Source organism: Sus scrofa, chromosome 1 (genome assembly GCF_054392235.1).
Source record: "Sus scrofa isolate SSC_HxYL_T2T_F1_AM1 chromosome 1, Sscrofa_HxYL_maternal_Yorkshire_Landrace_v2.0, whole genome shotgun sequence".
Taxonomy (NCBI): Eukaryota; Metazoa; Chordata; class Mammalia; order Artiodactyla; family Suidae; genus Sus; species Sus scrofa.
Window position 1 is genome coordinate 18,357,663 of NC_139383.1, and position 827,911 is coordinate 19,185,573.

Here is an 827,911-nt window from a genome sequence, read left to right on the forward strand (position 1 = left end):
TTTAAGACGGATTTAATTTTGCTTTATCTCTTCTTAACTGCAATATAGCATTTTTTCAGTGTTAGGATATGAATAAAGCCTTAAATTTTTAGATGATTAATGGTAATTTTTAAGAATATTTAAGCTAGGAGTTCCTTGGTGGTCCTGCATTTTAAGGATCCGGCGTTATTACTGCTGTGGCATGGGTTTGATCCCTGGCCTGCAACCTCCACATGCTGTGGTCGTGGCCCAAAAAACTGAAGTAATTATGGTGACAAGAATGTTGACAATGGAGTTCCTGTCGTGGCTCAGTGGAAACAAACCTGACTAGTATCCATGAGGATGTGGGTTTGATCCCCGGCTTCGATCAGTGGGTCAAGGATCTGGTGTAGTTTGCAGATGGCTTGGATCCTGAGTTGCTGTGACTGTGGTGTAGGCCCGCAGCTGTAGCTCCAACTTGACCCCTAGCCTGGGAACCTCCATATGCCGGGGGTGCAGCCCTAAAACAAGAAAAGGAGAAAAGAATGTTGACAATGGACTAAGAAATGGACTAAGACACACACACTATGTGGACTGCCTGGCTAAATTTTGTAATCAATCACTGGAGAATCAGCAGATCCTTTCTTATGGACCAGAAATGGTAATACTGGTTTTGACAAAGATCCTTGGACATAAATAAAAGTACCCCATTTCTAGTTAGCCATATGGTAACATGATGTCCTTTTTGGGACCCCTCAAATTTTGTCCATTTTAATTTTATTTAAGTTTTTTTTGTTTTTGTTTTTGTTTTAAATCACAAGCTAATGATTCTTGTCACAGTGGAACAATGTAAAGAATAGTCATACCCAACCTGGAGTATTCATAGCTTTCTCCATGCTCACAAGGATGTGATCGTATGCCACTGGTTTGTTTTTTCCAAAATAGAAACATACTATGTTTATCACTCTATAATTTGCTTTTTTAAATTTGACATTTTTCGTGTGTATTCTCACAAGTTAATTTTAGACACAAGCCACTTTTTCAGTCGAGTTTCTTTGTTAGCTCACATTTTATATAAATGGAATGTTTTCGTGTGTGTGTGTGTGTCTGTGTCTGTGTTTAAAGTTAAGACTTTTTTTATTTATTTGTCTTCCTACCTCTTTTCTCATCTTTTATTCCAAACACAAGGCCTCCAAGCTGTGTTCACAACCTGGCACTTTTTTTTTTTTTTTTTTTTTTTTTTTGTCTTTTTGCTATTTCTTTGGGCCGCTCCCGCGGCATATGGAGGTTCCCAGGCTAGGGGTCGAATTGGAGCTGTAGCCACTGGCCTACGCCAGAGCCACAGCAACGCAGGATCCGAGCCGCGTCTGCAACCTACACCACAGCTCACTGGCAACGCCGGATCGTTAACCCACTGAGCAAGGGCAGGGACTGAACCCGTAACCTCATGGTTCCTTGTCGGATTCGTTAACCACTGCGCCACGACAGGAACTCCGACAACCTGGCACTTTTATTCAGTCCATGTACCGCGTTTACACACTGTATCACATCAGATCTGAGAGGCGCCTTTTCTTTTCCTCCGAGTTTAGCATTCTGAAATTGCTATGTGTCTTACATCTCAGGTTTAACGAAATATGGAATGCATATACCATAGTATTTGTAAGACTTTCCTCTCCTTCTTTGGATTACAAAAATATGATTATGTTTTACACACTTTTTTTTTTTTTGCATTTTTCTTTCTCTTTCACTTTGTGGAAATCCCTCTAAGAAAACTGAGAAAACTCTAGTCTTTTTAAAACGCATATTATAATATTTTCAATATTCCTCTAGTGGTGGGGTTTGTTTTTTTCCCGGTTTTTGTTTGTTTTTAATTCCGCAACAAAAGTGCAGTAATAAACATTCTTGTTCATATGTCCTATATACTGGTGCTTTTATTTTCCTGGGGTAGATTCCAAGGATGGGTATTTCTGGTTCAAAGGGGATTATATTTTTATTATAGTAGTGTTGCTAGTTTACTTAATGGCAATAGCAATTCAATCCTGTCCCGGTTGTCCATTGCTGCATTACAAACCGCCTTGAATCTTAGTGGCTAAAACCAACACCAATCAATTCCTTTACTCATGAATATGCTAATTGAGTAGTATTCCAGAGAAATGATGTGGTGTTTTGCTCCACATGGGTCTGGACCCTCAGCTGGGATGACTTGCACAGCTGGGGCTACACAACTGAGGCTGGCCAGACATCTCTGTCCTTCCACGCATTCTTAGGGTCTCTTCATGTCATGTCTGGACATCTTACAGAGCCAGGATGGATTCTCAGGATGCCTGGTATCCGGGAGCTCATGGTGGAAGCTGAGCAACTTCCCAGATGCCTCAAATATAAATCCTCTCTTGGGTCCTTCCCATTGCCAGAATTCTGGAGTCTAAGAGATTGTTTGCTAAGGGATCACCTCTGTGCAGTTTGAAAGAGTACCGTGTAGAGTCTTTCAGAGGACTGCCAATAGCATTTGAATGTATTAGCGTCTTCGGGGACTTTCACTTAAAATTCATTTGTGTTAATAGAAAAAGTATCATGGAGGCAGTGCTGTGTGATGGAAAGACCGCAGGAGATCTGGAATCATGGAGATTCTGCGTTTAAGTTCTCTTCCTTACCAGCCATGTACCCTAGTCAAGTCACTAAATACATCCCTTTCCTTAAGCCTCCATGAATTCAATCTTTCCTCTCTTGGAAAAGAGCTAAGCGTATTGAATGAGGATGTTGGAAAGCACCTGGGCCATTTTAAAGGTAACTTGGCTTTTCTTCTCTGTTCTCAACGTGGAAGTCTCAAGAGACCCTTGTAGAAACAGGACAGAAATATAGAACAGGTCACAGAGAAGGAATAACTTAAAAAAAAAAAATGCTGTTGGAATGATCTGAAATGAGATTGAGAGGGGGAGAGTGGAGCTGTTGGGGCCGTTGGCAGGACAGAGGTAGGAGGATGAGTAATAGGCCCAGGGAAGCATGAAGGAAGAAGCATTGAAGAGGTAATTGTGCAGAGGAAGCTAAACATACACATATATTTCACACCATGGCAATTCATTCGAGAAAGTGAAATTGAAGCAGGGCCCATACAACATATTAAGGCTGGAGGGACCCATGCAAGAAAGGTGGAGGAGGTGGTTCTGACCAGGATACACACTTGAGTTCAAAGTCAGACTGACCCCTGCAAGGGGGTGGGGGGCGGGGGGGAGAGATTTGGGGGGAGGCTGAGAGCGAAACTCCTAGTCATGTCGAGAGAAAAGCATGCGGCTTTAGGTGGGTTCCAGTGGAACTGCTATAATGATTTGAATGGCTCATCTAAGCCTAGTAAATGTACTTGTAATTGACCTGAATATTACGATCAGAGCGTAATTTCTAGTTATGCTCTGATGACAGACAAAGCTCTTGGATTTTTCCCACTCAAGACCACATGATGGTTAGGCTGGTGTTGTCATATTTCAGGAGTTCAAACCTTGTGGGGGCTTTACTCCATGGGGCAGGTGTAAAGCAGGAAGTAGAGCAGATGGACAAAGCAGCCCACAAGCTCACAGCCCAGGAGATGACAAGGACACGTAGCACAGGAGCCACTGGGAGGGAAGACGGTTTTCCACCAGCTACGGAGGAAGAACCACTGGAACTAGGGATGTGCCCCGCCAAGGGGCCAGCCTTAGCACCCTGGAGAAACCCAGAGGTCTCCCCAGGGTCTCCACTGGGAAATACACACTGAAATCATGTGTTTTTCATAGAGGGACTGCTTTAGGGAAAAGATAAATAACCCACCTCCTGCACCTCAGACTAAGTGAAAACCACAGAGCAATTTTTATACAAAATAGGCTGGACTGTCATGTTGCAGCCACAGTGAATTTTATTTCTTCTTGTATGAAATCCAGTGAATGACTTGAATCCATTCCAGAGGCCAGGGCAATCTTTCTGACCAACCTATCCGAGCTCTTAGTTTTCAGCTTCAGACTTCTCAGTTTTAAGTTTCCTAGTTTTCACGTTCCTCTTAGGCTGAGTCTAAATTCACCATCTATCTCTACAGGGTCAGCTTTTGGCATTTCCTTCCTTCCGTATATCTTCCATAGCTCCACCTCATCTCAGAAATTCTGAACCGTGTATCTGGTCCCTCAGAGCCTCTTGGAGTTCCCAAAGTGACCTTAAATGTTTAGAATGACATTAGGAAACCAGTTTTCTTAGCTCAATTCTATTCAAACTCTTGGTGAGCTCGCCTCTAGGGGCGCACCTGACAGCAGGCGCCCATGGGACACGTGGAGCAGCAGCAAAAGCAAGGCTGATCCTTGGACAAATAAGCAACTTCTGGAGACTTTGGTATATTTGGCAAGATAAGCTCTAGGGAATACTGGAGTCCGTCTAATTGGGGCAAATGGACAATTTAGGGCTCCTGTCATTTGAACTTGAGGAACATGTAACCGCATCTGTAGCCTATCCTGATGAAGTCAGGCATGCTGCTGGCACACCTTGGGGCGGCTCTTTGTGATGTTTATGACTGGCTTCTGATCAGTCTGAGCTGGTGTCTGTTCTGGTAGGTGATAACCCTACCCAACTGGTAGTAAATATTTTAATATGGCTTAAGATAAACTCAAGTCGCTTTCCCACTTGAATGCATTCCAGTCTAAAGAAAGATAGAAATGTTAATTGCCACAGCTTTGGTGTAGGTTGACCCATGGCTCAGATTCAATCCCTGGCCCAGGAATTTCCATATGCTGTGGGTGCTAAAATAAAAAAGAAAAGAAAAAGGAAAAGAAAGAAAAAAAAAAAAAAAAGAAGAAAAGAAAACAGATAGTTAGGTCTTTAATCCAGCACATGATAACTACTTCATTAATTTACTCCATCACAGTTTCTTTAGACCGTAAGTTTCAAACGAGGATCTCAGATCTTTCTATGTGAAACTATTTCACAGACTAATGAGAGAAAAAGACAAGAGAAATAAGATTAGAATAATCTCCTGGGGATTACGGTATTCCAGTTTCTCATCTAAAAAGCTGAATAGTTATATAGTTATATAGCAATCATGAAAATCTGATTGCTTATTTCAAAACATAGTGTCACTTGATTTGGCATTGCCTAGATTCCTGACTAGGACTTATACATTTGACTTGTGTCTTATTAACAATGTAGGCAATCTAATTTAAATTAGACAGAGTATTAAATATAAACACAATACAGAATATAAAATGTTAAGAAATTAATAACAAGCTTTCAGGAACCAGTCAAGTTTTCAGAACTGTCAGAGCTATAAGAGGCTTCGAATGGAATATTAGTCCATTTAAAATAAAGGACAATTTTATATATTGTATTTATGGAGAAATTTCAAAAGAAATAGTAGCTACTGAACATTTATGGCAGAATACAGAGATATTAAAGTTTAGATGAAATATGAAATATATTAATCATTCCTGGGGGCATGGAAAGCTTCCAAGATAAAATGACATTGCAGTTTAGCTATAAAGGATTAGTGGGATTTTTCCTGGCTAAGAAAGAAATGAAGGATATTCTAAGCATAAACAAGGGCACAGAGAATTGATAGCACGTGTTGCAAGGGCAGGCGGTAATGGCTGGAAATGGGTTTGGTATATGGTACCAGAGTCATGGAACATGGAAGGTCGATTGTTCAGGAACCAAGGTGCCAAATTAAAGGTTTTGACTTCACCATCAGTGGTCAGAGGAGCCTTTGAAACATTTAAATAGGGAACAGCTTAATTGGAGCTGGGATAGAATATAGTGGAGAAAGAGGAGGCTGAAAAAGGAAGACCAGTTAGGAACAGAATCAATAAAACTCTGAAGCAGAGACAGACATTCAGCAGGAAAAAAGACAAGGGATACATCTGGGAATTGTTTGTGAGGTTAAAAAGGATGCGCTGGTCAGATTGGATGTGGATGTTGAGATAGAAAAATAGGTGCTTAATAACTATTTCTAGTGGGATAATGTGGTGATGTTTTAAATGATGTATTTCCTCATCTCACAGACAAAAAAATTCCTGTTTCCTCTCACTCAGGGGCAAAGGTACTTGTCTCTCTGTGTCCTCAAATTAGTGTTATTCTCAAAGAAAAGAAGGAAAAATGGTAGTGTCTCTGGATTAAAAACTCCAGGGAAGGGTCTTGGTCTTGTTCACTTTTTCTATTTCCAACATTTAGAATAGGATCTTACACATCTTGGTGTCCAATAAATATTGTGGAAAAAAAAATCCAGTATTTATGGGAGTTGCTGTCGTGGCAGCGGAAATGAATCCAACTAGTAACCACGAGGATGCGGGTTTGATCCCTGGCCTCTCTCAGTGGGTTAAGGATCCGGCATTGCTGTGAGCTGTGGTGTAGGTCACAGACGCGGGTCAGATTTGGCATTGCTGTGGCTGTGGTGTAGGCTGGCGCCTGTAGCTCAGATTCAACCCCTAGCCTGGGAACCTCCATATGACCTGGGTGTGGCCCTAAAAAGCAAATAAAATAAAATAAAATAAAAAATAAAAAGGCAGTATTTTGGATATCAAAATGGAAGGTCGGAGCTTTAGTATAGACTACAGCTTTGAGGTAAAAATAAAGGGGAGGGAGGGGTTTGAATAAACGACAGCTTGAGTTTCAGTGTCAAGAGCTGGGGTTCTGGCCTAAACAGGAAGCATAGAGAATGACTTTTCTCTTATTGGTCTAGACTAGATGATAAGCCTAGAGACTGGATAGGGAAAGGTGACAGGGCTCTGAGCTTGACACTCTTCAGCGATTTGAGGGGCTAAGAGTAGGGGGAACTGAGGCCCCATTTCCCTTTGGAATTTAGTGGAGCGCCCCACACCATGATGCCCTTGTAGCTGAGATGCCCGGCCGGCAGGCTCCACAGAGTCTGAGAGAGCGCCCCCTAGTGTCCAGCGACTGCAGCGACACGGGAGAGCATCTTAACCTGAGACTCAGGAGGGGAAGGCAGTTTGGGTGGTCTTCAGGCACTTCCGGGAGCCAGAGTCTAAGAGAAAGGGGTGAGGTGGGATGGGGTGGGATGGGGTGGGGCTGGGGGAAAACATGTTGAAAGTTTTGGCATTTTAAAGCCTTTGGAGAGTAAACAACGATTAAAAATTCAAAAGGAGAAGGACTGTGAAAGGTGTTTAAGGGGTTATGGATTGGGTTCCTTTTAGCATCAAGTGTGGGATTCTTCTAAAATTATTTTCATGTAGTGTTTCCTGAGACACTGTCTCCCCTGAGATGGAGCGGCCAGTAGGTTCACCTGAATAAGACCTGTGCAAGGAGGAACACACAAGAATTTTTAGAAGTACATAAGGTCACATTGTTGGTAAACAGCAAAAAAGGACTTGGACCTTGGCCTGATCTGGTTCCTCTTTCACCAGCTAAATGAAAACAAAATCTTTGAAAGGTTATCTGTTGCTTTGTGAAAGGATGGGAAAGCAACATCCTAAATTCAGACAATTTTTATATTTATTTATGGAGATAGTTTATAAATGCTCTGTGAAAAATATATGGTAACCATGCTGTGACTACCCCCCCCTCCGCCAAAGTATTTATTCCCTATCCCAGGGAGAAAAAAAAAGCATTTATACATTTGAATGTATTTATTACAAAAAATTGCCAGGCACTGAGATTCAGGTCGTTCTATTTTGAAGGGTAACTATGTATTAATTTTAATCAGCTCTTATATCTTGATGATAGTTGACAGTAAATGCATCCCGAATTGTCTCCCTAGAGTCACACACCACAAAGATGAAATTCGGTTGAACTAAAGGTGCTTATTACATTCAAACACATTTTAATGCATTGATTCTTTATTAATTACTTTATTAAAGATAATGTATCAATTTGTTTTTATCCTGATTTTAGCAGTCTTAATATTACCTGATTTGCTAATCCTGGTACCAGATTTGCTACTTGTTCTTTCCTATTCAAATATATTTCTGATTCACAGAGCTTCTAAGGGACTAATATTTTTAAGGCCATAAAGCTTTGTGTTTGTGTGGTAATTTTGTTTTCTAACAATTTTCAGGTTATTTTGTTATATTTCTACAAGTATTCTGTGGGGTAGGAAAGGCCAATATTTAGACGCTAGTTTTACACATAAGGAAACAGGCAAATAGAGGTTGGGTGACTTGGAAAGTTCACTGGTGTAACAAGTACTAAATCAGGGATGTAACACCGGCCTTTATATTCAGGCAACATGCTAGGCATTTGAAAGGAGGCCCAATTCTAATTTTTTTAAAAAATATTTAATTAAAAATTTTTAAAATTTTATTTTTTTGCTTTTTAGGGCCTCACCTGCAGCATATGGAGGTTCCCAGGCTAGGGGTCCAGTCGGAGCTACAGCTGCCGGCCTATACCACCGCCACAGCAATGCAGGATCTGAGCTATGTCTGAGACTTACACCACAGCTCATAGCAATGCTGGATCCTTAACCCACTGAGTGAAGCCAAGGATCGAACCTGCGTCCTCATGATTACTAGTTGGGTTTGTTGCCGCTGAGCCACAACAGGGATCTCCAATGCCCACGTCTAATGAACTTGGAATGAAGTACGAGGCAAATCTGCTTGCCTAATATGTAACCAATGTTAAATTAATTGAGTTTTGGTGATTGATCAGAAGGAATAAATAAATTTTCCATTAGACGAACCATTAGAAAAGTTATGTAATAGAACCTTATAAATGGATTCACTGGGAGTTCCCTTCGTGGCTCAGTGGTTACCAAACCGCACTGGGATTCATGAGGATGCAGGTTCAATCCCTGGCCTTGCTCAGTGGGTTAAGGATCCAGCACTGCCATGAGTGGTGGTGTAGGTTGCAGACGTGGCTCGGATCCTGTGTTGCTGTGGCTGTGGCTGTGGTGTAGAACAGCAGCTGTAGGTCCCATTCGACCCCTAGCTTGGGAACTCCCACATGCTGTGGGTGTGGCCCTAAAAAGCAATAAATAAATAAATAAATAGATTCACCACTTCATCTTATCCAGAGGAGTTTTTGTTAGAACCATACCAGGTATTAAGATTTGTGAGTTTCAGGGACAAATTTACAAAGTCCTGCCTTTCTCATCCACTCTGACTAGATCTAAGGCAAGGGTTAAATGTAAAAGAGAAAATGAACTTATAAGAAGAATTAATGGGAATACAACTAAAGCCTAACTAGCATTTAAATAGTCTGGACTTCTACACTTTCTTATCTACACCATGGCAGAGCATTTATGAACATATTTTTGACAGCCTCTCAGATATGCCTTACGACTGGCCTTATTCTCTGGCCCTGTGGTCCCCATGGACAAGGGTGGGAGAGTGTGCTAAAAGGGGGCCATCGTATTGGAAGTGTTTCAGAAATTTGTTTTTCTCATAGTGTATAACCTTAGGATTTACAAAATGAAAAACAATTTAAAAATTATAAATCACGTCCATTTCACATCTCTAGCATATTAGGTTATTACACCGATTTTTAAAAATTACATGTACAGGCAAATGTATTACTTGTGAATTTCACTAGAGGATAGTAAAGGAAACATCCAGAATATCTGATACAAATGGGAAACTGGTTCTAGGGCACTGCTGGAGATCAGGGTTCTCAAAGTGTGGTCTGTGATTCAGCAGTAACAGCATCACCCAGGAACTCGAGGGAAACAAATTCTTCTGACTCAAGACTTACTGAGTAAGAAACTCTGGGGCTGTGGCCCAGAAATTTGTGTTTCCTTAGGGTTTCCAGGAGATTCTGATCCTCAAGTTTGAGAACTGCTGCTTCGACTAATGGCACCTGTGGTCATATTATTGTTAAAGGAACATAGAGGTTACATTTTCTGAAATATGGTCTTCTGATTTTTACACCCATGTGTGCTAATGATTTCTTGAAATCTTTTGATTTTTTAAGGCCGCACCCTCCACATATGGAGGTTCCCAGGCTAGGGGTTGAATTAGGGCTGTAGCTGCTGGCCTACACCACAGCCACAGCAATGCAGGATTCTAGCTATGTCTGTGACCTACACCGATGCTCATAGCAATGCCAGATCCCTAACCCACTGAGCAAGGACAGGGATCGAACCCACATCCTCACGGATACTAGTTGGATTTGTTTCTGCTGCAAACTTCCAAAATCTTTGATCTTGAAAGTGGAGTCATCCTCTGGTTAAACACCCCAGTGAAGCCGGTGCGGCTGGACCTGAGGGCCGCCAGAATGGTGCTTACCGTCACCTCACACCCCTTCAGTGCTCACGCTTGAAAAATCTGTCTCAGCGCAGGACTTGTGTGTGCTAAGCTGTTTTTACTTTACCTGCTGAGACATTTTTATGTTTGTAGGTTACGACAAAGAGTAGGGATAGCACTATCGCTTATAAAAATTTTTACAAATTCACCCAACATTTAGGGGGGATCCTGAGAAACTTAGGAAATTATAGTTATTTCTGCCCAAACTTGGCAAAGAAACGTGCTGGGTTAAAATGAAGATTACTGAAGAGTAAAGAGATCTGGGGTAAGAGGCATGGGGGACAGGGGACAGGGAAGAGAGAAAGGGAGGGACAGGGACATGTTCAGAAATAAAATCAATCAGGGAGAGATGCACAAAGGGGTCTCCTGTTTGGGGGCACACATACACACACTCACTGTGAAACAGTAGCACTGTTGGTTAACCATCCCTCAGAACACCTGTACTTTAGGTCTTCATGGATGACAGAAATTTGCAACAGACAAGTAAATGAAGGACCTGAGTTTGATATTTAAATGAAGCACTCAGACTTTTCTGGAAAAGTATAGAAATATTCTGTATTGTCTGAAACTTTTTTTTACTAATTAAATGTGTAATCTTTATTGTTTTCAGAAAGTGATTAAAAACTGTGTCTTTTAAATAACATACAATTAGATAATGTGACCAAGACTAAAGGTCAGAATATTTCCTTATGTTTTGAGTGAATATAAGCTAGTGTATTGATTTTAAACACTTGATGTTAAAATTTGAAAAAGCAAAATGACTTTGAGAAATCTTTTCTTCTTTAAAAGGTTACATTTGTACAAAAACTAAAAAAAGTATTGTGACACAGCAATCGCATTATCTTTAAAATAGTGGAAGAAAATCAGAATTGTCTTATATATGCTTATATATGCCTATGAAGAGTTACAATAAATATATTTCTGTCTAAAACAATGGATAGCACTGTACCACTTAAACAGGACATCCCTAAATGAAGGTTCTTCTAAAAGCCATGAACAGAGACATGAAGACAATCTCTTTACTTTTTAAAACTTCCAATGCGTATATTTTCTGGAAAAAATACTGTAATTTCTTTTGACAATATAATTGGTAGTGAATCACTACTAAAATGATCTATATCATTTTATAATAAATAACTTAGATATTTTGTCTGTTCCATATCTAAGGCTTGAATAATTTCCTGGATGAAATGTATCAATCATGAAAAGTTATTAACCCTTGCAGTTTTCCCTTGTTAGACGGCACTGATGCAGCAAATGCCTCTTGTTAAAGGCACAGACAATAAGGTGAGGCATGACTGCCACCATGTGGGCAGTAAGGTGATAGAGATTTCAAAGTCAAACTTTAACTTAGTAAGAATTACCATATTCTTTATTCTGAAGCGCAATGGAAACAATGATAAGAACGTTTGGTCTCCTTTGAGGTACATTATTCTATACCCATTAATATGATGTTCATTTTGGGAACAAGTAGCTGGAATTAATACCAACAATATTAACCAGTAAAGTGCCATTTATGGAAATTATCTACAGCCCTGCTATTCCAAGTATGTTCCATAGACCAGGAGCATCGCATCAGGCTCCACCTCAGATGCTCGGAATCCAAATCTGCATTTTGACAAGATGCTGAGGATTCTGGTACACACTCAAGACCAAGATACCTTCAATCTGCCAGCACCTGCTGTCTGGACCCTCAGCCTTTACTGTACTCCCCACCCGATGCAGGGGCAGGTGACTTTTACCAAAAAGTCTAGATAGTTAAGAAAACTACAGTTTGTTTTACTTGAATTACATGATTAACTTGACTTTTTTTGCAGATTAGAAATCTACTGTATTATTTACTTATGTTAAACTACTGGATTAATTCCACAATTCAGAGGAAAAAAAATTAAAACAAATTTTCGAGAACAAAGGGCTTATTTAGTTTCAGGAGAGATTAGAGTATTTTATTTTGCCCAATCAGAGCCCTTCAGCATAAAGAGACATTCATATACATATATATGAACATTTTCCAGAAACATTAATTTATAATACATTTTTTTTAAAATACCAGCTTAACGGTATTTATTTACAAAAATATTTCATTACCTAATTTTAAACCTTTGCTGTGATGACAGTCTGTAAAGTACAGGAATGCAAAATAACTATAAATTTTAACACGTTTGTGTTTGCGATAGTGCTTTTTTGTTTGTTTTAAAGGAAACAGTACAGAGATGGGTTTTTAAATCATATTTAAAACGCATATTCCAGCAATCACCTTTGAGATAGTTACTGGACGGAGCAAGATCTGGAAAAAAAAAAAAAAAAAAGTGCAGCAACTGAAAACTACCTGCATGTACAGTTTAAGTTGTATACAAGCTCAAGCTCTATACCAAGCATGCTTGCCCCTGAAGTGGACAGTGTTAGAAAACTTAATCTTGCTCTTTTAAATATTGTTTTTGGTGTTGCATTTACAATGAACCAACAGTATAACTAGAAAGCAAAATGTTTTTCTGGTGCTAAATACCATGTTAAGCAGAGGTCACACCTAAAGGATCACAGTACCATTTATTTACAAAAAAAAAAAAAAAAATTAAAAATTTAAAACATGATTTACCCTCTTTACATTGCTTTCTGTTGATATGCTAAATATGTTTTCAACTCCTTACATTGTCTTCAGTTGAAGCAAAATTTAAACAACACATTGCAAAAGTCTTAAAAAAAAAATAGGATTCCATGGCCATTAGCCTATATCCATTTTAAATGCCTGAGCCAAACAATCTATAATAAATTAATACTGATTTATTTACAACTCATACACTATAAAATTTTAAACTATGAGCCTCATTGTGAAATACTGGCAAAACTGACATTCATGATTTTTCTGATGTAAATAAAAAGAAATTACATGTAGCCCTGGACTACTGTTCTCAATTTGTAAATGATTTGTGCCTAATAATTTAAGACTGTGGTAGTAACTGAAGAAAGCAATGTTACAACCCTGATAACTGGGAAGTTATTAAAACCATGTAATTCAGCTGAGAAACATAAGCTAAAGTTTTACCTTTAATTTTTGTGGTTGCTGTTGTTGTTACAACTATTTTCTGTCCACAGAACCTTTAGAACTTCTGCGGTAGTAGTAAGATCATTAATATTCATAGGAAAAAGAATTCCCATAGCACTTTACAAGAAATTGATCAGAGTGATGAAAAGTATAATTAACAAAAGCTGTAAACAGTACTTCACATTCATTTTCAAATGAAAAAAAAAAATTATGGGCATAGACTTCAATTCAAGAGAGCAAACACCCTAGAAGGGAAAAGAAAAAAGGAGGACACTTAAGATAGAGAAGTGCTCTTTTTCAAAGTAAATACAGATTAAAAAGCCTAGGAATATTGATCAAGTATCAAACTGATAAGGAACAAATTCTATAAACTACAAAATAAAAACCTTCGTTGACAAAAATACATAAACTCGGTTTTCATTTTTGGAAATTTATTTTTAAAAAAGGTAGAAGAAAATACCTGGAAAACTATTTTAAATATATATATATGTATATATTTAAAAACAATAGGTAAGGTAGGCATCCAACAGCAAAGCTGCAGCTAATGAGAAAGATCTTGCAATTATTGGTGTGGGAATTTTCCTCAAAATAAAATTAATATTTGAAAAATGCTTAATAGAGGGTTTCTTTTTAAGCCATAGTAATGATAACTTTCCTGTCATGTGTGAAGACTTTCGAGTGATGTATGATTGTTTAAAATTAACTGTATCTCGATATGAGATACCATATTTCTTATTATAAGCGTAAAACATAACTTTTGTATGGATAATATACATACTTTTTAAGTACTTTGACTTAAAACTTAACAAGTTCACCATTTTTAAAATTAAAGAGTACATTTATAAAAATTCCATTTTAAAACTAAAAGTATATTCTTTAGCAGTATGTATAAATATAACATGTTATTGTATGATCTTAAAACAAATCTGAAAGTGTTGCAATAATTTAAGACCTAGAACACTGAAACGAACAGCAAATGATTTTACTAATTTTTTAATCCTTGAAAACTATATAAAACCCTACTGAAGGTTTTAAAACTATGACCAGTTTGTTTAAGGTGCAGCTAGCAGCATATTCATGATTTTGGTAAGTTTTATACATATATGTCACTTGATTTGAATGGAGAAATGTGGATCAAATGATAATAAAAAGTTTTCATTACCTAAAAAAGTGCAGAAAAAATTCAAGTTTAAAGTTCAGTGCTCTTTATTCTGCAAAAACAAATAAACAAAACCCCAAAAGTTAAAATGTAAAATAAATCTTTGCCACAAAAAATTTTCCTTTGGATATAGCTCTTCTAATGTCACATGAGAAAATGCCTTAAGCAAAAACATATATGGAATATGGAACTCAGGGTAAAACTTTGAACTCCATGGAGTCTTTTACATGTTTTTCCTGTCCTCAGCTGTCTTCTCACCAGCCCCTATAACCTAAAAGTATGTAACACTTTCAGACTTGTTTAAAACACATATCTACATGAAATAACTTCAGAAAAACCTACAATTAAGTTCTAAGCAAAAGAAAGGCTTCTTTCTTTAAAGTACTGTACTTAATTAAATTGTAATATACTACACATAACATAGACAATTAGCAGCATTTTTCACATCCATAAAAATCAAAATTAAGAAGTTAGTTAATAACTCAGTTATAACTATAACCATTTTTAGAAACACTTTATACAACTGAAATGCAAACCAAGGGAATTAAGATGATGCAAAACTTCAAACAGATGTAATATTACAGAAGTTGTTAGACTATAAGATTTCAAATAAACTTCTAAGCAAATACATAAGGATTTTTAGCTTGAAGTGTGAAATGAACCAGATACGTGGTTACATAGTGGGAAACTACTTCCTATTGACAAAACGCTAATCAATGAATACTTCAATGATTTTTAGAGCCAAGGACAAATGGAACAAAGAATAATGTTTTGAGGATATGGAGAAAGCACACAAAAACCTTTCATTTTTCTAATATTTTCTATTTTAATTTTTTTTTGGTTTTTCCTGAAATCTTGGCTTGCTGGTGACTATAACTTTTTGCGTTAGAAAAAAAATAGAGATGTTACCTCTCAAATTACGGTAAATTCCCTGGGTTAGTTATTACTGCAGACTGTCTCTTACCTACAGACTGAGTCAACTATAACTCCAAGAAGCTTATTTCCTATTTTCAAAAATACTTCAAGCTTTCTAATCCTACGTTTCTACTTTGCTATGCATAATCTGTAGATTAATTTAAAAATGAAATAAAATAGCTTGAAATATTGATTTAAGGTTTTTCTTATAAAATCCATCTCAGGTAAATGTATCTACTTCTCTATTTGAAAATAATTACAAGATTGGTTCATTTTATATACAACGGGAAAAATGACAGTTGATAGAAAATTAAGTTGATACACAATGAACACAAAATAACACAGCAACTTAAATAACTGGAGCTAATATGCTCTTACACATGAATGGGGAATCAACCAGTATATATTACTTAGTGCTTCTCAACTTCAGATCCGTAACTACTGATTTTATTGATGATATTCACAAAACTGTACTTTTAAAAAATGGCCTCATACTTCCGTGACACATCATGGAACAATGGATTTATTAGATAATGTATGATACAAATTAAGCAATCTGTAAACTGCTAAATGTTCATCATATAGCTAACATGAACCAAACAGAAATGTTATTCATAGGTACTTTCTACAAATTCAAAAACTTTTGAAAATGACTCTTTTAAAATATTTCTTTTGGCTTCATCAATATCACATATAGTTAATCCCTCCCTAATGACATTTAAATTTTAATGTAAACTTTCATATCCCATAGTGCACATTATAAAATGTAAACATAAGAACTTTGTTAATGAAGAGTAAAGAGGAAAAATGCATAACAGACTGTGAAATTAAGGTGTTCTACATATACCTTTAATGATCGTATGGGATAGAGAAACAACCATTGTGTTTGCTATCTCTTTGTGCTCTGGTTACCTCTTAAGGACAAAACTGTTTTAAACAATTTTTTGTAGAAGAAAATATTTAAATTTTGTTAAGTATAATGCTTCTATATTATTCTTCCTTTGTTGCTTTATCAGTAATAATCTCAGATGAGCCTGCAGAGTTGGGCTTATAAACCATGTCTACCAAATCTCCCCTTTTCTGTCTGCATGCTATTCTAGGAACCAATTATTTATTGCCCACTGATGGTCTCATTTGCTTTAAACCCCGATATAGAAATAATTTAGTTGCCAAAGTGTACATATCTTCCTATCCTTTTGGCTTTTTAAAGCCTTGAAAGGAATATACAGATTTATAGTATATTTCTACAGAAAATATTTTGTAGGTCATCAGACTAGACTCTTACATAGATAATTGTTGACAATGGATGCTTATGATTTATTTCCATGCGACAGCATGTGCACTAAGATTTAATCGGCTCATCACCTGAGTTTACCGGAACTGTTAGCAAATAAAGGGCATTTTAAAAAGGGAGCTGAGCATTTTTCAAAATAATGAAACATTTTTTAAGCAATTTTAATTAAATGATGCAAAGGTACATTGGGTTAAACATTTTATAAAAATTCAAGCAAAATTAAAAACTTAGCCAATTTCAACATTTCTATAAATTTAACCAGTAACTCTTTTGGTCAAACCAACCTTCAGCTGAATTAATGAGAACAAGGACAAGGGACATTGAAGTATTCTCCTCACCACAATGGAGGTTCTTCTTACTTTCCACACTGCATAGCCACTACATGGAAACTCCCAGAATGATGAGCAGTTCAGTCATGCTCTACACTTTTCTTTTCAATGAAAAGTGATGTATCGCCTTGTTTTGCTTTTGACAAAATATGGACTAAACACAAGTATACAATAACAAGAATCCAAGAGTAACACATACACAAGTCAACTATGTGTATGTTTTTATTATTTAAAGCCCACCATTCAGCTTATCTGTCTAAAGATATGGTAACAAACAGTTTGTTTCTTTTTCACTAATGATACTGATGACCAGTCAGTTGAAGGGAGGGAAGAAGTCCAAGACAGCAGTTTTGGATTCAGTCAATGACACAAATATAACTATTTCAGCTTCAGGACTTCTGACTTAGTGCCTCTCCCTCAAAGAGGTCAAACACTGATGGCAGATACAACAGCACAGGATCTTTTGGCGTATCAAAGTTTAACACAGGAATGATCCAGGAAGAGTCCCTGCCTTGTCTCCTCAACATCCCTCTGTTTTTCTACTTGAAACAAGTGATCATCTTTGCTCCCAGAATGTCAAGTCATGGCTGGCTTCCACCATATACTCCACCTGGAGTGCATGTGAACAGCCCTCAGCAAAGCCACACGACCGAGGTAAAACAGTGCATGGTTGTGCTAGGAAAGAAGAGTATCCAGTGATGAACATCCCCTTAAGGTTAACTTTCCTAAAGTGAAATCAAGAAACTAAAAAAGGAAAATTCCTTTTCCTTCTGGCTGAAGCTGAACCTGGTTGGATTTCTGGTTGTCAGAACTGGTACCACTTCTTATCTTTGTATTTCAACATCATCTAAAGGGGAGAAAACACGAAAAACATGTTTTAAAAATGCCAGAATAACATTGATAACTACTTTTATAATTTTCCCAAACATTCTATCATTCTGAAATCCTCTCTAGTTTCTATTTGTAGTATTTATATTGAAAGCAAGAAGTAAGAAATGTTCTATTTCAAGGAAAAAAGACCCTAATACGAAGTACTAGCTTTGAAGATCCTTTCATTTCTTGAAGACATACGTAAATCTTCTTCTTCTTCTTCTTTTTTCTTTTTTTTGGTAGTACCCATGGCATATGGAAGTTCCCAGCCTCATGTGTGACCTACACCACAGCTATAGCAACACCAGATCCTTAACCCACTGCGCTGGGTGGGGGATTGAACTGGCAACAGCAGAGAGATGAGCCGGATCACTAACCCACTGTGCCACAACTTAGCTCAGTGCATTCTCTGGTGACCTAAGCTAATAACTTAAAAAATTAGATAACTTTCAGTTCTCTAAAGAGAACTAAAAACAATCCTTAAAGAACCTGGGGAATGAAAGGCTGAAATTACTACTGCTGCCACCTACAATTTACTGGGCACTTACTGAGCCAGGCACTGAGTGACACACTTTCCCTAGATGATTTCACCGGGTCCTCACAACTCTAGGGGTTAAGCATTACTATTCTCCCTATTTTATAGATGAAGAAGCCAAGGCTTAACCAAGGTAACACAATGGTAAAAGTGGGATCTGAATCGTAGCAGTCTAATTCAAGAACCCATGATCTTAACCACCCACTTCAATGGACTGTCTTTCTTAGACCCTCAAATACGTATGGCTCGGTAACAACATTTAGTACAAGGGAAAAGCTATCAACTCTAGATTGAGCTCTCTGCTAAATATTTAGACAACAGATATATTCTGAAACTGACATAAGTGTTATTTATATACCTTTGAGATCACAGTGAGGTACATGGTTACGCCAGCAAAATTCTTGACCTAGACAGAAGGCACTGCCTATACTTGAGGTGTGTCAGCCTAGTACAAGGAGTCGCAAAGGGTCTCCAAAGCTCTGTGAAAGTCTGGACAAACCTCTCCTACAGCAAGGTGCCTCTTTCATGCATTCTAGATGTCAATTTTATTGAGCAAGGAAGAGATGACTTTTAACTGAAAAGTTAAAGAAGATCTATTACTGATAGAGTCGTACTCCAATACAAAATAACCTTAATAGGGTTTCTTCAGATCATAAATTCAAAATGTCCTTGAGGGCTAGGCCAGAAGCTAAATATGTGAGGTACTCAAGTATAAAGCAGCAAGGAGTGGCAGACCTGTGTGTCAAAATGAAGAATGGGTATTCCCCCAAGAGCCTTTAAATTGAGTTTTTCAAGGGTACTATACTGGCTAACAGCATATTTGTGAGAGGGTTAGAGATCCCCTACTTCAAAATATCTGCTTTTAAACTCCACCACAACTTCCTAGTTCATCAAGATGAATTCGCTGCAAAAATGCACCTCATTACTCCTCTGTATGAACTGGTCTACAGACAGATTTAGTATTGCTTCATCGAATAAAAATATTTGCAAAATTCAGCTATTTCGATCTACTTAAAGAATCAAGGCAAATTATTTCCTTCTCGAAGAGAAGGTGATAGTAGAATCTGAGATGTTTAGGAAAATCAGCATTGTAATTGCATTCCTTAAGAAACTGTTCGAAAGCCACTGACTTTATTTACAAAATGCCTAAAGGTGAGCAGGTTCCTTCGAAATTTATAAACTTTAGTAAGAGACCAAAGGCTATGGGGACACATTCTTGTAATGGTTCCCTCTGGTGGCAAAAATAAGGAATTTGCAACTGTACAGAAGATGCATGAAAATTCACGTGTAGAAATACAACTGCTATAAAAATACAGTAATTTTCACACTAGGTTTTTGGCTTAAATATTTGCTGGATAGACGTACCTCGTGAGCATGTTTGGAAAATGAATCTGCACTGGATAACATAGCTGCGGTTCTTTCTTCCAGGTCACCAAGTTTCTGCCCTCTTTCATCTAGTGCCAACCTGGCCCGTGCCAATTCACCAACAACTCCAGATGCCGCTCCTTTCACACCTTCAATGCCACCAGGGCCAGGGATATGCTGGGCAAGACTCCTTGAAGCCTTTCCCGAGGATGATTCTCCAACTGAACAATGAGATAAATGGAAGAGCAACCCAGAAAATGAAAACTTTAAAGTCCTACTACCCGAGAGCATTAACACACAACCAACAATGGAAATATTTACATACATTTTACTTTATAATGAATGCTTTTTTATTCTTTGCTTTCTATGGTGGCACATGCAGAATATGGAAGTTCCCATGCTAGGAGTCAAATTGGAGCTGCTGCTGCTGGCCTACACCACAGTCAGGGCAATGCCAGATCTGAGATGTGTCTGTGACCTACACCACAGCTCACGGCAACACTGAGCAAGGTCAGGGATTGAACCTGCATCCTCAGGGATACTAGTCGGGTTCATTAACCACTGAGCCACAACAGGAACTCCCCCTCAATGCATTTTTTATATGATTAGATACTTTTTCAAATGTACGTAACATAACATATGTTAACAAATATTCTATTCTATACTAGTTTATATAATAGATCTTGAGTAAAAAGTGACTGGTAATTATTTGTTGAAAGGAGTAATGGGTACACTGATAGCAATTTACGTTAACAGTAAAAAAACTACTCATGTGTCCAAAAATTTAAAGATAAATTAAATCAAAGATATTTAAATTCAAAGACATGTATTTAAATTTAAATACACATATTTGTTTTAGCTTATTTTAACCACACTTTCTGTTACTTAAAAATATTATGCTTAGGCTTAGAAGAAAAATGTGGAACTTATTAAGTATTTCTTTTCAGTCTCCAAAAGTCATAGATAACCACATCTCTTTCTTTCTTTCTTTCTTTCCATTTATCTTGTCATTTACCAAAGAGATCAGATTTTTCTTTCAAAATATTTCAGGAATTCATTGCTTCCCTTCCCTTTGTAATCTAGACCCTGATGACCAACACCTAGATCACTGCAAAAGTCTTAAATTCTATTACAGACTGATGTCAGATTCTTCTTCCTTCAGTGTACATTTCTTTCTTTAGAAATATAATTCACATACCATGAAAGTTATCCCAGAACAATTCAATAATTGTCAGTTTATTCAGAAGGTTGTGCAACTAATATCATTAATTCTCAAACATTTTCATTACTCAAAAACAAAACAAACCCCCAAACCAAAAAAACAACCCAAGTCGCATGACTATTCGCAGTCACTTTTCATTTCCCCCTCTTCTCAGTTCCTGGCTCCATAAATTTCCCTATTTTGAATATTTCATACAAGTGGATTCATACACTGTGTTGCCTTTTGTGTCTGGCTTCTTTCACTTAATGTCCAGATTCAACTGTAATGCAGCATGGATCACTACTTCATCCTTCTTAATAACGGAATGATGTTCCACTGTCACTTATGACAGTAGATGGAGATGGATACATGACATTTTGTTTATTCGTCAGCTGATGGACATCTGAGCTGTTTCCACTTTTTGGCTATTATGAACAACGCTGCTATGAACAGTGGTACAAGTTTTTGTGCGAACATGTATTTTTCAATTGTCTTGGGGGTATGCCTAGGAATGGAATTGTTGGGTCACATAACTTTAACTTGAGGAACTGCCAGAGCTTTCCAAATAGGTTACATTATTTTATATTTCCACCAGCACTGTATAGGGTTTTGATTTCTCCATATTCTTGTGAAGATTTATTACTGTCTTTTGACTACAACCACCCTAGTAAGTGTGAAGTGGTATTTCATTGTGGTTTTGATTTGTATTTCTTTAATGACAAATGATGTTGAGCATCTTTTTATGTGTTTATTGTCCGTTTGTATATTTTCTTCTGAGAAAAGACTATTCAAATCCTTCGTCCATTTAAAAATTGGTCTATTTGGTTTTTTTTTTTTTTTGTCTTTTTGTCTTTTTGTTGTTGTTGTTGCTATTTCTTGGGCCGCTCCCGCGGCATATGGAGGTTCCCAGGCTAGGGGTCTAATCGGAGCTGTAGACACCGGCCTACGCCAGAGCCACAGCAACGCGGGATCCGAGCCACGTCTGCAACCTACACCACAGCTCACGGCAAAGCCGGATCGTTAACCCACTGAGCAAGGACAGGGACCGAATTTGCAACCTCATGGTTCCTAGTCGGATTTGTTAACCACTGCACCACGACGGGAACTATTTGGTTTTTTTATTGTTGAGTTGTAAGAATTCTTTTTATATTTTGGATATTAGACTCTTATCAGATTATGATTTTTGATTTTTAATTTTTTTTGTCTTTTTTTTTTTTTTCTAAGGCCATACCCGCGGCACACGGAGGTTTCCCAGGCTAGGGGTCTAATTGGAGCTGTAGCTGCCAGCCTGTGCTAGAGCCACAGCAGTGCTGGATCAAAGCCGCGTCTGCAACCTACACCACAGCTCATGGCAACGTTGGATCCTTAACCCACTGAACAAGGCCAGGGATCAAACCCGCAACCTCATGGATACCAGTCGGATTCCTTAACCACTGAGCCATGACGGAAACTCCTGATTTTTAATTTTAACGAAATTTAATTTACCCATTTTTTTTTTCTTTGGTTGCTTGTAATTTAGGGGTGCATATGAGAAACCATTGTCTAATGTCACAAAGATTTATAATTATATTTTCTTCTAAGAGCTCTTACACTAAGGTCTTTGATCCACTCTGAGTTAATTTTTGTGTATGGTGTGAGATCAGGGTCTAACTCCATTCTTTTGCATGTGGCTACCCGGGTGTCCCAATACCATCTGTTGAAAAGACCTTCTTTTCACCATTGAATTTTCTTGGCATCCTTGTAGAAAATCAATTGACCATACAGATATGGGCTTATTTCAGGACTCTCAAGTCTAGTCCATTGGCCTATGTGTCTATCCTGTAGCCAGCACTACACTATCTTGATAATTACATCTTTGTAGCAACTTTGGAAATCAAAAATGTGGTGTGAGTCCTGCATTGTTCTTCTTTTCAAAAAATTTTGTTTTTGTGTGGCTATTCTGGATCCTTTCCATTTCTATATGAATCTTAGGAACAGCTTGTTTCTTTCTACAAAAAACCAGCTTGGACTTTGACATGGATTGTGTTGAATGGAGAGATCTACCTGGGGAGTGTTGCCATCTTAGAAGTATTATATGTTTCAATCCAAGACCAAATCAATCAATTTATTTGTTTTAATTTCTTTAAATGGAGTTCTAAGTTTTTAGTATGTGTTTTACACTTCTTTTGTTAAATTATCCCTAAGTCTTTCATCTTTTTGATGCTATTATAAATGAAACTATTTTCTTAATTTAATTTTTGGTTTGTTCATTGATAGTGTATAGAAATGAAATTGATTCTTTACATACATATATATTTTTTGGTGTGGTTTCCTTAAGATTTTCCAAATGCAAGGTTACATCACCTGAGAACAGAGATAGTTTTACTTCTTCCATTCCAAACTGCATGCCTTTATTTCCTTTTCTTGCCTAATTGCCCTGGTTACGATCTTTAGTACAATGCTCAGTAGTGAGACCCTTAGAATTTCCATATAAATTTTAGCTTTAATGTTTATTCTGACATTGTTAACATAGTTGTACCAGATGATTCATTTTGTTCCTGCTTTTCTTTTAAATTTTCAATCTTTCTGTGCTCTTATGTTTTATGTGTCTTCTGTAAGCAATATACTTTTCCTTTTTTAAAAAGTTAGTCTTGATAATCTTTTAAATCGAACATTTATTCTTATATTTACTATGGTTATTTATATTTACATAAATCTACCATCCTTCAGGTGCTTTCTATTTATCCCACCTGTTTTGTGTTCTTTTTTCCCTCCTTTTGGAAGGACTGTCATTTTCCTGCTATTCATCTGGAAGTTATGTACTACTTTTCTAGGTTACAGGTCACCCCAGAAATGACAACATGCGTCCTTTCTATATGCATACTTTTTTTTACAAATCTAAAAAAATGCAGGGATCTCATAAAACCTTAAATCCATTTACCCGTTCTAACTCCCTTGATTTTACGCAATATTTTGGCTCATACTGTTTATTTATGTATGTATACGTATATAAGACCCTGTTTTACAGTTTATAAGGATCATGATAATTATGCTTATATTTATTACTTTCTTTCCACGGTTTCCTATATTTCTGACATTTCAGCAAGATGATTTTCCCTCTATTTGAAGTACATCTTTTAGAATTCCCTTTAATGGGTAGTGAGGCTTATTTTATTTGTTCACTTGTCCAAAACTCTCATTCTTGATAAATATTTTAAGTACAGAATTCTAGATGAAGTGCTACCTTCTGTCAATATTTAGAAGGTATCCCACTACACTGGCTGTTGAGAACTCAGTCCATGGCTTGTTAAAAGGTAACTATCATTTTCCTCTAACCTCTTTAAACGTTTCTTTCGTTGTTTTTTGACACCCATTATTTTCATGTGACCTACCTATCTGTGGATTAAAAAAAAAAAATCCTTCTTGGAATTCCTTAAGCTTCTTGAATGTTTGAGCTGGCATAAATTTCCAGCCATATTTCCTTTCTTTCTTTTTTTATTTTTGGATCACCCTGGGGCATATGGAAGTTCCCCAGCCAGGGATCAAATCTGAGCTGCAGCTGTGACCTACACTGCAGCTGCAGCAATGCTGGATCCTTAACCCACTGCACCAGGCCAGTGATCAAACCCACATCGTCACAGAGACAATGCCAGATCATTAACCTGCCAAGCCACAGAGGGAACTCCCCAGCCATATTTCTTTATATATTGATTCTTCTTCACATTCTTGCCTATTTCCTTCTTCAAAAGATCTAAACATATGTTAGAGCTTCTCACAGTAACTTCTATTTCTTTTATCATCTCCTCTGTATTTTACTTTTTTGTTTCTCTGTGACACATTCTGAATGTTTCATTTTGACCTAACTTTAAGTAATTCTTTCTTCAGTTGTATCTAATTTGTGTGTGGTCCAAGTCATTCACTAAGCTTTTAATTTCAGTTTTTGAATCTTTTAGTTCTAGCATTTCATTTTAGTCTTTTACACATTTATTGTTATGGATTACATAGTTTTCAGTTACCTGATAAAATGTTCTGGTATGGTACTTATCCTATTAAACATAATATGCATAATTATTTTATAGTGTTTTAGGACTCCAATATTTGAAGTACTGCAACTCTGCCTCTGCTTTTTCTGTTTTACTGACCATAGTGTTGACTCCTAGTATCCTTGTTATCTGACTACATATTTGAAAAATTATTTTTAGAAATAATTTGAGGACTTGGACTATGTTCTCTTTCTTGCTAGAACAGTTTCATTTGAATCTGCCAGGTACTGAGGACTTCACTGGTCTGCAAAAATCTTTTTTGTTTTGGTTTGTCTTTTCAGGCCTACACCCGTGGCACATGGAGGTTCCCAGGCTCGAGGTCTAATTGGAGCTACAGCTGCCAGCCTACACCAGAGCCACAGCAACTTGGGATCCGAGCTGCCTCTGCGATCTACCCCACAGTTCAGGGCAATGCCAGATCCTTAACCCACTGAGCAAGGCCAGGGATGGAACCCACAGCCTCATGGTTCCTAGTCGGATTTGTTTCCACTGTGCCACGACGGAAACTCCTGCAAAAATCTTCAAGTTAAAAGTTTTCTATGCCACTCAGATTATCTCAAGATGAGCTTAAAGTGTGTGTGTCTCTGTGTGTGTTGATTTACTTCTAGTTCACTTTACTCTTAAGCTGCAGCCCTTTGGGGACCCTGCAAAGAGGAGGAGTTATTTATCAGGGTTCTCATCCTTGCCAATTCTAGGAGCCTACCTTGCTAGGCCTGTAACCATTTAGAATCTCAGCCTGCTGCTTCAGATCTGCAAAGTACTCTAAAGTAAAAGTGGCCTCGGATTGCCAGGTTCTCTACTTTTCCCCATGAGTACTGCCTTTACAACACTGTTTGCTCTTTGATGTTTTTGAGAATTAAAAATATATATATATTTTGAATTTTTTATATCTGTGAATTATCCTTGGTGAGAATATTATTCTAAATTATTCGTCCCCCATAACTTGGAGGACAGTCTTCATTTTTTTAATGAATTAAAAACGGACCAATCATTACCCCTTTTTATATGAAATTACACGATACTCTTATTTACTGGTATTTAATCCTATAGTTTTTCTAGTCAACCAAACATAGGAGGAAAATTCTAAAATGATCTAGCAAAAAAGAGCATGAAAGGAAATAAAAATTCAAAGACAGCTAATCCTATTTGAAAGAAAAGTCAAATATTCCTTGATTCATTTGTTCATTCAAGGACCAATTTCCAATTTGTGACAATTCTGTGGAAGGTAGTAGATGAACCAGATTTTGTATTTAAATAAACTTCTAAGTGCAATGAAAGTAGTTCTGGATGTTTAAAATTTTTTTCAAAGTTAAGGTCAATTAAAGTCAATCATAGAATTAAAATAATAATGAAGATCATATTTAATGAAAAGGCAGACTCTCTAAATTATTCATTTAAAGTTGTGAATGATCCTTTTTAACCACTTGAAGCTATTCTGCTTTTGTTCCCTGGGTAAAATATGCCCCTGATTTGGGTTACAACAGCAGAAAATAATTTTACGTATTTTGCTAAAACATGGATATGTTAATTGTTTTGACAGAGAGGGAAAAGGTGAATGTAATTTATACATGTAAGAAGAATTTATATGGCTTGAATGTTTGTGTCTTATAGATATATTATCCAAATTAAATAAATCAACTTACATAGTTCTTCTCTATCAAGAGATTGTGCACCACCTCCAAACAAGCCTTTAAAGAATCCCCTGTTTGGTGCTTCAGGTGTCTCTACAGGAGTGAAGAGTTCACCCAACATTTCCTTTAAAATCAAAACAAATTGTAGTTGTTAAAGTTTCAGGGAAACTAAACTACAATTCATAAAACCATCACTATAAACTCTTTAACTCAAACTTAAATAACATTACCTGGTGAGATTCAGTCACTTAATGAATACATTTCAGACCTAGTACATTCTGAATTGGTCAAACAGTAAGTTGTTAAGATTAACTTGACTAAGAATAACTTGCTGCTTGGTACTTTGGCTAGATTACTATCTTCACATTTCAAACAAAGATGATACTCCTGCTTAAACTGTAAGCAGATTCCAATCTTTAGGACAATATATTCACAGAACTCTTTATCATCAAGAATTGGTAACTGGATTATTACCTAGATCTTCCTACATCAGAAAGAAAATCTATTAGCAAGTTGAAAAGTCTAGGGTAATGATGATACACAGCTTTGGAATTATCACCTTAGCTTAGAGTCAGAAAATTAGCAATTTAGAAAGACACACAGACTTCTTTTCATCATAAACATAAGCTAGGAAAAGAATTACGCCAACACAAATTTGGAATTTCGAAAATCAGGCAGGGAGATGTAAAGGCTTCTTTCTACATTGTCAGATGTTTCTGAATCTTTTGTCAATATTCTTCAGAGCACAGAAATGGTAAAAATAAGTCAGGAGACAAGAAAAATTGCTGACATTTTACTGACTTTGTAGATAAGACATAAAGAGGGAAAGAGGAATATCTATAAAAGAAGGATGGTAGCAATATTATTTACAAGGCAGCTTTAGGAAGCTTCAGAAGTAAAATAAAAGCATAGTGAGGCTTTGGGATTGCATTTCTGCCCATTAAAGAGAAGTAGCTATGATACAAAGGACAAATGCATGATTGGTTCCACATAGTTCTGCTGTATTCTGATATTACATTATTATAGTTGGAGCTAAAGTATGTATTTTGTGAGTGTCTTCCTTAGGTCTAGGCTAAAAGTTAATAAAGGATGTCCAAAGATTTCACTTTTAGATATATCCATTTTAATGATGTCTTTCCAACCAGATTATAAGTGAGAGGAGATGATATTAAAACCATACAACAGAGTTTCATGTATAATGTTGAAGTGGATTGAAAGCTTTACATTTTAATTTTCTTTCCTCTGGATTTCTATAAAATGGAGTTAAGACTACAGTGAAAAACTTCCTGAAATCAATAAATTGAACTTATTAAAACCTACCATATACTACACTAATATCTATTATTTAATTCAAATTTATATTAGCCTACATAGCAAAGGTGATTTTAGGCATATTTTCAATCATTTTTATATTGTACTTCACACATTCTAATTTAAACTGTGGCTATTAAATCAATACAACAAAAACAGAAAACAGCTACCATCTGAGTGTCTTTTATGCTAAATCTAAAGAATATGACATATAAAGAGTGATAACATAAAAATACGCTTTTAAAAATTTACCTCACCTTATTATTTTTTAACTTAATTAAAAAAATTTATTTTTGGGAGTTCCCATTGTGGCACAGTGAAACGAATCTGACTAAGAGCCATGAGGTTGTGGGTTCGATCCCTGGCCTTGCTCAGCGGGTTAAGGATCTGGCGTTGCTGTGCACTGTGGTGTAGGTCACAGACGCGGCTGGGATCCCATGTTGCTGTGGCTGTGGTGTAGGCCGGCAGCTGTAGCTCTGACTAGACCCCTCGTCTGGGAACCTCCATATGCTACGAGTGTGGCCCTAAAAAAAAAAAAAAAAAAGTTATATTTTTGGCTGTGCCTGTGGCATAAAGAAATTCCTAGGCCAGAGACTGAACCTGAGTCATTGCAGTGACCTGAGCCACTGCAGCAACAATACCAGATCTGTAACTGTTAGGCCACCAGGAACTCCAAAAATTTACCTCACTTTAGAATTATGGTTTACAGCTCTTAATTTATTTGGTATAAACCAATTAATTCAGTGTAAGCAATTAAGTCAATAACTATCCTAAACACCTCAAGATTGTAACTTATAAACAATACTCCAAGTACTCCCTGTAAAAACTTGATTAACGTTGAACTGTTTATGTTCTCTTTAATGTATTACATAGCAATACTGAAATTCATTGCTATGGTTATCCTGGAAGATATTTACTTAGACTCAATAGTCTTAAATTTTCTTAATCAAAATTATTAAGTCAGCGATTATTTGATGTATTAAAAAAGAGCTTGGTTACTTTAAGTAATGTTACAATGAATATTGGTGTTTTTGTTTTCTTCAGATATATACCCAGGAGTGGATTGGCTCTGGATCATAAGTTAGTTCCATTTTTCGTTTTTTGAGGAACCTCCATACTGTTTTCCACAGTGGCTGCACCAGTTTGCTTTCCCACCAGCAGTGTACTAGGGGTTTCCTTTCCTCCACATCCTCACCAACATTCATTATTTGTAGTCTTTTGGATGATAGCCTCTCTGACAGTAGCCAATATATGGAAACAACCTAAGTGTCCCATCAACAGGTGAATGGATAAAGATGTGGTATATGTGTGTGGGGGGATGTATACAATATATGTGTGTACACACACGCACACACACACCCCCCTATACATACACACACAATGCAATATGACTCAGGCATAAAAAATAATTAAATTTTGCCAGTTGCAACAAGTATGAACCTTGAGGATATTATGCTTAGTCAAATGAGTCAGACAGAGAAAGACATACTGTATTTGTCACTTACGTGTGGAATCTAAAAAATAAACTAATGAATACAACAAAACAGAAACAGACTACAGATACAGAGAATAAATTCACATTTCCCAGTGGGGCGAGGGAAAGGAGGAGGAACAATATCGGGGTAAGAGATTAAAAGGTACAGATTACTAAATTTACAATAAATAAGCCATCAGGACATACTGTAGAGCAAGGGAGTATAGTCCATATTTTATAACTTCAAATGGAGTATAATCTGTAAAAATACCGAATCACTGTTTGTATACCTTAAACTAATATATCATAAATTAATATATTGTAAATCAACTATACAACTTAAGAAAAAATATAGTTTAAATATATATTTTCAACTTAAGAAAATATATACTGAAACTATACTTAGACTTAAGAAAAAAGCTGAAGTTACAAGAATCTATTTTACAACACAGGGAATATAGCTGATATTTTATAATGACTATAAATGGAGTATATATAACCTTTAAAAATTGTGAAGCACTACATTGTACACATGTAACTGTAACATATATACTGTACATCAAGTAGACTTCAGTTTAAAAAAATTAGTTGCCCAGGTATGTGTGGGTTCATTTCTAGATTCTCTACTCTGTTCCACTGATTTCTTTATCTAATTTGATGTCAAGATCATATCCTTTTGGTCCCTGTAACCTTATAATTATTCTAAAAATCAGGTAGTGTCACCCTTCAACTTTATTATTTTTCTGTGTTTTTCTGCTATTCTGCCTACTTTCATACATTTCCAATTTATATGTCTTGAATCTAAGACCAACTTTGGGAGAATCAATAACTTAATATTGAGTTATCTGACACAGGAATATATTCTACTTTACTCAGGTTTTAAAAAGTTGTTCCAATTAATCTGTGGAATTTAGTGTAGAAGTCTTTCATATTTTTTGTCAGATTTATCCCAAAGTATTTCATATATTTTGTTGCTATTGCAAATAGTGTTAAAAATTTTCAAAATTTTCATTGCTAATAAAGAAAAATTTCCCCCATGTTGATTTCATATCCTGCATCCTTGTCTTTGTCATATCTTTCATCCTTTGTCACTTATTAGTTCTAGTAGTTTTTACGGGGAGATTTCATTAGATTTCCTATATAGATGACCATCTCATTTGTCAATAAGAACAGGTTTATTTTTTCCTTTCCAATCAAGCTAACTTCTCTTTTTCCAGCCTGAATGCACTGGCTAGAACCTTATTTATATACAACATTGAACAGAAGTGCTGAGAGTGAACATCCTTTTCTAGCTCCCAATTTTAAAGAAAAAGAATTCAGTATCTCATTACTAAGTATTATGTTAACTGCAGATTTTTCCTACATGCCCTTTAAGATCCCATTTATTCCTTGTTTGATATTTTAAAAGCAGGAATGGATGCTGCATTACATCAACTGCTTCCTATTTTTTTTTCTAGTTTACTCATATGGCAAATTACATTTACTGATTTTAAGTCAACTCTACATTCCTGGGATAAACCCCACTTGGTCATGAGTTACAATGACCAGAATTATCCTTCTGATTTATTGTTGGATTCAACCGACTAAAATTTTGTTTAGAATTTTTATATCTATATTTGTTAAGCATATTTGGTCTACATGCAATTTTCTTTAATGTCTTCATCTGGTTTTGGTACCACATTCTATGAACCTACCATTATCAAGTTGGGAAGCATTTCTCCACTTAATTTTTTGAAGAGTTCTGTGTAGAATTGGAACTACTTCTTCCTGAAATGTTGACAGAATTCACCAATGAAGCCACCCAGGCCTGCCATTTTCTTTGTTCAGTGTTTCTAACTTCATCTGTAGTTCCCTTAATAGACACAGTGCTGTTCAGGTTGTCTACTTTCTCTTGAGTGTGCTTTGGTAGTATGTATCTCACAAGGAATCTGCATTTCATCTGCTTTTTAACTTACTGTCATGAAGTTTTTTTATAGTATTTCCATATCATTCATTTTAACACACAAAATCTACAGTAGTCGTTTCTCTCCTTGATATGGGTAATTTCTAACTTCTCTCTTCATAAACAGTCTGGCTTGAGACCAATTTTATTGTTTTTAGAGAGCAAGCTTTGAGCTTCATTGATGTTTTTCTGTTTTTTTCCTGTTTTCTATCTCACTGATTTCCACTTAGATATTATTGTTTTCTTTCTTCTGCTCACTCTGGGTTTAACTTGCTCTTCTTTCTCAGTTTCCTAAGGTGGAAGCTGAAGTCACTGAGTTGATGAGAACTCCTTTTCTATACAGGTGTTTTAGTGCTATAAATTTGCCAAGAATAAACACCCAGTTTTTTTTTTTTTCTATTGCTACGGTTTCCAGTTACCTAATCTTTTCTTCTGTAATGTCTAATCTGTTGTTAATTCCACCCAGTATATTTTTCATCTCAAACACTGTAGATTTTCATCTCTAGAAGTTCAATTTTGGTCCTTCATATCTTCTGTGTTTCCACTTCTCTTTTTAAACATATGGAATACAGTTAAAATTGCTTTAATGTCCTTCTGTGTTAATTCTAATGTCTCTCAGTTCTGGTTTGGATTCATTGACTGACTTCTATTCTTCTCATTATGGGTCATGCTTTCCTGTCTCTGTGCATGGTTGGTCATCTGACTGGATGTCAGACATGATTTTTACTTTTTTGGGTGCTGGATATTTTTTAATTTACTTTGAGTCTTCTTGAGCCTCGTTCTGGGATACTAGGAAACATTTTCGACCTTTGAGGTCTTGCTTTCATGATTTGTTAGGCAGCTCTGGAGTAGAGCTCAATTTAAGGCTAAAAATTCCTCAGAAGTGAGCCAAGACCTTCCTGGGTACTTTACCCAATTCCCCACTGAAGTATGCTGAATAATGGCCATCTAAATGTATCAGGTCCTAATTCCTGGAAATTATAAATGCTACCTTGTAAGGAAAAAATGCTCTCTGTATATGTAAGTATTTTTCCATGGGCAAAATTATCATGAATTAACTGGATAAGTCCTAAATCCAATTACAGGTGCCTTTTTAAGAGAGGTAGAGAGAGACTGGACACACAAAGAGAAGGCGGCAACATGACCAGAGAGGCAGAGATTGGATTGATGTGGCCACAAGTCAAGGAATGCTGGAAACCACAAGAAGGCAGAAGAGGCAAGGAACAGATTCTCCTCTAGAGAAGAAGAGGGAGCGTGACCCAGTCAACACCTTGATTTTGGCTCAGAGAATCTTATTTTAGACTTCCAGTTTCCAGACATGTGAAAGAACAAATGTACGTTGTTTTTGGCCACCAAGTTTGTGGTGATTTATTACAGCCTTAGGAAGTGAAAACACTCATGAAATTACATTTTTTCCATCTGGCTATTGGGAACAGACCCTGTTCCTGACCCTTGGCACCATTCCCTCTGATCTTCTCTATTCCTTGCAGACGGTTCTTTCCCTGGCCAGAGGGTTTATCCACATGCATGTGCTGAACAGAACTCTACTAAATACTCTTGGACCTTTTGTAGATCTTCAGGGCTCTCTGTGCAGCTCTATGTTCTTGATCTCTATCAAGGAGTTAATCCCGGGGTATCTCTTTTGATTCCTGTCTCTCAGGGATTACTTTCTTTCACTGCCTGGAAACTATTATTTCATGTTTTTGAAAACTAGAAAGCTGTTATCTCACGCTTTTGTCTGCTTTGTTGTTGTTGGTGGTGTTGTTTCAGGCAGGAGGGTTAATCTGATTCCTGTTATTCCATCTTGGATAAAAACCCCATTAATGTTTGTGAGCATCTTCTTTATTTTTTTGGTTAAAGTTAAATGAGTGCACAATGTATTATAAAGTTCATGGTATTCTTTAATCAACATATTTCTGCCAAGGCATTATTTCTAGCCACTGAAAACATAGAGGTAAATAAAATGTCAATATTGCCTAAAGAAAACATTCTATCATAAACTCTTTGAACAGGGTTCATTTTTCATTTATCTTCATATCATGAAGGCAGATAGTTATTAAAATAAATTGAGTGTACTATTAAGTGGCCAGTTCATTTAAACATAAATAGGTAAAATTTGCTGGGGCTGCTATTGATTTTTACTGAAATAATCAAACACTGATCAAAGGACAGAATAAACTGATTACAGAAAAGCAATGAAGTTTAGAATTTTGAATATCTGAATTAAGACCACATTTCAGATCAAAATGAATTCAACTGTCCATATTATTTCTTAACATAGTAACATTTTACTAGTGAAAGGAAACATTAAAGGAAATTCTACCTTTCCCATAAAAAGCATAATTTTAATTCAGAAACTTAGGAATCTCTGAAAATATACTTCTACCCAAATGTAAATAGGAATTTAATATTTCAGATGTGTCATTCTGTTTCCCTCTCAAGATTTATAATATCATTAGGAGTATGTTTCTAGTACAGTGCAGCTTACTGAAATAAAACTAACATTTGACACATACAAATTCTGTGCTGAGCACTGTGCTAATAATTAATAAGCACTCTACTTATGTTGTTTCATATAATTCACATCAGGCCTTATGGCATTAGGTATTATTTTTATCCTCATTTTAAAAACAATGAAGCTCCAATGCAGTAATTTGTCTAAGGTCACATAATTGTGTGACTGGCAAGGCTGGGACTGAAATTCAGTGCTCTTGACTCTAAAGCTCATGTTGCAAAAATAAGACACAAATTCAAATTTATAAACCAGTAAAATGGGGCTAATAAAAACTTTCACTATAAAATTCCCCTAGATAATAATTTCCTCTAAATATCAAGTTATCAATTAACATTTTAGCTCAATATTTCGAGAGCACTTTTATTTTAGAAGTTGAAGCTAGGAGTTCCCGTTGTGGCTCAGCAGAAACAAATCTGACTAATATCCATGAGAGGATACAGATTCCATCCTTGGCCTCACTCAGTGGGTTAAGGATCTGGCATTGCCATCAACTGTGGTGCAGGTCACAGACATGGCTCAGATCCCATGTTGCTGTGGCTGTGGTTTAGGCCAGCGGCTACAGCTCTTATTCAACCCCTAGCCTGGGAACCTCCATACGCCATGGATGCTGCCCTAAAAAGACAAAAGACAAACAAACAAAAAGAAGTTGAAACTAAACTGATCATTTCTAATATATATGCTAGCACAAAAGGCACTCAAATATTTAAAAAGATACAGTTTTGAATTTAAAGAATTTGTAGTCTCTCACAAACAGATCAACAAAAATATTCAGAGGAAAACTGTCAAGCCTTATTTTTTCTTATAATGAGTATATATCCTTGTGAATAGAGTATATGAGAACAGATGGCATAATTTACCCTAAAATAGATAACATCATTTTCACATTAACATACTTTTTTAAAAAGGACTTTTTTGTATATAATAGGTATTTAGTCTATGTGGAGACTGGGTACAAAATGTATATAATAGTTCATGTTTCTTTGCCATCACTGGAGAGAAAAAAACTGGATCAATGAGATGCGAGTCCCTCTTAGAACAAGAGAGTGATGAATACACTTTATCATCAATCCCAAAGCATGTACTCTGAAAGTCTCAATAAAGGCTGTGAATTTTCTCATGTAGACTCAGTTGTACACTCCTGGGAGTATAAGGGATGGACAACACAAGGGACCTTAGAAAATATTTCACCTCTGAAGAAATTATAGTCATATTTTTGTGATTTACCTGAAGATTTTCACAGGTCTCTTGACTGTAGGTGAGTCTCTGGATTTCTGTAGGTGAAACAAGATATAATGCTTGTCCATTGTTGGTGAAGCAGAACGTTCTGGCTATCCGCATATTGGTAAGGGGCAAGTAATATACATCCAATAGAGGCCTTAAACTTGGCAAACTTGAGGAAAAAATTAAAAACTTGTTAAAAGACAAGGCAGGTTTTAGTCTTGAACAAAGTATTACAGAAGGTAAACATGGCAGGGACTTATGTTTTAGGCTACTTGAGTGAGAGAGAAAACTGATTTGTTTTCCACATACCTTTTCAATATTAACAGAATGACAATAAAAATCTCTGTATATAAGACTGTTCTTTAAAACTGAATATAATTCTGTAATACCATGTGTTGAGGGAGGAAATGATACATTTATGTTTTTTAAAAAATATCTAACTCTTACCTAAAAGTCATAATATGTCCGTTGGCACAGAAGCAGGCAAGGCAGATACCATTACTCAATGAAACAATATCTCCACGAAGCACAAATGAGGTTTCTGTAATGTTTTGCTTAAAAGCGCAGTTCTGAGATGGCAGTGAAATTACTTTAGCTTGCTTTTCAGAACATATCACTGCATACTGGTTCTCACTAATTTCCTGAGATGAGGAGGGGGATACAGAGACGGGTCTTCGTTTTTTCAATTTCTCCTTTTCATCCTTTTCTTCAGGAACATTGTGTTCTTTCCAGGATTCATAGGCAGGTGGCACTAGGCAGCCTGTGGAATCCAGGAATGCCATTCTCAGGATCGCCCCTTTTAACCTCAAGATAGTACCTAAAATTGTAATTTTAGTAGATAACAAAGATTTTAATTGACACGTAAATATATCTGTTCCAACTTTGACATGTACTAGACACTCAAAAATACACAGAATGTATATTGAACTGAAATTGTGCACTGGATTGCTGATGGAATTCAAATTTGATCAAGTGTGATATTTGAATCTGGAAGAAGATTTCAATATCACATGCCCCAAATAGATAAGTGCTACCAAACAGATAAAAACTGGGATGTCTAGAACTAGGTCTCACACCTGGAGAGGGTAATACCATCAAGAATGAGAGTAAGTAGGTAGCATCTAGAGCCGCATGGTCCAATGTGGCAGCAACTAGCCAATGTGGCTAACAGAGCACCTCAGCTGCAGCTTGTCCAAGTTGTGGCGTGCTATGAGAGTAAAATACATGCTGGATTTGAAGATGAGTACAAAAAAATTAGTAAGAAAATACCTCAATAATATAAAAATACTGATTACATGCTACAATGATGATTTTTTTTGCATAGACTGGGCTAAATGAAATATGTTACTAAAATTAATTTCAGTTATTTTTTACTTTTATATATGGCTTACATTGCATTTTTAATGGACAGAACTGATCTAAAAGGTCAATGAGAAAAAAAATTCCAGATATTTCTAAACATTACTTCAAAAAATCATAATTTCCTTCTAAGCTATTTACCAATACATGTCAAATATACTCAAAGCATTATTTTGATCAACTTACAGTCTTAATTTAGCAGTTTAATTAATGGGACTCCCTTTCTTCCATATCCTTAAAAAGTTAAATATGCTTTATGTTCATTTCTAAGTAAGCTAAATGATACCATAATATGAAAGATGTGGAAAGCAACAGAAGGGAGGGTATGGAATTGATATAGCATTCCAGTTCTTACTTTAGAAGATTATTTTTATTTTATGACTTTACTTATATAATATTTTATAGTTTGAAGAAAATGTATTCTTTTTCTTTTGTTTCCAAGAGGAAGAGATCCCAATGTTCTCTCAAAACTTTTCTTAGAACACAGAATATCACTCCCTTTTTTCTTTGCATTTATATATTTTGTATATTGCACAGTAGCCAGATAAATGCAGCATGCCCAGTTAAGTCTGAATTTCAGAAACCTGATCAATACTTTTTTAGTATAAGTATATTCAAAACACTGCATTATCTTTCCAAATACTACATGGGACGTATTTACATTAAAAATATTTGTTATCTAAAATTCAAATCCAACTGGGCATCCTGCATTTTATTTGTTAAATACGGCATTAGTCTATTGTCCCAGTTTGGCAAGTGGACAGTTTAATTATTTTTAACAATTTGATGATTTGGCAATGGTTTATATAGTTCACATGAAAATATATGATATAATAATCGTGGTACATGGATTTTCTAAAAATGTACCAAGATACTATTTAATATATGCAGATCCTATATTTGGCAGGATTATAGCATGTTTTTCAGCAGGATAATGATAACTGTTCACTTCTCCTCTTGAAGGGACAAAGTAAACCATTTCAGTCTCTTAAGAATAGAAACTCACCTGTGTGGAAAACACCTTTCTTCTCATAGTTCCAATACATATAACATAATATAAGTGCTACTGTTATATTCTAAAATAGGCATCTTATTCAAAATTAACTTCGAAGAGTCCACTATTGAAAAGAAATCCAAAGGTTCTTTCTTACACATGAAAATTATTTTATATTAAAGTAAATTTATAGCTAATTTGATTTTATTGCAGGTTGGAAAAATCTTAAATATTTTATTTGCACTTAATATTAAATTATCCATATTAATCCCCCCTCTCATTTTTATTTGTTGGAAACATTTATTTTCTTATCACAAACTCTTGTAGAAAATTTAGAAACTACAAATCAGTACAAACAATAAAAATTACTAAAAACCCCACTATTTGGTGATAATTACTGTTAGCACTTTGACTTTCATCTTTCTAGTTGTTTTCCAGTACATAGACTTGTTGTTTACTAATAAGAAATGAGATTAGTAAGAATAGCATCATTAAGTAACTTTTTCTAACAACTAGGCATGCACTATATACTAAAATATTGAGCTGAATGAATAAATCAAACTATTCCTTTAAAAAAAATTAGAAATGAAAATTAAAATCATAATTAGGAGTTCCCATCGTGGCTCAGTGGAAATGAATCTGACTAGGAACCATGAGGTTGCAGGTTCGATCCCTGGCCTCGCTCAATGTGTTAAGGATCTGGCATTGCTGTGAGCTGTGGTCTAGGTCGCAGACATGGCTCAGATCTGGTGTTGCTGTCACCCTGGCATAGGCTGGCAGCTGTAGCTCCAATTAGACCCCTAGCCTGGGAACCTCCATATGCTGTGAGTGCAGTCCTAAAAAGAACAAAAAAATAAAGAAAAAAAATCATAATTATATTTTAATTCTAAATTCCAGATATTCTGGTGACCCACTATAAAGACAAATAACACTAATGAGCAAAACTATGTTTTTTTTTCCCCTATCTAGCTCAGCTTAAATTAATAATGGAAACCAGAATTCTCAGTTTTTTCCAGACCGATCAGATTTCATTGATAAATTCAATCTCATTTTCAATATATGAAGATTGCACATTTTTTCTTCTTAAAAATTTCTATTAAGTCACTTTTTCTAATTCTTCAAGGAATAAAAACAGTCTATTTTAAGATTTCACACTTAAGAGTTAGAAAGAGCCAAATGTATAATGTTTAAAAATATTCTTTTGTCTTTTTGCTTAAGAAGGTAATATTTTGAGGTATCCTAGTATGCAATAAAAAAATTTTCTTCTTTTTCATTTTCTTACCTAGTAATCATTTTAGGCATGAGCCAAGGGTTAAAAAAAATGCCAAACCTGAATGGCTGTATAAATAAATGATATTTGGAAGCTTATTCCATGTATTCCTTCAATTAAAAACATGATTATAACTATCCCCATTTAGAATTCTCAGACTGATTCAAAAATGAAAAGCAAAGGCTTCTGCTCGATTATAGTAAAGCAAATCTTCAACAGAAGGACAGCACCAGGGCATACATACCACTTGGAGACACAATTACTGGCTGAAGAAGCCTCTGCTCTCCTCCCGGGGGAAGGTTCAGTGCAATGACGAGCACTGTTCCCAACGTAGTGCCAACCCACAGACATGGGGAAGGGGATGAATCCGCCTTTCGAGTAAAAGTTTCACAGAAATGAAGAGCAGAGATGGCTTCTCGGGATTCTTTATCAATGCTGGTTACACTTGAACTCCGTGATCGGCTGAAGGAATTATCTTTTATATCTGAAATAATTTCGAATGCTGTGAGATTGCTCAAGTTATAAAATACCGTGTTTTTTATTTGGTATAAATTTTGCCAGAGAGTTAATCTACAAAAAGACAAAATCTGTAGCATATTTAATTTTCTTTTAACTGGAGAGAAAAACAATTTACTTTTATGCTAATGATTTCTTCCTTTGCTCAAACTTAAAACACAAAGAGACAAATCCACACTTCTCAGAACTGGGATGGGTGTGTCCCAGTGAATTTCTGGATGTGTGATTTCTTTGGTTTCGGTGCAGCTTTCTGTTGGTATCTGGCTGCTTTTCCAATATTAGCTCTTACTACCTTCCTTTCTCATGATGCCGTTTCTTCCTTGGTAATCCAACTTAATGATTAGGTAGAACTAGAAAAGTGGGTATTTTCAATTTTTTACATTTAAATAGTGCATTTAGAGGTACTCTTGATTCTACCTTCAAATTTACTGTATGATAGACTTTTTTTTTCTTCAATTCTGTCCATATGAAAGCCTTAATCTGTAAAAATTTACTTTTATTTTTCTTGAATGCAATTTTAACTGTAATCGTTCATCTAAGGCATTTTTCATCAAAATGTACAACTGGTACCTGGCTCACACCTGATGCTAGGTACAGTTTCTTTACTGGCTCTGTCTGTAATGACAGGGATACTTATAAATGATACTAATAACCCCCTCTTGTCTTCAGTTACCTTCTTCTCTCTAGCCAATCTCACGACTGTTTCAAGCCCTGGTTTCTTTTCTTTTGGACTAGCTTTCCAAATGCCTATAGGAAGTTCTTCCTGTTATGTCTCACTATACAAAGTCAAAATACATCACTTCCTCAAAGCTCTAAATTCTTCTCATGGCACTAATTTATATTAATGACACCTCTGTTCTCCTAAAAATAACACTTGAAATGAGTAGCAGTACTGGTTCTTCCCTTCACTTTATCCATGTCTCTGACGGGATGCCAAGTCCTAAGCTTTTCTAATGTTTCTGTTTCCTTCCTTTCATTACCAGTCAACCTCCATTACCCTATGTTTAGGTCTTCATCATCATTCGTGGTGACCATAATTCCCAAGTGATTCCCCCACCTTCACTATGTCACTGTTGCATCATAACTCAATTAAATTTGACAATGTGCAGTTTTAATTCTATCACCTCTATCTTCAAAATCCTCAATGGTTCCTTTTACGATCTTTCTCAGGTTTTTCAAACTCTCCATAAAATATCTCCAACCTACCCTCTTGGCCCTATCAGCCAGTGCTGCCCTGCTTTTGTTCAAATTTATTTTGTGGGAAATAAATTCAATGTTCTCCAAATGTAATCGGCATTTATCTACTTTTAGACTTTTGCTTGTGATTTTCATTCTCATTGGTGCATCTGTCTTTTCTCTATCTAGATGGTGCTTATTCTCCAGCTAGGGTACAGTCATCCTCATAAAGTTTATCCTGATTCCTAAAACCATATACAGTTATTTTTCTCCTGAATCGTGAGAGCTTTTTATCTCTCCTAGGGCATTAATTTTACTTTTCTGTAGTGATTTCTGACTTGTCTTAGCCTTGTTCTAATGTGACTGTAAATTTCTTGAGAACAAGGGCTGTGTCCTTTTGATGCCTTGCAGAACTTAGCATAGAGCCTTGAATATAAAAGTATTCAACAGATATTTGCTGAAGACAGATCTACAGTTGAAAGTATACAAAGCAATGTGTTCCTGCTGTACCACTGGGAATATATTAAAATTGCTAGTAGCTTCTACTGTTCACATCTAGTAAGTGATTCCTCAAGTCACATGTTTTCAATGCTACTGTGAAAGAAATGACTTCATAGTGTTGTGAAAAATAAAAACACATTCAAGTCTTCTAAGTCATATATAAAGAAGTATAATTAAAACTTACTTACACCCCCCAAAAAGCTTTTGGTAATCAAATTTAGATTCATGAGAGTTAAAAATATTCCCCCCAAATATAATTATATACAACCTGATTTTCTCTAGTCTCCAAAAACAATAAAGCCACTAGTTATGGCAAAGGCATGGGTTGTTTCTAAGTATAGTTTCTAAAAATACTTTTCTTTTGCCTGAGATTGCACCCCCTGTTACAGATTATGATACGGTAGAAAAGAACTACTTAATGTAAATGAAACAACTTTCTATAAGCATCAGCTCATTCCTGGATGAGTTTGTCATATGATATTGATTCCAAGTATTAACTCTATGTTTCCAAAGTCATTTTAGTAAAATAACAGAAATTTTAAATTTATTTTCCAATAATAAAAATATTTGTTACTCTAACAAAACATATATATACAAGGTGAATGGACATATTCACCTATTTTATCAGTTGTAACCTAGTGATAAAAATAAGAATGAGTGGTATAACAAAATCTGATATTATGTATCAATATAAATTAAGCTGTATAAAAACCTTTTGCTGTTATCTATTAAAATAAGTAATTCACAATAATTATAATTAAAATGTTAATAGGCCAAGTTAACATTATTTTAATTTAATAGGCTAACAATATAAAATTCAAAAACTATAACTGCATTTTTATGACTTCTCTATAAAACTCAGATAATCAAAGACACTCATATTGCTAATTAATATGGAAAAATGAATGAGAATCAGTTTTGAACTTAAAGAATCAGGCTGCTTATTTTCTTTTCTTTTTTTTTTTTGTCTTTTTGTCTTTTGTTGTTGTTGTTGTTGTTGCTATTTCTTGGGCCGCTCCTGCGGCATATGGAGGTTCCCAGGCCAGGGGTTGAATCGGAGCTGTAGCCACCGGCCTACGCCAGAGCCACAGAAATGTGGGATCCGAGCCGCGTCTGCAACCACAGCTCACGGCAACGCCGGATCGTTAACCCACTGAGCAAGGGCAGGGACCGAACCCGCGACCTCATGGTTCCTAGTCGGATTCGTTAACCACTGCGCCACGACGGGAACTCCTATTTTCTAGAACTGTTTGAAAACAAGTTAGAATTTTGAGCAGTTCATGAATTATAACTTCCACTGACTGCTATTAAGTTAAATGTTGTAGGGTTTTGTGGCTTAAATTTTAGAAACTGGGCAAACTAAACAAATGGAATAGAAATTTTCATTTTCATTCTAGTAATGAGAGCAGAAATGAAAACAGCTACCTCTAATTAAGGCCTACTATGTGCTGCACACTATCATAAAGTTTACATTTATTATTTTATTGAATCCACATAATATCCCTGAAAAGAATTATCACAACAACTTAAACACTAAAATAAGGAGCTCAGACAAGTTAAGATAAGACGGTTAATGGAAGAGTTTGGATTTGTGCCCATGTTCAAGTCTAAAACTTCCTGTGAGGCAACTCCAGACAGATAAGGGTTAGTCATGTCACCAGTATCATATGAGTGGAGGGTTGTGGTTACTACTGAGCATTAAAGTTCAGTCCCGTTTTTTGGGTTAGAACACGATGGAAGACAGTATGAACGAAAAAAAGAACGTTTATATATGTATGACTGGTCACTGTGCTGTACAGCAGAAATTGAAGGAACACTGTAAACCAACCATACTTTAATAATTTTTTTTTAAAAAAATTCCGTCTTTAGACTTAAAAAAAAAAAAAAAAACTTGAACATGTAGTCCTTCTGGTAGATCTAAAGTCAGAAAAAAATTTGTCATTAATGCCTCCATCCACCTCTAGTTGATGAAACCATGTCATAAAATCATTGTTTTCCTGTTATCTGGATGCCCAGAACATTTCACTTGTATATATCACACTCTCCTGCCCACACAGACACTTATACAACAAAATTCTACATCCCCACTTCCTCCCCAATCAAAACATAATGCCAAAAGGTGAATTTGGTCAGGGTAAAAATTAGGACAAAAAACCTATTCACATCAAAATACATAACAGTTTGATACTCTGCCTCCTGTTCTTGACACTTGAAAAGTGACATCAGAAGTCTAAAAACATCATCCATGGCTTCTGCGTGGGCCATGGAGTCCAGGATGAAGCTACAGTGAAAGTACAATGTTGCTCAATCTCCCTATAAACAAAAGTGAATTGTATTCGCAGAAGCTTCCAAAGCTGCAGGACAGTCCAGCAGCTCAGCTACTTGAGCATTTGGCAGTTTGAAGCTATCAATACAGTTGTTTTCCCCACTCACTCTCTGGTCAACATAAAATAACCAGCTATGAAATCTCTACCAAAAAACATGTTAATAGCCCAATGACTTGAAGGGAAACTATTTAGGCAACATGTATATTGTTTCAAGGTATATATTATTCAAAATCATAATTGGCTTAGGGTATTAAAATACATGGGCACTCAAGTAAAAGATAAACTGAATAAAGATGATCTATAAAAGCAGAGAGCATACACTTGGATTAAATTACTTAAATAATTCATAAGTGTGAACATTCTTTTAAGAAATAATTGATGTATTTTTTACTAATTATAAAAGTACTTTTTCTACATGTGTTTTCTCATATTTTTAGGATACTAAAAGATGTAGAACCATTTTAACTAGTAGATTAGGTGTTACTGAAATCACAGGCTTCTTTGAGAGTTTGATGAAAACTCTGGATCCTCTTGGGAAAAAATGCATAATGTAAGCCTTTTTAAACACTTGAGATCAAATTGTGCCTTTCAGGTATATGGTGAAGGGAACTACACTCCTCTCAAAATATGTTATCCTACAGTCTATAATTAATTCTAGTTCCCTTAACACCAGTGATACTACAGGGTCCTACTAAATTGTTTTTCTTACCTTCAGGAACAGAAACTTTTGCTTTTACTGTCAAGGAAGATATTATGACAACTCACTCATAATCACACACTTTCTATAAGCACAACTGAGATAAGACTTATTCAGGGATGCTAAAGTTAGTAAGGTGCAATGGACCAATATCTAAGTCTGAATTATTTATAAAAAGAAAGTCAAGGAATCTAGAGATTTAACAGTGACAAGATGAGGTGGATGAGCAAATACAAAGGACAGAATCTAGTTATTTCTAAGACAAAGATGGGTGAAATCATATGTATGCAGTCATACTTCTTATTCACTTAAAGGAAAGAGAAATTTCTAAAATTAAAAAAAATGAGTTTAAAAAGAAATTCTGCTTTATATTTACCATATGAAATCTTTTTATCTTTATTGAAATGTCATTTGTTCCCACATTGGGATATAAAGGAGCTACTTTTGAGCTGGATGGAAAGCAAAAGGAATGTGTGAATATATTCATTCTGTTTTCTTAATGGAAAGGTTTCACAGAAAGTGCTATAGAAAAATAAATATTTCCCAACTTACTATCACAAAAAATAATAATTTTTGATATGACATTCACTGCAATACAGAAAACTGGTCATTTATTTTGAAAATATCAAATTCTCATAAATTTATAAGTCAGAATTCAAAATACGTTTTCAGACCATTAATAGAAATTAATCTGAAATCACACAAATTTTAATCATATTCTAAGTTTTGTTTAAATTATGAGGGCTAAGGAGATATATTATTTTGGTTTGCTTAATTTATAATTATCTTTTATAATTTACAGATATTATTTTAAAGCCTATTAATTCTTAAGCATTTTAGTCATTTTAAACTTGATTTGCAATGGTCATTTTAAATCTGATTTACTTGTCTTCAAATTAAAGAGTTTAGTTACTATGTATTTTCATTTATTTATTTTACTTACCTAAATCAGGCTTTAGGTCAGTAGGCAAGCTTAACTTCCGGGACATCTTCGCTGAAAAATAAAATGCATTTTTAAAGTTGTGAAAAATCTGTGATCCATACTTATTCATACCAATTGCTCTTCAAGACAGGAATGAATATTTTTCTTACTAAATCTAGATGCTAAGATAATTAAAATAGGATTAATAATGTTATGGGTGGAAAGTAAATCTTATTTTCAACTTTTTAATAAGTTTGTACTTACTTGATATAAAATCTTTGAGTGCTTGAAGCTCTCACTTCAAGGAAGTCTTTTAAAAAAATCTAACTGAGAATTATTTCTTAGGCTCTCAGGAAAGGGTTAGGCTTTTCTAAGGGAAGCAAAGTCATTTCTCAGAAAGAAGGTATTGCAGATAAAGACAATAGAGGCATAAGACTGAGTTTGGGTATCTTATATAACAAAATCTTTCTAGCTCCTCATCTTCACAGCTATTGGGCTCATTGTTTTTATTTTTTCAAGTCAATCTCTTGAATACAGGAAAATCCTATATCTACAATCAAATTGAAGTATTTGACTACATCACAAAATATCTGGCTCAGCTATTTCTACATATATGTTAACATCTTTATTTACATTTTAGTAAAAACATCATGCTCAGTCTAAAATTAGAGTATTTCCAAAAATGTAAACTACAGATATTTATATTTCATATTAGAATAATAAAAACCTATGTAAAAGCTTACTGGAATTCACTTTCCATCCTCAAAATCAGTTATCACCTTAATCTAGGAAGTGATTTAAAGTTAGGAGGTGTTTAACTACATCTAGCACGTTAGTGGCAGTGCATGCGTAAAAGAATAGTGCTTCCTGTGTGAAATTTTGAAAAAGCATTTGTTTGTTAATACATGAATGTGTATATTGGGTTAAATTTCGGACTGTTTATGAGATATTTAAAGAACAGACCCTGCTAGTCCATAAGGGCGCCATGTAAACAAAGAGAAATCCAGTCATAGTACATTAACTTCCACATCTAAAAAAATGACAAATTCAGTGTTAGGAAAGAGGCATTAGGTAAACTGGGAAAGGATAGGGGGAAATCAAGTTTTTATTTCCAAGCTTCATTAATCTAATTAGCATCTTTTAAAAAATAACAACAATGGGTGGAATATATGAATCAGTCATAGCCCATTTTCACACAGATTCAATCGATCTCAAAGATAAAAAATAACAGAAAACTAAAACAGCCAAATGAAATCCGATAGGTTGATCTCATATAAATGTATTTAACACTCAATTTCCTTAAAATCAGATGACATTATATCCCTCTCAAAATATTTTCTAAAATGCAATATTAAATATTTCTGAAAGAATTCAGAGTTTTTCCATCAAATACCCATAAGTATAATGTACACAGACTAACAAATAATATCCATACAACATCTGAAGGAAAATCAGTTTGGTACGTCTAAAGATACTGTTTCAGAATCAGATGATGAAGAGAACTCTCTAGACTCCACTACTCTGATTTGATTATGTTATTCTAGGTCTTCAGGACCAGTGCATATAAAACTTGAATGTGCACATCACCTGGGGATCTTGTTAAGTCAGATTCTGCACTTCTAACAGGCTCCCAGGATATGGTGATGCTGCTGGTCTGTAGATTGAGCATCAAGGTCCCTAGACTAAAAGCAACTTCAGGATAGGAAACAAAACTAATTCATCAAACCCAGTATGCAGATACAGTAAGTCCACAACAAACATTTCTTAAATAAGTTTCAGAAAGTTTGTAAAATGTAGAAGTGTTAAGTATAGTGGTTAGGACTAGATTTGGAATCAGACCAAATACTGAGTTTGAATCTAATTCACTCAACCACCAGGTGTGTGACTTTAGGCCAATCACTTTGCCCCGCTAAACCTCACATTTCATCATCTATAAAACAGGGATAGATAATAATACCAGTTTCATAGTTATGAAGATTATATAAGATGACATAAGCAAAACATTAAGCATAATACCTGACACACAGTATGGATTTGATGTTAGTTATTGTTTATCAATAAACAAATGAAATAATACTTTTTTTCATAAACTGTAAAATGTTGTACAGATGAGCTATTAATATACTTGTAAACAATCAGTATTTCTTTTCTTTCTTTCTTTTTTTTTTTTTTTTTGTCTTTTTGCTATTTCTTGGGCCGCTCCTGCGGCATATGGAGGTTCCCAGGCTAGGGGTCCAATCGGAGCTGTAGCCACTGGCCTACACCAGAGCCACAGCAACGTGGGATCCGAGCCGCGTCTGCAACCTAATCCACAGCTCACGGCAACGCCGGATCATTAACCCACTGAGCAAGGGCAGGGACCGAACCCGCAACCTCATGGTTCCTAGTCGGATTCATTAACCACTGCGCCACGATGGGAACTCCAATCAGTATTTCTTTATCCTAATTCTATGGTAATATTACAATGAACTAAAACAAGAAAATGGAGAAAATTTTTAGGACATTAGTACAGAATGGCATGCACAACTACTCAACTTCAAGGTTTATTTCAAAAACTAAATATATAAACATAACAAAGAAGAGAAATAATCTGAGAAATTTACATTTTATGTGGAAGGGGAGAAAAGATTTCATTTCTTGGCAGTTCTTATTGTATAATTTGTATTTATGTCTTCAAGTTTCACAACCCTTCCCCTATAGTCTCAAACCAGTGATACTAAACCCATCCAATGAATTCATCATTTCTGATACTGAACTTTTCAGTACTAGTATTTCATTTTAGTCATTATATAGTTTTAATTTTCTTTGCTGATATTCTCCATCTGTTCATTCACTACAACCATTTTCCCTTCAGTACTTGAACATGTTAAAACAGCCACTTTAAAATTCTTGGCTGCTAATTTCAACATCGAGGCCATCTTGAGGTTGTTTCTACTGATTTTAAAAATTCTTCATTATGGATTATATTTTCTTTTCATTTTGAATCTTTATCTCACATACCTAGGAACTTGTGACTGAACGTGGAAACAGTGGGTAATATGTTGGCATCTGGATTAAATTATTGTCAACCTTAACAGGTGTAAGTTTTGTTTTGCCATGCAGAACAAATTACTGGTGGATCCTTTTTGTTTTATGAGGCTTGGTTTCATTCCTTGTTAAAATGGGTCCACTTCAGTTAGAACTTTGTTCTAGGTATGGCTCTCACGCTAAGAAGTGGCCTTTCTGGGACATCAGCAGAATGACTGAGGTGCTCAGCAAGGTCTCACTTGATCTGTTCCTAGCATCACATGACCTCTGCTATTGCTGGGAAGCTCTCAGCCCCACAGCACGTGGTTGCCACTAGGCCTAGTGGAGTCTTGATCAGCTCAGGGGAGGACCAGCCCCGACCTCCGATCCAGCACTGGATCTCCACAGATTTCTGGGAATTTCCCTTGCAGAGTTCCTTCCTTTCTAATGCTCTGCCTCACAAATTCCAGTCACTTCAGCAGCCCAGAACTCCAATTTCTGCCTCTGTAGTTTAGTGAGACTGCCAGTCTGGCTGGGTATACTCACTCTGCACTGCAACAGCAAAGTATTCTCCAGCAGAGAGCTGGAGAGACTGTGCGGCTCACCTCATTTTTTTTTTTTTAACTCTTGGACTGCTCAATGCCTGGAAGTAAGAGGCTCGTACTTCAGCTAGTTTTACTGTAGTTTTCTATGAGAGGTGAAGTTTCCAACTTAAGATCTCATGTTGAAATTCAGGCTAAATGCTTTTTTATCTTTCAATCTTTGTGGCTACTTCTGAGGAATATCCTTGTTTTCAGGTCTGTTTGGTCAACCTCTTGGTGGCAGGTGCAGAGGAGGCAGATCTCTGAAGAACCTCTCGTCAGTCCTCCTGGCTTATACACTCACTCTACTCTGGGTATGATTTTGTGAGAAAGCAGTTGCAGACCATATCCAGCATTTTCTGAAGCATGGACTTTTAATTCTTGGGTGTCTCAGAAGCACTCCTCAACAAATTCCCTTGCTGGCTGATTGTCACACTAAAAAAGAAACTTCTGCTCATCCTTTGCAAGTTATTGAACTTCTACTGAGGCTTTCAAACTGAAAACATGAGATCTGAATGAGCTCTTGGAGGACAAACTGTTCTTCTGTTCTTCAGCTGTGTATTCTTCAACTCTTTCCCCTGTACCTAGTGTCTTCTTTGCTCTTAAATCCTTTGTCACTAGAAAGTATAAGCTAGCTCTCTTTTTCCATGCCTTTGTCCACAGCAGAAACAACGGGAATCACAGTAAAGAATTTTCTTCAATCTGAAGAAAACTGGAGCCAGGGATGTATCTTAGCAGGCTGTTAATCTGAGTCTTTACTTCCTCTTCTTATAAACCTGAATGAGGATATCAAGCTGGCTGGCTGAATGAGCAGTACAGAGCTGCATTTGCTTGCCAAGAATAATGAAGTCATACCTGATCACACCAATCATGTCTGCAATGGTAATTTCAATACCAAGGAAAGATGCATGTTCAAGGGGAGCAAATCTCAAGGCAAGGAGACTGCTTGGATCATTATACCAAGATGAGTTTCATCATTGTTGATGCTTTTTAGTTCTTTGTGACTGCAGAGATCTTTGTAAATGTTTTTCAGTTACAGAGATTCCTATCGCTTCTCTGAAATTAAACAGACGTTTTGCAATTTTCCTTTAGTTCCACCTTGCTTCCCCCCACCTGCAACATGTGGAAGCTGCTGGGCCAGGGATCGAACTCATACCATAGCTGTAACCAGAGCCACAGAAGTGACACCTCTGGATCCTTAACCCACTGAGCCACAAGAGAACTCCCTAAGGATAGTTTCTTAAAGGAAAATAGAACTATAACTTCTGTTTTTCAGGGTATGAGTTTTATATTAAGCAGTGTACCAACAAAAGGTAAAATGACTTCTCATGACAGTATGAAGATGCCAAAAAAGCAAACTGATCTTTGTTTATATTGAGAGAGGTTCAATAATAAGAATAAAGTGACAATACTATTTTTCTTGCCACTTGCAGAGGTCGAATGCAACTCTTTTCAAGAATAATGTTCAAATGCATGTATATTAAATAAAAGCAATCAGAATTTTTTAAAAAAGACAAAAATCAGCTTGTAGTATAGATATAGCAAGAAATCCAAGGGGTGAAGTGAGACCAAGAATTAGAAACTTTATCACACATTATTTTAATAGTCATTTGAACAATAATGTCAATTTCTATCTTCCATGATAAAATATAAATTCTATGAATTTGGGGAACAGAATTTATTTTGCAAAATACTACACCTATGTATGTATCTAGCACTTAAGGTGTGTCCAGTAGACACGACAATGAATGAAAATACAAATAAACAAAAACTGGAGCCCCTGCTATGGCGTAACTGGACCGGCAATGCCTTGGGAGCTGCAGGGACGCAGGCTTGATCCCTGGCCCAGCACAGTGGGTTAGGGATCCAGCGTTGCTGCAGCTGTGGCTCTGCTCTGATCCCTGGCTCGGTAGCTGCATATGCCGCAGTGTGGCCAAAAACGACCAAAAAACCAAACAAAAAAAAAAAACCAACAAAAATTGTCACTGGGATTTTTAGTAAGAAGTTGAACTTCTTCACAAATTGAAATAAAGAGAAAAAGAAGACAAATATAGGCTTATTAATCAAAAAGAGAACTTCTGGAAATATAGAACACACATCCATTGCCTAAAATGAAGGAGGAATTTTGAAGAGATATTACTACCTGTCTGGCAAAGATCTGGCTATGACAAGTTCTCTTAATTCTTGAACTCCTAGAGCTTTTGTCTTCCAATATTTTTCCTATCTCTATTTTCCACAGACTCATAAAATTTAATGTTTAAGACATCACCAAAATTAAAAATATCTCAGAGCATTTTCTAGAGAATAGAAGGTATTGCATAAGGTCAACATAATAAATTTTATGGGCTGAATTGTTCCCCCCAAACTTGTATACTGAAGCCCTTACCCCCGGGACCTCTGAATGGGACCTCTTTGGAGACAGGGCTTCAAAGAGGTGATTTAGGTTGAAATGAGGCCACTTAGTGGGGGCCCTAATCCAATCTGATTGGCACATGTAAGAGGAAGAAATCTGGACACACAGAAACACCAAGGATGTGCCCAGAAGAGTGTCTCTCTAGGCCTGTGCCTAGAAGACAGACAAGGTGAGGACACGGCAAGAAGGTAGCCATTTGCAAGCCAAGGAGAGAGACCTTAGAAGGAAAAATTTTCCTTATTTTCCTATGGCAACCCCAGCAAATAAACAGGTAAGTAATGACAGAAAATAAACTGCCACGTTAATAGTCTGTTCAAACAATAGCTGACAAATATTATTTCAGTAGTGTAACTTTAATTTGGACTGGTTTTCTTTACGTTAGGAAGCAAACAGCAAGTTATCTCTACAAAGATCATTGTATATCCTCCTAATGGAAGAAAAAGATTCTTTATATAGAGAGACACATATATAGTAAGTAGTGGTATAGAAAACACAAACAGGCTTTGCTGAGCAGACTTTATTATGAAATTTGACAGAAAATACACTCAGAAATAGAATTAAAGTTTGAATATACAATATGTCATACTCTTCAGATTTTAGCCATCCTGAAAAAGAAAAAGAATTCATTTAGAGGAACTACAATTTGTATAATGGTTTTAAAGTACTTGCTTGTAAAATTTAGTTTTTGACAAATTAAGGGTAACAATCTCTTTTCAAAGTAGAAAACATTAACGTTACCTGTAAAAACGGTATTACTGCAAACTTGACTCATCTTCTCTTTCAAGAAGAGCTTCTATTCTTTCGACGGCCAAATTGCGGATTAAATATACAGATGAACTTCTATAGATGCAACAGCCACATTTTGGATTGAATATTGGGGAATATAAACTAGAAATATCACTACTAGTTTGAGCTTTATAATGAATTAGAATAATTAAAAATTTTAAAAGTCTCCTTAATTTCATACATACCTTTTCAAATTCATATGGTAAATTCCAGATAAACCTCTGAGAATTTTTTTTTTTTTTTTGGTCTTTTGTCTTTTTAGGGCCATACCCATGGCATATGGAGGTTTCCAGGCTAGGGATCGAATTGGAGCTATAGCTGCTAGCCTACACCACAACCACAACCACATGGGATCCAAGCCGTGTCTGCAACCTACACCACAGCTCACTGCAATTCCAGATCCTTAACCCACTGAGCAAGGCCAGGGATCAAACCCACATTCTCACAGATACTAGTTGGGTTCATTAACCATTGAGCCACGATGGGAACTCCTGAGAACTTATTTTTAAATTGTTAAGTATGAAAGAATTGGGAAGACAACACAAGAGATGATATAACATGAAAGACGGGACATGCTATAGTATAGTCAAGAGAGCTGGATTCTGATCTTGACTAAGTCATTTCCAGGGGATATGACTTTGGACATACCATTTTAACTTGAGGCCCAAATTCTCTTGAAAAATATAGGGGCTTGAGCAGCTTTAAAACTGTAGGATTTAATGAGTTTAGTGATTTAGAATATGATTCAGAACAGACGAGTTCTGTTGGAACAGTCTAGCACAAAAAAAGGAATCATTGGGATTTATGTGTAGAAGAACTCATGAAAATAGCACTTGGATATTAACTTCATTCAAAATGACTTAAAAAATTACTTCAGTTTTGCTAAGAAAGAAAATTAATTATTCCCTAAGTAACTACTCATTCATAAATTTGAGAGATTAAAAGGGCTTTGGAGGTATTATCCTTATATTAACAAATACCATATGAAAAATATCTAGTATAATATCTAGAATTTAGGAGGTGTTCATTAAATAGAGCTATTATTATTTGTATTTGTTGTGGCACAGCATTAAGTCATCCTACTCTTGAATCTTTTTCTTTAATCTCCAGTGTTATTTCGTACTCATAGCTTCATGTAATCAATTTGATAATCATTTCTTCTATATGAAAATTAGTAATAAAATGGGATATGGGCAGGGTTGTAGACGATAGAATCCAGCTAGAAATCTACTTTCAGAATAAAACATAACCAAAATGAAATAGAATCTTTAGAGAAGTTTAATCATGTAATGTCAACATCTATCAAACATGCTAACATCTGGAAATATTGTATTCATAAGTATATGATGAAAAATTTGTTTTAATAGTTTAATCAAGATATCTATTTTAGGACTATTTTTATACAAACAAAGGAATACAAAGCTTTACATAATATTTCTGAAGTTTTATAAAATGTTAATAATGAACAAATACAAAATTGATAAACAATCTTCCTTTCTAAATGATTTACAGATACTAACTAACTATAGAAATAGTTACTGATTTTGGAAATGCTGGCCATTAAGATTTTACTAACAATAAAAAGATTTTACTAACAAAAATGAATCGTAAGGTATGAACAGGCAAAACAAATCACTAAGTATATTACATGCATGTAACTTTCTTTAGGGATGCTTCAATTGCATTATACTCTGCTATATTTTTGCTGTTAAATTTAAAAGACTAAAGTTATATATTCTTAGGCATGTACCAGGAAGTCATCATCAGTATCATTTACCTGAGTTAGCTGTCAGTCAGGAAAGAAACAAGGAAGCCAGGCTTTGGGAAGATGGGTTAGGGAACTCGACTGTCCACTCTAGCTACTTTCACCTGAGTCTGCTCTTTGAGGAAGGCAGACTTCCAGACACTGTTAATGTTATGTTTGGGTTATTGGTACCAAGGCGGTATCCAGGACCTAGCACATGTACAGAACTGAATATGAGCCATCTTTTTTCCAGGTTGCCATGTACACAGAAGAGGGTCATAACTAGATTATCTAGTTACAAATCACACAATAGATTTGCCTTTGAACACTTATAGCCTTCAATAAACTGTCTTAAGACACAATGCCCTTTGCTAAAGAGGGCAAACTGGAGCTGGACCACCTGTAAATTGTGGCTCTGACATTCGCCAGCTGTGTAACCAAAAGACAGACATCTTACACTCTAACTCTTAGTGTCCTTGTCTGTAAAACAGGGAAATAAAAACAAAGAGCTAATTGAGGCTAATGAGTGGATTAAATTAAGAAACAATTAATAGCAGTTGGTACAGTGTGCCAGAAGACCTATAATTGTTAAGTATATTATTAAAAAAATATTGTTACTGTCTCAGCCATCTCAGCTGCACTGTAGGGCAGCCAAAAAAAAAAAAAAAAGGAGTTCCCGTCGTGGCGCAGTGGTTAATGAATCCGACTAGGAACCATGAGGTTGCGGGTTCGGTCCCTGCCCTTGCTCAGTGGGTTAACGATCCGGCGTTGCCGTGAGCTGTGGTGTAGGTTGCAGACGCGGCTCGGATCCCGCGTTGCTGTGGCTCTGGCGTAGGCCGGTGGCTACAGCTCCGATTCAACCCCTAGCCTGGGAACCTCCATATGCCGCGGAAGCGGCCCAAGAAACAGCAGCAACAACAACAAGACAAAAGACAAAAAAAAAAAAAAAAAAAAAAAAAAAGTTGATTTTCCAGGCTGGGTTAGATTGTTAAAGTGAACATTACATCCTGTACATCCCCTGGTCCTGCCCTCTCCAATATGACACAAGTGGCAGTTACTGTCAAAGAACAGGTGCAATGCAGGGACAAAATTTCACAGCCAAAACATTCTGTCAGCTTTCAACACAGGGTAGTTCTTTTACCAGTGCCAACCTGGGAGAGTCTACGCTTAAATCTTATGCTTTCTCTGATTAGGCCACTGCATAACTGCCGAAGTGGAAGCAATAAACCTCTGTAGATATAGAGCAAGGGGATACTTTCATGAGGTTTAGGATACTGCAGAGCAGGCAAGGGACTGGATGGCAGGGAACATAGTGGGCTCAGAAGGATCAATGAGTCCTAGCACATTTGATGCCATTAAGCTTCAAATGGAAAACATTTTTTGGGGGGTCTGCACCCATGGCATATGGAGGTTCCCGGCTAGGGGTCAAATTGGAACTGTAGCCGCTGGCCTAGGTCATAGCTCACGGCAACGCCACATCCTTAACCCACTGATCGAACCTGCTTCCTCAAGGATACTAGTCAGATTCATTTCCGCTGAGCCATGACAGGAACTCCCGGAAAACAAATCTTGACAGAGAGGTCTTTGGGAGATTCTATGATTTTTTCCCAATGTTTCACTGACATTTATGTTTTTCAAGAGCATATTTTATGCTAAATCTTATTACAAAAGTAGACACTAATGTAGAGAGATAAACTGTTAACTTTTTTTAAACTGCAAAAACTTTACAATCTAAAATGGTACAGTCTCCATCTGAATGAAGAAAAATTTGAGTTTTCTGTCTATCTACCTTGGGATATATATTGCGATTAAAAAACTACCAATTACAAAATAAATAAGTCATAGGGATGTAATGTATAGCACAGGGACTATAGTCACTAATATTGTAATAACTCTGTATGGTGCATAATGTATAAATATATTGAATCATTATGTTGTACAACTGAAACATAATATTGTAATTCAATTGCACATCAATAAAATAATACTGAAAGATTACAACTGAAAACAAAATTCTACATAAAAATGAGATATAACAGTGGTTTCTGGAGATGAAAGATAATTATAGGTAACTGTATAACTAACAAAGTTTGAAAAGTTAAGTAAATTAAACATGTTTCCAGAAAATATAGCTATAGAAACTGGCATGACAAAAAGAAAAACTGGCTGGTAAACTTCTTGCTTTCTTTGTTATCAAGAACTATTCTTCCAATAATATTCTCAGTCCTAAGAAATTTATTAATTGAAATCTTTCAAAAATTCAAACTCAGATATTCCATGTTACATATTCTATTCGTAACAGAAAAAGATGGAAATGAAAAGTGAGTCAACATATTTAACAGAGCAAACACAACCCCAGGGTCAAAAATCAAACAGTTACATTATTAAAAAATTTGAGAGGTATAAAGTAACTTTCACACAATGTAAAATTCCTACATACTTAAAATTTGCAAGTTCTTTGAAAAATTATATATAAGAAAGCCCCTTCTATTTTTTTACATTAAACCACCCAGCCAGCTCAGTTGGTAGAGCAAAGGACTCAATATTTTATGTTATATGACAGAAAAACAAACAAACAAACAAAAAACAAACAAACAAAAAAACCCTTCAAGTACTATTCAGATAGTATACCTAAAAAGGAAATTGGCTGGAAAAAGAATTATGCTATAGTGCTCATAGATAATGAATGTGATTTAACTATTACCAAATGATTCACTGAAAAACCACAAAGAGATAATTGATTCTCTATAAATGAAGAGCCCTTTGCCCAAGAATAAACCACCTCATTTTAAAAAAATGACCAGAAGTGCTAAAGTCAGCCAATGTTAATATGACTAAACAGGGTTCAATTTACAACATGTGGAATATTTGAAATTTGATATTACTACATATTAAACCTTATTAGTTGAAAAATGGTAAAGCTATTCCAGCTGTCTAGACATTCATTTAATTTAATATAATTCAAGGAATATATATGGTAGAAGATTTTTTTGGGGGAAATAAGTAATATATTAACAGTATAATAAAATTTTTGGATTTAAAGATTAAGTATATTCTCTTTCAATAAAATGGTGTTTCTCAGGCTTCAAAAAATCTTCAGACAATATTCAAATTTTTATGACTAAAAAACCCTAGTTTCTGTCCCTAAAGTTTAATTATATATTTTATCCCCAAATTTGAAACTTTGAAAATCTTGGAGTAGATAATTTCAAAGTATCATTCATTTTTACTTGAATATTCCCATTTAACCCAAGGGTAGGTAGCACAGATAATAGACTAAAAGTCTATCTTTTAAAGAACCATTTCCTTGAAATTTGGGAGCTTTATAATGTTAGGAGGAAAGAATAAAGGCAGGAAAAAATGCAAATAAAACTATAAAGAAAAAAATTTAAAAATCTGGGAGTACAGAAGTGTACCATTTATGCATAAATTGAACCCTGCTTTATTTTAAAGTAAAGCAAAAATAAAAACAGAACAATTCACACTGTTAAGTCAGAGGAAGAACAACCCCAATCAAACTGATTTTTTAATAATTTTGCCCCAATGAGTTTAGAAGAAACACAGCCCAAGAGATTATTGTTTAGCATAGGAATAACAAATTAATATATACAAAATGTAATGCATTAGATAATTTTCTGGTGTTGAGTTAGCATTGCATATAGCAAGGATTAGAAATAAAATAGAAATGTCTATTTCCTACCTATATCACTGGCTACCATCTTGGAAAACTTTCTGCTTTTGATTTTCACTGAAAATAATATTTTGATATAAAATGTCAAAATCTATTAAAAGTAAACTAAATGAATTAAATATAATTAAAAGAAAATACTTTAAAATAAGATACTATACCCTTTTCTATAAAATTATTCATTTTTTGTTCATCATCTGAATTGTGTGGTGATGAAGAACCTACACAGATGAAGACAACGGAAGGAACAGGCACATAGTCAGTCACAAACACTGAGTTGTCACAGGGAAAATACAAACAAAGTGATGGGAATAATCCCTACCACAAGTTCCCACATTACTGGCCACAAGAAAAAATGTCATGTATGAAGTTAATAATAATTCTTATAATATTACAGTAGGAAGAGCAATTACTAGTGCATTATCTTTCATGGTAGACCAATCTGAAGTACCAACTCTAATCTATAATAATTTTCTATAATTTATAACCATTTGGCAAAATTTCATTATATGTTACAAATTAGAGAATGGATAAATAAAAATACAAGGAGTTAACTGGTTCTGAAAGAAAATGTAGGAGTTGATGATATTAGTTAACTGACTAAGGCTTATCTAGCAGCACTTAGAATCTTATACAAGTACTACACCCCAGTAAAGTTTATTTTAGAGTTAGCTTTCTAGACACAAACTTCAAAATCATATATAAATTCTACTATTACCAAAGAGGTCTTTAAAATAGTGAGAATACCTATAAGTTTAGATATATTCAAATATTTATTTAATTTTTTTGAGTTAAGAAATATTTAATTTTATTTCAGCTATGAATTTTGGCAAGTTTAGCTAATATTTTCATAGTTAAGATTTTATTTGTCCTTTTTCCTTAAAAAGATGTTTCTAATTTCTCATCGTATTTCTTTAATTTCTAACATAAATCTTTTATTAAAAATGGAATCCTAAGTAGTATTCTAGCTGACTTTCATTAGAGTCAAACTACCCATTCTTTTTTTTTTTTTTTTTGGTCTTTTTAAGGCTGCACCCATGGCACATGGAGGTTCCCAGACTAGAGGTTGAATTGAAAGTATAGCTGCCAGCCTACAACACAGCTTAGGCAACACTGGATCCTTACCCCACAGAGCGAGGTCAGGGATTGAACTTGCATCCTCATGGATACCAGTCAGATTCCTTTCCGACCTATTCTTTATGACACATTTCAAATGACACCAAAACCATTAAAATGTGTACAATCTCTCCAGCTATTAATCACTTCTTCTTTGAATTCCTGTAAAAGTTTACCTGTTACTTCTGTTACGATGTTAATCACCTGTATACTCATACTTTAAGCTTACACATCTAACCTTTCCCACTGGACTGAGAAGCTGGGACCCCATATAATTGATTTTTGCACCCCTCTGCACTCTTGGGGCACTCTGCATGTAGGAATCTCTATAAGTAAACATTTGCTGAGTGAATAAAGCTTTTCTGCTAAAAGTGAACATCAAGAACATTAAGTAAATAAAACGTTTTTCTGCGCTAATTTCATTTTTGTCTCAGTGAAAGTACTAAGCCTTAATAAGGTCAATATTTGACCTCCCCTTGCCCCGCAAAACTGTACTTTTCTTTCTTTGAAAATATTATTGTAGGCTCGTCTCAGACCGAGTAAAACCTGTCAATACTGGAACAATCCAATTACTTCTAATACAGTCTTATAAAAATTATTCTTCTAAAGCTATGTTATTTTTGCTAAATAGCATTTGTAGATCTTCATAAATCCTATAGCAAAAAAATTCACCTCAGTGACAATGAACTCAGTAATTTTTTAGGAATAGATACAGGTAGACTCAATTTTCATATAAATATAATTCAGATTTAAAGGAGATAATGGTTATGAGAAGATGTTATATATATTTTAAAATATTCACCTCTGATACTATATAAACATGAATGTATAAATATTTATTAATACTTGCTTTGATATATTTCATATCAGAGTAAAAGCAAGATAGCATATCTAAACACAAACATTAAATTATAAAAATGTTCAATACTTATAGCATAAAAATAGGCAACATAAAACTGTAAATATAAAGTAATATTTATTTTTCCACTAATTGAAAATGTCTACTATTGGTTGCCATAACTTCTGTGATTGTTCATGAAAAAGTTCCAAAAATGTTTTTAGTATTTTCTACTTGAATATATTTTACAAAAATTACTATGATAAACACAGAAAATACAGACAGCTTTTGTTTTTTTCCTAGGTTAAATGGGAACTCCTGAGGGCACCATTTATCTCATGGTATATGGCTCTGGGTTTTCTTCAATTTAAATGTACATATACATATATGTATATACAAATACATACACATACACAAATTTTGGATGCAATTCTAAAAAAAATCCCAACACTGCTAAACTGCTCAGTGAATCTGAGTTCTTTGAAACAAAAATCAAATGGAGACGGCAGAAATAATTTTCTATGTTAATTCAGGATGGTAGAAATAATTTTCTATTTTAGAGCGACTGCTGGTTTATTTAATAATAAACTGAAAGGGAAAACTTATATTCATAATGTGGATTTTCTCAGGATGGTTTTTTTTTTTTTTTCCTTTTGTCTTTTTTAGGGCCACACCAGCAGCATATGGAGACTCCCAGGCTAGGGGTCTAATCTGAACTATAGCTGCTGGCTTACACCACAGCCACAGCAATGCAGGATCTGAGCTGCGTCTATGACCTTACACCATGGCTCATGGTAACGCTGGATCCTTAACCCACTAAGTGAGGCCAGGGATCAAACCCGCAACCTCATGGTTCCTAGTCGGATTCGTTTCCACTGTGCCATGACAGGAACTCCAGGATGATTTGTGAATAGAGATTTGATATTAGTTGGCTAAACTATTGAGATCACAAATCTTGGTTATGGGATATAAAAGCTTTTCAAAAAAAGTTTCTTTTCACTTATATGTATTATTTCAAGTGAGTACATTGGTTCTGATACAGGGCACATAGCTACTCTTCATTTCCATAACAGAGGTCTTCTTAGTATGTATGAGGGATTCAGTCGAACTCCCACATTTTTTTTTTTCTTCTATACATTTTTTTTTCTTCTATACATTTTTTTTCTTCTTTCATAATTATGAACACTGTTCTCTACCAACTATTTCCAGAACTTTCATTGTAGTTTCTATGATACTTCTTAGTACTTATGCATGACTGACATCCACCTCCTTCTATGTAAAACATGTTTTAGGTACAACTACTGTCTACTAAAGTTTGGTTTGTTTTTTGTAAAAGCAGCCTTTCCTGATATGCATGAATGAATATGCAGATAATTCTATCTTTCAGAGCATAATCAAAGACTAAACTAAATAAGCTAGAGTTTATGTCTAAAGAATTTGTGCATTATCGATGATTTTTACTTTGCATTTCAAACTCACCTAATAAAATGCCTAGTGTCATATCAATTTCTGCATGTTAAAACTATATTGTCTTTTACGTGGATGAAAGAGCACAGTATATTTGAAAATGTTGAACAATGTCTGAATTTCTCTGGTACAAAGAGAGAATCTGGAGGGGTTTTACCTCTATGCACTTTTTATATTTATCTCCTTATATTTAAATATATACTAATCTACAATAACCTCAGGTTGGGTTATTCCAAAATGCTAGATATACACACCTATTGAAAGTCTGACTTAAGATGAAAAGGAGTATTAATCTATTTGGGCTGAATCTTGTTAAGACACATTTGGTGGTCGTTTAATATATTAAAAGATTATATACCACATGTCCAAGTTATCCAATTTGGCTTATGGATTTAACATACTGACAAATTCATTCACACTGCCATTGACGAAGGTGAGAAGAGAAGAATAGTACTATATACAGTTGGAGGAAGATCAGCAATAATAAAGAGATATAATATTTTGAATTATACTCAGAAATAAGTCTTGTCCTGAGGGATGGGAAAGACACATATATTGCTCCATATTATTTGTTCAATATTATTCTACCAATGTTCAGCCTTAATATTAGGTGCTGGGATGTGAGTGATACGAGTGATTCCTATAATGTTTTATTACCAGTACTTATTAGTGTGATGAATGAACTTACATATTAAACTTAAATATAAAGAAAACCAGAAGGTGCATATATTTTAAGAAAAGAAATGACTGACTTGAGCAATATAGGAAAAATGTGATTTTCAAAAGAAAACATGATAAAAACTTTTATAGTCCTTGATCTGATAAAATGCTAAACTGAAATATGAGGGAATAAAGTAAAATGCACTGCTTAATTTTCCCCATTCTTAAAATTATTCCTGAGGTAGGAGAAGTACCTATGGAAGGATCAAATCTGTCTAAGACAGTGCTGCTTTATGCTAAGAACAATCTTTCCAGTAGAAAGCTGATGAAAATTTCCAACCCACATGATTTTATAAAATGGCAGTTAAAAATATGAAGTCAACCCTGTTAAATTTTAGCAAAGTTTCAATCCACTAAAAAATAAATAAATTCGGGATCCTCTTAATCTTTAGACCCAAAAAATAATGTTCCTCTGAAACATTAATATATATTATAGGTTACAGAAGACCGATAATATAGAGAAGAAAAGACAAATGCTTCAATACAGGTGTAAAATTATATCACATATTACTTTGATCAAAAACAAATATAACTAGTCTACACTTATTCTAACTGCCCACAGTTACCATTAAATACTAAGTGTTAAAAATCTTTCATAACACTTAAATGGATATTATTCAAGGATTAGAGCACTATTCTACCAAATGATTCCAGGCACGCCGAGAGCAAAGATAAGATTGTAAATAACTAAAACCTTTGATCTAGTGCTAAGAAGTAAAATATACTTTCCTGAAAAAAAAAGCTAAGTAAATAGTTACACTACTTTTAACAGGTAATAGCTGTGAATTTTTATCTAGTGCATTTCATTTCACTTATGCAAAGAATATAGTTATGACTTTTAAAATGAATATGTGACACAAAAGTTCCTTTAAGGTGTATTTAAAATGCTTATCTATAAAAAACTGACATGCTATATTGTTTTTCTTTTTGTAGAATTTATAATTTTTAATAAAATAAAAACCGAGTTACCAGAAGTCGGAGATTTGCAGCGGTCCTCTGGGACTACAGTCCCTTCACTAATATCGCAGAGACCTGCTAAAAAACAAAAGCAAAACTAAGTCATACCACATGTTTATATAAGTGCAGTTTTATTTTCTATTTATAGTACTCATTTAATGACAGTCCATTTAAAAAAAAACCCAGGAGATTAACAGACTATGCTGGCATCGACGTTAGTATGATCATCAGTTTTGAGGTAAGAATAGAGGACCATTTTGATATATTTTTTTAGTTATTATTTTTATTATAGTTTATTTACATTGTTCTGTCAATTTCTGCTTTACAGCAAAGTGACCCAGTCATACATACATGTATACATTCTTTTTCTCACAGTATCGTCCTTCATTTTTCGTCACAAGTGACTGGATATAGTTCCCTGTGCTATCCAGTAGGATCTCATTGCTTATCCACTCCAAATGCAATCGTTTGTATCTACTGACCCCAAACTCCCAGTCATCCTACTCCCTCCTGCTCCACCTCAGCAACCTCAAGTCTGTTCTCCATGTCCATTAGTTTCTTTTCTATAGATAGGTTCATTTGTGCCATATATTAGATTCCAGTATAAGTGACATCATAAGTGACATCATGATATCAACTCAAGAGCAAAAAACCCAACAACTCAATTGAAAAATAGGCAGAAGACCTGAACAGACATTTCTCCAAAGAAGATACACAGATGGCCAACAGGCAAATGAAAAGATGCTCAACATCACTAACTGTGAGAGAAATGCAAATCAAAACTACAATGAGGTACCACCTCATGAGGTTTAAGGAAAGAAGCCATTTCCAAAACAAAAAAGTTAAAGGTGAAGCAGCAAGTCCCTGATGTAGAAGCTATAGCAAGTTATCCAGAAGATCTGGCTAATAAGATAATTAATGAAGGTGGCTATACCAGACAACAAACAGATTTTCAATATAGATGAAGTTTGCCTTCTATTGGAAGAAAATGCCATCTAGGACTTTCATAGCTGGAGAGAAGTCAAATACCTGGATTTAAAGATTCAAGGGCAGGCTGACTTTCTTGTTAGGAGCTAAGTGGCTGATGACTTGACACTGAAGCCAAACGCTCATTTACATTCTGAAAATCCTAGGGCCCACAGAAAGTATGCTAAATCTACTCTGCCTGTGCTCTATAAATGGAACAACAAAGCCTAGATGACAGCAAATCTGTGTGTAACAGTTTATTGAATCTTTTAATCCCACTGTTGAGATCTACTGCTCAAAAACAGATTCCTTTCAAAATATTACTGCTCATTGACAATGTACCTGGTTACCTAAAACTCTGATGGAGATGTACTCTGAGATGAATGTTGTTTTCATGCCTGCTAACACAAAATCCATTCTGCAGCTCATGGATCAAGGAGCAATTTCAACGTTCACACCTTATTATTTAAGAAATACATCTTGTAAGGCTTTAGCTGCCATAGATGGATCCTCTGATGGATCTGAGTAGTCAATTGAAAACCTTATGCAGAGGATTTCTCCATTCTAGATGACATTAAGACCATTTGTGATTCATGAGATGAAGTCAAAATATCAACATTAAAAGGAGTTTGGAAGAAACTGATTCCAACCCTCATGGATGACTTCGAGAGGTTCAAGACTTTGGTGGAGGAAGTCACTGCAGATGTAGTGGAAACAGCATGAGAGCTAGAATTTTTTTTGTCTTTGTCTTTTTAGGGCTGCACCCATGGTATATGGAGGTTCCCAGACTAGGGGCTGAACTGGAGCTACAGCTGCCAGCCTATACCACAGCCATAGCAATGCGGGATTGGAGCTGCGTCTGCCACCTACACCACTGCTCACAGCAATGCCGGATCCTTAACCCACTGAGTGAGGCCAGGGATCAGACCCACGTTCTCCTGGATACTAGCTGGTTCGTTAACTATTGAATCACAATGGGAACTCCGAGAACTAGAATTTAAATGGAAGTCTGAAGATGTGACTGAATTGCTACATTCTCACGATAAAACTTTAACAGATGAGGAGTTGCTTCTTATATGGATGAACAAAGAAACTGGTTTCCTGAGATGAAATCTACCCCCGGTGAAGATGCTGGGAAGACTGTTGAAATGACAACAAAGGATTTAGACTATTACATACGTTTGGTTAATAAAGCAGTGGTGGGGTTTGAGAGGGATGACTCCAAGTCTGAAAGAAGTTTGATTGTGGGTAAAATGCTATCAAACAGCACTGCACATGACAGAGAAATGAGTGATGAAAGTAAGAGTTGATCTGTGAGGCAAACTTCACTTTTGTCTTATTTTAAGAAACTGCTACAGCCACCCCAACCTTTGGCAACCACCACCCTGATAAGTCAGCAGCCTTTAACACTGAGGCAAGACTTTCTACTGGTAAAAAGATTATAACTTGCTGAAGGCTCAGATAATGGTTTGTTAGATTTATTAGCAATAAAGTATTTTTAAATTTAGGTCCGTACTTTTTTTTTTTTTAAGACATAATTCTATTGCACACTTAACAGACGATGGTATATTGTGAAGATAACTTCTATATGCACTGGGAAACCAAAAATACATGTGACTTGCTTTGTTAGCATATTTGCTTTAAAGTGGTGGTCTGGGGCTAGACCTGCAATATCTTCAATGCATACCTGTACTGTACTTTACTTATTGGGTGGGGCTATAACTCTTAAAAACTACACTACCACATTTTAAAAGAGTGCTAAAGAAATACTTTCTTTTCATAGATACATATGAATTATATAAAACTAACCAATTTTACAGGATGGCCTAAATTCTTAGAAGAACCTCTAGAAAGGTGTTTTATGCTTCAGACAAAAACTAAAAGATATGGCAAAATGTAAAATGTATGGAAATTAATTTGACTGAATATTAAAATGAAAAGAATTCCTGCAAATTATTTAAAAATTACAAATAAACAGGAGCTCCCACTGTGGTGCAACTGGATTGGTGGTAGCGAGGGAGCACTGGGACGTGGGTTCGATCCCTAGCTTGACATAGCGGGTTAAGGATGCAGTGTGGCCACAGCTGCAGTTAGGTCGCAACTGAGGCTCAGATCTGATCTCTGGCCCAGGAGCTCCACATGCTGCAGGATGGTCTAAGATGGAAAAAAAATTACACATAAACATCAGGAGCTGGGGATAGCTGGGCAGCAGACATGGGACTGCACATATCAGCCTCAGAAGTTCTTAAAGTATCACATCCACGTATGTGAACGTATGACCAGTACCTGCTTTTCCGTTCCTTTGGTAAAAGACAAGCTGTCACAATCTCTAGTAAGTCACTAAGAAAGCTATTAGAGCAACATTCAGAGAACACTGAGTACTGAAATGGGTTTATAAGGAGTGTTTTCTATTTTGATCCAAATATTATTTGTCTTCACTGGGTTAAGAAGCTTTTGAATATAAGCAGCAGTGGGTTTTTATTTATTTATTTATTTATTTTAAACTTTCATCAAACTAATGATTCTGGAAAAAAATAAAACTAGTTTTTACCATTCCCAGATGAAAGATGTAATTAGATGATTTATTCATCTTTGACCAAATATTTTTATATATAAATAAACTTATGCTTGACAAAACACTAAGACAGCAGGTCTTTAAATGACACCAATATATGGAAACAATCTAAGTGTCCACTTGTCTGTGGTGGATGCATAGACAAGGAAAATAAGTTATATGCATACAAAGACATATTATGCAGCCATAAAAATGAATGAAATTTTGCCACTGGTGACAATGTGGATGGAATGTTGAGGGCATTATGCCAAGTGAAGGAAGTCAGGCAGAGACAGACAAATATCATATAATCTCACTTATATGGAAACTAAAAAGATTCATGGTTGTCAGAGGTGGTAGGGGATAAGAGAAGAAATGGGTCCTGGGGGTCAAAAAGCATAAACTTCCAGTTATAAAACAAAAAAGCTACATGGGTGTAATTAATAACATGGTGACCACAGTTCATAATACTGTATTTCATGTTTGAAAGTTGCTATGACAGTAGATCTCAGAAGTTCTTATCATGAGAAAAAAATTTTTTTAACTATGTAAGTCTAACTTACTAGACTTACTAGACTTACTTTGACAATCATTTTGCACTGTATACAAATATCAAATCATTATGTTGTACACCTGAGATTAATATAATGTTACATGTCAATCATAATTAAGTAAATAAAATAAATAGGAGTGACAATATATTCCAGTATTACAAGAAGTCTGGTACTAAATAAAAATAATCAATTTTGAAATTTTAAGCCTCTTATATTTTGTCAACTGCTACTAAACACTATAAAAATGTACTGAGACATAATTCTCATTCTTGAAATAGCCTAGGAGGAAATATTTAGGAAGCTGTATTAAAGAGTGTGACAGAGACATTTTAATTTATATATTAAATTACTGAATGAGCTAAAGACCCCTTCCCATGCTTTCTATCTGACTCAGGGTGAAAGCCACAGTCCAAACCCACATGACTGGTTGATATGTGTGATGCTATGGTACGTGACTACGGTATATGGTGGGTGACTATGCATGTCCCATTACCTCGCTGACTTTACTTCCTTCTCCGTCTACCTCCTTCCCCATCTCTCTCACTCTCTCTACTTGAATCACACTTACTCTAAACTATATCTTGAACTCAACAGACATACTGCTTCAGAGCCACTAGTTCTTTGCTTGAATGTTCTTGCTGCAGACATCCTAAGTAACAGCTCTCTCCTTTAAATCTTTGCTGAAGATACTCTACTTAAAATGTAATGTCCTTGTCACTGATAGTTCAAATCCCCCTCGTTTAATTATTTTTCCCTTTGGCATTATTATATAGCTTACTATATATATCCCTTACTTTTTTATATATAATGATTTTTATTTTTTTCATTATAGCTGGTTTACAGTGTTTGGTCAATTTTCTACTGTACAGCATGGTGACCCAGTTACACATACATGTATAGGTTCTTTTTTCTCACATTATCATGCTTCATCGTAAGTGGCTAGATAGAGTTCCCAGTGCTACACAGCAGGATCTCGTTGCTCATTCATTCCAAAGGCAATAGTCTGCATCTATTAACCCCAAGCTCCCCCATCCATCCCACTCCCTCCCCCTCCCCCTCGGCAACCATGAGTCCATTCTCCAAGTCCATGATTTTCTTTTCTGTGGAAAGGTTCATTTGTGCTGTATATTAGATTCCAGATATCAGTGATATAATATGGTTTTTGTCTTTCTCTTTCTGACTTACTTCACTTAGTATAGAGTCTCTAGTTCCATCCACGTTGCTGCAAATGGCATTATTTTGTTCTTTTTTATGGCCAAGTAGTATTCCATTGTGTAAATATACTGCATCTTCCTAATCCAATCATCGGTTGAAGGACATTTAGGTTGTTTCCATGTCTTATCTATTGTGAATAGTGCTGCTATGAACATGTGGGTGCATGTGTCTTTTTCAAGGAAAGTTTTGTCTGGATATATGTCCAAGAGTGGGATTGCTGGGTCATATGGTAGTTCTATGTATATCATTTACTTTTTAAATTTTCTGTCTGTTCCAGTATAATGTGAGTTCCATGAGGACAGAGATTTCTGTTTTATTACCCATAACAGAACATAGTAGGTGCTCAATAAATATTCACTAAATGAATATATGTGAAAGAATTTCATAGCATATAAGCTGATCCATTTTCTCTGCTGCTGCCTGAGTCCCTTCAAGACTGTTCCTAGCAATACTGTTACCAAGGGTTTGCCCATTTAATCCCTTTGCTATTAAATGCATTAGTTACCCTTTAAATAACAACAAGCACACCTTTTCTTTTAAACACTTAAATAGGAAGCATAATTAACTATTTAAAATGTTCAGCAGGACTTCCTGTTGTGGCTCAGCAGAAATGAATCTGACTAGTATCCATGAGGATGCAGGTTCGACCCCTGGCCTTGCTCAGTGGGTTAAGGATCTGGTGTGGCCATGAGCTGCAGTGTAGGTCGCATATGCAGCTCGAATCCTGCGTTGCTGTGGCTGTGGTGTAGGCCAGCAGCTACAGCTCTGATTCGACCCCTAGCCTGGGAAGCTCCACATGTTGTGGGTGTGGCCCTAAAAAGACAAAACATATGTAAAATAAAATAAAATGCTCAACAAAACAGAATCATACGTTATTCAGTATAAAATATCCACTAACTGAGGCACATTACATCAAAGTTAATGTCAGGCCACAAATTGACCCACTAGGTAGTACCATGGTTTAAAAAGGGGGTTGGCAAACGTTTTCGGTGAAGGTCCAGATTGGTTTTGGGGGTCAGTTTGTTGTAACTACTCAGCTCCCATATTCAAGCACAAAAGCAGCCACAGATAACACATAGAGATGTTCTAATAAAATTGCATTTGCAAGACAGGCAGTGGGCCAGATTTCGCCCACAGATAGTAGTTTGCTGACTCCTGGTTTAATTTTGCAGCCATCCAACTGAACCAGGTATTTAGGTCACTTCCACTAGTCTGGTTCACGACAGTATTACAGAATTTTTTTATCAAATACCCAATTAACTTCAGGAAATATTATGTCAACAGACTGCCATGAGCTATCAATGTGGTTACCAGATTTAAAAAGTAATGCTGATTTTGGAACAACTGGTGAATTCTTGCTGATGTCTACTGATATCTTTATTTTCAATATATACACGAGGCATCAGTCATTATTAGCAAATCATTCTAGAATTTTGACTGAATTGTAAATCATACTTACCGATTTGTAAAATATCTGACCATCAAATGGGGGTACTATTTACAAATTTTCTTCACAAATTCTCTTTATATCTTTTTATTATTGCTTGGTTTGCCTTATTTGCATAATGCGGATGAGACTTTAATTTCTCTTTATTATTTTTCATAATTTCCAGAGAGAAAAATCATCCTTTTTAACAGAAAGTTGAGAAACAAAGTGATTTAATCCCATTCTCTGTTTTTCAACTATCATGAAAACCATCCCTAAAGTGGTATTCCCTAATCCTTCCTCAACTACGTTTTCACATTTTGCTATACTTCTCATTTTTGGAAAACTAGCCTTAATTCAACACATTACTTACTGACCTATGCAATATTTTTTATCAATTCTTGACTGTATTCCTTATTTCTCACATACTCTCTTTCATTTCTTGTTAAGACATATAAAGACAAAAATTTTGAAATATATTTTAGAAGGCACAGATATTCTTAAAACATTAAACATACTTTAAATAACTTCCTTCTAATTTTTATTTAAAATATAATCCTAAATATTGTTCGAGTGGCCATAATAGCAATAAATAAACATCTTAAACTAATAAACTTTCAGCTAGTTCTCCTGTGCTTGAATGTGTGACTCTTCAACACATGATGAAACATAATCAATAACATTATAAGATTTACTAAAGAATAAGGTAAGATGTAATGGAATTTAAGAAATAAAATTTCGGAGTTCCCATCATGGCGCAGGGGTTAATGCATCCGACTAGGAACCAGGAGGTTGCGGGTTCGATCCCTGGTCTTGCCCAGCGGCTTAGGGATCCGGCGTTGCCATGAGCTGTGGTGTAGGTTACAGACACGGCTTGGATCCCGCGTTGCTGTGGCTCTGGCGTAGGCTGGTGGCTACAGCTCCAATTAGACCCCTAGCCTGGGAACCTCCATATGCTGAGGGAAGTGGCCCTAGAAAAAGGCAAAAAGACCAAAAGAAAAAAAAAAAAAAAGAAATAAAATTTTAAATCAGATGGTAAAACTGGTCTCTGTCCTCAGATGAATTTAGGTATTTGATTTCTAGCAATTTTATGTGAACTATAATGAAGTACCAAAGAAAAAAATTAAGTAATTATAGTTGCCACTTCTCTATCAGGACAACGTTTAACTTTATGGCATTAAATATTAACTTCTTTGCTTTTTGAAGAAACTAGATTGAGACACATACACTTCATTAGCTGTTTTCATATATATATATTGAGATGAATTTAGGTAATGAGTATATTATTTTAGATATAGACTGATTTAACAGACCCTTTTAAAGATAAAAGAGAAAAAATAATTTTACAGACAAAAACCAAACAATGTCATGACTTTATTGAGATGGAAAAAATAACTTACTTAAAAAAGAAGAACGGAGTTTTTTCACAGATTCACAATATAAGCTAGAAAAGCCGCACATGCAAGAGGTCACAATCAGCATACCTTAGCGAAGCAATGAAAAGCAGAAGAAAAAAAAAAGGAGACAAAGATGCTAGAATGGTATGGTTGGGACAACAATTTCTGCTGAAGATAACACATGACAAAATGACTACACAAACAAAAACAGAAAAAAAACCTTCAACTATTGCCAAAATGATAGTAATGTCTATGTCCTATCACCTTTTTTTGTTCTTTCCTCATGAACTGTGAGAAATAGTATCAGCTAATAATGTCCTGAGAGCTACTGAGAACTAAATCTTGGACGGATGTGGTTTTTTTTTTTTTTTTTTTTTGTCTTTTTAGGGCCATACCTGCTGCATATGGAAGTTCCCAGTCTAGGAGTTGAATTAGGGCTGTAGCTGCTGGCCTACACCACAGCTACAGCAACACGGGATCTGAGTCATGTCTGTAACCTACACCACACTTCAAGGCAACACCTGATTCTTAACCCACTGACCGAGGCCATGGATCAAACTCGCATCCTCAGGGATACTAGTCAGGTTCCTTATCACTGAGCCATAATGGAAACGCCTCTGGACAGAATTTTAATTCAGAGATATTGAGTTAGGAAGTATAGACCTGAGCTTCCCAATGACATCCTGCAAATGAGTTAAATCTGCCTAAGATAGAGTTCCCCATAATCCCTGCTCCAGCTCCCCAAGTCCTGGGGATCCTGGAGCCCACAGGCCAGTTACTGTGGAGACTTCATTAATATATCCCTTCTAGGCCAGAGATCCAATGCCACTTTCTGTGTGTGCTGTGAGGTTTGAAGAAAAAAAAAAAAAAGGTGAGGAGTACTGGTATAAACAGCCACTATACATGTGTTCCATGAGGCATTAGTATTAAGACATTTAAAATAAGACTAATTCCCTAGCAAACACAAAAGAATGTTATAGAGAGAATTCTGCATGGATCTGGGTTTGCACTGACTCAAACTGTCTGAGAACACTATATTTTCATAGAGTTCAAATTCACTTTTGCAACTACATTTTTTTTTTCACATGAGAAATGATTCCTTTGAATTAAATAGTCAAATCAGTAAATTGTTTTTCTCACAATACTAAACAATTAGAGGGACAGAATTGTGAAATTAAATTTTGTTCTGTAATAATGAGACAAATTTTTCTGTCACTATAATTTAGCTGAAGAGTGTAAAACCAGTTCTTTCCCAGTGTTAAACAAAAACCCAGAATATTAAAAACAAAAGCAAGTGCTAGTAACAAAACAAAACAAAAAAGAAGGCTGATACCTTTTACTAGTTTTTCATAGTTTATACAAACAAGATGGAATCAGGCAAGCTATTTACCTAACAGATGTACTTATATTCACAGAAGTCACTCAGCATTTATGGAAATCCTAAAGCTCAGGATTTTTTTTTCTTTTTACCTCCTGAAGGTTGTCGAGATTTACGAGGAGATCGGGGTTCTCTCCGATAAGGATCATTGGAGCCATATAGTTCAATAGTGCCCAGGTTGAGGAGGACTGCTTTCTGGAGATAGTCAACCATCGCAATGCCATTACAATTGCCAAAAACTACCCTGGAAATTAGGAAAGAGCAAATAGTTTAGCAAAAATAAATGATTGCAAGAAATGTTTATAGTCTATAGGGCTAAAAAAAAGCATGATAGGTCTTTGAGAAAATTCTTCTTTGAGACAAAACACTATTTCAGACATGGAAACAGGGAACATATGCCTTTTCAAGGAACTGTGCAGACCTTCTGTAGACATTGATGATTACAAATCAATATATAAAAAAATTTGGCACAGGAGGTGAAATTCAACCAGAGATGTAACTACTCACACAAGGTGGCATGACATCTATTTTTCTGACTTAGGGGTATTTTGAACCTCTCAGGGGAAGACATTCCTTTCTACCTGGGAAGTAGGGGATTGAATACTTGGGAAATTTTTGGTAATCCCTACAGTCAAGAATAAAAAGTAGGAGTTCCCGTCATGGTGCAGTGGAAATGAATCCGACTAGTATCCATGAGGATGTGGGTTGGATCCCTGGACTCGCTGAGTGGGTTGGGAATCTGGTGTTGCTGTGAGCTGTGGTGTAGGTTGAAGATGTGGCTCAGATCTCACATTGCTGTGGCTGTGGTGTAAGCTGGCAGCTGTAGCTCCAATTTGACCCCTGGCCTGGGAACCTCCATATGCTGCAGGTGTGGCCCTAAAAAGCCAAAAAAAAAAAGAATAAAATGTAGAAAGCATAAATCCTGGAGGCCTCCCTCTGGAGTATTCCAAATACCTTCTCAATTATGACTCAGGAACTACAAACCAACTATGAATAAAGGAATTCTACTCTTTTAAGATACCTTAAACCAATAAATACACAGAGGGGCTATATAAGTAAGTAAAACAGGCCAACCAGTGTCAGTGGTTAACCGGAGAGTGTACGACCCATGTAAAGAGGGGAAGCTTCAACTCAGTTCTCGCTGACTATGTCTATGCCAGATAATCAACATTTTCAGTTGAAGCTCGAAACATAGATTTTCACATTAAATATCTTGGCAACTAGTTCAACTTTTAAAAATACACAAAAAGGGCTAAACAAAATACAGCTGTGAGTCTAATGAAGTCTGTAATCAATTGATCTGCAACTTCCTTTGAAGTTTCTATTGGTCCTTTTTCTTATTCCCTGTTTGTTCCTCTTATGGCTGTGGACAATAAAATATCTGAAAAGGGAAGGTTTATATTCTTGCATTGTGGGGCAGCCAGTAAAAGATATTAGAGAAGATTATCTCAGACTAGAGTCAGTCTTAGTTGGGTGCACAACCATGAGAGATAAAGTAGCTGGTACGAGGTATAAGGAGGAAGAAGAACGATGAAATGAGTCCCTGGGGCTTGAACAGAGGAGGAGACAGTGACCTACCATGATAAAGAGCCCTGGGACTGAACAGTTAGCATGCGGTTTCTTCTACACCACAATGCTGATTTTTAAAACAAACAAAAGTAAATACTTTATAAATCTATCACATTATAAAAAAAATCATGTACAATCAACATGATATATTCGAAGCCATGAACTGATAAATAAATACACTTGTAACACAGATGTACACTTTACAGGGTTGATGTTGTTAGATTTTCATTATACCAAATATTAACAAGGGAATTATTTCTCAGAGTACATCCAGGAGAGGCTATGTTTAATGGTCCATGAGATATTTAACTTTATATTGGAAAACGGTATAAGCATACTTAGGCAAATTACTCAGAATTATGTTCCAAATATACACTGAATTTGGTCTGAAATTAAAGTTACACAACATCTTCAGTGATGCTACAATAAAGATCCTTTCTGCTTTTAAAAATAAAAAATGCATGGTATATGATGAAGAAACAGAGAAACACAGAAAGTATACTTACAATCCATAGGAAGAATTAATTGCCAGGCTGGTTATTTGTTGGGGTGGTTCTCCGCCCACCCACACCAACTGAATAACTAATTCTGTCTGATAACCTGGAGACTGCTTAAGTGGCGAATTTTTAACTCTGTAAGGAAGGAAAGCATGTTACCTTTTAACTCATTTTTAATTTATCTTATTAGCCTATGTAATTATAAAGACATGCAACAATAACTATACAAAATAACTTTATATATGAAATTGTATGATATAAAAAATGTAAACATTAGAATCCTGTCCTCTAGAATCATTTAATCTAGTTGGAGATGAAACACGTAGATAAAATTAAATCATATATGAGTTGCACATTAAAATTGGGGAGGGAGGGGATCAAGGGAAGGTGAAGATGGGGAGAAAAATGAGTGGAGGAGAAGCAGCAGCCTAGGTATGAAAAGGAAAAAAATTCAAGTTAGAGAAAGAATCCAAGTCAGAAAAGCAGACTTTATAAAAAAGTATGGTCAAATTAAATGAAAACTGGCTAAAAATGTATAGAGTTAAGGACAGAGTTAAAAAAATGTGAGCAATTAATTATCGTGTGTATAATAGTTTTTACTATTAAAAATCTATTTTGACTTTGAGTTGGTAGTATTTTTGACTTCACAAACTATTTGCCCAATTACTACTGAACAGTGCTAAAAATTGCTTTTATAAAAAACAAGCAAACAAGATAAGTAAGCAGGAAACTCATAGTCAAAGATTAACAAGTGGGGGAGTTCCCATTGTGGCTCAGTGGTTAGCAAATCCTACCAGGAACCATGAGGTTGCAGGTTCGATCTCTGGCCTCGCTCAGGGGGTTAAGGATCCGGTGTTGCCATGAGCTGTGGTGTAGGTTGCAGACACAGCTCGGATCCTGCGTTGCTGTGGCTCTGGCGTAGGCCGGCGGCTATAGCTCCGATTCAACCCCTAGCCAGGGAACCTCCATATGCTGCAGAAGCGGCCCTAGAAAAGGCCAAAAGAAAAAAGAAAAAAAAAAAAAAAAAAGATTAACAAGTGTGTCAGTTTGGTCACAGTGGAAGGTGTGTGTGGTAACACTAAGAAATAATGTAGCAAGACAAGCCAGGACCAGACTTTAGAGTATCTTCAAGTCTGCAAAGGTTTGGTGTTGGTAGAAGGAACTTGGGGCTTTTGGAAAGCTAGGGTTTGAGTTGGCTCTGCCACTTACGAGTTGTCTTCTTGTCTAAAAAGTGGGAACATTACTACCTAATCACAGTATGAGGACATTGTGAGTGCCTATGAAAGAGCTTTGTCAATGGTCAAGCCATTCGAAAGAAATAGATTTTTATTATTAAACAATTAAAAGCCAGTGAAGATTTATAATAAATATTTTTTAAAGATTAATGGAGGTATACAAGATGAAGTAGAATAGGGAGACCCATTAGGAAGTTCCTGTGATTCTTATGATGTGAAATCTTAAGAAAAAGGTAGATCTGAAACACAGAAAGTAAGTCTCAAAAAGGCTGGTAAGTTCCATTAAAGTAGATACCTTGCAGTTACTTTTAATACTTAGCAGAGTAGGTACTCAATATTTATTGAAAGAATGAATGAATGAGCTAGAGGCTGATTAGAGGTGGAGGAAGGGAGAAAAAGAACACAGTGATTCTAAGTTCCAAAAAAGAAAGAAAAAAGAGAAATCAGGATGAAAAGCCAGTTTTAGAGGAATATGTGGTAACTTGGAGGTGATGACAGGGTCTTTAAGTGAACCACTCAGCAGACAGTTATACTCACTTATATTGGGTAAGCTTGTACAAAGCTTATATTAGTTATACTGGGGTAAGCATGTTAGAGAAAATGAAGGAGGGGTTTATAAACGTGAGACTTTCTAAGGAATAAAAGTTCAGTTAGATACAACCCCCTGTAATACTTGTAAACCTCGAGTGAATTTGGAAGATAACATTTAAAAAATGTGATCAATTTATTTGTGTGTGACTACTTTTACTATTTGAAAATTCTACTTTTAGGAGTTGCTGTTGTGGCTCAGCAGGTTAAGAACCTGACTAGTATCCATGAGGATGTGGGTTTGATTCCAGGCCTCACTCACTGGGTTAAGGATTTGGCTTTGCCGCAAGCCGTGGTGTAGGTCGCAGATGTGGCTCAGATCTGGTGTTGCTGTGGCTGTGGTGTAGGCCACAGTTGTAGCTCCAATTCAGCCCCTAGCCTGGGAACTTCTGTATGTTGTAGGTGCGGCCCTAGCAAGAAAAAAAAAATCTACTTTTACTTTACATTTTTGATTGCACAGACTCTTTCTCTAGTAATTGTTCTTGTAAAACATATACAAAGCCTAGTTACTTCAATAATTCTTGAGGTTTCTGCTGTGCAGTGAGTGTATAAAAGAAAGGATAGCAGCAAGTCTACTTAGTGTTCAATCTCCTGACACTAAACTCAGAGGTAAGAACCCTTTGAATCATTTAGCTGGTCCTTCTAGTAAACAACATCCTAACACCAGATCTTTTCCCTGTCATGTTTGCTAGACTCACCCTAGGTAATAAAAGGGTTCAGATGTTACCCAAATTTCAGGATAAACATGAATCACAAAGGGTACCCCTAAAATGTACTGAGTTGCGGTCACATTTGCCCATGGATAGTCTATATATAAGGCAATACACTCAGAACTATACACTGGCTGAAGCAGAAGTTCTGATTTTCCTCAGGGAAACACCCACTCATCAACTACAGCTGTCCATCTCAAGAGACAAAAATAAAGACCGAACAGCATTCCATCTCCAGCAGAGACAGCTTCTGTTGACATAAGCACAGAAGGCAGAGTCTGAGTGTGCTATTTTCTCCCTGTATCAATTAGATAAGGTTCAAGGAAGTGCTGACCCTCCCTTTGGCATATTTAATGTCCACGTTACATTAGATTCTCAAAAGCAGGAACAGGCATTCAGGGATCATTTAAAAAATAAATATATGGGCACATTTAAGATGTAAGCAATGAAGACATACACAAGTCATGAAATACTTATTTTACTTAGTATGAAGAAACAAAAAAGTTCTTAAGCAAAAATAAGTCACCCTGCTGCAAACTCCCCAAGTGGTAAAATATTAGAAACAGGATCAAGAAATGATGAAATAAGATTTTAAAATACAAAATGAGAGTATGGGTGGGTGTTTATGTTTAATGTCTACAATGGTTACATGCAAGTTATCTTTTTAATGTTTTTAATATGTGTAAATTAATTGGTTTACTTTTTAAGAAAGAGGGTTGAACTTTTATAAAAAGTTCCATAATTTGTACACATATATTTTAAGTGACAAAATAATGTTTGGAGGTTTTGTAGTTTCAAAACTATTTGTCTGTTTGGACAAATACCCAGCAAAAGACAATTAAAACACTTAAATAAAAGCAAAACAATTATGTACAATAACATTTTGTATAAAAAACAAACTTAGTATTCGTTATTTCAACATAAATTTGGTTATATTTCTGACTTCTAAAAATTGCCTTTTGAGACTATGGACCAGAACAATGTGAAGTTAATAAATAACTGCATTTACCTAAAGACTATTAAAATAGAAAAAGAAGAGAATAACTCAAATTGCCCATGATTAAAAGAAGTCACTAGTGACTATGTGGATTTTAGATAAAAATCTCAAACTTTTTACCAAAAAAAGTTACCCAAAATGAACCTCAAAGACAAAATGCACTTTATATGCTTAACAGAAAGCAGGAAAAATATTAAAACCAGAAGAAATGGCATTGATAAAAATTTTACAAATTTCAGTTTAAAGTGAAGTAGTGTAGAGTAAGTAATAGAAGGGAAAGATGTAGAATTCTGTTATTTCCAAGTCTCATTCTATGTAAACGTATACCAGACTGTAGCAAAAAGGAGGTGAGTGTATACGCACATGAGAGACGAGAGAGAGATTGGGAGAGAAGAAACTTGAGACCCTTCTGAGAAACATAGTTGCTTAACCTCCATGCCTATATTTTTCAGGTCAATTAGTCAGTCATCCTTGGCACTACTAACATTCTGAGCTGGTACGTCTTCAATGCCAGGCACTGTCCCACACACTGTAGGGTGTTTCCCATTATCTCTAGCCTCTACAGAGTAGATGCCAGTAGCACCCCTTTCTTCTCTTGTGATGAATAATGTCACAAAAAATGCATTCTGAGGAGCAAAATTACTTCCATTTGATAACCAATGGCATAGAACACACAATCTCAAATTTACGTAAACATAGAAGATTTTTAAAAGTTATACTTTTTAAAACTAATTGACATATAACATTGTATTGGTTTAAGATGTACAAAATAATGATTTGACATACATATATGACATATAAAAACCATTACCACAATGAGTTTATAGGTAACACCCACTGTACAAATATGTTTGTGTGTGTGTATGTGTGTGTGTGTGTGTGTGTATAAAACTATTATAACATAATTTTTTTGCTATTTTAGGGCCGCACTTGTGGCATACGGAGGTTCCCAGGCTAGGGGTTGAATTGGAGTTATAACTGCCAGCCTATGCCACAGTCACAGCAACGTTGGATCTGAGCCACATCTGCAACCTACACCACAGTTCATGGCAACACCAGATCCTTAACCCACTGAGAGAGGCCAGGGATCAAACCGGCATCCTCATGGATCCTAGTCAGGTTAACCGCTGAGCCACAAAGGGAACTCCCAATTTTTTTTTTCTTGTGATAAAAAACTGTAACATAGTTATAATCTCCCTCCATAAAAACTACACATTTTTAAAGATTTTCATCATGAGTGACTGCAATATAAAAAAATCTGCCTTATCTCTGGGATGAATGCATTTTTGATTACAGAGACATTCTCACAGCAATTGCTGAACAGTACAAAGCTCTAGTTCTTTTAATAAACGCAACTGTCTCTCTTACTATCCTCCCTACCTTGAATCTACTACAGTCTGGCTTTTGCCCTGACTCTTGTACTGAGTCTCTGACATTTTCCACAACTACTTTTCTGTCATTACCCTAACTGACCTGCTATAAATGTAATACTTATATAATAACAGTATTCATGAAATTCTCCAATGATTTTTAACATTCCACTTCTCCACTTTATTTTATTTCTGTGCCATACTGAAGGCTCATATGCTTTAAAAAATTTAACCACTCAATAATACGAATTGGATAGAAAAAGAGGAAAAGCTTTGTCCAATTTCTCCTGTATAAAAGCAAAATGTATTCAAATCTGGAATTCAACAATAAAGGCATTTAAGAAACAATACTAGAAAAGATTCAGAAAAAGACTAGAAAACAATTACCAAAAAACTGAATCTCTAAAGACTAAAAAACAAGAATTTTCCGAGTGGCAGAAAGCCGTCTAAACATACCTTTGATCCACGTACAAATCCAGACTGAAAAACAATGATGGGTTTAGGAGGCTAAGCTTTATATAGAGCAAAGATCTATGCTGGACTATCAGTTCTTTAAAGATCAAATCTTAGTACTGAAAGGATAAAATCATGGAACGCAATCATATTCGTGTTGGTGCCACAGGAAAAGGAGTTGGATTAACCACAGTAAAACACAGAAGGAGATGTGGTTATGTCCTGTTACTTACTCTGTGTTACTTAACTTTACCAGTGCTTATAAGTGATCTAAGTTAAAAGATAATTTCCAAACATAAAACTTACTTTAAACAGGGGACATTATCACGAAGGCCATCAGATGAACTGCTACTGGTAGAAGGATGAGACTGAGGAGGAATGGGCTGAGGATTGGCACTCCCCACTGGGGTTGGCAAAGGTGGTGCCTGTTCACACTCTGGGGATTCCACATCATTTATCTCGTATAACAACCGTACTTCAAGCATCTGTTGTAAAAGCAAGACAGTTGACCAACTCCTAATAACTACTCTTCATTTTATTACAGTTTATACATTCTATATATACACGTACACTACAGTGGAAAGAACTTCTTTTTTTGGTCTTTTGTCCTTTTAGGGCCGCACCCATGGCTTATGGAAGTTCCCAGGTTAGGGCGTCTAATCAGAGCTGTAGCCGCTGGCCTACACCACAGCCACAGCAACGCCGGATCTGAGTCTCATCTGTGACCTACACCACCGCTCATGGCAACACCAGATCCTTAACCCACTGAGTGAGGCCAGGGATCAAAACCTGCAATCTCATGGTTCCTAGTTGGATTCGTTTCCACTGCGCCACGACGGGAACTCCCAACAGTGGAAAGAACATTTTCAAAGGAAACATCTAGTGAGATTTCTAAAAATAATGTTTCTGACTCATTTTTTTTTTTTTTCCTAGCTGTGCCTGTGGCATTTGAAAGTTCCTGCACCAGGCACTGAACCTGCATCACAGCAGCAACCCAACCCACTGCAGTGACAATGTAGGATCTGATCCTTAACCTGCTGAGCCACAAGAGAACTCCTCTGGCCTAATTTTTAAAAAATGATTGTGCATACTATGAGAGTACACACACGTCCATTGATTTTATAATCTATGGCACTCCCATTAATACTAGTGTAAGCTCATACTAATATTTGCTTCCCTAAATGAGATACACAATATAGTTAAAGATTTAAATGTTCAGTAAGAAGACATACATAAAAATATACCTTTTTTCCACAAAAGATAGGTGGCAATGAAAATACTGAGGTGTTTGAAAACTGATCACAAACAGTCTCCTAAATAATTTGAAAATTTTAAAATGTCAGACATCTGACATTGAAAATCATTAAGAAACCATTACCGGAATGACTTCTGTAATCACTTCTTGTTTGCTGAATCTATAAATGATGACATGAGCTGAAACTCCAGCTATGCACAGCATTCTACTTTCTGGACACCAGGAGATGATCTGAATGGCATATGGATCTTCATCTACAATGTCTGTGTTTGGCTTGTCATCTTTATTTCTTGACTTTTCAAATACTTTAGACGTCTTTAGTTTATATAATACTTGTAGAGTTACTAAAAAAAAAAAGATAAAATATGTTATCTTAATATAAAAAGAAAAAATATAAGATAGTATTTAATCAGTCATACCACATAAGGAAAAAGACCTATATTTTTTGAATCATATTTTTACTCTTAGGTCTATATTTCTCTATTATTCTTTTACATAATGCATTCACTGTACTCAAAAAGGGTATATTTGTTGTGTTTGTTAAACCAAAAAATCACCATCATGATGAATTTAGATTATATGAAAAAAGAGCAACAAAGATTTTGTAAAAACTCATAAATATAATAAAAATAATAAAGAATATATTTTGCTGTATAGATCTACTTTCTACATATTTTCTCTCTGAATGTTACCAATATCATCTAACACTTCTACATGATGAAGCGTAACATACCTTAAGTTAACTGGATTCTAATTGCAAACATTATTCATTCAAAGCATTCTTTCCTTTTTTGCTAATGTAAACACCATATATGTTTCACAAAGACAAAGCAAATTTTTACGAAATAAGTTTAGAATCAGACATTAACATTACTCAACAAATTTCTCGTAAAATTTGAAACATATTCCCACTTCTTCTACCTCTGGATTAGGAAGAAAAGGTTTGAAGAAATACTGAAGAAAGGATCTGAGTATTTCTGCTGAGAATTATTCTTGATTTATTAATTAAATAACATTAAAATATATTTAATATATTAAAAATTCTGAACTCATATATGTGATAAATCAGGTATTAATTTATGATCTCTCAATTTCAATTTAAATGCTGGTTATGCAATTATTATAAACAGGTAATATAAAAGCAATGATTTATAGCATATAACAAATAATATTCAAAATACTTACTTGCAGAAGCATCCCAGAACTTAATTGACCCATCAGCATGCCTATGAAAAGCAAATGAATTAAGGATGTGCAAAAAAAAAAATGCATTTTTTTTTTTTTTGTCTTTTTGCCTTTTCTAGGGCCGCTCCAGTGGCATATGCAGGTTCCCAGGCTAGGGGTCTAATCGGAGCTGTAGCTGCCAGTCTACACCAGAGCCACAGCAACACGAGATCTGAGCCGAGTCCAGCCCAGGATCTGAGAATCGTCTGTGACCTACACCACAGCTCATGGCAACAAGCAAGGCCAGGGATCAAACCCACAACCTCATGGTTCCTAATCAGATTTGTTAACCACTGTGCCATGACAGGAACTCCCATAATTTCTTTTTTAAGTTAAATACATTTTTATTTAAAAAGTCAACAAAATGAGGAAAAAGATAAAATTTAAGATAAATTTGGAGGTTTTATACAATAACTTACTCCTTATTATATTACTCCATTACCTGCCCTATTAATGTTTATGTAGTATTAATCATATTTAGTTATTATTAACTTATTAGGTAAAAGCAGACTTTTACTTACCCTGTAATAATTATTTCTGAGTAGCTTTGAGCACCCAAGCCCCAATTACCTCCATTAATGGGCCATTCCTATAAGAAAAGATTTTGTATAAAGCAATTTCCAAGTATACCATATATCTTCATATATGCATATATCTATGACAACAGCATATAACATATTTCATTTCCTAAAAGGATTTTTTTTTTTGCCTTTTTAGGTCTGCACCCACAGCATATGGAAGTACCCAGGCTAAGGGGTGAATTGGAACTGCAGCTGCTGGCCTATGCAATAGTCACCACAATGCCAGATCCAAGCCTCGTCTGCAACCTACACCACAGCTCACAGCAACGCAAGATCCTTAATCCATTGAGCAAGGTTAAGGATCGAACCCACATCCTCATGGATACTAGCTGGGTTCATTACCGCTGACCCAAGATGGGAAACCCACCCAAAGGATTTTAAAAAAATTTTCGCTAGAAAAGGTCTCATTATTAAATACTCCCAGGTGATAAATATAAAACACTGAAATTATGTATTCACGTTCAATACCTTTTTGCTGTAACCTTGACGTTTCTGTCTAACTCCAACAGAATAAAGTGCAGGAATAAGATCCACAGGACAATCAGCAAAATATTCGCAACACGTAACAGGAGATTCATGTATACTCAAAGGGTAAGGATTTTCAAATATAGGATATCTTTAACAACAGAAAATAAAAAAGTATTTATTAATTTAATGACATTATCTGTAAGACAACAATGAAAAATATAAAAATATTTAAACTTATTTAATAATAAGTTATTCTAGGGCCGTCATTTAGAAATGTTTTCAAATTCCTTTGTTCCACAATGGTCTTATTATTTTCAAAAAGAAAAAAAAAACTGGTTATTACAGAAAGATACACTAAGCAGATGTGAATTTAGGAAGGTCTTCGAGTAAGGTAAACATACTGTTCACTTACAGGTGAGGGATTCCCAATCTCAGCGTATTCACAGAGTGAATCAAATCATTCTTTCTGTGGGGCATGCCCTGTGCATTGCAGATGCTTAGCAGCATCCCTGTTCTCTATCCCTAGGTGCCAAGAGTACCCCTCCACTCAACAGAATATGTATAAACAGATGTTGACAAATATCTCTTGGGGGTAACACTGCCCCCAATGGAAAAACAGACATACTGAATGGGTAAACTCATTTAAAACCATTTTTAATGTTTACCTCCCAGGAAATACAATTAAGTGATACAATGTTCTGCCACTCAAAAGATTTTTAAGTAAACATACCATCATCTAAGTCAGAACAAGAAGAATATGAGAAATACCACAAAAAGTTGCAAAGGAGCCATGGTGAGAACGTACAGATCAGATATAATATATCTGCTTAAGAGAGAACAGGAAAAGCTCGAAGAGGAAGAGGCTGCCTTTGAAAGTTACGTGGATTTTTGATGGCAATGAAGTAAGTGGGTGTTTTGGCCTCCGGGAACGCTATAAGACATGGAAGTGCGATGTTTGTTTAACACATAGTTCAGTTTTTCCAGGGAACAGGAACCAGCCTGGAAATGTACCCTGAATTCCTCCTCCATAGAGTAGCAGGTTGAGTGGCTTTTACATAAAAAAAACCATAGAGAACCAGGGCGGTTTAAAGAATAAGAGATTGGTGCTGCATGTAAAATTACCTGAAAATGGTATTCATGACACACAGGCACAGAGGGTTAATATGAGTGGGGAGTCTACCACAGCTTAACTGGAGGGAAACTGTGATGGGAATCAACTCTGGACCTGCCGATTCCATGCGCCTCCAGGGAATCCGAGTATTAGGCGGAATCATATGAAATTTCAGAAATTCAACAAATTTTGACTTAAAAATGGAATTTCTATAAGAGCAACATAATAGAGAAATTTAGGAGGTGATGAGAAATGTGTAATTGCAGTTCTGAAAGGAGTTTGAGGTTATGGATATAAATGTAGCATTTTCAAAGAAACAGAAACAGCCAATCCTATGCTATAAAGAATCTTTTTTCACCACACACTAATCACTCACCAAATTTTTTTCTTACCCATTTTGTGCAAGGTCTATAAGTACTAAATCCTTTTCTAGGAGAACAACCACAGCATATGGTTCTTGAAAATCTGGAATAAGAAAACAATGCATGAACAATATTTTAAATATGCAAGAGGAGAGAAATTAGCTAATAGACATTTCTTGCTTGGTTTTTATTTTATTTTGCTCCATTCTCTTACACATTTAACACTCTGATCGTGTACTTCATATAAAGGAAGGCCAATATGTTTTAAAGAGATAAATCTATACAATAACCCATAGAAAATTATTTCAGTTTTGTAAAGACAAGTTAGATAAGAAACTCAAAGTAACTTCTATGGTATTGGAATTCCACGGCATGACATGAACAACCAACCCCAAATTTAATTCTATACACTTATTATTGGATCTCATATAAATCCACTAGAGTATACTATAATATTATAATCTCTTTCTTAGGTATTTTCTATGTGCATGTTAACTATAAAATGTGTCACATATTTATATTTCTATTAGTTTCACATAAAGTAAAGATCCAGTTAAATTCCGCTTGAAATAATAATAATAATCTAGTTGTGATGGTTAATTTCATACGTTAACCTGTCTTTGCTATGGTGCCCAATGATTTGGTCAAACACCAGTCTAGATGATGTTGTGAAGGTGTAGCTGTGATTAATATTTAAATCAGTGGATTCTGAGCAAAGTAGATTGTCCCAGATAATATGGGTGGGTCCTATCCAATCAGCTGATGGCCTGAAGAGCAAAGACAGAGGTTTTCTGAAAAGAAAAAAAAAAAAAAAAACAACAAAAAACAGCAACAAAAAACAATTCTACCTCAAGATGGCAACTCAGAAACCTGCCTGAGTTTCCCGACTTCAAAATCAGACACAAGGCTGTGCGTCAAATTTGAAAAATTTTAAGTCTGTGGTAAGTTTCCACAATTTCTTAAAATAACTTCATATTCTTTTCTCTCTCACTCTCTCTTACTCCTTCTCTAAAATCTATTAGTTCTGTTTTTATGGAGAACTGTAACAAATCCACTATCAGAGGATTTTTAAATGTTTCTTTAGGTAGACAGTTTTGTTTATCTATGAAAGGCACTTACTACTAATATGTAACATTAAAAAGATAAAGTTTATCAGGAGTTCCCATCATGGCTCAGTGGTTAACAAATCTGACTAGGAACCGTGAGGTTAAGGGTTCGATTCCAGGTCTTGCTCAGTGGGTTAAGGATCCAGTGTTGCCGTGAGCTGTGGCGTAGGTTGAAGATGCAGTGAAGATCCTGCGTTGCTGTGGCTCTGGCATAGGCTGGTGGCTACAGCTCCAATTGGACCCCTAGCCTGGGAACCTCCATATGCTGCAGTGGCAGCCCTAGAAAAGACAAAAAAAAAAAAAAAAAAAAAAAAAAAGTTTATCAAAAAAATTTACTTCTCAAATAAAATTTGCAAAGTTATGAAGGCAGCATCTCTTCCCCAGAAGAAGTAGCACAACAGGATAAGTTCACTACTTAGATAACATATAGGCCTTTGTTTTGAATATCTAGAATGTAAAGACACAAAGCTTACCATTTGGGTATGGTGTTTCACACAGCGTCAGAAAGTCAACAATTGAATAGTCCATTTCTAGCACTGCAGTACTTTTCCCATGCATAACTGTTAAGCAAGGTCTTCTTCCTACAGTATCATATGACAAACCTCCTGATAAAATAATAAAAGGTTCCCTGAAAATAAAATACACAGTTAGGATTACAAGTAGCATAATGGAGACAATTTTCTTGCTGTATCATAAACTTCTTAATTAGTGAAATAATAAAAATATTAAATGTTAACATTTTTATGCATCATTTACTTGCATACTCACATGTTGAAATTTTAATTGCATTAGGCAAGACCCAGGTGAATTTCTGAAAATTAACCTACAATAAGAATGAACACTGACCACATCTGACTCTCATACTTTCCTTCCATTTGGTCCTTAATTTTTTTTCTTCTATCCTCTTTATATAACTGTCAAAAAATTCTCTCTGGATTTCTGATTAGTCTCTTAAATGTACTGCCCTTATTTTCAATACTACTAACCAGACTTTCTCAACAGAAGTTGTAAGAGAGAATGCTAACGCCCTAAGGCATCCATTGCATGTAATGAATTAAATTCTCACTGATGCATCGAGAATGCACTAGCTACAAATCACCCTTGAGAAAACTGAGAAAATGGTTATTCAAATATTTTTCTGTAGGGCTTAACTCTCCTGGAACCTTGGCTAGTACGCTCTCAAAACTACAACTCCCACGAACATCTATCAGCTGCCATAATGTCACTTTTAATTAGCCCTATATAACTGTCTCCTTATTAGGCATTATTAAATTTAATGATTTATCTACATCTGGTTTTTAAGGCCACATATTTAAATACGTAAAAAAGAAAAAAACCTGAATATCCTTTCATATGTTTTGGTCTGTATTTCTTTATTTTTGACTTGCCTTTTATGTTTTTTGGCCATGTTTTTATAGCCTCAGTAATCCTTTCCTAACTGGTTTGTTAGAGTTCTTTGCATTCTAAAGAAACCAGTTTTTTTTTTTTTTTTTTTTTTTTTTTTTTGCCTTTTTGCGTTTTCTAGGGCCGCGCGCGCGGCATATGGAGGTTCCCAGGCTAGGGGTCTAATCGGAGAAGTAGCCACCAGCCTACACCAGAGCCACAGCAACGCGGATCCGAGCCAAGTCTGCAACCTACACCATGGCTCACGGCAATGCTGGATCCTTAACCCAGTGAGCAAGGCCAGGGATCGAACCTGCAACCTCATGGTTCCTAGTTAGATTCGTTAACCACTGAACCACTACGGGAACTCCAAAAGAAATTAGTTCTTAATCTGTCACATGTATCTTCTCATTGGTTGGTGGGGAAGTCATTTACAGCGCATTACAGTGCAAATGGCTTAAAATGTTCTATATGATTTTTCTTAACTCTCTTCATTTATAATTTCTCAGGGAGTTCCATAATGTTTACTCTAGGTCCAGCATATCTACCTTGGTCCTCTCATAGTTGGTACAAGCAGGACATATAATATGTAAAGGTAAAAGGTGCTAGTTCTGGAATTAAACTTTGTGTTTAAATCTCAGCTATGACTTTACTTTTTCTGTGTGATCTTGGAAAAGGTGCATTATTAATCTCCCTATGCCTAGCTTCTGAATCTATAACACAGAGTGATAAATATCTCTCTTAGACAATTACTGAATTAATAATATATACAAGGCACTGGAGTCAGTGTCTGGCATACAGTATACCCTTAGGAAGAATTACCTATTCTTACCATTATCATTATCATCAAATCATCATCACCCATTGAACAAATTTATTTATTTTGCTTACTGTTTTTCTCATGGAAATATAAGCTACATGAAGGTAAGGGTTTTGTCCATTTTGTTCACGGCTGTATCCAAAAACAGTGCCTCATTAGTAAATGTTCATCATTCATACAAAAATGTATGTACATTAATCACTGTCTATCCTACTAACATTTACATTTTTAAGCACTAACTATTTTGGGTAATCTTATTTTTTAAGTGACAGCAATCAGAGCTTAAAATTTTGAGCTGAATAGAACCATACTCATACATTTACTGTTCTAATCTCTTGGCTTAGTGTGATTAAGACAACTGTGGTCAGGAAAGTATATTCAATTTTCTTCCACTTTTCATCCCATATAGCAAATACACAGAATACATCTCTCTTCTGCACTTTGAAATATAGCATACAACTGAATATAAAAAAACTAGGAAAAATGGTAAAGAGTCCAACTTACACTTTTATGTTGTGAGAGGCCTGGTCCATGTATTTTTATTCTGATAAATATGTTTTTACATACAGCCAAACTTAAAAAAAAGTATTATTAATAGAAGAACCATGAACGGGAAGATTCTGAGTTACACTACAGAATAAAATTTCCACGGAAATACCAAGTAGGTATTATCAGGTAGGTGGCCAGTTTATTAGACAAACTGTTAATGGTATTAATAACACCATGGCAATTAAGTAGGGGTGTCCTCAAAAGGCAACTGTGTGTGTGTTCAGTGGCCTTGTAAATTGGCTACATTTCTTTTCTAAATTTAGAAAAAATATACAATGAAAAAATGTGGATAAAAATGTATGCATAAGAAATAGTCTGAAAAGAAATACCAAGGTAATATTCTTTTTCATAACAAAAGTTTCCAAAATTCAGCAATAAATGTGTGTGTGTATATATATATATGTTTTTTTACTTTTTCTTATTTTATGTGATGTTTTTAATAAAAACACTTCAGTTTGTCAGGCAGGAATCATCTGACCCCATAGGTTACGTATTTTTCATTGTACTGTTCTAAATCTTGAGGAGTAAATATTAATATTTTACAAGAAGAAAATAGTCATAAATATGATAAAATAAAATTAAATATATTAACATTAGACGGTGAAAGTTATAAAAATTTAAAGGTTTTTTTGTTTTTTTTTGTCTTTTGTCTTTTTAGGGCCACACCTGCAGCATATGGAGATTCCCAGGCTAGGGGTCTAATCGGAGCTATAGGCACAGCCACAGCAACACAAGATCCGAGCTACGTGTCTGTGACCTACACCACAGCTCACGGCAACACCGGATCCTTAATCCACTGAGCAAGGCCAGAGACAGAACCCTAAACCTCATGGTTCCTAGTTGGATTCGTTTTTGTTGTGCCACGATGGGAACTTCAAAATTCAAAAGTTTTGTTGGCATGTGGAATTAAAATGAAAGTTTGAGGGATATAGGAGTTTCCTGGGGGCTCAATGGGTTAAGGATCTGGCATTGTCACTGCTATGACGGCGAAGTTTCAATCACTGGCCCAGGAACTTCTGCATGTCGAGGGCATGGCCAAAAGAAGTTCTAGGGATCTATATTATTTCTTGGCAAGATATGAATTATGGAGGTGGATAATCTTATTTCCTTTAAAAAAAAAAAGTTAGCCCTTTTGATATTATAGTAAGAGCTAAATTCTAAGTAGAATTCCTTTAATAATGTGGCTGTTATCCAAGACTCTAACTTTTGAAGGCAACCAGGTTAGGAAGGTGTTAGTTTGAACTTTTAATAACTTTGATTTTAATTTTTAGGAGGCTTGACACTTCTAATCAGAGGCTTGTGCTTCTGATTAACCTCCTTTAGTCTTGCTCTGACAAGAGGTTTGACTGAAGTTGTGTTTCCACGTGAAACATTCTTTATTTTTTCTGCCATAAGAGCCAATTTTATAACCAATTTGCTCTACTCAGTTCCATAATACTACCCATTCATTCAAATAGTTTTTGACCACCTGTATTCCTGAGAATAAAACGGTGCTCTTGTGCCTCGTCTAGACAGACAGTAACCACATTGCGATAAGTATTAAGACCAAAGTAAAACAGGGTAGAGGGATCTGCTGAATGTGACAGAGGGGCTAGAGGGGTTACAGTAAAATAGAGTAGTCAGGAAAGGCCCCCAAAGTGATGACAGACCAGCTGGGACCAGAACGAAGAGGAACCATTCAAAGATCTTGGGCTTAGGGGAGAAGGAGATACATTCTAGGCTGCAGGAATAACTACTGCAAAGACCCCAAGTCAAGAATGAGCCTGGAATATCTGAGGAACTAAAAGGCCAGCATGGCTGCAGCACAATGAGTAAAGCAATAGTGGAAATAGATGACATGACCCTCCAGTCTTGCAAACATATCCTGTTTACATTGTTAGGATCTCAAGAACCTGTCTCCTCCATTTCATCTTCACAGTCACTTTAATTGTGGCCCTAATAACCTGCAGCTTATATTTTTACAAAAGCATTTAGTTGTTCACTGCCTGAAATGTAATTTCTACCTCGTTTTTGTTGTTGTTTGTTTGTTTGTTTTGGCGGGGGGGGGGTAGATCTCTTCTTCCTTTAAAACTCAATCCAATCATTATCTCCCTGGCCCATCCTTCCTGAGTTGGGTGCCCCCTTCGCATACCTCTTTTCAACATTTCCACACCAAGAACTCAAACTGTCATTGTTTACCTACTTCCCATTTGTATGTGAGCTCCTCCAGAATGCAGAAGAGTATTTTACCTTTGCACTCATAGGTCCTGGCTAGGTATCCCCAAGAGTGTTTGTCAAATACATTTTAAAAACCACTAAACCTACTGTTAGCTGGTCACTGGCCTAGACTTACTCAGAAATGCTGCAGGGGGGGGGCAACATTTCAAGTGCTTTCAGCTCATGGCCAAATTTGACAAACACTATCTAAAGAAGTTTGAAATGTAACTGTTGTGATTTTCCGATACTTCCCTGTATAACCCTTTTATCTCTATTAGCAGACTGGAACCATTCAGGCATCACACTCTAAGTAGTGGACAGAGAAAGCTGAGTGTCCTAATGAGATCGGTACTCCTTGACTTAGCCTCTCATTATCAGGGGAAGGTGTGAGGATGTCCTTGAGGCTCTCACTACAAGGCCCTACACCCCTCACACTGCGGAATTTCATCAGAAACCACATAACTCTTCAGATGGGCCTGTCTGGGTAGAGAGGCTGATGCCAAGAACAACTCTGTGGTAAAAAGAGAGCTACTGCTTAGTTAAGAGACGTCTTCATCAGGGTCCTATGTGAATGAACAGAGAAATAGCCAGGTACCCTAAGAATAAATTGCTATGGGAGTTCCCACTGTGGCTCAGTGGTAACGAACCCCTAGCCTGGGAACTTCCATATGCTGTGGGTGCGGTCCTAAAAAAAAATACAAAAGAATAAATCACTATAATGAAGCGGATAAGGAGATTAAAAAAAGCACAGTGGGTGAGAGCCCAGGCTTTGGAAACAGACATCTATGTTTAAATCCTTGTTCTACCACTTTTTATTATGAGGAGGGAACAAATTTAATTATCTGAGCTTCAGTTTTCTCTTCAGTAATAGCCACCTCCTAGTGTTATTGTAAAGATTAAATGCCTATTACAGTGCCCAGTACAAAGTACATTCTCAGAAAGTGGTCATTATTTTACTGGTATGATGATGATGACAATCCAGTGTTTTTCTAGTTCAGATCCGTACCTTTGCTAATTTTAAGAGGACTCTCTGGAACCAGGGGAGCCATCTCCAGACCACGTTTCACTAGTGACTAACCCTAATACTCCTTTGCTAATACAGATAAAAAGATAAGAGTTTGCAGTAGAAACAAAGGAGCATAATATATTCAGACAAGTTCCTGTTCATTAACTGATAATATAATTTAACAATGATAATATAGCTTTGGTAGAATGGATTTGTATATATACAATATTTGCATAAAGTATAAGATTTTAATAAAATTTTATGTCAAATGTTTCATTATATTTTTTGTTATGTTAAATTGTTAGAGTAGTCAGACTTAATACATATCCTTTTAAGAATCAAAAACGTGGAACCTGAAAATACTTCCTTTTGGATAACTCCTCCAAATATCTACATAGTATACAACAGTGCTGCTCAGAGTGGGTCTGTGACTGCTAGGGGTTCCCAGGACCCTTTCCAAAAAAATCACTAAGGGCAAAACCATTTTTATTGTGATATTAAGACATCACTTGCCTTTTTACTATGTTGATAATTGCGCTGATGGCACAAAAGTAACAATAGATGAATTAGACTCCTAGCATCTCAGCAAATGATCAAAGCAGTGGCACCAAACTGTACTAGTTATTACATTCTTTATCGCCACATGTTAAAGAGGATTTTTTTCTTACTTTAAAATGTTCTTGGGAGTTCCCATCGTGGCTCACTGGTTAACGAACCTGAGCAGTAACCATGAGGTTGCTGGTTCGATACCTGGCCTTGCTCAGTGGGTTGAGGACCTGGCGTTGCCATTGGCTGTGGTGTAGGTCGCAGATGCGGCTTGGATCCCACATTGCTTTGGCTCTGGGATAGGCCAGCGGTTACAGCTCCAATTAGACCCCTAGCCTGGGAACCTCCATATGCCGCAGGAGTGGTCCTAGAAAAGGCAAAAAGACAAAAAAAAAAAAAAAAAAAAAAAGTCCTTGATGAAGCAGTAAAGTGATTAATTTTACATTTTGCGTCTTGACCCTTAGGCTTGTTTATTAAAGGGGAACCTTATAGTACCACATAAAGAAGTGCCTTTGATCCTGTGCTTAGAAAATGGGAGGTATTCCATAAGGCACTGCTTCTGTACACTGAACTGGACAGTTATTCTAGAAGAGCACTTGTATAATCATTTGAGTTGTGAACTGATTTGCTATTGTTTTTGCTTAAAGGATGACTGACAAACTATCATTATTTAGGCTTGGGTAACTACAAAACTATAAGCCATTTTCTCAAAAAATTAATCAAACGATAGAGTTCCCATCGTGGCTCATTGTTTAACGAATCTGACTAGGAACCATGAGGTTGCAGGTTTTGATCCCTGGCCTCGCTCAGGGGGTTAAGGATCAGCGGCTACAGCTCTGATTGGACCCCTAGCCTGGGAACCTCCATATGCCATGGGTGCAGCCCTAGAAAAGGCAAAAAGACCCCCCCCCCCAAAAAAAATTAATCCAGTCAATCTTTACTTTAAGAAAAACGACAGACATTATTTGCTCATAATGATAAAATCTAGGCATCTGGGTAAAAATATCAAGATTTGGAAAACTTTTATCTGTCACACTGAGCTTCACAGCTTCCCAATACTTAAAGACTTTCCTGATGAGATCAGAGGTAATATTAACAATTTTAAAAATACATTACACAATAAAATGTGTCAACATTAGAAGGTATGAATGACCCACTGAATCAGTATTTTCCAAATGACCAGTGCCATAATGTCACAAAAGCAAGCATGGGTGAAGAGCCCCTGAAAGTGCAGATAAGATTAGTGGATTTTAATGAAAAGAATACAAAATTTCATTGATAAATAGATTTAGAGTCCACACTACAGTCTTTAAAAATCTACAACTTGTCAAGTTTGGGCACAGTCTGAAAGAACATTCACTATCCTTTTGAAAGTCTAATCATATGTGCCTGTAAAGCTGTGTTTTCTTCATATATTTAATTTAAAAAGAACATGTCAAAACGGATTAAATACAAAAGCAGATCTGAGACTTCAAGCTGTAGTCTGTTATATTAGACTTTAAAGAGATTTCCAAAATAAAACAATTCCACTATTTTTTTTTTTTTTGGTCTTTTTTAATTTTAGGGCCACACCTGAGGTATACGGAAGTTTCCAGGCTAGGGTTCCACTTGGAGCTGTAGCTGCCAGCCTACACTACAGCCACAGCAAAGCCAGATCTGATTTGCATCTGCGACCTACACCACAGCTCATGCCAATGCTGGATCCTCAACCCACTGATCGAGGCAAGGGATCAAACCTGTGTCCTCATGGATGCTAGTGAGATTCACTTCTGTGGAGCCACAACAGGAACTCCCAATTGCACTATTTTTAAAAATTTTTAAGTTATTTTAAAATATTTTATTTATGCTAACATGCAAAGAGTTATCTTTTTAAATGAATACATATTTTAAAATTTTTTAGGTTTTAAACTTTATTCCTAATACAGTAAATATCAATAAATAAAACATAAAGTTCTTTGGGATTCTCAATAATTAAAAAAGTAAAGGATCCTGACATTAGTTTGTGGACTATTAGGATACAGCTAAAAATTAGCCCCCACTGGAGTTCCCGTCGTGGCGCAGTGGTTAACGAATCCGACTAGGAACCATGAGGTTGCGGGTTCGGTCCCTGCCCTTGCTCAGTGGGTTCACGATCCGGCGTTGCCGTGAGCTGTGGTGTAGGTTGCAGACGCGGCTCGGATCCCGCGTTGCTGTGGCTCTGGCGTAGGCCGGTGGCTACAGCTCCGATCAACCCCTAGCTTGGGAACCTCCATATGCCCCGGGAGCGGCCCAAGAAATAGCAACAACAACAAAAGACAAAAAGACCAAAAAAAAAAAAAAATTAGCCCCCACAAAAGAAAATATGCAATGAGGAGGTTTCATTTTAATAAATGTTATTACAATTGGTTATTATAATTATTAAGAGATAATATAATTACATAAAAGGGTATTATAATTAACAAAGGTATTAACCCAGTGGGCTTGAGTTTATTAAAGGGGATGCTATTAGTATAAGGCAAAGAAATAAAGTGGCATTCTTCTCTAAATTATCACCTTTTGACCATTAGCATAGTGGTAAAGATTCATCAAAGCCCTATGACTTCTCTTTATATTAGCCAAATATTAATGTCTTCCTTAAAATTAAAGAATTTTTAAAAGTTATTTAGCATCAGTCCTCTAACATTTGAAACCTTCATTGAAATGACTGGCTGACAAGACACAATTTGAAGATAAGGGCAGAAGAATCCATAAATTCTGAGGTCTTTGCTTAATTATGAAAGAGAAAAAAAAGATCTCAGAACACCTTCTCTAGCTTGGAGGCAGAAACCTGCTCAAGGGCTCTTATGAACTGAAAATTTCATGAACCTTCATAATTTCAGAAGAATTATAGTACTTTCTTGTAGCCCATAAAGGCTGATAATCATGACAAAAGCTGTGTGATGAAGTTGCCATGTCTATGGAAACATAACTCCTTTATCTGTGCTTTGCAGGACAGAGCATCAATTATAGTGTGAAGTTAAACAAACAGGAAGCATCAACATGGTGAATCAATGAGACAAAGATACAGAGTTTCATTGACCTACACTAACCATACAAATTCTACAAAATTTATGCTTTGGGATTTCAATCTATTACAGTTTTTATATATATATTGGTTAGGATGCATGAGATTTATAAGGTCACAACAGCAGTTCCTGTCAGTCCATTCCCTTGGTTTCTTTCAACTATCAATACACATACAAGAATTTAACTATGTAACAATTAGGCTTTTTTTTTTTTCTATAGGAAATCTAAACTCTTTAATGCAGTCTTTGCCACATGGAAATTAATTTGTGATTAAATGGACTGTATATGAGGTTCTCAGTGTTACAAGTATGATTTCAAAGCTTATCTATAAAAGAATATTTCAAAATCATTTATTGCAGACAAAGTCTTACATGGATTTGATTCCTGTTCTCTAGAAAAATATAATCTAAATTATAAAAGCTGATATCAATATACATTATAAACATCCAAGTAAAGTCCTAGAATAATCAGTGTACTATCACTAAATATTCAGTCTATGTACAGATCACTAGTGAAGGCATTTTAGGGATGGGACAAAATGTAGATGAGGATGAATACTGATGGGAAATCTATCCTTAGTTTGAACAATCCATAAAGCTTTAAGGATGCACCAGAGAACCAATTTAGATGATGAAAGAGGCCTGGTTCTTAAAGAAGAAATTATAGGAAAGCTCAAAATGACCTTCAGTAGTAGTAAAATAGAATGTAACAGTTTTGCGAACAATTAGGTTTAAAATAAAACTGTGCATTTCAATAAATATTCAAAACTACAAGGTTTTAAATTCTATTTTAGGATTTCAGAAATAGAAGACTGTTATCAAGTGAGTATCAACCACTGACATATCAATTCTGTGAAACTCATCAGATAGTTTCTAGATACAAGGGCACAGACAAGCCCAAGAGTGATTTCTGGTTCCTGTCAAAATATAAAAGCTTAGCTAGACAACTGCTTACAAAAAATTAAATTGGAAAGTTTCTATGAATCATTGCTGCTTTGCTTGAAGATACAAACAAATTTAACTTCAAGCTCCTATTATGACATGAGGCTGCCTTTCCATTAACAGCAGTCATTTAAGAGTCCACATTACGTTTAGAGAACTTAAGATAATTCTAAAGCATAAATGCTAATTTTAAAGGTTGTGAGTTAATAAAATCAAAACAAAGTCATCCCACATTGATGAGACTGATGAAACTATGACATTTTATACTCAGTCCTTTAAAGTATACTTTCAAAAGGCAATGTGGCAATTTGTCGATTCATAAAAATATTTTATCTTCAAAATTTTACCACTGGAAATTTACTATAAAGAAATAGTACAATATTAAAAATCTTAAGTTAAATAATATCGACAGAATATGTTCACTACTATATAATTATCTATAATATTAAAAACCTGCATATAATATAAAAAAAACTAAATGTTAAAAAAAAGGGAGGTGGGAGTTCCTATTGTAGCTCAGCGGAGGATGCAGGTTTGATCCCTGGCCTTGGTCAGCAGGTTAAGGACTCAGCATCGTTGCAAGCTGCAGCATAGGTCACAGATGTGACTCGGATCAGGTGTTGCTGTGGCTGTGGTGTCGGCCTCAGCTGCAGCTCCGACTTGACCTCTAGTCCAGGAACTTCCATATGCCACAGGTGTGGCCATTTAGTTTTTGTTTTATTATTTTTATTTTTTTTGCCTTTTTGCCTTTTCTAGGGCTGCTCCCGTGGCATATGGAGGGTCCCAGGCTGGGGTCGAATCGAAGCTGTAGCTACCGGCCTACGCCAGAGCCACAGCAATGCCAGATCCGAGCCCTATCTGCGACCTACACCACAGCTCATGGCAACGCCGGATCCTCAACCCACTGAGCAAGGCCAGGGATCGAACCCGCAGCCTCATGGTTCCTAGTTGGATTCGTTAACCACTGAGCCATGAAGGGAACTCCTTATTTTGTTTTTTAAAGGAGGTATGTCTGAGTAAATTATACAGCCCTTGAAACTAAAAATTTAATAAAAACCATAATACTTTAGGCAAAGGAGAAAAAATTACCAAACTGAAGAGTATAATTAAGTGAAAATGGCTATGTATCAAAGACTTAGGGAAAATAAACACAAAATTGTTTTAGAATAGTGTAATTACAACTCCTATGCTTCTCTTGTTAGGATTTTATTTAATTAATACTCTAATTAAAAAAACCCTAGATACTTCCCAAAACAATTCAGAGAATAATAACAGTGGTTAAAATAAAATTAGTTTTGGTGACTAATTAAATTTTTTTTAAATGCATTTTTTCCTATGAAATATCATGAAAGTAGTTTGTCAAATTTTAATGTCATTTCCATATCTGTCACTACACTTTGTATTAAAGTACTGCTAAAATGTAGCTTATGCTGAAAAATCTTCTGCTGCTTAGACCATTCGAGAATAACTATACAAATTAAGTTAGGATATTATTATGATTCATCCATTCAACAAGCATTTTACTGAGAGCTTAGTATGTGCTGGTCCAAGAATTCTCCTTTTTCCATCATTTAATTTCTCTGGTTTCACTACATCCTCTACCCAGCACACTCCCTTCTACCATACTTTTTATTCTTGTCATCTACTTCACCTACCTCAATGTTCCATTTCAGGACCTAACACCTATCTTAATCCCAAGATTCTTGGTTCTGTGGTCAAAACATTTTTCTAGAAGAATGGGTCATATGACAGTGCTCTCAATATTTCAGAAAGAAACCCATCTTCTCTATTTATGGTTTGGATTCATCATGAGAAATGTACTCTAAAACTTCCTTCTAAAATTATTTCATTTTCAGTGTCTCCTGTTCCAAAGACTCTTTCTTTTCTGCCACTAGTCATATGGAGGGCTTCCTTAATTTACTTAATTTAAAGTAAAGATAAAAATCTGTGTCTTGCTCTTCTTGATGACATGAAATTGCTACGTATATCCACTGGTAAATTTACTAAATCCATGTTCTTTTTTTTTTTGCTATTTCTTGGGCCGCTCCCGCGGCATATGGAGGTTCCCAGGCTAGGGGTTGAATCGGAGCTGTAGCCACTGGCCTAAGCCAGAGTCACAGCAACACCAGATCTGAGCCGCGTCTGCAACCTACACCACAGCTCACGGCAATGCCGGATCCTTAACCCACTGAGCAAGGGCAGGGACTGAACCCGCAACCTCATGGTTCCTAGTCGGATTCGTTAACCACTGCGCCACGACGGGAACTCACCCTAAATACATGTTCTAAACGATTATTTTCCATTGCGAATCCACCAATTTCTTAAACATCCCTATATCCTGGGCTCATGTTTGAAATGATGCTAAATAAAGTATTCTTATGAATTAAACCTTCCTACAATACGTATCTCCTAACCTTTCTTCTGTTGTCACTCTAACCAATCTTTCTAAAGAAGTAAAAAACGCTTACTTACTCTCTTGTACTAATACTTCAAGAACCTGATATTCTAGGTTTCCTTTTTCCCCTCCTGTTCAGAATCTACAAGTCCTCCCTTCTACATCTTTATTTGGTGTCTTTCAAGATAAAATACCAGGGCTGGGAGCCAGGGTGCTGAAGGGTTCTGTATGTGCTTTTTTTCTTATATTCAGGCAACATCACCTGCATTTTAGCAACCACCACTTGATACATGCTTCAAACAAAATTAACAATTAAAACTTGCTAATGATATAAAAATGGATTTGTACATCAGTAGACTTAAATATGTGATATCAATTTTAATTTACAGTAATGAACTAAATATTAATATAGACAGAAGCTTAAAAAGAGAGGCATCATTATTAGTACTTTAAATTGATAGAAGCCATGGACAAAACCCAATATTGAGCATATACATTATGTAGCTACTAAATGAAGTATTCTGATGTCAGAAGACAGAGCTATTCATCTCGTAGTTTCAGTTTTCTAGCTGCAAAAGATTACAGCATTACAGCATTAAGGCAATGCAAGTCAAATGGTACATTAAAATCAAGAAAGTAAACAGTAACTTATCCTAGTTCAATGTGAGGTTTTAAGAATGAGAGGGATGGGGGTAATTCTCTTACGGTGCTGTGGGTTAATGATCTGATGTCACTGTTAGTGGCTTAGGTTACTGTTGTGGCCTGGATATGATCCGATCCCTGGCCTGAGCACTTCTACATGCCATGGGTGTGGCAAAAAAAAAAAAAAAAAGAAAAAAAATTATGGAGTTCCTGTTGTGCTCAGCAGGTTATGAACCTAATTAGTATCCACGAGGATACGGGTTTGATCTCTGGCCTCACTCAGTGGGTTAAGGGTCCCATGTTGCTGCGGCTGTGCCATAGGCCAGCAGCTGTAGCTCCCACTGTCTCAGAAGGAAGACTGAAGGAAAATGTTCTAGTTTTGTGAGAATGAAAAAAATGCAGATAAATCTGGCATGGGTCATAAGAATGTCTTTGAAGATAGTGATAAAATGAGAATTAGCCAATTTAAGACCGAAACTTACTGACCAACATGGTAAGAATAACAGGAAAACATGAAGGTTATTTTATGAGGCATTTGAAATCTTTTAAGAGTCCTTGGGCTCAGAGAGGTCTTTTCCCCTTAGGTACAATTAAATATAAATCTGCTTGTGGATTTTCCCTAAATAGTGAGTGTTAACACCAAGTGCTATGACTACAAAGCAATACCACAAAATCAAACCTGGGCCCCAGCAGGTTAGAATCACATTTGCATCCTGGAAGCGATCTGTGAAGCTCTCTACTCCTGAGTAGTGAGGGTCATTTGCACTCAGTTATTGAGCCTGCTGGTGGCACAGAGATTTCTCAGCTCACATTAGTGTGATTACTTGCACTGAGTATGATTTAATGTTAAACTTAAAAAGATGATCTGATAAACTAGCAAATACAAAAAAGAATACACTTCTTGGTGAACTGAGCAATGCTGCCAATCATGATAATCCCATCCTAACCCAGGCCATCTGTGAAATGTCCAGGATACTGACTAAGAGCTCTGGCTCTGCAGTCAACCTAGGCTCAAATTCCGTATCTGCTACTTCATGGTGCAAGTTAATGTAAGCGCTCTACAACTCATTACTATAACCCTAAATGGAGACAATAAAAGTACCCAAGACACAGTGTTTTTATGAGAATTATGAAAACTAGCACATTCAAATTGCATAGCAGAATACCTGGAACCTAGGAAGCAATAACGAATGTTCGCTTTATCTACTAACTTTTTTCTTCTCGGTGCCTGAAAGCCAAGGCATATGAGTCTTGAGTTCAAGCTGTAAGATGCTGTTTTTGTCTCAAGTAAGTATATAAGGATTGCTAAGACAAACGGAAACTACTTTTGTTTCTAAATGTGGGTGTGCTGTCCACATGAGTTTCTCTTCTTGTTGTTATGGCTTGGTAAGAACTGAGGTGGAGGAGTTTCCTCTGTGGCTCAGTGGAAGTGAATCTGAGTAGCATCCATGAGGATACAGGTTCAATCCCTGGCCTCACTCAGTGAGTTAAGGATCCAGTGTAGCCATGAGCTGTGTGTAGGTCGCAGACGCGTCTTAGATCTGGTGTTGCTATGGCTGTTGTGTAGGTCGGCGGCTATAGCTCAGATTGGACCCCTAGCATGGGAACTTCCATAAGCCTTGGGCCTTGGGTGCAGCCCTAAAAAGACCAAAAAAAAAAAAAAAGAATTGAGGAGGAGGACAAAGAATGAATATGGAACATTTGCTGAATAATATTTTGGTGGCGAGAGAAAAAAACAGAGATTCCATGCATGATAAAAGAAAACACAAACTTATTGATGTCTATTACCAAACCTCTGATTCTAAATATTGTTTTCAAGGATTAGCATTATCTGTGAATGACCGGAAGATGAGTTTCTTATCTGCAGTTTCAGCAAGAGAAACTATTGCTGAGAGATCTGCAGGTATGAGTATGATCTTGGGGACTGGTGGTTAAAGTGAACAGAAGGTAGGATTCACTGGAGAGGCAGGAGTAGTGGGCAGTTAATAGCAAAGGCTTAATTAAATCTAGGCTCTTCCATTTATGAGCTGTATGACTTTGGGCAAGTTACTCAACCTCTCTGCTTTAGTTTCCTCATCTGTAAGATAATTCCTGCCTCATAGGGTTGTTGCTGTGATTAAAAAAATGTGTGTAAAGCACTTAGAACAGTATCTGGCAGCACATACATAGCAAGCACAGCATAGGTGTTAACAGATATAGTTACTTAAGAACAATCCACAGTTGAGAAGGGATAAAAATCATACAGACTGAGCTTGAGTTCTGGAGAAAGAACTTTGTGCACAAACGACTTTGGTTTGGGGCTTCTGAGAGTTAGGATCCTCTCCCTAGAAACATGGCTCTGGGAGCAGGTGGGGAAACTCAGCTGTTATTAAATAGACCTTTAAATATTTTTAGAACCAGAATATTACGATGGTACCCTGTGTTTTTATTGAAGTCATATTTTTTTTTGTAATGTTACATAGTTAATCTACCTACAGCTTTTAGTCCACATATAAAATTAAAGAAATCACTGTATTTACTACATTACTTAAAAAAAAATCTGGCATCAAGGGTCAGGGTATAATGGGTTAAAGAAACATAAAAGCCCAACAACTTTTCCTTTAAGATTAACTTAAATAAATCATGTGCCTATATGTGCATGCCTATCAAGGATCATTAGACTATGGCCTACTGCCTGTCTCTGTATGGCCTACAAACTAAGAATGGTTTTTACGTATTTAAGCTGAAAAAAATTATACAAAAGAATATTTAATGATACATGAAAATGATATGAAACTCAAATTTCAGTGTCCATAAATAAAGCTGTACTGTAACACAGCTGCATTCATTCATTTAGGAGTTGTGCATGGCTGCACTGGGACTAGAGCGGCAGAGTTGAATAACTGCAAGAGACCCACAGGGCTTGCGAACCCTAACATTTACTCTCTGGCCCTGTCCACAAAAGGCTTGTTGTAGCATGTGTTGTGATGAAAGGGAATAAACTAATCTCTTAGATATGCTTCTCTAAGTGTAACCAAACTGCCATATTTAGCTGCCGTAATATTTGCTTTTAGGTTCCCTATCAGAGATCTTTTCCCCTAAGCTGGTATTCTTTGAAAGGTGATCTGTTTAAGAGAAACGAACTTTAATGCTCTTTAGTGCAAAACTCTAAGCAGTTCAACTGCGTACCTGTTTAAAAACTTGAACCCACCCAGAGTTGCCTCTTATTGAAAATTTGGCCCTGCCTGCAACTTCGTCTGCAGTCTACTAGCGAGGTGAAAAGTGCTGAAGCAGAGGAGAACAGGAACTGGGATTTATCAGACACCTCCCATGTGTCAAACACATCCTTTCTTTCAGGTCTTCACTACAATTTTATGAAATGGGAATTACTATCTTTGTCTCACCGAGGTCAGAATAAAGGTTCAGTGAGGTTAAGCAAACAGTAAGTGACAGAAATGAGATTTGAACCTAAGTCTGACAGTCCAAAACCTCATTTATTTTCACTAAATCAGGGGCTGTCCTATATTAGGTTCATGATTCACAGGAAGAAGTGCATTTTACTTCAAGATACAGTACAGCAATAAGCATATACATACAGTGAAGTTTCATGAGCCAAAACTTATCCTTAAAACGTGCAATGCACTATTTCCTGTGCTTGTTTTTAGGTTAAAAAATGACTGTCACAACCAACATAGATCATTATTATCTAATATCTGAAAAATAAAACCACTGTACTGAATTATAGTGTTTCAGAATAAGATGATTCTCAATCTAGTAAGGAATATGAATGAGGTCCTTTGGTGTTTATAAAGTCTGTCCAACTCTGCCACTTGTACAACTGCTTCGTGAAAGCAAAATCAGGAAACAACTGCATTTTAGATGTTTGTAAGAGGTTATCAAATGATGTTCTGAGATAACTGATACAACTAAAGAGTATGTTCTGAGAGCATTATATATATTGTTTAATCTTCATAACAACTCTGAGGTAGGTACTACTATCATTCCCACCTTACGGATGAAGGAATGAGCACTTAAAGCTTAGTTGGTAAGATTGCACATGCACAGACAGCTGAGGCAGGATTCAGACCCAGATGGTCTGGTTCAAGAGCTCACAATCTAATCACTTTGCCCAAGCTCCACTGGCTGCAGGACTTCACACCTGGGTCACATTAGGTTTTCAAGGAAACAACTTCAACAGAAGTGACTTACCAGTTAACTTTCAACTTTTTATTAAGAACTGGCCATGTAAAAGAATTGTTCCATATCGTTAATAAAAGTGCTATTAAAAGGTTCTATTAAGGAGTTCCTGTCGTGACGCAGCGGAAACGAATCTGACTAGGAACCATGAGGTTGTGGGTTCGATCCCTAGCTTCACTCAGTGGGAACCTCCATATGCCATGAGTGTAGCCGTAAAAAGACAAAAGACCAAAAAAAAAAAAAAAAAAAGAGAGAGATTCTGTTAATTACGTCATCATTGTTCCCTACCTAAGGGGAAAAATCTCATCATTCATGGTATAATATATGCTTTATTTTATTAAAAAATAAAAGTTACACAACATCTTTGGTTGTATTTTTTTGTCTGAGCTTACCTTTAATATTAACAGTAACAGCTAGTTTATCGCTAGTTTATTGTTAACAAGTAACAGCCAATTCTTCATGGCTGCTTTTGTTTATACACCAGTCCATCTTCCTTTTACTCAGTAACACTGTGCTGGGACAATGAGAAGTGAGGCAGCTATGTCCCATGCTTATATTAAACTGAATGTTTAATGGGGAAGGCATGCACTGAACAAGTAATTTCATTACTAATGACAAGTATAAATTTCAGAAAGGAAAAATACAGCATGCTTTAAGAGTGTGTTATTAGGGGACACAATCTAGTCCACATGGCCATGACATCCTTAAAAATAGTAACATCTATGCTGAGCTATAAAGGAGGATAGGAAATCCTTCTACCCAGAGTGGCTTCTAGGTAAACAGAAGAAAATATGTAAGATTCTGAGCAGGGAAGGATGGTTCTTCTAATGAAATTCGGTAGTTTGCCAACAGGAGCTGATAGAACACATCCTGCTGGCACCTGCCCAATACACCTGTTAGGAAAAGGAACGGCTGAGAGCTGCCTCCCTTACTTAATGACGGAGGGAGGGGTGGTGCAGTCGTTCCCAGTGGTGGTTATGCACTGGATCCTGGGGCACTAGCTCTAGGAAACGGGTCATGGAGTGAAAAAAGGAAAAAAAAAAATTTGATTTACTGAATACCCTATCCCAGTGAAAAAAGAAATTGGAAAGCTGGAGAAGACAGTTACTCAAGGGTTATCCTACTGATTTATTTAATAAGATCTACAAATGCATTCAAAAGAGCCAGACTTTTTTTCATTTCTGACCCTATGAAAGGAAAAGTATCCCTGTCATCCCAAAGGAACTAGGAACTTATAAATATTACCACTGGGTAGGAGTGAGAACGGGAACAGGTAGAACACAGAGGGGGGAAAAAAGCCTTCCCTGGACTTCTGCCTTTGCTGCCAGTCAGTAATCATTAAAATGAGGAGGTAATTCAGAAGACAATTAGTGCTACTAGTTTAAACATTTAGACAATTCATTTTTGTTGTGTTATAAACACAGGGTTTCTCTTCTGGTTCCCCATCTGACTCTCTTTGCTGGCATGCTTTCCTATTTACATACCTTTGTCATAAGATAAATATGGCAAATAAAGGCCATTGGTAGTAGGAGGTTTCCCAATAAAAATAAGGGCAACGACTTTTAGAACACTTATTATGTACCAGGCAGGCACTGTGTGAAATGTTCTGAATATGTGATTGTCTTACCTAATTCATCATAATAACCTTTTGACCTATTATTACATTTATGTCGTAAATGAGGAAACTGAAATACAAAGAAGTCAAAAAACTATGTGCCAAAGGTCACACAGTGAGGGATGCCACAGTCAGTTAAATAGATGCTAGTCATCTTGGAGTTCACTCAACCTTTTGTCTCAACAGAGTGTATCTTCTGGGTCCCAGAGGAAGGCTAAAGAGGATCAAGGAAAAATAACAGCAATCTTTAGATTCGTCAGCCTACTAACTTTTTTTTCAAATGAGAAAAATGCTGAGTTGAATTAGATTGAGAAAAGAATAAATTAAAAAGGTAAATAGGTCAGTTATAACTACTAGTGGTTATAAACTGATATTAAAAAAATATATACCAGGGGTTCTAAACTTTCATGCATCAGAATCTCCTGAGGTCTAGTTAAAAGAGATTGTTGGGCTCCACCACAGTTTCTGATTCAGTGAATCTGGGCTGGATGCTGAAAATTCACATTTCTAACAAGTTCTAGCTAATGCTGCTGGCCCAGGGACCATTTTGAGAACCACTCCACTCTATACACTACTGAAATTCACTCTTACATAGCTCTAGTAAATAAAATCACACACCTTCCCTAGAGAACTAGAACATAAATAAAAGGGCTCCTTTAGAAGTTAAAAAGATCTGGAATTTTCAAAGAAACATTAAAATATTTTCCTTTATTATATAATATATAAATGTAACATGTAATACATATGAAAATATATGTAAGATATGTCAATTGCAAAAACCATACAAATCTTATACCTAATTCACACAGTGCCACCCTTCAAATACCACTGACAATCTTCCTTTAAGTTATATTTAATATTGTAATTGCCAAATATTCTTAAAATAAAATTTTTGAAAAATACATAAAATTTTCATAATTAACATATAGTATAAACAGGTTAAATTAAAATTTTTTTTCTTCATTGCTTATTCCATAGTTTTCTACTAGCGAATAAAAAATATTATTACTAAAGACTAACAGAACATACGAAGTTTGATAAAAAAATTAATTCAAACTTTCCAAGGAATATTGTAAAGTTTCTAAAGACAGAACACAATGAAATATTTTATCCTAAAATTACCAATTTTAGTTATTTTGTTAAATATCGAAAGCATCAGATTTAAGATTGGGCTGGACCATTCTAAAACAGGCTTTCAAAAATAATGACGAAATAGCCCTGAGTAGCTATTTGAGTGATTATATACAATGAATATTGTCAATGAAGTAAAATCTTACCCAGATCTAGTCGTTTTGAATTCCACCTTGAGGATAGGTTTGCATGGTTCTGGCTTCTTCCCATCCTTTAACTGTTTTCCTAAAATATATTTTCCTGCATTAAATTCTAAAATTCTAAGTTGCTCTAAATTCTTATACATTGATACTTTATAAAATGAAATATAATGAAATCCATCTACTACGAAACATTTTTAAAGTGATTTTGAAAGAAGTATTTAACACAAAATAAATGACTGATTTACTATTTGAAATTCAGTGCTAACAAATAAATAAAATGAATAACTTGTCAACATATATGTGATAAAATTCTTACAAGAGAAATTCCGTCTTTCCAATGTTCTTAACTGAAGATAAGAAAAATAGAATTTCAATTTGCTAAATGAATTCAAGTTTTAAAATAGCTTATTTGAGAAAAATAAATCTAAATCATATTTTCACCCACAGTGACGATGGCAAAATTAAGCCCTATGCTAATAAATTCATTTATATTTAATCTCCTAAGGTAAAATTCATCCATCGTAATGTCCAAAAGACTGCGAAAGTAAACCAACCTCTATAAAATGGGTTAGCAACTCATACTGCCAAATAATTTTATTTTTTAAAAAGGTTGATTTCTGTTATCTATGTCTACATGTTCATTGCATTAAACTCAGAGAAAATTAAACACATTATTCCCATTACTTAGAGATTTAATGAATCTCACCATCACTGTATTAGTCATGAAGATCCCAAACACACACCCTACCCCAACACTCCTCATCCTCTTTCCCAGCTTTCTTCCCTCATAGTAACTGGCTCATTCTAATGAACTGTGTATTTTCTTTTGTTTTTTGCCTCACCAACAAGAATATAAATGCCATGAAAGCAAAGGTTTTTAAGTGTATGAGTGTTTTCTGTTGATGTATCCATAGTGACAAACACTGGCATATAGTGGGTACTCAATAACTTATTTATTCACATTAATAAGTGAAGAAATTAATGACTTTTCTGTAGGATTAATTCCTAAAAAGGGGATATCTAGGTAGAACTGTATCCCTGAAAAGAAGAAGAAAGTGCAAAGAGTATTTTGCCACTCCCTTCCCAAACAATACTGTTTTTTTTTTTTTTTTCCTGATTTGGTAAATGGAAAGGGTATCTCATTTTAATTGTATTGTTTTAATCCCCAAATGTGAAAACCCTTAAGCTTTCTGATCATCTGTATTTATTCTTTAAAAAAAAACAGCTTATATCGTTTACCCCATGCTTGTGTGGTATCTTCTCTATATTTAAAACCAAAATTTAAGATTTAAGGTCATTAACATTGTGTCCATATATTGCAAATACTTTCCCTAGTGTCATTTTTGATTGAATTCTTAGACATTTAAAAAAATTACACGAAGTTACATTTAAATATAGTCTATCAGTTTTAACCATGTTTCCATTTAAGAACATATGAAGTTCTAAAATGGCAATTCTTCCAAAGAATTAATTCATAAATTTAAGGTAATCAGAATTCTAACAGCTTTCTTGGATTTGAACAAAATTACCTTAAAGTTCACAGGGTGGACTCAATGCCTATGAACAGCTAAGAAAACCTGAAAGGAGACCAACTTCCTGAATGATTCCAGAAAGACAAAGCGAGATCTCTGTGAACTCACAAAAACTGAAATACTGACAAAACATCTAAAATCAACTACCTCAGAACTCTGTAAATTAACTGAAACCACAAAATGGTTTCTCACTGGAAATGACTGAACCTTGGCAAGACAGGGAGGACTGGGATGTTTCAATGAAGGGCTGTTTCCATCCCTTCTGCTCCCCAGCTCTGTGGCCTGGTACTGTGAAAAGGCAATAGCATCAGCCAACAGAGAGGACCAAAGTTTATCTGCAGTTATGCTAAAACTGGCTTCCCTGGAGTGCAATCAGTATTTTGTCCTAACCTGTAGCTCCCTGGAAAACTCGATTCCCCAGGTGTTGTAGCAATTTCATCTGACACAAAAGACACGGGCTCAGGGGTACAAAAAGCCTTGGGCATCACAAAAATAATAGCAACAGCAATACTGCAGCTGCCTAAGGCTGTGGTTTTAGTGGAGGCAAGTAAGAGCCTGAGTAGGAATTTTTTAAAAATCCTGAAGAAGTAGACATACCCCTAGGGATCGAAAAGGCTGTACACATGTGTAAGACGGTGTGTATGCCTAGGAAAGACCTGGGAAAGGAAAATGCCCCAGTCATTCATCTCCAGCCAACTTTGAGACCCTGAGCAGACAGAAAGATTAAAAAAAAAAAAAAAAAAGTAAAATGGCAGAAAGTAAAATGAATACCACACCACTCCTGGCAGAAATAATGCCTCTTTAGTTTCATGGTTAGGAAGTCCTTCCCCACACTAGTATCATTAAAATTTTATTTTGTAATTGGTTTATAGCCTCATTTATTGCATGTAATTGTTTTTGAGGTGTATTTTGGTATAGGGAGGCATTTTTCTCTAATAACATCAGCACTATTTGTGTGGTTCTATTGAGCTCTAACTGGCATACAGTAACATCTACCTACTTATAGTACACAATGTAACCAAGTGTACAACAGAGGTATGTACCTGCTGGCATTATTACTGAACCAGAGCTTTTCCCACTGCTATGAAAGGTCACCTTTATTATATTAAATTTCTATCAATACACATTTGTCTACTGGGATTAGACCATCTAATCCTGACTTGAAAGTCTAGGGAAATAGCTCTCCCCTTCTTTATGCAGAAAATGGTGGTGCAATGCAATCTTGAACCTCTAGCATCCTAATTTACAAGAACCAACAAGTGACTAGAGATAGGGTTAAGTAGAACACCAGATCAAGGGACCAACAAGGATTGACAGGGCAGAAGACTGGTTTCTAAAGGAGGAAAAGAAAACTGAGGAAGTAAGAGAGGTATTGAAAAAAATGAGGCTTTAATCTGAAAAGAAGGCCCTCACGATGTACAAGGAACAGAGTAAGAATTTCAACCTCTATTTCAATCTGTTCAAAGATACAAATCCTTTCAGTGAAGAATTTAAATATTTGCTCTGAAGAAGACCAGCATCAGGATTTACTTTCTCCTTCCTCTACCACCCAAAATTCTAACAGGAGTGTCAGATGGACATAATTTGGGATTACAGGTACAAATGCATTCTGTTCTGTGAAGTAAAATAATTATTCAGGTATAACTCAATTCAGTATTTCAATATTCACCACCAATGTTTTAATGGCTGGAACAATCTTAAAGAAGGGCACTGGGTGGTATATTTTTTAAGCCTTCACAAGTCTGAACTTACATATCTTGCAAAAAACCCGGCCAGGTACAAAATTTGTTTTGCATAACTGTCTTCTGGTGTTGCTCTATTGTGTCCAGCATTTAAACTTACAATAAAACTTAAAGCCAGAATGAGTTTTATTGCTTTACAAGTAAACTTTTTGTCCAAACCCTAAAACGATGCTAAGAGTAGTTTCATTATCTCTGTAAATTTAAAATGTTGCAGTTTTTATAGGAACCTTTCTTTAATAATATTGCTTGCAAATTAGTGGATCCTTTTGATTTACATACTCTGATCTTTTTTCAACCAGATTTTTAAAATTATGCCACTGACTGCTGCTTATGTGCCAGAAAGTTTTATTCATGTATAATCCTAGACTATTTTCTGAATCAAATCAACTACAAAGACACTAGCTAAGATCTTACAAAGCACATATAAACTGAAGAACGTTTGGAGGATCACTGGGTTTCACCACTAAGTGTCATCTTACTTCTCACCTGCTATACCACCTCAGTAGAAAAGTCTGTGCTTGCTTACTCTTTTAACTACCTGATTACTACTTCAATAAGTCATTGAGGAGTTCCCGTCATGGCACAGTGGTTAACCAATCCAACTAGGAACCATGAGGTTGCGGGTTCGATCCCTGGCCTTGCTCAGTGGGTTAAGGATCTGGTGTTGCTGTGGCTGTTGTGGCTGTGGCGTAGGCCGGTGGCTACAGCTCTGATTCGACCCCTAGCCTGGGAACCGCCATATGCCACGGGAGCAGCCCAAGAAATGGCAAAAAAGACAATAAATAAATAAATAAATGTCATTGAAATGATCTGGTTAATTATAAATCTCGACTTAATAAATCATATAAACCTCCATGTAATATGTGATTTTTTTTTTTCTTGTCTTGTACTGTGCTCTGCTTCCCATTCCCCAAAAGCTCCCAGCCACAATGAACTGGTCCAAGTCTTTGTGATTCTCATTCCAGAATTTTATTCACGTGTCCAGTTTTTCCCATTTGCAGTCACAAATGAAATCATTATTTATTGTTGACAATGGCTTCCTAACTGACCTTGCTCTTCTGCTCCCAGCTCCTCTGATGCACTAATATCAAAACAGTATTTCCAAAATTTAAATTTGATGTTTCCCACTGTAAAGTCACTTACTAGGTCTCCAACACAGAACCCAATCTTCAGCATACTATGATACATACATACATTTTTTTTTTTTTTTGCCTCTGTATGCACTTTTCTCTTAGTTTCCTACTGCTCGCCCAAAAGAATTTTAAACATTGGTCATATTAAACTATTAGCAGTTTTCCAAAAATATCCTGCTTTTGAGTAAGTCTTTGAACCTTCTGACTAAAATAACCTTTCTCTGCTCTTTGCTACCTCATCACACCCTACTCATCCTTTAAGACCAAGCTCATCTACCTGATTTTGTGAAGTCTTCCTACACTCTTCATCTAAAAACATACTCACTACTGTCATTTCCACATCCACATCATACTATGCAGGCTTTTGCCGGCATTTATCACAGTTTAGTTATCAGTTTATAGATCATTTTCATTTGCTGGACTTCAAGGGTAATATATTTCTAGTATTTAATCTCTGATACATAAGAGGTGCCAAATAGATATCTGTTCAATGAATGAATGAATGAAGATGCATTAAGAAACAAATGAATATCTCAGACAAAAACAAGTGCTTCCTAAGTTTTTAACTTTGGCATTTTTAGAATGTGTAACACATTTGTAGTTACACAGCAGTTATATTCTCACTCTAGAGCTGGCTATCCAGTATAGTAGCCACCATTCACACGGGGCTACTGATCACTTGAAATGCGGCTGGTTCAAGTTGTGATCTAAGTATAAAATACACACAAGATTTCAAAGAGTACAAAAAAAATGAAATATTTCGATTTTGTATGTTGCTTATAGTTGAAATGATAATTTTTTCATATATGGATTAAATAATATTTATTATTTAAAATCTATTTTTTACTGTTATTGGTATAGTTACTAGGAAATTTAAGATTATACATGCAGATCTCATTATATTTCTATTGAACAATGATGTTCTAGAAAATAAACTGATTCAAACTGGAGAATCACACTGTTAACAGTATCAGTCTGAAATATGAGGGTGTTCTTACCTTAAATGAGTGTGAGAGTTGGTTTTATAGTTGGACTGAAGATACCTGGATATCTGGTTTGTGGATCATGGCCAAGGGCAGTGGGGCTTAGGATGTGTTTGTTCAAGATCCCCAAGTCCCCTAACTCAAACTGGAGACCCCCGGTGTAGTGGTTTTGGATGGTTGGCAACTGGCCTAACTGGCAATACCAGATTAACCATTTAAAGGACCCCTCTGAGAGTTTCTCAACAAGTTCCTCAGAAGCCAGACTTTGGGGGTTGGAGCTGGAGACTCACAACAGTCCTCAGGTGCACAAGCGCAGAGTGGGAGCTTCATACACGATGTCTCTCAGGATGCTTACATGCATTCTTTTACTCTTGCTGCACAGTATCTTTTGCCTTTAAATAAAATCTGTGAGTATGTTCTGTGGAGTTCTTTCAAATATATAAATCATATATGTATATATAAACTATAAACTAGATATATGTGTATATATAAACTATATATGTATATATGTAAGTTCTTTCAAATATATAACCTAGGGAAAACTTTGTAATGAACTACATACATTAAAGAACTGCAGCATGGATCTGTTTATTGAATGTTTTTATGCTTCTCCTGGTAAATCTTAAAAGTACACTAACACAGTTTTTTGTATGTCACATCCTTAAAATATTATGCTAAATTGATTTTTATTTATGTGAACTCCAAATTTATTTCTCCTCCAGCAACCCCTAATAGAATAAAAATTCTCCAATTTTGGTTTAGTCCTTGATAAATGGATTGATTGTACTGATGAATAAGCTCCAGAAAATAAACCTTGAAATGTCATTTCCTATAATGGATGCCTATGGATTTTGACTGCCTATCACCTCCCATTTCCTTTGAGAATGATTTGCCTTTGGTGACTATGACCAAAATCTCACTCTGCAACACATCATACACACACACATCCCAGGATTATAGCAGAGATCCTGTGGGGCCCTGGGCCACAAAAATCACTTAACCCTGATGACTGCCCCATGTTAAGTACTTGAGCCATGCCAGGACTATTAATGTCCTCTCCTAAAACATGAAAGCCTGTCTGTCATAGGAGAGAAACAAGTCAAAAGGGAAAGAGAAGCAGAGCTTACCTTCTAGGCTTACCTAGAGACTTAAACAGAATTTATAGCCCACTGAGATGACCTGACTCTGCAGTCAATAGATGGAACAAATCCTGCTTAATTTCAACATAAACACGAAACTTTACTCCTTAAAAGTCACCTTGTTCAACCCTTCCATTTTACCTATGATGAAATTAAGTCCCAGAAAAAGAGTAATTATCTCTACAAGGTATTTCACAAACAGCAAAGCTAGAATTACCTTCCAGGTTATCTGACTGCAGAGAAATGTTCTTTGATATCCATAAAAAATAGATTAAAGGGAGATTATCATTTTTGTTTGTTTTAGTCAAAAATCACCTGTTGAGTAATTTCAGATATCCAAATGGAGGCTTTCTGAAAACATATGACTATCAAGCACCTTGATACACATCGTAAAATTATTCAACATTACACCAGAAAATTACCTTAAATGAATTCAAATTATTCTCCTTTGCTGGCCATTTTATCACCATTATCTAGATAACTCTATGTCCCTCAGAGTAAGAGTCCACTATCAAACAACTTTAGCAATGAAAGATGCCATCTGAGGATGAACTGAACAGTACAGCTACCAAATCTATCAATAATTCAATTTTGATTCAAACACCAGCCCCTCATTTCTCAAAGTCTATTCATGGAACACTAGAGAATCATGAGATATTCTGTTAATTAAAGATGCTAAATTCAAAAGAGTTTGGGAAAAGCCACATAAAATAATTTAATATATAAACCAATATAAATAATAAAAAAATACAGTTGATCCTTGAACAACACAGGTTTGAACTGCCTGGGTCTACTTATGCATGAATATTTTTCTTTCTTTCTTTCTTCTTCTTTTTTTTTTTTTGCTTTTTATGGCCGCATCTGCAGCATACGGAAGTTCCCAGGCTAGGGTTGGATCTGAGCCGCAGATGCCAGCCTATGCCTCAGCCATGGCAACGCAGGATCCCCGAACTACATCTGTGACCTACACCACAGCTCATGGCAACTCCAGATCCTTAACCCAGTAAGCGAGGCCAGGGATCAAACCCACATCCTCATGGAGACTAGTCAGGTTTGTTACCACTTGGCTGCAATGGGAACTCCTGCATGAGTATTTTTTAATAGTAAATCCTAGAGTACTATGTGACCTGTGGTTGACTGAATCCATAGATACAAAATCACAGATACCAAGGACTGACTATATGGAGATTTTCTACTAGGCAGCGGTGACTGTCCTTGCCCCTAACCCTTTATGCTGTTCAAGGGTCAATCATATATATATATACACACATATATATACACACACACACACACGTATATATGAATCTCTTAGAGATTCATAGTGTACATCAAATATTAAGAAAACTTCTTGGACCAAAAAACTTATTAACATAGGAAAAATCAGTACTGTAAAATATATTTTGGGGAATACTATTCTAATCTAAAAATATTTTGGTCCTATCCTATCAAGTAAATACTATATTCAAATTTATATTTACTATAATCACATATGTAGAGTATGTCATAGTTTTCAGGTACTCTCACTTAACATTTTGCTTATTTGATCCAGGGTGTAGAATGACGCCTATCACATAGTAGAACTTATACTTGCTGAATGAATAAATAAAAGTACAATCAGTTCCTGGCTATCAAAGTAATGCTTATAAACATTTTTCAATACTTGACTATTATACAGGTTTAGATATGAAAAAAACCAAAATTTATCATAACTGCTTATAAAGCAAAAGCAAGAGACATAACAGTGATGAGAAAAATTCCTACATTTCAATCCATCAGAACAGACATTTAGTACACCAAAAATATGGTATATGTATATGTGGAATATATAACCTTGTTATCAAATGAAAAAAACATTTTTGTGCCATAATGCACAAAAAAATGCACTTAGTTTTGCCACTGAACTCAGCCATCAACACAAACTCAAAGTTGGTAGGTAGCTATCGCATTACTACTGCTGAAAATAATTCATACTTTATAAATAAAATAATTCACATTTTATAGTATATTTGATAACCTACATTTTTAGGCTCCTATACTGTGCAACAGATGCCATCCTACTTTTTAACACCTGCCACAGAAAAAAAAAAATGTACCTTTACATTTTGTTTGGATTCTAAATTTGAAAAAAAAAAATTAAATCAAATATCCTTTGTTTTGTTTGTAAAAGCAAATAATTTTAATAGGTTACCCTTTTTTGGCTAAATACTACAAATTCTGTATTAATCTGCATTCTCCCAATTCTAGCCTGAGAGATCCTTAACCAGCAAATTGAGGGAATAAAACTGTTTTTTTAAATCAGCAGCATACTAAAAAGTACTTCTGTAGCTATCGCTAATGTTTTGCCTGCTTTAAAATATGAATGCCCCCCTTTAAAAAATTAGTACTTTCTGAATTACTGCAATGTAGAAAATGAACAGTCAAATTAAAAACTTTGTACTTTTGAGATGGCTTCCACCATTCCCAGACTGATAAGGGTGCTACAGTCACTGGACCTCAGCTACTTGTACAAAACGTGGTTTATGATGAATCTCTGCTTTCTTTCTCAGCATCTGAAATCTTGGTACATGTTAAAGTAGAGGGTGCCTATGGACTGATGCCAATACAAACTCCGGACTGCTAGGCTCAGGTGAGCTTCCCTGGGAGAAAATGTTTCATACAGATGGTAATAACTACCTGCTAGAGGAATTAAGCACGTCCAGTGCAACTCCAGTGGAGGAAGACTGTTGGAAGCTTATGCTGGGCTTCCTCCAGATTGCACCCCACGTGCCTTTTCCCTTTGCTGATTTTGCTTAGCATCTTTTTCCTGAGTCCAATGAGTCTTCCTAGTGAATCAAATCTGGGGTCATTTTGGGGATCCCGAACATAATACTTTTGTATATGTGTTTCAATACATATTAAATATACATTAACATTTTGCAACTGACAACTTTAAGATGACAAAAGCTTAAAATCAGTCATATCACTCACAAAATTATCTACTTTTTGGATGACTGGAGAAACAATATTCAGAAGATTATGTAACTTTTCATTTTCTCCAAACTATAGTTTGCAATTTGAACTGCAAATATAGTTAAGATTTAATTTATATAGTTGTAACAAATTATTTCTATTATGTGTAAATATTTTAAATTCAAAACAAGAAAACTGATCCTTATTATCAAAAACAGACAAATCCAAGTGCAAACTCAAAAGCAGTTTCCTGTCCATCACAATTTAGGTACTGTTTAAAAGGGATAGATTCTTACCATGTGGAGTTATCGTCTGTACAGGCTTAGCAGGGGACCTCACATTCCATATAGTCAAGGTGCCATCTGAATGGCTGCAAATAAATTGTTTTCCTTCATGATGCCAAGCAACAGAGTGGATAGCCTATAGAAGAGGAGTGGAGAATTTCATTTTCAAAGATATAAATTTATTTAAACACTAAGTTACTCATAATTGGTAATATAATTAATTTTCACTTTAAACCTTTTCTTATTTCCAAAACTGAAGTCAATACATTAACCTCCAATTCCCATAATAATTTAGTCCTCCTGTCATGAAAATGAGATTTAATTTGGTTTTGACACTATTTAATTTTTTTTTTTTACTCCTTAAGTAAGCATAAGGATAATGTAAGTGACATATGTATCGTTGACAAGTTCAGGCAAACAAAATGTATCCTTACAGTTTCTTAGAATAAACGATAACTAAACATAAATTATTAAGCAATTATAACCAATTCCATTGGGAAAACTAGTTGCATTGACAAATTAGTACACATTTTTAAAATTAACTAAAATTCTAAGACACAAATGTAGGGTTGGAATTAAGATCAATTAAAAATACCTCAGATTGAGGTTCAAGACACGTTATCTATTTCTCACAGTAATTATCAAGGTGATTTTTAAAATGTGAAAATTTATTTTATATGTCTGAGACACAAACTATCTGAAAAATATTTTTTCATTTTAAACTTTGTATTTAAATTTTAAAAAAATTTGTATATAACTTTTAAAGATTACTTTGCATTCAGTTATTACAAAATATTGGCTATATTCCCTGTGTTGGACAATACATCCTTGAGCCTATGTCACATCTAATAGCTCATGTTCCCCATTGCTCTATCCCTATACTGTTCCTTTCCTCTGCTCTCCACTAGTAAACACTAGTTTGTTCTGTGAATCTGCTTCTTTTTTGTTATAGTCACTAGTTTGTACTTTTTAGATTCCACATATAAGTAACATCATACAGTATTTGTCTTTGACTGACTTATTCCACTTAGTATAATGCCCTCCAAGTCCATCCATTTTGCTGCAAATGATAAAATTTCATTCTTTGTGGCTGAGTAATATTCCCTTGTATATATATCACATCTTATTTATCCATTCATCTGTTAATGAATGCTTAGGTTGCTTCCATATCTTGGCAATTGTAAATAATGCTGCTACAAACTCTGAGGTGCATGTACCTTTTAAGCAAACAATTCCATTTACCACTGCATCAAAAAGAACAAAATAGTTAGGAATAAACATACCTAAGGAGCCAAAAGACCTTATTCCAAAAACTGTAAGATGCTGATGAAAGAAATTAAAGATGACACAAACAGGTGGAAAGATATACCATGTTCTTGGATTGGAAGACTCAATATTGTTAAAATGACCATACTACCCAAGACAATCTACAGATTCAATGTAATTGCTATCACATTACCAATGGCATTTTTTACAGAACAAATAATTTTAAAATTTTATATGGAAACATAAAAGACCTTAAATAGCCAAAACAATCATGAGAAAGAACAAAGCTGGAGGAATCACAATCCATGACTTCAAACTACACTATAAAACTACAGTCATCAAAACAGTATGGTACTGAAAAAAAAAAAAAAGACACAGATCAATGGAACAGGAAAGAGAGCCTAGAAATAAACCCATGCACCCAAGGTCAATTAATCTATGACAAGGAAACAAGAATATTCAAGTAGAAAAGATAGTTTCTTCAATACATGGTGCTGGGAAAACTGGACAGCTACATGTAAAAGAATGAAATAAAAACATTCTCTAACACAATATACAAAAATAAACTCAAAATGGATTAGAGATCTAAATGTCAAAAACCAGATACCAAAAAAACTCCTAGAGGAAAACATAAGCAGAACACCCTTCAACATAAGTCACAGCACTATGTTTTTGAATCTACTCCTAGAGTAATGGAAATAAAGACAAAAACAAACAAGTAGGATCCAATTAAACTTAAAAGCTTTTGCACACTAAAGGAAATCATAAACAAAAGACATCCTACAGAATAAGAGCAGGTATTTGCAAACTATGTTGATAAGGGGTTATTTGGTTATTGCATTTGGCACATGAAAAGATGCTCAACATCACTAATCAGGGACATGCAAATAAAAACCACAATGAGATATCACCTCACAACTGTCAGAATGCCTATCATCAAAAAGAACACAAATAATAGATGTTGGTGAGAATGTGGAGAAAAGGGAGCCTTTGCACACTGCTTCAGAGAAATGCAAACTGATGCAGAAGTGTGGAAAACAGTATGGAGATTTCTCAAAAACCTAAAAACAGCCACCATATGATCCACCAATTCCACTCCTGGGTATATATCCAAAAAAATACACGAAAACATTAATTCCAAAAGATACATTCATGCCAATGTTTACGAAAAATATTTTTACATGACAAAAGTATGTAACCCTTTGATTTTTTTATTCTAACATATTTAAATTTTGTCTGTAATTTTTGTTTAAATCACTCTCCTAGTTTCTCTTTAAATAGTTTTTTTCTACATAAGTTGATACACTTCTTGTTCTTAATGGTCAGCAGACTCTAAAAGCTATCCTACTGGAATGTCTAAACTGCAGAGTGCACATAGTGCACAAAAACCATGTAACTGCAATTTAAGAGTTTCACTTACAGGAGTTCCTGCTATGGCAGAGTGGGTTAAGAATCTAACACTAGCGGCTGAAGTCCCTGCAGAGGTGCAGGTTCAACACTGGCCTGGTGCAGTGGGTTAAAGGGCCCAGTGTTGCCACAGCTGCGGCTCAGCTCAAACCCTGGCCCAGGAATTTCCATATGCCACAGGTGTGGCCATACAAGATAAAGAGTTTCACTCATATACAAAGTCATCACTTACTATCACCTTATTCGATACCCATTTGGGTTCCTCATATGCTTATAAATTTAAATTAAATAAAATTATGAATCATTTTAAAATTTAAATGATAATACAGACAATCAGCTGTACTTTTAAATGCTAATATTTAAAACAATGTTTTAGGGTCAAAATATCTCTAACAAAATTCTAAATAAAATCTTAAAACAGTAATAAATTTATTGCAAAATATACACAAGACATTCCATAAACTCAATCTTAAAATAAGCAATTCCTCAGTAAACTTAACAGATGAAATTATTTCTGTAAAATATAAGTAGTGCTAAGAAGCTATACCCAAAGCTATTTGATTATTTTTTTAACTGATGAAGGAAACATGAGAGGTTTATAGTGTCTGGAAATTATAAATAAAAATTCTAATCATATATATATAAATGTATATTGGTACATAAATATATATTGTGTAGCAAAAATGAACATTTCTACCTTGCTAAAAAAAATACATCTTTGTTTAAAAGTATATTTTTAAGACATTTAAATTATTAAGCATTCTGAAAATAAATACTAATTATAGGGACCAGTAGTTCATACTTTTTCTGGATAACACAGAAAAACAAATAACAGAAAATACCCCACAGAAGAAATCACCAAATGCGAACTTTTACATGCAATAAACAAGCATAATTTTCCCATTTCTCAATTTTTAAAATACAAATTCACCTTGATAAAAGATCTATTTTTTCCTAATAGTCTAATATCATGAAGTGTAATACTATATATGTATTAGCCATGTATATGTACATACAGGTATATGTATATATAATATATTATACTTTAAAGTAGTATCAGTATACACTATGTAAGTATATTTATACTACAAATACAGTTGACTCTGCTGTTCTTTAACAACAGGAGTTTGAATCATGCAGTCCCGCATATGCAGATTTGGTTTTAATAATATACATTACAGTACCAAACAACATGTGGTTGGTTGAATCCATGGTTATGGAACCATGGATACAGAGGAATGGAGTATATGGATGGCTGACTCTGTTATATGTGGATTTTTTTCCTGGTGGCAGGTTGGTACCCCTAACCACCATTGTTCAAGGATTAACCGTATATTAATATTTACAGAATTTTTTTCTGTAGAATAAAGACTAATTTATTAAAGAATAAATGTTATGAATCTGCATCTCTGCTGCATCTCCGTTCATTAGTCTGTGGTTTTCTTGTCATTTTTTTTTTTTTGGTCTGGATTTGGTATGAAGATAATGGTGGTTTCACAGGATGAGTTGGGAAGTGTATCCTTCTCTTATAATTGCGAGAATTTGGGTACAATGGGTATTATTTGGTAAAATTCACCAGCGAGTCTTCTAAGCCTGGAATTTTCATTAAAAATGTTTGTAGTAAATATAGAGCAACGCAGGTTAACCATTTCTTCTAGAGTGAGCTTTGGTACTTTCAAGGAATTTAGTCTCTCTCAAGGAATTTGTCTATTTCATCAACGTGGTTGAATTTTTTGGTATTAAGTTGTACATATATCCTTATTATTCTCTTTGTATTTAGAAATTAAAGTCATATCTCCTTTCTCATGCCTGGTATGGGTAATCTGTTTCTTTTTCTCTTTTTTCTTATCCCTTTGGCTACATATTTATCGATTTTATTGATCTTCACAAAATAGTTAACTTTTTCTGTTATCTATTTCATTAATTTGTTATTATTATTATTTCTGTCATTATTTCAATTCTTCAGTACACTCTGGGTTTAATCTACTCTTTTTCTTTTTTTATGGAGAAAGCTGAGGACATTGATTAGAGACTTTTCTTGTTTTCTAATATTTAGTGCTATAATGAATGGTCTAGTAGCATTTCATAGACTTCAATATGTCATAATTTTTTTTTCAGTTCAAATTATTTCCTAGAGTTTCCATTGTAGCTCAGTGGGTTAAGAACCCTATATAGTCTTCGTTATGATATGGGTTCAATGCCTGCTCTCACTCAAAGGGTTAAGGATCCTGCATTGCCACAAGCTGCTGTATCGCATATGCAGCTTAGATCCAGTGTTGCTATGGCTGTGGCATAGGGCTACAGCTACAGTTCCAGTCCAACCTTCAGCCTGGGAACTTCCATATGCTGCAGATGCAGCCCTAAAAAGAAAAAAAAAATTTCCTCATTTTTCTTTTATCTCTTCTTTGACCCATGCGTTATCTAAAAGTTATGTTGTTTACTTTTAAATATTCATGACTTTCTATCTACCTTTTTATTTATAATTTTTTTTTTTTTTTTTTTGCTGTTTGTTTTTTTTAGGGCCACACTTGAGACATAAGAAGTTCCCAGGCTAGGGGGTCGAATCAGAGCTGCAGTTGCCGGTGTACACCACAGCCACAAACACTGGATCCAAGGCGCATCTGCGACCCACACCACTGCTGACCCCAATGCCAGATCCTTAACCCACTGAGCAAGGCCAGAGATGGATCAAACCCACATCCTCATGGATACTAGTTAGGTTCATAACATGCTAAGCTACAACAGGAGCTCCTCTTATCTTTTTACTATTGATTTCTAATTTAATTCCATTACAAAGAAAGAACATTTTTTTATAATTTCAATTTTTATTTTTTTTAATTTTTGTCTTTTTAGGGCTGTACCCATGGCATATAGAGGTTCCCAGGCTAGGGGTCTAATCAGAGCTGTAGCCGCCAGCCTATGGCACAGCCACAGCAATGCCAGATCCACGCCGCATCTGCGATTATTACCACAGCTCACGGCCGCATCTGCAATTATTACCACAGCTCACGGCTACGCCAGAACCTTGACCCACTGAGCGATGCCAGGGATCAAACCTGCAACCTCATGGCTCCTAGTCGGATTCATTTCCGCTGCACCACGATGGAAGTCCCTATAATTTCAATTTTTAAAATTCATTGAGATTGATTTTATGGTGCAAAATACAATTTGTCTTCATCAAATGTTCTGCATGTACTTGAAAAGAATGTATATTATATAGTTGACTGGGGTGCTCTGATATTTATTTACTCTGATCTAGCCATTTCAGTAGTCTTTTGATGACTCCTAACATTACTTTTTCCATCTGTTTTTTTTTTTTCTAAAACATCAATGTCTTTATATTTAAAGTGGGTTTCTTATAGATAGCATATAGTTGGATCTTGCTTTTTAATACAGTTTGACTATCTCTGCCTTTTAATTGGGATACTTAAACCATTTACATTTAATATGACTGTTGACACAGCTACATTTAAATATACCATATTGCTATTTTTTTCCCCTATTTCTTCCATCTACTCTTTGTTTCCTTTTTCCCTTTTCTCCTGCCTTCCTTTGGTGAAACATTTTAAAACTTCATTTTATTTCCTCTTTGACTTACTATTGTTGTTGCTTTGATGGTCCCTTTAGAATCTGCAATACATGTCCACCTTACTGTAGTACACCTTCAGTTATTATAGTATATCACTTTATGCACAGTACAGCATAATAACGCTGTTATTCCTTTTTTGTTTGTTTGTTTTAAATGGCCGCGCCTGTGTCTGATGGAAGTTCCCAGGCTAGGGGTTGAATTGGAGCTGCATATCTGGTCTACGCCATAGCCATGGCAACACCAGGCCTGAACAGCATCTCCAACCTATGCCACAGCTTGAGGCAATGCCAGATCCTTAACCCACTGAGTGGGGCTAGGGACTGAACCCACATCCTCACAGACACTATGTCTGGTTCATAATCCACTGTGCCACAACAGGAACTCCCTGTTATCCTTATCAACCAACAACATTCTCTCTCCTGACCTTTGCTTTGTGTTATCATTTATATTTTAATTCTACATCTGTCATAAACCCTACAATGCATTTTTATGATGTTTGCCTTGAATATTAATTACAAGATTAAAAAATAGTAGGCCTTTATATCTACCTATATAGCTGCCATTCTGGTGTCCTTCATTCCTTTGAGTAGATACAAATATCCATCTCATATCATTTCCCTTCTGCATGAAAGACTTCTTAACAGAAGTCTAAAGCATGCCTTGTAGTGAAAGTCTGCAAATGATGAATTCTTTGAGTTTTTTATGTGTATAAACATGTTTGTTTTACTTTGTTTTTGAAAAGATATTTTTGCTGGATATAATTCTAGGTTGACAGTTTTTACTTTCAGAACTGTAAAAGTATTATTCAATACTGTTCTGGCTTGCATTGTTTCTAAGGAAACCATGTGCTGTCATTTTAATCTCTGCTCTTCTGTAATGTGTTGCCTGCTTCCTCTCCAACCTCTGGAGAAAAAAATCTAAAGATTTTTCTCTTTAACTAGGTAATAGTTTTAATCAACTGCAATATGTGATGTGCTTATTTGTAGTCTTCTCCTGCTTTGAGTTCACTGAACTGAAGATATCTATATATTCTTTTTTTTGCTTTTTCGGGCTGCACCTGCAGCATATGGAGGTTCCCAGGCTAGGGGTCTAATTGGAGCTGTAGCCGCTGGCCTAGGCCAGAGCCACAGCATCGCCAGATCCAAGCCGTGTCTGCGACCTACACCACAGCTCCTGGCAACGCCAGATCCTTAACCCACCGAGCCAGGCCAGGAATCGAACCCACAACTTCGTGGTTCCTAGTCGGATTTGTTAACCACTGAGCTACGAGGGGAACTCCTCTATATATTCTGTAAGTTTATAGGGTTTAAAGTTTTCATCAAATTTGGTAAACTCTGGGTCATTATTTTTTCAAATATATTTTCTGTCCACATGCTCCCCTCTGGGACTCCTAATGCACATACATTAGTCTTCTTGATGATGTACCACAGTTCACTAACGTTCTGCTCATTCTTTGCCCATCTTTAATGTTGATCAGTTTCTACTGCCTTATGTCTTCATGTTAATCAAGTTTTTTTCTTCTGCAATACCAAATCTTTTGGTAAACCCATCCAGAGTATTTTTCCTCTCAGACATTTTTCATCTCAGAAACTCATTCCACTTGTGTTTTTGAAGCCTCATATGTCTTTCGTCAACTTTCTTCAACAACTTTCATTTACCTTTTAGAGCATATGAGTCTATTTAATATTTGTTTTAATATTCTTGTCTATTAATTCATCTATATGATTTCTGAGTCTATTTCTACTGATTGCATTTTCTTCTCATTTTGCATGTTTTCTGGCTTTGCATGCCTCATAGATTTTCATTTGGATACTGGTCATTATGAAATTTACAGTAGGCTATTATACTCTTATAAATATTTTTGAGCCTTTTTTTCTGGGATGTAGTTACTTGGAAACAACTTGGACTTTGCAGGCTTTCTTTTGAGCTTTTGAGCTTTTGAGCTTTGTTAGGCCAGCTAAGCCAGTCTTTAACACAGAGCTAGTTTGGCCCCACTACTAAGGCAATACCACTTTCTGAGTACTCTTCCTGATGGCCTGTCCATTACAAGGTTTCTCCACTCTGTTAGGAATGTGAACTACTCTCAGTTCTGTGTATGCTATGAGAATTGTTCTACTTACCCCTTTCCAATGGATCTTTTCCAAACCTTTTTCACAACCATGAACTAACCAGTATTCAACTGAAGACTTGGGGTGAATGGCTCTTCACCGATTTTCAAAACTCTCTCTCTAGGCAGTTCTCTATTCTTTATCACCCTGTTTTATGAGCTATGGATATCCTCTCCCATTTCCCAACTCTGTCCCCTCAACTTAGGGAGACTACTGGGCTTCCATCTAGATTCCTCCTTCATGGACTGAGACCTGGAAAATCTCTAAGCGAAGGCAACTGAAAGGCTCATCTTGCTTCCCCTCTCTAAGGAATCCCTACTCTACACTACCTGCTAATTTCTACAAACTGTTCTTTCATATATTTTTTCAGTATATTTAAGGTGGGAGGGTAAAGCCACTCCCTGTGACTCCATAGTGGCTAAAGCAAAGATTACAAGCAAAGATTAAATTACAAAGGCAAAACAAAAAAAGTCCATTTTTAAAATGTGCTTTCATTTTGACAGAGAAAACAGTTTTACAGGCTATAAAGCTTCCAGAGAAATGATAAGAACTCTTTATTAAAAATATTCTTTTAAAATAATTTCAAGATTTTGATTGGTGAGTCACAGAATACCAACTGAAAAGCTTTGAATACAAAAAGCATACAGGTATAAAAACAAAGGAACTCCTCTTTCAGTCAAGCTTACAAAGATAGTATGCAGACATTTACCAAGTATTCCAAGTATTGCTACAGCTACTCAACTCAGTCTGCTGTTTGAGTATCTGAAAGCATCAATATGAACACATATTTCTTAAAAACAAACAAACAAAATCAATTACACATTTCCTAGATTTATCTACTGAATAGAAATTGTAAACACTGCTGGTACCCAAATTATGGTCACCAGATACCATTTCACATCGAAAGAACCCAGTTTCATGGAAAAAGATATTCTAAGTGTGGGACAGAAACATACAAGATTAATAGGCATATTTTGTTATAACAGATGGCAAAGAAGCTATCCAAGACTATTATCACCAAAGGACTCAGGAACCAACTGGAAGAGATTCATTGACCAAAGATGGGACAATTTGAAAATCAATAAGGATAACAACTTCAATGTATTGAAGCATATAAAATGTTTAAATCTTTGAGTACACAGTGAAATGGAAAATAAGAACAAATTCCCCATCACTGAGATCACTAGAGAACAACTCCTTTATAGTAAATACTGAAATAAAAGAAAAGAATCAAGCATTTATTTTGTTGTTCCTATCCAAACTGCACTACTATATAAGAGTAGATAAAAATTACCCTTTACTAAAGCATCCCAGATAACAGAGAAGGAATTATAAAATTAGAACTTCTGTATTTTGCAACAACTACACACTAAAAGATCTAGAACTTGAACATCACTGGCTGCTAATATCACAAACAGAAATTAACATTCAACCTGGCAGAAAAGCATCAGCATCATCTATGAAGGAGACTTGCTAAAAATGAAAAGTGAACCCTGATTTGATCAAGCCTCAAAATACCATCCAAACTATAGAAAATCTGAGGATTAAAAAAATATATATATTATGATATATAATTACAATCTTTATTTGGATCTTAAAGCAAGAAAACTACAAATACAGTATACTACCATTTGTATAAAATTTAAAAATAGCATGTATTTATTAATTTTCTTATAAATGAAGAAAATACCTCTGTAAGAATACATGAGAAACTAACACTGGTACTCGAGGTAAGGGAACTGGATGGCCAAATGACAGCTGGAAAGGGTTTTTTTGTATCTTTTGAGCTATGTGACTATATTATTTTATATATATACAAAAAATCGTGTATTATTGCAATTACAAAGGTTGCCTAAACAAAAATTACGAATTAAGTTCTTAGAGAAGCCATTCTAAGCTGAAAAAACAACAGCTTTTGATTAGCAAAAATAATGTTATTACCTCATCGTACGTGTATCTGTAGTCGGCTTTCTTTGATTTGAGGTCCCATAACACTACTGTTCCAGATTCAAAGCCAATCAAAAGCTGTAATAAAAGAAAATGCCACATTACCTAGGAATGATATTAATCATATGAAACATTTATTTGATGACAATAAAGATAACTATTATCATTCCTATGCTTCAGGTATGAAATTATAATTAAACATCTGTACTGCTATTACTAATCACATGATAAATGAGAATACTGCACTGCATATTTATATGCCTTTGATGATTAGGAATTCAACGTATATCATACAACTAACTTATTGAAAATGAAACAGTACCATTTTGAAGTCCATAGTATACATTTTCATTAGTTAATATGTTACTAATAAAAATTATCATTTGTATGTGCTTTAGAGTTTACAAACTTTTCTAATTTAACATATTATCACAATCTCATTTATGCATCTACATTTCGATTACTTACAAATTACATCTATCCTAGACCCTTCTCAAGAGATTCAGGCTTATAACTCCATCTTCACTTATTATTCCACAAGAATTTCAGAGTAAATGTGCCCGAAAGTGAATTCATTATTTTCTTAACTACCTTCTTTTCTAGTATTCCCTGTTGCAGTGCCTCTTAGAGCATTCTTTTTCTTTTAAATATTCATTAAGTCACTCAGGCAAAAACCTTATAGTCATCCTTAACTCTAGCCTCTCTCTTACTAGTAATTTTAAATTTACATTCTCAGAGCTCCGTATTTCACTTTCCTCCACCTACAGTACCTCTTTTCTGGTTCAAGACACAAGGATCTCTTCTCTGGTCTCTGGTTTCCCTGACTCTCCAGTCTTGCTCCTCATTTAACCCATTCCACATTGTGGCCAGAGTGATAGTTCTAAAATGCAAAACTGATCATGCAATGCATGCTTTTACTTAAAACTTTTTAATGCCTTACCATTACTTTCAGGATCAAGTCCAGACTGAATAATCTGACCTACAAGATTCATAAGAGTCTGGCCTCTGCTTACCTCCTCAGCTTTATCCCCTTCCAATCCCTCCTACCCAATACATTCCAGTATATCTTCCAGTTCATGTTCTCCCTTACCTTTGAGCCTTTGCACCTGGTTATCCTAACTGGGCCACTCTATTTGAATGCCATCCTTTCTGCCTGACTAATCCTACTAATCCTTCAGATATCATTTTAACTATCCCTTTCTCCTGGACCTACCGAATTAAGCTGATGCCTTTCCTATGTGCTCAAATAGCAATCTGTACATTTTTTAATCTGAAGGGTCACCATACAATATAATAATGTCATTTTCCTTATCTGAATTCTTTTGCAGACTATAACATTGGTCTATTTAAGCAAGAACTTGTTTTACTTTGTTTACTACTATACCTCTAACATCAGACACTTAATATGTTTTTTTGTGACTAAGTAAGTTTCTGAACAAAATGCATGTTCTTGCCTCAAGAACTGTCTACTGCCTACCACCCTCTGCCCTGGCATGTTCCAAATCTTGGTATTCCCTCGGCTTGAAACCTCCTCCCCTTTCCTTCACTTTTAAGTCTCAATTTAGTGTTGCTTCCTTGGGTAAGCCTACCAATTCCTCTAGACAGATGGAGAGGTTCCTTTTCCTACGCAAGTATATGCATTTTCATCTATGTCTCTAATATCTAATATACTGCTAATAGTAGATATTCAATAAATACTTGTTAAATAAACACATGAATGATTAGTAACTTGCCAATAACCATTCACGTAATCTAGGGATATGGCAAAACCTGGGGCATACCCAGGAATTTTAGTTAAATAGCAACTTAATGAATTTCAGACCACAGGGGCATTTGGAGGACTCAATCACTGAAACTAACAAAACAGATTTTTCCACCTTGGTAGGAAGTATAGCTAATTTTCCTCACAAACTTTTCTTTCCTTGGCAATCTGAGATACATACTCCTTCTGGGAAAAAAACAAAACCTGGTATTTGTTTCTTTTATGTTTTCCTAGTCCTAAATATCTCGGACAGATGATGTGGGATTTTCTGAAAGGGCAAGTAAGAGAAATTTCAGGAATCTTCAGGAATAAGGAAAGAGATGGAGAAGGATAAAATTTAAGAATTATTAGTGTAAAAAATACTGAATTGCTCAGATGCAGGTAACTTAAGGTCTAGTCTTAGACCTGCCAGTTAGTAGCTATGGAACTTAAAAAAAATAATTTTAGCCATTCAGACCTTAATAATGTAAGAGGTTATAGTAAACGTTAACCCCTCTAGTCAGCTCTACCTTCCTAAGAATGTGAGGAATCTGTGCCAACAAAGTTAGACGGTGATCCCTACAATCACCTAAATATTAAAAAATAGAAGAACTAACTGAAGGACATGGTACTTAAAACAGAAAATTCTTTCAATGCTTATTCCTACTAGAATCTTTTTATTAACTCATAGAAATGTTAATTTATTAACGGAACTACTGACTAGTTTTCTCTGAATTTTTCTCTCGTAAAAAGCATTCGTTTGGCATACTGAAAATGAATACAGCTCTCTACGTCAATAACTGATCCATATCTTACAAGGGAAATGTAGCAAAATGGAGAGTATTCTGGGGTTGAAATCAGAGAAATCAGCATTTAAAATCCCAGGTCCACTAACACCGAGCTTTGTACTGCTGGAACACTTAACTGGACCAAGTCTCTGCCTCATCATCTGTAAGACAGGGAAGATGGCTAACTTACACTTTGTTGGGAGGATCAGATAAAATAGTGTGCAAAGCACAGTGCCTGACTAAAGTAGAATCCAATAAATGGCAGTTACTACTGTTACTATTAATTTTACACTAATATCTAACTTCCCTTAGCCAAGATCTTTGCTTACTGTGGTAGCATCCACCATAAGGCTAGCTTTGCAGAAAGGTGCTCTATCGCCTTACCTCTTTAGTGACACAATATCACAGAAGCTTTGGAAGTATTAGTCATTGGTATAAAGGAGATTTTTCTGTTAGAAATCAAACGTTAGACAATATAATCTATTCCATATTAGCATCTAATATTTTAAAATGTTTCAATGAGATTAACTCCGGGAACTAAGGAGGATAAAGCAACTCCAGGTTTCAAAAAATGATGATAGAAATTAAATATATATTGAGGAGTTACTACTTATATATTATATGTTGACTGCTATGGGAAATACAAACCTGCATAAATATTATCTCTGTGTTCAAGGAGTATTTCAAATTCAAGGGAGCTGAGATACACATATCTAATTCGAGGTAATATGTGGTAAATACCATAAAACTTGCACAACTAAGACGCTAATGAATTTAGAAGTGAGAAAAAGCATTTTCTGTCAGGAAAGGTGTCCTGATATGTATTTAACCTAAGCCTCAAGATGTGATTCAGCAGAAAGAGATTATAGTGGGAAAGAATGCCAACAGAGAGATTTACATAAATAAGGCATGGAGGTAGTAAAGAGTAGCTCAAATTTGGGCAACAATAACTATTTGCTTCAGCACAGCATTCAGGTAAAGATGTTCTCAAAGAAACCTAAGGCTATGTTTTAAGAAAACATTGCTTTTTTTTTTTTTTTTTTTTAAGATACTGCAGAACCACTGAATGCTTCTGAACAGGAGAGCAATAAAATTAAAATGGCACTCTAGGACGATTGATCTGGAAATGACTCAAGAATGGGATGGAATGCTTTGAAATGCAGTGGTCATGACAAGACTGAAAAGAGACTGCAATGGAAGAAGGGAAATTGGTAACTCGGAGTTCCCATCGTGGCTCAGTGGTTAACAAACCCGACTAGCATCCATGAAGATGTGGGTTCGATCCCCGGCCTTTGCTCAATGGGTTAAGGATCCGGTGTTGCCACGAGCTGTGAGGTAGGTTGCAGACGTGGCTAGAATCCCGCGTTGCTGTGGCTGTGGTGTAGGCCAGCAGCTGTAGTTCCAATTCAACTCCTAGCCTGGGAACCTCCATATGCCCTGGGTGCAGCCCTAAAAAGACAAAGAAAGAAAAAAAGATATTGGTGACTCATTCAACATACAAAAAAGGCAAGTTTTTAATTCTTCCACCATGCCTCCCACCCAAAGGCTGGCTTTTAAACAATTATCCTTTATCAAAAATATTAAGTAAGTGAAGATACAGGTTACTATAACTTGCTTTAGGTAAAGTTACTCTCCCAACTATACAACTTTATGATTATAACCTCACTACAAACTGTACAGCTATCCTTTTGTTTTCCCAGTGGCAAATAAGAGAAGAGTGTTAACACAACATATAGGCTCCATCACTCCCACTAAATGAGGAAAGGAAAAACCTGATTAAACTTCTTCATGAAATCTAGAAGTTTCAATCTCACTGATTTCTGACAGAGATAAACTTCCTGGTATTTAAGCAGACTAATATCACAAAATGTATTAAGTAGAAAAAAATCATTAAATAGAACTACTGAGAGACTAGTCTGAATTAGGGGAGAGACTCTTGAAAAAGAAAATTTTATTATTTTTCAATGTATTAATGAACCTAAATTAACAATAGATAGATAATGACTGCATGAAACTGGTTTCAGAGTATAAAAAAACTAGGCATCATTTAAAAAAAATCTCTATTGAGTCTGGGTTATTTATGAAGAAAAATTTAGGGGGTAGAGATAGAGACAACTCTGTAAGATTGTATAACTAGTGTAAAAAAGAATTCAAAACGAAAAGAAAACAGTTTTTGTCAGATTATCAGAAAATCAGGGCAATTATTTTAAATAAGCCAAAAATAAGTTAAAAACTATTAATTGTATTTTTAAAATACTCATTGTTTTAAGGTTTTATTCTTTAAAATGTAACTGATTCTAATCCTTTCACTTGTTCTTCAGAATACAAAAATAAGCCATTAAGTGTATATGATACACAACCTTTGTTAGCAATCTCAACTTTGCCAAGTAAACGTGGTTCTGGAATAGTTTGCTTGTTTAAAAAATGCATGAAGTTAAAAATTCAAGGATTAAGTAATAAATACATATAAGTTTTTTAATAATCTACCTTTCCTTCATCCATTGGATTATCACTTATATGAACAACAGGTCCTGGGTGAGATTTAGATGACCTAAAAGAAAAAAATTAAAAATTTTTTTCCTTCAGTTAAAAATTTCAATACAACCACATATTCATTACAGTAGGAATAATGAGTGGAAGATAAAGTTATATTCACAAAGGATGAACACATTTCAGTAAGCGATCAATAACAGATGTACAGTTCTTAATATGGATCAAAATATTCATGAGGTAGAATTCACATCGTAGAATTCTCAAAGTTAATATTTTAAAATAAAGCAGTATCTAACTGCTATCTTGTTTTACTCAATTCTAGCCTCCAATTGGGACATTTCATCAAGCTCTACAATTCCTACCAAAAGTAGGAAAAATTCCATTATACCTTTAAAATATCAACAAAATAAGGCCACTAATAGTTGCTAAGAGAAAAGATGTCACGTAGATAAGAACATAGCTGAACTGATGCCTACACAGTAGAAATAAGCACCTCTCTATCCATAAAATCTGAGTCTTGAGAGACCAGTCCACTTCCTGAGAGCTACTGGTGAAACCAAAGACACTTGCACCAGGCCTCCCCACTATATGCTGTGATCAACTCAACAGAGCTTGAAAACCCACACCTTGTGCCAAGGGACTGAGATATGATAACAATGTCCCTGCCAAAGGAAGGAAAACCAAACTTAAAACACCGTTACAGCTACAACAATGCATCATTAGGAGATATGCCACCAATTTATCCTTATGTCAAATTCTATAGAATGCAACATCATAGAGCTACTTGCTTAAAAACAAGAAGTGTTGAAAATGAACCATGCCAATATCTTTAAATTCTGATTTTTATGTCTAAATCATTTAAGAAAAAACTTAGAGAAAGAGGTAAGATTCTAAGACAGTGAAAAGTTAGCATTAAAGATCCTTAGGGCTCTATAGCATAACCAGTTGTCGTCAATATTGTTAAATAATAGCAATCATTACCATATCAAAATTAGGGGAAATTAACCGTCAAATTAATTCTGCAATGTTACACTGCAAACATTTACATTACATCTAGTGATTATTAAAACATAGCAAGTAGTGGCTTAGATCAGTGTTTTCTAAATACTGGCACAATTCATTAGTGGCTTATGAAATCAATTTACTGGGGCATGACCAAGCACTTGAAAGAAGAATAATTAGAAGATAAAGGAAGAGAAAAAACTTGGAAAGTTTTTCACCTGATAAGAGTAATTGTTTTATTAAACTTATGCTATAGTTTATACATATGTGAATATATTTATGTATATACATATATATATGCACACACATACACTTATGTATATACATACACACACACACAGAGATATATAAATTAAAATTAAATTTAGCATTTAAATTTACAAACTACTAATAGGGCAATAATTTCCAAAACCTAATAAATCTGTATTTAATATCAAGAACATCTAACATATTTAATTCTATATTTACTAATTAGCTATTATATAATATTACCATCATATATGGCACTGCTACTTTCAGATATGGAATATATGCTCAAACTCACAGTTCAATGGCTTTATTCCACATAATGACGTAGCCTGAGAGTGTGAAGGACTCCACATTGACGATATGTATATTACCTCGTTCAGTGCCCACATAGAGCCACTTACTCTGGAAAGGCAGATGGCAAAAGGTAATCCTGCAAGAGAAAAATGCATCCAAAAAGGAAATCAGAAAAGTATCTGGTAAATTTTGTTAACTGTCTTAGAGAATTAATAATGAGATAGATATACAATTTAAGAAAAGCAAAAAAGATACAACTATCAGATGTATCAACTCATGGTGGTTAATATTCAATTTCAGTAATTTGACTTAAATGTCAAAGGTAAGTATTGACAGTAAAGTGCTACTTTGGGCACATCACAAATTTAACCTTTAAGCCACAAACTGAGTCGAACACTCGCATCATGCCTAGGTACTTCTGTATTTCTCAGGAGTTATTAAACACACTAATCCATCTCAGTGCCTATGCTTCATCCGTTCCAGGCAAAATGCTCATATTTTTCTGCTGGTCAAGATTCAGTTAAAATACTACTTTCATTCAAACTAATATGCCAGTCCCTCTATTTCTCTCAGGCTTGCTGTGTAAAGAGAGTCTACCTTCCTCACTAACTTGTAGGCCTCTGGAAGGAAAGATCCTCTGTACTTAGGCTGAGACAAAGATATTGGATTATACTTAAACTCTCTCCTATGTCCTGATGTATGAGGCCTTCATGGGAAAATTATAATTTACACGCATGTATTAAACTTCATTACCACGTCAACAATTTCAGAGGTTCCCGTCACGGCCCAACAGAAATGAATCCGACTAGGAACCATGAGGTTGCAGATTCGATCCCTGGCCTAGCTCAGTGGGTTAAGGATCTGGCATTGCTGTGAGCTGTGGTGTAGGTCACAGATGCAGTTCAGATTGGGTGTTGCTGTGGCTGTGGCGTAGGCTGGCAGCTATAGCTCTGATTAGACCCCTAGCCTGGGAACCTCCATTTGCCGCAGGTGGAGCCCTAAAAAGACAAACGACCGGAAAAAAAAAAATTTCAAACATTTTCTATTTAAGCTCAACTGATTTGAAGGTAAAGAATGGAAACTATCTTGCCCTTTCTGTAGAACTTATTTTTTAAAAAATAGTATGTTATGAAACCACATAATGCTCATTTCTTTTTAGACTACCTACTGTGTCTCTCAAAATATACTATTTAAAATTTTAATGGAATGGCCCTTCAAAATAACACACACAAATAATAATGACTGCTAGACTCGCAAACTGACACTAGGCAAGATATAGCATACAGAACATTTGCTATTCTCATGAACGCAATTTCATTACAGAGAATTTTCAAGATGAAAACACTTCAAGTAAATACATGCCACCCATGGTCTCACTAATTCCTAGAGGTAATGTTCATTTAGACAATTGCTGAAGGTTCATCATCTGTATTTTTCGTTGAGTGTTTTATATGATAGCATGTCTTCTTTCCAAAGGCTTTATATAAATTAAATGTCTACTGAATAAAAATAACATCTTGTAGTCCCTTAGTACCTCACAAAGCAGTAAGTCTACAGTACTTTTCTGAAAACTTAGGCCCATATAGGTTTCAGAATTCGGAAGTTTCTAGATTTTAGAAAGGAACGTAAGGAATATTTTGTGTATTAATATGGGGGTAGCATCTCATAAACACACTGAATATTTCTGAGGTATAATTTTCAGCAGTTTCTTTTTTACTTGAGATATAACTGTCATATAACATTAGTTTTGGGTGTATAGTGACAACTCAACGTATGCATATGTTGCATAACGATCACCACAATAAGTCTAGTTAACATCCACAGCTATGCATGTAGTAGGAATTTTTCCTTCCTGTGAAAAGAATATTTAAGATCTACTCTTTTAGCAAAATTCAAATACATAATACAGTATTATTAACTATAGACGCTGGTGATTTCTTAACAAGTTAAACATACGCCCACCATATGATCCATCCATTCCATTCCTAGGTATTTAGTCAAGAGAAAAGAAAGCATATGTCTACACAAAGACCTGTACGCAAATGTTCACAGCAGCTTTGCAACAGCCAAAACCTGGAAACAACCCAAATGTCCTTCAACAGGTAAATGGATGAACAAATTGTGTTATATACTTAGAATATTATTCAACAGTAAGAATAAGCTACTCATACATGCAACACCAATGAATCTCAAAATCCTTAAAATGACGGAAAGCCAGACAAAAAAGACATGATATTATATACTTCCACAACAGTTTATATGCAATAGAAAATGCAAACTAGGAGTTCCCTCGTGGCTCAGAGGGTTAAAGATCTGGCATTGTCACTGTTACGGCTCTAGTTCAATGCTTGGTTGGGAACTCCTGCAGGCTGTGGGTATGGCCAAAAACTTTTAAAAATTTAAACTAAGAAAAAAAAGAAAAAGAAAAGGAAACAAAACTAATCTACTGTAACAGAAAAAAAGATCAATGGTTGCCTGGAATTGTGGGGATAAAGGCCAGCAACAGAACAGGGGAAGGATTACCAGAAGGAAACATTTTGGGGTGATGGGTAAGTTCCATTTTCTTGATTTGGTAACAGTTTCATGAGTGAATATATGTGTCAAAACTTATCAAATCACACACTTGAAATATCTGCAGTTTATTGTATATCAATTATACCTAAGTCAAGTTGTTTTTAAATTGCTTTCAGAGATTTGTGGCTTTAGATATTATGAAAACAAGATTGTGACTCTGATTACTACATAGGCACAAACTCTGGAGCTAAACTGCCTGGATTTCATTTTCAGCTCTGTCACTCACTAGCATGTGTGACCTTCGGTAAACCATTCATTCTCTCAGATCCTCAGTTTCTAAGCAGTAAAGCACACTTACCTCAGTGTTCTCCTGAGGATCAAATAAGCCAAAGCACTGTAGATGCTTAAATGGGGCCTGACACAGGCAAGTGTTCAATAAATGGGAGCTAATTATTATAAAACTAGGTACAACTCTACCAACTAGAAGTTACAGGCAAATATCAATGACATGAAGAAAATAAAGTACAATAGCATACCAGATATAAAATGAACAATGCCATAAACATCATAGAAACAACTTTCATTTGAAATGTGCTACAACATGAATATAGCTCATTCTAAAAATTCAAAGTAATTTAAAAATTAAATGACAGTTTGATAAAGAAACCAGCGATAGCCAATTTCCTTATCTGTTCTGCTATTTAGGAATTCTCCATTGGTTTTTCAAAAAGCAGTAGCTAGTGTCTTAATACAATTGTATGACCCATCTTTGATGTTAATACTAACAAAATTATTTAAACAACATGTTTACAAATTTTAACCTTATCTCCTTAAAGGCAGAGATTATAGACATAGCATATAATATTTTTTGTTCCTAGCATAACACCATACCGCAGCTGTTTCTCAAATATTTACAGAAATGAAGAATAAACTGTTTACCATACAGGAAAAAAATATAGAACTTTCCCTTGGATTCACTTTTTCAATATTAGCTACCATCATAAGATTTTTCTTCCCCCCTACTCGATCCTAAAACCAACTTACACTGCTGGGAAATTTTAAATGTCTTTGTCCCATTTAATGTTTAACATCTTAAGAAGGAACATAAATGTTCACTTAGTTATCTGGCACCAAGACTTCACTACTGTCCCTAGAATGTGTCCTGTACACTTCAAAAAATACAAATCAATAGTTTATTTGTATAATGCACTGCAAATTTAAAAGTTAATGTTCCATTACTACCCTCACTATTTAAGTCAATTGAGAAGGGGGAAAATCAAATGGTTTTCATCACAATAAACTTGATATTTTCTTAACTAGCCAATTTTAATGGGTAATGAACATGTTAGATTAGGAATAGTGAGAAAAATAAAATTCCACATTGTAATCAAGTGAAATAATACCAAGCCAGTGATTAGGGAAAGACCAGTAAGAAAATGTGGTTCCCCAAAACACACTACTAAAAAAAAAAACAACTCAACGTGACCTACACCAAGAATTGCAAGATTCTAAATTTGGGGCAATTTAGTCAGTTACCAAAATGTAAAACTGGTGGTTAAGACAAACTGGACTTGACTTACTATAATTAACAGTGTTCTCTCAATTTGTTATATAAACGTGACCTTATTTCCTTGTTTACAAAATAAGAATCTCTGCCTTCTCTGCTGAAAATTAAAAGAATATGTAGCTAAGTAAGCTTTTATGTAATAATTAAATTGATGAAAAATTGTTAATTGATTACTTAACAGAAATAAGATGTATTGGCACACTTAAAACTATAAATACATATTATGTGCACATATACATACATGTGTGACGTGTACTTAGAGATCTGCTGTTATTAAATACATCTAAAAGAAAGTGATCTATGACAGAAATCTAATATTTCTCAGAAAAAGTCATCATGAAACAAATGGCATTGAATAGTCATTTCATAAAGAGTTCAGGTAAAGAGATGTAAAAAATACTACAAATAAAAAATCTCAACAATGAACCAAATATCACATGTGGCAAATTACTACTGTAATGGCCCCCAAAATATCTCTTCTCCTTCCCTGTATCCTTTCCCTTGTGTAGTGGCCCCACTCTAGGATTCATCATGTGACTTCCACTGAGCAATGGAACGTTAGCAGTTGTGCCACAAGCAAAGATTTGTAAAGCGCTTGCACAATGGGGCTTCCCTTTGCCTTATGCCGAGATGCCAGGTGATGCAGCCCAGAAGGAGCTTTTAGAGACACTGGCCCAGCCTACAGACAGGACCAACCCACTGGACATGAGTAAGGCAAGCTACATCATCCAAGCCAGTGAGCAGCCAGATGCAAGCGCATGCACTACAGGAGAAGACCACCCCTGCTGAGCCTAACCCAAGCTGCTAATCCACAGAACTGAGAGCAAATAAAATAACTTATTTTGGGAGTTCCCATTGTGGTGCAGCGGAAATGAATCCAACTAGTATCCATGAGGTTGCAGGTTCAACCCCTGGTCTTGCTCAGTGGGTCGGGGATCCGGTGTTGCCGTGAGCTGTGTGTAGGTCACAGATGCAGCTTGGATCCTACACTGCTGTGGCTATGGCATAGGCCAGTGGCTATAGCTCCAATTTGACCCCTAGTCTGGGAACCTCCATATGCCACCTGTGAGGCCCTAAAAAGCAAAAAAAAAAAAAAAAAAAAAAAAAAAAACCCAAAAAACAAACAAAAAAACAACCAAACAAAAAACAAACCTGTTATTATAGCCTCATAAATTTTAGCCTCTTAAATTTGGGAATGTTTTGATAAGCTGCAATAATAATTGATTATATAATATAATCCACTCGACTGAAATTTTTAGTTCATAATCAAGAAAAGCTATAAAAACATACAGGAAAACAAATTCTTATAGTTCTAGAACTAGGTTAAAAAGACTCCAGAAAAAGTTTTTAGGAATGCAAGCAGTGCATGTACCATGAAGCTAACATGTTACCTTAGATGAAAATCAAAGTCACAGAGACTTTTTCATGTACTTTTATTATAATGGTTAGTTTTTTATTTTAAAGTGATAAAGATCATAATAAATGACAGTACCTTCAGTTTTTACTGATACCAAGAGACCAAATTAACTTAAGTTTAAGTGTTGACATCAAGGCATAAGGTTATACCAAAGATAATTTATAATAATACATATAGTTGAGACACACATGGAAAACAATAAAACTCAGTAAACACTAATAAGATTATATATTATGAATGGTATATTAAACTGAGACTGAAAAGGTACTTTAAAATGGATAAACTGAGCCAAAAAGAGGGGTCTGACTGAAACAAATATATCAGAAATACAAAGATAATCAAGTTGAATTACCTCAGTGTGCCACTAAATAGAGATGCACTCTAAATCCCTACATTGGACTTAAACACAGATATACTTATGCTATACAAAGTATTACTGGAAACACAATTTCTATATTTGCTTGAAAGACTTAAAATATGCATAAATATTTATTTAACATAGGTTAAATGTTAGGGAGTAATATATATATATATATATATATCCTGTTCACTATTTATCCTTAGCAGCAGTCTGTCAAGTATTCTATAGTCACTAAGCAACACATCTAAAGATTTACTATTGCCAATTTTCTTTAACAAAAGAACATGTACAGCCTCCTATGTTGAAATTTCTCATCTCTAAACGAGGACATAATACACAGATGATTACAACTTTACAATTTAATCCACAGAAAGAAATATGAACCCATAAGCTCTTCTACATGCCTGCAGCACCATTAGAGAACCCAACATGGCAGGAAATACGTCATCACTTTTACAGTCTCAGCAAATACCACCCTATCTTGCACCTAGTAAGTACTCAATAAATATTCTTTAAATGGACAGATGAGCTATAAGAATTTGAGAGGATTTATTACATTAATTAACAAACAACCAGATATTCCCCTCTCCACCTTCATGGCCTGGGCCTAATTTAAACCATTACCACTGATTGTTAAATCAATTCCGAGCTGCCCCAAAGCCAAGAGAGATCACACACACCATTACCTTACTCAAAAGACTCTAGCGGCTTCCTAATTCTTCTATAATGCTTCTTAAGCAATATTTAGTGACACTTTGTGGTACACAATGTCTGGGAAAGGAGATTATGGATATTAAGTGGACTGGAGTTGGTTAACTAGTACTCAGCATCCTCTTCCTTCTCTTCCTTATTCTCCTCTGTGCCTTCCTGTACTGCAAATGACTGGAAAGCTAAAACTTACATTTACCGGACTCTCCTACAGCTGGAGTTCTAGATGAAATTAAGTTTCTACTAACTGGATGTGCTTAAGATTTATAGGCAGAAAGTGGGGCAGAGACCATTTCTGCTGCTGTTTCCGCTGACAGGATGTTCATGGGGACCTGAAGGGTAAGAGACACTAAGCGGGTAAGAGCAGTGGGGAAAGAACACAGCTTTCCAGGTCTACTCCTAGGAGTCACAGGGTGAGAGACAGTAACACGGCAGTAATAGCAAGTTCTAAAACTCAATAGTTCTAGCACGCTTCTGAACACTTATCAAGAGCTATACCTCAATTAAACCCCTTTATGCTAAAGTGCCATAGTGCTTTCTGTTCCTGTGAACTAATACAAAGAAATGCACCTAATCCACAATTTATGTAATAGTGTATAGTGACCAAAAAATACCCACTTACACTGTATCTTGTTCAGACAATATTATTCATATAATGATTTCAAGTTGGAAAAAGGTTAAGAATAGCTTTCTTATAATTGCATAAAAGGCCTTTCAGGAAGTAGACCTAGTCCATATTTCCAAAATTCATCCTCTTTGGGCTACACACCTGGCATTGTCTAACAAGATACAGCTCCCTAAACATATGAGACCACTTCACGATTTAGTACACATGAACATAACGCAAATTCCCTTTACCCTTTATCACTGTAGGAAATTCCCGCCAATCCTACAAATCTATTCACATGAGTCCTCTGTAATGTTTTACCTAAAATTCCCAGAGCATGGTGATAGATTCCTTTTTCTAGTTAACTTTTGTTTCATAAGAAAATTTCACCACATTTATATTATATCATGATTTCCACTGCACTGTAATTAGTCATTTCATCTCCCTTAGGCCATCATAACTTCCATGTCTCTTTGGAACTTACTATAGTATTTGAAAGGATGAGAATCATGTTTATCAAGTGAATTAATGCAAAAGGAACTAGAAAAGCAAATATTATATGATACTTTTCTTAAATTATACCTTATACTTATTCTTTTGTTATTAGATGAAAATTAAATTTGCATTAATGAAATGGAAATGTAATAAAAATAGCAGTCAGCTGAAAGCTATTTATAAATCTGTTCAAAGGATTTCCTTTCTATTTGTAGTCCTATATATCTTTTCTGATAAACTGTCATAGCTACTTTAGAAAAATCTTCATCATATCTATAACACAGCAATACAATGTAATAAATGTTTCTAAAAATAAGCTTCAGAGATCTTTGAAGGTCATTTTACATTTGTATTGATTTATTACATTCTTCAATTACATCTCAATTTTTATAAAACATTTAAGAACTTTTGGAAATATGTCCAAATAAATCATGGTATTAACATTTTTTTGTGAAATGAGGCCTTAATATAATATCAATGACTATCGAAAAACTGCATATCAGTAAGGAAAACAGTGAATATCAAACAGGCAAAACAGTATATATCAACCAGAGAAATATCAATAACAACATCTGAAAAAACTGTTTCCTGTTGTATGAGGGGTTTCTTAAAGTTCTGCTTTTAATGATCTTATCTTGAGGAATAAAGATGCCAGTGTTTTTATGTAACAAAGACCATGATAAACAAAAACTGTGGACCACGCTTTTCTTCTGTTTCTATTTTAGCCTGTCCTATACTGTCTGGATGGCTATATTCTAAATAACTTCCAGTCTGCGGCTTCTGTATTATTAAAGAAATTTCTCTCTCTCTTAATAAGAGATAAGAATAAAATGAATAAATCCACAAACTATTATAAGTCAATAAAATAAAACTTCTGACAGATTATATTAGAAATATGGTAAAATAAAGTGAGGAAGGACTACAGAGAATAAAAAAAATAAATTTAAGTAGATGATTACAGTGGGATACAAGCTTCTCATCTTAATGAAATTCCTAATATTCTGAATCATAAAAATTTACTCAAGAAAGAGGACAAAGAATCAATAACCATATGTGATACTGAACATATTTAAGAATTATGTATAACAAAATTTCTAGTCCTAGGAAGTTTAAGTATACTCTGGAATATTCAGAAAATAGTTAATTCCTTATTAATTTCTCTATCTGACCTAGAACAGGAAGGAAGGGAGGGAGGAAAGAGAGAGACAGGAAATTTATTCAATCATTTAATATGAAGAAAGAATGCCCTGATATCAAAATTGACAATTAAAAGGAAAAAATTACATTCCAATCTCAAAAACAGAAGTAAAAACCCTCAAAAATGTATTAAAAATATAAAATAATTTTCAGGTTTATTAAAAAAAAATCCATAGGCATACAAGACTGCTTAGTGTTACAAAATCTATTAGGTTAAATCAATAGGGAAAAAGAAGGTGAAAAATCACACAACTATCTAAAAAGATGTTATAAAGGCATTAATTTTAAAATTTTAACTTTCATCCTTTCATCATGGAGAAGAGACTTGTGGTTGCCAAAGGGAAGGGAGAGGGAGTGGGATGGACTGAGAGTTTGGGGTAAGTAGATGCAAACTGCTGCATCTGGAGGGGATAAGCAATAAGGTACAGCACAGGGAACTATATCAAATCACCTGTGATGGAATATGATGGAAGATAATATGAGAAAAAGAATATATATATATATATATATATGTACAACTGGGTCACTTTGCTGTACAGCAGAAATTGACAGAGCACTGTAAATCAACTATAATAAAAAATTAAAAAATAAAATAAAATTTAACTTCCATAACTGACAACAAACTCCCAGGGGGAAAAATTCTCTCTTAAATTAACATCCTACCTTATGCTCAACAGTAAACCCTAGAAGCAATATTATTAAAATTATAACCCCAAAAAATCTACTTGCTATTAACAATTATTATTGAACCCTGTTCTGGAAATTCTTGCTAATATTAGTAAGGCAGGAAAATGAAAAATAAAGCCTTCAACCTCACTTTGGAAATCACTGCCAAATGATTACAGATCCAAGTCTGCCGTACCTCCCAGGCATGCTGCTTTAGGAAAAAGAAATACAATCCTCAAAGCTCTATTCTCCCATCTCACCCTTTCTACAAAATAAAAAAAGAAAGAAAGGAAAGAATTTAAAAGCTTTGCTATGGGCCAAGGACCAAATAGCACTCCAAGGATAACCAAACAACCTAGCTAGCTGTGGATTAGTGGGTGGAAAAAAGATTATATATAGAGTTGGCCTGGAGCAAATACTCTTATTTTTTTCTGTTTGAAGGCTCTTCCTCTTAGAACCTATCTCCTCAGTAATAAACAGTTTGTGGAGGGTCATACCTTCTAGAGAACAGAGATTCTCCTCTGTTTCTACAGAGGCAATGAGGTACCAATCAAGCAATTTTTGAGCATTTACTAGACATCAGACTTTAAGAATGCTGCTGAGAATAGAATAAGGAAAATATATACAGTTTATATTCTAATCAAGAAGACAATCAAGAAACCGAGGCAATAAGAATAAGTATGATATTAGACATATTTTAGGGAAAGACAAAACAATAAAAAACCTAGACTCTGAAACTTAGAGAAAATCCTGTAAATGAAATGACAAGAATTTAAAGATGAATAGGCATTAGCTAGCCATAAGTGTCTTCCTAGGAGGGAGATCAGCTCATACAAATAAGCAGGAGACAAGATAATTCATTAAAAGTTGAAAAGTCAGGGTGATTGGATTATTATGTATCAAGAGAGGGAGAAGTATCGTGAAACAAAATTATGCTGAGTGGGAAATCATGCTAGACCTTTTATGGAATGCTATATATTTAAAAGTTGCAACTTCATTTTGAAGGCAGTAAGAAGTATGGTGGACAATGGTTATTTACGTACATACTGTCCACTCTTCAGTCCACTCCTCCCTAACATTAATCAGAGGTCCATTAAAGTGTGTGTATCTTCCTTAAGTTACCCATGTACTTTGGGAGACACTTAAACCCAGCTGAGTTCCAGAGATAAACCAAACCAACCAGAGCAGTTCCACTCATTTGCTACCATTTTAAGTCAGATAATCCAAGTCTAAGACCAGTCAAATAAACTCCCTATATGAAGGTCAGCTCATTCAGTATCTCAATTAAATCTGCAAAATCACTGCACAGAAGCACCTTAACCAAAACTAAGTAATTATTAGATGTGTGTTTACCAGGAGGTGGAAGTCTTAGGTACCATCTTAGAGTTCTGCCTCTAATAGTCTGCCCTTCACTCTCCAAAGATTCACATCCCTCCAAAATGCAAAACATTTACCCATCTCAACAACCCAAAGTCTCATCAAATTACAATATTAATTCAAGCCCAAAATCTCATCAAAATATCAGCTCCAAAAATCCAAATCTCATCACATAAGTTTGTTGCAGATACGGGTCCTGAATATAACAATTAAGTATAGCTCCTGGGCACAATTCCACTCCAACTGTGGATCTGTGAAACTAAAGAGACATACTATCTGTCCCCAACATTCCCAGCATTCAATGGTTGGACAGGTATAAATTAACAATTGCAGAAATTCCTGGAGTTCCCGCTGTGGCACAGCAGAAACGAATCTGACTAGGAACCATGAGGTTGCAGGTTCGATCCCTGGCCTCGCTCAGTGGGTTAAGGACCTGGTGTCACCATGAGCTATGGTGTAGGTTGCAGATTAGGCTTGGATCTGGTGTTGCTGAGACATGGCAGAGGCCAGCGGCTATAGCTCCAATTTGATCCCTAGCCTGGGAACCTCCATATGCCACGGGTGCGGCCCTTAAAAAAAAAAAAAGATGGGGAAAGGTGGAAGGTAAAAAAGAACCACTGGTCCACAAGAATTTTGAAATTCAGTTGGGCAAATGCTGGATTTTTCTTAATTAGATTTCAAGGCCTGGCAATAAGCCTCTGTGGCTCTCAGCTCTGCCCTCTTAATAATCCTTTCTTTTTCCTGAAAGGTAGCAGTTTTTACAGCTGAGTACTTTTATCAGCTGGCTTCTGATGGAGCCTCCTTTCATTCTGTGCTGTCTCTTTAAGTCCAAGTTGGCAATGTTTCTGATATACAATTTTTTCAAGATACCTGGGGGTCTTGAATAAATTTTGGTGGGTTTTCATCATTAGAAAAAGACACACCCACAAGTCTTTTGTAGATAATATCTTCTCTATCTGGGCTCCTTCTGAGAGGCCTGAGGGGTGATACTCAAATTTCCCACAGGCTGTTTAATTTGGTTAAGATGATCTTTAGCTCAGACCCTTAATCTCTTAAAAGAGCCCTTTATGTGGTTAAATAATTTGACCTTGCGGTCTACCGAAGATTTTTAGGGAAAAGCTCTTCAGCAACATCCTCTTGTTTTTCTCTACGCCACATTTTCAGAAGCAATTTCTCTTTTGCTATATGGATCAGGGTAAGAATTTCCCAAGTCATCAAGTCCTGATTGATTTAATACTTCTTCCCTCAATTTCTTTCTTTCCTCTTGCATTTTACTACTAAGCAGCAAGAAAAAACTCAGACCCTACCTCCAACCCTTTCCTTAGAAATCTCCTCAGCTAAATATTGAACTTTACAATTATACAGTGTGCAGGAGATACTTAGGTTAAGCTTTCTACTGTTATTCAACAAGGAACCTCTTCCTCTGGTTTCCAAAGTCATGTTCCCCTCTTTCTTCTGCGGTCTCACTGGCAGCAGTCTCCACGTCTGGAGCCCTACAAATAGCCTGTCAAAGCAATATAGGCTTTTATACCATGTTAGCCCCCAGTTCTTCCAACATGAACCCACTGCCCTATTTCAAAATGACTTCTGCATTTTCAGCTGTTACAGGTATCCCTTCCTTCCATATCTTTTTATACCTGAGAACATTATAAGCCCTTATGCAACCAGACCAGTCTCTGTCTCTCTCAATTTCCTTGTCAAAATTTCTTAGTTACAAGTTTATTCTAGGAAGTTAGCCAACATTTCCTGACTTTTATAGTCTCAAGGTCATCACATCACAACTGTCTTTTCTCTGAATTCAGAGACTGTTTTTCCTTTTTTTTTTTCTTTTTAAATTTTGTCTCAGTATGTGGTTCTCTACACTCAGAATTCCTAAAGTGACTCATCATTTCCATATCACCAAGTAATTTTCTTTGCGGATGAGAATTAGGTCTGGAGTGGTAGATCTCTCTGCTTGTCTTCCTAACAGGCCTGGAAACCATTCCATTCTTTTGTTCTAGTCCTGAATTTCCTCTCTCCAAATCATTTCATTTCTAATGCTTGTATACTTGTCATCAAATTGCTTTCAAAGAAAAATATTTTGCCAATATTTTCCAATTACCACAAAAACTGTAATTCTAGTTCTAGAATCTGTTCCAATATTATTTTTTGTTAAATACGTAAAACAAATTAATTCAAAAATCTTTGGAAGACCTGTATAGACTTTCTGAGGGCTGACATCTAGCCAAATACTTCCGCAACTATGCTCTGTTCATGTGCAGACTATAGCAAATTATAAGCCTTGTAAATATTCAAAGCAAAGGATTTAGGTAATATTATAAGAATATAATGGAATAATTTAGTTTTTGTTTCTATATTATTTTATTTATGCTACTAAGAAAATCTGATGCTACGGCAGCAGTTTCTGAGGGTATTTTATAAGCATCAGCTCTCCCAACTGCTGTGTTGGTATTTGAATGGATAATTGTTAAGATGAAATTTGACTATTAATGGATTATTCATATAATGTTGTATTTTCCTATCTATTAGTTTAGAATGCATGCATGCTTATTTTATTCTCTAAACCAACAGATGTATCTATCATCAGATGAAAAAGCTTTAAATCAGAGAGTAAATAAACCAAATCAGAGAGACTAAAAAAAAAAAAATCTTTAAAAGAAAAACATTATTTTCAATATAAAGACTCAGCTACTCAAGTGTCTAATATATTTAGACACTTGAAAAAAGTTCTATCCTCTGAAATTTCACTTAGGGAATAGTAAGTCCTAAATAGGAAAGTCCAGATATATAATTTAGTCTTTAGTCTTAAATATATTGTTATGTAAAAACTGTTATGCAAAAATCTAACATAGTTAAGAATATTGGTCATGCTAATTCAAGATGATGAAGAAAGACTAGCAAAAAGTTGTAGTTGCTTATAAACCCACGACTTCTTTCAATTAAACTCCGTTTAAAGGAAAAAGAAAAAAACACAAAAGCTATATGGAACATATTCTGATAAGGCAACTGCCAGAGAGAATTTTACTTGTCAAATTCACAGTTTCTACCAAAGCCAAAGAACCTTTCCTTTGCATGTGTAAACCCAATGCACAATAAGGAGGTTCACCAGCATCAAGCAAGAGGAACAAAGAGGATATATAATGAGTTTCCTAGGGTTGCCATAACAAATGACCATAATCTATGTAGCTTAAAACAAGAGATTTACTCTCTCACAGTTCTAGAGGGTAGCCAACAGAAATTTAGGTGTCAGCAAGATCATGCCGTCTTGTGAAGGCTCCGGGTAGAATGGGTTCCATGCGTGTCACCTAGCTTCTGGTACTGCCAGCCATCTGTGGCATCCCTTGGCTTGTAGATGGATCACTCTAATCTCCATCGTCTCACAGCATTCTCCCTGTGTGTTTGTCTCCTCTCTCAATGAGGATACCAGTCATATTAGATTAAGGCCCACTTTAATAACCTCCTATTAACTTGAGTACATGTGGAAAGACCCTATTTCCAATTGAGGTTACATTCACCAGGTACTAGGGGTTAGGACCGCCACATATTCTGGGGGGATACATAATTCAATCCACAACAGGAGATGTGGAATTAAGGTCACACCTCTAAGGTTCTCTACAGTGATAAACTGCTACTCTAAGTCCCTTCAGATTGTAGGGTTTTTTTTAGATGCTACAGCTACTACTATTAGCAAGTTAGTCCTTAAGATAAATATTGTATGACAGACAAATCCCTAAAAGGGAGCAGAACCTGACAACTGGTAAAATAAGCTACAGGCTATTCAAAAGCAGGACATTTAAAATGTTATACTTATTTTTTTTCCCAACTTTCAAAGTATGCTTACTTTTTGTTCTGCTTGGTGATTCTGAAAAAAAATTCTATCTTGTATTGTACCTGTTGGTTTTAGCTTCGTTCCCTTTAGGGACTGAACTATGTCTCCCTCCACCACTAAAATTTCTATGCTGAAGCCTTACTCCCAGTACCTCAAAATGTTAACTGTATGTGGACACAGCACTTTGAAGAGGCAACAGGTAAAATACGGTCATACAGGTGGGCCCAACAACTGATGTCTTTTTAAGAAGGGGAAATTAGGACCTAGACACACACTGAGGGAGGGAGAAGACGCCTCTCAATAAGCCAGAGAGATCCTCAGAAGAAACCAAACTTGCTAACACCTTGATCTTGCACATCTAGCATCCAAAACTGTGAAAGAATAAATTTCTATTGTTTAATTGACCTGTTCTGTGGCACTTGTTATGGCAACCCTTGTAAAATAATACTTTCCCCAACCCAGGAATATAAAAACTCTTTGAGGTGGACTGTCTCACTTTCTAAAGATGACCTGCACATATAAAACCTGAAAATCTATAATTATAAGTTGGAGGTGCCGGGGGTTGAGACAGCCGGGGGGCATATCCAGTGTTAACTTCAAGTTCAGAATTGTCCCTACTTTAAATAGATTCATACAGTTAATAATATCACTGTTCTAATGATTTTCCTTTTTCAATTACTTGATTCTATAAAGAGTGCCTAAGTATGTAAAGTCTCTGATTTAGTTAATGCAGATATTTTAAGGTACAAAATAATTAAGCAAATCCAATACCTTTAAAAACAAAAACAACTATATAGGTGATTTCTGTGTGTCATCGCTGTTCTAAGTACCTTGTACATATTACTTATTTTATACATATTAACTTCATAATAAGCATCTTAGGGTTTTTGTAGGATAACAATTATCCATTTTACAGATTACAAAACTGATATAGTTAATAAGTGACTGTGCTATGAACTAAGATTTGACATACACAGTTTGGCTCCAAGGATTGAACTCTTAACCGCTATGGTATACTGCTTCTAGTGATTGAGAAAATCTCATCTTAAGACAACCAGTCACATATGGAAAGAATTAAACATGACCATTAGTATACGCTGACAGCTAATCAAAGAGGATATTCATAACTTTATGTTGCCCCCCATTAAAAAATAATTCCACAGAAACTGAGATAGTATGATCAAATGTAATTTAACTGGACATCTGAGAAGCTAAGCTCATCTTAACTTTGACCAAGATCCGAATGGTAAAGCCCAGGTTTGTCTTGTTTACAAATGTATACTCAGCAGACGGCATTAAGCTGGTACATAACAGGCATTTTACAATTATCTATTGAATAAATGGGAATAAAAGACAAAGATGTGTTAACACGTGAGAGAAAATACATGATAATGATTACATGAATCACAGAGAAAAACTTTCTGCAAAAATAGAAAACCAACACAAAGCAGTGAAGGAGTTTGTTTAAATTCATATATTTAAACCAAGACTTGAGGCTCTAATTTTATATTTTTTCTTTAACACCATAAAAGTGAAATCCTATCAAAATATCCACATTACCTAGTTGCACAATGGTTTGAATACACTTAACGTCACTGAACTGTACACTTAAAAACAGTTAAGATTAATAAATTTTATGTATTTTATAGCACAACTTTTGAAAAGAAAATTTAACTACTTATACAATAAAAACTATGAATTATTTAACAACTGTTCAGAATATAATGAAACAGTGATTTACAAAATTTTTGTATTTTTCCTGCCTTTCCTTCTTTTAGAAGTAAAAATGCAAATAGAATAAAAATGAGATGGAGTAACTTTAACTATTAAGTCAGCCCAAATCCACTGTGGAATGAAGGGAAAACTAACCAGGCTATTTATGGCTTATTGTATTTCAATGTCAACATATGATGTCAAATCAGCAGTGTGGTAGTCACTGCAAGTATTTGCAAATATTCCAGCTCTTTTTCTCCTTATGTAAGTAAAAATCGGGATGGCCACCTGACTTGCTCTGGCCCAAGAAATGAGAGTGGAGGAGATACATATAATTTCTAGGCAGAAGCTTCATGAGCTAAGACATGCTTCACCATATTCTTTTTCTCTCCACTACAGTGACTGGTAAAATGGTAAGATTCTGGAGTAAAAATGGTAATGAGAAGGAAGAGAGCCCCAGCAAATCCACAAAGAACATATAGTTTAAATAAAAATAAACTGTTGCTCCTATAAAAGTCTTTTAAGATTTTTGAGAGTATTTTCTTACCACAGCATAAACCAGACTATCCTGACTGATACAGATGTAAAAAAGGAATGCAAAGCAGTGATATAAAGAGAAAAATAGATTCTTACAAATGATGGAAGGATGGGCAGGGAATGACAGAACTGTCCCTTTCCCTGCTGAGGGAGGTGCTCCATCAGAGAGGAAGAGGTGATAGGGCATCATGAAAGTCCTGAATGACAGAGCTCACGTGGGGGGGTAAAGTAACTCTGGCCGCCATGGGCAAGCTCCTAGAGCTGGGGGGCGGGGGGGGGGGTGAGAGCCTCTACTTTGCTTCCCTTCCCACCTGTACAAGGTGCTGAGGAGAAGTAGGCTCCTCCCAAATGTCACCTCTCCTTCCTGCCATTTGAGAAAATCTGAACTCTAGTCTTGAGAGGATGTAACGAGGCTCATCCATGAGGCACCAGGCCCATTTCTCAGCACTCAAGAACAACAGCTGCCACACAAGTTCTTGGCCATCCTAGATTTCACCCAAAAATGATATTCAAGGACCAAGTTACTCATGCTACAGTTTCTTGTTTATTGCTGTACTAATAACAGCCAAGGGGAAGCTTATCTTTGAATAGGACCAACTAGTTTCTGCTGATGAGCTGGGTAAGGTATATTATAGAACTCAAAGCTGGGAACTACATCACTTCATTTCATTTGTAACTTTCAGGACCAGCTCATACAACTGTACAGGCTGTGCCCTGCATGGCAGCATCTAACCAAGGAGGGGAATGGTGGTCTGAGGCTGTACCCACCAAGAAGGGCTACTTTGCTCTATTTCACACGAAGATGCCTTCTGTTTGTTAAGATATGTGCCTACGGGCAATCTTAAAGACTAGCTTCCTGTTCCTCACCCGCATTTATCAGCATTTCTTGGAGACCATCCTTAGAGGGTACTATAGAGGAGACTTACTACATACCAGACAATCACAGGACTCAGACCACTCTGGGATGCCTTGAGGTTTGATCCTTCCTCCATGAAGATTTACCAAGATAATCGGCAGTGTATGTTTGTGAACCTGGACCACATACTGCCACATTCCTGTGTCCCAGTGAGGAATATGGGCATGCCACTGGCAAACGAGATATCAGAGGTTTCTTCTACTAAAATTCTACATCCTGGCAGAATCTCTTCAATGGGTAGTGGTTTACGAGAACTTTTACAGCAGCACTACACTGATCAAATGACATCACTTGGATGTGCTAGAGTGCAGGGTTTCGACTGACACTACTGATATTTTGGACCAGATAATTCTTTGTTATGGGGGACTGTCTCGCACACTGTAACATATTTAGCAATAACCTTGCTTACAATCTACTAGATGCCAGTAGCACTGCTCACCCACCCCACCCCCCACTCCTAACTACAAAAAAAAAAAAAAAAAATCTCTCCAGACACTGTTTAATGCCCTTTGGGAGGTATAAATGCACTAGGTTGACAGCAACTCTGCTAGACTCACACCTCCATTTCCAACAGGTAATCTGGGACTAAGAGCAAGATGTCTACTGGGGCTAAGATGCCACCACCATTTCCATCAGCCCAATGGCATTTGAGGCTGATGGAGAGTTGTCCCTGAGATCCCACTGGCAAAGAGACTACGAAACTGCCCAGCAAGTTGAGAAGCTGGTCCAACCCCAATCAGGTAGAAAAGGATTGCATCTTGACTTTTTGCTTGCTCTTCCTTCCCTATCTCATCCCTGCCTCTTTCCATTAACTCCTCCTAAACTTCTGCCCCTGTCCTGGGAGAAGAACCAGGATTCCAAGCCACAAAGGTGATTTATCTTCCCAGACAAGACATACTCCAAGAGCAAACTTCGCTAATGACCCCCTACTATCTGTGCTCTGGATACAATGTAGACACACCCTGGTGTTGGCTAGAAAAGTTTAAACTGCTATATTCCCAGCAGCCTCTTTAGCTGCCTGCTTTGGAGGGCCACTGTGGGCAGAAGCCCAGGCTCACCAACAGACTGAATCGGTTTATATATCCTGTATGGACTGACATTTATCAACAGCATCAGAGGAAAGGGTCTCTTCCTTGGAAAGGCCTAATGCCTGCCCTCCCACAGGCATGGCTTGATAGATAGTACCTCTCCTTCATTAAGATACTACCTAAACTCAGACTTTTTAACCTTAACATACACGTTCACATCAAAAAATCTCTCGCATAAGCAATGGAGGGAGCTATATTCCCTACTCCTAATTCATGCCAAAATAAATTCCACATGCATCAAAGATTAAGCATAAAAATGCAGCTTTAAGAGTATTATAAGAAAATATGAGAGGATGTTTAATAAAATTAGAGTGAAAAAGGCCGTTCCAACGAAAGCAAAAAAACTCACAGGTCTAATTTAATAAAATTAGAGTGAAAAAGGCCATTCCAACGAAAGCAAAAAAACTCACAGGTCTAATTTAATAAAATTAGAGTGAAAAAGGCCTTTCCAACGAAAGCAAAAATACTCACAGGTCTATGACCAAGTCATTTGATTTCTACAGATTTATCTTACAGATATATTTGTATAAATGGACAAAGAAATATATGTAACATCACAACAGAGCATAATGAACAGCAGACTGAAAATGATATAACTATTCATTTATATCAACTCCGGTCCTGGATATACTGCATGTCCAGTCAACTGATAAAGACTGACTGAATAAATAATGGCACTTTCATACAATGGAATAACATGCAGCTGTGAAAATTACTAAAGATTTAAACATAACCAATATGAAACAATCAGGTATACTGTTACGTGAACACAAGTTACAGAAAGAATACATAAAGCTTTCCTTTTTATATAAATAAAGCTATATGGTGAGATATTTGCTTATGTATACAGACTGTGTTTCTAAAAGGATACAAAAGAAATTTACATGGTTACCTGTGGAGAGGAATATGGGTATGGAAAGGGAGGAAATTTGTTTTTTACTGTATATGCTTTGAAGTGTTTGAATTATTTTCTCAATTGTGCATACAATCCACCATAATAAAAGAATAAAATTCAAAGAAAATTTTCAAAATAGAATAGCAAATATCCATATATAAAATAACTGAGAGAATTCTTACCTTTCTCTGCAAAATTTAAGTGAATGTAGTATGGCAGGTCTCTTTTGACGTAAATTCCATAAATGTAAGGTGTCATCAGCCAAGGCACTCACAAGAGCTCCCTTAAAAATAAAGTGTAATGTACTTTATATAGAATACATTTACAAACATTAATGCTACTGAACAGCTGCCAAAAACATCTCCATCTCAAATTGCAAAACTTTCTGGCAATACATTTAGTTCTGAGAAACATTTGCCTTACCCAAATTCTAAACAGCAGGTGTAAAAGATGTATTATGTGTATGTGTGTGTATGTGTGTGTGTGTGTGTAAAAATTGCTTCAATTTCAACAACTTAAGTATAATTTAACATAATACTAGGATCTAACTGGATATATTTATAGTTGATAACTAGTTATATAAAATTAGAGGTCAAACTCAAAGTTACTTGGTCCCTGTTGTACATACTTCCTTGACTAAAAAAGAAAAATATGAAGAAGCTCTCCCATTTTATTTGGCTTAAGACAAATCCTTATGTATGTAATCGGCCTAATCATAATTCTACTACTGGAATGATATGGAAGACAAAGACAGCATTCAGCACCCTATAATTTCAATGTTCCAAGGGTTGAACAATCTGACTAATTTAGAAAGTTAAAACAGCTGTTACTATTAAATACTATTAAGTATGGAGAAGAAAATTTTTGGCAATATGTGATAATCAAACAAGGGGCTCAGTCTCATCCCAAATCTGACAAGTCATAATTTTCAGGGCAAGGATAACTGCAACTGTTATTTTTAAAAATCTCCAGAGATGATTCTGATGTATGAATAGGATTAAGAATCTGTAGACAGAGGCTGACTTACTAGACATATAAATGTTTTTCTTCAAGAGAATTGGATATACTTCATCATACTGAGAGAATAAGACAAAAGATGCAACATGAAGAATTTATATTAATTTCAAAAATGATTTGCAATTCCAATCCTTTAGGTTATGATGAGAAACCTTAAAATCCCCCTCTTCTAAAACAGGAGAGTATCTGGAGTTCCCGCCATGGCTTAGCGGTAACGAACCCCACTAGTATCCATGAGAACACGGGATCAATCCCTGGCCTCACTCAGTGGGGGTTGGATCCCATGTTGCTGTGGTTGTGGTATAGGCCAGCATCTAGGGCTCCAAATCGGCCCCCAGCCCAGGAACTTCCAGAGGTATGGCCCTAAAAAAAGACATGAATAAATAAATAAAATAGGAGAGTTTCTCATTTGTACAAGAGAACTAACATAGCTAGCTCTAAAGACAAGATTTACATTAAATGACCTCTCCAAGTCCTTTCCACCTTTGAAACTCTCTGCAGGTAACTCCATTGTGGAACTATTGCTATGACTGCTGGAACGTTGAGATACATGAAATCCACATACTCTCCCTTTCACTAGAAAGCATCCTCTTATCCGCATCACTCTGAAGCAGAGAAACTCAAAGGATTCAGAGTATCAAAGATTTTTCACTCTTCATTTTTATTTCCATCATAGTTTCAGACCAGGTCATCTTTCTTTCTCCAAGATGTTTACCCCATCTTAGTATCTTAAGGAAGAGAAGATGCAGAGCCAAACAGCAGTAATAGTGGACTGCCTATGATGGCTCCCTTACCTACATATGGTTTTCCAAAACTGAAAGCAAACAGCTACTCCCAACTGTCAGATTTCCATAGCCCTCTCCATTTAAATATTACTTTGCTTAGCATTTTTAAATTGTCATTTTAAGTACTTAAAAAGTGATGTTTAAGCATGCAAAATAAGAGTCATGAAGAACTTTATGACAAATTCTATAGAAAAGAATCCTGTATTATGAATAAGGAATCAATGAGTTAAGATTTCTAAAATGTTATTTATATTGTTTCATACTGCTTTAAAAATATAATCTTAACCCAAGTATAAAGATGGAGCATAGGTCAGTGGTAGCCAGGGAGTGGGACTGAGAGCAGGAGGGGACAATTAAAAAGGGGTAGCCTGAGGGCATTCCTCCACAGTGATGGAACTGCTCTGTACCTTGTTTCTGTTGGTCATTCTGCAAAATACATATATATGTGCAAGAAAACTGCACAAAACCACACACATGTACATACAATGAGTCCATGCACAACTGGTGGTGAAATCTAAAGGTCTGTAGTCTAGTTAACAGTATTTTACTGATGTCTTTCTCTTAAATTACTGTTATATATAAAATGTTATTGGGGATGTGGGGGAAGGGTATACAGTACCTCTCTAGTCTGAAACTCACTGCCAGTCTAATTATTTCATAATTTTTAAAAAGGAAAAATAATCTCACATATAGATTCAACAACTTCCTACATTGTGCTATTTTTCCTCTGTATTTAGTATTTTACCAAGCCTATTATCAGACCTACAAAGAATACTGAAGTTTTTAAAAATCACTTCTCTAACCTACCCAACTGCATATAATTTGGATGGTAGTTTTACTAAAATTTTTATATTACAATCTAGCTCTTTACATTCATGCTGCCTCTCTTAAATCCTGATATGAAAAAAAAAAAAAAAGGATGAAGTATTTCTTCCTCTCTCATATAAATCTAAAAATTTATTTCATGGAACCCAAGAACCTAGGGGCAAAAAAAAAAAAACAAAAAAACAAAACAAAACCCCACAAACTATCCTCACATCTAAGTATAGCAGAATCTTTTCTGCAGTAATTCATTTTTCTTCCTTCTAGGACCACTACCTGCCGTCACTACTTGCCGTTGTTATCTATTGTCAGAGCTGCTCACTCTTTTTTAAAACTTGCAAACACCTTGTTCACTTTGCTAATATATGATGTTTCTACAGCTTCTTCTAAACTTTATACCCTATCAAAAAGGAAGGCATCAATTACTTCAATAAGTGATACAGTAAGAACTTTTGGACAATAACATTTCTAATAGATTTTGGTTTCCTGGTTGTATGTCAAAATAACTCATTGGAGAAGTACATCTTGTTATTTAAAATAAGGCCAATCTTTGAAAAAAAATTTAATATGGATTTTTACATGTTACATAACTTTCAATATCCTGAAATAAAATTTAAATGCGGTACCTTGTACCAAAAAGATCTACCTATGCCATTCTATTTTCAACACTGTTTTGAGAAACATCTTACATTATTTATGTAACTGTCCATGATGATGATAGCTCTGACCTACAAGAAATTCGTTTTTGTTCAAATATTTAAATAAAATTGCATGCAAGAATTCTGAAAGATGAGATGTGGCCCTATTTCATACATAAGCAGGAGAGATAAAAGCAATTCACTAACCTCATTAATCAGGAACTGGAGCTGGATCACTGCAGCTCCACTGTCATGTTGGCAATAACATTCTACTCCTGGACGTCCAAAGCTGTCATTCATTTCATTAAGGAGCTTAGGGTATGTGTGGGCTTTTTAGAGCAATTGATAAGTTATATAACAGACTCACAAATATTTCGATGACCTGATATTCAATACAGGCTATTTACTTAGGTTGAGGTTTAGAGTTAGTTTTCTTACACACTGATCTCATCAGCTAGATTCTGTTGATAATCAGAAGTCTCAGATTTCAGTTCTAAAAGAGATAAGACAACTGTCCCTTGAAGGAAAAAAAAAAGTATTAAAAATAGCAATATACAGAAAAAAGCTAAATATATTTCATATCCTTTTCTCTGGCTCCAGTCTTTTTCTTTCATTTAAAATAAAAAGAAGAGAAAAGGTAGTTGATCTATACAGCATCCAATTTTGCCCAAGTCGGCAAAAGTAGACAAATGTGTCATTTTGGAGTACTGCTTTTAGAAACAACAATCTTTTTAACCAGCATTTTTCATTCCTGTGGCTTGTTATACCACCAATGAATTTATCAACATCTTGCAATATGCTCAAATACAGATTAATATGCAGATACCTATCCATTTGCATATAACAGGAAATGTAGAGCATCTTCTATATAGTGTGCATTATATTAAACATGTTATATGTATTAATTCATTTAATCATCACCAAGTTTTTTAAAATATACTACTTCCCCATATAAACAGATAAGGAGATAAAACACAGAGAAATTAACTTGTCCCAAGTGTCACACAACTAGAAAAAGTATTCTAATTCCAGAATCTATACCTCTCTCTTTTTTTTTTTTTTTTTTTTTGTTTTTTGGCTGTGTGCAGCACATGGAAATTGCTGGGCCAAGGATAAACCCACGCCACAGCAGTGACCCAAGCTACTGTTGTAACGCCAGATCCTTAACCTACTGTGCCACAAGAGAGCTCTCAGAGCCTATACTCTTAACAGGGTATGCTAAGTAAAGAAAAAAAAAAAAGAAGAAGAAACTCAAACACTTACAGAACCTACTATGTGCCAGGCACTGTTACAGCCTTTTACCTTCCTAAACTTCAGTCATTTTAAGTAGATCAGTACACTGATCTACTTTTCACTAGTTAACATTAATTGAAAATAAAGTTAAATCTAAAAATAAAATTAGTTGGGATTTAATAAAATTACAGCCCTATTTATGCAAATTCACACTCAAGTGTACAGACCATTTCTATATTCTATTAATATAGGGTTCTTCTTAATTAAAAATAATTGTACCAAAGGTTAAATATCTCTTTCCTATACATTTTTTCCTTTTGATTTCTAGAAGTCCTTCTAAGTGATATTTTCATGGATTTTTTTTCATTTTATTACTAGCAATTAACTCTTCTATTACTTTATAAATTAATATACTAATTGAACATGTTTAGCCTATAGTACCTTACTCTTTTATACTCTTAAAGTTTTTTTATTACTACTATTATTATCATCATCAGTAGAGAATTTTGGCTGTATCACCTGCCCAAATGCCACTATGTGAAGCCTGAATTTCAAATTGCTAGCACTGGCACTTGGAAGTCCAGTGCCAAATTATATCCTGGTATCCCAAAGAAAGAGGTCTACATCTCTGCTCATCCACTTCTCCTGTCAAGTGACAGCAGAGACCGTGCCCTTTTAGCTAATATTTCTAAGTCTAGGAAATAACTAATTTTTAAAGGTAATTTTAATTTTTTCACCTAAATTATTCCTTCTGGCACCAATTAGCATATTTTATATCCCCACCTTACATGACTGGAGTAAAATTTCTCTTACCTGACCAGATCAGTATTTTTTAAAATGTGAGCTTTTTAAAAGAATCATATAAATTCTACTTACCTTACATATTTTTTCATAAAATACTCACAATTTTGCTATTCTTGTGATATCAGCCAAAGACATTCTAAGTATGGACCTATACTAGGGTTCAGAATTGTTATTCTTAAATAAAACATAGCCAAAACTACCCAGGTCTAAGATAAGCAGTTTAATTTTTTAAATGGAACTTTAAAGATACTGGCAATGCAGTCTAAGTGCAGCATTCACAGACAGCTCTTATTACTTCTTTCCCAATCATCTACTGTCATCTTATCCACACAGCATCAGACAAGAAAGTTTAACTGACTGACCTTCCAGAAGTCTTTCCAGAGTATTTATCTTAGATTTTTATATACATATTTTTTAAAAAGTATTTGCATTCATATTTCATAATTATTGTTATATACCATTAAAGTGAATTACTTGAATATCAAAAACAAACACACACAAACAGATATGAGAATACACAAAACCCAGATCGATTCTTGGTTGGTGAAGAATATGCAAATAGCTTTACTAATCTGAGCTTCCTGGGAAGTAGTCTACTGGTCTTGACACTTCAGTATGCTGTGGGCATCTATTAATATTTTATTCATAGAGAATGAAAAGGGTAAATCTAAGAAGTCAGATACATGGAGCTTAAGTAAGATTTTATTCTTACTGTGTGTGTGACATTATTCCACATTAAAGTATACTTTTTACAATGTTAATATAGTCATTCTACTTCTACCTAAAATGAAAAATGTATTTTTCTTGATAAGAACCACTTACTGAGTATATACTAAATTTTAGCTACTGAATCTAAAGCCTCATGATAATTCTGAAAGCTTGTTATCTCTATTTTATGGATGATAATTCTGAGGCTCAGAAAAGTGATTTTTCTCAAAGTTGCTACTGATTAATTTCCCTCTTCCTTTGGATAGGGTAGTACTATGCTGCAGCCAGCCCTGAAGGCTGCTAACACTTAAAAGGCGCCTATGGATTGAGGAAAAAAAAATGTGTAACAAATTAATAAAAAATAATAACAAAAAATTTATTAAATTTTTAAAAATGTTCATTATGGTATAGTTGATTTACAATGTTCTGTCAATTTCAGCTATACAGCAAAGTGACCCAGTCATTCATATATATATATATATTTTCTCATATTATCTTCCATCATGTTCTGTCCCAAGTAATTGGATATAGTTCCCTGTGCTATACAGCAGGACCTCATTGCTTATCCATTCTAAATGTAACAGTGTGCATCTACTAACCCCAAAGTCAGAAAGAGAAAGACAAAAATACCGTTTGATATCACATATTTGGAATCTAAAACATGGCACAAATGAACCTATTTATGTGACAAAAACAGACTCACAGACATGGAGAACAGACTTGCCAAGGGGGAGAGAGTGCGATGAACTGGGAGTTTGGGTTAGTAAAATTAAATTTTAAGGAATGGATATTGCTTACATACAATCAGGAGATATTAGTGTAGAAAGAACACAAATTTTAGAGTAAGTAGTTCTCAATCCTGGTAGTGTCAGAATTCTGGCTCTACAGCAAATTGACTAAATCCAAATTGCTGGAGAAGCAGCATCAGTAATTTGTTTTGGTAACTGTTACTGTTTAGGTGCCTCAGGAACATGTGAGTCGCTATCTCAGTATAGCGACTTTGAAGACAATTCATATGGTAGCTCTATAATGAGCTGCTCTGCCCTGGGCATTACTACGCCTCTCAACTTTCTCTATAAAGTGCTATCTGGTCTGGCTTGAAGAAGAGTGGCAGGAATTATAACTACAGAATATACTAACCAGATGGCAGCTATTATCATTACTTAACAGCAAGAACTGAAGTTAACTCACAGTGAACATATCAGAATGTAAGAAAATATCAACTCTGATTATATTAGATTACAAAAGACCATGTCATACATGCAAATATTCATATCCTTTCCTAACTATAATGACTACTGCTTTTTGCATATATGGTCCTCCTAATATTGTCATTACCGAGTGTTAATAGTTTTATTAAAAAGCAGTCAATCACTATAACAAAGATCTGCTTGATAAACTCTCAGGTATTAGTAGCTCTGTTCAAAAGTAAATGAGAAAAACCATCTGAAACGAACATGAAGAAGATCCAAAAGAAATGATTACCCATTGAACAATTCTGCAACAACATTAAATATAGAAATATTCATTTATTAATCTGAGGTCTGCTCTTGTATATATATATATATATATATATATATATATATATATATATATATATGCATGAATCTACTGTAAGGAAAAGCCAAATTATAAGGCTACATGGAATATTTCTTGACGTCAATTTATCTTACCTTCTAATTTTGAACTCCCATATATTCTTTACAAAATGTTGCAATCTTCCTTAGATATCTGCAGTCTCGATTTTTTTTTTTACTGCTAACCTATCAAGCACTATGATATCTACCTAATCCTACTGATCATCTTTGTTTCTGCAGTATACCAACAGTTTATCTGATCCATGACATACATCACATGCTTCCTGTACAGCTACACTCAATGTTTATATCCAGACAAGCACAGTTCTAACTCCCAAAGGGGAGCTGCAGAAGGCAAGGCTGTTGGGTTGGGAGCAGAGTCTCTGAATGCAAGTCTTTGAATTTAGACATGATCCTCTGGGTGAGCAGACATTTAGTCCTGTCTAACATGACCATAAGACATTTGGTCTACACCAGAAGGCTCTTTATATTTGGTCATATTTGGTCCTGTCCAAAACATACATGGAGATATCTGGTTCACATCACAAGGTCCTTGATATTGGGTCTTGTCCAAAACCATTTCTCATGAACCAAATATGCTCATGGACATTTTGGACAGGACCAAATGTCTTGCAAAGAATCCTCTATGTAAGTAACATGGGAAAACATATTTAAGGAAAACATCACAAAACCAGCAATTAATGGGGAAGACATACCTAAGGACATAAGCAGAAACAAAAGACGAGATTCAGTAAAAACCACTTACTTCATAATACTGTACCATCAAATACAAATTCAAAATAAGCCTTCAATTGCCTCAATGAATAAATGGTTATTTATTATATAACGGACATATTTGGTTGGAAAGGGAGGGGAAAAAAGAGGAATTAAGAGGCTTTTAAGAATATCATCATTATCATCAATGACAGCAGTTTAAGATTTATTGAACACTTAATGTGTCAAGCACTATATATTATTACCTCACAAAAGTACCTCTGTTATGAGGTCCTTTTTTACAAATAAGAAAACTCAGGTACAACAAGGTTAAATAACTCACCCAAAGCATTAGTAAGGATGCTGGGGTTTGAAAAGAGGCAGTCTCACTCTAGAAAACACACACACACACACACACACACACGCACACCCCATCATCATGGAGCCTCACTGCTCGAAAAAGAAAGAGCCAATTTTCATGTGCAAATGTCACTTCCTGACTTCTAAGTCATTTTAAAACTGGAGAATTAAGAGAGGAAACACAATCAATACTACTAAAGGCAGACTAGTCCAAGACCATAAAACTAGATCAAATGTAACTTTTACTAGCAAGTAAACACCATAAAACCAATTAGGCATAAACAATATGCCAATCAAAAAAGTTTTCTAGATTCATTTTTCAGTTATTTCATGGTAATAAACACTTACTTTAATAATGAAGCACTACAGCCAAGCAGAATAAGCAAAAACCTGGAGCTCTGTACTCCAATTCTAGAAATTTTGGGGGTAGGAGCCTCCTTACAAATATCATGTCCAAAAAGATGAGCCACCAAACATTCTTAGCAAAGTTAAGAAAGATATTAAAAGGAGTAAACAACCCTGTCTTCAAAAAACTCAAAGAATCAAACATTAAATAGGTAATATAAAGGACAAAAACCACATGATTATCTCAAAAGACATAGCAAAAGCCTTTGACAAAATCCAACACCCTTGCACTCAACAAGGGAACTTCCTCAACCTGACAAAGGGCATATATTTAAAGTTATTAATTAACATTACACTTAATGCTGAAGAGCTGGACGCTTTTGTGCTAAAGCTCAGGAAAAAGACAACGTCCACTCTTACCATTTCTATTCAACATCATACACAGTGTTCTAGCTGCGGAAAACAGGCAAGAAAAGGAAATACAAAGTGTCCATATTGGAAAGGAAGAAATACAACTATTTTACATGACCTTGTAGATGGAAACTTCTAAATTTTAAAATTTAGGATAAACTAAAAAAATATACTAAAAAACTATTAGAATGAATAAATGAGGTTAGCATGGTTACACAACAGAAGATACAAAAATCAACTGTATGTTTATACACTGGCAATAAACTATATGAAGTGGAATTAAGAAATCAATTAAGAAAATAATTCCACTTACAAGAACAACACAAAAGCTAAAACACTAAGAATAAATTTATCCAAAGAAGAGGAGGGAAACTGGAGGGAGTGGGATGGATGGGCATTTTGGGGTTTTCTGTATGCAAATTGTTATATTTGGAATGGATGGACAATGGGGTCCTACTGTACAGAGCAGGGAAATGTGTGTGATTGGGTCACTTTACTATACAATAGAATCTGAAGAAACACTGTAAATCAACTATACATTAATAAAAAAAGGAATAAAATGTTTGAATAAAAAAAGAAGAAATAAGGGAGTTCCCATCGTGGCGCAGTGGTTAACGAATCCGACTAGGAACCAAGAGGTTGCGGGTTCAGTCCCTGCCCTTGCTCAGTGGGTTAATGATCCGGCCTTGCCGTGAGCTGTGGTGTAGGTTGCAGACGTGGCTCGGATCCTGCGTTGCTGTGGCTCTGGCGTAGGCTGGTGGCCACAGCTCCGATTAGACCCCTAGCCTGGGAACCTCCATATGCCGCAGGAGCGGCCCAAGAAATAGCAAAAAAAAAAAGACAAAAAAAAAAAAAAAGAAGAAATAATTCCACTTATAACACAAAAACTAAAATACTTAGGAATCTAAGTTTATCCAAAGAAGTGCAGGACTTCTACACCGAAAAGTACAAAACACTGTTGAAACAAGATCTAAGCAAGTGGAAAGATGTCCTATACTCGTGAAACAGAAGACAATATTGTGAAGGCAGCAAAGTTCAACAAACTCATCTACAAAATTAACACATTCCCAGCTATGTTAGAAACTGAAAAACTGATCCTAAAATTCATATGGAAATGCAAGGGACATAGAATAGCAAAATAATCTTGACACAGAACTAAGGTGAAGGACTCACACTTCCCTAGTTTCAAAACTTACTACAATGTTAACAGTAATCAAGACAGTCTGATATCAGCATTCGTGTAGATATAAAGATCAACGGAACGAACTCAGAGTCCAGAAACAAATATTTATAATCAACTGACTTTGACAAGGATGTCAAGACAATTTAATAGAGAAACAAGAGTCTTTCCTACAAATGGTGCTGAGACAACTGGATATCCACATGAGAAAGAATGAATTTGGGTCCCTACCTTGCACTCTATGTAAATACTTGCTCAAAATTTCTGAAACAGATCTAAATATAAGAACTAAAACTATAAAACTCTTGGAGGAAAACATGAGTAAATCATTGTGTAAGTAAGGTCATGGTTTCTTAGAAATAATACCAAAAACACAAGACACAAAAAGAAAAAATAGAGAAACTGGACTTCATCAAAATTAAAAACATTTGTGCTTCAAAGGACACAATTAAGAAAGTGAAAAAACAATCCACAGAATGGGGGAAAGTACTGGTGAATTACATACCTGAAAAGGATATAATATTCAGGAATATATAAAGGGATTTTACAACTGAACAACGAAAAGACAATCCAATTTACAAATGGGGAAAGGAAACGGATAATTGTCAAAAAATATGCAAACAGCCAAAACATACATGAAAAGATGCTCAACATCATTAGTCATTAGGGAAATGCAAATCATAACCACAAGGAAACACCACTTTACACCACTTGGAATATGGCTGAAATTAAAAAAAAAGAGAAAACAACAAGGGTTAATGAGGACAAAGGGAAATGAAAACTCTCAGTTATGGCTGGTAGGAATGTAAAATGGTACAGCCACTTTGGAAAACAGATTGGCAATTTTTCCATGTTATACACAGAGTTAACACATGACTCAGCAGTTCCACTCCTAGGGATATAAACAAGAGGAAGGAAAACATACATATATACAAAACTTCTACACAAATATTCACAGCAGCATTATTCACACCAACCAAAAAAAGAGGAAAATCCAAATGCCCATCATCTGATGAATGGATAAATATGCAGGATACTTTACACAACAGAATATTCAGCCATAAAAAGCAATACTCATACATGCTACAATATGAATAAACCTTGACAACATCATACTAAAGGAAGCCAATCACAAAAAAACTACATATTATATGATTCCACTTATATAAAATGTCCTGAATAGAAAAATCTATAGAAAAAGAAAGTATACTGGTGATTGTACAGGACTGGGTGGAAGGGTGATGGGGAGGGGCTGCTAATGGGTACAATGAAAATATTTGGAAATTAAGAAGTGCTGATGATTGCATAATTCTGAATTTAGTGAAAAACACTGAACTATGACCATTTTGAAAAGGTGAATTTTATGGTACACAAAATATTTCAATAAAACTTATATCAGCTTGAATAAATGGTAACAGATGAGCAGGCAAAAGTAAAAGTCTGGATTTAAAGCGAAAATGACTGCAGTTAATGAAACAAGTTAAAATATATGCTTAAATAAAATTTGAAAATCTCTTTTATCTGAGATTTTAAAATATCTTTCCTAAGCAATGAAAATTTAGCAACCTAAATGAAAAACAGAATAGTAAGAGACTAAACAAGACTAGAGTTTAGCATTTTTGCAGTTAAGCTCTTTTTTTCCCCTTCCGTCCTGCACCAAATTTTTAAACATTTTTATTTCATTCAAGATTTAAACACAGGAAGTATTCAATAGATGAGAAAGAAAACACAGCATTCTCTTACACAAATGAGAACTCAATCATACAAAGAATGGTTTTAGAAATATATAAGTAAAATGCCAAGAAAAATGTCTTTTCTTTTATAAATTATGATCATATATATTCCATCTAATAGTTTTAAAATACATTAATCCTTAAAGTATATTGATAAAAATTTTAAAATTCTAATTAAAAAAATGCTTTAAAAAGTAGGGAAAAGATGCTTTGATTCACAACAGTAAGCTGAACAAGTAAAACTATTTGCTGTTATGTTGTCTTAAGAACCTATTAAAAAAAGTACAGCCAAAATATAAAGAACTTGTAAAGCATAAGAAAAAAAATGCAATATAAAGGGTTGTTTTAGAAGTGACATTTAACAACAGAAAAAAAATAAGAAAATTTATCAAAGAAATCACAGATAAAAAATGTATTTTACTTCGCTCTCCTCCCTCAAAAAAGTGTCTTCAGATGGCAGTACCCAGAAGGATAAATGAAATGAGACCCGAACCTAAATACACCACTGAAAAATCTCATCACATGAATACTTCAGACCATATAGGTTACCCCGAAAAATTTACCATTTGGATGGAATAATAACTGGCAAATTAAAGAGGAAACAATGCAGAATTTGTACTAAAGATTCTACTTGGTCTCCACAATTCCCATTTTGTAGCTCTTAAAGGATAAAGATGGCAAGCAATAAAATGATATTCCTTAACCATGTTTGCTTAACCTATTCATTTAATTTTTCTTAATTGAGAACTTTAACAGGCACTGGGAATATAATTCATGGTCCCTATCCTCAAAAGTCTTAAAGTCTAGAGTAGAAACATAGAAGCAATATAGCAGTTAGGTGCACATATACCCCCCAAATAGTGTTCATTTTGAAGCTAAAGAATTTAGCTTGAAAAGCAAAAACACTTTCTAATTATTTACACAATTGTCAGTTCATTTGGGCTTCAGCCTTATACTGTTCTATGTCCATGCTGTTCTATTGATTTTCTTCCTTGCTTATTAAATAGTCATACTGCATTCTGTAGATTAATTCCTGTTGAAGGAACCAAGGACGTATCTGTGAGGAAATTGTAAGATTAGTTTTGAAAGCCTTCCATACAGGCTGCCTAGACTTTAAGTCTCAGGTAATAGGAACATAGTGATCTTGCCTCTTCACCCCAGAGCCTGCAATAGCGTTTGTCACATAGCAGGCTATGCATGTAATGAATATTTATAAAAGGATGTCCTTTTAAAATCTAAGAAATACGTTTACGTTCATTCATATGTTCTTAGGTAAAATTAGTTCACTTTTCAGAAAGCCAACAAAAAATACAGGATGGTAGGAAAATGCTCTAGTTTTTGTCTCTATCAGAGGGTTGGACTAGATCATTTCCAGAGTCCATTTTAAATTTTTAAAATTCCATGAAATCTACATTTCCAGCCTATTCATTTTACTTTTCGATCATGTGTTAGGTTGGTATTACAAGTACAGCAATAGTTCCTCTTAGTGCTTATTCTTCCTTCTGGGATTTCTACTGTACTGTCAGCAAAGAACAACAAATAATAGTAAAAGAAGCAAGCAATGGGACCCCAGCCAACGCTAAGTTCTAAAAGTACAGCTCCTCAGCAAGTTTCACTTCTGCGACTATCACTGTGCATTATATACATATTTTGACAACCTCTACTCTTATGTGGTAAAATCAAGATGGTATACTTGGTAAATTATTAAGATCTTTAAAGATTATCTATCTTCTCAGAGAATCTGTTTATCAATTCCTATCAATGAGGAAAAAAGCAAAGAAAGTACTAGCATTATTCCAATAGCCACAGAAGTGACATAAATCAATTTTCCAACCTAAAAATGGAAGACTGGAGTACATATAAAATAGAAAGCAACTGGAGAACTTTGATGTCTGTTGCAGTTTCTGGAAATACATTTATATCCTGCAAAGTTTAAAAATGAGAATATGGATATTTTTTATGAACCAATGAGTAATAAATTATCCCACATTTAATTACGTAATATACTGTGAAGGAACCTTTCTTTGAGCAGATACTCTGGTAACAAACCAAGAAAGACTTCTGAAGGTAAACTGCTCCTTCCTGCTGCTGTAAAGATATAAAACCTAAGTATAATTTTAATTCATTAGAAAACCTGAAGATTTTCACTAACTTCTGTTACCACTTCTTTTAGTACATTCCTAGACTTGAACAAACAGGGTAATACATACCTCTTTATTCTAGAAAACTTTCAAGTTGTCTACTCTGAACTGGCTCTGAACTATGGATGATTGATTATTTCTAACGGCCTAAGTCTTGCACCTTAATGTGACTACTTTTCAATAACAAAGTTAAAATCTAAATACTCCCATAATGTGGTCAAAGAATATTGATGAAAGCATTCTTAAAATGAGAAGAGGATGAGCTCTTAGACCAACTCTACCATTTACTCTGGTAACATAAACAACAAATCAAATATATGGAAGTTTTGCATTTCTTTGTTATTCTATACTGTTCTGAAGAATAAATGGACGGCAACAAATAAAGGGGCAACATACATTTGTTGTAATAAAGATAACACAACCTGTTTAAAAAAAATAAAATTTCTAAAAGTAGCAAATTACCAAAAAAAAGTAAATATGTAAACTGATCTGTGGTAGGACAACCCATATGTAATTTTCTCATCTGTAAAATGCTTGGCCTGCCTCCTTCCCCTGATCAGTGGGAAGGTCACTTGCAAGTTTCAGGCTAGACTTTTTAAATAATTAGATCTACCTTTTTTTTTTTTTTTTTTTTTTAATTGCTGGTTCTCATGTCCAATGATATACTGTTAGGAAGAAGAGTAATTCAAACCTAGAATTCCAGTTCCTTTTCATCTTCATAAATAACTTAATACATCACAGTCTCACAGCCTTGTCTGCAAAGGCAATGGTGGAGCAAAATGTCAGCTTATTTCCCCACGGTTATACCACAAGTCTCAAGATGCTATAAACTGCTTTAAAAGGACAGCCTCTCTATATACACTGTATTGAACATGGTTCTTATCTACCATCTGCCTCACTAAAATATTACTGCCCTGCCTAGCAAACACTTAACCAGTACATCTCAATTCTGGCTCTACATTATCCATCAATGTTTAAGAAAATTTAAACACATCAAAGCCCAGGCCAGACACACTGAATCGGAATATTTAAAGAAAAGAAATCTATACTTTTGCCCACATGGTTTTCCAGTTTTCCTCAACCACAGCTATATATGAGAATGATTTGTGGAGTTGAAATAAAACAGTGCCTCAAAAATGTGCTTAGATTAAGAAGCATCTTCCACAAAATTCATATATATATGAATTCATATATATGAATTATTTATATATATAAATATATATATTTATACTTAAACTTATATATAAGACCATTCATTATAGGTCTTACTTTCCAAACTTCTAAAAATTTGCTACTTCCATCTGAACTAGTTCTAAATCAACTTGGTAGGAATATGCTCAAAACAAGAACTTAAGTCTTTACCAAAGTTCAATCTAGTAAAAAGCATTTATTTTGCATTTTATGACATGGGAACATATTTGCAAAACAGAACCTTTGTCAGACAGCGATTATTTTCACTTTTATGGTACTGTACCCCTACTCTAATTTTCACCTACCTGACTAATATCAACTTAAAAACCTCTTTTTGAAGATCACATATTTTTCATCTATAAAAACACATACTTCCGGTTTATGGACCAGCACATAAAGAAACTCGGAAGCTGTCACTCCATCCTACTAGTAAAAAGCAGAACTAAAAATCAACAACTCTTCTTAGATTTATGACAAGGGATGCCATAGAACAAATGGCTGCTCTCAAAACTGCAGAGACAGGCCCATACAGAGAATTGCAACCTACCAAAACAAACCAACCAGCAGACAGCTTGGCAGGAAATCAATGCTAGGGTAGGAAAACCTGGACGGTAACTGATGAATTGCTGGATGTTTAAAGTAGACAAGTCTGAGAGTTAGAAACTCTAGGTGGACCCAGTCATAGGGGACGGGGGTGGGGGGGTTTCCCACACTTCAGTTGAGTTTTACCTCAGTGAGCTCTACCAGGTTCTCACAGTGACCATGTGTGAAAAACCCCCTCCTACTTCCAGGATCTGGAAAGGTGAAAGCAACATTTTTAAATACACTGGAGCATTCTGTTCATAATAAGGTCTGCCCTCAGAAGAAACTAACCAGAGCCTAAACTGCTGGGGGTTTAACCAGAAATCTAACTGACCTAAAGGAAGGAAAATATCCAACACCAACCCATTCTTGCAATCCTAACACATCTGGGGGAACTGGGGGGACAGGAGAACTGAGAAGCACCTGTGAAGTTCACAAATCAGACACATGGGCTCACTAAAAGGAAAAGCCTAAGATCTGATCATAGGACTACAAAGTGCTTCCTTTCCCCTTACCACCCACCAAAACTGAATCTAGACACAGACTTTATACCCTTTACAAAAAAAATTATCAAAATGGATAGTAGACTGAAATGTAAAACACAAAACTGTAAGACTCCTATTACAGAGAAAACCTAGATAACCTTTTATACGGCAATGACTTTTTAGATACAACATCAAAGGAACCATCCATAAAAGAAAAAAAGTGAGTTCCTGCCATGGCTCTGTGGAAATAAATCTGACTAGTATCCATCAGGATGCAGGTTCGATCCCTGCCCTTGCTCAGTGGGTTAAGGATCCAGCGTTGCTGGGAGCTGTGTGGTGTAGGTCACAGATGTGGCTCAGATATGGTGTGGCTGTGGTGTGGGCCAGCAGTTACAGCTCTGATTCAACCCCTAGCCTGGGAACCTCTATATGCTGTGGGTATGGCCCTAAAAAAAAAAAAAAAAAAAAAAAAAAAAAAAAAAAAAAAGCTGGACTTGATCAAAAACTTCTGCTTTGAAAAATGCACCATCAAGATAGTTATTTAATATGCTTTCCTCAAAATCAGAATCCAAACAAAATGTAAAAGTACATTTTTTCCCTGTGGCAGGTATTAAAAAGTAGGATGGGTGGAGTTCCCGCTGTGGTGTAGTGGGTTAAGGATCCCTCACTGCCACAGCTGTGGCACAGGTCACAGCTGTAGCTCAGATTCAATCCCTGGCGGAGGAACTTTCACATGCTGTGGGTGTGGCCACAAAAGAAAAACAAACAAACAAAAACCCCACAGCATGTACAACACCAAGAGTGAACCCTAAGAAACTATGGACTTGGGTGATGATGGGTCAACATAGGTTCGTTACTGTAACAAGCGTACCACTCTAGTTGGGATTGTTGATAATGTGCCAAGTGGGAACAGCAGTATAAGGAAAATCTGTACTTTCTGCTTTATTTTGCTATGAAGCAAAAATCTCTAAAAAGCCTACTAAAAAATTAGTATATTAAGAAATAAAGCTAGCCACATTCTCACGATCATATGGGTGGACATAATTTTTACCACTCACTCACAATTCTAACATTCTGCCTGTCTTCTATTTAAGCACAACTTTTATAACGTGCACACTTTCTACAGTAAAAGTTTAACAAAATGCTACAATTAACCAGGAAAGTTACTTAGGTCAACATTTAAAACCTCCTTAACCCAACACAACTGTAATATTTTACAGAAAATGCCCAGTGGTACTTGAAAAATTATGTCAGTCAACTGATTTCTTTTCATGTGAATGAAACAACATCAAAACAAGGTAATTGCAGTATCTAGACTAAAATATAATTATAGCATTAACTATGTTGAAATAGGCCTCTAGTTATATCTTCCACTATTATTCTGAGTAAGGATTTATTATTTTTTTAACAGAGAGGTTAAAAAATATTCATATTATCTACTGTTTTGGAATTAGGATTGACTATAAAGAGGTCAAAATGAATTATATTTATTATCATAGGCAATTCTTCAGAATGGCTTTTGATACATAAATATAGTTTTAAATGAACCACTTGCTCAGTCAACTATGAAATATAGTCATAAATAATAGCGGTCTGGGTTAAAGAAACAAGAAGGAACATACATTCTCACATATCAAGTAAAAACAATCTTTTATCCCACCATCCATTCTCAGATGCTTAATGGCTAAGTTCTTTGCTCAAGAATGGCAAAGTGAATTTTAAAAGAAAAATAAAACACATTATGAAAAATATAGTAGGGAGACTGAATAGATGGAAAATCTGCCTCAACACTTTTTTCTCCTTTTCAAAAGACAAAAAAGAAGAAAATACACAAAAGGAAAGCAATTTGCAGAAAGCACTGCAAAAGCTGATGCCACTAGATTTACAGTCACCTCTGGCAGAGCACTGCCGTGAAAAAAGCAGAGGTATTGCTATTACAAGAAAAGATTATGTACTTTCAGGAAAGGGTAGGATTAATCACTCTTCAACAGACGACCTCTCCAGAAACAGTGTCACATGTTCCAGAGAGCACTTATTCAAAGGGGAACATGACCAAAACCTATTATAAAAATATCCCTAATTGGAGTTCCTGTCATGGCGCAGTGGTTAACGAATCTGACTAGGAACCATGAGGTTGCAGGTTCCATCCCCGGTCTTGCTCAGTGGGTTAAGGATCCGGCGTTGCCATGAGCTGTGGTGTAGGTAACAGACACGGCTTGGATCCCATGTTGCTGTGGCTCTGGTGTAGGCCGGCAGCTACAGCTCCGATTAGACCCCTAGCCTGGGAACCTCCATATGCCGTGGGAGCGGCCCTACAAAAGCCAAAAAAAAAAAAAAAAAAAAAAAAAAATCCCTAATTAAAAAAAAAAATCTTTTAACAATAATTACCATATAATTTCTAAGACTATACATTTTGCAAATAACATCATGTGTTAAGCAAACTCTAATTTTCAAATGAAGATTAAGATAAAACCAAAAACCTTAGCTATTTTTTAGTTAAAAACCTTTACATTCTTCCCCATTTTAAGGCAATGTTATTCTAAATCAATGCCCATTTTTAAATGACACCAATAAAGAAATATGCTCAGAATGTCATTTCATTTGTCTTACAGAACAACTTCTAAAAGGACTAAAACACCAGCTGGAGAAATGAAACTAAGTAGAAATCAGCCTTACCTACTGAATAAAGTTATATTTATAATTACTGCTACTAAAAAGTGATATAAGCAATGAGAAACTCTGAAAATTTGGCAGTGTATATACTTTCAGGTTTCCATTAAAGTACCACCTACATTCTTTCCAAGAAGGGGCAAGCAATACACCTGACTCCTAAAAGAAGGTTGACCATGCATTTAAATTTACTTCTAAGGACTTTGATTTTTTTGTTTTTGTTGTTAATACATTTTTCAGGTTGTTTTCTTTCACCAGGGAAATTGAGCTATTTTTAGTCACAATTTGCAGACATCTAAAGAATCACAATATCTTCAAAACTGCTTACACTTTCAAAAAATACCTAAATGTTTTCTACATATCTCTATGTAATTATAAATAAGAATATTAGGTAAAAACTACAAACGATAAAATTAGGAGGTAAAGGTCTCAAACGAGCTGAATATTTAAATAAGAGAATTGATCACTGAACTGCCCCCAAAGGATGCCTAATCAGTTATCTTCATTATCATACTAATTATAATTCATCAGAAAAATAATGCCCCTTTCACGGGATAAAAAAAAATACGAAAGTAATTTAACTTGGTGTATAGCAATACCCATGGATCATTTGAATCTTTAAAATATTTTTTCTATTTATGACTAAAAGATTAAACTTTGCAGATATGCAAGCATAATTCAGGCAAGTACAAAAAGGTCAGTAATTCTTTCCTGGGCATTCCTTTCTGATTTAAAAGCAAGGCAGCCTAATAAACTAAAGCCAGGACTGGTAAACTTTAGCTTGTGGGCCAAAGCAGCCCACTGCCTGATCTTATAAATAAAGTTATACTGTCACATCTACACTCTCTCCTTCACATACTGTCCACCCCTGCTTTTGTGCTACAAAGGCAGAGCTGAGCATTCGCGTAAGAGACAATACAGCCAAGACATGTGTGATTTAGCCTTTACAGAAAAAGTTTGCTGACTCCTGAACTCAAGATTGAGATCTTCATTACTTCAACTGTATGCACACATACACACTCATTTTCTATACGGTCTTTAGTAGAGAACATACTAAGTTGATCAATTAAGAATATGTTAGTTCCTTCCATTTTGATTTTTTAATTGTACACTGACCACTGTCCAATTTCTGGACTCTTTATAAGGCAGAGGATACTGGTTGATTCTGACAGGCACTCGTAGGGACTCTACTCCATCTTTTCATATGCTTAAGGTTTTCTGACAGTTTATTTTAAAAGAAAAATACTGTTCAATATTACAGCTATAATTTACAAAAGGTCTGGTTTTAAACATGTGACAACTGTGATATTACATGTAAATGATGGTAATGTAGAAATTTAGACTTCAAATGTTAAATTAAGTAGGTGGCTACATAGGTAGAAGCAGAAATGGAATTAAATCAAAAATACACAGACAAAAGGCACTGGGCTTTAAAGGATTATTTTAACAGGGAAAAAAAAGTATTCTTAGACCTAAGGACTCACTAAACACATGGCCCAGTGTAGAACAATGAGGAATAAGCTCTCCCAGTGATTCTTCCCCCCACGACCCCTTGTCCCATCCATCCACAGCCCCAAAATAAAAACAAAAAAGTTACACAGTAAACAGGGCTAGTGTGCAAATTTTTTTATACAATGATTTTTATTTTTTCTATTATACTTGGTTTACAGTATTCTGTCAAAATTTCTTGAAAATGAAACAAGAGGATGAAACATTAAAGCAATTGAGATTGCTAAATCTAGTAGATGACTGCTATTTCCTGCTGCAGTAATCCATGCTGAGAATCACAACCTATGGCTGACATAGGACTCATTCTCCCTTTTATACAAAGTGCTCTTTACTGAAGAGCTGAGTTGAAAAGTCAAAAATATTTCAAAGTCCTTGTTTCTCCTCTACAGCTAGAATTCCAAATGACTAGAATTCTTCTATGAACTAAAGGATGGTGAGAAGAGTAATACAAATTTGGCTACATCCTAGCTAAACTGTTTTACTAACTACTTCGAACAAAAAAATCTATTTCCAAACATTTTCACCAATATTATAATTATGTTTTATAAAATAAAATTAATAAGCAGCATAATCAAACATTCCAATGCTTTTATAGTACAAAATCATTAAACAATCATTTATCACCTCCAGAGTGTAATAAACTTCAACATACATCATTTCATCACATATAAATAGCAATTTTGCAAACCTGTGGTTGAAAAGAACACAGCCATTTTAAAGAAGGCAAAAACATTACTTTAAGACCTTTTCTTCAAAGGCTGCATTAGCTACAAAAATAAATGAAATTAAGGCATTTCTATACAGTACCCGGCATTGCCCTCTACAAGTATTTAACGAAACAAGAAACAAAATTAAAACTCGAGTTTAAGATGCAAGACTACCTACTGACTTTATTATAAAAGGAAAAACCACCAAACATCTTAGTATTCAATGTGAGCTGTTTCAACAATGAAAAAAGTGTGTTTCACATGCTTTTTCATGGCTCCTTTTTGTAAACAAAGGTTTACACTTCTGTATCTACTGACCTGGATTATGAATGAGTCAATAGGTGCACAGCTAAGGGGCCTTCAGAAAAACTCTCACTTATAGCATCTTGAATAGTCCCCACAGCAGTGCTTGCATAGTCTTGAAAACTACACATACATACTATTGCATTTAATCCTGATGCTCACCTCATGAGTGAGGTAGGGTTATTATTCCCACTTAACTGGTGAAGACTAGGACAAAGTGTAATGGTTCTCAAGCAGAAGCACCTGGAAGGATGGGCAGGGGGGGCATCTGGGTTGCCACAATGACAGCAGAAACAACTTTGGCATTGAGTAAATGGGAGCCAGAAATATTAAATAAGCTGAATGTGCTGGACAAACCCACAGAATTATCCAGCCCCAAACGCTAGCACAACCGAGAGACACCGACCTAGGACAAATGGACAAAGCCCAACAGCTAACAGTGACTTTAAACCAGTTCAATTCAATCACAAAGTCCAGGAAGTCACCAATGATCAACCCAAAGGAAATCAAATGTAAAAGTGTATCAAGTTCTCAAGGTAAAATAAGTCTAGGCTACCTTCCCAAAATGGGAATAGTGTAAAAGATGACATAATCCCAAGCTCAACATTACTCTGCCACCTTCTTCACCGAGTTTTCCATTTCTGTCTTCTAACTGCCTCAGTGAAGGATCTGAAAATTTCGCCATCATCTTTAGTTATCCCAGGATTGGATAAAAAGAAGTCAAGTCCTTCTCCAGTTCCCATTCCATTGCCCCTGCCCTGGATCCACCTCACAAACGGAGTAACAGTTACATATTTAGGTTCCCTCAGCCTATTCTTTTCATCCAAGACACCACTGCCCTATTAGTCAGCCTAAAAATCACACTGTCTTCCTGACAGCGTATGTCCTTAGATAACTACAATGATTCCTCACTGAGAAACACCCAGATAACTCAGGTTAACATTCAAGGTTTTCCCACCAACTGACTTCTTATTTCTTCCCCCAACTCAATTAGGATCACAATTCCAACCTCTATAGTATTCCTCTTAACTACCATGATTCCCTTTTCTCTACTTTTACCGACACTGTTTGCCTAGAATACTTTTCCTACTCCTCCCCTGCCATGCTGAATCCTCATCTACTAATGTGCAGAAATATCATATGCAGTCAAGTTACCTGTAATTTGACTTTGTGCCATGTCAGTAGTGCCATGTCAGTAGACCCCTAAGTAATTATAATTTCAATTACATTTATGTAATTCTAGTCCTTTAGCTAGGACTGGAAACCTTTTGAAGGTAAGACTCTTATTTTCATTTCTTTTGCATACCTATGACATATAACTACTTAGAATCTCAAGAGTTGTTCCTTGAAGAAATCGTCTAATATAGCATCTTCATCTTAAAAGTTAGGGAAAAAAACAAAACACTAACTCACAGACATAATTCTTTAGTGGCAAGACACCAACAAGAAATCAGGCCACAATTCATAAACAAATGTTAACAATGAAGTGCTTATTAAATGATCAGAAAAGTACAGAAATCATTTTGTAAGCCTGCATTCAGCAACATTACACTGTATTTTAAAAGACGAGTCCATACCTTATCAAAGTAGAAACCGCTACTGCATTTTCCACAAATTAGGAAGATAATAAATGAGGTCCTTAAATATTTGATACTTAAAAACTCAAGATTTTTATAAAAATTCAGTAAATGTGAAACTCCATTTTTTTGGCTTAGTCCTTGAAATATTAATACATAAAACTACCTCATTGTGTTTAAACAAAAATACCTTAAAAAAAAGACCAAGATAGCCCATGTTACAACAGACTATGGAGAAATTTCAAAAATATACTAGTAAACCAGAAGTCTAGATAAGGATAACAGCAGTATTACTAGAAACGCCTTCCTTCTTGTGGTTAGAACCTTTTTCTCCCTTTTACTTATTTCATATGAGAATAGATGACTATTTTATTCCAATATTTCAGATCCCTAGATTCCTCAGAAGAATCAAACTGCACCTTTTTCTACATGGTAAAAGGAGGAGAATTAAGATAATTAAATCACATCACTACTGTTAAGACTTGGCATATAAAACTCCGCCTACCTGCTTCCTATCAATAAGTTCGTTCCAATCTCATATTCATTCCAGAAGGCAAGGTTGAACATAAAGCATGTTTATAATAAAGCATGTTTATAATAATATCAGTCATTTGCTATACATTAATGTAGCAAATACATTAAATTTACCTTGCCTCACTATGGATTGTTTTTAAGAATTCAGATTTTCACTAATTTCTGTCTACAAACATTAGATATCAGATGTAAATTTCACATCATTATCTTCCTAACCAAAAAATAGGTAAATTAGTTTATCCTGCAACATTTAGGAAGACATCCTATTAGTCATATTAGATATGCAATTCAAATTCTAATAGCCCAATCCCACTGTGAATACCTCCACTAGGCTCCACAGTTAAAAGAATTTATTTACAAGTATATTTCTGCTCTAAAGACATCTTTTAGGATAAATGTATTACAGGCTACAAGGGTCTAATATAAGAGCAAAATAAAAGAACTAAAACCAATTGCAATCGTGAAAAAGGTAAAAAGAGCAACAGCAATAGAACAAAGTCTGCACATTAAACTAACATGGAGCTTAGAAATAAACTTTAGTTATCTAGCTTTCGAAAAAACAAAGAACAGAAAAACTAACATATCTTAAACCACGTATGTGGAAATTAGATAAAAATAAAAAGGTCTTAGCCATTTTCTATAACTCAAAGCCGTAATAAAGCTCATAAACTTATCTCCTACTTAAACCTAACAGAAGGAATGATGAGGTTGTATTACTGGTAGACAAACCAATTTATCATGCTAGAATATTTATGTAAGTATCATAAAAAGGGAAAATAGAAATATATTTGGCAAATTGCTCTAAGATCATTCTAAATATAGCAAGAGGGTCTAAAAAAAAAAAAAAAAAAAAAAAAAAACCAAAAACTGAATAGAATTGTAAATTACAGGTTCACATTTCATGTAGTATATTAACTATAAAAACATGTAAAAAAGAAAAAGACATAAGTGACGATTCTGTACACTTCATCCTTGGTTTTATTTGGTAATTAACATTAAGCCTAACATTTTAACTTCTGAGCAATTTACTAATTATCAAATGTATTAGGGGTATAAAGTCTTGTGTAAGAAAAATATTTAGTTTTATAAAATCAGCCTTGCTTGTGGTACCTAAAATTACATTAAATTATAAAAGGAGCAGACTGGCTGTTAAAAAAAAAGTTATGTACCATAAGAAAATTAGGACCACACTGAGTCTTGATTGAGAAAATAGTAAAACCCATTTAAAAGAAAAGCAAAATAATCTAAAAATAACTGATCAACTTTTCCTTTTAGTCCAGAGATGATACTCTTACTGGAAACAACAAAAACAAATCTGCTTTTCATTTCTAAATAGTCCATCTAGAGCCAACAACACACTACTTTTGTCATTACACAGTTTTGTCATTATACAGTTTTGTTGAATACTTAGCACCCACACTACCAAAATTAATTTTAGTACTCACATTGCCAAAGTTAATTTTATTCTCATCTTCACAAGACTAAAATAGGAACCCTAAACTAGAAGGTATTGATCACCGGATATAGGAATAAAAGTATCTAAACAATTGAGGCCCAAAATATCAACTATCTAAATATTTGGGCAAGAACCATTTAGAAATTCACGGATTCAGATCTAACCTGGTCAGATTTTACCGTTTTAATTGATAGGAGTGCACTACTGGTATTTACTATGAATGACTGACTTCACTTAGTAACACAGTCCAATGAAAACTTTCATAAGCATTTTGAACATAACACACTAAACACAGCACACTAATCACAAATGAAACTTGAGGCACATGCTGATACCATATGCAGCACTACTGCGAAATGAGGATTTTAAAAGATTATAGGAAATGTAAGGCACATGTTTAACTCAAAAGCAGGCTCCCCTCCCCTTGCTCAGATGCCAGATAAACCTAAAATGTAGGGGATAAAATTCCCTGCTCCTCCGTGTTTGTATCTAGTGCTATTTTTTTCTATTTATTACCAACACATTACTTCAAAAATATGTAGGAAGCAGATATCCTCCAAAGGGATAAACAAAGCATTTTTGTTTTCAAAATTTTATGTTTAAGTTTAAAAATAAGATCATTTAGATTAAGAATGTTTACTTTTACTATGACATTTACCCAATTTTATTTCAAGTTAAATAGTTAAAAGAAGAATTATGAAGTATTCTCCATTGTTCAAACTAAAAAAATGATCTTGAAGAATGAGTAGGTATTTGGAAAAACGCACTATGACAAAACTATCATAGTTCATGCATAAACCAAGAAAAATAATTCTCTCCATAATAATACTTGAGAGTACAGCCAGGCTAACAGTTTTTACATAACAAATGTAGACCATGAAAGGGAAAAACCTATCTAGAGAGTACACTTACCCTTTTGCATTATACTAAGAAAATGATCTCTACAACTTCTAGAAATAGCAACACTTTGTAACTACCTACACGAAATAAATTTGTTTTCCAATGTTTTTCTAGATGGAATGATTTTTCTCGATGGATGTTTTCTAATGATTTGTCTAGAGTCACAAACAACCAAATTCCACTTCAACTTCTAATTCATTAGAATAATAGGTCACAATTCTAACACTGACTGTGCACAGTATTTTTAAAAAGCAAATAAAATGTGCCTGTGCTACTGTCTTTAAACCTAGTTCCGTTTAAAGGTCCACTAGTACAAGCAGATATATTTCCCATTAGAAACGTCTGCCTCCTTGCAAAGACAGTACTTACTACAGCAAAACTTCAGAACTCTATGTAGATACATGTTTAGCTACTATAAATTGAGAACTGAATAGCAACATACAACCTGAATATATGTAGAATCATGGGAAAAGACACTACTGCATGATTTCACATAATACCTGATCCTACTATTTCTTTGGAATGCAACAGGAAAAGCAACTAATCAGCAACACAGAAAGACTACAGAAAATATGGTACAAGTTAAAAAAAAAAAAAAAAAAAAAGATTAAATTAAAGGATACAGCCTTAAAGCACCAGTCTGAGTTCCCACTGCCAGGATCTTCTGTACAGGATCAAAAGCCAGGGCTGAGGGTTGATAGGGGAATCCATGGCGAACAGTCTAGGGATGGGCAAGTGACATCACAGCAACCAAGGCAGGAAGCAAAATTTTTGAACAAGAACAGTAGAGGCATTAGAATCTAGAACCAACTATAATTGATGCAAAAAACATACACATGCACTGCTTTAAAAAACTATGAAATTTACATTAAACAAAACTTATGCAAGTTAAACCTGACACCCCCAAATTTGTGACCCCCCCCAAATCTATCTTAGTGCTACACCTTAATTTCTATTTTTCTATCATACTGGCATTCTATAGAAGAAAATTTCTTAATATTCTATTCTGCCTGAGAACAAATTAATAAAGTTTGCAGTGGTCAAAAATTCTGTAAATTCATTTTAAAATGCAATTCATGCTTTATTTCAAGCGTATAAACTTCATCATGACTTTGGATGCCAAATGCCAAGAACTGCTAAGGAAATGCTGTCATAATTACTTTAGGGAAGGATTCAGTAAAGCAGTTAGCAAACATCTATCTCAACATTTTCCAAGTGTAACAATGAAAATAAATAAAGCATATATTTTGCAATTTACTATTAAATCCTTAGTAATTTTAGGACACGAGGGCAAAAAAGTGTATTACGTTCTTTTAAGAAACTCTGACTTAGGAACGCGCCTGGTATTTATGAGGAAGGCAGATATTAAGACCAACACAAGTTTGTATTTCTCATTGAGCAGCTGGTGAATTAATTCGCTGCATCATTCTTTCTGAATTACAGACTGCTGTGACAGTTGTCGTGCCATTAACAAGCAAAAAAAAATCACAGTTCTAACTTTTTAACCAAACACCATGATAGAAGGACCCTGTGATTTCATATCTTAAGCCTCCTTTCACATTTTAAAGGGAAAGTAATAAGCAAAATATCTAGTTGAACAGGCTTGGCTGTTTGGTAAACAATATGCAATTGGCACCGCTCCCAAAAGAAACTTGGAAGTTGGTGAATTAGATATTAAAATGCTAAAATATAAAAAGGCACAAGACTAAGAATATGAATTAAAGGTCACTTTAACAGGTTAGAAGCAATGTTGAGACGACTGCTGCACGTGTAAAAAATCAACGAAAAGGAGTAAGATGATGTCAATCAACACAGCTCACCGAGCAAATGTTTGCTAGACGAGCGAGCCCTTTATTCGAGGTAGGATTGTTATCGGCGCTCAATACCTCGCACCCGCACGTAAAGCCCGAGCTGCCCCTAAAACGACCCCAATTTTCGCGGGACTGCGCGCTCCGTTCACCTTGCAAAGCTGGAAGTGCTCGGACTGGAGCGTTTCCTGGATCTCGGGCTCCCGGTTCCCAGGCGGGTGCTGCTGCTGCTGCTGCTGCGAGGCCGAGGACGAGCCCGCGGTCAGGCCGTCCAGCACCTTCCTGATGTTGAATTTCCTCATGGTCTCGGCGGGGTTCCCCCGCAGCCCGGGAGGGGAGGTAAGGAGCGTCCCCCGGCGTGGAGGGGGGACGAGCCCGGGCCGAGGGCAGCTTCCAGCGAGGACGCGGAGGAGTGGGAGGGAGTGGGAGTGTGAGGGGAAGGAGGCAGCTGGGGAGAAGCAAAAGATAATCCAGACAGGAAATACTGCGACGACGAGAGAGCCGCGGTCACCAGAGCCCCGGGCGGCGACCCTCTTCCTCCGAGGCCGCCGCTGTTCGCCGCGGCTGCTGTGGCGCCGCTTCAGCCGCCGCCGCCGCCGCCTCGCTCCGCGGCCCGGCGGCACAGCAGTGGCGGCGGCGCCCGGAGCCCGCTCCGCCCAGCCTCACCTGGCCGCGGGCTTACTCTGCGCCGCGCCGCCACCCCGGCTCGCCCCCGCCGCTGCCGCCGCGTCCATGGCCCGCGGCCCCGCCGCTCCACGCCCGCCCGGGCCCCGCAGTCCCTCGGCGCTTCCTCCCGCTCCTGCTCTTTCTCCTCCTCCCCGGGGTCGCCGGCTCTCGGTCCGCGGCCGCCGCGCCGGCTCCCTGCCGCTCAGCGCCTCTGCCCGCCGGGCATCGCACGCAGGGCGCCCGGGGTGGGTCCCCGCGCTCTCCGCCTCGCTCCTCCGCCGCTAGATCGGCCCGCCCTCGCTCCTTCTGAGCCCCGGCTGCCCTCTTCAGGCGCCGCCGCCGCCGCCCGCGCTCCCTCCCGGCAGCTCCCTTTCGCCTGACAGGGCGCCTCGACACACGGCGCCAACGCCCGCTCCGAGCAGCAGCGGCAGCCGCGGTTACAGCGCCCGCCGCGGCGGTGGTGGCAGCTGGGCCTCCGCGGACGGGGGCTCCTGAGCATGCGCGCAGCGCGCACCCACCTCCCCCTCCTCCGCCGCCAGAGTGGAGCTGGGGCTTAAATTATCCTCTGCGAAAATCCCAGACCGCGGCTAAATTTCTCCCATCTCAATCGCCCTGCTAGAGGATGCAGCTGCTTCTCCTGCAGCTGGGATAGTAAAAATGTTGACGACTAACGAGTAGCAGGAAACCTTTATTTCAGATTCGGTCATTAAAGCGGGGGTTTATGCTCTCACCCTTTAATGAGGTACACACTCCCGGCTACTGGCTGCAATATCGCTGTTGCTGCTTTATTGATGGGCTTTGTTTTGGATTGATTTGGCTTTGGATTTCGAAAAAGTGCGTCTAGACAAAGGTTATGTCTGTGGTAAGAGGATGGCAGACTTAGAGAGGTACTAGGAAAGGAGATAAACCCAGAGGGAGGAAAGCGTGGCCGTGGCCGGTAGCTTCTAGAGTGGGATGGTCTGCCAAAGGGAAAGCCTCCCCAGGGCTGGATATCTGCCCCGACGCTACGGTGGGCGGAGATGGGGGCGGGAGCGAGAATGGAGGTAAACACAGCTCGGACACTCATTTTCAGAACCTCCAATCTGCCAGGTAATGCTGATTATCCACTAAGTAGACCCCAGCGACTTCTCTACTCTTGCAAGGGAGGGAAGGATGAAGTTTTCGCTCAAACCTTTCCACTGCTTCACTGTCATAATCTCAGTTAGATGCTTGAAGGCAAATGTCTGGCTCAAGTTTGAAAAGGCAGAGAGATTCATATGAGCTGCGGGTACCATTTCCGGAGAGTGAGTTCAATAAAGAAAAGTGGATGGAAAGAAGAGGTACTTGATTAGGAAGGATTTAGAAACTAAGAAAAAACGTAAAGAAGGATGGAAACCCATGAAGACTAATTTTATTCGTAGGGGTGAGGTGGAAAGAGAGAACAAGCTCCCAAGCTAACAACTCTCTGCCTAAGATGGTCTTGAGCTACAGAGGGTTTTCAGAACCCAAATCAGAGGTACCCGCCCTCTTCTTTGTGATTGGTCCCCTCCTGCCCGCTCAGGGAAATTCTCATCCCGGTATTGGTCGATGTGACGGGCTTAAACCAACTACCCCTGGGCCTCAGGGGTTTCGGGAAATGTAGTTCTCCGTGGAGCTTCCTCATCCAAGGACGATGTCTTACACCTGAAACCTATAAAGTTGTTTTGTGGTTTAATATTTACTGAACTACTCAGTTAATTGCTTCGATGTAACAAACGATATAGCAAATTTGGAGATTTTTCTTGGGCTATTTCCAAGTGGCTCTGAAATTTTTGTGTACTAATTTAGTTCTCTGAAACATTTTGTTAAGTGTGAGGCATTGTGCTAGGTGCTGAAGACCCCAAAATATAATTCTTGCTTTCAAAAAGCTCCCTAGTCAAAAGGGGACATATCTCAGTAAATAAGTAATTGTGAAACAATGTGATGAGTTCATTGATGGAATCATGCAGGAGCAGGACTGAAGAGGGTAATTTAATTGGCTGGAGGCCTGGAAATGGAGAATTCACTGTGGTTGAGTCCAAGTGATGAGGAGCTGACAAGGTGAAGAGGAGGGAAAAGAGCATTGTAAGGCAGCTGGGGAGGTGATCAGAATTCCCCGGAGAGGTTTTTAAAAAGACGGATGCCTCCATAAGTATAAATTGCGGAAAGGACCACATCCCCACAGAATTCTATGATCCACCTGTTTATCTAGTTTGAAAATAAATCTGTTGGATGATTTGTCTTCATTGGATTATGAACTCTTTGGAGAAGAAACAGTTTCCTGCTGAGAGGTCTTTTATAGTGGAAAAACCCTAGGCTCTGCTGTTAGCCGGACATGGATTTCAATCCAGACCTTGGTAATATGTGCAACCTTGGGCAAATTACTTACTTATCTTAGGGTCATATTCCTCATATGTTAAATGAGATTAATACTACCTTCTTTCTAGAGTTTTGTGAGAATAAACTGCAATAAAGATGTAAAGTTTGCATGACATTAGTTGCACATAGTAGAATAGAAAAACTATCCTTGAGGTAGAAGCGTTTTCAACAAAACACCAATGTAAACCAGTCTCCCATTTTTGACTCCCGAATTTTTGTTTTCATTTTTGTACTTGACCCTCTCAACAGATTATCAACTTATCCTAGTATTCCCAAGACTTTGGTTCATAGAGGACAAGTAGACCTGAGGATGAATATGGGGCATATCCACTAATCTCAGTTAACTTATTGAACTTACAAACCATTCTCTCCTGGTTCAGAGACATATCCATAATTCTGCTGGGTAAAAAGCAATGCCCCCAAATATCAACCTTTATGAAGGCAAAGATAAAATAACGGATCCTCAAACTCATGCTGTTTCTCATAAGTCAGTTTCAATTGATTAATTGATTTTTTTAGATTAAGAAGTTTGATTTAAAATTAAAATTCATTAGAAATTTAAAGTTTTGGAGTTCCCGTCATGGCTCAGTGGTTAAAGAATCCTGAACCATGAGGTTGCAGGTTTGATCCCTGGCCTTGCACAGTGGGTTAAGGATCCCACGTTGCCGTGAGCTGTGATTTAGGTCGCAGACTCGGCTCAGATCTGGTGTTGCTGTGGCTCTGGCCTAGGCCGGCAGCAATGGCTCCAATTGGACCCTTGGCCTGGGAACCTCCGTGTGCTGCAGATGCAGCCCTAGAAAAGACAGAAAAGACAAAAAAAAAGTTCAGGATAAAATGATTAAAAATTCAGTAATTCATATTATTCATTTTAAAATTTAGTACATGGTTCAGTTGTACCCATAAAAATCTCTCAACAAAAATTTATTTATTTATTTTTAATGAATGAATCAGTGTGCTGTTTCCAAACAATTCAATAGCTTTCTGCCTTTGGACAAGTGACATTCTCCCAAATGGAATTCTTTCATACCTGCTTACTGAAGAATGGACTAGAAGATGAGGACATAATAGTGTATACTACTGATAAATTATAAATAGCTATATTACATTTAGCTGAGGCAGGACTGCTCTAAACAGTACTCTCTTAATACAATGAAAATTAAAAGGCAAAAAAGAAATAATTAACACACAAAAAGATAGGCAGTTCATTAAATTATTTGGCATGAAAGGCCAGAGATCCAGAATTTATTGCATTCCTGAATCTGCCAGTCTTCATTAGCTTTTTTAAGGGCTACTTAGCTAACAAAGGCTCTGTTATTGGTCTCACAGGGGCAGCTGGCTGCTGATTGAGAGGAATAAATAGAAACCAAAAATAAATATTTTAAGGCGAAACTATTGTATTGGCAGAAACTTTCTGGAAGGTAAACCAAATCAACCTCACCTGCTAGCTTTCATTTATATCAACTTGATTTTCGCTTATTGAGTCCCAAAGGATGTATGCATGACAATAATTGATTCACTACACCGTTTAATAGAATATTGAATTTAAATTATCTGTAAATTGCAGTAGGGATGTTAATGAGTTGGTTTGCCTACTTCATGACCTCTTTTCTGAATGGGTCCCCAGGGCCTGCTGAGATGCTGGACCTGGGCAACTGTGTTTTGATCTGGTGACCATGTGTCTTGGTCTAAACTGACCAGATCAAAGGCAGACATCTAAAGTAAGCCAACCCAAGAGATTATCTTCTGGGAACTTGGAGTTGAGTCACAAAGATGCTAATTAGTCTCAACTAATACGTCATGTGGAGCTGAGATGGAATCTGGGAGTGCCCAGGCAACTATGGAATCCAGGAGAACAGAGCAGATGCACAAACTACACCCAGAGATGTGACTCTAGCGAGGTGGAAAGAAAAGTCTCCGTTCCTGACTTTCCAGTTCCCAAATCTTATTCCTTGTGAAACTGGCAACACTTTCTTTCCTTCCTTGTAAATGAGGAAATGAGTTTGAATGAGTTTGAATAGGTTCTGCAGTCAAATATTCTGGTTCTTGCAATCAAATATTCTGCTAGAAATTTAGATACAGCCTGCCTGAAAAGTAAAGGAATGTAGAGATATTGTAGCCATCTTTCACTGTCATTTTTACCTTACACTCACAATTCTCCCTACAGTGAAGAGGCTATTGAAGTAATGCACCAAAGAAATGGTGGCTAAGAATGGAATAGTTAAAAGTAATGGGTGTGCTGAGAAAAGGCCAGACTCTGGATCATATTTTAGTGGAAGAGCCAAGAGGATTTGTTGACAGGGTGGGGAGTATCAGAGAAAGAGTAAAGGCAAGGATAACGCCTCCATTTTTGGCCCAAGCCCTTGGAAGAGTGGTGTCGCAATTTAATTTCTACATTTATGACTCCTGGATCATTTCCAGTTACCATTTGTACCTGCATGGACTCTTGGATCATTTCCAATTACCATTTGTACCTGCATGGACTCGACAAATATCATCAGCTAAATCAACAAGCTTTGTCTGGGAACAAGCAGGATCCACCAGGTTGTGATCTTCTTTGTCAAGCTCTGGCCTTTGGTAAAACAGATTAGGCAGATACTAATGAGCCTTTGTTATTCCATAGATTATCTCTATCACTATGTAATATTATTTGTAAGGGCATCATTCAACCAAATACAAAATGTCTAGACAAAGGTCAGTAAGTTCAAGGGAAAAGAAAATTCCAGAAGTGCAAAACAAAACAGATTGAATTAAATGAACACTTAAATGTAAGATAGGAGGCAGACAGTAAGGTAAGTGAAATGTGATATTGTCAAATTCTTAAAACTTAGAAACTAGGCAATCAGGAGTTCCTCAATAAATTCTCATAGATTTCAAATTCACTTTCTACAACAGGAATAGCATTCCTACAATGAGGACCATATTTGGGGTGAGGGATAATGCTCCCAGAAGACGAATAATGCTCCCATTATTTTAATTTCAGTATCTTATTTTAGGATTTAAATCTTGTAAATAACTTCTTATAATTTGATTTGGGGACTAAAGAGCTAACAACAAAAGTTTGTGCTTTATGCAATTAATCATATTTACTATACTGTGGTAACAAGCTTTGAAAAGCGATTCAAGTTAATGTTTTGTGCCAATCCCACTGCTTCCTTCTCCACCTCACCTGTCTCCCTCTGCAACTATACTTCTTTGGCACATGCACAAAGAGAATAAATTGTATATGATAATGCTTCTGAAAGTATTCCTTAGGGCAGGTCAAGCAGACCTAGTATGATTCTAAGGGAATTGCCACGGCATACTTTTTTTAAAAAAAATTGAACACATGCAGCACACAGGTCAATAACCGAGTGCGAGCATGCTAACAGAAAACTGAACAGGTTTTTGCCCTTAGAGAGAGTCGCTTGATGTGGAAGCTCGGTGAGATGGTGTCACTTGTGGCCGGCTGATAGGACACTGCCTTCTGTCTCTGGAGCTGAGGCTAGACGCCGCTATGGCCCATCTCTCTGCCATCTGGCTGTAGAACTTTTAGATGCCAACTCTCCTTTCTCTCTGGTCAATCCTAAAAGACTACCTGAGAAATCAAAAGGGATCAAAGTAACAATCCCCTCTCCAAGGACCTAGCAAGAGCCGAGAGAACAGTCCCAACAATGAACACTTGCCAAGGATACTAACTAACTCTGGGAGGGTTTCTATAAAAGGTGGCTAAGTCTCTGTATTAGAGATGGGGTTCCTCGAAATAGGACCAAGTATCTGGCTTTAAACTCAGAATGGATTCTTTGAATGTGTTTTTTAATAAATGCCATACCCTTAGTCCAACAACAATGTGCCTACAAAGCTATAGTTGTGTCTGCTTCCCTCAGCTCTGGGTAAAACAAATTCAGCTTTAAGGTAACTTCTGGCCTTGTGGCATCTGCTGGGTCTTTTTGTTTGTTTGTTTTGTTTTACTTGTTGTTGTTTGTTTGTTTTGGCCATGCCCACAGCATGCGGAAACTGCACCCAGGCCAGGGATTGAGCCCTTGCCACAGCAGCAACTCGAGCTGCTGCAGTGACAATGCCAGATTCTTAACCTGCTGTGCCACAAGAGAACTCATCATCTCCTGTTTTTCTGTTATCCTGTTATTCTATTTTCATACACCTATAGTCAAAATTCTACCTCCAGTGCCCACTGTACAATTTCTGGCTCTATGACCAATTGCACAAACTAAGTGCCTTTGGGCATGCAATTTTTATTTTAAAAAATGCAAAAAAAAAAAAAAACCTCTCTATTAAGTAACCTACTAACATGTTAGTAAACCAATATCTGTGTATCAGATATTGACTCTACCCCAAATAAAACTGAGCCTTTTAATTTTCAACACGATCTCTCTCTCTCTCTCTCTCTCTCTCTCTCTCTCTCTCTCTCTCTCTCTCACACACACACACACACACACACACACACACACACACACACACACACACACACACATATGACCCTAGTTCCCAAAGCCTTGGAGAAAAATTTAGATCTTAAAGATCTTTAAGAGTGATTCTTAAGATAGCCTTTGAAAGACAATGACATTCTTAGCACAGGACAGCTGCCCCCGCATTCTCTTCACGTATTTATAACACACTCTCCCTACTCTTCCCCACCTCGTGGCAGTTTTTCTAGTACCCCAGATCCCCCTCTCCTTAGGAAACCCAGCCTTTGCTGGATAGCTTAGTCATTCTCTCCACACTCCCCCTCCTCAAACCTCTTAAGACATTTTCTTTGCTATATACTTTCTTAGCAGCATCTAGTGCCTTCTCTCTGCCACTCAGCTAATATACTCAGTTAATCCGAAAAAAACAAAACAAAACAAAAAAACAGTGAATCGCCCTGAAGCACAAACAAAGAATACTCTTCACAGGGAAGGTACCAGAAATGTGACTATGTACACATTTGTGGTTTAGTTCTGTTTGTTCCTGGCTCATAAGTACATCCAGAGAGATAATAATCGCGTTGTTGAGGACACAAAATGTCTAAGGTCCACAAAGCAAGGGAAAACCAGAAGAGTGCGGGACTAGTATGATTTCTAAAACAGAGGGTGGGGAATCTGAATCCTGGGGCTCACATTAATCCGCCAGCAGGGTGATCTTCAGTATTCTATTCCACAAACATTTGCTTTGTGCCCACTGGGTGGCAGGTACTCTGTTGGGTGTTATGGGAAATACAAACATGACACAACTTGCTTGTGGTACTCAGTAAGACGGCCATAGACTGATAAAGAAGCAAAATCAGAGTTTCCCCTTGTGGCTCAGCAGGTTAAGAACCTGACTAGTATCTACGAGGACTCGGGTTCAATCCCTGGCTTCGGTTAAGAATCTGCCGTTGCTGCAAGCTGTGGCATAGGTTGCAGATGTGGCTTGGATCTGGCGTGGCTGTGGCTGTGGTGTAGGCTGGCAGCTGCGGCTCCAATTAGACCCCTAGCCTGGAAACATTCATATGCCACACATGTGGCCCTAAAAAGACAAAAAAACGAGACAAAAGAAGCAAAATTCTTAAAAGAAATGATGAGCATCAATACCAAGTGCATCTTTGGATTCTCCTGGGGATTATTAGCGTCTATCATTTCAAAGTCTTCATACTAATGCTATCCCATTGGGTGTGTACTCATCACCATGGTACCTTGTCCCATAGGATGGGCTTCTACTGAAGTAGTACTTTGGGTACTTGGGGAAACACAGAGTGCTTGCGTGGAGAGACGCCAGAACCACTCAGTTCCCTATTATTCATCCAAAACCTCTGACCACTCCCACTAGGTTTTACCCAGACCAGCATGACCTAAATATTTCCACCAAGACTTAATCTTGTTCAACAGGCCCCCCAACACAACTTCCCTTCCTTAGTTTCTTCATAACCGTAATGAGGGCGTAACCTCTAGGTGTGGCTTTGTAACTGGGGTAAGTGGAAGTTGTTACTTATGTGCACAGGTTAGTTCCTATTCACCCTGCAGCCAGGAGTGATGCGCCTTTTTTGATTCTTGTAGGGACAGAATAAGGGGTGATTCTTTCAGTCCAGGCCTGTAGGAAGACAGGATAACAGCCTTTTCTTGGCTCCGCATTATTTTTTTGCAGTTTGAATGACTGCACTTTTGAGAGGCCAGTGGAAACGAGATTTTGTGAGCCTATCATTCAACCAAGAAATTTTTACTTTGTGAAGATGAAAGCAGCACTAATAAGGATTTTTACTAACACTGTGGGTCCCATCTATTGCTGAGGAATATTCTCTGTCTCCGTGCTGTTTTAAATGGTTCATGTTCAGTTTTCAGGCATGAGGTTTGTTTCCTCTGATTTAGTAAAGAACTTGTCCAGTGTCCCATTGTCCCATCAGAACATCTCACCTCAGTAACCTGTGTTGTTTGCCTACGACGCAGCACATGGCATTGGTGCGTGAGTTCCTTGGCAATGTTCGCCTCCTAATCCACTCTTAAACCAGAAATGTTCTGCTTATTCACGATGAGAGAGTTTGCTAAATTCAGGAAATTGAGAAGGAAGTTCCATGATAGCATTATCATGGCTCACCAGCCCAGTGGTTTCCTAAAAGAGCCATCTCGCTGCAGTTGAAACTTAGAGCCACAGCACCGATCTGGTGATAATGTCAGGGTTAAAGACAACCTACTTGGGCAGCTCTATTGCCTCTTTTAACTAATCAAATATGCGGAGCTGATGCTCACTCCTGTATTTCTATTCCTTAGGTCCTGGCAGAGAAGATTGGGCTTTGCCACTGAGGCAGGTATACCTGTGTTCTGTTATCAGCTAGGTAGTGTCACACAAGTCACTTAACACTTAAGTGCTCATTTCCTCATGTGTAAAATAGGTGTGTATGCATATACATCTACCCACGTAGAGGGCTGTAAGATGAGAGACAAAAAGTTTAAAGTTCCTAGTTCAATACCTGTCACATCTATTGAAATTTAATAGTAGCTATTCAAGTCATTCTCTCTGACATCTCTGGCTAGCTACTCTTTAGGTGATCTTACTCTGTTCTTGTGACTTCAGTGTTACCTAATTGTTGATGACTCCCAAATGCGTGTGTCTATTTTAAACCTTTTCCCTGAACGCCATATGTGATTCACACGTGCCTCTTTGACAGCTCTCCTTGACTATCTGAAAGACCTCTAAAATGTTAATGTCCAAACTGAATTGTTCAGTTCCAGCCACAACCTATACCTTATACAACCCCCCCCCACACACACATACACACAACCTTCCTTTCCTCTGTTAATAGTGACTGTCCTCTCAGATGTGCAGTCCCATCTGAGTAAACCTGGGCCACCCACTTCCCTACCCTCACACACACACCACACACACACACACCACACATTACACATACACAATCACACGTCACATACACACCACACACACATATACCTCACACATATCTCACACCCACACCATACACAGACACACCTCATACCTCATACACACACGAATCTCTATTTCAAGTTTACCAGGAAATCCCATCAACACTGCCTTTACAATATATTTAGAATCTGACAAATTCTCACAACTTTCACCCTTATGTTTTAGTCCAGGCCAGAATAATTTTTTCATCTGGATTATTGCAGCATACACGCCAAACAAACCCCTTCTCAGCTATTCTAAAAAGAATGCTCAATTTAAAATGTAAGTCAGATTATGTCTGTTCTGTACTCAGCCTCCTCCAGTGGTTTCCTATCTCACTCTGAGTAAAGGTCAAAGTTCTACACAGTGGCCTTTAAAGGCCTTGCAGGATCCCGTCCCCACTCTCTCAGTCCTTATCTCCTCTCACCCTCTCCTGGTTCACTCACCTTAGCCACACTTGCTTTCTCTCTATTCCTTGAACCGAAAGAGCACACTTGTGCCTTAGAGCGCTGCGTTTATTTTTCCTTCTATATAAACCAGGAGTCAGCAAATGTTTTCTTTAAGAGGCCAGAGAGTAAATATTTTCAGTTCTATGGGTCACATAAATCCTCAGTCATAATGACTCAATACTGCCAATGTGGTGCAAACACAGCCATAGACTGTGCCTTAACGACTGAGAGTGGCTGTGTCCCAATAAAACTTTATTAACATGAACAGGTGATGGTCCGAATTTAGCCAGCCTCTGACCTCTGGCCAGTACTTCTCTTTCCCAAAATATTTGTGTGATCCATCCCCACACTTTAACCCTTCCCTCTCTCCTAAACACACTCCCCCCCCCCCCGCCACCGCACACACACGCATACACATGTACTTCCCATCCCTACCCCAGACCCCTTACCCTGCCCTATTTTTCTCCCTTTTTGTAAGGGAGTTCTAATACCTCGTGAATTGATTCTAATACTTGGCCTTATTGATTCTAAAGTGATCACGTTTCGGAGATGCACAAATCTCTGTCTCCCTGCAAACCCTCCTCTTCTCCCACAGAAGCCTTGGCCTCTCTGGTTATAATAGAATGAGTGTTTCTTAAACTTGGGTGGAGAATTGAGGTGCTAATTAGCAGGAAACCAGCATTAGCTGCCACAGAACTTGGAATGAGGGATTGAGGCTAACCAAAAAGTGGAAGCCAAAACAATCCCCACAGTGCAAAGCTCCCTACTTGACACACTATCCATTTATTTGTAGGGGACTTTGTTTTCTTGTCTGCTGTGTCCCTGGGGCATAAAGCAGCTGACTGAGATAGAATGAATCAATGGGCTCTGGGCCAAAAGGCAGGAGTTCCTTCTGGCTTCTAGTATAAGCCCTATAGGCCTTTGGCATGTCACTTAACCCCTCAGGTTATAAATGTCCCTTTGTGAAATGGGAAAAGATAAGACATGCTGTAAAGATCAAATCAAATAGTAAATGCCAACAAATCAAAACCTATATATGTGTGTGTGTGTGTGTATATGTAGTAATAGAAATGTAAGTTTTGTTTGTTAGTACATTGCACCCTAATCTCTTCTAGGAAAACTAAAAGTACTCTTCAAATCAAAGAACTTTGATTTATTCAGAGATCGAAATGACCAAACTCTAGTATCCCCTTGAGATCATTTTCTTTGTTTCAAATCTTGTATATAGAGGAGAAAATAATGAAATCTTCAAGAATCATTTGAAGATTCAGACTAACAAATTTCCTTTTTTCCCCAAATATCCCTTCATAGCCTAAGCATCCACTGCAGAGACCAGGCTGGAAGTGATCATTAGAGCCTTCTTTCTATAACTGAAGAACTAAAAGTTTTCAAATTGTAATTACTAAAACCTACAAGTATATCATTGATTCTGTTTCTCAGTAATTTTATGTACAAGTTATGATTTACGTTAATAGGATTGTTTCAATGGAAAGGTCATATGCTAGAATATTATTGTCTAATGTTTATGACTTCTAGTTCCTTATGAATTAATTCTGATACTTGGTCCTCTAAAGTGATCAAGTTTCAGAGGAGCACAAGTCTCTATCCAGCTGTAAAGTCTCACCCTCTCCTACTGAAAGCTGTGGCCTCCCCAAAAATAGTAGGATGAGAGTTTCTTATATGTGAGTAGAGAATTGGGTGCGCTTCGCCAGGAAAGTAGATTTAGGGCTCAGGAAACTTGAAATGAGGAGTTGGGACTGACCAAAAAATGGAAGCCAAAACAATTCTGGCAAAGCCCATTTTGCCTGCTGCCTCTGAGCATGAATTGTTATGTCCAATTAGCAAACATAGGATCTGAGATTTTCTTGGCTGCCATACAACTCAGATTGCCGTCAAATAATTATCTAGAAGCATATTCGAGAAAGGGACAGAGATCCCCAAAAGAGCTTATTTGAAAGGTGATTATTATAGCAGCAGGCACAAAGTTCACAGTGTAGTAGAAAGTGAAACTTTTTTTCATCTGCAAATGCTAAAATTATTTTCTGACCTGAGCCCACCATCCTTTTTTTTTTTTTTTTTTTTTTACCCTGATGTAAAAAAATTCGTCTTGTCACATCAGTTAAACTAAGGGCTTTTTCAGCTGTAAGTTTGTAAACTCAGGCATTCCAAGATGTTTGCTTTTGGGCCCCTTTCTCAGTTCTGCGGTGGTGGAGAAACAGAAGTGTAAACTTCTCAGCCCTGGTTTGACTTACTGGGTCTTCAGCGCAGGAAATAAACCACAAAGGGCAAAGAGAACAGCCTGGGAGGCCGCGTCTACTTCCTGCAGATGTCAGTCTGCTGAGTGTAGCCATGGACTCAGCGGATTTCTAGTGGCGGTGCCCACGCCATCTCCCTCTAATATTACATCCCTTTGTCCAGTTGTGAGACTCAATAGACTTTACTGTTCTGCTTGTACTTTCCAGGCTGCAGCCACTGAATGGGGGTGGGTGCTTTCTTTTCCGGGAAGCTTGCAGTTTCCCTGGACCTCTCTAGAATAGAATGTCACCAAACTCAGCTTTGGCTGAAAGCAGGAAATCATCCATTTTATTTGAAAATATTATCACAAAAATCCTAAGAAGGAGTTATCCACATTCAGCTTGGTTTTCTCCTACATACTTCGAAATGCGTCATATATATATATATATATATATATATTTTTTTTTTTTTTTTTGTCCCTGTAGGGGAAACATGTTGACATTCAGATTATCTAAAGTCATGGATTCAAGGTAAGGCAAGGGTTGCTGTCAGCAGCTTAACATCACATAACATCCCACGCCTTTTCGTTAACACTCCAGGACCCTCTGACATATGCAATCAATGTTGGATGACTTTGCCCAGTGCAGTCCCTTCTCTGTGAGAGCCCAGTTCTTCCACATAACGAGTCTGCACCTATGCTCCTCCGAAGAACAAAAGCCATCCACTTTGCTGGGTTTTTATTATCCCCTTGTACCTTTACCCAGGGGAGGAGTAGGTAGGAATAAGCCTCAGAATTTATGACAAATGAGACATAGTTCTTTTTCTCTACTTTTCAATTTCTCCCATTCTGTTTCTAAAAACTATCACTTGATGTGATGTTTTAAAACATTCTTTTCAAATTTTTATATTCATTTATAACCTACAGAAATGGTTAGAATTTAGGGATATACTTTATCAAAATATTGAGATTTTAAGAAGCATCAATAGCAAGTATTCTGTTAATTCACCTTGACTTTGAGATTTTAAGAAGCATCAATAGCAAGTATTCTGTTAATTCACCTTGACTTTGTCATTCTTCCCAAGTTTAATTAATCATTCTCTAGGAGTCAGTTGTCTTTTTCTCAGGTTTTCATTGTATTGCACTTTGATTCACTTGTCCAAGTTTTTGGTTGATTTTTCAGCCAAGTACTGGAATAAATGCTATTCCTCCTAATATTTTATTGTCTCTGCCTTTGTGATTTTCCTTTGTTGGCATTGGCTTTTTATTTGTTTTTTGTGATTAAGGAATTTTCTAAATCAGTAATTCGGAAAATGTTGCATAGACTCTTGATTGCTCACAATCCAAACAACTAGAAAACTCGAAAGACGTAACAGGCCTCAGGTTTAGCATCACAACTGGTGGTCAGAGTGATGTGACTGTGACAGTACCTAATGCTGAGGTTCCCCTTATCAATCATCCATGATTAATTACTTCTTGAAATGATTTATGTATGGAGGTATTTATTCCAAATGTTAGTTAATGAATCTACTCTGGATGTCAGCACAGCAAACTAAAGTTCTGTTATGCTGGTTTTCCTCCTCAATGACTCAGTGCCCCTGTCTGGTTTTACTCTGGACCTTGGCTCAGGCTTTTGTTCTAACCCCAATGGATGTATTACATGATATTCTGCTATTACACCTGGCTCAGGGATAATGACAGAAACTGGGGTAGAAGCTGGCAGAAACTGCCATTACCGCGGCTCTGAGGTAATGGCACTTTCTTGGACACAATATGTGATATTTTTCCACTGACTCCAGCCACCACCTCTGTAACTCACGTGCACAGACAGGCCACCTCGCATCCCCTTCTCACCATTGTGCTTTACCAAACTTCTGACACTGTTACAGTTGAGTTCATCGGGACAGGCTCATAAGGAAGAAGATTAGACATAGATATCGAAGTAACCCTTCGTTAACCTAAACTTCTCCAAGATTTGTATACCGTGATCAGAAAATAAATGATCTCTTACTACTATATAGACTGGGAAAGCCAGTCATTTGTACCATCCATTGTTCAATTGTATCTAATTCTGACTTCAGGCTTATCCATTGCCTGGAGCCGTCCACAAATGAGAGATTCCTTGATGGGCAATGGGCTGGGTTGGTCAAAAGATTCAATTAACTTGGGGCTGTTGATCTGAGTATAAGGGTTGTTGAAGTGTAGGCTCAGGAATTTAATGCTGCTCCAAGCTCAGAAACACTTTCCCTGCCTGTCATCTAATTGCATTTCTACTTAAGAATTTCAAAAGCTCAGCATAGCTGAATACTAAGCTGATGCCAAGATACTTTGTTACACCAACAAGGACAAGAGAGGTAGAGATAATGTGCAGTGATTGAACCTGAAAATAATGCAGAAAGGATCCTTCATTTGTATAGCATTTTACCCTTCCTTCCCTTCTCTCTCTCTCTCTCTGTCTTTCCTTCTTTCCTTCCTTCCTTCCTTCCTTCCTTCCTTCCTTCCTCTCTCTCTCTCTCTCTCTGTCTTTCTTTCTTTCTTTCTTTTGGCTTCCCCATAGCATATGGAGTTCCTGGGCTTAAGCTCTGCACTTGTGGATCACTGGATCCTTAACCCACTGTGTTGGGGGTCCCACCACTTCAGAGGTGCCAACCATCCCCTTGTACCACAGCGAGAACTCATAATTTTCTTTTCTAAAATTAAAGTATAGTTGATTTACAATAGCATTTTACACTTTTAATAGCAGGTTATCTATTTAATATTCACAACAATACCTACATATCATTGCCTCTATTTTAGGAGCAAGGAAATAAAAAGCTCAGAGAAGAAGAGTGACTTGTAGAGTGTCATAGAGCCAATAAATGACAGAGTAAAGGTGAAAACTCAGTTTCTTGGAACTTCTGTCCAGAATGCTTTCTTCTTCCTACACTGCCTTTGTGAATAGCCCAAGTTATAGAACGAAAAAACAAAACAAAACAGGATTATGGGGAACATTTAAAGATTAGTCCCTATCCTCTACCCAATTTTCCATTCCCTTCTGTACCTTTTTTCTTGTGAATTCTTCTTCTATGCCAAATCTGACTCAGCTCTAAAATTTCCTCACTCTTTATCTGCCAAATTTTCTTCTCCTCATTAAAAATCTTTAAAGATCAATGACTATGACTGTCCTATAGTGCATTCTTAAATTTATTTCTGAGTACCTTAATTTAGGAACTGAATTTTCTTTTATTTTTAACCATGTCCTGTTCCCTGTTAATACTCAGAACACATGACTTAATCATTATGAGAAAGTTTCAGGGCCTAAAACTGTAGATAGTGCTAACTTTTTCTATCAGGTATGGTACCTCCTCACAGAGATTTGTGGGGACTTAGCACATGAAAAACATTTAGAACAATGCCTTGCACATAGTACATGCTCAGTGAAAGTTGTTTTGATATTGCTATTATTGTTAACATTACTTGGCATACAGTGGGATAGGAGAAATTCACCCTTCTCAGGTCAGATTGAGGATTTTAAAATGTCTTTGAATCTAAATGACAGCTATATGGTGTCCTCCTAGTTAGTACACTAAAAAAGTTAAATTCCTGGGTATTTTTTAAAATAAATATTATCATTAATGTTTATAAGGAATAAAAGAATTCTAGCCTGGTAAATTTCTGTTTATAAGCTATAGTTTGCAAAACCTGTTCCACTCCTATAGTTACCACTGGTGAAAGTTGTTTGTTGCAGTTACAAACATGCTCATTCTATCAGTGTTTTGCGGCATAAATACTGTGGTACTGAACTTGTTTTGGTTTCTTTTCAGTATCTTTTCCTTTTTAGTCACTAAGGATATTCGGATGAAAATAATATCTTTGTGGTTCAGGAGTTCCTCTTCTCATGTCGCTTATTTCTCTCACCTAAAATAAAAATGTATTTTTAATTGCTAAGATATGCCCTTTTAAGCACACTGTCATTATTATACTTGAAAACTGGAACCTTACAATGATAGGAGTAACAACACTCAAATTAACCCAGGGAAGAATGCTTAAGAAAACTATGATGTAATTCGATGTTTACTTCTATCTAATAAGCCACAATATGGAGTTGTTTTATATGGACTCATAATGTACATAGTTCAGTTCAGCAATTACCATCAAGTACGGGTGTTATATCAGTGTCAGTTGCAGTCAACAAAATGACTTCTCATTGAAAGTTGCAGCTATGATCCCCTCTCTACCTCTGAGATCCAATATATTACCTCTCACCAAGAAAACTGACACAGTCCTCCTTTTATCAGATTATCCCACCCCTTCCTACAAACCATTCTGGCTTGTTTCCTTTATGTGAAAAGTTCTCCTGTTCCCAGAAATTCAAATGCATCATTCTATACATAGCTAAAATTTTGTATCCTCAATGAAGCTTTTCTTAGTAGTTTAAAGGGGAGGTGGCCATTTCTCTATATTTTACTTTGCTTCCAAGGGCAACTCTCTGAGCTCCCCATTCCTCAAATTACATACTTTGATATTTATGTATTTGTTCATGTTTAATCACTTTAAATCTGACGGTAGTGTTTCTATTTGTGTTTTTACATTTAAAATTTTGTTCTCTAAAATCTCTTTGATGATGCACAGCACTTAATGATTTTTATGGAATGACTACCAGAAGGCTTCATTTAGTTACATTATTAATAATAAATGTGTTTTTTGATGCTAATATAGCAAGCTAGCTAGTGGTCTATTTGTTTTGTTTTAATTGGGTGTTTTTAAATGCTCGCTCTGTGCATACTCAGCTTCATTTGTGTCCTTTGCATGTATGAAGGTACTAGCTAGGCATTCTCCTCATCAGAGAGAAGACATACACCTTATGCTGCCAGCATTCTCCAAAACAGCAGCCTGACGGCAAAGGGATGATGCTCTAAAAAACAGCAAACTGCTTACCTTGGTTCAGGCCTAGCCTCAGTCTTTCCCTGATCTTTGAATGAAGGTTGTGTCTGAGTTGACAGGACCACTTGCCCCTGCATGTTGCATGGTCCTCTTCTGTGTGTTCACACAGCAAAGAGAGGGGAGCTATAGATCCTGAAGGCACCAATTCTTCTATCTCAGTGAAAAGGAAATGATCCATATATCCAGTTGTCATCAGAGCCTTTCCACATGGATGCCACACAGGCATTCCTAATTCAATATGCCCATTTCTTCCCTCAAGCACGATCCATCTAGTGACCAAGCCAGGGGGCCTGGACAGTCATTCGAGAGTTTGTCTTCTCTTCCACCACCACGTTCAATTAGACCACAACTCCCAGGACTCTACCTTCTCAATAGTTTTGGTCTGTTTCCTTCTCTTCTCCTCAATGTACAACTCCCCCTAGTTTGCATCCTTAGATCATTATAGTATTGAGTTCAATGCCTTCCTGCTTAGGATGCAGTCCTTCCTTGCCACCCAAAGAACTTACATTGACACACAATATGCCCCCGAGTTCATAGTTTACATTAAGACTCACTCTTGATGTTGTGCATTTTATGGGTTTTTGGCAAATTAAAAATACCACATATCCACCATTACAATAATGTACAGAAGTTTCTGTGCCCCTTTTTCATTAATTTTTAATTTCTGAATTCAAAGACGTATTCCTTTTTTTTTTTTTTTCCCCAGAATGTTTTTATAAACAGTGAATACACTGTACTTTTTCTTAGGGTTTTTTTTTTTTGTTTGTTTGTTTGTTTGTTTTTTGCTATCCCTTACTTAGAAGATGGCACCATTCACCACTGCCATCATTGGAAAACTATGTGAGAGTGGTTGTGAGATGGGCAGTTCTATACTGTTTACTCTCTCCTTTGATCAGTGACTCACCAAATCTCTTCCTTACAGGGCCCACAGCTAGTTGGGACTCTTTACTTCCTAACTTATTTGATGGATATAGGCCCAGGCCCCCAGGTTTTTTAGCTTTATTTGTTCATTATTTTCCTTCTTATTTTTTTCAAAAGCTACATTGGATCTTTGTATTGGCTTTTTAAAAATTTAAAAATAATGGAGACTAATATTAGAAAGTTTTGAAAATAAAGAAAAGGTACACAAATGTAAGCCTAAGTAACCTGCAATACTCAGTGATAAACATGTTAGCATTTTGATCTCTTTCCCTCTCGTCTTTTCCCTTTGTATGTATGTTTATACACACATGTATACTAAAAATATCTTATATATATGTGAATCATACTGCCTAAATAATTTTACTCTACTCTTTTTTAAATGATCATATTATTCATTTTCTTATGATTATTAGCATTCTCTGAAAATATACTATTTCATTGTGTCTACCATGACTCATTTAACCAATTTCTATTTATTGGACATTTAAATTGTCTCACCTATGTTTTTACCGGTATAAATAACATTTTTAGACACTCCTAGGTGAGAGGATAGCTGTGCTGACTTTGTATAGTATTTCTTCTACCTGCCATGCCTGAGTAAAGTCTCTCTTAGAATATGTGTGTCTTTTGGAGTTCCTGTTGTGGTGCAGCAGAAACAAATCAGTCTAGGAACCATGAGATTGAGGATTTGACCCCGGCTGCCTCACTCAGTGGGTTAAGGATCTGGTGTTGCTGTGAGCTGTGATATAGGTTGCAGACGTGGCTCAGATCCTACGCTGCTATGGCTGTGTGATATAGGCCAGCAGCTGTAGCTCTGATTCAACCACTAGCCTGGGAACTTCCATATGCCACAGATGCAGCCCTAAAAAGCAAATAAATAAATAAATAATAAAGAAAGAAAAAAGAAAGAAAAAAAATGAATATGTGTTTTGTCTTAGAGTCTTTATGTCATTCACATGGCAGTAGGGAGGAAAAAGGAGAAAAGGCATTATCTTTGGTGATGTTACACGGTTCATGTCCCAGCTCAAGTTCTTACAGGCTGTGTAAACCTTGGAAAGTTACTGAACATCTTTGTGCTTTAGTTTCTTCATTTGCAAAATTGAGATAGCAGTATTTTATTTATAGGGTCTTGTTAGGAATATAAATATACTAAATATATAAGTGGTATCATTTAAAATCCATCTAGTGACTAGCAAAGTTGACTTATAACTCTAAGGCCTGAACACACTGCTGAGAATTCTCTTTTTAGCATTCTGTGTTAGCTATGAGAGATATATCCTAAGAATGAAACTGCCCAAGATGTGACACCAATGGCATATTTTTAGATTATTTGAAATCACACTTAGTATCATAAAACATAGATCTAGTTTTATATTTTTCTTAGTTTTTGAAATCCCATTATTAAAAGATGACTACCTCAGTGATTGCTGGATGATGATATGATTTCCCCAGTCCAGGTTAAAACATAAGGCATATTTGGGAGTTCCCATTATGGTCCAGTGGAAATGAATCTGACTAGCATCCATGAGGAGGAGGGTTTGATCCCTGACCTTGCTCAGTGGGTCAGGGTTCTGGCTTTGCTGTGTGCTGTGGTGTAGGTCACAGATGTGGCTCGGATCCTGAATTGTTGTGGCTGTGCCATGGGCTGGCAGCTGTATCTCCAATTGGACCCATAGCCTGGGATTTGCCATATGTTGAGGGCACGGCCCTAAAAAGAAAAGAAAAAAAGTAAGGCATATAGAATGACAGGGCTAATGTAAACAAGAGACTTTATATACTTTTCCATTTCTTTTCTTTTTGCAAAGTAGATGAAATCTCTTAGATTGCATTGGAAGTATTTAACAGATTCAGGAAACAGTTTATTGTTTAGATTGTTGTCTGTTGTAATTACAGTCTAATTACTTGGGTCAGATTCAGAAGTTTATCTTTTTAGCTTCAAGTTTTGATATAATTCTTTACTTACATAAAAGTTGCAAAAAATATTGCAAAGCGCTCTATTACATCCTCTACCCAGATTCAACAATTCTTAACACTTTCCCCATTTTCTTTAGCATTGGTTCTTTCCGGTTCTCTTTATCTTCTTTTTATCCCCAATACTTTAATATGTGTTTCCTGAGGACTATGTTTTACATAACCAAAGTATCTCTACCAAAATCAGGGAATGTAACATTGGTACAATGTTAATATCTGACTCATCATTTTTATTCAAATTTTGCAACATGTTCCAATAACATATAGCTTTTTTTTTTTCTTGTCCAGGATACAATCCAGGATCACGTTGTATTAATTGTCATGTTTCTGTAGGCTCTTTTAATCCATAACAGTTCCTCAACCTTTCTTTTTCTTTCATGACCTTCATGTTTTTGAAAAGTAAAGCTAGTAACTGTGCAGTATATCCTTCTGGGTTTGGGTTTCTTTGCTGTTTCCTTACAATTAGCTTCAGGTTTTGTGTGTTTGATTGTAGTAGCATAGAAGTGATATGTCCTCAGCGTATCATGTCAGGAAGCACATCATACCAACTTGTCTTGTTATGGGTGACACTAACCTTGATAACTTCAATACATTTGTGTTTGTTAGATTAATTTACTGTAAAGTTAACCATTTTTCTCTTTGTAATTAATAATTAATTTGTGGTGATTACTCTGTAACTGTGTAAATATCTTCTTGCTTATCAAATCTTCACCCATTCTTTTTAGTATTTGTTAAGTTGGATTCCCTGTCTTTTTGACATGTCCCTATTTTAGCACATTCATGCAATGAAAAGATTCAGACTCATTTTATGGTTTCCTTGCCCTATCCTGTGTACGTTTCTCTAAGGATCCCTGGTTCTTTTTTAGTGAGAAATAGTATTTACAAACGAAGGTCTGGGGGTTAGATATGACCACTGCTCTCGTGGCGTCTTTACTTCTAGGCGCACTCCTTCCACAGATCTAAGAAACGCACGTGCACACACACACACTGATATATGTGTTTATACCTCTTTCTCTAAAATCATATACATATTATGTGTGTGTATTTTATGTATATATATACTCATATCTCTAATTATAGTTCAGTATCACAAAATATTTAAAAAGTAAAATAGATGGGACCTGATATTAGTTGCCAAGCTACAGTTTTTTGGGGTTTTTTTTTGGTCACTGCTTCATGTGGGATCTCAGTTCCCAGACTGAGGCTCGACCTGGGCTATGGCAATGAAAGCGCCTAATCCTAACCACTAGACGACCAAGGAACTCTTGGAATTGATATTAATTGAATGTGAGAGGAAGGGAGAGGAGGAATTCAAGGTGACTGTAAGTTGTAAATGCTAGCATGGCACTCCCAACAGCTCAGTGTAAAATGTTTTGCGTGCCAACCTTTTTTTGTTGTGTGCACCAAGCCTACCAATAAAGCCTAAGACTACATTACATTTTAGCAATTGCATCACAGTGTTCCTGCATATTGATCTTGTGGTCACATAAAACTTGAGGTCCTCATATTAACTATTGTTGAGCAAGGTCTGCTACTTCTTTTCTTAGGAACTTAGGTTTTCTTTAGAATCTGTACTGTTTATATTCTTGTGAAATTGTATCTTGTTAGTATTAGGTCATTTTTCATCCCCTTCAAACCCTCTTAACTGTGATTTATCTAATATATTAACTATCCTACAAATTATGTTATACAAAGGTTTTATAAAATGCTGCTTTGGCTGATCTCTGCAGATAAAGCAGAAGGTCAAGACTACAGCATGCTGTTGGCAGTGAGGGCGATTGCCCTGGAATTGTCACTGGAAATGGAGTCATTTCTTACCATAGCATTTTATGTGCTGAAGTAGATAATCCAGAGTCAGGCTACCAAATGCTAAAAGAGCAGGGGAACATAGCTTAGAAATGTGACTCAAGATTTACAAAAAGACAAGAAAATCTCCCTGATGGCTCTCACATAGATTAAAAAAGAGACTATTCTTCCGTCCATGCCATTTTTGGTCTTTTTTTCTTCTCATTTTTAACATTCTTCCTAGTAATCAAATTCACGTCCATGGCTGTAAACTTTGCAACTACACTTCTATACCTGTTCCTTTTTCCATAATAGTAGAATTGTAGCCGCTTTGTGTCACCTAAACTAGGGATGGCCTTTCCTAGCCCTATTGCAATAGGAATGGACATGTGGCAGTTGTAGGGTAGGGAATATTATTTTAACGTGATATATGCAACTTCCTCCTCACTTGCTATGAGGAAATCTCTGGCCTCAAATTTCCACTCTTAGGAGTTCCCATTGTGGCTCAGTGTGTTAAGAACCAGACTCATATCCATGAGGATACGGGCTTGATCCCTGGCCTCACTCCCTGGGTTAAGGATCCAGCATTTCCTCAAGCTGCAGCATAGGTCACAGATGTGGCTTGGATCTGGCATCGCTATGGCTGTGGCGTAGGCTTGCAGCTGCAGCTCCAATCCAACTCCTAGCCCAGGAACTTTCATGTGCCTCAGGTATGGCCCTAAAAAACAAACAAAAACAAACAAACAAAACAAAAGAAAGAAAGGAAAAAAAAGTTCCACTTTTTCCTCTAAGCAGAGAGACCACATGTTAAACATGGAACAGCTACCATCAGCCTGGCTCCCTGAATAATTATATGAAGGAGAGCACCCATCCGCCTGAAATACTTGTCCTAGACTTTTACGTGAGTGAGAAATACCTTCCAATGGTTTGAACAATTACCTTTTTTGTGTGCCTCTCCTTAACATCCTAATCATAGAGTCAACTGCTTACTAGATGGTTCTACTTTTGTATCTTACGAATGTCTCAAATCCAATGTATTTCTCCTCAAAGTTACTTCTCCTTTCTGGCATCATTGTCATAGATGACCAGTCTATCACATGTGGAGCTATTGTTGGCTACTTGCTTTCCCTTTTGCCCATTTCCACTGTGAACAACAGCTTCCTGGTTCTGACTCCTGAATTCTTGCCTGCCCAGCCCTTCTTCTCCACGCCTTGTCTATTGCTTTAGACTAAGTCCCAATCATCTCAGGCTGGGATTAATGCAACAGATTTTCTGCCTCTAATCTTACTCCTCTCAAGTTCCTTCTTGGCTGTGGTTCTATCACTTACTAGCTCAGGGATCTCACCTGAAAAAATAGGGATACTAACAGTATCTACCTTATGGAGTTCTTTTGAGAATTAGTTGAGATGGTGTGTGCTAAGCATTTAGCATGGTTCCTGAGAATAGCAGTGCACAAAAAAATGTAGCCATTGTTAATACTATTATTGGCATTTTCACATCATAACTCTTCTCACAGTTTCTTAAAAGATTATTATTACTTTTAAGATAAAATCACATCCCTTAGTGAGCCTGGCTATTACTCTGTAATCTGGCCTCAATTGAACTCTCCAGATTTATATCTTGTTTTTCTCCCCTTCTAATTCTTTGCTCTATTCATATTGCAATGTCTATGGTTCCTTTAAGATAACAAGCTCTTTTATACTCCTTATTTTTGTACGTGCTTCTTCTCTTGCTTTAAACATACTACTTCATTTTTCTTTCCCTGGCTTTTATTATCCATTCATCCTTCAAATCTCAGCTCATATATTACTTCCTGTAGGAACTTACCGTAATGCCTTCTGGTCTAGTTTAGGTGCATATTCCATGTACATCCGTCACACCACATGTTTTCCTTTACTGTGGCGATTAGGATAATGTTCTATAAATGTTTATTAACAGTAGACATATTTTGGGTGATGTCCTGACCCATCCTCCTTTCTTGATCTATCTCCTGTCCTGACTTGGTAGGCTTTAATGGCAAACATTTTTACATGTTTTCCCCTTATTTGTCATATCTGATTGAAATATGCCCAAAGCCTAGGCTAGAGTATATTTGTCATCACTATTGAAAAATTAAAACTAGTTGCAATTGATGTTATTTTTGACTAAGATTTTCTGTTTGGGTTTATTCAGCCCATAATGGCAGTGACCAAAAACTAGTGGCCATACACAAAACAATTCTTTCTGCAGCCGGTGTAAAATAATGACAGCAAGTAGCACAAAGGTGTTCTGCGTTTCAAATGCTGTGATTATACGAGTTATAAGTTAGGCAAATTATAAAGCATTAACCTTCTGAAGGTCAGTCTTACAAATTCTTTGAGGACCCAAAGCCAGGATTCCAGGGAATATATTTTATGACTGCTTATGATGTGATTTGGATTTTATCACATCTTTGCTTTGTATCTCCATATCTTTTTTTCTTTCAGCTCAATTTTAATTTTTGTATTCCATAGAAAGTTAGTTATTTCTGGAAAAATCCTCAAATTCATAAAGATTGTGAGCTGTAAAGACCGAATAACCAGAAAATTAAATGTTATTTGAGGGACACTCTACTAGAAATATTTTGAAGGAATCATCAGAAGGCGAAGGTTCTAGACAAAACTCTGCCATTATTTAACTACATAATCTTGGGGTAAGTCAGTCAGCTGACTGGAGTTCCCTTCCCTTTAGTTAAGCTCATCGCTGAAGTAAAGACCATAATCTCTTTTCTGCTCACCTTGGAGTTATATTCACTTTGAGAATGTCAAGGGTTTTTAGACACCAAGGCCTTATTAACATTCTGTGCTAGAAGAAAACTGGCTAAGAGCTTTCTTGGAAAACTTGGAATGACTTCTAGGTCTAAAGATAGTACACTACTAGTCACCAGGGGTTTTTGTTTGTTTTGTGTGTGTGTGTGTGTGTGTGTGTGTGTGTGTGTTTAGGTTTAAGTGACTTTTTTTTTTCAGTACCATAGTATTATTTTTATTTCTTCCTTTTTTAAAGTTTTATTGATGTGTAGCTGATTTACAATATTGTGATTATTTCTGCTGTGCAACAAAGTGATTCAGTTATCCGTATACACAATCCACTCTTGTTAAGATTCTTTACCCATAGAGCCATCATGGAATATTGGCTAGAGTTCCCTGTGCCCTACAGCAGGTTTTGTCTACGTAAGAAAAGATGCTTCCCATTCCCAGAAAAATATGAATATCTATGTTTGGAACATGGTAGCATATATCGATGTATATTCGCCTACGTAATATTTTTAACAAAAACAATTGCAACCAAATGTAAAAGGATAATAAATCAAGATATTTACAAAAAAAAGAAAGATGCTTCCAATTATATGCTACAGTTATTAAGGGCATACTTTTAGTTTTCTCGATTGTAAAATGGGATTTAATAAGTATAGAAGCAAATGGGATTATCAGGAATTTAGCACAACTCCTGACACAAAATCAGGGCCCACAGAATGTTCGGTGTAGAAGTAAACCTTTGCTGTACTCTTTGGCCCAGAATGAACTTTGGAGAAAGAGATTACTGATAAGGAGTGTGAAGCTGACCAGGTGCAGAAATGTGTCCCAGGTGTAGAGTTTCACAGCAAATCATCTCTTTGCATTCATATGACACTCCAGACATGGAAGGATTCAAATCCTTTCATTTGTCTTCTGGAAAGTGGGTTCTTATTCGTCTTAATTCCTCTAAATGTCAGCAATCAGATGGAATTTCTCTGCCCCTCACTTTCCAACGAAATTTTAGATATAGGCGTTTTTAACTAATATTTTGCTGAATCATTACATAACCAATCTAGTACAAATGTAGGGAACATTTACCCAGCCCTACCTAGTTTATTTAAGATCATTTCAGGAGTTTCCACCTGGGTGCAGTGGGTTAAGAATCCGACTGCAGTGGCTCAGGTCGCTGTGGAGGTGCAGGTTCGATACCTGGCCCAGTGCAGTGGGTTAAAGGACCCAGCATTGCAGCAGATGCAGCTGGGGCTTAGATTCAATCCTTGGCTTGGGAACTTCCATACGCTGTGGGTGTGGTCTTAAAAAAAAAAAAAAAATTTCCTTTTCACAAATATTTGTAGAAGGCAATCATTGAAACTCACTTATGTCCTAATTGTGAATAAAATGTGTGACAATATTAGCTATGATTACAGCTTTATATGACAATGTACAAGAAATGCATGGAAAAGTAATAAAATCACACATAATGAACATTGCTTTATAGATATTCATTAACATCAGTGGACTGGTGACAGTAGTTAAGAGGATCATTTTAATGTTATTCATCTTTCTAGACCATTGTTAAATTAATTTTGGCTATTGTTCTAAATACATACATTCGTTTATTTATTTATTTTAGCTGCACCCACAGCATGCAGAAATTCCCAGGCCTAGGATCAAACTGCTCCACAGCAGTGACAATACCAGGTCCTTAATCTGGGGAACTCCAATACATTCATTTCTTATAAAATGCAAATATCATGGGTAGTAGAGTGCCAGGTATTTAGCTGACTAAAAGGAATAGCTGCCATCAGGAAAACTGCTCCAGTTTAATGCAGCAATAATAAAAATGAACTGTGCAGACTGGAAATGTAATAAGCAGAGATATTTTACCACAATAAAAACAATGTAATATTACATTCATTTTCAGAAAACAAGGAGAAATAGCTCCTTTGTAAAGAAACATCACGCATGCATTCTTGGGGATTTATCAATCATTATTGTTTTAAGTTAAAACAAAATATTTTTTGTCTTAAAATAGAATCTCAGAAAAAGCCCCAGTTCACCCTCATGGTACAGAGAGTGGTAGATGTGTTCTGAATGATGCTGATAGGAAATAGTAGCTGCAGGGCAAGGAAGAGAACCAAATTTAAGTTCAAATTCTTAAAGTTTATCTGTCGATCTACATTTGAAATGCCACTTCCTGGTTTAATGCAATTTAAAAACTGTCGTGTTTCTAAATTTGATGAACAATTTAAATTTAAATATTAATGTTTAATTTTAATCATGATATTTCTTTTTACATTAAGGAATGAATTAAAAATCAAAACTGTACTACAAGATCATCATCTTCAGATAATGGTTCCTATGTCCTCAGCCCTATACGTAGTCTCCTTTCAGAAACACAAGATTAAATTCTAGTCATACTTCTGTTTTAAGTGCAGCAAGGTACAATTTCTTAGCCTTATATAAGCTAAATACTTTCATTGACTTTTTTTTAACATGAATTCTATTACATTTATCATTGTACAATGATCATCACAACCCAATTTTATAGCATTTCTATCCCAAACCCCCAGCATATCCCCCCCACCTCCCAACCTGTCTCCTTTGGAAACCATAAATTTTTCAAAGTCCGTGAGTCAGTATCTGCTCTGCAGAGAAGTTCATTTTATCCTTTTTTTAGATTCCACATGTAAGTGATAGCATATGATGTTGGTATCTCACTGTCTGACTAATATCACTTAGCATGATAGTTTCTATGTCCGTCCATGTTGCTGCAAATGTTGTTATTTCTTTCCTTTTAATGACTGAGTAATATTCCATTGTGTATCTGTACCACATTTTCTTTATTCACCCCTCTGTCGATGGACATTAAGTTGTTTCCATGTCTTGGCTATTGTATATAGTGGTGCAATGAACGTTGGAGTACATGTATCTTTTTGAGTCCTGGTTTTCTCTGGATATATGCCCAGGAATGGGATTGTTGGATCAAATAGTAATTCTATTTTTAGTTTTCTGAGGAATCTCCATACTGTTTTCCACAGTGGTTACACCAATTTACATTGCCACCAACAGTGTAAGAGGGTTCCATTTTCTCCACACCTTCTCCAGCATTTATTATTTGTAGACTTTTTGATGATGGCCATTCTGGCTGGTGTAAGATGGTACCTCACAGTGGTTTTGATTTTCATTTCTCTAATAATGAGTGATGTTGAACATCTTTTCATGTGTTTTTTTGGACATCTGTATGTCTCCTTTGGAGAATTGTCTGTTTAGATCTTCTGCCCTTTTTTGCATGAGGTTGTTTGTCTTTTTGGTATTGAGCTGCAGAAGGTATTCACAAATTTTGGAGATTAATCCCTTGTCAGTCACTTCATTTGCAAATATTTTCTCCCATTCTGTGAGTTGTCTTTTTGTTTCGTTTAGGGCTTCTTTTGCTGTGCAGAAATTTTTCTTTCATCGACTTCTGAGTCACTCCCCAGGATTTCATCGACTTTTGAGTCACTCCCCAGGATTCAAAGCAGATTAAAAGGTGTCTGTGAAAAATTACTGAGTACATATATGTGAAAACACATTAAGAATTTATAGAGCAACCATTCCTTAAATCAGTTTAAGCGCTCAAGTTTGAGATTTTAAAGTGTAACAATTTTTGACTAAATTAAGTTGGAACGTTTTTCTCTATTCCAATAATTCCACCTGTATTAATGTCCATCATGGGTCCTAGACATCAGTGGTTTTCAAACTTTATTATTTATAACAAACCCCTGAGTTGTGTGTTGAAACTGCACATAGCAAAATTCTAAATCTTCCTCCCCATCCAGTAGGTCAGGAGTGAACTTGGGAATCTGTAATCTTCATAGTCCTCAGGTGATTCTGATGCAGGTGATCCACTCAACGTATTTCAGAAAAACAGAATTTTGGAATAGTTATGAGAAGAAAATCAGTTAATGTTTTAAGTGATGCATCTTTCAATTTAATATACTTTCTGAAACTTGTAGACACAGTTCAGGATGGAAAAAATATTTCAATCAATTGGTGATATGAGGTTTGGCATTTGGGCCCCTGTACATCCAGTTGCACATTTGTAAATCACTTTTCTTTTGAGCTCTGGTCCTTCTTTGTTAAATGGAGGGTGAAGTGGTGTGTGGAGTCCATTATTTCTAATGGACCTTCCCACCTTATGTGAGACTGTGCCTCTGTTATTCTGCTTTTCTTGGCTCCTGGGTTGGGTTTCACATGAGCATAAGGCTGCTGCCTAGCATCCTCTGATGAGATTGGAGTGGAAGAAGATGTTCTTAATTGTAATAGATAAAACCAGCATTATTTTTGAGAGTTACCAATTGTCTTCTCCTGCCTTGGGAAGAAAAAGAATTTGGTAGAATGAAAGTATGATGGGCCTGCCAATTCTACTTTATTTGCAGGCATGCAGGAGGTAACAAAGTTATGGAATCTTTCAAGGTCAGTGTATTTTGAATTTCACTGGTGAGCCAATATGCTGGTGCCACAGAAAATGAATTCTGTGTCATCATTTACTATACACAAACATATGATTACTTCAGTAAAATAGATGTCACATGACCTTCTGTTTTCTCTATTTCTAGACATTCAAAAAAAAAATATGGGGGCGTACCTTTTAAAAAATTAAAAACCTCCAGAATCATTTAATGTGAAAACAATCTTGGAAGAAATGGTGTTTTAACTTATATCCAGCTTGAGCATCTGTCAATAAGTTTCATGCTTCAATAACCTATAAAAGAGGAAAATAAAGGTCCTTTGATTTCTCTGCCTTTCAGCTCTGGGCCAGAATGTCCCTGACTTTAAAATGGATGTTCTCCAAAAAAGGGAAAAATGAAAAGATAGCTTAACATATTATTAACTGCCAGTATTTTTAGTGTTTCAAAATTTTGCTTATATATTCCTCTCATTGAAATATGCAGTTATGACATTTCCAAGAAGTAAAGGCATCTGGTGTTAAGGACAAAATAGTGGGAATTTACCACAAGCAGCCTGATTCTTGCACCTGTTCTGTCTGAGGAAAGAAAGTTTTCTGGGGCCACTTATTGAGTCAGTAGCTGTCTAATGTTGCATAGATATGTAAAACTTGTTACTTTTCAACAATGCTATGATTTGTGATTAGAAAGTAATAGCAAATAATTAGATAGCACTAACTTAGATTTTAAGTACTGTGTGTATTTGTATTCTTGTAACTGTCCTGGTAACTGTCATTATCTACATTTTACAGATGAGAAACTGAGCCATGAAGAAATTCCATCTCTTCCTCAAGGTTACATAGCTGGTAAGTGAAAGACCCCAGGCCACCTGGCTCTAGAAGTTTATGTACTTACCTAGATACAATGCTATCTCTCAACTTCAAATGTGTTGTGCTACCAAGGAGCCATCCATGAAGGCTGTTCAATTCCACCTATGTCGGCATTACAGAAAACACTCCCGTACTTTCTTTAATGTGATGGATTGCTATAGATTAGAAGCCAATCCAAACAGAGCGCGAAATACCCCCTGCAGCTCAATCTGGCAGAATAAAAAGGAAGTGAGCTGTCCCTCCAGCTAAACGCAGCCCACAGACATGCTTGCTTTGGTCTGTGGTTTTGGCCTGGACAGTGTTTTACATTTTAATTAGTTACCAAAATAAACACAGTGAAATTTAAAAGGCTGGTACACAAATCTGCATTTCTGCTCTCTCTTAGAAAATTGGATTCTCAACCTTGGGCTGGTATCTCCCATTTTCTTGCAGTCCCCATCATCCTTGTCCTCCGGAAACAGGGGCTCAGGGCCACTTACCACTTGGCATGTCAATTTGTATATTGTACCTGCCTGACCCCTGTAGACATTTGATTTTGTTACACTCAAAACAAAAACATTGTTAGTAGAAACAAAATATCTATTGACACTTGTAAAAAGGAAATTTTAGAAAGATGACTTGGGTTATACGGCCATTTATTCCTCAGAATTAAAGGATTAATGCAGAGTGTTATTCTGAGCAAAAGAAGTAAGTTTCAGGTTAAAACTCTAGGACACATAATTCTGTCCTCTTCCTTATTTTTCTATGTGCCCTCAAGCAAGTTCCTTGACTCTCATGTAGAATAGCGTGTTTTCCAAATTCTAGATGCAAGTCGCACCACACAATGACAAAAAGAAAGATTTTCATGCCATGATTAATGTGTACTATTCCAGAGATTAAAATGTTACTCAAATGAATAGAAGAAAGAGGCCATAGCAATATCGCAAATCCCTTTCTCTCCAAGGATGAAATCATTGATTCTTCAAGAAACAGGATCTATCAGAGTAACCACAAGAACAGACACTAATTTGGTAATGTCTGATGAATAAGAAATGTCTAATGTGCTGCTGATATTTTTATCATAATTAGAAATGCGTCTCCGATACAGACGTCTATAATCAAACCTGCTCTGGACCTAGTCTTTAAAATGTTTGCCTTTATCCGTGATGCGTGAAATCTCCTTTATGCTTTGTTTTATCTGCACTGGCAGAATTTGTGCAGCCATACACCCAGACCTCTAGTTATTTAGCTGTTCGTTCATCCATTCATTCCTTGGGAAGATACCAGGCACCTACTACATGCTGTGTTCTCTGCTTTGTTATTGTAATGTACAACCTAGTACATGGTTTGGGCAATGAAGGATGTTCAAAGTTATGGAGATGAAGGATGCTCAATGTATTCATCATTGTATCTGTGATCTGCATGGGGTTACCGAGATTCCTGAGGAAATGTTTCCTCATATTTGAATTCTAAAATTACTAGCAAAGTACCAAACAAATATGTTGGCCTCTGTGTTGTGAGCCATGCTAGGAGAACTGTCTCCAAAGCAGTTTGGTATCTCTGCACCATCAGTTGACTGGCACTGTGGGGGAAGAGGTGATGAGATTTTAAAATGCTTGTTATTATTCTTTCCGAAAACTTGCTTCTTCCCTCCTATCATTCCTTAAAGTCTGTCTCAGAGCCTTTGGCATGCTGTTTGGCAAATCTTTGAGCCCATGCAGCACCTTCCCTTTCCTTTTCTCCCGACTTGCCTTACTTGGTCACATCAGAGTATCAAATAGACCAAGGCTTCCTTCCTGCAATATATAGATGATGTCAGTGAGTAAGGTTGGAGAATGTCTTCAATGATTTCATCTTAGACCAGAATGGCGTGTGATCTTAAGCTCTCCTAAGCTTCCAGAATTTCCATTCAGACAGAACCTTTAAGCAATTATTTATAAGCCTGTTTCCTTTCCTTCCTAATGTTAAACCACCGTTAACAGCATCTCGATCACTCGTGTACTGAACTACCGCCACAGGTTCCATCTGAGACTACCAGCCAGAAGCCCGTTAATGCCCTAATGAAAGCAATTTGTATCAACTAAGCCACAATGAAGACACAAGAGGGAAAAGGTTAACCCTGCCAAATGGGTGTCTTATTGAATTAAATGAAAACTGCATTTCACTCTTTCCTCAGAATCCTGGGCGAAATTTAGAGATGCGAGCTGCATGGGCCTGAAGTATTTTTGGATTTTGTTTTCTTTTCACTGTATGTCTTAGCACATGCTCATTTGAAAGCGTCTCTACTTTTATTTCCCTGTCACGAAGTTTTCTCTCTCATTCTGAATATAGCAGGATGGGATGATTGAGGTGTATGTGTGTTGGGGTGTTGGGGAGGAGAGGGAGGGTCCCAAGGATACCTGCCTCAATCAAGAGAGTAATCAAGAGAGCCCTAAGGGTCTCTTTTTGTCAACTGTTCAACCAAAGAAACATGTTCTGTTGGTTACTTTCCAAATTCCCAGACTGTGCTTTTCATCTAAAAGGTTCAGCTCCATCAAAATCTATCTTGTTGGAATTGTTAGTACATGGAAATAATTTTTTGGTGACACTCATTTTCTTTTCCCTGAGAAAAAAAAAGTGCAAATAATGCTCAACACATCACCTTAAACTGTCATGAGCACTTTGGTTAAGGATCTTATTCTGGGTCTTAGAAAAACAAGAATACAAAAGAGAGTAAAGTATCCTCACCCTTCCACCCCCACCCCCCGCCTTTTTTTTAAACCACTAGGAGTGTACAGTTTATTCGAGGAACAGTCCATGTACATGTAAATATGCAGACAATTAAAGATATATTGGTAAGTGATATAGATAATAATGATGTAGAAGAGGGGAGGTGGGAAGCTGGAATGGAAAGTTCCATGGAGAAACATTAGCAATTTAAATTTTCTCAGGGTTAATACTGTATGACCTAATATTAACCGAAAGAATGATGACTATTAGAAAGAATTAAAGGAAGAACTTGGGACGAAAAACAGGTTTAGGAGTTCCTGTTGTGGTTCAGTGGTTAACGAATCCGACTAGGAACTGTGGGGTTGCGGGTTCGGTCCCTGGCCTTGCTTGGTAGGTTAAGGATCCGGTGTTGCCGTGAGCTGTGGTGTAGGTTGCAGACTCGTCTTGGATCCGGCGTTGCTGTGGCTCTGGCGTAGGCCAGCGGCTATAGCTCTGATTCGACTCCTAGCCTGGGAATCTCCATATCCCGTGGGAACAGCCCAAGAAATTGCAAAAACAAAAACAAACAAAACACACACACACACAAAAACAGAAAAAAAAAAAAAAAACCCATAGGTTTAATTCCTTTCCTCCCAATTTCTCTACCACTGATCTATGTTCATTACCCAACTACCTAGGTTTAATCCTCTTACCTACTGCTGTTTGCATCACCCAAACTAACTGTTCTAGAACAAGAATCAGCAAACTTTTTCTGTAAAGAGAGTCAGATAGTAAACATTTTAGGCTTTGAAAGCCATGTAATTTTTGCACAACTGCTGAATCACACAGCTGTAGCATGAAAGCAGCCATAGACAATATGTAAAAATTGTACATGGTAAGACTCTGATAAAACTATATGAGCACTAAAATTAGAAGTTCATAGGGAGTCCCCATCGTGGCACAGCAAAAACGAATCTGACTGGGAACCATGAGGTTGCAGGTTCGATCCCTGGCCTTGCTCAGTGGGTTAAGGATCTGGTATTGCTGTGAGCTGTGGTGTTGGTTGCAGACGTGACTCAGATCTGGCGTGGCTGTGGTGTAGACCAGAAGCTGTAGCTCCAATTAGACCCCTAGCCTGGGAACCTCCATATGTCACAGGTGTGGCCTAAAAAAAAAAGTAATAACATAAAATTAGAAGTTCATATAATTTATGTGCATCATGAAATGGTAGTCATCTTTGGATTTTTAAATACTTCTTACACAATATAAAACATTCTTAGCTCATGGGCCTTACAAAATGGGTGGTGAATTAGGTTTGGCCTCTTGACCACGGCTTACTGACTTCTACGCTAGAAGACTTCAGCATTTAGTCTTTACCTTCATGCCAGCTCTTTCCAGTTTCCCCCTCTGTCTCATAGAAACTAGGTCAGGTTGCTATATACAATTTAAGTTACTTGTGATCTTCATAGTATAAAGCTAAAATTAATGCAGTTATTTATTTGATAGTAAATAATAACTTCACATCACAGGAGGTCTGTTGGGCATGTTGAGTATCAGAAATTGTGGTCCAGGGAAAATTCAAGTAGGCAGAACCAAGATGATTGAATCAGAGTTTGTATAAGTAATAGTCTAAGCTGGTTCTACTTCCTCCCTCCATCAGGAGACCAGAGAATTCCTCTTTGTAGAAGAGATCAGCCTAAAGAAAAGACTCAAAGATACTGATATTTTTTGATTTCGCAGTGAAATTTCTTCAGTGCTCCATATTATTTTGAAATATGGAAGCAAGTAAGAAGAACAACTTTAAAGTAAGGAGAGTGGATGCCTGAGGGGAACAGGACTTGGGCCTGGATAGGGTTGGAACAGAGAACATATGGATTTTATTTTAAGCCTTGTAATAATATTTGACTTTTAAATGTCCACTTATGTATTTTTCATAAATATAATTAATTAAAAATATAAAAGAAAGCAGAGCCCTTTTGGTGACTCTCAATGCCTATAGAACAAATGCAAACTATTGGGCACCTCACACAAGACACTATAGCTGAGCATAGCCTGCCTATTTGATTACACCTGAATCATTCCCCAGCACGTACCAGGAAAAGAACTATTCTATCCAACCTGCTTTTATAGCCTTGTGTTCTTGCTCCTGTTTTTCTCTGTTGAATGTCCTTTCCTCGCTCTCTGCCTGGTGAACTACTTACTTTCATAAAACACCAGCTTAAGTTTTACCTCTTCTCTGTACCTTTCACAAACCCTGTAGGAATCATTAATTGGTTCACCATCTGTATACTCTCAGAATTTTTGATGTGTTTACAACCATAGCACTCAACATAGAGACTTATTGGCCTCTCATGCTAGTTAGGCTGTTAAGTATCTCAAAGCAAGAGTCAGGTCTAATTCAGCTATATATTACCATTTCCTACCACATAGTAGGTGCTGAGGTAATAATTATTGACATAAAGATGGATTTGGCTACAATCAGATGCTTAATGAAAGAAGAAGCTTCTTGATTAGTGACAAATCTCATTTACAGTGAGAGGGCAAAAGCCAAGGATGACTTACTTTTAAGTATTAAAATAGCTGGTAACTAGGAGACATAGTTCTGATGGCTTTTGTAGCAAATATGAGAAATTTGGTTTTATTTTTTTTTGAGCTGTGGGTATACAGTGAGTTAACTAATAAATATTTTTTATCAGAAGTTTAAAGAAACCAGGAGGTCCTGTCATGGCTCAGTGGTAACAAAACCAACTAGTATCCCGTGAAGACTCGGGTTCAATCTCCGCCTTGGCTCAGTGGGTTAAGGATCACGTGTTGCTGTGGCTGGTGTAAGCTGGCAACTACAGCTCCAATTTGACCCATAGCATGGGAACCTCCATATATCATGGATGTGGCCCTGAAAAGCAGGTAGATAGATAGATAGATAGATAGATAGATAGATAGATAGATATTATATTGTCATTATCAGACTATCTGTGAATCTAAGAGATTTGATGAGATTTATGAGGTAGACAAATGCTTTTTTTTAATTGAAGTGTAGTTGATTTACAATATTATGTTAGTTTCAGGTGTATGGCAAAGTAATTCAGTTATACACACACATATATTCTTTTCCAGATTCTTTTACTTTATAGGTTATTACAAAATATTGAGTATAGTTCCCTGTACTATATGGTAGGTCCTTGTTAGTTATCTATTTATATACAGTAGTGTGTCTAGGTAGACAGCTGCTTTAAACAGTAATTCTCAATATGAGATATGCAATAGAGAGCTTGTGAAAATGCACATTCCTCTGGCCCCACTCCCTGAGATTCTGATTCAAAGGTCTGGGGCAGAGCTCAGGAGTCTGCATTTTGACAGGCACCTTTTGATGATTCTGCTGGAGAACCTCACATCTACACCTTGAGAGATTTCTGGCAGAATGGGAGAAGGGAAAGGCTGAAGAAATTACTTTGGGAACAATTTGGAAGTCTGGAGGAAGATGTGTACCCAGTGGAGGAGAGAGGAATAATTGGCTGCAATTTGGAAATGGCTTTGCTACTACCTGTAGAAAACAGAAAACACTGGAATTAGAATTTACCAGTTACTTTATCTGTCCTCAAAATGACTTACCCTTATTCATGGTTTGAATGTGAACATGTCTTCACGTCACAGACCTCATAAACAGCTTACTCTAAGGACTGAGAAGGTATCGAGGAACTCACATCCCGTTTCAACCTATGATGACTTAGAATTCTACTGCTCTAAGCATCATGCCGTTTTCTTCCACTTACCAAATGCTTTTGCCATAATAAAATTAATTACATTTTCAGATTTAACATCCTTTTGTTAAGCAAATTAGGTTAAAAGTCTGTACAGATATGAGCATTGTTTTTCACGACATAAAACACCCTTTGGTGATGACTCATCCTTATGTGCAGAACTCATAAATTACTGTTGAAAAGTTTGCTTTTATTGCTAACTTTGGAAATGAATAAAGTTGTGACTATTTTCCTTAAGCAGGCTAAATTCCATTTTTACTGGAGCCACAACTTGTTCTGTAAAGGAAACAAGTCCAACTGAAATTTTAATGCTAAAATAAATAATTATTGGTTAAATTATTTACTTAATTCAGTAAATTAAAAATAAATACACATTAGCCAAACATATGCTAGAGTTAAATTTGCTAACTGCTTCATTACAATAAATGCTATTAAGCATGAAAGCTATCATTACCCGCTACAGGTGGAAATAAACACAGACTAACCAAATGAGAACAAGCCAAGATTATTTATTCAGAGCTTGTTATAGCAAAGGAGTCATCCACCATTTCTTGTGTTTGGCAGAGACTCAGAGATTGGCAGAGGTGCTAGAAAGCTTTATATGGAATGAGAGGGAAGGCTTCAGGTGTGCCCCTGTTGGAGGCTGTTGGCGTAGGAAAGCTGTGTATGCTTTAGGGCCGCACCTGTGGCACATGGAAGCTCCCAGACTAGAGATTGAATAAGAGCTGTAGCTGCTGGCCTATGCCACAGGCACAGCAGTGCAGGATCCAAGCCACATCTGCAAACTACGCCACAGCTCACAGCAACGCCGGATCCTTAATCCACTGAGCGAGGCTGGGGATCGAACCCACATCCTCATGGATCCTAGTCGGGTTCTTAACCCGCTGAGCCACAATGGGAACTCCAACACTCCAATATTTTTTAAAAAAACAAATTTGAGTTTAAATTTTTGACTGTTCCTTCTATAAAAATTGAATAATACATATAACAAAGAGATATTCTAATAATTGTCTTGCTAAAATTTGTCTATTTTATGTATGACGAGTCTTAAAATTTTGTGACATTTCATTAAACTCCATATGCTTAATCTAGAAACTACAAATACTAACTGAATCATAGCAAATGGAGAATTTGATTTCTTCAACACTTAAAGAGAAAATAAAAGTTCTATTTCATTATTATAATTGTCTTGGTCATTTGGTATATAATAAGAGGCTCTTCTTTAATGAAGGTATAAAAACATATCTATATGTATGTAGAATTTATACTTAAAATATCTAATAATCCTATGAGGGATGTAAATTATAAAGCCTGTAAGTATGTGTCTGTTGATGAGTTTTATAAGTAAAGTACTTGTTTTCAATAATATGAAGCAAGTTACCAAGGTAGAAAAGAACTTCTTTCCCAACCTCCTCCCAAAGACAAAAGTTAGAGGTAAGTGCTTTTTTCTGCTATATTTTATAGTCATCACAATATTCATGAAAACTAATAGTGCTGATACATGATTCTTTTTAAACTAAATATTGTGTGCTTCTTCTCATGGGCAAACCCTTATATCTGACTACCAAAACTCAAGCAGATGTCATTATGTTTTATACAAATATACCGTGAGACCTGGTAAGCGTCTCTGTTTGTTTCCCCCCAAAGCAAGAGTCCATTTAGTGCAATGCACATGTGCTAGGGTATAATATGAGTCACATATAATTTGAAAAATTTAACCAGCTTAATTAAGTAAAAAAAGGTGAAATTAATTTTAATAATATATTTTATTCAACCTACCATATCTCAAGTATTATCATTTCAAAATGTAATGAATGGGAAAAAAATTATTGAGATAGTTAACATTCTTTTTCATTACCAAGTCTTTGAAATGAAGTGTGTACTTTATTCTCAACTTGCTGCTTTTCATGTGCTCAGTGGGTCACACGTGACTAGTGGCTACTGAAGTGCACAGTGTAGGTGTAGAGTTTATAGAGAGAAAGGAGGGGAGAAGGAGAGGAAAGAAAGAAGAAAGAAAGGCCATAGAAAGAAGTTGGGCATGATCCCTTCAAAGCAATAATATTTTTTCAGAGGTAAAATGTAAGCATTAATTGTAATTAAAAACCTTAGGCAAAAAAGAACTGTGTAACTTTGGTTTCCCACCAGTATCTTGAATGACTCTCATAGGATATGAAGTGCTTAAGGGCAGGGACTTTTCTTATTCATCTCATTTTCATCAGAGCCGAACACAGTGCCTGACATGTATTAGTGCACCTGCATTATTTGCTGACTATGTGGATAAATGAATCAATGGCGGTGTTATTAATAAGTTTATTCTAAAAATTAAAGATACCCAGTTAGTCGCTAATAAGTTAGTGCAGGATTTAAGCAGAGTATGTTGGATCTCCATTTCAGTGGTAGGACGAGAAGTTGTGGTTATAGCCTTGTGTCTTCAGCTCTTGTGAAATTCATTTAAAGAGACTAATTCCTGTAACTACACAGCCATCATAATAGAGCTTATGTTTAGAAAGCAACTTTTAAAAAGGTGGCCCTCAAGTAGAATCTCCTCATTTCAGCTAACTTCAGAGGATCATAGCCAAGTCCTCAAACTAAAAAAACTTGGTTAAATCCTTCATAATGAAATTTTTTATTGAGAGAAATAGTTAAAAAACATGCAACTGTATCTCTAGTTCATATTATTTTTATAATTTCTTTTTCTCTTTCTTTTCAGCTAAAGTATCACTTAAATTCTGCAAAACATTGAGTTCCCAAAGGAGAAATCAAATTAGTAGTATATCAAAAAATCAAATGGCTTGGGTTTCAAGGACAAGTAAAATAGGTATTTCACATTTAAAGGGAAACTTGCAATGCTTTCACCTGCTTTCTGTAACTCTAAATAACCAGATATCACTTGCCCATTAAAACAGTTTTATTTAGCATGACCCTAAGACATCTTTAAAAATAAGGATGATATTTTTCTTTCTGATTTTAAAAAACAATTCCTCTTCATGATAAAATATCTACTGAAGACTCTAAAGAGGAAAGTAGTAATTATCTACCTTCCCACCCACTCTTCAGAGATACTTTAAATATTTTCTTGTATTTTTCTTGTCGCTTTTAAAATTATAAATATCTATGACTTTTGTATGAATTGTTAATATCATATATTTATCCTATGCCTTATTTATCATACCATAAGCATTTTATATTCATAGATGTTCTTTGAAAATAAGATCTTACTGACTGCATACAGTTCCTAAGAAGTTTGGTATTTGTCATGAAGTGAAAACATGGTATTCACACTGTCCTACTTTGTATGGAAGAAAGCACTGACCACTTTTGGTAGAAAGTCAGCCTCTACAACTTTCCCCTCCTTCTACATATACCCAGAGGCTTAGTTTCTGCTGATGCAAAAGTTTCGGTGGCATTGCTAAGATAATTGAAGTGAGATAGGAAAATAGATTTTGTGTTTCAATCCTGAAGTGAAAGAGAAGATAGGAAGATGGAATGAGGCCAGTGAAATGGCAGAATGTAATGTGAAGTGGATTTCTATCTCTTCATTTGTTCTTCTCTCAGTCATCCCTGATGATTAAGATCATCAGTAGGTTTCTAGTAAACTCAGAAATGTTGAGGATGAATGTTATTTTTAAGAAAATTGATGATGATGCTTGATACTAAGGGTTCCATATTCGGTTGACATGGGGTGAAATAAATAGCATGAGCAGTGGCAGGGGCTGGGGACAAAGGGCCACGAGAAGGTAAACTCTTGCTAAGAAAGATATGCTAAGAAGGGTTTTGCTGGCTGTGTAGTAGATAGGATCATTGTTTTTGGTCCCAGGAATTTCTCTTTGGAATGGACATCTATTTTTAAAAATTTCTTTTACAGAGGTTTAGTTCACTGGCAATGTGTTCATTTCTCCTGTACGGCAAAGTGTTCCAGTTATATATATATTCTTTTTCATATTCTTTCCCATTATGATTTATCACAAGATATTGAATATAGTTCCCTGTGCTGCACAAGAGGACCTTGTTGTTTATTCAATCTCTAATTCCAAACTCACAATCCATCCCCCATCCCCTTCCCGTTTGGCAGCCACAAGTCTGTTCTCTATGTCTGTGGGTCTGTTTCTGTTTCATAGATAAGTACATTTGTATCATATTTTAGATTCTACACATAAGTGGTATCACATGGTATTTATCTCTCTCTTTCCTACTTCACTTAGTTTCATAATCTCTAGTTGTATCCATGTTGCTGCAAATGGCATTATTTCATTCTTTTTTTATGGCTGAGTGGCATTCAGAATGGACACATTTATCTTTGATTTTCCTTCTCTACTTTCTCACTCTTTCATAGCTTCCTCATATTATTGTCTCTCAGACCCATCATCTTTGATTTTTCTATCTCAGTTGTATTTTGTGCTCTTTATTTCTTGCATCAGCATTTTCAAAGCTTAGAAAAGTCTTCCTTTGGGTGGTTTTTGCCCATACCTGTCTGGCCAAAGGCTTCTAACTTCTTTGGGTTCTGATCATAGCATGATAGCATTGTTTCCTTCCTGGCCTTGCAACATATGACACATCCACTTAGATTAGAAAAAGGTGAGTAATGCTTTCCAGACCTTGTGTCTATATTTTCATTTTAATTCAGATTTGTCATTTGTGTCTACCACATCCCCTAAATTTATAATTACATACAAGTTGAAAATTCGTCTTCACTTACAACACTTCATAGGGAGATGTGGAGAAAATGAAAGAATTCGCAATGTCATTGGATGAATCAGTCCCACAGTTAGTGTGGATTCTTAGCCTCGATTTTATATTTTATCTAGAAAAAGGAAATTTTGAGGTTTATTTTTCAGTGTGTATGTTGAAGAGTTAGTGATTAGAGAATGTCTAACATATAAACAGTATCAGAATATAAAATAACTCGCTCTGAAAAATGGTTGTGTGTTTAGTTTATTCTTCCTTGGTGATTGTTCATCCCTGAAAATCCTTTTGTAAGAAGCAGTTCTGGGGTAAGAGCCTATTGTTTAGGGCTTGGGTTTCCTGATATCCTTTTCAAAAAAACTGTGGTCTGTCTTATCAAAATGCTTTCTAATCACTGTGGACAGTGACTTTCTCTATACAACCTTTTAAAGAGAATTATAGTTACTTGGAAATTTGTTGTAAAGGAATTGCTGGCGTGAATTATCTGTAGGGAAAACACTTCTGGCTTCTGGAAAAGAAAGGAAAAGGTTACCAAAGAAGAAAACTTACCATAATCCATACTCACATCTTGTTATTTTCTCTGGCTGTTTCTATTTTACCAGACTATGTTAAACATGTATTTATTGAGTGGTTACTATGATCAGACACTGTGCTAGAAGCTGGGAAAAAAAAGACAAATTTCTTATGATAAAATCCCAGGATTCATGTTTATATTTGCTTCATGTCTTGGTGTAACCTGCTCAGCATTTAATTTTTGTAAACTACCTTTTCATTGCTCTACATGCCAGCTCCCAGTAATCAAATGACTTGTAATATAATGTGACTTGGTGGAGTATTTATAAATTTTCTTGGCCAGCCTGCTAAGAACATATGAAAGAAAATAAACCTTTTAGAAAACTCACCCATGCCGGAGTTCCCATTGTGGAGCAGTTGTTAACGTATCCGACTGGGAACCATGGGGCTGCGGGCTCAATCCCTGGCCTTGCTTAGTGGGTTAAGGATCCAGCAATACCGTGAGCTGTGGTGTAGGTTGCAGACCCGGCTCCGATCTGATGTTGCTGTGGCTCTGGCGTAGGCCAGTGTCTACAGCTCCAATTGGACCCCTAGCCTGGAAACCTCCATATGCTGTGGGAAGCGGCCCAAGAAAAGGCACAAAGACAAAAAGAAAGAAAGAAAGAAAGAAAACTCATCCACCCTATGTGTCTTGAACAAACTGATCTTTGTTATTTATATCAAAAAAGTTTTTATCCTTTTTTAATTGTGTGAAAATATGGTACAATAAGTAGTACTGAGACTATGAGTATCACATTAAAAAAAATAACAGTAGAGTTCCCGCATGATTCAGCAGGTTAAGGACCCAGCATTGTTACTGCTGTGGCTCTGGTTACATCTGTGGTGTGGGTTCAATTCCTGGCCTGGGAACTTGTGCCTGCAATGATTGTGGTCAGAAAAAAGAATAAAGGGCATTATACAGTGGCTTTCTGATAATAAATGTAAGGTTTACCATAGGAAATAAAATAAAATAATAATTCAGTGTAAGGCTTCTGTGGTTATTCTGTGCTTCAGGACAAAGGCCAGCAAGTTGGGTACGAATCTCATTCTCCTGTGTTACCTCAGTGCTGTAAAAGCCTGAGAGGTATACACTGAGCTATGTGCACAGAAAAAAAATGAATGGAGCCCACCTCCTCCTAGACACTTTGAGTTATCCAACGAGGCTCCCTACACCAATGATTTTAGTCTGTTAGTCGACAATCAGTTGGTCTTTTGGTCTACCAGACTTTATTTCTAAATAGTTCTAAGAAATAATTGACCAAATTATCCAGAGAAAATAGTTTGAATTTCAATTTTTGATTTGGCCAAATAACCAAAAATATAGTCTAGCACCTCCTGGGTTAGATTTACTTACAGTTATAATCCAAATACCACATGATAGAAGAGGAACCTTCTGGACTTCTAAAAAGGACCATTTAAGATTTATAAACTTTTCCCTACTCCAAAGGTCTTTTAAAGTATTTAGAGAAAATAGGCAATTCTAAGCAAAAAGCAGTCTCACATGTTCATTTTCACACAGGCTTTGTGTTTATCTTCTTATTTTTTTTAGTTCTTTAAATATAACACCTTATTTTTATACTGCATATTATATTTAGTCAACCTATTTTTACATATCATCTAATCTGATCCTTAGGACAACCTCATGAGGGGGACAGGTCAGTGTTCCCCCAAATTTGCATGGCAAGTAGTAGTTTATTAATAGAGTGAGGACTGGAACTCATGTACCTTGGCTCCAAGTATGAGGTTCCCAAAATAGTGTTATATAGGCTGGTATTTTATTATGTTTTAATTTCATACATATTTTGTTTCTACTAGAAAAACAAAATAGATGAAGGATGGATAAGCTTTGTGGAATATACCACCAAAACACGGTAGAACGTAAGATTTTCTTTCCCAACCTAATGAACCAAACTCTGTGTGTCCCTTAAAATAGCACATAATATCAAAATCAAGATGTTAAAATAGCTGGAATAAGATTCTAATGGACCATAGAGAAACCTGGCTCAAAAAACTATGTAAAATCTTCTGTCATTAGTGCCTGAGGTGGCATCCAGAAACTTCTGAGGAAGGCAAAGATAAGCCCTTGATCAATTCCTTCTTAAACTGTTTCATTGAAAATGACTCTAGACTATTTATGCACTATTTCCACGGTTGCCCCATTGGGAGGGGGACATTCCTCCAGAATGGAGAACTGGTCTGTGCCTGCGTGGGGGTCTGGGGATGATGCCAGGGGAATGCAAAGGGGAGGGAGAGTTACGCTTGCGACTAATCAAAATTTGATGTCACATGAGTATTCCCAGCTCTCATCTTCCTCCTGGTTTCATCTCTCTGTCTCTCCCTTTTCTTTGATGCCTGTCTCAAAGGAGGGTTCATTTAGCATTTGTGATGTCAGAAGAAGAATGTGAAGGGCTTAGGGGGGTCGACCATTTGGAAACATCATAGAAGTAACTCTTGTGTGTGGTGAAGGTGGATATAAGAGGAAAAGAAGATTTGAGGACTGAAAATTGGTTTGCAGATGAGTTTGAAAAGATGAGACGTGATTGTTCCACCTTTTTTTTACGTAGTCCCAGCATCCAGCCCATCCATCTGCCTTGAGCAGAACTGCACCTGGGACTGGAGCAAGAGGGTGCCTTGGTATCAGGGAGGCTCCAGATTCTTTAGGAGGCTAGACAGGAAATGTAGAGGAGTCTTCCCCCCACACTGGATCATGGTTTGGAGTCCAGCACTGGAGGGTGCAGAGATAAGGAATGTGGAGGATTCTGAGAAGATGCCAATTCAGAGATATGTAGATCTCCAGGAAGAAGATTAGTATCAACTTAATTTGAGTAAGCCTGCCCTCTCTCACACTCAGGAAACTGAAAGGACCTGAAGAGATAACCAGATGCTCAGTACTCCTGATGGGGGGAGGGCAGACACAGACCAAGCATCAGAAAGCCTTTTCTCTGTTCTCTAAGAGTGAGAGCTGGAGAAATCACCTGGGGTTAGGAGTGCAAAAAGCTGTGGTGGAAGAGTGAGGTCTTTAACCTTCCCTTCTTCTTCTTCTTTTTTTTTCTGTTTTCATCAGATCCTTTTTATTTGTCCACTGTGTTCCTAGACCTAGACCTACCCATCTCGAGAGAAACAGAGAAGAGAGCTGGGAGAAATTCTTGAATGCAGGTGCTTCCATGTGCATCGTTGCTTTTAGTCCAGTCTCCAAGCTAGGTGGTAGTTTTGCATGTGGATTTATGTATGTGGAAATAGACTTAGGGAAATAAGGAGAACTGCCGTCACCACAACATGCATCTCCCTGACCCCTAAAAAGTTGACTTTCTCAAACATGGGAAGCAAAATTTTCCTGCTTGTGGAGTGGATTTGGTGGGGGAGAATTCTGTTATAAGTTGGTTACTTGAGAAGGTGAGATGATGAAAAATCCTGCATCTTGTTGTGGGATGGAGAGGAAGGGAGTTTGCACATTTTTTGTATTTCAGAGTTTACTCATGTTTATCACTTCCCTCTTCTAAACCATAAACATCTAAAGGAACTGCATTCTTCTCACCATCTAACACATTCCACAGTTGTGGGAGAATATGTGTTAAACTGGAGAACTGTCCATGAGTCTTTTATCACAGTGTTTATTGGTACATATGGAAAGAGCTACTGAGAAATAGCTTAATGGCAACCATTAAAATTCCCAAACAGGTAAGGTTTGTGGCTGTTGCTTTTAGAGATAGAGTGGGCAGAAAATACTTCTTAGGGAGGGGACATTCAGGAGGGGTGGTAATTGCACTTGTTGCCTCATTTAAAACTTAACCCTACTCAAATTTATTAATTTGAGTTATAGTGAGAGAGTATAATAAACTGTTTTAGAGATGAATTATGTAGAGATGACACCCCCAAGATGGTGTATCATTTACCTTTGAAAATTAAATTAGAATAAATTCAAAATTAATATTAGGAGTTCCCATTATGGCTCAGCAGAAATGAACAATCCAATTAGTATCCATGAGGATGCAGGTTTGATCCCTGGCCTCACTCAGTGGGTTAAGGACTGGCATTGCCATGAGCCGCAGGGTAGGTTGCAGATGCAGCTTGGATCTGGTATTGCTGTGGCTGTGGCATAGGCCAACAGCTGGAGCTCCAATTCAACCCCTAGCCTGGGAACTTCCGTATGCTGCAGGTGCAACCCCCCCCCCAAAAAAAAACCCTAATATTACAATAATTCTACCCCTTCTCCTTCAATAGAGGAGAAAGGAGTGGTGGAATTATATTCAGCTCACAGTGACTTGGGTCTAAACCTCCATAAATATTCAACAGGGAGTATTAGGATCCAATGTTATTGGTGAAGAAAATATTGAGAACCATAGTTCCTGTCTGGTATTTGGCCCTTATGGCATTGTACTTTGTATTTTTCATCTTTTACATGTAGCCAGTCTCTCCTGTTGCACTGCAAGCAAACTAGGTCAATGCTTGTCCTTTTTTCCTATACCTCACAGTCCTTTGCATATGGTAGGTGCCCAAGATAATGGTAATACAACCATCAAAATCAGGACATTAACAATGATTCATGACTGCCCTCTAATCTTCAGACCCCATTCAAAGTTTTGCCACTTGTCCTAATAATGCCCTTTGTAGTAAAAACTAAAGATATAGAAGGACATTGATGATCTGATATCTGTCAACCTTATTTAACTACTTCTTTCTCATTTCTATCCTAAGTGAAAACTAAACACTGCACAAAATAAATTGCAGCTTCTAACCAGGTGTTAATCTTAATAAAGAGGGTGTATACAATATGTTTAACCAGGCACACCCTTAAAAATCAGCTCTGTTTATGTTTGCAATGAATGAACAGGGTTGAGTCACCATGCATTAAAAAGAATGGCAGTAATATAGTTCAAACAATCTTCAGGATGTTCTTTCTAAAGGAAGCTTTAATTTTGAGGCTCTGAGTCTGCTCGTCACAGTATCACAGTGCTGACTAGAAAAAAATTTGTCACTCTCAAGACTAGATTGCTCCAGTAGGCTGCCAGGCATCTGCGCACTCTCTTCTCAAGTGCAGCCACTGCCTGGATAAGGAATGAGAGGGAGCGATGGCAGGTAGGGCCTGAGTCTGTCCTTCACCTCACCCTTCCCTCTGCTCTACTGTATGGTATGAGGGGACCTGAGCCTTGTCACTAGAGAATACCAAACGGTGTCATGCCTGCCTGTGTATACAGTGAGAGTCTGTGTACAGGCTGCCCCAGAGTGAAGAAAGTTGATTGAGACATAAGACAGGTCAGAGGGGCCATGCAGGGCAGCAGAGTGAAATTTGGATAGCATAAGGGCAGGGGGACAGTATGGATATCTGTCTGCCTCAGAGCATTGGAGGTTGGATAGAGGACAACTTAACTTTCCATTTTAATTCTGAAAAGCTAACAATAGCATCTGGTCAGACAGATTAAAGCTCAAATTTAAAATTATCCAGCTAAGTTTTTTTTTAAACCATTTTGCTAAGAGGGAAGAGACCTTTGATGAAAACATTGGATTATATGCGGAACTGCTTTCTCATTTCTTTTTTTGGGCACCATGGTTATGTCAGGAACTATTCTCAATGCTGGGCTTCCAGGGATGAAAAACAGCTCTTGTGTTCAAGCGCTCACAGAATTTGCCATACTCCACAGAGAGGGGCTGGATAGCAACAGAGGAGCATGCAAGTGTCAGGTGTGACTGGGAGATGGGTTTGATAGTTTATAAATGGTTGCATTTTTCATTTTTCTATTTCAGAATAATTTTCCATTTGTTTCTCCATTAACTTTATTAATTTATCAAACAAAGAGTACATTAACACATTTTTCCTCTTAGAACCTAGTATTTTCAGAATTTGGATTGGGGCATACCTACTGAAATCCTTGAAACAATAGCCCTTTCTCTCCCATATGTGCCCAGTCTCCCCTGTGCAGCGAAAAAGATCACTAGGCAATCATTCCCCAGAGAGTGGGGAAGAGATAACTGGGTGAACTGGGAATGGGACCAGTGACAGGTCTGCACCCCCCTGGCAAACTACAATTAAGCCTCTTCCCACAGGCCACTGGGTGTGTGGCACGGGTATGCTGTGCGTGTTGGGGTGGGTGGTAATGGAAGTGAAATCTCAGGCAAGGGAAGGCAAGGGCTGGGTGGAGAGGGGGTGGTTTTCTAGGGGAAAGTCAGATGTGGTTACACTGTTATGGAGAAGCAGGAGGAATGGAGCATAAGCTCAAGAGGTAGACTCCCTTTGGGTTCAAATCTTGCTTTCTCATTACTAATTGGCCCCTGGGGTGAAATACTCAATCTCTTCTCACCTAAGTTTCCTCACAGGCACAATATGGTAGTTAGAACTTTAAGTATGTAAGACCCTTAGCTCAGTGTCTGCTTGCTAGGCGAAGAGGAGGAAGATAAAATGATGGCGATGGTGATGATGATGACAGTGTGGTCCTAAGAATTATGTGAGAATGAGGCAGATGAGGTAGACAGAGCCCCTGATCTCCCAAAAAGTACAGATGAGGAGAGGGGTCCTTCATTATAAGGCAAGAAAAGGAGTGCCATTGTAGGGAAAGCAAAGAGTTTTCTGAGAGCTTGCAGGAGGTGTCCCAAACCCAAACTTTGGCGATCAGAAGAGAATTCTTGAGGAAGATACACTTAAATGGAAACTTTAATTGGAGCTAGGGAAACTTTAATGGGAGATAAGTAAGTGCAATGTAAGTAAAGGAGAAGGGACTAGGGTGGAAGAGAACAGAAGAACATATGAACCTAGGAAAGGTGCAGAGGAGCCAGGAGTACAGTGACCTCAAGGAACTAGAGATGCTCTGGGAGGCCAGTGTAGGCAAATGTAAGATGCAGAGTGACCAGAAATGACTCTGCAGTATGTGGCATCAAGGACTGCAGTTCAAGGTATAGATTTTGTAACTAGAAGGCCTGGGGTGGTCCTGTGATGTTTTAAGCAAATGAGGAATGACAAAATTTGCCGTTTTGGAAAGCTTTCCTTGATGGCATTGTGAACTGCCAAAGGGGAGAGAGTGAGAGCAGCAAGCTTGTTGGATTGTTGTGGTGATCCAGGGAGAGATGATAGTAGTTTGCGCTAGGAAATGGTGTTCACCATGGAAAAAGCCTCCAAAGGTGAGAACTATTTAGAAGGTAGAATGAGTAACATTTCAGAATTGAGTCTATGTGTGGACAAAAAGAAGAGAGAATTTGGAATGAGACATAAGATTCTGGTTTTGACAGTAGAGTGCCCAGCTTTATCCATTAAAATGTGTTTGGCTGCCCATACTAGGAAATCTAGGTCTATAATTAAAACCTGTGGTTCTCAAAGTGTAATCCTTGGACCGGCAGTATTGGCATTACCTGAGAACATGTAAGAGATGCAAATTCTTGAGTCCCACTTAGAGATCTACTTCATCAAAACCTCTGGAGGTGGAATTGAGCAATACCTATTTTAGAAGTCTTTGCTCACTAAGTTTAAGAACTACTGATTTGAACCATCATTCAAGAGAAGAGCAGCCCGAGGAAGGGGACTCTAGTTCTGCTTCTTTACCGTTCTTTTGTTCTGTCTTCTATCATGTCATGTGTTTGTTCTCAGGCAAATATTCCTGGAAACACAATATGCCTGCAATTTTTTCAGGTATCAATCCAAGGCCATCAACATTCAAGGGCAACAAAGGGGGAAGTTTCTTTCTGTGTCTTTTATTAAGAGTGAGAAACCTTTACAGAAACACCTCAGCCGACTTCAGCTCTTGTCTCACTGTCCAGGATTTTATCATAGGCTCATGCAAACCATTTACCGGCAAGGGAAATTATTCCACCATTATTGATTTAAAGTATCTTCAGGCAACCAAGACACACCAGGGCTAGAGCTCAGGTGTCTCGTGGAGGGAGGTGAAAATCTGAACACAACTGCATTTTTATTAGGAAGGAGAAAAGGGCAAGGATGGATGTGGGGGAGGTAGCCAACTACATCTGCTGCTTCTGTGGCAGCAATCACTGGGATCCCGAATCGGAGAGGAGATGCAGAAACTGTGGGGCTAAAAATGATTTCAGTTTTTGATGGATTATATTTTGGATCCTGTCAGACAAACACATGGAGATATTCAGAAGGCAGTTGGATTTGGAGATGTGAAGCTCTAGAGAAAGTTCCCAGCTAAAGGTTCTTTGGGAATCATAAATTTAAAGCTAGAAATTGTAACCGAGAGAGATGCAATCACACATGAAGAATATATCGTAAAAAGAGGTGAGTCTTTAGGAGATCTGCTAGGAAAACAAGCAGTGGAGAAATAAAGATAGGAGGTGGGACTGAAGAGGAGGCTGAGCAGCATGGCCCAAAGGAGCAGAAGAAAAATTAAAAGGGTGCAATATTACGGAAGCCAAAGAGCATTTAGTAAGACAAGATTGGTCAATTTCAAGTGCTACAGGAATTTCCAATAAGACAAATCTATAAAATGTGAATTGTTTTGAAACCGATAACACTTATGACTTGAACCTAGCCAGAACACAGATTGGGACGTAAACCCTTGTGCCAGAACTCAAACCCAGCAAAAAGCCAGATTGGGACTTGAACCCACGGTTTTTTAATTAGAATCACTTGCCTGGCATCTGGACTTACTGATGTTCCGGTTCTTTGTGTCTCAGTGCAGAAAGAATTCAGTGAGAGACAAAGTGATGGGCAATAAACAGATTTATTAAGATCGGAAGCTTGTGAGAGATGAAAGCAGGCAGGCAAAGAAGCTCTGCCCCGAGCATCATTAGGTGGGCTACATTTTTCTAATTCAAGGAAAGTGGGAAGGGGAAAAGACTGCCTTTTTCCTCATTCTTCGGGTAGACATCAGGCTTACATCATTAGCTCCTCCTTTGTAACAGGTAAGAGAGTATTTGACCCTCTGAGGTCAAACTAGGACTGTCTTGGTGTTTATTCAAATCAGCAGAAGGGCAGTAACACATGCTAAAATGTGTTGAATCACCCCAGGTTTCTGTGTAATGAGGGTCTCCTACTTTGGAATGTCATCTTTCCCTTAAGTTCCTGTCCTTGGTCCTAAGGATCATTATCTTGCTGAACTTGCATGCAGGCCTCATTTTATCTTTCCCTTAATGGCCTGAGTCATAGCTCATGCTTTTATTTATGGTTTTATAGTTAATTGAGCCAGCTTTGTTCTGACAGCTTTCTTGAGTGATCACTTTGGTCTCCCAAAGTTCCCTAGGTTTCTCTCTATCTGTGGTCCCCTACTGGAACATCTGCAACTACCTGTGTAATTGTCCCACTCCATCCCTGTCCATTTCAGTGGACTAGTTGGGATAGAATTCAAATTTCAGTGGCTAGATAATGAGGATTGAGAGCAGTAAAATAGGCAACCTTTATAGACGTAAGACCGGACAGTGAGTTTTTGAAAATGAGGGGTGAAATAGGAGGAAGTCTCAAAATTATATATAGACAGGACAGAACCAGTGTAAAGTGGAAACATTTCTTTCAATTAATTAGGGAAGATTCGAGAGTTTCTAAACTGCATTCAAAAGCATTAATGCACTTGTTGCCCAGAAAATAGCTGGGATGGAATGCGAAAGGAGAGGAGGACTTTGTGAGTAAAAGAAAAAAGGAGAGAAGAGGGTGATATAGAAATATAAGAACTCCAGGAGCATATTAGTTAAATAAAAAAAATGCAGTTAAAACACAGAAAATAATGGACAATAAATTGTTTGTGTTGTAGAAGTAACTGTAATTACAACAGAAAGTCTTTATAAGTGAGATTAAGGATTAATCCATGAACCTGAGAGACAGTCAAACTCTTAGAGGGACATTAGCATTTTAAAGCCCTGTGGTACAATTTAAAGGACAATGGTAGTCCTTTTAGTTAATCTAGGAGTTTGTGATGACTTTGTAGAAAAGGATTGACTCTGCTTACACTTCTAAATTGCCTTCTGTAACGATGCACTATCGTTAACTAGATGTCTTTGTTGTCTTTGCCCCAAAAGGTATCAAATTAAAGTGGGCTTTTTAATACTGAAAGATCCAACTGAAAGAGCTCTTAGTCTGTGTCATTTTAAGCCATACTTTATCATTTAATTTAGAATTCTGTGTCTCCCAGAACACTTCTATTGATCTCATCTGCTTCATCGATTACTGTGAGGACAAATATGAAATACATGATTTTAAAAAACTTCATTTCACTTGGGGAGACTGAATTTAAAAATAAAACTCTAACTGAAAGAAAATGCAAAGTTACCAATACAATTAGCAAGTCAACTTTGTTTTCACAGAGAGCATTTTCGTTTGTTTTTGACTTAGTACAATGTACAGCCAATTTAGATGCTGTGGTGTTTTTCCGTTATGAACTCATTCTTTGTGTAGTAGACATTTGGTTTTCTGTCGGATCAGCAAATAAAAGTACAGTCACAAAAATATGTTTCCTCTTAGTTTTTTCTTTTATCATCAATCATCCTTGATGAGAGTTTAAGTACAAAGTGAGTTTAATATTCTTATGCAGGCTGTTTCTAATAAAGAGCATTAGCTTTCATTTTGATGAGTTAACTTTATTAGCTGTGTCTTATAATTTGTTGTCCTAATTTTAAAAATTCTGATTTATGCTTTTAGATCCTAGAGCTGCCATTGAATAGTTTCTCCTAAGTAGTCACTCAAGTGTGCTTATATTTAATTGTTCTTCATATTTGCAGAAGATATCCCTGTGTCATTACCTACAGTCATGTTTCATAGCTGAAATGTCGAAATGCCTAATTTGCGTTTGCTTATTTTAAATTTAATTAATTAATTAATCAAGTTTAGTATACTTTCCCCTTTGTTAGTATACAAAATTGAATGGTCAGTACTAGTGAACTGACTGTATTACATTAGTTCAGTTTTGGTAAGGTTAATTTACTACTTACTGATGGTGATATGTATTGAAAATAGCATCCAGAAATGTATCCTTCCATAAAAGCAACAGCAACATCAACAAGGGACTGGCAAAATGGAATCTATTTTTTTTCAGAACTCTGGTAATTAATCAGAGGTTTGCAGCAACCCAGGAAACATTTATTCAAGAAAAACTACTGAATATTAGTAAGAATAGTGGCTCCAAACTCCCACTTCCAACTCAGCAGTAGCCTTGAAAAAAAGAGCCTGCATTCCCAATATTTGAGGGAGCAACACAGAGCTCAGGCTCTTCCAAACCTGCATTCCTAGAGAAGTGATATTTGATCTATTAGATGGTTCATTGGAAGACCCAGCTGGAAAAGCTTGATCTGACTCAAGCTTGTCCAGTGCTAAAAGCCTCTGCCTAACAGGCATTTATGGAAACATTTGCAGGCAAATGTTTCAAAATCAAGCTGTATGAGAAAAAGAATGTATATATATCCATGTATGACTGGGTCACAATGCTGTACAGCAGAAATTGACACAACACTGTAAATCAACTATAATTTAATAAAAATAAAACAAAAATTAAGAAATTTAAAAAAAATCATAAAGCCTGAGAAGCTAGTTAACAATTGGGACAAACAACAGATTAGCCCCCCAAACTCCCCCTCAAAAAAAAAAAACTTGAAAAGCTGAGCAATGAGGTGTCCCTAGGGGTTTTGGAAAGTTTGGATATGTTCCTGGGAATCTAAAATTTCACGCATATGCGTAGTGCTGTGTGCATTCTCAGGAAGAACCTGAAAAAGCCCTAAACTCTCACTTCTGGCTGACCTTGAAGTTCTGCACAGGCAGAAAGTGGAAGCTAAGACAGAGTTGTAAATCGAATGTTGGAGGCATACTTCAACAGGCATACAAAGCTTCTCAAGAAAGAATTGGAGATTTATCGGTTCCAGGAATTTTAAAATTTACCTAATCATTTGCTGATTCCTGAGCTAACTGAGCAGAGATTTCAGTGGCCACATATGTCAAAGAACAGACACTTTACAGAATTAGCTCTAAAATGTCATTCAGAATTCTACCAACATTTAAAGAATTATTTTACACCAATTATTCACATGCCTCATCCCCTTCCCCTGCCAAAAAAAAAAAAAAAAAGGAAGAGAACACTTCCCATCACATTCTATGAGGCCAGTATTATACTGATATTAAAACCAGACAAAACATCACAGAAATGCAAGCTACAGACAATATCCCTTATGAATAAATATGCCATCATCTTCAACAAAATACTTGCAAATTAAATTCAAAGCATATAAAAAGTGAATGCCATGGCAGTGTGAAATTTATCCCAAGAAAGCAAGATTATTTCAACAATGAAAATCAATGTAATATATCATATTAAGAGAACCAAGACAAAAATAATTATCTCCATAGACAAATCCCAAAGCAAACTTTTGTTAAAATTTACCCTATACTATTTCAGGATAAAATGTTCAACAAACTGGGAATTGAAGGGAACTTCCTCAATCTAATTAAGGGCATCTACAAAAAACCTACAGCTAATATCATAATCAAGGTGAAAGACTGAATGCTTTCCCTCTAAGAGTAGAAACAAGATAAGGATGTCCACTCTAACCTGTTCTATTCAGCATTGTACTAGAGGTATGAGCCAGGGCAGCTAAGCAGGGGAAAAAAAAAAAAAAAAAAAAGGCATCCTGATTGGAAAAAAGTAAAAGTATCTCTATTTGCAGATGACATTCTCTCTCTCTCTCTTTCCATAAATATATATATATTAGTGATATATATCACTAATTACACACACAAACACACAGAGTATTAGAGCAAATGAAAGAGTTCACTGAGGTTGCAAAATATAAGGTGAATATAGAAAATTTCATTATATTTTTGTACATTAGCAATAAAAATCCTAAATTGAAATTAAAAAAAATAGTTCTATTTACAATTGCATCAGGAGGAATAAAATACTTATAAATAAATGTATCCAAAGAAGTGAAGGAACTGTGCACTGAAAACTACAAAACATTGTTGAAAGAAATTAAAGAAGACCTAAAATATAGAAAGACATCTAATGCTCCTGGTGGGAAGACTTAATATTGTTAATGGCAGTACTCCTCAGAGTGACCTCTGATCAAAATTCTGACTCCCTTTTCTGCAGTAATGCACAAGCTAATCTTAAAATTCACATGGAATTGTGAGGGACCCAGAATAGCCAAAACAATCTTGAAAAAGTAAAACACAACTTTGGAGGACTCACACTTCCTGACAAAGCTACAGTAATTAAGACAGTGCGGTACCTGCATAAGGACAGACACATAGATCGCATAACATTTAGCCTGAAAGTCTAGAGATCTATGGTCAATTGATTTTAACAAGAGTGTCAAGACAATTCAGTAGGGGAAAGAATAGTGTTTTCAACATATGATGCTGGGAAATCTGCATAGTCATATATAAAAGAATGGAGATGGACTTTGCCTCACACTATCTATATTAACTCAAAAATGGATCAAAGAGCTAAAGTGCTAGACTCTTAGAAGAAAACACAGCAGTTAATATTCATGATCTTAGTTTAAGTAATACTTTAAAAAATATAACATGAAAAGCATGAGAAACACAAGAAAAGAATAGACAAATTGGACTTTATCAAAGGTAAAAATTTCTGTGCTTCAAAAAAACCAAGAAAGTGAAAAAATGACCCACAGTATGGAATCAAACATTTGAACATCATATATCTCATAAGAATGTTGTATCTGGAACATATAAGGAACTCTTGAAACTCAAGAATAAAAAGAAAAATATCCCGATTAAAATATAGGCAAATGCTTTGAGCAGATATTTCTCAGAGAGGATACCCAGATGGGCAATTAGCATATAAATGATCAACATCATTAGTTATCAGGGGAATGGAAATCAAAACCAAAATGAGATATCATTTCACATCAATAAGGATGACTATAACAAAAAAAAAGTGAAAAGGAAAATAACAAATGTTAAGAATGAGGAGAAATGCGAACCTCATCCATTCCTCCTGGAATGAAAAATAGTGTAGCCACTGTGGGAAACAGTTTGGCAGTTCCTCAAAATGTTGAACATACAGATAACTTATGACCCAGCATTTTCACTTCTAAGTGTATACATCCAAGAGAATTGAAAACATGTGTTCATACAGAAAGTTGTGCACAAATGTTTATAGCAGTATTATTCATAACAGTTCAAAAATGGAAACAACCTAAATGCCCATAAACTGATAAATGAATAAGCAAAATATGGTATATTCATACAGTGGAATATTACTTGGCAATGAAAAGAAATGAGATACTGATAAATGCCACAGCATGGATGAACTTAAACACCAGGCTAAGTGAGAGAAGCCAGACACAGAAGGCCGCTTGTGGTATGATTCCATTTATGTAAAATGTCCAAAATATGCAAGTCTATAGAAGCAGAAAGTAGATTGCCAGGGACTGGGGAAGAAGGAGGAGAGTGATTACTAATAGGTACACAGTTTCTTTTTGGGGTGATGTAATATTCTGGTATTTGGTAAGAGCGATGGTTACACAACTCTGAATATTCTAGAATCCACTAAGTTGTACACCTCAGTGAACTTTATAAAATCTGAATTATATTGCAAAAACTTTTACTATTTGATATTGAAGGTGATTGAAGTTAATGTTTATGTCATTATTTCGGAATTGAAATGGTATCTCTACTATTTTCAATACTCACATAAAATTTAATTTGCCTCTTGCCATTTTTTTAAACTTGATCTTGGGATTTATTTTATACTTGTGCCTACTCAACTATGATTTTTAAAAGTTTTATCAGTTATTTAAAATTTTGTATGTCCTTTGATGCTCAGAACAAAGAACCAAATAGTTTCACGTATGTCAAATATTCCGTGTCTAAGCAATAGGGCTAGAGTAGAATTTTCTGTCTTAGACTGAAATTTATTAAACACATTGTAATACAGCCTTGGTTTTAAGTGTGACGCCAGCTTTTAACATTGTGTTCAATTAGCAAATTGGTTTGCTTTTGCTTCGTAAAATACTATCTCAAAACTTGATGGTTTAAACACCAAACATTATTTCTCATGTTTCTCTGGGTTCTCTGGTTCTTCCAGTCTGGTCTGGCTGGGTGAGTGTAGAACTCATTCACTTATCTGGGACCTTGTCTCGGACAGGTATCCTTGCCATCTCTCTCTGTATGTGGTCTCTCACCTGGGCTTGTTCACAGGATGGAGGACGCGTCCAGGAGCAAAAGAGTGGAAGCCCACTGAGGAACACCACTGTAGTTAGCTTTATGTGTCAGCTGGAGGGGGCCATGGGTGGGTGCCCAGAGAGTTGGTCAAACATTATTCTGGGTGTTATCTGTGAGAGTGCTCAGGATGAGAACTGACCTTTGAATTATTAGTCTGAGTAAAGGAGATTATCCTCTCTGATGTGGGATCCCTCATCCAGTTCGTGGAGACTGGAGCAGACAAAAATTGGGGTAGGAGAGAATTTGCTCCTTGCCTGACTGTTTTCAAGCTAGGACATCGGTCTTCTCCTGTATGTGGACTGGACCTTGCACCACTAGGCCTTCTGGGTATCTGGTTTTCATGTGGTAGAGGGGATGAAATTCCTCAATTTCTGTGATCAATTCCTTAGAATAAATAAACCTCTCTTACTCTCTCTTTCCTCTGTATCTCCCTATATCTATCTATAGAGAGAGAAAGAGAGAAAGTGAGAGAGAAATACAAAGGAAGCAGAGGAGTGAAAGGTGCTATATTAGTCGGGGTTCTGCAAAGAAACAGAACTGGTAGGTTTTATATATACAAGTAATCAAACAATACATAATACTATTATATGATAAACACTGTCATTATAGTATATATATTAAATTATAAATATATTCCTATATATTATTAATATAATATTAATGTATTTTAGTGTAATAGTTTTTGTTTGTTTTTGCTTTTTGGGGCCACACCTGAAGCGTATGGAAGTTCCCAGGCTAGGGGAACCACAGCCACAGCAACACAGGGTCTTAGCCACGTCTGTGACCTACACCACAGCCCAAGGCAATGCCAGATCCCTAACCCACTGAGTGAGGCCAGGGATCAAACTTGCATCTTCATGGGTACTAGTCAGGTTCATTACCACTGAGCCACAACAGGAGCTCCAATAGTATATTATTAACATCATATATTACTCTAATTTTATATAATATAAAAGTCTATTGCTTCTATTCTTCTTGAGAACCATGATAATACAAGCATCTTTCACTCTCTTGCTTGTGTCACATTTGCTATTATTCTGTTGGCCAAAGCAAGTCACATAGCCAGACTCAGAGCCATCATCAGAAGAGACTGCCCGTGGTGCAGAGAGCGTAAGTCTGCCATTTTGCAAGCAATTTACCAAAATAGGCAAAGTTTTTCTTAATCTGTTCTACATGGTAAATTCTATAGTTTTTGAATGACTCTCCCACAGATGATAATAGTCTCTTATTTTGGTGTTTCCCTGAACACTAGGAGCATATTTTGAATTTGTCCTCTCTATTCTTTAAACATTTCAAGCATAGTTGCCTAAAATATATTAAATAAAACTAGAACTTATAAAATTTTGTTTTTCTAGGTAATTAGAAAAATGAGCTTAATTATGAAATATATCTGATGTTTCTCTCATGTAGGTACTTACACATTTCAGATCTATAGATTTTTGGGTTCTTTTAGATCCTGTAACTACTTAAGTAGGACCATGTCTGCCTTTGGTGCTATTAACTGCCGTAACAACAGCAGCAGCAGCAGCAGGGAAAATAGCTGTCATTAATTGAATGATAAATATGTTTCAGGCACAATTCTAAGCACTTTAATTGAGTTAACTAATTTGATCCCCACAACATTATGAGATTGATCCTGTTCCCATTTTCAAGCTGTGGAAATGGAGGCACAGAGAAGTTACGTCAGAAGTGTGAAGTGGAAAGGACTTTGTAGGTTTTCGCTTGTGATGAAAGTAATCGTTTTTGTTGAACACTTCAGTCTGTCCTAGAATTATCCCCTTGAAGATCTGGTGTGGAGTGAAACAAATACCCAGTAGATGAGGTCCCAGGTTTCTGTCTCACCTGAGGACTGGCACTTTTGTCCCACTGGCGCCTCCTCCCACCTAGAGCTGCTTCTTTGAATGCTTTGCTTTCTGGAAGATATGCCTCTCTATCCTTAAACTCAGAAGGCAAAGGTGTACTCCCTTTTGAGAAAAAAATAATCCTGCTTAAGCTATGAGGCCAGACTATAACCTCCCTAGGCCAGCGCTGTCAGTGAGATGGAACACTACAGGAGCTTGCAAAGGAAAGGTTATGGGCTCGGGAATAATTGTCAGCAGTGGTAGAATCTTCTAAACGTGGAGTTTCATCAGTTTGAGGTTGTGTCTTATTACCATATATTTGACCAGGTAAACAGGCTGTATTTACTGTATTTATGAAGTGAGAATGTAATGGGGTGAACTACCTTTACGGTGAATCTCATTTGACATTGTTTAAATTTTATGTCGTTAGAAAAACAATACTGGTCTTTCTTATTTTTACCCACTTTTGTTCAAGTCGTTTCTTGAACTTGTGGATAGTTTCACACTTAAAGTTTCGTTGAAGAAAATTACAGCAAAAATTAGAAATAACCTACTAGAATGTGTTACTTTATGTGTTGATTTGTAAAATGTACTTCAGTTTTATTAGGATAGAATTAATACAGAATAATTCTAAGGAAAAGTACATTTTTTATGAGGCTGTAGCTGAAAATATTTTCAGTGTGTCTTATTATGGATATATTAAGCCTTCCTGTTTTTTAATAAAAATTCTATTAGGATGACTTTTGTAATACGTATTGGTAATTGCGTACTTTTGGAGAGAAAATCATTGAAACACATCGATGAGACTGCAGTTAAAGGCATAAAATTGGAGCACATGCTTCCTCCAAATATGAAATATAGCCTTGTATTTTAAAGTTTGCGTGTATTCAGGAGAATTAAAACAGTCAAAAATTTCAAACATTTACATAGTATGTACCTGGTATAACAATGTATATCTCAGTTTTTTTGCTTAGTAAGGGGCACAGAAAGAGAACTCAAAGGCCAAAGTAAATGAAGAAGAACATAATTACTTTAGAGAAGCTAAAGTAGGACTATGTTTGTTAAACTTCGTAAGAAACACAAAGAGTTTTGCTCAAGTTTGCTTTATGAGAAGAGTAAGAAGGAACACATTAGCACGGAGACTCAGGTGGCCCCGTGGGCCAGGCAGACACATTGAAGCCAAGAAGAACATTGCAGAGAGGAAGCAATGGGCTTAAGGGGAAAAGGTAGAAAGAAGGCGAAAAGAAAGATATAAGGGTAAAGGGGATGGGGAAAGAGAAGAAAAAGGAGAGTGATTCATGGACATAAAGGAAGAAGGAGAGGAAGGTTAGATTGCGAGGCAGAGGGAAAAAAATGGGGGGAAAAAAAGAATGCTACCTACAGAAAAGGGTGAAGTTAAGACCCATATCTAGAAATAGCCATTTCAAATTTACCCTGTGTTTACCCTCTCTCTTCTTCTGAATATAAGAGTTTAAACTGAGAATAGGTACATTGCCTTGTTTCCACTGATTCTCTAGTGCCTAGAACAGTTCCTGGCCTATAGTAGTACTCAATAGACCTTTGTTGTCTCTTGACTAAGAGAACATCTATTATTTACCTTTTTGTGAGCTTAAAACTACCTACCTTAAATTTGAAGGTAATGCAAGAACAATTTTAAACATACGATGTTTGGAAAATTTCCCCTTTTTATAGAAGCCTTCAAAATACACTCCCTCTTAAAATCTCTTCTGAGGCTAAGAACTTCTGATGGTGAAAGTCCTGTCAGTAAATGTCAAGGTAATAGTGCCCATGCGTCTGTCCAGTAACAGCCATTTGTAGTAGGTTTGACTCTGTCACTTAGTTTACTGAATTTCTGCTGGTCTCAAATTTTGTAAGGACACCAATGAGAGATGATTGATTCCCTAAAAAACAGATCTTCTCCTGAGCATATTTACAATGCATACATAGGGGAATATATACATAGGGGAATAGGAAGTGAATGGGAAAGGTGGCAAGGGGTCATTTTTGGGGAAAGACTAAATAGAGCATTATTCACTGCTAAATATCAGGCAGTGTTATTTATTCTTACAATTCCCTCAAGCCTGACACCCCTGGACCAAGGTCGTCATGGTACCTTCTAGCCAATGAATGAACCCACAGCTGTTCAGAAACTGACAGTCTGCAGATTTCATCCTGCGATAAAGCAAGGATTTTTAAGCTTTATAAAAACAGAGGCTGTTTTTCTATAAATTTAGTGCGTACTATATACAATCTAAAAAGAAAAAAAAAAAAAAAAAAGAAAAAGGAAAGGAGATCTCGTTTTACTTAGCATGCCCCATGCCCTCACAGTGAGATGAGCAGTTTTCGGATTGCTTTAGCTTGGTGCTTAAAAAAAATGAGATTCTACCTTTCACTGTCACCTTTATTTTTCATGTTTCCTCTTTTTGGTGAGGCTCGCTCTTTTCTATAATCACTCGTTCATTCTGAATACCACTTCACTGGACAATAGCATGATATAAAAAACGTGTCAGAAGAATAATAATTTTTAAAGTTTAAAGCATTTAGACTGAAGACGTTGACAATTTGGTGGATCCTCAAGAGTCAAAGGGGTTAGTACTGAGAGGCAGTGAGAGGGAGTAAGTAGAGCATGTCTTTGTCTAACAAAAAAATACATCCATTTGTGGGGTGAAGGCTAGCAGACAAATAGTTTGGGGGCTACTGTATTTAATAATGGGAAAAAAAAGTCTTCAATTGAAATTACAGAGAATACTTTCTTGGACTGAATAAAATTACCTTGGCTGGGAACTGATCAAAATACCACAAATAATAATATGATTTTGGAGTTCCCTGGTGGCTCAGCAGGTTTAGGATATGGTGTTGTCACTCCTGTGCCTTGGGTCGCTGCTGTGGCACGGGTTTGATCTCTGGTACAACTTTTGCATGCCTCGGGCGCAGCCAAAAAAACATAATGTGATTTTGATTAAAAGTTGCAAAACATTTCTGTGAGACTCTTTCTGAGCCTCTGCTTTGAATACTGTACTCCGTAGGCTGGTCTAGAACCATAGCAGAAGTGAGATCTGGGCCAGGGGATGGTAGTTGAGGAAAGAAAGATTGTAAGTACAACAGAGTAGTCCAGTCTTACGCCTGCCCTTGCCCAAGTCTTTTAAAAGGCCTGTATTCCGACATGGGATTTGGGTCACTTTTTATGGAAGGGTTAATTTTAGGTCCGTTATGGTTGAGAACAATAAAGTGTTAAATGGGTTGCTTGGTTTGCCCTATGACAGACATGTTTCTGAGGTTTGATTGTAAAATAATCCAGCCTTCCTTGGGCACTATAGCTTGAAGACAACCAGGCACCTGTCAGATTCATAGGGCTTCTGTGGAATAGAACAAAATACCTACGGCACCATCAGGATTGGTTATGGAATTAAGCCAGTTTCCAGGCTGGAGGCGAGGCCAGGCACAAATAGCTATTTTGGCTTTTATACCATCTTGTCTCATGATTCCATGGAGATCTAGCAACTCCAATATGGCTAATCTTCATTTTATATTTAATTTCAAAAAGACCCAACAGGTTTGGAAACAGTGTCATCTCGATTTAAGTCCATAGGCCATTTGATAAAACATTCAATGGCAGTTGTCATGAGTACTGTGGTTGAAAAGAGTGTGAGTACCATGAAATAGCCTAGCTTCCTTTTGTAACTGACTTTCCAGTGCATAAATACACAATCTAACTGAACATTGACACACATACAAACTCAACCATAGACACTGAGTTTTCAGTTGCATAAGGTTTTGTAAGACTTGTGAATTACGAAATGTATTAAAGAAGTATAAGGATATAAATTGGCTCCACTTGCTTTCTCCTTTTCACTCAGGAGCCATACTGTTTAGGAATTTGGGCAGGCTAAAATTTAAAATTTTGGTTGGAAGGAATTCTCAAGTTAGAGCTTCAATCTGGACATAAGGCTGCTTCCCTTTACCAATCACCAGAGGAAGTCTTTTCTTTCCTCTGAACAAGCAGAAACACTGAGCTGATCAAATTACCACATCACTTTATACTTTACTAAGAAGGAAAAAGGGGTTACTCCTACTGAATAAAACAATGGCTCATAAACTCCAGATTTAGGTTCAAGTTGTCTCAGGGTGGAGCATTTGGTCTGGGGGGAAGGTCCACTGGGCTTGGGAATAGATAAGTTGGTTTTGAGCACTTGCGAAGTGGTAAAACTTCTCCCTCTCTCTCTTTTTATCCGTATTTCCACCTGCCCCATCTAGGTCAAGAACCATTGTTTCTAGGAGTTTTAGGAAGAATCATGAAATTCTAAATTATGCTTATTTTATACTCATATCAGAGTCTACATGTGTAAGACCTGAAAACACTGATGGGGAGGTTATGGCATAAACCTAGAGTATACGGAGGAGAGAGGAATGGGATAAATAACCATATGCCAGCAGCTCCTTCCAAAACTGTATGGAGGCGGAGCTCAGCTACCTGCTTCTACTGTTTCTTCTCATTTCTGCTTCATAGTCAATCCCCCCAAAGCATGGGCTTCACAACAAGCTGCAGTTCAGAGAGGTACCTTCCTATGTTACAGTAGGAGGAAAAGAACAACTTCCTGGGAGTATATAGAAGACTATTAAGTGACTGCTTTGCACTTTCACACTTTTAAAATAGTGCCACATAAAAACGACTATGTATGGTGAAGTTTGTTAGAAGAGGAATCACTTGTGCAAATACTAAATATGTAAATTCTCACTTCAGAAGGCAAAGAACTAAACACAAGAGACGTAAGTGATGTGTAATCTAATTTGTATTGGGAAAAATTGTCATGTGTAGATTTGTGTCACTAGTAAGTTAATGTAATTTGTGACTGACCTCCTACTTTTTAAATAGTTTTTCACTGATTGAAAGGGCAAATTGTCCTTTGAGCTATAAATCAAGGAGTACTGAATAATAGAGTATTTAGCGTGATAGAAACTGTAGATTGAGTGTAAAAGCCACTGACATCTGTAAGATTTCCTCGCAGGCAAATAAAAGTGGGTGATGAGGTTTTTGAACAGAGCAGAACAACTTTGAGAAGGATCTAACTTTAGGAAGAGATTAAACACCAAATCGAATCAAGTACAAGAGCTAGAACAGGGCTAGTTGGAGCAATAAAGAAAACATTCGCATTTATAAGGCTTAGTGGTTGCTAGGTATTTCTTGTACAAATTCTCTACCAAATTAAAAAAAATAATAATGTAATAATATAAAATAAAAATAAATAATAATGTAATGCTGGCTATTTTTTTAGGTTCAATATAATTGTCTGATTTTAATTTTTTTCTTTTTAAAATTTTTACGTTTTAATACAGTTTAAGACAGTACAGAGTTCCCCTATTCCCATAGCACTTCTTCCTTGTTATCACCATCTTATGTTTGTGTCTTCGTATGGTAAGTTTGTTGCAATTCAAAAATCATTATTGGTGTATTATTTTAACCGTAGTCTATAATTTATTCTAAATTCCTTAGTTTTCATCTAATGTCCTTTTCCTATTTGGGGATCCCATCCAGGACACCACATTGTATTTAGTCCTCTTGTGTGCTTAGTCTCCTCTTGGCTATGATGGTTTATCAAACACACCCAGTTTTGGGTGTCATTGGCAGTTTGAGGAGTTCTGCTCAAGGATTTTGTACAATATTCCTCAGCTGGGAGTTCTCTGATGTTTTTCTCATGATTAGAGTGTGGCCCTTGGTTTTGGGGAGTAAGACCACAAAGGTAAGATGCCATTTTCACTATCATGAGTTATCATTGTCGATGTTTCCCTTGGTCAGGGGGCTGATTTAGTGTTTGTCGGGCTTCTCTACTATAAAATTACTCTTTCTTGCAAACTATTGCTCTTGGAATGGATTTACATTGAGATCCTGCTGTGTAGCATTGAGAACTATGTCTAGATACTTATATCGCAACACAACAATGGGAGGAAAAAGTATGTATACATGTATGTATAACTTGGTCCCCATGCTGTACAGCAGAAAAGATAAATAAAAAAAAAATACTCTTTCTCCCCTTTTCTATACTATACTTTTTGGAAGGAAGTCATTGTGAGCAGCCTCATCCGATGTGTGGGAATTTATGCTTTACCTCCTTGAGGGCAGAGTATTGACACTAATTATTTGAAATTTTTGTATGTGGAAGATTTGTTTATTCTCCCTTTTTAATTTATTTTTTCAATTACTAATATCAATATGGGTTTATAGATTTATTTTTTACTTTGGATTATAAGCTAATACCACTGTCTTATTTTGTTGGTAAAATTTTCCAGCTTGACTACTGGAAACTTTTTCAGTTGTCTGCTATGTCCTTTTGCATGCTCCAATATTTTTATGTTTATTTATTTATTTATTTATTTATTTATTATTATTATAGTTAACTTACAATGTCCTTTGAATTTCTGCTGTACAGCAAAGTGACCCAATTATACAAATATATACATTCTTTTTCTCACATTATCTTTCATGATGTTCCATGGAAAATGATTAGATATAGTTCCCTGTGCTAGACAGCAGGATCTCATTGCTTATCCACTCCAAATGCAATAGTTTGCATCTACAAATTCCAAACTCCCAGTTCATCCCACTTCCTCCACCTCCCTCTTAGCAACCACAAGTCTGTTCTCCATGTCCATGAGTTTGTTTCTTTTCTGTAGATTGGTTCATTTGTTCCATGTATTAGATTCCAGATATAAGTGATAGCATATGGTATTTGTCTTTCTCTTTCTGATTTACTTCACTTAGCGTCTCTAGTTCCATCCATGTTGCTGTAAATGGCATTATTTTGTTCTTTTTATGACCAAGTAGTATTCCATTGTGTACATGTACCACATCTTCTTAATCTATCATCTGTCGATGGACATTTAGGTTGTTTCCATGTCTTAGCTATTGTGAATAATGCTGCAGTGAACATGGGCGTGCATGTATCTTTTTCAGTGAAGGTTTTCTCAGGATATATGCCCTCGAGTGCTGGATCATATGGTGGTTCTATATTTAGTTTTCCGAGGTACCTCCATGCTCTTTTCCATGGTGGTTATACCAATTTACATTCCCACCAAGAATGTAGGAGGGTTCTCTTTTCTCCACACTCTCTCCAGCATTTGTTATTTGTAGGCTTACTATTCTTTTTACCATTGCTTACTGATGATGGGCACTCTGACTGGTGTGAAGTGGTAATGCATTGTAGTTTTGATTTGCATTTCTCTAATAATTAGTGATGTTGTGCATTTTTTCATGTGCCTGTTGGCCATCTGTGTGACTTCTTTTGAGAAATGTCTATTCAGTTCTTCTGCCCCTTTTTTAATTGTGTTGTCTGTTTTTTTTGTTGTTGTGTTTGTTTGTTTTTGCTGTTGAGTTGTATGAGTTGTTTGCATATTTTGGAGATTAAGCCTTACTTTCTGGCATTACAGGATGCTCTAGGATTATCTTATATACTTTTTCCCCACTCTTGTAATCAGCTTTTCTCCAAGGAGCCCTGATTAAAAAAAAAAAAAAAAAAAAAAAGGAAAATGGCATTAGAAAAAAGACCTGGATTGTAGGTATGCTTGTTGCTACTGGGGTGTCATTACTTCTAGGCCCTCTCTACTGAGAGAGCAAGGAATTATTTGTGTGTATACTATCCACATGTATACATATTTCTATAATTATTTCTATATGTAATCATCTGTATCTATACCAAGTTACACATGAGTTCATACTGATGTCTCCAATGCTAATCTATTACCACATGGCTCATTCTGGCCTCCTCCCCTTTTTTATCTGAAATCTTCCATTCCCGCAGTGAGAAACCTGGCTCCCAACATCCAGCATCCAATTACTTAATTGTTCAATTCCAGTGTATATGAATAGCAGTATTGAAGTTACCTATACATTCATGAGAACAACTTTACCAACTAGAACACAGCTCTTATGTGACAGTTTATTTTGCTTATAGTCTTATAGACCCCATTCATTTCCAAGGTTACTTGGGTCATTGTTTCCCTGTAATCCCTGCAGTAAAAGTTTCATACATTTGTAATATAATTAGATTTCATACATTCATGATATAGTTAATGTTATCATAGTCTATATTCTATCCAGGATAGCCATACCTCCAAAACAGATTTTTTAAAAATTTTCATAAGTTAAGTTTCATTCTTTATGTTATAAAGTCCTATAGGTTTTGACAAATGTGTAGTATCATATATCCACATTAGAGTATCATACAGAATAGTTATACCACTTTAAAAATTTGCTTCATATATTCAACCTTCACCTAATGGCCTCCCGGCCTCAAACCCCTGAAAACCATTGATCTTTTTACCATTGTTATAGTTTTGACTTTTCCAGAATGTCATATAATTGGTATTTTCATTCTTTATAAGCACAATTATTAGCTTACATTAGGTATTCACCAGATGGTTGTCCCTATGTTATGTGGTCTTTAGGTACCATCTTTTTCAGTTCTCAGACCATACGGTGGAAGTACAGTTTTCATCCTTAATTACAGATGAGGAAGCACAGAATGGCTGAGTACTCCTAAAGCTGTATACAGCTAACAAGAGAACTTGTCAGTTGAAGACAAGGGCGATTTGGCTCTGAAACATATACCGAACCAATATGTTATGCTGCTAAATTCATACTCAGAATTGAGAAAATAAGAAACAGGATGCTTGCTTCAAAATGCATCTTCCTTTTGACAGTTCTGTGTGCAAAACAATGGGGCTCCTTTAAAATGTCAAACACGCATTGCTTTAATAGAAAAATATATTTATACCAAAAGGGAAGGAAGGAAAGTAGAAGGAAAAGAGGAGAAAAGAAGGAGAGTATATCAACCCTAGGAATAGGATCAGCAACTCTGTTAGATTCTACTAAAAGCCATGTGCTTCCCCCTGAGAGTACACAGGAGTGACCATCCTGCTGGCTCAGAATACCCTTCAAGTTCCACCAGTCTGGACAAAGTAAGTTCAGAGGAACACATTTGTTTATGCCTTTTTCTCTAAAGGAAACTACAACATTCAACATTAATACATTTTATTAGCATTCCTAGTTTACTTAAGAATACAGTAAATGTTTGATTTTTTTTAGTTCTGTATATTCTTTGGTAACGTGGTGATTAATATAAATCCCAACTACAATCCATGTCATGTCTTGCAAAACCTCCATAAGAACCTTCCACCTTGCTTCCCATCAGACCCCTTAAAGTTAGCCATTAGATGAATTATTAATTGTTGTTAAAATAAAATACTTTCTTGATATTTGAGAATGTTCTAATGTGAATTTAACTGTGTCCTGATGGGCAAACAATCCCTTTTGAGCATTTAGATGTATCTTGGAAGACAGAATAAAAATTTTTAATGATCATTTATGAATCAGGTATCAGTTTTCTGGTAGAAAGAAAAGCAATCTCTCCAGAAGAAAATATTAGCCTTCTTTTAGCAAATGATGGCAAAGTGTTAGAAAACACCAGATATAATATCTATATAAAATTATTTGCAAATTTTCATGGTAAGGCTATAAAGTCACAGGTGGAGCTTTAACCTAGCTATTTTCACTGTGAACTGGCCCTATCAACATGGTGCCCAATGCAAGAAATTGTTGGGGATTGACTTATGAGTTAGCAAGGACTTAGATTTGTTCTAAGATTTCTTCAAGATACTTGTGTAATTTTCCTTGGCCTGTAACAAAGTATCACAAACTGGGTGGCTTGGCTTAAATAGGAGGAATATATTGTGTCACAGTTCTGGAGGGTAAATATTTAAGATCAAGGTGTCAGTAAGGCTGGTCCCTTCAAAGGACTCTTGAGTAGAATCTGTTTCAGGCCTCTCTCCTAGGTTCTGGTGATTTTCTGACAATCAATGATGTGTAGATGCTTTACCTTAATTTCTGCCTTTATCTTCACAAGAAATTCTTCCTTCATATAGTCTTTTCCTCTATGAATGTCTATCTCTGTCCAAATTTCCTCTCGGTAAAAGGACAATTATTTTGAGTTAGGGCCCATCCTAATGACTTGAACTTGATTACCTCTCTAAAGAACCTATTTCCAAATAAGATTACATTCTTAGGTACTGGAGCTAAGAACTTCAGCATATTTATGGTGGGGCTATACAATTCAACCCCTAACAGTACCACTGAAATTTATTTTGCTAATACAAAGCCAAAAGCCCATGTTGTGTTATAACCATGTTCCTTTCTCTAGTCCTTCCTGTTCACTCTCCTCACAAACAACAAACTTCCTGGATGACTTTAGCCTGCTGGCTAAACCTGGGGAGAGAATGAGGTTGGGATTTACACCACCTAAGAAGCTGAGATTATGTGAGGCTAACTAAAAACTCAACACAAATTTCTGGGTAATTTTTACTGAATTTATTCCTTTACTCACATGAGAAGACATAACCTCCAAAAATGTTAGCTATAATGTTTAAGAGGTGACACTGCCTCAACAAAATATTAGCAAACCATTGAAAAGATCATATACTGTGGTCAGTGGGATTTATTTCATGTATTTAAGGAATGGTTTGGCATGCACAGATCAATCAATGTGATATACCCCACTAACAAAATGAAGGAAAATAATCATATGATCATCTCATTTTTATGTATAAAAAATCAAAGAAAATGTAAGAAGTGAATATTTTAAGTATAGGTGACAGTGAAGAACCAAATGAAGGTCATTCTGTCAGTTCATCAGACTGACTATGTGGTCAAAACACAAACTTCATGAAGTATATTTAGAAGATTTAGCTCTATTCCAGGCATGTATTATTAATAACCAAGGATTAGAAGATGAAAAAGATATAATTTGTAACCATATGATTCTTGGTGGGAAAGACACCCATTAAAATGCTTTATATTACATGGTAAATCATAAGAAAAAGCTCTGGCCAGAAGGATAGAGAGATTTTTGAAAGATGAGTAAAACTTACCTAGTTAAATGAGGAATGGAAGTCAATGTAGAGGAATTATCAGGAAAAGCATGGAGGTGAGAAATGTGAGGTATGTCCATGGAAATGCCACAGATTGGTACTATTACTAAAATGTAAAATAAGGGGAGAATGGTAAATTCAAAAATACTGGTTAATGGTTGAGCTTGGAAGAAGAGGAAGGAGACAGCATTTTATTACATTGCTGGATTTTGTACTTTGACTAGGATTTTTGTATGTATGTTCATGGGAGATATTTTTCTTTATTTTTCATTTCTTATACTGTTCTTAATTAGCTTTTTATTTTAGTTAAATTATATTAGACTCATAAAATAATTTATTTGGATAGTTCTCTTATTTTAAGATTATTAACAGAGAACATAGGCAAAACACTCTCTGACATCAACATCATGAATATTTTCTCAGGTCAGTCCCCCAAAGCAATAGAAATAAGAGCAAAAATAAACCAATGGGACCTAATCAAACTGAAAAGCTTTTGCACAGCAAAGGAAACCAAAAAGAAAACAAAAAGACAAAGAATGGGAGAAAATAGTTTCAAATGATGCAATGGACAAGGGCTTAATCTCTAGAATATATAAGCAACTTATACAACTTAGCAGCAAAAAAGCCAACCAATCAATGGAAAAATGGGCAAAAGACCTGAATAGACTGTTCTCCAAGGAAGATATACAGATGGCCAACAAACACATGAAAAAATGCTCAACATCACTGATTATAAGAGAAATGCAAATCAAAACTACCATGAGATACCACCTCACACCAGTCAGAATGGCCATCATTAAGAAATCCACAAATAAAAAGTGCTGGAGGGCTTGTGGAGAAAAGGGAACCCTCCTGCATTGTTGGTCAGAATGTAAACTGGTACAGCCACTATGGAGAATAGTTTGGAGATACCTTAGAAATCTATACATAGAACTTCCATATAACCCTGCAATCCCACTCTTGGGCATATATCTGGACAAAACTCTACTTAAAAGTGACACATGCACCCACATGTTCATTGCAGCACTATTCACAATAGCCAAGACATGGAAACAACCCAAATGTCCATCGACAGATGATTGGATTAAGAAGAAGTGATGTATATATATACAATGGAATACTACTCAGCCATAAAAAAGAATGACATAATGCCACTTGCAGCAACATGGATGGAACTAGAGACTCTCATACTGAGTGAAATGAGTCAGAAAGACAAAGACAAATGCCATATGATATCATTTATAACTGGAATCTAATATCCAGCACAAATGAACATCTCCTCAGAAAAGAAAATCATGGACTTGGAGAATAGACTTGTGGCTGCCCAATGGGAGAGGGAGAGAGTGGGAGGGATCGGGAGCTTGGGGTTATCAGATACAACTTAGAATAGATTTACAAGGAGATCCTGCTGAGTAGCATTGAGAAATATGTCTAGATACTCATATTGCAACAGAACAAAGGGAAGGGAAAAAAAAATGTTAACATGTAAAGATAACTTGATCCCCATGCTGTACAGTGGGGAAAAAAAAAGATTATTAAGAAGAGTTTATAAATTTGGAATTACCCACTCTTAAATTTTGTTGAATTAGTATGCTTTTGATCTTTTTTATATTTCTTTTTTATTTTTATTTTTAATGATTTTTCCATTATAGATGGTTTGCAGTGTTCTGTCAATTTTCTACTGTACAGCAAAATGACCCAGTCATACATACATATATACATTCTTTTTTCTTACATTATCATGCTCCATCATAAGTGACTAGATATAGTTCCCAGTGCTGTACAGCAGGATCTCATTGCTTATCCATTCCAAAGGCAATAGTCTGCATCTATTAACCCCAAATTCCCAGTCCATCCCACTCCCTCCCCTGCCCCCTGGCAACCACAAGTCTGTTCTCCATGTCCATGATTTTCTTTTTTTTGGAAAGGTTCATTTGTTCCATGTATTAGATTCCAGATATAAGTGATATCATATGGTATTTGTCTTTCCCTTTCTGACTTACTTCACTCAGTATGAGAGTCTCTAGTTCCGTCCATGTTGCTGCAAGTGGCATTATTTTGTTCTTTTTTATGGTGGAGTAGTATTCCATTCCGTCCATGTTGCTGCAAGTGGCATTATTTTGTTCTTTTTTATGGTGGAGTAGTATTCCATTATTTTGTTCTTTTTTATGGTGGAGTAGTATTCCAATATATACCACATCTTCCTAATCCATTCATCTGTTGATGGACATTTAGGTTGTTTCCATGTCTTGGCTATTGTGAATAATGCTGCAATGAACACATGGGTGCATGTGTCTTTTTCAAGGAAAGTTTTGTCTGGGTATATGCCCTCGAGTGGGATTGCTGGATCATATGGTAGTTCTAAGTATAGTTATCTAAGGTACCTTGATAGTATTTTACATAGTGGTTGTACCAATTTACATTCCCACCAACAGTGCAGGAGGGTTCCCTTTTCTCCACACCCTCTCCAGCATTTGTTATTTGTGGGCTTATTAAGGACGGCCATTCTGACTGGTGTGAGGTGGTATCTCATGGTAGTTTTGATTTGCATTTCTCTAATAATCAGTGATATTGAGCATTTTTTCATGCGTTTGTTGGCCATCTGTGTATCTTCCTCGGAGAACAGTCTATTCAGGTCTTTTGCCCATTTTTCCATTGGGATGTTGGCTTTTTTGCTGTTGGGTTGTATAAATTGTTTGCATATTTCAGAGATTAAGCCCTTGTCAGTTGCATCATTTGAAATTATTTTCTCCCTGTAAGTTGTCTTTTTGTTTGTTTTATGATTTCCTTTGCTGTGCAAAAGCTTTTCAGTTTGATTAGGTCCCATTGGTTTATTTTTGCTTTTATTTCTGTTGCTTTGGGAGAATGACCTGAGAAAACATTTTTAAGGTTGATATCAGAGAATGTTTTGCCTATGTTCTCCTCTAGGAGTTTGATGGTCTGGTCTTACATTTATGTTTTTAAGTCATTTTGAGTTTACTTTTGTGTATGGTGTGAGGGTGTGTTCCAGTTTCACTGATTTACATGCTGATGTCCAGTTTTCCCAGCACCACTTGCTAACAAGACTTCAGTTTCTTTAGTGCTTTTAGGTCTAAGTTTCTGATCAATTTTGTTTGTCGCTTTTATCTATGCTTTCAGAGGTATTGACATAAGGTTCATTTAATCTTATTTCCTGTTTAATCTCTTTTGTATCTCTAATTGTGTTCCCTTTGTCACTTCAGGTGTTGTTTACTTTTGCCTTACCTCTGTTTTCTTGATCAACCTTGCAGAGGTTTGTCAATTATGTTTATCTTTTCAAAGAACCAGATTGGCTGTGTTGATGTCGCCTTACATTTCCTTAGGTTTTCCTTCTCTTCTTCTTGTTTTCTTCCTTCTGCTTCTTTGTGTTTGTTCTGTTCTCTTTGCATCATTCAGGATTGAATGCTTAGATTATCTGTTTTTCAGCCTTTCTTATTTTCTACTGTCTGGACATAGTTCCAACTTTACATTTATTTGTGTTGTTATTAGATTAATAAGAAGCTCCTGTTTTAGACTATATGCTTCTTTAATTTGGGGACCATTTCAATTTGTTGTAGTTTCACATCTAACATTTAGGACAGTGCCTGACTTATACTAGTGGCTCAATGAATTATGTGCCGAATGGATGAATATTTAGTATGACTTGTAAACTGCTACACATTATGCATGTTATTAATATATTTATCTGAGCTGAAGATAGTCCCGTAGCTTGGAGTATAAGAATATCAGTGGAACTGTCTAAGGAAGGTTATAGAGCAATGTTTTTGAGAGATATATTCATTTATAACCTAAGGGAATAAAAATTTCTTCAGGCAAACACTTTCTGAACTGCTGAGTGTTACAAAAACAGAAAAGTCAGTCATCAAAAGTGTTTATGAAGTTGACCTGAGGATGATTGTGTGCTTTATGCTTCAGTGAATTCTGTGTGGAGGAATTCTTTCTCACTAGGATTATGATGCAATTTAAAAATTTCCCACAGTAACAAGAAATTTTCCTTAATTCCTGGCAAAAGATCATAAATATCTGGAGCCAGATCTAACTTCAAATGCCGATTATCTTCCCTAACTACCTGTCACTTGAGGCAAATGACTTTATCCTTCTGAGTTTCAATTCTCTGATATGTAAAATGAGGATAATATTACCTCCCTTTCTCCCTGTATTATTGTGAGGATTAAATGAGAGAGTGGATATAAAGTGCTTAACATGGTGTCTGGCACATGGCAAGTACTCTCTTGTAACAAAGGTAACACAGTTGTTAGTGCTCTTACTGCTGTTACTTTGTGAACTTTTCATGGAAGGAACTTTGTCTCATGCTTCTTATACCTAATGCCCAACACATTGTAACCCCAGTGCCTAGCCCAAGTGTGACTGCAGAATCGAACTAAAATCCTCGTGTTGGTGATGGCAGATGATGAAAAAGGAGCTATGGAAGAAAGGAATTCAGGCTTTGCAGTTATCAGCCATGTGCTTCAAATTCACGTTAAAAGAATGTAGTGGAGAAAGAATATTTCCAAATATCTCCTACAGGGAGATGGATTGAACCAATAAAACTGAAGCATGAGAAAAAATATTCTAGGAAAATGAGGATAAGTGTGGGCAATCAAAAGGTGATCTTTTCTATTGTTTGGTTAAAAATAGGCACATTCTTTGGGAAAACTTGTCATCTAAAATTGCTTTCACATAAACAGCTCTGTGGGACTGTTTTAGAATGCCTATAATGAGAAAACTGGATTGGAATCATGCGATGATGAATTTATTCATAACAGATAATATATAACATTACTTGACTTCTGGAATGACACAATGTGTAGAATAATTAGCTGTGTTACAATGAGACTCTCTCCTGCCTGGATGATGTGGATCTGTTATAGCAGAAGGTCAGAATGCTACTTCTTTTGGAGAATTTTCATTTCTAAAAACATTAGAAAATGACTTTCAATAATGACATAAAACATAAATATAAAAATCTGCATTTACAATAGCCAGTTTAAGACATTTTGTGCATCAACTATTGTTATGATTTAGGCTGAATAATGCCAGCTATTTTGCTACTGTGCCGAAGTCCTCTTTTTTGAGCCTACAATGAACCTGTAATACTTATGGAAAGAGTTGCCATAGCAACCTGTATTGATGTCACAAGCTCAGGCTTCTGACTTCATTGCATAATGCAGTAGCAACTGGATTTGCAGCAGAAACACCCTGCTAAAGAACAAGTATCTTGGTTCACAGCAAAGAGGACAAAGGAAAACAGCAAGTTCTAGGGAGTTGAATGCTGGATTGTGAGTTAGAATGTCTGGGTTCTTATTTTAAACCTGCTTCTCACTTGTTGCCTTGTTTTGAGTAATTGTGTTTACATGTGTGCACTGAGGTTTGAAGCAAGAAATCGCCTATGGGGTAGACATAGAAAACTCATTATTTAATGTTTTAGCATTTGGTGGACATCTTAATAAAGCTAAAGCACCCTAAAAATAGCTTGGAAAGAAAGGAATTATTAATGGCTTGTAGTAGATACCTAGCTAGCTCACAAAAATAAAGAAGACACTGTGAAATAAAAAAGCATGTAGCTAGTTTTTTTATTTTCATTTTTTGAAATAGTAATGGATAAAAGTCAAGATTGATGTCCTAATCTTAATTTTAGTAAGACTGTAAAGAACTCTTACATAAATTTCAAATCATCTGTCTATTTAAAGATATTTTATATGTTCAGAGTATAAGTAATCTGTATCTATTAGTATGTTGCTTCTGATATTTATTCTGTATACATTAAATCATAAATGTTTCTTAATTTTACAATGCAAATATATATCATTACTAAACAACCTAATATTAATTTGTTTGTTAATTTAAAATGAAATTTCCAAAAAAATCCTAATGATACCTTTTTTAGAATGGCCTAATCTTTTCATTGGAGCCTATCACCTGTTTATCATGTCAATTGGTCTAGCTATTTTTTAATACACTGAATTTCAGAATTGAGATATAAATAGTTTGGAATCTGAAAAGGCATTTAAACTAAAAAACTTTCTCACCAGAAACTAAGGTAAAAACATGATACAGCTTTTTATTTTATCTAAGGTAACAAGCTAGAACATTTTGATAGAACTATGGCCCTTCCACCCCCTCTATCCATATGCTTCAAAATCATTCCAAAATATCAGCAGACATTTAACATGCTACAAAACTTCACTGACTAAATTCCATGTTAAAAACCAAGAGAAAGACCCAAATAATATGTTAAGTCTTTTGAAACTTTTAAGTTACTGTTGAAAATGGAGAGCAAGGTAGAAGTCATGGCCATGTTTTTGATAAGCACTTAAATGCAGTTGAACTTCACATCATATTCCAGCATGAGCCATTTGTAGGAGACTCAAAATCTTGAAATAGCTTTAGAAAAACAGAATTTAGTATACAGTATTTGTATAGAATCTGTATAAAGATAAAAACTAGTTCTTGCATTGTAGGCTATGTCTACCAAACTAGCTAATGTGATATTTCTTTTATACTGGGAAATAATTTTTTGTGTGTTTGTGTGAATTTAACAAATTTTTGTTGACTTTATTGACACAAACTCTTGACTACACATAATGAAATTTTGTAAAAAAAAAAAAAAAAAAAAAAAGGAAAAGAAAATACAAGTTAGTCTCCAATTTTTTTCCCCCAGTTTAGGCAAAGACTACAAGTAGTGTTGGTTACCTTCTGAACTTTAATTTGTCCCTTGCTCTAAATTCACCGTTTCTCGAGAACAGCCCCTATAAATATCAGAGACTAAACATATAGTGGAAAACCACAATGTCAAAGAATTATAACTATAGAAGGAGCTTTAGTTAGTTTTTATCAAACTGAACTCTGATAGGTTTAAATGACTTTCCCAAAGTTAATTGGTGGGAGTCCATACCTCAAACAACTACTTTTTCTGTGACATCAGATTGTCCTGCCTGCCTAATGGCTTTAATCCAGAGTCATCTCCTCCATATATAGCTTGATATGTAGTCCTTTTTTTTTCATCTGAGGTATAACTGACATAAATATTACATTGATTTCTCATGTAAGCATAATGTTTGATATTTGTATATGTTGCAAAATGATCACAAGTCTAGTTAGCATCCCAGTTCTTTCCTTCCTAACTTAAAAAAAAAATGTTCTATGTCTTTTTTCCATTGGCAGATATCACTAGAGATTAGAGGCAAATTTTATCAGCCTCTTCAAAGAACCAGCTTTTGGCTTTGTTTATTATTATTATTCTCATCTTTTGCTTATTGGGATACAACTACCCCATCATTTCATTATTTCATGATTTTGTGGGTCAGGGATTCAGGGAGTTTTCCTGGGTCATTCTTTTGCTTCATGTGGTATTGATTGGGTTACCTGGTGGTACTCAGTTGGTTCTTGGTCTGGTCTGGAGAGTCCAGGATGGCTTCACTCACATGCTTGATGCCTTGGCAAGGAAAACTGGAGGGCTGAGCTCAGCTGCGTTTCTCCCTCTATCCATGGAACACAGAGCCTCTCCAATGGAGTATACCTCTCACACTGCAGTGTGGCATGCTAAGAATGTTCTGTAGGAAGTGGAGATTACATGTCCTCTTAAAGGCTAGATCTAGAACTGGCAAAGTATCACTTCTGCCACAGTCATGGTCGGATCAGTGGCAGAACAAAGATTTAAGGGGAGGAGAAACAGACCCCTCCTAACAATGACATGAGCATCAAAGAATGGGGCTATCTTCATTCCGTCACATTGATCCTGTGTTATATTTTAGTTTCCTATTTCAATAGGCCATTCTTTTAAAAAATTTCTTCCTTCTGTTTTCTTTGTTTAAAGTCTTATCATTCTACCCCCATACACAAATTCATAAGTTGGATGCTTAAATCATGATTTATTTTCACTGTTTCTCCTTCTAATACAAGCACCAAAGTATAAAATTTTCCTCAAGTTACTGCTTTTATTGCATTGCAAAGTTTCAGCTACATTGGTATTTTGCTCTTTGTTCAGCTACAAGTATTTTAAATGTTCCATTATCAATTATTCTGTGATCTACGAGTTATTTGGAAGTGTATTTTTAAAATTTCAATCATATAGAGTCTTAATAATGTATCTACTTGGGACTTAACAGGCATATCCATCAAATGCAGTGTATGAGTCTTATTTGGATTCTGATTTGAACAAACTAAGAAAACATATAAGATCATCAAGGAAATATGAATGCTGACTGGATATCCGAGGAAATTTATATATTTTAAAATATGTATAACAGTATGATGATTATGTTAAAGAAAAGAGTCCTTCCTTTATAGAGTTACAGATAAATATTTATGGATAAATTTACCTCAGAAAAATTCAGATGGGAGTGGATGTATAGATGATAAAAGATTGACCGTGAATTGAATAACCACTGAAACTAGATAAAAGGTACATGAGTGTTCCATGTACTACTTCCCTTACTGTTTTTTTTTTTTTTTTTTTTTGTCATTTTAGGGCTGCACCCAGCAGCATATGGAGGTTCCCGGGCTAGGGTAGAATCAGAGCTCTAGCCACCAGCCTATGCCACAGCCACAGCTAATGTAGAATATACATATTCACACTTACATATAATAAGTCTTGCTCTTTGGATCAATGTATTCAATTTTGATAAATGTATCATTTATACTTGAAAAGAAATCAATCTATCTTCATTAAATCAAGTTTGGCATTACAAAATATTCATATTTTTATGGACTTTTTGCTGCTTGAACTACCAATAGTTGAAAAAGAATTGTTTTATTCTTATTATGATGATTTGTTGATGTTTCTCTGGAGTTCTTGAATGTTTTGTCCGTAGTTTGAGATAGGTTAATATTACAGGTCTAGTTGTTAAATCTCATTGGTATTTTGAAACTTTATATAGTATCACTTCTTTCTAATAATGTTTTTTATCTTAAAGATAATTTTTATTATATTAATACAGCTATCCCAGCTTTCTTTGGGCTATTATTTGTTGGACATATCTTTCAACCATTTTCTCTTTATATTTTAGGCACATCTAATAATATAGAGCATACAGGTGAATTTTAATGTTTATTTAGCCTTAAAATTTGTTTTTAACTGGCAAGTTTGGTCTTTATAAACATTGTGATTGGTGACATACATTTACTTATTTCTATGATCTTAATTTGTACTTTGTTTTTTTCTATGCTTCTTTCTCCCTCCCTCTCTCTTTCTGTCTGCCTTTCTTTCTTTCTCCCTCTTCCCTTCCCCTCTTCCTCTCTCTCTCTCTCTTTCAATCCATTTGTTCTTCTATCCAGTTTTTTCCCTTTAGTGATTAGAAGTGATATATTCTAACTTATTTTCTTTTAAAGTTTTTACACTCTAATAGGTGTCTATTAACCTTCGCAGTGTCTAAATTTAGTCAATCATTTATACCTTTCTCTTTCTGAATAATACAAGGGTTCTGGAACAATTATTCCAATCATTTATCTTGACTTCTATGGTATTACTCTTTAAGTTCTATCATTTTATTCAGTTTCTTACATAAGACTTTTTTTTTTTTTTTTTTGTCTTTTTTGCTATTTCTTGGGCCGCTCCCGCGGCATATGGAGTTTCCCAGGCTAGGGGTCTAATCGGAGCTGTAGCTGCCAGCCTATGCCAGAGCCACAGCAATGCGGGATCCGAGCCGCGTCTGCGATCTACACCACAGCTCACGGCAACGCCGGATCGTTAACCCACTGAGCAAGGGCAGGGACCGAACCCGCAACCTCATGGTTCCTAGTCGGATTCGTTAACCACTGCGCCACGACGGGAACTCACATAAGACATTTTAGTTACTATTTTAAGAAATGAAGTTTATTTAGATTTACCTACAAGTTTACCAATTTCTTCTTACTTTTTTTTTTTCTTTTCAGGGCCACACCCGAGGCATATGGAAGGTCCCAGGCTAGGGGTTGAATTGGAGCTGCAGCTGCAGGCCACAGCCACAGTCACAGTAATGCCAGATCCAGGCCACATCTGTGACCTACACCACAGCTCATGGCAATGCCAGATCCTTAACCCACTGAGCGAGGCCAGGGATTGAACCTGCATCCTCATGGATACTAGTCGGGTTCATAATCCACTGAGCCACAAGGGGAACTCCCAGCAGTTATTTTCTTGAAATAATTCTGTTGCTCCTGACTTTCATTGTGGCTATTGAAAGTCTGCTTTTAGACTAATTATCATTTCTTTGCAAAAGAAATGACGATTTTTAGATCTTTTAAGCTGCGATGTCCTGAATTTTTACTACACTATATGTAGGAATGGATATTTTTCATATATGTTCCCATATTCTTTCATCAGTTCTGGGAAATTCTTGTACACCATGTCTTTGAATATTTCTTCTCCTCCATTCTTTCTATTATTACTTTATGAGATCTTCTTGTTCAATTCTTCATGTCTATCTTTCTTTTTTTCATACATTGCATTGCCTTTTCTCTGTTTGCTTCATTGTCTGTGATTCCTTTAGGATGATCTTTTAATTTCCTAATTCTGTCTTCAGCTTTCTCTAAGCTGTTAGTTTACTTATAGAGAAACTTTATAATTTTGATGATTATGTTTTCATTCTAAAAACTGGTTTTTTTAAAGTCTGATTTTTAAAAAAATAATCCCTGCTTCCTTTTTTGAATTTTTTTTTTTTTGCTATTTCTTGGACCGCTCCCGCGGCATATGGAGGTTCCCAGGCTAGGGGTCCAATCGGAGCTGTAGCCACTGGCCTATGCCAGAGCCACAGCAACTCGGGATCCGAGCCGCATCTGCAACCTGCACCACAGCTCACAGCAACACCGGATCGTTAACCCACTGAGCAAGGGCAGGGACTGAACCCGCAACCTCAGGGTTCCTAGTCGGATTCGTTAACCACTGCGCCACTACAGGAACTCCCCTTTTTTGAATTTATTACTTCTTTCTTTCAGTATTTGATTTAGACTTATTTTATATTTTATAGCTGATAGTTCTATAATTTGAAGTTATTGGGGAGAAGTTAAATATGTTGAGTATTTTTTCTGCTGCTTCATTCCTGTGGTGGACTATCTCCTTGTGTGTTTCATCATTTTTTATGATGATTTTATAGTTTTTGGAATCCTTGGGTTTATAATTGAAATGTGTTCCCTTAGTGAGGATTGAGTTTGGTTTGCCTGTATTCCCTGGTTGCTACTAACCTAGGTCTATTTTGTTCACAGTCAAGGGTTTCATTCTAATATTGGAATTTCAGGTTCTGATTACCCAACCTCAAGACTGGCTTAGTATCTCAGTACCAGCACTTACCTCAGAATAACCCCATTTTTTTTTCTTGGTCTTTTTAGGGCCGTACCCATGGCATATGAAATTCCAGGCTAGGGGCTGAATCAGAGCTGCAACTGCCAGCCTAAGCCACAGCCATAGCAATGCCCAGATCCAAGCCACATCTGTGGCCTACATCACAGCTCTTGGCAATGCAGGATCCTTAACCCACTGAGTGAGGCCAGGGATTGAACCTGAGCCCTCATGTATACTAGTCGGGTTCATTACTGCTGAGCCACAACGGGAACTCCAGATTTTTTTTTCTTATTCCTCACCTTTCCAGCTTCAACTCATGGCACCTTCCCTCTCTCATAAGTGCATTTCTAAGGTTTTCCCTTATTTTCTTGTGGATCCAGAAGAATATTTTCAAGATTGTGGGCTGTAGTGTATCCAATAACTAGATATATTTTAGCCTTAGTATATTATCCTCCAGATTATCTGGATGTACTATTTTCTCCAACTCTGTTTTGGTTGATTCGAATTGTGGTCATTATTTCCCTTTATCTGGTCTGGCATGTACTATGATTTATAGAAGCTGTCAAATTTTTCCAAAAATTTTCTAACCTAGATACATATTTTACCCTTAAAACTTTTTTCCTTTGGTCATTTCAATAGTTTTAGGAATATAGGGAATAAATAAGACAAAGCAGTGTTCTTCTATGTGGAAGTCCATAAATTGTGACTTAAGAATGAGGCTTGAGGGTGAAATTCTAGTGAAAAATAGCATAAAAGATGAAACTGAATTTAATATTGATGGATTGATGGAGTAGGGGAGTCACTTAATTTTACATTTATCAAAAAAGGAGAAGTTATTAACTTTTCTCATAGGGGAGAAAATGATATGAAAACTGTTGGAGAAGGATAGCAATTATGAGCAATATGAATTGAGTTAGGGAAGATCCTGGGATGAGAGAATATAGATTAGGAGCCACCTCTTTTTTTTTTTTTATTTTTTCAGTTAAGCAGACATGATGGCAAGGGGCCGAATTAAAATGATGACTGGGAGCCAAAAAGGAAAGCTATTCTCTGAGGGACTTCATAAGCATTGACAGCATCCAGAAAGAGTTGAGGAGAAAGAAGGAAGCAACATGCCAGTAATATTAATAATACTGTCGATTGTCAAATAATGTAATCCTGAAGGCTTGATATTATTTTGATGCCGTTGAGATTAAAAGCAAGCTACTAAGCATCTTTATAGTCATCTTGAAAGAGTGTCCTTTGGGATAAGATTAGCTGTGTGACATATGGAAATGTATTTAACCTTCTATGAACCTTAGTTTCCTCATATTTGTAAACTGTGATAATGAGAGACTTGTGGAGTTATTTTTAAGGTCAAACATGTACAAAAAGTGTGAAACACAATGAGTGGGAAAGGTCACTGAATTATTTGATCAGGTGTCTTGACTGGGCCACAGCTGAGACTTGAATGTACTGTGGATGCCTAGCATCCAAACACCCCCTGATTTGCAACATGTCCGTGAGTGTATTGGGAAGGAACTCGAAATGACTCTCCATTTATGAACTTGTAGAGAATCATGAAATAGGCTTGAGGTCTTGCCACTTACCAGGTATGGGCTACAGAAGGAGAAATTAACGTGGTATGAACAAGATCGTGAGATTCAAGAAAAAAAAAGTTATAATTTCATTTGTGTGGATGGACCAGCTGAAGTTAGATATAATCATTTCCAGCTATGATTGCTAGATCAGGGATGGGAATGGGGAAAACCATGCAGTCTGATAATGCTGGAACTAGTTCATTTATGCCTGTATGTGTAGTATAAGAGGATTAGTTAAACACAGGAATAGAAGTATTTATTATAATAATTAACCAGGGACCGCTGACTGGGTACAGCATGCTCAGAAGTGAGAGGACTGGTGAGATGAGAAAGAACAGAATGATAGTGGTCTGGGAGAGGCATTTCCAGAGGCTTCTGAAGGGGAAGCAGTTAAGGGAGATGGTGAGACTTAAGGTGTGGTTTATTGTTCATTAAGTGGAGTGGAAGATACTAATGTTTATGGGGTTGAGGAAATGCTAGATGATTCTGGTCTCTGACTGCAGGGAACAATTGGGTGCCAAGGAATTAAATTCAAGGAGAAAAGTGGCAGGAAACTGTTACTTTTCATCTAGCAAAAAATATATATTACACTCCTACTGTGTGGTAGGCACTATACCAGCTACTGGATTATGAAGACAAATGAATGAGTGCAGTTCCTCCTCCCTCCCCCGCTAAATGGAGTGATTAAACCATCATGGCTACGCTGCCATCTTCTCTTTAGGGCAGAGTCTGCACTAGCTTCATCTACTATTTTTGTATTTCCCAGTTCCCTAGAGAGGAATTTAATTGGTTCAGCTCATCTTTCCAAATGAGGTCTAGGGTCTTGCTGACTGGCTTAGGCAGTAGAATGGCAGCCACTGGGTTAGGTGTCCATCCCTGTTCCATCCTCCCCTGAAAAAGTTGGGAAGGGTACAGACGTGATCATGTCCCCTGAGAAGGGGCTGTGATGTGGACAGCTGTTTTAGCCTGAGTACCCCAGAAAGCAGAATCTGATATAATAATTCATGCTACTGTTTTTTTTCTCTTTTTTTACTTTAATTTTAAAATTTATTTTATTGAAGTATAATATATTTACAATGTTGTGATAATTTCTGCTGTACAACAAAGTGATTCAGTTATACATGTACACACATCCACTCTTTTTCAATATCTTTTCCCATATAGATTATCACAGAATTCTGGGTGGAGTTCCCTGTGTTATATTGTTTTTCTTAAGGGAGGCAGGAGGGTAAAAGGAACCAAGGTAGGAGGCGGAAAAGCTGATTGGAAGGTGTGTTGCTGAAAAAGCTAGCAATAGTTTGGACTACTTCATGTTGTTGGACTGTCCTATGAAAGGCCTCATCAACTGCATCTCAGGACCACAGATTGTTGGGGAGAAAGAGAAACATTACCTGCTTTTCTTATCAGCCATTGGTTAAAGGTTTGATATACTGGGATTTCCCTGAAATTCCAGATTGCATTTGTGCACAAGACCACTCACACCTCAATGTCAACAAGAAAGTCCTGGGTGATGAGAGACATGTGGCAGGGCCTTAAAGTAAGGCATTGCCAAGTTCTGTCTGAATCAGATCACTGCAGACTCTTGCAGAGCTGGTTACTGCAGCAGCAGTTGAAACAAAAGACACATGAGGTCAAGAGACTGTGAGTTGGTATAAGAAAGCAATGATGGATATGGTTAGTTAAGGACATGAGGAAGTTGGCCAGGGATGGGAGAGAGCAAATGGTCTAGAGTTTTCAAATATGAGGTCTAGGCTCAAAAGGAATGGCTTATGAAGAAAGTGAAGGGAACCCTCTTACCCTGTTGGTGGGGACTATAAATTGGTACAACTACTATGGAAAACAGTAAGGAGGTTCCTCCGAAAACAAAATAGAACTACCGTATGATCCAGCAATCCTACTCCTGGGCATTTATCCAGAGAAAACCAGAATTTGAAAAGATACATGCACCGCATTGTTTACTGAAGCACTGTTTACAATAGCCAAGACATGGAAACAACCTCAATGTCTTTTGACAGAAGAGTGGATAAAGAAGTAGTGGTACATATATACAATGGAATATTACTCAGCCGTAAATAAGAATGAAATAATGCCATTTGCAGCAGCATGGATGGACCTCGAAATTATCTTACTAAGTGAAGTTAGACAATGAAAGACAAACCTCATATGATATCACTGATATGTGGAATCTTAAAAGATACAAATTAATTTGTCTGTAAAGCAGAAACAGACTTACTGACTTTGAAAACAAACTTAGTTTACCAAAGGGGACAGGTGGTGGTGGGGAGATGGATTGGGGGTTTGGAATTGGCATATGCACACTGTGTTATATGGAATGACTGGTCAACAGGGACCTGCTGTATAGCACAAAGAACTCTATCCAATATTTTGTGATAATCTATGTGAGAAAAGAATCTCAAGGAGAATAGATGTGTGTATATGTATAACTGAATCACTTTGTCGTATAGCAGAAATGATCACTACGTTGTAAATCAACTAAGATGGAACTTTAAAAATTGAAAAAAGAAAAGAAGAATAAAAGGGATTGAGACAGTGTTCCCGTAGATCCCTTAGCCTTTTCCAGCAGTAGAAAAGGTGGGCAGATCTCCTAGGATGGAAAGGCACCCTAGCTGTTTGAGAACCCAAGACGTTTCAGTGGAGGAATTCCTCATTTCTGTAGCTGAGGTCTTTTCAGACCTCATCTTTTGGTCCAGGTGAGGGTATTTGGGCACCAGTCATGTTCTAGGCATTGGGTTAAGTGCTTTACACAGTTTACCTCATTAAAAATTTATAACACTGTAAAGAATGTTTATCCCTAAAAATAGATGAGGAAACAGACCCTGAAGTCTCAGTGATCTACTCAGCTAATAAGTGAAGGAACAAGGATTGGACTGCAGATAAGTCTGACTATAAATATGGCCTGTCCTCTTTCCAGCCCACAGTATCTGTCCTTTAATTTTCAGACCCCCCTGCTCTTATCAGGGTTTCTTGGGGTTGACCTGGGTGCCCTTTGAAGGACTGAGGGAGTTCTTTTCATCCTTGTATGAGAAATCTTTCCTGAGAGCACATGAATTCTAAGGCTGAACCCATTCCCACAGCATCGCCGAAAGTGAACCTAAGTGGTGGTACCAGAAAGGAGTCTGGGTCCTGCAAGAGTGGCTCAGCTACACTTTCCTTCTATCTGAACTTCATAAAAACTTTTGTCTTATCATGGTGGTGGCATTTAGGTAAAGCCTATACGTGGAAGTGAATGGTTTTGTTTTCCTGATGGAAAGTTTAATTTAGCTCTCCAGCATGTTGCTTTTAGCTTGTTTGTAGATATAATCGTTTTCTTAATGAGGATGCAGCCTCCTTTTCCGAGTACAGCCTTGAAAATGAATTTCCATAGATTTACATAAATTCCCTGGGGATCACGAGAATGTGAGCAAAGAAAGAATTGCCCAGCTGTGCACGAGTTTAATGGAATTATGAAGCTTTAGGGTGTGGGCTCTGAAAAAGATATCTCGGGGAAATAGTCACTCAAACTGTTGGAGAAATAAACCGTTAAATGAATTTGTTCTCAGTCCGATAGAAGATCATTTTAGAAACCAGCATCGGCCAAGGTTTTGAAAAACCCATCTTAGGAAAAGCTTGTGGAAATGTTGTACATTTCGCAAATCACCTGTTATTTCTGAGAATGGATGTTAATATTTTGTTATAACATTTTTGGAGGAAGAGGCTTTTATTTTAAAATAGTTTTGTTTGAAATGGAGAGAATTAGCAAGTGCCCTTTACCTTCTGTTAGCAACTTGGAACCAACGGCAGTCTCAGATACACTTACCTTTAAGTCTACTAGAGGTCTTTAACCTCATGGGGGCCAGAGTTTATTAATAGTGGTCAGAACGGCCTTCACACCTTGATCCCTGTCCGTGACGTGGAAAGATTTATGATGATCTAAGCTTCTGGGGCTCAGGGATTTTACTATCTATTTAACTTTGAATCTTTCTTTAGATGGTGGTGTCCCAGACAATTATGTGGTTTGGTTCTCTGTGGCTGGTTCTATAGGTTGGTTAGAATAATGTCATAGCAAGGGGAAGACCTCATGACTCCCTTGGCCTTGGAACATGGTGATGTGAATTATATCCTTTTCAAGATAATACCTCAGCTTTAGCCAGCTGTCTATAAATGAATATCTTTGGTTCAGAGAGGCTTATTCAAGAATACAAGTGAATCGATATTAATTTATATTCTGTATGGGAGAAACAACCACTGATGGTGAGTCAATAGGTTCATCTTTGTGTATAAATACATAAATCAGCCAATAAGTATTTAGTATATATGCTAAAGATAAAACATGCTCTGTCGGGACTGCAGAAAAGAAAGAAGTATTTGTTAATGGCATCAAGGAATTTTTAGCATATATACCAAAATAGCAGTAACAATGTCTAACATGTTTTGTGCACTCCTCATGTGCCAGGATTTTCTTTTCTATCATCTCCCAAGGACTTCATCATAACCTTATGACTTAGACACTCTGGTTGTCCCCTTGTACAGAAGAGAGAATGGAGTCACAGAAAGGCTAAATTCCTTGCCCCACAGATAGTGTGTGGTAGCGAGGGTGTCAACCATGGCACTTTGACTCTGGTCCTTATGCTCTTTTTTCCCTATCTCTTATATCTCATTGTAAAGTATTCATATCATCAAGTTTACATTTTAAACATATAAAATGTGCAGTTCAGTGCCATTGAGTGTGTCCACATTGTTGTCCAACCATCCCTACCATCCATCTCCAAAACTTTTTCATGTTCCCAGGCTGAAACTCCCTGCCCATCAAATCATATCTTCCCATTCCTTCCTCCTCCCTCACTCTGATAATCACTCTTCTTTTTTCTGGTCTCTGTTGAGTGTGGCTAGTCTAGGTAACCTATATCGGTGGAATCATATAGTATTTGTCCTTTTGTGTCTGGATTATTTCACTTAGCAAAATGTCTTCAAATTTTATCCATATGGTAGCATGTGTCAGAATGTCCTTCCTTTTCAAGGCTAAATAATATTCCATTGCATGTATATGTCACATTTTGCTTATCCATTTAACCATTGATGGATCATTGGGTTTCTCGCTATGAACGTGGATGTTCAAATATCTATTTGAGTTCCTCCTTTCAATTCTTTTGGGTATATACCAGAAGTGGAATTGTTATATAAGTATGGTAATTCTCTGATTACTTTTTTGAACTTCTATACTGATTTCCATAATGACCATACTACTTCACATTTCTACCAGCAATGCACAAGGGTTCTAATTTATCTAAATTCTTGCCAACTTTTTTTTTCTAATAGACATCCTATTTGTATCTTATTATGGTTTTGATTTGCATTTCTCTAATGATTGGTGATATTGAGGATATTTTCATGTGCTTATTTGGCCATTTGTAAATCTTTGGAGAAATGTCTGTTCAAGTGTTTTGACCATTTTGAAAGAGGATTGTTTTTTTTATTATTGTACAATTCTTTATAGACATTCTGGATATTAAACCCTAATCAGATATATAGTTTGCATATATTTTCTCTCATTCACAAGGTTGCCTTTTACCATGTTAACGATATCCTTTGACACGCAGACATTTTAATTTTGGTGACGTCTAGTTCTCCTCTTTTTCCTTTTGTTGCCCATGTTCAGACCCCATGTTCTCAACTACTATACTGAAACATGTAGCCAAGATTTCAACCTACTAAATTATTTGGTATCAACCTTATCTCCTGATGATGAGCAGCTGTGTTGTCAGGGAATGAGTGAGGGAAGCAGTGAGATCTAGCATATTCTAGATGCGTTTCGTGCTTGTTTCTTGATGAGTTTGTTTTTGCATAGAGTTGATTGAAAGAAATAATGATGTGTCAACTGTGTGGCATTTCCCTGCCCTTTCCCATGTATTTCCTGGGCATTCGTTAAGAGAGGAGAGGGATGGGAAAGGAGGACGGGTGCTTGGCCATGAATGGAGATAGAGCTGCCAATCATAGATACATTGCCAGGAGCTTTTCTGATTGGAATTTGATTCAACCTGTTTTAAAGAGGTGAAATAAAACTCCTCTGTAGTCTCATTCACTGTCTGCCACTGGAAGCTCACTTTCCCTTGGAGATTAATCAAGAGAGAAAGTAAAAAGAGAGAAAAACAATCCCTTCTCTTTCCTCTTCCCCTCTGCCCGAGGCAGTGCTAAACTCTGTCTTCCTGGGTATTACTGAGGCCAAAGGGCAGAGAACTGAGCCCATACTGTGCTCCTTCATCTGAAGAGTGTGTTGTGTGACTCATGTTTCAATTAGGGTTCTTTGCTTCTAACTGCATATCCCTACCTTTCTCTCTTAGTTTTTGAACTTGGGGTGCATGTGAGATAGGCTGTTTACTCTCAAATTGTTTGTGAATTATTAATTCTGTGCCTCAGTCTCAGAGGGTGGGCACAGTTACTGTAACAATAACAATCTGTAAAGGAAATGAGAAAAGCCCTTCTCCTTCCATCCAAGTGTAAGGATAAGCCTCAGGTTCTCACATTGGAGGCACACTTGCTCTAGGCTCTTAACAATCTTTTTTTGGGGGCTTGGGGGGAGGGTGTGACTGAAGCATGTGGAAATTCCCAAGCCAGGGATTGAACCCATGCCACAGCAATGGCAACGCCTGATCCTTAACCTGCTGAGCTACCAGGGAACTCCCCAGGCTCTTAATATTCTGTATGTTAAAAGGAATCATAAAAAAAGTGTTTGTAGGCATAGTGGTGATGGTTGGAGCTGCCAGGAAGTTTGCAGTAACAGCCTATTTGTAAGCCTCCCGGAAGCCTCTACAGCCACAGCATTGGTGCAATCATTTCCTCTTGTGATGGTTTGGGTAATAGGGATGAGAAAGAGGGCCTAAGTAGGGCTTCTGGGCCCTTGTGACTGCATTCCATGTGACAGTCTCAATCACAATCAAGAGACTGCAGTCCAGGGATCATACCTCCCTGTAAAGGTTGTGGTGTCCTGATCATCTCCAGACTCCAGCCAATTTCATTTCATCTTCCATCTACTCTAGCTGGAATTCAGTCCTTTTACACCAAGGAGCACTGAGGTCTCTGCTACATATTAAAGGCCAAGAAAAAATCATTTTGCAAGATAATTTTAATCACAGTATCTATCATTCACTGTGTTTATACAATGTGTTAGGTGCCTACATATTTCCTTAAATTGTGATAATAACCCTGAGATAGATTTTATTATTCCCTTCTGCTGTGGAGGAAATTGAGGCTGGGGAGGGGAAGTGAATTTTCTCCTGGTAACTGTGTTGGCAAACTCAAGGTGAAGGCAAATCCCACCACTGAACACATCTCCCCGGCTCCACTCCCAGCCTCCTTCTGCTCTATCAGGGCCAGGACCTCTTCCTACTCTTGTCTTGCTGACCTGTGATGCCCCTTCCTTTTAAACTCTCATTGTAGATTCCAGGAACCAAAAAGGGAGAAAAAAGGATGCTTTATCAGAAATGTGTTAACTAAAATTAGCAACAATTATCACCTTTTAGGGGAACAAGGAGAGAGCTGCTGTGCCTTCAGCATCTTAGAATGTCAACATCAGGCCAGGTAGACCCCTGACATGAGCTGATGCTCCTGTTCTCATGATTAATGAATCTAGCGCACACTCCGTTTGATGTAAGTGTTATCACCTCCCCTCGCACTGTTTACTAAGGAGATGTTAGATGCCGTTTTCACACTGCTGATGGAAACCGTTGGTGGAAAGAATTGCTGCACAGGTGGAGATAATATCATTCAGCTGCAATGAGGGCAATTTGCAAGAGACAATTGCTCCTGTTCACGCTGAGGCCATTGCCAGAACCGTGGCTTCTCAACTTGTGGCAGAAACTACTTCCTGGCATATTTTCTCTTTCAGCAGCTCAGTGGTTGGCTTATTCTTACTTGTTTTTATTGGCAGAATGATTTTTTTTTTTTTTTTGGAGTGTCAGTTTCATGACACAATTATTCTCCTGCCAAATCCAGTCATCAAGTGAATTAAAAGCATTATGTATTGATTTTTAGGGAGAATAGGTTTATTGTGCCTTATTTACTCCTGAATATGCTAATTTGATACAAGAAGAAACCCTATTAGGGTTAGACAGTGCCACTAGTAAATATAATTTACCCAATAATTTAGAAAATGTTGTTATTTTCTTAAATACAGTACGCATGCCACAGTTCTGATCATTTTCAGATGATGTTTACAAAACACCAAGAAAAGACTGGACTTTGCCTATGGAAACTATAGCAGAGGCACTTGACAGCTTCTTTGGCATCAGTTTTTGTAAAAACTACAATCGTATAGAAAATAATCTACTTAATAGCTGTCATCACAATCTATTGCCTTATTGCTACAATATATTGCTGGATATAAAATGAGCAACCACCTAACATTCTCAGAGGGTCTTTAGACACCAGAAGATGTAGCAGATAGCATGTTCCCATGCTGTAAGGTATTTCTAAGGTTAGTGCTGGGGAGGAGGCATCATAATTGTCATTGTCATCGTTGTAACCATAATAACAGCAAATATATAGCATCCCAAGGTGATGGGCACGACTTGAGCAATTTACATGTGATAATTTATTTAAAATTCTCATGGTAACTTTAGAAACTACCCTCCTCTTCATTTTACAGGTGAGGATACTCAAGCACAGAGAGGTTAAGTAATTTTCCTAAGATGATATAGCTAATTAAGTGGGAGAACCAGAATAGTTACCCAAACTAGTTCTAGTGTTTGTGCTCTTAACCACTACCCTATAGGGCAGCATTTATTGAGGTCATACTAAATGGTGTGCATTATGTTAGTCACACTAGAGAGAGAAAAATTCCTCAAGGGATATACCGTCTAATGCACAGAGATACAAATCTATATGTTTCCCTCTTTAGAGGTCATTTTTACCATTTCCGATGGCAGAGTAAAGGTTTGCCCAATTGCCAGTGATGTGCACAGGCATTAAGAGGCACTGCTTTCCATGATGGACGTGGCACAGTGATGCCCTTTATTTAAAGCAAAGCACTGACAACAGCACTGCACTGATGACCATTTATTGAGTGCTTCTATGAAGCAGGCATCCTGCTAGATTCTCATATATAAGCTCATGCACTACTCACAGCCAGGTTTAATTTGGATGGGTCACTACCCCAACCCTACCCTATGTTTTGCTGTTGTGTCAGTCTTGTTGAGCTTAGTCTCAAGCAGCATTCTTGCCTCATGTCTTGGGTCACAGATAGGTGAAGTCCATTTCCTTGTTGGTTTCATGGTTTCTGCTGTAAGACATCTCTTCTCACATGTAACCCAGAAATCACACTCCAAACTCAAGTTAGTCTCTCTCTCTTTTTTTAAATGGATTTTGTGGGGAAAAAAGTCAGCTAATTTCCACACTCCCCTGATCCTGTTATTTCCATTATCACACTTCCCCGCATTTTCCTAGTTTCAATTAGGGTTGAAAACAATGTACCAAAATTGCACAAGCATCTCTTCTCAGAGTGCTTCCTTCTCCATGGAGAGGAGGCAGCCCTTCATCTCCCTGAAGAGGTCAAGAAGCCCATCAGGATTCTTGCCATTTATTCGATGGAAAGACTCTTTAAAACTAGGCAATCTTTGGAAGCTTACCTAAAATTTGAGGTAAATATTTAAACTGAGAGTCAAAAAAAAAGTCAGAGTTTGCTTGTTGGTGCCCTTTTTCTTTTCCATTATGGTTTATTACAGGGTATTGAATATAATTTCCTGTGCTATATAGTGGACCTTGTTTTTTTATCAGTTCTATATATAATAGTTTGCATCTGTTAATCCCAAACTCCCAACCCAACCCTCCCCTTTTGGCACGCATGAGTCTGTTCTCTATGTCTGTGAGTCTGTTGATCTTTCATAGATAGGTTCATTTGTGCCATATTTTAGATTCTACACCTAAGTGATATCGTATAGTATTTGTCTCTCTCTTTCTGAGTTACTTCACTTAGTATGATAATCTCTAGATTCATCCATGTGGCTGCAAATGGTATTATTACATTCTTTTTTATGGCTAAGTAATATACCATTGTGGTACAAATATATATGTCATCTTCTTTATCCATTCATCTGTTGATGGACATTTAGGTTGGTTTCATGGCTTGGCTATTGTGAATAGTGCTTCTATGAACATGGGTGTGCATGTACCTTTTCAAATTATGGTTTTGTCCAGGTTTATGCTCAGGAGTGGCATTGCTGGATCATATAGCAACTCTATTTTTAGTTTTCTGAGGAGACTCCATGTTGTTTTCCATAGTAGCCATTGATGTGCTTTTTTGGTTTTAGCAGCTACAACTTGAAATGTTAAATTGGACCACACTGGGCTATAAATATTCATGATTACAATTTGAATAACCTAAAGATTTCATCATAAGACATTTGGTTCAGTTAGACTCTATTTGAGATGAGGGTAAAAATATCCTAATTCAGAAGATTCCCACATCTATAGAGATCTATCTTTAGCTATTAAAAAAACTTCTACATCAGTATTCAGTAACATTGACAATAAAGTTTGAAGAATATAGCTTTCCTTTCGTGTCTGTTTCCTTATAGATAAACGTGTGCACATATACACACATGTAAAGAATACATGAAGGACAGAATCAATAAAAAGAGTAGGCATTGATATATTAACTTATACTTTTGTGTACTGGAATTTAAAATATTAAATACATATTTCTTTTCAAATGTTATTAATACTTTTCAAAATAAAGAAGTACATAGTTCTAGAGTATGCAAGAAAAAAACTTTAACCTCCTCTGTTGAGAATAAAGAATATTCTCGGGGGATATTAGCCATTACCTCTCAGAGGCTTAACCTTCTCTTGAACAAATGCCTACATTTGCATAACCAGGTACTAAAATAATTCTCACATTAAAGCAACTATTATTTACCTGCCACACTACATGACAAAACAGTTTTTGAGTGATTTTATAATTATACTTTTTTGGTGCTGTGCTGTTGGCTGCCAAAAGACAGACCTGCCAATTTAATGCATATTTTTATATTGTTTTATGTGTAAGTAAACCTAAAAATAGGTAATTTTTGAAAGTTTTTCAATTCACTGTGTCATCCTTAGTAAAATTATAACTCTACAATGGACATTGTGAAAACATTTTTGATAAGACATTTTTCTATCGAGCTATCATGTTCTTTTATGCAGATATCACTAGTGTCTGGATCATTGACAGAATCTGAATGAAAAAGAATAGCCTAAGGTCTTTGGAATTTGAAAATCAGACTGGTTTTTTACAATTACACAGATGTAAGAACACATAAATGATTATGTTTTTAAATAAAAGCAATTTTTATCTATAAAAAGTTCCTGGTTTTCCCCCTGCCAGTGTTGAAGTCAGCTCTAGCTGGGAAGAAAGTGAGGTTTGTCTTCATAGCATCTGTTCACCTTTACTTTCCCTTTGGATTTTTATGCTTTCTGGTTTAGGATATTTGCAAATCCATGCTCTCTTTTTGGAATACCTCTGATAACCTCATTTACACTTAGATGTTCATATCTGATAGTGTGCTCTCTCACCCCTCCAGGGAATATGTTTTTAAGCCAAAGGATTAAATATCTAATGGCTGAATATTGAAACAAGGAAAGAGGAGACAATTTGGGAGATCATGTCCCGGTAACTCCGAAAGAGTAAAATGAATATGTATTAGAGTTTGCTTTTACCTATATTGTCCCATAAAACATCTTTTGCTAGTACTGATAGAGATAAAGAAATATGGGTTGGATAGATTCTCGATGTATTGCTTTCTGGTAGTGAAATAGTTTGATATTCTTTTTTTGGCTATATTTTATTTTTGTCATTATCATCCTTTTAAAGTCTTTATTTTAGCCAGTATGAACTCAGAATTAATTTGAATTAAATTAAAAACAAGATAGCTCAAATAATATTTTACTTTAATAGCTTAGTAATTAAAATATCCAAAAAACATAGAAATCACTAAAGCATCTCTCTGAAACATTAAATCATACGAATAATAATAACACAAATTCTTGCTGAGCAGTTACAGTGTGCCAGACACTGTATTAAGTTCTGTTTATGGATTATATTTGTTAATGTTTGGAAGAACCCAGTGGGATAGGAACTGACTTCCCCTCTTTACAGAGGAGGAAGCTGAGGCCGAGAGAGCCCCCCGAATGGGTTTAACGAAAGCTGTGAGTGGCAGGTGAGAACTGGAGCCTGGTTCTGTTTCATGCCACAGCCCTTTGCTCCTAATCATTACTCTCCAGATCTAATGATATGCCATGTCCATTCTTATTAAGTGCCAACTGAATACCAGGCACTTCCCTTAGATACTCACTTAACTTTCCTCTCTCACTTAATACTTTTAAGTGGCATGTCCAATTTTGCACAGCTTAGAAGTAGCACTTTTGGAGAGGTTGTTTTGTTTTTATTTGCTTGATAGAATGCATAAAGTAAACCTTTCATTGATTAAAGTGCTTTACTCAGCTTCAAAGTTTAGCTGTTTAGAGTATTTTGAGCAATGGATGAGGAACAGGAATGTTCTGGTGTAATGACTTAATGAGCAAGAAGCTGTGGTGCAGCGAGAGAAAGGATTTAAGGAAGGGAATGTAATTTTCTTGACTAGGAAACTAGCTAAGTATAGCTGGAGAGAGGGTTGACATATAATAGGAACAGATTGATGACCAAAGATATCTTGGTCTCAATAAAGTGACACTAATGCTCAGACTGGGAGACTGAAAGCAACTTCAAGTCACCAAGACCTCGCCTAATTTCATTTTAAAGTTCCATGTTTTCCTTGCCTGTGTCTCCTTTGTCTGCACCTCTTCCCTGCTGCTTCCCTAGTAGTTTCTCATCCACCCCAAATCTCTATGCTTTCATGTATCTTCTCCCCCAGCCATCACCAAGCCGTAAGAGTCCTTATATCTGAGGGGTAGGTGAAGTTCATGGGGTGGGGGAGTTTCTTTATGGGAAAGGAAGACAGGAAGCACTGCCTTTGTACCTGGGACATCAGATGTGTTGTGATTTGATTAATCAGATGAATTACATTCCCTGACACAATGATTTTTAAGGCAATCGAACTTCCTAATGCAGTTTTAAAACATAATATCCATTGTATTCGTTTCCTAGGGCTGCCATAACAAAACATCAGCAATTGGGTAGCTTTAAACAACAAAAATTTGTCCTCTCCCAGGACTGGACGCTAGTAGTGTGAAATCATGCTGTTAGTAGGGCCATCCTTTCTCTGACGTGTCTAGGGATGAATTCTTCCTTGCCACTTCCAGCTTTTGGTGGTTCTCAGCAATCCTCAGCCTTACTTGGCTTGTAGTTGCACTGCTGTAATCTCTGCCCCTGTCTTCACATCTTCGTGGCCTTGTTTCCTGTGTCTGTCCATCCTCTCCTCTTTTTATGGGGACACGAATCATTGGATCTGGTGCTCACCCAATGCCCTCTGACTTCATCTTAACTAGATACATCTGCAAAGCACTTATTGCCAAATAAGGTCACAATCTAAGGCACCATGCAGACCTGAACTGGGGCGGGGTGGGGGTGGTGGGACACTAATCAGCCCACTACAGAATGTCAGTCTATGTCAGACATTGGCTAGGTACCCAAGACACAATGGTGAGCAAAACCCAGTATGGTTCCTGCCCTCATGGCTATTACAGTCTAGCATGGGAATTAAGTATACATCAAATGGTGTATCAAGAATGGAAGTGTTTTGGAGTTCCCATCGTGGTGCAGTGGAAATGAATCCAACTAGGAACCACCAGGTTGTGCGTTCGATCCCTGGCCTCGATCAGCGGGTCAAGGATCTGGAGTTGCTGTGAGCTGTGGTGTAGGTCGCAGATGCGGCTCGGATCTGGTGTTGCTGTAGCTGTAGTGTAGGCTGGCGGCTACAGTTCGGATTAGACCCCTAGCCTGGGAACCTCCATATGCCACGGGTGTGGCCCTAAAAAGACAAAAAGCCAAAAATAAAAAGAATGTAAGTGTATCGAAGGACAAATGCTCTTTGAGAGCATATAGCAGGGGAAATTGATTACATCAAGAGGCTGGAAAAGCCTGGATAGTGAGGTTTTAGTTGAAATATGAAAGATGAATGAGTGATAAGTAAGAGAAGAGAGGACAGAAGGGTGGTCCAGACACAGGTACTAGCAAGTGTAAGTGACCTATGATGGGAGGAAGTCTCAAGGACTGAAAATATAGCACCTGTAGCTGGTATTTCTTACACTTTTATAGCACTAAAAGTCAGAATATGCTCAAACCCTGTTCTTGAAATATAATATACCACGAAAAAGTACAAGATACCTTGGCAAAATGTCTGGCTTTTGATTTAGAGTAGCAAATATACTTGCTATCTATCTGGTTATACCAAAGAGCAAGGAAATCAACATACTGCTGGAGTTGTGACAAGAAAAACAACTCAGAAGCCAACTTTAAGAGTCTTCTGCTGGTCAAAGATGGGATAATTTGAAAATTGATAGGAAATTATCAAAATAAATGTTAACCTCTATGATTACAAAATGATACAGAAAACTTAAACTTTGGTGGATGCTAGGGAACCAGATTATTATTCTAAAAACTAGTAAATAAGAGGAAAGAATCAAGCATTTACTTGTATTTCCTGCATGAGCTGTCTTCAGGATAACCATAGAGTTGGTTAAGAAAGATATCTGTCCATAGAAGTATGTCAGCCAATAAATGACCGAAGGACAAAATATCATCACATTTTAAATGTCTTAGGAAACAATGGATCTTGGCATTGATCCTTGGCAGGCACTAAAATCACTAAAAAAGAGACAGTTGAGTATTATGTACCTCTACAAATGCTCTATCCAGATTTCGAAACTGAATAAATCATTCTTCTAGATCTAACTATGATGTACAGGGACACGTTAAATGACACGATAGAAAGGCTATCAGCCAAATCTTAGAATAATGACTCTGCAGAAACAAATTATCTGGCTTCTTTAACAAATGAATTGTCAGAAGAAAAATGAGGGAGGAGGGACTCACTGATTAAAAGAGATAAAGAACCTATCAAACAAATGTAAGAATTGTGGATCTTGTTCGGGTCCATTTCCAGATCAACCCAACGGTAAAAACAAATAAATCCACAATAAGAGAAATTCATATACAGTCTGGGTATTTGATGACCTTAGAGGATATCACTTTCTTTTGGGGGGGGGTGCAGAGAATAATGATTTTTTTGATTATGTTTTAAAAAGAGTTCTTATCATTTTGAGATGCATACTGAGATATTTATGAATGAAATAATATCATAGCAAATATTTGCCCTGAAACATTCCCACTGTTGTAGGGAAGGGAAGAAGCAGATGGTGAAGAGATGAAACAAGCAGAGCCCTGAGCTGAAGGGTTTTGTAGCTGGGTGACAGGTGTATGGGGAAGTCATATTCCACTCTTTTTTTTTTTGGATGTTCTTTAGTTTTGTCAGTGAAACATGAAAAAATAGGAAATAGAAGAGTACACTCCTCTGTGGATTCCAGCTCTTCTTCTATGTCATCCTAAGCGTTTTTGGGCTCCACTCGGGGTGGTGCTCACTTCCTTTGGTGTGGTCACCAAGGTAACAACGGTGCTGTGTCTCCAGGCAGGGGACCAGGTAGAGTTATGAGGTCAGGATCCACTGAGGTCTTTTACGTGCTGAACTACCATGTACCACAGGAAACTGTGAAAAAAGCTGTGTACCCTTTTCCATTTTTTTAAACCTACCTACATACTTTCTAAGGAGGATAAACCCAGAAGATGTGTGTGACATACTTGAAAATGGAGATGATGTTTCTTTCCTCCATGAAGATAGCAAATTCAGGCTAAAACTAACTCAACAATTTAGACAATGACTAGTTGATTTTAAACATGTCTGGAGACACTATCTTTGAGTGAACAATCAATGCTTGCTTAGAACATTGTTTTATCATTTTTTTGGTGGTGGTGCCAAAACCCGGGCACAGATGCTTATTTCATTTTGAACGTTCTTTCCCCCCACCCCCAGAATTATTTTCTACTTGAAAATTCAGTCATTAGAGTTGATGTATTTGTACCTAAATTGCCTGAATTCCTTTCACATTGTCCGATGACCCTATAAGGAGTGAGATTTGTTGTTATGTTAGAGTCTTTCTGAAATATCTTAAAAGTGGAACACTTTTCCTCATGGTCAATACATACTGCTAAAGGCATAGGAGAAGAGATGGTGAAAATACCAGTATCTCCTTATATCACAATGTATTAATTACACATGGCAATCTTAAACAAAATCACAAACTTTTAAATCAAGATATACTATCAATAGGTATACCCTAATAAAATACAACTCATGGAAATCAGGCAAGAAAGTAAATATGCTGACAACCCTCAAATTTATTTCCAGCTTTAACCTTTCTCTTGAGCTCTAAAATGACAAATTGACTTCTGGACATTTCCACCTGGATGACCTTCCCAAAAACAACTAAAAATCAATAAGCTTAATTGAGTTCAATTCAACATTTATTTATTGAACCCCTTTCAGGAGATATGTTAGAAGCTGGGGACACAGAGATAACTAAGATCCAGCCTCCGATCCAAAGAGGTCACACACACACACACACACACACACACACACACACACACACACACAAATCCTACAATTAATTTTTCACCAAAACTTTTACTTTTTCTGAGTTCTGTGTCTTAGTTGATAGCAACACACAGTTCCCAAAGCTGGAAACATTTGAATGATCTTTAACACATATTCCCTCACAACTGGCATTCAATCCATTTCCAAGTCTTTTTGGATCTGCTTCTAAAAATTCTCTGATTCTGTGCCCTCCCCTGCAGTCCTGCTGTTATTAATTAGGTTTGCACTTTGTCATCTTTCTCCTGAACTATTGGAATAGCCTCCTAATGGGTTTTTCGACTTGTGCATTGTCCCCTCTGGTCTCTGCCTACCCAGGCCGCTTCACTACCAAGTGACTTCATGAAAACAAAGATCATGTCGTATCACTCTCCTGTTTTCAAATCTTTTCTAAATGCATTCCTGTAGCTCCTGGGTGGCTCAGTGGGTTAAGTATCTACATTGCCACTGCTAAGACTCAGGTTGCTGCTGTGATGCAAATTTGATTTCTGGTCTGGGGATTTTTGTATGCTGCAGGCCCAGCTCCCCACCCCGTCAAAAAAGTACATGTATTGTGCATCTGAGAATTCACCAAGACTTTCTGCAGGGACCATGCACAAGCCTTATATCACAAGGAAGAGAAGATTGTAGGAGTTTGGGGGGGTGGAGACTATAATGACCCCTATTAAAAAGGGGCAGAGCTGCTCACTTCCAGCCCTGTGGGAGGGCTGGAAGACTGGGACCATTTTGCCAAAACTTTTTTCCCGCATCATAAGCTAGAAATCTTAATTTATATTGAACTCTTGTTTTTAAAATATTAGCTCATGTTTTGAAACCACTTTGCAAGACAGATTGATCTCTATGGGCCAGTTTGTGGCCCTTGCTTTTTGCTTTGAGCCTCACATCATTTGTTAGTATGACAAACTCCTGTTCATCTATTAGGACACAAATCAAATGTCCCTCAATCTGTGACTCCTTCTCTAATCCTAGTCAGATTCAATAGCTCAACTCTCTAAACCTCCATAATATACCTTGGCTGAACTTGAGCTTAATAGTGAAAGAAAAGGATAACATGCTTGATTTACACAATAGGGCATTTAATTAACATAATGAGAGTTTATTGGGGGAAAATCTGTGCCACTGTTAGAAGAGAAACTCTTGATTTTCTCATCCTTTTCAGAATTTATAATCTAACAAAAACTTCAGAGTAAATAACTTTTTTCAAAAAACAAAAGTTTGAAATGGGGGAAAGAGGGAATCCCTTCTGAACACCTCCTTCTTCTCCAAGTGCACTGCACTGAAGGATGCTCTGTGAGAGGAGAAATCAGGGACATGTAGCTGGACTTAGGGACAAGATGGACATCGCCATCCTGCAGAACTGGCACAAACATAAAGTGGGGCTGGGTGCAGGATAGGCAGGCGGGTCTCCTGGTTCCCCGTGGGGATCAGTGCTCCTGTGGGCTGTGGGCAGCCAAATGCACTCAGTACAGTACGGAGAAACACAACCAGGCTCATTCCTCCAGTAGATGAGGGAGGAACAAATACAAGTATTTCAGGCATAAAAAGACTAAGAATGTTTATTCTGCCAATGACTCAACAAAAAATTAGCGAAAGTCTGTATGGTAAAGAAGAGTGAACACAGAAGTCAGGTAAAAAACAATGAGCATAAAACTGATGCAAATATGTTTGCTGACTTAACTATTTAATAGAAGAATAACTATTTTTCAAACAGATGAAGCTAAAATCTCTATAAACAAGATGGTGGTGAATGCTTTGGCTTTCTTTAGGTAGCTAAGGAATAATCAAGAGGAGAGTAGAAACACTAAATAATTGTTGATTGTGTCTAAAAATATATGTTTACAGAGTTCCTGTCATGGCTCAGTGGTTAACGAATCCGACTAGGAACCATGAGGTTTTGGGTTCCATCCCGGGCCTCGCTCAGTGGGTTAAGGATCTGGTGTTGCCGTGAGCTGTGGTGTAGGTTGTAGACGCAGCTGGGATCCCTTGTTGCTGTGGCTCTGGCATAGGCCGATGGCTACAGTTCTGATTCAACCCCTAGCCTGGGAACCTCCATATGCGGCGGGAGCAGCCCAAAAAATGGCCAAAAAAGACAAAAAAAAAGACGAAAAGAAAATGTTTGCACAATAAAATTTAGCAGCTAGCAATTAAGATAAAGCTCCTATACTGAGAGAAGAAAAATGAGGAAAATAAAAATTAAAAAATTAAAAATAAAATAAAACATTTAAAAAATTAAAAAATTAAATAAAATATAAATATAAACAAATAATATAATATAAATAATAAAATAAAATAATAATATAAACAATAATAAGAAAATATAATAAAATAAAAATACTTTAAAAAATAAGAAAATAAAATACATAAAAAATAAAAATATTACATATGCAGTGGACGGCAGGAAAGAAGATAAAAAATGAGGGAAAAAGATAGTAAATAAGATGATAAATAGAAAACACAAAATAAAATGACACATGTAAGTTCAAATGTGTTAGTATTTATCATACATACAAATAGACCCTAGTCTTAGTTAAAATACAGTGTTTACTAGAATGAAATTTTTAAAATTCAGCTATTTGCTATTTATGAGCTATATATAGAACAAAACTATATAAAAAGAGATATATCATGAAAATGCCAACCTAAAGAAAGCTGGTATAGTAATAAATACCAAACAAAAACAAAATTTATGTAAATCAATTATAGTTAAAGAGAATGATTCAAAATGATAAAAGAAAGAAACCTGAACATTTGACCAGGAAGGTAGAATTGTGAACTTGTATACATCTAACAACATAGCCTTGGGTGACATAAAATACAAACTGATTTAAAAGAAGATATTGAATCTGCACAAATATAGAGACATATAATCCTCACTCCAATTGAGATATAGAACATGTCTATTACTCCCCAAAGTTTCTGTGTGCTCACTTCCAGGCAGTTTCCCATTCGATGGGCAACTACAGCTTTGATTTCAATCGCCATAGACTGCCTTCCTAATCCTGAATTTTATATACATGGAATTAGGCAGTATTTATTCTTTAGTTCGTGGAGGCTTTTGGGGGGTTTTCTTGCTCAACATGTTTTTGAGAGTCATTCGATTTTTTTAATTATCAGTAGTTACTGTTTACATGTTTATTGCTCATTGGTGTGCCGCTGCTAGCTGTAGCACAGTCCATTTAGCTATTTGTCTGTTGGTGAACATTTGAGTTATTTCCAGATTTTGGCTATTCTAAATGAAGCTGCTGTAAACATTTCATACAAAAAACAAATTCACAAAAGGGCATATTGACAAAATCTACAATTATACTGGATTATTCATATATCTACCTCAGTTGGAAAACAGAAAACATGCATGAGGATTAAAAAATCTGAACAATGCAATTGACAGTGGTGACTCAGATGAGTCTAGGCATTTGTACATAAAATCTTGTACCCAGTATTAAAGAATGTAGAGTCCTGTCATTGAACGTACGTTGAACATTTACAAAAACTGACCATGAATCAAAACATAGTGTAAAGAAATCTCTACAAAGTTTAAAACATTGATATCTCAGAGACTAGAATCTCTCAACATATTGCAAATTAGATTATAAATAAGAGATGATAGCTTTAAAAGTTTAGTTGGAAACAAGAAAATTCACTTTAACCCAAAGATTAGAAAAGTAATTATAATACAAATTTCCAATATGTAGGAAAAAGGCAGCTTCATTTTAATTTCCAACTAAATACATATGTATATTTGCTGTTAATTCTTTAAAAGTTTTGAACTGATTGGAAATATTAGAGCATAACGGTTGGGGTGTAGCTTTTAATTGTTTTCCAAATTGCACCAACACCATTTATTGATTTTAAGTGTAACCTTTTAGTATGTGCTGTTCCACATGTACTTGGGTCTTTTACTGAACTCTGTTATGCCCTATTGGTAAAACAGCACCAAATTAACTTTGCATTAAAACTCTGTAATGTGTTTTAGTGGACTAGTTTTACCGTATTATTCTTTGTAAGAATTTTCCGAAATGTTTATTTTTCCTGATTAACTTTTTTATAAAGTTCCAAATATATTTTAATTGAATTTCAATTTGCATAGAATTTTTAGATTAGTTTAGGGATAACTGATATTTTTACAATACTACAACTTCTATCCAAGAGCAAGAACTGTATTTTGGTGAATTTAAATCTTTTTATGTTCCTCAGTAGCATTTTATTATTATTATTATTATTTTTGGCTGCCCCCTAGGCATGAAGAAATTCCCGGAGCAGGGAATCAAACCTGTGCCACAGCAGCAACCTGAGCCACTGCAGTGACATCACCAGATCCTTAACCCACTGGGAACTCTCTATTGTTTTTCTCTTTTCCTAGATATTTTCTCTTTTTGGTTGCTGTATTACTAGCATTCTTTCTCTTATTATATATTCTCCCTTTTTCTTTGTATTTAGACAAACAGTGGGTCTATTGTATGTTGATTTTATAACTAGGCACATTATTGAATTCTCTAATTGTTTCTAATCTTTTTCAGTTGGTTCTCTTAGATTTTCCAGGATTATTATAATGCTATCTGAAAATACTGAAAAAATGTCTTCCTTCTGTCTTATATATTTAGCTCCTATTTCCTACTTTTCCCTCCCAGCATTGACTAGTTATCTCCAAAAGGTAATGTTACATAAAATTAAGTAGCAGTGGTGGTGTTGGAATTCCTCTCTTGCTCCTGATGTTAGTGACAATGCTTCTAGTTTTCACCATTATCTACCACAGAAAGTCAAAGGAAGCATAATTAGAAAATAGAAAATACAACATGAGTATCTAGACATAGTTCTCAATGCTATTCAGCAGGATCTCCTTGTAAATCTATTCTAGGTTGTGTCTGATAAGCCCAACAGAAGAAAGGGTGGGGGGAAAAACTGTAATTGCAATGTATACATCTAAGGATAACCTGACCCCCTTGCTGTACAGTGGGAAAATAAAAAAATAAAAAAAAAATAGAAAATACAATGATGACATTAAGACCAAATGTATCAACACATGCAAGTAGTATAAACTCATCAGTCATAAACTGATCTTCAGGTTGGATGAAAAATCAAACTAAGTGCTCTATACAAAGGACACATTCAAAAAAGAGTAATTCATAGAGTTCCTATTGCAGCTCACTGGGTTAAGAATTTAAATAGTTTCTATGAGGATGTGGTTTCTATCCCCAGCCTCCCTCAGTGGATTAAAGATCTGGCATTGCCATAAGCTGAGCTATTGGTCGCAGATACGGCTCAGATCTGGCATTGCTGTGGCTGTGGCATAGGCCGGCAACTATAGCTCCAATTCGACCCCTAGCCTGGGAACTTCCATGTGCCACAGGTACAGCTCTAAATAATAATAATAATAATAATAATAATAATAGTAGCAAATCAGAAAGGTCAAAAAGGCAAAGATGGAGTTATGACATTAATATCAGCCCATGAAGATAAAAGTGTTAAACGAGACAAGGAAGTGTACTTCAAGCAAATATAAAGAGTAAAAATCCACAAATGGATGTGACTACTTTATGCAATAAATACCAAAAGGAGAAACCAAAACTGATGCTTAGCTAGGCCACCACAGTGAGGTGGGTGCATCCTACACGACTGTACAAGAAAAAAACTTTATCTTAGATAAACCACAGAAAACAAAAACAAAAACCAAAAAGAAACAAGAATGCTTGAATCTCCTCTAAATATAGACTCTTTCCTATACATGTTACTGACTCTAGGAGAGAGTGGTGTTATCTCTGACATCTGAAGATATGCAGCAATTCTTTAGCTAGGATAATCGTAAGGGAAAATGGCCTTTTACCACCAATGGGACTAATGAATGAATAAACTATAAATGTTTAATCCTTGAAGTATTGGCTACGTTCTTTATGCAAGAAACCCAGTTCTCCTAAAGGCCGATCTTCCCTGTAAACATTGCAGATAAAAATACTTTTCTTAAAGCACACATTTTCTTTGAATTTTCCTTTACTCCAACATCAAGTTCTATCAAGCATAAAAAGCAGGAAATGTAACAGAAACGCATTTGGACAGAAATGGACAAATGTGTTTAGAAATGGACAAAAACACAGTGATGGTAACATTAACTCAGCTTTTTTGACCCATGACAAATTAGGGAGACAAAAATAAAGAATATATAGCATTTGAAAAAATATGATTATACTCAAAAAACAGAATATAATTTTATTTCTTACTCATCAGCTTTGTCACTGTTGATTGGCCACAAACAAAAGATGAAGGTATTAGTGTCCTTAAACAAACTCTGTCACTAACTCTACATCTTGTTTGTCTGTCTTTCTATTGGTAAACTGATAACATCCATAGCATTTTCCTCTGTAACTATTTTCCAAACATTTATTTGTTGCTCATTACTAATCCCTTTGTCATGGATTCTCTAGTCATCCCTTATTTTGCTTTCAAGCATTTTCTTTTTTTAACAAAACTCTAGTGAGTTCTTGCTCTTAAAATTCTCCAGTGTTTGGTAGTATCTGTCTGAGGCTGTATAATGCTCTTGCTGAGAGTTTAAGCTCTGAAAATCTCTTTGAAGGTCTTCCTAGGTTTGAATTCTAAGCTTTGCCACTCCCCACGTGACCTTGAGCAAGTAACTGTGCTCACATTTCTTATCCTTAAAAGAGGGACATCTCTAAGTACTGTGTATGCCCTTTGGTGCCCCACTACACCCCTGCTCCAGATCTACTCTGGCCCTGCCCTGCCACTTTCTGTACCCCAGGAGGCTGACCTCTTCTCTCCTCATCATCTGGGCTCCCTGTTTGGCTGCTTTCCAGCTGCATGAGGCCAGTGGAAAGGGCTGGCAGGAAATCAGATGGTGGTGGTAGGAGTGGGAGGAGTGGGTATTTTTTTCTTGTTTTTTCCCTCTGCACCCCTCATGAGGACAGTCCCTGAAGGTGGCCACTCCTCCCTAGCTCCAGCTCTCCGCAGGCCCCATTCCCCCCTTCCCAGTCCTGAGGGCAGTAATGGTATGCCACTGCTCTTTTCTCTGGGTCTCTCACCAGTCCTTTTCCCCTTAACCTGACTACCTTTCTAAGCAGCTCCTTTATTCATGTCTGTTCATTTGAAATATCTGGGGTGAACCATGTTACCCACCATGACCCTGACTGATACAGTTCATAGGACCAGAGATGGCCCTAGTGACTGAAGTCTCAGACAGAGTTGGTAATGTAGTAAGCAAATTCAGGAATGACCTCCACACCTGGGAACACAGGACACAAGCAATAAGTGACATGCTGTTACTCTCACAGTGATGTAAGATGGAGAGCCAGCCAGGGCAAGGCTCTGGAAGATCATCAGGCTGCTGTACTCCCTGAAACTATGACAGTGATGATGACACACATTGCAGGGAATGTTAACTGCCTCTGTCTGTGCCAAAAAGCTTGTATAAAAACAAACATATTGCTTTACCTTCCATTCAAGATTAGAGAACCAGAAAAGTTCTACGGAGGCCTTCAGAGAATCTCTTATTATCAGCTATTGCTGCAAAGCAGACATGAATGAGGATCAGACCTAAAATTGAATTGCTCAGTTGCAGAATTACAACTCTAGTTAAGTACAGAACCTTTGAAGGTCTCTTGTGCTCAGGTTAGAACATTGATTGAGAAGGAAGGATCTTCTGAGACTTCTGAAAAGGACATTTGTGCAGACACAGTTTGAATCTCCAGATCACCCTGAGTCTCCCTTGCTACTACAAAGAGTCCCTCCTCCTTGGTCTCAGGAAACCACCCTTTTCTTTCACAGAGATCTTTCAGTGATACTCCCTAAGGCAGTTGTCTTTCTGGGGAATGCCTGTTCTAGATCCATCCTCAAGGCCTCTGTGCTCCTAAGTGGAGTTAAATCACAGCATGACCCAGGAGAGAACTGTAAATTCACTTCCAGGGTGAGATAATAAATAGACCAAAGGAACTGCAAGTGCTTTTACACATTTTTTTTAGATGTGCTGAAACCTTGGGCATGCATAAGAGAATGAATTCTGAGGGTTTAGACCAGGGACGAGCAACTCTTGGCTTGAGGGAAAATGGCCTACCACCTGTTTTTGTATGGCATGCAAACTAAGAATGATCCTTACATTTCTACATGGTTAAAGAGAGAATGTTTTATGTCACATAAAAATTGTGTGAAATTCAAATTTCAGTGTCCATAAATAAAGCTTTATTAGAACATAGCACTGCCTTTTGGTTATGGGTGCTTTTGTGCTGCAAGGTAGGTAGTCATAACAGGCTGGTTCTCATAGCTGTAGCTGTTTACTCTCTGTCCCTTTACAGAAAAGCTTGCTGATCTCTGCTCCACAACATGGACGTGATGGTTGGAAGTGCCACCATTGAATTGGGATCCTAGTTTTAATGGCGGTAATGAGATCTGGGTTAGGCAGAGGCCAAGTGGTGGTGCTTAGGATCAGAGCGACAAAGTGGGCACAATTTCTATAACAGATGGGATCAAGGTAGGCAACTGATTTGATGCACTAGAGTCTGTGGTGGGAGTCAGTTGATCATGGCGCAAGAGAAATGAAACAGATGTATAGTCTACTAAGATATGGATTGAACTGTTTAGTCTTGTGGACAGAAACGTGTTTAGATTCTCCATGGTGAGCATTTACAGGCGATCACCCTCTCTACACGTGAGCCAGCTCAAAAGTAGAGGGATGGCTGAAAGGACTCTGGGTTTCAGTGGAGGGAGGAACATGGCCACAAATGCACACTGTAAGATCGTTCTCCGAGCATTTTCCACAGGCCATTTATAGGGTGACAGTGCATTGGGAAAAGGGAATTTTCCAGACCTCTCCTATGTTATAAAATACTAGCCCTGGGTTGAGGCTGATCATTAAGTACCCAATATGCCATTGTGACATTCCAGTCAGTGCAGGGGCTTATGGAGGGTAGATAGATGGAGTCTCTTTTTTTAAACAAGTTACTGTTTTGAAAAAATTTCAAACATATTCAGAAATACAGAGAATAGTGATATGAGCCCCACATACTCATCCTCCAGTTTTGACACATATAGGTGTTTTGCCTGTGTTATTTTGTCTTACTGCATTGATGCTTTCCCCTCACCTCTGGGAGATTTCATAAAGATCCCAGGCATCACATCATCCTGACTACATAGCTCCAATAGATAAGGACTTTTTAATGTAACTGTTATATCTTCATTATATCTAGAAAATTAACAACAATTATTTAAAATTATCTACTACATAGTCCATGTTTGAATTTTCCCATTTGTATTAAGAAAGCTATCCTATAGGGTGATTTGGTTGAATTAGTACCTAAATAAATTCCCTACTTGTACTTAGTTGTTGTATGTGAAGGCTCTTTTGTCTTTAATCGTTCCTTCTCCCTACTTTTCAGAACATTTGTTAAATAAACTGGGTCATTAGTTTTATACAATTATCCTTATTTCAAATTTGGCTGATTGCATTCTTTTCATCCTGTTAACTTAGTTTCCCTCCCCGTTTCAACTACCCTCACCAGGCCAGAATAATATATCAGGAGCAGTGCCATATTGCTGGTGGTAAATGTGGATACTGGGGTCACATTTCTGTTTACTTGTGTGATTGGTCCAAAAGCTAGATGGATCTTGAAGAATGGCAATGGGTTATCATAAACTTGAATAAGGATATATCATTGTGCTGCTATTCAGATATGGAGAAAATCAGCACAGTTCCTGCCCCTAGTTTGCAGCTATAGACCTACTGACTTTCTATATCCAATAGTAAATCAGAAGCATTTTTTTTTAATTTTTACGGCAGGGCCCGGAGTATAATTTTAATGTACTATGTTAACTCGCTTGCTTTCTGCTGTAAGGTACGAGGGCACCTTGGTCATCTCCATGTCCCACAGAACATTGCACTGATCCCTTACATTGATGATATTTTGATTATCAGATCCAGTGACCAAAAAACAGCAAATTATGTACACATGCAGTAAGATATTTGTGTGTCTATGGGTAGGAGATAAACCCCAGGAAAATTCAAGGTTCTGCATGTTGGTGAATTGCTAAAATTCTAATGGTCTGAAGTCCATCTGGATAGTCCTTCTAAAGTGAAAGACAAGTTACTATACCTTGCACTTTACATCACAGATAATTTTTGGTGGGACTCTGGGTTTTAGAGGCAGTGTTACCATCTTGCTGTATGTTACTCTGATGAGTGCACTGACTTGCTCATAAGACTGCTAGTTTGAGTAGAGACCTACGGAGAGCACCACAGAAAGTTCAAGCTGTGGTGGACGCTGCATATCCTTTGGACGTAATGATTCTTTGTGTGTATATGGCCTTCAGGAAGCCTCAACAGGAATATCACTGTGGACAGGCTCTCACATCCTAGATTTTAGAGTAAAGTTATGACCTTTTATGCTGCTGAAATTCCGGGAGAAGCAGTTGCTGTTTTAATATGGGATTCTAAAAGAGTTGGAATAGCTGACCATGATATACCAAGGGACAATAAGACCTGAGAAACTGCTCATGATCTGGGTGTTTTTGACCTATCATAGCCTAAATTCCATGGCAGCAATCCATTTTACTTAAAAATAGATCTGGGTTTGAGCAGTTTTGGGGGGCACAAGTAAATCTGATAAAAAGGTGGCTCAGACTCACATGTTACCATTATTTTCTCTTTCACTTCCTTTCCTTCAGCTCATACCCATGGCCTCATGGGTCAGGGCCTATGACCACTTAACAGAAGAGGAAAATTGAACATCCGCTTTACATATGGGTGTGCATAATATATAGGCACCAGCTGGTAGAGGAGGCCTAACATACTTTTACAGACCTTCTTAAACTTGTCTATGTTCAGAAGTGGAAGGGGAGGTTCCAAAGGGACAGAACTTTCAGCAGTGCATATGGTGGTTGCTCTCCTTAGAAAGAAAGGTGGCCTGAAGCATGGATCTGCATTGAGTCACAGGCTTGCTAACAGGGTAGATGACTGATCAAGATCTTAGAAAGGAAGAGTGGTGACAAGAAGGTCTGAGGAAGAAGAATTCACCCATTCAGTACAGACTCTTAGTCATGAGGTGGCAAGATGGCCTGTACTACAGATGCCAGCCTCTTTGACCAGCCACGATGATTCTTGCTCAAAAGACTTCTTGACAAAATAGGCGTGGCATCAAGAATGGAAGTTACACATAGACTGAAAAGCAGACTCTCCCTTACCAAGTCTAATCTGACTATTGCTCTTGCTGAGTGTCCAACTTATGTATAGCCCAGACCAATACTTTGTCCCCAGTATGGCTCCATCCTTCAGGGGGAACCAGCCAGCCACTCTCTGGGAAGTTAAATGTATTGGTTTCTTACCATTATGGTGGGGGAAACTGTCCTTACAGGATTCATATTCTGGTTACAGATTTTCCTTCCTTCCTTTTGTCAGCACCACTGTCTACCATTGAGAGACCCACAAAATGCCATAGTGTTCTTTAAGGAAATCATCTTCAACCAAGAAGCTCATTTCATAGTGAAAGAAGTCTGGCAGTGAGCTTGGGCCCATGGAATTCAATCATGAGGTCTTCCTGCTTCTTCCTGATTGAAAAACAGCTGGACTGAAGAGTAGACAGGCCTACTGAATGCTGAGGTATGAGATCAACCTGAAGATAACACTCTGTGATGTTTCAGTTGCTGTCCCACAGAAAGTAGTACAGCCTTCATATCCTTAATGTTTGTATCATTCCCCCATAGCCATAATATACAATTTGGAAACCGAGAAGTGGAGCAGTGAGTGACCCTTCTCTTTATCACATCTAATAATCTGGAATTTCTGTAGCCTTGGTCTTGGTAAGCTGGCAGTGCTAGTGCTTAGGGGAGGGATGCTACCATTAGGTTATACAATTCTGTTGCACTAAATTAGAGAGACTGCCCCCTGGCCATTTTAGGTTCTCCAAGGCATTTAAATGACAGGCCATAATGCCAGATCCCTCTTATCAAAGGGAAATGAGTTACCTGTTATATGAGAGGAAAGGAAGATTTGGTCTCAAGTGTTGTCACCAGGGCACCTCTAGCATTTACCGCCACCTGGCACCCTGCGTCTGTGTTTCTTGTCCTCGCTAAACTGTAAGCACCATGAGGGTGCGACAGTGTCTATGTTCATTCAATGCTATATCTCTCATTCCTGCGACTTAGTTTTAGTGGCTTAATAAATACTTGCATGCACACTAGTATCTTTATCAATTGGGAGTTGAACTTCTGGACTCTGGAGTCTGGGTTTGTGTCTAGATTCTATTCCTTTCTACCTGTTTGACCTACAGAAACTTGTGACCTGAATCTTTCTCTGCTTTAACTTCCTTCCTTTGTGCAGGGGCTATGACCTCAGGTCCAAGTCTCTTACCCACAAATGCAAAACCCAAAATGTTCTGAAAACTCTATGTTTTTGTCAGTTTGGCACAAGCTCATTTGGGTGGCAAAATCTGGGCCTGATTTGAATTGATATGAGTTATTTACACATATTATGTTTCCAACTCAGTGTGAATATTCATTGATTTCACTGCAAGATACTGACATGTTTGAATACAAAGTGCTTCTCTAAGACTTGTGAATTGTATATCTTATAGGGCACATGCACCTTATTCCCTTTCTAAAATCTGAAAAAAAAATTTCAAGACATATTTGGCTCCAGGGCTTTTGAATATGAGTTATGTACCAATAATAGACTTATCTTACTGGGCTGTTGTTGGACCCAATGGATTAATACATAGAAAGTGCTTAATGCTCGCCTCACAGTAAACAATAAATGTGAGTTGTTATTAGTATTTTAAGACCTTTTGCTTTCTCTGATTCTATGGGAGGGAGTCTCTTTAACTTATTTCCCATCCTATCTGAGCCCTGTTGGTATGTTTTTGAGGGTATCATGGGGCCTGGGTGATGTGTTTGTTTCTGTTGTGGGAGAGACAGAGGAGAGGACAGCTCATTTAGATCATGGAAAGCTATGTTTTGTGAGCCTGGTCTCTGCTGTCACTACTCCAGTTTAATTCAGAGCCCTGCCCAGAGTTTATTACAGCTTTGTGATGACGTGTCCAAGGCCTGGGGATGCCCAGCTTAGGGTGGATCCTGGATACCGATCTTTCCATAAAGACAAGCTGCACCTTCTTCTTTACCCCCTTCTTCCCACCTGTTCATCCTACCAAAAATATGGTGAGACCCCAACTTCAGGGTCTGCTGGGAAGGATAGGCCCTGCCCCCACACTCAGGGCTCTCTTTGGCTTCTTTGCCCCAGGCCTCTTTCACCTTCAAAGGAGCTGGTTTTATGTCTCTCTGTTCATATTTCCTTTGTTTTTGGTCTTCTGTTTTTCTAGATTTATACATTTTGTTGACTATAATTAGCCCTAGGTCACTGTGAATAGCTTGCCTTTTCTTTGCAGCTTTGTTCTCAGCTGGAAAAAAAAAAAAAATAAGACACAAAATAGACAGCTCCTGAGATTTTTTTTTTTCTGATTCTGAGGCGACACTGGCAGATTTTTATGCTTCTTTTCTTCTTTGGACTTTCTAAACTTGTCTTCTTCCCGCATTGGAAGTATTCTTTATGTATATGAGAAAAAATAAATCATATATATACGATTTTGCCTTCTCACTCTCTCTTTTCCTCCCTTTTCCATTCACTATTAGTGGCCATACTAGTTCCTAGAATCATCTCTTTCTCCTTTTTTTCTTCCTTTTCACGAAGTGAGCATAAATCCTGTCTCTTCTTATGTTTGATTTTTACTGTTTTTTATGTCTTTTTTTACTTCAAGTTTATAAATTTCTTTAGTTGTGGTGGAAGAGAATCTGTGATACTTTCACTCTGCCACCTTTCCTGAAAACCCACTTCATTGTCGCGTGTGGTATAAGAGTATGCTGCTCTGTAGGGGCGTTCGTTGGATTTAATGGATAAGGCTGACTAGACAGAGGACAGTTAAACTTTTGTGTGCAGAAGGGGGTCTGTAGAATTGAGCCCTGGTGAGTGTCACAATCAATTCTGTCAATGAAGTTGCATTCATCATTCAGCTCATACACTTTTTTATTGTATGCATAATTTATGCGCACCTACGATGAGCCGGGGACCTGCAGATAGAACAGAAAAATTAAAGAAACAGAAAGTCTTACCTTAATGGAGCTTACACTTTATTGGACGGAAACAGGCTAAAAACAAAATAAATAAGTACAGTATTCTGCTTATTAGAAGATGTAAGAACTATGGAGAAAAATAAATCAAGGAAAGTTTATCGAGCTGGAGGCAGGGGGAGGGGGAGAAAAGATTTGAGGAAGGGAGTCATGCATATTTCTGGGAGAAAGAACTTTCCAGGCAGAGCGAACAGCAAGATAACGTTTCGTCCCCATTTTTTCTTTCACCTTTCTGCTGGATATAGCAGATAAAAGTCCTTTTAATGGTCTGGGCTGCTCAGAAAATTGTTTCCATTCTTCACTTCAGTATCCATGTATAAGATAGCCGGAAGGGTCTGCCTATTTTAAAGCAATTATTAATACTTGTAATAAAAGTTTAGTATGCCTTTTGGCTCTACGATAATGAGTATGCATAAATTAGTAACTGTCAATAAATATATGTTCTAATAAATTTAACTTGGTGCTTGTTCTTCTTAGCACGGAGGTGACTGGTTGGAAACCCAAGCAGAGGGCCTGAGTGTCATCAGATAAACATCTATGAGTTTCAGAAGATCTACCAGATTCTTTCAGAGAAAAGCTTCTTCCCCTTTTCTATCTGTATGTTGTTCCCTCTTTTTTTAACGGTCAGAAGGCGGTCTGGATTTTCATTGTGATTCCCTCTTTAGTATCTGCGTTAATCTATATGATCTAAAAGGAAACAAATGTCTGCTTCCCTGAGCTGGTTGGTTTTATCAGGTGATTTCAATCTGAAAGCAAATTGTTCTCTGGAGAATATATGCTTATTGCTGGTGTTTTTTGAGAAAGGATTTAGCAAATAGCTTTCAACATACGCCTTGTTCTAGTTAAAAAAAAAATAAGACAACAGTATTTGGGATTTAGAACAATGATCTAAAAATAGCTGAGAAACTACTCCCATTTGGAAAAAAAATCGCTATAAAATGATTTTTTCTTTCTCATTCTGAGCATTGCATAAAGCAAAACCAATTCACAGCCACTAAAGGATATTCTCAAAGAGAAATCTCAAGTCATTTTCAGCTCCAGGCCCGGGAGACCTCATTATACTGCCATTACAAACAGACCTGCAGCAAGTTGTTTATGCCTTTCTGCTAGTGAGTTAAGCAAATGGCACAGGGATTGTTATGCAGATACATTAACTAGTTGCTGGCACTTAGACAAATATGCCCAGTGTACCTCATTTTATGGAATTAATGCATTTTTTGAATGACTGAGTTCTCATTTAATTGTGTCTTTAAAGTTTTACACCAGTGAGCCTCAAAGGACACGCTCCCTGAGCAGGTTTATCAGAATCACTGATGTTTACAGGTCTTTTTGAAAATCCCCCTTTCCTACCCCACTTCTTTTCTGCTCTGTCCTTCAACAGGGAATGGGAGTTCTCCCTGAATCACTTCCACAGAGAGTAAGAATCTTGGTCTTCTTTGGAGATTAAGGCTTCAGAAACGTTGGAGTGGAGATAAGGTTAAGAAATGTGAAGAGACTTGCCTTTCCAGGGTTCTACAGAATCAAGCCTGCACCTCAATCATGTACCACTTTCCCCTGTGCAATGTTATTCTTTGTCATGTGTGTACACCTAGAAGCATTGTGAGAGTCAGAGTGGTGATTGCTAGTTTCATAGTGCCTTGTACATAGCAACTGCTCAATAGTTATTAAATGATAACTATTGAACAATTGGTGAATGAATGATTTAAAAAAATTTTACTGAAGTATAGTTGATTTACAATTTCGTGTTCATTTCTGCTGTACAGCGAAAGGACATTTATACATCTATATATATACTTTTTCATATTCTTTTCCATTATGATTTGTCATACGATATTGAATATAGTTCCCTATGCTATACAGTAGGACCTTGTTGTTTATACATTCTGTACATAATACTTTGTACAGTCTACCAGTCCCAAATTCCCAAACCTTTCCTCCCCATTGGCAACTGCAAGTCTGTTCTCAATGTTTGTGAGTCTGTTTTTGTTTCACAGATATGTTGATCTGTGTCGTATTTTAGATTCCACATATAAATTATATAGTATATGTCTTTCTCTGTCTGACTTTGCTTAGTATTATAATTTCTAGGTCCATCCATGTTGCCACAGACAGCATTGTTTCACTCTTTTTAATGGTTGAGTAATATTCCTGTGTGTATGTATCTATACACATGTATGTATATATATATATTATACACACACACACACACATCCCATATCTTCTTTATCCATTCATCTGTCGATGGATATTTAGGTTGTTTCCATGTCCTGGCTATTTTAAATAGTGCTACTATGAACATAGGGGTGCATGTACTTATTTGACTTATAGTTTTATCTGGGTAAATACCCAGGAGTGGGATTGCTAGATCAAATGGCAATTCTTAGTTTTTTAAGCAACCTTTATACTGTTTTCCACAGTGACTGTACCAATTTACCTTCTCACCATCAGTGTAGGAGGGTTCCCTTTCTCCACACTCTCTCTAGCATTTGCCATTTGTTGGCTTTTTAATGATGGCCCTTCTTTGACCAGTGTGAGGTAGTACCTCATGGTAGTTTTGATTTGCATTTCTGATGAATGAATGATTTTAAAGATACTGTATTTTGAGGTATCAAAATGTAATATAGATTATCTCTATAGTCCCTTAAGGGACTTAAAATCTAATTAGCAGAATAAAGCATACATATGTAAGGAGGAAATACAAATCTTGGATTAAAACATAACAGTTTTCTAAGGAGAACAAATTCCATTAATATGAGAAAACATTGTATTTGGCAGAGCATCTTGATGGATTTGCATATGCAAGTGTAGGCCTTGATGCGGTGAGAGGAAGGACTAAAAGGAATTGAATTGTTCTACCAAACAGAATGAAAAAAAAAAATTAGAGTTTCTTGAAGGTGTTCCAGAAGGAATGGGAGAGGAAATGAGGATGATCAAAGGGGGTAGGTGAAAGGAGAAAGAGAAACTGATGCAGTGAAGTGAGCTGGGGTGCTACGAAGAGTCAGTCAGTGAAACCCCTAATAGGAGTCCTCAGATTTTAATATCGTATTCCTTTTTTTGATTGTTGTGATGTAGACCCCTGCTCCGCCTTCCCTGCGATTCAGTCATGAGTCATTTCTGAATGAGTGTGGTGCCAAACAGTAACCAACTGGAAAATGCTCTAATTGTGATATAAATTTCAAAGTTTTGGTTAAATCTGTCATTTATACAGCATCTCATATGTGTAGGGTTTATTTGCCTATCATTGGCTTGTTTTGTTTTATAGACATCAGGGAAAGGGGAAGACTTCCACTTCTGGATGGACCAAGGGTGAAATAGGAACAGCATGTACGGGAGAGAAAGAGGATCCCCACACAGACTGAAGTAAACACGCATAAGAAAAGGTTTAGAGCCAGAAATGACTCTGAGCATCAAAGCTCCCTAAGGTTCACCAGCATCTTGTGGTGTGTCAAAGATGGGCAGGAGTGGGGTTTGACACATACTTAGATAGATCTTAATGTGTAGAGAGGCTCTAGTGATATCTGAGTTACAGATACTTGAAAAAGAAATTGAATCACGACGCAATATACTGTACATGTCAGATGAATGACAGATAGAATAAACTGTAGAGAAGTTCGAAGTGGGGAAAGTCATTTGAGCTGAAGTTGATGGGAAAAAAATTTTTTGAAGGAATTAGAATTCAACTAGAATCGTGTGAAAGAGAGAAGTGAAATTTCTGATAAGAGATTATTACTCACTCAAAAAATGACCACTCACTTATTTTGCTCTCAGAATTGGTCAGACACTATGTTACACTGTCCAGATACAAAGACCATTAAGACATAATCTTCGTCTTCAAGGATCACAAACCTAAGGATGAAAACCATTTCATAAGCAAATAATAATATCTTATATTGGGTTGAACCCTACACTGGAGTATGAAGAAAATCCCATGGAAGGACTCACAGGAAAATGATTATTTCTACTCGGGTTGTTTCAGGGAAGATTTCACTAGGTACTTGCCATTTGAGCTGGGTCTTGAAGAAGCATGAAAGAGCCTATGACTAAGTAAAGAGTAAGAAGCATGTTTTCATCAAAGGAAATAATGTGAGCAAAGCTCAGAGACCAGAACTACATGAGTGGGTAAAATATGGCAAAGTCTGCTGTGGCCAGAGCACAGGGACTGTGTTGGGAGAAGTCTGGAATGTTACCTTCAGGCAAAGAGGCAAAAGGCCTGAATGGTGTTATTTATAGACAGAAGGAGCCTTCACAGGTTTCTAATCTGGGAAGCGTGAGCAGATTTATTTTGGAAAGATAATTGAATTTTGGAGGAGGATGACAACAAAAGAGGAGAATTTGATGGCTAACACTGGTGTGGTATTTACTTTGTGCTAGGTCTATTTTTTAACCCCATTTTATAAATGACAAAGTTGTGCAAGCTCCATAGAAAACAGGTGGTGGAATCAGGTTTGAACCCATTGGTCTGACTGCAGAGTCCATACTGTTAAATGCTGCAAAACCAAAGTGAAGTCTAAGTTAGAGATCATGAGGTCTTAAAATAGGACAGTGTGTTCAGGACAGTAAAATGGAATCCCAAACCACTAGAAGTGTGGGGAAAAAGGTGACAAAAATGATCAGTTTCTTGTTTGGATTACCTGATAAATGGCGAAGACAGGAACCAGAAGAGATGTAACAATTTATTTAGAAAATAAGAAAAATGCTGCTTTTCAATAGATCACCATCATTATGCTCTCAGCAAGTATCTAACTAAATGGTGACATTGACACATACTATTTCAGTACATAAGGACAGGCTCAAATTCATGAAAATGCTCATGTTACAACTGCAGGATTAAATTTAAATCTGGGTTACACAATGCCAAAATTTCAAGCATAAAGGAGAGGTTCAGTTAATCAATCCATCACTCTGTTGTTTGGGGTCATGTAACAAGAACATCTGGAAAACTGAACGCGTTTCACTTTTTATATAGATTCTTTGCCATTATGTAGCTGCCACATTTAAGAAATGAGGCCAACCTCAGAGATATGTATGCAAAGAAGCAGGCAGTAATAGCATCTGCGGCCGTTTCTGGATTGTTAAAACATTCTTAGCCCCTGGCATGTGCATATAGATGGCTGAATTTCATGAAATAATAAAAAATAATAATGCTTCTGATGGGCTTTACATAGCTGCCAACACTTTCTCAGGAAAAAAAAGATAAAAACCAATATGCATTCCTTAATGATTAGTGATATGGCAGCATGCCTCGCTCTTTAATATTTCTTGATGTGTTTCTTGAATGCTCATAATGTTTTTGGAACTGAAATGTAAAGATTAAAGGAAGTTCAGTAGAGTCAAACCACACATGTTTTATTCCTTGTATATATATTTTTTAACCAGCTAGGGGAATGTTAAGATATTTTGTTCCCTACAAGGTGACCTATTTAGAAAATTATCTCCCTTTGCTGGACCCATTGCTAACATGGTGCTGACTTGCTTTTTGCTTATTTAGTTGTTTTGTTTGTTTGTTTTTCTTTTTAGGGTTGCATCTGCGGTATATGGAAGTTTCCAAGCTAGGGATTGATTCAGAGCTGCAGCTGCCAGCCTACACCACAGCCACAGCAATGCTAGATCCGAGCCACATCTTTGACCTAAATGGCAGCTTGCAGCAACCCTGGACCCTTAACCCACTGAGTGAGGCAAGCATCTAACCAGCATCCTCATGGATACTAGTCGATGGTTTTTAATCCACTGAGCCACAACAAGGAACTCCCTACTTATTTAGTTTTTAAATTTGTTTATTCATTCGGCGTTTATTCAGCTGTTTCCTTGTGCATTAGTATGGTGCTGGGCAGTTTTCATTTGAAGCCACTGGAGGACAGGGATCCATCTGTTTGCATGGCACACAAAGACAGACTGAAGTGTGCCAGATGAATGATTCTGCCTGATGACAATATGATGAATGATGATGTCTGAATACCTTTGGGGATGCCTAGTTACTTATTTGGGATATGAACCTGTCACTCTGAGCTGTAGTATATAGTATGTATGTAGTATATAGTATGTAATAATCTAATATATAATAGAGGAAAGAATTAACCTTTGTTTTACATCAAATATTTAAGAAAGGGTAGACTAGTAAAATCTTAATCCCTGAGACCTTCAAAGAATAGCACCTGATTACTGGATTCTTACCTAAAAGTGTGGTCAAAAGCTACCTGCTACTGAATGTCTTCTCTGCCATGTATTTACAGATGAAAGCACTAAGCATTAAAAAAAAAATTGTATCTAGTTTGATATCTATAGCAACCTAATGATGTGGTAACATTATTCCCATTTTTTAAATGATGAACCCAAAGCTTGAAGAGATAGAATAACTTTCTGGAGGTCATAATATTAGTGAAGCAGGCCTTCAGGGCTCCAAATGCTGTATGTTCTTTCTACTGCAACCGTGCTTGAGTGTTAACAGCATCTCAGGGGACTCAGCTTTAATGGAGGGATCAAGACCTGGAAGGAAGTCAAGGAACACATCCTATAGTTAGAATATAGAAGCCATTTATAGATTGTTATGAGTCAAGCAAAGCCCCGCCTCCCCACAACACTGTGGTTATGATCAATGTCTATTCAAACTTATCTCCTTAGGTCTCTGGACCTAGCTATTTATTCATTTGATGAGCTTGGGGAAAATAAATTTTCTGCAGGCACTATCTGTGTGACAAAGGACAGAACACAGTGAAAACAAGCCATATTTGTATTGATGTATTTAAATTATGGTCCTTTCAATCTAATCCCACACATAGCTATTAATTGAGCATCTATAATGTGCAATTTTATCATGCTAATTTCAATAAGAATGTTTAAAAAGCAACAAAAAAAGAAATATAGTTACTCTTCTCCTTAGGTTTGCCTGGGGAAGAGTAGTCCAGCTGTTCCCCAACCTCCTTTTTTTTTTTTTGCTTCTTCACAAGGCTTATTTGTTCAGATAACTTGCAGCATTTTTACTCAAAAAATTCTAAGTCAAAATTGCAAAGGATCGGATGACTCTTCTAGTTTGGAGCAATATCATAAAATTTAATAAGTAAAATCACCACATGATGGTAATGTTTAGGGGAATATTTGAGGAAGTTAGCCAAGAGATTGCCAGCATGATTCCAAGTGTGGGAATACACAAAACATTGAACAAAATACTCTGAGCATCAGCTCAGGACTGAAATATAATTTGGATTAGAAATCACATATAGCTGGTAGAAATTGCATAGAAAAAAACACTTGAATTTGTAAAATTCAAGTTCAAATTTGTTACTTAATTTTTCCATATTTTTTTTTTTTATGAAATGCCATTCCCATTAGATAGTGAAAACGAAGTCTGTTCACATCAGACAAACTTGGTCAAAGTAATGGCTATTCTGATCACATATATAGAGTCAAGTCAGAGTTTTTCTTGCTTCCCTTTATTAGATTAAGTTTCCAGAGGTTTACAATAGGACCACAGCATTAGAGAAGTGGGAGTGAGGGGCTGAGGTGGGGTGGGGGTGTCTGCTCTTTGAGCATTCTCTGTCTGCCTCGGCTATGGCATGGTCCTCCTTGTTTTAACATCCTGATATTCACAGTTCTTGAATTCCAGGTCCAAGTGCTTTGAAGTTTCCTCTCTCAAACTGCAAGATCCACTCTCAACCTTACCCACTTCCTCTTTGAGGGCTCAGGAACAGTTTTCCTTAAACACTTTGGGTTACCCACAACTTTGCCAGACTGCTTGTAGGCACCTTTGTCTAGATGGCTTGGTTGACAGCAGCCATTTGACTTCCTTCATGAAGTCTGGCACCTCTCTTGGCTACACTTTGGGAAGGGAAGCATATATCTTCTCTGGTCTGGGATGCCAACACATTTAACTGGCTCTTCTGCTGTTCTGATATCCCAGGCTCAGCAGTTTTATGGAGGCAGGGGGCGTGGCCATCTTTCTCTGTGAAAATCCAAGAGTTTGCTGACTTAGTTTCTTTCCTCTCCATTTCTGAACATTCTCCCCCACTAGCCCAGAAATCTTGTCCCAGTGGGAAGTTGGAAAAACTGAAGAGGCAACTATCCTTTCAACCTCTGTTTATGGGGCCTTCAGGATTTTGGCTCTTTGTTTTGGCACTTAAAAACCTTGATCTTAAAAAAAGAAAAAAAAGCCTTGATTCTTGCAAATCAAGAACACCTTGGCTTTCTACACTATTATTTTTTTGCTAAGAGTTCCAAAATCTATTTATAAACTCAGTTGACTCTTATGCTCTCAGCTCTATCTCTCTGTCCACTGAAGAAACAAATGCCAACTGATTCAATGGGTAAAAGTTTGTAGGGCAATAAGCAAAATTCTGAAAAGCAAATGTTTCATTTTCCCTGAATTGTGTTTCTCCACATTTAACTCCATGCTCATTATTTTTCACCCTGTAAAGAGTACTCCTCTTCTACCCATTCTAATCATTATAGTCTCAGGAAGATGGCATTGTAGTATTTGTCCAGAATCTGTTTCTCCAGGTGTGTATTCTCATACATGAGGCTGTGTAGGCTGTTGATCATCATCTGCCCCTGGCTTTAGTGTCATGTGAAAAACCTGGTTATTGGGTGAAGTTCTTACCTCCCTCAGCTAGGAGCGCTATTTTCATAAAGTGTTTCCTTTTATGTGATATTTTTCTGAGGTGGCTCAGACATGAAGGTAGGAAGAGCTTCTCTGAGTGGGGGAAAGAAGAGAGGAACAGCAGCAGCCTTTTTAGAAAAGTAGCAGATATTTCTTTTTGTTCTTTCACCCAGTGCCTTCCTCTCTGCAGTGTTGGGGCCCCAGCTTTGAGCCAAAATTATCAGGGGTCCCAATTGAGTCTTGACTCCCTTCTCCCTTCCTGGCAACCTCTGTTCCACTTTCTGTCCCCATGGATTTACCTATTCTTCATATTTCATTTGATTGGAATCAAACAAGGTTCTTGCTTTTGTGTTTGGCTTATTTCACTAAGCATAATGTTTTTAAAACTCATCAAGTTTTAGCATGTAACAGAACCTCATTCCTTTTTATGCCTGAATAATATTCCGTTGTTTGTCTATACCACATTTCATTTATCTGTTCATCTATTGATGGAAATTTGCGTTGTTTGCACCTTTTGGTTACTGTAAATAATGCTACAATGAACATTGGCATACAACTATCTGTTTGAGTTCCTATTTTCAATTCTTGGGATGTATACCTTTGAGTGAAATTGGTGGGTTTTATGGTAACTATAACTCTATTTTAGCTTTTTTGAGGAACTGCCAAATTGTTTTTCGCAGGAGCTTCACCAGTGTATGAGGGTTTTAATATCTCCACATCCTTGCTGAACTTGCTTTATGGTTTATTTTTTATTATAGCCATCCTAGTAGATAGAAAGTGGTATCTCTTTATAGTTTTGATTTCATCTCCTTAGTGACTAAAGATGTTGAACGTCTCTTTCATGTGCTTATTGGCTATTTTTATCGTTTCTTTGGAGAAATGTTGACTTTAGTTCTTTGCCCATTTTGTTTTTTTCTTTTTAGGGCTGCACAGGGGGTAAATGGAAGTTTCTGGGCTAGGGGTCAAATCAGAGCTGTAGCTGCAGGCCTACACCACAGCCACAGTGACTGGATCTTAACCACATCTGCAACCTATGCTGTAGCTCATGGCAATGCTGGATCCTTAACCCACTGAGCAGGGTCAAGAATTGAACCCACATCCTCATGGTTACTATTTGGGTTCTTACCCTACTGAACTCCTCTTTACCTATTTTTTATTGACTTCTCTCTGTCTTTTTTTTTTTTTTTGGTTGTGTTTTAATAGTTTAAAAAATATATTCTGGATATCACACCCTTATAAAATATATGTGGATATACATATATATACTTTTTTTTTTGTCTTTTTGCCATTTCTCGGGCCACTCCTATGGCATATGGAGGTTCCCAGGCTAGGGGTCCAATCAGAGCTGTAGCTGCTGGCCCACACCAGAGCCACAGCAACACAGGATCCGAGCCTCATCTGCGACCTACACCACAGCTCACAGCAATGCCGGATCCTCAACCCACTGAGCAAGGGCAGGGATCAAACCCGCAACCTCACGGTTCCTAGTCGGATTCATTAACCACTGAGCCATGATGGGAACTCCTAAAATATATTATTTAAAACATATTCTTCCATACTGTTGGTTATTTTTTTCACTTTCTTGGTAATGTCCTTTTAATGCACAATTTTTTAAATTTCCTTGAGGTTCAATTTATTTTTATTATTGTTGGTGCTTGTGTTTTTGGTATCATATCTAAGAACATTTTACCAAATCCAAGTTCATAATATGTACACTTATGTTTTCTAAGAGTTTTTATCATTTTAGCTTTTATATTTAGTCATTGATCCAATTTGAGTTAATTTTTGTATATAGTATGAAGCAGCAGCCCAACTTCATTCTTTTGCAAGTGAAAATTTGTTGTCCTCATACCATTTGTTGAAGAGAATTTTTTTTTCTTCCAATGGAATCAGCAGAAAACATCAATTGACCATGGACGTATGGGTTTATTTCAGGACTCTTCATTCTACTCTATGTCTATAATTATGCCACGTCCTCCTGATTTTATCTAATTTTGAACAGGTAAATGGCTCTTAAATCTTTCTGCTTTGTTTTCAACTCTATTGTATAGCATTTTGACTGGTAAATTACACTTTTGTTCCTGGATTTTCAAAACCAAATATTTATAATTCAATAAATCCTTCTCTCTCACTTTAAGAAGGAAAGAAAGGAAGGAAGAAAGAAAGAAAGGGAAAAGGAGAAAGAAAGGAAGGAAGGAAGGAAGAAAGGAAGGAAGGAAAAGGGAGAAAGAAAGAAGGGAGGAAGTGGGGAAGGGAGGAAATCTCTTTCAAATTATATACTTTGGCTTTCAAGACTATGCTCTCCACTGGGGTTGTTAAGTCAACTATACTTTAATTAAAAAAACATTAAAAAGCCCCTATCTAGAGTCTAATTTATATTTTAAAAATTTGGATTTCAGAATCTCTGGGTTTTCTTTTGTCCCTCCTTCTTTGTGGCAAAGGAATGTCCTGTAGGGACTGGGGTAGAAGGGCCTTTTAAACGGGTAGAAGAACCCACAAGAAACTAACTGGGAGTCAGAGGGAAACGTCAAGAATTATAGCGAATTTTGTTCTATCGCAGTATCATCTGTATTGCATTGGCGAAATGTCACATGGAAAGAGATAATCTCCTTAAAACAGAGAGCTTACAAAAAGAATGGGAATGAGGAGGGAAAAAGAAAAATAACAGCTAAAAAAGGAAAATAGCATATGCAATTAATGGCTGAATATTTTCTAGGACACTTCATGAACAATAGTGTCAAGATTTTTAATATGAACCCAAAAACTTACTATTTCACGCCATGTGGAATTTAATGGAGATGAAACTTCAAACACTATGGTCAAGAAACTAGTAATATCTGATTGAACCATTTGGGTAGAGTTTACATTCTCAGAGTCTAACACTGCTACAACTGCTTGTCTATAGGTTTTCAGCTTGCTTGTTAATCTATAAATTACCAATGTATTAATTAGCACCTCTGTATCAAGAACAAGGTCTGAGGTCTTACCAAAGTCTCAAGATGGAAACAGTTGAATTTTCTTAGAGCACGTGTGATACTTTTAAATGATAAATCTGAATCTAGGGTAACATTCCCTTTGCATTTTTAAAGAAACAAATGGCATTTTAAACAACAATAATGAGAACTAAGATCTTGGAAATTCATGAGAGGTATTTAGCTGGTCATTTGCAATTGCCAGTCTAACATCAAAAACATGCTGTGTTGTCCACCCACCCAGTTTTCCCCACTCCTGATAAGACTCAGTGGGAGGTGCCTCGGAGATGATCAAGACTAAGACACACCCACCTACTTCTGGAGAATTTGACTCATACTTTAGCTAGTCACCACTTAGAAAGAAATGGCTCTAATCTAAGATGCTTAGGCAAATATATTTATTTTAGAGGGAACAAGGGTGAGAAAAGGGAAAGACGAATTTGAGGACAAAAGTGAGAAATCAATACTTATTGTCATGATACAGACTGCCCATTATCTCCTGAATTTTCTTAGAAAATACTGGTCTAGAATAGAAGTTATTCTCATGAGTCAGTGGATCTCAAGAAGATTAATAGATAAACTTTGGGTGTCCAAAACTGCCTGAAATAGTATGAAAATAGTTTATTGCACATGTAAATTTTTCTGAGTAGAGGGTTCATAGTTTTCATAAGTGTTTCCGATTTTTTAGGCTGTGAATGGGTCTAGAGCAAAGGTGGTGAACAGGTTTTATTTTAAGCACCAAGATAAACTTTTAAAGAGTGGTTTCTTGGAGTAATGTGAGAAGAAGGATTCTAAGTGAACCATTCAGAAAACACTGGTAAATAATATCTATCAAATATGTAGCTGGTGGAAGAAATACTCCTATCCCTAACTTAAAGTGAATTTTTCTAGAAGACTTGGCAAGTCTTGTGTTCTTAACAGAATAATTTAAGAAAAATTACCTAGGATCTAAGGAGAATACAAAACAAAAGCAATATCCAACTTTGTGACTGAGATGTAAATTTGTTTTTAAGATATTTAATCATGAGTTTAGGTTTTTAGTTTCTATTTCTTCATATTTTTTTTTATATTGGAACAATTTGTACTCCTTGAGTAAAAATTAAGACATGTAGAAATGTCGCATCAAGTCAAGAAATATTCCATGGTAGCAAATGCAGTTGTTAAATGCATGAACACAACTCTTGATTAATTTAGTAGCAACTGTGAGTGTACATTAAAGCCCAGAATTTGGCCCTCTGTGTCTCTGATTATGAGAAAACAAAGTGGATAAAAAGTGAAGCTCTATTTTCAGTAGATTCAAAATAGAAATGAAATGAACTCTATACATAGTATTGTCTAAATCACTGTCTGCTAATCATTTACATCTTCTGGAAAATGTATAAGCATCCTGCTTTGTTCACTCAGTGTTCCTGGCTTTCTTGATGTCAGAGAGTAACTCAGAACTCAGGAGCAGAGAACTTCTTATTCCCACTCTCTTCATAAGAGAAAGGGGAAGTTGGGAGAAGACAAAGATAAACACAGCTTACCTTTATCTAATGCTATGGCACCTTTCACTATAAAGGTTCTTGCAAGTGGTGTAGACACTCCAGGGACCCTCCATTCTTCCCACTTCCCACGGACAAGGTGAACACCCAGGAGAGGCCCTTGGAGAGAACACCGAATAACTTTATGTGAGGCTACAGTTGGCTAACAAGTAGTAACTGATCACATACTGGGGCAAGACACTAGGCTTGGTGGTGGGGTCACAGATATGAATCAGTCATGGATCCTGCTTTGAAGGCTCTTGCAATCTGGTAGGAGATCAAAATGTATTTACCAATCACTTCAAAAGGAGGTAGAGAGCCAATGGGCCATAAGAGAGTGCAGGTGAATTATTTTAAGTGTTCAGAGGGAGAATGACCTCAAGTGCACTCAGGTGCCAGCCAGTCCTCCCAGTTTGTTTACTGGCTTTGCAGGGCTTATGTGGTTATGAGACAACTCCTCTTCTGGTCGGTGATCTGCTAATGGGTTCAGCTTCCTGCCTGAGCTGCTGGAGCATATCAGCCCTCACCTTCTGGGCCTTGGTGGAGAAAACTGAGCTTACCATGTTTTCGGTATTATAGGTATTTTACACAATTTGACTATTTATTTAATACAAGCACTCTTCTTTTGTCTTTGTGACAAAACATTGTAATGATTCCTTGTTTTAGTAGAGTGCCATGTTAATTTATTTTCAGTGGAGCCAGGAGCTGACTTGCTGCTTAGGCAATAAATAAGCCTATCCTAAACAGAAGTAAAAAGATTTTAAAAAAACAAAAAAACAAAACAGAGAAAATATTGTGGTATTGTGGTAAGCTCCTGCAAGTAAAACATATTTGATGATTGTGAAAATATTGTATATATGATATGGTCAAATTGTACTGTATGGAGGATGGTAAGGGAAAAATCAAAGAAATGTCAAATACTTGGTAGATACCTTAAAATAAAAACATCTATAGGAATTATTCACATTAAAAAGCATTTCCTAGCAAGGAAAATGGGATGATAGGTTACCATTATTTTTTATGGCCACACTCACGGCAGTTGGAAATTCCCAGGCCAGGGGCTGAATCTGAGCTACAGCTGTAACCTATGCCACAGCTGTGGCTATGCTGGATCCTTTAATCCACTGTGCTGGGCTGGGAATTGAACCTGTGCCTCTGCAGCAACCCCGGCTGCTGTAGTCCAATTCTTAACCCACTGTGCCACAGCAGGAATTCCTAGTTCTCATTTTTTCAATAGGAGCCAAATAATAATAAAAAAATCATTCTTTTTTTGTCTTCTTGTCTTCTTAGGGCCACACCCGAGGCATATGGAGGTTCCCAGGCTAGGGGTCTAATCAGAGCTGTAGCCACCGGCCTACACCACAGCCACAGCAACACCAGATCTGAGCCGCGTCTGCGACCTACACCACAGCTCACGGCAATGCCGGTTCCTTAACCCACTGAGCAAGGCTAGGGATTGAACCCACAACCTCATGGTTCCCAGTCAGATTCGCTTCTGCTGCGCCATGACGGGAACTCCAAAAATCATTCTTAAACCCATCACAATTTATTGTTGGACTCAGAAATTGAAATCCAAAGCCCACTGCAGTAATTCTGCCTTTCTTGAGCCTTTGAGAGGATGATGCAAGGAAGAAATTGCATACTGTGTTCCTGCAAGCGAAACCACAACCATTATCTTTTAGTTCTAGGTCTCTGAAAGAAAACTAGAACTTGGGGAGTTAATATCCACTCCAGCCTCATGTATTCCATCATGTCATTCTCCTCCTTGTCTCTCTTTCATCGGAGGCCGACTCCACCCTGGACTCACAATGTTCATGTAGCTGTCATTTTTGAGGAATGCAAACAGACCAGTTTGTAGAGTGAGCTGAGATTGCACTGTGCGATTCCTGCTCGTAATGACCTTTGCGTTGTACATTTATGATGGAAAACTACTAAAATTAAGAGTCACCAGTCCGCAAACAATGTGGTCTAATTTGGTTTGGTTATCTTTGACCTTCTGTGTATGTCACGTTTCATTATTTAGCTGCTTTTGTACGCAGACTCTGTCCAAGCAGTCATGCGTGTGCATGGCATGAGATAGGTTTGCAGGATGTTTGACAGCTCAGGGAAAGTGATGAAGCAGTGTTGTCAAACAGCTGCACAAGAGCCTTGGGAAGTACTAAGTGAGCTGTCAATAAATGATAACATTGCTGAAGAATATCAAATCAAAACACTTTTGCTGTGAAAACACTAAAATCTTAAATGCCTGGAATTCTTAGAACTCGGTCATCTGAATCCTAAGGATTGATTTCAAAATAAAACTTCTAGAGACAAAGTGGGAAATGTTCAAATGACTCTGCGCTGGGTTCTCATTCTCTTGTTTCTGGGCTTCTTATTTCTCTACCCTGTAAAAGGTCACCGGTGACACCTGCCTACCTACCTTTCAGGGTTGCCCTGAAGGTCTAAAGAGAAAATGTGTGGAGAAGGGCTTTGCTGACTCTAAGCTGCTGTGCAAATAGTAGTTGTTCTCTCAAGCCTTCCACACAGGGAACAGGGGCTCGCTAAATGTTTGAAAAGTAAATGAACTGTGATCCTGCCACACACGAAGCTTTGAAACTGTTACGGATCACGTTGATCTCACCCATTATGATATATTAGAAAACTGGTTGAATACATTTTCGGGAAAATGAACAAGGATGACAAAATAATCATAGCATAGTTTGGTTTCTCTCAGTATCTCTAGTTATAGGTCATAGGTCAGAATGCCATTCTGACATGCAGATTTGGGATAAAAAATCCTCTTGATTTAGGAATCTTTTAAGCTAAATCCAAAAATTTCATTTCATTTCATTTCTGAGTATAAAAAACCAAAGAGACAACTTGAGCTACTAGTCAGCTTATTTTTCAAACACCAAGCCACAGAAATATTATTGTATTTTTCTAGATCCTTTGGAAGATATGAGCCCTGCCGTTAGATACTGAGAGAGTCCTAAACAAAGCAGGACACATACATCATTTAAAAAATGAATTAAGGAGTTCCCATGTGGTGCATCAGAAATGAATCTGAGTACTATCCATGAAGATTCAAATTCCATCCCTGGCCTTGCTCAGTAGTCAAGGATCTGGCATTGCTGTGAGCTGTGGTATAGGTTGCAGGCGTGGCTCAGATTCCCAGTTGTTATGGCAGTGGCATAGGCTGGCAGCTGTACTTCCCATTCCACCCCTAGCCTGGGAACTTCCATATGCTGCACCTGCGGCCCTAAAAAGCAAAATGATAAATAAATCAATAAATAATTAAACGAAACAAAGAATTTCTTCTGGAGTTCTTGCTGTAGCACAATGGATTAAGGATTGGGCATTGGTGCAGCTATGGTGCAGGTTGCAACTGCGTCTCAGATTCAATCCCTGACCTGGGAACTTACATATGCTGTGATGTGGACAAATAAAAAAAAAAAGAATTAATTCAAACAACTAGATAGGTGCCAAGATGAGGGTTATAGGTGGTCACAGAGGGAAGGCAGTAACAACGAAGGTGGGATTCAAGCCAAGTATAAAGAAGCTGGGCCTATAAACAGTGAAACAGTTCTGTGTTATTTCTAAAGTAGTTGTTTTCTGATGAAAAATTATTAGGAAATTTGCATTTTAGGAACAAAACTTCTATTAGTATTGGTTATTTTTGTTACCATAGCTTGTTTGTAAATTAGATAGTTTCTTTTTAACAATTGATAGACTTGTCAGCTCTCAAGTATTGTGTTGTGATTTTAAAGTCTTATTGATATTAATTAGCATGCATCCTCTGATGATTATATTGAGACATACATAACCATTTTTTTTTAAAAAAGCCCTAATTTGTCTACCCACTGCTAACTTTCACCGTAATTTTCCATGACCATGAATTCACTGTTTAACACTCAGCACGACCTCAGGTAAAATTCTACTCCTTCTAAAGAGTTAATCAAGGCAGCCCCCTGACCCTGCCCTACCCCAGATGTTCCTCTGAATTTCAATAAATTCTGGCTATAGTTTCAAAGTACTGTTGGAATTTTAAGCCACGAAAGTCCAGTTGTGTATTCATTAGCACTCTCTGGGAAAGTTAGTGCAATACGGTCTGATTCTATTGCATGGACGTAACTTGGAATTTAGGTAGGCTTATTCCAATTTTGAGATGTTTTATTGTGGTAAAAATCATTCCTGATTTTTCACTGACAACTCAAAGCCAGTGCTACTTTTCTCAAGAGGTTCATGGCAATTCCCCCCTCTTCCCACCTCAAATTGTGCTCCGTTGGCCTGGGTGGTTGCAAATGGCAGCTCTCTGCAGGGACTCCTCGCCTCACTGCTCCAGCAATCAAGACTCTCTTCTCTAGTAATCCTAATAATTGACTGTTCCTTATATTCTAAACGTCATGGCCCAGAAACACCTTTTATTGCCAATTTTAGGTAAATCACTAAAATCAAGCACCAGGGACTCACTTAGATGGGTGTGTAGCAAGCATGCAGTAAAATGGAAAAATACAAAGAGAAGCTTAAGAGATTGGATCTGAAAGGGTCAGAGGCCCCATGCCAAATCAAATTCATGTTGAGAAGATTTGTTCCTGTATTTCTTAGCTCCCAATTTGTCTCTTTTTCTGCCCTGGTTCTTTGTAGATTTGTCAAGTTTTGTCTCCAATCTTTCTTTTCTCTCTCCTTCATGATTTGCTTCTCTGAGGTTCCTAACAACCTCGTTTAACCTGTGGAGAGAACTGTTCAATCTGCTGGTTTTCCTATATTGACACACACACCAAAAAATCTGGTTTAAAAAGTTTAATTATGATAATTTCTACTTGATATGACCAGAGTTATCCAAGAGATAAAGGGTTATCTTTGACAAAATGAACCTTTAATCTGAATTCTGGTCCAACGTAGATGAAGTAGGACCTATTTTTTTTTTTTTTTTTTTGCTTTTTAGGACCACGTCTGCCGCATATGGAAGTTCCCAGGCTAGGGTTTGAATCGGAGCGACAGTTGTTGGCCTATACCACAGCCTCAGAAATGTAGGATCTGAGCTATGTCTGGGACCTACACCAAAGCTCATGGCAACACTGATCCTTTAACCCACTGAGCGAGGCCAGGGATGGAACCCTCATCCTCATGGATACCAGTCAGGTTCATTACCACTGAGCCACAACGGGAACTCCCAATTTTTAAATCTATAAAGTGGACCTAGAGATAATTCCTGGTGTTATTGGGAAGATTAAACATCCTAGTGTTTGTGAAAGTGGTTTATATATTATAAAGTGGTAAATAAAACTTAACTCTATTTACTAGTTAAAAGGAGACAGGCTTAGCAGTTACAAGTAGTCTTTGCTTGAAAAGAGAAAGCAAGCAAGTGGTTCTCTTGGGTTTTATTATTTACATGAGGACTAAGGTAAAAGGATTTGCTGGAAACATCTTTTAAATAGGACAGAACATAGTGGTTCAAATGGAATATTTCTCCTGGGGGTCTCCCTGGGGCAGGCTGATCCTCTTGTTAAGAAAACATTGCCTATGCCACTCTCTCTTGTCACAGCCAGACAAGATACAGAAAGACTTTACAGTAGTTTCTCTCTCACTGGTCTGGTTCCCATTTACAAGTATTCTCTTTAACAGTTTCGAGCAACTGGAGTTTGTGTAGCAGGTATGCTCTTTTCCTTTCTTCTTGGATTTATCCCTGCCTGCTAGTGACACAGTGTTCCATTACCAAGTGTGTGTTGGGTAAGTCGATGGTTCCAACAATGGAGGCATTGGGCCAGCCCTTCTGAGCACCTGACCTGTTTTGACGTGGCTTCTGTGCCAGTGTTGACCTGTTCTGCCAGCAGCATCTCAAGTAATGTAGTCTTTGAATCTGCTGCTGTCCCTTTTAAAGACCTTATACAACTCAACCACAACAAAAAACAAACAAGGAGATTAAAAAGGGAGCAGAGGAGCTGAAGAGACATTTTTCCAAAGGAGACATACAGGCGGCCAATAGACACATGAAAAGATGTCCAATATGCTTAATTATTAGGGAAATGCAAATCAAAGCTACGATGAGGTACTACTTCACACCTGTTAGGATGGCTATTATCAAAAAAAAAAAAAAAAACAAATGAGAAAAAACAAGTGTTGGAGAGGACATGGAGAAAAGTGAACTCTCATACATTGTTGGTGGGAATGGAAATTGATTCAGCCACTATGAAAACCAGATTCCCCTTTAACTTCAGTATTTCTTAACAGTTTTATCAGTTAAGACATTTGCCTCCTTTGCTAAGCAGGTTTCTAACGGGTACACCTTTTCATTTAATCTAAGGTATAGAGTAGATTTTTTTTTTTGTCTTTTTTTTTTTTTTTTTTTTTTTTGCCTTTTTCTAGGGCCACACCCTAGAGGTTTCCAGGCTAGAGGACCAATCGGAGCTGTAGCCACCAAGCCACAGCGACACGGGATCCAAGCCACATCTGCAACCCACACCACAGCACACGGCAACACAGGATCCTTAACCCACTGAGCGAGGCCAGGGATTGAACCTGCAACCTCATGGTTCCCAATCAGATTCGTTAACCGCTGATCCACGACGGGAACTCCTAGAGTGGATTTTATATCTAATTACACTCACCTCTATTCCCCTTACTGACATAGTCCATTATGTTCAGGGGCAAAGCTTCTTGAGGATTGATTGATTGATTGGGGCTATACTTTTATTTCTTTTTAAGGCACTAGTTTCTCTCAGCTGCCTTTTTTCCCTATGGTTCCTTGACTAAGGTTAAGTAGTGCTTTTAATAGTATTCTGGAACCTGACTCCCTCGGTTGGAAGTGCAGTGCCATTTGTTACTAGCTTTTTGATCTCATCTAAATCACCTCCTCTCTATTTCCTTTCTTTTCTTATTATTTTTTTTAATTTATTTTTTATTGTTATTTCCCTTAACAGACTTTTTTTCCCCCCATTGTACAGCATGGGGACCCAGCTATACATACATGTATACATATTTTTTTCTCCCATTGTCGTGCTCCCTTGTAAGTATCTAGACACGGTTTTCAGTGTTACACAGCAGGATCTCATTGTACATCCATTCCATGAGCAATAGTTTGCATCCATTGACCCAAAGCTCCCGATCCCTCCCACTCCCTCCCCCTCCCCCCAGGCAACCACAAGTCTGTTCTCCAAGTCCGTGATTTTCTTTTCCGTGGAAAGGTTCATTTGTGCTGTATATTAGATACCAGATATGAGTGGTATCATATGTTATTTGTCTTTCTCTTTTTGACTTATTTCACTCAGTATTTCAATGGTATCTGTAAAGTGTGGATAGGAGGAATATAAAACTTGTGTTTGAGGGAGTGAAGCTAAATGAAAAATCCTTATAAAGTGCATATCGAAGTGCAGGGTATGTAGTAAACACTCAGCTTGATTATTGTAACTATTCAAGAAAACTCCAGACAAGGAATATAGTGAGCAGAGAGCTAAAGTACATAGCAGGTGTCCTGATTTGGATGTCTAAACTTTTAGAAGTCTAAACGTTTGCTCTTTTGCGGGGTACTAGATTTGAGATCTCAAAAGGTATTCCAGCTACCATTAATCAAAACCATACTCCAAGCTTTTTAGTGTTTGGTAGGCAAGGGAATCTCGAAGAAGCTTATCATTTGGATTGAGTTGATGAAATTCATAATCAATTAATCCAAGATACATGGAGTGAGCTCTGCTCTGCGCCTGGCCAGTCACTGCCTCAGATATGAATAATACAGGATCCTTCCTTAAAAGATTTCTTGGTCACCTCAGAGATGCACACTCTCCCAATTTTTCCCTTCTTCCTCACTGGAATCCTCTCTTTGCTGTAGCTTTATGAACCCACCAGGTGGTCTCAGCTCTCCTCACTGACAACTGAGGATGTGTTGATAATTCCCATATTTACATTGCCCCTTAATCTTTTTTCTAAACACAATTTTTAGAGCAGTTCTATTCTCATAGGAAAATCAAGTGGAAGGTACAGAGATTTCCTATAAACGCTTTACCCCACTCCTATCTCATCTCCACCATCAGCAGCCCCCACCAGAGTGTTGCATCTGTTACAATTGATGGTCTGCATTGGCACATTAACATCACCCCAAATTGACAGTTCACATTGAGAGTTACTCCTGGTGTTGTACGTTCTATGGGTTTGGACAAACGTGTAGCATATCCATCATGATAGTAGCATACAGAGTATTTTCACTGCCCTGAAAAATCCTCTCTGCTCTACCTATTCATTCCTTCTCCCCTCCAGTCCCTGGCAACCACTGATATTTTTTTACTGTCTCCATAGTTTTGCCTTTTCTAAAATGTCATGTAGTTGGAATCATACAGTATGTAGCTTTTTCAAATTATAAACTTTCACTTGGTAAAATGTAGTTAAGTTTTTATCCTGATTTTTTTGTGGCTTGAGAGCTTATTTCTTTTTTAGTGACATCGTGGTTGCTTACAGTTTTTCAATTACGAATCAACCTGCTATAAACCCTCTGTGTGCTGGTTTTTGTGTGGACGTAAGTTTGCAACTCCTTTGGGTAAATACCAAGAAGCATGACTGCTGAATTGAATGATAAGAGTATGTTTAGTTTTGTAAGAAACCACCAGGCTGTCTTCCAAAGTGGCTGTACTATTTTTCATTTCGCCTTAATCTTCAGACTTCTTCTCATGTGATATTTGATATGATGTGATGTGATATGATGTTATATGATATGTGATATGATTGATAATTTACTTATTTGCCTTGGGATTGTTTCCTTCCTCATCTGGAATATAGGCACCATAAAAGCAGCGGTTGTCTGTTTACCTCTGCATGTTACTCAGATAACCACTGTGCCATATTACAAACTCTCAGTAACTATTTTCTTAGTTCCTTCATCCGGGGCTTTGCAGTGTGGCATTGGACACTATGTCATCGTCATTTCTCTATATGGTCTCCATTTCCTGGCTGCATTCTCTTTCTTAATCTGGAACAACCATCTCTAATGCTTCTCTGATGTGTTCTGCAAATGAGACCATATGTGCAGTGGGTGCACTGAGGCAGCAGGTTTGGGGAGATTTTTTTTTTTTCTTGGTCTTTTTGCCATTTCTTGAGCTGCTTCCAACACATGTGGAGGTTCCCAGGCTAGGGGTCGAATCAGAGCTGTAGCTGCTGGCCTATGCCAGAGCCACAGCAACATGGGATCCGAGCCGCGTCTGCAATCCACACCACAGCTCACGGCAACGCTAGATCCTTAATCCACTGAGCAAGGCCAGGGATCGAACCCACAACCTTATGGTTCCTAGTCGGATTCATTAACCATTAAGCCATGACGGGAACTCCTGGGGAGACTTTTTTGACCCATGGGTCAGAGACTTGGGTTTGCAAAATTCTGTTAGGAAACTGCCTGCTCGGAAGGTTTCCTCTCCTGATGTACAAAATCGTTTGCTCTCAGAAACAAAGTCTCCATCCTGTGCCATCTGGTTTCGGTGCTGGATTGTGAAGAGCACACTTCCAGATGGATGCTCTGTATGTGGATGCTGGCCTGAGACCACACATGGGGAGGGGGAGGGTTCCATGGAAGGGGAAGTGGATTTTGATGGATTTCTCTTTTAAGGCATAACCTTCTTGTGTCCTGGGCTAGCTCTTCCATTTTGATTTTTGTTTTGTTTTGTTTTTGATTACTTAGGATTTTCCTCTTTTTTCTGAATGCTTAATAAATAACTTTTGGTTGGAATTTTATTAAATAAAACCTCCCATTCCAATTTTTATTCTCTCAAGTTTTCCTGGCTCATAGAAGAGACAGTCTTTCAGGGGACAGGAAGTGAGAAATGAACATTTGGGGAAAAGTAACCGTGAACCTCCTACGATAAAAATCTCATTTCCTCTGACTTTAATCCTCTATTTGATATAAAAATAGTTTTCAGGTATCATATCCTTAGAACTATATTAATTATGAATGTTTACATGCCTTCATTATGTACTAGTCACTTATTATGTGCTGGATAGATGCGTGTTTTACATGCATTATTTCAGTGAATTCTCACAATATTCCTACAAGGCAGGTTTTATTTTTGTCTCCGTCTTACTGATAAGGAAACTACAGAGACCAATGGGAGATTAAGGGACCGTCTCTATTTAGTAAGTGGGTTTGCTGGGACCTGAACTCAGACAGCTGGTCCCAGATCTGTGTTCCCAGAGTCTAAGCTGTGCTTTGATTTCTGTAGAGTCAACTGATATTCCTATGGATTTTAGGTGAAATGTTGTTGTCATATGAACTTTCCTGGTTCTCTTGAGTGTAAATACATATTTTATGCAGAAGTTTGTTCAAAAGTTTTTTTTTAAAAGTTCCCTCACTTTCTGTTAAATTAAGTCAAAATTCCTTAACCTGACATTTGAAGTGTTGCCCACTAAAAGCCATTTTGCCTGCCTTATTATTTTTCATTATTTTTCTGCCAGTTTTATCTCCTTCTAAAAAAGTAACTGGAGGATTTTAGAAATTTTAGATTTTACAATGCCCTGGAAACAATTTAAAAATTCCATATCATAATTAACTTACTAAATTTTCTAGATGTGGTATGAGTTATAATGATCAAAATAGCAAGTGTTATTTGAGAATATATTAGATACAAATACTCTTTACATGTGAAGCTATCCAATATATCATTCATAAAAAAATTTATGTTCATTTCAATTAAATGCTGCTGTTAATGAATTATCAAGTACTTGTTCTATAATGATTATTGTGCTTAGAATTCTGGGGATATTAAATAATCTATGATGTGGTCCAAGATATAAAGAACCTTAAAGTCTTATTCGGTGAAAATGCTTATAGAAAATTACACATTACAAATTTGTGATTAAAAATTACAAAGCAAACTACAAAAATATGAATCAAAGATGTTTTATTTGTTTGTACTCTTACATTTTTTCTAAAAAGGATGTGAACTACCTCAGATCCAATATACTAATTTTCACATTTCTTTCTACATATTTCATTCATCTGTTCATTCATTTATTCAATATTACTGAGCAAATACATGTAGAAAACCACAAACTCTTCCAAGGAATCCTGAGATTCTGTGGCATAAAATTTGACAGCCATTTGGACAGATTATAAAGATAACTAAATATTTGGAATATTGAACAACATTATGGATTTTGCTTTCATTAACCTATCTTTAGGCTGGTATGATAGATAAAATTGTTTGAAATCAGACAGTAGATATTTATAGAGCACCTCTTATTTGAGAACCTGAATCAGTCACTGGGAATGGGAAACCTGAGCTGCTTTTCCTGAACTCAGGGAAGGGAAAAAAGGGACCATCTACAGTTCATTATAATGTCATGATGAGTTCTAAAAACAGAAGTAGGTGAGGGCAATGCACCTAAAACAGCCTGGGAGGGGTCAGAAAAGGTTCTGGGAGAGAAGCCTTAACAGGGAATAGGGATGGGGATAGAGAGAACCCACGTCATGGGGTTGAGAGGAAGTGCGGCTTATTTAGGTTTAGTTTGATTATAATAAAGTGAAGTGGTGGGGGGAGGGAAAGATTTTGTGCTTCAGGAGGACTATTACAGAGAATTATTTATTTAGATTGAGTTCTTCATTTGAACCACAGAAACAGAAAATTACTTGAGTCCCTATTTTCCTGGACATCCCAAGGATGGTATGCAATTAGTATCCAGATGCTGATGAAAAAAATTAGTCCTCTTTTTACATATCCTAGGATGCCCTAAGATTCGAGGGCTTAACTCTCTGAGGAGCTTCAGGTGAGAAAAGCCTGGAGATGACAAAGATGCATAAAGGCCAGCTGTTGTATGTGACTTTTTGGTATAAGGTTTGAATGAAATTTATGTTTACCTTTGATTTTATTTTTATTTTTTCGAGTCTTTCTCCTAGATTTGGAGATTTGCTCTTTTGACCTGGTGTCTCTCCCTTTCTTAGCATCTTTCTGGCCTTCCTGCTTATTCATTGGAAAGAGTCCTCAAGTAATTGGCTAATTAGGACTTTCACCTCCTGTGCAGGTGCAGAGTTTTGTTCAAGCCTTTAAATCTTAGTATAAATCCCATACTGTTGGGCCCATTCACATCCTCTGCATTACATTTAAGCAAAATTTTCACAGCCAGAATCAAAGTCATGGTCATAGTCATAGTAAAGATGAGGTATAAATTGGCCTCAGAGAGGAGATATTTAGGCTAATTTGAGAAAAGATTCTCTTTTCAAAGTGACCGTTTTGCCAAGAGTAAATTTCTGTGACAATTTTCCAGGCCTTTGACAGTGAAGAAAGCTTTTCTTCCCTTTCTTCCTTTTTTTTTTTTTTTTTCCTTTTAGTAAAGGTTAATGTCTTCAAATGTCTTCTAAACAATGTGCTTTGTGTCTCTTTATAGGTTTCTGCAGTTCTGGTTCACTTATGTGGCTAGGTAGGGAGTTAATCGGCGTCTCGCATAAATGATAAGTCACTCCTTTTGAGAGCAGATAAGGCGCAGCATCTGCCATTTGACTCTGCCAGCATGATTTCTGCCACTCAGGACACAGTCTCTGCTTAGAAAGCTTCCACTTCTTTGTTTCGGGGGCTTCCTGGCATGGATTAGGGATAAGCAATACTAGGCCCACAAAGGTTGGCCCACAGGTTGGCATCTCGTCACAGTTGTGCATCTGGGCCAGGAAAAGCAACTCTTGTGGCCTCTTTTCAGCTTGTGCTGTCTTGCCATAGAGAGAAAAAATGTGCTACTTTCATCTTCAACAGGAAGAAATGTCTGTTTCTTCATCTAAGCCTAGGGTATAAATTCTGCACAATGCACGGCATTATCTAGGGAAGATGGAGCCCGATGCTTGTTTTGGATAAAGCAGGCTAAAGGTATTTCATGCCCCAGAGAGAGGGTTGGTGTGATTCTCCAAGGAAGGTGGGCAGTTCAATTGGATAAGGCCACAATCCAAAATAATTATGGCTTATTTTCATGACTGTGTTGTGTGGACCAGACCACATATGACTCTAATATCATTCTTCTGATTATACTATGATTTTAACAAAACTCCAAAAAGCAAAAATCATATGCCAGTTGAATAAAGCTACTGTTGGGAAGTGAATACAAAATGTTTTCCTCTTAATGATAGGAAGCATTTTTCACTTCCTTGAGTTCAGGAAAAGCAGCTTAGGTTTTCTTTTCTTTTTTTTTTTTTTCTTTCTTTCTTTTTTTTTTTTACTTTTTAGGGCTGCAACTGTGTCATATGGAGATTCCCTGGCTAGGGGATGAATCGGTGCTACAGCTGCCAGCCTATGCCACAGCCACAGCAATGCCAGATCTGAGTCACGTCTGAGACCTATGCCACAGCTCACGGCAAAGCCAGATCTTAACCCATTGAGTGAGGCCAGGGATCGAACCCGCAACTTCGTGGTTCCTAATCAGGTTCATTTCCACTGCACCATGAGGGAACTCCCAGCTTAGGTTTTCAATTTCCAATACAGAATGTTTTCCTCTTAATGATAGAGGAGCATTGACATACTGTTAATGGAAAAGGCTGAGTTTGATGGGCCGCAAGACTGGCCCATCACGGAGTTTGTACCTTCCTGTGTACATCTGGTCTGTTTTTATGGGCTTCTGGCAGTGTGGTGATGGCTTGTCTTGGTGTAAAATGAACTGCGCATCCCTTTGTTTTGATCTTGACAGTTTCTGGTGTCACCATTACTTTTTGGTAAATTTCATTATGTGATCTGAGCAACTACATGAAAGGTCCTTTCTGCCAGCACACTGCATGAACACTACTTCTGCTTCTGGAATCCTTATGAGCACCTCTGTACATCAAACCACCGCATCAGCTGGACCGGGAATGAGCTTGTTCCTGGGCTGGTGTTTCTCAGTGAAGGACGTGTTTAGCACAGCAAGGGTAACTATGAAATCGCTTTGATAAGCAATACAGAAATCTTCATGGCAGCACCTCTTCTTAAGCTTTCCTTTCTTTCTAAAGCAAGTTAGATTCCACTGTTTCAAATAGGTACACTACCAAATGAAAAGTTTTCCCCTTTTTGAAAATTTCATGCTGCACAATTCTCCTGTCACTCTTGGGACCAAATCTCATTTTCCCATTTCAATTATCCTTTCATGTTGTGGGGAGTTTAATACATAAATTGAAATAGGAATCAAGGAGTTCCTGCTGTGGTACAGCAGGTGAAGGATCTGGTGTTGCTGCAGCTGTGGTATGTGTTGCAGCTGTGCCTCAGATCCGATCCCTGGCCTGGGAACTTCTATATGCTCTGGGTACGGGTTTGGCCAAAAATAGAAAAAAAAAAAAAAAAAGAAAATAGAAAAAAAAAGATATAGGAATAAGGCCGTTGCTATTACATAATTCTTTTGTGACCCAACCTGCACTTAGATATGGAGTAAATTCTAAATGAAAGGCTATATTCAAACATTTCAGTGAAATGAATAATGCCACTATTTTAAGTTATTATCACATAAAAAAATTTATAATATTTTTTCCTTCAATACATTGGCTTAAAAATGTTGGAATGATAACCTAAGGGAGAATTATTGTGATTTTATTTATAACATGGAGCTGTTCCCATGATTTAGAAAAAATATACAGCCCCATGGTTCCATCATAAAACTATTACTTTCACATTTTCACATTCATAATCTCCTACCTTTGTGTGATTCCAGCTAGCATTTATAAGCAGCAAGGATCTTGTACTTAAAAGCACTGAATCATTTTTATCCACAAAAGAACCCTATTAAAGGGTATAATACGATTTTGAAAATTTAAAAAAAAAAAAGCTCAGACCATTGACTTATAATGGTTCACATAACAGATCACATTAGAGGAGGCATGTTTGATCTTACTTTTCAGTTTCTAGGCTATTATTTTTTCTGCCTGATTTCAAGAGGCACAGTGACATGAGAGACAGACAGGAGAGGGACACGGGGAGGGGCTGCAGAGATGACAGGCACTGTCGTTCTGTCATTCCCAGAGCTGCACTTCCCATGGCGTCATGGCTGCCTCAGACACCCATTGGTGGAAGCTCTGCCTTAAACTGGCACAGAGGCACTCATTCGGCCGGGTTCCAAGCTACCACCCTTCCCACTGGGCTTCTAGCCTCAAACTCAACCCCAGGCCTTTTAATTCTTTGGTCTGAGTGCCCACATTGGTGTGGGAAAGAACATCAGAACCCTGATCTGACCTCATGATTTCTCTTGTGGGTCACTCAGCACTTTCAGTGGCCACATTTGATGGCTTTTGTTGAAGGAGAACAGAGCAATAGTTGGCATAAAATTTTGTATGTCCTCGCTGTTTTCTTTTGTCCTTCACTGCCAGTGGATTTTAGTATGCAGGTGGGGCTGGGGATTCAGACAGCTTGCACCGGCTGCTTTTTTTGGGATGATGCTCTGGGTGGCTGTGGACCGCCCTGGATGTGAAATGAGCACAAGGTCATAGGATGGTGCTGAACGAGCATTAATCACTGCAGTCAGATTAGGTTAAGTCTTGGTTTCTCTCTCTTTTTCCTGTTAAATGGGTCAATAATATCTTACCTACTCAGAGTTCCTGTTGTGGCGCAATGGAAACGAATCCAACCAGGAACCATGAGGTTGCAGGTTTGATCCCTTGCCTCGCCCAGTGGGTTAAGGATCTAGCTTTGCCATGAGCTGTGGTGTAGGTCGCAGACATAGTTCAGATCTGGTGTTGCTGTGGCTCTGGCAAAGGCCAGTGGCTGTAGCTCCGATTTGACCCCCAACCTGAGACCCTGTATATGCTGCGATTGTGGCCCTAAAAAGCAAAAAAAAAAAAAAAAAAAAAAAAATCTTGCTTATGTCCCAATGTGGTTTGGATAACAACAGGGGATAATACATAAAAGCAAGTTTTTAAAGGTCATGATCGAATAGAATGCCATCATTTTTAGTATCATCATTGTAATAGAGGCCATAAAACTCACAGCTGGCTAAGCACTTTTACATTCAGTGAATCATTGTATGAGGAAAAAAAAAAAAAATCTGTCCTGATTCCCCTTCCTTCCTTTCCGTATTCTCATTCAGAACTAAGAAGCCATAAGTGCTGTATAAATCTTTTGCAGATTTATTTTTTAAGAAGAGCCCAAAATATTGGGATTGAAGTGTAAATGGTATATCTATACACATAGTATACATAGTATACAATTTTCTACATCCATGCTATATGCTCTCTGCTTTTGTAGACAAGAAAGTAGTAAACAGCCATCACCACCTACTGAATACTTATTATTTATCGTATACTGGCATATATACTTTCTCTGCTTTGTCTTTTAATTATTAGGAGATTCCTACGATAATGGCTGCTATTATTACCCTCACTTCAGAGATGAGGAGATGAAGCTCAAAAGAGATTAATTAACTTATTTAGTATCCCAGAGCAAGGAGGTAGTTATCTAAGAAAGAAAAGCCTGCCTTGCGTGGGAAGTTGGCACTTTAAGATAAATTCCCACTGCATTTTTTCCCCCTGTAATTAGGTGAAAGGAAACTAGAGCATCATTCAGTACTAGTCTAGAAGGATTGGATATTAGACCACAGCCTTTGGTTCGTGCTTAACCAGCACAGTGGTGTAGGTGTAATATCACAAAAATGCAGAAGCCTCGAGGAAAGCTGGGCTAATCAGTCAGTAAGGATGGAGACAGTGGGCAGTTCCTGAGGGAGAATTAATCAGCTGGGAGGAGTTGGTGGACCAAACTGTGCTGCAGGTCATTAGCTACCATAGTCATTATTCCTGGCAAATGTCTTATTTTGAAGTGAATTCTCTTGCTTGAATGTGCATATTTAAAGCAGGCTGCTTGAATCCTCTTGTGTTGGATGGTGTGAAGGGGCTATGCTAAAGGAAAGCTTGTGAGAGGAACTCCTTGTAGTTCTCTAGAGCCAAATAGAAGAGAAAATTTATGTCTGTGTAGAAAGGGAAGGATATCTGAACACTTCAGACTTCATTTTTTGGTCAGAGAAATAAGGCTTTATATGGCACCCCCTTTTTTCCCCACCACAGTGAGAAGCATTGTATCCTGCCAATCAGTTCAAATGCACCAGCATTCACCTGCTGGGCGAAGCAGTGCTACCTGGGGGAATATTGAGCTAAGAGAAAGGCTAAAGGTGAGGCAGAGTGGGGGAGGGGAGAAAGAAGGAGGGAAGGAAGGCAGAGCTTCAAAGAAGGCAGAAAGAATTGGCAAAATGGAAAGCAGTAAAGAAAAGCTGACCTCATGGAGAATTCTAGTCACTTGATCTTTCTTCTTATTCTATCAGCTCCTTGCATGGTTTCTACTTTCCCTACCTAGTGGTTTCACATTTCCCACAGAATCTATCATCACTGCCACATTCTCTTCAAATGCCCAGACCAACCTCCCATCGCCTGGACCCTTGCTAGATAATTTCCATGCCTAACGGAGGCCAAGATCTGAGCACCCCATGCAGACTGATGACTCGGAGGCTTTCCAGCCTGTGTTGTTTAGACAGTGGTTCAAGAGGAGGGAGGGGCTGGTGCCTCACTCAGCTTCCCTCTGTGATTCCACACAGTTCCCTGTGGCCTCAGACTTGCACACCCTACTCGGCAGAGCAGTGGCTTCAGAGCATCCCTTCTTGGAAAGGCCTTCAGCCACGTTCTGCTGTGATCATTGGTGCAGAAGCCTTGCTGGCTGAGGAAAGACTGTCTCCCTTTTCCCTGCCTCAGGGAGCAATCAAATTTGCCTCCCCGTCTTAGAGGACATGGCAGTCTTTCTTTGAGAGAAGTGCAGGTAAAAATAATTTTCTCCCGTGGCATTTGAACACCTCCTATAGATTGGCCCCCTGGGAAGTTTTAACCTGACTTTCTCCATAGTTTTACTAAGTAGGCAGGGATTCCCTCACCTTCCATCTTCCCTTCCTTCTTTTCAGTCCTACTCCCACCCCTTATCTCTTATACAAACACACTTAGAAACTTAATTCTTTTTAAATGGATTCTAATCTGTCATCTCTATTTTTGATTTTATTCTTTTATATCCTCCAGGACCATACTTTATCAATTATACAAGCTCTATTTCTACTGACATCAAGTCTATCGTCTAAACATGCTCAGTTTTCAAAGTTAAAACCCGTTTTTTTTTTTTCTTGATTTGGTGCCCACCAGTAGCCATAATCCTGTCTTCTTATAAAGCTGCAAATTTGATAGGAGTATGGCTAATAATTTATATTGATTATTAATATTTGCTATGTATTAAGCATTTTAGTATCTAGCAGGTTATGAATGCCTCCTCATAGTCATATATAGTTAGTGTAATTTCCATTTTGCAGATGGGAAACTGCTGTCTAGAAAAGTTAATTAGGTCACACCAAAAATAAAGGACTGAGCCAGGTTTTAAAGCCAGAACCATCTGAATCTACAGCTTTTTTTTTTTTTTTAATTATAGTATAATTCTCTGACAAGCTTCTTCTTTCTCTCTATACTTTCCCTTCTTTCTACCTCCCGGGAGGAGAGCGGTGACATTTTGTTGATGGCATCTAGTAGCCAATGCAATAAGCACTTCTCAGTTTTATTGGTCTTAATTATTCTGCAGCACTTGACACCTTTTTCTCGTGGTTTCTGTGACACCGTTTTGTTTGCTATTTATTGGTCCAGTGACTCTTCATTCTCTTTCATTGGCAACTTTACTTTTCTGGCCCCATGACCACTTCTTAGCTTCCATGCTTGAGCACATGGATCTCACCTACTCTCCCGGTTCCAACTCAGTCATTCAAAACTCTATCCCCAGTCTGGTCCTGTCACCTGAATTTCAGAATATTATTTCTAGCTGCCTGCAAGATATGAACACGTGGATGTTTCATATAGAAATGCAAAATGCAACAGCTAAAAGGTTGAACCATTCCTCTTCTTCCCAGAATGGCTTTTCTGTGTGTGCAAATAGCATTAGAGCATCATTCATGACTGTACTACATTCTCAAGTTTCTTTGGCTTCCTGATCTCCTTCTTGGTCCCCACAACTAATAAATATGTTTCATATCTGCTATGAACTGAATGTTTGTATCCTCCCCAAATTAATATGTAAAATCCCTAATCCCCAATGTGATGGTATTTGGAGGTAGGGCCTTTGGGAGGTCATAAGGTGTAAGTAAGGTCATGAGCACGGTGCTCCCGGGAGAGGATTGGTGGCCTTATAAGGCAGTGAGGGAACTAGCGCTTTGTCCTTCCACCACATAAGCTAACAGTGAAAGGCAGCTCTCGGAGTTCCCTTGGTGGCGCAGTGGTTAACGAATCTGACTAGGAACCATGAGGTTGTGGGTTCGATCCCTGGCCTTGCTCAGTGGGTTAAGGATCCGGCGTTGCTGTGGCTGTGGTGTAGGCTGGTGGCTACAGCTCCAATTAGACCCCCAGCCTGGGAACCTCCATATGCCGTGGGAGTGGTCCTAGAAAAAGGCAAAAAGACAAAAAAATAAAAAAAAAAAAAAAAAAAGAAGAAGAAGAAAGAAAGGAGGCAGCTCTCTGTGAACCAAGAGGAAGGCCCTCACCCTGAAAAGTGGTAGATATGGTCTTTGAAAAGGCCCAGAGCCGCTAATGATCATGACATATTGCCTATGGCTGACTTATTTTTACCCACTTGAAACCCCCAAGGAGACATCCAAGAGAATGCACCATGTTGAGACACTTTTCTCTTGGCCATGAGAAAAAAGATCGTTGAGGAATCTTTTCTAGATAGTGTTGGGTGAAAACACTATTACACACTTCATTGTTTTCTTCCTAAAGTGTGAAAATCCTAATCATTGTATAAGATGCAAAGTAATTTCCTTGATTTAGAACAGAAAATACCTTATTCCTCTTTGCATGATATTTCTGAGGTGTCTCACACTCTGCTTTGTACCTAGTAGGGTCTCAGTAGATGGTTGTTGAGGAAGTAGCTTGTTCAGATACTGGAGTGGATGCCAGTGGTAGAGCTTGGTGTTCAGAATGCCTTGGCAAGTTGTTGCTGGGCTGTATGTGTCAATTTTTCACCAGATTCTAGACTGGGTTTTAAGCCTCTTATAAAAACTGCTGTAACAAATATCCACCTAGGAGCAATGTTTTTCTGAATTCATGTTCTATGTAGACCTCTAACAATTGATGGTTGCCATGATGAATTTTTCTAATATACATCCATTGTATATAAAAGTTTTAAAACATACCCTATCACTCTCATTTATGTACTGTCCTAGACAGATAAACTTTAAACTCTAGACTGACCATTTTTTCTAAATTTTCCCTGTATTCTCTTAGGACTTGTAAGTCACTGGGGAATCCTCTTTGTTCTATACTTTATGTTCCTTTAGAAATGTCGCCACTCTGATGCCCTGCCCCCAGACTTTGAAGGGCTTCTGGACCACACTTGGTAAAATTCTGAGTGCCTTGGAGAGGTTACTTTTAGCATTCCTGAATCTTCTCCAGCCTTCAGTAGTTCAGCTTCTGGCTAAACTAGGGATAGGCAGGACTAGAGTGCCATAGAGGGATTTCTTCCAACTCTTTTCTCATCCTCAGTCTTTGGATCACGTATCAGTGAAGCTCTTGGGAAAGTGTTGGAAAGTGGGTGCAGATTTTCTCTGTGACTGGAGTTCCCCCAGATTCCAATGCATCATTTTAGCTCCATGTGGCTCTTAATAATTTTCTAGAATTTGGCAGGTTTCTCTTTATCCCATCGATTGTGGATTCCTCCTCTTACTGCCCTGCTAGCATTAAAACAACCGATGGCCTCTTCTCCTGAGAAGGGCTTGCCACTTTTTTGGAATTTAAGTCACTTTGATTCTTTACATGGGAGCTCTGGGATGGATTTTTAAGGAAGACCATTATGGTTAGCGTTTCTCATCGTAAGTGTAGGAGGGAGACATGGTCTCCTGCTACTCCCTAAATCTTCTGAATTGTGCCTTTACATTTTGTCCCCCTTCATCCTCATATGCCTCCTCGTATTCAGATGCTTGAAAATGAAAAACTATACTTAAACGTATTTGCAGCCAATATTCTGGGTGTGATTTAGGTTTGGCTGGTTAGATGTGCTCGCATGAACTACAAAGTGAAAAGGTGATCCTGAGGTTGTCTTTCTGTTGCTTCTCCTATTTCTTGCTGTCCAGCAGAGTCATGGAAGCAGTGGATGTTTTTGTGGCTGTGTTAACACAGGTCCCTATTACCTGTCCTCAGTTCTGTGTTTGTGGAGAAGCAGGTCATGGGTCATGAGGCATCTATTTATCTGATATGCGGCTGGCTCTGGAGCGAAAAATTCCAGGGTTGTCTCCTAATCTCTGGATTGTATTTTAGACAGAATTTTTTTTTAGAGTTAACAATTGATGAAGTGACTTCCTGATTTCTCAGCTTTCTGACTGTTGAAGAGGTAGCAAATATTTTGAGAGTCCAGTGTTGCAGTGTTCTGAGAGTCGTTCTCGAAGGCACTATCTAGAGCCTCATCCTCTGTCCTCCCAGTGATTTTGTTGGAACGCGACAAGTTCCTTTCTGTTTAAAATACCTAGAGTGGTTTTCTTTAACTGATTCCCGACTGAATCTTATTATCACATTTTTCATTTGCATTGGCTTTGGTTCTTTACGAAGCCCTTTTAACTTACATCATCTCATCTAACCCTGCTGGTGGTGCTATGTTTCACTGAATTTAACATACCATAGATTACAAAGTCCTTTTTAATATCTACCACCATAAGAGAAAAAAAATTATTCTACTTAACTATGGCAAAATGTTTTTAATCCCCCATAAATTTTACTTTATGCTTATCGTAAATGCACCTTGAGTCTTCCTCTTAGCCCCAGAGGAGTTCACTAAGTATTCTCTCTGTGACTTATGACTTGAAGGGTCTATAATAGGTGCATTGTCATAGCAGATGGGTAACAGAACTAGGAAATAAATCTGCCTTACACTGTGCCGTGCTTGCCTGAGTTTTCAGTCTAGAGGCTTCCAAACTTGGGTTCGGCAGGGGGAGGGGTTGGAACAAAGGGACTGCGTGAATACAGCCAGGGAGATGGGTTGGGAAGGTGGTGACAGTAGCAGTGTCTCAGCTCTATCATTTCTGAATCCAGGGTGTCCCCTAAGCGGTAGGTTGGTCCAAAACACTAACGTGGACTATTGAAAGCAAACATACATTGTAAGATGCATCTCAATTTCCGTGACTAAAGTGGGGAAAATGTGTATCTTATAGTCAAAAAATGGTCTTTTTGTTACCATTAGATAAAGCGGAAATCTAGGCTCGGGGATTTTAATGACCAGAAGGAGCTAGTACGAGGCAGAACAGGAATTGGACTCGAAGCTAAATTCTATGCTTTTTAGACCCCAGCATAACTGTCTCTATATGCAAGTTGCAGATATGAAGTAGGGAGCTAAATTTTCAAAGAGAGACACCAATCAAATTTGCCTGGATCTTGTGGCAGTTTCTTTTTATTTTTTCTTAAATCACTTAGACAAGAAATTCTCAACCTGCAGGGCTCAGCTCAAAACACTCAAAATGGATGAGAATCTGGAAAGTCATTTTCCTTGAGCCTTTTCATATCTTTCAAAGCCTACTTCATCCAATGCCGTGGGTGTGTGACGGCATCGTCCCACGGCAAAAAACAGAGTCTATTTCGGCGATGCCTTAAATTCACAGAAAATGAAACAAAATCCCAGATAATGATACCCATTTTAGAGTCTGCATGCCCCAGGGATCAAATAAAAGGCCTCTACACCATGTCACCGAGAAAGATTGAATCAAGAATGAAGCCGATTCAGTGATGCCTCCTTAGAATAGTGATAAAGTACTGATTTGTCTAACCTGTCTCCCTCCACCAGCTATAGCAGGTCACTTCTAATTACCTTTCTCTTTCTGAGCTATATATAGATAAAGGCTTGGGATATTAAAATGCCTTGGAGGCTGGTTATTTAATTGCTACAGAATTGACTTCATGAGGGAAAGAAAAACAGATTCGAGTCTAAGAGGTAAACGTGAAACATGACAGACTGCAGTGTGTTGTTCAAGTCTATCAATAGAACTGTCAGCCCACAGTTTCTAGCTGGCCATTATGGAACCACATAATACGAGAAGAACACATTTGACAACTGTAAGAGCAAATGTAACTGCTCGTCCCTCCAAAATAGCAAGGAATGGTGTATTTTTGTCTTCATATTTCTCATGCCATCTAGCATGTTATACATTATCAACATAATTTTAGATTGGATGGCTTCCCTGTTTGCTTATGAAATGTTCATGCTTTCCTTTTGCTCTTTTTTCCCCCCATGTTTCTTCCTCACTTCACTACCACAGGTGGTGATGGCATGCTCTATTTTGGACACTAGAGAAGCAGGTTTTCATATTCCTTCTGTGTCTCATCACTACAAGCCAGAAAACACATAAAATGCATTTAAATTTTTTGTTTGTTTGTTTTGAAGTTACTGTTGAGGCTCAGCGGTAACCAATCCTGACTAGTATCTATGAGGATGTGGGTTTGATCCCTCACCTCACTTAGTGGGTTAAGGATCCTGCATTGCCATGAGCTGTGGTGTAGGTCACAGATGTGGCTCAGATCTGGCATTGCTGTGGGTGTGGTGCAGGCTGAGAGCTACAGCTCCTATTTGACCCCCTAGCCTGAGAACTTCCATATGCAGCGGGTGTGGCCCTAAAAAAAATTGTTTTGGAAATATCTTGCCATGTCAGACAAACTAGAGGAAGGAATAATCAAATCATAGGAAATTGGCTTAATCTTACTGTTAAATTCATTACCTAACATTGTCCAACAAATATTTACACTGCTGTGGATGCAGTGATGAACAAGACAAAGACCTTATTCTCCAATTCCTTCCTTTCTGGACGGGCAACACACCAAAGGCAGAATGCAATAATAAAGTACGATAAGTATAATGAAGGCCTATTTTATGAACATATTTTAAGACATATTTTTCTTCATTGGCTTCATTTACCTTCATGAAGATAGGATAGTGTGTTTATCTGTTAAGGATGTCAGAACAAAATGCCACGGACTGGGTGGCTTCAACAGCAGTTCTGAAGGTAGGGAAGTCCAAGATCAAAGTGCTGGCAAGGCAGGTTTCATTCGGAGGCTTCCGTTTCTACCTTATAGGCAGTCACCGTATCGCTGTGTGTTTACATGGCATTTCTTCGGTGTGTGCAGAGAGGGAGAAAGAGCTCTCTGGTGTCTCTTCCTGTTAAGGACACTATTACTGTTGTATCAACTCCCCACCTGTCTGACCTCATTTTACCATACTCCCTTCCTTAGAGGCCCCCTCTCCAAATGAGACCACACTGGGGTTGGAGCTTCCACCTGTGGATTTGAGGGGACTCAAACATTCAGTTCATAGCAGAGTAAGGGGATATGGTGTGAGAATTGTCCATGTGTATGAGTTGACAGAACTGTTTTATAAGAAGGATCGATAGCCTTTCCAATAAAGTAACCTTTGAGCAGAGATCCAGATGAAGAGTATGTACTAGGTGTATAACTTGGGAAAAGTGTTCCAGGCAATGGAAAGACATGTGCCAATGTCCTGAGGCATGATGTGTCTGAGAAACAGCAAGGAAAGTAGAAGATCTGGGCTGAGCCAGGAGAAGACTGGTGAGAACGGAGGGCCAAGAGGACTTGGGGTCTAGCCCTGTACACCAGTGGACCTCAACTTGATCAATCCTCATGTTCCATTTTATAGCAAATATTTTGTAATGACTATCTTTTTATCCTGAAATAAAATTCGTAGAAAATAAAACCTATCTATGCAAATATATTTAGGACGACCATATAGAAAGTGTTATGGAACATGTGGATAACAGTGACTTAAAACATGCACCCAAATGAAAGCAGATAAAACTTTGTAGTCTCTTAATGAAACTTAAAGCATCTGCTTTCCTCAATTACTTTGATGTATTCTTACTGAACCTATCAGTGTGCTTTATATATATAAATAGATGGCATAAAGGTAAATTTATGTTAGGACGTGAACCTATCAAAATTTCTGACAATATAAGATCTGAACTAATGGCATTTTCCTTAATCAATTTCTTTGCAATGTGTCCAGATATATGCTAGTCAGCTTTTTGCTGTGTTCTTTATTAATCTGATATACCTCATAACTGTACATATTCCCACAGTATGGGAGAAATATTGTTTTTCCTTCTTTTTGGCTAACATGAAGCTCCACATTTTCAGCATATATGAGGAAAAAGGCTGTCAAATTAAATGGAGCTTTGAACTTGAATTCTGATGGGACACTGGGGAAAGGTAAATGAAGGATTACATGTGGCCTAAAACATCCTAAAAAGCTGGGAAAAGTGAGGCTGTGAGGAAAAGTTAAACAAGTGTGGAGTTACATGATCTGGAGAAGAACAGGCTAGACAGAGCCCAGTAGCCCCTTAGGCTGAGGCAGTTTTGCAGTGGCTTCCCAGACAACCTGGGTTTAGGGTGCCCTTCTGGGGCTGGGGAGGGAAATATCCACCTCCCACCTGTGGAAATTGTGAGAACATAAGAGAACATTTCTGGCCAATTCTTTCGTAGCTGAATTTGCCTGGGCTTTTGTACTTCATAATACGTATATGCCTGGGATTTTTGGGGGGTTAGGAGGCATATGGAGGGTGAAATATTTTCTCAAGTGGCTCAGTTCCTTTGATTTGTAAATGTTTGGATGTTTATCCTAATATGTATATTCAAAAATTTCTAAGTGATGAACCATATTTATTATAGTTGATTTTTAAATTCTCTCATCCTATAGTAAACATCACCTGGGCACTTCAAAGAGGAAAAAATTATCCCACTTCATGATTTGTGGAAATTCACATTGAATAGACAAAATTTTCATCTCTTTCTCTTTACATACACATATGTATATCTATATAATATCAAATCTAATTATGTAATATAAATTATATAAAATAATTATATATAAATGTAATATAAATTGTATGCATTTATAAATTGTATATATTTATACAAATATAAATTGTATATATTTATAAATTGTATGTATTTATATATGTATATGTACATATTTATAGAAAATAAAATTATAAATTATAATATATATAATTAGATTTGATATGGACAGCTAGATTGGATTGTGAACATGCTTTAAAAATTAAAGAAGGTTTTTTTTCTTGTTATAACTTCTCAATTTTATTTTATTTATTTAGAAAATTTTTTTATTACTCAATGAATTTTATTGCATTAATAGTTGTAACAATGATCATCACAACCCAATTTTATAGCATTTCCATCTCAAACCCCCAGCGCATCCTCCCCACCCCCCAACCTGTCTCCTTTGGAAACCATAAGATTTTCAAAGTCTGTGAGTGAGTATCTGTTCTGCAAAGAAGTTCATTGTGTTCTATTTTTAGATTCCACATGCAAGTGATAGCATATGATGTTGATGTCTCACTGTCTGACTGACTTCACTTAGCATGATGATTTCTAAGTCCATGCATGTTACTGCAACTGCCATTATTTCTTACTTTTTAATGGCTGAGTAATATTCCATTGTGTATATGTACCACATCTTCTTATCCACTCCTCTGTTGATGGACATTAAGTTGTTTCCATGTCTTGGCTATTGTATATAGTGCTGCAATGAATGTTGAAGTACATGTATCTTTTCAAGTCCTGGTTTTCTCTGGATAGATATGTAAGAGTGTGATTGCTGAATCAAATGTAGTTCTATTTTTAGTTTTCTGAGGAATCTCTATACTGTTTTCCACAGTGGTTGCACCAATTTACATTGCCACCAACAGTGTAAGAGGGTTCCCTTTTCTCCATACCCTCTCTAGCATTTATTATTTGTAGACTTTTTGATGATGGCCATTCTGGCCGGTGTAAGGTGGTACCTCACAGTGGTTTTGGTTTGCATTTCTCTAACAGTTAGAATTAGATGTTGAACATCTTTTCATGTATTTTTTGGCCATCTGTATGTCTTCTTGCAGAACTGTCTGTTTAGATCTTCTGCCCATTTTTTGATAACTTGTGATTTCTTTCATGTTATTTTGGGGTTGGGATAATATATTTATATTCAATGAAATAAACATATAAGATATATTAAGTATTGAGTCTTTTAATTCCTTCAAAAGTTAAATATTAACTCTATTATAGCTATAAAGGTCATAGTAACTTTTTTTTTCCTTTCTGGCATCCCTGCAGCATATGGAATTCCCAGGTCATGGATCAGATCTGAGCCACAGTTGCAGCTATGCCATAGCTGCAGCAACGCCAGATTCTTTAACCCACAGTGAAGGCCAGGGAATGAACCTACATCCCGAGATTATAGAGACCCTGCTGATCCCACTGTGCCACAGTGGGAGCTCCAGATCATTGTAAACTTTGGTTAAAAGTTGCAATAACATGGTTAATGACTAGCTTTTGGTAATTCTATCTTGATGCATCACCTGCTTTTTGGCATTATAAAACAGTTTCCTATGTCTCTGGTGTCTCGGGTTGCCAAATTATAGGCTACTGGAGACAGTCATTTCTTGAAGAGAAAATGGGAGGAGTAGGTCTGGACTATGTTTTCCAAAATTTTCCTTTCAAGGCTAATAGGATTGAAAATTATTCTTACTGCCTTGAAGGAATGAAAGGGAGAAGGGAGTCTAGAAGAGTTGCATCTATGTAGCACCCTCCATATGAAAAGAAATATGAAGAGTGGGCAGAAACATTCCTTTCCTAATGAGGAGGAACTCTTTCTGCCTACAGTTTGTGAGTAGAACTTACGCTCCACTGAAGAGTAATGAAATTATGTGGTCATCTGCCGTTGGTTGTATTCAAAGAGAAACACAGCATAACAAATAGATTCCTATTAACAAGGATGCAGTGCCTTCTCCTTGACTGAGGAATTAACTGTTAAAGACATCAGATTTTATTTCACAGAGGTTGAATCCTGATGAACCATAAGGATCCTCCGAGTACTGAGGATTTTGCCTTTAGGCCATCATTTCAGCTTGAACAGACTTTGAATGGATCAATTGTACCAGATGCAATTTTTTTTTTTTGGCTTGGTCATTAGATTTTATATTACTGCAGCGACAAATAAAATAAAAATCATTGCAGAAGAAGTTTATTAGACTTCAGCATTTTGGTTATAAGTGGCCTTTTTTTTTTTTTTTTTTACTAAATATGAATTTAAATCGCTATAAAACAGAAAAAAAGAAACATTAACTTCTAGTTATTTATGGTGATGGACTAAAAGCCCTTTAAAACAAATAAAAGGAAAATGACTATATTAAGTTTGGGAGATAGATGCTTAATACATTAAAAATTGATGTATAATCTTAATTTTATTCCATTGATAATAGTGTTGATTAGACTGGTTAGCTCAATTTTGAAGCATAATATTTTTTCTCTTATCTCTGTTATTCCTCATGGCTGTATTTCATGGCCAAAGATTTTAGTCTCCTAATCTCAGAATGTATCTCATTGATCACCAAGATGTCCAAAAAGAGGAAAGGGAAAGCATCATTGTGTAATAGAAAAGCATGAAACCTGGAGTTAATTGAGAAGGGAAAAGATATGGACAGGTGCCTCCATACCACAAAATTTCCTATTATTATCTTATTTGAATGTACATGAGTCTTAGAGGCAGGAACTACTACTCTTTAAACTTGGAGATGTTTAGTAATTTTTCTGGGGCCCCAGGAGATTTTGAGATTCAAATCCAGATCCGTGTGATTCCAGTGTGAGTGCTGGCTGCACAAGCCATAATACTTCAGGGGCTGAGTTCTTTTGGGTATTTTTTTAAAGTATTTCTATAAAGTAGGAATAAATTTCCAACATCAGGTTGTTACTGTCAAAATTAAAATGGGAAGATGTGGTATATATACACAATGGAATACTACTCAGCTGTAAAAAAGAATGAAATAATGCCATTTGCAGCAACATGGATGGAACTAGACTCTCATACAGAGTGAAGTAATTCAGAAAGAGGAAGACAAATACCACATGATATCACTTATATCCGGAATCTAATATATGGTAAAAATGAACCTTTCCACAGAAAAGAAAATCATGGACTTGGAGAATAGACTTGTGGTTGCCAAGGGGGAGGGGGAGGGAGTGGGGTGGAGTGGGAGCTTGGGGTTAATGGATGCAAACTATTGCCTTTGGAATGGATAAGCAATGAGATCCTCCTATGTAGCACTGGGAACTATATCTAGTTGCTTATGACGGAGCATGATAATGTGCAAAATAGAATGTGTACATATATGTGTAACTGGGTCACCATGCTGTACAGTAGAAAAAAAATTGCATTGGGGAAATAATTTAAAAAATAAAATAAATTAAAAACAAAGCAAAACAAAAAAATTAAAATGGCACCACGTATGTGAATGTGCTTTACAAATTCTAAAACGCCAAAAATGGAGATGATGTATGGTGGCTAGAGAGTTGAAAATTGGACATGATTCTTAAAGTAGGGAAGACACTTTAAAACCATGCACGTCCCCAGTGTGGTATAATTCACTCAAGATGTCTTGATAGTTAACAGGGACATCAATAATTAAGATATGCATGACTTGAAAACAATTGCTAAAAGCAGTGTGGACAGAGAAAACAGGATCTCTAAGAGGAAACCTCTGTAGCAACTTTGGTGCTGCTAATTGACAACTGAAAACCATTGTGTCCACTGGGGTGGTTTTCACAGATGGGCCACAGAACTGCAGCACAGGAAAATATTAATATGATTCAAATTTAGGAGCAAGAGAGACATGTCAGTAGGTAATATTAAATAAAAGATTTTTTTCTAGATATTGTCAAGGAAATCCTTGTGCTTCCTACTCTTCGGAAAAGGGAAAAGAAAGTAAGTAGGGGAAAGTATGCACATGGTTTTACCCTTCACAAATGCATCCTTCCATTCGTACAGACTAATCAGATACCACTGACTATTTCTGGCTCACAAATCATTTGCAAATTGCCTGGCTACTGCTCACCTTGTTTCATCCTTTCTACACATTTGTCAGCCATCAGAACCACCTACAACAGCTTCCGCTCAAATAGCATGGTTCCTAACAGATCCCCTCAAAGTGAAAATAAATGTGTGCGGTCGGGTGACACCCTTCCTTTCTCTTCCTTTCCCATGGCTGGGGCCCATTTGGCACCAGGCATCATGCTGTCCAGATGGTGGCCACATCTCTGCTCCTGCTTTAGCAATTCTCTGCCAAGGTACCGAGTGCCAGTTTTCCGGTGAGAATCTGCTTGCAGGAAGATAGCTGCCTAGGTATGTCACCTGCTTTGCAGGCTACAACTGGGGCTTGAGTGAAACAAAGGCTAAGGCCAGAGAAGAGAGAGGAGGCAGGCCGAGATGGGGTTTGTAGGAAAATAGGAAATTATTGGAAAAACAGGGTCCATTCCCTCTGTGACTTTTGGTAAATCATTTGAACTCTCTGGGCTTCAGCTTTTTGTTTTTTGGGTTTTTTTTTTTTTTCATCTGAAATGGAAGAGTGGAACTGAATGATTATCTGTCACTCCTCCTCTCTGACACCCCTACCGTCTTGTGACCGTTTAGTGGATATGCTTCGGGAGGATGCCTTTGAGTGAGAGCCACTCTGCATTACGGTAATGACTGTATGATGGCCAGCCAGCAATTTGGGGGAGGAATAAATAAGTTTCAGATACATGTGGGTGGTAGCTTTTTTATAGCAAAACTAGGTCTGCCTGATGAAACATTTCAGTGCGATTCTAATTTCAGACTGTCGTGTACTTCAATATTAAGAAGAGTTTTCTAGGCAAGTCCTGATTTCTTGTCTGCATTTGTCTCATTAGTATTGTGTTATTGATGGAGGATAGTATGATTTACTGAGTCTTTTTTGTAAATAAGGTCTTGAGGACATTGTGGTGAATACGTTTGAGCCTAGTATCCATGGAGTAGGCTGTGCAATGGCTCACACTAGCAGTCCACAAGCAGTCTTCTCACAAGAGGGCCAGATTATTATATATGGCCTTCAGAAATTTTTTCTGAAGTAGAGGGCTTTCTGAAAGACTCTCAAAGGAATCTGATCTCATCTTGTTTTTCTACTCTGGCAATTAGAGCAGCTGCGAGCCTCTAGATCAATTCCGAAGCCGTCCAAGAAGTTCCAGAAAGGGAACCTTCAAGATTGTTACAGGGTTCTGGTTCAGCAGCACTCTGCTGTGTGGCTGTAAATATTTCTTTGTAGATGCTGTTACCTAGTATCTAGTATATGAGAAAAGCAGAAATCAACAAGAATTCTTGGGGTTAAAAGATACTGCTGCTTTGATATTTAGCTTACACTTATCCAAATTACGAATCATTCTTCTGTCAATATGGCTTAATAACTGTTTTGAATGTGTAATAACACTGAATATTTTGTCGCAATCTACCCGCCTCTCCTTCCCATTTAAAGTTTCAGCTGGTGGTGGGGTGGGAGGTGGTATGAGTAGACCTTGAGAGAAAAAAAAACAACAACAGAGTTTTCTTTTCTTTGAATATTCAGGGGTTCTGCATATAATTAGGTATCAAAATGGGTGAGGGTCTTTTGTGTCCTATATTTTTTGTGTGTCACTCATCTGTTTTCCTCTCGTGCACACATTCCCTGTTATGCACAAGAATAACTTAGGACATAAGAGTCATCTAAGGCTTAGAGCTAGAGAATTTTAGGTATTTGAAGTGTATTAGTTCACTCAGGTTGCTAAAACAAAAGGCCACAGAATAGGTAGCTTAACAAATTTATTTGCTCATAATTCTAGAGGCTAGAAGTTTAAGATCAAGGTTCCAGCTTAAACTGGATTTGATTTCCGGTGAAGATTCTCTTTCTGACTTTCAGATGGCTGCTTTCTCGCTATGTCCTCATGTGGCCTTTCCTCACTGCATGCATTCAGGGAGAGAGAACGCTCTCTGAGGTCTTTTCTTTAAGGATACTAATCCCATTGGGATCAGGGCCCCATCCTTCTGAGTTCACTTATCCTTAATTACTTGGAGGCCCCATCGTCAAATACAGCCACCTGGGAAGTTTAGGGCTTCAATATATGTCTGTGGAGGGGGGTGCAAATATCAGTCCATAACAAGAAGGTTATAGATTCTCAGGGGATGTATAGTATAGGATTGAATGTGGTATTTTTTAGTGGCTAAAGAATACTTTCTTTGGAGTCAGTCACATCTTAGTTGGATTTCTGGTTTTGCCACTTGCTAAATAGTTTTTGAGTGTCTACTAGGTCCTATGTAAGAGATGGACATAGAACTATAATATGACAGAAGTAAATAATATTATCCATGTTAGATTCCCTAAAAGAATAGAAAGCACATGGAAAGCATTAGGTAAAGGCTAGTTACTTTCTAAAATTTCCTTGTAGGTCTAAGCATAGAAGATACAGGCTTTTTTTATTTGTCCTTCTTTGGAATTCCCAGAAAGTGAATCAGTCTCCCAGTGAGACTCTGCTCTAGCAACCATAACACAGTTTTTACAGACAGAGTGGATATTCCGAAGGTTTCCAAATATGTGCGTGTATGTGTGTGCGTGTGTGTGTGTGTGTGTGTGAGGGGACATGTGTTCAGGTGGGGAGAAAGAGGACTGGTCCAAGATGATATGGGTGATAGAGCTGGGTATAGACAGCAAACACCCGCCATGCACTGACTGCTGAGGATTAACCATTACATAGTGCACCTTAGGAGAAATGATACCCTGATGGTCTCCTGAAGTCACCTCACTGTCTCTGAAATTCTTCTAGATGAGAGCTGAGCCACCTCCTCTAATTGACATTCTGCCTGGATTTACCCAGTCTTCTTTGTGGAGTCTCTTCACTCTGGGGTTACGGATGTCAGCGTAGTAACCAATCTAGCAGATGACGTAGATTTCTCTTCCCTACTCAACAAGCAAATGCGTGGCCTCATGTGTACACACTTCTGTTGTTTGTTTGACCATGCACACACACACACACAAACATACACATACTTTTAAAAACTTGTGATGGGAAGTTGGAGGGATAAGAACATTCAAAGGGTAAATATTAAAATCTCCTATATTTTATTCTAAGGGGAAAAATCATTCAGTCATATTCTCTTATTGTTTGAAATCATGGATAACATCTTTCTGTTTGGTTTTTTTTTTTTTTTTTTTTTGTCTTTTTGTCTTTTTGCTATTTCTTGGGCCGCTCCCGCAGCATATGGAGGTTCCCAGGCTAGGGGTCGAATCGGAGCTGTAGCCGCCAGCCTACGCCAGAGCCACAGGAACGTGGGATCCGAGCCGCGTCTGCAACCTACACCACAGCTCACGGCAACGCCAGATCGTTAACCCACTGAGCAAGGGCAGGGACCGAACCCGCAACCTCATAGTTCCTAGTCGGATTCGTTAACCACTGCGCCACGACGGGAACTCCCATCTTTCTGTTCTTTATTGCTTTTTAATTTGTTTTCGGGATGATCTAAAAGCCATCCTCTAGAATCTTTCATAATATCCCAAGTACAACCACTGATTTAGAATTTTGTCGGTCACTTGAAGGTTTCCCAACTTCCAAATTAATTCTAGTAGCACTGGAATATTGCAAAAAGAGCCATGGACTGAGAGTCAAGAGTTTGGGTCCTTAGTCAGCTCCAAGACAATAAGTATCTTGAGAAAGTCACCAGCTACTTCTCCCAGAAGGAAGATCTAGTCTTTCAGTTTAATTAATCTCTCTGGAACTTAATGTTCTTGTTTGTGGAATGGAGGTGTTGGGATAGATGACCCAAAATGCTCTTTGTACTTGATTCTTAAAAATGCTCAGGCTATAAAATGCCAGACACATTACACTCAGTGCTTTATATGCCTTATACTACTTAGTCTTCATGGTGACCCCACAACTCACATTTACAAACAAAATCCTAGAGAAATTTTTAAATTTGCTTTGATATCTCACAATGAGGCTGATATCTCCCCAGCCCAAGTTCTTAGCTGTCGTCCTGTTCAGTAAACCGTAATAGCTTCTGTATGTCCAGACTTGGCTTTGGCTCTGTGAAAGGACACAATAACATGTAAAATAGAGTCCTGTCTATTCCTATGAGTTCAAGTCAAATTTAGTAAACAAATGTACACAAGCAAATAAACAAACATACTTGAAGCAACTGGGTTCTTAACTGTGCTATGAGAGAGAGAGAGTTTAGGCTTGAAATATATAAGGTAGGGATGGGATTGGGAAGGGAATCTTCAAACATGAGTAGGATTTGAATAAACAAAGGATATACAGCCATACATCAAGAACAAAGGCAAGATGGTAAGGCTTTGTGTGAGTTGTGAGGTCTGAGTTAGGACATTAACTCGGAAAAATACAGAGCTGGTCTAGGTATAAGAGGCCATTTAAAACTCTGGGTGGGAAGTTAGGAATTGACGAAAAACTTTTAAGCAAGAATGGAACCTGAGCAAATGTATTTTCATGTGTTTGATCAGGTTAGTTCATTGCAGGAGGACAGAGAAAAGCTGCAGATGATCTATGGATTTGGACTAGAGAACAGGTAGCAGGAAAGAAAAGAAGTTCATTCTGAATGCTGTCTGAGAACAAAATAGATTTGGGGACAGTTTAGTTATAGGGGATGTAAGAAAAGGAAATACCAAACATGACTGTAAGATTTAAAAAAAAATTTTTTTTTTTTTTGGTCCTTTGTCTTTTTGAGGGCTGCACCTGTGGCATATGGAGGTTCCCAGGCTAGCAGTCCAATCGGAGCTACAGCTGCCGGCCTACACCACAGCCACATCAATGCCAGATCTGAGCTGCGTCTGCAACCTATACCACAGCTCATGGCAACGCCAGATCCCCAGCCCTCTGGGCAAGGCCAGGGATCGAATCCACAATCTCATGGTTCCTAGTCAGATTCATTTCCTCTGCACCACGATGGGAACTCCTTTAAATGTTGATATTGCTAGAATCTCTATTTAAGAAGTAAGAAGAAATGTGTGGGTGAAGGAAAACAAAGAAAAGAGACACAGGGAAGTTTTCAGGAGCTGGGACCTACTCGGTGGAAAGGGACACTAGAAGAAGAGAGATGTCTAATGTTAAGTTTTGCGAGGGGTGTATGTATGTATGTTTGTGTGTGTGTGTGTTCTGTAAATCCCCTCTGTTATTCCAAAAACTTCTGTGAAGTCTATTTACATAAAAGGATAGCTGAACCCTCCTTTTTGTTTCTTTGTTTCCTCCTTGTGTTTCAACAGAAATAAAGGAAAGGGACCAAATTGCTCATGTGGTAGGTGTAGGACTTGACAGTTTGCAGAGACCATGAGATGAACCACACGCTGAGTTAGTCTAGCAGAAGTAAGAGTTTGGATGTAGATGAATTTGGAAGTAGCATAAACATAAGCTGCTACCCTCCTCATCCCAAACACACATTCCCACCTTACCTTTTTCTGAAGCCTGGCATTAGACTTTCAATAGAGTGTGGAATGGGAATTAGCGCAATTTTATCTAAAGTTGAAGGGAAGAAGATGATCACAGTTGATGAATGTGTTAAATACAGAACCATTCTCCAGAAAATTAGAAAAGTCACATCTATTAAAAGCAGTCCAAATTAAGTAGGACAGTTCTAATCCTATGAGCTCCATTAGTAGCATGATTATTAATATATTAGTTTATTTAAATAATCTTTTATTTCCCTTTATAAAAGTCTTTTGGGACCTTCAAAACTGAAGAAGCTAGTGCGGAGACAAGTTCTTCTAAAGCAACCTTCTGCCAGGTTTTCAGAAAACTATGTATCTGACAGTCAACATTTATTGCATACCAATTGCTTTAATTGAAGCATTTTACTTGGTCTTATGGGAAGATGTAAAGAATCCCCAGGGTCTCTACCTGACACAAAGTTTCCTTCAGGACACATGTGGGTCCTTTGACATTGACAGAAAGGGTGGCAGCATGGAATCTCAGCTTTTGAAAGAAAGTTGGAGTACTATACTAATCTTTTTCAAACTACAATTTTTTTGTATATTAAGAGGAGATGTTCAAGCAGAACGCTTTAGCCTTTCTTTTTAACTTAAATCTGGGAAAAGATTGAGGGAATTCTGGAAATATGAGTCAGTAGCCTTTACAGTGATTAGAACTCTGCATGTGTGGATGGTACATTGAAGAGAAAAATGGAAAGAAAAGGAAAGAGGGGCACAGAAGATTAATATCAAAAACTGAGAGAGGGAGTTCCCATTGTGGCTTGGTGGGTTAAGAACCCAACATAGTGTCTGTGAGGATGAGGGTTTGATCCCTGGCCTTGCTCAGTGGGTTAAGGATCCAGTGTTGCCATAAGCTGTGGTGTAGGTTGCAGACACAGGGCTCAGATATGGTGTTGCTGTGGCTTGGCATAGGCCGGCAGCTAGCTGTAGCTCCGATTCAACCCCTAGCCTGGGAACTTCCATATGCCGCACCTGCAGCCCTCAGAAATTGGGAATTTTTTTCATATAATGGAACACTTATAGGCCTTAAAAGTTTTTCAGGTGATTTAAAAAGCTGGACAAATTACTAAGTCAGATTTGTATTTTTAAGCTATTGAGTTTATTTCCTATGCTTTACTTGTAAATATATTCTCTGTGTCCATTTTTCCAAAGGATACATTTGGCACAAGGAAGCTATCTGATTTAATTCACAGAATAAAAGCATCGTAGTCTGGCATAATATTAATGTTATCTAGTCTAACCACCATCACTACAAATTTTTCATTCATCTTAAACCCTTGAAAAAGAGAAACTCCCTCCTTCAGTGGCAGCCAGGACCATCACTGGAAAACTTGGAGTGTGTGAAACAGAGGTGAAATCAGACTGTCACTTCCATTTATTTATATCAGTTGATCATTTAAAAATAGAAACAATAGGATAATCCCTTTTCATAATAGAGCTCAGATATTTGAAGCTTTCTACTATATCAAACCAACTTCCATCCTCCTTTTCCCACCCTTCATGTCTCCTTTTTCCTAGACTAAAAATACTCATTTGATTCTTCTATTTGCGGGATGTGATTTGAAGTTCTGTCCTTGACTGTGTCCCCCTCAAAAAAAAAAAAAAATTTAGTGGGCCTATATCCTTCTTCATTGGCATGCATTAGACGCCATGTTTCAAGAGTCATTCATTCAGTCAGTCAAGAAAATATTCACTGAATACTCAGTCAGGGTACTGTGCTTGGCATTGAGCATAAAGCACTGAACCCAATGGATTCAAATACTTATCCTTATAGAATTTCCATTTAAGGGGGGGAGACAGAAACTATATGAGATAAACAATAAAGTAGCTTAGAGAGTGACAGGTGTTTGGGAGAAAAAAATAAACCGGGACCGAGATATAAGATGTAAGTGGGAGGAATGGTGCTATAAGGTGACCAGGAGTCATCTCACCACTAGGAAGTAAGGGTATATTGACATAGGCAATGGCGAATTCACCAGATGAAGCTAGTATCCGAACCTTATTATTCCAGACTGTCTCAAAGCCGTTCTGATCAATTCATGAACAGTGTAAACCTTCTTGATCTACCAGATTAATAATGGCTTATCAGATTAATAGTAGTATCAAAGAGGGAAACGTGGTAGTGTATATATATATATATCTGTCCATGCCCACGGCTTGCAGATGTTCCTGAGCCAGGAGACCGAATCGAGCTACAGCGGAGCAGTGACATCACCAAATCCTTAACTACTTGGCCACAAGGGAACTCCAGTATTTGCTTTTTTGATCAATCATTCAGAATGTAGCAGGAATCAACCACAGTTCATCTTTCTGTAGATTTTGGAATTCACTGTTTTAGCTCTTTCCTGTAGTCCTAATCTTCTAATACTGCTCTTAGTACCCAGAGATCTCCCATCACAAATTATTTTCCTAATGTGGCTTGAAATTCGTCCTTATTAGGGGATATGCATTCATTTAGGTGCTGACCAAGAAAGCCTTATTGTGTTTTTAATTTCTTCCTAATCGTGTTTAGTCTCAGTTTTAGAGATTGAAAAACACTGTATCATTATTCTATCATTAGCTCAAACTTATGACCTTCTCTTGCTCCAAATAAAAGTATTAAGTTACTTTGGTATTTTAATTTTTTTCTCAAATCCTAGCTCACTTGAGACCTTGGTCATTCTGATATGAGTCTGTCTGGCCCTACCACACTCATATTCAATGTTCATTTGTTCATTCATCTGACAATTCTTTTGACTCTATGCCACATTTTTGGAACTGCATTTACCAAGATGACGAATAAGATCGATAGGGATACTTTTCAATTGCAATTTTTCTTTTAAAAAATCTGTAGCTACATTTCTTAAAAGTTTTCTTCCTACTTTTATCCTTATTTTATCATTTGCAATTGCACTCAAAATTGCATTTTTGAGAACATCATAACACTTTTGAGTCATCATCTCTTTAGGAGTCTCATGCCATGAATAATGCATATCTTTCCTCTAAACATTTTGAAGACACTCACATAGAGTATACAATTCATGCTGTCCTTGAAAAAAATAAAAGTCAAGATAACATGGTCACTTGTAAAGTTTACATTACATCAATTCTCGTTGTCAGAACTAGGTCCAAAGCGGTCACTTCCTCCCATTGTTTCCTTGCTACTTTGGAGATTAAATGTCATTAATGATCTTCAAGCACCTGTTACATGGTTGGCTTTTGGCCAAATAAATTATGTGGCTTATTCATGGATGGTTGAAGTCTCTGTCACTGCTGACAAGAACAGGAACCTCACCTGTCTTGTTCATGTCTAATTCCTGTGCCATAATGAGTACACCAGAATGGCCACCGTTACTGTTTTTTCTACTCAGTGTTTTCTAGGGTGCTTCTTTCCTCAGGAAATGAAGATTTCTGTGCAGAGGTTAATATTCTTGACTATTGGCACTACTCCACTTCTCCTCTTAAAAATGTATTTCTTTTGAATAAGACAAGCCCTCCTATCATCATGTTCCAATTTAGAGGGTGATTACACCACATCTTTGAGATTAAGCTTTTTAAAGTCTCATTCGTTCAACTAATATTTATCTAGTGCCTATATAAGAGTAATAATAACTAAGCTATTGAGCACTAATTGTATGCCAGGTCCTTTTGAAAGCACTTGACATGAATTAATGAATTTGATCTTTACAATCCAACGGAGACACAGAGATATTAAGAAAATTTTCCAAGGTCATACAGATTTGGAGGAGGAGGAGTATGACGGTATTCTGTGTACTGGAGATTCAGCAATGGACAAAAGTGGAGAAAGTTCCTTTTCTTGGGGAATTCACATTCCAGGGAAGAAAGCAAATGGTAAATAAATAAATAAGGTACTTTCAGATGATAGGTCCTATGAGGAAAAATGACCTAGCTAAGTCACGACTGTGGCTCAGATCTGATCCCTGGCTTGGGAACTCCAGACTCCAAAGGGCAGCCAAAAAAAAAAAAAAAAAAAAGAATTGATGTCCTCTTACACCCATTAGCTTCTGATTAACTAATTCTAGGGCCCTTCCACCTGCAGGTATCTTTTTATGTAAGACAAAAATTTTCTCTATTGTTTAAGCTATTTTATCTTAAGTTTTTGGTTACTTGCAGCTGGAAGCCTCCTGGCTGATCCACAGTTAATCACCTCTCCAGAGAGATCTTCCCTGACTGTCTTATAAAAGCTATTCTCCCCCAATTACTCTTGATCACAGTGGGAACTCCAAGAACCACAATTCTTATGTGCCTAGGCAAAAGTCTTTAGGTGAAGAGACAGTTTCATCCCCTAAGTCTCATTTTTATCAGCAAGTAAGTCTGTTTCCAGCAGACTACACATTATATCTTATTGGCTAAAATTGTGTCAGCTGCTTGGGAAATAATGTTACTATGACTGGTCTAGAGCCTAGGAAAGATTTTCTTTTATTAAAATTCCACCCCTGGAGCTTGAGTTTGGATCATTTTTCTAAGTATAAGAATGACCAAAGAAGGCTAAGTGGCAAAAAAATTAGGGACAAGAAGTTCCCGTTGTAGCTCAGTGCATTAAGACCCCAACATAGTGTCCCTGAGGATAAGGGTTTGATTCCTGGCCTCACTCAGTGTGTTGAGGATCCAGCATTGCCACAAGCTGCAGAGTAGACTGCAGATGCAGCTCAGATCTTGCATTGCCATGGCTGTGGTGTAGGCCTGTAGCCACAGTTCCAATTTGGCCCCTAGCTCAGGAACTTCCATATGCCACAGGTATGGTCCTAAAAAAGAAAAAAAAATAGGGACAAAAGAAGAGATAGATTTGGGCAGGCCACTCTCAGTGCCTTTAGTAGGCTGAGTTCTGAGTGATGAGAAGGAGTCCACCAATGGAGATCCGAGGGAAGAATATTCCAGAGAAGGGAACAGAACATACAAATCCTGGAGTGTGGGAACTAGCTCGGTATATTCAAAACTAAAGACCTGGGGGTTGGAGCACAGTATTATGAGAAGCAGAGGAATGGGAAGAGGTGAGATAGTACAGTGTTTAAGAGTGTAGGCTCAGGAGTCTTTTTTTTTTGAATGTAGCCTCTAGTGCCTAGGTTTAAATAGCAGAACTGGCACGTATTACTTATTTAGCTGTGCACGAATTGTCTAACCTATCTATGTTTTGAGTTTCATATCTTTAAAGTAGGTATAGGCATTCCCATTGTGCCTCAGTGGGTTAAGAACCTGATATAGTGTCTGTGAGGATATGGGTTCGATCCCTGGCCTTGCTCAGTGGGAGAAGGGATCTGGTGTTGCCACAGACTGTGGCATAGGTCACAGATGTGGCTCAGATCTGGTACTGTCATGGCTGTGGCATATGCCTGCAGCTGCATCTCTGATTAGACCCCTGTCCTGGGAACTTGCATATACTGCAGGTGTGGCCTTAAAAAAAAAAAAGGAAAAAAATAGGTGTAAATAATAATACACAACTCATGGAAATATTGAAAGATGTAGAACAAGACAAAAAAAAATTAGACTAGGGTCTGGGATATATTGGTGCTCAAGAATGTTTAGCTATCGTTCTTTGGTTCAGAGTTCAGATCATGTACAGTCTTGTAGACCATAGTAAGATATTTTGATTTTATTCAGATTAAATTGTGAAGACATTAGTTTTTGTTTTTTGGGGGGAGGTTGTTTTCAGCTATGCCCGTGGCATGTGGAAATTTCCAGGCCAGGGGTTGAACCTGAGCCACAGCAGTAACCTGAGCCACAGCAATAACAAGGCCAGATCCTTAACCCACTAGGCCACCAGGGAACTACTCATTGGGGCATTTTGTTCAGGGAGTGAGTTAACATGAACAGAATTTTTAAAGAATCATTTTTTTTTCTGCCATGTATAGATTGGCATGTAGGGCAGGGGATAGGTACATGCCATATAGTTAATAGGACTTTGCAGTACTTATATCAGGTAAGTTTGACCTAGGGTGAAAGCATTGGGATGGGAGGAAGAGCTGAGAGAATTTGTTGACAGCTTATTTTTGAGTTTGTGGTTAAGAGAATTAGGAATTCTGAATATTTGACTTAGAAAATTGGGGGAATGGTGATTATTAAGGTAGAGAGGGGGCCCATAGGATTCACCAAACACACAAGGAATCTACGGGGACAAAAAGGTTAAGAATCTTAATTGAGGATTCTTTGTCTGTAAATCTGTTTTTTCCACATTTCTTAAGACAGTTTTTCTTTTATCTTTCCTATCTTCTTGGGAACTCACTTTCCCCCAATTTACATACTTGATCTGATAATAAAACAATGTGTGAAGATGATCTTTGTCAAACTGGTTTACCACAGAGCAGAAGTGAGAACATAATGAATTGAACACTCGTTTCGGTGAATATGTCCCAAAGCTTTTCAAGACCCAGCTGTTCAGGTTGAGCAAGTGACTCTCATGAAAAGTGATTTGTAGTTATTTTCATTTTTATTTCCCTTATCTTTTTTTCCCCCCAGCTCTTTGAGCCTATTTTTTCCTGTAGGTGGAAAATAATTTTAATTTCTTTTGTTCCCAGAATCAACCTGAATGGTAGACAGACCAGCCTTTCAATTTAGCCCTATTGCATTCGCTTGACATGGTCCAGATGGCCTTCGCTGATGGATAGCTACATGCCACCTTCCACACTGTCCCTAACAATGTCCTGTGAGGATATAATCTATACAGGCATCCAGCCTTGCCCATCACATGGCCTTTTCTTTCCTACGTGTTTTACTGAAGATCAACAGCATCTAGAAAGGAAATTTGTAAAGTTCTTGCAAGTGACGCAAATCTTTCTGCCTTTGATGACAATAACAATAAAACCAAAGCCTTATAAATTATAATTGTTGTTGGCAAGGACCATTGTTATTTGTTTCAGCAAGTACTGTCCTTCAGAGACTAGTATATATATATTATATATATAATCATTTTACATACTTAAAGATAATATCACTGACTTGCCTCTAGTATTTAGCCACTTAAATTATTTTTCCAGTCGTGATGATGATATGAGCTAAACCACTCCTTTCCATTTTTCTTCCTTATGGGGAAAATTGCTACATCAGTCAGGACTTCATTGGTTGCAAAATATAGAAATCCAACTTGAAGTAGTTTTGGCAGGAAATCTAGGCTTCAGCATCAAAAGAAGAGTTCAAGAAATTTTTACAAGGCAAGGAGCAGTTCCACTGGTCCTAGGACTGACGTGGAACCTTTTTTCTTTCCATCTCTCATCCCTTCCCGCCCTGTCCCCCAACAGAACATCTTCTACTGACAGCTCGAGAGCTGTATCTTTCCAGTTTTAGCATCAGGAAAGAAAGGATTCCACCTCTCAGTCTCACAGGAAAAAAGTCTTAAAGAACAGTGACCAGGTTCGGTCTGAAATCTAAAGACAGTCAAATGGTTGTGATATGGGAGCCAAGGTTACAGAGTAAGACAGCAGCCCGCAGACCATGAATTTACAGAGTGGGTCAGGAGGCAGGTCCCTCCTAAGAGTGGGAGGATGCTGTTGTCAGAGAAGAGAAGGCTATTAGACAAACACAAAACAAAACACTTTTTTAAAAAAAGAAGCAGCAAGTCTTCATTAAAAAAGAATCCATTTGCAAGATGACCAGTGGGAATTAGAAGTTAACTAAGCAACAAGGGAATAGAGATTTACTGGTTCAGGAGTGGGGCACACATCTTCTGAGTTTTCAGTCCCAGACAGTTAAACTCATTGGGTGATCCTCTTATTAAACTTAGATATCTAATCACCATCAGCCCTTTTCTGGCAATCAAATCCCATTGAATTGTTGCACTTTCCTGATGTCTTTATTTTAATTTAGAGAAGTCTATGGTTTTTTCCTTGTCTATCGTGTTTCAGGGACTTTCCTTTTCAAGAAGTCTTTTAGGAGTTCCCATCATGGCACAGCGGAAACGAATCTGATTAAGAACCATGAGGTTGTGGGTTCGATCCCTGGCCTTGCTCAGTGGGTTAAGGATCCGGCATTGCCATGAGCTGTGGTTTAGGTTGCAGATGTGGCTCAGATCTGGCGTTGCTCTGGCCGTGGCATAGGCTGGTGGCTACAGCTCCAATTAGACCCCTAGACTGGGAACCTCCATATGCTGTGGATGCAGCCCAAAAAAGCAAAAAAAAAAACAAAAAACAAAAAAAAAAAGTCAGTCAACCTATCTGAACTCCTTTGAGATTAATCAGTATTTTCTTTGTATGCTAATAACTGGTTGATAGACTAGAACAGAGTCACTTGGAATAAATTACAGATGTGTCTAAAACGGATCTTAGTTATAGGAATCCCCAATTACAGACAAAATGGGATTCAGAGAAGGGACGTGACTTGCCTAAGGTCACATCTCTCCTTATCAAAAAAGCCAATGCGAAAATCCCAAGACCACCGGGCTTCCCTAGTTTCCATTGCATCAGGCCCAGTGAACAAAAAGGGAGAAGAAATCCAACAGTAACAAATGTGAAGGTCAAGCTGAATCATCCCGGCTCACTTTGAAGTTCGTGTATTGCTGGTAGGACTTTCACCATAGAGCTGACTGGATAAGGGTGGTGCCTTGCTTGGGCAGAGAGATGCCTGCCTCCCTGGGCAGGACCCTCAGTGCTGGAAATGTGGTGAGCAGCATGAAAGACCTTGCAGAGGAGACAGAGCCCTCTCTCCTTTCAGCCCAGCTGCAGTCGGATTCTACTCATCCCATGTCTCTCTGAGCAGCCTCATTTCTGTTTTGCCATGGCTGTGCTCACACTTCTGCATCCTCTCATTCTTCCTGCTCCCAAACGGCCTCCCTCCAACCCATCATCATCACCATAGTGATCTGTCTAAAATGCAGATTGGATTGCATCATGTTTCAGCTTTAAAATAGTTCAGTGTCTACCCCTCCCTCCAACCACACAGAATAAATTCATTTCCTTGACCCTGACATTCCACTCTGCTTCTTCACTCTTAATTCCTGCCAGCCTTGGTCCCTGATTTGTTAAGATTCTGAACTGACCTCATAATTAGAATTCCTAGAAGTTACGACTCTGGAGCCTTATTCATCTTCACATATCTATTAACATAGAAATATTTATTGAACTGAATTTCTTTTGAATCCAGATTAGGTCTAAATATCAGAAGAAACAAACTCGCTTAGTGAAGTCCGTGTTTTTAGACAAAACTATAACTCTAAGTCATTGCCCTTCTATTTTACTTCCTTAGTCTTTGGAAACTAGATTCATTGCTATTGTAATATTATAAGCTACTGATTAAGTAAATGGAATTTGAATTTTGCAATCTGATTTGCAGCTTGAGGGAATATCTTGGCTCTTAATGTAAGGCTAAATCCTGACTACATCTAGGCAGAGAATTTTTCTTACTTGGTTTTTGATGCTCTGGGACTATTTACGTTTTCTTTTTTTTTTTTTTTTTCTTTCTTTTTTTCTGCCTTTTTGAATTTCTTCTCATACATTTCTTTTCCAATTTCAGTTTTGAAAAAGAGTGCACAGAACCAAAAAAGAGCAATTGCTACAAAGGGGCAGAAGACTTAAGCCCTTATAAATGGAAACAAACCACTGCTAGAGGAAAGGTGTAATTCTATTAGGGCTATCTGGATGGGAGTTCACTGAGTCCGATGTCTGGGGGCCGCCCTAGAGGTGGAGAGTCCTTCTTCCTTGTCAGTTTTCAGTTAGAAAGTTAAAGCTGAGGCTACTTTTTTCACTGAAAGAGTGAAGGTGGTTTTGAGATTGTTAGTAAATACATTTCTTGAGATGTATGTGAAGCTGGAGACGTTTTATCGTAATTTGACTACTCTCAGAGCCCTCCAAAAATAGTATCCATCAGAAATCCCTCTGAGTGGTTCTGTGTAGGGAAGCTGAGAAATCTAGAAAAGGACGGGCCTAATTTATTGGCAATAACTATTCTCTAAGGAGGCTGAGTTCAGAGAGGTTCAGTGGTAGCCAAATTGCCCTGTCCTAGGGGGAAGAATTTTGGTTACAAGCAAAGTATAAAATGGGGACAGGCTTGGGAGACAAGGGGAAAGTTCTGATCCATGGAGATAACTAGGTACCAATTTCAAAGCATCAGTTATTAGCTTCCCCTGATATTCAGGTATCAACAGCAAGATCAATGCTGGGTCTTGCCTTCCTGATCCTAACTGCTCTGGATTGAATTCTCTCCAGAATGGGATGAGGCTGGGGGGTCATTGTCAAGCATCAGGGACTCTGAATGGTTAGGAGGCAGAGACTGGGGTCCTCATTTCCAGTTCATTGGGTTTCTCTCTGTCCCCATTACCTTGACTGTGTCTGGCACACAGGGACACATTATAAAAATTTATTGCCTAAATCATAACTTACCATTTTCCATCATATGTGTGGTTTAGAAGACAGTAGAGATTGTTTCCTAGGGATGTTTCTGAGAAATTCTTAATTTTAAAGATAATTCCCCTCCTTCCTGAAGGCCCCTTATCATTGTTCCTAGGACTTACTGTCTTCTGGTTATGAGCATCTCCAAGATCAAGTCCTTGTCCTCTGACTCTCTAGATGCCTTCTATCTACTTTGATGGGTCCCACGCGCCTCAAGGCTGGTGGTGCCCACATCTACAGCTCCATCCCTAAATATTCCCCAAAGCACATTTTTTTTTAATCTCCACCCATCCATTATCATTTTTATCTGGCTCCTTCTTCTTGGCTTATTGTCTACACTCCTAGACTCTATTTCTGATGGATCTCATAGTTCTTTCAAACATCCAGGCTTAACTTTGGACTCAATTGTTTACTCATTAGACACATACCTTCAGTCAGTTAATATGTCCTGTCCATCTTTTCTTAGACTCTTTATCATTCTACTTCTTCCCTTTTTTTTCCTCTGTAATCTCTCCTGCCCTGCCCAAACCCTCTGTCCTCATTATTACAGTCTTTATGGATTATTATAGCCTCTTACTAATTTTTCCCATCTGCAGTCTTTACCATCAACAAATTATGTGGCATTTTGATGTAGACTAATTTTCCCAAAGAAGATTTTCTCAAGTTGCCAGTTTGCTGATTTATACAATTTTAGATCCCACTGTTTGGCAAAATGCTTTGCAAACCCAGTGATCCCATTGTTCGTGCAAACATATAAAGCTCAGCCTTTTTTTTTTTCCCCATGACTTGGTTTATGATAAAATTTTTGCCTGGAAACTCTTATCTCTGCTCTCTGCCACCTGTCAAGGCTCAGTTCAAGCATCTGTGACCATTTTTGTGAAATTTTATGTGATTATTTCACTCTCCACTCATTACATTTTAGCTCACCTGAAGCCTTTAGAAGATGTGCTGTTTTGGATGGTTTACTCTTGTTTTACCTGTCATAATATGTAGTAATTTCCTTGACATTAGATATCTTACCTTGCATGACACTGGTAGTCTCCTTGGTACAAACCTAAGTTTCTGCAGCATACCATGGGCTTCATAAATATGTCCTCTGCTTAATAAAATACCATTGGTACATTTATTTCCTTTTGTCATTTTTAATTGCCAATCACCAGATATTTAAAATCCCAAGGAGATATCCACTGTTATTTGAAGTGGTTTTGTAATTCTTGTAGTCTAGCATATTTTGGACGTGCTTTCCAAAGGATAAAATAGCTAAAGAGAAAGGATTCCCTTTGTGTTTTAATTAACTGTTCTGAAAGCATGCCAAGCTAATGTTAATTCCATAATCTACTCTATAGAGAAAAAATTATTAGGGATGACTCAATATCCAAAAATTTTATAGTCATCCTTTTTATTCTTATATTTTTATAGTTGCAAACAAGTGGACTCTACTTGTTACTGTCATATCCAGAATTTTCTATGCTCATCCTTGGTCTAGTAGTAGTAGTAGTAGTAGTAGTAGTAGTAGTAGTAGTAGTATTAGTAGTAGTAGTAGTAGTAGTAGTATCGGTAGTAGTAAGTAATAGGAACAGTAAAAGTGGTGGACTTGTAATAGCATTGGTGAAGTAACAGTAATAGCTACCATTTATGTGTGTATTGCACTGTGCTAGGTATGATACACATATTTTCTCTTATCTTTATAAGGGGTGTTAATAGTCATCTTCACAAGGTCAGTCAGCTTGCTCAAAGAGGCTGATAACTCTTTTAAGGACTAAGCTAGTAATTGATAGATCTGAAAAAACAAGCTCAAATCTATTCGAAGCCAAATTCATGTCATATTACTTATCTTACTGAAATCAATAGAAAAAGGCTTTTCAAAAAGAAAAAAATAGACTTTTATACACATTTATCAGGGCCTTCTTTTATGCTGTGTCTGCATGAGATTAGCTGAATCCTGAGTTTTCTGAAGTTAATAATGTATAGTCTACACCAACTTGGAGAGTGAATTTGAGGAATTTAGAGATCCAATGTAGGAAAATCAGCTCTTTGATTATCCCTTTATCAAGTATTTTAGACTTGAGTTTTTGGGATATTTATATTCATGTAAACCAAATGTGTAATATTCTGGAGTTCATTTTAATACTGACTTTCCCAATCTGGAAAAATAAGTGCCTTTCAAAAATTATATGAAAGTTTTGGGCATTCATGATATAAAGAATTTACTTTACTCATGTTTTTTGAGTATATTGAAGACTGAGATTATCAAACTCAAGGTATTTTATTGAGTTAATCCTAGTAGTAATTTTTATCATTTTTCACCATTTAAGATTTCAGTTAGAACATGCTCTTTGCAGTGCAGCTACTGTGTATGTTGGAGATGTAATGTATGAAGCTGGTCCATAGTTGAACCACAGCTATTTGACAAGTCTTACAAGTTATTCATGGTTGATTTCATAGTCCTATGTGATGTGTGCATGATTTGCTTTTGGCACTGACACAGAAGATGAAAACCAGAAACATTTAACATATAAATAAGAATATTTTTGCATCGACCTTTTGGAAGCTTTAAAACTGTTTCCCTGTTTCAAGAGTATATGCATTTTGTTTTTCACCAGATCACACTGGTTAAGAGTTAAGAGGTATACAATTATAGAATTAGTGTTTCTCTGAGTTCACCTCTCCCTACTATTGTGGAACCTTTAATTCCCCTTGAAAGAATCCTCTAGGTGATGTCTCAGAATACTCAAAAGCAGCCTCTTGTTCTAATATTGGTTCCATGATAGGATGATTCTAGAAACTTCTGGAAATGTACCTCTTACTGTTGCCAAAACTACAGTTATTTGTGGGTACCAAAGCTGCAGCCGTAAGGAAGTCAGAAGCTGTTGGAATCATTTCAAAGCTAAGCATCTTATGCTCTTACATTGTGCCATGTGTCTTACTAAATGGAGGGACTTGAACCTAGAATACATACTCCGCGGTCCCAAATCAGAGCTGTTCGTGTTCCTGATGGCTTACAGTCACTTTAGTTTAGTCATGATCATTTACAGTAGACTTGGGCCAAGTTCATGGACTCTGGGGCTGAGGACACATCAGTTAGATGCTATATTTGAAATTGCTGCTCTTTCTCAGCCTGAGGGTGGATTCCTTCCCAAGAGGCACTTAGGTCTCTCATGCTAATTAACTGCTGGAAAACAGTTCCAGAATCCTTTAGATTTGCCCTTTGGATATAGCTGAGTCTTAATGCATTTACAAGATAGGTCTGAGATAATTTACATGGTATTGTCATCCAAGCATTTATGTTAGCAAGAAGTGCATTTTTTTGTGAAATACTTTATTCATTATGTTCTTGTTAATGCAAGAAGAATCTAAGGTAAATTTGTTTTAATTGGCCTTGGCAATAGCTTTCTCTTTCTTTCTTCCCTCCCTCCCTCTTTTCATGTCTTTCTCCCTTTCTCCTTCCCTTTCTCTTTCGCTCCCTTTCTTCCTGTATTAACCCAGTTTCCCTGTTGCAGGTGGGTGTGGCTTTCAGGACACGTAGAACTTATCCATCTCAGTTGCACACAGTGTTTTCTGTTTTGGAGCTTTTTTGCCCTCTGACTTTTAGTTGGCATCTAGTGATGATTTACATTATTATTGTTTCCAACATATAACAACTATAATTCCTTAAAAAAAATACTGCCTATGCCCTGCTAGTTATTGTAGGTAAATTCCGTTTCCCAGTTAAGGTGAATCCATCTTCATTGTCCGTTATGGTTGGATCACATGCCACATTATGCATTCAGACTTTTCTCAGTCATGTTGTTGGTATTGTGATATGCTGCATTGCCCATATGAAAATCAGCATTGGAAATGGAAAGAGTCTATGTTATGGTGTTTCATGAATGTTTATCCACACTATTAGACTATAGTTGACAGAAGGATTGACTTAACTATACATTTGGTATTGAGTAATGTGCAAATTTTTTGTGCAAAAAGAAACTGTGATTTGATGGGCAGCATTCTGGACGTCGGTGTACAGTGGGGAGCAGATCAGACCTGGCAGTCTTGGGGCTTACAGTACAATGGAGAAGGTATTAACTGAACATGTAACTAACACACAGTGTGTCTTGTGAGCACAGAGCTGGAGGGTCTAACATAAAACTTGTCCCTTCACTGTGAAATCTTGAGAGAAACAATGTGAACATGTTAATTTCGATATGGGGCAAATATAAATATTTGGTTGCATGGTAGTGGTCAGGGAGAGTATGAGAAGATTTAGGAATAAAATACTGAGAGAAAGCAACATTCTTCAGCACATTCAAGTATAACCAACCATCATGGTTCAGTTTCAGTTTCCTTTACTAGGAGTACTTAATTTAAAAAAAAAAATCAGTGCAAGAGAAAATAAAATCTTTGCCTTCTTTTGGACAAATGCCTGACTAAACAGATGGACTTTGCCTAATGCCCTTGACTGCCAGCTTATTTGTGTGTTCTGGACCAGAAAAGAAAGATTTCAGAGTTCTACTACCTTTATAGAAGAAACACTTTTTGTAATCTGCTACATCCAATTCTAGAAATTTTCATCAGTGTATAGGAAGAAAAGCATCTGTAAGGTCATCAGACTCTGAGATTCTTAGACTAAACAGATTAATGATCAACACCTTGAAATGCACCTGGAGGGAAATCATTTGGCAGATTGTAGGGCACAGGTGTGAAGCCAACACACTATACTAATTAAGATTTTTCTAAAGGATTTTCAAGCAAGCTGAAAATATTATGCTTTTAATCAATTTAGTCCACTGCCACTTATATTAAATGAGATAATAAAGATTTTGTGAAGCAAACAACACTGAACAAATACAAATCATTTTGAGTGTATCTTTGTGCAGGTAATTTTGAGTCTATTTATGTCCAGGAAGAAACAACCATGAAAATGTAATTATCCCATAGTACAAGTATGCTTTTACCTGATTAAGTTAATTTTATGAATTATTAATCCATCCTCTCCCTGCCTTTTTTCTTTCTGAAGCTGTGGACTACATCGATTTCTAGTGACTGTAATTGCAACGTTTTGTGTCGCGGGATGGATTACATACTGTTATTACTTTGGTGATCTGGGAAATCTAACACAATGTGTACATCAAATGAAAGTTTTTAGATGTGACAACTACGTCTAAGAAGCAATCTTTCTCTAATCTTGGTGTTTTCCCTCCCCTGGGGCACAGTCAAGTAGGAAATAGCTCTTTATAGGACCCTCTCTATCCAAAAACCCATAAAAGTATTGAACATTATTGTATTCGGCACCAGCTTCGAAGTCAGACCATGGAGTTTGGTTTCCAGGTCTGCCTATTAATTAGGACTATTAATCACAGTCTTTTGACAAGTTATTAACCTCTCTGGATGAGTTGACTGATGTCGATAATGGAGACTGAGAAGAAGCTGCCAGATGGGTACAAGGAAAAGCAAGATAGGATAGTGTCCCAGAAGCCCTGCAGATTGTGTTTTCTTGAGTGTTGAATCCACAATCTTGACTTTCCTAAAGATGCTGATGTCTGCTCTAAACAAATTGTGTCAAGTGTTGCCAGTTGGTTGATGAAACATCAAATGCTTGATCACCGAGATGTGAAAGAGATAAATGAAATGAAACGAAGTGGATGCTGCTGGGGAAATGGAGTCAAAAGAAGTGCTTATTTCCCTCTTTTTATGATGGGAGAAATAACAGTTTCATTATGTTGTATTGGGAATCAGTCAATAAACATAGGAAATAATTGATGATACTGGAGAGAAACAGACAAAATTCTGGAATGATATCCTTGAGTAGGATATGAGAAGTAGAGTAGATAGGCTATAATGTTCAAGAGAAAGTGCGAGTCAGCCTATACTTTCCATAATCTGTTCTCAAGTAAATTAATTTTTAAAAATAAAGTACAGTTTCACCTCCATACTTCTGTAGTCTCCATTTCTCATGCCTGGAATATTTCTAACACTCATCATTAAAGAGTTACTCTGAAACCAGCACTAAGTTTTCTCTTCTTAGTAAAGTCCACTTCAAACTCAAAGGCTATTTAAAGGAGTAGTAAGTAGATGCTACCAGAACCTAAAAGGATAACTAAAGTTGGAAATTGATTTCAGTTACTTGTCAGCTAAGGCTAATAGCGTGTCATACTAGGTTTTATAACTTTCATTGTCTGTCACAAGAAAGCTTTCCAACTCCACTATTTACATTTAAATTTATTAAAATGAAATAAAATTAAAAACTCATTTGTTCAGTCATACCAGCCACATTTCAAGTGCTTATTCACCATATATGGATAGTGGCTACAGTTTTGAAGTATGCTGACATATAAGATTTATGTTTATTAGAGAAAATGCTGTCAGACAGTACTAGGATCAACTTCAAAGTAGTCCACAGATATTGTTAGGTTACTTCCCTGTATAATGCTTGATGCCCCACAGTGATGCATAAACAGACATAGACGTAAACATAGACATGTATAAACACAGGGATGATCCTAACTGGGAAGGATCTGGAAGCTTCATGGAGGAGGCATTTGATTAGAATTTTTATGAAGAATAAACTTTTGATTGGGGAAGGAAGAAAATCATTCCTAAGAGAGGAAGCAGCCTGGACAAAACCATTTGACCATGAGCATGCATGAGAGGAAGTTAGGGTACATAACCTCTCAAGGTTATAGCTTGCTGCTATTGAACTATATTATGCTCCCAATCCCCCCAACCAAACAAATGAAAAAAACCTCCAACAGAAAACAACCCCTCTCCAAAAACAAGGAGAAAAAGAGTGCCCAAATTTTGTTTTGGGCATTCCCAAAGGAATGAATGGGAAGCAAGATGTCATTCATTAGTTGGGTTATTGCCAATGCTTCCTGTGCTGACTTCTAACGAGGCTCCTTTAGCATGTACAGCTTAGAGCAAAGGTCAGTGATTATTTCTTCTGTTTTCTCTGCACACATCCAAATTTGGGGACATTTCCATACTCAAGCCAGCTTTTTTGTAAAGTGAACTGAAGTGATGCCAACCTTACTTAGGCACACAGGTAAGGAACGGAGATGAGGTAGTCAATCTCAGCATATGGAGGAGAGAGGAAGCGGTGTAATGGATGATACTCTTTTCCCTCACACAGTGACTTCATCCATTTGTGATTCTGACTCAGTGTTCTACTATTAGTAGATGTTTTATATATTCAGTAGCTTTGTTGAATATGCTCAGAAATTCAGTAAAGTCTACTCGTCTAATTTATTTAGGTTTTCTATGTAAGTGATCACACAACCTAAAAAAAAAAAGTGGGGGGGGGTGTTTGGAGATTTGGATATTCCCATTAAATATTTCTATTTTATTTATTTTTAATGTACTATTGTATTAACCTAAACATCCGATATGATACTGCATAGCAGAAGTAATGACACAGGGTTTTGGTTTTTTTGGTTTTTTTGGTTATAGTTGACTTTAAAGGGAACGTTTTCAAAGTTGCATCTTTTTTTTTAATTGTTTCTTTTCTTTGAATTACTGTGATTTCACAGTAGTTTTCTTTTTTTTTTGTACATCTGTATTTTTTTTTACAAAATAAAATACATATATTTAAACACAATTACATTAACACAGATTATTATATCATGGATCTTAAGAAACAGATGAAGTGACTCCTCTGGAGAAGTGGAATGGAAAATATGCTGAGACAAATAGGAAATTTATTCTATATTTTATCCCATTTTGTATGGCTTTCATCTTTACTATTTAGTATTATCTATTATATTTCAATTTTTCCTTAAAAATTAGCATTATATTAAAATTGTGTATATTATGCAACTAAAATTTATAAAGAAGAAAGTCTTATATACCATTAAATATTTTATATAGCATAATAAAAAGAATAACTTAACTGGTAAGAATAACAAAAATAATACACCCTCTGAAAATAAGTAAAATATAAAATGCATAAATTGGTTAAAAAACAGTGTAACTATATAAATATGTCCTCACAATTTGTTACATCTTATTGATTCTTCAGTAAAGGCATTACACCATTCTAGGTAATCTGATAAACAAGACATTATAGACTTTACATTGTACCGTGGAGAGAAATGGTTATTACTAATACAATTGTAGAACTATATCATTAAATTGTACAGTTGCATTATTTAATTATAATTATCATAAATTCTTTGATGGAGAGGAAATCAGAATTAGTTCTAAGAAGACTTCAGCATTCCAAGAATGATGTCAAATGACCCCCTTCATGGTGGATTATGCACTTATTTACTATGAGATATATTTCTTCTTCAGAGAGTCCTTGTTTGTGTATCAATTGTAGATTTTTGGTTTGCAGTTATTCTGAAGTTTTGATATAAGAGTCTATATGTATATGTGATTGTTTTAAGTTGTTGTTCTTTTAATTGCAAGTTCATCTCCAGTGTCCTGCATTTGTACCCACCTCTTCTCATGATTTCTGATTTTGGTGGTATAAATGTGCATGGGTGATTTCATATCTTTACTGCATATATACCTTTACTGGTGAGCCTTGTCATTTGTGGAATTTTTGTTTCCTCTTGTGGGCTTTTTTTTCTGCCTAGAGAAGTTCCTTTAGTATTTGTTGTAAGGCTGGTTTAGTGTTTCTGAATTCTCTCAGCTTTTGCTTATCTGTGAAGGTTTTGATTTCTTCTCCAAATCTGAATGAGAGTCTTGCTGGGTAAAGTAATTTTGGTTGTAGGTTTTTTCCTTTCATCACGTGAAGAATATCATGCCACTCCCTTCTGGTCTGCAGAGTTTCTGCTGAAAAATCTGCTGATAACCTGATCGGGGTTGCCTTGTATGTTACTTGTTTCTTTTCTCTAGCTGCTTTCAAGATTTTCTCTTTGTCTTTAATTTTGGTCAGTTTGATTAATATGTGTCTTGGTGTATTCCTCCTTGGGTTTATTTTATATGGTACTCGTTGTGCTTCCTGGATTTGAGTGAGTGGTTCCTTTCCCATGTTAGGGGAGTTTTCAGCTATTATCTCTTGGAATATTTTTTCTGTCCCCTTCTCTCTCTCTTCTCCTTCTGGCACCCCTATAATATGGATGTTGATGCATTTCACATTGTCCCAGAGTTCTCTGAGACTCTCTTCATTTGTTTTCAATCTTTTTTCTCTTTTCTGTTCTGTACCCATAATTTCCGCTAATCTGTCCTCCACCTCGCTTATTTGTTCTTCTGCCTCCTGTGTTCTGCTGTTGGTTGCTTGTAGTGAATTTTTTTATTTCAGTTATTGTATTTTGCATCTCTTCTTGTTTAAGTTTTGTATCTTGTATCTCTTTGCTCAGTGTTTCCAGTAAATTATCCATCTTTGCCTCCAGTTTATTCCCGATGTCTTGCATCTTCTTCAGCATCAACAATCTAAAGTCTTTTTCCTGGAGGCTAAGAATCTCCTCATTGCTTAGCAGATTTTCTGGGGTTTTTCCTTTCTCCCTCATCTGAGTTATAGTCCTCTGTCTTTTCATTTTTATAGGTTTTGGTGTGGTGACCTTTTTACAGATAATAGAGTTGTAGCCTCTTTTGCTTCTGGTGTCTGCCCCCCTTGTGGCTGAAGTCTGTATGGGGGCTTGCTATAGGCTTCCTGATGAGGGGGCTGATGCCTGCCCACTGGTAGGTGGAGCCGATTCTAATCCCTCTGGTGGGTGGGACTTAGTCTCTGGATGAGATTAGAGGCAGCTGTGTACCTGAGGGGTCTATAGGTAACCTGTTTACTGAGGGGCGGGGCTGTGATCCCACCTGGATTGTTGTTTGCCCTGGAGCTTCTCAGCACTGACTGACGGGTGGGGACAGATTTTCCCAAAATGGCCACCTCCATAGAAAGGCAGCTGCTGAATATTCCCAAGAGTTTTGCCTTCAATGTCCCTCCCTCACAACAAGCCACATTCACCCCTGTTTTCCCAGAACGTCCTCCAAGAACTGCAGTCACGTTTGACCCAGATTCCTATGGAGACCTTGCTCTGCCCTGGGACCCAGTGCAAGTGAAAGTCTGTGTGCACCTTTTAAGAATGGGGTCTCCATTTCCCCCAGTCCTATGGAGGTCCTGCACACAAGCCCCACTGGCCTTCAATGCCAGATGCTCCAGGGGGCTCTTTCTCCCAGTGCCAGACTCCCGCATGTGAGGGTTTGATGTGGGGCTCAGAATTCTCACTCCTATAGGTGAGTCTGTCTCTGTGAACCAGTTAGTTTTCAGTCTGTGGAGCTTCCCACCTGGGAGGTATGGGGTTGTTTATATCACGAAATCGCCCCTCCTACCTCTTGATGTGGCCTCCTCTTTTTCTTCTGGAGTAGGGTATCTTTTTTAAGGTTTCCGGTCCATTTGAGTGGGGATTGCTCAGAGTTTAGTTGTGAAATTTTTTTTTTTAGGAGAGAAGTTGAGCTCCAGTCCTTCTATTCTGCCATCTTAATCCTCTCCCCTCCCAAAGTTGCATCTTTAGGCATAATGCTCACTATAGAGATATTTGTAAATACACTTTCTCAGGTTAAAACTGTTTTCTTCTAATTCTAATTTATCAGCTTTTTAAAAACCAGGAATGAATATTGAATTTTACCACAATCTTTTGGTTTTAATATATTTAGGTGAAAAGATGACTTTTCTCCCTTAATCTGTTGATATGGTAGATTTTATTGATCCATTTTTCTTGTTGCTTAGTCACTGTTTTCCAAGAAAGGATACAAAAATACATGTTTGTGAGCATGTTTTTAATATAACCTATTGGATTTGCTCTGCAAATGTTTTATTTGGCTATTTATGTATGTATTATAAGTAAAACTGGACAATGTGTTTATTTTCACATACTCTGAAAATTTCAATATCAGGATTTATTGGCCTAATAAAACAAGATGAGTGACTTTTATTATTTTTTATTTCCCTGTAACAGCTAACATAAAACTGAGATTCTCTGTTTCTTGAAGGCTTGCCCATTATGTTCTTCTGAATCAGAGTCCTTGATGGAAGTATGCAAACTATGGGGTGCTGGGAGAAAGGGAACATTTTGGTTACTGCTTCAATTTATTTATTTGGTTTTTGGTATAGAAATAATTTTATTGTCTGATTTTTATTTCACAAGTGTCTGTCTTTAAAAATTTTTAATATTTTTAAAAGATTGTTTTTATATCAATTTTCACAGATATGGACTTTCTAACTTATATGTCTGTTAACTGACATTTAAAGCAATGGAATGTCTTTTATATTTTCTAATTATCACCCAGTCTTACTCCATATGGCTTGATATTCATGTCGGTGTCAGCCTCCTACCATTTGTGGGGTGCAAGACTTAGTTCCCAGTCCTTCTGTTTGAGTCAGTACCCCAAATCTCATAGCCCATGTGTGGTTCCAGCTTTCATGATTTTTTTTGTTTTATCTTCTGCTTGCTTCTATGGAATATTCATTTGTTGTGGCAGCTGAAGTTTTCTCTTTGGGGCTCTGGACCTCAAGTAGGTATTTTTCTTTTTAAAAAAATTCTGTAATTTTATATATTTTGAGGAGAGAGGATGTTGTGTCAGGGTGTTTAATCAGCTATATTTATCTTAAATTACTCTTTAAAGAAGATTTGCAATTAACTGGTAAAATAATAAAATAGCAGGTTGAGAAAAATAGTAATGGAGGCTATCTAGGATAGAGAAAACCTAGATATGTTTGTGGGAAGATAAAGGAACCAAAAAGAACAACTTCACAAAAGAAATGGGACAGAGAATCATGGAAGAGATGATGAGATGGTATCATAAGAATAAAGGCAAATTTAGTTGACCATGAAAGATGACATGGATTTGGCATGAGAAATGCTGGTCAGACACTTCAGGCATCACTTCAGTAAGATGATGTTAAGTCATGGTCAGGTTATCAACTGTTTAGGGAGAGAACTTTGATCATATCTGTATAGCTTTTTTGGGGGGGGTGGAGGGCGGGGCATGGGAGAGGGTGTTTTGTTTTTATCCAAACTGACCAATTCTCTTGACAGCAGCTGGGTGACCTAAAATTCAATTCAATTCTGTGACTATCTACATGAAGTTAGTGTCAGATCCCACAAGTTAAGGATTCAGTCCCCCCAAGACTGCCTCTGCCCCTGACACTACTTCAGATGCCAATCACAAAGTCCAGGCTGTCACCTGTACTTTTAACGGACTGGCTATAAACTGGGGGTTCTCACAACCACTCTTTGGGTTCCATAACTTGCTAGAATGACTCACAGAACTCAGGAAAACATTTTATTTACCATATTACCAGTTGACTATAAAAAGATACAATTTAGGATCAAGCAGATGGAAGAGCTGCATAGGGCAAGGAGTGGGGAAAGGGGTACAGAGGTGCCAATCCCTCTCCGAGAGCACCATTCTCCCAGCATGTGTTCATAATGGGCAAATTCTCCAAACCCAGTAGGTTATGGTTTTTTAGAGGCTTTGTTACAGAGGCATGTTTGATTAAATCATTGGCCATTGGTAGTTAAATTCAATCTCCAGCCCCTCTCCCCTCTCAGGAGGTCAGGGGGTGAAAGTTTCAACCTTCCAATCACTTGGTTTGTTGCTCTGGGAACCATCCCTCCATCTTTAGGGGCTATCCAGGAGCCTCCCAGCCACTAGTCATCTCATTAGCAGACAAAAAGACACTTATCATTTTAGAGATTCCTAGGGTTTTAGGAGCCCTGTGCCAGGAAAGAGAGATCAAATACAGGCATACTTTGTTCTATTGCACTTTTCTTTATTGCACTTCAGAACTTGTATTTTTTTTAAACTGAAGATTTGTGGCAACTCTGCATCAAGCAAGTATATCAGCACCATATCCCTAACAGCATTTGCTCACTTCATGTCTCTGTGTCACATTTTGGTAATTCTTGCAATATTTCAAACTTTTTCATTATTATTATATGCTCTCAGATGATGGTTAAATTTTTTGGTAATGAAGTGTTTTTTTAATTAAAGTTTTTGCATTTTTAAAGACATAATGCTATAGCACACTTAATAGACTACATTCTGATGTAAACATCACTCTTCTATACATTGGAAAACCAAAATACTCATGTGACTTGCCTTATTGTGATATTTGCTTTATACTGATGTTCTGGAACCAAACTTGTAATTTCTCCAAGAGATGCCTGTATATATTTCCTATGTAACAATGGCAATATTCAAACAGATAAACAGTCCTTCAAAGATGAACTCTACCAAATCGACTCATTGAAAATTGGTGCCTGAATGAAAATGGATGGTATTCATTTCACGAGAACTGAACTAGTTCTATGAGTTGATAGGTATATTCTCTCTATATGAGAAATTTATCTAGGAAGTCAAATTACAAACAGCAGGTTGGATGAAGAGCACAGAATCAGAATAAAAAGAGTTCATTGGATGCTTTTTATGGCTATTCAGCCATGGTAGCTCAAAGAACGATGTAGGAATCTATGCATTAAGAGAACTGGCTCATGGAAACAACCTAAGGGTCCACTGATGGGATGAATTGATAATGAAGTTTTGTTTTATCTATACAGTGGAATACTCTTCATCCACAGAAAAGAATGGACTCTCGCCATTTGTGGCAACATGGCTGTAACTTGAGGACATTATGCTAAGCAAAATTAAGACAGAAAAAGAAATACTGTATGATCTCAGGTAGATGTGAAATATAGAAGGCAAATAAAAAGAACAAAACCCAAACTCATAGATTCAGAGAAGATGTTGGTGGTTGCCAGAGGTAGAGAAGTTGGGAATGAGGAGGTGGACAAAATGAGTTAAGAAGGTCAAAGTTACAAACTTCCAGTTGCAAAATAAATTAAGTCATTGGTATAGTATTATAAAAAGAAAAAAGACGAGAACGAGAACTAGCTCATTTAGACCTAATCCACTAGACCTGTCAGGGGACAGCTTTAATATTACAGGTCATGACTGTCCTTTGACATTATTTTTATGCTTCATGCTAATTCTCATTTACACACTAAAACAAAACAAAAAAAAAATGACTAAGGATTTTTACTACAATTAATACTTTTTTTTTTTTTTTCTTTTTATGGCTGCATCTGCAGCATATGGAAATTCCCGGGCTAGGGGTTGAATTGGAGCTGCCGCTGCCGGCCTAAACCACAGCCACAGCAATGCTGGAAGTGAGCCACAACCATGAACTACCCTGCAGCTTGGGGCAACGCTGGATCCTTAACCCACTAAGTGAGGCCAGGGATCAAACCTGCATCCTCAAGGACACTGTCTGGTTCTTAACCCACTGAGCCACAATAGGAACTCCCACAATTAATACTATTTAGCTGTAATTCCAGCCTCCATAACTCCTTATTGATACATACTGTGTACAGGCTATGTATAAATTCACTCAATCTTTATAATTACGTGAAGTACCACTAACCTTATTTTACATATGAGAAAACTGAGGCCTAGAAAGTTCGGTGAGTTGAACAGAATTACAGCAGAAGTAGTTTAGCTTGAATTTAAACTATCTGTCTGTCTCCAGATCTCTTGTCTTTATGACCCAGTTGATTAACTACAAGCCTAGATAAGCTAATGATTTTCTGAGAGGACGCTGAGGGCACCAAGCCTCGGTGTTCCTGAAACACTTTAGCCACTCATTACTGAGGGACATTTTTTGTACAGATGGCTAATCTCATTAATTACACTTCTCCCAATTTCATTCTCAGCATGTGAACTTGAAGTTATGAGGGGTATCTTGCTGACACCCCCATCTGCCTTCCTAGAGCAATAGAGGCTCTTCTGCAACAGGAGTCAGGGGAGAACGAAAGGCAATGGGCGTAATAGTGAGAAATTGGGAGAAGACAAGAGGTAAGACAAGCAAGTTTATATGCAGTAACTTGTATGTTCTCAGTGAACTAGGAGCCAAGACCATCCTTTAGCTGGGGCAATAAAAAGTCCATTTTTAAGGTCAGTGCCTTTAGTGGTGTTGATGAAGCAGTATTAGGAAAGGAATAGGAAACGAGAATAAGTTTGTAGCGATCCAAGAATCAGAGCCACAGACTCTAGTAATCTTCAGATGCTGAGGAAATTGAGAGAGTAACTAGCGAGTTTATGTAGATAGAGGTGTCCAATATGAAATGGGCCCCTGTTCTTGGGTTTAAAACAGAGCGCTAGACTGGAGTATGGGTTTGAGAGTCATCAGTTCAACCAGTGCTTGCTACTTGAGGAAATATAGTGACAAGATGGCTCAATCAGACTGTGTAGAAGACCAAGAATGCGACAGGACAGAATGGGATCCTGGAGATTAGGTAAGACTGGGCAGGGAAAAAGTAGCCCTTGGTGGAGACCAAGCTGGAGCAGTGAGAAAGAGTGAAGAACCCCACAAGTGAAAATAAATACTAGGGAATCAATGTTGAAGGTGGTGTGTATGGTCTGTGTATATCTGATCCATCATCATATGTGCTTTATAGACAGTATTCACACCAATAAATTCGGGATGAAATAAATGACTCGATTATATTTTCGAGCAAATCCTTTAAGATGCTTGAGAGGCAGTCTGGTAACATGTACAGAACACTGGTTTTTACAGTTAAGAGCCCTAGGCTTATTCTTAGTTATTAATATTCTGTGTGACTTTGTGACCTACTTTCTCTGAGCATCAATGTTTGTGAAAATTTTTTATACACGCTGTATCAGAAAGGATTATTGCTTTTTAAAAAGTTGTGTAACGTAAGAAGCTTAACTGTTTATATATAAATTCATTATTTGAAAATTTATAATTTGTGACAGAGCAAGAATTTTTAAACTAGGTTTTTATAGGCTTGTGTATTCTGTAACTAAGATGACAGTGGAGATAATTTCTGTCTTAAACCTTAACTCGATTTCACATCTATGAAAGTTTTGCTTGTGTATAAATTGTATTTGGGAGAATGTTTTATTCACCATTTTCAGAGCTATTTCTTTTTGAATTTCTGTCTGTTTTGTTCCATATTTGAAGGCAATATTATATGATACATATGATAAGCAATATTTTAAACTATCATATTATATGAGAGTTTCCTGGGAAACTATACCTCTGTTATTAAAAGCAATAATTTTCTTTGTATCTAACATGAATTTTGACTAACTTCTATTGCCTGATACTAGTATTGCCACAATAGGTTATCTTCTTTTGGTATCATCTTGGTTTATCTCTTCCTATTTATTAAATGTAATAATTCTATATATTTGAGTACTAAGTATGTTCAGGGCTAATAGCAATAACTTAGAATTTCTGCTTTCTTATGGTTGAAATTAATATTTTATATTTCTTGTAATTACTGGTTCAGATTCATTTTGACTATTTAGTTTAGCTCTTCTTTACCATGATATTTTGTTTTTGTTTTGTTTTTTGCTTCTCTGATTTGTTTGAATATTTTTGAATAATTACTTAGCTTGTGTAAAATTGTACACTGACTTTTTTTCCTTGTCTTATCACCTCTATTTTTGCTGATGTGACTTTATGATCCTTTTAATTGCTATTCTTTTATAAGTAATCTCTCTTTCTCCGAGTTACTTTTAAGATTTTTTCTTTGATTTTATGTTCCAAAGTTTCATTTTGATAAGACAGTGCAAATTTATTTTTTACCTGCTCAGAATTAACTTTATTTACTTAAATTGTATACGGATTTTCTGCTTGGAAAATTCTCTACTGTTACCTTTTAAGTTTCAGTGTTTTCACTATTTTCTCTATTATTCTTTCTAAAACTCCTATTGAAGTATGTTAGAATTTTTCAGTTTATTCTCTTTATGTTTTAACTTTGTATTCCTATTTTCTATTTTTTTTATAGCTCTGAGTAATTTTTCCAAACTGTTTTTGCCTCACTTGTCTTCCCTTTGACTATGTTTATGTACTGCTTTACTTATTCCTTCCATTCGAGATTTTATTGGTAGTCTTTTTAATTTCTAGAAATATATTTATTTGTCTAATCTGCCTTTTAAAATAGTGCCAGTAAATGTCTTAGTGTTTTTGTTTGTTTGTTTTTGTTTTTTGCTTTTTTTTAAGGCTGTACATGTGACATATTGACGTTCCCAGGTGAGGGGTCAAATCAGAGCTGCAGCGGTCAGCCTACGCCACAGCCACAGCAATGCAGGATCCAAGCCGCGTCTGAGACCTACACTACAGCTCACTGGTAACGCCAGCTACTTAACCCACTGAGTGAGGCCAGGGATCAAACCCACATCCTCATGGTTACTAGTTAGGTTAGTTACCACTGAGCCATGACGGAAACTCCCTTAGTGCTTTATTTTATAGTCTTATTTTTTAACCCCTTATACTTATTTTGGAGTCATCTTATATTATTTTAGGGTTTAAATAGCATGCTAATTATCCTCTTATATTTGCTGACTTTCTCGCTCTTTATTTCCTTTAATGGTTTAAAATCTCTTAGGGTTAGCTCATATTTACAGGTATTTATCTGAGAAAGTCATATGTGGATCTGGGCTTCTTTATAAAGTACTCGTATCTTTGTGTTGTTTGTCCACTGACTTCTGTGAGAAACCCTAGTTTCCGTGTGCTTTTCTTTTTAGAACTCATTTCCCAACTTGAGTGTCCTGTGCACATTTAGATCTCATACCTAATTAGATGTACAATTTTAATTTCTCTTGGGAAATTTAACTTTTCCCTATTGAGTGTTTTGAACAGACTGCCAGTTTCCTTGCCATTTATAGACCCCATTTCATGGACAACATGGCTATATCAGGGTCCTGGCTTTATTTTCCATGTCTCTTATCCTTGGATAAAACTAGGTGTAAAAACTTAACCTTTTGCAGTTGAGATCTATATTGAGATCTAATGGGTTCTTTTCCTCCCAGCAGCAGAAGCATCGACTTTTATACTTACTCTTTCATTTATTCTTTTAAGATTAGCTTTGTATTAAAGAAATGTTATATTTACCAAATATTTCTATATATATATTTTTAAGTGGAAGTAGATTCTGCATCAACTAACCTGGTAATATTCCTAAGAGATAATATATATTAGGCTAATTTTAATTAGCATATATCTTTTCATTATATAGATAGTATATTTTTTATTATAGGGCCATACCCACAGTATGTGGAGGTTCCTAGGCTAGGGTTGAATCAGAGCTGTAGCTGCCAGCCCACACCACAGCCACAGCAACTCTAGATCCCAAGCCGCGTCTGTGACCTACACCACAGCTCACAGCAATGCTGGATCCTTAACCCACTGAGTGAGGCCAGGGATCGAACCCACATCCTCATGGATACTAGTCAGATTCATTTCTGCTGAGCCACGACGAGACCTCCATAATTAATATGTATCTTGGAAAAAAATCTATTTTCAAATATTTTGGTTTAGTGCCTTTATTTCCTATCTTTCCTGAACCAGTGTTTCTGAAATACAATGTTTAAAATTTTTGGAATAGGTTTCATGAGTATACACACAGCTTAATTTTAATAGAACATTTCAATCCCGATAGAACGTGTTGTAAAACCTACCCGAAAACTGTATACTTTGGTGCTGAGTGTGAGAGAAAGTAATCATTCTTCTGTGTTTTTCAGACATTATCTCATTGGCCCTTACTGGGAACCTGACACTAACTACTTGCTCCGTTTTCTTTTTTGTATTTAGTAAAGTGTTACACAAAATTGACAGTCTTTCTGGTCTCATTCTGCTGTTTCTCGTGTACCCGACTCTTGCTGAGCCTTATAGTTCTGTCCACTCTTTCTGTCTGAACACCTCTACGGCCCACCCTGCAGCCCCCTTCTCTACGGAGATGCTCCTCTAGGACACAGCAGGCACAGAATAGGTGTTTTCTCTTTGGAAAGTGAATGAATGAATGGAAGGTGTGGACCTGAGCTGCTGGAGTTCCCCCCAAAAGATATGTTGATACCCAGTACCTATGAATGTGACATTTCTGGGAAAACAAGTTCTTTGTAGATGTGATCAAGTTACAAAGAGGTCATCAGGGTGAGCCATGTGATGTCAGAAACAGAGGTAGAACCCCATAGAGGCAGAGGCAGGAATGATGCAGCTACAGGCAGTGACTGCGGAGGGTTGGTGGCTTCTTCCAACATCGAGGAAGAAGCCAAGAAAGATTATCCCCTACAGGCTTCAGAGGGAGCATGGCCCTGCTGACAGCTCGATTCAGACTTCCGGCCTCCAGACAGTGAGGCAAGACATGTCTGTTGTTTTAAGCCACCCAGTTTGTGTTCCTTTGCAACTCTAGGAAACGAGTATAGGTTTCCTTAGGAAGAGCCCCCATGTTTTGTATTAATGAGCACTGAAGTCTCATCAACCTTTGCATCTGGGGAAAATCACAAAATCCTGTCATCAGACTTGCAAACCTTTTAAGATGACATCAGCTTCCGTTTTTATTCTTTTTTCCCCCTCATAACTGGTCATCCTTTATGCTGCCTGAGAGAACCTTCTCATTCCATGAGGAAATGAGATTACCCATCCTTTCTTCACTCGGTCTGGATCAGTGCTAAGGAGTTACTTTGGGCTCCTGCCTTGTCGACCCCCCACCCCTGTGGCATTGCTCTACCTTCTGACCTTGGAGTTCAACAGGAAATAAAAGGCTGAGATGGTCAACAAGGAGGAAGCAGGTTATTCTTTAGCTCTGGTCAAGTTTTGCCTTAAGACGTCTTCCTTCCACATCTCTGTCTATGCCACATCCAAAGAGAGTCAAACAAGAATAACCATTTGCTTGCCTTTGGAGGCCAGCACCCCTATACTCTAAAGAAAGTAGGAAAGTGTGAGCTGACCCGTCTGAAACTCTTTCTGTGGATGGCAGCTCTACAGCAGCGTCTCCCGACCCACTGATGGAAGTGGGTTATGGACTGCTTGAAAATGGCTTCGAGTGGGAGAAGAAAAGTAGAATCATCCTGCTCTTTTCATAAAGGTCAGACTACTGACTGCCGCAAATGATCACGCTTATTTTACTTAGTCATTTTTTCCCAAGCAGGGATGAATATATTTCTGGTTTCTCTTTTTCTCCAGTGACCTTCATCCACCCACTTACCACCTTTTCTTCTTAGTGTTTTCTCCTTGCTTCCTCACCCACCTACCTACTTCCCATCAATTTCCAAAAGAAAAGCTTAGCATAAAGGATGTGCCTATTAATATTGGTATCAAGATGGAAAGGTATGGAAGAAAAGGAAAGCTCTTTGCCAGATGACTCTTTTGGGAGTTGGAGGGGCCAGGAGGGGAGAGCGTGTACCCCTATATCTCAGTGCACACACCCTCTCTGCCTGCATTTCAAACTTCTCTACTAAGCGCCTCGACATGGGCTTGTGGCTTCAGGATGACAACGTTAACAGTTTCTCACACCTTCTAATACAACTCGTAGCCATTGTTCTTTCCAAGGAGTTGGTACTAGTTCTTGCATTCTGTCTGCAAAATGATGAATAGTGTCCTCTTCTTTGACATGGGTTCAAATCTTGGCTCTACTAGCTGTAATCAAAGAATTTAACTTCTCTGAGCCCTATTTAATTTCTTATCTTACAGAAGGACTAATAATACCTACCTTTCTGAGTTAGTGCAGGGATTAAATGGCAACCCTTGAGTTCTCTGGTGGCTCACTGGGTTAAGGATCTGGTATTTTCACTTCTGTGGCTCCACTAGTGCTGTGGCATGGGTTTCATCCCTGGCCCGGGAACTTCCAGATGCCTCAGGCACTGAAACAAAACAAAACAAAAACAAACAAACAAAAAGTCAATCTTCATGGCCTTGAACAAGCACTTACTAAAACAGGTGACTGGTTACTATCTTGATATTGTTGATAATATTTTGCTCCAGGCTCATTTTCAGTTGGCTGTCAGTATTCTGCTTTGGAACAAATTCTTATGTAAATCTACCAGGAAACAGAAATCTTTGTGTACATGTGAACCATTGTGCCAGGGCTTTCTCAACTAACATTCACCTTTAAGATGGTCAGAGTTCCCGTCGTGGCGCAGCAGATGAATCTGACTAGGAACCATGAGGTTTCGGGTTCGATCCCTGGCCTCGCTCAGTGGGTTAAGGATCCAGCGTTGCCATGAGCAGTGGTGTAGGTTGCAAATGCGGCTCAGATCCTGCATTGCTGTGGCTGTGGCATAGGTCAGCAGCTGTAGCTCTGATTAGACCCCTAGCTTGGGAACCTACGTATGCCGTGGGTGTGGCCCTGAAAAGACAAAAGACAAAAAAAAAAAAAAAAAAAAGGGTGGTGTTGAAGGAGTGGAGGGCACCTGGTTCCTTTTGTCTCTTTTTTCTCTGAAACTTTGTTGAAGTGGGAATGCAGAAAACTCCTTGGCAGGCAAAAAAGGAATCAGGCCGGAGTTGAGACTGGGATGAAGGGCAATGGGGCTGTACCTTGAGAAGGCCTTGCTGAGGGGCCTTGGGGGTGCACAGCACAAGGTCGTGGGTAACAATGCTCTGATGCAGATCTCCAGTTGCTTAGAAACTTATTGCCGCATCTTTCCCCAAACACTTCCGTGAAGTAGATATTACACTAATTTTATAGACGACGACCCAAGGTGCTGAGCTTGCTCACTCCAAGGTCAGCCAGCCAGTTAGTGGGAGGGAAAAAGTAATACCTGAGGCATTTCTTCCATTTTTCTCCATAAGGACAAATGTTAATGGTGCCTAAATGACTGACTCTTTTTACATAGCTCCACAATGAATTTAAAATTACATAGCAATGAATAAGTTTCTCATTTACACTAAACTGAGAGAAGTTCCTGTCCATTCAAATCGAAAATTTAGAAGATGACAAAGCCATAGGATAAGTTTTATATGTTATTTATCAGTTGCTGAGGCAAAATGCCAATTAAATGAATTCATTTGGATGACCCATGGTTTATCGTCTTGTAAATTTTTTTTCCTTTTCTTACATTTCCCTTCTCTGCATTTGTTAGCAGATTTTTATAGAGTCCATGACTTTTCCCCCACCCCTTTAGTAATATTGTTTGGAATAAATAGTGAGAGAAAGCAAGCAAGCAAGGATTTCATTTTCAGATGATATTTTCTCTCTGCCTCTATTTAATCAGTGGTTTGTTGCTTTGTTAACTTTTACTTGTCATGTGATAAAAGTGAAATAAGTCTTTATAAAATAGATCATCAATTTTACCTAACTCTAAAAATGAACAAGAAAAATTATATAATCCTTAAATGCCTTGGGCTTGGATAAATGCCAGGGAAAAATTCGTAAGGAAGAGAGGATATATTTAATCCCTTACTCTGTCTCTTTCCAGGGCACTGTGGTCAAAAGAGCATGCAGTTTGGAGATAGGATAATTGCCCTGAACTCCAGAGCCACCTTTTGCCACCTATGGGAAATGGGGAGTCATTTAATTTTTTGAAATGTTAGTTTTTTGCTCCAAATATGGTAGAAGTTGTTACTCATATCCAATTGTTTTTTATGAAGAAGAAATGAGATAATATGCAGAGTAGAACTTTGTAAATTGCATGCTGTGTGGGTTAATTTTATGTCAACCTGGCTAGGCCACAGTACTTAGATATTTAATCAAACATTTATTCTAGATGTTTCTGTGAAGGTATTTTTAAAATGAGATTAATATTTAAATGGGTAGACATTGAGTAAAGTATACTACCCTTCATAACGAGGGTGGGCTTTATCCAATCAACTGAAGGCCTTGATAGAAAAAGACTACCTTAGTTAGAAGAAGGGGGGATTCTGCTCGGAGACTGCCTTCAGATATGAACTGCTAACTCTTCCCTGCATTCCAGCCTGCTGGCCTACCCTGCAGATTTTTGACTTGCTAGTCCCCACAACCCATGAGCCAATGCCTTAAAATAAACCTGTTTCTCTTTCTCTATTCCTCCTGCTGGTTCTTTTTCTCTGGAACCTTGACTAATACACACACCGTTATACAATGCAAAAGATATTTAAAAACATCTCTTTTTTTTCATTAGAGACATTTAATTTTTTTCCCATTTCTTACTTTCTATTTCTGGAAAATGTATAGCTCTGTGATAGAGAGAGCTTCTTCCTTTTATTTTTTGGCCAGCTTTATTGATTTACATACAAAAAATTCACCAATTTTGGGTCCAGTTTGATGAATTTGGACATTTTTCGTCAACATCATTATACAAACATTTCTATTACACCAAAATTTCCAGCTGTCCTTTGGCAGTCAATTCCCTTCCCGAACTTCTGGCCCCAGGCAATTGCTAATTTCCTTAGTATCATAATAGTTTTGTTTTTTCTAGAATTTATTAAAAAGTGAATTCATAGAGTACACCATCTTTGTATGAATGTCACACTTTTGAGAATCATCCATATTGTTACATGCATCTATAACTTGTTCCTTTTTTATTGCTGAGTAGTATTCTACTGTAGGAGCATGATCACATTTTGTTTATTCTTGCATCTGTTGAAAGATGAACCATTGTGTGAGGTTATCATAGGCCCTAGAGTCAGGCTGTGCAGATTTGAATCTTGGCTCTGCCTCTTTTTAGCTGTGTGATCCCAACTCCTCTGTGCCTCAGTTTTCTCAACTGTAATATAGGTATAAAATTGTACTTTCTTTATGTAGTTGTTGTAAGAAATATGTGTATGAATTAATACATAAAGGAATAAAGGAATACATTAAATGAGCTAAAATATAGATTGGAAGAATATCTGGCATTCAGGATGCATACTCGGATGTTAGACACTTTATAATTATTTAAAAGTAGCCTGTTAGGTGAGTCCTGTACAACCTCAAGAAGTAAACACATCCTTCCTTGGTTCCATCTGTTTCAGTTCCTTTATCTGGACCCAATCATACAGGGCTTTGCTGTCAGTTAAGTTTCTAGGCTGCAAACTGAATTGATAATATAATCCCCCATGCCTACTCAGGATGTTTCTCCTCCCAGGAACATTTGCATTTTTATAGAAGACTCTGGAAGATACGGGAACATCCAAGTTCTAATAAATTAATTGCTGTTTCAGGCCATTCAGGCAGCACTGCTATGCTACACAACTCCAGGAGGTGCCGACTCAGCAGCCAGTGAAGGAAACAGTTTAGTATAGTGGATATCAAACCTTGCTCACTGGCATCTCTGGGGTTATGTAGGCAATGGAAAGAGAGAACTCCAACGACCCTATTTCCCCCTTCCACCATAGGATCTTCTGTCTGATTTCCATACTGGACATTTGTCTACTTTAAAAAGGAGGTTTTAAGTCCACAGGTTTAAGGAAGGATCCTTATTATTATTACTATTATTTTTGTCTTTTTAGGGCCACAGCCATGGCATATGGAAGTTCCCAGGCTAGGGGTCAAAGTGGGGCTGCAGCTGCTGGCCTACACTACAGCCGTAGCAACACGGGATCCAAGCCATTAGTATCCTCTTGGATGCGAGTCCTGTTTGTTACAGCTGAGCCACAACAGGAACTCTAGATCCTTTTTTTTTTTTTAAGAATGAATTTATAGAATGCAAAGGTCTTCTTACCAGGAGAGTATTAAAATCCTTGTGGCTCTGACAAAACTAGCCTCTCTTGAGATAATGGATGAGAGCCTCATGATCACATGGCCTGAACAAATTATACCTTCACTTTGGCTTTGCCAGGTGATCTGGACCCCAAGAGGCTTGCTGAAAACCAAATGTCATGATGTGACTGACACAGTGAGTATGGAGACAGTTGAATTCCTTAAATGCCAAAGGTCTCTTAAATTTTCTATCCACAGATATGTTTATTTAACAAATCCAAGAGGATTTACATAAAGCCTTTTTTTTTTTTCCCCTCTGGTCATGGAAACAATAGAACAAAACTTCTACATTTTTGACCTTTGGGATCTCACTGTTCAGTCCTTTTTATTTTTAACATTCACACAACATGCACACATTTTAAATATGGTCATTTACTATTAGAACTAGAAGAGGGCTTATAAAGGGCATCTTGAATAATCTCCTCCCCCAATCAGGGCAGAGATTTCTCTATCACTTTTCATAGAAGCCTACATTTTTAAAATGCTATACGTGGAAATATATTGTAAAATTTCTTAAGATACAGAGCACATCCTGTAGAGACTGGCATCTGAAAATTGCCTGAGTTAAGTTACATAAAATGCCTGAGGGGTGTTAAGGTAAGGGTTGGGCCCTGATGTAAAAACGACAGGAAACACATCAGCAGTGGAAAGATGGCAGGGGCCGAAAGAATGCCTACACTCCTGAGTATTGTCTTTTCTCCTTCCTGTGAGTAGACCTAATCTCTATCTGCTTTTGTCTTCTGAACAATTACATCACTGCTTCTGATGCATCCTCTGCTTCACTGGCCAGTAGCGATGAACCATCGATACAGAACATAATCAGCCCGCATAAATTCATACCTGGGAATGGCTGGCCAACATAGCTGAGTAGGTTGTTGGTTGTGCTTTCAGTGTGCAAAGAGACCAAGAACGGGCCTTGATGCCCAATCCCGATCAACCCTTTAAACAGATTTGAAAGGGAGCTTGTAGTCGTATGAATTTTGTAGTTTTCTTGTGTGTATAGCTTCCGACCTTGTAGCAGAGTGAGGGTGGTCATGGCGCATAGGAAGGAACACATTCACAGAGATTTTTTTACATCAACACCATCCCAGTATAGTGACCTCCTAGGTGGAACAAAGAGCCTTTCTAACCAGGAGTATGTGTGTAGAATCCCAGAACAAGTTCTTTTTTTTTTTTTATTTTTTGGTCTCTTCAGGGCCATACTGGCGGCATATGGAGGTTCCCAGGCTAGGGGTTGAATCGGAGCTAGAGCCACCAGTCTATGCCACATCCACAGCAACTGCGGGTCTGAGCCACACCTGCAACCTACATCACAGCTCTTGGCAACACTGGATCCTTAACCCACTGAGCAAGGCCAGGGATCGAACCTGCGTCCTCATGGATGCCAGTCAGATTCATTTCCACTTCCACTGAGCCACAGTGGGAACTCCTCAGAACAGTTTCTTACTTGCCTGACCTGAGTTGCAGCCTAAGTCTGGGCCAATCACCATGGCCAGCAGTACTGGGGTATTGTGATCTGTCAAGATTTGGTTCTAAGACCACCACTAATAACCAGGGAATCAGCTTATTATGAGAGGCAACTCCACCAGGAGTGGATAGAAAGGATAAGGGGAAGTTCATAAGAGGAAAGAGGTTATTAACAGAAGTAAGAGAAGAGATGCTGTACACAAACAGCAGCTGTCCCTCAATATCAAGGCATACTGGAATCATCCGATAAGATTTTAAAAATACTAATGTCTTGAATCTCACCCCCAGTGATTCTGTTTTGGTTCTTCTGGGGTATAGCCTGGACTTTGGGGGTTTTAAAAAGCTCCTCAGTTGATTCTAATGTACAACCGGGGTTGAGGACTCTTTGCCCAATTGTCTTTCCAGGTCATTATTGTACACATCACCAAAAAACCATCCTTCTATGTCTGAGGCCTCTGCTCTGAACAAATCCTTGATTCCACATGAAGGTGTTCAAAACTCACTCAGATTTGACCTTGACTTCCCTTTCCAGTCTTATATTCCACTATTTTATTCTCACCCTATGTGCCGGCAAATGTGGAGTGTTTGTTGGTCCCCAAACATCTGTAAAATACCTATAGTTTCTTGTGATGATTGTCCCATTCTTCAACTTAGAACACAGCTGTCCAATGAATTTTTTTCTTTTTTTGCAATGATGAAAATGTCCTTCTGGGAGTTCCCGTTGTGGTGCAGTGGTTAACGAATCTGACTAGGAACCATGAGGTTGCAGGTTCGATCCCTGGCCTCACTCAGTGGGTTAAGGATCTGGCATTGCTGTGAGCTGTGGTGTAGACTGCAGACGCGGCTCAGATCCCGAGTTGCTGTGGCTCTGGCATAGGCTGGCGGCTGCAGCTCCAATTAGATCCCTAGCCTGGGAACCTCCATATGCCACAGGAGCAGCCCTAGAAAAGACAAAAAATAAATAAATAAATAAATAAATAAAAAATAAAATGTCCTTCTGTAACATCAAGTATGGTAGCCACCAGCCATGTGGCTATCAAGCACTTGAAATGAGGCTAGTGTGACTGAGTTTTGAATTTTATTTCAGTTTAATTTTAATAGCCGCATGTGGCTAGTGGCTACTTGGCCGGGGCAGATACCATGTTTTATCCAATGTATCTGTCCACATACTGTCCACATTTACATAATTTTTAAAGAATTCTGTCCATTTTTTAAAAAATGAATCTTCAATTTATTTTTCTTTTCTTTTCTTTTCTTATCTTTTCTTTTGGCTGCCCCCATGGCATATGGAGTTCCCAGGCCAGGGATCAAATCTGAGCTGGAGCTGCAACTTAATGCCACAGCTGCAACAATGCCAGCTCCTTAACTCACTGAGTTGGGCTGGAGATTGAACTGGGGATGGAACAGGGGATCAAACCAGCAACTCCACAGAGACAAGCCAGATCATTAACCCACTAGGCCACAGCAGGAACTCCAAGTTCTGTCCATTTTGTGTAACCCTCTTTCCCTGTGGTTTCCCCTGAAGTCTCCAGCTAAAAGGCTTCTCTTCACTGTGCTAATTACTGAGCACTGTAATTGGACCCTGGAAGTGGCACTTATCTATTCTTTATGTCACACCTGCCCCCACTCCAGATGTTAGAAATTTATTAAGAGAAGGGACTGATTAGAGAGCTTGTGCTTAATAAAAACTCATTGAGCATTTGTTGAATAAATGCAGAATAGCACCAACCATAAATGTCTGTACACACTTAGGTACTGCAGAAGGGGTACATATTACTAGGCAACAAATACATACCCATTCAGTTTCATGTGTTGAAAAGTGTCACCAGTTAGATGGGAAGCCACATGTGCTGGCTGTGTGAGAGAAACTGGGTCAGTAGAATAGGTAAGAGAGAATGACTAATCTATAAAGTGACCACAGGGTGTTAGCCTATTTTATTTGGCTTGGAGGCAAAAAATAATGGGGGAGTCAGACGTTCTAATGATTTTTATTAGAGTAAATGAGGGGGCCTGGCCACTCAGAGTACACTCTTAACACTTCATGAAGAATTCTGGGACCAGTCCTGGTAAAACAGTTATAAATTCATCCTGACCCACGCTTTTTTCCAGAATTAGTTTGTAAAATGATGAACTCTCACTTCCTAAATTTTCTGCAGATGCTACTGTTGCTGGGGAAATGTCACTGTTAGAGAATAGAAAACCATTATTCCGAAGAGTATGGAAGACTGACTGAATCAGGTCTGGAACATTATTGAAATGGTAAGATAAACTGGAGTCCTCTCTGATCAAAGAAAAATTCTTTTTTTAAAAAAAAAAAATGTGGTCCATTCTGAATTATGGCCAAATGTCACCGAATCATTTTCAGTGAGGTTTTATCTGTTAAGGGCCAGGAGACAGGACGAGGCTGTGAACTCCTCCTGGGAACCCTGCCGCTGAGGCTGCCCTCCCTTGAGGTTGCTGGTAATGGAAGTGGCTGAAGCTGGAGGTCACTGACATTTTGAGAACACCGCAAACTGACACTGTGTAATATTATGACATTTCATCCCAAGACATTCAATCTCTTTTAATCAGTGTTCATGCTGGGGATACTTCACAGTTATTTGCTTTTGCATAAAAATGGAACACTTTGGCATGTCCTTAACATAAGACTGATTTACTTCCCTCTCTTTGCCACTGTTTCCACATCTCCCTCCCTTCTCCTGTTGCTCTCTCCTTCTCTCCCTCCCTCCTTCCCTTCTCCTTTTCCCCTTCTTTTCCTCTCTTCATTGTTTCTGGATGTCCCTTTCATTCATGCTATTTTTTCCTTCACTGTTATTCTTCCTGGCATGTTGGTGTGCCAGGGTTCTCCCACCACCTTCTTAGTAAGCTTCCACTGTGGAGTCTGGAAGAAAACCCATCTCATCTCTCTAAAAGCTGCTCATCGTCCCCATCATCCTTGGCTAGGAACAACTTGCTCTCCCCTGAATGTTGCTCTGTGGACGACTTAACTTCACATACTTTTCGTCTCTCTGTTTTCCTTTTCTCGTTGGCTTCAGATATTGTCATAAGCATCCAGCCACTGTTCTCAGGCCTCCAATTCTCTTTCCTCCTTGTGTGCAGGGCACTTTATCTTACTTTAAAGCTACTTAAAATTTTCTTCCCCTCTCAAAACCCTTAAATGCAACACTGATCATTGTCAATTCTTTTATATCTCAGAAAAGATAGAGTCCTTAGCGTGAGCAAGTGGTTCCACATTTCAATCCATGGCCGAGGTGCCATTTTCTTTCTTTGAAATAAATGAACAATTATGTTATAAGTTATTTTATTGTGCCAAGTGGTCAAAACCTAATCTCAGTGTAGGGAAGTGTTTCTCAGCCTTGACATTGCTGACCTTGGGGGCTGGGTAATTATTTGGGGAGGGTGTTCTTCTGGGCACTGACCTCTGCCCATCAGAGACCAGTAGCACCTCCCAGCCGTGACAACAGAACGTGTCTCCAGACATTGACAAATATCTGCCAGGGGGTGAGATAGCCCCCACGTTGAGAAGCTGTGGGTTTGCCCCTCCCTTTCTGCGGGGGGATGTCTAAGGGCCAGGGCAGGGCCTTAAGGAGGAATGGAGAACGCCTTTCCTTGAAATCATTCATCATCTACATAGACTCGTATGAAGGATCCCTATTCCCATTTTGACTTTGAGCCCCTGGTGCTTGTGCTATGATCTTACAAAGGGCTCTCAGAACAGCTGTCTCTGCTCTGCTCTGCTCTCAGGCACAAAGCTATTCTTGCATTATTGCAAGATGGACTTTGCGAGGTGGCCCCAGGCCTGTCTTGGTGCCAAGCTAGGGCTCCAGGCTGAAGGACAGTAACCCAGGGGTCTTGCTGGCTCCAGGCACTCTCCTGGGGCCAGGGGCCCAGTTCTGTCTGATCTTGGATTCCCAGTTCCCTCTGGGGAGACTGTTCTATAGGACAGAGCTCAGGAACCAACAACCCACCACCATCCAACTCTGATTCTGCTGTGACTTTCCTGGTGCCTGCAGACCTGACCATTTTTATGTAGTCTGAGGACAAGCTAGCTTGGCTCTTTATCTGGTTTTCCAAAGATACTCTTTTATGGCCTAGAATTATGTACTTCACAGTCCTGCTTTTAACACCAAAAAGTTTTTTTTTTTTGCTTCTCTGCTATGTTATTCTTTCCCTGAGGTGATGAATCCTACCAAGTGAATAGGTTGCGAAAAGGATTCAAGAAAATGAAAGAAAAAAGTTTTGGTTAAAATTTTAATTACCTAAAAAAAGCATCACTGCTTTATTTTGGTGCTATATTATCATAGGATTATAAATATTGGGAAAACCAGATAAAGAGCCATTTTTATTCTTAGCCTATAAAAGGCTCATTAGGACTGTGGGGAACCAAGATTCCCAGGGAAGCAAAAGCTTAGATGATGGTGGGCTCCTGAGATGGGTGTCCTGTGGGTAGGCCTTCCAAGAAGGAGTGGGGAATTTAAGATGGTACATTACGGTTTTGTCTGTGCACTCTGGTTTTGCTTTGCTTTAAGGAGCCAAGGGTTCCTTAGTAATCCTCATTGTTCTTTGCAAGATGTCTTGTTCACTCCTCACTCCCAATTTCCCAAGGTAGAGTTGGTTTATACTCTTCTTTCCTAAACTATTAATGTAAATTATAAACTATTTAATGAGTTTACATACTTAATTTACATAGACGGTATGAGGATTCTTATTTTTTTCACTCAACACTCTGTATTTAGGATATGATGGGCCTAAAGTGATATCTCTTTGTTTTAAATCACATTCCTCTGATTACTAATGATTTTCAGCATCAAAACATATATTTCTTTGGCTCTGAATTGCCTTAAATATCCTGCACTTAGTTTTTAAATTTAAGATTCCTATGCTTTTTCATATGGATGTGTTTCTTTTATATTCTAGGTAATAATTTCTTGTGATTTTAGACATAGCAAATATCATATCTCTGTAGCAGCTTTATGTGAACTTGATTCACAGAAATTCTTAATTTGATGTGATGAAAAGTATTAACTATGCCTTTGGAATTTTAAGAAGATCTTCCCTAACCTGAGGGCACATTATTGTCTGCCTTTATGGTTTCTTTTGGATTATTTCTTTACTATATCTGAATTCTGTTCTGGTAGGTACAGATAAGTATGGATTTTTCTCCATAATGAGAAGTTTTTCTATTATCATTTACAAACAGTCTGACCTGTGGTGCCATGTTTATTATAACATAAATTCTGAGATATGAGTCTGTCTCACAGTCATTCTATTCTCTAGGTCAATTTGTCTGTTTTTGTATTAATATTTTACTGTTTTTATTATAACAACCTTCTAGTAAGTCTTAGCAGCTGTTAGATCAAGTGTTCCTTTCATTTGCTTATCATGGTGATGTTGTCTAGAATCATAATTCAGGTTGCTTGTAAGCAGCACTTGGGGGCTAGGATATCAACATATGAATTTATAGGGAGATACAAATACTTAACCCATAGCATCAAATAACTATGTGAATCAAGGGAGACTCTTAAATGTTGGTGGTGAGAATATACACAGATACAACCAGTAGGAAAAACACATTGGTACTATTTTGGAAAAGTGTAACATGCACAGTCTCCACAACATACCAGTTTGATTCTTGTATGCGTTATACATCACGAAGAAGTACTTGCTTATGGATCCAAAAGAGAGGTGTGAGAATATTTGCACCAGTATCATAATAGCAACAAATTGACAATAACATAAAATCCTTAGGAAAATGGATGAACAAATTATACAATATTCATATAATGAAACATCTTTTCAACAGAGACGTTGAACTACAACAATGAGGGTCACCATGAGTAAATATTAAAAAGTATTATTGAGTGGAAAAAGCAAGGCTGAAAAGAATGAATTAAAGATTTCAAAAATAAGCAAAACTAACATGTATTTTTAAAAGAGTGTGATTAAAAATTAAAACTCAGGCTAGTGGGTTCTACTGATGAAGAATAAGAAAGGAGGAAAGGATGATGCAGAACAAAGAAGTGTCATGGTGTGGATAGTATTTTCTTTTTAAATTGGTGGTGATTGCCTGGTGTTTGCTTTACCTTTTATGTTCATAACTTGCATATGTCACATACATTCGTTTCACATATCAAATATTCCAAAATAAAAGAATCCAAGGCTAGTATGCTTTACCTCTTTATTACAATGACAAAAATGGTCAACAGGTGCTATTTTTGCACTAATCTAAAATAATCCCTTCCTCCTTGAAAACACTTTCCATCTTCCTTTACCTCCTTTGTACTTATTTTTAAATCAAATTTTATTGTTTTAGTTAGTTTAATCTGTTTGCTCTACTTGACAGTAAGATTAGTGCACCAATTATCTTGCATTTGATTCCCTCCTGTCTGTTTTCTGTAATTCTTGACTCTGAACTGTGCTCTCAGAGGCTGAAGACTGTATCACTTTGAGTCATTTGATCTCATATTTTCAGTTGGATTAGGCCAGTAAGAAGCCCTGGTAAACTAGAGTGTGAGAAGAAAAAGAGATTGAGGAACTTCTTCCTGCAATTTCCTTGTCTTTAGGCAGAATCTGTATGTATCCTTTGTGACCATGTCTTAAAATCTCCTTGTTTGAATATTATGTCCCCTTGGCCCATTTAACATTATCTGTGGTGGTGGCTTCTAAGTCTTGCTGGTCTTGGGGTGCTTATCACTTCTCTAAACATTTCCTTATGTAAATAAGCCGCTCTCTTATTAAAACCATTTCATTTGTACCATTTGGGGTAAAATTTTACTCTTGCCTGAATCTTGTTATACATTTGGTCTGTTTCAGTTGCTCCTGTTTCCTCAACATCTAGAATAATACCTCACACAAGAGTAATAACTAAAAAACTTAAAAAAAAAAGGGGGGGGGGACAAATACAAAAGATCCACTCATATTTCCTTAGAATGTGAAAGGACTTTAATGGACGCATGATCCAACTTTTGCTATTATAGGTGTGGAAATAGGTCTTGAAGAAACGTGCAGTGGAGAGGAAGTCTAGGCCCTACCCACAGCCCTAGGTACTGATGGATGGCTTCATCGATAACACAGCCCAGATGAATACATATGATTGTTTTCCATCAGCAGCCTCTGATTAGGTCAAGGCTGGGAGCCTGGATCCCTGTATTATGGATCCACCTAATGGCTTGTAGCAGAGAAATCTGGCATGAGAACTTTACCCAAAGAAAATGATGACTCAATAACACTCATCAGATTATCTTCCTTGGAGAACTAGAGTGCAAAATGCAGAGAGTGTTCCTTTTGGTAATGGAAGGCTGATGCTGGAAAAGACACAGAAGTTGGGGCTCAGAGATGATAAGGTGGCAGTGGTCATGTGAGACTGTGAGTATGCAGAGGTTGTGAATACATTCAAGTGCAAAGTATAGATGTCATGACTAAGCAGAAACTAAAAGATATCCAGCAGTAGAACTAGAGAGAAGAGCTGAGTCACAATCTTGGCAAGAGATTGTCTAACCAAAGAATGATAAGTTAATATTGGTAGAAAAACAACATTGGATCCTAAATCATCTTCTAAATCTCAAGCTCTATTCCTTTTTTTTTTTTTTTTGAGGCCCAGAACATATCTGTTACTGAGTTAGCAAAAGGTCCCTTAGTTCTTTTTTTCACATATAATTTTACAACAAACTCTCACTATCTAAAGTTACAGCAGATACAAAAATAGTGGAAAAACCAAAACTTAGCTCCCAGCCGGGTATTTTTTTCCTACCACATCACTTACATTGAGTTATTGATCAAATTTTTAATCTCATTTATGATTCCTTCCTATTTCAGCCTCTTTTGGAGGAAGTTTAAAAATCCCATTCTTGCCCATTATGGCTCAGTGGGCCGAGAACCCGATTTAGTGTCTCTGAGGATGTGGTTTCGATCCCTGGCCTTGCTCAATGAGTTAAGAATCTGGCCTTGCCCCAAGGTGTGGCATAGGTCACAGATACAGCTCAGATCCAGTGTTGCTGTGGCTGTGATGCAGGCCTCAGCTGAAGCTCTGATTCAGCCCCTAACCTGGGACCTCCATATGACGAACGTGTGGCCATAAAAAGAAAAAGAAAAAAACAAAAACAAAAACCCAGGCAATGATTACAGTCTAGTATTTCTTTTCTTTCACATTTATCTGTGTGAGTTTTAGAAAGTGTTGACGACAAACCGAAGGTATTCCAATGGCTAACCTCAAACTTCTCCATATTCATGATATGTATTTTTTACAAATGATCTAGATTTCAAGTGAAGAAATAGAAAAAAAAAAAAAAAAAATCAATGTCCGGGTGATGACAGTGAGGAGGATTACATGAAAAATCCGTTGTTTTATTCTTCCAAAATTTTAATCCCTAATATCCCAAATCCCAGCAGAACTGCTCTGAGAACAGAATCTCAGGTGGAGAGGCAGCCTAACAGCCAATAGGACAGAGAATGAAGTGATGATGCATGGAGCAGAGAGACACAGAAGGCAGCAGCATTAAGATTGGATAAGGAGCAGCCTGGCACAGAGGAATGCATTCTTTTGGGCAGATTCATAAAGGGGTGATTAGTATGAGCGAAATGTAGGAGTGTCATTTATCTTGATTGTCCCAAAGCCCTTGACAGGATATTTTCCTGAAGACTTTTTCACAAAAAGTGAACTCAAATTGCCTTGAAAATTGGCTGATGAGTCCAAAAAAAAAAAAAAAAAAAAAAAAAAAAGATAAATAGCAAATGTGTCTAGTTTTAGAAAAGTAGCTGAATACGACAAAGAATTGGTATCATTTTTTTTAGTCTTCTCACATTTTCAAAAGCTACCTGAAAATAGTTTTAAAAATAGGCGATGAGCTAAACTTATTGTGTGTTAAGTTCCCTGACTGCAGTGGCCATATATTCTGAGCCAAAATGAGGAAGGGTTTTTTTATGTTGCTTCTAGGTGAAAGAGAAGGCGAGATGCCATTAGGAAGCCAGCTTATTAGAATTTCCAGCATGTTCTTTACTGTGTACAGGAATTTCAGGACAAACTTTTGAAACTTTTATAGAAAATTTTGGACATACTTTATCAAGCAATGAGACTGGTGATCCCTGCTGTCAGGGAGCTTAGGATCTAGGATAAGGTAGTTGAGGTTTGCTCACCACTTCTTAAAGCAAATTTCAGAAACCTGGGGATAAACATCATGGCATAATTTCTGATTTTCTTTTTCCTCTCCATTCTATCCCCTTCTTCTCCTTGTAATCTGAGAGTATTTAACGTGTAAATTGGATCATGTCATTAACCTTAAAATCCTTCAAAGACTTTCCATTGTGCTTTGCAAGTGATTCAGGGATCTTGTTCATCGTTGCATTTGCTACCTGTCCCTACCTAGGCAGTAGTAGGAATGTAGTGACAATTCCTATCAATAGAAATCATTAATGTGCCTGCCATACAAGGTGGACTCTAAAACATCAGATATTTTAGTGCCTGGGTCTGCTCGGTTCACCAAAACCGAGGACGCAATTCATTTGGACCCCATTGTAGCTGTCAGGCCTCTCTGAATAGTTCCGCAAATTGTGATTTCCACAACTTCAAGGGTGTTGATTGAAAGAAAAATGGGTCACACAAGAGTTACAGATAACTTTTATTCAGGATCTTACTGAAGACTGAAGCCAGGGAAGTGGCCACTCAGTAGCCCGGAGGAAGCTGTTCTGAAGATGTAGGGGGAGAAGCCAGTTTATAAGTGATTCTTTTAGCTAGGGAACATGTGCCCTCAAGCATACACATCTTGGTAAAAGATTACTGCTACTCAAGAAGGAGAGATATCTCAGGGTAATGATCTTAGTGCTTTTCTGTATAAGGGAAGATGAAATAATCTTGGTTCGTTAAAATCCTTCTTGAGATAGACATCTACCTAAGGGGGCTGCTTGTCCAAAGCAAAGAAGGCCTCATCCTGTTTGCTCTTCGAGTGCACTGGCAGTTAGCAGCTGCAGCAGGCTGCGGCTTAAATTCCTACAGAATTTAATTTGGTGGAGTTTCCCCTGTGGCATAGTGGGTTAAGGATCCAGCATTGCTGCAGCTGTGACATAGGTTGCAGCTGCAGCTCAGATTCAATCCATGACCTGGGAACGTCCATATGCCATGGGTGCAGCTGAAAAAGAAAAGAAGAACAGAATTTCAGTATTCAAAAGGTATATTTGTGTCAGCATTCATCCTGAAACATCTGTGGGTAAACAGGATGTGTTAACCTGAGGTCAATTTAGAGAACTTCTATTATTTTGTAAGTGTAATTACATTCTAATTGCATGATTAACAAGAATGTCTGAATGTTGAATAGAGCCTAAAAGGGTAAGCACAACATATCCTAAAGAGCCTCCATATTTAGGCTACGAAGAACCTGACACTGGATCACATACTGATCTTAATTAATGTGGGGTATGACTATAGCTTTAAGATGAAGAAGTGCAGCCCTTAAATTTGTGAATCAAGATACTCTGTCCACTATCCATTTAAGAAAGTGTTGACTTAAACAAGTGGTGCCTGGGAGCTCCCGATGTGGCTCAGTGGGGGTAAGAATCCAGCTAGTGTCCATGAGGATGCAGGTTTGATCCCTTGGCTCAGTGAGTTAAAGGATCCGGCATTGCCATGATCTGTGTGGGTCACAGACACAGCTTGGATCTGGCATTGCTGTGGCTGTGGTGTAGACCAGCAGCTGTAGCTCCTATTCAACCCTTACCTAGCCTGGGAACTTCCATATGCCATGGGTGTGGCCCTAAAAAGACATTAAAAAAAAATTAAATAAATAAATAAAGTAGTGACCGAAGATGGTTTTCAAGAGCAAGTGGATAAACTGGAATTCAAATATACTTGTGAAATTCACAAGCATTTACACTGACACTAATGGTGCTAATGAAAATAACTTTTGCGCATCGCACATTTAAAAGGGTTTTCAGGAACATTATCTCCTTTGACCCTTGCACCCCATGAGCTCAGGCCTGTGAGTACAATCATTTCTCCTAGTTTCTGAGGTGAGGCGCTGAGGTGCAAAGAGCTTATACAATTTGTCTGAGGTTTAACAATATTAATACACAACTGTCACTCGAATCATATCACTTCAATTTTTTTTTCCCTGCTAAAGCTGCTTATACAATAAATTGTCTTAAGCAGAGTAAATTGTCTTTCTGCGATAGGATAAAAATCAATAAATTATTATTATTGTTTCCTTAACTCCATCACTACATGCTGACTACCCTAAAACTGCATTTCTCTGTGTAGGTGTGTCTTCCCTACTAGACTGAGATACAGGAGAACAGCAATCTTCTCCTGTTTGAATGCCAGTCCCCTGTATCTTGTATGTATCTGGTGACATATTAATTTGGCTGAACTGAATTGTAAGAGAGAGCGCTTTATCCATTTTAGAAATAAGAATACATTTTAGGAGCACATTGTATTATTTCTCAGCAAAATCTGATGTTTTGTAAAAATAGAAGAAAAATCTTGGAAGATTGAGGAGGAAGAATATTTCAGAACTTTCTCAAGAGACCCTCAGGATATAGTGAGTCATGTTATCATCCTCATATTCATAATACTTATGTTTACTAGTTAAATCTATGGTTTATCTGTGGTTAATTCACCATTTTATTCTTTATTTTTATTAATTTCTTCCTGATGGTTTCTTCGTGTGTGTTTTTTAATTGATGTATAATTAACTTCCAACATATTAATTTCAGATGTATGACATTGATTTGATAATTTTATACATTACAAAATTATCACCAGAATAAGTCTAGTTGCATCTGTTGCCATACAAAGTTATCATAATATTATTAACTATATTTCCTATGCTGAATATTACATGGCTGAGGCTTATTTATTTTATAGCTGGAAATTTGTAGTCCTTAATCCTCTTGACCTATTTCTCCCATTCTCCCCATCCTCTTCCCTTCTGGCAACCATCACTTGTTCCCTGTATCTGTAAATCTGCTTTTTTTTTTTAATGTATGTTCATTAATATTTTTTTAAGATTCTACATATAAGTGATGACATAAAATATTTATCCTTATCTAACTTATTTCACTCAGCATACTACTCTCTAGGTCCATTCATGTCACAGACGTTAAGACTTGATTCTTTTTTATGAGGAATATTCCATTGTATGGATATACCACATTTTCATCCACTCATCTTTCAGCCCTTAAATTGGAAAAATCTCTATTCAAGTCCTCAGATGATTTTTTCAATTGGGTTTTTGTTTTTGATACTGAGTTGTATAAGTTTTACATATTTTGGATATTAATCCCTTATCAAACATATCATTTATAAATATCTTCTCCTATTCAGTAGGATATCTTTTCATTTTATTGATGGTTTCCTTCGCTGTGCAAAATATTTTTATTTTGATGTGATCTTTTTTGTTTATTTTTGTTTTTGTTTCCTTTGCCTGAGGAGACAGATCCAAAAAAATATTGGAAAGACTGTTGCCCAAGAGCACATTGACCATATTTTCTTTTAGGAGTTTTCTGGTTTAAGCTCTTAAAGTTAAGTCTTTAATCCATTTTGAATTTATTTTTTGTATATAGTGTAAGAAAATGGTTTAGTTTCTTTCTTTTGACTGTAGCTGTCCAATTTTCCCAACACCATTTATTGGAGAGACTGTATTTTCTCTGTTGTATATTCATTTCTCATCTGTAGTAAATTAACTGATCATATAAATTTGGATTTGCTTCTGGGCTCTATTCCGTTCTATTGAATGTGTCTGTTTTTGGACCAGTACCATACTGTTTGATTACTATAGCTTTGTAGTATAATTTGAAATCACAGAGCATGATACCTTCAGTTTTACTCATTTTTCTTGAGAATTCTTTGTCTTTGTGGCTTTTGTGGTCCATGTAAATTTTAGGATTCTTTGTTCTAGTTCTGTGAAAAGTACCATGGGTATATTAGTAGAGATTGCATTTATAGATTACTTTAAGTAACATGGATATTTTAACAATATTAAATCTTCCAATCCATAGTACAGTATATCATTTCATTTGTTTGTGTTGCTTTAGTTCCTTCCATCAATGTCATAGTTTTCAGAGTGTAGGTCTTTCACCTCTTGGTTAAATTTATTCCCAACTATTTTATTCTTTTGGATATAAACTGTTAATCAGATTGTTTTCTTAATTTCTCTTTTGATAGTTCATTTTTAGTGTATAGAAATGCTACCTACTACTGTATATTAATTTCATATCCCGCAAATTTACTGAATTCATTTATTAGTTCCAACGTTTTTTGGTGGCATCTTCAGAGTTTTCTATTTGCAGTATCATGTAATCTGCAGACAATGAGTTTTACTTCTTTTCCAATTTAGATTACTTGTATTTCTTTTTCTTGATTATGATGTTAGCCATGGGCTGTATATGACCTTTGATATGCTGATGTATGTCCTCTCTATACTCACTTTGTTGAGAGTTTTTATAAGTAGATAAAATTGAATTTTGTCAAATGTTTTTTCTGTATCTTTTGAAATGATCATACAGTTTTTATACTTCATTTTGTTAATGCAGTATATTACATTGACTGATTTGTGGATGTTGAAACCTCTTTGCATCCCCAGAATAAATCCCACTTAATATGATCCTTTTATTGTATTGTTGAATTCTGTGTACTAACATTTTGGTGCGGACTTTTACATCTATGTTCATCAGGAATATAGGCCTGTCATTTTCTTCTTTTGTGATATCTTTATCTGATTTTTATCTGAAGGCTCATGAAAGAAGTTTGGAAGTGCTCCTTTCTTTTCAAATTTTTGGAAAATTTTGAGAAGGATTGTCATTAATTCTTATTTGAATGTTTGGCAAAATTCACCAATGAAGCCATTCAGTCCTGGATTTTGTTTGTTGGGAGTTTTTTGATTACTGATTCAGTCTCCTTACTGGAAATTGGTCTCTTCAGATTTTCTATTTCTTCCTGATTTAGTTTTGGTAAGATTATACATTTCTAGGAATTTATCTATTTCTTGTACGTTGTCTAATTTATTGGTATATAATTGTTCATAATAGTCTCTTCTGATTTTTTGTATTTCTTTGATATTAATTATAATTCTTTTGTTTCATTTCTGATTTATTTGAACCAAAACTCTTTTTTTTTCTTGGTTAGTATTGCTAAAAGCTTATCAATTTTCTTTATCTGTTCAATGAATAAGCTCTTAGTTTCCTTAATCATTTTTGTTTTAAAAAATTTTTAATCTCTATTTTCTCTCTCATCTTTATTTTCTTCTTCCTTCTCTAGTTCTGGGATTTGCTTATTCTTCTTGAAGTTCCTTTAGATATAAAATTAGATTATTTATCTAAGATTTTTCTTTTTTCTTGAGATAGGCCTGTATTCCTATGACCTTCCCTTTTCAAATTGCTTCTGCTGCATCCCATTGGTTTTGGAGAATTTAGTTTTATTTGCATTTGTCTCAAGATATTTTTTTTAGTTTCCTTTTTGATGCTTCTGATAACTTACTGCTTGTTTATTTCCTGACAAGGAGCATATACATCAATTTTGGATTCACCTTTTTCATGATGAACTAATCACATGAGTGAAAGGGTGTTTGGGAAGAAGGTCACATGGTCTAGGAACTTTCTCTTTAGGAAGGTGCACTGGTTTTCTCCACCATAGATAACAGCCCTTCTTGCCCTTGGTTGGAAACTGTGAAAATGGCAGAAATTTAATTAGTCTCTCTCCCTTGGTCCATTCTCTTCTCCAGACTTTGCCCTTTTAACAATACAATATATCACGATATTACTTTCAGATAGGGAAACTAAGGCACAGAGAGGTCAAGTAAGTCAGTCATTTAACTTTAAGCTTAGAGATGGGATATGGACACAGGGAATTCATCTCTGTGCCTTTGGCTCTTTATTACTATGCTGTACTTTCTTTTTTTTCTTATCTTTTGTCTTTTTAGGGCCACACCCATAGCATGTGGAAGTTCCCAGGCTAGGGGTCTAATCTGATATGTTGCTGCTGGCCTCTGCAACGCCAGATCCAAGCTGCATCTGCGACCTACACCACAGCTCATGGCAATGCCATATCCTTAACCCACTGAGTAAGGCCAGGGATTGAACCCACAACCTCATGGTTCCTAGTCGGATTCGTTTCCACTCCTATACTTTCTTTATATTAATATTTATTGAATGTTGATTATACAAAGCCCTGAGCTAATAGGACTTCATAGTATGATTTTAAAAAGCATTGAATTTTTTTTTTTTTTTTTTTTTTTGCCTTGTAGGGCTGTACCTGTGGCATATGGAAGTTCCTAGGCCAGGGGTCACATCAGAGCTGTAGCTGCCAGCCTACACCACAGCCAAGTAATGCCAGATCTGAGTCAGATCTGTGACCTACACCACAGCTCATGGCAACACTGGATCCTTAACCCACTGAGCAAGGCCAGGGATCGAACCTGTGCCCTCAAGGATACTAGTCAGGTTCATTACTGCTGAGCCATGATGGAAACTCCTGAACTTTTAGATCTACAGTTAATACGTAAGCCTTATTTAACCAAAGTGCTTCGTGGTCCTCTCACTTTTATGGATCTCTCAATTTGTATACTTGCTGATATCTCTCCCTGCTCATCTCCCATGAAAGTGCACAGAGAGACTGTAATAGCCAAAAGGCACTCAGCCAGAGAGAGCAGAAAGAGAACAGACATATGAACCATCCACAAATGGGATATCAACCTCTAGATAATTGAAAACTGATTAATAGTGTCATGGTTTTTTTTTGTTTGTTTGTTTATGTTCTAGGAGATGTACCCAAGACTCTCTAGGAATAATCTAAGGTAGATTAATTATTTCGTAGCTTTTGTCATAGGGCTACTCTTTTAGGCCTATCCTGCTAAAGATATGGTTAATATGAAGCCATTAATTGATCAAACATTCTGTTCATTCATTCCTTTTTTTTTTTCTACTTGAAGTTGATATTTTTCCATGGTACAAGGAGCCTCATGATTCAATTGGCTCAGGGAAGCAAATAGAGCATTTTCCTCTAACTACTCAAAGGTCAGTTGCTAGGATTTTGTTGTTCATCCTCACGAAGCAAGGTATTTTCTTTACGTTTGACACCAACCAGAAGCAGTTCAAGTTCCCTCTGCTGTTTGCAGTGATTGATTTTTGAGGCAGAGGAAACATCCTTTTACTGCATGAAGTTCTGAGTTTACTAAGGTTTGTGGAGGCACAAAGCATTTATATCAAAGTTTGTTTCAGAGGCATTTGGGGAAAAAGAAACCTACCCATACAGCTATGAAATTGCAATCTAATACCCACAGACTACCAGTGATGGCAGATACAGTGCACATGACCCTTCCCTTCCTGAAGCTAAACTCGATAAGGCTCATTGGTCAGGTTCTCTTGACTCTCCTGTGCTCATATCCAGCTTTAAATTTGTTTCAATATTTCATAGGCTAATAGCATACTCCATAAGGCTAAGATCAAATAATCCAATAATGCAAGTAAGCAAGTATACAAAAACTTATTTGATAACCTTGCACAGAGCAGCAAACCACCCAGGCATCCCTTAAATTCTTAACTTTTCTTGTCACATATAGAAGAGCCTTTAAACATGTTGGATTTTGCCATATTGTTTAGCTCTTTCCCTTATTACAAAAGTATGAAAACTTAAATATTAATTGTGATTACACTTGCTATGAATACCAAATAGAAGTATGGTGCAGGATATCTTGATCTGTTTTGAACTCGGCTTCCTGATTTTAGTTGAATTACAGTCTGATTTGCTTCATTTCATTTAGATTTATTTTAGCGTCCTGGTCCTCCTCCTCCATATGGAGATAATATGCTCTAAGCTATGAAAAAGGATCTATTATGTTCTAGGCGTTTTACATTATAACCTTTATTCCTCTCAGGAATCCCGACAGGCATTTGTAATAATTCTGCTTCAAAAATAAAGAAGTGGAGGTTCGATTTGAAAGTTGTGGAAACCTTTAAATGGACTTGTGACTTGACTCAAGCACCCTGTTCCTTTCAGTGCTGTCTCCCTCAAAATTACCATGGACGTTTTAATTTATATAAAAAGAAGACTCTTTATGCAAATAAATATTTTGGGACGGCTATCCATAAAAATACCATAAATAATTTCATTTTAACATTTTTCATATAGGTTCATAGTTTTTGTAAGCTTTTCTTGCTTAAGTTTTGCTTTGTGCATGGCCTATTTCTGTGTAGTATGGCATAAAATAAAGGAGCTAATATTCAAAGTTCCATAATTATTATATTAATAAATGTAATATAAATAAATAATGTCAAATCCAGATATTACAAGTCCCTATGTTTTCAGAAAGGAGAAACAAAGAGGCAAAGTTTATGTGAAAAGGTTTCAAGAAACTTGCCCAAACTCCAAAAGCAGAAGGGGAAAACTATTAGCTTTATAAACAAGGATAAAATATTGAACAGTTCATAAAGTATAAATCTAGTTTATCACTTTTTCAAGAAACACATGGATTCTCTTTCCAGAGAATTGCTAGCAGTATATGGATTAGTCACTGTCTGTGTCTCTTCTTTCCATTGTTTCATTTATTTCTAACAGATAATTTACAATTATTAGTATTTGGAGGTCTTCCCTAAAATGTTATTTGAAGCTGGAAACTAGATGTGACATCTGAAATAGAAGGTAATTTGAGAGAAAAGGAAGAAAAAAATAACACTGGGAGTAAGTGAAGGAAAAACTCAGGACTTTCAAAAGGGTGAAAAAAATGCAATAGCTTCATATCCTCAAACTCAGAGAAGAAGAGTATTTTAAGGAGTAGATGATTATTAGAGTCAGATGCTCTGTAGAGTTCAAATTATAGCAAGAGCTGAAGAAAGGGCCATTGGTTTCGTTGGTTAAGGAAGTCAATAACTTATTTATTTTTTTATTATTTATTTATTTTATTCAAAGAGATCCTGCTGTGTAGCACTGGGAATAATTTCTTTTAATAATGCCATTTTAGTATTCACTGATAGGGATAAAAGCTGGGTTCAAAGAGTTAAGAAGGGAGAAGTAAAAGGGTTATACCATATGGGCTGTGTTTAGTTTATTCTATTATTTCATTGTCCTGATATTCTTTCCTAATGACCCAACTTATGGTCTGATCCAAAATTGATTTAGGTGCATATGTGGTTACTGACACTGAAATGATTAAAAATGAATTATAGAAATGCCTTTTCCAACTAAGGCTAATTTCCCCCTTGCAAAGCTGAAAAGATTGCATTATTAGGATCATTTTGAACAGAGGATTTATGATACATGGCACAATATCACACGGTATGCTGACTAAATAGCATTGTTTGGAAGGAGATAGATTATTGGTTCCAATACAAGAGGTGAACTGGGAGTAAAGAGAAGAAAAAATTACCAAAAAGACGCACAATTTAATTTGTGTTTTTAAAATTTCTTTTCTCCCCCGACCCCTCTGCTACATCTATAAAGCTCAATGAGCTTAATAAGATTAGGTGTTCATAACTCCTCTTTATGGACAGTTAAGTAGACCAGATCTAGAAATTCTCTAACTATAGATCGATGCTCCATAATAAGATAAGCTGCATTTCTACAGGTGGCAACACTGATCATACTACCTGGAAAAGCCAAGTGAACTGCTTTAAGGAAGGTGGCAGTGAGACTTCTAGAGCATCAAGGGTATATTTATATAGTTAGAATTAGGAACTAATAACAGAGAAGTGACAATTACTAAAATTCAGACTTTCTGATGGCTAGAGAAATTTATTTCAAATAACTACAGTATATTGACTCTAAATCAGTAGAGCTGGGCTCAAGTCATGGGTCACTTGTGTAATTACGAACAAGTTACTTAACCTCTTGATGTATTTCCTCTTTGCACAGAAGGGAAATGACATTTCTCTGGACTGCCATCCTAAAGAATTATAGAGAGGACCAAACATAAAACCTCAGACAAGTACATATGAAAATTGTTAGTATTTGTGTTTTGATCTCTTCAATGCTTGGATTTATATTTGACACTACAAATACTTTTTGGACAGATCTGCCAACCCAGAAAATGTTATTAAGCACGAAAGCTTTAGAACTAATCCTTTTGTTTAACAAAAACCAAAAACAAAAATGAGAACTCTTGGGAGTGGCTCAGCCAAAACGAATCTGACTAGTATCCATGACAATGCAGGTTCAATCCCTGTCCTTGCTCAGTGGGTTAAGGATCCAGCATTGCCACGACCTGTGGTGAATAGGTTGCGGCAGACGCAGCTTGGATCCCACATTACTGTGGCTGTGGCTGTGGCTATGGCTGTGGTGTAGGTCGGCAGCTACAGCTCCGATTTGACCCCTCACTTAGGAACCTCCATATGCCGTGGGTGCAGTTCTAACAAGACAAAAAAACAAAGGAAAAAAAAAAAAGAAAAAGAAAACTCAATCAACTTACAAACAAGCAGAATGCTGAACTAGGATAGGAAGTCGTTTGTCCAAGTAATACTTTGTACAAATAGTGAAGGAAAATCCTAAATAAAATCACAATCTTGGACTTCCAGATTTTTACATATTTATAAAGCATGACCAAAGCAGGTACTTAAGAGTTGGATATTTCAATGTGAAAATAAAAGTAAGGGCCATTTTTTTTCAAATCCAGTGAGAACGATCTTTCTGTGAAATAGACCCATCTTCTAAGATTTTGTTCAGAGGCATCATACTTCTCACTTCTCTTCTCTGAGAACGGCTATCCAGCTGCAGCAGGAGCAACCACATTAAGCCCTTATCCTGCCCCTTGGAGGGGTCCACAGTGGAAGGGTCCAGAGATGGGCGACTGACACTAAGAAGTGTCCTGGGTGTTTGCTGTCTTGATTCCTAGTGTGTATGTGGTGAAATTGGGCAGCTCTCAATCACCATGTTTCCTACCATCACTTTCTAGATACCTGGACAGGTGGCTTAGAGGGAAAAGAGGAGAGGGGAAGAAGAGAAGATATTGTATAGAGTGAAAGGAAGCCAGTGTGAAGCCCAGGTCCTTTTAATATGAGTTTCAGGCAAACTCTTCCCAGCAATTTATTCACGAGAATGGTTTTTTTTTTTTTTTTTTTTTTCTATTTTGGATTCCCCTATAGACATACTGGTTAGCATGTGGGCTTTGGGGGCAGCTGAACTGAATTTGAATTCTAGGGACACACTTACTGGCTGTGTGACTTCAAGAAAGTTATTTATACTCTACAGCCTCAGTTCCTTCATCTTTGTAAGGAGATAAATGATCCTTACCTTGTAAGGTCTTCCTAAAGTTTACATAAGATACTATGTATATATGTTTACTACAGGTTTATACATTGGACATGTAGTTAATGGCAATTTTTAGAATCTCATATATTTGTGGATTTAGAGAGTGCTAGAGCAACAAGGAATCTTTCTTAGGAACCACCTGTCCATTGATTCTCATGAGACTCTTTGGAGCCTTGTGTTTTGGAAGGAGGCAGGCAACCTGGGGATAAAAGAGGGACTTGGCCCACCTACTTCAAACAGAATGCATCTATTTTATGTCATATTTTGGGCTTCCTACTTTAAAAAAATAACACAAGGAAAGAGTTCTGAAAAAAAATGCTCTAGTGCAACTTCCTAATTTTATAAATGAAACAGACATAAGGAGTCCAGTGATTTGCTCCATTGGCCACCTTGTCAGATGATTCTGGTAGGTACACAAAGTCATTAACATCAGCAAGTGCAAGAGGTGTTCATGCCCATTCACTGGCTCATCTTCACAGGTGATTTCCCCAGATACCAACCTCCCATTGATCTTCTGATGCTTTGCCCATTCTGAGCACCAGACTCAAACTGAAGATATAGACAGGGGTCCCCAGTCAGATTAATCATCTAAAGGCAATGTGTAGACCAAAAAAAAAAAAAAATGAGGATGACTGGACTCATCCTATGAAAATAAAACCTCTATATGGTGCAAGTTAATATCAGCATAATTCAAAACAAGGTACTCTGAAGAATATAAAGCAGGCTTTGAAATTAACTTCTGATACTTACTGGAAATTGGTAAAATCCTTTAGTCACATACCACTAAAGGAATTGTCTCTGTTAAGGTCCAGGCTAGATGTCTCTTCCTCATTCACGATCTGCTGATAGAGTTCTCATCCCACCCCAGGCTAGGAGAGGACATTTTCACTTTCTTCAATCAAGCTTTTAGTCATAATTATAGTGAAATTGTCTTCTCTGCATCTGCAATGGCTCAAAGATTGTATGGTAAATCAACTGATTTCTAAGAAAGCTTCAATTTTGAAAAATCCCTGTTGCCGGTGGTTAGGAAACTGTCATGATTAAGATGACATTAATAAGCAATGTTTATTGAGCACGGCAGCAGCAGCAGCGCTTCCGCCAGGTTACAGATCAATTAGGAAGAGACCTGCTCCCAACACACAAACTGCAAGGTTACATGAAGTTCCTAATTCAATTAGCCAAGGATGCAAACCTAATCAGTAGAGAGGTGGCCCCACAGGACAGGAGCAGACACAGTATTTCAGCACAGCTTCCTTGACTTCTCCCCACATGTAACAGGAGCCCATAACTGCCTAAGGCACTGTCCACACAAGAGGACAGATCATCGTTCTTGCCATGCCACTGCCCTTTAATCTTTAGGGCTTACATCATTTTTCTGGAAGTACTTATATAACCTGCTTGCCTCTAGAACCCAATTCAGTGTCTGCAAGGTCTCAGCTTCCACCAAGAAGCAAGCAGCGTCAGGGCCTGGGACAGAATCTCCATTTCCCAGTTTCCAGGGTTCTGGGAAAGCCCATTGTCCAGTGAGTTTTCCCCAGATGCCCCACTCTCTGATCTACTCACATGCAGCATCTCACTAGATCCCCACAAAGAGCTATTATAGGTTCACAGTCATTATCCAAAACCCTGGGGCTCATCAGAATTTTTGAATTCAGAACTTTTAGATTCAGATAGACTACTCGGTCCATATAACACTTAGCTGATTTTTCCCAGTTGGGATCTGAGGCATGACTCTGTAAGTAATTGCTTCCTATGTGGGATAAATAAAGACAATGAGTTGCCTTACCTCAGTTCAGTCAGAATTTTCTGCAAAACTTGTTTGTGCCAAACATATGAACAATCATTCGGTTCTAAGAACTTTTGGATGTTGCAATGCAGATTAGGGTTTGTTGACCTATATTATCTTCATCTTGCAAGGAGGAAATTGAGGCTAAGAGGGTTTAAGAAACTTGCCCAAGGTCACAATCAGTAAGTGGTAGGGGAAAACTTCAAACTTAAGTGTGTCTGAATTCCAAGTTTGCATCTTTAATAACAGTACCATTATCTAGCCTTGGCTGTCTTTCAATTTAAGAGGACTTTTCCATTTTCTGACTCTTTCTAAAAAAGCTGGGACTAGGGTGAGGAGAGTGAGGTAGTCATCTTGGGTATAAAATGTGAGAGGGTGCCCCAAATCCCAGTAACCAAGATAAATACTTTAAAAATGAAATAAGTTAGCAATTTAAATTAATGCAAAAAAAAATCCCTGATGAACAAAATGTAAACAATTTCAAGCAAGATGTGATCAGTATTATTGATTTTTCCTTTTGTCTCAGATCCTGAGATGTTATCACTCTGGCACTGCTCTCTAGCCACTGAGCACTGCTCTGTCCTTCTCTGTTCTCACCGCGGTAAGAGGGCGTGTGATGTCCCTTTCCTGTTGGCAAGAAGGGTCACTCCAGAGTGGGGCCAAGGGGAAGGAATTCTCCAGTGCACAAAATTCATCAACATCAGTATGCTCCCTGATTGCCAGGATTAAGGATCCCTTCTGGATACGTTATTGTTGAACTGTTTCATCCTGGCTTTAATTACACAAAGAGACAGGGCATTGTTTTCATAGGCACCTCAACAGAGTTAAGTGATTGGAATGGAAAATGTTTAAGTTGATCTACTTTCAGTTCACAGTGTATCTGTCAAGACCCAGCAGGATAAGCAATAGGGTCCTGCTGTATGGCACAGAGAACTATATCCAATCACTTGTGATAGAACATGATAGAAGATAACACGAGAAAAAGATAACCGGATCACTTTGCTGTACAACAGAATTCGACAGAACATTGTAAATCAACTATAATAAATTTTTTTTAAAAAAAGAATGACTTACTGAGTCAGGGAACAGAAAAGGTATTAGACACCCAGACAAGGAACAGCAGGAAGCTGATACCAGCCCCCTAGTCTAAAAGGAATAAATGGTGTGTCTTGAATCAGAGAAAGCTTGAGGAATGAGGGGCTGCCATGTAGGAACTATCCCTGTTGAAGGGCATCACTCAGAGCAGAGGGAGAAGGAAACATTTTCCCAACCTTCTTCCTCCCCTCCCCTCCTCTAATCTCAGGTGAGGGATGCCTCCCTTTGGCTATGGCTATATAGACTAGTTCGAAGGGAACCTGGCTGATGCAGTGGGTAGGGGGTCAGTCTCCTGGGACACAGAGAATGGCAGCCAAGGGAGGAGGGAGGATCTAGGGTAGAGAGAAACTGGAAACAAAAAAAACCACAGAGAGTTTTGTTGATTGATTTTTTTACAAGCTCAGATACCTATCAATGTGCTCCTGTCTGTTTAGTGACACAGCTAGAAGAGCAATTTAATGAAAGCAGGAGAAATACAAAGATAGTACCACTTAATGTTATCATGACCACTTAAAATTAAATACTTTTATGCAAAATTGTTATTGATTACACAGTATTATTCTCACTGTGCAAAAGACTGATTTCCTTCCTTTTTCATCATAAGATGAACCTTTACATTGCACAGAAAAGAGAAATATTTATGCTAATGTGAATCCCTGAAAGTATGACTAAGATTTCTTTATTCTGCTGTGCAAAACAATAAGGGAAAAAAAACTAGAAGAGAAGGCATTGAAGATTTTAAACAGCAAATAGTCCTTCTGAATCAGCATTCAAAGACAACAGAAGGACTCAGTGGGGATTTAAGTAGCTATTTTTGTACATAATTTTAAAGGAGTGTTTAAGAAGCAATGGTCATTTATTCGATATGACTCATGGTCATGGAGAAATCTAATCTGGGGTGGCTATAGATTCATTTTCCATATACATAACTGCGCTGGGATGTTCTTTACTCTAGGTCACTGATGAGTAAGAAGGATGGGAAGAATGAGAGCCAGATGGTCTACCTGCCTCTAATATGGCAAAGGACAGAGATTTACTATGACAGCAGAACTCTTCTGGTCTTTTTTCACACCTTTAAGTTTTCATGTTGTAACTTAAGACCAAATTGCTTCATTGACGTCTTCTAAAGCCACACTCCCTCAGCTGCTAACAGGTTCAGTTCCCCACTGGTCACTTGGATCTTAACAATGGCCCACTTTTTGAACGTCTTCTTGGTAGAGCTGGATAAAATATTTGAAGTCATTATAAGTCATCTCATAGAAAATACCATTAAAATTTTTCCTATCAGGAGTTCCCGTCGTGGCTCAGTGGTTAACGAATCCGACTAGGAACCATGAGGTTGGGGATTCGATCCCTGTCCTTGCTCAGTGGGTTAAGGATTGGGCGTTGCCGTGAGCTGTGGTGTAGGTTGCAGACGTGGCTCGGATCCCGCGTTGCTGTGGCTCTGGCTTAGGCCGGTGGCTACAGCTCCGATTGGATGCCTAGCCTGGGAAACTCCATACGCCGCAGGAGCGGCCCAAAAAATGGCAAAAAGCCAAAAAAAAAAAATTCCTATCAATTATATCAGATAAGGAACATACACTTTAAAAATATAGTTTTCAGGATACCTACCTTTGGGTAAGATTTACATCTGGTTTCATGCTGATAGCGCTATTGCATCTTTTGTAAGGATACTTACAAATATTCAGTTTCTTTTTCTACCTCCGCTGCTTTCCCTTTTCCACTTTAGTAGAGTTAAATATTTGTTTTTTAAGCTTTTTTTTGGTTTTTGGTTTTTTTTTTTTTTTTTTTTTTTTTTAGAGATTCACAAAGGAAGAGATACCAAGGTAAATTTTCAGGATAAATTGGCTTTAGGGAAATGCTTATTCATTAAATTATGTGTAGCTGATATTTATTGTTTATTCTATACATAACATTGGGTTATGTGCTGGGAATTTAAAGATAAATAAGGCTCAGGTCTTCCTTTTCAGACGTATTAAGTCTCGTGAGGGAAACGCATGTAAAGATGATTTCACCTAATGTGTTGACAATAATAAGGGAAGTATAAACATATTTTCCTGGTGTAGGCATTCTGAGCCAATATCCATAAGCAAAGGCTACAATAAATTCAAGTACTTATGGTTTCTTAGGATGTTTCTTTAAACCTTTAATTCTAAGGCTACCTTTTGTACCAATTGTGTAGTGTGATATAGTAGAACAAATCTCTATAGTATGGACATTCACATAACAAAATGGTGTGTCATTCTGTGATGGTGATGGACACTTGTGATTGCTATGGACACTTGAGAGATGAACCTCTAACCATGGCTGCTTTGGAATTTAACTCAGAGGTGATGCGGTTAAATGCTCGGGTTTAGAAACCAAAGAGTCTTGGATTTGAATTTTGGTTGTAGTTATGTGACAGGACAAGCTACATAAACTTTTTGAGGCTAGATGCTTTTAATTTTTTAAATAAGGATTAAATACTCGTAGAACAATATGATAGTGGTGATCAAATAGCATAACATGCATAAAACTGCATAATGCCTACCACAGAAGCATCCAATAAAGGGTTATTATTCTTTATTGACCCCCCAACATTATTTGCACCATACATTTCTTCTTTCTAAAGTTTTCTGTTAAGGGATCACGAGGATCATAATTGCTCTATTAGGTAGTGTGGATACAATTAGAAACTCAATGTATGCAAGTATGCAATTACAGAATCATGAATTTTATAGTTTTACTGACCCATACCCACTTTGAAGATGAAAATACTGAGCTCAGATGGTTTAAGGGACTTGCCCAAATCAACTGTTTAGAGAACCCATGCCTGCTACACAGTGCCTTGAACTTCAGAGTATACTTTTCCTCCCTACCCACCTACCTCACCCTCTCTGTAGTTTCCATCTGCGTTATAAATATCCCTCCTCTCATGAACATTTCTGATTCATGCTCCTTTGACAGTGAAGCTGAGCTGTTCTATCATTGATGAAGTGTGAATGAGATGCTGTTATTAATACAAATAGAGGCACCCTCTGGGCATTATACATTTATCAGATCAAGTATCAAAATATGAAACTACAAAAACAACTAATGAAAACAAAATGAATATGGTTAGCTAAATTAAGGCTGTCATCTTCCCCAAGCCTTCAAAATGAAATGGTCCAACATCAAAAATAGAACAAGCTGGGAACACTTAGTTCCACAGTGCAGAGGATTTGAAACACAGACTTATTTTCCAATGTGTTAAATTGTTCAAGTGTCAGTGGTGAACGAATATTTGCATGTGAGGACCCCAGAAAACCCAGTATTCCCCTTCCCAGCATTTCTAATAGAAGTACAACATAAAACAATAGCATCCACATTAACAAAATGAATCTGTATTTTGGAGCCTGCCTCAAAGATATCCGCTTTGCCTCCTGCCCACCTACTGGCTCACAGAGTTTTAAAGCCACTGCTACTGCTCCCTGCCAGGGCCAAAACATTTGCTTGCCTTTGCAATGTGCTTTAGATAGAGCAGGAATACCAAATCAAGAAAGCATATTGCTGCACCTGCTTATTTGTTGAAATGAAATCATGCTCTTGAGGGTAGTGAAATTAGTATCTGTACCTGTTAAATTCATTTTCTTCCCAAGTCATCCTGGTTTGTCCCTTTGTGATCAAGGCTTACGTAAAGAAACAGTCTAGAGTTTCTGTGTGCTGGGAGCATGGTTGTGGGTCAAGGCTTCCATCACCTTGAGAGTTGTTTTGGTTTGAGGATTGCGGGGAGTTGAGTGCAGTTGGTTTAAGGTAACTTTGTCACAAAGTAGGTGGGAAAGGGCTATTGATGACCTTCTCTGTCTCTACTGTCCAGTCTGTCTCAATGAGGATGGGATCTGCTAGAGGAAATCTGGATGCAAAAGGCGGTATGAGTCCACATTTAGGAAAGATGGGTGTTCTTCATTACTGAAATTGACAGAACACTATAAACCAGCTATAATGAAAAAAAAATAAAAAAACATTATATATATATATATAAAAAGAGCAGCTTTTCCTATAAATCTGGCCCTCAATCCACATGAAGTGAATCCTGGCCGAGGACATCAGCCTAGATGCTGGAAAATGCACCCTGAGCATAACATGGTCCCTGGCAGAGACATTCTGATTGTTGCTCAAGTCACAGTGATATTTTGCCTTAAATTCAAGATTGCAGAGCATAGGTTCTATAAAAGGGAAGCTTTGTTTGAGTAACTGATCAAAAGACATTACAGTGTTGGTTGCTTTCACTCCTTAAAATCCCAAACATTGTTTAACACATTATTTGTTTTGCACTGAGAATTTGGAGGTTAAAAAAAAAAAGGTCTCTGGCATCCAGATGGTCATAGTCTAATAGGAGAGATGTGGATAGAATAATATGAGAGATGCTCTAAGGTCAGAGGGGAAAGAATAAACAATTCCTGAGGGAAGGCTGCAGTGGTGAGTAGGAGGGGGGTAGGGTTCTCAGAGGAGGTAGGACATGATTGAAACTGACCTAATCCTTGAAGAATAAGTAGGAATTTGAACAAGATGGAAAACTATTAGAAAGAGGGAATACGGAGTTCCCGTCGTGGCGCAGTGGTTGACGAATCCGACTAGGAACCATGAGGTTGCGGGTTCGGTCCCTGCCCTTGCTCAGTGGGTTAACGATCCGGTGTTGCCGTGAGCTGTGGTGTAGGTTGCAGACGCGGCTCGGATCCCGCGTTGCTGTGACTCTGGCGTAGGCCGGTGGCTACAGCTCCGATTCAACCCCTAGCCTGGGAACCTCCACATGCCGCGGGAACAGCCCAAGAAACAGCAACAACAACAACAACAACAAAAGACAAAACAACAACAACAAAAAGACAAAAGACAAAAAAAAAAAAAGAAAGAGGGAATAATGCACACACGAAATACTGTGGATAAACTCTGTGATAAAATTGGCTGCTTTGAAGGCTTTTTGAAAAGTTTAAGATTAGTCATTTTGATTTCTGGTGTTCATTTAGTTTACCTGGAAGAAAATAAATTAATAGTATGTGAAAACTAAGAAAAAATAAAATATATATTCCTTCAGTCTTTAGGTCCTAAATACATGTCATCATAAAAATCTTTACCTTCGGACCACATTTGAACTATGATTGAGACATTTTCTGAAACTGTTGAAATATTGCAGACATTCCATTGACTGTTACCATTCAGTCATGGTTGAAGGTTAAAATTTATGAAGAGATTTTTATATTCTGATAAAAGGAGAGATGCTTATGCTATTTCACAACCGCGCCATCTTTCCAAGTGTGATTCCATTACTAGTACTTCCTAGGCATCTTGATGCTGGATCATACAGGATATGAAATTTCATGCTGAAACTCCCTAATGTGATTCTCAGTTTGACATTTGAAATGCCTCAGGAGAAGTTTCTACTCAGTAAGCCCGCATAATTTCATGTCACAGAAATTAAAGAAACAGCTATTCACCTAAATGCGTTTTTGATATGTATAAGAAGTTTTCTTTGGGGTCAGTAGGATACAGGAAACATAATTCTGGGAAATTTCTTTGATCAGATATAGATATTCAGGCTTAGAAAGTTTTACCAAGAAATTATTTGTAAATTCAAAGACATAGAGAGTAGATTCTACATAAATAAGGGCCATATTGAGAAAGTCCCTCATCAGAAACCCTTAAAATGAAGCCTAGAAATGAGGCTTCTCAACTACTCATATAACTTGGCATTAGATGTCCTGATAGTTAATAGTGAAACCCAGGAACTGCTAGGATAACAGAGCTGGAAATGTTGTAGTGTTGGTGAACCTGGATATAACTAGCATGAAAGTAATAGATATTGATATGATATACCATTAATTGACAAAGATACATTTCATGATATTTTTCAAAAGACTATTTGCCAAAATTATTGAAAGAACGATGTGTTCATTAGCAACTTTGCACATTTCAACTTTTCTTACTAGAAGTTTCCATTGTGGCTCAGCAATAACAAACCAGACTACTATCCATGAGAATGCAGGCCCAGGCCCCACTCAGTGGGTTAAGGATCCAGCATTGCCCTGAGTTGTGATGTAGTTCGCAGATGCGGCTCAGATCCGACGTACCTGTGGCTGCAGTGTAGGCTGGCAGCTGCAGCTAGATTCAACCCCTACTCAGGGAACTTCCATATGTCGTGGATGTGGCCCTAAAATGTCAAAAAGAAATTTTTTTTCTTACTATGTCAGGTACTGCATTAGCACTCAGCAATGCAAAAAGACAAAAGACACAGCCTTTGTCCTGGGAGGAGGCAATGAGTGTGCAGTTGCCATGGCCAGGAGCTGTGTTGCTTTCTTTATAACCAAGCTTCTTCCTGTCATCATAAATGAGCCATGAAAAAACCTTGTTGCGGCGGAGGGGGAGGGGGGAAATACTTCCATAAAATCTGAATACTTTGTCTGTGATTATGGTCCATTCCTCTCTCCTCTCTTTCACAAGCCAGGCATCTGGAGCCCAACAAGGGTGAGAACTGTTGGGGGCAGGGATTGGGGATAGATCTCATAGAACCCTGCAGGTCACATCAGTATTGTGGCCATTTTTTTGGATGACACTGAAAACCATTAGAGCATGTAAGGCAGAGAAGGGCATAGTGTGACTTAGCTCTTAAAAGGATCAGTCTGGCTGTTGTATGGTGAGAATAAACTATAAGACACAATGGTTAAAGGAGGGACCCATACAGAAGATTATCCCAATAATCTAAGTAAGAGATAATGGAAGCTTGAACTAGCTTGTGGGGGGAGGGGAAAAGCTCTCAGGTTCTGGAACTATTTTGAAGGTAGAATGAATAGGATTTGCTTATGGTTTGAATGGGGGGTGGGCGAGAGAAAGAGAGGATTCAAAGATGAAGCCACTGATTTGGGGCAAAGACATTGAAAGGCTGGAGTTGCTATGAACTGAGCTGGAGAAGATGTTGGGCAGAGCAGGCTGGTGAAGACTGGCCTTTGTTTTTTCAGTCGTATTAAGTTTGTGATGTCTGATGTATGTCTAAGTGGAAATGCAAAGTGGGCAATCACACATAGTCTGTGTTTCAAGGGAGAGGGCTGCACAGGACATATAAATCCACCAGTCAGGAGCATAGGATAGGTATTTAAAGCCACAGGGTGAAATAATTAAATATTGGAGCATTCCAGTATTTAGACGTGGTAGAGGTGAGATCCCAACAGACAAAAATTCATACACACAATTGAAGGCAATGTACATAATTATGTCATCCAGCATCAAGTCAAAGAAGCCAAAGACAGGAATAAAGAAATATGATGAGCTAAACTGTAAAGTAAAAGATTTCGATCACATACCTAGATGATCTAACCTAGAGAATCTGTTTAACATCTAGATCAAATGATGACTTTGCAAAAAACATGTTGCTTTTCAAAATGCTTAAAAACGGGCACAGTGAGTCATAAATACAAATTCTTCAGTTCTTCCAATGCTTATTATTTTGGTAAGAAAACTGATTAGCCTGACTTACTGCTGTTGTTGCAAATTAGAGACTATTGTATAAGAGAAAATGAGAAAAGTATGTACTTAATCATGTCTCTGGTTTTGCCTTATTTGCATGACTACAAAATTTTATTGATGACTTTGCTCATAGTAAAACTATATATATATATATGTGTATGTATATATATAAAATTTGTGTCTGTAGGTTAATTCTGGAATCTTTTTGTTTACTTATAATTTTTTCCAAAGTTATATCTTGTCCAAGATATAATTCATATCCAAGAATCTGCTATGATAACTCTACTGAAAACGTTGATCTTAGAAGCAGCCCCTGACTTCCCTCTTCAAAATATGTGAAGCCCTTTATTAACCTCATAGGATCCTAAGTTGTCCTGTATCTCATATTTAATAAAGAGGGAGGTAGCTAAGTGAGAAAGCCAGTTAATTCTAAACCATTAATAGCATATTTTCTGCTCATGCAAGGTGTATTTTGACAGGTCAATTGTGTTATTAATCCAGAAGACAGTTGACACATTGTCTTGGTAGCAGGAAACTTTTCCAGGAATAATTGGCCTGAGAGCTTTGGTATAAATTACATTTAGGGCCTAAAACTAATTAAAAAAAAAAAAAAAAAGCATGGCAGTGTATCCTCTGTGGAGAGCCTGGGAATAAATCTTAGAAGGCAGTTGCTGTTCTTGAGAAGTGACTAAGCAGGAACTTTTGGATTCTGATCATCCTTTGAGAGTGGCTGGAGGTCTTCTGAGCCCCATCACAAATCTCTCAGGCCTGCAAAACTCAAAGCCCTGTGGTCATTTATCAAAATCTATAACCAAATAGACTGTTCTTTCAATATTGATTCATTTAACTTGATTGAGTCAAGAATTCATGAGCAGGAATCTTAGGTACAGCGACACCATTGCACCAAAGAAGATCAGTTTGAGAATGTGGGGCAGACATTCAGCCTTCCTCAAGTGAAACAGTCCAAAGCTACTACCAGGTTTCTTTCCAAGTTCAGTGGTAGGAAGCAGTCAGTCTAGCTGACTTTCTTATGGAACCACATCGTCAAACCTGCCATAACACTCTGTATCTAGATCAAGCTTAGCTTTGGTAAAAGAAACAAGACCCAACTCTGGCACCCATTCTTGACCCATTTTAACTACATAGAGGCTGGGGTTCAATACTGAAATATTCAATATTGAAATACTGTCATTTAACACTTGTTATTGAGTTAGACGTAATGTTAGTCTATGTAGACAACAGAAACGATAGAAATAAAAATTCCTTCCCCCAACCTCAAAGCTTGTTTATTCCTTTTCTGTTTTAATGCCACCCAACCCCAAAATTGCGAGAAGAAATTAGGTTTATCTAACAGGAAGTGTTAACACCTGATTTGTCTGCTGCGTGATACACCTTAGATATTCAATGTATTATTATTGTTTTGGCAGCATTATCGCTTTTCACATTTTTTCAAAAATAACAGGCACTTATGAATGGAAACATGAAGAGTTGATCAAATGTCTCAAAGCTTCAAGGAAGGCTAGATTTAATCATTTCTAGGAACACATCCAGAGGAATTCCCATAACCTCAGTGAATAACTCCATTTCCCTTAAAAATGAAGACTCTGATGTTAGGAAAATCTTCCTCATTGTTGGCCTCTCGGAGAAGCTCCAGTTACTTCCACCTGAGCCATATTCCACCTCAAAGGAGGTGGCTGAGCATGCAATGACGATCAAGGACAAATACCAGGCCACATTTCCAAGAGAACACTTTCTTTTTGGTATATTAAGGGATTTGTTTATTTTCCTTTACAGGAAATTATGTGTTACTAAATTGCTGTGCTGATTCTATTTTTTAAAGTACATGTGGGAGAAGTAAATACATAACTATTAAAATACACTTCTGCCTTTGTGCCATCTGAAGTCATCTTGCCAAATGGATGATAGGTTTAGAAGTGTTGGTTTGATCATGCCTTCAGTGCATTGGTCTCCTTTGCAGGGTAGCTGTGGACTGTCAAGTGCAGTTTCTTGGCCTCTAAGTGTTATATCTCAACCTTAAATATCTTAGCTTTGAAGGGAAGATATTGGACCAGATAAATTCTAAAGTTCCTTCCATCAGTGAAATCTTCAGGTTTCTGTTGAATTCAGCCTCAGGTGAAGACATAGTTCAGCAGATATGGCAGGCCCTTTGAACCTATCTGAATACCATTGCGTGCCTTCTCTTTAGCCTTTCCTCCCCTAGGCTAGATGTCCCACTTAGTACTTTCCTTTTTTACGTTCACTTACAGTATTTCAGCTTTTTCAGTGACACCTTTCTGGCTGTACTGGAAAAGGAAAGGTGCAGCTGGAGCTATCGGTGCAACCAGCACCGTGTAAATTACCCCAGCAGAGAGCCACACCGCATCCGTGAATAGACAGCAGAATTAGCAAGTAGAGATCGCTGGGAGGATGGAAAAACCCCAAAAGTGTGAAATCCCTGGCTCTTTTTTCCACTTCAGTTTTCCTGTTTATTATTTTCTTTCCTTTTTCCCCATGCACCTATCTTCATGTTCCAAGACGTAGTGTGATTCTTTTGCAGTTATGAAACATAGGGAAGTTCCCAGGCTAGAGGGCTGAACTGGAGCCACAGCTGCCAGCCTACACCAGAGCCACAGCAACGCCAGATCCGAGGCTCGTCTGCAACCTACATCACAGCGCACAGCAATGCCTGATCCTTAACCCACTGAGTGAGGCCAGGGATCAAACCCACAACCTCATGGTTACTAGTTGGATTCGTTTCTACTCTGCCACAACGGGAACTCCAGACATCTTCTGATTTAATTTAAAAAATCTGAAATGTGAACCCTCTCCATCCAGAACTTACTGGCACAATAAAACCCCCAGGGAGGCCCTTGGAGCAGGTCTGATAAAAGTTTAGGGGCTGTGGACTATAGAGTTAGGCTGGACCAAAAGAGTCAGCCTCACTTATACTTTTAGACCTAGACCAGGCTGAGGGTGAGCAAGCTAAATGGGAAAATCAAATACCTTGGTTTACATCATGAATCACTTAGCTAGGAAGTAGTTTGGTTAGAGGGAAGGCGTCACATCTTTCCACCATCCTGTTTTCATCCTTACCATACACAAAAGGGAAAATTGTAGAATTCAGATGTTTTCAGCATTAGAGAGAAAATGCTACTGTTACCATAACAATGAATCTGGTGCAGAGCTGGCCATGTGTTAACACTTTGAGGAAGACTGTATTTGTCTATGAACCAGGCACATTCTATGCTTTCCTACACAGGATAATACTTTAGATCAAATCTGCATCCTGAGAGATGATGGTGGTCATTCAATCCGAGCAGGTAAGCACATCACCCTCAGACACTTGTTCTAAAGATTGTTTTGAGTTCGGTGTGCTTACTTGAACTCACTTCTACCCTTTGCGTCAGCCCATACACAGCGACCTCCTTAGGTTACCGCAACTTGCTGCCCATAAAATTTTCCAGCAACTATAAATCACTGTGCATTTTCAACATTTAGGTAATTATAGATTCTCCTATCAAAGGGAAATACCTCAAAATCTTGCTTATCTGGCTACAGTTTCTCCAATAAATGTTAAGTCAAATTTATGTTTTCTCTTGAACCACAGTGTATCCTCCTCTACCTAGTTTTACTACCAAAGAATTTAAACAGGAGAAAATTATTTCCCACTTAATATTTGTAGAGAATTTATTCATTTTTAAAACAAATGTTTTAAAAATTCAGGCACTGTTCTAGGCATTGGGGTACAGTGATGAATAAGAAAAAACATTCCTTATTTGCTGGCCTTCCATGTCAGTTGAGGACTCATGCTCTTGATTTATAGTTGTGAGTATTGCCGTCATGCTGGTCTTCATTTACTTACAAACACAATAACTTGTGAGAATATTAATGGACACTGATTATTCAGAAAGTAATTGCCTACCATGCAAAATGCCATTGTTTATAATCTCATGTTGTATGTGTGTGTATGAGATTCTTTACAAACCATTGAACTGTAAAGCATATATTGTGAATTATATTCACAAACTATGAATTTAGGTGAGGATTTTATACTGTCATTAAACGTAATACATTCATCTCAGAGGTCCAGATGATGCAATATGTATATTTATTTTATGGAAGCCTTTATGAATTATATGAGTGGTAGAATTAAGTGAGAAAATAATCTGAAAACAATGAGTGAAATGGATTTAAGCCAACGTGGGTGTTTAAAATAGAAATTTTGTCTATTCGGCTTTGAAACTAAGCACTCACATTTGCATAATTTTCCTTTGTAACTTTATTGGTGTAACTGGGGAAGTCACATATATTTTACTCTCCCATGGGGAAGACATCTAGCAGATGATAAAGTAATAATCTGACACTAAGTGAATTTCTTCACATTTTAAAGGAAATAACTACAATTGCTTAATTAAAAAAAATGTCTTGCCTTTTTATTTTTGGGGAAATCTCAGGTTAACTCTCAAACTATTAACATCTGCTGAAGTTGGTAATTCAGCAAATCTGCCCATATAAATTTGTGTTAAAAACATCTCCCTTGAACTAAAAAACCTACTAGAATAAAATTTATTCCAGAATTCTAGCATTAGCTACTGATTCTTGCATAAATTTGGCTTGTGTGCGGTAAAAATGTGCAAAACACATTAGAGGGAAGAAGGGGACTCCTGGCTTTTATTTGCACTTGGGACAGTTATTTTAAGGTAAAACATTTAACCATCAGAGAGATCTTTTGGTGAAATGGCCAAGTTTGAAAATTCTTTCTTTCCTGTTAAAGCAGATGTAATTCAGTCCGATGTGTTGTAACCATTTAAATGTGGAATAGAATCTAATATTTGTCTGAAATGAATTATATTAGTATTATTGAGTATTATATTAAATGTGATATATATAGACTATATAATTTGTAGTTACTACTCTAAAATCTGTGTTTTTGGAGAAAGATGATCATTGGAGTGACTGCAATAGCTCTCTACCTGTGATCCCAAGTTGAAAAGAAAATAGGTTGATGAGATCAGTGGATGTTAGAGAAAGATCTGGCAGCTGTGATATTAATCCTGGCAGTGCCCTTTGAAGATTCAGATGGGTATGGCAGCGATAGTCAAATGAAAGGCTGGTAAAATTAAAATTGATGACCCCATTATATGTTATACTGAAGCTCCTACATTATATTCAATGAAAGGAACCATGAAATACAAATAAGAAAGCCACCATTTCTGCTGATTCCTAATTATATCTTTTCTTTCCATATGTTTCTATTCCAGCACCTTAACTCATTCTAATAGAAACAGGCTTCATTAGGACTTAGGAATCAACTTTGAGGAGTTTAAAAATACAAAACATCATACAAATATGAAATAACAAATTTCACCACTATTTATTAAAGGGTCAAAAGGCCCCTGGGAATATCAGCTGTTGCAGTAGAAGGAAAAATTATGGTTCCTGCTCCAAGACATGAATGTGGGATTTTGGGCTTTGATATATGCCAGACACTGGGCTAGGCACTGCCGAGTTTGGAGCACACAAGTAATTCATTCTTTACTCAAGGATAGAAATACAAGCTCAAATGATCACAGCTGTGGAAGGAATCATATTTTTTCATGTCCAAAGCATGTAAACAGATGAATAGGCAATGCACTGACCAGTCGTGACTGATGCATTCACTTGATGGAGAGCACATGATGGAAAAGGAAGGGCAACTTTAGTTTGAAGGTCAAGGAGAAGTAAGCCTTATGAATACCTAGTGTTAAAGAAAGTGGGAAACTCAATCCTGAATCATTGGTTGATGCTACAACCAAATATCCTGCTCTAAAAGATGGTTTCTCTGTGTTATTTAGTGAGATTTTCTATAGAGCAGAGGTTCATGTTCTTAATCTCCCCTCAAGCTTTGACCTACAGACATATATTCTTATTTTAATTCATTTTTTTGTGAGTTTTCTTCTACTTTGATTCTTCATTTCTCTCTTCACTCTGAGGCTGTTTAGTTATCAAACATGGCCTCTTTGGCCTCCCCAACTCCCTTTCCCCTGAAGCCTTTATCAGTTATGCACATGACTGCAGCATAATCTTGTGTTCTCTGCCCAGAATGCCTCTCTTAGCTCTTCTGTCTGACAGCCCCATCTTTCAAGGTTCAGTTCAATGGTCCCTGCTCTGTGTTGGCTTCTTTGAATGATTTGAAAAGGAAATAGTCCCTTTCCCTCGAGCCTACCACGGCTCTTTGTAAATGTCTGTTACAGCATGTATCGCAATTTGTTGAAATTCAATTAACATTTCTGTTTCTCTACCTAGACTATAAGCTCTTTGAGGGTAGGAACCTTCTCTCTAGCATCTGGTTTCGTGCCTAACATGTAGTTGGTTCTTGATAAATATTAAATATCTATTGACTAAAATTTCAGCATTCACTGAATTAAAGGAATGAATGGCTGTAAGAATGACTGATTGCCTGGCAGCTCTAGAGCTGTACTGATTAATCCAGCTAGCTGAACTCCCTCAGAAGTAGGGATATTCATAAGAAATCGACGTCACATTTTTCAAGTACGGAATCTGCTTAGAAAGTTGAGGAATACAAGCAGCAAATCAATACTTTAGAAGAAGCAGAAAGCTAAAATTTCTTGAGGCTTAAATGCATGTAGATCTGAGTCAGAAGAAAAATTATAAAATTAAAGAATAGAAGTGACCTTAGAAAATGTTTAACTGAACTTCCAGGGAGAATGTTAAGTGAATTTTCCATGGCCTCCCACAGGGTTATTGGCAGATTACCAAAATCCAAGCCTCCTCTCAATCTTGTACCATTTTTCTCTGTTTCCACTGCTGTGACAACTCTATTTCCAATGCTTATACAACAAGTGTAGAAGGCAGATGATGTGTTTCTATTCTTTTTTTCGCTCTCATGAATAATTTTCAGCAGCTCCCCCAATTGCTTTCTGTCGCCCTACTGGGTTCACCCTTGCAAAGGACATCGTCATATAGCAAAGAGAATCACCCAGTACCTTTCCAATATCTCTTCAGTCAATCACCCAACAACTTATTTATTGAGCAATTGCTAATGTGACCAACACAAGGCTAATAAGATGAGGTTGGCTGCTTTTAAGCTCAATGTATCAATTAAATAGCACTTTGCATGATTTTGACTTAGCATACCTAGAAGGACAATAATTTTCAAGGCTCCTGTGAACTCAGTAATGGGATGCTCATCTGGTAATTAATTTGATGTGAAACATGCATTTTGGCCTTAACCTCTGGCATAGGCTTTAAGGCTATCAGGTACACAGTATCTAGAACCAAATTCTGTCCTCAGATGTTCATAGACCATGTCCATCTGCTCTTTACCTTTTATGGCTGCAGCTGAATACCCAGAAAGCAAGAGAATGAGAAAGACATTCTTCTCAATATGAAGTTTTGGATGTTTCATTGCACTGAGAATTGGGGGCCAAGAGTACAGTGGGGATGAGAATGATGCTTAGGAGTTGAATGACGATTTTTGCTGCTGCTTTAGCATCAAAATACCCTACATTTTGTGACTCAGGCTTAAACTGAAATATAAAGAGATAGAGTAAACCTTTTGGACAGAAGGCTGTCCTATAATTCAGTCCATTAAGTCACAGTACCTAGACCCTGGGCCTGAGGAGTTTCTATCACAGAGGATCTGGTTGGCTAGGGAGGAGATCAATATGGGAATATAACTGTATCAGAGGTCTGACATAATTATATTTTAAAAATTGTGTTTACCTAAAATTCAAATTTACTTGAGTCTTTTATGTTTTTATATGCTAAATCTCACATTTGTAAATCAGGACCTTTTTGTATGACAGTTACTTTCGGCCAAGAAGGAACTTTGGATGTTATTGCAAGACTGAGGATTCCATCCTTCATAGCTATGTGAATCAGTCATAATACATCTGATAATGGCAGTTTAGCAAGGTCAGGTTCTTGGATAATGCCTGAATGGAAAATGCTTGGGAAGCAGCTTTAGGGGGAGAATCTCATACTCATTAGGAACATAAGTTTGGAGTCAGGTGGCATGAGTTTGGATCCGGATTCTGCCACCAGAGTTATGTGACTTTGGGCAAAGTACCTTCCTGTACTTTAGCTTCTTCATCTGTGAAATGATGCTAATAGTATAGTCATCCCTTTGTATCTGTAGGGAATTAATTCCAGGATTTTCCACAGATACCCAAATCCACAAATATTCAAGTCCCTTATATAGAATGAAATAGAAAATCAGCCCTTCATCTTCACTGGTTCTGTAAATAGGGAGAGTCGAGTGTTTCTAACTTCAAATAGTTATAAAGATTAAGTGGACCAGTATCCATAAAGTGTTCAGCACATATGAAAACTGTATACATATTAGTTATTATCGTTTATAACACCCACCTAACTTTCTAGGTATATTTTTATTTAAAAGTTATAAAAAACCTTAGACAGCTTCTAAGTAACATTAAACTTAGTCACCTATCTTGAATTGATTTGTGCCTAAGAAAGATACTTATATTATTCCTGAACATGTATCTGTTCAACTAGTCAATGTTTTACATTATTTTAATTGCATGGCCCTATGCATTGGAGTCTCTACATCATTCCAAGTTTTGTCAACTTCTACTATAATATCACACCAGAGGAATGAGAATGTTCTGTGACACATTTAGAGGAGAGGAAGAATGCTTAAAATTATTTTAAACCTCAACAAAGTGATCATAAGAGGTAAAGCCACAAAGTCCAGGTAAAGTGCTGTCTTACAAGAGAATGTGTCTTCTGAAATTGCCACGAAAATGTGTGGTGACTATGGCTTCAGTGTGGGATCAGAAAAAAAGAAAGTGTGAGAGAATAAGTTCACGAGCGCCTAATGAGCAAAGTGAACTAAAAATTTGCTGAGTAGGAAAACTCGACATTTTAGAAAATGTCACAAGTCCAATTTAATCCAATTAGGTTACTAAATTGAAAAGTATAAATATAATGTAGAAATTTATCTTCGGCCTATGTAAGAAGACTCAATCTTTTAGTTTTTAATAAGCCAGATAGGGTGACTTTTTTCAGCTTCAATTGAAACATAAATGAAAATGAAAATATAATTTCATTTACATATAAATTAAATTATAGCAAGTTTTAGAGCAATTGCTACTTGAAATTGGGGAAAATAAGACATTTCAAAGACTTTGGAAAAGAGAATTTTGAAGAGAGCCTACTTGGGATTCAGGGTCCGGTGACCATAGCTCATTTACATCCTATCTGATGCCTGCTTGATTGAGGCAACTTTTTTGTTTTTGGACCCTAGATTTTGTAAACCACATTCTGTACCATATACGAATGATTACCATATATGAAGTTCTAAACAGAAGTTCTGTTCTTACACAGATATTTTCAGCTACAGTGTTTGCAAAGGACCCCTCAGCAACACATAAGGGGCACGTTCACATCCTGAGTCCCCTGGAAGAATCCCTAATGATGACGTTTCTGAGATGGGACTGGGTTTCCCAGTGCTACTGTAAGATCTGCCAGGGAAATAGAGAAACTAGGGTAGTCCTTCAGCATTTGCAGTGCGCCATTCAAAGTTGGAGTCTCATCCTAAACACCAGAGAGGCGAGGGTTCTGGGGTTGGGAAACTAACCGCTTAAAAGGGGAAAGGTCTAGATCAATACAAATGAAACATACACATCACATAAAAGGGTTTGCCTCTTGTCATGGCTAGTCTTTCATTCTGTGCCTCGTAGCAGAGTTATGCATTCCTTTATTTTCCACTGGAATTAGTTTGAATGCTTAATCCAAAAGGTACCTGATTTGCTTCAAACTAGTTCTTGAATAGAACACAACATCATATATAGGCAAAGTTTCTTTGGACTTTTGAGTAAGAGATTTGGCCTATTTTTAGGTGCCAAGAGAGAAAAGAATGAATACTTAATGGATTCCATGGGTTTCTTTCTTTCTTTTCTTTTTTTTTTTTTTTTGGTGAGTTGTTATTTGAAATGGACTGAAGAAAGTTTTAAGCAAGCTGTTATTACTTATAGCTGAAGAAATTAATTATTCAGTTGTACCAAGTTTCATAGAAAATAAAAAGATAGTTTTGTTATCTGCTGAGACTCTGGAAAATGTAGACGAGTTCATTGTTTCTTTTTCTGAGGCTCATGGACACTGTACTTACATTTGCTTGTGGTGCTGTACTAAAACTTGTACTTTTATAAACATGTATACAAGGAAGATGATTGAAGCCAAGGGCAAATTGTTGCAGGTCAAATGGCAGGGACAAGAATAATGTGAGCTGAGTAGAATGTTCAAAAAGAATTGAAGCTTGAATAGTTGTTCTTAGTGAAAAGCTTTGGGAGATGGCTACCTGAACCCAGTGCATCTGTTAGAGTTTATTCTCAATAAGAATGTTAGGGAACTTACTTATGATTTTTTTGGCCACACCCACAACATACGGAAATTCCCAGGCCAGGGATTGAATCTGAGCCACAACTGTGACTTAAGCCATAACTACAGCAAGACCAGATCCTTAACACACTGAACTGGGCTGGGGTTCAAATCCATGCCTCCACAGTGACCAGAGCCAATGCAGTTAGATCGTTAACTCACTGCTCCACAGCAGGAATTCTAGGGAACTTCTATTTTGTTCTGTTCTCTGGAACAATATTATATTGGACAAGGCTAGCCAAGAAATCTTTTAGTAATCATAAGGTATCTCAAATACTTTTCATTTTCATTAGAATATATTAAATGCTTGTACTATTTTAATCAATACGAATGAAAGGTTAAGTGAATTTTTATTTTTATTTTTGATTTATGCACTTACATTGCTAATGAAATTTGAATTTGAAGTTGTCTTTTTTCCTTTTAACTTCTAAGCAACTTTCCTTTGTCTTGCAATTCTCCTGGTTTATGAGGTTGAGTTTGAAACAGATGACCTGAATTGACAGTTCTGTTTAGTATGGCCCTGTAAGGTGGGGCATGAGGGTCAGGTGTATCAAAGGACTGTGGAGTAAAAGATAATTAAGAAGAATTGCTTAGCAAATGAGAATCAAGGTGATTCAAACTTTATATAGTTTATAGTCTAAAGGAAAATGATGAAAATTCCAAAATCTCCATGGGAGGTTTTTCTTCATGTTTAATGTTTATAATACAGTTATCCTGGATGAGGAAAAAGGAGAGAGTAAAAATAGCCAAGAAATGTTTTAAAAATGCTAGAACTTGCACTGTCATATACTAAACTTATTATAAAACTTGAATAATGCATACTGTGACATTGGCCTAAGAATAGACACAACAGTGTAATAGAACAGAAAGCTTAGAAACATACTTGGATGTTTCTAAAATATTATGTATGATAAACATAAAATATTATGTATGATAAACTTGAAATATTGTGTATGATAAACATGAGCTTCTAAACAGTGACAAAATGGCAGATCATTCATATATGGTACAGGGATAATTAATTACCATTTGGAAAATAATAAGCTTCTAAAACCTCATGTCATATATCAAAATAAAGTCCAGGAGTTCCACTGTGGCTCAGTGGAAATGAATATCAGCAGAAATAGCATCCATGAGGATGCAGGTTCAATCCCTGGCATTGCTCAGTGGTTAAGGATCCCAAGGTGGCCGTGAGCTGTGGTGTAGGTCACAGACATGACTCAGATCCTGTGTTGCTGTGGCCATGGCATAGGCCAGCAGCTACAGCTCCAATTTGACCCCTAGCCTGAGAACCTCCACATGCCACAGGTGTGGCCCTAAAAAAAAAAAAAAAAAAAAATTAAAAATAGAAAAATTGCACGAAAAGAGTGAAAACATAACCCAACTATACTCCAATAAAATTTTTTTTAAATGAGTGAAAACACAAGTGAATGAGAAGAATAACAGCTGGACATTTTTGATGAGAAAGTCCTCTTAATAAACTTCCTTCCTCCCTCCTCAAAATAAAAAATTGCAAATAATTGTCCACCAAGCGCCTATAAAAAAATACTTCTCCATCATACACCACATTAACAAAAAAAAAGTCAAAAATCATATGATCATCTCAATAGACGCAGAAAAAGCATTTGACAAAGTCCAACATCCATTCATGATCAAGACCCTCACCAAAGTGGGTATAGAGGGAACATTCCTGAATATAATCAAAGCCTTTATGACAAACCCACAGCAAATATAATACTCAATGGGGAAAAACTGAAAGCCTTCTCACTCAAATCTGGAACAAGACAGGGATGCCCACTCTCACCACTGCTCTTCAACATAGTTTTGGAAGTCCTAGCCACAGCAATTAGACAAACAAAAGAAATCAAAGGCATCCATATAGGAAGAGAAGAGATAAAACTGTCACTGTATGCAGACGACATGATACTATACATAGAAAACCCTAAGGACTCAACCCCAAAACTCCTTGAACTGATTAATACATTCAGCAAAGTAGCAGGATATAACATTCAGAAGTCAGTTGCATTTCTGTATACCAGCAATGAAATATTAGAAAAGGAATACAAAAATACGATACCTTTTAAAATTGCACCTCACAAAATCAAATACCTCGGAATACACCTGACCAAAGAGGTGAAGGACCTATATACCAAGAACTATAAAACTTTAATCAAAGAAATCAAAGAAGATGTAAAGAAATGGAAAGATATTCCATGTTCCTGGATTGGAAAAATCAATATTGTAAAAATGGCCATACTATCCAAAGCAATCTACAGATTCAATGCAGTCCCTATCAAATTACCCATGATATTTTTCACAGAACTAGAACAAACAATCCAAACATTTATATGGAACAACAAAAGACCCAGAATCGCCAAAGCAATCCTGAGAAACAAAAACCAAGCAGGAGGCATAACTCTCCCAGACTTCAAGAAATACTACAAAGCCACAGTCATCAAAATAGTGTGGTATTGGTATCAAAACAGACAGACAGACCAATGGAACAGAATAGAGAACCCGGAAATAAACCCTGACACCTATGGTCAATTAATCTTTGACAAGGGAGGCAAGAACATAAAATGGGAAAAGGAAAGTCTATTCAGCAAGCATTGCTGGGAAACCTGGACAGCTGCATGCAAAGCAATGAAACTAGAACACACCCTCACACCATGCACAAAAATAAACTCCAAATGGCTGAAAGACTTAAATATACGACAGGACACCATCAAACTCCTAGAAGAAAACATAGGCAAAACACTCTCTGACATCAACATCATGAATATTTTCTCAGGTCAGTCTCCCAAAGCAATAGAAATTAGAGCAAAAATAAACCCATGGGACCTCATCAAACTGAAAAGATTTTGCACAGCAAAGGAAACCCAAAAGAAAACAAAAAGAGAACTTTCAGAATGGGAGAAAATAGTTTCAAATGATGCAACTGACAAGGGCTTAATCTCTAGAATATATAAGCAACTTATACAACTTAACAGCAAAAAAGCCAACCAATCAATAGAAAAATGGGCAAAAGACCTGAATAGACATTTCTCCAAAGAAGATATACAGATGGCCAACAAACACATGAAAAAATGCTCAACATCACTGATTATAAGAGAAATGCAAATCAAAACTACCGTGAGATACCACCTCACACCAGTCAGAATGGCCATCATTAAGAAATCCACAAATAACAAGTACTGGAGGGGGTGTGGAGAAAAGGGAACCCTCCTGCACTGCTGGTGGGAATGTAAACTGGTACAGCCACTATGGAGAATAGTTTGGAGATAGCTTAGAAATCTATACATAGAACTTCCATATGACCCTGCAATCCCACTCTTGGGCATCTATCCGGACAAAACTCTACTTAAAAGAGACACATGCACCCGCATGTTCATTGCAGCACTATTCACAATAGCCAGGACATGGAAACAACCCAAATGTCCATCGACAGATGATTGGATTCGGAAGAGGCGGTATATATACACAATGGAATACTACTCAGCCATAAAAAAGAATGACATAATGCCATTTGCAGCAACATGGATGGAACTAGAGACTCTCATACTGAGTGAAATGAGCCAGAAAGACAAAGACAAATACCATATGATATCACTTATAACTGGAATCTAATATCCAGCACAAATGAACATCTCCTCAGAAAAGAAAATCATGGACTTGGAGAAGAGACTTGTGGCTGCCTGATGGGAGGGGGAAGGAGTGGGAGGGATCAGGAGCTTGGGCTTATCAGACACAACTTAGAATAGATTTACAAGGAGATCCTGCTGAATAGCATTGAGAACTTTCTCTAGATACTCATGTTGCAACAGAAGAAAGGGTGGGGGAAGAAATGTAATTGTAATGTATACATGTAAGGATAACTTGATCCCCTTGCTGTACAGTGGGAAAATAAAAAAAAAAATACTTATCAATCACAAAATTTTAAATGATAAATTAGCAAAAATGTTAGTGACCCATGAGAAAGACTTGATAGTCTTAGTGCACAAAGTCGTTTTGTAAATTTATGAGAAAAATGAACATAATTTTTCATGAAGGCATGAACAAACATACACGCTTCCTCTCTACCGCCCAACATTCTCTTCCCCTGATCCAGCCCACTACTGGGCACACTGTAAACATGCAATAAAAATTTGTTGAATGGAGTTCCTGGTGGTGCAGCTGGTTAAGGATCCTGTGTTGTCACTGCTATGGCTCAGGTTGCAGCTGTGGTGCAGGTTCAATCCCTGGCCTTGGAACTTCCACATGCTGAGAGCATGGCCCCCAAAAAATTTTTGTTGAATGAATGAATGAATTATTAAATATCCCAATAGAAAAAATAAGTAAAGAATTTGAAGAGGCCATTACAGAAGAACTGTGATGATTTATAAATATTACTAACTTCCCTAGTAATCAAAGAAATGCAAATTAGAATGCTATAATATTGTCTTTTAAGCTAGTCAAAGTTGACACAGTTAATAGTGTTTGAAGAGAATAATGAGCCAGACGGTGAAATTATAAATTGTTATAAGCTAGAGGTTTAATTTTATGTATCAAAAACTTCAAAACACCTTTATCTTTTGCTTAAGAAATTTTGATGTAATATCAGAGATAGTCAAGTACATTTATGATTAAAGTTATACATTGCTTTATCATTATTTTATTAAAATTGAACTTGGTCTATATGTCCATAATGTAGGATGATTTAAATTAATTTCAATGCACACATAACATGAAATAATATGAACATTAAATTGTGTTTTAGAGATTATTAGTGACATGAGGAAATGATTAGGAAAGATAATGTGAAAAAAACAAGCAGAAAAGAAATTCAAATTCTTGAGTGTTGTTTTCATGGGTGTTCATTATAGCATAAAATTAAACTTATGAGTTCATTCAGTTTTCTTTGCATTTGAGATCCAAAGATGTGGGAAGAAATACATACAGTCTTGCCCTAACTCTTTTAAAAAATGGAATATATGTCATAAATATTGTTAGAAGTTTGTCTAGACAGTAACAGTGGCTGTCTCTATGGGGGTGGGGTCAATGATGATTTTTATCTTTTTATTTTTTATTTGTATTTATTTTTTTTTTGGCCTCACACCCAGTGTGCAGAAACTCCCGAGCCAGGGATCAAACCTGTGTCACAGCAGTGACAAGCCACAGCAGTGACAATGCCAGATACATAACCTGCTGTGCCACCAGGGAACTCCTGATTTTTTATCTTTTTATTTTTTATTTTTATTTTATTTTTTAAATGATTTTTTTTCCATTATAGCTGGTTTACAGTGTTCTGTCAATTTCTACTATACAACAAAGTGACCCAGTCACACACACACACACACACACACATATATATATATATACACACACATTTTTTTTCTCACATCATCCTCCATCATGTTCCATCATAAGTGACTAGATATAGTTCCCTGTGCAATGCAATAGGATCTCATTGCTTATCCACTCCAAATGCAATAGTTTGCACCTATTGATTTTTATAGTTTTAATATTCTGATTTTTAAAAAATGTATCTTGCGACAAGGTTGCATCACCTTTATAGAGAAAAAAAGAGTCTATTTTAAATAAAAAGTTGAGTTTCTCTAGGTTGCCTGAGTGCTGAGTGGCAGGTTGCAATTCTGCAATTCTTCCAGCGTGGGAGAAGTAAACCTGGGAGACAGAGGCCCATCTCCCCAGAGAAGCTGGGGAGGAGTGGACCCAGCTGGGCTGGGTAATTCCACTGGGAGAGAGCCTGGGATGTGGAGCAAGGTTGCAGGGTAGGAGAAGCAGCCAGCAGGGTGACAATGCTTCAATTCTGCAGTGGTCCAGGCTCCATATGCCTCCTGTAAGAAGCTCAGGAACAGGGCAGCTGCAGGATAAAGGAGATTTGGGAGCCATGGGACTGCAAATCCTTCTCACAGTAGCCTAACCCAGACAGCAGAAATAGACCCTGTGGAATAGATGGAATGGTGTCCACTCTACCAAAAAATTCACATCCACCTGGAACCTCAGAATGCTGCCTTATTTGGAAATGAGATTTTTACAGATGTAACTGGTTAAGGACCCCAATGATGCCATCATCAGCCCTGTGTCCTTACAACTGAAAGGAGAGGGAGATTTGCATACAGAGGCACACAGGGAAGATGGAGGAAGAAACTGGCATTATCCAGCCATAAGCCGAGGAATGCCTGGAGTCACCGGAAGCTGAAAGAGGCAAGGAAGGCAGTCACAGCCTCCATCTTCCCTGTGTGCCTCTGTATGCAAATCTCTGGCCTCTAGAACTGTGAGAAAATAAATATTTGGTGTTTAAAATCACCCAGGTAGTGGTGACTTGTTTTGGCATCTCAGGAAGCTAACGTAGCCTGGTGAGAGGAGTTGGCCAGGGCAGGTCCAGGGGAGGAGCAGGCACTCATGAATGAACCCTTTAGTGGTGACATCCCTCATCACTGAAATTAACAGACAGGACCCTTCTGTCCAGGACTCTGGCTCTGCCTCCCTCTCCAGTGTTTGTGGCACTTTGTTTGTACTGTCATGAGTCATAGATTAGGTAGTGCCTTTAGTGATCTCATGAAAGAGGTCAACCCATCTTTCCGAATGCTTGCTTCTTGCATGAATTTGAAGGATACTCTTTAGAAACATTTAAATGGGGCATCAAACATAGAGACTTCCCTCACGATGATATTTTAACAAAAGAAGCACCTGTTTTCCTGTTAATTTGGTCAAGTGTTTCTGTGTGACCTTCGGGAAGAAGTGAAGGAGAAATCTCTGAGGGATTTTTGTCTTTATCAAACTGGACCCTGAAGGGCAAATTTTGAGGTCCACTGGCCTCTTCTGAAGCTCTATGACAGGGTGTGTCATTTGGCAGGAGAAAAAGCCCAACCCTCTTTTGAATGTTACAAGATGAACTTTCGTGCAGTTTTTAATAATTGAGAAAGAAGAATGGCTGTGTTGGAATTCCCACTTCTCCGTGGTTACTCCTTCCATCCCCCACCGGAAAATTCCCAAATAAGGCCCGATGTATATTTTGGCTTGGATAATTCAAGCACTATGAGATTTCAGAAAATTCTGATATCCGTATTCAGAGTTCATCACCTTTAAAAAAAAAAACCTGAGCAGTGACCATGGTTTATAGCATCACTGGGAAAAATATGTACTCGTAGCTTTGCAGTGATGGTAGTCACTGATGCCAAATGGATCCTGCCACTGGTAGTTTATTTATGGCTGTGCTATAATCTTAAGCAGAGCCCAGAGAAGCAGCTATTGCTGATTTAGTTATTAGGCATAAGCACAAAGGGTTAGGAGCTTCTGGGGCATTATTCATTGACAATAATCAGTAGCCTGCTAGGAACAATGCTGCATGCTGTGCAAATATAGCAAGACTTCCTTCATAAATAATGCCAGAAACACTAGCTGCACCAAGGCAGATAGAATATATCGATGGCAAGTTAATGTGTTAGGCCCCTGGGTTTGCTTGATTGTACAGACTGACTAACCCTGGGCAAGCAAAGAGAATTGTCTTAGCTCAATGTGGATTCTGGAGTCTATCATGTTACCGCCCACCCTCCCCCCAGCACACACCCAGGCTTAAGATAAATCCTTGTAATAATGATGCAATTTACTTGACTCTCACTGAATTGTATCTTCTTCCAATGTACAGTGGTATTAGCCTTCTTATTTTGGTGATGGGAATGGAGTGTGTTTTCTCCTCTTGCCATTATCTCTCCAGCGACAGAAATGGATTTTTAGCCTCCCCAGAAATGTCAACATCAGTTAGTTGTTATGCTATTTATATGCATAAGAGGTAGCCCTCTAAACTCTTTGCTCAATTTATGCAAAGTAGTTACTCACACTCACAGTCCATAGCCATGAGGTGGGGGAATGAGGGATAAGAGTACTTATGGGGAATTCCTCTCCAGAATGTGATCCTGTAGCACTTGTTTGAAAGATAAGAGGTTTCCATAAGATTACCCAAGACAAGGGTGATTCATTTCCAGAGTCATTCCAAATGACACCATGGCAGGCAGAATGATGCCCCACCAAGATGTTCATGTCCTAAACCCTGGAACCATGACTATATGGTACACGACAGAAGGGACTTTGCAGATGTGATTAAATTAAGCTTTTTAGATGAGGAGACTCTTCTGGAATTATCCAAGAGGCTCAATAGAATCACAGGTCCCCCTAGAAGTGAAAGAGGCAGGCAGGAGAATTATATGAAAATGAATGAGCATGAGAAAGACTCAACTGACCATTGCTAGCTCTGAAGCTGAAAGGGGCTGCAAGCCCAGGAATGTAAGCAACCTCTACAAGCTGGAAGAGGCAAGGTACAGATTTTCCCCTAGAATCTCCAGAATGAATGCAGCCCTGCCAATATCTTGATTTTTAGCCTCATGGGACTTATGTTAGACTTCTGACCTCCAGAACTCTACAATAATAACTGTGGTGTTGAAACTCCCCACATTTATGGTATTTTGTCACAGCAGTGCTAGGAAACTAATGTAGAATACATGATAAATAATTCATACTAACACCTTTAAGAGAAGGTGATGGAGTTACTTTGTTACATTTAGAACATATTTACTGAATGCCTACTGCATGACAAGCATTGTGCTTCCACATTGATGGTACATCAGTAAACAATATATAGTCACTAATTTGTTCCCAAATTACTTATTTAGTGCCTAACATTTGCCAGGGTCTGTTTCAGGGGATACATGGGAGAAGACGATGCGTAAGATCCTTGTCTTTCCATAGTTCATACTTTTGTATAGAATAAAGCAGATAAAGAGCCAGTGAATGAAGAAAATCATTGCGAGTTGTGGGAAGTGCTATAGAGAAAATTAAAGCAAGGTAAGTGATAGAGATTAACTGGGGAAAAGCTCCTTTAGGTCAGCTGGAAAAGGAAAACCTCTATGATAAATTTGGGCTTAGAGGGGAAGGGTTGCAACCAGGATAAGCTTGGATGTGAAACGCAGGATGTTTAAGGAAAAGGAAGGGCAAAATGCTCCTGACAGACATGAGCTTAGCAAGTGTGAGTAACTGCATCAGACACGGGAGCACATGGTGCTGTGAATGGAGTAGAGGTTGGGGTGAAAACAGATCACTCAGGACTTTAGGCCACAATAAAGAATTTGCATTCTTTCCCCCCAAGATAAATGGAAGCCAATAGAGGCATTTCGGCATTGAGTGGCATGAAAATGGAGTGTTCCAGTTTATTGGATGACTTTGAAATAATTAGAGTGCTTTTGTAGTAGTATTCAAACTTTGAAACTAAAGTGAATTTAGAGACCGCATTGCTTGCTTCTCTGTCCTAGATGGAAACTGCTGTCTACACTGATTAATACCCTTGCCTGAGACACAAGTTTGTCTTTTATCTCCAGTTCATAGGTTTTTTACTGTGCTACCCCATACATACCTGCACACAGGTTTACTAATTTTTCTTCAGTATCAATCCTTTCCTTGCGTCCTCCTTCTAAGTGAGATCAGTGAGGAGTCAAGATCTATCATGAAGATAGTAAAATATTCTCACAGCTAGTGGAACTGGACTGGAAATTGGGAAGAAAAACTTCACGAGAAATAGACCCTTTATGTGTTCTTTTTGCCGTCACCTTATATTCATGAACGGCTTATTCGAGGTCATTCATATTGTTTTATGAAATAAGTTATTTCTGGTAACAGGCGGCGTAACCTTTTGGTTTTTTTTCTTTTTATTTGCCAAAGAGGGAAAGGAGAGCACTGAAAATTGAATGGTTGGCAGTTGCTAGGCACCAAGCAGACATTTGGGAAGTGGTGATGAAACACGAGAAGATTTAAAAATAAACAACCATTTTAATCTTTAACCACAATTCCCAATGAAGCAGACTAAGTTATCTGATTACTAGTATTCTCCAAACAGACATTTAACAAGAGAAGTGGCATAATGTTTTTGAACTTGTAGTGCTATATCAGTTGTGCTTACTTAATAGAGTTATTTTTCTTCACACTGTCAGGTCGATTAAAATTTACTTTTATAATTTTCATGTTTAGTGGTTGGAGAGGTAGACGGTTGTTTGCAAAGCAAAGTGAAAAAATCTATGCCATTTAAATTTCAGTACAGCCAGCTTGAATATTTCTTTAAGGAGATCCTTGTAATCTGGGTAGAAAAGAAATAAGTAATTTATTCACTCCATGATCCTTGGTGGGGTTTTTTTTTCTACCATCATGTAGAGCTTCCTTATCAGAACTTCAGCCTTCTGACCCTCTGAATTAGTTGATTCTGACCTTGAGATGTTACCAGCTACATCTCCTGTTCTCCACATCATTTCTTTTGCATTCATGGCTCCTCTGAAAAAAAGTACAGTGTCTCCCCTAAACTCTGTGGAGCCTTAGTAATCTCAGTCATAAATAATGTCAGCTTTGTGCACTGCATTTTGTATCTGTGGTCATAAACTTCAACAATAAATGAGATGGACCTAACTCTACTGGGAAAAGCAATGGCCTGATAATGTGTTACTCTGCAGAATTAGCAGTTCAGGCTTATGACACAAGGCAGCATCGTGAGTAGTTGAAAACACAGCCTCCAAGGCCAGACTGCTAAGGGTTGAATCTTGCTCTACCACCAACCAGCTGTGTAACCTTAGGAAAGTCACTTATCTTTTTTTTCCCTATTTTCTCATTTGTAAGAGTGGAAAAATAACAGTAACTACATCATCATTATTAAGATGGTTAAAAGGGATGATGTTTGTAAAGCTTTTAGAAAGTACCTGGTATAGAAAATACTATATAAGTCATCTGATGAATAAAGTAAAATATAGACTTGTACATAGGAATGATCTCATAACAGACCCTGGTATTTGTCCACTTTTTGCTCTCAGTCTTTTTATTTTTTTCTTTTTCTTTTTTTTTTTTTTTTTTTTTGTATTTTTACCACCGCACCTGTGGCATATGGAGGTTCCCAGGCTAGGGGTCACATCGCAGCTGGAGGCCTGCCATAGCCACGGACACAGCAATGTGCGATCCGAGCCATGTCTGTGACCTACACCACAGATCACTGCATAGCTAAATCCTTAACCCACTGAGCAAGGCCAGGGATTGAACCTGCATCCTCATGGATACGATTTGGGTTTGTAACCACTGAGCCATGATGGGAACTCTCTTTTCTCTCATTCTTAAACTACACCCAGAAAAAAGATCTTTTTAATTGCTACCAAAAGACAGGCATTATGAATAAATAAATACAACATTTCTATTTATAGCAAGTCAGTCCTTGCTTTGCACTGTTGTTTGCCTTGTTGTTGCATGAAGTTCAGTTACCCCAGCTTAGCTAACACTAATCCTCCAACAACATGATTTAAATTTCGGTTACCAAAGCATATTAACTGAGCCAGGGCATCTTTGACTGCAAACTTGCTGCTAACTCCTTGGTCCACAATCAATAGCAGATGCCCATCACAATCAGTGACCCATCATGTTATTTCTTTCAAAATTTGTCAGTGATTAATCACTGCACATCTGTTATTCAAGTCCTACAAGAAGACAGCGAAGCATGTAGTTGTGGGGTTTCCTTGTCTGCCAGTGACAGATCCACAGGACATTTTACACAAATGGATAATCCACAGAGCTAACCGGCCAGGAAGGATGAAAATGCAATGAAGAGACAAGTGATTGCATACTGAATGAACGTAATGGAGCTATGGAAGCCATAGCTGAGTGTGGGGAATGTTGACACTGGCCCATCTGAGAGGCTGTAGATATGAAGCCAGAGGAACTTAGTGAAAACTTAGTGAAGGTGAACTTATCAACATAAATGAGGAAAGTGGTTGTGACAAAAAGGATAAAGCTGCCCTAGAAGAAAGTGACCTCTTCACATAAAAAGAATTCAGAGATATTTCACAACATTGAAAGCACAAAGGCTAAAATGTTTGAAGCTGATCAAAACTTAGCGCTATGATAATTCCCCAAAGGAGGAAAGATGCTCTTCTTGTATCTGAAGTTATACCATGACAAGGAGAAGCAAACACTGGTCAAACTACTCCTGATAAAAGTACAGAGAAGAATTTTAATCCCCAGTGGTTCCAGTATTTTAAATTGCAAGGTACCAAGTAAATATTAGTTTTTCTCTCTTGTACATTTCCATATACATTTATGAACTATGATAAGAGAGTTTTTAAAGTTTTGACAAACATTTTTTAAGGTCATGGAAGAATTGTAACTTTTCCCACCAATTATTAAGATGACTTTGTGTAGTCTCAGTTTGCATGGTCATTTCTATGGCCTTGCACTTCTGGGCAGAATGACGATTACCTGTACTATTTTGGAGGCAGTGCTAATCCAATAACGGGGTGGGAAAGCAAAATGATTATGCTGGTTGGGGAAGAGCCTTTAAAACAAGAAAAGTTGTATTCAAACATGGTAAATTGTTCTATCCTTGGGCTGTTTCTTGAGCCAACATTTAATCACCATTAAATACTGTCATAACACTTCATTTATTTGGATTATTCAGAACCGAGGATTCTCTAAATAGATCAAAATATCTGACATCTCCGTTCTCATTTCCTGGCCCTGTATTTTTCACAGGAAAGGAATTGAAGAAGTCTTTTCTTTTTCCTTCAGCAGTTCAAGAGAGCGTGTCATTGGACATAAATTATAGGCTCAATATAGAACCTGAATTGTGTAAGATCCCACACTAAAGGGCACTGAATGTCAATGTTCATCTGAAATAACAGAGAGCATTATAGTCATTTTCTCCAACTTGAGAAAGAACACAAACTTTAAGGTTTTGTAAGTAGCCATCAATAATATTTTGATATTTACAGACTCAATGTTTTTAGATCAGAAAATAGATCTGAATAGTTTGGTTATCTCTCTTCCATCCAGGTCTAACACTTAAACATAATGAACTTGGAGTTGGGAAATTCTATACATCTTAAGGATTGCGTATATGTCAGCATCCTTAAGAATATTCCTTCTTAATTCAGGATCATGTAATATTAACTCTTCCTTTATCAAACTGAGCCTCAATCAAAGATAGACTTCCACAATTCTTTTTTTCTCTCTTATTTTGTTTTATTGAAATCTAGTTGATTTACAAAATTGTGTTAATTTCAGCTGTACAACAAAGTGATTCAGTCATACATATGCACATATTCATTCTCTTTCTGATTCTTTTCCCACAGAGATTATCACAGAATACTGGGTAGAGTTCTCCGTGCTATACAGCAGGTCCCTGTTGCCCAATCATTCCATATACCTCAGTCTGCATGTGGCAACACCAACAGCCCATCCCTCCCATCACTGAGCCTGTCCCCTTTGGTAAGTTATATGGTTTTTCAAACTGTGATTCTGTTTCTGTTCTGCAAATAAGTTCATTTGTATTCTTTTTTTTAAGATTTCACATCTAAGTGATATCATATGATGTTTGTCTTTCACTGTCTAACTTCACTTAGTATGATAGTTTCTATGTCCATCCATGTTGCTGCAAATGGCATTGTTTCATTTTTTATGGCTGAGTAATATTCCATTGTATATATGTATCACCACATCTTTATCCATTCCTCTGCTCATGGACATTTAGATTGTTTCTATATCTTGGCTACTATAAATAGTGCTGTAAGACTTCTACATTTCTTAATGGAACCTTTGCTTCTGTATCCTTTCCTAAGAGAGAAAGAGATAGCACTAGAGTCATAAGAAGACCTTCACAATTATTACTCTGAGCTGTACATGTAAAATCTCTAAGAATCAGGAAAGCGTCACTAGAGGCTGGGGCTTCGTGGCCCTGGCTGCTGACTCCTGTTGCCTCACATTGTCTTTCCCGATTTTTTTCTCTTGGAAAAATTCTCAAAATAAGTTGCAGCCACACTTAGACTTCATGCTACTTGAATTCTTAAAAGTCATTTAAAAATTACCAGAATATTCTACATTCTAAAACATAAAAACATGGAGTTCCCATTGTGGCTCAGTGGGTTAAGAACATGACATAGTCTCCCTGAGGATTCCAGTTCAATCCCTGGCCTCACTCAGTGGGCTGGGGAACCAGCATTGCCACAAATGGGTTACATATGCAGCTCAGATCCAGCATCACTGTGGCTGTGGCACAGGCCTCAGCTGCGACTCCAATTTGACTCCTAGCCTAGGAACTTCCCATAGGCAGGAGGTACAGTCATAAAAAGAAAGAAAAAAAATCAAGTACATAGGAAACACACCTGTGATTGCAAATGGCAGCAATTATAACATGTCCCATTTTTAATCAGAAGAAGAGGAATGCAATAAAAAATTCATCATCAATGTAATGGGCAAACCTCAAAAGGCAGACCTTATGTCTTGGTGGTGATAGTGTGGTAAAACAGTGTCTCTTGATTGTCTGCTTCTGGGAGGGTAGATTGGTAAATACCTGTATGTAGGAATATAAAGCTACATAAACATCAACTTAGCAATAGCCATCAAAAGTCAAAATGGGGGACCCTTTAGCCATTAATTCCACTTCTAAGACTGATCTAACGTCTTGAATATTTATGAAATTATGTAAGTACAAGAACATTCACTGCAGAATCAAAATACAAAACAATTGAGGACACCATGGAACAGATTATTAAACATAAAATTTCTACCAAGGATCCAATAATGTAAATTTTAAATACTAAGACAGTCTTAAGATAGATCTCCTTATGTAAGATTTACAAAGAATATATTATGGAAATGGTTTTGTGACTCTTGGACTCATAAGCCCAGGACCAGGATTAAGAGGAAGGGTCAGAGATCTGCAAGGTCATTATTTCTAAGAGGGGGAAGGAGAGCTACTCCAAGTTGGGTGCTGCGGAGAGAAACCACTCAGAACTGAGTTCCTAATGTGAATTTACATTGTCGAATGTTACAAGAGCTTGGTGCCTGGTCATACCCTAGAAAGCGCAAGTGGCCTGTGGTAGTGCATCTTCGTGGCTGCACTGGTATCAGCCAGCACTTTGTCAAATCAAGCAAGACATGAGTATTTTCTATGGACAGATGTGGCTCACTGGATAGCAGGTGAAGTGGCCTCTTAACTTACTTGGGAAGGGACTTAATGTTGCAGATACATTTAAGTTTGGTAACCAGCTGACCTTGAAGTCAGGAGATTATTTTTTTTTTTTTTTTTTTTTTGTCATTTCTTGGGCTGCTCCCGCAGCATATGGAAGTTCCCAGGCTAGGGGTCTAAATGGAGCTGTAGCTGCCAGCCTACGCCAGAGCCACAGCAACGCAGGATCTGAGCCGCGTCTGCAACCTACACCACAGCTCACGGCAACGCCGGATCGTTAACCCACCGAGCAAGGGCAGGGATCGAACCCGCAACCTCATGGTTCCTAGTCGGATTCGTTAACCACTGCGCCATGACGGGAACTCCAGGAGATTATTTTGGATTGTTCTGGGCGCAGTGTTAGAGTTCAGATCCAAGAGTGTGCTGAAAATTAATATCTGACAAAAGGGAGGTAGAGTCGGAATATGCCTGGGTGTGTGCTATTCAGATTGTCATCAGCCTCATCTACTGGGATTTTTTTAATAGGAGAAAGTCACAGCACTCGCACACTCAGCTTGTTGGGAGTGAAAGGCATTCCTCCACTTCAGCAAAGTGACTTGTTTGTGGCAGGGATACAAGGCACGGAAGCAGTAAGTGCCATTAGAATAGTCAATATCAGGAGCAGGAGAAAGCATGGTGACCTAGACAGTGGACTCACAACCCATGCCAGGGTAGCAGAAGGCTTCGGGGTGGCAAGTAGGGACTGTGGCATCATGGGCAGTGGCAACAAAGAAGGAAAAACATGAAAGCAGGAATGGCCTTGACAAAGGATCACCGCTGCCCACTCAAAATCAAAGAATTCATCCATCTACACATTCAGAAGCTTGTGGGCCTTCCTGAATGAGCTTGGGGGGATTTGGAGCTGATGGGAGACAGGGTATGGCTTTCTGAAATTCTGCTGAAGGGCACTGAATTAGAAAAATAATGTTTTTTTGAACAATAAGTTTAAGCATTCTCTAGTTCTCATTTAGTGTGATTTGGGAAAATACAGGTAAAATTGCATTAGAACCAATTCAGACTTTAGAAATCTAATTCCTGTTTTACTTCTATCTTCTTTATTAAGAGGAATAATTTTCACATTAGGAAGAGCAGAGTCACTGTTGTTAAGAAAAATATCAAAGAGCAATCTAGGTGAGGAGGTAATTACTGCATGTTTCTCTCATAATGAAAAAGTTGCTGATACGATTGTAGAGCTACTATAAATTATCTTCAAGAACTTGTGGAAAGTAGAGGAGGTTCCTCAGACTTTTTTAAGTTTTCTAAGAGGAAAAGTGTCTATTCTGGGGTCATATATGTGATTCGAATGCTTAGTACACTTCAAAAAGGATTAAGAGGATGTTTTTGGATCACAAAGAGCTAACATGGATTCACCAAGAATATGTAATGTGATTTGATACTCTTGAGTAGAGTATATATGTTACAATCTCTCAATTTGTTCATAAGTGATATGATAAAATATAACTTTAATCACAATAATATATCAGCTATCCTCAAACTGAGTATGTGCTTTTAAACTTTTATCTGTAACTTGACTGATGACAAAGACAGCCATGTTATTCAATTCTCGAATGATATAAACACAGGATTCTGAAAGATGAGCATCTCAAGAGATGCAATTGAACAGAAATGAATATAAATTACCATATCTGTGTTTAAAACAACAAATGCAGAGTACATATTTGGGTAACTTTCCTGTAATGAAAATTAATATAAGTTTTTAGTTGGTCAGTGCAAATCGAGTGGATGGGGATGATGACGATCCTCATGAAATATTGTTTTGCGTTAAAAAAAAAAAATTACTCCCCAGGATGTGGAATGTAAAAGTTCACTGTTCTCTGAACAGCATCAAACATATCAAAATATTGTGTTCAGTTTTATCAGATTTTACCAAGACGTGTATACCTTAGGGTGCAATTGTTGAAGAATAGCCAGAATCATGGAAATTAACCTGGAAAATAGAAAACTTCAATAATACACTATAGCTGGAGTTCCCGTCGTGGCTCAGTGGTTAACGAATCCGACTAGGAACCATGAGGTTGTGGGTTCCATCCCTGGCCTTGTTCAGTGGGTTAAGGATCCGGCGTTGCCGTGAGCTGTGGTGTAGGTCCCAGACGTGGCTCGGATCCGGCGTTGCTGTGGCTCTGGTGTAGGCCGGCGGCTACAGCTCCGATTGGACCCCTAGCCTGGGAACCTCCATACGCCGCGGGAGCGGCCCAAGAAAAGACAAAAATAATAATAATAATAATAATAATAATAATAATAATAATACACTATAGCTGCACTTTATTTGAGATCATGAAGAAGATGCGTGCAATTTTTTTCCTCTAGATTTTCAATTGCAAAAATTACAACATGGTGGTGCATTGACTGCTAAAGCCTGAGGTGGTGAGAGATGCAGCTGGAGGGTAGAAGGGGTCCAAGCGTGAAGAGGTAGAGCATGTTAAGGATGGTGACAATGCAAGAACACAGTGGGGCTGGAAGGGGAGAGACAGGAGCCAATTTGTATTTTTTGGAGAATTTCTTAAGCTTCATTGGGATAACAGCATCTTAGAGAAGACACTATGAAGCAGGTCCCCGCCAAAGAGTTGGAGTCTAGATAGGGTAACATCCAAGATTAGTGGATCTTAACTCTGAATGTACACTTTTGGAGAAAACTGAAACACTACTTAATTGCTTTTCCAGAATTATCTTGTGGTCACAGTTGCTCTTATAATTAACAAAAAGTCAAGGTTTATATTTCCTTGAGAAAATTTCAAAATTCTAATCTGGAAATAGCTCACACAGAAATACAGTGAATGAGAAGAAGGAACACTAATAAATTATAAACTGGAATCTAATTAGCAGGGAAAACGAAGCACAAAACAATTCAAAATAAGCTTATTTGAGATAGGCTTTAGTTTCTGAAGCTCTAGAAAATAAGCTTACTCATTTACCAAAAAAATTTGGAATTGAGATGTTGCTACCACCACCATCATCATTGATAATAAAAACATAAGCCTTTGAAAGCACTACCATATATATATATATATATTTTTTTTTTTTACTTTATATATATATATATTTTTTACTTTCAAGTAGATAACAATAAAATAGCCAAGGTCTTGTCTTGGCAAAGGATGGGTCTGTTTATTACCTACTATGGAGAAGACTAAATAGCAGAAACTATAAGACTGAAATTAAGTGGGGTCTGTACTTCATTTTTCAACTTGAATCACAGCACTTGTTAGCTTGAACTAACCTCATTTTTAAATTAGCTTTATTAGCAATATCAGTGAATGCCTACATGTGTGATCTTTCCAAGCCTTTCATTTTATAGCAATAACCTGGGTCAGTCAATATTTTTATGCCCTATTGAGCTAACAAATGGAGATAGAATGACATAGTAGAATGAGGACTAAATTAACAGAGGGTTCAGTTGAGTGGAGTCATGGTTAATTATGGGTACTCTGAAATCAGTCTGAAAGTGGTCAAATCTTGATTCCACTATTTATAAAGCTATTTGACTTGGCATGTATTACTCAATTTTTCCATGTAACTCTACTTTTCTATCATATGAGCTATTAAGTGCCTCATAGTATTGTAAAAAGGTTAGAAAGGTTGAAACAATTAAAATCCTATTGCTGTGCCTTATATATAGTAGATAATCAAACAAGGTTATCTATTACTTTTAGTCCTGACTCTGACTCAACTAGTTATTGTGCAGATCAGGATCACTAACTTCCTTGAGATTCAGTTTCCTCATCTCTAAAAGAAAGGCATTGGCCTAAATACTGGCAAATGACCCTTTCAGATCGCCTCAGTCATTATTTCTTTCTAATATCTTCATCAGTTTTGTATTGGCTGTCTATTATGTATGAAGAGTTATGCTTTGGAATAATGGGTTATATGGATAGTTTATTGGCCTTCCAGAGTATACAAAAAAATACAAAGGAGATAAGACATAAACATGTAACCCCAATGCAGGTTCCATGGGACAACTTTTGTGTGCCCCATATTGTATATAAGGTTCAGAGAGAGGAAGAGAGGGGAAAATAAAGGAGAGAAGCATTTGGGTAATACACAGAAAAAACATGAAGGTGGGAAAGGACAACAAATGATTAGGAATGGGACATATACCACTTTAATGTGGTGGAGAATTCCTGTAGTAAGAGTAGAAGAGGAGTTTTGAAAAAGAAGTGCTGCATACTGAATGCCTGAGAATCATGGTCATTCTGTAAGCAAAAAGAAGCTGTTGAAGATTTCAGAGCAGAATCATTGTCCTGGTTAAGAGGAGAGAGGAGACTGTTAAGGAAAGGAGAGATAAGAGGTAATAAAAACAATCTACCCTTAAAAAGGAACCCTCTTAACACTGTTGATGGGAATATACATTGGTACAACCACTACGGAAGACAGTACAGAAGTTCCTCAGAAAACTAAACATAGAACTACCTTATGATCCAGCAATCCCACTCCTAGGCATGTATCCAGGCAAAGCTACGATTCAAAAAATACATGTGCACCTATGTTCATTGCAGCACTTTTCACAATAGCCAAGATATGGAAACAACCTAAATGTCCATCAACAGATGACTGGATTAAGAAGATGTGGTACATATATACAATGGAATAGTACTCAGCCACAAAAAAGAATGAAATAATACCATTTGCAGCAATGTGGATGCAACTAGAAATTCTCAAACTAAGTGAACTAAGTCAGAAAGAGAAGGGCAAATACTATATGACATCACTTATATATAGAATCTAAAATATGGCACAAATGAACCTATCTACAAAACAGAAACAGACTCACAGATATAGACAACAGACTTATGGTTGCCAAGGGGGGAAGAGAGAGGCAGTGGGATGGACTAGGAATTTGGGGTTAATAAATGCAAACTATTAACCTACTGTATAGTACAGGGAGCTATAGCCAATCTTCAGGGATAGACCATGATAGAAAATAACATTTTGAAAAGAATACATATATATGTGTATGACTGAGTCATCTTTCTGTACAGCAGAAATTGTCACAACATTGTAAATTATCTATATGTTAATTTTTAAAACCAACAATAACAACAAAACAAACAATCTACTTTTGATCTAGGGATTGGCATCCTTCTCATGAATTTCCTTGACATACACTCAATACTCAATAGTGGCTCCTATGCACACTTTTCCTTCTCCTCTCTGATGTTGCAGCTGGGTAGCCCTCTTTCCAAAACCTGAACTTTCCATTACTCTAGGTCTCTTTAAGATGCTATTAAGGATTGGGAAGATTGGCTGCCTGCATCTCTGCTGCTACAACCATCCCTCCCTCTGCTGATATATATCATGGAGGCTTCACCTCTAGTAGACTCGTGCTTTATCCAACTACCTACAATTGGGCTTCGGTGCTAATACAACTAAATTCAGACTTTTTCTTCCCTGAGGTTTTTGCTTTGAAACCTTTACTTTCTGCCCTGGAGAACTCGTTGGGCAATGTAGAAACCCCAAGTTCTTTTCCTCTTTCTCTTTAAGCTTCATGCATAAGCAAGTCCTATGAACCCCCTTTTCCTTGGTCCCTTCCTGGTCTCTGAACACTCATAAGATCTCCAGAGCTGAAGACAAACAGCAACAAAAGGAACATCTTGCTCCAAATTTTATCAAGATCAAGAGAATGCAGGGGCAGAAAGATAGCTTTGGTAATTCCCTCCTTCCTCCCAGACATTCCATTGGCCAACCTGAGCAAGGGTTTGCTGGGTATTTCTGCAGGAAGCTCTTTTAGGTCCTTAATAGAACTTTCATATCTGGATTTTCTGAAGAGGTTAGAGTGAAAAGGTCAAGGCGAATGTAGCAAACAGTACCCTATAATAAAGAGTAAGGACTTTGGAATCAGACAAACTTGTCTGGATTCATATTTTAGATTTATTCCTTCCTAGTGAGAAATACTTCTCTAGATCTCTGTTTTCTCATCCATAAATGGGCATAATGGTGTTGTCTAGAAATCTCAATGAAAGGATGTAAACAAAAAAACCTACCACCTAATAGGAGCTCATTAAATGCTACTCTCCCCTCCATTTCCGGCCACAAGGCCCTCTTCCGGCATTCCCCATGAAACTTGCTGTTTTGCGTTTGGTTTGTTATCAATTCAAACTTGTAGCAGAAAAGAGTAAACAGTTATTTTGATAATTTCTGTAAACATTTTATCTTTAATCATAACATTGTTTTATTCCTTATTTAAAATGCTTCAAGCATTTTACTCTTTTGAAGTACTTTTGAACGCTTTGGAAATCAAAACATTGCAGTACCCACCTACTATAAACCCTTGGCTGCCTGGTGATCCATTCATTCTTTAGGAGCTGTCTTCTCAGACATGTCTTTTCTCTGACCTCACTTCCCACCCTAGTGAAGTCAATCATCCTTCCTCTGAACCTTCTTTGAATCATGCATACATCTCTATTAAAACACATGCCTCGTGATAGTATGATACTGTGTGACTCATCCACCTCCTTTTCCGTACTGAGAGCTCCTTGTGGGATGTCCACTGACCATTCCCTCTCCTGCCTCAGACCAAGCATTCAGTACCTTGGCTTCCAAGGGTTCCAATGCTTTAGACTGTGAGCTTTTCCAGGGAAGGGGCACCACCTACTACAATCTTATCTGTCAGAGAATAAATACTCACTAGCTTTGTGCAATATTAATTCTCAAGGAGAGGGAGTTTGCACTAGGTCAGGAACATATTTCAAATTTACAAAACTTGATGTGAATAGTAAAACTATTTTATGCCTAGGATTTTATGCAGTCTTTTCACTTCCGTAATGTTTGAAAATCATTTTCAGGCATGGGGAAATGTTCTAAGGGAAGCTTCTGCTTGCAGTATTGCCTCTAGTAATTTTCTGGAGTTGTGTGAGTCCACGTTCTTCTTCTCTTTGTGGTGGATTCTGGATCTCACACACTTCAAGCTATGCAGTATCCAGGAGAGAGCAATGCTTTGCCTATGCTTGCTGAATATTCACTCTATTCAACCAAATGAACAAACTCTTAAAGTGTTCAAAATAACCTTGCATGTCCTCACTCTTCACTTATTAAGGATTTTTTTTTTATTTGTTTGTTTTTTGTTTAAAGAAGACTAGCGTGGAAATAGCAAGTCTTTCTTTAGGCAAGTTGTCATGAATATTCTTTTCTATTAATTGTGGTGTTAACAAATTCACAGTGTTAGTTGCTGCTTCCTCTACTGTGGCTTGTTTACTGCTGTAAAATCACAACATATCAAATTCTTGTCTGCCTCAGTCCCTTGATAACATTCACTAGAGAAACACTGGGGAGTAGATTCTACCTCAGAGATATGCGTACATGAACCTTGGTTAATTGAGGAGCGAAAAATGCATTAGTCAAATATCATGTTGAGAACAAAATAATGAAACTATGTTTGACATCAAATATATCTGACTTAACCAGCATTGACCATTTTCAAATGGAGTAGGCAAATCTATCTTCCTAGAATCAATTAGAATCTAGTGAACGTATGGTATATATAAGTCAATTTCTTCTCATTATAAATGTACTCGAACCTAGCTTCGTGTTTAAAAATTGTCAGAGAATTTCATGACTCTTACCTAATTTTCATGCACAGATATTTGGGGCTAAATTTGGGTGCTTTCGGACCAAGAACATGACATAAATGGAAATAGTATTTATTTTCTCTATAGGTAACATTTACTAGTAAAATTCCACCCTATATGAGGTTCTTTGTGAGCTTAGAAATTATAGTCTGCACTGACTTATTTATTTTTAATCTGAATATTTAGAAAATGTGGTGAGGTTTGTTACTGCTGCCATTGAATCTACCCTGAGGTTCTTCTGGGCACTCTGTCATTCTTTCCACTCCCAGAGAACCCTATCAGGTCATTGCACAGTTTTTCCTATTTTCTCTATCACTAAATTTTCTTCCCTCCAGTTCAAATATCTTTTATGAGATCAAGAGTCTAAAATCTCTGTTTCACTGTGCTGCACCCATGCTCAGAAACTTTCATTGACTTAACTACTTATGGAATAAAATCCAAACTCACTTGGAACTAAAGGTGGTTTATGATTATGACATCATCTATGTGGTAAGCCCAGCCCTAAAAGTCTCTGAAATGAACCTAATGATATCGATGATATCTGATATCATCCAGTTGCAATAACTGTTCCATGTACATATGCTTCCTTGTTTCAAATCACTATTTTATTTCCCTAAATCAGAATGGCCCTTGCTCCTCCTACTGAAAACCTTTAAATATATGTGTAACTCCCAGGTTCTCTGTGGCTCTATTTGTGATTATTATTATCCAGACAAGATCTCGTCTTTCTAAGAACTAAGTCTGTGTTGAAATGAGTCGGGTTTTGTTTTTTTGTTGTTTTTTTGTTTGTTTGTTTGTTTTTGTATTTTTAGGGCCACACCTCCAGCATCATGGAAGTTCCCAGGCTAGTGGTCAAATCAGAGCTACAGCTGCTGGCCTACACCACAGCCACAGCAACTCCAGATATGAGCTACATCTGTGATCTACACCAAAGCTCACGGCAACACCAGATCCTTAACCCACTGAGCCAGGCCAGGGATTGACCGTGCGTCCTCATGAATGCTAATCAGATTTGTTTCCACTGAGCCACGATGGGAACTCCTGAAATGAGTCTTACTATTTTGTAATGAAATTGTTGAGACGTGTTACCTATTCTTCTATTTTCTTAAAGAATGTATGGACAGCTGGGATCATTTCTTCTTTAAACATTTGATAAAAGTTTGTGAAGCCATTCATAACTGGATTTCTTGTCTTCGCTTTTTTTGTGAGAAGATTTTAAATTGAAGATTCAATTTATTTAATAGGTAGAGAGTGATTTGGATTTTCTCTTATGTCAGCATTGGTAGTTTATATTTTTCAAGGAATCTGTTCATTCATCTAAAGTATCAAAGTTATTGTTTTAAATCTGTTTTCTCAGAGTGTTTCTTTTTGGAGTCTACATATTGTTCTGCTTTTAAGTTCAGTAATCTTTTCTTCTGTAGCATTTATTCTGCTTTTAAGCTCATCCAGTGAATTTTAATTTCACTTATTACATTTTTCAATATTAGAAATTCCATCTGTTTTTTTTAATAGGTTCAATTTGTCATCTCATTTTGTTCATGGTTGCCTTTAAATCCTTGAATATATTTATAGAGCTGTTAAAGACCTCACCTACTGATTCCATCACCTTAGTAATTTCTGGGCTTATTTCTATTGGTTGACTTTTTTATAACTATAGATCATATTTCCCTGCTTCTTTGCATGTCTAGTAATTTTTAAATGAGATGCTAGACATTTCGAATGTTTAATTGTTGACATTCTGGATTGTATTGTCTTCCTTAAAAGAGTATTGAGTTTGTTTTTGGTCAGAAATCTACTTACTGGGGAATCAGCTTGATATTTTCAGTGTTTGAATGCAGTCCAGTTCCGTGCCACTTCTAATAGTTGTTGAATTTCTAGTTCCCTGGTAGTTATCTCAACCTTGTAAAATGTAGCTAAGGCATGGACACCTTTGTATTATACCAAAGTCTCACTGACAGCCCTGTGCAGGTTTCTAGAGCTCTTGCTGTGTGTACTCCTTTCTCTCCATTATTCTCTCCTGCCACTCCAAACACCTTAGCTCCTCCAAACTGTGATTAGTGAGATCTCTGATTAGGATTCATCCTTCTGCCTTGGCTTCTGCCATTGCCAGAAAGCCTGGTTCATCACAGGGCTCACCTTTTCCTTGTTTTCCTTCCCTTAGAGATGCTGCTTTATGCTACCTATTGTCGAATGTCTGAAAACATTTTTTAAAATATATTTTGTTTAGTTTTCTAGTTGTGTACAACAGGAGAGCTAGTTCAGGATCAATTGATCTATGATGGCCCAAGGTGAGGCTTCATATTCCCCAAATGCAACTATTTATTAGGAATTTTTATAACGTCAGGGAATTGTCTTCTAAAAACATAATTTCTAAATCAGTTTTAATGTTGCATATGCAAACACTGTTTCATTTTTAAATGAACTATTGTTTTGAATAAGTTATTTCTGTGTAATTTTTAGAAGTGATGACTTGATCCATTGATAAGATTGGTACATATTAAATTTTACTGGTCATAGCCTCTGCAATCTACCATACTAATTAGTTCTGGCAAAGTTTACCAATGACAATTAAGGGCAAAGACAATGTTGTCATTCAGTCCTCATCTTATTTAATTTTGAAATTGTTTTTTCCCTTCCCTTTTGAGTCATGACTCTCTCCTGGTAGTCCTCCTTCCTATTTAAAACTTCTCCTTTTCTAATTTCTCTTCTTCTAAGGATGGCTCAAGTGTTAATGTCCTCCAGGGCTCTGCTATGGGGACCTTTCCCTCCAGAAAGTGTGGGCAAGCTCCTTACTCTCTGGGTTTCAACAGTCACCGATGCTGCTGACCCTCGAATCTGACAAACAAATATTTTTGCACATCTCAGGCCTCTCTCTCCTGAGCTTAAGACTTGTGTCTCAAGTCTCTACCACTGAGATGTGTCTCATAGACTTCACAATATGTGCAAAACTGACTTCATCACCTTCCATGAATCTCCCTTTCCTCCTGCATTCCTCATTTTAGAAATCCACTAAGCTCTTCAAATCAAAATGCCACAAGTCACCCTAACTTGTATCTTTCCTTCAACTGATATCTAATCATCCCTAAATCTTGTAAAGTGTATATTCTAACACTCCCTTGTTTTCAGTCCTCATCTAGAACCTTCTCACTTCTCATCTTGAATATGGCTATGGTCCCCTAATATGTATTTTTCTGCAGTTTCTCTCATGACGCCCTTCACACTGCTGCTATTGTGAATATCTAAAGGAATTCAATAATATGATACTCACCTGCTCAAAATGTATCAGTTTTCCCATTTACATATAGAAAAAGGACAAAATCCAAGTTCCAGAGGTTGTCATGGAAAGCCACCTCCATTCTGTTTCCCATCTATTATCAATTCCGACCCTCTTTCTGTGCCGCAAAGAAACCAAGGGAATCACAAGTGGCAGGTTGTTTCATCTCCTCATTCATTTGCTCTCTGTCTGAAATGTTCTCAACTTTCCTTTAATTTTCTTCTGACCTACACCCACCCCCAATACGTATTCATGGTATTGAATACAAGAGGCACATCAGGTGAAAAAATAAGTGAGGCAATGGTAGAGTAGAATTACCATGAACATGCAGAATAACATTGAAAATGAAAACTTTCATGTTTACTTACTTATGAACATATACATCCTAACATTCTTTTTGTCTTTTTGCCTTTTCTAGGGCCACTCCTGCAGCATATGGAGGTTCCCAGGCTAGGGGTCTAATCGGAGCTGTAGCCGCCAGTCTACGCCAGGGCCACTGCAACACAGGATCCGAGCTGCATCTGTGACCTACACCCCAGCTCACAGCAATGCCGGATTCTTAACCCACTGAGCAAGGCCAGGGATCCAACCCACAACCTCATGGTTCCTAGTCGGATTCGTTAACCACTGAGCCATGATGGGAACCCCATCCTAACATTCATAAATTCTGTGAGAGGAGTTCCCATTGTGGCGCATCAGAAACGAATCAGACTAGGAACCATGAGGTTGCGGGTTCGATCCCTGGCCTTGCTCAGTGGGTTAAGGATCCGGCATTGCCATGAGCTGTGGTGTAAGTCACAGATGTAGCTCGCATCTGGCATTGCTCTGGCTGTGGTATAGGCTGGCAGCTGTAGTTCCGATTAGACCCCTAGCTTGGGAACCTCCATATGCCTCAGGTGCGGCCCTTAAAAGACAAAAAACAAAAAAATTAAATTCCTTTAGAATTTTCCTGGTATTCCCATTTCTGTAGTTCCAATTTAGGCCAATACAAATTTTTGACAATTCATATAAACTTAGAATATTTTCATCTATAATAAAATTATAATTGTTATATTTAGTTGGTTTTAGACCAGAAAAAACAATGCTATGAGAATCCTCTATCATGTACTGTTCCCTACAATGTATACATATAATATATGTGTTCTGTATGTATACACACAAATTACCATTTCTAACAAATGCTTTGCCATCACTGGCTTATTTACAATTCTTAGGATCATTCTGGAGCACTTGCTTTGCATTATTTTGGAATTAAAGAAATACAGAATCTATACTGATGGTATGAGTACTTGGTTGTTGTAACCAAATTGGTGTTACATAACTATTTTAAACATTCTGGCAACGAGTTTGTTCAGAGGAAATGGAAGAACATGTAAAACATAATAGCTTTCTCTTCCTCGTCTTTCTTTTCTCTTCATTTATTTATAGATATACTTTTCACATTCTCAAAAATGCTTTTAGAAAAAAATATCCAGCACTCTTTGACATTAAGTTTAAGACCTTCATTTCAGAAGCTGTGATACGCTGGAAGGAAAAGCTCGTTTAAAATAATGAAATAAATGTATAATTTAATATATATGTATTAAATTAAAGGATTCCCTCCTACTGATCCACGGATGAAGCGTAAAGGAAAATCTAAAAGGGAAAAATAGGGAGATACATTAGGGGACCCATCATATCATGGAATATTAGTATTCATTACCAGAAAGCAAGTAAATGGAAACTAACGGCAAATAGACAGGTCAACTGCTTAGTCAGTGCTTGCCAGGAACATATTGGCTATTCCAAGATCAAATGTGAAAAGCAATGTACTCTCACAGGTTGCTTTGCACCATCTGGAGACTCACTGATGTGCCCTCAGCACACTGGTAAATTATAATTAAAGCTGGTTCTATAAATACAGAGGGAGACAGAAAATATGGGTGAGAGAGAAAACAGAAACAGGAAAACACTCACCTCCCATTAGTTATATAAGAAAGATATCTGACTGAGCATTTGGTTCCAGTCTGCAGCTGTGTAAAGGAAAGGAAAAGAAATTAAGAGATTCTGGCATGTAGATCATTCCATCATATTAGCTGAACTATAAATGTAATATGAAATGATGATTGTTGCTAAGCTATGACATTTGTTCATATGGGCAGGAAGGAATTGGTAAAACTGTGAGAAGAACTTGTAGGGCAAAGACAATGAACTTAGACGGGAAGAGGGGAGAGAGAACAAAGCCTCAGCCCTCTTCTGTTTAAACTGTGTTGAGTTTTCAAAAGCACACGCCACACAGTAACAGCAGGGACATTTCTAAAATGAACAAAAAAGACAACTTCTTTTGATAGACTGGCTTACCCCTTGATGAGCCATGAAATTCTATATTAAAAATGAACCAAAGTCATGATACTAAATCAGATTCTTTGCAGCAGTGTTTTGTTTCTCAGACAGGCCTTCATTTTACCAGTTTCCAGATTTCTCCAGGTGGGACAATGTTTTCAAAACACTCACTTCAAGAAAAAGAAAATATAAAATACAAAATTACAAAAGTAAGGCTGTAACCTTGCTAAGCGTCACCTTGACAAGAACATGGCTTCAACCTTGTGTGACCCTCTCCTTGCTTTTCCTTTCAAACCAGACTCACTGTTCAGATATCTCAGTGGGATATGACCGCTAGCGCGCGCACACACACTCACACACACACACACACACACACACACACACAACCTGTAACACTAACTTGTTAGTCACTCATCCAATAAAATTTCATAATAACTATGGTAATTGCAAATCCTTTGCTTTGGGAAGGGGATGAGAAAAGCAAAATAAAGAGGCCACAAAACTAGCAGAATATGATACAGTTCTTTAGCCATATGGCCATTAGTAAGTACGGTTAGTGAGGAGAACAAAGACTCCTATAACTTTGTAGTAATGGAAGTGATTCTCAGTGGTGAGAACCTGAACCGCATGCATTGTCTACATGATATCCATTAACATAGCTGGGTATTACTGTGTATGCTTTATGGATGAATTAACAGATTCAGAGAAGCAACATGGCCAGGGGATCTTGGCCAATAGGTTCTGTAACTGGGATTCAAGTTCAGCTAATTCTAGCCTTGAGTTCTTCCCTTTATACTATATCACTCCCTGTCTGAATCTTGAAGTGAGTTTACAATGAGCAAGTAGATTATGGTAAATAAACCTAGATATGATTATAAAATCGGAATAAAATTTTAAGGTTTAATAGCAAAACAAATACTTTATATTAATATTTCATTTTATGGTTTCTGAAGCATTTTCATAAAATGGATCTTTTATATTAATAGGTCATTTTATAGTTTCTGCAACATTTTCACAAACCCTAGATTACTTGATCTTTATGATATCTCAATGATATGGGCAAAGCCATTATTTTCTCTGCTCTACAGATAGACTAGTTTTAACTCAGAGAGATGAGTGATTTATCCATGGTTTTGAAACTTGCAAACTGAGGTTTGAATTCAGGCCTTAACATTCCCATCCCCAGGAGTTCCCATCGTGGCTCAGTGGTTAACGAATCCAACTAGGAACCATGAGGTTGCGGGTTCGATCCCTGACCTTGCTCAGTGGGTTAAGGATCTGGCATTGCCGTGAGCTGTGGTGTAGGTCGCAAATGTGGCTCAGATCTGGTGTTGCTGTGGTTGTGGTGTCGGCTGGCAGCTACAGTTCTGATTAGACCCCTAGCCAGGGAGCTTCCATATGCCTCGGGTACAGCCCTAGAAAAGACAGAAAGACAAAAAAAAAAAAAAAAAAAAAAAAGGTTCCCATCCCCAGATGCCTTCACATCCTTCTGGTGCCCTGGGTTGTATAGTGCAGGCTACTGGTATAAATTCACCTACAGATGAGTTTACTATGAATTCTCCAAAACAGCACCCTTAAGTTATTTGGAGTCTAAAGGACCCATTTTAGTATGTTTAGTTCATGTTTCCATTAGAGTTTAAGCAACCTAATATCATTCAAATTTCAGCCTACATAGCAAGATAAGTGATAGAGTAATTATTACTAATCGCTGATACCTGGAAAATGTCACCTGAAAAACATGAATGCTTCATCTCCAATAAACACAGAGTGACTCAAGAGTGAACCAACAGGAGTTCCTGTCATGGCTTAGCGGAAATGAATGTGACCAGCATCCATGAGGATGTAGGTTCGACCCCTGGCCTTGCTCAGTGGGTTAAGGATCCGGCATTGCTGTGAGCTGTGGTATAGGTCACAGATGCAGCTTGGATCCCTCATTGCTGTGGCTGTGATGTGGTTCCCCTCGCCTGGGAAATTCCAGATGCCACAGTGTGGCCCTAAAAAGATTTTAAAAAAAATGAACAGTTCCTCTAATATTTCTAAACATCTTCAGTACCATCCTTGTCCTGAAGAAGGTTTCTCTTTCAGAGAAAACCGAATGATTATCTCAACAAGGAAGTCAGTTCTACTTAAGCTGGTAAAAGCCAGCCCCTTGACATGCTGCAGGTACTCGGTAGTAAATAGATGTTGAATAAATAAATGAATAGATGATAATAGTAACCAGATCCATTGGAATCACTTCATATACCATCTTTGGGAGTTTTAATATTTTCTAATGGACTAATTTTCTCCATTTTTTTGAGAAAATTAGCGTATGCTCTTAGTGTTTGTGAACATGCAGAATATGTCAGTGAAGCAAATGAGAGGTGTAAGCCATTCATAATTTTGTAAGAATATTGGTTATATGTAAACTTGTGTATGATATAAATGAACTACCAAAGCATATAGCAATATAAAAAACTTGAGAATATATGCATCTAGAAATCCCTTTACTCGAAGTATAAAGGATAATGAAGATGCATAGAAGCATGTACTTATGTGAACATTTACAAAGTGAGATTTATAATGTATTTTTTTCTGACCTAACATTTCTCTTTTTCTTAACTTTTTTCATTATAGTTCATGTACAATGTTTTGCTAATTTCTGCTTTACAGCCAAGTAACCTAGTCATACATTTACATGCATTCTTTTCCTCCTATTTTCTTCCATTATATTCTATCACAAGATATTGGATATGGTTCCCTGTGCTATACAGTAAAGTCTCATTGGTAATCCATTCTGAATGTAATAACTTGCATCTATTAATCCCATTCCCCCTCCATCTCTCTTGGCAACCACAAGTCTGTCCTCCATGGCTATGAGTCTGATTCTGTTCTGCAGATGGGTTCGTTGGTGCCACATTTTAGATGCCACGTATAAGTGATGTCATATGGTATTGGCATTCCTAAGAAATAAGAACACATTCTCCCAATAACACTGACCAACAGAAGTGAAGTGTGCAGAGGAGGGGATAGGAACAGAAGATGTGCTTGAACCTGCAAGGTCCTGCAAGTGTTTCTGACATGCTCCTCTTCCCCAGCTCCTCTCAGTGAGAATTGCTTGTCAATATTTCACTGTACTTGAAATTATAGACGTACTAATAGAAATTTTTGCCTCATTAAATTCTGGCCTGTGATAATCTGTTACATTTTTATAGCAAAAATGTTAATTATCATGCATTTTGAAATATTTGCATACAATTACAATAGTTCAGAAATTCCCCTTGTATCTTTATTAGTTGGAAATTAAAATCTACCTGGAAATGAATGAATCTCAATCCTTTCACATACAACTGTATGATCTTGAAGAAGTAACTGAACCTCCCTGATTCTCAGTTTCTAGTAAAATGGGATTAGTTCCATATCTTACATGCTTCCTAAGAATATTCAGTGAGAAAACGGGTAGAGTTTCTGGTATGATAATACATAATATTTGCTCAATAGGTACTTGTTCTTTCCCTCATCTTGTGCAGTTGCCCACTATTAATTTTAGTAGCCCCTTACTTAGTGAGCATTTTCAGGTGCTTCATTTCTGCAATTGAGTTTTTTTGTTTTGGTTTGGTTTTTTTAAACTTGGGCCGGGCATATGGGTTCCCGAACAGAGCTCCGCCACAGCTCCAATGCGCTAATGGGAACAAGAGTTTCCAGGGAACAGTATATTCACTGGACCTGGGCACAGAGGGTCTCGAGATGGCCATTGTCAAAGGCAAGATCAGAGAGGTCATTGCTCCCAGGCCAAGACAAGGTCTGCCCTGTCCTCTCTGATTGCCATCTTTATTGTATTTTCTTAATCTTTGCCTTTATTATTCTTTACATTCTCTCTGAAAACAAGCAAAATCTCAATCCAGGACATTTTTCTTCTATTAGTCATTTTTTTGTGTATGAAACACATGCTGTTTTGACCATTTCCATGTTCATCGTTTGTTTGCTGTTCAGCCACTTGGGATATGAGAACACTTTTGTGAAGGACTGAATTAGCTTTTCATTTAGTGGGGAAGAAAAAGGAATTTAATTCCTTCGCCAACCCAGAAGAAGGAAACATTTGTCAGGATCAACTTTTTAGAATTTTGTTCAATATCTTTGCTCTGAGTCAAATGCCACTTTTTAAATGAAACTTGTTTCTGGTTCCTTCCCTGAAACTCGTGTCTGCTCCTCAGTTTTCAAACAACAGGTCATTGGAAAATTGCTCCTATTGTGTCCATTTGGATTTCTCTTTGACCTCCAAATTCAGCTTTTGTGTTTGTTTATCCAGTTTTCGATTTCTTCTTTTCCCTTCCCCAAAAGAAGTGGTGTGGTTTGATAGACATCCAACTTAAAGCACAGGGACAGAAACATACTGATTGTAGTTCATTTGGTTGTTGGAAGGTGGAGAAGTTACTGACTTACTCCGTGCCTCATTTTCTTCATCTGTATAGTGGAGATACTAATTTTAATATAATTCCCTCCTTTAAGCCTCCAGCCTGGACACCCTCACTCTGGATAGTCCTTGTGGATGGTGCTTGGAGCACTCCAGGTTTATGGTCACTGGCCTTCAGACACTGCCTGCAGTGACATTTAGTGACAGCTTTAGGGACCGGAAGGGATTGTGGTGGCTGCATCCTTTATCCAATGAGAGCTCCAGGGCTAATTTGATAACCACCCTTGAAAAGAGTATGGTGTTAGGGCTAGACTATCTTGATCACTTCAAAAGATAAAGTAGTTTAGTTGCTTGGGTGATATTAAGATTTGGTGTTCCACAGTACAGAAGAGAAAATAAAATTCTCGTTTCTAGTATTTTTATTATAGAGTGGTAATAACCATCTCAAGATTGTTCTAGGTGTTAAGCTGACTAAGGACACAAACAGTTATAAGCAGTTAATCGAACATGTAAACCCATTATAGGCAACTGTTAATTCTCTGTATATCAAAATGACCCCTTTCTTAGGACTTTGATGATTGAAAAAAAAAAAAAAGTCCTCATTTTCATTCTGCTTTGTAAGGAATTTCTCTACCCTTTTCTACCCCTATCACCATATCACTTTTAAAATCAGCTTAGCAGAGCACCTGACCATGACCTTTCCAATTGAAACCAAATATCTTCCTTTTCATCAATGGGAGGCTGTGACTTTTGGCAGGAAATTACCCAAGGTGATTTATTTACTAATTTTAACATCTTAAAATAGACTCACCCAGACCCGCCTAACTGACAAGTTCCTGGTTAATAAAGAAAAAAGCTCATTTTTGAATAGAAACAACTACTTCAAATCTGAGCTGAATTTGCTTGGAGCATTCTGATTGGTTTGTATCAATTCACTCACTTCACAGTAAATTCCAAGTCCATGGTCAGAAAATAGGTGGGTCTCGGTCAGACGGATGAGAATTTTAATAAAGGAGGAGCCTACAGTCCTGGCACACCACTCAGCAGTGCAATGAAAACTCAGGAACTAATAAAACAGACTTGGAATTGTCTTTCTGGGAATATCTGCGTGTTGCAGAAGGCTTGTTCTTTCTGCAGAATCTTCTGTGCTTTCCTGTGAGATGGCTGTAGAAAAGCAGGACTTACTGTGCCCTTGTACTTTAATCACTCGTGCAGCAACGCAGGGCAATATTATTGTATCATTCAGCCAGCTGACAAGAAGAGATTAAATATTATTTCAACAGCCATACATTAAAGCTCCAAATTAGTCCACAGAACTAGGGTGACCTCCCATGAACTTTTGCCATATGACTCAGAAGCAAGATGCAGCCAGGTTGTGGCCAATATGGATTTTGAGAAAAGGCAAATTTTGACTTCTCTGCTTCACTGAGTTCAGCGTAGGCTGCAGACCCAGAGCTATTCCACACAAAGAGAGAAATTAGCAGCGTCTCTTAAAGCAAGGTTACCAAAAGGGCTCAAAGGACATTTATTTTAAATGAAAAGAACCACTGCTCACAGTGTTTTAAAATCTTAATGGTCACCATAGGGCACCCCTGAATACCACATCCTTGTTGAGCACTTACTGTCTACCATTGCAACAGAAATGGAAACCCAAAGCAAAAGGGAAGCCTTGAAGTCTCTTTTGTCCTTTTGTTCTTCCACGTGGCAGATCCAATTTTTGGAGTTTCAGTCCAAGTCTGCCAATTTGCATTAGCACATCATCCGCCTGGTTACCAGGAAAATGTGCCTGAAGAAAAAAAAATCAGAGCATGTTCACGGTCATTAGGCTTGGAGCAGGAGCATGAATCAGCAGTTTTGAACCTCACAGCTGGGGAAGAAACAGGCCCGGGAGCCAGCAGAGCTCACAGGGAAACTCTCCACTGCCTGGCTAGCCTAGCCATTTCTGCCCCTGGCTACTGGAGAGGGTGGGGAGACACAGGACCTCCATTCTTTGCATCTGCATTTTTATGCTCCTTTAACAAGGACCAGCTGTAAATGTGAAACCTACATCCAACAGTAGGAATCTTTGTTTTTGAAAGAAACAGCAAAAAGAAAAAGATGAAAATTATTCTGATTTGCTTTGGACATTTGATATCTTTGCTATAGGAAAGCAGTACTAATAGTGCGGCTGATTTATGCCATGCACAGTAAATGTACAAGAGATGCAAGATGATTTTAAAATCTTATAATACTGGCATTAATATAGATAATGGACAGTCTGCTTTTTTTCTCTCACAAAACAACCTTTAAATCTTCATTTCTTTCTTTTTTTTAATGGCTGCACCTGCAGTGTATGGAATTTCCCAGGCTAGGGATTGAATCTGAGCCACAGCTACAACTTACAGTCATGGGATCCTTTAACCCACTGCACTGGGCTGAGGGTCAAACCTTTACCTCCACAGTGACGCAAGCTGCTGGAACTTCTTAACTCATTGCACCACAGCAGAAACTCCTAACTCTTCATTTCTTAGGTGGAGAAACAAGGACACAGGCAGGTCGAGTGACTTTTAGATCTAAGGTAAGAAAAACCACTTGATGGTAACCCAGGTCTTGAACCTAGATCTCCAAATTTTTTTTTAGAGCTCTCTTGCTTCACCACCACTAACAAGGTTATCTGTCAAACATACTCTCTACTCCTATCAGCACTTTGGGCGAAAGCTTCGAATTAAAGGGTTGCATTTCATGGGGAGTCTGTGATCAGGGGCAAATGATCAGTTGACCCCTGTGATCCATCAGGAACCCCTTTGAGAGCTCCATTTCAACAGACTGTTTTCTAAGGAGTCCCAAAGTTGAGAGCAGTTGCCTGCAGGACTAGCATCTAAAGGAAAGATGAGTATTAGAGCAGAAATTATATCATTATTGCTCTAGAATAGGATGAGTTTAGGAGGTAGACTCAGACAGCATATGCAGGCAGAACCCCTCAGTATTCTTGAGGGGGGTGGCAGGGAATGAGGTGAACAATGCTTGGGCCAGACCCCACTTTCTCTGCTGTTATGCCCAAACCATCCTTCTCTCCCTGGTCTGTATGAAATCTCATCTTTCTGTGGCTTACGCAGATGATTCTCTAATGCTCCAACCTCTATGATAACGGGATTATTGTGATGGCTCTATACAAAGTCAGAATGTTTCCATTAATGATATACCATTGATTATCTGAATGCATTGAGCATAATCTTCTTTCAGTATTGGGACCCCTTAGGACAGTGGCAGTTGGTATTTATTTTCAAGTCAGGTGGCCACATTTTGGGCCTCTTCTCAGGATGAGCACAAACCACTAATGTGCACACTACCAATCTGTACATTGAAAACTGCGTTTACTAGGATGATTGTTTATTTTAGAAAAAATTAATATTGTTCCATACTTCAATAGAATTATCAGGCTATCCCCTTGTGATAGAATAGCCCTCTGGGGAAACCAGACTTCTTATGGATAAAGAAAAATTAAAACACTGAGAAGATAAACCACATGTACCTTTATGTTGGCTCTACCAGCAAAGCAACTTTATAAAATGTACTATAAAATAATTGAAATTTTTCTTGAAGATGTGAAAGTATAAAAATCCTCTGGAGGGAGTTGCAATAAGTTGTGTACATTTCTTAGAAGTCAAAACAAATATTTATTTAGATGCTTGTTTGTTTATAAAATGTTTTTTCTAAAAAATAGTTTAATAGGAATGATAACGGCTTTGACTCAAATCCAATCTAAAATTTAAAGCTTTGAGTACCACTGTGTAGCATTCCTCATCATAAGTGTTAGAAACTCAGGGACCAATTACAGCACCATTTAACCAAAACTTACCTCCAAGCAAAGGTTTAGGCTTGGCCAGGTGTGCTGAATACAGCAAAAATGTGAAGTCAGAGTGTGCTGTGGCTGCTTCTCATCCATTAGAACTCTTCTCTCAGAGTACTCCAGATAAGAAAATATAATTGTACCTATCAGTTTCTAAATGGATTGCAAGGTTCACTTGAATGTGAACTCATGTGGCTTAGGCAATAGATAAATGTCTACTTGGGATGTTTAGTGTCCTCATCTATAAAGTAGAAATATTAGTAATATCAACTTCTTGGGGTTAGAGTATGAATAGGATGTCAGCATGGGTGTAAAACCTTTTAAAAACATAGAATGCTATGCAAATGTCAGCTCTCTTTTCTAAACGGAGGATTCAGAGTTCATCGTGGTGATGAAGAACCGTAGTGGTCCAACCATGAGAGAATTCTCAACACAAAGATTGATTTAAATATGATGGGAGTGCATGATCTTCACATGCTTATTTGTGGAACTACAGGAAACTCATTTCATTTATGTAGTAGCAAAAGAAAAAAAAATCAGAAAATCTGGAGTACTGTTCACTTTCTTCCACAAATTAGCTGCCTGGTCTTACGTAAGTCACTTAACCTTTCTGAGCCCTGTTTTTCTTATTTATAAATCATAAGATTTGGACTGGAGTGCAGTACAATTTTTAAAACCATGAAACTAAAGGAAATGTGATGTGTTGACCTAAAACTCAAAAGATAGCTCATTTCATACAGTTTAGGGCCCCAGAATAATTAGGAGAAAATGATTCAATCAGCTTTAATTTCTCAAAAATCTTTCCAAATAAAGGAGTATGACTCCTTTGGAGGAGAGAAAAAGATAGAGGAGGGCCATTGCACCTTGCTATGCAGTCCACAGGGAGGATACACATTTTACCTAAGGAGACACATGTTTTAGTCAAATGGTAACTTGTACAACCAGGAACACTTATCCTTGTGAAGACGATAAGGACAAAGTGATCTAGAATTTCTCTGTGAGACAGAGCTTAGCACTTGAAATGGAAAGGAATGCCCATCAGGAAACATGTACAATTTGAATGTTAAAAAATTCCAGGGTGGGAGTTCCTGTTGTGGCACCGCAGAAACGAATCCGACTAGTATCCAAGAGAATGCGGGTTCGATCCCTGGCCTCACTTAGTGGGTCTGGTCCTTTGGTGTTGCCGTGAACTGTGGTGTAGATCACAGATGTGCCTTGGATCCCACATTGCTATGGCTGTGGTGTAGGCCAGCAACTGTAGCTCCAATTTGATCTCCTAGCCTGGAAACTTTCATAAGCTGCAGGTGTGGCCCTAAAAAGCAAAAAAAAAAAAAAAGAAAAGAAAATTTCAAGCGTGATGTATCAAGAATGATACAGGCCCTATTCTTCCCAATGCTGTTGGCTACATTCAACATTTCCCTTTAGAAGTGCACCTTGTCTCCTGGATCTCAGCTGTAGCTGAGCAGGTGGGAAGACTCAGAGACTGAAAGCAGGAGGAAAGAGCCTGTCCACTCAAAGGGACATGGAGATGTGGGAAAAGCAGGTACGAACAGTCTGGTTATAAGTCAGACTTAGAGACAAAGACTTCAAGTTGAAAGGAGCTCTGGGAGTATCCATATTGTCCAGCTGAAGTGGCTGTCCACACGAAATTCTACATCCATCTTTGTCTTCATACCCTGGATAATTGGGAAAATTCATATTTTATTCTGTTCTGGTCAAATTTTAGTTTTGGTTTTTGGTTTTTCAGTGAAGAAAGGGATAATAAAGAGTAGGAAAGAGAAAGTTGTAAATCATTTAAGAAGAAGGCAGAGGTGCTAGAAATAGTCTTTGTGGAAAGAATATCATATGATATGTTTACAAGAAGGTAAATTTTGTTGCAAGGAAATGAGGAACAAATCAATATGAAGTAAAGGAGGTGCCAAATCATAGGAAAGAGGAGAGACAGAAACATTTTTTGGACTTGTCAGAACAACTCATTATTATACACTCTGTGCCAAGGTGTAAGAGTCTGTACATTTATTTACATTTTTTAATGTTTGCTTCCCAGACCACTATAACTAGTTTCAGCATTAACTTCTTCCTATAGACAAAAATTACTTTATTCCTAAGATTCTTATGGCACATACTCTAAAGATTATTTTATAATTGAGTATACTTTCCCAGAAGTAACTGATTTCTTCAACCTTGGTTAAAACAGTTATTTTTTCTAGCAGTGACTTTGAGATTTTCCAAATAACTTGGAAACACCATATGCATAGACAGTGTATGGCACACTTCATGTCAGAGGCATCTGCTGCCAGAATGATCAGGAGTTAGTAGAGAAATTGCGCACATGGCTGACACAGGAGCAAATGTCCAATTTGCTTTACTTGAGAAGTACACTGCAGATAAGTAGATGGTATTCTTCTCTACCAGGGGAAGGCACTTCATCACTAGGCGTCCTTGTGCTCCAGCAGGTCTGCATCCAAAGATAGCTCTAAATGCACATAAAGGACTCAGGCTCTGTAAGTCAGAGAGAATGTCAGGACGGAGAGAGATCAGTCAATATCTCAGAGTGTTTGTGCCAAGAGGGTGGAAGTAAAAACTGGGAGGAACAATCTATAGCCAGGACTAGATTTAGAAGAACATTAGTAAGGAAATAGATGCTGAGAATTCAGACTGTCCCTGTCCAAGAGGGAGCCATCTTGGCAGAAATGGTGTCATAAAAGGTAAATGAGAAAAGTCATTTCTCTACATTTGTTATTGGTGTTACTATATTTGTTATTGCCGATTGTTCCAACGGAGCTAAACTATGGGTAACGTCAAATGGTAACCAGTTAATAATACTCATGTTCCCTTGTGTGTGTAGACTGAAGTAACTTGTGCTTAAGCAAACTGCTGTGCAGGAAATAGTTATTTTCCAAGTATCCTCAGCCACATAAAAGAAATTGTAAAAAATAATGAATTCAGTGTACAGAATCCCAAATTCGATAAAGAGACATGCAGTTTTATCCCATTTGTTCAAGAAATTTTATTTTCCCTTTTTGGAGTGGTTTCTAGTTCCTCCAAGGGACCTAGGGACTTTAGAATCTGCAAGAAAATATTACATTTTAAGAGACTATTCCCTATAGACCTTAGACATATAGCTGGCTCAGATAACTTTATTATAATGTATAGTCAATGCTGTATTTGTAATGTCAGTGTGATCAGCTTTTAGCTATATTTTAAAGATGACCATTGAGTAACATTCTCCTAGAAAACTCAGCAGCTGAATGCCCCACTACTCTAAATGTTTTCCAGCAACATTTGGTCATTTCAGAAACATGACCCAGATCTGGTAACCCTCCAAATGATTTGGCTGATTGTTCTCTGATTGACTGGTTACACCTAGCACAGTCGGAATATATCGCACCGGCCCCCAAAGAAAGGAAACCCATTGTTCTAATTCCAGGATGGCATAAGGCAGCAGGACATACATTCAAGCCCAGTGCTTTCCTCCTGTTAGCAGCACTGAATCCCACTGTTAGAAGTGCTGTCCATTGTCCAGACAGATAGGAGTGGATTCTACTTTCTAGAGGACCCAAGCGTCCAAAAACTTCCCCTCTCACTTCCCAGGTAGAAACATGAGACTTCTCCTGGGAGAGGTGAGAAACTTGAAAACTGCACTCTTCTCTTTGGCTCGAGATTCTTCCCTTTCAGGAGGCTCAGAGGTGGCTTTATACTTGTGTTTTATCCATTTCTTTTGAGTCTGAATCTCTATGTGATGGGCCAACTGTTTAAGGGAAAAAAAGAATGTGTTCTAGTTCTATTTAAGAGAATTAGTCCCAACAGATGAAGTCATACCATTTGCAGCAACATGGTTGCAACTATAGATTCTCATACTAAGTGAAGTAAGTCAGAAAGAGAAAGACAAATACCATATGATATCACTTATATGTAGAATCTAAAATGTGGCGCAAATGAACCTATCTGCAGAACAGAATCAGACTGTTAGACAAGGAAAACAGACTTGTGGTTGCCAAGGCGGGGGGGGGGCAGGGATGGGATGGACTGGGAGTTTGGGGTTAGTGGATCAAACTATTACATTTAGAATGGATAAGCAATGAGACCCTACCGTATAGCACAGGGAACTATATCCACTATCTTGTGATAGAACATGATGGAAGATAATATAAGGCTCACTTTGCTATATGGCAGAAATTGGAATAACATTGTAAATCATTTAACCAAAAATTAAGAATTAAAAAAAAGATAATTTGTCTTTAGTCAAGCCAATATACAAGGAAATATTTCTGATTTCTACAGGGAAAATAGGTCTGCTGTCTAAACAGAAATTTGAGTACTCCTTCTATCTTGAGGTACCAATAAAAGTTTCTAGTTCACCTTTTATAATCCCAAAGCCCTCCTCTTTATTCTCCAAAGTATTTGTTGATTGAATGAAAGGTAAACTTTAAAAAAAAAAATCTTGTTTTTCCACCACCTTTATTGCCTGATTGAGGTCAGTGGCCTGATGAATTGACTCAATACTTCTTTCAATATGGATTCCACCCAGATTGGATGCTGTGAACTCTCCCAAGGTTACAAGATGCTTCCATGGCTTAACAACAAGGAGGAATACAATCTGTGCTTTGGTATTCAATTCTATTTTGATGGCATATTTCTTTCAAAGATTTTTCATGTGGAAATAAAGGAACTTGTAAAATAATTTTTTAGCAAAATCTTTGTTCTTGGCTATGGGAGATAAAATTGCAGGGAAAGTATGACATGGGACACCCAGGGCGGAGGGTGGAAGGGACGAATGTGAAGATAGTGAAGGATGGTACGTATCGTTGCATCTCCATCAGACCCTGTGCTCACCAAGCTGCCTTAAGTAATCACACAATCTAAGGAAAATGAGTGGACTTAGTATGTAAAGGTAACTTTAAGACAGTCCTTCAGCTCTTTTTTCAAGCGTGTTGCTGCCCTAAAGTCCATACTGGGCAGAAATTATTGTAATTTGTAACTTCCTCATCCCTTTTTTGTGTTTGTGTGTGTGTTATCAAGTCATGATGAATCTTGAATTCCATCAATTTACAAGTAGGTCACATTAATAATGACCACATTAGCAGTAACATTGGTTAAGGACTTATTGACCCACTTACTATGTTAAGTGCATTACCAAGCACTTGCCATAGGCCAGATTCTGTTAAGGACTTTTTGTTCATGATTTCAGTTGTTTCTCACAGCACCACTGAGTGAAGTAGGAACAAATATTTTCCCTATCTTAATAGTTGAGAAAACAGAATCTCCAAGGGCATAAATAACTTGCTGAAAGTTCCATAGTGAGGGGCAGACCTGAGTGGTTAGCACAGACTGGCCAATAGGAAAGACCCAACTTGTACCCACCAAGCAGTATTGCCAAAATGGTAAAGAGATATTGGAGTTTTTAAGAGCCTGTGCCCACATGCAGTTTGATGGCTGCTGGGAAACGAAATATGAAAATAGCTTGGCTTGTGCAGGGCTGAAAAATGTGTATTCTATTTCCTAGGAGGTAGGCTGGTGACAGAAAGTAGACCCTGGAGAACAGGAGCACTTGGCTTCAAATAAAATATCTGCATTAAATATTCAGCTTTCCTGCAGCTTTATGTGAATACACAGCTAAAGGCATGGGCAAGTTGGCAAGGGTTCAGGCTCAGTGTGAACAAATCTCTACATTGACCCTGTTGAAGGCCTGATACATTATCAACTGGTCAGGCTACGGGAGGGGGGCTAGGAGCACACAGTTTCTGCAGGGCCCTGACCGCTGCCTCCCTGGTTAAAGCCTGATGCCAGTCAAGACCTGGGCTCCGGGTTGGTGTGAATTGATGTTGGCTAGATTCATACAGCTAATGATCTGTAACTGCAGTCAAATGCAAGAAACATGTGAGGTCTCGAGTGTGCGAACTGCCAATGCCAGGAGCTCAGTACCTTTGCCGTTGCTTGTGGGGATAGGTGTGTATATTTCCCCTACAATATCTGGACAAGTGCCCAGGTCCAGGCCTGTGACTAAGGAAACAGAGGAAGTCAAAGGGAAATTACTGAAGTGCTGGCTCCAGCAAATGGTCTCTGCTAGCAGCTATTTGATCATCACAGACATAAAGAGGAAGGGGAATTGCCAAAATCATTTCACCACTGGAGTTCTTTGGGTGTTGAGTCTCTTTGTAATATACTGTTAATGTGATTAAAATAGAGGCATTTAGACTTAAACGGTTGTTAGAATAAATTAGAGACATCAAAAATTGGCAGAGTTGAGATTTTGAAGAACTCCATTCTGTCAGCTCTCCTTGAAATTTAATCAGTCTAATATCAAGCTATTTTTCTTCATGATGTGAAATTTGGCAGTGAGCAAAATCACCGGGGTCACAGCTTTGAAGAGGAATTCATTGCATTTTGGCAGAAGAATGATAGAGATTCTAATGCCTAGGAATGCTTCTTTCAAAGGACCAAAGAGAAAACAGCTATTAATTATTTAGATTACCGTAGGAGGGATGGAAGAGGTTTGTGTGTGTGAGTGGGCATATGTGTTTGTGTGTGTGTGTGTATGTGTGCACATAAGTACATGTACACAGAAGCTGAACTCAATTTGGTGAAACTAATATTTTTATGCAATCCACTGCCTTTAAACGCTTTGCCATTAGCCTTTCAAAAAGAAGAAGCAGGAGTTCCTGCTGTGGCTCAACAGTTAATGAACCCGACTAGTATCCATGAGGACATGGGTTCGATCTCTGGCATCACTCAGTGAGTGGGGGATCCAGCATTGCCAAGAGCTGTGGTGTAGGTCACAGATGCAGATCAGATCCCGAGTTGCTGTGGTTGTGGTGTAGGCCAGCAGCTGTAGCTCTGATTCAACCCCTAGCCTGGGAACCTCCATATGCTGTGGGTGTAGCCCTAAAAAAGACAAAAGACAAAAAAAAAAAAAGCAAAAATTCAAATAGAAAAACATCCTTATATGTGTAACAGAGAAACTATGTAAAGAAAAAGACTGTGAGAAATGCTTAGTATTTCCACACAATCGTGCACAATACCATGTTGTAACATGTTGGTTGCCCACAGAGCGTGTGGAAAGCAACTTGTTTGCATTGAGTTTGTCATGTCTTGAGGGTCTGACGCGTCTCAGGCATTTCTGGATGGCTCAGAACTAAATCTTTGAAGAACGCAAATTCAAATGTTTCTTTGAAGAGTTATACCTTGATTTTTTTCTTGGTTTGTCTCCATATCCCCAGACTCTTTAAATCTGGTGAGAAAGGGCTGGAAAATAGATGATTAACTTGGCCTGTGAATGAATAAGAGTTTCTAGATTATCCATTTCCAAAAGAACCCTTCTTCTCTTCCTCCAAACACACACACACACACACACACACACACACACACGCATGCATGCATGCACTCAGAATTATCTGCTGTTCTATGTGTGTGTATTTGCCAGATTAGAACTGGCATTTATTTTCTGGGTATTTTAAACATTTCCATGTAGGTTATCCAAACAGTAGCTTTGGGGGAAAAAAAAATACTCATAAATGACCACATTCAAATTGTCTTTTGAATGATGCCCTTGCTAACCATGAAAATAAGCTCTCTCCAATCTGCCTGGGGCAGTACTAAAAAAGAATCAGGCAGTGGCCCTAATGAAAATCCAGTTTGAGGACTAGGAGAAACTTAATATACTGTATCCTTTTTCTGAGGTCATGGCTCTATCCTCAAGAAGGCTACAGCAAATAATACTTAGAGGTGGAAAGCACCACATGTAAAAGATGCACTGGGGAGAGAGCTTTAATTTACACACTCCTGCATGTGCAAGGGAAGCAAATGGAGCCGTTAGTTCCTATGATGTGTCAGGATCAGGTTTTTACATGATCAGGCAAAAGACAGCGTGGGCTATGGGTTTGGGGACTAGGTTCTTTCCATCTTAGGCCTTGATTCTGTCTCACTTGTGACCTCAGACAAGTCACTTCCCCTATTCAGGGTTCTTATCTATAAAATTAGCATGAACATATCAACCTCCACACCGTTGTGCTTGAAAAGAATGAGGAAGATTCTTAGATGTCAGATATTTTGAAATGAACAAACTACGTTACAAATACCAGCCATGATGTTCTAGATTTACACAGAGGAAACCTTATAAATGTAAATAGAAAGGGCAGAACCTTCTCCTAGGGAGGAAGAGGCTTCTGAAAAGACGAAGGACTGGCTGCCATCGTTTAAGGCACGTGGCCTGCGACAATGCTCTATGTGCCTTTCCCATCTCTGTCTCCAAAGTGGCCTCTTGGTTTGAATACCTATGAGGTCAAGTTGAGTTGTCTTTCCAGTCTGCTGATGTGTGTTGATGTCACTGTTGCTGAGAAACATGTATTTCCCCCAGAGATGGTTTGATACGCTGTTCTTAGATTCTGAATTCCTGATCTTTTCCCCCTATTAGTGCTAATGTAATGAGAACAGAATTATTTCATGATGATCCAAAACCCCAGTTAATTCTCCAGCTAACTGTAATTGGGAGTCTCTGACCTCAAAATCCACAGTGAAGTCTCTTGCTGGTGAAGCATTCTAACTTGAGCAGAGGACTCTGCCATCGGCAGAGAAAGAATATCAAGTAAAAAAGATCTTAATTTATATTAGAACTTACCAAAATGGAAAAGAAAGTAGTTTGGGGCCTCAGATGCTAACAAGAGCAAGATTCTTCTTAATGGGAGTGAACCTTAATTTTTTTTTTCCAAAAAGTTACCAGCTTTTCAAATGACTAGCCTGCTTAGTCCCCTAACAACCTAGATAGTAGTCTTTCTATAAATAGCTTATCTTATTACATTCCTGTTTATTCTCTGTCTAAATGGTTTTGTGCTTCATCCTGGCTTGCTGTTCATGGATTCCTAGGCTCAAAGCCAGCTTTATATTTTCATCCTTTGGCATAAGCAGAGCACAGAGTAGAAATAAAAAGAATGAAGGCAGTGATTCTCTCTACACCCACCAGTGCTTTGTCCCATTGGCCCTACGGGGCCAAAATAAATGATACTTTTGTCAAGAGTATAACAATCTAGGTACAGTATAAAACCTCAGATAAACACACATATATGAATTTCCACATGTATGTATACATACATATATGCATGTACATATACATATACATGTACGTATATATTCTGTAACTACAAATATGTTTAAAAAAAAGTTAAATGAAAGGTAGGGAAGACAATGAGTGCCATCTCGTGGAGAGACCTACCACTACATTTTCCAAATTGTCTCTACAACAAACATTTTTTTAAATGCCAAACCAATATTCTTTGGAGTAAAGACTTTTTCATCCTACCTTTCCATGTTTTTCATCCAAATTTTAATGTGTCCACTACAAAAACAATTTCATGGTCCAAAGTGCCAGGATACAACTTAGGGGATAAACTGGGTTCATGGAGATAAGTGTTATGGTGAGTCAGTAGGAGATGCATTCACTGCTGACCCCAGCTAAGGCAAACGTCTCAAAAGTTAGAACAGTCACTAGCAAAGATGAAAATGAGCTTCAGGACTCATGGGCTTCATGACACTTTCTTGTAACCATTGACATGGTTGTGGCCAACGTTTCCTGACAACGTAATCCTGCAGGGAGCTGAGAAGATACAAGAAGCCGAGGAAGGGAGCTTGCCTGAATGGTACAATTCCGAGGGCAGTCTCCCAATCAAAAAAAGAGGCCTGCCTGAATGGTACGGTTCTGAGGACAAGCTCCTAATCAGGAAAAGGGGCCTGTCTGAACGGTACAATTCCGAGGGCAGGTTCCTAAACAAGGGGGTGCCTGCCTATACGGTACAGTTCCGAGGACAAGCCCCAGAAGACAATAAGGCTCTCCTGCTGACATAGGTGGAAAACTAAATTTCCTAGGAAATAATTTCCATTTCGTGTTGCTGAGTGGCGATTGTTCCATGGATAACTTAGTCTTTTCCGTTATTCACTTGCTATTCAGTTTTCCTCAGTCTTTCCTGATTATTTACTTATTACTCTTATTTCCCATTCTTATTTTCCTGTGGTGATTTGTGATTTAACAAAATTACAACACTACTATAATAAGAATTTCATCCTGAAGGACTTTCCCCTATTTAAATCCAACTTAGTTAAAACATAGTGTTTATCTATTAATTAGTTATACAGTAAACTTTAGAGTTAGGATTTTAATGAGGTTCATAGAAGTTAGACATATATTATTCTTGACCAAAAGACACCTAGCTATGAGTTATAGAAGATTTTAAGCGATATCTAGTGAAGTTGGTTTAGATTTTCTTACACTGTCTCCCTGCCATAACGCTTTAAAGATAAGCCCCAGTCTAAAAACAAGATTTGTGAATGCCAAATTCTTGCGTCTGCGAACTCTTCAAATTGTAAAGACTGGCTGGCCATGGGATGATTTGTACTGTCTCCTCCTTTCCATGATGTATTGTACCTAATTGCCTTTAAATTGTACTCACTAAGTTTAGTTAAGATAAAGGTCTTAAAACATGACGTATTGTACCTAATTGCCCCTAAATTGTACCCACTAAGTTTAGTTAAAACAAAGATCTTAAAACATGATGTACAGCTGCTATACCATGTAATAGTTAACCAATGTACTTTTAACACTGTGATGTAATCTGCAGCAAAAAGCTGTCTATATAATCAACCACTCATGCCAATAAAATTTGAGCAGACCAGCGCCCTGAAAGAAGGGACAAAGAGGCTGTCTCTGTAGTTGTACATTCGCCAACGTGCGACACGCGTCCCTCTCCGATCGGGATGTATACTGCCTGGCCGCTGGAGCTGGCCTCCGGCATAATCCCATCGCATTGTTCGCAGTCTGCCCGTGGAACAATCTCAGTCATCAGTCTCAATTGATCCTAAGCCAAACATTCTTACTTTCTCTCAATTCACTGGCAACACGATCTAGTAGCCCAGCTACATGTATAGTTCTAGGAGCAACAGGAAGCACTACTGAGTCAGTTGCCTGAGATCCACACATACATGAATGCCTATTCATACTTACTATATCTAGATATGCATAAGAAGGTGAACTGGCTTCTTCCAGTGCAAACATAACCAGGGACATAGCTTCTCAATCCAGGGGGCTGTGAGAGGCGATGGTGAAACAAGGTTTCTGCCAAACTTTGCATGAGCATGATTAACAAATAGGAGCTTGTCACTCATCAGAGGAGAAGAAAGTGTTTTTGTAGCTACTACACAAACAGAGAATGTAGAAGGGTAGCCATATCAGAGTTTTTGGCAATGAGTGAAAAAAAGGGCACTAAGAGTGAGTTGCTTACACAAACCCTTTTGTTCACTCATTCCACAAATATTATGAAGTGCTATGTGTATAGTCTGCACTATGGATAATGCAAGAGAGCACACCAGGCAGGAACGGACGAAGCTCCCTGCCTTCAAGGGGCTTCCATTCTAGTCAGAATTATGGACAAAGTGAAGCATTCTGTTTGTTGGAGGCTGATAACAACTAAGGAGAAAAATAAAGCAAAGAAGGGGAGAGGGTTGCAAGATTATGTACGGTAGCCAAGGAAGGCCTCACGAGAACATGACATTTGTGTTGACCCTTGGGGAGAAAAGAGAGCAAGGTTTGCAAATATGTGGGGCAAACACTGTGGCAGGCCTTTGCCTTGCAAACCAGAAAATTGACTTCCAAGTACCAGCTGCTAGGTTGGTTAGGTTCTTTTTTACGTTATACCTTCTCTCCCCAAGACTGACAGATAGGTTTAACAGTGAATAATCCGGCATACCAGGAAATTGCCAAATGTGCCAAAGCTGGTAATTGGTGAATTTAGGTGGGAACCCAGCCTAGCCCTGGGCTGGATATTTTTACCCACTAAACTGAGTAGCTGATCAAAGGGGTCTCCTTTGGAGTTTAGGGAGAAGGAGCTGTAGCTAGCTCAAAAGGAAAGGAAGGTTTTAGGGGCAGAGCCTGGAAATACCTAAGGATTTCTTTTTTTAATTTTGTAAAAAACAATTGGTACTTTCCCTACTGACCATGTTCTTGTGGTAAGTCCAAGGAATAAAATATTAATGTGTGACCTCAGCCGCTATTTCACATTTTCATATTTAAATCTGACCTTATAAGTAAAATCACATGTCCCAACAGCATATGGACCCATAACTTCAATGACCAATCTGGTGACACTTCACCTGGGTTCCTGCAGAGTTCTTGAAGGAGAATAAGGAAAATAAAGTACCCGTGTGCCTACCATACCAGAGGAATTGACCCTTGTCCTGCCAGATCAGATGGTTTGGGTTTTAGCTTGATATTCAGTGTATAGAAGAAACAGATCCCAGCCCAATACCACGTGCTCCAAGCAGAGATACTAGAGAGTAGCACGTGGGCTCCCACTCTATTCACCCACCGGCAAAAGACGCAGCCCTGCATGCAGCTCACACCACCAGGCATCAGGCATCAGGGACAGGCAGCACAGCCACCACCCAACACTGAGGGCAGCCTGTCCTGTCTTGGGACGATCCTGGCACCTGGGACTGGAACCATCCAAGTAGGGTAGTGGCTGAAGTAGACTGCTCGCCTGGTAGTGATGCTGCCCCCTAAAGACTGTAGGTAAACACAGCTCTTGTTTTCCTGCCCCAGGCGGTGCCCCAGATCACGTGAGTAGGAAAACAAATTAGAGCTGCTCAAACACAGGAGGTCTTGTTTTCATATTATGATCCCCATTCCTCTTTAGAAAGCACCTTAAAATCACTGGTTTTACTATCATAATATTCTCATTCCTTGAGATTGTCACCCGGCTGGTCATCAAGGGGATTGGGGAACTCAACTGCGGACCAGCTTACAACCCAAATCGATACCGGATGAGAGTCAGTTCTAGTCTGAAGTCTTCCTGAGATTTGCTAACCCTTTTGCTCCCCCATTTCAATATTTAACTATAGTAATAGAACAGTTTTGGAAACTTTTATACCTTTCTTGCTGTCCTTTAAAGGTTACTTTCCTCCTGTTTTCAAAAGAATTGTTAACCATTTCTGAGGTTAATTCACTGACAGCTTGAAAACCATTCGGTTGTCGTAAAGAATCTGGTTTCATCTCACAGTAAGATCTAGAAATCACAAATACTCCCCATTTAAAAGGTGATGGATGTTGGACATGTCCCGTTCTCTCCTGGCCTCTTTCTTCACCTTTTGTTTTGTGTTGTTTTGTTTTCTTATCTCATTGACTGCCTTCTCTCATAGGAAGAATCCCTCTTTATTTAAAGAATCAGTACTCATTTAAAAGTTTATCCACAATTTTAGCACCGGAAATTCTTCCATAAGCACAGCCGTAACCAAATGGCTTGTATGGAGAAAGGAGCAATTGTGATGGGGGAGTTGTGGCCACACAGAAAAATGACTGGATAACATGTGAGGGACTGGGAGGAAGCTGCCTCCAGGTGGGACCTCTTCAAATGCCAAAGCGCCAAACAGAAGTGGCTTCTTTTCCGTCTTCTTCTGGATGCTTCACACCCCCCCCCCCCCAGCCATGCCCACCCATGCTCCATCCTTCTTTCCTTGGGGTCTTTTTTTTTTTTGTCTTTCTTTCTCAAAATTTTCAAGTAAATAGTACTAACCACAGCTACCTTTACTTGACCGTGTGTCACAGTTAAACACTCCCTGTTGCCAATCCTTTTAAGAATCCTGCTTTTAGCATATAAAACCAAAAAAAAAAAAAATGCAGAGAGAGTAAGAGATATATCCACTGTTACACAACTACTAAATGGCAGAGCTGGAAATTAAACCCAACTTGGGCAGCCTCGGAGCTGGTCTTTCTTCCATACAATGTAACCACTTTGTGCCTGGGTGATGACCTGTTATAGAACTATTTGCATTTTGATCGTGATCATAATCAGAAAGTGAAGGAATAAATTCCAAAGTTGAACGTCCAAGCACTTCCAAAGGATGGGAGAGGATGGGAGTAAAACGGCAGTGGATTTGAGGGGTTTCTTATCAGTGTTTGTCCCTAATGCTGCATATTGCCATGTGCATGTCAGTTCAACCAGCCTTGATGCAGCCAAGCTCAGAAATGATGACATGACTGTTAGGAACCACATTTCCCTTCTCTCTCTTTTAATAACCCCCATCCGTCTTTTCAGGAAAGTCAAGTCATGAAACAACGTCTCCAGGATCTAGCTCTTTTTTTCTTATTAAAAATTATTCTCATCTCATGGTAGCAGAATCCTTGGATCTGGTGTTGCTGTGGCTGTGTTGTAGGCTGGCAGCTGTAGCTCCGATTCAACCCCTAGCCTGGGAACCTCCACATGCCACTGGAGCTGCCCTAAAACAAAACAAAAACAAAAACATTGCTTTCAGTTAACTGGCAGATTTTCGAAACTCCTTCAAAATTGAAATTGAGCATTTAAAAATTAAATGAAAAAGAAACTGTAAAAAATTATCAACATCTCCATTGGTTTGATTTCCAACCCTGGCTATAATTTTGTTACATAGTAACAGTATTCCCTTGTTATTTTATCACTGACGTAGCATCAGAATTGTACATTTATGTATATTTGGGGACAGTAGTTATTAGCTAAGCGGAGTCAAAGGATGAGACAGCTCATCCATCTATGAAGAGAGCTTAAGGTCACTGGGTACAAAGATATCAATTGGAATGTAATAAGAAGGAATCGTATTTACCAGAATTCCTCTAGGGAAGGAGTTGTAAGAATTACTTTGATAAGACTCTGGGGATGAGACTAAAGACTTCCAAGACTCATGCTCAGGTTACAATAAAAAAAATCTCTAATCTGATTCTGAGGATAGTGGATCAGGGAAGGGCAAGGAGGATGTTTACAGGGTGTTAGACTGGTCTGGGAGAAGAACTGAATTGCTCAGAACGGTTCAGCCCAGTGGGGAGCACCCCTCGCTCTCGGCCTCACCCCACAGAACATATAACCTCTGTCCTTGATACATATTGAACACACATTTTAAAATGATCAGTCTGAAGGGGCAACAAATATTGTCAACCCTGGGTCTCAGGATTTAATCTGCAAAAATTATCACTAGATTATGAGAAAGGAAAGGAACACTTTACTGACACTTTCCTAAAGCTCTAACTCTCAGGATGATGTCACCTAATTTTGCTTTGAGAGTTGTGAACGTTACATGTTCAGAGACTTAGGAGCGGAAAATGCACAACTGAAAGGAAGTGAAATGCCAAAGAAAATGGCCTGAGCTCTTGCTCAGGAACACCAGTGGGTGCCCCCAGGGCAAAGAGAGGTGTCCAGGAGGACTTTACCAACTCATTGCGGCCAGAGGAGCCACAAGGACTGTTTACACCATGTTCCATGAGCCCCAGTGGACACAATTGCTATGGATACAAGAATATCAAATTCTGCACACTAGCTCTGGGTTAAGCAAAGAGCAGATATAGTCATGAGAGGGGTTATAATTGCTTAATGAGGTTTAGGGGGTTATCTTCTGGAAATGTGAAAGATGTGGCCTTGATCAGCCTCCACGTATCTCTCATCAGGCTGTGAAAATTAGTCTCCTCTTGTTAAAATAGGAAAAGTTGGCATTTACTGGTTAATGAAGGCTAGGAAATCTGAACAGATAAGAGAGGAGTCTTTACAGGCTGCCTTTAGACCATCTCACATCCTCTTATCTCTTCTCAGAAAGTCTGCTTTTGGCAAGACATTGTTTTAAGGAGAGAGAGGACAGAAACAGAAGCACACCTAAGGAGAAACGCTATCTTTTCAAAAGAATGCAGGTGATATGAAGAGGTGCTGCTTTGCAGTTTTATGGGGAGCTACAACAACATACTATATTTTCCCCCCCTGATCCCCTGGTAGCTAAATTTTAAAATATTTACACTATTGGAGACATATTGCACGATTCCTACCTTCCTTTGCTGCTTGCACTGCTCGGTGATCTATATTGTTTTATACCCCAGGGGCTTGCAGTCCTCATATGAGGAAATGTTCTGAGCTGTGGGAAACCCCGGAGGAAATGAGAGATTAATCTTTCTTTCATGGAGGCATTCAGCTAACATGCCTTTGGGCTCAGGGTCATTTAAGGCCAGACAGTAACAAAATTTCTTGCCTCATTTTAACTGCCCCCACTCCACCCCAACCTTTATGTCTCTCCAAGGACAAATCTAGCCCAACCTCTCCAATTCCCTCAAAGTCCTGTTGGTACAGGTCATGATTTACTCCTTCCATGGAAGCTTCCCCCATTGCTCCATGACAATATCCCCTTCCATTCACTGGGGGCTGAATATGGAACACACCTCCTGCTCCTGGTACCTTGGTGACTGTCCAGAATGTAAGCCCCTCTTCCTCTGTCCTCTCCCATCTTTTTATTCCCAAACACTTCTGTGCTTTTCTGCCAATTACCCATCTTCCTTCTTCTCTTCTCCCTCCCTTACTTCTGCATCCTTCTTATCCTACACCCAAAACTCCCCTTGCCCTTAACTCCTTCTTCACTCAGCATTCCTCCCACATCCTTGCCTTGGCTGGTGCTTGACTCCCCCTAGGGACATTGTTCCCCCAAGTGGACGTGGCCCAATAACTTGGGCAGCGTCCTCCTCATTCTCAAGGCTGCTTTTAGGCATGAGTCCTTCTCTATCAGGCAAAAAATCCTGGCTCTTCAGAGACCTGGGACATCCAGCTAAATCCCTGTCCCTCCTCATCTCATGCCTTTACCAGATTCCTAGCCCCCCACCCCCTCATTCTTGGGAAGCACCTGGATCACAGTCTTATTCTCCATCTCCATCTCTCCCGGAAAGTGGGTTACTTTCCTGTTCATGGGAATCACTCATGCAACACTCTGGCCTCTTGAATTTTTGATCTCCTCAGATCAACTTTGCCCTCTCCAGCTCCTCATTCTCAGGATCCCACACTCATCAAGACCCTTCTCTGCTCATAGTGCCCTATGCTTTCAGCCTTCTCAACCCATAGGGTTCTGTTTGATAACCCCATCCCTCTTGAGTCCCTCTGCTACTCTGTCCGTCAGCTCCTCCCACTTTTACTGCTCTCTCCTCCAACTTAGACCCCATTGTAAATCACTTTAGTCACTTTCCTTTAATGTCCTTGCCTGCCTGTTCTCCCATTTGACCTGTCCAGCTGAATCCCAACCTTTGATCAATCTACCTACAGGTCTTCTCCGTTCCTACCTTTCACTGCTGATGATTCTGGCGAATGTTACACAGGCAAATGTATTTGTGTTGCTCAAATGTTATGGTCTTCAACCCACACTTGCCTTTTCAGTATTTGCTTTAAATATTGATTCCCTTTTCTCTGATTCCATCATAAGTCACCCCTGCTTCTAAGGAGACATTTTTTAGGTCTAATATGAATTCCTATCAGGTTGCTGTCTAGTCTCAAGAGCCTGGAATCACTGTAGATCTTTTGCATGATGTTTATATTCTGCTGTGATCCATTATGTTTTATACAGTAGAGGGAGGTTTTACACCATAGATTTGCCATTTTATACAATAAAGGGTGATAATGTATTTCTCATTTTCGAATTCACAGTGAGTACTTCTATGTGGTTCTCATTCCCTATCTATCCCACCATGAGTCAGGAGTAGGCTGTGTTGGAACTTACTAATTAGTGTTAACATTCATATTCTTACACATCAGAGAATAACCCTAAAATCCCATCTTGGTTGTTTCAATAGGCTTTGACTTCCTACATAATTCTCTGTTCTTTTTCCTTTTGTGATTCCCTCGAAGTTTCTGCTCCATCCTCATGAATCCCTAGGACACAATCAGCCCCAGCTCCATCCTAAGGAAAGAAAGAGTCCATTTCTTCCTGCTCAAATTGTATCTTTTTAGAGTAGTTTTAGGTTTAAAATTGAGGAAAGGTACAGAGATTTTTCCAAATGCCCCCACCCCTATGCATGCATAGCTTCTTCCATTATCAACTGCATTCACCAGAATAATACATCTTTTAAATTGAAACAGAGTTGGTTTACAAAGCTGTGTTAGTTTTGGGTGTACAGCAGAGTGATTCGGTGTTATGCATACATATGTACTTTTTAAGATTCTTTTCCATTGTAAGTTATTACAAGATACTGAATCTAGTTCCCTGTTCTTTTACATTTTTTAAACAAGGTTGAGACTACACTGACACATCATAATTACCCAAAGTCCATAGTTTATCTTAGAGTTCACTTTCAGTGTTGTACAGTCTATGAATTTGGACAAATGTATAATGGCCATGTATCCATCATTATAATATCATAGAATATTGTCACTGCCCTAAAAATCCTCTGTGCTCTGCCCACCATCTCTCTTTCTCTACCTCAAGCATCAGTTTTAATTCTTGTATGAAATTTCACTCATGTGATATGTGAATTTAAGCTACTTCCTTCTCTTTTTGATGCTCTAACTCCTTCATTGTGAACTGGAATAGTTGCCACTGCAGCCCAAAGTGTTGGGTAAAATACTCTGATGCTAGGGTAAAAGTTAACGTGAAAGCAATTTTTAAATTTTATTTTTAGAGCCAAAATTGTGCCTCTCGTTCATTTTATAGGAATAAATCTTAAGATCTACTTTCTGTCTAATTTAAAGTATTATATTCCCTATATTTGAAGTATAAGCATAAAATCTAAAGTGAGTGTGTATTGCTGTTTAAGAAAAAGGCTGTGCTTCAACTCCTTGACTAGAGACTTAAAGTCTTTCTCCTTTGTATTACTTGAACAAAAATACATCCTCTTCTCCTTTTAAATATCTAGAATTAAATATACATCACTGAATTATAACAGCCAATATGTATATCTTCTCCTTTATTAACTAATTTAATAATAAAGAGTGATACTTTTTCTCAAACTTCAATTTACTTGCAATAATTAAAAGATGATAATAATGATTTCTGGGCTGATCGGCATCTCTCACTACACCTCCCAGAATTACCTCCATTTCGAATATGGGTAAACTGAGAGAAAACGAGAAACCAAAAAGGTCATACAATAAGGAGTTTGGCTGAGACTTAAAAACAACAGGGTCGGGATCGGGAGCTTGGGCTTATCAGACACAACCTAGAATAGATTTACAAGGAGATCCTGCTGAATAGCATTGAGAACTATGTCTAGATACTCATGTTGCAACAGAAGAAAGGGTGCGGGAAAAAACTGTAATTGCAATGTATACATCTAAGGATAACCTGACCCCCTTGCTGTACAGTGGGAAAAAAAAAAAAAAAAAAAAACAGGGTCATCAGTACCTAAACACCACACACTACCCTTACAAGAAGTCAGGTTTCAAAAAGCCCAAATGCAATTTCCAGCATGCTTCAAACACCTGTGTTCTCTCCCCTGTGCCTGTCACATCCTACCCATCCACCAAGTCCCACTGAGTTGTTTGGCTCTACCAGGTCACATAGATACTTCCCAGCTGAAGAGTGACTTTGGGGGGGTTGGGGTGGGTCAGTTTTAGAAAAGAAGGGCTGAGGTTGTGGCTGATCTGCCACAGACACGTGGGCTGAGATGTCTTCGCGGCATGCGTGCTGCACCCAGCAGGGAAGTTCTGAAGGGACCCATCTCGTGAAAGGTGGAAGAAACTGACCAACATGCCAGTAAACGTGAAGGCTGATAAACATGGAAGGCTGCATCATCCACCCAGTAAAGAGGAAGCAACGAGGATGCTCAAGCCCAAGATCCCGGACTGGAAGCATATTTTTGCTTCACAAGAAAGTTTGTGAAAAGAAACACACCATACTATTTAATTCCATTTGTTTCATAACACAGAAAAAAACATTCAAATAAGCATGTATTAATTGAATCAAATGATTTAGAGCTATGAAGCAATCAGATGGCCGCATTTCTCATTTAAGCCAAACAATCTTTATTTTAATGCAGTGGTTTTTAAACAACACTGAGGATCTTAAGTGAGAATTCAGAGTCCCATGAATTCAGAAGAGCACTAAAACTCTTGAATGCCAAATCCCTCCCCTGGCTCCCAGAGCTGCTTTTCTGAAACACAGGCCAGCCTGAGGAACTTTCCTCCTCAGAAACCTACAACTAGCTTCCCACTGCTTTGGGAGTCAATTTCCAGCCCAGTGTTCCAAATTCTCCATAATGGAGCAACATTTTGCCTCACCTGGTTCATCACCCAGAGCATCTCTGAATTAATCATTAGCCTCCCTCCAAAGCTTTGCTCAGGCTTTTCCTGCAGCTTGTTCTGTCGTCCCCTTTTGCTCTGCACTTAAGATCCTTTTGTCCTCGCTCAACTCCACGCTCTCTGTGAGTCCTCTGTGAATGCTCCAACCCGAGGTGGCCTGTCCCTGCGTGGTACTCCAAGCTCTGTCACTCTCACACAGCTGCCATCGGACTGTTTGAACTCTTGTCTAATCTCCCCTGCATGACCGTCAGCTCGTTTCATACTTTCTTGACTCTCCTGTGGCAGTGGTTCTCAAACTTGAGCCAGCATCAGAATTACCTGGGGAGCTTGTTAAAACACAGATGGCTAGGCCCCACTCCAGATTCAGTGGTTCTACGGTGGGACTCAAGAATCCACATTTTTCCTAAATTCTCAGGAGACACCGAGGCACGTGGTCAGGGACCCCGGCCATAGGGTCTAGCATAACATCTTACACGGAATCGGCTTAACACACTTACTGGATAATCGGGTAGGTGATAATAGCCATACTTATTAATGGGAACTTTAGCAGATGTCTGATTAAGACTTTCATAGTATTGTGTCTAAGAATATATATTATTGTGGTTTTCACTTACCATATGTAGGAGAGTGGAATTTATATAACCTATAAAAGTGGACAAATTTATGTGTAAATGTCATCCAAATAGTTCTGATGTATATTGGGACCTTTGAAAGTGGGTGATAAAGCACATGGTGAATGAAGATCTATCTATAGGGAACTGACAGGAAAGGAAACTGCAAAATTTCCTCCAAGACTCATGGCCATCTAAGTAGTTTCCACTTCACCCACAAGAAAATGGGAGCTCAGAAAGCTTAGTAGCAAGGGTGGGGCAGGATCCATCTGGTCTTTAGCCTCTCTGCTCATCTGCTATATGTCAGGTTCCTCCCCAGAAGTAGTAGCACCTTCTGTGGAACTAAATAGACATCAAGAAAATATTAAGTTCAAGCCCAGGACTACCACCACTCCCCCCCCAAAAAAATCCCAGTTTATTTTGAATGAGTTGTAATAAGTAGGTGGCCAGTATAGGACAGCAAGCATGTGCTGTATGCCCCTCAATATTCCATGGACACCATTCATTTCATGCCTCCCAAGCCAGGACATCAGATTTCCTGGCCAAGACCTCATGGGTATTAACCTTTTCATTTTTTCTTTGCTCTCTGTCTCTTTAAACATATGCATGGCTCTTTTTATCTCTTTGGGGAAATCAGAGAGATTAGAACTGCTGCCACCCAGAGGTCAGACTAAGTCAATGGAAACGATGATTTACGAGAGAAGAGTCTGTATGTGGATACTGGGAGCAGAGTTTCATGAGAGAGTTATGAATTTCTAAACATTATCTATCTGCTCTCAGAGACAAAAAACAAGACAGATCTGTTTCCTCTATGACAATCAAAAGTGATATTTTTGGGTCCAGACAGCTTCCTCCTGTAGAGATAGTGCAGGTGTAGGTGGTGGAGGGTAGAGAGCATCCTGGAGGGAGAGCAACATCATCTAGGAGCATGTTAGAAACGCAGGTTCTGGGGCTCCACACCAACATACTGAACCAGAACTTCTGGGAGTGGTGCCCAGAAATCTGTCTTTCAAAAAGCCCCTCATGTGATTCTGATGCAGGCTGCAGTTTAAGAATAACTGCTAGTGTGTAGTTATCAATAAACTAGGCAATCCTCCAGATCATCATCCTCTTTAATAACTATCACTAAATCATAAGCAAGCTGTGCTCTGGTGCAATTCTGCAGATATTCCGCAGTGGGTTTGGACAATGAAGTGTCTCCATTTGGGGGAGATTTTAGAAGAACGCAAGAACTTGCATATTTTTCCTTGTGTGTTATTTTTAAATTGTGTTTTGTATTGACTGTACATTTGAGGACAAGCATTTATAGTATGGAAAAAAGGCTTTGCTATAGAAGTTTAGACTTGAATGTTCACTTGAAATGTCATCAGATCTAATTCTTACCTCAGAGTTGAAAAAAGAGGCTTGGCAGATTTATATAAGACCCTGGGCTCTCAAAGCACTGTGAACCCTATTGCTCACGCTGTCTTTCACCCCACTTTCACTGGGTTTGTGCATAAGAAAAGGTGAATAAGGTTTGTGCATAGGAAAATAGTAATAATAATAAGTAAACAGTGTCTTTCATTTACTTTGCTCATCATTTCCCAGACCTCTATAAACCAATGCCTAGGTACAATATTTCCATACAGTAATTCAGAATGTCTCTCTTTGGGTCTTATTAAGTTTAATTTTTTTTTTTTGTATTTTTAGGGCCACACCTGTGGCATGTGGAAGTTCCCAGGCTAGGGGTTGACTCGGAGCTGTAGCCGCCAGCCTCATCCTCAACCTATACCACACCGGCCACACCAGATCCTTAACTCACTGAGTGGGGCCAGGGAACAAACCCACATCCTCATGGGTACCAGTTGGGTTTGTTACCAATTTGCCACAACGGGAACTCCAAGTTTTATAATTTTTAATCCAATTTTATAAATGTTTTGAAGTTATGAACTATTCTTTGAGGCTGAAAACGTTTAAAAGTTCTATTCTTGAAATTAGTTTCATGTGGTACACATACCACATCATTCTGCATCTAATTGCAGAATACCGCCAGTAATGCTTAGGGGGGTCCACAGAGCCCACGTTGAGAGTTTCTGCTTGAAGAAGCTCACTTAACACTGGGGCTGAAGAAACATCCTCCCCAAATCATCCTTTTAGCTAAAGACTTTATTGTTTTGCTCCACCCATATAATAGTTGCTCCATCCCATATAAATAGTTGCCACCTACTTTCTCCCACCTTCACCCCCTATGCCCCGAACACTGCCCTGCATTGGTAAATGGTCAGCAGCAGGGTCTCAGGGTCTCCCCCAGTTTGTCCTCTGTAGACATTCTCTTTCCTCCTCTGCAAGGATTACAGCACCCCCACACACACACTGGACTGGCATCGTCAATGTTATTACAGGGTGGGGCTAAGTTCGGGAGGCAATTTTAATATCCCACGGTACCAGAGAGAAGCAGAACATGTAACTCACCCCTGCATGCTGGACATATAGATGCAGTTGGAATTTTATGCGCATTTGGGAAGTGTGCTTATTTTAGGATTTTTTCAGAGATGAGTCACTGGAGCTTCTGTTTCTTGCTCATTCTCTCTCCTTTGTGGCTCTGTCTCTCAGAATGATAAAATTACCAACCAGCAGCCACAGTTTGCAGATTACTTTAAAATTTGTTCTAGGAAAGAAGCTGGTCCAGTGGAAGTGCCAAGGAACATGCCACAACAGATTTACAGTTCGCACAATAAATAAAGAGCTGAAGAAGCCCGAAGGGAGGGTTTGAGGTGCGCACAGAGGATGCCTTGGAGTGGTGAGGACGGAGGTGGCCGCAGAGTTACTAGATACCGACAGTTACAGCAGTCTCCGTTAGGTATACAGACATTTGGGAACAAGCATCATGATGTAAGGAGGACCCAGGGGAAAATGTGAAGATGTGACTTAAAAGGTAGTTGCTCTAGAATTCGCTACTGTAGATTGATTGATCAGATAGACTACAAAGCAATATATAAGAGAGTCGGGGTGGATGCAGGCATTTAAATGGGTGTGGGTTAGGCAATTACATGGAAGGGGGAGGAAATGGTGAGACTCAGCTGGGAGAAACCCACCAGCAGTGTCACACCAGCAGAGGAGTAAATGGCAGTGGCAGGAGGTCCAAAGAGTGGTTAGAACTCCATAAACCAGTTCTATTTATTCTTTCCTTAATATGCTTCCCAATTTTCTGAAAAATTTTTCAAGAAAAAAAGGTCGTTACTGGCTAGGTTTAAAAAGAAAAGTCTGGTCCTATTTGAAATCCTTTTGTGAAAAGCTTAGGATGACTTGGTAGATAGTGAGTGACTGTGTAAAATGGAGTTCTCAATAAACATTTAATAGGTTGATATATGAAAATTATTTTCAAATCTTATTTAAATCTGATCGACCTTTTTTCTAAAGGGCCTTTTAAATTGAACTATCGTCTAGTAAAATGTCATGGGTTTTGTAGCCAATAAGCTTTCATACATTTGGGATAACAATGTATAGCTACTACATTCATTATTCATGACCATGGTACTTGCACCATTTTAATCTTCATTATCCTCCATAGACATGAGCTAATTTATCTGCAGCAGGGCTCTGAGTAGTGCAGTGTTATTTCTATTATGGGGCAGGCAGAGGAATTAATGCAAGGTGAAAGGCCTTGATTCTCCAAGGTCCCATTTCTGCACACTGACTCAGCAGAATTATTGAAGACAGACTTGACTGTGAGCAAACAGAAAGGTAAAATGTTTGCCAATTTGATTGGAAAGTGTTGCTGGTGTTTACTTACCCTAGAAGGCTTAAATGAAGCGGGGATCTGGAGACATTTAAAATCCCCATATGCATTTCTACTTTAATGCTCCAGCTATAATGGCAGATTCTTTGCTACCTGTGGACAGCACCAAAGAGTTCCCTATGTCCTTCCCTTAGGGAGAGAGAGGCAGCTTTGCTTTGCTGTCCTTAGAGCTCCCTCTTCTCTTCCTACCTCATTGGCATGGGGCTTCCTCAAAGTAAGCATCTTCACCAGCAGGCAAGTTTGCAATGCTCGCTCTCTCTCTCTCAAACAACCTTTAGTTAGTGCCCCTCCCCTCCCCCCACCCCACAGGTTGCTTGTCAAGTGCATAAATGGCTATGAGCACAGCTGGCTAACTTTCTGATTTCCTAAGACCAGTAAAACTCCACCACCCTATCTTGATGATCTGTTTTTTTAGGGCTGCACCAGCAGCATATGGAAGTTCCCTAGCTAGGAGTCGAATTGGAGCTGCAGCTGCTGGCCTACGCCACAGCAACAGCGACTCTGAGCTGCATCTTCAACCTATACCACAGCTCACAGCAATGCAGATCCTTAACCCACTGAGCGAGGCCAGAGATCGAACCTGCATTCTCATGGATACCAGTTGGGTTTGTTATCGCTGAGCCACAATGGGAACTCCTGGATGATCATTTTGGGGCATCATTATTTGGTTTGCCTAAGAGTGGTACTGATGAAATTAATCAGAATTTAATTTTGGAGAACCTGGTAGAGGCAAAGGTAGCATGTAAAGATTGTATAACTCTTGATCCTCCATGGTACTGAATCTTTCTTTTGGCCTTTTCCTGTATTGGCTAACCCTGCTTCAAAATATGGGGTCTTGAGTAGTGGTTGTCTGCAGCTTTTTACCACTTACTAAATGAGATAAATTTGGAAACTTGAGCCAATTGCTTTAAGTTTCAGTTTCCTCATCTATAAAATGGGAGTAATCCAAACTTAAATAATGACTAGCTCACACCAAACATTAAAAAATCGTTAACTACTATTATTTCAGAGCAATTTTGATAATTAAGTATAGAAACAAAATTGGATCTTTTTATCAGGCTAGTGGGTTCCTTTGAAGTTGGGGTTTTGTTTTTTGTGGTTTTTTGTTTTTTGGTGGTTTTTTTTGGTTTTTTGTTTATTTGTTTTTTCAGGGCTGCACCTGTCTTTTCAGGGCATATAAAAGTTCCCAGGCTAAGGGTCAAATTGGAGTTGCAGCTGCTGGCCTACACCACAGCCACAGCAACAGCAGAATCTGAGGGGCATCTGTGACCTACACCACAGCCCATGGCAACACCAGATCCTTAACCCACTGATCGAAGCCAGGGAGAGAACCCGCATCCTCATGGATACTCGTTGGATTTGTTACCACTGAGCCACAATGGGAGCTCCCTGAGGTTTATTTGAAAAGCATTTTTAATTTATTTCTAATCCTAGAAAGAAAACAGAGCCTTCGTTAAGAACAAAAACCAGCTTGCCTATGGTTGCCTAGAACCATTTCAATTTTGTTAAGAGCGGCACATGAGCATCTCCCTGTTTATGTTACGTTTGCCGATTCTTACTTCCTTTCCTGAAATTTCCCTTAAAAGAAAAAAAAAAGAAAAAAGAAAAAACCTACTGATACTTTCTTACATCTTCTCCTCAATCTTTCAAAGACATCCCTCAGGACAACCTTAGACTTTGTTACCGTGTTCTTATACTGTTTCTTTTTAGTCCACATAATTTCTGAAAGATGGACATGGATGAAAAAAGGAAGCAAGTCTGTTCACAAGAGATGATAACAATGATTAGAACAGGAGGAGCACTGAGGAAGGAATCGTTCGTCTTGATCCTGGCAGAGGAGAGAAGTTCTTCAAAAGACAAGAGGCTTCCATTTAGTTTAATTCTCCTTGGCTTTTCTTCTTTGTCCTCTTCAGAAGAGTTCTTGTCTGAGTTATTTCTCTTGAGATGGTGTCAGCAGAGGGGCACAGTGGTGGCGAAACTTTTATTAACTCCGGCACAGGCCTGACCACAGAGGGGAAAACTCTTTCAAAGCTAGGAAGCAGTCAATGTTTGGGAAAAAAAAAAAAGAGAGAGAGAGATATGAGAACTGGGAGGGGAGGAGGCCTGGGTGCTGGATACCGACAGGTTGCAGAGAAGCAAAATGAAGTTATCTCAAAGTGGCACCTCTCAGAGCTGTGCAGACAGAACCAGGGACCCTGTCCCTTTCCACCGGTTGTGTTTGCCCCCGCGTGACAAGCTGATGGAGTAAACTATTTGGAAAATCTCTTGTGGTTTCTTCCACTCCCAAATAGAATATAGAAATTGATGTTGTTCTCAAGTTCAAAGCAGTGAGAGGTTGTAAGCAAAGTGAACTGGATGCCTGATAGATGGTGACCAAAGTTGGACAGTATAAAGAAAAGGCTGGAGTAAGTGACTGCTTTGGAAAGTTGGTTCTTTGGGGACCAGATCCTATTTGGGGGAACATTTTGGCAATATCATTTGAATAAAATGTACAAATGTTTAAGACCCATAAAGATCTCCATAGATATGTGTTCAAATTTCAAAGCATGCATAGAAGTTGCCTGAAGGTCTTCCTCTGTTATAGTCTTTGTGATTAAACAAACAAACACACAAACAAAACCTGCTCGAAAAATGACTAAGCCCGTAAATCATTCTGAAAAATGTTTATAAAATTAAGATAACTATTGCAAATTCTCCTATCATCTTGAATGTCTTTCTTTTTTCATATGTTAACCAGAACACGGTAGAGGTTTTGGTCTGACATTTGGTGTTTTCCCCTGTCCTGATTCTTTCAAAAACAAAAAATAACTCATTTAGATTGAAATTGTTTCCCAAGTATCTGTATTTACTTTTTTTTTTCTTTTTGGCTGCACCTGTGGCATGGGGAAATTCCTGGGCCAGGGATCGAACCTATGCTACAGCAGCAACCCGAGCAGCAGCAGTGACAATGCTAGGTCTTTAACCTGCTGAGCCACAGAGGAATGCCTATATTTACTTTCCAATATCTCTATAAAACGTTTCCTTTTATCTTAATTCTTTTTATACCTGTAAGGGCCATTTTCTTCTGTGGGAAAGAATTACTCCATGTATAGCCCCAAACCAGTTACTATAAATCTGAAAGCGAACACTTGCATCATTTTTACAGAGACCATCAACCTCTTACCTTCCTCATGGTGGCCCATTCCAGTTACTGTTTACTCCCATGGAAACTCAAAGGCATATAAGCTAGGCTCTGGCTTTGTTTTAAGACCGTAGGCTACTTGGTTGTTTTTCCTAAGCTATGTGTCACACGAATTCCACCCCTTCTACCTCCTCCCACCTCCCTCAGAATGACTGAGAAAGAATTGGAAGCTAAAAGCTTAATCACATTTTGATCAGTTATGATTTAAAGCTTTGGCTGAGTCTGGATCTATGTAGGGAAGCAGGAAGAGCAGAGCTCATGGTAAGGCTTGGGGAGAGCTGAATTATGCTCCGTAAAAGTATGAGCGGAAGTTCATCTTTGTGTTCACAAGAGGAAGAATACAGGGAAGCTGGGGGCAGTGGGACTGGTGACATGGAGGCAAGACAAATGACTATTAGAAAAAAATGCCTGATATTCAATTCTAGATGTTTGGTAAAGAGGCAAAGTAAATCTTTTCTTTTCCTTTATCATCTCTTCAAATCCTTCAGTAAAGTCTGCTGACCACTAAGAGGCTCTTTTATGTATAGAAATTATGGCAAAGGAGTTCCCATTGTGGCTCAACAGTAACGAACCCAAGTAGTATCCATGAAGATCCGGGTTGGATCCCTGGCTTCATCTGGCATTGCTGTAAGCTGCAGTGTAGGTCTCAGGTGTGGCTTGGATCCCATGTTGCTGTAGTTGTGGTGTGGGCCAGCAGCCACAGCTCCAATTTGACCCCTGCCTGGGAACTTCCATATGCCACAGGTGCGCCCCTAAAAAGACAAAAAAAAAGAAAGAAAGAAAAAAGAAAAGAGAACGAAATTATGGAAAGAAACTGAAACTAGGCTCAGCATTTGGGCTACAATTCAGTAGGTCATTAGGAACAGGAAACACTGATTCATTGGGTCCAGGAATCTGGAACCAAGAGAATCCCTGAAATATAAGTTCCATAAGAAGTTACAGGAATCTTAAGAAAGACATGGATTTTCTCTGGGTTGTGGTGTAGGAATTAGGCCAATTTTAATCAAGATCTGAATGGGGGCAGCATGACCCCAGAGGGTAGCTGATTATGAGCCCATAGCCCTGACTAGGTTTGAAGCCTGTCTCTGCTACACACTGACTAGTTAATGGAAAGAAGGTAAAACTTGGTTTATTCATTGATAAAATTGGAATAAATATTTTCATAATTCATGGTCAGCAATTGCTGCTTAAAATAGTTAGATGAAATATTATTGAAGAAAGGGATAGTCTCAAAGCAGCACCACCCCTCCCCATTACATTTGAATTCTAAGAAAGACGTGTCTTTACGACTGAGAAATTACAAGCAATCTTGTAATTGAGACATGTCAAAGAGATCAAACTTTATATGACCAATGAGAGTGATAATGGTTCAGAGAGCTTGTGGAAGAGCATCTTGTTTTTGAGAGGTGCATGCTGAAGTATTTGGAGGTGAAGTGTCATGATGGCTACAAGTTAGTTTAAAATGTACCATGTAGAAGTTCCCATCATGGCTCAGTGGAAATGAACCGGATGAGCATCCATGAAGATGCAGGTTCAATCTCTGGCATCACTCAGTGGATTGAGGATCCAGCATTGCTGTGAGTTGTGGTGTAGGTTGCAGACTCGGTTCGGATCTGGCATTGCTGTGCCTGTGGCGTAGACTGGTGGTTACTGCTCCAATTTGACCCCTAGCCTGGGAACCGCCACATGCCTCGGGTGTGGCCTTAAAAAATATATATATATACCATATATATATACAGTTTGGTAATGTATATATGCACGTGTCTCTCTTTCCTTCATAAATGTGCGTCTCTCTCTCTCGATATACATGTATAAAATATATAAAACATATAGATATAAAACAAAAAAGATACATATATATCTCTTTTTCTGTCTATAAATATATATATTACAGAGATACAGCATGCAAATTGAGCAAAATATTAACAATCAGCAAACATAAGTAAAGAGTATACGGGTGTTTATTGTACTATTCTTTCAAAATTTTCAAAATAAAATGTTAACTGTGTAGGAGTTCCTGCTGTGGTGCATTGGGTTAAGGATCCAACATTGCAACAGCAGTGGCGTGGGTCACAGCTATAGCTTGGATTCAGTCCCTGGCCTGGGAACTTCCATATGCTGTGGGTGTGGCCAAAAAAGGAAAAAAAAGTTAACTGTGAAAATAAAGTAAAATACCTAGCATCACATCAGGCACCACATCTGTGCTGGCTTCGGATTGATTTGTGTTGACCTTTTCCTTTTTCATCCTTTGTCCTCTAGTTGGTTTGTTCACTTTCCTCCAAACATTATAAGCCCTCATTATGGTTGTTTAAATATACCCTGGATCTAGTTACATTGCCCTAAAATAAAAAATAGTTTCTGAAAATGCATAAAGCACAGGAAAGGTAGAGTGCTATAAAAATGCCCTGAGTGGTGATGATTGGCGTCTCTGCAAGGTTGTACTGTTCTCCAAAAGAGTCATCTCACAGTGTCACATGTTAAATATTTTGCAGAATTAAGAGGGAGAAATCAATAGTGGAGGAAAAAAAATACCCAGAATATAAACATTTCCCAATAAATACCAACATTGAGCAAAGATTTTATTTCAGAGTACTGATTTAGTAATGCAAAACCAAGATTGTCTTTTCTTAGAGCTTTTCTCCCCAAGATAATACACATTAATGTCTGGAGAAATGATGAACATTTATTTGGCAGTTGCCTCAGGGGCCTGAATTATGTGCACAGTTAATTATATACCATTGAAAGATATTTCTGCCAAACCTACCGGCCACCTTAACCCTGGCCAGTATGTGTCTTGATTTTTAGAGTTAAAAACTCAAGGATTCTGGGATAGCTTTCCTATTGCTGTACCTGCTTCATACCCTTAAAGCTAGAATGGGTACTGGAGAAAGATGCTGTGTCTGGGTGCCCCTTTGGGCCGTGATTCTCTTGAATCCCACTTGTTCTCTTGGCCACTTTATAAAATGAGATCTTTTTTTCATTCTGCCATTAATTCCCAAAGCTCCTCTGGTAGAAGAAAGTGTCAAATTATCTATTTTCTCAACTTATAAAGCAAGATAACAGGAGGACTCATAGGGAATTATTTTCTAAAACTATGCAATGAAAACCCAGCCTATTCATCTAACTTTCTTTTACTGCATGTATATAAAGCACTACATGAGATACAGAAAGATTTGAGGAAGAAGAGTTTAGGACATAGTTTCTTGCTTACTGCCAATAATGGTAACAACAATATAAGATTGTGTGAAATTGCTATGCAAACTGCAAAATTCTATCCATATGTAAGCGGTTAATATTTCATTCATCAAAGTTCTTATCCTCATTGTCTTCTGCATCATCTCCTGTGTTTATAATGGTAGAATTCTCAGGAATTGAGGAAGAACAAGGAAAAAATATTTACTGTTTGGGAAAACTAATTATAAGTAAGTCTTAAGTGAAAGCCATCAGGCTGAAGATTTTTAAAGAGGAATGGGGCAATTGTGTTCAAAAGAAAGATGTCTCATGGAGTGATGAAATTTGAAACATATAAAACTTTCTGCTGGCAGCAGAATGGTAAAGTAATGGGAAATTCAGCAGCCAAGGTTGGAATAAAATGTGAAAGGGTTGGGGGGTCCAGCACTTGGAAGGCAATAAGGCCCATAGTCTTAGATTTTCTTGAGATTCAGGGAGCAATCCAGAGCAACTGTAGGATTCTAAGAACAGAAATATTGTGGTACAGTGAGGCTTAAGAAGATGAAGTCTTTTCAAGCGTTTTGAATAGACTCTGGACAATCGAAACCAGAAGAGGAGGGAAGTTTTTAAGATAGAGCAGATTTGAGGAAATAAAGATCTTGCTTTGATCAGCGATTTTAAGACAGAGACAGTGGATGTTTTGACAGCAGGCTGGGATATATGATCAGGAAGGAAGGCTTTTGCTAGACCTTAGGTATGTGGGAACAAAAGAAGGCTAAAATGGATCTAATGTCAGAAAAGACTCCTCCTGGGAGCCTGGGAAGAAAGACAAATTGTCCTATGCAAGACCAAATGTGTTAGATGAGACTGGAAACCAGATGAGTATTAAAATCCGGTGCTTTTCGGTTCTTGTCACTCCCAGCCATCGTCAGAAATCTGCTGATCACCAGCTTTGACTCTCTAGTCCTCTTTCTTCCCAGAGTTGCTGTGAAAGAACCTTCTCTCCATCTGGGAGCTGCCTGGCTCCGAGTGTCCTGTTGTGGTCTCCCATTACCCAGACAGAGTCAGTGCCAGGGCCATCATTGTCTGCTTGCTGAGGCATGCGTTTTAGGTATTGCTGTTGTTGTTTTTTCTTGTTTTGTTTTAGAGAATGTCAAAGAACAAATGATTTTTAAAATGCCTCATTGACGTAACTCTGTATTGCTGTATCTTGCACTCTCCTTGCAAAGATGGAATTGATTCCCGTGAGATGGTCTCCCTCAACGTGCTGTGTGGCACAACCATACGTACTGGTACCTAGAGAAAATGCAGAGGCTGCTGTGACACCTGAACTACTGTCCCTCTATGGGGCTCTCATTCTTGACAAAAGTCTCACAGATTTCTCTTCCTGCTGCCCAGTGTTGTGGGAAGAAATGAATTCTAGAACCCTGTTTTTTATTTACCTTTTTTTTTTTATGGCCATACCCATGGCATATGGAAATTCCCAGGCCAGGGGATTGAATTTGAGCCAAAGCTGCACAATCCTGGGTACTTTAACCCACTGTGCCATGCCTCTGCAGCAACCTGACCCACTGCAGTTAGATTCTTAACCCACTATGCCACAGCAGGAACTCCTATTTTATTTTTTTATTTTATTCTGCTAGCAGGGTATCCAAACAGGACTCCTTATCCCATCATATCATATATTCACCATAAAAATGACCCTAAGTGTTTTACCTAAGTCAGTAGGGCTCTAGGCTGAGGGCATACAATACCCACTGTGCTTACATAGAAACTTTCAAAATAAAAATATGCAAGTTTATTTAAGTGTTTATATCATTCTTACTATGTGCCATGTACTTTATTTAGAAGGTAGATATTATTATCATCCTGCTTACTGTTTTTAAATGTGGAAACCAAGATACAGAGAAACAAAATAACATGCTCTAGGTTATGTAGCTAATAGTTGGGGAGGCAGGACTCAATTCTAAGAACTCAGGTGCCAGATTTTGGGGCTCTTAACCTCTATACTATACTGCCTCTCTGAATGAAGATGGTGATCGCCAAGTAATGCTACTTATGAACAGATTAAATTCTGAAATTTATAAACTTGAAAAGAAGCTTCATATGCTGAAAGGCTCTCCTCCCTCCATCTTTCCCTCACATTAGCACACTTTCCCACTTTCTCTGACCACGGGGGTGGGGGCATTGAGGCATTATAAATCTTTCTGCAAATTCCAAAGCCATGAGTAAGAGCCTAACTCCAGGACCCTGCCCCATAATCCTTCACTTCTCCATCTCATACATCGATACCCAGGATTTGGTGCTTCTTGTGGATGCAGAGAGAGACTCAAGATAGAAGAAGGGCGTATGTCAACTGTATTTCAATTTTAAAAATGTTAAAAAATGGAGTTCCCATTGTGGCTCAACAGGTTAAGAACCCAACATAGTGTCTGTGAGGATGCAGGTTCAATCCCTGGCTTCACTCAGTGGATCAAGGATCTGGCATTGCCACAAGCTGCAGGGTAGGTCAAAGATGTGGCTGGGATCCAGTGTTGCCGTGGCTGTGGCATAGGCTGGCAGCTGCAGCTCTGATTTGACCCCTCGTCTGGGAACTTCTATATGCCACAGGTGTGTCAAAGAGAAAGAAAGAAAGAAATGAAGGAAGGAAGAAGGAAAGGAAGGAAGGAAGGGAGGGAGGGAGAGAAAGGAAGGAAGGAGGAAGGAAAATAACAAAGAAAGGGGTCATCTGTATGGTCATCCTGCAGTCACCTTTGCTTCCCTTTGCTGTTATATGCTCAGTCGTCAAATTCCAAAGGCAGCTGGTATACATAACTCAGCTAAACACTCTCATCTCTTCTGGACAGAGGCCGTCATTCCAGGACACCATGGTGGTAATTGATTGGATTGTTTTTGAGTCACTTGCCCATAGCCAGTCTATCCATGCAATTAAAACAAAAAGGGCAGGGTGGTGGTAGTACTGGAGTTTCTTTCTTGAGCAGAAGGCTATAGGATGGGCAATTTCCTGAAGGGGGGGGGCAGTGTCTCTGAGTATAGCAAACCTTCTGACCTACGTATCCAAAACACCTCCACTCTGGCCAATATGCATGCTCACTGCACCCCAGACCTATTTTATAGGGTTTGTAAAAATAGGTTTGTGAAGGTTTTGGGCTTGATGCCTTTTCCTCCTTTGGTAGTATCTCTTCACTTCAATGGCCTAAATCCTTCCTATCCTTGAAAACTCAATTGAAGTTGTCCAAGAAGCCTTCCAAGCTTATCCCAGCTGGAACTAGTTGCTATCTGATTATATGCTCCCATGATATTTTAATTTATGTACCATTTATTTGGCACACATCATTTACTGCTGTCCGTAGTCTATGCATGAGTTCATGACTCATCTCCTCAACTACATTATATGCTATCTGAGTCCACATAATAGGTACTTAATGAAAGCCTGTTCATTGAGAGTCATTTCTACTATAATCTCCAGGAACTCCACTGGGGTCTCAGTTTTCTCCTGTACATCGATATCTTCAAGAGCAGCCCCATTCCCCTGTGGTGCAAGTGTTACAGAAGTGCATCAAGGACCAACCTAAGAGTGGAACTCTATATGTTAGCTGAAAGGAAGGGAGACAACATATATGCTTAAGGGAGGAAGAATCAAAGGAGGCTCTGACAAGGAAATATGATGACCTTGATTATCAAATTTTAGGGCACCGAGGATCTTAAACTCCCAGCATCCAACCCATTCCAGGTAAAGCCTCCAAGAACAATGGCACTAGATGGGTGTATTATCAGAACTCCTTTCCACTAAGGTCATGCCGTCTTGCAAACAAATATAAAAGAGGAGGTTCATGAACTAGAAAATCAATTTAGAATCTAGGGGGAAGCCAAAGGCTATCTTATCTTGACCTTTAGCACAGTCTATTTCAGACTAAATTTTATTAAGGGAGTACATTCCACAGTAGGCTTGTAGTGAGGAATAGAATCTAATTGGAGCTGACAGCAGCTCCTAACCTTAGCAGAACTCACAGTCTGAATGAGAACCTGGCTTGGTGGGAATTGGAAAGAAAAATAGACTCAGATTATAAGAAGACAGAGGGTCCGGGGTAACCCAAGGAGTGGCGAGGCAGCCACCCTGTAGTTACATGGATTAGACTGGCAGTGGTTAAAGAGTTAAATAACTCACTGCATTGGCCAAAGGAGCTAAATAAATGCTGTTTTTGAAGCCTGTCAACAAAAGCTCAAATGAGAACAGAAGCAGCCAGACTGTGAGAATGCAACTCAGAGAAAACACAAGACAAAGAAATGGTTTAGGAAAATAATTCTTTGAATTTAAAGATTAATATTAAAATATTCTATTCTTTCCCTAAGGATCTGAAGGAAACAATTTTTAGAACTATGGTGCATGTTTGCTAAAAAAAAAAAAAAATTCAATTCTGTGGTTTATTTTTTGACATTACATTTGACTTGAAAAGAAGATAAAACATACAGCCATTGTACAAAGAGTCAGATATAAAAGTATAAAAAGATAAAATGACTTCCTTACAGTTAGGCAATGAGTCAGCATGGGTCCAAGTTTTGGAATATAGCTCTCTTGGCGTCAACTCTGGGAAAATGCTTTCAAATTCTAAAATCGTATAAAAATGGAGAGAATAATTACCAGCAAAGATCTATTGCTTTTCGCATAGAAAGCACTTTACTAATTGTGTTAGATTGATTGTACACAGAAAATTATTTTTGATCTTTCTTTCTCTCTTGAGATATTTTATTATCTTTTTTCTTTTCTGCCCCCTGCTTCAGGTAACACCTGTGCATGATAGAAATTAAAATTTTCCCCATTTTTATCCTCTTATGCAGCCACTCTTGTTGGTTTCTAATGTATACCTCCAGAGTATGCACTGGTAAGCATATATGCACAAATAGAATTATACAGTATACTATTCTGCATTTTGGTTTTGTAAATACACTTTTAATATGAACTTTTCGATAATTATCTGTCTTACTTGCCTTGGATGCCATATAATATTTCATTGTACATATTTATAAGTTAAAGATAAGTTGCTTCCAATTTCTGTTGTTCTTATTTCTAGCAGTCCTCCAATTAAAATCTGTATTCAAAGACATTTCGCATGAGCAGGAGTACATCATTAGACTCAATTCCTAAAATTGGAACTTTCAGGGTAAAACAGTAGGGTACAGCTATACCTTTGATGGGTATGTCTAAATTATTCCCTATAGGATTTCTACCAGCTTATATTCATGAATAACAAGAATGATAATGCTGATTTTCCCACACTCTGATCAATGAGCCTGTTATTTAACTTTAAAAAAATCATTGCCAGTCTAAGCCAGGCGAAGCGATATCTCAATATTTTATTTTTCATTTTTTGCATTTTATTTCTTTTCTTGAACAGCCAATGTCATTTTAAAAATTATTCCTAGCTCCTATATTTTTAATTTAATTGTTAATGAAATTAACTAAAATAAAAAAGTTAACACTTAAATATGTATTCATAATTTCTATCTTATTGATAAAAATTGTCACATTTGCACTTTACCTTTCATTGTTTTCTCTGGGCCTCTTCATTTTTCTCCCTTATAGTGGAGGAACACATTATTGCCAAGGTGGCTGTTATGCAGCATATCACTATATCCTTTGGCAGGCAAGCTTATATGTCTGTTCCTTTATTATCCTTCTTTAAATGTCAAAATATTCATGAGTACAGTCTTCTGGTTATACTAACCAATAAATGCCTTGATTGGCATCATCGAGGGAAAATGTCAGAATAAAGCTGAGGGTTATCCTTTTTTTTTTTCCTTTGAAAAAGATTATGAAAGGATCATTAAAGTCTTTTCCTTGTGATGAGTACATTTGCAGATTATTTATGTGACTTCAGCTCATGGCTAAACCTAACTTCCCTATTTCATCTTAGAAATTCCTCTCTAGTCTTAGAAATGGAAGGAAGATAAGCTATAGGAATCTTTTAGGAGGTTCTGAGGCCAATAAAAACGTCCCCTGACAAAGGAAATGACTTTTACCGGAAAAGGAAGGTACTTCATCTTTAGATATACAAATTAAGTTTGCACTATCAATGAAAATCTCCTATGTGAGACTTTCTGGTGAATGATTGCTGCCATCCCTCGTGTCTGCTGAAAACCTCCCTGGGTTTGTGCAGGCTTCATTTCTCTAATCTTATTTCAATGAAACGCCAGTGGAAAGTGACAGCCTATATCTGGCAACACTCGACTGTGTCACATGACTCAACAAGGCAGATCGGAGGTGGGCAAAGGAACTGTGCTGGTCTCTGTTGTCAATTTTATTGACAGAAAAATGAGTCATTAAAAAAGGGCATCCGAAATTATAGACCTAATTTAGTTCCTGTGTATTAACCAGCAATTCAATAAAGCCTGAGAGCAGTTTCCATGTACCTAAGTGGCTGAGTGTACCTGGTTTAAAAATCGGTTGAGTCTAGTCCCAAGAAAAGTTAGAGATCTGCTGATTTCTCTCCCTTTCTCTAAAACATATTTCCTGCAAACCTGGAAATCATTCAGCCTTCTGCAAGATAGTGATAGCATTTCTCTTATCAATCACTTTCTTTAGGCACGATTTTGGAGGAAGAAATAACTTGAGTCATTTGTTTTCTAATTTAAGGATTTGATTTCATTCTTTAAAATGTTTCATTAAAATCTTTGATTTTTTTAACTTTGGATATCACTGTAGGAAAAGGAGATTTGCTAACAAAATTCACCCATTTGCCTCTAATTATATCTCTCTATTGCCATCACAAACGCTGTTATTGAAATTACTATTGAGTGTGAAAAGAATTAGGGGACATTCCGCAGACAGAGAGATTTATTTAATGAGAATCTAAATGCTTCTAAATTCTGAAGTGATTATGCTGAATTTTTCAGCCTTCATACCTGTTGTCTTTAAATAATGTATCTTAGTAATATTTTTAGATCTAAAGATGAAAATGGAATTGAGAAAAGGGAGGGAATATTCTGTGATTTGGTCTTTCAATAGAATGTCCTTTACACAAATATATTCATAAAAAACAAGAAGCTACTCAAATAATGTGGAATTATACTCTGAGTTCACGCTGCATATTCCCAAGACTGTCATCAGAGGACAGAATTTTCCTCCATATCAGAATCCTTCCTGAAGGAATATGGCAAAGCAGATGGAACAAATGGAAAGGTCTGGTGTCTGTAAACGAATCAAATATTTCTAGTTTTCTTTTTATGCCAAAAATAACCATCTAGAAAATATAATAAGGAAACAATATGATTAAAAATAGCAACAAGAATGGAAAATCCATAGGAATGATAACAAAAGTGTCTACCTCAATGGAGAAAACTACTAAACTTCATTGAGAGTTACACAGATGATTTGAATAAATGTCTTCCAAACGGAAAACCAATCGCAGATGGAGTAGTACTGTATATATTTATTGGGAAAAAAAAAAGTACTGCTATAAGTGGACCCACACAGCTCAAACCCCATGTGGTTATTGTGCAAGAGTCAACTGTATATCAGTGCCAGAATATAGAAAATTATTGCTTCTTCTCTGTGATTTTTCTATGTCTTATGTTATTTGCAGTGAACATGTATTTCTCTTGCAACTGTTTTTATTTATTTTTATTTTATTTTGTCTTTTTGTCCTTTTAAGTCCACACCCGCAGCATGTGGAGGTTCCTAGGACAGTGGTCGAATCGGAGCTGTAGCTCCCAGCCTACACCACAGCCACAGCAACATGGGATCCCAGCCGGTTCTGTGACCTACACCACAGCTCACGGCAACACGCTGGATCCTTAACCCACTGCTACGGCCAGGGATCGAACCCATGTCCTCATGGATACTGAGGTTTGTTAACCACTGAGCCATGATGGGAACTCCTGCACCTCTCTTTAAAAAGTTGCTATTAAAATACAAAAAATGAAAAAAATTTATCTCATTTCAACCATGTTTATACAAGCATGCATTCAATGAATGATTCAGAATTCAGCTATATGTCAAGGCTACTACCATCCTCAGAGGAATCAGTGTTCTGGTATTGATTTGCTGTAATCCTAGAAGACTGGCACATCTCACGAGATGAGATGATGAGATAGGAGGGAAATATTCAGTGAAACTTGTGTGCTAGTAAATACTCTTCAATTCTAGCTGTACTATACATCCCACCAAAATTGTCTCATGTGAATAAGAAGTACTTTGTATGCAGCCAATAAATATTTGATTTATTTAAAAAATTCCTACTCTTATTCACTTACATTGCAGAAATCTTGCATCGTTGATTCTGACAAAATTGTAGTCAGAATTTTAGAACTATCATTTATAGGTAAATGACTTGAAAGTTTGTGTTTATTTAATGTTCTATTTTGATTTCATAAATTAGTTAAGAGAGAGATTTAACACTCAGGACTACATATAAAGGGAGAATCCTTGTTCTAACTTGTTTTGCACTCTTCACATGTAAAGTGGGGTGTGACTGTGTGTATTCATAATTTTGGGGAACTTATAAAATTTAATGGCCCATTGAGATTTATTTATTTTGTTCAGATGTAGAATATTGAAATCTAACATTTTCATGGAAATAATGACATTGACAAGGCACATTCTTATTTGATGTTTTAAAAAGTAGAGGCAAATAATTGGATTTAAGAGAGAGAGAAAAAGAGTACTACAAATGTCTTAAATATTTAGGAATAAATATTTCTTATTACTCAAGGTATTCCATTGATAAAATCAATGAAGAATAATGTGCAGTTTTTGGTATCTTTTCCTTAGTTCTGAAAAAAGCCTGGTGACTTGCAGTACTGTTTACATCAGAGAGCACACCCCCTCTTCCAGGAAGGTTGTGGTTGAACTTGAACCTAGAATGAGCTTATAAAAGTCCCTGCTGACAAAAGTCTGAGAGGCACCTTTGTGGATAATGTGTAGTGTTCCCCAGTGGGTGCCACTAGGGTTTCGAAGCAACATCAATTTGACCATAATGTGTTTCCATGGTTTCCATACTTATCACTCTCTAACTTGGTAATGAGCCCTAATAAAATGTGATCTGACTGGATTAGAGCAAGAGAAAAAAAATCTGAAGAACACTCTAGTTATAGTTTCCTCTGTTATAAAACACTTGACTGACTCCTTTGGCTTAGGTTTTCCTAACTTTTCCAGTAAGGTGCAGAATGAGGTCATCAGCTCTCAGTATTTCAGGAGGGTTCAATGCTGCAGTCAGATCAATATTGTGTGCCTTGCCTGTGTTATTACGAGAAAGAAATATCTGCCTAGGAACTGGATGAGAACAAAAATGCTGGAGAAAGGCATAAAGAAACAAAAAAATGCCCAGTGAGGCCAATGGCTATAAAATGCGCAGAAATCTGCATCCTTTATAGCTTAGTAACAAACAGAACTGTCGGATAAAAGTCAAAAGAAAATCAGCTGTAATGGAAGTGATCACACCGACCGTTTGGAGAAGAGACACAGCACATTCAACTTTCTGCTCCCTAGGGCCTAGTTAGGTCACAATCAAGAAGGGAGTGGCTTATCGTGGTGTGATGGTTCGAAGTTCACTCGGTCACATGGAAGTCCTTTTGTGGAGGATTCAACATCCTGTTGTGTTATATCCACATGGTATGTGGCCGTCTCACTGATAGCAATTCCTAGCTGCCTGTCCTTTTAACACTGAAGCGGGCACCATGAATGGGAGGAAGGGGCTTGCTCCCCGTAGTTTCAGACTCCACCTGCCCCCTCTCCCATTTCAGTCTTCTTTCCCTCTCTGCTCTCAGCCAAGTAGCACCTGGCTTGACTACCTGCCGACTCTCAGCTTCCATTGTTGGGTAGGAGGAGCTACCTAGGGCTTTTTGGTGCCTATCCAGATGGGGGAAACGGGTATGAATGACCTCTTACCTCCAGCTCTTGGCAGAGTGGTGCAGACAAGCCTGGAGCTGCTGTTCCAGCCTGGGGCAGTGCAGCCAGACCACAGGCACCTTTGCTGCTTGGGATTTGACTGCTGCTGATACCTGAGTCCTGCAGAGAGAATCCCTGGCCAAAGGTCAGGGGACCTGTTTTTTTCCTGCGCATTGGGAAAGCCCCTCTAGTGACCACTCTAAATACCACTGGAAACCAAGTTTATTTGCAATTTTCTCTCCAAGGAAAACAGGGACGTGGAGAGAGATCTAGTTCAAGGCTAATTGAACAGAGGTTGCACAGTGACCAAAAAACTTGTACACATTTTCATGTTCTGATACCTTGAAGAAGACCAAAGGTTAAGAGTCTCAGAATAGGGAGGTCACCTCATTTTGAAATTCCTCAAATGTTTATGTCCAAGTAGAGAGCTCTGGTCATGACCAAGTTATCTATTCCATCATTTGCTAGTTGTGTAACCTTGAGCAGCTTATTGCCATCTCTGTGTCACAAGTTCCTTATCTGTAAAATGGAGATAATAATGATTTCTACAATATAGTTGTCATGGAGCTTAAAGGAGACCATGCATCAGATGATGCAGCCTATGATAAAAATTCAATAAATATCACTTGGCAGTATTGCGATTTCAGAGAACAGAATAATATATTTTTTCTAATTACTACATATTTTCTAGCTGTTCTATGAATAGACTACTTTTATTCAGAAAAAAAAAAGTAACCTTCAAGAAGTGCTTTTATTTCCCCAGGGGCTATTAAAATGTCTGGTCCTATTATAAAGACTTTTGCTTTCAGCCCAACAGACATGCTTAGAAACAGAATGGACTCTGGGGCAGACAGGGCTACGGGTTTAATGACGTCAGGTACCTAGCGACTCCCACTTTAGGCAAGTCTGAAAATACCCTCTCTGCCCTTTCTCAACCAAATGGTAAGCCAAAATCAAGCAAGCTACACAGCCAAGAAATGATGTCTGGGCTCATGGGTCTGTTTTCACTAATTTTGTATTAATTATGTATTGAGTATTTATTGAGTTCTCTATGTAAAGTGTCGTAGACTTGCTCGCTTTGAGACCATATAAAAATGTTGCAGATGCAGTCTGGTGACCTTCAGGAGCATATGCATACAGGAAAAATAGCACATGCAAAAATTACCACCATAAAAGTAGGTATGGAAGCTACTATCAGAGTTATGTAAACCTATGAGCCCAGCACATTCACTTTTTTTTCTACACAATGTTTGGATTTTGCTGTATAATTATGCTTTGAAGAAAAAGGTACTCAAGGAGGAGCACACACGACATAAAGGTGTGAAAATGCTAAACATGATATTATAATAATAAAACCTAATTTACATTTGCTGCTGCTTGTTGGGCTAGGGGCTATTTATCTGTCTACAAATACAGATGCTAGAGAGTGTGCCTTAAAGTAAGCGAGAGATTAACCTGCAAAGATAAACTGGCATAAGAATAGGATTTCTAACCCCTTCAGTGATGTCAGGTCTCCCTATCAGGAATAATGGGGTTTTCTGGTCTGGGGTGACCTTATGGCTATGGTGCCTGGTGGCAGGTGAATGTATGTCCAATGTGGTGGGGGCCAGTTCTGGGCTTGAGCACTTCACAGCAATCCTATGAGGTAGGCAGTGAAGGTATTGCTATGTCCACTTGGAGATGGTAAGAATGAGACATGAGACCTAAGTGACTAAACCAAGGGAGCTTAGATGACGAGTTTCAGAGCTGGAAAACTATCTATATCTTGCTTAGCTGACTTCTAATACACTTTCATCCTCAAATCCAAGTTGTTATCCTGTGGCTCTGAAATACCTCATGTTGTTGATTTTAGAGAGAAAGGCAGAACCTTTTATGTACAGAGATAATGTAATAGGTTACAATAAGTGGCACCAAGCTCAGGGTGTTTGGGTAATTTGAACTGAATGCAAATTGTAGAAATCCTAATGGTTATAACTGTGCTAATCTTTATTTGCGAGGAGTTGTAGGGGTGGCTCTGAAGAACTTGGGAGAGTCCAAGAACCTGAGTATTCAGAAGTCAGAGGTTTGAAAAGCAGGAAAAGCTTTGAGATCATCTAATTTCTTTATTTTTATTATTATTATTTTTTGTCTTCTTAGGGCTGCACCCACGGCAATATGGAAGTTTCCAGGCTAGGGATTGAATCGGATCGGTAGCCAATGGCCTACCCCACAGCTACAGCAACACCAGATCCGAGCTGCGTCTGCGACCTACACCACATCTCAAGGCAACGCTGATCCTTAACCCACTGAACGAGGCCAGGGATAGAACCTGCATCCTCATGGATACTAGTCAGATTGGTTTCCACTGAGCCACGACAGGAACTCCAAATTTCTTTATTTTATTAGTGAGAAACTAAGGCTCAGAGAGATCATTGCCAAGGTCACATGGACAGTGAGTGGGGCAAGGCTAGGTCTCTTTATTATACATTAATTAATTAATTTCTGAGGAATTGGCTCACATGATTATAGAGGTTAAAAATCCTATTATCTGGGAGTTCCCATTGTAGCTCAACAGGTTAAGGACCCAACATTGTCTCTATGAGAATGAGGGTTCGATCTCTGGCATCATGTACAACTGCAAAAAGCAAGAAAAAAGTCCTATGATCTGCCATTTATAAGCCAGAAATCTAGGAACACCAGTGGTGTAATTCAGAGTCCGATGGTCTGAGAACCATGGGAACTGATGGTACAAATCCAAGGCCAAGGGCTCAAGGGCTGGAAAAGATGACATGTCCCAGTTCAAGAGTGAGGCAGGGAAAAGAAAAGGGCAAATTCTTTCTTTTGCTGCCTTTTGTTCTCCTCAGGCCTGCAGCAGGTTGGATGATGTTTACCTACACTGGGGAAGGCTAATCCACGGATTCAAATGTTCGTGTCTTCTAGAAACACTCACACAAACAACTCAGATGAATGTTTCATTTGAGCATCCACAGCCACTCACATGGACATAAAATTAACTATCCTACCACTTCTGATGGGGAAGGAAGACCGAGGGGGTCAGTCCTTTAGAACGAGCATCGGAAGTGGCAGCAGGGGAGATGGGAAAAGAGTGAATGGGTCAAGGAGCAGGAAAGGGTGGGTGAAGGTTGGTCCTGTCTGTCCAGAGGGAAAACCAGCTCTAGAGCAAATCCAAGAACCTTTGCCAGCGCGAGGGTACAAATGTGAAATTATAAAGTATCATGCCTCTCTTCTGAAACATTGCCTTCAATTTTACCATGTTGCATTTTGCCAGGTTCCTCTGCAGGTGCAAAAGTACAAAAAGGTAAGTGGTCTCGCGTATGTCTGAATTTTCAACCCAGAGTGACTGAGAAGTCTCCAAATCTTATTAGATTGAAAAGGAAGTAGTTGGATTAAGTTTTCTACATTGGACAGGTTGGGGGTTCAGAGTCACACCACAGAATTTAGTTTTAGAAAATAAAGTTATGGTTCAGTAGCCCCTGAGAATATCATAGTAAAGTTCATATTTGTATGACTTGGGGTGAAAATAAAGATCCTGAGGCTTAAGAAAACTTAAAAAAAAAAAAAGTCTGATCTATGAAATAGAGAAGTGTGAAAATCCCTAGTCTATTCCTACAGAGAAATTCAGTGATTTGCTCAAGGTCTCAGAAAATAACAGAGGCTAAAGCAAAGACATGACCCAAGGATATTTCCATCCTTTGCTTTTAGGATGTGTGCAAAGCAAAGGAATGTCAGGCGTTGCTATGTGTTGAGTGGGGTAGACTCTTTTTATAGGTCACCTGTCTTCTTCCATGTTGAGGTACCTTGAAGCAAATATTCTTGGTTTTGCACAGGATGACCTGAAGCCCCTCTTGGTTATGCCTCTTTAGGTTGAAGAGACACTTATTATTCTGGGAAAAGAACAGGCTGAAGCCTTCAGCCACTTGATGAAGGCTGCCCTCCCTAAGCCCTAAAGAGAAGGTGCATCCGTTTGCATCAGCATCCCTGGGGCTTCGGGGAAGCAAGGGACTGAGGTCTAAACTTTGATATTTGAAGTTCAATCACTTGCGTCTCAATGATGGGGATATCTGCTGGCAAGAACAGAACAAACATCCTTAAGGAGAAATTCGCAAAAAAGGATGGGGGTAAATTGCCCTGGTTGCTTTGGTACAACAAAAAGCCTCCAAGTGTCAGGCAGTGGGGACAAGTTCAGTTCACACAGATCCAGTCCCAGGCAGCAGAATCTGGTGTCAGCATTGCTAGTATATTGACCAGACTTTCTAATTTTCTCTCTCTCCAACCTACCCCATCATTCTTTTTTTATATATCATGATTTTATTTATTTTCTCATTACAGCTGGTTTATAGTGTTCTGTCAATTTTCTTTTTTTTTAATTTATTTTTTTCCCACTATACAGCAAGGGGATCAAGTTATCCTTACATGTATACATTTTTTCCCCACCCTTTGTTCTGTTGCAATATGAGTATCTAGACATAGTTCTCAATGCTGCTCAGCAGGATCTCCTTGTAAATCTATTCTAAGTTGTGTCTGCCCATCATTCTTGTATAGAGTAAAGACTTTGGAATGGATAAGCCAGCAGTGTTTTCGGTAAGTTGGTAAAAGGGAACCTTAATAACATGATGCTGGGTGTTTTTCTAATAAACATTGTCAGGACTCAAAAATTAATTGAGGGAGAGCACAGCATTAACAAAATGATGTGATTTCATTTAAATCACAAAGCTGAAAAACAGGGACTCATCTTTGTTGCTGCACATAGCATTGTTTCAATCTTTTTTATAGCTGAGTAGTATTCCATTGCATATATGTACCACATCTTCTTAATCTATTCATTGGTCAATGGACATTTAGGTTGTCTCCATGTCTTGGCTATTGCAAATAGTGCAGCTTTGAACATACAGGTGCATGTATATAATTAAATAAAGTGCCCGTGGACTTTACATGTGTTGGTGGATGGTATGCTGAAGGAGTCACGCATGAGAAGAATACCTTAGGAAAAGAAAAGAAGAAACTTCGTGAGTGTCTAGGGAGCAACTTATAGAAAAGAACCCAGCTGGCTGCTTTGCTGTAGATTGTGGTTGAGGGGGCTGTTCTCAGGTGGAAGGGACAGAAAAGACCTTTTTGTAACATGAGTAGCTCTGCAAGGGAAAGGGATCTCCTTGTGACCCAGGAGATAAGGGGTGAATTTTATGGTGGTGCTCCCTGAACTTCACAGAAGATCTCCCTTTTGGGTTGCCCAGTTTGAGCGCTCATAGAAAACTGTGTGCAATATGCATCTACAGATATCATGTTGACGAGTTCCCATTGTAGCTCAGCAGGTTAAGAACTTGGCATAATGTCTGTGGGTTCAATCCCTGGCACCCATCGGTGGGTTAAGGATCTGGTATTTGTGACGTGGCTCAGATCTGGCGTTCCTGTGACTGTGGCATAGGCTGGCAGCTGTAGCTCTGATTCAACCCCTAGCCTGGGAATTTCCATATGCCACAGGTGTGGCCTTAAAAACAAGCAAACAAAAATACAAATATCATGTTGGCTAGTAGAGAAAAGAAATGCGTTGCAGAGGAAATGTAATAAAACTCAATTATTTTGGCGAATATATCTAAACAGACATTCGCTTTTAGTCTCTGTAATTTAGGTTGCATGAAGATGTTTTAGGTGAAGCTGGACTCTTTCTTGGCTAGTATATGGGCCTAGAGAATGTACATCTACTCTGACTCAGCCACTAACTCGATAATTGGCTTTTCTAATCCAGAAGTTCATGTCCATGTGCATAATAGCCACTTTGACTTTGAGATAGGTGGACAAGTTGGTTTTCTCCAGTGCCACACCAAGCCTCTGCTCAGCATTTCTTAGAGGTGCTGCCTAAGTCAGATAATTGAAAAGATTCCTGCTACCTATGTAATGGCCTTTTGTGGCTCATAACTTAGAACCCATAACCTATTTGTCCATAACTTAGAACCACTCAAAGGGTTAAGTGAGCCTGTAGGAGGGAATGAAATCCCACTCATGGATATAGTTCTGAAGTATGGAATGTACAGGGCACGTGGCCAAACATAAACACTGCAAAGCAGCTAAGGTGTTGAGCGTCTCACTGAATAGATGGCCTTTGATTCCACTGCCTATCTCATGCCCCAGGGCTGTTGGCAGCATTTCCTGCACATGTCAGCAATGCCATGTAACACAAACGCCCCAGTGATCCTTTCTTCTGGAAGGTGTTGCAGGCAGTTCTGTGTTTCTGATGTCCAGACCAGAACACCATGAAACTCCAGCCACAGTTCTTCTGTGCTCTCTATGACGGTCCTGTGTCATTTTGTTTACCACATACATTCTTTTTTTAGAAGATTTAGGGACACATGCTCTAACTCTTTTCAGGGCTTGATGACCAGTACAACTAAAGTAGATACCAAGCCTTCCTCTGTGGTAAAGGACAGGATTTGGAGTGAGGAGCAAGCCCCAGGTTTCCCTTCTATAACTGTGTGATTCCTCTCCCATGTATTGACTGTCTTCTGGGCCAAGCTTGGACCTCTGAAGGTCAGCGTCTTCCCCTGGGCAGCCTCAGGATGGCACAGGGTGATGGAGCCAGGAAACACACCACCAGCTCTCAAGCGGTTGTCTGTGTCCTCATATCACTCCATCTACATGGTAAACAGGAAGTCTTCTGCTCTTTCCAGGTGCCAAGCTTCTGCAGCTGTCAGAGTCTCCCATGCGTGTTTGCTGGGAAGCTCAGCATCAGGGGAGTTCAGTCTGGGCCCCAGAGTCAGACTCTTAGGCTCCTCCCCACAGACAGACACTCTCATGGCAGAGAGGCCAAGGACTCCAGAGAAGTGTAGCACCAGGCTTGGAGTCACTGTTCCAGTTTTTGGATTTGGGCCAGTGTCTACACCCCTCAAGTAAACATGGGAGAACGTGTTCTACTCTTCACAGGCAAAGCAGATAATAGAAATTATCTTATGAAAAGCACCTGGGAGTTTTGCCAGGCTCAGTTTTGGTTCATTATACCATCTATTATTAATACATGATCACATCATGATCACTCGATCTGATTTCTTTATTGTGTTCACATGGCGGTGGTTTCTCCCAGTTGTTTGTATGTGTAGACAGTGTAAATGAACCATGTTAAATACTTAATTCTTTTTTTTTTTTTTTTGTCTTTTTTTTTAGTGCCACAACTGTGGCATATGGTGGTTCCCCAGGCTAGGGGTTGAATCAGAGCTGTAGCTGTTGGCCTACACCAGAGCCACAGCAACACGGGATTCGAGCCACATCTGTGACCTACACCACAGCTCATGGCAACATCAGATCCTTAACCCACTGAGCAAGGCCAGGGATCAAATCCACGCCCTCAGGATACTAGTTGGGCTCATTACTGCTGAGCCACAATAGGAACTCCAATGCTGAATTTTAAAATGTGATCATCTTAATATGGTAAGGAAGATGCTCTCTGAGGAGAACACATTTCTTTCACTGATTCTGCAATTTAGAAAAATTTTATCCCAGGTCTTTATAATAAGATGCTGCTATGATCCCAGCATCACTGTGGATTATCATAATGAAACATGGAGAATAAAAAAGATGTCAAGAGATGAAAAAATACTGTGGCAGAGACACCTAGATGATCACCCAACAGCTGGTCTTCTCTCCTTTGCCAATGTAACTCTGATTTCATCCGGGGATGAAGCAACCCATGAAAATCTACTTCTCAGCCAGTCTTACAGCTTGCAATGGCCATGTGACTAGAGTCTGGCTAATGAATTATAACAACCAATGTTAATGTCATGTGAAGTCTAAGAGCCAGTATCAATGTGACTCTGGGTTGACTGAGATCACTTAGCTGGGAAGAGTGGTTCTTTTGTCTCTTAGCTCTTCTGACTACTGTCATCTTGTAATGAAGCCACTTGAAATCATGCTATAGTCTAAAGGTGGGGAATTATACACTGAGATTAGTGAAGGGCTAAGATTGAAACCTAGATTTTTTTTTTTTTTTTTTTGGCCTCATCCATGGCATGTAGAAGTTCCCAGGTGAGCAACCGAACCTGAGCCACAGCAGTGACTGGAGCTGCTGCAGTGGCAAAGCCAAATCCTTAACCCAATGTGCCACAAGGAAGCTCAAAACCTGGATTAATGCTGGCTCTGTGGAGCCATCAAACCTAACTCTGAACTGTCTACCTCTGGATTTTTTATTTCGAGGGGAAAAAATTCTTCTATTTGATTAATATTATGTTGTCTTGGAATATTTCTTACACAGCTGAACCTAACCTTAACTGATAAATTTTCCAGATACTACAGTTTTCAGAGACTAGAGATAAGTATGTATAAATTCCAGGAAAAACTCTCCAGGATACATTAAATAACAATAATTTGTGTCAAATTACTTAATTTGGGGGGACCTTGTTATCAGATTAGTAACTTTCATTTAATAACCATTTTTGGAAGATTTACTACTTGTCAGATGCTATTTTAAATCCTTTACATGTATTATCTTTTATAATCACGGCAACCAGTCTATCAAAACCCTTACATAGCAAATGATAAAAACTGAAGCAGAGAGGTTTAAACAACTGATCCAACGAAACACAGTTGATGGTGAGAAGATACAAATTCAAGGAGTCTGAGTGTAGAGGTCACTATCCTAGCTTGTGTATCACAAGACATAGATAACAAATGGATTTTAATTTTTAGTGCATTGGATAAAATATCATAAAAGTGGGGATTGGGAAATGATAGATGAGCATTTAGATAAATTCAAGATGCTCAACCACTGTCAGCCTGGAAGGAAGTGTCCCTTTACTTGTCAAGATGTCTTAATTCACTTCTGTTTAGGAATATTATTAATGGGTACGGACATATAAAGTCTATTTATCAAATGTGCAAGAACTAGAATAAGCTTAGCCTGGAAAACAGAAGACTCGTGGAAATGGGAGGTCTCATCAAATACTCACTCTATAATTTTAGAGCTTTAGAAGCCTCCAAAATCACCAGTTTAATGCCTTTCAGGAACGGCGGGAATTAAAGCATTACAAGACCTACGGAGACACTATTTTGCAATATTGCAATATTTGACAATATTCTGAGAAATTACTTTGACCTAGAAATTCCACTTCTACATTACTATAGATACATGGGTGAAAATTTAAGAAAACAAAATATAGGAACACAAATTCACCAAGTATTAAGTTATGCTAATTACATAAAACTAGTTTAAGAAATAAAATTGTAAGGAAAAAATAAAAATTAGATGGATAAGGGCACATTTATATTAAAAGAGACTTAACTAATTGTAATGATAGGCTCTTATTTACATCTTGATTCAAACAGGCAGAAAGAGAGAGACAGAGATAGAGTCTTGAAGAGAGAGAGAGAGCACGTTAGAGAAATGTGGGCACTGCCTGTATAATTTAAGATATTTAGGAATTGTTTTTAACCTGGGAGATAGAGAATAATAATGGTTATTAAAAAGTCACAGTTCTCTGTGTGTGTGTATATATATATATGTATATATATATTTTCTTTAATGGCCAGAGCCATGGCATATGAAAGTTCCAGGGCCAAGGATTGAATCTGAACTGTAGCTATGACATATGCCACAGCAATGCTGGATCCTTCAACCCACTGAGCCAGGCTGGGGTTCGAACCTACACCTCTGCAATGACCCAGGCCACTGCAGTCAGATTCTTAACCCATTGAGACACAGTGGGAACTCCCTATATTTTAAACTATAATTTAAAATATAACTATTTAAAAATATTTATTATAATAATATAATAAAACTCCTTATATTTTAAAATAAAAGCCACAGCCCTTTATTTTAAAGAAACTGTGAATCATTATGAATAATTTTATACAGTACCCAGGATTTGCTTTAAAATACATCCAGGGAGGAGAGAAAGTGGGTGAGGATAAAGATGAAATAAGATTGATCACAACTTGGTATATTTATAGGATGTAGATTACAAGCACATTATTATATTACTCAACTCCTATACATGTTTGAACCTCTTCATAGTGAGTAAAAGTTGAAATATATCTTTCAATTTTATATATAATATTTTCATTTGCTAAAAAATTTTCTGCTTGAAATGTACAGATGCAGAATTTTTTAAAAGAAATTTACTAAGAAGGGGAAAAAAGAAATCAATAGCAATAGGGTAATTGAATTTAAGTCTAAATGAGACCCACATTTTATTTGCAACAGAGCTAAGGAGCAAATCTAGGACTCCAGAAACTTACTCCAGTGCTCTTTTCATCTTACAGTTGACTTGTAGTCAATGGCTGATGACGTCAAAGAGGGCACACTGCTTCCTGGTTCACTAGAGGGGAAACTATCTATCAAAATTATACAAAGGCATATTTGGACTCAAAAATGACTAAAACATTCCCTCCAATTGAGGCTTTGGAAAAGAGCACAAGAAACTTTTGTCTAGATTTTGGACAATCCAGGTCTGTATGAATACACAGTTGGAACTTGAAGGCTCACCTGAGAAGAATGTTGTAAAGAGAATTCCTGTATCAGCTTGGAGGCTGCATAAGATGAACTTGGAGCTCCCTTCCTGCTCAATGATGCTGTAATTTTATAATGAGATGATCCTTATTGTTTTGACACACAACTCACACTTTTTGTTAGAGGGCTGGCAGTGCCATGGGGAAGCACTGGGACCTGACTTGAAAGTGATGCAGTCCTTCACAAACCAGTAACTTAAAGACTAAAATGATTAATGCTAAATAATTGCACTTTTAGTAGTTTGGGGTTTAATACATAGATTGAATTCCTAGAAGATGTAAGGTGCTTGGCCATAGACTATAGAGGAGGACAGATACAAGTGCTGAGTGCCCAAATGGGTTTGGTACCTCCAGCCTCTCCTCTCCCCTCCCATGAGCTATTTTTCCTGCCTGGAAACCTGCTCCTAGCCAAAGTCCTCTTACCCACCTTGAGAGCTACATGCAAGCTTAAAGCAACATGTCACCATTCCCAACCGTGTTTAAGTTTTATTTCTAATGAGAATAAAAAGATGTATTTAAGGAGTTCCAGTCATGGCTCAGTGTAATGAATCTGACTAGGATTCATGAGGATGCAGATTTGATCCCTGAACTCGCTTGTTCAGTGGGGTAAGGATCCAGTTTTGCCATGAGCTGTGGTGTATGTCGCAGACATGGCTCAGATCCTGCATTGCTGTGGGTATGGCTGTGGCTGGCAGCTGTCACTCCTATTTGACCCCTAGCCTGGGAACTTCCACATGCTGCAGTGCAGCCCTAAAAAGCAAAAAAAAAAAAAAAAAAAAAAAAAAGATGTATTTAAAAAAAGAATTCCTGAGGATACAAATAAAATAAATGAACGAGCAGATATTACAATTGATACCACAGATATACAAAGACTCATAAGAGGCTGCTATGAAAAATTATATGCCAACAAATTAGACAACCTAGGAGAAATGGATAATTTCTTAGAAATCCACAACCTATCAAGGCTGAATCATGGTAAAATAGAAAATCTGAACAGAATGATGACTAGTAAGGAGATTGACTCAGTAACTTAAAAACTCCCAACAAACCAGAGTCCAGGATTGAATGATTTCACTGATGAGTTTTACCAAACAGTCAAAGAAAAACTAATACCAACTTTCATCAAACTTTTCCAAAAAAAAAATGTTAGCTGTGGGCTTGATCATGACATATGATCCTTTTATTGTATTACTGAATAATATAATAAAAGGATCATATGTTATGACCAAGTGGTATTTGTTCTGGGGATGCTCAATGGTGGAAAATTGAAAGCTTTTCCTCCAGGATCAGGGACAAGGATGTCCACTCTCATCACCTTTATTCAACATAGTATTGGAAGTCCTAGCCAGAGCAATTAGGCAAGGAAAAAAGAGGGGGTCATCTAAATTGGAAAAGAAGTAAAACTCACTATTTGCAGATGACACAATATTATATGTAGAAAACCCTAAATACTCCATCAAAAACTACTGGAATTAATAAGCAAATTCAATAAAGTTACAGAATACAAAATCAATAGGCAAAAATCTATTGTGTTTCTATACACTAATAACAAACTAACAGAAAAATGAAAAAAACATTCCCATTTATAATTACATTTAAAAGGATAAAACACTTCAGAATACATTTAACCAGAGGTGAAAAAACCTCTATATTGAAAACTACAAAACATTTATGAAAGAAACTGATGATGACACAACTAAATAGAAAGATTACATCTCATGGATTGTAAGAATTAATACTGTTAAAATGTCCATACTGGTCAAGGAAATCTATAGAATCAGTGCCATTCCTATCAAACTTTCAATGGCGTTTTTTTACAGAATTAGAACAAACAATAATAATATTTATATGGAATCACGAAAGACCCCCAAATAGCCAAGGCAATCTTGAGAAAGACAAAAAACAAAAACAAAAACAGAAAAACCTAGAGGCATCATATGGTACTGGCATAGAGAAAAACAGACACATAGATTAGTGGAACAGCAAAAAGAACTCAAAAATTAATCCATGCATATGTGGTTAATTAATTTGTGACAAAGAAGCCAAGAGTATACAATGGGGAAAGGATAGTCTTTTCTTTATTCTTTCTTTTTTTTATATATTTAGGGGTGCACCTGTGGCATATGGAAGTTTCCAGGCTAGGGGTCGAATCAGAGCTACAGTTGTCAGCCTACGCCATAGCTACGGCAATGCCAGATCCTTAACCCACTGAGCAAAGCCAGGGATCAAACTCACATCCTCAGATACTAGTCAGGTTCATTACCACTAAGCCACAATGGGAACTCCCAGGAAAGGATAGTCCTTTCAATAAATGGTGTTGGGAAGAATGGACTACTACATACAATAGAATGAAACTGGGCCAGTATTTTAGACCCTACAGAACAATTAGCTCAAAATGGATTAAATATTTAAATGTACAAACTGAAACCATAAACTCTTAGAAGAAGATATAGGCAGGAACCTCCTATGCACAGGTCTTGGTGATGATTTTTTGAATCTGACACCAAAAGCAAAAGCAACAAAAGCAAAAATAAACGACTGGGACTACATCAAACTAAAGAGCTTCTGCACAATAAAGGAAACCATGAAAAGGCAACTAATGAATGGGAGAAAATTACTGCAATTCATATATCTGATTGGGACTAATATCCAAAATATATTTTAAAAACTCAGAGTTCAGTAGTAAGAAAACCCTCAATCTGATTTTAAAATGGGCAGAAGATCTGAATAGACATTTCTCCAAAGAAGACATACAGATGGCCAATAGGTTCATAAAAAGATGCTCAACATCACTAATCATCAGGAAAGTTCAAATCAAAGCCACAATGGATTATCACCTCACACCTATTAAAAAATGGCTGTTATCAAAAAGACAAGAAATGACAAGCGTTGGAGAGAATGTAGAGAAAAGGAAATCTTTGTGCACTGCTGATAGGAATGCATACTGCTGTAGCCACTATGGAAAACATTAGGGAGGAGCCTCAAAAGTTAAAAACAGAACTACAATAAGATACAAGAATTCCATTCTGCAGTGTTTATCTGAAGAAAATGAAAACATTGACTCAAAAAGATATATGTACTCCCATGTTCATTGCAACATAATTTACTATAGCCAAGATATGGAAACTATATGAGCATTCATCGATAATGACTGAATAAAGAAGATATGATCTCTCTTCTTTCTGTGTGTGTGTGTGTGTGTGTGTATATCTCTCTTTGGAAGTCTAGCACCATATGTATATGTATATATGGTGCTAGACTTCCAAAGATCTGCAATGGAGTTCATTCTCTCCCTGTGATGCTATTAGCTACTCTCTCTCTCTCTCTTTCTGTGTGTGTGTTTGTGTGTGTGTCTCATCAGTAACATAATCTCAGCTCTATTCTACATGGATTATTTCTGATCTAATTTTAACAGCCCCTGCATTTCAAGAGATAGATATAAACACCAGATGGATATGACAAGAAAATTGGATTGTTTTGCAGTGAGTGAAATGTAGAAAGGCCTTTTCCCAACCATGCAGTAGACAGAATTGTCATAGTAACTTGTGTTTGAAATAAAATGGTCATAGATCAGAGGTGACACAGCCTTTTGTAAAGTTTGAAGTTGCTCCTTCTGTTGGGAAGAAAGAGGATCAAAAAAGAAAAAAGAACACAGACGATTTACTATCCATTTATTATGTTATCATCTGCTTACATTCACAAATATCTACCTTATACCTATATCTGTAAATAAAGCAATGAGATTCTTTAAAAGGCTATGTTTTCACACTTGGGCCAGAGCAAATCTAGTTTGAACTTGCGGATCAACTACTCCCAGCTCTCAAATGCTATAGGGTTACTGTTAAATAAGCACCTGCTAGATTTCCAGCATGATAGATGGAAGTGTCCTGCATCCTTTACTCAAATGTAGCTCCTCTTTCACACTTCAGGTCATGCATTAACGAACCTGTGACATTGTTTCTCAGTTCACTCTTCTATCTTCCTTAATCATTTTGGCACCAACTCACAATTTTGCTTCTTATGCCACCTCTGCCCAATCCTTGGTGTCCCAGTTTATGACCACTCTGGCATCTTACACTTTTAGCACACAACATTTTATGTTGAAGTTTTTATAAATGTATTTTTATCCCTCTGAACATTGTAACTATAATTTCCCATACAGACACCAAAAATGTGAGTGTAACCAGTATTTACTATGATCCAATGTATGACGGAGGCAGCTTTTATTTCAGATTCACCCTTCTCACCATCCATATTACCTTTAATTTTTCCCCTGGAGGCTAGCATCTTTCAAGAATATGATAGGTGAAGGGGGCTGTTAAAATGCAATCAGGCTGAAGGAAATGCACTTTTATTTTGGGAAAATTCATAAGAAAGCTCATCTTAGTGCAAAAGGTCCGCTTACCCCTTTGTCTCTGCTCTATAGGTCAGATGACTTCTAGGAACCAGCCCTCTTTGCCAGCCTCCCAGCTTTTAAAGGACTTTGTCCAGCAGTTGATCAAACACCTAGTCACTTATCCAGGGGTGGGCTAAGTGGAGGCAGCCATGACTGCTATTTACTTATTTATTTTTGAAAGGCTATAAATGGGCTGTGGGAAAAGATATGCAGAGTGAGGATTGGGGGTGTTCTCTGTCCCCAAATGAGGCTCACTAAGGCCCTATGACCATCTGTGGAGCTAGGCAGCAAGGTGGAAGAGCTAAAAGAAGTTATTTCCAAATCAGCATCATCTTGTGGACTTTGAATGTATTATTAAATATTATTAAAGATCCTCTATGATTCCACATACATGTTTAACCAGCTAACATATCTCTACATCTCAAAGCAAGTGGTGAGTGTCAGGGTTATACTTAGGAATGGCACAATCTCAACGTCTAGGTGAAGTACAACTTTGGAAGAGGAAGGACTGGAAAAGGAAAATGAGTTGTTTCCAGAAAAAAGGTGCTAAAGCAGGGCTCTGGGCCAATTTGTTGAAAACCAATTTACTAAAATTCACTTCACGAGTGACCGATTTCTTGACTTGTGAGGGTTTTGTTTATAAGTTTTAGCATAGTTCCTGCTGCTACCTTTGCCTCTCCCGGCCCCTGCCTCTGAATTTGACCCTGCCTCACTAACAAAACAGCCTGGGCAAACCTCTGAGACATGGCAAAGGAAAGCATAGGGCTATGATGAAACCAAAACTTTTCAAACCTCCGCCACATTTTGCCAATTGGGCATTTGGGAAATTGCCAGTAAATTGTGGTTCAGTGAATTAACTCCTTCCCCCATGCTACAGTCTTGCTTTATTGCGAGGCCACCTTGGAAGCAAAAATCACCAGAATTCTTGTGTTCAGTCTTTCATACCACGGTGGGGTTTTAGTGATTAAAGTTGAGTACTCAAATTTAAGACTTATTCCAACTTGGATCCCCAGGCAGACCCCCTCCAATTTTCTTGGCTGTGACTCTTTCCCACTGAGGGTCCCAAGTCTCTATAAAAGCATCATTCTGTGCAAGGTCCTAGATCATTGTTTCATCAAATCTCAAATGCCTTAAATGCCACTGTCTCCCACTGCATGTTCTTTTTTTTTCTTTGCTTTTTAGGGCCGCCCCCAAGACATATGGAAGTTCGTAGGCTAGGGGTCTAATCGGAGATTTGGGCCTACACCACACCCACAGTAATGTGGGGTCTGAGCCGAGTCTGCAACCTACAACACAGCTCACTGGAAATGCTGGATCCCCAACCCACTGAACGAAGCCAGGGATCAAACCCTCATCCTCATGGATACTAGTTGGATCCACTTCCCCTGCGCCACAAAGGGAACTCTGCATATTGCTGCACACTCTTATCTTTTGTTGCTTATGTCAGAATCTAAGCCTTTGGAAAAGTCCTCAAAGGAAATCTGAGAAATTCTAAAGGAAGTAGCAGAAGAATACAAATTAGAAAAACAATGAAATACTATCTGTAACCTATAAAACTGGCAAAGCATACAAAAAGAACTATGCCCATGTTGGCTCATAATAGTGGAGGAAAATACAAATTAGCACCGTTTCTGGAAAGGCATTTGCAAATGTACAAACTGAGTATCTTAAAATAGCCATTCATCTTCAATTTCTCTTATAGGATTTTTCTTAAGAAAATGCAAATGTATATAAAGATTATTATCCCAGTGATATATACCATTGTAAAATAAATGGAAATAGTTTTAATGTATATTCTTAAGGGATTAACTGAATGCATTATGCTATATTTATATGATATGTGATCAAGAATACTATGCAGGGAGTTCCCATTCTGGCTTGGCAGGTAAGAACCTGACAAAGCCTCTGTGAGGATGCGGGTTCCATCCCTGGCCTTGCTCAGTGGGTTAAGGATGTGGGTTGCTGCAGGCTTTAGGTCACGGATGCGACTCCCACCTGGCATTGCTTTAGCTGTGGTGTAGGCTGGCAGCTGCAGCTCTGATTTGACCTCTAGCCTGGGAATTTCCATATGCTATAGGTGCAGCCGTTTAAAAAAAAAGTCTACTCAGGTAATCAAACTGAGTATTGAAAATCAAACAATATTCAGTTTCCTATTCCTTCTCTAAATTCAAGCTAAGTTCAGCAAGTTTGGGAAGTAATCGATTTCCTGCCTCTCTTTTAAAAACAGGCTGTATGGTCACATTATATTAAATGAGGAAAACAACAGATTTTTAACCGATGTGTACATTATAACACTTTGTAGGAAGCATATCCAACATTAGGGGGGAAAGGCCATTAGTTCATACGCTAAATTAAATAACAACATTTATTTCTAGGGTAGGGTATTATTTTATCCTCTTTATTTCCAGATCTGTATTTTTCAAATTTTCTACAATTAACATGTTTGGCTTGGACTTTTTTTTTTTTTTTTGGCCTTACCCACGACATATAGAAGTTCCCTGGGCCAGGGACTGAAGCCCGGCCACCACAGAGACGACATGGGATCCTTAACCTGCTGCTATCCTTAACCTGCTGCTGAATCCACAGTGGGGACTCCCTTCTTATTTTTCTTTTAAAAATATTTTTGTAATTTCCCTTTGTGACATAATTAAAAAAGGAAAAAGATGAAGAAGGCAACCCTAGTTCTCTACTAGAAAGAAACGAATGCCTTTTCTCTCCCTTTAGCCAGTATTTTTCTTTAGAATATGGCAGCAAAAAAGATCATGGACACATTGGAGGGAAATTAAACACACACACACACACACACACACACACACACACACACCTTAAAGGATAAAGCACTAACAAGATGCAAATGATTACAAAAGAGGAAAATCAAACAATATTCAGTTTCCTATTCCTTCTCTAAATTCAAGCTAAGTTCAGCAAGTTTGGGAAGTAATCGATTTCCTGCCTCTCTTTTAAAAACAGGCTGTATTTAACGCTGCAGCGAGGTCTGAGAAAGCGCTGGTAGCGCCCTTTGCTGCAGAATGAAGGGATAGAAAATGCAGAACAGGAAATTGCTACACATGGCACGTTAAGAACCTTGCGCGGTGAAGGCAAAAGCTGCCTATAATAACTTTTATCATTCGGTGAAAGAAAGGAAAGGAAGGGAGGGGAGGAGAGGGGAAGGGAAGGGAGGGAGAAAGAAAAGAAAGTCCTTTTAGGAAAACAAACAGGAGCACTGAGCTAGTGTCACCCGGTTCACAGGCAGCTGACAGCTGTACATAGCAGCAAGTCAACCAGAAGAACTACTGAGCCGTTTCCAAGGTTTCAAAGGAAGGAGGAAGAGTCCAAAGAGCTCGTCCTCCCCTCTGGGAAAATGCGCCCGGGCCCCAGATGTGCCTCTCTCTTCCCGGACTCAGGTCTGCGTCAGCATCTGCAGGAGGGGCGGTCCCCGGGCCAGAGCATGCGCCCTGGGCGTTGCATAATCATCCTGGGCTGCCTCCCCACCTAGCGCTTGTCGGAGGCTCCCCCTGCTGGAAAAACTGGAAAATGATGCTCTCCCTGACCTGTCCTTGCCCCAGGCGCTCTCTGCATTTTAGGATGACCTCTCCCTTTTAGTCTTTCCTCTCTGCACCAGAAGGGAATTTTCTACAGAGAGAAGCAATGAATCTTAACCCCGTAGCACAAGGCATCCGCTGGAGCACCAGTCAGTAAACAGTTTCTGTAGGAAGAAGAGGTCATTATCAGGAGTTTCCTGACGCAGCTCTAGTTCTTGCCTTAAAGCCGTGCACTGAAGGATGGACAGGCCAGCCTCTCCTCTGACAGGAGAGGCCAGGCAGGGTTTCTTAGTGTCTGTGGGAACCTGAGGGGGCAGGTATACAGCATTCTCTTGCCTTTAAGCCCCCATCGTATCACAGAAACAGAAAGACCCTCATGCCACAGGGATTTCTAAATGTCTTTCCCCTTATTCCAGTCTCCATAAACCCCTTGTTACTCCTGTCAATTGCAGTGATCTCCCTAGATGTATAAGCTGTTGCCCTCATGTAGCCATAGGACTATCAGAGCTGCCAGGCTTTCCTCTAAATTGTCTCTTTTAAAGTTTTAGGACTCCTGAACTTGGCTAGGCTGAGCAGCACAAAATTTCCCATACCACTGTGCACTTTCTTTTTTCTTTTTCCTTTTCTTTTTAGGGCCTTACCCATGGCATATGGAAGTTTCCAGACTAGGGATCCAGTTGGAGCTGCAGCTACTGGTCTACACCAGAGCAACACCAGATCCAATCAGCATCTGCAACCTACACCACAGCTTGCAGAAAGGCCTGATCCTTAACCCACTGAGTGGGGGGTCAGGAATTGAACCCACATCCTCATGAGTACTAGGGGGTTCCCTACCACTGAGCCACAATGGGAACTCCCACTGTTCACTTTCACTAGAAGAAGGTGATATCAGTTCTTGTTCAGCTGAGAAAAAGCTAATGATTCTGTCACCTTCTCTTTGCTCAGTTTGTGACAGATGTGACACATCACTCACCTGAGCTGTGGCTGAAGCATGAGATCACAGGGAGGGGAATGTTGTGTTGGCGAAGGGTGTGGTTGCCCGGAGTACGCTCTGAATCTGCGGAAATCCTGGCCATTTAATCTTGGCCCGAGTTATTCACGCTCTTCTCGTGGTTCGCAGTCCTGGCTGCCCTTTAGAATCACCCAAGGAGTTTTAAGAATCACGGATGCTCAGGGGTCAGAATAATTATATCAGACTCTCTGGGAAGTGGAGCCAGAGCATCTGTATTTTTGCATAAGATTCTCAGATGACTACAAAGGTCAGCTGAGGCTTAGAACCCAACTGTAGTCTTGAGCTTCCTAGCTTGCAGGACACAATGTTATATAAGATAGGAACTCAGCCATGTTTGATAAAGGAATGAGTGAGTGACTAAATGAATGAAGTCTGAGAAGGACGAAAACAGATGTATGGCAAATATGCTAAAAGATTGTGATTCATGAGAAATACTGATAGTAGACCATGCGCTAAAAGATGTCCCCAAACTGGGAGTGAAAAGCTCTGAGGACAGGCTTAAGGAGATGGGTCAGGTGGCTACTGTTGAGGGGGAAGGACCCAAAAGTGTATATTGTGGGTACTGGTCTAGTTAAATCCTCTCTCCTTGTAGAGTGAGGACAGCAGGACGGGAAGGAGTGGCAGAGAGGGGAAGACTGTGAGGTCTCGTAACTGGTGAGCAAAAGAGGAGGGTGGTGCTGCCTTTGCTGCAGGGAATCCGTCTGGCAGAAGCTTGGGGAGCACACAGAGCACATGGAACTTGGGGTGCTTGGGGTGGTGGAAGCAGAGGGCCAAGGTGTGTTGTGGGGGGCAAGGCCCAAACCCGTCAAAGAGACTCAGGAACAAGAAAACACATTCAAGGAGTCTAGGCAAGTCCAGTCTCCACCAAAAGTAGATGGTGACAACTTTGAGACCAGGATTTGTTCTAGAAAGTTTCTTTCTTTCTTTCTTTTTTTCTTTCTTTCTTTCTTTCTTTCTTTCTTTCTTTCTTTCTTTCTTTCTTTCTTTCTTTCTTTCTTTCTTTCTTGTCTTTTTAGGGCCACACCCAGTGGCATATGGAGGTTCCCAGGCTAGGGGTCGACTTGGAGCTATAGCCGCTGGCCTATGCCACAGACACAGCAACATCAGATCCAAGCCGTGTCTGCGACCTACACCGCAGCTCATGGATCCTTAATCCACTGAGTGAGGCCAGGAATCAAACCCTCAACCTCATGGATACTAGTCAGGATTGTTAACTGTTGAGCCATCAAGGGAATTCCCTGTTCTGGGATGTTCCTAATTTCCCACGTATGTGAGGTATGTGAGAGGGGACTTGCTTCTCAAGTGAGTGCAAGCCGGAGGGGAACTGACCGAAAAATTAAGGCCAGAAGTAAAAGTCAGTCGGATTGTCAACAGTTAAAATGCACGCAGTGAAGGGTGGTGTCTGATGTTGCTCTGGGACGGGGGCATCTTTAGAGAAGAGAGAAGTTCTTTAAAAGGAATACAGGTCTCAGGTAGAACGAGGTTGGCCCTCAGGAACCATGTCTCCAGGCTTGTCGCTGACCAATTTTCCTAAACAGCCAGGACTGTCTCCTTTCTCATGTTCACATTCTCCCAATTCCAAAGAAAATTAATAACACGGAGCTTCTCTTCATGGTTGGGACAAAGCAATGCATCTTATGAGTCACTTCAGAAGGAACTGCTTCATAATGTTCTCAGTTAACATTCCAGATACAACCGGTTTATTCAATGCAAAGGAGTTATTAGGTGAATGTGGAAGGAAAAAGGTCTTTTTCCATCCTGGGGGCGCAGGGGGTGGGGGAGGCTTTGGTGAGGTCTTGGACACTAACAGACATTCACATTTATGGACATTTTCAAATCACCTGCAAAATTAATTGGAGAACATTATACCAATGAGCAGTGTTCATTTGTAAAAAGAAACCTCAATTATCTTTGGTGAGCTACCTTTCTTAGCTGCCCATGGCAGGTAATCAAACCCTACAGAAGTCTGAAAGGGGAAAGCAACATGGCAGGAAAGAAAGTTTGCATCTAACCCTGGTAGGAGAACTCCGGTGCAGGATTCTGGAATGACTTTGGAATTTTAGCTTCACAAAATGAAATAACTCTCTGCTGAGTGAGGATTTGTTTCTGGCACAGCGGGACGTCCTTAGTCATAAGCTTCTGAGTATTTTCTAGTCAAGATGGTGTTTGACGTTTATGTTTTTAGTTTTATCAAGTTGAATTCCACTGTACCCCACACATCCCACCATGCCCTCCAAGGGAAAAAAAAAAAATCTTAAAATGACAGATAAAGTGTTTTTTTTTTTTTTTTTTAATAAAAAGAATGTGGCCTACTCAAATTTTCAGTTCTTTTTGAAAACAAAAACAAAAACCCAGAGTAGAAACCAGAGCTGAAATTGTGTCTATATCAGCTTCCAGGAACACAAACAAGCATTTGACTTCTATAGGGGGATGGAGGCCAAACCCAACTCATAGATGGAAGAGAACCAGAGCTAGAGCAGGGTGTAAAATTCGGAGCAAGGGTAGTGCTCTCCCTCCAGTGAAAGGAGGCTGAGGAATGAACCTGCTCATGGTCAAGAGCTGTGACTTGTCTACACTGCATGATGGGAAGCATATAGTAACTCAACGAATACCCGAGTTGAGCCACCTGTCAGCAAAAATGGATGCCAAAAGCCATTGGTGTAATATCTTTAAAATGCTATGAGAATGTAACTGTCTACCCAGAGTTCCCTTTCCAACCAAACTGCTCCAGGGGTGATAAATAGATGAAGAAAATTTGCCACTGTGGACTCTCACCGAAATCATTATTGAAGGATATATTTATTACTACAAGCAAAAAGTCAGCCGAGAGGAAATAAGTAGAATTCCAGGTAATGCAGCAAGTATAGAAAAACCATTGGGAGTTCCCGTCGTGGCGCAGTGGTTAACGAATCCAAGACTAGGAACCATGAGGTTGCGGGTTCGGTCCCTCCCCTTGCTCAGTGGGTTAATGATCCGGCGTTGCCGTGAGCTGTGGTGTAGGTTGCAGACGCGGCTTGGATCCCGCGTTGTTGTGGCTCTGGCGTAGGCTGGTGGCTACAGTTCCGATTCGACCCCTAGGCTGGGAACCTCCATATGCCGCGGGAGCGGCCCAAGAAATAGCAAAAAGGACAAAAAAAAGAAAGAAAGAAAGAAAGAAAAACCATTGAAGTATGCCAGGAAAAGTTGATGTATGACAGATAATCTTTTTTTTTTTTTCCTTTTTAGGGCCACACCCAAGGCATATGGAGGTTCCCAGGCTAGGGGGTCTAATAGGAACTACGGCTGCCGGCCTGCGCCACAGCCACAGCAACGCAGGATCCGAGCCGTGTCTGCAACCAACACCACAGATCAAGGCAATGCTGGATCCTTAACCCACTGAGCAAGGCCAGGGATTGAACCCACAACCTCATGGTACCTAGTTGGATTCATTTTCTGCTGTGCCACGATGGGAACTCCCTTTTTTGTTGGTCTTTTTATGATAATCTTTAATTATACCCCCCCCCCCCAGGTTTCTTCGAGAACAGGAAGTTAATTACTTTGATTAAATTGTAATTAGCATAAATAGATGAGGCTATATTAAGAGCAATGGTAACAGAGAAATACAAGTGTGTTTGTGCTTCTGTTTTTAAGGAAAAAGTAATTTTGTCCTGTAGTTCGGCCATTTTTCCCCATTATATGAAAGACCATAGTGATGAAAAAAATTGAAAAGCACATTTTACTTGATTTATAATACCTAAGTCTGCAAAAAGCCATGGAGTATTTTAAGATATTAGAGAAAAAAATTCAGATGAACTAAATCTAACTAATATGTGTATCAGCATACCTACAGCATACACTGGAGTGAAAAAAATCATTTTGTAGGATGTTTTAAAATGACACCATGTAAATTCAATTTTAAAACCATGCTGAGCATAGGATAACACAGTATCCATCTTTTAGGTCAAAATTAGATTAACACTGTCATCTCTCAGTCTCTTCCCTTGCCTCTGACGAATTCTCCCCTTCCTAAAAGTAACCACTCTTCTAACACCAGCTTTGTTTTGTGTTCGAAGTTAATGTTATGAAATCACTTAATATGCATTCTATCTTCATTCTTTTGTTCAACCTTGTATTTGTGATATAGTGATTTGAGTTCAGCTATCAACTTGGAAGTAAATTCTATCTCTCCATCCATCTATCATCTGCACATTATGCAATCATATGATATCATATTCTATTAGTCAGGGTATGCTGAGTTTATGCTAGTAACATAAGGGTAGTAAAATGCCTGTAAAAATCTCCGTGGATTAGCACAAAGTGTTTCTTTCTTGCTCATGCAAAAATCCAGTGCAGGTCTGGTGAATCTCCATAGCTACTCTCTTCCACACATGGCCCAAAGACCCGAGCTGCTGGGGCCTTCAAGTTCTGATATTTCAAAGCATGGCTTCCACACTTGCTGCCAACAGGGAAACAAAGGATAGGAAATCGCAGAGGAGCTGTTTTCTGTTCCAGCATGGAAGTGACACCCATCACACCGACTCATATCCATCTGTCACAACTAGCCATAAAGCACTTCTTACCTGCCCGAAGGCTGAGAAGTACCATCTTCTGGATGCCTAGGTAAGAGAGGAGAATCCAGAGATTGGTGGGCATGAGTGGGGTCTGTCACACACATAGCTTAACAAAATAATTTTTATATAGCTCTAACATAAATTACATAAAGTAGCCATGGTAGAAAATTTTTGGCTACTCTTTGTAATAAACTAATGATAGATGAAACCTATTTAGCAAGATAAGAAATTCAGCTGCCACAATGGAAAAAAATGGCAAATTTAACAACAAAATATGTGGAACTGATTGTGTCTTAGGAATATAATAAGCAAAGTCAAACCTTACCAAACCAGGGAGTTCCCATCGTGCCTCAGTGGTTAATGAATCTGACTAGGAACCATGAGGTTGCGGGTTTGATCCCTGGCCTTGTTCAGTGGGTTAAGGGTCTGGCATTGCCGTGAGCTGTGGTGTAGGTCGCAGATGTGGCTCGGATCCTGAGTTGCTGTAGCTGTGGTATAGGTTGCAGATGCAGTTTGGATCCCATGTTGCTGTGGCTCTGGCGTAGGCCGGTGGCTACAGCTCCGAATAGACCCCTAGCCTGGGAACCTCCATATGCCGCAGGTGTGGCCCTAGAAAAGGAAAAAAAAAAAAAAAAAAAAAGACAAAAAAAAAATCTTACCAAACCAAAATGTAAGTAATAAAATGTTAACGTCCCTTAAGTACAAGTAAGCTTCAATAAATGGATAACGACAAAAACGATAAGACAACAGAAAAAAATGGAGAGGAGATACTTGCAGAATATTTATAAAAGTAGTAATCAAATTGATAATGATGCTTACCCTGACTTGTAATTAGTGAAAAATTTTCACCCATCAGAACCATAGAATTTGTTAAAATTAATAATTTCTAGTATCGATGAAGTTGAAGGGAAATAGATATTAGTTTCATATATTATTAGAGGGAATGTAAATTACCTCAAACCTTGTGTGAAGTAATCTATGTGATATATATGTCTGTCCTATGACTCAACAATTCCATGTCAGGAAATCTGTATTAAAAAATACCTGTACATGGAATTCCCATTGTGGTGCACAGAAACGAATCCAACTAGGAACCAACCACGAGGTTGCTGGTTCAATCCCCGGCCTCGCTCAGTGGGTTAAGGATCTGGCATTGCTGTGGCTGTGGTGTAGGCTGGCGGCTACAGCTCCAATTCAACCCCTAGCCTGGGAACTTCCATATGCCACAGGTGGCCCCCAAAAAGCAAAAACAAAACAAAACAAAACAAAAACAAACCAACCCTATATATGGTATATGGAATGGATGGTCAATAAGGACCTACTGTATAGCACAAGGAACTCTACCCGGTATTCTGTGATAACCTATATGGGAAAATAATCTGGAGAAGAATGGATGTGTGTGTATAACTGAATCACTGTGTTGTACAACAGAAATTATCACAACATTGTAAATAAGCTACTTTATATAAATACTTTAAATAAATAGTTCAATAAAACCTTAAAAATGAATAAAAAAACCTTATATAGAGCCTGAATGAAGTAAGTTTAAGGATGTTCACTTCAACACTGATGATAATAGTATTAAATAAGTTTTAAATATTCATTAATGGGAGACTGATTCAATAATTCACAGTTTATTCATTATACACAATTCTATAATTTGCCAAAGCTATAGATTTACTTCACAAAATGATTTTTCAATTACTAACTTTTTACCATAATGGTTTTTGAAAGTTTATACCACTTTTTGGATGACTATATATTTTTTATAACAATGCTTTCACCTAAAAACCTACACAATACCTTCGATCCAAAGAATTATATATATATTATGTATATATATAATATACATTAATTTTATGGCTACACTCATGGCATATGGAAGTTCCTGGGCCAGGGATTGAATTTGAGCTCCAGCTGTGACCTACACCACAGCTCCAGAAATGCCGGATCCTTTAACTCATTGCACCACAGCCAGAACTCCTCAAGAAAAATATTTTGACTTATCATTTTAAATTTTGAGGGACACACTCAAAATTTACTCAACATGATAATTTTTGTGCAGAGGGGATTTTCAGGACAAATTTGAATTGCTGTCTGATTTGCCTGATCCCCGACAATTTCCTTTCCAGGCATACAGGGCGAGAGGGATCAAAGAGCAGCAACTTCTATGACTCTTTGGTCTTTTATGCACCTACATTCCTATTTTCAAATGTTTTGATCCACTCTTGCATTTAGCCTTTACTTTCAAGTCTACTTTGAAAGTTAACCATGAGCCCGCAAATGGCTCAAAAATGGACAAATTGCGTTTCAAAAAGGATGGCGAGGAAACTTTAATCATGGAGCAAAAGTGAGATGTGATGAAAGAGGATGGAAGAGGGAGGCAGAAATATCCTGCCCTCCTTTAAGATAGTTTACTTACTACGGGGTATTGAATGTCTGGCTAAAAGCCTGTTACCTCACCTTCCTCAGTCTTTCCTAGACTTCTTCCTGTACCTGTCCTCTGCTCTACCCTTTACTACCTGGTCCTTCTCAGGGAGGTCACGAAACCTTCATGACACTAGGACTTTTACTTCACTTATGGAAAACTGACTTTGTTTCCTTGCAAATTGTTTTTTATTGCTCATATACACTTGGTTTTATTGTCCATCTATTTTTCCCTGTGAAAATAGTTTTTGGTATCTTATGTTGGGTTGAAAGGTATCATAATTTTTCCCGTTAAAATTGTTATACATATTAATTTTCAATTTAATGACTTTACACTTAGTGGCACAGTTCGGGTTATGAATAAAAGTTGTTAATCAAGGCATGGAGGTGTTGAAGAGATTTATACATAATGATATGCAAATTTTTCTATGCTTGGTGAGTGGACAAAAGCAAGTTGTTGAATGTTTTCTAAGTTACGACCTCCTTTTGGCAAAAATGATTGGGAATGATCTGGAATGACCCAATGAAAGGAGATTATGTCTGTGCTTATATAGCACACTAGTCATTAGTTTTAAGATTCTGAGACACAATGCAAAGATTATATCCCAGGTCCATAATTTACTGTAAAACTTTGAATAACATAATTGCCTCCTCTTTAACTTGACTTTTTTTTTTTAAGCTGAATATCCAGAATAGTTATTATACTTCACAAGGAAGTTGTGATAAATAAACAAACTCCTATCAAACATAGTAGATAAGCTACACACTGCCACATTCCCCTTGTGGCTCAGTGGAAAGGATCTGGCATTGTCCCTGCAGCAGCTTAAGTCTTTGTTGTGACATGGGTTTGATCCCTTCCCTGGGGAATTTCTACATGCCGTAGGTGTGGCCAAAAACTACATACTGAAGCTATTTTACATAGATAGATAGCTAAGTGTAGACATAGATATATCTATATTGTTCAAATTTATTAAAAATGAATGTGAATTAACCTTGTAAAACAATAAGAATAAATCTATAAGGTGTGCTGAAGTTTTGGACTAGGCTTTCCCATACCGCATGTGACTGCTCTTTCCTGAATAATTTGAATCCATATATAAATTTGAATGTTTCTACAAACTGACTGTTGATTCCTGGGTCTAGTACTGGTTCTATTTCCACACTCCTGCTCCTGCCTGGGAGGGATGCTTCTCCAGCTTTGGACTCCTAGGTTAAGCAGGGTTTGTTTTTTTTTTTCAGTATCATAATTTATTTATTTTGCTTTTGATGGGGGGTGGGGGGGGCACACACCTATGGCATATGGAAGTTCCCAGGCTAGTGACTGAATCAGAGCTGCAACTACCAGCCCACACCACAGCCACAGCAACACCAGATCCGAGCCATGTATATGCCCTATATCACAGCTCATGTCAATGCTGGATCTTTAACCCACTGAGGGAGGTCAGGGATTGAACCTGCATCCTCATGGATACTAGTCGGGTTCATAACACGCTGAGCCACAATGGGAACTCCCCAGTACCATAATGTAAAAAACAACTTTTTAAAAGGTTTGTTTTTGATCATCTTTATCCATTCTTCCCACACCATTTTGAGCACTGTAATTTTGAATGACAAAGGGACTATATATATATTTTTTCACATAGGATATAAATACTCACCATTTATTAATTCTTGCTTCTGTCTCATGTTGCTTTTTGTTTTCATTTTCTGAGGGGAGAAGAGACCTGGTAATGAGAACACTTTAGTGTGGAAAACCTGAGTCCATGGTTTCCACTTACCTGCCTTTAGGAGACACTGAAAGTGAGGAGAAGCTGGGGAGCTCCTGAAATGTGATAGCAAACTTCTGTCCACTGCTGCGATAGAGATGGGGGCCTTTATAGGTAAATCGATGAGTGGTAATAATACCAGACTTAGTTTATCTGCCCAGTGACAACACCTTTGGTAGGTGTGGTCTAGGTATGAAGTGCTCAAAGTGCAAACAGGCCTTCTTTCCCTTGAGAAACAATTGAATGCTTGTCTCCTAGCAACTATGAAGAGAAGGATGAATGGAAGGTGAAAATTAAAAGGGGGCAGACTATGAGAGAGCTGCAGGAGGGACATTGGATCACTGAAGATTTATAAAGATGTAGCTTTCCTCCCCTGCTGTGCTCAGGAGAAAGTTTACATAATGAACTTAAATTCTGTTGGGAATTGAAATAAATTGATTTGCAACACCGCATTTTCTTCCCCTTGGCCTTCCTTAGTTTTGGGTCCTCACAAGTAAAGATTTATTCTGAATACTCTGTTATTCAGCCTTTTTTCTGAGGCTTGGAAATCATTTTACATTTCACCAGTCCTTTAAATGTGGCATCAAGTTGTCCTGTAATTGACTTGTCTCTGCTCTATGTTTTAACACACAAAATTCCAGCCAAATTAAAGTACAACAGATGGGAAAAGTCACTTGGAAAGGAACAGCTAGAGAAGCAGTTTTACTTCCTCTTTGAAAGCTAGGATTAATATACTGATTTCAGATAAGTGAGGATTCATTTCAAATCCTTGAAACATAGGTATGTGAACTGAATCCAAACAGCGATTAGTTCTTCTTTTGAGCCTGTAGGGACATCTCCCCATTGCAGCTGGTTCTGTATCTTGGTCACCTTGTATCTTCATCGCCACCCCAGATGCTGAGCCCTTGCTCGTGTGCTGCACTGCTCATAGCTCCTGGTGTCAACCTGACACTTATCAACCCCATTCATATATAGAAAGAAAGCAAGAAAATCAGAGCTAGTCAGGACAACTCTGAACAAACCCCAAACCCCAAAGCCCTCAAGGGCATTATCTTGTTCTTTGATATAAGGTCCCATTGAGGATATTGACCCTGATACAATTCACCAATTTGATTTGATTTCTACAGTTTTTTTTGAATTCATCTTTGAGTATGTGTATTTCATTCTGTACGCTATACACTCTAAATCTGTGTAGGTTTACATATCCACTGTCACAGCCAAGATTCTGGGCACTTTCAACACCACCAGGATACCTGGTGTTGCTCTTGTGAATGAAAACCAGGCTCCCTTCTCCAAATCCTGGCAACCAGGAATGTGTCCTTTATTTCTAAAACTTTGTTGTTTCTAGAATGTTCTATAAATTGAATCATACAGAATGTAACCCTTGGGGACTGACTATTTTCACTGAATATGATTCCCTGGAAATTTACCCAGGCCATCGTGTGTTGTTTGTTCCTTTTTTATCGCTGAGAAATATATTCCATGGTATGTGTCTAACAGCATTTGTTTAATCATTCACCTGTTGAAGTGCATTTGGGCTGATTCCAATATTTGGCCCTTGTGAATAAAGCAACTATGATAATTCATGGAAAAGTGTTTGGGTGAACATAGTTTTCATTCCTGGGATAAATGCCCACAAGTTCAATTGCTGGGTTATGTGGTATTTGTGTGTTTGGTTTTTGGGGGGAACTACCAAATTGTTTGCCGAAGCGGCTGTATCATTTTATAGTACCACCAGCAATACATGAGTGATCTAGTTTCTTCTTATTCTCACAGGCATTTGGTGTTGTCAATATTTTCTATTTTAACCGTTCTGATAAACTATGCATTGATATTTTTTTTATTTTAATTTACATTTTCCTGATTGCTAAGGGTGTTGAAAAACTTTTGGAGTGTTTATTTGCTATCTCTCCATCCTCTTCGGTGATTTCTCTTCAGGCCATTTGCCCATTTTCTAATTGTTGACTTTTGGGTTTGGAGCATTATTTAAATATTTTAACAACTAGTTCTTTGTCAGATATGATATGTGGTTTGCAGATATTTTCTGCCAATGTGTGGCTTGACTTTTTATTCTTTTTATATGACACTTTGCAGAGCAAGTTTTTTTTTTTTTTTTTTTTTTTTGTCTTTTGTCTTTTTGTTGTTGTTGTTGCTATTTCTTGGGCTGCTCCCGCGGCATATGGAGGTTCCCAGGCTAGGGGTTGAATCGGAGCTGTAGCCACCGGCCTACGCCAGAGCCACAGCAACTCGGGATCCGAGCCGCGTCTGCAACCTACACCACAGCTCACGGCAACGCCGGATCGTTAACCCACTGAGCAAGGGCAGGGACCGAACCCGCAACCTCATGGTTCCTAGTTGGATTTGTTAACCACTGCGCCACGACGGGAACTCCTGCAGAGCAAGTTTTTAATTTTGACGAAGCTCATACTACCAATTTTTTCCTTTTATGGATTGTGATTTCGATGTCAAATCTAAGAATTCTTTGCCAAATATTCCAAAGATTTGATTTTATATTTTTTTTCTAAAAGTTTTACAGTTTTATGTTTCCAATTTGAATATATCATCCAGGAGTTTTTGTTGTGACTCAGTGGTTGACGAATCTGACTAGGAATCATGAGGTTGCGGGTTCGATCCCTGGCCTTGCTCAGTGGGTTAATGATCCGGCGTTGCCATGAGCTGTGGTGTAGGACACAGACACGGCTCGGATCCCGTGTTGCTGTGGCTCTGGCCTAGGCTGGCCGCTACAGCTCTGATTGGATCCCTAGCCTGGGAACCTCCATATGCTGCAGGAGGGGCCCAAAAAATGGCAAAAAGACATAAATCAATCAATCAATCAATCAATCAATCAATCATCCATTTTGAGTCAAATTGTGTTTGAGGCAAGAGGTTTAGGCTGAGGTTCTTTTATCTTTTTTTTTTTGTCTTTTTTTTTTTTTTTTTTTTTTTTGCTATTTCTTTGGGCCGCTCCCGCGGCATATGGAGGTTCCCAGGCTAGGGGTCGAATCGGAGCTGTAGCCACCGGCCTACGCCAGAGCCACAGCAACGCGGGATCGGAGCCGCGTCTGCAACCTACACCACAGCTCACGGCAACGCCGGATCGTTAACCCACTGAGCAAGGCCAGGGATCGAACCCGCAACCTCATGGTTCCTAGTCGGATTCGTTAACCACTGCGCCACGACGGGAACTCCCTCTTTTATCTTTTTCTTTTCTTTTTTGTCTATGGAGGTTCAGTTGCTCTGGTACCATTTGTTGTATATCGTTCTTCCATTGAAGGGGTTTTGCATCTCAGTTAAAAATTAGTTAGGCATACTTGTATGGCTCTATTTCTGGGTCCTCTATTCTGTTCCACTGATCTACTGTCTACTATGCTGCCAATATCATATTGTTTTGATTATAATAGCTAAATAGCCTTAATATTGGGGAGAGGAATTCCTCCTCTGTCAATATTGTTTCAGTCACTCTAGGGCTTGTGCTCTAGAGAATCTTGGCTCCCTAGGGACAAAGATGTTTCTATAGCTGTGTTCTTCCTGCCAGATCCTGGAACCTGCCTTGGTATCTCATGGAAAAAAAGAAAATTGCAGGCTTGGCAAGGAACTGTAATAGTTTCTCTAACTGCTTATTTGTGGTGGGGCTCCCATTTGATTATCCTTGCCTGTGGTGTCAGCTTAGCTGATATTGTCCGAAGGATTCCCATTCTAATGGGGAAAAAAGTGAACCCACCTTGATTGCTTTCCTTTGCTAGTTTGGTGATCAGAAAACAATGGGTCTGGGTAGTCTTCTTTGTTGTGTGGAGTGAAGAAAGATAGCCTTGCTCCTGTGCTGTTCCTCCAGTTCTGGGATCCAAGAACAGCTCACTTTCCTACAACCCTCCAGAAGTCTCCGTTGGTGTTCTCTGACATCTTTTCCAGATTTTATAGGTCTGCTTAGTGGAGAAGAGCACAGACAAGACTAGAAGTCAGGGTTTCTCAAATAGCTATCTTTTAAAAACCAAATAGATAAGCAACTGCTTATTTAAACTAAAAAGGTACTGGTCTATCAAGAAAAGCATGTGAAACTTTATGCAGAACTGAACGGAAATCCGAGAGACTGGAAAGGTGTGCTATAGCCCCAATGAACCAATGTTCTTATACTTTATTGAAATGCTTAAGCCATTTTTTTTTCCTTTTTCCTTTGACAAGAATAGAGTCTGGGCTAAATTCCAACTTGAATAAGTGTACTGATCTTGCACATTCCATTGGCAGTGTAAATCACAGGCAGTTTTCTTCATGTTCTGTCTTAACTAGTGGAAAAAGACGGCTGTGCACACTGGGATAGCTGTTGAGTTCTACTGAGAGCTGCCTGGAGAGGAAACACTTTTCAATTAATTATCCCACCAGATTTGCAGTAACACCAAAGCCCACCAAGCTTTGTATTTGCATCAGCATTCTGTTTTCCTCTAATTGAAACCCTCTTATTTTTCTTGTCATTGTTTTTGAATCTGTTTAGTCCTTTTATGAAAATAGAGAGATCTGTTTGCTGAAAAAAAATAATGTTGACATTTTCAAGTGCAACATTTGGATGAGTGTATTAGCTCCTGCCAAGGATTCTGTACACAACCAGTTCTCTGCCTCCCACATGGCCGTCCTACTGCAGAGTCTCCACCTCTACTTCTTAACTGACGACCTTCCAGTTAAATCTCTTTCTTCTTACTTCTTTCTTAATAACTGCTGGCACAGAGTTCTGACACCAAACAGTATTTTGTATTTAGATACCATTTTTTTTTCAGAAGACAATTTTTAAAACATAGGTTTGGAAAAGGTTAAACATTGATAAGATGTCCAACTCAATTTTTTTGAGGACAGATTTAAACTAGATGACTTATACTCTGTTTAAGAACCTCCAGAGGAGTTCCTGCAGTGGCTCAGCAGTGGTGAACCCGACTAGTATCCATGGAGATTCGAGTTCGCTCCCTGGCCTTGCTCAGTGGGTTGAGAATCTGGTGTTGCTGTGGCTGTGGCATAGGCTGTGGCTCCGATTCAACTTCTAGCCTGGGAAATTCCTATGCCCTGGGTGTGGCCCTAAAAAGCAAAAGCAAAAAACAAACCAAAAAAAAAAAAAAAACAAAAACCTTCCCTTCAGAGAAGTAAATAAATTTCATAACATTTGCCGATACATTCTAATAAATACTGAAGAGCTTTATTTCCAAGAAAATGTCTCCAAGTTGACTACGTATTAAGCCATTCTTCAAAGAAAAAAAAAAGCCGCTAAAAGAAAATAATTTTTTTACTCTCTCACATGCTAATTGAAAACTAAAAATAAATTTCTAGAGAAGTAGTTGTTAGAATTTTATGGGTTAGAGACTTCTTAATAATCTGATGAAAGTTACAGATTTTGTCAAAAGAAAATATGTCTAATTACAGGAGGCTCAGGGGTCACCTAAAGCCCACTCAAAGCCTCCAGTTTAAGAACATTTGCTCTGGAATGTAGGTCATTCTTTTTTTGAAAACTTCTAAAGTATGTATTCTAAATTTCAGAATCCCTCAAATAGAAACTAATTCAAGGAATAGAACCCAAAATGAGTTTTGCGTGTATAAGTTATGATTCTTTGGTTATATATAACAGAAACAAACTCTGGTTAACTTAAGAAAAAAAGTCACTGGAGAGATATTTGAGTAACTCATAGATTTTTTTCTTCTTTTTACAGCATATCTGAGGCATGCGGAAGTTCCCGGGCTAGGATCAAATTGGAGCTGCATCCACCAGCCTATGCCACAGCCATGGTCACACCAGATCTGAGCTGAGTCTGGAGCTCATAGCAACACCAGATCCTTTACCCACTGAGGGAAGCCAGGGATCAAACCCGCATCCTCACGGACACTATGTTGGATTCTTAAGCCATTGAGCCACCACGGGAACTCTGAATAACTCATAGATTTGAAGAAAAACCCAGGCCAGAAAGGACAGCAAATGAGGTAACAGATCCTAATATAATGAACAGTCACTTTGAGATGCTCATGACTCAGCTTTAGCTCTTTTGTTGCTAATAAAAGTGAAACCACAAAAAACCGATAATAAACAAACAAACAAAAGACCACCCAGAAAACAGGATTCAGGGCAGATAGAGAGAGGAAATGAAATGTACATCACAGTATCCACAGATTCCTGGGAAGATAAGAATAGAAATTTTTGCTATCCTTTTTTTTTTAACTGACTTTGCTGTTTTTATTATTATCATCACAGTTATTCTATTCTTATCTCTATCCATATACAATATATCTACAGGAATTTTGAAGAACTGCAATACATGCAAACACTCGTCAGCTTCTAGGAAGGACATACTTTCAAACAGTCACTTCAGAGGTGGCAAAAAAGTATAACAGACAAAAAAAAAATTCTATGGAACCAGGGACCATGGAGATCCCCTGAACAGAAAGGTCTTTCTAGAGAGCAGAGTCAGACCTGATCCAAGCTCTTCCCTATTGCTTGGAAGAGGACTTTCACAACATCTACCCTGAGGGATTTCAGAATTGCTACGAAGCAGTGATGGGTGTGGTTACTGTTTATTCTCTAACCCACAATTGTATATACTTGTATATTGGAGTTGTGTGGCGGAAAAAGGGCAAGAATCAAATAAAGGGATGCCCTCTGGCCAAAGACATCAGTAAAAGACACAGTGTCACAGGTTTGGAATATGCTCATTTTAACTGCATGACTATGAGATCCCTGGTTGCTTTCATGGGTATAGATTAAGATCCTACTTGGAGAATGAAGCTATGATATACGTCTTCTGTGAATGTTGCAAAATAACATTGTTGACAATCGGCCATACGTCTTCTGTGAATGTTGCAAAATAACATTGTTGACAATCGGCCATCTGGTGTTAACACAGTCTTTTAATGGTATACATCTTTTCTAAAGCTCTGTAAACTGTATTTTTTAGTATTTTCACTTGAAGGCCATTCTAATACATTTTGTGAAAATGATCATAGGCATTGACTTAGGCCCATTTTAACATCAGCTTAATAGCCCCAATTATGAAAATTTATTCAAGTATAATCTACTGAGAGCCTACTGTGTGTGGTATCATGTTCTAATCTGTGGGTAATTAAGATGCATGATATATGGCAATTATGATGTAGTCCTGGCACTCAAGGAAACTATAAACCATTAGAAAACAGAGAAAAAGTCTTTATAGAAAGTATCATAAATGATCCTAGTGTGACAAAGTAGTTAAACAATAATGACACAACTGAAAAAATAGAGCTTTTTGGCCACATTTGAACTATCCAGGATACTGAAGGCCAAGGGTTATTGAAATGTGCAGATGATATATGAGGAATTTTCACTTCCCTTTAGGACATTTTAAAATTATATCTGTAAAACACACCTGAAACTCTTTGGATTTTTTCCTGCTTTCTTCTTTGTACTTATAGATGACTAAAAGGTTAGTGAAAAAGGATGAGTAAAGATAAATAGTCTGTATGGATCATGATTTCTGTTGGAAATCATCTTCTGAATTCAAGCTGACTATTCTAAAAACTATTTTCATAGAGTGTTAACTTTTAAAAGTCAATCTGGTGACCTCAGATGCTTTGCTATGGAAATAAAGCTCCTTATACAAACTTTAATATTATTTGCCAAAGGTTGTTTTCCGTATATCCTATTGTAAAATATGCAGGCTTTGTATACATGCTACTTTACAAGCAACAGAGTTAAATATTGACCGAGTTCATGGAGAAATACATGAAAACTTCAAAGATCCTTGAGAAAAAATATAGAGCAACAATTTTGTATTATCTTATTAGTTAATGAAACGGTCATTGATGAAGTTGTATCTAATATAATTTTGGTCATCTGCACAAGTTTAAACTAATCTTACTGTTGAAAACAACATGTAGATTTTCAAATCCATAAAATGTTATAAAGATATTAACCAACTTAGCCCAATTTTACCCATGAGGTATAATCATGACTTATTTAATTATTTAAATATCAACTGATAAGTCTTTACTATGTAACTTGTTAATTTGGAATCTTTTCCACTAAGGCAAACATCATTTTTAATAAGTTTTCTTTGTATCCGTCTAAATATATCAACCACCTACAGTGGAATGAAAGAGACATCTATATGCTATCTGAATTGGTGATTCTGAAATCATCAGTTTGATAAACATTGAAAATAAAGAGTGTCATTATATTATATGCCAGATGGGGAAGGGATTTACAGATCAGTGAGTATTTATAGTTAACAAAATATATTAAAAGTGTTTGACTTATTGGAATAAAGTTAGAATTGTTTAAAGTTATAGGTTGAATATACATATGTATGAATATATGTGTGTGTATGTATGTATGTAAATCATGTATAAACAATGATTATTATATAGGAGGCCAGGGGTTGAGGGTGGCAGCACACAGTTTCTTCTCTGAGGCAAGGTCCCGTATTACATGGCTCTTCTTTCCACTTCTCCCTCTATTTTCCTATTTTCCAAAAGTCAGTGGATGCAAAGGTTTCTTTTGAATGAGACAGAGATGCAAGATAAATATTAGCCAACATGTCAGAATCTGTGCAACATTTCATATACAGAATATATGCAATATGTGCAAATAGTTTAACAGGGGCCTCAAGACTAGAAGTCATTATTTCATGTTTTTGGAAATGTGATATCTAGAAGCCAGTTAAAAGTTTATTGAAGTTGTCAGCAATTTTCTGATTCACTGAAATGAAGACTGTCCTTTGTTACATTTCAAAAAATACTTGAGTGAACACTTTTGATTTTGCAAATGGAAAAGCCACAATCCTATTCTTTCAGTGGAGGTGTTGGAGGCACTGAGGAATTAAATTGCTCTTGTAATGATGATTCATTATCATCAGAGTTGCACCCTGGGGATTATTACTACTGACTCAGAGGCAGGCCTGTGACTGCAGAACAGGAAAACTATTTCTCTGCTTTTACAAGAGGCCCTGAGAAAGGAGGGGTTGACCTTAAAGTACTTAGGAGGTTGTGCAGAGGTAGGAGGTAGGAAATTAGGAAGAAAGAAACCAAATGGTGAGCCATATACTTTGTTAGAGTCAACAGTCTCCGGATTGTAGGAACTGCAATATGCTTCATAGCTCAACCTCGCTTAACTCAATCAACAAATGGAGAACACTTATATGGCTATGTATTCTAATAGAGTTATTTATTAACTCTGATCCACAGACATAACTATATTCAGTTTCCCAGCAATCTCTACTGTTTTTCTATATGAGGATGATCTCAGTGGGAAAAATGCCATCTCAGTGGAAGAGAATATTTAGGAATTACTGGCGGTGGGGCATTTTGGGTTGTCCCAATAATAGGAGAGAACTACTGCTATTTAGTAGTAAAAGCCAAGAATTTTAGACACCTCTCAATTTTTTTTAATTTTTTTAAAGTGTTACATACAATAAGGAATTATCTTACCTCTTTTGTATGATTTTAATGGCTCATCATTCGTGTAGTCTAAAAGGAAGGCGGTGAACCAAGAACATAATTTCATAAGATATATTAAGAGATAAGTAGTTTTTGCACAGTCTTAAAGTTCACTGACTATTTCAGGAATGCAACTGTTGTGTACAATAAGGGCAGACTAAACATTGTTATCTTTGAAAAGGGTTGTTCACTGTTTTGGAAAATGTATCGCCAATAGCAACCTCATTCCAAATATTTGAGTCACAATTGCAAACCACCTGTACGTCAGTCTGTATGTGTACCTGTTGCATTTTCAATAAATTCAGGTATAGGTATGAACATTGTAACTTATTTAATATACCATGTATTTCTAGTGTAGTCAAAATATATACTTGCAGCTGAATTTCACCTAACTTGAAGGGAATTAAAAATACCAATATTACTACAGTTGACACTTGAACAATGTAGGGGTTAGGGATGTCAATCCCTGTGCAGTTGAAAATCAAGTATAATTTCTGACTCCCCCAAACTCAATTATTAATAGCTTATTTTTGACCAGAAGCCTTATTGATGACATAAAGAGTTAACACATATTTTGTATGTTATATGTAGTCTTACAATAAAGTAAACCAGAGAAAAGAAAATGTTTTTAGGAAAACATAAGGAAGAAAAAATACATTTACAGTATTGTAATGGATTTATTGAAAATGTAAACTTACTTTGTTTACAAGGTGAATCATCTGTCAGTATGTGCATCAATATTGTCTTAAATGATACAAAATACTGTAGATGTTATACTAATGACTGACACTAGACTTCAAAAATGAAAAAGTATTCACTGTGGCACAAAAGATTAAGGATCCAGTGATTTCTCTGCAGTGGCTCAGGTTGCTGCTGAGTCATAGGTTCAATCCCTGGCCCAGGATCTTCCATACGATGCGAGTGAGGCAAAAACAAATGAAAAGATGCTGTGAAAAAGAAGTCCATATTTATTTATAGGTATAACAATTCATGCATCGATAGTTAAGAAATGGTGATACGTCTATGATTGCCTAGTGTAATTAGTACAATTTCTTCACGGTAACCTAGCCTATATACTAGGGAGTGAATTGTCATAAAAATTTTATGGTATCCAATATAACAGTCATATCCATAATACAGTATTGGAAATAATGTTACATTTTTTAAGATGCCATTTACCTGTGATGATAGGCTGATATGCAATTTCTTCAATTGCATGCAAGGCATACTGTATGGCAATATATTTCTTTAAGAGCAAAGTTTGAAAACATTAAGAAAACTAACACATATTAATTTTATATTAAATATCACTCACCTTGTGTCTGTGTAAGCATAGGTGATCTACTTCCATATAGAACATTCAGGAGGATCTGCAGGATGAATTATTATTATTATTTTTTTAGGGCTGCACCCTGGGCATACGGAGGTTCCCAGGCTAGGGGTCTAGTCCGAACTGTAACCACTGGTCTATGTCACAGCCACAGCAATGTCAGATCCGAGCCGCGTCTGCGACCTATACCACAGCTACAGCAATGCCGGATCCTTAACCCACTGAGCAAGGCCAGGAATCGAATCCTGTAACCTCATGGGTCCTAGTTGGATTCGTTTCCTCTGCACCATGACGGGAACTCCAGCTGAATGAATATTTAAACAATGATGATGATGATGACAAAAAAGTCTTATTCAGTTCTTGCCATATAGGTAATAGATTGTCACACGAACGCACATGTTCACAGCAGATAAGCTTATCAACGGTAAGGCACTGTGATGATTTACTATTCATTTCGTGGAAGCGGCTCATCATAAAGGTCTTCATCCTCATGCCCTTCACAAGGTGTAGGCTGAGGAGGAGGAGAAAGAGGAGGGTTGGTCTTGCTTTCTCAGGTGGGAGAGGCGGAGGAGGTGGAGGAGGTGAAAGGGGGAGCAGGTGCACTCGGTGTGGTGTAACTTTATGCAAATATGTTGTAGTTTCTGTTTGTTTGTTTTTGCTTTTTTATTTCTCTAAAAATGTATCTATACATGTCCAATCCTTCTTACACTGTTTGTTTTCATTTCAGTGCCCGTATCATAGAAGGGACCAGGTTGTAAAATGAGTCTTGAATAATTGGAACCCTTCTGTCAGATTTGTCTAGTGTCAATTTGTTCTCTGGCACTGCTTCTTCTAAGTCTTCTTCCTCATCATCCAGTACTGGTTTGGAAGCACTCACTTCCATCAGATCATCTTATGTTAATTCCTCTGGTGCAGTGTCTAGTAGCTTTAGAATTCCTACAAGATCTTTATAACACTTCACCCCCCATCATTTTTGCCATATCCACAATCTCGTTCATGATTTCCCTAATTGGCTCTGTCATAAATCCTGTGAAGTTATGCACAACATCTGGATGCAGTTTTCCTCAGTAGGAATTGTTTTGAGCTTGGTGGTTTTTAGGTGTTTGTTTGTTTGTTTCCTATGGCAATGATACATCTTCAATAATGTAATCCTTCCGGGCTGTCATGATGTTCCCTCTATCAGGGTTTTCTTTCATAGCACTGGCCATCCTTTGCCTAGAGTCCCATGTGTAATGATTCTTAAAGGTCCTTATTAGCCCTGATCTAGAGGTTGAATTAGAGCACTGTGTTTGGGGGCAGATAGAAAACTTAAGACTCCTTCAATGTTGAAATCATGGGGTTCTGGGTGACTGGGGACATTGTCCAATATCCAGAGAACTTTAAAAGGCACTCACTTACCGGCAAGGTACTTCTGACTTCAGGGACACAGCATCAATGGAACTAATCCAGGAAAAGGGGTCTCATTGTCCAGACCTTCTTGCTGTACAACCCAGAGACTGACAGCTGGTGTTTATCTTTTCCCTTATTGGCTTAGGGTTAGCAGATTTATAGTTGAAGGAAGTCCTGATCATAAACCCCACCACATGGAACAAAACAGTAGACTTAGCCTGTTCCTTCCTGCTTCAAATCCTGGTTCTTTCTTCTTTTCCTTACTAATAAATGTCCAGTGTGGCATTTTTCCCTCCAGAATAAGATAACTTTTGTCTACATTAAAAACCTGTTCAGGCAGATATCCTTTCTCATCATTTTCTTAATGGCTTCTGGGAACCCATCTGCTGGCTGCCTCTGGGTCGGCAGAAATTGCTTCTCTTGTTATCTTGACATTTGTTAAGCCAGACCTCTTTCTAAAATTATCAAACCATCTTCTGCTGGCATTAAATTCTCCAGCTTTAGATCCTTCAACTTCCTTTTGCTTTAAGTTGTCATGTAATGATTTTGCTTTTTCTCAAATCATTTTAGTGTGTATAAGGATACCTTTCTTATAGCAATCCTGCACCCATACACAAGCTGCATTTTGAGTACAAGATAAAAAGATATTTCTCAAAAAACAGAAAGTTTTTGCACCTGCTGGCATAGCTGCAATGATTGCTTCATAAATTTCCTTTCGTTTTCTTTTTTCTTTTTTTTTAATGCCAGATTCATTTATCTTGAAATGGTGGGCAACCACAGATACAGACCTCAATCTATGAGACCTATCAAGCAATTCAACTTTTTTTTTGAAATGTCATGACTTTTCTCTGTTTTTTTGGGGGGGATCACTTTCAGTATCATATGGGTCCCCTGGTGTTATTCAAGTTTTATAGTATTGCACTAACTACCATGAAAAATTCTCAATCACTAGAGATCACTTTTTACTGATATGCCATTTGATGAAGAGATTACTGCTTACATGGAGATGCTTAGCCTCCCATGACATTTTAAGAGGGTACGCACAACATTCGAGCTGGCTGCAAAAGTAACAGGAAGTGGCTACAAAATTATTATAGACTGCAGATAACTTGAACACCACATCTTTGTTTACATTTCTCTTGACTACAAATGGCACCATGTATGATCTGTATTTATTTTGACACATTTTAACTTTTTATAATACATTTGTGTACATTTCATGGTAGTAAATGATAAGATACACTAGTATCCACATATGTTTTATGCATTCATGACATACCTTTTGCTTAATTTTTAAAAATGTTTCTAGGCTATGCAGTTCACCTGTGAGTTATTTTTTCAAATTGTTGCATATCTCCAAAATTTTTTTCCAATATATTTAATGATAAATATCTGTGTAATAAATGTTTTTATACCTGCACATTCAAATTTGTGTTGTTTGAAGATTAACTGTACTTGAATGTCCTTCCTTTTTTTTTTTTTTTTTTTTGGCCTCACTGCAGCATATAGAAGTTCCTAGGCCAGGGATTGAATTAGAGCTGCAGCTGTGATCCAGGCCAGGGATCAAACCCTTGCCACCAAAGAGAGAGCACCAGATCCTTAACTTGCTCTCCCACAGCAGGAACTCCATGTACTTGAATATCCTGATACAAACCCGCACACAAATTTTCAAGTAGACAGTATGGTAAAAATTTAAAACCAAAGTGTTCCTCAATAGAGAATTAGTTGAATAAATTATGGTACATTGTGCCATGGAATATTACATAGTAATTAAAAATAATACTTTTGACTAGAAGAGATTTCGTATTGTTTGATGAGAAAAATCAAGATACAGTGAGATCTGCATGATAAAATGTCAATTTGTAAAACAAGCCATGATATAAAATAAAATGATGTATAATTATATGAGATGAGTGAAAAATGGAAACATCCATATAGGTTGTTACCATGAATTATTTCTGGGGGGGGGGGACTGGTAGTGAAGGAAAGTGCAGGCAAAGAGTAATAGAGAAGCAATGCATGTGTTTCCATATTTAATTAAAATTACAAATACACATGTATAAAGAGTTAAAATTTTAATAATAAAGGTTTAAAATTAATGAAAAAACCAAAATCCAAGTGAAACAGCTTTGACTGGTTCAGAAATGCTATGGGAATTTTCATCTGAGAAAGTCATGAAAGTGTGGTTTGGGGAAAGTCAATTTCCTACTGTGTGTCCCAGTTAAGACGCTCACTGCATTTTTTTTTTTTTTTAACTAGCATACACGAATATGTTCTGTGTTATGACAAATACAGTGCTGGAACACGTAACAAAGGTGACCATTTTCTTTAGGCCTGGCTTGTCCCCTGACTCACTGTTAGGATTTGCACTTCTAACACTTTGTGTGTGTGCTTGACCCACAAAAGTTCTTGCCCAGTGAGGGGCATTTGCTGGTGTTCTCCTTAAAAAAAGAAAGAAAGAAAGAGCACAAGTCTGAAGCATATTTTTATTTAATTTTTTAAAAAAATTATTTTTTTATTTTGAGCATACTTTTTCATGCTTGAATCTATACTGATGCAGACTGTTAACTATCTGTTTAACGATTTTGAAGCAATTTTAAAAACATTTTAAAGTCTTTAGGGACAAATGAACAATAGCTATTTTTCTCGCTGTTAAACTTTTCAAAGGCAGTCCTGTTTGACCCCTTATGGTCCTGTTCTAATACTAACTAAAAGAGAAGCAATTCGGAGTGAGACACATACATTTTGTTCCATTCTGAATAATTTTAGGCTACCTTTATGGACATTAGAAAAATTTTAACTCAAATAATAGCTTCCTGGGAAAAACTAATTCATTAACATTAAAACTCAGAAACTATGTCTAAGGTGAGAAAACATCTATTTTCAATTGACCTAATACAATTTTTTTTTATCAAAGGCAAAGTCATAGATAATTAAAAATAAGTTTTTCTTCTTCCTCAGAGAAAAAGAAGTATGGGGCCTCTCCAGGTTACTGCTTCTTTCCTTTATTTTTTTTCTTTGAGTTAGGAGCTGGGCCCTTCTTTTCTGGCTCCACACGTCTGGCGGCTTCCTCTGCAGCCAGATCCTCCAACCTTAAGCGCTCCGCTTCCAGCAACTTGTTTCTGTACTCCTCCCGGATATTGAAGATCTTTTGCCGGGCTTCATCTAAGGAGTCCTGTGGCAAAACAGAAGTCCAAACAAATAAGCGCCACAGAGAGAGCCTTATTTTGATTCCAGAAAAAAACTGCATTCTCTCTAGCCTTTCCTCATGCCATTGGATGCATGTGGCAAATGACTGAATAAAGATGAAAACGAGGCTGTGGTCTCAAATGTTTATGTTTGCGTAAAACATGAGATAACAGCAAAGGGCATGTGAGATTTTACAGAATGCCAAATAAAAGCATCAGTAGAAGAAAAAGAAAGAGAAAGGTGAAGGAAGAAATAAGCAGAGATTTTGGCAAAGCAGTTATCTGCTTTAAATGGGCTCAGAGATCATCGATATAAAATAGGCAGCTGGGTGGTGTCTCTCACGCCATAAATGAGTAGTTCGCCACACGTATTCTAGCCTCGACAAACTGTATCTGATTTGTACTTGAAGAACTTCTAAATAATATCACCTAATGGAATGCTTATCTTTGCTAACAATGTGGTTTCCAGTCTCACCATTTCAGAAAAAGCGTAGTCATCAAGGACACCAAAGACATATGTTATCTAAAGCCAAGATCATTTCTCATTCCTAGTCTTACTTAAGCACACCCTCTCCTTCCGGAGGCCACCTGGTTTCCTGGACGCCACATCCGCTTAATTGTTCTTCTACGTTGCTATCTGCTCCCTGTCAGTCACTTCGGCTGATTTCTCCCTTTCTCCTTCGTCTCTTATGTGGAGGCGGCCATGAAGCAGATCTGAGGCCTCTCCCCTTGGGTTAGAGCTTCTCTGACCCTAAGGCTTTACATTCTATTTATACACTGATTGGGTCCCCCATTCTTTAAAAATCTCCAGCCAGATCTCTTGCCCACATTCCAAAATCACATATCTTTTTCTCAGCATTTCCACATGACTATCTAATAGTCTTGTTTTCATAGAATAGACATAGCCAAAAAAAATGGTTCCAAACTGAAATGTTATGTATCCTTCCAACCATCAGGTATGATAGCATGTGGTCCTTTCTACTGTTTTAAGCCCCCCCAAAAGTATGGTATTTCTTTACTCCTTTCTTTCTCTCATAAGATACCAACAATCCATCTGGAAATCTGGTTGATGCTATTTTCAAAACACATCCAGAGTTCAGCTGCTTTGCACCATGGCCTTGGTAGGAAGCACTGTTACCTCTTACATGCTTACTGCAGTAGTCTTCTCACAGATCTCTCTTCTTTGATACTAATCTGTTCTTCACACAATATCCAGAGCAGACCTTTTCACGCCTAAGTCAAATCATGCTCCTCCTCTGCTCGTTAGAACCCTGTCGTGCTTCCATATTTCCCTCAGAATAAAAGCTAAAGTCTTTGCAGCGGCCTGCTCAGTCCTGCATGATTATCTTCTCCACCAGCCTCTCCCCGCGTCCTCACTGACCTCTCTTCCACTCATCTACCCTGCTCACTCCACACCAACGGCTCTGGCCTCCCTGCTGTTCTTCCGCTAAAACATCCACTATGCTCTTTGCTTAGGGCCTTTGCACCAGCCATCTCTTCTGAAACATCATGTTCTGATTCTGTTTTATTTTTTTCTCAATACTAGTCCCTTTCTATCACATTATACAATGTATTTATTATTATGTTTGCATCTTAGCATCTATTTCCTCCCTAGAGGGAGTCTTTGCGAGTATGTATGTGTTTGCTGCAGAGAAAGAGAGGAAAAAAAAAAAAAAAAAACCTTCACCCTCCATAGTGAAAGTCATCCATGTAACACTTAGCAAACTTCCCCATTTCTAGTATAACGATACTTCTCTTTATGATTAAGCTTGATCTCTCACCCCCCCCCCGCCCCCGAGCTGCCTTTGGATTATGTGTAAACAAAGCACCTTGAGCCTTCTGCTGGGATAGGGGAGTGACAGTCATCTGGCTACAAAAAGTCAAGGTGGTAACCTGAGACTCTAACTGCTTCCAAAGTAGCTTTAAACTAACCAAACCCAAAGCCTTTTTCTCCCTCTCACTTCACCTTCACTTTTTTTGCTGCGCCAGGATGGGAACTCCCATCACTTTCACTTCTTAACAAGGCTGATGCTACCAGCCACCAATTTCTGAGCCTGTGGGGGAGTCTGTGGAGCAAAATGGGTTGATTCTTAAGAGTTTTTCTACTGCCAGTTTAGGAGTCAGCGGCCTCAAGTCTGTTAATTCCATCTTCCTCCAACTACTTTCCAACTTGACGAATATTTTGCTGTGGTCTTCATTCCCATTCTTCCCATTTTGTGGATAGATTTCCAATACTGTATTTCAGAAGGATTTTAGGGGGTGAGTAAATTAGATGTGTATAATCAATTTGCCAATTTTCTGAGAACTTGGGAACTGAATGTTTTCAAGACTTCTTTCTACCTTTCTATCATTCTACGGTATCTTTTAAAAAAAATTATTAAAGAATAGTTGATTTACAGTGTCATCCCAATTTCTGCTGTACAGCAAAGTGACTCACTCATACATATATATACATATATATACATTCTCTCTTTTATATTATTTTCCATCATGGTGTATCTCAGCAGATTGGATATAGTATCCTGTGCTAGTATCTTTTTAATATTACAAAAGAATTTGTCGGCTGCGATGGAAGTATATGCACTTTGGAACTCACCTGCATTTCCCCATACATCTCCAAAACTTTATCCTTTATTTTCAACCTTTCTTCTTGGTCAATGTCTCGAATGCTGAGGATTCTGGACCTATATTGTCGAAACTGATGAACCTCCTCTGCCTTTTGCATTGCCTGCTGCTGATTCAGTTCATCCGTTTGCAGCAGAATATCAGTATCTGTTTTCCTTGATTTAAAAACATCAAAAGGGATACATAAATTATTTGAAAATTCAGGAATGAACTTTAGCACTCAAACAATTAAAAATCATATCAACAGGGTGGTGGTTCAAATCAAATCAAATATTAGGACCAGAAATCATAAACCATTATTTTTATGTGGACTATGCTCCATTTATTAAGTCACTAATATTTTAGGAAATTATTTTAGAAAAATATCAGCAAAATTAGATGTGCTATGTGAAGAGATGTTTGTGGAATTGGTGTCTGAAACTGTGAGAATATTTCTTAGTTTTTTTTTTGAATTTATGAAGCTAAATAGGTTTCAAAATGTTTCCAAACTTAAAAATATTCTTAGGTTAACTCTCTCTATTGGTGCTACTGTTTAGTTCTTAAGAAAGTTCGATTAGGAGTTCCCGTCGTGGCACAGTGGTTAACGAATCCGACTAGGAACCATGAGGTTGCGGGTTCGGTCCCTGGCCTTGCTCAGTGGGTTAACGATCCGGCGTTGCCATGAGCTGTGGTGTAGGTTGCAGACGCGGCTCGGATCCTGTGTTGCTGTGGCTCTGGCGTAGGCCGGTGGCTACAGCTTCGATTCAACCCCTAGCCTGGGAACCTCCATACGCCGCGGGAGCGGCCCAAGAAATAGCAACAACAACAACAAAAGACAAAAGACAAAAAGACAAAAAAAAAAAAAAAAAAGAAAAGAAAGTTCGATTAAATAACGGCAGCAGGTATGATGGGAGTTTTCCATAGTTCAACTCACCTTAACCAGGCAACAAATTTAATCTTATCAGAAAACATTTAAATGCTTTTATAATTAACTCATAAAATATTTACTAAATTTGAGATGCAAGTCATGTACTTGTAAAAATCTAAATACACTGAAAATATATTATTTAATTTTAAATTTTCAGTTGTTTAGCAACTGCCTATTGACAATCTACCCAAAATTCTAGGAACTCAGATGTTGGCATTAATCATGTTTATGAAACTTACTGTATATACTGACTTAAGTCTACACATTGTAGTTTTTTCCGAATAAGTTGTGGAGACATTTCCAAAATTGTTGGCGATCGTGAACGAGGCCCTGTTTAAAAAAAAAAAAAAAGTCCCAGGCTTTCAAAAAAGCATCAACAATGATTAACTAAAGGATTGTGTATCTCATTTAAATTTAAATACTTTGGACTTGCCTTACTTAATATGATTTTAATGTGATTTAATGACTTCACTGAAATATAATTATATTTCACATTTATCCTCCAGCTGGTGTTACTATACTTAGGTTTTTGTTTTGGTTTGTTTTTTTTTGGTGTTTTTAGGGCTGCACTCGCGCATACGAAGGTTCCCTCCCAGGCTAGGGGTCGAATCGGAGCTGTAGCTGTTGGCCTACACCACAGCCAAGCAATGCCAGCTCTAAGCCGCATCTGCAACCTTCACCATAGCTCACAGCAACACCAGATGCTTAACCCACTGAGCCAGACCAGAGATTGAACCCGGGTCCTCATGGACACTAGTCAGATTTGTTTCGACTGTGCCACAATGGCAATTCCAACTATACTTACGGATAAATGAAAAAGATAAATTAAATATAGAAAAAATGAATATGCGCTATAAGAATAGTAAGAAAATTACTCTAATTATAGTAAATGAAAGCAGAGATTAAAAAAAGGTCACACTTTGTTGCAAAATGTCTTTATAAACAGTTAAATTATCCAATATTTAAAGAACTTGGTCTATCTGTGAAAGCTATGTTAAACACTATGGGGGGTGGGATATAAAAATGTTTTGAGACACAGTATCTGACTTTTCAAGAAACTTTTAGTCCAGGAGAATAGGCAACATATAACAAGCAAACACTGATAATCAAAGTAATAGTAGTTTTTTACCCCACAGATTCATATGAATCCACAGGAATTGATTTAAGAAAAAAATTTTAGAGACTAAGCTATTAACCATTCAGACTTTCCAGATCATTTAATCTCTCTTTTCAAAAAATGAGATGTATAATTTACATACCATAAGATTTATCAATTTTAAAATATAATTCAATACTCTTTAGTAAATTTACAGAGTTGTGCAACCAGCTGCATCACTATCAGATCTTTAACCTGCTGCCCCACAAGGAAACTTCCTGACTGCCTCTTCTTTCTTTCTTTTCTCTTTTTTAAGATTTTTTTTTCTATTATAGTTGATTTACAATGTTCTGTCAATTTCTGATGTGTTGATTTACAATGTTCTGTCCATTTCTGATGTACAGCCAAGTGACCCAGTTTTACATATATATACATACATATATGTATATATGTGTGTTTATATATACGTATGTGTGTGTGTATACATTCTTTTTCTCACACAATCCTCCATCATGTTCCATCACAAGTGACTAGATATAGTTCCCTGTGGTACATATCAGGATCTCATTGCTTACTCTTTATTTAGATCTTACAGAATTTCCTTAAAAGATGTTTTATAATATTCAGTATACAGGTCTTTCACTTTTGTTAAATTTATGTCCATACATTTGTTATTGATACTATTGTGAATGAAACTGTCTTAATTTCAGTTTTTGACTCTTCATGGATAATATGTAGAAATGAAAGCAATTTTTATATTAATCTATCATGTGATCTCACCAAACTCATATTAGTTCTAGATGATATTCTTGGTTCTTTTTCTATGATTTCTTAGGATTTTCAATATAGCACATTGATTTTACTTCTTCCTTTCTGTTTTACAGTTTTACTTATTCCTTTCTGATATGGATGTGTTTTATTTCTTTTTCTTGACTGAACTGGCTAGAACCTCCATTAAAATGTTGACTGCAAGTGGTTAAAGTGGACAACCTGCCTTGTTGAAAGTGGAAATCACTATGTCTCTTTTATTATCCCAATCTCTTTATTTAATTTTTGGCTGATTTTTTATTCTTCCTGACCAGTATCACAATCTCAAGCTGCTATAATGTTGGCTATTCCAACTACTTGCCACCATGTTCACTATACTTGCAACAATATCCATGAGTGTAGAACTTTTCCATGGCGCCTCAAATCAGATAAATCCCTTTTAGCCTTGGCAACAAAGCTGCTGATTCTCCTAGCTACCATGCTACAGACCTTGGGGTTGATGAGAGAATCCCATATTAAAATATGATACATCCCTGCAGTAGGCTGGTAGGCTAACAGTGGTAGACAGACCAACAGACTTCCAAAGATATCCATGTCCTAATCGCTGAAAAGTATGAATATGTTCCTCATAAGGATTTTGCAGATGCAACTAAGGTAAGGATCTTGAGAGCAGATAATCTTACATTATTCAGCAGGGTTCAATGCAATCACAAGAACGCTTTTAAGGGAAAAAGAAAGGCAAGTGAAAGAGTGAGAATCCAAGAAGTAGATGAGGTGATGGTCATGGAGAAAACAGAGAGGGAGGGATAGAAAGAGAGACAGAGAGACAGAGAGATTTGCAGCTACTATTCTGCTTGATTTGAATATGAGGAAGAGGCATCAAGCCTCTTCATTTAAGGGGGATGGCCCTTGAAGCTAGACATGGAAACAGATTGTCCCCAAGAGACTCCAGGAGAGATGCCGCCCTGCCAGAAGCTTAATTTTAGGATTTCTGCCCTCTAGAACTTCCAAAAGTTTGTGTTATTAGTCACTAAGTTACTGTTACTTAGTTATTAGTCTCTAAATTTGTGGTTATTTGTTACAGAAGCAATAAGAAACTAGTTCATTTGCTTTTGTCTTTTTTATTTTTAATAACTATTTTTCATTTAGCTTGTATGCCTTCAGAGTTTTTAAATGTTTCTTGATCAGTTTTTTTCCAGGTTATCATTGCTTTTGGGGGAGAGGAGATGTCAGGTCTTCACTCTGCTATGCAAATAATCCCACCCCTGCCCCCATCCCCACCCCACTGACTATTTAATCTGACTTTTCCCATGTGCTTGTAGAAGTCTCCAGGAATATTGCTAATTTTTTAATTTATAACAACTTGTTAAAAGGGATATTCATTCAGAAATACAATCTAATGTAAAACGTTAAAAACATTAAAAAAGTAACATCAAATTAATTTTTCATTTTTAAAAAATACATAAAGGATTTCCCTTGTGGCTCAGCAGGGTGAGGATCTGGCATTGTCACTGCAGTTGAGGACAGACTACTTTGGCCTCTAAGTCTGCCGTCCTTGCTCACTCTTACCTTTCCTGTTTCCTGAATGTTCCGTCTTAGCCCAGACTGCATCTCAATAAGGTATAGATTATAGACCATTTGCATAAGCTTAGAAATTCCCTTAAACCTCTTTGCAATGAATTCTGTCATCCTCATACCTCACCCTCAAGCAACTTTTGCCTGTTCTGAAATTTCATACAAGTGAATCATACACGAAGTATTCTTTGTGCTCAGCATCTATATTTCAGTATAACGTCTGTCTGTGGAATTCATCCACACTGCATTAGTAGTTTATTACTTTTTAATGTTAAGTATTTGATGTATGAACATATTACAACTATTTATCCATTCATCTGTTGATGGGTATATGTATATTGTATTCCCCCCTTTTGGCTATTATGAATGAGGCTGAAATTTTTCCTTCTCTATCTGACTTATTTCATTAAGCACAATACCTCCAGGTCCACCCACATTGCTGCAAAAGGCAAAATGTCATTCTTTTTATGGCTGAGTAGTATATATATCCATATGTCATATAATATATATTATGCTATATATGTGTATATATATATATAATTTCATCATCCATTCATCTACTGATGGACTCTTAGGTTGCTTCTATATTTTGGCTATTGTAAATAAATATTGCTATGAACATGAGCATGCTGGGGTGCTTGCATCTTCGTGAAATAGTGTTTTTGTTTTCTTCAGATGTATACCCAGGAGTGGAATTGCTGGATCATATAGTGCTCTATTTTTAGTTTTTTGAGGAGTCTGCAGACTGTTTTCCACAGTGGCTGCACCAATTTACATTCCCATCAACAGTCACAAGGGTTCCTTTTTCTCCACATCCTCACTAGCATTTGTTCTTTGTGGCCTTTGTGGTGATGACTATTCAGACAAGTGTGAGATGATATCTCATTGTGGGTTTGATTTGCACATCCATGATGATTAGCATGTTGAGCATCTTTTCATTTGGCTGTTGGACATCCCAATGTCTTCTTTGAAAAAATGCCTGTTCAGGTCTTGTGCCCATTTTTAGTTGGGCTGCTGGTTTTTTTGATATTGAGTTGTATGAGCTATTTAGTATTTTAGATATTAACCCCTTATAGAGGCTCAAAAGTATCAGAATCTTTTGTTATTATAGTAAAGAGCCCTTTGAAATTTGGAATTTTCTTCTTCACTCTGAAAAATCACTCAAAAGTATGGTTTAGCCATAATCAAGTTTCAATTAAAAAATTCTCAGACTGGTTTAGGAATTTTGAGAACAGAACCATTATTGGCATTTCTGAGGATGCTTTCTTCCAAAATATCTTTCCTATCTGAGTTTCGAACAAGCAGAGAAAGAAAAAGACCATTCTTTTGAAATAGGTGTATATGTATATGACTTGATGTGAGGTATGTATAGCTTGATGTGAGAACCCTAGAACTAACCAAACCTTTCAGCACCCCTTTGTCACAGCTATTCTTGTTCAACTCAGGGATGAGCAGGAGACTTAGGGTTCCTGTGGGCAGTCCAATTTATTCTTTCCAAACACATCAATCAGATGACATACTTAGCCCATCGGCAACAGAAGGTTCATGAGTTGCTTAGGGAAAACTGTTCCTCAAGGAAGTCAGGTATGTGGGAAGATAATTTTTTTCTAACACTCTCCATCGAGGATTTAGGTTCATTTTAGTCAATAAACACAAATCCATATCATACAGAAATGAACCAATTGGTATGGCTTGTGCACCACTGAAAATTTCTGTCTTTGGACATTTTAGAAACCAAATACTTAAAATTTATTATAAAAGATGTAACATACTACAGATAAAACAGGAGATCTGTGTTTAGTGACAACAGTATATGTGATCACTGCAATTTTATTACTCATAGACAGGAAATTATACAAAAATATAACTGCTACTTAAAAATTATTAAAAAAAATTTTTTTTGCCCACTTTTATCTTGAGGTTAAATATGTAGTAACCAGGTCCTTGAGCAGATGATCAATTGTGACAATCAAAATGAAGACTCTGTATTTGTATATACATATTTTTCTATGTTTAACCCTAGCCATCACATATGCTTCACTTGATAGCTCTTCTAGAATTTTTACTTCAAAAGATGTGGTTATCTGAGCAATAAGAGCAGCACTTACTGATATTTTCCTTCCGCGTGCTCTGCTCGCGCTCCTCCTTCCCTGCAGGGGATGACCCTCCACTTTCACTGCTTGTCGATTTTGTCAGATCCTTCAGGCCCTTGCTCATTTGCCACTTCTTCCATAGCATGCTCCCTGATGACAGGGTCTCTCTGCTATCTAAACTCAGGGGACTCTTTGTGTCTGACTCTTTCATTGATGATGTCTCTACTACAATATGATATAGGCGTTACTGAAAAAACTTGCATTCTATGAAGTCACATACAAAAGGAGCGAGACATATAGAATACATACTGTATGATTCCAGATATGTTAAGTTCAAGAACAGGAAAAATTAATTCATGGTGATAGAGGTCAGATCAGACTAATAGTTACTTTAAGGAAGAAAAAGGCTGGGAAGGGGAATGAGGAGGACTATTGGGATGTATTAAGTATTTTATATCTTGATCTGAATGGTGGCTCTTGAGGATACACATATGTGAAAATACATAATGCCATATGCTTAAGATTTGTGCCTTTGTTGCATGTATGTAGTATGATAAGGTCAGTCTTCTCTCAGCTCTGTTTCCCATCAGGCCTCATCCCTGACTTGTCATGAATCCCAGTTTTAGCAAAAAATCCTGCTAAACTAGTTTATTGAGAATCCCCCTATCTTGATACCCAGTTAAGCTCCTCTTCTGCTGCCCTTGATAGTCAATCAAATTTCCCTTTCCTGACCTTTGCTACCTAAGTAAATTCCTATAAGTAATTTTCCATCCACGCCCTGCCTATTTGGTATTAATCTCAACTTTGTCACTTTTCGGATGTATGATTTAGGAAGGATAAGGCGAGCCTCTGAGCTTTGTCTCTAAATCTGTAAAATGAGGATAGTAATGTTTATGTTATACCTACTGTGAGTCAGAGTGACATAATAAACATAAAGCACTTTGAGCATCCTAGAATAACAGGATTGGGAGATATCTGTTGTTTATAGTCTTGGTGTGAAAGCTAAGGGGCATTACTTTTACAATGATTATCAAGTCACACTCCTGAAGATGTAAAAGTGGAAAAGCATGATTTGAGATGTGAATGTCTTCAGCCTCCCTGGACAGCTCAGGGTGATGATAGACGGCGGCAGCCAAGGGTCTGTGAGAAGACGGCGAGCTCTGTCTCTGGGTAGCTTGTGAATTTTACTCAGAACCTATATCCTTATTGGTAAGTTGGAAACAATGTTATATATCAGTGAGTTGATGTATCAGTATAAGATGAAATTATTAGTATTTCACAGTTTCAGGCCTAAGGCAGATAGCTCGATAAAAGCAATTAGATTCATTACTGTGATTCTTATTGCTATTATTTACCACTATTGTGATTAGAAAGGTACCAGATTGACAGTTGTAACAGCTGCCTTCAAGTTCACGTACCTTCTAATGAGGCTGCACCCTTATTCTGACTTCATCTTTTCTTAAATGGGGAAAATCATATACTTTTTCCCTGGGGGGAAAAAGTAAAAACCTGCTTGGTGAAAAGAAAATGCTTCAGGGTCTATTTTCTTACAGGATCATGACTTATTTTTAACACTCCTTTAAGAACATAGATTCTGAAAATTTTCTTTTGACCAAGCCTGACTTCTTGACTAGCTTTTAAGAGGTGCAAGTAACAGCTCCACGTCTGGGGCAGCCAGGGCAGGGTCCACTGACCTTCTTCCCCTGCTTTGGTTTGGCTCTCAGACATAAGCACACCCTCGGTGTCAGGCGTTTTCTTAATGAACCGGCTGAGATAATGGAGACGAGCCTGGGAAGCCTAAAAGACAGACACTGTAAACACACGGTACAGGCAACACCATCTCAATAGTACTCAAAAGACACAGGACGATGTGAATGAATACAGCAGTCTGAACCAGGCCAGCTCTTATGAATTATCAAAGGAAAACTCAAATTCTCAACCATCCATGACTTTGACAGTGATTTTGAGAACTAAGGAAGAAGCAATCCTAAAACGCATACACTGGGCATATGGTTTTAGATCCAGGTCTCCTGAACCTTTGTCAACTGCCTCAGTAACCCTGAGCGAGTGACATGAAACACACATAAATAACAACTTTTCCCCGTGGCACTGCTTCTTATATTAAAATAGGGATCAGGTGTATTCCAAAAAGGCAGCACATACTTTTTAATCTATTCAGGCTGTTCAAAGTACATGAAAGCACGTAATAAGCATTTTTTTATGCTCTCTTCGTTGGGAGTGTTAAGGACGGACAGTGTTAATCCCTGATGACGGCAAAGGACGAGGCGACTACAGTTTGGGTCATAAGGGGCACCGTTATGTGCTTTGCTTTTGCAAGTCATCGGGGTACCCAAAGACTAACATTTCACAAGGTGTCCAAATGTGGTCGTAATATCTAGTTAGTTGATGTCTGACAAAATTCTAGATATTTCCTAAAGGAAAGACCATGTGATCTCACCAACATGGCTCTTCTTTCAGACCACACCTGGGAATGCAAAGTAAAAGGATAACTTTTCAAACTCAGGTGACCTTGATCGATCTTCCTGGCTCCGTCATCTCCCAGGCTTGCTTCATGGCTCGGATTTCATCTGCTCGTTCGGTATCTTTTTTCACTTCAAAAAATTCTGCTTCATTGTGTTCAGTGACCAACCTCAAAATCCAGAAGGGCTTATTTGGGTCTTCTTGAGAGTGAGCAATGGACATCTGACAAAATAAAAACCTTTGGGTCAGATGCTTTCTTCCTTTCAAAAGTGTCTAGATTTTACACTATGATCCATAAATTTGATACACTATCAAGCATTTTACCCAAAAGAAATGAAAACATATTCACAAAAAGGCTTGGAAAAGACCATTTATTATAGCCTCATTCGTATTAGCCAAAAAGAGGGAAACCATCTAAATACCTGTCAACTGATGAATGGATAAACAGTTGTAATATGTTCATACATCAAATACTACATAACTTTAAAAAGTAATAAACAACAAATGCACATGACAGTGTGGTTGAATTCTACAGGTAGACACTATACTGAAATAAAGAAGTTGAGCGTAAAAGAATACTTCTGGGAGTTCCCGTTGCGGCTCAGCAGTTCATGAACCTGACTAACATCCACGAGGACATGGGTTTGATCCCTGGCCTCGCTCAGTGGGTTAAGGATCTGGCCTTGCTGTGGCTTTGGTGTAGGCCGGCGGCTACAGCTCCGATTGGCCCCCTATTCTGGGAACCTCTATATGCTGCCAGTGTGGCCCTAAAAAAAAAAGACCATAAAAGAATACTTCTTATATGATTCATTTGTATGAAGAGGCAAAACCTGCTTGAGGGTGAGGTACGGGGATGACAGAATTCATTGCAAGGAGGCTTAAGGGGATTTCTAAGCTTATGCAAATGGTCTATAATCTATACCTTAACTGAGCAGTGGGTTTCATGGTGAACGCACTTGTCAAAACACTGATTTGTACATTCAAGATGGCTGCATTTCATGCTATGCAAATTTCACCTAAAAACTGTAAATAAAAATAATTCTAAATTATACTTAGGCTCACTCATAATGAGGGCAGGAATAGTTGATCATTTCCAAGTCTGGATACACTTGACATATTATTATTGTGACAGTCAACCTTTTGCTGTAGGATCACGTTCATAGACCTGAGGCTGGGAGCAGACTGACGTAGGCTTCGAAAATGTCTAGGCAAGTGAAGCCATTGGTAGCAATCTGGTAGGGAGGGGCTTGAGTCTGATGTGGTTACTGGCACTTTATATAAGATTGAGACAATGTCAATTGTTCATCTACACAGGACTGGAATTGGGGGGGGTGGGCACTGAATAAAATTTTCACCTGCAGTTTGGATTCAATGTGACCAAAAAGAAGACTTAGCTTTCTATGATATTCCCTTAATATTCTAATGAAAATATAAATCTCAAAATTGGAAGTTCTTTTATGGCTTCCTTTTAAAACACAGTACATAAGCTTTTCCCATCGTTTATATTGCTTGAAAAATGAGTTTATCAGAACCTTCTCTGGGATCCAGTTTTGATTAGGGCAGGGAAGACTACGAAGGGCTAATGGAGGGGCCGCATGTCTTACAAGGATTTATTTATTGAACTAAGCTTAATTATTAATCAAATAATTGATTTTATAACAGTAAATGATTAACTGGAGCTACATCTAGAAAAGTTAACCCACAGCACGATCTTGAAGTTTCAAGAGGAAAAAAAGTGGTTGAATGGAGCTTCACCTATGTTTCTCAACCAAACAATGTTGAAAGAACACATTTGGAGTAAAAAGCGTTTTTCGGTTCTTTTATATTTCAGACATAATTGTAATCTGACAGAGAACATTCCATACTTCTGCATTTGTTTAGATGGTATTACACTAGAAATATTTGGATGGTAGAATGCAGCTGGTGAGGACATAAGTACTGTAAATTTACGAAGAAATTAACTTTTCCATATGAAATAAAATCAGTGATCCAATAAATTCAACATGATTATGGTGACTAAATAAAAAAGACAAAGGATAATATGATAGTTTTCAGTTTCCTGTTTGGCACATATGTGAATACATTTTAAACATCAAATAATATAATGCCTATAGCTACTAAAGCCAACTAACACAGTACTAAGAATCCTAAAGCTTAGTTTCCTATTTATGTCATAAAAACCCAATTCCCATATGAATTCTATAACCAAACAGATTCGTTGTGCTTCACAAGGTGGTCCAAACTTTGTCTTAGCCAAGATTCCCAAGAATTCATGAGTATTCCAAAGTTAGCTCATACTGAATCTCCCAGTTCCTTACTAAAATTGCTGGATCCTCTGAACAGGCTTTCATTTTTGAAAATATGCACATATTCTTCATAATTTTGAAAAGGTCTTCATCCATGTCAGTTTCTGGTTTTATCCAGTGGTTCATTTTCTGTAGAATTGTTTTTTCTTGACAATATTTTTATAAGTATTTTCATTTTTTTCCTTTATTTCTATGTACTTCAACCCTTTTAACTGCATCGTATCCAGATTTTTGTTTCAGCTTTCATCTAGAGGTACGTCTCTGCATATTGCAGGACTGAACTAAAGTAGGTGTCAGGAGGTAATAGGTCATCAAGTATTATATGGATTTCATCTGTGTCTGTAGCAGTGTTGATGACATGAGATACTGGTTTTCCGGCTTGTATATGTCATGGTGTTTCTCCTATGGGATACTGGGCACTCTAAGGGGATGTCTAGCCAAAGACATTTACACTTATGCATTGCTACTGCTGAGGGGTTTTTAAGAAGCAAACCTCCACCTTGATGAAGATCCTTTTCCAAATACACACTCTGCAAAGTAGCCTGGAGCAGCAGATGTGGCTCTAACGGCCTGCCACATCTTATACTGATGGCCTTCCAACTAGTAAGAGCTGAGTCCCAGAAAATGACCGTACTTTCTGAACACAAAAGCTGTTAGTGCTACCCCTCTGTGTATCATGGCACTTACTGCAGCTACCTTAGGGCTTCCGGGGTTTCTGGCTGTTTCAATCATCAGTGTATATCTCATTCTATCCTTAAGAGTATTTCCCCAAGTTTGACTGCCTGACTCATTTGTTCCAACAATATTTTGTGAAAACACATCTCATCCTGATTTTTGATAAAGTTCCTCACCTTCACCCCGGGGGACACATGGAAGACGCTCAACATGAAAGCTAATCTGGTACCTCTGCTTCCTCCACGGATGCAGTCAAAGTGCTAATAAACTGGGCTCTGAGTGAGTTCAGCTGATTTCCACAATAGCTGAAGAGCAACCACACTCCTTGTTCTTCCATCATCAGTTGTGCGAATTGGAATTCCTCTTCCTTTCACTGGATTCACATAGCCAAATGAAAGCAAAAATATCTCTAACTGCAGCCGGAAGAATGCCATCCTTCAATTGTCTCAGTCACAATAAATACAGAATAACTCTACTCTTGGCAGCCGCTCCTTTTCCCTCAGGAAAATTTTGAAGATGAAAAGTCAGTTCTTCCACCCTTAATGCAGAACTTTGGGTCAGTTGTTCTTAATGCCTGAACGGATGCCCAGGTTCTGTCATCAGTAACTCACCTGGCCATCTTTTCTTGTTGAAGAGATAAACGCTTTTTCTTCTCTCTATTTTAGTCTTTGCTAATAGTCTGCTCAGTTTTAACTGCCTCTTCCTCTTCTTTGGACTGAATCACACCTTAATTTGGGAACAAGTCCACCAATTCAACCACCTTCTAAAGCTTGTACACCTTTGGTGGGATGAGAGAGTTAGCGGTACTTTGGTAGAAACTAGAAAAGCCTCAGGTGACTCCCTGGGACCTGCAGGCTTGTCCACAGCATATGAAGAAGATTCTAGGCCTGGCTTCTTATCAGTCAGGACACCAGCATCCAGAGAATCACCTCTTCTCTTCTTCAATGTCTCTATATTCAATTTCCAATTTGTCCTGAAAATATTTATTTTCCTTTTTTACGTAAGTAAGTTTTTCCTTACTTTGTGGTATGAATGAATAGGATTTGATAAAAAGTAGAGTGATTTTCCAAATTTTGTAGTTAAATTATTCATGTAATGAGAAAGTCTTTATTATTTCTTCATCATTATACTATGAGTTCTCTTTTCTGCTGACTTAACCCTATGTTTTTTCAGAGATTGGATAGTGTGTTGAACATTTTTCTGGTTTAATCAGTCACTATCTGATACTCTTCTTAGTATTTGAGAACTGGGCTTAAATTGAGCTTAAAAAATAAATCATTTCATGCTGATTGCCAAAAATAACATTTGAAACAAAGTTCAAGGGTGACATGTGAATGCTTACTTTTCTAAGTCCCTTGGGAGCAGAAGTGCTAAGTTTCCAAATTTCAATACGTAAAGGAAGGGTTGCTTGGAGAGTAACAGTGCTACTTCAAGTACATGCTTCACTTTTGGTCTATTTACACTTTATTTTGAATATACAAAATCCTCTTTGTAGATTGATGTGGCTTGTCCCCTGGTAATGTTTATGTGAGCATAGCATATGCAATTGCTTGATTCTCTACTCCCCCAAAATGCCTTTTGCATTATGGGATGTAGGCTGAAACAGCCTCCGTAGCAGTGGCAACTCACTTTTTCCTAGCATTGACATTGGACTGGAGCTGGCCTGCATCAGCTGAGCTTTCAGCACAAGCAGAAGAGCAGCAGCCCAGCACCAGCTCCTCAGATTCCTTCTGCCACCAGTGGAAGTTGAGCTAAGCTTATTTACTTCTCAATGTTTCCAAAGGTATATATTCTAACATAGCTAAGAAATTAAATCTTGGAAATGCAGGTGGATGGCTTTTTTCCCCCCATTAATTGAGTATGAGAAAACTGAGTCATAATTTCCTAATTTGTTAATTTTTCTTTAGTGTCTATTTTACTCGTGCTACCAACAGTCTATTTAGTTAATCAAGGTGGCAGATAGCCTTTGTTCTTTCTTGTTGCTTACCATCCACTTTGGATTAATAATTACATACCCAGTTTATTTCCTAGCTGATTCTTTCCTCTTCTTCCTTTCTTTGGCCTGTATCTGCTATAGCTTGTACTCTTTGGACTATTGAAGGCTTTCTGGTGGTTTTCTCATCTCTCGTCTTTTCCCTCTTAATTTCATACCCTTAAAAGTCATCAAGGTACTTGAAATGTAAATCTGATCATTTCACTACACTTTTAAAAGCCCCTCTCTCCCACCTTCCAGCCCTGTGTAGCCTAAGCTGTGATCACAAATGACAGGAAGACTTTGTCCTTACAGCTAATGTTTTGAGTTCAGCATTTTAAATAACTCGAATTTGGGTGTCTTTTGGATTGTGCTTTCATGCTTCAGATTCACCACCCACATACTCTTCCTTACCCCTAATCATTGGAAATACTTAATTCGCCCTGAAAAAACAAATCTGTATTTCAGGACCCTGGAGTTCCAGCCTTTTGACCAGGTTTAAAGGCTCCCCTCCATCTCACTCTCACTTGCCCTTCCAGCCTCCTGTCTTATACTTACTGATTCACAAAACCAGACTGTGTTGGATTTGGCCTCAATGTGTCTTTGTTCATTGACTCAGTTCAGTTCTCCTCTAGGCAGAGGCTGTAATGGGTTCCTACCCTTTCTACCACTGTACAAACCCTATCTACATTACAACTCTCTTTACCTTCAGTCTCCTCCATTAGACTGTGAGTTTTTGAAGATATGGACTGTGTAGTATTAGTAGTAGAAACCCAAGTCCCCCAAACAGTGTCTTACACATTAAAAGCTCAATTAATGCATTTTGTTTGTTTTGTTTTTTGTTTTTTGTTTAGGGCTGTACCCACGGCCCATGGAAGTTCCCAGGCTAGGGGTCGAATCAGAACTGCAGCTGCTGGCCTACGTCACAGCCACAGCCATACCTGATCCAAGCCAAGTCTGTGACCTACACCGCAGCTCATGGCAACACTGGATCCCCAAATCACTGAGCAAGGCCAGGGATTGAACCTGAGTCCTTGAACCAGTCAGGCTGGCCACTGCTGAGCCATGATGGGAACTCCAATTAATGCTTTTTGATAGGAAGTGAAGGAAGACTGCTTGCATAAGGTATCCAAGGCATGTCCTTAAAGTATCTAGAAGATTGCTGAAAAGAGGGCACAGGTTTTTTTGTTGTTTTTTTTTTGTTGTTGTTTTTTTTTTTCCCCCTCAAAAGAGATGGGCAAATAAGGAGCCAATGAGCCTAAATTTATTAAGTGATTCCAATAATAAAAAGCATCAGACCCACCTGAGGCTCAAAGCGAGGTGCTTGTTTTTCTTTGGCTAGCTTTTCTTTCTCAGAAGACTTTTCTTTGCCTTTCCTTGTTTTAGAAGTCCCTGAAGATTTTTGTCCCTCACTAATAGTGTGGGAATCAGGGCTTCCCAAGGTAATTAATTCCTCATGTTTCTCTCCATGTGCTAGGAAAAAAAAAAGGAAACCAATGAGTCATGCTATGGCAATATAAGTGTGTCATGCAGGAAAAAAGGGAAAGAAGTCAAAGAAAAACGGTTAGTCTAAGGCATTCGGATTTTTTTTTTCTTTTTTTTAAACAAGCAAACAAACATATAGACTTTTTATAAAGGTGTGTGTAACTCCCTTTCTTACAACTGAGAAATAATTCACACACATAAACTCATCATTGAAGTACATAAACCAGGGGGTGTTGGTTTAGTCATAAGGTTATGCAGTGGTCACTACTATGTAATTTGTTTCTGATCTGGATGCTCTCAGTTCATTCTCTTGTCTAACTGCCTTGATTGGTATCTCTTGTACAGTACTGAACTGATTAATCTCTGCTTTAATAGTTATTATTCTCCCTCTGCCTACTTTGGGCTTAGTTTTTTTTTTGTTTGTTTTTTTTTTTGGTTTTCTTGTTTTGTTCTTTTTTTTTTTTTCTTTTTTAAGGTGGAAGTTTAAGTTATTGAACTTTGTTCATTTTAAATATAAGCATTTTAGCTATAAATTTCCCATTTAGTACTGCTTTCATTGCATCTCATAAGTTTTGGTATGTTGCTGTTTTTCATTCGCCTCTAAGTATTTTAAAATTTCTCTTACGGTGCACTTTATTTCTTCATGTGGATACAGTCACTGCCTCGTGTACTTTGATTTCAGCCTGAATGACTTCCTTCATTTCCACTGATGTCCTCCTGGATATCTTTTCTTATTTGAACCTTCTCAAAGGCAGATTTGTTGGTGACAAGTTCATTCAGTTTTTGTCTTTCTGGGAATGAGGCTTTGAAAGATGAATACAGGCTGTTAGGAGTTCCTGTTGTGGCTCAGTGGTAATGAGCCTAAATAGCATCCATGAGGATTCAAGTTTGATTCCTGGCCTCGCTCAGTGGTTTAAGGATCCGGCGTTGCCGTGAGCTGTGGTGTAGGTCACAGACATGGCTCGGATCCTGGGTTGCTGTGTCTGCGGGATAGGCTGGCAGCTGCAGCTCCAATCTGACCCCTAGCCTGGGAACTTCCTTATGCTGTGGTTGTGGCCCTTAAAAAAAAAAAAAAAAAAAAAAAAAAGGAATACAGGCTGTTAGTTTTCAAGGCTACTGCTGTGTTGGAAACAAGGGAATGGGGATGGGGCTGGGACAGATAAAAATGCCTTAAAGCTTGTTGCACTTAAAGGGAAATGGCTATTTTTCTTGGATTAAGCCTTTGTTAATTTCTAGAATTGTGAAAAGTTGATCCTGATCATCTCTGCCAGTTTTTTCATTGTTTTTATGTAAGAGTTAAATTTTGGAGTCCTTTTTCTGAAATTTCCATTGATGTCCTCCTGGATTTCTTTTCTTATTTGAACCTTCTGAATTACCTCTGCATGCAGTTTGTCTGAGAGAATGGAGAATTCATGTAGGTGTCTCGTGGTCCCCTGGGGATCTTGTCATAAGAGCATGAAATATCAAAAAGCTCTGCGGAGGAAGGTGAGATTCCATTCTAAACAGCTCAGCTCTTGAGTGCGATTAAGTAGGCAAAGTAAAAAATGGACTGCAGAAAAGTAAAAATAATGAGACCACAGGAAGACAATAAGGTTACTTAAATGAGTGGGAATGAAGCGTAAGGGTTGAAATGATGAGCCATAGAAACTGAATCAAGAGAAGAAAAAAGCAGAAAGGAAGACAGGATTCTTATAGGAAGCCACACAATAAAATCACCTTTTATCAGACACTTAGGATAGAATGCAGAGAGACTGGAAAGGACATGTCCTTTTCTCTTTGGCTCTTTGATATTCTTGGTTCAACCAAAACTTTGAAGAAACCCTACTTGCACAGAAATGGGAGCCCATGCATGAAGTGCTGCTTCCCTGCGAAGTCTCCTCATGCTGCCTCTGCTTCATCCAGATGGTGCAGCACCAGCTCACCATCTTAAACCTGATGTGAGATAACTGGGCTTTGACCAGTCTCAGTGGCCTCAGCTACCACCTCAGCTTATTGCCCCCGTAAAACCCACGTCCCCGAGATTTCAGTGCCAGCAAAGTTAGGAGTTAACTCTACTTTAGAGATCTGTTTGTGGCCAGGGCTAACTAATACAGCATCATAAAAACTCGAGCAGAAGAATTCATTCTCTTCATCTTGTGCTGCCAGACAACTCTGTTATCAGCAATGCTGTGCCTATTGTAATGCAAGCAATTCACAAATTTGGTGAATGTATGAATCACCCAGGGAGCCTATAAAATGTAGATCTTGAAGCCTAATCCCTAGAGAATCTAACTAACCTCTTAGGTGCATGTGGGGCCCAGGAATGTACATCTTTGAAAACGACCTCAAATGGTTCCGAATCTTACTTTGAGAAATGCCGCATTAAGAAATGTATACAGCTTCCTCTTTTTGTTAGAAGTAAATGTTGCAAAGGGATGGGCTGAAAGGAAGAAACTAAAGATTTAGAATTCATTGAAGCCGAAGGTTCCTTTATAAGAGTGATTCCCAAACTTTAGCTTGCATCAGAATCACCTTGTTTAGAGACAAATTTCTGGGCACTCCCTCCCCACTAAAGTTTCTTATTCAGTAGGTATGGGGTGGAGACCCCAAATTTGCTTTCTAACAAGTTCCCAGGTGGTACTGAGGCTGCTGATCCAAGGATTGCACTTAGAGAACAACTGATTTCCATTTAGAAGGATATAATTACTTTTTCTCAGCACGAAGGGTTTCGCTTTTTGTTGTATTAATTCTTCCTAACAGGTGTGCAAGTATTGAGGGGGCAAATAGTATTTGTTGACTCCCTACTGTATGTCTTTCTCTTTTAATTCTCAAAGCATCCCAGAAGGGCAGGTTTAGAGAGATTATGTAATTTACACAGGTTCTCCACACTGATAAGTTGAATCAGAATTCAAATAATTGTATAGAGGACATGTCAGTCCCTTTCTAATCTGGAATCTTGTAAGTTATCACATTGTCAAAGGAAAATAGTAATTGGAAGACTCTAGATTTTATTTTTACTTGGTGCCAGTTATTAGCTGATTTCAAACTGGGAATATACCGTGTATGACCACAGTACAGACTATCACCAGACTATAAACACCATGATTTTATAAGGGTGCAACTTGCCTTTCTGCCAACAATCCCAGCTACTGCGAAAGTGTCGTGCTAGGGAAAAACCCTTTGGCCAAATAATCGAATAACTTAAAAGCGAATCCTGGATCAGTCACTGGATAGGTTAACCTTGTTCATCACATTCATTGAGGATTTTTGTTTTTTGTTTTTTTCCACACCTGCCACATGTTCCCAGGCCAGAGATGAAACCTGTGCTACAGTTGCAGCCTGTGCCACAGCTGCAGCAACACTGGATCTTTAACCTGCTGTACCACAAGGGAACTCCCTGATTCACTGAGTTTAAGTTTCCTCTTCCGTATAATGCAGAAACTAACACCATGCCCACAGGCTTTAGATAATCAACATAGAAGATTTAAAATAAGATCTTACCTAGTATAATATACCCTAGGGTTTTAAGATGGCAACAAACGTCAGATGAAATGGAATCTCAAGCTTCCCCATTAGGTATTTCTAGGGCTTTCTTTTCTTACTCCCTGATAGTTCTTAGTGTTGGAGTCATATACTTAGGCATATTTGATTCCATTCAAATTAGCATATTCTAATATCCAAGTTTATATATGTGACCACTTACTACAGTGTCAGGCACACACGGGTGCATAGTATTCTCTTCCTTTACATTATTCATATGGAGAATAAAATAATTTCCATATTTTCAGTGGCTTACAGTATGGTAACCTTTTCTCCCACGAATTACAAGTTCATTGAAGGCCAGAATATCATTATACACTTCATTTTATTTTTTTGCTTTTTAGGGCCGCACTTGTGGCGTATGGAGATTCCCAGGGATTGAATTGGTGCTACAGCTGCCCGACTACACCACAGCCACAGCAATGCCAGGTCTGAGCCACGTTTGTGACCTACACCACAGCTCATGGCAATGCTGGATCCTTAACCCACTGAGCAAGGCCAGTGATCGAACCCATGTCCTCATAGATGCTAGTCGGGTTCGTTAACCACTGAGCCACAACAGGAACTCCCTGTACTTCATTTTAAATTCTTAATTTCACCTACTATAGGGCAGAACTCATAGTATATACTCATTATTAGATGGTCTAACTTTAGTATGTAAAGTTTTATAGGGAATCTGTATGTGTTGGGAGCATATATAACAGTAAGATTCAAGAATAAATACCCTAGTAGTTCAAAAATTGCTAAAAATGTGATCCCCTCATTGCATATTCATGTAATTTGAGGAACTCTAGAGGAAATGACCATTAGAATACATTAATATACCCCCTTCAGAGAGGAAGTGCTCAGGGAGCATCTGCTGATGAAATGAACTTGACAAGACCTTTAGCATAATGCCTTTAGCTTTCCTCTTATCTTACAGGTGTCCAGGATACAGCAGACAGAGACCTTCAGTGAGCAATAAAACTTATTAAAATTACAGAAATGTAATTTTTATTTTATGATCAAAATTTAGTGCTTAGGTAATCTGGTTGGGATTTGAACATTAACATAATTTCTAAACTAGAAAACTTTAGAACAAAGTATACATTTAACCAAGTGCAATCACACTTGGTAAATATAAACCACACACACACACACACACACACACACACATGTGTATATATGTGGATATAGTAAATATATATAGTATCTACAATGTTTGATATCTTCGAAGATCTTGATTTGGATACACCATGCATGCATTATGCCTAAGAAAAAGCTACAGTATAATATTTGAGTTAAAGAAATAGTGTTATAATCCTGCTAATAAAATTAGTAGTGAGGCTTGAAACTGAGTACTTTTGAGAATTACAAAGCTTACATTTAATGCAACTAGATTAGAACTTCAAATGCTCAGACTAGCAACAGAGAAGGACTTTAAAATAACAACACTACTAATTATATATGAAGGCAGATGATATCACTTCTACATGCTCAAGATTCTCCATTTTCTATTAAGTGCAAGTAAGCAACTTTTACTAAAACTTAGGTATTGAATTATACTAAAGGTGGCACTGTTGCCTCATGTTAACCAGAGGCCAGACTTCCTAAAATTTTATAATAGAAATATCCTAGATTGTACATAGCCAAGTTTCAGACTTTACATTTTATCATGGGTTATAAAGATGTACATTTTAAAAAAATTAAATTATATTTTCTCAAATAAATTAAACATTGAGTTTAAATCAGTATACAGGGCAAAGTTTCCATTTAATTTACATAAAATCTTAAATTAGTTTACTAATGTACTACTGAAAAAAACACGACCAATTTTTGTTTGAAATAAAATATTTGTAATTGAATAGTAAGCTAATATTTTGAGGACATTAATAATTTATTTTCTCTAAAATATATCACAACCTTAAGGTTAAAGATTATAGGTAAATGCAATTGACAAATGTAAGTGGAAATATTCACATGTTTTAATTTAAGCAAATTGGCTGCCTAAAAAAACACATTTATGAACACATAATTAGAGAATGGTTATTATGAATTCAAAAATCACTTAACTTTCCAAAAGACTGGCCAACATATTTATTCAAATAGAAAATTTTCCTAGTTCATTTTAAATACAATTCAATTCTGAATTTCTTCACTACTTTCAGCAAAAAATATACTAAGTGACCCAAGTTCTCATTAAATTTTAATAGCTACTCATTCACCCATAAAATTATCAAACATGACATCAAAAAAGAAGACATGATTACTTCTAAAGATTTATTCTCTAGTTGGAATACAAATAATGAAGAAACTATTTTTTGAAGTGCTACTAGGTTCTAAGAACTATATATATTATTTTGAATCTTCACAACTTTGAAAGAGAGGTGTTAGCACATAATATAGGAGTTATTCTAATTTTGCAGGTGATTCATAACCTAGTTTTAGGTAGTTCAATGTATAGTAGTTTAGACTCTATCTGTATTTCTTCATTTAATGCTAACTTCCTGAACATGATGGAGGATAATATGAGAAAAAGAGTGTGTGTCTACACACACACTCACACACACACACACACACACACACACACACATGACTGGGTCACTTTGCTGTATAGTAGAAATTGACGAAACATTGTAAATCAACTATAATTAAAAAAATTTTAAAAATACAGATTATAGAAAAAAAACTTGTCACATTATCAGTGTTGTACCATAACCAAGATCTACATTTGACATTAGCCTAGTTCATAAATTATTATATTGTGTTTAGATACTGAAAATCTACTCGTGCTGGACAACTTGAACTTGAGAAACATACTGTACATTACATTCCCAGGACTTATTTATCTTATAACTGGAGGTTTGTGCCTCTTCACCACCTTTACTCATTTTCTATACCCACAACCACCTCTTTGGCAACCACCAATGTGTTCTATGTTTCTGTGGATTTTATTATTGGATTCCACTTATAAGTGAGATCAGGTAGCATTTGTCTTTCTCTGTCTGACTAATTTTCACTTATCGTAATGTCCTCAAGCGTCACTCATGTTGCTACAAAAGGCAGGTTTTTCTTCATTTTTTATGGCTGAATCATATTCCACTGTGTATATATACCACAGTTTCTTTATCCATTCATCCATCAGTGGACACTTAGGTTGTTTCCATGTCTCAGCTATTGTAAATAATGCTGCAATGAAATGGAGGTGCAGATATCTCTTAGAGATAATGATTTCATTTCCTTAGGATATATACCCAGAAGTGGAATTGCTAGGTCACAGCAGTTCTACTAGTCTTAAATTTTTGAGGAACCTTTATACTGTTTTCCATGGTGGCTGCACCAATATATATTTTCACTAACAGTGTACGAGGACTCCCCTTCTCCATGTTCTCGCCAATACCTGCTATCTCTTACCTTTTTGATAATAGCCATTCTAACAAACCTGAAGTGATATCTCATTGTGATTTTGAATTACATTTTCCTGATGACTAGTGATGCTGAGCATCTTTTCATGTATCTGTTGGCCATCTGTTTATCTTCCTTGGGAAAAACATCTATTCAGGTCCTCTGTCTATTTTTTTTTTTTTAAGTTGAATTGTTTCTTTTTTTGATACTGAGTTTTGTGAATTCTTTACATATTTGGGATATTAACCCTTTATTAGATATAGGATTTGTGAATATCTTTTTCCCATCCCCTAAGTTGCTTTTCATTTTGTTGATGGTTTCCTTTGCTATGCAGAAAATTTTTAGTTCATTGTAGTCCTGCTTGTTTATTTCTGCCTTTGTTGCTTGTGCTTTCCATATTAAATCTAAAAAAAAAAAAATCGCTGTGGAGACTGATGCTAGGGATTTTATCCCCTGTGTTTTCTTCAAGGGGTTTTATGATTTCAGGCTTTATAGTCAAGTCTTTAATCCATTTCGAGTTGATTTCTATGTATGGTGTAAGATAGGGATCCAGTTTCATTCTTTTGCATGTGGCTTTCCAGTTTTCCCTGCAACATTTATTGAAGAGACTATCCTTTTCCTGTGTATTGTAAGCAGCTCTTTGCAGGAAACCACCTTCGGCAGGGAACCCCTTTTCTCTTGTCACTTTAGCAAAGATATATTGTAACTAACCTTCAACAAGGCATGCCCACACTCTACTCATCTCTGACTCAAGCACACTTTTCAAATCTTTTGATCACATAATACCTTGCCTAACCTGTTGGTTCTTTCCTGGACCAAAGAAGTAGAAATGGAGAATAAGTAATTAACAAATGACTAGATCTCTTCCCTAGTTTCTCCTTCAGTAATCTCCAAACTGTATGAACAAGATAGCATCCAAAGAAAGATCAGGAAGAGTAGCCTGCACACAGTGGGAGATGCTACGAGTCTGATCCCCTATCTCAGTGATTAACTGAGGTTACTTCTCCTTTTACCTTTAAAAACTTTCATAGCTGAGAAGAATCTTTGGAGTTGGTTTTTGGGGGGACATGAGGCTGCCTTCTCCCTAGATTGCTGGCATTCTCATTAAAATCAACTTTCCTTTCTACCAACAACTGCCTCTCAGGTATTGATTTTCAAGTGGCAGAGCAGCCAAACCTGAGTTGTGTAACAGTGTATTCTTGGTTCTGCTGCTAAAAGTTAACTGACCATTTATGAGAGGGTTTATCTCTAGGCTCTCAATTTTGTCCATTGGTATACGTATCTTTTTTAATGCCAATACCATACTATTTTGTTTACTATAAGTTTGAAATCAGGAATCGTAGTGTCTTCAGACTTCGTTTTTTTCCTTAAGATTGCTTTGGCCAAAGAAGATATACAGATGGCCAACAAACACATGAAAAAATGTTCAACATCGCTGATTATAAGAGAAATGCAAATCAAAACTACCATGAGATACCACCTCACACCAGTCAGAATGGCCATCATTAATAAATCCACAAATAACAAGTGCTGGAGGGGCTGTGGAGAAAAGGGAACCCTCCTGCACTGTTGGTGGGAAAGTAAACTGGTACAGTCACTATGGAGAACAGTTTGGAGATACCTTAGAAATCTATACATAGAACTTCCATATGACCCCTCAATCCCACTCTTGGGCATCTATCCGGACAAAACTCTACTTAAGAGAGACACGTGCACCCGCATGTTCATTGCAGCACTAGTCGCAATAGCCAGGACATGGAAACAACCCAAATGTCCATCGACAGATGACTGGATTCGGAAGAGGTGGTATATATACACAATGGAATACTACTCAGCCATAAAAAAGAATGACATAAGGCCATTTGTAGCAACATGGATGGAACTAGAGAATCTCATACTGAGTGAAATGAGCCAGAAAGACAAAGACAAATACCATATGATATCACTTATAACTGGAATCTAATATCCAGCACAAATGAACATCTCCTCAGAAAAGAAAATCATGGATTGGAGAAGAGACTTGTGGCTGCCTGATGGGAGGGGGAGGGAGTGGGAGGGATCGGGAGCTTGGGCTTATCAGACACAACTTAGAATAGATTTACAAGGAGATCCTGCTGAATAGCATTGAGAACTTTGTCTAGATACTCATGTTGCAACAGAAGAAAGGGTGGGGGAAAAATGTAATTGTAATGTATACATGTAAGGATAACCTAACCCTTTGCTGTACAGTAGGAAAATAAAAAAATTATATATATATATATATATATATATAAAGATTGCTTTGGCTATATAGGATCTTTCAATAAAGAGTTTTAGGATTTCATTTTTTCTATGAAAAATGCCACTGTAATTTTGATAGAGATTGCACTGAATCTATACACAGCGGTGTGTAGTATTAACATTTAAAAAATATTGGATTGGAAGCCAGATCTTCAGGCAGCAGCTTTTAAATATGCAAATAGACCTTTCAGGGAAAGACTGGGAGATGAGCTTTTCTGTCTGCTCCCTCTGTGCCAAGCCCTGAGGGGACAGCTGCTTAAGAACATTTTCTTTGTTTACCACAGACTCATGGGTCCCAAAATGCAATCCTTGCTGGCTACCAGAGCCAGGCAATCAAGGAGTGCATCTTCTGAGTGGCAGCTGCGAAAGTCAGGGTGCCAGGCACGTTTCAGGAAGACATTGGCAACCTGGATCAGACCCAAGGAAAAGCATGGAGATAGCATTGGCCAGGCTGTCCTGTCTTCCTCAGGTAGAACTGCAGTCAGCCCCTAGATTGTATGCTAACTGGAAACCCAATCCTCAGGCAGCAGCTTTTAAAGTATGCAAATAGATCTCTTTCAGGGAAGAACTAGGAGATGGATATTTCTGTCTGCTTTCTCTGCACTGAGCCTTGGTGGCCACAGCATCCTTGTAAGCCTATTAAGAACTATCTCTGTTTGCTGCAGTCCTGTGGGTCTTATAGACATAAGCCCCACTGGCTTTTAGGACCAGGTGCCAGTGACTTATGTGGAAGTTTTACTAGCTGGGGCACTAGATGTTTGGTTCAAACCTCTTGCTATGGGAGTTGTGAGTTCCCTTCCAATTGTATGTTGCTGTGCTGGGGGTGGGGGTTATGGCGAGAGTATATCTCAACGTTTCCAACACTTTTTAGGGTGAGTTTTTTCTCATTTGCCTGATGCGTAGGAGTTCATCAGCTAGTTTCTGGGTTTCTTTCTAGAGGGAATTGCTCCTTGATCCTTGTCTGTGGGAGGTGATGAGTTTAGGAGCCTCCTGTGTCACTATCTTAAACCAGAATTTTCAGTTTTCAACTCTTTGGAGTAAATAGTAAAGATCACAATTATTGGTTACATAGTATAAATGAAAAATTAATCAGTCGATCTAAGAAAGAAATGGAAAATTATACTCGAGCCAGACTGAAGATTATAACCTGGGAACACCATTTCAGAAAGCTCCGAGAACTGTTCCACCCATTGTAACCGAGCAGGACCCTGGGAGACCTTCCCAGAGTGGGCCTCTACTCATGTCCTCAACTGCCTTTTTGTCTATAGAAAGACTTTAGTTGAAGAATCAATTTAATCAGGGAAATGAGATAATACAGAGAAAAAGGAAAACAAGACAGAATAATAATAGTTTAGTCATTCAACAAAGTCAAGGACCTTAGGTCTTCCTCATGGACTATAGATAATATTCATGTCCTTGGAGCTGTTTTGCAGGCGCTGAAGCTCTCACCAGATGGAAAAAGTCAACTGGATGCTGCCTGCAAACACCCAGACCCCAGAAGGTTGGTGATGCTGACTCCCAATTACGTCACCACCAGCCAATCAGGAAAATGTCTGTGAGTTGATCATGCCCTGCTCCTTGAACACTGTAAGACTCCTCACTGTCCCCTCCAAGAGGGGCACAGTCCTGGATGCATGAGCTCGCTGTGATCCCTGCTGTGTTCCTGCTTTGCCTGGCAATTAAAGCTACTTTTTCTGTTTCCTCCAACTCTGTCTCCGAGTTTCTATTTGGCATCGGTGTACAGAGGCAGCTGAGATTTCAGCAACACCTTTAGAAGTCAAGGCACAGTTATAAAACTTTTTTGCACCAGAGGGCTGTACATTGAATGACATTTATCGACAGCTTACACAATCCGGATCTAAGTCTCTTCATGGACTATATTGTATAGTTTTATTTTTAGAATAATGTACACATGTTATTTTTTATGATTATCACATTTACTTGTTTCAGTCTTCCTTTTATTTTTATAATATCCTCCATTATTATCTATGTATTGGAATGTTAAAATATCATCCCATCTCTCTTGGCTGAAGTTTAAACTTTTTGTGCCATTTTGCTTTAAAGTGTCACTTTTAGACTACTTACAGTAGTCATTTTTTATCTAACTTTAAAATTTTATCCTTCTAATTGATTAATAATCCATTTATATTTATCGTAATTACTGTCTTATTAGGACTTACTTCTGGCATTCTGTTTTTATTTATTTTAATTAATTAATTAAACTAGCTGATGAAGTAGTTCAGGTTTAATTATTATATTGCATAATGTGATTTAAAGTTTAGGAGTAGAGGCTATGTGAGATTTTTAAAAATCTGAAGCATCAAACTATTATTTTCTGCTCAGGAATATTGAGAATAGTTCATTTACATTTTGAAAAAATAAAGCTTAATCTTTCTTCAGTAGGAGATTTTCCTTCTTTTAAATATTTTTTAAAAATGTATTTTTAGGAGTTCCCTCTGTGGCTCAGTCATTAATGATCCTGACTAGAATCCATGAGGAAGCAGGTTCCATCCCTGGCCTCGCTAAGTGGGTTAAGGATCCGGTGTTGCTGTGAGCTGTGGTGTAGGTCACAGATCCAGCATTGCTGTGGCTGTGGTGTAGGCCAGCAGCTGTAGCTCTGATTGGACCCCTAGCCTGGGAACCTACATATGCCACAGGTGAGGCCCTAAAAAAAGGTATTTTTAGGGTTATACTTTCGCAACAACTTGGACAAACATAATTTTATAACTAGAAAGGTTTCCTGTACATTTCTTGGTCATTAAGTAATTTTTATGATGTGGAGAAAATTAGTTTAAACTAGGCCAAAAAATCATATATTTGTGGGTTTTATAAACCACACAGTAAAGATTCTGAAACATGTAATCAATTAACAAGAAATGCCACTGGATCAAAGTACAAATTGTAAGCAGAAATGTTTTGATAATCACATGATACATTTACTATTAAATATTTATATCAGATATAAAACATATGAATGACGTATAGGGTGACATACCTTTGTTATCATTTTTCTCTAAGTCTTTTAGTGCTTGAACAAACATCAGCTGACTTTCAGTGAGAGGCCAACTGTTATATAACACCAAACACTGTATAATATACTTGTATACCTGTGATAGAAAATGCAGGGTTTAAGCACAAACAATAAAAATAAACATAGTGTGTGCCTAATAATTTATTATTTTAAGCACATAAGTGCGTATTTTTCTGGATCATACAATAATAATTTAGATCCTGTCCGATGTTCTCCTAAATTTAGTAACAGCACAGTCTGTAAAAGTTTATCTTCACATCCTCATCAATACTTACCACCATGTATGCTAGTATTTATAATTTTTTCATTTATGTTTCCACATAAGATTTATTTATTTTACTTTTGTTACTCATCAAGTTTGGAAACAACTACATTCTTCTCTTAAAAAGGATTGGAAGGTTTGTATTTTCTGTTTTCTAGAACAATTTATTCCTCAAAAGTCTATTAGATCTATCCTACGGTCAGTTGGGTCTATGGCTTTTTTGGAAAGGATGTGATTTTGGTTATCATTGTGGTTTAATTATTCTTATTTACTCTTCTTCTTATTTCATATTTTCTATTTTTTGGTGGAGCAGCTACCCATTCTTTCCCCTGTCCCTGAAATTTTATATTTAAAACAATTTTTCTAAGTTCTATGTTTACTAGCATAGAGTTGTATATAATACTTAATTAAAAAAAAAAGTTGTTTGCATTTACACCTCCACCCTATTATTTTTTATTCTGTATTTGATTTATTTATATTTTCTTTCTTTTTCCTTACTTGATTGGTCATGCAAGAAGCATGTCTATTTTATTAATTGTAAAAAAGCTTAGGTTTATTAATCTTCCTGAATTTTGTTCCCTATTTTGTCAATTTCTACCCTTATTTTTATTAAAATTTTTTCTTTTTGAGTTATTCTTTTACTCTTTTTTCTAAGTTTTTGTTTCAATAGCTTGTCTCATTTGTTTTTATCATTCATACCTTCTGATGAATTAATTTAAAAGTCAACATTCCACTGAATGTTACTTTAGAAGTGGTTTACAAATTTTGATTTGTGCTTTTTTATTTTTAATGAGTTCCCTGTATTTCACAATTTCTTTTTTAATGATTTTTTAAAATACTAGTTAGTGTATCTGACTTTGTTTCCACATTTAAATAAGTTGTTAATTATCAATTTCTATATTATTGCATTATGTTCAGATAACACACAATATAGTTTGGTTTTTATCAAGGCTTCTTGTGTGTTCTATGAAAAAGTACATTATATTTTTATTAGGTGAAGTGCTCTATATAGATTTCTAAAGGATTAAGCTTATGGTGATATTTCAAATCATAACGATCAAATGTATTTTGTTTTTCAGCTTGGGTCTACTAGTTTCTGAGAGATGTGTGTTAAAATTTTCAACTATGAATTGTTAATTTATTTTTCTCTATAGTTCTATTAGTTTTTGCTTTTTATTTGAGTCTGGGCAGTGAGGTGTCTATGTGTAAGTTATTATCACACGTAACTTGTTTTAGTCTTCCTTTTATTTTTATAATATCCTCCATTGTTATCTATGTATTGGAACATTAAAATATCATCCCATCTCTCTTGGCTGAAGTTTAAACTTTTTGTGCCATTTTGCTTTAAAGCGTCACTGTGAGACTACTTACAGTAGTCATTTTTTATCTTTAAAATTTTATCCTTCTAATTGATAAATAATCCATTTGTATTTATCGTAATTACTGTCTTATTAGGACTTACTTCTGACATTGTTTTTATTTATTTATTTTAATTAATTAATTAATTTTCTTGCTTTCCAATGGAGAGATCATGTTTTCTTTTATTGCTTTAAAATTTGTGCATTGTTCTTTATTTCTTCAATTCAAGGCACATGCAATTCAGTTTTTATTAACATATGGCTTTGAAAAAGTCACATAGCCTCTTAATTAATATGTAATGTAAGATGATAACATCTATCTGTTAGTGTAACAAATTTATCACATATTTTAAAGTCCTGGCACAGAGAAAATGTCAGTAATTCTTCAATTGTGGTTATATACCAATGGCACTGCACATAAAAAGCATTAAACATTAATAATTTTAGGAAAATAATTGTTTCAATATATATTACATTTTTACAGTCAGTGACACCGAGTAATTCTTTTAAATGTAAATTACCTGCTGTGGTGTGCTGGCATTTTCTTCTGTACTGGGTACAGACACGGTTTCCTCATCCAAAATAGGTTGACCAGAGTCTGCTACTGCACTTCCGGGTCTTTTATAGGATTTCTGACTTCCCTGGGCAGATTTCTTCTTAAGGTAAAAGTCTTGCTCTCTCTTGAATGAAGCATGACTCAGAATTTGCTTACTAGCTGAATATAAGAAATAGTATGTTTAAGGTAAAATATGTGGAATGCGTAATTACTGATTGTTGTGTTATTTAGTTATATCCCTGTATGAAAAGCTCAAAGGAACAGGTCAGTTTGTTTTGTTTTAATGAGACGAAAAGCAGCATCGGAGTTCCTGTTGTGGCTCGGTGGGTTAAGAACCTGACTATATCTATGACGATGAGGTTTGATCCCTGACCCCTCTCAATGGGTTAAAGGATCTGGCGTTGCCATGAGCTATGGTGTATGTGGCAGACATGGCTTGGACCTAGTAGTGCTGTGGCTGTGGTGTAGACCGGCAGCTGCAGCTCCAGTTTGACTTCCAGCCTGGGATCTTACGTATGCTGTAAGTGCAGCCCTGGAAAAAAAAAAAAAAAAAAAAAAAAAAAAAAAAAAAGGATTTCTGTCATGGCTCAGCAGTAACAAATCCAGCTAGTATCCAAGAGGACATGGGTTTGATCTCTGGCTCATTGGGTTCACGATCTAGTGTGGCCTGTAGGTTGCAGATGCAGCCTGGATCCACGTGGCTATGGCTGTGGTGTAGACCAGCAACTATAGCTATGATTTAATTCCTAGCCTGGCAACTTCCATATGCTGCAGGTGCAGCCCTAAAAAAATTAAAAAAAAAAAAAATAACCCAACATCACTGGCTTCTTGGCCTATTATAATTGTAGATAAACTTGCATAGAGTGGTGCATATTCTGAGTAACCGCTGATTACAAAAAGCGTGTACAACAATTCAACAATGTCCATTCATTCTATGCTACTCAAATGATACCAGACATTCTTCTTCAGTGTTTAATACTATGTATGTGTATATGACTACAATTTTTAATTTCTACATTCATTATGTGATAATTAATAATATAAGGATGATTGGGGGATATAAATAGATGCAAATTGAATGTTAATTAATTCATCAAACATGTACTGAGGGAACATAAGTGAATAACACAGGGAAATTCAAATTCCAGCAATGACAGAATGGACATTAGGTTCGTTTTCACACCATTAAAAAAAGGATAAAATTGGACAAAAAGCATAAAGCAAGTATTTTAAGGCACTGGACAACAGACAGCCTAGGACTGTGATCCTTGAGAGAAAGGCAACACTCAAGGTGATCTCTCCATATCTTCACATGTCTGCCCATGGGGACCGTCTCCCCAGTGGAAAAGGGAAATTGAATCCAAATAGTAAACAGCTCTGTCAACTTTAGGAAGCAAACACTGGAATTCAAGGCTCCTGAAACAACTAAAATTTGTGATGCAGGGTACCAGAAAGGAGGCATCAGAGCAGGAAAGGAACTCAGAAATATGCATAGGGGTCCACTTGAACCTTTAGCTGAATTTTAAACTTCATTTGGGAGTTCCCGTCGTGGCCCAGCGGAAACGAATCTGACTAGTATCCATGAGGATGCAGGTTTGATACGTGGCTTCACTCAGTGGGTTGAGGATCCAGTGTGGCTGCGAGTTGTGGTGTAGGTTGCAGATATGGCTCAGATTTGGCGTTGCTGTGACTGTGGTATAGGTCGGCAGCTATAGCTCAGATTTGACCCCTAGCCCAGGAATCTCCATATGCCACCAGTGCTGCCCTAGAAAAATAAATAAATAAATAAACTTCATTTGTACAAATACCTAGCAATACCTAATAAACAATTAGTGGAAGATTGTGAGCTTAATGGAGCCTCTAAAGGTGACAGTGTTGAGAGACATTAGCATTCTGCCAAAATAAGGAAAATTTAATGAAAAATATAGGGCATTCAGTTGAAACTCAAGAAAGGCTATTCTTTAAGAGTAGAGGTATCGGAGTTCCTGTCGTGGCGCAGCGGTTAACGAATCCAACTAGGAACCATGAGGTTGCGGGTTCGGTCCCTGCCCTTGCTCAGTGGGTTAAGGATCCGTCGTTGCTGTGAGCTGTGGTGTAGGTCGCAGGCGCGGCTCGGATCCCGCGTTGCTGTGGCTCTGGCATTGGCCAGCGGCTACAGCTCTGATTCGACCCCTAGCCTTGGAACCTCCATATGCCGCGGAAGCGGCCCAGAGAAATAGCAAAAGAGACCAAAAAAAAAAAAAAAAAAAAAAAAAGTAGAGGTACCTTAAGCCTAGTGTAATGGAAACTCTAGACCTGCCTTAAAAAAGCTTAAAACAAAGTTTTGGCAAGATTACGCTAAACTGTCAATAAATTGCAGAAAAAATTAAACAATCTTTTAATAAAGACAGAATGATCTAGAGTCTTAGTAATGTAGAAGATACAACAGACAGTACACAATGTAAATCACTTGAGAAAAAAGTCAATAGAAATATCCCCATAGTTGACAAAGATGTTGGACTTAGCAAACACAGCTATTAACAATGTGTTTAAGGATTTAAGGGAAAAGGTTGACATAATGAAAGGACACATAGTGAATATCAACAGAAAAATGAACTATATAAAGAATAAAAAAATTCTACATCTGACTGTAACTGAAATGAGACATTCCTAGATGGACTTAAACTTTGTCAAATGTAGAAGAAAAGATTAGTAATCTTGAAAATAGGCAATACACATGATCGAGAAGGAGGCAAAGAATAACCAAAAAAAATAATAATAATAATAATAAAAAAATAAAAGAAAAAACTGAACAGAGGCTAAATAACCCATGGTCTGATATTGCAGTGGGTGGAAAATTAAGCCCCCCAAAAGAGATATATCCTTCTAGAACCTCAGTATGTAACCTTATTACAAAAGTGTTTGTAGCTATAATTAAGGTAAGGATTCCACTGAGCTCAACCTGGATTACAGAGGGCACTAAGTCCTTAAAAGAGAAAAGAAGAAGACACAGATACACAGAAAGACCGTCATGTGAAAACAGCGGCAGGTATTGACAGAGTTGTGCCCTCATATGCAAAGAAATGCCAAGAGCTGCCAATAGCTAGAAAAGGCAAAGAAGGATTCCCTTGTAGAGGTTTTAATGGAATTGTGGCCCTGATAGCACCCTGATTTTGGGCTTGCGCCCTGTAGAACTAATACATTTTTCTTGTTGAAAGCCATCAAGTTTGTCATGATTTGCAGCAACAGCCTTAGGAAATGAATATAGACATCAAATGATATAATTTATGTGTATTTGTATTCCTAAATGGAGGTCCTATAAAAATAAAATACTTAGGTATAAATTTAATAACCTGTTTGTAAACTCTGTACATTGAGGGTGTAAAACAATATTTTTATTGTTGAGAGAAATTACAGACCTACTGTGTTCATGGACCAGAGCACTCAGTTTTGTTGAGATGGCAATGCTCCCCAAGTTTAACAAAATTCCAATTAAAAGCTAAAGCTGTAAAACAAGGGTGGACTATCCACACAACAGAATAATACTCAGCAATATAAAAAGCAATGGAATAGCAACAACATAGATAAATCTTAAAAATGTTATGCTGAGCAGAAGATACCAGTGCCAAGAGTATTTACAGTTTTCCACTTTCATGAAGTTCTGGAAGACGTAAAACTAGTTTACTGTGATGGAATTGTGAACAGTGGTTGCCTCTGGGAGTTGGAGAATTGAATGAAAATAGGTTCAGGGACTTTTTCTGGATGATAGAAATGAGCCTTGCTTTGTGTGCATCTACTTTAAAAAAGAAAAAAATAAATATTAGAAAATAGGTAAAAGATAGTTCTTTTTAGCAATTCGCTTGTACACTTGAAATAGTCAGCATAAACACTCTCAGGAATAATGAGAGATCAGGAAGAGTGCAGGCCACAAGATAGTTATGCAAGGGTCAGCTAGAAGGTATAATTAATTTAAAAATGAAACATGATGGCAGAATTCAGAAAAAAAGCATATTTATCAAAATAAATTGTAAATGGATTACATTAATCCATTTCAGAGACTAGAATTTTGTATTCAATGGGGAAAAAAATACTCTTTTATAAGAGAAAGTTTGAAAAACTAAATGTATGAACTGAAATGAACAGGCAATTGAAAACAAATGAAAGAATCAGTGTTAATATCAGACAACCTATTAATGTTGAAAAAAGGGGAGTTTCCATTGTGGCTCAGGGGTAACAAACCTGACTAGTATCCACGAGGATGTGGGTTTGATCCCTGGACTTGTTCAATGGGTTAAGGTCCAACATTGAGGTGAGCTGTGGTGTAGGTTGCAGACACGGCTCGGATCCTGCAAGTAACTTCCATATGCCATGTGTGCGGCCCTAAAATAAGTAAATGAATAAATAAATAAAGTTGAAAAAAGGATGCTTTCAAATTCATTTAAAAAATGCAACATATTGTGGCTCAGGGGGTTAAGAATCCGACTGGTATCCTTGAGGATGTGGGTTTGATCCCTGGCCTCACTCAGTGGGTTAAGGATCTGGCATTGCCTATGGTGGAGTTTGTAGACATGGCTCAGATTCTGTGGTGCTGTGGCTGTGGTGTAGGCCAGCAGCTGCAGCTTAGATTTGACCCCTAGCCTGGGAACTTCCATATGCCTCAGGTGTGGCCCTAAAAAAGCAAAAAGCAAAACAAAACAAAATCAGTAAGTACAAAGTAAATGTAGAACTTTATGCAACTTGTGACATAATATAAAATGTACAAAATGAAAAACACTAGAGATGAATTTTTTACATATTTCACAATGAAAGTAGATCTTAACATATTTTTCTCAGAAACTTACATACCAATGAGATGAAATGTAGATGACAACTGAAATTTTTAAATATCGCAGCGAGTTTTTTATTATAGAAAGTATGTGTGCATGTGTGTGCATGTGTGTATTTAGACAACAAACTATTTACCTACAAAACAGACCCTAAGTGTTCTTTGTAAACCTCAGCATAGCAAAAGTGATTTCAATAAGGTCACAGAAAAACATTTATCAAATCCTCAAAATAGAAAATATATAAGCCACACTGTAACTCCACAAAACTTCACAATAACAAAATAGCCAAAATAATTTTAACAAAGAATACATTTTTAAAGTAATTTTTAACAAAGAATACATTTAAAAAATATTATTTTTTATTAACAATAAAAATTAATATTTAAAAGTATGCAAACATATTCAGAAAAATTTTATGGAGGGTTTTTTTTTGTCTTTTTTGTCTTTTGGGGACCACACCTGCAGCATATGGAGGTTCCCAGACTAGGAGTTGAATCAGAGCTACAGCTGCTGGCCTGCACCACAGCCACAGCAACACCAGATCCAAGCCGCGTCTGCAGCCTACACCACAGCTCACGGCAATGCCAGATCCTTAATCCACTGAGCGAGGCCAAGGAATGAACGTGCAACCTCATGGTTCCTAGTTGGATTCGTGTCCACTGAGCCACAAACGGAACTCCGTAAATGTAAGTCTGAGCTCTGTAGTCATCTGTATTTTTAAAGAACCCTGTGTAAACAAATGTGTGCAGATCCATTTGAAATACTAGATGAAACTGTCGCTTTTAAATAAAAATAGATATTGGAAAAGTGAAAGAAAGTTTGAAGAAAATAATTATTGAAATTGTTGAAAAGATAATTAAAAACAAAGAAAGATAGCCCCTCAAAACATGACTTAGATAATTTTGAGGTAAAATCTAATACAAAAAAATGTGGAGTTCCCTGGTGGCCCAGCAGTTAAAGATTCAGCATTGTTACTGCTGTGGCTTGGGTTCAATCCCTGGCCCTGGAAAGTCCACATGCTCTGAGTGTAAAGGGGGCAGGTGTCAGGAAATAAACAAACAAATGATTTCTGTAGTATTTGAATGGCTTCCAAAATTAGAAAGTTTCCAAATTAAATTTCAAAAATTTGTCATAATTCTAACTTGAGAACCTGGAAAGAATAGTGTAGTGTGCACACACAGAGAGAAAAACACCCACAGAGACATAGAGTTAATAATAGAATCTAACAAACTAAATAAAATTGCATATTCTAAACATGGGAATGTATTAAAACATCATAGAAAAATACGTTTAATATTGAGAATGATTCCAGATTGGGAGTTCTTGTCATGGCACAGAGGAAAGGAATCCAACCAGAAACCATGAGGTTGTAGGTTCGATCCCTTGCCTCGCTCAGTGGGTTAAGGATCTGGCATTGCTGTGAGCTGTGGTATAGGTGGCAGACACGGCTCGGATCCTGTGTTGCTGTGGCTATGGCGCAGGCCAGCGGCTGTAGCTCCAATTAGACCCCTAGCCTGGGAACCTTCATATGCCATGGGTGCGGTCCTAAAAAATAAAACAAAAAAACAAAAAAAAACAAACAAAACCCAAAAGACAAATAAAAAAGGAATGATTCCAAATTAAAAATTAATTTATGAAATTCAAAAAAGATAAAATTTGATGACTTCTATAAACAACAAAATGAGTAGTTAAAAAATTTCAGATTAGTTCCATGTTAAAATTCTTAGCTATCAATAGAAAAAAATTTCTTAAATGTTATAAAATGTTATTAGAAGTCACAATAAAATTAATACTTAATGGAAAATGCTATAAGCCTTCCTATTTAAGAAAAGGAAATATATCATCATTGCTCTTACTTAACATTGATTTGTAGATCCCAACTGATGCCACAAATAAGAAAAAGTCGTAAGAAGAAATACCAATCACCAAAACTGGTAAAATCCTAGTTCCGTTTAAAATGAGAATGCAAAACTGGTAAATAGAGGCATAAAAGCTAAAATGCAAACAGTATTTTTTCTGGGTAGCATGATTACAAGGAATTTCTTGTTGCCTTGTTTACAATTTTCTATTTTTCAAATTTTCTACATTGGGTATGTGTTATTTTTATAGTCAGAACCAAGTTATGAAAACAACTGAATATATCTCCCAGTTTCACCATTGCCATCATTTCAGAAATAATTTAATTTTATTAATTAAAAGCTCTTGTGATAATAGGACAAATCTGATTCCATATTAGATCTGTTCCTTACATTTTAACCTTTGTCCTCCGTTGCTTGCAGTTAAACATGCTGGCTCTGCACCACTCATTAAAAAAAAAAAATGTATATATATTGCTGCTCATAGAAATGTACAGGACAGCCTATTTTCAAGGCTATAACCTTTAAGATAAAGGTTTGAAATAAAAAGTTGCAGAACAGAGAATAACATTTGCTTTTGTTGGAGGTTTACCAGAACGTGGTGCACCGACTGTGACCTGACCTACCGGCACAGGTGCAAGAACAAAGGATTTCTGTACCAAGAAGTTGCATCTCCCTCTCCCCCTCCCCTTTCTTGTATAAAAGAAGTGTGAATTCTGACTGGGGGGAGATGGTTCTTTGAGACACTAGTCTGCCATTTTCTGGGTCTGCTGGTTCTGACTAAAGGCATTATTCCTTGTGCTGACAACTCCTCTCCCAACTTAGCGGCCTCTCATGTGAAGAGCAGAACAAGCTTGGACTCAGTTTCAGGACTATGCAAGTGATAACTTTAAAGTTTCTGTTAGTTTTAATAAGCAGAATATTTTCTAAAAATAATGTCCTCAGCTGGCACTGTGATCTTGGACTGCGAGCAGCCAGGACTGTGATATAATACATTTCTGTTGTTCAACTCACCTGCTTTGCCAGTTTGTGGGCATTTGTTGGGGCAGCCCTCTTGAACTAACACTGCCTTATGTCAGGTCACACACTTGGGTAATTTAGAAGCTTCTACCTAGTTGCTTTCCCTGTCTCCAGTTATGCTCCCCTTCAGCCATTCAACACAACTGCAGTCTTGGGAGTGAGGGTTGTTTTTTTTTTTTTTCATTTTCCATACCTTTTGTGATTACATATAATTTCATAATAATACAGTTTTAACCCATTACTATCTATTCTTAGAAGTTATATTCAAAGTACTTTTTCAATTCATACTGTGCAGACACAATATCTTAACACAAGCCTATTAAGGACATTTTTCTTAAAATTTTCCAAAGCCTCTCCTTGCCTCTATGATAAAATCTAAGTCCGCTGCCTTATATGGCCCTTCAGGAACCCAGCCAACAATGGGTCTTACTACTTGCTATTGCACTCACAAATGAAACAAAATCAAAGTAAAACATTTTTTTCAAAATAATAAAAATGTATTTCTTATTCAAAAATCTAAGAAGGATCATGTAATAAAAAAGTCTTTAAAGAATTGTTGTAAAAATCTATTGATCTTCAGAGACTAATTTGGCACACAAATGCAATCTGTGTTGCAGTTTTTGAGAAATATTTTACCGTGTTAACAAATTCTACTGATTTAAATGTTTACTTGCTGTTTTGACTTAAAAACTTTGAAAATCAGTTACGTAAACATAAATATCTGTTTATCAATCTAAATAACCAACCTGAAAAGCCACACTTACTTACACTGAGAGCTCAAGGCTTTCTCATTCCCCAAGAAGTTAACTGTCGGAATTATAGCTTGGCCCTTCCCAGTGGAGCTCACGATAACCTCTTCATTTTCTAGGATCTGTAGCTTGATAAATGCATCTGGTTTAGATACACGTACCTGTATTGTAACAGGATGTGGTAGTGCAACTTTAATTGAGTACCTATAAAGAAAAATATTCACTTTTATAAGCAAGTGTGTTGGTCTTTCCCTCAAGTCAGTATAGGAAACTGAATCATTTGCTGATACGACAATCTATGAGTAGAGCCACTGGTAAAATCAGATAAAATCCCAGAAATATTAGTGCTATTTGAGACTTTGGCAAAAGATCCCGATAGGCTATAGTAAAATGAAGTAAGTATAGGAAGTTTATTATCATCATACCCCAGACAGGAAATAGAACTTATTATTTAGATAAGATAGGCAGTCATAAAACTTGATAGATTGCAAATTATTGTCACATCAAACCTTTCTTTCCATTTTGCCCTCTTCTCCAGCTGGACAAAAAGCACAATTGGTAGTAGCTTTCAAAACTTCTTTGAATCTCAAAAATACAGAGAAATTAAAAGTAGTACCTCTCTCCTGCACTCTCACACTTTAATCATGCCAGTTGGGAACCTCTTGCAAAATGACTGAAAATGAGCTGTCTAATGCCTTTCCAACTCCTTCCTTAAAGAGTTTTTTCTTGTTCTGTTGGTTTGTTTTTTTCTCATTTTAGGTGAATCCGTGCAAAAACACAGGACTCTATCAACTGTCAATTTCTCTAGAAATTTGCTTCTCTCCTCTACCTTCAATTTCCCCATTTTACTCCTCCTGGGCATTGGATTTTGTACCTGAGCAGGTCTCATTCATTTAAAAAGAGATCAAAACAAAACAAAAAACAAAATAAAATGAAGCGAAACCTTCAATCAACCCTGCTGTCCAGCCTTGGCTGTTATTTCACTCCCCAGCTCATAATCTAAGACAGTTTTACGTCCATTGGCAGCCTCCTCACCTCCCACTGACTCACAACACTGCTCTTCCTCCAGCCATGGTGCTGAGCTTGGTTTTGCCACTCTTTCAAGCAGCTTGTCATCGCCCAAATAGAAACCTCAGTTCTTATCTTCCTTGACCTCTAGGAGAATTTGACAAGGTTGAATCAACCCTCATTTCCTCTTTCTTCACAAACCTTTTCCCCCTGAGCATAACAACTTTTGTACCTCCTATTTCGGGGGTGCTCTTTTTAGACTTCTCTCACATGGACCTTCCCATAAATGTCAGAGCATCTTAACATTCTGTCCTGGATCTGACTCTCTTTGTACAAACTTTCCTGGGCACTTCGATGGGCAGGAACAGAATATGACTTCCAAATCTGGGTCTCCGGCCCAACTTCCCTATGCAATGTCACTCAGACATTTTAATGACCTACCATGTTAAACAACTAAAAATGAATTAATTGTCATTCTGTTGCCCAAGTGGAAAATGGAGTCCAATAGTAACCAATGGTTCCCCCCAAGGTCAAATCCCAATCAACCAAGGCTATCAATCTTCCTTCCTCGATATCTTCAAATCCTATCTTGAATTCCCATTGTGGGTTAATGATCCTGTTGTCTCTGTCATTCATTTGATCCCTGGCCCCAGGAACTTCCATTTGCCATGGTTGTGGCCAAAAAAAAAAAAAAAAAAACCCTTATGCTGTAGTCTTAACTCTAGTACCTCATAGTGTCACCATTCTTGAAGACATTGTCTCCCAGAGATAATCAAGTTAAAATGAGGTCCTTTATAAAAAAAAAAAAAAAAAAAGGAAATTTGGAAAACAGAGGCACAGGGAGAATGCTGCCTGAAGAGGAAGACAAAGACCAGGGTGATAAATCGACAAGTCAAAGAATGCCAATTACCAGAAACCTCTAGAAGTTAGCACAAAGCATGGAGTATTTTCTCCCTCAGTCCCCAGCAGACACTGTGGTCTCAGACTTCCAGCAGCCAGGACTGTGAGATAATACATTTCTGTCACTCAAGCCACCTACTTTGCCCACTTGTGGGCCTTTGATAGGGCAGCCCCAGTGAACAAGCACTGCCTAATTTCAGGCTGCCATTATCACACACCTAGGTGATTTAGAAGCTTCTACCTGGTTGTGACCACTGTCTCCAGTTATGCTCCCCTTCATCCATTCAACACAACTACAGTCTTGTTAGTGAGCTCCCCCCACCCCATTTTCCATGCCTTTTGCGATTACATGTAATTTCACATTAATATAGTTCTAACATCATTTTCTGTTCTTAGAAATTATATTCAGAGTACTTTTTCAATTCATACACAATATTTTAACACAAGTCTATTAATGCCACTTTTCTTAAAATTCTCCAAAGCATCTCCTTGCCTCTGTGGTAAAATCTGAGTCTCTTGCCTTATAAGCTCCTTCAAGAAAGGGCCAACCTCTGGGTATTACTGTCTGCTAAAGCACTCTAGAACCCCCCCTTGCAAACAAGACAAATGTCTTTAGTTCCCTGAAAAGGTCATACACTCTTTAATTTCTGAACTTTCCATGTGCTATAGTCAGTTCTTTCCTCATCTTCCCCCAAACTCAGCTTGACAGTGTCAGGACCAGCTGCTGGGACTAATTTAGGTGTTCTTTTCAATATCATGGCTGAGTCTATTAGAGGCCCTGCTGTGTAATACAACGTTTTCCTACCATAGTAGTTAAAATACTCTATCACAGTTGTTATTTTTAGTTACTGGCACATTTCATTCCTTTTCTCTAATTTTTTTTTTTTACTTTCTTTCTAATAAGGCAGTATGTGAATGTATTACAAGAAGCAGATAGATTAAAAAGAGAATTCTCCAACCCTTTCACTGCCTTCAGTTTTTGTGCTTTCTTTCATTTAGCATTTTCTCTAAAATCTTACCTATAAAATATATTTTATATATATATGATATATCAATGACTACAAATGTAAGAAAATATACTTGGTATATACTGTATATATTGTTCTGTAATTTAATTTTGTTGTTGATTATCTTTCATTGCAAAAACATGAGCATGTTTGTTAAAAGGAAAAATATTTCAAAGAATAAATAAGAATTATAGTATAGCCAGAATACAACGAATTATTGTAAAAGAATTATACAAGAAAAATCAGCCAGAATACAATGAATTATTATTTGTGCATATATTGTCAAAAATACTTAGGTTTTCCCTTTGAAAATCAACCTACCGATATATAAAGTGTCTTTAAAATATAAAATCTCTTTGAAATAATAAATCTTTAGTTAATAATCAAAAATCGGAGTTCCCGTCGTGGCGCAGTGGTTAACGAATCCGACTAGGAACCATGAGGTTGCGGGATCGATCCCTGCGCTTGCTCAGTGGGTTAACGATCCGGCGTTGCCATGAGCTGTGGTGTAGGTTGCAGACGCTGCTCGAATCCCGCGTTGCTGTGGCTCTGGCGTAGGCCAGTGGCCACAGCTCCGATTCGACCCCTAGCCTTGGAACCTCCATATGCCACGGGAGCAGCCCAAGAAATAGCAAAAAGACAAAAAAAAAAAAAAAAAAAAAGGAAATCTTCTTTGACTGTAAACCAGCTATACTGGAAAAAATAAAAATCATTATAACAAAAAAAAAGAAACCTTCTTTAATATTTATAACAAAATATGCCTATTACATCTCTATTAATACTGTAGAAAAAGTAGAAAAGGTAATTTGTAACAACAGGGAATAACCAATAACCAAACAACTTGTATATTCATAAGAATGATTATTAGATAATCATGAAAAAGAGTTCACAAAAAGTCTTAGTATTGGAAATGCTAACACTATAATGTTAAGTAAAAAGGTCAGATTATAAAATTTTATGCTATGATTGTAATAACGTTAAACTGCAAACTAGAAAAATACTTTAAGAAAATACAATGATTGTTTCTAGGTTGTTTGATTATGGGATTATTTTTATTTCCTTTTTTTTTTTTTTGTCTTTTTGTCTTTTTAGGGGTGCCTCCCCAGCATATGGAGGTTCCCTGGCTAGGGGTCTAATCGGAGCTGTAGCCGCCGGCCTACGCCAGAGCCACAGCAATGCCAGATCCAGCTGCGTCTTTGACCTATGCCACAGCTCATGGCAACGCCGGATGCTTAACCCACTGAGTGAGGCCAGGGATAGAACCACCAACCTCATGGTTCCTAGTCAATTTCGTCTCCACTGCACCACGACAGAATGCCTATTTTTATTTCCCTAATAAGATATTTACGTATTTTCCAAATTTTCTGTGTAGAAAAATATACATTAAAGAAAAGAAAGTATTCTAACAACTTATTTAATTGAAATTTAATGAAAATTTAACAATATCTAAAGAAGGCCAATTATGTATCGGGCATATATCAATTTGTCCCACATTGATACAACACAGCTCCTGCCTCAATTGAACATTAATTCTCATGTAGGTTGATGTGAAATTAACCAGATAAAATTTGATATGTCATATTCTCAGAAAGCAAGACTTCAGAAACATGACCAGACCAACTAGTTCTATTTCAGAGGTTTGAGTACAAACATTAGACTGTTGAAAATTATCATTAAAAGTGATAAGTTTTGCTAGGTGGAGAAAAGGAAACAGGATATAACAAGACAAGAGGAAAGGCATGAGCAAGATGAAATCACACTACATATATGTTAGGAGTTGGTCCTTAGCCTCATCAAGAGAGTGTGCCACATGTTGGGTGGATTGGCAAGTTTGTGATTTGGATTTTATTCTATGCCAATGGAAAGTTGCCTAAAATTTTAAAGGTAATCTAGTAGTAAACAATGGTTATGTAAGTGAATAAGGAGAGAGAGGGAATAGAGAGTAACAAGAAAAGTGAAAATAACGGAAACATGGATGCCAGAAACACAGCATTTCTGCAGACATACTATAATGAAGTCTTGAAATAGTGGAGGACGCTGAGAATAAAGAGGAGGGCATAGAGATAAGAGGTATATGGGAATTAGAACCCAAAGGACAGTTTAATAAAAGAGAGTGGAGTTCATGGTGACGATATTCATGGAGAATATACAGATGAGCATGACAAAAAGGATGAGTCAGTAGATATGGAGAAACTCATACAAGAAAACAGTCAGAGATGGAGGAGAATATGGAGAGAGTAATAGAAGGAAGAGTGTCAGGAAAGATATTTAATGAAAGTCAAATAGGAAGAGGTCTAGGAAAGTATCATTATATGTAACATAGGTTTGATCTTAGATAACATTTATATAATCACATTACTCTCTAAGTTAATTGTTTCCAAAAGAGTATAAAATTGACATTCAAAATTCACTCAAGATTTTACCGCAGAATTTATTATTTTTGATAATGTTAATATTTAAAACAAAATATTTAAATTTAAAGTAAGGTATTTAATATAATAAAATAGTAATATTTTAAAAGCATTGCATTTCCTTTCTGTCACATACCTGAATACAAGTTTCTTATCATTGGGTATGTAGTAGTCTCTGATTTCCTTTATGGCAAAGGTATTACATGGAGGGTCTCGAGACAGGCATGGGAGTGGGTGATAAGAACCAATGAGGCGCAGTTTCCACCGTGCAGATGACACATACAAGTCACTAGTGTATGCTTCAGCCACGAATGTGTATCCTTTCTACAGGAAAGAAGAATTACACAGAAGTTACATTGTTATTAGTCTCTAAGGTACAATACACGGTTTCACAATATTAAAATGCTTTATTATCGTAATATACATAATATACATGTGTTTGATAATCAACAAAGCACTAGCATTATGTTTTGAAATCCCTCTTAAAAAGTGCCATCTTACATGTTTTCAGAGAAAATGGAAAACTCTAACACCGTTGTTTGTATGGTTCCCTAGCTATAAAACAGAGGCTTAACTGGGGTGGATGATTCATAATATTGCAGTAAGCATCTAGAAATATTAACCAAAATTCCAATACCTGTAAAGAGACTGAAATCACATAAGGACCTCTGACATTATGTTTGGGGCAAGAAGAAAAGGAAGCCAAATCATATGTTAAAGTATTTTTTACTTGCAAAGTGCAGACTTACTGCTGTTTTTGTCATTATTTGAGCTTGTGGTACTAATGCATTAAAGAAGCAAAACAAAATTACATGACTCTGATTTTGTGTTTGTCTAGATTCAGAGAACAATTTTGAGAGAGAATAAAAGATTTATAAAAGAGTAGGATAAATATTGGCAAGTGAAAGCCTAAAGCTAAACCTGCGATAGGGTTTTAAGAGAGGACCTGGAGATTCTAAATGACTTCAGGGCTCTGGAATAAAAGAGCAACATAATAGAGTACCAAATATTGAGAAACCTCATAGGTAAGTATTTCAAATATCATGAAATGATTCTGAAAAATTATGAAAAAAGTAGGGTTAAGAATCCGACTGCAGCAGCTTGGGTCACTGCAGAGGCAGGGGTTCCATCCCCTGCCCAGTGTAGTGGGTTAAAGGAACTTCAATATGCCATGGGTGTGGCCATAAAATTTTTTTAAAGTTATGAAAAAAATATGTCAAACAATTCTAAAGGACTGACTGTGTAATCCTGTGGGTTTTTTTTTTTTTTTTTAACTTAAGAAACTAGCTCTGGGGACATATATTAGAAAAAGTTGACCTAAAATAGGCTATATATATGTCAAAATGCCTTGCAAGTACCAAAATGTTAATGCATTCATGGGCTACGTTTAGGTGGGCTGGAATTCCCTTTAGACATTGCATTCAGTTCTGGGAACTGTATTTTAGAAGAGACTTAGATAATTTGGAGACATGTTCAAAGATCAAGTGTCACAACAGAAGGAAAACCATACCACAAAAAAGGTGACTGAAGCTATCCTTTGATTCATAAAGCTTTATATTCTCCTCATTCTCTCTATTTTGTTCTGAAAAGACCCAAGATGAGAGAGTAGCAGAGAGGAGGTATTTGAGAGAGGGAATAGTTTTGTCTGTTGCAATTCTAAATTTACAATTTAGAAGTAATGGTTAAATGGAGATAAAGGGTTATTTTGCATATTGACTTCAAATGCATCTTTTAAAGCTACCCTCAAAATTCAAGCGTAGTCTAAAAAGGGAGGTCTTCACTGGGACTACTAAACGAAAGCCAAGCCAAAGTCTGCTGGGTGTAAATAAGAATCAGATGCTTATGTAGTTCAACTAAACATCCTTTAAAAGTCCCTACCGAAATTAACTATCAATGACTAATATAATTACTATTAGCATACTTATCTGGTGAAGTAAAGAATTTGATGACATCTATGACCTTGATACTCTCCCTTTGAATAAAATCATCTCTTTCATGTGGGACTTTCACTTTCCCACAATGAAATAAATTTTTATATATTAAAAGGAAATCTGTGCCGAACTTGACAAACATTAAAAGAAATAACCCATCAATTGTTACTAATGTAAAGACAGGTTTATTAACCAAGAACTAGTTGTCTCCTATAGTGTCTGGTTTAATCCAAGACATTCTTCTGGAGAGAGGCAAGCTTTATCAATAAATTTCCCAAACTATAATTTTTAATACATTGCTTTTTTCTAGGACATAAAGAAGGATAAATGTAATGCCAAAGGAAGTTGTCTGGAGGGTCAGATTGTATTAGGTTCAAATAAATTGTTTGTTAAACACATGTTTGATTTACAAAAATTGTCTTTTATTAGCAAATTATTCTATTTTTAAGTGAAATATGAACACTCCTTCAAAGGCAATTAGAAAAATAATATATTGATGTACTGACTTGGAGTTTTTCAAATTATGTTTAAGTATTTAACTCCAAATATGCATAACTGCACACAAAAATATTGTCTATCAGATTTTCTAATAAAATGTAAATGTTAATTAAATGTGCAAAATTTAATACAAACTAAGAACAGTTTAATTCACAACTTGATAATATCTTCAAATTTAGTAAAATCAGATTGCATTATTGAGAAAATTTGTACCTCATGAAAAATAATAGAAAAAATTTAAGGTTTAGTAAAACATATATGAGATTTTAATTATAATGAGTTAGTAAAAACACTCATTGGTAAAATATAAAAATTTTTAAATAGTTATACCCAGCAATACATCTCTCCAGAGATATAAACAAATTAAATAATTTCATCAAAAATTTACCCTGATTTTTATAAAGTTGCCTAAAATCCTAAGCTTTCTAAAATAGCTCAACAACAAGTGGAATTTGAAGAACAGAAATCAATTACAGGGAGTTCCCTTCATGGCTCAGCAGTTAATGAACCCGACTAGGCTCCATGAGGATGCCGGTTCGATCCCTGGCCTTGTTAGGTGGGTTAAGGATCCAGCATTGCCTTGAGCTGTGATGTAGGTTGCAGACGCGGCTCGGATCTGATGTTGCTGTGTCTGTGGTGTAGGCTGGCAGCTGTAGCTCCGATTGGACCCCTAGCCTGGGAACTTCCATATGCTGTGGGTGCGGCCTTAAAAAACAAATGAACAAAAAATTACAACCACAACACTAAGAGAAAAATAAATTCAAAGCCAGACAATTAAGGAATGGGACAGCAGAGCTAAAAGAGACTTTCTGGTTTCCAGTGCAAGTATACAAACTTTTATAATACTTCTCTCTCAGAAGAAATGACTGGACACACAAAAACGAGCTTCAGGTAAATAAGGAGGCAACATGATTTGAATGAACATCAGAGATCAAGGTCTGTCATTCAGCAGGAGTAAATTCTCGAAGGAATCTGGGTAGCCCTGGAAAAGACTGGGTACGGTGGTGCTGGGGAGGGGCCCAGTGAGTGGCTGTGTGATCACAGTCTTCTAACACCTCTAGGAATAGAATGAAAAACCCAGTGGGAAGTTGAGACAACCTGCTGATTTAAAGATAGGACTGAATATGTGCTTTATCTCCATTTTCATTTTAAAGGTTTGTATGCTTTTATGATACATAAAATTTACATATGTTAATAATGGGAATTTCTAATGTTTTCCTCTTGTCATTTTTTTCTTTGGAGTCAAGATGGGGTGGGGGGGTTAAAGCTGAATGTTCTAGAACTTATGTTAAGTACCTCTTGTCAAATACATGGGACTTCCAGGGAAAGACCAGGACCCTATTCCTCTGCTAAGCAGACTGCAGACACATCTGTTCTACCTTCTGCTGGCATCACTCAGGGTGCTGGCTTCTCATGCCATTCTTTCATTTGAGGAGAATAAATTTTATACCCACCTTATTCTTGGTATAAAGATAAGGCACCACTTTTTGGAACAACTTTGGCACTCGTTCCATTGTGTCATTGTTAACAACATGGAGCATACAGACTGGAAGTGTAGTATATATTTTGGGAACCAAAATCATATCTTGAGGAACCAAAAATGTTTCTCTGTAATTACAAAAGCATGAACTTTCCCTTGACATAAATCACAAAAAAGTTTGAAGTTATATTTGATGCTAAGAATTAATAAAGGTAGGTTTAGAGTTACAAATAACTTAAGGGCACACATATTGTTTTCCTTTAAAATGATTATTAATACACTATTTTGTCATGCAAATGCAAGCTTTTTAAGAAATCCCATTTACAAGTAATTTGTAACTTTTACTTACTATGCTATTGCTTGAAAATTAAGTGATTTACATGATAAAAGCCTATCGATTTATTATATTTACCATACTCATAAAAAGATCTAATAATTAACTTAATATTCTTATTTTGTTTAAGAAACATGAATAAAAATTTCTATTAAATCTCATTCATGCATAGCAGATATGGAAGAGATTTTAGCTAAGTCCTGAAAGCAACTTAATAGTTCATACTTTTATTACTGTCATGACTAAAACTCTCAAAATATGAATACTTCATGCCACTTAAAGGTGACATTATTTGCCAGTATATAATATCCTCACCTGAATACTATAAACCAAGTATTTGGTGGCTGGTCTGAATAAGTCACAATATAGTCAGCAAATGCAACCTTAGTTTCTTCATCTTGATAGCATGGATAAGATTCCATAGACTTGCACTTGCTCTTAAACATTAGTCTAGAAATGTAAAAATAATTTAAATACCAAGGAAAAAAGCAACTTTTAAAATAAATCATATTTACCAAAAAATGGGCAAAACATAGCATAAAATATTGCCTTCATTGTTGGCTATTCTGAGTCCATCATCAAAGGAGGGTCTATGGGGCTCGTGGCGCCTAGCACCAGGGTGCCAGGCAACACGACAGGGGAGCCTACTCCAGGTCAACCACAAAAGGTATCTCTCAAAGATGCACAAAGTTATCTGAAGTTCTTAGTCAACAGAGAACCTAATTCATGATCTAGGGAGTAACTGAAATATATAGATGGGAAATCAACAACAAAGTGCAAGTTACAAGCATGAGAAAACTAGAAGCAGGAAAACTGGGTGGGAGCCACTGAAGGTCCAGGGTTGATGTAGAGAATCAATACTAGAACAGATTTTAAAGTGAGGAGTGGATTTGGACGAAAAGATTTAAAAATAAACCCTAAAAACAAAGGCCATGAACAAGGGGAGAGTGCCAAGAATTTTCTTTCTACATGATTCCTTGTGCAACCAAATTTTCTCCTTGTTTGCTCCCTGGAAGGCGGTGGCATATTCCAGAACAGTAAGGAAGTGATGAGAGAGATTTTCACGGTCCTGTACCCCCTCCCCCCTGCCCTGTAGGAATTGGAATCAGCCTCAGCAGCACCAGGAATCTCATTCTTTTATACAATGTCTTGGGTACTAGCTGGGATGAACACTATAATGACCATAGACCATGGTTCTCTGTTGGAGGTCAAGACAGAGAGAGAGGGGCTCTTGGCGACCAGAAGGTGGATGATGGTGGGAAGCAAAGCCATAGAGAGCCTTATGGAGGAGAGGATTCACTGCCTCCATTTGATCATTGTTCTTTGGTGGTAGCAGGAAAATGATAGGCATATATTTGGAGAGGTTTTAAAAAGCTTTTTGAAATAGTGACAAGAACAAAGACCAGGGTGATTACATATTCTGGTTTGCCTGGCGCAGTCCTGTTTATGCCCATGGCCCTGGCATACTTAGTAATAGTGTTCCCTCTTTCCCGTTTTGGTTGATAAATAACCCGATTACTCTCACCCGGAACTACAACTACGAGGTGTTGGTCTGTCAATGCAGAGCAACCCTGTCAATCACATGGGGGCTGGCTGAGTCCAAAGGTAGGTGTGGCCCACCCAGCACAAGAACTAAGTAGGCCACATCGGGAAGTGAATGTCATGGATCCTGCCACCATTCTAGGATAAGGGTGGGAGTTAAAGGCTTTCCCGGTGGTCACTGTTCCCATCACACATTCTACTAGTTTTCATATACCCCAGGAAATTCTAAGGACTACAGGACCATCAAAATCCTCATGTGGATTATCTTGAATGTCCCACAGAGTAATACCCCTGACAGAATTGAAAGATGCAGTTTTAACTTTGCATCCTGGGACAGAGAGAAAGTTATATGGGTAAATTAAACCGTGCCCAAAGTCACCTTGGGGAAGGGTCCCTTAAGATCTGAGATGCAAAGTGAGGCTGTAGAACCTCAAAATTACTCATGTACTAGTAATAATTATAGCAATATTTATAACAGCTAACGTTCTATAAAGGCTCAATCTGTGATATTGTGCTAAGTCATTTTCCAGTATTACCCTAATTTAATCGTTACAGCTTTATAAAAAGAACAGTACCATGAGGTAGATACTATTATCCTTATATTACAGGTGAAAAGATTAATTTTAAGTTCCGAGCAGATAAAGAAACTAACCCCAGGTGTAGAACTAGGGTTAGCAGTAGGTCCCATCCCCCAAAATATGCTTTTGACCATATAATTAATGCCTGCTAGGGTGAGGAGGTGGCTTCAGATGCTCCTAGCATTTACGTTTAAAGATCAGTCAGACTTGTGAGTTTCATCCATTCAATAGATTCAGGTGCAGAACTCAAATTATTGAAAGAACATGGCCTCTATCTGCAGTGGGTAGTCACTGAGTTTCCTTCTGGAAATGATCTTGGCCATGGAGGAAAGGACAGATGGAGAGAACACCTGCCCCCCTGAAGGAGTTATCCCTGCGTTTCAGACTCCTTGGTGAACTGACCTGACTCCCTAATAGGGCAGCTTGTGTTTTTAGCACTTCCTTTACATGAAAATTAGATGTAATTTCCCAGCCAGAAATCTTCCTCAAAATGCAGAAGCAGTTTGGAGAAGGAGGTTCAAGCTTTCTGGAATCTTAGGTTAAGAGGACCCCTTTTAGAGAAGTCATTCAAGCTGGATTATCAGGCAATAGCAATACTGATGGGCCAGGATTGGGTGAGGTGAGTGAGGTACTCATTCCCATGGTTGGAAAAGTACAAATGTGGATTTTCTCTGTATTTAAAATGTTGACATTTTATTCATCATGGAATTTTTTTCATTAACTTTAGTTTCTTTAAATTTTTATATATTTATATATATAGTTTTCTATTTATCTCTTGCTTATAGAGGTCTAATTATTTTATTTTGACCTTGTATCCAGTAACTTCTCTTTAGTTCTCTCATTAATTCTAATCATTTTTGCATAGATTTGTTTGGTATTTTCTACGTATACAACTGTATTGCCTATAAACAGTGGTGGTTTTATTTCTTCCCTTTAAATCTTAGTGACTTTTATTTTGCCTTATTGTCTTTTTGCTCTTCTCAGAATTCCAAGATTATCTTAAATAGAAGTAGAAGTGTTTGGGCAGGCATCTCTGCAGAATGCTTTCAAAATTCCACCACTGAGCATGTTTGCAGTAATTAAAAAAAAAAAATACTAGGAATTCCCGTCATGGTGCAGTGGTTAACGAATCCGACTAGGAACCATGAGGTTTCGGGTTTGGTCCCTGTCCTTGCTCAGTGGGTTAATGATCCCGCGTTGCCGTGAGCTGTGGTGTAGGTTGCAGACGTGGCTGGGATCCCACATTGCTGAGGCTCTGGCGTAGGCCGGTGGCTACAGCTCCGATTTGACCCCTAGCCTGGGAACTTCCATATGCTGCTGGAGCGGCCCAAGAAATAGCAAAAAAAAAAGACAAAAAAAAATAATAATAATACTAGATGTCACATTAAGTCTTCTCTAACCCTAGTTTGTTAATTTTTTAAATTTTGAATTTATGTTCATTATTTTGCAAATTTTTTTTCCTGAACCTATCCAAAAAAAGGACCAAATGATTTGTTCCTTTTTTCTGTTAATGTGCTAAATTGATTAATTTCTTAATGTTAAGCCATCATTGCATATCTCAGAGGGGGAGACCCACTTGGTTGTAAGGCATTGTTTTTTTATATGATTATGACTTGATTTGCTACTATTTTATGGCCTTTTTCATCTAATTTCAAGAGGGTGATTGGTTTTCAATTTCACGTTTTTTTAATATCCTTGTTGACCTATTTATTTATTTTCTTTTTTGGCCACCTCGAGGAATTCCCGGGCCAGGGATCAGATCTGAGCTATACTTCTAACAAAATAACAGCCACTGTGGCATTGTTGGGTCCTTAACCCACTGTGCCAAGCAGGGCATCAAACCTTCATCCCAGTGCTCCCAGGATGGTGCTGATACCCTTGTACCACAGTGGGAATTCCTTTTTTTCCTTGTTGACTTTTTTTGTTTGTTTGTTTTTTGCTTTTTGCTTTTTAGGGCCGCATATGGAGGTTCCCAGGCTAGGGGTCAAATCGGAGCTATGACACAGCCATAGCAACACAGTATCCGAGCCGCATCTGTGACCTACACCACAGCTTACTGCAACGCCAGATCCTTAACCCACGGAGTGAGACCAGGGATCGAGCCCTCAACCTCATGGTTACTAGTTGGATTCGTTTGCACTGAGCCACAACAGGAACTCCTCCTTGTTGACTTTTTTAAAATCAAGGTTTTAAGTTGGTAAATGTTTCTTCTTTTTTCTATTTTCTGTAAGATGTGTAGGATTAATCTTATTTCTTAAATTAACCAGTTGATCCATTTGCACATGGTTAAAGAATACATCATGCACACCTTCCCTACGAGTGTTTTATCTAGATTATTATTTTTATCATTTCTGCAGTAACACTAGAATCTTAGAACTTTTTAAAAGCTTTTACCCGACTTCTGCATTTTGTATTGCTAAGGTCAAGAATTTACTCCTACATATAGCTATTAGTCTGATTATCCTTTGAAAATAGTATGTCTCATTTCCCTGGTTACTTCAAAGGTTTTTCTTTCCCCCTTTGGTTTTCAGCAGTTTGACAACGGTGAGTCTAGGTATGGTTTTCTTTGAGTCCTTCCAGCATGGCGTCTATGTGCAGAGTCTCTTAATAATATGAATTGATGTATTTTTATCAGTTTTGGAAATTTATCAACTGTAATCTTTTTACCTTCTGGGATTAAAATTATTTGAACCTATACTTTCAAAGCATGTTCCATATGACCTTTAGCTCTTCCTTATTTTCCACTTATTTCCCCCTATATGTCAGTTTGGATTTTTCTATTTCCCAGTTCACTAATCTCTTCCTTTATTCTGCCTGATTGTGTTAAACCCATTGCAAAGCTTTAAATTTCAGTTGTTAAAAATCTCATTTCCACTTGGACATTCCACTTGACTGAGCTTTGTTAATCTAAACTTTTAATCTATTTACTCTTTCTTTATCCTTTATTTTCTTGGTCATTTCCATAAGAATTACCTTTAGAGATTTGGTCAGGTAACTCCTTCATCACTAGATGATCTGGTTTTTTCATATATATGTCTCTGTGTGTATGTGTGTTCTCTTAGTTTGTTCAAATTACCCCGTCTTGAACATGGTTTGTGGTTAGAATGCAGTCTTCCTAAACTCAATCTACTTCACATTTACTCCTGTTTCTAGAATGTTGCCCTCCAGGGCTTTCAACTGAATGCTTTAATTGTTTGCTGGAGTCCCCTCCCCAGCAGGTCCTAAACTCTATCTTTTGTCTCCTTCGTACCAAAAGTCTTCAAAAACTCCATTTTGCTTCTCCGGGATTTTCTGCTTAGAATTTTAGAAAAGTGCAACGAAGACAAACTCAAGTAGTAACTGTGGAAGTTCAGAAGAAATGGTGTGTTTCAAGCTGCAGTGATTAAGGGAAAACTCAACAAATATGGTAGCATTTGAACTGAAACTTGAAGGATACTAGAGTAAGAAACATCATTAAACTGCTTCACCTTAAGAGAGAAATTGCATACTGTTCTATATTCTGTTCCAGTACGGCCCAAAGTTTTTGAAGAGTCTCTGCCACACTAGTATTTTCCTGTGTGTCTAAAAATAGCAATAAAAAATAGCAGTCAATGTAAAAGTTGTATAAAAAAATCTTCTTGTTCTAAAGCTCTTCTTTTACTGTTGAAACGCAAGAGTAAGATGCTATCCAAAGTCAGAAACTTTACCAGCAACAAAACCATATTTAAGTTATAAAGCCATAAACCTCATCAAGAGTTCTGCTCACCATTTTACGAGGTTTCTCATTTTTAGTTTAAAAATCATAACATGCTCTTTGCTCTAACTGAAGATACTCTCAAAGAGTTTACAACAGGAGATCACTTATTACACCCGAAGACCTTAAGAAAGCTCTTATATCAGAAAAAATAATCCATTCAATTTTTCTAGAAAACAATGGTTATAGGATCTCATTGAGGCTTTATCTAAAGCAAATGGCTTAAGAGGAGATGATTTGGCAAGAAAAATGCAAATCCATAGTAAGTGCCTCAAATTCACTGTGTCAGAAACTGACATTTTTTTCTAATTATTCTATTTTAATTTCTTTATAGTACTTACCAAAACCTGAAATTGGTGTCTTAATGTATTTACTTTCTATTTTATGCCTGCCACCACTAGAACACAAGATCATCAAAGGAAAAACCTTGCCAGTTTCACCAATTTCTCCACAGAATCTAGAGCCGTTCTGTACACACAAGAGTTTTTCAATAAATACGTATTGAGTGAAAGAATGCAAATGCTATTAAAACATGGTTAAGCTACTCATTTTTGTCTCTATAAAGAGAAAAAAGGTCACTGTATGAATATAATTTTCGCAAGATATATGGACAAAAGTGCATTTTACTACATATTTAATTTGGCGAATTTATAATTATTTTTCTGAGAGCAAAAAAATATAAAAATCAAGGAACTGTAATATTTTTCTATCACAAAACTGCAGCATAGTTTGTTTTACATTTGTGTATCTATAGTTTTTATTGCTTAGAGGAACATTTTGAAGGTTCTCATTAAATATTTCAGAGATATTTTTAGAACAAAATATTTCCATATACTCAAAGAATTCTATTGGAGGCTTTTTCTATAAAATGACAAAAAAAATTGTAGAATGAAAATAATTGAATATACTTTTTGCCTCTGCAGTGTTTTATCTTGAGCTAATAAAATAGGCATTTTTAAAAAATAGTTTATTTCATATACATAAATATATTTTATTTAATAAATATAATAATGCAGTTAAAATGTTTTATGCTTTCTAAACATGTCACCATGGACATATACAGAACTTCTTCATTTAATTAATTAATTAATTCACTCATTCCTTCATTTCTTTGAAAAATGGTCTAGAAATGCAAAACTATCTATGACTTAGCTGAAACCAACTGCTGCAGCATTCTGCTAGGCACTGGGGATGGACGGAGAAAACGGCCAGGTTCTTGTTTTTAAAGAACTCACTCAATAGATGGGGAAAATACAGCTGACCGTTCACTCATTCATTTATTCAATCTTTCAGCAAGCATTTTGTGGATGCTGCACCAAATTCGGGAACAAGAGCGTGAGGGTACAGACATGCATCTTGAATTTGAGGAATTTCAGCATTTAGAGAATTAAAAATAATTAGCCAAGCCATAAAGTAGAGTGACTCTAAAATACTGTTTGTTAACCCATAAATGAATATTCATCCTTATGAACACAAGTTTATCCCATAAATGACTGAAAGATTGTACCTGGTGTTCTCGCTTTCATAAGCAGTCTGACATAGGTCCCTCTCCACATGGCTTGAATTTTAATTGCTGCTGCTATTTCCTCAGGAGAATACTCTTTATCACTCGCTGGCACATTATTTTTAACATCTACCCATTCCGCTGGAAAGAGAAAAACAATTTTTGGACTGAAAGTTATGTCTAATCTCTCCCCCAATTTACGATGCCTTTAACCATTACAGCCCTCCGACATATAAAGTGCCAAGACAATAGATGTGCTGCTATATTTAACATTGCCTTCTGCAGGTGTTTTTGTTTTTGTTTTAAGAATGCAAACACTCTGGAGAAGGGAAATACTAAATATTGACACTTCAGTGAACTACTATTGATTCCTCTGTGAAAGTAGCAAGAAAGTCCTCTTAAAATGGAAAGAAAATGGTGCAGAGCATCAGAATAGGAAAAAATGAGGGTTACTCTGTGAAGATCAGAGAATCTTCACAGAATTCCTCGAGTTGTACTGTACAGATGTATACACTCATGCTTTTTAAGGTCAGGAACAAATAAAACTGGGAAATTCTGGGCTTCCCTGGAAGTAGTGAGAGAGGGGACCCACCAGATCATTGGAACACTTTGAGCTTCTCAGGGCACAGCCTGGAGTTTACAGCTGTTGATACAGACCTCTTCTGCACACTCCCCACAAATCCTGAGTGCACTTTTCTCAAATTATTTATCCTATATAAGACTAGAAATTCCTTTGTCACATAAACATCTAACATTAATCAGTACCTAAAGAAGCCTCTTCCAAAGAAGAATCAAGTGAGTCCAAGTCCAAAACCAAAGCCCGGAAGGCAAATTTGAGGTTGGGGGGAGGTTTTGCTATTTGAACTTTTTTCATTAAACGCCATAAAGAATTATGAAAAACCTGAAAAAGGTAAAAATGCATTAGTATATTTTTATAAACCAAGAAAATACTATTACCTGGCCAGAGAGGCTCTAAAAAATTTGAGATACTCTAAAAATAGAAACTATACATTTCTCAAATATTCATGCCATCTAACAAAAGACCCTTTGAAGTCTCCCTCACCCAGTAAGAGACCAAAATATTTATCATTTGACTAACTTTAACTTAAGGACATAAGGTCCTCATCTATGAGATCCTTGTGGTATAATGCACCTTATCTGTCTAGAATTATTTGTGGTAGACAAATTTGGAATCTCTTGATTCATGGGGCATGGCTCACTGAAAAATGGCACCTAACTGTGTAATGTAAAATTATAAAATGGAGATGTTTCATTACCAAAATGACTCCCTTTCGTATAAGTGACAGATGGGCAAAAGCCCCTGACACGTTAGGGCTGGGCTAGCATCAACAAGCCATGCACAAGCAACCGTCACAACAGGGATGGTGACTCTGAAAGGGTCCATCAGTGGGGGCTCTTTCATCCAGGCTTAGCTGCCTAAACTGTCGGTACCAAAACCTGACTCTGATTATTTAATATAGTATCATCTTCCGGAGAGTCCAGTCAGTCCCTTCATGACAAGTTGATTTCAGGGGTGTTCTATCAAGGAGGGGTGGGCACCAATGCATCCGCACTAGAATTGAGACCCATCTCAAATATGAGTTTGCTTTCTCTGTCTTGGGTGCCTCTCCCAGCATTGCTTTCCAAGGGTTTACAGAAAATCTGATTTAAAGACATGGGGTCCAGCTTAACATTCCCCTTGGACTAAGTGAACATTTAACCACTGGGGAATGTCTGAGACTCATTGGTCCTAACATATACCACAGAAAGAACTGATAAAATTCCAGGTAGACTGGAATGGCATATAAAAGGCTCACTAAGAAGCCAGCCTGGTAATGACAACCAGCACAACTGAGGCAGTATTTTTTCTCTCCAGGATGCAGAATATATATACAAAACCAAAGAGCAATACCTAGTACTCTGACTGTACTAACCTACTGGGCTGCCATCCAGACATTAGAAGAAGATTAGCCTCTCTCACCATCATTTCCAGTGACCCATTTGAAATAACTAGTGTTCTCTGTCCCTGTAACTGGGAGTTTCTGGATTGGAGGACCTAGTTCCTGGGGGTGGATGACAGGAAATACTTTCATGAGGGAACACAGTATGATTTAAAGTAAACCTAAACTATGATATATGCACGGTTGCTTTGAGATCCTCATCTTGGTGGACAAGTAGAAAAAAAGAAACAGGAAGGAGTGGGGGAAGAATTCACCCTGATTGTCATGAGGAGCTAGGGTTTCTACTATACGATGCTGACAAGAAGAATTACGTCTGCATTTGCTAGGGTACTTCTTGGTGCTTTGGCTGTGAATGATTAATTATAATAATCTCAGCCTGCTAAGAGTAAGGCATTTGAAGTCTGCACCATCAAGATGGAAGGTCTGGGTCACCTACCAGTTAAGCAACTAGACCAGATAGAAAAAAGGAAAATCTAGAATTGGGTAACAGAGGAAAAATGTCAAATACCAATTATGGCCTCAGGACAAGCCGTAACATGATGATTCAATTTTTTTTTTTTTAAAGCTTGTGACCATCACCAAGAACTACCACCTTGAAGACTTTTTGGATAAAATTAACTTAATGAACAACCAGATTGGTTAAAGAGATAAATCATGGCAGGTATTTTTTTGTGGATTACTCATGCCCTAGGTGAGTGGTTTTCAGTTGGGAGTGACTTGTATCTCAAGTAGGATTCCCAGATAAAAATACAAGAAACTGTAATGGCAAATACAAATTTAAACAAAGCAAAACAAAGCAAGACTTAATTCTCACTATAGAAAATCAGGGAGGAGACCCTTCCCTTCCCTTTTCTTAGAGCATTTACTTTAGAAAACTTGTCATTTCAAGCTCTTTCTCTGAACTATATGTAAATATTTTTAAAGGCCAAATAGGTCTCAGCTTTAAGATCCAGGAATATCTTTCTCAAGGACCAGGGAGCCACCTCTTTGAAGTGTAATCATCAAGGAAGATAGGACCCCAACTTCCCAGTTTCTGTGGAAGGGGAGGGGCCTGACTTTGGTGAGAGTCTCCCACCACTTTGCAGAACTGCCATAAAGATGGGAGAAATTTATGTTTCTTTTGGATAAACCCTGCTAACTAATGCAAATGGTCACCCCAGATACCAGATGAATTAAGGATTCATTATGTGTAACAAATGGTGCCATCAGATACTTTTACTTCAGGACTAATGATCATTTATCCTGAGAATATGTATGTAATGGGCTACATCCGATGGGGTTTACAAAAGAGTGAGATTTCTTGGAGTTCCTGACGTGTATCCATGAGAACGCAGGTTCAGTTCCTGGCCTCCCTTAGTGGGTTAAGGATCTGGCGTTGCCATGAGCTGTGGTGTAGGTCGAAGATGTGGCTCAGATCTGGCATTGCTGTAGCTGTGGTGAGCAGCTACAGCTCCTATTCGACTGATAGCCTGGAAACCTCCATATGCTGAGGGAGTGGCCCTAACGAAAAGAAAAGAAAAGACAAGAGTGAGATTTCTTTAGGTCTTTGCAATCTCTTTAGCATACTGTCTTTGATGTGTATCACGTTCTGGTTTAATGCTTATTCAACAATATTCTTTTTCTTCCACCTTTGTGGAGGTTTTCTTGGTTGGAAGGAGATTCTGTTTTTAATTATATCTCCACAACAATACCTTATGCCCAGTTAAAACAGAATAATAGGGAAAATAAATTTTTAGTATAAATAATGCTTAATATAAATATATCCTATATATTCTATATGCTATTTGTTTATATGAAATTAAAATTTAACTGGGTGAAATGACTCTAGACAGAGACCTTGCATCCTTCACAAAAATTAACCCACAGTGGACAGCAGACTGAAAGGTAAAAACGACAAAGTGTAAAATTCCTAGAAGATAACATAGGAGAAAATCTAGATGACCTTGGGCATGGCAATGGCTTTATGCATACAACACTAAAGCCACAACTCACAAAAGAAAGAATTGATAAGCTGGACTTCACTAAAATTAAAAAAAACTTCTGCTCTGTAAAGAAAATGAGAAGACAAGCCATAGGCTGGGAGAAAATATTTGCAAAAAAGTACTTAAAACTCAATGATAAGAAAAGAAACAACCTGATTTAAAATCGGCCAAAGGCTTTGTTTGACACCTCGCCAAAGAATATATACAGATAGCAAATAAGCATATGAAAAGATGTTCCACAACATACGCTATTAGGGAAATGCAAATTAAACTGAGTTGCCACTACACACTTATTAGAAAGGCCAAAATCTGGGACACCGAGAATGTCAAATGCTGACTGGTATATGGACCAACAAAAACTCTCATTCATTTTGGTGGAAATGCAAAATGAAATGGTACAGCCATTTTGAAGACAGTTTGATGAAAACTAAACATATTCTTAATATGATCCAACAATTACACTCCTCTGTATTTACCCAAAGGAGTTAAAAACTTATGTCCACAAAAACTTGTAAACAAATGTTTATAGCCACTTCATAATTTCCAAAACTTGGAATCAACTAAGATGTCCTTCAGCAAGTAAACAAATAAACAAACTGTGGTACATCCAGGCAATGGAATATTATTCAGCACTGAAAAATGACTTATAAAGTCATGAAAAGACATGGAGGGAACTTAAGAGCATACTTCTAAGTGAAAGAAGCCAATATGGAAAGAGCACATACTTTATGATATTCTGGAAATGACAAAACTATGGAGGTAGTAAAAAGATCAATGGTTGCCAGGGATTGGTTAGAGGAGGAATAAATAGGCAGAACACAAAGAATTTTTAGGGCTGTGAAACCATTATGTATACTACAATGATAGATACGTGTCATCACACATTTCCTTAAACCCCTAGAGTGTACAAACACCAAGAGTGAACCCTAATGTACACTATGGACTTTGAGTGATTGATGTGTCAGTGTGGGTTCGTCAATTGCAACAGGTGTACCACTCATGGGAGATGTTGACAATGGGGACAGGGACCATATGGGAAATCTTCATACCTTCTGCCCAATTTTGCAATGAACCTGAAACTGCTCTAAAAATTGTTTTTAATAAAACCAATTTTAACGAGATGTCCTATATTTTTATTCGCTAACTTTAGCAGCACCACTCCCCAGGGGACATTTGATAATGTCCGAAACCGTTTTTAGTTGTCACAAGGGGATGCTACTGGTACCTAGAGAGAGTAGGCAGACTACGCTGCTACTGAAATGTCAGGACCACAACGAGAAAATCATCTAGCCTCAAATATTAATAGTGAACAGGGGGTACCACAGTCTTTTTACTTGACTCCCTCAAGTCTTTCTGTGAAGCCAGGATACGGCTCAGCCCCAGCAGAGGCACACGTTCTAAGTGTGAAGAAGTCAGTGCTCCTGAGAGCATCCATCTCTCAGTGGGGAAGGAGTTGGTGGATCAATGTCACAGTCGTCTCAACCTCTACTGGGACCCTTCTGAAGGATGCCCTCCACAGCTTGTTAGGATCCCCTGGAGCACTGAGCCCACAGCAGTAAGTACCATATCCTTTAATGAATATCCTTCTCTTTCTCATTCCATTCTTCCTACTCTCTCACTTCCACTGGCTGATATCACTTCCCAGGTAAACCATCTCCATCTAAAACATTTTCTCAGCTCTGAGTTTGGGGCTCGCTTATATGAGATACATTATTTCAAATGGAACATATTCTTCTAAGAACATTATAGCCTGAGCATGCTTACCCTGAAGTGCTGCGCAGTTAGTTCTTTATCCTGGAGAGGGATAGGGTAGTGAGCTGCTTGTAGATGCTTCAGGGCTGCAGGAAGTTTACCCTTATATTTGAAATTAGCAATCACGTGCCCAACAGCCTTCAAAATGGTTAAAGACTGCTCTGTAAATCGATAGCTCTCCTGTGAAGACAAAGCATGGGGGCCAGCCTCACTCTTGTTTCTTTAAGTATAATGCAGTTTGCAAAAGTTTAATTTATGTTAATATATTAAACATCTGCTATATGGTTGGTTTGATACTTATTTATGGAGGACTTACTTGATCAAAGCATTTTGCTACGTGCTATGGTCTGAGCAGGAGAGAGAAAACAAAGAACAAGACTCCTGCTCTGGTAGGAACACAGAGAAAGAACACCTACCTCATACTGGGGCCCAGGGAAATTTCTTCACAGTGTTAATATCCAGACTTTGTACTGAAGAATGTCTAGGAAATAGACTGGGAGCGGTGTGGTTTCAGGACTAAGGGACAGAGACCAGTTCAGGGACAGAGCAATAAATAAAGAAGAAAAGAGGGTGAACTAGAATGCGTGCTGGCTCCCTTTTGCTATAAACTCTAAAGAAGCTATGAAAGCAAGACAGAGACAGGGGTGTCAAGAAATAACTTATTTTTTAAAATGGGGAAAACCCTGAGGTGTTTGCAGATTATCTTGACTAGCGTGCGGTGGGGAGGTGGTGAGTAGTGGAGAAGATGCTCAGAGCAGAGTGTGGCTGGAGGCAGCATGGAGAGGGTCAAGGAGGGGGAAAACTTCGTAAAGTCTATTTTTGCCCCTGACCTAGGGGGCGCCATGGTGCAATCATTGCTCCACTGTTCCCTGTAAAAATTTTGAGGAACGGCCCAGCAGGAATGGCATATTCCCTGTTGGGGTAAGAAGCAGAGGAAAACAGATGAAAATGACTCGCCACCTTCATTTATTTACTTCTTTTTGACCTCCTCCCAATCCTCTGAAGCCTAGGGAAAAGCCTCTTCTCAATGATGTTTCTCTGAGATGAAACCACAACCAGAAACGTTCTCTGGATGAAGGGTAGTGTCGGGGGTGATCAGGTACACCTCTGAGGAGACTGCGTCTCTCTGCTTTTGGACCAGGCTATATCCCCTTTTGTTCTTTATTAGAACTGAAGAATGCTGGGGCCTGGCCTTAAGACTCAATAATTTTTACTAGGTGGAGGAATTGATAACCCCAGGCAAATATAAGTGCACAAATCAAAATAACTAAACACTTAGGGAGTTAAACCACCTAAAGCCTTAAACCAATTGCTTCCATGTCTTGGCTATTGGGTTATCGTAAATAGTGCTGCTATGAATACTGGGGTGCATATATCTTTTCAAATACATGCTCAGGATATATGCCTGGAAGTGGAATTGTTTGATCATACAGTAGTTCTATTTTTAGTTTTTAAAGGAACCTTCATACTGTTTTCCATAGTGGCTGCACAAATTTATATTCCCGCTAACAGTGTAGGAGGGTTCCCCTTTCTCTACACCCTCTTCTGCCTTATTATTTATAGGCGTTTTGATGATAGTCATTCTGACCCTTGGGAGATGACCCTTCATTGTGGTTTTGATTTGCATTTCTCTGATAATTAGTAGTGCTGAGCATCTTTTCATGTGCCTGTTGACTATCTGTACGTTTTCTTTGGAGAAATGTCTGTTTAGGTCTTCTGCTTATTTTTTGCTTGGCTTGTTTGGTGTTTTTTTGCTACTGAGTTGTATGAGCTATTTGTATGTTTTGGAAATTAACCCCTTGTCAGTCACATTGTTTGCAAATATTTTTCTCCCATTCTTAAATTGTCTTCTCCTTTTGTTGATGGTTTCCTTTGCTGTTTAAAAGATTTTAAGCTTGACGCACATACCCCAATGTTCATAGCAGCACTATTTACAATATCCAAGACATGGAAGAAACCTAAACATCCATCAACATATGGATGGATAAAGAAGATGTTTGAGATAGATAAGATAGATAGACAGGTAGATAGATAGATAGATAAAGATATAAAATGTAATATTACTCAGCCATAAAAAAGAATGAAATATTGCCATTTGCAGCAACATAGACAGATCTAGAGAATATGATAGTGAAAAAGCAGAAAGAGAAAGATAAATATTATATGATATCACTTACATGTGGAATCTAAAAAATAACACAAATGAATATATTTACAAAATAGATACAGACACACAGACATAGAAAACAAACTTATGGTTAACAAAGTAGAAAGAGGGTTAGGGAGGTATAAATTAAGAGTAAGAGATTAACTGAAAAATACTACTATACAACAAGGATTTACTGTATAACACAAAGAACAATATTCAATATCTTGTAATAATCTATGATGGAAAATAACCTGAAAAAAATACATAAAACTGAATCAGTTTGCTGTACACCTGAAACTAACACAATATTGTAAATCAACTATAATTCAATTTAAAGAAAGAAAAAAAGGAAGGAAGGAAGGAAGAAACTAGATAACCCATGCTATCTAAAGCAGAATTATTATTTTTTTAAAAGAAAAGACAAATTGAAAACTTTAAGCAGCGTAAATCTAAATAAGGGAATAAGGGGCATTTACATACAGCTGGGCTTCTCGATCTTCCTTCTGTGTCTATTGAGTGGGAGGCAGAGGATTGATGAGAGATGGTAGAGAAAGAGAAGAGGCAGCAGTGGGGAATTCTGCACAATCACTGCCTGGAGAGGCAAGCATGCATGGCTGGATCATGACTGGGCCATGGAAGCATGAGCAGGAGGGAGGCTGTCTTGAGCCTTCTGGATGCTGCTCTGACCAAGAGGCTTACTAACTGGCTAAGTGGATCTCATCTCACTAATAGGAAGCTGTGCTATGTGGAGACGGATTGGAGGGAGCAGGTGATGCTGAATTATGCAGTGGGAAGACTTTGTGGATACCTGCCCCCAAATACATATGCCCATATCTACATAAGTCAGGACCTCAGGGAAGATGCTAGACCCATTTTCCTCTCCTTTCAGTCAGAACAGAGGAGCTAGAGAAGCTAAGAGGAGATGAAGAGGAGAATGAGGAGATGAAGAAGTGACCGAACCTTCCGGTTGACCCAGGAGACCCTTTTTTTAAGGTCAAGGAAGGGGACAAAGGAGCACATAATAGCAACAATTTAAACCGTATTAAAAAGGATTGTACTGACCCCTAATGCCTCCCAAAGGACCTGTAACACCACGGGGTCTGCCTGAGGTGTTAATGACGTGAGAGGGGATTCGACAGAGCCGGGGTGAATAAATGAAAGAAAATGAAATAAAATAAAATAACTTTATTTGTATCCCTACAGAGTTTCGACTATTTGTCAACATCCATATTTGGGAATTTCTTGCCAAATATACTTAATAGTTTTAAAAATTAAAAAAAAAATGGGTATGTTGAATAAAAAAACCGAAATACGGCTTGGTTTAAAATCTTTGAAAATAAGGCACACACATACACAGACAAATCACATTTGCCGAACTATTTACCGGTTCAAAGTTGGGTAGCACAACGTCTTCGTCCCCGACGACGAAGGTCACCATGCTGCAGATGTGTATGGAATGGCCCACGGGGGCGTACGCGGTGAAGAGCAGCATGTGTCGCCTATGGAGAAGGGACAGGACATGAGGACCAAGGATTCCTTGTTCACTTCTTGATGACACTGTGCTCGAATGAGGTAGGTACATTAGCAAGGGCTGAAATTTGGAATGCTGATGGGGCAAGGACTGATGAATGCTCACTCTGCAAAAACCCTCAGAGATCAAGGAATCTGTATTCCCCTCATTACGTTGGACAAAGCAGTCACACTAAATGACCAACTTGCACATATTGGCAGTATCTCCCCTACCCTGCAGACTGCATAACACAAAGAACAATATACAATATCTTGTAATAACCTATGATGGAAAATAACTTGAAAAAAAATATATACCTAAAACAATCAGTTTGCTTTCCCACTATCGGCAGTAGTAATCCACGTTGGCATAGAGCTTCAGAGATTTCCTAGGCGTTTTCTCACAAATGCATAATTTCCTGTGTGTAAATGGTGTCTCTCTCACCAGGCTGTGACATCACCGAGAGCACAGAGTTCACCCCTGATCTCCCTGAGCACAGAGCATGCTCCAAACTGACATGTGGACAGGTGAGGTCCTGTGTGTGGGGGAGGGGGGAAATGCAGGTGAAAGTAGATTCCTTATCCAGTCCCTGTCGTTTGTCATCTAGATGAATGAGCCCCCATGCAGAGTAATGATTTCCAAGAGAATTTCTCCAGACTAGACTTTTTAGGGGAGAGGTGAAAATATAGAAGTTTTGAAATTTATTATTTCTCTGGGAATATTGGATACTTGCCATAGATTATTTTAGCATTTGGTTTTGGGCTTTGCTTTTTGTGCAAGAGCCATAGCTTTTCATTGATCACATAAAATTATCATGACTGATCTTGGGCAATTCGGTAAAAACATTTATTTCATCCAAAGTATGAGGTAATATTTTGAATTTTATTTATCAAAAGCATGAAAACTTTTCTTTTTTTTTTTGGTCTTTTTAGGGCCGCACCCGCAGCATATGGAGGTTCCTAGGCTAGGAGTCGAATCAGAGCTGAAGCCGCTGGCCTACACCACAGCTACAGCAATGCCAGATATGAGCCTCATCTGTGACCTACACCGCAGCTCATGGCAACACCGGATCCTTAACCCACTGAGCAAGGCCAGGGATCAAACCTGCATCCTCATGGATACTAGTGGGGTTCGTTAACCACTGAGCCATGAGGGGAACTCCCAAAAACTTTTCAATTATACATATTATCTTTAAAATGGAAAATGTGTTGTGTTTCACCAACTTTATCTTAATTAAAAAAAAAACTACAGGTAAAATTAAAAACAAACTACAAGTAAAACAATAGATTTGTGGGGAAAATGTGTTTCTCAAACTGTTTTTAAACAAAATCATGGTTCTTTCTAAGGAATATAGTAAGTTTTATAATAAAACATAAAAGGTCATTTTAATAAATTAATCGGGAAAAACTGGGTTAAGCCACTTTAAATTGTATTTTTTATGAAAGAAATCAATAGATTCTTTGACAATCATGACTCTTTCAAAATGTACAGTATCTCTTCAACTAACTTGCTGACAAAATTGTTTTTCTTAAGAATAATGATGATAGACCTAAGCCTTATGAAATCACTTTAGAAAACAATATACTAGAATCCATATTTCATGACTTTGCAGTCAAAAGTTTACAAGCTTTCAAACTAATTTTAGTGTAGGAAAAACAGTCACACCTTACCCAATAGGCAGGCGAACCACTGTAGCCTTGGTAGCATATGTGTGAATCTTTGCAACAGGATCTCGTGGACTCACAGATTTCCAAGAAACTGTCTCAGCAATGAGTAGTCCAGGCTCTGTGGGAGGGCTGTTTTTTGTTAAAGCTTTAGGAAGAGAAAAAAAGAAAAAGAGAAAGAAAGAAAGAAAAAGAAAGAAAGAAAGAAAGAAAAGGAAGGAAGGAAGGAAGGAAGGAAGGAAGGAAGGAAGGAAGGAAGGAAGGGAGAAAGGGAGAAAGGGAGAAAGGGAGAAAGGAAGAAAGGAAGGAGGGAAAGAGAAAGAAAGAAAAAAAGAGAAGGAGGGAGGAAGGAAGGAAGGAGAGAGAAAGAAAGAAAAAAAGAAAGACAGAAAAAAAGAAAAAGAAGGAAAGAAAAAATAAGTTAAAATTTGATTGTGTGAGTATAGTTGACCTTCAGTGGTATTGCCTTTTATCAGTAACGATATTAATAACAACAACAATAACAGCAACAACAACCAAGAGTAAGAAACATTCTGAAAATATTCATAAAACATTAGAAACTACCCCGGGCAAGTGATTTCTAGAAATAATACTCAAGAGGAGTCAAGACCTTCCTCCCTATTCGGATTTTCTCCTCATAGTCATCCCCTAGGCAGAAGAAAGCAGGAATGGAAAAGTTAGGGAAAAGAGGACAGACAGGCATATTTCATTGTATACCGTTGCTTTTCTTATGTACGGCAGTAATTACGATATCCCTCTAGATGGAATTTTTTGGCTGCACCCTCAAATATAATGGTTCCTGGGCCAGGGATCGAACCTGCACCACAGTAGTGACCCAAGCTGCCGCAGAGATAATGCCAGAACCTTCATCTGTTTTGCCATAGAGAACTACATATTTTTTTTATCTTTTTGTCTTTTTAGGGCTGCACATGCAGCATGTGGAGGTTCCTAGGCTAGGGGCTGAATAGGAGCTGTAGCTGCTGGCCTACACCACAGCCACACCAATGCAGGATCTGAGCCACATCTGTGACCTACACCATAGTTCACGGCAATGCCGGATCCTTAACCCACTGAGCAAGGCCAGGGATCGAACTTGAGTCCTCACGGATGCTAGTCAGATTCGTTCTGCTGAGCCATGATGGGGACTCCCCAAGAACTCCATTTTTTAAAGGAGGAAAAATACCGTATCTGGGAAAATAAGACAGCGGAAAATCAAGGGCAAAATATCCAGCCATTTATCTAAGTTTTTACCTTTGAGTCTTAATTTTGTGTGGATAAATACAAATAATTAACAAAATTTTAATTTTTTTTTTTTTTTTGGTCTTTTTAGGGCCACACCCGAGGCATAAGGAGGTTCCCGGGCTAGGGGTCTGATCGGAGCTGTAGCCGCCGGTCTACACCACAGCCACAGCGATGCCAGATCCGAGCGTGTCTGCAAGCTACACCACAGCTCACAGCAACACAGGATCCTTGACCTGCTGAGTGAGGCCAGGGATCTAACCCAAAACCTCATGGTTCATAGTCAGATTCATTTCCACTGTGCCACGATGGGAACTCCAAAATTTTAATTTCAATGTCAAGCGTTTCTCTTAAAATGGATAGAAAATATGAACTATTCTTCATCAGTAGCTGAGGGCTAAATACTTCTCACCCAGTTTTCAGATAACATTCAAGCTAAGGCTTCAAGGCCCCCACATGGTCTGAAACACCTCTATGCACATAGAATTTCAATGTTCTAGGCCATGGTGTGGCCCTGGAGCTTTACCTTAGGCAGACATACTAAACTCACACCACTGAAATCTGGAAATTTCATTCAGCAATTATTTATTGCCTACCTGCGACACATGGGACATCATTCAAAGCACTGGGTATATCTAGGTGGAAAATCATAGTCTCTGCCCTCAAAGTGGGAAAGAAATTCAATATTAAGCATTCAGCAAATATTTACTGAAACTGTGCAGTATCAGCTACTGTGTTGTTTTGTTTTGTTTTTTTGTTTTTTGTCTTTTTAAGGCCACACCTGTAGCATACGGAGGTTCCCAGGCTAGGGGTCGAATCAGAGCTGAAGCTGCAAGCCTATGCCACAGTCACAGTAACGTGGGATCCGAGCCTTGTCTGTGACCTACACCACAGCTCACAGCAACGCCAGATCCTTAACCCACTGAGCAAGGCCAGGAATCAAACCCTCGTCCTCATGGATACTAGTCAGGTTCATTAACTGCTGAGCCACAACAGGAACTCTCTCAGCAATTATTAATTTGAGTTAAATACATATGTTTTAAGAAAAGAAGCCAAATAATTAAAGAATGATGTTTTGTGCCTAAGTGCATGTGTTGACAAGAGGCTGGCTTTGGAGAAGAGAAGGAATTGCTCATCTCTGAGAACTGATGGGCCGCCTAGAACTTGGGGGAGTTCATTATAAGAAGATGAAGTGGGTCATTTCTGATTTCTTCTATCTCTTCACTGAAAACAGCGCCAAGGGCATCAGCTGAAAATGAGGAAGGGTGGGAGTGGGAGTTGGAGATGCAAAGGCACAGGAAGAGATCTCAAGGTCTGAAAGCATCAGTTACCCATGGGAGTAAGAGTAGGATAATCATGAACTGGGGAAATGTCGGCTGTGCTTAGGGGCTTCCTGGGATTTGTGGTCCTCAGTTTAGAGTGAGACTAGCTAGTAGGATTTTTTTTCCTCCCGTCATATTCAGCTGCTCTGATGCAACCCAAGGTTAGGCAAAGAGATACATTTAACCAATAATAGGATTTGCCAGGAGCATAAGACAAGAGAGTACATTTGGGTTGAGGGCACATGTGAGGATATAAATACAATGCTGGGCCATGGAAATTGTGTTTAGAATAAGAGAAATAAGGATGTGAGGAGAGTGCACACATAAAAAGTGGTAGAGTCGATGGATGGTGGTCCCAGCTCAGTCCAAGAATTGTAGGGGTAGGAGTTCTAGAGAGAGTGAACTGGAGATTCAGAGGTAGTGGTTAGAGAACTTGAAACTGATAGCAATAAGCCAGTTATTGGTACAATAAGGTCTAAAATATAGCCATGAAAGTAAGGGGTCAAGGTGGGATGGAGGAAAAGATCTTTGCAATTGTCAAATCAAAGAAGAAAGAGGAGTTCCTGTTGTGGCGCAGCGGAAATGAATCCGACTGGGAACCATGAGATTGCGGGTTCGATCCCTGACCTTGCTCAGTGGGTTAAGGATCCGGCATTGCTGTGAGCTGTGATGTAGTTGCAGATGTAGCTCAGATCTGGCGTTGTTGTGGTTGTGGTGTAGGCCGGCAGCAACAGCTCCGATCAGACCCCTAGCCTGGGAACATCCATATGCCTCGGGTGTGGCCCTAACAAAAAAGACAAAAGACAAAGAAGAAAGAGTTCATGACTTCCAATAGATTTTGAAAGAATCAAGAATGATGGTGTGTATAGGGAGAAAGAAACAGAGTGACCATGTGTGCCGAAGAGGTGACCACAACAAAGAGTGGGGCGGGTGGCAAAAGCGAGCATAATCCTGTATGTCCCAGGAGGATGATCTTGGGAAGTGGTGTGTGACTTCCTTAGCGTCTGGAGAGGGAATAAGTTCCTTCAACCAGAGTCTAAATTTTTTACATTTCTCCTAGAAAGAAAGTGAGCTGGGCTTTCAGACTATAATTTTTCTCATAGCCCCCTTACCTCCAGATTCTCCCCAGCGAACCAATGCGGAAAAGCAAACCAGTAGTTCAATAGGTTTTAGACTGTCCACAAACAGATAGTATGACACACGTTCATCTGAGAACTGTAAGAAATCAGATCCATCACTGTTAGTCTACTAAAGCTGTATGTGTATTTTCCACTTCTAAGAAAAGCACAATGCCTAACATTTATAGATAATTTGGCGTGTTCTAGACACTACAATAAGTACTTTACAGGTTGAATCATAAGAATAAAATCATATTGACGGGTGAATGTTAGCAACAGTCCATGGAAGCTGGGTCTGCAGGGCCTGTGTGAGACTGACCACCACGTCAGAGAGACTCAAAGCTCTTCTCCATGAGTAAAAGGATACGCTTGTTCCAAGAATGACAAACAGAGGAAGAGATTGAGCCCAGAGCTGAGCAGTGCTCAGAGAGGGGTCCCTGATAAGTTAACAGATCATGGAGTGACTTTAGCAGAAGATGGAAATATATTAAGGTATCTTACTTGGTGGTGATATAAACCTCGCTATACCTTCTTTCTACAAGATCTTCAGAAATAAACCCATTACATGCTAGTGAACCAAGCTGGATATTTTTTTTTCAGGCACGCAAGAAAAAGTACTGAGTACAACTGGAATGTCCCTTAGTAGTCAGCCCTGTGAAGATTACATGAACATGATTTAAATACATTCTATGTGGGTACTATTCATATCCATAATTATGAATGATGAAACTGAAACACAGAGAGGGTAAGTAGTTTGCCAAGGTCACAGAGCTTGCAAATAGCAAAGCCAAGATTCAAAAGTAGGTCTATCTATCTATCTGACTTCAATGCTGGTCTTCTCATTTATTGTGTTATTACTGCATTTGTTTCCCAGTCCTTCAACATAATTTTGACAGATGGTATATAGTAATTGTGTTTAATTTAACAGTCATTACACTTTAAAAGCTTTCTGTATTATTTTACAACATTTAAATAACAAGTTGGAAGATGAAAGAAAAATCTCTAATAATACTGTGAGAAAGGAATCCTTGTTAATCAGGTATGACAAAATGCCTAGAAATGCTTGACACCGCGTAACTGTTTTAAATGTTTACTTCCTCCAGTGTTTTCCATCTGACACTTTCATTTGCTTTCTTTTTGCCGCAACATGTTGGTGATAGGGGCAGCTGTTTCAAATATGTACTATTTAAAACTACCAAGGACCCTGAGTTTGCCAGCCCAGCCTGTGTGACTGAGGAGTTTCTGCTCAGAGCTCATCTGCTGTCATGTTAAAGAAGCTGGGAATGTGAGGGGGAGGTGACCCTGGAGGCCACATGCAGGGGCTCTGCCCTGGTGCCAGCACACGACACCTCTGAGAGCCCCCCACTAACCCCCATGACATCTCCCATGGAGCATCTAAGAGGGGTGCAGAGGGGAGCCCACGGGCTCTGTGCTCCAGCTTAGCTGGCAGCACCTGTGGCCACTAAAGTCAGGAGTGCTTGGCCTCAGACTATGGACAATACTTTCTGCCAATCCTTAGGTTCCCACAACATCTTCTAAGAAAAAGTCATCATTTTCTCAGACCATTGATGTTAAAAAAAAAGAAAATTTCAGGGGAATGAGGGGACTCATAATGGATGCTGTCATTTTATTTTGTTAAGCTGGGACTTCAAAAAAAAAAAAATTCTAGCAATTCCCACTGTGGCTCTGTGAGTTAAGAATCCAACTAGTATTCATGAGGATGCAGGTGCGATCCCTGGCCTCGCTCAATGCGTTAAGGATCTGGCACTGCCACAGCTATGGCATAGGTGGTGGATGTGGCTTGGATCCTGTGTTGCTGTGGCTGTGGTGTAGGTTGGCAGCCACAGCTCTGATTGGACCCTTAGTCTGGGAACTTCTGTGTGTTGCGGGTGCAGCCCTAAAAAGAAAAAAAAAATTATGTACCATCTCTTCAAAAATAAATAGGATGAGAATAAAGAACAGATGGCCATTTTCCAAGCACATACACATACATACACATACACATATACTAGCGTGGTGATGTATAACAAAAACTCACATGCAAACTGTTCTTAGTAATAATGATGACAGCCAGAATTTATTTTCATTTACTAAATATTAGGCATTCTTCTAAGTAGTGGTTGTTGTTGCTGTTTTGTTTTTTAGGGCTGCATAGCGTTTGGTAGTTTCCAGGCTAGGGGTTGAATCGGAGCTACAGCTGCCAGCCACGGCCACAGCAACACAGAATGTGAGCCACGTCTGCCACCTCCACCACAGCTCAGGGCAACGCTGGATCCCTGGCCCACTGAGTGAGGCTAGGGATCAAACCCACATCCTCATGGATACTAGTCAGATTCATTTCTGCTGTGCCACAAATACATATTCTCTCATTTATTTCCCAGCTCTCTGATGTAGGACTCTCATCACTATCATTCTATAAATAAGAAAACTGAGACAAAGGGAACTTGAATCGCTTGCTCAGAGTCCCACCCCAAGTGAAACCTGGATTCAACACCAGGCAGCCTGACTCCAGTTCACTAACCTACCTTCTCCAAAGACGCATTAGTGAGAAAGGCACCAGCTTCATATCAGAGAAACCTGTTCTCATGATGCTTGTGCCACTTCCTAATTGGTGATCTTGGGCAATTTACTCAAACCTGGCCAGCCTCTGTTTCCTTACCTGAATATTGATAAAATAATAGTACTTTCATTGAGTTTGCTATGAGAAGTTGATACAAAAAAGAACGTAGGTCAGCGCTAGGAACAACTCCTATAAATGACTCCATAGGGTCATCACCTATAAATGACTCTCACTGAATTACTGCCAATAGTTTGAATATGACAATGTTCCTACATGAACTGTAATCTGTACATTATTCTCCAACCATACGCTAGGTTCTATCATTCCCAATTAACAGTCTTTTTGTGTTCATAAAGTCAAAGCATTCCTCTGGGTGTTCTGAGAGATAAACTTCAGAACCAGGTCAACCATTCTGCTGACCCCCCACCCCCACCCCCCTGGTTACTACTACAGACCTGAGTCTTCCTTTCATCAGAGACTCTTGAGGAACGCTCACAAGGCTTTCTCTGCCTTGTTTTCATCCAGTACAAGCACAAAGGAAGAAGTCAACTCCAAGATGCCTTGCTTCCCCCAACTGTGCATGCAGCTCATGGAGGCGCAGATTCTCACCGAGGGCTTGCATGGCCCCATATAAGCAACAGGCAAGTTTCAATACAATTTAGTTTCTCAAATTCTGCTCAATGTCAGATTTGTTAATTATAAATTCATTCAACTATTTTTTTTTAAATTAAGTTCCTACCTTGCCAGGACATGGATTGCAAAGCAAAGGAAAGGACAGAGCCTTCCTTAAGATGCTGACACCAAGTGGATGGGCAGGCGGAGAGTCCCAGAGACGTGACCAAGCACTTAGGATGGAAGGAGGAAGATGTCTGGGTGAGAGAGTCCCACTGAGTGCATGGAGCGAGGGTGTTGACCCAGACTCTACGGTCAGGGGAGGAGGTCTCACAGGATAAGGACATCCATACTGTTCTGAAGGACTTCTAGGCTTTGACCAGATGATGGCAACAAGGATGAAGGGGAATGAACCACAGGAGGAGAAAGAATGTAGTTGAAAATGACAGAAATCAGAGAGAAAATGCGCTTATGTTTTAGGAACTGTGCACAAGTCAGTAAACACTAAGTGAAATCTAGCATAGTGAATTTATTTGTGCTTTTCCTTCATTTATTCAAAAGTCAAAATTTCCTTAATGTGAACTGATATAATAATACTGCTCAGGATGCAATATAAAAGGATGGATCACACTTGGGAATATGAGGTAGCAGAAGTTTGCTTACTATCTGGATAAGAGGTTAGAAGACCCTACAAATTAAACTGTGAAATATAATTATGCTGCAGGTTTAGAAATGCTTGATAAATGTGAATTCACTAGCATGATTCAATCAACAATTTAAGAAGGGAAAGAGAAGAGATCGTAATATATTTACCTTGAATTCTGTTTTTTGAAAGTTAAGGCAATATGAACTTGGCTTGTGGAAAATATATATGTTCCTGGAAAAACATTATTTACAATAGGTTATTGTCATTCTATGCAACAGACTAGTACTACTTGTTACGTTTCTTAGAAGCAAATTATTATAGATTGAACAGGTAAAAGCTGAAAGTTAAAAAAATAACAACTCAGAGAGGAGAAATTGGTTACCAGGAGCTAGGAGATGGGGGAAACAGGGGTGGGGGGAGGTTGGTAAAAGAGTGCCAACTTTCAGTTATAAGGTAAATAAGATCTGAAGATCTAATGAATGACATAGTGACTGCGGTTGATAACACTCTATCATATAATTAAAATTTGCTAAGAGAATAGAACTTAAAATGTTCTCACACACAATAAAAAGATAAATATATGAGGTGGCGGATACGCTAATTAACTTAGTGGGGGGATTTTTCACAGTGCATGTGTGTATCAGCTCATGATCATGCACACTTTACTTACAATTTTGTCAATTTTATTTGTCAATAAAGCTGGGGAAAATAATAACTGCATTGAATTAACTGCCTGAAAAGGAGAGACATGATCTTTCTCCGGGAAAAAAAAACTGTGTTCCTTAATCAACAAGTAAGTTTTGAGGGTAAGCTGAAACTGACCTGAGACTGGTTTGGATATTCATGTTTCCTGCGGACAATCCACTCACACTTATTTCCTTCTAATGTTTTTGTTTGATATTGTATTAACACCAGACTGATAATGGTTGAACTCTTTTAAAAGAAAGCTAAAAATGAGTAGTTTATAGATCTGCTACATTAAACGTACACAAAAATTTACACATACTGAAAGCACACACAGAAGTCTTCAAAATCCAGCCATATTTCTTTAGAAACACCGTTATCTATTGTTGCAAGTTCTTCCTGAGATTTTTCCTGTGTTGCTGTTGTCTGGCTGAACAAATCTCGTTCTAAGCTGACTCCCTCAGCTGGATGAGCTATGTCATTCAATCCAAAGTCCATTAGTTCATCTGTGCAAAGCAGAAGCAAAGCAGAAGACAACTGTGTCAAACACACCAATATTGTTACATATTAAGTTATTAAGATGTGGAAAATTTTAGAGGGGAGCTCACACACTGAAGTCTGTTTTTGAGAAAATATTTACTGAGATAATCATTTACACGCAGGCCTCCGATTTGTGGAAGTCCATATGGAGACCCATTTTTACACACTCAGGAGAATTTGGTCATAACTTACACGCCTAGTAGAGGGCTCAGAAATTTTGAAATCACTTTCATAAATCTGTGCACACGTTCTTTAGAGATTATAAAGTTATAAATTAGCTAGTTTATTATTTAGAATCAGCTGTAAATAGACATAGTCACATAAGGAGGGATGACTCAGACCACAGGAGAAACAAAAACTTGAAAGATCTCTTGTGACTGACAGATTTCTGTACACCACGTAATTGCTCCCCTCAGTCGGTGATTCTGTCATCTCATGTTATGTGTATCAAGTAATGCCATAAAGTTCTCATACACTTTTCTTGAGCCAAAATGTTATAAAGACACATGCCACATAACACTTTTTGGGATTTGAGCCTTGGCCAAGTCTTTATTTGGGAACTGAGGAATTTTCAGTGGTTTTAGTGCTTTGATCATACCGCACACGCATTAAAACACATGAACTTTTACTCATGGGGCTTTAATCAGATCATCTTTTATGTGGACTTTAAGCATGAATTTAACAAGTGAGATTATGTGATTTTTCTAGCCCAGAGGAGATTAGACCCAACACATCAGAGGAAGCAGTGGAGTGCCACTGCTGAGAGCCAGCAGAATGGAGCTCGAAAAGCTGTCAAGAAACAGAGACCCCTTAGCGCTTTGATGTCTGTAAAAAAAAAAATCATGAGAAGACTATTAATTTACCTTTTCCAAGCACAGCTTGTGAAGCAATATTACCCTGTGAATTGAAAAGAACACATTCAGAAAAAATTCAACAAAATATTACAGCTCTCTAAAGCACCAGAGTCGTGAAAAGAGCTAAGACAGTCTTTTAAACACTGAAGATTTAGGTTTCTACAAACACTTACTAAAACATACATCAAAACGGAATTTGTTTTTAACCTTAAAATTCAAAATCTGTGAATTTGGTTGAGAGGTGAAGTTTGTAACATCAAAATACAGACTATGTGAGCTTATTAAATGTTTGAACCTTATAATAAAAGCTATTTTAAAACAATAACATCCCCAAATAGATATATTAGTGGGTAGGAGTCACCTGTCATTAATACAGATTGAGTAAAATGAGATTATGATTGGCAATTTGGGTCCAGAACCTAGAAAGGATGATTTCAAATTATAAAAATGGTTTCTCAAATTATTAACAGGGAAAATAAGTTGTGTTCACAGGTACAATTCATCTCTGGAACACAATTAAAATAAATATCAAAGATAACATGGGATAAATTGACACAGACTGATGATGGGTGCTGTAGAGTGGAGGGAGGAGCAAACAGAGTGAGATAACTGAATACTAAGGGCTAGTGAGAAGCAAGTCCATCCACGCCTTAGGACTCCAGAAACAACCAACAGGCATCTGAGACGAAAAGAATGAGCTATCGGTTAAAAATACAGGAATGGGTTGAATGTCTATATTAAAAAACAACAGACAAATCTCCTCTCTCTAATCTCTTCTGGTTTAGCATGTATCCTTCTTCTGCTTAAACAGGACACCAGAAGTTGCTTCACGTGGAGAAATTAAATAAAAAGTCTCCAGATATGGGTTCACAGACACCAGGGGAAGCAAGAGAGGCTCCTATACAGAGAGGAGAGGAATTACATGAACTCCCACATGCTCAGATTTGAGACTCTTAGGAACTCTTTGCTGCTTGGCTTTAATCACTCTGGTGGATAAGACTAAACAATCCTTATGACCACATTCCTCTCCAGTTGGGAGATTAGAGGACCCTTAACCTGAGAAACTGAACAGACAGGGAAAAACCTCAGGGAATCTAGTGTTTGGAGCTAGTGCCACCACCGATGAAGCTCATTTACCCCCAGTTATCTCACACTAAAGCTCTATTCATGCCATAAGACTTCCTCTAATCAGCAGTTCTTTAATGTCATAAATTCCTTAAACACATGTGTACAACAAAGTATTGCCAGCCAGACAAACAAGGAAAGAGTCTCCTATAAAAGGAAGAAATGGGTGTGGGTAGGGAGATTCATAGGAAACAGAAATAATAATTTGGGAGAAATTTTTTAGTTTGTAATATCAGAAAAGTAAGAGGTTATTCATTTATCAAATAATAAACCTATAAAAATACAATCAAGGACAAAGGAGAGCTCCTAGAAACTAAAAATAGGAAAGTGAGCAAATTCCATGGAAGGTTTGGCTGAAAATTGACACAAAAGACCAAGAGACTGAAATTTAAAAAAAAGAACTTTTAGGAGAAAACATAGGTGAAGAGCTTCATGACATTGAATTGACACTGATTCTTAGATATGCCAACAAAAACACAGGCAACACAAAATAAATAAATTGGACTATATAGATAAAACCTTCTGTCATTCAGAGAATACAATAGAGTGAAAATGTAACCAATGGAACAAGAGAAATTAATTGCAAATCATATATCTAATAAAGAGTTATCAAGAATATATAAGGAACTTCTACAAAGAACAAAAACAAGCAACCCAATTAAAAAATGAGCAAAGACTTGAATAGACATTTATCCAACAAGCACATGAAAACATCCTCAACACCACGAATCCTCAGGGAAATACAGATGAAAACTGCAATGAGATATTACCCTCACCAACTGGGATGGCTGCTGTCAAAAAACAAACAACAAACGAAACCCCAAAACAGGACATGACAGGTGTTGATGAGTTTAGAGAGAAGTTGGAAACTTTTACATTCTATGTGGGAAAATAAAATGGTCTGGTTGCTATGGGAAACAGTCACATCTAGTATATACCTAGAAGAACTGCAGCCTGTATCTCAAAGAGACATTTATACACCCATGTTCATGGCAGCGTTATTCACCAAGTGTCCAGTGATGGATGCGTGGGTAAACAAATGTGGTATATATGTATGCACAATGGAATATTATTCAGCCTTAAGGTAAAGAAATTCTGACACATGGTACAACACAGATGAACTGTGAGGACATTATATTAAGTTAAATAAGGTAGCCACACAAATGCTAATGCAATATGATTCCACTTGTATGAGGCACCTAGAACCTTGGAGACAAAAAGTAGCACGGTGATTTTAAAGGGGTGAGAAGAGGGAAGAATGGGGAATGTTTTCGTGGGTATAAAATTTTACTTTTGTAAGATGAAATGAGTTCTGGAGATTGATTGCACAGCAACATGAATGTATTCGATATTATCATTCTAAGAAAAGGAAATTCTTGGGAAAACAGTATAAAACATTCTCCAGAACTGAAAAACAGAAGTTTCCAGGTGGCATGGGCTCATGGAATACCTAGCACAGTTCATGTAAACAGGCTCATTTACATGGGCAATCATTGTATATTTTTATTATTCCAAGAATGGAAAGAGAGTCTTAAAATTTTCCCGGGGCGGGGGAGGGGGGAGGAAGAGTCGCACACAACAGATCAAGAATCAAAATGTCATCTCTAGTCTTAACAGCAATGCTTGAAGGTAACAGACAAAAGATTAAGGAAGAGCTTTCAAGTTCTGAAGGCAAGAACATCCAAACTGGAATTCTGTAACCTGCCAAAATACAAGTCAGGTGAGGGGGTGGAACGAAGACATGTGATGGCAGACAACCCCTCAGGATTTTCACTTCCCAGAAATCTTTTCTCAAGGAGTATCAGAAGATGTGCCATCAAAGTTAGGGTATAAACTAGGGGGAAGACATAGTTTCCCCAAATTAGAAAATCCAGCAGAGGAGAGAGAAAAATCCCACAATGACAGGTGCAAGTTTCTCCATCAGTTTGAACAAGAGCAAGTGAGCAAACGATTCCAGGGGGATGATGGCGCCGGGAAAACTATTGGCATTGATGGAGTTAGCTGAGGTGTTTGTGTGGTAAATGGTGTTTAGAGGAATTTTTTTTCTTTCTTTTTTTTTTTTTTTTAAGTGTTTGAGAAGGCTTTCTAATGGTGCCGTAGAAAAGTAAGCAGATAAAAGAAAATGAAGGAGTTAGTTTGTACAAAAAAAGTTGTAGAAGAAAAGCAATTTGCTTCAGCAGTAATCATCCTTATGCGGCTAAAATTTTTAAAGGATGACTATTTTTATTTTTTATTTTTTCTTCTATTGCAGCTTGAAGAAATGATGAAGGTGGAAGAGGAAATGTGAATAACTAACACTGGACTTGCACTAAATACTAATTCCTAGCTAAAGTCTGAAAAAAGACCTATTGTCCCTTTCATTTTTATCTATTTTAAGGGTAAAGGTGAGGCAGTTTTGTTATTTAAAAACAGACTATATCAGGCTGGGCTAGACGGAGATAACAAACCAATCCTGAAATTTCAATGGCTTAACACATAGGGTCAATTTCTCCCTAAGCTTCAGTCCATTTCAGGGGCTTTTAAGGGGTCCCTTTCCCAGTTGTGATGTAGGCACCTGGACCCTTGTACCTTATAGCCTTGCCATTAGGACATGTGGTTTCCTGATTGAAGCATTAAGTGCTTCAGCCAGAAATGGCACACAACTCCATGGTCTGCAGTCTATCAGCCTGATTGGGTGTCTAAAGCAAGCTCAAGGGCAGAGCAAGCTTTGTGGGCATGTAACCTACGTAGTTGCCCAGGATGCTGTGCTCAGGAGGGCCTGATATTTTGCGCTCACCGTTTTGCCATTCTCTTTTTTTTTCCTTTTTGTCTTTTTAGGGCTGTACCTGTGACATATGGAGGTTCCCAGACTAGAGGGTGAATCGGAGCTGTAGCCGCCGGCCTACGCTACAGCCACAGCAACATCAGATGTGAGCTGCATCTGTGACCTACACCACAGCTCACGGCAATGCTGGACCCTTAACCCACTGAGTGCGGCCAGGGATCCAACCCACATCCTCAAGGATACTAGTTGGAGTTGTTTCCGCTGCGCCACAAGGGGAACTCCCCCACCCTTTTGATATTCTTAATAATTGTTGAACAAGGGGCCCTGCATTTTCATCCCACAAATTATGCAGCCAGTCCTAGTTAAGAGCCAGGAGCCAGAGCTACAAAATATACAAGGGCACTGAGAACCCAGGGGTCAGTGGGCATCTGGGTCTGAGATCTTGCCCTTCACGCCACGGTGCAGAGCTCTTCATTTCCAGTGTGAGGGCTCCAGCTGTTAATGCTCACAGAACCCTAAGCTCCCCCAACATTTTCACCCCTCTTAGGTGAGAAGCATCATGTAACAGCTCAGGAAGTCTAAACAGGGTGTCCAACCTCTCAGCTAGGATCTGATTTGACAAAAACTCATGAAATGAAAAATTCTGCAGGACAGAGGAAAGTGGAGGCAGGGGTGGTTGGTGAGTACAGGTGTACCGGAGTACTAAATCCTTCCTTCCATAGCAGGAAGTCAAGAGAGAATGTCTAAGTTGACAGATCAAGAAAGAATGGAATTCAGACACTAGCAAAAACATAACAGTATCTGCCATGTGCTACTTCTAGGCATCTTTGCAGGTGCTGCAGGAGAAAAAATAGATGATGAAAATCAAGATCTCTGCCTTCATAAAGCCTACTATTTAAAACACAGAGACACGTAACAGAAGAAACATGTAAATGACATAAAAGCTCTGGGGAGGAAGGCTAAGAGATAAAACAGGTTGGCTGTTTTCATGATGATCTTGTTGGTAATTTTTGACTCTTTAAAACTATTGCACACATTGTTTGAAGTTTTGTTTTGTTTCGTTTTTTTTTTTTTTTTTTTTTAAAAACCCTTTCAAAATGTTAAAGTCTACTCATTCTCCTTGCAAAAGTTCTCATCTGTTAGCCTCTGATTTTCAACTAATACTAAATGATGTGTTTTCCTGCTTGTGATGCTGGGCTTCCAAGGTCTCCTCTACCACCTACAGAGTTCGGTAGAAATAAACTATGGTTCATTCACATAATGAAATGCGATGTGACCTTTAAAATACACTCTCGGAGAGCCTGTCATGGCGCAGTGGTTAATGAATCCGACTGGGAACCATGAGGGTTCGGATTCGATCCCTGGCCTCACTCAGTGGGTTAAGGATTTGGCATTGCTGTGAGCCGCGGTGTAGGTTGCAGACGCAGCTCGGATCCCGAGTTGCTGTGGGCTGGTGGCTACATCTCCAATTAGACCCCTAGCCTGGGGACCTCCATATGCCGAGTGTGCAGCCCTAGAAAAAGACCAAAAGACAAAACAAACAAACAAATACTCTCTAGGCATAGTGAAATTACCTTCAGTACATATTAAGTTTTTTTGTTTTTGTTTTTTAATCTTGTTAACCGTTGAGTAGAAAAAGAGGAGATGGTGGAATATAGTGTGTTTCTTTGTGTTCACATAAAGACACCCTGGAAAGTGTTCTACAGAAGGCAGCGCAGTGAAAGTGGGAGAGGTACTTACATGGAAACCAGACTTCTTAATGTACACCTTATAATTTTATGTTTGCACATGTTAATCTGTTAAAAATCCTTTCACACCCATCACATTGGCAAAAGTTGAAGCATCAGATAATATGTGTGCTGGCAGAGAAAATTCTCATCCAGTGCACTTTACTGTAAGGTTAAACAGTCGAATGTCCTAAGACCCATCAGTGATACTCCCAGAGTCATACTTGGAGCAGAGCCTCCTAGTAGTCTAGTGTCCACTGGAGCCCATGGTGAGATTTCCAGAATCCATGAAAAAGGATGTCTAAAAGAATTTTTTCATCTTTAGCTGAAGTTCAGCATTCAGTTTTTCTTCAGTTATCAATTTTGTCAAGGCAGGTGAGTAGCCACAGTGTTATTGGTAATAACTGTGATTTTATCCAAAAAGAAATCATAATATCTTACACCACATCAGGGTTGTTGCAAAATCTGAAAAGGTCCTGCATGCCGATCACACTTTGACATGACGGCAGTTATTAGGCCCATTGTCAGATTCCATGTGGTCATATCTTCCTGTCCACAGATATTCCTATGACCTGGGCTGGCTGGCTATCTGGCACCTAACACTTAGTAGTCCTTCAACCATCAAAGAGTGAGGGTGTATGTTCATACAGCGCTAACCTAAACAGCTGTTCTGCCTCCACTGTTCCCTATCACCAATACACAACTCATGTGCAGAAGCAGAAGAGTTGTATTCGTCATGTGTTTTAGAAGATTGACAGAGGTAGACATAACACATGCGAGTTTCCAAACCCTGGAACCACAGAAATCCTTGTACATGTGCAAAGGGACATTTAGGAGGAGTCTTGGTACCACTGCTTGCAACAGTAAGAAATAAAAAGCAGTGGATGTAGCCATTAACACTGCAAAAGATTTTTTCTTTAATGGTAGACTAGTTATACATTGAATACCTTCAACCAGTGAAATGAATAAACTGTAACAAGTAGAAAAAGAGACATATCTCATAAAGGGTGTTAAGAAGTCCCAGAAGAATTAATACAAGATTCCACATAAATAAAATTAACATAACAATTAAGAAAAGCTATATATTGTTTATAAATGTATCCATAATTGGCAAAATTAGAAGAGTATGGGGTTTGCTAATACCAAACCCTGAATGCAGATAGGAGATACAAGGCAGAAGAGACACACAAGAGCCTTCTATAGGAGATGAGTATTCTAGTTTCTAATCCAGAAGATGGGTACATGAGAAGCTTATTTTCATAGTATTCTTTATTGTGTTCAAATGTATTTATATATATTTCACAATTTAAGAAAAAATCTTTTCTAGTTAAGAATCGAGATAATAATAAGAGTAAAATAGTTACCTGAGAGATATTTCTTGTCAATTGACCTAAGTCTATCTGGCTATAGACTGCAGTTTCATCATTTTCAGTAATGGAAGATAAGCCAGATCCTGGGAGTACACCTTTCTTAATAAAAGATTGCACAAAATGACTAACGGGGAAGAAAAAAAAAAAATTCTGTTATCTTAGTCTCTTGTTTAAAGCTATTATTGCATAACTGCAGTTTTTATTGAGCTATAAGTGACATATAATATTATATTAATTTCAGGTATAGAACCTAGAGATTCAATATTTGCATATATGGTAAAATGATAACCATAACTCTAGTTAATATACATCAACACATGTAGTTACAATATTTTTCCTTGTGATAAAACATTTTAAAGTTACAACTACCTTTACCCATTTCATCCACCCCCAACCCTCTGCCTCTGGCCACCACCAATCTGGTCTCCTCTTCTCTCTGTGAGTTTTGTTTTTTTAGATTTCACATATAAGTGAGAACATCTAATATTTGTCTTCCTCTGCCTGACATTTCACATGGCGTAAAGTCCTCAAGGTCTGTCTATTTTGTCACAAATAGCAAGATTTCCTGCTTTTTTTAAATGGCTGAATAACATTCCATTATATATTAATGTTTTGACAATAATAGAAATTTCTTATTTTGTTCATTTTATCACCCTCATTTTTTACAACCAGTAATATTTTTTTGCTTCGTGTTATAAACATTTCATGCTTTCTATACTACTGAAGTATATTCTCTATCAGTCAGTGCACCGGTATAAAAAATTTTCTGGGAACACCATTTATTTTAAAGCTATGGTGATTATCTTTGAATGTTGATGATCAGAACACACAGGAATCTGACATTTAGAATTGATTTGATTCTGTATTAAAGTACCAATCAGTGAAATAGGGCTTGGAGTCAGAAAGTTAATTATGAGTGGTGAGTACTGAAGTTTATAACCGTGATATTTATACTAGCCAAATGTACAGTATTTTCTTTCAAGTTATTGCTGACATGACCCCAAATCAACACTGCATAGCTAGAAGTTTATGGATACAATAAAAAGATATGATTATAGGAAAAACATTTGAGGTAAGAGTTTCATAGGTAATATTTAATTTCATGGATAGAGAACTTCCTAAACTTTTGGATTTTTTTCTTGCTAGTGTATTGTAAAACTTAGTTCGCCTCAAGCTAAATATTTCCGCTTTACCTGAAACTGTCACTAGAGGGCAGCACAAACATTTGTAAGGCTCCCATTTGCTCAAACAAGGCTGGAAACCAGGAATGGGCAAACAAACCTGGTTGTCTTTGCTACAGGGACAGTGTTGTGGAGGGGTTAATCTCCAGGCCTCGCCAAAAAAACAGCTTGCTCTGATCCTGACCTGGGAACTCTGACTGCACAGCAGTCAGGGAGGGCGAAATGGGGAAATGCCATTCACATATTTTTGCTTTGGGCTCTGCCAGGTAGGATGGATATGCTAGGAAATTCACACCAGGTTCAAGCGTGAATGGATTAGGAGAATCCAATCAAGTGCTGAAGTCACCCAGACCTGGATTATAGAATTTCATTCACTTTAATTTGGTAAAAAAGCTGAAAAAAGGCATAAGAAATTCGAGTAAGATGAGTTCCCGTCGTGGCTCAGTGGTTGACGGATCCGACTAGGAACCATGAGGTTGCGGGTTCAATCCCTGGCCTTGCTCAGTGCGTTAACGATCCGGCGTTGCCGTGAGCTGTGGTGTAGGTCGCAGACACGGCTCGGATCCCGCGTTGCTGTGGCTCTGGCATAGGCCAGTGGCTACAGCTCTGATTCAACCCCTAGCCTGGGAACCTCCATATGCCGCGGGAGCAGCCCAAGAAATGGCAAAAAGACAAAAAAAAAAAAAAAAAAAAAAAGGAAATTCGAGTAAGAGAGTTATGTGGGAAGTTCAGGTTATGAAACCAACCCATTTGTGGTCCGTGTTTGCTCAGAGATTGTAGTAGTCTGGGTGCAATATTTCGAATCCTGAGAAAATTTGTCCTGGTGGTCTGCAGCTCTGGTTTGTACAATCTGCAAAGTTTTTAGAGTAGTATGCAATCTATATCTGCTGAGAGATAACCAGAAATTGTTTGGAATGGAAAAATCATCATCTTAGTGGGTAATACTAAGTATAACATTAATTAGAAAAATTATATTGGTTAACATTTTTGTTAAGTTTAAGAAAATTCTGTCTCTATGTGGTATTTTGTATTTGTGACACATGAGAAAAGTGTAGCATGTTAGATAACCCAACAAATTAGGCTATAAAATGTTTAACTTTATATTTAATTTTAGTTTTATGATTATGTAAAATGTATAAGAAAATCTGCGGTTGTAAAAATTAACAGTATGCTTAGGAAAAAAAATCAAGGTTCTCAAAGTACATCATTTTGATTCTTTGAAGTTTTTTTTTTTTTTTCTTTTATGACCACACACACAGCATATGGATGTACCCAGGCTAGGGGTCTAATTAGACTGCAGCTGCAGCCTAAGCCACAAACAGAGCAACGCCAAATCCAGCCCCTATCTCTGAAACCAGGTATCACACCCGCCCTTGCAGAGTCTATGTCAGGTCCTTAATTAACCTGCTGAGCCACAACAGGAACTCCTGATTATCTGAAGTTTTTAATGATGATTTACATTCTTGGCAAGCTTTTATTTGTTATGATATTTGGCTTTTCAAAGTACTTAAAGTGAAAATAAAATACATTAATATTGTAAATACAATTTAAATTGTTTAAATAAATTTAGCTGACTAAACTTAACACTTGTATGGAAATTAATCATATATAAAACAAGATTTTTTATAAGTTAAAATGAAAGTCTCAGGAAAACTAGATTTGCACATATGTAACAGAACAAAATTTTAAAACCAAAGTAGCAGCAAACTGTCTTTTCTGTTTATAAAGCTGTCCCTCATGGCTTGGCAAGGCTAACCACCTCATTTCTCTACTCACTGCCTAGGGGTCCACCTCACCCCCTTTTCAGTGTTTAACCCTTGATGTGCAGAACTGATAAGAGCCCTAAAGGTAAAAGATTTGAACAGTATTTCTAATACATTCAACTTAATTAGAGACCATAAAATGTAAATTAACTGTGATGTACAGAGGCTCTAAAAATAGAACAGGCAGTTCCTATCACGGCTCAGCAGTAACAAACCTGACTCGGATCCGTGAAGAGGCCAGGGTTTCAATCCCTGGCCTTGCTCAGCAGATTAAGGCTCTAGCGTTGCTGTGAGCTGTGGTGTAGGTTGCAGATGTGGCTTGGATCTGGCATTGCTGTGGCTGTGGTACAGGCTGGCAGCTACAGCTCTGATTTGACCCCTAGCCTGGGAACTTCCACATGCCATGGGTGCGGCCCTAAAAAGAAAACAAATAAAATAAAATAAAAGTAGAAGAACATAATGAACAGAATTTGGGTCTAAATTTTGCTTGCTTTTCCTCATCAGCTTATATGCTGATCGTAGGTTTTAATATGTCTAAGAGGAGGATAAACCATATCTAATGGCCCTTATTTGTGACCAATACACCATTTGAAACTTTCAATGAATTTTTATTGAAGTTTAAAAATATATTAAAAAAAAACCCCACATCATAAAATGTAAAACTTGTTGAAACATCACCAAGTAAACATGGCCCTATCAGCACTATCAGATGGAGAGATATTAATACTGTGGCACCCTACAAACCCTGCCAGATGAGCTTCCCAATCAGGCTGGCAGCCCTCACCACAGCTAACAGTCTGTCAAGACTTCCAATACCGTATTATTGTTTTTCTTTTTATAATGAACAATAATAGAAAAATTAAAAATAAACTGTATCCTTTTGGTACCAGATTTCTTGGGTCTCACATTATTGTGATATTTGTCTGTGTTGATTTTTGTGGCAGTATTTCTTTGGTTTTATAGCTCCATATTATTGTGCAATGTTTGTCTTTGGTTTTATGACGATGTTTCTAGCTGTAGTTTTGTTCATGTTTACGTCACGACTTTTTTTCACAACTTCCTGAATCTTTAGTTGATTTTTTTTAACCCTTGGGATGATTTGGATCATTACATTTTTATTTCATGATCTTTCCCCAAACTCTCTAACCTCTACTGCTGAGACCCACTTGCAAGTATGTAGGTCTTTTTCAACTGGTCTCATCTGTCTTTTACTATACTTTTACTTGTTTTTTCGTGGGGTTTTTTTTGCCTCCATACCTCAGTCTGGATATTACTTTCTGACCTATTTCCCATTTTGCGGTCTTTTTTTCTTTATCTAATCTGTGATCAAACACATCCACTGAATTCTTTTTTTGGGGGGGGGGGGCATGCCCACAGCATGCATAAGCAGTGACATGAGCAGTGACATGAGAGTGACAACACTGGGTCCTTAACCGGCTGAATCACAAGAGAACTCCCACATCTACTGGATTCTTAATTTCAGTTATTGTCTTCCTTGGTTCTAGAATCCCTATTTGACTTTTTAAACCATTTTATGTACTATTATTTACTTGTATATTTGACGGCATTATTGAGGGATATTATCACTAAAGTACAGTTAATCCCACAGATTCAAAGAATAAATGTGATAATCTTGGATATATGTGTGCATCCATGTATTGGTTATCAATTGCTGTGTGACAAATTACCACATTTTAGTGGCAATAATCATATCCTCCGCTCATCACCCACATTCCCTCTCATTTTTGCTGTTTGTGGACTTCTTTCCACCTCCACAAACTCATTAAAAACATTAGACCATGATTATAGTCTTTCTCCCGCACTGTCATATGCAAATCTAAGTCTGGATTCTGCTTCCTCCTCCTCTTCTTCTTCATTGTCTTTGCTCTTGTGTTTAGTCATCTCTCTCTGTCTCTCTCTCTCTTTTTCCCTCCCCTCTAAGAGTGACAAACTTCATCTCCCAGGCTTCTATGACAATCATCTGATCTTGTGATTTAATTGTCAGGTAATAACCACAAACATTCACCAGGGCTAATGTTTAAAGAAAAACAAAATACGTATGTTGTTCTAACACAGAAGCCAAAACTATAAAGCCAGACATATTTAGGCTTTATTTTGACCAATTCAAATTTATCTTAGCTGTTTATTACTGTGAAATAAAACCTAAAATTTTTGTTTTCCTATTATCACTATACTGACACAAACTTTCATACATTTGTCACCAAAAGCATTCTTTTTTTTTTTTTTTTTTTTTTTTTTTTGGTCTTTTTGCCATTTCTTGGGCTGCTCCTGTGGCATATAGAGGTTCCCAGGCTAGGGGTCTAATCGGAGCTGTAGCCACCAGCCGACACCACAACCACAGCAATACCTGATCTGAGCCACATTTGTGACTTACACCACAGCTCACAGCAATGCCGGATCCTTAACCCACTGAGCAAGGCCAGGGATCGAACCCGCAACCTCGTGGTTCCTAGTTGGATTCATTAACCACTGTGCCACGACGGGAACTCCAGCATTCATTTTTAACCGCACAAATAACAAAAAGCTGCATGTGTTAACAAGACGTATTTTGTAGGAAAGAATGTCCTTGTACTTACGTTTCTGTTGGAATTGTAAATGGAGGCATTCTATAGTTTAAAAACGGACTTGAAATCTCAAGGAACTGTTCAGGCTTCTTTATTACTACTTCTAAAAAGAAAAATATAGTGATATATTTTTTTTTAGTCTTCCAAGATTATATGTACAGTTTAACATTTAACATAGCACTGATTAGATTAACTACCCAGCAAATTTCAGTGAGTTAAATAGAAATGTACTAGGATACATAAAGTTTTTTTTTTTTTATTGAAAGGCTTTATGGATCCTGCCAATACTAGATTTCTTTAGTCTACTTAGTTGCTTTCCAGATTTACAACATGAAAGGATGAAGTCTCAAGGGAGAAAGCCAGCAACGTCTTGTAGAGTTATTACTGGCATTTGCTGCTATTTCAAGTGCACGAAAGACTTTCTAGACAAGTTTTGTAGTAAAAAATGTCTTCTTTGGGTTAACCTCTGTAACACCATTGCTTAGGACAGGAAAAAAATGCGGACTAATACATGGATATAGTAGTGGAAGTAAAGGTCAGAAGCAGAAAAGAAAGCAGGAGGTCTCGAAAAGAGCTGTGGATATTCCCAGAGGAGTCTGAAGCTGACAGAGAAGTAGATGCTCAGTGTATGGGGCACACAGCCATGCACTAACACGGTGAGCACTGAAAGTAAACACTAGGCATGACTTTTTTGTTTTTGTTTTTGTCTTTTTGCCATTTCTAGGGGCTGCTCCCGCGGCATATGAAGGTTCCTACGCTAGGGGTGGAATCAGAGCTGTAGCCGCCAGCCTATGCCAGAGCCACAGCAACACAGGATCCGAGCTGCGTCTGCAACCTACACCACAGCTCTCGGCAATGCCAGATCCCCAACCCACTGGGCAAGGCCAGGGATCGAACCCACAACCTCATGGTTCCTAGTCAGATGTGCTAACCACTGCGCCACAACGGGAACTCCTAGGCATGACATTTTAAACAACAACTCTTGCAGCAGTGGAAAGGCTGCCCACTGGGCAGAAGGAAGTGAGACAGTGCCCGTGATTTCCTGTGTTTTTTTTTTTTTTTTTCCTGGGGTAACTTCTAAATTGATCTCTCCAGTTCCTCTTAATTTTCCCTTTAAATATTAAACCTAAAAGAGTTAAGAAAGACAATTATGTTGCGAGTCCCCACGTGGGACACTGCAGTTGTGGAATCCCATCGATCCGTGGGTTTCCTTCCCCTTCTTACCACAGAGCCCTCCCTTACATAGAATGAGGCAACAGTCAATAGCAAAATCAGGGAATAGCTGGATGGTCAGTATTTTCCCTGTCATCCAGCTCTTTTGGATGCTCTGAATGAAGAACCGTTTTAATTGTGGATCTATGCATTTAACTAAAATATAGCATTTAAAAAATAAAAGATTTTCTTTCCAACATCCTGTGAAGGCTGATCTTTGGTTGGAAAGGCAAAGGAGGGGGGAGGGAGGGAGGAAAACTGGAAAGTTCTTGGAACCCAAAGCAGCAATTGGCACTCTCTTGGCACCGACAGCCTATACGGCAGAAACTCAAGGAAGGTAAAGAAAGAACTCAAATAACCAAGCAGGAGGAAGAAAGGCAGACAAGTCTAATTAAAGAAAAAAAAAAAAAAATGAACTGACCACTTCTCCTTTACATCTGAACCAGAGATTTCTTTAATCTTTGTTCTTTCCTGGCAAGGATAATACATGTTGTGCTAGAAACACTCTGCTACCAGCTGTACCGGTTGTGTCAATGTAGGCAGAAAGCAAATGTGAGGAAAATTACATGGTTAACAGTTGTTATTTATATCTTAAAAACATGTAAATTATGGTTGGAAGTAGGAGGAAAGGAACAGGTAAATATTCCAGTCTCTGTGGCTCTTGCCGTTTTAGGATCCTGAGTGCCGTGGAGACTTAAGGATTATACGGTGACTGAGATATGCTTCTCTGGTCCCACGCAATGAAGGAGCAGCAACACTTGAACTGGGAGCAGGAGCCACAGCAAGCATCATCAATACGACTACAAGCCGTGGTTCATGGGGCCAATCCCTTAAAGCCTATTATGAGCTTTGCAGGGATGCTCTTGGTAAACTGGAGCTCGGGATGTTCACTGAAGCTTTGTCTTCACTGTTCATTCGGGCGACAGACCGGTGAACCCTAATGCAACAACCTCTAGCACGCATTACTGGATGAGCACAGTTAGAAGGTAATGAGGGATCAGAAAAGACAAAGGAAGGAAAGGCAAAAGCAAGGAAATGAACTCAAAAGAGGTCACAGAAAAGCTGGTTTTGAACAGAGCTAATTTAAACTTTTTGGAATGGAAATATACAGATACATATACACACATATACATACATAATCCACAGCACCCCAATCTTTACTACCCTTCATTAAAACTGCAAGTGTAAATTAGCTATGGGAAGGCTATAGCTAATGTTGAATCAATATAAACAAATTGAGTTATTCTGCTAGGCTGCAATATTTTAATTCTTAGTTTTTCTTTTTTAATCACTCTCCTGGAGTTTCCACTGTGGCTCAGCAGGTTAAGAACCCGACACAGTGTCCATGAAGATGCAAGCTTGATTCCTGGCCTCACTCAGTAGGTTAAGAATCCAGAGTTGTGCAAGCTGTCGTGAAGGTCACAGATGCAGCTCAGATTTGGTGTTGCTGTGGCTGCGGCATAGACCTCAGCTGCAGCCACATTTGACCCCTAGCCTGGAAACTTCCATATGCCACAGATGCAGCCCTAAAAAGAAGAACAAAACAAACAAACAAAACTCCTCTCCTCATGTTACTGGTTCTGCTTTAAAATGGATTTTTCATATCTGGTCTCACTCATTTCTTCTTGGTCTCTCTTCCACTGAAACATGGCTTTAGTGACACAGTATTGAGATAGGAGCCAGCCCAGGGCAGGAGTTCTATTCTTGTAGGAGTTAGAACAAAAATCAGCTAATTCAAAGGTTATTTCATACAGGCACTCTAGAATGATTTCCGTTTAAGAAATTCACACCTGGGGAGTTCCCATCGTGGTTCAGTGGTTAACGAATCTGACTAGGAACCGTGAGGTTTTGGGTTCAACCCCTGGCCTCACCCAGTGGGTTAAGGATCCTGCGTTGCCGTGGCTCTGGCGTAGGCCAGTGGCGACAGCTCCAATTCGACCCCAGCCTGGAAACCGCCATATGGCGTGGGTGTGGCCCTAGAAAATACAAAAAGACAAAAAATAAAAAAATAAAAAGAAAGAAATGCACACCAGTGGCTTACCATGTATGCCACTTAACTTTCTGTATTACGTGCAACAAACCACTTTCCTATCACAGTACCATCACGCAAAGAATGGCCTCTATACATGTGGTCAGGTGAGACATGAAAACCAGACTGCTTGACTTCTGAGATGTGCAGAATCAATCCTTTAAGGACATTAAGTTTGGACCTGAAACTAAATGAAGGCTTTAGGTGTGGGCTTGGGTGCTTTGCCTTGATACAAATACCTCATTACAAATGAAACCATTAGAGCTTCACAGAAAGAAGTGTTCATTTTCAGACAACGTGAACCATACCTTGCGCTTCATCTGTTATAACAGTTTCCTTTTTTTGACGAAAGAGTTTCCAGGACGGTACAGGAGGTGGTTTTGGCGGTGCTATAAGAGGGCAAGACCTAGTTCTTGTCACCAGCACGGGATGGCTGCAGATGTGGGAAAGTCCATATTCTCTAAGCTTCTCAGCAGAACTAGCCTAAAAGGTGGAAGGCAGAATTAAAAGGGTTCTTGCATTTGCTTCATGCATTTTAAGGTACTTTTTGTCATTATAAAAATACTATCACCACTAGAGGGACGCAGTGCTAAGAAGAAAATAACCACCCACTTTCTCCCTCCTTACCATAAGTACTATTACTCTCTGTATTTCTTTCCAACTTTTAATTCATCTGGGGACCCATTTCCTGGTTTACAAAATGACATACTAGAATAAGAAACCATTTTTCAGTTCTAAAAGTTTAAGATTCTATGAGATTGCAGAAATCTTAGTATATCCATTTTGGTCCAAAATTAACCAATGGTTATTTTTATAGGTTAAAGCTTTGATACAAGTACTTAGCAAGCTTGTTTGTTTGTATGTTTGTTTGTTAGGCACCAGCAATTGCTGCATAACATTAAAAAAAAAATTACCACCATTGCATTTAGTGTGTCAGGTCCATGAGGGTAAGCGGGTGCCTTGTCTTCTTCGGTCTATGTCCCCCCACTCCCCCCAGGAAATCCTCATGATCACTCCTCACAATGGAGGCATTCACAGGACACAGGACAGAGGCTGCCCTGTGTCCTGCTAAATCAAGTAGTTTCCCAGGCAAATGCTTTCCGTATTCCACTGTTCAGTTCTGGAGCCACTCAGCTTTGGAACAATTCACAGTAAGATTTAAGTGGAAATTCAGTTACTGACTGATGACCGAACAATGCCATAAATAATCAAAAAGTCTGTGAAAGTTAAAGTAATACACACTGTAGTCAAATTCTGATGTTCAGGGTCCACAACACTGAAACATTTAAATAAAATATTAACTACATTAAAGCCAGTTTTGCCAATAGCTATTTTTCTTCCCAGTGATTTCACATCATTGACTTCTATGCAAATAGCAATGTTTGAAAGTATAAATTTATAAAGCATCATTTAAATTACTGAGTCCAGAGGAGCCATTTGAAAGCATTATAAATATGCAAAATAAAAAGGACAGTCCTTCAGCGTTTTAATTTTTTTAAAGGCCTAGCTTAAAAGGGGAAGAAAATGTCACTTCCCCTTTATCCCATTTGTGAATGTTAGCGATTCACAGAAAAAATGAGAGAAACCTCTGGAATTATGCCTTACAGGGGCTTAACATTTTTTTTCACTGTGCAGTGTTGTTTCACAGCTAAACCTTTTATGTACAACTTAAACCCTGTCAAATTTTAGAAGTTTCCCAACCCCTGAATGTAATCCTTTCCAAGAAGAGTTTATGGGAGAATTTCTTGATGTTATTCAACAAATCAGTGCCTCGATATAGTAAGAGAAAGTACATTACTGTAAAATTTACATTTAAATAATATCCAAACTAATATTTATAAGTTGAATAATTTCCAGATAGTTTACATTCATGAAATTTGGTCTAAATATCTCTATTCCTTCTTACAACTGCAACCCTTATTATAGTCTATATATTTTCTTTGTTGAGCTATAGAGCATCAAAAAAGAACAAGATTTAAGGCATTCTGAAAATTTTAGCTATATCGTGTCAAATAATTAAGTATGGTATTTTCACATCTTGTATTGTTTGAATAATCCACAAAAGAACTAGACTGTGCAAGGTATGTAAGCCAGTTTCCCATACTTCATTTCCAACACACTGCACAATACTTCTGAACCATGTCAAGTAATGCTATTAATAACAGTTATAGTTTGATTCTGAGAGCGTTGTTCAAGGTTCCCAAATGTCCTTGGATTAGAAGGGATGCAGAGGAATTTAGAACAGTGAAATGTTCCAGTGAAATACTGAATGGGCCTTCAAGAAGTAACTTGGAATAATTCATACGTCAGACAAACTAGGTTTCCTTGCCCATAAGACTCTCACTCTCTTATCTCATCCTGCCTCAGACATTCTAACAGTAGGGGTTTGAGTAGGTGGGGGAGGATTTTTTAGAACTCTCAGCTCACCCATTGAAATAAAACGAAAACCACTTTGTCGGTTCCGCTGTGGCACAACGGGATCAGAGGCAAAAGATCCAGTGTTTCTGGGGCCATAGGCAATTGTGGCTCAGATCTGATCCCCGGCCGGGGAACTCCATCTGCCTTGGGGCAGTCCAAAAAGAAAGAAACAAAATAATTTCAAAGATCCAAGAGGAAGAGGCTGGGGGATAATGTGGGGTAAATTCATGACATTTTGTTTCTTCTCAAATTTTGTTATTTTTTTGCATTCTTCATCCATTCTTTAAGGAAAAGTAAAGTATTGACTTTATTTTACGTGTTGCTCTCATGGTCTTTGGGGCTACAGTTTTTAGCAATGTACTCCGTGTAACAAAATTCCATTAGAAGAGAATTTTTTTTCTTGTAGATTTATCTTTAAGACATTACATCTTCTTTATATTCTGATTTTTACCAGGAGAACTTGTTTGACCCAATAGCTAATGTAAAAGAATCAGCAGGAGACCGTGGCATTGTGGTCAGTTCCTTACAGCCTTGGAGGTCATTACTGGACACTGGGCTAATTCCTGAATCTCTGAGCCCTTTAAGCCATTTTCACCCCCACCAAGGGAGGATGAACATACCCTGTCTGGCCTGGCTCTCTCCCACATCTCCAGCTGCCTCTCAGACGTCTCCCTTTGCCATCTGTTTGACCTCTGGTATTTCCCTGAACCTTCAGCCTTTCCGACATAAGCTTCCCTCCGCTTCAAGCACACTTTCTCCTATTTTCCAGGCTAACTCAATTTTTTTTTTTTAACTTTTTTTTGGCCGTTCCACAGCATAGGTTACTCCCCAGCCAGGGATCAAATCTAAGCCCAGCTGTGAACGAAGCCACAGCTGTGGCAATGCTGGATCCTTAACCCCCTGTGCCCGGCTGGGGATCCAACCCGTGTCCCAGGACTCCCAAGTCGCTGCTGATCCCATTGTGCCACAGGGAGCGCTCCATCCGGGTAACCTTAGAGCCACTGTTTAAACACTTTTTTCCTCCCCTTTGGGATGACTTGGCTTCCCTTGTAATGCACTAGACAGAAAGATGTGTTTCTGCTATGTAATCCCATCCTTATTTTTCTACTCATTAATTATTCATTTGATCACTTATTTAATGCGCTTTACTTGATGGCTACACCTGCCTTATTCCAGGCATCCTCTGTTACACCAGTCTTCTAACTTGAGGACTGCTGTTTGCCTTTTTCATTGACTCTAAACTTTGTGGGGAGGATCCTTGTTAATCATGCCCATCAGGGTGTCCTCAGAGCCCAGTTCATTGTTTAGCACCTAACAGACAAACATCTGCTGAGTTAGTGATAAACATGTGAGTTTCGTCCTTTAAATTAAAAACTAATTTTGTGTTTAAAAATTAACTTTTCAGGGAGTTCCCATCATGGCTCAGTGGTCAACGAACTTGACTAAGATCCATGAGGAAGTGGGTTCAAATCCTGGCCTTGCTCAGCGGGTTAAGGATCCGGCATTGCTGTGAGCTATGGTGTAGGTCACAGATGAGGCTTGGATCGTGAGTGCGCTGCTGTGGCTGTGGTGGTGGCCGGCCTACAGCTCTGATTTGACCCCTAGCCTGGGAACCTCCCTATGCTGCAGGTGTGGCCCTAAAAAGACAAAAAATAAAAATTAAAAAAAATTAACTTTTCAGTAGGACAGCCAGAAGTCCAAACGGATTATTTTGTGCCCTTTTCTTTGTGTAATTCATTCATTCCATGCTTATATTCTGCAGTTTTAAAAAGTGTTTCAGTATTTCCCATACATGAGTCTATGGCATGCCACAAAACATGGCTCATGGTCTTTTGTAGTCCATGGTGTTAGATAGTTTAATCTCTCTGGAGTATCTAAGATAGCACCTAGACCAATGCCATGTAAGGACATAAAAAAAAAAAAAAAAAAAAAAATCAGGGCTGAGATAGCCAGCTCAAACATTTACAAGAGATTCAAGTTGTGGGGAGGCCTAGGAAGCACACTTGGATTTAGCCATGGCTGAAAGTAAATAACTCTGAATTAAAAACAGAAACTGGAGTTCCCACTGTGACTCAGTGGGTTAAGAACCTGTCATAATGTCCATGAGGATGCAGGTTCAGTCCCTGGCCTCACTCAGTGGTTTAAGGAGTCAGTGTTGCCGCAAGCTGTGGTATAGGTGGCAGACAAAGCTAGGATCCAGTGTTGCTGTGGCCATGGTGTAGGCCAGCAGCTGAGGCTCCGATTCAACCCCTATTCTGGGAACTTCCATATGCCACAGGTGCAGCTATAAAAACAAAACAAAAACAAAAAAACAAAGAAACTGCCACTTTCTCTATGTTCATAATGACACTTTATGTCTTATTGTATCAACAGTATTACCCTCGTTATATTGCAGACTTTTGCAGGAAGGAAGGGTTTCTATACAAAAATGAAGGAGGACGATGATGAAGGAGAAGGAAGAAGGAATGACAAGGTTATGTCACTTGAGCAAACGTCTAGAAGACAAATGCAACACACATAGTAAAGTGCAATAATCATACAATTAGTGTATTTACATTTCATGCAAGTTTCCATTGAATTTTTAACACTCAGCTGTTTCTAACCAAATGAGCAAATATATATGTGTGTATGTATAATTATATCACTTTTGTCTTTAATGTAGTGATTTCAGAACATATGGAATTCTAGCAATAAAGTACCGGATGTCTCAACATTCCTCAAAGGAAATACAATAGGGTATTTTTCTAAGTAGACTGAAGCATAATCTGGTGGACTTTACTCTTTGAAAGGGAAGGAAAAAGATTACTTTTATGTCCAAGAACCGAAGAGACCTTAAAAAATTATGGCAAACTCATGCATCCCATGCAACTATTAAATATTATGCTGTCAAATATTTAACATCATGGGAAAATGTTAAGGATACAGTGTCAAGTGAAAAAGCTGGTTTCCAAGCAGAAAGTAAAATAGAATTCCCCTGTGTAAAATACTTATACCCATACACATATAGAAAATATGCAGAGAAGAAAAAAAAATCAAAGTATATATGCCCAAATGTCAGTAGTACCCATGTCTAGATATTTTACTATGAATACTTTAATTTCATTCCCATATTTTATAAATTTTACTATGTACATTTTAATTTTCATTACCATATTTGATAAATTTTTCATCAGTTGATAGATTTATAAGAAAAAAGCAATTAACATTTTTGTGTGCATTCTTTCAAGATACAAGGAGATCTTAGCAAGTAGCTTTCCAGCCCCAGACATGAATTTGCTTAAATCATCTTAGGTTAAGAAAATATGTATAATCTGTTTATAGAAAGGTGATTATTATTATTTAGGAGTGATATACACAATGCTCACTTTGATAATATATAACTTGATGTCTTTTTCTTAAGTTAATAATGGAAAAGATTGATAAAAATATATGAGACTACATTCTTTTTTTTTTTTTTTGATAAAACTATTTCAGTCATCTAAGAAAACTTTGGATGTTCTAGGTCTCTGAACCCAAATGCCAAATTATAGAGATAACAAGACAAATTCAGGAAGGGAATTGTAATTGAATTCTGGTATAACTTTTACTATAGCAAGTACACACAAACACACACACACACACACACCCATAAATTACACTGAGTGTCTCAGCCTTGAGTACTTACCATCTTTTCTAATAAAAAGATCTTCTTTTCAAACAAATAGAGAGGTGTAAAGGTAGCATATACAACCATCTGAGGAGACTGTATTGCTGAAGAACCTGTAAAACCAAGTATAAATTTTGTTAGGGAAATTCTAGCCAAAATGGGTCAGTCAGTAGGTCAGGGTAGACTGCTCCAGTTCCTTAATGAACTTACCTTTGCTCGTGAAAAATAGTTAAATGACTCTACATGCATTTAATACATGTTAAATCTCAAATGTACATCTATTTTATAGAATTTGCATTAGTTTTACCCTAATACTAGTATCATCTAGTTCATTAAGAAATCATTTTACTCCATTGTAAAATAGTTATAAACTTTAGCTATCAGTCAGTGTAACTTAGAATGGTCTACAAACAATTAGGTTTAAAAGGAACAACTTTAAAATGGAGACATTTCTTAGCTTTCATAGATTCTTTGTTTTGAATTCAAAGAAGTTTAGGCATTTCCACATCATTGCAAGTAGAATGAAAACAAATGAATCCTTCCATGAGGAAGGAAAACCAAGAGGGAAAACATTTGGAATGTTTAATGTTTGCAGATTTACTTCTCGACCTTACTCACTTACTCATGTTTCCTCAACATCCCTGAAGGGACGACATTTGATTCATGATGCAGTAGTTTTTTAAAGATTCTGGCCCAACCAATGGAATTTATTTTCCTCCATTTCTTTTTATTTTGAATTAAAATGTTTCGTTTTATTCCTTTACAAATTCTAGCACCTATATTTACGTGCATTAGAGAATACGTTTATTGAAGAATAACATCTTTAGTGCTGCAGATAAATGAGATGTGAGCCCTGGATCATTCCAGAAGGGATTAAGATGTGAAATATGCCAAACTTATAAAAATATGTTTTTACATTTAAAAATTGAACTTTGTATTACATAGCAGAGCAAAAATGTCTCTCCAAGATGTGTCTCCCTGGCATGGGAATTATTTTAGGCTGATTTTTTTTTTTTTTTTTAAAGAAACAAGGAACTCAGGAATTCTTTCTTTTTACCTGCTCCTAACTGCCTAAAAGAATTCAGACGGAGGGCCTGATCCTGGATGAGATGAGCACTGTCATTAGAGATCCTACAAAGAACACAGTCTGGGTGTGAGGGGACGAGGCAGGGCCTGCAGACCAGAGTCTTCTCTGTGTCCCACTGTCTCCACATGATTTTTAGCAAACATTGCTTTTCCATCTCAATGTGAAGGGCCTTCCTCCCTTTTGAAGTCACAAACCCCTCCCTCCTCGTTCTATTAAATGGTAGATAAGCTTCAATTGCCTCTCTCATCCTTGGGTCTCGTTTTTCTTATGAGGCCCCAGATGCACATAATTCTTTTCTTCTACTAATCTGGCTCCTGTCGGCTTAATTCTTAGACCAGCCAGAAGAGCCTAGAGAGGGTAGAGGGAAATTTATGCCTTCTCCAATATAGATGTTTCATGGAGCAGGGATCTGAACCCAGGCAGTTTTACTCCACAGCCCAAACTTTGAACCACATTCTGTATCTTGAGGTTGACCTTAATTATGAGTTTGGTAGGAAAAACAAAAACAAAAACAAAAACAAAACACCATTACCTTTATTTTCACAAAGAAAGAAACCCAGAGAAAGGTTTAGCCATTCTCAGAAATAAGTATTAGTAACTTTAGGAATGTTATGTCATCAACTATCAAAAAAGATTGCTTAAGGTATCAGTATAAGAAAACAGTTTTAATATAAAATTAAAAATACAATGACTAATACTTGTATTTTCTCTATCAAACCACCATACAAATTTCTATAAAAATACAAAGCCATAATTATTAAAATGTCTACACATAAAAACACAGCAATGTATTGGAGTTCCCTTCGTGGCTCAGTGGTTAACGGAACCCAACTGGGATCCATGAGGATGTGGGTTCGATCCCTGGCCTTGCTCAGTGGGTTAAGGATCCAGCGTTTTTGTGAGCTGTGGTGAGACACAGCTCAGATCCCATGTTGCTGTGGCTGTGGCAGAGGCTGGCAGCTGTGGTTCCAATTTGATGCGTAGCCTGGACACTTCCATATGCTGTGGGTGTGGCCCTAAAAAAAAAAAAAAAACAACGAGAGAGAAAAGGAAAAAAGGAAAAAGAACTAGATAAAGCATGGTGCTAGAGATAAATGGACATGCTTTCATGTATAGAAAGATGAGCTGAGAATTATAACCTACATTCTGGAAGCACCAAGATAGAGAACTCAATATTAGGACTGTAAGGTTTTTTAAAAAGATTACATACATATAATTTTTATGATATATAATTTATTTATGCAAATGAGGACATATGCTAATATATAGTAATATATAAATGCATTCTATAATATATAAAACATGTTACAAATACTGAACTAGTACATAATACATATTTTATATATCCTTCCTCATGGAAACATTCTCCTGTGACTGCTGTACCATAAGAACTTGGATAACCTTGACTTCTGCCTCATATGTAGGATCTTGCTCCATTAGGCATAACCATTTGAGGGCCTAGTAATTACAGGCCACCTTGAACAAGCTTAGATAGATACATCTAAACAGGAAATATAGTTCTATGCTCCAATGTTTTCCAACATTTTAAAAACAGGTAAAATTATTATTCTAGGAGACTGAGAGCTTACACTCTGACAAAGACTGTAGAGAGTACTGTACATCTGATGAGGGTCTGGAACCATGGAGTGACCATTTGAATTTGTCCTTTTCCCTTTCCTTCTCTCCATCTTTACTCTTCTTCTTCCCAAGGTCTTTTGCATCTGCTTTCTCTAACATATTAAAAAATATAATAAATCCTTTAACTACAAAACCTCAAGCTATGTTACTTATTCAGTCATTGTATTGAAAGGAAAGCCAAAACAATACTATTATTTCATTTATTTAAGTGTAAAATAGCCATAAATTTCCACAAATACTACTCACCTTGAATTAGGAACATCAAAACAAAGCAAAAGAAAACTTTGAAAATTGACAGGTATTGTGAAAGATATGAGCATTATTTACTATTGATTTCACATAATTTCATGGCAAATATAGATTATTACCAGAATATAATTTATTTATATAAAGTTATAGCATTAGGCTAATTTTTTCATTCTAAAAACAAAAAACAAAGAATACCAAAGAATGTACATAAAGTTAAGTCTTAAATGTGGAGTCCTCTCAGATCTTCTTTATTTGGAGGTTGTATTTCAAGAAACACAGTTGACTGCATCCAGAGTATCTTTGGTAGAGACTGGGTGCCAGCCAACATCCACCAACCAACATCTTACTGTTAAAATAATGTGTGTGGAGTTCCCATCATGGCTCAGTGGTTAACAAATCCGACTAGGAGCCACAAGGTTGCAGGTTCAATCCCTGGCCTCGCTCAGTGCATTAAGGATCTGGCGTTGCCCAGAGCTGTGGTGTAGGTTGCAGACGCAGCTTGGATCTTGCATTTCTGTGGCTCTGGCATAGGCCAGCAGCTACAACTCTGATGAGACCTCTAGCCTGGGAACCTCCATGTGCCACGGATGCAGCCCTAGAAAATGCACAAAGACAATAAATAAATAAATAAATAAATAAAATGATGTGTGTAACCATGAACTTAGTACCCAGTACCATCTGCAACTTGAATTTCCATTCGTATACACATTTCTATGAAACTTGTTCTCCTTCAGCTTAAAAAAAAAAAATCCCCCAAGATTTTGTATTTCCTCATAATCCCTTCCAATTCTAAAACAGAAATTTCAAATTTCTGCCATTTGATTCTTTCATCATTTGCTATATTTGCAATCACCATTGGCAAGGTTTTTTGGTTTTTAAAATTTTGCAACTCTCAACACTATTTGGCACTGACAATCTCTCTGATTCTTGAAACACTCTTTTCCCTTGACTTCAATAGCAGCATGCACTGCTGGTCTTCCTGCTTCTCTTATCATCCTTTAACATCCTTTGCCAGCTCATTATTTTCTTCCTAGTTCTCAGATGTTTAGTTTCTTTAAGGTTCAGTCTTAAGCTTCCTCGTCTTCCCACTCTATGCCATCTCCTCGGGAATAGCATTCACTGTTTAATTTGGCATGCATTCGTCAATGATTCCCAAATGTATACCACCAATATCACCACGCCTGGAACACCTGACATGAAAAGTACACTTGATTTCCTCTTTTTCTTTTCTTCTTTTAATTTTATGGACACATTTGCGGCATATGGAAGTTCTGGGCCAGGGATTGAATCTCAGCCACAGCAGCGACCTACACCAGAGCTGGTACAATGCTAGATTCTTTAACCCACTGTGGTGGGCCAGGGACCAAATCCACACCTCCTCAGTGATCCCAGCCACCTCAACTGGATTTTTAACCTGCTATGGCACAGTCGGAACTCCTATACTTGATTTCTTAAAGGCACCTCAAATTCAATACATTCTATATCATTTTGTGATCTCTCCTCAAAAAAAGCTATTCCTCTTTTGGCAGTACCCATCTCAATTACATTTTGTAGAATTTGCAAGTCAGAATTCTACAAAACATCTTTGCCACATCTTACCATCACTTTTTAAATAACTCGTTTACTTCATCTGCCTCTCCACTGTTGCTATCCTATAACCCTACTCCAAGCTACCACCATCGCTAATACGAGCTGATGCAACAGCCTCCAAATTGATATTTCTATATCCACCCATGTCATTGACCCTCCATCCCCACTTGCACCCCAAGTTATTTTCTTCTCAGAGCACCAGAATTTCCTTTTGAAAATGTGAAATGGATCATGAATCAACTCTAAACTCTTCATTAGCTGTCAACTGTTCTTTGGTAAAGATCAATAATCTTAACACGACTCAGCAGATTTGTTATGATCACTCTCCTACCTACTTCTCCAGGCTCTTCTCTAGCCACTTCATTCCTCACATCTTCTCCTTCAGCTAACCATCTTTTACTAGGTCTTCCAAATCATTGTCATTCCTCCTACTGCCTCATAACACTTATATCTGTTCTCTCCTCTATCTAGAATGCTCTTTCCCCCGGAGTCCCTCATCTTCCCCTAGATCTCCCTCTCATCTTCTCAAACACAGCTCCAAAGTCCTTAGGGAATTCTTTCCTGATGCCCCAGACTAGGTCCTTCCCTATGAATTCCTATAGTTTTCTGAATTTCCCTTCAAGATTCATGTATTAGTATGCACTTAGGATTTTTAAAATTAATGTTTCTCTCTCACTAGACCATAGCTCTAGGAAGTAAGTTCTACAGCTGATTTTGTTCAAGTTATCATTAATTCCTGGAATACATATTGATATTCTACCCGGCAAGTAGTATGTTTGAATGGATGGATGAATGGATAGATAAATGGATGGGTGGATAGGTAGAAGTTAATTTGTGGTACATGAGAAAGGGATTCTAGGTTCAAATTAATTTAGGCTACTCTGAGTAAAACCAATTTAATCAGACTTTTTTTTTTTTTTTTTTCGCTTTACTTTATAAACTAATGCACATTAGGTCATTTGAAGAGGGGCCCATTACAGGCACATATCACACACAATTTTTTGGTATATTTTTTGAGGAATATTCACAGTAATTATTTCTGGGTAGCAGATGGTTGGAAATACTGGTAAATAAGATCTTGATAAGGACGAAATACCAATATCTTACAAAGCACAAATATTTGAAAGATTACTATAGATGCTATTAAGGTATACAAAAAAGAGAGTATTTTCTAGGATAGTTAACTCTGTTGCACAAGGATTATTGTTTGTATGCATAGCCAGATGAAATATTTTAGAAAACATAAAATAAAGTTATTCAATATAGTTCCCACTTTAAGAAAAGAAATGCTCCTGCACCTTGTAAATAACTTGAAAAAAAAATTTGTTTTTCCAGATTTTAACTTCTACCTTACAACAAACAATCTGAAAATCAAAATCTAATCTGTCCATTTCAGGAAAAGGAAAACAGGGCAACGCTCTCTTTTGCTAGTTTGGTCCATTCCACTCTTATACAACATATAAGAAAGATAAGTTGAAGACTTAATGTCTCTTTCTACATTAGTACTATATAATTTAGTCTCATCAAAATTATAATTGCCTCTGATTTTTATTTTTATTTTTTTTGTCTTTTTTTTTTTGTTGTTGTTGTTGTTGTTGCTATTTCTTGGGCCGCTCCCGTGGCATATGGAGGTTCCCAGGCTAGGGGTCGAATCGGAGCTGTAGCCACCAGCCTACGCCAGAGCCACAGCAACGCGGGATCCGAGCCGCGTCTGCAACCTACACCACAGCTCACGGCAACGCCGGATCGTTAACCCACTGAGCAAGGGCAGGGACCGAACCCGCATCCTCATGGTTCCTAGTCGGATTCGTTAACCACTGCGCCACGAGGGGAACTCCGCCTCTGATTTTTAAAAAGAGCAAAACATAGAACAATAATTAATATAAACACCATCATAAATTCTAATATTTTGGAAAGGACCTTAATTACATGACTCTTTCCACACACTTAACAAATGATAATGACGATAATCAATAAATTCAGCAATGACTATAAAGTGTTTACATATAATAAATACCCATATTAAATAACATCGTGATAGAAGGTGTCTTACCCTTTAAAACTTTGTCACTTTTCTCAGGAAATTTTAATGTTGTTGCTGAACCTTCAGGTTTGAATTCCTTGCCATCTTTCACTTCTTTGCCATTTTTCACATCCTTCATGTCTTTCCCTTGTTCTTTTAATTTGGCATCTATCTCTGCTATTTTGCTTTCAGAGTTGGACTCATTTGACAGCTTAAACTCAGGCAATATTTCTTTCAAGAGCTCCCAAACTTTGTCCATATATCTTGGGCTTAGATAAAAAAGCAACATTAATTTTCAAATTAAGCTTTTTATTCCACATCAAGAAATTGTTGACAGAGAAAAATCAAGACAAAAAAAAAAAATCAACCTTCTATTTCACAAGACTAAGTATAATAGTTACTTCACATTTTAGTTAAAAACATCATTATGAAACATTCATAATGAAACATTCATTAAATAAACTTTGATTGAGTGCCTACACTGTGCTGGGCTTTGCTGATGCAAAGAGACTAAACGCAGAGTTCCAGTTAAAGATGGAAATGTAGGAGGATTCTGAACTCATCTCTTCCTATGGACGCACCGAATCTACAGCTACATACAGAACAATTCCCTCTGAAAAGAGCTGAGGAATCCCTATGTGTCTGGAAAACAAGAAACAAACCCATATTAAAGTAGGTAGGAGAGGTTAAGACACAATCTTGCCATGAACCTCAAACAGTGCTGAGATCACAGTTTGGAGGAACTCACAGCCCTGAGCTTTTTCCTGAGGAGTGAAGAGTTTGAACCCCACAACTGGCATCCCAACTTTTAAGATCTATAGATCAGAGACAAGCTCCCAAAACATCTAGTTTTGAAAGCCACCAGGGCTTGCATTCATGAGGCCGACAACCTTTAGCAAACTCAGAAACAGTTTTTAAGGGGCTCTCACAGACTCACTTATTCTAGGGTCAGTGCATAGAAAGGCACTCAGTAGGAGACTTTACTATCCCACCTTCATCAATGAATAGATCATCCAGACATAAAGTCAGTAAGAAAACATTGGCCTTGAGTGACATATTAAATAAGATGGACTTAGAGAACATTCTACCCCGAAGCAAGAGAATACACATTTTTCTCAAATACACCTGGAACATCTTCCAGGATAGATCATATGTTAAGTCACAAAATAAGTTTTAATTAATTCAAGAAGATTGAAATCATATCACTGATCTTTTCCAACCACAATTGGATGAAACTAGAAATTAATTACAAGAAGAAAACTGGGAAATTCACATTTATGTAAAAATTAAACAACATATTACTGATCAACAAAGAGGTCAAAGAAGAAATAAATAAAACAACTTTGAGACAAATAAAAATGGGAGTACAATATAACAAAAATGTAATAAATACAACAACAACAAGACAAATACAACAAAACAGAAGTAGTTCTAAGAGAGTAATTCTGGGAGAGAAGCTCAAAACAATAAATGCCTACATCAAAAAAATAAGATCTCAAATAAACTACCTAACTTTATACCTCAAGGAACTAGAACAAAAGAACAAATGAAGCCCAAATTTAGTAGAAGGAAGAAAACCGAACAAAAGTCAGAATGAAAATAAATGAGAGAGATACTAAAAGGCCATAGAAAATATCAAAGAAAGAGCTATTTTTTTTGAAAAGGTAAACAAAATCAACAAACCTTGACGTCTCAACAAAAAAAAGAGAGAAGACTCAAATAAATAAAATCAAAAATGAAACAGACACATTTTAATTAATACCACAAACATGTAAAGGATCATAAGAGACTGCTATAAATAAGTATACAACAACAAATTGGACAACCTAGAAGAAATGGATAAACTCCTAGAAACATTCTACTTACCAAGGCAAAGAAACAGAAAATCTGAACAGACTGATTACTAGTAAGGATTGAATCAGCTATCAAAAACCTCCCAACAATGAAAAGTCCAGAACCAGAAAGATTCACTGGTGAATTCTACTGAACATTTAAAGACCAGTTAATACTAATATTTCTCAAATTCATCCCCCCAAAATGCAAGAAAGGGGATCAGTTCTAAACTCATTTTACGACACAAGCATTACCCTGATACCAGAATCAGACAAGGGCATCACAAGAAAAGAAAAATACAGATCAAAATCCCTGATGAACACAGTTGCAAAAAATCCACAACAAAATATTAGAAAACAGAATGCAATAATACATTAAGAGGATCATAAATCATGATCAAGTGTGTTTATTCCTGGGGTGCAAGAAAGATTTAACATACACAAATTAATCAGTGTAATACACCACAGTTTAAAAAGAAAAAATGAAGGGTAAAAATCAATGGTGATATTAATAGGCAGAAAAGCATTTGAAATTCAACATACATTTATGGTAAAAATGCTCAACAAAATGGGTTTAGAGGAAACACATCTCAATAAAATAAATGAAATATATGACAAGTCCACAGCTAATATTGTTCTCAAGGGTGAAAAGCTGAAAACTTTTCTCTATGATCAGGAACAAGATGAGAATGCCCACTCTTGCTGCTTGTATTCAGCATAGTATTGAAAGTCTTGTCAGAGAAATTAAGCAAGAAAAGGAAATAAAAGGCAACAAATCAGTAAAACAACCACTATTTGCAGATGATATATTATTACATACAGAAAACCCTATTATATATAGAAAGCCCTAAAAACTCCACCCCAAAACCATTAGAATAAACAAATTCAGTACAATTGCAGGATACAAAATCAATATACAAAAATCTCTTGTGTTTTATTAAAAAAAATAAAAACTAAACTAAAAAAAAAAAAATCTCATAGACAATTGGAGCAAAAAGACTAAAATACCTAGGAATAAACTTAACTAAGGGAGTGAAAGACATATACACTGAAAATATAAGACATTTATGAGAGAAATAGAAGAGGACATAAATAAATGAAAGATACACAGTGTTCAAGATTTGGAAGAATTAATATTACTAAAATGCCCATACTACCCAAAACAATCTGCAGATTCAATTCAATCTCTATCAAAATTTCAATGATACTTTTCACAGATATAGAATAAACAACACAAACTTATATGGAACCACAAAGGATCCTAACTAGCCTTAGTAATCAATCTTGAGAAAGAAGAACAAATCTGGAGGCATCACACTTCCTGACTTTAAACTATAACACAAAGCTATAATGGTCAAAATAGTATGATACTGGCATAAAAATACACATATCAATGAAACAGAATAGAGAACCCAGAAATAAACCCATGCACATAGAGTCAACTAATTTATGACAAAGGAGCCAAAAATAAAATGGAGAAAGGTACAGTCTCTTCAATAAATAGTGCTGAGAAAACTGGACAGTCCCATGCAAAAGAATACAACTGGAACATTATGCTATACCATACACAAAAATTAACTCAAAATAAACTAAAGGCATAAAAGTGAGACCTGAAACCATAAAACTTCTAGAAGAAAGCATATGTATTAAGCTCCTTAACTTCAGTCTTGGTGATAATATTTTGGACTTGACACCAAAAGCAAAGGCAACAAAAGCAAAAATAAGCAGGTGAACTAGAGGAAGCTAAAAAACCTCTACCCAGAAAAAACCTACAACAAAAAAAATGATATCCTACTAAAGTGAGAAAATATTTGCAAATCACATATCTAAAAAGGAGTTACTACGCAAAGTACAAAAAAAAAAAAAACTCATTTAACTAAATAAAATAGACAAGCAATCGATAAATGGACAGAGGGTCTGCTTAGACATATTTCCAAAGAAAACATATAGATGGTCAACAGGTACAAGGAAAGGTGCTCAAATCACTGACCATCACATAAATGTAAACCACAACCATAAGTTATCACCTCACACATGTTGGAATGGCTATCATCAAAAAGATACAAAATGACAAGTTTTGGTGAGGATGTGGAGAAAAGGGAAACTTCATGCACTGGTGATGGGAATGTAAACTGGTGTAGTAATTATGGAAAACAGGAGGAAGTTTCCTGAGACAAATTACAAACAGAACTACTGTATAATCCAACAATCCTGCTTCTGGGCATTTATTCATAGGAAATGAAAACACTAACTTGAAAGGATGGATGCACTTCCATGTTCACTGCAGTATTATTTACAATAGCCTAGACATGGAATCAATGTATGTAGCTGTGGATAGATGAATGAATAAAGAGTGGTGTTCATAGATAAGGCAGACTATTGTTCAGCTAAAAAAGGAAGGAAATATTGCCATTTGCAACAATGCGTATGTACTCTGAGAGTGTCACGCTAAGTAAAATAAGTCAGAGGGAGCAAGACAAATACCATATCATCTCATTTATAGGTGGAATCTAAAAACAAAAAAACAAAAATGAACTCACTGATACAGAGAATGGATTGGTAGTTGCCAGAGGCAAAGGAGGGGATTTGGGCAAAATGAGTGAAAAGGTACAGATTTCCACTGATAAAATAAATGAGTCCTGGGATTGTAATGCACAGCGTCGTGACTATAGTTAATAACACAGTACTGTATATTTGAAAGCTACTAAGAGATTTTAAAAGTCCTCATCATGAGAAAAAAAAATTGGTAACCATGGGTGATGGGTGTTAACTAGACTTGTGTTGACCACTTCTCAGTGTATACAAATATCAAATTATTATTTTGGATACCTGAAACTAGTATCATGTTATATGTCAATTCTATTTCAATAAAAATAAACAACCAAGCCAACAAAGAAACCAAAATAAATAAAGAGATCAAACACATGACCCTAGTCTCAAGGGTCACTCAGCTTGGCGGCGGGCGGTGGGGGGGTAGGCATGTCACCACCATGACAGGGAAAGAAGACCTATTTGAACATCTATTAAGCACCAGGTACTCTCCTATACATTATCATTTAGATAAATGGTTTTTATGTTACTTCTCTTCGAAGTTTAACAATGTTGTTACTTTTTCTTTTTCTAAACCCTTTCCTGAGGCTTCCACCACATCATTCTTTTCTCGCTTCTATGCTTATAAAAATTACTTGCAGACTCTTGAACACTTCCTTTCCTGTGCTCACTGCTAACCAGTTAGGGTTGCCGCCCCAGAGCTCTCTGCTATACATTCTTGCCATCCTATGTCCTCTCCTCTTATGAGGTTCACCTGTACTCGTACGTAACCCTCAAATCATGAGCTCCAGTTCAAATCTCTCTCCTGATACACAGGCCCATGTACACAACCACCTAACAGACATCTGTCCAAAACAAACTATCAATCAATCAATCAAACCATCCTGTCACCATCTGTTTTTCAGTCAGGTTAGAAAACTAAGAACGACCAAGTCTCTGGCCTGGAAACCATCATATGAACAGTATGTCCCTTAGATCCTACCTCCTCCTACTTTGACAACCATTTTGGTGCGGCATATGGAAATTTCCAGGCAAGGGGTCGAATTGGACCTGCAGCTGCTGGCCTATGCCACAGCCACAGCAACGCCAGATCCGAGCTGCATCTGCAAACTTCACTGCAGCTTGCAGCAATGCCTGATCCTTAACCCACTGAGCGAAGCTGGGGATTGAACCTGCATCCTCCAGAGACAACATCGGGTCCTTAACATGTTGAGCCATGTGGGGAACTCCCCCTTTTTCATTCTTATTGCCACTTTTTCTATAGAAGCCCTTGGCAAGGACTTCCGCAGTACTGAACCAACGCCGTTCCCCTGCTCCAGTCCTGCCATCTGTTCCACTGCCCTGAGCAATCCTCCAAAACCACAAATTTCATAAGATCATCCTCCTGTCTGAAAATCCATCAGTGCCATTCCGTCACTGTAAGGATGGTGTGAAAAAATTTTAACTTCTTCTATCTGGCCCCTGCATGCCTTTTTACCCCATACTCCTCCCTCTTCTAGAATCCAGCAGCACATAATCTAGTTTTGCAGAACCATGCGATTTTGGGGGGACAATACCCTGCTCTCTTATACTTCCATGCTCTTCTTTCTTCTATGAGTTACCTCAATCAACTGCACTAATTTCAACGAATCCTTTGAGGTCAGTTTAAGCATTGCTTTCTGGGGAAATTAAGGTATATACGTTTCTGCTCTGGATTCCTAAAGAATTTTTCACACACTTCCAGGGCAGTCTTTTAAAATATCTTTAAAATTACTCTATCGACAAACATTTATTGAGATCATACTGTACTGAATAAGTACATTTTTTTCTAAGGACAAAAGTCTGCACATTGAGAAAGACAAAAAGGGTAGGTACCTCTTCTCGTGCATTTTACCACCCCAGTAGATGGATACAAATAAGATAGAGACAGGGGAGGGGGGAGAGAAGATAATAGGCAGTGATAAAACAGGTAGTTTTCATGTTGAAAATTAAATGATAAACAATGGGATATGGCATCATTTGGGAAAGAAAGACTTTGATGGAGAGAAGGATTATCTGGGGAGTTGATATTTAATCTTGGTGAGATCTAAATGTTATGACATATCCCGCCAAGTAAATGTCTGATGCAAGATCATCCCAGGCATAAAGAAAGCACAGCTCATGTAAAGACCCTGAGGGATAATGAGTTTAGTGCATTTAAGAAACAGAATGAAGATGTGGGTGGCCGGCTAGCGGTTGCCAAGACAGAGTTTTTATTTTTGCATTTAGTCCCAGAACAGCTCGGCAACATAGGTATTATAATTCTAATTGAGGTGTAAGAGGTTGTAAATTGTATGCCTTCACACAAGTAGCAAATGATAGAATCAGGATTTAAAAAGACCTTTCTGAATCCAAAACCCAGGTGGTTTTTTTTCCCACCTACAATGTAAAAAAATGTTATGCTATGAGAAGGAAACATTCAAACACCACAGGATGAGACTATACACCTTCTTTGATAGGCTGAAATATGGGGTGCCAGAGTGCTCTACTCGCAAATGAACTACGCCAGGATCAGAGAAATTTGTGTAGAAAAGAGTCATATTTTCCTTTGAAACTGTCAGACTTGTCATATCCACTCTGTGTTTCTATTACAATATGGAGATTTAGAAGGTCTTCCCCCCCCACCCCGCCCCCCAAACTGATAAAACAGGGCTAAGAGTAGGAAAACATGAGAGCCAAGGTCAACAATTGCAAATAGAACAGTCCCTTTGGAACTTCCAAGTGATGCCACGAAACAGTTTTCACCCTAATTGATTTTCATATGGAAAAAGTCAGTAGTAAACACAAGTTTGAAACTTTAATACTGTAATTCTCCTTGACCACTGTTAAACCATGCTGATGACTGGCCAAGCCCCTCAGGCTCAGGGGTGTTCTCTGCATGCCTCCTCCCTCCCTCCTCACCTCTCTCTTTTCCTGTTTGTTTCTTTCTTTCTTTCCTTTCTTCCTTCCTTCCATCCTTCCTTCCTTCCTCTCTCTCTCTCTCTTTCTTTCTTTTTCTTTTTTTTTTCGTCCTTTTTGCCATTTCTTGGGCCGCTCCTGCGGCATATGGAGGTTCCCAGGCTAGGGGTCCAATCGGAGCTGTAGCTGCCAGCCTACACCAGAGCCACAGCAACGCAGGATCCAAGCCGCGTCTGCAACCTACACCACAGCTCATGGCAACGCCGGATCCTTAACCCACTGAGCAAGGGCAGGGATTGAACCCGCAACCTCATGGTTCCTAGTCAGATTCGTTAACCACTGCACCACCATGGGATCTCCCCTTTCTTTCTTTCTCTTCTTCCTTTTTCTTTCTTTCTTTTCTTTCTTTCTTTTTCTTTCTTTCTTTCTTTCTTTCTTTCTTTCTTTCTTTCTTTCTTTCCTTTTCTTTTCTCTTTCTTTCTTTCTTTCTTTCTTTCTTTCTCTTTCTCTCTCTCTTTCTTTCTCTCTCTCTCTTTCTTTCTTTCTTTCTCTCTTTCTTTCTCTCTCTCTCTTTCTTCCTCTCTTTCTCTTTCTTTCTTTCTCTCTCTCCTTCCCTCTTCCTCCCTACCTTCCTTCCTTCGCTGCACCCATGACGTATGGAAGTTTCTGGGCCAGGGATCTAACCAGTGCCACAGTGGGGACCCAAGCCACTGCAGTGACAATGCCAGATCCTTAAGCTGGTGAGCCACAAGAGAACTCTATCTCTGTACATTTTAATCCTTCTTAGTACCAGAAACATCCCCCTCCTGAATACACCATGGCTTTCATCATTCTGTTCTCCTGCTTTTCATGTCCCTTTCCGTCCTTCCTTTCAAATCAAACCCAGCCAAGGGTAAAGGCTCAGATCAAGTCAGAACTTTCTCCATGAAGCCATACCTGACCTCTGCCTGCATCCTTGGCAGATGGGGATTTCAAATTAAACATTTCTTCACCATCACTTACATAGTTTCATGGCATTTTTTTCATTTAAAATTATACATACATACACACATGGATTAGCTTTTTGTAATTTTATAGTATAACTGTAATTTGAAATTATATAAGTAATGTGGCAGAATGTTCATAACGAAAAATCCTACCAATCATGACACAGTTCAAAGATAGTGTCTAACTTTTACCTTTTGGTTGTATTTAGAAGAAAAATGATCAATTTGAACATCTGGATCAGTCAATAAGTATTTTTGAGACTTTTCTGTTTCCAAAGGTTGATTGTTAACTCGTAGATATGTTTCCACATAATGTTAAATAATCTAGTGATATTCGTTAGAGAGAAAGAAATTGAACTAATCATGCCTTTACCACACATGAGCTACTTTTTCTGACACTCTCACTTACTCGCTTATTCCTCAGAACAACCATAAAGGAGAGGTCATTTTATCCCGATTTTACATATGAAAAAAACTAGGGCCCAAAGAAGTTATATTACTTGCAAAATTCACATAGCTTGCAATTAGAAGTAGAATGTAAGTCTAGCTATATAGTTCTGACTACAAAGCTCAAACGTTTCCCCCTTTACATCATTTTCATAGACATTTAATAAGCAACCATAAATTCATGTAAATTGAGCAGCTGAAATCCCTCAACTGGAGTTCCTGTCGTGGCACAGTGGAAACGAATCCAACCTCTATATGCTGTGGGTGCGGCCCTCAAAAGCGAAAAAAAAAACAAACCAACAGAAAAAAAAATAATGTATTATATTAAAGTGCCTAATGTTTAACAGACATTTTATTGTTATTTATGCCCTAGTATGGTTGGCTAATTAAAAATTGCTTTGGGGGAGTTCTCATTGTGGCTCAGCCGAAACAAACCCACCTAGTATCCATAAGGATGTGGGTCCAATCCCTCCCCTCGCTCAGTGGATTAAGGATCAGGTGTTGCTGTGAGCTGCAACTGTGACTGTGGCGTAGGCCAGAAGCTGTAGCTCCAATTCAACCCCTAGCCCGGGAACTTACATATGCCTCAGGTGCAGCCCTGGGGGGCGGGGATTGCTTTTGTGTTTCTGTATATAACACGTATATAAGTAAAAAGGGGCATTGTATATATTTTACCACAAGAAATAATTAATATCATTTTAATATTTATAATTCAGATATTTAAGGATTAAATTTACTATACACACACACACATACATATATGGAAACAGAATTCATCCTGGAATTCTCAGGAAATTTTATATAATACTATAAAAAGTTATTCTCCAAACATTTTGTAAAATGTGAATAATTTTTGACTTTTTCTTAAAGACTAAGAATATTTTAGTTAAGGAAATCTTACTGGGGAAGAAAGAAACAAATAAATACATGAGTAACTTAATGGCCAAACATACTGGAGAGAAATGACTTCTGGTAACCATCCTGTGAGTGCGTGAATCACTGTGAACTCTCCCAGCTCTCTCCTCTCTGCGACATGGATGCTAAAAAAGCAAATGCACAATAGCACAGTTAATAACACTTGAAAACAGAGGTATGCAAAAAATAAGAATCACCAATAACCATCCACATAATAACACAGGTAGTGGTCCTACTGGTTATATACTAGAGCACAAGAAAATACTTCTCCAACAGTCAGATGACTTGTTTGGCTAAAGCACTGAACTAGATCCATGGGTAAAATTTCATGTCTATTACAAAACACGATTATAAGCTTTAGCTTTAAATGTCATACATAAAACATTAATGTCGTATACCTAAAACATACCTATTATGTATTAGGAGATATGTAGATGATATATAATCTATTTTGTATATTAAATATATTACCATGTTCTTTTAAAAATAAGATAGTGTTGGAGTTCCTGTCGTGGTGCAGCAGAAACAAATCGGACTAGGAACCATGAGGTTGCAGGTTCAATTCCTGGCCTTGCTCAGTGGGTTAAGGATCCAGCGTTGTGGTGAACTGTGGTCTGGGTCACAGATACAGCTCAGATCCCACATTGCTGTGGCTGTGGCGTAGGCCGGCAGCTGCAGCTCCGATTTGACCCCTAGCCTGAAAACCTCCATATGCCGCACGTGCGGCCCTAAAAAAAAGCAAAGACAAAAAAAAAAAAGGATAGGATAGTGTTTTTCATCTTTCTGATTTCAGTAACTACTCTAAAAGTCCTACGAGGCTGTGTATTAAGTCAGTCTCCCACATGGCAGGACAAGATGGGCATCAGACATCTTTAATTAAATCCCTAGATAATTTCAGAGAAAGCAGTGACATCTGTTTTATCCTGTAAAATGAGTGGATCTGCCACCACTGCATAAAGTCAAATGAGGTTGTGATCGATCCTTTATTTCTACTTTTTTTTTCTGAAGTTATTAGTCCATTTCCATTAACACACACGAATGCTGAGGCTACGTTCTGCTCAGGGATCATAGCTCTAGTCCACCTTATGCCAACAGTGGTGATTGATTGATGGTCTTGACTGACATACATGTCTTTTTCTTCAGAAAGAAATGTTACTATCTTAGTCACATGTTCTATCATTTAGAAATTTACATTGGTTTGTTGTTTGAAGATTATAAAATTTGACATGTCTGCATATCTCAAAGATATCAAATAAATTGTGGGACAGTTCAGACTAGCTCCTCTTTGAATAATCATATTTAGGAAGTGACTGTGCAAACCTCATAAAAATAATGCTTTTTCCTTTGCATATCTCACAGTGATATTTAAATGGCTACTAAATATTAATTATTTAACATAAAAAGCTAAAACTCACAGGGAAATAATCACCATAGATTCTATAAAATCTGAGAAAAAATGTTTGGACGAGAATAAACTGGACCATGCAGTTCAGATTTCTATTGAGTCCTTTATTTCCAAGTTAGATTTGTTTATTTTTCAAAAATAACAATAATTCTCTCCCTCAAGTTGCTGTAAAATTGCACTTGACGATTGCTTTAAGAAAGATGAAATGCCACACCAATTATCCAGGTCATGCATTTACTGCTTCACTGGCCTTGCAGCTCTTCGTTAGGTCTGAGAATTAGGAACATTATTTCTTTCAAAATAAACAAACAGAGCTGTCACTTTGAATACTTAGTGGTACTCAGCTACCTAAAAACGATGCAGACTGAGTTTTTAAAATATGATTGAAATTAAGGGTTGCAGGCTGGGTAAAACAAATTCCCCAAAGAAAATTGAGGGTTGGTAAAAGAAAAAAGAGATGAAGAGGATGGCAGTAGGAGGGGTTGTTTTTGTTGTGTAGCTTTGGGAGAGAAAAAGGAAGCTGAGCCAAAAGAAAATTCACAAAAAAAGCAGACCAGGCTCCTGACTGACATTGCTGTGTATAATAATAGAAGGGGAGGGGGCTGCGCTTTGAGCAAATGGCTGGAGTAGCCTGTGAAAGCAAGTGGGAGTATTCTGTTGAAAAGGAGATGCTGTGACACACTGCAGGAGGGGGAAGGGTATCAAATTCAAGCTGGTGCATTGTGTGTGAAAATTCTCCCACAGAGCAGGGACACACAGTTGCCATGCATTTGCAGCTTGGGCATCAAAGCATTTTGCAACGCTAAGGCCAGAATGGAAGGACCACTGTTCTCTGCAAGAGGAAGCTAAGAAAATAAACATGCCAGTCATGTCTCATGTATGTTGGTACTCAAGTCATGCAGGCATATAAGACATAAGCATATTTCATAAGAATGTTGAAGAAAACATGAGTAGTTTTCATCATGAATGTATTAGAAGGAACCAAAGTTATCAAAAGCATGAGGAGCACATGGACTTCCTTTAGAAGAGTTCAGGTTTTCAAGATTGGTAAATGACTGCTGTACAAACAGAACCTAAAACTTTAACTGGATTATAGGATATATATATATTCAGTGTATAGAGGAATCAATGTTTTCCCCTACAAAACAACTTCTTTCTCCCATGAAGCTGAAATTTTATTTTCCTAGATTGATTTTCCATTTCTCATACGGAAACACTGGATATAGAATAAGTTCTGGGTGGTTTTTTTTTCTTTTTGGAGGAATTTTGTCTTATTACTGGCTAGTATAATACTTCACATCAGTGGCTTCGGCACACTTTTCTTTTTTGACCCACAGCATATTATGCTCACAACATGTCGGAGTTCCCAGGCCAGGGATGGAATCCAAGCCACAGCCATAGCAACATTAATTCCTTAACCCATTGGGCTGGGCCAGGGATCAAACCCGCACCACCACATAGACAATGTCAGATCATCAACCCACTGTGCCATAGCAGAAACTCCTGACATGCTTATTTTTATGTTAGAAAGTTTACATTGCTTGGAGAGAAAGCTTTTAAAATTGAATTTTAGAAAAATAAAGCTATGAAATATGGATGTATAGTTATTGCTATTATTTGTTTTTTTTTTTTTTTTTTTTTTTGCTTTTTAGGGCCGCACTTACAGCATATAGAGGTTCACCAGGCTAGGGGTCTAATCAGAGCTACAGCTGCCAGCCTACACCACAGCCACAGCGACGCGGGATCTGAGCTGTGTCTATGACCTACACCACAGCTCACGGAAACGCCAGATCCTTAACCCACTGAGTGAGGCCAGGGATCAAACCTGCAATTCATGGTTCCCAGTCGGATTTGTTTCCAATGCACCATGATGGGAACTCCGTTTTTTTGTTTTTATACAAGTGTGTGATAATTCTTCATTCTACCTACTCAACATTTGCCAGCTTAATGATAGCTTTAGACAAAAGCATTGGCCAAAGTTCAAATTCATAGGTGGTAGCTGGAAGCAACAGATTATTTTCTTCATCAAAAGGCAGAAAGTCATCAATAGTTATCTTTCTCCAGCAACCCTAAAGATAAGAAGAAAGGAATATGCCATCAATTATTTATATTTTCACAGTTTCACAGTTTAGGCAAATGCTCAAATGTACATTGCTGACATTATTATTTATGGTTTCATAATTTTATTTTAGTATCTTACACCTAATGACTAATATACTGGTATTCAATATTACTCTGAAATATTTTATTTATATTATTATTTTACTTAATGTAATAATAATGTCTATATCAATATTTAGCTTACTATTTTATTTAATGTAAGAACAACATGTCTATATCTATATCAATAACGTCATTACTTATGAGGTCCTTTAGCACATTCTTTGGTGTCCCATTCTACATAATGCAGTAAATTGAGGTATTTCAAAATAGCAAAATCAAAACATTGGGCATAATTAAATAAATTACTGTAGTCATATTGCAAATTCTCCAAATGTAATTTTAGTAATTATTTTTTATCCTCATAGGTTCAGTGATCTTATTCTTCCAACTACCATATTACTCCTACTCCTAATTAAAGATCTATTTTTAACATAAAGTTAATTAATACTGAATTTATTAAAATCATTACATATTTACCTGTATATATATTATTTCATAATTAAAAGCTTGAGACAAATGATAAAATTAATAACTGTGAATTCAAATTTTCTTTAAACATGGGTTTTCTAGTGGAATTTTATTATGAATTCATTCCTTTGCCCAAGAAATATTTTAGCAGTGATGCAAGGAGTCTGAACCCAAAGATCTGTATAACACACAGCCTATACCCATACCATTGAATTGTTTAGAGCACAGTGAGGGAAGGCATATAGACAAACAACATAAAATGTAATATGTTCAAAATACCAGATACAAAAAAAAGAGCACGAATAGGACCATGCACTTGAGTGCCAACAAGATGCCTGCAGAATAATTCATTCAGAACTAGGTGAACCTCAGTGTTCAGCCATCTGGCAGCATCCCCCACAGCCCATTCCTCAGGTGGAACCAGAAGATGCCACTGGACATGAGGTTCTATCTTTCTGATCCCTGCATTCCTAGACCTCTTCACTCAAGAACCACTTACATAAAGAGACAGGTTAAATGACTGCATCATACTGAGATTTCCAAACTGGACTAAATACATTTTTAAAAAATTTCTGAATCTAAGTAGGTTTGGGCTTCTGAGGAATTGGTATAATTAAAGGGATATAAATCACATTTTCTTTGTTAAATGGAATATAGTGGTAATAAACGTTGACCCTTATTCAGGAGGAAATTAAAAAAGAAGGATGTCAGGAAGCAGAGAGAGAGGGAGAGAGAGGAACTAACAGAATTGGTTTAATGTTTTGCCGGAGCTGTTTTGAAATTCTTAATGATCTTGATCCTTGTCCCACCTTAAGTTTAGGCAAATGTGCAGAAGTGAGGCCAGTTCCCAAGCATCTGCCCTCTTCCAAGGTTCACTTTCTTTCTATAACCCTACACAGTCCTCTGTGCACCCACATTCTCCATACCGCATCCTCCCTCTCACCCCTCTGTAGTACTCTAAGGTCTACTCCGCCAAACCTGCCTCCTGATGGCTAAACAAAGACAATAAAGGAATTGGGGAAGTTGTTTTCTCTCCTGACAATGTTTTGACTTTCAAGGTCTTGCAGTGAATATAAAAATACAAACCAGGAACAACACAAAAAAAGCGAGCAAACAAACAAACAAACACAAAACCACCCCAAACTCCTATTTGGAGGCTAAGATTCCTTTCTTTACCTTCCCACCAAAATGATCCTATTAATTCCTAAGCATTGGCCTTTCAACATTCCCCATCCCAGGAAGAGAGTTCACCCAGGCTAATTAAGGAAGAAGTCATGTTCTTAGAAATATAGAGTGGAATGGTTAACTCTGCTCACTCTCAAATGTTCAAGAGCATTCTTTCTCAGTAACCAGGACCAGCTTCATCAGTAGCAGCAAATAACCAGGGAGGGAAGGCCAAGCTGCAGCTCGGGCACTCTCTCCTGCCCCTGACCTTGATATCTTTTCAGAAAAGGGAGAGCCCCATGCATTTACCTGCCTATGCAACCCTCCCGCACGAGAGGGCAGAGGCAGCAAAGGGCGGCCCTTCCATGGTGCCAGCAGCACCAGTTAAAAAGCACACAGGACTGGTATCCCAGAGGATGCAGCCGTGTTCTTTTTCATCTCAAATTACACATGCAGGGCATTTCCCCAAGTAAGTACACAGTCAATAGCCCTCCTAAACTGCTTCATTTTCTATTAGCCTCATTAACAGCAGGTAAGACGAAGACATTTCAATATGAAAGACACAAATGTTAACACACGTGAACATGAACTTACCATCCAGTAAAGTTTCACAACGTACTTTCCATAGCTATTGAACAAGGGCGTGTGACCCTTCACAGCCTTGCAAAGAGAGTATATGTGTTCCCAGGGCTTCCAGGCCAAAACAGGAGGTTCTCCTGAAGTCCCTTTAAGATAATTAGTCAAAGCACTCCCATTGAATATCTTCCACACGGCGTAGATTTCGCTGATAATCCATCTCATCAGCTAGGGATAAGAATCAGTAGTGTTCATTAGTTATTTTTCAGTTGCTGGCACTGTAATTCAGGAGGGGGGAAACAGTCAAAAATCTACCTCTAGCAGTAGTATTAAATTCCACATATAATGTATACCACGTGTTGATTTCTGACTTGCAGAATAAAGTCATAGATCATTTGTTTTCAGAAAATATAGTGTCAATACAAACCAAAAAGTCTTACCTAAGAGCTGTCTTCCAGAGTAAACTGTCAGTTGGATGGTGACACCCATTTTGGCTCTGTGTGTGTGTGTGTGTGTGTGTGACAGAGACAGAAACAGAGAGAGGGAGACTGACTACTTCTGAGAGCAACGATGACTTCATTTTGGAATTAACTTTGGATGGAGCTAATCTTCTATAAATGTTGAGAAATTTGAGAAGGAAATCATCCTTGTATGTCAATAGGACCAATGAGACAAGAAATGAGACATGAGACAAATTAAAATTACACACAGACTAATGTCCTCTAAGTCTCACATTTGTGTGCTGGTCTGCAGGTGTAGAAGTGGCCCAAGTAAGACTCCCACTAGCAGGGTTTTCAGCAGGCACTGAGGCACAGTGGAGAGTTGAACTTCAGAGTTTGTTTTATTGCCTGGTTTGTAAGGAGAGTAAATCCTTGAGACTAACTTTATAAGATTTGTGTTTTCCTTAGTATGCATTTATCTAGGAAATCTCTTCAATTTTGATGAAGTTGAAAAAGGCAGGAGTTCCCGTTGTGGCACAGCAGAAACGAATCCAACTAGCATCCCTGAGGATGCAGGTTCCATCCCTGGCCTCGCTCAGGGGGTTGGGGATCTGGTGTTGCCGAGACCTGTGGTGTAGGTCCCAGCCATGGTTTGGATCCCACGTTGCTATGGCTGTGGAATAGGCTGGCAGCTGTAGCTCGGATTTGACCCCTAGCCCGGGATCTGTCCATATGCCATAGGTGAGGCCCTAAAAAGCAAAAAAAAAAAAAGAAAAAGAAAAAAAGAAATAAAAAGGCAAATCAGTCTCCCGCATATCTGGAAATTTTACCATAGAATATTTTATACTTCCCTTGAGAATGATACTCTAAAGGTTATGTATGTTTAGAATTCATAACATTTTAAACTATAAGATGCAGAACAATTCCAAGATAATTTTATCCTAATCAGTACAACCTGGCTGAAGAAATAAATAAATGATTTTAATATTGTTCAAGACATTAAAGGTAAGAAAGACAAAATGTTTGAGCGAATAATGACTATGCCCCACTCCTCTGACGGGGCCTTAGGAGAAAATAATCAAAAAGTCCCTGTTTCTGAGGCAACTACCATAGGGGAGTGGAACAGATCTGCTTCCTATGGACAGAGCTGGGGTGCAGAGGGGGGGATTGTGTTCCCACAGGCTGTAGGACTGCTGTGTTGGGAATCAGGCTTGTGAGGTGTTGCCCTCGAACCACACCCCGTGATCTCCCCACCTTAGCGAGTCAAACACCACCAAACACCCTACTGCTGCACATGACATAGGGTCAGATGGGCAACCACTTCATGTCAGTTGCTGGGCACAAGGATGTGGAGGAGAACACAGATGTTCTCCAGATGAGAGAACCCAGCTACCCCGGGCAGGTGGGCAGGAAAACAGAGGCGCAGACAGCGCTCACATGAACATCTCCCCACCCCTTCTCTGCCTCTTTGGATGGCCAGGGTACTAAATACTCAGCTATCCCAAAACTTAAAGGTGAGCAAGGGAGCCCTGAGACCGAAGGACCGGGGGCTGGGTCAGCAGGTCTGGAAGCATTCTGCAATGAGGCGTTTCTTAGGTTCATGCTCCCTCACCTACCTCACTGCAGAGTAAATGCTCATTTGCTGAAAACAAGTCAAACAGGGTTTCATTTTTCACAACGACTGGAGGCTGAAATAAAAAAATATATATGTATAAAAAGCGATATTTCCCCTTGGGAAAAATAAAGGAGATGGAGCTTAATGAAATAGTTTCATTTGCTGTAAATGGCCCAAACCTGATTTCATTTCTCACAACTGGAGGAATTTAGAAAAAATAAAAAAATAAGCCTATGATTCCATAAGATTACCCTGTTAGAAAAAATTAAAAAATTAGCACATGACTCCATAGGATTACCCTGTTAGAACTGTAGGTGACACTAATTAATAATGGAATGCCTATAAAATACAGTATTTTAACATACAAGAAAATGTAAGATATAACATATGCAGATAAACTTAGCACACATACAGACACAAATTGAGAGTTTTAAGACCTGATTTGAAATTTAAATTAACCATTCAAGTTAAACCTGAAACTTAGTTAACATCTGGTAGCTAGAAAAATACCTTAATCTTGGATGAAAAATATTAGCTGTGACAGCTTTTCAAAATCTTGCTCAACTTTAAATCTTCTTATGTTTTTTAAAGTTAATTTGATGGGCATTGTTTATTTGGTATATATCTAACATTGCTTTTATATATTTAGACCAGTAAGGAATAAACATAATAGGGAAAATATGGCTTGTAACAGTTTTAAAATTAGTTACAAGTGGAGTTCACCTTGTGGCTCAGAGGTAATGAACCAGGCTAGTATCCATGAGGGTGCCACTTCCCTCCCTGGACTGGCTCAGTGGGTGAAGGATCCAGGTTGCCATGAGCTGTGGTATAGTTTGCAGACTCACTGGGATCCTGGTTGCTGTAGCTGTGGTGTAGACCAGCTGTAGCTTCGATTTGACCTCTGGGAACTTCCATATGCTGCAGGTGGGGCCCTAAAAAGAAAAAAAAAGAAAAAGAATTAGTTACAATTAATATCAACCTTATATATTTAACATATATCTAATTAACATGAAAATGGTTTTGATTAGCAAAACAGATTTTTAAAGGAACTAATGCTATCAACTACTCTCACTCATCTACATAAGAAACATCTTGAAAACTCAATACAATATTTTTCTATGTTTGAGAAAAATTTACTTAAACTACCTTGAAGGCCTAAATTGACTCTTATGTTCACAATTTATAAACATAATTTATATAACTTAAATTACATGTATATAACATCCTTTATGTTTATAAACACACACACATATATAATTCCTGTTTGTCTGATTGTAATGCAACCCTTAAAATGCCTATTACCTTTCAGCAGGTACCAAATGCATTAAAATTGACTAATTATAGATTAAACATGTATTGCACATCTAAGGTTTAAAAGGTTAGACCTAATAGTCACCTGCTGACCCAATGAAAAGGAGGAACTGACGGTTTGTAAAAGACAACAAATAGTAAAACAAAGGTCTCTACAATGCTATTTTAGCATCTCTATCCTGTACACTCATACCTGGACAAGATAAATCATTAGACATCTTGCATCTGTTTAATATAATCAAAATCAAGGACCTGGGCCACCAATATCTGGTTCTCAGAAATAAATAGATCTGATTACTTACTCTGTCATCAGGGCTTATTAACCTCCTCAGCTGGAATGGTCCATGTTGACTCTGGTACCTTAAATTCAGGCTGTTAAGTTTTTTAATAAGCTAGCTTCTCTCCAACTTAAATCACATCCTTTCATTTCATATTTTGCTTAGTGTTCTGGGGTATGGTTCTAGTGCTTTTTAAATCGTGGGTTGCAATTATGTAGAGATTTGTGAAATCATTTAATCGGTCAGGACTATCTATAGATACGGAATGTAATAGAAAAGAGTACATTTCAGGGAGTTCCTGTCGTGGCACAGTAAAAACGAATCCGACTAGGAACCGTAAGGTGGGTTCAATCCCTGGCCTCGTTCAGTGGGTTAAGGATCCGGTGTTGCCATGAGCTGTGGTGTAGGTGGCAGACGCGTCTTGGATCTGGCATTGCTGTGGCTGTGGTGTAGGCTGACGGCTGCAGCTCCGATTGGACCCCTACCCTGGGAACCTCCATATGCCACAGGTGCGGCCCTGAAAAGCAAAAAAAAAAAACCAAACAAACAAAAAAAGAATAAATTTCATACAGAAAGGTCATTACTGTTTTGCAATATTTTTGTCTAAGCTTTATGTATGTCCGTATTTAATAAGTCTCTGTGAAATGTATTTATCACTGTGGACTTAGATATTAAAACTTGACAAACACAATTCTAAAAGTTTCCTGCTTAGTTAGACTTTCAGTTCTGGCTATTCTGGTCAATACTCCATCACAATGGATCAAGAGGAGGAGTCAGGAGTTCCCTGGTGGCCTAGAGGGTTAAGGATCCAGCATTGTCACTGGCCTGGGAACTTCTACATGCTGCAGGTGCAGTCAAAATCAGTGTAGAGGGAGACTAGCGGTATGAAGATGCATTTCAATAAATTAGGTCTCAAGTGTCATCAACAACAACGAATCAATTTACCTTGGGTACAAGGTTATCTCTTGGAACTAAGTTATGGTAACATGATAAAAAGGTTATAAAACCTTCCTACTTGTTCAATCTCACTTTGTGGAATTCATATCCCTCCTTTGCATGGAATGTAAACTCCGCACTTATATTAAGAGCCTGAGTATTATTAATGATACATAAATACTAAGTGCATTATATTCACATCACAGATTTTGTATTCTTTGTTTCGGTGTTACCTAACATAGTAAGTAATTTAAAGGCACGGTTTATGTAAATTTGATTTCTTTTATTTAAAATGTCTTACAAGTAGGCATTGAATAAATACGCTTATGGACACAGATGTACCTTATTTTCTCATTTTAATAAATATTTAGGAGTTCCCGTCGTGGCGCAGTGGTTAACGAATCCGACTAGGAACCATGAGGTTGTGGGTTCGGTCCCTGCCCTTGCTCAGTGGGTTAACGATCCGGCGTTGCCGTGACCTGTAGTGTAGGTTGCAGACGCGGCTCGGATCCCGCGTTGCTGTGGCTCTGGCGTAGGCCGGTGGCTACAGCTCCGATTCAACCCCGAGCCTGGGAACCTCCATATGCCGCGGGAGCGGCCCAAGAAATAGCAACAACAACAAAAGACAAAAAGACAAAAGACAAAAATAAATAAATAAATAAATAAATAAATAAATATTTAGATTTGGGATTTCTGACTTTCTTTACTAGTTACAATAGTTGAAAAATATGATGGTTAAATCATATTTAGTGTTTCTAAAAGATAAAACTCTTAGGAATAAAAACACTTTGTATAGAAACAGAGATGAAATTAATTTGATAATATACAGAAGAATCAGCTCCATTATAACCTTTGGAGTAGAACTAAATAACTAATTTAGCCTACTAGTTTTGTATGCATTAAATGGAAATTGGAGGTTCAAGAAGAAAAAAGGCCTTAGCGGTAATTTAATCCTTGGAAATACCAAATATATTCAAACTAACATAGCTATTAATTAGGAAGATAGATCAGTGGGTCTACAGTTTCAATGCACATAAGTACTATTTAAAATGAGGTCTTGGGTGATGTCTACGTCAGTATGATTCAAATGGGGCTCAGAATGAAAGTGGCCTTTGGAAAATGCTTCAAGACTTCCTGAAATAGAGAGATTCGAGGGCAAATCTCTTGGGCTTGAAAATTAATGCTAATGAGCCTTAGAGTAAACAGACCTTTGCATCACATAAAAAGCAGAAAGGAGAAAGTCTGTCAGAGATTAAGGAATAACTTTTTGCAACATCTTAGGTTATAATTTGACATCACGAAGAGAAGAAGAAAACTTGAGGTGCTCCCCCACAAATTTCAATATTCTCTTGAAAACTAGCACAAGGAACCAGTACAAGAAAAAGTCAATATTCTCTCGAAAACCAGTACAAACTATATTGATAAACCATTCCAATTTAAATGCAAAAATTAATTACTTTTTCTTACTAAATACCAGAGGAAAAATTACCCTAAATTGTTTTTAAAATGTAAAATTTCATTACTAGGATACCGTATCCCACAGTTAATACATATTTTGTTTAATAATAAAAATATCTCTCACCCTGTTAATTAAAAAATCCTGTGGACGTTTCCAGGAATAAATTTTCAGTGATGGTGGGAATTCAATCTTTCCTTCAGGGTCTTCAAAACAATGCTATATAAAAATACAAAAATTTTTTCTTCATATGATTTTATTAAAATAAAAACAACTTGATCCTCAAAAAAAATAGGCACATAGATTTGATCAATAAATAAGCATTTATAAAGCAATTTGTGTATTTTTTCTCAGAACCAGTTTCTAAAGTACTTAGAGAATACTGAAGTTAATAACACCATATTTAGTTAGTGAAATCTTGATTATTGAGCAGCATTTTGATGGCAGAGGAAGCAGTCCAAACAAGCACGAGCTGCTTCAAAATGTGAATTAGGTGTAGCAGGAAAATAATTTTGAATGGACCAGATATTACCACGTTTTTCACTGAAAATATTGTTTTTTACCTGAGCAGAGAAGATTGAAAACCCTATAGTTGCTTTCCAGCTGTTAGAATCATAAAGAGAATTATATGTAAATGAAATTTGCATCTTTGATCTGACTTGCATTTATTAATTATTTTAAACTTGTTATTTTGAGATAATTATTATTTATAAGCAATTGTATGAAATAATACAGAGTCCCTATGTTCTCACTGATCAATTTCTCCTATGGTAGCATCTTGCAAAACTGCAGTACATAGTCAGGATATTGATATTGACAGAGTCAGGCTGTAGAACAATTCCATCGGCACAAGGATCCTTCTTGCGGCCATTTATAGCCACAGCCACCCTCCAACACCGCACTCTGTGCTTAATCTCTACCACTAGTAGAGACTGGCCATCACTGGTTTAGTTTCAACTTCTATAATTTTGTCATTGCAATAATGTTACATGAATGGAATCATATATAGTTTATAACCTTTAGGTTTGGCTTTATACCTCTCACTGCCTAATTCTCTGGAGATTCAATCCAATCAAGCTGTTGAATGTATCAAAAGTTTGTTGTTTATGGCTGAGTAACATTTCATGACATGGATATTTGTTTGTTTACCACCTGCCCATTGAAGGATATCTGGGCTGTTTCCAGTTTGGAACTATTACTATTAAAGCTGCTGTGGACATGTGTGCCTAGGTTTTGTGTGAACCTGGTTTTGTGTGAAGGTAAGTTTCCATTTCTCTGGGATACAGGTTCAAGAATCATTCATTTTTGAGCCCCTACTGTGGGTCAGTTACTGAGTTCTAAGGTAGAATGGTATCCAGAGGCAAGCAATCTACTAAGTTAAAGAGACTTCTAGAAGATGCTGTGTAAAAGTTCTCATAGCTCAAAGGTGGTAAGGGATGGGGGGATCTTTACAAGAAATAACATGAAAAATTCTAGGCGTACAAACAAAATGCTAAAGGAAAATAAATTATTTCTATGGGGGGAAAGGGTAACAAAATTTCACCTCAGTTAAAGGGACAGGCAAATAGTTTTGTGATGATTATATGTTTACTCTCGTGCTGGTGTGGCTTGAGAAATAGATTATATTTGAGGGCAATATTATATGTTTACTCTCGTGCTGGTGTGGCTTGAGAAATAGGTTATATTTGAGGGCAATGTCTGAGCTTTAAACATAATAAATGAATATGTGTATCTGGAGCATGTGGTTTACTGTCATTTTTAAGATACTGGAATAATTTAATGGAGACAAAGGCAACCCCAACATCTGGTCAAAATGATCAAAGAATGAATCCTTAAAAAACAGACTGATGTTCTCGGGAGCTGCACTAGACTTCTGGGCTCCTTCACATTGATTTTTCCCTGCAAATACTAATTCAGTTATTTTAAAGTCCCCTCTCTGACAATTCCAAAAGAGACTGCTATGCATCTGTTTCTATTATCAGATTTTTTTTTCCTCTCATTTTTCAGTCACTTGGTTCTGTTTCTCTCCAGGTCTGGTAAACTGTAATTGTATGATATATGCTGGATATTGAAATTTTATGGAGGCTCTAAATGATGATGTCTTCCTCCAGAGAGGAAGATTTTATTCCCTGGTGGCAGGCAGAGGACAAGATGAACTTGACCGAGTCAACACTGGGTCTTAGGACTTGGTGTAATTTTGGTTTGTCTTTACTCGCATGGAATGTTGTAGCTGTGTTGAGGCACTGACCAAAAAGCTGTAGTGTTTGTCAAAGCCCCTTCATTTGGTATATGTTCAGTTCCAATCTCTTGCCATAGCATCATGAGATCTTGTCTCAGTTATTTAGCTTCCAGACTGCTGCTTTTTGCTCATTTGCTCAGCAGCAAAAGGTTGCTTAGGAGGTAGGCAAATGTCTCAAAATAAAATTGTATGAAAAATTTTCTTTTTTTAAATTTATTTTTTATTGAAGTATAGTTTATTTAAATGTTGTGCCAATTTCTGCTGCATAGCAAAGTGACCCAGGATACATATATATATATATATATACACATTATTTTTCTCATATTATCTTCCATCATGTTCTATCCCAAGAGACTGGATATAGTTCCCTGTTTCAAATCACTTCTCTGCAGTTACCTCTGAGACTATGGTTCAAGTTCTGGCTGCCTTGGCAGCCCAGACAATATCCTCTTTCTATTCGGCCCAGAGACACTGATGCAAGCCCCAGGATACTACTTTCTGCTCGATCTCTAAGTTCTATACATTGAATTAATAGATGTCCTTGGAGTTCCTGTCGTGGCTCAGTGGTTAACGAACCCGACTAGTATCCATGAGGTCTCGGGTTCGATCCTTGGCCTCACTCAGTGGGTAAAGGATCTGGCATTGCTGTGGCTGTGGTGTAGGCAGCAGCTACAGCTCCGATTGGACCCCTAGCCTGGGAATCTCCATGCACCGCAGGTGAGGCCCCAAAAAGACAAAAAAAAAAAAAAAAATGTCCTTGAGGAGAAAAAACACAAAAAATGATGGGGGCAATCCTGTTGTGATTCCCTTTGCTCCAGGATTTGAGCCCCTCATATTAAGTGAGTGGTGATCTTTCCACATCATCTTGCTTTACACCCACATTTCAGTACTTTATTGTGTACTTCTTTATTTGGTTCACCCATCATATCTTTTCATTGTCATCACTTAGCTGAAGAAGTGAGATCTGACTGGACTTACAGGGTAGGATCAGCTCAGCTGAGGCTGATTTCCTGATCCCTGGCCTCGTATCTAAGGAAGTGGCCTTCTCTAAAATCCTAAAGATAATAGCTATGGTTACATGCTTAAGGCAATTCATCCTGGTAAAATACGGACATTGTGAATCATGGCTCAGAGCTAATGTGCCACCACCATATCTTAGAAATGCAATTACCCGCTTGAAATATCCACCACTCACTCCAGTGGAGGACCTGTCGCTTCCTGAGCCATGAATGCTGAGGCTGCGGAAAAGAACTGGGGGTGGGAAGCAAGGTTCTATCTCAGACGGCACCACTTTGTAACAACCAGGATTTAGGCTGTGCTCTCCTACCTAATGAAAGTGTGGTGCAGAATGCAGTGTTAGCTAATAGTCTGAGGTGCCACTTTCCTTTGGAATAACCCCCATTTATAGCAGGAGTGGTGCTTCCCAGATCATGCATTTTTATGCAGCGGCCAGCAATATTCCTATATGTTGCCCCCAAATGGACTGGACATCAAGTGACCAGCACACTTATTCCTGCTCCTGTCTCAGTGGTTTCCCTCTAGTAAATATTCATCCAACAGACTTGCCCTTGTTTTAATCACATTGATAAATTCCAGAATTTGATACTTGACCTTCCAGAGATTTGCAAGAATTTTTCATTGACATCTGATAAAGGCAAGCTTGCACACTAAGGTCCTTAAAATGCTATATTTTGTATCCCATTTCCTACTCCAAAGTTTTCAGGCATTTTTCTCCTCCCTTCTTTGTTGTTCCTTCACGATTTGGAATGATTTATCTCTGGACCTTTTCCTGAGCTCAACTGCTCAACTGAGGATTTGCATAATCTATCTTACTGATATAAACTCACACACTATCCCAGTAAGTATTGAATTGCTATTAAAAATATGTAGAATATGACCGTTTTCATTTGAACGCAGAGAGTTCAAAAGTCCTTTGCATCTAAAAGTTCCATAATCACCTTAGGTGTGACACAAAGAATGCATTCCCTCACAACTCTGTTATTTGAAATTGTTCAAATACCAACAGAGTCAGTAATTATTAATAATTATTTGAGTGTCTTTTGTAAACAAATCTCATATGAGTCATGCAGTTTGTGATTCTGCATTTTGTGAACAAAATGTAAATGCTAATAAGTACCATTTCAGAGTGCTCCATGCAAATAAAGACACCAGACTTCAACCTAGCCATTCTGGTGATTTTGTTTATGTTTTCGAAATCGTATTGTGTTCTAAAAGTATTTTTGTTAAATGAATTACTGCACCAAATAAGTGGGCTATATTTAAAATGAAATCCAGACCCATATCTTCTATAAAGAAATCTTTACAAACACACATTTTAAGTAGGCAAAAGAATGTAAAACAGTATAACTGGAAAACGTAGGAATCCTATTCTCAGCTCCAATTTCAGGGACACATGTTTAAAAGCCATAGTAAATGAAGAGTAATCAAGACTTTTTTTTTTAACCCAAATATCTCAGGAGGGAGGATATTAAAAGGAATTTAATTCCTTTTTTTTTTTTTTTTTTTTTTTTTTTTGGCCACCCCTGTGGCATGCAGAAGTTCCTGGGCCAGGGAGAGAACCCTAGTCACATCTAAAACACCAGATCCTTAACCACTAAGCCACAAGGGAACTCCAAAAGGGATTCAATTATTAACTCATAGTAATGTCTTTTAAAAAATTACCTTTCCTATAATCTCCAAATAACAGCTCACAGGTTCCAGAGGGCTTCTCATTTTCTAAACTATCATTTCTAAATGCTTGATTCCCTCCCAGTTCTGTTCAACATCCACTAGCTAACCTGTTTGATCAATTTTCTCTTTATCTCACTCTGACTCCTTGGTCATTTCTCTCCTCCTGTTTACTCATATGAGTTCCACCAAAGCTCAGAACTGAGGCTTGGAAAGATCAGGTAGGACTGGGGGGAGGCAAGGTGGACAGACAATTTCACTTCTGACTAGAGGCTGCCATGGAGATGAGTGAACACACACATATGCATCAACAAATCTTATTCCATTATAGAGTTAAAAACCAAAATGCAATCTAGCCACATTCAAGTCTACTTACAAGTACAGGACTTTTCCCTGTTTTGTCCTTTTCTTTCCCACCTTTGCCTGCGTCCCATTTTTCGGCATTTATGTCAGCTTCGCTCCATTCTGGCCAGATTGGAAATCTCCCCTTCTTCTGTTCACTGGGTTGTAGATTACTGCTAAAGGGGTACTGACTAGAGACAGAGGGGGAGGGGGTTTTAATTCAAATCTCTGAAATAAAATACAAGATTAATTTCATGATATAAATTTAATTATCTTGTTAGGAGTCAGGTTAAATATATGTTTCAATACAGTCATACCTGTGGATACACTGCTTCTACATGTAAAGGTTCTAAAGACTGAAATAGCCAAAAGAGATTATTTCATAAGTAAATTTTGAGCATTAGTCCCTACTCACTAAGGCAAGACATTCATCATAAACACGTAAGATGCCATAAAGGGGAATATTTATATAGAATCCACACCTAAAGAAAATCTTGCACATGTATAATGGTAATAGCTTTTTGACAATTGGTGCAAATATCATTTGGATTTTTCTCAATATAAAAGCGCCACATGCTCATCATTTTAAGAGAAAATTATTTTTAATTTCTTTTTATTTATTTATTTTTCTGTCTTTTGTCTTTTTAGGGCTGCACCCATGGCATATGAAGGTTCCTAGGCTAGGGGTCAAACAGGAGCTGCAGCTACCGGCCTACGCACAGCCACAGCTGCACCAGATCCAGGCCACGTCTGCGACCTATACCACAGCTCACAGCAATGCCAGATCTTTAACCCACTGAGCAAGGCCAGAGATTGAACATGAGTCCTCACAGATAATAATCAGATCCATTAAACACTGAGCCATGACGGAACTCCTAAGAGAAAATTTAAAAAGACACACCAGATAAATAAGAAAGGCATTCTCGCCTCGTTCTAGAAATCACATTGTTAAAAATTATCCATTCCCTCAGACTAATGTTATAGGTTATACATCTGTCTTCAAAAATGACATCATTCATCATATTCGTTTTTACATAATGCTTTTTTTCACATATCTGTACAATGTTAATAGTTCCCATGCCAATAAGTGTTTATCTACATACTCATTTAGTGATTGAATAATATTCCATTGGATGATATACTTTTATTTAAGTAAGGTTCTACATTGGAAATCTGAGAGTTTTGATTTTTAAAATTTGTCACTATTATGAACAAGTCTGTGATGGCTATCCTTGCCGCCGAATCTTTGCATATGTTATTAATTATTTCCTTAGGATAGATTTTAATAAAGAGGCTCACCAAACCAAAATATATGCATATTTAAAGTTTGTGGTATATTCTGACTAATTTTCTACAGAAAAGTTGGACTTATTTTTTACTCTCACCATTGGTCTATTGAAACTCTCATGTCACTAAACCTCTAATTTTGCATTTTCTACATTTTTATGAATTGTAAAGTCATAAAAGGCATCGTCTTTTTTTTTTTTTTTTTTTTTTTTTGTCTTTCTGTCTCTTCTAGGGCTGCACCCATGCCATGTAGAGGTTCCCAGGCTAGGAACTAATTGGAGCTGTAGCCATCGCCCTACACCAGAGCCACAGCAACGCCAGATCCATGTTGCATCTCTGACCTACACCACAGCTCATTGCAACACCAGATCCTTAACCCACTGAGCAAGGCCAGGGATTGAACCTGCAACCTCATGGTTCCTAGTCAGATTCATTAACCACTGAGCCATGATGGGAACTCCTAAAAAAGGCATCTTCTTAATTATTCAAGTTTTTAGCTACTTATGAGTCTAGAACCCTGCTGTAGGTCCTGGGATAAGCAACAAACAAACCAGACTAAAATTTCTACCCTTATTGAGTTCATATTCTAGCACTGGAGATACAAAACAAACAGCATAAATTGAGTAAAATAAATAGTATATTATAAAGCAAAAAACGCCAAGGGGAAAATATAAAATAGGAAAGAGCAATTGAAAAGTTAAGTTGCACAATTTTTAATACAGTAGTCATGGAAAGTGTCTATAATAGGGTAGTACTTAAGTAAATAGCGAAAGAAATCAAAGGATCAAGCTATATGGATACCTGTGGAAAGAATGTTCCAGAAGTAAGAAAAAGCGAGTACAAACCACAAGGAAGAGTACTGCAGACGCAAAGAGCTTCCTCCCTTATTTGAAGAATAATAAGGAGATCCGTGTGGCTGAAGGAGGGGTTAAAAAGAGGTGATTTCGGAGAGGTAACAGGAGGGGCAAAGATAAGAAAGGGGCTCTAAACAAAGGGAATCACATTGGCTTTTTGTCAGGTTCATTACCATTAAGCCCCAGTAGGGACTCCTCATTCACCTTGGTACAGAGAATTAAACTTTGGGAAAACCATGCCTTTATCTAAGGTGGGAATACTCCCCTCATTTGGGCTCAAGATCTTGCCTTATATGTGTTAAAACAAAAGACGCTACTTTTATAAACTGATAAGCCTTCCCTGGCAATGCAGCAGCTGCAGCTTAGAGCCATGCCATTCTTTCAGTTCCCTCTCCTTTCTGGATCCCGAGCATTTTCATTTGTTTATGTAGATTTTTGTAGGTATTACGTTATTTTTTTCAAATTGTAATCCACCATCTTGGGGAAAAGAGTCTGATAATTTATACATCGTAAAGGAGTGGTTCGCAGTAGCATGTTAAGAACATATGAGAAGGATAACTAGAATAGTTTTCAGGAAAAGGGGGCAATTTTTCACAATATTAATTTAAAAAATCAAAGCACAAAATAGTATATTACAGTACTGTTATAGGCTTCAAGTCCCCTTCAAGGAGATTAAACACAAAAGCCTCTGGCCATGTCTCCTTGTAATGCCCCCTCCCCCACCTTGAACGGCCTGGTGAGACAGAAATGTGGCCCATTCCTCACCTTGCCTCTATATAACCTGTTCCCCAGGCAAATAAGGTATCCTCCCCTAAACCAATCAAATCAAATCTGTCCCATCAGAGATAAAACAACACTCAGCCCTTACAGTGTAGGGGGCTGGACCAGGAGAAATTGGGTCTTCACGCAGGTCCATCTTGGGGGGGCGGTATAAGGACAAATGTAAAATGAGTTGGACTTTCTTTTAACCTGTGCACATGTGAGTTCTCTTTTTCCCTCTCTGAGAATCTGCTTTCACTTTAATGCTTTGCTACCGTGAGACAGGGACTAAAGAAACTGACTCTATCAGTACCTCCGATTCTGACTTATTGGGTTTGGGTACAACCTCAAAGACAAAAAGGAATTGTTGATTTTGTATTCCTCAAAACCATGATAAAATTACATCATTTAGGAAGCTCAAAATCTTAAAAGCTTGTTTTGTAAAAGGAAGATTTAATTTCTTAAAAAATAAGGGTTCTGTTGAGATTATAGTTTGCTTTCCTCTTCATTCTGTCAAGTGTAAGTCAATATATACTGGTTCCCTCCCTTAAGCTGTTAAGCTTTATCACTAATTGGCCTACTTTTCTTGCAACGTGTCAAATTTGTTTCCCTCTTTATTGAAGATCATTTAAAAAGAGTCTCATGAGAGGTATCTTATACCAGCTCAGTAGCTCACCTATTGTGCTGCAAACACAATACAAGCAATGGTCAAATACAGCCCAATGTCAAATACGCCATCGACTTCAAATGATCATCAACAATTGCTGCTTTTGAAACTCTCAGCACAGTATGCCCTTGAATTTTATTGCCAGAACGTACCCACTGTTCTGGCATAGCTGGGATCCTTTAAAATATTCAAAGCACATTATTCCTTGTTTCATCAATTCCGAGGACAAGATAATCTTTAAACACAAAAGTAACCCAGGGCTTTTGAAGATTTAGAAACCAATAATACTAGGAAGTAAAGTTTGACAAATTTTAGAAAATTCAAACATGCTAAGAAATCAAACCTGCCCCTGAGAAAATCAGGGGTATACACAGAGTTATTCTACTCATACAGCAACAGACCCAAGAATACTCTCTTCCATGTAGTTGGTCTAAATATGCTATTTAGATAAATGGAGTATCAGTGACCTTTTTAGGAGGGGCTCACAATGTGTAAACAAAACCTATCTGTGGAAATATATTATTTAAAAAATTAATTAAAGTCAGTGGGGGATGTTTACAATATAAAACCTGTATATTCCAAATGCCAAATGATATTCCAAGAGAAACCAGTGTTTAGAGGGAAGAAAAATTCCAGAAAGCCAGGCAAGGGAATGATTTCAAGAGGAGAAATACAAAATATAAAGATACTCCTGGGGAAAAGAGAGGAAACAGATGCAAATTTATAATAGTAGGCCAAGTTGGACGGAATACTCTGACATCAAAATGATATATCAAGTAAACAACAGATACAAAGGTGTTAAAGTGATTTTATATGCATATTTTTTCATTACTAAAATGAATTAATTATGATTAAAAGCCACTGAAATATGTGAGTAGGTGGTTGCTAGAGGCAGGGGGTGAGGGATGGGCAAAATGGGTGAAAATGGCCAAAATGTACAAACGTCTGGTTATAAAATAAATGTCACAAAGATATAATATAAAGCATATTGGCTATAGTGACTCTAGTTAATAATACTCTACTATATATTTAAAAATTGCTAAGGGGATAAATCTTAAAAATCCTCATCACAGGAAAAAAAAGGTGTAAATATTTATGGTGATGAAGGTTAACTAGATTTACTGTGGTGACCATTCTCAACATATACGAGGAAGTCAGAATGTTCTATGCCTGAAACTAATATCAATTAGTCAATTAAAAAAAATCAATGGACTAATTTCAGAAAGAATGTGTAGTGATGGATTAGGGGCTGGAACAGTGTCATCCACAAATAGGTACTGGGCACCGAGGGGAGCCTAAAAGTCTATTTTGGAAAAGAAGCTGAATTCACCCAGTAAATTTCCCTAGAAATAGGCTTCATGTGTGACCAAGTGGCTAGAGTACTCATGAACTCCTAGCTTTGAACTCAGGCTAGGATAACCTCAGCCTCCTAATGTTTATGGTGTAAAAGGCAATATGCCACTTTCCTGTGATTCCATGAGGGAACAGGCTGGCCAACAGGGAAAAAACAGGACTGGGGTGGCCGTCCGCCACCATGGATGTCGTATCAGGGACAGCACTTCCCATATGGGAGAAAAGCCTCCAGCCTCCCCATGTTAAGACTTGAGTGGAGGAGTTCCCCTTGTGGCACAGTAGAAACAAACCTGACTAGTATCCATGAAGATGCAGGTTCGATCCCTGGCCAAGTGGGTTGGAGATCCAGCATTGCCGGGAGCTGTGGTGTATGTTGCAGATGCAGCTTGGATCCCGTGTTGCTGTGGCTGTGGTGTAGGCCGGCAGCTATAGCTCCAATTTAACCCCTAGCCTGGGAACTTCCATATGCCATGGGTACAGCCCTAAAATGAAAAAAGAAGAAAAGAAAAACCCAATAAAATTGACAGCAAATAATAGACACTATGAAGCAATGAAGCGATGTCTTCAAAGCTGAGGTAAAATAACTGCCAATCTTGGAATTAAGACCCAACTAAACACTTATTCAAAAGTGAGATAGAAGCATTTAGTTTTAATTAAATAAAAATATTTTTAAAACGTGGGGTTACCAGAGCTGACTCTGCCCTCCCATACCTGCAAAAGAAAAGAAATTACTAAAGGATTTATCTCAGGAAAAGAGAAATGAACCCAGAATTAAGATGTGGGATGCAAGTTGCAGTGGTAGACAAATGAGTCAATATAATATTTTGGTAAAATTCTAAAATGTATTTCCTATAAACAAATAATGAAAACAATAAATTTGTGCTTTTAAAAGCTATCCAAAATTAAAAAGACAAGAAAGGGAGTGAATTCTGATAGATACGAGTGTGCCTGTTTTTTTCTTTAGTGATAATGCTAATTGTAGGCATTGTAGGGAAATATTTAAAGATGAGTGTACTTTAAAACAATTAAGGGTGAACTTAACCAGTATGGGTTGCTGTAACATAATGCCATGGAATGGGTGGTTCATAAACAACAGTTTATTTTTCACACCTCTGGAGGCTAGAAGTCAGACATCAGGGTGCCAGTATGGTCGGGTTTGGATGAGAGCTCTCTTCTGGGTTGCAGGTGGCCAACTTCTCATTGTGTCCTCACATAACAGAAAGAGAGCTAGATAGCGTTCTGGCTTCTTTATACAACAGCACTTTGCCCTTTCTTGGGCTGCTCCCACGACACATGGAGGTTCCCAGGCTAGGGGTCAAATTGGGGCTGTAGCCGCCAGCCTACACCACAGCCACAGCAACTCGGGATCAGAGCCACGTCTGCGACCTACACCACAGCTCATGGCAACGCCGGACCTTAACCCACTGAGCAAGGCCAGGGATTGAACCAGCAACCTCACGGTTCCTAGTCGGATTCGTTAACCACTGAGCCATAACGGGAACTCCTATATAACAGCACTAATCCCATTCCTGAGGCCTTCATACTCATGACCTCAATTCTTCCCAAAGCCCCACCTTCAAGTACCATCACATTGGGATTTGGGTTTAAACGTATGAATTTTGGGGTACACAGGCATTCACTCCATTGCAAGGATATTCCAAGAAATAAAATATAAAGCTTCCAACCTGAGAGAGAACAGAAAGATTGAACCTGACATTAAGGAACAACTCTTAGTGCTTTGGGTAGAAGGGAAATTGGGAATGCAGAATTTTTTAAAATTAGGATCAAATCAACTGATGTGTCTGCAGAATAAAACAGTTTAGAAAGATACTATTTCAGATGAGAAAGGAATCTCGATCAACTGACAGTTCACTTATTTTTAACTCACATTTATTGCACACCTGCTCTGTGACAAGCACTGTGCTAGATGATGGGGTTTCAGACATGTAAATATATATCTATGCTCTTAAGTTTATTTTGGAATGCAAACAGGTAAACAGAAAATTTCAATATACTGTGGTGTGCACAAAGATGGAAGGATTCACAGGTGGTAAAGAGGGGGCATTGTGCCCAACATGAGGCAATTAGGAGGAACTTGCAACAATAATAGCATCTGAGCTGTCTTGAAGGATAACTACAAATTTTCCATTTGAAAAAGGAGAAAGAACATCCCTAAGAAAGGAGAACATCGTATGAGACATGCAGAGGCAAGAAACAATAGATGAATGCAGAGGACTATGAACTCTTCAGTACTGGGGGAGCATGTAGTATAAGGTGGGGAGTAATTAGGCTGGAAAGAAACACAATGCAGGCGGGCAGCTCCCACTAAGGAGCTTGTGGAGGGGCTTGAATCTTATTTTGCAGTTATTGTTGACTTTGGCCATTATACCAAGACAAACATTTTATTATTAGACACATACTATTTAACATTCACCTACACTGGTTTAATAGAGGAAGCTTGAAGAACACTGGAAGTTGCAATACAACTCATAAGTGAGCACAAAACAATAATTATGAAAATTTTATTTCAGGTAATCCTCACAAAATCTGGAAGTTGCATTCACTTAATTAAGATGTTTGTATCATGAGGTCTCTACTATATGAAAAACCAATTTTAAAGAATGTATACTGGCAATTATATCCAATTTGGAATTGATTTTTAAGGAAGGAATTCTATCCACACTTGCAATATATTATTTGTGGATAGGTATCTATAAATACTGCTTTAAAACATCTCATCTGAATAGAAATAAAATATAGAACTTAAGTAATAAACCTGAGACATATCATGTCCACTTCAGTTGAAGTAACCACAACTGGATTTACTCTCCCACCTAAGACATATGAAAACCTGAGGAAAACATGTAAAACTGTTTTTCAAGACACAGCTGTGAACTGACGAAGGACAGTGATTACGAAAAAAATAGGAAACAAATGAGGTGAGCCCTATAATTGCCTCAGTTTATAGTCCTGAGGGTTTGGGGGCTGCAGTGCAGGGAGAGTTTACCCAGGCATATCTCAGCAGATTTCTTGAGCAGTGGAGATGGAGAAGAACGTCTAAGGGAGACCAAAACAGTTAGAGTCTGAAGGACAGAGCACTAGAAGAGAGAGCTTCGCAGAGAGAGGACTCCTGAGATCTTTGTTGGTGGGGGCGGGAGGTACGGGGAGGATCACCCATTCCATACAAATTTTAAGGTGGACTTTTCTATTTCTGCAAAAAAAGGAAATCATTGAGATTTTGATAAAAGATTGCATTCAATCTGTAGACTACTCTGGGTAGTGATAACATTAAAAAGCCATTAAATCTTCCAATCCATGAACACGGGCTGTATTTCCATTTACTTATGTCTGTAATTTCTTTCAGCAATGTTTTTTAGTTTTTATTTTGTTAAGTCTTTCATTTTCTTGGTTAAAATAGTTTATAAATATTTTATTCTTCTTGATACTAATTTAAAATGGATTTTTTTTTGTAATTTATGTTGCAGATTGTTCATTGTTCATGTATAGAAATGCAACTGATTTTTTGTTTGTTGACTTTGTTTCCTGCTACTTTGATTAATTCATTTATTAGTTCTAACAGTTTTTTATGAAATGTTTAGAGTTTTCTATATTTACAATTACCTTTTTACTTCTTCCTTTAAAATATTGGATGCCATTCTGTTAAAATTTGGATGTCTTCCATTTTTTTTTTTTTTCCTACCTGATTGTTCTGGCTAGAATTCCTAGTACTATGTTGAAAAGAAATAATAAAAACAAGCATCCTTGCTTTGTTCCTAATCTTATAACAAATGCTTTCAGTCTTTCACTATTGAGTATGATATTTTCGTGGGTTTTTCATACATGGCTTTATTATGGTAAGGTAGTTTCCCTCCATTCCCAGTTTGTTGATTTGTTTTTTTTTTTTTTTTAATCATGAAAGGATGATAAATTTTGTCAAAAAATTTTTCTGCATCAATTGAGATGACAAATGTTTTTTCCTTCATTCTGTTTATATCGTGTATTACATTTATTGATTTGTATATGTTGAGCCATCCTTGCATTCCAGGAATAAATTCTGCTTGGCCATGGTGTATAATATTTTTACTATGTTGATGAATCTGCTTGGTACTATTTCATTGATGACTTTTACATCAATGTTTTAAAGTGATATTGATCTGTAGTTTTCTGTTTTCTTTTCTGTACTGTCTTTGTCTGGCTTTGGTATCAGGGTAATGCTGGCCTCAGATTGAGTTAGAAAGCATTCCTTCCTTTTCAATTTTTTGTTTGAGAAGTATTGGTATTAGTTCCTATTTAAATGTTCGGTAGAATTCACCAGTGTGGCCATCACATCCAGAGATTTTTCTGTTGTTGAGAAATATTTAGTTACTGATTCAATTTCCTTACTAGTTATAGGATTTTCTGTATCTTCATGATTTAGTCTGCTAAGTTTTTTTTTGTTTTTTTTGTTTTTTGTCTTTTTGCCATTTCTTGAGCTGCTCCCATGGCATATGGAGGTTCCCAGGCTAGGGGCTGATTAGGAGCTGCAGCCGCTGGCCTACGCCAGAGCCACAGCAAGGCGGGATCCGAGCTGCGTCTGCAACCTACACCACAGCTCACGGCAACGCCGGATGGTTAACCCACTGAGCAAGGGCAGGGACGGAACCCACAACCTCATGGTTCCTAGTCGGATTCCTTAACCACTGTGCCATGACGGGAACTCCCTAAATTTTATGTTTATAGAAATTTGTCCATTGCATCTAAATTGCCTAATTTGTTGGCAAACAATTGTTCATTGAAGCTTTATAATTCTTTTTATTTGTGCAGAATTGGTAATAATGTCCCCATTTTCATCTTTAATTTTAGTAGTTTAAGTCTTTTTCTTTTGTTGCTCAGTCCATCTAGCTAAAGATTTATCAGTTTTGTTGATCTTTTCAAAGAACCAAATTTGGGTTTTTTTTTTTTTTTTATCTTATCTGTTGTTTTCCTATTCTCAATTTTGTTTATTTTGGCTGTAATCTTTATTATTTCTTTTTTTCTGATAGCTTTACATTTTGCAGCTAATAAAAATAGGACTAGTCCTGGCCCTATGTAAGCCTTCCAATTCTTTCGGGTGCTTTTTTCTCTGGTCTTATAAATCTCAGATACATGAGATTTTTAATAAATGATTGAAATACCTGAAATGAAAACTAAAATGTCTGAGAAAAAATACTTAAGAAGGGTTTTAATGGTAGATTAGCTATTGAGGAATATTAATGAACTTGAAGAGATAGCAATAGAAATGATCCAAAATGGAATATAAACACAAAAAAATTGAAAATGAACAGGGCGTCAGTGAACTCTAAAAAACTTCAAACAATCTAAGTGTTATTGGTCTCATCAAAATAAGGATTGGAGACATGAAAAAATATTTGAAGAAGTTATGATCAAAATTTTAAAAATTTCAATACAAATTATAAATCCACAAATTCAAGAATTTTTATTAACTCTAAACTCAAGGAACATAAAGAAAATAATGCCAAGGTACAACATAAGCAAATGACTCAAAAGTAGTGGTAATAAAGAGAAAAGATCTTGAGAGCTAAAGGAAAAAAGACATAATACATGCAGAGGAACGAAAAAAGGAAACCAGCAAATTTCTCATTAAAAACAGTGTAAGTAAACGGGCAACAGCTTTAAAAAAACTAAAAGAAACAAAAAAAATCTCTTAAGCTAGAATTCTACACCTAGTTAGAATATTCTTTTAAAGTGATATAAATACTTTTTTTCTAACATAAAAAAACCTAAAAGCATTCATCAGCAGAAAAAATTCACCACGATAAAAAATAAAATAAGGCCTTTAGGCAGTAGAAAATACAATACCAGATGGAAATACGGATCTACACAAAGAAAAAAGAAAATCAAAATAGTTACTACATGGTTCAATACTCAGGTTATTCTACAATTTAAGTATCTTTGTAATGAAATTAACTACTTACACAAACAAGTAATGGAGTATGGTTTATGACATTATAAAAGTGAAATGTATGAAAAAAAGGCGTAAAGTTGGGAGGTGAATATGTATATTACCACAATGTTTTTTGTATTAGATATGACTTGACTGGTATAATATCAAAAGCAGGTAGAGAATGATAAGTTAAAGGTGTGTGCTATAAATGTGAAGAGTTTATAGAGCCCACTGAAAGAAAAAAAGCAATATGATATAGCTAAACAAAGGAGATAAATAGAAATTTAAAAATTATCCAAAAGATTGCAGAAGAAGAAAAAAAGAAATAAAAAGGATAGAACAAAGAGAAAACAAATAGCAAGATAACAGATTTAAACTTAGCAATATTACTAGTCACATTAAAACTAAATAGTCTAAATACCCAAATTAAAAAGGACAGATTTTAAGATGAGATAAAAAGCAAGATCCAAGTATATGCTATTTATGATAAATCTTTTATATACATAAAGACACAAATAATAAGAGTGTAGAAAAATATATACCATGTTAACATTAATAAAAACAAATATTTTAAAAAGTAGATTTCACAATATTATCAGTGATTAAAAAGTTTAATTTCATAATGATTAAAAAAGAAAATTCCTTGAGATGATATAATAATCCTAAACTTTTATTAATACGTGAATCAAAAACAGATAGACCTATAAAATATCAATAGGGTTAATTCATAAATACAATGGAAGATAGAAATATCATTCAGAATATCTGATAGAACAAGCTGACCAAAAATCAGTAAGGCTGTGGAATACATAGACTATAGAATACTCTCTATCAATATTAGCCTAACTGACATTTGTAGAATGTCACAAGAGATACACATTCTTTTCAAGAACACAATTTTTATTCATTAAGATAGACCATAATCTGAGATATCAAATAATTCTCAATAAATGTTAATGAACTCAAGTCATACAAAGTATGTTCTTTGGCCCATGGAATTATACTAGAAATCACTAACCAAAAAAACCTGGAAATTTTGAAGATATGTGTATGCGGGATGTAAATAAAATATTTATGATTAACCAATGTGTTCAAAAGGCAGTTGTAAAAGTATCTGGTAGTTGGAGTTCCCATCGTGGCTCAGTGGTTAGCGAATCTGACTAGGAACCATGAGGTTGCAGGTTGGATCCCTGGCCTTGCTCAGTGGGTTAACGATCCGGCGTTGCCGTGAGCTCTGGTGTAGTTTGCAGACGTGGCTCTGATCCCACGTTGCTGAGGCTCTGGCGTAGGCCGGCGGCTACAGCTCTGATTCGACCCCTAGCCTGGGAACCTCCATATGCCGCAGGAGCAGCCCAAGAAATGGCAAAAAGACCAAAAAAAAAAAAGTATCTGGTAATTACCATTTTGGCTCAGCAGGTTAAGAACCTGACTTGTCTCTGTGAGGGTGTGGGTTGGATTCCTGGCCTCACTCAGTGGGTTAAGGATCCGGCATTACCACAAGCTATGGTGTATGTAGGTCACAGATGCAGCTCGGATCCAGTGTTGCAGTGACTGCCGATTTGCCCCCTAGCCGGGGACCTTCCATATGTCACGGGTGCAGCCATAAAAAGAAAAAAAGAAAAAAAAAGGTTTCTGAATTGAATAAAAATGAAAGTACAACACATTAAAATGTACAGGATGTCACTAAAGCAATATTTATAGCACAAAATCCTTACATTAGAAAAGAGTCAAGGTCTCAGGACAATGTATTCAGTTTCTACCTTAAGAAACTAGGAAAAAGAAAGCAAGATAAACCTAAAGTAAACTAATAAAAATTAGAGCAGATTTATGGAAATAGAAACCAGAAAAATTATAGGAAAAATACCAATAAATCAAAAAGCCAGTTCTTTGCTTGATCAAACCCTAGTCAGAGCAGGGATATAAGAAAGAAGATACAAACCAACAATCAGAAATGGAAGAAGAGCCATCATTACTGATCCTAGAAACATTAAAAAGATAATAACGATATACTATAAACAATTCTTTGTCCATATATTTGATAAATTAGATGAAACTGATCAGTTCCCTGAAGAATACAAACTAAGAACACTTGGTAAAGAAAAGAGAGATTTGATTGGAGATATTGAATATCTTGTATGTCTCTAATAATAAAGTGAATTTAACATTAAAAACCTTCCTAGAAAGAAAACTCCAGACACAGATGGCTTCAGTGGTAAACTCTACTAAATATTTAAGGAAGAAATAATGCTAATTTCTACATTAGCTGTTGATAATTATGTGGATGAATATCAAAATAATTATGATGAGTGAAAGAAGCCATATAAAAGCCATTCAAAAGGAAGTTTATGATTCCATTTACATAAAACTCTAGAAAATGAAAACTAAACTACAGTGACAGAAAACAAAACAGTGATGGCCTGGGGACTAGGGCCAGGCAGGGAGAGAAGAAGGTGATCAGGGGGGATCTGGGAAACTTTGCTGAATGGTAGATCTGCTCATTATCTTGATTGTGTTGGTGCTTTCAAAGTGTATATAGATGTACATCAAAACTTATCAAAATTTATTCTTTAAATATGTGCAAGTTACTGTATTTCAGATTAACACCAATAAACCTGATTTTTAAAAAGAAAGAAAAGAAAACCCGGGGATTTTAAAAGACCAATTTAGGAAACGCCAAACATCACCTTGCGATAGCAGTATTATCTGTTCCTAGAGTCATAATAGTTAAATTAAATCTAGGTTCTATGGTATACTTGATTATCAAGTCATATTCAACTAAATGTATTTTGTCTACATATTCTATCTTTCATGTAAACCTATTCCTGGTAAATTAAATCCTACACAATTTGGACTTAGGAAGAAAGTCAAAATTGTCTTTATATGTAATAACAAGTAGTTCATATTTGCATTAATAAATATTTTACAATCTGGTTATTAATAAAACACTAATACCTTTAAATTTTTTTTTCTTTTTTGGCCACCCTGCAACATATGGAGTTCCTGGGCCAGGGATCAGACCTGAGGCACAGTAGTGACCTAAATTGTAGCTTCAGCAACACCAGATTCTTTCATTTACTGTGCTAGGCCAGGGATTGAACCTGTGTCTTGGCTGAGACACTGCCATCCATTGTGCCACGGTCAGAACTCCAACTTTTTAAACCTTAAAAGCACTTATTAATCACATACCTGGCAAAGATGACAAAACGATTTTTTAAAAATCCTTAGGTCAATTAACAAGATTATATAATACAGTGAAAACTTTATATGAGTTGAAAACCAGAGAAAACTTTAGCTGGCACAAAATCACTAGAGACTTCTAAGAAAAAAATTTTAAAAGGCAGCAGAATCTTTACACATGAACTCATACACACTCCTCTATATGCTTTAATTAGATTACTTTCACTGTAGGAATGTTAAAACGTCAACAAAGTGAAGGTCTAGAATTTTGCCATTATTTTCTTGAGCATGCTGTTCAGGGTAAAGACATGATTTTACTCATAGTGGGAGGGAGTTTATTTATGCAATGTGAAATCAGCATGCCTTATTAAGTAGCATCAGCTAAAACCCTGAAGGAATCAGAATATGAATAGAGTACACAGTTGACTTAATTTGGGTTAGGGGCATTCTGAATCATATTTTTCAGAAATGTTAATATGTGAGGAAATAAATTACAATTTCTAAAAAGTTTAAAAATTAAAAATAGCTAAGGCCAGATTTTTATGACAAACTTTATTCTCTTAGTTTGATTAAAATTATTTAATTGGGCATTTAACTTTACAACTTCAACACATCTATTTTTTCAATATATTGTGCTTGTGTGAATATCTAAATCAATAGGTAAGGGAGATTAGTAGGCACAAACTTTCAATTACAAAATAAATGAGTCACTGATATGAAATGTACAGTGTGGGGGATAGAGTTAATAATTATGTAATACCTTTGGTGACAAATGGTCACTAGATTTACCATGGTGATCATTTTGAAATTCATAGAAATATCAAATCTCTATTTTGTGTACTAGGAACTATCATGGTATGGGAGGTCAATTGCACTTCAAAACCAACAAACCAAAATCCTAGAAAAAGAGATCAGATTTGTTGTTACCACAGGCAGGGGTCCAGGGGTAGGGGGTGGGAGGTGGGAGGTGGGAGGTGGGAGGTGGAATTGGATGAAGACAAAAGGTAAAAAATTCCACTTATAAGATAAATAAGCACTAGGGAGGTAAAATACCACCTGATAAATGTGATTAACACTGCTGTACATTATATATGAAAATTAAGAGAGTAAAATGCTGAGCGTTCTCATCACAGGAAAGAAATGTTTTTTCTAATTCTTTAATGTTGTATATACATGAGATGACAGATGTTCATTAAGCTTACTGTGATAATCATTTCATGACGTAAGTCAAATCTTTATGCTGTACACCTTAAAATTATACAGCGCTGTATGTCAATTACATCTCAACAAAACTAGAAAGAAAAAAGGAAGGATATTCTTTCCTAAAAAAAATAAAAATCAGTGACTCAATTTACATTCTCAACAAAATTAATGGGAATAAATACACACAATAATAAAAATGCAAAGGCAACCATGAAAAGGTTAAAACAGTGTTACAGACTGCTTCATCAGCACAGAAGCGGGGTGGGGGGGAATTGCTCTCAACTTAGAAAATCAAATGATGGCTCTATGGAAAAGCAAGTCTTAAAATATAGATGGATGTAGTTAGTGAACCACTTCGTTCTACAGCAGAAATCATCGCAACCTTGTGACTCAACTATACTTCAATAAAGCTTTTAAATACATATGTATGTATATAAAATAGATGGAATTGAGGGCTGGGCAAAAGCAACTCTAAACAGAGAAAAGAGGATGGAAAGAGGTACAGGGGTGGAAAAATGGAAGAGTCTAAATACTGTAGTTATTTGGTTTCATACCAGGAGGGAGCAGAAGCTGCTTGGGGCCCCCTGACAACTCCCTCAACTCTCTTTTTCCTTCTCTCTCTCTCTCTCTCTAGCCTCTCAAAGCATGAACATCCCACCAGTGGAATGGTGTGTTAGGATTGCTAATAGTATTACGCATAAAATAAATTGCAATAAATTGGGTAAGAAAAGTCTTTGACTGAAGGCAAGGGAATTAGAATGCTTCCCCAGTGGTTCTACCTGGAGTTAATAAAAGCCCAAACTAGAGGATGTCAGAGAACAAAACGAAGGCTCAGGCAGAGTAGAGAAGCAATTTGAAGGGAAAACCGAAAGAATACGGAAACCAACTGAACATAATGGGCAGAGGGTGAAAAGTCGACTGCTCTTGAAACTCGAGGTGTCAGGGAAGATGTATGATTCTCTAAAAAGAACTTGGGAGATCCCCATATTGGGAGAGAAAATGATGCCCTTCCTTTTGAACATATTTAACTTGGAGTCCACGAGTACACCCACGTGGATTTGCCACCTTGAGTGCAATTCCATCTTAAGCAAAGGCATGTGGAGATTCCCAAGCTAGGGGTCCAATCAGAGCTGTAGCCGCTGGCCTACACCACAGCAACCCACAATCTGAGACTCGTCTGTGACCTACACTATAGCTCAGGGCAACACCGGATCCTTAACCCACTGAGCAAGGCCAGGGATTGAACCTGCATTCTCATGGATTCCAGTCAGATTTGTTTCAGCTGAGCCACAGATAGGAACTCCTAGGAATGATTGTTTTAGATGAACAAAAGATATATGGCAGAGAAGTGAAGTAAGACCATAGGAGACTAATAACTTAAAGTGGGGGGTGGGGTGGAGAAAACAAAGTAAAGGCCTGTCTGAGGGAAAGAACTCCAGGAAGGATAAGAGGGTAGATTTAGCTGGAGTGACACAGTTCCTCTGAACCCTCTTGAGAGACAGGGAGGGACAAAGAGAGAACCAAACAGGAGGGGCTGTTTCTGCTGCTCTGATCCATCCCAGTGTACACAGGGGGCTAGGATTTAAGCTTCTGCCGTCTGGGATCTGACACCATCCAGCAGCAAAGCTGATATTTATAATAAAGAGCAAGGACAAAACACGATATGCAAATAAGTGAGATAATGTCCTTAATCCATTTAAGAAATGACAGGCCCATAGGACCCGCAGGCTGGTACCTGCACAGGCTTCAATTAACATTTTTTTTTTCTTTTACACAACTTCAACTATTTTCCTCCTAATCTTATTCTTTCTCCATGGTGCAAACAAATCCCAAATTCCTTCTACACTTTGACCCAAGGTGGATCGAACTTGAGGCTTTGTCCCTCAATAGCACATGGAAGGAGCCTCGTTAGCAGTTTGCACAGTACAGCTTTCACCTTTCCCCATGACCTCACCTGGTTAAACTGTCACTGCGTTTCTGGCTTGTACCTGCAGCAAAAGTAGGCAAAACAAACCACAGCTCTTCCTGCTTCCTCTCCTTTTGCCTGTGTATTCACAAGGTTTGATGACCTGTAGTGGCCTTTTTAATTAATTTATAAATAAACCAGACATACTTCTTCCCTGAATGGAAGATTGAGAGGTGAGGAAAGGGCATGTCGACTTTTTGAGAACTTTAACTAAAGTAATACATGCAATTCTGACACTCATCAGATCAGAAGGATGGAATAAAAATAATCTCAAGATATTTTGACCCCAAAATGGTATTCATTTTGGCACCCACAAAGAAGTATACATATATAAGCCTTAGCCCCTGGAATTAATTAGCCGGGACGTACTCTAGGAAGGAAGCTAATGCAAAGCTAATACAATTTCAAAGCACTTAGTTGAATCTTCTTCTGACAACATAAGCATGTGTTCTTTGTCAAGGGTAAAAGTGAGAAATATTAGAAATATTTCTATCTAATGCTTCAATTATACAAATTATATCAAAACATAAAAATCATATCAAAGGTGTATTTTTAAATGTCTTAGATATAAGTTTTAGTCATTTTATCTCACATTAAGTTGTCTAATCAATTTACAGATTATTTAATCCCTTAATTTCAATAATCTGTGACCTAGAAATGTCAAAGGAATAGTAAAGCCAACTAAAATATTTTTAAATAACCACTTTAGAGTGAAGCAATATTTCTTTATTCATCTAGAAGCACTAGCAACAATGCCATGAGTTTCAAATCGAATATAATTTCAACTTTATTTTTAGGTAGCACTGAAATAGGAATTCCCATAAGTTTGTAAATGTAAATCCTTATCATCCTCTGCTCCTCTAATAATGCCACAGAGTAAACTGAGAAGGAACCACTTCTCCTAAATTGGTTGAGGAGTTCTCTTGTGGTGCAGTGGGTTAAGGATGCAGTGTTGTCACTGCAGTGGTTCAGGTCGTTGCTGTGGCACAGGTTCAATCCCTGGTCCGGGAACTTCCACAAACTTTGGGCACGGCCAAAAAAGAAAAAAAAAAAACATTGGTTGATTAAAAAGTTTCATTGTCAGAAATGATTATTAACCCAAGTCATATTTTAACAAATTATTAATCAAATTTTCAGATTCTTTCAAAGGGAGAACTAGTGACAGACCCCACCAAGACCAATGTGTATTCCTAGCCTTATTAGGCAGGGTGGTTTAGCTGAGATTTTTATATTTAAAAATATATGCAACAGACATTTATATAATGCCCTAATCTGTGCTGTGTTGCCTCAGGTCCTGGGGATGACTGACAGGGCCTCTTCCCTCTGAGTCTTTCTTTGGTTCTGAGTCAAAGGGTTTTATGCCAAGCTGCCACACAGGTTTCCATTTGAACTCAAAGTACACATCACATTTATTAAACACACACTGTGCCAGGCCTGGCAGAAAATGAAAAAATAAACAAGCCAGGACTTCAGAAATTTATCACTGAATTTCTTTTACCCTTTCCTTTTCCTTCTCTTTTCAGACACAGTGGCATCATCACCCAGATATCATCACCACGGCACCTTGAGAGGGCAGTAACTTGGCTTGTACAGTCTTTGACCACAATTGCCCTACAGATCTGCTTGGCACCTACTCACCCCTCTTTAAAAGTATTCCTTGTGGAGAGTTCCTAGAAGCAGGCGTCGCCCCTGCCCCCCGCATCTACCATTATCATCAGTATTTCCTGCTACTCTCACTCTTATTTTAGCATGGATTCCATGCAGACAGTTATCAAATTACACCTCGGAAACCATCATTTTGATATTTAAAACCAACTGTGTTTCTCCATCACATATAGCTTGAACTCTTTAATCTGTCCCTCTCATTCTGCTGCTCCGTCACCTCCAATGCTTTACATGCCAGTACATTCACATGAAGACGCTCTGCTCCAGCCAACCTGGGTGACTTTCTGTGCCTCAAGCATCCCCACTGCCTGCACTAACCATCTCAAGAGCCTGTGCCTTTCCACCTGGAGACTGGCCGTTGGAGGTAATGGAAGAGCAGCACCAGTTGGAAGTGATCTTCCTCTCCTCTAGCTCAACCTGCCATCATTTTAGAAATGTCACGATTTCTTTAATCTAACCCTATGCTGGTTCATAGTTGCTTCCATTATTTCCAGGAAGTTCTCCCTGACAAATTTGGCGTTATTGTATAGTTCCTAGTTATTTCTGTTTGAAACTTAGCATCTCTCCCGTAGATTGAAGATCCCCGAACATGTACCCTGCTGTGTAATACCTTATTCTCCCAAGCCAACCAGTGACTGGGGCATGAGAAGAGCTCATTGAATAGTTGGGAAATGAACATAAAGAATAACATAACTTCCTTTTTGGGAAGTTACTGTCACCAGAGGTCACCTTTTAAATTGTGACCTTGGTCCTTATGTCCTTAGGTTGTTGAGGTCCTCAGAGGTGACTTGGGGACAATCACAAGACTCGGTGTGAACCCTGGGTTCTTTCCTGCCCTGCTTCTCCTCTTACTTCTCCGCCTTTATCTGTGGAGCTGTAAGGACTAGACCTGGAGCTTTAAAAGGCACCTCTCCACTGTCTCTCTCTGCCTCTGTCTCTCTTTCACGTGCACACGTTCTCCTTTCTGATCTCTGGTGGTAGAGGAATATATTATCTATTATCTACTATTAATCACTGTTGCACAGTTTTATTGAAGCAGCTCTTTTGGACCTGGTATGACCAAGAACCCACTTAATTTAATCCTCAAAAAGATATGTATTCTTCTACTTTATGTTACTTTCACAGTATTCATCATAACTTGACTTTTGTAATAGTCTTGTTTTCAAAGTTTTGTATAGACAAATATGTCAATCTTTTTGAGAATTCTATGAAACTCAGAGGCACACTTCAGTAAGTAAAAATAGATTAACTTGAGCTTTATGAAATGTATTTCATTTTGTTTTGAAAAGAAGTCTAATGATACATCACCATTAAAAATCTGGAAGGTTGCATAATTCTTGTTAGTTCAACAAATTATCTGTTTGTTTGATCTTGGTTTTAATGTGATATTGGAAATAAAACAAAATTTTATGACTCTGAACACAAAATTGTGTCCCTATCTCAAAATTCCCATTAAAATTCCAAATTTTTTCACTGTAAACTAGCTATAACGGAAAAAATAAAAATCTTTTAAAAAACCTAAAAAAATAAAATTCCAAATATTTTAGCATTTAAAGTGTAAGCATATGCACCCACAGCATATGGAGGTTCCCAGGCTAGGGGTTGAATCAGAACTACAGCTGCCAGCCTACACCACAGCCACATCAAAGCCAGATGTGAGCCAAGTCTGAGACCTACACCACAGCTTATGGTGACCACGGACCCTGACCCCCTGAGCGAGCCCAGGGATCAAACCTGCATCCAGACTTGTTTCTGCTGAGCCACTACAGGAACTCCTCCTTTCCCCTCTTTTGAGTTGTCTATTGTGTACACAAAGACTTTACTTAGTACTTCTAAGAAGATCAAATTTTTATAGTGGTATCACTACAAATCCTTCCAGAAGCATCTATGTAGTGAAAATATCTTTGAAGTGCATACTAGTTTTCAAACTGATTAAATTTAGGTTGATTTATAATTTTCAATTATCATTAGGTACTGATAAAAAAAGGCATAATTTGTGATAGTTGTGATAGCCTTAGAAAAATAAAAATAAAATTTTCAAACATTTTACCATAACAAAATTCCCTCCCTTCTTCCAGTTGAGTTTAAAAAATCTGAAAGCAAAGAGATTCTCTGTGTAGCACTGGGAATTATGTCTAGTCACTTATGACGGAGCATGATAATGTGAGAAAATAGAATGTGTACATGTATGTGTAACTGAGTTATCTTGCTGTATAGTAGAAAAAAATCGTATTGGGGAAATAACATAAAAAAAGTCAAAAAAAATCTGAAAGAATCATGGAAGTTTGGAGCTGGAAGAAAAAAACAGAGAAGGGAGGACAGGGAATGTTGAAATGGGAAAAAATTTTAAGTAGATAGCTCTTCATTTAAAGAAGAAAAAATTGGGGTACTTGGCTAGCTCCACTGGTAGAGCTTAAGACTCTTAAAGAAGAAAAAATTGAATATCATAATAGAAAAATGGCAAGCTCAATGTCATACACACAAAACAAAACAAAAAAATGGTGTAAGGATGAACCCTAAAACAGAGATTTCATCCTTGCTGATACAGAGCAATAGAGTATATATAAAATAGGAATAATTTAATCTAATATTAAAAACACATACTTATTCTTTGTGATCCAAAGTCATATTTACTTATGATTTTGGTCACAGCTGGACATACGTGGTTCTTTCTGTTGTTGGTTGAAACATCTTGTTTTGAATTTTTCCAATAACATTTAGATCAGAAAGGGAGGGAGAACTGGGCTTCGGTCAAACTTAGAAGGAATGAAAAACAAGCATACTAAACTACGAACACATTTAATAAACAAATGGTGAGTGGTTATTATTATGCACCACCCAACAGGCTAGGCAAAAGCCAGATGTGATCCTGACCCCAGTCTCATAGAAAATTTGGGGAAATAAAAGAAATATGCTACAGATGGCATCTCTAAGGGAAAAGCTTCTATGGGACAGCTATTTTCCAGGCTACAAAAACTTTCTCATTTCCATACCCCAGATCTTGTTAGAGTTAGTTGCATTTACTGGATGTATAAGAACGAGGTGTGGTAAAATGACAAATAAAAACTTATTCTAAATGTTCCCAGTAAAGTTCAAGTGGCTCCTTGCTAGACTTTGATCCCTGGGCCCCATGCTAGGTTACACCTAAGTCTATGACTTAGTCTGTATCTATGATTCGAATGTTCTTCAGTACAACTTAGAAGATAAACATGATTTATAATGAATTCACATCCTATCATATAGCAGCTAGAGCAAAAGTCTAATCATTTGATGGTTAATACTCACAGCTAGTTTCTAGCAAAGACTAGATATTATATAGCTATTTGCCATTACTCTTCTATTTTCATAAATATACACATGTTCCTTTATTGATATAATTCAACTCAGATATTTTCTGGAAAAATTAAACTTGTTAGACATAATATAATCTCAAAAAGAAATGGGACATTCTAGTAAGGAAAGAGTTAACATCTTATCAGCAGGGATCTAATCTCTATTGTGTGACATAATCATCATAGGACCAGGGCAGGTACTGTGTTTTATGGTATCTGATTTGACCTTTTTTTTTTTAAATGGGAGATAATCTCATCTCTTTTAGGATATAAACTCTTTAAAATCAAAGCTCCTTAAGAGTGGTGAGACTTCCATGTACATTAATTATAACCAGCACTGAATAAGTTTGCTTTTTCTGGTATATTCAAAAACTTTTTCAACCCTCTTATAGTCTCTTATTTAATCATTGTCATTTGCTCATTCATTAAATATTTTTGAGAGTCTACTACATATAACCCAAACATCACTTCAGGTACTAAGCATTTAATAGTGGATAAAATAGAAAAATTCTTGCCTACCTAAAATGGAACTCACATTTTATTAGGGTGACGTTATCAATGAACACCTTTAAAGCAAAATACATAGTATGCTAATGAGCAAAACAATTAATGATGAAAAATAAAGTAGCAAAGGTAAAACAGAGAAGTTTTGGTTTTGGCAGGAAAGTGGGATTGCAATTTTAAACCAGTTGGCCAAAGAAGCTGACATGAGGAAATAGCATTGAGCTAAATATCTAAAGGAGGTGAGAGAGAAAGCCATATGGAAATATGGGGGGAAGAACTTTCTAGCAGGGGGAATAGCAAGTGCAAAGGCCCTGAGGTAGGAACAAGTGTAGAGTGTTCCAGGGTGTGGAAAGGATAGTATGTGAACAAGGAGGAGGTAAAATTAGAAAAGATATAGGGTCCTTATCCTGCAGGGTCTTGTAGGGCTTGGACCTATAAAAATCGAAACCATTAGAAAATGCTGAAATGGTATGACCTACACTGACCAGGGAGCGAGAGAACAACCCTGTAAAAATCACTTACATATGTAACACAGTACCTGAAATTTATGTTACTAATAAAATGAATGCATTATCTGCCAGGAAGCTGGGAAGTCTGCTTATGAGAGAGGACAGAAGAAGGAACTAGAGAATCAGGGACACGGGAATGAGGGTGAGAGAGGAGTTCAGGGACGGAAAGGCCTTACATACAAGGCATCAGTGAGCACAAGTTCAATGTGGGATTCTTTAGGCAAAGAAGGAGATGAAGAACTAAGCATCCAAAATCTAAGAACCCAACTGTCCACCCCTCACAGGCATAGTGGGAAGAACATGAATGATTCCACTGAGGTAGGTTTGGCAGCTGGCATTCTTTCACAGCTGGAATAACAATTAGAAATTTTGTTAAGTTCAGATAGTTGCCCCAAATCTGTGCTATTAATAACTAGGTATTTCTGGAAGGGGGGGGGAAGACCAAAGGAAAATCCATAATAAGGAGGTTCATACACAGACACAATGAACAGAACCCCAGAGCAGAGAGGCCTGGCATAGATTCCATGAGCCAGAGGTTGCGTACTTTGGAACAAACATTAGTAACGCAAATCATATATTTGTAGAGTTTTAACCATTTCATGTCTGATCTAATCTCACCAATGATCTTTAGTTGTTGGATTAGGGAATCACCTCTGAGTTGAAAGCTCTCTTTCTCTTTTTCTGCTGTTACTGGGGCCATGCAGATGGGATCCTAACTTTGAGCCTCACCTCTTTTGTAAGGAAGCCCGCGGCCTTTCTAAAGTGCCTGGGTGGACTATGAAGGAGGAGGGATGGGGACGGGAAAGGGCTGAGAGGTTCCTGGATGGCAGTCAGAAGTGCAGCCTAGCAGTAGAAGTAGTAAAACTAGGGGCTCTGGAGAGGAGGTGGGTCGAGCCAGGCGTGGAAAAGGAACGAGGGCAAGAATCCTCCCCTGGGGTGTCTGGGTTCCTACAGAGGGTAAAGAAGCTGCAACAAGGCCATGGAACTCCTGCGTTGGCAGAGATTGCTACAAGGAAGCAGCGCCAGGACGAGTGGAAAGGCCAAGGAATTAATGCCAGGGGTGGTATGGGCAGTCAGAGGTCGCTTACTCTTTAGATTTATCCGATCCGTGCGCCGAATTGATACGATGCACCTCTTTCTTTCTGGTTTGTTTAGTGGCCATGGCAGACGCAGACCCAGGCAGGGGCTGAGCTCTGAGCCAAGAGCTGGCTCAGCGACCCAGGCTCCGCGTCTGCCGTTGCCAGGAGACGGCGGTGGGCGGGCTGCAACTGCCAGAAGCGTCGCAGAAGCGGCACAGGTGCCTCTGGGGCTCAACGCGGCTGTAGCCACTGCGGCTCTGAGGACGGAATAGGGACTTGTGCTGCCGAGAGCTCAGGCAGGTGGAAACCTAGGGGTTGGGTGTCTGGGGGAGAAGGTGCCCCTGGCATGGATTTGGCCATAGGCTTGATGGCCAAATCCACGCCATCAATAAGTTGGATAAGTTGGAACTTTTCTATCAGGTTGATTCTGCCAGACTTTGCCCTTCAAAACCACAGACATATGTGGACTCTCTCTTGGATTTTCAACTCTTTGAAGATATTCTATGAGAGCTCCCTTCCCCGGGTCTTCTCTGCACTGAACAAGTTCCTGTAGTAATAATTAAGGAGACATTAGGGACACACTGAATTGGCCAATGGCCTGGAAATTGTGGGTCCGGTAATGAATGCAGGGGGAGCACTTCAGGGCAGGCAAGATCATGACACTCTCAGTCTCTTAAGGTTTGATAATGACGATATCTCTGATGAAATAGGTCGGGTGTCTGGGTTGTTCACATGAAAGAATAAACCCAAGTCATGGAATGGAGTAGCTCTTGATAAACTAACATGAGAAGGCAGTGGACCCAGATGTCACAAGCAAACCAAGACCCATTAAGCCTGGAGTTTAGTCGTCAGCCATTCCTAGTGGTGTTTATAAGTTATCTTTCCTTGGGCAAGCAAGTTCTTCCTTTTGAGTCTCAAGTTTACGTGCTTGTAAACAGAAGATGCTAATACCTAACACAATTCTATTTTGAGGATAATCTGTATGTAACATGTTTAGCACACAATGAAAGCACAGCAAATGGCAGCCCCTATTTCAGAGATGACAGCTCAAATGCCTTCAACGAGCAGGCAGATAACATGAATCAATGAAGCTGAGAAATGCTTAGACTGGAAAAGCTTTAAAGTACCTTAAAATAAAACCAAATATTGCTCTGGCCCAATGCAACCTCACTTCAGAGAGACTTAACCATAAACAGGCCTGAGGTTTAGAACCCCTTTAACGAGATGACCTCTTTCTTGAGCCTAGAGATAATTAATCATCTTTAAATAAAGACATTCCCTCTGTACTTGGAACTGCTCAGTGGCCCAAATCTACAGGGGAAAAGCAGGTTCCTGCAAAGCAAATCTTTCAACTGCTCTGACAAATGAATGCCTAGCCTTCTCCACTCAGCATAGCTTTTGCTTTGTCAGCCTATCCCAAACTTATTATCGGTTGTTACATAGAAGACAATCAGATAGCAATTTCCCTGTATTCTATATGCAAGATAAATAACTTCAAAGTCATCAGTGTTAATGATATGACTGAAGAAATGCCCTACATACAGCGGTATGTGTAAAGACAATGAAGACATCTGGAGGGCTCTGCCTCACTTAGATTTCCAGAGAACTCCCCTAACTGAAAATAAAGGAGCAGGAGTTCCCGTTGTGGCTCAGCAGACACGAATCTGACTAGCATTCATGAGGATGCAGATTCTGTCCCTGGCCTCTCTCAGTGGGTTAAGGATCCAGCATTGCCATGAGCTGTGCTGTAGGTCACAGGCACGGCTTGGATCTGGCATTGCTGTGGCTGTGGTGTAGGCCAGCGGCTATGGCTCCAATTGGACCCCTCCATATGCCATGGGTACGGCACTAAAAAGACAAAAAAAAAAAAAAAAAAAAAAAAAAGGAAAGAAAAGAAAGGACCAAACTTCAAGGAAGTATTGAATATTAAATCTAATCAAAATCATTAATGCAAAGCCATGAGCATATACAAAGACTACAGGGTAAAATAGCACAATTTTAATCAACCAGCCCATGGACAGGTGAGTTTCCTCTCGAGCAGGGGCTATTGCTGAAGCCATGGTTATAGACTGCAAGATGCCAAGGCCATTAGAGAAGAAAAGTCCTGGAAATCAGAGGGTCTACATCTCACACATATTTTACAGGTGAAGAACCGCAGACCAAGGGAAGAGAAATGTCTTGCCAAAAGTTGCTTGTCTATTTAGGTAGAGTTTGGACAAGAGGCATTAAAAAGAGGGGCACTGGTTTAAGTCAAACATTTCACTACTTCATGCGGAGACTGTTTTCTTATCTATTAAATTGGTGGTGGTGGGGTAGTTGACATCAAGATGGAATGACATCATGAGATAATAAAAATCTCTTGCTAAAGTATAAAAAGCTTATTAATTCCTCATGCAGTGTTCTTTCGCTTTTATTACATTATGTATACAGCATACAGAAATGGAATTTCTCTTTTTTTCCTGAAGCCAAACTCTGGTCGGGGCATGAGAGTAAGCAGCAAATGTGTTCCTCTATAAAGTGAAGACGGTATTTGTATATGCCAGTGTAAAAAGGACGATCGGCCCTAAATTTATTTTTTTTAAACTCATATTCTTGTGTGCAGGGTCAATGCCATTTTGCAATGTTAATAATAGCTGTGATTTACTAAGTTCCTGTGACATGCCAGGCCTAGGGAGGGAGCTGTGCTAGATCCTTAAACCATAGGCTTTAGAGACAGACCTGAGTTTAAATATCAACTCTTATTAGTTGAGTTACACTGGGTAAGTCACTTAAACTTTCTGAATTCCATCTTCTTCATCTGCAAAAGGGAGACAGTAATGCTTACACCAGATTTTGTGTTTGGAATTTTATCAGCACTCAAGTAATGACAGCTAATGTTTTCTTTATTTCACAGGTAAAGAAACTGAGGTGCAGAGAGGTAAAGGAACTTGTCTGACATGGGGCCAGGGGCAGAACAAGAATAGCCCGACTCCATTGCCCTTGCTGTCTGCAGTCCTCCAGACTAACTACCCAGGCTGTAGGCTTTCAGAGATGCCCCTGAGCACAGCAAATCCAGATGACTGCCCTGCAACTCAGCTTAGGGCTTTCCAAGCTCTCTGGCTGTCTAACAACTTTCAAGGGCTGAGAAGCAGGGCTTGTATTTCCTTAGAGCTACCCAGAGTGGAGCCTTGCTGCAGGTTGTGCTTAACTTTTTGTGGAAGAGTTTTGTGTCCTCACATCACAGTAACCCCTGCGCCATAGGGAAGTGGTTAGAAGTACTTACTTCCTGGTGCCAGCAGAAACAGAACAGGGAAGGGCTCTCTCCTTGGACTGCATAGGGATCTGACGAAATAGGGAAGTGAATTTTGGTAACCACTTCTCCACCCGCCACCAGGAGTTCCAGATGACAGGGCAAGGCGAGGGACAGGGTTTCTGCCTCTTAAGGCCATAGCGCTGGGCAGCTGCAGACACCTGGTCCCACAGCCACAGCAAATTATACAGATGGCGCTACTCAGGCACCTCTTTGCAATTAGGTCAATTACCAAGTTGTTTAAATGTAACCAATTAAATGAGGAAGTGTAAATTCTACCTGTTCTGCTTGCAGTTAAGTTTAACTGCCTGTTCATGTTCTGTCCTTCCATTGTTTCTTTCCTTGGAAATTAATATCCTTCTCCTTATTTTCCAAAGAGCTTTGTTTCTTTTAAAAATTCCTACCATATTCTACACCTCCTTTTTATCATTATTTATGCTGTGGCCCTTCTCATTTACTAGACTGTAAGGGCACTTAGAGCAGGACCTCTTCTCTTCACCAACTTCACTTCAAACTTTGCAAACCTCTTCAACATCTAATAGTTAGAACTCACATTTATTGAGCACTTACTGTATGTTTGGCACTCTACTACACTCTTTTTCTGTATTGAAAACATTTAATCCCCCCATAAATGCCCTAGGGATGTTATTATTACAATTTCTCTTTTGTATATAAGAAAACCAGCTGAGATCCTAAATTCAATTGGTAAGTATTACGCAGGATTTAGGCCCACGCAATCCAGCGCCAGACCCATGCTCTTTATGACCCCTTATTCAGCATCTGATTCCTTCAGCAGTCACAACCCAAGGGATATTACAATCAGCCTATTTTGTAGAGAAGGGATATGAGCTTTTAAAAGCATAGCACCCTGGGAGTTCCCGCTGTGGCTCAGCAAGTTAAGGACACAATATTTTCTCTGTGAGGATGTGGGGGGAAAGCTCAAAATCATTTTTTTTTTTCTTTTTGCCTTTTCTAGGGCCACACCCAAGGCATGTGGAGGTTCCCCAGGCTAGGAGTCCAATTGGAGCTGTAGCCGCCGGCCTACGCCAGAGCCACAGCAACCCGGGATCTGAGCCGCGTCTGTGACCTACACCACAGCTCACAGCAATGCCAGATCCTTAACCCATTGAGCAAGGCCAGGGATCGAACCCGCAACCTCATGGTTCCTAATCGGATTTGTTAACCACTGCGCCACGATGGGAACTCCATTTTTTTAAATTTTAATGTATTGATTCTAGAATCATGAAAGTATTAACAAAAAAGCTTAAAAATCTCTAATCCCATCTTCCAGAAGTAACCACGCATAATTTTTGATGTATAGGGCCTTCTCATCATTTACACAACAATTTTATAAAATCGAGGTTATATTATTTGGCCCTTGGCCCTTTTTTTTTTTTTTTTTTTTTTTTTTTCTTAAATCTTTTAAGGCCGCACCTGTGGCACATGGAGGTTCCCAGGCTAGGGGAAGAATCAGAGCTACAGCCGCTGGCCTACGCCACAGCCACAGCCACACCAGATCCGAACGGCGTCTTCGACCTACACCACAGCACACGGCAACACCAGATCCTTAACCTACTGAGTGAGGCCAGGGATCGAATCTGCTTCCTCATGGATACTAGTCAGATTCATTTCCGCTGAGCCAGGATGGGAACTCCTTATTTGGCCTTTTTCACTTAGCCATGCTGCCAATACTTCCCATGTCATTTAATGATTTTTCTGCAGGATGGTTTTTAATAGCTATGTAGTAAGCCATCATACGAATATATGTAACCACTGTCCTATGGCTGAACTTTCAGGTAATTTCCTATATTTAATGGATGTGAATAACAGGCTGATGAAATACAGGGAAGTATAGATAAACAGGGATGGGAAACTGGAGACTCGGACTCTGGGGCCAGCTCTGAGTGGTTGTGGATAAGTCATCCCACCTCTCTGAGTTCCAGTTTCCTCACTTAAAATTGTAAGGCTGAACTAGATGAAGCTCCAGATCTGCTTTGGTGCCAGCACAGACACCAGCACTTTCAGGATTAAAGAACGGTTTGGTAGGGGAGGTCTGAGTAGAGTGCTATGCTGGAGAACTGCAGACAGCTAGAAGGCAGTGTAAGGTCTACACTTCATGGGTTGTTTGCAGAACCAAAACAGCAAGAAGTGATCAGTGCACTGGGAAGAGTGGGAGAGCATCAAAACACCTCTGATCCTGCCATCCCTCTCCTCTCCTCTGAGAGCTAAGAGGGAGTGACACCCATCTTGAGCCTAGATGCCGAGCACATATTGGCATTAGAGGAGGATGCTTGTAAGTGCAACTGGGTATCTTACACTGTTTTGTGCATATTCTCAGCTTCATACATAAGTTTTTAAAAAACAGTTTTAAATGCACGTTAATTTAAAGATAACTCAATTAAAATAAGTTTGCTTTATCAAAGAGTTTTTTTTTTTTTAATGGAGTTAAAGACTGGAAGGGGAAGAAGGTCATTAGATTATAAAAGTTCAGTCTAATAAACAGATCTACTCCTTCTTTCATTTAACAAATATTTAGTGACCATCTATGTTCCAGTCCCAGTTCTAGGGGATGGGAAGATATAGGGAGGGCACAAAACAGACAAAGCCCTAGACCTCATGAACGTACATTCTAATAGAGGGGGATAGATAAAAAAAAAAAAATATGCACATAATATATCATGTTGTTCCTGTATGTCTAATGAGGTTCACTACTAAGGCGGCAACAGGAAGTAGGGTAAAGTAAATAGGAAATGTGGAAACTACTAAGAAAGTTGCTATTTTATATCGAGGGTACAGGAATGGCCACTCTGGTGCTGTGACATTTGATGACAGACCTGAGGGGTGTAAGACATCAGGTCCTGCAGACCTCTGAGGGAAAGAGTATTCTACGTAAGATGAATGGCAAGTAATTTTTTGAGGTGGGAGGGTATGTGGTGTGTTCTCTGCCACTGTGATTAGAACAAATAGAACGAGAAGAAAAGCAGTAAAAGATGAAGTCAGAGAGGCAGCAGGGTGGCAGAACCCACAGGTCCCTATCAGGAGCATGGCATTCATCTGAGTCAGATGGAAGAGATTAGAAGACTGGGGAAGAGACATGACATGCTCTGGTTTAGGCTTTAAAATGATCTTTGAGGATGGCTTTATTGAAAATACATATGGGTGGGTATTGAGAGATGAGTAGGACAAAAGCCAGGAAAAAACTAGTTAAAATGCTATTGTGGTAATTCTGAGAAATGCAGTATTGGCGCCACTAGGCAAAAGTGTAGGAGGATGAGAACGACTCTGATGCTTGGTGCACTTGATGGTATAGCCAAAAGGATCTGCTGAGAGGTTGAACAGAGGTGTAAGATAAAAGAGGGATCAAGGATGACAGCAAGGATTTTAGCCTGAGCCGCTGAAAAATAGAACTGCCAGCCACTGAAGTGAGAAGGACTTTGAGAGCAGAATGTTTGGGGAGAAAATTAGGAGTTCAAGTTTGAACATGTTCGGTTTGAGCTGCCTATTAGAAATGCACATAGAGAGTTCACAGGCACTTGGATAAATGAGTCTGGAGTCCAGGGGACGGGTCTGGACTAGAGAGGGAAATTTGGGTGTCTTTACCCTAAGAAGAATTCCATAAATAACTTTACCCATACCATAAAAATTTCTTTAATATTATAAGAATGTATGGTAAAAACTCAGGTTAAAAAATGATTAAATAAGGATTTACACTTGAGGCTTCCTGCAAGTCATCACCCAGGTAATTATTTTTAAATCAATCCCATGCTGCTTAAATGAAATTCTACTTTAAAACAATGTCTTTCATTGCTTGAGATAATTACTCCAGCTTATGAAAAACATTTCTCTAATGTTCTCCCTCTACACTGTTGACTTAAATGAAACTCGTATCAGAAAGGAATGAGGTTTCACAAGCAATTATTGTGTGTGAGATCTGGAATGGCCTTAATGACTTCATTTAATCTAGGAGTTCATTTTACAGAGAGAGGAAAAAAACGGAAGTTCAAATGGTGAAGTGGCTTCCCAAAGTCATTCAGCTAGTATACTTATTATTTACTTAACACGACAAATTAAGTTGGGTGGTAGTCGCAGGGTTGAAGATAAAGCAGTCAGCAATAAAAACAAAGCGCATCACATGGATTTACAGTAGCTTTGGGGAAGTTAGAAAACCAACCTGTAAATAAATGTACGGTATGACACCAGAATTAATGAGTGTTTAAAAAAAAAAATGAGTCAGGGTAAGGACAGGGTAATTTATTTATTGGATAAGTTATTTAGTTATTTATTTATTGGATAAGCTATTATTAAGGATAAGTAATTTATTTATTGTTTAAATTGGGACTTTTTTCCTTTTGTTTTTTCAGGACCCTACCCAGCATATTGACGTTCCCAGGCCAGGGTGGAATCGGAGCTGCAGCTGCCGGCCTACATCACAGCCACAGCAATGTGGGATCTGTTGCATTGGTGACCTACACTCCAGCTCACAGCAATGCAGGATCCTTAACCCAATGAAGGAGGCCAGGGATAGAACCCACATCCTCACGGATACTAGTCAGGTTCATAACCTGCTGAGCCACAATGGGATGTTTTTTAGAATAAAAGGAGTTGAAAAATAGATGGGAAGTCTGCGCAACAGGTGCAAGCTGGGGCAGCCAGCTTGGACAAATGAAAATGTAAGATCACCCAGTTAAGTTGGATGGGGCGGTGCTGAGGCGGTAAGTCAGGTTTACTTCACACTAAGTGGTCAGGAGTAAGGTGATGTGGTGACGTCTGTAGACACTGAGGGAAGAAGCCACACACCTGTTTGGGGTAAGGCTGTGGCAGGCCAAGGAAACAAGGAAGCCTCTGGGAAGGGAGACATTTGGAGCTCAGGGTAATTGCTAGAGAGGGAACAAGGGGAATAGCGGTAGGAGAAAAGGTAGGAAGGTTAGGCTATTAAAATGACTTTGGTGCTTTTATGCTTAATAGAAGAAGCCATTCGTTGGACATGATGTGAAGAGGACATCTAATTTTATTTTTAATAATAGCAGTTTGGCTGCCCTATTGATGATAGGTTGTGGTGGGGGTGGGAGAGTAAAACAATGCCACTTACAATGCCAGCAAGAAAAATTCCTGGTAATATATTTAACAAAAGCTGCACAAGGCTATAAGCTGAACATCTACTGCTAAAATTAAGGAAGGCTTAAGCAAATGGAGAAATACACCATATTAGAACTACTGTAAAAATGTCAGTTTCTCCCAATTTCTATAGATTCAACACATTTCCAACCAAAATTCAAGTAGATTACTTTTTGGTATAAATTGACAACCTGGTACCATTTATAAAGAAATGCCAGAGACCTAGAATAATTTTTTAAAATATTTAAATAGAACAAATGTATAAGATTTGTATTCAGAATTGCTATAAAGCTATAATAATTACTGATATGGAATGCAAGAATATATTAGTCAAAGTAGGACACCCAGAAATAGATACACGCACAATAAAATGTAGTGAATTTATGTTCATAAAAGTATCGGTGAAATTTAATGTGAACAAAGAAATTATATGTGGTTTTTAATATATTGTACCAAGAGAACTGGCTGTCTACATTAAAAAAAAAAGAAAAACAAACTTGGTCAATACCTCACTATATATACAAAAATTAACTCAAGATGGGATATAGATCTAAACATAAAAATTCAATCTGAACGGCTCCTTAAAGAGACTATTGGAGTATATCTTGGCAACCTTTGGGTGTTCAGTGATTTCTCAGACACAGAAATCACTAACCATAACAAAAAGTTTAATAAACTGAACTTCATTAAAAGTAAAAACTCCTATTCAAAAACAGTCATTACCAAGAAAATTAAAAGTCAAGGCTAGATGGGATAAAAACATTGCAATATATTTATAAACAAAGGATCCCTATTTAGACTCTATAAAGGTTTTCCAAAATTCAATAATAAAAAGACAACAAACCTAATAAAAATTAGCACAAAACATAGACAATCATAAAACAAAGAATATTAACGACCAATAAGCCCAGTCATTAGGCTAGTGTAAACTGAAACCCAGTGAGATGTCATGAGTATATACAGACCTAGTACCAGGCTGCAATGAAAACGTAAAACTAAAAACAGTATACTGGATTTTTCTCTGTCAGCTTGGTTACAATGAAGACGATTTCCTGGAATTTTCTTTTTTGCTTTAGATTTTGCCAGAGGAAAAACTTGTGTGTAATTTAAAGCATATACATCATAAAGCAGTAGCCATTATTCTCAAAAGTTCATCAGTGTTGGATTTAGTGCCAGATTTGTGCAGATGTATTGACTGAGTCATGGCATGACCTCATTTTACAAGGCTGTCCAACTCATCTTCCAGGGAGATCAACAGCAGCCCCAGTTCTACCATGAGATGCTTGGCTCTGGACCCACAAAAATACTAACTACACAAAGGCAACAACTCCCACGGAGCCCGCCATGAAATTCCTCTCCTTGGTTCAGGTGCAGTGGCTGGATGTGTCTGGTGTCTCAGATTCCCCAAAAAGCTCTGACTTATCTACCCACAGGGAGACTCATTAATGACTCTTTTTCTGATCCTCCAACAACCCTTTCATTTACTCTGTTTACTTTCACTTTTGTGTAAGGTTTAATTCCTATAATGAATCCCTTATTTCACTGACATTCATGCTGGTTCTGCTTCCATGACTAACCCTTGATAACTGCAGTTCTTGGAACCACATTTGTGTTTGGATCTGGTTTAGATAACTAGAGCCTCAACTCTGAGACTGATGTCATCATTGAAAGGAAACTTTGAGGCATTCTGAAATGCCAGTGATCATATTTTTCATGTGAAGAGACTATAAATGTTTGCCATCAAAGAGAAGATCGGGGTAGATTGCTAATAGGCCTCAAATACTTCTTATCCCTGCAGCAATACTCCTTTCAAATGTGATTTTTCAGGTCTTCCTATTAAAAGTGGAGTCCATTTCCCCACCCCTTAAATATGTTCTTGGCCTCATGACTTTCTTTGGCTACGAGGACGTTAACAAACATGAACCGAGCAGAGGATTGGAAAGTGGAAGTGGAATGGAGTTTGCTTTCTCTTGCTGATTTTTCTTTTTTTTTTTTTTTTTTCTTTTTTATGGCATAGGGAAGTTCCCTGGGCTAGAGGTTGAATTGAAGCTGCAGCTATTGGCCTATGCCACAGCCACAGCAATACCAGATCCTTAACCCACTGAGCAAGGCCAGGGATCGAATCTGCATTCTCACAGAGACATCGGATCCTTAACCTACTAAGCCACAAGGGGAACTCCTCTCTTGTTGATTTTGTAACCACTTCCCATGTGGATGAGTCCTGGCTAGCCTCTGAAACATACAGGGACACGTCGTGCTTGTCATGCTGGTTGACAATGGAATAGTCATCGAATATACAAATGAGGCTCTCCTAGGCCATCTAATTCCATTGAGCTGGCTCAGTCTGATGTTATTTTAATGACACTAAGATATGTAGAGATTTGTTATGAACAACAAACTAACCAATACAAGTATTCAATGTTGACAGGATAAAAGCAACTCCAACTCTTAGTCACCGATGATGGGAAATGACTCTGGAAAACTGTTTGGCAGTTTCTTATATAATTAAAGACACACCTACCTTAATATCCAAAAATTCCAGTTTTAGGTGTTCACCTAAGAGAAAGGAAAACACACAGTCACACAAAGATGTGTACAAGAAAGTTCACAGTAGCAAAAACTGGAAATAACCTAAATGCCCATCAGGAGAAGAATAAACAAAATGTGACGTATTCAGAAATACCATTCAGGAATGAAAAGGGAATGAACTAGATAGATCCAAGGATAAATCATAAAAGCATAACGTTTATTGAATGAAGCAAGATAGAAGAGTATTTACGTTGTAGTTCTGTGTATATGAAGTTCCAGGAGAAATTTAAAAGAAAAGAGAGGCAGAATTCCCCTGGTGGCACAGCAGGTTAAGGATCTGCCATTGTCACTGCTGTGGCTTTCACTGCTGTGATGCAAGGTCGATCTCTGGCCTGGGAACTTCTTCATGCCATAGGCGTGGCCAAAAACTAAGTAAATAAATAAAGGGAGAGGCAAGGGAGTAATGGTGCACGCAGAGTGTGAGCTGAATGACAAATTACGGAATCTAAGCTGGGTGTGGAAACTGAAGAGACCAGGAGCTGACGACAGTAAAGTGGAGGTGTGATCTACAGAGTGTAGGTCCTGGAGGGGCTGAAATGGAATAGGAAGAAAGGAGGTTTTGTGAAAAGTCTGAATGCTTGAAAATGCCACCTTAGTCTTTATTTTCTGTCTATATGATGATTGTTTTTCTTTTCTCTCTCCAATATTTCTGCCATGGTTTATGTTCCAATTAAATATCACTTAACTTCAGAGATCCTTAGAAAAGCAGGCAGACACCACAATCTAAGAAGGAACAATTTTGGACTTTAGGAAAGTGTAATAAAATAGTTTCCAAAATTGAAAGAAAAAAATACACAATTCATGGGACAAAAATGATCGAGAACAAAAATGATTTCAATTAAAAAAAAAAGGCTTCCTCTTCTAAAATATGTTCATCATATATGATTTTAAAGAACCGTCTTCGAGGTAAACTGGGCAAAGTTTTGGGTTCCTACTGATTCAGATATTGATTAGGAGAGTGTGCTGGTGACTTGCTCAAAATTAGATGTTTCTACAAAGCCATTCCCAGAAGCTGGGATGAGCTGTGCACCGTGTTTCTCATGGAGTCTGAGTATTGGAAAATGTGTGTGGTCAATCTTCAGAAACACATGTTCACCTTTTACTCAACTCTGGGATCTGAGGTAAAATCCATTAGCTTAAAAAGGAGTCACCAATGCAGTTTTAGTCCACTAATTCATTCTGATCTATTACTGACAAAAGACTCAACAAATTAAAAAAAATTAACTCAACATACAGGAATTTCTATTCATAGTTTACTGAATTGAAATTTTTCTTTTAGGGCAACTGGGTTTACTGTCTTTGAGAGTGGTTTGCTTTTGTTTAGTTTTAATATATATATATATTTTGCTTTTTTTTTTTTTTAGGGCTGCACCCACAGCATACAGAGGTTCCCAGCTAAGGGTCAAACTGGAGCTGCAGCTCCTGGCCTAGACCACAGCCACGCAACACGGGATCTGAGCCTCATCTGTGACCTACACCACAGTTCATGGCAACACTAGATCCTTAACCCACAAGTGAGTTTAGGGATTGAACCTCTCTCCTCATGGATAGTAGTCGGGTTTGTTACTGCTGAGCCACAAGGAGAACTCAATCTATTTTTAAAACATGTCAATGGCAATATAAAAGTTCCATGTAAAAATTATTTAATATTCTTCTGTTCTCTTTTTATTCCAAATGAACACTTTTATTGAGATGAAGTTCTAAGTAAAAGCCTTATCTCCATGTTTGAAGTTTAAAAAAGAGATAAGCACTTTTGATGTGTTAAATTGGAGGTAGTTATAGATTTTTCACATTCTTTTTGTCTCGAACCCAGTGGAATATAAAATTGCTTTTAGAAAAGGGATCAGGTCTGAAGGCTATCTTTTAAATTGCTAAAACTCCCTTGGGGAAGTTCTGAGGAAAGACTGCTGACATAACGGTTGATACAGGTCAAATTTACTAATTTTCTATTCGCTCTGCAATCTGTAACACCTAACTTTTAACACAACTTAACACACATCTTTATGCAAGATGTTGTTTTGAAGGAGTTCCCATTGTGGCTCAGTGGTTAAGAACCCAACTAGTATCCATGAGGATGTGGGTTGGATCCCTGGCCTTGTTCAGTGGGTTACAGATGCCACACTGCCCCGAGCTGTGGTGAGGGTCACAGACGTGCCTTGGATCCCACATTGCTGTGGTTGTGGCGTAGGCTGGCAGCTGCAGTTCTGATTTGACCCTCTGGTCTGGGAACTTCCATATGCTGCAGGAAGAAGGAAAAAAAAAAAAAAAAGATGTTGCTTTGAGCACTTATTGCTACATAACAACCCAGACAAAATTTAACTGCTTGAAACAACCATTGTATTACTCCTCACAGTTCCACATGTTAATTGGAAGCACCTGCATAGTTCTAGTCCAGTGGTGTCACTGTGGGACCACAGCTGTTGGGTGGCTCTGTTGGGCTTGAACATCTAAGATGACTCACTCCCATGGCTGTCAGTTGATACGGGCTGAAGGCTGGGAGCTCAGCTGGGCACCTGCACCACAGCACCTCACATGGACTCTCCTGTGATGTGGGCTTTTCACAGGATGGCAGCTGGGTTCTTAAAGGCAGAGTTTTAGGAGTGAGTGAGTGTTCCTAGAACACGAAGCAATAACTACCTGTCAGTCTTCAAAAAGGCTAAGCTTAGAACTGGCCAAGTGTCACTTCTGCCATCACCTATTACTGATGGCAGTCACAGGGCCAGACGGAATAAAGTTGAGGGGAAATAAACTCTATTTCTCAAAGGACAGAATTACAAAGAAATTGTGGCCTTCTTTAATCCAACAACCCTCTTGTCAATAAATACAGCTATGGATTACATAAAAGGTGTTCTGGGGAAAAAGATTTATGTCTTCCATTTTGTCAAACTTTATCTCAATAATATGACAGTTATCGGGCAAATTATGCCGCATTCATAATCAACCTAGAGTCCACATTCCGGGTTTTTTTGTTTTGTTTTTTTTTTTAAAGATGGGGATTGTTGGAGTTCCTGTCATGGCTCAGTGGTTAACGAATCCGACCAGTAACCATGAAGTTGCGGGTTTGATACCGGCCTTGCTCAGTGGGTTAAGGATCTAGTGTTGCCATGAGCTGTGGTGAAGGTCAGCAGCTACAGCTCCAATTCAACCCCTAGCCTGGGAGTGTCCATATGCCGAGGTTGTGGCTCTAAAAAGACAAAAAAGACCAAAAAAAAAAAAAAAAAAAAAAAAAGATGGGGATTGTTTACTTCTCTCTGTAGGGTACAACTTTTAATAGCACAACTTTAGCAACCAATTTGTTCCTTCATAGAGGCTTTTTTCCCCCATTTACTTATGTGAAAGTAAAGTCAGAGCTGTCAGAATTTCTTTTGGACCATAAAGCAAGATCTCTCTACCACTAGGTTATGTTTCCCTTCTCCAGTCATCAGCTACATCCCACACAGAGGATTAAATGTGAACCTGGATGACCTCGTTCATTATTTATTCCCAATATCTAGGCTCCGCATGGTAAAATTATAACTGAGTGGGAAGCAATTTCTGTTCAGTTCGCGAATCTGTTGAAGTCATTCAAGTTAACTTCCCACAGCAACAGAAAGAAGCTACAATGTCATACTTGCAGCTTAATACTGAGCTCTGCAAATTGTGCAAATATAGTTTCCTTTCTTTTTTTACAAAGATGAGCAGTTCAAGTGTCAGAGAAGGTATGTTTATATATGAGCACACTCAGTATAAAAAGTTATGTTATAAATCTAAATTAAAGATTTGGTGTTTTACCTTTCATTAGCATTTACCTCTTATTGGGAAATTAAATTTTAAAATATCCATCAAAGTATTATTATGTTTAGTGTAGAGGAACTTATTTATATAACACAGCACCTATTCTTATGGCTGTGTACTGACTCCTTCAAGATTATTTTGGCTACTTAGTATCTTTTGCATTTCCACATGAATTTTAGGATCAACTTATCCTTTTCTGTAAAAAGGCATTGGGCATTTTACAGGGATTGCATTTTTAAAATTTTTTTTTAAAAAATTACAGTTGATTTACAATGTTCTGTCAATTTTTGCTGTATAGCAAAGTGACCCAGTTTTATATATATATATTTATATATATATATGCATTCTCTTTTCACATTATCCTCCAATATGGCCCATCACAAGTGATTAGATATAATACCCTGTGCTATACAGCAGGCTCTCATTGCTTGTCCACTCCAAATGCAATAGTTTGCATCTACTAACCCCAAACTCCCAGTCCATCCTGCTCTTTCTGTCTCTTCCCCTTGGCAACCACAAGTCTGTTCTACATGTCTATGAGTTTGTTTCTTTTCTGTAGATAGGTCCACTTGTGCCATACATTAGATTCCAGACATATGATATCATATGGTATTTGTCTTTCTCTTTCTGATTTACTTCACTTAACATGAGAGTCTCTAGTTCACCCATGTTGCTGCAGATGGCATTATTTTGTTCTTTTTTATGACTTAGTAGTATTCCATCTTGTATATGTACCACATCTTCTTAATCCATTCATCTGTCAATGGACACTGAGGTTGTTTCCATGTCTTGGCTATTGTGAATAGTGCTGCAATGAGCATATGGGTACATGTATTTTTTCAATGAAAGTTTTGTCTAGATATATGTCCAGCAGTGGGATTGCTGGATCATATGCCAGTTCTTTATTTAGTTTTCTGAGGAAACTCCCTACTGTTTTCCAGAGTGGTTGTACCAGTTTACATTCCCACCAACAGTGTAGAAGGGTTCCTTTTTCTCCACACCCTCTCCAGCATTTTTCATTTATAAACTCACTGATGATGGTCATTCTGACCAGTGTGAAGTGGTCATTTTGACCACTACCTTATTGTAGTTTTGATTTGCATTTCTCTAATAATTAGTGATGTTGAGCATTTTTTCATGTGCCTGTTGCCCATCTGTATGTCTTCTTTGGAGAAGTATCTATTTAGGTCTTCTGCCCATTTTTTGATTGAGTTGTTTGTACATTTTGGAGATTAAGCCCTGGTCAGCTGCATCATTTGAAACTATTTTCTCCCATTCTGTAGGTTGCCTTTTTTTTTTTTTTTTTAATGGTTTCCTTTGCTGTGCAAAAGCTTGTCAGTTTGATTAGGTCCCATTGGTTTATTTTTGGTTTTACTTCTATTGCTTTGAGAGATTGACCTAAGTAAGCATTTATACAGGTTGAGGTCAGAGAATGTTTTGCCAATATTCTCTTCTAGGAGTTTCATGGCGTCTCGTCTTATGTTTAAGTCTTTAGGCCATTTTGAGTTTATTTGTGTGCATGGTGTGAGGATGTGTTCTAGTTGCACTGATTTACATGCCGCTGTCCAGTTTTCCCAGCACCACTTGCTGAAGAGACTGTCTTTTTCACATTTTATATTCTTGCCTCCTTTGCCAAAGATTAACTGACCATGGGTGCCTGGGTTTATTTCTGGGTTCTCTATTCTGTTCCATTTGTCTGTATGTCTGTTTTTGGTACCAGACTACTGTATGAATACTCTAGCTTTGTAAAACTGTCTGAGTCTGGGAGAATTATGCCTCCTGCTTGGTTTTTGTTCCTTAGGATTGCTTTGGCAATTCTGGGTCTTTTATGTTTCCACATAAAATTTTGGATTGTTTGTTCTAGTTCCATGAAAAATATCACGGGTAATTTAATGGGGATTGAATTAAATCTGTAGGTTACTTTGGGTAGTATGGGCATTTTAACAATCTTAATTCTTCCAATCCAGGAACATGGAATATCCTTCCATTTCTTTGAGTCCTCTTTAATTTCCTTGATTAATGTTTTATAGTTCTCAACATATAAGTCTTTCACCTCCTTGGTCAGGTTTATTCCTAGGTATTTAATTTCAATAATATATAAAAAACATTGTTCCTATATATCTCCATCCCCTACCTTCATGCTGTTATTATAAGAAATCACATCTTTATACATCGTGTGTCCATTATCACAGATTTATAATTACTGACTTATGCAGCTGTCTTTTAAATCAGGTAGGAAAAAATGAATTAAAAACCGAAAAAAACACTTTATCTTTTATATTAACTTTGGTAGGTAGTTATCTCTATCCGTGTTCTTTACTTCTTTATGTGGATTTGATTTACTCTGTAATGTCTTTTTATTTTAGCTTTAATGACTCCAGCAAACAAATGACTTTAGCATTTATTATAGGACAGGTCTGCTAGTGACAAACTCTCATAGTTTTTGTTTACTTGGGACCATGTTAATTTCACCTTCATTTTTTAAAGGAGAATTTTTTCAGATATAGAATTATGAGTTGAAAGTTTTTTATTTCAGTACTTTGAATATATCATCTCATTGCCTTCTGGTCACCAGAGTTTCTAATAAGAAACCATCGTTTATCTTATTGAGCATCCTTTGCATGTGATGTATCACTTCTCTATTGCTTCTTTCAAGATTCTATCTGTTTTTGGCTTTGGATGGTTTGATCCTGATATATCTAGATACAGATCTCTTTGAATTTATTTTACTTAGAGTTCATTGAGCTGTGTACATTAATGTTTGTCATCAAATTTGGGAATTTTGGGCCATTATTTCTTCAAATATTCTTTCCGCACTTTTCTCTCGTCTCTTCCTGGGACGCTCCTTATGACTATGTTGGCACATTTTATGGTGTTCCATGGGTTTCTAAGGTTCTATTAATTTTTCTTCATTCTTTTCTTTTTCTTGGACTTGATCATTTCAGTAGTCAAGTTCACTGATTCTTTCTTCTGCTTACTCAAATGTGACTTGCTCTTGAGAAATTCTAATGAAATTTTAATATCAGCTATTATGCTTCTCAATTTCAGAATTTTTATTTGGTTTATTTTATAACTTCTACTTTTTTTTTTTTTGCTTTTTTTAGGGCCAAACCCATGGCATATGGAAGTTCCCAGGCTAGGGATTAAATCGGAGCTGTGGCTGCCAGCCTACACTACAGCCACAGCAATGCAGGATCTGAGCTGAGTTTGTGACCTATATAACACAGCTCAGGGGAATGCCAGATCCTTAACCCACTGAGTGAGGCCAGGGATCAAACCTGCAACCTCATGATTCCTAGTCAGATTCGTTTCCATTGCACCATGACAAGAACTTTTTAACTTCTAGTCTTTATTTATAATCTGTATTTCATGAGACATCAGTCTTATCCTTTCCTTTAGTTCAATATTCATGGCTTCCTCTAGCTCTTTGAACAGATTTAAAATCGCTAATTTAGAGTCTTTGTCTAGATAGTCGAATGTCTGAGTTTTCTCAGAGACACTTTTTTTTTTTTTGTCTTTTTGCCATTTCTTGGGCTGCTCCCGTGGCATATGGAGTTTCCCAGGCTAGGGGTCGAATCGGAGCTGTAGCCTCCGGCCTACGCCAGAGCCACAGCAACGTGGAATCTGAGCCGCGTCTGCGACCTACACCACAGCTCACGGCAACGCCGGATCTTTAACCCACTAAGCAAGGGCAGGGATCAAACCCACAACCTCATGGATCCTAGTCGGATTTGTTAACCACTGCGCAACGACAGGAACTCCCTCAGAGACACTTTTTTTTCTTTGCATGCATTATAATTTTATGTTGAAAACTGGGCACTTTGAATATTACAGTGGGGAATTTCTGGAAATCAATTTCTCTCCCTCCAGCCCCCATCTAGGTTTGTTAATGTTGCTGATTATTGTAGTTGTTGTTTGTTCAATGATTTTTCTGAACCAATTTTGGAAAGTATGTATCCTTTGTCATATGTGACTGCTGAAATATCTATTCTGTTAGGTTAATGGTCAGCTAGTGACTAGACAGAGGTTTCTTGAAATTCCTTGAACCACAAAATTGACTAGTCTTTGCCAAGAGGTTTGCCTTCATTTTTTTTTTAAGTGAATTCTTTTTTTTTTTTTTTTTTTTTTTTTAATGTTTTTGGTCTTTTTGCCTTTTCTAGGGCTGCTCCCATGGCATATGAAGGTTCCCAGACTAGAGGCCTAATCAGAGCTGTAGCTGCCAGCCTATGCCACAGCCACAGCAATGCAGGATCCATCCAAGCCGCATCTTCGACCTATACCACAGCTTATGGCAATGCTGGGTCCTTAACCCACTGAGCAAGGGCAGGGATCAAACTCGAAACCTCATGGTTCCTGGTCAGATCCGCTAACCACTGAGCCACGACAGGAACTCCGCCTTCAATTCTAAACAATGGTAGTTTATAACTCTACCTTAGACTTTATCTTCTACTTTTACATAGACTTAAGAGCCAGAGTTGAAAGCTTAGAGCCTTTATAGGTCTCTCTTGACCATGCACACAGTCCTGAGAATATGCGTGGCCGTATAAATTCCTAGGAATTTTTTGGAGCTTTACAAAATTTTTATGAACACCTCGTTTCTCAGGCTTTCCTCCTAAGCTTTTTGAATAGTCTGTCATTTGCCCCACTGTTATCAATGCATTAGGCAGCAGGGTCTTACATGTTTGCCTGCTAGGGTTCTAGACAAAAGCTCCCAAGTAGTAGCATTAGCATTAACCAGTTTGGAGTCAGGTAAAATAATGATTAGACTTTTGAGTTCATCTTCTGGGACCCAACAGACAGGGTAAAACAAATAGGTTAACCTGGAGGTATATAGGGTATTATTTTCAATGTTACCCCTGAGCTGGGAATGGGGAAGAGGTGAGGCTAGGATAAGTTTCAATGCCACAAAGTTTGTTCATACTGTGAGGCAGCGATTTTTCTTGAATAGGCACTCCTTGGGTTGTTGTAAACCTTTGGTTCTTTTCCAGAGTTCCAAAAAAGTAAATTCTCACAGTTTGAGGAGGTGTTTTTGTTTTTTGTTTTTTGTTTTTTCCTTCTATGGAGGAGCATAACTTTGGAGTTTCTTACTCTGCCATTTTTGCTGACCTCAAGCTCTTTAATGTTAGTATTTAATATTTAGCAAAACTGTTGCTGACCTAATCTAAATCTTTATTATATTTTACTTGGATTTTCTGAAATCTTTTCAGGCCTTGCTGGTCCCAATCACAACTCCCTCTAAACCAACAATGGCACTCCCCAATCTGTAAAGTCTAAGCTCTGTATTATGGCACAATGCCTTGCTCCTGACTACTCCCCCCGCCCCCCCATAAGCCACAGCACCTTCACTTCTCCAGCCTCGGTATTCCCCAGGTGTCCCTCTCTCCCTGCCTCTTTGACTATGCTCGTAGAGTGCCACTATTTGGAACTGTATTTCTTCCCTTCTTCTCCATTACTCATACATACTAGTACCTCCTACAAAAAGCTTTCCACACACACAGGATAGTTTAGACACCCTTCCTGCAAATCCAGAGAGACCCATGCCTCTATCACATACTTCCCTCATGGAATTAGTACAAGGACTGGATCCGTGAGCATATATAAAGTGTGTGTATAAAAACTATATCAATGTTCATTGCTATTTTTATCATCACACAAAATACTAATTGTTGGCATATTTTTCTGCCCTCACTAGACAGGCACGAGAGAAAAGATTCTATTACTTTCCGATATTCTCAGTTCCTAGCACAGCGTTTGACATACATTTTCTTCAAACATTTATTTTGACATTGTAAAATCCTTGAAATTCAGATATAACTTACAATTGATGAAGTCCTACAATTACCATCAGCCAGACCTGAGACACACTGTGACTGTCACTGTCTAAACATAAGAGAACTAAAAGATGTTCAGCGTCACTCATTATTAGAGAAATGCATATCAAAACCACGATAAGGTACCACCTTACACCCGCCAGAATGGCCATCATCCAAAAGTCTACAAACAATAAGTGCTGGAGAGGGTGTGGAGAAAGAGGAAACCTAGTACACTGTTGATGGGATTGTAAATTGGTGCAACCACTGTGGAAAGCAGTATGGAGATTCCTCAGAAAACTAAACATAGAACTACCATTTGATCCAGCAATGCCACTCCTGGGCATCTATCCAGAGAAAACCACGACTCGCAAAGACACATGTACTCCAATGTTCATTGCAGCACTATTTACAATAGCCAAGACATGGAAACAACCTAAATGCCCATCGACAGAGGAGTGGATCCAGAAGATGTGGTACATATATACACAATGGAATATTATTCAGCCATCAAAAAGAACGAAATACCAGCATTTTTAGCAACATGGATGGACCTAGAAACTATCATGCTAAGTGAAGTCAGCCATACAATGAGACACCAACATCAAATGCTTTCACTGACATGTGGAATCTGAAAAAAGGACAGACGGAACTTCTTTGCAGAACAGATGCTGACTCACAGACATTGAAAAACCTATGGTCTCCGGAGGAGACAGTTTGGGGGTGGTGGGATGTGCTTGGGCTGTGGGATGGAAATCCTGTGAAATCAGATTGTTATGATCATTATACAACTACAGATGTGATAAATTCATTTGAGTAATAAAAATAAAATGCTTATCAATATAAAAATAAAAATAAAAAAATAAAAGCAGAAAACAAAACAAAAACAAACAAACAAAAAAATAAACATAAGAGAACTTAGTCATAGCCACCCGTGATTTCCTCATTTATATCTGAGTTTTATGGATTACTGCTATGTTGAATTGCTATAAAGATGCATTCAAAAAGATTTTGGTATAACTTGCTTTGGAATCAAAAGCCAGTGTGTATGAAAAAAATGAACTGCAATAGCAGCAAGGCATGAGATTGATTTTAGTGAAGTAAATATTAGTCATTTGACAAATAACCAACAATTATTTTTATTTATTTAGTTTTAAATAACCAGCCAGCAAATGCTTTATTGTACCTAAGAAAGGAAGACACTAAGGACTCATAAGGAGCTGAAACTGTGTTATATTTTGTTACTGAAATACATAAAAAGAAATTGTTATATGACTGAAACTCTGAGAGTAGGAGAAAGAAATTCCAAGACAATAAACTGGTATGATCAATTTTTGAAGTATTACCATTAGCACTTCAAATATCAAGTTGTCAGAAATATTCTCCTATCTCACAATTTTATTCACACGTGATTTGACAGGTGACACTATGGTAAAATGTGTACGTAACAGTGTAATTTGCAAAGTTATATTTTTAGTTAGAAGCATCAAATAGTGATGTGTTTTACAGTATCTCAGATTTGATGAAATATAGTAATATCTATAACTGTTACAATAATTGCAATAGCTGTAATAATTTATTGTATTTGGAAATGAGTTAATCAGAACCAGCTCTGCCACACATGGAGTTGTCTTTGACAAATGTCTTAATCTGTTTAAGCCTCTGCCTTCTCACCTGTAAGGATGTTTATGCCATGTACCTTATTAGGATTACTAAGGATTAAGGATTAAACATGCACACACATTCTCTCTCTCACACTTAAAATAAAAATAGTGTCTGTCACGTGGTAAGTACTGAGTGGGTATATTTCCTCTTGGGCATGCAGCAAGCCTCTGCCTATGACCATGCGTGAGTGCTACTGACCAGTATATTCCCTAGAGGTGAATGACTGACTTATGGGCCTATCCATCCAGTTTCAAAATGAGCTCCAATTTAGCTGACATCAGAGAGGATTTCTAAATTAATGAGAGCAATATTACACAGTGAATTGTTATAATAAATATAATTCTATTTTAGTCACCTGAAATGGTCAATCTTATAAGTTCTTCAGAAGCAGGAGTTTTTTTCATCTTTCTCATGAAAGTAAGATATTTCTGGTTTGGTAAGAGTCATAGCTGGGCTATTCTCACATGTTTGTTGTTTTCCCAAAGTTAGGATTGGGCTCAGTTCTTTGTCCATGTAGATGAGGACTGACACAGCAGGGAACAACCCATTCTTTCTGGAGCAGAAGGTAAGTTCAGATTTCAAAAACAGTAAGGATCATAATTTAGAAAGCAGTTTTTAAGAGTGTTTGTGGCCTTAAGAGACTTCCTAAAAAGACAGAGTCAATGGCATTAGAAAGCTTGTCTCAGGGGCACAATTTTTTGTTGTTCATTTTTCAAAAAATGTTATTCAAGTATAGCTGAGTTAAAATGTTGCATTAATTTCTGCTGTACAGCAAAGTGATTCAGCTAGACATACATGCTTATCCATTCTTTTTCAGATTCTTTCTCATATAGATTATTGCATATTATTAAAAGTAGGTTAAGTAATCTTTTAAAATGCTCAGCACAGTTTGTGGCACAGTGTAAACAGCAGCAACCACAACAATAACTGTCCCTCACTGCTAAGTCACGGCTATAATTGCCTACGAAAGGTTTTAGTTCTTCCATTCAAAATAGACTAGAGTTGCTTTAGCACCTAATTTTCAAAATACTTTTGTATAACTTATGAAATTGCTATGTTCCCACATAAAGCGTTCATATCTTTTGTATATCAGTGTTTTTATCTGACTGCGAAGGGATACCACTACAAGATTCTGCTTCTAATCCATGATTTCCAGCTTTTTGCTTTTATAAACATTGCTGCAATGAATATCCTTGCAACATAAGTTAAATTTACAAGTGTTCAAGGATCTGTAGGATACGTGTCTATGGGAAATTCAATGTAAAATCACATCTGTGATTTTGATTGGTATTGTCCCTTTATCCTTTATACACATTTTGTCAATTTTCACTTGCTTTAACAATGTGAGATCCTGTCTTGAAGCACTCTACAAGTTTCAGTAAATACATTTTTTAACCAACCTAATAGATGAAAAATGATATCTTGTATAGTTGTGTATTTGCATATTGGTGGATACATTTGAGCATCTTTTCATCAGTTTAATAGCCAATTGTATTTCCTCTTCACTTAACTGTTTCTGCTTATCTGTTGCTCATTTTTCTTTTTTTTTTTTTTTTTTTTTTTTTTTTTTTTTTTTTTTTTTTTTAATTTTATTTTCCCACTGTACAGCAAGGGGGTCAGGTTATCCTTACATGTATACATTACAATTACAGTTTTTCCCCCACCATTTCTTCTGTTGCAACATGAGTATCTAGACATAGTTCTCAATGCTATTCAGCGGGATCTCCTTGTAAATCTATTCTAAGTTGTGTCTGATAAGCCCAAGCTCCCGATCCCTCCCACTCCCTCCCCCTCCCATCAGGCAACCACAAGTCTCTTCTCCAAGTCCATGATTGATTTTCTTTTCTGAGGAGATGTTCATTTGTGCTGGATATTAGATTCCAGTTATAAGTGATGTCATATGGTATTTGTCTTTGTCTTTCTGGCTCATTTCACTCAGTATGAGATTCTCTAGTTCCATCCATGTTGCTGCAAATGGCATGATGTCATCCTTTTTTATGGCTGAGTAGTATTCCATCGTGTATATATACCACATCTTCCGAATCCAATCCTCTGTCGATGGACATTTGGATTGTTTCCATGTCCTGGCTATTGTGAATAGTGCTGCAATGAACATGCGGGTGCATGTGTCTCTTTTAAGTAGAGCTTTGTCCGGATAGATGCCCAAGAGTGGGATTGCAGGGTCATATGGAAGTTCTATGTATAGATTTCTAAGGTATCTCCAAACTGTTCTCCATAGTGGCTGTACCAGTTTACATTCCCACCAACAGTGCAGGAGGGTTCCCTTTTCTCCACAGCCCCTCCAGCACTTGTTATTTGTGGATTTATTAATGATGGCCATTCTGACTGGTGTGAGGTGGTATCTCATGGTAGTTTTGATTTGCATTTCTCTTATAATCAGCGATGTTGAGCATTTTTTCATGTGTTTGTTGGCCATCTGTATATCTTCCTTGGAGAAATGTCTATTCAGGTCTTTTGCCCATTTTTCCATTGATTGATTGGTTTTTTTGCTGTTGAGTTGTATAAGTTGCTTGTATATTCTAGAGATTAAGCCCTTGTCAGTTGCATCATTTGAAACTATTTTCTCCCATTCTGTAAGTTGTCTTTTTGTTTTCTTTTGGGTTTCCTTTGCTGTGCAAAAGCTTTTCAGTTTGATGAGGTCCCATGGGTTTATTTTTGCTCTAATTTCTATTGCTTTGGGAGACTGACCTGAGAAAATATTCATGATGTTGATGTCAGAGAGTGTTTTGCCTATGTTTTCTTCTAGGAGTTTGATGGTGTCCTGTCGTATATTTAAGTCTTTCAGCCATTTGGAGTTTATTTTTGTGCATGGTGTGAGGGTGTGTTCTAGTTTCATTGCTTTGCATACAGCTGTCCAGGTTTCCCAGCAATACTTGCTGAATAGACTTTCCTTTTCCCATTTGATGTTCTTGCCTCCCTTGTCAAAGATTAATTGACCATAGGTGTCAGGGTTAATTTCCAGATTCTCTATTCTGTTCCATTGGTCTGTCTGTCTGTTTTGATACCAGTACCACACTGTTTTGATGACTGTGGCTTTGTAGTATTTCTTGAAGTCTGGGAGAGTGATGCCTCCTGCTTGGTTTTTGTTTCTCAGGATTGCTTTGGCGATTCTCGGTCTTTTGTGGTTCCATATAAATGTTTGGATTGTTTGTTCTAGTTCTGTGAAAAATGTCATGGGTAATTTGATAGGGATTGCATTGAATCTGTAGATTGCTTTGGGTAGGATGGCCATTTTCACAATATTGATTTTTCCAATCCAGGAACATGGAATATCTTTCCATTTTTTTACATCTTCTTTGATTTCTTTGATTAAGGTTTTATAGTTCTCGGCATATAGGTCCTTTACCTCTTTGGTTAGGTGTATTCCGAGGTATTTGATTTTGTGAGGTACAATTTTAAAAGGTATCGTATTTTTGTATTCCTTTTCTAATGCTTCATTGCTGGTATACAGAAATGCAACTGACTTCTGAATGTTAATCTTATATCCTGCCACTTTGCTGAATTTATTAATCAGTTCAAGGAGTTTTGGGGTTGAGTCCTTAGGGTTTTCTAGGTATAGAATCATGTCATCTGCATACAGTGACAGTTTGATCTCTTCTCTTCCTATATGGATGCCTTTGATTTCTTTTGTTTGTCTAATTGCTGTGGCTAAGACTTCCAAAACGATGTTGAAGAGCAGTGGTGAGAGTGGGCATCCCTGTCTTGTTCCAGATTTGAGTGAGAAGGCTTTCAGTTTTTCCCCATTGAGGATTATATTTGCTGTGGGTTTATCATAAATGGCTTTGATTATATTCAGGAATGTTCCCTCTATACCCACTTTGGCGAGGGTCTTGATCATGAATGGATGTTGAACTTTGTCAAATGCTTTTTCTGCATCTATTGAGATGATCATATGATTTTTGACCTTTTTTTTGTTAATGTGGTGTATGATGTTGATTGATTTGCGTATGTTGAACCATCCTTGTGAACCTGGGATGAACCCAACCTGGTCATGGTGTATAATTTTTTTGATATGTTGTTGGATTCGGTTGGCTAAGATTTTGTTGAGAATTTTTGCATCTATATTCATCAATGATATTGGGCGATAGTTTTCTTTTTTGGTGGTATCTCTGCCTGGTTTTGGAATGAGGGTGATGGTGGCCTCATAGAATGTCTTTGGGAGTATTCCTTCTTCTTCAACCTTTTGAAAGAGTTTAAGGAGGATGGGCACCAATTCCTCTTTATATGTTTGATAGAATTCACCTGTGAAGCCATCTGGTCCTGGGCTTTTATTTGTAGGGAGTGATTTTATGACCTCTTCAATTTCATTTCTGGTGATTGGTCTGTTCAGTTGGTCTGTTTCTGCTTGATTCAGTTTTGGCAGGCTGTAAGATTCTAGAAAATTGTCCATTTCTTCCAGATTGTCAAACTTATTGCCATATAGTTGTTCATAGTATTCTCTTATGGTTTTTTGTATTTCTGCTGTATCCGTTGTGATTTCTCCTTTTTCATTTATAATTTTGGTGATTTGGGTTCTTTCTCTCCTCTTTTTAGTGAGTCTGGCCAGGGGTTTATCAATTTTGTTCACCTTTTCAAAGAACCAGCTCTTGGTTTTATTAATTTTCTCTATTGTTTTTTGAGTCTCTATTTTATTGATTTCTTCTTTGATCTTTACAATTTCCTTCCTTCTGCTGACTTTAGGACTTCTTTGTTCTTCTTTTTCTAATTCATTTAGGTGGAGGGTTAAGTTGTCAATTTGGGATCTTTCTTCTTTTTTGAGAAAGGCCTGTATTGCTATAAATTTCCCTCTGAGCACTGCTTTCGCAGCATCCCATAGATTTTGAGAGGTTGTGTCTTCATTATCATTTGTTTCAAGATAGTTTTTAATTTCCTTCTTGATTTCCTCATTGACCCATTGGTTTTTTAGTAGCATGTTGTTTAGTCTCCATGGAGTAGGTTTTTTCTCTTTCCTTTTCCCATGGTTGATTTCTAATTTCATGGCATTGTGGTCAGAGAAGATACTTGAGATAATTTCTATGCTCCTAAATTTATTGAGATTCGCTTTATGTCCCAATATGTGGTCGATTCTTGAGAATGTTCCATGAGCATTTGAGAAGAATGTGTATTCTGATTTTTTTGGATGTAGTGTCCTGAAGATATCAATTAAGTCTAACTTTTCTATTGTTTCCTTTAGGATCTCTGTTGCTTTATTGGTTTTCTGTCTAGAGGATCTGTCCATTGATGTGAGGGGGGTATTTAGGTCTCCTACTATGATTGTATTCTCATCAATATCTCCCTTTATGTCTGTTAATATTTGTTGTATGTATCTGGGTGCTCCTATGTTTGGGGCATATATGTTGATGATAGTAACATCCTCTCCTTGGATGGATCCCTTAATCATTAAATAGTGTCCTTCTTTGTCTTTCTTTATGTCTTTTGTTTTAAAGTCTATTTTGTCTGATATGAGCGTTGCAACTCCTGCTTTTCTGTCATGTCTATTGGCATGAAATACTTTTCCCCAGCCTTTCACTTTCAATCTATATGTATCTTTTGTCCTAAGGTGAGTTTCTTGTAGGCAGCATATTGAAGGTTTTTGCCGTTTTATCCACTCAGCCATTCTGTGTCTTTTGATTGGGGCATTCAGTCCATTGACATTTAAGGTGATAATTGATAGATGATTATTTATTGCCATTTGATCCTCGTGTTCCAGTTGATTCTATGGTTCTCCATTCTTCCTTTCTTTTTTTTTTTTTTTTTTTTTTTTTTTTGGTTGGATGGTCTCCTGTTATTATCTGCTTGAGTGTATTTTTTTTTCATTTTTTGCAAATGCAATATTTGGTTTTGGCTTGTGGTTGCCCTGTTTTTTAAGTATGCTAACCCCTTCCCATAATTGTGTGTTTTAGCCTGATGGTCCTGTAAGTTCAAACACTTCATTATTATATTAAAATTAAGAAGAGAGACATACATACAAACAAAAAGGATTATTTACCTCCTAACATCCCTTGCCCACATTTTATGGTTTTGATGACTCTTTTATTTTTTTCTTTTTAATTTTATTTTGTTTGAAGCATGTTCATGATTAAATCTGTATGCTGGCTTATTTGAATGACTGCTCTCTGATTGTATCTTCCTCTGTCCTAGTTCTTCCTCTTCTTCTTCTTCTTTTTTTTTTTTTTCTTTTCTTTTTTCTTCCCTTTCCTTCCTTTCTTTTGGTTTAGAGAAGCCCTTTCAATATTTCCTTTAACCTGGGTTTTGTGTTGCTGTATTCTTTAAGTTTTTGTTTGTTGGGAAAAATTTTTATTTCCCCTTCTATTTTAAATGATATTCTTGCTGGATAAAGTATTCTAGGTTGCATATTTTTTCCTTTGAGCACTTTAAATATCTCTTGCCATTCCCTCCTGGCCTGTAGTGTTTCTGTAGAGAAATCAGCTGATATTCTTATGGGGGTTCCCTTGTAGGTAACATTCTGTTTTTCTCTTGCTGCCTTTAGGATCCTCTCTTTATCACTAACTTTTGCCATTTTTATTATGATGTGTCTTGGTGTGGGTCTGTTTGGGTTCAGTTTGTTTGGGGCCCTCTGTGCTTCTTGTATCTTGAATCCAGTATCCTTTAGATTTGGGAAGTTTCCAGCGATAATTTCTTCAAATATATTTTCCATTCCCTTATCTTTTTCTACTCCTTCTGGAATTCCTATTATGCGTAGATTGGCTCGTTTTATATTATCCCATAGGTCTCTTATATTGCTTTCCAGTTTTTTGATTCGGTTTTCTGTCTGTTGACCAGATTGAGTGATTTCCATTATTCTATCTTCCATATCACTGATTCGTTCTTCTGCATTATTCATTCTGGTTTTTACTGCCCCTAGTTCAGTTTGCATCTCTGCAAATGAATGTTCTAGTTTTTCTTGGCTCCTCCTTATATTTTCTAGCTCCTTTCTGAGGGTATCTGCATTGCTGTTCATATCTTCTCTTAATTCCTTCAGTATTTTCACTATTTCTCTTTTGAACTCCAGGTCTGTCAGACTGCAGAGATCAGTTTCATTGTTGACTGTTTTAGGTGAGTTCTCCTGTTGGTTTGACTGGGGGTGGTTTCTCAGCTTCTTCATCTTGCTTGTTGTCTTCTTTCTCCTGAGGGAGTTGTACTCTCCGTTATCGGGTAGTGTTTGCCTTGTCACTGCCGTGGAATATTTCCTGAGGGCTGTCGTTGTTGGTCAATCTTTTTTTTGAGGCAGTGTGGCTTTTCTGGAGTGTTGATGGGACTAACAGTGTTTCTTTGAAGCAAAGGAGGACTTCCTGAGGGCAGACAGGACTGGGAGGTCCACCCCACGATGGTAGCAGATTTCACTTGGTTCTCAGCACCCCCTGGGGTCTTGGGCGGGTAGCAGGGCCCTTGGAGACTCAAGAGGTTCCTCCCCAGGGCAGCCCGATTCAGAAAGACCGTCTGAGATCTTTTCCCGATTCCGCCAGGCTTGTTGCAGCTTTTCTGGGCTGCAGGGGGTCCTGCCTGGAGCTGGCAGTCCTATGCAGCTGGTCCACTAGGTCTCAGCACCCCTTGGGGTCTTGGGCGAGTAGCAGGGCCTTTGGAGACTCAAGAGGCTCCTCCCCAGAACAGCCCGACTCAGAAAGACCGTCTGAGATCTTTTCCCAATTCGGCCAGGCTTGTTGCAGCTTTTCTGGGCTGCAGGGGGTCCTGCCTGGAGCTGGCAGTCCTATGCAGCTGGTCCACTAGGTCTCAGCACCCCTTGGGGTCTTGGGCGGGTAGCAGGGCCCTTGGAGACTCAAGAGGCTCCTCCCCAGGGCAGCCCAATTCAGAAAGACCGTTTGAGATCTTTTCCCGATTCGGCCAGGCTTGTTGCAGCTTTTCTGGGCTGCAGGGGGTCCTGCCTGGAGCTGGCAGTCCTATGCAGCTGGTCCACTAGGTCTCAGCACCCCCTGGGGTCTTGGGCGGGTAGCAGGGCCCTTGGAGGCTCAAGAGGCTCCTCCCCAGGACAGCCCGACTCAGAAAGACCGTCTGAGATCTTTTCCCGATTCCGCCAGGCTTGTTGCAGCTTTTCTGGGCTGCAGGGGGTCCTGCCTGGAGCTGGCAGTCCTATGCAGCTGGTCCACTAGGTCTCAGCACCCCTTGGGGTCTTGGGTGGGTAGCAGGGCCCTTGGAGACTCAAGAGGCTCCTCCCCAGGGCAGCCCGATTCAGAAAGACCGTTTGAGATCTTTTCCCGATTCGGCCAGGCTTGTTGCAGCTTTTCTGGGCTGCAGGGGGTCCTGCCTGGAGCTGGCAGTCCTATGCAGCTGGTCCACTAGGTCTCAGCACCCCCTGGGGTCTTGGGCGGGTAGCAGGGCCCTTGGAGGCTCAAGAGGCTCCTCCCCAGGACAGCCCGACTCAGAAAGACCGTCTGAGATCTTTTCCCGATTCCGCCAGGCTTGTTGCAGCTTTTCTGGGCTGCAGGGGGTCCTGCCTGGAGCTGGCAGTCCTATGCAGCTGGTCCACTAGGTCTCAGCACCCCTTGGGGTCTTGGGCGGGTAGCAGGGCCCTTGGAGACTCAAGAGGCTCCTCCCCAGGACAGCCCGACTCAGAAAGACCGTCTGAGATCTTTTCCCAATTCGGCCAGGCTTGTTGCAGCTTTTCTGGGCTGCAGGGGGTCCTGCCTGGAGCTGGCAGTCCTATGCAGCTGGTCCCCTAGGTCTTAGCACCCCCTGGGGTCTTGGGCGTGTAGCAAGGCCCTTGGAGACTCAAGAGGCTCCTCCCCGGGGGAGCCCGTCTCAGAAAAACCGTCGGAGAATTAGGTCGATCTATTCACGGCCTGGCTAGGCTTGTTCTAGCTTTTCTGGGCTGCAGGCCTTTTCTAGGGGGCTGGTGGTGTTTGGTGCTGCTCTGTGGAAGTGTAGCCCCTCCAAAGGGCAAGCAGGCCTGTGCAGGGAGAGCCCCTGCGGTGGTAGGCTTCAGGCAATTGTTGAGGCCAGCCCTCCTGGATGGCAGGCAGCCCCAGGTTCGGCGAGAGCGTAGGGGGTGGCGGGGGTGGGGGGAGGGAATGCACTGGGAAGCACAGCTTTCTGCTAGCTAGCGGGCCTGTAAGCTTGCTGTGGCGTGGGGGGTATTCTATGGGGACCCACCCCTTCTTCTCTCCCCTCCCCAGCACGGGCGCAGACCAGGCTCTTCTCCCAGGTTCCCTCTGAGGCGGCTTTCCACTTCCCCGCCCCTAGAGTATTGCTCCCTTCCTCTGCGACAGCTTTGTTTTCTAGTCTCTCAGGCAGTCTCTGCCCCGTCAAATGGTTTAGAGACCTCCCAAGCAGTTTCCGCTCTTCCCCGCCCCCCTAGCCCGGGGACTAATCTCTGGAGCCGAGGTCTCGGTGCCCAGCCCCCACCCAGGCGGCGCCCCCCGGCCCTTTCTTGGGGACTAACCTTCGGAGGCGAGGTCTCGGTGCCCAGCCCCAACCCAGGCGTCCCCCGGCCCCCTCTCGGGGACCAACCTTCAGAGCTGAGGTCTCGGTGCCCAGCCCCCACCCAGGCGTCCCCCGGCCCTTTCCCGGGGACTAACCTCTGGAGCCGAGGATTCGGTGCCCAGCCCCCACCCAGGCGTCTCAATTTTTGGTGACTGTGCCCGTAGTTCAGATGGTCCGTTGGGTTCTTGATCGTTTTTCCGTACTCCGACTTACTGCTACACTCTTCTCTGCATCTGGAGATTCCTCCGGTTCGTTTGATCTTTCCCCCGGTAGGAGACTTTCCAGGGTGCGGGATCCCTTTCTCCTCCGCAGTTCCCTTTCGGGAGCGCCCGTCCCGCTCGGATTCACCTTCTCTCACTCTCCTCTTTTCTCCCGTTCTGCCCAATAATGTCACGAACTTCTTGCCGTTATTGGAGTTTAGGTTCCTCTGCCAGCGATTGGTTGTTGTTCTGTGCGAGTCATTTCTTCTGTAGATGTGCTTTTTTTGTTGTGTTTGTGGGAGAGGGCGAGCGTGTCCCCCTACTCCTCCGCCATCTTGTCCTCCTCCTCATTTTTCTGATCTTTTTGACTTGTAGGAGTTCTTTGAAAATCAAGGACAATAGCGGTTTAACTGTTTTTCAGGATTATCTTTTGAGTTTATGGTGAGTTTTGGCAGTGTATTTAATTTTCGTGGTTGAATGTATCAGATTTTATTGTTTTGGTGTCACACTTAGAAAGGCTTTCCCAAATTTCAAGATTTCAAAAACTCATGTTTTATCTTAGTAATTTGTTCATTTAAATTATTCATCTGAAATTAACTTGGATAAAAAAAATTAGAGATAGGGAGCCAGCATTTTCTCCTAGGTGACTACTCAGTTATCTCAACACATTTTATTAAATAATCAAATTTTCCTTGCTGATATGAAATAACAGTCCTTCATATACTACATTTGCAAATACTTTTATACTCAGTTTTGAACTTTCTAACCCTGTGATCTATTTGGCTATTCTCATGCTAGCATCAACTTTGTTTGTTTGTTTGTTTGTATTTTTATATTTAGAGGGATACAGAATGTTCATTTCAACAGAATGTTGAATAACTCACCTTATCATCATCACAGAAGGAAATTTCGGTATATAGACTGAAATATAAATTGCATCAAAAATGTAATGGTCACAATTTTATTGTTAAAAACATTTTAGTAGTCGAATTCTAGAAATTTAATATTAGAGTGTAGAGAAATAGTTTGTCAGTACCACCAGCAGCTAGAGTGTTCCTGTCTACTATATGATGTGTGGTTTTAAATTGATGTTCACTTCAACTGAACAAACTGAGGGTTTTTTGGCCAGTTCTTCTAATATAGATTACCCATGATGGTGATCTTGCTCTTTTTCCTTTCAGATAATAACAAAAATAAGCATTTATTCCCCTACAGTTACTGAATGTGAAGACTCGACTTGTGATGATGCTATTTCACTGATACTATATCATGAAATAAGATGAATATTTTCAGAAGTAGATGCCAAGTGTTGCCCTTAATTGCAATGCTTATTCCTAAAAAAAAAAAAAAAAAATTTTCATGCATCCCCATTTTACATTATTACTGGAGAAAAATTTGTGCTTAGACTATGGATCTTGAAATGGAACAATGGAACAATGAACAGGATAATGAAATTGTCTTTTAATTTTTATCTGCATCTCAGGTACACTAGTACCTCATCAATGTTAATATTGTCCTAGAGTTGAATGATAAAATGATGTTTAGCAAAAATCATGTTAGAAATATGTATACTGTCAGGCATATGAGCTCAGTTGTTTCATCAGCAGGTCCTAGGAAACTAAATACATCCTTGGCAAGCAACCATTGACTATGAACAGAACTTATGCTGCTTAATAATTAATGCTTTTTTTTAGTTTTTATTTAGAGTCCTTTTTACCTGTACTAGCTTCCATTCTATCTGTTTAAACATCTCACATAAGATCAGAACAGGCAGTTTTAATATCTTGTTTGTCGTATGATTTGTCTTTGACTAAAATCAAATGATCAAAATGGCTCACAATTGTTATGCTTCTCAACAGCCAATATTACTTTACCCAATACTACAATTCCTCTTTGATCACAAAAATGAAGTGTTACTAAAATGCTAACTCTCTCATAGGCTCCAACATACTTGTTTTGTTATCAATGACAATTTCACATTACTAGGGCTTTTTTTTTCTTTTTCTTTTTCTTGTTTTTTTTTTTTTTTTTGCTGTTTACTGTTCTCTAAACATACTTTCAGTCACTTCCATTGCGTTGATTCTGTATAAGACTTAGATTCCTCTCCGTAAGGAAAACAGAAGCATTGCTGAATTTGTTATTAGTGTACCATGCTGTCAAACAATATTCCTACATGTCCAAATTCCTGCAATATAAGATTCACAAGTACACTTCATATTATTAACACTAAAAAAATTATTTACACACCAGAATATAATTCAGGGAAAAGAAGTTTTTTTAGTAATGTCTTCTAAAAGGAATTTTTACTATAATTTATGACATGGGAAAATCTATGAAATTTACAACTACTGAAAATGGAAGTCCATAGCAATCTTTTTCTAAGTTCTTAGTTTCTAAAAACTCAAAACTAGAAAAATATCTCATTACAACATTCCAGCCAAGTTTTGGTTTTGAAGGTTGACTAATGGAAAAAAGATGTTTTGAATACTCGGTTTTTCTCTGACTTATTTTTTCTGCTTGTTAGTTAGATTCTTTATTACATCTGGCTTCAAGATTATTTATCACAGATGTCACTGTACATGATTTTGGAGGTTTTGTCATCTCAATTCCACATGTAGCAAAATTAACATTCTCTTTTTATCTTAAGCTTTGAAGATTTCTCAAAACAAACTTTTTCTTGAAGGACTCTTGTTCTAAATGGAATCAAACAACAAAAACTTAAATGCAGCTCTTAAAGAATAATTGGTAAATGTCATGAAACGAACCCATTGATTTAAAAACTATACAATGATCAAAAGTGTGCAACTGAGAAAACTTTCTGCTGCTAATAGCAATGTTCTTGGGTTCAAAAAGAGAGACTGTAAGAAAATAATGGTTTTATTCAATACCAAGTTTATGTAGCTTTAGGAAAGGATATAGGACAGGCAATTGCACAGAATGCTTACAAAGGCGTGGCTGTGGTCCTGCAACTCCCAGGAAGTTTTCCACATCCCAGTCACTCAGCACTTAGAGGATCCTAGAAGAGGCTGAGTGTGTGCCGTCTTGTCTCAGAAAGCCTTCAGTCTTGATTCCCACCTAGTCATTGCTGTCCCCTCTGGAGTTGCTTCATCAATACTGGTTTTTTTTGGGGGGTTTTTTTTCTTTTTGGTCTTTTCGTCTTTTCTAGGGCCGCACTCGCAGCATATGGAGGTTCCCAAGCTAGGGGTCAAATCAGAGCTGTAGCTGCCGGCCTACGCCAGAGCCACAGCAATGCAGGATCCGAGCCACGTCGCGTCAGCGACCTACACCACAGCTCACCACAATGCCGGATCCTTAACCCACTGAGCAAGGCCAGGGATCGAACCCACAACCTCATGGTTCCTAGTCAAATTCGTTAACCACTGCACCAAGATGGGAACTCCAACACTGGTTACCCTTTATAAAAAAATATTGACTAGGAAGCCCAGTAGCTCCATCTTCTAATGGTCCTCAGTCAAAGTCTGATCTATTTTGGCTCCAGGGTAGGCACACTCTTAAGAGTTCCTTGAGTTAGTATTTCAAGGAGGATTTGACCAAGGGTAAAGTCATCAGGAGTCATCAAGGCTGGAAAAAAGGCTACCAGACCAGCATTAACCCTTTCCTTCTAAAAATGTAATCAGTTGTATTAAATTTTTATAAGCATATTAATAAGTATGCTTCCTCATATTATATTTTTTATAAATATATTACTTTAAAAAGGGCACACAGTGCTTTAGCTAAGTATGATCTTTTAGTATTGGTATTAACTGTCAATCTATTTCTATATTTAAAGGACATTTGTTAATAACTGTTTTGTACATAAAATTGTTTTCACAACCATTAGGTATGAGGTGTTTAAACAAGATGAAATAAAATATAGTACATGCCATAAACCTGAACGAAAACTACCAAAAAAAAAAAAATCCTTTATTATCAAGTAAACTGTGTTTTGCTAAAAATAATGGTTGCTTGCAGAGAATGTAATTAGTTTGCTGGAGCATGCTGAAGAAGTAACTAAACTAATTACTTACTGTGAGAGTGCATACCTCCCTTACATGATATTTGCTATAACTATCATTTAATCTGTCAATTCCAGGAAAAATATTTTTAAATTTTACCAAAGAGCAGCTATATAACCAACCATATTTCTAAGATTTATTTATTTTTTAAAATTAGTTAAGCAACAAGATACGTCTCACCCTTCAAAGCTAACTTTCTTTAAAATGGAGAGTTTTCTTTCTTCTATACTTCAGAAGAGTTTAAATAGCATTGGAAAGATGAATTCCTTAAGCATTGCATTGAGTTACCGTGGTATATTCTAGACCTGGTGTATTTTTTTTGTGATGGTAGTTACCAGGAGGGCTGAGATAGGTAAAAGTTAGGTTTTTAAGCACTTATTCCTCAAATATAAAAACTGGAGTTTTTTTTTTTTTTTTCACTGAAGAAGTTTAAGAAATTTTTTTCCTTTGAATTCATCTGCATAGTGCTAAGCAAAATTTTCAATTAGGATATTTTACTTTCTCATGTAAATGCCATTATTTTCTTTATACCATAATTTTCAGGTTTATCTATTTTATCCTCCCCCTTCAAACATTTTTACAAAAAATTTATGTTTTCTAGTAACACACTTCTGCGATTAACATTAATTTCTTCCTTTACTGATATTCTAAATTTTTGCAATGAAAGTTTATTCCATTCACTTTTATTTAATCATTTAGAAGTATGCATTTTGATTTCGGCATTGTAAACTGCAGTTCAGCAGTTTCTGTATATGGTGTCTTTATCACTGTTACTTTCCAGACATTCTGTAGTTTTAGGTTTGATTTTCCCCTTGGTCTGAGATATACGTCCAGGTTAGTTTTTATTTAGTTGGTCTGGCTGTGTGCCATCTGCTGTTTTCTGATCTTATTGCTTTGTGATGAAAGCTGTGAACTCTGTTTCTTTAGGAATCTGACTTTTCTTTATGGCTAGTCCATGGTAACTTTGTGATCGATTTTTCCGTAATTGCTGGAAAATAAGATATATCTTTTTGTGGGAGTAGGGAGTATGTTTGTCTGTGGAGGATCTATCTTATATTATTTCACGATTGAGGAAAGTGCAACTGAAGTCTTGTACTACATTTTTTTTCCCTAATACTTCCTAGAATTTGTTTTTTGAATGTTGGTAACAAATGACATCTATCAGTTAGATTATGGATCCTTCTCTTTGTAATAAAATGTTTGCCTGTGTCTAATCATTTGGTGGGTTTTTCCCTTCACTCACCTTGCTTGATATTTGTGCCTTTTTTGTTTGTTGGTTGATTTGCATTGCCCTGGTGTGTCTTTAGCATCCTATTATTTCCAAACATGAATCACTTTATTTGAGCATATTCAGAGTATACTAATGGTTAGAGCTCTACTGTCCATTTTCCCTTTGTTTTCTCTGATTTTTAAAAAATTCTGTTTCCATTTCTTTTTGCCATCTTGAATTCTGTATCCCTTACCATGTTTTCAGCAATCTGTCATTTCTACTGTTTCTAACTTGACCTTCATTTTTCTGACTTTTTTTTCCCGCTTTCACTTCTTTCTCTAATAAAATTTAAGCAGAACTTGTGTTGGGGTGTATATTCGTTTCCTAGGGCTAATGAGGTGAGCCCAAATGATGAAGCAATGAAGTGTCCCAAGTTGGGTGGCTTAAAACAACAGAAATTTATTGTCTATAGTTCTGGGGACTGAAATGCAAAATCAAAGGTTGAGCAGTGCCACGCTCCCTCCAAAACCTGTAGAAGAATCCTTCCCCAACTCTTTCTAGCTTCTGGTGGTGTGCTGGCAGTGCTTGGGGCTCTCCAGTCCTCTGTTCTCACGTGGCCATCTTCTTGCGAGAACAGCAGTCCTGCTGCGTTGGAGGCCCACCCTGTTCTAGCACCTCCCAAACTAATTCCAGCTGTAACCATCCTGTTTCCAAACAAGGTCACGACCACACACTGAGGTGCTGGGAACTAGGACTTGAACCTACCCTTCCTTCCATGAATTAAGGCGTGGACATAATTCAATACTTAACAGGGTGCATCTGCCCTAAGTTACTGATTCTGATTGAGCTCTTTAAAAAAAAAAAAAAATCTTAGAAATATGGTTGGTTATATAGCTGCTCCTTGATAAAAATTTTCTACTTAAGTGTTTATCACTATTGGTTCCTGTTTCTACATATTTTTTCTTATATATTTGTATAAATTCTGATCTGGTTATAAAGTTGTGACATGGTTAATAATGTGATTCTTCTTAAAAATGCCAAGTTATTATACATCAAGACGCCTTTTAAGAAGAAAATGATCATGGTTATTAAATAGGACAATGATATTAAATTCAGCATATACTACTTCATTCTTACTTCAAACTTATTTTTTAAAGCATTAACATTAATTTCCCCAAACTTAGGGAATATACTAATGCTGCTCTAGAAATAATGAACTCCAACACCTTAAAGTGAATTCTAAAATGAATGTCGGAGTTAACCAGCCATGACATATTGGATATTTTGTTCAAAACATGGGGCCTGGGAACAGAATGAAAAATTACTTCAGAAACTAGTGGGATTTGGCTAAATTTCTTCTGTAATATAAGCAGATGGAGTGGGTGGAGAAGCTCGTAGGAAATTCCATTTGACAGACCTGTTTCATTTTCTTTTTCAAGTTCACCATTAACTTTGGTTTGAAAAGAACAACGAGCCTTCAAAAATGTACTTACAAATACATCATTTACTAAAGGCTAAAAGACACTAACTCTTTCATAATGTGCAGTTTCAAAAATATCACTACTAGAAGTGGCCATTTGGAAGCTTATCCAACTCATTAAGAAGAAATAAGTATCAGCTTTCCTTCTTTACTTTTATGTTGATTTAATATGTTCTATACATTGACTTAATATATTACATGGGGAATTAAAGGAAAGCAGAAATCCTTCAGATGTCTCCTTTGAATTATAAGCATAGGATTTTGATGCGGACATTCCAATGCAGTACATACTCCTGTGTGACCACTGATTTGAGTCAAGTCTTAGTTATCACATCAGATTCTGTCTGGCACCCGCAATTCTGTATAGTCTTAAACAACAATGAGTCAAAGATCTAGGTACAGGAGTGGATTTCACATACTCTCAATTCAGCTTAGCTTGGTTCATCGTAGAGCTATCATAAATTTACATGAGGTAAATTCTTTGAAGTCCTTCACTGAGTCATGAAATGCCATAAAAGTCTGCTATAGGCTCAGGGACATGGACAACAGACTCGTGGTTGCCAAGGGGGAGACACAAATATAGATATAGATTCTTATATCTGAAACTAATATATGGCACAAATATAGATATAGATTCTTATATCTGGAATCTAATATATGGCACAAATCAACCTTTCCACAGAAAAGAAAATCATGGGCTTGGAGTATATTCAATTTTTAAAGGTGTTATGCTATGAAAATGAGACTCTACTCCCAGCTATTACAATCATTTTGAATTAAACCAGTATAAAAGTACTATAGTAATTTACAATACTAAATTTTCACAAGAGAAAAAAAAACTTTGGAGAGTATCACAAGGGGGAGGAGATAAAGGGTGGGATGGACTGGGAGTTTGGGGTTGGTAGATGCAAACTATTACATTTAGAAAGAATAAGCAGTGAGGTGCTACTGTACAGCACAGGGAACTATATCCAGTTTCTTGGAGTAGAACAGGATGGAAGACAGTATGAGAAAAAGGATGTGTGTGTGTATACACACACCCACACACACACACATGACTGGGTCACTATGCTATACAGCAGAAATAGACACAGCACTGTAAGTCAACTATATTCTAATAAAAATTTTTTTAAAATCACTCATTCATTTGTTTAAAAAAAGTCTGCTATAGAGTGAAGTATTCATTTCATATTCCCTGTATAAATAAAAGTATGGTGAGAAACATTGAAATATTATAATATACAAATTAAAAACATAAGAACAGAATATTTTAAACATAACATTAAACATGATTTAGCAATTAGTCTCCATCGTATACTGAGATGTGTCTTTAAATGTTTGAATGTAAGTTGATTTCTGGTTAACAGTGACCATTATTTCAGAACACAGTATGCTTAGCATTATATGTATTTGAGGAATGACATATATCTATCCTTTCACCCTGTTCCTATTTTAACCATGATTCCTTTATGTGTGGAGTCAACTATTACACATATTTCATATCATTTACAAAATACACTGACTGTATCATTAATCATCGCAATAAATAAGATTGAATAGAAATAAGCTCAAGTAGTACCACAAAATAATCTAGAGTATATATTCAATTTTTTTATATAATGGTTTTTATTTTTCTCATTATAGCTGGTTTACATACATACATAACGGAATACTACTCAGTCATGAAAAAGAACAAAATAATGCCATTTGCAGCAATATGGATGGAACCAGAGAAAAAGAAAAAATAATGCCATTTGCAGCAATATGGATGGAACTAGAGACTCTCATACTAAGTGAGGTAAGTCAGAAAGAGAAAGACAAATACCGTATGATATCTCTTATATCTGGAATCTAGTATATGGCACAAATGAACTTTTCCACAGAAAAGAAAATCATGGGCTTGGAGTATATTCAATTTTTAAAGGTGTTATGCTATGAAAATGAGACTCTACTCCCAGCTATTACAATCATTTTGAATTAAACCAGTATAAAAGTACTATAGTAATTTAGAATACTAAATTTTCACAAGAGAAAAAAAACTTTGGAGAGTATCACAGCTTGTAATCAATAAAAGAAATGTGAAGAATTGCATCTTTAAACCACAGAGAGTGAAGCAGTATGTTGGGTTGAAATTGAAGCCAGGTTCAACCAGTGTCATTATAAGACTTCACTTAAAGCAATTACTGTATTTCTTTAAAGTTCTATAGGCTCTCAAAACATAATTTAACAGCATGACTAAAGCAGTATTAAAGACTCAAAAGCGACTCAAAAGCAGAGGTTTCTTAAAAGGAGGGAATAGCAGGTATAAATTTAGTGTGCTTCAAAAAAATCAGCAAAATAATCATAGTACTAAAAGATAGCAGTACATGTTAACTTAAAGTGAACATATAATTTATAATTTATAAACACTTAGACCCCTAGAGCAAGTTTGGCAGTAGGAAGGAGATTGAAGGATAATTGGTTTGATTTGGGAAATGCTAATGGATTAGTAGGATATACCAGGTGGTATACAGAAGGCTTACTGGAGGCAATAGATTGATTTACTAATATGTACATAGTTCCAGCAGTATTTTATATATAACTCCAACCTCTCTTACCTACATTCCTACCCCCTCAACCCGCCATACACACACAACTTGGAGAATCAGAAATAAAAAGAATGGCAGCTTTATACTTTCATGCTTCAAAACGAAACCCTGTTTTGTAAAAGAAATGGGTAGTTCATATGATTTCATACGCCTATAAAGTCTGTCCTTTAAACTGCACAATTGTCTATTCTTGAACACTGGCTAGAGAGAACAACAAAGATTCACCCCACGTAAACAGAAATGTACATTTTAAAAGCTGAGCTGAATAATTCCAGCTATTAATCTTAGGAAAGTTAACTGATTTAGCAAGCAAACTAATGTACGTAAGTGCCAAGAAGGGTCAAAATCATAAGCAATGTTATTAAAGGTAGTAAAAGTGAAGATAATTCAGAGCAGTTTTTATTTTTATTTTTTCAGTGTTATGATTTAAACGGAAACGTGATAATGTAGGGAACATACTGACCAATGGAAAATGAACGGTGCTATAAAATGCATAACATTATCTAAAAAGCTCAGTTCAGCCTTGACCAATATTTGCAATTCTAGCCCTCCCCTGAGGTATTATAACTAGGGATTTGGTATTTATCCATACGAAGTCTTGCAGCTATTAATACATTTTATTGTAAATGTTACTCTACTGCTGTACAGTATCTCCTTGCACAGGTAGTCAATTATCCATTTCATTTTTCTCCCTACAGATAAGCAGTTAATTTTTTTGCATGTCCATCCAATCAATTCTGCGGTGAACAAGCTTCTCCGAATTCTCCCTTATACTTGTAAGCATATGTTCACCCCGGGTTGAGAATAAGGGCAAATGCAAATTAAAAGAAGCTTAATTCTCCCTTTGGAAAATAAGAGACTCTCCCTGCCTCTGCCCCCGCCCTTTTCTGAGTGCTTACATTCAAATACTGGTACGTTCTTTCTCTGCCCTTTTGCGATGTATCTAAATCACTTTTATTTTTATTACAAAATTTTTATTAAAATATAGTTGATTCAGTGTTCCTTCAATTTCTGCTATACAGCAAAGTGACCCAGCCATATATATACATATATATACACACACATATATACATATATATATATATATATACACACACATACACTGATTCTTTTTTTCATACTTTCTTCCATCATGTTCTAACCCAAGAGATTGGATATAGTTCCCTGTGCTGTACAGTAGAACTCCACTGCTTATCCATTCTAAATATTATTAAATCATTTTTAAAGCTAAGACTCTCATCAGCTTGTTCAAGGATGTCCACCATCTCTTTGAAATGTAATCAAGGAAGATTGGGTCCAATCTCCTACTTTCTGTGGGAAGGAAAGAGCCTAACTTTGGTGGGAGCCGCCCACCGACTTGAAAAACAACCTCCTGTCACAAAGACAGGAATTTATTTTTCCTTTGGATAAACCTAGTTAGCTAATGCAAATGCTCACCCTGATTTTAAGTGAATTTAGGATTCACACCGTGTGACAGTGCCGCTAAGTCCTCTTACTTGAGGACTAGTGACCTTGTCCCCAGAACACATGCATGGAACAGGTGGTATCTGCTGGGCTGTACAATTGGGTTAAATTTCTTCCTGTCTTTACAATCTCTTAGCACACAACCTGTGTGAGGAGCACGTCTGGTCTCACGTTTATTCAACAACTGCTCGCTTTCGTCTCCACTGTCCTTGTGGAGATGTCTTCTGGGTTGGGAGGAGGTTTTATTCATAATTCTCTTCCCCCCAAAATAGCAGCTCCACTTCCAGTCAAGACATAGGTTGAGAGTGGAGAGTTCACAGCAGCCCTGGAGGGACAACTCAGAGGCATCTATCAAGACAAATGCATCAACCGCAGAGCATGAACATCTACTTTCCCGTGTGTCTGTTCATCCAAATCAGGGATATAATCAAACTCATGGTGAATTTTCCTGGATACTAAGATTTGACATGTGAATTGTCTCTTCCGTAAGTGCTGGTCTTACATTATTTGCTTATTTTCACTCATTGCCTTATGGAGGCTTTTTTAAAAAAAATTATCCAGCTTATTAATCCTCACCCAACTAAATGAATCGCAAATATCTTCTTTGCTGTAGCTCATTATAACTTTACTTATACCATCTTGCTCCAAAAGATATACTGATTCAATCAAATGTATTTATTTTTTCTTCTGTGGCTTTAAGACACATTTGGGCATTTAAGGATTTTCTTAGCCCAGAGTCAACATCTTCCCATACAAGTTTAAGTTTTTGTAGTTTTATTTCTTGTTTTTACACTTCAGTTATTAATTTACAGAATGGACCATTTTGGGGAATAGAGTAACAGAGATATGACACAGAGTTGCAACTTACTTCCTGTTTTCTAAATGGCTACACTGCTTGCAGATTAGCCTGTCAGAACCCTTAGGTCTCTTTTCTTCAGAGGCTGAAAGCAGGTTTATTCTGCTTGTCCACTTTGTAAGGGGTTCAGACTTCTGAGTAAGACTGATTTATAAGTGGAAATGAAAGTGCTATATTTTAAGAATGTTCATGGGTTTACTGAAACCATAGATTTCAAAATAATAACACTTTAACTATAGGTACCTACTACACAGGGTTTTCAAAATGCACATCACTAGTTTTGTTTTTTTTTTTCTTTTTTTAAACGGGTACACCTATGTCATATGGAAGTTCCTGGTCCAGGAGCTGAATCAGAGCAGCAGCTGAGACCTGTGCCACAGCCACAGCCACACCAGATCCGAGCCATATCTGTGACTTGTGCTGCAGCTTTCAGCAACATTGGATCCTTAACCCACTGAGGGAGGCCAGGGATCAAACCCGCATCCTCGCAGAGATAACGTTGGGTCCTTAACCCACTGAGCCACAATGAGAACTCCTAGATTTTTTTTTTTAAGTAGATTTCCGAGCTCCATTTCTAGAAAACTATGTAAGTCTGAAGAGAGGCTTAGGAGTTTTCATTCAGCATGTGAATAAGGAATTTCAAAGTGTTCTCTTCTTTCCTTTAATCATTTATGTAGCTTATCCTCGTAGGGGAGCAAAATCTGTCACCCCAAAACATGCCTCTGGCATTAGAATCATACTAGGCTGACTATTTTTAAGGAACCCAAGACTTCGGAATTCTTTCTTTTTACCTCCCCTTTATCTGCCTAAAAGAATTCAGATGGAGGGCCTGGCCCAGGACAAACACTGTCACCAGAGACCCTACAAAGAACATGGGCCAGGTGTTGGGGGAACCAGGCAGGGCCTGGAGACCAGAGCCCTCCCTGAGTCCCACCTCTCTGCATGGTGAAGCAAACATTTGTTACCAAACATTTGTTTTTCCATCTCCATGTGAACTGCCTTTCTCCCTTTTGAAATCACAAACTCTTACCTCCTCCTCCTGTTTCTCTCAGATGGTAAATAAGCCTCCACTGCCTAACCTGTCCTTGGGATCTTATTTTTCTTATGAGGCTCCATGCATCCATAATTCATTTTTTCTTCTGTTATTCGGTCTCAGGTCAATTTATTTCTTAGCCCAGCCAGAGGAACTTTGAAAGAGGAGTAGAAAACTTCCCCAACACCCTAAATTCAAGTTTTATGTTCAAGTTGCCAAAAAAAAAAAAAAATTATAGTGAGAATTTAGGAGTACAGCAAAAGTTACTCAGTTTTACTTCTAAAGGGGAGGAAATAATTAATAAACTATCTCACACTGATTTACAGAACCCTGGAAAACAACTATTTAAGGTACCGTCAATTCTTAAAATTATTCTAAGACAAGAAAAGAAATGATAAAGAGGGCACAAAAAGTGCAATACTCCTGATTTTGAATCCACTGCTCAATCAATTTAAACATGATAAATTTCCTGTAAAAAATAAAAGTCAATATATGAAAAAAGAACATTCTAAGCAGACTTCAGTCTTTCAGTGACTAACCTGAATAGGGTTTATATTTCTAACATTTTGGTTTTGCCACAAATATTTTATAATACTAGACTACAGGAAACTGGAATTTTAAAAAAGTTGAACTTTATACCTATTCTAGAAAAAACTTTAAAGTATGACACCTATGTTTCCTAGAAAGCAAGATTTAATACATTATTTTTAAAAAGGTTATACTAATTAAACAAGTATTACTTAAATCAGGGTCTGCTTTCTATTCCTTGGCCTTGGAAAATCTGATTTTATAGAGAAAACATGTCCAAAGAGGCTAGAGAGTTGATTTACTTAAATATATAATCTGTAAACAGATTCAAGGTTCCTAGTCAAGGCGCTGGTTTAATGAGAGGAGCCAGAACATTTTATAGCCTGTTACAACTACTACTTCTACTCAGAAGACACCTGTCAGAACTAGTTTTTTTCCCTGCTCAAAAATGTACAGATCTTTTCTATCCAGGTTTTATGCTCAACGTGTAAGAGCTCATTGCGTTAACTTTGTTATGTCACAAATACCTTTAAATTTCCATGGAAAGAGGAGTTGGACCTTTCACATGACATCCTCAATTCCCTTAAAAATAAAAGGCAAGGGAGTTCCCGTTGTGGCTCAGCAGTAATGAACCCAATAGTACTCCTGAGGATGTGGGTTCAATACCTGGCCTCGCTCAGTGGGTTAAGGATCTGGTGTTGTTGTGAGCTGTGGTGTAGGTCGTAGACAAGGCTCAGATCCTGAATTGCTGTGGCTGTGGTGCAGGCCAGCAGCTGCAGCTCCCGTGTGACCCCAGCCTGAGAACTTCCATATGCAGCCCTAAAAAGCAAAAAAAAAAAAAAAAAAAAAAAAAAGGCAAAAGGGAACAGACACAAATTTTTCTAAGTTAGAAAAGTATACCCCATATTAACATTTCTAGAATGACATGAATTCAAAACAAAAGTTTCAGTCAAAATATTTATTCTTTCCCTTAATTGGGTTAAATGAGAATACAAATATCATGAACCTGCTTTAAGTTTTTTGGGTACAATACTTCAAAACCTTGTATAGAACCACCGGACTCAGTTCCTTTCACAATGCGTACTATAGGAATCTATTTAATTGTATATGTTTTGAAATAAATGTTCTCCTTGACCATTATTATTAGAGGTTTGAAAAGACTAGCTCTCGTTAGAACTGAAGCAGTACTATCAATCAGGCCCTCAGTTAGAAACATAAACACACAGGAAGAAGAGAGGAGAGAACAGGACAGGGAGAGAGAAGAAGAAATGTTTGCATATACTGTTTCCAACTGGAAGCAACCAGATCAGAATACCAGTGTGGTGTGAGCACTTCCTGAATCATCAGGCAGGACACTTTAATGGATTTGAGAGGAAGAACCACATGCCACACTAGCTAGCACTACTGAAATTAGAGTATTCAAAGATTCGAAGTTAACAACTTTATGTGACGTACCAAAGTTTTGACTAGGCAAAACAAACACACAAAACACTAAATGGGAACGTCCCAGCTTTCCGTGGCTAACAGAGTCTAAAATCCTCCCTCAAAAGTGAGAGTGGAAAAAAAAAAAAAAAAAAGATAGGATGAGATACGGAGTCAAAAAGACAGACTCGTGAAGTTAGAGAGTTTTATCACCGATGCAGGGAGAGTTTTATTACCACCCCAGTGTTCACACTGAAGCGTAAATCTTAACAAATCCTGAGGAACTGTCATTTCAAAAGATGCTAAAAAGGACGTAAACATTATCCTGGATAAGACTGCAACAGCAACGGAAGCCTAAGTGTTCCTATGTGAAGGTGTAGAGCTGGGCTCCTTCACCAGTGTCCCCTTTCTTTGCAAGCTCCTGGGGTGCCACCCTTGTCATTTTAAGGCACAGCCCCAGGAAGGTTCACACAGCAGCACATCCGCCACTGCGATCCAGGAATTTGCTTCCAACCAAGTCAGGCTGCGTCCACAGGAGAGAAGCAGATGCCAAGTCAGCAACACTGGGACTTGTTCTCTTTTTTCATGGTCTCCTCATCCAGTTTAATTCTGCCATCGTTTTCTTCACTGGGGAAGCTTTGGTGGTTTGCAAGAATGTTCTCCACTAGGAACCGGGCTGCTTCATCTATGTTTATGTTATCCTGCAGTGCAGAAATGAGGACGAGGATCAATTCTCAGGACTAATTCTTAGAAGGAAGCATGAAGAGTATTAACAGGCACTAGGAAACTTTGTCAGAGGGGACATTAAAAGGACACCAACTCCATCTTCTGCTCCAATACTAAGGTGTTTGCTACGAGTTCAATGCTATACTCAGTACTGTGACTGTGGAACCCACTTCTTTTTACAAAGGATCACGCTTTCTGATGTTCCTGTTTTGTTTTTTTGTTTTGTTTTTGTTTTTGTTTTTTTAATGCTTTAAACTTCTGCCCCTGAGGTTCAGTGAACTATCTCCATGGTTGAAAATGAATCTTCATCCTGCTCTAGGGTGCCAGCCACATAAGTGAAAGCACAAAGATTAAAAAAATCCTGCCCTGAACATCTCCTTCATTTTTTTTTCCTTACATTGTGGAAAAAAAAAAAATGTTAAAGGGCTCAAACCACATTAAAAGGTGATAAGGCATCAAGTCACTTCCCCACCTCTGAGTATAAGTTATGACTTTTCGTTGACATGCACAAATTGAGCTGAAACAATGCTGTAGGTGTGATGTCCATTAAGGATGCTCTAAGGAATCACTACCTATCACATTTGTGTGGCTGATCCATAAACTGTCATTAACTATACAATAAGTAACGTAGCCAAAACTGTGCTTCTTTTTTAAAGCACTTAACTTTTCATTTTAAAATAATTTCAGATTTGTAAAAATAGTAAAAATTCTCTTCACCCGTCTTCCGTAAACATTAACATCTTAGGTAACCAGAGGTCAACTATCAAAATCAGGAAAGGAGGTGATGGTGGTGTGCCAGCATAGAGTTAGCAGCCTTGTTCCGATTTCACCACCTGTCTCAGTTCTGTTTCTGATCCAGGTGGGCAGCTGTATTTCGTGTCCTGTCTCTGTGGTCTCCTTAAATCTGGAACGGGTCCTCAGTCTCCTTGCCTTTCAAGACCTTGACACTCTTGGAGATAACTGGCCAGAGAATATCCCTCAGTTTGGATCTGTTTAATGTTTCCTCATCATTAAATTTAAGTCACGTGTTGCTGGCAGGAATAAGATATAAGTGATGTGCCCTTTTTTGAAGAAGGCATATCTGCCAGGCTTCTCCAGTGAAAAGTTACTATTTTTCACTTTATACTTAGTAAGTACAAGTATGTGAACACCTGCTTTTCACCATAGCCCTTTCCCCATTCACTTTAGCATCAATTAATTCTTCCCCCAAACATTATTGTTGTTGTGTTTAATGGCTTCATATTTCCATCATTCCTTCTCCATTTATTAGTTGGAATTTTACAGTTAGGAAGAGCTTTCTCTTCTCTCCCATTTATTCACTTGTTTATTCATGTTATGGATTATTATTTTATTCTATGGATTACATATTTTTTTGCTCAAACTGTCTGCAATTCTGGAGCTCCCAGAAGCAGGCTCCTGTATCTCTTTGACATGTCTCCATCGCTTTGTGAGTGTTCGCTCAGATTCTGGCGTCACAAAGTATCTCAGGCACATCTTTACTTTCTGTGTGCCACTAGTCCTGGAATCGGTCATTTCTCTAGGGAGCCCCAGTTCTTTTTATTAGATAAAGTATTTAAAAATCAAATTCTGAGGACTTGGTAAGTTCATTGGTTCTTTGGCATCATTGCTTCTGAACCTTTTCAGCAGACAGACCTGGTAAATATACGCATGTACCCATGCACACATGGGTTCTACTTCTATGTTTATCACTCTGTGTGTAACATGATGGGTGTGTGCATGCATAAAACATAGGATTTTATAAAGATATATAAAACATTAAGTCCATACTGACCTCGTCAATTCCAATCCAATACCACTAGGTTTATTCTAGCCTTCTCTCTTATCCGTCATACCCTTCTCAGACGGTGAGAAACCTGCAAGACCTCTCCTATTTATTTAGGTGTCTTTTCTAGCACCAATACAAGCATTTTTACCTTCACTCCCAAGACAGGCATTAACTTTAATTCCAGTATTGATTTTTAAATGCCTAAATGTCACTCAGTCCTCACCATCCCCATTATACCAAATAATTATAATGTTCTCTAACTACATTTAATTGTTATTGATTAGAACAGAAATTCCCATACTGCCGTGTAGTCACACATTCTCTTACTGGAAATCCATTATTTGCTACAAAGGTGAAAAGATAAAGTGCATGAATTTAAACTTGCTTTTGGCCGTACACCTATTAGGATTCAGATCACTAGAATTCAAGCAGAAATCAGATTTGAAGTTAGCTGCCTGCCAGCTTAGGAGCATAGGTATTAGCAACACTCGGCCAGTACTTTAAGCCTTGACTAAAAATTTTAACCTAAATTTTATATTATCATTATTTTCTTGAAACACTCCTGGTTTACCATTAAGGAAATTCAGCAGATTATTTCTAATATATTCATAGGAAAGCACACAACATACATTTTCCTTTTCACCTCTACATGCAACCCTTCATGTCTTATAAATATAATGAAGCTGAAACAGTCTCAGGCTACAGGTCACATGATACTATTGCTTATGAATCTTCCTTCTAGATTTTGGGGAGAAATTTGGATTTATTACTTGATTGATTAATTCAAATGAAACACAAAGAGGAATTTTCTCTTTTTTTTTTTATTTTTGCAGCACACCTATGGCATATAAAGGTTCCCAGGCTAGGCGTTGACTCGGAGCTGCAGCTGCCAGGCTACACCACAGCCACAGCAACACAAGATCTGAGCTGCATCTGTGACCTCTGCTACAGTTTGCAGCAACGCCAGATTCTTATCCCACTGAGCGAGGCCAGGGATCAAACCTGCATCCGTATGGACACTATGTTGGGTTCTTAACCCACTGAGCCACAACAGGAATTCCAAAAGAGGAAATTTTAACTGTAATACATTCATCTTCTTCATCAAATCTCATGCTCTAATAAACATTTACACATGCCACTAATGTTTTTCCAACAAAGCTGGGAAGTAAAGCAAATCCCTTGATAGGTGCAGAGAACAGACAGAGAGCTTGGCTTCCAGAGCCAGTGTCTTCATAAAAAGCTTACCTTCTGTAATCTTTTCCTTACTCTTTGGCTAAGTGCTCGTACAGCTCCTATGGGTTTCATCTCTCTGCTACCGCTACTTTTTATTTATGAAACTAAATTTTTAAAATAGTAGGATATATTTATTTAAACAAATAGCCTTCGGCTTAGGAGTAAATACTTCTGCCTCCAGTAGACACTATTTTTTCCAATGACCCCACCATCACAATATTTTCAGAGTGCTTTCTGTGTCATTTCCTATAGTGTTGCTTTCATTATTCTGATCATCAGTGGCAGCAAATAATCTTCCGCTTTTAGAGCAGGTTTCTGGTAAAGCTAAAAGTAACCTGGTAATAAGTGGGTGCTTTAGAGGAACAATGCAGGTTTGCATTTTTTTTTGATATGTACAAGAAAATCACAGAAGGCATACTTAAAAGCTGGAATTGCGTTAAGATTATACCACATCAGAGTTACCATCATGGCACAGTGGAAACGAATCTCACATGGAACTATGAGGTTGTGGGTTCGATCCCTGGCCTCGCTCAATGGGTTAAGGATCTGGCGTTGCGATGAGATGTGGTGTAGGTTGCAGACATGGCTCGGATTCCACGTTGCTGCTGTGGCTCTGGTGTAGGCCGGCAGCTGTAGCGCCAATTAGACCCCTAGCCTGGGAATCTCCATAGGCCACGGGTGCGGCCCTAAAAAGATAAAAGACAAAAAAAAAAAAAAAGATTATGCCACATTTATGGTTTTGAATTTGTCATCACAGAGTCTCACCAGTATTTTCTCATCCACCCTCTAAAGTGAAACTTCCAGTGCATACAAATGAGGCCCCTCCCATGCAATATCTTGTGCTTGGGATTTTCACTTTTGCTTCCTTGCATATCTAGCCCATTAAGGTTTATCACCCAACTTTTTTGTTTTTTTCAAAAACATTTTATCCAGCATCCTATAACTGCATGAAAGAAAAAATTCTCTATTTTCATTGAAAAGTATGTCACAAATGTGGATACTTTCCTCTTGATCAAATTCTTTCATACACATTTGATCTAAAAAAACTCTTCAAACATCACCTGAATGCATCTCTCTGACCTGTTGCTTGTCTCTGTTAGTCCTGCACGTGACCCACACCTTCACTAGGGACATCTATGTCCCTATGGACATCGAAAATCCCTGTGCTTGACTTGTGCTTGTACCTCATAGCCCACAAACTCCAGTTGCATGAAAAGTACTTCCTTTAAGGACTCAAACTCACAGAAAAGGTCATTTGTGCTTTGCTCTAATAATACTCATTCTTACTTTCATGTAAAATCTGCCCTTCTATCCACCTCCCCACTAGCCAGTTCTGAAAGCATTCCTGCTGCTGACTGCAAGAAGCTATAACATATCCATGCTACACGTCACTTTTTTTCTAAGCTTCCAAAAACCATGCCAGTACATCCATCTAAACACTTTATAGCAGCAGTTCAGATTTACAAGTTAACAGAAGAGCAGATATAAATGCAAAGCACAACTCACCTTTGCAGAGGTTTCAAACCATCCAGTAAAGCCATGTTCTTTGCAGAACTGGTCCATCTGAGACGGATTCTGGCCACTGTCCTTTTTCTGGTCACACTTGTTAGCTAAGAGAACAGCAGGAATAGGGCTGCCGTTTGGAAGGTGGACTTTACTATCCAGATCATTTTTCCATTTTAAAACGGCTTCAAATGTGGAGCCTCTCGATATATCAAAGACGACCAAAGCACCAACAGCTTCTTTGTAATATACTCGGGTCATGTTGCCAAACCGTTCCTGTCCTGGAAACAATACAGTAAGAGATTAAAAGCTTATAATTCAGACAAGAGTCTATATTTAGATATAACCTTTTGATCCTAGAAATAATGCTGTAAACACATATCTGCCATTCCATAGCAACACAAACTGGCGGGATTAAGGAAACACACACGGAACCATGACCCGCAAAGCAGGAGTGGCTGATGATGCGGTCTGAGCAGCCAGCTGCCTTGTCTTACTTATGTCTGTGCACACACACCACATTCCCTTAAACATCAAGGTGACAGTTTGTAAAGCTATGGGGTCCATTACCTGCCCCCTTCACTCCCCCTTGGTCTAAGAGAAAAGAGGTATTAAAGGAAAAGAGGAAGCTGGGAGTGGAGGGAAGAGACGAGAATAGAGAAAATGAGACTTGCAGGAAGAAGATAAGTGTGGTGGGTAAAATGCTAGCCAGAGAGATTGGGACTGGACATGAGATAAAGGAGCTCCTGCTCTTAACTCCTCACGTCTTCAGCCAAACCCACTTTTGACTCAACATGCAAGACTGCTCTCCTCTAAGAAGGCAGACATGCAACTGTGTTAGAACAAGGTGGTACGACTGGTTGTGTCGTTCAAAGGGATCAACTGCAGAGTTCTTCAAGTATCACTGTACTTGTTAAATCATTTAACATGCTAAATACTTTGGGGGAAAATGCACTGTTTTAATACACCATATAGGACCTCACAAAGCTTTCTCTTACGATCTGATTTTGTACTAATCTCTGACATGAGAAGAACCCTTATCTTCATCTGACAGATGGAAAAACACGCAAAAGGCTGCTTGGCCAGGATTCCAGTGGCACTGACCAAAGAAGACAGGAGCAGACGCGGGTCCTCTGACTCACACACGGGCATGGAAATATGCCAGCCACTCTGCACTATCTTAGAGCTGTCCTGCCTTCTAAAGCTCATACCTTTGGGCTGTCAAATTACTGAGGAAAGTGCTGAGGAAAAATGACTGGCAATCACTGCAAATCTAAATTTATTTTTCATTAGATTATAGTTGATATACAGTGTTGTCAATTTCTGCTGCACAGCATAGTGACCCAGGCATACAAACATATACATTCTTTTTCTTATACTGTCTTCCAAGATGTTCTATCCCTAGAGACTGGATATAGTTCCCTGAGCTCTACAGTAGGACCCCACTGCTTATCCCTTCTAAATGGAATAGTTTGCATCTGCCAACCGCAAACTCCCCGTCCATCCTCCTCCCCCCTCCTCCCCCTTGGCAACCACAAGTCTGTTCTCTATGTCTGTGAGTCTGTTTCTGTTCTGCAAATAGGTTCACTTGTGCCATATTTTAGATTCCACATATAAGTGGTATTTGTCTTTCTCTTTCTGACTTACTCCACAGTCTAAAATGTATAACTCTTTGTCCAATGATAGAAACATCCTCTGTGACAGAATACTTTCCTACTAAAGCATACGATGAAAAGCAAGCTTAACCTATATTTTATTAGCAGTAGCAAATGCAAAGCTACACCCCACATTAATGTTTTCTCCTCCAAATTCTGTGCCATCGTACAAGTTTAGATATTGCTTAACAGGATAATGGAAGAAGAATACAACAGTCAAGCGTAAATGGATAAACAAAGGTCATTTGGTTTTGATGACTCTTCACAGGGGCCTTGCCTAAAATTGTATTATGATAGTTCACAGTTCTGAATTTTATTAAAACAAATGGTCACATGAGACATCCCACTATCATGGTCATATTTTATTGGCAGAGTAAATCTAACTAGCCCATGATTTAGCTTATTCAATCACCTATGCCGACATTTATAAAAAGTTAGCATTGCACTATTTTCCACAAACATACATTTAGTTATCATACAGGGCATGCTCACAGAGGCGGGACCAACTGCTCAAAGTCAGTATCACTATTTTGTAAACACTGTGAGGATGTATTCAAGTGGTTCCGACTTCAATTTTAACTGGAGAGTACACACTACTACTGATTTTCACTTTTTCTGAATTTTAATTATTATATATGAAATGACTAGAGCAATAAGAGAAATGAGTCTCACTAAGTCTAGATTACAAGAAAGTATTCCTTCGGTTTTTTTTTTTAATTTAAAGTATAGTTGATTGTACAGCAATGTGACCCAATCACATACAGTTCCCTGTTGCACAGTGGGCTCCATTGCCCACCCATTCCCCAACCATTCCAAATGTTAAACAGTTTGCATCCACCAACCCCAAACACCCTTTAATTAGAAAAGATGGCAGGCTGCCAAACTAGTAAAAGTATAGAAATCCAGAAGTTATAAAGAGCTATTAAACTCTAGTGACTTTTGTTTGGTTCACAGAATCATTTATAAATCCCCCCAAATATTTCTTTCTACCAATCATGCTAAAACAAATTCAAGTCTGTATTTATATAAACTTTCTGGTTAAAGCCTAAGAAAACCAGGAATGTATATGACAAGGCATTTTTGAGGAGGACCTTGTGTCTTAGAATATCAATATCCTTAGGTTCCAAGGCTCGGATTCAAAACTCGCCGAGAGTCTCAACATCGGGGAGTGTTCTTTCTAACAACTACCATATATGACAAATCAAAACAGTGCTAATTACACTGCTAAGCAAAGGAAAAGTAAAGGCAGAAGCCGGGAGAAAAAATTACAGAGCCTATGTCTGATTAAAAAAACTTGTACTCAGAATATAAAAAGCTCGCAAAACTCCAAGTACAAAGATAAAAAGATTAAAAAAAATTAAAGCAAGCAAAAGATTGGAACACTTTACCAAAGAATTTATATAGTGACAAATATGCACAAGAAATGATGCTCAAAATTATTAGACATTGGGGAAATGCAAATTTAAATCACCACGAGCTGATCCTTTACACCGAAAAGAATGGCTATAAATAAAAAGTCAGATTATACCAAGTGCTGGTGAAGATGTGGAGCAGCTGGAGCTCCAATAAACTGTGCTGGTGAGAATAATATAAAATAGTACAACCACTTTGGGAAGCAATTTGATAGCTTCTTAAGAATGTAAACATATACCTACCATACAACCAACCTATTTCACTCCTATGTATTTGCAAACAAAACAAAAATTTGTGTCTACACTAAGGCATGTTTGTGAATGCTCAATCAGCTTTATTTTTAATACTCCCAAACTGGAAGCAATCCAAAAGTCTATTCACACAGTAATGAATAAACTATGATGTATCATACAATGGAATACAACTCAACACTAGAAAGGAAAGGAACAAACTATGGATACAAGTAACAACATGGATGAATCGCAAAGTAATTATGCGGAGTCCAAAAAGCCAGGCCAGGGAGGGAATAGGGAATACTATGAGTCCACTTAGATTGAATTCAAAAAAGTTAAAAACTATAGTGCTACTGCAAGAGAAAGCAGATCAGGGATTGCCTTGGGCAAGGCAGAGGGATGGATTACTAAAGAGCAAGAGGAAGTAGTTTGGGGGTGAGGACCACGTTTGCAATCTTGATAACAAGAATGTTTCACAAGTGTATACATATGTCAAAACTTATGAAACTGTACATTTTACTGTATGTTTAACTATATCACAGTAAAGCTGTAAAAAAAAAAATACCTACCACACATGGTCACTGGGAAGGTTAAATGTAAAATGTCTGCCCAGGAGATTTTTGGGGCTGAGTTTGGCAAACCATATAGCTCATGGTCAAATCCAGCTCAGTAAAGTTTTATTGGAACGAAGTCACCCTCATCTGTCCATGTATTAGATGCCTGTTTTCATTCTATAATGGCAGGATTGAATAGGTGCAACAAAGAGTAAATGGCTCACAAAACCTAAAATAATTTTGAGTAGGAACTTTACAGAAAAAGTTTAATGATTACTGTTCTAGGGGGTTAAAACGGTCTATACCTTGAACTGGAGGTGGTACATAAAGTTCATGGAGGAATATACTTAAGGTCTCTCTGCATGTAGGCTGTGGTTCAAGTTCAAAGAGGATAAAACATTAAGTCCACAGTAAACACCGAACAAATATTAGCTAAGTATTATTATTATTATTAAGTGCCCAATAAACTTATTGCATGATGAAAGCCTGAGTTTTCCTTTTTAACTGGTGCCATTACACACGGCAAAGCCTTAAATTATTTGCTGGTTATGTGCTGGACCTTGTACTTTGCAGAGGAAAGAACAGCTGTACTGGAGAATCAAGCATCAAGCACCCAACAGTCAAGCTCTCCCAGGAAACAACTCCGCCTAAATCATCCAGTTGTCTTTAGAGATCTTTAGGGATCATCAAAGTCCCTCCCAGCTCTCGTATTTTAGGTTTCTATGTTATAACTCTAATGTTATAATGATCTTCTGAAGATTCTGCAGCCACCAAATCCAGACAGCAAATGTAAATGACCCAGTGTCAAAAGGCCAGGTCTCTGCATTTAGGGAAATAGCTTATTTTCCAAAAGAATAAAATACACTTCATATTTTACTAAATTCATGGCCTCTTCTTAAAAAAAAAAAAATTCAGAGGTAATTCACTTGTGCTTCAGAGATATATTCTCAAACTGGTAAAAACAAGTAAAAAACACAAGTTTCTAAAGCAAATGAAGTTTAATTAGGGAGTGGAAGAAGATAGGATGAATTTGTTTAAATGATAATCTTGACATAAAATTAAGAGTTGTTCTCCAAAAAACTAAAGAGGTAAAACCTAGTTTTAACTATGTTGTTGTAAAGGTTTAAATGCATAGATTTGCTAAGTTCTTTCAGTTGTTAAACTGGAAAGTCAAGTAAACTTTGCTACTAGAGGAAGAGTGGCAGCCTATATCTTGGTTTCAGTTTTCCCCTGGGTAATTTTAGCTAGTCCCTCGTTACTGTCTAAAACAAAGGATTCCAGTGGAAAATAAAACTCACGTTCATGAATATTCCATTCTCCTCTATTTCTAAATACATGGAGGAGCACACTGCTGGGCCCCTGCTAAATCAGTAGTGTCCATGGACTCGTCCTGGCCAGTGACAGCGAACAGAAGTGTGGCTTCCAAGCAGAACTCCTCAGCTGCCAGTGTTCTTGTCCCGCAGCACCAAGACTTGAACCCTAACTTTGAGATGATAGTATTAGATGGCACAAGTGCATCCAATGAGAAGTCACCCTCACGTTTCTCCCCCCACCATGAAAATGTAGAAAGTGAGAGAAATCATCATTTTAATGGTGTTTGGGGCTGAGTTTGGCAAACCATATAGCTCATGGTCAAATCCAGCTCAGTAAAGTTTTATTGGAACGAAGTCACCCTCATCTGTCCATGTATTAGATGCCTGGTCTCTTGACTGGTAACTCCCAAATACCATTTTATCTCTTATATCTAGATCTGACCTAGACTCTCTCTTGACTGGTAACTCCCAAATACCATTTTATCTCTTATATCTAGATCTGACCTCAACTAAAAAATATGTATTAGGTTCTTCCTGTGTACCAGGCACTGGGCTAGATATTGGTGAAAATAATAAAAGGATGAATACGAGCCTAAGAACCTCCCAGTCCATTTGAGGAAAAAGACCAAGTGATACCATGATGTGTGAGGTGTATTCAGAGATACAAAGAGCATATTACGGTACTAAACAAGAAGTGGTTATTCATTGAGGGATGTAAGCTAATCTTACTAGTCTTTTTGAAAGATACGTTATCAAGAAACTCCATTCAAATGTTTACTCATCATGAAAGTATAACTTCATACATCTCTTTACTTCTTGATTTCCATACTGTGCCTTTCGGGTTGCACGCCCATAGGAGCAGTCAGCTTAGTCAGAACCATACTAGCCACCAGTGGACTACAAGGCTCAAATTTAACCACTGGAGGCAATTTCCCAGCAGTGCTGCTCTGAGTCACAGCGGGAGAAACATACTTTTTCCTACTTCCCCTTTCCCAGCACCTCAGGAGCAGGCCTACCTGGGTTTAAGAAAGGGGTGAGGATCAAACTAGTGGGAAAGACTTGCATATCCAGGCTAGAATTCCATTAGAATCCCACAGAATCTTGGAGATTTTTCTTTTTCTTATTTTAGAAAAGAATATTAAAAACACTCTGAGGGGGGGCGTTCCCATCATGGCTCAGCAGATCTGACAAGCATCCATGAGGACATAGGTTTGATCCTGGCCTCGCTCAGTGGGTTAAGGATCCAGCGTTGCTGTGAGCTGTGGTGTAGGTCACAGATGTGGCTTGGATCTGGCACTGCTGTGGCTGTGGTGTAGGTGGACAGCTACAGCACCAATTCAACCTCTAGCCTGGGAACTTCTATATGCCTCGGGTGCAGCCCCCCCCCCCAAAAAAAAGATAACAGCAAAAAAATACTTTGAGGGGTAGCCAATCAAACATTTTAAATTTAGTTCAAGAAATATTTATTATTTGAGGATTTTACTTTCCCCAAGTACATAAATAAAAGCAGAAAATTCCTGCCATGCTGAATGCCCCTGGTTTGTGTTCCATGAGGGGCAAGGACTGGGTGCAGGAAAAAAATCTAGGGACAGTTTTTCATCCATATCACTGTGGGCACATTGCCTGCATATTCCAAATAACCCTAAAATGTGTCCTCCTTTAAAAAGATGTGTTATTTCCTTCTCTAGAAGAAGGAACCTTGATTATAACTAGACATCTTGGCAATGAGAACGGGAAAAAAAGAGCACAGTGCTAGTCATCTCGGCGCAGAGATATTTAAAGATGCACAACTTCGTACATTCCAAAGGGATGAAACTTAAAGTACAAATGTTGGCAAAAGGATTCAAATGTTTATCTGATATTTGGAGTATCCAAGACCAATGACTTTGAAAAGGTGGGGCCACAACTTAATACATTTGCCAAGAATGTGTATCTCAATTAAGGAAAAGAAAAACCAAAAAACAGTATGCCTTAACTCTTTAGGAAAGGAAAGGTCATGGAAAATTTCAAAGGCAAAGTATTTCCTCTCAAATTTGAAAAGGAAAGTATTGCATTTTGAACTTTTATCAGAAACACAAGCCAGGGAGCTTCTCTTATGATTTTCATCACTGTTTTTTTTTTTTTTTAATGTTTATCTCAAAATTTTATGTTTATGCTTCCATTTGATAAATAATCTAAATGTCTCTTAATGTTATTTGAAATTCAAAACATATAAATTACACAAGGAAAAACAAATCAAAGCAATAGGACAATTGGTGCTTAGCTTTCCAATTATAAATGCTTATCTTCTCCCATCCACTAAGAATCACCGAGCTACATATTCTTGCTCAAGGTGATTGGGTGAAAATGTATAGTTCTAGTTCGTGCATATAAAGTCCTTTAAAAACAAATCCTTAAATTTCAGTATGCATCTCAGAGATAATGCACTTCTAACAAGTTTGTGTGGTTGGTGAGTAACAGATCAAGACCCAGTCAAAATTTAAGTCCAGCCATTGGTTCTAGAAGGATAATTACCTATCCACTAAAAATGTTTATAGCTTGATACAGGTAATAAAGTGATATCATAATGGGTCTTAGATTTTATATGTAAGAGGCTATAATTTGTAGCCACACAGGTTATTTTTAGGGCATCTAGTTCATGACTCTTTATACTTCTACTTTATTACTAAACGTGCCTTATAAACGGCCCCAGAATTACACCTAAATATTTAACATAATAGAATTATAGGCATTGTTAGAAGAAAAGAACACTTATATTAAACAACTACCATAATACTAACCAATAAAACAGTGTAATTAAAAACAGACCCTATCGTTAGTCGCCCATTTTCCCCCAACTGGCTTGCAAGATTTTCCATAAAACAGTGGCTGTGTTATCCTCAGATAAAACAAATTTCAAAGATAATGCATCAAATTAGCATCATCTGAATCTGGATTTGATACACTGAATTTCATATGTTAATACTGTACCTCGAAAAAGGTAAAAAGAATCACATGATTTTACACAATACCTTTGCTTTAGCTGGTTTTCCTTCTTATCATATGTAGATGAAAGGAAGATAATATAACAAGAGACTTTGGAGTCAGAAATACCTGGATCTGTGCCCTAACTCTGCAGGTTATATGTGTACAAACCTCGAGGAAAATCCCTTAACCTACCTGAGTCTCAGTTTACAGTTACAATCCCATTTCTACAGATGATCTTAAGTGAAATGAGAATAAAAGTAAACTGAGTAACAGAAACCAGAAAACAGCTTTTGGTTTTTCTTTTTCTTTTTTTTTTTTCTTTTTTGCTTTGTAGGACCGCACCTGCGGCATATGGAGGTTCCCAGGCTCAGGGTCCAATCAGAGCTGCAGCTGCCGGCCTACACCACAGCCACAGCCATGCCAGATCCAAGCCACGTCTGCAACCTACACCACAGCTCATGGCAATGCTGGATCACTGACCCACTGAGCAAGGGATCAAACCTATATCCTCATGGATACAGATCGGATTCATTCCTGCTGCGCCACAACGGGAACTCCCCAGCTTTTGATATATGTTAACTGTTACTATGTGAGAAGGTCAAGAAGGTCAATGACCAAAAGTTCCTAACTGTGGGATTCCATGCCTACACTTAGAAACATACTTCCACTTGGAAAAATAAGCTATAAAGGAAAAGAGGCAAGGTGCTATTTAAATCATGTACAAAGCACCATTTTTGTGTTCATAGCACCACTTTTTGAGATTGAGATGAAACCTGTAACAAAAGAGTAACAAAACTGAATACAAAAAAAATTTTTTAAACTAAAATGAAAACAGACGGCTTTTGAGATGGTAGCAGCAGTAACACTAAATCGTCTTCAAAATTACCTATTCCCAGATACAGGCCAATTCAGACTCTGGGTTTCTCTTTTTGCTCATGTAAGACGACTGGGCTTTTGTGGTATTTAGGTCACCATGTAAAGTCTGTTTTATTCAACTATTTACAATCTTCTGTGGCGACTGCAAAAGAACAGCTGACTTTAATCAATTTAAAGGAGGGAATAAGATCAAAATATCTTTTTGGTTTGTGTCCAAAGTCATAATAGTTTTAAACGTTAAAGATACGGCATTTTCCTTCCTTGAGTAAAGTGTTCAGGGAGAGCAAGACCTGTGTCATCTCTGTCCTGAAATTTATCTTGCCTCCGTACACCACCTCTTGAGACAGTCACAAAGATAAGGAGCAGGTGATGCCAAAAGGACAGGGACTTCAGGGCCAGGGAAGGTGAGGGTGAGGGAGCATGGCGAGCAGCAGGCTTGTCCTGGCAAGTGGAGACTCCTTGTGCGCAGAGAGAGGATGGTTTGGGTTGGGGGGGGGAGGCTAACTCAGAGCAGCTGTTCGCAACTTGAGCATAAAGCAGATCACCCACGGTGCTTGGAGAATTACGTATCTCCAGGCTTTACCTCCTGGAATTCCAACTCAGTAAGCATGGAAGACCACTAGCTGCCTCTCCAATTTCCCTTCACAGAACTGGACTTGAGGAGGCAATGGGTCCAATTTAAAAGCAAACAAAAGAAGCCCTAGATTTCCTTGCTGCCCTTGCAACAAGGTGTGTGCATTTGATTGGGCTGCAAAGACAACGGCCAGGGAAGAGCAGAGTGGTAAAACCTTCGCTTTTGTCCAGGAAGACTTTATGGTTCTGCTCACCAGCCTTGGACTGCCCAACCACAGACCTACACGAGGTGAGAGACTTTAACTTCTCTCTTGTTAAACGATGATGTTTGGGGATGTCTGACAGACAAAGACAAACCTGCTTATAGCTGATGCTAAAGAATCTGCATTTTAAACACTTCAGATGAGTCTGACAGAGGAAGTTCCATATAATCACAGTAAACATCCCAATATATTTATTTAGCTTAATGTCAAAACAATCAAAAATCACTACAGGAGATGCTTAAGGAAAATATCGGGATAGAAGTGAGTGAAAAGAATGGGGAAGAGCTGAATGTAAGATCATCTGTCAGTGAGAAAGACCACCAGAGAGCCGTAAACTAAACCCGTGTTCTCCATTTATCTTTATGTGGTTTGTCTCTCTCAAAATGAGTGGAGAAACCACATGTTTCTAGACTCCTCGACTGCAAAAAGTGCAAAAAGCTCTTTTGAAAATATGATTAAGAATTCTAAAGCACTTTTTCTTGATCTTTTATCTCACCCTACAGAAATCTCCCCACATATGTCAGCACTTTCTTCACCATCCAAGAGAAGATCTCTACAACCATAATACAACGTGAAACGTGTCGCCTGAGCCCACTCTCCATTACCTAAGTGTTGATTAAGTGTGAAATCCTCACTATTTTGAGGATATGCTATTCCTGGGCTCCAAATCTAAAGGCCTTTAAAGTTTTCTTCTCTCGTAGAGTGCTTTCTCTCATCTCTCAATCTGTTTTAATAAGTGCCTAGAAATAGGCATTACTCATGTTTTTTGCTTTCTGCATTTTATGATGCTTTGACCTCTTAGGGCCCTGTGGACCAGAAGAGGGACTGCCCCTTCCACGGGGTTAGTTAGTTCTCAGAGAGAGCGGACAATGTGCTGAGAGCACATCTTTGATATACAAACCATCCAATCCTGAATCCTTATCCTCTCCCTGCTTTCTTTTTCCAGGCTCCTGCAGTCCAGGACCCTATCTATCCTCCTGCCCAGAGTCACCCCATGGCCAGGAACTAGACAACCGGGGATGGTCCCTCTAACCCAGAGCCCACTGAAATCTTTCAAACTACCCAATCCTAAGCTTGCTCTGCCTGCCTATGCTGCCTTGTCCATTATTTCCGGTGAAAACCACAAAAGAGCTCTAGCCCTTGCTTTGCTTTCTCCCAGCTCCTGGTACTTCTCTTCCTGCAGGGTGTGAACGGCCCCTCCTCTTGGGAACTACGCATAATAATTGATTTCTTTCAATTGCAATTGTGTCCTGATGTGTCGGTCTCATCATACGTGAGTAAAAATAACATCTTGAGTTCATTTTAAAAGGGAGTAAGGGAGTTCCCATGTGTCACAGCGGAAATGAAACCCACTAGGAACCATGAGGTTGCAGGTTTGATCCCTGGCCTCCCTCAGTGGGTTAAGGATCCAGCACTGCTGTGAGCTGTGGTAGGCCAGCAGCTACAGCTCCGATTAGACCCCTAGCCTGGGACCTGCCATGTGCTGCGGGTGCAGCCCTAAAAAAGGACAAAAAGACAAAAAATTTAAAAAATTAAAAAATAAACAAATAAAAGAGAGTAAAGATCATCAAAATATACATACTGTAAGCTTAAGAAACCTGGAAGGTCAGAATAACATATACATGATAGATAAAATTTCTCCTAAAATATATGTGAACATGACGCCATACCTCTAGCATAATGCATGGCATATGGGCTTAATCAGTGAGATCACAGAGCAGACCAGACACACATCTTTAATTCTGATCTTGCTTTTCCAAGGTATGCTCTGCAACCATACCAATAAAACAGCTCAGGAAAGTCCACAGTTTGGAAATAGTCTTTCAAAATGCACAATTAAAAAAAAAAAAAAAGACACAGCCAATCAAAAAGTGTCTACCTTGGAAGTACTGTGCTTCAAGATTAAGTGTAAGAACTGGAAATTCTGGATTGATAACATAAAGAGATGGTAATTATTACAATGGGTATCAAATATAAGTCATATGCTCTAAACTAGGGGTGACCAGAACATTTGCAAATTTAGACAAGAATTTATGCTACTGTTTTGAAACCAGTGAACCAAAAATCCACTCTACTTATTAGAAGCTTACTGTCATAGTTCAGAGACAGGAGACCTATCTCTGCATAGGCCCATGGATTACCTGTGTGTTCTTTCTCAACTTATCACACCTTTCTATATTTAAACCATGGGGGCTCTAAAAGCCTATAATCCAGTTCAAACAGTAGAATGATTAGGCAATTGGTAGGGAGCCAAGTTTTGGTACTTCTTATCAACACCGGGTTATCTCTCCCTCCAACCTGAACACTCTTCAGCTTACGTGCACTAAATGAGGCAACATAGAACAGTCACGAATTAAAAAAAAAAAAAAGAGGGCAAGAGGCATATCATTATCAGAGCAATTTTCGCGTGTGATAACACAAATATGCTGTTACGCTGAAATTCCTGCCTGGGCAATTATGAAAGCACAGTCCAGGCTGAGGCCCCCAAAGGTATGCCAGGACTCACAAAGAGGAAGATGTGAAGCTGAGAAATGGGACAGTAGGCTTTGCTTGTAATCGAGCACAGAAACTGAGCCAGAGCAAGGTGAAGATAGCAAGATGATACAAGAGTCAGATGGATATAAAGATTTTCTTTAGGTCCGTTTAAGTGAGATATTAAATCACTGGCCACTGGTAAGCCCTAAGAAAGCTGTTGCAGTACTCAGTGTTTAAGACAGAGATGACAAATAACAGAGACTAACTCCTCAAAGCATCGCTTCTTTGTATTTAGAAGAAACTTGAGTATTAATAATCCCTGACTGACAGATACTTTGAAGGTCAAGAAAGCATGAGAAATAATATTCCAGATTCTTGCTCATAAAGAGTTGTAGGGCTACAAAAGAAGACAAGCAGAGACCACAAGGTAACGTAACTGGCAATATGCAAGACAGAGCAAGGAAATCAAGACACCATTCTATTTCTGGATGGGAATCAAAAAAACAAAAAGTGAATCTAAGTATGGTTTATATAATTTATAGTGTCTTCCAAGCATGCATTTGATGCTCTGATAAACAACAGTGACATGAATCTCAGGATACATTGTGCCTGACTTGTTCTTTGGCCTAAAGGGGTATTACTCAGATTTTTATAAAGAAATTTTGATCCTAAAAAGTGAAAGTAGTTGAAAAGGCCACCCTCCCAAAAATGTCACTTTGGCCTAAGAATTATTTGAACTAAAGGCACTTAAAAAACACAAAGTGCACAAATGGTGCTCTCATTTCCCCCTTTTCTTCCTTAACTCAGAAGATAAAACCCTCATGTGAAAGATGTCCTCCTTAGACTGGGAGTATGGAAACACTCCTGTCATCAGAGATGGGGAGTCAAGCCGAGAGAATTCTTCACAAACAGATCTTGTTAAAATTACTCTTCTTTCAGCCTCTCCACAGAGGGTGTTTTTTTTCCTACAACTACCTCTCTTTGTTCAACCTAGTATAAAAACATTTAGGTTTTACTACTTTGCCGGGGGGGGGGGGGGTCTTCCTTTCCTTATGAGGGCTCCTATGTCACGTAAAATTTAGATTAAATAAATTTCTCCTATTAATCTTACATTAAATTAGTTCTCAAGCCCAGCTGAAAGCTCAAAGAGAGCAGAGATAAAATCCTGCCTCCCCATACAAAAGCATATCCCTTCAATGAATACCTGAAGACTAAATTTCATTAGCTGTAAATGGAAAACTTACAAAAAAAAGTTAGCCTAGACCAGCCATTCAAGCGGAAAACTCTCTGCTAATAAGAGTTTTCTCTTGCTAATAAGTTTATAATAAGTAGTGAGCCAAACACTACTTCATCTGTAATATGTGTTAAAGGAAGATGAGATGCTGCATCCTAATTTAGTATGCATTTATTAAACTCTTTAAAATTTTATCAACGACTTCAATATTTTACTATATTTCAGTTGAGTGTTGAGCAGCAGTCTTAAAGCAGATATGAAGTAAAAGACAGCAATTGTCTAACACAAGATGGTATAAATTGCATCTGTATTTTAAAGCTACACTCTTTTGAGTAGATTAAGGATTTGTAAAGCCTATACCCCACAGTCACTATGGCTCTCAATTCGAAGAGTTCAGCTTAAACTTAGTGGCCACCTTTATAGAAAACATTTGGATAACTCCTGCCTGTCACACTTGCCAAAGCTCTCAAATACAGGGACTTTTTATTTCTTTGCCACCTCTCCCATCTCTAAAGCAACCAAACAAAAAATTAACAAGTAATTAACACCACACCTTCAGTTAGTCACATCAAGTGGCCCACCCACCTACTATTTTGCAATCAAGGAATATCTCCCTCCTCTGAGAATTAAATATGATTCAACTTTATTAGTACATAAGGCAAATATGTTTGGCCGCTGGGGAACTCTTTGGAGCAGGCTTCAGTCTGCCTTCATTATATCATTACTATTTAATTCAAATAGTATGAGCTAGGATTCACTAGTAGCACAAATATTCAAATTAAACATAGTTAATGATGCGGCTCCCTAAACCTTAACTTAAACCCATGTTATTTTTACTCTCAGTTTATTATAGATTAAGACTCCATCTCTGAAAACCTTATTTATGAGTCTATTAATTCCCAATCATCTCATAAGTTTACCTCTAATCTTGTTCCTTGCTGGTGTGTGCTTGCAGAATGGTACCTAATCCCCAGGAATCCTTTCTAGCAATCTTAAAGGTCTGCCTTCCTTCCTGGAAAAGCTCACGGTTTGGACTTGGGCAAAAATGCAAGGCTATTCCATCTAGGCCTATGTCCCAGAGTCTGGTAAAGATTGAATACGTCCCTTTCCTGCCAGAAGAGGTCTGTTTAAGAAGGATGAAAAAAGGGGTGATACCCCGAGAGAAAACTCTTACTCATGCTTTTGCTTTCCCAAGTCTCCAAATATAAGACTTCTCCTTGAAACTTAAAAACACAACTGTGCCATAAAAATCCTTTATTTACCTACAGTAAAATCATAGGGCCCAATCATAATTTAATTGCTAAATGCCACATTATTCTACATGAAGAATACGGCAAAGTCAACAATCCTCCTAGGCCAGGATTTAAAATCATCTTCACAGACATCCACAGCTCCATTCCAGGAGAATGACTTATCTCATGGCAAGGCAACCTTTAGAATCCATGACTTTGTCAAGAAGCAATACTGCGTTCATAAGCACTCTGTGAAAAAGCAGGAAGTGTTTCGAAAGAAGCCTCTGGCTTCAAAAGATGACTTTTCAAACGAACTTTTGGTTTTCCGTGACCAAAAAAAAAAGTTGAGCCAAAGGCTGATTATCCTCTGAGGGACTGCCATACCTAAATTTATTTCCACATCTGAGGCAAAAGGCCTATTCTTAAATAAAGCTTCCTCGATACTTGCCCACATGTAATACGCTGTTGATGAAAAGAGCAGAACCCAGCAGACGACCTGTATCCCTGCAACTCTGCTACCAGCTGAGCGACCACATCTTCTACCTGCCGCAGTTTTATGCATCTGGAGGACGAAGGATAGCCTCGCCAGCCCTGACATGCTCCCATACAGACACCTATTGCAGACTGAGCTTCTTACCATGGATAACCACTGAACCACTGAAAGTTAACATCTTTTTAAAGGCGCACATCCCACCCCACACACCAGCCAGAGTTCAAGTTTTCATATGTTAGTGCAAGAAGAATATGCACCTTCCCCCAGCAGAGAGGTATTATGCTCCAAAATGACAAGGGAAAGCAAATGCCAAATACTGGGGGGAGGGGAGGCAGGTGCGGAGTTAAGGTTGGCGGAGAAGGGAGGAAGTGAGGTTTCAAGAGAGCATTCCCAAGTCCGCTCCTGGGTGGCCTGCCTTTGGAGTGAAAGCATGATATATGAGGAATGGGATTTTACTCAAATGAAAAGTCTCAGACCCAAGGTGGGTGACTGAAAACCTGAAAAGGAACCTGCTAGAATTTCTAGTTTGGGTTGTATTACTAACTAGGTGTGACTAGGTGTGTAACTTTGGGTAAGCTATTCAACCCCTCAGAACCTCAGCTCTTAACTGTGAAATGTTAAAGCTAACAAGGAGCCAGTCCTCTCCCCTCACTTTTCCTGGCCAAGATGCAGAGTTAAAACTTCAGGACAAGCTCCCATGGCTGCCCACCCACCCCTGGTCAAGTGACGGCCGGAGTAGAGGGGCCGACGCGCAAAAAACTAGAGAGCGATCTACAGACTGAGCTGAGGCATCTAACCAGGGTTATTCATTTACCAAGTATTTATTTTGTCCTGCTTTTAAATTCTTCAACTTCTACTGCCCGTTCCACTCTCCTGATCTCACTGGAGGCCACAGGACAACCCCTTCCATCTTTCTAAGTGATTTCGTCCCTTTCTTCTAAACAGAGACAGGCAGGCGAGTTCAGGCTGAGGACAGAGTTAGAAAGGAGGGCAAAAGGAGCCGAAAGGCCCTGGCTCCCAACCGACGGCTGGGAATCCCGGCGCGCGCCCCCTGCCCGGAGGCCGCCGCCCCCCTGCCTCGGGGTCTCCGTCCGCGGCTCGCGCCACCCGCTTACCCGCGATGTCCCACAGCTGCAGGCGCACTAGCGTCCTGCTGTCCCAATTGAGGACCTTGAGGGCGAAGTCCACCCCGATGGTGGCCCGGTAGTGCTGGGAGAACAGCTGGTGGACGTAGCGCTTGATGATGCTGGTCTTGCCCACGCCGAGTTCGCCGATGACCAGCACCTTGAAGAGGTGCTCGCGGGTCTCGGGCGCCGCGGCGGCCGCCGCCGCCGCCCCCTGGCCGGGGTCCCCAGCTCCGCCGCCCGCCATGAGCGTGCCCGGCCCCGCTCAGCCGGCCGGCCGTCCTCGGCGAGCTCGGGCTCCGCACCGGGGCCCCCTCCCGGCCGAAACCTCCCCGCGGCGCCCTCGGAGCCCCTGCCGGCCGTCGAAACTTCCCCGAGGCCGGCCGTCCTCTCGCCGCGCCGCCGCACCGCCTGACCGGTCACAGGACCTGGAACCCGCCGCCGCTGGCAAACGCCGGGGGCGGGGAAAGGGCCGGGGGCTGGCCTGGCGGGGGAGGTCCCGGCGAGGAGGCCGCTACCCGCCGCCTGCGCTGCGCTGCGGGTGGGCCGGGCTAGGGCGCGGGGCACTTCCTCTCCCCGGGCTTTCCTACTCCTCGGGGCGGCGCTGAGCTCGGCCGCCCCCTGCTGGCCTCGCGGAAGCCGAGAACCCGGGGCCGATGGCGAGCGGGCCCGGAGCCTGGGCGGGTCAAGGTCGGCGGGTAAAAGTGCCCAGGCCACCGAATCGAGCGGTGAAAGCCAGCCGGCGGGGCGCGCAGGGCGAGAGGTGGTCGTCCAGGGAGCGGCCCCAGCCGGGAAGGTGCTGGCCTGGGAATCAGCTTCCTTTCCTGGCTCTGCCCTGAGGGAGTTTAACGCTTGTATATCATTTGCTTGATGGACCTCCAGCTGCCCACTTTTAGAAGTGCGAAAGGTGGGCGACCTACTCTGAACTTGACAAAGTTGTGATACCGCTCTTAGTATAAATGAAGGAGGGAGTCTGAGGAAGACAGCGCGAGGTCTCTAAACGATCTTATTTTACGTCCCCAACAAACCGCAAAAGCCTTTTTAAAGTGTTTAGGTGGTAGAGACTCTGAGATAGATCCTAAGAATTGATTGAAAAATAGTTGATAGCATCGAGGGCTTTTACTTTCAAAAAGAAAGGCAGGAAGCCTGACTTCGCCTGCTGTGTTTATAAAATCGAGGGTTGCCCTCCCCCAAAATATTTAGAAACACCTGGAGCTGTTATGCTGCGGTAGCTTCCTTAAATAAACCAGAGCGGCTGCCCGCCCTATCCTCACTCTGACAATCATGAAAAATGTTTTTCAGAGGTGGAGGCGTTTTAAAATTTAGAAGTCAAAGTGGGAGTAAAACCTTTAGTAGAATAGCTATTGAAAAATCATGGATATGTCTCTAAAAACATTTCATGACCAACCAGCTTATGGCTTTTATGTTCACTCGACTAGAGAAACCTTCCAATATGCCTCCAGCTTGGGGAAAGAGGAAATCTGCCAATTACTGCCATAAATGCAACATCTTGTTCCATAGGTACATATTACCATAGACTTGTATGAGTTTTTTTTGTTTTTTTTTTTTTAGCTCTCCTAGATTTCCGCTGACATTAGGAATAGAATTGTGGTGTTGAAATTCACACATGGTCCCAGCTAAAGGCAGGGTAATATCTTGGATCTGGTGGTTCTTAAATTTGAGTGTTACACCCGAGGCCCACCTCCAGAGAGGTTCTGGTTCCGTAGATCTGGGGTGGAGCCAGATAATCTGCATTTCAAACAAGTTCCTAGGTGATGTTCATGCTGTGGGTTTGGGAGCACAGTAGTTTGGATCCTCACTAGTGCTTCTCAAACTTAAAATTCATATGAATCACCTAGGAGCTTATAAAAGAGATTAAGTACATGTTGGATGCGGTCTGAGATTTCCAATTTCAAATCAATTCCCAGGAGACATGAATGCCATTGGTGGACAACACTTTGATTAGCAAGGGTTTAGATTAGACATCAGTAGTTCCCACATTTGCTTTGTACCTGACTCACTTGATGTTTGGGACTGAATGTGTCCCCTCCAAATCTGAAAGTTTTGTGTCCCCCGCCCCCATATGATGGTATTAAGAGATGGGCCTTCCAGAGGGCATGAAAGTAGAGCTTTCATGCATGAGACTAGTGTTCTTAGAAAAGGGACTTCAGCAAGCTTGCTGCTCCTTCCACCAAGTGTGGACACAGCAAGAAGACAGTGGCCTATGAGCCAGGGAGTAGGTCTGGCCAGACATTGAATCTGCTAGAGCCTTAATCTTGAACTTCCCCAATTCAAGAACCGTGAGAAATAAATTATTGTTTAAGCTGCTCAGTAGATGGTAATTTGCTGTATCAGCCAGAGCTGACTAAGACACCTGGGGAACTAGCTGTCTAATTTACCCAGACATTCTCTTTTAATCTTTTAGAAGGATATCCCAGAAAGCTGTATTAAAAAAAAAAAAAAAAAATCCGAAACAAAAACACCTAGACGAGCATGACTCACACACTTGACTTCAAGTACTGATATAAGTAATGCCAAGTAATGTAAGTAAGCAGAACAGCATCTGCTTGTGCAGCCCTAAATTGGAAAAGGTTGAGAGTTGGGTGGGGAGAATGAACAAATCTTAGAGCCGTGAACAATTTTGGTGGGGAAATGAGTTTTTTTCATACATAAAATGCAAAAAAAAAAAAAAAATGCAAATAATCTGAGACTTCTGACTGAATCCCTAAAATCTGGGTTTTGTTTAGTTTTCCACCCCTGCAGCCTGGGGAAGTTCCTGGGCCAGGGATGGAACCTATGCCACAGCAGTGACCTAAGCTGCAGCAGTGATAATGCCAGATCCTTAGCCTGCTGTGCTGCAAAGGAACTCCTTAAACAGACATTTCCTTTTGCCACATATAGGGATGTCCCATGTAAAAAGTCACCCTGAGATATTCTCTCACACATTTGTTGATCTTCTGTACTTACTATGCCCCCCAACTGGAATATATTCCAAACTTTTATCCCACCCCAGGGTCTCCCAAGTAAATTCATCATTCAAGGGCTAGATCAAGAGATTATCTACCTTTCTCTGGAAGATTCACACATTCATTTATTAAATTTTCCCACTGTGCTGGGAAATGTTCTAGATATTCCAGGTATGGTGCTATGAGCAGAATAGGAAGATTCTTGATCTCGAGCACTTTATACTATACTGGAAACAGCATAGATAATTAAAAAATAATTAAATACATGAACTAATTTCAAAGAGTTATGCATTTTATGAACAAAATAGAAAAAACACCATTTAGCAAGTAATTATTGAATGAATAATAAAAGCCACACTAATCAGCAGGTCTACCCTAAAGGAAATATTGAAAGGACAAGTCAAGTTTCACTGGTTTACCATGTAGGTAACCAATGAACCCAGGATTATTTATTGAAAAGACTATCCTTTTTGCATTCTTCTGTGTTGCTATCTTAGTTTTGGGGGGTTTTTTTTTGTTTGTTTGTTTGTTTGTCTTTTTAGGGCCATACCCTCAGCATGTGGAGGTTCCTAGGCTGGGGTAGAATCAGAGCTGTAGATGCTGGCCTATGTCACAACCACAGCAATGCGGGATCCGAGCTACATCTGTAACCTACACCACAGCTCACAGCAACACTGGATCCTTAACCCACTGAGCAAGGCCAGGAATCGAACCCAAAACCTCATGGTTCGTAGTTGGATTCATTAACCACTGAGCCACGACAGGAACTCCCTGGTTTAATTACTGTAGCTTTATAACAAGTCTTCTTTTCTGGCAAATCAAAACCTCTCATCTTGTCATTCTTTTTTCAGGTTTCTTATAGCCAATCTTGTTCCTTTGCATTTAGATACAAATCTTACAGTCAGCATCTCAGTGCTCACAAAAGCACCTTCTGCCACTTTTGCTGAATTGCATTGAGTCCATAGATCAATTTGAGGAGAAAAAAAATTGAATCTTCAAAAATATTGACAAAACATATCTATCATTTATATATGCCTTAGTATCATTCAGTCATATGAAGAGGTTTTGACTTGTATGTAGTCAGCATATAAAAATAAAAATAAAATTGATTTGTGTAGAATGAATTTAGTTTCGATGACCTTCATAATTCTAAAATTTTGTAGAATTTTTTTTCTATGTATAGACACATATTGTTTTTTCTTATTTTCAATGCTTATACATCTTGTTTTTCATATTTTGTTTCACTGGCTAGAACTGCCAATAAAATTTTGACTAAAAATGGAAAGAAGCAAACCAGTTTTTGAAAGTTTTCAACATATCCCCATTAAGTTATTTTAATAAACTTTTCATTTTAGAATAGTATTAGGTTTACAAAAAAGTTCAAAGATAGTATCGTCCTCTATACCTCAAACCATTTTTCTCTGTTGTTAACATCTTACTTACATGATTATGGTAATATATAGACCACACCTTCTTTACCCATTCATCCATTGATGGATACATAGGCTGTTTTCACACCTTGATTATTGTGGAAAATACTGCAGATATCCCTGTGATATCCTGTTTTCATTTCCTTTGGAAATATACCCAGAAGTGCGATTGCTGGATCATATGGTAATTCTATTTCAGACAGCACTGTTATAGAACATAACATAGGAAGCATCTTTATGATTTATGGTAAGTTAGGATTTTTAAAATGGTCACAAAAACTACTAGTTATAAAGGAAAATGTGCTAAAATAGACTAACATAAAACTTTAAAAAAATCCCTTAAAAAGCCAATGAGAGAGTGAAAGGTAAGTTAACAGAATAGGGAAATATATGTGCTACACAATTTTTAAAAGTTCAGTTTTGGAATATATAATTTATAAAACTTATTAAGAAAATACATATGACAAAATAGAAGAATGGGAGAAAAAGACTTAAAAGATATTTCACAAAAGATTAAAATAGCCAAGAAACATGTGCAAATATGACCAGCCTCATTAGTCATCAGGGATATGCTAATTTAAGCTATAAATCAATATCATTTCACACCTTCTAGATTGGCTAAAATTAAAAAGTGCTGACAATACCAATTGTTGGCAAAGATGTGGAGCAATCAGAGCTCACATACACTATAAATAGAGCAAGAGAGAGAAAGGGAGGGAGTCCTTAATTTTAAGGAATTGCCTTACTTCATGATTGTAGAGCCTGGCAAGTCCAAAATGTGCAGGGAGGGCTGGCAGGGTAGAGACCTGGGAAAGAGTTGATGCTGCAGCTTATATCCAAAAGTCAGTTTGCTGATAGAATTCCCTCTTCCTCAGGGGAGGTCAGTCTTTCTCTTAAGGCTTTTAATATTTTAAATGAGGCCCGACTACATTACGGAGGGTTATCTGCTTTACTCAATGTCTCTTGATTTTAATTGTTAATCTCATCTAAAAAATATCTGCAAAGCAGCATCCAGTGCTGGACCAATATCTGGGTATACTAGCCTAGGCAAGTTGGCTCATAACATTAACCATCACCCCTAGTAATCCAGGATCTATGCTAAAAACAAAAACAAAACTCAACCTTTTCCCAAATGTTCGCAAGAAGTCATGTATTGGAGTTCCCGTTGTGGCTCGGCAGAAACAAATCTGACTAGCATCCATGAGGACGAAAGTTCGATCCCTGGCCTTGCTCAGTGGGTTAAGGATCCGGCGTTGCCATGAGCTGTGGTGTATGTCACAGATGCAGCTTGGATCTGGCGTTGCTGTGGCTGTGGTGTAGGCCAGCAACTACAGCTCCAATTCGCCCTCTAGCCCGGGAGCTTCCACATGCTGTGGGTGCAGCCCTAAAAATACAAAAAAAAAAGAAAAGAAAAAGAAAAAAAAAAGTTATGTGCAATGCACCATTGATTGTAATGGGGAAAAGTAGAGACAACAAAAGGAATAAAAAAGCTATGATTTATATATTTATATAGTGGGATAGTGGGATAACTCACAGGAGATAAAACAAATGAAATCCTATGTGAATACATGGAGAAATCTTCAAAAATATAGTGTTGAGCGAAAAAACGTTTTACAGTTACTTTTATGGTAAGAAGCCGTATGGGGTATGGAAGACAGTTTGCAGTTACTTTTTGTTTTCCCTTGTTTTGTGAGCTTCTTTCCTCTCACTTCCCCCTTTCCCGTCAGTGTCTCCTTTACTTTCCAAATAAACTACTTACACTTGAAACATTATCTTTGGGTTAGCTTCTGAGGAACTCCAAATTAAGTCATGTGGTACGCATAATTCAAATACGAAGTAAAAATATTATGCGTATAAGTATACTCGATGGAAACCCCAGTCCTTTCAAAAAGATCTCGTTGGGTTTTTTTGTTCCTGTAAATTGTGTCTCGTTTTATTTTTTCTTCTTTGTGTCCTATATCCTTGTTGATTTCTCCCCAAACTCTCAAAAAGACTTCTAAAAAAAAAGACCTTAAAAATCATTCACAAAATAGTTTATCGGGTAAAGTATTAGCTCCATGATCTTCCATGAAGATATCCATCCTGGAGCCTTTTCTCTAATTTGGACTAAAGGCTTTTGGGCTGGCTGCACAGCTGCTGTTCTGGAAATTCTTTTGCTCTTATTCTGGATTTTTTCTACATTTCCCTCATATGTGTTGGAACTCCGACCTCTTGGATCCCAAGTCTGCACTGTCTTACTGGAACATAGTCTTAGATAACTTTCTAAGAAAAGATGCTTTAAAAGTAAATACTGAAGTTCCTTTCATGCCTGAAAATGCTATCCCTCTACCATTACCTTTGATTTAATGTTTGAATATTCATATTAGGATTCTAGATTAGAATTTTTACCCTCTCGGTTTTAATGTCAAAGGCATTTGTTTACTGAATTCTTGCTTTCAGCGTTGATCTATTAAGTCCAATGCTACCCTGATCAACATTTTTTCATATATAACCTGTTTATTTTGTTTGGAAGTTTTTATCTCCTCTTTATTCTTCAATTCAAAAAAAAATTTTTTTTTGGAAAAGTGAATATTGAATGACCCCTAGACTCTATTTCAAGACTTGAGTTCATATCCTAGCTTTATCCATTGACCCATTTGTGACCTTTTAATAAATGTAGGGAGTTCCCATCATGGAGCCGCAGAAATGAATCCGACTAGGAACCATGAGGTTTCGGGTCTGATCCCAGGCCTTGCTCAGTGGGTTAAGGATTTGTCATTGCTGTGGTTGTGGTGTAGGCCAGCAGCCCTAGCTCCGATTCGACCCCTAGCCTGGGAACCTCCATGAGAAGCAAAAAAAAAATCAATAATGAACATAGGATTTAGAGGAATTTCTGGCTCTGCCATTTCTTTGGTGAACCCGAAAGATCATAACCCCTCAATCTCTATTTTCTCAGCTTTAAATAAAGTTAAAAATATATTCCCAGCTTTCCATACAAGGTGATATATAGGTAATATTCATAAATATGCAGTACATTTTATAAAGGTATAAAATATGCTAAAAAAAAATCTTACTTTAAGAAGCTGTCGAATACTTGGTGCTGTGTTCCCTGCTTGCCAAGTTCTTTGCTGTGCATATGTAAGTGTGTTTTTCTGTGTGCACTTCTGTTTGAATTATCAGCCTCTCATTTTTCTTAAACGTCTATAGTAATAAAATATGATTTAAGAACAAAAGCACAAAGTGCCCCTATTATAGACATAATTTTAAGTAATTATAGATGTATTAAATATTTTAGGTGTTATTAGACAATTTTGTGATATTTTTACATAGGTTCATGTATTACTACTTAACTATTATAATTTTAAGTCCATGTTCATTTTATATAATTTTCAATGGTTAGTGTAGAACAGCTTGGCAAAATATAAATGAAATTCTAGCCAATTTGGACAATTCTCTTTATTGCCTTCTGTTTCTACATTGTGCAGGATAATCTAATATTCATGAGATCATAGAGCCAAATGTAATTATAATCTCTTCTCAGTTTGTAGGAGATTGTATTTTTTATTGCAGACTCTTGTGGAGGACCCACAATTGTTTGGGGATGTACTTTTAACTCTTTCTTCACAGAGTTAGATGATGAGGCTACACAGGGAATACACAGTATCAACTTTCTGACTGATTCTTATATTGAATCGAATATCTACCTTGAATCCAAGAAGGCCATTTTTTTTATTTTAATTTTTTTTTTTTTTTTTTTTTTTGTCTTTTTGTCTTTTCCAGAGCCACACCCGCGACATATGGAGGTTCCCAGGCTAGGGGTCTAATCAGAGCTGTAGCTGCCAGCCACAGCCACAGCCACAGCCATGCCAGATCCAAGCTGTGTCTGCTACCTACAACACAGCTCACGGCAACGCTGGATCTTTAACCCGTTGAGCAAGACAAGGCCAGGGCTCGAACCTGCAATCTCATGGTTCCTAGTCGGGTTTGTTTCTGCTGCGCAATGCCGGAAACTCCAAGAAGGCCATTTTTGAATGTCTATTCTTGGCCTGGAACTTTTACAAAGCAATGAAAAAGATGGGAGAAAGAATATTTAACAAATTCCCCTTTTCTCGGAACCATTCAGGAAAGTCATTTGAGAAGATATAAATATACAAATCTTGCACTCCCATGTCTTCACGAGAATGTCCTCAAGGTTTGATAGACTTTTCTAACAGAGCTATGGCTTGGAAGGCACATTTCAACACAGATTATGTTATGTTTTTAAACTCTTGATTTTGTCTGTTTCTAACATTTTGAAGTATTCCATTCGTAAAGCATGGAGGTCCTTTAAAAATAGCAGTTCTTTGTCTAGTTAACGTATGCAGTACTTTGAGGAACCTATATATGGTTACTAGTTCAAAGTCACTGTAGGTAATGTAAGTTCACCTTATTTGAGTATTTGCTCTGTGGCAAATATTATTTTAAACACTGTCACACGTATTTAACTGGACAGCTCTATAACATGGAGACTTTTATTACCCACATTTCGTAGATGAGGGAATGGGCCCCCAATGACACAGTTAAGAGGCAGTAGGTCCCAGACATCAGAGACCCTGCTCTTCACTCTGCAGTGCTGCACATTCCAGCCCATGTTAATTAGTAGCTTACAGAGGACGAGTATAGGATTCATCACCCATAACTATTTGTGGATTGACACTGTTCGGCTGCAAGAAGGCAAGCTTTGCAACTTCACTCCTGCTCAACAGTGACAGAAAAATATCTTGGCATTCATAACGAATTTACCTCGGAGTTTCCCTGTAGCAAAAGATCATGACGTCTCAGCAGTGGGTATTCTGGTGTCTGCGGGTATGGTATTTTGAGTCAGTGAGCATATCAAGGGGGTTTCAAGGTTTGCTATGTATAGTGGTTGAAGGATTACACGTCACAAAATAACTTAGTCAAAATTTCTCAACTCTGACCTTTGAAAACAAAACCATGAGTCCAAAACCAGCATATCTGTTGCAATTGGACAGAAGTACTCTGAAAAGCAAGATACTGGGTCAATGATTTTCTTTTCCTTTCCTCCAACAATTATGCATTAAAATATTTATCAAGGTCAGGAGTTCCTGTTGTGGCACAGAAGAAAGGAATCCAAATAGTAAACCATGAGGTTGCCAGTTCTATCCCTAGCCTCTCTCAGTTGTTAAAGGATCTGCCATAGCCGTGAGCTGTGGTGTAGTTTGCAGACGGGGCTCAGATCCTGCATTGCTGTGGCTGTTGCATAGGCCTGCAGCCGTAGCTCCAATTTGACCCGTAGCCTGGGAACCTCCATATGCTGTGGGTGTGGCCCTAAAAACCAAAAAAAAAAAAAAAAAAAAAAAAAATCAAAATTTTTATCAAGGTCAAATTCTATTCCCGGAATTGTTCAAGCTGAGTATAATGCACTCAATGCCACCAACCTTGTTCTCACTTCCACTAGTGTAGTGGTCAGGGGACTCTAAGTTAAATTTCCTTAACAAAAAACCTTCGAATTGTAGTGGCTTGGCCTAGAAAAGTTTATTTTTGCTCCTGTAAAATCTGACGTGGATCTGGGTGAGCTTCCATGTAGCTGTCTACCATGTGAGGCTCTGGAGTCGAGGCTGCTTCCTTCTTGTGGTGTCACCATCTCAGCTGCTACTTCTGTCATCACCAAACCAGAGCAGAAGAGAATGGGAGAGTCTTGCATCAACTATTAAATGCTTTGCCTCTGAAGGGAAATATGTAACTTCTATTCACAATGCATTGGTTAAAACTAGTCAGGAAGCCTAGGTAGAAGGGGATTAGGAAAGTATAAACCCATCCTGTGCCTAAAACAAAGAGGAAACCAGAAGTTTCTTCCATATGCAGATTATTGTTTATAGAAGACTAAACAGAGAGTAAGCAAACACATTTATATTATAAAAGATAGGGACTTAAATGATGAGTCCTATTTATGTGTAAAAAAGCTACAACTCAGTTGTCAAGTGGCAGATACAGGAAGAAAAGTGTTTTACCTGCCATATGTTTTCAAGTTTAAACCAGAGTTTCTCAACCTTGGTCCTATTGACAATTTGTGCCTGAAAATTCATTCTTGTGGGGGCTTTTCAGGGCTTTGTATGATGTTGAGCAGCACCCCTGGTCCCTACTCCCGAGACGCCAGCAGCCAATACCCCTCCCTCACCCAGATGTGAGAACCAAATATCTCTCCAGACATTGCCAAGTCTCCCTGTGAAGGCAAAATTTCGCTGGGTGCTGAGTTGAGAACATTGGTTTAAACCATTCCCCATCTCTTTTTCAACACCAAACAGCGTTAATACAGTACCATGCATGCATAGACATGTTATAATATACAAGGCACTTTACATGGCTTCAACTCAGTTAATAAAATAACTACAAGAGAATATGAGGAAATACATTGAAAAAGGCAACATGCTTTGTCCATATCACAAGGGGATAAACAGCAGGGATACATACACCTCAGTCTAAGTCTTTTACTCCAGATTCATAAATATTTGGTTATTGAACACCTCCTTGGTGACAGGTTCTGTTCTAGTAATAGGAGATATAAAAACCAAAGATTTGTTCCTGCTCTCAGGCAACTCACAGTCTAGTGAACCAAAGAGACAAATTAATATGAATTTACATTGGAGGTTACTAAACTAAATACTCTGATAGAAGGGCTTATGCTCTTCAGAGGGTGGTACTTCACCCACCCAACTATCATAAAAGCAATAGAAATCCTGCCATAGATAGGAAGGAATGATAGAAGCAATGGATGGAACAGAGACTGTTGAATTTTGTTTCTGAGCCACCACGGGAAAAAAAATGAACTGAAATATAAAAAACTACAGAGGAAAGAAAGGAATGATACTCTGAACTGTGAGAGGGCTGGACTGTGAAAAATGCTGCTAAGCCCTCCACATGCAGACAGGCATTGTCTGAATGGTTGCAAGTGACAGAAACACCCTCACATTATGGGTTTTCTATGATGCTGATTCCAGTGACTGCCATACTACTCAAAGAAAAAACCCTCCTATAGAAAATCATTAAAAAATAAAAAAATTAAGCTCAAAATCTATGTCTCTGAAGCAGAAAAAAAGGGTGTATACGAATAGTTTAAAAAGGGTACCTTTCATATAAATGTCAAGCAGTATCATTTCTGAAAATGTAGCCCATTTATTCAAGGATTGAGATGTGGTCATTTGGAACGAACTTGTTCTAACCTTTTGACTTGACTGTGTCTTCATATTTAAATATCTCAATTATTTTCCAATTTAGGAAAGATTTTTTTTTTTTGTCTTTATAGGGCCACACCTGTTGCATAAGGAGGTTCCCAGGCTAGGGGTCGAATCAGAGCTGTAGCCGCCGGCCTGCATCACAGCCACAGCAATGTGGGATCCAAGCCACGACTGCCACCTACACCACAGCTCAGGCAACGCCAGATCCTTAACCCACTGAGTTAGGCCAGGGATCAAATCCAGATCATGGTTACTAGGCATGTTCCTTAACCACTGAGCCACAACAGGAACTCCTTTTTTTTTTTTTTTTTTAATGGCCACTCCCGTGGCATATGGAAGTGCCTGCACTAGGGGTTGAACTGGAGCTGCAACTGGGGCCTATGCTCCAGATCCCAGCAGCTTCTGTGCCTTACTCTGCAGCTCGCAGCAATAACAGATCCTTATTCTACTGAGCAAGGCCAGGGATTGAACCCATGTCCTCATGGAGAATATTCAGGTCCTTAACACACTGAGCCGCATGAGGAACTCCGGCTTTGCTTTTTAAACTCCAACTTGTGATACTGGGGATTGTTATTGAGTAATACATGTTTTTAATTCTTGGTTTGGAAAGCAGAGGGGGCGCGGACTAATTTCTCAATCAGGGGTGCCTAGGCCCTCAGGGTCTTTACCTTCAAGCTCCATCAGCTTACTTTTGTCTTAGCCTTTACTTGTATCAGAAGGCTGTTCCTTCTTCACCACTGGCAAAGAGTGACTCGCCCCCTTTTCCTGTTCCTGTGTTATCTCACCACCTCAGGCACACTCTACCCTCTAGGCATGTTCTGCCTGTCACCTAGTTTGAAATCATACTCCTTTTTTGTGGTCCTGATCAAACTCCTACCCCTTCATTCAATTCATGCAATTTTTCCTGATCCAAACCATCAAAATTAGTCCCCTTTCTCCACATGCCCCCCCCCCCCTTTTTAAGGGCTGCAGGTACAGCATATGGAATTTTCTAGGCCAGGGGTCACATCTGCAGCTTCCGGCCTATGCCACAGCCACAGCAATGCAGGATCCAAGCTGCATCTGCGACCTACACCACAGCTCATGGCAACACTTAACCCACTGAGCGAGACCAGAGATGGAACCCACGTCCTCATGGATACTAGTTGTGTTCATTTCCACTGAGCCACAATGGGAACTCCCACCTTCTGCTCTTCATGCATAGGTCACTATTGGAAATTAGAGCATTCTTGGTGTTGGCTGAGGGCAATACTTCCTCACTCTGACTCACCCCCACCCAGTTTCCCCCACTTGCCCCTTGCAACGAAAAACATACTGAGTAGGGCAGAATCTGCAAACCTGATTGGAAAAATCTTGCAAGAGTAAAATCTGAAAAACCAGCAACAAGGAAAAAAAAAAATCTATAAGCAGGAGGAACAGTTTAAAGAGAGGCAGAAATGTGGGGAAAGAACTGAGGGGAGAACGGTTCAGTTTGTTTGTGACTTGGGGGAGGGAGGAAGGAACAACATCCACTGTGTTGAATCCCCCAGAGGGTCCCCTTGTTGACTAAAGAATCCGACCTGGAAGTTGAGGGTTAAGTTTTTTGGGGGGCGAAATTAGGACTTAAGCCCGGGAGACAGCATGTCAGGTAGCCCGAGAAACCTCTCCGAGGAGGTGAGGGAAGGAGCTAGGATATACATATGCAAGTTTTTGCACAAAAGGGAAGGTAGGAGGAACAAAAGATAACCAGATTTACAGATGAAGATTTATAGAAAACCCATTTCTCTGGAAGATGTCAGTGTCTGGGCTTACTGGAGTCACTCCTTCGATGTGCCGCTCAGCTGTGGGCCAGTCTTTGTCTCTTACCTGAGTTCCCTCCTGGCTCACTGGCCCAGCCTTAGGTGTGACTGTTCTCACAGATGACCATGACATCTTTTGTTTTGTCTACCTACTAGAGTCCAGGAGGCAGTATTTCCAGTAGCTCTCAAACGCTGCCCCAAAGAGGAAAGGGGGGGATATCAAGATTTAAGTGATAAAGGTGATGGGGGCGGGCATGCAGCCAGGCACACATTTTATACAAGTTTGCTGCTGGTCTTGTGAAGGTTGCTACCAGTCAGAGACATCAGTTGTCGCTGATGGATTTTGATGGATTTGAGTGTTTTTCTAGGTATGAGGAGATGCAAGAATTGGGCTCATAAAATCTTCTCCTAAAAATACCTATCTGAAGACCTATTCTTCCAGTTTTCCCAGAGCACAGAGTGCCTCACTCCTGGCCCCAGCTCCACTCAGGGGGTGCTTCAGTCTGCAGCTGCAGTAGAGGCTAATGGCAAGCGCCAAATTTCAGTTCACACCCCCCATTGAGTGCCTGGAAGTCCCCAGGAGACACTCTTATTTTTTTTAATAAGAAATATACTTTTGGTCTTCTCCCAAGTTTCTGGCACAGAGATCTTAAAACCTTTGGAATTCTTTCTTTCCCTTTCTTTCTTTCTTTCTTTCCTCCTTCCTTCCTTCCTTCCTTCCTTCCGTCCTTCCTTTCTTTCTTTCTTTCTGCTTTTTAGGGCTGTACTCGCAGCATATGGAAGTTCCCAGACCAGGGGTTGAATCAGAGCTACGGCTGCTGGCCTACACCACAGCCACAGCAATTCGATATCAAAACAGAGTCTGTGACCTACACTCCAGCTCACAGCAATGCCAGATTCTTAACCCACTGAGCGAGGCCAGGGATCCAATTTGCATCCTCATGGATACTAGTGGGATTTGTTTCTGCTGAGCCGCAATGGGAACTCCCTTAAAACCTCTGGAATTTCTTAAGTGATAAGAGCAGTAGAAGTGTCTTTTGTTATATTGATGAGGCGGCTGTGGGAAAACACCTAAGATTGAAGGCTGGTTGCCAGGGGAACCAACCAGATGCTTAGAGGGTTGGAAGTTTTGGTTTCAGCTCTGACCTCTTGGGATGGAGGGGGGCTGGAAATTGAGTTCAACCACCCATAACCAATGATTTAATAAGTTATGTCTACATAATAAAACCTCCATAAATACCCAAAAGCACAGGGTTGGGAGAGCTTCAGGGTTGGAGAACATGTGGACATTTGGGGTGCATTTTGAGCCCAGAGAGAGCATGAAGGCCCTGTCCTTGTTCCCATGCCTTGCCCTATGCATCTCTTCCAACTTGCTATTCTTTCTTAAAAATAATATACCTGTGGAGTTCCTGTTATGGCGCAGCAGAAACGAATCTGACTAGGAACCATGAGGTTGCAGGTTTGATCCCGGGCCTTGCTCAGTGGGTTAAGGATCTGGCATTGCCATGAGCTGTGGTGTAGGTCGCAGACATGGCTCAGATCCTGCATTGCTTTGGTTCTGGCGTAGGCCTGTGGCAACAGCTCTGATTAGACTCCTAGCCTGGGTGCAGCCCTAAAAAGACAAAACAAACAAACAAAAAAAAAAAACCCCAAAAAACACAAAACCCGAAATCTAGCAGGTAAAATGTTTCTCTGGATTCTGTTACTCTCGCCAATTAAATTCAAGGAGGGAGTTGCTAGAACCTAGTCAATTCATCAGAAGCCCAGGTGACAAGCTGGCATCTGAAGTTGGGCTAGGGGGAGGGGGACAGTCTTGGGCCCTTAATCTGTGTGATCCATGCTACCTCCTGGCAGATAGTGTCAGGATTGAGTTAAATTGTAGGACCCCTAGGTAGTGTTGGAAAATTGCTTAGTCCTGAGGGGAAACCTTTCCCCTGCCCCCAACATTGTTATTGATCAAAACTCTTTCTTCCCCTGCATCCAGAGAAGGGAAGCCTTGGGCCATTATGGGAAGGTGGGTGGGAAAGGCCTCAACCAGGCCTTAGAGTCCAAAGGTTTATAAAAGTGTTCTAACTAGCCTAATTAGCCTAGGATAGAAATCTCAGCTCTGCCCCTTCCAGCTATGCAATCCTGAACAATTTACTTACAATCTTTAAGCCTCTTTGAGTTTATCCCATAGAAACGTGTGAGCATCTAATGGAATAAAAGAGATGGAGGCATTGTACAATGCCTGACACAGGGTAGGTGCTCAAGAGATGGTGAGCTCCTCCTCCGTCTCTCACAAAGGCAGGGCAACTTGAAGAGGGGCTACAGCACAGACCTTGAGTCAGATAAAGCCAGATTCAAATCCAGATTGATGTAGACCCAGGCCATACTCAGACCCGCCCCTTGGCAAATGCGGGAATCTTGATTGTGTTAGGTAAACTTTACAACCCTCAGTTCTCTTCTTTAAAAGACTTAACAAAATATATCTCAAAGGGGTCTTGTAAGGATTGAAGTAAGGATTAGACATACTGTGTATATAGTTCTTAGCACAGACTAAGTCCAATAAATTCTAGCCAGTGTTATCAGGAGTCCAGCCATTACTTAGGCTTCTTGTCCTTCATTAAGCTTTTCAGGCTGCTGATCAATGAAACAATTTAGTTCCATGAAAATGTAATATATTCTTGACATGGGTGAAGCTAGACAATGAGGGGAATCACAGAATAAAACATAATGCCTGTCTCCAAAGAATTCACAGTCCAACAGGGTAAACAGACATGTACTAGTAAGGCATGAAAATGCTAATTTGTTGCAAAATGGGGGATTCTTAATTCTTAATGTAAAGATCCACAAGTCCCCAGGAAGCTGAATCTGGAAGGATGGGTAACATTCCAAAGACAGGGAATTGGAGAAAGGGTGACTTAGGGAGTTGTGATGACTGAGCAGAAATACTAGAAATGGAACATGGTTGAGGTGGTTTGGAGAATAATTAATTTGGGGCACAAGTGTATGTGTGTGTATCGCGGTTGCTGTATATAATCACACACTTGATGCTTGTTTGGATTTTTTTCTTTCTTTCTGAATCATGGGAACTATTTCTTATTTAATTATATATTTTACACAAGCCCCCACGGTGCCTTGCACAAAGAAATCTTCAGCGAAATACATTAAATGAAAGATGCTTTCTCATTAGATTTTTATTTCCCAACTATCCTAGGAGTTCCTAGGGGTTCTTGCATTTCTTGCATGGCAAGTTTATTTTATAGAGCCGTCCCAATTAATATGCTTAGGAATCTCTGCTGACAGTGTTTCAGAAATAATAATAATAGCATGAATTTTTAAATTTTCCTAGCAATTTTCTTGGCTTTAAATAAATCACCCTTCATACTAGCTTCTGTAAAACTCTAGCAATTTAGACACCACTCAGGTTTTTGATTCTGGCTGATAATTATGAGGTTTCTTTCTGACAGGGATGAGTAGCAAAAGAGAGCCTCCTCTGCCTTTGTGAGTGAAAGGACCTGGAGGTGGAGGGCAAGAGAAAAGGGCATCTCCCCAGCAAAGGAGGCAGCTTATACAGAGATGCACAGTGCTAAACAGGAATGAGCAAAAGACTGGCTGGCGAGCAACGTCCTTGTCCCATGAACTCAGCTGGATTATTCACTTCTGACCTGCCCTACCCATGAATGAAGAGGAAGAGGGAGGAAGAAGAGAAGGAGAAAAAGGACACAGTAATGCCATTTGTTTTAGGTGTTATATAGCTAAGAACATACTTTAGAATTAGGGGTATGGCTGGAGGCAACAAATTCTCAAATGTATTTGAAGTCAACTTTGAGTAAGAAGGTAAGCAAGTAAAAAAGGATTATGAGATTCAAAGGATTATTACTTGATGTCTACTTTGTATTGCTCATAAAACCTTGTATCATCGTGACCTTGAGGATCTAGTGCATCCTTTGATCATCAGGTTTTTCCTCACTGTTGGACTGTTCCTTTGATCCCCACTCTCCTCCAGCTACCTCCTTCTCCCCCTCCCCCATTTATAGAAAAAAAATTACAAATCTGTCTATCCTTACTTCTCCCATTTGTACTTCTTTCATTCCCTGTTGTAAAGGTAACAGTGCCCACAGTTAGTGCCCTGGTTGCTCTAGGTTCTCAGCTCACTGGACCTCCCCCTGCTTTTGCACAGCAAAGCCTTTCTCATCCATACACTCTCTTCTCTTCCTACCAGACCATCTCTCTCTGGTTCCCCTCCTCCCTCTTCTGGGTTCTTTCTCAGACTTATTCTCTGTGACCCTCAATCACCACAGTGCGCTGGTATTTCTCAGGGATCCTGCTTTATCTACATAACCCCCTAAGGAACACCATCCAGTCTGTATCTTGTTGACTCTCAAATGTTCAAGCCTGGCATCTGCTCTGGGCACCCTTTTATATTCACCCATCTACTTACCATGGCCTAAACCAAATTCTCAATTACGCTCAAAATTTGTTCTTCCAGAATTTTTCACCATCTCAACAAGTGTCATTTCCACTTTTCTGTTGGTCAGGGCCCAAATTCTGGAGCCATCGCTGATTCCATTCCTTCTCTCGCTCCCCACATTCAATCTCTCAGCCTTTACCTTCACACAATATTTTAAAGATATTTATCAAGCGCCTGCCATATATTTGGTACTGTTCTGGAAGCTGCAGATACAGAAGAGAATAAAGTAGACAAAAGCCCTGACCTCAAGTTCTGGTGACTTGAACATAGATCCACAATCCAGCCACCTTCATCTCGTATGCACTGTCACCACCACCACCCTAGACCGAACCACCCACGTCTCCCGGAATTAGTGCAGTACCCTCATGCTTCCCCTCCTGTCCCCTGTAGTCTTGTCGCTCCATATTAGAGTGGCGATTTGGAAATAAATCGGATCATGCCTTTTCTCTGCTCACAACCCTCCAGCAGCTCCTCATCTCACTTAGAGCAAAATCCAAAAGGCCCTCTATGACCTGGGTCCTGCTGTTGCTCGGCTATCTCCTCCAGCACCTTCCCCCTCCCTGGCATTGCTCCAGTCACTGCAGCCCCCAACCCCCTGGACAACACAGAACACTTGACCTCAGTTTTTGCTGCTCGGCATATTCCACACTTCGGATTGTCCCTAAAACATCACCTTTCTGAGCAGGCCTCCCCCGATCTTTAATATGAAAGAGCATTCATATCTCCATCACTCTGCATTCCCCCTACTCTGTATTTCATGTACGTATGCTGTGTGCCCATCCTGGCAGCCTCTTCCATCTAGGATGTGAGCCTTTGAAAGCTAGGACTTTATCTCACTGTTGTGTCTCCACCTCCCAGGGCAATGCCTGGAAACTATTATGCCCTCAATAAATATCTATTGAATTATCTTCAGCCCTGGAATTCTCTAAGTTGCTAATTTACAAGTGTGTTGTCATTAAATCCCTTTGGATCAGATAGATGTCTGCCTCTGAGAGCCAGTGAACACCAGAGAAGTGTGCCATTGATGGCTCAGGAACAGAGACACTCAGCTTTCCCGTGACCTCATTAACATTCCGTTCTATCAAAATTACGTGCAAACTTTCCAGTCTAAAAATTAAGTAGTCCATCTCTTTGTTGTGACTAGTTTTTCATATTTGCTAAACTATGAAACAGAAAGCCTATTGTAAGCATGCAGTTACAAGTACCCTTGGGAGCTGGTACAGGTAATTAGCAGTCAGTGGTTTCTAACTCTGTCGAATTAATCACCTTGAAATGAGGCATGATGAAGGCAGGTGAATTATGTCCACGTGGAGTAAATAATGCACTTAGATTGTAAATCTATGCAGGATACCATTTCAGTCTATCATGAACGCGAGAGCAGTTGAGAAATCCTGAATAAAAAGGATCCATAGGCACAAAAAAAAAAAAAAAAAAAAAATCTCAGAAAACAAACAAACTTGGGAGCCCTGAAAAGACTAATTTAAATAAAAGACAGTGTTCATGCAATCAGAGCACCAGTCTCTTATTCAGCTGCCACATACCTGACCCGCCTCCACCACATCTCTAGCCATGTGGAACGTTCTATCCTGGGTCTCCTTCAAAAGCTCTGAACTGTTCATGGACTTTTACCTGCTTGGTCTGCCCTTGCCCCATAATCTATGCACTGCAAATTCTGTTTATATGATCCAGTTCCATACACGCTTGGTAAACCCTTTTCTGAATCCTATGATCATTTTAATTGTTTTTTCTCCTCTGTTGTCTCATGCCTTAACCTGTGTCCACCACAGAATCTCAGTGCCTTAACCTGGTTGTGACTCAACCTCATCTTTGTTGGCTTCTTGAGGATAAGAAATATTTTTGTTATTGTTGTGCCTTCAGCACCTAACCTAATGTCATCTTATAGTGAAATATCTTCTCATAACTTTGTTGAAATTAAAAAAATAGCCTTAAGTACTATGCCTTCTATAAAATGTATTTTAAACTCCCAAAGACCCTAGAATCTCATTTAGCATAAACCTGTTCACATGAAACAGGATTCAGAAAGTAATCTCTTTTCCTATTTCAGAAACACAGACCAGGATAGTATATCATAACTTTTTATGTTGGTAAGTACCTGTTTACAAGAATATAATGCCTTTTCATTGCCTTTTTTTTTTTTTTTTTGCTGAAGAGGCCAAAATACCATATTGGGATCATTTCAGTCTTCCTCATAAGATTTCCCATTAAATAGGAAGGAAATGGTTATTTCCAGATTGATTTTCAGCTAATGTTGGCTTTATAGACAATAGAACTAAAGCATCAACTGGTAGAATGGCTTACTCAAAGTATCCAGGAAGATATAATTACCTATCTATTTTATTTCCCCTTTAAAAATTCATTCCTAGTTTTTCTACCTCTCTTGGTAATATATAGATTTTTTTTTTCAATCTTAATTTCAAAACTCAGTGATCAACCCGTAGCCTGGGAACTTCGATGTGCCACACGAGCACCCCACCCCCCAAAAAGACAAAAATAAAAAAAAACAAACCAAAACTCAGTGATCATTAGTTGTTCCTCAAATGTCTTAGAAGTAAATTTTCTCCCTTCTCTTTTTTTCAAATAGTGTGTGTTTCTTATTCTTTTTTCCTTTTTTTAACAATACCCGATTCTGCTTTGTATTATTATTGTTATTATTACTAGCTTTTTAATGATTACGTGTCTTTCTGGTCTTATCGTTAGATGTTTATGATTCTGTCCCTGGAAGAGAGCACTTCAAGGACTAAGAGTGTCATTCATTTTTATAAACCATAATCTAGGAGGTGCTTCACCCTTGCTACCTGTATGAGAGACATTTCTGGATTCTTTTGGATCTCGATGAGACTGGAATTGCAGGACAGTGAAAGATAAACCAAAAGCCTATACTCTCCCTTGATTCCCCATTAACCACAATGCTAAATACTCCACAGCTGCCCCTTTGCAATGTTGTCAGCCCCCTGCCGAGGGTGAGCTTCTTCAAGGCTCGCAGGTGTCTGGACACCTCAGGGTGGGTGGAGCTGCCTTGGATACAAGCCATTGTCATGTTCTCAGTCTGTAGCCAGACTCCACAGGAAAGCCCACTTGTGGTTCCAGCAGGGCAAGGGTGTTCTCCTCACTTCTCCCAGCCCTCGGCATAGGACCTGGTTTTCCATGATCGCCTCCCATTATAATTTCTGATTGCTGATTGGAACTACAAAGGGTCAACCTTCTCCCAAATGTTTATAGAAGTATAAAAAGCCAGCAAGCATGATCTCCCAACAGAGAGTTTTGCAGACATTTGTTTCTTCCCTTACTGCCGATAGGAAGGACAGTGTCTGTCACCCTCCTGTGTTCCCATGAGAAGAGAATTCATTTCATGTCCTGACAGGGGGCTCAAGTCCCAAGCAGAGTATTTTTCCCAGCATCTCCCTAACAATAAGGCCCCTGATAAATATGGATAGGATTCAATTATTGTTTCATGCTCTGGCTCCCTCTGCTTCCCAGGTTACCTTGGGATGAGTTTATCACACTACACAACTCAGGTGCTTCCAGATGTCTGTTAAATAAAACTGGGCTAACCACTTCTGAAGACCTGCTGAAATTAGCGACCGGAATTTACACTTTTCTCCATCTGATTTTGGGGAGGCATGATCCATTTTGGCACAACGGTTGATCATAGTTTCTGACTTTATTGTGATTTGCAGAAAATAGCCTGTTCTTTCCCTTGCCAATTCCATTCCTAAGAAGCCAAGGACCTGTCTCAGGGGTCCTGCTCCCTGAGATCTCCCCTGGAGACCCACATTTTCAGACCAGAATATCTGGACCTATTTTGATAAACTTTTGACTTTTTAATTTTTCCTCATCTACCACAGCAGATATAAACGTGTTTGGAGCCGGACTCCAAAACTTAATGTGGTCTGGAAATTGGGTGAAACAAGACAATTCTTATCACAGGGGCTATAATTCTATAGGGAGAGAGCTAGATTATATTTAAGTTGGACCAAAAAAAAAAAAAAGTCTTCACTGGATTCAGCATTAAACAGAACTGAATATTAGGGCTTTGGACAAGTGTTCTAGTTGGGTCGGAGTTAGCCCCTTTCTATTTACCAGAATTCATAAGAAGGTCACCTTGGGCTGTGTAGAAAAGAGTCATTTCCACAAACTTACCTTTTTACATAATGCTTCCTGAACCTCTTTGTAACCCCAATTCTGCTGTTGAAATGAGGGTATACAGGTGACTAGGTTTTGGTAGGGCTAGGAAATTATGCCAGTGATTTACTGTTCTCTGATGATCTCACTTGGCGTTTTGAGAAAAACATCCCATCCATCCTTTACCAGTAGATCATTGACTCAAAAATCAATCATTTGTGTTTGGGGGAATATGGGTCTCTGTCTATAAATAGCAATAATAACCATGTGGGGCAGGTTTTTCATGTAGTATCATTTGAAGTGGAGGACAGAGAAAACTCCCTACAATTTTATCAATTTTAAATCTTAATACAATATGAAAATAAATAATAAATCCTTGCAGGATGTTCTAGAATAGTTGCCACAATAATCAGAGTAGATTTTTTTCTTGTTGTTAGAAACTGTGAAAGCATAGATCTCAATTGATTTATGGGGTGAGAGCTGGAGTTATTTTTCTGTTTTAAAATCCAAAGACAACTGCCCTCAAAGTCAATGTCATTCATATTGATGAAAAAGGCAGGTTTTTTTCCCCCTCTAATTTTCTGAACTATCAAAATTAAATTCACTCTATTAGAATTAGTTTACCTTACAAAATCATCTGAATTACATGAACTCCAAAAGTCATTTGATAGAGTATCATCTGAATTAGTTCCTCTAGAAGATTTTTAGGAACTGACACCAAAGCAGCTCCAGCTTGAGGCTCTTAATAAATCATGCCAATTGCCAAAATAATTCCATTTATTTTGGTTGATTTTGGGTTTTTTTCTTTTTTCTTTTTGGTCTTTTTGGGCAGCACTGGCGGCATATGGAGGTTCCCAGGCTAGGGGTTGAATCAAAGTTGTAGCCACCGGTCTATGCCACAGCCACAGCAACACCAGATCCAAGTTGCGTCTGTGACCTATACCACAGCTCAAGGCAATGCCAGATCCTAAACCCACTGAGTGAGGCCAGAGATCAAACCCACATCCTCATGGATACTAGTCAGATTCGTTTCCGCTGAGCCATGATGGGAACTCTGATTTGGGTTATATGTGATTAGTGATGGTTAATGTTCTTCATTCAGAGCTTAATTTAGAATGACCCATAAGGAACCTAAGGGAGATATGACAAATTTTCAACTGTCCCAATGTGATGAATATCTGAGGGCTTTTTCTCCTGGCTTTGTGCTGAGAGGAACCTGAACTGGGCTATATTTAGATGGTTCCTGCTTCTCAGAAGGTATGACATTAAGTCCCAGGATTAACTTTTTTGTTTGTTTTGGAACTGACATCATCAGACTGTTGAAATGGGAAAGAAACTTTTTGCAGTTAATATGTTTCTCCTATTTACAAGAAGACTTTGTGATTTAATCAGTGTGGTCTTGTACAATTCCCCTGGGTGTTATCATTATTATTTCTTGATTTTACATATCATTTCACATGGCTCTTTCTTAATTTTAAGCTATCCAAGGGCAACTCTCAGAGAAGCTCTTCGGTATCTTTGAATGTTTCTGAAACGTGCTCATTTTGTCAGTGGGAATAGACACAAAGGGGAGACAATGGATGGACGAGGGTTGCTTACAGTCGTTTTTGCTCCCTCCCCCTCACTGATTCTCCTCCTTCAAATCTCAGCTGCAAACATTCCCCCCCTCCCCCCGCCCCATAGCTCTGCTCCAAGTATTACTCATTATTTGTCTTAGGAGTCATCTTATTTTTAGTAGCTCAGTCAAGGGTTTGGGGATGCAGTTTGAACAAATGCTACCATTTACATAAAGAAAACCCCACATGCCTTATGCCCCCAGCTTCTGACACTGCAGCTGAGAAGCAGGTGAGAAGGAAAGCAGTTCAAATCCCATCATTTGTGACAGATGGTGCTGGGAGCGTCTGTATCTTCTTAGTGATCCCAAATGTTTCTCCTCAGGAGTGCTCTGGCTCACGCCCTCATCTCCTTTCTCTCTCTCTCTTTTTAATTTGGATAATTTAATATGTAGTCTCATAAAATCAGCTATTATTATATTCACTTTACAGATGTAGAAATCAAGGCACGAAAAAATTAAATTAGTTAACGATGTTACATATAAACAATCAGCAAGGCAGGTTTCAAATTCAATTAATTATATCTGACTCCAAATATACATCATCTTAATATGGTTCAGTTTCTCCTTTTATATGTCCAATACTTTTTGTTTCTCAACACTATAATAACGGTATTTAATTACTATAAAGAAGCCACACCAGATTCAGAAAGATTGCCTTCTCAGGATAAAATCTAGAGCCTGGGAATGGACTTACCCAAATGTAGTCAACTGACTTTAACAAAGGCAAAGCGCAAAGATAAGTCATGCAAAGATGACAGACTTTTCAATAAAGCGCTGGAACAACAGGCCATTGTTAAGCAAAATAATGAACCTAGACATGAAACTTACAACTTACATTAAAAATCAGTTCAACACTATCTCTTAAGATTGATATCTATGGAGTTCCTGTTGTGGCTCAGTGGGTTAAGGACCTGGTATTGTGTCCATGAGGATGTGGGTTTGATTCCTGGCCTTGCTTAGTGGGTTAAGGATCGGATGTTGTCACAAGCTACAGCGTAGGTAGCAAATGCATCTTGGATGCAGTGCTGCTGTGGCTGTGGAATAGGTTGGCAGCTGCAGCTCCGATTTGGCCCCAAGCCCGGGAACTTCCATATGCCACAGGTGCAGCCATAAAAAGAAAAAGTTGTAAAAAAGATTGACGTCTATTTATCCATCTATCTAATCTATCTTTCTGTCATTCAATAACTTGTTAATAGGAGGGTGCAAATACCTGACCAACTTGCTTCAATTTAGGACAGATTTCATGGACCATCCCAGCTCCATAGGAGCAGTTTCTCTTACAGGAGGGCGACCACTCTTCACATGAGGTTTCTCCACCAGAGAAGAAGATTCATACAGAAGGTTTTCTTCCACGGTGGCCTCCCAGGTTCTGCTGGGAGGTACAGTTTGGAGGTGGCGATATATTTGCCTTCTAAAGAGCAGCGTGTCAGAAGACATACCATAGAGCCAGCAGAATCTTTTTCTTGCTTTTTTCTTCTAAAATAGAAGCGTGTCCTCTGGCAACCTGCTTTAACCCATGGCACGGATTCCCTTCAAATCTTGTGCTCAGGAAAATGGAGAGCAGGTGGAGCAGAGGAGACGTGAGGATGATGGAGAGGGAAGGATAAACACCTGATCTGCAGCTAGAACCTAGGGCTCCCAACATCCTGACACACAGTGGCTACTGTGGTCCTTGTTGCCAGGGCAGGGGGTGGGGTGGGGAACGTTATGAACTGAATATTTGCATCCCTCACCACAATTCAGGTGTTGAAATCCTATCCCCCAGTGTGATGTATTAGAAGGAGGCCTTTGGGAGGTGATTAGGTCATGAGGGCAGAACCTTCATGAATGGGATTAGTGCCTCATAAAAGGGACCCCAGAGAGCTCTCTCAGCCGTCTGTGCTGTGTGAGGACACATCAAGAAGATGGGCAGCTGAGAAGCAGGAAGAAGACACGCACCAGATACTGAATCTGCCACGCCTTGCTACTGGACTTCCCAGCCTCCAGAACTGTGAGAGAGCTTTCTGTTGTTTGTAAGCCACCCAGTCTATGGCACTTGGTTATGGTTCCCTGAACAAGCTAAAACAAAACCAGTTTTACGTACTGCAGAATCTATCAGTATTATTCCCAGAGCTATCATGTTTGTTTTTTGTTTGTTTGTTTTTTTTTTGTCTTTTTGCCTTTTTCTGGGGCTGCTCCCCGCGGCATATGGAGATTCCAAGGCTAGGGGGTCTAATCGGAGCTGTAGCCACTGGCCTACGCCAGAGCCACAGCAATGCGGGATCCGAGCCGCGTCTGCAACCTACACCAGAGCTCATGGCAACGCCGGATCCTTAACCCACTGAGCAAGGCCAGGGATGGATCCCGCAGTCTCATGGTTCCTATTCAGATTCGTTAACCACTGCGCCACAACGGACGGGAACTCCAAGAGCTATCATGTTTGAAACCAACATGGTAGCTTATAAAATCTCCCTCGCTGTCGCCCTCCCTCTTTCTGTATAAACATACACACACTCTCTAAAACAGGACTTTCTATGCAGAAATTCTGTCGTTAATGGCTAACCTTTAATTAAGGATAAGATGCAATTTGGAGTTCCTTGGTGGCCTAGTGGTTAAAGATTCAGTGTTGTCACTGCTGTGATCTGGGTTGCCGTTGTGGCTTGAGTTCAATCCCTGGCCCAGAAACTTCCACAATCCATGGATACGGTCAAAAAAAAGAAAGGAAAAGGACAATATGTAGCTAATTTCCTTTAGCGCATTCCCTCCCCGCTTTTTTGGGGGCTGCACATGCAGCATATGGAGGTTCCCAGGCTAGGGGTCAAATTGGAGCTACAGCTGCCAGTCTACACTACAGCCACAGCAACGAAGGATCCGAGCCATGTTTGCAACCTACACCACAGTTCATGGAAATGCTGGATCTTTAACCCACTGAGCGAGGCCAGGGACTGAACCTGCGTCCTCATGGATCCTAGTCGGGTTCGTTACTGCTGAGCTATGACAAGAACTCCCCATTTCCCTATTTTAGTGTTTAAGACATACTTCCTTTAGGGAATCTTGCTGAGAAGGATCCCCTTTATTTCTCACCAGTTTAATTATGTGCAAGCTTTCTGCAGCAACAAATCTAGCTGTGGTTTGGTAGTGTGGCCACTTGCAAATTTTAATGTAGAGTTCTTTCTCCTCCTATCCCACTCAATAGTGCTTGGGCCATAGAAATAACAGACTGTTATCAACCCAAGTGGAATTTGCAGAGAAAGTAGAGTCAGTTTTCCATCTTAGAGACTAAATAAATAGAGTCTACATAAAAGGCAGGTTAAGTTGCACATTACACTTCAAATATTTCTGAATATATACATTATTATATAGTTTAATATAAAAAATCTTATTTTTCTACTTGTTAAAATGATCCGATATTGCTGTTCAGTTTAGTAGGTGAGCTGAGGAAAGCATGCAATTTTGAAGATTTGTTGACAGCTACCCCTATTTTAACAACTTAATTAAGGTGTATCTAGCTCCTAGGTGTGCCCCTTAGCATTTTCTAGCATGATTTTTCTTCTAGTTATTAGAATGAATCATTGATTTCTCCTCCTCCTGTATTTTTTTCTATAGATCTCTTTTCAAGGGATAGTACCATTATTCCTTTTGCTAATTATTTCAATTAAAATGGAAAAAATGTGTTTCATTTTAAAAATACTGGATTGGAGTTCCCATTGTGGCTAGGTGGTTAACGAACCCAACAAATATACTTGAGGATGCGGGTTTGATCCCTGGCCTCCCTCAGAGGATTACGGATCTGGCATTGTCATGAGCTGTGGTATAGGTTGCAGACGTGGCTCATATCCAGTGTTGCTGTGATGTAGGCCAGCAGGCACAACTCTGATTTGACCTCCATATACTGTGGGTGCGGCCCTAAAAAGACGAAAAATAAAAGTAAAAATAATAAAAAATACTGGATTACTCTCTCCTGTAACATTAATTATACCTAGACAATTTATGTAAGCTTAGGAATTAAGTAATAAGCTTGGAGAATTGTTGAAGATTTTTACATAATATAGTGCAAAAATTAGAATATTGTATTTAGAATTAAAAAGTCTAAAGTTGTAAGCATACTTGGGTATGTGTACACGCATATATATTTTCAAAAGATCTAGGCAATATATATTCTGTCAAGTTTCCTTTTCACTGAAAGGTAAGCAGAGTATACATTTTTAGGGGATCCAATTATCACTTTGACCATTATTATTTTTTTTAACTGTAAACCCACTAGTAATGTTTATATCATATAAAGCTATATGTAGCATAAATACTCATATCAATATTTGCCATTTTAAATTAAATACGGATAAATTCTTAATAGACAAACATTTATCATGTGCTTCTGTGTCAGGTACACACTGCTTCTCAAATGAAAAATGATTTAAGGAACTGGGAGTGCCTAGTCTATCACAGACATGATTGATGCAGGCTCTATAACATTGTTCACATATTTGAAAAACTGACTGTAGATAAGAGAGTCACTTTACACAGTGTAACTCCAGAAGCAATAATATTCCTTTTTATTCAGCAGGCATTTATGAGAAGCTTCCGTGCGCCAGTCACTGTCACAGATGCTGGAGATACTAAAGTGAATGAGACATTTTCTACTCTCAAGAAGCAAACTTCTATTGAAACTCGAATAGTTGGAAGCTGGGAGGAGGATGGTTTCAATTCAACACAAAGACTGATTCCCTAACAATTAGATCATTGACAAATATAACAAGGAATCTTAAGAGCTCTCATTTCTAAGTTTAGCGGTAACACTCCAGGATGGGTTACAGTATAAGCAGAGTCCAAGGCAGTGGACTTAGTAACTGTTTAATACTAGACATGAGTGAGTGAAAAAAGATCATCAGGGTGCAGATACCAGGTCATGGTCAAAAGTGGGAAAGCAACTGAGCCCTGGGAGCTTTGTGAGAGGAAATACTTCTGGGGTTAATAATTAAGGTAGAAGTGAGTCGGGGGAGGAGCAGGTCAGGAAGCGCATGATGAAGGTTATTGGCAAACACAGGTACATTTGAAGCTGTGGGAAATGCCCTATTAATAGGAAATAATAAGAATTCAAGGTCCCTGACAATGGATGAAACAAATGCCAAAGTTAATCGGGTGGCCGTATTAAGCAAATAAAAGTATGGTTTACTTTGAATTTCAGATAAAAAACAAATATCTTGGTGTTCCCTTGTAGCACAGTGGAATCTGGCATCACTAAAGTGGCTTGGGTTATTGCTGTGGAAAAGGTTCTACACTCCTGGCCTGGAAACTTCCCCATTTCATGAGTGTGGCCAAAAAAACACTGTTTTTTGGTATTGGAATGTCCCAAACATTTCAAAGGACACATGTATACTAAAAATTTTTATTGTTTATCTGAAATTCAGTGTTAACTGGGTAAACTGTATTTTATCTGGTCACCCCATTAACTCTGGCATCTGTTTGGTAGATTAGCATCAGTGGAGATGGTGTAAAGGGGAGCCATTTACAGTGTTTCATCAGACTTATTCATTCAACAGGATTAATGGGGTGCCTAATATTTGCCAGACACTACATTAACATTGAGAGTAGGAGAGTGACCTAGACAGACATGGACTTGATGCTCAATGATGTTACTGACTAGTGGGAGAATAAGACCATTACATAAATGCCATGATGGAGGAAGCATGGGGTATTATGTGAATAGACAATACAAATATCCAACTCATTCTCAAGGGGCCAGAACATTTTCCCTGAATGCACGACTAAAGCCCAGATTTGAAACATTTATGGGAGTTAGAGGAAAGAGCAAATTAAGTGATACTTGCACCAACAAATGTATGAGATTGAGCATGGATCATTCAAAAAGATGTAAATAGGCAAGAAAAAAATTAAAAGTCATCCTGTCTCTATTTGCAGATGACATGATCTTATACATAGAAGCCCCAAAAGACTCCACCAAATCATTTAGGTCTAATCAACTAGTTCACTGAAGTGTTAGGATACAAAAAGTTATATACAAAAATTAGTAGTGTTTCTATACACAATACTGAACTATCTGGAAAAGAAAGAAAAATCCCATTTACAAAAGCATCCCAAACAATAAGATATTTGGTAAGAATTTTAACCAAAGAGGTGAAAGAACTGTGTGCTAAAAATTATGACATTGATGAAAGAAATCAAGACACAAATGAAATCCCATGTTCATGGAATGGAAGAATTAATATTGTTAAAATGTCTATACTACCTGAAGCCATTTACAGTTTCAATGTAATCCCTATCAAGATTCCAAAGGCATTTTTTGCAAAACTGGAAAAAACATTCAGGAAGCCAAACAAACAGGAAAATCATCTAAATGCATGTGTTAAGACACATTAAGGAATCAAAAGTACTTACTCTGCAAACTATGTATTCTGTGCTTTTTTTTCCTAATTTTTTGTTTCATTTTACTTTATATTTCTGTTTTTGTCACTCCAAATTGAGGCTGATTTGTTCTAATGGTAACCAGAGTGGTTTTTCTAAAAGACAAATGTCCCTCAATATTTCCTTCTTTTAGGCGTCTATTTTAGAAGTCGATGGCTGATGTCTCATAGCTCTTTCCAGATTGTATTTTTCATCTATCAGTAAAGCCAATATCTTTCTGACATATGGTAATGAATGACCTTGAGTTTTTCTAGTAGATGAAGTGCAATCTCCATTTATAAAATTATATTCACACGTCAGCATATTTTTAAGCCTGTTGACGTTGCTTCTGTCATCAGAAGCCATGCTCAGGGAACAATAAAGACTGTCATTTTAAACTGTGTGTACACAAATCACTGGTAGTGTGCACCAAGCCATCTGCTCTGTGCCTGATTTCTTTTTCTTTTTCTATGCACAACTGCAAAAAGGTTTAAAATGATAATGTTCCATGTTACCCATTTCCTCTGCTACAATTTTCCTTACTTTGTCTTAGGAAAAGATTAAATCTGATGAACTAGATGCAAAATTCCAGTGTTAGTATGATTCTTTCTCTTCTACATTTCACCTGTCATTTAAACTAGTAGCTCTTCTTCAAGTCTCTTCTGGAGCATAATTATAATTTCAATAAATCTGATTGCTATTTGAAGTCTGTATGTATTAATACATGCAGAGCCTAATTATTTGAAGAAGATGGGCTACTTCATTGCTGTTTTATGTAGAGTGAAGAAATAGCAAGTAATAACTTTAATATATTTTTTTCTTTTTTCAGCTACACCTGCAGCATGTGGAAGTTCCCAGGCTAGAGGTTGAAGCAGTGCTGCAGCTGAGGCCTACACCACAGCCACAGCAACACCAGATCCAAGCCACTTCTGCAACCTGTACTCTAGCCTGAGGCAATGCCAGATCCTTAACCTGCTGTGCGAGGCCAGGTAGCAACCCTCATCCTGACAGAGACAATGTTGGTCCTTAACCCACTCAGCCACAATGGGAACTACCAGCTTTAGCAATTTTGATTCTGAATAGCAGTGAATATCCAGCTTCATTAAATGGACTCCCCTCAAATCCTACATTCTTCTTTCTCTCCTCTTTTAATATTGATTATTGACCACAATCAAACAATTAGCACTGCAAAATTACAATTACCAACCTCTCTATATTAAGATTACATTTTATCTTAATGTGACATCAATGTTCTTTGATAGTAAAAAGCAAGATTTTTCTTCTCTCCAATTCTTGGGGAGTAGTTCTGTTTACAACTAATTCATTTTTTGAAATTCCTTTTTTTCTGACATTCTGGAGGAAAAGAAATGTATCAGGTATGACCAAACTTTCTGTAGTGCTCAGCCAACTCATTTGCATACATTCAAATTTGTGTCCAGAGATGATGTGGTGGGGCTGCCATCTCAGCATCAAGGCACAGTCAAAAAGATTGATTCTTTTGTTGCAAGCCTTTGAAGAAAACCCACATCATCCAGATGTTCAAACAAAAGCAACAGTTTTATTTCAAATGATGACTCAGAAAATTTTTTTATATAATGATTTTTATTTTTTTCATCATAGCTGGTTTACAATGTTCTGTCAATTTTCTACTGTACAGCATGGTGACCCAGTTACACATATGTGTATATATTCTTTTTTCTCACATTATCATGCTCCATTATAAATGATCAGACATAGTTCCCAGTGCTATACAGCAGGATCTCATTGCTAATCCATTCCAAAGGCAATAGTTTGCATCTATTAACCCCAAGTTTCTCATTCATCCCACTCCCGCCCCCACCCCTTGGCAACCACAAGCCTATTCTCCAAGTCCATGATTTTCTTTTTTGTGGAAAGCTTCATTTGCGCCATATATTAGATTCCAGATATAAAGGATATCATATGGTGTTTGTCTTTCTCTTTCTGACTCACTTCACTTAGTTTGAGAGTCTCTAGTTCCATTCATGTTGCTGCAAATGGCATTATTTTGTTCTTTTTTATGGCTGAGTAGTATTCCATTGTGTATATATACCACTTCTTCTGTATCCAATCATTTGTCGATGGACATTTGGGTTGTTTCCATGTCTTGGCTATTGTGAATAGAGCTGCAATGAATATGCGGATGCATGTGTCTTTTTTAAAGAAAGTTTTGTCTGAATATATGCCCTAGAGTGGGATTGCTGGGTCATATGGTAGTTCTACGTACGGTTTTCTCAGGTACCTCCATACTGTTCTCCACAGTGGTTGTACCAGTTTACATTCCCACCAACAGTGCAGGAGGGTTCCATTTTCTCTACACCCTCTCCAGCATTTGTTATTTGTGGACTTATTAATGATGGCCATTCTGACTGGTTTGATGTGGTATCTCATGGTAGTTTTGATTTGCATTTCTCTAATAATCAGGGATGTTGAGCATTTTGCCATGTGCTTGTTGGCCATCTGTATATCTTCCTTGGAGAAATGTCTATTCAGGTCTTTTGCCCATTTTTCAATTGGGTTGTTGGCTTTTTTGCTGTTGAGTTGTATAAGTTGCTTGAATATTTTAGAGCTTAAGCCCTAGTCAGTTTCATTATTTGACACTATTTTCTCCCATTCTGTAAGTTGTCTTTTTGTTTTCTTTTTGGTTTCCTTTGCTGTGCAAAAGCTTGTCAGTTTGATTAGGTCCCATTGGTTTATTTTTGCTTTTATTTCTGCTGCTTTGGGAGACTGACCTGAAAAAACATTTGTAAGGTTGATGTCAGAGAATGTCTTGCCTATGTTCTCTTCCAGAAGTTTGATGGTGTCTTGTCTTATATTTAAGTCTTTAAGCCATTTTGAGTTTATTTGTGTGCAGGGTGTGAGGGTATGTTCTAGTTTCATTAACTTGCATACAGCTGTCAGGGTTTCCTAGCGATTCTTGCTGAGTAGACTATCTTTTTCCCATTTTATGTTCTTGCCTCTTTTATCAAAGATTAATTGACCATAGGGTCAGGGTTTATTTCTGGGCTTTCTATTCTGTTCCATTGGTCTGTCTGTCTGTTTTGGTACCAGTAGCACACTGTTTTGATGACTGTGGCTTTGTAATATTGCCTGAAGTCTGGGAGAGTTATGCCTCCTGCTTGGTTGTTGTTTCTCAGGATTGCCCTGGCAATTCTGGGTCTTTTGTTGTTCCAAATAAATTTTTGGACTGTTTGTTCTAGTTCTGTGAAAAATGTCATGGGTAATTGGATAGGGATTGCATTGAATCTGTAGATTGCTTTCGGTAGTATGGCCATTTTACAATATTAACTTTTCCAACCCATGAGCATGGAATATCTTTCCATTTCTTTACATTTTCTTTAATTTCCTTGATTAATGTTTTATCAGTCTCAGAATATAATTCTTTCATCTCCTTGGTCAGGTGTATTCCCAGGTATTTGATTTTTTGGGGTGCAATTTATAAAAGAACCCATGTTTTTCACACAAAGCCAGTGTATTAAGGCCAGCAACCTTCCGAATTCATGGAACAGGAATTTCTAGAAGTTTCCAAAGATGCAGAAGCCTCCAATGTCTATAACAAAGATGTGGGGAGGACACTGGGGATGTGATGGCTGGGGTCACTAGGTTCTGGGGAGCCTGACCTCTGCTAGTGCATGACTCTTCCTGTCCTCAGATGTCCTACATTCTCTCCCTCCCTGGCTTCTTGCACCTGTCAGAACCACTTTGCTGGGGTGAGTAGAAATATGTAGCTAATCAAGAAAATTTAAACTTGCCTAGGATGATTTACCTCATGGAAGTAATGATGTAAACAAGTAATGATGTAACATTACTCACCTTGTGCCCTAAAGGAATTTTCAGGGCTGGCCCTGGGAGGAAGCACACTTTCACTGTAAATCCACATACCATCCATGTCCTGACAGCTAGTATGATTACCTAAAGGGATTTCCAATAAACAGAACGAAGGCCAAGGAGGGTAATATCCCTAAATGGGGAATTTCTGCCAGTACTTTTTTTTTTTTTTTTTTTTTTGACTCTGGATTCTATAGAAAGTCCTTCGAGTGTAAATTAATGAGTCACTTGTAGACCTGTGATTCTGAAATCACACCCTCATGGTCCCCAGTTGGGTTCATTAACCACTGAGCCAGGAAGGGAACTCAAATTTGGTTTAATTCTTATAACAACCACATAAAGTAGGTCCTATGGTCACCTCATTTTATGGACAAATTGAGCTAAGATAAATTAAACAATTTGTTCAAAATTGTTAAGGGACAAAGACCAACACAAAGTTTCTGAGTTGCCATAGCCTGAGCTGATCTTGCCTGAAAGTGTCCAAAACAAGAGAATTGCATTTCACCATATCATAGACTATAAAAAAGGCTAGATGTAACTAGTTCATTTCCCTCACTGGACAGGCAAGGTCAGAGCCAGAAATCACACAACAGAATGTCAGGCTCACATTGAACCCGGACTGCTTTATTCATCAGATACTGTGACCAAGAGACTCATTTTTCTCCATTTCTTTGCAGGGGCCCAGCAATTCTGAACCTCTGAATGATGAGAACTGAAATTTCAGAGACTGATTAAGAAATTTAAGATAATCTGACCTAACACATCTTTGGTCTGCATTACCTTCTATGGAGTCAGACTGCCTAGGTTCATGTCCTGGTTCCATCACTTATGGTTGTATGGCTTTAGACAAATTACTTGATGTCTTTATGGCCCTTTATGGCCCTTTATTCCCATTGTATTTATTACAGGTAAACAAAATGGGAATAATAACCACAGTAACCTGTTTCATAGGGTTATTGCAAGGATTTCACCAATTAGTGAAAATCTACCAAGAACTGAAACATATGATAAATTAGCAGGCAGTAACATCAAAATAAATTACTGTAAATGTATTCTTTTTTTCTGTATTTTTTTTTTTCTTATGGCTGCACCCATGGAATATGGAAGTCTCCAGGCCAGGGATTGATTCTGGCTACAGAAATGCTAACTCCTTTAACCCACTGCACCTCTTCAGGGACCCAGGCCTCTGCAGTCAGATTCTTAATCCACTGCCCCACAGTGGGAAGTCCTACAAATATATTCTATGTATTAAAATTTTTAAGTAGAGACATGATGACTAAGGTAACATAGGGTCCTGGAATAGAAAAAGGACTTTAGGTAAAAAGGAAATTTGAATAAAATATGGACTTTTTTTAGTTAATAGCTATGTGTCAATATTGGTTCATTAATTTTAACAAATATATCATAAAAATGCAAGATATCAATAAGAGGATAAACTGGGTAGGAGGTACATGAGAACTTTGTGTACAGTCTTCCCAATTTTTCTGCAGATCTAAAACTGTTCTAACATACAGTTTATTTACAAAAAATAAATGTCAATCAAAAATCTAAATTTCCTACTCTCAGCTTCCCCTCTTCATTCCCCAAAATCCCCCCAAGGAGACAGGAAAAAAAAGGTTCTATTTCCTCAGGGTGTTATATATATTATACATGTAGTATTTATATATAGAATTACTTTATAAATATATAAAAGTTAAATAAAATTGAAGTATGGTTGATTTACAATATGTTAGTTTAAGGTGTACAGCACAGGAATTCGGAGAGACAGATAGATGTATATTCTTTTTCAGATCCTCTTCTCTTACAGGTTATTATAAAATATTAACTAGTTTTCTGTGCTATACAGAAGGACCTTACTGGTTATCTATTTTATATGTAGTAGTGTATGTATGTAAATCCCAACCTCCTAGCTTATCCTGCTCTCTTTTCCCTTTGTTAACCATAAATTCGTTATCTATGTCTGTGTGGGTCTTTTTATACTTTGGAAGTAAGTTCATTTGTAAAATCTTTTTTTAAATATTCCACATGCAAACGATATTATATGATGTTTATCTTTCTCTGTCTTACTTCACTTAGTATGATAATCTCTAGATCCATTCATGTTGCCGCAAATGGCATTATTTCATTCTTTTTTATGTGAGGAAAAAGACTGAAGGCACAGAATTGCCTGTGATCTGTATCTACTTTTCCATTTGTTGAAACTTGATTGATTTATTTCAGAGTTAACTGATTATTTTTGGGGCAGGGATTGAAGTGTTTTTTTTTTTTTAATCTATATTCAGTAGAAAGGATTGTATCCTAAGTTGATTTAAATACACAGTGAAAGATTATGGGTGTGATCTATCATTTGAAATACTTCATATTGCTTAGGATAGAAAAACAAAGAGTAACTTGTTATGTAAGTTACCTTATAAGAAGATCACAGTTCTGCAATATTAAAACTCATATGCTACAGTGTTAATTTTATGTGTATCTATTAATACTGAGATTGCACTTGTTGGTGCAATCTCTTAATCTGAGGTTCCCCATTCTTGAATGCATTCTCACATTTACAGATAACACAGTAGTGTTTTTTAAAACAAGAGTCTGAAATTATAAGGTATAAAGTATTGATTAATGGCCTCCTTTTAAAAGTTAATTATGCCCAGTTCTAAGAAAATAAAGATACTGAAAGTTGAAAAGTGAAAATTGCCTCAGAGTTGCTTAACTTGTAATGTTGGAGTAACATGTTGAAGACGAATACTTCCACCATAAATAGCTGATGAAAAAATAGAAAATCTGGGGAAAAAATCTGTTTGATACCATTGAAAAGATACCAGGGAAGGCAAGACTTCTTCTGTTAGAATTCTAGAGTAAAGGAAAACAAATTGGGTGAACCCCACATTATAACTGCTTAACCCTTCAATCCATTTCTAAGCACTTTGAGCTAAGAGAACAAGCAAAATGTGATGGATAAGAAATTAGGAAGATGAGTAGAGATTCTACAAAGCTTTGGGGACTATGAGAACAAAAATTCAGTTCACAGCCAGTCAAGGACAATCTAGCTTCCAGTTTGGAGCCTGAAAGTTATACACTCTGAGAATAAGATCTAACCAGAAATAGACTAACCCTAACAAAAGAGTGAGATCCAGCTTTGAATTGCATACTACCTGCTCCTACTCTAACAGCTTTCCTGAAAGCTTTATGAGAAAAGATAATACCAACAAGAGCTTCTTTTTATACAAATTATTCGGCATCAAATAAAAAATGATCAAGCATGCCACAAGAATAACTGACTAAAAACCAAGAGGGAAAAATAGACGCTAAAAACAGATCCATAAGTGGCATAGACATCAGAGTCATCAATTACAGACACTGTTATAATGGGTTAATGTATCCAATCCAAACCACAAGACAATGACAAGATGGAGAATGTCAGGATGGTGAAATTCAATATAAAATTGAAATGTATGAAAAAATTCTAGGAAAATAAAATACTGTAAAATATAGCAGATACACTGTTTAAGAGGGTAAGAGTTTAATAGTAAATTAGATGTAGTGGAATTGAGTATTATGAACTAACAATCAAGTCACTAGAAAATATACATATTAAAGCATGGCAAAAGATGAACATATAGAAAATACATTAAGCTTCCCAAAAGAGAGAGATAAAAATGATTAATGTAGGTGCAAATGTAGTCTTGAGAAAGAGGGGGGGAGTGCAAAAAGGCAGAGACACTCATCGATGAGATCATAGCTAAGAATGTTTTCAAAACTCAAGAATAAAAATGATCCACATTAGAGGAGTTCTGTGAACCCCATGAATGGCAAATCAAAGAAAACCATACCTGGAATAATATTATATTAAAATTGATGAAAACCAAATTCAAAGAGGAAAATCTTAGAAGCAGGCAGAGGGTAGCAAAAGACACAATTACATTTAAAGAACAAGCCTGATGTCTGACTTTTCCACAGAAACTATGAAGACCATAAAACAATGAAGCATGTACTTTTGTGGGTTTTTTTTTTGGTCTTTTTAGCAGCCACACCCTTGGCATATGAAGGTTCCTAGGCTGGGGGTCAAATCGGAGCTGCAGGCACTGGCCTAAGCCACAGCCACAGCAATGTGAGATCTGAGCTGCGTCTGTGACCTACATCACAGCTCACGGCAATGCCGGATCCTTAACCCACTGAGCGAGGCCAGGGATTAAAACTGCATCCTCATGGATGCTAGTCAGATTGGTTTCTACTGAGCCACGACAGGAAATACGAAAAAGAATTAGCATAGAAAATTATTTAAAAATAAGAATTAGACATCACTGTTCAGAAAATTAGCTGCTATGGTGTCTAGTCATTCTCCCCAGGCCTGATTTCCTGCTGTGCTCTTGGTCCCCTTCTTTCTCGAAAGACCACACTGTAATCCTCCAAACCTTTTCTAACAGCCGGAACCCAGCCCCCAAATACTTGTTACTCTAACATAAAGAGAAATGAATCTCCTTTGTCTTCTTCATCCAACTCATCTTGACCAGTCCTGAGCAATAGGTGCCTCCAGACACATAAATTTCTGCAGGACACACACACACACACACACACACACACACGTGTGTGTCCACCAAACTAATACAACAATTTATTTGTAGGCAAATAAATCAGGGTTTCTACTTTCCAGGATCTCATACACCTTGGGAGAAATACGTAAAAAACAATTACATTTCTTTGGAGGACGAGAGAATAGGGAGGCAAAGAAATGTTCACAGAACTAAATCGAAAAGGAACTGTTAAAGTAAATCAATGGGTAAGTGGGATTCTAGCAAGGGAATTCAGAAATGTAAGGGAATACAATGATGTAAGAATGTCTCCTTGTTGCCAAAGACCATAACATTACTGGTAATTTGAAGTCACTGGGGAATAGAAAGTGTGTGTGTGTGTGTGTGTGTGTGTGTGTGTGTGTATGTGCGCATGCGTGCCTGTGTGTGTGTCATTTAAGAGACAGCCAAGTAAACACATCCAAGAAGCCAATCCCAAAATAAGGGCTGGAGCTGAGAATAAAGATGCAGACTGAAGATATTCTTTTGGAAAACAGAGCTTTCTAGGCACAAAATCAATCATCTCTAGCAAGTGTACCACTTACAAACCTGATCTGTTCCATTTCTTAAATGATGAGAAGACAGACTAATCTTAGAAGTAAAAATGTGCCAGTTGTAACTCAATCAGCTTAGGCTGATTTTGCAAAAAGGTGAAAATCATTTCCGTCATGATCAGTAATGTTAAGACAATGAAACTTGCAAGTCTAAAATTAAAGTGTGTAAGGAGCGCCTAGAGGACTACTTTGTCCACCTCGTTTTTAATAAGTGAGCTTGAATGCTGTCTTATAAAATGTGTCTTCATCTAAATAAACCAACAACTAATCCATTATAACAGAAGCATACATAATAAAATTACAGGCATTTATAATACTATCCAATTGCATTATTTAATCATCCAAAGTACTGGAATTTTAAGTTTCAGCTATATTTTTTTAATAATAAAATAGCACTTCCTTTCAGAAGTGTGACACAGAAAACATTTTAGAATTTCTTCCCAATATATTTTTCCTTTTAGTAATGGAGTACCTTTTCTCCCTTCTCTGTAGTGCCTTAAACACTAAGGGTACACTATACAGTTTAAAATTATCAGGGATAGTGAAGTACAGTCTAAAGCCAGGTGGTTGTTGCTCGCCTACTTCATTTGAGTCTTTGCTTTGACAGGAGTCTTTAAAACCAAAGTTTGCCCAAAGAGAAAAAGAGGCAAATTTTCAATTTCCCTTACACAATAGGAGGAAATGGTTTCATTCTTAACATAGCGTTTTATCATAATTCATAGATAGAAAAAAAAAGTGTATGGTAATTCACACACTTTTAGGAAGAAAGCAGAGCTAGGAATTTGTGCAGAGAAAGAGGAGGATTTGGAAGGGGTGAGACCAGGATTTGCAAACTCATGGTTTCAGTTTCTCCCCAAACACTCCACACTCCATCTCAGCAAAGCTGATGTTAGAGCAAATGGGTTCACTGTAAATTTAAAAAGAAAGAGAAAAGGAAAAATAAAAAGCAACATACACTAAAGAAAAAGCTAAAACAGAGGATAAGACCTGATATCTTACTTACAATTTTGACGTTCTGGGGGCTGGGAGGGGGCATGATAGAGCAGAACTGATGGTATGGTGTTGAGGAGCTCCTTTAAACAAGCCACCCGTTCTTCACTCGGAGAACTTTGGCTCCAGGAGATGCACAGAAAGAGAGTAGAAGACTGAGTTACTCTAGCCTAACAGGAGGTTCCATAGGCAGCAGCATAAAGATCAGCCCTCTGCATTCATTGCAGCATTATTTATAATAGCTAGGACATGGAAGCAACCTAAATGTCCATTGAGAGATGAATGGAAAAAGGTGTGATACATATCATATACACAATGGAATATTACTCAGCCCAATTTTATGGAAAGTTTTGGTGTTGATCAAAAGAAGACACTGGTTTATTATTATACTTTGTTTTAATGGGTTTCAAAATTCTATGATTTTGGCCAAGATATTCTTTTTTTTTTTTTTTTTTGTCTTTTTTAGGGCCATACGCACGGTATATGGAGGTTCCCAGGCTAGGGTATTCCAAGACCAGGCATACCCCAAGAAGACTTCTCCCATCTCAGCAGGCTCATTTGAAAAAATTTTGACAGTTATTTTGCTGACTTCACCACATCTGTAGATCAAATGGTGAGTGCTCAGTGGCCAATGATAGCAATATTGATATGAATCATATCCCATTTTGGCTCATATTTCATAACATTTTTCAAGATACTTGTGTTCTGGTGACAAACTCTCATCACAAAATGGGAGCAATTTGTTTTTAATTGAGTAACATGCAATATTTCAATTGCCTCCTCTACTTTATATATGTCAGGACAAGGACATGGCCATTTTCCATGAGACAATATTGCCTTGTTCTCTGAATGTATGGATTGTGAAAACTGCTTTTAGAAAAGCATCAAATCTTATTATATTCTGTTTCTTATATTCTATTTACATACATTACTAAAATGGGAAGAACAAAAGTAAAATATTTCACAGTCTCTATTTATTTTTACATAATTGTGTTTTTGGCTACTTGCTCCAAGTGAACAAGAAAAAAAGGAAGTGGTGTCTGAAAGTCATCATTGTCAGTCATTTTAGGTAATAAAGACAGAGGCAGTCTCCATCAATTCTCTGGTTAAAAGCAGGTTTCTAAAATAGAGTCAGAGGAGATGAGATTTCCAATTCTTCTTAAAAGGAAACTTACATTAATATTACCATGATTAGACTATAAAGGAGTTTTGTTTAAAAAAAAATCTTTCCTATTATTGTTGGTTCTAAATTTGTCACTCACTGCTTATGAAAGTAAGTTTTTATTATTAATGTGTGGCAGCACCAAACATTTTCCCTACAATATGCATACTCTAGAGTAAGCAAGTGCTTTTTTTAATAGCAATGAAAATGTCCATTAAACTTTTACTTATTAAATCTAATTTCTATAAATATCATATTTTAGTAAACTAATCTAGGTGAAAGAGTGAGAAAAAATAAAATACCTAAAAATGCTTAAAACTGCTGTGGAACATGTTATACAATCGATGAAAAAGGCTTATACAGTGTGTGAGTCCTTGGTGTGTTGATAAAGAAACCCTAGAGGTCCATACAGTTACTGCAAGAAGTCTAGATGCGGATTAACCTACACATACAATTTTCAGGCTAAATAAAAATACTCAACCCACTTCTTTCATTTTCATTTTGTTCCAATTGTAATTTATACACTACACATTTATTCTCAATTATTATTTTCTCAATCAACAAATATAATACTTATGACTATTATTATGAGGTGATCTGAGTTATTTTCATATCTTTGTAAAGGTTCTTATAATTGAAGATTTTAGAAAATCATCCATATTTTTAAAATGTTAGTTTTACCTCCCTGAGCCTAGACTTTTTTCTCTATAAGTGGAAACTTTACCACCTACTATGTAGACATGTAGTGGAGGTTGAGGGCATTCAATAAATATTAATTTCCCTACTGTCCTTTCACACATGTACAAAAAATAGTTTTCTTTTTGCTCTATAAGATAAATTATCAAATTAAAATCAAATTCATCAATTCTCAGTTCTGATTTCTTAAATCAGTCGAAAGAACTGATAGAAAAAGTCCAACTGCTAGCAGAAATTACAATTGAACAGGTGCAAAAGAATGGCAGACTTAAGAGTTCAGTAATATAATTGATAGTTATAATGCTAAGCTGACACATTAAAGCTGAATCTTAAAACAAATGAATTTATGTTTATTTCTACTAAAAAACAATTATCCCAAAAAGTTGAGTGAGGGTCTAAGCTTCATGCATATTCTTTCCCTTAATTTTTACAACAAAATTAATTATTGTAAGTGAATACTAGTATTATTCCCATTTTACAGATGGGGAATGTTATGAAATTTGCCCAGGTTTACAGATCAGTATGTGGCGAGGCTGCTTTAGCTATACTTCCTCCCCCTAAGGAATTCTTGTACAAATCTACTCTGAGGCATTGTCTCTGCATTGATTCAGATGTATTGCAGGCAATATCAGAATCTGGGATCTGAGGTTGGGAGGAGGCAAGGAACTGACTTCTCTCCCCCCTTCCCCCCAGAAAACCGGCTGTCTTTCTTCCCTTGTTCATTGGATATTCATTGAAATGCATTAGAATTTTCTTCCCTTGTCCTTCCTAGTGAGCAGCTTCCTATAAATTTCTCCCAGCCCCATTGTTCTGTGGATGTTTCCATTTCCAGAGACATCGGTTTAAGCGCATCTGGACAGCTCTGGTTTTTCTGATATTGTCAAACAGCCTGAGTCTATCTTTCCTATGAAATATTTATTTTAAGATAGCAGAGGGAAACTTTCTAGATGTATAGAGAGAAATAAGACTCCTAAGGCACATTTCCCAGCATAATTCTCTGAAGTGAAAATTGATCTATGAGGGAGCCCTGTAATTAAGTGGCAATTACACTGCTAATTCCTTTGAGGAATGCCAGTGACATAGCCCAGTCTGTGAAAAACAAGGCAGCAGAGTTGAGACGAATGCAGCCTAGACTCTTTTTTCTTCATTGACTACCAACTGAGCCAGTTGTCATGGCTGAATAGGTAGACTCAAGTCTGGAAGACTACTTGGCCCACATTGCTCTTAATGAACTGTCTCAACAGCACATTTCTCTCTTGAGAACATTACTGCAACTTGGAGTCAAATTCTGCTATTTCATGGGCATTGATTAAACATACTCACTCACTCAGTAATCATGTGTATACAACACTTTACCTAATAAACCTATGACTAAGGATAAATATGTATTTTCATAGGCAGAGAATTTCAGGAATGATTCTACTCAGAAACCATAAGCTCCTAATGCAGAGAAGCCTTTGAGAGAATGAACCATCCAGAGGGTAATCTTTGCTGATTAATAGCTGCCCCTCTCTCTATTTCACTCTGCATTGGTGTTGCTTGACATTAAAAATCCTGGAGCTCCCTAGTGGCCTAGCAGTTAAGGATCCAGCATTGTCACTGTTGTGGCTTGGGTCACTGTTGTAGCACAGGTTTGATCTCTGGCCTGGGGACTTCTGCCTGCTTTGTGAATGGCAAAAAAAAAAAAAAATTCTTATCAATATTGTATGAGTAGTCAATATTTTCGTTACTGTTTGGGAATTGATTTAGAACAGTTGTTTATACATTATATATTTATACACTATAGATGTATAAATGGTTCATTTCTACTTTTTAAGTTGTGATATATTTAAGAAAATTCTTCCTCATTCTAACTTTTCCTTCTTTTTTTTTTTCAAGTAGGAGAGAGAGAGAGAGAGAAATTGACTCACAGATTTCATCTGTGCTGATGTCCTTTCTTTCATTTCTATAATTCAGTTTTGGAGAGGTGTGGTTCAAACTTCTCTTACCAATGGGCACTATGTGTCAAAAGTATGGTCCATTTACTCAGGGCCCTGGGTATCTGTTATAAACTTCATTGTACAAACACCAGGATGTGGGAAAAAAGGAGGCCCAAGAAAAGATTAGAGAATGTAAAATATAATGCCAAAATTAAAGGCCAGCAAGTGGAGCAGACAGCTCCTGGTATCAGATGTGAAAATGAGATGGATGGATTCAGGGGGAGGCCAGAATCTGACAAGGTCTGAAGGGGAGAAATAGGGTTTCGAAGTAATGGGCCAAACCCTTGACCTCACCTACCTCGGCCATTTGAGTGATGTGTCATTAAGCTGAGCGCCTGGCAGATCAGGTCTGGAGTGAGACCCTGTGACTGAAGACTCTCCTCTCCATCCAGCCTGGGTGCTCCCACAGGAGGGTGTGCAGATTCCTCTCACACCAGTTGATGTGCTCACACCTGTCGAGATCACAGACATACAAGGGCCAGGCTTTTCTTCTATGTATTTTTCTTCAAGCACAACCACTGCATGTTTTCTTGGACAAAAAGAATATGTAATTTCTAAGTAACTTTCCCAACGCCCTCAGTTTTTAATTCAACCAATGGTCTGAGAAGTGGAAAGAGTTCTTTACTTTCCTCATGGGATTATTCGGTTATAGAGGAGAGAAAGCAATCCAGCTGTGCAGAAAAGGATATAGTCTATTAAAATGACCAGGAGCACTTGGAAAAGAAAAATGTGCCATAATAACAAGAATATGTTTGCTATTTTTCTAGTCCTGTACATGGCATATGAGAGTAGGTTATTTGTAATTTTTCTCTAGATATCAACCCTTCTAGAGCCCACTGGATTTGTGGTGTGGTCATACATTAACAATCCCCCAATCCTAGAAGGTTGCCTATTACTTCTTATAAATCAAGGCTATCAGGATCTCCATATTTCTCAGAGACAGGAAGTGTCATTTGAGACTCAACTGCAAAGTGTATATATAATAAAGGGTTCTCTGGAAGAATGTAAAGAAGCATTTAAGTGGCCTACATTGTAGAGTAAAAAAAAAAAAAACGCTGTATTAATTTACACCCCGGGAATGTCAATAGGCAATTAAGATTACATCTCGGCTCCTTTTAAAACACATAATTCATTTAGAGCCTGCAATGATTAAAAAAAAAAAAAACAAAAAACTCTAACAGTGACTTTGGAGAATGAAATTCTCTCTTTAAACTTGAAATGAAGGACACAGAGGCATATCTCAATTTTTCTTAAAGTGTGACCTGAATAGAATCACTTGAGGCTCTTGTTAAAAGTGCAGACTCCCGAAACTTGCTCCAAAATAGTCAACTATAGAAACTAACGTGTAAAGGAAGAGATGCCAAAATACCTTCATACAAAATATTTATTAATGCCAGAGAGGCTAGATCATCAGGCAGGACAGCTGGACAGTGTATAGAGTGGACCTCAAGATGATGGCTTAGACCCAGACCCTGGACCAAATGGGAGGCCAGGAGCACTGCATTCTTCCCAAGAGTTCAGATCTTTGTTTTGATTGACAGGCAGTCATCTCAGGAAGACGTGGGAGGTCAACAATTGTGCCGGGACCTCAGAACCCAACTCTGAAGACTGACTCAATTTCTCATCCCATTAAACAAGGGACCAAGGGAGGTGCTACTTAAGCCTTCCTCTTTTAGGACTGCCCCTGGAATCAAGAGGCCTGAGGCTGGATCTTGATGCAAGGAGCTGTGGAAGGTAGGAACCTGAGCCTGAATCACAAAATAGCTTATGGGGAGGGGGAGGGAGTGGGATGGACTGGGAGTCTGGTGTTAATAGATGCAAACTATTGCGTTTGGAGTGGATAAGCAACATGATCCTGCTGTATAGCACAGGGAACTATATCTAGTCACTTGTGATGGAACGTGATGGAGGATAATGTGAGAAAAAGAATGTATGTGTATGTGTGTGTGACTGGGTCACTTTGCTGTACAGTAGAATATTGACAGAATACTGTAAACCAGCTATAATGGAAAAAATAAAAATCATTTAAAAAATTTTAAAAAATATCCATTCTCCATATGGTAAACCAAGTATAATGGAAAAAAATAAAAATAATTATAAAAAAAACCAAAACCAAAAGAGCTTATTTTGTATCTTATTACAATATTCACTTCCCAGGTGAGGGCAGTTGGGATCCCCAGTTGTCCTCAAATGTATAGTACTCTTTCCTCTTAGTCCTTCTGAAGCCCTCCTGCTCGTGGGACCTTCTGGGGACATAGGAAGGAAACTATAAAGCATTTTGTTTATTTAGGGTTTGGCATCACAATCATCAACTCTTTTTTACTTTAAAAAATTATTGAGGAGTTCCCATTGTGGCGCAGCGGGAACAAATCCGACTAGGAACCATGAGGTTGCGGGTTCGATCCCTGGCCTCGATCAGTGGGTTGAAGATCCAGCGTTGCCATGGGCGGTGGTGGAGGTCGCAGACGCGGCTCGGTTCTGGTGTTTCTGTGGCTGTGGTGTGGGTCAGCGGCTACAGCTCCGAATGGACCCCTAGCCTGGGAACCTCCATATGCATGGGTGCAGCCCTAAAAAGCCAAAAAAAATACATATATATTGAAGTATAGTTGATTTACAGTGTCGTAATAATTTCTGCTGTACAACAAAGTGGTTCAGTTATACATGTACACACATCCATTCTTTTTCAGATTCTTTTCCCATATAGATTATCGCAGAATATTGGGTGTTGAATGTCTCATTTTTGTTTAATTCCCAGAAAGAATAATGGGCACGGATGGGCAGTATTCAGAGCTCTGTATTCAAAGTTCTTATTTCTCCAAAGATTCAAACATATACATCTTGTTTGATAGGTCTGTCCATGGAGATAAACGGACTAATCCTAACTGAGGCCGGCATCAGCCTCTGTAACAGCAGCTTCCCTCTCACAGTTTCCCATACCATCCGCGTGATCCCCCTCTTTCTGGCTTCCAGATTCAAAATCAAAACAAAATGTCAAATTTACAACCTCCAGATGGGTGAACTTACTGAGGCTCGTAGCATGTATATTGTACTTGTTCTTCATTAAAATTTCCCCAAGGGAAGATGAAATAAAAGAAGTTCACAAGGCAAGGGTATAAATCTAAATAAAAAGGCTTCTTCTTAGGGCTGATCTTTACAAATATCTGCAGCCAATGTAAAATCTAGACTGGCAGTTTCGTTGAGAATAGCAATGATGTCTATAAAGGCCTTTTTGGATTTGAGGTGTAACGGTCCACAGGGTGATAACAATCTGGAGACCTTAAAAACAAGACTTAATAACGTCTGAAATGTTTTGCAAGAGAAAGAAAACCAAAGGCATTGAAGAAAGCAATGGGAAATAAAATGAATAGATCAAAATCTTATTCGAAATCAGCTTTTGGGTTTAAGCCTCTTGACAGGTATGGCTCACACAATACTCTGTTGCACAGCCCCGGTATTAGTGTGCAGGGGGAAGGGATGGCTTTAGGATATTCCACCTAATCCCTGTGTCCCCAATGTTTTTCTTGTTCATAAAAACTTACAAGCTGTCTGCATCCTCTCTCTGGGAAAAGTCAGTACAGGTCTGTTGGCCATGAAACTACCAAACACAATATCCTTAGAAAAAGGTGTGATCGCAAAGCTCTCAGTTGTGGGTGTAATCTTGCCTTGATTCAGTTCGATGACTTTTCTCAGCGTTGAGAAGCATAGCCAAAGGGAAGCATGCATTTCCTTTAATTAAAAAAAAAAAATGGCTCTGAACTGAAGGAGTCATTTAACCATGTGGAATTAAGTAGGGAGACTAGACGGTGTTTATCTCTAGCAGAATAACAAGCTACAAAAAAAAAAAAAAAAAAAAAGGAAAACAGTTCAGGGCACAGGTAAACCAGGGATCATATCATGAAATAGTGTATTAGGATCATATTTCACAAATAACATTTATATTGTCAGGCACCTTTTCTTAGAAGCCCCTTAAGAGTGACTTGAATTGTTTGCAATCAGCATGCCTTAGCAGATAAGCCCCAAATCTTCACCAAACAGATACTTTTTGTAGAAGCTGAAGCCATTTGGCAACTCAGAAATGTCAGAGATTTGTGATTTCTGCATCCTGGGTTTGCCACATGCTCTGAGATCATAAACCGCAAGAGCTCTCTGAATTTTATTATTATCTTTTTTCTGTAAATCGGAGGTAAGAAGCAAGTACTTTGAAGATCATCTTGCCCTTGCATAAGGACAGAGGTAGATTTCTTCTCTTGGCCCCTCTCTCTGGCCAAGGTCACCCTCCACATTGTTCTGCCACCCTAGATGACAAACCACCCTTCTAGTGGCCCTTGCTAGAGTTTCAAGTGGAATGCCTAGAGATGTAATGAACAAAAGGCAACTTGTTCAGGGCAGGGTCTCCCCCTTTGTTGCTGTAAGATTCTGTAAGATCACAGGGTGTTTATGTGTGTGAGAACATATACTGAAAGGGGCTGCCCTTTAGGGAACAGCAAAGACACCAGCTGATCTCAAAAGGCTCCTCTAAGCAGCTTCCAAACACTAAGATTCTATAGAGTAAGTACAATTTCAAATAAAGTAGAAGAGGATAAGTGTCTGGTCGCCAACTTTTGTCATTAAAAACACAGTCAGAATCACTTGCCGTGGAACATGATGGAGGATAATGTGAGTGAAAGAATGTGTATGCATATGTATAACTGGGTCACTTTGCTGTACAGCAGAAATAGACAGAACATTGTAAATGAATGGTAATAAAAAAATAAAAATAAACACACACACAATTAGGAGTTCCTGCTGTGGCTCAGTGGGTTAAAAACCTTACGTAGTGTCCATGAGGATACGCGTTTGATCCCTGGCCTTGTTCACTGGGTTAAGGATCCAGCATTGCCACAAGCTGTAGCTTAGGTCACATAGGTGGCTCGGTTCTGGTGTTGCTGTGGCTGTGATTTGCAGTAGTCTGGCAGGTGCAGCTCCAACTTGACCCTTAGCCCAGGAACTTCCATATGGTACATGCGTGGCTGTAAAAACAAAACAAAACAAAACAAAACAAACAAACAAACAAGCAAAAAAAAAGCCCCCCAAAAACCTGAAAAACACAATCAAAAACAGAAACAACAAACCCATACATCTTCGTTGGCATTTCCTAATACAAAACCATTTTAATACCAAAAACCTTTGCAAGACATACTTTTAAAGGAGGAAAATTTCCTTTGAATGAAATAACTTTAATTACATGATAAATGTACTGCACTGCTTTTATTTGATTTATTTTACTACAGACTAATAGAAGCCTTGTGGGGAAAAAAAGGGTCTGTGGGTAGATATTTAAAAATCATTATTCTAAGGAACCTGTGCCTTACAAAACAAAAGCTAGCTTACTGATGGACATCTCTGTCAGTAGCTTTTAAGCTTAGTTATAACTGGGTTTTTGAAAGTCTTTTTGTTTATCCTGTATAAAACCTCTTTCTTTTGTTATTATCTGATCTTGGTACACATTTGTGGCCAATACTGGTAAACACATCTTCTAAAACACTAGAAATGCAGCTTAAGCTAGCTTCCACATTTGTGGCTGCGTCTACAGATGCAAAAAAATTATATTGACTGAAACCAAATGTGTTATAAAGTAACACAACTTACTTAGGGACAGAGAATCTATTGTATAAGATACAGTTAGTTCCTATAGGGCTAGCCACAGTCTCATACAACATCCTAAATATTCTTCATTATTCTATCCTTATTGGGGCAGCTGTCTCACTAAGCCCAAGTGAATAATATCACAATTTGATTAATGCTCTCTCTTTTTTTTGCCACACATGTGGAATATGGAAGTTTCTGGGCTAGGGGTTGAATTGGAGCTGCAGCTGCCAGCCTGTGCCACAGCCATGGCAACACAGGATCCAAACTATATCTGCAAACTATATCTCAGCTTGTGGCGACGCCAGATCCTTAACCCAGTGAGTGAGGCCAGGGATCAAACCCGGATCCTCATGGGCATTATCTTGGGTTCTTAACCCACTGAGCCACAGCAGGAACTCCCTGATTAATGTTCTTAATGCCATCCTGTTTGCTATAGTCTTCTTGTTATAAGGTTGCTATACAAATGATACCTATTTAAAGCCATGGTTTAAAGTGTTACTGCCTTTCTGTGACTGTCTAAATGAAAAAAAAATGAAAGAGATAAAGAATTCAGAGAGGATAGCTTTATAAAACTTTTTAAAGACAGCTTCTATAAAAATATTTTCATTAGAAGGTAGATGCTAGTAAAGAGAAAGATGAATCTTAAATACTGTAATTTAGAATATCAATAGCATGGGAGCTAACCTGGACTTTACAAAGAGTAAAATGGGGATTCACAGACACTCCCAGAAGGCAATGAGCATCAGTATTATAGCATCCTACAGGCACCACAGCATTTCAAGTCCCTTTTCTTCTGTAAGGATAAGATATAATATCTGAAGTGTACATGAAATTGAAGAATGGGCTAATGAAATTTGGGCATTGAGATCATATTCAAATAGTGCCTACTGAAAATAACTTTTATTATTTCCATTTTTTATTGGTTCTATTCAGTGTATTTCATTTATTCAATATACTGCTGCTTTTCTTTTTCCTTCCAAGCCATGTGTCATTTTGCAAATACCCCATAATACACAATTATTCATTAGCAAATACTCTGAAGTTGCTTACTTATGCTAATTACTATTGAAAGACAAATCCTAAATGCCTAATGTAGAACAAGTCTGCTTATTACCTACCAATTATATCCAGTTTCACCTGAATGATTATAATTAAATATCACTGAATAATATATACTATATTCCTTTTTCTTCCAACTTTAACTTGTGTTAGTGGTTTATCTGCATCACAGCCTATTTAGTTGAGGGATTTATTATTGCACCAAACTACTTAGCAATGATGAATAGAATTTCAATCTTAATTAGCCACTGATTGGAAAGAAAACATGGAGTGTCATGTCTGGAGTTTTTTTCCCCAAATAAAATCTACTTTTTCTTAATAGGTTTAAAAAGGCACTTAATAAACCATACTACTTCATAAAATTAATAGGCATTATAAGGAGACAGTTTGATATACTAGAGAGCTAAGAATCCCGTAGGAAAAGCATGTTGACTCCCTGCCACCGCATCATTTTGAAATGCCGTATGGAATTAAACTTGAATTTTTATGAAGGCAACACTGCTAATGCAAAATGAATTCCACTAAGCCAATTCCATTTCCCTGCACACTGCCCTCATTAGATGAGAGAACTTAAGTTTATCCGAGAGCTCAAGAATTGAACCCTGGAACAATAACATGAGCTACAATAAAGGAATGCAGTGGAATCTGCTGTTTTGATAGTAGCTGCATGCCAATGGTTACACTGGCTTATGTATCTAAAATTCCACAAGAGTATCTTCGACCTTTTTGGTTATCCTGGGCTTCAGCTCCAAATTCCAATTTCCTGTTTAGACACTATCCTATTATCATCTTAAAATCAATATACCTTATGTTGAATTTAGTATCTTCAATCCAAATCAGTGAGTTCTCCCAATTGCTTTCTAAAGGACCCATGCTAGCCTTCCAGTTAAGTACAAACATCATTCCCTGACATTTAAGGAACTTCAATATTTGCACCCCATGTGTCCCTATTTTTTGGGGGGGGTGGATTTTCTACCATGTTACTCTGTCCTAGATACTGCTATTTTTTTGTTTTGTTTTGTTCTTTGTCACCGAGACCTTTAACCATCTGTGGACTTTCTCCCCAAGTTGATACCCGGTGTATCTACGAACTCAGCATTTTTTAACATCATTTTAAGGAGCTCAAGATTATGTAAAAAGCCACAAATCAACCTCCCATGAGTCATGTTTTCCATGTTATTAATCCTATTGTTCTTCCTATAAAGCTAGGCCATTTGATGTTTGCCTCATAATCATTATATTTTTCTGACACTGAGCTCTAGCTATGTCCCCCCCACCAGAAACCCCTTCCCTCATACACAACTATTCTTCAAAGTCCATCTCAAATTTCAGAAATGTAAATACATATTTGTTGGGGATTTTAACTACACAGCATCCATCCTCCCTTTTGGGTTTATCTATTGGTAGCAAGTCACCCCAGAATATCAAAATTCAGTGACTTAAAAACCCTAAAACCCCAAAACTTAGTGGATTAATATAGTGGTCATATATCTTGCTAGCAAATGTGTAATTTGACCAGGAATTTTCGGGGGCAATATGTCTTTTCTCTACATGGCATCAGCTGGGCTGGGGGAACCACTTCCAAGATGATACCCTTACATGGCTGGCTGCCAGCTGAAAGCAGTCAGTCTTGATTTCTCACCAGGTAGATTTTTTCACAGCATTCCTTGGGCTCCCTTATGTTATGGGGACTTGGCTTCCAAAGCCATAGCTATAAAAGACAGGAAGTAGAAGCTGCTAGTTTCTTAAGGTCTAGACCTGGAACCTGAAACAATGTTACTTCCTCTCTCACATATTGGTCCAAATTGTTTCAGATTCTGTCAAAATTCAAAAGGAGGGAAAATAAGTACCACCTAGCAGAAGAAATGTCAGATTATCTGCAGCTATTTTTTGTTGTTGTTGTTGTTGTTTTAGGGCCACACCCACGGCATATGGAGGTACCCAGGCTAGGGGTCGAATTGGAGCTACTGCTGCCAGCCTACACCACAGCCACAGCACTGTGGGATCTGAGCTGCGTCTGTGACCTATACCACAGCTCACGACAATGCTGGATCCCCAGCCGACTGAGTCCAGGAATCGAACCTTCGTCCTCATGGACATTAGTGGGATTTGTTTCTGCTGTGCCGCAATGGGGACTCCCTCTGTAGCCATCTTTAATGTACAACAAGGGTATGAAGGATATGGTCTTCCAAGGGAATCAGGCTTAGTGGGTATAAAAATGAGACATGAGACAAGAGAATTAAATATGCAGTACAAAAGGCTCCAATACAGATGAGCAGTGTTGTGGAATGATCGAGGTTCCTCCAAAATTCATATTTTGAAGCCTTACCTTCTTATGTGACTCTATTTGGAGATAGGGCCTTTAGGGAAGCAATTCAAATGAGGTCACAAGGGTAGGGACCTAATCCAATAGGACTTGTGTCCTTATATGAAGAGCAGGGGACACCAGATGTCTTTCTCCATGAGCGCATGGAGAAGAGGACTTGTGAGGTAGAGTGAGAAGGTGGCCGTCTACAGACTAGGAAGAGAGGTAGAGCTAGAAACCAACACTGACATGACCTTGATCTTTGTCTTTGAACCTCCAGGACTGTGAGAAAATAAATTTCTATTGTTTAAGCCACTCAGTCTCTGGTATTTTGTTACAGCAGTCCAGAGGACTAATAATGATAGATGATGAGGAGGAGAGATATAGAGATAGAGATAGAGATAGAGATAGAGATAGAGATAGAGATAGAGATAGAGATAGAGATAGAGATAGAGATAGAGGTGGGGAGAGAGAGGGAGAGGGAGAGACACCTTGTCCTACCCAGATTTTGTCTGAGGGGTTCAGAGGAAGACTATCAAATTGCATAACACCTAGAAACATTGTTTATATAAAGCACAGGTGAATTATCTCCCCGGAGTTGTGCAATGCTGCAGTCCCAGGACAAAGGAGGTGTTACTGAAAAGAAAGATTTTGAATGAAGACTGGAAGTTTAAATAAGTTGTTTTGGGAAAGAAAGGCATTCCAGGCAGAAGGCAGAACCTGGGAAAAGTTATAGGTGCAGGAAACAGTGATGGTAATTTCAAGAAACCAAGTTGTTTTCTAAGGTGAGAGCCGAAGGCACGTAGGAACATTTCTTCAGTCAGCATCTTGTGAACCAGACTGAATGACCTGTTGCTGTTTTTGTTATTGCCTTTTCCTAGTTTTGCTCAAAACAAAGCAATGTCAGAGGGATGCAGATTTCCTTTTCTTCGTTCTCTCTGCCAAGCTGGTCTCCGAGCCTTATCATTTCTTAGCTTCTAATATCTACCGCTTTATCATGTTACTTTCACTTCCTTCTAGCACTTCTTACTCACAGTTGGAATATTGCACAGTTCTTAAGTAAGTAGTTTTTACTCCTATGCTGTCCCCTCTTCTGACCTAATTCAAAGAATATCATTTGTTTGGTTGAGTATTTTAAAAAGTATTTTGGCCATCAGTGTGGCTGATAAGCAGTCTGATAGAGATGAAAATCAATATAGCAAGTCTTGAATGTGAAGTTTTAAGCAGAAGATGATTTATTTATTTATTTTTTGTCTTTTGTCTTTTTTGTTGTTGTTGTTGTTGTTGTTGCTATTTCTTGGGCCGCTCCCGCGGCATATGGAGGTTCCCAGGCTAGGGGTTGAATCGGAGCTGTAGCCACCAGCCTACGCCAGAGCCACAGCAACGCGGGATCCGAGCCGCGTCTGCAGCCTACACCACAGCTCACGGCAACGCCGGATCATTAACCCACTGAGCAAGGGCAGGGACCGAACCCTCAACATCATGGTTCCTAGTCGGATTCGTTAACCACTGCGCCACGACGGGAACTCCCAGAAGATGATTTAAATGGCTCTTTAAAAAAAAAAAAAAGAAATATGGCAGTAGATCATTGGGGCCCAGGGCAGGCTGCCCCAAGGTATGTATCAATGGCACATGAATTATTTTGAATTAAAATTACTTAAGAAACGGCCAATGTAATAGGGACATTTTGTCCCTCTTCTCTGTCCCTCTGAGAGCAGGAGATAAATATCCTACATGAAAGGAGATCCCTGCTTTTAAGAACCCTAGCATCTTATTGCTAAAGACGGGGAATTTGGGGTCAAGAAACTTCGACCCTCGCTATGGTGCAATGGATTAAGATCAGACTGCAGCGGTTTGGGTCACTCTGGAGGTACACGTTCAATTTCTGGCCTGATGCAGTAGGTTAAAGGATCTGGTGTTGCCACAGCTGCAGTGTAGTTCTCAACAACGGCTGGGATTCAGTCCCTGGCCTGGGAAATTCCATATGCCATGGGCGTGGCCATAAGAAAAACAAATAAACAAAAACTTGATTCTTCAGTAATTTACTACTCTAAGCTCAAACTCTGCTTAGATTCTTCACTAGTTAACGACCCAAAGCCTAAGTTTCTTTGTGCTGTAAATTTCTCACAAATGTATTGTTTCTTTGCCTAAAAAGTATAAAAGCAGCTTGCTTTGGCTTCTTTTTAGCTCCCATTTCAAGGAGACCTCTGTGTGCACGAATTAAAATTTCTTTTTCTCCTGCTAATCTATCTTGTGTCAATTTTACTATTTGTCCTCTGTAAGAGCTCAAGAAGGGTAGGGGGGAAATTTCCCCCTCCCCAACAAGGTAATTTTGATTTAACCGTGTTTAATAGAAGACTTAAGAGACGGTATGCTACAGGTGTGCCCACTCACAAGCTTTTTCGGTTCTTCTCTGCAAGAATACACAATTTTCATAAATGCATATATTCTGAGCAATATGAAAGCCCTATTCCAGTTATTAAGCCATTTCCTCTCAGTGCAAGACCTTCCTCTGGGACAGAGCAGTGAATGAAATCAAGTCTTCTTAAAGGATAGGACCATCATCGACTTGAATCGATTTCATCTTTATCTTTCTGAATGTTTGCCTTAGCTTCAAACCATAATTTTGCTTTGCCAACTCAATCCTTGTTAATTTCCAACAATAGAGAGCACTAGAAAGCATCTGGAAAGCTGGAGGAGCGAGAACGGGCCTGCCTCTCCCACTTGCTTCCTACCTGTCTGTCACTGGTCCTCCTGGGCATCACCTACTCCTTGATTCTTCATCCTGACACTAGGAGTGCTGACCTATACCAGCAGCTATAGCCAATTTGTAGTTTTCCTCCATTCTCCAAACCTCCCTACTCAAGAGACACAAGCGCGGTGGCTGGCTCTGCCTCCTCAGAGGGCTGTCCCAGGCCTCTACATTTCTTCTTTTTTTTTCTTTTTAGGGCCGCACCTGTGGCATGTGGACGTTCTCAGGCCAAGGGTGGAATTGGAGCTGAAGCTGCCTTCCAGCCTATGCCAGAGCCACAGTAACGCCAGATCTGAGCCACATCTGTGACCTAAACTGCAGCTTGTGGCAAAGGATCCTTAACCCACTGAACAAGGCTGGGTAGCAAACTGGCATCCTTATGGATACTTGCTGGGTTCTTAACCTGCTGAGCCACAACAAGAACTCCTGTTTTTAAATTGCAATAATTTCAACTTCTTCTTTCCTTTGTGCCCTGATTACTAGCAGCGGTAACTGCTTCCTTCATTTGCAAGTTAATTCTTCAGAGTTCTCTTTTTACCCTTTTCGTTACCTAGTTAATAACTTTTAACCTAGATAATTATTTGTATTCAATTCTTACTGTTCATGTAACTGGTATATGAGTCAAGTTTAAGCCAAAGAAGAAGAAAGAGTAGGAAAACACTTGATGACTTCTCTGATCTTAAGTTACCTTCTCTGTTCAGCTCCTGTGTTATTGTGAGGCTTAAATGGGATAGTGTATACAAAGAGGCTTTGCATACAACAAGCATTCTCTTTGCTTTAGGAACATTGAATAGGATTTCAAAAAGAGGAGTATATAGTCTGTTTTCTCTGCTCTAATATTTTAACTCATTTTTCTATTTCCATCTTGAAAAGCTTTATTGCATCTCTGGATTTATTTGTTGGACTTACTATTCCAATGAAAATCACTTAAGAAATCATTGCCTTTGGAAGGCAGCTCTAATGAGATTTATGGCTTTGATTTTCTAGATTCATTTTTCAGAATCATAGAAAAGATGTGGTGAGATTGTTTAGCTTCTACTAAGTGCCCAGTGTTCCTAAGTAGCTTTTATAGAGCTGGTGAACCAAAATTAGACCCAAGAGACCAAAGGGAAATTTCGCCTTTACTTCAGCCCATCCTTTACTGATGCTCTGAACAGAAATGCACTTGGACTCTGAATCCTGGTTTTATTGCATCTGGTCCTCATGCTTATATTACTGTGGTCTCTGGGCTATACAGCCTTGAGAATAATTTCCTTCATGCTGATATTACAGTGTTAAGGAATGTGGAATGTGAGTCTCTTTAATATTTCCTTCTAGAAAAAACCCTTCCATTCTCTTCTAGGGTCTGTTTTTGAAAGGCAAAACCCTGTGCAGAGGACACATTTTCTTTCCGTGATACAGCTATCTATCCCATACATACACAGGATGATGGACTTCTGGAATGAGAAATTAAGGAAGGGATGCTTTTGATATGTAGGTATATTAGTTTCCCAGAGTTTCCTTGACCAAGTAGCACAGACTGGATGGCTTAAAAAACCAGAAAATTATTTTCGCACCATCCTGGAGGCTAGAAGTCCAAGATCAAGGTGTTGTTAGGTTTGGTTTCTTCTGGGGCTTCTCTTCTTGCCTTGCAGGTGGCTGCCTGCATGCTGAGTTCTCACACAGTTTTTCCTCTGTGCTCCAGCATCCTTGGTAACTCTTTCTGTGCCCAAATTTCCTCGCTTAGAAGGACACCAGTCAAATTCAATTACAGCTCCCTCTAAGGGCCTCGTTTTAACTTAATTACCTCTTTAAAGATTCTATTTATTTATTTTTTTTTAAAGAAAACCTTTTCTTTAAAAGGGAGGAAATCAACTAATTTGAAAAATAAAAACAATAGATTAAACAAGTTTAAAAATGGATTTTTAAAATTAACATAATTAACAAATATGTTATGTTTGTTAGATAGATAATGCCAATGTTCAATATCAGGGACTAATTTCTTGAAAGGCACAACTTTCCAAAGCTTGGATGGGATAATTAGAATATTTGAATAGCTATATAGTTATTAAAGAAATTGAATGTGTCATCAAATACCTTTCCACAAAAATATCCCAGGCAAAACTTATTTCACTAGTTGATTCTGTCAAACACTTACAGAAGAAATAATACCTATATAATGTAAATTCTTTCATAAAATATAAAGAAAAAAATTATCAGATGATTTTGTAAGGCTAGCATATTTCTGACACCAAAACCTGACAAGCATATTATGAGAGAAAAAGAGATGAATCACAGATTAATATTTCTCATTAACCTGAAGCAAAAACTCTCAATAGAATATTAGTGATTTGAATCCAGAAATATATATATATAATTCAGAAATATAAAAATTAAGACATATGAAATATATATATATCATATGACTAAGAAAGTTTATCTCAGAAAGGGAGGATTTGTTTTTAACATTAAAAAAGCAAAGAGCACATTTGAACATGTTGACAGAAAAAAATATCATCAATTAATTGGAAAACTGCATTTTAGAAACGTCAGCACTAGTTCATGATAAAAGTTTTCAGCACATTGTAGTTAAAGCATCTCAGTTGATCACCTAAATGCCATCTATGAAAAACCTCCAGCTAACATTACACTTAACATTGAAATATTTATTTCTAAGTAAAATCGCATTCTGAGATAATGGAGACTAGAGCTTCCACACAGAAATTTTATGAGGACTCAGTTCAGTCTGTATTTTCTACAACATGCAAATAGTTCAGTACCAGGTATTGTGATAATACATTTTATCACATAATTTGTAATACAGAATCTCTTGTGGGTTCTATTATTTTCCCCACTGTAAATGTGAGAAAATTCATGCGGAATGAGGTTAAGGGTATTTGGAGGCATTGAAGCTTTGTGGATGGGGAAATGGTTTCTGGGACCAAAATAAATATGAGAAAGTCACCAATTTGGAGACATTTCTGTCCAGGGATTAGGAAATGTTGTAAGAAGGCAAGGAAACAAGTTGTACTTGAATTTCATATCATCTTACTGAGAACTTGCTGTAGTTTTGACTTCTCTAGGATCCAATTCCAGGAAGGTTGATCATTGCAGATAACCAGGAAAGGTTCCTCTGATTCAGATTTATTCTGTCTCCAAAGTGTGTAGAGTGGGGAAGTGCCTTTGAATGTAAATTCCCTCCACCCACTGCAGCCCACTTGCCAGAGGCTGACTGGAACTTAATCCAGAAGCCCAAGCCCCAGCCTGAGGCAGGACCAACTGCAGTGTAATTTACACTTCTGAGCTGCCTCAGGAGTCAAGTGGAGCCTGGGGCTTTGCCAGAAACCTTTCCCTTTCTTGGCTTCTTCTCTTTTCTGCTCTGGCTTCCCCTTCTCTTATTAGTTGTGCTCAGGAGCATATCCTTCCTAAACTACTTGCACATAAATTTTTGACTTCAGGTCTGATTCCTGGTCACCCCCTCTGTGGCTAAATCATCTTTTGTGGTTATATCTTCCAATTTGTTCAAGTTCTTTAGAGGTAACAACAGATTAAATCAAATCCCAACACTGTGCTGTAAAGGGTTTAGAATGGGAAACCTGGTTTAATTCCTGGCTCTACCGTGTATCAGTTTAACGAATGGATCATTCATCACTCATTCCAGTGCAAAAGACAGAACCAGACACCTAAAAAAAAGGAATTTGTTCATTTGAGTAACCACAAATCCAGGAATAGCTCATATTTCAGAGACGACTGATGTCATCAAGAATTTTGTCTCATTTCTTTTGATTTTTCCCTACATTGTGGCAAGAGAACCACGGTGAGTTTCAGGTTTACACCTTACCAGTTCAGCATCCTTCCCAGGATGAGGGCTCCTCTTCTCCCAAAGCACCATCTCTGGCCCTGGTATCTACTAAGACTGGTCCATTTTAGGTCATGAGCTGACACTTGAACAAATGAATCTTTCTGATTGGCCTGACCTTGGGCATATTTATGTCCCTGGAGCTGTGGCAGGGCAGCCTCAACTCAGTTATATTGACTGAGAGCAGGGAAGATGTGGAGGTTCCCTAAAGGAACCCTGAGTTATGAGAAGAAACGCAAATGGATACTAAGCAGACAAAATTAGCTAGCTCCTACAGTGAGATTAAACAAGGTAATTAACCTTTATGAACCACTCTATCCTTACCATTAATTGGAGATAATTACCGTTTATCACATTAAATGACATAATGTAAGAAAAGTTCTTAGCACAGTGCCTGGTACATAACAGGTGTTCAATAACTGACAATTATTAGTAGCACAATGTTGATACAAGTTCCCTTCCACCTAAATTATTGGCCATCTCAACCTTCCTTCCACCTAAATTATTTCATTATTTGGAGTTCCCTTAGTGGCTCAGTGGGTTAAGAACCTGACATTATCTCCATGAGGACGTGGTTTCAATTCTTAGCCTTACTCAGTGGGTTAATGATCTGGCATTGCCATGGCTGATTCAACCTCTAGCCTGGGAACTTCCATAAGCTGCAAGTATGGCTGTAAAAAGAGAAAAAGAAATAAATAATTTCATTATTCTATTTTAGATGTTTGAGTAATGAAATCAGATATGAGAATAAAAGAAGACAGAAGTAGCATCCTAAGGACCCATGTCCTTGGAGTAGCAACGGCTTCCAGGAGCAAGTTAGGTAGTGTTTGAAGTTATAAAAGAAGGCAATACTAATGTGAAACCCTATTATGGATAAAGTTGTGATTATTATGTCACTATATTTTTATTTTGGAGGAGGGATTATTATTGGGAAGAGAAAACAGAGACATGTACCGATGTTAAATTTTTATGTATTTCTACTTCACATAGTTCTTGTTAAATTGCCGAGTAAATAGTAGAAAAATACGAGATGTATAGAAAATTTTTTTCTGGTTTTTATGTGCATGGGTGTGGGATCATAGGAAACATTATGTATGACATTTAATAGAAAAAATAAAATTTCCTCTTCTAAGCTTTACAAAGTCAATTTTATCATTCCATGTAACAATGTGCTAGGAGATAGTAAAACAATCTTTTTCACAATGTGTTATGAAATGTATTTCTTGTTGAATTCCTGGGTATTATTTAATCATTTCCCTGAATGACTGTAAATATTCAAATTATAAACTTCAAATTGCCTTTACAGTTAAATGTTTAGACTTCTTTCTTGGAAATCCTGATAATTGCAAAATTTACCATTTCATAATTTAGTATTTTAAAATATTTCAGCATAGGAGTTCCCGACGTGGCACAGTGGTTAACAAATCTGACTAAGAACCATGAGGTTGTGGGTTCGATCCCTGGCCTTGCTCAGTGAGTTAGGGATCCAGCGTTGCTGTGAGCTGTGGTGTAGGTCGCAGATGTGGCTCGGATCTGGCATTGCTGTGGCTCTGGCGTAGGCCAGCGGCTACAGCTCTGATTAGACCCCTAGTCTGGGAACCTCCTTGTGCCTTGGGAAGCGGCCCTAGAGAAAGGCAAAAAGATAAATAAATAAATAAATAAATAAAATATTTCAGCAATGATTATTGTTACCTGAGAAGAACGTAGAAGGAAAGAGGAGGTTAAACTACAAAATAGCTTTATCTTTCTTAACATGGGCTCAAGTCTGCATTTCACTCTATAAGTTATTTTGTATTTACAGTTTCTGCATAGTACAATTTCTTTTAAATTAATCTTTAATTTAGAGTTATATTCTTTTCACTTCAGGAAAGAATATGTTTCCTCCTCTGAATATATTTTTCTCATCTTCTTACTGGGTAATGTTATTTCATTCATTTTGAGAAGAAAAATCATGTTTGATCAGATACCTGGCCATACCCATGTACATGTGCCATTCGATGTTCTATAGGGGTCAGGAAAGACCAGCAAGGGATGAAGATGTGCCAGCTTTCCCATTAGTGATGGGCTTCAGGCTAAAAGCCCTCTTTCCTGCTGCCTTGGTTAGGCAGGCATCATGAGAGAGTGGAAAACAATGTTTCCATTGATTTTTTTTAACCCCGAAGTCATTTTCTTTATCACGCATATGAATGGATAAAACAATGTGCCTTAAAATTGTAAAATGGAATCTCCTGCAGACATTCATAAACTCTTAGTCTTAGTTCTTAAAAGATAATAAGTTCTGGATGAAACTGATCACCTTCAGGGAGAACTGTAACTGAGTTCAGTGTTTTCTGTGTACCATTATCTTGCTGTTAAAAA

The 827,911-nt window shown here is 37.9% G+C and overlaps 4 protein-coding genes, 1 long non-coding RNA gene and 1 pseudogene across 34 annotated transcripts; 1 reads left to right on the forward strand and 5 right to left on the reverse strand.

The window, feature by feature from the left end:
- Window positions 1-13,611: 13,611 nt before the first annotated feature.
- STXBP5 (syntaxin binding protein 5) lies at window positions 13,612-181,529 on the reverse strand. Of its 9 annotated transcripts, none has more exons than XR_014845087.1 (29): window positions 180,539-181,529; window positions 179,202-179,299; window positions 155,666-155,747; window positions 152,379-152,479; window positions 132,311-132,445; window positions 130,759-130,822; window positions 125,737-125,820; window positions 115,438-115,561; window positions 105,667-105,745; window positions 85,549-85,703; window positions 84,000-84,072; window positions 82,497-82,644; window positions 81,969-82,036; window positions 81,409-81,449; window positions 80,347-80,567; window positions 79,275-79,453; window positions 73,625-73,750; window positions 71,642-71,793; window positions 62,072-62,134; window positions 57,123-57,182; window positions 56,974-57,021; window positions 45,707-45,773; window positions 44,765-44,815; window positions 38,849-39,088; window positions 35,429-35,798; window positions 34,985-35,150; window positions 26,531-26,642; window positions 19,665-19,885; window positions 15,779-17,741 (listed from the first exon to the last, which is right to left on the reverse strand). XR_014845087.1 is itself a non-coding variant. In XM_085024331.1 (28 exons), exons 1-28 carry the CDS (start codon window positions 180,686-180,688, stop codon window positions 17,700-17,702), a joined length of 3,453 nt encoding a protein of 1,150 aa, XP_084880457.1. In that variant the 5' UTR covers window positions 180,689-181,529; the 3' UTR covers window positions 13,612-17,699. The 9 variants fall into 9 exon arrangements, 5 of the variants coding, with proteins under 5 accessions (XP_084880457.1, XP_003480286.1, XP_020927786.1 ...); XR_014845085.1 differs by having other exon boundaries at window positions 62,072-62,137; XM_085024331.1 differs by lacking the exon at window positions 45,707-45,773 and having other exon boundaries at window positions 13,612-17,741.
- On the forward strand, window positions 180,415-607,105 carry LOC102160169 (uncharacterized). 11 transcript variants are annotated; one of them, XR_014845125.1, is made up of 8 exons: window positions 180,415-180,725; window positions 211,068-211,121; window positions 291,533-291,733; window positions 380,901-381,003; window positions 432,866-433,001; window positions 600,588-601,338; window positions 603,353-603,559; window positions 606,795-607,105. It is a non-coding gene; the product is annotated as an uncharacterized LOC102160169 (long non-coding RNA). The 11 variants fall into 11 exon arrangements; XR_002338311.2 differs by lacking the exons at window positions 600,588-601,338; window positions 603,353-603,559; window positions 606,795-607,105 and adding an exon at window positions 568,921-572,098; XR_014845124.1 differs by lacking the exons at window positions 600,588-601,338; window positions 603,353-603,559; window positions 606,795-607,105 and adding an exon at window positions 568,932-572,098.
- Window positions 483,839-525,873, reverse strand: LOC146405956 (uncharacterized). Its single transcript, XM_085020439.1, has 5 exons — window positions 525,726-525,873; window positions 525,003-525,143; window positions 520,807-520,842; window positions 491,452-491,532; window positions 483,839-488,219 (listed from the first exon to the last, which is right to left on the reverse strand). The coding sequence occupies exons 1-5, from the start codon at window positions 525,871-525,873 to the stop codon at window positions 488,095-488,097; spliced, it is 531 nt and encodes a 176-aa protein (XP_084876565.1). The 3' UTR covers window positions 483,839-488,094.
- Window positions 539,617-698,175, reverse strand: ADGB (androglobin). 12 transcript variants are annotated; one of them, XM_085024312.1, is made up of 37 exons: window positions 698,076-698,175; window positions 673,823-673,979; window positions 668,646-668,738; window positions 664,540-664,611; window positions 662,502-662,711; window positions 660,042-660,181; window positions 656,746-656,832; window positions 647,092-647,330; window positions 643,151-643,291; window positions 640,493-640,587; window positions 634,719-634,893; window positions 631,182-631,272; window positions 625,635-625,764; window positions 618,664-618,697; window positions 617,583-617,766; window positions 616,744-616,807; window positions 616,058-616,303; window positions 612,753-612,855; window positions 609,086-609,227; window positions 607,290-607,404; window positions 603,769-603,936; window positions 598,827-598,962; window positions 598,065-598,202; window positions 596,292-596,385; window positions 591,020-591,154; window positions 590,345-590,498; window positions 586,598-586,785; window positions 581,155-581,339; window positions 572,671-572,864; window positions 570,494-570,605; window positions 558,134-558,303; window positions 551,926-552,099; window positions 551,091-551,193; window positions 549,412-549,621; window positions 544,104-544,194; window positions 542,929-543,112; window positions 539,617-540,319 (listed from the first exon to the last, which is right to left on the reverse strand). In XM_085024312.1, the coding sequence occupies exons 1-37, from the start codon at window positions 698,147-698,149 to the stop codon at window positions 540,134-540,136; spliced, it is 5,214 nt and encodes a 1,737-aa protein (XP_084880438.1). In that variant the 5' UTR covers window positions 698,150-698,175; the 3' UTR covers window positions 539,617-540,133. The 12 variants fall into 12 exon arrangements, 6 of the variants coding, with proteins under 6 accessions (XP_084880438.1, XP_084880446.1, XP_084880443.1 ...); XR_014845027.1 differs by lacking the exons at window positions 549,412-549,621; window positions 616,058-616,303 and adding an exon at window positions 576,924-577,064; XM_085024320.1 differs by lacking the exon at window positions 616,058-616,303.
- Window positions 554,072-556,514, reverse strand: LOC102160909 (calcium-independent phospholipase A2-gamma pseudogene; annotated as a pseudogene).
- Window positions 698,176-745,097: 46,922 nt separating the features above from the next.
- RAB32 (RAB32, member RAS oncogene family) lies at window positions 745,098-766,443 on the reverse strand. Its single transcript, NM_001123176.1, is given in 3 exon segments — window positions 745,098-745,244; window positions 749,795-750,072; window positions 766,188-766,443. Coding segments are annotated over 3 exon segments (681 nt in total).
- Between the last annotated feature and the right edge of the window lie 61,468 nt (window positions 766,444-827,911).

Coding starts and splice junctions, on each gene's coding strand:
- LOC146405956 (XM_085020439.1), bottom strand. CDS start 525,873: ATGAAGATACAAGGTGACCAAGATACAGAACCAGCTGCAATGGGGAGA. Junction 525,144..525,725: donor TCCTCACTTATCTGAAATCA/GTATATTAATCC, acceptor GTCACTGGGCAG/ATAAACTAAGTCTGGTATTA. Junction 488,220..491,451: donor TGCTGACTCATTGCCTAACT/GTAAGGAAGTCA, acceptor CATTTTCTCTAG/GTACCAGTACGTATGGTTGT.
- STXBP5 (XM_003480238.5), bottom strand. CDS start 180,688: ATGAGGAAATTCAACATCAGGAAGGTGCTGGACGGCCTGACCGCGGGC. Junction 152,480..155,665: donor TCCAGTTCCTGATTAATGAG/GTTAGTGAATTG, acceptor TTTATTTTTAAG/GGAGCTCTTGTGAGTGCCTT. Junction 125,821..130,758: donor ATCCAATGGATGAAGGAAAG/GTAGATTATTAA, acceptor CTTTTATTACAG/CTTTTGATTGGCTTTGAATC.
- ADGB (XM_085024312.1), bottom strand. CDS start 698,149: ATGGCCACTAAACAAACCAGAAAGAAAGAGGTGCATCGTATCAATTCG. Junction 625,765..631,181: donor TTTACAATTCCAACAGAAAC/GTAAGTACAAGG, acceptor CTTCCCCGTTAG/TCATTTTGTGCAATCTTTTA. Junction 544,195..549,411: donor CACGCGGAAGGAAAATATCA/GTAAGTGCTGCT, acceptor TTTTTTAAACAG/GGCCTCGTTCACGATCGCCA.